At 40.7% G+C, this 1,153,433-nt stretch overlaps 35 protein-coding genes, 28 long non-coding RNA genes, 1 other non-coding gene and 2 pseudogenes across 112 annotated transcripts in view; 31 read left to right on the top strand and 35 right to left on the bottom strand.

Moving 5' to 3' along the window:
* Nucleotides 1–5,631, top strand: part of LOC145452597 (putative oxidoreductase TM_0325) — a 5,770-nt gene extending 139 nt beyond the window's left edge. Inside the window, exons 1-7 of the mRNA XM_080330790.1 lie at nucleotides 1–911; nucleotides 1,114–1,244; nucleotides 1,325–1,459; nucleotides 3,311–3,407; nucleotides 3,995–4,105; nucleotides 4,177–4,213; nucleotides 5,327–5,631. The exon at nucleotides 1–911 is cut by the window's left edge and continues 139 nt beyond it. Of these exons, the coding sequence (XP_080186916.1) occupies nucleotides 875–911; nucleotides 1,114–1,244; nucleotides 1,325–1,459; nucleotides 3,311–3,407; nucleotides 3,995–4,105; nucleotides 4,177–4,213; nucleotides 5,327–5,555 (777 nt within the window). The 5' untranslated portion in view covers nucleotides 1–874 and the 3' untranslated portion in view covers nucleotides 5,556–5,631. The remainder of the gene's footprint in view (nucleotides 912–1,113; nucleotides 1,245–1,324; nucleotides 1,460–3,310; nucleotides 3,408–3,994; nucleotides 4,106–4,176; nucleotides 4,214–5,326) is intronic.
* An 11,154-nt stretch (nucleotides 5,632–16,785) lies between these two features.
* LOC145452708 (low-density lipoprotein receptor-related protein 6-like) lies at nucleotides 16,786–26,126 on the top strand. The gene is made up of 18 exons (XM_080330871.1): nucleotides 16,786–16,800; nucleotides 17,026–17,180; nucleotides 17,364–17,449; nucleotides 17,519–17,589; nucleotides 17,725–17,870; nucleotides 19,391–19,624; nucleotides 19,681–19,821; nucleotides 20,101–20,224; nucleotides 20,275–20,449; nucleotides 20,508–20,639; nucleotides 21,870–21,971; nucleotides 22,029–22,163; nucleotides 22,269–22,443; nucleotides 24,776–24,909; nucleotides 24,970–25,123; nucleotides 25,367–25,536; nucleotides 25,773–25,913; nucleotides 26,006–26,126. The coding sequence occupies exons 1-18, from the start codon at nucleotides 16,786–16,788 to the stop codon at nucleotides 26,110–26,112; spliced, it is 2,397 nt and encodes a 798-aa protein (XP_080186997.1). The 3' UTR covers nucleotides 26,113–26,126.
* A 4,305-nt stretch (nucleotides 26,127–30,431) lies between these two features.
* LOC145452709 (putative oxidoreductase TM_0325) lies at nucleotides 30,432–33,277 on the top strand (annotated as a pseudogene). The gene is made up of 5 exons (XR_013919482.1): nucleotides 30,432–30,468; nucleotides 30,899–31,029; nucleotides 31,102–31,209; nucleotides 31,683–31,775; nucleotides 31,981–33,277. The product of XR_013919482.1 is annotated as a putative oxidoreductase TM_0325 (transcript).
* Nucleotides 33,278–41,303: 8,026 nt separating this feature from the next.
* On the top strand, nucleotides 41,304–47,067 carry LOC145452601 (meso-2,3-butanediol dehydrogenase-like). Its single transcript, XM_080330793.1, has 7 exons — nucleotides 41,304–41,429; nucleotides 41,576–41,706; nucleotides 43,219–43,353; nucleotides 43,725–43,821; nucleotides 44,287–44,397; nucleotides 44,457–44,493; nucleotides 46,723–47,067. The coding sequence occupies exons 1-7, from the start codon at nucleotides 41,393–41,395 to the stop codon at nucleotides 46,925–46,927; spliced, it is 753 nt and encodes a 250-aa protein (XP_080186919.1). The 5' UTR covers nucleotides 41,304–41,392; the 3' UTR covers nucleotides 46,928–47,067.
* Nucleotides 47,068–50,314: 3,247 nt separating this feature from the next.
* Nucleotides 50,315–55,974, top strand: LOC145452605 (heat shock protein beta-1-like). The gene is made up of 4 exons (XM_080330797.1): nucleotides 50,315–50,513; nucleotides 52,513–52,695; nucleotides 53,255–53,432; nucleotides 55,100–55,974. Exons 1-4 carry the CDS (start codon nucleotides 50,397–50,399, stop codon nucleotides 55,216–55,218), a joined length of 597 nt encoding a protein of 198 aa, XP_080186923.1. The 5' UTR covers nucleotides 50,315–50,396; the 3' UTR covers nucleotides 55,219–55,974.
* Nucleotides 55,975–58,713: 2,739 nt separating this feature from the next.
* LOC145452613 (uncharacterized) lies at nucleotides 58,714–63,287 on the top strand. The gene is made up of 3 exons (XM_080330812.1): nucleotides 58,714–58,806; nucleotides 60,974–61,102; nucleotides 63,016–63,287. The coding sequence occupies exons 1-3, from the start codon at nucleotides 58,716–58,718 to the stop codon at nucleotides 63,165–63,167; spliced, it is 372 nt and encodes a 123-aa protein (XP_080186938.1). The 5' UTR covers nucleotides 58,714–58,715; the 3' UTR covers nucleotides 63,168–63,287.
* Nucleotides 63,288–68,783: 5,496 nt separating this feature from the next.
* On the top strand, nucleotides 68,784–90,456 carry LOC145452850 (trinucleotide repeat-containing gene 6C protein-like). Of its 3 annotated transcripts, none has more exons than XM_080330984.1 (16): nucleotides 68,784–70,477; nucleotides 71,882–71,991; nucleotides 72,280–72,313; nucleotides 72,508–72,609; nucleotides 73,977–74,149; nucleotides 74,209–74,358; nucleotides 75,612–75,695; nucleotides 77,782–77,978; nucleotides 81,208–81,359; nucleotides 82,252–82,302; nucleotides 84,545–84,774; nucleotides 85,978–86,052; nucleotides 87,141–87,225; nucleotides 87,306–87,364; nucleotides 87,608–87,793; nucleotides 87,983–90,456. In XM_080330984.1, exons 1-16 carry the CDS (start codon nucleotides 68,824–68,826, stop codon nucleotides 88,334–88,336), a joined length of 3,696 nt encoding a protein of 1,231 aa, XP_080187110.1. In that variant the 5' UTR covers nucleotides 68,784–68,823; the 3' UTR covers nucleotides 88,337–90,456. The 3 variants fall into 3 exon arrangements, with proteins under 3 accessions (XP_080187110.1, XP_080187111.1, XP_080187112.1); XM_080330985.1 differs by having other exon boundaries at nucleotides 73,977–74,140; XM_080330986.1 differs by lacking the exon at nucleotides 72,508–72,609.
* A 2,468-nt stretch (nucleotides 90,457–92,924) lies between these two features.
* On the top strand, nucleotides 92,925–118,070 carry LOC145452851 (uncharacterized). The gene is made up of 16 exons (XM_080330987.1): nucleotides 92,925–93,516; nucleotides 95,484–95,731; nucleotides 97,326–97,469; nucleotides 97,645–97,807; nucleotides 98,078–98,240; nucleotides 98,612–98,747; nucleotides 99,436–99,591; nucleotides 99,659–99,699; nucleotides 102,933–103,061; nucleotides 111,646–111,830; nucleotides 112,745–113,002; nucleotides 113,210–113,379; nucleotides 114,722–114,848; nucleotides 115,991–116,070; nucleotides 116,247–116,398; nucleotides 117,391–118,070. The coding sequence occupies exons 1-16, from the start codon at nucleotides 93,394–93,396 to the stop codon at nucleotides 117,465–117,467; spliced, it is 2,352 nt and encodes a 783-aa protein (XP_080187113.1). The 5' UTR covers nucleotides 92,925–93,393; the 3' UTR covers nucleotides 117,468–118,070.
* A 3,613-nt stretch (nucleotides 118,071–121,683) lies between these two features.
* Nucleotides 121,684–262,360, bottom strand: LOC145452595 (uncharacterized). Of its 3 annotated transcripts, none has more exons than XM_080330787.1 (7): nucleotides 262,179–262,360; nucleotides 260,292–260,468; nucleotides 259,471–259,527; nucleotides 258,041–258,160; nucleotides 257,414–257,536; nucleotides 121,905–122,035; nucleotides 121,684–121,841 (listed from the first exon to the last, which is right to left on the bottom strand). In XM_080330787.1, the coding sequence occupies exons 1-7, from the start codon at nucleotides 262,233–262,235 to the stop codon at nucleotides 121,820–121,822; spliced, it is 687 nt and encodes a 228-aa protein (XP_080186913.1). In that variant the 5' UTR covers nucleotides 262,236–262,360; the 3' UTR covers nucleotides 121,684–121,819. The 3 variants fall into 3 exon arrangements, with proteins under 3 accessions (XP_080186913.1, XP_080186914.1, XP_080186912.1); XM_080330788.1 differs by lacking the exons at nucleotides 121,684–121,841; nucleotides 121,905–122,035 and adding exons at nucleotides 254,355–254,613; nucleotides 254,685–254,817 and having other exon boundaries at nucleotides 262,179–262,358; XM_080330786.1 differs by lacking the exons at nucleotides 121,684–121,841; nucleotides 121,905–122,035 and adding exons at nucleotides 254,355–254,621; nucleotides 254,685–254,817 and having other exon boundaries at nucleotides 262,179–262,357.
* LOC145452619 (uncharacterized) lies at nucleotides 135,892–136,381 on the top strand. The gene is made up of 2 exons (XR_013919444.1): nucleotides 135,892–136,201; nucleotides 136,238–136,381. It is a non-coding gene; the product is annotated as an uncharacterized LOC145452619 (long non-coding RNA).
* Nucleotides 137,542–181,068, bottom strand: LOC145452575 (uncharacterized). The gene is made up of 16 exons (XM_080330758.1): nucleotides 180,898–181,068; nucleotides 165,592–165,854; nucleotides 165,368–165,514; nucleotides 165,148–165,304; nucleotides 158,927–159,089; nucleotides 158,731–158,872; nucleotides 158,114–158,272; nucleotides 157,545–157,585; nucleotides 157,352–157,480; nucleotides 144,804–144,988; nucleotides 141,689–141,943; nucleotides 141,080–141,258; nucleotides 138,786–138,915; nucleotides 138,165–138,247; nucleotides 137,946–138,097; nucleotides 137,542–137,887 (listed from the first exon to the last, which is right to left on the bottom strand). Exons 1-16 carry the CDS (start codon nucleotides 181,024–181,026, stop codon nucleotides 137,790–137,792), a joined length of 2,412 nt encoding a protein of 803 aa, XP_080186884.1. The 5' UTR covers nucleotides 181,027–181,068; the 3' UTR covers nucleotides 137,542–137,789.
* LOC145452622 (uncharacterized) lies at nucleotides 142,111–143,170 on the top strand. The gene is made up of 2 exons (XR_013919448.1): nucleotides 142,111–142,424; nucleotides 142,982–143,170. It is a non-coding gene; the product is annotated as an uncharacterized LOC145452622 (long non-coding RNA).
* LOC145452620 (uncharacterized) lies at nucleotides 143,110–144,793 on the bottom strand. The gene is made up of 2 exons (XR_013919445.1): nucleotides 144,144–144,793; nucleotides 143,110–143,362 (listed from the first exon to the last, which is right to left on the bottom strand). It is a non-coding gene; the product is annotated as an uncharacterized LOC145452620 (long non-coding RNA).
* On the bottom strand, nucleotides 148,580–153,198 carry LOC145452621 (uncharacterized). The gene is made up of 2 exons (XR_013919446.1): nucleotides 149,831–153,198; nucleotides 148,580–149,144 (listed from the first exon to the last, which is right to left on the bottom strand). It is a non-coding gene; the product is annotated as an uncharacterized LOC145452621 (long non-coding RNA).
* Nucleotides 200,402–242,627, bottom strand: LOC145452576 (uncharacterized). The gene is made up of 16 exons (XM_080330759.1): nucleotides 242,455–242,627; nucleotides 217,970–218,232; nucleotides 217,750–217,893; nucleotides 217,530–217,686; nucleotides 214,120–214,282; nucleotides 213,924–214,065; nucleotides 213,308–213,466; nucleotides 212,739–212,779; nucleotides 212,546–212,674; nucleotides 205,013–205,197; nucleotides 204,571–204,825; nucleotides 203,962–204,140; nucleotides 201,632–201,761; nucleotides 201,025–201,107; nucleotides 200,806–200,957; nucleotides 200,402–200,747 (listed from the first exon to the last, which is right to left on the bottom strand). Exons 1-16 carry the CDS (start codon nucleotides 242,581–242,583, stop codon nucleotides 200,650–200,652), a joined length of 2,409 nt encoding a protein of 802 aa, XP_080186885.1. The 5' UTR covers nucleotides 242,584–242,627; the 3' UTR covers nucleotides 200,402–200,649.
* LOC145452618 (uncharacterized) lies at nucleotides 205,815–207,521 on the bottom strand. Its single transcript, XR_013919443.1, has 2 exons — nucleotides 206,504–207,521; nucleotides 205,815–206,027 (listed from the first exon to the last, which is right to left on the bottom strand). It is a non-coding gene; the product is annotated as an uncharacterized LOC145452618 (long non-coding RNA).
* Nucleotides 262,361–265,338: 2,978 nt separating the features above from the next.
* On the top strand, nucleotides 265,339–525,643 carry LOC145452579 (uncharacterized). 2 transcript variants are annotated; one of them, XM_080330769.1, is made up of 16 exons: nucleotides 265,339–265,595; nucleotides 266,458–266,601; nucleotides 267,402–267,564; nucleotides 268,175–268,337; nucleotides 269,065–269,200; nucleotides 271,464–271,619; nucleotides 271,681–271,721; nucleotides 271,857–271,985; nucleotides 272,366–272,553; nucleotides 273,961–274,215; nucleotides 274,269–274,444; nucleotides 274,633–274,762; nucleotides 275,139–275,218; nucleotides 275,341–275,474; nucleotides 275,631–275,796; nucleotides 525,616–525,643. In XM_080330769.1, coding segments are annotated over exons 1-16 (2,202 nt in total). In that variant the 5' UTR covers nucleotides 265,339–265,455; the 3' UTR covers nucleotides 525,617–525,643. The 2 variants fall into 2 exon arrangements, with proteins under 2 accessions (XP_080186895.1, XP_080186894.1); XM_080330768.1 differs by lacking the exon at nucleotides 525,616–525,643 and having other exon boundaries at nucleotides 275,631–275,907.
* Nucleotides 277,351–291,119, bottom strand: LOC145452574 (uncharacterized). 2 transcript variants are annotated; one of them, XM_080330757.1, is made up of 16 exons: nucleotides 290,967–291,119; nucleotides 289,301–289,563; nucleotides 289,079–289,225; nucleotides 288,859–289,015; nucleotides 286,118–286,280; nucleotides 285,920–286,061; nucleotides 284,389–284,547; nucleotides 284,052–284,092; nucleotides 283,860–283,988; nucleotides 283,544–283,728; nucleotides 282,540–282,797; nucleotides 281,585–281,757; nucleotides 280,772–280,901; nucleotides 279,480–279,562; nucleotides 279,248–279,405; nucleotides 277,351–277,529 (listed from the first exon to the last, which is right to left on the bottom strand). In XM_080330757.1, the coding sequence occupies exons 1-16, from the start codon at nucleotides 291,093–291,095 to the stop codon at nucleotides 277,513–277,515; spliced, it is 2,334 nt and encodes a 777-aa protein (XP_080186883.1). In that variant the 5' UTR covers nucleotides 291,096–291,119; the 3' UTR covers nucleotides 277,351–277,512. The 2 variants fall into 2 exon arrangements, with proteins under 2 accessions (XP_080186883.1, XP_080186882.1); XM_080330756.1 differs by lacking the exon at nucleotides 277,351–277,529 and adding an exon at nucleotides 278,190–279,182.
* On the bottom strand, nucleotides 310,894–368,360 carry LOC145452577 (uncharacterized). Of its 8 annotated transcripts, none has more exons than XM_080330767.1 (16): nucleotides 368,174–368,360; nucleotides 367,452–367,714; nucleotides 367,231–367,374; nucleotides 367,004–367,160; nucleotides 363,982–364,144; nucleotides 363,790–363,928; nucleotides 363,173–363,331; nucleotides 359,252–359,292; nucleotides 359,059–359,187; nucleotides 356,514–356,698; nucleotides 356,078–356,332; nucleotides 355,472–355,650; nucleotides 353,061–353,190; nucleotides 351,116–351,198; nucleotides 350,895–351,046; nucleotides 310,894–311,179 (listed from the first exon to the last, which is right to left on the bottom strand). In XM_080330767.1, the coding sequence occupies exons 1-16, from the start codon at nucleotides 368,300–368,302 to the stop codon at nucleotides 311,082–311,084; spliced, it is 2,406 nt and encodes an 801-aa protein (XP_080186893.1). In that variant the 5' UTR covers nucleotides 368,303–368,360; the 3' UTR covers nucleotides 310,894–311,081. The 8 variants fall into 8 exon arrangements, with proteins under 8 accessions (XP_080186893.1, XP_080186890.1, XP_080186888.1 ...); XM_080330764.1 differs by lacking the exons at nucleotides 350,895–351,046; nucleotides 351,116–351,198; nucleotides 353,061–353,190; ... (5 more) ...; nucleotides 363,173–363,331; nucleotides 363,790–363,928 and adding exons at nucleotides 311,242–311,393; nucleotides 311,461–311,543; nucleotides 313,314–313,443; ... (5 more) ...; nucleotides 323,487–323,645; nucleotides 324,043–324,181 and having other exon boundaries at nucleotides 368,174–368,359; XM_080330762.1 differs by lacking the exons at nucleotides 350,895–351,046; nucleotides 351,116–351,198; nucleotides 353,061–353,190; nucleotides 355,472–355,650; nucleotides 356,078–356,332 and adding exons at nucleotides 311,242–311,393; nucleotides 311,461–311,543; nucleotides 313,314–313,443; nucleotides 314,372–314,550; nucleotides 314,964–315,221 and having other exon boundaries at nucleotides 368,174–368,359.
* On the bottom strand, nucleotides 376,903–479,920 carry LOC145452572 (uncharacterized). 4 transcript variants are annotated; one of them, XM_080330753.1, is made up of 16 exons: nucleotides 479,768–479,920; nucleotides 412,962–413,224; nucleotides 412,741–412,881; nucleotides 412,524–412,680; nucleotides 412,212–412,374; nucleotides 411,353–411,491; nucleotides 410,955–411,113; nucleotides 410,692–410,732; nucleotides 410,494–410,622; nucleotides 410,206–410,390; nucleotides 409,220–409,477; nucleotides 408,965–409,143; nucleotides 408,274–408,403; nucleotides 378,002–378,084; nucleotides 377,771–377,943; nucleotides 376,903–377,705 (listed from the first exon to the last, which is right to left on the bottom strand). In XM_080330753.1, exons 1-16 carry the CDS (start codon nucleotides 479,894–479,896, stop codon nucleotides 377,611–377,613), a joined length of 2,424 nt encoding a protein of 807 aa, XP_080186879.1. In that variant the 5' UTR covers nucleotides 479,897–479,920; the 3' UTR covers nucleotides 376,903–377,610. The 4 variants fall into 4 exon arrangements, with proteins under 4 accessions (XP_080186879.1, XP_080186881.1, XP_080186878.1 ...); XM_080330755.1 differs by lacking the exons at nucleotides 408,274–408,403; nucleotides 408,965–409,143; nucleotides 409,220–409,477; ... (8 more) ...; nucleotides 412,962–413,224; nucleotides 479,768–479,920 and adding exons at nucleotides 379,449–379,578; nucleotides 380,208–380,386; nucleotides 380,463–380,720; ... (8 more) ...; nucleotides 385,810–386,075; nucleotides 386,398–387,085 and having other exon boundaries at nucleotides 377,771–377,919; XM_080330752.1 differs by lacking the exons at nucleotides 408,274–408,403; nucleotides 408,965–409,143; nucleotides 409,220–409,477; ... (8 more) ...; nucleotides 412,962–413,224; nucleotides 479,768–479,920 and adding exons at nucleotides 379,449–379,578; nucleotides 380,208–380,386; nucleotides 380,463–380,720; ... (8 more) ...; nucleotides 385,810–386,075; nucleotides 386,398–387,085 and having other exon boundaries at nucleotides 376,903–377,702.
* Nucleotides 462,867–469,125, bottom strand: LOC145452614 (uncharacterized). Its single transcript, XR_013919441.1, has 5 exons — nucleotides 469,055–469,125; nucleotides 467,132–467,290; nucleotides 466,544–466,591; nucleotides 466,351–466,479; nucleotides 462,867–463,007 (listed from the first exon to the last, which is right to left on the bottom strand). It is a non-coding gene; the product is annotated as an uncharacterized LOC145452614 (long non-coding RNA).
* LOC145452306 (uncharacterized) lies at nucleotides 487,321–492,781 on the top strand. Its single transcript, XR_013919290.1, has 2 exons — nucleotides 487,321–487,654; nucleotides 490,253–492,781. It is a non-coding gene; the product is annotated as an uncharacterized LOC145452306 (long non-coding RNA).
* LOC145452305 (uncharacterized) lies at nucleotides 493,056–494,021 on the bottom strand. The gene is made up of 3 exons (XM_080330515.1): nucleotides 493,902–494,021; nucleotides 493,363–493,515; nucleotides 493,056–493,299 (listed from the first exon to the last, which is right to left on the bottom strand). Exons 1-3 carry the CDS (start codon nucleotides 493,987–493,989, stop codon nucleotides 493,205–493,207), a joined length of 336 nt encoding a protein of 111 aa, XP_080186641.1. The 5' UTR covers nucleotides 493,990–494,021; the 3' UTR covers nucleotides 493,056–493,204.
* LOC145452666 (fibrinogen-like protein A) lies at nucleotides 495,705–500,008 on the bottom strand. Its single transcript, XM_080330839.1, has 6 exons — nucleotides 499,856–500,008; nucleotides 499,168–499,513; nucleotides 499,007–499,103; nucleotides 496,528–496,627; nucleotides 495,928–496,225; nucleotides 495,705–495,863 (listed from the first exon to the last, which is right to left on the bottom strand). The coding sequence occupies exons 1-6, from the start codon at nucleotides 499,915–499,917 to the stop codon at nucleotides 495,705–495,707; spliced, it is 1,062 nt and encodes a 353-aa protein (XP_080186965.1). The 5' UTR covers nucleotides 499,918–500,008.
* Nucleotides 501,661–505,735, bottom strand: LOC145452723 (uncharacterized). Its single transcript, XM_080330882.1, has 4 exons — nucleotides 504,336–505,735; nucleotides 503,782–503,882; nucleotides 503,481–503,589; nucleotides 501,661–502,474 (listed from the first exon to the last, which is right to left on the bottom strand). Exons 1-4 carry the CDS (start codon nucleotides 504,385–504,387, stop codon nucleotides 502,410–502,412), a joined length of 327 nt encoding a protein of 108 aa, XP_080187008.1. The 5' UTR covers nucleotides 504,388–505,735; the 3' UTR covers nucleotides 501,661–502,409.
* Nucleotides 525,644–526,071: 428 nt separating the features above from the next.
* LOC145452587 (oncoprotein-induced transcript 3 protein-like) lies at nucleotides 526,072–550,381 on the bottom strand. 2 transcript variants are annotated; one of them, XM_080330778.1, is made up of 10 exons: nucleotides 550,245–550,381; nucleotides 549,649–549,689; nucleotides 549,456–549,584; nucleotides 546,495–546,679; nucleotides 546,063–546,317; nucleotides 545,091–545,269; nucleotides 541,096–541,225; nucleotides 526,483–526,565; nucleotides 526,262–526,413; nucleotides 526,072–526,196 (listed from the first exon to the last, which is right to left on the bottom strand). In XM_080330778.1, exons 1-10 carry the CDS (start codon nucleotides 550,343–550,345, stop codon nucleotides 526,099–526,101), a joined length of 1,353 nt encoding a protein of 450 aa, XP_080186904.1. In that variant the 5' UTR covers nucleotides 550,346–550,381; the 3' UTR covers nucleotides 526,072–526,098. The 2 variants fall into 2 exon arrangements, with proteins under 2 accessions (XP_080186904.1, XP_080186905.1); XM_080330779.1 differs by lacking the exon at nucleotides 526,072–526,196 and having other exon boundaries at nucleotides 526,284–526,396; nucleotides 526,475–526,565.
* A 682-nt stretch (nucleotides 550,382–551,063) lies between these two features.
* LOC145452604 (uncharacterized) lies at nucleotides 551,064–563,038 on the bottom strand. Its single transcript, XM_080330796.1, has 6 exons — nucleotides 562,903–563,038; nucleotides 562,225–562,490; nucleotides 562,004–562,147; nucleotides 561,784–561,940; nucleotides 557,135–557,298; nucleotides 551,064–551,222 (listed from the first exon to the last, which is right to left on the bottom strand). Exons 1-5 carry the CDS (start codon nucleotides 563,029–563,031, stop codon nucleotides 557,290–557,292), a joined length of 705 nt encoding a protein of 234 aa, XP_080186922.1. The 5' UTR covers nucleotides 563,032–563,038; the 3' UTR covers nucleotides 551,064–551,222; nucleotides 557,135–557,289.
* Nucleotides 563,039–566,435: 3,397 nt separating this feature from the next.
* Nucleotides 566,436–586,541, bottom strand: LOC145452571 (uncharacterized). 5 transcript variants are annotated; one of them, XM_080330749.1, is made up of 16 exons: nucleotides 586,369–586,541; nucleotides 585,792–586,057; nucleotides 584,877–585,017; nucleotides 584,652–584,808; nucleotides 582,601–582,763; nucleotides 580,994–581,132; nucleotides 580,600–580,758; nucleotides 580,328–580,368; nucleotides 580,130–580,258; nucleotides 579,855–580,039; nucleotides 578,850–579,107; nucleotides 578,595–578,773; nucleotides 577,904–578,033; nucleotides 577,024–577,106; nucleotides 576,800–576,972; nucleotides 566,436–566,531 (listed from the first exon to the last, which is right to left on the bottom strand). In XM_080330749.1, the coding sequence occupies exons 1-16, from the start codon at nucleotides 586,495–586,497 to the stop codon at nucleotides 566,440–566,442; spliced, it is 2,424 nt and encodes an 807-aa protein (XP_080186875.1). In that variant the 5' UTR covers nucleotides 586,498–586,541; the 3' UTR covers nucleotides 566,436–566,439. The 5 variants fall into 5 exon arrangements, with proteins under 5 accessions (XP_080186875.1, XP_080186874.1, XP_080186873.1 ...); XM_080330748.1 differs by having other exon boundaries at nucleotides 566,436–566,534; XM_080330747.1 differs by lacking the exon at nucleotides 566,436–566,531 and adding an exon at nucleotides 576,417–576,731.
* Nucleotides 586,542–595,167: 8,626 nt separating this feature from the next.
* On the top strand, nucleotides 595,168–607,027 carry LOC145452805 (protein phosphatase 1D-like). Its single transcript, XM_080330945.1, has 12 exons — nucleotides 595,168–595,629; nucleotides 597,412–597,533; nucleotides 598,363–598,511; nucleotides 598,569–598,749; nucleotides 599,846–599,915; nucleotides 599,981–600,110; nucleotides 601,701–601,831; nucleotides 602,315–602,365; nucleotides 602,427–602,516; nucleotides 602,943–603,008; nucleotides 603,896–603,971; nucleotides 605,503–607,027. The coding sequence occupies exons 1-12, from the start codon at nucleotides 595,281–595,283 to the stop codon at nucleotides 605,798–605,800; spliced, it is 1,713 nt and encodes a 570-aa protein (XP_080187071.1). The 5' UTR covers nucleotides 595,168–595,280; the 3' UTR covers nucleotides 605,801–607,027.
* A 2,601-nt stretch (nucleotides 607,028–609,628) lies between these two features.
* On the top strand, nucleotides 609,629–624,547 carry LOC145452803 (E3 ubiquitin-protein ligase TRIP12-like). Of its 2 annotated transcripts, none has more exons than XM_080330943.1 (4): nucleotides 609,629–612,674; nucleotides 615,607–615,810; nucleotides 618,395–618,651; nucleotides 619,871–624,547. In XM_080330943.1, exons 1-4 carry the CDS (start codon nucleotides 611,828–611,830, stop codon nucleotides 624,401–624,403), a joined length of 5,841 nt encoding a protein of 1,946 aa, XP_080187069.1. In that variant the 5' UTR covers nucleotides 609,629–611,827; the 3' UTR covers nucleotides 624,404–624,547. The 2 variants fall into 2 exon arrangements, with proteins under 2 accessions (XP_080187069.1, XP_080187070.1); XM_080330944.1 differs by lacking the exon at nucleotides 609,629–612,674 and adding an exon at nucleotides 614,937–615,112.
* A 10,683-nt stretch (nucleotides 624,548–635,230) lies between these two features.
* LOC145452566 (receptor-type tyrosine-protein phosphatase epsilon-like) lies at nucleotides 635,231–672,397 on the top strand. 4 transcript variants are annotated; one of them, XM_080330741.1, is made up of 21 exons: nucleotides 635,231–638,301; nucleotides 638,837–639,004; nucleotides 641,672–641,708; nucleotides 642,179–642,222; nucleotides 645,371–645,621; nucleotides 645,670–645,794; nucleotides 650,075–650,159; nucleotides 650,325–650,420; nucleotides 651,656–651,820; nucleotides 652,687–652,794; nucleotides 655,081–655,242; nucleotides 659,310–659,439; nucleotides 659,861–660,018; nucleotides 661,277–661,377; nucleotides 661,448–661,584; nucleotides 663,980–664,056; nucleotides 665,414–665,543; nucleotides 666,639–666,781; nucleotides 667,458–667,623; nucleotides 668,578–668,747; nucleotides 670,215–672,397. In XM_080330741.1, exons 1-21 carry the CDS (start codon nucleotides 638,229–638,231, stop codon nucleotides 670,620–670,622), a joined length of 2,934 nt encoding a protein of 977 aa, XP_080186867.1. In that variant the 5' UTR covers nucleotides 635,231–638,228; the 3' UTR covers nucleotides 670,623–672,397. The 4 variants fall into 4 exon arrangements, with proteins under 4 accessions (XP_080186867.1, XP_080186866.1, XP_080186864.1 ...); XM_080330740.1 differs by having other exon boundaries at nucleotides 645,371–645,594; nucleotides 645,631–645,794; XM_080330739.1 differs by having other exon boundaries at nucleotides 637,838–637,848; nucleotides 638,149–638,301; nucleotides 645,371–645,794.
* An 8,726-nt stretch (nucleotides 672,398–681,123) lies between these two features.
* LOC145451817 (dual specificity protein phosphatase 23-like) lies at nucleotides 681,124–682,588 on the top strand. Its single transcript, XM_080330059.1, has 2 exons — nucleotides 681,124–681,932; nucleotides 681,982–682,588. Exon 1 carries the CDS (start codon nucleotides 681,428–681,430, stop codon nucleotides 681,899–681,901), a length of 474 nt encoding a protein of 157 aa, XP_080186185.1. The 5' UTR covers nucleotides 681,124–681,427; the 3' UTR covers nucleotides 681,902–681,932; nucleotides 681,982–682,588.
* Nucleotides 682,589–682,666: 78 nt separating this feature from the next.
* On the top strand, nucleotides 682,667–687,929 carry LOC145451794 (death-inducer obliterator 1-like). The gene is made up of 2 exons (XM_080330027.1): nucleotides 682,667–685,882; nucleotides 686,616–687,929. The coding sequence occupies exons 1-2, from the start codon at nucleotides 682,667–682,669 to the stop codon at nucleotides 686,889–686,891; spliced, it is 3,492 nt and encodes a 1,163-aa protein (XP_080186153.1). The 3' UTR covers nucleotides 686,892–687,929.
* On the bottom strand, nucleotides 687,906–689,551 carry LOC145451804 (septin-6-like). Its single transcript, XM_080330044.1, has one exon. The coding sequence runs from the start codon at nucleotides 689,454–689,456 to the stop codon at nucleotides 688,173–688,175; it is 1,284 nt and encodes a 427-aa protein (XP_080186170.1). The 5' UTR covers nucleotides 689,457–689,551; the 3' UTR covers nucleotides 687,906–688,172.
* Nucleotides 689,552–699,371: 9,820 nt separating this feature from the next.
* On the top strand, nucleotides 699,372–709,722 carry LOC145451801 (serine/threonine-protein kinase 17B-like). The gene is made up of 8 exons (XM_080330040.1): nucleotides 699,372–701,186; nucleotides 702,072–702,284; nucleotides 703,698–703,839; nucleotides 705,154–705,286; nucleotides 706,052–706,100; nucleotides 706,168–706,347; nucleotides 707,479–707,609; nucleotides 708,310–709,722. The coding sequence occupies exons 1-8, from the start codon at nucleotides 701,053–701,055 to the stop codon at nucleotides 708,981–708,983; spliced, it is 1,656 nt and encodes a 551-aa protein (XP_080186166.1). The 5' UTR covers nucleotides 699,372–701,052; the 3' UTR covers nucleotides 708,984–709,722.
* Nucleotides 703,112–703,704, bottom strand: LOC145451832 (uncharacterized). Its single transcript, XR_013919076.1, has 2 exons — nucleotides 703,368–703,704; nucleotides 703,112–703,233 (listed from the first exon to the last, which is right to left on the bottom strand). It is a non-coding gene; the product is annotated as an uncharacterized LOC145451832 (long non-coding RNA).
* LOC145451809 (E3 ubiquitin-protein ligase MARCHF11-like) lies at nucleotides 709,690–713,000 on the bottom strand. The gene is made up of 5 exons (XM_080330048.1): nucleotides 712,848–713,000; nucleotides 712,204–712,316; nucleotides 712,018–712,150; nucleotides 711,218–711,398; nucleotides 709,690–709,952 (listed from the first exon to the last, which is right to left on the bottom strand). The coding sequence occupies exons 1-5, from the start codon at nucleotides 712,908–712,910 to the stop codon at nucleotides 709,756–709,758; spliced, it is 687 nt and encodes a 228-aa protein (XP_080186174.1). The 5' UTR covers nucleotides 712,911–713,000; the 3' UTR covers nucleotides 709,690–709,755.
* A 55-nt stretch (nucleotides 713,001–713,055) lies between these two features.
* Nucleotides 713,056–757,814, top strand: LOC145451792 (adenylate cyclase type 10-like). 2 transcript variants are annotated; one of them, XM_080330024.1, is made up of 36 exons: nucleotides 713,056–713,651; nucleotides 714,202–714,700; nucleotides 716,049–716,174; nucleotides 717,101–717,217; nucleotides 717,295–717,454; nucleotides 718,167–718,282; nucleotides 718,346–718,426; nucleotides 721,001–721,234; nucleotides 721,880–722,113; nucleotides 723,463–723,610; nucleotides 725,477–725,620; nucleotides 728,728–728,816; nucleotides 729,450–729,557; nucleotides 737,932–737,998; nucleotides 738,060–738,237; nucleotides 739,945–740,149; nucleotides 740,221–740,306; nucleotides 742,396–742,519; nucleotides 742,581–742,703; nucleotides 743,618–743,749; nucleotides 744,178–744,303; nucleotides 745,790–745,895; nucleotides 745,960–746,026; nucleotides 747,493–747,661; nucleotides 747,719–747,833; nucleotides 748,875–749,026; nucleotides 749,097–749,201; nucleotides 749,916–750,022; nucleotides 750,079–750,220; nucleotides 751,007–751,201; nucleotides 752,939–753,050; nucleotides 753,112–753,219; nucleotides 754,396–754,509; nucleotides 754,566–754,660; nucleotides 756,278–756,415; nucleotides 757,380–757,814. In XM_080330024.1, the coding sequence occupies exons 1-36, from the start codon at nucleotides 713,143–713,145 to the stop codon at nucleotides 757,737–757,739; spliced, it is 5,691 nt and encodes a 1,896-aa protein (XP_080186150.1). In that variant the 5' UTR covers nucleotides 713,056–713,142; the 3' UTR covers nucleotides 757,740–757,814. The 2 variants fall into 2 exon arrangements, with proteins under 2 accessions (XP_080186150.1, XP_080186151.1); XM_080330025.1 differs by lacking the exon at nucleotides 744,178–744,303.
* On the top strand, nucleotides 726,586–902,962 carry LOC145451821 (uncharacterized). Its single transcript, XR_013919058.1, has 4 exons — nucleotides 726,586–726,599; nucleotides 899,431–899,580; nucleotides 901,453–901,498; nucleotides 902,588–902,962. It is a non-coding gene; the product is annotated as an uncharacterized LOC145451821 (long non-coding RNA).
* Nucleotides 731,867–733,560, bottom strand: LOC145451811 (uncharacterized). Its single transcript, XM_080330050.1, has 3 exons — nucleotides 733,290–733,560; nucleotides 733,064–733,201; nucleotides 731,867–732,991 (listed from the first exon to the last, which is right to left on the bottom strand). Exons 1-3 carry the CDS (start codon nucleotides 733,468–733,470, stop codon nucleotides 732,648–732,650), a joined length of 663 nt encoding a protein of 220 aa, XP_080186176.1. The 5' UTR covers nucleotides 733,471–733,560; the 3' UTR covers nucleotides 731,867–732,647.
* Nucleotides 733,530–735,155, bottom strand: LOC145452667 (uncharacterized). Its single transcript, XM_080330840.1, has 2 exons — nucleotides 733,661–735,155; nucleotides 733,530–733,596 (listed from the first exon to the last, which is right to left on the bottom strand). The coding sequence occupies exons 1-2, from the start codon at nucleotides 735,040–735,042 to the stop codon at nucleotides 733,530–733,532; spliced, it is 1,449 nt and encodes a 482-aa protein (XP_080186966.1). The 5' UTR covers nucleotides 735,043–735,155.
* Nucleotides 735,170–751,924, bottom strand: LOC145451808 (uncharacterized). Its single transcript, XM_080330047.1, has 2 exons — nucleotides 751,907–751,924; nucleotides 735,170–737,523 (listed from the first exon to the last, which is right to left on the bottom strand). Exon 2 carries the CDS (start codon nucleotides 737,248–737,250, stop codon nucleotides 736,558–736,560), a length of 693 nt encoding a protein of 230 aa, XP_080186173.1. The 5' UTR covers nucleotides 737,251–737,523; nucleotides 751,907–751,924; the 3' UTR covers nucleotides 735,170–736,557.
* Nucleotides 760,959–761,030, top strand: Trnap-ugg (transfer RNA proline (anticodon UGG)). The gene has a single exon. It is a non-coding gene; the product is annotated as a tRNA-Pro (tRNA).
* On the bottom strand, nucleotides 767,565–777,062 carry LOC145451793 (uncharacterized). The gene is made up of 8 exons (XM_080330026.1): nucleotides 773,448–777,062; nucleotides 772,082–772,186; nucleotides 771,924–772,012; nucleotides 770,497–770,530; nucleotides 770,258–770,409; nucleotides 769,376–769,514; nucleotides 769,061–769,124; nucleotides 767,565–768,655 (listed from the first exon to the last, which is right to left on the bottom strand). Exons 1-8 carry the CDS (start codon nucleotides 777,060–777,062, stop codon nucleotides 768,456–768,458), a joined length of 4,398 nt encoding a protein of 1,465 aa, XP_080186152.1. The 3' UTR covers nucleotides 767,565–768,455.
* On the bottom strand, nucleotides 777,129–779,156 carry LOC145451803 (selenide, water dikinase 1 pseudogene; annotated as a pseudogene). The gene has a single exon (XR_013919047.1). The product of XR_013919047.1 is annotated as a selenide, water dikinase 1 pseudogene (transcript).
* LOC145451824 (uncharacterized) lies at nucleotides 858,080–874,577 on the top strand. The gene is made up of 3 exons (XR_013919060.1): nucleotides 858,080–858,453; nucleotides 873,078–873,129; nucleotides 873,743–874,577. It is a non-coding gene; the product is annotated as an uncharacterized LOC145451824 (long non-coding RNA).
* On the top strand, nucleotides 883,872–887,549 carry LOC145452711 (uncharacterized). Its single transcript, XR_013919483.1, has 3 exons — nucleotides 883,872–884,101; nucleotides 886,718–886,775; nucleotides 887,387–887,549. It is a non-coding gene; the product is annotated as an uncharacterized LOC145452711 (long non-coding RNA).
* Nucleotides 894,684–896,437, top strand: LOC145451829 (uncharacterized). The gene is made up of 3 exons (XR_013919069.1): nucleotides 894,684–894,875; nucleotides 895,925–895,976; nucleotides 896,172–896,437. It is a non-coding gene; the product is annotated as an uncharacterized LOC145451829 (long non-coding RNA).
* A 6,068-nt stretch (nucleotides 902,963–909,030) lies between the features above and the next one.
* Nucleotides 909,031–912,852, top strand: LOC145451827 (uncharacterized). Its single transcript, XR_013919068.1, has 3 exons — nucleotides 909,031–909,243; nucleotides 911,589–911,640; nucleotides 912,631–912,852. It is a non-coding gene; the product is annotated as an uncharacterized LOC145451827 (long non-coding RNA).
* Nucleotides 912,853–933,683: 20,831 nt separating this feature from the next.
* On the bottom strand, nucleotides 933,684–1,009,361 carry LOC145451819 (uncharacterized). Of its 4 annotated transcripts, none has more exons than XR_013919052.1 (3): nucleotides 1,009,165–1,009,361; nucleotides 934,251–934,302; nucleotides 933,684–934,047 (listed from the first exon to the last, which is right to left on the bottom strand). It is a non-coding gene; the product is annotated as an uncharacterized LOC145451819 (long non-coding RNA). The 4 variants fall into 4 exon arrangements; XR_013919054.1 differs by having other exon boundaries at nucleotides 934,251–934,363; nucleotides 1,009,165–1,009,358; XR_013919051.1 differs by lacking the exon at nucleotides 934,251–934,302 and adding an exon at nucleotides 1,008,538–1,008,589 and having other exon boundaries at nucleotides 1,009,165–1,009,356.
* LOC145451831 (uncharacterized) lies at nucleotides 935,838–938,119 on the top strand. Of its 2 annotated transcripts, none has more exons than XR_013919073.1 (2): nucleotides 935,838–936,812; nucleotides 937,951–938,119. It is a non-coding gene; the product is annotated as an uncharacterized LOC145451831 (long non-coding RNA). The 2 variants fall into 2 exon arrangements; XR_013919075.1 differs by having other exon boundaries at nucleotides 935,838–936,802.
* On the bottom strand, nucleotides 952,593–953,512 carry LOC145452253 (uncharacterized). Its single transcript, XR_013919267.1, has 3 exons — nucleotides 953,269–953,512; nucleotides 953,078–953,123; nucleotides 952,593–952,886 (listed from the first exon to the last, which is right to left on the bottom strand). It is a non-coding gene; the product is annotated as an uncharacterized LOC145452253 (long non-coding RNA).
* Nucleotides 956,291–957,313, bottom strand: LOC145452255 (uncharacterized). Its single transcript, XR_013919269.1, has 3 exons — nucleotides 957,018–957,313; nucleotides 956,902–956,947; nucleotides 956,291–956,561 (listed from the first exon to the last, which is right to left on the bottom strand). It is a non-coding gene; the product is annotated as an uncharacterized LOC145452255 (long non-coding RNA).
* Nucleotides 962,139–963,259, bottom strand: LOC145452254 (uncharacterized). The gene is made up of 3 exons (XR_013919268.1): nucleotides 963,103–963,259; nucleotides 962,991–963,036; nucleotides 962,139–962,226 (listed from the first exon to the last, which is right to left on the bottom strand). It is a non-coding gene; the product is annotated as an uncharacterized LOC145452254 (long non-coding RNA).
* LOC145452252 (uncharacterized) lies at nucleotides 968,761–970,355 on the bottom strand. The gene is made up of 3 exons (XR_013919265.1): nucleotides 970,198–970,355; nucleotides 969,537–969,582; nucleotides 968,761–969,094 (listed from the first exon to the last, which is right to left on the bottom strand). It is a non-coding gene; the product is annotated as an uncharacterized LOC145452252 (long non-coding RNA).
* LOC145451820 (uncharacterized) lies at nucleotides 983,834–986,044 on the bottom strand. 2 transcript variants are annotated; one of them, XR_013919056.1, is made up of 4 exons: nucleotides 985,360–986,044; nucleotides 984,913–985,018; nucleotides 984,009–984,072; nucleotides 983,834–983,930 (listed from the first exon to the last, which is right to left on the bottom strand). It is a non-coding gene; the product is annotated as an uncharacterized LOC145451820 (long non-coding RNA). The 2 variants fall into 2 exon arrangements; XR_013919057.1 differs by having other exon boundaries at nucleotides 984,934–985,018; nucleotides 985,360–985,620.
* On the bottom strand, nucleotides 996,349–1,004,404 carry LOC145451822 (uncharacterized). Its single transcript, XR_013919059.1, has 3 exons — nucleotides 1,002,878–1,004,404; nucleotides 1,000,784–1,000,829; nucleotides 996,349–997,673 (listed from the first exon to the last, which is right to left on the bottom strand). It is a non-coding gene; the product is annotated as an uncharacterized LOC145451822 (long non-coding RNA).
* A 13,023-nt stretch (nucleotides 1,009,362–1,022,384) lies between the features above and the next one.
* Nucleotides 1,022,385–1,049,726, top strand: LOC145452226 (uncharacterized). Of its 3 annotated transcripts, XR_013919249.1 has the most exons (4): nucleotides 1,022,385–1,022,891; nucleotides 1,024,307–1,024,352; nucleotides 1,027,304–1,027,652; nucleotides 1,028,598–1,030,795. It is a non-coding gene; the product is annotated as an uncharacterized LOC145452226 (long non-coding RNA). The 3 variants fall into 3 exon arrangements; XR_013919248.1 differs by lacking the exons at nucleotides 1,027,304–1,027,652; nucleotides 1,028,598–1,030,795 and adding an exon at nucleotides 1,049,626–1,049,726 and having other exon boundaries at nucleotides 1,022,390–1,022,891; XR_013919250.1 differs by lacking the exons at nucleotides 1,022,385–1,022,891; nucleotides 1,024,307–1,024,352; nucleotides 1,027,304–1,027,652; nucleotides 1,028,598–1,030,795 and adding exons at nucleotides 1,043,870–1,044,725; nucleotides 1,047,145–1,047,196; nucleotides 1,049,626–1,049,726.
* A 3,109-nt stretch (nucleotides 1,049,727–1,052,835) lies between these two features.
* On the bottom strand, nucleotides 1,052,836–1,068,175 carry LOC145452227 (uncharacterized). Of its 3 annotated transcripts, none has more exons than XR_013919253.1 (3): nucleotides 1,067,805–1,068,175; nucleotides 1,053,165–1,053,216; nucleotides 1,052,836–1,052,985 (listed from the first exon to the last, which is right to left on the bottom strand). It is a non-coding gene; the product is annotated as an uncharacterized LOC145452227 (long non-coding RNA). The 3 variants fall into 3 exon arrangements; XR_013919252.1 differs by lacking the exon at nucleotides 1,067,805–1,068,175 and adding an exon at nucleotides 1,053,482–1,053,636; XR_013919251.1 differs by lacking the exons at nucleotides 1,052,836–1,052,985; nucleotides 1,053,165–1,053,216 and adding exons at nucleotides 1,067,160–1,067,315; nucleotides 1,067,495–1,067,546 and having other exon boundaries at nucleotides 1,067,805–1,067,968.
* LOC145451579 (uncharacterized) lies at nucleotides 1,056,145–1,058,768 on the top strand. 3 transcript variants are annotated; one of them, XR_013918954.1, is made up of 4 exons: nucleotides 1,056,145–1,056,275; nucleotides 1,056,705–1,056,810; nucleotides 1,058,504–1,058,596; nucleotides 1,058,658–1,058,768. It is a non-coding gene; the product is annotated as an uncharacterized LOC145451579 (long non-coding RNA). The 3 variants fall into 3 exon arrangements; XR_013918952.1 differs by having other exon boundaries at nucleotides 1,058,530–1,058,596; XR_013918953.1 differs by having other exon boundaries at nucleotides 1,058,533–1,058,596.
* A 2,490-nt stretch (nucleotides 1,068,176–1,070,665) lies between the features above and the next one.
* LOC145451830 (uncharacterized) lies at nucleotides 1,070,666–1,072,817 on the top strand. Of its 3 annotated transcripts, none has more exons than XR_013919070.1 (4): nucleotides 1,070,666–1,070,785; nucleotides 1,072,115–1,072,199; nucleotides 1,072,573–1,072,645; nucleotides 1,072,707–1,072,817. It is a non-coding gene; the product is annotated as an uncharacterized LOC145451830 (long non-coding RNA). The 3 variants fall into 3 exon arrangements; XR_013919071.1 differs by lacking the exon at nucleotides 1,070,666–1,070,785 and adding an exon at nucleotides 1,071,394–1,071,755; XR_013919072.1 differs by lacking the exon at nucleotides 1,070,666–1,070,785 and adding an exon at nucleotides 1,071,765–1,072,059.
* On the bottom strand, nucleotides 1,072,734–1,079,688 carry LOC145451825 (uncharacterized). Of its 5 annotated transcripts, none has more exons than XR_013919066.1 (5): nucleotides 1,079,118–1,079,688; nucleotides 1,078,428–1,078,473; nucleotides 1,074,473–1,078,272; nucleotides 1,073,385–1,073,427; nucleotides 1,072,734–1,073,207 (listed from the first exon to the last, which is right to left on the bottom strand). It is a non-coding gene; the product is annotated as an uncharacterized LOC145451825 (long non-coding RNA). The 5 variants fall into 5 exon arrangements; XR_013919061.1 differs by having other exon boundaries at nucleotides 1,072,734–1,073,248; nucleotides 1,079,118–1,079,681; XR_013919065.1 differs by having other exon boundaries at nucleotides 1,078,182–1,078,272; nucleotides 1,079,118–1,079,660.
* A 10,353-nt stretch (nucleotides 1,079,689–1,090,041) lies between these two features.
* LOC145451826 (uncharacterized) lies at nucleotides 1,090,042–1,095,065 on the top strand. Its single transcript, XR_013919067.1, has 3 exons — nucleotides 1,090,042–1,090,201; nucleotides 1,091,512–1,091,605; nucleotides 1,094,933–1,095,065. It is a non-coding gene; the product is annotated as an uncharacterized LOC145451826 (long non-coding RNA).
* A 5,150-nt stretch (nucleotides 1,095,066–1,100,215) lies between these two features.
* LOC145452887 (uncharacterized) lies at nucleotides 1,100,216–1,103,752 on the top strand. The gene is made up of 4 exons (XR_013919578.1): nucleotides 1,100,216–1,100,518; nucleotides 1,101,247–1,101,368; nucleotides 1,102,056–1,102,140; nucleotides 1,103,595–1,103,752. It is a non-coding gene; the product is annotated as an uncharacterized LOC145452887 (long non-coding RNA).
* Nucleotides 1,103,753–1,115,608: 11,856 nt separating this feature from the next.
* LOC145452054 (ZP domain-containing protein-like) lies at nucleotides 1,115,609–1,137,082 on the bottom strand. The gene is made up of 8 exons (XM_080330266.1): nucleotides 1,136,798–1,137,082; nucleotides 1,134,172–1,134,377; nucleotides 1,133,191–1,133,351; nucleotides 1,122,545–1,122,689; nucleotides 1,120,007–1,120,119; nucleotides 1,119,595–1,119,757; nucleotides 1,117,720–1,117,825; nucleotides 1,115,609–1,115,850 (listed from the first exon to the last, which is right to left on the bottom strand). The coding sequence occupies exons 1-8, from the start codon at nucleotides 1,136,970–1,136,972 to the stop codon at nucleotides 1,115,657–1,115,659; spliced, it is 1,263 nt and encodes a 420-aa protein (XP_080186392.1). The 5' UTR covers nucleotides 1,136,973–1,137,082; the 3' UTR covers nucleotides 1,115,609–1,115,656.
* Nucleotides 1,137,083–1,151,170: 14,088 nt separating this feature from the next.
* The window catches only part of LOC145451795 (baculoviral IAP repeat-containing protein 7-like), a 46,414-nt gene continuing 44,151 nt past the window's right edge, over nucleotides 1,151,171–1,153,433 (bottom strand). For all 4 annotated transcript variants that reach the window (XM_080330029.1, XM_080330028.1, XM_080330030.1 and 1 more), the window contains 2 exons: nucleotides 1,153,096–1,153,316; nucleotides 1,151,171–1,152,116 (listed from right to left, as the gene is read on the bottom strand). In XM_080330029.1, the coding sequence (XP_080186155.1) occupies nucleotides 1,151,923–1,152,116; nucleotides 1,153,096–1,153,316 (415 nt within the window). In that variant the 3' untranslated portion in view covers nucleotides 1,151,171–1,151,922. The remainder of the gene's footprint in view (nucleotides 1,152,117–1,153,095; nucleotides 1,153,317–1,153,433) is intronic.

Consider the following 1,153,433-nt stretch of genomic DNA (forward strand, 5'->3'; position numbering starts at 1 on the left):
GTTTTACCACCGTGTAATACATACTTGCAAAACAATTGTCTCCTTCTACTCATAAAGTTTCTCAATTCACATTTATTACTTAAAAATATTTTAAACCGCGGGCCGTAATATATCGTGGAATACACATCCGCTAAAGTCGTCAGTTGTTCTCAATTTCTGTTGAATGAATGGGAATATTTATTATATTATCACACCTACACCATATAGCAGTATTTAGATATATCATTCTTGTTTCATATTGACGATATTCAACTTCATCTCATTGTTGACTGCTGTAGCACATCATTGCCATTCCAGCGTGCAATTTTACTTCAACCTGTGTCAGTGTTCCCTCCAATTTTTCAGAGTTGCGCGCACTCATCAACTTACTGGGAGGTCCCTTGGACTTCGGCTTTTCTTGTGCGCAGCTTAGATTTTCGGCGCGCAGATACCGTGTCAGCACTGCGCAATTGCGCACGCGCACAGCTTAGAGGGAACATTGGCCTGTTTGGTCCTCAAATTGCTCAAAACACGCCAGGCAGGTCTGCATATCACGTTGCCTTCACATGGCATAGGCGTATACCAGACGTGCCGACTCGATAGTCTTGGAATACAAAGCCGAACTAATATGAAAGATATTCCAACCAGAAAATGCAAGTCATCCTAGCTATATTGATCTAGTCATGGGGTCAATAAAGCATATTACTCAGCAAACATCGTGCCATTAACGCTTCAGAAACGTTTGCCTGTTTTTTAACCATTCGCTTAGTAGATAAAGCAAAACGAAGAAAAGTATCGGCCCCGATTATTATATAAATGACAGTCAAGGAACCTGGTAACATCATAACAGTATAACATATACCCCTGCAGCCATACGCACGCTACGCCACACAAGATGGGAAAGTTTGAAAAGAAAGTTGTTATTGTTACAGGTGGGTTATATTATTTGTGGCACCGAAAAAAGATTATATTTTGGATTCAAGTCTGCTATTAACATCTCGGTAACTTGCCAATTGCAACTTGCTTTGAGTAGGCCTATCCTATAGGGTGCACACTGACGAGCCTTCGCAAATCTGTATAATAGTGCCCAACGAATATAAACACATCCTAGGCCTACTAATTCATTTTCGATAGGTGCTTCAAGCGGAATAGGAGAGGCAACCGCTATCGATTTTGCGAAACAAGGTGCAAAGCTCGTTATCACCGGTAGAAATAAAGAGCGGCTGACCGCCGCTGCCAAGAAATGTAAAGCAGCGGGGGCAGAGGTATGGATTCGACTATATTTGAGTTATGCCTATAATTAACAAGCGCAGAATATTTACCGGTACTCTTTGCATTTTCCAAGGTTTATGAATTCATTGGAGATCTCGCCGATTTTAAGAACTTGGAAAAGATGATCAAAGAATCAGTCAAAAAATACGGTGGCATCGATATCCTTATCAACAATGCGGGGTTCGGTGACATGAAACCAATTGAACATGTATGTTACGCCGATTTAGTAACTAAATTTGGCGCATAGGCTATTTGTGGACTTCATTTCAATTGATATACAATCAACTCAACTCTGCTCAACTGATATGCGGTGGTTACCAGCGTAGCCTATATACGACGGGCATAAGTCTTAATTCCGGACATTGCTACCTGCTTTGTTAGTTTCGTCACAACGTTTCTGCTGTGCCGTCAAATATATCCGATGGAATATTCTCCCTTATATTACGTTTTCACTCTTTCTACCCTAGCAAGAGAATCCACATTTGCGGACTCGGTGGTCTAGTGCAGTGGTTCTCAACCTTTTTCGCCTCGCGGACCGGTAGAATTTCAAAAAATCTCTGGCGGACCGGTGAACTTTCAAAATTTAAATGAGGCCCAAATATAAAGTATGCAACCGTTTTTTGCAATTATATGATGCTAGAGAGTGACATTTAGAGGGTTTTGATCGTAATTAATTGTATTCATGATGGCATCCATGTGCTTTTATGGTAGTGAGTCTGCCGAGTCGAGGTTAAATTGCCTTGTCACATAAACGTGCTACCGCCGAGAGTCGTTTACAGTCTCTCGTGCCGAAGGCCGTGGGATTAAGTGACCACGCCAACTCCAATAATATTTTTCTCTTTGCTAATATCGAGAGTAGAAGCGTTTCGGAGTCGAACCAAGCATCTTGTCGTGCTACCTTGCTCATGCCCACTGCCACCAGACGAAGGCTACTCTGTCAACTACGAATAAAATGCGTGCCGCAAGAAAACACATTACAGCAGCTATACCGGCCATCCAAAAATCCGGAACGAAAAAGCACTTCTTCAGCCCACCCACAAAAACATTGGTCTTGGGACCCCCACAGGGCGATAAGCCAAACTGCCGGGGGATTCGTCCCCAGACCCTACAGTTGGGTGGATATTTCACCTGTACTTGTGATCACATCTATTCTACTCAGCGTAAGCAGAGAGTTTACGTAAATGAATGCGCCAATGGCGAACATTTTCGATCATTCACAACCGAAGCGGTTTTCTTGCGGCCGAAATTTTGGTCTATCTTTCGGAGTCCCATGTTAACCTAAACTTCATTATGTGTTGATGCGTCGTGTCGCGGTATTGGCTGACGCCGAAATCCCTATAAATCATGCGTATTTCTCTGAGAAGGGCACCTAATAAGCAAGGCACACTAATTCGTGCAAAGCGCGAAAAGAAATTGAAAAATGCTGGAAAAAGTTTTAAATAAATACGCTAATTTATGTTCATTGGCGAAATGATTTCGGGCCCTTTTCAAGCTCGGCCCTTCTCCAATTAAGCGGTTTGGGGTGTCTCAGTTACGGTCCTGCACAAAATGACTGGATCGAAAACCAATGATCAAGTTGCGCTATTTAGCGATGAGGAAGCTCGTATCTGTTCTGTATTTGTCGCTCGCATGTCGTAAAATGAAACGTCTTGAACTGTTTGAATGAAATGAAATGCATGTCGTAAAATGAAACGTCTTGAACTGTCAAATCGAACATGTTTCCAGCCCTATTGTTACCTCACAAAGTTATGAATCAGTTTAGAATTTGATGTTTTATTTATTTTATCAATGGACCAGCCTTCAACATTGCATCTTGAAATTAAAGTATAAAATTGTAATTTACCTGGCGGAGCGGCAGGAATGTCGTCGCGGACCGGCACCGGTCCGCGGACCGGTGGTTGAGAACCACTGGAGTATGTATATAGCGATTGCATCGCTCGTGAGAACCGAGTTGCATTTCGCACTCATCTGTCTGCGTAACTACAGACTCACTTACATATACATATAGGCTATGTAAGGAACAGGTAACAAAATTGTAACATATTTAATTTCCGTACAGATGGACGTCGAAACCTACGATAAATTATTCCAGTCGAACGTTCGGGCGCCGGTGTTTCTGTGCAAATACGCTCTTCCTTATCTAAAGAAATCGAAAGGTTTGTGAGCTGCGTTAGTGTAAAAGTGACTTGAGGTGGAAGAATATCCCCTTTCACTTGGACTGGATATTGACTAACGCCAATATTTTATAACATGAAATCGATTTTGTAGTTGCATCGATGCGACGAATAATTGACAATGATACCTTAACATTGTGAATATCTTACAGTTCTTTACAAAATCAATTAGCTTGTGTCGTTGACGAAATTAATTCGTTTATGGTGCAAAAGATCTTCATTATTATAAGCACCATGGCATGATTTTTTCTATTCCAGTACATTATTTACGCTGTGGCGTAGGTCTACGTACGAAACCAACAGGTAAAATGTACTCTTGAATTCCAAATGGTGATTTTTTTCAACTGACATTCACTTGTTTCGGTTTCTATACAGTGATTTACGTATTACATAATCTATATAACAATATACAACATCGCCGCATCGTAGGGTAAACAAATCAATCTCGGAACTCCGTGAATCCAGATCACGCCTCATCTACGAAGAGGTCTTTCTGAATTTATTTGTATTCATAAGAACTTGAATATCGTTATCTCAGAAATCGAGCATGCATGTATGTATATTATCAGGTTGCATCGTAAATGTTTCAAGTTGTGCTGCTCTGGGAGCTATGCCAAACAGTGTACCGTACAGCATGACAAAGGCCGCGCTGGACCACTTCACTCGGGGTTTTTCGTCTGGTAAGTTAATGTAACTACCACCAGCGTAAACCTTCTATTCATCGTCTAAAATGAATGTTTCTCCTTTGCAGAATGTGCCCCGTTCGGAGTCCGAGTCAACAGTATCAAGTAAGATTTTCATATATTTAGTTATTGCATAGCTGTTTGCCACTTTGCTTGGCGGACAAACGTGTTTTTCTGAGCCATTTCTGACGTCTGATAAATTCCAGAGGCGGTCAAAGTAATCGGCGTTTGTACTCAATTAGAAGTAGAAGTAACGCAATAAAGCTGCACTCGATTACAAGTAGAAGTGGTGATTAAAAAGACACGTTAAAACCACTTCAAGCGAAAATAAAAAACGAAGGTCCTAAGACTACTCAAGTGAGGAGTATCAGGACGACGGTCGTTACTTTCAAAATTGCATGATGCATCTAATCCGCTAACGTAAAGTGACTAATGACAATCGTGTAATGACTCAAGTCGCAATTTTCTGATGACTCTACTTAACTCGGGTCATTTTCTCAAAATATGGAGATGACTCGTCTCGATTCGAGTCAATCTATGCATTGACTCGACCTGGACTCGAGTCATTGCGCATGACTCGGACTAAGTCATATAACTCGAGTCTCAGACACCCCAACCGACATTTCATTGTAATTTAGAAGAATAGTAAAGTAACCACATTGTTGGTTTTCGCCTAGTGGTATACTGGTACTTGAAAATGCAATCAGAAACTGTTAAAAGTGGGAAATTAGTATATTTTAAATGCGAACCATTCGATATCACCAAAGAGGGTTATAAAAAGTGGTTTCAACAAGACTTTAACTCGAAACTGAGCAGTCAACGCAATGACTCGGACTCGGACTCGCGTCATAATACCCTGACTTGGACTTGGCCCTCTGTTCGTTGACTCGAACTCGTACGTGACTCGGTGGTGAATAAAAAATGACTGGGCTTGTCTCAAGTCAGAACTATAAAAGTGAGATTGATTTGTGACTCACATAAAAGAGAAATAAACCTATCCCCAAACTGTTTTCTACTTTACAAAATAAAAAGAGTGAGGAGTAAGTTGTGTTGCCTACTGTTCAGAAAAGGTTGAAGCGGTCTAAATTTTAGACTCTAAAACATACTTAAGTTATGGAAGTAGGAAAAAGTGTCTACTGACCACGTATGGTTGATTCTCACTTACATTCTCAAGCAATATTTAAGGCACAACGCAAAGAATACGCTTCCATATTACAGCCCGGCAGTCGTGATGACCCGTTTCGCTGACAACTTGGGAGTTTCTGACGAGATGAAGCAGAAAGCCCTGCAAGCTTTCAAAGTAAAGCAGCCACTGGGATTCATAACATCTGAACAGATCTCAGAGGGTATTCTCTTTCTCTGCGCAAGCGAAATGACGACCGGAGTGAGCCTCCCCATCGATGGCGGTCTGCTTCACAGCACGGGTATGCCAGCAGATCCGAAATAAAAGCAATCCCAGAAAAATGAACGGAAAATGAAAATAAATGTATGAATTTATACCCAAATAAATATTAATATCTCTATTGATGTATGAGTTTTGATCCAGCTATGCAATTTATAGCCAGGGAGCAACACGCCGAGTTGGTCTACTTCAGATTTAAAAAATGCTCGACTGTGACCATACAAGTCCACGCAGTAATATCGATCTATCATCTATTTTATCAAGACATTTTATACCGCGTTTACTTGCGCCGGCCGTTGGCCTACTGTGCGTAATTATGCAAGCAAGTTTATAACATAATTTCTAAGTTCGTTCCGCAGCAAAAATCGCGTGCACGTAGCATGCTGTATCAATCACTCTTGCTGCTAGCATTGCAAAGTTGGATCGTTTTGATAATTGAGCTCTATTTTTAACGTAGGCTGCTACGAGATCAATAATATACAATGCTATCGTTGTAAGTTATCGATTGACAGCAATTTTACCAAATTGCGTTCGGCCAGTCTGTCTATCTAAATCGGGGGTCGCCAACTCAAAACGGTTCTCGGGCCACTTTTCCAATTTCGTAGCTGACGCGGGCCGCAAGAATGCAATATCGAGTCAAAATAGGCCATACCGTTTAGCAACCACGTTTTTAAGACTAAGCGTGAGTACAAAGCAATGTGCTCTCTGGCATGAGCCACGGGCATAGTTACCTATAGCGTTACCTATATCATACGTCCTAGATGACGTATTATGCGGGTGTCAAATCGGAAAAATGACCTTTTAGTCAACCCAACAGACCTACAGCCAAAAAGTGATGGGTAACGGGGGAGTCGAGCCGGAGTGATGATCTTTTTTTAAGTCAACACAACAAGATTTCAAGTAATTATTGCAAAATTTTCGATTTCTGTAAACTAAATTTTATGATTTCATAAAAGTGTCCTCCTTTCCCAATTCCAAAATATGGTAAACCTAGTCGCCACTAAAGAAATGATATATTATTAAAGAAATACAAATTAAACAGAAAGTATCATGATCATCACTTTTATTTTGAATTATGACTGACAACGCTTTTCTGCGACAAAGTATTCGATATTGGGGATAGCGAGGCACGGTACTAGCTGAAAGAATATCAGCTCGCAATTCTTGATCTCGTGGGGAAGCCCCTATAGCTGTTCGGTATTGGCTGTATCTGAGTCATTGCACGTCAAGGCAATATGCCCATTCATATCATGGAATGGTGGAATTAAATGCTGTTGCTATCTCCGAAGCCATTTCAGCTAGTGAGTGATAGTGATGTTGGGCACAGGAGAATAGCTTATTTTGAGAAAGTGTAGTTTTATAATCCACAGCGGCAACACTAATGGGCTATGGCTGTGGGTTCGAGTCAGAGCGAGGTCGATTCCAGAATTCCCACCCAAGTATTGGAGGTTTATCTAGGCTCCTCCTCGCCATGTGATGACGTCAGCATCGCTAACTCCATTTTATCCTGTATTATGAGTTAAGTGCTGCCAATGTTCAAGATATTAAAGTCTGAAGTCATAAAAGAAACATCAATTTTCTCCGTCGGAAGTTGAATAAAGAGCAGCGATTTTCTAACTGGAACAATTCGTTACGGCAACTTGCGTAGGGGTGTATCCGATAATATATCCGTCATGAAATCGATATCTTGAATTTTCTCTCTGTTACTTGACGAAGAGTCAGCGGTGAAATCGGTAGAATCTACATTAAAATCTCAAATCTGAACAGCCATTATTTCCAGACATCTTATCCGAAACATTAACGCGTTATATGTGTATCATATGCATATATATATAGGATATCATGTGTGGAGCGGTATATCTTTCGTTATAAACAAGTCATCATAATTAGCTTGTACTGAAAACAGGTAATTATAGCGAGGCTCTACAAGTTGTTAATGACAGCAAAAATCACGCCAACATGCGAGAATATGGCTCATTGTGATCGGAGATCTTCCGAATACAAGAGTGAAAGAGTGAAACTCCGGCTCGACTCCCCCGTTACCCATCACTTTTTGGCTGTAGGTCTGTTGGGTTGACTAAAAGGTCATTTTTCCGATTTGACACCCGCATAATACGTCATCTAGGACGTATGATATAGGTAACGCTATAGGTAACTATGCCCGTGGCTCATGCCAGAGAGCACATTGCTTTGTACTCACGCTTAGTCTTAAAAACGTGGTTGCTAAACGGTATGGCCTATTTTGACTCGATATTGCATTCTTGCGGCCCGCGTCAGCTACGAAATTGGAAAAGTGGCCCGAGAACCGTTTTGAGTTGGCGACCCCCGATTTAGATAGACAGACTGGCCGAACGCAATTTGGTAAAATTGCTGTCAATCGATAACTTACAACGATAGCATTGTATATTATTGATCTCGTAGCAGCCTACGTTAAAAATAGAGCTCAATTATCAAAACGATCCAACTTTGCAATGCTAGCAGCAAGAGTGATTGATACAGCATGCTACGTGCACGCGATTTTTGCTGCGGAACGAACTTAGAAATTATGTTATAAACTTGCTTGCATAATTACGCAGGAATTGGCGGCACGTCCGATATCAGACGAGTGCAACGACAGCAGTGGTGACAAATAGCGATGTGGGCAGAATTCGTCAGATGCGTGGATCTAACCATTACGATTCGAAAATTTCTTCATCTTCAAGTCATATAAAATAAGCCGAGTCAATGACTTGAGTCGAGTCATGCGTAATGACTCGAGTACAAGTCGAGTCAATCCAAATATTGACTCGAGTCCAGTCGAGTCATTTTCCCATTTCAAGAAAATGACTCGAGTCAAGTCGAGTTACAAAAAAATCGTGACTCGAGTCTGACTCGAGTCATTACAACCCTGAGTATTAGTAGATTGTAATGTACAGTAGTTCTGATAGGGATATATAGTTGTAGAGTAGATCTGTAGTTATGAGTTGTCGTTACAAATCTACCCTTGACAAAATTTATCAAAGTTCAAAATTTTCGTCGCGCTTTGCTTGATGTATCCTGGCGATGTATGCAATGCGTTTCCACAAATACTGAGATTATTATAATTAGTATAAATGCACTTTTAGATCACAAAGTGTCTCTTGGGACACTTCCATCACACTCAACAAAAATTTTCAAACTAGGTATTGCATCTAATTGCAGCACACGGCGAGCGGAATCGAATCGAGGCACTCCCCACTCTTGAGAGTGAGGTACCTTTATACAGTTCTGTTTGAGATTCTGGACAGCAGCAGTTGTTGGATGCCAACACTGAAGTTGTGTGTAAACTGCTGGTGACACACCATGTTGCTTCATTCCGACAATGTTGTATACATTACAATTTTTAAACATGCGCTTCTTGATATAAGGACCAATGCCGACGCAGTCTTGCTTCAGTTAGGATATTGCGGTACGTTGAGCATATCACCATGTCAACCTATTTGTTTCATTTGATCGTTTATGATTCACAATGAGCAGACAATGGGTCGTCTGTAAAGTATAGGCTACAAGCTGTAAAATGTAAAATTACAAGTTCACCGAAAGTGCAAACATCTACGATACAAACGGAATGCAGGTTGCAAAAAAGAATTGACTTTGTAAACAATTTTGACAATTTTTTGACCTGTCGCTACAATTTTGACCTAATTTTGACTTTTTTGAGTATTTTTGCAATCTCAAACAAATCTCCCTAATTATAAGGGGTGCGGTAAAATAGCAATGTCCTCCACTTATTGCGTGGCACTTCACGGGGTGTTTTTAAGGGAGTGTTGGTGTCGATCTTGCATCTGAACACTCTCCTCTTGATTTTTATATATTTAGTAAAATCTGCCTTCGGATATCAATGGACCATTGTGCCCCAGCACAATTGTCCCCCAGTGAAATTGTCCCAATGTGCCCCACCCACTTCTTCAGGGTAAAGACCGAAAAAAAACCTTTAAAATCGCAATCTTGCACCTAAAATACCATACTGGACAATTAATAACTGATCTGACGAAGCTGTTTACTTATTCAAGCATAACATAACGAGGTATACTCACCAAAGACACGATCGAAAGATAGCGATGTAAATTTACGCTGGTTCGAAATCAAACCACATCAGGATTTCGGCTGATATTACACTATATTACACTGATATTACATCATCGAAGCGATGTATATTCTTCCTGTCAGGTTTTGAAAATATTCTCGATTTGCCCCTGCGACCATTGTGCCCCTCCATCCCCTACCATAAGACAAATTCTAGAGAACTAAATTTGGCGATTAAACCTTTACTTTGTTATGTAGTAGAAAATGGTCGAGCTATAGAACTGCAGTATTGGGAGTTCTTCAGAGAAAGCGAGTAATTATATTATCATAATCTGAAGTTTGTCACAAAATGGTCACTGATATAATTTAAAGATATCAATGATGAAGACAAGAACTAGGTTTATACGAAATATGTGTGGTTGATTTGGCACGGTAATACCCTATAGCAGGAGTTACCAACCTCTCTGCTATTCCAGGCAGCATTTCGATTGCAGCTTACGGCCGCATTTCGGGGCATAGTCGTAATGAACTAACTGGGCACAAAACACACATGTTTATATGTCCATGTCCATGTCCATTTCCGGTGAACTCGGGAATAATCTACTTTTTCAAAACGGCTTCCTATACGCACCGAAATCGCGAGTAGTCGTGGTCATGTTATAAATAGTCACCGGGATTGGTTATATGGTCACGCGAAGCACGAAATTTTTTCAGATTCACGAATGAATTTAGTCATTAATATTAGTGGTTTCACAAAATACTATCAAATATTTATCCTTTCTCAGTCCATATGACCAGATTCATCGGTAGAGTTGATGGAGGGAGACTTTTCGAAAATTTAGGGTAAATTATAAATGATGACGGGTGGCCAAGTCGCTTTGTTGCATGCTGTTATTTCTTGACCTCCCATCAGGATTGTCGGTATAGTGCAGTGTGGTTCTCAAACTGGGGGCGCGCCCCCTATGGCGTGAAAGCATCTGAAGGGAGGCGCGAAACCGCTTGAGAGAAATGATGTTTCTTAAACTCGGAATGAGTTTAATTTGTGATGAAACTTCCAAGTATCCACAATGGCAATAATCCCAATTACGTTTAGATTTTAAATGACACAATTGTGTCGTACCACCCACACACTGATGCTAGATTTTGACTGATACCGAACCTTGCACTAATCAGAAGATGCCCCGGAATGAACTGTAACTGTAAATGCGCGTTTGGAACACCCCAAACTAGGGATGGTGTGAACCTCTAAAACAGTGGTTCTCAACCGGGGGTCCGCGGACCCCTGGGGGTCCGTGAAGCATTTTCAGGGGGTCCGCGAAGCCTCAAAATAGCTGACAACCTAATTTGTACTTCTTTAAATTCGGAAAATCTCGAGGCAGTTTCGCTTCATTATTAGTAAAACTCCAAAGCTCACATCAACAGAATGTCCGTCTGAGATGAAATATCCTACTGTGCAGACTCATTCCAATTGCTAAATTGCCAATAGCCTACTGATACAAACCTTTTGCTGTTTAGAGATGTTTTTGTTATGTCTCGACCTTGTTTGAACAATAACTCAATGCGACGAGGTTGCAATACAGAATCAGTATATTATCAGCAGAATAACTTTACGGCAGCGACACGATCCAGAGTGCAGTTAAATGAAAAGAGCAGTAGACAACAGAACACAGGGTATAAATACGAAGCACGACACACGACACACGAGGAAATAATGATTGGCGGTAATTACTAATCCTAGACAAATAAGAAACAAACGATATCAACGTAAAATGCACGAACATAACAGTTTTGCTGGGGGTTGTGGAAAAAGTTGTATGTATAAGGTCAATCTCGGTGATTTCGAAATGTTTGTACAAAAATCTATTTTCTCCTGTGATATACATAACCATTTTTCCATAATAACTTCAAGCTAAACTGCTAGATAGAAATGACCAGGCTTGAAGATATATGTACATTAAAAAATTGTCATTTTTGGTGCCATATTTGTTGTGATCATACCCAAATGTGTCTTCGGAAGCGTTACGCGTTATTATTATATTCGCCACCACCTATATTTGTGGAAATGGATTTTCTGCACTTGTTCATATCAAATCCAAGGCGTGGATTTTCAAGACACGACTACGTATTTCAAGAAATGCAGTTGCAGAATTCGCTTTGAAATAATAGAAGACAACCCAATTTCTACATAAATAGTTTATGATCCTATTTTCAAGAAAAGTCATTTTGTTGCTGTTTATCACTCAGTCTTCAGTTATCATTTGCACAAGACAGATGACGACTGCACGATAATTGATCTAAATTTGAACTAAAACTTCGTGGGGGTCCGCGGGGGTCCGTGACGGTCCGAAAGGGGTCCGCAAAGACAAAAAGGTTGAGAACCACTGCTCTAAAAGGTTCAGGTTCATGTGAACGCGAACCTTTTTGAAAGGTTCTATGTCAACGCGAACGTGAACCTCATGACGTCACGTGACGTCATATTGTTAATTTCGACCCTGTATTTCAGTGAAATAGCCTATATTAATGTACACGATACGTAGCGACGACTCGGGCCACATAATGCCGCAATGCTGAAGTACATATTGAAGTTTTAAACGTCGCCAAATGTATCAACCGCGGCAATCAAATGATGTAAAAACCCATGAACTCAATATCTTCCGTCGCTTTGCCAGCAATTTCGACGAGGATTTGCAAGAGAATAAAAGCTTACGCCTTAACAGTCTAGGCCAGATCGGACATTGTATTCTGCGTCTGAGTATTGCTACGTTGATATTGAGCAGAGTGTAAAACGGGTTTATGTATTTGATACCGATATTATCCCTTAAACAAGTTGCACAGTAGTAGCCAACACCCCAATCGCACGTTTTGGTTTTATGATACAATATACATATGAAATCAAGATTGACCCCGTACGCCGGCTAGATTTTTTTACATCAGACTACGATACAAATTTCATTGATTGGCTGGATAAGCATCATTCGCTGACTATCTGCATGACTACCTACATGCAGTGTATTTCACTCTTGATGTTGTGTGATTGCGGGTCAAGCTCACAGCAGAGAGTCACTAATGCCCGTATCACAAACAGAAAGCTGGATATTTGGAGCAAACTACTGTAACAAAGCAAGTAAAATTTTTGAGATTGTCAAGGTGCATGCTCGTCTAGTGTTGATTTTTATGCTGCCAGCGCCATAGAGTGACGCGGAGTTGAAATGCAATAAATTTCAACCACAAATGTTATAATGAAGCAATAATTGTACTATATGAAAAGGTTCACAGTGCAGAACGCACCAAGGTTCGTTTGTGAACGTGAACCTCTAAATTCTTGAGGTTCACACACAGAACGCGAACGTGAACCTCACGTTCACACCATCCTTACCCCAAACGTACCACAAACAAATTTCTTTCGTGAGGAGCACACGATTCCAAGTTGGTATTTCTATATGGGATGAATCATTTTCCTCAGCTGTTCGTATCGGTACTGTGGGGCTCAGATTGCAAAGGACGCTACCATATTTGAAATTGAAAAATGACGTCGAATTGAATCGCGTACAGCGCGAAGAAAATTTCAAGATCAATTGAAATCTCTCAAAAAATCCGGAGTCAATTCCTAAATTCAATTTGCATGTCAACGGCCGCGAACGCATACTAATTGTATTACGTGTCTACGGTCGCACGCATAGGCGCCGAGTTACGGGGTGGCGTGGTGGCGCACCCACCCCATGACGCAATTATGGAGTGGCGGCCACCCCATGCAAAATGCTTAAACGCCTACGTCTAATATGTCAATTAGCGAGTCCATGATATCGCGTAAATGCCAACCATTTACCATTAACCGATGCGCCCGTGAATAATTGAATACTCAGCTTCTTCGACGACGACGAACTAGTGCTTAAAACACCCAATAAAGTGTAATCCGTGATTTGTAATCACTAATAATCATACAATCGAAGCGACCTCGTTGACGGCGTCGATTTCGACACGCTTGCGCCGAGAAACACCATCTCCTCTCTTGACCAGACGAACGAATTCACGTTCTACTTCTCTCAATTAAGTTGTATTTGCGCGCATATTCGTTTACAAAATAATTCATGAGTTAGTTTCGTGATAGTCTTTTTAATTGGAGCGCGATTGCGAAATAGGAAAGTGGGTTTGTGTATGCCTTCGAAGAGAAAGTCATTCCTGCGCAAAGTGCGCATATTCATTACTCTAGCAAGGCTTTGCTAACTTTTATCTGGAAATGCAGTAATGCAGCTCAAACATCGTTACAATGAACAAACAATTGTCGCGATGTCAGACTCGGAACCTCATTGTGCTGTACGCAAGCTGAGGAATTACTGATTAGATGCGCGCATTCTCGTTTGCTATCATCTGTAGGCTACTAATTCTTGTCTGCTTTATACGTTCGTATTCCCTCGATGTCACATTGTCGGTGTTTGATTTGTTATTAATACTGCGCATTGTGCAGTACATGACGTTGAATTACGTTGTCAAATATTGATGCAACAAGAGATTCTATGTGGGGCAAATTATGAATTTATTCGATTTGTTTGTGCGGGAACCTTCTATGTTCCAATAAACTTCATTGCTGGACGGACTCTATCGGGCGCAACCATATCGCGGATCGAATCTCAAACCATCGGGATTTGTATTCCCATTAATAAGGTTGCGGCATGCACCCATATTGCTCTTGCTGCAATAACACCTTGATAATTAAGTCACACTATTTCATGATCAAATTCGACTGGCTGATCGAGACCTACGTAGGCCGTAGGCCCCGGGCTGATATTAACCAGCGAGTTGTCGGCATTAAAACACTACGTGCGTAGCCAGTGAGTTCATCATTTCACACTAAAAATCCCGTCCTTTTGAAATGTCAATTCACAATACGTATTATCGATGCTGCGTACTGCAAATTAGCGAGAATCGTTTGTATGCGAAATGGATCGTCGATATCTCATGTGCACTATCGTCGGTGATTTGATTTAGTGCGTCCGTATGCAGGCCTGCTACCGTCCGCAGAAACACTTTCGCCAAACAGTAACAATCTCTGAGTGTAATACTGTTTGTGTTTATGTATCTTTTTGATTAAAACTTATGCCCGCGTCTAAACAAATTGTGCTCTATGCCATTGCCGAATCTGGGTATTTAGGTATGACTCGCGCACCCTGTAATTGTAATTATTGCTGATTTGCGGTATGTCTGCAATTTCGGTATCAGCGCAACCTTCGCGGCCGATTGTACAGTCCGATAAAATTCTTCACTACTATGTATTTCGCATTGCGTACTGGTACTGATTTCAGCAAACTAACGATCGTTGTGAAATGTCAAAATTCGACCTCATTGCTAGAAACGTAGATTTCATCACGCGCTCTGAGAAACACCATCTCCTATCCCGATTTGACGACCAAATATACGTTCACCTTCTACAAATTAAAATGCAATAATTGCATCGATGATGGCCGTCAGCCGCGTTCAAAATACTTTGTGAATCATTTTTGTCATAAATATTCCCAGAGCGCAAAGTTGAACACTTGAACACTGAACAGTGTTTTATTGTGTGTGCCTGGTAGTTGGAAATTATTCCAGTGCCCATAATATTAATCCAATTATGATTTGCGAACGTAAATCGGGAAATGCAGCAATGCAGTCTAAATCGATGTTTTAATCAGCAACCAATTGTCGCGATGCAAGCTACTCAATACTAAGTAAAAACCCATTGTGTTGGCGGTAAGGGATAATTACTGATTGGCCGCGCTCGTTTGTAATCATAATTCCTGTCTGTCTTTCGTGTTCCAGAATTGTTGCGCCATGTTACTGCTCAGTCCAGCAAAGAATGCCGAGCGTTCGGCAATCAATAACCTAATTTTGCAATGATCTCAGCGGGAGATCGCGTCGCGTGCACAGACGAATCTCGCTAATTGGTCACGGCCACGCGTAACACTGATAACACGACATGTTGAATTGCAACTGAATATTAGCATCAGACTGGTAATTTCGAAATGACGGGGTTTTGCGTTTCAAAAGGAGAAGGTTTCGATACCCCCTGGCTACGCGCCTGCCGCTACCCATGCAAAAATAAAAGTCGGCGCCTTTTGCCGCACGAATATCCTTTTATGGCCGCAGGTTGGCCACTCCTGCCCTATAACCAGGGCATGGTATGGTATGGAACGAACATTTGGTATGGAATATGAAAATGTGGAAGTATGGTATGGTATGGAGATTTCTCAAGTGGGGTATGGAACGTTTTTTCCACACTTCCATACTTTTTCCATACTTTGACAGTTTTGCCGGAATCATGACAATAAATCCTACTTTCGATTTGTCAAATTGATTGCATACAACAGAAAATCGCTTCCTGTCTATGTTCTTATCTCAAATTGTGATTCATGACTCACCCATCCAGGTCGACATCTATTTGAAGACAACATGAAGTTGCGCAACGCGCATATGAATGAAAATAATATTAATGATAGTTATTCCAATCTAAATATCATCAAAAATGAATGATATTCAACCACTGTCGCGTTACAAATTGCATTTCGCAGAGTTTTAAAATCGAAGACTCTGAGAATGCAGAAGTTACATGAATATTTTTAGCCGACCCATGCGTTATATTTGGAATTTGCTCATGTAAATTGACGCTACCTTGTTACATTTGGAAAAATTTCAAACCCTTCCTATTTTTCTGTCGGCTTACCTTACATATGCATTTTACGGAGGCGCAACATTGCGTTTACGGTTACCAGTCCACTGCTCATTAATTTTATTGCGTGCTGTTCCATTCTGGCGGTCTTAACTTTCACCAATAGCAAGTCTTTACAAAACATAGTCTTACCATATTTTCTTGGATGAGCAATTATAAAGGGTAGAAATATCGATTTCGGTTGGGAACCTATCTTATAATTGGACAAACCTTTGTTTTATGTAATTTTGTAGATGATGTTACTGCTAGCAGTGCGTTACCACATTAGATTTAAATGTCTGATAGTCTGGTGTGATGTCCAAAATAATCCCGTGTGTATATATTATACGTTCCTACATCGCTGACGACATATGATATAAAGAAACTGGGGATATCATTGGTGCATCAGGGCTGTTTAAATAGATGATTTCAAGAGCTTCTTGGAGGTACAGAACTTCAATATACAATTGAATAGTATATTCATATTCATATTCATATTCATATTCATATATATTCATTTCAATATGAATATACTATTCAATTGTATAGATGATTTCATCCAAAGTAATTAGAACGCCGGAACTATTCCACACTTCAAAAATAGAATATCACTCGAGAGGTTGGGCAAGTTGCGAAAGTATGGAAAAAGTATCAAATATGGTATGGAAGAATGTTGCCATGGTATGGAAAATTGTCAAGTATGATATGGAACGATTCCATTCCATTCCATACCATAGCGTGCCCTGCATAGCATATGGCCTATACCCTAGGTCCCACTATTTGACTTAGCACTACACTTCAGAATGCGTGGATGGTCCAAGTCGTTACTACGTCGGAAAAATCAACAGAACGGCGTCAGGTCGCACTTGTCAGCGTTGGGATGTGGAAATTCCCCATAAACCGAAGCGCCTCCCCCACGACGGACCTCATCACAATTACTGCAGGTATTGATTTTTAATGTCACGTCAGAGTGTCGCAACCCAGAGTTGGATAACTGTACAGAAATTTTTCTGGTTTTCCAAATCATATTAGAATTAAAATTAAAGCAGAATTTGCTCGAATTATTCGAATTAGACAATTGGTATTATCGAGTTGTCCAAGTCTCTCACAAATCCCGTCCTGTTCAGAAATCCATCTTCTGATTTGCGTGGGACTTGGTGTTACACAACCGACAACGACACGCGAAGGGAGTATTGTAACATAACGAAATGTCGTGAGTATTCGCAAGCCATGCCATGCGCTTATTTGCATGAGAGACACTTTTTGGGTCTCTGTTAAACAGCCGACGATTCTCTTGTGATATGGACGAGCTACAACTCCACCTCTCAAAGCAGCTACTTGCTCAAACTACACGTAAGTTAAAGCTGAATGCAAACGCCGTTTCAAACTCGTCTCGAATTTCGCGACAGAGCAAGCACCCGACCACAAAATTTCGTGTATTTTCACCGAATCTGATCATTGCTGAATTATATTCTACTCTTGTTTCAGGCTGACCCAGAAGTAGTTCGAAAAGACATTGACGACAGCGGGTCATTCAGCGTGTCGGCTATCACGTCCTCAGACCTACCCGGAACAGAATATCGGGCATTGGCAGCGAATTATCGAAGAAAAATTTTGTATTTCACCGATTTCAGGTGATATAGATCAGTGCTGTTCTTAAAATTAAGATGGGGTGCACCAGTACGAAAAGGCCTATGCCAGAGTCCATCACTAACCTTTCACATATTTTTTTCAAAAACTTTTTGCGAGCCAAAATTTACTCTTATAAATACTTCAAAGCTGCAATGCGGCATTTAATATTTCAACCTTCCATGCATGACGGACGTACTAAAATATTGATTTGATTGATCTCCATCAAGATTTTGATATGGAAGCATTATTTCAAGTCACACCATACGATAATTTTGGAATAGACGTGTTGAACGTACCAGAACACAGAAGCATATCAGAAAGGGCAATTTCCTTACTTATTTAATTGCCAACATCGTACTATTTATGCGAAGCGTTTCTTGTGTGTGTGAAATAAACTCTCGAATGAGAAAGTAAATCACAAACATTGGTCCATTGACGAGGGCGGTATGACAAAACATTATGATACCTCGTTTCGCGTTAGGTAATAATGCGCCACCACAAGACATTAAACCAGGGGTGGGCAACATACGGCCCGCGGGCCGGATCCGGCCCGCGAAGGGATTTTGTCCGGCCCGCGAACAGATTTCCGTCTTACATGATAATGTGGCCCGCGGCCTCAGTCTGTCGAGATTCCCCACTACTTGCTTACTACGTCAAATTTTAGTGACTGTATGTTATTATTATATATGTGTATGCGCACTGCGCAGCGTCTCGAGAGTGGAGCTCACGCGTAAGTTCGTCGAAGCGAGAAGACTTGCATTATCGGCATTTACGATGCACTCAACCCTAATGTCGTCTGTGGTGTGGTAATCATGATTCTCCTCGACTACACTAGTCATTTACGCCAGGCTGATATTTCTTATTTTTGATTCCGTAACCGCGGACTTGTAGCATGGCACACTTCTATGCTTTTGTAAGGCACCGCTTATGCCAGGGGTCGCCAACTCAAAACGGGTCGCAGGCTACCTTTCAAATTTCGTAGATGACGCGGGCCGCATGAATTCAATATCGAGATTAATTAGGCCACACAGTTGAACAACGACGCTATCTCGTCACCTACTCAACCCTAATGAATTGATATCTTGGTAAATTAGGGTAACCGGGCTTATCGAACGCCTCGAAATCTTAATTAAGGATTGCACCGTGTGTTGATTGATCAGAGAGAAGCAGACATGGTGGCGCCTGTATGACAATGTTATTGTCAAATGCACATTGTCTTCGTCATTATCGGCGAGAAATGGCTTTGAAGTGACATTGCTGTCGTTAAAATACATTCATTAAATACGATTTATTCCTTTGTATATGTGGATAAATGGGCGAATAATATATCGATTCAGCAATCCGGCCCGCCAAGTACTTAATCTTCCTAAATCCGACCCGCCGACTGGAGAAGTTGCCCGCCCCTGCATTAAACATTGCTATTTTTTCAAGTTTGTTTAAATGCTGCCTTATGACATGCAATCTGCAAGCAAGACCCATTTTCTCGCGGTTATTGAGATGCCGCTACGTGTCCTGGTAACAGGTCCGAGTACATCGGTGTGTGGCACATGGAGAAAAGGATTTTGACGAAATACTTGGAAGGGATGGCGCGGGGAATCCAATTCATTGCGTTCGACCGGAAAACAAACAATGTGTACTGGAGCGATTCGGAAATGAAGTTGGTGATGGCCGCTGACAGTACACTGACTCATTACACCCCTGTATATCGAACTGCACCGGATCCAGCCTACGGTATCGCGATACATTCAACCAAAAGGTTTGAATCCTCCTAAAGACGCTTCATCGCTCAGAGCTTCAATGCATGTCGTTCAGGTATCTTTTCTTTTCAACTTACAAATCACTCGGATCGAAAATCATCAGAACAGACTTATCCGGACAAGACCCCGCCATCTTGCACCAATTTCCGGAGATTTACGACGTTACAGGAATCACCGTGGATTACACAGTTGACAGGCTGGTGACCATTGAGCACGCAGAGTTTCGCATTACGTTACCAGATTTACGCCACGCTCTATTGATTACGTTTTTTACCAGAAGTTATTTTCTGCTAGCGGGCGGCCTGAAGCCCCAAACCTAAAACCACAGCCGTCAGCAGAGTTGGACAACTAGAAAATTTTCAGATTTTCCAAATTAGATCAGAATTACCGTTTTTTTGCTCGACTTCGGCAACTAGAATTATCTATAGTTGTACATTTGTATAAGTAAGGCCTTAAGCAATGCTTTTGCATTCAGAATTTATTGGACCGACTTCAATTTCAACTTGGGCATGATTGTGAGTTCGTTTCTTGACGGTAGCAACAGATTTATACACGAGGTCAAAGTAGAGTCAATATACTGGGGAGTGGCGCCTTATCAGGTATGTGGTTGCCACGTGAAAACGTGTTGACAATAACAATCCACGTTCAGGAATATCTTTACGTGACTGACGTGCACGATGAACTTGATACGCAAGGCCATCTTCATTATTCGTTGTTTATTATCATGAAACGGACGGGTTCACCGGTTTACCGGTATACTTTGGGAGGTAAACCACGTGGCGTCGCAGTTTACAGTCACAACGAAGAACATTCGATTGACGATTGTGAGAGATTTTTATGAAAGCTGCAATAAGTTGCTGTAATATCGGACATTTCTTGCAGCTACGAATCTGGGAGAATGTGATGGCGGGAGCGATTGTCATCACATTTGTCTACCTCGAATCAACGCTACTAGAGTCTGCGGTTGTTCTATGGGCTACCTCCTAGACCCAAACACGAACAAATGTCTGCCTGGTGAGTCGCGAGGGTTGAGTGCCAACTTGGGCTGGGAACAATGATTAGAGTATTGGAATCTGAGTATATTCGAGTATATTCTAGTTCGAGCCGTATAGTGGGAGATGATAGTAGAGTGTCTTGGCCGTCCTAGTCTCGAGTCATAGGACTTAACGACGTTATAATGAGTGATACTCGACTTGAAGCTAGTGTTGGGATCAAGTCTCTACCTTCGACTCACGAGTCATTTCGAGTCATTACACATTTTGACTCGAGTCAAGTCAAGTCAATCGATTTTCAAAGGTGACTCGAGTCAAGTCAAGTCACTCGATTTTTGGAGGTGACTCGAGTCAAGTCGAGTCAAGTCAAGTCAAGTCACGAGTCAAGTCACAATTCAAGTCAAGTTACCTTTTCGAAGTATTAGGCATGATAACTGATAAGGTCATTGCATTTTGCTAGCTATCTGAAATACAGATTGAGTGGTCATTGCTTTTGAAACGATGAACGAATATAGAGATAAATTTACAGGCAAGAAGGCGCTATATCGCTCACATATACGTAGGCTATAACTGCTAAATCTCAGTTTAATAGATACGAATTGATAAGATGCAATACATTACGCATTTACAAATCGATATGATACAATTCGAACCTACGCCAATGGTTGAGGACTATATAAACTATATTCGAATTCAGTTTCAATAAAACAAGAGGTTTGGTTAAGGTAAAAACAGAGAACAAAAATCACTTTACTATACTAGTTTACGACAGCGTAAGCTGTAAGCTTCGATCACTTCGTTTGCGTTCAATTTATTCGTGAGAGAACAATGGAAGCTCAGTAAAACGCACGATCATTAAATGATTGGTCGCTCTCACCGGTTACACCAGCGTTACGCGAACAATCCGACCATATACAAGATGCAGGGATTTTGATCGACACCGATTACCTGATGTCTTGAAATTGACTCGTGAATTTTGCCCCGAGTCACGAGTCAATCCACATTTCTGATAGGCCGAGTCAAGTCAAGTCAAGTCATTTTAGCAAAGTGAATCGAGTCAAGTAAATTCATACGAAAAAGGTGACTCGAGTCTGACTCGAGTTAAGACATGACTCGAGTCATCCCAACACTGCTTGAAGCCTATAATATTCGATTCAGGATCGACTCACTCAAGTAGGCCTACTTGTTTTTACCCAGCACTAGTGAATTTAAAACCGTCATACGATTGCTCAACCACTTCATCCATTGACAGAGCTGGTGAAGGACAACTACATCTTGGTGACGGACGCCGGCCAAGGAAGAATGTTCCAGATTCCATTCGCCGAAACTGCTAAATATAGCATCGTTCCAATCGGTATGAGAGACTGACCTTAAATTAGTCATTGGATTGCCTACAAGAATTCTGATTCAGACTCAAAATGGAAGCCATCAACTGTGGCTGTGGATCAAAGTCAGCAATATTTGTATTGGTCCGATAAAACAGATTCCTCCATGAGTCGCTCGTCACTAGATGGCAGCAGACACACCAAAGTAGCTTCTTCATACGGTAGGGCGTATCACTTCTGATTACTAACCTTCGTAGGTCAGTAATCTATAGTATCACCGAAAAGTTTTTCGACGTGTAAATTCGAATCATATTCTTGCTTCTCAGCCAACAGTATCATCGTAGACCCGCACACGGGACAGCTGTTCTACTCTGACTCCGAAAGAAACTCAATCGTGATATCCACAGGCGATGGCTCAGCGGCAAAAACCATCGTAAAACCGGATCTGGGCATGACCAGCACGTCGAATATCCGGATGATTGCGCAAGACATCAAATACAAGTTAGTGGCAGTACCAGTTTATATATAAACGGGTCACCATTAACGCTGGTAAAATTGAGTAGCCTACATGAGTTATTCAATTTATTATGTCGTATGAATGATATGTAAGGTTCAAATATATGGGCCTTTTATGCGACCATGAAGAATATAGTGCAATCACAAAAAATATGATTTGGTGTTTTTTTCGATCATACCGATTTCATTGCTCATCGTGACATGACAATACTGTGGACAGATCACGATTTCACACATAGGTCATTTAGGTTAACGTGTGTAGGATACTGTATAGCTTTGTACTACATGTTTCATATATGCTGCGATACAACCAATCGACGTTTACAGCCAACCACAGTGGAAAATTTGGTCGATTCGGATTCGTGAACTCTAACGATTTTGACGATATCACGCAAATATTCAATGATTTAGCAATTGTCCTGAACCCTTTTGAAGGAGGGGCATATTTTGCAGAATTGACCATCACTTTTCAAATTCACACCGTAATCTCAACGTGACTTGAATATGGTATGTTGCAGTTTAAAAGTGTCCGGAGTATAGCCCTCTACCGTTTCCGCCATCGATCGTCAGCCAATGACATGTCTAAGTTTTTTATAAGACTGAATAAACAAAAATTTTCTCTGAAAAATCTCTCTCTCTTTCTCATTTTCCAAGGCTGACACCCAGGATGGCGTCAGAGAGTCAAAAATGATGCTTCAGTGCGTAGCCACCGTTGCCAGGTTTCGAACAAGCCGTCAACCATGGCCGTAAACCTCGCGGCTCTCCCGGTATCGAAAAATCAAAAATACGCGAAAAATTCACATATGGACATGGTCAGTGAGTGGTCATAATGGTCAAGTTCCAGATAAATACAGAATCGGACACCTACCGCCCAGTTTATCGCATGAAACAACGAAGAATACTTTGTCTTGGCATATCCAACCATTTTCAGGACTAGTAAACCAGTTTACGACTCATATTTCGGCATAAACTTGTACTTGAACTTGACCATGTTCTTGAAAATTAACAAACCCCCTCAGAAACCTCCCCAAAACAAGGTTTGATGTTCGAAACGATGAAAAGTTGCACGGAATACCGTACAAGTTGACTCCTGATGTTCTGGCAGAATTTTTGACAAAATTTCCCACTCAGAAAATCTCTGAAAATTTCAAGTGATAACCAATTTTTTCGGGTTTTCGTAATTTTATTTTCGTCGCGAACTAAAATTTTTCAGTAAGGTACCAAATGAATCGGAAAAATCTCAGCTTTCCAAAAAACCAAGTACCCGATGCCAACGGCGTGTCAACACGGAGAAATCGGTCACAGAGACATGCCATATCAGATATGATACACCCCCTTCAAAGGGGTTAACCTTTTTTCCTGCAGCGCCCCTTTTCGAAAATTGCATTGGTCTGCCCCCCCCCATATTTTAAGTGCGGTAGTAAAAACAAGGGTTAAGAGTTCGAAGTCCGGTCGGTCTTTTCGGGTTGGAACTTCACTATTGGAAATAGCTTGAATCGCGCCAGAGGACCATCCGACTAATTAAGGCTATAATAATTGTATGTGATATGTTATAACAACCATCGGGTACTGGCTCATGCCATCTGGTTCGAGCCCGGTGTACACATCCCGAACGGTTTTGTTTTATTGCTTTCTTTGACTAAATCCAACTACTGAGATAGTGGTGGAGATCTTTGCTCACATTGAATTTAGTACTTCAGCATGAATATATTCCAAAAAAAGTGACCCGTATCATGTAACGTTCATGTGAGTCTGCGGGTCACAACACTAAATAGTATCATAATTTATGATACGATGAAGAAATATTCTGAAGATTTAATTTTGTAGCTCTCAAATACAAATATATTCAGTTAATCCTTTTGACCAAAAAGCTTCAAAGCATCCCTAATGTACAAAGGGCTGCGAAAAAAAAGACCTAGTTAAAAACATTTTGTGGAAAATAATCCGAGCTATAGCGTGACGAGAGTATTTTAACAGGGAATTGACGATCGAAAAGTACGAACAATTAATTTTACTTGAATTATAATAAACTACTGCATTCATGGAAACATGTTGCAAACATTGTCGCCATATATTCCGAGATTTGACACATTTTGTCGAAAGTTAATTTGCAATGAGGACTCGGGGATATTATAGAACTGTTGTGACACTATATAATCATGTGTCCATACTGCACACTCTACTTCGACGCCCTTTTTCTTCAGCATCCCCTGAGCCCAGCGACACCCATATCGCCCCCTGAGTGTTTCCACCTATTTGAAAATCCAAATCGCCCCTTTGGGGGCGCTGGCGATACGGTTAAGAAAGACTGATTTAGACGCATCTACTGGACCGACACGTACTCTAAAGCGGGAGAGGGCAAAATGATGCGATGCAGATACGACGGATCGCAGAAGGAGACTGTCTTCGACAATTTAGACTGGCCTCACGCTATTTTCATCGACTACCGAAGTAGCGCAACTATATCTCTGTACGTCTAAATCTACCTCTCAATCCCAAACCTGAATTCAGCTGATCGCTTGTACGTGGTGGAAGCGAAAAAAGCTGTCGTTTATGAGGTCACACTGCCGTCGCATTCGGTCATCAGCAACACGTCTATCGCCGGAGATGCTCGAAATATCTTCAACTTGTCGAGTCATATCGCCAGGAAAGCTTCTATCACAGAGTGAGCAAATTATATAACTTGAGTCGATCTCGGTTATGGACTTAGATTTAAACATGAGACTAAATAAATTCTGGACTTGGATTGGAATTTCAAATCAGAAACAAGATTTGGATTTGTAAATATGAAATTTGTTAGCCTCTGAGAGTGAGTCGAAAAGCTTATAGCGAACGAATGAACAATTTAACGTTATTGTTTCGCGTAAATCTGTGTCCCAAATATATTGTTGAAATCTCTTCTTTCCAGTTTCAAGATCCACGGGGAGTTCGCTTACATTCTAATCGACAAACAGGACGGATTGAGAAGGTTCAGCTTGATTGAGGGCATTTCATCAATGGCCAGCTTCGGATCCTCCGATTTCTATCGCATCACGACGCTGTCTGTATTCAACGAAACTTTCTATTCGACTTACATCAGTGAGTATACATCCGACCATAAGTAATAGGGAGGAAAGTTTTTGGGCATACGAAGGAATATCAAGTTCTTCGTGTTGCTTGATTTTATGGAAACTATGAGCCAGGTCTACTCTACTTAGCAAAGGTCCGGTGACAAAAGTTTAAAATTTGATAGCACTCCGTTATCATCGCGTATGAATGAATGATGATTTCCTGTCCCCTGCTGTGGTTTCAAAGCAGACACTCTCCATTTCCAGTGCCAGTCAAGAACCCGTGCTATAAATCGTCATGTACCGAGATGTGCGTCGCGATCACCGATTCGGAAAGCGCCTGTCTCTGTCAGGACCGCAAAATGTCGCTAGGGCTCGAGTGCGTCCAAGATTCAGCAGAGGAAACAGGTTTGGGATTTCTATTTTCTTATTTTTCAAAATCTTTTTCATTTTATTTGTGATTTAAATGTGATCATACATATCTTCAAACTTATTTCCAGACACTTCCTCCTCCCAAACCTCTGAACTGTCCTTCGAGCTCGGAGATATCGCTGCCAACTTGCTCCGACTCCTTGCTTTACTCTTGGACGGAACCGGACTGGCGTGACGACAGAACTGCCGTCCGCGGTCCGGGTATTGGTGACCCCTGATATAATTATAATTAGTGACGTAAATGGCCTTTAATCGGAAAGAATGACGTAACCCAGCCGTGCGATTTGGTTGTAAATGATTCACTGCAAGACCACTATGTATAAATACGTTCTATTTATCTATCAAGTTCTAATAAACGCAGATTCAGTGTGGATGCGAACAGCAAAGATATTAATGTGTCTGTTTGACGCGCCGATTTTTGTAGAATGGTAAATCAGTTAGCTTGAATACTGAAAGGAGGAAGCGCATATGACGTATAGGTCTATGTATACCAGGGGCGGGCAACTTCTCCATTCGGCGGGCCGGATATTGAAAATTAAGTACTTGGTGGGCCAGATTGCTGAATTGATACATTATTCACCCATTTATCCACATATACAAAGGAATAAATCGTGTTTAATGAATGTATTTTAACGACAGGAATTTAACTTTAAAGCCAGTTCTCGCCAGAAATGACGAAGACAATGTGGATTTGAGAACAGCATTGTCATACAGGCACCACCATGTCTGCTTATCTCTGATCAATCAACACACTGTACAATGCTTAATGAAGATTTCAAGGCGTTCGATAAGCCCGGTACCCCAAATTGACCAAATATCAACTCATTAGGGTTTCGTAGGTGACGAGATAGCGTGGTTGTTCAACTGTGTGGCCTATTTTATCTCGATATTGAATTCATGCAGACCGCGGCCTCGGAATTTGAAAGTGGCCCGCGACCCGTTTTGATTTGGCGAACCCTGGCATACGTAGTGTCTTACAAAAGGCTAGAGGTGTGCCGTGCAGCAAGTCGACGGTTACGGAATCAAAAATAAGAAATATCGGCCTGGTGTAAATGACCAAGTCGACAAACACCATGATTACCACAAATGACATTAGGGTTGAGTACATCGTAAATGCCGATATTGCTAGTCTTCTCGCTTCGACGAGCTTACGCGTAAGCTCCACCCTCGCTCGCTGCGCATACATGTGTATGTAAGTAAGCAAGTAGTGGGGAATCTCGGAAGACTGGGGCCGCGGGCCACATTATCATGTAAGACGGAAAACTGTCCGCGGGCCGGACAAAATCCCTTCGCGGGCCGTATGTTGCCCGCCCCTGATGTATACAATCACGTTCGATTCCAGAATCTCTACCTAAGTTTTGATGTTTACTCTATAACTGTAGTTCTCAAGAGTGGTTACTGGTTATCCGAGCCGCATGTGGATAGGAACAACGTTTTTTTGTGGTTCGTACCAATTATATAGTTGCATTTAAAACAAAAATCAATTTAAAACAAACATCTTTAATACAAGCGCCTTGTTTAAGACATATTTTTTATTCAGTGTTTTTTTATCGCTCTGACGACACGGATATTCAATTATGATAGACTGAGATTGACTATTGAAAACCAGTGTTGTAATGACTCGAGTCTGACTCGAGTAACGATTTTTTGGTGACTCGACTTGACTCGAGTCATTTTCCTATAAATGAAAAATGACTCGACTCGACTCGAGTCAATTTGTGTATTGACTCGACTTGTACTCGAGTCATTGCGCATGACTCGGACCAAGTCATATGACTCGAGACTGGGTCTACCAAGACTAGGACAGGCGTTTCATTGTAATTTCGAAGAATGTAAAGTTATCACAATTATTATGTTTTCGTCTATCAGTACTGGTACCTGAAAATGCTACCAGAAGCTGAATGAATGCGAAGCATGCGATATCTTTGAGCAGAGTTGTAAAAAGTAGGTTTCACATGACATTAACTTGGAACTGAACAGTCAACACAATGACTTGGACTCGGACTCGAGTCAAGACACTATGACTCGGAGTCGACACTCTACTCCGTCACTTGGGCTCGGACTTGACTCGTTGGTGAATTGAAAATGACTCGACTTGACTCGAGGTAAAACTATAAAAGTTAGATTGACTTGTGACTCGGAGTTTTATGACTAGGGTACAACCCTGTCGAAAATAAAAGGTAATTATAGCTCCTTTGACGAAATATCAACGTACTGTAGCTGTTGAACCGACTATTTTGAGGGTTCCAACCATCCCATTTACACAATTATAGCATAATTATACCACTTGAAAATATTCTTTTTTTAAAAGGTCATTGTTTAAAATACTGTTTTTAACATGATTTAAACAAAGTGGTTTAAACAATCATTTGTTGTAGATGCAACCCTAGTATACCAATGCTCAAAAATCCGCTGTGATTTACGTCATGACATCTCTTCATAATATAAATCAGGGGTGGTCAACCTTTTTGATAAAAGGGGCACATGCGGTTTACCAAACCAGTGCGGGGCCACTTGAACAATGTTCCCTCTAAGCTGCGCACGTGTGCACTGCGCAATTGCGCAGTGCTGACACGTTCTCTGCGCAAGTGAACAGAAAATCTAAGATGCGCACAAAACATCCGAAGTGTTGACCTTTTTTTAGTCGTTACGCACTGTTGTCCAAGGGACCACGCAGGAAGTTCGTGAATGCGCGCAGACTCGTCAAAAAATAGAGGAAACATTGCACTTGAGTATTGATGAACTTTTGTTTTAGAGCTAGACTATCGGTATCGGTGAACGCAGGACCTATCTTACGACGCATCAAAATCGCTGACATTTATGTCCTGAAGAATCACTATGCATGCGTGTACTATAGCGATTAGTGTATTTAGTGAATTCAGTCAATAATATCGGTACTTGCATATACCGCATGTGTTGTTGATGCCATCTGTACCGCGGGGCTCTGATTTCAAAGACAGCAGGATTGCGGGTCATCATTGCGGGCCAAAACCTCATCGCTGACGATCCTACTATAGGAACTCACTGGCAGAGTTGCATTATTGCCGACAGGTTATATATGTCAGCCGTAAAGGCCGCAAGTAATACCGGGAATACTCTGCTATACCATAATAGCGAATTCAGTTCTGCTGAATTCTGTACTGGACAGGATACTAAGAGCAAAAAAATCTAAAAGCACACAATCCCGCCAAACGCGGCAAAATTAAAGTTATATCAATCTGCCGCGAGACAGTCTATTTTGTGTTATTTTTGTATCGAAGCTGTTGCGTTTTTAGTCATCAACATCCCAAATTTTGCGATCTGGCTAATCTAAGGTTTGGTTAACCGTGCAAGTTCGCAATAAATTATATCGGCCATTCATTTTTTTGATAATGATATAACAAATTTCGAAAATTATCGCACGGGCCACTCAAAACCTTTTCGCGGCGATGCGTATTGCAATTTTGACAGCAGTTGCCAAAATTGATTAATTGCCGTGAATACATGAACTAGAGCGGGAACGTGGGTAGTCCATGAGCTGGATATCCACCGGATATTTTTTTCATTTTTACTTATTCTAATGTGACCGGAATACTTGGGAGTATTATACAGGATCCGGGGTAAATATTGGTCGAATTTCTCTAGTTTTGGCCGGAGCCGGATTCATACTCTTTTGATACGGCCGGAGTTGGATTGGGTTCGGATTCCATTTTGAAGAAACAGGTTTGGGGTCAGACTTGGGAATTTGTCGATCCGCCCCGCGATCAAATTAAACAAGGAAGGCGACAATTGGGGTGACGAAAGTAGCCTGTAGGTAGCGCAGGGTGACCGGGATATGCAACTTATTGCAATAAGTTAATTACAATCAATGACGATCAGATTTAATGCATGAAGTTAAGAAATTCTCGACTCTTTCGATGACGCCGCATCCATCGCACATCGGAGAGTCCGGGCTACCGATAACAAATAAATGAGACGCCACTCCGCAGTGTGCTGGCCGTAATCTAAAGAATGTATTGAATGCGGCGACTGAAGCTTGTATCTGGTGCTGATTACGCTGTGGTAAAGCTTATAGCGCGAACCCCCTGCATTGGCAAAATATGCGCATTGCCATTTCGCGTGCATAACCTTCTTGGTTGTATACATCTTTGGAGTCACGTATGGTGATGATCGAATTCTGGCTCGGTTGATTTCCCAGCCGTTTCAAGCCACTAGTATCCGGGCGGTCGCTGCAGTTGTGTATCCGACCGGCTATGATCTTAGTCATTTCACTCACGGATTCGCCGCAGGTAAACTATAATGAAAAAATGACGAGATAATTACGACGATTTATTTTTTGTTCCACTTTCAGCGTGCAATGCTGAGCGGGAAAACTCAATAGCTCAACTTTAACGATCTGAATGACCAATCATTAACCAGGTAGAATTTTGCTGACCGGTATACAAAGGATAGGCATACTTCGGTATGACCAGAAACAGTGAACGACAAACGTACGTACGCAACACCGTAGAGGAGATGGGGAAATTCAAAAATAAAGTAGTGATCGTAACTGGTAAGATCTGTTTTACTACATCTTTAGGGTCTGTACTTCCGTAGCTTACTGAAAGCGTACTCGAAATATTGTCACGTTAGTCGAGTTTCAAGTGTCAGGGAACCTATATGCAAGGTTGCTATCTACATGATCAAAAATTCATGACTTGAGGGCAGCCCTGTAATCACGACATCGGTGACAGTTGACGCGTATTATCGGTGTCCGGAGCGTCATTGGAACTATTGTAACCCATCATGCCTACTGAGAATACGGCAAAATAAGTACACAAGTAACAATTATTATACATATGAATATTGTAGTTTTATACGACATCTCCATGAGACACATATATGAACAATTCTTATAAACAATGGCGGTATGGCCTATGTATGGTTTTCTCCATTTCAAACCTGCTGTCTTCGCCGTAAATAACAACAGTGTTTGCGGATAGGTGCATCAAGCGGGATAGGGGAGGCGACCGCAATCGAATTTTCAAAACAAGGAGCAAAACTGGTTGTAGCCGGTAGAAACAAGGAACGACTAAGCGATGCAACTAAGAAATGTCAAGCCGCAGGAGCTGAAGTATGTGGAATTGTGCCCGATGTATGCTAATAATCTGTAGGCTGATTCAGTTAACTCGACATTCTTGCAAAGGTTCATGAATTCATTGGAGACCTCGCCGAATTCAAGAACCTAGAGGCGCTGATCAAGGAATCGGCTGCAAAATATGGAGGCATTGACATATACTCATTAATAATGCAGGTTTAGGCGATATGAAGCCGATTGAGAACGTAAGCTATTATCGAGTAACAAACTAAATTGTAGAGAGAGAGAGAGAGAGAGAGAGAGAGAGATGGTAATCTTTTTCACCTGCACCATCGAGATGCTTCGACGACGGAGATGCGATACGGCCTTTATAGTAAGGTCATCTAGTCTGCACCCCCACTTCTTTCTCCTCCATGCTATCCGTGATTGCTGAGCACCTGCAGGATAGCCGCGGATACCAGTTTTCGAGTTTTTGGTCTGACCCGGCCGGGGATCGAACCTACGACCTACCGATCAAGAAGTCAGACACATCACCATTACATTATCTCGCTCGGCAATCCGAAATAGATTCAATCGTTTGGAAGACACCTGGTATTTCGTTTCCTACAACACTGTGCTTAAGTGTGCTGTGTATCAGAAAGTAGACCGTGAAACAGGAACGAACGATTAACTGTTTTTCTCGTATATAGATGTCGACACGTATGACAGAATATTCCATGCGAACGTGAGAGCTCCTATATTTTTAAGCAAATACGCTTTGCCTTATCTGAAGAAATCCAAAGGTTCGTAGACAAATTCGCAACGTATGCAAGATTTTCTCACTGATATGTATACGTCATATGTCTACAGACGTAGAGAATTAGACATAGAGTGCGAATACGTTAGAAAGCATATTATATATTGTTGACCCATTGGCTGAAAAGTTCTTTCGTTGGTCCCATTGTCACTGCCATTCTCACCTGATAGTCAAAATCAAAACTATTTCAGCTTGCATCGTCAATGTTTCGTCCGTTGCTGCTCTGTCCGCTTTGCTAAGCCGTGTACCGTATAGTATGACCAAGGCGGCATTGGACCATTTCACAAGAGGATTTTCTGCCGGTATGTAATGTGTTCTCGTCTTACCGCATCGCACAAAATATGCACCATACATTTTTGGTTCTGCAGAATGCGCCCCGTTTGGAGTTCGAGTGAACAGCATCAAGTTAGAATCTACATCAGGGGTGGCCAACCTTTATGTCATTTATGACCGCATTTCGACTACTCAGTTTGACTACGGCCGCATTCCAGGGCATGGTCGTAATGAAGTAACTGGACGCCAAATACCCATGTTAAAGTGTCTACTATGTCCATTTGCGGTGAACTCCGGACAAATCTATTTAATCATATATAGGCATATTATACGCACCGAAATCGCGAGTGGTCAGTGTTCTGCTCAAGTTATGGGTTTGGCCCATAGTCGCGCCAAGCGCGAAATTTTTTTCAGATTCACTAATGAATTTCGTCATTAATATTAGTGGTTTTACATATTACTATCAAACATTCATCCCTTCTCCGCCCATGTGATCTGATTCATCGGTAGAGTTGACGGAAGGGGTGCTTTCGAAGATTTAGGGAAAGTTATAAATGATGATGCATCTTCGGGTGGTCCAATTGTTATCAGTCATTTTGTTGTATGTTGTTATTTCTTGACTTCCCATCAGGATTGTCGGTATAGTGGAGGAGCGCACGATTCCGAGTTGATACTTCTTTATGGGGCGCGTCATTATCCTCTGCCGTTCGAATCGGTACTGTTGGCTCTGATTTCAAAGGGCGCTACTATATTAAAATTAAAAAATGAAGCGATAGTAAACCGCGCGCAGCGCGAAAAAAAATTCATCAATAATTAAAATCTCTCAAGAAATCGGTAGTCAATTCGTAAATTCAAATTGCATGTTGACGGCCACCAACGCATACTAATCGAATCACGAGTCCACGGCTGCACAAATTCCCTTCCACGGCCGCAGGTTGGCCACCCCTGATCTACATGATAAAAGACGAATTTTGGGAATATCGTATCTAACCTATACTATTGTAACTATACTTCTTGTTCACATAAGATTGATAAGGTCCATTTCACACTTGTCCTATTCATATCGCGTGATCCGCGTAATAATAGTGATTATTCGTATAACGGCTCGACCTCCTCTTCAGCCCGGCCGTGGTTCTGACTCGTTTTGCTGACAACATCGATGTTTCGGACGAATGCAAGAAGAAAGTCATTGATAATTACAGAATGGCACAACCTCTAGGGTTTATAAGCTCCCATCAGATTTCCGAGGGGATTCTCTTTCTGTGCAACAGCGAGATGACGACTGGCGCATCTCTTGCAATAGATGGCGGTATGATTCATTGTCGTAAAATGTCTTAGAGGGGAAATAGTGGAGGGTGCAATACAAGATCTCTCCGTATAAATATTGTATATTCTTATATATCGCTCGTTTTCAATAAACGCCGATTCAGTGGTAGTGCGAACAGCAAAAATGCCGCAAAAATCTCTATGTCTTTGAAGAACTGTCAATTGATATCAATTCTGAAACAATGGAGCTCTTATATTTCTATTCCCAGACTGCGGTTGAATGTCATCTCCGGGTTCAATTTCGCACAAGCGGTGTCTTACATATGCTCAATAGTTATAAAAAATACCCGGAGTATTGATGCCATAAGTCACTACAACGTCATCCACATAACCACAGTATTAGTGCCAAATGAAGTGTCCACAAAATTATTATTGATCCCTCACTGTCGTCGGTGAGGCTATTGTTACCTATTATAAGTACCGAGAATAAGACAACATACGGACACAAGTAAAATAGATGGTCGGACCATCTAAATACAGGACAGATGACATTGTAGTTTTATACGATACTGCCCTTCAATATTGCGAAAAATCGATTGTATTCTACAAAGTAGTCAACTGCTCGCGGGCGGTGCTTTACACCAGTGGTTCGCAACCTTTTTCACCTCGCGGACCGGTAAAATTTCAAAAAATATTTGATGGACCGGTGGATCTTCAAAAATTGAAAGCAACCCAAACTGTAAAGTTTGATACCGTTTTTTGCACGTATGGTACTAGAGAGTGACATTTGAGGTTTTTTTGCATCATAGTAATAATGTGATTTTACGGTAGTTAGTCTGCTGAGTCGAGGTAAAATTCGATTACAGTCGTGCGCAATGAAGGCCGTGGATTAACCGACTATGCCAATTCGAATATAATTCTTCTCTTGGACAATATCTAGAGAAGAAGCGCTTCGGAGTCGGACCGAGCCAGCGTTGGAATGATTCGAATCATGACTTGACTCGAGTCAATCAGGAGTCAACATGGAGTCAACTTTTTAGATGACTTGACTTGAGTCGAATCACCTTGGAAAAATGACTCGACTGGACTCGGTGTCTCAAAAATGTGGATTTACCCGTGACTTGAAGCAAAATTTTCGATTCATCGAATAATCGGTTTCGGCTAACTTTCTGTAACTGCACGTACATGCTCTGGACAGCAGGCGGATGTGATATGTGAGCTTTGAGCAACCAGTCATGCAACGATTGCGCAGCTTGGTTTTACTCAGCCTCCGTCGGGAAGTCATAAAAATATTGACCGCAAACGTGGTGATTAAAGCTTACGTTGTCGTAGACTATAGTACAGTATTCCATCTGTAGCAGTGTCTTTCTGCGCCGCCAGGCTTATTACCAGAAGATGAAATTGGAAATTTGTATTGGTATTTGATGTCGAAGTTATGCCTGCATAAGAAACTCTTCAGAAAGTGCGTCAATTCGACTGTCACTGTGCACGCGTACACAGCGCCACGTATCACGAATGTGTTCAATCCATCGGTCATCAAAAAAGATTGTGAACTGATGAAAGTGTTGGATCCCGATTTTCATGCTGATGAATACTTCCGATACGTTATACTGAAAGAGATCTGCATTAAATATGTAATGCACAAACGCAACCTCAGCTACATTGCAGCTAAACCGATGATGGACTCGTAATGTGATATTTTTGTATTTATACTACGAACGAATACTGATTTCGAATGAAACTGCTTTCATATTTTGAAGTGATCAACAATTTACTTGTATGTTGTATCCTATATGTTTGCGACCAACTCTATATATCCCTGGTTTGCATGTGAATGTGCCATCTAACGTGATTGTTTGACTTTAGTCGAACATCAACGAACATGACATGGTTCGACATTATTCGTGCTTTTTTTCGGAAAAGTTTATGATTGGGATATCCATTTCGACTTATAGTAAGGTGTAGTTCTGCCTTTGAGGCCGCAGATGGTTGGATATGATTTTTCGAATTTTCGTTATAATATCAATACGGGCATGTGTATTTCCTGAAAAATGCTCAATTTTCATAGGATTCTGCTGAGTCCCCTACTGTGTTCCGAAGGCTGAAATATTTGTGGGGTAATGTTTGGATTCTCGACTTGTAGCAAGGTGTAGTTCAGCCTATGAGGTCGCAGAGGGGTGAATATGATTTTTGAAATAACCGTTATAATATCATTACGGGCTTCAATTTTATTGAAAAAATATCCAATTTCAAAAGATACTGCGGGGTCCCCTATTCTGTTCCGAAGACTGAAATATTTTTGGGGTAATGTTGGTATAGTCATTTCCACTTGTAGTAAGGTGTAGTTCTGCCCTTGGGGCCGCAGAGGGATGAATATGATTTTTTAAATATCCGTTATAATATCATTACGGGCATCCCTATTTCTTCAATAAATATCCATTTTCAAAAGATACTGCTGGTTCCCGTATTGTGTTCCGAAGGCTGAAATATTTTTTGGGGTAATGATGAGATAGTCATTTCGACTTGTAGCAAGGTGTAGTTCTGCCCTTGGGGCCACAGAGGAGTGGATATGACTTTTTATAATATAAAATATATAATATCCGTTATAATATCATTACGGGCATCCCTATTTCTTGAAAAAATATCCATTTTCAAAAGATTCTGCTGGGTCCCCCATTGTGTTCCGAAGGCTAAAATATTTTTTGGGGTAATATTGGGATAGTCATTTCGAATTGTAGTAAGGTGTAGTTCTGCCTTTGAGGCCGCAAGGGGGTGAATCTGATTTTTCGGTTTTATCGTTAAAATGTAGGCATTTGCATGTCTATTTGCCGGAACAGGATCCTTTTTGTTGACCACTTCTAAATATTAAGAGCTGACAACCGGTTTTTCTGAGAATTTTGAAATCTGGCAACACATATTCCAGTTATTCCTAAATTTTATAGACCGAAAAAATATCATGTTGTCCATGTACATTCACAATGATTCACCCGATCATCATATTTCTGCTGATGTGCTATTAGCATCACAGTGGTTATATTTACCCTATATTTTCAATGGTCAATGTGACACCACCTTCGGGAGCATAATAAAAAGGGTGACAAGGGACGAAAGGCGGGGTTCGTTTCGACCGCATCCTGCAATATCGCAACTCATATGCAATCATAAACAATCGATATGGTAATTCTCTTTTCGAGAAGAATGCAGTAATTCTTGGTCATTTCACAGGGAATGAACCTTGAACAATTCGGATAAGATCACTTCGGCATATCTGCCCTTCATTCTGTGACCTGTGCCGGCAAACGATCCAATCAATTTGAATACCATGTAGTCTACGAAGCGCACAGCCGTTTTCATTCCATATGGACGTCTCAACGACAATAGGAACAGGAACATAATACATCGAAGAAACTGGTAATGCCTTTGTCTGTTGCGGACTGTGACATATGGCGAAGCACAATTTAAAAATGTAACAAACCAGCTTCCATGGTCGGCACATATCATGATAAAATTTATCGTTGTAAGCCACAGGTATAGGTGGGATTGAATCGTGGGATTGTTTCAGTTAACGACTCTGCACTATTGTGGTTGCTCATGCTTATAAATCACGCCACATTTACAGAAATATTTAAAGACGCTTGCTGCTTACATATTGAACAAGGGAGAATTTCAAAACTGCGCCATGACCTTCGTTGCTTAATCAAGAATGGATGTATATTGCCTTATTATTGTTTCCTGAACCTATTTTAGAATGACATATTTCAATAATTTCGTATGCTACTATCATGCGGCTCTCGTAGAGCTTGAGGTATCGTATGCGACTGCGGTAGTGATGTCTGAGAATCACTGATACCCTAAATAACTTGGGATTACAGATAGGATCTTAACTAAAATGCCGAATTTCAAAATGGGACAAAACTTGTTACTGAACCCCGTTTGACTTGTCTGCGCCTTTGCGTTATCGCATACCTCATATCTCGAGAATCGCATCAAAACAACGCTAGTTGTCCCATATTCGCGTAAAGTAGACTAGTACATCAAGCGCTAGCCTGGTGAACATCATGATTCTTGCAGGGTTGTAACCAAGTCACAAGGCTCCGAGTCACAAGTCAATCTCACTTTTACAGTTTTGACTCGAGTCAAGTCGAGTCATTTTCAATTCATCACCGAGTCAAGTCCGAGTCCAAGTCATCGAGCAGAGGTTCGAGTCCGAGTCATGGTATTATGACTCGAGTCCGAGTCCAAGTCATTGTGTTGACTGCTCAGTTTCCAGTTGAAGCCTTGTTAAACCCACTTTTATAACTCTTGTTTGGTGATATCGAATGGTTCACGTTTATAATATACCAATTTTCCTCACTTTTAACGGTTTCTGGTCGCCTTTTCAACTACCACTAGCAATAGACGAAGTCCCAATAGGGTGGTGTACTTTACTATTCTTCGAAATCATAATGAAATATCGGTCTTGGCCGTCTGAGTCACGAGTCATATGACTTGGTTCGAGTCATGCGCAATGACTCGAGTCCAAGTCGAGTCAATACACAGATTGACTCGAGTCGAGTCGAGTCGAGTCATTTCTGTACTTTGAGAAAATGACTCGAGTCAAGTCGACTCATCCGAAAATCGTGACTCGAGTCGAGTCATGACTCGAGTCATTACAACCCTGGATTCTTGTATTACTTGGGACATTGATTAACTGTGGTACAAGTACATAGATATTGTACAGTACACGCCGCGTGTTTTTTCTGAGTTAGACTCGGGGGTGTTTTGGAAGCTTGGTAACTGACCAATGACCATGACCATTGACCATACGTTGCCGCCGAAAGTGACGATGACTCACGTTGAAGTGTTCCGTTTCGTGGTATGCTTGAGTGGATGCTGTTTTTCGTTTTAATGCCCACTATTCGTTTTGGCTCTGCTCTAAGTGATCTGATGCTGGATCTACGAGACTTCGACGCTACATGGGCAGTGGGCGCTTGGGCAGGCTCGCAGTAAAACTCTGTTTTTCTAATTACACTGACATTTTCAAGTATAAAAACGGATCTTTAGCCGCAGACAGGACCGTACAGATTTAGAAATTTATCTTAGCCTACGTTAACACTATACTGGGAAAGCTCTTTACATACCGACTTGACCTTGATCTTGTGACATACGACTAGATCTTATGAGATCATTGGTGTGTTTTTACTCAGCGTGCACTGTGCATTGTGCAGCGGTGCATGTCTTTTAATATTTTGTTACTAGTTGCAGGCCATTCATAGATTTCGCCGTATTTGGAGTCCGTTCTTATGTCCTTATCTTTTCGATGTATTACTATTTTACGGTGTTTGAACTGATGGTATTATAATTTGTCAGAAACACCAACTAACGAATGATATAACACAGTTATGTGCACCATCATTATAACCATACGGCTTGATTTCCAATGACAATAACATTAACGGCGTAGTTTCTTGGTAGCTCTACAGTAGCAGGTAGCCTGAACCTGAAGCACGCCATAGCAAGTCAACACGTTTCAGTGCCGCATTGATTGCTCGTTTCGAGTTCGGTTGTCCAATGTCCACTGTTTTTGTAAATGGCGTGACGTGACGAAGCATATTTTCGAAATCTTGCCGAAACCTCGGCCGTTTGCTGTCTGCGGCTCTATCATAATGACTAAGCGAAACCGTGCTTAATCTCCTGCGATGTTCGATTCTAGAGTTCGGTCACTTCGATATGCATTGTCATTTCCCGCTCTTCTGCCTGTTGTTTATGCGAATGTGCGTTGCGTCTAGCATGTAAAATATATTTGTATTTTATAGATTGTGCCGCGTATTCAACTGGTTATCTGCACCTTTTTTATTTCATACATGCTCGTCAAAACGTATAGCATAGCAAACGAACATTAGCTGATATGCATTTCTTTCTCGGGTCGCCAGTTGTTTATAGAAATCAGTTTTGGGCCGTGCTATAAAAGTTATTAGAACCACTGCGTGACTTACACCTTACCACATTCATGGTGAATTTGGCATGCGTTGGCCCACGTTTAGTGGAAACTATATAAATAACTGTATATCTTTGCGGCGTAGCAGAGGTTGCAAACATACCCTTGAACGGCGTGTGACTATGACCAGCAGTGACTAGCATCGAAATATCTCAGTATAGGCTATAATTGTGATGTATTTCGAGAAAACATGAATATTTTCAGAAGGGAAATTGGGCCAAAACTGTAAAAAGGTAAATAACCACTGTATTGGAATGGCCGTAACAAAACGGAATACCTCTGTCTCGCGCACATTTAGTGGCTGTTTTTGTTGTTTATTTAACAAACAAAAAAATGGTGCTTGTCGCTTGACGGTCTGTTGCACCACGTTCAGTGAAAATACATAGTAGAAGGTAATATGAAACATGATATAATATCAAAATAATATATTTAGTGGTGCTACCAGACTCGGACAATCAAAAATTAACTTTCAGCTTTTCTGAATTCGATTAGTATTATAGCTACACATCTTTCTCAAATTTGACTAGAATTTGAATTATAACTATACAGTTTTTTCCAAATTAAATTAGAATTAAAATTACTGAATTCGCGAAAACTTGGACAGTGAATGAAGTTCAGTTCGTACCAAATCAGAGCTCATCCCCATCATCATGAGAACGGCAAATGTCTGTACACAGCATGCGTGACTCGTTTCGTACTGTACAGTTCTCCTGTAGTACTTTGAGGAAAACTAGAAATTAAATTATAATTAAAATTAGAACATAGAAATATTTCACAGATTATTTCAGAATTATATTACCAGCATTTCGCTTTAATTAATTAATTAACATAATTATCTAGTTGTTCAATTCTGAGTACTACGCCTACTGTGTGGGACAACATACATATATAACTTAATTTCTAGTAGCAACGTCCATTTGCATTAACTTCAACAAGAAGAACGCGATGCGTATGGCACGCCGCAAGGCATAAAACGTGCTTAGTCATTGTACTACCCACTGAAAACAGCGAAGCAGGAAACAGCCGATCTATCGGCGGAATTTGCTAAATGTGCTGCGTCACGCCGCACCAATGATAAAAGCAGAAGCAGGCACACAGCCCGCATCTAACAAGAGCAGCGAATGCGCCACTGGAATGTGTTTTATGGAGTGCTTGACTCCTGGTGCAGAGTAGGACAGGGCGGAACGATTCAAGTCAAGTATCACTTGCAACTATTCGAGTTGTGTATAGTGAGAGTCGATCTTTTCGAGCAATGGAAATGTACGCGCTGCACATGAGTTATTTTATCGACGAAAATATAGATACTTCTTTCCCATTGTCGGGGGCCTTGAAACCTTGATCCAGTGTCCGAAACAGGTTCGGCATTGTCGCAAAGCACTAAAAAATAGTCATAGTCGAGAAATACGAAACTACATACTGTGATGCGGCCCGAATGACAGTATGTTCTTTATGGTCGCAAAAACGCATATTTAAATATGGAAATCATACAATCTGCTGTTATATTATAGTATGTGATACTCGAATAATCGACTCGACGCATAACTAACACTCGATTGGAAATCGAATCATTCAGGTATACTCAATTTTACCCGGGCCCACGGCAGAGCGTACTGCAGTCAACTATCAACTAGCAACGCCCGTATTGTTCACGTTACAGCAAATAAAATGGTACTATTGTGATATTGCGATACATCGAAAAGATTGATTCATTGGGAATGACTCCACATCACAAAATGTATTAATGGCCTGTGATTGGAATGCGCTGTTACACACTAAGTAAGACGCGGTGGAATAGGCGTGCGTGTGGCCTTATATGAAAGTGAAATCAGTCTCCAAAGAACTTTTCCCGGTAACGCTGAAACGGGCTAGAACAGCATTGCTTGCAGCGCGTGAATAATATGGAACAACCTAAGCTGTTTTTAATCCGAATCCGTCATCGTGAGATATGAGGCGTGCGATTAAGCAATTCGTGTCTATAGATTGAAATTCTGCCTTTCAGTTGATACTGCCTGTAATCCCAGCGTTATCTTGTGAGCCGTATAATAACCGGCTTTTTTATAATCTTCTCCAAAGTTACATTCGTTACGATGGGAAAATTCGACAGCAAAGTTGTCATAGTCACCGGTAAGTAGGGGTTATGTATGTAACGATAAAATAATTTAAGTTGACAATTTGACAATACATGTTTGAGTAAGTGCTGTAGCAATGAGCTCCGTTGATATCTTAGGTTTAAGTATATCTTAGGAACCACGCCTTTCTATTTGATACAGGCTCATCAAGCGGTATTGGCGAAGCCACTGCAATTGCTTTTGCGAAGGAGGGGGCGAACGTCACAGTAACTGGTAGAAATGCGGAGAGACTGGCTGGCGTAGCTGAAAAATGTAGGAAAGCTGGGGCCAAGGTGTGTGTTGTTCGAAATCGGGAAATGCCGGGCGTCTGGGGCGTGGTGATATTCTATCAAAAGCGGAAATGGGCACCAGGCAGTCTCGCTTTTGCGAAGTTCTGGGAGTCGTGTCAGGCTTTTTTAGTACGGTCCGGCTGGATATTTCCACCTAGAAAGTCTGATACTATTACCTTTCTTCAGTGCCAGTACCGGTTTGCTTCTGTTAATCACGAAGTACCGGCAGTGCTTACGGTCAAACGGGTTCTTGCAATTAAGACGCTCAAGCTTTACGTCGTTCTAAATTCAATGAACGAGCAATTAACGACGCCAAATCATGCGAAACTACAGCGCCGACACGGAGAATGCGATCAATATTCGGCATGTTGCGCGTTTCTGTCAACTCCGGTATGCATGGCCTTATCGCAAACATGCGGCTTAGGTTGTCCGACCTGAACACTGATATTATTGATACACAAGCTAATTTTATCAGGTAGAAAGAATGAATTGCTTGTGCCGAAATTTACCCTTCGAGATATGACTACCGTAACACAAATATGGCATGTGATTCTTCTATTCGGTTGACAGTCGCACATTCGAAGGCGAACAGATTACAGTGTCTTTCATAACGTCATAAGTAACTTAAGATATACGGAGTCAGGTTCATGACATTTTCGTACGTCTCGTACCTCCAATCCGCTTCAAATCGATCTCGGTCATCACCAACGGATTAGGATCGAAGGCCGATTCAAACCCGCCGGACTCCGACCGGGTTCGGGCCCGGGGTACATTGTCATTGTGAAGATAGCCTGCTCATTAGGGCTCTTCAAAAATGACTTTTCTTCTCAAATCGTACTGGCTACTTGATAAAATTGTTAGGTTACCTAATTTAAGCCTACACACAAAATTTGGTTCAATTCCAGCCAATAACCGCTTTGCTACAGGAGAAGAAAGGTTGTATTTATTATATAAAAATAAATGTTAAAAAATTTGAAAATTTTCTGTCCACCCCATGAAAGTGTTAGGCTGTCTATAGAAACGATGCTCACCAAATTTGGTTCAATTCCAACCAGTGGAAGCGGAGTTATTGCCGCCGAAAAATTTGGATTTGAATAAAATAGTATTTACGGTGAGCACAACTATAATAAATAAACAAAGAATCAGTCACCGTAAATACTATTTTATTCAAATCCAAATTTTCCGACGGCAATAACTCCGCTTCCACTGGTTGGAATTGAACCAAATTTGGTGAGCATCGTTTCTATAGACAGCCTAACACTTTCATGGGGTGGACAGAAAATTTTCAAATTTTTTATCATTTATTTTTATATAATAAATAGAAACTTTCTTCTCCTGTAGCAAAGCGGTTACTCGCTGGAATTGAACCAAATTTTGTGTGTAGGCTTAAATTAGGTAACCTAACAATTTTATCAAGTAGCCAGTACGATTTGAGAAAAAAAGTCATTTTTGAAGAGCCCTACTGCTCATGCTCATTGTCCTAACAGGAGCCCTCTCACCCACGTGTATATGCAGGTCCTGGAAATCGTCTGCGAACTGACCAAGTTCGAGTCATTGGAATTGGTTATCAATAAAACCGTGGAGGCTTTCGGAGCACTCGACATTCTGGTAAATAATGCCGGAAGTGGGATTATGGGACCCGTCGAAAAGGTGAGTGACGTATTCGCATTGAGTTGATGGCACCACGCACTTTATATCTATCAACTCGTCCAAAAACTGCGATGTCAGAATTACAACTTGAATCATTGCTGGCCATCTTGCGAATGTGTATCCAAGACGCATTATCAAATTTAGATAGCTTTACTCACTGGGTGATACAAGATCAGTTTCGTTTTATACTTGTCAGTATATCCGACCCTAACTATTATAATATACTGCCTCGAGAATCCTACGTTTTATATTCGCATTACCTGATGAGCACACTAACCTTACCCGAAATGCGGCTCAGGTCAGCCTATAAAAATGACTAGTAACAATATACCAGGCTGCGCAACTCTAATTATAACAATCTTCTTATTTAGATGGAGCTCAATGAATATGAAGAGCTAATGCAACTTGACGTTCGCGCTCCGATATTCCTGTGCAAATACGCTCTACCGCACTTGCGCAAAACGAAGGGTGAGTGGGCTAGGCGTAATCCTGTCTTTATTATCACCAATGACCTTCGACCAATAGTTATCGAAGGTTTGAGATACGCCAGGCTACGTGCTTGTATAATTTTAATTCCTCTGTAAAACCGACGTCGTGAATTTTCACGCGAGGCATAATGAACGAAGGGAGAAGATTGCTGATGTACAATACAAATGGATACATGATCCGAGAAAGAATTAGTCAAACCATAACAGATGTTTGGGCGTGATCTAACTCTAAAAATAAAAGAAATCGCAGTATATATACCATGTATAGGCTGTAGTTCTATTATCGTGGACTGCAGGTTAGAGTTAAGGGTAATCGATACGCTTTTCATGGAGCTCATCGAGTCATGATATGTGCTCAATAATTCGTTGTAAATGTGGCATTCTGTCCTCCACTGAAATGACACTACTATGTAAATGTATACATCTGTGTTTTTTTTTTTGACAGGCTGTATTGTCAACGTTTCCAGCAGCTTCAGCACACGTGCATATCCGGGTATGGTTGTGTACTGCCTGACGAAAGCCGCCATGGATCACTTTACCCGCGGACTCGCTTCAGGTGCTCTTTAAATTCGAAAGAAAGTAATGATTGCGGGTAAAAATTTAGTTTCCCTTTAGAATGTGTGGCCGATGGGATCAGAGTGAACACCATCAAGTGAGTTCTGAACTTATCGAAAAGGTCGCCGATGTAATTTCATTGCTCAGCTGCTTCACACAATGCAATGAAGGATTTGGAGCGTCTTTTGTTTAGTGAAATGTCCTAAAATGCCCTTCTTGTTCGTCATCACGAGCGGCTCGGGGCGAGTCCTTACATACAGATTGAGATATCGCACCCTTTAGTCGCGTATAACATTGATCTATAATGTCAGTACCGAGATGTCAGTAAATATATAGCTATATATATATTTACATAGCATTTCTGAAATAGCGCGATGCCACATTGAGTCTGATCCCGTCCGGATTGAGCCCAGCCATTAACCGAAAGCTATGGTTCCATGTACGGAATTGTCGTGAATACGACTCCGTAAACATAAAGGGAGAGACATCTGAGATTAGAATCCAATGTAATATCTAGGGTGACATTTAAAACAAATGGTATTTTAAAACACAATGATTAAAACATGTTTTAAATTGCATTGAAAAACGTCATTTAAATAAATTGTGTTTTACGGCTTTACCGCTTCTACGTCCCAATATATTGGAATTTTAAAGCAGCGGATCCATAGATTTTGTTGGAATTTGGACTGCATCCGCAATCGATTTACGACTTTTAGGTAACTGGGTTTGAATTGGAGGATGCTTCTTCTATAACCTTTGAATGTACATACAACATGTGAATGACTGTATCGGAATATGGTAGGAATAGCCCAGAGAACTCCCCGACACTTCAAAACATGCCGCCTCTCCTGCCAATAGCCGCGACAATAACAACACTGGTCAATAAAATGAAAAAAAAATTTTAGGCAGAACATCTGCGAGCCGTTTCTGGGGTTTTTGGGGTTGCTGATTACGAATATCACATTAGTTTTGTCAGATTGGCTCTCTGTCAGAAGATATTTATACCCCTAAAAAGCCCAAAATTACTGTGTTTACCCTTAAATATTTCACTTGGTAGGAAGAAAATCGTAGTTTTTTTTCTAATTTTATACTGCGCATAAATGGCTTATTGACTATGAAGAACCCTCATGTCATTCTCAGCCATTCAATCAATATTAACATGGCATGATGTGTTAGTCAAAAAAGCAGTTTGTCAAGCCTAAAAATTGTACTTTCGCACAACGGAAATTCATATTCTCCTGTATCAATTGGTCATTCTACCAAGATTAAAGAAGAGTATAAAACTATAAAATTTGTCCTTGAAAGACTTAACTACAATGCTCATATGTGTCTCATTTCTTTTGACTGGTAAATGGGTAATTTTCCACTGATTTAACAATGTGGGTATACCTAGTAACCTTATCAAACGAGAAGCTGAAATCTGGTATCTGGTATATTCGAATACCGATGAAAGATTCCAATTTCACATTAGGAAGGAGCTCATAGCATGTAATTTCTCCTAAGATGTAGTAAATAAAACTTTTTAGATGATCACAAAGTCCCAACTACAAACAGTTGGTCCGAAAATTCGTAACTGCATATCGAAAACTTGGAACAAACATGAGCATAAAAGTTCACTTCCTGTTCAGTCATCTTGATATATTTCCCGATCATCTTGTTGATTAGCAAGGGGAGAGGTTCTACCAATACATCAGAACAACGAAGGAAAGATACCAGGGCAGATGAGATGAACCATTGAACATATTATGTCAGACCGTTGCCGGAACCTTTCGAGAAACTGCACTAAATAGCTTACAGGCGAAAATAGTACAAAAACAATTTCGATTCAAAAAATATATCAATAATATTGTAGTCCAACTGATTATTTCATATTTACAATAGGTGGTTGACGTAAACCTGGTTGAATTAATGCCACGTTATCTGAGCATCTACGTAAAAACTTATATACATGACTGGAGTTTATTTATGTACATGATATCCGTGAAAGTCTGTAAATATGATAAATTTATTACCCCTTATTATAGTGCTGTTGCTGTATTTTGATTTAAAATAGTATTCTCTGTGTAAAAATAACAAGTAGATTGAATTTCTAAACTTTATAGTACGACTAAGCCGATTTTTTTTCCAGTCAATACCGCGAAAATTGGAGATTTTGGTCAATAGCCCCATGGGTTATCTCCACAACAAGAGCCAATTTGAAAAAAACAAGGTCATATTCGGAATCAGTGCCCTTCAGAACCCCCAAAACCACTCTTACTTTGTCTGCCTAAAAACATGTGTTGACCAGTGTAATCAACTACAAATCTTGAATTAATATATCTTTTAGCCCGGGTATGGTTGTAACAAGATTCATGGACCCTTTGCTGTCTGAACAAGACATCTCCAATTTCCGGAAAGACTTCAGTGCCACCAAGCAACCTCTCGGAGCAGTACCGAAAGAGGAGATCGCGAGTGGCATCTTGTATTTGTGCGGGGCGACCTCGGCCACTGGGACCAGTCTTGTTGTCGACGGGGGACTTGGGATCGAGTAAACACGAGATCGGTGCTTGAAGTCGGAGTGAACCCGTACCTTTACGGATTGTAACATTTTGTCTGGACATTTGAACCGCGCTATGTATCTTGTACCCAAATCCGGTTTGCAACAAAGCTTCGACGCGAGCATGTCTTGTAACTATCGACTGATTTGTAAGATATTTCAGATATCATATTATGTTAGAGGATTAAAGGTCAGAATTTATTGGCAGACGATAGGCGGACAATCACCGTGACTCTGTCACAGAGTTGGTCAAGGTATAGTCAAGGTATAGAATTAGAAGAAAGGTAAATTTCTACTAGAAGTCGCGAATACCAAGACATATTGAGACTACTCCGCAGCTGTGACTTGACTCCCAAATTGTTGATAGATTTTAATTGTTCTTGAAATTTTCTTCTAGCTAGGCGCGATTCAATTCGACCGCATTTTCGATTTTAATATAGTAGCTCCCTTTGCGATCTGAGCCCCACAGATCAGATGCGAACAGCAAAGGAAATTGATGCGCTACACATAGAAATATCAACTTGGAATCGTGTGCTTCTCGCGAAATAAATTTGATTCTGGTACGTTTTGGCGATTCCAATTTCTTTCCACTATACCGACAATCCTGATGGGAGGTCAAGGTATAACAGCAGTAAAGTGACTAATAACTAAGGCGATTTTTTTGACATGTCAAAAAAAGTCAAAATTAGGTCAAAATTCTAGCGTTAGGTCAAAAAATGTCAAAATTGTTGACAAAGACGAAATTTTTTTGCAACCTACATTTCCTTTGTATCGTAGATTTTGCACTGTCGGTGAACTTATCGTTCGGCATTTTACAGATTGTAGCCTACTTTATAGGTATACCGTTGTAGACGGCCCGTTGTCTGGTCATTGTGAATCATAAACATTCAAATTAAACATGGTTGACATGGTGTTATGGTCAACGTACCGCAATATCCTAAGTGAAACAAGACTCCGTATAGGCATTGCATGGTTTTTATATCAAGAAGCGCATGACGAAAAATTGTGATGTAGACACCATTGTCAGATGAAGAACAACGGTGTGTCACTGTTGTCAGTCAACAACTCCTACTGTTGGCCTTCTTTCTTCGTTCTTGGCAAGCTACTTCGTGAGGACAGACACTTTCTACCCGAGAATTTAGGAAAGTATCTTTCGTTGTATTACAACAAATTTTAATTATTTCTACCATAATACGTGATGTAACTACTGGAACTCTTCATAGGACCAGATTTAGTTCAAATAAAGTTTTTTCATGTAAAAAATTTGTCACATTTTAGTCAAAAAAATTTTTCAGGGCAAACTACTTCGTAAAGACAGACAATTCGAACCATAAATAAAGATAAGTAGCGCAATTCTAACATTATGTGGAGAAACCACCTCATTAGCATACGTTAGGTCAAAATTTGGTCAAAATTTAGCTTTTTAAGGTCAAAAAATGTCAAAATTTAGATTTTTTAGGTCAAAATCTTCCGCTTTTTAGGTAAAAAAATCGCCCTACTAATAACAATTGGCCTACCGGAAGATGCATCATCATTCATCATTCATAACTTGCACTAAATTTTCTCTCCATCAACCCTACCGGTGAGTTTGATCAGATAGGCTGAAAAGGATAAACATTTGATAGTAATATGTGAAAGTACTAATATTAGAGGAAATATGTATGGACAGTTAACATGGGTATTTAGCGTCCAGTTGGTTTTCATTACGGATATGGCCTGAAATGCAGTCGTTTGCTATATAGGTTTGGAAATATGGCCGTGAATAGCAAATAGGTTGGCCATGGCCACCCCTGTACTGAATCTAATGGCGGCTAGGCTAAAATCTCGCAACCCATTGTTCCATTCCAAATCCAAATCCATGTTCGCCTCTTTCGTGAAATAAGCTCGCAGTCAACACGGAGAAAACCTATATCTATCCATTATTTATCCATATCGAATCACGCATCATATCGTCTACTCTACGAGTCGTCGTATAGGCCTATCTATATCACTCAACAGCCTATATCATTGGATTTGTAGTAATGTTTCAAGCGTTGCCAATGATCATCAGTGTCCCACGTTCAAATTAATGCCAGTAAATCATTAGTGCCATTCCAGCGTCCGTTCTGTGAACTAAACGATACGCTAAGATAACACGAAACTAATTAGCCTTATCAGTGACCTCTGTCACAAAGCCGGCGAACCTCAATCGCGTTTAATAAGCCTGCAGTTTGTCGCCTACCATTCCAAGATTAGATATTATGACATTGCGCGTCTTGCCAAACATGACTTACTTCGTGAATCAGTCATATTCTTGTGATTACATCATTGGTCAATTGAGGGGATGCTATCTAAACAGCTGCGTTTCCCTTGTTAGTTGTCTGTTATCATCACCGCGCGAAAGTGTATAATAAAATTGAGATCATCGTATATCATTGTATGTATTGTATATCATACGCAATAGGTATTTCGACAAAGGATCGTTAATTGCACCGATTTCGGTGTCACAACATTTTCATGCATAACGTGTCAGAATAAAGAGTATATAGTAATGCAAAGTGTACCGTGATACGATACTGGAAGCAAACGTATTTCTTTATAAGTATTTCATGATTTAAACTTATGTAAATTATTGGAGGTATTTGCTCAGTTGCTTAGCGACTGCGTAATTAAACATGCAACGCCAGGTAGCACATGGACAGAATGAAATCCAGCAATAATGTACTCAAAAATTACTTAATTATCATGAGCGTACAGTGAAATATAATTTAAAAGGGGACTAATGGCTTGTTAGAAAAATAAGGCGAAGCTTGGACATAACTGCATAATTAGAATGAGATCATAATGTCTACAGTTGGAAGTTGTGAGATTAACGTTTGCCCATATATTTCCTTTTATGCCTATATGCGCTTGGTGGTCATCGCAACTAGATATCGATCGATAGAGAAGCGATATTTGTCTTGTCGAAATTTATCGGCTTGTCTTATGACGTCATCGCTACTAGTGTATCACGTAAGACGGGCTATAGTACTGTTAAATTGATTTACCGTGACCATGCGAGTTTGCTTCTTATTGAAAAAGCTTAAAGGTTGTGTTTTCTGAGCTGCAATTTAAACCTGTCGAACTAGAAGTATTACTTATATACAGCTGGAGTTCATTTATAAATAAATGAAGTGGATGTGGGATTTACTTTTCGAATCACTGCCACTAAGTATATTATATCATATATCATATATTGGTATCGGCGGAAAATATCGGTTTATTGGCAAAAATATGTGACATCGGTATCGGCTCAAAATACTGAGATCGGGCTGGCTCTAATCAGAAATTTAGAATTTTTAGAAGTTCATATTTAGCGCTATATAATACCCTCACTAGGGGATGTTGATTTTCGCATCAAAGTTGCCTTACAGTGATTCGATAAGTTTAGCGAATATAAAACTATTAAATCTACAGCCGTAGCATCTTAGCGAAACCGTCGAGAAATGTCCGAACACCAGCGACAACGCGTCGAGCGACGCGTCAATATCACTCCGTACAGAATGGCGACTTGGGATCCGTTCCAAGACCTGACTATACCCGTGTCGAGAGTATGGGATCAGGTATGAATTTCGTCTGTAAGGCGATATATGTGTGTCATTCATCCAATGTCTCCAAATCTACAGCCCGCTTAGTCTACTATTATCAAGGGACATAAGGCACGCGAATGCCGCTCGGTCATCACCCGCACACGAGTGTTGACATCTAGGCCTATAATGCAGAAGGGCATTGCACAATAGCATGAAATTTCATAATCACCATACTCGCAGGCTTGTTACAAATTTAAAATGCACGTTAAAAGACGCACACCATTCATCCTGTAAAATACGACAAACTACTACGCAATCTCCTGTGGATAGTTTCCAGAGGTCATTTCCAAAATCACTGTGTTGGATAAAATACCTCCAATAAGCGAGACACGCAGCAAAGTGGTTGCGACAATATGGGTTGATCGTGTAATTGTGCCGATCTTTGTACTACACAAATTGGTTTGATGTTGTGATAAGATTTGTCTGACATCAGCTTATCTGGAAAGTTGTTTCTTGCGCGGGTAATACTCGGGCAGAGGGAGAGAAACAGCGGACGGTAAATGCCGCATACCATAATTTTTTTAACAAAAATTAGGAAAATGATATAACTGTATTCGCAATTGTGAAAGAACGGTATATTACTAGTATCGCTTAACGCTGTCGGATATCGTTATGATGCTTTAGTCTAGGGGTGTGCAATGTGCATAATGAGTGTACGGGACTATCAGACACATATATTTCGGGGCCGAGCCCTTTTCGCACCCGGACACATGAAGACATATAACGTTTTGGCTAACATGTTGCTGGGCAAAGTGCGGTGCCAAAAATCGAGGGCAATATATAAAGCCTTCGCCCTAGAATTACCGTCGCTGGTTGGCCAAATCCTTCGATAATGATATTCCCGGTTGTCGAAATGGTCGGCACCGAATAATCCCGATAACTCGCTAATTTGAAACCGCATGTAGCCTATCTCGCGTAGCGTACAACTGGTTGTCTGCGCCTTTTATATTTCATATATGACCGTAAAAACGTAGCATACTAGCACTGATAATACATGATTTCGATGAGCGAGGCTTGGGTCGCGAGATGTCAATAAAGCTTCAATTTGGGTCGCGGTATAAAAAGTTTAAGAACCACTGTAATACAGTATAAAGTCAACGAGGGGTGCAGAGTAAGTCAGGAACACATATGTTTCGAATATGTCAATTTTCATCAGTGATTTTGACCTTATTGCAAAAGTATACGAACTCTTCGCGGACCAGTAACAAACTCCTTGCGAAACGGCACTGGCCCACGTACCACCGGTTGCCGGCCTCTGCTCTAACGGAAAACCGTATTTTAGGTTTCGAATCCCATGGGTTGGATTCTGAAAAATTATCATGCTCATGCTCACTCCTGCCATATAGCGGTTGCTCGGATATTACAACTTATTTAGATTTGTAACTGCTCTATGTCCGGATTACTGAGTGAATGGGATTTTCCGACAGTTCCATGCACTCATAGCCAGTATGAATATAGACGGGGAGGAATATGAAAGTTTGATGGGTTGAAGACACGGCGTCACGCACACATTCTGACTCTGTCGTACATTATTAATTAGGTTGAACATTTGGAGGGACAGAGGCGAATTTCTCTCCTTGGATTCACCCTTGCATTTCCTTCGCTGTACGAGAGAGGATGCATGCCCTCATATAATTCGTTGCTGGGCCAATTCTGTGGTCATTTATTCAGTTGCCCGTATGTTTCTTTCGTACGGCGGCTCCGACAGTGCAAAGGTGTGTGAACCACACGGGATCCACTTAATGTGAGTAAATGAACCGGGCATTTGGATAGGTACACTCCTACTAAAACCACAGCCATCACGACAGTCGTGAGCTAGACTCTTCTCCATTGCATCACATGCCCTTTCTTCACTGTTCTCTACACATGTCATGCACAACCGTGCATGATAAATCACAGATACAGCATCAGCACCAAATACATATATCCAGTATCCACTTCACGTCCGGATAACGTGAAGCTTTCGTGCCAGGATTTCGGCGGAATGCCGTCAGGAAGATCAGAGAGACTGCGCTACGTGCGTGAGCCGTGGCCGACGATAAGCAATACTTCTGTGCCATCGCCTTCCCACGTGGCATACCTCGCACACTCGCCCAGTGCTGTAGAAGGTACCCAGCTTCACACACAGCCCGGTACTGGTGCTGGGGTATCTCAAGTAAGCAACGACGACATGAGTATCGATTGCTACTTTCCTTCGAACTGTTTATCATAATATATTTATTCCGTTATCTTTCTAATTGTATATTTCATTTCCTGATCAGCATCGCATTCATTCCCTTATACACATAAACAGATGTGGCCAGTAACAATGGGCGGTTGCCTGATTCCCGGTTGTTTATGAATATTTGAATATAAAGTTATATACAGTTGAAGTTAAGTTAACAGCAGTTAGGGTTTTATCAGTTTCAAATTATGGACTGGGTAAAAGGTACAAGATTGATCTTGAACATACCATTCTCTGTGTCTCAACTCCGTGTATTCAAAATGCGAATTCATCTCCTGCTGAGTTATGGAGAGCCTGATTTATCCATGAATACTACCCGAAGTTCGGAACGATATTACACGTACACGTGTGCGAGAATACAGATAATATTCCAAAGCATGCAAAAACTACCTAAACTCTTAGAGCATAGGTAGAGAACAGCAGGGATGGGAAGTATACTCATCTTCAACAACTTAAACTAATTTTTTTGACTCGTTCCGATGCTTTCCAGGTCACCAAAACCGACGGGAAGTACCAGATACTTCTCGACGTGAAGCATTTCACGCCCGAAGAAATAACGGTGAAAACTGTGGGTGACGTGGTGGAGATACGAGGATGCCACGACGAAAAGCAGGACGACCACGGCGTTATATCACGGAACTTCACGAGAAAGTACACTCTGCCTAAAGGTAACGAGTTTGGATGGTGATCTCGCGCGCGGCGAATGTTTTAATAGCTTCACTTCTACTCCGGAATATAAATAGCTTAATTCAAAGATCGAGTAGAAATGACGTTTTTCCTTATTGAAAACTTAAAGTATTCAAGCGTTAGTACCGAAGGTATAGCGCGAATCCAACAAGTATTTAAGTTCTCATTACCTGAAACTCGAAGTTCAACTCCAAGGAGAGCGCACCGACGCCAAATAGCCGATTCCTAACACATTGTAGCATGTAGGAATATTTGAAAGTACGTAACAGGGACTTGTGGTTGTGAGATGCAAACGCAGCGTGGCGGTTGGCCGCCGGCTGATTACCATTATTACACGCAAAATTTCGAAATTTTCTACTTATATTGTTCACAAATAGAGAGGAGAAATGAGGCAGAGACGAGCCAATCCTCGCCCGTGTTTTCGAGCCGAGCTCAAAATTCGTAATAACCGATATCAATGCAATGCCAATGTTTCACTGATTTTGAAAATCAAAATATTAATGAAGCCAGTGTATCTCAGAACCATCTGAAATCGCAAGGTTTCCGTTACGTACAATGACGACACAGTGAAACAATACAAAGCGAGGTACAAATTGATCTTCAACAGCGATTTCAGGCCCAACAACCGACAATCGCAGTCTGGTTCGACTTCGTGAACCGGTGGTGTAGAATGAATTCTGAAGTAGGGACGGCTGGAGCGAATCAAGGCGTCAATTGAATCAGCTAATCTTTTAGGTTTTATGTATTTGCAAATCTAATTCTAAAAGGGAATCTTCCTCCCAAATTAAGAACCTCGCCATATGTTAATGGTATAAGTAATAAGTGAAAGTCAATTTTCGAAAACGCATTGGCGTTCATGTGATGAGATCACGAGATCACTGAAATCGGGGCAAGATTAGGCCTATACCACCCGACGCCCCAGGATTTGTACAGAATTTTGTTTCATCTCAACATAATGTAATCATTTCAAAACACCACAATATTGTGATACAATGAAAAGATACGAAGGTGCCGAACGGACATGGTGGTCTTTCAATCAAACACCCATGCTGGCCAAGAGCATATGTAAATAAGACGCATGTACTTTTAAAGAAGCGGAATTATTTCAGTTTTTCTTTGATAATTCTAGGATTATCCTTGATCGGTGGATAATCCAAGAATTATCAAAGAAAAACTGAAATAACTCCGTTTCTACGGCTTGGAATTGAGTCAAATTTGTTTTGCATAGTTTTTGAAGACAGCCCAACAATTTCATGCGGTTGGCAGGAAAATTTGAAAATATTTTTTTGCATTTTTGGGCAAATTAAAAATTTTCAAACTGTACGAAACCCGCGAAAATTGGTTGGAATGAATTCAAATTTGGTGTGCGTCGTTTTTTAAGGCAACCTAACGAGTTAATCAAGTAGCCAGCAAGATTCAGGAAAAAAAGTTATTTTTGAACAGCCCTGTACAATTGCACACTTCACCGTACACAACGAATGAGAAGTAGCAGTATAGCGAAAAGGTCGAGCAATGGAAATGTAGCATGCTGGCGAAGTAAATATGTCAGATCAAGGTCCGGCAATCTCGATCATAGATCATCTGGAATAGATCGCATGACTACCGCTTTCAGAAATTCACTATCAACCCTTGCATTCTTTTTCTTCAGATGTCGATCCGCTCACTGTGACGTCATATCTGTCGTCAGAAGGTTTCCTGACGGTGGAAGCGCCTTTGATGCCTTCCCCTGAGCAAAAACCAAAAGCCGTGACCGTGCAGCATAGCTGATTGACTCACACTACCATATATGATTATGATGATATATGATTTATCATTTGATACTACGCCTGATTACAAGCATATAGGCTACTATAGTGTTAATATTGGCATTGCTGGAATGCCTTGCTTGCGTATTTCATTGCTACGTTGCTAAATATATTTTAAAGTCGTGTAAACGAATTCTACATCGACCATTGTTCATGAGTACGTGCCTAGCGCCCTAGATGGGCCTATTCAGGCTGCATGTTTTCATAATGCCACATTCGCACGTAGGCCTACGTAGTTTTTGTGTGGCTCACGTTAAGCTGACTGTACTTTGCAGTACACTACATTTACATACTAAAGTGCTTTAGGATGTGCATTGTGCAACGCAATATAATTATATCTATATCCATTACACTTGTGCCCAAGGGGCGAAAGGCGCCCATCACCAATGTTCCCTATAATTTTTGACGAGTCTGCGCGCACTCACCAACTCACTGCTGGTCCCTTGGACAATGGACAACCGTGCGTAGCAACTAAAAACAAGGTCATAATTTCGGAATGTTTGTGCGCAGCTTAGATTTTCTGTATGCAGAGACCGTATCAGCTCTGCGCAATTGCGCACGTGCGCATCTTAGAGGGAACATTGCCCATCACCCCCAAATTTCTGATTTGTACATTGTGTTGCCATTTGTTTTTACTGCGTCGTAGCGTATTCTTGGCGTCATGTCATTGTTAAATTATTTCTCCCCCATCCATAAATATTATTCTCTAGCTACACCAGTTTATTGATGGTGTTTTGCGAATGCGTAGATCTCGTCTCCGAAATTATGTCGAGTCTTCGAAATAGGCTACATCTGCGTTTTTGGCCAGGGGCACAGAGTGAATTGTAGTCGAATTTATCAGATTCTATATCACGGTTACAAGCTATTTGAACAGGAGAATGCAGGAGATGCACACAGCGAATAACAGCGTCCACCATCAACTTATACGCGAGTGGAATCCTCCTACAAAGATGGTTCGAAGGAGACTTTGGCGATGTCGATACAGAAAATTGAACTTCATGCAAACTGTCTATCCCATGGCACCAACCGTTTTATTCGGTGGCGCATGAGTCAGCAAAGTACACTATGCTATCGTGATTCTTGTTGTTGGCAGTTTTCTCTCCTCAATTAATGTGATACACAGAGGTGGTCAAAGTAGTCAAGTAAGCAACTCAAGTAGACGTAGGAGTAGCGACGCAAAAATCTACTCAAGTACGAGTATAGAAGTAGTGTTTTAAAGCCAACCTAAATCGACTTCCAGTATAAATAGCATTGGCTTGTTTTAAATCTACTGAAGTGCCAAAACAGTTATAACTTATTATAATACGTTCGCATGGACTGTCAAAAGCCTCAAATTAAGCTATGCGGAAGGTGCAGAGAGCTTCATATTCGTGCATCCAAAGAGGTACGACTTTTCGATATCATAAGCAGTCGACCTGATCATGCGATAGAAATGATAGCTTTGCTATGGAAAAGCGGTTCTTATCTTTTTTTTACCCTTATAGCACCCGGCTTCTAAAAATATCATGGCATGACGCTCTCACCCGTATTTTAAGGCCGGTACCTTAGACGAAGAGCACACAGATATAGCATATAGGATACGGTGTTTACACGTTGCACAATAACTTCATACGTTAAAATAAGACGTGTCGGATCGTGTATCGTATCACATATCATATACTTTAGTTTTATTTCCGGAAATCAGAAGCAATAACAGGCCTACACTTGGTTTTAAACTCAAAATGTATGTGCTCCAGACAAAGAATTGAAGTTAATTGAAAGACATCGAAGTATACTGCGAATTAAAAGAGAAATTCAAACACTATTTCTAAAACGCGGAATCAGCTTTCATGTCCTTTGTTCAGAAAGCTTCAACAACTGTCAGCTAAAAGAGGTCTAACTGGTCAAAAAATTCGTAGGCCACTTCACATTAGGACACGCTAAGTGCTGCTGGTTTACGATACGGTAGGAAGATGCTAGATTGCGAAACGGTAGTTCCAAAGGCTTTGCTGAGTCATATTTAATGTGACGAAACATGTCATATGGGCGACAATGCGATGTGAACGGATCCACGCAATCCGCTTCCTTTCGTCAAAACATATTTGTCACACCATACCATACTTTACGCGAAGCGCGACGAAATGTCTGGGCTTTGCTCAACAGTTGAGAAAACTCTGTGAAAACAGCCCCGAAATTCCACAGTATCTCTCTCTAATTGGAGGAATATAATAATTCTACTTGACAAACTGCTAACAGCGAAAAGTAAGTAAATAAATCACGAAATATTACGAAGTAGAAGTAGCGGGAAATTAGATCTACTTAGTAAGTACTGCAACGCAAGTACTGTAAAACTACTTGAGTACTTCGACAAAGTAGAAGTTGCAATGGTGACACCATGATAAATGCAAAATTATGATCTAAAATTCGATGGCAACAGAGTAGCGTAGCATTGTATTATTGATATAAAATAGCTTATCACCTTAATCTGTGTCGTGCGCAAGGGTAAGAATTGAATTAGCACGGCAATTCAGCACGGTTCATGACATGCGGGAAGCAATGCAATTGTAATATCATTCTAATCAACTTTCAAAATCCTCGGTAAGAAGTAAGTCTACGCATAAGGTGCGGTATACGTTACGTTACAAAATATCGTATTTCGTATACCCTCTCATACTATTCGTTTTCAACAAAACAAGATTCACGGCCAAAACGCCACTGCATTGCATGTTGTTTGTGGTGTTGATGGTGCGTTTTCGACTACAATGGTCATTTAAACCAAGTCAATATTCTTTATGATTATTCTGTATCTGTCGGCTTGGAGCACGGACCACTTCTAAGTCGAGGAGCCGAGATAAACCTCCAACATTAGGCAAGAAACTCGCCGTCAACCTCGCAGTCTGACCCGAAGTCGCAACCTATTGGTGTTTCATTGCATGTCATTATGATTGATCAGCGCCTACTCTATGCGACCCCCAAAATTCGTTACACGAACCAGATTTCGAAGCGCTGAAATATACCATAACCGCGTTCTCCATTTCAATTAACTGTCCTAGTGTCCTACTGACCTATTTGCTGGCTAACAGCGATTGGAATATCGGTCGATGGAGTTTGAACGACTTTCGCAATGTTTACTTGACACTCACGTGATAACAGAGCAAAGTGTAAGCCTAATGTGCCTTGATTATATAGAGAGGACTTATTGTCCGCGGAGATCACAATAACGAGTAGAACGAGCAGAAGACTCCATACCAATGTAGCTCTGTTAGTCAAGTTCAAGAGCAATATACGCCTCACAACGCAGCGTTCCTGCGTTACATGAGCGAGCACAGGAAAAGAGACATTGCAGAACGGCAAAATCTCAGATCTTATATAGTTTGTCACGATGTCACAACAATATCAGTTTATGAGGCACGCCGCTTCGGTGAACGGTACTATAGCCATAAAATATGCTAACACCAACTCTCAACATTTATTACAGAAATGTCGGTGAAAATATTATTTTTGTTTGTGTCCTTCGCCGTGATATGTGGTCACCTTAGCAGTGCTTCGTACTTTGCTCCCAAGCCATCACGTAAGTATATTTATATGAAACTACAGAAATATCGCACATTTGCCGTTTCGGAGAGGTGTCTCGGAAATTCACTTTGTAATATGATTGCATGGTATAGTCTCGGATTGCAGTTTGGGCTCGCAGATCGTAATCTAACGCTGGTTAAACGGTAACCCTACCCATGCCAAGTGCCATCCCGAACCATACAGCCCAAACTACCCACAACCCTAACCCAATCTGATCACTAAACTAACTCTAGATAACCAAGACAATAATGTACCAATCATCTAGCGCAGTGGTTCCCAACCTTTTCGACTCATCGCCCCCTTATCAAGCTCGATGCAAATTTTCGCCACCCATGTTTTCGGAACCGAAAAAGAGGACATATAAACGCGAAATTTTATACAACTAAACTCTGATTTCTGGTGAACTGACTAAAAAATATCATTTTTCGACATGATTTCCGAAAGACCCGTCTCCACGTATAATCGGTGGGAGTTTACTTTTTTTAGTGAACTTTCGAGGCAGATCCAGAACAACCCGTTTGTCATTTCGTGCCGATTAGTTAAATATAACCGTTGAAACATTTTCGCCCCTCAATCTCGCCTTCGTTATTTTCGCCCCCTGTTACTCAAAATCGCCCACTGGGGGAACATCGCCCACGTTGGGAACCACTGATCTAGCGCGTCTCGGGTTGCCATATTTTCGTGGCCTAAAACCCGGAGACTCTTTAGTTCCGACTAGCGGTCGGTAAAATCAGGTTTACACATCATCTGTCGATATGACATCACACTAGCAATGCTTTGCACAAATGCATTGCATACTAACACTTTCTCAGCCCTCCCTTGAAAACTCTGATCTTGTCCCCCATAGAGCGATCAACGCCACTTTTGGAGGCTTGGCCCCAAGCCCCCCTTTTCCGACGGCCCATTTTATCGCTAGACTTTATACATAACATCCGCTAAAAGGAACTATGTCCGTTGCGAAACAAATCTAGTAGTTTTCGGTTCATTAACGAGTCTGAATGCTGGCGAACGCAAAATTTATGCATTTATTTTATTCGCTTACCATGGGCATCTGGATCCTAGTCACGACAAGCGCGAAAATATTTCAAAGTTCACGAAAAACTCTGTCAATAATAACGGCACTTCCATATGACCATTAACTGTTTGTTCTCTCTTCTGTGTTCGCCCACATGATCAGAGTTAGCGATGGAGGTGATGACTTTGCAAATATACGGCATGTAATTGCGCATCATTAAGTCATGTCCAATTGTCCATGTCCCACGGAGAAGACTATTGATGAGCCGAAATGCTGATTCGCACCAGCAGTTAGCTTACCCTTAGAGCAGTGGTTCCAACATTTTTATGATTTCGACTCCATTTCCAAGTTGAAAATGTTCCCTGAACCACCTCAAAGGTTATTCAGGTGATTACTAAAAAAGGTCCGCACCTTCAAGTAGACTTACTCGCAGCCTATTTTGGAAGCTGATATGATTAGGTTCTGCACACGCACGCGATCCGCGGAAATAAGAGCAAACGACCCCACGGGATCGCGACGCCCAGGTTGTAAATCACAACTTTGATTATTGCTTCTAATCGCCCTAAGCGATACCAGGAATATATATATTTCTCTCATCATTGCAAATACGCATTTTAATAAATTATGACTATACTTTTTTAATCTTCTTGCGAGTGGGGAGCAACCTATATTAAAATCAAAATATCTAACAACACTAAATCGCTGGCATTTCATAACAAGCACACAGTTTTGACGAGCTGAGAATGTTCGCGACATAGAAAAAGTGTGGGGGGGACATCTGACATCTGGCAACCTGGAGAAACTCGGACTGCAATACAATTTGACAAATTTCCCAACATTTCAATCCTTCCGACATTAGGCATACCGGGCATTTCCTCCTGGACGCATAGATCACTCAATTTCCGGACATGCCCCGGAAAATTCGACCGTATGGCAACCCTAAGCTAGTCATAAATCTAGACGTTCGAATCAGACATTGGGTAATCGATTACGACGATGACAAAATTTTCGTGTAATCGTAGTCGCGATAGATTACATTGGATAAACATCCGAAGTGTCTCAGCAATTTCTTTGTCAAATAATGATTACTTTTTGCTTGCACAAGGACTGTGACCGTTAATATATAAACCTCTTGATTAACACACAGATGACGATATAAATGCCTGTTGGTCGACCGACTGTTCCAGCCAATGTTCACATTTTTCGGTCGCCGTCATCAAATCGAATAAAGCAGATCCGGGGGTTCAGTGCAAGATGTGTTCTGCAAGGAAATGCCGTAAGTATACATTGGGAGATGTCAAATTTACGGAAATGAAGCGTGTTTAGCGGAATACGTGACGTTCGTGAGTCTGCTCTCTTGATGTGTAGGCAACTAGGGATTTGAATGTTTTGCGAATTATGAGTGTTATAATCCAACTAATGGTACATGTAACTTTGAGTCTGATATTCTGATGGATTATTTTATAATCTAACCCCTAACCCGATCTGATTTCAAATATCGGAAAAACGCGAGGTAAAGCATTTTGAAATTCAGAAATTGATTTCGGTTCCAAAATATTGTTGTTGTTGTTCTCGTTGTTCTTGTTTGAAAATAAGCCATTCTCCTGTGCCCAGCATCACCATTCCTCACTAGCTGAAACTGCTCCGGCGATGGCAACTGTATTCCATCAAGAGATAATCACCTGATATGATTGGGCAGATTGGCTTGACGTGCAATAGCCAAGACACTTCCATAACGGAGACGTTTGGAAAATGGCCTATAGGCGCTCGGCCAGGACATCATAACAAGGAGATAGTATTTCAGCTAGTATAGCATGTGTCGCTAGGCCCAATATCGATTATTTGGACGCCGTAAAGCGTTGTCGGGTATCGTTCGCAGCTCATACATCAAAATTAAATTAAATCGATGATCACGATATTTTTGTCGCATTTCTTTCATAAAATATTACTTCTTTTGTGGTAACTATACACCCCTCGGCCCTCGCCCATGTTAGATAGCATAGCACAGCGCCTGTACTGACTATAGCTATGTATGATCTATTTTGTCTCGATATTGCGTTCGGAATTTGAAAAGTGGCCCGCGACCCGTTTCGAGTTGGTGACATCTGTTTTAAAGTGTGACTCATATTAGAGTTTTATTGACATCTCGCTACACAAGCATCATACATTGAAAGAAATGCGTCACTGAAATTAATATGCTACGTTTTTGCGGGCCTGTATGAGTTATAGAGAAGGTGCAGATGACTCGTTGTACGTAGTTCTATGAAATATGATTCCATAGTCATTAATTCAGTGAAGTTGATGTCACTGTCAAAGTATTGTTTAAACTCAGCATGCCTGACTCCAAATCTCTCTCTAGCCTGCGCCCCTATAGGGAAATTAAATGTATATTAACGAAGTATTTCCAGACTAACGTCTGCGAAAATAAAAGATTTTAAAGTTCAAACAATACTTGAATAGGCCGACTATACCAGCCATGAACTATGTAAGTCACGTGACAGTCTTCAGCTTTTACGGAGTATAGCCCGAAGCGGGTTACAGGCTGCCTTTCCCCAAACAGGTATGCCACCACAGAAACAAAACGAATCTCCAACCATGGCCTACTATAGCTACTGCCGTGGGTGTCATAGTTCATTGGCATAATTAAAAAGGTCCATTGTTAAACGAAAGTCCTGTCAGGTTTATTTTTGCGGCATGTGCCGTATGTTTTCACAAACGATATTAGCTCAACTTCACTTAAATTTGTTTCATAACTGACCTAAAAACGACACATATTCCCCCAAAATTTGATGCAGCACATAATAAACCGAAGTGATGATAATTTATGAGTGATGAAACAGTGCATTTTAGCCAACGCAATAGCATCTCAGGAGCAGGTGAGCACTGAGCAGAGGCGCAAACAACAAGCGCATTGCCCATTACGTGCGCCGCCGATTGACCTCTCTCATTTTTGCCGCGTCGCTGCAGTGAGCCGTCCGATTTGGTTGTGTCCGCACCATCATCGGACCACTATGATGATATTATACAAATAGTTGGGGCCGCTAAATTTGATAATATATTCTGTACCACCATCACTGCCGTTTGTTATGTATTTTGGTTGGATGAAAATAAAGACTCTCTCTCTCTCTCTCTCTCTCTGTTACCCTCCGTCAGTGTAAACCTTTCTGTATTTTTACGTTTTCTTTGCAGTGTCAATATCAGCTTTGACAGCGGCTGCTGCCTCGAAAAGTTTTGCAGACGAAGACTACATATGCTTCCTTGCCGCAACACAAAAATGTGCATCGGATTGCGGAGTAACAAATGGATGCTCATCTTGCTTGAGCGGATGTCTTTGGCCTTGAATGCTACAGCCTATCACTCTGAGAGCAATAAACTTACCGTGACCAAGCAACAATCAAAAGTGTTGGAAAATATTTTAATTTTTTTTCTGGTATTATTCTAATAAATCTGGCTATAAACTATGTTCGACTACATATAGGGCAATAGACTGAAATTGCGATTACAATAAACAATGTACAATTGCAGGGGAAGGTGGAGTACAATGGTACGTAGTGAATATTTTTAGAACCCGGCATGTGGAATATTCATGGCTTCGATGATTTAGTTGTGTTATGTCAGCCGTAATCCTGATGTGGTTTGATTTCGTCGGGCTCGCTGTCTTTGTGAGAAAATTGGTTCAATGATATCCAAAGGCAGAATTTACAAAATACATAAAGATCAATGGAAGAGTGCAGAGAAGCAAGATCGTCACCAACACTCCGTTAAAGAACATCCCTTGTAGACTGCCGCACAATAAATGAAGGACATTAGAGATGTTTAGTCACGGCACGTGGAAAGCTGGGGCATCGATCTTCATGCACGTATAATTACCATTCCGAACTTCGGGATGTAAACTATAACTGGTCTTGGACATCTGCTGGTCGGTCCCTTTCTTCAACGGTTTTCAGTTTCTTGCTAACTGATGAGGTGTTGTATTTTTAGTTTGGTCCCATCTCCCCCACCGCTTGTCCCATTGTACCCCGCCTATGAGGCACTATGGGACAAAAAAGAAACGATTTTCAATTGCGGGTGTCTTTTGGTTATTTATTCGTATTTTCAAATCATTTTTGTTTGCAAGTAGGCCTATGCGTTTTATGGCCATCCATCGTTTTGCTAAGGTTTGTTGGTATTTCCGGATTCGACATATATTTATGGCTAAGAATGTATTTTTTTGACCCATTGTTCCCCATACCTTTAGTGGGTTATAAATACAATCGCAACCAAGGTATAGTCCGATGTGATGTATCATCATCATCCCCACCTTGAAATGTTTATTAATTGATCAATTTTTCTTGCTGTAAATTGTGACCACTCATTGAAAGTTCGTAGAGTGTAATGCTGTCAGGGTTGTAATGACTCGAATCATGACTCGACTCGAGTCAGACTCGAGTCGGGATTTTTTGTTGACTCGACTTGACTCGAGTCATTTTCTTAAAATTTTTGTATTGTCTCGACTTGTACTCGAGTCATTGCGCATGACTCGGACCAAGTCATATGACTCAAGACTGGGTCTACCAAGACAGGCATTTCATTGTAAGTTCAAAGAAGAGTAAAGTTATCACACTATTATTATTTCGTATATCAGTAGGGCTTACTGATACTAGAAAATGCTACCAGAAACTGTTAAATTGAGGAAAATTAGTATATTATGAATGCGAAGCATTTGATACACCGAGCAGAGTTGTAAAAAGTGTGTTTCACATGACATTAACTCAGAATTGAACAGAACTGAACTGAACTTGGACTCGGTCTCGAGTCAAAACACCATGACTCGGACTCGACACTCTACTCCGTGACTTGGACTAGGACTTGACTCGGTGATGAATTGAAAATGACTCGACTTGACTCGAGTCAAAACTATAAAAGTAAGATTGACTTGTGACTCGGAACTCTGTGACTTGGTTACAACCCTGAATGCTGCCAATGCTCATGGTAACACATATATCAACTTTCAACATTTCCTTGATCTTATATAATAACTGACACTACAGTGCAAGACGGACTGCATGCATGCGCCATGTCCTGGCGCGTAGTCAGCCGAAAAATAGGGTGGAGGGGGGGGGGGAATAAAAAGGCGGGGTCGATATTTTTTCGAATTTACTAATATAACATCAATTCATTAGGGTTAAGTGCATGCGTAAATTACGATTATATAATATCCTCGTTTTAACGAACTTACGCGTATGATAAGCTTGCCAACGGCAACGAGTCGGGAAGTCTTGTAAGTTAGCGAATCCCTGATCCATCCCTGATCTATACCCGCGCTCCCCAACGCGTATTACGAGTCTCCGTGACGATTTGCGTAAGTTAAAATGTCCGAGTTGTTAAGGAATCTGTTCTATAATGGCACCGATTTTAGTGGTTCAAACCTTTCTCATCTTTTATAACTCAAGCCTTGACGCTCATCTTCTGCTGCTTATGTTAGAAGTATTAGCGGAAATCAATTAGCCTACGCATCGTACGCATACGCACAATCGCACATTTTGCGGACATTCGCTGTCATTCAGTTTCGCAATGTCACTCTTTAATCACAATCGCTAATCGGCATACACGTAACGGCATTGTCTCCAAGCCATCGGGAGCCAAAGCAGGGGTCGGCAACCCCCAGGACGACAACCATGCTTGTTGCAAAACGTGTAACATAAGTTTTCAAAATGGAAAAAGCTCGTAGACGACCTCAAAATATTTTCTAACTCAACATAAAACAGAGTATTTTGGGGCAGATTTTAGTTAACTTGAACTTTTTTCGCGCTTCGCGCGAATTACCTTGACCTAGTGTCTTCATCCAAATATCGTATGAAACCGTTTGTGCACTGTGCAGCCTGTGAAAGCGCGACTATCTTATATGAACCAGCGTTTCCAGGCTAGGAAACACACGTTTCAGGCATCATGCGACTCCGTGCGCTGTGTGCGCTTCCAAAATGATCGGAGGCGATAAACCATTGAACAAAAATAACAGCTGCATGTTGGCCAAAACGTTCGACATTGATAGGTCCACAGCAAAGGCGCCGAAATGACCGGCACGAATAGTCCAGCGCCCGCAGCTAGAGCACCCGTTTGAAATGAAACCCATAACGGAAAATAATGAGTCAGGTGTCAAAATGCGAAGTTGGAATTGTGTTCGTCTCACGAAAGGAAATATTGTTTTAGTTTCGTCTGATTCGTGTAAGCGATTCCAATATATATGGAGCAACGGCAACCTTCGCCTCTATACCGCGATCTCTGCGGTGCTTTGCAGACATATCTAGTGTCAGACCGACCTAATTCTGACATCAAACCGATTTGCGTGATACAGAGGTCGGCACATTTGCATCATCAGGCCATATCATCGAAACATCTTTGATGGGTCTGTCACTTATTGGCTATGACTGAACACAGTAGGCCTAAAAACGACCAAAAGGCAACCACAGAAGATCGATCATATGCGGCCAAAATGAAATGATGCAAATATCAGGTACTTTAGGTCTAGTGCTGTAGCGACCAAAATTAATACCCTTCACGGTTAATACTGTAAGAATCACTGACGTAACCGATGCCGTTGCCAGCTGCAGGTACAGGTGATTGGTGGGATTCATTGCTCGACAGGTTGTTCCGCCAGTTATAACTATAGTCATATTTTGACATTTTAGCACTTTAACACAGGAAAGGTTGCCAACAACAACAACAATCATTGGGTTATAATTTTCATCAACAAGTTACACACAATGTACAATGCGGTGTAACGAACAGATAGGAGGATGCCGAACGACACGCATCAGTAGCGATCCTTTACTCTGACATCCACCTCGGCCTAGAGTGCCCGCGATGTCACAGTTCTTTTCGACGTTGATCTTTTTTGAAGCCGCGGTCCTTTCTACTAGTTCTTTCCATTCCTTGTGAGTGCTTTCTTTCTTCGGGTCTTTTTTCTGGGCTTTTTTCTGGAAGAGGAGCCAAGATGAACCTCCGATGGGAATAGAACCCTATCCACCGGCTTAGCAGGCACTTTGTCGTTACCACTACGCTATCTCCCCTGCGATAGTTAGGCCAGCGATGATATCTTTATTTCGTACCATGCCTATTGCAGATGTGATTGTGTAAGCCAGCGATGATAACGTGCGTACCACGCCAATGCAGATGCGATTGTGAAGGCCAGCGATGGTACAGTGCGCACCGGGCCGATTGCAGATGCGATTCTTCAAGCCAGCGGATTAGGCTTCTTTGCGACAGGCCAGCGACGATTGCCGTCCGCGCCGCAATCAATGAGCTAATTTGACATCTTGGGATTCGGGCAGATTGCTCCTCATATAACTAAGCTGTGTTGGACGGTTTTGGATTCTCAGATATCGAGATCCCCTCGTCATCAACAGCGATGGTCAAATTCCCAAATTTCAGGATACGAATCTATCCGGATCCGACTGACAATTGGAAATCCGAAATAATCCGGCTTGTGAATTTCCAATTCGGAATCCGAAAAAATCCTGCCACACATTCTAATTATTCATATTTCAGATTCGACCATCAACGCAAATTCAAAATCCGGATCCAGTCCGGCTACGTTAAAAATTAAGGAAGTCCGGCTCCGACTCCTGAACCTAAGTGTGGCCATTCCACTGAGCTATATAAACACGAAAATAATAGAGCCACTGATTCTGATTTTTTGTTAATTTTTCAATGCTTACATTTAAACAATGATGTAGGCCTATATACAAAACGTGGATAATTATTTGCAATTTATTTTTACGAAGATCGATCCCAACATTGGCATATTGCTTCATGACCATAATCAATGATAAATATGTATATCATCGCCATAACTAACAAATTAATATAATATCCATAATACACCGTAGTTGAGATTGAAAATGAAAGAAATACATCACAACATGCTCGAGAAAATTAGCATGGCTCACTGTACCGTGTACATATACTATATTCATTACTTAACTGTATTCACAATACTCGATTTTTATTATTAATAACAATTTTAAAATTTACACGAATCATATCAATTGACTCGCGCAATTCACAGCGTAAGCCATTTGGCAGGGTCAACCGAAATGAGCTAAGCACATTTTTGAGAATCTTTTCCGGCAATCATATAATTGCCGCTAGCGGCGCCATGCGAGATTCCGTTGCGGCTGTACGGCGACTGTCATGTCATCCCAAGTTCAAGAGGGTTTTGCGTTGTTTTATTGCGTAGCGCGTCCGTTTATTCGATCAGTAAGTCTATGGTTATAACATCAATACACCCTATAAAACTATAATTGTGTTATTTTCGCCTAAATAAGATTGTGTTGTAATTTGAACACGGTTGCGTTTCTGCATTTCACAAGTCACCCCCATTTCCGCTGAAAACTGAAGCGCAAAATGAACTATTCCGGTAGAGCAACTCTTCGAAATGAAAGCGTATTTCGTGGATACCTTTGCAATAACTCTAGTAATTGGTGATTTATCGATTCATAGTCTACGTGGCTCATAGCTGAGTTGGTTTGTCTATCACAATGTTGGTCCTTAACTGTAATAATGTAGCTCGCTTTTGAATGTCACAATGTGAAGACAAGGGTTCATTAGCTATGTCTTAACGTGGACCATCCTTGAAAATTTCACATTGTGAAGTATAGTTGTCGGATTGGTCAACTTTAAGAATTCCCTAGTGCACTCAAGTAGACAAGTCCTATATATATATAGGATATATCCTAGTAACACACTGAGACACTTAAGAGGCATGAATGTGGCACTATAATATGAGTTAAAAATTTTATATTATACTTGAACAAAAACTTTTGACTTTGACAGTAGCATGTGATTTTTCTACCCATTTACGGATGCACTAATCTAGTGTTTGTTGGATAGGCTATACACTATACAGCTACAGCATACAATGTACAACGACCGACTATGTGGCATCTGCTACTAATGGTATGATTTCATTCCCACAGGCTAGAAAATGTATGGAAGATATTTTTGGCTTGTTCTAGAATGAGTTCAGGCACTGGTCGGCAAACACAAAGCACTGGAAAGTTACCATACGATGACACTAGCTGGGGTGGTCCCAACTCACGAAACAGCAATCTAAGTTCGCCATTATCGAATCCTGACAACTGGCCAAAGTTAGGCGCACAACAAGGTGAAACACAACAGCAAAAGTTCGCGGAGAACACAAACAACATGCAGCAACAAGCGGAACCCACGGGATGGGGACCGCCACCTAGTAACCCGCCTGCTTCGGGATGGGGCATGCCCCCTGCACAGCAACAGACACAGCAGCAGGCTAATCCCACTGGGTGGGGAGCGTCTGGAAATGGGAATAACAGCTGGTCTCGTCAACCTCAAATAGACAATGGTACATCTTTATGGGGTAAGCAGAATCAGTCCGGGAGTGGGTGGGGTGCCACCGCACCCGCACCAGCCTGGAACACTGCCACGCCAGACAATAACCCTGACCCTAACGCGGCACCTCAAGTTTCTAACGGGACACCGCAGGCCGAAGAGAGGAATACACAAGCCCAACAGAATTCACACAGTTCAAATAGTGCTACGGCCGTACAGCAACAGCCGGATTCATGGGCTGCAGCCGCCGCTGCCCCACCTGCCCACGCACAGACAGGTCAAGCACCGCCTACAGCCAGCACAGAGAAGCCACCGACTAGTGAGCCTTCAGAGCCCGCTACGGTACCCACCCCTCCACAATCGGAGCAAGATCGAGGCAAAGACACAGACAGTTCTTCGACCTCGTCGGGGCCCGTGAACCCCACCGATCAACTTCAAAAGCTGGTCAACTCGCACGAAGGCTGGGGCAAGACCCCGGTCCAGCAGAATACCTCGTGGAATATCACGGAATGCCCAAATTTTGTAGTACTGCCGCCTAATAAAACTGGTACTGAAGCTTGGGGTAAAGCCTCTGCCGCAAAACCAAATGCAGGCTGGCAAGGAGCAAGTGGCCAACCCAACCCAGACAACGCACAGCCACAATGGGGCGCCGCACCCACCAGCGCTCCGCCGGTCCGCGGATGGAACAATACCCCGACACAGTCACCCATGCAGCAGCGTCCCCCTTGGAACCCAATTCAACAAACGAACCCGAGACCCCCGCCGCAATCAGGATGGGGCGACTCGCGTTTACCTTCTCCCGCGCCCGCGATGAACCCTAACAGGTGGGGCACGCCGAATAACCAAGTCCCCAACAATGGCACGCAAAATTGGGGCAACCCCGCCCCTAATGTTCAACAAGCCGGGTGGAACAATGCCGGATCTGGAGATGGTAGTGCTGGCTGGGGAGCAAACGTTCAACGTAACCCTCCGCCCCAGGCAGGGAATCCTAATTGGAGCGTACCGCCCCAAAGACCAGAAGGTAACTGGAACCAACCTAATATGCAAAGACCGTCGGGCTCAGTTGATGACGGCACGTCAGCTTGGGGCGACCCGAAAACGTATAAAAGTGTGAATTTATGGGACAAAAAATCGATTCCGAGTTCCAACCCTGCCGGTAATGAAGTCGCTCAAAACAAGCCTGAGTCTACAGGGTGGGGGAACCCGCCCGTGCCTGGTTCGAATAACAAGCAGGCCTCTTCCGGGTGGGGTGAAGTTAACCCCTCGAAGACAGTCGACGATGGGACGTCCAACTGGAACAAAGGTTAGTACGACATGTCCCCTTTTATCTGACTACAAAGAATGTAATGCTAGTTTTACATCATAAAGATTATTTGGTATTTTTGCGATCAGACCTATTGTGTTGCACTTTATGATAATGCTTTAGGTAGATCACGACTTCACAGATATGTCAACGTGCGTGTTTTGGATGCTGCGTTACGACCAATCGAGGTTTACTGCCTTCCGCAGTTGAAAAACGTGCTGAAACTATAATTGTCGTTGATAAATAGATGTAAATTATCTCTTGGTGGCAAGGAGCCTATAATATCTGTACTCATAGATGTACTCCGACCATTAGAATTACTACTCTATTCAGATCCGAGTACTCGAATCATTGTGCTCAGCTCTAGTTTTGAGTAGAAAACTCAGCCCGGTTTGCTGATAATATGGAGTTTATATTGTACTTTAGTAGAATATCTCTGTCATACATTGGAGTTAAATTTATGTAATGTTACATGGTTTTAGGCTCAGTGGGTTAGAGAACTACAATATACGACTGGCGGACTAGTAACATTTGATACATTTATGGTTTATCGGAGTCTGGATGCAGGTTTTCAAGTATATTTCATCTCCAAACTTAGCAATGGCTGTAAAGCTGTTAAAATAGCTGCTGTAGTAAATGCTCTGTTCAAGTAAATGGCACTAGTTTATGTTGGGTTAAAGTAAGTGCTGACTTCTGTGACACATCAATTCTCCATTCAGGCTGTAGCTGACTTGATGATATCCCGATCCCATCGTTATAGCCTGGTTCTGCATTAGTATACACTTACTGGTACCGAATAGACAATTCTCTCTCTCTATGAAGATTTGGAAATGTATCTTAAGCTAGATGCTATAATAATTTTTGAATATTGGATGAATATATCGGGCCTATCGGTTAAGGTGCAAGTTATCCGTGTCGACGCTCTTGTTGGGAGTAGGTTTCTCCGATGCCTTCTGTGTAGGTGTAGTATCTCGGTACGTTATGGCTGACAATGTATTGGCTGATAATCTATTGTCTACTTACCCTCTGTGGAGATATGTAAATGCGTGAAAGATCATTTCTGGATGAACCATTGAGCATAACGACAAGGGTACACTTGTGTGCCACTATGTCGGTAATTAAATTGTAAATTTTCGGCATTGTACTTTGGTTTGTTATATATGGGTTTGATAAATTGGGAAATTGTGCTTGTTTGAGATTTGAATAGCTCCGAGTAGCCCAAATGCTAATTATAAGCTTGTTCATTGGCCTTGTTACATCGGTCTTGCTGTATGTGGTGCAGAGATTGCCGCATTTCCTAATTATTGCTATTTGAACGGAGGCCATGTTTTCAATTAGGTAGCCTACTACCTATAATGGCACTGGCTCATTTGTCTCTTTGTTCAGTACTTTCTTCTTTTGTAGGTGGGTCCAATTGGGATCAGAATGCCGGATGGGGCATCAGTAAACCAGACCCTAACAACGGCTGGGGTGGAAACGCAGACAATCAATCGTCACAATGGGGACAAGCAGATGTAATATAGTTTTTTTCATCTTCCTATATGTACCACTTGCTTTATTCAACAGGCTGTATCATTTATGCATCACTAACTAGGCCAATTGCGTTGATTGATTGCCAGGGATTAATGAAATATGAGTATTGCGGCTTTGTGTGACTCAATTTAGTCACCACCCACTGTGCTGTAATTTTTGAAGCCTTATGGAAGCACATTAGTATTTTGATTGATGCGACAAGTTGGCGATGATCTTGCATCTAGACCTTGTAATATGTGATGTTCTAACGAGCTTATGTTAATTTGTAGAATGACCCGTCGAGGACAAAAAGCAAAGATTTCGGTGAGTATCTTAATTGATCGATTCTTCAGGCAATTTGAATAGTCGCAAGTGCTTTTTGTGTATCGTTCGGTTTCGGTTATAATCTATTGCAAAAAATTCCCTGTGCTTTATTGGACCTGGGAAGTGACCCGTCTCTGCCAACAGCCCGTTAGGCGTCGACTCTAATCGCAGCGTCTCTAATTTTGTTGTCGAAGGGTTTGCCGGGGTTGATCGTAAGACCAGTACCGGAAGCGATAATGTTTTCGAGGAGGGCCAATTGGAGAGAAATGTTAACGGAATGATTAATGATATTGGAAGTAAGAGAATTTCTTGGACTGCGTTAACGGCTTCCTTAACACGGCCTGCACTGTGCCTGCTGCACTCGTTGATTGATTCCAAATCGTGCTTGCTGCGTTTTCGTAACTGTTGTGCGCACGAAGTTATTTGTACTGTAGCTGGTGGCCGAGAAAGTCAAAAGTAGACAATGTCGCAAGTAGAAGTGTCGAAGACTTGTTGCGCTGTTTCTAGACCTATCGGCAACTTGACCTGATAACGACGATGTTTTTAAAGGACTTTTGGTACCGAAATAAAGTTAAAGATGCCTTGTCTGTCTTCAGTCCTGCACTACATTCGAAGTTATGAAGTCTATATGTCTATAAGTTACACCGACAAGATAGTGTAAGGATGGAATGTCCGGCTTCTTGATCGGTAGGTCATGGGCTCGATCCACGCTCGGGTCAGACAAAAGACATGATAAGTAAAACTGGTATCTGTGACTTCCCCGACACACTCAGCATTAGACTTTCCGCTTGGCACTCAACATCACCGGGACAGCATGGAGGGGTGGTGCAAGACTTAGACTGCCTTACAAGAATAAGTTATGCACCTCCGCTGTCCAGCGGCATATGCACATTATGCACTCATGGTATGTATATGCACAGATCGGGTGTATATGTACCATGAGTCTGTGTATATGCTGCGACAACATCAAATAACAAAATATACAACGTCCTAGTTCGAATTCGGATGCTATTTTCCACAATAACGACGGGCCGACAACAAGTGAAATGCGAGATGATTAGGAAAATTTATGCCATTAACTATACTCACCTCACCAACTGTCATAATATATGGACAGATTGCGTGTGCTTGGGCTGCTTAGTATGACCAGAGTAGAAGTGGTGAAAACCCCTGGTGTACGCGAGGCAAACTGAAAACGAGTAATCACCAAACCAATCGCAGGCAGGCACTTTCATTAACAGACAAAACTAGTAATGTTTCCTGTATGCCACAAACACTAACTCGTTCTAGAATCTTAAAAATATCTCTCGTTTGAGTTCTTCATAGCTCGAGTAATACTTTTCTTCTCGATGTATTAGTTTCAAGTCTTTTCAAACGCATTTGCTTTTGTTTCTAGTAAGTAGACAGTCTTCTTTAGCATACTAACTTCACGCAAATACTTGATTTGATGTCTTCCTTCCGTGAATGTACCATTTTCAAGTACATTCAGCACTGCATGATGCGCAGTTAGGTTCTGCTTACCTGATTTGTTTTGAAGTGAAAAGTAATCGCACAGTCTTCACATATTCCATCTTATTTACCTGAGCAGTATTCTGATGATAATTTATAGCATGCAATCGTTATTTGCTCGTCATCTCTCCTCTCAAATGTGATTTTTATTTAGATGTGGCCGGATATAGACAGTACGGTGGTTTACCGCAAAGCAATTCCAAAATGCCTGGTTTGAACGGTCCGAGGCCGTTGAACAACTCATCGCAAAATCTCATGGGGATGCAGAACCAGTTCCGTCAGCCCCCGCCCCAGCTGCCGCCCCAACTTCAAGGCCAAGTACAACAAGTACACCTCCCCTCCCGACGGGCAGGAGACCGTCTTCAACGGCGCTTTTTCCGTTACAGATCAGACAGGCTGTCATGAACGGCATCATTCCTCCGGAGATAATGAGCCCGCAGCTGATGACGCCTCAGCATCTCAATCATGTGCAGAATCTCGTTATGAAGACGCAGGACTACCAAAATCTTTCTTCAAGAATGAACGCGCTCCATAAAGTATGTCTGGGTTCTTCTAAATTCTGTAGTTAGCTTTGAAAAATATGCAGTCTTCAAGTCATCTGAAGATTTCTTTAAAGTCGTGATCGACAGCACTTTTTAAAAAGTGCTCTGAAAATACCAAATTTATAATCTTTAATGTGATGTAGAGTAGAGATGCCATCATATTCTTTGTGACCGCATATAAGCTGCGCACTTCAACTTTCCTTCCTTACTTCTCGAAGCCTAATACTCATTCAGAATCGAGTCAGGTACTCGATTTTACTCAGCCCTCCTAGTAATAGATTGTCTGTAGAGAAATTCAGTTTCCTTTCGGTGATTTTGTTGATAGTTGTGCCTCTGCGAATGTTTCTAAGATGTGATTACATGTTTGACCTGCAAAGAACGCGATGCAAATGTGTGTCACCGTTTCACAGTTTGACTATTCTGACTTGCAATGTCAAACAGATTATGGATTGTGATTGGAATTCTAATTTTTGTTTACCTAAAAAACGAAAGATTTTGACCTAAAAAATCGGAATTTTGACATTTTTTGACCTTGAAAAACAATGTTGACAAAATATGCAATAAGAATGTTGACTTTGTAAACAATTTTTACAATTTTTGGACCTAACGCTATAATTTTGACAAGATTTTGACTTTTCCTGATATTTTGACAAAATAGCCCTAGTTATTGGTTTCTCTGCTTTGGAAATTATGTGGTTCCTCGATTTCAACATTTCATAGTTTAGGTCTCCGACAAAGTACCAGAATCGACCAATCGATAGCTTTTGTCATGTTTCCTCTAAATATGTCTGTTGATATTAGTACAGCCTAGTTTTAAAAGAGATTTGGAGGCATATCGTATCTGCTGTTGGCTATATCTTATCACCGTTTTGGACAAGACTCATGGGTGATTATGTGGAAAATTTCATTGAAAATTTGTTTATCTTAGAGGCTGAACGCATACAAATTATAGGTTGAGCTGCGTTAGCTCATATTGGTAACTATCTGGACAATTTTGAAACTGAATAGACTTATCAGGAAACAAAGGTGTGTGTCAAACCGATATTTTGTATGATCTCTTTTTTTTGTACAATTGTACAATCCTATGTTATTAATAACATTGCATTGTCATCAATTTAATACGCATAGCTAGTATGGTCAGTGTTGTGTTATATGCAAGGGCTACGATACTGTATGACGTCTGTAGCGTCGACTTGCAGATGTTTCCATCGTCATCTTGTGGTAACGGGCTGCTTATTTTCAAACAGCAAATGAACATACCGTCGCAAGTGAAGAATCAACAGTTTGAACAAATATCAAGAGGCCTGAAACAGTTGCAATTGCAGATACAGGTGGGTTGTTTTGATGGGTTTCCCTTTCGAGGTGTTGGTGTCTTCATGTTGTTTTTCCAGAATCCTTCAGAGTGACTAGCCTAGCTCTTAGCTACGACCTATGACTCTGGCTTACATAGGGTATAGCTAAGTTCAAGGCTAATTCCACCCTAAGTTGCATTCTCTAGCGACATTCGACACAAGACTTTAGACTTCGCGACCCTAACTATAACTCTCTGCTGTAACAACTTGGAAAGTCGAAGTAACTTTCTTAATTCCCGTTACCAATGGGGTTACCATGTCCTCTACCACTTTTGTGGTCTGGCAATCTCACTTTTGTCATTTGTAAAAGTGTCCTACTTTCCGGATATCAAAATATGGTAACCCTGATTACCAATAAACGAACAAACTTGAAGTCCTGGATTTTTGCCCTAAAAATGTATGACTGTTCAGTAAAATTTCAATATTCTGTCTAATGAAACTTCAAAAACCTGCATTAGATCATGATAAACTTCTGTCATGCACACAGAATACCTAGAAGGTATCTGGCAGTTTTGAAATTTACACGATTCCTTTCCACTTTTGTGTCTGTTAGTAGCATTTACGGCTGTGGTTAGACCCAATGAAGGGACCCCCCTGGTATCGCCATGTAATTTAAAGAGGTACGGAATAAAAATACAATCTTATTCTAAACGCGGTATCGATCTCTAACTAGAATGTCGCGTCTGTGTAATTTTGAAACTGCTATATTATAGCTATTGATTTTAGCATGATATAAATAGTGTACTTGTCTGGAGCTCAGCCAAGTACTGTCATTCTATATTAAGCGGGATGCAATAATTGCGCGATATTGATACTGATTAGCATCGATCACATCTGGTGTGTTTGCATGCTTTTGCGATTGCGCCTACTGTTTTCATGCGAGCAGATGCTCGGTCCCTGTTTTTTAGGTCTGATGCTGGTTTTTCTGATTTGATGTCTTTTCCCAGGCTTAGTCTCGGCCCAGACAAGCTATATCAGCAGGAATTGAGAACTTCCGTATATGTTGAATAATTAGGTTGGAATTAACTGAAAAAATCGATTCCATTTTCCACTGTGGAAGGTTGTTTACCTATGTCGGCTGTATCGCAGCATATGAAACATCTGGTACGAAGCTAAGCTACGCACTTTAGCAAAAATAAAATTTCTTCGAAGTCGTAATCAACCCGTAGCACAGTGAAAAAGTGCAATGAAATAGGATGGATCGGGATTTGGTAAAGTAGCAAGTAATCTGTAATGTGACGTAGAAATGGCGTTATAGCCTACTCTTTATGGCAGCAAAAAAGTTATATATGCCAGTATGCTATATATCTATCAGTGCTTTTCAACCCTTTTTTTCCCGCGGACCCCTTCAGACCGTCATGAACCCCAGCGGTCCCCTCCCCTAGTTTTAGTTTAAACTTAGCTCAATTATTGTGCAATTATCATCTGTCTCGTGCAAATATTACCTGTAGGCTGGTGATGAAGAGTAACAAAATGACTTTTCTTCATAATAATGTCATACTATATATGTAGTTATTCCGGAATAGCGGAGGCTATGTATATCACAGAAAAAAATGTTTTTTTGCAAACAAATTTTCTTGAAAACCTCATGAAAACATCTCTAAACAGCGATGTTTGTATCAGTAGGCTATTGGCAATTCAAACGAGTTTGCTCAGTAGAATATTTAATCTCAGACGGCCATTCTGTTCATGCGGGTCCTGAAGTTTCGAAGCGAAACCGCATCGTGATTTCTCTTAATTATAAAAATACAAATTGAGTTGTCAACCATTTTGCAAATTTGGAGGTTTTGCGCACCCCCTAAAAATGCTTCGCGGACCCCCGGTTGAGGACCACTGCCCTACGTATTGAAACTCCGCACGCCATTCATACCGTGCCTAGTACTCGATTCAGAATCGAGTCGCTCAGGTATTGGATTTTGCCCAGCTGGCGCTAATCGGGATATGGTAAAATGCGCCTTATGTGCAGTAATTATGATTGTCGCTGCTACTCTTTTATTGAGTATCTTACGTTTGACGGTTTTTGTTGGAATTCCGATTGACCGTGTGCTGCAACGCGTCTTTTCAGCAACATCAGCGTGCACTTACGCAAAACCTGATGCAGAAGCAAGCCGAAAACAACAACCTAGGCGGGATGGGGCCCAATTCCGGCTTGCCCCCGTCGGCGATGCAACAGAACAACGCCATGCCCCCGAAGAATTCCAACATGTTCAACATGAGCGGCATGTCCCAGAATCTACCTAACCCTGGGAACGTGGGCAACAGGTTCGCTCGGCGGTTTTATCGTTATTGTGTTTTGGGGTCTCTTCAGAGGTAGAGTTCACAAACTTACAAATTAGAAATTCAATTAAAATTGGAATTTAATAGTATATTTATATTGAAATGAACCAGGATGTTTTCGGCTGACACTCGTCAGGGGTAATCGTCAGCAACTAGTGTCGGCCGAAAATATTCGGGTTCATTTCAATATGAATATACTATTCAATTGTATATTGAAGTTCTGCACAAATTAGATTGCCGGCATTTCGGCCTATTTAATCGTCAAGTCGTCCATGTCTGCCTCGGAGGCGAGATTCTGCCAATTTCTACGCATTCCTCATACTAAAATTAAAGAAATATCAAGTGTCGTTGTTCTCGAAGCAAAATTTATTTTTGTCGCATCTCTCGAACGCTGTTATGGAAGCCTGGTTACAATTCCTTGCTTTGGCCTCGTTAAATGGTAGTTAAATTGATTTTAGTCACCCTGTGACGGGGAAAGCTTCTCATGCCATTTACCAACTACTCTAATGCAACTTCGGTCCTATTCTGTATTTCTGTCTTCTGTATACTAGATAGCAGTAAAGCCTGTAATGCCGGCTGTCTTCTAATGAGAGGTGTAGAGAAATGGCGTTTTCACATAGCAATCTGTGTCTAATTGGCTGGACTGCGGTTTCAATAACCCACAGAAACCCTTAATTACGGGTAAATATTAGTACAAGCCTCCGTGTACCTTACCACATAATCAGTATGTTGCACCCCTATGCTGGTATTCGGTTCAGGAAAACTCTAAAATAGAGATGTCATAAATCTGTGGTTTTCTGAACAAAAATACGCTTGTATTCACCTGAATTTCGGAGTGTGCCGTGTGTAGCAAGTGCAAGGCATATGTCTGTTGATGATATATTCAATATATGCCTCATCTTCTGTTGTTGGGTGTAAAGTATTCAATTACTCACTGATCTATTGCCATCCACAATATTTCTATGTTGCCTCTACATGAAAATGAATCCTCCTCTGATGCTCTGGTCCCAATCATTGTGTCAGGCCATGGTTGGGTAGTAGTAATGCCTCTCTAATATAGTTGACCAAAAGTATGATCAGGCATTCAAGACGCATACAGGACGGGACCCGTTTTATTGACCGTTCAAGGTGTTGAAAGTGAATTCGACCTTGCAAACATCTAGTAATCCTCAAATATTTGTAAAATGCGCATTGATATAATATGCTGCAGACCTTACCGACACACCGAATATTTCATCTCCATGTCCTTATCCAACCAAGGTAGCCAGAAATTGCTATTTATGGAAATAGGGCTCAGACAGCCTGCCCAAACAAAAGACAACCGAATGGATGTAGTAGAGTGAATTGAGTTTTTTCATAGTTTGTAGGTAGGATGGAAGAAATCCATGAAATATTTTTCATACTCCTCCAATATTTCATAATATGTACAGAGCTTTGCTATGCATGAAAAGTTCAAATTTTTGTTTTTAATTGCAAAGCCAAGCTCACATAACAGTGGTTTAATATAGAATGGCCATCGCAGACGAACAGCCCACACGTTATCTGATAACCAGTGTTTTTTTTTGCACCGCTGGGACCCATTAGAAACCACTGTCGGTGCTATATGCAGGGTTGCTATTGACATGGATGGAAAACTAAGAACAGCTGGAAATTACGCGTGTAATTTGTAAACTTACTGAATACAAGACAAACTAAGGACTTGAGTCTTCGTTCTTCAAACTAAGCACAAATCTTATAAATACGGCCGGTATTGCGACCCTGTAGATAAGTCATTTCTTTAGCAAGTTATTAGTTATGACACTTGAGAACAGGATATGCCATGAATGATGCGTACGTATTGAGTAGCTGAATGAATTGACTTGCTTTCCTATTCTTGCGGAAAGAAAGAAATAGAATTGACATTTGGTGAAGCCTTATTTCCATCTCGATGAAGCGGTCGAGTGATTTTATCGACGTACAAGTCTGCTGGAACAGGAATTTTACTGATTTAATAGATAGCGGTGAAACAGCATAATGTCGTGCACTTTGCAGCATTCGAGCTTATGTTAGCATTTCGATTCAAAGTAGACACCGACTGCTTGGATTGGATCTTAATGCTGAGATGGTGATGTTTGTGTGACTACTACGCCTGTGCAATGTTTCCGTTGTTTCCTGTTACAAAATTAGCAACGGTAAGAGGTCATCGGAGGCCTCAGACGATTGTTAAGTACCGATATCTAATTCATGAGTATAAGTACAATGAAAATGCCTCTGGACAAATAGTTTGCGTTTGGTTTGCAAGTCTGTCGGCACACAGGATTCAAAGCGGTAGTTCTCAATCGGCGGTGGTTGTACGCGGCTTGCTTTGAGTGCTTTCTGCCGAACTCTATTATTGTCAAGATGACCATAAATACCATATCTCCGGCGTATGTGTTTTCATTGACTGACGCCTTCCAGTGAGACGCTAGATGCTGCAAGCTTATATTTGCGTATTATATTTATTAATATCCAGTTTGTTGTGGAAATAGGTTGTGTCTGAAAAGCCTTGTAAATGGGTGCAACTCGAAATATATGCATGCATATTGCATGCAACTCAAAATATATGTCGCCATAATTCACCCTGCTGTAATCCCCACATTTCGGAAGGCAAAACTTCGATGGTTGTGAAATCCAGTAGAGTTTGTACGACTTAACTTCAAAAACACCGTTTATTGAATTCTCTCTCTATCTTGGAAGCATTGTTTTTCAACTACATCCACTTTTTCTCGAACGTTTTTTCGGAAAAACCAATTACTTTTTACTATTTATGGTTTTGAAAAGTCTTGCGATAAGTTCGTGTCACTTTTGACGGTGAAATTGTTATAAAAACCTTGTGAAATGGTAATAGACATAACAGGGTCTGCTGAATATATATTTTCAGAGATTTCACTCAGTTGTATCGTGAATAGTCGTTCGCGTTAGTCGTGAATCTACATCTTGCAATTTCAAAGAGCCACCACCGATTGACACCCGAAAGATGACTAACCCTTGACTAAATATTTTTCAAAACTTGATCACTTTTCATATCTTGCATTGTGGGGCGTGTCTTAGAAAGAGCTTAGTTTCACCGATGTTGAACCAGTGTTCCCTGTGACCCCCAATCGGTATTTTGCAATCGAAAACCGGCCAAGCACCACCACCAATCCTAAGCCTTATCAAAAGCTTGTTACAAATGGACCTTGTTTTCTTGGTTCAGGGAGCAGCAGTCTCGTTTGCATTCCTGGAGAAGGCCGTCGGCCGGTTTCGATGCGGACATCGCGAATCCGAATTCTGTACTCAATCCGATGATGCAGCAAAGCATCAGCGAAATGATCGGAAACGCCGGGCTTCTCTCGCAGCCCGACCAGGGTAAGTTTTCGAAGTTCTTGTATTGGTGTTCAGCCTCGGATTTAGCTGAAGGTAACACGGGACCAGAGTTGGTCGCATAGGTTACTTGGACAATTCGAAAATTTTCGGCTTTTCAAAATTAGATTAGAATTAGAATTATATCTACACAGTTTTACTTAATCTTTAACGTAATTACTTGATCTGCGAAAAATTAGACATGGAATGTAGTTCATTTCATAGCCTATCAAATTATAGTACACATTTTTTTCAAATTGGACAAGAATTAGAATTATAACTACACCGTATTCTCGAAATTAGATTTGATTTGGAATTATAGCTACAGTTTTTTTTTTCCAAATTAAACTAGAATTAGAATTACTGAAACGTAGACATGGAATGTAGTTCATTTCATTTCATATCGAATGATAGTTCATTCTTATAAGGAAGAGAATGGAGAATGTCTGTACAGCAAGCTTGGTGTGTTTTCCTGAAGCATTTTCAGGAAAACCAAATATTAGATTAGATGCAAAACTAGAGTGTAAAAACATTTCATAAATTAGATTAAATTAGGATTAGATGACCAGCATTTTGCTCTAATTAGTCTAGTTGGCAACTAGAATTATCTAGCTGTCCAAGTCTGGCTGGTCAGCAGGGCTTGTTACTTGCAACGCTGACCGGGGATAGAAAAATCGAGCCCGTATATTCCTGGCCGAATTCCCCACGCCAAGAATGCTACTTCGTTTTTTGCCTTTGGTGGTATGGAAAAGAGCCGGGCCTACTCACTTCATTTTTCAATCGGACTGTAACTTCGAATCTTGAGACGCGCGCTCGCGTGTTTCGAACGCGGATGTCGCTTTGTCGCAGGAAACGGTCGATGACGATTGTGTTTTAAATTTCCTTTTGTCCTTCGCAGGCAACCTGTTTGGCCTCCAGCAAGACAGACCGTCTGATATCATGTCGCACGGTGAGTGTTTCATTTCGTGTGCATGGCCTAGACCAGTGGTTCTTAACCTTGCCACCAGCGCCCCCCAGGGGGCGCTGGCGATCTTGAAAGGGGGCGGAAACGCTCAGGGGGCGATATGGGGGGCGCTGGGCTCAGGGGGGCGGTATGGGGGGCGCTGGAGAAAAATGACTTCGCAGTAGATGATGTGGTGATAGGACATATCCTTAATGAGTATTCAGAGCAAATGAACACCGAAAACGTCGTTACATATAGCCTTCGACATACATATAGGTTTAATTATCCATGGGCGCCTAAATGACTGACACCGAATGTTCCTGTCTTGGCAATCAGAACCCCAGAAGACGAATTCCATCTGGCAGGGAAAAATTATATGTCAGTAAAGAAATATCAACCTGAAATCGTGTTCGTCTTTTAGTTTAGTACGATTAGGCGACAGGGATATTCCTGCTGGGCGATATCCCCGTTGAGCGATTCTATATTTTTTGATATTGCAGACAGGGGGTCAGGAAATAACATTATGCAACGAAGTCATACCAACGGGTTCGCCCGCCCGAATATGTTTAATTATTAGTAACGGGCCCTACAGTTTCCAAGAAACCTCACAATGTTCGCTTTAAGTTTTGATTAGTCTGCGCACACTCAACGACTCACTGCGCTGACCCTTGGACAACAGTGCGTAACGACTTAAAAAAGGTAATAACTCCGGATTTGTTGTGCGCAACGTAGATTTTCTGTGTGCAGAGACCGTGTCAGTACTGCGCACGTGCGCAGCTTAGAGGGAACATTGCACCTCACTCAGCTCTACCGGTAAATGTGTTTACGTGAGCAGAGAGAGGATAAAAATTGATCTCAATTTACATGCAATTCCCGGTGATATTGACCAATTCAATAATTAATTAGTGAATTTTTTCGCACTTCGCGCGAATAGGCGAGAATAGCTGCCTCAGTAAATGGACACCCAATGTAGATACCTAATAGGCTATCAGCAAATAGCGGACAGCCTAATGGGGGTCTGGGAGTGAAGTCCCCCGGAAGTTTGGTTTATCACCCGATGGGGCCCAGGACCAACGTTTTTAGTTTGTGGGGGGGGCTGACGAAGTGCTGTTACGGCCCTGGTAACGAATAATTGTACTTACGGGCACGCCCGAATATGTTTAATTGATAATTATGTGCCCTTTATTTTCCTATACAACAGCTCACTCAGTGCTACTGGTAAATCTGATTACGTGGGCCGAGAGGATAAAAAGTTTATATAGCGACTTATATATGTAATTACCACCTATTCATTAATGCATTATGGAAAATTTTGGTACTTAGGGCGACCAGGCCACACAAACTTTGCTGACCATCAAAATCACGATATGGGGTTCGTGGGGGCGAAGCCCTCAGAAGTTCGGTTTATCACGCTATGGGTGCGCAAGGCAATCGTTTTTAGGGGGTTAACGAAGTGCTGTTACGGCCCTCCCTCTTACTCATTGTCTTTATTACATTCCTTACAATATGAAGTTGGGGGGGGGGCGCTGGAGCACGATAATTTTTGAAAGGGGGCGCTGGAAGAAAAAAGGCTAAGAACCACTGGCCTAGACATTTAGTTAGACTATGGTCAATCCGATTTTTTAGTAGGCTACTGTGTGCAAGGTTTGCTGCCAATTTCAGGGGCGATCGCAATGCTGCTGACTTTGTCGTCGTTGGTTTGTAAATTAGCTTTATATAGCTTTGTGGTCTAGTATCTACATATATTTTATCATAGTTGCTGGTTGCGCATGCGTGATTTGTGATGTGTAAAGTCATCGTTAACTTCTTTATAGCAGAATGGTACGGTTCTTATTCTTCATCTGACAACAAAACATATTTATAAGACTTTCATATCTACTTAATTAATCTAGTTCTGCTACTGAATCGTTGCCATACCATCATATTTTGTCTAAAATAGAAATAAGAATTGGGAATTGCTAATTTGATACTGTAAATCAAGGTCAAGAAATACTATTTGATACAGATGATCAGATCTGAGTACCAATGTATTTATTTATCTGGATGTGGCGTTTTGAATGGAATCTGGAACCATAGTTTTATAGTATAGTTTCAGGTGCATGTGTTTTCGTTTTCATATATTGTTGAGCGTGTTATTGGCGCCTGGTTCGTAATACAATTTATTACAATAGCAGTTTGGAACTATTTGAACATTTTGTGACTGAAGAAATTACCAAGCGAATTATCAAATTTTCAATCTTTTCCAAAGAAATGAAAATGATGGACCCGATGATGGGGGCGTCGCAGTCTCTCGAGCAGGAGCAGGACCCCTCCAATCTGAAGAACATCCTGGCCGACATCGGCCCGCCCGAGTTCATACCCGGCAAAAAGTGGGCCGGCTTCCGGCCCATCGATCCCGAGATCGACCCGGACATCACGCCGGGCAGTGTAGCGAGCGCGAAAGCCATGTCTGTCAACACTGTGAAGGACATCGACCAGGTGAGAGCTCGAATTATTGAGAATGGGATTGGGGTGCGCAAAATTTGGTCAATGCAATGCCAGTATGGGGGCTCATCTTGTTTTTAAAGGAAATATATCTGCCTTACCTCATACCCTTTGAGATGCATTTGATGATTGTTAAGGTTAATGAGCTAGGCCCGATCCTAAAATTGATTGCTTTGCATTGCTCATAAAATGGTTTACTAGATATTCTATACGGCAATTTCAACTGCACTAATAGGGCAGGATATGTCTGGATAGCTTAATTGTAATTGTATGCATCAGACTGCAGACACACATTATTTCCAACTGATGGTATCATGATCTGTAATTTGAATTTTAAATGTATCATGAATTTTTAGTTGTGGTTGGTACTCGTTAGCCTTGTGTGTGCATTGACAAGTGCAATCTAAATATTTGTTTACGGCTTCAGTTTTCGTATAGTAGGCCTGTGAGTGTTGTGGTGCTGTATTTAACTCCAATATTTGATATGTTATGATGGAATGTAAGTTATGACCCATATGTCGCTACACCTTGTGATCATTATTTCGGTAGTTCGTTGAGGACAGTATAATATGATGGCATCTTAGCACTTACCTACATCCTGCTCAGTATCCGTTACCACAAATAACGACAGCTGTGTTCTTGGTCTATTTTCATTTTACTGCAACTTGCTATGCATTTTAACATCCAACTTCATCCTGGGATGTTAAAATAATTTATTCAGTATTCATGTACGCATTGCATTTGAAATTGCAAATCAATATAACCCCATTTATGTGTCACAGTGCGTTAACCTCAATGGCCGTCAAGTTCATTTTGGATAGCATTGCCCTTTTACAGCAACCGTCTGTTTAGGATTATAACATTTTATGTTCTTTTAGCAACGTTAAGAATGGTACTGAAGCCCGTGTGTAGCTCTTATTATAACCCAGTGGCGTATTCTGAAATTGGCATTGTGGGAGTGATCGGCTCAATGTGGCTTCCTGAATTTTTATGACGTTTCAGCCAAGGTATGACTGTGCTTCAATCAACGTTGTCCTTTGTGTGTATTTTATTGATCAAGGCAATCCTCTATTTTTGGTCGAGCCCGTCTATTTGATGGCTTCGACATTGGTTTACAGTTTGGGTATTTTCAATCAAAGAAATGTATTTTGAAAACGTCGCATTTCACTAACCAGCTGTTTACGTTATGTATTTTAGGTGCTTAACAGAGAGAGATATACTGTGCCACAGAACACCAGCACTGCCCTAACCGAAGCAGCTATTTCGTCAAAGGTAATTGAGTGCGCTGTTGTGTTTCGATGTGTTTCTGATTGGATTGAAGCCTTGATATTTCTGTCCTGACTTTGATATTTCCGAATTGTGCCGGTCACCTGTCAAGTTTTGCCGATCAGACAGCAATTTCGGAATGAAACCGCAAACATTTGTGCGAGCGAAATTACTGTGATATGGGACTCTTTCACTTCGTTCCCAAAACACTTTCTGTTATAAAATTTTTGCGTAAAAGCTCTTTAGTAGAAGTGGAATTAATCTAAAAATATAGTCACTCGAGTATTGACCAGTGGTAGGGGAGAGGAGGCCAAGATGAGACGCTTTTTTGATAATTCAACGCCACTCGAAGAGTAATGCCTTCTGAGGATTGATTTTGGTACCAATCGAAAGCCTGTGATCTGTACTACTAATGACTATGGCTTGAGTTATATTGAACAACATACTTATGGAATACTTGGCCCTCAAGAATCCTTGCTCAAATGTCTTAACTTATCCTCAGGTGAGGGTAAGATGAGACACACTGTGTTCAAGATGCGACACCAAGCAATTCTTGCTCATTACACCACCAATTCATCCCAAATGATGAATCAACTAACAACATCGTCAATAAAATATAATAATCATGAAATAATTCACTTTTAAAAAGTATTTGTACATCATATACAAATTTAAATGACATCTAAAACCAATTATCCATGAGATCCAGCAACAATAAGAGTTTCGTTATTATTTTGTCTTGTAATGTCACACATCTGGTAAACTACTGGATAAATAATACATTTTGTGTGCCTTCAACAGTAAATTTTGGATCTTGCGAGGCCTTCAATAGAAAAGCCCCCTGATACCCATGTCTCAACTCATGTCAAATCTGTTTGCCTTGTTAATATGGTAGGACTATAGAATGACATTATGGGAACAGCATAGGTGAAGGAATCTGTCCATCAGAAAATTGTTCTATGAAAAAATTGCATGTCTCATCTTGGCCTCCTCTCCCCTATTATCGGGGACTGCTTGGAAAGCCTCTCATGGAGCGCTCTCGCAGAACAGCAATGCGGAATAGCCGAGTTTACAGAGAGTCGTGACTATTTCAGAACCAGCCTGCACTTGCCTCTTCATTTGCCAATATCTCCAACGAAAACCCGGCGATGCAATCGGGGCCGTCGTCTTGGTCGTCAGGTATGATTTTAAGAATGCGAGAGCGTTTTATTTCTTTGTCTCGTTTACTTCCGATTTGATCGACCCTTGTCTTCTTTCAGGTCCGCGCTGGATGGAAAACAACAAGACTTGGATGGTCGTGAGTCAAATCAGCCCTCAGGTATGTGACGCGTCTCCGCGTCTGTGGACTTTGTACAGGGTCGTGGCTAATGTTATCTATAGATTCGATTGTGAAGGTTCCGTTTTTGGTTGTGACATTCATGTTTTGATTTCCTCAGCATTTCTGTTGTATATTGATCGAGCCGTGGCCATGTACTACTCTGTTTTGCCAAGACCTAGCTAGATACCCCTAGGCTCGCGACATTGTTTTTCCTAAAAAAATCACTGAATGTACCGTCGCCAGGTGGAATTGAGCACCCTCAAGAATCTATGCAGCATGAATCAGAAGATGGTCGGGTTTCAGCCGAGTTCGGTGCGCGGCATCGTGCTCGTCAAATACCAGTCGTACGGCGACGCGCTGCAGATGAAGAACAACTTGAACCAGGCGTTCGCGGGCATGTTCTCCATTGCACTCGGAAGCGACCAAGAGGTAAGGAGCCGTTTCGCGCTTTGCTTGACATCCTGGAAGTAGTAGCTTATTGATTTCAAAGTTTTCTGATATTTTCCCAAGTGTGAGCGTGGTTTGAGTGTACTGGTGCAGTGATTCTCAACTAACGGTACGCGAAGGATTACGTGTTACGGATTACGTGTTTCTAATATAAATCGAATGATATTTCAGGTGGCCGGATTCCTGAACAACGGCAGCAACTGGAATTCCGGCTCGTCGGGCCGGCGTCTCTTCAACCCGGTCGGCCCCATGCTCGGCAACCAACAGCCCGGATTTGGCGGCGCCCCGGTCATGCCTACCGACGGGACCGGCTACCCGGGCGGCGAACCGCAAAACCTCTGGTCCACCGGCGACAACGGCAGCGCCGCCATGCACAACCCGCAGCAGCAGTCCTGGTCGGCGGGCGGCAACCACGCCGCGGGCCGGCCCGGGACGGGCGGCATGTGGGGCGGGTACGAGCAGCCGCGCGGCGTCAGCCCGCACGGGCTGCTGCCTGAGAATTTGCTGGGCGAGCAGCTGATGTGATAACAGCGGGGGTGTTTGCGATAAGATGCTACTCAAGTGTGAGGGGATGTTTTTTTTGCTATTTTTCCCTCTGTCTCTATCTCTTTTTCTGAGTGTATTTCACACGTCAAAAGTCTGCCGTTACGTATCGAGCGGTTCTACACGCTGTATTTTTGTGCGATTTCCAGTGGTAAGGCAATTTTCGCGCCCTTTTAATAAGGGTATTTTGTGCCGACTGACGACTTGAAAAGTGTTGTAACGATCCTTTTACCATTTCGTTTCTAACTTTTAGTGAAAAGCGAATGATCGCTGTGTTTTAAACGGTCTTGTCGGCATTTACGTTTCTTCCTTTTTTCTCTTGCTGTTCGGCGAATTTTACGACATAGTAGCTATTTCTTTTTTTCCGCTTCCGTTTTTTTTCCATTCGTGTGTTTGTAGTGAACTCATCCGACCGCGGTCTGTCGGATTCATTTTTGTCGTGCGTCCGCGTGCTTTCTTCACCCCCCCCCCTCCAACACCCTAACCCGCCTGGGGTCTATCGCGGGCCGCTCGTTACCGCGTCGCAAAGTCTCCGTTACTATTTACGTGCAATTCATCGCCGTTGCCTACACACACACAATAATACTGCTTTTGTGCACATCTCCTTACGACCCCATCCGGTGTGTTTTTGTGGCCCCGTTTATTGGTTTGGTGATGTCGACTGATATTTTCGAGCGTTGCAATGTTGGAGTGTTTGTTTTCCCTGGTTTTCGGGGTGATAACGCGGTCTTGTCGCAGAACGTGCGACTTTTCCGACCGATTTCTTTATGGTGCTGTCGATTCGAGACGTAGGCGTAGTCCAGTTTGTGTCCTGTTAGCGTTTGCTTTTTTCTATCTTCCGATTTGTCGCTTTATTGCTCAGTTAACGCAAGTTCTCTCCTTTTGAAAATCTAGTGTAAGTTGTTTTATGCTACGGAGTAGCAGCTCTGTATGTCCAATGCCTAAAACGCATACGCGGATTCAAAATCCTCGAAGACGCGCATCCCGGGAATTTGTGTTTGACTGCCTGCTTTAAATTGGTTATGTGCGTATCGTGTTTGTTTGTAGTTGATGGAATTTTGTGCCGGATTCGCATTGCCAATCGGTTTCCCGACGTTTGAGCATGCGACACTTGAGCACGTGAAATTTTTAACCTAAAACATATAAACCTAAGCCACCATCGAAAACTACAACTATAAAACTTCATTTTACTCTGTTTGGTAATCATGCTGTGCAAAAGTGATGACCCTATTTTTAGTGATCACATAAAACTTTGGGCATTTAATAGATCGGATTGAGGCCGGCGATAAGGATTGGGTTGAAGTGATTACCATTTTGTTTAGTCTCAGCTGTAGGTGGTCCACGCAGCCATTCAAATATAATTAGGGGCTCATGCTAGAAAAAGATAAACGCTGGGCACCTTTAACCCACATGCTCGAGTGTCGCATGCTCGTGTGTCCACGGACATTACGATCAGATCGAATTACTTTTGGTCCAACACGGCATACGAGTCAGTGGTCACTATCCGCGGTTCCAATAAATCATTCATGAATTGAGCGATACGCAGAATTCTTCATCCACGAGATGAACCGTTTCCTTTCTATGTACGATCGTGACAATCTTGTGGTATCCGCGATATACGTTGCTTTGTGGATTATTATCGTTACCATTGTGCCCCCGCACCCCACCCCCTCTGGTCGGTGCCTGACGAGACCCGTACCGTGACGGTCGCCACACACGTGCATCGCTAGCGTGCGTTTTTCACTGTGTAAACTTGCTACCCACCCGTGGACTTTTCCCCCGCCAGCGCGTTTTCCGTATCTTTGCGAGTTGTGTTGTTTTGTCTTGTTGGCACTGAAGCGTCAAATGCCGTACCTAGCTTTCGTTTTGGACTATTTGACCGTTTGCAGTTGAGCGCTTTTTGTAATGATACTCTCCGATTTGATAACTTTCGAGTTGTATTTTTCCTCCAATCGCCATTAATATGTATTCATCCGATGCTTGCTCAGACACTCTTTAGCTCAGTCACTTACTGTGGGGTGTGACCGACTTGTTCCCGTGGCACTCCCTATTCTTCTTTGTATTATGATTATTGCCTTTACAATTAAACTCTCACAGTCTTGTGTCGCAAGCGATACTTGTTTTGGAGGGGGAAGGTGCCGCGTTTGACGCTAGGGCTTTTCGCATGGAAGGACAGAGCTTTAAGCAGAGATGAGCATAGAGCAGTGGTTCTAAAAGTGGGCGATTTGACGGTCTATAGGGCGACACTTACCGGGGGCCCCCTATAAGTATCCATCCGTAACTTCTGGGGGCCTCCGCCCCCCAGACCCCCCTTCCGCATCCGTTATCATTATCTATCTTTCACCACCGCAAAAGGTTTGCCCAAGTCCTGGATTCGGCCATGTCTGTTTTGCATGTGTGCAAGGATAAACTACATCAAAACTAAGTAATTATACCGCATGCAGAGACGTGATGATTATCGGGATACCGTATTTTTCTAACAAATGCAGTGATTTGATGATGATTGACACATCTGTACGGAATCATATTCTTGCTTGGTACACGGATTTCCATGTTTATTCGTCATTCTCCTTGAAAAAAGCGCAAAATCCAAATAGGGGGCCCCGGGCGACCGCCCATCTCGCCCACCCCAAAAGCCACCACTGACTGTGGCGAATGGCGGCGAAGTTTTTCGTCCTACCAAAGTTACTTCATGTACTTTCGCACTCCTTTTACAGCATTATAGGCATCAGATGTAGGATTTCCAAGTGGAAAGCTCTAAGTTTGAATCGGATTAGGATTGGAATACCGTATACAAAATTTCTGGACTAGGATTAGGATTTGCAGAGAGAGAGAGAGTCTTTATTTTCATCGAACCAAAATACATAACAAACGGCAGTGATGGTGGTAAAGAAAATATGCGTGCACAGTATTCGGTATTAGATAGGAATGATCGATAAGACCGTGAAGGTCATCTAGTCTGATCACACCAGCATCAAACAGGTACACTTGACTCTGAACAGTCTGGCTGTAAAGAAATGTTTAGTTAAAGGAAAATAGAAAAAAAATTAAAGAATGGTGGCAAATGATCAATGAAGCAATGTCTGGGCGAGGTAGGGCAACAGTGTTAGTGTAACGACAAGAGGTGATCAAGTAGGGCTTTTTTGAATCTATTATAAGGCAATTCACGGATATGTGGTGGTAATGCATTCCAGATGATAGGTCCCGAGTAGTCGGAGCAGCTTCGGATTTCGACTGGATTAGGACATAGAAATTTCAAATCCGCTCATCTCTGATAAGAGGACTGAGCAATATCTGGTGTCAGTTTTTAATAATATTTTCATCATTTCAAAACATCACAAGACTGCGATACAATGAAGAGATAGGAAGCTGTCGAAACAAATTGGAGTAGACACCCACCCTAGCCTAGGCGAAGTAGAGAAGAGGCATGCACAATTGCACATTGCACACACACTGAATGAAAAGTGATGCAGAGAATATAAGACGCAAGCAACAAAATGAGGTGGCGGAGGGCGAGGTCGTGGTAATCCTGAAGGGTACCAACTTTATCAAATTTCGTGATCGGCAAGCCGGTCTAAACAGTGCCCTAAATTGCCTTTTGGTCATATGGAAATAGTGACGTAACTTACTCGCAGTTAACCGTGAGATTTGCTTGTGTCCACACCATTGTATGACCATAGTGTCCTACATGGTGTGGCCTGTGGCCACGAGCAAATCTCACGGCTCAGTGAGATCGAAGTACATCACACTTTCTATCTGGTCATAGGCAATTTGACGGTAATTTTTGACCGGCTTGCGGAGTATAAAATTTGATTAAACGGGTATCAATCGAAAGCTACCGCGGTACTGATTACGAAAATATAAATTTTATTTTTCTCATGGTCCTGGAACCCCCAAAAATCAGCCTCGAATGTTGCTTTGTAACGGAGTTTGGTATTGTGACGGAATAATGGGAGCAGGTGAAGAGCAGCGGAAACAGCAAGCGTATTGGCCATTGTTGCGCGACCAATTAAGTATTCACACTCTCACTCTCGTGCGCACTTGCTTCTGTGCTTCTCAGACGGCATAGTTTCGTCGCAATGCCAAACTCGGCATTCGGCTTCTCAAAATATGCCATTTCGAGTGCCACGCGAGGGAGCTAACGGTAATATGTAATTATGTAAACGGGGTTTTGCATTCTCAAACATGGAAACCCTAAAATAACCTAAACATTCACCCATATATAATATACATTCAAGTATTAACTTAATCTACACCACGACGCGAGAAAGTTTTGTTTGATGTGGGAAGCATAAACACAAATCAAGGAGATGAGACCTTAGAATACCCAACCTTAATGATCACATGAGTAATGTCCGGTCTACATACCATAGGTAGGCCCTATAGTCCCCGCGTACTTAAGGATTAGCGATTAACGAGCTACTAGAAGTGTATTGTTCTGATGTATTCTACACACGCACCGCGATGCTCGTAAAATAATCCAGATAAGAATTTGTTAAATTGATGCCAATCCAATTTGGGGCTTAGGGAGCTTTTTCGGTATCCTGTAATGTCTAAAATCTCTCATCCATGAAATAATTATCATGTACCAAGTAGTTAGTAGCTTGTAACTGTAACAGATAGGTCTACAAATTAGTAGGTCGTCTATACGGGCCTATAATTATATTGTGTGCCGAAGTCCTTGGCATTTCCAAAGCGCCGAAAAGTGAGATGCAAGAGCAAATGTTAGTGGGAGATATCGTATAATGCGTTGATGGTGCTATGCAGAGAACAAAATGGTGGGGCGCTATAGCGTTTATTTTTCTCGGAACTATCCGCTAGGCGTATGCGGTGATTTCGTCGAAAGTCGCACCTACAAAGTCGTGTATACAAAGTATAATTTTTCCTTTCTCGTCCGAATCGCGAGAGATTTCAAACTTTTTCCACTTAACAGTCACGAAACCTGTGACCGGACTTGTGTTCGGTATAGCGATGAGGTAATGTGATCAAGTGGTCAAGCAGGAGTACCGGATAATAACCACGTCGCCCAAAACCAGAATATGCCCGGATTATTTCGTAACTCTGTATTGATTTTAATATTCTGTGTGGGAGCTTATGGAACCCATTTTCGGGGTGGCACGTTTTCTTGGAAAAGTTTATATCAAGTGGACGGTATGCACCAGGTAGGTGAAACTGATTTATTTGAAGTAAACAGTGGCCTTATATTATATATAATCGGTGATACTAATATTTGGAACGGCTCAAGAAGCGATATGTAGGTTACGGTATGAACGAAATGACAATATTTCATAACTTGGAATCAACTTATAAATGTATAAGGTTATAATGAAAAGCCTTTCGAAACACGGAGATCCCAAATATTGTGTTGAAGGACATTCATAGTCGCTTTCCAAATACTCATGCAAAGGTGTCGCACGCCGAGACATTAGCGTTACGAAGATGGCATTCATTTCAAGGTTATTGGGAAGGAATCATACGTTGATGATATACCCGAGTGTCTGTTCATTCGGTATTGTGGATTTAAGGCTTGCGTATAGGACAAATCGTTCGCAACTTTACTGAGCTATTGGGTCGAGTATTGTTTGAGGGTAATCGAGTAGCAACAATTACTTTTAAAAATGCTTTTAGAACTGAGAGAGTTCTTCCTCGTGGCTACACACAGCTAAATGTTACTAACAAATATGACAATCTCCATCGCTGTCGCTTGCGATATATCGACCAATACAGCCAATAGTTTATAATATATTGCACCACGTAATCTGTATTGAAAATTGATAACGCCTCTCATGGTCAGGTGTAAGCGACTATTATCCGTGCACGGATGGTGTGAGCCTCTGTAAGGTTCAGGTTCGTATGAACGCGAACCTTTTTGAAATGTTCTGTGTGAACGCGAACGTGAACCTATGACCACACGTGACGTTATATTGCTAATTCCAACCTACATTTCAGTGAAGTGATAAATTAAGGTACACGACGCCAAGAGACGACTCGGGCCACGTTATGCCACAATGCTGACTTCCTAAACGTCGCCAAATGTAGCAGTTGGAGCAACCAAATGATGTAATAATCCCATGAAATTAATTCCGTCAATTTGCCAACAATTTCGTCGAGAACTTGCAAGGGAATATAAACTAGGGTTACCATATTTTGGAAATGTGAAAAGAGAACACTTTTTCAAAATTTTCCGACTTACAATTCTGGAATAAAATCCGGAAAAAACGGTAAATTTTCCCCGACTTTTCCCCCATATTCAAGCAAAATTCTCAAAAAAGAGGACACAATTTCAAAAAAGAGGACATTTGGGCGTCCTCCGAGGACACTTTCAAAAACGTCAAAAAAGAGGACGTGCGGTAACCATAATATAACCTCACGCCTTAACGATCTAGGCTAGACCGGACAATGTATTCGGAGTCTGACTATTGCCACATTGATATTGAGCATAGTGTAAAACGGGTTTCTATACTTGCTACCGATATGATCCCATTAACAAGTTATACAGTAGCCATCACCCCAGTCGCACGGATTTACTTTTTATGATACAATAAACACATCAAATTGAGATGGACCCCGTGCGCCTGCTATATATGTTGCATTAGGCAGCGATGTATTCTTTAAATCAATTAAATTGATTGATCGAATAAGCATCATTCGCTGAATAGCTATACATGGAGGGTATTTCGCTTTTGATGTTGTGTGATTGCGTTTCAAGCTCGCAGCAGAGAGTCATAAATATTCACAAACGGAAAGCTCGATATTTCGAACAAACTTTTGTAACGAAGCAAGTAAAATTATTGTGATTGTCAAGGTGCATGCTCGCTTGCTGTTAACTATATTATGCTGCCAGCGCCATGTATAGAGTGAGGCCCGCAGTTGAAATGCAAAGAATTTCAACCAAAGATGTTATAATGACGTGAAAAATTGTACTGTATGAAAAAGGTTCACAGTGCAGAACCTACCAAGGTTCGTTTGTGAACGTGAACCTCTATATTTCTAAGGATCACACACTGTAGAACGCGATCGTGGACCTCACGTTCACACCATCCCTGTATATCCGTGCCTATGATTTATTTCAAATCTCTTCGATTGTGATGCATAGCATCCAGATTTGCTAGTTGTTTGCATTCTTCAGATTCAGATAAGCTATCGATTAAGCTGGCGCCGAGACTACAATACGCCGCCTTGCAACGAGACAATGATTCAGAGCATGACTTCGGGATACTCCAGTGGCGCATGGGCCTATCACAATGTGCTGGGTGTTGATATCACTAATGAAGCGAACGATATGATATGCACAGCGTACGACAGTTCCTTAAATTGGGCGTCCGGCCACAACAGTTTTGTTGTCGGCATCAATGCCACCGGTATCTTTCAAATCAGGTAGGATGGCGTGTCCCCAACCATGCAAAGGATTATAAACCTTTCAGTTCTGATTATATACGGTGATATTTCACTACCAAATACTATAAATACCTGATATTTTTATAAAGTATAATAAGTGATATCAGTAGGGAATGGTATAACGGTACCCGAGTGCGGATACCGCGTATATCTCGGTTATGGTTATCATCCCGGTATTATATTAGGCAACAATACTTTTAGGAATGACATATCGTTATCAGTCATTATAATTATTTTGTGTTTGTCAAAATTATCTATAAATGATTTTTTTGTTCATTTAACATTGTTGTTGATGCGCAGTTCATTTTGTGTACCTATATTCTGTCGTAATTGTAGTAATGTGGTAGATTTATGTTTCATAACTAGGTGAAAATTTAGGGTCGGGCAGGTTAGTAAAGCTTACCCCCGATATCGGTAGGGTTGCGCTTAAAGCAAGCGATGTTTTAAAAAACTTTGTGTAAAACATGTTATAATTTAAACCGTGTTTTAAAAAAAGCCTTTTAAAAAAAAAATTGTGCGTTTTTTCAAACGTTGTCTAACTATGCCATAATTGTGTAAATACGTTCAAATACCGTGTAGCATGAGCCTACGGGCGATTTGCATCCATAATAGTCGACGTATACGATGTGGGGTGGCTGGAACTCTCGAATTAGTCGTCGGTTCAACAGGTTTAGCATGTAGTGTAGATATATATTATTGGTACGGAATGGGTGTTCTGATGATTGTTACCGCAGGCAGTAAAAATGCTGGTGTAGTCCGGGTTAAATATATTTTTGATCCGTTTATGACAGTGGTCGGAAGCTCTTTTCGTCGAAAGAGACATAGTCGTCCCATATTTTCAATGGTCAAAGTAAATCCATTGTGACGTCACAATTTAATATTCGTAATGGCAAAAAACAACAACAATAAAAATACATGTTTTAAACAAGGGCCTTGTTTTAAACATGATTGTTTTACATTGATTTTAGTTTTAAATGCAACCCTAGATATGGGACTACTGTTCAAGGTACGATTATCAGCGTTCCTTTCTCATCGAATCCTGTCCTAATCGTAACAGTACATTTACAACTGATAATCTCTTAGTGATGCCTGAGCTATTAACCCCTGCTGCCGAGTTTGTGATATCGTGTGATAGAGTCCTCTATACGCGCACTTCGCCGACTACTAACATGTAATTTCGTTCTTGATGTTGTGTGATTGCGGGCCAAGCTCACAGCAGAGAGTCACTAAATATTCAAAATCGGAAAGCTGAATATTGCGAGCAAACTTTTGTTTCAAAGCAAGTAAAAATTTTGTTGGTAAGGCCCGTTTAGTGTTTAATTTATTTTTATGCTATCAGCGTCATGCAAAGAGTAGTCTGGAGTTGAAATGCAAAGAATTTCAACAAAAGATGTCATAATGACGTGATATATTGTAATAAATAAAAAAGTTTCACACTGCAGAAACTATACCAAGGTTCGTATGTGAAGGCGAACCTCTAAATTTCAGAGGTTCACACACAGAACGCAAACGCAAACCTCACGCTCATACCATCCCTATTGGAAATGCTGTTGTAATCTATCACATGATTCAGCTTCACCGGGAACTCGTGGATCAGCGGAACTGTATCTAATGCAGTGAATTGGGCACTCACTGCCGGTAGTATTGATGTGGCTCCTAGATCTGATACCGGCATTGCAAACCGACCGCCAACCTCCACAGCTGCTACTATGATTAGGTAATATGCTTATGAATATTCCAGTAAAATGAGCTCAGAAGTCTCGAATGTTTTACGATACCATTATATGTGCCGTATACCTCTTCACGTCTATACTTACCCTGGAAAAGTAGAATACTACTAGAAACCGTCCATGCCCATCGCCGACCGATCGGCCCTTTCTTACCATACCCAGGTTGATACAAGGCTGTCCTGAGGATACAGTCATCACGTACCAGGACGAAGATAATGACAGAGTCACATGCCGTTACGCCAGGAATGATACCGACCCAGATGAGTGTGGAAGTGTATGTAACGGCGTACTTGACGATGGATACCCGCATTTCACATTGAATCAGGTCTGCAAGCATATGAGTTTGTCTTTCTTATATTTTTGTGTGATAATAATCTCGTTGTTCGAGTCAAAGAATCTTTTTAACATAGTGGTTATAATCGTTTTCAATATTCCTGAATACCATATAGTTTGCTGCCGATATAATTAGATGCCATTTTTTAAAAACTTTATAGTAACGTATATATGTATAGGTATATTAGTAGCATATACGCGTATGACAAAGCGATGTGGCCACATTTATTAATGCCAAATCATAATTCGATTCTGCATTCAGACAACATGTACCGTTCACTATGACGGCGGCGGCGGAGCAGTATTGGTAATCGTGCCAATTATTTTGGAAGATCACGCAACGTCTAACATCGTACTCGCCGGTTCCAGGAACGTGTCGACGTCTCAATACCTTAGTCAGATACCTCTACAGTTTATATTAGAAGGTCAGTTTGTGTGAACGCCTGGTGTAACGATAAATGATATTTATGCTGTATACTCGACTTCAGTATACCTGTACCAAAATTTAAACTCTCGGTATGGCAACCTGAATTTTGTGATTTTAAATCATATTTTTGGCCATTCTCCTGACTCGCTTGAGCTTTGTTAAAATAAAAACCCATTTTGCGGGTTGCAAATCAAGGAAAATCGGCATAAATATTATCTGAACACCGCATTTGAACCGCGCTGCACACCCCTGATATAACTTGATCCGAGTATGATCTGTTAATAAATAATAACCCTTTCCGCAGAGCATAAGAAGCATGATTATAGAAAATATTGTTGTACCGGTTTTATGCATCATATCATATTACAGTCGTCGAGAGCAGAAGCTGCAACGTCCTGCCGACGTATCCGTCCTTCTCGATTGTGGAAAATGAGGATATCTCAATTTTCATCAACGGCACGTTCAATCGAACTCTATACGCTTACCCCAGCTCCAATATAACAACGTAAGAATATAGAATGTAGTGCGTTGTATATCAGCAGAATCTCCTATTGCAAGCGTACACTAATGACCAAAGAATGCCTACTAAATTTTTCCTCAGCCTTAATGTCGATATGTACTAGGGAACAGTGGCTGTAGATAGGTAATATGGTGTATACATTTGTCAATAAAATGGCGGACAACCCTCACCCAAAAGCTTGAAATAAATTACGCGACCGTCAGTGTGATGCTGTATCGGAAATTAGTTTCCTCGAAATTATCATACTGTCATCAGTCATCCAACACTTACCACCGTAGGGGAAGCGAGTGGCGCAGTTGGTTAAACACTGCAGTTACGACACCAATGGACGCTGGTTCGAATCCCGGTTCTGATCAACTTCTATGTGTCGGAGGTTTCTCTTGGCTCCTCTACGGTAGTGCATTGAAAAGCCCAGAATGAAAGTGAGCCGTGCTACGAGTCGGCAGCAATGACCACGATGGGGACGCATGGGGGCGAGAGAGAATGAAGAATGACAGCGAGAGAGATTGAAGGACGTTCCCAAGATTACAATAACAAAGCAAAGACCTCTGAACGTTATGAAATTCGTGTCGTGGAGCACAAGGCCTAAAAAGGCGATAAGCTCCACTGTGTTGTGCCCATTATTACAATACAATACTTACCACCGTAACTGCAACAATATTTAATTGGTTAGGATAACGCAATTCATCATACTGGGGCCGCTTGGAATGTGGACAGAACCAATTACGAATGCCGGCGAAGACTTGTACTCAACTCACCTCATCTGGCACCCCACCTCTGATCAAATCGGAACATACGACGTTTGTTATTACGCAGCAGATTCTGAAGGGTGGGATCCGCGCATGTCACGCTAGCATACACCGTGTATCGCGCCAAATACGGAACTTTTTTTTCAGCTCGAACGGAAGACAGGTCTGTTTCACGGTCACGGTGTCAGGTAATGTGGAGATATCGTCGGGTCATTCTTTAGTCGTCCAAAAAATGGGTTGTGCCGGTTTGAAAATACCTATTCTTTTGCGGGCCGGTATTCAAATACACAAATGTTGAACATTGACAATTAATTGCAGTACTACATCGTCGTTATTTAATGTGAGCCTTCAGCTTGTTTTTCCACTATCATCTAGGACAGTGGTTCTCAAACTTTTTTCGACATAATGATAGTGCGCGCCCCTTACCGTCGTATCAAAAAATATTGCACAGAGCAACCAGAAAGTTTGCAATCCAAACACATTGTTTGGTGGTATGGTAGGTAATATAACTGTTGAAATACTTCTCAAATATGGAATTCGGACTATATACAGAGCAATATTTGAATACTTGAATATTTTGTTAAAATTCATCATGTGCAGTGGCAGAACTTAGCACGTAGATATTATAGCGATTTTGGTGCCTATAATCCCTTCTATCACCCCCTTGACCTGAGCTCAAACGTACCTGACCACGCACTAAATTAAAAAACGAAATGCCACGGTCACATGCATTCACCAGTTCACTCCATTCAGGGACAGATTCTGATTACTGCACGGTTCGGTATCAGTCAAAACCTATAGCATCAGTGTGTATAGATAGCACAACGCAATTATGACATTTGAAATAAAAATATAATTAGTATTATTTCCATTGTAGAAACGTGGAAGTTTCAGCACAAATTAAACTCAGTCCGAGTTCAAGAAACATAATTTCTCTCCGGCGGCATCGCGCCTCCCCAAGGATGCTTTCACGCCCCCCCCCCCCCCCAGTTTGAGAACCACTTATTCATAAATTATAGAGCTTAATCACTCAATTAGGGTTGCATTTAAAACAAGTGGCGTTTAAAAAGACTTTGTTTAAAATATGTGTTTTGAACAAATGCTATTTCAAAAAAAATGGTTATTTTTTCCAAAGTTTATGATAATGTCATAATTGTGTAAATCAGTCCGGAAAATATTGTAGTATGACTTTTCGAACGACTTGCACTAGATATAGTCGACGTATACGATACGAATGGCCGGAACCCTCGAAATCGTCGTCGGTTTAAGTAATTAGCTATATATCACTGAAACATATTGGATGATCTGATGATGACGGCCAGCCGTCAAAATGTTGCAATAATCCTGGCAAATATATCGTTTTGGTCCGTTTAAGTGTGGTCGGGAACCCATCTCGTCAAAGGAGCCAAATCGACCCTATATATTCAATTGTAATTCTTATGTGGCCAGGCCATGCATAGCAATGTCAATCCACAGTGACATAATGGTCTAGTAACAAACAAAAAAACATTTTAAAACAAGTTTTTGGCAAGAACCATGTTTTGAATTGTTTTTGTTTTTGATTTTTGTTTTAAATGATGATCCAAATGGCAACAAGACCCTCTCCAACTGCCGGCAATACACATGTTTCGATTAAAGAGATTATAGCAGTGGTCGGGAACCTTTTTCGTCCGAAGAGCCATATTGACCCTATATTTTCCATTTGAACTCCCAAAGAGTCATACATGTCAATCAAATGCTACGTCACAATTGAAAGATTGTGACGTCATGGTAGCGCAAATTCGAAATCACTACATGAGATTAGTCGTTTGCATCGTATTTTCTTGTAAAAACTCGTACTAATTATACTGGTTGCCTTGGAGTAATGAGTAGGCCGCTATGCGAAACTGGAGTTAGATAGATCTTTTGAAAGGTATATATTTTAATTGTATTGCAATGAGAGGCATGATACTTTTCGAAGCTTAAGACAATTAACATTTAGATTTCCAACAGACGTGGACAAAAGTAAAAGTATGAATGTACTTGTTACACGCTCTTTTACAGTTATTGCGTTTTGGTGGTGCATGATATTCCTGATGGCTGGTCTGGTTGATAATTGTTGAGGTTAAGCTTCATACAATATTTGAGACATTCGTCAGTTATACGAGATCGAAGGTTCGTCTTGATGCTATTCTTAAATGCGGGGACCCGTGATGACATACGTAGGTGGAGCCAAACATGTATCACGCAACTTGTCTATTTATCGTTCCAAAATAAACCGTGAAAGGAGAGGTAAGGCATAGGTGAGGCATGGCCGCAATTCACCCTAAATCTCTTAGAATTTATTTTAATTGATAATAATCGAATGTAATTGTCGCACTGATTCCGATTCGACTTCTCAATTCTCGAAGTATTCGGCGGCATCATAACGTTGCGCCACACGCCTGCATTTGAACTGCAACTACAAAGCTACGGTATCAATCAAGAGCGTGAATAGCTATGGCATTGTTTGTAATTTGTATTTGTGAATGTCACTTCCACGGCAGTTCATTTCTCGCAGTAGATCAGGAAGACAAGGTGTATCTGAAAACTGCATTGTGATAAAGGCGCCGCTACCGCCATGTCGCCTAATTTGTCTGATCAATCAACGTATATCGTGCAATCCAAGATTTCGTGACGGGTTAATCGAATTTCGAAGTGATATTGGTCGCCGGCGCGACAACAACTTAAGCTTGAGGAATTTGAAAAGGGGATCCGAGCCCCTAACCCTGAATACGCCACTGTATTAACCTCTCAAAGCATGTTTATACTGCCACAAGAATAATTATACTGGTAGCGCTGAAGATTTATTAAAAAGTTGCTGCAATATTGATAGATTTAGCACAAAAATAAAAATTTCGCAAAGAGCCATATCTTATGCCCAAAAGAGCCATATATGGCTCGCGAGCCATAGGTTCCCGACCACTGGATTATAGTATATCAATTAAGATTCAGGCAAAATTTAGGAAGAGATCCGCAGAATTATCAATTTGTCTAAAGGGGTCCGTTACTATACAAAAGAGTATGATATATATATTTCACTAACGTGCGTAGCATTGCACTAATTGGTTGAATTCAGTACATAACTTTTCGCGGACCACGGTTTTGCCGACCACTGGTGTAGAAAATATGGTTTTGTACGCCCATTCACAAAACGTACTGCACAAACGCCCCTTCTACGGTGAAGCTAAGGCGGAGCGGGCCGGCAGAATTATAGATGCGATTATATGCTTCTTGCTTCAATAACGGATTACGCGAAGCTTAATCTGACCAATTTAGCATAGTTCGTGCCCCATAATTTTCAATATACATTTAGTAAACAGTGTTACAATCAGAACAAAAAAGACCGCCGGCCGTGGCATCTCATGATTGACCTTAATATGAATGTGATTCATGTTGGCAGCTGCGGCAGGTCCTTGCGAGATTGGTAACGGCGGGTGTAGCGATATTTGCGGCTTCGATGGGTACGACCGCACCTGCACTTGCGCTTTGCCTTGCTGGAGGTTGGATTTGGACGGAGAAACGTGTCTGCGTAAGTACTAAGTAGCATGCGGGATAATACTACGGCTGGGTACGACGGTTCGAGAATACTCACATCTGAATATAATGAATGATTCATTGCGAGTGTAGTTAGAGACCATTTCTCCTGTACTGAAATTATACGGACCTTTCCCAACAATTTACTAGAACTATAATTTCGACACTTTGCCACCAGCGTGGAAGTCATGAAACCCCAATTGGACGTGTCACAACATCTGAAACATGCAGTAGTTACAAAACCATCCAGGTTAGCGGAAATGACATTTCTGTGAATCGGTGATCAGCCCACATCATTGTGAGTTCTATCAAAAATCCCGATCGAGAAGGTATTCGAAAAGATATCAAATTATTTGCAAGTTGCGTAGAATTAGCACCAATTTCTTTGTGCTCACATAAACGGTACATATTTGAAGTTGCCATATTATTATTGAAATAAAATAGCAGTACTCTTAGGCTACTTCTAAATACCGGTGTCCTGAATGAGTGCGTTCAGTGCATGCATTATTTTGTTATATATTCCTGTATGCGCCATCGCTTCATGTGCTGCCGTTAAACCCAAAATATGATATAGTGGTCCACTGAATTAGTGCAGATATAGGTGATTAGAAAATGCTGAAGACATTTCCAGGGTCGATATCAACATGAGCTGAGCAATGAGCAATCTACATTGAAAATCTGATGTAACAAAGCGATGTAGTGAGCTAACAACTAGTGGAGATTCGTCGGTCATTGACCTCCGGCAGGTTTACCTCGCGTTTCACGCGGCTGTGCGCTGCTGCAAATTCAATACACATGAGGCTATCGTTAACAGAATATACGTTGACGCCACTAAAGTACTATCACGCGGCGTTTCAAACGAAGTCACACATGCCGATGCCATCCGTTGTCTAGAAGTGTGCGATGGTTTGAAACTTAATGGAGTGATTAGAATGATGAACGTGTTGCGTGATGTCAATTTAGGCCAGTGGTTCTTAACCTTTTTTCCTCCAGCGCCCCCTTTCAAAAATTATCGTGTTACAGCGCCCCCCAACCGCATATTGTAAGGAATGTAATAAAGACAATGAGTAAGAGGGAGGGCCGTAACAGCACTTCGTCATCCCCCTTAAAAATGATTGCCTTGCGCACCCATAGCGTGATAAACCAAACTTCCGAGGGCTTCGCCCCCAAGAACCCCGTAGCGTGATTTCGATGGTCAGCAAAGTTTGTGTGGCATGGTCGCCCTAGGTAACAAAATTTTCTATAATGCATGAATGAATAGGTGGTAATTACATATACAAGTCGCTATAAACTTTTTATCCTCTCAGCCCACGTAATCAGATTTACCAGTAGCGCTGATTGAGCTGTTGTATGGGAAGATGGAGGGCACGTAAATAATAATTAAACATATTCGGGAGTGCCCGTAGGTACAATTAATTCGTTACCAGGGCCGTAACAGCACTTCGTCAGCCCCCCAAAAAACGTTGGTCTTAGCCCCCCCATCGGGTGATAAAAAAAACTTCCAGGGGGCTTCGCCCCCAGACCCCCTTTCGGCTATCCACTATTTGCTGATACTAGTCATCTACATTGGGTGTCCATTTACTGAGCCAGATATTCCCGCCTAGACGCGCCAAGCGCGAAAAATTTCAATAATTAATGATTGAATTGGTAAATATGATCGGGAATTGCATGTATATTGATATCAAATTTTATCCTCTCTTTGCTCACGTAAACAAATTTACCGGTCGAGCTGAGTGATGTGTGATTGAAAAGGTAGGACCCCTCAATAATAATTATACATCTTCGGGCTTATACCCGTTGGCAGGAACGAAACGTCACTTCATCAGGCCCCCCGAAAAAAACTTGGGTCTTGGGCTCCCATAGGGCAGTGGTTCTCAACCTTTTTCACCTCGCGGACCGGTAAAATTTCAAAAAATGTCTGACGGACCGGTGAACTTTCAAAATTGAAATGGAGCCAAAATGTAAAGTATGCAACCATTTTTTGCAATTATATGGTGCTAGAGAGTTACATTTAGAGGTTTTTGATCGTAATTAATTATGATCATGATGACGTCCATGTGATTTTCTGGTAGTCAGTCTGCTGAGTCGAGGTAAAATTGCCTTGTCCAGTTAAACGTGCTACCGCCGAGAGTCGTTCACTGTCGCGACGAAGGCCGTGGGTTTAACTGACCACGCCAACTCGAATAGTATTCTTCTCTTTGACAATATCGAGAGAAGAAGCGTTTCGGAGTCGAGCCAAGCACCTTGTCGTGCTACCTTGCTCATTATATCCACTGCGACCGAACGCATAGGCTACTCTGTCAACTACGAATAGGCCACAATGCGCGCCGGAAGAAAATACCTCACAGCAACTATACAGGCAATCCGTGCCGAAAAAGTACTTTTTCGGGCCACCCCAAAAACGTTTGTCTTGGGCCCAAAAGGCGCCAATAGCGAAAACTTTCGATCATTCATGACTGAATCAGTTTTATCGCTGCCGAATTTTCGGCACACCTTTCGGAGTCCCATGTTAACCTAACTTGGTTATGTGTTGGTACGTAGTGGCGTGGTAATGGCTGACGCCCAAATGCCTATTTCTATAAATCATGCGTATTTTTCAGAGAAGGGCATCTAATAAGCAAGACATTTAGTGACAATGAATCGGGTCAAGTGCGAAAAGAAAATGGAAAATGTTGGGAAAAGATACAAAAAATACGCTATGATTTATGTTCATTTGCAAAATAATTTTGGGCTCTTCTCAAGCTCGGCCCCTCTCCAATTGGGCGGTTTGGGCTGCCTCAGTTACCGTCCTGCACAAAATGAATGAATCGAAAACGAATGATCACGTGAACTGCTCTGTACTTGTCGCTCGCATGTCGTCAAATGACACCACGTCTTGAACTTTAAGTCAACTCGAACATGTTTTCAGCCCTAATGTTACCTCACGAAGTTCTGAATCAGTTTAAAATTTGACGTTTTTTATTATTTTGTCAATGGACAAGCCTTCACCATTGCATCTTCAACTTAAGGTATAAAATTGTAATATACCTGGCGGACCAGCAGGAATGTTGTCGCGGACCGGCACCGGTCCGCGGACCGGCGGTTGAGAACCACTGCCATAGGGCGATAAACCGACCGCCCCCATCATGTTGTTCGATTTGCCACGAGATCAGCTGTACTGTTTAGCGAGCCAGTGCGAAGTGCGAAAACTTTCGATAATTCATGATAAAATCGGTCAATAAGATCATGAATTGTATATATATTGCTATTAATTTCTTGTCCTCTCTGCTCACGTTACCAGATTTACCGGTAGAGCTGAGTGAGGTGCAATGTTCCTTCTAAGCTGCTCACGTGCGCAGTGCTGACATGGTATCTGTGCACAGAAAATCTACGTTGCGTACAACTAATCCGAAGTTTTGACCCTTTTTTAGTCATTACGCACTGTTGTCCAAGGATCTGCGCAGTGAGTTTATTGAGTGTACGCAGACTCATCAAAATGTAGAGCGAACATTGTTAGGTGTCTTGGAAAGTGTAGGGCCCGTAACTAACAACTGAACATATTCGGGCGGGCGAACCCGTTGGTATGACTTCGTTGCATGATGTTATTTCGTGACCTCCTGTCTGCTATATCAAATAATATAGAATCGCCCAACAGGGATATCGCCCAACAGGGATATCGCCCAACAAGAATATCTAGTTTTAGATATCTCTGTCGCCCAATCGTACTAAACTAAAAGACGAACACGATTTCAAATTGGTATTTCTTCACTGGCATATAATTTTTCCCTGCCGGATGGAATTCGTCTTCTGGGGTTCAGATTGCCAACACAGGAATATTCGGTGCCAGTCATTTAGGCGCCCATGTACAATTAAACCTATATGTCTTTTGTAGGCTATATATAACGAAGTTTTCGGTGTTCATTTTCTCTGAATACTCATTAAGGATATGTCCTACCACCACATCATCTACTGTGAAGCCATTTTTCTCCAGCGCCCCCCCATACCGCCCCCCTGAGCCCAGCGCCCCCCATATCGCCCCCTGAGCGTTTCCGCCCCCTTTCAAAATCGCCAGCGACCCCTGGGGGGCGCTGGAGGCAAGGTTAAGAACCACTGATTTAGGCAGTGCGAGACACTCTTTCACGCAAACCCGCTCTTTCGTCATTTGATCGATGCCCGTGAATCATAGGCTAGTGGAAGTTAACACATACGAAGTTTAATATTCATTATTCATGCATTCGTTGGTTTGCTACATAACTTCTCGCATCGCTTCGTAACATCGGCAAATTGCGACACATCAGAATGACAGGTAGATGTCCGCTTGACGTCTATATCCAAACACGCATATTTACTTCTAATATCATTAAGATGTACACTGGAGTTAAACATTCGTCAATTGATCTAATTGCTTTTCGTAAAATAACCGGTAACCCGAATGAACTAATGAAATATGTACGAATCTGCGCTCTTATACTTGCACATTTGAGCTACGAGCTCTGCGCGATCCTATATATTCTACTTCGATACTCATGACACGATTATAATTTACATCACGTTGCTGCGCGTAATGACTAGGGCAAGTTTTTGCAGCTTTTGCAACTTTTTTTTACAGCTTCACACAGCTTCCTAAATGCTCAGAAGTTATGTAGTATGGTGTTTAAAGCTGTTTCGAGGAGTCTTATATTGCAACGTTTTGCAAATTTCCTCCATTTTTTTCATGAAACTTTTTGCAACCTTTTGCAAGTTTTTTCGATTTTTCATGCAGCCAACTTTTTATGGAAATATTTGGCATTATATGTAAATAGATCGCTCAATTATTTCACCGGATCGTTTAACTTTGTGGTCCTTTCTGATTTGACTTACATTCATGCTAGATCGCCAAAAATTCTATTTTCACTGGTTTCACTTTTCCAGGCTATTTATTTTGTTGAAGTCGCCAAAACTGAGTTTAGCTACAGTGTCTTGGAACCGGATCGATTCAAGTATCTCATACCCTAATAATTTCAAGGAACTTGTCCAGAAATGCAACTTTTGTGAAAATAAGTGCAACTTCCCACGGATTTGACTGCAACAAAATCTTTCCCTAGTTATGACTAATGAGGAATGGTCTCCGTTTTCATTCTCCGCCCGGGACAGGTGATACGAATCAGTCATTTCGAAACCAATCTTGTCTTCCTAATATAGAATCAGATAGAATTGAATCAGATCAACAGGAATAAACACATCGCGCGTCTTTGATCTTTTTGCACAGCGTATAGGAGGGGTTTCGATTGCGAGAGTTCGATTTCCGATGCGCCAGTCGAGCGCCCGCACAAAGATACAAAAACAAACGGTAGGCTCAGGCAATCACACACAAGCTATTACATCACTGTACTCAGCAGTGAAAAACACCAGTATTTTGACGTAGGCCCAGAGGTGGTCAAAGTAGTCAAGAAAGCTACTCAAGTAGAAGTAGAAGTAGTGACGAAAAAATCTACTCAAGTACAAGTAGAAGTACTTCTTCCATGAGCAACCTACAACTACTTGAAGTAGAAGTAGAATTGACTGACTTTAAAAGTACTCAAGTAAGTAAGTAGTTGTGAAAACGATCCTAATTCGTTCACATGGATTGTAAAAAGGTGCAAATTGAGCTATGCGAAAGGTGACGAGCCTGATTCATATTGATGCATACCAGCAGGTATCCAATTTTCGATATCATAAGGATAAGCATTCGTCCACACTCCACATCATGGGATGAAAATGATAGTATTGATATGGAAATGCGATACTAATCATCTGTTTACTCAAACAGCACGTTTTAGAAAATATCATGGTATTGCGCACTCCCCCATAATATAAGGCCTGTAGTTTAGTCGAAGTGCAATACGGAGATGGTGTGTTGGATACGGTGTAAACACATTGTGCGATTACTAAACGTTAATAAAAAATATGGTGGACCGTAAAAATGCTTTATTGTGTCGCCAGAAAGAACATCTATACACGCTGGGAATGTTCCATTAGTGTTGTTTTGTCATTCGGCTATTTTACTAGAGATAACTAACCTCCGTAGGTTAGTTATCTATAGTTTTACAGCTGATTTTTGTGTGTGCTGTACCGTAACCGTGCGCTGATTACTAGGGATGGTGTGAACCACAGAAACGTTCAAATTCGTGTGAACGCGAACCTTTTTGAAAGGTTCTGTGTGAACGCGAACGTGAACCTCATGACGTTACGTGACGTCTTATTGCTAATTCCAATCCTATCTTTCAGTGAAGTGATAGCCTATATCAATGTACACTTGTACGTACAGTGTACACGATACCTAGCGACGACTCGGGCCACATAATGCCACAATGCTGAGGTACATATTGGCGTTTTAAACGTCGCTAAATGTATCAACTGAGGCAATCAAAGAATATAATAATCCCATAAAATCAATATTTTCCGTCGCTTAGCCAGCAATTTCGACGACGACTTACCAGGGAATAAAAGCTTACGCCTTAACTGTCTAGCCCAGACCGGACAATGTATTCGGCGTCTCAGTATTGCTACATTGATATTAGGCCAGTGGTTCCCAACGTGGGCGATATCGCCCCCCAGGGGGCGATTTGGCGGTCTAGGGGGGCGAAAATGACGAAGGGGGCGACAGGGGGGCGAAAATGGACAAAGGGGGCGACGGGGGGCGAAAATAGCGAAGGGGGCGATGACGCGTCTAAACGGCTGACTTTTTTTTTTTTTTAGTCAACCCACGCAAAATTTAGTTACAAAAGTGTGAAAAAGTGTGTCAAATCAGACTTCGAGCCGAAAATTTGACCATTTTTTTTTTAGTCAACCCGCCGGTGATTGCAATTTGTATGCCGAATTTTCGGTACACAAAATTTGGGGGGCGATGATCGGTGTTGACCTTGAAAAGGGGGCGATGGGTCGAAAAAGGTTGGGAACCACTGTTTAGGCAGAGTGTAAAACGGGTTTCTATACTTGCTACCGATTTTACTCCATTAACAAGTTATACAGCAGAAGCCAACACCTCAATCGTACGGATTTGGTTTTAATGATACAGTGAACCTATAAAGTCAAGATTTACCCTGAACATCTGCTAGATTTTTTACATCAAAAAACGATATCAATCTCATTGATTGTTCGAGTAAGCATCATTGCTGACTACGCATTTCGCTCGTGATGTTGTGTGATTGCGGGTCAAGCTCACATCAGAAAGTCACAAACGGTAATTAAGCTGGATATTTCGAGCAAACTTTTGTAACAAAGCAAGTAAAACTTTTGAGATTGTCAAAGTGCATGCTCGTTTACTGTAGTTTTTATACTGCCAGCGCCATGAATAGAGTAGCCCGCAGTTGAAATGCAATAAATTTGAACGGAAGATGTCATAATGAAGTGAAAATTGTAATATATGAAAAAGCTTCACAGTACCGAACCTACCAAGGTTCTGTTGTGAACGTGAACCTCTAAATTTCCCTACTGATTACTGCCGTTCGCGACTCTGTGTAGCCTACTTGTCATTATTATGTCACAACGACAAAATTCTTTCTATATTTTGAACTTGGTTAACCTCATTTAATGGCGTTCACTGCTGAAGAGAGCAAGTCGAAAAGCTTCCAGTGGAATAAATTTGGCAATATGAACGTATTGTTTGCTGCAAGCTTTATTTCTGGAAATTGAAGGCATTACTGCACTTGCTTTTATACTTCAACATGTATGTTTTATCCAGAAAAAAGAACTGATCTTAATTAGAAATCAAAATATATTGTACTGGGAATTGCAAGTGAAATCTAAATTTAAAAACGGAACATGTATTCAATGTCTTTAGTCCAGAAAGTTTCGAAGGTTGGTATGCTGAAACAGCTCTAAAACTAAAGAAAAGTCAGAGTCCACTGTTCCAGCTTAGGACACGCCATGGACAGCTAGATTACGCTATGATAAGTAAATGCTAGATTGCGAAACATCAGTTTCAAACATTATGATAAGCCATATATACAGCGATGAAATATTTGATATGGCGAAGGGTGACAATGCGGTGTGAACGGAACCACGCCAACCCGCCACCTAAATTATACTCAACGAGACTTTCGTGAAATCATACTGGATACTCCGCATTCACTGTGCGCGAAGCGCGACCAAAATTCTAGGCTTAACTCAACTTTTATGAAAATGAAATGTCGATACTCCGTGAAAACAGCCCCGAAATTACTCAAGCTATCTTCCTGATTGAAGGATTAAACTACTTCTACTTGACAAACTGAAAATAGCGAAAAGTAAGTAAGTAGATCACAAAAAATTATGAAGTAGAAGTAGAAGTAGTGAAATTCAGATCTACATGAGTAAGTACCAGAAGTAGACGAAAACTACTTGAGTACTTCGAAAAAGTAGAAGTACTTCGTTACTGACCACCTCTGCGTAGGCCTGACCCTCTTGATTCGGGCTTGGTGGTGAAAGCCCGATTCTTTTTTTATTTTGCCCGTCCTTATTCCTTACGACTCCACCAGAAACGTAAAAAAGCTTAACGCCTCTCGTAATACACCGGAACGTTCATTCAAATCTTTTAATTACGATCAACGAAATAGGTTTGCATTTCAATATAATCGCGTGAATATCATTTTGATTTTCAGCTGAAATGAATATCAGCTGTGATGGGCAAGGGATGCGGATATCTATGGACGAATGCGCGTCAAATCACACTGTGTTCGCAGGGGACACTCCAGATCACATTGCGCAAGAGCAATGCCAGTCTACACGGGAAGGCAATCATTACTTGTTAAATTGGGAAGCGAATACGTGCGGAATGACTTACCAAGTACGTCATCTGTAATGCGAAATGTTGTCTCTATGATACAGCCACAGCGGTTCTAATTAACTCGGGGTACACGTAACGCTGATTATTTGGAGAGGCTACAAAATGAAGTTATCAAGCTCTGACTTAATTTACGTGGCTTTGAACTACTCTATCATTCTTATAAATTTTTATGTGTTATAGTAATTCGCTCCTGTGATAGCTACATTTACTGATGCGACTCTTTCTTGAAAATACTTTACGATTCGGCTTCGCGGTTAGATAGGGTGAGGTAAATATTGACTTGTTTTAATGAGCATCATGAAATAACATGATATCATGTGTTCGTGTGCACGAATAACCTTTCATAAAACTTTGTTTTCGGACAATCTCTAATGATGACTAGAATATGCTAACTTTGTTTTCACGTATGCGCTATCGAGAAACGCCCCATTGCAACCAATGCAGAGCAAACGCAGTTTCAAACCATCAACGCTAGATGATTAGGCCATATCATGAACTGAACATGAACATGAACATGAACAATGAACATGCACAATGAATGAACAATGAACATTCATAGCGGTAGGGCTCCTCCATTGAAAACCGATCAAGACTAACCAGACATGACCGAATTTATTTTCTTAACCCTGTTCCAGATTTGAAATTCAAATACAATTCCGTGGCGACAGAAAGTTATATGAAAGTGGGACTAAAATTGGAAATATTTAAAGTCCATGTTCAAGTCCAAATTCAAATAAATTAAATTCAAATCTAACCAGAAGCTATAGGATACTTGAGGCGGGATTGGCTAATTGTAACCAGCGGTGAGCATTTACAGGTCATGCCAACGCAGATCAAATGATACTTATCCTCGATTTAGCTGGAGATCCAGGTTAGGAATTTCCCTAAATCACGACAATTGCTGTTTATCATAGGTGAACCCTGTTCAAGTGCAATACACCGGGAATTTGTGGGTGTGGTATTCTACCAGTACCAATTCCTCATCAGTTATTATGCGAGGAGAGTATCGTCGCATACCGGTGCAATGCAGCCTGTCTATCGCGGAGGAACTGTCTGTTTCGTTCATCCCGCAAGTTCCGTTCGATAACGAGTCTTTCCCGGTCGAAATCTACCTGGAGGGATTCGGACAATTCGTATTCTACTTTGAATTCTACAGAACATCTGCCTTCTCGGTAAGTTCACGTTTGCAGTCTACTTACTGCTCAATAGGGCTGCATGCAATAGCGTGAGTGAAAATTAGCTGAGCCTATAGTTGCTGTCCGCGCGGTTAAACTCGTCAAAAATCCGCGGACAACGGCGTTCATCGTAGGTTTCAAAAATATCTAAACCAGCTCAAAATCGTACAAGTCTTGATTTTATTTATTCATATTTTCATTCAGTCAGTCATTGCGCCATCTGAATACCCTATGACTGTGAGCACGGCAGATATGATATACTTTGCGATTGGTGCAATCGGACAGGCTGGATTTGTCTTCTTCACCGAACAATGTGTAGCAGTCACATCACCCACAGAGCATACCCAGCTCACGTACACTTTTTTGAAGGAGGGGTAAGTAACAACACTGCTACAAAAAATTACATGCCTCTTTTGATAGATTTTCAGGACTGGGTATAGCTGGAATCGGGGTTGTAATGACTCGAGTCATGACTCGACTCGAGTCCGACTCGGGTCACGATTTTCTGATGGCTCGACTTGACTCGGGTCATTGCGCATGACTCGAACCAAGTCACATGACTCGAGACCCAGACGGCCAAGACCGACATTTCATTGTAATTTCGAAGAATAGTAAAGTAACCACACTATTGGGATTTCGTCTATCTATAATGGTACTTGAAATTGCGACCAGAAACTGATAGGAATGAGGGATTAGTATAGTATAAATGCGAGCCATTCGATATCACCGAACAGAGTTATAAAAAGTAGGTTTAACAAGAGTTTAACTGGAACATGTGCAGTCAACACAATGACTTGTGGCTCGGTCTAGACCAGTGGTTCCCAACCTTTTTCGACCCATCGCCCCCTTTTCAAGGTCAACACCGAACATCGCTCCCCAAATTTTGTGTACCGCATACAAACTGTAATCACCATCGGGTTGACTAAAAAAAAAAAAAAAGGTCAAATTTTCGGCTCGATGTCCAATTTGACACACTTTTGCAACTAAATTTCCGTGGGTTGCCTAAAAAAAAAAATAAAGGTCAGCCGTTTAGACGCGTCATCGCCCCCTTCACTATTTTCGCCCCCCGTCGCCCCCTTTGTCCATTTTCGCCCCCCTGTCGCCCCCTTCGTCATTTTCGCCCCCCTAGACCGCCAAATCGCCCCCTGGGGGGCGATATCGCCCACGTTGGGAACCACTAGAGTCAAAATACCATGACTCGGACTTGACCCTCTGCTTGCTGACTTGGACTCGGACTTGACTCGGTGGTGAATTGAAAATGACTCGACTTGACTCGAGTTAAAACTATAAAAGTGATATTGACTTGTGACTTGATTACAACCCTGACTGGAATGTAGCTTAGATGTAACATTCAACATAATCTTGCGTTGAGCATTAGCATATCAGAATATTTCACTACGTCAATATCACGACAAAAACAGGCAGGTTACTTATAATAATACGATATTTTCTCCAGTTGTATTTGCAATTAAACTAATACTTGAAATATAGCCTATATATAGTTACGGGCCGTATTAAAGACGATTTTCAGCATCGTGATATGACATAGAAATGAGTTTCCTATAGTTGTTCTTCATTAGAATGTGGTTGATATTTTGACATTCTAGGCGAGTGACAACAGTTGCTACTGTGATATACATCGCTACGGCGTTCACATGTAATTGCTACAACAGTAGACTGACATGTAATGTGTAAAACGGAATTGAATTTCATTAGATGCCTGTTGGATTCTACTCTATCAAGAATACCAACTGACAATCCGATGGAGGAAAGATTGAGTATGCAAGCTTTTGACTTTACCAATGCACTAACATCCTCTACAGTTACGGACATATTGCTCCAGGTTAGTTGCCTCAAAGAAAACATTGTTCAGATTATGGAATTTGGATAGGGCGACGTCTTCTCGTTTACAAACTCATACTAGGGATGGTGTGAACCTCTGAAAGGTTCGGGTTCGTGTGAACGCGAACCTTTTTGAAAGGTTCTGTGTGAACACGAACGTGAACCTCGTGACGTCATATTGCTAATTCCAACCTTATCTTTCAATGAAGTGATGGCCTATATTAATATACATACTTAGCGAAGACTCGGGTCACATAATGTCACATTGATGAAGTGCATATTGGCGTTTTAAACGTCGCTAAATGTATCAACCGCGGTTTGAAGGCATATAATAATCTCATAAAATCAATACATTCCGTCGCTTTGCCAACAATTTCGACGAGGACTTACCAGGGAATATAAGCTTACGCCTTAACGGTCTTTGACAGACCGGACAATGTGTTCGGAGTCTGAGTATTGCTACATTGATATTGAGCAGAGTGTAACACGGGTTTCTATACTCGCTACCGATACCATAAACAACAAGTTATATAGCAGTAGCCAGCACGGATTTGGTTTTAATGATAGAGTAAGGATATGAAGTCAAGATTGACCCCGTACGCCCGCTCGATTGTTAACATCAGAAAACGATATCAATGTCATTGATTAGTTGAATAAGCATCATTCGCTGACTACGTATATCGCTCGTGATGTTGTGTGATTGCGGGTCAAGCTCACAGCAAAGAGTCGCTAAATATTCACAAACGGAGAGCTGGATATTTCGAGAAATTTTTTGCAACAAAAAAGCAAGTAAAACTTTTAATGTTGTCAAGGTGCATGCTCGTTTAGTGTTGATTTTTTATGCTGCCATGAGCGCCATGCATAGAGTGACCCGCAGATGAAATGCAATATATTTTAACCAAAGATCTTATAGTGAAGTCCGAATTACAATTTACCAAAAAGGTTCACAGTGCAGAACCTACCAAGGTTCTGTTGTGAACGCGAACCTCTAAATTTCCGAGGTTCACACACAGAACGCGAACGTGAACCTCGCGTTCACACCATCCCTAACTCATACCATACTTCCATAACAGAATTTTTATGCCGGCTACGTACCAATGGCTTTCTCTAAAAACTGATGTAATAAATGATTTCACATTTTAGTGTAAAGTGATGATATGCGACGCTACCAACACGACTTCCAGATGTTTTCAAGGATGCGCTTCCTCCAATCGTAAAAAGAGGTGAATATGCATAGATATTGACCATCATACCTTTTGGATTGATCCCAATGAAGGCAGATGTGACATCGTTCCTGCTGTTGATTCCTAGTATCATACAGTCAAGGCCTATCGCCTTTATGTCTAGTGTGCAAGCCTACATGAATATCGCGAAGCAGTAAGTATCGATGTGCTTTCAGGTCCTTTACTGATCGTTCAGAAAGCAACAATATTGATGATGACGATGTCTACGATGATAACTCCGTCGCATTTCTAACGCGAACCGCAGCAGAGTCTCCATTGCTAAACGTGAAAGGAAGAATTATTTTGGTCAAGGAAAAATCTTCCTCGGGTAAATTTACTTTCATTAACAATTACCATTATTTGCTACGTCAAACATGATGTGGTTTTGACACACTCTGTTGATATGGATGTCTTAATATTCATCGCCTATGGCATTATTGCGACGTGTCGCGATCACATCACTGCGCTTGCCATTCATCAGGACGGGCAACATTACTTCGCCAGGTCCCCTCAAAACGGTGATCTTGGGACCCGGACATTTTTCCCACTGCCAGAAAAGTACGTTCTCCTGTTATAGGGAATTGTGTCAGTAGTCGCGCGAGGAGCGAAAAAATGTCATATTCAGAACTGAATTTTGACTATATTATTGGTAATTGCATGTATTGCTATTCATTTTTCCTCCTCTCTCACCTGATCAGATGTACTGGTAAAGCTGAGGGAGGTGTGATTTCAGATAGCAAGCGCAAAACTATTCCGCGTCAATATACAATTGGCAATATATATATATATATATTGATGGTTTCGGCCAACATACGGCGGTCATTTTTGACCAATGTTTTATTTGGTAACACTTCGCGAATTCGCACGTTGGCCGAAACTTCAAAAGTCTTGGTGTGTCGTGAAGTGGAAATGGCCGACGCTGAAATGCCTATTTTTGTTATATAAAATATGCGATTTTTTCGATGGGGCGTAGAGGGTACCCATCCATATTTAAAAGCAGAAAATCAATGACGTTTAATCGCGCGAGGCACGAAGAAAATATCGAAGTTATAGGAAATTTCCCACAAAATACTCGGTAATTCAAGGTGATTTGCGAAATAATTTTGCCCCCCTTCGAGCTCGCTCCCAATTGGGAGGACTGTGGTGCGGTAGTTACGGCCCTGCTATTTATGACCTGTACTTGTGTAAATAGCCTAATTATGTGCATTGTAAAACGTTTATACGAGATAAATGTCCAAAATATTGAACTATAACCTGTTTACGATTTACCAAGCACATATTCAGGGCAATATTCATCGGGTCTGATTTCATTTTATACAGATGTCGTTGCAGCAGATGCTTCAACTCTCGTGATTGCGATCGGCATGATATTTTTCATCTCGACTATTTTTATATGAAGAGAAAACTTTCCTGTATACATACAACACCATGGAATTGTTACCATTTTCACATAATCTTTTTCTTTTTCTTTGCAAACCATATGAAGAACTTGGATTCCTGCAGCTGCAGCGCGATTTGCAAATACGCATTTTCAAATAGCTTTGAGTTCAAAATGACTAAATGCATATTTGCCTATTGTTTTTTTTACGTTTAAGTTTGTACTAATCTTTTCACACTCAGTTCTAGACATCCCTGATTGCAGTAATTGCGACTTTCTTTTTATACATGAAAGTATAAATATAGGAGTAAATATATCAATCTCTAGCACTTGTTACTGCAATCTTAGGACTCACTACTGTAATTTTATGCCTGACTTGAAATTTAAGACGACCTGAAACATTCAAAATCTTATTTCAAAAGACTCGATTTCAACCGACCTTACCATGTATACGTATTACGTACAAAACACCATTATTGTTGTTGTTGTTTGTGGTTTTCATGGAGTTTTTCGACTACAATGGTCATTCACACCAGACCGATATTCTTATCATGATTACGATACACCATCTTTAAATGCTGATGACCGAAATATACGAACGGAAGTAATAATGTTTGTGGTACTGGTTCTTCTCTGAAGAAAGATGACACTGAAAGCAGCTGTATATATTAGGGATATACATATGCTGGAGATTAGACCTCCTCAAAAAACCTTTCTCCTATTATGTTCATTTGATCATATGCAGATCAATCAGAATGAATATTTCATCTTTTGGTTTCCCGGGGGTGTCGTCGGTTGCGCTTTCGTGTACCACCCAAACAATCCCTATAAGGTGTTAAGTAAACAGATCCCATCACACCGCCGGAATGTATCTCAGTAAGGATAGGTGTAATTGACATATTTTCACCCATTGGGATAGGTATGAAAGCACAATTTGGTACCTGAAACTGCCACTTAACTGGTTTATACCCAACGCCATGGTGGAAATATTATAGATACACTTATTTTCAACGGATTTACAGGGTATACTGTATAGTGGCAATAACAGATCCATGTTATCTAGTAAATAGGGATACCATATTTTGAGATCCGAGAAAGTAGACACTTTGTGCTAGTGATATTAACAAATAACGGGGGATTTTTATGGAAAATGGTGATCGATCGTGGGTTGACAAAGAAACGAAGGTCATTTATCGGGCGTGTGACTAAATACCGGTTTCCACGTCTAATTTACGTTGGCGTGTCATTCGTATAGAAAGCCAGTTCACGTGTCTTTTCTGCCAATATTACCATTTTTAGTTGTCTCTATGTCATCGCCATTGCGAGAATATAGGACATTTGGGCGTCCTCGGAGGACATCCGGTTTTCTTGAAAAAAAAGGGGACAAATATTCATAAGAGAGGACATATGGTATATCCCTTTTTAATATGTCGATTATGTCATATGTCATATCATTCACATTTCTATAAGTCTCTTGCAATGTTACATCAAGTTACAAGCATGCACAATCAAAAGCCTCGATCCAATGTTCAAAAAATAAAATGATGGAAAGGCAGTTAGTAACATCCCGTTACTTAACGCTTGGAAATCCGAAGACCATTCTGGGCGGCAGGAAAACTGATTCTCACACTAGGCTCTCCCTGTGTTAACTATTCTGTCATATCACTATCTTAAATGACAAGGAATTTTACTGGACAAAATTCAAGTCCGTCAGATTAGCTTAGCGATATCTAGTGTGTCTTAATCTAATCTTAAATAATACATATTTTAGTAAACATATAGCAATCGAAGTGACAAGACATAGGATATTAGATTCAAAAGTGTGGATCAATGACTTCCATTCGAAATACTAGTCTGGAACAGACATGGGGTGATTACTTCATGACTGTAATCGATTGCGATTACGATTACTTCTGAATGATGCGATTACGATTACAATTACGATTACAGCAAAATCAGGAAGTAGTCGATTACGATTACGATTACATTGGAAAAGTAATCACGATTACTCACGATTACATTTATTTTGCATCTTAGAAGTTATATTGGAAGACAATATATGGATTGCGCTGAAAAGGCTTAATGAGATAACAAACTTCCTTTAAAAAAGATGCGTCATTTGCTTGTCGCGTCATAATGTAGCCTACCTATTGCTCATTTTTATAGAGGACGATTTATCGCACGATTTGCATTCTTGCCAGGTCCGCGACTGCCGCACCCCAAATTTCCCAATAGGGTGAGGAGCGAGCTCGAAGAGGACTCAAAATATTTCGCAGACCAACATAAATTATTGAGTATTTTCAACAGATTAAATTGACTTGAGAATTCTCTCTAGATAAGCTTGATTTTGAAACGTATACGCCTTCCCCTTAACAAAAAAAGCATAGCCTACATTATTTATAGTAGGGCTGCATTTAAAGCAAATGGTTGTCTAAAACACTTTGTTTAAAACATGTTTTGAACAAAGAATTTAAAAAAAATTGTGTTATTTAGGTTGTAAAATTATGCCATAATTGTGTAAATACTTTTCAAAAAACATGTTGTGTGAGCCTAATACGGACAATAACCACCCGATTTAGCCGACGTACATCGATATAGGATGGTTGGAACCCTCAAAATAGTCGGGTCAACAGTTATAGGACAGATATTTCGTCAAAGGAGCTATGTTTACCCTATATTTTTAATTGTCAATGTCAATCCACATTCTTGACGTCATGGCTTAAAAAAAGACATGATTCAATCATGTTTGCTTTAAATTGATTTTTGTTTTAAATGCAACCCTATTTTCTAGTAATAGGCATTTAGGTTCCAGTCAATACCGTGCCACGATACACCAAAAGACGTATGCAGTTTCGACCAACACGCGACTTCACGAAGTGTGCTACTAAAGAGAGACCTTGGCCGAAACTTAGGGTATGTGTCCATTGTCAATAGCCGAGCTGGGTGGGCGTGATTAATAGTCCACGGTCCTTCCAATCTGAGCCCATAATGACAATGCCACCCGGGCACCCACAGAGCATTAAAGACATGACAATTTGTGTCTGCGTCTCCACGAAAGTTTTTCTTTCAGTCTGCTACTTTTGGGATACAACAATATCTTTTGATTATATAACAGACTGGAGGTCACGAATTAACAACATACACTAAAGTAAAACAGGATACCAGACGTTATAATTATGAATTACGTGCCCCCAGCTCTACAGGTAAATCTGAACATCTGGGCAGAGAAAGGATTAAAAATTATTAATAATAATAAAATGAGATTACCAATAATAATGACGAAATTCAGTCTTTAACTTGAAAATATCACCCTATGAGGGCCAAGGAGCAATGTTTGGACTGGGAGACGAATTGCTGTTTTGGTCCTGATTCTAGCTTCAACCCACGCTAACATGATATATAAGCCCATGACTATGACGGCAGGTCCCAATGTTGAGTAAAGAATTGTGAAATGAGGATTGGCGCCCGTTTCAAGTAGAGTCATATGAGAATAAGATGCAGAGAACATAAAATTCTGTCTTCAACTTATACAGATAATGTACTGCAAGCTGCCGTTACGAGAAACGGCCAAAACGGTTCGGTTATGATGCAACTGTTTATTTTCAATGCTTCGCTGTGGAAACTGTAATGTTGTATTTGACGAGTACAAAATTTCAAATCTTTGTCCGGTGAACGCACGTACTACATAGGCCTACTGCTCGCCAAGCAGCATCGGTCAAACTGCGTTTAACTATAAGCATAACCATTAACCAAACATCAATACACAAGTTACTATTTTAAACTAGACAGAGTGGTGATTAATTATCCTGCTGCGAGGTACTGGCGTGTGGAACGTTTTGATAATCTGATATACAGCACGGCGGGTGTTCTTACAATCAGACTAATGTAGGTACATCGAATATATCTATTTGCTGTGGATACATCTTCCGCAATGACTAGCAAAGCTAATAGGCTACTTCTGACGTAATAATGAGCAATGGCATTTGAAAATCAGACGTTTATGCTATCACGAGCCTGGTATAATATCTCTTCCTTGTTCACGAATGTTAAGTTTATGTCATAGTCCTTGTACAAATAAAAAGTAATCTTTCTTTCACAAAGAAATCGATTAGATATGGGAAGTAGTCGATTACGATTACGATTACTTCGCATTTTTTTCGAATGTAATCGATTGCGATTACGATTACTTGAAAATGCTGTGACGATTACTAATCGCGATTACCCCATGTCTGGTCTGGAATACGCTTCTCGTCTGGATATTGGTGGCCAGGTGCGTAGGGGGGTGGCGGTGGCAATTCATCGTTCGGTTGCGCCATATACGCTCCATGCCAATGCGCAGGACCGTCTGCATGCTGTTCTGATGATGATGTGTCAAAGTGTTGATGCTGTGGGTCTTGTGGAAATGAAATAGAGTTATACATGTTCGCATCAAATCTTAAACGGCATTAATTCTCACCTGTTCTCCTCATCGGCCCACTGTAGCCTTGGAAATGTGTATTTGGTTCTTTCGTGTCGGCTTTCTTCAGGTTGAGTCGACGTGTAGTACACGATAACATTCGGATTTTGACCGACTGACTGTGCTGCAGACTAGAGAGATTTCAATCAAAATATTAAATCGCTAACAACAATTGAGAGCCACAATGATGCAACTAATAGGCATATGACTGTCAAGAAAGGACCGCAGAAAATCCTATACTTCGGGATTGTATGGCAAGAAGAAAGCAGACACACGATATAGGCTAAATATATTGCCGTCCATGTAGCTGTTACAATGTAGCATGTAGTGCATAATGAGACTAATTTGCTCTGGCTTGGTATACGTTGTATCTTTTGAATATAATGATATTGTGTTATCCACATAGTCCACATAGTCCCATAAAAAATTTGGCAAAATATCAGCTATTGATTTCGAAGTTTGTTCCGCGTTTTACTCAGTCTTACAAGTGACTGAAGAGGCCCGTCAATAGTACATTATATATATCACTATGGTAACAACTATAGCGTTGCATTTAAAACAAAAATCAATTTAAAACAAACATATTTAAAACAAGGCCCTTCTATAAAACACGCCACGACGTCACGAATATTTAATTCTGGCGTCATAGTGGATTGAAATTGATAATTGAAAATATAGGGTAAATATAGCTCCTTTGACGAAGCCGAGTATATTTTGAGGGTTTCAACCAGTGGCGGCTCGTCCTATAGGGCAACTGGGGCATTGCCCCACTTAAAATTCTGTTCAATAACAATTTAACCATTTATAGACGCACAGCGCTCAATATATACCGAGATCACAGCGATACCCGCGTTCTTCTTGTGCTTTCGCTTGCAAATGCCCATACATAGAGAAGTCTCTGCGAAAATCGAATTCTCTTCTGTGTTTTCGCTTTGTGAATGCCTAGCCGCCAGCCGGGGCTTGCCCCGGTAGCGCTCATAACAAGCTTTCACTATCTATTCTCTCAAAGCCGCGCACAATTAAGAAACGGTGATATACTCTCTCCTATTCGTAAAATGGCCGAGCAACCGGGGCATATATGCCTGTCGCCCCTAAGGTGTGATGTAACAATCGTATCTATATCTGAACTCGGATACCGTGATATGCGTTGAGTCGACCTTTGCTGGTATAGGTCGATTTTGATGGTGTTTCACACCATGATAATTCTTGAAACTTGGTATGTCATGTCGTGATGGTGGTATTTAACACTGTCCTAAGTTTCAGGGTTTCTACTCAAAGTTTAGGGTAGTAATTCCGTTTCCAAAGTCGAGTGTGTGCTGATCCGTCATGTATCGCAAACATATTTCACGCAAAGCCGGTATTGGTCTCCATTAATTTTAACGATGCTCCTTAGCTAGATCCGTCATGAGCTTTTACATGGCATGTCTTGATTTTAGTATCGAACGCTGTGCCAAGTCTCAAGGTTGGCACTCAATGATTAGGGCAGCAATTTCGTTATCAAGTTCGAGTATGGTAGAGATGTGCGCTGATCTGACACTTGGCCTACCTAACGCATTGCGGATTTCACGCAAAAGCCGGTGTATCTGTGTTCCATACTGAGATAGGTGATGAGATGATGATATCATGAAACAGTTTACTAACATCCTCGGTTTGCATTCAAATATTTAGTTTCATTTTATATTCTCCAATGTCAATTTCACCGTGGAATGGTGGCCTTCGGGCCATTTGCTCACAATTACAACCCCTGTCAAGCGCGATAGCTGTTTCGTTTTCGATGGCGGCTAACAGCTTATCGCTTGATCAGCCTATTCCTCAGTAAATTTTACGCAAAATTCGGCGTTGATCAATTCGTATTAATTTTGACAGTGTACCATACCGAAAACGGTCATGAGGCTACTTCTCGATGATTTCATGTAACAGTGTACCAAGTTTTCGGCTTTCATCCACGTATTTATTCGGTAATATATTTTCCGAAGGCGATTTTGCAGCAGACATATAGACAGTAGACACTATAGACCGTAAGCCGTATGTGTCGTGTGACAATCTCCAGCCTCAAGGTCAAAATCTCCCAAGCTGTACCGGGACCGAATTTCCGAGGATGCTATCCGTAGTTCTTCAGAATGATGTTTTGGATTCACTATGACATTTCCTTGTCCAATCTATGAGATAACAATTGCGTATGTGTCCGAACTCGTTGACCTTTCCAGTAAGGCATACGCAATCTCTCGATTTATAGTCATTTCCATTTCTGCAGATAAGTAGTCAGGTCAAGTGCGAACATGAATCGTGTTGAATCTTTGCTCCGTACGCCGTTTAGCCAGCTGCCTTTAGAGCAAAAATTAGAGGTAAAGCGACTAGGTCCGTATCAGCCTAGAAATTGCCCATTGGTCCAATCGTACGCCGGAGGAAAACGCACTCGTGCCTTTTCTTCAGCGCATTTCGATAAAAATGAATGGCTTACTTATAGCGAGGATAAAAACGCCTTGTTTTGCTTTTACTGTCTTTTATTCGACAGTGCCGGTACCGGAAGCAGTGGCTCTTGTTGGAACAAAATTGGTTATCGCGATCTGAAGCATTTGTCAGAGCGTGTGAAAGCGCACCAAAAATCCCAAGTGCACATGGCTAGTGCAGTTAAATATAAATTGTTTGGCAGAGTAAATGTAATGTCGCAGCTCAATGAAAGTTGCGTATCAGTCTGCAAGAACGATGAGCTTGTAGATAAGAATAGGCATGTTCTCTCTCGGGTGATTGATGCCATTAAATTTATTGGAGTTCATGAATTGCCCCTTCGAGGCCACGATGAGAAGGAATGCTCTCTCAATAGGGGGTATTTTTAGATCTAATTAAATACACGGCTTCCATGGATAGCATTTTGCGCGAACATCTCGACACCGCGACAGTAGCTAAGGGTACCTCAAAGACTATTCAAAATGATGTGCTTGATTCGATATATCACATCTATCTACAGCATTTGTTTACCGAGATTGTTGACGCTGAATTTCTATCTATTCAGTCTGACGAAACAACTGACATTACGTGTTTGTCACAACTAGTGATTTTTCGGTTCACGAAATTTGGTATGCCAGTCGAACGATTTCACAGCTTTGTGGCTGTTGACGATCGCACTGCTGTCGGAATTTCTTACGTATTAAAAAAAACATTACAGCCCTATTCAGTTGAGTCGAAACTTATTGCGCAAACCTACGACGGCGCAGCAGTCATGAGCGGATCGCGACATAGCGTACAAGTTTTAATGAAGGAAGTTTACCCGCATGCGCATTTTTTGCATTGCTACGCGCATCAGCTCAATCTTGTAGTGAAAAAAATGTGCTTAGGAATATCTTCTGTCAAGATATTCTTTGCAAATCTTTCTGGGTTCTCCTCCTTTTTCTCTGTTTCGCCAAAGCGATCTGATTTATTGCGCGACATATGCAAGCACCGGTTACCTAGATGCGTATCAACACGGTGGAACTTCCAATCCAGAGTTGTGCAACGAGTGTCAGATAGTAGGGTGGAGCTTCTGGAATGCTTCTCAGTGATTGAGAGCTCTCCTGTCTGGGATGATACTTCCATACGTGAAGCGGCGGGGCTTAAACGACTCCTGGAAGACGAAGAATTTTTGTTCTTTTTGAAGCTTTTTTGTGACATCTTCATGCACGTCGATACACTGTACAGCACTTTTCAGTCGCGTATGGCCGATGGTACTAGTGCGCAAATGTGTATTGCACATTTTTGTGAGGCAATTTCGCATATTCGGGAGAATGTACACTTCGCTGGTGACACAGCACTTTTACGTCGTGGGATAAGTGTGCAAAACCTGCTTATTGCGGCTTACGAATGTTGCGATATACTGATGTCCCAAATCCAACATCGTCTGAATAGTGACCAGTTGGTTACTTTCGCCCTGTTAAATCCGAGAAATTTCCCTGCCTACAAAATTCATTTTCCTTCTGGACTACTGCGCAGCGTGCCTCGTTATTACCCGATGATCGACATTGCTCGGTTGGAGAGCGAGTTGACTTGTTTGTATTCTAATACATCCTTTTCGGAAGTTAAAACCACTAGTGAACTTTCAAAATTCCTAGTTGAAAATTCGCTTTCGATCAACTTTGCTACAGTAACTAGCTTTCTGAATATCATTTTGACCACCCCGATTTCATCCGCGGAATCCGAGCGCAGTTTCAGCACATTGAAACGTATCAAGACCTTTCTCAGAAACAGGATGGGCCAAGATAGGCTTAATGCGTTTCCTGTTCTCTCGATTCACAACGACGTGGTTCTGGGAATTCCAGATTTCAATAAACTCGTTATTGAACATTTTGCTAATAAGAAATCACGACGCGCACAATACTTATACAAGACATAAATTAATGCTGGTGGGCGGACGACTGTACACATCATGTTCTTTCCGAATAATTTCAATCAAAAGTGAGCCCAGGTAACTCAACCATGTCTATGGCTAAGGAAAAGTGAGTGGTTTTCATCCTTATTACTCGAGGCACACTGACAGTTAATTTACCGATATATTTTGTTATGGCTATGGAAAAAAAGTAAAAAATTCATCAAGATTAAATAATTTATTCATGAAATTGTTTAATGCGATATGTGCTCGCATTTCAATTTAACACAATGCTTGGATTCCTGCTTGAATGATGGCAGGCAGACTCGTAATTAATCTTCCATGGATAACAGCTGGCTTTTTATAATGTTTTACGTTTATGGGTGCCACCGCTTTGATTGCCTATCCCCTGGTCGTAACGCATCAGGATCGTGTACCAAACACTTTCGGACGGGCTTAGAAAAACGAGGGCAAATCGATTTGACTCGCTTTCGGGACGAGAATCCTACCATATACAAATCAGGTCGGAGGCGCTGCAACACTTTACAGAATTGCTGAGCATGGAACGATTAAAACACCACAAGGTGTCATGCGAATGCTCTTTGTAGGTAGTTGGTCTGTGTATTTTTTGGTATAGTCTTACTCGGCGCTTGCGTAATCTCTACCACGAAATCATAACGCATGCTACTAAGGATACCCTGATCATTGATTCGTGGCATGGGAACGATTCTTAGTTCGCGTACATTTTGTAAAATAATCATTTGAATAAAAAACAATGAATAAAACATTTGTTACCGCACTTCAAGTCACGCCACCGGCAAACCTCGCGGCACCTACGTTAAAAATCATTGTTTACGGGAAATTCATGTGACCATCATGAACGTTGAAAAACGCTACTGTGACGTCATATTGATAACAAGTCGCTTGCGGCCCTTGCCCCACCACCCGATATTGTCACGAGCCGCCACTGGTTTCAACCATCCCATATCGTATACGTTGGCATTGGGACGCAACGATGCTGTCTGGCGAAACGAGAGAGTATAGCTCAAGAGCAAAAGAGCCAGACAGCATTGTTGCGTCTCAATGCCAATCTCCATAACAATTAAAATTCGAGGCTGATTGTGGGGGTTCCAGGGCCACGAGCGGAATAAAATTTATATTTTCGTAATCAGTGCATAGTCAGCTTTCGATTGATACCCGTTTTACCAAATTTAATGCTTGGCAAGCCGGTCAAAAATGACCGTCAAATTGCATGTAGCCAAATGGAAATTGTGACGTGAATCAATTTCACTGAGTCGTGAGATTTGCTTGTGTCGACACCATATAGGACACTATTACTTCGTTTCCATGCTCGGCCGACGGTCGGCCGAAAGGCCATGACGCATGCGTTGTACATGTCGGCCGTGTTTCCATGACCAGACGTAATCCGACCGTGACTTGGCCGAACTAGGTGGGCGAAGCGATCGCAACGACGTTTTTGGTTTACTTTATGTAATAATTTCATAATAATCACAAGATTGCGATAAATGACTCGGTAGGAATGAGCCGAGATGATTTGTAGCGGTCATTCAGTCGAACAACACGCTTTGACCTTGAACACGTAGGCCTAAATCCATCCAACATGTAAAATGGTCATGATGAACCAATTGCTTAAAACTAACAGAAGATAAAATAAAATGGAAAAAAGATGAAAATTGGTGGGGGGTATGGATATGGGATATCGTGGTCCAATAATTTCGAGCGCAGAATAGTAACTTGTCCAGTAGTCTACCGGTACTACTGTTACGTCGTCATGATTCAGACATAAACTTCCAGTGTCCTGTTGATGATTTGCTTCCAAGGGGAATGTGAATAAGTTCACCTAGTTTGTGGTCAAACGGTATAGTTTGTATGGTACCCATGCACCAGAAAACAAACCCTCGAATTGTGGCTGCAGCGTATGTGATAAGATCGCGAAGATTTCGGTAGCCTACGGGTAATTCGTAGCAGTACCGGTACTACTAAATTCCATTGCAATCGTAATTAAATTCCGGGTTTTTCAAGGCGTCCAAGATCCGTCCGGAGTGCAGCCATAGTTAATTTGAAACGAAAAGTGTATTGTAAGTAGCGAATACCAATTCGCTAATCCAAGACACAGCGCAAGCATGGCCGATGGGCTAGGCCGAAGAATTCACTCGATGGCCGACGAGTCGGCCGACGTGGGTGTGCAATCTGTAAATGCGCAACAAAATTCTCTCGTTCGTCGGCCGAATCTCTCGAAAATGGGCCCATCGGCCGAGCATGGAAACGCAGTATATGGTGTAACTATAGAATGTAAACGTGGAATGGCAACAACCGATTTTGCAGCTTCGTTCCGCTTCGCTGAAGCTTTACTCAGACTTAGTTTACAGCAGCTACTGTAGGATTTATGGCTATACTAAAGTCGTCTTCCAGAGCGCAGAATTAACTGAATCTGGTATTGATCGAAAGCTACTGTCACACTGACTCCTAAAATGTAAATGAAAATATGATCTGGCACTGAACCGCTTAGAATTCGCCCTCCAAGTCTGCATTATCGGCATTGTCCGAACTATAGAAATTAAACATGGAACGGCAACGACCGATTTTGCAGCTTCGTTCCGCTTCGCCGGGGCTGGAGAGGAGAATTGTTTTGCGTAAGCGACTGTAGGATTTCTGGCAATCCAAAAGCTATCTTCCCGAGCGCAGAAATGATTGAATCTGGTCTTGATCGAAAGCTACTGTTGCACCGATTCCGAAAATATACATTAAAATATTGATCAGGCACTGATCCACCTAGAATATGTCCTCCAAGTCTGAAATATCGGCATTGTTTAGAACAATCGGGTAATCGCGACACAATGACCATAACAATGACCCGTTGCGACTCTCCGATTGTTCGAACAATGCCGATATTACAGACTTGGAGGACAGATTCTAGGTGGATCAGTGCCTGATAATTATTTTACTTTATATTTTCGGAATCAGTGCAACAGTAGCTTTCGATCAAGACCAGATTCAATCATTTCTGCGCTCGGGAAGATAGATTCTGGATTGCCAGAAATCCTACTGTCGCTTACGCAAAACAATTCTCCACTCCAGCCCCGGCGAAGCGGAACGAAGCTGCAAAATCGGTCGTTGCCGTTCCATGTTTAATTTCTATAGTCCGAACAATCGATGAGCCGCAATGGGTCATTGTTTTGCAATCATCCGATTGTTCTGAACAATGCAGATTTTAGAAATTGAGGGTGAATTTTCATCTAAGTACGGAGCGTGACCGTATTTTGATTGCTATTTTCGGAATCAGTGCGACAGTAGCTATCGATCTAGACTAGATTCAGTAAATTCTGAGATCTGGAGACAACTTTTGGATTGCCAGAAATCCTACAGTAGCTGCCGCAAAATAAGTCTTGAGTAAAGCTTCAGCGAAGCGGAACGAAGCTGTGAAATCGGTCGTTGCCATTCCATGTTTACATTCTATAGTGTAACTATCCTGGTGTGAGCTTTGATGGCAAGGCGAGTAATGTTCGATGTGAGAGCGTGATATGCGTCTGTTCGTAGGGATGTATAAATTCATAATTTTAATTCCTCCGATCTGTACAGCTTGAGATTCAATCGGCGACACATCGTCCACGGCAGAGGTCTCAAACTCAAATGGGTTCGCGGGCCAATTTCCTAATTTCGATGTCGCCGCGGGTCGCAGCCCTATTATAATAGGGGTACTCAATGTATAATATCCAAGTAGGCCTTATTTGACGGCACCTTGCAGCCAGGCACCTTGTACCTTTGGCACGAAAAAATTTTCAAATATTTGAATTTAATAGATTTCCCGTGCCCCTTGTATAATTTCAACAGAATTTCTGATGGTACCTATATAAAAATCAGAAAGCCCATTCACATGAAATCGCAAATAGCGCGAAGAATATTTTCCAGTTGAATAAATTGGCTTAGAAAATATTCCACAGCCTATAGGCCTATTTCCACAATGCATCTCGAACCCCCTGATGTGGTGCTTGGTACCACGAAGGGGCTGCGGACCACTAGTTAAGAACCCCTGGAATAGAAATGACGAATCGCCGAAGAATCCATTGGCGGTACAGCTGTGGAACGTACCACTACCTTACTCGCCCCCGATAATAACATGGATAAAGAGAACAAACAACACCAAGGATGTAACCAAATATACGTCACGGGGGTCACAGAATGCCAATGTTTTACATGCAGACCTGATTAGATATCTATATAACTTGGGCAACGCAAGCTACGGGCTTTTGAAATATTACTGTTCCCCATGGCAGTGTCATAGATTGTTGCGTCCGTAGGATTACCAAGTCACTATTCAGGGACGCAAGTAGCCTACTTCTCTGATTTTAACTTTGACCCGACTCAACTCGAGTAATTTTCAGTTAATCACCCAGTTAATCCAAAATCGAAAGGTCGCACCAAACGAAATCACGATTTTCAGTCACGAATCATCGACGGGTCACGTTTTATCATCATGAACCTGAAATGTGACGAAATAGCGATCTTCCACCGCATGGTAGGTTTTAGAAGTGATGTGATAGTGAAGTAATTGTTTAGATTTCCGGTTTTTGTAGTAGTTTTAGAGTGAACTTTAAGTTCTTAAATCTAAAAATGATATATGATACTTGAATATATTGTCGAATACTTGAAATCCCAAAATGCCTTCGCGGGCCGCACAAAATGATCTCGCGGGCCGCGTGTTTGAGACCTCTGGTCCACGGGTATCTCAATGTATGGTAATTGACGTTTTATAAATAAACAAACACCGCCGCCATGAATGTCTCGGTCTTTTCTAATCAGCTCATATCCTTGAATATCATTGGGTTGTATCTAGGAACGAGGTGAGTTTCCTAAATGGCTATCACGTCTGGTTTCATTACTTGATCCCGTAAAAAAAACTTTCAACTCGTCCAACTCTCTGTAAATACCTCTACAATTCCACTAATGGATAATGGCATGTTGATTAGCCTACTTGTCACCCGTCTCCATATGTTGGCTATTTTCACCTGAGGGATCCTTTGGAGCCCCCTTTTTCCCTTCTCGCGATTTCGTAGTTTCTTATCAGTGGTTGACAAACTTGTATCTGGTACCTGATTTTCTTCAACAGTTGTATCAACAGATAAATTTATTACAGTAGGTTGTTCGGTTTCTCTTGGTATAGCTTGAATAATTATACCGAGATTGTTTCCCGCGGATTCCTCAACAATGGATTCAATGCATAAATCCTTTCCAGCCACGAGGGCGAATATTGTATTTTTTATGACTTCGGCAATGAAAGTGAAAAATGCTTTGTTGCGGATTGTAATAGAACTTTCATCAGTTGCAGCGTGTGTATTTGGCGCACATTGTTCTGTCGGCATTTCCGTTTGGGGTAGTTCTGTGGTTCGCTTCCATGTCGTATCAAGGTAGGAGGCCGTGTTTGATCTTCTGGTGTTGTGACTTGTTGTTGCATACCACTGTGTCCCTGACTCTCTCTCTCTCTCTCTCTCTGACGCATTTGTCGAGCTGTCCAATAATCGACTTTGGCAATTGCCATAATGGACTGGATCCTACTCTCGTCTTTATATCTAGGACATCCTGCGTAACCCGCAGAGTGCGCTAGTTTGCAGTTGACACAAATTGAGGTCTGACTATCACAGTTGTCGTAAGCGTGGTCTTTGCCACATTTCGTGCACCTCTTCCTTCCGTGGCAATATTTCGCTTTATGTGCAATATTACATTGCAAGCAGCGTGTCGGCGATGGGTTATAGATCCTTCTTCTAAACTGCAGAAATCAGATTATAACTACTGTCAGTAGGATAGTAGAAGCAAAGCAAAGCAGTACTGATGTACTCATCTTGATTCCTGCATTCGAGCGATAATAGGCGAGTCTACGAACGAAGCTAACATGTTGATTGGCAAGGGATTGCTTATTTCCTCGTCAGTGAGATCATGAGGCACATCCGAAATTACGCCGCGTACCTCGCTAGGCTTAGTCTTGAATAGCTCTACGCCAGTGTTTCCCAAACTTTTTCGAGCTACCGCCCCCTGGACAACGAAGAAAGTGCCAGCGCCCCCGACACTCTCCTCACCACACCTAAATCATAAAACGAAAGTTGTTCTGCAGTTATTACAGCTAACAATGGCGCGGATGAAGCTGGTGTATTATTATTATCACCACCATCCTCGTCATACTGGGTTTGAGTTTTAATAAGGATAATCTCATTCTTAAATTTCCACTTCCCGTATTGTCAGGTCGGTTTCTGCTGTGAGTCAGAAACTTTGTCACGGCACTAAAAACCCGTTCTACTAAATATGAGCGGATAAGGACAACGACGACAAAGTCCCGACTTTAGTGAGAGTATTTCTATTTTATTCAATTGTGTATCCATAACAAATGATTGGAGATGCAAAACCTTGGGTTGAACTCAAAATTGTTCTACACTACAATGTATTCATCTCCTCAATCATTTCATGCTCGGGAACTTCACGGTATGGATTGATTATCCAAGAATTATTAATTGGAGTATATCCTGTAATCAAATCACCATATCCTCGTGGAATATTCTGAGATGGTTGATTTATGTTTCTCCATCAAAGTCTGGTATTCTAGCCAGTGGCGTAGCAGCCACTTGGCGGTTCTGGCTCTGCGCCAGGGGCGGCAGGCTCCAAGGGGGCGGCAAAATGAGGCTGCACGCAGTGCACAGTGTACACAGCCAGCTAAAAGCAGCGTAATCGGTAGTCCTATAGCTGGCGTCCCGTGAGCTAAAACTTGATCAAACTGGTCTCAATCGGAAGCTAGTGTCGCGCTGATTCCGAATATGTTAACATGCCAATGGAACCACTTCAAAATAGCCGTCAATGCCAATTGTTCCTAACAATCGGAGTGCCGCAACACGATGACCAATTGACCATGATAACGGAAATTATATCGAGCGATTATTCGGAACAATGCCGATTTTCTGACCAGCATTTAAATTGTATTTTCGGAATCAGGGCAACAATAGCTTTCGATTAAGATCAGTATTGTTAAATTTGAGGGCTCGGAGGGCCTGGTCAACTACAGGATGGCCATGGCCATGACCAATTATGCTTCTTTTAGCTGTCTCAGCAGGAGGCTTGTCTGGTAATTCAAGTGTGACAACACTGTCAACTAAGTTGCCCATCTATCCATAGGTTAGTGATCTATACTCTGTCGAGCTCGAAGGGGGTCCAAAATTATTTCGTGAATTAGCATAAATAACAGAGTATTTCTTGAAAATTTATGCAGCTTTCAAATTGTCGAATATCTTAATTATTGGGTACTCTTCGCCCAAGAAAAAATACGCAAGATTTATAGAAATGGGCATATCGGCGTTGGCCATTACCGCGCCACGACGCACCAAGATATAAAGTTTTAGGCCATGTAACATGCTACTCCAAGAAATGTGCCAGATTGATCGGCAGCGAGAAAACCTTGGCCGAAAAGAACTGCGCTTATGCTGTACGCATAGGTTTAATTTTCCGAAGGCGCCTAAATGACTGACGCCGAATGTTCCTGTCTTAGCAATCTGAACCTCACAAGACAAATACCATCCCGCTGGGAAATATTATATGCCAGTGAAGAAATATCAATTTGAAATCGTGTGAGTCTTTTAGATATATTTTTTGATATAGCGGAGGTCACGAAATAACATCATGTAACGAAGTCATACCAACGGGTCCGTCCGCCTGAAGATGTTTAATTAGCCTATTATTTACGGGCCTTACAGTTTCCAAGACACCTCACTCAGCTTTACCGGTAAATCTGATAACGCGAGCAGAGAGGACAAGAAATTGATAGCAATATATATGCAATTCCCGATCTTATTGACCGATTTTATTATGAATTATTGAAAATTTTCGCGCTTGGCGCGTGCTCACTATATAGTACAACTAATTTCGTGGTAAAAGCGAACAACATGATGGGGGGATAGTCGGTTTATCACCCTATGGGAGCCCAAGCCCCTAGTTTTTTTGCGGGGCCTGACGAAGTGCTGTTTCGCTCCTGTCAACAGGTGTACGCCCGAAGATATTTAAATATTATTGAGTGTTACTAACTTTTCAAACACACCTCACTCCGCTCTACCGGTAAATCTGATTACATGATCAGAGAAAGGATAAAAAGTCATAGCAATATATATGAAATCCTCGATCATATTGACCGATTCAATCAAGAATTATAAAAAAAATTCGCGCTTCGCGCGTTTCGTTAAGAAAAGCTTACTCATTAACTGGGCACCCAATATATATGATAAGTAAAGGTAAAAAACCTATAAGCTGAGGGGAGGGGGGGGTTGGGGGCGAAGCCCCCAGAAGTCCGGTTTGTCACCCTACGGGGCCCAAGACCAACGTTTTGTGGGGGGGGGGAGTGACGAAGTGCTGTTGCGGCCCTGACTCTGGGTCACGATTTGGTACAGCGCTCAGTCAGACCTAGATAGCTGTGAAGGTAAACTGGTCTTAGGAACTGTTTAAGTTGGTGAAAATTGTCCGATTGAGAGATTGACATGAATACATTCGTTCGTTATTTCTTGTCTTCGTTCGTTATTTCTTGTCTTTATTAATTTTGGCCTTATTATCGTTGGGACGGTGAGGCTGAGACGCGTTATATTATTTGTATTAATATTCATTGAAAAGATTGCTTGAACATGAATCTATGTAGAAAGTTGCTGCGGTCTACTTAGGGGTGGGGGGGGGGGGGGGGGCGACATTCTAAGCGAGAGCCAGGGGCGGCAGCACATGCTGCTACGCCAGTGATTCTAGCTAGACCAGTAGCTCATGCAAGCTTGAGAACTGAAACACTTCACGTGTCGTAAATTTTCGCTGAAATATCAGGGGCTTCTAACTGAATCCGGACAGTGCCATTTCCACCTTTATCAGGTTCCATCATTACTAAGAACGGATATATTCTACTCATACATTTTGGAAAATATGACTGTCAAGTGGAAATGGTATCGTTTCTGGCAACGAGAACGCCGTGTGGAAGGCCACTGTGGCAGCACTGTCGAAAATCCAGGATCATTTGAAACAGAGAATAACATCACGCCAGACAGTTTCTCTTAAAAAACCATCATACCTTGCATTGCTCAAATAGTTCGTAGTTCTCACAGCACACAATGAACCACGCTTTTCGGGGACAATGACGACTGTTAAATTAGTCCATTTATGAGCAGGATCACCATTGTCAAGTAACAATGGACTTTTTCGGTGCAGCTGAATAAATAAACGGACGACCCTAAATTGCCTTGACTGAATCGATTCTGCTGCTTTATTTAGCTGCTTTATTTATCAATCGTTTCAACACTACGCAGCAGTTGCCTTCTAAACCTACACCGCCCCCATTTTCTCTCAGCGCCCCCCTAGCACACAATTTTAGAGCCAACGCCACCAATCGCCCATTTCATGGCCAGCGCCCCCTTTGGGTTCGCGATCGCCCCCAACGGACCGCTAGCGCCCACTTTAGGAACCACTTCTCTACGCGAACCTCGATCGGGTTTCCTTTAGTGCCGAGATCAGTACAACTAAGTAACTTTCCCACTTGGGCGTATGGTTCGCGCATTGAATACACAAGTCATCTGATGGTAACACTCTGAGGTCAGTATATGCCCCCCCTAACACTTTGTAGAACGTTTTATTGATCACCAATGGGTTGTGCAGCCGAATCTTCCGATGAACACCTTTAACTACAACGGAATGCACCAATTCTGAATTGGACGCGAATGGACGCGAAATATATTGGTATAATGCCATCTTAATAATAGTCAATAAGGAGTTGGCAAACCCGATAAGGCCTTCGTGAGTCGTATATTTTGTCGTGTGAACGTAGATAACAAAGTATAAATCGTACGATGTTTGGTGCATGTAATCTGTTGTGGTTATGATATATGTACGGATGTAATACAGCGTACATATACATTCATGATTATTAGCTAGTTCGGAGGTCGATATACATTAATGATTATTAGCTAGTTCGGAGGTCGATATACATTCATGATTATTTGCTAGTTCGGAAGTCGATAGACATTTATAAGTGCTTCGCTAATTGCAAGAAAAAGATATCGCATTTTGAACCATACGTGATTGGCAATAAAAGTTACAAGTCGTGGAGACGGAAACAAAATATATTCGTCAGTGTGATCCATCGAATACGTGTGCAATAGACAGGCTTCGTGGTACGTCAGCCAACAAGGCCATACGGCGTGGTAAGCCGGTCCGTCGAACGGAAGAAGAAACACGCAGCGAATTGTAAACGCAACCTTCTTGGAGTCAGATATACAATTATACAACTACAAACGTTCGCTCTGCGTTAAAGAAGGCCACTGTGGCAGCACTGTCGAAAATCCAGGATCATTTGAAACAGAGAATAACATCACGCCAGACAGTTTCTCTTAAAAAACCATCATACCTTGCATTGCTCAAATAGTTCGTAGTTCTCACAGCACACAATGAACCACGCTTTTCGGGGACAATGACGACTGTTAAATTAGTCCATTTATGAGCAGGATCACCATTGTCAAGTAACAATGGACTTTTTCGGTGCAGCTGAATAAATAAACGGACGACCCTAAATTGCCTTGACTGAATCGATTCTGCTGCTTTATTTAGCTGCTTTATTTATCAATCGTTTCAACACTACGCAGCAGTTGCCTTCTAAACCTACACCGCCCCCATTTTCTCTCAGCGCCCCCCTAGCACACAATTTTAGAGCCAACGCCACCAATCGCCCATTTCATGGCCAGCGCCCCCTTTGGGTTCGCGATCGCCCCCAACGGAGCGCTAGCGCCCACTTTAGGAACCACTTCTCTACGCGAACCTCGATCGGGTTTCCTTTAGTGCCGAGATCAGTACAACTAAGTAACTTTCCCACTTGGGCGTATGGTTCGCGCATTGAATACACAAGTCATCTGATGGTAACACTCTGAGGTCAGTATATGCCCCCCCTAACACTTTGTAGAACGTTTTATTGATCACCAATGGGTTGTACAGCCGAATCTTCCGATGAACACCTTTAACTACAACGGAATGCACCAATTCTGAATTGGACGCGAATGAGGCCTCTTTTGACGCTTTTGCGCCCCGCCTAATCCCCGCATAGTTAATACACGGACTTATAAACCAGTAAGCAGTTAAAATATGATGTACGCAAGGTAAAAAGTCACGGTAACACATTGTGTCCGACGAGAAGCTCGACCGCTAACAGCTGGTATCTGTCATAATTGGTACGTCCTACCTCGACGACGTCCTGCACGCGAATGGCGTTATAGGGTAGAAAGATTGCACTTAGCGGGTCAGCTTACTGTTTTTGTTTTGTAAAACAAGATACTGAAACACGAAGGGCGATAGAATGGAATATACTACGTAGCAGATTGCAACTATAGTTGACTAGATTAGAACTAAAGTTGTACCAGTATGGTTATGTCGTCACCCCAGATAGGCCTACGTATAAGCAAGATAAATTTTTAGGTAAATGATGCACACTAATATGCGTAATATCAGGTGCAGTGGAAAATAAGTCGATGCGGGCTACTTTAGGGCTCTGCAAGCAAAAGCCGACGCATGACTACAACAATTTGTGCGATTCCGAAGAGCAACCAAACGCAGCAACTATCGCGCGACGATCCTGAACCTGTTTTACAACATTTTGAATGAGAGGCGTCAACGGTGAACAAATTTAGTTAGCTTACCAACAGTCGTCAAGGATCTACCAAGAATGAACTTCGCATTGGCCGTTAGCCGCGGGGACTCTGAATTCGTGACTTGAAGGCTTTCCTCTTCGTTCTCCTCGTCATCAACGTCTCGGACATGCCCATGCAACTTTGTTCTCTCCTGCGTTGATCTAGCGATGATGGATTAGGAACAATGGGTCTCCGCACTTCGAATATTTCAATATCCTTATCCCTTACCTTCTTTTGCGACCGACGGGTTGTTGGCATCCTTGGGAACACCTGGTGCTGCTATTCGAGGCGTTGCAAATCATGACTTGGCACTAAAACGGAGTCGAATTTCTCTTATATGACGGTTGCCATATCATTGGCATATCAAGCACTCTAAGAGCATGTCTGTGCAAGGTGTGTTTACGAGATTTCTACCATAAATCTATAACGTAGAATCCAAATCAGGCCATCGGAACTTTCCGTTAACAATTGTTTATCGCACATCCATGGTGTATATATATTATATATGTATTGTACATATAATTGTATATACATCATTGGATGAAAATAACACCCTTATCACGGTACCAGATTATATTTTCGAAAATGGCACTTATTGAGGCATCAATAGTGATTTTGCGTTAGTCGCGAGGAGACACCGTGCAATTCCAAAGTACTGGTGCTTCTATTGAGTACCAACGCTAACTTCTTCCACCACCTCCACGATAATCAGAGGTCACGAAGTTGGGGAGAACGTGAGGGGATGTCAAAATCAAATACAGTCTCTGTCACGCGTCAGATAGGCCTATATTGAGTGCAATACCGTTTCCGGTCGCTAACACAGACTGATTTCAATTCTGCGTGCCGTACCTCAATAGAAATCTCTGCATTTTCTCGGTCATTGAGTAAGTTGGCTTCGAACTCGAATGCTTGCATACTGAGCATGTCCTCCATATCTGACGGTGCGCTGTGTCGGATGAGAGTGGGGTCGAGAAAACAGCTGAAAGAAACATTTAGTTACTGGTTTGAAATGATATTACGGCGATCAGTGTACGTATATATTGTACAGCGTAGGCTACATACAGGATATCTATAATAATAGAAACAGAACCTGGAAAAGAGAAGAGCCTAGAAAGATCAGCAAAGAACATCCCGACTGAAGATATATTAAGCACGTTCTCTTTACTGCGAGATTAACCTAATGCGGATAGCAATGAAAAATAAGCTTACGAGGTATTTTCAATAATAGAAACCCGCAAGCTATGTTGCGTTTCGCTCAAAACTTTTGCGCCCTCATGTGTCTCGACAATAAGTTCGACTCCCTCGAATAGGATTGTATTACGGCTTTTAATACAGAATAAATTTCAAGAGCACTTCAAGAGCTATCTGTTTGTTAACGGCAACGAAGCTCTGAAATTGTTGAATGAGCATTCCCAACTTTGAGACACGAAAAATCATAACAAGCGGTGACACACGTTATATCGGTAGTTCCGTCCGACATTTATCTTGGAAAACAGTGGCTGAAAGTATATGTGATATGCATGGAATCAATCAAATCAATTTGAATGCTCTTTGAAGCAGGGCTGTGGAGACAGCAGATTTTACCACCGACTCAGACTCAAAAAATTTTCATTATACCGACTACTACTCTGACTCCTGAGTCATTAAAGGTACCGACTGCGGCTCCGACTCCAACTATTTTCTTAAGAGAACTCCGACTCCAACAGTATTACCAATTTACTGCGAAAATTATGTGCCAGAGTGACGGTTAAATGACTATCATGTAACCATTAAACAAATGCAAACGTAGGATTAATGACCACATGTAAAATCGTTTCATTGTGTTGTGGCACAGAATTATTCGCTATGCAATTAACATGGAAGAATGCCTTTCTAAATATCTTTCCTTTTTCATATTTTATAAGTTTTTCTAACATGAACTCTCTAAAACCCCAATATGTATGAATCATTCAACAATGACATATATCCAATCCTGCATAATTAAAATGTAGATAAAACCATCGAAGTGTAGCTCTTTTGTAAGAGTCGGCAACTAATAGAGATATCTACCTCACTGGTTTTCTCATTACACACTATAGTGATTACAAGCACACACACTTTCACTACTAGTAATCATTGGTCAGAAACGAAATTTAGGAAGTAGTCAATAGCATACGTCTATCTACATGCACTTAGTGAACTACTCAAGGACTAGGACTTTGCAGTCTTTCTTAATAATTTGTTTGACTCAAGCAGCTGAGATACACTACTCATTATTTGTCGAGTGGGAAGCAGCGTTTGATTATATTTACATCAATTTAACAATTTCACAAAAGCAGACGATGTGTTTAATCTGTCACAGTGTCATGGTATAATTCCAAATATTGCATCAATTTGTGACTGCATCGTGAAGATGCATAGGCCTATTACGATTTTTTTCTTCCTCTATGCAACTGAATTGCAATTTGCAAATAATCTCCAATTCTATCAATATCGTCACTAATAACAGTGATTGATGGTGCATAAAAATTCTATTCTAGTTATTAGCAGTAATTTAAAGATACATTTGAAAGCAATTGATTTCATAATAAAGAAGTTGGAGTCGGAGTCGGAGTCGGAGTGAGGGTCAGTTTCACAAACTTCGATCCCGACTCCAGTCAGCATTTTTTCCACGACTCCGACTCCAGCCACTTTCACGACCGGGACTCAGACTCCAAGGCGTGCTAAAAAGAGACTCCGACTCCGTTAAGCAAAAAATTGCCAAATTCTGGCTACGACTCCACAGACTCCGAATGCACAGCACAAAGTACCCTTTGCTACTGTTGCGGTTTAGGGATGCTCACCCAAAATGGTGTCCACCGCAATCGAAACCGTGTAATCAATTACATCTGAAAACACCTCTTCTATAGATAATCTTCTTTTCCCGCCTTTCGAACGAACACATATTTAACATTTTATCAGGAGTCCTATAGTTGTCTTAACGTTATCACGACACATGTAGGACGAGACGTACCACGGTATTCATGGACTTGTATTGTACCGAATAGGACTGTAACGATTGCTGAACCGAAGATATGAGAAAATTAAGTAGGCTGATGCAGTATAATCTTGTTGTGAGCTTCTTATTGTTGCGGTTAACAATTTTATATGTACAGGTCACATACCCTTCTTCGATGAACGTGTACGTCAATGTCGAACCGCCAGGGGAGGTAATAGAATTGGCCGTGCATTGTTCAGTAAAGAAAACAAGTCCAGTTTGTCCCTGGCCAACGGCACCAAGAGAAAAGTACATTCGTTCATTCGCGGTAACTTGTAGTGGATAATCCGCTGGAGCGACTACAGTCTGTTGGAATTAACAGTAAATTGTCATAATTTGGAACAATGTGTGATTATGAATTTGATATTGTCATATTACAGCATAATAGGTGCCTGCCATTGTGGAAGATCTCGTATTGTTACAGTTTATTACTGAATATAAGGTAGCTTTTTTCTTAGGGCATTTGATTGCCCATGCTTTATCTAGTATCCACCAAGTATCCATTTGTCGTACGCAACACCAGACCTTTGGCATCAATAATAATGTAACATGTGCCCCTAGTAACTGTGCTGTCACAAATAAAGGTGTTGATTTATTGTTGAAACATGTTACACCTGAAGGGAAACATAGGCCTATACTTGGCAAAAATGGAAACTTTGTTTTGGTGACTAGTTTTGAGCAAGCCCAGACGCTGTTTTATTTGAAACGTTGATGCAAATCATAATCGCTGTCTTACCGAGAAGTTTTCCGAGTAGTAAAATTCAAAATAGAAAGAATATTCGCCCATCCCGTCAATCGTAATGTCAATTGGAAAGAACTTCGAATCCAGCGGTAGTTCGGGGATGAACGATGCGTTCACTGTGCTAGATGTCAGCATCGAACACGTGACTGGGAATTGTTTCCATTCTCCACGAGTTATGATCGAGGAGACTCGTTCTTCTTCGTGCCAAATCCACATATGGACGTGGTAGCGCAGCACGTAGGAATTCGACTAAAATTCGAGATGCGGAGTAAAGCCTACTTAAATAAGCGTACAACACCATAGATAGACATATTTTACGGTTCATTGTCTATTGACTTATAATTTTTCATTTTATCGCAAGCTTGTGGTGTTTTGAATTTTTGAAGTTTTTAATAAAGTAACTTGAGCTTAAAGGTCAACTGCATCTTATAAACAACTTCGCCTAATCATGTTCAGAATTTTTTTTCATACCGAAATTGCCGACTTTCCGTATTTCAAACTAATCGGAAATTGCCGTAATTTGGACTGAAAGTCCCAATATTGGTATGTTTACAGAAAAAGCGAAATGTTCATTGTGACGTCATGTAGTTGACATCTCTTCTGGCCGCTGCGGATGTGTGCTATAGGGCTGTTGCTTTTTCAGTAGCAGGGCGGTTATATTAGTTAGTTATCGCGGAGGTTTCGCTTGTAATGGATTCACCAAGTGAGTGCGATTACTCAGATGACGAATGTAAGTATGCATTTTGCCCTTGCTTACGAAAGTAATGTTTAAACTGAACAGTGAACACGTATCAAGTGTTGATGAGCTCAATTCCGTATCAGTGGAACTCCTTACTGCTCCGAAAACGAGTGGTCGTCTGAGTATGATTATTGATGAATAACCTAAGGAGGTTAGTAATATATAGTATGATCACTGATCAGCCTAGCTTGTTCAGCTGAAGCCGCTTGTCTATACCAAATGAAATACACCGGTATATGTAATTTGGTGGAGTACCCTACCTCTTTTCAGTTATTAATCTTGGTATTATCAATTACAGGATAGAGGATGGAGGTTATTGCCAACTTATGCAAACTATTAGTGGGAGAGCAACTAACGAATTATTAGTGCATCACAGCATTACCAGGATTTCAATCAGAGAGATATCTCACTATAGATATCATCAGGAATATTGTCATATAATTATACCATCTAGTTCGATGCATGAGCGAATGAGTCTCATTCACATGAAACGTTGAGTCGGGTGCCAAGTAATTACCCGTCAGTAACACAACAATTATGCTTTTCAGGAAGCTGAGAAAAACTGTGTACGGAAGTTTTGTTTGCTGGCCATTGGGATTCTGCAACACAAACGAACGAGAAATCCTGTCTGTACATCCGATCAAAATTCACATCTAGTATTTTCAAAGGATTTCAATTTTGCAATGCTTCGCGAAGGAATAATTGTATTGAAAATAATAAATGCAACAACCAATCCATCAACAGTACTACTGTGTCAGGGAGAGAAATATAGTTTTGTGTCCAACAATAGCTTCTTTTGTCCAGCAATGGCTTCAACTAATTTTCACGATGCCGCTAGTTGAATGAGGAAGCCATCGCAATTGACTTGGTCGACTCCGCCGTATCTGGTCTTGCTTGAATACATGCGTCGACTTCTTCATTGCAGGAATCTAAAGCAGGTGTAAAAACATTGCAGAATTTGTCGAATCAAAGGCAGTATACCAAATGCTGTTCCGAAGTATCATAAAAATGAAGGATTTCCAACTGCATCCTACCCAACTTTTGGACTGTTATGGTGATAGTGATACGTTTTAATCTTTTACTGAGCTGTCGATATCTTGAGAGATTTAGTAACTGATATCTGACAGTCTTCATTCAGTAACTTAAGTAACTAATTTGATTATATGACTACACATGTACACAAACAGAAGTTTCTTTTCAAAAGTAAGAGCAACTCTTCCAATAAAATGAGCTCTGCGACATAACCATTATAGATCATGAAGTCAGCAGGTTACAGACTCCTATTAACTAATGCCTTTATACATCTTTTTTCTTGATTGATTTTTAAGTGGCTTCATTTCAGACTACGTACACTTCTATTCAAAGTTTTTCAAGGCATACTTATTTCAGTTATTTGCCTATATACAGTCCATCCTCAAGATTACCGGACCACGACTGATCTATCGATCTCGCTTCCCATGACATGCCACCCTAGTTCTTCCATAGACTACTCCTTGTTGCTTAGACATCTTCCTGACTTTTCATTGTATCGCATTTTTTGTGGTGTATTGAACTGATAAAATTGCTTATAAACCAATGATGATGATGATTGCACATGCACATGAGTGTAAACAATAACTACTTTGATGACTACCGTACCACAGTCAATACTACTATAAACGGTTAGTTACACTCTTACAATACCAGCTAACACAGTACATTTTCACTAACCGATTTTGGACACTTTGCATAGCTTTAGAAGTGCGATCCTCTGCCATTACCACAATTTCACTGGTGCGTGAAAATAAAGTATGAACGGCACTACTGCAGTACGTCGGCACTAAGTGTGAGAGTTTCCGTGGTCAGCAGTCAACTTTATTGCGCCTTTCGTATCTCGGATACGTCATTGAAAATGTCTCTACCTTTGGTTGTCTATTAAGTCCGCACTTTTGGTCGCGGCGTCCGGTCACCTGACGGTATACGGATGAATTTTGGCAGCGATGTAAAGACATTGTAGGCACGGCAGATTGCGTATTGGAGCAACCATACGCGACATAACATCTGACTCTATGAATCACCTCCTTCACAGCCTTCATGATCTCACTCAATGACTCAAATCCACAGCAAATCTATGCAACGAATCCCACCTAACAGCCTACAGGAATAACAAGAATTTTTGTTGTGTCAACTACTTGACGTCATTTCACGGCTGGATGATTTCGGGTCCGTTTTTCGGAATTTCGATTTGTAATTTAAATTACTTGAAAACTATCACGTATTTTTCCTTTTCATTATTTTTTTCTTATTCCTAACCACATAATCTACGAAATAAGCAAAAGTCTTTTCCGACATGCAGTTGACCTTTAACAACTGCTAATGCAATCATCATACCCATTCGGTCACGCCACATTGCTCTCTCGTGAAGCGCAAAACATGATTCGGTCCGTTGAGAGTAGACTGACAGCTTGCTTGTGAAAAATATTCCTCGTTCGTTCCGACCACAACAGTCCTATTTGAAGCGCACGAAGGCAGAGATATTTGCATTTCGGTACCATCACACGTGATGTCAGTCGGCGCTACAAACGATCGTAGATTAGCAATACAGATACTCGTAAACACAGGGGTTCTTTACCCTTCTTACCGCACACCCGTAAACTTTTTTGGGTGCATGGTTGCGTGAGCCACGCGAACCACGAACTTAGGGGTGCATGCTTATGACTAAAATGGGTTATCTATATTACTTTCATCTTGTCCTAATCACGGCCATATTGCTTTGCACTCTTAGTTGATATCTAGAACGCTTGGTGATGACCTGATGACTACAGAAAGTCTCCCCTTTCGCCTATGGTTGTATTTAAAACAAACGGTGTTTCAAAACACTTTGTTTAAAACATGTTTTAAACGGTGTTTTGAACAAATGCCTTTTAAAATAAAATTGTGTTCTTTTTAGCTTTTAAAATTATGCCATTATTGTGTAAATACTTTCCAAAAATATGTTGTATGAGCCTACGAAAAATTACCACCCGATAAAGCCGATGTATATCGATATGGGATGGTTGGAACCGTCAAAATAGTCGGTTCAACAGCAATAGTACAGATATTTCGTCGAAGGAGCTATATTTACCTTATATTTTCAATTGTCATTGTCAATTCACTATGACGTTACAATGGAATATTCATGACGACATGGTTTAAAAAAATCAATAAAAAAGGCATTGTTCTACACATGTTTGCTTTGAATTGCTTTTTGTTTTAAACGCAACCCTACTTTCGCCTAATTTCCTAAAGTAGATAGAAAACTGCTTCTAGCAATGTAAATGTAAAGTAGAAAGAAACCTACTTTTACTAAACTGTTGCATACTTTTAAATTATATATGTAGAAGTAGAAAGAAAACTACTTTTACTAAACAATTTAACACACAACACTGGATACTGTAAAGTAGAGCGAAAACAATTCTTTTATTAACCTAGTAAATATACTACAAGGCCACATCTGGAAACATGCTAGCAGAGGTGGTTAGTAACGGAGTACTTCTACTTTTTTTAGTACTCAAGTAGATTTGGTAAATAACTTTGTAAAATAGATATCAATTTTATTAATCTGTCGAACACTTTACTCCAAATGTTCTAAAGTAGAAAAAACTACTTTTTCCAAAGTATTAAAGACTTTACACTATGGATTTTGTAAAATGAATACTAATCTTATCTAACTATCGAGCACTTTTACGCTGAATTTTGTAAATTAGATAGAAAAATACTCTTTGCCAGTGTACCAAAGACTTTTACACTCTGGATTTTGTACAGTATGCACTTTTGTACTTTTACAGTATGGATTTTGTATAGTATATACTAATTTTACAAATGAGCCGAACACTTTTCCGCTGAATTTTGAAAAGTGGATATAAAACTACTATTGTCGAATGTACTAAAGGCTTTTCCAACACAGATTTTGTGCGGTATATACTAATTTTTCAAAACAGGCGATCACTTTTACATCCATTTTTTTAGAGTAGATAGAAAACTACTTTTCCAATGTAACGAAGACATTTACACTCTCGATTGTGTATAGTGTATACTAATTTTACTAAAATGCATCGGATTTTATAGAGTAGAAAGAAACTGCTTTTTCAAATGTATTACAGACTTTTGACAGTACGGATTTCGTAAAATGAATGCTAAACTTATTTGACTATCGAGCACTTTTGCTCTGTAATGATTTTGACGTTGTTCCATACCGATTTGTGAGATAGTAGGCTACACTCAATTTCGTAAAGTAGATAGAAAACTGCTTCTACTAAACTCTTACACTTCTATTAAACTTCTACACTGAATCTTGTAAAGTAGATAGAAAAATAAAACTATTAACATAAGGTAAGCACGAAGTACGCTAATTTCGAATTCCTACAAATACCACAAACTGTGCTAACCTTCAGAGTTGATAAGTAAAGAAGTACTCGTACTTCTTCAGATAAAGACTTTTGCACATAAAATTCGGTATTGCTCTGTGATGATTTTGATGCTGTTCCATACCAATTTGGAATGTAGTGGACTTAATTCGTTAAATAGGTAGAAAACTACTCATATTAAACACTTACACTTCTACTTAACTTCTACACCCATGAGTCGAAATATTGTCAAGTAAATCATGTTTTCGACATAAGAAAAGCGTGAAGTGTGCAAATTTCGATGTTGTGCAAATACCACAAACTTTGCTTGCTTTCAGAGTTGATAACTAAATGCATAACAGAATTTACGCAGAAGTCGGTACTACGAAAATTTTGTCAAGTAGATCTTTTCTGGTGCACTAAAGAATTTTTCACTTTGGATTTTGTACAGTATATACTCATTTCACGAAACCGCATTGGATATTATAAAGTAGAAAGGAGCTACTTTTTTTCAAATGCATTGAAGACTTTTCACACTTTGGATTTTATAAAATTAATGCTAAACTTATTAAACTGTCGAACACTTCTACGCTGAATGTTGTACAGTAGATAGAAAATTACTATTCTCGAATGTATACTAAAGACTTTTACACTATGGATTTTGTAAAATGAATACTAATCTTATAAAGCCCTCGAAGTCTTTACGGCGTAATTTGTAAAGTATATAGAAAACTACACCATTGCGATGTAGCCTACTAAAGACTCTTATACTCTGGATTTTGTACAGTATATACTAATTTTACGAAACCGAATCGGATTCTATAGAGTAGAAAGAAACTACTTTTTCATATGTATTACCGACTTTTTACACTATGGATTTTGTAAAATGAATGCTAAACTTAACAAACTGTCGAACACTTCTACGCTAAATTTTGTAAAGTAGATAGAAAACTACTCTTTTCGAATGTACTACAGACTTTTAGAAATCTTAGCACATTTCGCCTATATTATGACGTGAGTGACTAATCAACATTTTTTTTCTGTTATAAGTTTGAAATGTTTTATTTTCTGATCAATGCTGATCGTAAATTGACAGTTTCCTATATTTGTTTAGCTCCAATATCTTGACCTCAGCTACCATCAGCTGGATGAAAAATGTACGACCTCGCTGACTGCCTTACTTTGTAAAGACAAAGCGGTTACTTTTATCATGAAAGAGTGTGACCTTACACCCGAGGTAATTCGCGCCTTTGAAAGTTTTGCTTCTATCGAGGTACTCACTCGTTTCCATAGTTTTGTGTGTCATTTTGAAATATATTACTGGATTTGTAGGTCGAAAACCTTGATCTGAATTACAATACGGATATGGAACCGGCATGTTTGAAAGAAGTCGGATGCTCTGTAAGAATGCATAACACGAAAAAAGTTCGACTTTCAACTTGCGAATTGGATGAAGACTCATTAATCTCGTTGAATAATGGTGTCGGAATTCATGAGGTGATCATTTGAACTAGATCTGTTCTGTTTTCAAACTGAAATAATCAATCACAGTGTAATGCTTATCGAGTTTTTGTCATATTCAAGCATGACATTTCATTGATCGATAGAATTTTTATCATCATTTCCATCATCTGCCACATGAAATTGGCGCTGCCACATTGTGCTAAAGAATTTGAATCTAGAACGCCCTTAAACCCACGCGGTATAGAGGAGTATATTGAAATTGTCAGCAATACCTTCAACAACTACAAAATTCCTCCACTCACAACCGACAACTACAACTGCCATTTTGAAAAATTTATTGAGGAACTGCGGGCAGCCCTCGACACATCTTTCCCAATTAGGAAAGTCAACCGCAATGCAAGGCGCTTGAAATCGAAACCCTGGATTGGTCATGACATACTAGTTGCGATCAAAACAAGGGATTGGATGCATAAGTACTACTATCTGCAAGGCACCATCGAAGGCAAAAAAGTGTACAAAAAATATGCAAACCAAGTGACGCATATGAAAGAAAATGCCAAAAAAGCATACTTCCAAAAAAGATTCGAAGAGTGCTCCAAAGATCCCAAGAACACATGGAAAACCATTGGAGAAATTATCAACCTAACTAAAGGTAATGCTCCCAAGAGTACTGATGACATCCAGCTACTCGAGAATGGCAGCGTCATCAAAGACCAGCTTGCAGTAGCAGAAAAGTTCAATCAGTATTTTTGCAACATTGGTCCGGATCTTGCAGCTTCAATACCAAACTCATCCGATGACTTTCTCTCGTACTTGAGTCCTGGCCCTCAGAAATCCATTTTTCTTGAGCCGACAAGTAAAGAAGAAATTGCGATCGTATCATCTGAAATGAAAAGTAACAAAGCAGTAGGACCCGATCTCATCCCAACTCACTTTCTGAAGCTAGTCTTTAATATTATTGGTGATGTTATATGCATTTTCTTTAATGAGTCGATACGTCTAGGCATTTTCCCAGATGCACTGAAAACTGCCAGAGTAATGCCAGTGTTTAAGAAAGGCTGTAAAAAGCTAATTTCTAACTACCGACCAATATCTGTTTTGCCAAATCTTGCCACGGTTTTTGAGAAACTGATTGACTGCCGACTTAAGAACTTTTTTGAATTGAATGCAGTACTGTCTCCGACTCAGCATGGATTCAGATCCAACCACAACACCAACCATGCAATACTATCAATTGTAACGGACTATTACAAAACCATCAAGCAAAAAGAAAGTGGCTGCAGCATTTTTATCGATCTCCGCAAAGCTTTCGACACAGTTAACCACAGAATCTTAAGATACAAGCTAGAACACTATGGGATCAGGGGTATTGCAGCAACTCTACTTGAAAGCTACCTGGCAAACCGCAAACAATTTGTTAAACTGGGGACATTAAGAACGACTACCAGAGACATAACTTGTGGAGTGCCACAAGGCTCAGTCCTTGGACCGACTTTTTTCCTCATTTATATTAACGACATTGTTAATGCATCTTTATTCCGCACAACGCTATTTGCTGATGATACTCACCTCTTCATAACCTCCAACACTTTCGATGACTTACATGCATCTGTGAATAGGGAACTCCCAAAAGTGTCGAGATGGCTACAAGCAAACAAACTAAGTTTGAATGCAGATAAGACCGAGATGCTCGTTTTAAATAATGCCAGTCATAATTTCACTGTGAACATCAATCATAAACAAATCTCAATATGTGACTCAGCAAAATATCTCGGCGTCACCATTGATTCGAAATTGTCTTGGAAGCAGCATATTGAATGTACAATATCAAAACTAGCTCGGTGTGTGGGAATAATGACCCGTCTCCAATCTCTGGTTTCCAGATCAGTACTACGAACCATCTACTTCTCTCTTTTCCACTCGCATCTGCAGTATGGAATCGTAGTATGGGGAAATGCATGTACAACATTTTTGTGCAGAATTCGAACCCTGCAAAACCGTGCGATACGGCTGATCTCATCTGTACCTTTACGTACCAATTTATCGCCTTACTACCGTAAGCATCGAATTTTGCGAGTTGATGAACTGTATCGCTTCGAAGTATCAAAAGTTGTTCACAAATATTTTTCCAATAGTCTGCCTCCTGTGTTTGATGACTTTTTCATACCTGCTAAACATGTCCATTCCCATTACACGAGATCTTCGTCTAAAGCAGTGGTTCTCAACCGGGGGTCCGCGGACCCCTAGGGGTCCGCGAAGCAATTTCAGGGGGTCCGCGAGACCTCTAAATTTTTACAATGGTTGATAACCTAATTTTTATTTTATTTATTTAATTTGAGAATGCATGAGGCAGTTTCGCACCACAACTGCTAAAACCGCATGACTCATATCATCATAATAATCGTCTGACATGGACTATAGTAGTGTGGAAACTCATTTTTATTGCCAGTTTTCCAATAACCTGCTGATACAAACATATTGCTGTTTGGCGACGTTTTGTTGGGGTTTGTGGAAAATTATTATATGGAGATAGTAACGTCAATCAGGGTGACTTTATAATGTCTGCGAAACCTTCTCGTTTTGAAGTTGTCAGTCTCATCAAAGTAGTGAACAGTCGTTTGAAATAAAAATTTCCGGAGTATTTCCATAATTTGTCCCAATGCAGGGAATAGCTTCTTGGAGGTAGAGAACTTTAATATACAACTGAATGGTATATTCATATTGAAATGAACCCGAATATTTTCGGCTGACACTCATCGTCATAAATCGGACAATGATATATACCTGCTCTTAAAGCTCGGCTATCAGATTTGGCGCATTCTTATTGCGGATGCCCTATCGACAAGGCTGATTTTTTGATGAACAAGAAGTGTTTCGTTGCTATCAAAGCATTACGCTCCAACCCTGAAATTCATATCACCAGTTATATTGGTATGTAGCCTTCCTTGTCTTGTTGATGTTCAATTGTTCATGGTCGAAAATTTTGTTCGTAAATATATATATGATAACCCGAACAGAACAAGTCGTTTCATGACAGTCTTTCTCTGGTTGGAAAACTTGGATCCATTCCTTGGAGCATAAAATTTGTCAATACTTGTAGATTAGGATTTCGCTTTGACGGTAGAAACTCTCTGCGGGCCGATCAAAATGACGTCGCCGGCCGAATCCGGCCCGCGGTCCGTATGTTGCCCGTCCCTGCGCTAGATGCTGGACGTGATATGTTCATAAAATATGTGTTTCTTCATTTTGGGGCCATAAATGTTGCGATCACACCAAAAGTATCGTCGGAAGCGTTATGCGTTAATATTGCATTAGCCTCCATCTATCTTTGCGGAAATGGTTTTCCGAACTCCTCGTTCTTATCAAAACGAAGACGCGGATTTCCAAGACACGACCACGTACTTCAAGAAATACAGCAGCAAAAGTAGCTTTGAAATAATAAAAGTCCACCAATTTCTAAATAAATAGTATGATGTTACCTTCAAGAAAAATCATTATTTTGCTGTTTATCACAAGCCTACAGTTCATATTTGCACAAAACAGATGAAGGTTGCACCATAATAGAGCTAAAATTGAACTAAAACTTGAGGGGGTCCGCGAAGGTCCGTGACGGTCAAAAGGGGTCCGCGAAGCCAAAAAGGTTGAGAACCACTGGTCTAAAGGAAACGTCTACTTACCCCAACCCAATAGCAACCTAACTAAGAGATCTATCGACTACTCGGGACCTATCATCTGGAATGCATTACCATCACATATCCGTGAATTGCCTTATAATAGATTCAAAAAAGCCCTACTTGATCACCTCTTGTGGTTACACTAACACTGTTGCCCTACCTCGCCCAGACATTGCTTCATTGATCATTTGCTACCATTGTTTAATTTTTTTTCTATTTTCCTTTCCTAACTAAACATTTCTTACAGCCAGACTGTTCTGAGTCAAGTGTACCTGTTTGATGCTGGTGTGATCAGACTAGATGACCTTCATGGTCTTATCGATCATTCCTATCTAATACCGAATACTGTGCACGCATATTTTCTGTACCACCATCACTGCCGTTTGTTATGTATTTTGGTTCGATGAAAAAATAAAGACTCTCTCTCTCTCTCTCTCTCATCAATAAAGTGTTTCTGATCACGTCTGACTATAAAAACTATCACTGCTTCTAAGCAAGAGGTTTTCTCAATCGCTCATTCGTTTAATGCTAGTTTAGATGGTTTCTTCAATAACCTTTCCAGCTTCGTTATTTTCTTCAGTGTTGCACCAGTTTTGCTATTAGGAGTAGAAATCGCAAAAATTGCTCAACTGTTGATAAATAATATTATGACTAATCTATCACAGCCGTCGGGTCGTTTGCAGTCTCGTAAAATATTTGAACATCACACCATGTTTTAGATGCATTCGCTGGATTTAAGTAGAAATCCTGGCATTTCATCCTGCTACAAAATAGTAACTTAAGTCCTGTGCAATTCCCGTGTGGAAGAATTTAATCTGAGCAATTGTAAGATGTTTTCCATGCAAAACAGGAATCTGAGCCAAGAGATGGGAGAGCGTGCGCTACAGTAAGATCTTTCTGCTCAATCATAGATCCCGATGTAGCTATGTAGTTCGTTACTGTAATTTTAAATTGATCTTAATCGCCTGTTATTCAATGAACAGCTAAAGGCAATCGACCTCAGTGATAGCGATAGAACAAGAATTGACCAGGAATACGTGACTTCCATTCAGAGTTTCGTGATATATAAACCTGAATGCCGCAATTAATAAAATTAGCATTTATGTTACAAAAAACCTTCGTGTGAAGGTAGTTTTCTATCTATTCTACAAAATCCATAGTGTAAAACTTTAGTACATTGGAAAAGTAGTTCTTCTATCTACTTTGCAATATTCAGAGTAAAGCTACGAGCAGTATAAGAGTAACAGTTTAAAAGGAGTTTTCTACCTACCTTACGAAATTCGGTGTGGAAGTGTAAGTCAGCTTACAGTCGTCTAGATATAGCCTTTCTGGTATATTATATGTCAAGAATTGTATAACATTTTATGTGGGTGCTCCGCCTTCGGTTCTCCGCGGGTGCTCTTCACTGAGTGTTCGTGGTGGGCGACAAGTTTACTTTGAAAAAATTGAAGTGTTTAAATCAGGTCGGTCGCCTACATATTGTTGCATGGAATAACGGAATAGGACCTTGGTTGTATTTTGTTGGTTTTAGGAAGTGAGGTAGCCTAATGATTAATATCAAAAACATGATTTACTTAACTACATCTCGACTCATGGGGATGAATAATTTTTAAAAACTCAAATATAGTGTATCGGAACTTCATGAATTTTTCGATTAGTTTCACTTTTCATTATACTTCTCAAGATGTAGTGTAGAAGTTTAGTAGAAATGTAAGAGTTTAATAGAAGTCGTTATCTAGCTACTTTACGAAATTAAGTGTGCTATCTTCCAAATCTGTATGGAACAACATCAAAATCATTACAGAGCAGAACCGTTTTACTCTATAAAATCCGAAGCGGTGTAGTAAAATTAGTATATACTGTACAAAATCCAGAGAGTAAAAGTCTTTAGTGCATCGGAAAAGAGTAGTTTTCTATCTACTTTACAAAATTCACCGTAACGACTTCGACGGTTCAAAAAGTTCAGCATTCATTTTACAAAATCCATAGTATTGAATAGTATATTTATGTTGAAATGAATCCGAATATTTTCGGCTGACACTCGTCCGGAGTAATCGTCAGCAACTAGTAGAGAATAAGAAAGAACATTGTATACCAACAATCGTATCACAAAATATGACGTCACCAACATGAAACTACGAATAAGAGACCAGAAGAGAGAGAGTAGAAGTTTAAGAGTTTAGTAGAAGCCGTTTCTATCTACTTAACGAAATTGAGTGTAGCCCACTATCTCACAAATCGGTATGGAACAACGTCAAAATCATTACAGAGCAAAAGTGTTCGATAGTCTAATAAGTTTAGCATTCATTTTACAGAATCCATAGTGTCAAAAGTCTGTAATACATTTGAAAAAGTAGTTTCTTTCTACTCCATAGAATCCGATGCAGTTTCGTAAAATTAGTATATACTGTAGAAAATTTAGATTTTAAAAAGTCTTTAGTACATCGGAAAAGAGTAGTTTTCTATCTACTTTACAAAATTAGCTGTAAAGACTTCGACGGTTTAATAAGATTAGTATTCATTTTACAAAATCCATAGTGTAAAGTCTTTAATACTTTGGAAAAAGTAGTTATTTCTACTTTAGAAAATTTGGAGTAAAGTGTTCGACGGATTAATAAAATTGATAACTATTTTACAAATTTATTTACCAAATCTACTTGAGTACTATGAAAAGTAGAAGTACTCCGTTACTAACCACCTCTGCTTGCAGGTGTCCAGATGTAGCCTTGTAGTATGTTTGCTAGATTAGTAAAAGAATAGTTTTCGCTCTACTTTACAGTATCCAGTGTTGTGTGGTAAGTTGTTTAGTGAAAGTAGTTTCTTTCTACTTCTAAATATATAATCTAAAAGTATACAGCAGTTTACTAAAAGTAGTTTTTTTCTACTTTACATCTCTACCCTGTAATATGTTTAGAGTTTACTAGAAGTAGTTTTCTATCTACTTTAGGAAATTAAGTCTAAAAGGGTTCAGCGATTCAATAAAATTGAACATGCTACTTTTGAAAATGGGAAATGCCAGAGCTCGACTAACTTTTTACGTAGTCTGAAATCGCTACTTCTATACATTAATTCAAAGTACTTGTCAGACATTGCTGAGTGCCTGCTATCTATTTATTTCGCGGGTAACGAATTGCATGAAGCGAAAGTGTTTGTAGTATAATTATAGCCCTGAGGATCGCGCGCCTGTGGCTAGCTCGTTCAATTGTTTTCGTCTCTGGATTCGCGTATATGGAACTAATCTGTTTACGACTTTGAAATCGCGTCCATGCGACTAATTTGTTCCCATAGCTCCGAACTTCAGAATCGCTTGCCTGCGTCTAATGAGAATAAGTCGTAAAATGTGGAGACTTTTGAAACCGTATCTACGATCTCTCTACGCTCAGAGTGTAAAAGTCTTCTGTACATCGGAAAAGAGTAGTTTGCTATCTACTTTACAAAATTATCCGTAAAGTGTTCGACAGTTTAATAAAATTTGCATTCATTTTACAAAATCCATATTGTAAAAATCTTTACGAATGGCGTATTTGCGACTAGTCTATTTTCATTGTTGTAACCTTAGGAATCGCGTATATGAGACTAATTTGTGTGTGTCGTTATATCTATTGGTTTCGCGTACATGCGACTAATTTGTCTCTATCGTTACAACGTTAGGATCAAGAAATTTAATAGAGGTGTAAAAGTTTAGTAGAATTAGTTCCTATCTACTTTACGAAAGTAAGTGTACTATCTCCCAAATCGGCATAGAACAACATCAAAATCATCACAGAGCAATACCGACTTTTGCGTAAATTCTGTTATGCGTTTGACTACGTTACTAGGGATTAATATTATCAAGTCGCATTTAAGTAATTAATTAGTGATGATGCATTTATTCATGCGATGCCGCAGTCTTCGTGATCATGCATAGTCAGAAATACACAAAAAAATCATACAAATTTGCTTACGCGAAATTTACGCAGAATCTCAATGTTACCAACGTCCTCATTTTTCGAAAGTGTACTCATTAATATTATCAAGTCGCATTAGTCCGAAATACACATAATAGAATATTGAGGAAATCATGATGATGTGGCAATGGGCGTCATAGAGGTTTGGTAATTGGGACAACGTGTGATGATGTGTCATTGGGCGTCATATAGGTGTGGCAGATGACGTGACAATGATGCGGCAATGGGCGTCGTACAGGTGTGACAGATGATGTAGCAATGGGCGTCATCTTGGTGTGGCATTGACGTGGCAATAAACGAAAGAGATTGTGACGTCACCAAGGTTCGCAATTCAAAAGGATAACCCCAATACTTGTGTATCTATTATAGACGCTTTCCCATGCTATTTTCATTTAGTTTTCACTCGTCTTTCCCTTCCCTTTCTCGTCCTATCAGACATCGCACACTATCACTTCATTAGAGTACAGATGAGGTGGGAAGTTCAAATATGTACTGTTGTACACCGCACAGTTATACTTTGTCCAGTTCTGCGCCGCATAAACTTAAGTTGTTTATTTGCCGACCATTCCTATTTCACTGCACTTGGTGATTTTGCTGTGGGCGCATCACCACTTCACTGCAATGTCGTCTCGATGAGCGTGCGTCTCTTGGTGCTGTAGGCCAGTGTTGAGGTGAATCGAGTCAGACTTGAGTTAACTTTTACATATGACTTGACTTGACTCGAGTCACTTTGCAAAATATACTTGACTGGATTCGAGTCACTTTGCTAAATTTACTTGACTTGACTCGGGACACCATCAGTCACTTTGCTAAATTTACTTGACTTGACTCGGGACACCATCAGTCACTTTGCAAAATTTTCTTCACTTGCCTTGATGTGGCGTCTCGAAAATATGGATGTGTACGTGGATTGTATATTGAGTCATATCATTTTTTTTCGATTTTCTGAGGTTTCATATTCTATCCATCTACTTGTTGGACAGTTATCGCCATGGCCTAGTGAGCCATAGAATGCCTTGTTGAAGGTGCGATTAACACAATATTCGTCACTCGATTTATAATTATTAGTGAATCAGTCTGTACTTAAATCATCTTGAAAAATGCAATGGCTCGAATCATACCTTGAACTTCAAAAACTCGACATGACTTTGAGACTTGACTCGTGACTTGACTTGACTCGAATCATCTTCAAAGATCGCGTGACGTTAATTTACTCGAGTCAAAATGTGTGACTTGATCCCTCTTATTTTGTCGGCCTATACTTCGGATGTTCTGACACCATCAGTCATGGTTTCAAGGCTTTTACGGTGGAAAGAAAGTAACGAAGATACGATTCTCTTTGATAAATCTAACTTTTGGTGAAATGGGGCGAATAATTTTGTTTCTAGAAGAAATTGTTTGTGACTATTCGTCTCGAATTTTTATTCTGACTGGAATACTCGAATTACTGTGTCCAGCCCTATACTTACGAGCACATGTTCTCATGTTTTCCATAAGATCATAACATCCAAATGAGCAGTCGCATGTCCGCGCTCCACCTTGTGGTAAGCAAACGTCATTGCACCCGCCGTTGTCAATTTCACACGGACTCGATATACCTTGAACAATCCGATCATGATAGTGTTAGGTTGGGAAACGGAAGGTACACATTACTAAACTCACTCGCTACCTTCACCGTGAAGCAAACTTGGTTGCCCGATTTTCTAAAATTCGAACAAGATAATAGCAATCAAACTCAGTATTGTTCGATCAAACAACAGTATTAAACTATATGCTGTTTGGTATAGATAAGGTCAGTGACGAAGTTGCCTACGTCTACTTTGTGGGAATACTCAAGTAGGATTTGCTCACCTTCACTACTTACTCAAGTCCTCGCTGTACGCGACTTGTACGTCTACTTTACAGTTTTATAGGCAAAATTTGGCAAAACGTACTTCCATTCTTGCGTACTTGGAAATCACAACTTGTACTTGACTAGAAAGTTACGACGTTACGTCTGTCACTAGTCGAGTACCAACGACGTCTAATTTGACGACATCTGGTTTGATTAAGGGTCATCGCACAGGAAAACGTCCTGCCGTATACCTCCAAATCAGTTGAAACATATTGGTATTGTTTTGCTATTAGTGTCTAGCTGATAATAATTATTGTAGAATCGTTGTAAATCATCATCATCGATATCAGTGTATTGACGACAGGCTTGAAACTAACCAACCAACCGACCAATTTACCCGAGAGAGTCCAGAGCATAATAACAGAGGATGTGCTGCCCTGCCTGACTGGGGTCGGGATTCCACGTGATGTTTGATGCGTATGACCGGGTGGTGTTCATGTAGATCGGTACCGATACTTCCACGCCAACGGGACCCAAAACTACGAATTGGATAATTCTGAACAAGATAAGAAATTCCAGCTACTGCATGATCCAGCTTTATGTTGCATCAGTCTGAAATAACTAATACCGAAAGTTAGGTTGATTGTGGCAGTGCAAAATATAGTGTAGCACAATTTGCTAGACCATTATTTTTGCAAAACGGTGATCCTTCAATTAACGCTAATCTTTCCACTGATGTTAAATATCACAACACCGCAAATTTACAACGTAAAGTGTATTTTCACAAAAAGGTAGTTTATTACATTCACTTTTCATATCGGACGATCCCACCCTCGATAGACCTTGATTTTTTTATATCACAAGCAGTGTAGATAATTATTCATGCCTATTTATTCGCTTAACGGGTGCTACTTATAGTAAGATATATGGATCTTTTCTGCATTTAGACGGAATCAAACATACCGTGTATTCCAAATAACAGATAATTGAACATTGATATTATTTTGCACATACGTTGCGTCAGCGTCGCTTGGAAATGCGTGGATAATGTCATTAAAGGTGCCCTTGTCATCGGACACGGTCATGGTTTCTCCATCTTGTATTGTTTCATCCGGATAAGTCGGCGAATCATTACACGCTGTTGTTGTTGAGTTGACTGAAGAATTGAGTATGGTGAATCACTGATATCTGTAGACGGAGTGTTACTTACTGTCGACGAGGAATTGCAACGGTACTTGACTCAAGTAGTCTGTCGGCTCAACAGTTCTGGCCCCATTCACTGTGATTGTATTCGATGGATGGTCTTCCAACATCAGAGCCACAGGGATGAGATACGTTCCACCGGCTCCGTCGTAATGGATTTGGCACGTACTCTGAAGTGAAAAAATGATTGCTTGCTCAATGCTCACGTTACCGGTGTGGCAGGGCCAGGACCATTCGGCGCCGGACATTTCGGAATAGGACGTCATATTTATTTTTGTCCACGATGTTTTTGCGACAAAAAGACACCAACTCATGATATACATACACACGAGCTGTGTACCATAGTTGCATACCATAGGTGCATGATACGCATATGCCGCTGGACAAGGAGGGTACAGATATAGCCTTGTAAGGCTTTCTAAGTCATGTACCACACTTCCATACTACCCCGGAGCGCCAGACGGGTAAGCAGTGGCGGCTCGTGACAATATCGGGTGGTGGGGCAAGGGCTGCAAGCGACTTTTTTAGCAACATGACGTCACAATTGCGTTTTCCAGCGTAAAAAAGTAACTTTATGATGGTCACATGAATATCCCGACAACAGTGATTTTTAACGTAGGTGCCGCGAGAGGTTGTCCGGTGAGCCGTGACTTGAAGTGTGGTAACAAATGTTTTTTTCATTTTTTTTTATTCAAATGAATATTTTACAAAGTGTACGCGAACTAAGAATCATCCCTGTGCCACGAATCAATCATCAGGGGATCCTCAGTAGCATGCGTTGTGATTTCGTGGTATAGATTAGGCAAGCGCCGAATAAGACTACCTACACATACACATACTAACTATACCTACAAAGAGCATTCGCATGACAATTTGTGGCCTTTTAATTGTACCATGCTCGACAATTCTGTAAAGTGTCGCAGCGCCTCCGACCCAATTTGTATGGTAGGATTCGCGCCCCGAAAGTGAGGCAAATCGATTGGCCCTAGTTTTCCTAAGCCCGTCAGAAACTGTTTGGCACACGATCCTGGTGTGTTACGACCAGGTAATAGGCAACCAAAGCGGTGGCACCCATAAACGTAAAACATTAAAAAACCAGCTGTTATCCATTGAAGATGAATTACGAGTCTGCCTACCATCATTTCAAGCATGAATCCAGGCATTGTATTAATTGAAATGCGAGCACATATCACATTAAACAATTTCATGAATAAAGTATTTTATGTTGATGAATTATTTTTCTCTTCTCTTTTCCATGGCCAGATAACAAAATATACCTGTAAATTAGCTGTTAGTGTGCCTCGAGTAAAAAAGGATGGAAACCACTCATTTTTCTATAGCTATAGACATGGTTGAGTTACCTGATGGGCTCACTTTATAAAAATTATTCGGAAAGAACATAATGTACAGTCGTCCGCCCACCCGCATACTTTATTGTCTGTATAAGTATTGTGAGCAACGTGATTTATTAGTACCAGAATGTTCAATACCTAGTTTATTGAAATCTCGAATACCCAGAATTACATCGTTGTGAATCGAGAGCACAGCCAACGTATTTAGCCTATCTTGACCCATCCTGTTTCTGAGAAAGGTCTTGATGCGTTTCAATTGCACCATGCTCGGCAATTCTGTAAACGTTGCAGCGCCTCCGACCCGATTTGTATGGTAGGATTCGCGTCCCGAAAGCGAGGCAAATCGATTGGCCCTAGTTTGTCTAAGCCAGTCCAAAAGTGTTTCGTGCACGATCTTGGTGTGTTACGACCAGGTGATAGCAATCCAAAACGGTGGCAGCTATAAGCGTGAAACAATAAAAAGTCAGCTGTTATCCATTGAAGACACGATTCATGTTCGCACTTGACCTGACTAATAATCTGCAGAAACAATTGACTAGAACCCGAGAGATTGCGTAAGCGTAACTGGGAAGGTCAACGAGTTCGGACACATACGCAATTGTTATCTCGTAGATTGAGCCTGTCATATTGAATCCAAAACATCATTTTGAATGGCCTTTGAAGAACTAAGAATAGCATCCTCGGAAATTCAGTCTCGCAAGTAGGAGATTTTGACATTTTGACATCTCGGTATGCAGGGCCGTAACAGCACTTCGTCAGGCCCCCCAAAAAACTTTGGTCTTGGGCCCCCCCGCATAGGGTTATAGGCCGAACTTCTGGGGGATTCGCCCCCCAGACCCCCTCCGGCGATACACTGTTTACCGCTATTTATCATCTTCATCGGAAGTTTGTTTACTGGACCAGCTTTTGTCGCCGAAGCGCGCTAAGCGCGGAAAATTTCTAGAACTCATGATTGAATTGGTCAGTATGATTGGGAATTGCATATATATTGTTATCAATTTTTATCTTCTCTCTTCTCACGTAATCAGATTTGCCGGTAGAGCTGAGTGAGGTGTGTTGGAAAAGGTAGGACCTCTCAATAATAATAAAACATCTTCGGGCGTATACCCGTTGGCAGGAATGAAACAGTAACTCGTCAGGCCCCCAAAAACGTGGGTCTTGGGCTGCCATGGGGTGTAAAATGACCCGCCATCACGTTGTTCGCGTTTGTCACGAAATCATCTCTACTGTTATGTGAGGCAGCGCGAAGCGCTAAAATTTTCGATGATTTATGATAAAATCGGCCAATCAGATCGGCGATTGCATATATAATATGCTATCAATTTATTGTCCTCTCTACTCACGTAATTAGATTTACCGGTAGAGCTCAGTGAAGTGTTTTGAAAACGGAAGGGCCCGTAAATAATAATTAAACATCTTCGGGTGTGCGGACCGGTTGATATGACTTCGTTACATGATGTTATTTCGTGACTTCCAATCTGCTATGTCAAAAAAATAGAATCGCCGAAACGTAGGCTTCTAAACTAAGAGACGTACACGATTTCAAATTGGTATGTCTTCACCGGCATAAAATTTTTCCCAGCGGAATGGTATTTGTCTTGTGAGGTTCAGATTGCAAAGACAGGAACATTCGGCGCCAGTCATTTAGGCGCCTATGGACAATTAAACCTATATGTATTTTGTATATATAACGAAGTCTTCGGTCAGCATACAGGCATAGACCTTTTCGGCCAAAGTTATCTCGCTGCCGATCGTTCTGGCACACTTCTTGGAGTCGCATGTTGTATGGCCTAAAACTTGATTGTATGTCTTGGTGGGTCGTGACGCGGTAATGGCGCAATACCCAATAATAAAGATAAATGGATACTGGAATTCGCGCGCAGCGCGAAAAAATTTTGAAAAAACACTCTATGATTTATGCTAATTCACAAAATAATTTTGGGCCCCCTTCGAGCTCGCCCCCCCCAATTGGGGGGTTTGGGGTGCGGCAGTTACGGTGCTGTCGGTATGGAACATCGTCAAAATCAATGGAGACCAATACTGGCTTTTGAGTAAAATCTGTTTGTTATACATGACGGATCAGCGCACACTGAACTTCGGAAACGAAATTACTACCTTAATCTTTAAGTAGCAACCCTGAAACTTAGAGCATTGTTAAACGCCATCATCATGACATAACATACCAAGTTTCAAGAATTATCATGGTGCGAAACACCGTCAAAATCGACCTATACCAGCAGAGGTCGACTCAACGCATATGACGGTAGCCGAGCTCGGATAAAGTTACGATTGTTACATCACACCTTAGGGGCAACTAGGCAAAGTTGCCCCACTTGCTCGGTAATTTTATGAATAGGAGAGAGTAAATCACCGTTTCTTTAGTGTGTGCGGCTTTGAGAGAACAGACAGTTTAAGCTTGTTATGAGGGCTACCGGGGCATGCCCTGGCTAGGCATTCACAAAGCGAAAATTCGATTTCCGAAGAGACGTCGCTATATATGGGCATTTACAAGCGAAAGCAAAAGAAGAATGCGATTTTCTCTGTGATTTCGGTATATATTGATTTCTGTGCGTCTCTAAATGGTAAATAATTGTTATTGAACAGAATTTTAGGTGGGGCAATGCCCCAGTTGCCCTATAGGACGAGCCGCCACTGCGGGTAAGCCAGAGATATCAGTTTTACTGATCCGGTCTTTGGTCTAACCCGGATGGGGATTGAACCCACCACATGCCAATGAAGAAGCCGAGCGTTGAACTAATACGCTATCTTGTCGGTTTGTCGGCACAGCAATGGCAGTCAATATGCGGTGTTTATGATGGGCAAATGTTTTATACGGCCGGTCTGGTACGTCAAAGACCTTCTGGCGGTGTCACATGTTGGCCGAAACTTGATATATCCCGGTATATACTCGCGCCGAAACGGCCAGCGACGAATATTCAATAAACCGTGTACGGCGTCACATTTTTATGCGAATAGCCTATCGTTCCTTTGTAGATTCATACAACAGCTTTGCTAGGTTTTTCAATAAGAAATATTTTGTTTAATAAGGCGAAATGTTGCCTAATTAACTTGTCTTGAAGACCGCAATTTCTTGCAGTTCAACTTCGTATTGCTCGCTGTATCACCTCAACTGCACGAAAGAAAATTTAAGACTGTACCTCTTGCCTACCTGTTAAACTACGGTATTGATATTAGGCCGTATATGCGCATATAGATTTTTCGGAAGTGTTTCCAGTTCTTGAGGCTGAAAGTAGCGTTGGAACCCTGGGAAATCCCTATCGCTGAATCCCCTGATTTTAAATAATTTTTATGGTCCTGATTTCGGGATAATTATTATTTTTATGGTACGAAAACGACAGCGGTGCTTATCGCGCGTTCAGGCATTGTGCGCCACGACAATGCAACTCATGAAGTTCAGTGTCTTTGCTTGTTGGTCTTGACGACGATGCTTGCGCAGTCGTCCGCATCATTCATTTTCCCTGTCGTGCATCTAATTTCGAGTCTCTGCTGCCGACTTTGTAGCTCGGTTACTCTTCCTATAGATAAACTATAGACTATAGATAAACCTCCGATATATAGAAACTTGGCAGTGCCAAGACTAGAACCATCAACCGTTGGTTTCGCGATATTGTCGCTTAGACCCCAGGATTTACCCTTAAAAGATCTACAGAAGTAGATGTACCCCCTTTTTGAAGGTATTAAAGCAACTTAAAAAATCAGCTGATGATCTCGAACACTCCACATCAGTGTGATTATAATACCAACTAAATGATACACTAATTAAATAGTCAATTCTTCACTGGCACGGATATCTGTGATAACTCAACAACCTGCTGCCATTCATACCCCAAAGGAGTAGTTTGGTTGGTGGACTCCGATTTCTGGACTGATTCAAAACTGCACTAACCCGCGAGAAGACATCATATCTCTCAAGGCAAGCAAGGGATAAACAATCCAATTATTCTAATTTTGGAAAATTAGAGGCTAATCCTAGCCCGAATTTCGCACTTTAGGTGGCTGACCGGTTAGGTGCCACAAGGATTTTATTAAATTGACAAGCTGTCAAATAATGTAACACACTGGGTATCATCTCCCCTCACATAACCTATTTCCATACTAAGGTTCCCACCCGGCCTTCTGGATTGGATATAGAGTAATTATCAGGTGTGGTCAAACGTAGTCAGGGTTAGCACTCGAGTGGAAGTAGAAGAAACGCCGTCAATTGCTACTACAATAATCATAAGTAGCGTCAGTGACATGTCCGTGTGTTGTGATATTTCACAACTGCTTCGAGTGGAAATAGAAAAAGAAGGCCTAAAAACGGCTCAAGAAAACAGTTTTAAAAATAGATTTGATTGATCGCAAACTTTTAGCAGTTAATTTTTTCAAAACCTTAGCGACAAACGCCAAATCACCAATCATACTACAAATATAGGAGCGATTTTCGAAAATGTATTCAGTCAATGTGATGCCGGGGCTGGGTCATCCGGCCTTTCTCAAAATATCATTCATATAGGGTTAACATATTTTGAAAATCTTAAAAGAGGACACTTTTTCAAAATTTTCAGACTTACAATGCCTGAGGAAAATCTTGAAAAATTTGTAAATTTACTCCGAGTTCGTAGTTGGTTTACTTCTCTTTACCAAAATACAAAGTGTAGAAACTAAGCAGTTTTTCCTGTAAATCTGTTAAGGAGAAGTGGTAGTAGTGATTTGAGTAAGTAGTGCAAGCATAGGCAAAACCTACTTGAGTACTCCGACAGAGTATAGCAGTATTTGGTTACTGACCACTCTGGTAATTATGAACTACGATGTTCTCCAGACCCTCGTTATATACTCGATCATGTCCAATAAATATGATGAGCATAACACAAACCTCGTTGAGAGTGAAGTGCGGGTATTTGATATTGCACACGTCAGCGCATTCGTCATTTATAAACGTATTGCTAGATCCAGCGTATCTGCAAGTCACGCGGTCCCCATCGCTGTCAACGGACTGGATCTGTATGGTTGACGGACATCCTTGCAGGAGTCTGAAACGAGTCTTGTTACCAAGGCTTCACTGTTGATGTTGTGTCAGATTAGAATGTTTATACCTGACGACTGGTGGACTGAATGTACGCGGTGGATTATTTGGGTATCCCGTATCAGATCTTGCAGCCAAATCGACGAGAGACGGTACCGCCCAGCTACTGCTGCTACCACCACTGTACAAGCCTGATATCCAATAGCTTCCTGTATAGCTAAAATGAAAGAAAGGCATACCTGGCTTAGGATTCAATGAGAAAATAATATTTTACAAATATGAGTAGCCCTGTACCTAACGTAAAATGGGCTCGATGTTTGTACTTCGACTGCAAAGCTGTTGTATCCGTAAGCCCAGTTTTCGAAGGAATCATACGTAGTGCATTTGATTACTGTAGGCGGAGTATTTCCTCCACTCGTGTCGTTTATGACAGAGTAAGTCGTGGAGATATCCCAGGATCCATCAGCGTATGATTCGACTTGGGATGATATCATGGCATCGTCGCATTTCGGACTTGCCGAATCGCGACGCCAGCCGAATCGATAATTAATCTCAATCTGCAAAGGAGGACACAGTCGTCAAATACATATATGACGATTCTAAGTAGTAGGATAGGTCGCTTTATACGCCAGCCCCGAGGCTATTTATGTTCATCGCTCACCACTAGACTATCGCGATGCGTATTTAGCACTATGTATTGATAATAACTTGCTTCCGAGAAATAAACAACATTCATTATACTTTCCTCAGATAATCTATTATGTGTATTTAGGACTATTGCGACTTGATAATATTAATGCAAATACTTTCGAGAAATAAGGACGTTGGTACCATTCAGATTCTGCGTGAATTTCGCGTTGTTCAACATGATTCTGTTGTGAATTCTAGACTATGTATGTTCACGAAGACTGCGATATCACATGTATAAATGCACCAGGGTGTGTTCGTAATGTGTTGCCATTCGGACATCGTGTCTAGGGCGTGTTCGGACATCATGTCTGAGGTGTTAAGACTGTGCTGCCACTCGGACATCGTGCCTAGGGGGTGGTTGGACATCATGCCTGGGGTGCGTTGGGACTGTATCGTCACAGGGACATCGTGTCTGGGGGGTGTTCGGACATCATGCCTAGGGTGTGTTCGGAATGCGTTGCCATTCAGACATCGTGTTCGAGGTGAGTTCGGACTGCTTTGCCTCTCGGTCATCGTGTCTGGGATGTGTTCGGACATCATGTCTTGGGTGCTTTCGGACAGTTTTGCAACTCGGACATCGCTCCGAGAATGTGTTCGGAATTTGTTGGCATTCGGACATCGTGTCTAGGACGTGTTCGGACATCATGTCCGGGATGCTAGGACAGTGTTGCATTGGAACATCGCGTATGACGGGGAGGGGGGGTGTTTGCACTGTGTTGTCACTCGGCCATCGTGTCTGGGATATGTTTGTTCTGCGCCAGACATGCCTCAGACCTGATATCTCCTAACCATTTTTATCCGCACATGCTCCGGTGCTGAAACCTGCGCACTAAATACCCCAAGGCATGGTCCGGACAGGATATCTGCGCGCTTAATGGACACAGACATGCGTCAGACATGATACCTGCGTCCAAACGACGAGTGACCTATATATGACCTATGTATTTGCGGTTTTGGGTGATATCTGCGATAGCTGAGTATATCCACAATTCCACATCCACAGTAGTGATATCTGTGATAGCTGAGTATATCCACCATCATCATCATTGATTTGTCAGCAATTTTATCAGTTCAATACACCACGAAAATGCGATACAATGAAGGATAGGAAGGTGTCGAAGCGACTTGGAGTAGTCTATGGAATCAGACACCAACCTTGGCCTAGGCGATGTAAAGAGGAGACATGCACGCTGAATGAAAAGTAGAAGAAGATAGTATGGAAAAAGCAAGCGACAAAAATGGGGTGGCATGTCATGGACGGCGAGATCGGTAGGTCAGGTCGTGGTCCGGTAATCTTGAGAATGGACTAGCATACATTTAGTAGTAATTGTTTGTATTTCGACCTGAATGTGGACATGCTCGACGATTGACAAATGGCCTTCGGGATACTGTTCCACACGTCAGGTCCGGCATATTTGATAGAGCGATGATATTTTCGGTCTATCATATGATATTTGGACGACGTGGACGAACGTGTGTCATACTTGTGCGCGTTGGATTCCGAGGTAAAGAAGTCATTGAAATATTCGGGGCAATGACCGCAGTGGAACTGATACGTAAACTTAGCAATTTCTAGTTTCTGCATATCTTCGGTTTAGGAGACCGAATCTCTTCAGCAGCGACTTGTTGGATTGACAACTAGAACATTTTGGGACCCTAGCTATGATACGGAGTACGTTGTGTTGTAGTTTTTGCAGTGGCTCGAGTGTTTTTTTTACTGGCAGCACCCAAACAGAGGATGCCATATTATAACTTCGATTGGATTAGGGATTTAAGGAGTATCAGAAGAACCCAGGCTGGCATGTAAGTGTCTAAAGCTGTAGAACGGGCCGCACTTCGGTGATAATTTAGTGTCTAGGTACTGAATATAACTCTTCCAGGACATGTCCAGCTATCACTACCGTGGACGTGGATATATACTCATTTATCACCACTGTGGGTATACCTAGCTATCGCAGATATCAGCAAAAACCGCAGACATATAGGTCATATATAGGTTACGCTTCGTTTGGACGCAGGTATCACGTCTGACGCATGTCTGAGTCCATTAAGCACGCAGATATCTGGTCCGGACCATGCCTGGGGGTATTTAGTGCGCAGGTATCAGCACAGGATAACAATAGTGTGCAGATATCAGGTCTGAGGCATGTCTGGCGCAGCACAAACATATCCCAGACACGATATCCGAATGACAACACAGTCCGAACACACCTCGGCATGATGTCCGAACACCCCACAGACACGATGTCCGAGTGGCAGCACAGTCCTAACACCGCAGATACGATGTCCGAACACGCCCTAGACACGATGTCCGAGTTACAAAACTGTCCACACGCACCCATGACATGATGTCACGAACACACACCAGACACGATGTCCGAGGGGCAAAACATTCCGAACTCATCCCAGACACGATGTCCAAATGGCAAGACTTTCCGATCACACCCCAGACATGATGTCCGCACACACCCCAGACTCGATGCCCGAACGCGCCCTACTAGTACCGAATTTCCGTGTATAAATGAAGTGTGCTCTTCAAACTGCAACTTCATCACTTTACAGTCCAAAAACCAAAATCAAACAGCTATCAACGAATTCTCCTTGAAGCAAACTTTCATTTAGGATAGTTTTTTCCAAAGTATTTTAATATGTTTTTGAGCAATCCGCAGTCTAAATCGGGTAACGCCTGACTGATTTTTGATTACCCCCTCAATATAACCTTGGCCCTAATCTACAGGGCATCAAATTTCACTGGGAAATGTAGACTATCAGACAAGCTTCAGATAAATCAAAGTGCCGTATCTCAACTGTCGTTCAGCATCTAGCTACACCTTCTTGAATATTTTATTGATAAAACCTGAGATGTGCAGACATGGAATGAGCAGAAAATTGTCAATTTTCAAAGTGGCGTAACTTTTGACCCAAAAGTCCAATTTTCATAAAGTAAAGTTCTTCCTGTTTGAAATTAGCTTCTCTGTGTGTGTGCCAAATTTCAGGAGACTTAAAGAGGTAGTGATGTGAACATCGGTTGTATGTGTGTGGAATGACCCCTTCGTTATAGTGATGTTGAAGTCAATGAAAAATATAAAGACTATTCACCCGATGAGCGAACGTTCCTGATGATAGCTGATGAGATTTTCAAAGATACACAAGAAAATTGGGGTAGGATTGTCTCTCTTTATGTGATCGGTAACACTCTTGTTCGCAATAACGAGGATGAACATCACGGTGAGCATATAGAAGGTATCATACAGACAGTCGGGAATGACATTGGTAGCAGAAGACGAAAGTGGATAGCGCAAAATGGAGGATGGGTAAGCGATTTTACATGTCTTGCTAAGGATTTACGAATTATCATTTAGATTGAGGTAGGCTACTGTGCATTTGCTCTCAAGAGCCCTTATCATCTCTCGATAATGAAACTTAGCTTTCACCTCAAAATTTGGTTCTCAACTTACATTTTGCCATAAGGCACTGTAATTAACTTTCCAAGCGCACCGAACTTCAAATTAAATCAAGTAGGCGACGGTAACTTTTTTCTGCAAGATTAGGAAGGCTTACGTTTTTTTGTTTCAGGACTGTTTTGTAGGATTTTTTGATAACACAGCTTTCGGTGAAAATAAAGTTTGGAAGAGGCTCATGTTTGCTGGAATTAGACTGACGTCTATTGTAATGACATTAAGAAGAAAATGGATACTCTGTTGCGATACCTCTCATTCAATAATTTTAATTTTACAATTCTTCGTCGTTTAATTACATCAATTTTAGTGTCGGTTCTCCACGATCAAATATCGTTTTCTACAAATATTGTGTATCTGGAACAAATATAAATGTGGTTATATTGTTGCTATTCACGATAATACTTCGCTCAGTTAATAATTTCTCGGGGATTCTAAACCCCAATACATACAAGTGAGCAAAGTTACATCAACGTGCGTTAAATTTTGGTGTTATCCACCTACCAACAATTTTATCAGGTCGTAGCGATCACGATTGGTAATATGAAGTGAAGGAATAAGGACGCCGAATTCTCAAGTATAGATACATATTTATATGGAAAATGTCGTCTTACAGGACGAGCATAATTGTTTCCTTAAAGTTTTCTTGTCTCCGCCATTCAAGTGCGGTAAGATCAGTTTGAGTTGACAACATTCAGGATGATATTTCATGAAGCTCTGAACGGTATTCACATATTCCTCGTCGATTCTTGTTCTATCGCTGTCACTGAGCTAATGGGTATGTCTGTAGGCTATTTCCACTTTTACTTAACGGATTTTCAGTCAAAACTACTTACTTTTACAACATTATAACTTATGAAGTAAAGAGTAGTCTGAGGTGATACATCACTTAGACCAGGGGTGGTCAATTATTTTTCTCCGCGGGCCAAATGAGAAAAATAAATACGTTGGCGGGCCAAGTGAAAATTTATAGCTGTATTCTCCAGCGTATTTTAATTTTATTTCTGAATTACATCCCTTACAAATGCTGCTCAATGCATGTGCTGATATTAGGTAATGAGAACGTGACGGGTAATTAAAAAATATCTATTTGCTGTCATGATTCGAAACAATGTTAACCATGATACATTTTACCTCTTTTGAAACCCTTATCCACATTCTTCTATTAAGACTCTAAAACAGTGGTTCTTAAACTTTTTTAGGCACGCCTCCCTTTATGATAGTGAACAATTTCGCGCGTCCTAATCTTGATATCAAAAAATATTAAAAAGTGCAACCAGAATGCTAGCTATCCCCACGGATAGTTTGACAGCATGGAAGATTATGGCTGTTGTATTGATGGGAGAATTGTGAAATATATAAAGTCGGACAATACACAAAGCAACAACTATATAAGCTGGGGATATATCGCGCTGAGTGCGAAATTTATTTTCAATAAACTTCAATTTCGCGCCACCCTTCTGATGCTTTCACGTCTCCCAGTTTGAGAACCACTACACTGAAATGTATATGCAATAGTACAAAGCTTATGTTCTTGGTCGCTGCCTTCCGAGCAGTGTGCAGCTTAAATAGTCTTGATGTTGAGCGAAGCTTGCAGTTTTCTGAACTTCGCCCTCCCGTGACCGAGTGTTTCGTCTTTTTGTCATAAGACCGACTTTAATTAAAATCCTTAATCTCGGCGACATTCTCGGCAAAAACTGAAATGACGGGTTTACCCCTGACTCCAGTATAGTGTATTTAGTGTTCTAAATTCTAAACCTAAACCTTCTTTGAATTTCAGTTTTCAGCTTTTTTCGGGGGCATGCCCGTTAATCCTTTATGGGTGATAATGATGAGTCATATGGTGCTCGCAAGCACTGATTGACTTGTTTTACGAATTGTGATTTGGAAATACTTCACGTAACAAAGTGAAACACATACCGTATAATGCGTAATTTGACAATGGCAACAAGGAAGGTTTGAACTAAACTATATGGAAAGAGTGATTTCTTATGACTTCAATTGCTTCTAATAATTTGCCTTTATTTTGAATTTAGATAACGCATGTCAGGTAAGTAGGCAGCGTAATCGTGGCATATTAATGAACAGGCTTCAAAGTAAACGAATTTCCTGTTCATTTGATACAGCGTATGGTTTTAGTCATTCAAAAAGCAAGATTTATGTTTTTAATTCCAAGCAACCTTTCGCGGGCCGCACAGAATAGCTTCGCGGGTCGCATGGGGCCCGCGAGCCGCACTTTGCCCAGGCCTGACCTAGACGAATGCTATTTTCACACCAAAATTTAACGCAGGTTGATGTAACTTTGCTCATTTGTATGTATTGGGGTTTAGAATCGTGAATCACAACAATATAACCACATTTATAGTTGTTCCAGATACACAATATTTGTAGAACACGATATTTGATCGTGGAGAACCGACACTAAAAATCGATGTAATTAAACGACGAAGAATTGTAAAATTTAAATTATTGCATGAGAGGTATCACAACGGAGTATCCATTATCTTGTTAATGCCATTGCGATAGACGTCAGTCTAGTTCCAACAAACATGAGTCTCTTCCAAACTTTATTTTCACCGAAAGCTGTGTTATCAAAAAATCGTACAAAACAGTCCTGAAACAAAAAATGTAAGCCTTCCTAATCTTGCAGAAAAAAGTTGCCTTCACCTACTTAAAAGGTAATTCGAAGTTCGGTGCGCTTGGAAAGTTAATTACAGTGGCTTTTGGCAAAATGTAAGTTGAGAACCAAATTTTGAGGTGAAAGCCAAGTTTCATTATCGAGAGATGATAAGGGCTCTTGAGAGCAAATACACAGTAGCCTACCTCATGATAAATAATACTTCGTAAATCCTTAGCAAGGCATGTAAAATCGCTTACCCACACTCCATTTTGCGCTATCCACTTTCGTCTTCTGCTACCAATGTAATTTCCGACTGTCTGTATATTACCTTCTATATGCTCACCGTGATGTTCATCCTCGTTATTGCGAGCAAGAATGCTACCGATCACAAAAAGAGACACAATCCTACCCCGATTTTCTTGGGTATCTTTGAAAATTTCATCAGCTATCATCAGGAATATTCGCTCATCAGGTGAATATTCTTTATATTTTTCATTGACTTCAACACCACTATAACGAAGACGTTTAGAGAGCGCGTTTACGATAGTTCGATTTCGCTTGGACATTTCATCCCCAACTCGCCGTAACGTTCTCTCTGCTTTCGTATTTGCCTTAACGCATGAGCCGCCGAGTTCGTACATGATAACATTCCAGCTCAAGGAATATGCTCCGGACATTATTTCATCCTTTTCTTGAGTGATCGAAGGTGATACTCGTGATAATTCCATGGTAAGAGGAGAATGGCTACTTTGAAATTAGAATCCTAGGATTTGCTCATTCATTTTTTCTGAGAGACTGATGATGCTGTTGAAATTATGAATTAGAACATAATCGATGGTCACCCCAAAGAAAATATTGCCAGTTTAATGTACATTTTGGAGAACTCAGATAAAACTACGATATCTGAGAAATCCATTGATGAGCGAAGGTAATACTTCTGATAATTCCTTGGTTTGATTCGAGAAAACAGCGAGTTCATTTAAATACCTTAGCTACTTCGGAATTTGCAGTGAGAGCTTTAACTTGGACTGTCTATTGACTGATCCGCGTATGGTTATTCCGGTCGTAGAATTTGTTGTATTGTGTAGACATATCTAATTGAACTATAGCTCCCTCAGGCCTGGTGCACAATACCTTGGTAGTCGAGCACCATAAAACCCCTTATACATACCTTCATACTTCAGAATTAGTACTCCAGTATTGATCGCAATTATACAGTCAGATACTATTACCCAGGGGCTTGGATAGCGAAGCCCTTGTATAATGTACATTTTAGAAAACTCAAGTAAAGCGACAATGTCTGAGAAATCCTTTAACTTAAGGTAGAAGTAGCTATTTCCGAGTAAGTAAAAGTTAGCATTCTAGGTCGATTTTTTGCTTAGCACTGAAACTGTCATGAAGTTGAAGCAGTCGGATATCATCTTCAGTGCATAGGAATAGTGTAGTTTTTTATCTACTTTACAAAATTCATACGATTTTTTTTGCTGCGTTCCGGGATGAAATGTAATTTTTCGCGTTCTCGCCAGAATTTTTGGCTTGCCGGAATGTGCGTGAAAAAGCAAAGTAATAGATTTGACAGCTCTGCAGGAACGAGCTGGCATAACGGAACCGTCCGAATATCTCATACCCTACTAATTCAATGAAAATTATAAATGCAACTTCGTACTGCAACTTTTATCGAAATTGAGTGCAACTTTCTCGCGATTTTACTGCAACAAAAATTCACCGTACAAATTACTCGATGATTATAAGCTTTTGAATTCTGCCAATGCAACAGCTGTCGTTTCCGTGGTTCCATTCTTGTATCGAGACTCTCGTATGGCATTAACATCATAGATGCCCATTCGATAATATCAAACTACCATTGATGCTTTTGATACAGCGCAGTATGTATAGCGTGATGGTGATCAATTCAAATTCAACAATGAGACCCGCGTACAATTATGTAGCCCGATTTTCGCTGCATATTGACGACACCAACAAATCGAAAGACCTCTTATCTCTCCACATCTAAGATACGGTTGTTTTTCCAATGACTACGAACAGGGTTGTAACCAGGGCTTCGGAGCAGCCGTAAATTTGCATTGCTCCAGCTCCGGCTCCGGAGCTTTCTTCTATCATACATTAGCTCCGGCTCCAGCTCCGGAGCCTCATTATTACCACTGCTCCGGCTCCAGCTCCGTCTCCGGCTCCAGCTCCGTCTCCGGCTCTGAAAACTATCGAAGGTGTCTGTCTATATCAGGGATGAGCAATCCGCGGCCTGCATGCGGGTCATGTGGCCCGCGAGAATGTTTGAGTAGCCCGCGAGCTAATTTCCCAATATATATATTAATTGAAATTCTGTTATATTATCGAAATTGAATTGCTCAGATTGTGAACTCGCTAGGCCGACCAAAAATATGATTAGTCTGGTCGCGACACTTGGGATGTTGATGACTGGACTAAAATATCAGTTCCGACGCATTGGCAGATCCCGGGTCCAGTCACATTTTTAGTAAATCGTCGTACATTACAATAAACTAAAAAAGTAGTAAAATTTTTCTTCACGCTTCGCGTGTTTAATTGTCACACGATTTTTTTCTCTGTAGCCTACCCCCACCTGAAAATGAAAGAACGCCTGATTTAGCCGATTGAGTCTAACTATATTCACAATTACGCGAGAAAGTATTTTCGCGTTTGCGCTCGCAGAAAGATCGTCGACGATGAAATATAAGCACAAAATGATTGTCGTGTATTAGCGGAAATCTTCGATATCGATATGACCATATGCCGAATAGTCCTGTCCGTGCAAACTGAGCCCAGCGGGCGGTATACAGTCGACACACAATATACCCAAGTAATAATAATATTAACTTTGAAAATTTTACGCGCCTGGCGCGGCTAGTATGCAGCGCACTCGTTCGTCAATTTCATGTGGCCCTCTGTAACCGAAGAGGTTGGCCACCCCTGTCTATATAGATTACTAATTTAACCGTATGTTAGTTATCTATAGTAATTTAGAGTCTGTCAGCCGTCAGTAACATCGGATGCAGCAACGAAGACGCCGCCGTGCCGCGGCTTGTGACGTTATATGAATACTTGTCAATTGTCGATAACATCATAGTTGCACTAGAACGCACTTTACTCCATGCCATTGCTGTGAACAGCATTAAAATTCGGATGCGGCGTTTTAACACTGGCACTGTACTCGTTAACATTAAGCCATACAGCTCAATTCAATCTTTAAATGTGCGATTATTATTCAACTGTAACTGTAGTAAGAGCAATATTGGCGGATATCACGACGTGATCAAGAGAAATTCGATTTGTACCAAATGGCCAATGGTTTGACGTTCGATATTGGTGCACTCGTTACCAGTCCATCCGGTATCGATCAAGTTTATCGGAATATAATATATTCCCGTTGAAACGAATCTAATAGTGGAATTAAACACTGTGCCATGCACATTGCGCCATGCCCATAACGAAGTAAACTATACAGTATATGCACATGCACATTGCACATTAACAAGTCACAGTGCGCGATATTCCGGGAATACTAGAGTATCAAGCAGACATCAAGAATGAATTTACGAAACAGATTATTACAAATTGGAAATCCCGTATCAAATCAGTAATTTGCCTCCAACATAAAATACCATGTGGTCGTGACTCCTGACATCGCGTTGAGTAGCTCGCACCGCGACAATTGTTTGCTGAGTGTAACGGCGTTTTGGGCTACTCTTCCGCCATCCCTTATTTACGCTTGAAAATCCGTACTTGAGTGAATGAAGATTATCCGCAGTAATGAATTCCAATTAGCATGCATGATTGCATACTCAATAACACTATCCAATTTCGCGGCCCGATTAAGGGGACTAGCAAGTCAAAATTTAGAAAAAATATCAAAGTTTTTAATTTTTTTTTCTTAGCGTGAAATATCGACATAGTACCTATACTCTTACCTCATGGCCTTACCTTACCCAAAACATAACTAATAACTTCATAATTACGATTTTCATCGGCACCGGCTTAGTATCTTTTATTCCTGGTAAAATGTTTATTAACGTTTTTCTCCATTGTAAAATTTTGTAAAATTTTGTTGAACAGCTTCATGGTAAATAAAAAATTTGTCTGACATATATGTCGTATAGTATTCACTGATGATTTTTTGAAAAGCTAACATAGAGACCTGTGTTATGCTAAGAGACGTTTGGCCTAGGTCTACCTTGTTTTGAATCACAGAGCTTCACAGCAAACTTTTTGAAAAAATGTCCTGAAATTTTAAATTTCAGGTTGCACATATTCCTTCAAATTTTAGCATAACACAGCACTGTCCTAGTACTTTCTAAAGAAGACGCAAGATTGATAAAAGGGCTTCACAATATTGAGATTTTGCATTCCCCGTGTCGGTGCATTTTTTCTTCTTCAAATCTTCATACTGCAGGGTAGCACTAAACTTTTTGTTTTTTTGTATATAGCACAGCGACATCTAGCGACTGTGAAAATTTCATGGTGATTGGGGTAGTCAGATGAGAGTTAGGTTTTTGACTTGCTAGTCCCCTTAAAGAACTAACACGGAAGAACGAGTATTTGCTCATCCGATTTATAGCAACGATGAGATGGAATTTCTCGGCTCGTGCTCGTCATATCGATATGTGCAACGAAATCATGTTTTTATCGTCTCTCCCATTTCGCGTAATACATAGTTATCATTATTTTCTAACCGTACAATTGGCCAACAAGGTTATGCTGATGATGAAATTGCGGGTATGCCGAATACCCACAATAGTCACAGGCATATTTCACATACCGCGAGGTTCGGCACTCATGTATGAAAATTGAACATCGAACATATATGACTGGTCTGCAGTTAAATCCCCAGGAACATGGTTAGTCGGAAAAGGTAGCGCCAAAGAGGAAAAGATTCTTAATTTCGCGAAGGTCTGCTGTTGAATTATGTGAAATCAGCAGATATGGTTGTTGCATAGATAATAGCATCTTATGAAATACGTCGGATCCGGAGCTACCCCTCAAATACCTGGCTCCAGCTCCGGCTCCGGCTCCCGCTGAATTTTATGTAGAGCTCCGGCTCCGGCTCCAGCTCCGGTAAAAATGCACGGATCCGGGGCTCCGACTCCGGGCTCCGGCTCCGGCTACAAAGCCCTGGTTGTAACCAAGTCACAAGGCTCCGAGTCACAAGTCAACCTCATTTTTTAAGTTTTGACTGGAGTCAAGTCAGTCATTTTTAATTGATCACCGAGTCAGTCCGAGTCCAAGTCAGCTATCAGAGGGTCGAGTCCGATTCATGGTATTATGACTCGAGTCCGAATCCAAGTCATTGTGCTGACTGCTCAGTTTCCAGTTAAAGTATTGTTAACCCACTTTTTATACCTCTGTTGATATCGAATGGTTCGCATTTATATTATACTAATTTTCCTCACTTTTAGCAGGTTACGGTCACATTTTCAAGTTCCAGTACTCGAGTCATCACAACCCTGACTATGGATGACTTGAGATTCCGTGGGATTAAAACCCAAATCAAATATTACGAGGGTATCTTTTCCTGCTTTCAGTATTTGTACTAATGCGTCCGGCCTATGTCGCAACACTACAATATGCGTCAACTCGAAGCGATATACAGTTTTTTTTCGTAGTGCCATCCCGCCCACCGATGCAATAAACTCAAACTGTCCAAAATCCAGAGTGTACAGGTCTTTAGTACGCCATACAAAAGTGGTTTTTCTATCTACTTTACAAAATTCATCGTAAAGTGCTTGGCGCTTTAATAAGATTAGTATTCATTTTACAAATCCCGAATTTGGCGTGAATTCAGTTATGCGTTTGACTATATTGCAGAGCTCACACGCCGTATGTAAACTCAACTGCCATAACATAATTAATTTCTTAATCACCGAATGATAACCTGAAACTTGGCACAGTGTGTGATGTTATCGTCATGATATAGAATGCGAAATCAGGCAGATGCCTACTTGAGTACTCTGAAGAAGTCCACGTACTTCTTTACTTACCAAAACTGAAGGCTGGCACAATTTGCGGTATTTGTATGACATCGAAATTTGCGCACTTGGCGCTTAGCTTATGTCGATTGTTGCCCTTTTCTATCTACTAATAAGATATTCTATGTAGAAGTGTAAGAGTTTAGTAGAGGCAGTTTTCTATCTACCTTACGAAATTAAGTGTACTATGTCCAAAATCGGTATGGAACAATGTCAAAATCATTACAGAGCAAGAGTGTCTAACAATTTAATAAGTTTAGCATTCATTTTACAAAATCAATAGTGTAAAAGTCTTTAATACACTGTGCATTGGAAAGGGTAGTTTCTTTCTGCTCTATAAATCCGATGCGGTATAGTAAAATTAGTATATACTGTACAAATCCAGAGTGTACAAGTCTGTAGTACATCGGAAAAGTGTAGTTTTCTATATACTTTACAAAATACGCCGTAAAGTGTTCGACAGTATAATAAGATTAGTATTCATTTTACAAAATCAATAGTGTAAAAGTCTTACGAATGGCTTTCATGCGACTTGTCTATTTTTATTGTTAAAATCTTAGGAATCGCGTGTATGAGACTAATTTGTGCTTGTCGTTAGATCTATTTGTTTCGCGTACATGCGACTAATTTGCCACTATCGTTATAACGTCGGGATCAAGAACTTTAACAGAAGTGTAACAGTTTACTAGAATTAGTTCCTATCTACTTTATGAAATTAAGTGTACCATCTCCCAAATCGGTATGGAACAACATCAAAATCGTTACAGAGCAATACCGACTTTCGCGTAAATTCTGACATGCGTTTGACTACGTTACTAGGGATTAATATTATGAAATCGCATTCAAGGGTAATTAGTTAGTGATGATGCATTTATACATGTGATATCACAGTTTTCGTGAACATACATAGTCTGAAATACACAAATAAATCATGTTGATCACGCAAAATTCACGCAGAATCTGAATGTTAACAACGTCCTTATTTGTCGAAAATGTACGCATTAATAATATCAAGTCACATTAGTCCTAAATACACATAATAGAATATCTAAGGAAAGTATCATCTAACGCAGAGGTTTCAAACACACGGCCCGCCAGAGCATTTTGTGCGGCCCGCGACGACATTTCAGATTTTCAATAATTTTACAATATATAAGAGCCACTTATATCATTTCCAGTTTTAAAGTGAAAATTCCCTCTTAAATTGCTCCGAAAGCCTGAAACTATTCATCAAACTTCACTCTCCGCGACCATGCAAGATTCCCTATTTCGCCACATTTCCAATTTATGATGGTAAACCCTGACCCTTAAACGATAGTCGTTTACAGCACTATGCTTAGACGATTCGTGACTGAAATTTGTGAGTTAGACTTGGATGCGACCTTTATCAGAATTACTCGACCTTCATTAGAATTATTCAGACTCTGACTGACTCGATGGCCAAATGAAAATGACCGGAGTGGACTCGGAGTGACTCGGAAAGCCGTGAATTGGTTAGAACCATGGACGCAACAAACTATTCGCGTGTCCTGGGAATAGTAATAGATCTGAAGGTCGCAGCTTTGCATTTCGCCAACTAAGCAAGTAGTTATGGCAACCATCGACAATCTGTTAGTTACATCTTGGGTCGCTAAACCATGTTATTAATGCCACTTAAAGGTACCGAGTACCGTAGTGGTAAGCTCCAACGATGTAACAACAATGGGTTGCTCGGCGTTCCAATATTTCTATAACTATAACACATTCAATAATATATTTATATTGCTCTTTTTCTGCTCCAATATTCGAAGGTGATCGACCATGAGCTCAATAACACACTTATCAGGAGTATACCCGAAACCTGGATTGGGCTAAACCCCAAATGCTGTGATATCAGATAAATCTCTATTATCAATCTGTTAAATTCAATATATTCATAGTAGCTGCAAAATTATACGCGATAGCTTTTATGATAACATGTATTTGTCCGCTCACATGGCGTCTATTATCTTGAAATTAATGTATATCAAATACAAGAACACTTCTATTCAAATAGTTATAAATGTGATAATTTTTTTCATGCCAGGCCTAAATTGATACAAGAGTAAATCACATTTTTATGATGAGTGTTGAATGTGAGTCTGCTGGATTGGCTCAATTTTAATAGGACAATTGCAACCCGTCAAATAAGGCCTACTTGGAAAGACATGGAATACCTTTTTTGATGCTGCGGCCCGCGGCGTCGTCAAAAACTGTGAAATTGGCCCGCGAGCACATTTGAGTTTGAGACCTCTGATCTAACGTATAATGAATGTTGTTTATTTCTCGGAAGCAAGTTATTATCAATACACAGTACTAAATACGCATCGCGATAGTCTAGTGGTGAGCGATGAACATATAAACAGCCTCGGGGATGGCGTATAAAGCGACTAATCTTATTACTGATTTGCCTACCACTACGATTTACGGTGCAATTATGGAACAAGAAGCGGCAGTAGTTACAATTCTTATTGAGGACAGAAGTATCCGCCGTACTAAATATTTTTACAGCTCAACTTGTGATTCACAGACCTGGGTGGGGTCCGCGAGTACACACTGGAAAGATAGGCTAAGTTACAATATGCAATATAGATGACAGAGCGATTTAAAGCATTTAAACTTGCAAGGGTTCGTCAACCGCTCTGTGAGTCCATTCACTGCCCATAGTAGCATATATACGTGCAGACTATACGGACTGATAGACTCATCTTCAAGACATTAAAACAGGGTGGGCATTCAACCTTTGCGTTCGGTTGACAATCATAGTGTTATCTCGGGCAACACGATATTATTCAATTTCGCCAAGCGCACATACCTGGTGAGTATTTCCCTGACTACTCAAATGTTTCCAGGATACAGTACCGCCTCGAAAATGTGAAGCGGTAGAGACGCTGACATGCAAGGTACAAACAGCCAGAATTACAGCTACACTTGTAGGCTTCATGATTTGTCTCGACTGGTTGCAGCAGAATTTTATGAAGGGACTCTCGACTTCCGCTCGTATTTATACGCAAGTGGTAACATTGCTGTTAGGCGATATTCGTTCGTCATCTAGTGACGGAAGCGAACTTAAAAGTGGATTGCTGCATTCTTTTCAGATCGTTTTCGTGACTTTGCGAGGTTCGAACTTGTGTGTAATCCAATCCGTGTTGACTCAAGTCAAGAGTTTTTATTATTATAATTTACATTACAACATTACTATTACTAAAGTTATGGAAAATAGCGCTTCCAACCTATTTTTAGCGCCACGTTCAAGATAGTTGACCCTACATAACGAGAAGAAAGACTCAATATATATCTAAAGAAACATTTTGCAGGAAAGTATTATTTCGATAACTGGTATGGTTTAACGGCGAATTCTACCATCATTTATATCACCTTGCAATAGTATCCCTCGATATATTATCCCCATGCCCAACATGATATTTTGAAACTGGTTTGTAAAGATATTCCTTGTCGTTACAGTTTCAATATTTAGCCGGAGTGGTGAACAGTGACTTAAAGGACTACTATATTCTATTTTTAGCATTGAACTAAGCGGTAATGTCAGCGTAACATGGCCTCGCTGTTCTGATGATAACTTCCATCGCGCCAGTAATAGAGGGGAATTGGATATGTCCCTCGATCTCTTCCCTTATTGCCATGCGAAATGTACTGGAAGAACGATGCAAAGGAAAAGTTCCAAGCAAATTTATGGATTAAGTTTTTTTCAACAGTGTTACAAAATCAGGCCAATATTTTATATCTATATTTGTTCATATCCAAATCCTTACGCAATGCCCATCTTTGCTTTATGACTAGGATTGCATTTTAAACAAAAAAATCATTTTAATGCAAACATGTTTGAAACAAGGCCCTTGTTTAGAACATGTTTTTTATAGTTTTTTGTTTTTTATAAAAGCCATGACGTCACGAATATTCAATTACCTTTGTGGATCGACATTGACAATTGAAAATATATCGTAAATATCGCTCGTTTGACGAAATATCTAAGTACTATAGCTGTTGAACCGACTATTTGAGGGTTCCAACAATCCCATATCGTAGACGTCGGAAAATTGGGTGGTAATTGTACATAGGCTCATACAACATGTTTTTTGGAAAGTATTTACACAATTATCGCATGATTTTACCACTAAAAAACACAATTTTTTGTAAGGCGTTTGTTTAGAACACTGTTTAAAACGTGTTTTAAATAAAGTCTTTCAAACAATGCAACCCTATTATCAGGGTTGCCATACCGTCCTTATTTCTAAGATTTGTCCTTATTTTGAGGAGCCACGTCTTAAAAAACTCTACTCTCCTTATTTCTAAGAAATGTCCTTATTTTTGACTTGCGTCCTTATTTTGTCTTATTTTCGACCACTACAAAACCTCGATCGTTTTCCTCTGGTATCTGTACTGCATAATATTATAAAATTATGCTGTTGTGTCGAGATTTTATGGCATCATAAATGAAAGGAACTCCCGTGGCGTACACACCACAGGATTTGACTTCTAAGTGGTGAGATATCCAGGGCAGTGAGTGGTGGTATAGCAGTTTCGACTGTACCAAGCTGACGCAGCAGACGTCACTTTAGCAGTAAACAGCAGTACCAGGAACCTACTGTTTAGTCTACAGCGAAGTAAGCTGTGGGGAAGACTGAATTTATTGTGTAGTGAAAAAAAGGCGCAGTGCAGTCAACACATTCGTTAAAAAGTAGTAAAGCTATAAATCATTGATATATTTATCTAAATTATATTGCGCTTGCGCATATAGTTTTAGCTACTAATAAGGCTAAACCTGATTAGTTACATATTTAACAGTCGTAAAAATGTGTTTCGTGACAATTATGAGAGGGAATTCAAAGGTGTCAAACGAACCTTGAAAGCCGAGTGTTTCGCACATTGCAATATCCGCAATTGTGACATTAACCTGGTGGCCATAGGAAAGACCGCTATATCAACTCATATTGATACCCCAAAATACAAGAAGTGTGTCATAATGATTAATTTGAACCAGTCGATGAATAATTTTCCCACAAATCGATCAGCACCAACGACCACATACTACAAGGCAGCTGCTGCATAGGAAGTCCGGGCATTCCATAATGTCAAATACCAGTGTAGCGTCCCTTTCCTGGTCTGGTTCAATAGTCCGATTCTTTCATATACTGCTGATTTGCACTTCATGCAGCCACAGACTCCAATCGTATTACCTTAGTAACATTTATTTAAAAAGCAGCAACTTACTACCGTACTCAGTGCTCACTGCAACCCAGAACCATCCCGTCGACCGACTAACCAAGGAAAGTGCGCGGAAAGTTTCAGCAAAAAATTTACAACCGGAAAATATCAAGACATCAAATACTTGGGTTTTCACACCAGCAACCATTCTTCACCAACAATTGCACAGCACATCGCAATTGTTCAAAGCCATATTCCCTGATTCCTACATCGCACATAACTTTTCTTCGGCCAGGACCAAGAATACAAGCATTGTTACCGGAGTTCTTGCTCCATGCGCTCAAATTTTGTCGAAACTTTGTGTACACTGTACGGCTTTTTCCATCTTGGTTGACCCCTCTAATCACAACGATATGATTAATTTTGGTTTAGCACCCTATGGGGGGGGGGGAGGGTCATGACCAACGTTTTTTGGGGGGGTGACGAAGTGCTGTTTCGGCCCAGAGTAAAGGTAAACCTAGACCTGAGCTTTCGTGAGAACCATAAGCACTATCTAATAACAAGCAGTTACTGGAGCAGATTGTTTCTGGCGAAAAGTATGGTGTGATATGCCACGGCTCGTATAAATACAAAGTATGTACAAAAAAGCTTTTTCATGCTAATCTAATTTTTCGACTGTCCTTAGTTTTGGGTTCATGTCGGTGGCAACCCTGCCTATTATTTATGAAACCCATGTATGTCAACTATATAGCGGCCTGACCTTTGACCTCCGCGCGACATGACCACTCAGGCACGCAGCAACGGAAAAAGGCAATTTTCGGTTTGGGTTTGAGTTCTTTGCGTATGGGCTGTGCGTTTAGGAGATATATTATATCCACTCCAATCAGTGAACTGTCTATATCCAGAGAAGAACATGAAAGAAAGTAGCCATCCTCTTCTGCCACAAGTCTTAGAGTAACGGTATAACGCCTACTGTTGTTTACACTCTCGGCTCGTAGAGTTCATTACCCTAACCATAAGTGCGTTCGCCTCAATATTCAATGTAGTGTGAACAAATATCCTACAAATAAGCGTTCAGGAAATGGAAAGAATCTGCCAGATTCATGTCGTGACAACTGCATGAAAAAACGCAGAGACATTGTTCACGGATTCACGGATACCAAAATCTGTTGCTTACTATCTCAAATCCTGCGTTTGGGCGCGGGGATCATTTATGTTGCCTAATCCTTGGATTTACCAGTCCCCCAACGGATTGGCCGTAAACCCAGGATTTAGATACTCGGCCTTTTGTCTTCCACTCTTAGTTACTGGATTGCATCTCGGTTAACTTTTTCGTTCTCGGTACGGTTAGTTTCATCAGCAGCAGCATTAAGCAGACTGTAGCTTCGGCATGCCTATAATCTGCAGTCACACTGTGATTGACTGGCAGTGTAATATCATTTTAACCATGCGTATATAAATGTTCATTATTCAGTCAAGTGTACAAGAACAAAAGCTTGACATTTCGGCCATTTTGACGAATTAGGGTAAAAAATTTCTCAATTTCTCCTGCACTCTCACACATTTTTTCTACTCAACTCCGAGTCCGGTGTTGTTTTTATGGTTATAAATAGCAAATGGCGCTGAGCCTGGGTATGCCAAGTATTCCGCGCTTATACACTGCAATTGTTGTCGGTATGTGGCACATTACCCAAATTCTCGACATCAGCAAAATCTTGCAGGCAAATTATTAGGGATGGTGTGTTTGCGTTTTGTGTGTGAACCTCAGAAATCGAGAGGTTCACGTTCACAAACGAACCTTGGTAGGTTCTGCACCGTGAACCGTTTTCATGTATTACAATTTATCACTTCATTATTACATCTATGCAGGGTTGCATTTGCAACCAAGTCACAAAGCTCCGAGTCACAAGTCAATCTCACTTTTATAGTTTAGACTCGAGTCAAGTCGAGTCATTTTCAATTCACCACCGAGTCAAGTCCGAGTCCAAGTCATCGAGCAGAGGTTCGAGTCCGAGTCATGGTATGATGACTCGAGTCCGAGTCCAAGTCATTGCGTTGACTGCTCAGTTTCCAGTTGAAATCTTGTTAAACCCACCTTTAGAACTCTGTTTGGTGATATCGAATGGTTCGCATTTATAATAATCTAATTTTCCTCACTTTTAACAGTTTCTGGTCGCATTTTCAAGTACCAGTACCAATAGACGAAATCCCATTAGGGTAGTTACATTACTGTTCTTCGAAATTACTATGAAATGTCGGTCTTGGCCGTCTGAGTCTCGAGTCATATGATTTGGTTGGAGTCATGCGCAATGACTCGAGTCCAAGTCGAGTCAATACACAGATTGACTCGAGTCGAGTCGAGTCATTTCCGTATTTTGAGAAAATGACTCGAGTCAAGTCGAGTCATCAGAAAATCGTGCCTCGAGACATTACTACCCTGCATCTATGGTTCAAATCATTTGCATTTCAACTTCAGACCACTCTACACAAAGCGCTGGCTGGCAGCATAAAAATATCAATACTAAATGAGCATACACCTTGCCCATCCCAAAACTTTTACTTGCTGTGTTACAAAGGTTTGCGCAAAAACTTAGCTTTCCGGTTGTGAATATTTAGCGACTGTCTGCTGTGAGCTTGACCCGCAATCACATAACATCAAGAACGAAATACAGTATGTAAGTAGTCAGCGAATGATGCTTATTCAACCAAATATTAAAATTGATATAAAATATACATCGTTGTCAAATGTAGAAAATCAAACAGGCGTTCGGGATCCATCTGCTCAATATCACTGTCGCAATAGTCAGACGTCGACTACATTGACCGGTCCGGCATCGACCGCTAAGGCGTAAGCTTACATTCCCTTGCAAGTCCTCGTCGAAAATGTTGGAAAAGCGACGGAAGATTTTGATTTTATGGGGAACTTCTTGGAGGTACAGAACTTCAATATACACTTGAATAATATATTCATATTGAAATGAACCCGAATGTTTTCGGCTGACACTTGTCAGGGGTAATCGTCAGCAACTAGAAGAGATTTGGAAAGAACATTGTATATCAACATTCGGATTGCTCCAGTTGATACTTTTTCTGACGTTTAAGAAGTCAGCACGCAGGCTTAGTTCAATATTGTAACATAATGTGACCCGAGTCATCACTAGGTATATACAGGACTGTAACTGCCGCACCCAACCCCCCCCCCCAATTGGGGGGGGGAGGCGAGCTCAAAGGAAGTCGAAAATTATTTCGTTATTAACATAAATCATGGAGTATTTTTTGAATATTGATGCAACTTTTTCAAAACATTTTAGCGCAGCGCGCGATTTAATGTTGCCTGGTATAATGATTATTGGGTACCCTTTCCCAAGACAAAATACGCATAATTTATAGAAATGGGCATTTCGGTGTCGGCCATTACTGCACCACGACGCACCAATACATATGAAGTTTTAGGCCATGTAACATGCGAGAAGTGTGCCAGAACGATCGGCAGCGAGAAAACCTTAGCCGAAAAGGACTGCCCTTATGCTGACCGAAAACTTCGATATAGATAGCCTACATATATGTTTAATTGCCCACATAGGCTGGCGCCGAATGTTCCTGTCCAAGCAATCTCAACCCCACAAGACAAATGCCATCCCGCAGGGAACAATTACTTGCCAGTGAAGAAATAGGCTACCAATTAGAAATAGTGTGCGTTTCGGCGATTTCAATATCGCTTGACATTGCAGACAGGAGTTCACAAAATAACATCATGCAACGAAGTCACTATACCAGCGGGTCCGGCCGAAGCTGTTTCATTATTCTTTACAGCCCCTACATTTTCCAAGAAACCTCACTCAGCTCTACCGGTAAATCGGAATACGTCAGCAGAGAGAAGAAAAAATTATAGCAATATGCAATTCCCGATCATTATGACCGCTTCAATCATGAATTATAGAAATTTTTCGCGCTTGGAGCGTCTGGACAAAAATTGCCGACTCACAAACAGTACAACAGAACTCGCAAAGCCCTCCCACAGATCCCTCAAAGCTCCCCCCAGAAGTTGTGTTAATCACCTTATGGGGGGGGGGAAGACTAACGTTTTTTTTTTTGGGGGGGGGTGACGAAGTGCTGTTACGGACATTGGTATATATGAGTACTAGGGATGGTGTGAACTCCTGAAAGGTTCAGATTCGTATGAACGTGGACCTTTTTGAAAGGTTCTGTGTGAACGCGAAGTGAACCCTGTGATGTCACGTGACGTCATATTGCTAATATCTAACCCCACGTTTCAGTGAAGTGAATTGCAGGTCAGCTCAGCCTGATAAACCTCCAACACCTCGGTAGGAATTCTGGAGCCGATGTTGGTGCGAAGTGCTGATTCCAACGATTCGAGAGTTCAAATTCGAGTCGGGTAATGTGAGTAAATTATATCTAATATAACCCTCTTCACACAAAGAGTAACATTTTATCACGATAAATATTTAGTATCAATGCAAAATTTCCACCGATTGGAGTCTCGAAACGTCGGTTAGCCGTAGGTCATAATCGAAAAACATGTCGCAAAACGCTACAACTGTTTATGTAACGACATTTCTGTAATAGTGATCGAGCCTCGCAATGACCACAAAAGGTTACGATATAGCCATGGTACAGCAATGGGTTATTATTTTGGAAGAGTTGTAACCGGCAGCATTGTCGTTCTGATCACGAAAAGGTGTATTTTGATCGCAGCTTTGACATTATAATAAGGAGTACTCGAATCGACTCTGAACTTGTGGTATCGAACCACGCAGGCACTCTACTCACAAACCATTGATATTGCAACTGTTGATCATATCACTACCCTATCTCACCACCTCACACATCACGTAGTATTATTTTTATTTACATGTGTTTAATTAAACATAATTTTTTTTATCTCAATCTATTTCTAAAAGACGAAGAATTGTAGGCCAACTTCGGAAAAAAAATTGTAATGAAAGGAAGATGAACCGACAACCTATAATGTCCCTGATTCACGGTACAATTACACGACCAACAACTTTCGCAGTACTACACAAATGTGTGCCATACCGAAATGCAGCCAAACGCTGTAGCCATCACGAGACGATCCTGAATCTGTTGCGTGATGATGATACGTTAGTAACATTCAGGTTACAAACACGGAAACTGAGATAACAAACGCGATTGCTGTGCTTACCAACGGTTTCCGCGGCTTGCAGCAGTATTCTCGCGGTGGTCATTTGTAATTCAGATTACGATCTCGTTAGCTGTGGGTTCACCCTTTCTTCATCGCCGCTGACATCACGAGCACGTGGGTACAGCGTATTTCCGTCCGGTGATGATATAACGATTTTACCTGAAGCAAGACTGAGTGGGCATTGCATGGTTCTTATATCAAGAATAGCATGATGAAAAATTGTGATGTAGACACCATTGTCAGAATGAAGAAACATGGTGTGGCACCAGTAGTGTACGCACAACTTCATTGTTGTCAGCCAACAACTGCTGCTTCTGAACGTCTCTTTCTCCATTCTTGGCAAGCTACTTAGTAAGGATAGACACTTCCTACCCGTGAATGTAGGAAAGTATCTTTCGTTGTACTACAACAAACCTTAATTATTTCTACCATAATACGTGATGTAACTACTGGAATTCTTCATAGGGCCAGATTTCGTTAAAATAAAGTTTTTTCATGTAAAAATTAGTCAGTTTTGAGTCAAAAAATATTTTTTAGGCCAAACTACTTCGCAAGGACAGACAGTTCCACCAGAAATGAAGAGAAGTATTACAATTTTATAATTGTTTGGGAAAACACCTAATTTGCATACGTTGGGTCAAGATTTGGTCAAAATTACGTTTTTTTAATGTCAAAAAATGTCAAAATTTTGATTTTTCAAGTTAAAATCTTCCGTCTTTTTTTGTAAAAAGAAGATGGCTCTAGTGATTACTGATTACGATACACCATCTTTAAATGCTGATGACTGATATATACGAACGGAATCAATAGTGTTTGTGATACTGGTTCTTCGCTGAAGAAATGGGACACTGAAAGCAGCAGTATACATTAACGATACAAGTTGGCGATGAGACCTCGTAAACAAACCTTTCTCCTATGTTTATATGATCATATGCTGATTAATCTACACCAGAATGAATATTTAATTTTCTGATATCCCAGGGGTTTAGTCGGTTGCGTTTTCGTATACCATCCATGCAATCCCTATAAGGTGTTAAATAAACAGATCACATTACACCGCCGGGATATATCGCCGATCGCCATTAGGATAGGTCTATTTGACTTTTTTTCACCCAGTGGTGTGCAAGCACAATTTGGTACCTGAAACTTTCACTTACCTGGTTTACGCCCATCGTTACGGTGGAAATATTATAAATACTAGGGATGGTGTGAACGTGAGGTTCACGTTCGCGTTCTGTGTGTGAACCTCGGAAATTTTGAGGTTCGCGTTCACAACAGAACCCTGGTAGGTTCTGCACTGTGAACCTTTTTCATATATATTACAATTTTCTCTTCATTATAACTTATTTGGTTCAAATTTATTGCATTTCAACTGTGGACCACTCTATGCATGGCGCTGACAGCATGGCCAATCCACACTAAGCGAGCATGCACCTTAACAATCTAAAATATTTTACTTGCTTTGTTACAAAAGTTTGCTCGAAATAACCAGCTTTCCGTTTGTGAATATTTAGTGACTCTCTGCAGTGAGCTTGACCATGCAATCACACAACATCAAGAGCGAAATACACTACATGTAGTCAGCGAATCATGCTTATTCAATTGATATCGTTTTCTGATGTAAAAATATAGCCGGCGTACGGGTGTGTACGTGTGTACTGTACATATGTTTACTGTATCGTAAAAACCAAATCCATGCGATTGGGGTGTTGGCTACTGTTGTATAACTTGTTAATGGGGTAATATCGGGAGCATGTATAGAAACCCGTTTTACACTCTGCTAATATCCATGTAGCAATACTCAGACGCCGAATATATTTTCCGGTCTGGCCTAGACCGTTAAGACGTAAGCTTATATTCCCTGGCAAGTCCTCGTCGAAATTGCTGGCAAAGCGACGGAAGATATTGATTCATGGAATTATTATATCATTTGATTGCCTCAGTTGATACATTTAGCGACGTTTAAAACGTCAATATGTACTTCAGCATTTGTGGCATTTGTGGCCCGAGTCGTCGCTAGGTATCGTGTACATTAATATAGGCTATCACTTCATTGAAATATTGGGTTGAAATTATCAATATGACGTCACGTGACGTCATGAGGTTCACGTTCGCGTTCACACAGAACTTTTCAAAAAGGTTCGCGTTCACGCGAACCTGAACCTTTCAGAGGTTCACACCATCCCTAATAAATACACTAACCTTCCACACATGGATTTACAGTGTATACTGTATAGTAGCAATATCGGATCCATGTTATCGCGTAAAAAGGGTTACCATATTTTGAGATCCGAGGAAGAGGACACTTTTTTATTAGTGATATTAACAGACATTGCAAAGGGATATTTTTATGGAAAATAGTGATCGGTCTTAAAAAACTAGAAAAAAGTCATTTTTGACATGTTGATTATGTTATATGTTATGTCATTCGCGTTACAAGTCTCTTGAAAATTTTACATCAAGTTACAAGTATGCACAATCAAAAGCCTCGATCTAATGTTAAAAAAAATCAAATGTCTGGAACGCGGTTAGTAACATCCCGTTACTTAACGGTTAGAGATCCGACGATCATTCTGGGCGGCAGGAAAACTGGTTCTCGTACTCGCTCCTCCCTATGCTAGCTGTTTTATCATATCAATATCTTAAATGTCGTGGAATTTTAATAGGCAAAATTCAAGTCCGACAGATTCGCTTAGAGCTGGGGTGGACAAACTATTAAGCTTGTGGGCCACATTCAACATCTGAATTGATTCGCGGTCCGCACTATAGTAAAATCGTAAATATAAACCTAAACTCAAGCTTTTATTCGATGATATAAAGCAGTGATTCTTAAACCATTTTGACTGCGACATAAATCAGAGTTTTGGTGGCATCCCGCGACCCAAGCCTCACACATCAAATCGTGTGCATTTTAAGTATAACGATGATACATTTTACCGGCATGTAGCCTATACGATATAGAGAACGCGCAGACAGCAGTCGTACGCAATGCAGCTCTATGGACATGTCTGACTCACGCGATTTTAAATTGGAGTGTTTTATTTGACCACGGGTCGCACTTGTACTGACATTCTACTACTTGTACCAACCATTTCCACGACCGGTCACATCAATATTGAAGGTATTAGCCAACCAGCGACGGTCATTTTGGTTTTATTGCCACCAATTCTTTGGCACCGTACTTCACCTATCGATATGCTGGTCAAAACATGATGTCTTCATGTATCCTGGCACAGTATAGGGGTTGGTCTCGCAAATCCCTCCGTCAACAACCGATCGTTGCACACTGCACACCCCTACACTAAAGCATCATAACGCTCCCCTACAGTGTTTTTAAGAGAAACCATTGCCGAAGAAATCTTGTGGTGGGTTCAAACCAATACAACGGTCGGAACATATTTATGATCAAGCCGAGTTTTGATGCCTTTTCTACGCGTCTCGCTGATTGGCCTACAGTAGATAAAAGAAATTCAACAAATAATATCGTTGGGTTATGTTTTTGATCTGAACAAGTCACACACAATGTACAATGCGATGTCATGAACAGACATGGGGTAATCGCGATTAGTAATCGTAATCGATTACGACGATTACAGCATTTTCAAGTAATCGTAATCGCAATCGATTACATTCGAAAAAATCCCGAAGTAATCGTAATCGTAATCGACTACTTCCCATTTTTAATCGATTTCTTTGTGAAAAAACGATTACTTTTTATTTGTACAAGGACTGTGACATAAACTGAACACTCGTGAAAAAGGAAGAGATATTAGTATTCCAGTTATTGAGAGCACAAACATCTGATTTTCAAATGCCACTGCACCCACACATAGTAAATAGACATTCCATGTACATTTGTGTGATTGTAAGAAAAACCACCGTGCTATTTATCGGTTTATCGATACATTTCAGACGCCACTAACTCGCACCATGATAACTAATTTAATAATTAATTTTAATTAATAATTAATTTCATAATCACCTCTCTGCCTAAGTTAAAATAGCAACTTTTGTATTTATGTTTGGTTATGCTTAGTTAAACTATACCAGGGGTCGCCAACTTAAATCGGGTCGCGGGCCACTTTTCAAATTTCGCAGCGGCCGCGGGCCGCATGAAGTCAATATCGGTATAAACTAGGCAACCATCGTTTTGAAACTCTACGTCGGTACAACGCCGTGCTACTTAATTTAGGCAATGGGCGTAGTGACCACAAAAGAAGTAATATTTTATCAAAGGAATACAAATGCAACACAAAATCATTATCATTCACTTCATTTTATTTTGAAGTCTGAGCTGTGCACGATACTGGAAACGCTTTTCAGCCAATAAGGACTCGATATTGGGGCTAGCGAGATACGTTACTTGCTGAAATACCATCTCCACGTAAAGTTTGATCTTGTTGGGAAGCCCTAACCCAGTCGTTCTCAAACATTTTTAGATGCGCCCCCCTTAATGATACTGAAAACTTTCGCTCCCCCTTATCGTCATATCACAAAATGCAACCGGAATGTTAGCAATCCCAACGGATAGTTTGATGGCATTGACGGTTATGACTGTTGATATACACAAAATATAAAGGTGATGTAAATCGCGCCCAGCGCGAAAAATTTTTCAGTTGACCGCAGCTCCGCGCCCTTATCAGATGCTTTCACGCCCCCACAAGAGGGGCGCGCAGCCCAGTGAACCACTGCCGTATGCCGTTTTATAGGCGTCTCGATCTTGGAAGTGTTTTGACCATTGCACGTCAAGGCCATATATGCCCAGCCCATTCATTTCAGCAGATTATTCTTCCTCGATGGAATGCTGTTGCCATCTGCAAAGCCGTTTTAGCTAGTGACGAATAGTGATGTTGGGCACATGAGAATAGCTATTTCGAAACAACAAGAACAACAACAATACTTGAAACTGCATTTCAAAATCGTTTTCTTTAGAAATCTCAAATCACGTCGCGGGCCGCAAAATATGACCTCGCGGGCCGCGTGTTGGTGACCCCTGAACTATACAATGTAATAGTCCTAATTCTAAAGTTAAATGCAGTTTCACCGATGCTGCCTGGCGAGCAGTAGGCTTATATGGTACGAACGTACAGCAGACAAAGGTCTAAAATTCTGCACTCGTCAAATAAAACATTACGATTTCCGCAACGAAGCATTAAAATCAACAGCTGCTGATATATATCATCATAACTGAGCAGTTGTTTTGCTGTTTCTCGTAATGGCAGCTTGCATGACATTATCTGCATAAAGTTGAAGGCCGAATCTTATGTTCATATTCTGTTATTTTCATAATATTCTACCCAAAACGGGTCGCTATTTCACAATTCTTTACGGAACATTTGGACCTGCCGCCATAGCCACCGGCTTATATATCATGTTAGCGTGGGTTGTAGCTAGAATCAGGATCAAAACAACAAAAGCGTCCCCCAACCAAACTTTGGTCTTGGGCCCCCATAAGGTAGTCAATTTTGAAGTTGAAGATTCAATTACGTCAATAATATTGGTAATTGCATTATATTGCATTTCTAATCCGATCTCACCGCCCGATGGTCAGATTTACCTGAAAAACGGGGGGGGGAGGCGTAATTCATAATTATTACATCTGGTGTCTTGCAATAATTACTTTATTGTATGTTGTTAATTCGTGACCTCCTGTCTGTTATATAGCCACAAGATATTGATGGCAGAGGCCCAAACAGCAGAATAAAAGAAAAACTTGCGAGAGACGCACACACAAATTGTCATGTCTAATTCTCTGTGGGTGCCCGGGTGGCATTTGCATCGTGGGCTCGGATTGGAAGGAATGGACTATTAGGGGACTTGGGGATGCGGCAGTTATGGACCTGGCAAGAATGCAAATCATTGGGTGCGATAAACCGTCCTCTATAAAATGGGTAATGGGTACATTATGACGTAACACGGAAACGTCCCATCTTTTTGAAAGACAGTTGTTATATCATTGGGTCTTTTCAGCGCAAAACATGTATTGTCTTCCATTATAACTACTACGATGCAAAATAAATGTAATCGTGAGTAATCGTGATTACTTTTCCAATGTCATCGTAATCGTAATCGACTACTTCCTGATTTTGCTGTAATCGTAATCGTAATCGCAATCGCGTGATTCAGAAGTAATCGTAATCGCAATCGATTACATTCATGAAGTAATCACCCCATGTCTGGTCATGAACAGATAGGAGGATGTCGAACGACACGCACCAGTAGCGATCCTGTACTCTAACATCCACCATATTAAAAGATCGCCCGGATGCCATCGCGACCCACACTTTCAGGACCCTTGATATAAAGTAACCGAAGACGTGGAAATAATACATATGTATACATATGCATGTATATTAAAACAATTTCAATGTTGATTTAATGATAACGCACACGCGTCAGAACCATTACCGAGATTTTATAAACTGGCCATCCTGAATTAATTCGTCAAAAGAAAGAATGAAATAAGGTTGTGATGATTCTTAGGATAGGATGGAAATTTGAATAGGCCTATGTGAGCAACGATTAGCTTATAGATATGTTGATTCAGGGTCTGGTCAAACTTCAGAACACACAATTCTGACACCAACATGTTACCTTTAAATGATTTTGAGCGGCTTACCGTATTCAAATTGCCCTTATCACGTTCTTCAGTGAGGACGACATCAACATTATTAACTATTGTCTCAAACATAATTCCGTTGATTTATTTTGCACCTCATAATTTGATAACTAGTGCCTATAATTCGGATGGTTGGATTGAAATGGTGTTTTGAATTGCAGGAATGAATTCATTATAATAATGTCATATTATGACGAGTAATACGTATTGCGTTACCATCGACGCCGGAACGGAAGTAGGCCGACATATAAGTTGATTCGTTATTGATTCCAGCAGCATTCATTTTCAACTTTCCGCTTTTTGTATTGCTTTGGACTACTTATTATGGATGAGTTGACAGCAAAGTTATGAATGATTTGCAACTAACTGCGCATATAGAGGACGAATCTACCAAACAGACGCACGAATCTTTTTACTTTGATAAGTGCAGCACTGAAAGTTCCACTCTAAAATCACAATTGTGATTCAAACTCACTAATTTCCGTTTTGATTGTCTTGGATATCCAGCAACCGAAGCGTTTCAAAATGCGCAGGCCCCTAGGCTGGGCTATTGAACTAACAATAAAATAAGAAAATGCAACATTAAGATTATTATTTAATCAATTTCATGATAAAATATATTTATAAAGTTCAATCAAGTCTCTCAAGAAATTTGATTTTTTACTGCATATTTTAATCGATATTTCTCTAACACGTTTCTCGATGCCTTCGCGGGCCGCACAAAATGTTGTCGTTGGCCGTAGTTTGCCCGCTCCTGGCTTACAGATATCTAGTGTATCCTAATATATGCTTAAATAATATATATTTCAGTAAACATATAGCAATCGAAGTGACGAGTCACAGGATATAGATTCAAAAGTTTGGATCAATGACTTTCATTCGAAATACTAGTCTGGAATACGCTTCTCATCTGGATATTGGTGGGTAGATGCGTAAGGTGGTGGCGGTGGCAATTCAGCATTTGATTGCGGCATATATGCTCCGTGCCAGTGCCCAGGACCTTGTGCGTACTGGTCTGGTGATGACGCGTCAAAGTGTTGATGCTGGGGGTCTTGTGGATAAGAAATAGAGTTATACATGTACGCATCAAATCTTAAACAGCATTAATTCTCACCGGTTCCCGTCATCGGCCCACCGTAGCCTTGAAAATGTGTATTTGGTTCTTTCGTGTGTTGGCTTTCTTCAGGTTGGGTCGACGTGTAGTACACAATAACATTCGGATTTTAACCGACTGACTGTGCTGCAGACTAGAGAGATATCAATCGAAATATTATATCGCTAACAATAATTAAGAGCCACAATGATGTAACTAATAGGCATAGGACTGTCAGGAAATAATCGCAGAAAATCCTATACTTCGGGATTGTATGGCAAGAAGAAAGCAGACACACGATATAGGCTAAATATATTGTCGTCCATGTAGCTGTTACAATGTAGAATGTAGTACATAATAAGACTATTCTCCCGGCATTGGTACGTTGTATTTTTTTGAATATAATGATATTGCGTTATCCACGAGTCCCATCAGAAATTTGGCAAAATATCAGCTATTGATTTCAAAGTTTGTTCCGCGTTTTACACAGTTTTACAAGTGACTGAAGAGGCCCGTCAATAGTACATTATATATATCACTATGGGACCAACTATAGGGTTGCATTTAAAACAATAATCAATTTAAAACAAACATATTTAAAACAAGGCCCTTCTATAAAACACGCCACGACGTCACGAATATTTAATTGTGGCGTCATAGTGGATTGAAATTGATAATTGAAAATATAGGATAAATATAGCTCCTTTGACGAAAGATCTACGTACTATAGCTGTTGAGCCGAGTATATTTTGACGGTTCCAACCATCCCATATCGTATACGTTGGCATTGGGACGCAACGATGCTGTCTGGCGAAACGAGAGAGTAGCTCAAGAGCAAAAGAACCAGACAGCATTGTTGCGTCCCAATGCCAATCTCCATAACAATTAAAAATTCGAGGCTGATTGTGGGGATTCCAGGGCCACGAGCGGAATAAAATTTATATTTTCGTAATCAGTGCGTAGTCAGTTTTCGATTGATACCCGTCTTACCAAATTTAATGCCGGTCAAAAATGACCGTCAAATTGCCTGTAACCAAATGGAAATTGTGACGTGTATCAATTTCACTCAGGCGTGAGATTTGCTTGTGTCGACACCATATGCAATAGTGCATAGAGATGCATAAATTCATAATTTTAATTTCTCCGATCTGTACAACTTGAGATTCAATCGGCAACACATCGTCCACGGGTATCTCAATGTATGTTAATTGACGTTTTATAAATAAACAAAAACCACCGCCATGAATGTCTCGGTCTTTTCTAATCAGCACTTATCCTTGAATCGTTGGGTTGTATCTAGGAACGAGATGAGTTTCCTGAATGGCTATATCACGTCTGGTTTCGTTACTTGATCCCGCAAAAAAAACTTTCAACTCGTCCAACTCTCTGTAAATACCTCTACAATTCCACTAATGGATAATGGCATCTTGATTAGCCTACTTGTCACCCGTCTCCATATGTTGGCTATTTTCACCTGAGGGATCCTTTGGAGCCCCCTTTTTCCCTTCTCGCGATTTCGTAGTTTCTTATCAGTGGTTGACAAACTTGTATCTGGTACCTGATTTTCTTCAACAGTTGTATCAACAGATAAATTTATTACAGTAGGTTGTTCGGTTTCTCTTGGTATAGCTTGAATAATTATACCGAGATTGTTTCCCGTGGATTCCTCAACAATGGATTCAATGCATAAATCCGTTCCAGCCACGAGGGCGAATATTGTATTTTTTATGACTTCGGCAATGAAAGTGAAAAATGCTTTGATCCGGATTGTAATAGGACTTTCATCAGTTGCAGCGTGTGTATTTGGCGCACATTGTTCTGTCGGCATTTCCGTTTGGGGTAGTTCTGTGGTTCGCATCCATGCCGTATCAAGGTAGGAGGCCGTGTTTGATCTTCTGGTGTTGTGACTTGTTGTTGCATACCACTGTGTCCCTGACTCTCTCTCTCTCTCTCTGACGCATTTGTCGAGCTGTCCAATAATCGACTTTGGCATTTGCCATAGTGGACTGGATCCTACTCTCGTCTTTATATCTAGGACATCCTGCGTAACCCGCAGAGTGCGCTAGTTTGCAGTTGACACAAATTGAGGTCTGACTATCACAGTTGTCGTAAGCGTGGTCTTTGCCACATTTCGTGCACCTCTTCCTTCCGTGGCAATATTTCGCTTTATGTGCAATATTACATTGCAAGCAGCGTGTCGGCGGTGGGTTATAGATCCTTCTTCTAAGCTGCAGAAATCCGATTTTAACTACTGTCGTTAGGATAGTAGAAGCAAAGCGAAGCAGTACTGATGTACTCATCTTGATTCCTGCATTCGAGCGATAATAGGCGAATCTACGAACGAAGCTAACATGTTGATTGGCAAGGGATTGCTTATTTCAGTGAGATCAGTGAGATCATGAGGCACATCCGAAATTACGCCGCGTACCTCGCTAGGCTTAGTCTTGTACAGCTCTACGCCAGTGTTTCCCAAACTTTTTCGAGCTACCGCCCCCCTGGACAACGAAGAAAGTGCCAGCGCCCCCGACACTCTCCTCACCACACCTAAATCATAAAACGAAAGTTGTTCTGCAGTTATTACAGCTAACAATGTCGCGGATGAAGCTGGTGTATTATTATTATCACCACCATCCTCGTCATACTGGGTTTGAGTTTTAATAAGGATAATCTCATTCTTAAATTTCCACTTCCCGTATTATCAGGTCGGTTTCTGCTGTGAGTCAGAAACTTTGTCACGGCACTGAAAACCCGTTCTACTAAATATGAGCGGATAAGGACAACGACGACAAAGTCCCGACTTTAGTGAGAGTATTTCTATTTTATTCAATTGTGTATCCATAACAAATGATTGGAGATGCAAAACCTTGGGTTGAACTCAAAATTGTTCTACACTACAATGTATTCATCTCCTCAATCATTTCATGCTCGGGAACTTCACGGTATGGATTGATTATCCAGGAATTATTAATTGGAGTATATCCTGTAATCAAATCACCATATCCTCGTGGAATATTCTGAGATGGTTGATTTATGTTTCTCCATCAAAGTCTGGTATTCTAGCTAGACCAGTAGCTCATGCAAGCTTGAGAACTGAAACAGTTCACGTGTCGTAAATTTTCGCTGAAATATTAGGGGCTTCTAACTGAATCCGGACAGTGCCATTTCCACCTTTATCAGGTTCCATCATTACTAAGAACGGATATATTCTACTCATACATTTTGGAAAATATGACTGTCAAGTAGAAATGATATCGTTTCTGGCAACGAGAACGCCGTGTGGAAGGCCACTGTGGCAGCACTGTCGAAAATCCAGGATCGTTTGAAACAGAGAATAACATCACGCCAGACAGTTTCTCTTAAAAATCCATCATACCTTGCATTGCTCAAATAGTTCGTAGTTCTCACAGCACACAATGAACCACGCTTTTCAGGGACAATGACGACTGTTAAATTAGTCCATTTATGAGCAGGATCAACATTGTCAAGTAACAATGGACTTTTTCGGTGCAGCTGAATAAATAAACGGACGACCCTAAATTGCCTTGACTGAATCGATTCTGCATTTTACTGTGAATTTAGCTGCTTTATTTATCAATCGTTTCAACACTACGCAGCAGTTGCCTTCTAAACCTACACCGCCCCCATTTTCTCCCAGCGACCCCCTAGCACACAATTTTAGAGCCAACGCCACCAATCGCCCATTTCATGGCCAGCGCCCCCTCTAGGTTCGCGATCGCCCCCAACGGAGCGCTAGCGCCCACTTTAGGAACCACTTCTCTACGCGAACCTCGATCGGGTTTCCTTTAGTGCCGAGATCAGTACAATAACTAAGTAACTTTCCCACTTGGGCGTATGGTTCGCGCATTGAATACACAAGTCATCTGATGGTAACACTCTGAGGTCAGTCTATGCCCCCCTAACACTTTGTAGAACGTTTTATTGATCACCAATGGGTTGTACAGCCGAATCTTCCGGTGAACACCTTTAACTACAACGGAATGCGCCAATTCTGAATTGGACGGGAATGAGGCCTCTTTTGACGCTTTTGAGCCCCGCCTAATCCCCGCATAGTTAATACACGGACTTATAAACCAGTAAGCAGTTAATATATGATGTACGTAAGGTAAGAAGTCACGGTAACACATTGTGTCCGACGAGAAGCTCGACCGCTAACAGCTGGTATCTGTCATAATTGGTACGTCCTACCTCGACGACATCCTGCACGCGAATGGCGTTATAGGGCAGAAAGATTGCACTTAGCGGGTCAGCTTACTGTTATTGTTTTGTAAAACAAGATACAGAAACACGAAGGGCGATAGAATGGAATATACTACGTAGCAGCTTGCAACTATAGTTGACTAGATTAGAACTAAAGTTGTACCAGTATGGTTATGTCGTCACCCCGGATAGGCCTACGTATAAGCAAGATAAATTTTTAGGTAATTGATGCACACTAATATGCGTAATATCAGGTGCAGTGAAAAATAAGTCGATGCGGGCTACTTTAGGGCTCTGCAAGCAAAAGCCGACGCATGACTACAACAATTTGTGCGATTCCGAAGAGCAACCAAACGCAGCAGCTATCGCGCGACGATCCTGAACCTGTTTTACAACATTTTGAATGAGACGCGTCAACGGTGAACAAATTTAGTTAGCTTACCAACAGTCGTCAAGGATCTACCAAGAATGAACTTCGCATTGGCCGTTAGCCGCGGGGACTCTGAATTCGTGACTTGAAGGCTTTCCTCTTCGTTCTCCTCGTCATCAACGTCTCGGACATGCCCATGCAACTTTGTTCTCTCCTGCGTTGATCTAGCGATGATGGATTAGGAACAATGGGTCTCCGCACTGCGAATATTTCAATATCCTTCTCCCTTACCTTCTTTTGCGACCGACGGGTTGTTGGCATCCTTGGGAACACCTGGTGCTGCTATTCGAGGCGTTGCAAATCATGACTTGGCACTAAAACGGAGTCTCTTATATGACGGTTGCCATATCATTGGCATATCAAGCACTCTAAGAGCATGTCTGTGCAAGGTGTGTTTACGAGATTTCTACCATAAATCTATAACGTAGAATTCAAATCAGGCCATCGGAACTTTCCGTTAACAATTGTTTATCGCACACCCATGGTGTATATATATGTATTGTACATATATTTGTATGTATATCATTGGATGAAAATAACATCCTTATCACGGTACCAGATTATATTTTCGAAAATGGCACTTATTGAGGCATCAATAGTGATTTTGCGTTAGTCGCGAGGAGACACCGTGCAATTCCAAAGTACTGGTGCTTCTATTGAGTACCAACGCTAACTTCTTCCACCACCTCCACGATAATCAGAGGTCACGAAGTTGGCGAGAACGTGAGGGGATGTCAAAATCAAATACAGTCTCTGTCACCCGTCAGATAGGCCTATATTGAGTGCAATACCGTTTCTGGTCGCTAACACAGACTGATTTCAATTCTGCGTGCCGTACCTCAATAGAAATCTCTGCATTTTCTCGGTCATTGAGTAAGTTGGCTTCGAACTCGAATGCTTGCATACTGAGCATGTCCTCCATATCTGACGGTGCGCTGTGTCGGATGAGAGTGGGGTCGAGAAAACAGCTGAAAGAAACATTTAGTTACTGGTTTGAAATGATATTACGGCGATCAGTGTACGTATATATTGTACAGCGTAGGCTACACACAGGATATCTATAATAATAGAAACAGAACCTGGAAAAGAGAAGAGCCTAGAAAGATCAGCAAAGAACATCCCGACTGAAGATATATTAAGCACGTTCTCTTTACTGCGAGATTAACCTAATGCGGATAGCAATGAAAAATAAGCTTACGAGGTATTTTTAATAATAGAAACCCGCAAGCTATGTTGCGTTTCGCTCAAAACTTTTGCGCCCTCATGTGTCTCGACAATAAGTTCGACTCCCTCGAATAGGATTGTATTACGGCTTTTAATACAGAATAAATTTCAAGAGCACTTCAAGAGCTATCTGTTTGTTAACGGCAACGAAGCTCTGAAATTGTTGAATGAGCATTCCCAACTTTGATACACGAAAAATCATAACAAGCGGTGACACACGTTATATCGGTAGTTCCGTCCGACATTTATCTTGGAAAACAGTGGCTGAAAGTATATGTGATATGCATCGAATCAATCAAATCAATTTGAATGCTCTTTGAAGCAGGGCTGTGGAGTCAGCAGATTTTACCACCGACTCAGACTCCAAAAATTTTCATTATACCGACTCCAACTTCGACTCCGACTCCAAACATTTTCATTATACCCACTTCAACTCCGACTCTGACTCCTGAGTCATTAAAGGTACCGACTGCGGCTCCGACTCCAACTTTTTTCTTAAGAGAACTCCGACTCCAACAGTATTACCAATTTACTGCGAAAATTATGTGCCACAGTGACGGTTAAATGACTATCATGTAGCCTAACCATAAAACAAATGCAAACATAGGATTAATGACGACATGTAAAATTGTTTCATTGTGGCACAAAATTATTCGCTATGCAATTAACATGGAAGAATGCCTTTCTTAATATCCTTCCTTTTTCATATTTTATAAGTTTTTCTAACATGAACTCTCTAAAACCCCAATATGTATGAATCATTCAACGATGACATATATCCAATCCTGCATAATTAAAATGTAGATAAAACCATCGAAGTATAGCTCTTTTGTATGAGTCGGCAACTAATAGAGATATCTACCTCATTGGTTTTCTCATTACACACTATAGTGATTACAAGCACACACACTTTCACTACTAGTAATCAGTGGTCAGAAACGAAATTTAGGAAGTAGTCAATAGCATACGTCTATCTACATGCACTTAGTGAACTACTCAAGGACTAGGACTTGCAGTCTTTCTTAATAATTTGTTCGACTCAAGCAGCTGAGATACACTACTAATTAATTTTGTCGAGTGGGAAGCAGCGTTTGGTTATATTTACATCAATTTAACAATTTCACAAAACCAGACGATGTGTTTAATCTGTCACAGTATCATGGTATAATTCCAAATATTGCATCAATTTGTGACTGCATCGTGAAGATGCACATTACGACATTTTTCTTCCTCTATGCAACTGAATTGCAATTTGCAAATTATGTCCAATTTTATCAATATCGTCACTAATAACAGTGATTGATGGTGCATAAAAATCCTATTTTAGTTATTAGTAGTAATTTAAAGATACCTTTGAAAGCAATTGTTTTCATATAATAAAGAAGTTGGAGTCGGAGTCGGAGTCAGGGTCAGTTTCACAAACTTCGATCCCGACTCCAGTCAGTATTTTTTCCACGACTCTGACTACAGCCACTTTCACGACCTCGACTCAGACTCCAAGGCGTGCTAAAAAGAGTATCCGACTCCGACTCAGTTAGGCGAAGAATTGCCAAACTCTGACTCCGACTCCACAGACCCCGAATGCACAGCCCAAAGTACCCGTTGCTACTGTTGCGGTTTAGGGATGCTCACGCAAAATGGTGTCCACCGCAATCGAAACCGTGTAATCAATTACATCTGAAAACACCTCTTCTATAGATAATCTTCTTTTCCCGCCTTTCGAACGAACACATATTTAACATTTTATCGGGAATCCTATAGTTGTCTTAACGTTATCACGACACATGTAGGACGAGACGTATCACGGTATTCATGGACTTGTATTGTACCGAATAGGACTATAACGATTGCTGAACTGAAGATATGAGAAAATTAAGTAGGCTAATGCAGTATAATCTTGTTGTGAGCTTCTTATTGTTGCGGTTAACAATTTAGGTCACATACCCTTCTTCGATGAACGTGTACGTCAATGTCGAACCGCCAGGGGAGGTAATAGAATTGGCCGTGCATTGTTCAGTAAAGAAAACAAGTCCAGTTTGTCCCTGGCCAACGGCACCAAGAGAAAAGTACATTCGTTCATTCGCGCTAACTTGTAGTGGATAATCCGCTGGAGCGACTACAGTCTGTTGGAATTAACAGTAAATTGTCATAATTTGGAACAATGTGTGATTATGAATTTGATATTGTCATATTACAGCATAATAGGTGCCTGCCATTGTGGAAGATCTCGTATTGTTACAGTTTATTACTGAATATAAGGTAGCTTTTTTCTTAGGGCATTTGATTGCCCATGCTTTATCTAGTATCCACCAAGTATCCATTTGTCGTACGCAACACCAGACCTTTGGCATCAATAATAATGTAACATGTGCCCCTAGCGACTGGGCTGTCACAAATAAAGTTGTTGATTTATTGTTGAAACATGTTACACCAGAAGGAAAACATAGGCCTATACTTGGCAAAAATGGAAACTTTGTTTTGGTGACTAGTTTTGAGCAAGCCCAGACGCTGTTTTATTTGAAACGTGGACACAAATCATAATCGCTGTCTTACCGAGAAGTTTTCCGAGTAGTAAAACTCAAAATAGAAAGAATATTCGCCCATCCCGTCAATCGTAATGTCAATTGGAAAGAACTTCGAATCCAGCGGTAGTTCGGGGATGAACGATGCGTTCACTGTGCTAGATGTCAGCATCGAACACGTGACTGGGAATTGTTTCCATTCTCCACGAGTTATGATCGAGGAGACTCGTCCTTCTTCGTGCCAAATCCACATATGGGCTTGGTAGCGCAGCAGGTAGGAATTCGACTAAAATTCGAGATGCCGAGTAAAGCCTATTTAAATAAGCGTAAAACACCATAGATAGACATATTTCACGGTTCTTTGTCTATTGACTTATAATTTTACATTTTATCGCAAGCATGTGGTGTTTTGAATTTTTGAAGTTTTTAATAAAGTAACTTGTGCTTAGCAACTGCTAATGTAATCGTCATACCCATTCGGTCACGCCACATTGCTCTCTCGTGAAGCGCAAAACATGATTCGGTCCGTTGAGAGTAGACTGACAGCTTGCTTGCGAAAAATATTCCTCGTTCGTTCCGACCACAACAGTCCTATTTGAAGCGCACGAAGGCAGAGATATTTGCATTTCGGAACCATCACACGTGATGTCAGTCGGCGCTACAAACGATCGTAGATTAGCAATGCAGATACTCGTAAACACAGGGGTTCTTTACCCTTCTTACCGCACACCCGTAAACTTTGTTGGGTGCATGGTTGCGTGAGCCACGCGAACCACGAACTTAGGGGTGCATGCTTATGACTAAAATTGATTATCTATATTACTTTCATCTTGTCCTAATCACGGCCTTATTGCTTTGCACTCTTAGTTGATGTCTAGAAAGCTTGGTGATGACTACAGAAAGTCTTCACTTTCGCCTATGCACTGTAAAAAATAAAAACCTCGATTTACCGCGAAATGTTTGGAAGCACGGTAGCCAGACATTTCGTGGTAATCTAACATTACCGTTAGTCAATGTAAATTTAACTTACACTCGTCCGGTAATCTCACTTTACACGCCAGACTGTAATGTTACAGTCACCTCCGGTATATCTAATCTACATGTTCTCCTGTACATTTGCGATCGAGACTGTCATTTTACCGCCTACCTACCTACATGCTGTTCCTGTAAATCAGGATTACATACCAGCTTGTAAATTCACGTACATCCATACCTATCGCAAAGCAACCCGATGCAAAAATATCGCAACATTTTCTTCACATCCACAAAACAACATTGGAATAAACTGTATATTCATTCATGATATCACGATGAAGTGGTTATCGATGGAAAAATATTGCTGCTGGAGGTCTAATTCTTCTTTGGGAGACATGCAGTAACACGAGTGGTCTCAAGAAAACGTGAATTAATTCCACCACCGGCCAAACTTCAAACTGTTTCTTTTTCTCGTTCTCATTCCTTCTGTGTAAGTAGTATCTTGCAGTTCCACTAAAAAGAATTCGTGCGTAAGTAGCTATATAAAGCAAAGTTCCTAACCTGGACAGTGTACATGACATTATAAAGACTAAGACAAATAGGCTAACAAAAATATAACATGTTTTGAAGTACCGGTACTGGCACATTGTGTGATGACGGCTCCGCCTTTTACATGACATAGCAGAGATTCATGACTTTATCTCTGTATTGAAGCAAAAGGTTCCTAATTTAAGGTGGCATGTGTGGCAAACAAATCCAGCAGTGGATGAAAACATATCTATGCTATGGCCCGAAAATGACATCACCAAGCCAACAGTTTCAACTCCTCCGCAGCGGAGTATGTGGTCACTATATAAGTCGACAAATATCCCAAAATAGAACAGAGAATGCGGCGAATGAAATATATCAATCATGAAATCTAAGTCATCGAGGGCTGGTGTGCAGAGTCAGATATTCACGGTAACAAATACTATGTAGTACTGTATTACCTTTTAAGATGCGTATGCCATTCAGCATTCCTAGGAATCTTCAACGATCGTGTTCACTTTCTTCAAGCACAAGCTTCGCTCCACCCTTTGCTCAAATCTCACTAATGGCCACTGGCAAGACGACACTCGAACGATTTCGAAATAAATGGTATTCATCCGCTGACACATAACACCAATAATATTCACTGGCCACGTTATAATGTTTGATCTGGGTCGTTTTTTCCATACAGAAACATTTATCATTGCATATAGTCCCTTTTTCATCTAATTTCGTATAAATTGATGTATATTCCATGTGTTGTTCACTACTTACTGTACTTACCTAACCAGACGCTGCTTGTGATGTCACAGTTGTGCGTTAGTTGTTTACTACGAATCTCAGAAAAAGCAGTCACCTAATGTAACCTATTACAGGTCGCCTTGTCCGCCATTAACAAATGGTTAGCTGAGCATGCGGTGCTGATATTTCTAGTTTCCCCGAGCAATATTATACATCCTGAACTAATTTTCTAACTTATCAGCCTTATCCGTGACAACGAATGTAACCAGCGAGACTGGCCGTACAGCCGTTGCCTTATAATATAATATGGCTACGGTCTACCACATTAGCTACGATCGTCAGTTATTTCTTGTACCCTACTAAGCTTAAATTGATACTAGGGCCAACAATTTCGGTATGACAGACCCCAGTCTCGCAAACGAGGTTCAATCAGGTCAAATCACCTCTATAGAATGATATATCAGTAACATTCAGTTCTACGTATACATTGGCTGCAGCGATTTTGAAGCTAATCAATTTTGCCAATAGCCCGGTAAACTGCAGTAACGAGTAACTGTCAGTAATTTTGCGAAGAAATTCTGGTAACTTACTTTACAGCTATATTAAAGTAATATTACATATCAAAATGTAAAATGACAAGCTACGCACAGTAATTGGCTGCGACCGGTAATTTGTGGTAAAATTTACAGAGATTTCCCAGTAAATCTACCAGATTTTTTACAGTGTGGTTGTATTTAAAACAACCGGTGTTTTAAAACACTTTGTTTAAAACATGTTTTAAACGGTGTTTTGAACAAATGCCTTTTTAAAAAAAATTGTGTTCTTTTTAGCTTTTAAAATTATGCCATAATTGTGTAAATACTTTCCAAAAAACATGTTGTATGAGCCTACGAAAAATTACCACCCGATAAAGCCGATGTATATCGATATGGGATGGTTGGAACCGTCAAAATAGTCGGTTCAACAGCAATAGCTCAGATATTTCGTCGAAGGAGCTATATTTACCCTACATTTTCAATTGTCATTGTCAATTCACTATAACGTTTCAATTGAATATTCATGACGACATGGCTTAAAAAAACAATAAGAAAGGCACTGTTTTAAACATGTTTGCTTTGAATTGCTTTTTGTTTTAAATGCAACCCTACTTTCGCCTAATTTCCTACAGTAGATAGAAAACTACTTCTAGTAATGTAAAGTAGAAAGAAACCTACTTTTACTAAACTGCTGCATACTTTTAAATTATACATTTAGAAGTAGAAAGAAAACTACTTTTACTAAACAACTTAACACACAACACTGGACACTGTAAAGTAGAGCGAAAACTGCTCTTTTATTAACCTAGTAAATATACTACAAGGCCACATCTGGACACCTGCAAGCAGAGGTGGTTAGTAACGGAGTACTTCTACTTTTCATAGTACTCAAGTGGATTTGGTAAATAACTTTGTAAAATAGATATCAATTTTATTAATCCGTCGAACACTTTACTCCAAATTTTCTAAGGTAGAAAAAACTACTTTTTCCAAAGTAATAAAGACTTTACACTATGGATTTTGTAAAATGAATACTAATCTTATCTAACTATCGAGCACTTTTACACTGAATTTTGTAAATTAAATAGAAAAATACTTTTTGCCAGTGTACCAAAGACTTTTACACTCTGGATTTAGTACTGTATGTACTTTTGTACCTTTACAGTATGGATTTTGTATAGCATATACTAATTTTACAAATGAGCCGAACACTTTTACACTGAATTTTGAAAAGTGGATATAAAACAACTATTGTCGAATGTAGTAAAGGCTTTTCCAATACAGATTTTGTGCGGTACATACTAATTTTACAAAACATTTTTTATTTTGTAGAGTAGATAGAAAACTACTTTTCCAATGTAATGAAGACATTCACACTCTCGATTTTGTATAGTGTATACTAATTTTACTAAAACGCATCGGATTTTATAGAGTAGAAAGAAACTGCTTTTTCAAATGTATTACAGACTTTTGACACTACGGATTTCGTAAAATTAATGCTAAACTTATTTGACTATCGAGCACTTTTGCTCTGTAATGATTTTGACGTTGTTCTATACCGATTTGTGAGATATTGGGCTACACTCAATTTCGTAAAGTAGATAGAAAACTGCTTCTACTAAACTCTTACACTTCTACTAAACTTCTACACTGAATATTGTAAAGTAGATAGAAAAATAAAACTATTAACATAAGGTAAGCTCGAAGTACGCAAATTTCGATTTCATACAAATACCACAAACTGTGCGAACCTTCAGAGTTGATAAGTAAAGAAGTACTCGTACTTCTTCAGATAAATACTTTTTCACATAAAATTCGGTATTGCTCTGTGATGATTTTGATGTTGTTCCATACCTATTTGGAAGGTAGTGGACTTAATTCGTTAAATAGGTAGAAAACTACTTATATTAAACACTTACACTTCTACTCAACTTCTACACTGAATCATTTCAAGTAGATTGCAGCGAAAAACTAGTCGAAAATATTACCAAGTTTGGATGCGATATACTTAAGTTTCTAAAACTTATTCACACCCATGAGTCGAAATATTGTTAAGTAACTCATGTTTTCGACATAAGATAAGCGCGAAGTGTGCAAATGTCGATGTTGTGCAAATACCACAAACTTTGCTTGCTCTCTGAGTTGATAACTAAATGCATCATAACAGAATTTACGCAGAAGTCGGTACTACGAACATTTTGTCAACTAGATCTTTTCTGGTGTACTAAAGGATTTTTCACTCTGCATTTTGTACAGTATATACTCATTTCACGAAACCGCGTCGGATTTTAGTAGAAAGGAGCTACTTTTTTCAAATTATTAAAGACTTTTCACACTGTGGATTTTATAAAGTTAATGCTAAACTTATTAAACTGTCGAACACGTCTACGCTGAATTTTGTACAGTAGAGAGAAAACTACTATTCTCGAATGTACTAACGACTTTTACACTATGGATTTTGTAAAATGAATACTAATCTTATTAAGCCCTCGAAGTCTTTACGGCGTATTTTGTAAAGTATATAGAAAACTACACTATTGCGAGCGATGTACTAAAGACTCTTACACTCTGGATTTTGTACAGTATATACTAATTTTACGAAACCGCATCGGATTCTATAGAGTAGAAAGAAACTACTTTTTCATATGTATTACCGACTTTTTACACTATGGATTTTGTAAAATTAATGCTAAACTTATTAAATTGTCGAACACTTCTACGCTAAATTTTGTAAAGTAGATAGAAAACTACTCTTTTCGAGTGTACTACAGACTTTTAGAAATCTCAGTACATTTCGCCTATATTATGACGTGAGTGACCAATCAACATTTTTTTCTGTTATAAGTTTGAAATGTTTCATTGTCTGATCAATGCTGATCGTAAATTGACAGTTTCCTATATTTGTTTAGCTCCAATATCTCGACCTCAGCTACAATCAGCTGGATGAAGAATGTATGACCGCGCTGCCTGCCTTACTTTGTAAAGACACAGCGGTTACTTTTATCATGAAAGGATGTGACCTTACACCCGAGGTAATTCGTGCCTTTGAAAGTTTTGCTTCTATCGAGGTACTCACTCGTTTCTATAGTTTTGTGTGTCGTGCGCCTGCGGCTAACTCGTTCAATTGTTTTCGCCTCGGAATTCGCGTACATGGAACTAATCTGTTTACGACTTTGGAATCGCGTCCATGCGACTAATTTGTTTCCATAGCTCCGAACTTGAGAATCGCTTGCCTGCGTCTAATGAAAATAAGTCGTAAAATGTGGATACTTTTGAAACCGTATCTACGATCTCTAGTCAAAAAGTCTTCTGTACATCGGAAAAGAGTAGTTTGCTCTCTACTTTACAAAATTCGCCGTAAAGTGTTCGACAGTTTAATAAAATTTGCATTCATTTTACAAAATCCATATTGTAAAAATCTTTACGAATGGCGTATTTGCGACTAGTCTATTTTCATTGTTATAACCTTAGGAATCGCGTATATGAGACTAATTTGTGTGTGTCGTTATATCTATTGGTTTCGCGTACATGCTACTAATTTGTCCCTATCGTTACAACGTTAGGATCAAGAAATTTGATAGAGGTGTAAGAGTTTAGTAGAATTAGTTCCTATCTAATTTGCGAAAGTAAGTGTACTATCTCCCAAATCGGCACAGAACAACACCAAAATCATCACAGAGCAATACCGACTAAATTCTGTTATGCGTTTGACTACGTTACTAGGGATTAATATTATCAAGTCGCATTTAAGTAATTAATTGGTGATGATGCATTTATTCATGCGATACCGCAGTCTTCGTGATCATGCATAGTCAGAAAAGCACAAAAAATCATACAAATTTGCTCACGCGAAATTTACGCAGAATCTCAATGTTACCAACGTCCTCATTTTTCGAAAGTGTACTCATTAATATTATCAAGTCGCATTAGTCCGAAATACACATAATAGAATATTGAGGAAATCATGATGATGTGGCAATGGGCGTCATAGAGGTTTGGTAATTGGGACAACGTGTGATGATGTGTCATTGGGCGTCAAATAGGTGTGACGGATGATGTAGCAATGGGCGTCATCTTGGTGTGGCATTGACGTGGCAATAAATGAAAAAGATTGTGACGTCACGAAGGTTTGCAATTAAAAAGGATAACCCCACTACTTGTGTATCTATTATAGACGCTTTCCCATGCTATTTTCATTTTGTTTTCACTCGTCTTTCCCTTCCCTTTCTCGTCCTATTAGACATCGCACACTATCACTTCATTAGAGTACGGATGAGGTGGGAAGTTCAAATATGTACTGTTGTACACCGCACAGTTATACTTTGTCCAGTTCTGCGCCGCATAAACTTAAGTTGTTCATTTGTCGACCATTCCTATTTCACTGCACTTGGTAATTTTGCTGTGGGCGCATCACCACTTCACTGCAATGTCGTCTCGATGAGCGTGCGTCTCTTGGTGCTGTAGGCCAGTGTTGAGGTGAATCGAGTCAGACTTGAGTTAACTTTTACATATGACTTGACTTGACTCGAGTCACTTTGCAAAATATACTTGACTGGATTCGACTCACTTTGCTAAATTTACTTGACTTGACTCGAGACACCATCAGTCACTTTGCAAAATTTTCTTCGCTTGCCTTGATTTGGCGTCTCGAAAATATGGATGTGTACGTGGATTGTATATTGAATCATATCATTTTTTTCGACTTTCTGAGGTTTCATATTCTATCATCTGCTTGTTGGACAGTTATCGCCATGGCCTAGTGAGCCATAGAATGCCTTGTTGAAGGTGCGATTAACACAATATTCGTCACTCGATTTATAATTATCAGTGAATCAGTCTGGACTTAAATCATCTTGAAAATGCAATGGCTCGAATCATACCTTGAACTTCAAAAACTCGACATGACTTTGAGACTTGACTCGTGACTTGACTTGACTCGAATCATCTTCAAAGATCGGGTGACGTGAATTTACTCGAGTCAAAATGTTTGACTTGATCCCAGCACTTTTGTCGGCCTTTATTTCGGATGTTCTGACACCATCAGTCATGGTTTCAAGGCTTTTACGGTGGAAAGAAAGTAACGAAGAAACGATTCTCTTTGATAAATCTAACTTTTGGTGAAATGGGGCGAATAATTTTGTTTCTAGAAGAAATTGTTTGTGACTATTCGTCTCTTATTTATTCTGACTGGAATACTCGAATTACTGTGTCCAGCCCTATACTTACGAGCACATGTTCTCATGTTTTCCATAAGATCATAACATCCAAGTGAGCAGTCGCATGTCCGCGCTCCACCTTGTGGTAAGCAAACGTCATTGCACCCGCCGTTGTCAATTTCACACGGACTCGATATACCTTGAACAATCCGATCATGATAGTGTTAGGTTGGGAAACGAAAGGTACACATTACTAAACTCACTCGCTACCTTCACCGTGAAGCAAACTTGGTTGCCCGATTTTCTAAAATTCGAACAAGATAATAGCAATCAAACTCAGTGTTGTTCGATCATACAACAGTATTAAACTATATGATGTTTGGTATAGATAAGGGCAGTAACGAAGTAGCCTACGTCTACTTTGTGGGAATACTCAAGTAGGATTTGCTCACCTTCACTACTTACTCAAGTCCTCGTTGTACGCTACTTGTACGTCTACTTTACAGTTTTATAAGCAAAACTTGGCAAAGCGTACTTCCATTTTTGCGTACTTGGAAATCACAACTTGTACTTGACTAGAAAGTTACGACGTTACGTCTGTCACTAGTTGAGTACCAGCGACGTCTAATTTGACGACATCTGGTTTGATTGAGGGTCATCGCATAAGAAAACGTCCTGCCATATACCTCCAAATCAGTTGAAACATATTGGTATTGTTTTGCTATTAGTGTCTATCTCATAATAATTATTGTAGAATCGTTGGAAATCATCATCATCGATATCAGTGTATTGACGACAGGCTTGAAACTAACCAACCAACCGACCAATTTACCCGAGAGAGTCCAGAGCATAATAACAGAGGATGTGCTGCCCTGCCTGACTGGGGTCGGGATTCCACGTGATGTTTGATGCGTATGACCGGGTGGTGTTCATGTAGATCGGTACCGATACTTCCACACCAACGGGACCCAAAACTACGAATTGGATGATTCTGAACAAGATAAAAAATGCCAGCTACTGCATGATTCAGCTTTATGTTGCATCAGTCTGAAATAACTAATACCGAAAGTTAGGTTGATTGTGGCAGTGAAAAATGTAGTGTAGCACAATTTGCTAGACCCATTATTTTTGCAAAACGATGATCCTTCAATTAACGCTAATCTTGCCACTGATGTGAAATATCACAACACCGCAAATTTACAACGTAAAGTGTACTTTCACAATAGGTAGTTTATTACATTCACTTTTCATATCGGACTATCCCACCCTCGATAGACCTTGATTTTTGTACATGACAAGCAGTGTTGATAATTAATCATTCCTATTTTTTCGCTTAACGGGTGCTACTTATAAATAAATACATGAATTTTTTCTCCATTTAGACGGAATCAAGCATACCGTATATTCCAAATAACAGATATTGAACATGGATGTTATTTTGCACATACGTTGCGTCAGCGTCGCTTGGAAATGCGTGGATAATGTCATTAAAGGTGCCGTTGTCATCGGACACGGTCATGGTCTCTCCATCTTGTATTGTTTCATTCGGATAAGTCGGCGAATCATTACACGTTGTTGTTGTTGAGCTGACTGACGAATAAGGTATGGCGAATCACTGATATCTGTAACCGGAGTGTTGCTTACTGTCGACGAGGAATTGCAACGGTACTTGACTCAAGTAGTCTGTCGGCTCAACAGTTCTGGCCCCATTCACTGTAATTGTATTCGATGGATGGTCTTCCAACATCAGAGCCACAGGAATGAGATACGTTCCACCGGCTCCGTCGTAATGGATTTGGCACGTACTCTGAAGTGAAAAAATGATTGCTTGCCCAATGCTCACGTTACCGGTGTGGCAGGGACAGGACCATTTGGCGCCGGACATTTCGGAATAGGACGTCATATATATTTTTGTCCACGATGTTTTTGCGACAAATATACACCGACTCATGATATACATACACACGAGCTGCGTACCATAGGTGCATACCATAGGTGCATGATACGCATATGCCGATGGACAAGGAGGGTACAGATATAGCCTTGTAAGGCTTTTTAATTCATGCACCACACTTCCATACTACCCGGGAGCGCCAGACGGGTAAGCAGTGGCGGCTCGTGAAAATATCGGGTGGTGGGGCAAGGGCTGCAAGCGACTTTTTTAGCAACATGACGTCACAATTGCGTTTTCCAGCGTAAAAAAGTAACTTTATGATGGTCACATGAATTTCCCGACAACAGTGATTTTTAACGTAGGTTCCGCGAGAGGTTTGCCGGTGAGCCGTGACTTGAAGTGTGGTTACAAATGTTTTTTTCATTTTTTTTATTCAAATGAATATTTTACAAAATGTACGCGAACTAAGAATCATCCCTATGCCACGAATCAATCATCAGGGCATCCATAGTAGCATGCGTTAGGATTTCGTGGTATAGATTAAGCAAGCGCCGAATAAGACTACATACACATACACATACTAACTACCTACAAAGAGCATTCGCATGACACTTTGTGGCCTTTTAATTGTACCATGCTCGGCAATTCTGTAACGTGTCGCAGCGCCTCCAACCCAATTTGTATGGTAGGATTCGCGCCATGAAAGTGAGGCAAATTGATTGGCCCTAGTTTTCCTAATCCCGTCCGAAACTGTTTGGTACACGATCCTGGTGTGTTATGACCAGATAAAAGGCAACCAAAGCGGTGGCACCCATAAACGTAAAACATTAAAAAGCCAGCTGTTATCCATTGAAGATGAATTACGAGTCTGCCTACCATCATTTCAAGCATGAATCCAAGCGTTGTATTAATTGAAATGCGAGCACATATCACAATAAACAATTTCATGAATAAATTATTTTATGTTAATGAATTTTTCCCTTCTCTTTTCCATAGCAAGATAACAAAATATACCTGTAAATTAGCTGTTAGTGTGTCTCGAGTAAAAAAGGATGGAAACCACTCATTTTGCTATAGCTATAGACATGGTTGAGTTACCTGATGGGCTCACTTTATTAAAATTATAATCGGAAAGAACATAATGTACAGTCGTCCGCCCACCCGCATACTTTATTGTTTGTATAAGTATTGTGCGCGGCGTGATTTAATAGTACCAGAATGTTCAATACCTAGTTTATTGAAATCTCGAATACCCAGAATTGCATCGTTGTGAATCGAGAGCACAGCCAACGTATTGAGCCTATCTTGACCCATCCTGTTTCTGAGAAAGGTCTTGATGCGTTTCAATTGCACCATGCTCGGCAATTCTGTAAATGTTGCAGTGCCTCCGACCCGATTTGTATGGTAGGATTCGCGTCGCGAAAGCGAGGCAAATCGATTGGCCCTAGTTTGTCTAAGCCAGTCCAAAAGTGCTTCGTGCACGATCTTGGTGTGTTACGACCAGGTGATAGCAATCCAAAGCGGAGGCAGCTATAAGCGTGAAACAATAAAAAGTCAGCTGTTATCCATTGAAGACACGATTCATGTTCGCACTTGACCTGACTAATAATCTGCAGAAACAATTGACTAGAACCCGAGAGATTGCGTAAGCGTAACTGGGAAGGTCAACGAGCTCGGACACATACGCAATTGTTATCTCGTAGATTGAGCCTGTCATATTGAATCCAAAACATCATTTTGAATGGCCTTTGAAGAACTAAGGATAGTAGCCTCGGAAATTCAGTCTCGCAACAATGTAGGAGATTTTGACATTTTGACATCTCGGTATGGAACATCGTCAAAATCAATGGAGACCAATACCGGCTTTTGAGTAAAATCTGTTTGCTATACATGACGGATCCAGCACACACTGAACTTCGGAAACGAAATTACTACCTTAATTTTTAAGTAGCAACCCTGAAACTTGAAGCATTGTGAAATACCACCATCATGACATAACATACCAAGTTTCAAGAATTATCATGGTGCGAAACACCGTCAAAATCGACCTATACCAGCAGAGGTCGAATCAACGCATATGACGGTACCCGAGTTCGGATAAAGTTACGATTGTTACATCACACCTTAGGGGCAACTAGGCAAAGTTGCCCCACTTGCTGGGTAATTTTATGAATAGGAGAGAGTAAATCACCGTTTCTTTATTCTGCGCGGCTTTGAGAGAACAGACAGTTAAAGCTTGTTATGAGGGCTACCGGGGCATGCCCTGGCTAGGCATTCACAAAGCGAAAATTCGATTTTCGCAGAGACGTCGCTATATATGGGCATTTACAAGCGAAAGCAAAAGAAGAATGCGATTTTCGCTGGGATTTCGGTATATATTGATTTCTGTGCGTCTATAAATGGTAAATAATTGTTATTGAACAGAATTTTAGGTGGGGCAATGCCCCAGTTGCCCTATAGGACGAGCCGCCACTGCGGGTAAGCCACATATATCAGTTTTACTGATCAGGTCTTTGGTCTGACCCGGATGGGGAATGAGCCAACCACATGCCAATAAAGAAGCCGGGCGTTGAACTATTACGCTATCTTGTCGGTCTGTCGGCACAGCACTGGCAGTCAATATGCGGTGTTTATGATGGGCAAATGTTTCATACGGCCGGTCGGCAGTGTTGTAACCAAGTCACAAGGCTCCGAATCACAAGTCAATCTCACTTTTATATTTTTGACTCGAGTCAAGTCGAGTCATTTTCAATTCCCACCGGCCTTTCTCAAAATATCATTCATATAGGGTTAACATATTTTGGAAATCTGAAAAGAGGACACTTTTTCAAAATTTTCAAACTTACAATACCTGAGGAAAATCCTGAAAAATTTGTAAATTTACTCCGAGTTCGTAGTTGGTTTACTTCTGTTTACCAAAATACAAAGTGTAGAAACTAAGCAGTTTTGCCTGTAAATCTGCTAAGGAGAAGTGGTAGTAGTCTAAAATAATAGTGATTTGAGTAAGTCGTTAAGTATAGGCAAAACCTACTTGAGTACTCCGACAGAGTATAGAAGTATTTGGTTACTGACCACTCTGGTAATTATGAACTACGATGTTCTCCAGACCCTCGTTATATACTCGATCCTGTCCAATAAATATGATGAGCATAACACAAACCTCGTCGAGGGTGAAGTGCGGATATCTGACATTGCACACACCAGCGCATTCGTCATTTATGAACGTATTGTTAGATCCAGCGTATCTGCAAGTCACGCGGTCCCCATCATCGTCAACGGACTGTATCTGTATGGTTGACGAACATCCTTGCAGGAGTCTGAAACGAGTCTTGTTACCAAGGCTTGAGTGTCGATGATGAGTTAGATTACAATATTTATACCTGATTACTGGTGGACTGAATGTGCGAGGTGGATTATTTGGGTTTCCTGTATCAGATCTTGCAGCCAAATCGACGAGAGACGGTACCGCCCAACTACCGCTAGCACCACCGTACAAACCTGCTATCCATGCGCTTCCTCCATAGCTGAAATGAACGACAGGCATACCTGGCTTAGGATTCAATTATAAATTATATTCTACAAATAGAAGTATCCCTGTACCTGACGTAAAATGGGCTCGATGTTTGTACTTCAACTGTAAAGCTGTTGTATCCGTAAGCCCAGTTTTCGAAGGAATCATACGTAGTGCATTTGATAACTGTAGGCGGATTATTTCCTCCACTCGTGTCGTTTATGACAGAGTAAGTCGTGGAGATATCCCAGGATCCATCAGCGTATGATTCGACTTGGGATGATATCGTGGCATCGTCGCATTCCGGAGTTGCCGAATCGCGACGCCAGCCGAGTCGATAATTAATCTCAATCTTCAAAAGAGGACACAGTCGTCAAATACATATATGACGATTCTAAGTCGTAGGATTGGTCGCTTTATACGCCAGCCCCGAGGCTGTTTATGTTCATCGCTCATCACTAGACTATCGCGACGCGTATTTAGCACTATGTATTGATAATAACTTGCTTCCGAGAAATAAACAACATTCATTATACTTTCCTCAGATAATCTATAATGTGTATTTAGGACTAATGCGACTTGATAATATTAATGCAAATACTTTCGAGAAATAAGGACGTTGGTAACATTCAGATTCTGCGTGAATTTCGCGTGATCAACATGATTTTGTTGTGTATTTTAGGCTATGCATGTTCACGAAGACTGCGATATCGCATGTATAAATGCATCATCACGAATTAATTACTTGAATGCGACTTGATAATGTTAATCTCTAGAAACGTAGTCAAACGTATGAGAATTTCCGCGAAAGTCGGTATTGCTCTGTGATGATTTTGATGTTGTTCCATACCGATTTGGGAGATGGTACACTTAATGTAATAAAGTAGACAGGAACTAATTCTACTAAATTGTTACACTTCTATTAAAGTTCTTGATCGCGACGTTATAATGATAGTGGCAAATTAGTCGCATGTACGCGAAACCAATAGAATAGATATAACGACACACACAAATTAGTTTCATACACGCGATTCCTAAGGTTATAACAATAAAAATAGACAAGTCGCATGTACGCCATTCGTAAGACTTTTACACTATTGATTTTGTAAAATGATTAAATGAAAACTAATCTTATTATAGTGTCGAACACTTTACGGCGAACTTTGTAAAGTAGATAGCAAACTACTCTTTTCCGATGTACTAAAGACTTGTACGCTCTGGATTTGGACAGTATATACTAATTTTATTAAACCACATCGGATTTTATAGAGTAGAAAGAAACTACCTTTTCCAATGTACAATGTACAATGTACAACTTTCACACTATCGATTTTGTTAAGTTATTGCTAAACTAATGAAACTGTCGAACACTTTTACGCTGCATTTTTTAAAGTAGATGGAAAACCACTCTTAATCCGATGTACTAAAGACTTTTACACCATGGATTTTGTACAGTATATACCAATTTTACTAGACAACCGAACGAATACTAATCTTATTGAAGCATCGAAGTCTTTACGATGAATTTTGTAAAATAGATAGAAAACGACTCTTGTCCGATGCACTAAAACTTTTACACTCTGTATATGGTATAGTATATACTAATTTTACTAAACCGCTTCGTATTTTATAGAGTAGAAAGAAACTTCTTTTTTCCAATGTAATGAAGACTTTTAAATTCACGCCAAATTCGGGATTTGTAAAATGAATACTAATCTTATTAATCTTATTAATCTTATTATCTTATTAATCCACTTTACGATGGATTTTGTAAAGTAGATAGAAAAACCACTTTTGTATGGCGTGCTAAAGACTTGTACGCTCTGGATTTCGGACTGTTTGAGTTTATCGCATCGGTGAGCGGGATGGCACTACGAAAAAGAACTGTATATCGCTTTGAGTCTACGCATGTTGTAGTGTTGCGACATAGGCCGGACACATTAGTACAAATACTGAAAGCAGGAAAAGATACTCTCGCACTATTTGATTTGGGTTTTGAACCCACGGAATCTCAAGTTATTCGTAGTTAGGGTTGTAATGACTGGAGTCATGACTCGACTCGAGACCGACTCGAGTTACGATTTTCTGATGACTCGACTTGACTTGAGTCATCTTCGCAAAATTCAGATGTGACTCGACCTGCGCATGACTCGAACCAAGTCATACGACTCGAAACTCAGACAGTCAAGACCGACATTTCATAGTCATTTTGAAGAATAGTAAAATTACCACACTATCGGGACTTCATCTATTGGTACTGGAACTTGAAAATGCGACCATAACCTGCTAAAAGTGAGGAAAATTAGTATAATATAAATGCGAACCATTCGATATCAACAGAGGCATAAAAAGTGGGTTAACAAGACTTTAACTGGAAACTGAGCAGTCAACACAATCACTTGGACTCGGACTCGAGTCATAATACCATAAATCGGACTCGACCCCGATTGCTGCCTTGGACTCGGATTGACTCGGTGGTCAATTGAAATTGACTCGACTTGACTCGATTCAAAACCAAAAAAATGAGATTGACTTGTGACTTGGTTACAACCCTGTTCGTAGTCATTGGAAAAACAACCGTATCTTAGATGTGGAGGGAAAAGAGGTCTTTCGATTTGTTGGTGTCGTCAATATTCAACGAAACGGGCTACATAATTGTGCGCGGGTCTCATTGTTGAATTTGAATTGATCACCATCACGCTATACATACTGCACTGTTCAATAAACTATGTCGTAAGGCATTAAACAGCTGTTGCATTGGCAGAATTCAAAAGCTGATTATCATCATCGTGTAATTTGTACGGTGAATTTTTGTTGCAGTAAAATCGCGAGAAAGTTGCACTCAATTTCGATAAAAGTTGCAGTACGAAGTTGCATTGATAATTTTTATTGAATTAGCAGGGTATGAGATACTCGGAAGGTTCCGTTATGCCAGCTCGTTCCTGCAGAGCTGTTAAATTTATTACTTTGCTTTTTCACGCATAATTCCGGCAAGCCAAAAATTCTGGCGAGAGCGCGAAAAATTACATTTTATCCCGGAACGCAGCAAAAAAAAATCGTATGAATTTTGTAAAGTAGATAGAAAACTTCACTATTCCGATGCACTGAAGATCATATCCGACTGCTTCAACTTCATGACAATTTCAGTATTAAGCAAAAAATCGACCTAGAATGCTTACTTTTACTTACTCGGAAATAGCTACTTCTACCTTAATTTAAATCAGTCGTTCCCAACCTTTTTCGACTCATCGCCCCCTTTTGACGCTCCACACAGATCATCGCCCCCCCAAATATTGTGAAAAAAATGGGTATACAACAGGGGTCACCAACACGCGGCCCGCGAAGTCATATTTTGTGGCCCGCGACTTGATTTGAGATATTGGAAAAGAGCTAATAAAACATTTTGAAATGCTGAAATTGACGTGCAATGGTACAAAGACTGCCAATACCGAGACGCTTAAAAACGGCTTCGGGCAATAGTTCTGAAGCTGGAGGGGGGCGTGAAAGCATCTGATGGCGGCCCGAAGCTGCTATCAACTGAAAAATTTTTCGCGCTCAACGCGATTCAACTCGGATTCATAGTTATAGCTGTTGCTCTGTGTATAATCCAGAATTCATATCATAGAATTCTCTCACCGACATTCGTAACCTTCCATGCCATCAAACTATATCCGTCGGGATTGCTAGCATTATGGAAGCATATTGTGATATGACGATAAGAGGGACGCAAAATTTTTCACTCTCATAAAGGTGGACATGTCTAAAAAGCATTGAGTACCACTGGCTTATATAGGGTTTCCCAACACGATCAAGCTTTGCGTGGAGATGGTGTTTCAGCTAGTAACGTATCTCTCTATATATAACTATCCAAGCGTTTCCATGTATCGTCCACCTTTCCGACTTCGAAATAAAACGAAATTAATTATAGGGGTCCTTTTTTTGCATTTTAATTCCTTAAAATATTCTTTCTTATCACTGTAGTCACTGTACCCATCGCATATGTCAGGAAGCACAGCATGGTACTGATGTAGAGTTTTAGAACGTAGGTACCTACTTTATATCGAAACTGAATGCATGCGTCCCACGACCGCTACAAAATTTGAAAAGTGGCCCGCGACCCATTTTGAGTTGGCGACCCCTGGTATACAAGCTGGGATCGCCGGCAAGTTGACTAATAAAAAAAGGTCAACTTTTCGGCTCGACCTAGAAATTACACTTTTGCAGCTAAATTTTCGTGAGTGGACTAAAAAAAGCCATTTCTTCAACTTGACTCCAATCAGGACCGTAACAGCACTTCGCCAGCCCACTCCAAAACGTTGGTCTTGGGCCCCCATAGGGCGATAAACCAGACCCCAGACCCCCCTCAGCCAGTGGGCTTTTTGTCGCTACATTTCAGCTATGCCCTATTTCATGTACTATTTCGGCTAATCGCGCGAAGAACGACAAATTTATTTAATTCATGTTTTAATCGGTCAATATGGTCGGGAATTGCATATATATTGCTATCAATTTTTTATCTTCTCTCTGCTCACGTAATCAGATTTACCGGTAGAGCTGCGTGTGGTGTGTTGGAAAAGGTAGGACTCTTAAATAATAATCAAACATTTTCGGGTGGACCCGTTGTTGTATTGACTTCGTTGCATGATGCTTTTTCGTGACCTCCTACATCTGCTATGTCAAAATTTAAGGAAATCGAAAGAATGTACCAAACTAAAAGACGCACATGATTTCTAATTGGTATTTCTTAACTGGCAAATAATTTTTCTTTTAGGGATGGCATTTGTCCTGTAGGGTTCAGATGGCCAGGAGAGGAACATTCGACGCCAACCGTTGAGGTGTCTATGGACAATTAAACATATATGTACATTTTATATATATCGAAGTTTTCAGTCAGTACAGAGGGCATTCTTTCTCGGTCAAGGTCTTCTCGCTGCTGATCGTTCTGGCATACTTCTCGGAGTCGTATGTTACATGGCCTATAACTTCATATGTCTTGGTGTGTCGTGGCGCAGTAATGGCCGACATCGTAGTCTCCATTTCCCCAAATCATGCGTATTTTTGTTGGGGGAAGGGTACCCCCAAATCAAGATTTATGACAACATTAAATAGCGCGTAGCGCGAAAAAATTTTTCAAAAATTTGCATGAATTTTCAAAAAAACCAACTATATAATTTATGTTAATTCACGAAATAATTTTGGGCCCCCAACTGGGGGGTTTAGGGTGCGGCAGTTACGATCCTGACTCCATGTAACTGTTTTAACGTGCCATCGCCCCCTTATCGTCCCCTTCGTCCGTTTTCGCCACCTATCGCCCCCTTCGTTATTTTCGCTGCCTTAGACCGCCAAATCGCCCCCTGGGGAGCGATATCGCCCACGTTGGGAACCACTGATTTAAAGGATTTCTGAGACATCGTCGCTTTACTTGAGTTTTCTAAAATGTACATTATACAAGTACTTCGCTATCGAATCCCCTGGGTAATAGTATTTGACTGTATAATTGCAATCAATACTGGAGTACTAATTCCGAAGTATGTATGTAGGCTATGTATAAGGGGTTTTATGGTGCTCGACTACTAAGGTCTTGTGCACCAGGCCTGACCGGAATAACCATACCCGGATCAGTCAACAGACAGTCCAAGTTAATGCTCACACTTCTAATTCCGAAGTAGCTAAGGTATTTAAATAAGCTCGCTGTTTTCTCGAATCAGACCATAAAATTATCAAAAGTATTACCTTCGCTCATCAATGGATTTCTCAGACATCGTAGTTTGACTTGAGTTCTCCAAAATGTACTTTAAACTGGCAATATTTTCTTTGGGGTGACCATCGATTATGTTCTGATTCATAATTCCAACAGCATCATCTGTCTCTCAGAAAAAATAAATGAGCAAATCCTAGGATCCTAATTTTTAAAGTAGCTATTCTCCTCAAACAATGGAATTATCACGAGTATCACCTTCGATCACTCAAGAAAAGGATGAAATAATGTACGGAGCATATTGCTTGAGATGGAATTTTATCATGTACGAACTCGGCGGCTCATGCGTTAAGGCAAATACGAAAGCAGAGAGAACGTTACGGCGAGTTGGGGATGAAATGTTCAAGCGACATCGAACTATCGTAAACGCGGTCTCCAAACGTCTTCGTTATAGTGATGTTGAAGTCATTGAAAAATATAAAGAATATTCACCCGATGAGCGAATATTCCTGATGATAGCTGATGGAATTTTCAAAGATACCCAAGAAAATTGGGGTAGGATGGTCTCTCTTTTTGTGATCGGTAGAACTCTTGCTTTCAAAAACGAAGATGAACATCACGGTGAGCATATAGAAGGTATCATACAGACGGTCGGGAATTACATTGGTAGCAGAAGACGAAAGTGGATAGCGCAAAACGGAGGATGGGTATGCGATTTTACCTGCCTTGCTAAGGATTTACGAATTATTGTTTAGCTTGAGGTAGGCTACTGTGTATCTGCTCTCAAGAGCCCTTATCATCTCTTGATAATGAAATTTAGCTTTCACCTCAAAATTTGGTTCTCAACTTACATTTTGCCATAAGGCACTGTAATTAACTTCCCAAGCGCACCGAACTTCGAATTACCTATCAAGTAGGCGGCGGTAACTTTTTTCTACAAGATTAGGAAGGCTTACGTTTTTTGTTTCAGGACTGTTTTGTAGGATTTTTTGATAACAAAGCTTCCGGTGAAAATAATGTTTGGAAGAAGCTCATGTTTGCTGGAATTAGACTGACGTCTATTGCAATGGCATTAACAAGATAATGGATACTCCGTTGTGATACCTCTAATGCAATAATTTTAATTTTACAATTCTTCGTCGTTTAATTACATCAATTTTTAGTGTCGGTTCTCCACGATCAAATATCGTGTTCTACAAATATTGTGTATCTGGAACAAATACAAATGTGGTTATATTGTTGCTATTCACGATAATACTTCGCTCAGTTAATAATTTTTCTGGGATTCTAAACCCCAATACATACAAGTGAGCAAAGTTACATCAACCTGCGTTAAATTTTGGTGTTATCCATCTACCTACAATTTTATCAGGTCGTAGCGATCACGATAGGTAATATGAAGTGAAGGAATAAGGACGCCGAATTCTCTTGTATAGATACATATGTATGTGAAAAATGTCGTCTCACAGGACGAGCACAATTGTTTCCTTAAAGTTTTCTTGTCTCCGCCATTCAAGTGCGGTAAGATCAGTTTGAGTTGACATTATTCAGGATGATATTTCACGAAGCTCTGAACGGAATTCACATATTCCTCGTCGATTCTTGTTCTATCGCTGTCACTGAGGTAATAGGTATGTCTGTAGGCTATTTCCACTTCTACTTAACGGATTTTCAGTCAAAACTACTTACTTTTAAAACAATATAATTTATGAAGTAAAGAGTAGTCTGAGGTGATGCATCCCCTTGACGAATGCTATTTTCACACTTGAAAATGAGATTAGCATCTTTAGAAACATGATTATCTCAATGAAGGAGACTAAATTTACGTTTACTGAATGCGATAATTATTCTTGACGATCTCGCAAATACGCACGAGCGCAACAAATAGCATCGAGCTATCATAGGAGCAATGTTCCCTCTAAGCTGCGCACGTGCGCAAATGCGCAGTGCTGAAACGGTCTCTGCGCACAGAAATTCCAGGCTGCGCACAAAAAATCCGAAGTGATGACTTTTTTAAAAATCGTTGCGCACTGTTGTCCAAGGCACCGCGCCTGCGCTCAGACTCGAGAAAAAGGAGAGGGAACATTGCCTGGGGTAGATAGTGCTGTCGCTGCTGCTGTCTGAAACCGAGGTAGGCCTACAAGTGCAATCCGCAAAGGTAAATATTGCTCTCCGTGAAGCAATGAGAATTTGCAATCGTGTGCGCTTCACGAAAGAGATTTTTCTTTTAGAATGGTATCGTACTCGTGAGCGATACTGATATCATTTCAATAGCGCAATCGTTTGTGGGAATGGCGAAATAACATGGTTTAACATGGTTTAACAAAGTTATAAATAACAATGGGAAAGCTCGAAGTTAAACTGCGAGGAACTAACGAATAGTCTTCTCCGCGTGGCAGGAACAATGAACATTCTGTAAGATTTACTGTACAATTACATGTCGCGAATTTTCGAAGTCATCACTTCCATCAGGCAAATCTGATCATGTATGGTAACATAGGATAATATGCAGAATATGCAATTACAAGCACCAATATTGTTGAAAAAATCCATCCCTTTGCAAACGTTGATCGGGAAATGCTGCGACTATATGCACTGTAGGGCATTGCATTAGATCAGCTTCTGAGCAGCACAAATTTGTGATTTTATTCGATTCGTTTACACGGCTATCTTCTGTCGATAAGGTCATTCGCTGATCTTGTTCTTGCTTCAATCCGACTTGAATATTCGTATCATTATATCTGACTGTATGTCTTGATAGCAATGAGTGCATTGCCGGTATTAAGACGTCACATCAATGTTTTAATGCGATAGGCCTACATCGATCGCATGTATTGATTTTTAGTACGTTTTCGTGCGTGTATGTCTGTCTACTAGTAATCCATAGTATGTCACCATATGTACATTGTACACTGATTAATTGTGACGTCACAGATGGTCGCACAACATCACGATTCGCCGTCTATATCAGTGGTTCTCAACCGCCGGTCCGCGGACCGGTGCCGGTCCGCGAGGAATATTACAATTTTATACTTTAATTTCAAGATGCAATGTTGAAGGCTTGTCCTTTGATAAAATAAATGAAACATCTAATTTTAAACTGAATCAAAACTTCGTGAGGTAATATTAGGGCTAGAAACATGTTCGATTTGACTTAAAGGGGCACTGCACTCACAAAATGATGTGGTCTCAATTAGAAGAGCAGAACGAAAAAAAAATTTTGGCCGCAACCGTTTTCTTCAGAACGCCACCGTAATGGAGCTGCAATTTATTGAAATTTCCAGAGTTGCAGCAGTCGCGGCTCCGGATAATCTCTTAACCCGTTACATGGCACGATGACTTCATCTTCGCACTTGCTCGACGCGATTACGCAGAGGACGAACTTTAGATAGTTGTCAGTCGATGTTATGAATGACTCATGTCTTGCACACCAAGGCGGCGCTCAACGTACGGTGTTAGGTCATGAGGATTTGTGTCTGGAGCTTGTCACGACTCTATAGTATTTGCCAGTTGAATGATACTGAGATGCCGTTACAGTTGTATATTGATGCAGATACAGCTGTCATTTTCAAGATGTATTATTGACTGCACAGTGCACAACCTTTGGAGTAGTGGTCTTGCGGAAGATACAGACACATGATATTTGTTAGACATATTTGCTTCAGAACATCGGCTGACAACTATCTGAAGCTCGTCCTCTGCGTGACTGCGTAATCGCGTCGAGCAAGTGCGACGATGAAGTCATCGTGCCATGTAACGGGTTAAGAGATTATCCGGAGCCGCGACTGCTGCAACTCTGGAAATTTCAATAAATTGCAGCTCCATTACGGTGGCGTTCTGAAGAAAACGGCTGCGGCCAAAATTTTTTTTTCGTTCTGCTCTTCAATTTGAGACCACATCATTTTTTGAGTGCAGTGCCCCTTTAAAGTACAAGACGTTTCATTTGACGACATGCGAGCGACAAATACAGAACAGATACGAGTTCACTCATCGCTAAGCAGCGCAGCTTGATCATTGGATTTTGATTCATTTATTTTGTGCAGGACCGTAACTGGGGCACCGCAAACCGCCCAATTGGAGAGGGGCCGAGCTTGAAAACGGCCCAAAATTATTTTGCAAATGAATATAAATCATAGCGTTTTATTTGAAACTTTTCCCAACATTTTTCAATTTCTTTTCGGGCTTTGCACGATTTAGTGTCCCTAAATGTCTTGCTTATTAGGTGCCCTTCTCCGAGAAATACGCATGATTTATAGGCATTTCGGCGTCAGTCATTGCCGCACCACGACGTATCCACACATAATGAAGTTTAGGTTAACATATGGGAATCCGAAATTTGGGCCTAAAATTCGACCGCGAGAAAAGCGCTTCAGTCGTGAAAGATCGAAAATTGTCGCCATTGTCGCGATAAGCTATACGTAAACTATCTGCTTACGCTGAGTAGAATGGATGTGATCACAAGTACAGGTGAAAACATCCACCCAAGTGTAGGGTCTTGTGGCGAAGCCGCCGGAAGTTTGGCTTATCGCCCTGTGTGGGCCCAAGACCAGCGTTTTTGGGGTGAGCTGACGAAATAATTTTTCGGCCCGGGTTTGCGCATGGCCGGTACAGCTGCTGTAAGGTGTTGTCTTTCGGCACGCATTGTATTCGTAGTTGCCCGAGTAGCCTGCGTCTGGTGGCAGTGTGCAATGAGCAAGGTAGCACGACAAGGTGCTTGGTTCTATTCCGAAACGCTTCTTCTCTCGATATTGTCAACGAGAAGAATATTATTCGTGTTGGCGTGGTCGATTAAACCCACGGCCTTCGGCGCGAAAGACTGTAAACGACTCTCGGCGGTAGCACGTTTATCTGGACAAGGCAATTTTACCTCGACACAGCAGACTCACTACCATAAAATCACATGGATGCCATCATGAAGATGATTAATCAAAACCCTCTAAATGTCACACTCAAGCACCATATAATTGCAAAAAACGGTTGCATACTTTACATTTTGGCTTCATTTCAATTTTGAAAGTTCCCCGGTCCGCCAGACATTTTTGGAAATTTTACCGGTCCGCGAGGTGAAAAAGGTTGAGAACCACTGGTCTATATGGTACTTGCGGTTGCAGGCGTCCATTTGTGTCGCTACAAGTGTTTTGGCTAGCTGCTTGCCGGTGTGGCCAACGTTGAGTGAATACTCACTAATTCTGCTTAGCACTGTTTCTACTGACCGCTTTTAATAATGGCAAAACAATGGGTAGTTTCTCATCTCCTCACCAAGCCAAATTAGCAAAAAAGTGCGATTCGTTTAACATAGCTGTTGTCGGGGCATGTGAAAACGGAAGAAAAATCTGTAAAATTAGGTGAGAATATATCTTTTTCGAGCGATAACGGTGTGCTCTGCAAAATATGTAGAGAAGCAAAATATGGAAAAGAATAGCATTCATTTTCTTCAGAAAGCCACCGCACTCGAACTGTAGCCAAAACACCCTCAAAATATGCACCACAGAACACGTGCGATATCCATGATGTCGAAGTTTATCGCAATTGCGGGTGAATGCTTCTTAGCCCTTTTCGACACCACTGAGTCGCACATGTGCTGGTGCATATCCCGAAAATATTTCAGCAGAAGCCCAAACACGACGGAGTTCTGAGAAGAAGAAAAAATTCCCTCAATGGGTTAACTTCAAGTCGAGACCACATCATGTTTAGAGCGTAGTTCCCCATCTTCACTCATAATGTGATTATCTGGTGTAATGCAATAAAACTAAATGTAAATGCTGTATTTTGATTCGATCAATGAATCATGCGACTCGAATGGATACACGCACGTCTGGTGTTACGCACAGGACCGTCATTACCGAACCCCGAACCACCCAATTGGGCGGCCCGAGCTCGAAGGGGAACCCAAATTATTTCGTGAATAAACATAAATCATGGAGTAATTTTTTGGAAATTTATGCAACTTTTTCAAAGAAAAATAACAATTTGAAATCGTGTACGTCTTGGTTTAGTACGTTTGGGCGATTTCAATATCTTTTGACACAGCAGATAGAAGGACACGAAAGAGCATCATGTACCGAACGGGTACGCCCGAAGATATTTGATATTATTCAGGGGTCGTACCTTTTCCAACACACCTTACTCGATCAGCTCTACCGGTAAATCTGGTTACGTGAGCAGAGAGAGGATAAAAATAGATAGCAATATATATGCAATTTCCGATCATAGTGACCGATTAAATCATGAATTATATAAATTTTTCGCTTTCGCGCGTTCAGGCTACACCCCCACTAAGTGGACACCCAATACAGATGAAAAGTAGCCGCAAAAAGCGTAACGGCCGAGGGGGAATTAGGCTTATCACCATATGGATGGCCGGGTTGCGCACTGTTGTCTATGGGCCTGCGCAGTGAGTTGGCGTGTTTGCGCAGACTCGTCAAAAATTAGAGGGAACATTGCATAGGAGACATAATATTTATTAGCAGTGTTTCGCTTGTCGTAATTCTGTATATATACTGGTTGTACTTGACTCAGATTCGGTGCGCGGCATTCTAGGGACCTAAACATTTAGTTTCCCCGCTAGATTTGGAAGTAACGCTAAGCTCAGCAGTTTTCCCTATGCCAAGTCTATACTATTTGATAATGACCAATATAATCATTCTTTAACTAAAAAGTTTCCATTTAGTTACGTCCGACATCACAGAACTTCTACGTGTTACGCGCTAACAGGCTGAGGACCACTGCTCTAGCGACACGCGCATGCTTTACGCTCGATTGCATATAATTACTACTCGAATCATTGAGTATCAACTTTGAAACTTTTTCTGTTGCTAGATGTCATCTACAATTTAAGGATATCCGTCAGTGCGATAGAGACTATCAAACTTTAGAAAGAAATAAGTCTTCTATTGTTTTCTGAAATAATCAACTAGTTGGTTCAACAGGACTCCAGTTCATAGAAAGTTCAATGAAATGACTAACTGAAAAAGTAAAATCAAATGAAGATTCAACACATATATCTCACAATAAACTTCATTTTCGTATTCTAGGTCAACGATAACCATACGAATCAGCGGTTCTTGACCATCGGGTACACGTTAGGGTTGTGAAAACATGCGTTTGTCGTAGTTGCATTTTGGGTTAATTTCAATTTTTATTCGATCACCACACTGATAACTTCTCTTTGAAATTTACCGCTCTCTGAGGATGAAAAGAAAGAGATCCACTGCTCTAGTAGTTTTTTTTCTGATTGCACTATTTACCCGAGAGGCAACCTACTATACTATTTTCACTTTACTAAATAGTTTTTGTACAAACTACTCTCATTAAACAACATGACACATTGGCCCCTTATTAGTTTTGAATATTGCAACCTAGTAAGAAAACTACTTTTACCTAACTATAAAATGAGCCATGTAGTTTACTAAGAGTAGTTTTGTACAAAAACTATTTGGTAAAGTGAAAATAGTATAGAAGGTTGCCTCTCGGGTAAATAGTGCAATCAGGAAAAACCTACGATAGCAGTGGATCTCTTCCTTTTCATCCTCAGAGAGCGGTAAATTTCGAAGCGAAGTTGTCAGTGTGGTGAACGCATAAAAATTGAAATTAACCCAAAATGCAACTACGACACACGTGTGTTTTCACAACCCTAACGTTTTCCCGATGACCAAGAACCGCTGATTCGTATGGTCATCGTTGTCCTATAATACGAAAAAGAAGTTTATTATGAGAAATATGTGTTGAAACTTAATTTGATTTCACTTTTTCAGTAAGTCATTTTATTGAACTTTCTATGAACTGGAGTCCTGTTAAACCAACAAGTTGATTATTTCAGAAAATAATAGAACACTCACTTCTTTCTAAAGTTTGATATTCTCTATCGCACTGACGGATATCCTTAAATTATAGATGACATCTAGCAACAGAGTTTCAAAGTTGATACTTAATGATTCGAGTAGTAATTATATGCAATCGAGCGTAAAGTATGCGCGTGTCGCTAGAGCAGTGGTCCTCAGCCTTTTAGCGCGTAACACGTAGAGGTTCTGTGATGTCGGACGTATCTAAATGCAAGCTTTTTAGTTGAAGAATGATTATATTGGTCATTATCAAATAGTATGGACTTGGCATAGCGAAAACTGCTGAGCTTAGCGTTACTTCCAAATCTAGCGGGGAAACTAATGTTTAGGTCCCTAGAAAACGCCGCGCACCTAATCTGAGTCAATTACAACCAGTATATATACAGAATTATGACAAGCGAAACACTGCTAATAAATATTATGTCTCCTACGATAGGTCGATGCTATTTGTTGCGCTCGTGCGTATTTGCGATCGTCAAGAATAATTATCGCATTCAGTAAACGTAAATTTAGTCTCCTTCATTCAGATAACCATGTTTTTAAAGATGCTAATCTCATTTTCAAATGTGAAAATAACATTCGTCAAGGTGATGCATCCCCTCAGACTACTCTTTACTTCATAATTTATGATGTTCTAAAAGTATGTAGTTTTGACTGAAAATCCGTTAAGTAGAAGTGGATATAGCCTACAGACATACCTATTAGCTCAGTGACAGCGATAGAACAAGAATCGACGAGGAATATGGGAATTCCGTTCAGAGCTTCGTGAAATATCATCCTGAATGTTATCAACTCAAACTGATCTTATCGCACTTGAATGGCGGAGACAAGAAAACTTTAAGGAAACAATTGTGCTCGTCCTGTAAGACGACATTTTCCACATAAATATGTATCTATACATGAGAATTCGGCGTCCTTATTCTTTCACTTCATATTACCTATCGTGATCGCTACGACCTGATAAAATTGTAGGTAGGTGGATAACACCAAAATTTAACGCAGGTTGATGTAACTTTGCTCACTTGTATGTATTGGGGTTTAGAATCCCCGAAAAATTATTAACTGAGCGAAGTATTATCGTGAATAGCGACAATATAACCACATTTATAGTTGTTCCAGATACACAATATTTGTAGAACACGATATTTGATCGTGGAGAACCGACACTAAAATTGATGTAATTAAACGACGAAGAATTGTAAAATTAAAATTATTGCATGAGAGGTATCACAACGGAGTATCATTATCTTGTTAATGGCATTGCAATAGACGTCAGTCTAATTCCAGCAAACATGAGCCTCTTCCAAACTTTATTTTCACCGAAAGCTGTGTTAGCAAAAAATCCTACAGAATAGTCCTGAAACAAAAAACGTTAGCCTTCCTAATCTTGCAGAAAAAAGTTACCGTCGCCTACTTGATAGGTACTTCGAGGTTCAGTGCGCTTGGAAAGTTAATTACAGTGGCTTATGGCAAAATGTAAGTTGAGAACCAAATTTTGAGGTGAAAGCTAAGTTTCATTATCGAGAGATGACAAGGGCTCTTGAGAGCAAATACACAGTAGCCTACCTCAAGCTAAATCATAATTCGTAAATCCTTAGCAAGGCATGTAAAATCGCTTACCCATCCTCCATTTTGCGCCATCCACTTCCGTCTTCTGCTACCAATGTAATTCCCGACCGTCTGTATGATATCTTCTATATGCTCACCGTGATGTTCATCCTCGTTTTTGCGAGCAAGAGTGCTACCGATCACAAAAAGAGAGACCATCCTACCTAAATTTTCTTGGGTATCTTTGAAAATTTCATCAGCTATCATCAGGAATATTCGCTCATCGGGTGAATATTCTTTATATTTTTCAATGACTTCAACATCACTATAACGAAGACGTTTGGAGACCGCGTTTACGATAGTTCGATGTCGCTTGAACATTTCATCCCCAACTCGCCGTAACGTTCTCTCTGCCTTCGTATTTGCCTCAACGCATGAGCCGCCGAGTTCGTACATGATAACATTCCAGCTCAAGGAACATGCTCCGGACATTATTTCATCCTCTTGTTGAGTGATCGAAGGTGATACTCGTGATAATTCCATGGTTTGAGGAGAATAGCTACTTTAAAAATTAAGATCCTAGGATTTGCTCATTTGTTTTTTTCTGAGAGACTGATGATGCTGTTGAAATTATGAATTAGAACATAATCGATGGTCACCCCAAAGAAAATATTGCCAGTTTAATGTACATTTTGTAGAACTCAAGTAAAACTACGATGTCTGAGAAATCCATTGATGAGGGAAGGTAATACTTCTGATAATTCCATGGTCTGATTCGAGAAAACAGCGAGCTCATTTAAATACCATAGCTACTTCGGAATTAGCAGTGTGAACTTTAACTTGGACTCTCTGTTGACTGATCCGCGTATAGTTATTCCGGTCGTAGAATTTGTTGTATTGTGTAGACATATCTGATTGAACTATAGCTCCCTCAGGCCTGGTGCACAAGACCTTAGTAGTCGAGCACCATAAAACCCCTTATACATACATACATACTTCGGAATTAGTGCTACAGTATTGATCGCAATTATACAGTCAGATATTACTACCCAGGGGCTTCGATAGGGAGTACTTATAGATAAGTATAATTGATTGCACTGCTGTCTTGAAACTGTAATATTTATAGCTCGTGTATCCTCGGTGAAATTTTTTTCCCTGCTTTTCTTGTAGTTTTGTATATTTATTGTCATTTGTTTTGTGCCATTGAATGTAATGTGTATACTCATACAGGTGGCGACTGTGTACTAAGGCCTTGCGGCCCCTCGTCGTCATCCTGGTCCGTACCGGATTTTCACTGGTGTGACAAATAAAAATGATTGATTGATTGATTTATAGAATGTACATTTTAGAAAACTTAAGTAAAGCGACGATGTCTGAGAAATCCTTTAACTTAAGGTAGAAGTAGCTATTTCCGAGTAAGTAAAAGTTAGCATTCTAGGTTGATTTTTTTTTGCTTAATACTGAAACTGTCATGAAGTTGAAGCAGTCGGATATCATCTTAAAGTACATCGGAATAGTGTAGTTTTCTATATACTTTACAAAATTAATACGATTATTTTTTGCTGCGTTCCGGGATAGAATGTAATTTTTCGCGCTCTCGCCAGAATTTTTGGCTCGCCGGAATGTGCGTGAAAAAGCAAAGTAATAAATTTGACAGCTCTGCAGGAACGAGCTGGCATAACGGAACCTTCCGAGTATCACATACCCTACTAATTCAATAAAAATTATAAATGCAACTTCGTACTGCAACTTTTATCGAAATTGAGTGCATCTTTCTCGCGATTTTACTGCAACAAAAATTCACCGTACAAATTACTCGATGATTATAAGCTTTTGAATCAGTGGTTCCCAAACTTTTTCGGTGTGAGGGCCAAATTTAGAATTTCGGAGTACGGTCGGGGCCGCACGAATACTACAGCTATGAAACGGACCCAAACAGTCATCATGGCTATTTCGGAGTAGTTTTATTGCCCTGGCGAGATTTCAAAACTGTACACTGTTTACCGCTACTGATCTGCTGCATTGGGTGTCCGTTGAGCGAAACCAGCTTTTCTCGCCTAAACGCGCGAAGCGCGAGAAATTTCTTTAGTTTCATCACTGAATCGGTCAATATGATCGGGAATTGCATGTATTTTTATCAATTTTCATCCTGTCTCTGTTCACGTAATCTGATTTACCGGTAGAGCTGAGTGAGGTGTGTTTGAAAAAGTAGAGGCCCCCTCAATAGTAATTAAACATCTCAGGGGGTATACTCGTTGGCAGGAACGTAACAGCACTTCGTCAGGACCTCGGGCTCCCATAGGGTAATAAACTGTCCCCACATCACGTTGTTCGCTTTTGCCACGAAATTAAAGTTGTACTTTTGAGACAGCGCGACGCGCGAATATTTCGATAATTCATGATAAAATCGGTGAATAAGATCGGGAATTGCATAGTTGTCCTCTTTGCCCACGTAATCAGATTTACCGGAAGACCTGAGTGAGAGGTGTCTTTGAAACTGCAGACCTCGTAAAATTAAACATATTCGGGCGGGCGGACCCCTAGGTATGACTTCTATACATGATGTTATTTCGTGACCTCCTGTCTGCTATATCAAAAAATGTAGAATTGCTTAAACCTACTAAACTGAACGATCACACGATTTCAGATTGGTATTTCTTCACTGGCATATAATTTTCTTTCCTGCGGGGTGGTATTTGTCTTGTGAGGTTCATATTACCAAGACAAGAGCATTCGGCGCCAGTCATTTAGGCGCCTATATGGACAATTACACCTATATATATTTTGTATTATTAACGAAGTTTTGGTATTTCGAAGTTTTTGGTAAGCATAAAAGTAGTCCTTTCCGGCCAAGGCTTTTCTCGCTGCCGATCGTTCTGACACACTTCTTGGAGTCACATGTTACATGGCCTAAAACTTTATATGTCTTGGTGCGTTGTGGTGCGGTCATGGCCAATGCTGATATGCCCATTTCTATCAATCTTTCGTATTTTTTCTTGGGGAAGAGTACTCAATAATCAAGATATGTGGCGAATTGAAATCGTTGCATAAATTTTCAAAAAATACTCGCTATTTTATGCTAATTCACGAAATAATTTTGGGCCCCCTTCGAGCTCGGCCCCCTCAATTGGGGGGGTTTGGGTGCGGCAGTTACGGCTCTGACTATAGGACTACCAATTATGCTGCTTTTAGCCGGCTAAGCAGTATGTATCTCGGCGTATTCAATCGTGAGTCACGTGTTGCAGATCTAGTTATCATAGGGTTACCATACGTCCTCTTTTAAGATGATTTGTCCTCTTTTTTGATTTTTTTAAAAGTGTCCTCGGAGAACGCCCAAATGTCTTCTTTTTGAGGATTTTGGTTACATATAGGGCCGAATTCGACTGATATACATTACGTCAGCACTGTAGGATCGCTACGGCGGCTATTTCGGAAGCTGGACCGGAAAGTTGACCTTTTTTTCAGTCAACCACCTGTTAATGTGAAAGAAAAACTGTATTTTCCGGGAGTTGAGCCTCCTTTTTTTTTAGTCAAGCGACCACGAAGTGGGAAAAATTTACCATTTTTCAGGATTTTCCTCCGGTTTTGAAAGTTATCAAAACCTATTTATATCTATAGCTACTGCTCGTTCAACTGGAAAGTTAGGGAACATTGCATTGAAACAGCAGTGACGTAACGTTAGCAGTCTATACTCGGAAGTTTCCTACAATTCTACAATTAAAAACTACAGAGGCTAAGCCAAGCAAGAGTATTTTATAAATATAAATTTTATTTTTTGTCATAAATCGCTTTCTTAATTTATTTTTGGGGCCGCAAGAAGGCTATCTGGGGGCCGCGCTTGGGAATCACTGCTTTGAATTCTGCCAATGCAACAGCTGTTCAATGCCTTACGACATAGTTTATTGAGTTTTAGTCACTCGCGCATTCAATGAAAGCATAGCATAGCATTCAGACTCACATTCGATGGACATTTCGAAAGTCGTTTCCGTGGTTCCATTTTTGTATCGAGACTCTCGTATAACATTAACGTTATAGATGCCCATTCGATAATATCCAACTACCATTGATGATTTTGATACAGTGCAGTATGTATAGCGTGATGGTGATCAATTCAAATTCAACAATGAGACCCGCGCACAATTATGTAGCCCGATTTTCGTTGAATATTGAAGACACCAACAAATCGAAAGACCTCTTTTCCCTCCACATGTAAGATGCGGTTGTTTTACTAATGACTACGAACAGGGTTGTAACCAAGTCACAAGGCTCCGAGTCACAAGTCAATCTCATTTTTTTGATTCTGACTCGAGTCAAGTCGAGTCAATTTCCATTGACCACCGAGTCAGTCCGAGTCCAAGTCAGTTATCAGAGGGTGGAGTCCGATTCATGGTATTATGACTCGAGTCCGAGCCCAAGTCATTCTGTTGACTGCTCAGTTTCCAGTTAAAGTCTTGTTAACCCACTTTTTATACCTCTGTTGATATCGAATGGTTCGCATTTATATTATACTAATTTTCCTCACTTTTAGCAGGTTATGGTCGCATTTTCAAGTTAGTCCCAATAGTGTGGTAATGTTACTATTCCCTAAAATTACTATGAAATGTTGGTCTCGGCTGTCTGAGTTTCGAGTCATATGACTTGGTTCGAGTCATGCGCAGGTCGAGTCATTTGTGAATTTTGCGAAAATGACTCGAGTCAAGTCGAGTCATCAGAAAATCGTGACTTGAGTCATTACAACCCTGACTATGAATAACTTGAGATTCCGTGGGATTAAAACCCGAATCAAATATTACGAGAGTTTTTTTTCCTGCTTTCAGAATTTGTAATAATACGTCCGGCCTATGTCGCAACACTTTAATATGCGTCGACTCGAAGCGACATGCAGTTCTTTTTCGTGGTGCCATCCCGCTCGCCGATGCGATAAACTCAAACAAACAGTCTGAAATCCAGAGTGTACAAGTCTTTAGTACGCCATACAAAAGTGTTTTTTCTATCTACTTTACAAAATCCATCATAAAGTGCTTGGCGCTTTAATGAGATTAGTATTCATTTTACAAATCCCGAATTTGGCGTGAATTCTGTTATGCGTTTGACTAGATTGCAGAGCTCACACGCCGTATGTAAACTCAACTTCCATAACAGAATTAATTTCTTAATCACCGAATGATAACTTGAAACTTGGCACAGTGTGTGATGTTATCGTCATGATATAGAATGCAAAATCAGGCAGATGCCTACTTGAGTACTCTGAAGAAGTTCAAGTACTTCTTTACTTACCAAAACTGAAGGCTAGCACAGTTTGTGGTATTTGTATGACATCGAAATTTGCGCACTTGGCGCTTACCTTATGTCAATTGTTGCCCTTTTCTATCTACTAACAAGATTCTATGTAGAAGTTTAGTATAAGTGTAAGAGTTTAGTAGAAGCAGTTTTCTATCTACCTTAAGAAATTAAGTGTACTATGATGTCCTAAATCGGTATGGAACAATGTCAAAATCATTACAGAGCAAGAGTGTCTAACAATTTAATAAGTTTATCATTCATTTTACAAAATCAATAGTGTAAAAGTCTTTAATACGCTGTGCATTGGAAAGGGTAGTTTCTTTCTGCTCTATAAATCCGATGCGGTTTAGTAAAGTTAGTATATACTGTACAAATCCAGAGTGTAGCCTACAAGTCTTTAGTACATCGGAATAGTGAAGTTTTCTATCTACTTTACAAAATTCGCCGTAAAGTGTTCGACAGTATAATACGATTAGTATTCATTTTACAGAATCAATAGTGTGAAAGTCTTACGAATGGCGTGCATGCGACTTGTCTATTTTTATTGCTAAGACCTTAGGAATCGCGTGTATGAGACTAATTTGTGTGTGTCGTTATATCTATTGGTTTCGCGTACATGCGACTAATTTGCCACTATCGTTATAACGTCGGGATCAAGAACTTTAACAGAAGTGTAACAGTTTACTAAAATTAGTTCCTATCTACTTTATGAAATTAAGTGTACCATCTCCCAAATCGGTATGGAACAACATCAAAATCGTCACAGAGCAATACCGACTTTCGCGTAAATTCTGACATGCGTTTGACTACGTTCCTAGGGATTAATATTATCAAATCGCATTCAAGTAATTAGTTAGTGCTGATGCATTTATACATGTGAAATCACAGTCTTCGTGAACATACATAGTCTGAAATATACAAAAAAATCATGTTGATCACGCAGAATCTGAATGTTAACAACGTCCTCATTTGTCGAAAATGTACGCATTAATATTATCAAGTCGCATTAGTCCTAAATACACATAACAGAATATCTTTGGAAAGTATCATCTAGCGCAGAAGTCTCAAACACGCGGCCCGCGACGACATTTCTGATTTTCATTAATTTTACAATATATAAGAGCCACTTGTATCGTTTCAAGTTTTAAAGTGGAAATTCCCTCTTAGATTGCTCCGAAAGCCTGAAACTATTCATCAAACTTCACTCTCCGCGACCATGCAAGATTTCCTATTTCGCCACATTTCCAATTTATGATGGTAAACCCTGACCCCTAAACGATAGTCGTTTACAGCACTATGCTTAGACGATTCGTGACTGAAATTTGTGAATTAGACACTTCGATGCAACATTTATTAGAATTACGCGACCTTCATTAGAATTACTCAGACTGGGGCTGACTCGATGGCCAAATGAAAATGACCGGAGTGGACTCGGAGTGACTCAGAAAGCCGTGAATTGGTTAGAACCATGGATGCAATAAACTATTCGCGTGTCCTGGGAATAGTAATAGATCTGAAGGTCGCAGCTTGGCATTTCGCCAACTAAGCAAGTAGTTATGGCAACCGTTGGCAATCTGTTAGTTACATCTTGGGTCGCTTAACCATGTTATTAATGCCACTTAAAGTTACCGAGTACCGTAGTGGTAAGCTCCAACGATGTAACAACAATGGGTTGCTCGGCGTTCCGATATTTCCATAACTATAACACATTCAATGATATATTTATATTGTAATTTTTCTGCTCCAATATTGGAAGGTGATCGACCATGAGCTCAATAACCCACTTATCAGGAGTATACCCGAAACCTGGATTGGGCTACTCTGCTAAACCCCAAATGCTGTGATATCAGATAAATCTCCATTATCAATCTGTTAAATTCAAAATATTCATAGTAGCTGCAAAATTATACGCGATAGCTTTTATGATAACATATACTTGTCCGCTTACATGGCGTCTACGAATACATCAGTAGCCTAAGGGAAAATTAAATCGTAATAAACTAAGTGTAGGTGTATATCATAGGCCCTACTTAAAAGTAGTTCTCAATAAAGGCGTTTCTGACTGCCCTTCCGCACAGAGTATCGTTTTGTAAAGGAGGAGTGGCGATGTTCACGTCGTAAACACTCGGCTCCAAGTCCTCGTCTTCGGGCAGGGGTTGCTTCAAAGCAACTGCTACGTTATGTAAGCACGCAATTGCTATTATTATTGGGACGCTGCTTTGCAATTTTGTTCTCAGTGGGATTCGGAGAACACGGAATCTTTGTTTCATCACTCCGAAACATTGCTCAATTCTTGAGCGAGTCGCAATGTGCGCGCGAATATATTTTTTCTCCCGTTCCGTTGTCGGGTTGATTATTGGAGTTAGTAAATGTTTTAGTAGCGGGTAGCCATTGTCTCCCAACAGAATTCCATCAATTTTTCCATCATCAAAATCGTCGGCCAGCCTTGAATTCCGGAAAATCCTGGAGTCGTGGCACGAGCCCGGCCAGCGCACGACAATATTCATTATTTTCCGGTCCGCATTGCACACCACTTGCACGTTAAGCGACATGAAACCCTTTCGGTTGCGGAACGTTTCGGCGTTATCGCCACCGGGAGAGACTATGGGGATATGCGTGCAGTCGATTGCCCCAACCACTCCCGGGAAGTTTTTTACTTTATAAAATTGAGATTTTAATGTTGCAGTGTCATGCATCGAGTGCATAAAACTAATTTTATGCTTAGATATAGCGTACGCCACACGGTGAACACTTCTGCGCGCAGTGTGGCGAGAGACGCCAGCAAGGTCTCCATCTGTGACTTGGAAATGACCGGTGGCCAAAAAACGCAATGCTATTGTCAGTTGCAGCAGAGGATGCAGGCCATGACTCCTGGCTTGAAAAATCTCGTCACCTTGTATTGTATTAAATATTTCAATAGCTGCGTTTTTGTAAAACCTATATCTTTTAATAAATTCTTTGTCGTCGTATTTTTCAAACGGATTCTTCACATCCCTCAGCCGTCTGCGAGGAATGGCTACAGATTGGAAAATTTCAAGTTCTTCTATCAAATCAGTCATTTCTTCGATTGTTATTCGCAAAATGGCCGATATTTCGGTTTTGGGACGACAACCTGCGACAACAATCGAAACCTACGCCGTTACCTTAGCGACGACTTTGGATGATGACGTCATTTAGATGAAAATAAATCTGGCAACCCATTTCGGCATTTTTAGATATGGGGTTGAGTGTCAAGCTCCACTCAGTTAAGTTAAGTGTGAGGAAACTTTAAGATCTCGAAGTTAAGTTTGAGGAACAGGCGTGTCTCAGTTAAGTCACAGCAGACACTTAAGTTGAGGAAACTTTAAGATCTCCACCCTATGTCTTGTAATTAACGTATATCAAATACAAGAACACTTCTATTTAAATAGTTATAAATGTGATAATTTTTCTCATGCCAGGCCTAAATTGATACAAGAGTATATCACATTTTTATGATGAGTGTGGAATGTGAGTCTGCTGGATTGGCTCAATTTTAATAGGACAATTTCAACCCGTCAAATAAGGCCTACTTGGAAAGACATGGAATACCCCTTTTGATGCTGCGGCCCGCGGCGTCGTCAAAAACTGTAAAATTGACCCGCGAGCACATTTGAGTTTGAGACCTCTGATCTAACGTATAATGAATGTTGTTTATTTCTCGGAAGCAAGTTATTATCAATACACAGTACTAAATACGCATCGCGATAGTCTAGTGGTGAGCGATGAACATGAACAGCCTCGGGGATGGCGTATAAAGCGACTAATCTTATTACTGATTTGCCTACCACTACGATTTACGGTGCAATTATGGAACAAGAATCGTCAGTAGTTATAATTCTTATTGAGGACAGAAGTATCCGCCATCCTAAATATTTTTACAGATCCACTTGTGATTCACAGACCTGGGTGGGGTCCGCGAGTACACACTGGAAAGATAGGCTAAGTTACAATATGCAATAGATGACAGAGGGATTTAAAGCATATAAACTTGCAAGGGTTCGTCAACCGCTCTGTGAGTCCATTCACTGCCCATAGTAGCATATATACGTGCAGACTATTCGGACTGATAGACTCATCTTCGAGACATTAAAACAGGGTGGGCATTCAACCTTTGCGTTCGGTTGACAATCATAGTGTTATCTCGGGCAACACGATGCTATTCAATTTCGCCAAGCCCACATACCTGGTGAGTATTTCCCTGACTACTCAAATGTTTCCAGGATACAGTACCGCCTCGAAAATGTGAAGCCGTAGAGACGCTGACATGCAAGGTACAAACGGACAGAATTACAGCTACACTTGTAGGCTTCATGATTTGTCTCGACTGGTTGCAGCAGAATTTGATGGAGGGACACTCGACTTCCGCTCGTATTTATACGCAAGCGGTAACATTGCTGTTAGGCGATATCCGGTCGCCACCTAGTGACGGAAGCGAACTTAAAAATGGATTGCTACATTCTTTCCAGATCGTCTTCGTGACTTTGCGAGGTTCAAACTTGCGTGTAATCCAATCCGTGTTGACTCAAGTCACGAGTTCTTATTATTATAATTTACATTACAACATTACTATTATTAAAGTTATGGAAAACAGCGCTTCTAACCTATTTTTAGCGCCACGTTCAAGATAGTTGACCTTACATAACGAGAAGAAAGACTCAGTATATATCTAAAGAAACTTTTTGCAGGAAAGTATTAATTCGATAACTGGTAGGGTTTAACGGCGAATTCTACCATCATTTATATCACCTTGAAATAGTATCCTTCGATATATTATCCCCATGCCCAACATGATATTTTGAAACTGGTTTGTGAAGATGTTCCTTGTCGTTACAGTTTCAATATTTAGCCGGAGTGGTGAACAGTGACTTAAAGGACTATTATATTCTATTTTTAGCATTGAACCAAGCGGTAATGTCAGCGTAACATGGCTTCGCTGTTCTGATGATAACTTCCATCGCGCCAGTAATAAAGGGGAATTGGATATGTCCCTCGATCTCTTCCCTTATTGCTATGCGAAATGTACTGGAAGAACGATGCAACGGAAAACTTCCTAGCAAATTTATGGATTAAGTTTTTTTTAACAGTGTTACAAAATCAGGCCAATATTTTATATCCATATTTGTTCATATCCAAATCCTTACGCAACGCCCATCTCTGCTTTATCACTAGGGTTGCAGTTTAAACAAAAAAATCATTTTGATACAAACATGTTTGAAACAAGGCCCTTGTTTAAAACATTATTTTTAGAGTTTTTTGCTTTTTATAAAAGCCATAACGTCACGAATATTCAATTGTGGCGTCTTTGTGGATTGACATTGACCATTGAAAATATATCGTAAATATCGCTCTTTTGACGAAATATCTAAGTACTGCTGAACCGACTATTTGAGAGTTCCAACAATCCCATATCGTAGACGTCGGAAAATCGGGTGGTAATTGTCCGTAGGCTCATACAACATGTTTTTTTTGGAAAGTATTTACACAATCATGGCATGATTTTACAAGTAAAAAAACACAATTTTTTGTAAGTCGTTTGTTTAAAACACTGTTTAAAACATGTTATAAACAAAGTATTTCAAACAACCATTTGTTTTAAATGCAACCCTATTACTTATGAAACCCATGTATGTCAACTATATAGCGGCCTGACCTTTGACCTCTGCGCGGCATGACCACTCAGGCACGCAGCTACGGAAAAGGGCGATTTTTGGTTTGCGTTTGAGTTCTTTGCGTATGGGCTGAGAGTTTAAGAGATATATTATATCCACTCCAATCAGTGAACTGTCTTTATCCAGAGAAGAACATGTAAGAAAGTAGTCATCCTCTTCTGCTACAAGTCTTAGAGTAACGGTATAACGGCTACAGTTGTTTACACTCTCGGCTCGTAGAGTTCATTACCCTAACCATAAGTGCGTTCGCCTCAATATTCAATGTAGTATGAAAAAATATTCTACAAATAATCGTTCAGGAAATGGAAAGAATCTGCCAGATTCAAGTCGTGACAACTGCATGGAAAAACGCAGAGACATTGCTCACGGATCCACGTAGCCTATACCAAAATCTGTTGCTTACTATCGCAAATCCTGCGTTTGGGCGCGGGGATCATTTATATTGCCTAATCCTTGGATTTACCAGTCCACCAACGGATTGGATGTGAACCCAGGATTTAGATACTCGGCCTTTTGTCTTCCACTATTAGTTACTGGAATGCATCTCCGTTAACTTTTTCGTTTTCGGTACGGTTAGTTCCATCAGCAACAGCATTGATCAGAATATAGCTTCGGCATGCCTATAATCTGCAGCCCCACTGTGATTGACTGGCAGCGTAATATCATTTCAACCATGCGTATATAAATATTCATTATTCAGTCTGGTGTACAAGAACCAAAGCTTGACATCTCGGCCATTTTGACGAATTTGGGTAAGAAATTTCTCCTGCACGCTCAAACATTTTTTCTACTCAACTCCGAGTCCGGTGTTGTTTTTATTGTTATAAATAGCACATGGCGCTGAGCCTGGGTATGCCAAGTATTCCGCGCTTATACACTGCAATTGTTGTGGGTATGTGGCACATTACCCAAATTTTCGACATCAGCCAATTCTTGCAGGCAAATTATTGGGGATGGTATGAACGTGACGTTCACGTTCGCGTTCTGTGTGTGAACCTCAGAAATTGAGAGGTTCTCGTTCACAAACGAACTTTGGTAGGTTCTGCACCGTGAACCGTTTTCATGTATTACAATTTATCACTTCATTATTCCATCTATGCAGGGTTGCAACCAAGTCACAAAGCTCCGAGTCATAAGTCAATCTCACTTTTATAGTTTTGACTCGAGTCAAGTCGAGTCATTTTCAATTCACCACCGAGTCAAGTCCGAGTCCAAGGTTCGAGTCCGAGTCATGGTATTGTGACTCGAGTCCGAGTCCAAGTCATTGCGTTGACTGCTCAGTTTCCAGTTAAAATCTTGTTAAACCCACCTTTATAACTCTATATTTGGTGATATAGAATGGTTCGCATTTATATTTAATCTAATTTTCCTCACTTTTAACAGTTTCTGGTCGCATTTTCAAGTACCAGTACCAATATACGAAATCCCATTAGGGTAGTTACATTACTGTTCTTCGAAATTACTATGAAAAGACGGTCTTAGCCGTCTGAGTCTCGAGTCATATGATTTGGTTCGAGTCATGCGCAATGACTCGAGTCCAAGTCAAGTCAATACACAGATTGACTTGAGTCGAGTCGAGTCATTTCCGTATTTTGAGAAAATGACTCGAGTCAACTCGAGTCATCAGAAAATCGTGACTCGAGTCATTATTACCCTGCATCTATGATTCAAATCATTTGCATTTCAACTTCAGACCACTCTACACAAGGCGCTGGCTGGCAGCATAAAAATATCAATACTAAACGAGTATACACCTTGCCCATCCAAAAACTTTTACTTGCTGTGTTACAAAGGTTTGCGCAAAAACTTGACTTTCCGGTTGTGATTATTTAGTGACTCTCTGCTGTGAGCTTGACCCGCAATCACATAACATCAAGAACGAAATACAGTATGTAAGTAGTCAGCGAATGATGCTTATTCAACCGATCATTGAAATTGATATAAAAATTACGTCGTTGTCAAATGTAAAAAACCAAGTAGGCGTTCGGGATCCATCTGCTCAATATCACTGTCGCAATAGTCAGACGCCGACTAAATTGACCGGTCTGGCATCGACCGCTAAGGCGTAAGCTTACATTCCCATGCAGGTCCTCGTCGAAAATGTTTGCAAAGCGACGGAAGATTTCGACTTTACGGGGAGCTTCATGGAGGTACAGAACTTCAATATACAATTGAATAGGATATTCAAATTGAAATGAACCCGAATATTTTCGGCTGACACTTGTCAGGGGTAATCGTCAGCAACTAGTAGAGAATTCGAAATAACATTGTACATCAACAATCGCATTATTGTAGCATTTGATTGCTCCAGTTGATACTTTTTCTGACGCTTAAAAAGTCAGTAAGTCGGCTTACTTCAATATTGTGGCATAATGTGACCCGAGTCATCACCAGGTATATACAGGAGCGTAACTGCCGCACCCCAAACCCCCCAAATTGGGGGGAGGTGAGCTCAAAGGAGGTCCAAAATTATTTCGTTATTAACATAAATCATGGAGTATTTTTTTGAATATTGATGCAACTTTTTGCCTGGTATATTGATTATTGGGTACCCTTCCCCAAGAAAAGACACGCATGATTTATAGAAATGGGCATTTCGGGGTCGGCCATTACCGCGCCACGACGTACCAACACATATGAAGTTTTAGGCCATGTAACATGCGAGAAGTGTGCCAGAACGATCGGCAGCGAGAAAACCTTAGTCGAAAATGATAGCAATATGCAATTCCCGATGACTATGACCGCTTCAATCATGAATTATAGAAATTTTTCGCGCTTGGCGCGTCTGGACAAAAATTGCCGACTCACAAACAGTACAACGGAGCTCGCGAAGCCCTCCCACAGATCCCTCGAAGCCCCCCAGAAGTTGGATTTATCACCTTATGGGGGGGGGCAAGACTAACGTTTTTTTGGGGGGTGACGAAGTGCTGTTACGGACCTTGGTGTGAACCCCTGAAAGGTTCAGATTCGTGTGAACGTGAACCTTTTTGAAAGATTCTGTGTGAATGCGAACGTGAACCCTGTGATGTCACGTGACGTCATATTGCTAATATCTAACCCCACATTTCAGTGAAGTGAAGTGCAGGTCAGCTCAGCTGGATAAACCTCCAACACCTCAGTAGGAATTCTGGAGCCGATGTTGGTGCGAAGTGTTCTTTACAACGATTCGAGAGTTCAAATTCGAGTCGGGTAGTGTGAGTAAATTATATCTAATATAACCCTTTTCACACAAAGAGTAACATTTCATCACGATAAATATTTAGTATCAATGCAAAATTTCCACCGATTGGAGTCTCGAAACGTCGGTTAGCCGTATGTCATAATCGAAAAACATGTCGCAAAACGCTACAACTATTTATGTAACGACATTTTTGTAATAGTGATCGAGCCTCGCAATGACCACAAAAGGCTATGAAATAGCCATGGGTTATTATTTTGGAAGACTTGTAACCGGCAGCATTGTCGTTCTGATCACGAAAAGGTGTATTTGATGGTGTATTGATCGCAGCTTTGACGTTATAATAAGGAGTACTCGAATCGACTCTGAACTTTTGGTATCGAACCACGCAAGCACTCTACTCATAAACCATTGATATTGCAACTGTTGATCATATCACTACCCTATCTCGCGCCTCACACATCACGTAGTATTATTTTTATTTACATGTGTTTAATTAAACATAATTTTTTTTTATCTCTATCCATATTCTACAAGAGAGAGAGAGAGATATGACATTCTTTTTCGCCTGCACCATCGAGATGCTTTGACGACGGAGTTGCGATACGGCCCTGAGGTCATCTAGTCTGCGCCCCCTCCATGCTATCCGTGATTGCTGAGCGCCTAGCAGGATAGCTGCGGATACCAGTTTTCGAGTCTTTGGTATGACCCGGTCGGGGATCGAACCCACGACCTACCGATCGAGAAGCCGGACGCATAACCATTACACTACCTTGCTCGGATTGTAGGCCAGCTTCGGAAAAAAAATTGTAATGAAAGGAAGATGAACCGACAACCTATAATGTCCCTGATTCACGGTACAATTACACGACCAACAACTTTCGCAGTACTACACAAATGGGTGCTATACCGAAATGCATCCTAACGCTATAGCCATCACGAGACGATCTTGAACCTGTTGCGTGATGATGATACATTAGTTACATCCAGGTTACAACCACGGAAACTGAGATAACAAACGCGATTGCTATGCTTACCAACGGTTTCCGCGGCTTGCAGCAGTATCCTCGCGTTGGTCATTTGTAATTCAGATTATGATCTCGTTAGCTGTGGGTTCTCCCGTTCTTCATCGCCGCCGACATTCCGAGCATGTTGGTACAGTGTATTTGCGTCCGGTGATGATATAACGATTTTACCTGAAGCAAGACTGACTGGGCATTGCATGGCTCTTATATCAAGAATAGCATGATGAAAAAATGTGATGTAGACACCATTGTCTGAATGAAGAAACATGGTGTGTCACCAGTAGCGTAGCCTACGCACAACTTCATTTTTGTCAGCCAACAACTGCTGCTGCTGAACGTCTCTTTCTCCATTATTGGCAAGCTACTTATAGTAAAGACAGACACTTTCTACCCGAGAATGTAGGAAAGTATCTTTCGTTGTACTACAACAAACTTTAATTATTTCTACCATAATACTTGATGTAACTACTGGAATTCTTCATAGGGCCAGATTTCATTAAAATAAAGTTTCTTCATGTAAAAATTTGTCAGTTTTGAGTCAAAAAAGATTTTTCAAGCCTAACTACTTCGCAAGGACAGACAGTTCCACCAGAAATGAAGAGAAGTATTACAATTGTTTGGGAAAACACCTAATTTGCATACGTTGAGTCAAGATTTGGTCAAAATTAAGTTTTTTTAATGTCAAAAAATGTCAAAATTTTGATTTTTCAAGTTAAAATCTTTCGTTTTTTTTTGTAAAAAAAAGATCGCCCTAGTGATTACTGATTACGATACACCATCTTTAAATGCTGATGACTGACATATACGAACGAAATCAATAGTGTTTGTGATACTGGTTCTTCGCTGAAGAAATGGGACACTGAAAGCAGCTGTATACATTAACGATACAAGTTGGCGATGAGACCTCCTGAACAAACCTTTCTCCTACGTTTATATGATCATATGCTGATTAATCTACACCAGAATGAATATTTAATCTTTTGGTATCCCAGGGGTGTAGTCGGTTGCGTTTTCGTGTACCATCCAAGCAATCCCTATAAAGTGTTAAAGAAACAGATCCCATTACACCGCCGGGATATATCGCCGATCGCCATTAGGATAGGTGTATTTGACTTATTTTCACCCAGTGGTGTGTAAGCACAATTTGGTTCCTGAAACTTTCACTTACCTGGTTTACACCCAACGTTACGGTGGAAATATTATAAATACACTAACCTTCCACACATGGATTTACAGTGTATACTGTATAGTGGCAATCAGGGCTTTTGAGGCGGAGCCGGAGCCCCGGAGCCGTGCATTTTCACCGGAGCTGGAGCCGGAGCCGGAGCTCTACATAAAATTCAGCCGGAGCCGGAGCCGGAGTTGGAGCCTGTTATTTGAGGAGTAGCTCCGGCTCCGACGTATCTCATAAGATGCTATTATATATGCAACAACTATATCTGCTGATTTATCATAATTGAACAGCAGACCTGAATTTTAATTCTGTGCACAGCAATGGCACGCAGTAAAGTGCGTTTTAGTACAACTATGATGTTATCGACAATTACCAAGTATTCATTATGACGTCACAAGCTGGCACGGCGGCACCTATGTCTTCGTTGCTACATCGGATGTTACTGACGCCTGACAGACTCTAGATTACTATAGATAACTAACCTATGGGTAGATTAGTATTTTATATAGACCAGGAATGGCCAACCTTTTCGGCTAAAGGGGCACATGCAATTGACGAACGAGTGCGCGGTCAACTAGCCGCGCCAAGCGAGTAAAATTTTCAAAGTTTATAAATAAACTAGGTCAATAATAATATTACTTGAGTATATTGCGGGTCTACTGTATACGGCCCGCTAGGCTCAGTTTGCAAGGACACGACTATTCGGCGTCTGACCACATCGATATCGAAGGTCTCCGATAATATGCGACAATCATTTTGTGCCTACATTTCACCGTCGACGATCTTTATGCGAGGGCAAACGCGAAAAGACTTTCTACCGTAATTGCGAATACAGTTGGACTCAATCGGGTAATTTTTTCATTTTCAGTAGGGGTAGGCTACCAAGCAAGAAATCGTGTGACGATTAAACACGCGAAGCGTGAAGAAAAATTTCACTACTATTTTAGTTTATTGTAATGTACGACGATTTACTGAAAATGTGACTAGACCCTGGATCTGCCAATGCGTCGGAACTGATTTTTTAGTCATCAACATCCCAAGTGTCGCAGCCAGACTTGTACTTTTGGGTTGGCGTTGCAAGTTCACAATCTGAGCAATTCATTTTCGAAAATATAATAGGAAATCACCTCGCGGGCCACGCAAAACCCTCTCGCGGGCCACATTTGGCCCGCGGGTTGGCCACCCCTGATATAGACAGGCCCATTCGATAATTTCAGAGCCGGAGCCGGAGCTGGAGACGGAGCAGTGGTAATAATGCGGCTCCGGAGCCGGAGCCGGAGCTAATGTAAGATAGAAGAAAGCTCCGGAGCCGGAGCTGGAGCAGTTTAAATTTACGGCTGCTCCAAAGCCCTGGTGGCAATATCGGATCCATGTTATCGCGTAAAAAGGGTTGTCATATTTTGAGATCCGAGAAAGAGGACACTTTTTTATTAGAGATATTAACAGACATTGAAACGAGAGATTTTTTTGGAAAATGGTGATCGGTCTTAAAAAACTAAAAAAAAAGTCATTTTTGACATGTTGATTATGTTATATGTTATGTCATTCGCGTTTCTACAAGTCTCTTAAAAATTTTACATCAAGTTACAAGTATGCACAATCAAAAGCCTCGATCTAATGTTAAAAAAAATCAAATGACTGGAAGGCAGTTAGTAACATCCCGTTACTTAACGGTTAGAAATCCGACGATCATCCTGGGCGGCAGGAAAACTGGTTCTCGTACTCGCCCCCCCCCCCCCCCCCCCTATGCTAGCTGTTTTATCATATCAATATCTTAAATGTCGTGGAATTTTAATGGGCAAAATTCGAGTCCGACAGATTCGCTTAGAGCTGGGATGGGCAAACTATTAAGCTCGTGGGCCACATTCAACATCTGAATTGATTCGCGGCCCGCACTATAGTAAAATCGTAAATATAAACCTAAACTCAAGCTTTTATTTGATGATATAAAGCAGTGATTCTTAAACCATTTTGACTGCGACATAAATCAGAGTTTTGGTGGCATCCCGCGACCCAAGCCTCACACATCAAATCGTGTGCATTTTAAGTATAACGATGATACATTTTGCCGGCATGTATACGATATAGAGAACGCGCAGACAGCAGTCGTACGCAATGCAGCTCTATGGACATGTCTGACTCACGCGATTGTAAATTAGAGTGTTTTATTTGACCACGGGTCGCACTTGTACTGACATTCTACTCCGACTATTTGGTACCAACCATTTCCACGTTCGGTCATATCAATATTGAAGGTATTAGCCAACCAGCGACGGTCATTTTGGTTTTATCGCCACCAATTCTTTGGCACCGTACTTCACCTATCGATATGCTGGTCAAAAATGATGTTTTCATGTGTCCTGGCGCAGTAGGGGTTGGTCTCGCAAATCCCTCCTTCAGCACCCGATCGTTGCACACTGCACAGTGCACACCCCTACACTAAAGCAGCATCCTAATGCTCCCCTACAGTGTTTTTAAGAGAAACCATAGCCGGACAAATATTTTGGTGGGTTCAAACCAATATAACGGTTGGAACATTTCTATGATCAAGCCGAGTTGTGATGCCTTTTCTACGCGTGTCGCTGACTGGCTTAGAGTAGATAAAAGAAATTCAATAAATAATATCGTTGGGTTATGTTTTTGATCTGAACAAGTCACACACAATGTACAATGCGATGCCATGAACAGATAGGAGGATGTCGAACGACACGCATCAGTAGCGATCCTTTACTCTAACATCCACCATATTAAAAAATCGCCCGCTTGCCATCGCGACCCAAAATTATAACCATCGCGACCCACACTTTCAGGACCCTTGATATAAAGTAACCGAAGACGTGGAAATAATGCATATGTATACATACATATGGATGTATATAAAAACAATTTCAATGTTGATTTGATGATAACTCACACGCGTCAGAACCATTACCGAGATTTTATAAACTGGCCATCCTGAATTAATTCGTCAAAATAAAGGATGAAATAAGGTTGAGGTGATTCTTAGGATAGGATGGAAATTTGAATATATGAGCAACGATCAGCTTATAGATATGTTGATTCAGGGTCTAGTCAAACTTCAGAACACACAATTCTGACACCAACATGTTACCTTTAAATGATTTCTAGCATAGCGCTTACCGTATTCAACTTGCCCTTATCTCGTTCTTTAGTGATGACGACATCAACATCATTTACTATTGTCTCAAACATAATTCCGTTGATTTATGTTGCACCGCATAATTTGATAACTAGTGCCTATAATTCGGATGTTTGGATTCAAATGGTGTTTTGAATTGCAGGAATGAATTCATTATAATAATGTCATATTATGACGAGTAATACGTATTGCGTTCTCATCGACGCCGGAACGAAAGTAGGCTAGGGTTGCCATACGTCCGGAATTTCCCGGACATGTCCGGAATTTCACTGAAAAATCTGCGTCCGGGAGGAATTTCTAAAATATGCCTAAATGTCCGGAATTTTGAAGGCTAGAAGCAGGCTCAAAAGTTTTTCGTAAATCAACATAAACAATATTATTTTCAAGCAGATTTATGCCATTCAAAATTGTTCTTCACGCCGCGCGCGAGTTAATGCGACGTATAATGATATTAGTATGGGCACCAGGCACCACCCTCGCCAAAAAATGCAATTAAAATAAATATCAATAACCATCATTTACCGAAATCAGTCTGTTTGTAATCGCAATTATAAGCTAACGGTATATTCCTAGAGTTGGTTAAGGCCGATTGGATGCTTCAATCACAGACAGTGGTTCCAAATCTTGGGATCGCGATGGTGTTGGACATAATCAGCTTCCTAGGCCGTGAGTAAGTTTGGGCAAGCTGAATTTTTTTAGTAAACAGCTTATCAAGTTTTGAGCTTTGCCACGGAACATTTTCAAGTGGGAAATTAGGTCGCGACCATAAAAGGTTGGAAATCACCGGATGTGCAACCTGCTGGTGCATTTTATAGTAGCCTAATATATCGAAGAATCAATATTATTGACAGAATTCATACATAAAATTAAACAGCCAAATGCATATAGTAAGTGCCCAACAAGTTACAGCGACTACCCTATGGTGAGCCCAAGATCAGTGCTTTTTTGGGCGGAAGGGGAGAGAAAAAATGTGGTCTCGGACCTGATTAAAACACATAAACAGATAGCCGCACCGACCTAACTGTATAGCAGGGCTGTCAAACACAATCCTGACAGGCCAGACACGGCCCGCCAGATGATTTCATCCGTCCAGTGGAGGAATCTATTGCAAACCCTAGCAAGTAGCAATCACCATAGCTCAAATTACGGATGGCTCAATTCATGACCTATGTTCCACTTCATTCCTGTATAGTGTATACAGTCGACAGGCAATGCTTTGCTCGTGTGACGTCATATTGACGGTCAATGTGTTACACCTCATTTTAAAATCCGCTAGTGGGCGCTAAAGAGTGTCCGGAATTTGCTTCACAAAAATATGGTAACCCTAAAGTTGGCCCGCATATAAGTTGATTCTTTATTGATTCCAGCAGCGTTCATCTTCAACTTCCCGCTTTTTGTATTGCTTTGGACTACTTATTATTGATGAGTTGACAGCGAAGTTATGAATGATTTGCAACTAACTGCGCATATAGAGTACGAATCTACCAAACACACGCTCCAATCTTTTTTTTTTGCCAAGAGCAGCACTGAAAGTTCCACTCTAAAATCACAATTGTGATCCAAACTCACTCATATCCGTTTTGATTGTCGTGGATATTTAGCAACCGAAGCGTTTCGAAATGCGTAGACCCCTAGGTTGGGCTATTATACCAACAATAAAATAGGAGAATGCAACATTAAGACTAAACCTTAATCAATTTCATGATAAATATATATTTAAAAAGTTCAATCAAGTCTCTCTAGAAATTTGATTTTTTACTGTACATTTTATTCGATATTTCTAACACGTTTCTCGAGGCCTTCGCGGGACGCACAAAATGTTGTCGCGGGCCGTAGTTTGCCCACTCCTGTTTAGAGATATCCAGTGTATCTTAATATAAGCTTAAATAATATATATTTCAATAGACATATGGCAATCGAAGTGACAAGTCATAGGATATTAGATTCAAAAGTTTGGATCAATGACTTTCATTCGAAATACTAGTCTGGAATACGCTTCTCGTCTGGATATTGGTGGGTAGGTGCGTAAGGCGGTGGCGGCGGCAATTCAGCATTCGGTTGCGGCATATACGCTCCGTGCCAGTGCCCAGGACGTTGTGCGTGCTGGTCTGATGATGATGCGTCAAAGTGTTGATGCTGTGGGTCTTGTGGGAAGGAAATAGAGTTATACATGTTCGCATCAAATCTTAAACGGCATTATTTCTCACCTGTTCCCGTAATCGGCCCACTGTAGCCTTGAAAATGTGTATTTGGTTCTTTCGTGTGTTGGCTTTCTTCAGGTTGAGTCGACGTGTAATACACGACAACATTCGGAGTTTGACCGACTGACTGTGCTGCAGACTAGAGAGATATTAATCAAATTATTATATCGCTAACAATAATGGAGAGCCACAATGATGTAACTAATAGGCAGGGTTGCCATACCGTCCTTAGTTCTAAGATTTGTCCTTATTTTGAAGGGCCAGGTCTTAGAAAACTCGACTGTCCTTATTTCTAAGAAATGTCCTTATTTTCGGCTTGCGTCCTTATTTTGTCTTATTTTCAACAACTATACAGAACTTCGATCGTTTTCCTCTGGTATCTGTGTTGGATAATATTAGGCTGTGGGAAAGGCGGCATTTATTGCATAGGGAAAAAGTGCGCAGTGCAGACGACACTTTGGTTAAAAAGTATCAAAGCTATAAACCATTGATAAATTTATCTAAATTATATTGCACATAATAGTCTTAGCTAATAATATCGGTTAATCTGATTATTTAAGATGAGTGCTCAAAGATGATATGCTCAAAAATGATTTTGTCTGAACTTGGTGTACAGCCTTTTTCCATCTCTATTGATGCCTCTAATCACAACGAGGTGAATAAGTTTGGTTTGTCACTCTATGGGGGGGGGGGGGGGGTCCAGGACCAAAGTGTTTTTTTGGGGGAGGGGGGCTGACGAGGTGCCCTGAGTTAAGGTAAACATAGACCTGAGCTCTCGTATGAGTATATATAAAAACACTTTTTATTGCTAATTTAATTTTTCGACTGTCCTTATTTTTGGGTCTATGTCGATGGCAACCCTGCTAATAGGCATAGCACTGCCTCGAAAGGACCGCAGAAAATCCGATACTTCGGGATTGTATGGTAAAAAGAAAGCAGACACACGGCTAAATACATTGTCGTCCATGTAGCTGTTACAATGCAGCATGTAGTGCATAATAAGACTATTTTCCTCTGGCTTGGTAGACGTTGTATTTTTTGGATATAATGACATTGCGTTATCCACGAGTCCCCCCAAAAAATTGGCAAAATATCAGCTATTGATTTCGAAGTTTGCTCCGCGTTTTACTCAGTTTTACAATAGACTAAAGTGGCCCGTCAATAGTACTTTATGTGTATCACTATATGGTAACAACGATCAATAGCGGGAGAGTCGAAATTAGGCTTCGCCTACCCCATTTTAAGCACATAAAAAGAGCACCGTTTTGACGGCAAGTAAAACGAAAGTAGAATTCTTACATTTGAATTTGGTGATGTTTTACGTTTCTTTGGTAGTTGCCGGCGAAAGTTATAAAAATAAAACAAAGTAAAAGTGACAAAAATTGACTCAAAAATAACAAATCATGTGTATTTTTCAGATTCAGCGCATGGATACTTTGCGGTTCCCTTAACTTTTGCCAATAAGAAATGCTGCTTTTCAAACGAATTTATAACATTGATTACACGAAATATCATTGAAATTAGCGGTCAAGATGCTCGAAATCGATCCGACTTGATAGGTCTGTTAAGTTCGAACTTGCGCCAGAGAAATTGCGACAAATCCGCGTATGATTGCAATAACAATCTAGATTCTAGGAGGTATAGGGCTGGTATAGTAATTTGTTGGAAAACCTATTTTAAACCAGCAATTCTGCATGCTTCATGGCAACAGTAATTTGTTGGAAATAAATATAACGTCTACCTAAAAGTTTTGGTTGATGAGAGTATAAGAAACGAACTCGAAATGCTACAAAAGAGGACATTTGGGCATTTTTGAGCGTCCTCGGAGGATCATACACTTCTCCCGAGAAGAGAGGACAAATCCTAATATAAGATAAGATATGGTAAGCTTATTCAAATGCACTTATATAAGTCGTATAGTCGAAAGTTTGGGAGCCGTGATAATGCGATGACACTATATATATTATGTACCATTGTGCAATGTGCATTACGGCTGTTCAAAAACATTTTTTTCTTTCAACTTTCACTGGCTACGTGACAAAATTTTTATGTTGGCTAAAACAACGCTGCACACCAAATTTGGCTCAATTCCAACCAGTAACAGCGAGGTTCTGGCAGTAGAAAGTTTTGAATTTATTACATGAAAAATATATAAAAAATAAATTGAAATTTTCTGCCGACCCCATAAAATTGTTAGGCTGTCACTAGAGACGATGCACACCAAATTCGGCTCAATTCCAACCACTAGAAGCGAAGTTATTGCAGTAGAAAATTTGGATTTGAATAATATAGTACTTACGGTGACTAAGTCCCCAATTATTTACTATCAAATCATGGAATTATAAATTTTTCTACTGCAATACCTTCGCTTCCAGTGGTTGGAATTGAGACATATTTGGTGTGCATCGTCTCTACTGACAGCCTAACAATTTTATAGGGCCGGAAGAAAATTTGAATTTTTTTTAATTGAATTTTTATATAATATTTTCAAAACTTTCTACTGCAAGAACCTCGCTTTTACCGGATGAAATTGAGCCAAATTTGGTGTGCGGCGTTGTTTCAGCCTACCTAATAATTTTATCACATAGCCGGTGAAATCCGAAGAATTTTTTTTTCGAACAGCCCAGCCCTTATTGTGCATACAGTGAGCAATCGTATATGCATTCACAACCGATACACGACTAGGAATGATGTTATCTGCTCCAATGCTTCTCGGCTTTAGCCAATGTCAATACCTGTGATCCGCAGCAGCAGTCACAGTAGCCTCCGGATGTAAACAACACGATATTTGAGATCGTTAGAATCATCAATGCGACGTAAAATGACAGTAGGACGTCGTGCATGGCGTTGATTGTGTCCTGTAAAATTTGATCAACCGTAGTATTTTGGATAAATCCTGATTCGGTGATTGAAACCGTTGTAGGGCCAATGGAGTCACATATTTCAATTCTTGTAAATACTACAACCATCGTAAACTGTACGGAGGATGAGTTCAAATACATTCAGTTTCAATGGTCATTGAAACAACTCGCATATTAGGGGCTCAGTCCAATAGACATGCAGTCAAGCAGTATGAAGGTAAAGTTTTTTAGTTAAATAACATGCGACTGTTACGATTTGTTTTAAGACATTTGAAATTTTCGGGTGTAACTAATGTCAATATCGCAATATTAATTTTCATTTTTCTGAACCCGTTATCGATTCCCCGCGTGTCTAATCGCCGTACTCAGATCTTCACGCATAACCTTCTGGCATGTCGGGTAAAATCCTGAAACATGGAAACCCATGCCACATCGCAATCACGTTGTATGTAAATTCGCATGATTCGCACCATATCTTAGACAGAAGCTACCAGTACTTACCAGGAGATCTGATTCATATTTGAAATCATCGTATCCTCCGACAACGAGGAAGCATTCGTAGCCGAGGCTGCAGCAGACAAGAACGACCGAAGAGGTCGCTAATGCACTGAAAACGCATCCCTGTAATTCATTTACGCGTAAATTCAGGATTCCCGATCAACCGGATTTGAGTTCCGATTTGATCACGTTGATCATGAGTGGGTAGCATGGTGTAATTCACTACAACTGCGCCATTGTCAATTGCACACACACATTGCATCAGAGGTAGTTAGGAAGTATGAAAGCGAAGTTAAAAACTCATGAATTACCCGGATTTAAATGCGAGATTTATGTTCTACTTTGTCGAACTTGTTTGTTATCGCACGAAATGCTGTTATAGTTTTGTCAGTGGCCTGCCAGCTCAACCGTGACTCTCCGCTTAATTTGGACACAGTCCGTTCACACTTGGCCGAGTTAAGCGGAGAAACGGCTTGTCTGAATGAAGCGAAAATGCAATTGTTCGTTTCATTATCAGGCAGCGAAAGCAATCGAAATTCTATACTTTAAAGTGATAAATGAATTGCATCTGTACTATGCCGTAGTAATTCGCAGCGGGACCGTAACAGCACTTCGTCAGCCCCCCAAAACGTCGGTCTTGGTCCCCCATAGGGTGTTAAACCGAAATTGTTGAGGCTTCGCTCCTAGACCCCCCTCAGGCTATACGCTACTTGCCACTACCTTGCGTGTGTTCGCATATTACTTCTATCAATTTTTATCCTCTCTCTGCTCACGTAATCAGATTTAGGCTACCGGTAGAGCTGAGTAAGGTGTGTTGGAAAAGGTAGGACCCCTAAATAATTATTTAACACCTTCGGAAGTATCCGTTGGTATAATGACTTCGTTAGATGATGCTATTTCGTGACCTCCTATCTCCTATCTATTTGTAAAAGTTGCATAAATTTCAAAAAAATACTATATGATTTATGTTCATTCACGAAACAATTTTGGGCCCCCTTCGAGCTTGCTTCCCCCCTCCCTAAAAAATAGGGGGTTTGGGGTGCGGCAGTTACGGTTCTGGTTTGCAGTGGCGCACAATAGTTATACCTTCGGGTGAGTTGTATTGTACAGTTTTGCGATACCAATCGATTAAATAAATACAGTACTGGGTAGGGATAGCGAGAATCTATAGTTACCATGCCTATTAACAGGACAAGCTTTGCACAGCAGTATATTTTCAATCACAAATACAGGGCCCAGTTGTTGCCGATATTTAGGTTCGATACAACAGTACTAATTGGAAGGCCACTTTTTCAGTTTTCGTAAGGACGGCATATATGCGGTATATTCATAACACTTGGTCCTAGATCGGTCTATCAGTAAAATTTAATGTCAGATAAACTGGATCCTGTACTGATGTCGCGAAATGCAAAGATAACTGTTGATATTATTACCATTCTCCTCCTCGGATGACGCGCAAACGCACTGCTCAAACCCCCAGAAACGCTAACCTGCAATAGATAAAAGTACATCGTTCACTATATAACATATCACATGGGTGTCTCGATTCAAGTCAAGCACGAGTAAAGTCATAAAGTCATGCCGAAATTTCGAAGTAGGAGGCATGATTCATTCAAGTCATTGTATGTTGCAAAATGAATGAAGTGCAGATTGAATGGTATTGATTCTGAATCGAGTAACGAAGGTCGAGTGAATGATACCTTCAACGGGCGTCGTATGGCTCACATATATGAATAGACATATTGAACCAGCTTTAATTGCTTAACTACCTCATAACTATCAGCCAAATAGATGATAGAATATGAAATCTTATAAATTTGAAACAAATTGTTATGACGCAATACACAGCCCACCTACACATCCATACGACACAATTTAAGCATGCACCGATTGTTGACGAGTAATATAAATGTATGAGCTATATCAGTCGGATTTAAATCACACAAAAGGTTCATTAGGGTAAGCACTGCGCACTGAGCAGTCTATAGAGCAGAAACATCGTCGTTAGATCGTTTTGTACGAATAGGTACAGCAACTTACTGGACTATTGATTACTTGATGACTTGATATTGACTCGGAAATATTGTTTCGAGTCACGAGTCAACTCACATTTTTGAACCGCCGAGTCAAGTAAAGTCATTTTTGCAAAGTGACTCGAGTCAAGTCATATGAAAAAGCTGACTCGAGTCTGACTCAAGTCGTCCGAACACTGCCTCATACATATCGGCTAGTCGTAAAATCATTTGGTACTCACCGAGATTCCAGTGATGATTCCGATAGCAGTGAAAAGCATTCGCCATGCCCATATCAAGGGTCTGCATTGGTAATCGGAATCCCCATCATTATAACACTCATCGACGTATTCGTTCATACACGCGATCACCGCAGTGGTTAAGGCAATAGCACTGACTCCCAGAGCCACTTGAAGAATCTAATTGGATACAGTCATTTCAAAGACATCATGTAATTACGGAATATTTATATAACCATTGAGAGGAAACTACAGGTGTAGCCCTAGCCGTGATGAAGGTAGGGTAGGGTGGTATTTTGCTATGGTGCGGTTACGTTGTTATGATACAATAATGTTGATATGTAGGGTTGCATTTAAAACAAACATTTTTAAAACAAGGCCCTTGTTTAAAACATGTTTCTATTTTAAGTCATGACGTCACGAATATTTAATTGTGACGTCATAGTGGATTGACATTGACAATTGAAAATATAGGGTAAATATAGCTTCTTCGACGAAATATCTGTACTATTGCTGTTCAATTGTCCGTAGGCTCATACAACCAGGACATGGTATGGTATGATATGGAATGGACATTTTCCATACTCCATACCCCCCCCCCGCCCCCCCCAAATCGTTCCATATCATACTTGACAATTTTTCATACCATAGCAACCTTCTTCCATACCATATTTGATACTTTTTCCCTACTTTAGAAACTTGCCCAACCTCTCAAGTGATATTCTATTTCCATGTGTCGAAATGTTCCGGAGTTTATATTCTAATTATTTTAGATGAAATTATCTATGTAAACAGCCCTGATGCCCCAATGATATTCTCATATGTCGTCAGCGATGTAGGCTGCCTAATCATCGAAGACGGGTCGTATAATATGTTCAGTACACAGGGATTAATTGGAAATCACAACAGAATATCACGACATGTAAATCTAGTGTGGCAACAGACTGCTAGGAGTAACATCATAGACAAAATTACATAAAACAAAGGTAGGCTATTGTCAAATGATAAGAATTACTATTGGTGAAAGTCAAGACCCCCAGAATTCAACATCACGCAATAATCACGCACATGCCGATTTTCTGACTTTGCGGTGTATTTCAAGGGGGTTCCATTGCTCCGAGTAGATTTTAATGCATATTTTCGGAATCAGTGCGACAGTAGCTTTCAAATAAGATCAACTTTATGGTATTTAATCTCGCGGGTCGTCAGCTATGGGATTCACAATTATGTTGCGCTCAGATTGCTGAGAAGAAATTTCCTCCGGGCAAGCGTGACGATGGGTGTTGCGTATCTATCCGTAGATTAGTTATCTATAAATATACCTTGAGGATATAGAGACGGATATTCGAGTATTACTGATTATGACGTCATACCAGCGTGAATGATGTGGAAAGGTTAAAGGTGTACCCTTCATGCGACCAAAAACATTAAAATGCCGTTCACATCCCACTAATGACGATTTGGTACAATTCAACCACATGTATATTTCATTGCACTTTGTGGCAATACTGTGGGTCGATCATTCCTCTGATATATCATTGCCACCAGAGATATATAGTTCTGGATATCTCCGATTTCCATTAACGCGCGCAGTTTAGTACTGCATGTTTCGTCCGGTGCGACACGACCGAGCGAGGTTTCAAGGCTTCCCCAGTGAAGATTGTATCGAAACTATAATTCTCGTTGGTAAATTACCCATCAATGGCAGGAAGCGCATAATTTCAGTACTCAAAAATATCATCTCTCACTGCTAGACTTGAATTATTAGAATTTTGCGCGCTATCTTTACGTACCTACTAATGCCAGCGAAATCCCTGACCGGCGTCGCACTGATTCTGGCCTGTAAGAATCTATTAACCGCGACTATGAGATGAACGAAATGAGACTCACCCCAATTAAGAATATTGCGTTCTTTCGGCCTTCCGTAATATTAACCTGGACGGGCATTGTAGAGTCAATATTATAGTAGCAATATCGTAGACGGCGCAGCGGCAGCACCACGCAACCGTACGAACTAGGCTTCACTTGCGATATATCGATATAAACTTGTTCTGACTAACGATGTTGTGTTGTTGCGCGCAATATTAATTGTTTCTACGTATATGTTTTACCCTTTCTCAATACTGATATTTGCTCCCGTCACTGTGTAATCAGGAGAGGGGAGAGACATCTTGATGTTCAAACATCTATAGGCTACACGCAACTCGTGATGAAACAAGCGAGTGAGTTTGTTTGCGCTGTTTAGGCTTGTGTTACACGGAGGTGTTCGGTAATTACGTACGTCTACTTTTCTGGAGTAGCCTACTCAAGTATGCTTTGCGTACTTGCAATATTTACTCAATTGGCTACTTCCTCTCTAACTTAACTGTTTTGGAGGTCAAACTCCTTACTTTTGAAACTTTGGATCCTTTAAAGTAGAAAGTAGATTTGGGATATGTTTATATCACGTTCGTGCAGACTATAATTAAGACTAATTAGAACGAAATGAGAGAAATGTAATTCTAAACTAATTCAGAAACTGTTTCTCTGCTCTAATTCTAATTCTAGTCTGATTTCTTTTTTTTCCTGAAAACTATACAGGAGAGCTGTGTAGTGCGCAAAGAGCCAACCACGGTATACACTGTGCAGACGTTTGCCGTCCTCAGGCTTATGAGATTAAACTCTGGTTTGATATGAACTGAGTTTGATTCAATTGCCGCATGTTTTCATAAATTCAAGAATTATATTGGTAATCTAGTTTGGAAAATTGTGTATAGCTATAATTCTAGTTCTAACCCAGTGGCTCTCCCTTGGAAGGGGGGGGGGGTGAAAGCAGCGGAAGGGGTGCGCGAAGCTGCGATAAACTGAAAAAGCTTCACGATTTGCCTCTGTTTCATAGTTATTGTTGTGCGTATTGTCCGAATTTTCATATTTGAGAACTCTCCCATCAACAGTCATAACATCCCATGCCAACAAACTAACCGTTGGTATTGCCAGCATTCTCGTTGCCTTTTGTGATATGACGATAAGTAGCGCGCGAAATTTTTCACCATCATTATACAGTGTGTCCAAAAAAGTTTAAGAACTACTGTTCTAACCTAATTTGGAAAAGCTGAAAAAATGTTTCTGCTTGTCCGACTCTGCGTTCACGAGTGAAAATGTCATAGAAACCGGGTTAAAGAGAACATGTATGTATAGGATAACTGAATACAATTTAGACAGCTGTACCCGTTTTTTGTGGTATGTGTCGTTTTACGGCAGTCTTGCATCGTCGGGACCATTAGTCACGCGTTTAATATGTTATCTGTTGCAGTGGTGTATTACGTTCGCTCAGTCATTTAAATAATAGACATTTCGTAGCCGTTACCTTGCGTATTACGTAGTCTCGCACGACCAGTGTATGAATCGATAATAATTATAATTCAAAATAGTATGATTTTCAAGGCTTTGCGGTCGAATATTGACGAATTTAGATGATTACATATAATCACACTTGCAGCACGCCAATACGTCATTTTCTCTTTACGTCAGCGCAATGCACGCATCGCGGGGATTCGACGTTGTAACTTGTGTCTCGGACTGCATAAAGCCTGGGCCCGCTTCGCATTTTCCCCAGTTCGGATTACTAGAGAGATGGAGCAACTTCGAGCCGGTTTTGCATTATCGTGGCTTTTGAGCACCACAGTGGTTTGTTCCCATTTTCGAGGAGGGACCGTGTCCTGGAAGCATCTCGGAAAATACGGAGATTCACACAAGGCACGGAGATATTTTCATTATCTCTTATGGTTTATTATAAAGTGTAGTACATATTTATGCCACGCAATATCCATGAGAAAACAAATATACGGTAATTGATCAATACTTGTATAAGATATATGTTGCATACTCTTTTTTAAATTGACAATCAGGTAAATATTTGAATTAGGGTAGTAAGCACCATTTATGGAAGGACGATTTTGATACAATTGGCTGCGATAACACATTAGTGGAAGCGGAGCGTGGGTGTTCAGAGTGAACACAGGGAAAAGTTTAAAGTGTTCGTCAAAGAATGGTCCATTGGAGTGGTTTTAAAATGCCGGTCCGTGTCATCCTTCCAGCCGGTCCACCAAATATCTTACATTTTTTAAATCTCAATTTCAAAGTTCAAGAAATTTAACGGATGTGAATTTATCAGAGACATTATTTGAAAATTTTGAGCACATTTTTCTGCATGGTGCTGTCCATGGTCTACTCTGGACGTGGCGTACGGAAAAACTCCGCAAGTGGTGGCCCCGGGTGTACCAAACTTTAACCTACAACTCGGCCACTTGTATGTGCAAGATAATAATATATATTTTTAAATACGTTAAATTTTGACAGCACAATTTATCGACATTTGGCAGTATAATAGAGGCTAGCAAAGAGCAAAGTCACAGTTCTCTCCCAACAAGTTAAAAAATCAAAATAAACTTAGTGGCTTTTAACAGGACTTGGCTTTGCAGAAACCTCAATAGAACCATCTGTAACGTGTGCAGTGCAGTATCAAAAAGGCAGCTGCAATATTTCGTTTTATTGAAAATTCCAATGTTGACTTTTGGGTTGTGTGCATTTATCGTAGTTAGAGTGTGGGTTAATTTTGATTTTCAAGGTTAACCGATCCGCAAAATTAGTTTTGACATTTTGCCAGTGTCCAAGATGAAAAGGTTTCAAGAACCACTGGTCTCTGGTGATGAATGGTTTTATTATCATTTTTGTCGCTTCAATTCTGACCTCCTAACCCGGTGCCTATCAGGCGAAGATATATCTATTTCTGTGGTCAGGGTCCTGTCACCCAACACTAGATGACTAGCGGCTAGCCCGGCTTAGGCAATAGAAATCTGTTGCGATATGCCGTTTTGATAAATCAACTTAAAAAGCTTTGGACTATAGTAGATTTTCATCTTGAATCTGTAATTGTTACAAGTCATAAAAGTAGCTGGCTATAAAGATCCAATTTACAAGATATTTATATCTTAATTGCGATATAATTTACATTTTATACTCGGCATACAATACGCCAATCAACTACGTAGCCTACTTCTTCTAAATGTATCAATTGCAGGTCGAAATACGATACAGTTTCGTATGGAGGCGTGACTTTGGTACGACTATTTGCGATGATGATGCAATCGGGAGTCTGAGTAGAGGCTACAGTAACGGGGCGTGGGATATGCCCGGAGTTCAGTCCTACTCGCCTGACAACGAAACTACAGTCATCATATGCACAGCGTACGATGCCCAAGAAAATTGGGCTTACGGCCACAATAGCTTTATTACAACCGTGAAGGTTTCGGAGCCCTTTCACGTAAGGTATGTGGAAATATCTATTTCATTTGATGGCAAAAGTAGGCCTCTGCTCTAGCTTCGCGCAGAAGTCTTGACGGACAAATAAAATGTTGCTGTTTTTAAACAGCGTTGACATGCCAAACTCGTGGACCAAAACGACCACTGAGATAGTTCTATTGGTGGAAATATAACTGAAACAGAACTAATCTGGCGCCTTAAGTCGCGTCTTCATTGGTTTTTAACATTTACCTACCCGCGAAACATTTGCTGTAATGTGCAAGCCTTCGTGACACTCCAAATTTTCGCTGTGTCATAACTACTTGTCCAAATATCTACCACAAGACAATCCAGCTACGCATTCAATACTTTCAATAGATTACTGGTGCTCAAAATGAATTGTACAGCAACAAATTGTTAAAAGAATTCAGACACCAGTTCAGAAATGCGAGAATGTCAAGCGCATCGCATGCGTATCGGCTGATAGTAGCGCAACGACGTGATACCAATTGTTCAATTGCAAATGAGCTTATAAATATTAAAGATAAAATTAGCATTTCAGAAGGCCGGGTTTCCATTTCGAGTCCCAATATCCCGTGCGTACGCTACTGCACACGACGTACCACCACAGCATTGACAATTCGACTACAGATCGAGCGTACGTACTCGCAACCAATGATGGCCAAGGCGGGCATATCATCTCAAATAATATGAGTTGTGTGTGTGTCTGTCTAGACTAGACCTCCAGTAAACTGATGAGTGTCATGGTTCACAGAACTCCTATTCCATGGAACACTGGTTAAGAAACACTGTTATAATTCCCTCTAGTAATGACATGGTGTAAATAATTTTACCATTTGGCGCCCAATGGATGTTCTTAACGATCCAGATACGGTAGTGGAACTTGGATGAGTAACGTGACGTACGCTGATGGCAATTGCATATTGAAGGCTGGCAATATCGACTTCGAGCAGAGATCCGACACGGAAGCCGTTAACAATCCTCCACGAGCACTAGCGATGCCGATAGTGAAGTATGTCGAAAACAGAACAGTATTATATAAAGTATGAGGACGTTTTATGAACAGTTATTTCCACAGTATATCGTTCTCAGAATCTCAATATATCTTATATATTTATACAGTGAGGTTAACGTTTCTATGTTATACGCGTAACCAATACACAAACACATGTGACATTTCTCTCCTTTCCATCCTGGAATCCCATAGTTGTACCTAGCTAAATCTTCGTTCCATTCTGAATTCCGAGTCGAATTAGGGAGATATAATTGCATTTTTTTCACGCGCATGTATATTTCTGAATTTATATCAATCAAATAGGTATATACTGAATGAATATGAAACGATACGAGATTAGGCCTACAGCATGCGTGTTTCCAGCGTTATTATAGTCATTGAGGTTACTGCCAAGGATAAAATGCAATCCAGTGCTAAAACGCTCATCATCATCACCCGAGCACTATTATCTTCCTTAGAGCAGTTCAATGAAATTATAAAATCGAAACCAGGCCAATTGAGTGCCTTTGAAAATTTCGCTGAATATGATCCAGATTTAAGAATATGAAAACAAGCGAATCAATTTCCACAAAAGGCGTTAGCACTATAATCTAGTGCTACTTTGCTTGACCTTTACGTCGGCCGGTCGTTCCAATCCACTCATGGGCCTCATGATTGAAAAATACCTACATTTTCTTCCCCATCACGGGGTAACTATATAACAGTTTGCATGATGCGATTCAGTACAGCCCAAAGCATGCGTTATCCTACCATAACCCGTAGATTAATGCATCTCATTTAAACTGTGCGAAATGAAGTCTAATCCAAGGATGTCAAGAAGATACCATCGTACGTTACAACGACGACGACAACGATAACGTGAGATGTAGATATGCCGTGGAGGGCGCCACTCCGGACGAGTGCGCGGGAGCCTGCAATGGACCACAAAGCAAAGGATACACTCATTTCCATCTCAATGAGGTAATATATTTAGTTGATTGGAAACTCTATCACGATTCGCGGTGACTTAAAGTGTCTTTTTAGCTGTTGTAAAAACGGTATATCAGGGCGTTCCATAGGCACCTCACAAGTTTAAAATATAACCATGTTTACAATCCACCATGAAGTGTGATGAGAGAGCATACATATATGTATACACTGTACAGTTGGTCATGATCCTGAAATTAATGTCAGAAAATGGCATGTTTACGAACGTTGGTCTTGTCCTGTGCGATTCTTGATAGTCTGCAATGGCTAAATTGTTTTTCTCAGTTTCATCGGACTGATGTCATTGCCGTGACCCGCAAAACACACCCTACGAATGCAATTCGTGTAAAATATTTATCGATCCAAATATGGTCAAAGTAGACAGTATTGGTCAGTATAGAAGACGAAATAACGGCGAAGATATCCACTCAATTACAATTGGAAGAAGCGATTTCCAAGACATGTCAACGCTATACTTCAAGTTGAAGTAGAAACAGAAGAGTAATCAATTAAGTGGTTTTTATAAAGCAGACCTGGGCACGCGGTCGCACACGCATCCGTGAAATGTGTGTGTTGATGCCTTGATGAAGCTATCATCTTGCAGACGACATGTGTGTTGCACTACGATGGCGGCGGTGCAACGGGTCTGTTTGCAGTGGCCCTTGTTTTGGAAGATCATCCAAGCTCCACCATCCGTCTTGGTGATACCAGAACTGTCTCGCCATCAACTTATCTGAGTCAGACCCCGCTGCAATTTGTGGTGCGAAGTAAGTTTATCGACAGTACTGTGGCGTGTATATTCGTCGAAAGGTATATAGGCTACGACCGCACCTTAAAATGGTCTTAAAGGTCTCAATTCAAAGTTGAAGGTGTGATAACATTTTAGCAGCAGCGATCCCAGACCCAGAAAGCACCCGTATTCAAACTACATAAAAATATTACGAACATGCAAACGCGATGTAATGCATGCCCGAAGTTTTGCAGAGGGCTACGCAATGCGATTACGTGTGGTTTGACCTCGATAACACACAGACATATCGGGTGGAATAGTACATTTCGTGAAAATCGTTTAGTTGCAGTTCGAATATGGTGGCTTTCTGAGGATAATGGTTGCTGCCAAAATTTGGTTCATAGTTTCAACTTCAACTTCAGACCGATTCATACTTCGAGTGTAGCAACACTTGAAATTTATGTATATGTGCTGCTAGATTGTTAGACAAACGGTCGAGAATTTTATCATCTGCGTCGCAATACAGATATAGAATCTAACCTTACGCTGACGTGATTCAGTAATAAATGATTACGTAGGCCTAATGCAAATGAACATAATCACCGACGCGATGCGGTGATTTGACGACACACGTCATATGGTTTCTTCAATGATTTCGTTTCATCTGTTCATTCGCTGTAGGTTTTGAACGTTTTGATATAGTGACGCCTGGCGAACTGCCACGAGCTAATTGTAATAGAATGCATTGATATTTGTGCATCCAGTTAAACATGGTAACAGCTGCAATGAAAGACCAACCTATCCATCTCAAACAATTCAAAACGAGGAGATTATCACTTTGTCGAACTGTAGCGGGCTGAATAGGACTCTGCTCGCGTACCCTGGTTCTCAGAGAACAAGGTAAGAAAGATTCTCCTAATTCAACAATGTTTCTCGTATATGCCTCGTAGTCCTGTCAACCTATTAATTAGGTTTACCATATTTTGGAATCGGAAAAGGATGACACTTTCTCCTCATCATAGAAGTTAGTTTGGCGAAATTGAAGACAGCTGATTATGAGAAAAAAGGTCATCACTTTGTCTCGACTCCCGTATCACCTACATTTTACCAACACCTCTCTGGCATTGACTAAAAAAAATAAAAACAGCTCATCACTTCGACTCAACTCCCGAAGGATCCGCTCGAATGTCCGTATTACATATTTCGCGTCATTTATGGCGATTTTAGTTGACCCTGTCCATAAGTTTATAGCTGTCAAAGCTGTGAAGTTGGACGAATTTTCCAAAAGAAGGACATTTTCGATTTCTTGAAAAAGTAGGAAAAATCTTCCAAAAGGAGGACACATGGAAACCCTTCGCGCCGTAAATAGACAACTCTGTGCGTACACCAGTAAGTGGCGGCACTATACTAATGTCAGCCTAGTTCTCACTGAGTTTAACTGGTGTGATAAAAACAATGAATGAATGTGTCTAAGTGTTACAAATATGAAATACACGAGAAAGCAATCATTTGCGGGATTTTAGCAACCGATCAGTATCAGAGGTGGTCAGTAACGAATTTCGTCTCCTTTTTAAGGGTGCTCAAGTGTAGGTCTTGCGTTCTTGCACTGCTCACCAAAGCGGTTAGGATTTATACACTGCTACCACTTCTCGGCTACAGTTATTTTTAGATAATTCTACTTACTATTTACACCAGTGGTTCTTAACCTTGTCCCCAGCGTACTCCATGGGGCGATATGGATTTTGTATGGGGCGGAAACTCTCAAGGGGCTATATGGGGAGAAAATGACCTCGCAGTAGATGGTATAGTAAGGATGTATGAATATACAGTAGACCAATAGTTCTATATATCACTGAGCTCCCATTGCAAATTAACATTCGACAAAATCTGCGAAATCACGACGCATATTTCATAGCTCGCCGGGCGCAATATGTATCGACGATGTTTCAATGAATGCAGTGGTTTACTTTAATTCATTTAAAATGAATTGCGCGTACTTTTGGATTGCCAAAGCCTCGTTATAACACTCCCGTCAAACTAGCTCGGTTTATTTTCGACAAAATGTTTCGTATTAGGTATTGCATCCTGCAGCGCTCAGAGTGTCGAAATCGAAAGGCTACTGTACCATTTTGAGCGTGATGCTTTTTGTACGTTAGGGTTGTTCGAATATGAATATTTTTTGGATTCCGGGGATTTGCTGATTAGATTGTTAGGTGCCTAGAAAAACGCTATACAACAAATTTGGCTCAAGTCCAACCAGTATAGAGGCCGCAGATCCAACTGAAATTTTTTAATATTTTTTTTTAATTTCACTTTCAACCCCATGAAATTGTTAGGTTATCGACAAAACGATACATAATAAATTTGACGCAGTTCCAACCAGTACAAGCGACACCATTTGAGTTTTCCATCAATGATTCGGGGATTACCCACCGTCCAGGCTATTTTTGCATATGCACAAGTTTCAACTGCAATAACTTCGCTTCTACTGGTTGAAAGCTGGCAGAAATTGTCAAACAAGAAAACCAAATACAATTAACTTCCCCGTATTTCCAATCGCAGAAGTGAAGTAGGAATGTGTACATCCAGCTCGAACCAAATGTTGTGAGCCCGTAGGCCTTACCAGATGGTTAATATAACAACCTCGATTTCATCCCTAATATAGCTCATAGAACTATTATATCGTTAAGTGGTCGAACGGTTCTCGGGCGCAATTCAAGCGTGAAATATTTCTAATATTGAAGTCCCAATCGTAAACCGGGCTTCCAACACTTACCCATTTTTTACAGCAGTCCTTAAAATAGGGGGCGCCAGACCCAGGAGATTTTTGAAAGGGGCGCTGGACAGGAAAAGGTTAAGAACCACTGATTTACACTGTGTACTTTGACAAGTATACTGCGGTTTTCAGATATGTTTGTATCACTTTTATGATACGGTATTGTCATATATGATAACTTGGCGAAATAGCATCCATCACACGGAAACTGAACAAGTGAATAATTTTCTAAACGCACACAATGTATTTGTGGTCTCATTAGTGATTTTACATCCGTCACGAAAACGCGCTAATCGAGTAGAAATTTAGGACTTTACCTTCACTCACTTTGATTATCTCTGATCATTACACTGTATGATGGTTAGGATGATGTCTTTGCAATTCCAGGATCACGCAGTTTGTAGTTATTGGACCTCGAGGATTGATCGCGCATCCCGTCACAAGTGGCGGACAGCTTTTGTACTCATCATATCTAGTTTGGACTCCGGAATCCTGTCCGGACGGACAGCATGCTGTCTGCTACTTCGCCATGGATTCGAAAGGGTCGATTGAGTGATATTGTAAATTAATATTGTAAATTAATATTGGTCTATATCGGTTACAGGATGTTTGGAAATCAGATATGCTTCACAGTAATCGTCACAGGTGAGGTTGCATTACAATTTCCCTGAACAAATACGGGGGTTCGTGATGTTGCTTGGGTTACTGAGCTAACCCGCGAGCCAGGCTAATACTGTTGATTTTTACTGATATTTTGACTATTCGACCGCTTACATTCAGCTTCGTCGAACCCGTGCTCTGTTAACAACGGAGGCTGTAGCGATATTTGCATGCCTACGGAGCTGTACCGGAAATGTTCCTGTTATAATCCGTGTTGGAGCCTGGACATGGACATGTCCACTTGTATTCGTGAGTAATATATTTATTCTGATATTTGTTGGCCCAAAACAGAGGGAAACCAAGTGCTTGCTTGTACGCTAAAAGCATATGTACATATGGATGCCTCGTTGGTCTGTGACGCTGCGGTCAGTGTAATCGTTATTAGATCATATTGAATTATATGCCGAAGTCTGCATGCAATCGAGCATGATTATGTAAACACAGGTTTTGTGTGTTTGTTTGATAGTCATGGTGTTTCGGCTACACTGGTCACTTTACACCCGCCTTGATAAACCTCCATCACTTAGGCAGGATTTCTTGAGTCTACCCATTGGCGTTGCTGCCGTAGATTATAGGCCTACCACTACAATATCTCGCCACATAACCACCGGTTCTGACGTTTCCTGTAGCTGACATGGATGTTGCTTGTGATGGACAATCGGTAACGGTATCGGTCACCGACTGCGCAAGAAATGGCACTATGACTCATGATAAATCGACAGGAATTTCCATGAACGAATGTCAAACTTCTTCTTCACAAATTGGTAACAGAGTAGTTCTGAAATGGAACGTGTCGTCGTGCGACATGGCATACTGGGTAGGTGCATATTGCTTATAATTGGAAATGCTCTTATGGAATCGATTTTGTGACTGTGTAATGTGAAATATACAAAATCGGTATAAAATATTGGAATAATATTGTTTGTTTTTTTCAAGTTGTATAATTACGCCATACTTGCGTAAATACTTTCCAAAAACATGTTGTATGATCCTACGGACGAATACCACCCGATATAGCCGACGTGTACGATATGGGATGGTTGGAACCTTTGATTTAGTCGGTTAAATAGATCATTAGTAAGGAATGAAAAAATATTGGATGTTCTGATGATGATGACCGCCGAACGTAAAAAGGCTGCATGACGATGTAGTCCTGTCCTGACTAAAGATATTTTCAGACCGTCACAATCAACTATGGGGTCACAATTGAATATTTGTGACGAAATCGCTTAAAAATGTTTTGAAAAAAGCCCCTGTTTTTTTTTAAATAGATTTTTGTTTTAAATGCAAACCTCCCCTCGATGCGCAGATCTCGGGTGTATGAAACGATAATATTTGGTCTCCGCTTCCGCCATTGCCGCCTAAAAGGGCATTTATTACAAATAGGCTGCATCGATACGTATTTGTGCGACATGTGGCTCCTACGCGAGACTTTGAATCACTCCCTCCTCGCATATGCCCAAAATACGATTGGCAGCGAGCGTATTTGATTGATTTTTGCTCGAACGTGAACATATAATTAACCATATCTGACCTTCTCGTACGGCCAGCGCTACTAGAAATCCCTCATTTAATTCGCCATGGCCAACAATGCCATAGTTTAAGCCATTCACAGGTAAATGACATGTGACTTGTCACAAAATTTTTGTCGTGGCGCACCAGACCGATAAGCTAATAAGCTCTACATTGCCTCATTTTAACGATTAATATTTTTAATAATAAAAATTGCTATTTATGAGCAAATTGATAAGATAAAGATAAAATCTCTGGTTTTATGCTGTTCCTATTTATCAGGGATTAGGATCAACAATGGTTTGATTACGCCATTTCCAATAGCTCAGTGTACCGGGTCTAACAGGTTTCCAGCCACCGAAAGTGGGATTCTGAAATCGTGCCGGATATAACGGCGCTTAATCTGGATTTATGGGCTATATCTCATTGGCTTTAAATGTGATTGCCTAATGTCATTGGTAGCTAATAAGTTCCGAGTAGATATCCAATTGTAAAACGACCTTAACAATGGAAACTTCTGGCTTAGCAGCTTCAATTCTTCGTAATACGAATAGCCCCCGAGAAGTTACCACGGCTATGCTTTAAGGCAGTCGAAAACAGAAACTGCACATCTAAATCGATTATAGAGTTATATATATTCTAGTAAAAACCTTCATAAACGATAGATATATTTACTATCCAATAATATATAATTTTTTCGTAATTTGCTTAGGTCAATCCAGTTCGTGTTTTGCATGCCGGGCATCTGTGGATGTGGTACAGTTTCGACACCAACTCATCAGTCATAACGCGTGGAGAATATCGCAAAGTCCCTGTTACTTGCCCTTTACCATGGACGACCGAAGTTTCGGCTACATTTGTGCCGGAGCTGCCATTCAGCAACGAATCGTTTCCGATAGAAGTGAATCTGGATGGATTTGGAGATTTGTCGTTCTTTTTCGAATTTTACAATACTGCCGACTATACGGTAATAGTGGTTAACACGACGGCGTCAGATTTATCAATCGCACTGTTTTTTAGCACGTAATGTCTCTAGCTGATTTTCCGATATCGATAACTGTCAGTGATCGATTTTACTTCGCAATTGGAGCCATCGGACGGACAGGATTGACTTTTTTCACTCAGGACTGTACAGCAGAAACTTCGTCTCTGGACCAAGACCGACCACCTTTAACGTACACCTTTTTGAGAGATGGGTGAGTGATTACTTTTAGCAACCATGGCATTAGACAATTTGTGTTCAACACACTCAAATTATTTCGTTCAAACGACAAACTCGCATTCTGTGCTCAGGACGTATGAGTTTCCGTAACGAATTGAGATTGCCTTTTCCGATAGTCGTTAAATGTATATCTATTCATTCCGACAATATATATGTCATTAGATGCTTCATGGATTCCACATTGCGGCGACACGAGACGCCTAATCCGATGGAAGATCGATTGAGCATGGAAGCGTTTGATTTCGCGGAAAAACTCGTAGTGGCGAGGAAATACGCTACGATCGCCCTCACGGTATGTTATTGGCGAGGCCTATATTCATGTCCCGTCCACTGCCCAGCAAGACAACCGCTGATAAGCGACATAGTAGCATGATTACAATGCATGATACATCCATAAGTTACAACGGTCACTTGCTATTAATTATGAGACTTACAAGTGTCCAATGTATAGGCTAATCCATGCAGTAGAATGTTTATTGTTTTTTTTTGACCACTTTAGCCGGATGCTTCAGTCCTTCGGGCTGTAATTTGTCGGTTATTGACAATTTAGCAGTGAACAATAATTTGAAACTATACAATATACCACCTGTTTACATGTAGTGCTACACTGCTTTTACGTATAATAGCGAATTCCTAATGATGCTAATTTGAAGAGTACTCTATTGCAGTGCAGAGTGATGATTTGCGATGCCGCAAATGCAACGACCCGGTGTCAACGAGGGTGTGTTCCACAGAATCGACAGAAAAGGTGAGGAATTCCCTGTTACATTGCCATTGGATTGGTAGACATTGTATATAACTGCAATGATAAACTCCTTGAAATTATCACTGTAGAGTTCTGTACTAGTCATCAATTGTTTGGTGTGATAGATCTGATGATGGTCGATATGAGCCCGGTGAAGACGGTGATGATTTATTTGCACGACCACAGCCGAAGTACCCCGAATCGTCACTACAACGCCTCACTGGGACATTTATCATGATCATGGAACGCGATTGTAAGGGTAAGGGAATATATGACTACTATAAATTGGTTGTTTTCGACTGTAATGTCAATTGCACTACTTTACCAATCGGCAGAAACTTGTACTTCTCTGATATAAATTGAAAACAGGCTTTAACCTTGAATGCAATCATTGAAATGGCCATTTCTTGTTTAGATATTACATCTGCAGCTATCGATTACAGCATATTTTATTGGGCACTCATTGTGATTGGAATAATAATATTTGCACTGATTCTGTACGTGACATACCGTGTTTGGTCTACTGGAAAAAGTCATCCGTCGGCAAGACAAGAAGAAGAAAAGGAGTCTTATTACATTTAGGACATGCATTTTTGTTTACGAATAAGTTTATATTTGACTTGAGTAAGGTTGTTTGTATGTACAATGTTGTTATATTAAAAGCGCAGGATAATTCTCTGCAATATGCACCAAGCAAACGGCCTACAACTTTCAGAATTGCATTATACCGTTGCGTTTTACAGCCTACGCCCCTATTGTGGTGCAGTGCACAGCCACGTATGTATAATCTAATCGGGGAATCGCGTATGTCGTATGTGGATGGAGTCGCCAAGTAGAACTTGAGATAGATCTCGGCTAGTACAAAACTAGAACAATGCGGATGAATAGCGTCGGCCCTTTATATATTGTCAACAGAGACCCCACGTCTGTTTTAACCCATATTTTGGTTGTTCGAGTATCACCCAGTTTTTGGATTGTTCTTCTGGAAATCTCTTTTTTATTGTTAGAATAATATACATCAGGTCATCTGCAGTTCCCAAATTAATGATAAGCTGCTAGATCAGGGGTCATCAACACCGGTTCGCATGCGGCCCGCGACATTACTTAAGATTTCGAAAGAATGCTATGAAAAGCAATTTGAAATGCTGCAATTGATTACGGTTTCAACATATTGCTGTTGTTGTTTCAAAATGTCCAAATTGTTGTTATTTCAAAACTATTCTCCTGTGCCCAACATCAGTATTCCTCACTAACTAAAACGGCTTTGGCGATGGCAACAGCAGTTCACCGAGAGAGAATCAGCTGATATGAACAGACATTAAGCATGGGCATATTGACGTGCAATGGCCCAAACACTGCCAAGACCAATAGACGCTTAGAAAACGGCTTACGGGCTTTTCCATAAATCAAGCTTTACGTGGAGATGGTTTTTCAGCTAGTTACGTCTCTCGCTAGAGTTCAGGATAATATGATATTATTGATCGCTATTTTTGTTGTGTTTGTATTCCTTTGATTATAAATAACTTCTTTTGTGGTATCTATGCCCATCGCTAATGTTGAATAGCAAAGCGTTGTACTGACATGAAGTTTTACAACTTAGCTGCCAAGCTGTGTGGCCTATTATGTAACAATATTGAAGTCATTCGGCCCGCGGCCGCTTCGGAATTAGAAAAGTGGCCCGCGACCCGTTTTGAGTTGGCGACCCGTGTTAGATCATAATGTTACCAAATATACGCACTTCAGTTCGCCATTTTCCATGGATTCCGTCGTTGTAGTAACGGCAGAGGCTTAGGTATAAGGATTCTGGAGTCGCCCTCGGTCTGACTCGAACCCAAAACCGATTGGTGTTGTAGCTGGTAATTATACCACTACGCTATCTCGCCATCTTATAACCCCATGGTGTTGGATAACGGATATATTAGGAGTGCAGCAATCAGTGATTGGATGCCCGAATTCCAGTTTGCAATCATCAGTTTTGTGTATTCATTCTTGACTGCTTGTATACTCGTATTCTTGAATTGTAGCGCAATGTCACTTGAAAGCACGTACTTTAATTTCGTTACGACACGGTGCATTGTGCGCTGCGTTGAATCAAGTTGATGCAACACCAGATTCTCAGTGGTACCAATTCTGAGTTTATCCGATTTGTTTGAAAACGAACCTTCTACATTCCATTAAACTTGATCGACGACGGACGGATGGTATACGACGGTGTAACGAGCGCACCAATATCGTAATTCAAACCAATGGGTATTTGGTAGAAAGCGAATTTCTGAAGCTAAGGTCGCGACATGCGCTCATTTCTGCAGCGACACTGGAACAAATCGCACCATGCAAGATTAAATTAGACTGTATGGCTTGATGTTAATGAGCGCAGTGCCGGTATTGAAGCGTCACAGCACTGCTTTAATGCTGTGCAACGTTTTAATCAGTAATCTAGCAATGGCATGGTGTAAAGTGCGTTCGCGTGCGTCTATGGCAGGGGCGTCAAATATACGGCCCGTCAGACGATTTCATCCGGCCCGTGAAGCAATTCTGAGTAGATTAAAATATATATTATCCATCACACTTGTAACAACTGTTGAGATTTGCAAGAAATGCTTCCTTCAAATATCCCTCAAGACAACAAATGTCGAGCATGTTCAATTGGTTCATTATAACCACCCCACTACGGCGTTGTGGTTTTACTCTAGTAGCCACTGGGAACAAGTCGGTGACATTGACACCCAATTTCGAGAAGGCAAAAAGTGAGCACTCAGTTCAGAGTTTTATGGATAAATGGACCTGAAGCTGCGAAAACGTCAATGCTGCACTGTTATGTAGAGTTTACATGGATAATATATATCAGCTACACAAATAGATATTTCAAATATCTATATGGTCGCACTGCCGTCTCACTTTCAATGCAATAAGTAGCCGGACGAGAAATCAGACTCTCGATTTAACAATAATAAATCAAATTACAACTCCCGCGTTGCAGTTAAATATATTGCATCCATCACAACGCATACGCAGGGCTAACGCCAGATTATGACTAAAGCAAAAGGAACACATAAATTTGTCGACTTGCATAGCCGGTGATGCCACTGTTTTAGCGGCTCTTAACTGTATTCAAATGGGCAATCATCGTAATTTCGCCAATTTCATTGTTCGCAAATAATGGTGTTATCACTCGCTAGAATAAAACTCCCACGATCCGAGTATTATCCATATTTGCTTGATAATAAAGTATTCCCGTGAGAAGCAATGGTACGAGGCAACATTTGGATTCAGTTGACTGGTCCCACCCGCGAGCGATTGCAAGACTTGAATCCGGCCCGCGACGCAATTTGAGTTTGACACCCTGGTCTATGGCGTCATTGACACGAAGTAATTTTTACGTCACAATACTTCGCATACCCAACCCATGCAAAATGACAGTTCCGTGCGACGGCTACATACCGAACCATTCGATGGTGCTCGGAGCCGGAGCAGTTTGAAATTTACGTCTGCAACAAAGTCGTGCTTGTTACTGAGACATAAAGTTCAGTCAATTGGGATTAACTAACCAACTGTGTGCAAATATAGTAGACTGGTGTGACCTTTCATGGCAAGATGAGTAATGTGTACTGTGTACCATGCTGAGGGAAATGAGAAGTGAATTGTCTCAGTTTTGGTTTGGACTGCTATGTTTCTGAGTCCAGTAGCTCGTGCAGGATAGTAGCCATCCTCGTCCGACAATTAAAAAGAACAGCGACCGAGCGGCAACAGTAGATTGCAGCTACAGGTGTACCAGTTCGATTATGTAATAAATTCTCATGTAAATGATGCAGACTAATAGCCTAAGCGAAATATCAAGTGCAGTTGAGTGCCATCCGGTGCGCACTACTTCAGGGCGCTGCAAGCAAAAACCGACGCAGGTATACGACAATTTGTGCGGTTCCGAACAGCAACCAAACGCAGCAGCTATCGCGCGACGATCCCGAACCTGTTTTGCAACGTTTCGTTAGAGGGAGGCAGAGAGAGTAAAACAAAGGCAATGTCTTAGCTTACCAACAGTCGGATCGGATGTAAGAATAAACTTCGTATTGGTACGCAGCAAAGGAGACTCTTGTTTCGTGACTCGATAACTTTCCTCTTCGTCATCATCATCTTCATCAACATCAACATCTCGTACATACCGATACAACTTCGTTACATCTTGCGTTGATCTAACGATAGCGGATGAAGACAAACTTCACAATATCGATGGGCTTCCGCGACACCAATATTTTTTATCTCTCACCTTCTTTTTCGAGTGCCGGATGATTGGCATCCTTGAAAGCACCTGGTGCTGCTGTTTGAGGCGTCGCAAATCCTGACTAGACACTAAATGCGGAACCGAATGTTAGTGTGAGTGAGGACAGTCCGATTTTGTCTGGTCATTGCAATGGCTACCTCTACTTGTCATTGAGTACTAGGCTAGGGTTGCCATATGTCCGGAATTTCCCGGACATGTCCGGAATTTCATGGTTCAAACTAGCGTCCGGGAGGAATTTCTAAAATATGCCAAATGTCCGGAATTTTGAAGACTTGACGTAGGCTCATAACTTTTTCGTAAATCAGCATAAAAACAAAATTTTTTGGGGAATATTTATGCTGATGCATGATATTTTTCTTCGCGCTGCGCACGATTTACTATCACATTTATTGATTTTAATATGGAGACTATCACCCTCGCAAAAACTGCAATAAAATATAAACAAAAACAACATTCATTTACTGGAATAAGCCCAATTGTAATCGCAATTATAGGAGAACGGTATATTCCTAGAGATCGTTAAGGCCGCTTAAATGTTTAATTCAAAGATAGTGGTTCCAAACGATGGTGGGTTCATTTGCCTTTATTGTGGAGTTTACGAATATGTTGAACGTAATCAGCTTCCGAAATAGCCCGTGAGTAAGTCTGGGCAAAGGTGCTGACTTCTTTTAGCAATCAGCTCGTCAAATTTTGATCTGGGTCACGGAACATTTTCAAATTGGAGATTGAGTCGCGACCATAAAGGGTTAGAAACCACTGGATGTGGGTTTCTTATAAAGCTCCGTGGTGCGCACCGGCAAGTGACATAGATTACCCTATAGTGTTGGCTCAAAATCATTGTTTATTTGGGCGGGAGGGGGCTGAAAACATGTGCTTTCGGTCCCGGTTACATAACAGACAGCCACATACTCCTGAACCGGATCGTGACCACCTCTGGTCTATGAGAAAAGCTTTGCTAGTGAGACGTCATAACTCATTTTGAAATCCACCAGTGGGCGCTAAAAAGTGTCCGGAATTTAGGTTGCTGAAATATGGTAACCCTATACTAGGCCTACTTCAGGGCATTACTTGGACTCCTAATTGAGTCCGAACGTTGGATAATGCAACCACCTCTGAGATTACGAGAGGTCACTAAGTTGGCGAGGACGTTAGGCATTAGGTCCCACCATAATCACATACACGCTATTCCGCTCGTTGCTACGTCACCCGTTAGCAGCAATATTGGCTACTGAGTGGATTTAAGTGCTCGCTGGCACAGCGCAATTCCAATCCGATACCTCAATAGATATCTCTGCGTTTCGTCGGTCATCTAGTAAGTTTGTTTCGAACTCAAATGCTTCAATGCTTATCATGTCCTCAATGTTTGACGGTGCGCTGTGTCGGATGAGAGTGGGGTCGAGAAAACAGCTGAAAGAAAAGTGTAATTGCTGGTTTGAAGTAGGCTACCATTCTGGCGATCCGTGTACATTTGTACAACGTAACGTGCCAATATTAGTAGGTCAAGTACTGGTAATTCTGCTTGGTAGAACGCAAGCTTAATATGCCCCAGTTTAATCTAAAATAGTCCATATCACGAAGAAACACATATTCAACATTGAGTCTGGAATGCGATAGTTGTCCGAACATTACCACGACTTGTCACTGTAGGACGTGAGTTCAGCAATATTTAGAGATTTGTATTTGTACCATCGTCGGTATTGGGGGACATAGCCTATCTGTACTACAGCAGGGTTACCATATTTTGGAATCCGGAATGGACACTTTTTAAAAATCTTAGAAATTAGATTCAGCAAATTGAAAATAGCTGATTTTGTAATATTTACTGGAAATGTTGTTACGTTGGCGTCATTTATGCCGATTGCCGATGTTAAGTTGACCCTATCCATTAACCCAGCTGTAAAATCTGTAAAGGAGGACGAATTGCAAAAAAGGAGGTCATTTAGGCGTCCTCAGAGGATATTTTCAATTTCCTGAGAAGGAGGACAAATCCTTCTGAAGGAAGACGTATGGTAACCCTACACTACGCACTCAAATTAATAATGAATATTGCGACAGTTTTCCTGCTGTCTATATCATTATAGTTTGCATACCCATCTTTGATGAAGGTGTAGGTCAATGTAGAAGTCTCAGAGGCCGAACTCGCCGTACATTCCTCGGTAAAGAAGACCAATCCTGATTGTCCACGGCCGACGGCCCCAAGAGAAAAGTACATCCGATCCTTCACGTTTACTTGTAGCGGATAATCCGCTGGAGCGACTGCGGTCTGTGGGAATTGATAGTAATTTGTCTGCATTTGTCTGCAATTTGGCTACATCGTTGTGAAGTCGATATTGTGACTTCACAGCATCAAAGTGCTCGTGATCGTGGAAGACTTCACAACATTTCAGATTTTCGTATATACGGTGCTGGCTTGTGGATAAAACCTACCACAGATCGTTTACGAGCGCGAATGTTTGGATCATCGAGGTTCACATAGGGAACATGAACGGGAAATGAACTCCCCTAGTCAGTAGGGGTGTGCGGTCATCGGAGTCAAGTGAGGCGGTGAAAATCTGTAAAACCCTTTAATGGTTATCGGTATTTTTCTACTGATGTTCATTTATGGCTAATTATAAACCCCTTCACGCCTAACATTACGCAATTTGCATATTTAGGCGAAGGAGAGATGAGCCAACCCTCACCTGCGATATTTCATTATAAACAGCGCACAACCAAATGTGGTTAAACAATCAGACAATCGCAGCTCAGTGTAGTAATATGGGACGGTCATCATGTATGACAGCTATTATGTATTTTCCATACCCTTTCCATTGTGGATATGTGGTATTATATTACACAGGCTGCGTGTGAAGACTGCTAATGTGATAAGAAACAAATCGACGATGGTATCAGCTACCGCTCTGGGCATATATGACTATATATTAGTAAATTTGACCCTGAAGGGAGCAGTAGACTTACGTCACCAACCATTAACCTCACCGCACGTCACTGGTCCCCAACGTGTTATATAATCAACGTTCATACGCATACCTATTGGTGCCTTACCGAGAAGCTTGCCGAGTAGTAAAATTCGAAATAGAAAGAATATTCTCCCATCCCGTCAATGGTAATGTTGCTTGGAAAGAAATCCGAGTCCAGTGGTAGTTCAGCGACGAACGACGCATTTACTGATCCGCTAGACGTCAGCACGGTACACGTGAGAGGGATGCGTTTCCATTCGCTGCGAGTTATGATCGAAGGAAGTCGTTCTTCTTCGTGCCAAATCCACATATCGGCGTGGTAGCGCAGCAGGTAGGAATTCGACTAAAATTCACGATGCTGAGTACCGACTATTTACGCTGGCGTATAACATCAAACAGCCATATTTAAATATTGACATGAATCTAGGTCTATACCACATTTTCAGCATCTAAAACAGAGGATTTTCATTTTACGGGCAAGTAAAACAAAAACAGAATTTTCATACTTGAGTTTGTTGATGTGTTATATTTCCTTGATATTTACAGGCAAAAGTTACAAAAACAACTGATCAAATTTATTTTTCAGTTCAGCCCATGAAAACATCACGGTGCCCTTAACTTATGTCAATGAGAAATGATCATTTTTAATGACTTCGTGGAATTGTTTACACGAAATGCCATTGAAATTATATAATGCCGTCAATATGCTCGAAACTGATGATCCAACTATAAGTCCGTTAAGTTCAAAGTGGCGCCAGATCCTCGCATTGAAAGTTCCTGATGTTACAGAGAACGTCGGACAATGTTTGAAATAACAACCATGAAGGCGGGACACTTTGTAAAAACACTTTCCTAAACCAAAAATTAGCATTTTTCGTTGTGACGGTATTTTTAAAAATAAACTCAACGCCTCGCGTAGGTTTGTTGAAGTTAAAAGCAACAGACTGTAAGTGCAAAAATATGAAATTGGACATTTTTTAGCGTCCTTTGAGAACTATTCACTTTTCTTGAGAAAAGAGGGCAAATCCTGCTAAAAGAGGACATATGGTAGGCCTACATAAATGTGTACATGATTTCCAATCACCCTACCCATTCGGTCACGCCACATTGCTGCCTCGTAAATTGCAGGATGTGATTCTGTCCGTTGAACGTAGACCGACAGCTCGCTTGCGAAAAATATTGTTCGTTCGTTCCGACCACAACAGTCGTATTAGACGCGCACGAAGGCAAAGATATTTCCATTCCGGTGCCATCACATGTGACGTACGTCGTCGCTATATAAACGAGAATGGATTACCAATGCAGATATCAATAACATTTCTGTCAGCTAATGTCATCCGATCGACTATATTAAGACCAGGTCTGCGGAACCTTGCAATTAAATCTGATGGTATATTCTACTTACGAGCACACGTCTTCTTATTATCTAGAAGATTCCAACATTTCCGAGAGCAATCGCATGTTCGCGCTCCACCTTGTGGTATACATACGTCATTGCACCCACCGTTATCAATGTCACACGGATTGGGTATACCTTGGGCAAACCAATTATGATATTGTTACATTGGAACATGGAATTAGAGATTTTTGAACTCACTCGCTACCTCCACCGTGAAGCAAACTTGTTTACCCGGTTTACTGAAATTAGAACAGAAAGATTACAATGAAACTAAGTTATTGTTAGATGGAACAGAGCATTAGTTATTGGCATATAGATTTAGCAGGTATGCAAGTATTTTCGGAGGTTATTAAATTTTTGGTTTGAGAGTGAAGACTTAGGAAAACGGCCTGTTATTCCTCCAAATTAGTTGGAGCATGATGGTATTCCCGATTAGAGATAATAAATAGTTAATCTTTGAAAATAATCATCATCATCATCATCGATATCAGTGTGCTGGAGACAAACATGCAACAATATGCTAAGAAAAATTTACCCGAGCGAGTCCAAAGCGTAATAGCAGATGATATGCCCCCCTGCCTGGTTAGGGTCGGGATTCCACGTGATGTTTGATGCGTATGCATGGCTGGCGTTGATGTAAATCGGGACCGACACTTCTACGCCAATTGGCCCCAAAACTACGAATTGGATAATTCTGAACAAGATAAATAAATCCCAGTAGCTGCTGATTGGTTTAGATTTTCGCTGCACTAAACCTGGGGCGGGGCAAACTTTTTAGCTCGCGGGCGCGTTAAACACCCTGATCCATTTGCGGGCCGCACTATATAAAATTGGGGTTACAAACCAAAACACACTATTGGTATTTGATTAAATAGTGAGGATATGGAAATATTATATATGTTTATTTAAAACCAACCAACCATTGATTTCATGATATCGTATACAGACGTCAGAAACATTATCGATATTTCATACGCTGGTCAGCCTCAATAACCAATTCTCAAAACTAGGGATGAAAGTCGGTTGTCCCGATTCTTAGAACAGGATAAAAATTTTGATCTATGAGCAGTGATCTGTTTATAGATTCGCTGATTCTACTTTTGGTTCAACTCCAGGACACACAATGTTGACAGCGTCATAACCACGTTAGTTTTGAATATGCTCCCACTCAAAAATATAGATTTTATAAATATAAATACTTCTGCACGTACAGAGAACGAATCTACCTAACATATGCGCGAATCGTTTTTCCAAGTAGGCTACAGCACTATAAGTAATCTACTTGCTGTAGTAGTGGCCAATGTAAAATTACACTCGTGATCCAAAAGTCATTCCCGTTTTGACTTTCTGTGATATTTAGAAGTTAAAACCTTGTGAAATGCGTCGGTTTTGAGGTCGCGCCATCGCGCCATGCAATGAAATAAGTAGCCTATATACTATGGTAAGAGTACACCGTATAACTATCGCGATGAGGCATAATAAGAACAAGTTTAATCGAGTTCCTGCAGTAGATAGATTTTTAGTACGCATTTTATCAATATTTTAAATACGTTTCTTGGGCCGTTCGCGGGCCGCACAAAATGATATTGCGGGCCGCAGTTTGCCCACCCTTGCACTAGAGATAGACAAACAAAATTAGTGCAGAAAGCTGGGGGGAGTTGGGTGTTACAAAAATTAGGCTGGTACTGTATTGGCTCGGTGCTGTACAATTGTTAATATGCCACGAATTTTGCAAAACAACGAACCTTCAGTTGAATTTTATCTTGACACTCATGTTAAATATCACAGCACCGTATATTTAAATTGCAACGCATCGTTTCATAAAAGCTAGTTTAGTGCATTCACCTCTCGTAATGAACGATATACAGACATGCCCGTTCCACCATTAATAGATTGCATTTTGCACGCAGTGCAAGTAATCCTTCCTATATTTATTCGTTAAACGGCGAACATAACTATGTGCTACTTATAGATCCATGAATATTTTCTACATTCATTGCCAATTGAGTGCCCGTATATTTCAAATGACGGATACGTATGATGCAAGAATGTTGTTTTCTACGTACATAGCGTTAGGCTCGCTTGGAAATGCGTAAATAATTTCATCAAGGGTGCCTGCGTGATCGGACACTGATATTGTTTCCCCATCTTGTATTGTTTCATCCGGATAAGTCGGCAAATCATTGCAAGTTGTTGTTGTTGAACTGACTGAAAAATTAAAGTCGGTGAAACAGTGTTATATATATAGACGGGATTTTGCTTACTGTCGACGAGAAATTGCAGTGGTACTTGACTCAAGTAGTCTGTCGGAATTGCGGTTCTAGTGCCGTTTAATGTAATTGTACTTGATGGATGGTCTTCTAGCATTAGAGCCACCGGGACGAGATATGGTACACCTCCTCCATCGTAATAGATCTGGCATGTACTCTGAAGTGCAAAATAATGATTGTCAGTACACTTTAAGCGGGTCAGGTCTCGACAGGTCCAGATCAGCATGATGTGGTATAATTTTGGGCAAATGCATTATCTGCCTGGTCCATGCCCAGATTCTTTTGGCGGCGTCGCGTGTTGGCAGAAACGTGATATGTCTCGGTATTCCGTGACAATTAAGCTATCAGCACCAGGACGTTTATGTGAACCTGTTTCAATTGTAGATTAGTAAAGTAGGGTTACCATATTTTGGAAATGTGAAAAGAGGCCACTTTTTCCAAAATTTTCGGACTTGCGAAAATGCTACATTTTTCCCACTTCGTGGTCGGTTAATTGAATAAAAGGTCAACTTTCTGGCCCGCTCCCGAAATAATCGCAGGAGCGTTACTTCAGTGCTGATTTACCGTATCTGGCTCCAATTTTACCGTATATTCAAACAAAATCCTCAGAAAAGAGGACATTTGGGCGTCCTCCGAGGACGCTTTCAAAAAAGTCTAGAAAAGAGGAGAAATCCTCTTAAAAGAGGACGTGTGGGATCCCTAAGTAAAGGAACCACATCAACATTTTCAACGTCAAACTTTTTTGTTGATTCAAGCCAAATAGTGCGTACTTTCAGTTGTATACCATAATTACTCTCATTTCAACTTCGTCTTTTTTTCTATTTCGACTCGGCAGCACGACAAAAATCAGAATTGTACGAAAACAAAACGACTCCTCCTACCTAATACACCTGCTTCTATAGATATCATGATATCATTGCCGGGTTGTGTGAAGTAATGCACACGGTCGCGGCTATCTAAACTTGGACAAAAGAAGGGGAAATATCATCCCACGCTGATTATTGGATTTCACGATCGTAGCCCCGTCACTACTAAAAGTCACCAAGTCTGTGTCACGCTTCGTTCATAGGCCATGTACACGCGATTTGGATATTTAGGAACTAACGACATATATAAAGTAAGTATAGGCCTATCTATACAGTCTACGAGTGAAGTCGCAGGCTACAGATCAATGTTTCAACCATTCCAACGCTTCTAGAGGTGCTCCGGACTCTCTCGAATTCCTCAAAGATATACCGAGAAATTCAGAAAGGTGCTCGGTGAAATCATGCAGTTTATTGTTTTCCAGACTCTCTCCCTACCAGGGCTTTGGAGCCGGAGCCGGAGCCCGGAGCCGGAGCCCCGGAGCCGTGTATTTTCGCCGGAGCTGGAGCCGGAGCCGGAGCTCTACATATAATTCAGCCGGAGCCGGAGCTTGAGCCCGTTATATGAGGAGTAGCTCCGGCTCCGACATATTTCATACGATGTAATTATATATGCAACAACCACATCTGCTGATTTATCATAATTGAACAGCAGGCCTGAATTTTAATGCTGTACGATGCAATGGCATAGAGTAAAGTACGTTCCAGTGCAACTATGATGTCATCGACAATTGACAAGTATTCATTATGACGTCACAAACCCGCACGGCGGCCCCTATGTCTTTGTTGCTATATCGGATGTTACTGACGGCTGACAGACTCTAGATTACTATAGATAACTAACCTATGGGTAGATTAGTAATCTATATAGACTAGGAATGTCCAACCTTTTCGGCTAAAGGGGCACATGCAATTGACGAACGAGTGCGCGGTCCACTAGCCGCGCCAAGCGGGTAAAATTTTCAAAGTTTGTAAATAAACTATAGGTCAGTAATATTATTACTTGAGTATATTGCGGGTCTACTGTATACCGCCCGCTAGGCTCAGTTTGCAAGGACACGACTATTCGGCGTCTGGCCACATCGATATCGAAGGTCTCCGATAATATGCGACAATCATTCTGTACCTACATTTCACCGTCGACGATCTTTATGCTAGCGCAAACGCGAAAAGACTTTCTCCCGTAATTGCGAATACAGTTAGACTCGATCGGGTAAATTAGGCGTTTTTTTCATTTTCAGTAGGGGGTAGGCTACCAAGCACGAAATCGTGTACAATTAAACACGCAAAGCGTGAAGAATAATTTCACTACTATTTATTGTAATATATTTATTGTAATGTACGACGATTTACTGAAAATGTGACTGGACCCGGGATCTGCCAATGCGTAGGAACTGATATTTTAGTCATCGATATCCCAAGTGTCGCAGCCAGACTTGTAATTTTTGGTTGGCATTGCAAGTTCACAATCTGAGCAATTCATTTTCGATAATACAATAGGAAATTACCTCGCGGGCCACGCAAAACCCTCTCGCGGGTCACATTTGACCCGCAGGTTGGCCACCCCTAAAATAGACAGGTCCATTCGATAATTTCAGAGCCGGAGCCGGAGCTGGAGCCGGAGCAGTGGTAATAATGCGGCTCCGGAGCTGGAGCGGGAGCTAATGTATGATAGAAGAAAGCTCCGGAGCCGAAGCTGGAGCAGTTTAAATTTACGGCTGCTCCAAAGCCCTGCTCCCTACACTCCAGAGATATCTAAACTCTAGTGTAGACTATATAGTTTTGGTATCTCTGGTCTACTTACTACTTACTACTTACTACTATACTGGTATACCATCTTGGCTTGAAAAATATTATGCTCAGAACACAAACCTCATTGAGAGTGAAGTGCGGGTATCGGACATCGCACAAACCGGCGCATTCGTCAGGTATATGTGTATTGTTTGATCCAGCGTACCTGCAAGTTACGCGGTCCCCATCATCGTCAACAGACGTGATCTGTATCGTAGACGGACATCCTTGTAAGAGTCTGAAACGAGTCTTGTTACCAAGGCTTGAGTGTCCATTATGTGTTAGATTACGATATTTATACCTGACTACTGGTGGACTGAAAGTGCGCGGTGGATTATTTGGGTATCCCGTGTCAGATCGTGCAGCCAAATCGACTAGAGTCGGTATCGCCCATCTGGTAGAGCCAGCACCACCGTACAATCCTGCTACCCATGCGTTTCCTACATAGCTAAATTAACAACATGCATACATGGCTCAGGATTAAGCTGTTAAATACATTCTGCAAATACATGTAGACCTGTACCTAATGGAAAACGGACTGGCCGCCTGTACTTCAATCGCAAAGCTGTTGTATCCATATGCCCAGTTGTCGAAGGCATCGTACGCAGTGCATTTGATTGCTGTAGGCGGAGTATTGCTTCCACTTGTGTCGTTAATGATAGAGTAGGTTGTGGAGGCAGTCCAAGATCCACTTGAGTATGATTCGACTTGGGATGATATCGCGGCATCGTCGCACTCCAAATTAGCCGAATCGCGACGCCAGCCGAGACGATAATTAACTTCAATCTTCAAAGGAAAACATTTATTTTGAAACACTACATGACACTTCTGACACTAATGGGGGTTTCAGGAACAGTAGACATTTCAGTGACGGTTTCGCCTATGTGTTATGATTTTAGGGTCCAGATGTTAATCACCCCCGCCGGTGCACCAAAATGTCACAGGTCTGGGCGTGCTATAGGGCGGAAATTACGGTCAGCGATGAAATGTCGGAGTGTGATAGTTCTGCCCCAGCAGGTTTCATAGACCTGGACTGATGCACCCTAATGGCATCAAGGCACCATTCTTTCATAATTGCCAAACAAGTTTAGACTCATTTTTGTAACTAATGCTGTGTCTTTTATTTAGTCTACCATTATTTTGTCGAAGGCAATGGCATTCGCAAAATGCAAGCAAGAATGGTATTGAAAATGAGCCGCGAGAAGGGCTAAAAAAAATTTATAGTTGAAGAAAGCCGACAAATATATTCCACTTTATGTTAATTTGCAAATTGATATCAAATTGATTATACCGTGTAATTGCACACTGCGTCTTGTAGCCTACCCATACTTTGGTGCATCGTACCGCCAAGAGGGTCAGTGGAATCATGTTTAGGAATCACTGATATAGTCAATAAGTGACACGCGAAGAAAAGTTGCTCTGTCAATGAGGCTTGATCATGAAAATGTGACCAACCGTATAATACACAAGTCGGCTTGGTGTTATGGGAATATTTTTATGACATTAGGCTTGTCTTGTGCGGGGAATAGAGGGCGAAGGGAGGGGTTGGTGTCCGACTTGCTGTGGTTAAACCACCGATATCACGGCAATGCGTTTCATAGCTAGCTTAATTGTCATCAGTTATTGTTGTAGCGGGTAAAATGAGGTCGCAGAACAACAACACTAACAACAGCAACAACAACAACAACAAAAAAGAAATTGTGATCTAAAATCTTAACCATGCCAGCATTTAGCATATTACGAGCGCACTTTTTCAGTACTTGGCGCTATAAAATCGATCGCCAATTTCAATGATTCAGGCGTCCATGTCCGTCAAGAAGTTAATGGATTGAAAGTTATGGAAATCGTTAGTTTGCCCATGCAGAACACACAATAAAAAATAATTGTGCCATGATGGAGAAATATCACGGACACCAACGTCACACAATCAATGACGTTTTTGTACCATACCGCGTATAGGCTGCCGTGCATCTGGTTGTCTGCACCTACTCTATTTAATACATGTCCTTAGAGATAGCATACTAACATTATAAATGCGATTTTCGATGTGTGAGGCTTGGGTCGTGAGATGCTAATGGAACGCAGAATTGTGTCGCGCTCTAAAACGTTTGAGAACCACTGTATCATCGACTCTCTCAATTTTGTATGTTGCTATACGATCTCAATTCAAATTCGTCAAACGCATATACCTGGTGAGTATTTTCTAGACTACTCAAATGCTTCCACGACACAGTTCCGCCTCGAAAATGCGAAGCGGTAGAGATGCTGACATGCAAAGCGGAAATGGCCAGAATAACAGCTGCACTTTTACACTTCATAATTAGTGCCGATCGGCATACAGCTAGAGACCTAGAGTTGACACAGGGAGACACGACTCGCATTCATATTTATACGAAGACATCGCAGCTCTTCATTTTATTGTGACTTTTTCTTTTATTGTCTCGGTTCAGCAAACACTATTTTCAGTTTCAGTAATGCCTGTATTTCACCTGGCCGCCATCCACCCACATGTTATGTAGAATATAAAGGGTTCGTCCGTGCTTTTCTCCCCGTTATATTTATCACTTTTTTCGTTTGATATTCATGGTGTATTGACCACCTAATCATTGTACACCTGGTCGATATTCTTTATATTTGATTCAGTATTTACTGAGTTGTAGCACGGCCCACTTCTGGGCTCTTCATAAGACACGAATTACCCGGATAACGTGGCGAGGAGCCTAGATCACGTGATAAGACGTATTTTGCAATTATTGCAATTGACTATATAGCTTGTATTTTGGTTCATCCATCCCTCACGTGGATATTATACTCTATGTCGCCCTACCAATAGGCATTGAGCCAAACGCAGCTGAGTTGTCGATTTTTGACCTCTGAGCACATCGCATCCCTGCGTCCCGGATTGTATCGTATCACAGCATCCAAATCATGAGGCAGAGGAAAAAGAGAGATCTTATCGCTTCGTCAAACGGAACATTAACAACAAAGAAATTGAGTATGAAAAAATACCCCCAAAAATCACATGCACAATAATATTAGTGTGTACTGTGTATGACAGTATGTACATTGTATATAGTGTGCTATAGCTATATGTGTAGCTGTAAAGACGGGTACGGGCGATATAACTATATGTGTAAGCTAACTGTATAGACAGGTGCCGGCGATATAACTATAGCTGTAGGCTTACTGTATATACGGGTGCCGGCGATGTGATCATTAAGATATCCGTGTCAAGGAGATTATAAGCAAATATATAGTCAAAGTCATATACACAATCGTGTTAAATTGTTTTGATGATTATCCATATTCCATAGTCTTATGAAGTAATAAACCCATGATAAGTGTTACTCGATTACTCGACTTAACTCGAAGTGGATATTTCATCAGTACGATTACACTGGTCAACAAAATAAAAATTTTTGCAGAACATCTGAGAGCCGTTTCTGGGGTTTTTGAGGTTGCTGATTACGAATATCACATTAGTTTTGCCATATTGGCTCTTGTTCAGAAGATACCTATACCCATAAAAGAGCCCAATATTACTGTATTTACCCTTGAATATTTCACTTGGTAGGAAGAAAATCGTAGTTTTGTCTAGTGTCATACTACACATAAATGAAAAATTGACTGTGAAGAGCCCTCATATTGTTCTCAGTCATTCTATCAATATTAAAATGCCCCGATGCGAAATATTTGTTTGTCATAAAAGCAGTTTATCAAGCCTAACAATTATACCTTTGAACAACGGAGATACATATTCTCCTGTATCTATTTTACCAAGATTATAGAGGAGTATAAAGCTATGAAATTTGTCCTTGAAAAGATCAACTACAATACTCATATGCGTCTCATCTCTTCTGACTTGTAAATGGGTAATTTCCCGCCGAGTCAACAAAGTGGGTATACCTAGTATTCCTATCAAACGAGAAGATTAAATCTGGCATCTTTGATGGATTTCAGATGCGAATACCGATGAAAGATTTCAATTTCATATTAGGAAGGAGTTCAATGCATGAAATTTCTCCTAAGATGTAGTTAATAAAACTTTTCAGATGATCACAAATCACCCAACTACAAACAGTTGGTCCGAGAATTCGTATCGGCATATGGAAAACTTGGAACAAACATGAGCATGAAGGTTCACTTCCTGTTCTGTCATCTTGATATATTTCCTGATCATCTTGTTGATTAGCAAGGGGAGAGGTTCCACCAAGGCATCAAAACAGCAAAAGAAAGGTATCAGGGCAGATGAGAAGAACATGTTATGGCAGACTATTTCCGGAACTTTTCGAGAAACTGCACTAAATTGCTTACAGGCGAAAATTGTGCTTAAAAATAAATGAATAATAATATATTCTAACTGATTGTTTCAAATTTACAATAGGTGTTGGTTGACGTAAAACTGATTGAATTAATGCAGCATTATTTGAGTTTGTAGGTAAATACTTATATACATGACTGGAGTTTATTTATGAGCATGATATCCGTGATCGAATACCCCTGAACATATAGTGCTGTTGCTGAATTTTCATTTAAAAGAATCTTCGGTGAGTAAAAATAACAAGTAGAATGATTTCTAAACTTTATAGTGCGACTGAGCCGATTTTCTATTAAGCCATTACAGCGAAAATGGGAGAATTTTTTCAAAATAACCCCATATGGGTTATCTCCAAAACAAGAGCCAATTAAAAAAAACTAAGGTCATATTCGGAATCACTGCCGTTCAGAATGCCCAGAGCCACTTTTTCTTTGTCTGCCTAAAAATATGTGTTAACCAGTGATATTATTACTTACTTATACACCCGATTCCGACCAGGTCCACAAGCAAGTATGAATGAGTTGTCAGATTTCACATTCCAAGCTTGCAGCAGACCAGTCAATTGGCCGTAACCTCCGCTCTAAATGAGATTCGCTGACAGACATTGGTGGATATCTGTATTTCTAACCCACAATTGTTTTTAGCGCTGTCTGACCACACTTGTGATGGTAGCGGAATGCAAATATCTCTGATCTCGTGTTCTTCAAATTCAACTATTGTGCTGTGAACGAACGAACAATGGTTTTCGCAATAAATCTGTCAGTCTACGGCCAACGAACTGAACCATATTCTGTGATTTACGGACTGCAATGAGGTATGACCGAATGGTTATGTTGATTGTATTAGCAGTGGTGTTCACTATTCACATATAAATTAATAGTCAATCAAAGGACAGAAATACGCCTATTTGTCATTGCACGCTGGTTCAACTGTTACTCAGCTTAGCGACTTTACATCGAAAACCTAACTTTTGCGCTACCGCGACCATAAATGCGACTTTGGCGCGAAGAAGATCGACTCCCCTCAATCATTAGTTGTGGAGAATGGAACGTATCCTGTTCTGTGATGTTTTCCAGCGAATCAGTGAATGCCTCGTTATTCCGTGAACTGCAAACGGACTTGGATTTTGACTACGATTACGATTGACGGGATGGACAAATGTTCTTTTTATTTCGAATTTTACTGCTCGGTAAGTTTCTCGTGAACACGACCATAGTGATTTGTATGGAGGTTGGATATAAATTTAGTCACCAAAGACGAGTGTACCATTATGGCCAGGTGGCCAGTTTCCTGCAAATACACTAATGTCTCCACGATTATTGATCTTTAAAATGTATACTAGCCGCTAACTAAAATATGATTTCAAAAGAAATGATATGAATCGTATGTATAACCACGCTGTTCTTTTGCCTTATTTGTAACGGTGACTCGCAAGTCGCAACACTCATAATATGTGAATCAGAGGTATACGCGTCTTACATTACGAGAATCATTATTCGTAAAGGAAACATTCTGTGTCAAGTTTGCCCTCTCCGATGGTACAGCTGAAAGAAGGCCCCAATCGTTATTCTCCATTCATTATTCAAAATTAAGATCTGACCTCAGCAACCCGCTGATATCATGTCAGCACTGGTCGTAGCTAAACGAGAATAGGCTGGGGTAAGATATGTCTTCAGCGATAAAGTTTTCTCTCATGATGCAGCGCCATCTCAATTGTGATATGGTATTCGAATAAGTGCTAAAGGCTCAAAGGATAAACGAGCAAAATAGGAGAAACGTGGTTTATATTGCAATTATGGTAATCTAGCAGAAGTGGGATTGGACGTGGCGGAAATGTTCCCGCAGTTGCGCCGTAATCGTAGGCGAGAGCGATTGAACCGTAACCACAACGTCTAGTGCTGGCATATGTAATACGGAGGGTGTGAACGTGGGGCTCATGTTGGCGCTCGCTGTGTGAAACTCGAAAATTTTGACGTTTGCGTTCGTAAAGAAACCTTGGTAGGTTCTTCACCGTGAACTTTTTCATTTATTATTATTTTTCACGTCATTATATCTTCTTTGGTTGATATATTTCTCATTTAACTTCGGACCATTCTCTGCATGGCGCGGGTGGCAATACATGCATTGCGATGATTCGCAATTATGACTCGCGCCTTATGACTGCATATAATGCTGCATAATACATGATATGACTTGGCTTATTGCTCAGTTCGAATGATAACGGAGACGGAACAACTTGGACCAAGGATGTCACATATCTTTTTTCAGTTTTCAAAATTGAAATCCACTTCAAAATTGATCCAAAACTATGAAACCACTCGCAGAACATCACTTTCAAACTTTACCTTGAGATGGAAGATCTGCTGCTATATTTTACATTAGAAAACGATGTAGTTTTCATATCAATTTCATTGATGTCTAAAATCGATTGGTTGAATAAGCACAATTCGCTGACTATACCTACATGTAATGTATTTCGTCCTCGATGTTTTGTGATTGCATGCCAAGATAACAGCAAAGAGTCACTAAATATTCGCAAACGGAAATCTGAATAATGATATCTGGAATAACGATGCTGCAGCTTAGGATAGGGTTGCCATACGTCCGGAATTTCCCGGACATGTCCGGAATTTCACCGTTTTTACTGCGTCCGGGAGGAATTCCCAAAATATGCCCAAATGTCCGGAATTTTGAAGGCTTGAAAAAAGCTCATAATTTTTTTCGTAAATGAACATAGACAAGATTGTTTTTGGGCAGATTTATGAAATTTTTCTTGGCGCCGCGCGCGATCTAGTATCACATATCTTCGTTTGGATATCGGGACTACCACCCACTCAAAAACTATGATACAAAATATAAAATAGCAATTATTTACATAAATGAGTTTAATTGTAATCGCAATTACAAGGTAACGGTATATTCATAGAGTCGGTTGAGGCCGTTTGGATGCATTATTCAAAGATAGTTTGCCTTTATTATGGGGTTTACGAAGGGTTGAACGTAATCAGCTTCCAAAATAGGCTGTGAGTATAAATCTGGGCAAATTTGCCCACCATTAATTAGTAATCAGCTGGGCAACGCCAAGTTCGAAATGGAGTCGCGAATCCACCGAATGTGCGGTGTTTATTTAGCTCAGTGGTGCAGGCTGATAAATGATCTTATCGGTGTGAGATGATCATGACGTACAATTACGCTACTTGCATTTTCGAAGTCGTCATCCTCCGCTAACTCTGATCATGTGGGCGGAGAGAGGATCAAAATTATATAATATTATATGGAAGAACCAATATTATTGAGATAATTCCACAATACGCGAGGGAGATAGCGTAGAGGTGACGATAAGGGCTCACTAACCGGGCGGCTCCGGTACGATTCCCGCCGGAGGCTTATCTGGTCTGCTCTTTCCCCGCCGTAAAAAGCCAGAAAGAGATCCGATGACAGAAAGCACTCACACGGAATAGAAAGAACTATAAAGGGCCGCGGCTTCATAAAATGTCAACATCGAAAAGAACTGTGACGTCGGGCACTATAGGCCTATCTGTTCATTACAACGCATTGTGTCTTATCGCATTGTAGGCTACCTTGTGTGTCTTGTTCAGATAAAAAAAAGTATCCCAACGATGAATTATTATCATTATCGATTTTGATCATCGATTATCGAAAAGGATTAGTTCTCCGCACTCTTCTGTAATTCATTCAAATCATTTACGACCAGATGCATATAGTAAGCCCCCAGAAGTTGCATCGATTACCGTACGGTGGGCCGATCAGTGTTTATTTGTGCGGGAGTGAGGTGAAAAAATGTGGCTTCGGCCGTGGTTACAACTTACAACACACAGCCACATACTCCTGAACCGGATCGTAACCACCTCTAGTCGATAGACAAAGCTTTGCTGGTGTGACGTCAGATTGATCGAAATGTGCTCATAACTCATTTATAATCCGCTAGTGGGCGCTAAAGAGCGTCCGGAATTTGGGTCACAAAAATATGGTAACCCTAGCTTAGGAGCAACCAGGGGTGACCAGGATTCGCTTCACGAGCCTGCGTAGAGTAGGAATTCATCTATTTCAATGCCGCCGGAATGGACTCGGATATTGAATTTGCTTTGTAAGTCGGATGCTGGCAGGATTTTCTACTGAAATAGGAAAAATTTTACTTGATTTTGGGTTTATTTCAGACTTCGAATTGGAAATCATCGGTCGAACTTTTTAGGACTCCGAATTTCGAGTTTTCAACCGGAGTCCGATGGAATGGATTACGAGAATTGGAAATCTAAATATCTCTGAGAGAAAGTGAGCTACAGCGACGAAAATGAGACTGCCCATTCCGCGTGACAATGGGCAACTATCACATGTCCTTCGTGCTTTGACGATACGCCATGTCGGATAAGGGTGGGGCGGGAAACCAACTGAATGAAAACTTTAATTGATAGTCGGAAATACTATTCCGACGACCAGCGTACTGGACAACGTACATAAAAGACATCTATGATAAAAACCGCAACTATACAAGAGGAGACCCTTGAGGTCAAACACGAAAGATTAGCAAAGAATATCCCCACTGAAGATATATCAAGGCGCATTCTCTCTACTGCAAGATTAAGCTGATGCGCATAGTAATACAAAGATCTGCGTGGGCTACGGGTTATCTTCTTGATTTTAAGACCGCACGCTATGTCGCGTTCCGCTCATGACTTCTACGCCGTCTTAGGTTTCGACAATCATTCGGACCGAATTGGGTTCTAAGAAATTCTCCGGGCCGTCTCTTCGTCAACGGCTACAATGCCCTCAAATCGCGTAACTGGCATTACTAACTTTGAGAAACGAAAAGTCACAACGAGCTGCGACATTACGTAAATCGCTAGTTTTGTCCGATTCAAAGACAATCAGTGCCATGTATCTTGGAAAACAACAGCTCGCACAAAATGGTATCCACCATCATCAACACCGTGTAATTAGGGCTGCATTTGAAACAAGAGCTTCGAACACGTTTCAAAACTGTGTTTTAAGCAAATGCCATTTAAAGATAAAATTGTTTTGTTTTTCAAGAATGATCATTATGTCATACCTGTGTAAATACTTTAAAAAATATGTAGTAGGGCCTACGACCCTTCGAACCCAATCCATCTGAAATGCCAATTATACGTCCATTATTTACTAGCTCATCTGCAATCAAGTAATTGGTATCACGCCATCCCTCCGAAAAGATAGCATAATGTTGAGACCAAGACCTGAAGAGTAACACTGGTATCGATGCCTTCCCCTCTTGGTGCTCAGCATTACAGGGATAGCATGCAGGGGAGGTATAAGACCTAGAAAGCTCCGTCGTATTCCAATTCTTGTTGCGTTGAGACCGAATAATACGATGACACTTTCCAAGGCTTGGATTTTTAAAATTGCATTTTAAAAAGGAGCATCTGAAGTCATACTACATTTTGGTGAAAATTCTATTGTAATGGCTTTGTTTTTCTAACACTTTGTCGATGCACAGCTCATTTTGGCACTAGCAATCTATATAGTAATGCATTAGATTAGTATTGTTAGATGCTGTTGTTTGTGGTGTGCGTGATGTTTTTCAAATGAAATAGTCATTTACACCAGGCCCAGATTCTTTGTTCTGGTTCCAGACCTGCCAACCCGCAGCACGGCCCATATGCTTTCCAAAGACACCGCTTACGCGGGTCAGATGTTGAGAAGGAGCCGACTGAATGGATAAACCTCCAACATTTGTAAATGGATACAGGAGTCGAACTCGGTCGGTCTCGAACCCACAACACTTTGGTGTTGCGGCTGTGGATTATACCACGACGCTATCTCGCCTCTTGTACTAAGATAAGTATCGTGTATACGTAGAGCGAATAACGGGTACCGCAATGTCAGAGCTCGATCCCATATGCGTCGCAAAGTTACCAGTATACGCACAGATCATGGTAATATTTGTGTTACTTACTTAAAAGGGTTGTTTACACTTCACTATACCTAACCATATGGTATGCCTACTGTTGACTTTAGTTTTCAATGTCTCGCAAGAAAATATCCAACAGACGAATACTATTTGCGCGAAATTCACAGATCAGTGAATTGTCATTGTGTTAAATTCATAGGTTAGAACTCTAATTCGGGTTACCGAAATCTTTTGATCGCTATCACAAGTCCTCTGTTTGTGCACGGGGATCATCTACTGCCTAATCACTATAGATATACCATGGACCACTGAAGGATTGACCGTAAACCCTGGATTTAAATATTCGGCTTTTTGGCGACGGTTTCCATTTCCGTTTACGTTTTCGATATGGTTTGTTTTATCAGTAGCCACATCATGGACAGAACTGGAGTTAAAATGAAATTGACTGGCTGTGCAATCATATCATTTCAACCATGCGTAAACACGTATTCAGTCAGGTGTATGCGAACAAAAGCTGGATATCTAGACAATTTTGACAAAATTAGGTAGTAAATTTCTCCTAACTCTAGACGTGGCTTATTTTCACTACTCACGGAGAGTTTGTCGCTCTTTTTATAGTTTTAAATAGCATAATCGCTGAGTCTGGGTATGCCAGGTCTGCCGCGCATACTCTGCAATTATTGTGGGTCCGTGGAATCGACATCAACAAAACCTTGCCGGCCAATTGTGTGGCTCAAACATGATCGCTGTCTATTTGACATAACGTGTAATCATGCTTATCTGAATAAATGATTGACCTATTAGGAGATGTCCAACCCTTTTGTCAAATGGCCACATGCGGGTTACGAATGATTGCGCAGAACGCTTGAGCGTTCACTGTTAATTTGTAATCGTACAAACTGCTCACGCGAAAATCACGCCAACCACGCCTCTCAGCAACATTCTTATCTTAGAAATGTGTATTTTCTTCTTTTAAAGTATAAGAACTAAAACAAAGCAGAAGAAAGAATAGAATCAACGAAGTTTTTACTGAACGTTTACATATCAATGTGAAGTTTGGTACTTTTTTCTCTAATGAGTTTGACAACATTCTTTGCGGTCTGATTAGGGTTGCATTTAAAACAGATGGTTGTTTGAAACATTTTATTTAAAACATGTTTTAAACAATGTTTTGAACAAAGGCCTTTTAAAAACAATTGTGTTTTTACAAGTTGTATAATTATGCCATCATTGTGTAAATACTTTCCAAATAATATGTTGTTTGAGACTACGGGCGACTAACACCCTATATAGCCGACGCATACGATATGGGATTGATGGAAACCTCAAAATACTCGTTTCAACAGTTTTAGTACGTAGATATTTCGTCGCAGGAGCTATAATGGCCTTCTATATTCAATTGTCAATGTCTATCAATTATGACGTCACAATTGGATATAAGTGACGTCATGTATTTGAAAAAAAGAAAATATGTTTTAAACAAGGGCCGTGTTTTAAACATGTTTGTTACAAATTGATTTTTGTTTTAAATGCAACCCTAATTCTGATGCATGCTGAAAGTTGATTTCATATCAGGCAAATTGACATGTGTATTCACAGCAAAGAGCCGAAAAGGGTGGTGCACGAACGCAGAACCCAACTCTCAATTATATGGCTGTCATAAATCTTATACGTACCTACGTGCATATACCTTCCTATACGTCCCTACCTGCACGCATAATTTGGATTAAAATGTTATGTTCGATTTATACCGTGGTAAATGTCTTGATTAGGTTCTGGTTTCGTGTGCCACGGGTGTATACTGTATATTCACACCCGTGTATAAGGTGTGGTACATGGGTGGAAATACTAAATCGTTTCGGACGCATCTCAAATTACGAATCCGGAACGACCCGAGTCTGGCCTAGTCAGCAAAAGTGTGAATCCGGATCTTATCCGGGCCAGACAAAAAAATGCGATGGATATCCAGTCCATGCACAGTATCCTAGTCCATGCCCCGCATTACTAGATGAATCTCCAATACTTTAGTAGGGATTCTGGAGTCGACCTCGACTCGGACTCGAACCAGCACATCAATGCTGGTCACCGCGATTCCATGCAGTGTTCGAATTCGTGTCCAGTATCGATTATAAAGATTCGAGTCCAGTGGTGAAAGATTATTGTCTTCGAGTAGCGAAAATATACGCCTTCACGCCAACAGTTACATTGTATCAACGAAAAATATAGCATCAATACAATATTTTCATTGTAGGATATATAAAATGTTTAGGTAATAAAATAAAATCCATTTTCGGACTCTCTACGTGATTAATGACAGGAATGGATCATGTATTAGTACAATTTCGTCAAAGTAAACGTTATGCGTCATCAGAAGTTGCTTATGTACTGGTAAAGCTGTATTTACGAGACTATATCCTGAATAATAAACTACCAAACAATTCAGAGATCGACTCCGCCAGTGGTGGCCAACCGGCGGCCGTAGAAGGGAATTCGTGAGGCCGTGGACACGTTGTTCAATTAATAAGTGTTGGAGTCCGTCGACATGCAATTTGAATTTACGAATTGATCACCGATTTCTTGAGAGATTTCAATTGATCTTGAATTTTTTTCACGCTGCTCGCGATTCAATCTGACATCGTTTTTCAATTATAATATATTAGAACCCTTTGCAATCAGAGCCTCAGAGTACAGATTCGAACAGTAGAGGTAATTATTGCGCTCCACATAGAAATACCCACTCGGAAGCGTGTGCTCCTCACTATCTACAATCCCATGACGTGACCATGCAGTGACCGCTAGCAATTTGGGTGCATATATTAAGCCTATATGCTTGAATAGATTAGTCCGGACTTCATCAGGAATTGCCACATACACTTTAACATGGATATGTGGCGTCCAGCTAGTTCATTACGACCATATGCCATATGCGGCCGTAGGCTACATGAGTAGCCTAGTTGAAATGCGGTCGTGAATAGCAAAAAGGTTGGCCACCCCTGGTCTACGCTATAAATCCGCTAGCTTCCAGCTGACTATCATGCGCGTAGGGATGGTGCGAACACCTGAAAGGTTCAGGTTCGCGTGAACGCGAACCTTTTTCAAAGGTTCTGTGCGAGCGCGAACCTTGTGATGTCACGTGACGTCATATTGCCAATTCCAACCTTACATGTCAGAGAAGTGATATATAAATGTACAGGATACCTAGCGCCGACTCAGGTCACAATACTGAAGTGCATGCCGACTTTTGAAACGTCACAAAATGTATCAAATGAAGTAATCAAATGCTATAATAATCCAATAAAATCAATATTTTCCGTTGCGTTATCAATAATTTCGACGATGACTTCCAAAGGAATATAACCTTGCGCCTTAACTGTCGAGACCAGACCGGACAATGTTTTCGGAGTCTTACTATTGCAACATTGATATTGAGCAGCGTGTAAAACGGGTTTCTGCTTTCTATATTTGCTACCAAAATTATACCCCATAAACATGTTATGCAATAGCCCACACCCTAATCGCACAGATTTGGTTTTTATGATACAATAAACACATCAAATCAAGATGGATCCCGAACGCCTGCTGGATTTTTTAAATTGGTATATTAAGTATTTTTTATATCAATTTCAATGATTGGTTGAATAAGCATCATTCGCTGACTACCTACATGTAGGTCTACTGTATTTCGTTCTTGATGTTGCGTGATTGCGGGTCAAGCTCACACCAGAGAGTCGCTAAATATTCACAAACGGGAAACTGAATATTTCGAGCAAACCTTTGTATAAATGCAAGTCAATTTTTTGAGATCGGCATGGTGTATGCTAGTTTAATATTGTTGTTTTTATGCCGCCAACGTCTTGCATAGAATGGTCTGAAGTTGAAATGCAAGGAATTAAAACCAAAGATGTAATAAAGACGTGATAAATTGTACTGCATGAAAAAGGTTCACAGTGCAGAACCTACATAGGCTCGTTTGTGAATATGAACCTCTAAATATCTGAGGTTCATACACAAAACTCGAACGTGAACCTCACGTTCACACCATCGCTAAATGCGCGGTTATCGAGATTTAGTGAGAGAAACACCTTGCGCCAGCCGTACGCGGTGCATAGCGTCCATTCCCTTGCTGACTATATGACAAGACCGTGCATGTGCACTGTGCAGTCTGCAGTAGTTAAGAGTAAATGTGCATGGGCGTGTGAATAGCCACAACGACCCTTCACAAAGCCGCTAGCTGTCGAAAGTGAGCAGGTAACGGGGATGCGTTTCAATTCTCAGCGAGATACAATTGAGGGACTTGTTCTTCGTGCCAAATCCACAAATCAGCGTGGCACCGCAGCTGGTAGGAGTTATACTGCAATTTAGAATAAACAGAATAATAACACCATCACATGCTTGTAATTACAATGTCTCAACTATATCTGCTCTCCAACTACCGCTAAATTGTGGTTTCAATGGCCTCACTTTATTCATTTAATTTCTACTTTTTCCACGATTCCGTATTTACCGACTTGTAGTACGGCCCACTCCAAGGCTTTTATAACACACCGCTTACACGGATGCGATGTAGGCTAGTTAAACCTCCAACACACTTAGGTAGGAATTCTGGAGTCGGCCTCGGTCGGACTCAAACCCACAACCCGCTGGTGTTGCAGCTGTAGATTATATAATATCACTACGCTACTCTCCACTGGTGGCTTCCGTATGTGTTTAGTAATAAATTAATTGTGTCAAACGCGCGTGCTGTAACATATAGTTGATCGCTTGATCCGACCACAATTGTTATGTTCGAAGGGCAGCGATACTTGCATCCTGCGTGTCTGTTCCGTCGCAAGTGATATCCACAAGAGCTGCAATTTGAATTTGTGATAAACAGCACTGCCCATGTTGCAGTACACACCCGCCCAACTTGTGAATTGCAGAGGGGGTCTATCCCACAACGATGTAGGTCTACTTATTAGGAGCACTTACCAGCACATTTTCTCATGTTATCTAAGAGAATCCAGCAATCAATCAATAAAGTTAGCAAATGAACATTGAACATTGAACATAGTGTTTGTTGCTGTACATTTGCACAGGCCCTATAGTTGTATTGTGCCATTCATGGGTCGGTTTACTAGTGATAGCTACACAGCAGCGACGATATCATACTAATATTTCTACAGGAAAAGATGGCGTATTGTGGTATACGATCCACAGCTGCAACACCAATGGATTGAGGGTTCAAGTCCGACCGACGTCGACTCCAGAATTCCTACCCAAGTGTTGGAGGTTCATCTATAGCAGTGGTCGGGAACCTATGGCTCGCGAGCCATATATGGCTCTTTTGGGCATAAGATTTGGCTCTTTGCGAAATTGTTATTTTGTGCTCAATTTATCAATATTGCAACAACTTGGTATTAAATCTTCAGCGCGACCAGTATAATTATTCTCGTGGCAGTATAGACATGTATTTGAGAGGTTATTTCACGGACGTATTCAGGGTTTTAGGGGCTCGGACCCCCTTTTCAAAATCCACAAAATTAGGTTGCTGTCGCACCAGCGACCAATATCACTCCCGAATTCGATGTACCCGCCACGAAATCTTGAATTGCACGACACCTTGATTGATCAAAGAGAATAGCTGGCATGGCGGCGCCCGTATCCCAATGCATTTTTCAACTACGCATTGTCTTCCTGATCTACGGCGAGAAATGAGCTGTCGTGGAAGGGACATTAACAACTACAAATTCAAATTACAAACAACTATAACATAGCTTTGTAGTCGCTGTTAAAATTGAGGCAAGTGGCGCAACCTTATGTTACCGGAGACTACCTTGAGAATTGAGAAGTCGAATCGTAATCAGTGCAACAATTTCATTCGAATAATATCAGTTATTATAAATTCCATGATATTTACGATGAATTGCGCTATCACAGATAAGCCATCGCCCGGCCGTGCCGCACCTATGCCTTATCTCCTTTCACGCTTTATTTTCTAACAATATATAGGCAATTTGCGTGATTTTGGTAGTAAAAATGTTCAAACTCTGGTAGTCAGATGACGACTGCCTCACTTGCCTCCCTTGACCCCACGTTACTGACGCATCACACATTACAGTGGCTATGTATACTGCTGTATAGTGACCATATGTTTGGCTTCACCTATACGTATGTCATCATGGGCTTTCGCATTTCAAAATAGCATCAAGACGAACATACGATCTCGTATAACTAATGAAAGTCTCAATATTTGTGTGAAGCTTAACCTTAACCACACTACAGAGTCATCAGGAACACCATGCAACCAGAGTTGGATCAATTGTAATTTGTAATTGTAATTGAATGTAATTAATTACATTTTTCAATGTAATTGTAATGTAATTGTAATTGAAGTATTTTGATTTTGTGTAATTGTTATTGTAATTGTAATTTGACAAAAATTTTGCTCAATTACAATTTCAATTACATTGAATTGCTATTGAGACCTGACAAGCACAACATAAAATAATTGACTTATAATGCATTCTCTTTAAATGTCGACAAAGAATTTGGTGGATCCATTCGCCGAAGCCCTTGACTGCGCCCTTGCGGGCGAAGTTTTTTTAAAAATTTTACCGCTATGATGGCCTCGGCTGCCATTGTATACAATGTTTAGATTACTAACCAACGGATGGATTCGCAACACGTGATTCGCGATTGAATACGCCAAGAAGCGAACTGCTGAGCCGGCTAAAAGCAGCAGAATTGATAGTCCCATAGCTGGCGATCCAAGCGTCGAAATTTGATATGTATGGTCCTAATCGAAAGCTAGTGTCGCACTGATTCCGCAATAAAAGTATATTTCCAGGCAATGGTACCATCCCAAAATAGTCGTGAAAGTCTGGGAATCAGCATTGTTCTGAACAATCGCTGCGCGTAATTGTTAATTGTTGTGGTCATGCTTCTGCAGCGCTCTCACTTTTCAGAACAGTCGGCCTTAAACGGCTATTTTGGAGCAGTTGCATTGCCCTGACGAGATTTTATTTTGTATTTTCGGAATTCGTACATCAATAGCTTACGATAAAGACCAGATGCATCAAATTTGCATGCATGCATCGCCAGCTCTAGGACTACAAAGATTGCCGGCTCTGCAGTACGTTTGTCGGTGCATTCATCCGTGACTCACATCTTGCGCATCTATCCGTGGGTTGGCAATCTACAATACGATTTCAGATCACGATGCTGCATCGTTACTTCGTCTGGCTAACTAACCAGACCACTGGATATTATATAACGTCTTATCTGACACGGTTTTGTTTTTACTCCTCATCCTAATTCCTACGTCCCTCGATAAAAATAATATTATTTCTTTAATTATATACTATATACACAAATCCAACACGTGCATATATTATAATACTTTTTCAACGACATACTGCACCCTATCCTTAATCCTAACCCATAGGAAATTAGGTAAATAACATTTTACATTTGCAATTACGTGAGCCATAATTACCGAGCATACAAAACACGCTTATATTACGTCACAATGACATCTTACATAGCATACTATGTACGCACATAAACGCATTTATTACTACACAATCTGAACTAGACTTGAATTGTTAAATACGACGCTACGGTTGTCAAGGAGCACGGTTGAATTTATGATTATTCCATTACATGTTCAACAGCAGCAATTGTAATTGTAATTGTAATGTAATTGAAGCATGCAAGGAGTAATTGTAATTGTAATTTGATATTTTAAGCATGAAGTAATTGTAATTGTAATGTAATTGAAACATACATGAAAGTAATTGTAATTGTAATTGTAATTGAACTGAAATAATGTAATTGATCCAACTCTGCATGCAACACCAAAAGACGGATTAACTGTAAAAAGCCTGTAAAAAGTAGATTCATGGTTTTGCTGTTGTCTACATCAGTTGGAAATGTAAATGTTATTTGTCTTAAGATCTAAGTAACTCAAGTTTCGCATATTCATTACTCAAACAAGGCAACCAAGCATGTTAAGTACGAGTTTTTACAGAGAAAATACGGTGCTAACGACGAATCCCATGTAGTGATTTCGAATTTGCGCTACCATGGCGTCTCAATTGTGACGTAGTTGTTGATTGACATGTAGGGCTCTTTATGAGTAAAATTGAAAGTATAGGGTCAATATAGCTCTTCAGACGAAAAAAGTTCCCGACCCTTCATGTCAATCCCTTCAGTACAAACAAACAGCAACAACAACAACAACAACAACAACAACAACAACAATAACAGCAATACTAGTATTTCGAATTCATCTCAGTACAATTACTGACGTTATCTATTGATTGGAGCCAGCTGAAAATTGCAGAAGAATGAATTTAAAAACAATACTTTACACGAACTTCATATTATTTCAAAATAGCTCCGTGGTCCCCCTTAGAATGCTACTATGGTGCACCGGTAAAACAAATTTCATGTGCACGCAGTTATGGATTACCGCGAATCATCACTACACTGACTCACTGGCAGATTTATCCTGATTACAGAGTGTCCGTTTGTTTGTTTGATATTCATGGTGTTTCGACTCCATTATAAACTATACATTGGCCGATATTCTATATTTTTTAATCCGTATTTACCAAATTGTATAGCACGTTCCACTTCTAGGTTTTTTAAGACACCGCTTATGCGGATCAACTGGCGAAGAGGTGCCTATAGATAAACCTCCGACACTTAAGTAGGAATTCTGTAGTCCACCACGGTCGGACTCGAACACGCAACCCATTGGTGTTGCAGCCGTTGATGATACCACTTCGCTGTTTGTTCAGGAAATTGATATCCGACTAGAGCAGTGTTTCTTAAACTTTCTAGCGCTCGTGCCCCTTAATCTGCCCTGAAATATTTCTCGTTCCCCAATTCAGGATATAAACAGCACTTTGTCAATCCCAGGGTTGTAACCAAGTCCCAAGGTTCCGAGTCACAAGTCAATGTCACTTTTATAGTTTCACTCGAGTCAAGTCGAGTCATTTTCAATTCACCATCGAGTCAAGTCAAGTCCGAGTCCAAGTCAGTGAGTAGAGGGTCGAGTCCGAGTAATAGTGTTGTTACTCGAGTCCGAGTCAAAGTCATCGTGTTCACTGTTCAGTTTTGAGTTCAATCGGGTTCATCGCACTCTTTTCAACTTTTCTCGAGGGATACAGAATGGCTCACATTCATAATATCGTAATTTCCTCGATCTCACCAGTTTCTGGCCCTATTTGCCAAGTCAGGACTGATAGATGAAATACTAAAAATGTGGTGACTTAACTATTCTACCAAGTTACAATGAAATGTCTGTCTTTGCCGTCCTATAGTCTCGAGTCATACGACTTGGTTCGAGTCCTGGCCTATGATTCGAGTACAAGTCGAGTCAATAAACAAATTGGCTCGAGTCGAGTCATATTTAACTTATTTAAAGAAATGACTCGAGACATTACAACCCTGGTAAAGTCACCCTCAAAGGCTAGTCTTGGGACCCCATAGAGATTTCCACACAACTTATTTGGATTACAGGAACATGAGACATTTCAGCGACTGGAGATGTCAATATCTACGTTTTCGCCGATGTGCTGTGATTTTAGGGTCCAAATGTCAATGGCCGCCGCTTGTGCACCGAAATCTCACAGGTCTTGGCGTGCTCTGGGACGGAAATTACGGTCAGCACAAAAAATGTTGGATTGTGATAGTCCCGCCCCAGCAGGTTTCACAGCCCTGAACTAAAGCCCCTAATGGCCTCAAGGCGCCATTCTCTCATTATTGCGGAAATGTCTAGACCAGCGGTCGGGAACCTATGGCTCGCGAGCCATATATGGCTCTTTTGGGCATGAGATATGGCTCTTGGCCAAATATATCATTTTTTACTGAATTGCTTAATATTGCAGCAACTGGCTAGCAAGTTTTCATCACGACCAGAATAATTATATTCATGACAGTATAAACATGTCTTTGAGAGGTTAAGACAGTGCCGTCTTCAGGGTTAGGGGCTCAGGCAGCCCTTTTCAAAATCCCCAAATTCAAGTTACTGTCGCGCCGGAGCCCAATATCACTCGCGAATTCGATGTACCCGACTCGAAATCTTGGATTGCACGATACGTTCATTGATCAAACAGAATAGCAGACATAGCGATGCCCATTATAGGGTTGTCCAAAATTTGGAAAATCTTAAAAATGCCCCGTGATTGTGTCTCATTCCATAGATTATTGATAAAAAATAACAATGAGCCCAAAAGAAGCTCACGCGAAAGCCGTTAAGATTTCGGCCAAAGCGTTTTAAAGTAGCTGCCCAAGAATGGGCGTGCTACCGACCATAGAACGGCGAGAAGACTAGTAATCAAATAACCACGGCTCCTGATTGGCTAATTGGCTATGCTTCAATGATCACCACAGCAACAACTTGCTGATTATGTGCTCAAGGAGTCTGCTACCGGTGGGGATTCTGAAATCGCGTTGTTGGTAGGTTGGCAGATGATGATTTAAGATTAATTCAGGACATGTTAAGGTACGAAATACATGATGAACAATCAACAGCAGGTTGCCCATTTTGGACAACCCTAATGCCCATGAATGACGACGCAGTTATCAAATATATACGCACCGTCTTCCTGATTTACGGCGCGAAATGAACTGCCGTGGAAGTGACATTCATAATTACAACCGACGCCATGGCTATCCACGTTCGTGATTGGTAAGTCGCTTTGTAGTACCAGCGATAAAATGTAGGCGTGTAGCGCAACGTTATATGTTCTCGCCGAAACTTTGAAAATTGAGAAGTCGATCAGTATTTAGATTTTCGGAATCAGTGCAACACTTATATTCAGTTCACATCAGTCATTATAAATTCGAAGCTATTTACGATGAATTGCGGTATCAATGGTGAAGTTTGGCCCGTCTGTGCCTTACCTATCGCATCGAGCTGCATTTTCGAATTATAAATATGCAAGTCGCCTAATTTTGGGAGTAAAATGTTCAAAATTCAGTCATTGATTAACAGCGATAGAAAATACCAATAGTAATTGAAATTTTCACAATTTTCGTTCACTCATCCTGGCGACAGGTGACGAACTGCCTCGCTTACCTCCCCTAACCCCATGTCACTGATGTATCACACCTAACATTGGGTATGTACTGCTGTAGTGATCATGTTTGGGTTCACTTACGCATGTGATCATGGGTTATCGCATTTAAAAGGAGCATTACGACGAAGCTACGTTCTCGTAACTGAAATTTCGCCTGTTCGAATACGTTTACCACCATGATTAGAACGAGTTTTTGTAGGGCGCACACGACGAATCCCATGTGCTACCATGACGTCACGAATTTTCAATTGTGACGTAGCAGTTGATTGGCATGTATGGCTCTTTAGGTGTTAAAATGGAAAAAAATTGGGCCAATATGGCTCTTGGGACGAAAAAGGTTCCCGACCACTGGTCTAGACTCATTTCTCTAACTAATGTTGTATCTTTTAAGCCTACTATTATTTTGTCGAGGGGAATGCTTTTATTGAGAGGGAATCGCGCGAAGCGCAAGGAAAATGTTCGAGTTTTAAAAAATCCGACCAATACTATTCCACTTTGTATTACTTGGCAATATAATAACGAGGTAATTAAATAGCGTAATTCCAACCTGCATCTCGTATCCCCTAATTTGGTTCTCCGTACCCTCAAGAGGTTGGTGGACCCATGTTCAAGAACCGCTGGTCTAGTCAGAGCGAGGTTGTCTTGGAATAACATTGTCGTATGGAAAGAGTAGACTGTAGGACAACTCGCTACAATATGCACCAGAATAAACGCTCGATTACAATATGTTTGACCTGTCCATTGCTTTATAGGCTAGTGAGATTGCACTTACCGGATCAGCTTACTACGACTGTTTTGTACAACAAGGTACTAAGATACGAAGAGCGATAAAATAGAATATATTACGCAGCGGAATGCAAATATAATAGACTATAGATTAGAGCTAAAGGTGCACACTGTACTAGTATGGGCATGTCATCACCACGGATACGAACAAGATAATTTTTTAAGTAAATGATGCACACTATGCGTAATATCAAGTGCAGTGGAAAATAATTCGATGCGGGCTACTTTAGGGCGCTGCAAGCCAGAGCCGACGAAGGACTACACCAATTTGTGTGATTCCGAACAGAAACCAAAAGCAGTAGCTATCACGCGACGATCCTGAACCTGTTTTGCGAAATTTTGAATGAGAGGCTTCAAAGGTAAACAAATTCAGTGGGTTAGCTTACCAACAGTCGTCGAAGATCTAGAAAGAATGAACTTCGCATTGGCCTTTTGCCGCGGGGACTCTGATTTCGTGACTTGAGGGCTTTCCTCTTCGCTATCCTCGTCATCAACATCTCGGACGTGCCTTTGCAATTTTGGTCCGTCCAGCGTTGATCTAGCGATGCCGGATTAAGTATAATGGGTTTCCGCACCGCCAATATTTCAATATCCTTCTACCTTACCTTCTTTGGCGACCGACGGATTGTTGGCATCCTTGGAAACACCTGGTGCTGCTATTCGAGGCGTCGCAAATCATGACTTGACACTAAAACGGAGTCGAATTTCCCTTACATGATGGTTGCCATATCGTTGGCATATCGTGAACTCTAAGTGCATGTATGCAAGGTGTGATCACGAGATTTCTACCATCAATCCATAACGTATAGAATCCAACTCTGGCTATCAGAACTTTCAGTTAACAATTGGTTATTTCACGCCCATTTAAATCAGTGAAAACGAGTTGAAGCAAGCTGTCCTCATAGATATAAAGATATATCTCCAACACAACTGGTATATTTAACTCGTTTTTACCCATTAGAATGGATATGGAAGCAAAGGTACCAAAAGAGATCGTCGAAATTGGTGCTCAAGTCGTAGCACATCGCTTTCGTGAGTGAAATTGTGATAACAATTGGATGGAAATAACACCCTTATCACGGTACCGGATTATATTTTCGAAAATAACACTTATTGCAGCATCAATAGTGATTTTGCGTTAGTCGCGAGGAGACACCGTGCAATTCCAAAATAATGGTGCTTCTATTGAATACCAACGCTGGCTTCTTCCTCCACGTCCACGATAATGTGAGGTAATGCGAGATAATATGAGATAATATGAGATAATGCGAGAACGCGAGGCAATGTCCAAATTAAATACAGTCTCTGTCTCCCATCAGATAGGCCTCTGTTGAGTGCAATACCGTATCTGCTCGCTAACCAGGGCTGTGGAGTCGGAGTCGGAGTTTGACTAATTTTCGGCTAATGGAGTCGGAGTGGGAGTCGTGGAAAACATACTGACTGGAGACATAGTCAGAGACCCTGACTCCGACTCCGACTCCAACTTCTGTATTATGAAAACTATTCCTTTCAAAAGTATGTTTAAATTACTAATAATAACTAAAATAGGATTTTTATGTAACATCATTAACTGTTATTAGTAACGATATAGATATAATTGAACCTTATTCCCAAATTACAATTCAGTTGCTCAGTGGAAGAAAATCGCAATATGCATCACAGCGATGCAGTCACAAATTGATGCCATGTTTTGAATTCCACCATGATACTGTGACAGAGTGAATACATCATCTGGTTTTGTAAAATTGTAAAATGAATGTAAGTATACCCAAACGCTGCTTCCAACTTGAGTAGGGTTACCATACGTCCTCCTTTTTCAGGTGTCTGTCCTCCGAGGACGCCTAAATATCCTCCTTTTTAGCAATACGTCCTCCTTTACAGCTTTTTGAGCCAAGATAGCGGATAGACTCGAGTCAAAATGGGCGTAAATGACGCTAAATAGGAAAATCGTGATTCGAACGGAAGTGGCCACTTTTTTTTAGTCAACCAACCATAATGTCGGGGGAAATTTGCCGTTTTTTCTGGATTTTAGTCCAGGATTCTAAGTCTAAAAATTTTGAAAAACTGCCCACCTTTCATGATTCCAATATATGGCAACCCTACACTTGACAAAATCAAAAATATTTGTAGTTTTGCGTAGCTGGTTGGGCCAAAAAAAAAGTTTACGAAATACTGCTAGTCCTTGAATACGTGCATGTTGACTAGACGTAGACATATGCTATTTCACTACTTGCTAAATTTGGCTACTGATCAGTCGGAGTCGAAGTCAGAGTTGTCTTAAGAAAATAGTCGGAGTCGGAGTCAGAGTCGGTATATTGAAAATGGGTGGAGTCGGAGTCGGAGTCGGAGTCGGTATAATGAAATGTTCTAGAGTCGGAGTTAGAGTCGGTGGTAAATTTTACCGACTCCATATCCCTGTTGCTAACACAGAGTAATTTCAATCTTGTGTGCGGTATACCTCAATGAAAATCTCTGCGTTTTGTCGGTCACTGAGTAAGTTGGCTTCAAACTCGAATCCTCGCATGCTGATCATGTCCTGCATATCTGACGGTGCGTTGTGTCGGATGAGAGTGGGGTCGAGAAAACAGCTAAAAGGAACATATAATTAGTGGTTTGAAATGCTATTGTGGCGATCAGTGTCAGTATACATTGTACAACGTAGACTTTATACAAGATATCTATAACAATAGAAACAGAAACTGGAAAATAGAAGAGCCTTGAAAGATTAGCAAAAAGTATCCCGACTGAAGATCTAAGCACATTCTCTTCACTCTGAGATTTACCTAATGCGTATAGCAATGAAAAATAAGCTCACTAGTTATTTTCTATAATAGATATCGACAAGCTATGTCGCGTTCCGCTCATAACTGCTATGCCCTCATAGATCTCGACAATAAGTTCAACTCCGTCGAATAGAATTGTACTACGGTTTTTAAAACAGAATAAACTTTAAGAGCCGTCTGTTCGTCAACGTCTACGAAGCTCTGAAATCGTTCAATAGGCATTCCTTTAAACTTGAGACATGAAAACTCGTGACGAGGTGCGACACACGCGTTATATCCGTACTTTCGTCCGACATCTATCTCGGAAAATAGTTGCTGAAAGTATATCTGATGTATCGAATCTATCAAATCTTTTTGGACCGTCTTTGAAGTATCCTGAGCTACTGTTGCGGTGAAGGGATGCTCGCGCAAAATAGTATCCATCGCAATCGAAGCCGTGCAATCAATTAGCCCACATCGAAAACATCCCCTCTATGATATAGTATATAAGATAACCTTCTTTTCAGCCTTTCTGACGAACACATCATCTTATCACGAATGATATAGTTGTCTTAACGTTATCGCGACACATTCAAGACGCGAGGTACCACGGTATTTATGGACTTGTATTATACCGAATGGGACTATAACGAGTGCTGAACCAAAGATATGAGAAAATTAGGTAATGTCATCGAATCTTGTTGTGAACTTCTTATTGTTGCAGTTTACAATTTCATATGTAAAGCTCACATACCCGTCTTCAATAAACGTGTACGTCAATGTTGAACCGCCAGAGGAGGTAATAGAACTGGCCGTACATTGTTCAGTAAAGAAAAGGAGTCCAGATTGTCCTCGGCCGACGGCACCAAGAGAAAAGTACATTCGATCATTCGCGCTAACTAATAGTGGATAATCCGCTGGAGCGACGGCAGTCTGTAGGAATTTACAGTAAATTGTCATTATGTGGAACAAGGTCTGATTATGAATTTGATATTGTCACATTACAGCATAATATGTGCCTGCCATTGTGTAAGACATTGTTGCATTTTAGGCAGTTGTTTCCTCATGGCATGTTATTGCCCAGCCCATGCATTATCTAGTGTCCACCTAGTGTCCAATAGTCGTCCGCAGTACCAGAGCTTTGGCATCAATGACAATAACATGTACCCCTAGCGACTGGACTGTCACAAATAAAATTTGTGATTTATTGTTTAAACATGTTGCACCAAAATGGAAACATAGACCTATACTTGACAACAATGAAAAACTTTTTGGTGACTAGTTTTGAGCAAGATCAGACGACGTTTTATATGTAACCTTCATACAAATCATTATCGCTGTCTTACCGAGAAGCTGCTTGAGTAGTAAAATTCAAAATAGAAAGAATATACGCCCATCCCGTCAATCGTAATGTCACTTGGAAAGAAACCCGAATCCAGCGGTAGTTCGGGGACGAACGACGCGTTTACTGATGTGCTGGATGTCAGCACCGAACACGTGACTGGGAAATGTTTCCATTCTCCACGTGTTATGATCGAGGAGACTCGTTCTTCTTCGTGCCAAATCCACATATGGGCGTGGTAGCGCAGCAGGTAGGAATTCGACTAAAATTCGAGATGCTGAGTAAACACCAGATAGGCATATTTACGGTTCATTGTCTATTGACTTACAAATTTTAATTTTATCACAAACTTGAGGTGTTTTGAATTTTTGAAGTTTTTTTATAAACGAACATGAGCTTAAGATGTGCTAGTGCAATCGCCATACCCATTCGGTCACGCCGCATTGCTGTCTCGTGAAGCGCAAAACATGATTCGGTCCGTTGAGCGTAGACTGACAGCTTGCTTGCGAGAAATATTCCTGGTTCGTTCCGACCACAACAGTCCTATTTGAAGCGCATGAAGGCAGAAATATTTGCATTTCGGAACCATCACACGTGATGTCAGTCGGCGCTACAAAGGATCGTATATTAGCAATAGCAATCCAGGTACTCGTAAACACAAGGGTTATTTACCCTTGTTACCGCACATCCGTAAACTTTTTTAGGTGCATGGTTCCGTGAACTTCGCGAACCGCGAATTTAGGGGTCCTCATTACTAAAATAGGTTATCACTTCCATTTTGTCCCAATCACGGCCTTATTGCTTTGATGCCTAGAAAGCTAGGTGATGACTACAAAAAGTCATCACTTTCGTCTATACCGCTTCTCGACCTGATTACCCGTTGGGTATGCAATTATAGTGGCTGTATTCTAGGACAAGTGTATCTAGATTGAGACCTGTGGTGAACACTGAAATAAGACATATTAAGCACATACCTATGCACTTAAAGGTTTAATTTCAACATTGGCCTTGCATGGTCCTGTTAGATGCCGCATACCCTCAAAGGTTTCACGGACCCCAGGTATTCAAACACTGCGTTAATATGTCTCGCAATGAATATCATCCATTATGTTACGGCCACTTGACTAGTATGAGTAAGCTTGGGATTTAAAATCCGACAATCTGGGCCAAGCCGAGTACCCAAGTAATCGCATAATTAGGGGTTATATTACATTAATCCGTGCAAGACACACAACGTGCTGTACAGCACGATACACAAGATGTAATAAACTGAAAGGAGGATGTCGGACCGACCCAGTGTTGGGATCAAGTCACTGCCTTCGAGTCACGAGCCATTTCGCGTCATTGCATATTTTGACTCGAGTCAAGTCAAATCAATCGATTTTCAAAGGTGACTCGAGTCAAGTCAAGTCACTCGATTTTTGGAGGTGACTCGAGTCAAGTCAAGTCAAGTCAAGTCAAGTTGCCTTTTCGAAGTATGGGGCATGATAACGTCATTGCATTTTGCTAGCTGTCTGAAATACAGATTGACTGGTCATTCATTTTGAACTGATGAACGAATATAGAGTAAAATATATACGCAAGAAGGAGCTGTATCGTTCACATATACCTATACGTAGAGAACTGCTAAACCACAGTTTATAGTTATCAACCAAAGTAGAGAATAAATACGAATTGATAGGATGCAATTCACATTACCCATTTGCAAATCGATATGATACAATTCGAGCCTGCGCCAATGGTTGAGAACTGTATAAACTATATTCGATTTCAATTAGAGCCCGACCGATATTGGATTTTTGGGCTGATACCGATAAAACCGATATCTAACACTTTCACCGATAACACCGATATATTCAGCCGATATTCAAATAAGGTGGAATCTACCTCATAAGATACATTTTCAAAACTTCAGAGCATTTATTTCAACGGCTTTACAGCCATTGTCATACTAGAACAGGAAACAAAATAAAAAGACTGCATCTGGACACCTGAAAGTGTAAGCTATATGAAATACAGCAATATTCCCAGTCTAGTGGTCAAGAATAATAAATTTTTGACTTCCTACCACCATGTTGTGACGTCACAGAAATTGCCGATATTTTTTCACCTCAAATGGCCGATACCGATGATTCTTTCAAAGTGTGATATCGACTCGATATTATCGGCGAACCGATAATCGGTCGGGCTCTAATTTCAATTTCAATAAAACAAGAGGTTTGGTTAAGGTGAAAAACAGAGATTAATTACTTTGCTATACTAGTTTACGACAACGTAAGCTGTAAGCTTCGATCACTTTATTTGCGGTCAATTAATTTGTGAGGGAACAATGAAGACTCAGTAAAACGCACGATCATTAAATGATTAGTCGCTTTCACGGTTACACCAGCGTTTCGGAACTATCCGAACATATGCAAGATTCAGTGATTTTTATCGACACCGATTACTTGATGACTTAAAATTGACTCGTGAATTTTGCTCCAAGTCACGAGTCAATCCATATTTCTGATACGTCGAGTCAAGTCAAGTCAAGTCATTTTAGCAAAGCGACTCGAGTCAAGTCAAGTCATTCGAAAAAGGTGACTCGAGTCATCCCAACACTGGACCGACCAAGTATACGGTCCTCAATACTTCATTGTACTTCCCGATGTATCAGTGTTTGATTTTATATTCTGTTGTGTATCTATTATAGACCCGTTACTGTGCTATTTTCATTTGGTCTTCACACGTCCTTCCCTTTCTCGTCCTATTAGGCATCGCGTCGAGTATATTCGAGCATCGCGCACTATGACTTCATCCGAGCACGGATGAGATTGGAAGTTCAGATATGTACTTTTGTACAGTTGTACACCGCGCAGTTATGCTTTGTACAGCTTTACACCGCAAAAAGTTGAGCTGTTTATTCGTCGACGATTCCACTTTCACCGCACTTGGTGATTTTGCTGTAGGCGCATCACGACTTCATGTCGTCCCGATGAACGTGCATCTCTTGGTACTGTAGGCCAGTGTTGGGGACTCGAGTCATGACTTGATTTGACTCCAGTCACTTTGCAAAAATATTGATGTGTAGATGGATTGTGAATTGCATCATATCATTTTTTCGACTTTCTGAAGTTTCATATTCTGTCATCTACTGGTGGGACAGTTATCGCCGTGGTCTTTAGTGAGCCATACAATGCCCCATTGAAGATGCGATTTACACAATATTCGTCACGCGATATATAATTAATAGTGAATCAATCTGTATTTCAATCATTTTGCAAAATGCAATACTTGAGTCATGCCTCGAACTTCTAAGACTCGACATGAATTTGTGCCTTTACTCGTGACTTGACTTTAGTCAAAATGTTTAGCTTGATCCCAACACTGCTGTAGGCCTCTACTTCGCATGCTCTGATACCATCAGTCAGAGTTTCAAGGCTTTTACAGTGGAAAGAAAGTAGCGAAGATACGATTCTCATTGATAATGTAACTCTTGGTGAAATGGAGCATTTAATTCTGTTTCTGGAAGAAATTATTTCACACTATTCGTCTCGAATATATTCTGACTGGAATACTCGAATCATTGTGTTCAGTCCTATACTTACGAGCACATGTTCGCATATTTTCCAGAAGATCATAACATCCATGCGAGCAGTCGCATGTCCGCGCTCCTCCTTGTGGTAAGCAAAGGTCACTGCACCCTCCGTTGGCAATTTCACACGGACTCAATATACCTTGAACAATCCGATCACCATAGTGTTAGGTTGGGAAACGGAAGGTACGCATTACTACACTCACTCGCTACCTCCACCGTGAAACAAACTTGTTGGCCCGATTTTCTAAAATTCGAACAAAATGTTGACAATAACACTCAGCGTTGTTCGATCAAACAACAGCATTAGGTTACATGTTGTTTGATATAGATTAGGGCAGTAACGAAGTACGTCCACATTTTCCGAGTACTCAAGTAGGCTCTCCCAATAACTTCACTATTTGCTCAAGCGGTCGTGGTTGTATAGACTATACTTGTACTTCCACTCCATAGTTTATAGGCAAGAGCTTGCCCAACGCCTACTTACCATTTTGCGTACTTTGAAGTCACAACTTATACGTGGGTAGAAAGTTACGACGTTACGTCTGCGTCTAGTCGAGTACTAACGATGTCTACTTAGACGACCTCTGATTTGATTGGGGGGCATAACCAGAGGTGGTCAAAGTAGACAAGAAAGCTACTCAAATAGAAATATAAGTAGAAGCAGTGACGCAAAAATCTACTCAAGTACGAGTAGAAATAGTCCTTTCAAAAGCAGCCTAGAACTACTTGAAGTAGAAGTAGAATTGACTGACTTTAAATCTATATAAGTAAGTAAGTAGTTGTGAAATCGATCGAAACTGGTTGGCATAGACCAGGGGTGGGCAAACTTTTGAGCTCGCGGGCCGCATTCAACATCAGGATCCATTCGCGGGCCGCACTATATAAAATTAGGATGATAAACCAAAACACAATATTTGATTATATAGCGAGGACATGGAGATAATCTATATGCTTATTTAAAATCAACCATACATTGCTTTGACGAAATCGTACACGCGTCAGAAAAAGTGGCAAGACTTTATAGCAGTGGTTCTCAAAGTGTTTTTAGACACACCCCCTTTGTGATAGTGAAAAAATTCGCGCCCCTCCTTATCGTCATATCACAAAATCCACCCGGGATGATAGCAACTCCAACATATTGTTTGATGGCATGGAAAGTTATGGCTGTTGATGAGAGGATTCAAAAATATGAAATTCGGTCTATATATAGAGAAACACGCCTGAATTAGAGATAAATCGCGCAGAGCGAGAATTTTCTTTCAGTTGACCTCTTCTTCGCGCCCCCAGGTTGCGAACCACTGCTTTATAGGTTGGTTGACCTCAAAAACCAATTTGTCAAAACTATTGGGATGAAAGTCGGTTGTCCCGCTTCTTAGAAAAGTGATTGAAATTGAAATCGGTGAGGAGCTATCTGTTCATAGATTTGCTAATCCACTTTTGGGTCAGTTCCAGGACACAAAAAGCTGACAGCATCAAAACCATGTTAGCTTCAAACACGCTTCTACTATATGTATGGAATATAAATAGCCGACTTTTACACCAGGGGTGGCCAACCTCTTGACCATTCACGGCCGCATTTCGACTACTCATGTAACCTACGGCCGCATTCCTGAGCGTGGGCATGGGCATATTCGTAACGAACGAGCTGAGCACCAAATATCCATGTTCCAGTGTCTATGTCTATTTCCGGTAAACTCTGGACTCGTCTATTTAATGATATAGGTTTACTATACGAACAGAATCATGAGTGGGCTCCAGAAACAGTAAGGAACTGGTCATATTCGCGCGAAGCGCGAAAATTTTTCAAGATTCCCGATAGAATTAAGTCTCTGTAGATTTTTAGTACGCATTTCAGCAATATTTTCAATAACTTTCATGGGACTCTCGCGGGCCGCACAAACTGGTGTTGCGGGCCGCATGTGGCCCGCGGGCCGTAGTTTGCCCACCCCTGGCATAGACTGTCAAAAGCTGCAAATTGAGCTATGCGAGAGGTGCAAAGCTTGATTCCCATTGATGCATCCCAGGAGGTATGAATTTTCGACAGCGCAGTGGTCCGCGAAGCATTTTCAGGGGGTCTGCGAAGCCTCCAATTTTACAAAATAGTCGATAACCTAATTTGTATTTTTGAAATTAGGACGATCAGGAGGCAGTTTCGCTTCATTACTAGTAGAACTCACATCAACAGAATGGCCGTCTGAGATGAAATATCCTGCTGTGCAGACTCATTTTAGTTGTTAAACTGCCAATAGCCTACTGATACAAATATTTTGCTGTATAGAGATGTTTTGTTGTGGATTGTGTATAAAATAAATAATTGGAATAGTAAAGTCAATCCCGGTGACTTCGAAATGCTCACAAAAATCCATTTTCTCCTGTGATATCGGCCTACATAACCATTTTTGATAAACACTTCAAGATGAGCTGCTCGATAGAAATGAACAGCAGGCTTGACGTTATACGTTCAATAAAAAATTGTATGGCAATTTTGGTGCCATAATTTTTGCAATCATACCCAGATGTGTCGTCGGAAGCATTAGGCGTTATTAATACATTTGCCACCACCTTTCTTTGTCTAAATGGATTTCAGCACTCGTTGATATGAAATCGAAGGCACGGATTTTTAAGACACGACCATACGTATTTCAAAAAATGCAGTTGCAGAATTCAAGAAATTTCCACACAAATAGTATGATGTTATCTTCAAGAAAAGTCATTTCGTTGCTGTTTATCACTAGCCTACAGTTATCATTTGCGCAAGTTAGATGACGATTGTACGATAATTGAGCTAAATTTGAACCAAAACTTCGGGGGGTTCTCGGAGGTCCGTGTCGGTCAAAACGGGGTCCGCGAAGACAAAAAGGTTGAAAACCACTGGGCCATAAGCATTGTCCACATCATGGGATGAAAATTGTAGCATTGATATGGGAATGCCATACTAATCCTCTGTTTACTCTAACACCCCGATTTAGATAATATGATGTTATGGCGCCCTACCCCATTTTATAAGGCTCGTAGTTTTGTCGAACGGAGATACGGAGAAGTGGTGTCGGATACGGTGTTAACACTTTGCCCGATTAGTAAACGTTAATAAAAATATATGGTTGATCGTAAAATTGCCATAAAGTGTTGCTTTATTTCCGGAAAATAGAGGCATTACCACGCTTGCTTTAATACTTCAACATGTATGTTCTCAAGACAAAAGAACTGAAACTAATTAAAACTAAAAGTATGATACTGGGAATCAGTGTTGGGATGACTCGAGTCATGACTTGACTCGAGTCAGACTCGAGTCACTTTTTTCGAATGACTTGACTTGACTCGAGTCACTTTGCTAAAATGACTTGACTTGACTTGACTCGGCGTATCAGAAACATGGATTGACTCGTGACTCGGAGCAAAATTCACGAGTCAATTTCAAGTCATCAAGTAATCAATGTCGATAAAAATCACTGAATCTTGCATATGTTCGGATTGTTCGCGAAACGCTGGTGTAACCGTGAGAGCGACCAATCATTTAATGATCGTGAGTTTTACTGAGCCTCCATTGTTCCCTCACAAATAAATTGACCGCAAACCAAGTGATCGAAGCTACAGCTTATGTTGTCGTAAACTAGTACAGTAAAGCAATTAATCACTGTTTTTTACCTTAACGAAACTTCTTGTTTTATTGAAATTGAATTCGAATATAGTTAATATTGTCCTCAACCATTGGCGCAGGCTCGAATTGTATCATATCGATTTGGAAATGGGTAATGTATTGCTTCCTATCAATTCGTATCTATTCTCTATTCTGGCTGGTAACTATAAACTGGTACAGCGCCTTCTTACGTGTATATTTAACTCTATATTCGTTCATCGGTTCAAAATCAAAGACCACTCAATCTGTATTTCAGATAGCTAGCAAAATGCAATGACGTTATCATGCCCCATACTTTGAAAACGCAACTTGACTTGAATTGTGACTTGACTCGTGACTTGACTTGACTTGACTCGACTTGACTCGAGTCACCTCCAAAAATCGAGTGACTTGACTTGACTCGAGTCACCTTTGAAAATCGATTGACTTGACTTGACTCGAGTCAAAATGTGCAATGACTCGAAATGACTCGTGACTCGAAGGTAGTGACTTGATCCAAACACTGCTGGGAATTGAAAGAGAAATATAAATATAAATACTACTTCTAAAAAGCGGAGGATACATTTCATGTCTTTTGTCCAGAAAGTTTCAGCAGTGGTCAGCTAAAACAGGTGTAAAGCTAAGAAAAATTCAGGGTCCACTTATGCAGATCAGGTTACGCCATAGGCTGCTGGATTACGATATGATGGGTAAAAGCTAGATTGCGAAATGGTAGTTTCAAACGCTATGATGGGCCGTATATACTGTGATGAAATATTTCATATGGTTGACAATGCGGCGTGAACGGAACCACGCAACCACCTACCTAAATTATATTCAGAGATACGTTCGTGAAATTGTATTAGTGTGCGCGAAGCGCGACAAAAATTCTTGGCTTTACTCATCTTTTATAAATATTAATGTAGATACTTCGTGGAAACAGCCACGAAATTCCTCAGGTTATCTTTCTGATTGGAGGATTAAACTACTTCTACTTGACAAACTGAAAGTAGCGCAAAGTAAGTAAGTAGATCACAAAATTTTACGAAGTAGAAGTAGAAGTAGCTGGAAATTAGATCTACTTGAGTAATTACCTAAGTAGCGGAAAATACTTGAGTACTTCAAGAAGTAGAAGTACTTCGTTACTGACCACCTCTGGTCATAGCTTAGGATGACGTGCTATCATATACCTTCAAATCGGTTGAAATATATTGGTATTCCTATTAGGATATATCTGATAATTATTGTTCAATCGTTGAAAATCCTCATCATGGATATCAGTGTATCGACGAAAGGTTTGAAACTGACCCACCAACCAACTAAGATCAATTTACCCGAGAGAGTCCAGAGCATAATAACAGATGATGTGCTGCCCTGCCTGACTGGGGTCAGGATTCCAGGTGATGTTTGATGCGTATGACCAGGTGGCGTTCATGTAGATCGGGACCGATACTTCCACACCAACTGGACCAAGAACTACGAATTGGATAATTCTGAACAAGATAAAAAAAATACCGCCGGCTATTACATGATTCAGTTCTATGATGTATTATACGGTGTAATACCTTTGCTGGACCATTATTTTCGCAAAACAATGATCCTTCAATTAACGTTAATCTTGCCACTGACGTTAAATATCACAACACTGCAAATTTACATTACCGAGTACTTCAACAATGGCATTATTATTAATTCCCTCTTCACATTGGACGATGCTGCCCTCGACAGATCTTGATTTTTGCATGCGACGAAAGCAACGCCTATTTATTCGTTTAACGGGTGCTACTTACAGATGCCCACATGGATATTTTGTGCATTTATCCGGAATATCGCAGATCGTATATTCCAAATATACCGGATGATTAAACATGTCTGTTATTTTGCCCATACATTTCGTTAGGGTCGCTTGGAAATGCGTGGATAATTTCATCAAATGTGCCGTTGTCATCGGACACAGTCAGCGTTTCTCCATCTTGTATTGTTTCTTCTGGATAAGTCGGCGAATCATTACACGTTGTTGTTGAACTGACTGAAGAATTGAGTTTGGTGAAACAATGATATCTATAGACGTAGTTTTGCTTACTATCGACGAGGAATTGCAACGGTACTTGACTCAAGTACTCTGTCGGCTCCACAGTTCTGGTCTCGTTCACTGTAATTGTACTCAATGGGTGGTCTTCCAACATCAGAGCCACAGGTATGAGATATGTTCCACCTGCTCCGTCATAATGGATTTGGCACGTACTCTGAAGTGCAAAAAAATAATTAGTCGGTGTGGTAGCGACAGGACCATTGGGCCCCTGACATTTCGGAAGAGGACTTTATATATTTTTGTCCTTGATGATTTTGCGGCATACACACCGAATCATGATAAACATACACACGAGCTGTGCATATGCATTTGCATACCATGAGTGCATTATATGCATATGCGGCTGGACAAGGCCAAGGAAAGGCTGATGATGTGTGCTCGAACTTAACCAAAGCGACTATAGAAAGTATCGACACCCTACGCCAACAGCGCAACGTGTCTCTAGAGCCCGACACAACAGGCGGGCTATACCAATCGATATCATAATATTCTGACATATCCAATGTATGCAGCTACCAGCTGCAGCTACCTAAACGGAAAAATCACTATAAGTTGAATGACAATGCATGAAAATTCGTAGGGACCTAATGCATTCTCTGGACCCAGATCTACCCTTACAGGTCAAAGAAGAGCTGTTAATTTGTGTGCTCACTTCGTTTCTCTGCGACGCGTTTGCACTACGAAACACAAGCTCATTGCCCATTGCCGCGACGCCAGCTGAGCACTCACTCTCGCCCCACAGCCACCCATTTGCTTATAAGCTAAGCTCTCGTTTCTCCAGACAGCATTGTTGCGTCCCTATGTCACTCTCCATAACTATGAAAAATTCGAGGTTGATTGTGGGGGTTCCTGGGCCATGAGCGAGATAAAATTTAACTTTCCGCAATCAGTACAGCGGCAGCTTTCGATTGATGCCCGTTTTATCAAATTTGATGCTCGGCAAGCCGGTCAAAAACTACCATCAAATCGCCTTTAGCCAATTGGAAAGTATGACGTCAACCAATTCCAATGAGCCGTGAGATATGCTTGTGTGTACTCAACATATAGGACACTATGTTTCAACCATTCCAACGTAATATAGATACGTTTTCTCTGTGTAATCCTTCCCCAATTCCAGAGTTTGCCAAATTTCCTGAGAATATTCAGAGATTTGAAATAGAGTACGTAGCTATATATGTTGTTATCAGATGCGGACAAACGTAGTCAGCGTTAGCACTCGAGTGGAGTTAGAAGAAACGCCGTCAATTGCTACTACTATACGTAGTAGCATAAGTGACAGGTAACAACCACTTCGAGTGGAAATAGAAATCGAAGCCCTCAAAACGGCTGAAGCAAGTTTTAAAAATAGATTTGGTCGAGAGATCGCATACATTTAGTAGTAAATCGGGGTGGCTACTTTCGAAATCTTGGCGACAAACGTCAAATGCCCAATCATACCACAAAAAGGAGCGTTTTTCGAAAATATATTCAGGTAGTGTGATGCAGGGGCTGTGTCATCCGGCTTTTCTCACAATTTCACTCTTAGTAGTAGAAAAATATCTGAAAACTGCTAATCTTTTACAAAACACAGAGTATAGAAAGTATGTAGTTTTGCCTATAAACCCGTTAAGGGGAAGTGGGAGTAGTCTAAAATAATAGTAACTCGAGTATTTAGTTTAAATGTAGGCAAAACCTACCCCCACAAAGCAGAAGTATTACCTTACATGACCACCTCTGGTAATTATGAACTACGGTGTTCTCTAGACCCTAGTTATATACCCGATCATATCCAATAAATATGAGGAGCATAAAACAAACCTCGTTGAGAGTGAAGTGCGGGTATCTGACATTGCACACACCAGCGCATTCGTCATATGAAAGCGTATTGCTAGATTCAGCGTATCTGCAAGTCACACGGTCCCCATCGCTGTCAACGGACTGGATCAGTATGGTTGACGGACATCCTTGCAGGAGTCTGAAACGAGTCTTGTTACCAAGGCTACACTCTCAATGACGTCTTGGATTAAAATATTTATACCTGACTACTGGTGGACTGAAAGTGCGCGGTGGATTATTTGGGTATCCCGTATCAGATCTTGCGGCCAAATCGACAAGAGACGGTACCGCCCAACCACTGCTGCCACCACTGTACAAACCTGATATCCAAGCGCCTCCTTTATAGCTAAAATGAACGACATGCACACTTGGCTTAGGATTCAATTATAGAATTATATTCAACAAATATAAGTAGCCCTGTACCTAACGTAAAATGGGCCCGATGTTTGTACTTCCACTGTAAAGCTGTTGTATCCGTAAGCCCAGTTTTCGAAGGGATCATACGTAGTGCATTTGATTGCGGTAGGCAGAGTATTTCGTCCACTCGTATCGTTTATGGCTGAGTAGTTTGTAGAGATCGTCCAATATCCACCAGGGTATGATTCGACTTGGGATGATATCGCAGCATCGTCACAATCCCAATTACCCCAATCGCGACGCCAACCGAGTCGATAATTAACTTCGATCTGCAAAAGAGTAGAGATGGTGTGAATCTCTGAATGGTTCAGGTTCGTGTGAACGCGAACCTTTTTGAAAGGTTCTGTGTGAACGCGAACGTGAAACTCATGACGTCACGTGACGTCATATTGCTAATTCCATCGCTATCTTTCGATGAAGTATTAGCCTATTATTACTGTTCAATTGTACACGATACGTACTACCTAGCGACGACTCGGCCACATAATGCCACAGTGCTGAAGTACATATTGGCGTTTTAAATGTCGCTAAATGTATAAACTGAGGCAATCAAATAATTCCATAAAATCAATATCTTTCGTCGCTTTGCCGACAATTTCGACGAGGACTTGCCAGAGAATATAAGCTTACGCCTTAACGGTCTAGGCCAGACCGTGCAATGTAGTCGGCGTCTGAGTATTGTTACATTGATATTGAGCAGAGTGTAAAACAGGTTTCTATACTTGCCCCCGATATTACCCCATTAACAAGTTATACGGCAGTAGCCAACACCTCAATCGCACGGATTTGGTCTTAATGATACATTAACATATGAAGTCAAGATTGACCCCGTACGCCTGCTTGATTTTTTACATCAGAAAACGATATCATTCTCATTGATTGGTTGAATAAGCATCATTCGCTGACTACATGTAGTGTATTTCGCTCGTGATGTTGTGGGATTGCGGGTCAAGCTCACAGAAGAGAGCAAACTTTTGTAACAAAGCAAGTAAAATTTTTGAGATTGCCAAGGTGCATGCTCGTTTGTTGTTGATTTTTTTATGCTGCCAGCGCCGTGCATAGTGTGGCCCGCAGTTGAAGTGCAATAAATTTGAAACTAAGATGTTATAATGAAGTGAAAATTGTAATATATGAAAAAGGTTCACACTGCAGTGTTGGGATCAAGTCACTACCTTCGAGTCACGAGTCATCTCGAGTCATTGCAGATTTTGACTCGAGTCAAGTCAAGTCAATCGATTTTCAAAGGTGACTCGAGTCAAGTCAAGTCACTCGTTTTTTGGAAGTGACTCGAGTCAAGTCGAGTCAAGTCACAATTCAAGTCAAATTGAATTTTCGAAGTATGAGTGATGATTCAAAGCCATTACATTTTGCTAGCTGTGTGAAAGATAGATTAATTGATCATTTATCTTGAATCAAAGTAACAAATATCTAGGTAAATATACATGTAAAAAGACGTTGTATCCCTCGCGTACTATTAAAACTGCTAATAGAATACGCGAGTAACTGTACAGCTACATGCTACAGTCAGTTATTATCAGCCAAAATATAGGACCTAATGCGAAGCTTCGATAAGTTGAAACAAATTGATGTGATACAATAGCCTGCACTACCCATCTACACGTCCGTGGGAATATAAACGCACAAACCGTATTAGTTTGATTTAAATCATACAAGAGAGTTGGTAAATGTGAGCACTGCGCAACGTAAGCATTGAGCCGTCTAAGAAACAGAGGCACATTGCTATTTAGATTAATCTTCTACTACTACTTCGACAACGTAAGCTGTGATCGTTTCGTTTGCGTTCAGTTTATTTGTGATGTAATAATGGAAGATTAGTGTAACCTAGAATCATTGAATGACTGGTTGCTCTCACAAGTGACACCGGGGCATCTGGAACAATCCGAACATACACAAGATACAGCGATTTATTTGACACAAGTTTACTTTATGACTTGAAGTTGACTCGTAAATTTTACTCCAAGTCACGAGTCAATGCACATTTTCGAAGCTCCGAGTCAAGTCAAGTCAAGTCATTTTTCCAAAGTGACTCGAGTCAAGTCAAGTCATACGAAAAATTTGACTCGAGTCAGACTCGAGTCAAGTCATGACTCGAGTCATCCCAACACTGGTTCACAGTGCAGAACCTACCAAGGTTCTGTTGTGAACGCGAACCTCTAAATTTTCGAGGTTCACACACAGAACGCGAACGTGAACCTCACGTTCACACCATCCCTACAAAAGAGAACACAGTCTTAAAATCTATATATGACGATTCTGAGATGGAATAGCACTACTGTTTACGGTGCAATGATGGAACAAGAAGCGTCAGAAATTGTCATTCTTATTGAGGAGAGAAGTATCGACCGACCTAAATATTATTATAAAAAATAATCGACATAGTAATCACTTATCACTTAAACAGGCATAGAGAGGCGATGCGGGAGGATGAAAATGCGACCTTGTCGGAAACGTTGATTTCGACATGGACGCTCGCTGGATAGGACCAGCAAACACACACTGTTCTTCTGTGAATAAAGTTTTATTGAAGTGTACTTAAGCTCATATCTCAGCCTAGCGAGCCGCATTCCTGTGTTTACTATAATTCGTACGCGATTCTTGTGATGGTCGCTTTAATCAGAGCGGTAGCGTGAACAGTGTGTCATTTGGTATGCCTCGGAATTGGAATTCATTCCTGTGCTGGCCGTCAAAATGTAATTCCAATTTACGGATTGGCCAAATACAACTTGTACTAAAACGTTTATAACTTTATATTACACTACTCAGCAGTCTACACATTACTACCCACACATATCGTGTCTCCAAAACACAACCACAGGAACCGATGACTGTGCTCATTAAATGTCATAATACCACATACACCGCTGAAGCGGATCAGTCCAGCTAGATTGTCCTTCTGTCGGACTCGAGCTTGCAAAGGGCTGTTTACAACGATTTGAGTGCTCAAATTCGTGTCAAGTAATGAGAGTAGATTTTATCGAGTAACGAAAATAACCCCTTTGGCACAAAGAGTAACATTTTATCAACGATTAATCTCATGGTAGAGCAATAGCGGGCCATTTTGGATGATGTGTAACAGGCAGGATTTTCATTCTGACCACGAAAAGTTGCATTTTAACTTACTTTCAAAGTCATGATCGCAGTTATCACGTCAAAGTAGGGAGTACTCGAATCGGCTCTAAATAAACTTTTGGTATCGAACCCCACAGGCACTATACGCACTAACTCAGTGGTTATCAACCTTTTGGGCCTCATGGCACACTCTGACAGGAGGTTTTTCTAGAAAAGTTCTAGAAATCCTTGTCTGAAAGGGAAAAATAGGTCGCGACACCCTAGCATTTCGAGTACAATATGCCTGGGGATAGTGGAGTAATGTCATGTTGCAACACTACAACACCAACGGGCTGCTTGTACGAGTGCGACCGAGGCTGACTCAAGAATTCCTTCAAAGTGTAGGGGTTTATCTAGGCTGCTCCGCGCCATCCGATTTGCGTAAGTGGTGTTCTACAAAAAGTTTGGAACGAACGTTCGGTCATCGGTCTAATGTAGAATGACCATAGATGTCGAAACACCACGAACGTTCAAACAATGAGTAGGCTACCCTGATAAGTGCAAGATTTCGGAAGATAATGTTTAAAAAATCGATAATCAAAAATTACGGCAAGTAATTGTTCTACCCGGTTCTGATGGTGGTGACAAAAACAAGGTCAATACCGTCTTACAGACCTCAACATCACGACCAAATAGCCGGGTCATGATCTTTTCTTTAGTTTCCACATTCCCAAATGCTACTCTATGTGGGTGAGTTGGCGTTCCAACGGAATTGACGGTAGAGGCCCGGTTTGATTCTCGGCAGTAGCAAGTTCCGAAGCATCAAAGGTTTATCTGAGATTCTCCTCCTCTACATGTCGCTATACTTGCCTCATGCTTGCAAAAAAGGCCCGGAGAAAGCCCCGAACAAGGACGGATTCAAAGAAGATAAGGAAAAGAGCGAGTAGGCCTATAATAAGATCAATATCGAACACCGTTATAGCGGACATTATGCTGAGGGATGCCAGACTGAAAGAACGTACTTTGTCGTTTCGACATTCTCCTATCTGTTCATTATAACGCGTTGTAAATTGTGTGTCTTGAGCGGATAAAAATAATAAAACCGCTTACTTTATCATACTCAGAACTTGGATTTCCTAATTTTTGTTATACGTCGACCTTGTTCACCACATTCTCTCGCAAGTTAAGTCAAGTCACAATTCAAGTGAAGTTGATTTTTTGCAGTACGAGGCATGATTACGTTATTGCATTTTCATAACTGCTCGAAATTTTGAGTGGAGGGACGAATACAGAGGTAAATAAACATGCATGAAGGCATCGTATCGCTCACGGATACGTAGAACTGCAAAACTACCTAAGTAACTGTATAGCCTCAGTTTCAGCCAACATAGAGAATAGAATACGAAACCTCAGAATGTTGAAACTAATTGATCTGATGCAATGCAGTAGCCACCTACACATTCGTGAGATACAATGTAAGCCTGCGCCAATGGCCGACGAGTGGTATAAACTTATAAACCATATTAAAATTCGATTTAAATTATACTGGAGGTTTTGTTAAGGTGGGTACCGACCAAAATGAGCCATAGCATAGATAGATACTTTGCCATTAGATTACTTTACTACTAGTTTACGACAGCGTAGGCTGTAAAATCCGATCAATTCGTTTGCAGTCAATTTATTTCTGATAGAACAATGGAGGCTCAGTAAAACGTACAACCATTGAGTGATTGGTCACTCTCACAAATCACACTAGCGCAGGGGTGGCCAACCTGCGACCGTAGAAGGGAATTTGTGCGGTCGTGTACACGTAATTCAATGAGTATGTGTTGGCGGCCGTCGACTTGCAATTTGAATTTACGAATTGACTCCCGATTTTTAGAGAGACTTGGTCTTGAAATTTTTCGTGTCTTTGGGAGGGGCCGTTCACACTTTCATTTGTGTGCCTTGAAGTCAACTTTCATCAGAATGCACCAGCCAAGGCTGTGTCAACTGAAAGAGTTCGTGCACCATCTAAAAATAGCATATTGCAAGCTCTCGTACTCGAAATTTCATGCTGGTGACGTCATATTTTGTGATATGATTGTTGATTGTTAATATACGATGTTCTTTTGAAAATATTCGGGGTCATTTTAATAGAAATATTATTCGATCGCATATTGAAGTTCGGTACCTCCAAAAATCTTTTCAAATAATTCTAAAAAGCAAAAAATATATTTCCTGTCTCTAGTCCAGAAACCTTCAACGGTGAACTGGAACATCAGATCTAACGCTCAAAAAATTCATAGACCACTTTTCCCGATTGAATGAGATGCTAGACTACAATACGATAAGTAGATGCTAGATTGGGTAGTTCCAACCGGTTTGATGAGCCATATTTATTGCGATGAAACATGTCATATGGGAGACAGTGCTGGGTGAACGGAACCACGCAGCCCACCACCTGTTCACCGATTCTTTGGTGAAACATTCTTGTCACCCCATGTCTACTTTCCGTACAGCGCGACGAAAATTCTGGGTTTCAATTATTTTGTGAAAATTAAATTCTTTTTCCTACTCCTTGAAAACTGCCTATGAATTCCTCAGTCTCTAATTGGAGAAATATAATACATTTTCATGACAAACTGAAAATAGCGAAAAGTAAGTAAGTAGATCACAAAATATTACGAAGTGAGAAATGCAAGTAGTGGAAATCTACTTGAGTACTTCGAAAAAGTAGAAGTACTTTGTTACTAACCACATGTAACCTTTTGCAGTGAAAAGCGGTGAAGTTCATGACTGGTGAGGCACTGACCCCTTTTAGAGTTCGATTTACAAGTATAGAAACCGAAACGACTGATTAAATTGGTGACTTGTTTTGTATCACAATGGCGCTATTCAAACGAAGGCTACATAAGAAGCTAATATATATCAACTCTTCAAAGTAGGAATGGACGGAGAATACATAACAGCTACATCAGTAAGTGAGTGTATTTCCTCTGCATTACATATTGGCCATCGGAACTCACGATTCCTACTGCACCAGTGGTTTTCAGTCTTTTTGGCCTTGTGGCACCCTCTCAAATGAAAAAAAATAGTTCGCGGCAGCTTAGCACTTCGAGTACCACGACCAGCGAGTAGCGTAGTGGTATGTTACACCAGGGTTGTAATGACTCGAGTCCGACTCGAGTCGCGATTTTTGGTGACTCTTTTTGACTCGAGTCATTTTTTCAAATGCGTAAAATGACTCGAGTTGTTCTCCAGTCATTACGCACAACTCAAACAAAGTCATATGACTAGGGCGGCCAAGACAGACATTTCATAGTAACTGCGAAGAATAGTGAAGTTGCCACATTATTGGTATTTCGTCTATACCAGTCCTGATACTTGGAGAATGAGGTCAGAAACTGTTAAAACTGAGTAAATTGACTGTATTATCAACGCGAGCCATTCTATATCACTCGAACAGAGTTGAAAAAGTGGATTGAACCTGATCTAACTGAAAATTTAAAAGTGAACATGTTGACTTAGACTTGGAGTCAAGTCAAAACACCGTGACTCGGACTCGACCCTCTACTGGCTGACTTGGGCTAGGACTTGACTCGGTGGTGAATTGAAAATGACTCGACTCGAGTCAAAACTATAAAAGTTGGATCCACTTTGACTCGGAACCTTGTGACTTGGTTACAACCCTGCGTTAAACTGATGCAACACTAATAGGCCAATGGTCTTTGACCGCCTTGGACTTTGGAATCCCTTCCAGAGTGCTGTGGGGTTTTCTAGACTCCTACTCGCCCCCCGCCTACCTAGTCGGTCACTTAAAAAAAGTCTGGAACGTAAGTGGGCCGTGCTTCAAGTGGGCATCTCAGGAGTCATCGGTGAAGTGTAAAATTACCATGGATATTAAAATACCATGAACACTAAATATTCAACGAGTATACCCTGAGTGCAAGATATTCGCAAGATGATGACTAAAACAATATCGATAAAAGGACACCAACCTACGTCGTGTCATTGTTCAGCCCCAGGTTCTGACAGATGTGACTAGAAAAAAGGTCAACACGTTCGTCCAAATTTCACCATCACAGCACGTTTGCCCGAGTGGTGATCTTTTGCTTAGTTATCACCTTCCCAAATGCTGAAGTATTTGGGTGAGTTGTTCTACCATCAATGACGGCGGAGGCCTCGGTTTGATTCTAGGCCGTATAGCAAGTTCTGAAGCGTCGGAGGTTTATCGGAGGTTCTCCTATCCTATGTCCCAGAAATAAAAACGTTCAAAGACGAATTCAAGTAAGAGAAAGATAAAAGCAAAGAAGTCGAAGAACAGAAGAAAACGATGGAACACTGTTACAGTGTTACATTACTGAGGGGGATGCCAGATTGCGAGACCGCACTTCGTCGTTTCGACATCTTCCTATCTGTTCACTACATCGTATTGTACATTGTGTGCATTGCACGGATAAAAATAGTAGGCACAGCGATTATGCCACACTCAGAATTTGTATTCCGAAATTTTTACTATACATCGACCTTGTTGGCCACATTTGATTGTGGCATCCCGGATGAGAACCACTGTGCTACGTGGTGTATTTGCGAAGTAAATGGTGCATTGTTTCGCCGCGTCGCGATGGTCTGATTGTTAACTAACCAATCAGTGAAGCAGATAAATCCGCGTCTCATATGTTATTGTTTTCTCTTACATTATCGGTGATTTTGAGGGGAAAGAGGTGTTCTGACATGATTACTATTTAGTTCTTCGAAATCAGTGTGACAATAGGGTTCGATATGTAGGCCTACCAGTTATTAGGGCTGGGCAAAATCGAGTATCTGAGTGATTCGATTCTGAATCACGTAATATGCTTCGAGTCGAGTCGAGTAATCGAGTATCACTCATTATGACTTCATAACAGAATGTAGTATGTAAAAGTTCAAATATGCAACCACAAAGAATATAATGCTTGTTATCCGTCACATTAAAGATACTTCGGTAGTTTTTCGACCATACCGATTTCATTGCACTCGGTGACAATGTTTCGGGATGATCATGACTTCGGAAATGTAATATTTGCAGTAACGTTCATAGCTTTGTACTATATGTTTCGTATGCTTCGATACGGCCAATCAAGGTTTCAAGGCTTCAAAAGTGAAAATTAGTATAGAAACAATTATTCTCATTGATAAATTAATTTTCCGAGGCGAGGAGCGTATAATTTCAGTACTCGAAAAAATCGCACTTTACTACTCGACTCGAATCATTAAAATTAATACTCGATTCAGATTCGAGTACTCGAATCATTGTGCCCAGCCCTACCAGTTATTACAAATTCTGAGCTGTGTTTGATGAATTGCGCTATCACCGGTGAGGCTATAGGCTTGCCTATGCCATACCTCTCCTTTCACGCTATATGTACGAACAACAAATATGCGCAATTTCCGTTATTTTCGGTGAAAAAATCTTCAAAATGATGTCATTCATGATCCAGGAACAATGAACATCGATAAGAATACCAACAATCTTTCAAGATTTTAAAAAAATTTTCTACATTTTCTGACAAGAGGTGATCGGGCACGGCAACACTTACCTGGTGCGTATTTCCTTGACTGTTCAAATGTTTCCACGACACTGTGCCACCACGAAAATGTGAAGCACTTGAGAAGGATACTTGCAGAGTGATAGCTAAGAGGATTCCTGATATTCTCATGAACTCCATAATAGTTATATGTCAGAGCGACGGAAAGTGAAAATGTATGGTACTACTTTCATATATTTATACGCGAATTGATGTTATTGTTTCATTCGAACATCCTGTTTCGCTTGCTAGCGATGCGAAATGAAGTTTATCAAAACATTCCCGACTGTCGGAATACGCGTGTCAAGCATCTATCTCCAATATGAAGAATTTTAAAGATTCAATGTTCGACAAGACAAACCCGGTTGATGCAGTTGTTTTGAAGATAATTATTAATATTGTCCAGCTTCGCCCATCGGTTATCTAAAAACCTTGTGGACTTAAACGCGTTATATTTCTTCAAGGAAGTTCTTCAACCGCAACTACAGTTCTGGACATATATTCACAATATGAAAGCGCTAATTAGTTCGAATTGAAGAATTTTTAATCACGAGTAATCAACGGATCATGTCTCATCATCGAGAATAGGAAATGTCGTCCTATAGCAGATCTTCCACCGCATGGTGGTTTTTTGAAAGTGTTACGATATATCACCCAATAGAATGTATTTTCTTTACGTGAATCATTTCAAGCTATTCGATCCAAGTCTTAATAGCGTAATATTGCAGCGGTGGTGAATGGTGATAGAAGTCGCCTGCTCTGTAAATCAAAACGTCGTCACCGTGACGTGCGGTGTATCGTATCGTATGTCCGAGCAACACACCAATTACGCATTCTGCAGGTTTTTAGGATAGGTTTATTTGCACTCGGCACGCTGATGAAATGATGAAAACCATCCCATCAATCTCCGATTCTACGTAGCCGTCGCGCGAATTTGAAGCATCTATAGGTCAGGGGTGGGCAAACTTTCAGCTCGCGGTCCACATTATAGTTTAACTAGAATTATAAACCAAGACGGGAACTTACAGTTGATTATATAGTAACTATATGGAGACATAGAGATAAGGCATATATTTGTATTAAAAGAATTCAAACATTCATTTGATGATAACGCACAGGCATCAGATCGGCGATCGGCTCGTAGATATGCTAATTCTGCGTTTGGTTTAGCTTCGGGACACTCAATGCTGATATCATCGTAACCAGCAACCAGTAACTGTGTTAAACTTCCCTTATGCGCGTTCTTTTGTGAGGACGACATCCACATAATTTAATGTTATCTCAAACATTTGATTAGTTCGATTGATTGATTTTCCCCTCGTAATTTGATATATTGGGTCTATAATTAGGATATTCGGATTCGAGTGATGTTTCAATTTGCAGCAACGAATTCATTACAACAATGTCATATTATAACAAATAATACACTTTGCGTTACTTAGAAGTACATATCAGTCGCTTTGCTATCGATTTGCAAAGCATTCATCTTCGACTTTTCGCTTTTTGTATTGATTTAGACAACTCATTATGAATGAATTAAGGGGGCACTCCTAGTTAGAAATAAAAATTTTGTGAAATTTCTTTTATTATCGATCTAGAACGGAAATTTCACGCTGATTCCGAATATGTAACTACTTTTTTGATAGTCCAACTCCTTCTTGATCAAATCTACCTTATTTTGGTGGGCATTTTGAATAAAAATAAAAAATTACAGTCAAATTTCGAATATAGCCGTGTATATTCACTTTTATTGGAGGAAATAGCGCCATCTGGTGATTTCTATACCATACAGAGCTTGAAATAAGTATTATAGCCACTACTAGCCAGAGATGGGCGGATTCCCAAATTTCGGGATCCGAATCTATCCGGATCCGGCTGGCAATGTGAGATTCGGAGTCCGGCTGTTGAAGGTCCAGCTTGGAATCCGAAAAAATCCTGCCATAACAATGCTAATTAATCATATTGCAGCAAAAAATCCGGCTAAAATCCGACCATCACTGCAAATTCAAAATCCGGATCCAGTCCGGCCAGGTAAAAATTCAATGAAATCCTGCTCCGGATCCGGTTCCTGAACCGGACTGTGGCCATCTCTGCTACTAGCCAGTCTGCTGCTTCCATAAACCTGGCTGCTTGACTAATTCAGTACCGAAAACAGGTGGTATGAAGGCTGTGTTTTTAATTTATTTTTCTATTGGTTGACCGATCACTGACAATATTAGGTAGTATTTACTGTTTGTGGATAACTATGTTGGATTGCTTTTCATTTCTATAGCTTTCAATATGCCTAGAAAGAGTCGAATGAGGAAATTTAGCCGTAGCCAAAAACATTTTGTGCACACTTCGCAGTAGGCAAATACATCCAAATGATCCAGCACTGGGCCGAAAGAAAAAGCAAGCAAAGCAGCTACCAGAGTATTTTTTGCCACACATTCTGCCAATCTGGCTCTGTAAGAGGTTGTCAGATGAATCTTTATCGAGGAGATACATTAGTGGACTCGCCCATAATGAAAATGAGCCATTGAACATGACCCTATGGCAAAGGTATCTGAAAGAAGGATACTTTGGAACTGCAGCAGTCAAACGGGCCGTGGCGCTGTGTGTTCTCAACTGGAATGTTGGCTGTAGTGGTTTTTTGATGTTTTTGATAGCCTAAAGCTTACCAGTTGATACTCCCACAAGAAGTACTGGTTTTAGTGGACAAAAAATGAAAAAAAACTGCATCTCAACAGTCGTTCACTGTCAAAAGCGAAAAACTGAAAGAGTTCGAGAGTCCTTGGGCACATCCGACTAGGTACCTGGCGGGTATTACCGCTCAATTTCTGTTAGAAATGGTTCACTGTGTGATGCAAATCAACTAACGTGACCATTGATATCATGATCAGCGTTCATATCCTTGTTTATCGGAGTTATTGTGGTTGTAAATTTTTAAACGCGTTTTTCTCAAAACTTACTTTTTCTGCCTACAAATTCTATCTTCTCTGCACCTGCTTATCCGATTCATCTGAAATTTTGCACGAATGATGGTTTGGGCATATAGAATAATCCGATGGAGCGCTTTCTCAAATTTTTTTCCGTGGAGATTTTTATAGAGGAATAAATGTTGCAAAAAAGCCTAAATTTAGGGTTCGCTGCCAAAAATTTCATAAATTTTGTTACGAAACGTTTTTTTGAAAATCCCTCCATGGGATTGTAGATATATGTCTGTACTATCCCTCCACCAATTTTGAATAAAATATATCCAGAGCATTTCGACTTTTTAGGATTTTGGTGAACGGGGGGTGAAAATTTACATATCTTTTTGAGTTCTTGTCCCCTTGGGGGGTATGCCTATGGTTGAATGTAAAGGCCATATTCGGAAAGGAAATTTCCTGCCCTTTCAAACAATATATGGATCATGGAGCTTGCATCTACTTTGTGGGAGATATGACCATATACGTGAACACCTGTAAAATTCATTTCTAACTAGGAGTGCCCCCTTAAGGCCAAAGTTATGAAAAAGTGACACCTAACTGCGCATATGTAGGACGAATCTACTCAACACACGAACGTAATGGTTTTTCCAAGCACCATACTGAATGTTAGAGTTCTGTTCTAATTTCATATTCGTAATCAGCGTTCGAAAATTTACTTAATGGTCACCATTTCAGCCAGAAAGCAGAAATCATGCCGACCAGTGTAATTTGCCCCCAATCAAATGAAAGGTATTGTTATATCCGAATCTGGTGCGGGTATGGATTTACAACACTATACTCGAAAATATCCGAAAAAACACAATGTTATCGAAGTTAGGGAGAAATTCTTGTTGGGTCAAACTCCTGTGTCGATACTGTTTCTCTTTTATCGTGTGGGCACGTCGTTTCGACTTATTATCGAAGAGATACTAATATTATTTGAAGATGCGAGAATGCATTTTCAAATTATTCAATCGCTCTATCAGTCATGCAGGCATTTACATACCATACGCCACCGAATTCCGGCATTCACTCTAGGATTGCTACACAAGCCCGGACAGCGTGAAATAAGTTTGTCGAAGCGTCATCAAGTCGCCGTATGAGGAAGTTTGATGTCTATTTTTGTAGTGAGTGATTAAGTAAGATAAACACTACATCACGACCAAAGATGGTCGGATTCCAAAATTTCGTAATCCCAATCCATCCGGTTTCGGCTGGAAATTTGAATCTCGGAGTCTGAAAAAATCCGGCTGGTGAATTTTCAATTCCGAATCGAAAAAAATTCAGCGAATATCATGCTAATTTTTCATATTTAGGTTAAAAAATCCTGCCAAAATCCGAATTTCTAGGCAAATTAAAAATCCGGATCTAGTCCGACGAAATTCTGTTCCTACTCCGGCTCCTGAATCGGATCTGGGTCACCTTCGATCACGACGTGTATAGGAAGGCTCGACTTGAAATTTTCTATGCTCCGACATTGCCCACCAGGCCATTGAGATCACCGCGCGCGAGATTGGCATGTCTTCTTGAAAAGCTGAGGCGGCGATCTGCCAGACCCTATGCACCGATACCAAGTAGGCAGCATGGATGAGTGGATTGGCGAGTGCGGTTTTACAAGAGAGCATGATAAAGACGTACAGGTTCCAGCAAAAGCCATGAAAACTTTTGCTGTTGCACACCTAAAAATCACAACAGGCTAAAATAAATTCGATTAACAAGGGATAAGGTGAATTATTATTTGAATAAATCTATCGAGGATAAGAGTCTACGAACCGCTCGCCTCCATTTCATGGTTTCGCTATCAATAACTTCTTGCAACTGACACAATCGGGCAGATAGACGGACCAAATTGCAACTAGCTGGGTCAGAACTGAGTTGGGGTAGTTTTAAATCCACCGCTGTCGGCGCTATAGTGAAGCCGTTTGATTCTCGGTGGCATCGCGTTTCGTCAGCCAACACGGAACGGATCAGAGATAGAAAAGCCGTTATTGTTTGGCTGATATTAGAGCCCGGCAGTATGGTAGAAAGTTTGGTCTCGTGTGCCCTACGTAAATCTGCCATGTCAATAAAACGTAGATAAATCGTATTAGCTACAATGCTTGCAACTAAGAACCGATGGTTAAAAAACATTCCGGCATCCTATCTTCCCTACCTCCACCTATTTAGGCAACCCCGAGCATGGCTGCGAACACATACGCGATATTACCCACGACTTATTATCTTGTATTATCAAAATATTATAATGATTTCATAAAGTTCGGCCAATTCAGAATCAGCTTTAAAAACGAAATTGAGTGGATATAATGTCACTGCGATGAGCACCTGAAATTACAATTATGTGTAGGACCTATCAGTACAAAAAATTTATAGGATAAGATAGGACGTAGTTTATTTTTGTCCCTGATGTTTTTGAGGCAGATACAGATACACCGACTCATGATGATATACATACACACTATCTGCGAATACACATATCGTGACTGCATGAGGAAGGTACAGATATAGCCTTTTACGGCTTTCTAAGTCTTGCACCACCCCTCCATGCTATCCCAGTAATGCATGAGCGCCAAGCATGGAAGTCATGGACACCAGTGTTACTAATCAGGTCTTTGGTCTGACCCGGCCGGTGATCGAACCCACGACCTACCGATCAAGGAGCCGGACGCTTCAACATTACGCTATCTTGTCGATGACAATGACTATAACGAAAATGCACCTGTCAACGATAAAAATTGATATATATTTTGTACAGCACATCAAAATATACCTATTCAATCTATTGAACTTCATCAAAATCGCATTCAAGTGTAAGACTACATAAAATATGTCAGTGACGGTGGCAAAAATATAGCTTCCAATGTAAAGCTTGATACAAATTTGGTACAGCGTATCAAAATATATCTATTCAATCGATTGAACTATATCAAAATTGCATTCAAGTGTAAGAGTACATAAAATATATCAGTGAGTGACAATAGAAAAAGTATAGCGTCCTATGAAAAAATAGATACGTATTCGGAGTGATGGTGGTTTTTCCAGCGTGAATAATTCGGTCAAGTTCGAGTCAACTCATCGTGCGAGAGAAGGAGCAACACCATCTTTTCGGTCTTTTCGGAGCCAGAAACCGTGCGGTAAACAGGGTTCTCGTGTCGCCTTTCATCGTAGTACTCTTCATTTGGAGTATATAGTGCCTTTCAATACTTTTTAGCACCATCCGCACTTATTTTTGCAAAAACACTCATCCGTACACACCTATCGAAAACTGTTGTACAAAAAGAATATGAAGATACGGAACAATGTTTTGCTTATAGATACGCAACAAATAGACTACCTGTTTGGGTAAGTGGTTCTCAACCGATGTACAGATTGGACTGCTCGCCGCGAGAAAATGTGGTGAACAAGGTCGACGTGCAAGAAAAATTTAGGAATCAAAATTTCTCAGTGTGGCATTATAGAGAATGTGGCGACATATTGTCTCTATAGTGGCATAATCGTTGGTTTTATTATTTTTACCCGCTCAAGACGCACAGTGTACAATTCAATGCAATAAACGGACGGGAGGATGTCGAAACGGCCAAGAATGGTCTCTTAATCTGGCATCCCTCCGGCCAAATGTCAGTGTTCGATACATATCTTCCTTTTTAGGCTTTCTAGCTCTTTTCGTACTGCTCCTGTTTCTTGCTGTACATTTATTTTGACTTCCATGTGCCATCAACCAGATATGAGATAAGAGAGTAAGCGGTCATGCATAGTTGGGTAAGACATGACGTCATACCTTGCTACTTTACAGGGAAACATCGTCATAGTACTATTATATTATAGATAACTAACCTACGGATAGATGCGCATCACGTGATTCACGGTCGGGTGATGCTACAGTCGCAGATTTGTTGTCGCTTCATAGCATGAAACGGCAACGTAATTGCTAATCCCATAGATGACGACCCGAGCGCTCAAATTTAATAAAGCTGATCTTATTTGAAAGCTACAGTCGCGCTGATTCTGATGATATACATCAAAATCTGATCAGGGCAATAGAACCCCCTCGAAATACCCCTCAAAGTCTGAAAATCGGCAATGTTCTGAACAATCGCAACCATGCAAGGACCATTGTTATGGTCATTGTGCTGCGTCGTTGCGATTGTTTAGAACAATGCCGATTTTCAGACTTTGAAGGCTATTTCGGGGTGGTTCCATTGCCTTAATGAAACTTTATTGTATATTATCAGAATCAGCGCGACTGTAGCTTTCGAATTATATCAACGTTAATAAATTTGAGCGCTCGGGTCGTCATCTATGGGATTAGCAATTACGTTGCCGTTTCATGCTATGAAGCGACAACAATTCTGCGACTGTAGCATCACTCGACCGTGAATCACGTGATGCGCATCTATCCGTAGGTTAGTTATCTATAATTATATAGAGATTGTAGGATGCAGTGACGACCCATTGTTCTAAGTTTAGATCCGTCACGCTTGACTTTGCGTAGTAGAATTCCGTTCGCGAAAGTCCGATTATAGATTACTAACCTACGGATAGATACACAAGTCCCGTCGTTACGCTCCGGCAAGCATTTACACTTGTTGCTGAGCAATCTAAAAGCAGCACAATGGGGCTGTTCCACTTCATTTTGAACACGCGGTGGCGACAAAGGTAACTCGACCCAAATTTGTTTTGTTGCTGTATGCTTTACTATGGGAATGGACTAAACATGGACCCAATTTCGTCTATTTGCGTACAACAAGGATGGTGAAAGTATTTATATCAATATAACTCATCCATATGGATGTCAAGTAGCTGTTAGGCGACGAAAATGAGGCTATTTCTTGGCGTCTTGTCCTCGTGATGGACATTGGCACCATGGCAGGTGGAAGCTTACCGGTACATTGCTGTCAATTTTCCGGGAGTCGTATGATATGGCGAGTGTTATATGCCTCATTGTGTAAGGGTGACGGTCATTTGATCTCGGAAGATGCATCAATTAGAAACAGAAAGTTATCGGGAGGATGAGTTACCGTTAACGAAGAAGAGGTATGCCTGTATGGATGCCTGGTCCTCTCCTGGAAAAGCTGTCTGCAGAATATCATTTCACCAACATGATTTATCCTGCCTCCCCTCACCGTAAATCAGTTCCCCCGTGAGTGTTGTGTGTTATGGAAAATTATGTTGTGTACATTGTACAATGTACATTTGCTGCTGTGAGGTCCTACAACATATGAAAATCATGCGTTCGAATTACAATGAAGCTGATCAAACTTCAGTAAAGGCAGCCTCATCTGTTCTGTTTTCAATGAAAAAGGTTGCAGAAGAGACGTCAGTGTGAAAAGCTGTTGCGAAAGAATAAACCGTACGAGTCATCAGTCACGGCATCTTGTTCTGACAATTGAACAATTTGGAAAAGGGGATAGCTGAATCTATAGTGATTCACCCCTTATTGAAAGAAGCATACTATATAGTTGATAGTGAAAAGCAACCATCATTCCAATTATAAAACCTGAACACTCAACACTGTCGGATATTGTAAGCATGGCGTCATTTTTGTACTTCCAATCCAACTGAAAGACTTGGAAATTAGGCTTAGCTGTAAGACAACTATCTCATATGACTTCAACAAAACAGGACTATTGTCAGTTGCTCACTACGTGGACTCTTATTATATGTATCTGATTATCTGATACATAATATGTTGTTAGCACAACGAACTTTGCTACAACGTTCAAGATTTCCAAGTACAAACTCGATGATAAAAATGACCAAGGCTCACCAGCTCATTTTTGTGTTTTACAATTCTTGGATATGGTGATGCTATTAGTATCAATTGGGTTTACACCATAGTATTTTGCTTTTTGTCTTAAAAGCAGTCCGATACATGGTTTCTCGAATAGCCGGTTGACATTCCTTCTTCCTAAGAATTATGTAATTGTGTAATAATGAGCATGTATAAATACGTTGCTTAGAATGTTATAATCCAATGTTTCTGTGCTTACCATTCTAGAACCTCTGCTTTATAGACTATAGACGCTTTGCGACTTCAGTTTATAACCGTTCCATTTTATTCAACAAAATAACTGCAACAATACAACTGGTACATCGTTTAATTGTCAATCATCAGTGAGGATGAGATCCAGTTGTTATTATTAGGATTTTATCACTTACAAACACCAACAGATAGTGATGAGTTCGAAGAATAGGAAGGTATCGTAATGACATGAAGTCTTTCAACTATAGACAGCTATTTGGTTAAGGTCATAATATATCTAGAAAGGGTTTGTGTTGAATCCAGTCCAATCTGGTGTAGTTTGGCCGCTAAATGGCGAGAATAATAATGATAGAACCATTGCAGTTGGTGATAAGGATAGAATCATAATTTCAGCACTTCCATCACGAGGACAAGACGCCAAGAAATAGCATCATTTTCGTTGGCTAACAGCTATTTCATATCCATATGGATGATTTAAGTTGATGTGGATACTTTGACCATCCTCATTGTACTTCAAGAGACGAAATTAGGTCCATGCTTAGTCCATTCCATTCCCATAGTAAAGTATATAGCAACAAAACAGATTTGGGTCGAGTTACCTTTGTCGCCACCGCGTGTTCAAAATGAAGTGGAACAGCCCCATTGGTGGAGTTATAGCGTGGGACCCGAGGGCTGAAATGTAATGAAACTGGTCTTAATCGAGAGCTACTGCCTCACTGATTCCGAAAATACAAATTAAAATCGTGTCGGGGATATGGAACCACCTCAAAACAGCCCTCAAAATCTGAAAATCGGCATTGTTCCAACAATGGCACCACCGCAACACGATGAACATAATAATGGCCAATTTCATCAAGCGATTGTTCAGAACAATGCCGATTTTCAGACTTTAAAGGATGTTTTGACGCGGTTCCATTTCCCTGACAAGATTTTAATTTGTATTCTCAGAATCAGTGCGACAGTAGCTCTCGAATAAGACCAGTTTCATTAAATTTCACCCCTCAGGTCGCAAGTTATAACACCACCAATTATGCTGCTTTTAGATTGCTGAGCAACAAGTGTAACTGCTTGCCGGAGCGTAACGACGGGACTTGCGTATCTATCCGTAGCTTAGTAATCTATAGTCCGATTGTCCTATTTTACATGTAAAAGTATAGGCGATTTCGGAAATACATGAAGGAACTTGACTGCCGAAAAAGGGTGGAAATATTCTAGGTATCCGTTTGAAATTTGGCATGTTACGAGGAAGCGTCAATACTTTCTCACTAAAAAAATTTCACAACTGTCCTCCACCCAGAACATGTTTGAAATCAATTCTCCGCCATGCTGCAATATGTTCGAATCCCGTACACTCGTAGACAATGCTATGATTGATAAGGCTTTATGCGGTCACTGAGTGGCCGTGGAAAGCCGCTGATACCGATACAAAACTGCCCAAACTATTTTCTGTGCATAAGCAACCGATGACAAAACGAATAGCCTACACGGGAAGCGAATGAAAAAGAGCAAAGAAAAGATTATCACTACATCCGAAAGATCAATATCGTACACTGTTACATCGGGCATTAGGCCGAGGTGGATGTTACATTGGAAGATTGTTGTACTTGTTTGTTCTGACATCTTCCTTTCTGTTCACTAGGCTACATCGCAGTGTCTTATATCCTGTTGTACAGATTTCGCGTCGTAAGCAGATAAAAATAATAGAACCGCCGCTACAATTATGGTCAACAACTGCGCTATCCCTGGACGTAGTTATGTGAATAATCCACGTAGCGATCAATCATGTAAGAGGTCCTTGTTCACGGTACGAAGACCAGAGCTGTTAAGGAATGAAGCGGCCCTGAAGCAGCACGCAGCAATGGCTAATTGGCCAGCCTCCTTCTTTTTATCAGGGAACCCTCAAAAGGCGATCGTAACAAGACGTTGCTCCATAAGCAGAGTAATTTATATTAGAGCCGCGATCTCCGAGAATCGTTTTGACGAGAGTGATATAATTGAGCTCAAAACTAGAAAGCAACTCAAAGTGGGAGCTCTGCCTGCCTAAGTTAAATTTGCCTGAAATGATGTAGCTCAGAAAAGAGTTCGTGCACCATCTAAAAATAGTACATTGAACGCTCTCGTATTCGAAATTTCGTGCTGGTGACGTCATATTTCGTTATACGATTGTTGATTGTTATTATGCGATGCTCTTTTCCATTCTCTGCTAGTTGCTGAAGAGTACCCCTGACGAGTGTCAGCCGAAAATATTTGGGTTCATTTCAATATGAATATACTATCCAATTTCAACTATAGTTTGCTAAAACCCTTTTAGCCTAATTTGTGTTGGGTTTTGTACAAGAACTCCTGGTGCTCGGATGGTCAGGTATTTCAGAACCATTCTGCACTCCTATCGAAAATGTTTCGGCAAGTGAAAATGCCTGCTGGCAGCAATCGTTTTTAATAGTATGACACAAAGTTCTCGACAGTTCCAGTTCCACATGTTTGTGTTGAAGCTTCTGTCAGATGGCCTGGAAAATAAGCCCCAAAACTATCAAAGAGGGTAGCTACATTAGAGGTCGCTATCTTATGCTTAGGGCTGGACACAATGATTCTAGTATGTACTCGAATCTGAATCGTGTATTAACTCTAATGATTCGTGCCGAGTTAGATTTCGATTCAAGTAGAGTCGAGTTCGAAATTTTCGAGTACTGAAATTATACGTTCCATGCGACTAAGAGTTGATTTATCAACTAAAATTACAGTTTCGAAAGTAATTACCTCTGTGGTGGCCATGACAACTGGATTTATCATACCATATCGTAGAAACATGTATTACAAAGCTAAAAAATACATTTGTGGTGAACAACGGTCATTATATTTTTAAGCTGGCAATAAAGGTGCATATTTGAACTCTCCATGATCTTTCATAGTGTTATGACGTCATAATGAAAAATACTCGACTCGACCCGGAGCGTAATTCTCGATTCAGAATCGAAGCACTCAGGTATTCGATTTTGCTCAGCCCTACTTATCTTACGTGGCTCCAATTTGTGTTCTGCTTTTTTCTTATTTCAATCCCCAATTTCTCATTTTCTGTAAATTAGAAAATAAAGTAAGTCGCGATACCGCGCGTTCAGCTCTTCAGCTCAATCTAACGTGAAATTTCATAGCAGTTCAATAACCTTAGAGCAGAACGCGACCAAACTCTGAGTTTTAGGGGCACCTCCCGACCCAAGCCTCACTCATCAAAAGGAATGCATTTTTAATATTATAATGGTACACTGGCATGTATGACGTAGAGAACGCACAGACAACAAGTGTACGCAACACAGCTCTACGAAACCTGTCAGACACACGTGACATCAATTTGGGGAGAATTATTTTCCTCTGCGCGTCGCATTTGTACTACTGTCTACTCAGACGGGACTATTCGGTGCCGAATGCCGACGATCTTGACAACCGAGCATATCAATATCAAAAGTTTTGGCAGACCAGCGACTGTGATTTTTGGTTAAGGTCTTGTCACCGCCGACCATTTTAGCACTGCACTTTCCCAGCGGCTTGTTGGCCAAAACTTCACTTCACGAACGGTCGATGCTACATTATCAACTATAGTAACATGATTCCAAGCTTTCCGAATACTTGCAATCCGGCAAGTAGAATTTATATCTTTCTTGATATCTGCCACAAGCTCAATGTAGTGAGGAACTGCATTGCTGAATGGCGTACACTCTGCATCGGCAACTGCCGATTACAGTATTTTCAACCGGGCACTCATTTTGATTTGTTTGGCGATGTCCACAGTGATTTTGTTTGTGGCGTATCATCTTCTGTCTTCTGGAACAAGTCAACTGTCGGCAACCCAAGAAAAGTGACATTACAATTAGCCGACTGTCGATAAATTAAAACTGCATCTTGTTTAGTAAATTGACATCCGACTAGAGCAGAGGTCTCAGACACGCGGCCCGCGAGACCATTTTGTGCGGCCCGCGACGGCATTTTGGATTTTGAAGTATTCGACAATATTTTACTACCAAATTAAAATTCGCTCTAAAACTACTCCAAAAGCCTGAAACTACCCATCAAACTTCACTAATGCATCACTTTCAAAAGTTACCACGCAGTTGACGATCAACTATTACGTGACATTACTTGTTTATGATGGTAAAACATGACCGTTGATGATTCGTGACTGAAAATTGTGATTTGGACTTGGGCGCGACCCTCTGTAGAATTACTCGTACTCGTCACGTCAAACGTTACAATCAGAGAATGACTTTTGTGACTAGGAATGCCGTGACTTGGTACAACCACGCACGCAACAAACTATGGTGTCATATATGGTGTGGACACAAGCAAATCTAACGGCTCAGTGAAATTGGTGTACGTCACACTTTCCATTTGGTCAAAGACAATTTGACGGTAATGTTGACCGGCTTGCCGAGCATGAAATTTGATGAAACGGGTTTTAATCGAAAGCTACCGCGGTACTGATTGCGAAAATATAAATTTATTTTGTTCGTGGTCCTGGAACTCCCCAAAATAAGCGTCGAATGTTGCATTGTAAGTGAGTCTGGTATTGTGATGCAGCAATGACGTCTGGGAGCAGGCGAGGAGCACCGCAAGCTGCAAGCGTATTGCTAATTTTTACGCACGCGATTGAGCAATGAGCATTCACACTCTCACTCTCGTGCGAATTTGCTCCTGAGCTGCTCAGACGGCATGGTTGCGTCACAATACCCCACGCACTGACAATGCAACATTTGAGGCTTATTTTGGCGAGTTCCAGGGCCACGAACAGAATAAAATTTATATTTTCGCAATCAGTACCGTGGTAGCTTTCCATTGATACCCGTGTTATCAAATTTAATACTGGAGAAGCCGGTCAAAAATTATCGTCAAATTGCCTTTGACCAAATGGAAAGTGTGAAAAAGACCAATGTCACTGAGCCGTGAGATTTGCTTGTGTCCACACCATATAGGACACTATGAACAAACTATCAAACTGGTAGAAGAAATAGTAAAATTTAAAAAGGTCGTAGCTTGCCTTGCGTAGCTTATTTAGATATCTAAGCAGGTAGGTATGGCAACCGACATTGGCATTAGGTTGCCCCTTTGATGTATAGTTGGTTACATCCTGTGTCATCCTCGGTATTTTTATATGTGATATTGTCGCCAATGTAATGTGGCGAGTATTAACTAGTCGTAGCCTACGCTTCACAGGTGTAACAGCAATGGATTCTTCGGCGATTGCACATATCTATTGTTATTACACAGATCCATTATGTTCAAGTTGTTATTGATCTGTTCCAACATTCGAAGGTAAAATCAAACGCTGATTCTATGTGACTTCGTTAATGACATGTCAATATAGCCTAGTTACCAGGAGTAGACCTATGCTCGAGACCCGGAAATAAGGCCTACTTTGAAATACATTGAATTCCCCTAAAATTGGTGCTGCGGCCCGCGGCGCCATTCAAAATAGGAAATTGGCCCGCGAGCACATTTGAGTTTGAGACCTCTGGACTAGAGTGAGGTTGTCTTATAAAAAGAGTGGACTGTAGGACAAGGGTGTCAAACCAATGGTCCGCCAGACGATTTCGTCCGGCCCGCCCACAATTCTGAGTAGATTGGAGAAATGCCTGTATTATTCAGATCTCTAACAATTGTTGAGATTTAAGTAAGAAATACATCTATAAAATAATCCGTCAAGACAGCAAATGTCGAGTATTTTCCTAGGGCTCATTATAACTATCCGACAGGTGCAATTCTGTTCACCATATGGAAGACACCAAATTCCGGGAAGGCAAAAAGTGCACCTGACTTTAGAGTCTTAGGGAAAAATGAACCGAAAACTCTATAATTGAAAACGCCAATGCGACATCGCTATATGCAGGTTACATGGAAAATATAATATGTACACAAATATATATTTCAAACATATGTGGTCGCACTGCTGTATCACTTCTGACTCAAAAGATTCCCGGCCTCCAGAGAAACCCGAATAGCGATTAAATAATAATGAAGCATTTTCTACGTGCGTGTTTACAGTTTATTAACTTGCATTCTTCTCAACGCATACGCAGGGCCAATGTCGGAGTAGGACTAAATATGCCAGATTATATCGTCGTTAAAGCAACTTTATAGCAGTTTATTACTGTATTCAACCGGGAAATCATTTTGCTTTTGTCAATTCTATTGTTTGCGAATAAAGACGTTGCTAGATTACAAGCCCTGTGATCCGTAATATATTGCAAGACTTGATAATAGAGTATACAAGTAAAAAACACGGGCATGAATTTTGAGTCAACATTTTGAAATCATTTGACTGGTCCGACCCGCGAGCGATCGAAGGTTTGAATCCGGCCCGCGTCGCCAGTCGAGTTTTACACCCCTGCTGTAGGACAATTCGCTACAATATGCACCTGAATAAACGCTTGATTACTTTCTATCTGACCTCTCTATTGCTTTATAGGGTAGTGAGATTGCACTTGGCGGGTAAGCTTACTGTTACTGTTTTTTGAAACAAGGTACTAAGACATGAAGGGCGATAGAATGGAATATATTACATAGCGGATTACAAATATATATAGATTAGATTAGGGCTAAAGTTGTACCAGTATGGTCATATCGTCTCCACGGATACGCACAAGACAATTTTTTGGGTAAATGATGCAGAATAATACGAGTAAAACTAAGTGCAGTGGAGAATAATTCGATGCCGGCTACTTTAGGACGCTGCAAGCAAAAGCCGACGCTGGACTACACCAAATTGTGCGATTCCGAACAGCAACCAAACGCAGTTTCCATCGCGCAATGATCCTGAACCTGTTTTGCAACATTCTGAATGAGAGGAGTCATAGGCAAACAAATTTAGTTAGTTAGCTCACCAACAGTCGTCGAGGATCTAACAAGATTGAATTTCGCATTGGTCTTTTGCCGCGGGGACTCCGATTTCGTCACTTGAGAGCTTTCTTCTTCGCTCTCCTCGTCATCAACGTCTCGGACGTGCCTATGCAATTTCGGTCGGTCCTGCATTGATCTATAGCGTTGCCGGATTAAATATAATGGGTTTCCGCACCGCCAATATTTCAATATCCTTCTCCCTTACCTTCTTTTGCGCCTGACGGGTTGTTGGCATCCTTGGAAACACCTTGTGCTGTTATTCGAGGCGTCGCAAATCATGACTTGGCACTGAAACGGAGTCGAATTTCACTTATATGCAGAGGTGGTCAAAGTAGTCAATAAAGCTACTCAAGTAGAAGTAGAAGTAGCGACGAAAAAAATCTACTCAAGTACGAGTAGAAGTACTTCTTTCATAAGCAACCTAAAACTACTTGAAGTAGAAGTAGAATTGACTGACTTTAAATCTACTCAAGTAAGTAAGTAGTTGTGAAAACGATCGAAATTCGTTCGCAGGGATTGTCAAAAGCTGCAAATTGAGCTATATGCGAAAGGTGCCGAGCTTGATTCATATTGATGCATACTAGGAGGTATTCAATTTTCGACAGCATAAGCATTCGTCCGCATCATGGGATGAAAATGATAGTATTTATATGGGAATGCGATACTAATCCTCTTTTTAATCGAACACCACATTTCAAAAAATATTATGGCATGGCGCACTCCCCATATCATAAGGCCCGTAATTTAGTCGAAGAGCAATACGGAGAAGTTGTATCGGATACGGTGCAAACACTTTGCGCGATTAGTAAACGTGAATAAAAAATATTGTGGATCTTAAAAATGCCATATTGTGTAGTTTATTTCCGGAAATTAAAGGCAATACTAGACTTGCTTTTATTCTTCAACATGTATCCACTGAGCGCGAAGCGCGACGAAAATTCTGGGCTTAACTCAACTCTTATGAAAATTAAACATTGATACTCCGTGAAAACAGCCCCGAAATTATTCAGGTTATCTTCCTGATAGGAGAAATAAACTACTTCTACTTGACAAACTGAAAATAGCGAAAAGTAAGTAAGTAGATCACAAAATATTACGAAGTAGAAGTAGAAGTAGCGAAAATCAGGTCTTTTTGAGTAAGTACCCGAAGTAGAAGAAAAATACTTGAGTACTTAGAAAAAGTAGAAGTACTTCGTTACTGACCACCTCTGCTTATATGACAGTTGCCATATCGTTGGCATATCGTGCACTCTAAGTGCATGTGTGCAAGGTGTGTTCACGAGATTTCCATGATATATCCAAATCAGGCTATCAGAACTCTCCGTTGACACTTGTTCATTCCACACCCATTTCAATCAGTGAAAACGAGTTGAAGCAACCTTTCCTTATAGATACAGCGATATAACTTCAACGCAACTGGTATATTTCACTCGTTTTCACTCATTAGAATGTATATGAAAGCAAAAGTACCAAAAGAGATGGTCGAAGTTGGTGCTCAAGTTGGTGCTCAAGTCGCTGCAGAAGTAATGCCGTGAATTTTGACACAAGAACAAGTTGAAACAACGATTTCAAAGTAAGTGAAAAAAGACGTATTCGTGGCCTAGTTCTGCCTTAAAATTGAAAACTGCCAAGCAGAAGCAAAAGTAATGTACAATCGTTCAAGAAGGTTTTGCCTACATGCGCTATACCTGCCGAAGCGAATATGTTTTTAAAATACTAAATTCGATTAAACGGCAAATCTATACCAACTCTACACACTTTGGATTTTGTAAAGTGACATTATAGTTTGGGCTAAATTTACATATCTTTCGTCAGCGAAATTGTGATAACAACTGGATGAAAATAACACCCTTATCACGGTACCGGATTATATTTTCGAAAGTGACACTTAATGCAGCATCAATAGTGATTTTACGTTACTCGCGAGGAGACACAGCGCAATTCCAAAGAACTGTTGCTTCTATTGAGTACCAACGCTGGCTTCTTCCACCACGTTCACGATAATGTGAGGTCACGAAGTTGGCGAGAACGTGAGGCAATGTCAAAATCAAATAAAGCACTGTCACCCATCAGATAGGCCTATATTAAGAGCAATGCCGTATCTGCTCGCTAACACGGAGTACTTTCAACCCTGTGTGCGTAGGCTATACCTCAATGAAAATCTCTGCATTTTCTCGGTCATTGAGTAAGTTGGCTTCGAACTCGAATGCTTGCATACTGATCATGTCCTCCATGTCTGACGGTGCGCTGTGTCGGATGAGAGTGGGATCGAGAAAACAGCTGAAAGAAACATTTAATTACTTGTTTGAAATGTTATTACGGCGATCAGTGTACGTATATTGTACAACGTACATACAAGATATCTATAATAAAGGAAACAGAAAGTGGAAAAAGAGAAGAGCCTTGAAAGATTAACAAAGAATATCCCGACTGAAGATATATCTAAGAAGCACATTCTCTTTACGATGAGATTAACCTAATGCGTATAGCAATGAAAAATATGCTTATGAGTTATTTTATTTATTAGAAGCCCGTAAGTTCGGTCACGTTTCGCTCATAACTGCTTCGCCCTCATAGGTCTGAACAAGAAGTTCGACTCCGTCGAATAGGATTGTATTTTATTAATGTTTTTATTACAGAATAAATTTTAAGAGCCATCTGTTTGTCAACGGCAACGAAGCTCTGAAATAGTTCAACTTTGAGACACGAAAGATCATGACAAGCTGCGACACACACGTATTATCTGTAGCTTCTACCGACATCCATCTTGGAAAGCAATTGCTGAAAGTGTAGTTGACATATCGAATCAATCAAATCATTTTTAAAGGTATTTAAAGTACCCTTTGCTACTGTCGCGGCGTAGGGATGTCGAGCAAAATGGTATCCACCGACCACCGCAACAGAAGCCGTGTAATATTCTTTATTCACATTAAAACTGGTAAATACACTGATCCGGGGAGCAACCTGCCCCCAAAGGAAAATGGCGAGATTGGGGGTAAATTTTTAAAATTTCGGTAACGCCGTCAAATTGTTATTCCTATATGCAATACTTGAAGAGGTCAGATTACAGAATTGCAGTGGATGAAAAATTGGCAAAGGGTCCAGAGCAGAGTTAGGGATGATTGAAAATAAAAAATCGAAATTACAGAAATTATGCTGTGATTCAATAGTGTGATTTTAGTCGAGTCATGCATTCAAGGCCTTCCGAAGAATATTCACAGAGCCCAATAACGTGATTTTTTGGATCATGTCGAATCGAACGTTACCCGGAATCTGTTGGATATGTCTCATGAGTTTTTTGCTTACGACTCCTGTAGCGCCAATGACTATCGGTACAATGCTTATTTTGCATCGCCACATTTTCTCACATTCCATTTTGAGGTCTGCGTATTTCGATTATTTTTCTGATTCTGTTCGTATTATGTTGTGATCAGCTGGGACAGCCAGTTCAATAAATAAGCATTCTCTTTTCTCTTTTAGTTTGATTATCATATCCGGCGGTTGCTCCTGATTTCGCGGTCAGTTATAACTAGTGCAAGTTTTTGCAACTTTTGCAACTTTTTTCTACAGCTTCCGGAAGCTTCCTAAATACTCGTAAGACGTGTAGAATGCTGTTTTAAGCTGTTTGAAGGAATTTTATAGTGCAACTTTTTGCATGCAACTTTTGTCCATTTTTTTTTCATGCAACTTTTTGCAGCATTTTGCAACTTTTTCGATTTTTCGTGAAAGCATTTTTCATTTTGCTGAAATACACGGCCAAATTCGATTGAAATACCGTAAATCAGAACTGAAGTAACGCTCTTACGGGTATTTCGGGAGCTGAGCCGGAATGTTGACCTTTTTTTTAGTGGAACTGGGAAGTTTTCCTTTTTTTTTTATTAGTCAATCGAGCAAAATGTCGTCTTTTAGTGCTACTTTTTTGAAAAAATAAATGCAACTTTTTACTGCAACTTTTGTCAAAAATAAATGCAACTTTCCACTTATTTAACTGCAACAATAACTTGCCCTAGTTATAACTGGTATATGTTGTTATGTTATTGATGATTAATCGACTCTGCTAGACAGCAACCTTTCGTGTTGCCCCTTTTCCTTATTGTACACGTGCTTATTCTGTAGTCTGGATTATTTCTTGTTTTCTGCTGCTTTTCCTGCCTTGACAATAAACCACTTCACACTTGGTAGTTGTAGCGTGTCTGCTGTTAGAATTCAACAGTACATCCCACAGAATTTTTACTTGGTCGTTTTCTGTCACTGGTGCTGGACTGTAGTCATGCCAATTTTTTGTCGAAGTGGTGATGTTAAAGTGTTTGCATAATTCAAGATGAATGTAGTGACCTATCCTGCTGTGACTCCATGTCTATTCGTTAGTATATATTTTGCTAACGTTACCGCGAGACATGTAGGACGCGCCGCTCCACGGTGATTATGGACTTGTATTATACCGAACGGGAGCGTAACCAGTGCTGAACCAAAGATATGAGAAAATTAAGTAATGCAATAAAATCTTGACGTGATCTTTTTACGGTTGCAGTTTACAATTCCATATGTACAGCTCACATACCCGTCTTCGATGAACGTGTACGTCAATGTCGAAGCGCCAGAAGAGGTAATAGAACTGGCCGTGCATTGTTCAGTAAAGAAAACGAGTCCAGATTGTCCTCGACCGACGGCACCAAGAGAAAAGTACATTCGATCATTCGCGCTAACTTGTAGCGGATAATCCGCTGGAGCGACGGCAGTCTGTAGGAATTATCAGTTAATTGTCAGTATGTGTAACAATGTGGTGTTATGAATTTGATATTGTCACATTACAGCATAATATGTGCCTGTCGTTGTGGAAGACATCTTATTGTTGCAGTTTATTACCGAATAGTTGTTTTCTTATGACATTTTATTGCCCATGCTTTATCTAGTGTCCACCAAGTGTCCATTAGTCGTACGCAGCACCACACATTTGGCATCAATAACAATTTAATATGTATACCCCTAGCGACTGGGTTGTCACAAATAAAATTGTTGATTCATTGTTGAAACATGTTACTCCAGAAGGGAAACATAGGCCTATATTTGGCAACATTGGAAAACTTGTTTCGGTGACTATAGTTTTGAGCAAGCCCAAGCGGTGTTTTATCTGTAACCTTGATACAAATCACTATCGCTGTCTTACCGAGAAGCTTGCCGAGTAGTAAAACTCAAAATAGAAAGAATATTCGCCCATCCCGTCAATCGTAATGTCACTTGGAAAGAAATCCGAATCCAGCGGTAGTTCGGGGACGAACGACGCGATCACTGTGCTAGATGTCAGCATCGAACACGTGACTGGGAAATGCTTCCATTCCCCACGAGTTATGATCGAGGAGACTCGTTCTTCTTCGTGCCAAATCCACATATGTGCGTGGTAGCGCAGCAGATAGGAATTCGACTAAAATTCGAGATGCTGAGTGAAGGCAACGTAAATAGGCGTATACAACACGAGTTAAATATATATTTACGGTTCAATGTCTATTGACATATAAATTTTAATTTTATCGCAAACTTGTGGTTTTTGAATTTTTGAAGTTAAAGTAACCGGAGCTTAATAACTGCAAATTCAATCGCCATACCCATTCCGTCACGCCGCATTGCTGTCTTGTGAAGCGCAAAAAATGATTCGGACCGTTGAGCGTAGACTGACAGCTTGCTTGCGAAAAATATTCCTCGTTCGTTCCGACCACAACAGTCCTATTTGAAGCGCATGAAGGCACAGATATTTGCATTTCGAAACCATCACACGTGATGTCAGTCGGCGCTACAAACGATCGTAGATTAGCAATGCAGATACTCGTAAACATAAGGGTTATTTACACTTCTTACCGCACACCCGTGAACTTTTTTGGGTGCTTGGTTGCGTGAGCCCCGCGAATCATGAACTTAGGGATGCTTATGACTAAAATAGGTTATCAATATTACTTTCATCTTGTCCTGATTACGGCCTTATTGCTTTGCACTCTTAGTTGATGCCTAGAAAGCTTGGTGATGACTATAAAAAGTCATCCATTTCGCCCATGGTTGTATTTAAAACAAAAGGTGTTTTAAAACATTTTGTTTAAAGCATGTTTCAAACGTTGTTCTAAGCAAAGGCCTTTTAAAAAGAAAAATTGTGTTCCTTTTAAGTTTTAAAATTATGCCATAACTGTGTAATCACTTTCCCAAAAACATGTTGTATGAGCCTACGGACAATTACCACCCGATATACAGCCGACGTATATCGATATGGGATGGTTGGAACCCTCAAAATAGTCGGTTCAACAGCAAAAGTACAGATGTTTCGTCGAAGGAGCTATATTTACCCTATATTTTCAATTGTCATTGTCAATCCACTATGACGTTACAGTGGAATATTCGTGACGTCATGGCGTGAATAAAAAACTAACAAAAAAAACTAAAAACATGTTTTAAACACAGGCCTTGTTTTAAACATGTTTGTGTTGAATAGATTTTTGTTTTAAATGGAACCCTACTTTCGCCTATACCACTTCTAGACCTGATTACCAGCTGGGTCTGCAATTATATTAGTGGCTGTATCGTAGGCTACGTGTAACTGTATTGTGGCCTGCGGTGAACTGTGAAAATAAGACAAATTAAGAAAATAAGGGCAGGTTTATAAATAAGTACGAGCCACTTTTCAAGTTTTAGTTTCAACATTGGTTTTGCACGGTCCTATCAAAACAATACCGGATACCCCAAAGGTTTCACGGACCCCAGATATTGAACGCTGCGGTAATTTGTCTGTCAGTGAATATCGTCTAGATGTTACGGCCAATTGACTGACTATGAGCAAGCTTGGAATCTAAAATCCGACAATTTGCTCTACTTAACAGGCCTAGTGGGGATGGGCAAAGTCGAGTAGTCAAGTAATCGCATATTTGCGGGTTCTATTATATGTATCCGTTCAAGACACACAATGTACTGTACAATGCGATACGCAAGACACGGTGGGATGTAATGAACTGAAAGGAGGATGTCGGACCGACCAAGTATAGGCTACGGTCCTCTATCTAACATTCACTTCATTGCAATGTCCTGTATACCAGTGTTCGATTTCCACTTTCTGTTGTGTGTCTATTATAGACGCTTTCCCATGCTACTTTCATTTTGTTTCCACCCGTCTTTCCCTTCCCTTTCTAGTCCACATCGCACGCTATGACTTCATTAGAGTACAGACGAGGTGGGAATTTCAAATATCTACAGTTGTGCACCGCACAGTTATACTTTGTCCAGTTCTACGCCGCATAAACTTCACTTGTTTATTTGTCGACCATTCCTATTTCACTGCACTTGATGATTTTGCTGTGGGCGCATCGCCACTTCACTGCGATGACGTCTCGATGAACGTGCGTCTGTTGGTACTGTAGGCCAGTGTTGAGATGAATCGAGTCAGACTTGAGTTTACTTTTACAGATGACTTGACTTGTCTCGAGTCACTTTGCAAAATATACTTGACGGGATTCGAGTCACTTTGCGAAATTTACGTTACTTGACTCCATGAGTCACTTTGCAAAATTTTCTTCACTTGACTCGATTCGGCGTCTCGAAAATATGGATGTGTAGGTGTATTGTGTATTGCATCGTATCATTTTTCGACTTTCGGAGCTTTCATATTTTTTCATCTACTTGTCGGACAGTTATCGCCGTGGCCTAGTTAGCCATAGAATGCCCCATTGAAGGTGCGATGAACACAATATTTGTCACTCGATTTATAATTAATGGTGAATCAATCTATACTTAAATCATCTTGAAAAATGCAATGGCTTGAATCCTGCCTTGAACTTCTACAACTCGACATGACTTTGTGACTTGACTCGTGATTTGACTTAACTCGAGTCAATTTCGAAAATCGAGTGACGTGAATTTACTCGAGTCAAAATGTGTGACTTGATCCCAACACTTCTGTCGGCCTATACTTCGGATGTTCTGACACCATCCGTCATGGTTTCAAGGCTTTTACGGTGGAAAGAAAGTAATGAAGATGCGATTCTCTTTGATAAATATAACTCTTGGTGAAATGGGACGAATAATTTAGTTTCTAGAAGAAATTGTCTCACACTATTCGTCTCGAATTTATTCTGACTGGAGTACTCGAATTATTGTGTCCAGCCCCATACTCACGAGCACATGTTTTCATGTTTTCCATAAGATCATAACATCCATGTGAGCAGTCGCATTTCCGCGTTCCACCTTGTGGTAAGCAAACGTCATTGCACCCTCCGTTGTCAATTTCACACGGACTCGATATACCTTGAACAATCCGATCATGATAGTGTTAGGTTGGGAAACGAAAGGTACACTTTATTGAACTCACTGGCCACCTCCACCGTGAAACAAACTTGGTTGCCCGATTTTCTAAAATTCGAACAAGATAATAACAATCAAACTCAGTATAGTGTTCGATGAAACAACAGTATTAAACTTTTTGCTGTTTGGTATAGATAAGGGGATAACGAAGTACGTCTACGTTGTCGCAATACCCAAGTGTAGGATTTGCCCACCCTCCCTACTTACTTAAGTCTTCGTGGTTGTAGGCTACTTGTACGTCTACTTCAAAGTTTTATAGGCAAATCTTGGCCAAACGTACTTCCATTTTTTCGTACTTGAAAATCACAACTTATACTTGACTAGAAAGTTAAGACGTTACGTCTGTCACTAGTCGAGTACCAACCAGGGCTTTGGAGCAGCCGTAAAATTAAACTGCTCCAGCTCCGGCTCCGGAGCGTTCTTCTATCATACATTAGCTCCGGCTCCAGCTCCGGATCCGCATTATTACCACTGCTCCGGCTCCAGCTCCGGCTCCGGCTCTGAAATTATCGAATGGGTCTGTCTATATCAGGGGTGGCCAACCCGCGGGGCAAATGTGGCCCGCGAGAGGGTTTTGCGTGACCCGCGAGGTAATTTCCTATTATATTATCGAAAATGAATTGCTGAGATTGTGGACTTGCAATGCAATGCCAATCAAAAATTACAATTCTGGCTGCGACACTTGGGATGTTGATGACTAAAATATCAGTTCCGACGCATTGGCAGATCCAGGGTCCAGTCACATTTCAGTAAATCGTCGTACATTACAATAAACTAAAATAGTAGCGAAATTTTTCTTCACGCTTCGCGTGTTTAATTGTCACACTATTCCTTGCTTGGTAGCCTACCCCCTGGCCCCTACTGAAAATGAAATAAACGCCTAATTTACCCGATTGAGTCTAACTCTATTCGCAATTACGGGAGAAAGTCTTTTCGCGTTTGCGCTCGCATAAAGATCGTCGACGGTGAAATGTAGGCACAAAATGATTGTCGCATATTATCGGAGACCTTCGATATCGATGCGGCCAGACGCCGAATAGTCGTGTCCTTGCAAACTGAGCCTAGCGGGCGGTATACAATAGACCCGCAATATACTCAAGTAATAATATTATTGACCTAGTTTATTTATAAAGTTTGAAAATTTTACCCGCTTGGCGCGACTAGTGGACCGCAGCACTCGTTCGTCAATTGCATGTGCCCCTTTATCCGAAAAGTTTGACCATTCCTGGTCTATATAGATTACTAATCTACCCATAGGTTAGTTATAATAGTAATCTAGAGCAGTGATCCCCAAGTGCGGCCCCGAGGGCCGCATGCGGCCCCCAGATAGCCATTTTGCGGCCCCAAAAATATATTAGGAAATCGATTTATGACAAAAAAATAAAATTTATATTTATAAAATACTCTTGCTTGGCTTGGCCTCTGTAGTTTTTAATTATAGAATTGCAGGAAAATTGTGAGTATAGACTGCTAACGTTACGTCACTGCTGTTTCAATGCAATGTGTCCCAACTTCCCAGTTGAACGAGCTGTAGCTATAGATATAAATAGGTATTGATAACTTTCAGAACCGGAGGAAAATCCTGAAAAAATAGTAAATTTTTCCCACTTCGTGGTCGCTTGACTAAAAAAGAAAGAGGCCCAACTCCCGGAAAATACAGTTTTTCTTTCACATTAACAGGTGGCTGACTTTAAAAAAGGTGAACTTTCCAGTCCAGCTCCAGAAATAGTCGTAGCGTTCCTATAGTGCTGACTTAATGTATATCAGTCGAATTTGACCCTATATGTAACCAAAATCCTCAAAATAGAAGACAAAATCTCAAAAAAGAAGACATTCGTGCGTCCTCCGAGGACAAAAATAAAAAAAGAGGACGTATGCGGGTAACCCTTTGATAACTAGATGTGCAACACGTGACTCACGGTTGAATACGCCGAGATGTATACTGCTTAGCCGGCTAAGAGCAGCATAATTGGTAGTCCTATACTCAGGGTCGTAACTGCCGCACCCCAAACCCCTCAATTGAGGAGGTCGAGCTCGAAGGGGGCCAAAATTATTTCGTAAATTAGCATAAAGTATAGAGTATTTTTTGAAAATTTATGCAACTTTTTCAAAAACATTTCTTATCTTTCTTATCTTTCATATCTTGATTATTGGGTACTCTTCCCCAAGAAAAAATACGCAAGATTTATAGAAATGGGCATATCAGCGTTGGTCATGACCGCACCACAACGCAGTGAACGCACCAAGACATATTAAGTTTTAGGCCATGTAACATGTGACTCCAAGAAGTGTGTCAGAACGATCGGCAGCGAGAAAACCTTGGCCGTAAAGGACTGCTTTTATGATGACCAAAAACTTCGAAATACCAAAAACTTCGTTATATATACAAAATACATATAGGCGCCTAAATGACTGGCGCCGAATGTTCTTATCTTGGCGATCTAAATCTCACAAGACAAATACCATCCCGCAGGAAGGAAAATTAGGCTATATGCCAGTGCAGAAATACCAATCTGAAATCGTGTGATCTTTCAGTTTAGTAGGCTTGGGCAATCTACATTTTTAATGTAGCACACAGGCGGTCATGAAATTACATGATGTAACGAAGTCATACCTAGGGGTCCGCCCGCCCGAAGATGTTTCATTTTACGGGGTCTGCAGTTTCAAAGACACCTCTCACTCAGCTCTACCAGTAAATCTGATTACGTGGGCAGATGGGATAACCATGCAATTCCCGATCTTATTCACCGATTATATCATGAATTATCGAAATATTCGTGCGTTACGCTGTCTCACTAAACAGTACAACTTTAATTTCGTGGCAAAAGCGAACGACGTGATGCGGGGTCAGTTTATCACCCTATGGGAGCCCGCGGTCCTGACGAAGTGCTGTTACATTCCTGCCAACGGGTATACCCCCGGAGATGTTTAATTAGTGGGCCTATACCTTTTCAAACACACCTCACTCAGCTCTACCAGTAAATCAGATTACGTGAACAGAGACAGGATGAAAATTGATAGCAATACATGCAATTCCCGATCATATTGACCGATTCAGTCACGAAACTAAAGCTTAGCGCGTTTAGGCGAGAAAAGCTGATTCACTCAACGGACACCCAATGCAGCAGATAAGTAGCGGTAAACAGTGTACACTGTACAGTTTTGAAATCTCGCCCGGGCAATAAAACTACTCCAAAATAGCCACGACGACTGTTTGGGTCCGTTTCATAGCCGTAGTATTCGTGCGGCCCCGACGGTACTCTGAAATTCTAAATTTGGCCCTCACGCCGAAAAAGTTTGGGAACCACTGATCTAGAGTCTGTCAGCCGTCAGTAACATCCGATGTGGCAACGAAGACATATAGGTGCCGCCGTGCCGGCTTGTGACGTCATAATGTATACTTGTCAATTGTCGACAACATCATAGTTGCATTAGAACGCACTTTACTCTATGCCATTGCTGTGCACAGCATTAAAATTCAGACCTGCTATTCAATTATGATAAATCAGCAGATGTGTTTGTTGCATATATAATAGCATCTTATGAAATAGGTCGGAGCCGGAGCTACTCCTCAAATAACGGGCTCCAGCTCCGGCTCCGGCTCCGGCTGAATTTTATGTAGAGCTCCGGCTCCGGCTCCGGCTCCGGTAAAAATGCACGGCTCCGGGGCTCCGGCTCCGGGCTCCGGCTCCGGCTCCAAAGCCCTGGTACCAACGATGTCTACTTTGATGACATCTGGTTTGATTGAGGTTCATAGCATAGGAAAACGTCCTATCATATACCTCTGAATCAGTTGAAACATATTGGTATTGCTTTGGTATTAGTGTCTATCTGATAATAATTATTGCAGAATCGTTGAAAATCATCATCATCGATATCAGTGTATCGACGACAGACTTGAAACTAACCAACCAACCGACCGATTTACCCGAGAGAGTCCAGAGCATAATAACAGATGATGTGCTGCCCTTCCTGACTGGGGTCGGGATTCCACGTGATGTTTGATGCGTATGACCAGGTGGCGCTCATGAAGATCGGGACCGATACTTCCACGCCAACCGGACCCAAAACTACAAATTGGATAATTCTGAACAAGATTTTTAAATAATGACAGCTTGCATGATCCAGCTTTATGTTGCATCAGGCTAAAGTAATTACTACCAAAAGTTGGGTTGATTGTGGCAGTGCAAACTATAGTGTAGCACAATTTGCTAAACCATTATTTTTGCAAAACGATGATCCTTCAATTAACGGTAATCATGCCACTGATGTTAAATATAAAAACACCGCAAATTTACATCGTAAAGTGGACTTCCACAATAGCTAGTTTACATTCAGTTTTCATATAGGACGATCCAACTCTCGATAGACCTTGATTTTTATATATGACAAGCAGTGTAGATATAACTATTCATGCTTATTTATTCGCTTAACGGGTGCTACTTATAGATAGATGCATGGATCTTTTCTGCATTCAGACGGAATCAATCAGACCATGTATTCCAAATAACAGATAATTAAACATGTATGTTATTTTGCACATACGTTGCGTCAGCATCGCTTGGAAATGCGTGGATAATTTCATCAAAAGTGCCGTTGTCATCGGACACGGTCATGGTCTCTCCATCTTGTATTGTTTCATCCGGATAAGTCGGCGAATCATTACACGTTGTCGTTGAACTGACTGAAGATTGAGTATGATGAATCTCTGATATCTATAGACAGAGTATTGCTTACTGTCGACGAGGAATTGCAACGGTACTTGACTCAAGTAGTCTGTCGGCTCAACAGTTCTGGTCCCATTCACTGTAATTGTACTCGATGGATGGTCTTCCAACATCAGAGCCACAGGGATGAGATACGTTCCACCGGCTCCGTCGTAATGGATTTGGCACGTATTCTGAAGTGAAAAAATGATTGCTTGCTCAATGCTCACGTTACCGGTGTGGCAGGGACAGGACCATTCGGCGCCGGACATTTCAGAATAGGACTTCATATGTGTTTTTGTCCACGATGTTTTTGCGGGATACACACCGACTCATGATATACATACATACGAGCTGTGAATATACATACCATAGGTGCATGATAGGCCTACGCATATGCCGCTGGACAAGGAGGGTGCAGATATAGCCTTGTAAGGCTTTCTAAGTCATGCACCACACCTCCATACTACCCGGGAGATGCTGAGCGCCAGACGGGTAAGCCACAGATACCAGCAGAGGTGGTCAAAGTAGTCACCGTCGCTACTCAAGTAAAAGTAGAAGTAACGCCGGAATTTCTACTCAAGTAGAAGTAGGAGTGGTGGTTCACAAGTAAGTAAGTAGGTATTCTACGCTTCTTTTTGCCTACAAAACTGAGAACTGTCAAGTAGAAGTGGAAGTAGTCTAAAATCATAACTACCTAAAAAGTAATGCAAGTGGGCAAAATCTACTTCAAGTACTTCAAAAAGTAGAAGTAGTTCGTTACTGACCACCTCTGGACACCAGTTATCCTGATCAGGTCTTTGGTCTGACCCAGATGGGGATTGAACCCACTACATGCCAATGAAGAAGCCGGGCGCTCAACTATTACGCTATCTCGTCGGTCTGTCGGTCCGTCGGCACAGCGCTGGCGGTCAATATGCGGTGTTAATGATGGGCAAATGTTTCATACGACAGGTCTGGTACGTCAAAGACCTTCTGGCGGCGTTACATGTTGGCCGAAACTTGATATATCCCGGTATATCCTCGTGCCGAAACGGCCAGCGACGAATATTCAATCAATTGGGCACGGCGTCACATTTTTATGGAAGTAGCCTATTGTTCCTTTGTATATTCCCACAACAGCCTTGCTAGGTTTTTCAATAAGAAACATTTTGTTTAAGACAGGCGAAACGTTGCTTAATTAACACGTCTTGTAGATCCCAATTCCTTGCAGTTCAACTTCGTATTGCTGGCTGTATCACCTCGGCTGCGTGGAAGAAAATTTAAGACTGTACCTCTTGCCTACCTGCTAAACTAAGGTATTGATATTATGTATGCGCTATGTGCATACTGCATATAGATTATTCGAAAGTGTTTCCAGTTCTTGAGGCTCAACGTAGCATTGGAACCTCGGGAAATCCCTATCCCTTAATCCTCGGATTTTAATTAATTTTTATGGTCCCGATTCCGGGATAAATATTATTGTTATGGTACGATACCGACAGTGGTGCGTATCGCCTGCTCAGGCATTGTGCGCCACGACAATGCAACTCGTGAAATTCCGTGTCTTTGCTTGTTGGTCTTGACGACAATGCTCGCGCAGTCGCACTCGTCATTCATTTTTCCTTTCGTGTTTCGGGTCTCTGCTTCCGACTTTGGAGCTCGATTACTCTTCCTTTGGTATTTTTGAAGACGCCGTGTTTATATCGGGATGAGGAGACTATAGATAAACCTCTGACATATAGAAACTTGGCCATGCCGAGACTAGAACCAGAAACCGTTGGTTTCGTGATATTTTCGCTTAGACCCCAGGATTTACCCTTAAGATATTTACAGAAGTAGATGTAACCTACCCCCTTTTTGAAGGTATTAAAGCAACTCTAAACTATCAGCTGATGATCTCGAACACTCCACATTAGTGTGGTTATCATACACACTAATTAATTAGTCAATTCTGCACTGGCACGGATATCTGTGATAACTCAAAAACCTGCTGTCATTCCATAACCCAAAGGAGTAGTTTCGTTGGAGGACATCCCGTTTTGGACTGATTCAAAACTGCACTAACCCGCGAGAAGACATCACATCTCTCAAGGCTAGCAAGGGATAAACAGTCCAATTATTCCAATTATGGAGAATTAGAGGCTAATCCTAGCCTGAATTTCGCACTTTATGCGGCTGACTGGTTCGTTGCCATAGGGATTTTATGAAATTAAGCTGTCAAATAGTGTAACATACTGGGAATCATCTCCCCTCACATAACTTATTTCCATACCAAGGTTGGCACCCGGGCTTCTGGATTGGATGTAGAGAACGTTGCTATATGTAGTTATCAGGTGTGGTCAAACGTAGTCAGCGTTAGCACTCGAGTGGAAGTAGAAGAAACGACGTCAATTGCTACTACAATAATTACAAGTAGCATCAGTGACATGTCCGTATATGTTGTGACATTCCACAACTAGCCTACTTCAAGTGGAAATATAAAAAGAAGGCCTAAAAACGGCTCAACTAAGCAGTTTTAAAAATAGATTTGGTCGAGAGATCGCAAACTTTTAGCAGTTAATTTTTTCGAAACCTTAGCGACAAACGCCAAATGACCAATCGTACTACAAATACAGGAGCGATTTTCGAAAATATATTCAGTCAATGTGATGCAGGGGCTGTGTCATCCGGTCTTTCTTAATATATCACTCATATAGTGATAACGTTTTTTGGAAATCTGAAAAGAGGACACTTTTTCAAAATTTTCAGACTTACAATACCTATGAGGAAAATCCTGAAAAAATTGTAAATTTACTCCGAGTTCGTAGTTGGTTTACTTCTGTTTAACAAAATACAAAGTGTAGAAACTAAGCAGTTTTACCTGTAAATCTGTTAAGAAGAAGTGGTAGTAGTCTGAAATAATAGTAATTTGAGTAAGTCGTGCAAGTATAGGCAAAACCTACTTGAGTACTCAGACAGAGTATAGAATTATTTGGTTACTGACCACTCTGGTAATTATGAACTGCGATGTTCTCCAGATATTCGTTGTATACTCGATGCTGTCCAATAAATATTATGAGCATAATACAAACCTCGTCGAGAGTGAAGTGCGGGTATTTGATGTTGCACACACCAGCGCATTCGTCATTTATAAACGTATTGCTAGATCCAGCGTATCTGCAAGTCACGCGGTCCCCATCGCTGTCAACGGACTGGATCTGTATGGTTGACGGACATCCTTGCAGGAGTCTGAAACGAGTCTTGTTACCAAGGCTTCACTGACGATGATGTGTCAGATTACGATGTTTAATGTTTATACCTGACCACTGGTGGACTGAATGTGCGCGGTGGATTATTTGGATATCCCGTATCAGATCTTGCAGCCAAATCGACGAGAGACGGTACCGCCCAATTACCGCTAGCACCACCGTACAAACCTGCTATCCATGCGTTTCCTTCATAGCTAAAATGAACGACAGGCATACCTGGCTTAGGATTCAATGAGAAGATTAAATTCTACAAATATGAGTAGCCCTGTACCTAACGTAAAATGGGCTCGATGTTTGTACTTCAACTGTAAAGCTGTTGTATCCGTAAGCCCAGTTTTCGAAGGAATCATACGTAGTGCATTTGATTGCTGTAGGCGGAGTATTTCCTCCACTCGTGTCGTTTATGACAGAGTAGGTTGTGGAGATATCCCAGGATCCACCAGAGTATGATTCGACTTGGGATGATATCGCGGCATCGTCGCACTCCAAACTTGCCGAATCGCGGCGCCAGCCGAGTCGATAGTTAACTTCGATCTGCAAAATAGAACTAAGTCTTCAAATCCATATGACGATTCTAAGATGATATAGCCTACCATTACGATTTACGGTGCAGTTATGGAACAACAAGCGTCAGAAATTATCGTTCTTATTTAGGACAGAAATATCGGCCGACCTAAATATTATTACAGATCAACTTGTGGTTCACAGATCCCGGTGGGGTCCGCGAGTACACACTGGAAAGACAGGCTAAGTTACTATATGCAATTGATGACAGGTGGATGTAAGTAAAGCATATAAACTTGCAGGGGTTCGTCAACCGCTCTCCGAGCCCATTCACCGCTTAGTAGCATATATACGCGCAGACTATACGAACTGATAGACTCATCTTCAAGACATCAAAACACGGTGGGCATTTGGTCTTTGCGTTCGGTTAACAATTATGGTGTTATCTCTTTCAACACGATGCTATTCAATTTCATCAAACGCATATACCTGGTGAGTATTTCCCTGACTACTCAAATGTTTCCACGATACAGTACCGCCTCTAAAATGTGAAGCGGTAGAGACGCCGACATACAAAGTACAAATGGCCAGAATTACAGCTACACTTGTATTCTTCATGATGAGTCTCGACTGGTCGCAGCAGGATTTGATAGAGGGACGCTCGACTTCCGTTCGTATTTATACGCAAGTGGTATTATTGCTGCTAAGCGATATCCGGTCGTCACCTAGTGACGGAAGCGAACTTGAATGGATTGCCACATTCTTTCCTAATCGTCTACGTGACTTTGCGAGGTTCGAATTTGCGTGTAATCCAATTCGTGTTGCCTCGAGTCACGAGTTCGTATTATTTTATATATAAACTAACATTATTATTTTTATTATTCTGGATAAATGGCGCTGTCAACCTATTTTTAACGCCACGCTCAGGATAGTTCCCCAGATAAAACGAGGAGAAAAACGCATTATATATCCAGACAAACTGTTTACAGGAAAGTATGAATTCGATAACTGTTAGGATTAGACGGTGAATAGTACCATCATTTATATCACCTAAAAATATTATCCTTAAATATATTATTCTCATGCCCGAGATCATATTTTAAAACCGGACTGTGAAGATGTTTCTTGTCGTTACAGTTTCAATATTTAGTCGGAGTGGTAAACAGTGACTTATAAGACTATTATATATATTTTCTAGCATTGAACTAAGCGGTAATGTGAGCATAAAATGGCTTTGCTGTTCTGATGATAACTTCCATCGCACCAGTCACAGAGGGGAATTGGATGTCCCTCGATCTCTGTCCTAATTGCCATGCGAAATGTACTGAAAGAACCATGCAACGGAAAACTTCCAAGCAAATTTATGGATTAAGGTTTTTCAATAGTGCACAAAATCAGGTCAATATCACTGGGCAACAATTTTGAACGAAATATTTTTTGACTTCGATTTTGGACTTGAATTGGGCTAATTTTGGCGTGCTGATTCCAAAAATGCCGCTGGTTTTCTTCTATCACGTCAAGTTTTTGCTCTATGACATATGCCCAATTTATGCAAATTTTCACGAATTTATCCATATTAATTTTTCATACCATATAGAAAGCCACACTTTTATCAAAGAATAAGTTATATATCCAAAGGGCCGATTGAATTACTAGGAAGAAAGGTACTGGTATCAATCTAGGCCGATGCTTTCATCCATTTTGGTTCGAAGATGCAGTCATCCAAGGATATTTCAGATACATATTTATTAAATATATTTATATTTAAATATTATTTAATGCAAACTGCAGGATATGGAAAGAAAAATAAACATACGTTTACTATCAGCTATAGGTCCAATGCCCCATTCAGCTTACCCAGTGTAACTTGAAACTCCTCTACGCCCGATAATTGGGATCAAGATGAAGATCTTAGGGATAGCAGGCCTAATGATGTAAATTTTGAAATCGAAGATTATTCTGACCGTAGAGTAGTCTATCAACACAGGTTAAATGATCTAACATAGGCTTTGGGATTTGGAAGAGAAATATTCGGAGCTTTTAGCATCCCTGCGGATTGAGAAAAGATTGCTTGGCAAGAGAGAGACGATATCTCACTTTCGGTCATGAGAAACGGCGTTTTCATCGTAGGGCTATTTTCGGTATAGCTCTGTGTATTGCCGTGACACTGGCATTGGTATAATACTGTTACCATCGGTTGCTGGAGGAGTTGGGAATCCAGATTTCAAACTCAAAAGAATGGCAAATGTCTATTGGTAACTAAAAAAGGATCCTATAGTGTGGCATTCTCCAAAATGGCAATATATTTGGTGTATTACCAATAGCACACTCAGTTAGTCATCGTGAATGCTACAGAAACATTGAGAATAATACAGAAACATTGAGTTGTTGCAATATCACAAGCACGATTGGCCCATATGTATTAGCATTGAAATATTGTGTTACTTAGTGGTTCGACAATAAGGATGCACATGTAACCCTGATAGATATGTGCCCCTGCCATATGTTTATGTCGGACAGCAGACATTCAAAAAAGCTAAAATATCTAAATAATTTACCGGAAAACCATAGTCTGCGAGGGGCAAAGAGAAATTAGCCTACCCCTCCCCAAATACCTGAAAATGATGAGAGTAAGATGCCAGAATAGATTGTAGCTTCGATATGTTGGCTGACTATTGCTCGGGACATCCCATAGAATTATGAGTTATTAGCGTAAATTTGAACCCTGAAACTCGAACTTTATTTGTCCTGCAGACGCAATATCAGTTCAAATCAACCAAATAAAGCAGTGCAAATGTTTATTTGGAGTCTATTGATCTACTTTCGAGTACTCGTGGTTTTTGAAACGTTTTATAAAAGAAATACATAATACTAAAAGTAGTACTTTTATGTGGGTTATGAGCCTATGTGGTGGGTGCATAACCCAAAAACTTGACGTGATATAGAGAAAAACCGAAGTCATTTTTTAATTCAGCGTCCAAAAGTTAGTCAAAAACAACTGTCAGATCGAAATCAACAAAAATTGTGTTGACCAGTGTATTTTATATCCATCTTTGTTCATATCCAAATCCTTACCAAATCCCCATCTCTGCTTTATGACTAGGGTTACATTTAAAATAAAAACAAAATCAATTTAAATTAAACGTGTTTAAAACAAGGTCTTTGTATAAAACATGGTTTATATTGTCACGAATATTCGATTGTGGCGTCATTGTGGATTGACATTGACAATAGAAAATATCGCATAAATATAGCTCTTTTGACGAATATCTACGCACTATAGCTGTTGAACCGACTATTTTGAGGGTTCCAACCCTTCCATATCGTATATGTCGGAAAAATCGGGAGGTAATTGTCCGTAGGTTCATACAACATGTATTTTAGAAGGTATTTACACAATTATGGCATGATTTTACGACCTAAAAAAACACAATTTTTTTCAAAAGCTCTTGTTTAAAACACTGTTTAAAACATGTTTTAAACAAAGTGTTTTAAACAACCATTTGTTTTAAATGCAACCCTATTTATGACACATATGTATGTCAACTATATAGCCGCCTGACCTTTGACCTCCGCGCGGCAAGACAACTCAGGCACGCAGCAATGGAAAAGGGCGATTTTCGGTTTGGGTTTGAGTTCGTTGCGTATGGGCTGTGCGTTTTAGGAGATATAATATATCCGCTCCAATCAAATCCCGCGTTTGGGCGCGGAGATCCTTTATACTGCCTAATCCTTGGATTTACCAGTCCACCAACGGATTGGCCGTAAACCCAGGATTTAGATACTCAGCCTTTTGTCTTCCACTCTTAGTTACTGGATTGCATCTCCGTTTACTTTTTCGTTGTTGATACGGTTATAGTTCCATCAGCAGCAGCATTAAGGAGACTATAGCTTCGGCATGCCTATAATCTGGAGTCATACTGTGATTGATTGGCAGTGTAATATCATCTCAACCATGCGTAAATAAACATTCACTATTCTGCCAGGGGTATAAGAACAAATGCTTGACATCTCGGCCATTTTGACGAATTTTGGTAAAAAAATCCTCCTGCACGCTCAAGCCTTTTTCTACTCAATCCCGACTTCGGCGTTGTCTTAATAGCTATAAATAGCAAATGGTGCTGAACGTGGCTATGTCAAGAATTCCGCGCTTATACACTGTAATTATTATGGCTATGTGGCACATTACCCAAATTTTCGACCTCAGCAAAATCTTGCAGGCAAATTATTAGGGATGGTGTGAACGTGAGGTTCTCGTTCGCTTTATGTGTGTGAACCTCAGAAATTGAGAGGTTCACGTTCACAAACGAACCTTGGTCGGTTTATTTATTTATTAACGGGTATAACACAGTGGAGCTTATCGCCGTTTAGGCCCTGTGCTCCACGACACGAATTTCATAATGTTCAGAGGTCTTTGCCTTTAGTATTCTTGGGAACGTCTTTCAATGTCTCTCGCAGTCATTCTTCATTCTATCTCGCTCCCAAGCGTTCCCATCGAGGTCGTTGCTGCCGACTTGTAGCACGACTCACTTTCAGTCTGCGCTTTTCAATGCACTGCAGTTGCAGTGAGGTTGGCGATGAGGAGCCCAGAGAAACCTCCGACACGTAGAAGTGGGTCAGAACCGTGATTCGAACCCACGTCCATTGGTGTCGTGACTGCAGTGTTTAACCAACTGCGCCACTCGCTTCCCCACCTTGGTCGGTTCTGCACTGTGAACCTTTTTAATGTATTACAATTTATCACTTCATTATTACATCTATGGTTCAAATTATTTGCATTTCAACTTCAGACCACTCTACGCAAGGCGCTGGCAGCTTGCAAATATCAACACTAAAGGAGCATACACCTTGCCAATCCAAAAACTTTTACTTGCTGTCTTACAAAGGTTTGCGCAAAAATTCAGCTTTCCGGTTGTGAATATGTGGTGACTCTCTGCTGTGAGCTTGACCCGCAATCACATAACATCAGGAACGAAATACAGTATGCAAGTAGTCAGAGAATGATGATTATTCAACCAATCATTGAAATTGATATAAAAATGCGTCGTTGTCCAATGTAAAAAATCAAGCGGGCGTTCGGTATCCATCTGCTCAATATCACTGTCGCAATAGTCAGACGCCGACTACGTTGACCGGTCCGGCCTCGACCGCTAGGGCGTAAGCTTACATTTCCTTGCAAGTCCTCGTCGAAAATGTTGGCAAAGCGACGGAAGATATTGATTTTATGGGGAGCTTCTGGGAGGTAGAGAACTACAATATACAATTGAATAGTATATTCATATTGAAATGAACCCGAATATTTTCGGCTGACACTCGTCAGGGGTAATCGTCAGCAACTGGTAGAGAATTGGAAAGAACATTGTATATCAACAATCGGATTATTATAGAATTTGATTGCTCCAGTTGATACTTTTGTTACGTTTATAAAGTCAGCATGTATGTCTACTTCAATTTTGTGGCATATTGTGACCCGAGTAGTCACTGTTACGGTCCTGGGTATATATGTGTACTGTACATTAACATATCACTTCACTGACATGTAGGGTCGGAATTAGCAATGTGACGTCACGTGACGTCATAAGGTTTACGTTCCGCGTTCACGCAGATCCTTTCAAAAACGTTCGCGTTCACACGAACCTGAACCTTTCAGGGGTTCGCAGTTCGCATCATCCCAACAAATTATGCTACTTAGAAATGATCGCTACGCATGTGACATAAACGTACTGATTAGGGTTCCTCAGAATTCTTCAGATTCATGTGTTTACAATATTCGTGTGTACAATATTCGTGCGCGATTTTTGTGATGGTCTTTTTAATCAGGGCGGGAACGTGTGCAGTGTGTTATTTTGTATGCCTCGGAACTGGAATGAATTCCTGTGCAGGTCGTCAAGATGTAATTCGAGTTTACGAATCGGCCTAATACAAGCTGATGTACCCAAACGTATATAACTGTGCATTGCACTTTTCAGCAGTCTCATGTCGCGTATCCCCAGAAGACTACCCCAGGAACCGATGGCTGTGCTCCTTCAAGCATGTCATAATACCACAGACACCGCTTATGCAGGTCAGCGCATCTAGATAAACCTCCAACACCACAGTAGGAATTCTGGAGTCGATGTTGGTGCGAAGTGCTGATGTTTACAACGATTCGAGATTCGAATTCGAGTCCGGTAGTGTGAGTAGATTTTATCGAATAACGAAAATAACCCTCTTCACACAAAGAGTAACATTTTATCAAAGATAAATATTTAGTGTCAATGCAAAATTTCCGCCGATTGGAGTCTCGAAACGTCAGTCAGCCATATGTCGTAATCGAAAAACATGAGGCAAAACGCAACAACTGTTTATGTAACGACATTTCTGTAATAGTCATAGAGCCTCGCAATGACCAGAAAATGCTATGATTAAATAGCAGCATAATCGTTTTGAACTTTTGAAGTCATGATCACCTGCATGACGTCATAATAGGGAGCACTCGAATCGACTCTTAGTTAGGGTTACCATATTTTTGTTTTACAAATTCCGGACGCTCTTCAGCGCCCACTAGCGGATTTCAAAATGAGGTGTGAGCGCAGTGTCGATCAATATGACGTCACACCAGCAACGCTTCGTCTATCGACTAGAGGTGGTCGCGATCCGGTTCAGGAGTATGTGGTTGTGTATTGTATGTTGTAACCTGGGCCGTAGCCACATATTGCAGCCCCATCCCACCCAAATAAACACTGGTATTGGGCCCATCGTAGGGTATTCTATGCAACTTCTGAGGGTTTACCATATGCATCTGGTCGTTAAATGATTTGAATGAATTGTGTCAATAATATTGGCTCTTCCATATATTACTTTGTAATTTTAATGCTCTCTCCGTCCACATAATCAGAGTCAACGGTAGAATAGAGCTGATGTAGGATGATGACTTCGAAAATGCAAGTGGCGTAATTGTACATCGTTAATTCATGTTCATGGCACACCGATAAGATTATTTATCAGCCTAATGCGGGTGTGTACTTCACCACTGAGCTATATAAACACCGCACATCCGATGTTTTCCAACCTTTTATGGTCGCGTATCCATTTCCACTTTGAAAATGTGCCGTGGCCCATCTCAAAATTTGATGAGCTGATTACTAATTAAAGGTCGGCACATTTGCCCAGACTTACTCACAGCCAATTTTGGAAGCTAGTTACGTTCAACATCTTCGCGAACCCCAGAATAAAGGCAAACTACCCCCAGGTTTAGAACCAAGATATTTGAATAAATCATCCAAACGACCTAAAACGACGACTCTACGAATACCGCTATCTTGTAATTGCGATGACAATTAGACTTCTTTTTGTAAATGAATGGTATTTTTTATTTATTTTCTGATCGCAGTTTTTGCGAGGGCGGTAGTCCCCATATTAAAACCAATATATATGATACTAAATCGCGCGCAGCGCAAAGAAAAACTTAATGTAGCAAAAATCTGCCCAAAAATAGTCTTGTTTAGGTTGATTTACGAAAAAAAAATATATGCTTACTTCAAGCCTTCAAAATTCCGGACATTTAGGCATATTTTAGAAATTCCTCCCGGACGCAGTTTTAACAGTGAAATTCCGGACATGTCCGGGAAATTCCGGACGTATGGCAACCCTACTCTTAGTTGAACCATAGCCTTTACAAACTAGCCGGGAAACAGTAGACCGATTCAAAGCTATCGTATTTGCGTATAGCGACACCGGGTGTTGGGATGCAACTCTCATATTTCTACCGCATTTGCTATTAGAACGATAATCCTATTGCAGGCGGCCCGACCAGTAAATTTAATAAAAACTTGTCTTATTCGAAACCTACTGTCGTACTGATTCAGATAATATAAATTATAATCCGGTCAGACCGCTGAAACTTACCTAAAATCGCCTTAAAAGTGTGGAATTGACATTGTTTCACACGAACCTGAACCTTTCAGATGTTCACACCATCCCCACTAAATGCCCTCTTCATCAGCAGGTTGCAAATTCGGTGGTTTTCAACCTTTTCTCGTCGCGACTTCATTTCTAATTAGAAAATGTTCTGTGACCCAGCTCAAAATTTGATAGGATGATTACTGAAAAACGGTCACCTTTGTCCAGACTTCGGCTACTCACGGCCTATTTGGGAAGCTGATTACGTTCAATATCTTCGCGAACCCCAGAATGAAGACAAACGACTCTCCGGTTTTGTGAGGGCGTTGATTCTCATATTAAAATCGTTGAATGTGTCCTTAAATCGCGCGAAGAAAAATTTCAAGGGGCTTAAATCTGCCCAAAAATATTATCGTTTATGTGGATTTACGAAAAAAATTTAATCCTATTTCAAACCTTCAAAATTCCGGATATTTATGCATATTTTAGAATTTCCACCTGGACGCAGTTTAAACAGTGAAATTCCGGACATGTCCGGTAAATTCCGGACTTATGGCTACCCTAGATTATTGGCGCTATCACAGGCGAGGCTTGGCCCGTCTGCGCATCACATGTACCTCACCTCCTCTTCCGCGCGAAATTTTTTAACCATAAATATGCAAATTCCGTGATTTGTGGTATAAAACTCATTAAAATTTGGTCACATCGATAGAAAATACTTATAATGATCGGTGTTATAATCATAGACTGTTTCACAACTTTCTTCTGACGACAGGGGACGAACTGCCTCACTAGCCTTCCCTGGCCCCTCGTCACTGCCCCTACTCTTTGCACAGTATAATTTTAATCGATACCGCCATAGCAGTCCAACTTGATTAACATTTTGCTCATTGTTTAAAACGATGTCATATGTTGACTTCTAACATTCGAGTTTCAATAACGGAACGAATTATTACATTTAAAATTAACTCAACTTTAATGAGAAGGTCATTGCAGTACTTCGCCCATGATACTTTGTATTCTGTACGCAGCGGATGAGAGTGAGTTGCCCAGCTGCAACATCAATGCAACGCTCAAAATAGAAAACATTTTGATAACAACGACACCTATATATTAGCGGCACGGTTTGACTGTAGGCTATGGTCAACTGGATGAAAATTCTGACTGATTGGTAAGCAAAGACATAGAAGAGAGTAGGCTAGTTTGCTAACCTGTAGAGTGTCGATCGTTGTTATGCGCAACCGATCATGTGACCGAAGTCCTGTGAATAGATTGCTGAATACGTAAACGATGGGCTTGTGTTAGCTTGCTGTTCATTGTAGTAGTAGTAGGCCACGCTCCATGCAGTATCGTTTATTTATGACTACAAGACGCCACAGTACACATCTGCACAGGCTAGGGTTACCATACTTTGTAAATTGGAAAAGAGGAAACTTTTTCAACATTTTCCGACTTACAATTCTGGAGTAAAATCCGGAAAAATGGTACATTTTACCCGACTTTGTGGTTGGTTGACTTTTAAAAAGGCATTTTACCGACTCAGCTCCGGAAATTGACATTTTTCTTCAATTCTCCGCTGCGGTTGACTAAAAAAATGGTCATTTTTCCGACTCCGCTAAAAAAAAGTAAAATTTCCGGCTCAACTACAGAAATACAGATTTTCTGTCACACTTTACGTTGGTTGACTAAAAAAATGGTCAACTTTCCGGCTCAGTTCTTGACATTGTTTCCAGGGCGTTAATTCAGTGCTGATTTATTGTATCTCACTCGAATTTTACCCTATATTTAAACAAAATTCTCAAAAAAAAGGATATTTGGGCGTCCTCTGGGGACTCTTTCCAAAAAGTAACAAAAGAGGACATATTCTCTTAAAAAAGGACGTATGGTAACCCTAGTATAGGCTATATATATATTTATCTCTATTACGAAACATTTTCCATTAAGCAGGTCTACATGATATAGAAAGTATCTGTTCGGAATAAATTTGCAATGAAAGAAAGATGCAGCGACTATCTACAGTGTGCGAGATTCGCGGCACTTCACAATTACACGAGCAACAACTTTCGCAGTACTACACAAAGGTGTGCGATTCCGAAAAGCAGCCAGACGTTGTAACCTTCACGGGACGATCCTGAATCTGCTGCGTGGAGATGATTAAGTCAAATAGATAGAGGGTGAAATGCAAATCGCAGTTCATTGACTTACTGACGGTTTCCGCGGCATTAAGCATTATTCTCGTACTTTTACGTTGCAATTCAGACTCTGATTTCGTTAGTTGCATGTTTTCATTTTCCTCCTCATCGCAGTCGACATCGCGAACGTATCGGTATAGCGTATTCCCATCCCGCGTTGATCTAATGATACCGGATGAGTATAAACTGCGCATTGCGCAATCTCAGTGATTCACAGCCGGAAAATTCAATAGAGTCTACTCACCTTCTTTTTCGAGCGGCAGAAGGTTGGCATCCTTGGAAGCACCTGGTACTATTATTTGAAGCGTCGCAGATCATGACTTGGCACTGGAAAAGCACCAAAGATACATTACATATGTGTTATAGCATATGTGTTATAGCGTTATTCGTCGTTGGATCCAACTAGGATTGTGTTTAAAACAAAAATCAATTTAAAACAAAGCTGTTTAAAACAAGGTCCTTGTTTAAATTATGTTTTTATTGTTTTTTTTAAGCTATGACGTCACGCATATTCAATTGTGCCGTCATAGTGGAGTTATATTCACAATTGAAAATATAAAGGGTAAATATATAGCTTCTTTGACGAAATAGGCTTCCAACCCATGACATGTACGGACCAAAAATATTTTTAACTAAGACTACATCGTCATGCAGCATTTTTACGGTCGGCGGTCTTCATCTTCAGAACATTCATTCCGTACCAATAAACTATATCTACGTACTATAGTTCTCGAACCGACTATTTCGAGGGTTCCAACCATCCCATATCGTATACGTCGGCTATATCGGGTGGTAATCGTCGTCCGTGGCTCATGCAACATGTTTTTGGAAGCTATTTACACAATTATGGCATGATTGTACAACTTGAAAAAAACATTTTTTTTAAAAGCCTTTGTTTAAAACTATGTTTAAAACATGTTTTAAACAAAGTGTTTCAAACAACCATTTGTTTTAAATGCAACACAAGACCCAACAGACCTGTCGGCTGTTTACAAGAGAGCATTCGACCAGTAGTCATTTAATTAGCCACAGATCATCCGCGCAACATAATGACTGGGAGTCACATGCTCCAGTGCACATAATACTTGTTTACAAAATTGACTGGAAATGAATGTGCGCTTTGAGCTGAAAAACGATGCAATAACAGGCGTTGGCAACGGCTTTAGATCGCACGTTGTGGCCGTCTTCTGTTGTGGTCCATAACGGATAGAATGTATCGAACAAACTACGATCGATAAAGACGCGCATGGGGCATGTATAGTACGGAAAGGATGCATATCATATCGTTTGCAAGATTAAGAGGAGGAGTTAGACAGAGAGAGTGGAAATGGTGCGAGAAATCCGTCGGAAATACACGTTACAGTAGCCGAACGTGGCTACACTAACCTAGGCGCTATATAAACTTCTTGTGATGACCAGCGGTAAGTAACACGTTTTTCCATCTCGTCAATAATTTTGTCAGCATTATAAGGACAGAGTAAGGCCTGAAGTTTTTACTGCGTCCTACGTATTGGATATTGGCAAATAGGTCGTGAAGTAGGCCTATATAGGCTGGATTTTGGTTTATTTGTAAGCATGTTTCGTATTTTGACTTTTCAGATAGAATGAAGTCGAATTTACATATGCCGACATTTCTCGACCTTCTGATTTGGAGGAGGCATGCAATCAAACGTCGGAAATTAAATACATACTTCAATGAAGATCTCAGCGTTTTGTCGGTCCTGGAGTAGATTAGCTTCGAATTCGAATGCTTGCATGCTGATCCGATCTTCCATGTTCGAAGTCGTGCCGTGCCGTATAAGTGTAGGATCAAGAAAACAGCTGTAATTATAGTTGCATGGTAACAGATATTCGCCTTATCAAATGCATTGTTTTCATATATTTTGAAATGTGGTAGTAACCATGGATTTTCGCCTACAATGCTCATTTTTCACCTCGCCGATGTCTTCGCTATTATACCTTTTGGCACTTTGTACATAATCCATTCATATTCTACGCTTTTGTAAGACACCGTGCAAGCGTATCGGATCCGAGGAGAAGACAAGAACCCCTTACGTAGGATTCTGTAGTCGAACGCGAACTCGCAACCCAGCGGTGTTACAGTTGTGAAGGGTACAATTAACACATCGATATTTTTAATTATCGTTGTACATAAATTCCAGATTTGATTTTTTGTAGATTTGCTTGCTATGGGATTTTACCAATATCAAAGTTTACACTGTCTATATACTATGGGATCTTTAACACAATCGGGCCGTATATGGACAGGTGGGTGAAATCACGGGCCGTACACGTAACGCCGACTCTTTCGTAGTTGCTGAGAGACCCATAGGCTAACTGGTTTCAAAAATTCATTCGGCATCGGTGGCGAGTACAAAAATCAGTTTGAGCGTGCTAGAATAATTCCCAAATCATGACAGTTACTGTAGTGGTAGCTCTGTGGCGCATACCCATCTTTGATGAAAGTGTAGGTCAATGCTGAAGTGCCAGAAGTATCTGTCGAGCTTGCCGTGCATTCTTCAGTGAAGAAAACCAATCCAGCTTGTCCTTGACCGACGGCACCAAGAGAAAAGTACATTCGGTCTTTCACGCTGACTTGCAGCGGATAATCCACTGGAGCAACTGCAGACTGCAGGTTTCAACAGTTTATAAGCAACTAATGCTAAAACACACATAAATTCCAAATCATATATAACTTTACGTACAGAAAAACTTCCTGAATAGTAGAATTCGAAAAAGAAAGAGAATTCCCCCATCCCGTCAATCGTAACATCAGTTGGAAAGAAGTCCGAGTCGAACGGCAATTGAGGGACGAAAGAAGCGTTGACAGATCCGCTAGATGTAGGCACGGAGCACGTGACTCGGATATGTTTCCATTCTCCACGGGTTATGATCGACGGAACTTCGGATTCTTCGTGCCAAATCCACAAGTCGGCGTGGTATCGCAACAGGTAAGAGTTTGACTGTAATTGAAAATTGATCATACTTTTGATTAAAGGATATCAGAAGAATACGTTGCTCTAATTACAAACATATAAAATCAAGAGGTGTTGTATTTTATATAATATGGTATACAACATCCATGCCTATGCATAAGGAATCATTCAGAGTGACTCGGTGTGTGCTCAAATCGTGTAGCAATCTCACCCATTCGGTAACCCCGCACTCGTGTCGCGAGAATCTAAGATTGTGATTCGCTCCATCGAACGTTGACTGGCAGCTCGCGCTTGAAAAGAATTGATCACTCGATCCGGCCACAATTGTTCTGTTCGAAGAACACGAAGGCAATGATATTTGCACGCCCAATCCATCGCAAGTGATATCCACAGGGGCTGCAAATTAAAACGGTGACTAATAACATTTCCTGAGTACACACTCGATTAATTATTATGTCTGGCGACAATAATGCTTAGCCAACTTACGAGCACAAGTCCTCATGTTATCCAAGAGATTCCAGCAACCAAGCGAACAGTCGCAACTCCTTACTCCTCCTTGCGGTAGACACACGTCATTGCATCCACCGTTGTCAACATCGCACGGGTTTGATAGACCTGCATGAATCAAGTATTAAAGATCAATCACGAATGGACGGCGACTGTACTGCACTATGCGGTACCTGTTACTTCCACCGAGAAGCAGACCTGTTGACCTGATTTTCTGAAATCCAAACGAGGCATCAGGAAAAAATCACCCATTGTTGCGACACACCAACGCCGGTGGCTCATGTGCACCGAACGGGATTTTTAAACTTTCCTAGGTTCTGAGTTTATTACGAATGAGTTGATTTCAATTTCGAATTTGATAAATCTATAATCATCATTTTGAAGCGCCATGAAATGTAAATTGTGAGTGCGCAAAAGCTACCCCCAGGAAGAGGTCCTTACCCTAGTGAGTCCAAGGCGTAATAGCAAATAATATGCCGCCCTGCCTGACTAGGGTCAGGATGCCATGTGATGTTCGATGCGTAAGCTCCGGTGGCGATGATATAGATCGGCGTCGATGATTGTGCTCCAACAGGACCCAATACCACGAACTGAATGATTCTGAAGTGAATAATGTTAGTAGATACTCCACTCGAAATCGCGACACAAGCAAGATGAGAAGGCATTACGACAGTGTTTCCCAACCTTTTTCCACCCACGTACCACTTCGAGGTTTTATGCAGTGCTCGCGTACCACCTACATAAGTTACGCGCGCCGTAGGCGGTCAAAAATGTTTCCACCATTTATGACGTCATAATCACGTATTTGACCTATGTGGTGTAATAGCTATGGCGATTTTTTACTCAAAAAATGGAGGATTTTGACCTAAAAAACTTAAATTTGAGCAAATTTTGACCTCACGTATGCAAAGTAGGTGTTTTTGCGCATGATGTTAAAACTGTACTACTTCATTTCTGAATGGGAGAGTATGTCCTTACGAAGTAGTTTGGCCTGAAAAGGCGTTTTTTGACTTGGAAACTGACAAATATTTACATGATAAAACTTTGTTTTAAGGATATCTGGCGCTATAAAGAATTCCAGTAGTCACACTACGTATTATGGTAGAAGTAATTAAAACTTGTTGTAGTACAACGAAAGATACTTTTCTACATTCTGGGGTAGAAAGTGTCTGTCCTTACTAAGTAGCTTGCCAAGAATGGAGAAAGAACGTTCAACAGCAGCAGTTGTTGGTTGACAACACTGAAGTTGTACGTACACTGCTGATGACAAACCGTGCTGCTTCATTGTGACAATGCAGTCTACATCACAATTTTTCGCTTCTTGATATAAGAACCATGCAATGCCCAAGCAGTCTTACTTCAGTTAGGATATTGCGCTACGTTGACCATAACACCATGTCAATTGTCAACCTATTTGTTACGTTTGACCGTTTATGATTCACGATGAGCAGACATTGGGCGTCTATAATGGTAGGCCTATAAAGTAGACTAGAAGCTGTAAAATATCGAATGATAAGTTCACCGACAGTGCAAAAAATCTACGATAAAAACGAATTGGAATTGGAGGAGTCAGAAATATTTTGGCTATGTAAACAGAATCTACTCGCGTACCACCTGGAAGACCTTCGCGTACCACTAGTGGTACGCGTACCACAGGTTGGGAACCACTGCATTACGACATATGCTGCTGGAAGTTATAATTTATAGGCTATGTTTCATGTTTGCATCACGAATATTTCTCCCAAGCAAAATAAATCCAAATTTGTTTGTAATTTTACCCATCATCGCCTCAACTAAAATACATATACATTAAATACACTACTATTCCTTCAACTTACATTGCATTGGGGTCGCTTGGATATGCATATAGAATTTCATCGAGGATGCCCCCGTCATCAGAAACGCTTATAGTTTCATTTTCTGCTATAGTTTCTTCTGGGTAGCTTGGTGCGTCGTTACATGTGACCGTAGAATTAACTGATAAATATAATAATATGAAGTCGGTAAATTCATTAGTTATTCAATAAATGGCCAAAGTCCTCGTTGAGGTAATGACATACATTATTAATCAAGTATATAAGTATAGATGTTCCATCTTATGTCAGAGACAGAAGCATAAAAAGACATCTGAAAAATGTTCTCAGTCAATCGCAGGTTACTATACCTATATATTTGGCTGATAAATCTAGCTAGACTAACGAACGAGGAACAATGATGTCACCAAAACTGGTAGGCCTATTACAAAACTTTATTATGTTATAGGTCAAGTTTTTGCAACTTTTGCAACTTTATTTTACAGCTTCTGGAAGCTTCCTAAATACTCAGATGTTACGTAGTATGATGATAGCTCTTTGAAGGAATTTTATACTGTAACTTTTTTATTTTTACGTGCTACTGTTTACTGCAGCTTTTAACAAGTATTGCGCAAAATGTAAAGGAGTGATATAAAACTCATGCTATAAAACTATTTGTAGTATGCTGGTTCTCTCTTTGATTTGCTTAACAAAGAGCTACATGATTGACCAACTGCATCTAAGATGCAATGGCATGCAAGATAGAAGTTCAACAATCTCAGCCAAGCACGAGAGTGTCTGAACTACATGTAAATAGATCGCTAGATTGATTCGTTATCGTTCAGATTTGAGGTCTTTCCCCATTCGACGTACGTCCAGGCGAGACCGTCGAAAATTCCATTATCGCTGGATCACCTTTTCAGGCTATTGATTTTGCTAAACTCGCAAATACAGAGTTTCCCTGTAATGCCCCGGGACAAGTCTGCCGACCTAGGGGGTTTGGGGTGTGGTATTTGACTTATGTGTTATGGATTATCGGTTTTCTGTTTGGCTTTTGCGGAAAATTACCGGCAAAATATAACTTTTTGCGGTCTCGCCAAGCCATCGGTGAAAAGGGGAAGTAGCCTACCATATTTAAGAGCTCTGCAGGGGCTGACAGCGAAATGCGGTCACCGGTCATGTATGTTTCAATCCTAAAGAACATAAAAATGTATGCATTATCGATTGAATACCGAAGAAAGAAACGGAACAAGTAAACACCTTGCAAGCCTTAAATTGATGGGTGATAGAACGGACCTTTCGAGAAACCCATACCCCAATAATTCTAAAAAATCATGAATGCAACTTTTTTCTGCAACTTTTGTTACAATTAATTGCAACTTTCTCACGATTTTAGTACAGCAAAAACTTTCCCTTGTTTTCATCATACATATGAGATATATCTGAGAAGAATACGTTTGCCAGAATCATTTTTTATGTGAAAAAAAAGGTTGAGTAGGCTATATATTCAGCCTGCAAACTGTTAAAGTTGAAGTATGCTAAGACCAGCACCACTTGAGTTAGTATTTCAAATAGATTAAATTTACTCAAACGGGCAAGATAAAACAGATCGCTACTGCCCATCTCAGGGAATATATACAAAAAGTGTCAGCTTTGCTTACTGTCAACCAGAAACTGCAATGGAATTTGACTCAAATAGTCGGAAGGCGACAGCGGTACATTTCCATTTATTGTGATTGTACTCGATGGATGGTCTTCAAGCATCAGCGCGACAGGTATCAGAAACGTTCCTCCTCCTCCATCGTAGTGAAGTTGACAGGTATCCTACGGTGAAGGAAAAAAGTGGATGTTGGCGACATCATAATATCGATTTATAATTCCCAAATCTACACTTGTCTCAAAATTTCAGAATTGATTGATGATACGTGATTCCACAAAGAAATAGGGTTATTTATGGTTGTCTGCTTCCAAATCATATCCCATGATCGCTGCAGAAGCAATCAACATTATATTCCTATTTGCAGCTTTGTAGGTATATGACATATCACATTTGTGGACATTTCTTTTTTGTTTTTGACTGTAATCAAAAGCTGTGAACAAGAGAAACTGCTTGGAATTGACGACCAAATGTGGGTATGTTTGGCAACAATGCAACCTCAATTCAGTCGTTCGTATAAATAAGCGCATATATCGCATCAATGCGTGAAAATATTTTGAAATCAACTTTTCTCTTTGAAGTGTTCGTGGAACAGGGAAAAGATTTACTATTTATTTAGCGATGTGGTAACTTACCTTGTCCAGTTTGAAATGCGGGTATCTAACATTGCACACACCACCACATTCGTCGGATATTAACGTATTATTGATTCCAGCGTGTCTACAAGTCACGCGATCTCCATCGTCGTCAACGGAAGTGATTTGTATAGTAGACGGGCATCCTTGTAGGAGTCTAAAACGTTGCTCGATGGTAGGATTTAACTTGGTTTAATTTAATTTACTGTAATATAAAACTGACACCTGACTATTGGTGGACTGAAGGTACGCGGTGGGTTGTTAGGCCGACCGGTGTCAGATCTGACAGCCAAATCAATGAGCGACGGTACCGACCAACTACTGCCGCCACCGCCGTACAAGCCTCCTATCCACGCACTTCCTCCGAAGCTGCAATGAAAAGTACTATTGTGTAATCAAATCTTGTGTATTCAAATGTGTCATGAAGTTCTGTACTCCAAAGCGTATCTTCTTGTGTAATTGTAATTCAGTTTGACTATGCAGCGAGAATCTCCGCATGTGTGCCAATGACAAAGGTAACATACCTAACATAAAACGTATTCAACGTCTGTACTTCAATCGTGAAGCTGTTGTACCCATACGCCCAATTTTCGAAGGTGTCATACGCGGTGCAAATGATTGATATCGGCGGGCTGCTACGACTCGAGTTGGTGACGAGCGAATAGGAAGTAGAGACGGTCCAGCCTCCGCCGGCCGTGAGGTATGTTTCTGCTTGAGATGATATCGAGGTGTCATCACATTGGGGCGTCTCCCAGTCGCGACGCCAACCGAAACGATAATTTACTTCGATCTGTGGATAACATCACGCTTTTCAGAAAATTTACAATTTACAATTACTAAGATAACAACAATTGGAGTCACAATCGTTGCAAAGCTGGGTGCGGCAATAATCCTACAATCATGATAGCAATATAACCGTATTATGCGCTCAAAACGCGCACCCCATACAATCTCATCACGTATAACATATGTTACTGCCACTGTGTGACGTACTCCTATTCCGTTAACCTCTACTCACTGAACAAGTGAACATTTATGGTACGTATGATCTTTTTGTAGCAAAAGTATTGTAGTCAGTCATCTGTAGGCTGTATAAGGTAGCCTATACTTGCCTGGTGCGTATTTCCTTGGCTGTTCAAATGCTTCCACGACACGGTACCACCGCGAAAATGCGAGCCACATGACAATGATACTTGCAGAGTGATAACTACGAGGATTCCAGCTTTATTACTGAACTCCATGGTAGTTATTGGTCTGCGCAACGGAGAGTGATATTGTGTGGTACGACTTCCCTATATTTATACCTGAATTAATGTTATTGGTTCTTTGAGTGACCCTCTTTCGTTCGCTAGCGACGCGAACAGAAGTCCATCAGGACATTCCCGAATGTCGGAATGAGCCCTCTTAGATTCCTTCTCAAGAATGAATAATTTTGAAACTTTGCTGTTCCACAAGACAACTTTTTTTTTCTTGCAGTTATTTTGAAGATAATTGTAATTGTTATCTAGGTTCCCCAATCGGTTTTCATAAGGCCCCGTGCGCGTTTGAGCGCGTTTAGTTCTTCAGGGAAGTTTTTTAGCAACACCAGTGCGGGTCTACGAGATATTTATTTACGAAATGAACGTACCAATTAGTTCCAACTGATTCATGAAATTTCATCCAATAGAATGCATTTTCATTGCATAAATCATTTCACGCTATTTGAAACAAGTTTTAGTAGCCTGATATTGCAGTGGTGGTCGGTAACGGTTATTCAAGAGTCGCCTGTAATTAGTCTGAAAATCAAAGCGTCGTCACTTCGACTTTCACTTCGACTTCGACTTTTTTAGCATAGGTGTATTTGTACTAAGCTAGGCTTACCATATTTTGGAAATCTAAAAAGAGGACACTTTTTCAGAAATTTGCAACTTGCAAAATCGGAGTAGACTTCTCTCAAAAACCGGTGAGTTTTTCCCACTTTGCGATCGGTTGACTAAAAAAAGGTCATCTTTCCCGCTCAGAGCTCAAAGGAACGTTTTTCTCTCCACATTGCCAGGTGGATGACTAAAAAAAAAGGCCATCTTTTCGCTCCGTGCTAAAATCACCGTTTTTCACTCCGAAATACCCGCCGGAGCGTCACTTACAAAATCTCAAAAAAGAGGACAAAAGGGCGCCCTCCGAGGACACTTTCAAAAAAGTCAAAAAAGAGGACAAATCCTCTTAAAAGAGGACGTATGGTAAGCCTATACTAAGCACGCTGATGAACGAAAACCGGCCCATAAACCTTCGACTCAACGACCAACGCATATTCGTCGCGCGGGTTTGTGACAACCTTGTAACTAAAATGACACATCGGGAACATTGTATTTGAATTTGGTCAACCGAGCCTGAGGAACAGGAGTTTCTGAAAACGTGGTCGAACTCGGATCAGAGCTTTATAGCTGGATAAATAGATATTCGCTGAGTATTGCCGTGATAAAGCAATATCCTACTGAATGTGACATCAAAGTATATATGCATCATGTACGTTAAACCATTTTTATTATCGACCCTGCACTTCTTTGTGAACTTCACTAACAATCAGATTTCTTTGATCCACTGTATTTTCGTGAAGTTTACTAGACACTAGGGATGGTGTGAACCTCGGCAATGTAGAGGTTCACGTTCACAACCGAACCTTGGTAGGTTCTGCACTGTGAATTTTTTTCATATATTACAATTTTTCACGTCATCACAAAATATTTGGTTCAATTTTTATTTATTTCAACTTTGGACCACTTTATGCGTGGCGCCGGCAGCATAAAAAGATCAACACTAAGCGAGCATGCACCTTAACAATCTCAAAAACATTAGTTGCTTTGTTGCAAAAGTTTGCTCGAAATATTTAGCTTTCCGTCAGTGAATATTTAGTGACTCCATACTGTGAGTTCGACGCGCTATCACATAATATCAGGAAAGAAATACATAGCTAATCCGCGAATGGCGCTTATTCAACCGACCAATGAAATTGATATAAAGAACACGTCGTTTTATAGGCCTAGCCTAGACCTATAAAACGACGTATTCTTTATATCAATTTCGTTGGTTGGTTGAATTAACCTATGAACTGAAAAAGTTAGCCAACACCCCAATCGCATGAATTTGTTTTTTATGATACAGAAAACGTATCGAATCAAGATGGATCCCGTACGCCTGCTAGATGTAAAAACTTTAGCAGGCGTCTTGATTTACTGTATCATTACTGTTTACTGTATCATTAAAACCAAATCCGTGCGATTAGGATGTTGGCTAACTTGTTTATGGGGTAATAAAGCGATAGCAAGTATAAAAACCCGGTATATATTCTCTCAATATATATGCAGCAATCAAATGCCGAATAGGTTGTCCGGACTGGCCCTGGCGGTTAAGGCGTAAGCTTATATTCCCTTACAATCCTCGTCAAAATTGTTGGCAAAGCGACGGAGGATATCGATTTTATGGGATCATTATAGTATTTGCTTGCTGACGTTGATACATTTGGTGATGTTTAAAAAGTCGGCATGTACTTCAGCATTGTAACATAATGTGGCCTGAGTCGTCGCAAGGTATCGTGCACACTGAAATGCATTGTTAGAATTAGCGATATGACGTCACGTGAAGGCATAGGTTCACGTTCGGGCTCACACAGAACCTTTCAAAAAGGTTCCCGTTCACACGAACCTGAACCGTTCAGGGGTTTGCATCATCCCTAGTAGACACCCATAAATACCGACGTTGTAATTTAAACGGAATACTAATGATCCCAACAATAATCCGTTCATCTGCTTCCAATCTATAATACACGCGTCCGAAATTATCTCACAATCGTGATCGCGGCCCGAGTTACGCACTACGGCAGTGGTTCCCAAACGGTGGGGAATTCCCCACTGGTAGGAATTCAATGGTTTGTGGTGGGGAATAGACGCATTTCTTCAAAATTATATACAGGACAGTCTACATATGCACAGAGACGCATGCGCAGATACCGTTACCAGTTAACTGCTCTGAAATGTATGCATCGAAAATTATGCGTGTTGTTCACAAAACCTTATTTTTAACTCTGGATGGCCAATCATAGCGTCACAAATGCATCCAGCACGACTAGTTTGCCGTCAAATAACGCTTTCGCGAAATTTTGAGCGTTATTGGTATCTGTTCACAATACGTTTCATGTTGCAGTTATAGGCGATTGTCTTGCGTACTGGTGTGGTTGTGTGTCTTGTGTAGACAAACCAGCAGATAGCTGCTCTGTGATGACAAAGGTGCTGGGTATAGTGGGAAACAGGACCGTGACTGCCGCACCCCAAACCCGCCAATTGGGGGGGCGAGCTCGAAGAGGTCCAAAATTATTTTGTGAATTCAAACACGAATTATATAAATTTGTCGCGCTTCGCGCGTTTAGTCGAAGTAAGGCAACGCACTGAATAGTAGATCCAATGTAGCTGATAGGTAGCAGGCAAAAGCATAGAGGTTCGGCTGGGCTGTGGGGGCTCTGGGGCGCTTTTCCCCGTCCCCCCAGAAATTTGGTTTATCACCCTGTGGGGGCCCAAGATCAACGTATTTTGGCGGGGCTGACGAAGTGCTGTTACGGTCCTGGTGGGGAATGAAGACCCGGAATAAATCCGAAGTGGCGAATGAAGACGAAAAGGTTGGGAACCACTGCACTACGGAAATACATTTATCACTATCGTTGCAGCGAGCTCATAAATGACTGATGGCATATGGCACCATATACCCCATAGTGCTCTTCAACCTTTTTCGTCTTGGTACACCCTCTTAACGTTTACTCCAAACTCATACACCCGTGACTGTATAATACAACGATTCCGTAGTAAGTGGCATTTCGATTACGTATATAGGTTATTGCATACGGCCGCGTTCTAGTGGAGAGTCGTCATGTCCCATCTGGGTGACAAATACTCATGTGAAATTAGCTATGGGGACTTGGCAATTAGCACCACGGAGAACACTTGTGGTGTTCTGTGCCACCAGCACTGATTTCTTGAGATATACCTTGCATATCAAAGTTTCTAATTGTAGAAGCAGAACAGCCCGCATGCTTATACTACGTGCACAAAATCACGAGTATAAATATCAGGAAAAGTTATTGGGATTATAGGTCTCTCGTTGAGCTGAGCGCGAAAATATTTCCTACCTCTTGAATGAATTTTGTTCATAATGTTGGAAGTTTCACATAATACTATAAAAATTTTATTCATTCTCAACCCATGCAATCAGATTAACCGGTAGAGCTGATGATGGGGGTGTCTTCGAAAAATGTCGGTGCAAAATTAAGGATGATGCATCTTCCGGTTTTTATTAATCCCTTTGTTGCATGTTGTTATTTCTCTGCCTCCCACAAAGGTTGCCGGTAGAGTCAAAATATATGGGAATCGCCAAACGTACCAGGAATCTTCATTCGTGAGACGCATGCGATTACAACTTGGTATTTTAATGGGGTGCATCATTTTCCTCTGCGATTTGCATTTGTACGGTGGGGGCTCAGATTGTAAGAACACTACTATATTAAAATCGAAAAATCCAAGCGATCTTGAATCGCGCTAAGCTTGAATAAATTTTTGGGTTGAATTAAAATCTCACAAAAATTTGGGGACCTATTCGTGAGCCAAATTCCATGTTTACGGCCGCAAACTCACGCTTATTTAATTATGGGTATAGACGGCCGCATAGTTATGGTTTTACGTCTGCATGCGGATTGCGGAGTCATGTCCGCAGGTTGGCCACCCCTGGCCTGATCGAATTAGGGATGAGCAAAGCTGTGACGTATAGGAAATGCTAAATACTTATCAGGGCTTGATGTTATCGAATCACCATCCAACACAGTGGTTCTCAAACTCGATCGCCGAGGGCCCCTGGCTACGACCTTGCAATTATGTAGACTGTGCTGTGTATAAGCCTGCCACAGGAAGCACCAATTCAAAATAAATTCTGAATTAGTGACTCTGACAATCTGGTGTTGCATCAATATGTGACAACTGCCGCCGTGCATTACACAATGCATTATGCCAGCAATGAATTAAACTACACGCTAACAGGTGACATTGCGTGACAAGTCAGGAATACGACTGCTTTAAGCAGATAAGGACAAACGCCCCAAGCAGATGATTTCATATTGGAAAGTGCGCATCCAATCAGCACTAATTCCTCTCCTAAATCCAACGCCATGGGGGTGGCGAGATAGCGCAGTGGTATAATCCACGGCTGCAACACCAATGGGTGCGGGCTCGAGTCCGACCGAGGTCGACTTCCGAATTCCGATATCTAAGTGTTGGAGATTTACCATGGGGCTCGGGAATCGATTTGACTAGTTCCTGGGGATGGTGTGAACCTCTGAAACGTTCAGGTTAGTGTGAATGCGAACCATTTTGAAACATTCTGTGTGAACGCGAACGTGAACCTCATCACGTCACATGACGTTGTCTTGCTAATTCCAGCCCTATATTCCAGGTAAGTCATAGCCTATAATAATGTACACGATACTAGCGACGACTCGGGCCACATAATGTCACAATGCTGAAGTACATATTGCCGTTTCAAACGTCACTAACTGTATCAACTAAGCATGGGTGAGCAAACTACGGCCCGCGAGAGTGTAAAGAAACTTTTTTTAAAATATTGATCAAATGAGTACTAAAAATCGAATTAATGCAGGGACTTGATTAAATTTTTCTTACTATATTTCACCATGATAATTCTAAGACAGTGGTTCTCAAACTGATTGGCGCACCCCCCTTGGGGGCGTGAAAGCATCTGAAGTGGGGCGCGAAGTTATTTTTCGCGCTCTGCGCGATTTACACCCAATTCATAGTTATTGCTCAATATTTAGTCGGAATTATATATTTATAAATCTCTCATCTACAGTCGTTACCTTCCATGCCATCAAACTACCCGTTAGGTTTGCTAGCATCCTAGTTGCGTTTTGTGATATGACGATAAGGGGCGCGAAATCTTTCACCATCATGAGGGGTTGCGGTGTCTTAAAAAGTTTAAGAACCACTGATCTGAGGTAAATACTTAATATCACAGCGGAATAGCTTCAACGAGATTGACATACTTTGGATCACGAGTGGGATTTCAGATTGGCCACTCCATCTTTAATTATTTCAGTGATGTGCCTTTAAAAACGATTCGAGCGTATCTTAGATGGATTCGTTGTCTGTATGCGTAGAATTGGGGTATTTATATTTTATCTACACATGGTAGAAGCGTGTTTGGAGCCAACATGGTATATAGGCTATAATCAAATATGGCATATATATAATCAAATATCAATATTTCGTTTTAGTTTATAATCCGAATTTTATATAGTGCGGCGCGCAAATGGATTCAGATGTTGAATGCGGTTCACGTTCGCGTTCTGTGTGTAAACCTCATAAATTCTGAGGTTCACGTTCACAACCAAACCTTGATAGGTTCTGCACTTTGAACCTTTTTCATATATTACTATTTTTCTCGTCATGACAACATCTTTGGTTGGAAATTTTTTCATTTCAACTTTGGACCATGCATGGCGCTAGCATAAAGAAAAGAAACACTAAATGAGCATGCACCTTGACAATCTCAAAAACTTTACTTGCTTTGTTACAAAAGTTAGCTCGAAATATTTAGCTTTCCGTTTGTGAATATTTAGTGACTCCATACTGTGAACTTGACCCGCTATCACACAACATTAAGAACAAAATACATAGCTAGTTCGCGAATGACGATTATTCAACCAACCAATATAATTGATATAAAACGATGCATTCTTTATAGCAATTTTATTGGTTGGTTTAATTACCTCATAAACAAGTTAGCCAACACCCACGGATTTCTTTTTTATGATACATTTTAAACATATCAAATCAAGAGGGATCCCTTACGCCAATGCTAGACTTCTTTACAGTAGGACCTAATGTAAAAAATCTAGTCGGCGTATTCGATTCATCTTGATTTGATATCTTTACTGTATGCCTATCATAAAAACCAAATCCGCCCGATTGGGATGTTGGCTAACTTGTTTATGGGGCAATAGCAGTAGCAAGTATAGAAACCCGCTTTATATTCTCTCAATATATATGTAGCGATCAGATGCCGATTACGCTGCCCAGACTGGCCTATAGGCCGTTAAGGCGTAAGCTTATATTTCCTTACAATCCACGTCCAAATTGTTGGCAAAGCGACGGAAGATATAATTTTCATTGGATTATTATAGCATTGGTTTGCTCCAGGTAATACATTTGGTGATGTTTAAAAAGTCAGCATGTAGGCTACTTCAGCACTGTGGCATAATGTGGCTTGAGTCGTCGCAAGGTATCGCCTGTACAGCAGGGTTATGACTAGAAAAAAATCAAAACTTTGTGTGTCCTGTAGTCACAAACGATGGAATTTTGTGTCCCGATTTCAAAATTAACAAAAGTTAAGACTGGTTAAACAAAAACGTCCCGCACAAAAATTTTCCAGTTTTCGCTGTATGAAGGATAGGCTTTTTTTGTAGATACAGACTATATAATGTATATACCGAATTATTTGAATTTAACTGACACAATTCAAATTTCGGAGATTTAAAATAGTATTTTGGTAAATTGTGATGGTCCAGATTGAATTAGTCCGGTCGTTTTCTAGCTTACATACAAAATTAAATAATTAATAAATAATTATTAATTTAAATTTTAGATGTAGACTGTATCTATCGTATAATTTCAATTTGTCTGACACAAATCCAACTGGCTGTTCAAAAAGGCGAAAGTAGAACAACTCAACATATTTCAGCGGTCTAGAAAACCGATTCGAGGAATATGGTGAAAATTTGAAAATGCCATATCATATGTGACATATCATATGTATTTGGTGATACTGGGCGGCAAAATGTCGTTTTGATAATGCAAATTGCAATGATGAGCAAGAGTTTTCATAAATCACAATACATTGGTTGCCAACATAATATGATCGATTCTTACAGCATATGTCAGAGTTCTTCAATCCAACATCCTAAACAAATCCAACTCTCAGCTACAAATTTGCAGATGATATGGTAAGACACTACGAAAACTTAGTACAATCCACCAAGCCATAATTTCAAATTAAAATATTAGAAAACAGAGAATGGAGTGATGATTTAAAGTTCATCTATGTGCTGTGCAGAACGTGCCGCTCTTTCAGAGAAAATAGTAGATTACCACTAATCAAATAGCGTAAACTTCCATCTATACGCAATGTGAGATGGAGCTCAAGGGTATAATTCCGTACTTCCTAGTCCAAGATGGAGAGTAACTCTTGAGAGATCATGCTTATTCATAGCAAATTCGTGTCAGGAAGCCTGGTATTCTAACCAGGTGTCTATAGATGGAATATACCGGAGCCCGACCTATTATCGGTTTACCGATAATATCGGGTCGATATCACACTTTGAAGGAATTATCGGTATCGGCCATTGAAGCTGAAAAATTATCGGCAATTTTCGTGACGTCACAACATTGCGGTAGGAAGTCACAAAACTATCAACTTTGACCGCTAGACTGAGAATAGTTATATATGTCACATAGCTTACACTTAACAGGTGTCCAGATGTAGCCTTTTTAGTATATTTCATATTAAACTATAGCAATGGCTGTAAAGATGTTCAAATAAATGCTCTGACGCTTTGAAAATGTGCTTATGTATATCCAACTTCTTTTGAATATCGGCTGAAGGTATTGGGGTTCTCGGTCAAGGTGTGAGATATCGGTATCGACCAAGAAATTCACTATCGTTCGGGCTCCAGAGCAGTGACTCCCAACCAAAAATATTCATAAAATACTCTTGCTTGGCTTGAAGTCTGGAGTTTCCAATTAGGATTGCAGGAAAGCTGTGAGTAGACTGCTAAGATTACGTCACTGCTGTTTCAATGCAATGTGCCCTAACTTTCCAGTTGAACGAGCAGTACCTATAGAAATAGGTATAGATATAGGTATTGACAGGACCGTAACTGCCGCACCCCAAGTCCCCCAATTGAGGGGAGCAAGCTCGAAGAGGGCCCAAAATTATTTAGTAAATTAGCATGAATTATAGAGTAATTTATGAAATTTTATGCAACTTTTTCAAAAGTTTTTCGCGCGGTGCGTGATTTCAAGTTTCCAAGTACCTTCATTATTGGATACTCTTCCACCAAGATAAAATACGCAAGATTTATAGAAGTGGCATATCGGCGTTGACCCTTACCGCGTCACGACGCACAAAGACATAAAGCCATATAACATGCGACTCCAAGAAGTGTGCCAGAACGATCGACAGCGAGAAAACCTTGGCCGAAAAGGACTGCTCTTATGCTGACCGGAAACTTCGTTATGTATATACAAAATACATATAGGTATAGGCTAGTTGAGCATAGGCGCCTAAATGACTGGAGCCGAATATTCCTGTCTTGGCAATCTGAACCTCACGAGACAAATAGGCTACCATCCCGCAGGGAAGAATTATATGCCAGTGAAGAACTACCAATTTCTAATCGTGTGCATCTTTTAGTTTAGTACGTTTGGGCGATTCTATATTTTTTGATATAGCAGACTGGAGGTCACGAAATAACACCATGTAACGAAGTCGTACCAACGAGTCCGCCCGTCCGAATATGTTTAATTAGTATTTACGGGCCCTACAGTTTCCAAGACACCTCACCCAGCTCTACCGGTAACTCTAATTACGTGAGCAGAGAGGACAAGTAATTGATAGCAATATATATGCAATTCCCGATCTTATTGACCTATTTTATTTTGAATTATCGGAAATTTTCGCGCTCCACGATGGCTCACTAAACGGTGATCCTGATTTCGTGGCAGAAGCGAACAACGGGACGGGGGGTCGGTTCATCACCCTATGGGAGCTCAAGACCTAAGTGTTTTAAAGGGCCTGACGAAGTGCTGTTTCGTTCCTGCCAACGGGTATAAGCCCGAAGATGTTTAGTTATTATTGAGTGGTCCTACCTTTTCAAACACAACCCACTCGGCTCAACCGGTCAATCTGATTACGTGAGGAGAGAGAGGATAAAAATTGATACCAATATATTTTCAATTCCCGATTAGGGCTGGGCAAAATCGAGTACCAGAGTGATTCGATTCTGAATCACGTATTGCGCTTCGAGTCGAGTCGAGTATTCGAGTATCACTCATTATGACGTCACACCAGAATGTACTATGTTATAGTTCAAATATGCGTCTTTTATGCCACCACGAAGAATATATGCTTGTTATCCGTCACATCAAAGATACTTTGGCATTTTTTCTACCATACCGATTTCATTGCACTTCTTGACAATATTGTGGGATGTTCATGACTTCGGAAATGTGTTATGTCCAGTAACGTTCGTAGCTTTGTACTATGTCACTTATGCTGCGACACGGCTAATCAAGGTTTCAAGGCTTCCTCAGTGGAAAATAGCATCAAAGCTATAATTTTCGTTAGCAAATTAACTTTCAGTGGCCAAGAGCGTATAATTTCAGTACTCGAAAAAATCGTTTTTTACTACTCGACTCGAATTATTGAAATTAATACTCGATTCAGATTCGAGTGTTCGAATCATTGTGCCCAGCCCTATTCCCGATTATATTGACCGATTCAATCATGAATTATAGAAATTTTTCGCGCTTCGCGCGATTAGTCGAGAGAAGCTGCCTAAAACGGGCACCCGATTTAGATGATAAATAGCGGTAAACAGCCATCTAGCCTGAGAGAGCCAAGAGCAACGTTGGGGGGGGGCTGACGAAGTGCTGTTACGGCCATGGGTATTGATAACTAATTTACAGATAGATGTGCAACAAGTGACTCACGATTAAATACGCCGAGATGCGTACTGCTTAGCCGGCAAAAAGCAGCATAATTGGTAGTCCTATAGCTCGCGACCCAAGCGTCCGAATAATTTGATATGACGGTGTTTATCGAAAGGAGGTGTCGCACTAATTCCAAAAATGCGAATGGAAATCTCGCCAGGGCAATAAAACTACTCCGAAATAGCCAGCAAAGGTTGATTGTTCTGAACAACGGGAGCGCGGCAACACAATGGCCAATGGCGTCAAGCGAATGATCGGAACAATGCGAATTTTCATATTTTGGTGACTATATTGGGTTCCTTTCATTGCCCTGGTATTCGTGCGACCCCGACCGTATTCTGAAATTATAAATTTGGCCCTGCCACCGAAAAAGGTTGGGAAACACTGCTCTAGAGCAGTGGTTCTCAACCTTTTTCATCTCGCGGACCGGTAAAATTTCAAAAAAGTGACTGGCGGACCGGTGAACCTTCAAAATTGAATTAAGCCAAAATGTAAAGCATGCAGCCGTTTTTTGCCGTTATATGATGCTAGAGAATGACATTTGGAGGGTTTTGATCGTGATTAATTATCTTCACGATGGCATCCATGTGATTTTATGGTAGTCAGTCTGCTGAGTCGATGTAAAATTGCCTTATCCAGATAAACGTGCTACCGCCGAGAGTCGTTTATAGTCTTTCGTGCCGAAGGCCGTGGGTTTAACCGATCACGCCAACTCGAATAATATTCTTCTCTTTGACAATATCGATACAAAAAGTGTTTCGGAGTCGAACCAAGCACCGTCTCGTGCTACCTTGCTCATTGCTCACTGCCACCGGACGCATAGGCTACTCTGGCAACTACGAATACAATGCGTGACGCAGGAAAACACCTTACAGTAATTATACCGACAATCCGTGCCGAAAAGGCACTTCGTCAGCCCACCTCCAAAAGCATTGATCTTGTGCCCCACAGGTCGGTAAAGCCACAGTTGGGAGGATGTTTTCACCTGTACTTGTGAGCACATTCATTCTACTCATTGTAAGCAAAGAGTTTAAGTATAGCTAAATCGCGTCAATAGCGAAAATTTTCCACCATTCAGGACTGAATCGGTTTTCTTGCTGCCGTATTTTTGGCACGCCTTTCGGAGTCCCATGTTAGCCTAATCTTCATAATTATGTGTTGGTACGTCATGGCGCGGTAATGGCTGACGACCAAATGCCTATTTCTATAAATCATGCGTATTTCTCGGAGACGGGCACCTAATATGCAAGACTAAATCGCGCAAAGAGCGAAAAGAAATTGAAAAATGTTTGAAAAGTTTCAAATAAATAAGCTATGATTTATGTTCATCATGGTTGTAATGACTCATCGAGTCAATTTGTGTATTGACTCGACTTGTACTCGAGTCATTCCACATGACTCGGAGCAAGTAATATGACTCGAGACTGGGTCTACGAAGACAGGCATTTCAATGCAATTTCGAAGAATAGTACAGTTATCACGCTGATATTATTTCGTCTATCAATACTAGTAGGGCATACTTGAAAATGCTACCTGAAACTGTTAAAAGTGACGAAAATGAGAATATTATGAATGAGAAGCATTCGATATCACCGAGTAGAGTTGCTAAAAGTGGGTCTCACATGACATTAACTCGAAACTGAAAAGTCCACACAATGACTTGGACTCGGACTCGAGTCAAAACACTATGACTCGCACTCGACACTCTACTCAGTGACTTGAACTCGGACTTGACTCGGTGGTGAATTGAAAATGAATCGACTTGACTCGAGTCAAAACACTATGACTCGCACTCGACACTCTATTCAGTGACTTGAACTCGGACTTGACTCGGTGGTGAATTGAAAATGACTCGACTTGACTCGAGTCAAAACTAAAAATGTGAGATTGACTTGTGACCCGGAACCTTATTACTTGGATACAACCCTGATGTTCATTTGCAAAATAATTTCGGGTTCTTTTCAAGCTCAGCCCTTCTTAAATTAGGTGGTTTGGGGTGCCCCGGTGAATGAATCGAAGACGAATGCTCGCGCAAACTGCGCTGTTTAGCGATGAGTCAGCTCGTACCTGTTCTGTACTTGTCGCTCGCATGTCGTCAAATGACACGTCTTGAACTTTAAGTCAAATCGAACATGTTTCCAGCCCTAGTATTACCCCAAGAAGTTCTGAATCAGTTTAAAATTTGATGTCTTATTTATTTCATCATAGGACAAGCCTTTTACATTGAATCTTGAATTTAAGGCATAAAATTGTAATTTACCTGGCGGACCGGCAGGAATGTCGTCGCGGACCGGCGGTTGAGAACCACTGCTCTAGAGTATACCAAAGTTTATTTGCTGCTATCTTTGCGCTCGAATGTCCTGCAGCGATAAAGTGCCTGAAAATCCCATTGCAAGTCGGATATGTTCGTTGTAGATGTACCTGGTACTAACATAATAACAGAAAGGGAAGTCAAATTGATGGATGAACTTTATCAGAAGTGCAAAAGGACATATATATGAAGATTAAATTTGTAGCAAAGAATACCTTTGAATTGTAAGTTTTTTCTTTATTTAGACAAGTCTCGAAAATTGAAATCAATTTGTGCGGGACGTTTTTTTTTCGATTTGAACAAAAATGATTATAATTTTATTAATTGATACCAAAAGATTCATTAATTCCTGCTACAGGCCATTTTTTTCTCGTCATAACGCTAGTGTACAGTACACTAAAATGTAGGATTGGAATTAGCAATATGACGTCATAGGTACACGTTCGAGTTCACACATAACTTTTCAAAAATATTCCCGTTCACACGAACCTAAACCTTTCAGGGGTTCGCACCATCCCTAACAAATACCCAGACCCACGTCCCACAGCACATTAATTACCAAGTATATACACGGCATATCTCGATAGCCATGTTTAGCACGTTATATGATCAATTTGAACATGAACAATGAACATGCTTAGTTAACAAGGGTGGCGCCAACGAGGTAGCAATTCTTAATGTTTTGAACGATTACCAAGAAATGTTGTGAATTCAGCCAATAGTAGTAGATTATTTAGCATCTTATGAAATACATAGGAACCGGAGCTACTTTTCAAGCAGCCGGCTCCAGCTCTGGCTTCGGCCCCGTTAGAATTTTATTTAAAGCTTGCTCCGGGTCCGTTGAAAATACTATAGATAGCTGACCTACGGATAGATAGACACGTTATTTATACGGTCGATTGATGCGACAGTCGGCAGATTTGTTGTCGCTTCATAGCATGAAACGTCAAGATAATTGCTAATCCCATAGATAACGACCGCAGCGCTAAAATTAAATAAAGTTGATCTTATTAGAAAGTTACAGTCGCGCTGATTCTGATAATATACATTAAATTTTCATCAAGGCAATGGAACCACCCCGAAATAGCCCTCAAAGTCTGAAAATCGGCATTGTTCTAAACCAGTGGTTCTCATCAGGTGTGCCGCGGCACACTAGTGTGCCAGTTGGACTGCTCAGGTGTGCCGAGACCAAATGTGGTAAACTATGTCGAAGCATAACAAAAATCTAAATTTTGACGGTGTCATTGTTGGTTTTTGTATTGAATTAACCCGGTCAAGACACGCGATGCACAATCCCAAGCAGTGAACGGACAATCCGATGCAATAAACAGATATAAGGATGTCGGGGCGATCGTAGTTACGGTATCCCAATCTAGTGTCTCAATCTGACATCCCCATTAGGTCATGGATTGGGTCTTTCTCTGGGCTTTTTATTGTAAAGACGCTCTGAGCGCAGCAACGTATGGAGGCGGAGAATCTGTTAAATCTGCGACGCTTCGTAACTTTGCTAATCCACTGCCATGAATCAAACTGAGGCCTCCGCCGTCAATGGGTGTGATACGCTAGTTTGCCCACACATAGTAGCATTCAGGACGGTGATAGCTAAACTCTGGCAATTGGACCGTGATATTGAGGTGTGACCGAAGTGTTCACCTTTTACTTGTCACCCATCAGAACCGGAGGCAGAACAGGGACATGACGCAGGTTGATGACCTTTTTCTGTGTCTATTTGTAGTCGTATTCTTGCCATGGCTTCGTCATCGATGATCATTTTACACCATACCGATATTACTTATTTTGATTCCTGAGAGGCCAACTTATAACACGGCCCACTTTTTGCAAGACAATGCTTTTGCAGATCGGAGGACGGGTAGGAGCCTACATAAACCTCCAACACCTAGGAAGGTATTCTCACCATCGAGAAATGAACTCATTTGGAAGTGATGTTCACGTTTACAAATTAGAATTGCCAACATAGCCATTCACATTTTGATTGTTAGGTAGCGTGCCAGCACTGCAGGTAAAATGTAGGCTCAGGGCGCAACGTTATGTTGCAGGCGACAAATTCGAGAATTGAGGAGTAAAGTTGATAAAATTATATCAGTTACAAATTTCCCCTCCGATGAGGTTTATTATCCCGGTTTGCTGGAACTACAATTGAACTGCGGGTGGCTGCCAGTAACAGTATTGAGGTATACTATCCTCACAGGTGCTATTACATGATCTGCGTGGAAATTCGTTTGGCACCCATGTATAATTACACCTCTACGCCTCTGTATTTGTTAATGGCGATTGTAAATGGACTCTTCGGTGCGACGGTTTATTACATCGACAATGCGGTAGTGGGCAGACTTTATTGTCAAGCCAATCTTATGAAATTAGGCTCAGCCTGAAGTTTAAACCAGATCTCAGCAGGCCAGTTATATGGTAACAGAGGTAATAGCTGATAATTCAAAGCCTCACGCGAAAGCGGAGAAAGTTCCTTTTTCGGCCTGCAATAAAATCGTAAAGAAATGTTTGGGAAGAATTGAAAACGATTTCCATGTCAAATTCGTAGACGTATTTGTTAGATGTCCATAGAGATAAAAGAAAACTCCAGCAGAGAAAAGTCTACTTGAGTGCTCCGAAAAGGTAGAAGTACTTCGCCAGTGACCACCATCTGTAAGACTATGGTTGCTGCTATCCGCATTCTGGTAGTTTGCCGGTGCCGTAAGCCAAAAGAGTTCAGAACCACGGTGCTAGTGTGCCGCGAACTATTTTTTTATTTTCAAAGTGTGCCGCTAGGTAAAAAAGGTTGAGAACCACTGTTCTAAACAATCGCAACGACGCAGCACAATGACCATAACAATTGCTGAATTACTTAATTCGCATATTGAATGAAATGGTGAATGAGAAATAAACACAGTAATAATCAGTTTATATCAAATCAAAGTGCATTCCCACAATCATGAGAATGGTTTACGTCTGTACAGGTACTATACCAAGGATCACCAATCGCGGCCGGCGATATGATTTGAGATTTTGGAAGAACGCGAAATAAAGCATTTTGAAATGCTGAAAATGATCCATTATTGTGATTGTTTCAAAATAAGCTATTCGCCTGTGCCCAACAACAATATTCTTGACTAGCTGAAAGCAACAGCATTCCATCAATGGATAGTCAGATGATATGAAAAAGTATATCGCCTTGAATTGCAATCGCCCAGACACTACCAAGGCCGAGACGCTTATAAAACGGCATAAGGGCGTTCTCAGTCCCACAAGATCAATCTTTAGGATGAGATAGTCTTTCAGCAAGTGATATGTCCGGTTAGCCGTTATATCGATTCATTAGTCGCTAAAGCGTTGCCAGGTACCGTGCGTGCAGCAGCTCATATTTCAAAATAAAATGAAGTTGATGATATTTCTTCTTGTATTTGTACTATACTTTGATAAAATATTACTTCTCTGGTGGTAACCATGACCTGACCATGGCCCATGTTAGTGAGCACGGCGTAAGTAGTATATATGATCGCACGTGGTGTGGCAGGGGCTCTTATGGGTGCGGCGGCATGCTAACGCGAAACTCGTGGTGGCATGGTGACCCTTTCAGGTATAGGCTCCGATGGCATGATAGCGTTACGGAGATAGGGGTCGGTCGCATGCTAACGTTTTCGGGTATAGACTGCGGCGGCATGCTAATGTGAAAACTCGTGGTGGCATGCTAATGTTTTTCGTTATAGGCGCGGCGACATGCTAACGTTTCAGTAACAGGATGTGGTGATGAGGAGGTGTTTCGGCGGCATGCTGACATTTCAGCTATGGTCATCGTGGACATGGTGTTTTAGAATTCGTATCAAGGAAAGTAAACAGTCACGTGATTGGTCCTTAGTTAATTTGCATATCCCAAATTGTTATATATGACGGATTCGAGTTATTCCTAACTTTTACGGTGATTGTGACACAATACATCGTCATTCTTATGGCTGCGGCGACATGTTAACATATCTGATATAGACGCGGCGGCATGATAACGTGACAGGTATAGAGATCGCTCACACGATTCTACATGAAGACGTCATAGTTCAGTCGTGACAAATGACCGATCGCATTCTCTATTCAACATTTACGAACTGTACAAAACCCGCCAATATTGGTTGGAATGAATTGAAATTTGGCATGCGTCGTTTTTTAAGGCAACCTCACGATCTAATCACGTAGCCAGCAAGATTCAGAAAAAAAGGTTATTTTTGCACAGCCCTTTTAGACGTTTTTGTGAAGTAGGGAGATGTGGTACCGATGGATCACTGGGACCGAAAATACTTTGAAAATTCTCTATGATAATTCCATGATTGCAATCCGTGAACTTGTCTACAATTGCATGCTGGCAAAATCTTTCCTCACATACAAAAAAATTCGACGTGCGCGAGCTATGGGGTCTCTCACAGATGATTTTTGTTTTGGGGGGTCTAAACTAAATTTAGATCGACATATACATTTTTCTTTGTAACCTTCAACACGAACAAACCAGCAATCATTTTTATTGTGAAGTGTAGGGCTTGTATCATGCTATATAATGGCACCTATTATTTTTTTCAGTACTTTCCTTGAGTGGACTTTTTTTCGATTCATGTATAAAATTCGTAGGGTGGGGACCGATGATACAATAGCTAAATCAAGCCAAATAATCAAGCAAACTAATCATGAAACAAATGAAACATGCCTACGTACAGAAAATCTTGATGTAATAATTGCATATGATGTTTTATCGCTATAACGAGGTATTTGGAAGTCACACTGTCGATTTTCGGGCAATATGTATGTACCCACAAATTTATAAGATCGAGCCTAAATCGAAACGTGATTTTATGACAACATTTGAGTCAATATTTATTCTATTTTTTGACAGTTGCGACCAAACATTCTTCTTTGGCTTGCTGCAGCTTAGATTATAATACTGAGCAAGAAAAGTAGTCACATTTGAGTTTTTTAGGGTATATGTGTCATAGGTCCCCGGGTCGTGTGTCATTGGACCCACCGGGTGGGGACCGATGACACGTTCGAGCAACAAATTTTGAACGTCCATAAATATTTTTTGAACAGACGGATATTCATGTATATATGCGCGATAGGTAGAGCTTGTATCAAAGTGCTGAGCCAGCAAAAGATCTGCTGTTTTCGACTGAACATTTCGGGGCCAGCGATCATTTTCCAATTTTTGATCCATCGGTACCACATCTCCGGGGAGATGTGGTACCGATGGATCACTGGGACCGAAAATACTTTGAAAATTCTCGATGATAACTCCATGATTACACTCCGTGAACTTGTCTACAATTGCTTGGTGGCAAAATCTTTCCTCCCATACAAAAAAATTCGACGTGCGCGAACTATGGGGTCTCCAAAAGATGTTTTTTGTTTTTGGGGGTGTAAAGTAAATTTATATCGACATATACATTTTTCTTTATAACCTTCAACACGAACAAACCAGCAATCATTTTTATTGTGAAGTGCAGGGCTTGTATCAGGCTGTATAATGACACCTATTATTTTTTTCGGTACTTTCTTTGAGTGGAATTTTTTCGATTCATGTATAAAATTCGTAGGGTGGGGACCGATGATACAAAAGCCAAATCAAGCAAAATAATCAAGCATACTAATCATAAAACAAATGAAACATGCCTACGTACAGAAAATCTTTATGTAATAATTGAATATGATGTTTTATCGCTATAACGAGGTATTTGGAAGTCACACTGTCGATTTTCGGGCAATATGTATGTATCCTCAAATTTATAAGTCCGAGCCTAAATCGAAACGTGATTTTATGACAACATTTGAGTTAATAATTATTCTATTTTTTGACGGTTGCGATCAAACATTCTTCTTACTGTAGCTTAGATTATAATACTGAGCAAGAAAAGTTGCCACATCTGAGGTATTTAGGGTATATGTGTCATAGGTCCCTGGGTCGTGTGCCATTGGACCCACCGGGTGGGGACCGATGACACGTTCGAGCAACAAATTTTTAACATCCATAAATATTTTTTGAAAAGACGGATATTCATGTATATGTGCGAAATAGGTAGAGCTTGTATCAAAGTGCTGAGCCAGCAAAAGACCTGCTGTTTTCGGCTGAACATTTTGGGGCCAGCGATCATTTTCCAATTTTTGATCCATCGGTACCACATCTCCCCTAGCTGTTGTTTGTTCGTAGCTCAACATACCCTGAATCAATCGTAATTCATTATCTCTCAACATACATGCAGTGCGCTTTCAGAATCGCCGCCGGTGGCAGACTCTTTGATCACCTAATCAGCAAGCTGCTGCTGCAGTGGTCATTGAAGCATAGCCGATTCGCCAATCACGTGCCGAGGTTTCGTGATTACTAGTCCTCTCGCCGTTCTATGGTCGGTGGCACGCCCATTCTTCGGCAGCTACTTTCAAACGCTTTGCACGAAATCTTAACGGCCTTCCTGTGAGCTTTTTTTAGGACCAGTGTCGTTTTTTATCAATAATCTATGGAATAAGACATTACAACGGAGGATTTGTAAGATTTTCCAAATTTTGTACACCCTAGTGCAGAGTGATAACTATGAGTAATCCAGCTATACCCCTGAACTCCATGATAGGTATGCTAACGGAAATGGTACTGGGCAGTACGAATCCCACATATTTAAAAGCGACTTTCTGTTATTGTTGTTTTCCGAGATCCTCTTTCGTTCGCTGAATTCATCATAACATTCCCGAATGCCTGATTGTGGGTGTCAAGGAACGACCTTATACCTTCTAAAAGCCTCTTTATTCGAAAAGATAAACTAGTTTGTTGCATTTCAATTACTGAACAGATTAATCCATCGGTACACAAACCTCGTGGACTTGAACGTGTTTTGTTCGTGGCCAAGTAAATTAGTAAAAAATGGCTATGACTAGGGTTGCATTTAAACAAAAATCAATCTTAAACAAGCATGTTCAAAACAATTAGGCCCTTGTTTAAAACATGTTTCGTATTGTTGCTGTTCTTTGTTTTGTTTTTTAACACATGACCGCACGAATACTCAATTGTGAGTTGTGACGTCAGAGTGGAATGACACTGACAATTAAAAATATAGGGTAAATATAGCTCCTGTGACGAAATATATGTACTTATAGCTGTAGAACCGACTATTTTGAGGGTTCCAATCATCCCATATCGATATACGTCGGCTATATATCGGGTAGTAATTGTCCGTATGGGCCGGCCAACCCGTGGCCCGCGAGAAGGTTTTGAGTGGCCCGCGAGGTAATTTCCAAAATTGGTAATGTTATAAAAGATGAATTGCACAGATTATGAACTTGCAAGGCCAACCAAGAATTTGATTAGCCTGGAAGCAACACTTGAGATGTTATGACTAAAATATCAGTCACGACGCATTGGCATTTCCATGAGCCAGTCACACTTTGGTAGATCTTCGTACACTACAATAAAGCAGAATATTTTGCGATGAATTTATCAAAAGTAAATATTTCCTAGACGCTTCGCGCAACATGTTGTCACTCGATTTCTTGCTATTAATATTGTTTCACCTTTGTGAAAATGAAAGAACGCCTAATGCATCAGATTGAGTCTAACTATATTCTCGATTACGAGACAGTGTCGTTCAGCAAATGCGACCTAGCGTTTGCGCTCGCAGAAAGACCGTCGACTATTAAAACCTAGGCACAAAACGATTGACGTATGTTTGTCGAAGCTTTCGAAATTGATATGTCCAGGCGCTGAATAGTCCAGTCCTGGCTAACTGAGCCCAGCGATATACTGCAGGCCCGCAATATAGTCAAGTGACAATATTATTGAGCTATGAACTTCGAAGAATTTTCGCGCTTAGCGCGGCTAGTGGCCCTCGCAATACTTCGTCGATCGAATGTGGCCCTTTGGCTGAAAAGGTTGGCCAGCCCTGATCTATCTGAAAGTCAAAGTGCCAAACATGCTTACAAATAAACCAAAATGTAGCCTATATACCTCACGACCCATTTCCCAACATCCAATACGCACAACGCAGTAAAAAATTCATGTCTTGTAATGTCCTTATAATTCTGAAAAAGTTGTTGACGAGATGGTAAGACGTGTTACTTTCCTCTGATCATCACAGGACGTTTATATAGCGACTTGATTAGTGTGGCCACGTTCGGCTACAGCGCAGTGTATTTCCGACGGATTTCGCGCACCATTTGTACACTCTCTGTCTCTAAGTCCTCCTATTGATGTTGCAAACGATGTGATATGCCTCCTTTCCTTACTACTTTCCCCATGCGCGTGGTTATGGAGTGTAGTTTGTTCGATACATTCTGTTCGTTGCCCACGCTTTTATAATATCGTTTCTCAGTTTCAAAAGCACATTCATTTCCAGTCAATTTTGTAAACAAGCACTATGTGCTCTGGAGCATATGGCTGTCAGTCATTATCTTGCGCGGATGATCTGTGGCTAATTAAATGACTACTATGGTCGGATTATAGAATGTTTACATTCTATAGTCGGATGCTCTCTCATTACCGACCGACAGGTCTATTGGGTCCAACGACGAATAATGCTATAACTCATATGCGAGCGGATCAAAATGTACACGCTATAATGCATCTTGGTGCTTTTCCAGTGCCGAGTCATGATCTGCGACGCTTCAAATAACAGTACCAGGTGCTTTCAAGGATGTCAATCTTCTGCCGCTCGCAAAAGAAGGTGATTAAACTCTATTGAATTTGCCAGCTCTGAATCACTCAAATTGTGCAGTCAATACTTAACCGGTATCATTAGATGATAGATAGAATAAAACGTCGAATTTACATCTGCTGACTTGCACCGATTTTTATTGACTTTGTGATTTTGAGGATACATGCAATCAAACGTCGTAAAATAAATCCATACTTCAATGAAGATCTCAGCGTTTTGTCGGTCCTGGAGTAGATTAGCTTCGAATTCGAACGCTTGCATGCTGATCCGATCTTCCATGTTCGAAGTCGTGTCGTGCCGTATAAGTGTAGGATCAAGGAAACAGCTGTAATTATAGTTGGTAACAGAAATTCGCCTTACCAGATGCAATTGTTTTCATATATTTTATAATGTTGCTTCAACCATGGCTTTTCGCCTACAATGCTCATTCTTCACCTTGTCGATGGCTTCGCTATTATTCCTTATGTCACTTTGTACATAACCCATTTATGTTCTATGCTTTTGTAGCCACCGCGCAAGCGTATCGGATCCCGGGTGGGGACTAGAAAACCTTAGATAGGAATTCTGTAGTCGGACTGGAGCTCGCAACCCATTGACAGTTGTAGAGGGTACAAATTACTTATCAAGGTTTTTAATTATCATCGTGAAGCAATTTCAGAATTGATTTTTTGTAGATTTGCTTGCTATAGCATTTTTAGCAATATCAGAGGCCACACTAACTATATACTATGGGATCTTTAGTACGTAATGTGGACACTTTCGTAGTTGCAGAGAGGCACATAGGCTCACTGGTTTCAAAAATTCATTCGGTATCGGTAGCGAATACAAAACTCAGTTTGGGCGTGCTAGAACAATTCACAAATCAAGACGGTTACATGGCGCATACCCATCTTTGATGGAAGTGTAGGTCAATGCTGCAGTGCCAGAAGTATCTGTCGAGCTCGCCGTGCATTCTTCCGTGAAGAAAACCAACCCAGCTTGTCCTTGACCGACGGCACCAAGAGAAAAGTACATTCGGTCTTGCACGCTGACTTGTAGCGGATAATCCACTGGAGCAACTGCAGTCTGTAAGTTTCAACAGTTAATAGGCCACTAATATGGTAAAACCACACATGAATTCCAAATCATTAAATTTACGTACAGAAAAACTTCCTGAATAGTAGAATTCGAAAAAGAACGAATATTCCCCTATCCCGTCAATCGTAACATCAGTTGGAAAAAAGTCCGAGTCGAACGGCAGTTGTGGAACGAAAGAACCGTTGACGGATCCGCTAGATGTAGACACGGAGCATGTGACCGGGACACGTTTCCATTGTCCACGGGTTATGATCGACGGAACTTGCTGTTCTTCGTACCATATCCACAAGTCGGCGTTGTATCGCAACAGGTAAGAGTTTGACTGTAATTGACAATTGGTCAATTCGTGGGGAATACACAACATGACGAGATAGAGAACTGAATTGCGGACATGAAACGATTTAAAAACTTGCTGGGTATTCCCCTGTCAACACGAAACAAGTATACATTTGATTTAAGGTTATCAGAAGAATATATGTGGCTCTAATTACAAAAATATAAAATTAAGGTGTTGTATTTTATTTAATATGGTAGGTAGGGTTGCATTTAAAACAAACATGTTTTAAACAAGGACATTGTTTGAAACGTGTTTTTTATTGTCTTTTTCGTTGTTGTTTTAAAGTCATGACGTCATGAATATTCAATTGTGACGTCATAGTGGACTGACATTGACAATTGAAAATATGGGGTAAGTATAGCTCCTTTGACGAAATATCTACGTACTATAGCTGTTGAACCGACTATTTTGAGGGTTCCAAGAATCCCATATCGTATACGTCGGCTGCAGCGGGTCGTAATTGTCCGTAGGCTCATACAACATGTTTTTAGGAAAGTATATACACAATCACGGCATGATTTTACAACTTAAAAAAAAAACTATTTTAAGAAAGGACCTTTGTTTAAAACACTGTCTTAACTAAAGCATGTTTTAATCAAAGTATCTTAAACAACCATTTGTATTGAATGCAACCCTAATGGTAGGCCTATACAACATCCAGTGCTTATGTATCTGGAATCTTTGCGAGTGGCTTCAGTGTGTAACAATCTCACCCATTCGGTAACACCGCACTCGTGTCGGGAGAATCCAAGATTGTGATTCACTCCGTCAAACGTTGATTGGCAGCTCGCGCTTGAAAGGAATTGATCGCTCGATCCCACCACAATTGTTCTGTTCGAAGAACACAAAGGCAATGCTATTTGCATGCCTGTTCCATCGCAAGTGACATCCACAGGAGCTGCAAAATAAAATGGTGATAAATACCATAGCCTGAGTACACATCCGAGTAATTATTGAGTCTGACTACCATGATGCATGGCCATTGGCCATGACCAACTTACGAGCACACGTTCTCATGTTATCCAAGAGATTCCAGCAGCCAAGCGAGCAATCGCAACTCCGCACTCCTCCTTGCGGTAGACATACGTCATTGCATCCGCCGTTGTCAACACCGCACGGGTTTGATAAAGCTGAATGAATCAAGTACTAAAGGTCAATATGGCTGAATGTACGGTCGGCTGTGCTGTACTGTGCAGTACCTGTTACGTCCACCGTGAAGCAGACCTGTTGACCTGATTTTCTGAAAACCAAACGAGACATCAGGAAAAAACACCCACTGTTGCGACGACAAGCCCATGTTGTTGGCACATGAACGAAATTTGTAAGCGTTTCTAGGTTCTGAGTTTATCACCAAAGAGATGATTTCATCTTCGAATTTGATAAATCATTATTCATCATTTCAAAAGTCAATGAAATATAAATTGTGAGTGCGCAAATTATTCTCGCAGGATGAAGTACTTACCCTAGTGAGTCCAACGCATAATAGCAAATAATATGCCGCCCTGCCTGACTAGGATCAGGGTGCCACGTGATGTTCGATGCGTAAGCTCCGGTGGCATTGATATAGATCGAGGCCGATGATTGTGCGCCAACAGGACCCAATACCACGAACTGAATTATTCTGAATTGAATAATGTTAGCAGCTAATGCACTCGACATCGCCACACAACCAAGTTATCAAGGCAATATGACATCGGATGTTGGAACGTATAACCGGAATAGGCTATGTTTAATATTTGCATCACGAATAGCTTTCTCAAGCAAAGTAGATCAAAATGTGTTTTGGAGTTGCAACCATCTTTACGTCAACTAAAATATGTGTACAATAATACTCTACAATCTACAGTGTATTCAACTTACATTGCATTGGGGTCTCTTGGATATGCATATAAAATTTCATCGAGTGTGCCCCCGTCGTCTGAAACGATTATAGTTTCATTTTCTGCAACAGTTTCGACTGGATAGCTCGGTGTGTCGTTACATGTCGCCGTAGGACTTACTGGTAAAGAGAGGAAGGCCGTTTATTTTCGTCTTGACAATCGACGAGCTATAGCGATAGAGATACGAAGGAATCGCGGGGATTTCGAGTCAGCACCGCAAATTTCTCTCTCCATGCATTCTCCGTGTGTTGAGTGACTAGCGGTAAAGCCACGGAAAACGTTTTAACGATCGAGTCTTCAGCCATGCTGGCATTGAACCTATACCTACCATGCCATGAGGTTGGACGCTCGACCCCTAATGTCTTAACTTACTAGTCAAATAAAAGTAAGAATGACCAGTTGACCACGTCATTGGAATGCAAATTGGAATTTTTCTAAAATCTAAATCCAATGGCGCTTAGGTTGCTGTTGTTGTTGTTGTTGTTGTTGTTGTTTTAGGTATTCATGGTTATAGGCTACATAGGGCTGATATTCATCATTATGCTTCCTAATCTGTCAAGTTGTAGCACGACCCGCTTTCATTCTAGGCTTTTGTAAGACATCAGTTCTGCGGATCACATGGAGAGGAGGCGTGTATACCTGTTAAACTTAAGTAGGAATTCTGGGGTCGGCATCAGCCGGACTAAAGCCATCAAACCAATGGTGTTGTGGATGTGGAACGTAGGCTACCAACGCTATTTGGCCACTTGCTATTTGAGAGAGTATTGAAAGTATAGTTAAAAGCAGTTGAGAAACCTACAAAGTAAAATAAATCGCGACCGATCGCCAGCTTAACTTACCGTCAACCAGAAACTGCAATGGAATTTGACTCAAATAGTCGGACGGCGTCAGAGTTTGATTTCCGTTTATTGTGATTGTACTCGATGGATGGTCTTCAAGCATCAGTGCCACCGGTATCAGAAATGTTCCTCCTCCTCCATCGTAGTGTATTTGACACGTATTCTATGGTGCAACGAGAAAAGGGGATCTTGGCGACACCTGGATATCGCTTTATAAGTCGCAAATCTACAATGGTCTTCAGAATTTCTAAATTCGAAGCTATGATATAGGTTTGGCATTTTACCTACTTATTTAGGGTTATGGTATCGTACCTCGTCAAGAGAGAAATGCGGGTACCTAACATTGCACACACCGCCGCATTCATCGGATATTAACGTATTATTGATCTTGGCGTATCTACAAGTCACGTGATCGCGATCGTCGTCAACGGAGGTGATTTGTATGGTAGCCGGGCATCCCTGAAGCAGCCTAAAATATTTGGATGTTAGGGCAATCAGCTGCTAGTAAGTTGAGATATAAAATTTCTACCTGACTATTGGTGGACTGAAGGTACGCGGAGGGTTGTTAGGCAGACCAGTATCAGATCGCACACCCAGATCAATGAGTGCCGGAATCACCCAACCATAACCGCCACTGTACAAACCACTTATCCATGCAACTCCTCCATAACTGCAATGACAAGTACTCTAGAAGGGCAATTCATTTACAAAGAAAAAAATCTCCGTGTGTGTAGGTCAACCGTAGCATACTTGATAACAAACGGATACCACGTTTGTACTTCAATTGTAAAACTGTTGTACCCATAAGCCCAATTTTCGTAGGTATCATACGCAGTGCAAATGATTGATGTCGGTGGACTGCTAGGACTACTCGAGTTGGTAACGTGGAAATACGTTGTAGATATGGTCCATCCGCCGATGCTGTATGCTTCTGCTTGAGACGATATCGAGGTGTCGTCGCATTGCGGTGTCGATGAGTCGCGGCACCAGCCCAAGCGATAATTCACTTCAATCTGTGCAGGATATCAGGCAATTCAAAAAAATCCACAAGTTCTGAGATAGCTTAGGGTTACCATACGTCCTCTTTTAGAAGGATTTGTCCTCTTTTTTTACTTTTTTGAAAGTGTCCTCGGAGGACTCCCAAATGTCCTCTTTTTCGGGATTTTGTCCTCTTTTTAAGAATTTTGGGCAAAATCCGACTGAGATATAGTACATCGGCTATTTCGGTAGCTTAGCGAGCCGGAAAGCTGACCTTTATTTAGTCAACCATCGGAGAATGTGAAAGAAAAACTGTAATTCGGTGTTTTTATTAGTCAACCAACGGATAATGTGAAAGAAAATCTGTAATTCAAGGTTTGAGCCGGAAAGTTGACATTTTTTTAGTCAACCGACCACGAAATGGGAAAAATTAGAATTTTTTCAGGATTTTTCACCGGTATTACAAGTCTGAAAATTTTTAAAAAGTGTCCTCTTTTCTTATTTCCAAAATATGCTACCCTTAGATAGCATGAACCGCCGAAATCGTTGCGATATGGGTGCACTAATAGAGCATGAGAGCTATATTACGGTTAAGCATGCGGTTAAAATGAGCACCCCATGCAACCTCATCACGTATGATATTGTATGAAGCAGAGTTTGATCAATTGTAATTTGTAATTGAGCTGAATGTAATTAAGTACATTTTTTCATGTAATTGTAATTCTAATTGTAATTTGATCAAAATTTTGCTCAATTACAATCTCAATTACATTTTCATGGAAACCTGACAATCACAACATAAAATAATCATTTAATCACTCATTTATTCGTCGCACCAGTGAAAATCCGGTACGAACCAGGATGACGACGAGGGGCCTTAAGGCCTTAGTAAACAATCGCCACGTGTAATAATTAGCCTATTTACATCGGTGTTATATGCGTCCTACGTTATAACTAGATAATTCAATCACGCTAAACTGTTTTCCATACTTCAGTAGCAACAGCAAACTTTGTGAATTACAATATAGGCTAAACCAGTGGTTCTCAAGCTGGGGCGTGCCCTCTTGGGCGGTGTGAAAGCATCTGAACGGGGCGCGACGCTCCAGTGAACTGAAATCTTTTCCGCGCTTGGCCCGATTCACCTTCGTTTTATGGTTATTGCTCGGCGTATAGTCTGAATTTCGTATTGGAGAATTCTCTCATCAACAGTCATAACCTTCCATACCATCAAACTATATGTAAGAATTGCTAACTTTCTGGTTTCATTGTGTGATATGACGATAAGCGGGGCACGAAATATTCACTGTCATAAAGGGGGGCGTGTCTAAAAAAGTTAGAGAACCAGTGGTCTAAATCTTGTTATTTCATAAATGGATGATCAGCAAATAAACTCTTCTGAAACCTGTGCTGAACCATTTCCTACACCACGGTCAAAGTTTTTTTTAAATCTGTGACCAGTACCGAGGCTTGTTGCAATAATAGCAAAATAAAATTCAAGTTTTCAACCAAGGCTTCATCAAACTTGATCACGCATTTGTCGAGATGTTATCCCAATCTTACCTCCAATCTTGGCCAAATTTACTGGCAGACATGGGGTAATCGTGATTAGTAATCGTAATCGATTACGACGAATACAGCATTTTCAAGTAATCGCAATCGTAATCGTAATCGACTACTTACCATATCTAATCGATTTCTCCGTGAAAGAACGATTACTTTTATTTGTACAAGGAATATGACATAAACTGAACATTCGTGAACAAGGAGAAGATGTTATATTAGGTTCGTGACAGCACAAACGTCTGATTTTCAAACGCCACTGCTCATTATTACATCAGAAGCAGCCTATTAGCTTTGCGCGTCATTGTGTAAGAAGTATCCACAGTAAACACATATTCGATTTACCGACGTCGTCCATTAGTCTGATTGTAAGAACAACCGCCGTCTGTATACCAGGTTATCAACGCGTTCCACACGCCACTATATACCTCGCAGCTGTATAATTTATCTCCGTCTGCCTATAGTTTGAAGTAGTAACTTATGTGCTGATGTTTGGTTATGCTTATGCTTAGTTAAACGCAGTTTGACCATTGCTGCTTGGCGAACAGTAGACCTATACAGTACGTACGTACACCGGACGAAGATTTGAAATTTTCTACTCGTCAAATAAAACATTGCGGTTGCCACAACGAAGCAGTAAAAATCAACTGCTGGTGATATATATGTCATGAGCGATCCGTTTTGCCATTTCTCGTAACGGCAGCTTACAGGACAATAACTGTATTAAGTCGAAGGCAGAATTTTATGTTCGTTTCGTCTTATCCTCATATGACTCTACTTGGAACGGGTGCCTATCGGTATTTCATAATTCTTTATTCAACATTGGGACCTGCCGCCGTGGCCATGGGCTTATATATCATGTTAGCGTGGGTTGTAGCTGAAACCATAGGACCATAACAGCAATTCGTCTCCCAGTCCAAAAGTTGATCTTCAGCCCCTGTAGGGTGGTAATCTCAACTTGAAGACTGAATTTCGTCAAGAAATTTAGTAATTGCAATATTTTACTATCAATTTTTTATCATCCCTCAGCCCACGATGGTCAGATATACCTGTAGAGTTTGTTTGTTTGAGGTAATCATGGTGATTGTCGACTACCACAGACATTTACACCAGGCCGATTTTATGCATTTTCGATTCCGTATCTGCCGACTTGAAGAACGACCCAATTCTAAGCTTTTTGTAAAACACCGCTTACGTGGATGAGGCGGCGAAAACGAGCCTAGATAAACCTCCAACACTTAGGTAGGAATTTCGAAGTCGACATCGTTTAGACTCGAACCCGCAACCCATTGGTGTCACAGCCGTAGATTATACCACTGCTCTATCTCGCCTAGAGCTGGGGCAACTTAATTCATAATTATGACCTCTGGTTTCTTGTTATAATTACTTTAGTGTATGTTCTTAATTCGTGACCTCCGGTTTGTTATATAATCAAAATATATTGGCTCAACCGTAGCAGACTAAAAGAAAAACTTTCGTGAGACGCATAAACAAATTGTCATGTCTTTATATCTGACTGCATGTCTAGCAACTCAAGTTGTATATTACTATAGTTTCAGTGGCCACATTAACTACATAGAACTTGAAAACATTTTCATCATGGTTAAAAAGCATTCATTCAATGCGGCCGTTGAACTTAACAATCAAGTCAAATAATCCATTGGTTTGCTGGTCAGATAGCGTTGTAAAACGTGTTGTAACACCTCCTGCACTTAATTAAGTCTGGTGATGAGCAGACTTAAATTTGAGTGCCGATCCAGACTCATTTTAGTGTGAGCATGCTTTTTGACGTGAGTTGAGTAACGAAATCGTTGCTGAGTAGAGAATCGCTACTCGACACCAAAGGAATTGGTCTTCACCCTAAATTATAAACTCCGGATTCCAAGCAAAGCAAGTGAAATTTTTGAATATCAATTTTTCTGTTGTTATAGATTGATTTTTCATTATTTTTGTTGGATTTTCCAACGTCAAGGGTAGCCGCAAGTTGGCTAGCTGAGAGCCACATGCGGCTCTCGGACCCGCGGTTTGCAATCATTGATCTAGAGAGGATTTTCAAGTTAATTAGATGACTCGAAAATACTCTATAACTTTGTTGGTTTACGAAATACTTTTTGAGTCCCCTTCGAGCTCGCTCGGCACTCTATTGGGAAATTTGGGGTGTGGCAGTCATGGACCTGGCAACAATGCAAATCGCTTAGCGCGATAAATTGACCTCTATGAAAATGGGCAATGGATACATTATGACGTAACAAACAAATGATGCATCCTTCTTAAAGGGAGTTTTTTTCATCTCATTAGGCCTTTCAAGCACAATCCATATATGGTCTTCCAACATAGCTTCTAAGATGCAAAATAAATGTAATCGTGAGTAATCGTGATTACTTTTCCAATGTAATCGTAATCGTAATCGACTACTTCCTGATTTCGCTGTAATCGTAATCGTAATCGTAATCGCGTCATTCAGAAGTAATCGTAATCGCAATCGATTACATTCATGAAGTAATCACCCCATGTCTGTTTACTGGGGCCAGAAACTTTTCGCACCCTAATGTTCACCAAATGCAATCTAACATTTTCCGAGCAAGTGAAAATGTAAATACGAAACATTTATTTTAATTTTATTCACCTTATCGGTATCATCATAGTGTCCTATATGGTGTCGACACAGGCAAATCTCACGCCTCAGTGAAATTGTATAACGTCACAATTTCCATTTGGCTACAGGCAATTTGACGGTCATTTTTGATCGGCTTGCCAAGAATTAAATTTGGTAAAACGGGTATCAATCGAAAGCTGACTCTGCAGTGATAACGAAAATATAAATTTTATTCCGCTCGTGGCCCTGGAACTCCCACAATCAGCCTCGAACTTTTCATTGTTATGGAGATTGGCATTGGGACGCAACAAAGCTGTCAGTAGTATAGTAGATCGGTCGCACATCGCCATTGGTTCTTATGGGTGCGGCGGTGAGGTGCCTGAAAACTCGTGGTGGTGATGGCACCCTTTTAGACCCCCTCTCGGCGGCGAGGTGCCATGTGTTCTTATGGATGCGGTGAAGATGGTACCCTTTCGGGTATAGGCTGCGGTGGTGAGGTGCCTGAAAACTCGTGGTGGTGATGGTACCCTTTTTGACCCCCCTCTCGGTGGTGAGGTGCCATGTGTTCTTATGGATGCGGTGATGAGGTGCCTATGTGGTGATGATGGTACCCTTTCAGATATATGCTGTGGGGATGATGTGCCCACGGATTCTTGTGTCGTAGTGAACTAACGTTGTGGATATAGACCGCGGTGATGATGTGCCTGTCATGTATTCTTACGCGATCTCTGGTGATTCGCCATGTGTTCTTATGGGTGCGCTCGCACGTCGTACTTTCAAGTATAGGTATCTCTCGCATATCGTATTGAAAACTCGTGTTGACACATCGTACTTTTAGGTATTGACATCTCTCGCATATCGTACTTTCGGGTATGGGCATCGCTTAACAGGAAATTCACTAATCCGCAGTGCATTGTGCGATTTTGAAAACCAGATGTTGGTGGCTGTATTTTGACCTGTGTGACCCACTAAATACGTCTGTTTTGGAAATTCGGAGCGCGCACTATCGTATCGATTATTACACTAATCCAGTCGGTGCTATTACATTCAGCAGTATTCAGTATTCAGCAGCGACACGAAAAGCGACCAACAAATAACCGCGCTCGTAAATTAACACTTCAAAAAGTGTAAATTAGATTGCAAATCCCGCGATCGCTGACAAGATAATGTCTCGGGCATAACCATTTTTAGTGACTGGTGTTACAAACATACCGATCACTCACGCGGCGAAATTTTAGTAATCAGTTTGTCGCAGAACTTGATTTCGCTGGTAAGATTTAATAAATACCGACTAACAGAACCATCAGTGTGGGTAACTTGAATAGCAACAAATTGTCACTTATTTCCGCCCTAACCCTTATCCTTTGTGAGATTACCACATACTCAAATAGATGCGAAATAATTGTAAAATCATACAATCTTTTTAGGAATGTTACTTGACTTGACCAACTTTCGGCTCTGTTTTCGATTTCCACACAGTCGCTATAAGTTTTCACGCTTCTAGAATAGGATTGACTTCAGACACGGCATAAGAATCATGGTAATATTCAATCAATGTGTCAATTTACCAACTCGAAATCTCACTCGCGCTACAAGTGAAACTGAATTGTATCCGAATATGTTAATTTACCGCCGCTCAGCGCCAAACTGACTCTGTATAACAATATTACGCATGCGCGGTATTTCAGATTGGTATAATGTCATTATCAGCAAATATTTCACAAACCTTTTCGTTTACACGAATCAAAGCTAAAGTTTAAACGACAATATCAAGTTTTGAAACCTTACAACTCGATCAGTGATTTTTTATTCAAGTGTAAAATAAGTTAATATTCTGTAAGACACAACAATTATTGCTCGAGTAATGTAACATTGAGATTACCAAATCGTATATTGAGTATACGAGATTTGAAAATGTTTGACTAGTGATAGACTGGAAAATATCTCGCAAGAGAATCCGTGTGTTATAATGCAGGCTATCGTGATACAAACAAATTCAATACGGAATACCTATTAACCAATTAGTCCATCACCCGAGGTTCGAGTGTTCGATCAGTGCTCCATAAAAAATTATTTTCATGCATACCAACTCTTGCGCTGTGGTGAAGGGTGTTATGATATGAGCAAAGTTTTAATAAACATCATTATCAGCACCCCGATTGAGAAAAAACTCAAATCGTATGTATGAAAAGTGTTTGATTGGGAATTTATCTATTTCTCACAATCCCGCCACTGTTTTGAGGACTGGTGTTATATGATTATTAAATAATATTTCACAAACTCAAGCCACTGTTTTTGAGGAATGGTATTATATGATTATTAAATAATATTTCACAAACTCAACCCTAATCGTAAGACTTGAGAGAAATCCCGTATTCGCTTGATGATAACACGCATGCGACAAAAAAACATCACCGCGATTTTGTAAACTGATCATACTAATCAGGGTATTTACCATCACGCTTCTAGGAAAGGATTGTCTACTAAAGGTAAATTCAGATAATCCAAAATGAAATATCTCAACTTTGACTTTGAGTCTGAATTGAAATAGACTGACAAGCATAACTACCAACTTTCACCCACTCACATTTCGAAATTATACGCACATTGACTTGAAACAAATAATGTAACATTACAACTCTACTCCCGAACCAGCTTTCCGTTTGTAAAAGAGACATTTTAACATCTTACAATACTCAAAAGAATTATTCACAACATTAACAAGTGTTTAAAATCTAGTTTTCACTTACTTGGCTATATCACTACAACTCGCAAACTTGAATTAATTCATCCTGGTGGTATTCGTATGACCGATAATTTTTATCCAACTGTAAAAGTCGTTACTAATCTATAACACAAAGTAATCACTTCTCGGTGCATACGACGAGATTTGAATACTCGGTCTATGATAGCAATTCGCACAAGCGAATCCAACACATCGGGCTGTGAGAAAATCTTCACCATGTTGTTATTACCACATTGACCTACTGCCTAATCCAACGTACTCAAAGTAAAGTAGACACGATTTCAGTAATATACACAATCATTAGAACTGTAAACTATACTAATCAATCTCGGTCGTATTCACATATCACAGACCTGTGTTTTTTTATTCCTTCAGTAAAATGTAGTCGTATTAACCTGATGATAACGTGCACACACAAGAAACATCACCGCGATTTTATAATTGATCACCCGACTTAGAGTACCAAAAAACATTACCGGGATTTTTATAAACTAGCCATATTACTCAATACATCTATCAATATCAGAACGCAAGGTCCAATACCGAAAGAAAAGTACTTTTTTAGTTTAATAAAAATCAAATCATTCGTCTTCATCTTGTGAATTGTCACACGCCCAACTAATATCATACCAAATAGTTATTTACAACAACCATGACACAGAAAATTTGTTTTGGACGTTTCGATTTTATTACTGGAGGTACTGATCCCTTCGCTTCATACAATCTAGATTTAAACACCATCGAACCTTTGATGTCTATCGTTTTGCTGGATACGAATTATGTTAGTCTAACAGTAAACAATTTTCACTATCTTGGGTTATGAACTCAGTGTGTTAGCGGTCATTCAATATTTTGTAGTATCAACTAGTTACTTTGTAGGATACGAATGATCATCCTCACAACTCTTACAAAAGTACGAAGGATATTTACATCACACAAAGTAGTCGACTTTACTCGATATCCTCACACTACGACACTAAATGTTTGGTTAGACTCTACAAACTGTTTTTGATGTCACAAGATCTTTTTTTCACGAATGGTCACGCATCTAAATATTCAAATAATCCAACACACAACTATAGTACTTACAGAAATATCATAGTTCTTGTAACAAAGTTGTATGAGTATAATGTTTATCGTAAGTCCTACACAGTCATATCCATCCGAGTTTGACTTTTAGAAAACATTGTACCGACATCGCGACATCTTTCAAAATTAAAACCACGGTGACTGCTTGAGATACCTACCAATGACATCACAGTAATACAGTTACTTCCACAAAAGAGTATGTATTCGACTTACTTTCCACAAATCTAACGCACAAAACAATTTACTTTGCTAACGAAAAGTGCTGAGTCATCATATTATTGTCCTCGCAACAATACAACTAAAACATACTATCATACAAAATGGTCGTTATAGTTTGCATACCAACGGTACATCGTACAAGTAACAAGTCTCGAGAATCCAGTTATTCAAAAAACGTGAAAGTGTTTCTACGCCAAGTCGTTATGTTGACGAAAGCGTATATTGTAATATCATGATCGATTTGCATTCGTTGGTCACAAAATGTCACTACTCCAAATAATTATTTTTCACTCAAGCACAAAAGCATACTTGTCACCAATCGTTTTCATCAAGCACGAGTTCAAGAAGCTTACTACGACATGAATTGTTATTTTTATATTGTGTAAATAGGTAATAATCAATTTTAGTGACACTATATCAACATCATCGAGTTGTGCGAATAGATTTACATGTGGTCTTATGGTTTTAATCGAAGTACACAGCACGGTCTAATGTAGAGTCATCTCTATTGTACAGCAACTCGGTAATCGAAATGCATGCATTAACATTTAAACAGCGATCTTGTTTCGTCACGCGAAAAATATGTTCACTGTCGCGATACTCTGCACAAGACGTGCAAATCCTTTTCACCCTCGTAATAGTATACCAACGGCTACCGACGACAACGTTTAACAATACCAACGACACTGGAAACACTGAAACCACGACACTTAACCGAGTAAAAATACATTTTCCTTTGGCTACATGACACTTACCCGAGTAAACAATATCATTATTACCTGGAGATCCACAGTTACTCGAGTAACAAAACCATTTTCCTTTGTAGATCTATCGTTTACTCAGAGTAACAATACATTTTCACTTGTGGGTCTATCGTTTCCTAAAGTAACAAACCCCCTTTCTTTTGGAGATCTATTTTTTCCCTGAGCAACAAACCTTTTTCACTTGGAGATATATTTTTTCTCTGGATAACAAACCTTTTTCACTTGGAAATATATTTTTTCTCTGGGTAACAAACCTTTTTCACTTGGAAATATATTTTCATCCTACAGCAACAAACCATTTTCACTTGGAAAAATACTTTTACCTAGAGCAGTGGTTTCCAACCTTTTTGTCTTCATTCCCCACTTCAGATTTATTCCGAGCCTTCATTCCCCACCAGGACCGTAAACGCGCGAAGCGCGAAAAATTTATTTAATTCATGTTTGAATCGGTCAATATGATCAGGAATTTCATATATTTTGCTATCAATTTTATTGTCCCCTCTCTGCTCACGTAATCATATCCACCGGTAGAGCTGAGTAAGGTGTGTTGGAAAATGTAGGTCCCCTAAATATGAATTAAACATCTTCGGGCAGACCCGTTGATATGTTGACTTCGTTACATGATGATATTTCGTGACCTCCTATGTCTGTTATGTCAAAAGATATGGAAATCGCTTAAACTAAAAGGCACACACGATTTCAAATTGCTATTGCTTTACTTATAGTCAATATTTTTCCCTGCGGGATGGCATTTATACTGTGGGGTTCAGATCGCAAGGACAGAAACATTCGGCGCCAGCTATTTAGCCATCTATGGACAAATAAACATATCTGTATATTGCATATATATCGAAGTTTTCGGTCACCACAAGGGCATTCCTTCTCGACCAAGGTCTTCTCGCTGCTGATCGTTCTGGCACACTTCTCGGAGTCGCATGTTACATGGCCTATATCTTGATATGTCTTGGTGCGTCTTGGTGCAGTAATGGGCGACGTCGAAGTTTCCATTTCTATAAATTCTACGTATTTTCGTGGGGGACGGGTACCAAAATTTCAAATATTAGGCAATGTTAACGCACGCCTAGCGCAAAAAAATGAATGAGTGACATAAATTTCCAAAAAAATACTCTGTAATTTATGTTAATTCATGAAATCATTTTCGGCCCCTTCGAGCTCCCCCCCCCCAATTGGGGCGTTTGGGGTGCGGCAGTTACTGTGCTGTTCCCCACTACCCAACACTTTTGTCATCACAGAGCTTTGCTGGTTTGACTACACAAGACACGCAACCACACCAGTACGCAAGACAATCGCATGTAACTGCAACGTAAAACCTATTGTGAACCGATACCAGTAACGCTCAAAATTTCGGGAAAGCGTTATTTCACGTCAAAGAAGTCGTGCTGGATGCGTTTATGACGCCATGATTGGCCATCCTGAGTTAAAAGTGAGGTTTTGTGAACACCGCGCAATATAATTTTCGATACGTACATTCCAGAGCAGTTAAGTGGTAACTGTTATTGCGCATGTGTCTCCGTGAATATGAAGACTGTCCTGTAGATAATTTTGATCAAACGCGTCTATCCCCCACCAGAAACCATTGAATTCCCCACCAGTGGGGAATTCCCCACCGTTTGGGAACCACTGACCTAGAGTAACTAATCATTTTCTTTTGGAAATATATTTTCTCCCTGGGTAACAAACCCTTTTCGTTTGGAAAACTATCATTTGCCTGAGTATCAATACCGTTTGCACTTGGAAATCTATCTTTTCTCTCGGTAACACTACCATTTTCGTTTTGAAAACTGACAACCACACCCGACAATTTGATATTTTTGTATATTGTTACAACGGGCAGTGACATAATATGCACCAACAACGACTCCGATACATTTGTGCAATCGCATATTTACTTGTGTTGGTGCATCCCATCAAAATCATCGGTTACCCACATGCAATGTGCTCTTGTATATCGAAATGTATGTTTGGGAAATTGGACAATAGGTTTCGATAGGTCTGTGATGTCCGGGTTCGTGCTTTGGCTTTTCCAGAGTCAAAATGTCTGAATAAAACACCTCCTCGACGATGGTTGGTATGTGGATAACGGTGTTCGGAAAACGGTTGGATTTATGTCACCCATCGCTATAACAATTCCAGGTCGAGTTTTCCCCGCATGTTTACTATATTGTGTCTTTATTGGTCAATGTATGTCTCGACATTCAGTTTGAAATCGGAAACCCCAATAAAGTATGTAACCGGATCCGGATATCAACTCTGAATCGATAAACCAATGAACAATATTCAAAGTAAACATGTTACACCCTGTGTTTCCACGAAAAAATACCATCCAGACAAACGTCGCGCTTGTTTGCCAACACCAGTATACGCGTAAATGGAGGTGTGTGACATTGCATGCAATGTGAGTAGTGTTGTAGATCGCTCGCATGCGGCTAATTTTTTGCATGGGCTCTTATGGGTGCGGTCGCACATCGTATGGAAAACTCGTGGTGGCACATCGTACTTTTTGACCCCCCCCCTCTCGGTCGCACATCGTAATTAGGGCTGGGCAAAATGATTCGAGTACTCGAATCTGAATCGAGTAGTAATTTTAATGATTCGAGTCGAGTAGTAAAGACGATGTTTTCGAGTACTGAAATTATACGGTCCTCGCAACTGAAAGTTAATTTACTGACGAGAATTATAGTTTTGATACTATTTTCCATTGAGGAAGCCGTGAAACCTTGATTGGCCGTGTTTGAGCATACCAGGCACAGTTTAAAGCTACGAACGTTACTGGAAATAACACATTTCCGAAGTCATTATCATCCAACAAAATTGTTAAGAAGTGCAATGAAATCGGTATGGTCGAAAAAATACCAAAGTATCTTTAATGTGATGGATAACAGGCATTACGTTCTTTGTGGTGGCATAAAAGGTTCATATTTGGACTTCGACATAGTGCATCCCGTTGTGACGTCATAATGAGTGATACTCGATTACTCGACTCGACTCGAAGCATATTACGTGATTCAGAATCGAATCACTCAGGTACTCGATTTTGCCCAGCCCTAATCGTAATCATTACGGCAACGACGTAATGCGTTCTTATGGGTGCGCTCCCACATCGTACTTTCAGGTATACGCATCTGTCGCATATCGTATTGAAAACTCGTGTTGGCACATCGTACTTTCAGGTATACGCATCTGTCGCATATCGTATTGAAAACTCGTGTTGGCGCATCGTACTTTTAGGTATAGGCATCTGTCGCACGCCGTACTTTCGCATGTCGTATTTCGCGTATAGGCAGTGGTGGTGATTCACAATGTGTTCCTATGGGTGCGTCGGCATATCGTACTTTCCGGTATAGGCATCTCTCGACTGGTGTTGAATATGTATCAAGTAAATAGTCACGTGATTGACTCTTAGTTAATGTGTATATCCCAAATTATTATATATGACCAATTTGAAGTAATCCCAACGTTTACGGTGAGTGCGACAATGATATATCGTTATTCTTATGGATGCGGTGACACGGTGACGTAGCTGATATAGACGCAACATGATAACGTTAGGGATCGTGGTGCTACTTAAAGACACCATAGTTTAGTCGTGACAAATGACCGATCGTGTTCTAACTCAAGTCTTTTCGCGCTGTGCCTATTGATTCCTACGTAACCTGAATAATACTTTCAGTTCGGATTATTCGCACCTTCCATACCACTGTTTCGCACCTATAATAGTCTGCTGTTCACAGTTACAACAAGAATCACAAGTATACACATTTATAAATTCATTGTATTTATTACTCTGAAATCAAACTCTTCACAAAAGCACGCACAATCGTATCATTAACTTCGCTCACAAGGTAATATTTTGGTAATTAGTCTGTCACAGAACCATCGTAGACGGCGATTCCTTTTCACACCTTAGAATAGAGATCGACTTTAGTTGTGCGATAAGAATCACGAGACTACTGTGCTAATTTACCAACTAGAAATGAAACTCACTACACAATTCAAGTTTAATCGTACCCGAATGCGTAAAGTTATCACCTTGACATCAAGATATTATTATTCTAAGTCCGTGAACATGACACTGTCTTATATCAATAATATTAGGAATGTTGATCGCTTGGTTGTCGGATTATTCACTCGTTGATTTGAAACAAACATTGAAACATACAACTCTACCATTGGTCTGTAATTCTTTTTGTTACAACTGAGTTTCTGAAAATGCTATCATTACCACACCCCGCAATTTTACCGTGTTGGAACACGCAAGAGAGTCAAGCACAAAAACATTCACATGTATTAAGTCTCATTTTCACTTACTTGATTATATTACTACAACTTGTAAGTAGTTATATAGATCGGTCTGAGGGTGCCTGGGGCTCTTATGGGTGCACCCGACCGGTGCCGCGAAACTCGTCCTGAACCGGTGACCCTTTCAGACCCCCTTCCACCCGACCGGTTCCCGGGTTGGTATAGGCATCTCTCGACCGGTAACCCTTTTCGGTATAGGGATCACTCAACCGGTGCCTCGAAACTCGTCTTGAACCGGTAACCCTTTTCGGTATAGGGATCACTCAACCGGTGCCTCGAAACTCGTCTTGAACCGGTGACCATTTTCGGTATAGGGTATAGATAACTAACCTACGGATAGATGGGCAAGACGAGAGTCACGGTCGAGTGATGCGACAACGGCAGATCTGTTGTCGCTTCATAGCATGAAACGGGAGCGTAATTGCTAATCCCATAGATGACGACCCGAGCGCTCAAATTAAATAAAGTTGATCTTATTTGAAAGCTACAGTCGCGCTGATTCTGTTAACATACATTAAATTTTCACCAAGGCAATGGAACCACCCCGAAATAGCCTTCAAAATATGAAAATCGGCATTGTTCTGAAACAATTGCAACGGCGCAGCACAATGACCATAACAACGGTCCGTGCGTGGTTGCGATTGTTTAGAACAATGCCTATTTTCATATTTCATACAATCACTAAAACCTAAAATCCATAACAAGCTCGGATGTATTCATATCCCTACGCATCTTTTTTTAATCAACTTGAAAAGTCGTTACTATTATGTAAGATAGAGGGATTACTACGCGGTATATTCTGCAAGACAAACTAATTACTACTCGGTATATTTTGTAAGACAAAAGTAATTACTCTTTGGTACAGGGGACTTGAGCTTAACATAATATGTTTGAGTATACGAGATTTGAAAGGTCGAGCAACGTAGTTAAGAATTCATTCCTTATACGATCAAACACCGGTGTTACATTGAAAGTTATCATGCTGTAAACATAAGGATTGACACATTGATTTGACATATGTAATAGTTGATCACGACTTGATTATTAAATTATTCGCGTTAATTAGACCCGGTGTTGTGGTAAAGGTTATTATGACAGCAACAAACTTTTCTCTACCGTGGTTATTAACATATTGATTTGTAAAACTATACTTGTCTGAAATGTTCTTGATTTGAAAAATATTCCGTGTTGGTACAAATCACTCTGCGTATTACAGATATCAGAAAATATTTTTACAAATGTAGTTGTTTCCAGTAACCAAGACTAAAGATGACACAACAATTTCGTTATTCAAACATCGAACACCCGACGCAAAATGCTATATTGGTCAAATTCGCAACGAGTAATTGAAACGACTAAGTGTAGAGTCAGTATATCACAACGGCACGTCGTTACTATTCAATCCGACAATTGATACGATTTATTGTCGGGATTTGTGACAGCGCATTGAAACATACACAACTTACAGAGTGTGAAAATATCATATTGGGTACCGTTTGAAGCGTGCGATCAATACATAATTCCGTTCGCACTCTCTAAGACGTTGTGAAGTCTACAGATTTACACTTCAAGACTTTGATCAACACATAAGCAATTTGGAATATCTTTACTGGACGCATCCTATTCTACTAGACTTGAGTAATACACAATACTCATAGCATTAACAAAACCGCAATAGGCGCTACACTGAAATCTACAAAATGTGTTTGTATTGTTGCTCAAAGTAGTGATCATAGATTATCATTTGAATAAGTAATTGAAGAGCTTCTTGGAGGTACAGAACTTCAATATACAATTAAATAGTATATTCATATTGAAATGAACCCGAATATTTTCGGCTGACACTCGTCAGGGGTAATCGTCAGCAACTAGTAGAGAATTGGAAAGAACATTGTATATCAACAATCGTATCACAAAATATGACGTCACCAGCATGAAATTTCGAACGAGAGAGAGTTCAATGTATCGGTCGGTCGACCGATTTCGAATCGTAGGTCGAGGCCGTTCACAATTCCATTTGTGTGCCTTGGAATCAACTTTTATCAAAATACACCAACCAAAACTCTGTCAACAAAAGGAGTTCGTGTATCACCTAAAAATAGTACATTGAACTCTCTCTCGTTCGAAATTTCATGCTGGTGACGTCATATTTTGTGATACGATTGTTGATATACAATGTTCTTTCCAATTCTCTACTAGTTGCTGACGATTACCCCTGACGAGTGTCAGCCGAAAATATTCGGGTTCATTTCAATATGAATATACTATTTAATTGAATAAGTAATTGTAATCATAAAACCAAACTTGCGAAAGTCATTACCATAACAAAAGAATATTGTGGGTTGCTTGCTAAATGTATGCCGGAAATATTTGTAGAACGCTCACGACCAAAGAAATCGGAAATCTTCCTATTATCATTCGTCAAAGTATATGTTGTCACAATACCCATCCCGTGAAAGATCTTACTTGTATGTGATTGAATCGCCGGTAATTAACTCGCTAAATCAAACCCCTCAGAAATTTCACCCATCGGATTATGATATTAAACAGCGTCACTTAATCGGTGTAGATCGTTTTTCTAAATGCAAATCATACCTGACCAACAGAAAACAATTTTCACTCACCTTGTAATGAAACCGAAGTCTTCGTTCAATATTTTGTTTGTGTCAAATACTTTGCAATAAACACACTGGAGTGGTTGAGCTTTACATCATCAAGCTGTCATCTGTAAATCGAGATCACATCCGACTTGTAACTGTATCGTTTACCTAACCGAGTTGTATGCGCAGTTTGATATTTTTGTCATTTAGTGATTGCTGAACATACCACTTCGAAATACTGCGTTGAACGCAATTCCTTTGTCGTGATAATCGAAGTACATTTGTTTCGATTTCATAAAAACCGACTTTTCTATGACATGATAAATTTTTGAAAAGTTATGCTTAGAAGATTGGTGCACCTCACGAAAAATAATATACCACTCATATTGATACTGTTACTCCATTGACCGGTATTTTCAAACGAGTCGATCGATTTTGTCCCATGATGTTTGTACACCGACACATTGTATGTACACCTCGTTTACGCAAATACTTGTGAACAATCGTGACGTACTTGGTGTGATGGTGTATGCATTGGTATTTTTCATGGAGACAAAACACGGTCTGTAACATGTTTACTTGAATATCGGTCGTTGGGTCATGAGTGAATATCCGGATCCGGCCCCCACACTTTCTCATATTAGTGATCCGGTTTCAGCTGACTGGAGCGACATGTATTGACCAGTAAAGACACAATATAGTAAACAGACCCGAGGAAACTCACAAGTAACCCGATGTTGTCAGCGCGATGGGGAACATAAATTCATCCGTTTTCCGAACACCATTATCCGTGTATCAACCAGTTACCAAAGTCGAGGAGGTGTTTTATTCAGATATTTTGACTCTGGAAAATCCAAAGCACGAACCCGGACATCCCGGACATATCGGAAACCCCTTTATTCACCAATTCCGAAAACATACATGTCGATGTACAACAGCACATTGTTATTGTATGTGAGTAACCAATGATTTTGATGGGATGCATCAGAGCAACTGAATATTTGATTACACAAATGTATGGAGTCTGTGTTGGTGTATATTTTGTCACCGTCTGTTGTAACAATATATAGAAAAAATATCAAATTGTCCGGTGTGTGTGTCAGTTTTCAAAACGAAAATGGTATTATTACCTAGGGAAAAGATATATTTCCAAGTGAAAACGGTATTGGTACTCGGGTAAATGACAGTTTTCCAAGCGAAAAGGATTTGTTACCCAGGGAGAAAATATATTTCCAAAAGAAAATGATTAGTTACTCTAGGTAAAAGTATTTTTCCAAGTGAAAATGGTTTGTTAGTATGGGTAAACGCCAGATCTCCAAAGGAAAATGATATTTTTACTCAGGTAAACGGTGGACTACCAAGTGAAAATGGTTTGTTGCTGTAGGATAAAAATATATTTCCAAGTGAAAAAGGTTTGTTGCCCAGAGAAAAAATATATTTCAAAGTGAAAAAGGTTTGTTACCCAGAGAAAAAATATATTTCCAAGTGAAAAAGGTTTGTTATCCGGGGAAAAAATATATTTCCAAGTGAAAAAAGGTTTGTTACCCAGGGAAAAAAATAGATTTACCAATGAAAATGGTTTCTTACTCTGGGTAGACGTCGGATCTCCGAAGGAAAATGATATGTTTAGTCAGGTAAACGATGGACTGCTAAGTGAAAGTGGTAATTTTACGTAGGTAAACGTCGTGGGTTCAGTGTCGTTGGTCTTGTTAAACGTAGCTGTCGAGTTGTACAATATACTTGTCGTGAGTCTACAATTACGAAGGGGGAGAATGAAATTGCTATTATGAGTGCCAGAAGGTTGTCGTATGTAGATTTGACAGTAACCCTATCATTCGCATATGACAAACACAATCATGGCCGTTAACTAACTTGCTCGGTCTCGATCAATGCAAAAGAGATGATTAGTTTTTTGAAACCGTAGCGAAGACCACATGTAAATCTATGCGATAGACTTCTATCTCCTTACATTCAGTCGTGTCGCGTCCATTTTAATACGGACCCCACATGTATGACATGCACACACTAACGCCGTAAACAGAAGTCGATGATTTTGATTAATAAAAATATTTCTTGACTACATCGGAATATCTATGTTGTAGAAAGTAAATACTTTTATGATGTTGCGTGTTTAATGAAAGCGATTGGTTACAAGTATGTTTTTGGCGGAATAAAATCTATTTTTCTGTATGTGACAGTTTGTGAGGAAATGAAAATAGATTCATGGTTTTAATTGGATTGTGCTGTTTAATGTACGCTTCAACACGGAGACTTGACGCGGAACAACAACTCGATTCACAAAACAATTTGTCACTGGTGCGCAGAGGGTTAGGAACATTTTAATACAGCTCCATCTACTGGTTGTTGTGAGGATAATCATGTGATGACTCAGCACTTTTCGTTAGCAAAGTAGATTGATCTGTGTGTAAGATTCGAGAGTCGTTACTAGAAAACGTATGTACTCTGTTGTTGGAGTAGCTGGTTTATTGCTATGACATTGACAGAATCTCGAGAAGTGAGTCTGCCTTACATTCACGAAAGTTTACGTGGCTCCGTTGTAATAAATTGGTGTTAACTAATCTCGGTTGGATACTGCAATTGTGCTGGACTTACACGTGGTATTCGCATACTGCGCACATACAAACTTTTGTGTAAACAACTCTGATGTTACTGTTGGTACTAGTGCTGTGTTGAACTATTTGGTTCTTAAGACACATGAATAACCATTCAGACAATAAAGGTCTTGAGGTAACGAAACAGTTTGTAGAGTCAAACCAACCATTCTTTAGTTTCGTAATGTGAGAATATCGAGTAAAGTTGATTACTTTGTGTGATGTAAATATCTTTCGTACTTTTGTAAGAGTTGTGGGGGTCTCATGAAAAAGTAACTAGTTGACAAAAACAAAATATGGAATGAAGGTTCGTCTGTTGTTTTCATAAGTCAAGAGAGTGAAAATTGTTGTTGTTGTTTTTGTTACACTAAATCGAAATAGTGTGAAAGCGTCACCAATCATTGCGTGTGTTCGTAGCATGGAATATCGAATATTTTCGTGTGCCATGAATATCTTTCATATACACTTAGTATGAAATGAGATGCGTGGAATAATAATTAGTGTCCTACAAAAGTAAAACTTGTTGTGTTTGTTTGTGTACTTTCTATCATTGTTTGTTGTTGAAAGACGGATGAGTTTACATTTAAATATAGTAAACGGGCCAGCTTCGGTTGCAGATCGACTCGTTTGAAAATACCGGTCAATGGAGTAACAGTATCAATATGAGTGGTATATTATTTTTCGTGAGGTGCACCAATCTTCTAAGCATAACTTTTCAAAAATTTATCATGTCATAGAAAAGTCGGTTTTTATGAAATCGAAACAAATGTACTTCGATTATCACGACAAAGGAATTGCGTTCAACGCAGTATTTCGAAGTGGTATGTTCAGCAATCACTAAATGACAAAAATATCAAACTGCGCATACAACTCGGTTAGGTAAACGATACAGTTACAAGTCGGATGTGATCTCGATTTACAGATGACAGCTTGATGATGTAAAGCTCAACCACTCCAGTGTGTTTATTGCAAAGTATTTGACACAAACAAAATATTGAACGAAGACTTCGGTTTCATTACAAGGCGAGTGAAAATTGTTTTCTGTTGGTCAGGTATGATTTGCATTTAGAAAAACGATCTACACCGATTAAGTGACGCTGTTTAATATCATAATCCGATGGGTGAAATTTCTGAGGGGTTTGATTTAGCGAGTTAATTACCGGCGATTCAATCACATACAAGTAAGATCTTTCACGGGATGGGTATTGTGACAACATATACTTTGACGAATGATAATAGGAAGATTTCCGATTTCTTTGGTCGTGAGCGTTCTACAAATATTTCCGGCATACATTTAGCAAGCAACCCACAATATTCTTTTGTTATGGTAATGACTTTCGCAAGTTTGGTTTTATGATTACAATTACTTATTCAAATGATAATCTATGATCACTACTTTGAGCAACAATACAAACACATTTTGTAGATTTCAGTGTAGCGCCTATTGCGGTTTTGTTAATGCTATGAGTATTGTGTATTACTCAAGTCTAGTAGAATAGGATGCGTCCAGTAAAGATATTCCAAATTGCTTATGTGTTGATCAAAGTCTTGAAGTGTAAATCTGTAGACTTCACAACGTCTTAGAGAGTGCGAACGGAATTATGTATTGATCGCACGCTTCAAACGGTACCCAATATGATATTTTCACACTCTGTAAGTTGTGTATGTTTCAATGCGCTGTCACAAATCCCGACAATAAATCGTATCAATTGTCGGATTGAATAGTAACGACGTGCCGTTGTGATATACTGACTCTACACTTAGTCGTTTCAATTACTCGTTGCGAATTTGACCAATATAGCATTTTGCGTCGGGTGTTCGATGTTTGAATAACGAAATTGTTGTGTCATCTTTAGTCTTGGTTACTGGAAACAACTACATTTGTAAAAATATTTTCTGATATCTGTAATACGCAGAGTGATTTGTACCAACACGGAATATTTTTCAAATCAAGAACATTTCAGACAAGTATAGTTTTACAAATCAATATGTTAATAACCACGGTAGAGAAAAGTTTGTTGCTGTCATAATAACCTTTACCACAACACCGGGTCTAATTAACGCGAATAATTTAATAATCAAGTCGTGATCAACTATTACATATGTCAAATCAATGTGTCAATCCTTATGTTTACAGCATGATAACTTTCAATGTAACACCGGTGTTTGATCGTATAAGGAATGAATTCTTAACTACGTTGCTCGACCTTTCAAATCTCGTATACTCAAACATATTATGTTAAGCTCAAGTCCCCTGTACCAAAGAGTAATTACTTTTGTCTTACAAAATATACCGAGTAGTAATTAGTTTGTCTTGCAGAATATACCGCGTAGTAATCCCTCTATCTTACATAATAGTAACGACTTTTCAAGTTGATTAAAAAAAGATGCGTAGGGATATGAATACATCCGAGCTTGTTATGGATTTTAGGTTTTAGTGATTGTATGGACTCGTGTATGTTTGGTTGTTTTTCATACTGATACTGTTTGAGTTGGTCGGGTAACGGATTTACTTGACAATGTTTTTGTGGTTGACTCTTTGAATATCGTAAAATGATAGGATGTCAAAACGTAATACTATTTCCGTACACTCAATTACAACAAGACATAACCAGCATTCAAATAATCCGTAAGCTACAAGTGGATTTAAAACTTGATGCTGTTTTGTGGTTAACTCAAGTCAGTGGTCATGTTTGTGTTGATTTCAGGAATGATCATGACGAGTTGGCCGGGTAAATTAGTGGTAGTAACTATGACCGTACAGAGTTGCTGACATTCAAACATCTTTTACGCTGTAATATACGGATTTTATTGTGATAAATTATTTCTCAGTTATTGTTCAGACATTCAAATCTCGTATCCTCAAAATATAATATGTTTATGTCAAGTCGTTTATGTGTCGATTAGTAAATACTTTGTCTTACAGTGTAGTAACGGCCTTTACAATTGAATCAAATAGACCGATCATACGAATACAACCAGGATTAATTAATTCAAATTTGTGAGTTGCAGTGATATAATCAAGTAGGTGAAAACTAGATTTTGAACACGTGTTAATGTTGTAAATAATTCTTTTGAGTATGGTAAGATGTTAAAATGTCGCTTTGACAAACGAAAAGTCGGATCGCGAATAGAGTTGCAATGTTTCATTACTTGTTTCAAATCAATGTGCGTACAATATCGAAATGGGCCTGTGGGAAAGTTGATAGTCATGTTTGTCAATCCTATTTCAATTCACACTACGCCAAAGTCAAAATATTTCGATTCGGATTATCTCAATTTACCTATAGAACATCTCGCGAAAGGTTTCCGACACCGTACTATAACTAGATCGTTATGCATGACGCATTATCGTGTCAGCAACGTAGGATGGATTTACAATTATTTCACACCTTTTTGAATAAACGCCAACATCGCAAAGGATTAGGGTTGGATCAGAAATAAGTGAGAATTTGTCAGTATTCGAATCACCGTCTGCGACGGTTCTGTTATTCGTTACGTATTAAATCTTACCAGCGAAATCCAGTTCTGTGACATACTGATTACCAAAATATTACATTGTCAACGATCGGCATGTATGTAACAGCGAGTCGCGAGCAATGGTTATGTCTTAGGTATTATCTTGTGAGCGAGCGCGGGATTTGTTATATATTTCACACCTATTTGAAGTGTTAGTTTGTGAACGCGGCTATTGTTGGTATTCGAATCGCCGTCTACGCCGGCTCTGGGGTAATCTAATTACTCAAACATTACCATGCGAGTAATTCCTAGATTTTGCAAACTATTTTCACGCCTTTTTGTTGTTGAAAGTACGACATGTCAACGCAGTCTATATCTGAGATTACGAATCATCACCGCATCCATAAGAATAACGATATATCATTGTCGCACTCACCGTAAACGTTGAGATTACTTCAAATTGGTCATATATAATAATTTGGGATATACACATTAACTAAGAGTCAATCACGTGACTATTTACTTGATACATATTCAACACCAGTCGAGAGATGCCTATACCGGAAAGTACGATATGCCGACGCACCCATAGGAACACATTGTGAATCACCACCACTGCCTATACGCGAAATACGACATGCGAAAGTACGGCGTGCGACAGATGCCTATACCTAAAAGTACGATGCGCCAACACGAGTTTTCAATACGATATGCGACAGATGCGTATACCTGAAAGTACGATGTGCCAACACGAGTTTTCAATACGATATGCGACAGATGCGTATACCTGAAAGTACGATGTGGGAGCGCACCCATAAGAACGCATTACGATGTGCGACCGAGAGGGGGGGTCAAAAAGTACGATGTGCCACCACGAGTTTTCCATACGATGTGCGACCGCACCCATAAGAGCCCATGCAAAAAATTAGCCGCATGCGAGCGATATACTACACTACTCACATTGCATGCAATGTCACACACCTCCATTTACGCGTATACTGGTGTGGGCAAACAAGCGCGACGTTTGTCTGGATGGTATTTTTTCGTGGAAACACAGGGTGTAACATGTTTACTTTGAATATTGTTCATTGGTTTATCGATTCAGAGTTGATATCCGGATCCGGTTACATACTTTATTGGGGTTTCCGATTTCAAACTGAATGTCGAGACATACATTGACCAATAATGACACAATATAGTGAACATGCGGGGAAAACTCGACCTGGAATTGTTATAGCGGTGGGTGACATAAATCCAACCGTTTTCCGAACACCGTTATCCACATACCAACCATCGTCGAGGAGGTGTTTTATTCAGACATTTTGACTCTGGAAAAGCCAAAGCACGAACCCGGACATCACAGACCTATCGAAACCTATTGTCCAATTTCCCAAACATACATTTCGATATACAAGAGCACATTGCATGTGGGTAACCGATGATTTTGATGGGATGCACCAACACAAGTAAATATGCGATTGCACAAATGTATCGGAGTCGTTGTTGGTGCATATTATGTCACTGCCCGTTGTAACAATATACAAAAATATCAAATTGTCGGGTGTGGTTGTCAGTTTTCAAAACGAAAATGGTAGTGTTACCGAGAGAAAAGATAGATTTCCAAGTGCAAACGGTATTGATACTCAGGCAAATGATAGTTTTCCAAACGAAAAGGGTTTGTTACCCAGGGAGAAAATATATTTCCAAAAGAAAATGATTAGTTACTCTAGGTAAAAGTATTTTTCCAAGTGAAGATGGTTTGTTGCTGTAGGATGAAAATATATTTCCAAGTGAAAAAGGTTTGTTACCCAGAGAAAAAATATATTTCCAAGTGAAAAAGGTTTGTTATCCAGAGAAAAAATTTATCTCCAAGTGAAAAAGGTTTGTTGCTCAGGAAAAAAATATATTTTCAAGTGATAAAGGTTTGTTATCCAGAGAAAAAATATATTTCCAAGTGAAAAAGGTTTGTTACCCAGGGAAAAAATAGATCTCCAAAAGAAAGGGGGTTTGTTACTTTAGGAAACGATAGACCCACAAGTGAAAATGTATTGTTACTCTGAGTAAACGATAGATCTACAAAGGAAAATGGTTTTGTTACTCGAGTAACGGTGGATCTCCAGGTAATAATGATATTGTTTACTCGGGTAAGTGTCATGTAGCCAAAGGAAAATGTATTTTTACTCGGTTAAGTGTCGTGGTTTCAGTGTTTCCAGTGTCGTTGGTATTGTTAAACGTTGTCGTCGGTAGCCGTTGGTATACTATTACGAGGGTGAAAAGGATTTGCACGTCTTGTGCAGAGTATCGCGACAGTGAACATATTTTTCGCGTGACGAAACAAGATCGCTGTTTAAATGTTAATGCATGCATTTCGATTACCGAGTTGCTGTACAATAGAGATGACTCTACATTAGACCGTGCTGTGTACTTCGATTAAAACCATAAGACCACATGTAAATCTATTCGCACAACTCGATGATGTTGATATAGTGTCACTAAAATTGATTATTACCTATTTACACAATATAAAAATAACAATTCATGTCGTAGTAAGCTTCTTGAACTCGTGCTTGATGAAAACGATTGGTGACAAGTATGCTTTTGTGCTTGAGTGAAAAATAATTATTTGGAGTAGTGACATTTTGTGACCAACGAATGCAAATCGATCATGATATTACAATATACGCTTTCGTCAACATAACGACTTGGCGTAGAAACACTTTCACGTTTTTTGAATAACTGGATTCTCGAGACTTGTTACTTGTACGATGTACCGTTGGTATGCAAACTATAACGACCATTTTGTATGATAGTATGTTTTAGTTGTATTGTTGCGAGGACAATAATATGATGACTCAGCACTTTTCGTTAGCAAAGTAAATTGTTTTGTGCGTTAGATTTGTGGAAAGTAAGTCGAATACATACTCTTTTGTGGAAGTAACTGTATTACTGTGATGTCATTGGTAGGTATCTCAAGCAGTCACCGTGGTTTTAATTTTGAAAGATGTCGCGATGTCGGTACAATGTTTTCTAAAAGTCAAACTCGGATGGATATGACTGTGTAGGACTTACGATAAACATTATACTCATACAACTTTGTTACAAGAACTATGATATTTCTGTAAGTACTATAGTTGTGTGTTGTATTATTTGAATATTTAGATGCGTGACCATTCGTGTAAAAAAAGTTCTTGTGACATCAAAAACAGTTTGTAGAGTCTAACCAAACATTTAGTGTCGTAGTGTGAGGATATCGAGTAAAGTCGACTACTTTGTGTGATGTAAATATCCTTCGTACTTTTGTAGGAGTTGTGAGGATGATCATTCGTATCCTACAAAGTAACTAGTTGATACTACAAAATATTGAATGACCGCTAACACACTGAGTTCATAACCCAAGATAGTGAAAATTGTTTACTGTTAGACTAACATAATTCGTATCCAGCAAAACGATAGACACCAAAGGTTCGATGGTGTTTAAATCTAGATTGTATGAAGCGAAGGGATCAGTACCTCTAGTAATAAAATCGAAACGTCCAAAACAAATTTTCTGTGTCTTGGTTGTTGTAAATAACTATTTGGTATGATATTAGTTGGGCGTGTGACAATTCACAAGATGAAGACGAATGATTTGATTTTTATTAAACTAAAAAAGTACTTTTCTTTCGGTATTGGACCTTGCGTTCTGATATTGATAGATGTATTGAGTAATATGGCTAGTTTATAAAAATCCCGGTAATGTTTTTTGCAGGGCATGGTAAGGTATGGTATGGTATGGAAGTATGGTATGGTATGGATCGATATTTTGGTATGGAATATGGAACAATGCCAGTATGGTATGGAATGGAAGATTTTAATCTATGGAATGGAACGACATTTCCATACTTCCATACATTGGTGCTTTATACATTTTATCGTGATCTGTGCAAGCTTCATGAAGCGTACGTTGTTCGTTGTTCACGGAATACGATCGTCGATCGCTTTTGTTATGAACTATTGATCGATATTGAACGTGAACTATTGAACGCTGTGTAGGAACAAATACACGCTTGTGCAACGGTTTTAGGAGCACTTGGAATGACTTGATTTTGTGATGTAATAATGACAGCAGTAAAGTTGATCCGATATATTCTCTCGAGTCAAGAGACACGACGTCTCCGCGTAGAGTCTGTCATGTGACGCAATAATTGGTAATGTAGGCTACTCCAACTACCTCATTCCTTGAGTGACGACAGCTTACAAGCAATCATGATGCAACGAACCAAATGCTCAATGTGATTGATAATTACATTTCTTCCGAAACATTGTCCGCACATCTATACTATTTACATACCGAGATATCTTATTGGTCATATTTCAAACGATCTCGCATTAGGATTATAGATCAGGGAGTGGGGTAGATGTAAGTTTGGAATTCTCGCCACGCTAACCCCGACCAAATGCTGTACTAACAATCATGCAGAACGCTGCAGATTGCCTGCAGCTGGGATATTTTATGGGTGCGCCTATGCTACAAATTATTTTGCGAGCATTTACTTCAAACTTGCATGTGTGCCTCATGCCAATGTACCGGAAATGAGATGATATGCATGGAGCAGGGGCGGGCAACTTCTAAAGTCGGCGGGCCGGAAATAGGGAAATTAGGTACTTGGCGGGCCGGAATACTGAATGGATAAATTATTCGCCCATGTATACAAGGAATAAATCGTATTTAATGAATGTATTTTATCGACTGCAATGTGACTTCAAAGCCATTTCTCGCCGATAATGACTACAAGGTTGATTTGAGAATAGCATTGTCATACAGGCACCGCCGTGTCTGGTTCTTTCTGATCAAATAACTCACGGTGCAATCCTTAATTAAGATTTCAAAGCGTTTGGTTTGATAAGCCCGGTACCCAAAATTAACCAAGAATAAATTCATTAGGGTTCAGCACATCGTAAATGCCGATAATGCAAGTCTTCCCGCTTCGACGAACTTACGCGTAACCTCCACTATCGCACGCTGCGCAGTGCGCACACCTATATAATAACATACAGTCACTAAAATTTGACGTTTAGGCGAGTGATTATGTAAGACGGGAAACTGTCCGCGGGTCGGAAGAAATCTTGTTTCGGCCCGCATCCGGCCCGCCGGCCGTAGGTTGCCGGCCCCTTTTATGGACAGTACTAGATAACAATCTACTCACTATCTCATTTTGCTCGCGGAAGCTGTGGAGTAGACGTAGGCCTACACGGCACCTCACCACCGTGAACTAAACCTCACCAAAACAGACTCTGTAAAACTATTACCAGTACTTAGATTCGCATTAGATTCGCTAGTTTAAGCAATAATGACATCCGAAATATCAATAATATAGGTGCTATAAAAGGTACTATACTTATGATATTGAAGTATTTGAAAGTATGGAATGTATGGAAAGTATGGTATGGAACAATGTTGGTATGGTATGGAAAATTGCAAGTATGGTATGGAGAGAGTAAGGCAAGTATGGAGTATGGAAAATTCTCGTTCCATACCATACCCTACCATGCCCTGGTTTTTTGGTACTCTAAGTCGGGTGATCAATTATAAAATCGCGGTGATGTTTCTTGTGTGTGCACGTTATCATCAGGTTAATACGACTACATTTTACTGAAGGAATAAAAAAACACAGGTCTGTGATATGTGAATACGACCGAGATTGATTAGTATAGTTTACAGTTCTAATGATTGTGTATATTACTGAAATCGTGTCTACTTTACTTTGAGTACGTTGGATTAGGCAGTAGGTCAATGTGGTAATAACAACATGGTGAAGATTTTCTCACAGCCCGATGTGTTGGATTCGCTTGTGCGAATTGCTATCATAGACCGAGTATTCAAATCTCGTCGTATGCACCGAGAAGTGATTACTTTGTGTTATAGATTAGTAACGACTTTTACAGTTGGATAAAAATTATCGGTCATACGAATACCACCAGGATGAATTAATTCAAGTTTGCGAGTTGTAGTGATATAGCCAAGTAAGTGAAAACTAGATATTAAACACTTGTTAATGTTGTGAATAATTCTTTTGAGTATGGTAAGATGTTAAAATGTCTCTTTTACAAACGGAAAGCTGGTTCGGGAGTAGAGTTGTAATGTTACATTATTTGTTTCAAATCAATGTGCGTATAATTTCGAAATGTGAGTGGGTGAAAGTTGGTAGTTATGCTTGTCAGTCTATTTCAATTCAGACTCAAAGTCAAAGTTGAGATATTTCATTTTGGATTATCTGAATTTACCTTTAGTAGACAATCCTATTCTAGAAGCGTGATGGTAAATACCCTGATTAGTATGATCAGTTTACAAAATCGCGGTGATGTTTTTTTGTCGCATGCGTGTTATCATCAAGCGAATACGGGATTTCTCTGAAGTCTTACGATTAGGGTTGAGTTTGTGAAATATTATTTAATAATCACATAATACCATTCCTCAAAAACAGTGGCTTGAGTTTGTGAAATATTATTTAATAATCATATAACACCAGTCCTCAAAACAGTGGCGGGATTGTGAGAAATAGATAAATTCCCAATCAAACACTTTTCATACATACGATTTGAGTTTTTCTCAATCGGGGTGCTGATAATGGTGTTTATTAAAACTTTGCTCATATCATAACACCCTTCACCACAGCGCAAGAGTTGGTATGCATGAAAATAATTTTTTATGGAGCACTGATCGAACACTCGAACCTCGGGTGATGGACTAATTAGTTAATAGGTATCCCGTATTGAATTTGTTTGTATCACGATAGCCTGCATTGTAAAACACGGATTCTCTTGCGAGATATTTTCCAGTCTATCACTAGTCAAACATTCAAATCTCGTATACTCAATATACGATTTGGTAATCTCAATGTTACATTACCCGAGCAATAATTGTTGTGTCTTACAGAATATTAACTTATTTTACACTTGAATAAAAAATCACTGATCGAGTTGTAAGGTTTCAAAGCTTGATATTGTCGTTTAAACTTTAGCTTTGATTCGTGTAAACGAAAAGGTTTGTGAAATATTTGCTGATAATGACATTATACCAATCTGAAATACCGCGCATGCGTAATATTGTTATACAGAGTCAGTTTGGCGCTGAGAGGCGGTAAATTAACATATTCGGATACAATTCAGCTTCACTTGTAGCGCGAGTGAGATTTCGAGTTGGTAAATTGACACATTGATTGAATATTACCATGATTCTTATGCCGTGTCAAAAGTCAATCCTATTCTAGAAGCGTGAAAACTTATAGCGACTGTGTGGAAATCGAAAACAGAGCCGAAAGTTGGTCAAGTCAAGTAACATTCCTAAAGAGATTGTATGATTTTACAATTATTTCGCATCTATTTGAGTATGTGGTAATGTCACAAAGGATAAGGGTTAGGGCGGAAATAAGTGACAATTTGTTGCTATTCAAGTTACCCACACTGATGGTTCTGTTAGTCGGTATTTCTTAAATCTTACCAGCGAAATCAAGTTCTGCGACAAACTGATTACTAAAATTTCGCCGCGTGAGTGATCGGTATGTTTGTAACACCAAGTCACTAAAAATGGTTATGCCCGAGACATTATCTTGTCAGCGATCGCGGGATTTGCAATCTAATTTACACTTTTTGAAGTGTTAATTTACGAGCGCGGTTATTTGTTGGTCGCTTTTCGTGTCGCTGCTGAATACTGCTGAATGTAATAGCACCGACTGGATTAGTGTAATAATCGATACGATAGTGCGCGCTCCGAATTTCCAAAACGGACGTATTTAGTGGGTCACACAGGTCAAAATACAGCCACCAACATCTGGTTTTCAAAATCGCACAATGCACTGCGGATTAGTGAATTTCCTGTTAAGCGATGCCCATACCCGAAAGTACGATATGCGAGAGATGTCAATACCTAAAAGTACGATGTGTCAACAGGAGTTTTCAATACGATATGCGAGAGATACCTATACTTGAAAGTACGACGTGCGAGCGCACCCATAAGAACACATGGCGAATCACCAGAGATCGCGTAAGAATACATGACAGGCACATCATCACCGTGGTCTATATCCACAACGTTAGTTCACTACGACACAAGAATCCGTGGGCACATCATCCCCACAGCATATATCTGAAAGGGTACCATCATCACCACATAGGCACCTCATCACCGCATCCATAAGAACACATGGCACCTCACCACCGAGAGGGGGGTCAAAAAGGGTACCATCACCACCACGAGTTTTCAGGCACCTCACCACCGCAGCCTATACCCGAAAGGGTACCATCATCACCGCATCCATAAGAACACATGGCACCTCACCGCCGAGAGGGGGTCTAAAAGGGTGCCATCACCACCACGAGTTTTCAGGCACCTCACCGCCGCACCCATAAGAACCAATGGCGATGTGCGACCGATCTACTATACTACTGACAGCTTTGTTGCGTCCCAATGCCAATCTCCATAACAATGAAAAGTTCGAGGCCGATTGTGGGAGTTCCAGGGCCACGAGCGGAATAAAATTTATATTTTCGTTATCACTGCAGAGTCAGCTTTCGATTGATACCCGTTTTACCAAATTTAATGCTTGGCAAGCCGATCAAAAATGACCGTCAAATTGCCTCTAGCCAAATGGAAATTGTGACGTTATACAATTTCACTGAGGTGTATGATTTGCCTGTGTCGACACCATATAGGACACTATGATGATACCGATAAGGTGAATAAAATTAAAATAAATGTTTCGTATTTACATTTTCACTTGCTCGGAAAATGTTAGATTGCATTTGGTGAACATTAGGGTGCGAAAAGTTTCTGGCCCCAGTAAACAGACATGGGGTGATTACTTCATGAATGTGATCGATTGCGATTACGATTACTTCTGAATGACGCGATTACGATTACGATTACGATTACAGCGAAATCAGGAAGTAGTCGATTACGATTACGATTACATTGGAAAAGTAATCACGATTACTCACGATTACATTTATTTTGCATCTTAGAAGCTATGTTGGAAGACCATATATGGATTGTGCTTAAAAGGCCTAATGAGATAAAAAAAACTCCCTTTAGGAAGGATGCATCATTTGTTTGTTACGTCATAATGTATCCATCCACCTAGAATCTGTCCTCCAAGTCTGACATATCGGCATTGTTCTGAACAATCGAGTAACCGCAACACAATGGTCATAACGATGACCCATTGCGCTTCTCCGATTGTTCGAACAATGCCGATATTTCAGACTTGGAGGACGGATTCTAGGTGGATCAGTGCCTGATCATTATTTTAATTTATATTTTCGGAATCGGTGCAACAGTAGCTTTCGATCAAGACCAGATTCAATAATTTCTGCGCTCGGGAAGATTGCTTTTGGATTGCCAGAAATCCTATAGTCGCTTACGCAAAACAATTCTCTACTCCAGCCTCGGCGAAGCGGAACGAAGCTGCAAATGCGGTCGTTGCCGTTCCATGTTTAATTTCTATAATGTAACTAACAGATTGCCAATGGTTGCCATAACTACTTGCTTAGTTAGCGAAATACCAAGCTGCGACCTTCTGATCTATTACTATTCCCCTGACACGCGATTAGTTTGTTTCGTCCATGGTTCTAACAAATTTACGGCATTCCGAGTCACTCCAAGTCCACTCGAGTCATTTTAATTTTGCCATCGAGTTAGTCCGAGTCTAAGTAATTCTAAGAAAGGTCGCGTCCAAGTCCAACTGACAAATTTCAGTCCCGCATCGTCTAAAGGTCAGGTTTTGACATCATGAATTGGAAATGTGGCGAAATAGTGAATCTTCCGCTGCATGATAGCGTTTGCAATTGATGTGATAGTGAAGTTTGATGAATAGTTTAAGGCTTTCGGAGCAATTTAAGAGGGAATTTTCATTTTGTAACCTGAAAAGATATATGTGACACTCATATATTGTCAAATTAATAAAAATCTAAAATGTCGTCGCGGGCCGCACAAAATGCTCTGGCGGGCCGCGTGTTTGAGACCTCTGCTGTATAACATGTTTTTAGATGATATCCGGCGCAAGTATAGAAACCGTTGTTTCATTGTTTTAGAATAGATCTGTCCGGTCTAGCGGAGTTCTCGTGGAAATTGTTGGCAAAGCGATGGAAGATATTGATTTTGTAGAATTAGTATTGCATTCGATTGTTCCAATTAATGCAGTAAGCGACGTTTGAAGAGTAAGCATGTACTTCACCATTGGGGCATAATGTGGCCCGAGTCGTCGCTAGTTTTCATGCACATTGATATATTACTTTACGGAAATGGATGGCTGAAATTAACAATATGACATCACGTGACGTCACGGGCTCATGTTCAAAAAGGTTCGCGTTCGCACCAACCAGAACATTACATGAGTTCGCACCATCCCTATAAATTACGTAAAACATACTGCCTACGCGACTGCCAGGAACACAGCGGGTTCGAGTCGGACCGAGGTAGACTCCGGGATTCCTACATAAGTGTTGGAGGTTTATCTAGGCTCCTCCGCCTCGCCTTCCCCTGGGCCGTGCTACAAGTCGGCAGTTGCGGAATACAAATCAAGAATACCGGCCTGATGTAAATGACCAATGACCATAGTAGTCAACAAACACCATGAATACCACCAGCAAACGAACATGCTTCGAATGAGGATATTTGCTTGCAATCGCTACCTTGATCACATTAATGATGAACCTTCACATAACTTGCAAAAATATTCTATCTTTCTTCGGACCACTAACGAAGTCATGCACAGGTCCGTTGGTCCAGAAGTTGCCGAAACACATGGTTTGGAGCAGAGGTCTCAAACACGCGACCCGCGAAATCATTTTGTACGGCCCGCGTCGGCATTTTGGATTTTGAAGTATTCGGTAATATTTAACTGCCAAATATATTTTTATATATTATTTATATTTGAGAACTTAAAATTCGCTCTAGAACTACTCAAAAATCCCGAAACTACTCATCAAACTTCACCATCGCATCACATTCAAAAGTTACTATGCGGTGGAAGATCAGCTATTACGTCACATTACCTGTTTATGATGGTAAAACATGACCCGTTGATGAATCCTGACTGAAAATTGTGATTTGGACTTAGGCGCGACCTTATGTAGAATTACTCGAACTTGGACGGAATGGGTGATACAATATAAATGACTCGAGTTTAGTCCAGTGTTGGGATGACTCGAGTCATGACTTGACTCGAGTCAGACTCGAGTCAACTTTTTCGTATGACTTGACTTGACTCAAGTCACTTTGGAAAAATGACTTGACTTGACTTGACTCGGAGCTTCAAAAATGTGCATTGACTCGTGACTCGAAGAAAAATTTACGAGTCAATTTCAAGTCATCAAGTAAACGCTGTCGATTAAATCACTGTATCTTGTGTATGTTCAGATTGTTCGAAATACGCCGGTGTCACTTGTGAGAGCAACCAGTCATTCACTGATTCTCGTTACATGGATCCTCCATTGTTACGTCACAAATAAATTGACTGCAAACTCAACGATCACAGCTTACGTCGTCGAAGTAGTAATAGAAGATTAATCTAAATAGTAATGTGTCTCTGTTTCTTAGACGGCCCAATGCTTATGTTGCGCAATGCTCATACATTCACCAACCCTCTTGTATGATTTAAATCGGACGAATATAGTTTGTGCATTTATATTCTCAGGGATGTGTAGACGGGTAGGTAGATGTATAGGCTTTTGTATCATATCAATTTGTTTCAACTTCTCGAAGCTTCGCATTAGGTCCTATATTCTGGCTGATGATAACTGACAGTTCTATGTGTGCGTTGCGTGAGGGATACGTCTTTTCGCATGCATATTTAACTTGATATTCGTTATTTCATTCAAGATAAATGATCAAGTAATCTGTCTTTCACACAGCTAGCAAAATATACTGACTTTGAACCATCACTCGTACCTCAAAAATTCAATTTGACTTGAATTGTGACTTGACTCGTGACTTGACTTGACTTGACTCGACTTGACTCGAGTCACATCCAAAAAAACAGTGACTTGACTTGACTCGAGTCACCTTTGAAAATCGATTGACTTGACTTGACTCGAGTCAAAATCTGCAATGGCTCGAGATGACTCGTGACTCGAAGGTAGTGACTTGATCCCAACACTGGTTTAGTCTATGTTATGTTCATGCATTTTACGTTGGTATCGTTTGCCTCTTATTTGTCTAGGATTACTAATTACAGCCAATCATTATTTCCTCGTGTGTCGTGCATCGTATTTATACCCTGTGTTCTGTTGTCTCGTGGTCTTTCATTTAAAAGCACTCTGGATCGTGTCGCTGACGTAAAGTTATTCTGCTGATAATATACTGATTCTGTATTGCAACCTCGTCGCATTGAGTTATTGTTCAAACAAGATCAAGAACATAACAATTGGTGTCAGAAGTCGGATTCAAAGTTATTTCTGCGACGAATATATATCATGGAATCGGGTATTTTGAAGCTTCTGGAGAAGCAGCAGGAAATGATGGAGCAACAACGCGCACAGCATGACGAAGCAATGGCGAAAGTCATGGCTGGGTTGGAACAGCAAAAAAACCAACACAAAGAAGAAATGGCACAGTTAACGCAGAGGTTGAGTCCCGGTGCGTCAACATCTGAAGCTACCGCTCCCAAGTTTGATTCTTTCGTAAAATCAAAGGAAAAATGGGACCAGTATCTGCAACGATTCAACCAGCACCTAGCAATTTACTGCATTTCCAACATGGAGAACAAAAGAGCGTGTCTACTCTCATGGGTTGGACCTGAAACGTACTTGCTCCTACGTAATTTGTTTGGTGCTGCTGATGTCAGTGCGCAAACCTTCGACGCGTTGACTGAGAAGTTATCTACACACTACAGGGACTCAATTCATGTGCAAGCAGCCAGGTACGAATTTTACAATTGCAAAATGCAGCCGGGACAATCGTACGCCGATTGGATCGCAACTCTACGCGGGATCTCCAAGGATTGCAACTTCACATGCTCAAGAGAAGGCTGTGATCAGAGCTACGTTGATGAGCTAATGCGCGATCTCATCATTAAAGAAACGCCGCACGCGGATGTGAGACGGCATTGTCTAACGCAAACCAATCCATCCCTTGACGACGTTCTCAAAGTAGCCGCAACACACGTGAGAACGCTGGAAACTGATAGGGTTATCCAGGGCAAGAGTAGCGGTAAAGACACTTCCATCGTCAACAAAATGACGGGAAGTTATCAGAAGGGGAGAAAACCTTCCAAATCCATCCAAGGCAACTACCCGGAAAGACTGAAATCCTGCAGCCGCTGTTTCATCGATCACCAGAGAAAAGACTGTCAATATCGACATGCAGTATGTCGGAAATGTGGCCGTAAAGGTCATATCAAACCTGTGTGCATGTCTACCAAACCTAGTATCACGCAACAGGTCACATCCGTCAATTTCTGCTCAGTGCCGCTCCTCTCCTTCGACATCGATCAACTATATCGACGAGTAGGAAACCAGCTCTGGATCAACTCCAGCATCAATGGCATTCCGTTGCCGACACAGTGGTGCACCCTCCGCCATGGTGGGATTGACTGGGTACAAAACTTTGGTCTCTCCGAAACTCTCAGCATACCATTGCTCTTTCGTAGCGTACGGCGACAAGCCACTGAAAGTGAAAGGTATTTGCAGTGTGACTGTGCAGGTGGGTTCTGAAGTTCGAGTTGGCTTAAAATTGGTAGTTCTCGACGAACACCGTGGACAAAACATTTTTGATCTCGATTGGAGCGATGCTTTCTCCATGACCGCTAAGGGAACTTCTGCTTTGGATGCAATTTCCTCGCAGATGAGCAAATCGCAATCATGTAATACTATTGACATTTCTGATTCGAACGACAAATTGGTATCTTTTCAGTCAAAATTTCCCTCCGTTTTCTCTAATGTGTTAGGACGATGCACCAAGACAAAGGTGACTATTCACTTGAAACCTAATGCCAAGCCCGTATTTAACAAGCCACGTCCTTTGCCTTTCGCAAGGCAAATCGCTGTTCAAACCGAATTGGATAGATTAGTCAATCAAGGTATTCTCGAACCAATCAATTACAGTGATTGGGCAGCACCAATTGTTGCCGTCACTAAATCTAATGGATCAGTACGCATTTGTGGTGACTTCAAAGCATTGAATCAACAAATTCAGATAGATCAACATCCCCTGCCCTCCTTGGATGAAATTCTTCACAAGTTACAGGGTGGTTGTATCTTCACGAAAATTGATCTTGCCGATGCTGCGGAGTCGCATCTATTCCCGCAAATTTTCAACGCTGTATTGATGCCATGATCGCCGGCTTACCCGGTGTTGCTAGTTTTATCGATGACATAATCGTTACTGGCACTGAACGCGATCATTTTCGCAGCTTATCGCTACTCTTTGAGCGCCTCACCAAATATGGTTTCACCGTCAACTTCGCTAAATGTGAATTTTTCAAAAGTAGTATCGAGTATCTTGGTCATGTAATCGACAAGGACGGCAAACGCCCGTCTAACAAATCCGTTGAAGCAATCAAACAGTTGCCTAAACCTCAGGATGTTCGCCAGCTACAGGCATTCCTGGGCAAAGTCAATTATTATCGCGCGTTTATTCCTAATTTCACGAATAAAGCCGCTGCCTTGTACGGTCTTCTTCAAAAAGACGCGAAATTCATTTGGAATACGGACTGTGACGCAGCTTTTCGCATTCTCAAAAACGACGTAATCGACGCTACGCAGTTAGCTCATTATGATGTAACAAGCAGCTCATTTTGTCAACGGATGCTTCTCAATTCGGAATCGGCGCTGTCCTCTCAATTGAGCACAATGGCGAAGAGAGACCGATCGCGCACGCATCGAAAACGCTTTCCGATTCGCAAAAATCCTGCTCTCAAATCGAGAAGGAAGCTCTGTCAATCATTTACGGAGTCACTAAATTTCGTCAATTCTTGTATGGTAGAAAATTTACGCTCGTAACGGATCACAAACCGCTTTTAGCTATTTTCTCGCCAGACAAGAAAATTCCCGTGATAACAGCGCAACGCTTACAGCGATGGGCACTAACGCTCATGGCTTATCAATATGACATTCGCTATAAACCGACCAATCAGCACGGAAACGCCGACGGTTTATCTCGCTTACCAAAGGGTCCGGACCAGTGATTCCCAAGCGCGGCCCCCAGATATCCTTCTTGCGGCCCCAAAAATATATCAAGAAATCGATTTATGACAAAAAATAAAATTTATATTCATAAAATACTCTTGCTTGGCTTAGCCTCTGTATAGTATTTAGTTATAGAATTGCAGGAAAGTTGTGAGTATAGACCGCTAACGTTACGTCACTGCTGTTTCAACGCAATGTGCCCTAACTTTCCAGTTGAACGAGCAGTAGCTCATAAGTATTGATAACTTTCAAAACCGGAGGAAAATCCTGAAAAAATGGTAAATTTTTCCCACTTCGCGTTCGCTTGACTAAAAAGAAAGAGGCTCAACTCCCGGAAAATACAGTTTTTCTTTCACATTAACAGGTGGTTGACTGAAAAAAGAAGTCAACTTTCCGTTCCAACTCCCGATATAGCCGCCGTAGCGTTTCTACAGTGCTGACTTAATGAATATCAGTCGAATTTGGGCCTATATGTAACCAAAGTCCTCAAATAATAAAACAAAATCTCAAAAAAGAAGACATTTGGACGTCCTCCGCGAAGACACTCTAAAATAAATCAAAAGAGGACAAATCATCCTGAAAGAGGACTGCTTAGACGGATTAAAGCAGCATAATAGGTAGTTCTAGTCAGGGCCGTAACTGCAGCACCCCAAACCCCTCAATTTAGGGGGCCGAGCATGAGAAGGGCCCAAAATTGTTTCGTGAATTAGCATTAATTATAATATTTTTTGAAAATTTATGCAACTTTTTCAAAAAATTTTCGCGCCGCGCGCGATTTCGATTCGCCACATGTATGTGTAACAATATGTAACAATGACCCTATACGTTGTGTGATCTTATTGGGCTGAAGCTGTAGTATATAGGTGACGTTTTGAATGCTCTGGGGATCGGCGGAATAACATTGTCGTATGGAAAGAGTAGACTCTAGGACAACTCGCTACAATATGCACCAGAATAAACGCTCGATTACATTATGTTTGACCTGTCCATTGCTTTATAGGGTAGTGAGATTGCACTTACCGGATCAGCTTACTACGACTGTTCCGTACAACAAGGTACTAACACTAAGACACGAAGAGTGATAAATGGAATATATTACGCAGCGGATTGCAAATATAATAGACTATAGATTAGAGCTAAAGGTGCACACTTTACTAGTATGGGCATGTCATCACCTCGGAAACGTACAATATAATTTTTTAAGTAAATGATGCACACTATGCGTAATATCAAGTGCAGTGGAAAATAATTCGATGCGGGCTACTTTAGGGCGCTGCAAGCAATAGCCGACGAAGGACTACACCAGATTGTGCGATTCCGAACAGAAACCAAAAGCAGTAGCTATCAAGCGACGATCCTGAACCTGTTTTGCGAAATTTTGAATGAGAGGCTTCAAAGGTAAACAAATTCAGTGGGTTAGCTTACCAACAGTCGTCGAAGATCTAGCAAGAATGAACTTCGCATTGGCCTTTTGCCGCGGGGACTCTGATTTCGTGACTTGAGGGCTTTCCTCTTCGTTATCCCCGTCATCAACGTCTCGGGCGTGCATATGCAATTTTGGTCCGTCCTGCGTTGATCTAGCGATGCCGGATTAAGTATAATGGGTTTCCGAATCGCGAATATTTCAATATCCTTCTCTCTTATCTTCTTTTGCGACCGACGGGTTGTTGGCATCCTTGGAAACACCTGGTGCTGCTATTCGAGGCGTCACAAATCATGACTTGGCACTAAAAGGAGTCGAATTTCACTTACATGACGGTTGCCATATCGTTGGCATATCGTGAACTCTAAGTGCATGTATGCAAGGTGTCATCACGAGATTTCTACTATCAATCCATAACGTATAGAATCCAACTCAGGCTATCAGAACTTTCAGTTAACAATTGGTTATTTCACACCCATTTAAATCAGTGAAAACGAGTTGAAGCAACCTATCCTTATAGATATAGAGATATATCTCCAACACAACTGGTATAACTCGTTTTTACCCATTAGAATGGATATGAAAGCAAAAGTATCACAAGAGATTAGTGCGGGGCATGGACCTGAGCCGGATCGGATATCCGGCCGGATTTTTTCAATTTTGGTTGGGCCGGATCGGAGCCGGATCAGTATTTTTTCTGATGCGGCCGGAGCCGGATCGGAGCCGGATCAGACTTGACTTGATGTGAAGGGAAATAAAAGTGAGGTGTGGAAGAGTTTTGCCTTGCTAACTGGCCCTGGCACCAGTGAGGAGGGCGGTGACTATTCAGGATTTGTTCTCTGTCGGCATTGTGGTTTGACATTCAAGCATGACAGAAAGAACAGTGGCACGACACATTTAGCCACTCATACCAAAACCAGATGTAGTGTATCGAAAGTCATACCATCAGCGGGCCAACGTTCAATGTCATCCTTTCTGACAAAAAAGAAATCTGCTCCGCTTCCGACTAAGGCCAAGGTACAATTGCTCAAAGCAGCCACATCATTCATTGTAAAGGATTTGAGACCATTCCGATCTTTGGAGGGTGACGGTTTTGTCGAGCTTGCTCAAACATTTATGGATATAGGGTCGGTGTATGGTCGAATGAATGCAGAAGAAATAATCCCATCCAGATATACCGTTAAAAGGGAAGTTCTAAGCCGTGCTGCACTGGAGAAGGAAAAAATTTCTGTCATTGTGAAAGCGGCTATTGGCGAATATGGGATGATTGGGCTCACCACGGATATGTGGACTGATATCAAAAGCAGACATTACATGTCACTGACAGCCCATTACATCCGCGAGGAAAAGTTGCACTCGGTAGCAATATCTGCAACAAAGTTTGAGGAGCAAAAATCAGGTGTTAATCTGCTAAATAAAATCCAGGAATGTTGCACTGAGATTGGACTATCTAGCTCTACGCTAGACTGCTGTTATTTTGTAACGGATGACGCAAGCAATATAAGATCTGCACTGACTGAACATCAGAGACTGACATGTGCTTGCCACATGTTGTCGACTGTCCTGCACCACACGTTACAGCCCTCGATGTCCGTGCATAGTCACTGCCCTATAGTTTCGTCTGATACTGAGATGATAGAAAAAGTTTCTGATACAATATCTCGTTGCAAGTCTTTGACTGCATATTTCAAACGTACCGGTCTCAATAATAAATTGCCAACTGCCTTGAAACAAAGTTGCGAGACACGGTGGAACTCCATCTTGTATATGCTTCAGTCAGTTCACGATAATATGGAACAGGTGATGCAAGTTTTAAAAAATGCCAACGAGATGGGAAGATTGAATGGAATTGACTGGACATTGGTGGTGATTCTCATTAAATTTCTTGGACCATTTGAAGAAGCTTCTAAAATTCTTGAAGGAGGCTCTTATCCGACTCTTCATTTGGTGTACCTCTGCTTCAAAAAAATTGAGCGATCTTTGTTTGAAGATTCTTCTGATCCTCCTATTTTGGAATACATGAAGAGACGTGGGCTGTTTTGTCTGAGAAAGAAGTTTGTAGTCACAGAATTGCACCTGTTGGGATTCTTCCTGAATCCCAAGTATAAAGCTCTTGTTCCACTAACTGATCGCGAAAGATCCAAGATACACAGGCTTGCCGAACAGTTCCTGATCAACATCAATAAGGAAGCAAATTCCTCAGATCAGGAAAATCTAGTACCAATACCTGAGCCACCAAAAAAACAAAAATATGGCGATCTGGACGTTGGCTTTGAAGACTGGATGGTAGCCAAGCCTGCTTGCGAACCCGAAGAAAATGAGATCTCAAGATACATCAAATACTGCTTTGATGAAGCAACATTGGGATCATTTCATGACGAAGATGCAGGCCTTTTTGATGTAGTGAAGTTTTGGCTATCGCCGCCAATCAGAAAACTATATAATTCCCCTTCCTGCACCGATCGGCATTAGGTATTCTTTCCATACCAGCATCTAGTGCTGCAAGTGAAAGACTGTTCAGTGTGTGTGGCCATACTATTACAAAGAAACGGGCAGCCTTGTCATCATCCACCCTTGAGGCAATAGTAATATTAAACAGTTCATGTAAATAATAAATCGCAGTCAAACTTCCAGTTTTACTTAAGGGTTGGGTTTAATCTTTGAGCTTCCTTAATTTCAATCAATGTTAGTTACCAACCTGTGAGTTTTTCTTGCCATGTAGTCTACCTTGTCATTTTTAATTGGATACCAGCCTGTGAGTGTACTTTCATAATCATATCCCATACAAACCTGTGAGTTTTTCTTACCCTGTAGACTACCTTGTCATTTTTAATTCGATACCAGCCTGTGAGTGTACTTTCATATCCCATACAAACCTGTGAGTTTTTCTTACCCTGTAGACTACCTTGTCATTTTTAATTTGGTACCAGCCTGTGAGTGTAGTTTTCACATCCCATACAGACCTGTGAGTTTTTGTTATGTAGCCTACCTTGCCTTTCTATATTCGATACCAGCCTGGGAGTGTTTATGTAGTGTTTGTGTAGTTTTCATATTCCATACAAAGCTGTTAGTTTCAATGCCATGTCTCTTTCAATATAACCTGAACCCATTGCCTATGATCTACTGCATTTGTGGTCAAGTAGAAATAGCTAGTCGTACATGAATATTATCGGAGTTTTTTGGATGGGATATCGCTCATTTCAAGTATCCGGCCTCGGAGTCGGAGTGGAGTCGGACCAGAGAATTGTGGAACAGGATCGGAGTCGGACCAAAGAATTTGTCGATCCGCCCCGCACTACAAGAGATGGTCGAAATTGGTGCTCAAGTCGTAGCACATCGCTTTCGTGAGTGAAATTGTGATAACAATTGAATGGAAATAACACCCTTATCACGGTACCGGATTATATTTTCGAAAATAGCACTTATTGCAGCATCAATAGTGATTTTGCGTTCGTCGCGAGGAGACCCCGTGCAATTCCAAAGTAATGGTGCTTCTTTTGAGTACCAACGCTGACTTCTTCCTCCACGCCCACGATAATGTGAGGTAATGCGAGATAATATGAGATAATATGAGATAATGCGAGAATGCGAGGCAATGTCAAAATCAAATACAGTCTCTGTCTCCCATCAGATAGGCCTCTGTTGAGTGCTATACCGTATCTGCTCGCTAACCAGGGTTGTGGAGTCGGAGTCAGAGTTTGACTAATTTTCGGCTAATGGAGTCGGAGTTGGAGTCGTGGAAAACATACTGACTGGAGACAGAGTCGGAGTTTGTGAAATGACCGTGACTCCGACTCCGACTCCAACTTCTGTATTATGAAGACTATTCCTTTCAAAAGTATTTTTAAATTACTAATAATAACTAAAATAGGATTTTTATGTAACATCAATAACTGTTATTAGTAACGATATAGATAAAATTGGACCTTATTTCCAAATTACAATTCAGTTGCTCAGTGGAAGAAAATCGCAATATGCATCTCAGCGATGCAGTCACAAATTGATGCCATATTTTGAATTCCACCATGATACTGTGACAGAGTGAATACATCGTCTGGTTTTGTAAAATTGTAAAATTGATGTAAATATGCCCAAACGCTGCTTCCAACTTGACTAGGGTTACCATACGTCCTCCTTTTTCAGGTGTCTGTCCTCCAAGGACGCCTAAATATCCTCCTTTTTAGCAATACGTCCTCCTTTACAGCTTTTTGAGCCAAGATAGCGGATAGACTAGAGTCAAAATGGGCGTAAATGACGCTAAATAGGAAAATCGTGATTCGAACGGCGGTGGCCACCTTTTTCTCGTCAACCAACCATAATGTCGGGGGAAATTTGCCGTTTTTTCTGGATTTTAGTCCCGGATTCTAAGTCTGAAAATTTTGAAAAACTACCCACTTTTCATGATTCCAATATATGGCAACCCTACACTTGACAAAATCAAAAATATTTGTAGTGTTGCGTAGCTGGTTGGGTCAAACAAATGTTTACGAAAGACTGCTAGTCCTTGAATACGTGCATGTTGACTAGACGTAGACATATGCTATTTCACTACTTGCTAAATTTGGCTACTGATCAGTCGGAGTCGAAGTCGGAGTTGTCTTAAGAAAATAGTCGGAGTGGGAGTCAGAGTCGGTATATTGACAATGGGTGGAGTGGGAGTCGGAGTTGGAGTCGGTCTAATGAAATGTTCTGGAGTCGGAGTCGGAGTTGGAGTCGGTGCTGGTAAATTTTACCGACTCCATATCCCTGTTGCTAACACAGAGTAATTTCAATCTTGTGTGCGGTATACCTCAATCTTGTGATCGTTTTGTCGGTCACTGAGTAAGTTGGCTTCAAACTCGAATCCTCGTATACTGATCATGTCCTGCATATCTGACGGTGCGTTGTGTCGGATGAGAGTGGGGTCGAGAAAACAGCTAAAATAATCATTTAATTAGTGGTTTGAAATGCTATTATGTCGATCAGTGTCAGTATATACATTGTACAGCGTAGGCTTTATACAAGATATCTATAACAATAGAAACAGAAACTGGAAAAATAGAAGAGCCTTGAAAAATTAGCAAAAAGTATCCCGACTGAAGATCTAAGCACATTCTCTTCACTCTGAGATTTACCTAATGCGTATAGCAAAGAAAAATAATCTTACGAGTAATTTTCTTTAATAGAAACCGACAAGCTATGTCGCTTGCCGCTCAGAACTGCTACGCCCTCATAGATCTCGACAATAAGTTCGACTCTGTCGAATAGAAATGTACTATGGTTTTTAAAACAGAATAAATTTTAAGAGCCATCTGCTCGTCAACGTCAACGAAGCTCTGAAATCTTTCAATAGGTATTTCTAACCTTGAGACATGAAAAATCATGACGAGGTGCGTCACACACGTTATATCGGTGCTTTCGTCCGACATCTATCTAGGAAAACAATTACTGAAAGTATATGTGATATATCCAGTGGCGGCTCGTCCTATAGGGCAACTGGGGCATTGCCCCACCTAAAATTCTGTTCAATAACAATTTAACCATTTATAGACGCACAGCGCTCAATATATATCGAGATCACAGCGAAACCCGCGTTCTTCTTGTGCTTTCGCTTGCAAATGCCCATACATAGCGAAGTCTCCGCGAAAATCGAGTTCTCTTCTGTGTTTTCGCTTTGTGAATGCCTAGCCGGGGCTTGCCCCGGTAGCGCTCATAACAAGCTTTCACTATCTATTCTCTCAAAGCTGCGCACAATTAAGAAACGTTGCTTTACTCTCTCCTATTCGTAAAATGGCCGAGCAACCGGGGCAAATATGCTTGCTCGCCCCTAAGGTGTGATGTAACAATCGTATCTATATCTGAACTCGGATACCGTGATATGCGTTGAGTCGACCGTTGCTGGTACAGGTCGATTTTGATGGTGTTTCACACCATGATAATTCTTGAAACTTGGTATGTCATGTCGTGATGGTGGTATGTAACACTGTCCTAAGTTTCAGGGTTTCTACTCAAAGTTTAGGGTAGTAATTCCGTTTCCAAAGTCGAGTGTGTGCTGATCGGTCATGTATCGCAAACATATTTCACGCAAAGCCGGTATTGGTCTCCATTGATTTTAATGATGCTCCTTAGCTAGATCCGTCATGAACTTTTACATGGTATGTCTTGATTTTAGTATCGAACGCTGTGCCAAGTCTCAAGGTTGACACTCAATGATTAGGGCAGCAATTTCGTTATTAAGTTCGAGTATGGTAGAGATGTGCGGCGTGCGCTGATCTGACACTTAGCCTACCTAACGCATTGCGGATTTCACGCAAAAGCCGGTGTATCTGTGTTCCATACTGAGATAGGTGATGAGATGATGATATCATGAAACAGTTTACTAACATCCTCGGTTTGCATTCAAATATTTAGTTTTATTTTATATTCTCCAATGTCAATTTCACCGTGGAATGGTGGCCTTCGGGCCATTTGCTCACAATTACAACCCCTGTCAAGCGCGATAGCTGTTTCGTTTTCGATGGCGGCTAACAGCTGATCGCTTGATCAGCCGATTCCTCAGTAAATATTACGCAAAATTCGGCGTTGATCTGTTCGTATTAATTTTGACAGTGTACCATACCGAAAACGGTCATGAGGCTATACTTCTCGATGATTTCATGTAACAGTGTACCAAGTTTTCGGCTTTCATCCACGTATTTATTCGGTAATATATTTTCCAAAGGCGATTTTGCAGCAGACATATAGACACTATAGACCGTAAGCCGTATGTGTCGTGTGACAGTCTCCAGCCTCAAGGCCAGAATCTCCCAAGCTGTACCGGGACCGAATTTCCGAGGCTGCTATCCGTAGTTCTTCAGAATGATGTTTTGGATTCAATATGACATTTCCTTGTCCAATCTATGAGATAACAATTGCGTATGTGTCCGAACTCGTTGACCTTTCCAGTTAGGCATACGCAATCTCTCGATTTATAGTCATTTCCATTTCTGCAGATAAGTAGTCAGGTCAAGTGCGAACATGAATCGTGTTGAATCTTTGCTCCGTATACGCCGTTTAGCCAGCTGCCTTTAGAGCAAAAATTAGAGGTAAAGCGACTAGGTCCGTATCAGCCTAGAAATTGCCCATTGATCCAATCGTACGCCGGAGGAAAGCGCACTCGTGCCTTTTCTTCAGCGCATTTCGATAAAAATGAATGGCTTACTTATGGCGAGGATAAAAACGCCTTGTTTTGCTTTTACTGTCTTTTATTCGATAGTGCCGGTACCGGAAGCAGTGGCTCTTGTTGGAACAAAATTGGTTATCGCGATCTGAAGCATTTGTCAGAGCGTCTGAAAACGCACCAAAAATCCCAAGTGCACATGGCTATGCAGTTAAATATAAATTGTTTGGCAGAGTAAATGTAATGTCGCAGCTCAATGAAAGTTATCGCGTATCAGTCTGCAAGCACAATGAGCTTGTAGATAAGAATAGGCATGTTCTCTCTCGGGTGATTGATGCCATTAAATTTATTGGAGTTCATGAATTGCCCCTTCGAGGCCACGATGAGAAGGAATGCTCTCTCAATAGGGGGGTATTTTTGGATCTAATTAAATACACGGCTTCCATTGATAGCATTTTGCGCGAACATCTCGACACCGCGACAGTAGCTAAGGGTACCTCAAAGACTATTCAAAATGATGTGCTTGATTCGATATATCACATCTATCTACAGCATTTGTTTACCGAGATTGTTGACGCTGAATTTCTATCTATTCAGTCTGACGAAACAACTGACATTACGTGTTTGTCACAACTAGTCGTTATTTTTCGGTTCACGAAATTTGGTATGCCAGTCGAACGATTCCACAGCTTTGTGGCTGTTGACGATCGCACTGCTGTCGGAATTTCTTACGTATTAAAAAAAACATTACAGCCCTATTCAGTTGAGTCGAAACTTATTGCGCAAACCTACGACGGCGCAGCAGTCATGAGCGGATCGCGACATAGCGTACAAGTTTTAATGAAAGAAGTTTACCCGCATGCGCATTTTTTGCATTGCTACGCGCATCAGCTCAATCTTGTAGTGAAAAAAATGTGCTTAGGAATATCTTCTGTCAAGATATTCTTTGCAAATCTTTCAGGGTTCTCCTCCTTTTTCTCTGTTTCGCCAAAGCGATCTGATCTATTGCGCGACATATGCAAGCACCGGTTACCTAGATGCGTATCAACACGGTGGAACTTCCAATCCAGAGTTGTGCAACGAGTGTCAGAGAGTAGGGTGGAGCTTCTGGAATGCTTCTCAGTGATTGAGAGCTCTCCTGTCTGGGATGATACTTCCATACGTGAAGCGGCGGGGCTTAAACGACTCCTGGAAGACGAAGAATTTTTGTTCTTTTTGAAGCTTTTTTGTGACATCTTCATGCACGTCGATACACTGTACAGCACTTTTCAGTCGCGTATGGCCGATGGTACTACTGCGCAATTGTGTATTGCACATTTTTGTGAGGCAATTTCGCATATCCGGGCGAATGTACACTTCGCTGGTGACACAGCGCTTTTACGTCGTGGGATAAGTGTGCAAAACCTGATTGTTGCGGCTTACGAATGTTGCGATATACTGATGTCCCAAATCCAACATCGTATGAATAGTGACCAGTTGGTTACTTTCGCCCTGTTAAATCCGAGAAATTTCCCTGCCTACAAAATTCATTTTCCTTCTGGACTACTGCGCAGCGTGCCTCGTTATTACCCGATGATCGACATTGCTCGGTTGGAGAGCGAGTTGACTTGTTTGTATTCTAGCACATCCTTTTCGGAAATTAAAACCACTAGTGAACTTTCAAAATTCCTAGTTGAAAATTCGCTTTCGATCAACTTTGCTACAGTAACTAGCTTTCTGAATATCATTTTGACCACCCCGATTTCATCCGCGGAATCCGAGCGCAGTTTCAGCACATTGAAACGTATCAAGACCTTTCTCAGAAACAGGATGGGTCAAGATAGGCTCAATGCGTTGGCTGTTCTCTCGATTCACAACGACGTGGTTCTGGGAATTCCAGGTTTCAATAAACTCGTTATTGAACATTTTGCTAATAAGAAATCACGTCGCGCACAATACTTATACAAGACATAAATTAATGCTGGTGGGCGGACGACTGTACACATCATGTTCTTTCCGAATAATTTCAATCAAGTGAGCCCAGGTAACTCAACCATGTCTATGGCTAAGGAAAAGTGAGTGGTTTTCATCCTTATTACTCGAGGCACACTGACAGTTAATTTACCGATATATTTTGTTATGGCTATGGAAAAAAAGTGAAAAATTCATCAAGATGAAATATTTTATTCATGAAATTGTTTAATGCGATATGTGCTCGCATTTCAATTTAACACAATGCTTTGATTCCTGCTTGAATGATGGCAGGCAGACTCGTAATTAATCTTCCATGGATAACAGCTGGCTTTTTATAATGTTTTACGTTTATGGGTGCCACCGCTTTGATTGCCTATCCCCTGGTCGTAACGCATCAGGATCGTGTACCAAACACTTTCGGACGAGGGCAAATCGATTTGACTCGCTTTCGGGACGAGAATCCATATACAAATCGGGTCGGAGGCGCTGCAGCACTTTACAGAATTGCTGAGCATGGAACGATTAAAACACCACAAGGTGTCATGCGAATGCTCTTTGTAGGTAGTTGGTCTGTGTATTTTTGGTACAGTCTTACTCGGCGCTTGCGTAATCTCTACCACGAAATCATAACGCATGCTACTAAGGATAACCTGATGATTGATTCGTGGCATGGGAACGATTTTTAGTTCGCGTACATTTTGTAAAGTAATCATTTGAATAAAAAACAATGAATAAAACATTTGTTACCGCACTTCAAGTCACGCCACCGGCAAACCTCTCGCGGCACCTCCGTTAAAAATCATTGTTTAGGGGAAATTCATGTGGCCATCATGAACGTTGAAAAACGCTACTGTGACGTCATATTGATAACAAGTCGCTTGCGGCCCTTGCCCCACCACCCGATATTGTCACGAGCCGCCACTGGATATATCAAATCAATCAAGTATTTTTGGATCGTCTTTGACGTACCCTGTGTTACTGTTGCGGTGTAGGGATGCTCGCGCAAAATAGTATCCATCGAAATCAAAGCCGTACAATCAATTAGCCCAAATCCAAAGCATCCCCTCTATGATATAGTATAGATGACCTTCCTTCTCCGCCTTTTTAACGAACACATCATCTTATCACGAATGCTATAGTTGTCTTAACGTTATCGCGACACATGTAGGACGCGACGTACCACGGTATTTATGGACTTGCATTATACCGAATGGGACTATACCGAGTGCTGAACCGAAGATATGAGAAAATTTGGTAATGCCATCAAATCTTATTGTAAACTTCTTATTGTTGCAGTTTACAATTTCATATGTAAAACTCCCATACCCGTCTTCAATAAACGTGTACGTCAAGGTTGAACCGCCAGAGGAGGTAATAGAACTGGCCGTACATTGTTCAGTAAAGAAAACGAGTCCAGATTGTCCTCGGCCGACGGCACCAAGAGAAAAGTACATTTGATCATTCGCGCTAACTAATAGTGGATAATCCGCTGGAGCGACGGCAGTCTGTATAGGAATTTACAGTATACTGTCATAATGTGCAACAAGGTGTGATTATGAATTTGATATTGTCACATGCAGCATAATATGTGCCTGCCATTGTGTAAGAAATTGTTGCAGTTTATTACCTAATGAAAGACAGGTGTTTCTTCATGGCATATTATTGCCAATGCATTATCTAGTGTCCACCTAGTGTCCAATGGTCGTCTGCAGTACCAGAGCTTTGCCATCAACGACAATAACATGTACCGGTACCCCTAGCGACTGGACTGTCACAAATAAAATTGGTGATTTATTGTTGAAACATGTTGCACCAGAAGGGAAACATAGACCTATACTTGGCAACAATGAAAAACTTTTGGTGACTAGTTTTGACCAAGATCAGACGACGTTTTATATGTAACCTTCATACAAATCACTATCGCTTTCTTACCGAGAAGTTTTTTTTCATACATGAACTTGAGCTTAAGATGTGCTAATGCAATCGCCATACCCATTCGGTCACGCCGCATTGCTGTCTCGTGAAGTGCAAAACATGATTCGGTCCGTTGAGCGTAGACTGACAGCTTGCTTGCGAGAAATATTCTTGGTTGGTTCCGACCACAACAGTCCTATTTGAAGCGCATGAAGGCAGAGATATTTGCATTTCTGAACCATCACACGTGATGTCAGTCGGCGCTACAAACGATCGTATATTTGCAATGCAGGTACTCGTAAACACACGGGTTATTTATCCTTGTTACCGCACACGCGTAAACTTTTTTGGGTGCATGGTTGCGTAAACTCCGCGAACCGCGAACTTAGGGATCTCTAATAATAAAATAGGTTACCACTTTCATTTTGTCCCAATCACGGCCTTATTGCTTTGCACTCTTATTTGATGCCTAGAAAGCTAGGTGATGAATACAGACTACAAAAAGTCATCATTTTCGTCCATACTACTTCTCGACCTGATTACCAGTTGGGTATGCAATTATAGTGGCTATATCGTAGGACACGTGTATCTAAATTGAGACCCGTGGTGAACACTGAAAATAAGACATATTAAGCACATAACGACAGGTCTTATAACTAAGGCCGACGCACTTAAAGTTTCAATTTCAACATTGGCCTTGCATGGTCCTGTTACGACAACACCGCATACCCTCAAAGGTTTCACGGACCCCAGGTATTGAACCACTGCGTTAATATTTCTGTCAGTGAATATTATCCATCATGTTAGGGCCACTGGACTAGTATGAGTAAGCTTGGAATTCAAAATCCGATAATTTACTCTACTTAATAGTGAATCTGGGCTAGGTTGGGTACCCAAGTAACCGCAGAATTGGGTGTCCTGTTATATTAATCCGTGCAAGACACACAACGTGCTGTACAACGCGATACACAAGATGTAATAAACTAGAAGGAGGATGTCGGACCGACCAAGTATACGGTCCTCAATATAACACCCACTTCATTGTACTGCCCGATGTATCAGTGTTTGATTTTATATTCTGTTGTGTATCTATTATAGACGCTTTACCATGCTATTTTCATTTGGTTTTCACCCGTCCATCCCTTTCCCGCTCTATTAGGCATCGCAACGGGTATTCGAGCATCGCGCACTATGACTTCATCCGAGCACGGATGAGGTGGGAAGTTCAAATATGTGCAGTTGTACACCGCGTAGTTATACTTTGTACAGCTCTACACCGCAAAAAGTTGAGTTGTTTATTCGTCGACTAGGCGTCACCAACGCGGTGCCCACGGGCCCAGATAGCCCGCAAGAATCAGATGGGTAGCCGTGGGCCTGTTCCAAAAATAGATTGAGTGGCAGCACTTACCAGTGATCTTTCAAGATAGATAGTGATTTATTTTTTAGCTATTCTTATGAAAATCACACAAAAATGTAACAAATGCTGTCAACGCATATACAGAGCCTTAACTTCACTTCCTCAGCGCCCGATAAAACATTGGTCTTGGGCCCCATATGATGATAAACCCAACTTCTTGGGTCGCCAGACCCACATTGGGATGCACTTTTTGTCACTGCTTGTAGGAGAGACTTATTATAGGCTACTCAGTAGTCAGCCAGTTTGTTTGCTCTATACTCACTCAGAGTTGAAGTGTCAAGTTACACACCAGAGTAAAACAAACTAGTTGATACCATGCAATGCCAAGCTTCCCATGATTGTCATGGAGACAGATTCCGTGTCCCGTTCAAAGTGGAACTTGGTTTATTTAAAAGCTGTATTTTACCGTTGTATTTTACACAATGAGTTAATATTTCTAGAAACATGTTGGGAAGTAGCCTATATACTACATGATTTCTTGGGAAATGTTGATGGCTACCTAATTAAATGTGATGATGGCGTTTTACAAAACTGTCTTAAAAGTCCTGCCTCAATATGATTTCTGTCCAGTGCTCAAAATATCAGAGTGGACATTGAGTTGGGCACGGGTAAACGGCAAAAGTGAATGGTACAACGTCGCGTCAATCAGTACCCAAGAAGTAGCTCTTAGCACAGGGGCGGGCAACTTCTCCAGTCGGCGGGCCGGACAAAGGAAAATTAAGTACTTGGCGGGCCGGATTGCTGAATCGATACATTATTCGCCAATTTATCCGCATATACAAGGACAAAATCGTATTTAATGAATGTATTTCAACGACAGTAACGTCACTTCAAAGCCATTTCTCGCCGATAATGGCGAAGACAATGTGGATTTGACAATAACATTGTCATACAGGCGCCGCAATGTCTGCTGCTCTCTCATGAATCAACACACGGTACGATCCTTAATTAAGTTTTCAAGGCGTTCAATAAGCCCGGTAACCCTAATTTATCAACATATCAATTCATTTATCTCGATATTGAATTCATGCGGCCCGCTCCCTCTACGCAATTTGAAAAGTGGCCTACGACCCGTTTTGAGTTGGCAACCCCTGACATAAGCGGTGCCTCACAAAAGCCTAGAAGTGTGCCGTGCTACAAGTCTGCGGTTACGGAATCAAAAACAAGAAATATCAGCCTGGTGTCAATGACCATTGTATATAGTCGACAAAAATCATGATTGTCACAGACGACATTAGGGTTGAGTGCATCGTAAATGCCGATAATGCAAGTCTTCTCGCTTCGACGAACTTAAGCGTAAGCTCCACTCTCGCAACGCTGCGCATACACGCATATGTATATAATAACATATATTCACTAAAATTTGACCTAGTGGGCAAGTAGTGGGGAATCTCGGCTGACTGGCGCCGCGGGCCACATTATCATGTAAGCCGGAAAACTGTCCGCGGGACGCATGTTGCCCGCCCCTGTCTTAGCAGCAAAAACGTTGATGATCCCTGCTGTAGGCGCATGACGACTTCGCTGCAATGTCGTCTCGATGAGCGTGCGTCTCTTGGTATTGTATGTCAGTGTTGGGGACTGAAGTCATGACTTGACTTGTCTCCAGTCACTCTGCAAAATTTATTTCACTTGACTTGACTCAACGTCTCAAAAATATGGATGTGTAAATGGATTGTGTATTGTATCATATCATTTTTTCGACTTTACGAAGTTTCATATTCTGTCATCTACTTGTCGGAAAGTTATCGCCGTGGCCTTTAGTGAGCCATACAATGCCCCATTGAAAATGCGATTAAAACAATATTCTTCACTCGATTTATAGTTCATAGTGAATCAATCTGTATTTCAATTATTTTGCAAAATGCAATGGCTTGAGTCATGCCTCGAACTTCTAAAACTCGACATGAATTTGTGCCTTTATTTGTGACTTGACTTGACTCTAGTGAAAATGTGTGGCTTGATTCCAACACTGCTGTACGCCTTTACTTCAGATGCTCTGATACCATCAGGCATGGTTTCAAGGCTTTTACAGTGGGAAAAAGTAACGAAGATACGATTCTCTTTGATAATGTTGCTCTTGGTGACATGGAGCATAATATTTTGTTTCTGGAAGAAATTGTTTCACACTATTCGTCTCGAAATTATTCTGTTTGGAATACTCGAATCATTGTGTTCAGCCCTATACTTACGAGCACATGTTCTCATGTTTTCCAGAAGATCATAACATCCATGCGAGCAGCCGCATGTCCGCGCTCGTCCTTGTGGTAAGCAAACGTCACTGCATCCTCCGTTGGCAATTTCACACGGACTCAATATACCTTGAATAATCCGATCACGATAGCGTTAGGTTGAGAAATGGAAGGTAAGCATTACTAAACTCACTCGCTACCTCCACCGTGATTCGTGAAACAAACTTGTTGGCCCGATTTTCTAAAATTCCAACAAGATGATGACAATAACAGTGAGTGTTGTTCGATCAAACAACAGTATTAGGTTACATGTTGTTTGATATAGATTAGGGCAGTTGCGAAGTAGGTCTACTTTTTCCGAGTACTCAAGTAGGCTTTCCTTATAACTTCACTACTTGTTCAAGTGTTTGTGGTTGTGGACTACTTGTACGTCTACTTCACAGTTTCATAAGCAAAACTTGGCCAAACGTACTTCCATTTTAGCGTACTTGGAAATCACAACTTATAGCCTACTCGAGTATAGACAATTACGACGTTACGTCTGCGTCTAGTCGAGTACCAACAATGTCTACCTTGACGATCTCTGTTTTAATTTAGGGTCGTAGCTTAAGATAACGTGCTATCATATACCTTTATATCGGTTGAAACATATTGGTATTCCTATTAGGATGTATCTGATTATTATTGTTCAATCCTTGAAAATCATCATCATCGACATCAGTGCATCAACGACATGTTTGAAGCTAAACAACCAACAACCAACCAACTAAGACCAATTTACCTGAGAGAGTCCAGAGCATAATAACAGATGAAGTGCTTCCCTGCTTGTCTGGGGTCGGGATTCCACGTGATGTTTGATGCGTATGACCAGGTGGCGTTCATGTAGATCGGGACCGATACCTCGACGCCAATGGGACCCAAAACTACGAATTGGATAATTCTGAACAAGATAAAAAAAACAGAATAACGCCAGCTATTGCATGATACAGGTCTATGATGTAGCCAGCTATTGCATGATACAGCTCTATGATGTATTAGGCTAAAATAACTAATATTGAAATAAGGATTGATTGTTGTTGGTGAGACCATTATTTTCGCAAAAAAATGATCCTTCAGTTAATATTAATCTTGCCACTGATGATGAATATCCCAACACTGCAAATTTACATGAACGTGTACTTCCACCAAGGATATCCCTGACTTCCACAATAGTTAGTTATTACATCCACGAATCACATTGGACGATGCCACCTTCGACAGACCATGATTTTTGTATGCGACAAAAGTAATGCCTATTTTTTCGTTTAACGCAGTGTCTCCCAAACCTTTTTTTAGCTACCGCCCCCTGGACAACGAATAAAGTGTCAGCGCCCCCTGACACCCCTCTCACACCACGCCTAAATGATAAACGAAATTTGTTCTGCATTTATTACAGCTTATAATGAGATGGATGAAGCTGTTGTATTATTATCATTATCATCATCCTCGACATATTGGGTTTGAGTCGTGATACGAACAATCTTATTCTAAAATCTCCAGAGTTCACGTCCCGTACTGTCAAGTCGATTTCAGCGGTGAGCCTTATCACCTTATAACTGCACTTAAAACAGGTTCTATCAAATATGAGCGGGGAAGGACGATGACGAAAATCTCAAACCGACTCCAGTGAGAGTATTGCTATTTGATTCAATTGTATATCCAGAACGATTGATTGGAGATACTGAACTTTGGATTGAACTCGCAAACTTGTTCTGCACTGCAATGTAATCAGCTCCCCAATCATATCATGATCGTAAACGTCACAGAATGGATCGAATATCCGGCGAGAAATTTTTTATTGGAATATACCCTGAAATCAAATCACCATCTCCTCGTCCAATTTTCTGAGTTCATTGCTTTTTGTTTCTTCGTCAAATTATTGTGAAATATCACGTGCTTATCATTGAATCCGGACAGTGCCATTTTAACATTTATCAGGTTCGTCATTACTAAGAACTGATATATTTAACTCATAAATTTTGGAAAATATGCCCGTCAAGTGAAAGCGATATCGTTTCTCGCAAGTAGAAGCGCTGTGTCGAATGCCACGGTCGCGGCACTGTGGTAAATTCACGATCGTTTGAGACAAAGTAAAATCACGCAAGGCAATATCTGTTGAAATGCCATCACACCTTGCAGTGAGCTATACCTGCTCAAATATAGGCTACTTCATAGTTCTCACAACACACAGTGAACCACGCTTTTCAGGGATACTGCCGTCTGCTAAATTAGTCCATTGATATGCAGGTTCAACATTGTCAAGTAACAATGGACTTTTCCAGTACAGCAGACGGACGACCATAAATTGTCCTGGCTGAATCGATTCCACATTTTTATTGCGAATTCAGCTGCTTTATTTATCAATAGTTTCAACACTACGTAGCAGTTGTCATTTAAACCTACACCACCCCATTTTCTCTCAGCGCCCCCCCCCTACAGCCCCACTTTTATAGCCAGCGCCCCCCAATCGCCCATTTCGTGACCAGCGCCCCCTTCACGCTCGCGAGCGCCCCCAGGGGGACGCTGGCGCCCATTTTGGGAACCACTGGTTTAACGGGTGTTACTTACAGATGCCTACATTAATATTTTTTCATTAGGTCGGAGTCCAGCAGTCCGTATATTCCAAAATCCGGATGATTAGACATGTCTGTTATTTTGCCCATACATTGCGTTGGGGTCGCTTGGAAATGCGTGGATAATCTCGTCAAAGGTGCCGTTGTCATCGGATACGGTCATGGTTTCCAGAGATGAGCATGGATTAGGATTAGGTTTTGAAAAAACAGGATTTGTGAAATTTCGTCGGATTTGGATTGGATTTGAATTAGACATTTTTTTCAGAACGGATTGGGATTTGGATTGGATTTACCTATTTTCTGGGAGATTGAAATGTCGTGTGGCGAATGGCGACAAACTTTATTCAGATCAGTTATTAATGTACTTATGGTTACTAAGTTATCTTGAATCAAGTAAATCGTTGGTTGTGAAAGAAAATTTTCGAATCCCTCCATTGCATAAATTAGTATTTTTTCTGAATTTCCAGTTGGAATCGGATTAGGATTGGACATGGACTTGAATATGAAAAAGTTATGGATTAGGATTTGGATTTGGATTAGAGGGTTCGGATTTGGATTGGATTAGGACATAGAAATTTCAAATCCGCTCATCTCTGATGGTTTCTCCTTCCTTTATTGTTTCTTCCGGATAAGTCGGCAAATCATTACACGTTGTTGATGTTGAACTGACTGACGAATTGAGTTTGGTGAAACACTGATATCTATAGACGGGGTGTTGCTTACCGTCGACAAGGAATTGCAACGGTACTTGACTTAGGTAGTCTGTCGGCTCCACAGTTCTAGCCCCGTTCACTGTAATTGTAGTAATGAATGGTCTTCCAACATCAGAGCCACAGGTATGAGATATGTTTCACCTGTTCCGTCGTAATGGATTTGGCACGTACTCCGAAGCGCAAAAAATGATTGGCTGGTCAAGTTACCGGTGTGGCAGGGACAGGACCATTCGGCGCCGGCCATTTCGGAATCAGACGTTATACATTTTTGTCCTTGATTATTTTGCGGCATATAAACTGATTCATGATGTACATACACACGAGCTGTTCATATGCAGGACCGTAACTGCCGCACCCATCTAGATTTAAACGACGGTGGCTTGGGTTTCGAGCTTGCTAGCCAACTGTTGCGTCGTAGATAACATTGAGATGCGGTATTCCATCACGTAGCTGTTTGTTATGCAAATTAAAGAGAATAGAGCCATACCAGAAAAACTTTTACAGCAAGTTTTCTAAATGACTCCTTTACAGCATGTTTTCTAAATCACTCCTTTACATACAATACTCCATAAAAGTTGCAGTAAAAATTTGCATGTAAAATAGAAAAAGTTGCAAAAGTTGAAATAAAAAAGTCTCTAGCAGGCGTAGCCTTGTAGGATTGATTTGATATGTTAACTTTATCATCAAAACTAAATCCGTGCGATTGGGATGTTGGCTGACTTTTTAATGGGGCAATAGCGGTTGCAACTACAGAAACCCGCTTTATATTCTCTCAATATATAGGTCGCAATCAGATACCCAATACGTTGTCCGGACTGGCCTATGCCATTAAGGCGTAACCTTATATTCAGTTACAATCCTCGTCAAAATTGTTGGCAAAGCGACGAAAGATATCGATTTTATGGAATTATTATGGCATTTACTTGCTCCAGTTGATACACTTTGTGATGTTTAAAAAGTCACCACGTACTTCAGCATTGTTGCATAATGTGGTCTGAGTCGTCGCAAGGTATCGTGTACAGTACACTCAAATGTAGGGTTAGAATTACGATGTTCTACAGACCCTCGTTATACTCGATCCTGTCCAATAAATATGAAGAGTAGCCTATAACACAAACCTCGTCGAGAGTGAAGTGCGGGTATCTGATATTGCACACACCAGCGCATTCGTCGTTTATAAACGTATTGTTAGATCCAGCGTATCTGCAAGTCACACGGTCCCCATCGCTGTCAACGGACTGGATCTGTATGGTTAACGGACATCCTTGCAGGAGGCTGAAGCGGGTCTTGTTAACAAGGCTAGAATGATGTGTTGGATCACCATATTTATACCTGACTACTGGTGGACTGAAAGTGCGCGGTGGATTATTTGGGTATCCCGTATCAGATCTTGAAGCCAAATCGACGAGAGACGATATCGCCCACTTTCCATTACTACCACTGTGCAAATCTGATATCCAATCGCCTCCTATATAGCTAAAATGAACGACAGGCATACCTGACTTTGGATGCAATGAGAAAAATATATTCTACAATTATAAGCAGCCGTGTACCTAACGAAAAATGGGCCCGATGTTTGTACTTCAACTGTAAAGCTGTTGTATCCATAATCCCAGTTTTCGAATGTATCGTACGTAGTGCATTTGATTGCTGTAGGCAGACTATTGCTTCCACTCGTGTCGTTTATCACAGAGTAGGCTGTAGAGATAGTCCAAGATCCCTCACCATGGTATGATTCGACTGGGATGATATCGCAGCATCGTCGCACCTCAAACTAGTCAAATAGCGACGCCATCCGAGTCGATAGTTAACTTCGATCTGCAAAGGGGAACGCAGTCTTTAAATTTGCGAAGGTCTCGAACTCGCGGCCCGTGAGAGCATATTGTGCGGTCCACGACGGCATTTTTGGAATTCCAAGTATTCAACAAAATGTTCAAGTGCCATATATCTTTTTTAGATATAAGAACTTGAAGTTCACGCTAAGACTGCTATAAAAATCACTGAAATCTCTACAAACTCGACTATCACATCACTTTTAAAGACGGTGGAAGATCAGCTATTACGTCACATTTCTAGTAGATGGTGATAAAACACGACCCGTTGATGATTCGTGACTGAAAATTGCGAGTTGGTTTGGTGCGACCTTCTCGTAAAATTAATCGATTTCGGACTGACTGGGTGATTAAATATAAATGACTCGAGTTGAGTCGGGTCAAACTTTAAAAATCGTATCGCGAATAATCCGAATATATGCATGATCAGCCATTTTCAAGAACACCGTAACTTGATACCTTCAAATGGAGTCGTAAATTTTGCTCCGAGTCACGAGTCAATCCACATTTTTGAAACGCCGAGACAAACCAAGTCATTTTTGCAAAGTGACTCGAGTCAGATCAAGTCACACGAAAAAACTGACTCGAGTCTGACTCGAGTCAAATCATGATTCGAGTCATCTCAACACTGTTCTCGACTCATCCGCTCGAGCTTGGTGCTCAGCAATCAAAGGCCGTCAATTCTGCCATTGGCACACATCTGTTGGATAATCTCGCTTGTGCGAAAAATGATCGAGACGACAGATATCGTGTCGTTGGGAGGGGACGATCACACTTTAATTTGTGCGCCTTTGAGTCGAATTTTGTCAAAATTCACCGACCAAGGCTATCAACAACAAGAGTTCCTGCACCATCTAAAAATAGTACATTGAGCGCTCTCGTATTCGAAATTCCATGCTGATGACGTCATATTTTGTGATACGATTGTTGATTGGTAATATACGATGGTTCATTTCAATATAAATATACTATTCAATTGTATATAGTGAAGTTCTGTACCTCCAAGAAACTTTTCAAATAATTCTAAAAAGCGAAAAATATATTTTGTGTGTCTTGTCCAGAAAGCTACAACGGTGAGCTGAAACATCAGGTCCAACGCTAAAAAAGTCGGAGGTTAATTTTCTTGATTAGATGAGGTGCTAGATGAAGATACGATAGGTAGATGATAGATTGCGAAACGGCAGTTCCAACCGGTTTGATGAGCCATACGTATTGTGATCAGACATGTCATATGGGCGACAGTGCTGGGTGAATGGAACCACGCAACCCACCACCTAAATTATAGTGACCGATGCTTTCGAGAAAGATACTTGTCACCCCGTGTCTAATTTGCTTGCAGCGCGACGAAAATTCTGGGTTTTAATTAACTTTGTGGAAACTTTGTAAATTCCCTTTGATACTCCCTGAAAACAGCCTAGAAATTCTTCAGTCTCTGATTGGAGGAATATAATACATTTTACTGAAAATTGAGAAAAGGAAGTAAGTATCCAAAAATATTACGAAGGGGAAGTACAAATGGCGAAAAATTTGAGTTACTCGAATGAGAAATGAAAGTAATGGAAGTCTACTTGAGTACTACGAAAAAGTAGAAGTACTTTGTTCCTGACCACCACCTGTAATCTATTGCAGTGAAGGGCGGTGAAGCTCATGACTATGATGAGGCACTGATCCCTTTTAAAGTCCGATTTACTAATATATAAACCTAAATGGTGGCTGAGTAAATTGGTGACTTGTTCGTATCACATTAGCACTATTCAAACGCAGGCTACATACGGAGCTACTAAATATCCATTCTTCAAAGTAGGAATGGTGGAAAATACAGATTTTGTGTGACATTAGCACATGTAGCACATGTAGGCTACATAGGAAACTACTAAATATCCACTGTTCGAAGCAAGAATGGATGGGAACTACGAAACAGCTACATCGGTAAGCGAGTGCATTTGTTCTGCATTACATGTTGACCATCGGAACTCACGATTCATACTTCAGCAGTGATTCTCAATCTTTTTGGCATCGTGACGCCCTCTCAAATGAAAGAAAAATAGTACACTAGTGGCTAGTAACGTATTGGTACGTTACACCAGGGTTGTAATGACTCGAGTCGCGAGTTTTTTGTGACTCTTTTTGACTCGAGCCATTTTTTCAAATACGTAAAATTACTCGACTTGTACTCCAGTCATTGTGCACAACTCGAACCAAGTCATATGACTCGAGGCTAGGGCGACCAAGATAGACATTTCACAGTAACTGCAGAGAATAGTAAAGTTGCCACATTATTGGTATTTCGTCGACCAGTCCTGATAATTGGAAAATAAGGACAGAAACTGTTAGAACCAGGGCTTTGGAGCCGGAGCCGGAGCCCGGAGCTTCGGAGCCGTGGATTTCTACCGGAGCGGGAGCCGGAGTTGAAGCTCTATATAAAATTCAGCCGGAGCCGGAGCTGGAGCTAGTTATTTGAGGGGTAGCTCCGGCTCCGACGTATTTCATATGATGCTATATTATATATGGAACAACCATATATGCTGAGTTCACATAATTCAACAGCAGGGCTTCGCGAAATTCAGAATCTTTTCCTCTTTGGCGCCACCTCATCCGATTGACCATGTTCCTGGGGATTTAACAGCAGAGCAGTCATATGTTCAATGTTCAATTTTTATACATGAATGTCGAACCTCGGTATGCTAGATATGCCTGTGAATATTAGGGGTATTCGGCATATCCGCAATTTCATCATCAGCACAGCCTTGTTGGCCAATTGTACGGTTCGAAAATAATGATCACTATGTAGGCTATTACGCGAAATGGGAGAGAGCATAAAAACGTGATTTTGTGGCACATGTCGATATGACGAGCACGAGCCGAGAAATTCCATCTCATTGTTGCTATGAATCGAATGAGCAAATACTCGTTCTTTCGCGATAGTTCGTTAATCGGGCCGCGAAATTGGACAGTGTTAGTGAGTGAGCATGCAATAATGCATGCGAATTGGAATTCCTTACTGCGCAGTGCGCATGATCTTCACTCACTCCAGTAAAGATTTTCAAGCGTGAATCGGATGGCAGAAGAGTAACCCAAAACGCCGTTACACTCGGCGAGCAATTGTCGCGGTGCGAACGACTCGATGCGATGTCAGGACCCAGGGTATTTATGTTGGAGACAAATTACTGATTTGATGTGCGATTTCCAATTTGTAATCATCTGTTTCGTAAATTCATTCTTGATGTCTGCTTGATACTCTCGTATTCCCGGATTATCGCTCACTGTGACTTGTAAATGTGCGTTCTGCATAGTTTAATTTGTTATGGACATGGCGCAATGTGCATGGCACAGTGTTTAATTCGATTCATTTCAATGGGAAAATATTATATTCCGATAAACTGGATCGATACCCGATGAACTGGTAACGAGTGCACCAATATCAAACGTCAAACCACTGTCTATTTGGTACAAATCGAATTTTTAATTGATCAGGTCGTGATCTCCGCCCATATTGCTCTTACTACAGTAACAGTTGAATAATAATCGCCTATTTAAAGATTGAATTGAGCTGTACGGGTTAATATTAACGATTACAGTGCCAGTGTTAAAACTCCGCATCAGAATTTTCAGACTCCAGATTACTCTAGATAACTAGCCGACGGGTAAATCAGTAATCCATATAGACCAGGGGTGGCCAACCTTTTTGGCTAAGGGTCCGCATGAAATTGACGAAAGAATGCGCTATCCACTAGCCGCGCCAGGCGCGTAAAATTTTTAAAGTTAATATTAATATTACTTGGGTATATTTCAGGTCGACTGTATACCGCCAGCTGGGCTCCGTTTGCAAGGTTAGGACTATTCAGCATCTGGACATATCGATATCAAAGATTTCCGCTAATATACGGCAATCATTTTGTGCCTACATTTCATCGTCGACGATCTTTCTGGGAGCGCAAACGCGAAAAGACTTACTCTCGTAATTGCGAATATGGTTAGACTCAATCGGCTAAATCAGGCGATTTTTCATTTTCAGGAGGGGGTAGGCTACAAAGCAAAAAATCGTATGACAATTAAACACGCGAATAGTGAAGAACAATTTTACTACTCTTTTATTTATTGTAATGTAGGCTACGACGATTTACTAAAAATGTGACTGGACCCCGGATCTGTCAATGCGTCGGAACTGATATTTTAGTCATCAACATCCCAAGTGTCGCGGCCAGACTAATCATATTTTTGGTTGGCCTTGCGAGTTCACAATCTGAGCAATTCAAATTCGATAATATAACAGGTTTTCGATAATATAATGAGAAATTAGCTCGCGGGCTACTCAAAATCTTCTTGCGGGCCTCATATGGCCCGGAGGCCCTGTGTTGCCCACCCCTTATATATAAAGACACATTCGATAGTTTTCAGAGCCGGAACTGGAGCTGGAGCAATGCAAATTTACTGCTCCTCCTAAGCCTTGGTTCTGAAGCGCAGGGTTGTAATGACTCGAGTCAGACTCGAGTCACGATTTTTTTGTGATTCTACTTGACTCGAATCATTACGCATGACTCGACCCAAGTCGTTGACTCGGCTTATTTTATATGACTTGAAGATGAAGAAATTTGCGAATCATAATGGCTAGATCAACGCAACTGACGAATTCTGCCGACATCGCTATTTGTCATCACTGCTGTCGTTGCACTTGTCTGATATCAGATATACCGCCGTAAAAACAACAGACAATGGTACATAGTAGCAATGCATTGTACAAAATCATCCAGTGATGAAGAGGTAATGGATCCTCAATCCAAGTACTCAAGACTTTTCGATTATACAAGAAAACAATAGAAGCAAAGTTCAAGTAGAGCCGATGAAATGATTCAGCAGGTCAAGTACTTGGAAGAGACTGATAAGCTCATGTGTGGATTTGAAGGCAATGATTCTTTGCATTTTTGGACGACTAGGAAAAATGAGTATCCAATGCTCTTCAGTGTGGTTCAAAAATGCTTGTCAATTCCTGCATATAGTGCACCAGGGGGACGTGTATTCAGTAGATGTGGATTTATTCCAATACCATGCCACTTTAACATATCTGAGGATCTTCTTTCCAATTCTGTATTTTTGAAGTGTAACTCATTGATTTGATCTGTTGTCTGTGAAAACACACAATAGGCTACCCTCCGTCCATTCGACGTTTTGTTAGGTATGTGCTTTGTGCACGTGAGTATAATAATGAGAGACTAATGTTGTGTGATGTTTGTACAATATGGTTGTTCAAATTTAAGTTCTTTTTTATTTTACTGGGTGGCTACTTGATAAAATTGTTATGTTGCATAAAAAGAACAATGAATCTGGCTTAATTTTAAAAAGTAGAATCAATGATATTAGAGGAGAAAATTTTGGATTTGAAAACAAATGGAGTATTTTTAGTGATAAATTCTTTCATATGATATAATTATATATCGGTAAGCCGACTATTTTTTCATATCCAAAATATTCCACTCTAATAACGTCGCTTCTCCTAGTTGGAATTGAGCCAAATTTGCTATATTAATCATATTTTTACACAATCTAACAATATCATGAGGTGGCCGGAAAAATTCGAAAATCTCTATTTGTAAGAGATTTTTTTATTGTAGGGAAAATTCGACTAAGATACAGTAAATCATCACTGAAGTAACGCCCCGGCGGCTATTTCGGGAGATGAACAGGAAGTTGACCTTTTTTTAGTCAACCACTTGATAATGTGAAAGAAAAACTGTACCCCTACATAAATATGCATCTGTCAATTCTCAATCAGCTGGTATCTAAACGTGAATTCGTTGGTTCTTTATCAGATAGTATGTAGAGTTGTAGACGTGAATTCGCTGGTTCTCTATACGCTATTGGTGAGCTGTCGTCGTGATGTGCTCGTAATAAAAAATAAATGCTTGTATTTGTGATGTAAAAGACTGACAAGACAGATATTTGATTTAAAGTTCTGAGATTAGTAAAGTTATCATATTGGCGGCTTGTCTCGTCCCTCTGTAGCATCGGTAAATGAGGCCAGGAACTGTCCGTTATCTGCCTAAATAAACATGTGCATTGTGCAAAGACTCTGATAGGGACAAAATATACGTGTTTGGCAGGCAAGGAATTCGATATCACCCACCAAGATTGAAAACATAAGTTGAACATGACTTCGATACTGTGACTTGGACTCGGACTCGAGTCATAACACCATGACTCGGACTTGATGCTCTAAACCAGTGGTTCCCAACGTGGGCGATAGCGCCCCCCAGGGGGCGATTTTGCGGTCTAGGGGGGCGAAAATAACGAAGGGGGCGATAGGGGGCGAAAACAACGAGGGGGGCGATAGGGATCGATGGCGCGTTAAAACGGCTATATTGGTGTCGGGACCGTAACTACCACACCCCGAACCCCCCAGTTGGGGGTGGAGGGCCCGAAATCGAAGGAAGCCCAAAATTATTTCGTGAATTAACATGAATGATAGAGTGATTATTTAGAAATTCATGCGACTTTTTCCAAAAATTTTCGCGATTTAATCTTTTCATGAATCTTATTGTTGGCGTCCCTATCACCCAACAAAAATACGCTTGATTTATGGAAATGGGAGACTTCGTAGTCGGCCATTACTGCGCCACGACGCACCAAGACATATGAAGTTAGAGGCCATGTAACATGCGACTCCGAGAAGCGTGCCAGAACGATCAGCAGCGAGAAGAAATTGGCCGAAAAGAATGCCCTTGCGCTGACCGAAAACTTCGATATATATACATATATGTTTAATTGTCCATAGGCGCCTCACTGGCTGGCGTCGAATGTTCCTGTCCTGGCGACCTTAACCCTACAGGACAAATGCCATCCCGCAAGGAAAAAATTATTTCCCAGTAAAGAAATATCAATATGAAATCATGTGCGTCTTTTAGTTTGGTACGTTTTGACGATTTACAGATCTTCTGAGATAGCAGATATAGGAGGTCACGAAATAGCATCATGTAAAGAAGTCAATATAACAACGATTCCGCCCGAAGATGTTTAATTATTATTTAGGGGTCCTACATTTTCCAACATACCACATCGACCATATTGACCGATTCAAACATGAATTATATAAATTTGTCGCGCTTCGCGCGTTTAGGCAGAATACGGTGACTCACCAAACAGTACATGAAATGGGACGATATAGCTGATATGTAGCGACAAAAAGCCCACTGGCTGAGGGGGACTGGGGTTCGGCTTATCACCCTATGGGGCCATAGACCAATGCTTTTTCGGGGGGGCGTCACGAAGTGCTGTTTTTCGGTTCCCAATATTTGGAGGGCGATGATCGGTGTGGAGCTTCAAAAGGGGGGCGATGAGTCGAAAAGGTTATGAACAACTGCTCTAAACGATGACTTGGGCTCGGACTCGACTCGGTGATGAATTGAAAATGACTCAACTTGACTCGAGTCAAAACCACAAAAATAAGATTGACTCGTGACTCGGAACCATGTGACTTGGTTACAACCCTGCTGAAGCGTCGGAGGTTTATCGGAGGTTCTCCTCCCCTATGTTCCCGAACAAATAAACGATCAAATACAAATTCAAGTAAGAGAGAGAGAAAAAAAATCAAGGAAATCGAAAAATTAAAGTAAACGACCGAACACTGTCACATTACTGGATGGGATGCCAGATTGCGAGACCGTACCTCGTCGTTTCGACATCCTCCTATCCGTAGTTTTTGTTCTGCGTCGACCTTCTTTACCACATTTGATTGCGGCACCGGCACCGCGGTTGAGAACCACTGCAATATATTGTCGATTCGCGAAATCAATGGTGCATTGTTTCACCGCGTTGCGATTGTCGGATTGTTAACTAACAAGCGCTGAAGCAGTTAAATTCGTGTCTCATATGTTATTGTTTTCTCTCATATTCATCGGTGATTTTGAGCGGACTGAGGTGCTCTGAAATGATTGTTATTTAGTTTTTCGAAATCAGTGTGACGATAGGATTCGATATGAAGGCCTACCAGTTATTAGAAATTATGAAATTATGAACTGTGTTTGATGAATTGTGCTATCACGGGTGAGGCTGTAGGCTCGCCTAAACCATACCTCTCCTTTCACGCTATATGTACGAACAGTAAGTATGCAATTTCCGTTATTTTCGGTGAAAAAAATCTTCAAAAATATGTCATTCATTACCCAGGATCTATGAACATCGATAAGATTACCAGTAAGCTTTCAAGATTTTTAACAACTTTTTTCCAGATTTTCTGAAGAGAGGTGACGGGCACGGCCACACTTACCTGGTGAGTATTTCCTTGACTGTTCAAATGTTTCCACGACACTGTGCCACCGCGAAAATGCGCAGCAATTGAGAAGGATACTTGCAGAGTGATAACTATAAGGATTCCAGCTATTCTCATGAACTCCATGATCGTTATATGTCAGAGTAACGGAAAGTGGAAATGTATGGTACTACTTCCATATATTTATACGCGATTTGATGTTGTTGTTTCATGAATTCGAACATCCTGTTTCGCTCGCTAGCGATGCGAACTGAAGTTTATCAAAACATTCCCGACTGCCGGAATGCGCGTGTCAAGCATCTATCTCCAATATGAAGAATTTAAAAGCTCCAATTTTCGACAAGACAAACCCGGTTGATGCAGTTGTTTTGAAGATAGTTAATAATATTGTCCAGCTTCGCCCATCGGTTATCTAAAAACCCTGCGGACTTAAACGCGTTATATTTCTTCAAGGACGTTCTTCTACCACAACTACAGTTCAGGACATTTATTCACAAAATAAAAGTGCCAATTAGTTCCAATTGATTCATGGAATTTCACACAATAGAATGCATTTTCATTGCATGATTCATTTCAAGCTATTCGATCCAACTTTTAGTAGCGTAATATTGCAGAATGGTGGTGAATGGTGATAGAAGTCGCCTGTTCTGCAAATCAAAACGTAGTCACCAGGACGTTCGGTGTATCGTATGTGCGAACATCACACCAATCACGCATTCTGCAGGTTTTTAGCATAGTTTTATTTGCAGTCGACACTCTGATGAAATAAAAACCGGCCCATAAATCTTCGATTCTACGTAGCCGTCTCACGAATTCGAAACAGCTATAGGTCAGGGACGGGCAAACTTTTCACCTCGCGGGCCGCATTCAACGTCTGAATACATTCGTGGACCGCATTATAGTATAACTGGAATTATAAGCCAAGACGGGAACTTTCATTTGATTATATCGTAACTATATAGAGCAGTGGCGGCTCGTGACAATTTCGGGTGGTGGGGCAAGGGCTGCAAGCGACTTTTTATCAAGATGACGTCACAATGGCGTTTCCAACGTAAACAAGTAACTTGGTGGTACGGTAACACGAACTTTCCGACAACAGTGATTTTAACGTATGTGCCGCGAGAGGTCTGCCGGTCAGCTGTGACTTGAAGTGTGGTAACTGCGTAAACGACGTACGCAATTAAGATTCGACACGTTCATGTTCGCACTATAGCTGACTAATTATCTGCAGAAATGGAAATGACTATAGCTCGAGAGATTGCGTAAGCCTAACTGGAAAGGTCAACGAGTTCGGATACATACGCAATTGTTATCTCATAGATTGGACATGTCATATTGAATCCAAAACATCATTTTGAAGAACTACGGATAGCAGCCTCGGAAATTCGGTCCCGGTACCGCATAGGAGATTTTGGCCTTGAGGCTGGAGACTGTCACACGACACATACGGCTTACGAGTGTCTATATGTCTGCTGCAAAATCGCCTTTGGAAAATATATTACCGAATAAATACGTGGATGAATGCCGAAAACTTGGTACACTGTTACATGAAATCATCGAGAAGTAGCCTCATGGCCGTTTTCGGTATGGTACACTGTCAAAATTAATACGAACAGACCAACACCGAATTTTGCGTAGAATTTACTGAGGAAAAGGCTGATCAAGCGATCTGCTGTGAGCCGCCATCGAAAACGAAACAGATATCGCGCTTGACAGGGGTTGTAATTGTAAGCAAATGGCCTGAAGGCCACCAATTCACGTTCACGGTGAAATTGACATTGGAAAATATAAAATAAAAGTAAATATTTGAATGCAAACCGAGGATGTTAGTAAACTGTTTCATTATATCATCATCACATCACCTATCTCAGTATAGAACACAGTTAGCGTTAACACAGATACACCGGCTTTTGCGTGAAATCCGCAATGCGTTAGGTAGGCTAAGTGTCAGATCAGCGCACATCTATACCATACTCGACCTTGATAACGAAATTGCTGCCCTAATCATTGAGTGCCAACCTTGAGACTTAGCATAGCGTTCTATACTAAAATCAAGACATACCATGCAAAAGCTCATGACTAATACTAATACCGGCTTTTGAGTAAAATCTGTTTGCGATATAGAACGGATCAGCACACACTCAACTTCGAAAACGGAATTACTACCATAAACTTTTAGTAGAAACCCTGAAACTTGGGACAGTGTTAAATACCACCATCACGACATGACATACCAAGTTTCAAGAATTATCTTGTGGTGAAACACCATCAAAATCGACCTATACCAGCAAAGGTCGACTAAACGCATATGACGGTAACCGAGTTCAGATATAGATACGATTGTTACATCACACCTTAAGGGCGACCAGGCTACGTTGCCCCACCTGCTCGGCAATTTTATGAATAGGAGAGGGTAAATCAGTGTTTCTTTATTGTGCGCGGCTTTGAGAGAATAGATAGTGAAAGCTTGTTATGAGCGCTACCGGGGCATGCCCCGGCTAGGCATTCGCAAAGCGAAAACACGAAGAGAATTCGATTTTCGCAGAGACTTCGCTATATATGGGCAATGGGCATTTACAAGCGAAAGGACTACACTAGAAGAATACGATTTTCGCTGTGATTTCGGTATATATAGATTGCTGTGCGTCTATAAATGGTAAAGAATTGTTATTGAACAGAATTTCAGGTGGGGCAATGCCCCAGTTGCCCTATAGGACGAGCCGCCACTGATATAGAGACATGGAGTTAAGACATATATATATGGAATAAAAGAATTCAAACATTCATTGGATGATAACGCACATGCGTCAGATCAGCGATCGGCTCGTAGATATGCTAATTCTGCGTTTGATTTAGCTTCAGAACACTAAATGATATCATCGTACCCAGCAGGTTACCTATAAATACGATTTTGCAAAAGGCTTACTATGTTAGACTTGCCTTATTCACGTTCTTTTGTGAGGACGACATCAACATAATTTAACGTCATCTCAAACATTTGACTAGTTTGATTGATTGATTTTCACCTCGTAATTTGATATATTGGGTCAATAATTAAGATATTCGGATTCAAGAGATGTTTCAATTTGCAGCAACGAATTCATCACAACAATGTCATATAATATGACAAGTAATACACTTTGCGTTACTTTCGACGCCGAAACAGAAGTACATATCAGTCGATTTGCTATTGATTGCATCAAAGCATTCATCTTCGACTTGTCGCTTTTTGTATTGATTTGGACAACTCATTATGAATGAATTGAGGCCAAAGTTATGGAAAAGTGACACCTAACTGCGCATATGTAGGACGAATCTACCCAACACACGCACGTAATGGTTTTTCAAGCACAGCACTGAATGATAGAGTTCTGTTCTAATTTCATACTCCTAAAAGCGTACGAATATTTACCATTTCGCTATTTCAGCCAGAACGCAGAAATCATGCCGACCAGTGTAATTTGTCTAGTAGCCAATTGGTACAAGATTAACAATCAAATGAAAGGTATTGTTATATCCGAATATATTCAGAGATTGACACAGGTGCGGGTATGGATTTACAACACTACTCGAATAATATCCCAAAAACACAATGATATCGAAGTTAGGGAGAAATTCTTGTTGGGTCAAACTCCTGTGTCGATACTGTTTCTCTCTTGTCGTGTGGGAACGTCGTTTCGACTTATATTATCAGTGAGACGCTAATATTATCTGAAGATGCGAGAATGCATTTTCAAATTATTCAATCCCTCTATCAGTCATGTCGGCATTTACATACCATACGCCACCGAATTCCAGAGGTGGTCAGTAACGAAGTACTTCTACTTTTTCGAAGTACTCAAGTAGTTTTCCTCTACTTCTGGTAATTACTCAAGTAGATCTGAATTTCACTACTTCTACTTCTACTTAATAATTTTTTGTGATCTACTTACTTACTTTTCGCTATTTTTAGTTTGTCAAGTAGAAGTAGTTTAATCCTCAAATCAGGAAGATAGCTTGAGTAATTTCGGGACTGTTTTCACGGAGTATCGACATTTAATTTTCATAAAAGTTGAGTTAAGCCTAGAATTTTGGTCGCGCCTTGCGCGCAGTGCATGCGGAGTGTCCAGTATGATTTCACGAAAGTATCGTTGAATATAATTTAGGTAGCGGGTGGGCGTGGTTCCGTTCACACCGCATTGTCACCCTTCGCCATATCAAATATTTCATTACAGTATATATGGCTTATCATAATGTTTGAAACTGATGTTTCGCGATCTAGCATTTACTTATCATATCGTGATCTAGCTGTCCATGGCGTGTCCTAATCTGCAAAAGCGGACTCTGACTTTTCTTTAGTTTTAGAGCTGTTTCAGCATACCAGCCTTCGAAACTTTCTGGACTAAAGACATAAAATACATGTTCCGTTTTTAGATTTAGATTTCACTTGCAATTCCCAGTACCATATATTTTGATTTCTAATATCAGTTATTTTGTCTGGATAACATACATGTTGAAGTATAAAAGCAAGTGTAGTAATGCCTTCAATTTCCAGAAATAAAGCTTGCAGCAAACAATACGTTCATATTGCCAAATTTATTCCGCTGGAAGCTTTTCGACTTGCTCTCTTCAGCAGTGAACGCCAGTAAATGAGGTTAACCAAGTTCGAAATATAGAAAGAATTTTGTCATTGTGACATAATAATAACAAGAACACAGAGTCGCGAACGGCAGTAATCAGTAGGGATGGAGTGAACGTGAGGTTCACGTTCGCTTTCTATGTATGAACCTCGGGAATTTAGACGTTCACGTTCATAACAGAACCTTGGTAGGTTCTGCACTGTGAGCCTTTTTCATATATTACAATTTTCACTTCATTATGACATCTTCCGTTAAAATTTATTGCATTTCAACTGCGGGCTACTCTATTCATGGCGCTGGCAGTATAAAAATCTACAGTAAACGAGCATGCACCTTGACGATCTCAAAAGTTTTACTTGCTTCGTTACAAAAATTTGCTTGAAATATCCAGATTAATTACCGTTTGTGACTCTCTGCTGTGAGCTTGACCCGCAATCACACAACATCACGAGCGAAATGCGTAGTCAGCAATGATGCTTAGTCGAACAATCAATGAGATCGATATCGTTTTCTGATGTAAAAAGTCTAGCAGGTGTTCGGGGTCAATCTTCACTTCATAGGTTCACTGTATCAATGAAACCAAATCCGTACGATGGAGGTGTTGGCTACTGCTGTATAACTTGTTAATGGAGTAAAATCGGTAGCAAGTATAGAAACCCGTTTTACACTCTGCCTAATATCAATGTAGCAATACTCGGACGCCGAATACATTGTCCGGTCTGGGCTAGACCGTTAAAGCGTAAACTTTTATTCCCTGGTAAGTCCTCGTCGAAATATTTGGCAAAGCGACGAAAGACATTGATTTTATGGGAGTATTATATCCTTTGATTGCCTCAGTTGATACATTTAGCGACGTTTAAAACGCCAATATGTACTTCGGCATTGTGGCATTATGTGGCCCGAGTTGTCGCTAGGTATCGCGTAGGCTACAGTGTACACTGCACACGTGTACATTGATATAGGCTATCACTTCACTGAAAGATAGGATTGGAATTAGCAATAAGACGTCACGTGACGTCATGAGGTTCACGCAGAACCTTTCAAAAAGGTTCACGTTCACACGAACCTGAACGTTTCTGTGATTCACACCATCCCTACTAATCAGCACACGGTTACGGTACAGCACACCCAAAATCAGCTGTAAAACTATAGATAACTAGCCTACGGAGGTTATTTATCTCTAGTAAAACAGCCGAATGACAAAACAACACTAATGGAAGATTCCCAGCGTGTAGAGATGTTTCTTCCGGCGACACAATATAGCATTTTTACGGTGCACCATATTTTGTATTAACGTTTACTAATCGCACAATGTGTTTGCACCGTATCTAACACACCATCTCCGTATTGCTCTTCGACTAATCTACAGACCTTATAGTATGGGGGAGTGCGCAATACCATGACATTTTCTAAAACGTGCTGTTTGAGTAAACAGGGAATTAGTATCACATTTCCATATCAATACTCAGGGTTGTAATGACTCGAGTCATGACTCGACTCGAGTCAGACTCGAGTCACGATTTTCGGATGACTCGACTCGACGTATTTTGAGAAAATGACTCGACTCGACTCGAGTCGATTTGTGTATTGACTCGACTTGGACTCGAGTCATTGCGCATGACTCGAAGCAAGTCATTGACTCGAGATTCAGACGGCGAAGACCGACATTTCATTGTAATTTCGAAGCCAACAGACTATTGGGATTTCGTTTGTTGGTACTGATGCTTGAAAATGCGACCAGAAACTGCTAAAAGTGAGGAAAATTGATATATTATGAATGCGAACCATTCAATATCACCAAACAGAGTTAAAAAAGTGGGTCTAAGAACACTTTAACTGGAAACTGAGCAGTCAACACAATGACTTGGACTCGGACTCGAGTCATAATACCATGACTCGGACTCGATCCTCTGTTCGCTGACTTGGACTCGGACTTGACTCGGTGGGAATTGAAAATGACTCGACTCGACTCGAGTCAAAAATATAAAAGTGAGATTGACTTGTGACTCGGAGCCTTGTGACTTGGTTACAACCCTGTCAATACTATCGTTTTCATCCCATGATGTGGACGAATGCTTATCCTTATGATATCGAAAATTGAATACCTGCTGGTATGCATCAATACGAATCAAGTTCGTCACCTTTCGCATAGCTCAATTTGCACCTTTTTACAATCCATGTGAACGAGTTAGGATCGTTTTCACAACTACTTACTTACTTGAGTACTTTTAAAGTCAGTCAATTCTACTTCTACTTCAAGTAGTTTTAGGTTGCTCATGGAAGAAGTACTTTTACTTGTACTTAAGTAGATTTTTTCGTCGATACTTCTACTTCTACTTGAGTAGCTTTCTTGACTACTTTGACCACCTCTGCGTAAATTACGGGTAGCCTCTGAATAACGCTGGGCTCATTTGGCAATGATAGGATCAATGCGTTTGGAAGTATTAAAGTCGAAGATTTCGCAGAACATGCGTCTGGCGTTTTGTGCAAAGGCTTTATCCCGGACGACCTGTCTCATCTTCATCTCTGAGCAGCACAGCTTGTGAAGGATGTCGTCATCATCCCCCCCCCAATAAATTCCCCTCCAAACTGTTCCGTTGAAGTTTCTCATGTACGCTCATGTACGCTGTTTCTCATGTACGCTGTACTTACTGCTTAAACTATCCGAATTACTATCCACCTGTACAATATATCTGGAAAAGCCGATATTGTCGTCTTTTTGAACTGCCAGTCAAGAACTACACAGAACACAGGACGTTCGTGTTAGCTACTGCAGAAGTGCCAGTTAAGTATAAACTGTAAGCTGATTTCCGTAGACCACGGACTTGCCGTATACTATCGCAGACTAACGGACGGCTACTACCTGATGTCGCAGCGTAGGCTATATATACGCGCAATAAAATCAAGATATGCACACAGCGACACTAAAGGGTGATGGACACTAGTTTACATTGAAGGCGAAGGCTCTGTTTGCTTATTATAATTTGGAGCGCCTCATTACGCCTCAATACGCTTCATTACGCTTCGCCTCACTGCGCTCGAAAATCGATCTCCGAGCGTTTTTTTCGTGGCGTAGGGAAGCGCACAGCGGCGGCAACTCGGACTCGCGGTCGTAGTCGAATCAGTATATCGCGATGCCGGTATTGATGAGTAGAGACGGAAAGAAAAAACGACTCCTTGGCGTTGACTTTGCTACTTTTGACTGAAACTGAAGAAAAGAAAAGATTGAGGGTTGACCCAATATTGAAGAAAAGAGAAACTTTAGGTAGGTAGACCACTAATGCTTTATATTACTCTTATGAAATGAAGTATTTCCCAGTACCAATTTTAACCTACTCAGAATCGGTTCGTGTGCTGGAAAAAGTTGTCTGACAGGCCAGATGCGACTCGCGGGTCGTATGTTTGACGACCCTGCTCTAGAACCATCCGTGCAAAAAGCGATATCATTTTTGGCTGATTTCAATTTTTGAAGTTTCACCGGCCCGCCAAATACCTTATAAAATTTTATCGGTCCACTAGGTGAAAATTTGAGAACCACTGCTCAGCACTTATGTGAAGTACCATAAATGCTTTTTTCAACTCATAAATACTATTCAATGGCATAGCCAATTCTCAATTATCTCACTATCCTTTCCACTTGGCTATTTCAATGAGGTGGACCAATTTCCTGCTAATCCGTGCCGTATCTTTTTTTTGTGTTTATTGGCGATGTGTCCATCCAAACACCACCATAGGCCCTTGTCAAGATCAAAACAAATAGGAAAGACATCCCTACCTCTACCGCAGTGGTTCCCAACCTTTTTCGGTGTCAGGGCCAAATTTAGAATTTCAGAGTCGGTCGGGGTCGCACCAATACCAGGGCAATGAAACATACCCAAAATAGTCATCAATATATGAAAATCGGCAGTATTCTGATCAATCGTTATTGTTATGGTCATTGTGCTGCTGCGCTCCCAGTGCTCAGAACAATCGACCCTTGGTGGCTATTTAGGAGTAGTTTTATTGCGCTGGCGAGATTTCAATTCGTATTTTTGGATTCATTGCAACACTAGCTTTCGATAATGACCAGACCCATTAAATTATTCAGACGCTTCGGTCGTGAGCTATAGGACTACCAATTATGCTGCTTTCGGGGCAGTTTTGTGAGTCAGCTTTTATCGCCTATAAGCGCGAAAATTTTCTATAATTCAGATTGAATCGGTCAATACGATCGGGAATCGAATATATATTGCCATCAATTTTTATCCTCTCTCTGCTCGCGTAATCAGTTTTACATGTAGAGCCGAGGGAGGTGTGTTTGAAAAGGTGGGACTACTCAAAAATAATTAAACATCTACTAGCGTATACCCGTTGGCAGGTACGAAACAGCACTTCGTCAGCCCCCTCCCCAAAAATAATAATAAATAAAAATAAAATAAACTTGGGTCTTGGGCTCCCATAGGATGATAAACATACCCCTGTTACCTTTTCGCTGTTGCCACAAAACTAATGGAACTGTTAAGTGGGCCAGAGCGAAGCGCGAAAATTTTCGATAATTGATGATAAAATCGGTCAATATGATCGGGAATTGCATATATATTGCTATCAATTTCTTGTCCTCGCTTCTCACGTAATCAGATTAACCGGTAGAGCCGAGTAAGGTGTCTTGGAAACTGTAGGGCCCGTTGGTATGATTCCGTAACAAGTTATTTCGTGACCTCCTGTCTGCTATATCAAAAATATAGAATCGCCCAAACGTAGGCTTCTTAACTGAAAGACGCACACGATTTCAAATTGTTATTTCTTCACTGGAATATAATTTTTCCCTGTCCCGTGAGGTTCAGATTACCTAGGCAGTATTTTGTATATATAACGAAGTCTTCAGTCATCATAAGGGCAGTCCTGTTGGGCCAAGGTTTTCTCGCTGCCGATCGTTCTGACCCACTTCTTGGAGTCGCATGTTACATGGCCTAAAACTTAATATGTCTTGGTGCGTCGTGGCGCGGTAATGGCCAACGCCGATTTGCCCAATGCCTATTTTTATAAATTTTACGCATTTTTTCTTGGGGATGACTACCCAAAAATCTCGATATTTGGCAGCATGAAATCACGCCTAGAGTGAAAAATTTTTGAAAAAGATGCATAATTTTGAAAAAACACTCTATAATTTATGCTAATTCACGAAATAATTTTTTGCCCCGTTGGGGGTTTCACATGCGGCAGTTATGGTCCTGTCTTTACCTAGTGACGATAGCAATCTACTCACTTTCCTGCAATCCTAATTAAAAACTCCAGACTCCAAGCCAAGCAAGTGTATTTTATAAATATAAATTTTATTTGTTGTCATAACTCGATTTCCTAATATTTTCTGGGGGCCGCAAGAAGGCTAACTGGGGGCCGCGGTTGGGAATCATTGCTCTACAGGCATACCTGGAAATCCAATGTTGCCTCTCAGCTGCGCACGTGCGCAAATGCGCAGTGCTGACATGGTCTCTGCGAACACAAAATCCAAGTTGCACACGAAAAATCCGAAGTGATGACCATTTTTTTAGTCGTTACGCACTGTCGTCCAAGTGTCTGCGCAGTAAGTTGGTGAGTGTGCGCAGACTCGTCAAAAATTAGAGGTAACATTGCCTGGAACATGATTTTTAGTCATGACCGAGTGATGCAATTGGTCACCGTAAATACTATTATTTGTAAAATGAACGAAATTCCAATTTGACTGACCTCGGGTTCTACTGGTTGGAATTGAGTCAAATTTGGTAACATGACGATTTGACGACTAAGCCGATGAAATTTGAAAAAAAAAATTGTACGCTCCTATTGCTTACATTGAAAAACAGATCATTGATTAAAACCATTTGATGTATTATTATATTTTTAGGCGAATATCATCGACTTGTTCAAGAGCTTCGGCACAATCATGAAGAAGAAGAATTGAAGAATTTAATAGAATATGGCATTTTCCAAATTGCCTCGGATCAATAGACGAGAAGCATGTCATGTCGCAAGCACCAGCCAACTCTGGCTCATTATTCTTCAACTATAAGAAATATTTTAGTATTGTGCTACTAGCAGTTGCTGATGCTTCATACAAGTTCAGACTCTGAACTTCAGAGTGGTTGACATTGGTGCGTACGGTGCTCAATGCGACAGTTCGATATTTGCGAATTCGGCCTTTGGCAAACATGTTTTGGGAAAGACATTGAGTGTACCCCCAGATAAACCGCTTCCTGGGGAAGTTGCTCCTCTCCCTCATGTTTTCATTGCGGATGAAGCATTCCCTTTGAAACCAATTTGCTAAGGCCTTTTCCTGGTTGTGATCTAGACCAGTGGTTCTCAACCTTTTTCGTCTCGCGGACCGGTAAAATTTCAAAAAATGTCTGGCGGACCGGTGAACTGTCAATATTGAAATGAAGCCAAAATGTAAAGCATGCAACCGTTTTTTGCAATTATGTGATGCTAGCGAGTGACATTTAGAGGGTTTTCATCGTATTTAATTTTATTCAAGATGGAATCCATGCGATTTTATGGTATAGTGCATGAGTATGCTGAGTCGAGGTAAAATTGCCTTGTTCAGATAAACGTGCTACCGCCGAGAGTCGTTTAGTCTTTCGCGCCGAAGGCCGTGGGTTTAAACGGCCACGCCAACTCAAATAATATTCTTCTCTTTGACTATATCAAGAGAAGAAGCGTATCGGAGTCGAACCAAGCACCTTGTCGTGCTACCTTGTTGATTGCCCACAGCCACCAGACCCAGGCTATACTCTGGCAACTACGAATACCATGCGTGCTGCAAGAAAACACATTACAGCAGCTATACTGGCTTTCCGCAAATCCGGGCCGAAAAAGCACTTCGTCAGCCCACCCCCAAAAACGTTGGTCTTGGGGCCCCCATATGGCGATAAGCCGAACTTCCGGGGGCTTCGTCCCCAGACCCTATACTTGGATGGATGTTTTCACCTGTACTTGTGATCACATCCATTCTACTCAGCGTAAGTAGAGAGTTTACGTAGCTTATCGCGACAATAGCAAAAATTTTCGATCATTCACGATTGAAGCGGTTTTCTCGCGGCCAAATTTTTGACCCAAATTTCGGAGTCCCATATGTTAACCTAAACTTCATTATGTGTGGATACGTCGTGGTGTGGTAATGGCTGACGCCGAAAGGCATATAAATCATGCGTATTTCTCGGACAAGGGCACCTAATAAGCAAGACATTTAGGGACACCAAATCGTGCAAAGCCCCAAAAGAAATTGAAAAATGTTGGAAAAAGTTTCAAATAAAACACTATGATTTATATATTTGTGTTCATTTTCGAAATAATTTTGGGTCCTTTTCAAGCTCGGCCTCGCTCCAATAGGGCGGTTTGGGGTGCCCCAGTTACGGTCCTGCACAAAATAAACGAATCGAAAACCAATGATCAAACTGCGCTGTTTATCGATGAGTGAGCTCGTATCTGTTCTGTATTTGTCGCTCCCATGTCGTCAAATGAAATGTCTTGAACTTTAAGTCAAATCGAACATGTTTCAAGCCCTAATGTTACCTCACGAAATTTTGAATCAGTTTAAAATTAGATGTTATATTTATTTTATCAAAGGACAAGCCTTCAACATTGCATCTTGAAATTGAAGTATAAAATTGTAATATACCTCGCGGACCGGCAGGAATGTCGTCGCGGACCGGCACCGGTCCGCGGACCGGCGGTTGAGAACCACTGATCTAGACAACTCAAAAAGAGTATACAATTATCGAATGAAATTATAGAATGAAATGCTGGTAATCTAATTCTAATCTAATTTGTAGAAGCTGAAAATTTTCAAGTTGTCGAAGTCTGTTCTTAATGAGAGAACATTGAAACTATTGCCACGTTGGAAGTTTTTAGGCGTCTTGCTGTCAAACACTGTTGTATGCTCCTGTGCAATATCAACTTGCTATTGGTAATTGTATCTACTGTCTCTCACTCTCGCATTAATGTTCAACAGTGGTATCAAAATGACTTGAGTCAATTTAACACATTTTGAGAAAATTGACTTGAAGTAAAGTTTTCATCTTCTTGCAGACATATATTCACCATGATCAACTTTGAATTAGTGAGACAGACATTACCATGGTTAAGATATTGCCGAAAATTATTGTAAATTTTCAAAAACTGTATTTCTTCAAGTTTTAAAAAATAGATACTATGATTGCACTGTTACGATATACGAAATTGTTGCTGTATGTGTGGCATTGAGAAAGTTGCCTACATTTATGCAACTCTAGTAGAATGCATGCTGGTCTCCATTTTCATGTTGTATTTCCTATGAAGTAGGCTACTGCACGACCGTACTAATATGAGTTTATCTGATTGTTATACTGTGAGCTGAACGAAAACATTCCGTGTTGTAGAATAAATGTATCCCTATTAACCTTTGTCGAGTGATGGACCCTGGTTTACACTGAAGCTGAAAGCTCTTCATATTTTACAAAACTTTCGCCGGACACCAATACTTGATCAGTCGTAAGGGCCTTTTTGCACAGTAAAGACCTTCTGCAGGTTGACACAAATAACAACAGGTTAGAAATGGTTCATGTTATTTACAGGAAAGAAGGCTACTGCATGCCAATATACACAAAGTATATGGGTGCATCACAATTGAAACATAAGTAAACAGTCAAAGAAGGGAACTGCATGTTAGTAAACAGTCAAAGAAGGGAACTGCATGTTATTTACAGACATTATATTTGCGCATCCCAGTAAAACCATGAAAACTGGCAAGGGATGAGGCTACTACATATTCCATGTCTCCTACTAATCTTCACTTCTATTTTCTGCAACTGCTTTCATAATTTCAATTTCCACTTTCAGCCTTTTCTCTGGATTCATACTTCTCCAAGAGCGGTGCAAGCATGCGTGCGAATAAGTCAACTTCGTCTTCTTTCTCATCTACAAAAATTAAACTAGATGCATTCAGGATATTTTTTTCATAAATAAGATTGTAATAATTACCTGCAGTAAGGCGTTCAATCGCAGAAAGAATGATTCGCTCACGATCTGACGACCGTGAGTCTCGTTTGTTTTGCTTTCCTGGAACCAGTTTGCTTAATGGCGTGCTGCAATCACTTGGCAACGGTGGTGCTGGATCTCCAGAATGCAATGGTCCTGTAGAGTGATAGGCACATAATATACATCTATTCTAGGCACATAATATACATCTATTCTATATACATAACGAAATACAATTTGGCAGGGTGTTCACAATTAATATTTGTAACTGAACTGAGCTGCTGGTAACTAAAGTCCTGACCAATGTTCCCTCCAAGCTGCGCAAACGCGCATCGCTGATCCTGATACGGTCTCTGCGCACAGAAAATCTAAGTTGTGCACAAAAAATCCGAAGTGATGACCTTTTTTTGGTATTTACGTACTGTTGTCCAAGGGTATGCGCAGTGAGTTGGTGAGTGTGCGCAGACTCGTCAAAAATTAGAGGGAACATTGGTCTTGACCAACGTCTTTCATGTTACATGAAATTTGAATGTTGTACTAACCTTGATTCTGCAAACCGCCATTCAGAACTTCAGTCAGGGTCAAAGTAACTAGTGGGTCATGTGTATCTAGAGGATCTTGTGTATCCATGATGTCATGTGTAATGTATCGACGGCATTATGTGTATCCTCCAGGGAATCCTGTTCTTCACTACAATATTCGTCAACGTTTGAATATGTGCTGGAATAAACATATGAATTTATTTCATGATAGGAAATCGTATCTAATCAGTACCGTAACTAATAGTCATTTACCTTCGGATTTCAACAACTGCATCCACGGAGATACTTCCATTTCTTTTACATTCATCAACTATGAGAAAAAATAAGCAAAGCAATTGGTGAGTAGTTCGAAGTACTGTACTCGTTTTTTTTATAATTACCTGGAAATTGTACATCCCGGCTCACGCGTTCCCAGCAGTTTGCATAGCCACTTTGTCGCCATACGATTTGTGTGACTTTAAATACAGCGCTGAGAATTGCCTTACCAATTCGATCAGTACCTCCGGATCCATTAACGCAGATTGCAAAATCACAGCCGTAATAGACATCGTGCCGGGAATGTTTGTTGTTAGCGCGCGAACAATCAGCTGATCTCAGTGACGCCTGACTGAGCACAATTTACGCTGCCAGTGTGAACCTCAGGTTCGCTTCACATAGTTTAGCTTAGTTTAGCCTAGCTTAGCTTATTCTCAGTGTACACCGCCCTTAAAGCGGAAGCGCGCGAAACGCGACTAAACAAAATTAAAAACGTGAACAATCCTGCCGCAAAACACTCTATTTTATCAACGGCCGAGTTTGGTTCAGAAATAAGTAGGTTGAATTTGTTTGGAGATATCAACGAAGACCGTATTCGCGGGATGGCGCTGCTGCGATGTCGCTTAAGGGTCCTACACACAGGATTCGGCTACCGACAAGCGACGCGATCTGCATTCAGCGCCAAGCGTTGGTAATTCACACATGGCTGCGCGTATGACGCAAAGCGGCGATTCTTTTGCCCGAAGCGGCAGACGGCAGAGTTGGTATTATTTTAACTTTTCCGTCCGTCGCTTTCGTAGTGGTCCACATTTTGGGTGAGCTTTCGCACGGTGTCGGGTCATTTAAACATGGATTCTAGTTTTATTTGGTTGGTTTGTACTTGTCTTGATATTTAAAAGTTGAAATAGTTGAATTTGGCGGCATCAGAGGTCTGCGATTCATTGCGATACAGCATGGAGCATGTGCACTGTGCAGCTCTGTGCACAGAGAAGGATGTTTTCTGAGGTATGGAGCTTGTGCATTGTGCAGCATTGTGCACAGACAGGGATGTCTTCTGAGGCATGGAGCTTGTGCACTGTGCAGCATTGTGCACAGACAGGGATGTTTTTTTACGGTATTTAACTTTTCAGAAACATACAATTTGTCACAGACTCTGTGAACAGTGACTAAAATTATGCAATCACAAACTGAAGAATTATGTTTCAATTAGCTGCTTATTCAGCAAGTGCAAGATAACCCTTGTCTATACAATATGAGTCTCTCTTCATATAAAGACATGAAACTGAAAGAAAATGTGTGAAAGAGTATCAGTCAAGATTTGGGTGTTGCAGGTCCACCAAAGAAAATATATTAATATAAAATAGTTTTCGCTCGCAAAGTAGAGGAATTATTGGCTGTTATATACATATATATAATGATATGGCATTTTGCAACTACTCATTAGGTGATTAGAAGCCTATAAACAAACCAATAATGATATTAAGTATGGTGTGTGTTGAAAAACTGGCAATATACATTTCTACGCACTCCGCAGCCGCCAGAAGCTGGTCATGATCCTGTGTGAAAGCCCCTGCGCCTAGCTTGAAACGTCAAAGTCGTACGACGGACGCGCAGTTGGACGCTGGACGGGCGACGCTGCTCGCCCACCGCAAACCGCGTCCTGTGTGTAGGACCCTTAGATGTCTGCTGAGATTTCCGCTGATGCACCTGTTGCGTAAAGCTCGTCACCGCTAGTCGTCGCTGTCGTTCGTTTTCAGGTTCTTCTGTAAACCTTCATCTCCGAGCAGCACAAGTTGTGAACGATGACGTCACTGTACCCCCACCAAATTCCCTCCCAGTCTGTTCCGTTGAAGTTCCCGTTCAGATTGGTGAGGCCGCAGCCGTAGCCATACCACCAGGCTCCTTCGTAGTTAGAAGCGCAATTCCCAGCCGACCAACGATCGTGCTCCGCGTCTTTCGTTGTGAATTGGTGATTGTTGTTGTATGCGAGAGCGTCGTCGGTCGCATTCCCGGAGAATCCGGATACGTGCAGAGTGTAGTTCTCGGAGCCGGGACCGATGCGGAAGTTCCTGGAAATGTCGCGGTTCAGAGTCTTCGCGAAAGCTGTTCTCTTTTTAATGGAAAGCTACGTAGGCTACTTCTTACCGTTACCGTTTGGATTGTCCGAATCCGGTCTGGGGCGATTGTTTGATGACGTCAACAATTTTGACCTGGATATCGACTGACTTTTTTGGACAATTCAAAAAATAATTGCCATTCCATAAAACGAAAAACTTTCGGATTCAATCCGAAATTTTTCCGCTTCATTTTTTAATTTGTGTAATAATTATAATTATAACAATTACAATTGATACATCCGAATACAGCTCACCTGTATTTAGCCCACAAATGGTCTTTTTTACCTTTCGACATCATGTTGATTTCCAACGACATGTCATTTCCTTTGGTTAATTGATGCAATGACTCGAGTCCTGGAGACAAAACGTTGTGAAGTGATAAAGTGCGTTGCTTTGGAATCCATTGCTTTTCAACGCAGAAATGCCATAAACCGCGACATGGTATATTTTATAATATTGGAATCGAGTCGTGCGTTTTTGTGGGCTCAACTTGACTCAAGTCATTTTCTCAATTACGGAAAAAAACCAGACTCGAGAGTGTCTTTATTTTCATCCAACCGAAATACATAACAAAGAATAACAGTGGTACAGAAAATACGCATGCACTGCACAGTGTTTGGTGTTAGATAAGAATGATCGGTACGACCATAGAGATCAACTAGTCTGATCACACCCGAATCAAACTGGTACACCTGTCTCTACACAGTCTGGCTGTAACAAATGTAAGTTAAAAAAGGTAATATTAAAAGATGTGTGAAGCAATGTCTGGGCGAGGTAGGACAACATTGTTAGTATGACGACAAGAGGGCATTTAGTAGGGATGGTGTGAACGTGAGGTTCACGTTCGTGTTCTGTGTGTGAACCTCGAAAATTTAGAGGTTCGCGTTCACAACAGAACCTTGGTAGGTTCTGCACTGTGAACCTTTTCCATATATTAGAATTTTCACTTCATTATAACATCTTTGGTTCAGATTTATTGCATTTTAACTGCGGGCCACTCTATGCATGGCGCTGGCAGCATTGAAAATCAACACTAAACGAGCATGCACCTTGACAATCTCAAAAGTTTTACTTGCTTTCTTACAAAAGTCTGCACGAAATATCCAGCCTTCCGTTTGTGAATATTTAATGACATCTGTTCTGCGAGTTTGACACGCAATCACACAACGCCATGAGCGAAATACATAGTCAGCGAATGATGCAAATTCAACCAATCAAGGAAATTGATATCGTTTTCTGATGCAAAAAATCTAGCAGGCTACATATCTTTACTGCATCATTAAAACCAAATCCGTGCGATTGAGGTGTTGGCTACTGCTGTATAACTTGTTAATGGGGTATTATCGGTAGCAAGTATAAACCCGTTTTACACTCTGCTCAATATCAATGTACATTGTCCGGTCTGGCCTAGACCGTTAAGGCGTAAGCTTATATTCCCTGGTAAGTCCTCGTCGAAATATTTGGCAAAGCGACGAAAGACATTGATTTTATGGGAGTATTATATCCTTGGATTGCCTCAGTTGATACATTTAGCGACGTTTAAAACGCCAATATGTACTTCGGCATTGTGGCATTATGTGGCCCGAGTCGTCGCTAGGTATCGTCTACATTAGTTTAGGCTATCACTTTGTTGGAAGATAGGGTTGGAATTAGCAATATGACGTCACGTGACGTCATAAGGTTCACGTTCGTGTTCACACAGAACCTTTCAAAAAGGTTCGCGTTCACACGAACCTGAACCTTTCAGAGGTTCACACCATCCCTAGCATTTAGTAGTTCTTTTTTGAATCTATTATAAGGCAATTCATGGATATGTTGTGGTAATGCATTCCAGATGATAGGTCCCGAGTAGTTGACAGGTCTCTTAGATAGCTTGCTATTGGGTGGGGATAAGTAGTTCCATTTGACGAGGATCCTGTGTAATTTTTAGCAGGTACGAAAAATTCATCAAACGTGTGAGGAAAACTATTGGAAAAATCTTGAGCATAAGTTTTGATACTTCAGTGATATATGTCGTCAACTCGCAAAATTCGATGTTGATAGTCTTGGTAAGGTGATAATTTGGTACGTAACGGGTACAGATGAAACCAACCGTATCGCACGATTTTGCTGAGTTCGAATTCTTCACAAAAATGTTTTGCATGCATTTCTCCATAGGAGAGAAGTATAGATGGTTCGTATAGTAATTATCTAGAAATCAAAGATTGCGGACGGGTCATTATTTCCACACATCGAGCTAGTTTTGATACTGTGGGTTCAATATTCTGTTTCCAAGACAATTCGGCATCAATGGTGACGCCGAGATATTTTGTCGAGTCATATTTGGATCTTCTTTCGACTTTGGTCAATTTGTGTATTGACTCACCGACTTTTGCTCGAATCAATGTGCATGACTCGACCAAGTCATGTATGACTCGAGACTTGGGCGGCCAAGACCGGCATTTTATTGTAGCTTCGACGAATAGAAAGTTACCAAAGCATTGGTATTTCGTCTGTGTGGTACTTGAAAAAATATGTCTCCGACTCTATACCCGCGTTGCCATTCGACTTGGACTCGGACTTGACACGAGAGTCAAAACTCTAAAAGTACGATTGACATTGTGACTCTTCATGACCTTGTGACATTGGTCCCAACCCTACACAGAGGCATATTATTTATCACTCAGATAATGACCGAATTAATATATCGACAATATCCTGCAACCTGAAGGAATCAAAGTACAACATCCCCACCGAGCCAGAAATCTCCATCACAATCCCCGAATCCATTCTTGTAATCATCCCAACCTCGGTAGAAATCCACGTTTCCGTATTTTCGTCGCTGGAAAACCTGAAACGGGATTCAGCAGTTGCAGAAATCTCACGGATTGTCGAGTCTGAATGGTTACACTCACAGTCCATTTCTTGTGTGCACATCTTTTGTGTATGTAAAACTTCATCTCCGAGTAGCTCAGGAGGCGAGGAGAGGGGAGACCTTGATCGGGTATGTCCCCCCACCACCAAATTCCCTGCCAGTCTGTTTTCTTGAAGTTTCCATTCAGATTGCTGGCGCTGCAGTTGCCATACCACCAGCCTCCTTCGGTGAGAGAAGCGCAATTCCTGTACGACTCGTCGTGATCCGCGTCTTTCGTTGAGAATTGTCGATCGTTGTGATGTGAGAGAGCATCGTAGGTCGCATTCCCGAAGTATCCGGATACGTGCAGAGTGTAGTTCTCGGATCCGGGTCCGATGCGGAATTTCCTGAAAAAGTCAACATTTGCGAATATCACTCTCTCGCAGTTCCTGAGCTGCAGCCTACTATTCCAGACGGCCTTATTGAGTCACAATGGAATCTTTCGTTACAATGCTAAACATCTATGATGTCAGTCTCAATGTGAGGCCTGTCATGTCTATTTGAAATTTTGGTGATTTAAACAGTGAGAAATTTTGACGGGAAAAATAGTTTTGTCAAAATTTGTAAACAATTTGTGACTATACTCTGTAAATTTTACTTATTTTTGAAGTTTTTTAGACAATTCAAAAAAATAACCACCCTAGTCATGGGACGAGAGCAATGAATTGATGCATTTGAAAACAACTTACTTGTATTTAGCCACCAAATGGTCTTTTTTATCTTTCGACATCATGTTGATTTCCAACGACATGTCATTTCCTTTGGTCAATTGATGCAATGACTCGAGCCCTGCAAACAAAACGTTGTGAAATGATAAAGTACGTTGCTTAGGAATCCATTGCTTTTCAACGCAAAAATGCTATAAACCGCAACACGATATGGAATATTCTAGAATATTTGAATCGAGTCGCGCTTTTTTTGTGGACTCAACTTGCCTCAAGTCATTTCCTAAATTACGGAAAATACACCCGATTCGAGAAAGGTGGCGAGATAGCGCAATGGTATAATCCGCGGCTGCAACACCAATGGGTGCTGGTACGAGTCCGACCGGGGTCGACTTCCGAATTCCGATACCTAAGTGTTGAAGGTTTACCTAGACTCCTCCTCGCCACCTCATCCGCGTCAGCGGTGTCTTACAATAACCTACACTCTAAATTCGAATGCGTGCAGAGGAACGCAAATTTACACGCAAAATCCGGTTTTTTTTTTAACTACCACACAACGTGCTGCAGCCGATGTGTGCCTGGCTATCCTGTGTTTAGCGGTGGTGTGTTCATGGTGACTTGCGCAGAGCTCGAAATTAATACCAGCCATCCATGAATTTTTACTCAGCTTAGGCTGAAAAAAGATTTTATTGCAACGAAAGATGAATACAGAACATTCATTTGCAGACGAAAATGTGTGAATTTCTAGCTTGCACAATTGAAAAATTTAAGCTTTTCCAAATAGAAATAAGAACTACAGCTACAAAGTTATCATAACTTAGATTCTAATTAGAGCAAAGAAACGTTTCACTAATTGGTGTAGTATTAGAATTATTGCAACACAGTTGTTTTCTCAAATAAATTCTAATTAGAGAAAAGAAGCATTTCACAAATTGGTGTAGCAATAGAATTATAGCTACACAGTTGCAACCACAAATCACATTTGAATCAGAGCAAAGAAACAATTACAATCCTAGCGACACGGTTGTTTTCACAAATTAGTTTCTAATTAGAGCAAAGAAACATTTCACAAATTGGTATGGAATTAGAATTATAGCGACACAGTTGCAACCACAAATTACATTTGAATCAAAGCAAAGAAACATTTCAAAAATTGGGATAGAATTAGAATCATAGCGACATAGTTTTCATCACAAATTAGATTCTAATTGGAGCAAAATACATTTCAAAAATTGGAGCAGAATTAAATCATAGCAACACAGTTGTTTTCACAAATTAGATTCAAATTAGTGCAAAAAACATTTCCCAAATTGGAGCATAATTAAAGTCATAGCGACACAGTTGTTATCACAAATTAGATTCTAATTAGTGCAAAAAACATTTCATAAATTGGAGTAGAGTTAGAATCATAGCGACACAATTGTTATCACAAATTAGATTCTAATTAAAGCAAAAAACATTTCAAAAATAGGAGTAGAATTACAATCATAGCAACACAGTTGTTTTCACAAATTAGACTCTAATTAACGCAAAAATATTTCCCAAATGGGAGTAGAATTAGAATCATAGCGACACAGTTCTTATCACAAATTAGATTCTAATTAGAGCAAAAAAACTTTTCAAAAATTGGAGTAGAATTGGAATTATGGTAACACAGTTGTTTTCACAAATTAGATTCTAATTAGATCAAAGAAACATTTCCTAAATTGGAGTAGAATTATAATTACGGTATAGCGACACAGTTGTTATCCACAAATTAGATTAAAATCAGAGCAAAGTGACATTTGAAAAATTGAAGTAGAATCAGAATAATTACTGCAGTTTTTTTTTTCTGAATTAGACTAGAATCCAATTAGAGGTAGTTTTTATTTCAAATTAGAAATATAGCTATACGGTAGTTGTTTTCTAAATTAGATTCGATTGAGAGCAAAGAAACATTTCACAAATTAGCGTAGCATCAGAATTTATAGCTACACAGCTCTTTCCAAATTAGAGTAGAAATAGATTTGTAGCTTTTTTTTCGAAATTAGAGTGGGATCAGAATTATAGTAGGAGTTTTCTTCAAATTATAGAGTAGAATTAGAACTATAGCTACACTGTTTTTTCCAAATTAGACTACAATTAGAATTATAGGTTCAGTTGTTTTCACAAATTAGATTCGAATGAGAGAGACGAAGCACTTCACGAATTAAAGTAGAATTATAATTATAGCTAGTTTTTTTTTCAAAATTAGAGAATCATCAGAATTTTAGGTACACATTTTTTTCACTCTAATTAGACAACTAGACTAGTACTAGAATTGTATAGTTGTCCAAGTCAGCAAACGAAATCAAAATCATTACTGAGATTTCTGAAATCTGTTCATAAAACAGAGAAGCTTGTTTGATTGAAACCCAAATTTTTGTCTTCAATCAGGACATACTGTAAAATTGAGAGTATCTGGAAAACTTTTGGATATGTGGGGTCACAAACAAAACAGAGAAGATCCAGCACCATCTCAAATGGTGTCGCTTTATTGTGAGACGATCCCTTTATGCGGAAGCCATTCGCCACGATCCATGACTGCAGGTCACCATTTTCATGGTGCGCTAGTACGAGATGTCGAGGACTCAGCTTTGTGGCCGTTAATTGGACTGAATGGGCCTGGAATTGAAAGAAATATGTTAAGTAAAATTATATTGCCAATAATCCATGTGTGAATTGAAAGCACAAGATTTAGATTATGTAGAAATGCCTTTATGGGACTTCTGCATAATGAATATTGAATAAAAATAGAGCTGAATGGGTCAATATAGGTTTTTGTCAATATGGTCAAGCTTAACTCATGGAAACAAGTGATAGCAAATTCTGTCGTCACGATATGCTGTCTAGTCGTTGACATGTATGGGTTTTTTCCACATAATCATAAGTTTACTAACCTTTAATGATCCATTCAGATTTGATCAGTATACCATCATACAGGTTCCTTTTGGAACGACACAAGCATTATGCTCACATTCACAGATTCTAGGCACTATATCCATGGTAGCCATCCTCATGGTCTCGAAGTCAGGAAAACCAAAAATTACATTAGCAGCAGAAATGATTTTCCATGGTTTGGAAAAAAACGAATTTGCACCAGCTCATTCTAACTTAGATTTAGCCTTATCAAAAAGAATGATGTCATTGAAAAGCATTTAATAAACATTTATTTTTGGAGGCCATTTTCAGTTCGGGTGTTTATTGCACCGTCATAACGTAAACAGCGTCAATCAAAACATAGGCCTACCATATTTTCAGCACCCAAAAACAATTGTGCCACATTTTGGCGGCACACATCTGAGCTCAACAGACCCTGAATTAGAACACATGTTTGTGGCGCAACTTGGAAATTAACAGACCCCCGAATTAGAACCAACTCAACATGCGCGTATGTTAAGCCATAAACTTTTCAAACTAGCTATACTTTTGTGACGGTCTGTTAAGTTCGAACTTGTGCCAGATAGTGGCATGCAAAACGTCCAAGGTGTTACGGAAGACGCCGAACAATGTTTGCCGAAAAATCAGGACAAGAGTCGAAATCAGTACAAATCTGACAAATCAGGACGTTATGGTACTTCTATGTTCATTGTTCACACAGTTCCAGGTTAAGCAAGCAGCAAATCCTCACCTGATAAAGCGTTATCGCCCTCAAATCCGAGGAGGGTTGGTGTGATTCTCTTTTCAGTTACTGCATTTCGTAACTCCATCAGGAGTATAACCGCAGCGGATTCTTTTCCCTACAAATAAATATAATAATAAATATAAATAATGTAGAAGATTTGGTTGAAGGACATTCCACTTATTGCATTCCGGTTGATATGAAGGCAAGAGTTCTGACACAACAATATTTAATATATAAAATTGCAACAAATATAAACAGGATTATCCCAATTAATAAATTCATTCTAGAATAGTTAAATAATACTAACCTCTTCATCTGTCTCTAGCTCTACTCCAAGTATTTCGTCATGAGTAGTAAGTATTTCGCTTCGACACTCCTCGGAACGAACATTTGAAACCCCGCTCTGATCTATTACAAAGGCAAAGTGTTACTATAAAAGCAGCTATGTAGTGAGCTAAGCATGCACATTGCACACACACTTCTATGTGTCATATAGAGGGAACTTGATATGAATATAATAAGATTTATTTCACTGTATAATATTAACAATAATTATTATAATAGGTTCATGAATGAAATGTCATGTTTTCAGCCAATGAAAATGTCATGTAATTGGAAAAACAAGTGAGTCAACTGCAAAGCAAGATCTATATAACTTGGTCAAGAATTCTAGTTGTAAACCCATATTGCATCAAGTTAGAGGATTAACTGACATTCTGAAACTCAGTTTCGATGCTACTGCAAGTTGATCTAAAGGGCAATCTACCAATATTTCTCATACTGCTGCTTGCTGTAAGAACCCTCTTGACAACATACCAGTAATCATAACATATCGCATGTTGATATTCTTGAACGAATTACCTTCAATTATTAAAGCAATGTGTTCTCTCGTAATGCCGTACGCAATCAACATCTTCTTTATTCCTTCCGCTATGATGAGATTAGCGACACGTTCATCCACATCCACAAAGTCACTGTACTGCGAGTCTGCGACCTGTCGCTCAATTTAAATTTGACCCTGACTGAGTTCCCGCCGTTACCGAGAGATGTGAAGCGTGAAAGAGAGAGGGAGAGAGAAAGAGAGAGGGATAGCAATAGAGAAATATAGAGATGTTTATTCAGTCAACAGTCAAAAGCAGAATGCACTGATAATGGCCAGGTAACACTAACGATTACTAAACAACGTACTTCAAAATTACATGGTAATGACAATGATTGATTGATTGATTGATTGATTTCTTCATTGCTATACTGCTGATATATCAATGATCAATAATGGGGAAACGCAATATAATGGAAGTCATAGTCAAGTCAGACAATCATGTGGTTGCAACAATTATATATATAATTGGGTTGAAATGATCAATTTCTTCTGCCAGTTTGGTAGGTAAATAAAATGAGAAGAGAACGTTCACAAAACCTAGTAAATGCAAGAAAGCGACACACTAAAATAATGGAGCGACATTGATGAAACAGCAGTCCACTTCATGGCTCCTGAGCAATGTGCCCTTTTAGGTACGCATGTGGGCAATTGATTTGAGCTGACACGGTCTCTGCTCACATAAATTATAAGTTGCGCACAAAAAATCCGAAGAGATGACCTTTTTTTTAGTGGTTACGCACTGTTGTCCAAGGGACCGCGCAGTGAATAGGTGAGCGCTGCTGCAGACTCGTCAAAATTAGAGGTACCATTGCTTCTGAGCTATATGTAAACGGGGCTAAAAGCACGCATTACTTACACGAGAGTCGTTATTACCGTTAAACATCTATTATAGAAATGCTGCATCATTTGAGAATCTATATCTTGCAGCTTAATTCCTCCCCTGCAAATAACCCAGCGGGAGCAAACGGACCCCAGGGTCATTGGGTTTACCGATGACGTCATGATCGGTACACGAGTGTACCGTACCTTACCTTGGATGATCTGGTCATTTACCAGTGACATTACGATTACATTTCAGCAGCGTTTCCAGCGTCGGCCTCACAATCCCTCTCAATCTTACTGATCTCACAACTCGTGCGGCGACTTACCGGACTATTAAAATGTATACGTAAACTCTTTCATAGTGATCAAAGCCGGCGACAGATGATAAGATGAGAGCAGAAGCACATATTTCGTAACTTTATCTGATGAAGTGTGGACTTGGACATATTATGACACCACTTCGGCGAAAGATTTGGGTCGACTTTATGTGTTTGTCCCATATTGCATCTTTGGATGCACAATTTTGTGTCTAAATCGATGCTTTCGATTTAGAGTGTAGAGGTGGGCCGTGCTATAAGTCGGCATTTACGGAAAATAAGAAGAATATCGGCCTGGTGTAAATCACCATAGTAGTCGACGTACATCATGAATACCCCAAAACAATCAAACAAACAAACCCGATTCGAGAGAGTAATTATTTCCATCCAACCGAAATACATATCAAACAGATGGTGGAAAGAAAATACGCATGCAAAGTATTCGGTATTAGATAGGAATTATCGATACGACCCTCATCAAACTGGCACACTTGCACTTGTCTCTATACAGTCTGGCTGTGACAAATGTTAGTTTAAAAAGGAATTGAAAAAAAATAAAATCAAAAGATGGTAGCAAATCAGTTTGTTGCTTGTTTTATCAGCATAGTTGGCTGCCAAGGTAGCTGCCAAGCGAGATAGTGTAATGGTGATGCGTCCGGCTTTTCGATCGGTAGGTCGTGGGTTCGATCCCCGGCCGGGTCAGACCAAAGACTCGAAAACTAGTATACGCGGCTATCCTGCTAGGCGCTCAGCAATCACGGGTAGCATGGAAGAGAAAAAACGGGGGTGCAGACTAGATGTCCTTACTGTAAAGGCCGTATCGCATCTCGATGGTGCAGGCGAAAAAGAATACCATATCTCTATCTCTCTCTCTCTTATAAACACTTCGGTCATTTGCTCCCGCACAGTAATTTTCGTGCGTGATGCGTCCTTTTCCGGTCTTTTGCTGCCATCTTTCTAGATTTCGGGTCTCTCTTCCTCTGGGCTTATCAAGGCGCTGTATTTACAGCGGGATCGGCGATGAGGAACCCAGATAAACCTCCGACACATAGAAACATGGCAGAACCGTGACTAGAACCAGAAACCATTGGTGTCGTGACTGCACAAAAGTAAGTTATTTATTACTGGGATAATGACCAATTTACTATCGACAAAATTATATACAACTTGAAGGAATCAAATTCCAACATTCCCACCGAGCCAGTAATCTCCATCACAATCCCCGAATCCGTTGACGTAATCATCCCAACCTCGGAAGAAATCCACGTTGCCGTATTTTCTTCGCTGGAGAACCTAAAACGGAATTCAGCAATAAGCCAAGTTGCAGAAATCTCACGAATTGTATTTTGTCTACGAGCCCGCGTTCGAGGTTATGCTTCAAAATTCTGTGTCGCCGCGACCCGAGTTCAACAAATTTGTACGTCTTAAACCGAGCTTTATATCTGAAAGATTCCAAATCCTACTCACAGTCCATTTCTCGTGCGCAGTACATGTATTCTTCTCTTCTGCTGCTCCGATTTGAAGCGGGTAATTCACGATTCCAAATATCAAAATAATCAACATCTTGAGCGAGATACTATCGGGTGCCAATTTCTGAAATATATTGCTTCAATTTTTACCATTGAAAAATTGTGCCTTCCAGGGATGCGAACCCGTTCGATTTAAAAGTTCAGCGCGTAACCAATGTCGCCAATCAACAACGGGGTACTAATGTCTGGCCATACGTCCACAGTGGATACTGAATATATTGTGATTTATATTTAGCGATAATAATAGATTTCTCAAGTTAAAATTTATACTTTTTAATTTGAACTTGCCGGAACAATCCGGTTAACGATGCGTATCCTACTAACCTTAATAACATAGATGAGAGCAGGCATATTAATATATAGATACGGTTAAGATAATGCGACCAACTTTAACTGAGCCCTACAAACAAATGAGTTTACTAAAAACATATATTGCATACGTTCTACGCAACCAACTCTCCCATCAATTAAAATACATTTGCAATGGCAATTCGCTGCGTTGATTGCCATTTTGAGGAAGACAGCTTCCTGATATCGTTTATGAAATCCTTTGAACATCGTTTTACAAACCTCACGCGATCTGCCGACATGTTATTACTCGTTACACCGATCAACCGTTTTTGAAATGCCGTTCATGAATATTTGCTACCTATAATAACTATGCAGGTATTCATCAGAATTGAACGGGTATTTCCTCTTCGAAAAAAATGATATAAAACCTCCAACAGCGAGAAACGTCAAAATTTCTTTCTCTCAATACGTCAGCTTCCTCAGCCTAATCTGATATTTCTCACCATTGCCAAACAGTAAACTGATTCACGGTTGGCTGTAGCCCACTGTATAATACAGGGCTTTAATGGTAGCCTATACATTTCGACTGTTTTTGCTAGTGGAGATTCGATAAATATCGCTCAAAAATGAATGAAAAATATCATTAGCTATCAACGATCATTAATGTGCTGTATATAGACCCAGCATGGGCAGGGCATGAAGGGGTTGGGTTAGGTCTAAAATGCACTTTAATGAATAGCACACAAACATTAAATTAGCATCGTTGAACCGCTGGTTCCTGTTTGCTATACACAGAATCCGGGGAGCAAAGGGATTCCAAATCTCAGTTCACTCATTAATTCTGCAGTGTTGCAATCTCCTTTTTTCTTTCCAGACTATATTAATCGCACATAGCACAAAACATGAAGTTAGCGTTGTTGAGCCGTTGGTTCCTGTTTCCTATACACAGAGTCCGGGGAGCGAAGCAAGTCTGAATCCAAGCTAACTCATTACGCTAATGCTGCAGTGTTGTAATCTCCATTTTGTTTCCAAGACTGTATTCATTGCAGTATCATATATTACACTCGAATACTTTTCATGTGCCCCTTATCAGAAGTGACATCGTATCTGGCCTAATTGATTTTCGTTTGAATACGTGTTTACACGCTTTGATATTGTGCCGTAATATTATTATTGAATTACTAATATACTGCCATGCATATATCATTACACATACCTAATAATCCGAGTCCGATGGACGACGTTTTAGGAGGATTTGTGCTCCGGAGGTTGTCAGAAGTACGTGCACTTGCACTTGCACTTAGTGATTACTCGACTTTTGATTCTTTGTAATGCACAAATTCAAGGCGTATACTTTGAGGGCGGATATCACAAAGTTAACTGATTCGAGAGAATGTTAATTGCCACAGAGGTGGTCAATAGGGTTGTCCAAAATTTGGAAAATCTCAAAAATGATGGGTATCAAAGTCTCATTCTATAGATTATTGATAAAAAACAATAATGAGTCTGGAATAAGCTCACAGGAAAGTCGTTAACATTTGTTGCAAAGCGTTTGAAGGTAGCTACCGACGAGTGGGCGTGTCAGCGACCATAGAACGGCAACAAGACTAGTAATCACGAAATCGCGGTTCTCGATTGGCTAATCGGCTCTGCTTCAATGATCACGACGGCAGTGGCTGCTGATTAGTTGTTAAAGGAGTCTGCTAACGGCGGTGATTCTGTAAGCGCATTGTAGGTTGGTTGGCAGATAATGGTTTAAGAATAGTTTAGGACATGCTGAGTTACTAAATACTTGATGATGAACAACCAACAGCTGCTTCACATAAACTTTTAAGGCATGACTGGCTTATTGTGAAGGAAACCGCCGTAGCCTACCCTACACGTCTGTTTTGACCGCGGAAAGCACGGAACACGCGGAAGAATATTGCAAAGTCGCTTATGTAAGTGGCAAACGAATTGCTCGTTTCAGAAGGAATGCATCATCATTGAACACAAATATGAAGAATAACAACGGCACTACTTTGTTTGACCATATTAGACTCCTGTCGTGGTGCATAATTGAAGTCTGGAATGCTCTTAGGATTGGCTGAATCAGCCCTTATGTCGGGGACTTGTTAGGCTCGTACAGTAACATCAATTCACTCGTAAGTGCTGTCAAAGTCGTCAATGATGCCGCAGAAAGAGGTGTAAAGGTAAGCACACACTACGCAGGTATGACAGGCAAAAAGACAGTTTGCTGGCATATCTTAGCATGTCCTGAATGAATCTTGAATCATTACCAGCTGGAACACTACAAATGCTGGAATCAAACCAGAAATTGACATAAAACGAGCTAAAAATACATTGAAGCGATAGGTACACTTCTTCGGGGTTCCAATACATAAGATATCTGTTCAGCCCATATAACAGCTTCTGAGCAGATAAGATTTTGTGCGGCATCCATCTCACATATGGTGTGCTGCACCAGTTTGCAATAACTAATATACTTTACCTACGCCCTGAAAAGTAGGAGCACTAACGTAATTGCAACCATATCTGACTAGGTATTTCTCGGATGTATATTTAGTTCTAAAAGTACATAACCATTCGGTGTTTCACCTCTGTCATGCCTGCAAAAGTTATATAAGGAAACTGTCTTTTTAATGGTCATACCGGCAGAGTCTGTGCTTACCTTTACACATCTTTCTGCGGCATCATTGCCAACTTTGACAGTACTTACGGGTGAATTCGTTTTGCTGTAAGAATCTAATAAGTCCCCAGCATAAACGGCTGATTCAGCCAAGAGCATTCAAGACTTCAAATATATACCACGACAGGCGTCTAATAAGATCAAACAAAGTAGTGTCATTGTTAAGCTTCATATTTGTGTTCAATGATGATGCATCCCTTCTGAAACGAGCAATTCGTTCGCCACTTGCATTAGCGCCTTTGCAATATTCCTCCTCGTGTTCTGTGCTTTCCTCGGTCAAAACAGACGTCTAGGCTACGGTGGTTTCTTTCACAATAAGCCAGTCATGCCATAAAAGTTTATGTGAAGCAGCTGTTGGTTGTTCATCATCATGTATTTAGTAACTCAACATGTCCCTAATTAATATTAGGTCATTATCTGCCAACCAACCTACAATGCGCTTACAGAATCAACTAATCAGCAAGCCACCACCGTCGGGATCATTGAAGCATAGCCGATTAGCCAATCCAGAGCCGCGATTTCGTGATTACTAGTCTTGTTGCCGTTCTATGGTCGCTGGCACGCCCACTCGTCGGTAGCTACCTTCAAACGCTTTGCGACAAATCTTAACGACTTTACTGTGAGCTTATTCCAGGCTCATTATCGTTTTTCATCAATAATCTATAGAATGAGACATTGATACCCATCATTTTTGAGATTTTCCAAATTTTGGACAACCCTAGTGGTCAATAACGAAGTACTTCTACTTTTTCGAAGTACTTAAGTAGTTTTCCTCTACTTCTAGTACTTACTCAAGTAGATCTGATTTTCGCTACTTCTACTTCTACTTCGTACTATCTTGTGATCTACTTACTTACTTTTCGCTATTTTCAGTTTGTCAAGTAGAGGTAGTTTAATCCTCCAATTAGAAAGATAGCCTGACGAATTTCGGGGCTGTTTTCACGGAGTACCAACATTTAATTTTCATAAAAGTCAAGTGAAGCCAAGAACTTTTGTTGCGCTTCCCGCACAGTAGTTTTGGAGTGTCAAATACATGTTTTCACGAAAGTATCGGTGAATATAATTTGGGCACCGGATTGCGTGGTTCCGCTCACACCGCATTGTCGCCAATTTCAAATATTTCATCATAGTAAATATGGCCCACCGTAACGCTTGAAACTACCGTTTCGCAATCTATAGCAATTGCCTATCACATCGTAATCTAGCAGCCCATGACGTGTCCTAACCTGGAAAAGGGTACTCCGGCTTTTTTGAACGTTACGCCTGTCTTAGCAGACCACCTTTCTGGACAAAAGACGTGAAGTATAATTTCCGATTTTATGTATTTCTCTTTTAATTCCGAGTATCATACGTTGAGTTTTAATTAATTTCAGTTCTTTTGTTTGCAGAACATACATGTTGAAGTATAAAAGCAAGTATAGTAATGTCTCTATTTTCCGAAAATAAAGCTCAACTATAATTTATTTACGTATACTAATCTCGCAAAGTGTTGAAACCGTATCCAATACAACTTCTCCATATTGCTCTTCACCTGAACTATAGGGGTCTTTAGAATATGGGGTCGGGCGCCAAGTCGTGATATTTTCTAAAACGGGGTGTTCGACTAAACAGAGGGTTGGGATCGAATTTTCATATAAATACTATAATTTGCATCCCATGATGCGGACGAATGCCTATTCTGTCGAAAATTGACACCTCATGGGATGCATCAATACTAATCAAGCTCTCTGCACCTCTCGCATAGCGCAATTTGCAGCTTTTGACAGTCCATGCGAACGAATTACGACGACCGTTTTCAAAACTACTTACTTACTTGAGTAGATTTAAAGTCAGTCAATTCTACTTCTACTTCAAGTAGTTTTAGGTTGCTTATGAAAGAAGTACTTCTACTCGTACTTATGTAGATTTTTTCGTCGCTACTTCTACTTCTACTTGAGTAGCGTTCTTGACTACTTTGACCACCTCTGCCGAATTCCGGGCTTCACTCTAAAGCAGTGGTTCCCAACCTTTTTCGACTCATCGCCCCCTTTTCAAACTCCACACCGTTCATCGCCCCCCAAATATTGGAAACCGAAAAATTGGCATACATACTGAAATCACCGGCGAGTTGACTAAGAAAAAGGTCAACTTTTCGGCTCGACCTCGAAATTACACTTTTCCAGTTGAATGTTGGTGAGTTCACTAACTAAAAAGGTTATTTCCCTGACTTGATTCCAGAAGAACCGTAACAGAACTTCGTCTTCCCCTCCTCCAATACGTTGGTCTTGACCCCCCCCCCCCTCCATAGGGCGATAAAGCAAACTTCTGCACCCCTCAGACCCAACTCCCCCGATACCTCTTTACCGGTACTTCTTGGCACAAATTGTTGGACTCTTTAGTTAGTCAGCGTATTTCGCGAAAAATTTCAATCATTCATGATTGGATCGGTCAATATGATCGGGAATTGCATAGATATTGCTTTCAATTTTTTATCTCTCTCTGCTCATGTATTCAGATATTCCGGTAAAGCTGGGTGAGGTGTCTTGGAAAATGTAGGGCCCGTAAATAATAATTGAACATATTTGGGTGGACCCTTGGGTATATTGACTTCGTTACGTAATGATATTTCGTGGCCTGTCTGCTATGTCAAAAGATATTCAAAACGCCCATACGTGCTAAACTAAAAGATGCGAACGATTTCAAATTGGTATTTCTGCACTGGCTAATAATTTTTCTCTGCGAGATGGCATTTTTTGTGGGATTCTGATTGCCAGGACAGGAACATTTGGCGCCAGCCATTTAGGCGCCTATGGGCAATTAAATATATATGTATATCGTATATATATCTAAGTCGGTCAGCCTAAAGGCAGTCCTTTTCCGCCAAGGTTTTCTCGTTCTGCCACTCTTCTCGGAGTCGCATGTTACATGGCCTGAAACTTTATTTGTCTTGGTGCGTTATGGTGTGATAATGGCTGACGCCGAGATGCCCATTTCTATAACTCATGCGTATTATTTCTTGAAGGAAGGGTATCCAATAAGCAAGAAATAAGCGACTAGGAAATGGCGCGCAGCGCGAAAATTTTTTGAAAAATTTGCTTAAATTTTTAAAATATTACTCTATAATTAATGTTAATTCACGAAAAAATTATGAGCCCCCTTCGAGCTCGGGCCCCCCATCCCAATTGGGGGTTTGGGTGTGGCAGTTACGGTCATGAACGCCAATATAGCCATTTCAACGCGCCATCGCCCCCCTATCACCCCCTTCGTCCGTTTTCGCCCCCTATCGCCCCCTTGGCTATTTTCGCCCCCCTGGACCGACAAATCGCCCCCTGGGGAGCGATATCGCCCACGTTGGGAACCACTGCTCTAAAGTCTCCATTAGGATTGCTACACAAGCCCGTACAGCGTAAAACAAGTTTGTCGAAGCGTCATCAAGTCGCCGTGTGGGGAAGTTTTAAGCCTATTTTTGTAGTGAGTGATGAAGTAAGATAAACACCTCATCACGACCAAAGATCGTCTGATTCCCAAATTTCTTAATCCTAATCCATCCGGTTTCGGCAGGAAATTTGAATCTCGGAGTCTGAAAAGATCCGGCTGGTGAATTTTCAATTTCTAATCGAAAATAATCCAGCGAATATCATACTAATTTTTTATATTTAGGTGAAAAAATCCTGCCCAAATCCGAATTTCTAGGCAAATTAAAAATCCGGATCCGGTCCGTCGAAAGTCTGTTCCTACTCCGGCCCCTGAACCGGATTGGGGTTGCCTTCGATAGGAAGGCTCGACTTGAAATTGTCTATGCTCCGACATTGCCCATCAGGCCAGTGAGATCACCGCGCGCGAAATTGGTATGTCTTCTTGAAAAGCTGAGGCGGCGATCTGCCTAACCCGATTCCAAGATACCAAATAGGCAGCATGGATGAGTGGATTGGCGAGTGCTGTTTTAAAAGAGAGCATGATAAAGACGTCCAGGTCCCAGCAAAAGCCATGAAAACTTTTGCTGTTGCATACCTAAAAATCACAACAGGCTAAAATAAATTCGATGAGTAAGGCATAAGGTGAATTATTATTTGAATAAATCTCTAGAGGATAAGAATGTATACGAACAGCTCGCCTCCCTTTCATGGTTTCGCTATCTAGAAATTCTTGCAGCTGACACAATTTCGCCGATAGATGGACCATATTGCAACTAGCTTAGGGTTGCCATACGTCCGGAATTTCCCGGACATGTCCGGAATTTCACTGAAAAAACTGCGTCCGGGAGGAATTTCTAAAATAAGCCTAAATGTCCGGAATTTTGAAGGCTTGAAGCAGGCTTAAAAGTTTTTCGTTAATCCACATAAACAATATTATTTTCAAGCGTATTTATGCTATTCAAAATTCTTCTTCGCATCGCGCGTGAGTTAATGCAACGTATAATGATATTAGTATGGGCACCAGGCACCACCCTCGTCAAAAATGCGATCAAAATAAATATAAATAACCATCATTTACTGAAATAAGTCTGATTGTAATCGCAATTATAAGCTACCGGTATATTCCCAGAATTGTTTAAGGCCGATTGGATTCTTCAGTCACAGACAGTGGTTCCAAATCTTGGGGTCGTTTGCCTACATCTGGGGATTGCGATGACTTCGGACGTAATCAGCTTCCTGGGCCGTGAGTAAGTTTAGGCAAGCTGAAGTTTTTTTAGTAATCAGCTTATCAAGTTTTGAACTTTGCCACGGAACATTTTCAAGTTTGAAATGAGGTCGCAACCATAAAAGATTGGAAATCACCGGATGTGCAATCCCTGGTGCATTTTATAGTAGCCTAATATAGGGAAGAATCGATATTATTGACGGAATTCATACATAAAATTTAACAGATAAATGCATAAAGTAAGTGTCCAACAAGTTACATCGACCACCCTATATGGTGGGCCCAAGATCAGTGCTTTGTTTGGCGGAAGGGGACAGAAGAAATGTTATTTCGGACCTGATTAATACAAATAACCAGATAGCCCACCGACCTAACAAACACAATCCTGACAGGCCAGACACGGCCCGCCAAACGGTTTCATCCGGCCCGTGGAGGAATTTATTGCAGACCCTATAGCAAGTAGCAATCACCAGAGCTCATATTACAGATGGCCTAGTTCATGACCTATGTTCCACTCCAGTCCTGTATAGTGTATACCAGCTGCATCCAGCCGGCCAGACGGTTTCATCCGGCCCGCGACGCGATTCGGGAAAATGGCACATTTTCGGCACATTTCTAACAAATGGCAATTCAGTGCTGTAAACGACTATACGATTCAAGTTAAAAACAAGGGCATGGATTTTGAGGTAACATTTTGGAACCATTTGACTGGTCCGGCCCGCGCGCGAGTGCTCTGAAGGTTTTAATCTGGCCCGCGACGCAAGTTGAGTTCGAAACCCCTGGTGTATACTAGGGTTAGTTCGGATATCAATAATTTTCACTATCCGGATAACGGATATATCCGTATATTTGGAATTTAGCTAACCGGTTGACCGGATACTGAATCCTAAGTGAGATAATCGATTTCACGAGGTCTGCATGAAAAATGGATCGCAAAATCATTACACAGTGTAATTGCAGCTCCCTCCTTATAAAGCACACCGCATTAATAGTGGCATCCTGTAGCCGGGACCGAAGTTTTGTAACAAAGAGTCCACTCGTATTAAATGCTCTTTCTGCTTCCACAAAATGGGCTGAATTATAGTAAGCAAGGCTGAATATAGTAAGCATCGCTTCATTTTTGCCCATTCTTCTGTTTAGGTGTCCAGTACTGGAAGGACGAGTAGCTGATGCCGGAATTGAGGCCGACATGATAGCTCGCTCTAATTCCTCCATGAGAAATTCTAATGATCAGGCCTGTAGTCAGCCGAAAAATAAGGAGGGTGTTTCAAATAAAACGAGGTGGTTTCGGTTTTTTTTCGAATTTAGTATCAGCGGAAATCAATTACGCTTGCACGCACGAACATGTTTCCGAAATGCGAACATTCGATGTCATTCAGTTTCGCAATGTCACTCATTAATCACAATCTCTGATCATAATAATCTCAGCGGCATATTGTCTCCAAGCCACCAAGAGATAGGAGCCAACGCATGCCAGGCCCGAGACTATGGTTAGGCCAGCGATGATATCGTTCGTACCATGCGTATCGCAGATGCAATTGCCCAGGCCAGCGATAATATCGTGAGCACCAAGCCAATGCAGATGCGATTATGTAGGCCAGTGATGGTATAATGTCCACAGAGCCTATTGCAGATGTGATTCTGCCAGCGGAACTATAGGGTTGTTGAAGACTAGAAAAACCAGGCCAGCAACGATAGCCGAGTTCGCGGCAATCAATGACCTAATTTGGCGATCTGCTCAGCGGGAAATTGCGTCGCGTTACACAGTGCATTGACGTATACCGCTAATTGGCGACACGCTTCTCACTAATTGACCGCGCGAAACGCTGATAATGCGACTTATTGTGAAGTTCCTAAAAGTTCAAAACACATTATTAACAATACTATTTTATCCGGTCAATCGGCAGTTTTATATCCGGATATCGGATAGTAAAAAAACCCGCGGTTAACCGGTTATCCGGATAATCCAACCCTAGTGTATACACTCGATGAGCAATGCTTTGCTAGTGTGACGTCATATTGACGGACAATGTGTTAAACCTCATTTTGAAATCCGCTAGTGGGCGCTAAATAGTGTCCGGAATTTGCTTCACAAAAATATGGTAACTTTTACTAGCTGGGTCAGAACTGGGTTGGGGTAGTTTTTAAATCCGCCGCTATCGACGCTAGAGAAGCCGTTTGATTCACGGTAGCAGCGCGTTTCATCAGCCAACACGGAACGGATCAGAGAGATTAAAAAAGTCGTTATTATTTGGCTGATATTAGAGCCCGGCAGTATGGTAGAAAGTTTGGTCTCGTGTGCTCTACGTAAATCTGGCATGTCAATAAAACGTAGATAAATCGTATTAGCTACAATGCTTGGAACTATAAGAACCGATGGTTGACAAAACAACGGCAACCTATATTCCCTACCTCCACCTATTTAGGTAAACCCGACCATGGCTGCGAAAACATACACGATAGTACCCACGACATATCATCTTGTTTTATCAAAAGCTGAGCTGATCTGAGCCGGAAAGTTGACATTTTTTTAATGGAACTGGGAAGTTGACCTTTTTTTCTTAGTCAACCGAGCAAAATGTGATCTTTTAGTGCAAATTTTGTGAAAAAGTAAATGCAACTTTTTACTGCAACTTTTGTCAAAAATAAATGCAACTTTCCACGGGTTTAACTGCAACAAAAACTTGCCCTAGTAATTATACAATCGAAGCGACCTCGTTCACGATGTCGATTTCGACACGCTTGCGCTGAGAACCACCATCTTCTCTCTCGACCAGACGAGCGAGTTCACGTTCTCCTTCTCTTAATTGAATTGTATTTGCGCCCATATTCGTTTACAAAATAATTCCGTGATAGTCTCTTTCATTGGAAGCGTGTAGCGCGAAGAAGGACAGTGTGTTTGTGCAGCCTATGCCTACGCATTAAACGTCATTCCTGCGCAAAGTGCGCATATTCATGACTCTTACATGGCTTTGCCAAATTTCATCGGTAAAGGCAACAATGCAGCTCAAACGTCGTTATAATAAGCAAACAATTGTCGCGATGTCAGACTTGGACCCCATCGTACTGCACGCAAGTTGAGGAATTACTGATTAGACGCGCGCTTTCTCGTTTGCTATGATCTGTGGGCTACTAATTCGTGTCTGCTTTATACACTCGTACTCCCTCTTTGTCATTTGTCAGTGTTTGATTTGTTATTAATACTTCGCATTGTGCAGTGCACGGCGTTCAATTACGTTGTCAAATTTGACGCAACCCGAGATTATCGGTGGCGCAAATTCTGAATTTATTCGATTAGTTTGCTGGCCGGACCCTATCAAGCGCAACCATATCGCAGATCCAATTTCAAACCTTATGGATGTATATTATTTCTATTGATGAGGTCGCGGCATGGGCCCATATGGCTCTTACTGCAATAACACGTGGTTAATTAAAAGCGCACCATTTTACGATCAAGTTCGATTGGCTGATCTGGGCCTACGTCGGCCGTAGGCCCCGGGGTGATATCAACCAGCGCCTTGTCGGCATAAAAGCCCCAGGTGCGTAGCCAGAGAGTTTCTCATTTATAACTAGAAATCCCGTCCTTTTGAAATGCCAATACACTAATTCGTATTATCGATGCTGCGTACTGCAAATTAGCGAGAATCAATTCTATGTGAAATGGGTCATCGATATCGATATCTCATGTGCACTATCGTCGGTGGTTTGATATATCGTGTCCTCATGCAGGCCTGCTACCGTCCACAGTAACAATCTCTGGGTGCAATATTGTTTATGTTTATTTATCTTTTTAATTAAAACTTATGCCCGCGTCTGAAGAAATTGACCTCGTTGCCATTGCCGAATCTGGGTATTTAGGTATGACTAGAGCACCCTGTAATTGTAATTATTGCAGGTTTGTGGCATGTCTGCAATTTTGTTATCAGCGCAACTTTGCCGGCCGATTGTACAGTCCGATAAAATTGATCACTACTATGTATTTTGCACAGCGTACTGATGCTGATTTCAGCAAACTAATGATCCTTATTAGATGTACTAATTCGACCTCGTCGCTAGAAACGTATATTTAATCGCGAGCTTTGAGAAAAACCATCTCCTATCGGGATTTGACGACCAAATATACGTTCACCTTCGTCAAATTAAAGTGCATTATTTGCATCGATGAGGGCCGCAAGCCGCGTTTAAAATATTTTGTGAACTATTTCTGTGATAAATATTCGCGGAGCGCAAAGTTGAACAGTGTATTATTGTGTGTGCCTGCTATAGTTGGAATTTATTCCGGTGCCCATAATATTAATCTAATTATACTTATTTGCGAACGTAAATCGGGATATGCAGCAATGCAGTCAAGATCGATGTTTTGATCAGCAACCAATCGTCGAGATGCGAGCTACTCAATACCTAGTAAAAACCCATTGTGTTGGCGGAATGGGAAATTACTAATTGATCGCGTGCGTTTGTAATCATAATTTTTCTCTGTCTTTTGTGTTCCAGAATGGACTGGACTGCGTTACTACTCGGTCCAGCGACGGATGCCGAGTGCGCGGCAATCAATGACCTAATTTCGCAATCATCTCAGCGGGAGATCGCGTCTCGTTGCATTGTGCGATGCGATATGCGTGCACAGACGAATCTCGCCAACTAGTCGCGGCCCCGCGTAACACTGATAATACGACTTGTTAAATTGCAACTTAATATTAGCATCAGAATGGTCACATCAAAAGGACGGGGTTTTTCGTTTAAAAGGGAAGGGGTTTCCACACCTCCCCAGGCTATGCGCCTGCCGCCACCCCATGCAAAAATAAATGTCGGCGCGTATTGTTGCAGATATAGCCTTTTACGACTTTTTAAGTCTTGCACCGCCCCTCCATGCTATCCCAGTAATGCATGAGCGCCAAGCAGGGAAGTCATGGACACCCGTGTTACTAATCAGGTCTTTGGTCTGACCCGGCCGGTGATCGAACCCACGACCTACCGATCAAGGAGCGGGACGCATCAGCATTGCGATCTCTTGTCGATGACAATGACTGTAACAAAAATGCACCTGTCAATGATAAAAATTGACACTTATTTTGTACAGCACATCAAAAAATGCCTGTTCAATGGCTTAATTACACATAAAAAGTATGAAAGTTACAGCTGATGAAAGCCGAATATATGGACTTGTTGAAAGAAATGTTCATATGTAAATATAAATATACTGCTTCGAGCACGATTTTTTTAGGTTGGAGAGACGAAACATTGGAGTGAATCGTCCAACAGTAGTAAAAACAAATTATTAGAATTGAAAGTCTTACAAGGGAGATGACCAACAAAACAATATGAGGTCTAAAAACATAATCTAGTGGAAATATCACTGCAATAGGTAACCTAAATTACAGTCAAGTGTCAGAGTACATAAAATATATCAGTGACGATCACAAAAATATAGCCATAGCAATAAAAAAAATGTACATATTTGGTACAGCACAGTAAAATATACCTATTCAATATATTTATCTGTATCAAAATTGCATTCAGAAATACGAGTACATTAAATATATGATGATGATGATGATGATGATGATGATAGCACAAATATAGCATCCAATGAATATCCAATATTTGGTACGACACGTCAATATATACCTATTCAATCGATTGAACTTAATCAAAATCGCATCCAGGTGTAAGAGTATGTAAAATATATCTTTGATCATGACAAAAATATAGCTTTCAATGTAAAGCTTGATACAAATGTTGTACAGCGTATCAAAATATATCTATTCAATAGATTGTACTATATCAAAATTGCATTCAAGTGTGAGGGTATACATAAAATATATTGGCGAGTGACAATAGAAAAAAATAGCCTGCGGTGAAAATATTGATAGCCTACATATATTCGGAGTGACGGTGCTTTTTCCAGTGTGAATAATTCGGTGATGTTCGACTCCCCTCATTGGGCGAGTGAAGGCCCAACACCATGTTTTCGGTCTTTTCGGAGTCAGAAACCGTGTAGTAAACAGGCTTCTCGTTGTCGCCTTTCATCGTAGTAGTTTTCATTCAGAGTAGTGTCTTTCAACATTTTTTAGCTCCATCCGCACTTTTTTTTTTGCAAAAAAACTCATCCGTGCAATCCTATCGAAAATTGTTATACAAAAAGAATATGAAGATACGGAAAAATGTTTTGCTAAGATATGCAACAAGTTGACTATCTGCTTAGTTCAGTGGTTCTCAACCGGTGTAGGGATTGGACTGCTCGCCGCAAGAAAATGTGGTAAACAAGGTTGACGTGCCAGAAAAATTAAAGAATCAAAATTTCTCAACATGGCATTCTAGCGACTGTAGTGACATAGTATTGTCTCTATAGTGACGTAATCAATCGTTGATCACATTATTTTTATCCGCTCAAGACGCACAATGTACAATTCGATGCAATAAACAGACGGGAGGATGTCGAAACGGCCAAGAATGGTATCTTAATCTGGCATCCCCCGGCCCAATGTAAGTGTTCGATACATATCTTCGTTTATAGGCTTCCTAGCTCTTTTCGTACTGCTCCTTGGAGTGGTACTTAATTGAGTCTTTCACTGGGCTTTTTATCGTAAATAGCTATGAGCATTACGGCGTAGGGGATGAGCGAGATGCTCAATGACACGAAATCTGTCGTTTCGATTATTTTTCGCACAAGCGGGATTATCCAGCAGATGTTTGCCAATGGCAGAATTTATGGCCTTTGATTGCTGAGCATCAAGCTTGAGCGGATGAGTCAAGAGTGAGCTTTGCAGCGAGCGTGATGAGCGTGTCCTACTAAATCTAGAGACGTGCTGATTTATGCATTCGTGCATTTATGCATTCTTTTTGATGGGTGACGCTTGAGTCGGGAGTTGATGGGTGAGGCTTGAGTCGGCAGGTGCCTCTAAAACTCGGATTTTGCCCCCACCTGATTTAAGTTTATTGAACTGCTATGAAATTTCAAGTTAGTTTGAGCTGATCGAAGAGCTGAACCCGAACACACTGCTGAGCAAAATGGAGTAGGGGAGATGTGGTGCCGATGGATCACTGGAACCGAAAATACTTGAAAAATTCTCCATGATAATTCCATGATTACACTCCGTGAATTTGTCTACAATTGCATGCTGACAGAATCTTTCCTCACATGCAAAAAAATTCGACCTGCGTAAGTTATGGGGTCTGTGACGAATGATTTACGTTTTAGGGGGTGTAAAAGTAAATTTGGATAGACATTTGCATTTTTCTATATAACCTTTCAGACTAACAAACCCGCCATAATTTTTGATGTGAAGTATAGAGCTTGTATCAGGCTATATAATGGCACATATTTTTTTGAATCAATACCATCCTCGAGTGGACTACATTCAAGTCAATTACAATATTTATGGGGTCGGGGACCTATGATACCATAGCCAAATCAAGCGAAATAGATGGACCAACTAATCATTTAACAACAGAAACTCGCCTACATATATACAGGCTGTAAATCATAGTCACCTGTGGTGTTTTATCGTTATTACGAGGTATTTGAAAGTCAAAATGTCGATTTGCGGGTAATATGTATGTGGCATTAATTTTGTAAGTTTAGGCGTAAATCAAAACATGATTTTAGGCCAACAGTTGAGTTGATATAATCTATTTTATTCTTGAAGGTTGCGACGAAACATTCTTCATTGGCTTGCTGTAGCTTAGCTTACAGTACACAACAAAACAAGTTAACAAATTTGAGTTTTTGAGCGTATGTCTCATAGGTCCCATGGTCGTGTGCCATTGGACCGACCGGGTGGGGACCGATGACAAGTTCGAGCAACAAATTTTAAACGTTCATAAATATTTTTTGAAAAGGCGGATATTCATGTAAATGTCCGCGATAGGTAGAGCTTGTATCGAAGTGTTGTGACAGCAAAAGATCCACTATTCTCGGCTGAAGATTTGAGAGCCAGAGATCATTTTGCAATTTTTGATCCATCGGTACCACATCTCCCCTACCTAAGTGCTTCGATTCTGAATATGTCAAGAATGCATAAAAATGCGCATCAAAATACACCAGCGAAGGCTGTGCCAACAAAAAGAGTTCGTGTACCATCTAAAAATAGAACATTTAACGCTCTCGTATTCGAAATTTCGTGCTGGTGACGTCATATGTCGTAATACGATTGTAGATTGTTAATATACGATGTTCTTTTCCATTCTCTGCTCGTTGCTGAAGATTACCCCTGACGAGTGTCAACTAGAAATATTCGGCTTCATTTCAATAAGCATATATACTATCCAATTTCAACTATAGTTTGCTAATACCCTTTTAGGCCTAATTGGTGTTGGATTTTGTGCAAGAACTCCTGGCGCTCGGATGGTCAGGTATTTCAGAACCATCCTACACTCCTATCCAAAATATTTCGGCAAGTGAAAATGCTTGCTGGCAGCATCGTTTTCAATAGTATGACGTAAAGTTCTCGACAGTTCCAGTTCGTCAGAGGTGTGCAAAATCCACATGTTTGTGTTGAGGCTTCTGTCTGATGGCCGGGAAAATAAGCTCCAAGACTATCAAAGAGAGTATACCCTATAGGGACATTAGAGGTCGCTATCTTCCGCGTAGGGCTGGATACAATGATTCGAGTATATACTCGGATCTGAATCGTGTATTACCTCTAATGATTCCAGACGAGTTAGATATCGATTCAAATAGAGTCGAGTTCGATATTTTCGAGAGCTGAAATTATACGTTCTATACTACTAAGAGTTGGTTTATCAACTAAAATTACAGTTTCGAAAGTATTTACCTCTGTGGTGGCCATGCAACCTGATTTATCGTACCATAGCGTAGAAACATGTATTACAATGCTAAAAAATACATTTGTGGTGAACAACGGTCATTATATTTTTAAGGTAGCATGAGAGGTATTTATTTGACGTCATAATGAAAGATACTCGACTCGACTCGAAGCGTCATTCTCGATTCAGAATCGAAGCACTCAGGTACTCGATTCGCTCAGCCCTACTTACGTTACGCTGTTCCAATTTGTGTTCTGCTTTTTTTATTTCAATCTCCAATTTCTCATTTTCTGTCTCGCAACTAAATTACAAAATAAAGAAAGTTGGGATATTGTGTGTTCAGCTCTTCAGCTCCATCTAACGTGAAATTTCATAGCAGTTCAATAACCTTAAAGCAGAGCGCGACCAAAACCTGAGTGTTAGGGGAACCTCCCGACCCAATCCTCAATCATCAAAAAGAATGCATTTCAAATATTATATTGGTATGCTGGCATGTATGACATATAGAGTACGCACAGACAACAAGTGTACGCAACACAGCTCCACGAAACATGTCTGACGCATGTGACATCAATTTGGGGAGAATTATTTCCTCTGCGCGTCGCATTTGTACTACTGTCTACTCAGAATGCGAAGACGGGACTCTTCGGTGCCGAATGCCGACCCATTTTGACAACCAAGCTTCTCAATATCAAAAGTTTTGGCAGACCATCGACTGTGGTTTTTGGTTAAGGTCTTGTCGCCGCCGACCATTTTAGCCCTGTGCTTCCCCAGCGGCTTGTTGGCCGAAACTTCACTTCTCGACCGCTTGAGGCTTCATTATCATAGGGCTGCCATACGTCCGGAAATTCCCGGACATGTCCTGTATTTCACTGTTCAAACTAGCGTCCAGGAGGAATTTCTAAAATATGCCAAATGTCCGGAATTTTGAAGACTTGACGTAAGCTCATAATTTTTTCGTGAATCATCATGAAAGCAATATTTTTTGGGAATATTTATGCTGATGCATGATATTTTTCTTCGCGCTGCGCGCGATTTATCATCACATTTAATTATTTTAATGTGGAGACTACCACCCTTGCCAAAACTGCAATAAAATATAAATAAAAACAACCTTCATAAGCCTAATTGTAATCGCAATTATAGGAGAATGGTATATTCCTAGAGATCGTTAAGGCCGTTTAAAATACTTTATTCAAAGATAGTGGTTTCAAACGAGGGGGGGGTCATTTGCCCTTAATCTGGGGTTTGCGAATATGTTGAACCTAATCAACTTCCAAAATAGCCCGCGAGTGAGTCTGGCAAAGGTGCTGACTTCTTTTAGTAATCAGTTCGCCAAATTTTGATCTAGGCCACGGAACAATTTCAAATTGGAGATGTAGTCGCGACCATAAAAGGTTGGAAACCACTGGATGTGGGGAGTTTACAAAGCTCCGTGGTGCTCACCGGCATAGGGCTGATAAACAATTTTATCGTTAGGACATGAACATAACTTAACGATGTGCAATTAAGCTCCCTGTATTTTCGAACTCATCATCCTCCGCCAGCTCTACCGCTAGCTCTGATCATGTGAGCAGAGAGTAGTATCTATATAGTAATGTGGAACGACCAATATTATTGACAGAATTCATTCAAATAATTTAACGACCAGATGCATGTAGAAACTAGATTCATATAGCAAGCACCCCCAGAAATTGCATCGATTACCCGATAGTGCGGGCTCAAAATCATTGTTTATTTGGGCGGGCGGGGGCTGAAAACATGTGCTTTCGGTCCCAGTTACACACCACACAGCCACATACCCCTGAACCGGATCGTGACCACCTCTGGTCTATGAGCAAGGCTTTGCTAGTGTGACGTCATAACTCCTTTTGAAAACCACTAGTGGGCGCCAAAGAGTGTCCGGAATTTGGGTTGCTGAAATATGGTAACCCTACATTATCAACTATAGTAACATGGTTCCAAGCTTTTCGAATACTTGCAATCCGGCATGTGGAATTATATCCTTCTTGATATCTGCCACAAGCTCAAATTAGTGAGGAACTGCATTGCTGAATGGCGACCACTCTGCATCGGCAACTGTCGATTACAGTATTTTCTACTGGGTACTCATTGTGATTGGGTTGGCGATGCCACAGGGATTTTTTGTGGCGTATCATCTTCTGTCTTCTGGAACAAGTCGACTGTTGGCAAGCCAAGAAGAATCATATTACAATTGGACGACTGTCGATCGATTAAAACTGTATTTTGGAGAAATGCCTGTATTATTCACATCTCCAACAATCGTTGAGATTTTAGTAAGAAATACATCTATTAAATAATCCGTCAAGACAGCAAATGTCGAGTATTTTTATAGGGCTAATTATAACTATCCGACAGTGGTGTTCTAGTGTCATTCTGTTCACCATATGGAAGAAGTCGATGACATTGACACCAAACTCCGGGAGGCAAAAAGTGCACTTACCGAATCAGCTGACTACTATAGTTTTGTACAAGGTACTATGACACGAAGGGCAATAGAATGGAATATATTACTTAGCGGATTGCAAATATAATATACTATAGATTAGAGCTAAAGGTGTAAGGTGTACTAGCATTGGTATGTCATTACCAGATATATACGTACAAGCTAATTTTTTTAGGTAAATGATGCTCACTATGCGTAATATCAAGTGCAGTGGAAAATAATTCGGGGCAGGCTACTTTAGGCCGCTGCAAGCAATAGCCGACGAATGACTACACCAATTTGTGCGATTCCGAATAGAAACCAAACGCAGTAGCTATCGCGCGACGATCCTGAACCTGTTTTGCGAAATTTTGAATGAGAGGCGTCAAAGGCAAACAAATTTAGTGAATTTTTAGCTTACCAACAGTTGCCGAGGATTTGACAAGATTGAACTTCGCACTGGTCTTTTGCCGCGGGGACTCTGATTTTGTGACTTGCGTGCTTTCATCCTCGCTCTCCTCGTCATCAACGTCTCGGACGTGCCTATGCAATTTCGGTCCGTCTTGCGTTGATCTAGAACGTTGCCGGGGTAAGCATAATGGTTATCTGCACCGCGAATATTTCAATATCCTAGTCCCTTACCTTCTTTTGCGCCTGACAGGTTGTTGGCATCCTTGGAAACACCTAGTGCTGTTATTGGAGGCGTCGCAAATCATGACTTGGCACTAAAACGGAGTCGAATTCCACTTATATGGCGGTTGCCATATCGTGCACTCTAAGTGCATGTGTGCAAGGTGTGTTCACGAGATCTCTACCATATATCTAAATCAGGCTATCAGAACTTTCCGTTGACACTTGTTTATTCCACACCCATTTTAATCAGTGAAAACGAGTTGAAGCAACCTATCCTTATAGGTATGAAGATATAACTCCAACGCAGCTGGTATATTTCACTCGTTTTCACCCATTAGAATGCATATGAAAGCAAAAGTACCAAAAGAGATGGCTGAAATGGGGGGGCTTGGTGCTCAAGTCGTAGAAGAAGTAATGCCGTAAATTTCTACACAAGAACAAGTTGCAATAACGATTTCCAAGTAAGGGAAAAAGGATGTATTCGTGGCTTAGTTTTGCTTGAAAATTGAGAACTGTCAAGCAGATGTGAAAGTAGTATACAATCCTTCAAGTAGGTTTTGCCTACGTGTGCTATCTGCGGAAGTGAATATGTTTTTTAATATACTTAATTCGACTCGACTGCAAATCTATACCAACTCTACACACTTTGGATTTTGTAATGTGGCATTATAGTTTTGGGACAAATTTACATCGCTTTCGTGAGAGGAATTGTGATCACAATTGGATAAAAATAACACCCTTATCACGGTACCGGATTATATTTTCGAAAATGGCACTTATTGCAGCATCACTAGTGATTTTACGTTAGTCGTCCGGAGACACCGTGTAATTCCAAATAATGGTGCTTCTATTGCGTATGAAAGTAGTATAGTAGATCGGTCGTGAGCGGCTATTGGCTCTTATGTGGGTGCGGCGGTGATTCGCCTGGAAACTCGTGGTGGTGACTCGCCTTTTCAGACCCCCCTCTCGGCGGTGATTCGCCATGTGTTCTTATGGGTGCGGTGGTGATTCGCCTTTTCGGGTATAGGCCGCGGTCGTGATTCGCCGTGAAAACTCGTGGTCGTGACTCGCCTTTTTTGCTATAGGCTGTGGTGGTGATTCGCCTGTCATGTATTCTTACGCGGTCTCTGGTGATTCATCATGTGTTCTTATGGGTGCGGTCGTGATTCGCCCTTTCGGGTATAGGCATCTCTCGCATATCGTATTGAAAACTCGGGGTCGTGACTCGCCTTTTTTGCTATAGGCGGTGGCGGTGATTCGCCTGTCGTGTATTCTTACGGGATCTGTGGTGATTCGCCATGTGTTCTTATGGATGCGGTCGTGATTCGCACTTTCAGGTATCTCTCGCGTGAGTAGTTATATAGATCGGTCGCGAACGGCTATTGTGGCTTATGGGCGGGGTGGTGACTCGTATTGAAAACCCGGGGTGGTGACTCGTACTTTCAGACCCCCCTTGTGGTGGTGAGTCGTAATGGGTTCTTATGGACGCGGTGGTGAGTCGTACTTTTGGGTATAGGCTGCGGCGGTGACTCGTATTGAAAACTCGTGGTCGTGATTCGTACTTTCGGGTATAGGCTGCGGCGGTGACTCGTATTGAAATACTCGTGTTGGTAAGTCGTAATTTCAGGTATAGACTGTGGCAGTGATTCACCTGTCGTGTATTCTTACGGGATCTGTGGTGACTCACCATGTGTTCTTATGGGCGTGGCGGTGATTCGTACTTTCAGGCATCTCTCGACCGGTGACCCTTTTCGGTATATGCATCACTCAACCGGTGTTGAATATGTATCAAGTAAATAGTCATGTGAATGAATCTTTGTTAATGTGTATATCGTGAAAACTCGTGGTCGTGACTCGCCTTTTTTACTATAGGTGGTGACGGTGATTCGCCTGTCGTGTATTCTTACGGGATCTGTGGTGACTCGCCATGTGTTCTTATGGGTGCGGTCGCATGCGGCTATTGTGTCTTATGGGTGCGGCCGTGAATCGCCCTTTCGGTATAGGCATCTCTCGCACGTCGTACTTTCGCATGTCGTGCTTTCGCGTATAGGTTGTGTTGGTGATTCGCCATGTGTTCTTATGGGCGTGGCGGTGATTCGTACTTTCGAGTATAGGCATCTCTCACGCGGTGTTGAATATGTACGAGTCACCAACAATAACCGCACAAACGGAAACGTGGCTTGCAAGAGGATTAAGCAGCGCGTGCGACCTATATGTCGAATGACCTGCGCGCTGAATTGTTTCCGTGCAGTCGTGTGCTACTATCGATTAGACCAGTCAGTGTGAAATAGTTTGCTAAATCTAGGAAGCAGTCGCATGATGTTACTTTAGTAATTAGTTTACCACAGAGCCGGCGTAGCCGGTGATTCGAATACCGACAAATTTTCACTTATTTCTGACCCAACCCTAATCCTCTGTGAAGTTGACGCTTTTTCAAAAAGGTGTGAAATAATTGTAAAATCCTAATCCGAAACCGATTATTTCGACTTTGGCGTAGTGCGCATTGAAATAGGATTGACAAACATGACTAGCAACTTTCAACCCAGTCATATTTAGAGATTATACGCACATTGATTCGAAACAAGTAATGAAACATTACAACTCTATTCGCGACCTGTCTTTACGTTTGTCAAAGAGAGTTTCAGAAATATTATCACTATAACATCTCAACATTTTAACATCTTAACACCAACAAAAGAGTAAAATACAAAAACCTTGTCAAGTCAATCCGTTTGTAACTCACCGAACCAAAGCAAAAAGTGTCCATACGAAAAGTAGACAAGACTACGCAAGTAATCACTACAACCCACAAACATATCAAGTTCGGTTTTAGGCATATACCACCAACTCGTCTTTTTTGTTCAACTGTAAAAGTCATTACTATGCCGCAAGACCAAGAAATTACTATGCGGTATATTTTGTAAGACAAAAGTAATTACTTCTCGGTGTCGGCGACTTGAGATTAACATAATATATTTGAGTATACGACATTTGAAAGTATGACCATCGTAGTTTTTTACAATCGAACGCAGGTGTTATATCGAAAATTATCGTGATGTAAACATAAGGATTGTCACATCGATTTAACATATGAGATTTTGTAATGGTCTATCATGACTTGATTATTAAATTATTCGCGTTAATTAGACCCTGCGTTGTGGTAAATGTTATGACAGCAACAAACTTTTCAGTACCATTGTTATTAACATATTGAGTTGTAAACTATGTGTGTCTAAAATGTTCTCGATTGGAAAATTATTCAGCCTTGGTACAAACCACGCAGCGTATTGTGGATATCAGGAAATATTTTACAAATGTAATTGTCTCCACTAACCAAGACTAAAGATGAAACAACAATTTCCTTTGTTGAACAATAACCGGTACAATACTTTATCATCGTAATCAGCAGTGAGAATTGAAACACTTTCACACATTATCCGGTGTCAAGATATCACGCTAGGTGAATTGACATACCGCCGTTTGATTAATACCTAATCCATTCGCACCATTTCACATACTTTGATCATTACAAAAGTAAATTGGAATATGTTTGCTAGATGCATTCAATTCAGTTAGAAATATATGGTACACAACAATCGTAATATCAAGGAAGTACTTGCTTCGCTGTAATTCACTTAACGTGTTTTGCATTGTTGTTCATTTGTAGTATTGATTGTTTTTGAACCCCCAAATAATAATTCCCGACACGAAACCAAACCGCTGAAAGTCGTTACCATAACAAAGAAACAATTTGTACGATGTTTGTCAAATGCATCCTATAGTTAGGTGTACTAGAATTATTTGTGTAACACATACACCGACAATGCAGCCGAAAATTTTTCCGTTATCATTCGCTAAAGTAGATGTAATCATAGTCACTAAAAGACGGTACTTGCATGTGATTGAATCCCTAGCAACTCACTAAACCGAACTCCAAATAAATTTTACTCACTCGACGGATATGAAACAGCGTCGCTTAATCGATCTATATCGTTTTTCTAAATGCAAATCATATCCACCCAGCAGAAAACAATTTTCACTCGCTTGATAATGAAACCGAAGTCTCCATTTGATATTATATTTTTGGTCAAATACTTTGCAATGAACACATTTGAGTGGTTGAGCTTTACATCATCAAGCTGTCATCTGTAAATCAAGATTACATCCAACTTGTAACTGTATCGTTTAACTACCGGGTTGCATCAGTTTGCTATTTTTGTCATTTAGCGACTGCTGAACATACCAAACGATACACATTCACTTACGAAATACTGTGTTGATCGTAACTTCCATCATCGTGATAATCGAAGTACATTTGTTTCGAGTTCAAAACAACCGACTACTTTTCTATGACATGATAAATTTTTGAAAAGTTATGCTTAGAAGATTGGCGCATCTCGCGAAAAAATAATATACCACTCATATTGATACTGTTACTCCATTGACCGGTATTTTCAAACGAGTCGATTTTCAACCGAGCAAAATATATTACTTGAGTTGTCCCGCTTACTATATTTAAATGTAAACTCACCCGTCTTTCAGCAACAAAGACATGGATAAAAAGTACACAAGCAAACACAACAAGTTTTACTTTTGTTGGACACCAATTATTATTCCACGCATCTCATTTCATACTAAGTGTATATGAAAGATATTAATGGCACACGAAAATATTCGATATTCCATGCTACGAACATACGCAATGATTGGTGACGCTTTCACACTATTTCGATTTAGTGTAACAAAAACAACAACAACAATTTTCACTCTCTTGACTTATGAAAACAACAGACGAACCTTCATTCAATATTTTGTTTTTGTCAACTAGTTACTTTTTCATGAGACCCCCACAACTCTTACAGAAGTACGAAAGATATTTACATCACACAAAGTAATCAACTTTACTCGATATTCTCACATTACGAAACTAAAGAATGGTTGGTTTGACTCTACAAACTGTTTCGTTACCTCAAGAACTTTATTGTCTGAAGGGTTGTTCATGTGTCTTAAGAACCAAATAGTTCAACACAGCACTACTACCAACAGAAACATCAGAGTTGTTTACACAAAAGTTTGTATGTGTACAGTATGCGAATATCATGTGTAAGTCCAGCACAATTGTAGTATCCATCCGGGTTTAGTTAACACAATTTACGACACCGAGGTCGCCTCATCTTTCGCAAGACAACAAACCAACCAAGGTTTCAGGATATGTCCATGTCATAGCAATAAATCAGCTACTCCAACAACAGAGTACATATGTTTTCTAGTTACGGTGCTTACATCTTACACACAAATCAATCTACTTTGCTAACAAAAAGTGCTGAGTCATCAAGTGATTGCCCTAGCAACGAAACAGCTAAACGTACTATCATACAAAATGGCCGTTATAGTCACCAACGGTACATGGTACAAGTAACAAATCTCGAGAATCCAGTTATTGAAAAAACGTGAAAGTGTTTCTCCTGCGCCAAGTCGTTATGTTGACGAAAGCGTATATTGTAATATCATGATCGATTTGCATTCGTTGGTCACAAAATGTCACTACTCTAAATAATTATTTTTCACTCAAACACAAACGCATACTTGTCACCATTCGTTTTCATCAAGCACGAGTTCACGAAACCTACTTACTACGACATGAATTGTTATTTTTATGTTGTGTAAATAGGTAATAATTCATTTTAGTAACACTATATCAACATCATCGAGTTGTGTGAATAGATTTACATGTGGTCTTGTGGTTTTAATCGAAGTACACAGCACGGTCTAATGTAGAGTCATCTCTATTGTACAGCAACTCGGTAATCGAAATGCATGCATTAAAATTTAAACAGCGATCTTGTTTCATCACACGAAAAATATGTTCACTATCGCGATACTCTGCACAAGACGTGTAAATCCTTTTCACGCTCGTAATAGTATCCCAACCGCTACCGGCGACAACGTTTAACAACACCAACGCCACTAAACATACGATACCTACCCAAGTAAAATTTCCATTTTCACCTGGAGGTCAGCCGTTACCTGAGTAAAAATACCATTATTCTTTGGAGATTTATCGTTTAATCAGAGTAACAAAACATTTTCACTTGGGGGTCTATCGTTTCCAAGAGTAACAAACCCCCTTTCCTTTGGAAATCTATTTTTCCCTGGATAACAAACCTTTTTCACTTGCAAATATATTTTTCCCCCGGGTAACAAACCTTTTTCGCTTGGAAATATATTTTTTCCTTGAGCAACAGACCATTTTTACTTGGAAATATATTTTTTCCCTGAGCAACAAACCATTTTCACTTGGAAATATATTTTTTCCCTGAGCAACAAACCATTTTCACTCGGCGGGTCGTCGTTTACCTGAGTAAAAATATCATTTTCCTTTGGAGATCTGGCGTTTACCCATTGTAACAATACATTTTCACTTGGAAATCTGTCGTTTACCTGAGTACCAATACCGTTTTCACTTGGAAATCTATCTTTTCCTGGGTAACAATACCATTTTCGTTTTGAAAACTGACCACCACACCGGCCAATTTGATATTTTTTGTATATTGTTACAACAGACAGTGACAAAATATACACCAACAACAACTCCGATACATTTGTGTAAATGCATACTCACTTGTTCTGGTGCATCCCATCAAAATTGACGGTTAGCCACACACACACACACAATAACAATGCGCTATTTCGATATGACTGCGATGTCCGGGTTCGTGCTTTAGATTTTCCAGAATCAATCCGTCTAAAGTTGTAATCCCCCGACTTTGTTAAATGGTTGATACACGGATAACAATCTTCGGAAAATGTGGGAATGCATGCTACCCATCGTGCTAACGATTCCAGGTTACTTGTAAATAATTTTCTTGCTCACCCTATACAGATTATAGGTACAGGGATATGTAGCGGTAATCGGTTTGGTCAATACATATCGCCCCATTTAGTATGGAATTACAAACCCAATACAGGTCAGTCCATAACCGGATCCGGATATTCAATGCAAAGCGATAAAGCAGAACCAATGACCAAATGTAATTGAACATGTAGATTCACAACCCTTGATTTTTTTTTCGTGAAAAATGACAATACATATCGAATATATTTTACGATTGTTCAACCCTACCAAGTATTCACGTAAATGTGGTTTATGACATTACATACAATGTGTCGGTGTACAAATGTTGGGTGTTTATGCACACATCGGTATGACCTATAGACAACATCATCATACCCTCCAGGACTTCGTTATTGCATCGCGAGTTCAATAAAATCAATTTTGTATATTCAATCGGCGGCATAGACGACGGAAGGCTTGAAGATCCAATGTAAAATTCAGACAAACAAACGGGTATATTTGTCCATCTTGGTTATTCACTCAACTACCATTGGTGCTCTCGATACAGCGAACGGTACAGTATGCAACACATATCATTAGAGTGATATATCCACAGGCAAATATGGGGCCTGGCCACAATAATTGTATCGAGATTTAACCCAGATTACTATCCGTTCACTGATTCACTCGATGGTTTTAGCAACTAGTAACAACACAAGATAGACACGACTGGAATTACTAATATTCATAATGTTTATGATAAGTGTCGTTACCGATCGTTCACTAAGTCGATATGAATATTCGAAAAATCGGATATCACTACTCTCAACACCAGTGATTCGGTTTAAGTTTGAAATCGATTTGATAATGTAATCCAAGGTGTGTTTCTGTGGGATCTGCTAACCTTTACGAGGGAGTGCTGTCTCTTTGACACATGAAACAATTATTATCAACCACACCTTGCGTGCATCGATTTGTCGGCATCGTACAATTATTGTGGCCAGGCCCCATATTTACCTGTGGATATATCACTCTAATGATATGTGTTGCATACTGTACCGTTCGCTGTATCGAGAGCACCAATGGTATAGTTGAGTGAATAACCAAGATGGACAAATATACCCGTTTGTTTGTCTGAATTTTACATTGGATCTTCAAGCCTTCCGTCGTCTATGCCGCCGATTGAATATACAAAATTGATTTTATTGAACTCGCGATGCAATAACGAAGTCCTGGAGGGTATGATGATGTTGTCTATAGGTCATACCGATGTGTGCATAAACACCCAACATTTGTACACCGACACATTGTATGTAATGTCATAAACCACATTTACGTGAATACTTGGTAGGGTTGAACAATCGTAAAATATATTCGATATGTATTGTCATTTTTCACGAAAAAAAAAATCAAGGGTTGTGAATCTACATGTTCAATTACATTTGGTCATTGGTTCTGCATTATCGCTTTGCATTGAATATCCGGATCCGGTTATGGACTGACCTGTATTGGGTTTGTAATTCCATAATAAATGGGGCGATATGTATTGACCAAACCGATTACCGCTACATATCCCTGTACCTATAATCTGTATAGGGTGAGCAAGAAAATTATTTACAAGTAACCTGGAATCGTTAGCACGATGGGTAGCATGCATTCCCACATTTTCCGAAGATTGTTATCCGTGTATCAACCAGTTAACAAAGTCGGGGATTACAACTTTAGACGGATTGATTCTGGAAAATCTAAAGCACGAACCCGGACATCGCAGTCATATCGAAATAGCGCATTGTTATTGTGTGTGTGTGTGTGTGGCTAACCGTCAATTTTGATGGGATGCACCAGAACAAGTGAGTATGCATTTACACAAATGTATCGGAGTTGTTGTTGGTGTATATTTTGTCACTGTCTGTTGTAACAATATACAAAAAATATCAAATTGGCCGGTGTGGTGGTCAGTTTTCAAAACGAAAATGGTATTGTTACCCAGGAAAAGATAGATTTCCAAGTGAAAACGGTATTGGTACTCAGGTAAACGACAGATTTCCAAGTGAAAATGTATTGTTACAATGGGTAAACGCCAGATCTCCAAAGGAAAATGATATTTTTACTCAGGTAAACGACGACCCGCCGAGTGAAAATGGTTTGTTGCTCAGGGAAAAAATATATTTCCAAGTGAAAATGGTTTGTTGCTCAGGGAAAAAATATATTTCCAAGTAAAAATGGTCTGTTGCTCAAGGAAAAAATATATTTCCAAGCGAAAAAGGTTTGTTACCCGGGGGAAAAATATATTTGCAAGTGAAAAAGGTTTGTTATCCAGGGAAAAATAGATTTCCAAAGGAAAGGGGGTTTGTTACTCTTGGAAACGATAGACCCCCAAGTGAAAATGTTTTGTTACTCTGATTAAACGATAAATCTCCAAAGAATAATGGTATTTTTACTCAGGTAACGGCTGACCTCCAGGTGAAAATGGAAATTTTACTTGGGTAGGTATCGTATGTTTAGTGTCGTTGGTGTTGTTAAACGTTGTCGCCGGTAGCCGTTGGGATACTATTACGAGCGTGAAAAGGATTTACACGTCTTGTGCAGAGTATCGCGATAGTGAACATATTTTTCGTGTGATGAAACAAGATCGCTGTTTAAATTTTAATGCATGCATTTCGATTACCGAGTTGCTGTACAATAGAGATGACTCTTCATTAGACCGTGCTGTGTACTTCGATTAAAACCACAAGACCACATGTAAATCTATTCACACAACTCGATGATGTTGATATAGTGTTACTAAAATGAATTATTACCTATTTACACAACATAAAAATAACAATTCATGTCGTAGTAGGTTTCGTGAACTCGTGCTTGATGAAAACGAATGGTGACAAGTATGCGTTTGTGTTTGAGTGAAAAATAATTATTTAGAGTAGTGACATTTTGTGACCAACGAATGCAAACGATCATGATATTACAATATACGCTTTCGTCAACATAACGACTTGGCGCAGGAGAAACACTTTCACGTTTTTTCAATAACTGGATTCTCGAGATTTGTTACTTGTACCATGTACCGTTGGTGACTATAACGGCCATTTTGTATGATAGTACGTTTAGCTGTTTTGTTGCTAGGGCAATCACTTGATGACTCAGCACTTTTTGTTAGCAAAGTAGATTGATTTGTGTGTAAGATGTAAGCACCGTAACTAGAAAACATATGTACTCTGTTGTTGGAGTAGCTGATTTATTGCTATGACATGGACATATCCTGAAACCTTGGTTGGTTTGTTGTGTTACGAAAGATGAGGCGACCTCGGTGTCGTAAATTGTGTTAACTAAACCCGGATGGATACCACAATTGTGCTGGACTTACACATGATATTCGCATACTGTACACATACAAACTTTTGTGTAAACAACTCTGATGTTTCTGTTGGTAGTAGTGCTGTGTTGAACTATTTGGTTCTTAAGACACATGAACAACCATTCAGACAATAAAGTTCTTGAGGTAACGAAACAGTTTGTAGAGTCAAACCAACCATTCTTTAGTTTCGTAATGTGAGAATATCGAGTAAAGTTGATTACTTTGTGTGATGTAAATATCTTTCGTACTTCTGTAAGAGTTGTGGGGGTCTCATGAAAAAGTAACTAGTTGACAAAAACAAAATATTGAATGAAGGTTCGTCTGTTGTTTTCATAAGTCAAGAGAGTGAAAATTGTTGTTGTTGTTTTTGTTACACTAAATCGAAATAGTGTGAAAGCGTCACCAATCATTGCGTATGTTCGTAGCATGGAATATCGAATATTTTCGTGTGCCATGAATATCTTTCATATACACTTAGTATGAAATGAGATGCGTGGAATAATAATTGGTGTCCAACAAAAGTAAAACTTGTTGTGTTTGCTTGTGTACTTTTTATCCATGTCTTTGTTGCTGAAAGACGGGTGAGTTTACATTTAAATATAGTAAGCGGGACAACTCAAGTAATATATTTTGCTCGGTTGAAAATCGACTCGTTTGAAAATACCGGTCAATGGAGTAACAGTATCAATATGAGTGGTATATTATTTTTTCGCGAGATGCGCCAATCTTCTAAGCATAACTTTTCAAAAATTTATCATGTCATAGAAAAGTAGTCGGTTGTTTTGAAATCGAAACAAATGTACTTCGATTATCACGATGATGGAAGTTACGATCAACACAGTATTTCGTAAGTGAATGTGTATCGTTTGGTATGTTCAGCAGTCGCTAAATGACAAAAATAGCAAACTGATGCAACCCGGTAGTTAAACGATACAGTTACAAGTTGGATGTAATCTTGATTTACAGATGACAGCTTGATGATGTAAAGCTCAACCACTCAAATGTGTTCATTGCAAAGTATTTGACCAAAAATAAAATATCAAATGGAGACTTCGGTTTCATTATCAAGCGAGTGAAAATTGTTTTCTGCTGGGTGGATATGATTTGCATTTAGAAAAACGATATAGATCGATTAAGCGACGCTGTTTCATATCCGTCGAGTGAGTAAAATTTATTTGGAGTTCGGTTTAGTGAGTTGCTAGGGATTCAATCACATGCAAGTACCGTCTTTTAGTGACTATGATTACATCTACTTTAGCGAATGATAACGGAAAAATTTTCGGCTGCATTGTCGGTGTATGTGTTACACAAATAACTCTAGTACACCTAACTATAGGATGCATTTGACAAACATCGTACAAATTGTTTCTTTGTTATGGTAACGACTTTCAGCGGTTTGGTTTCATGTCGGGAATTATTATTTGGGGGTTCAAAAACAATCAATACTACAAATGAACAACAATGCAAAACACGTTAAGTGAATTACAGCGTAGCAAGTACTTCCTTGATATTACGATTGTTGGGTACCATATATTTCTAACTGAATTGAATGCATCTAGCAAACATATTCCAATTTACTTTTGTAATGATCAAAGTATGTGAAATGGTGCGAATGGATTAGGTATTAATCAAACGGCGGTATGTCAATTCACCTAGCGTGATATCTTGATACCGGATAATGTGTGAAAGTGTTTCAATTCTCACTGCCGATTACGATGATAAAGTATTGTACCGGTTATTGTTCAACAAGGGAAATTGTTGTTTCATCTTTAGTCTTGGTTAGTGGAGACAATTACATTTGTAAAATATTTCCTGATATCCACAATACGCTGCGTGGTTTGTACCAAGGCTGAGTAATTTTCCAATCGAGAACATTTTAGACACACATAGTTTACAACTCAATATGTTAATAACAATGGTACTGGAAAGTTGGTTGCTGTCATAACATTTACCACAACGCAGGGTCTAATTAACGCGAATAATTTAATAATCAAGTCATGATAGACCATTACAAAATCTCATATGTTAAATCGATGTGACAATCCTTATGTTTACATCACGATAATTTTCGATATAACACCTGCGTTCGATTGTAAAAAACTACGATGGTCATACTTTCAAATGTCGTATACTCAAATATATTATGTTAATCTCAAGTCGCCGACACCGAGAAGTAATTACTTTTGTCTTACAAAATATACCGCATAGTAATTTCTTGGTCTTGCGGCATAGTAATGACTTTTACAGTTGAACAAAAAAGACGAGTTGGTGGTATATGCCTAAAACCGAACTTGATATGTTTGTGGGTTGTAGTGATTACTTGCGTAGTCTTGTCTACTTTTCGTATGGACACTTTTTGCTTTGGTTCGGTGAGTTACAAACGGATTGACTTGACAAGGTTTTTGTATTTTACTCTTTTGTTGGTGTTAAGATGTTAAAATGTTGAGATGTTATAGTGATAATATTTCTGAAACTCTCTTTGACAAACGTAAAGACAGGTCGCGAATAGAGTTGTAATGTTTCATTACTTGTTTCGAATCAATGTGCGTATAATCTCTAAATATGACTGGGTTGAAAGTTGCTAGTCATGTTTGTCAATCCTATTTCAATGCGCACTACGCCAAAGTCGAAATAATCGGTTTCGGATTAGGATTTTACAATTATTTCACACCTTTTTGAAAAAGCGTCAACTTCACAGAGGATTAGGGTTGGGTCAGAAATAAGTGAAAATTTGTCGGTATTCGAATCACCGGCTACGCCGGCTCTGTGGTAAACTAATTACTAAAGTAACACCATGCGACTGCTTCCTAGATTTAGCAAACTATTTCACACTGACTGGTCTAATCGATAGTAGCACACGACTGCACGGAAACAATTCAGCGCGCAGGTCATTCGACATATAGGTCGCACGCGCTGCTTAATCCTCTTGCAAGCCACGTTTCCGTTTGTGCGGTTATTGTTGGTGACTCGTACATATTCAAGACCGCGTGAGAGATGCCTATACTCGAAAGTACGAATCACCGCCACGCCCATAAGAACACATGGCGAATCACCAACACAACCTATACGCGAAAGCACGACATGCGAAAGTACGACGTGCGAGAGATGCCTATACCGAAAGGGCGATTCACGGCCGCACCCATAAGACACAATAGCCGCATGCGACCGCACCCATAAGAACACATGGCGAGTCACCACAGATCCCGTAAGAATACACGACAGGCGAATCACCGTCACCACCTATAGTAAAAAAGGCGAGTCACGACCACGAGTTTTCACGATATACACATTAACAAAGATTCATTCACATGACTATTTACTTGATACATATTCAACACCGGTTGAGTGATGCATATACCGAAAAGGGTCACCGGTCGAGAGATGCCTGAAAGTACGAATCACCGCCACGCCCATAAGAACACATGGTGAGTCACCACAGATCCCGTAAGAATACACGACAGGTGAATCACTGCCACAGTCTATACCTGAAATTACGACTTACCAACACGAGTATTTCAATACGAGTCACCGCCGCAGCCTATACCCGAAAGTACGAATCACGACCACGAGTTTTCAATACGAGTCACCGCCGCAGCCTATACCCAAAAGTACGACTCACCACCGCGTCCATAAGAACCCATTACGACTCACCACCACAAGGGGGGTCTGAAAGTACGAGTCACCACCCCGGGTTTTCAATACGAGTCACCACCCCGCCCATAAGCCACAATAGCCGTTCGCGACCGATCTATATAACTACTCACGCGAGAGATACCTGAAAGTGCGAATCACGACCGCATCCATAAGAACACATGGCGAATCACCACAGATCCCGTAAGAATACACGACAGGCGAATCACCGCCACCGCCTATAGCAAAAAAGGCGAGTCACGACCCCGAGTTTTCAATACGATATGCGAGAGATGCCTATACCCGAAAGGGCGAATCACGACCGCACCCATAAGAACACATGGTGAATCACCAGAGACCGCGTAAGAATACATGACAGGCGAATCACCACCACAGCCTATAGCAAAAAAGGCGAGTCACGACCACGAGTTTTCACGGCGAATCACGACCGCGGCCTATACCCGAAAAGGCGAATCACCACCGCACCCATAAGAACACATGGCGAATCACCGCCGAGAGGGGGGTCTGAAAAGGCGAGTCACCACCACGAGTTTCCAGGCGAATCACCGCCGCACCCATAAGAGCCAATAGCCGCTCACGACCGATCTACTATACTACTTACGAACGCTGACTATTTCCATCACGTCCACGATAATGTGAGTTCACGAACTTGGCGAGAACGTAAGGCAATGTCGAAATCAAATACGCAGGCTCTGTCACCCATCAGATAGGCTTCTATTTTGAAAGCAATACCGAATCTGCTCGCTAACACAGAGTAATTTCAATTCTTTGTGCCGTATACCTCAATGAAAATCTCTGCATTTTCTCGGTCATTGAGTAAGTTGGCTTCGAACTCGAATGCTTGCATACTGATCATCTCCTCCATGTCTGACGGTGCGCTGTGTCGGATGAGAGTGGGGTCGAGAAAACAGCTGAAAGGAACATTTAATTACTAGTTTGAAATGCTATGACGGCGTCTTGTATAACGTACATACAATATATCTACAAAATAGAAACAGAAAATGGAAAAGAGACGAGCCTTGAAAGATTTGCAGAGAATATCGCGACTGAAGATATATCTAACCATTTTCTCTTTACTGAGCGATTAACCTAATGCGTATAGCAATGAAGAATAAGCCTATGAGTTATTTTCTTCAATAGAAGCATGCAAGCTAGGTCGCGTTTCGCTGTAACTGCTACGCCCTCATAGGTCTCGACAAGCAGTTCGACTACGTCGAATAGGATTGTATTGTATTACGGTTTTTAATACAGAATAAATTTCAAGAGCCATCTGTTCGTCAACGGCAATGAAGTTTGAGACCCGAAAAATCATGACGAGCTACGACACACACGTAATATCTGTAGTTTCTGCCGACATCTATCTTGGAAAACAATTGCTGAAAGTATGTGTGACATATCGAATCAATCAATTTATTTTGAATGGTCTTTGAAGTACCCGTTGCTACTGTCGCTGCGTAGGGATGCGCGAACAAAATGGTATTCACCGCAATCGAAGCCGTGTAATCAATTAAAACCAAATACGCCCTCTCTGTGACAGACTTGGACAACTAGAACATTTTCAGCTTTTCCGAATTAGATTAGAATTAGAGCTACTCAGTTATTTACAAATTAGATTAGAATTAGAATTAATGGATTCGCAAGAACTTGGCAATTGAATGAAATCGTGAATTAGAATTAGCGCTACATAGTTTTTTTTTCCAAATTAGATTAGAATTAGAATTAATGAATTCGCAAGTACTTGGAAATTGAATGACATTGTGAATGGGAAATGAATACAGCAAAAATCACATTGTATCGAATCATATGGCATTCCCATAACCATGAGAATGGCGTCTACACACTAAGCTTGGCTTGTTTTTTACCATACCATGAGTCACCGCAATCGCCGCCGGCGATCTGATTCGAGAATTTGGAAATACGCGAATTAAAGCATTTTGAATTAATAAAATTGATTTCAGTTTCAAATTATTATTATTGTTGTTCTTAAAAATAAGCAATTCGCTTGTGCACAACAACCCTATTCCACACTAGCTGAAACGGCTACGGCGATGGCGACAGCATCCCATCGGTTGAGAGTCTGCTGGAATCTATGAGCATTAAGCATATATTGCCTCGACGTGCAATGGCCCAGACACTGCCAAGACAGAGACGCTTGGAAAACGGCCTAGAGGGCGTATCCACAAGATCAATCTTTAGGACGAGATAGTCTTTCAGCTAGTAACATGTCTGGCCAGCAGTGGCGGCTCGTCCTATAGGGCAACTGGGGCATTGCCCCACCTAAAATTCAGTTCAATAACAATTCTTCACCATTTATAGACGCACACCAATCTATATATACCGAAATCACAGCAAAAATCGTATTCTTCTTGTCCTTTCGCTTGTAAATGCCCATATATAGCGAAGTCTCTGCGAAAATCGAATTCTCTTCTGTGTTTTCGCTTTGCGAATGCCTAGCCGGGGCATGCCCCGGTAGCGCTCAAAACAAGCTTTCACTGTCTATTCTCTCAAAGCCGCGCACAATAAAGAAACGGTGATTTACTCTCTCCTATTCATAAAATTACCGAGCAACCGGGGCACAATAGCTCCGTGCCCCTAAGGTGTGATGTAACAATCGTATCTAGAGCTGAACTGGGTTACCGTCATATGCGTTTAGTCGACCTTTGCTGGTATAGGTCGATTTTGATGGTGTTTCACACCATGAAAACTCTTGAAACTTGGTATGTCATGTCGTGATAGTGGTATTTAACACTGCCCCAAGTTTCAGGGTTTCTACTTAAAGTTTAGGGTAGTAATTCCGTTTCCGAAGTTGAGTGTGTGCTGATCCGTCATGTATCGCAAACATATTTTACTCAAAAGCCGGTATTGGTATCCATTGATTTTGACGATGTTCAATACTGAGATCGGTTATGACATTTGGCACGGTTAGTCTTAATGTTAGTATCGGACGCTGTGCCAAGTTTTAAGTTTGTCACTGAACTGTGTTAGTGGTAATTTCGTTTCCTAATTCGAGTGAGATCTGACTCGTCATTTATCGCTAACAGATTATACGCAAAGCCGGTATTGGTCTCTATTGATTTAACGATGCTCCTTACCTAGATCCGTCATAAGCTTTTGCACGGTATGTCTTGATTTTAGTATCGAACGCTGTGTCAAATCTCAAGGTTGACACTCAGTGATAAGGGCAGTAATTTCGTTATCAAGGTCGAGTATAGCAGAGATGTGGTCCGATCTGACACTTTAGCCTACAACGCATTGCGGATTTCACGCAAAAGCCGGTGTATGTGCGGTAACGTTAACTAAGATGATGATATCATTCTCAGTTTGCATTCAAATATTTACTTTGATATTATATTCTCCAGTGTCAATTTCACCGTGATATTGTGGCCTTCAAGCCATTTGCTTACAACCCCCTGTCAAGCGCGATAGCTATTTCGTTTTCGATGGCGATTAACAGCTGATCACTTGATCAGCCTATTCCTCAGTAAATTTTACGCAAAATTCGGTGTTGGTCTGTTCGCATTAATTTTAACAGTGCACCATACCGAAAAGGGCCATGAGGCCACTTCTCGATGATGTCATGTAACAGTGTACTAAGTTTATGGCTTTCATCCACGTATTTATTCGGTAGTATATTTTTCCAAGGCGATTTCGCAGCAGACCTATAGACAGTAATAAAGCCGTATGTGTCGTGTTACAGTCTCCAGTTTCAAGGCCAAAATCTTCTATGCTGTACCGAGACCGAATTTCCGAGGCTGCTATTCTTAGTTCTTCAGAATGGTGTTTTGGATTCAATATGACAGGCCCAATCTATGAGGTAACAATTGCGTATCGATCTCTCGAGTTATGGTCATTTCTATTTCTGCAGATAATTAGTCAGGTCTAGTGCGAACATGAACCGTGTTGAATCTTTGTTCCGTACGCCGTTTACGCAGTTACCACACTTCAAGTTACAGCTCACCGGCGGACCTCTCGTGGCACATACGTTAAAATCACTGTTGCCGGGAAATTCATGTTACCGTACCATCATTAAGTTACTTGTTTACGTTGGTAAACGCCATTGTGACGTCATCTTGATAAAAAAATCGCTTGCATCCCTTGCCCCACCACCCGATATTGTCACGAGCCGCCACTGCTGGCCAGCCCAAATATCGATTCATTAGTCGTTGGAAAGCGTTGTAGGGTATCGTGCTCAGCTCATAGTTGTAAATAAAATGAAGTATATGATCATGGTCTTTCTTGTTGTATTTGTACTACTTTAGTAAAACATTACTTCTTTTGCGGTAACCATGAGCCTAGCCCTTCTTAGTCAGCACGGCGTTGTACTAACGTGAAGTTTCAAAAACTAGAATGTTTTTCGCCGATTAAAAGCTACTATGCTAGCAGGTTATTTTTAATAGTCACTATGACTACTATGACTGCACGTTGTAAGTAAGACGATGGTGGCTTGACCGTGGACTTCCCTGCATGAGAGAGGGAGATTCTTGCTGCAAAATGTCTCGGACAAGTTTATTGCATAGTGAATAATTCTAGCTGTGCCACAATATGTTTGCATATGTTTAATGGTTATATGTTAGTCATTTATACGTCACTGTGGCATCTAATTTTCGAAGTAAATTGGTAATATAGTTGGAGTGGGCGTTGGAGTCGGAGACGGAATTCTCTTAAGAAAATAGTCGGAGTCAGAGCCGGAGTCGGAACGTTTAAAGACTCAGAAGTCGGAGTTGGAGTCGGTGGTAGGATTTACCGACTCCATAGCCTTGTGTACAGGTCACATACCCGTCTTCGATAAACGTGTACGTCAATGTCGCAGCTCCAGATGAGGTAATAGAACTGGCCGTGCATTGTTCAGTGAAGAAAACGAGTCCAGATTGTCCTCGGCCGACGGCTCCAAGAGAAAAGTACATTCGATCATTCGCGCTAACTTGCAGCGGATAATCCGCTGGAGCGACTGCAGTCTGTATTAGGAATTAACAGTTAATTGTCAGTATATGTAACGAAGTCCATAAGTGTCTATTGGTCGTACGCAGCACCAGACTTTTGAAATCAATAACAATGTAATATGTACCCCTAGCGACTGGCTTTTCACAAATAAAATTGTTGATTTATTGTTAAAACATGTTACTCCAGAATTGAACAGTCTATTCATAATGAAATGAGCCCGAATATTTTCGGCTGACACTCGTCAGGGGTAATCGTCAGCAACTAGTAGAGAATTGGAAAGAACACTGTATATCAACAATCGTATCACAAAATATGACGTCACCAGCATGAAATTTCGTGAATGAGAGAGCGTTCAATATACTATTTTTAGGTGGTACACGAACTCCTTTTGTTGACTCCTTTTGTTTGTCGATTTTTATCAAAATACACCAACCAAAACTCTGTCAACAAAAGGAGTTCGTGTACCACCTAACAATAGTACATTGAACGCTCTCTCGTTAACGAAATTTCATGATGGTGACGTCATAGTTTGTGATACCATTGTTGATATACAGTGTTCTTTCCAATTCTCTACTAGTTGCTGACGATTACCCCTGACGAGTGTCAGCCGAAAATATTGGGGTTCATTTCATAATGAATGTACTGTTCAATTGTATATTGAAGTTCTGTACCAGTCAAGAAGTTATTCCAGAAGGAAATATAGGCCTATGCTTGGCAACATTGGAAAACTTGTTTTGGTGACTAGTTTTGAGCAAGCCCGTACGCTGTCTTATGTAACCTTCATAGAAATCTTTGTCGCTGTCTTACCGAGAAGCTTCCCGAGTAGTAAAATTCAAAATAGAATAAATATTCGCCCATCCCGTCAATCGTAATGTCACTTGGAAAGAACTCGGAATCCAGCGGTAGTTCAGGGACGAACGACGCGTTCACTGTGCTAGATGTCAGCATCGAACACGTGACAGGGAAATGCTTCCATTCTCCACGAGTTATGATCGAGGAGGCTCGTTCTTCTTCGTGCCAAATCCACATATGGGCGTGGTAGCGCAGCAGGTAGGAATTCGACTAAACGTAGATGCTGAGTAAAGCCTACTTAGTACAGCACCAGATAGACATATTTTACGGCTCATTGTCTATTGACTTTGTCATTTTTTATTTTATCGCAAGCTCGTGTTGTTTTGAATTTTTGAAGTTTTTAATAAAGTAACTTGAGCTTAACAACCGCTAATGCAATCGTCATACCCACTCGGTCACGCCACATTGCTGTCTCGTGAAGCGCAAAACATGATTCGGTCCGTTGAGCGTAGACTGACAGCTTGCTTGCGAAAAATATTCCTCGTTCGTTCCGACCACAACAGTTCTGTTTGAAGCGCATGAAGGCAGAGATATTTGCATTTCGGAACCATCACACGTGATGTCAGTCGGTGCTACAAACGATCGTAGATTATCAATGCAGATACTCGTAAACACAGGGGTTATTTACCCTTCTTACCGCAAACCCTTAAACTTTTTTGGGTGCATGGTTGCGTGAACCCCGCGAACCACGAGCTTAGGGGTGCTTATGACTAAATTAGGTTATCAATATTACTTTCATCTTGTCCTAATCACGGCCTTATTGCTTTGCACTCTTAGCTGATGCCTAGAAAGCTTGGTGATGACTACAAAAAGTCATCACATTCGCATATGGTTTTATTTAAAACAAACGGTGTTTTAAACAAAGGCATTTATAAAAAAAATTGTTTTCTTTTCAAGTTTTTAAATTATGTCATAATTGTGTATATACTTTCCGAAAACATGAGCGTACGGGCAATTACCACCCGATATTGCCGATGTAGATCAAAATGGGATGGTTGGAACCCTCGAAATAGTCGGTTCAACAGCAATAGTACAGATATTTTGTCGTAGAAGCTATATTTACACTATATCTTCAATTGTCATCGTCAATCCACTATGACGTTACAATTGAATATTCGTGACGTCATGGTCTGAAAAATGAAAATAAAAAATATAAAACATGTTTTAAACGAAGGCCTTGTTTCAAACATGTTTCTTTTGAATTGCTTTTTGTTTTAAATGCAACACTACTTTCGCCTATATGCAATTATATTAGTGGCTGTATCGTAGGCTACGTGTAACTATATTGTGACCTGTGGTGAACACTGAAAATGAGACAAACTAAGAACATACCGGCAGGTCTTATAAATAAGTACGTCGCCCTTTTCAAATTTTACTTCCAACGTTGGCTTTGCATGGTCCTATTAAAACAATACCGCGTACCCCAAAGGTTTCACGGACCCCAGGTATTGAACTCTGCGTTAATATGTCTGTCAATGAATATCATCCAGTATGTTACGGCCAATTGACTGACTATGAGCAAGCTTGGAATCTAAAATCCGACAATTTGCTCTACTTAATAGGCCTATAAGTGGGGATGGGCAATGTCGAGCAGTCAAGTAATCGCATAATTATGGGTTTTATTATATTTATCCGTTCAAGACACACAATGTACTGTTCAATGTGATACGCAAGACACGGTGGGATGTAATAAACCAGGCCTGGCCAACCCGTGGCCCGCGAGAAGGTTTTGAGTGGCCCGCGAGATAATTTCCGAAATTTCTAATATCATAAAAAATGGATTGCACAGATTTTGAGCTTGCAAGGCCAACCAAAAATTTGATTAGTCTGGTCGCAATACTTGAGATGTGATGACTAAAATATCAGTTCCGACGCATTGACAGATCGATCAGCCATTCACATATTGGTACATCCTCGTACACCACAATAAAGCAGAATAATTTGCAATGGATTTATCAAAGGTCAAAATTTTCTACAAGCTTAGCGCAATATGTTGTCACTCGATTTCTTGTTTTTAATATTGTTGCCCTTTTGTGAAAATGTAAGAACACCCAATGTATCAGATTGAGTCTAACTATATTCGCGATTACGAGACAAAGTGTCGTTCAACATAAGCGACCTTAAATTGCGTTTGCGCTCGCAGTAAGACCGTCCACCGTGAAACCTAGGCACGAAATGATTGACGCATGTTGGTCACAGCTTTCGATATCGATATGTCAATGCGCCGAATAGCCCAGTCCTCGCAAACTTAGCCCAGCGATATACACCAGGCCCTCAATATAGTCAAGTGACAATATTATTGACCTATTAACTTCAAAAAATTTTCGCGCTTCGCGCGAATAGTGGCCCGCGCAAAAGTTCATCAATCGAATGTGGCCCTTTGGTCGAAAAGGTTGGCCAGCCCTGTAATAAACTGAAGGAGGATGTCGGATCGTTCAAGTAGCCTTTAGGCTACGGTCCTCTATCCAACATCCACTTCATTGCAATGTCCGGTATACCAGTGTTCGATTTTCACTTTTTGTTGTGCTTTCCCATGCTATTTTCATTTTGTTGCAATGTCGTCTCGATGAAAGTGCGTCTCTTGGTAGCGTAGGCCGGTGTTGAGGTGAATCGAGTCAGACTTGAGTTGAGTTCTCGAGTCACTTTGCAAAATATACTTGACGGGATTCGAGACACTTTGCAAAATTTACTTGATTTGACTCGAGACACTGTGCAAAATTTACTGACTTGACTTGACTCGAGTCACTTTGCAAATTTTTCTTCACTTGACTCGATTCGGCGTCTTGAAAATATGGATGTGTAGGTGGATTGTGCATTGCATCATATCATTTTTTCGACTTTTTGAGGTTTCATATTCTATCATCTACTTGTCGGCCTAGTGAGCAATAGAATGTTCCATTGAAGGTGCGATTAACACAATATTCGTCACTCGCTTTATAATTAATATAGTGAATCAGTCTGTACTTAAATCATATTGAAAAATGCAATGGCTCGAATAATTCCCTGAACTTCAAAAACTCGACATGGCTTTGTGGCTTGACTCGTGACTTGACTTGACTCGAGTCATCTTCAAAGATAGAGTGACTTGAATTTTCTCGAGCCAAAATGTGTGACTTGATTCCAACACTGCTGTAGGCCTATACGTCGGATACTCTGATACCATCAGTCATTGTTTCAAGGCTTTTACGGTGGCAAGAAAGTAACGAAGATACGATTCTCCTTGATTAATATAACTCTTGGTGAAATGGGGCGAATTATTTTGTTTCTAGAAGAAATTGTTTCACACGATTCGTCTCGAATTTATTCTGACTGGAATATTCGAATTATTGTGTCCAGCCCTATACTTACGAACACATGTTCTCATGTTTTCCATAAGATCATAACATCCAAGTGAGCAGTCGCATGTCCGCGCTCCACCTTGTGGTAAGCAAATGTCATTGCACCCTCCGTTGTCAATTTCACACAGACTCGAAATACCTTAAACAACCCGAGCATGATAGTGTTAGGTCGGGAAGCGGAAGATACACAATACTAAACTCACTCGCCACCTTCACCGTGAAACAAACTTGGTTGCCCGATTTTCTAAAATTCGAACAAGATAATAACAATTAAACTCAGTGTTGTTCGATGAAAGAACAGTATTAAACTATATGCTGTTTGGTATAGATAAGGGCAGTAACGAAGTACGTCTACTTTGTCGGAATACTCAAGTAGGATTTACCTACCTTCACTACTTACTCAAGTCCTCATGGTTGTAGGCTACTTGTACGTCTACTTCATAGTTTTATAGGCAAAACTTATATGCTTTATAGGCCAAGCGTACTTCCATTTTTGCGTACTTGGAAATCACAACAACTGGACTAGAAAGTTACAACGTTACGTCTGTCCCTAGTCGAGTACCAACGATGTCAATTGTCTACTTTGACGATATCTGGTTTGATTGGGGGTCATAGCATAGGACAACGTGCTATCATATACCTCCAAATCAGTTGAAACATATTGGTATTGCTTTGCTATTAGTGTCTATATCTGATAATAATTACTGTAGAATAGTTGAAAATCATCATCATCATCGATATCAGTGATTCAGTGTATCGACGACAGACTTGAAACTAACCAACCAACCGACCAATTTACCCGAGAGAGTCCAGAGCATAATAACAGATGATGTGCTGCCCTGCCTGACTGGGGTCGGGATTCCACGTCATGTTAGATGCGTATGACCAGGTGGCGCTCATGTAGATCGGGACCGATATTTCCACGCCAACGGGACCTAAAACTACGAATTGGATGATTCTGAAAAAGATTTAAAAAATGCCAGCTTCTGCATGATTCAACTTTATGTTGCATCCGGCTAAAATAACTAATACCGAAAGTTGGATTGATTGTGGCAGTGCAAAATATAGTGTAGCACAATTTGCTAGACCATCATTTTTGCAAAACTATGACTCTTCAATTAACGCTAAGCTTGCAAATGATGTTAAATATCACAACACCGCAAATTTACATCGTATAGTGTACTTCCACAATAGCTAATTTATTACATTCACTTTTCATATCGGACGATCCCTCCCTCGATAGAGCTTGATTTTTGTATATGACGAGCAGTGTAGATAATTAATCATACCTATATTTATTTTCGCTTAACGGGTGCTACTTTATAGATATATGCATGGATCTTTTCTGCATTTAGGCGGAATCAAGCAGACCGTGTATAACAGATAATTTACATGGATGTTATTTTGCACATACGTTGCGTCAGCGTCGCTTGGAAATGCGTGGATAATTTCATAAAAGGTGCCGTTGTCATCGGACACGGACACACGGTCATGGTCTCTCCATCTTGTATTGTTTCATCCGGATAAGTCGGCGAATCATTACACGTTGTTGTTGAACTGACTGAAGATTGAGTATGATGAATCTCTGATATCTATAGACAGAGTATTGCTTACTGTCGACGAGGAATTGCAACGGTACTTGACTCAAGTAGTCTGTCGGCTCAACAGTTCTGGCCCCATTCACTGTAATTGTACTCGATGGATGGTCTTCCAACACCAAAGCCACAGGGATGAGATACGTTCCACCGGCTCCGTCGTAATGGATTTGGCACGTACTCTGAAGTGGAAAAATGATTGCTTGCTCAATGCTCACGTTATCGGTGTGGCAGGGGCAGGACCATTCAGCGCCGGACATTTTGGAATAGGACGTCATATATATTTTTTGTCGACGATGCTTTTGTGGCATATACACCGACTCATGATATATACACACACGAGCTGTGTATATACATAGATACCTTAGATGTATGATACGCATATGCCGCTGGACAAGGAGGGTGCAGATATAGCCTTGTAAGGCTTTCTAAGTCATGCACCACACCTCCATACTACCCGTGAGATGTTGAGCGCCAGACGGGTAAGCCACAGATACCAGTTTTACTGATCAGGTCTTTGGTCTGACCCAGATGGGTATTGAACCCACCACATGCTAATGAAGAGGCCGGGCGTTCAACTATTACGCTATCTTGTCGGTCTGTCGGTCCGTTGACACAGCGCTGGCAATCAATATGCGGTTTTACTGAAGGGGAAATGTTTCATACGGCCCATCTGGTACGTCAAAGACCTTCTGCCGGCGTCACATGTTGGCCGAAACTTGATATATCCCGGTATATCCTCGCGCCGAAACGGCCAGCGACGAATATTCAATCAATCGTGCACGGCGTCACATTTTTATGCGAATACCCTATTGTTCCTTTGTGGATTCACACAACAGCCTTGCTAGGTTTTTCAATAACAAATATTTTGTTTAATACAGGCAAAATGTTGCCTAATTAACTTGTCTTATAGACCCCAATTTCTTGCAGTTCAACCTCGTATTGCAGGCTGTATCACATCGGCTGCTTGAAAGAATATTTAAGACTGTACCTCTTGCCTACCTGCTAAACTACGGTATTGATATTAGTAGGGATGGTGTGCAATGTTCCCTCTAAGCTGCGCACGTGCGCAAATGCGCAGTGCTGAGACGGTCTCTGCGCACAGAAAATCTAAGCTGCGCACAAAAAATCTGAAGTGATGACTTTTTTTAGTCGCTGCGCACTGTTCTCTAAGGGACCGCGCAAGCGCGCAGACTCGTGTAAAATTAGAGGGAACATTATCAGGGGCAAATAGTGTTATCGCTGAAGTCTGAAACCGAGGTACAAGTGCGGCCCGTAAAGGTAAATATTGCGCTCTGTGAAGAAATGATAATTTGCAATGACGTGCGCCTCACGAAAGAGATTTTTCTTTTAGTATATGGTCTCGTACGCGTGAGCGATACTGATATCATTTCTATAGCGCAATCTTTTCTGGGAATGGCGAAATAACATGGTTTAACAAAGTTACAAATAACAATGGGCTAGCTCGAAGTTAATCATCGAGAAACTAGCGAATAGTATTCTCCGCGTGGCATAAACATTGCGCAATATTCACTGTACAATTACATGCCTTGAATTTTCGAAGTCATCACTTACATAAGGCAAATCTGATCACGCATGGTGACATAGGATAATATGCAGAATATGCAAGTAGAAGCACCAATATTGTTGAAAAAAACCATCCGCTTGCAAACGTTGATCGGGAAATGCTTCAACTGCGCACTGTAGGCCGTTGAATTACATCAGCTTCTCAGCAGCACAAATTTTGATTTTATTCGATTCGTTTGAACGGGAATCTTCTGTCGATAAGGTCATACGAAATATTGTTCTTGTTTCAGTCAGACATGAATATTCGTATCACAATGTTGGGATGACTCGAGTCAACTTTTTCGTATGACTTGACTTGACTCGAGTCACTTTGCGAAAATGACTTGACTTGACATGATTCGGCGTTTCAGAACTGCGGATTGACTCGTGACTCGGAGCAAAATTTATGAGTCAATTTCAAAGTCATCAATAAGTAAACTGTGTCGACCAAATCCCTGTATGATGTGTGTATTCGGATTATTAGCAATACGCCGGTGACACTTGTGAGAGCAACCATAGTCATTCACATATTGTACGTTTCACCGTTCCTCCATTGTTACATCTCAAATATATTGGCCGCAAACGAAATGATCATAGCTTACGTTCCCGTAGTAGTAAGTAGATTAATTTAATAGCAACGTATTTCTGTTGTTTCTTAGACGGCTCAGTGCTTACATTGCGCAGTGCTCACCTTTACCAACCAGCTTGTATGATTTAAATAGAATGAATATAGTTCATGCATTTATATTCTCACGGATGTATATAGCTGGGTAGTGTATTGTACCATATCAATTTGTTTGAACTTATCGAGGCTTCGTATTCGAATCTCTATTCTGGCTGATAATAACATTAATAACAGACTGTATTAGCATGTAACTATACAGTTACTCACGTATTTTATTGGTAGTTCTACGTGTGTGTGTGCCTGTGCGATACAATGCAATTTGCATGTATATTTAACTTTATATTCTTTATTTGATTCAAGATAAATGGCTAATTAATCTGTTTATCACACAGCTGGCAAAATGTTGTGACTTTGAATCGTCACTCTTACTTCGAAAATTCAATTTGACTTGAATTGTGACTTGACTCGTGACTTGACTTGACTTGACTCGACTTGACTCGAGTCATCTCCGAAAATCGATTGACTTGACTTGACTCGAGTCAAAATCTGCAATGACCCAACATGACTCGCGACGCGAAGGTCGTAACTTGATCACAACACATGACTGTTTGTCTTGATAGTAATGAGTGCATTGCCGGTATTAAGACGTCACATCAGTGTTTTATTCCGGTAGGCCTACATCGATCGCGTGTAAAGTATTGATTTGAAGTGCGTTCTCGTGTGTGTATGTCTACTAGTAATCTATACCTCACCATTGCACGGATTTATTGTGACGTCACAGATGGTCGCCCAAAATTACGAATCGCCGTCTACAGTACTTGCGATTACAAGCGTCCATTTGTGTCACTACAAGTGTTTGGCTAGCTGCTTGCCTGTGTGGCCAACGTTGAGTGAATACGTGCTAATTCTGCTTGTCGCGTTTAATAATGGCAAAACGAATGGGTAGTTTCTCATGCTCATCCCCTCACCAAGTAAAATTAACAAAGAATTGCGATCCGTTTAACATGGAATGGTTGTCGGAGAATATGAAAACGGAAGACAAAACTAGGTACGCCCGAAGACGTTAAACCAGGGGTTCTCAACCTGGGGGGCGCGCCCCCCTTGGGGGGCGCGAAAAATTGACGAAGTCAGTATAGGGGGGGGCGCGAGAAATGGACAAAGTCAGTATAAATTGTACGTGTCTGAACATGTGTGTCACATCCATTATGAGAAGACGAATAATGAAGATGAAATTTATTCCATATTCAAGAAAGCTTGCAAAATACAAACTCTAGCAACCGCGCTCAACGGAGTATAGTCTTATTTCAACTTCATTTGAGCAAATTTTTGAAATTCTTTGGAGATATAGAGAGCAATTTCCACGTGTAAGTCATTCATTGCTTCATAGCTTTGACAGAAGCCTAAAGCTTGTCGCGCTGGGCAGCTGTTGTTAGTAGCTTGCGAACTGCACTGCCTAAGACAGACTTGAATGCAACACAGGTTACCCAGTTTTGCTCTCAATTAGGCTATAAATCAACACAATTTAATTACTTTCCAAAGCTGATCAAATTTAGCCTGGCAGGACAGAACGACGCCTTGCTCTCTGTACTCACTACCAGCATCAGGATTAGTCTCAGGGTGACCTACCTTGAAATTAATTAACGGATATCTTGTTCAATGTTTTTTTGTTGTTCTTAAACAAGTTTGGAGAAATTTGTCATGTAAAAGACTCAACAACTGGAATGCAGATTCAAAATTGGCGTAAGATATACCTTATGTATACTATTAGATCAGGGGTGGGTAGCCTGCGGCCGTAGAAGGGAATTTGAGCGGCCGTCAACGCCTAATTCTATTAGTATGTGTTGGCGGCCGTAGACATGCAAATTGCAATTACGAATTTACTCCCGCATTTTCGAGAGATTTTAATTAATCTTGAAATTTTCTTCGCCCTCCGCGCAATTCAACAAGACTTCATTTTTCGATTTTAATGCAGTAGCGCCCTTCTTAATCTGAGTCGGAATGGGAATTGGCAAGAAATAACAATTCGTTCGCGGCCCTGAAAAATTTTCGCGCTCCGCGCGACAATGTGCACCTCACGGCAACAATTCATAACGTTGCCACTCGCGATTCAGGTGCGTACAATAATAGGCCATTGTGAAAAGTAGAATAGTCCGGAGTTCACCGGATTGGATATGGACAGTTTACCATAAGAATTTTGCGTTCAGATCGTTCATTGCGGCTATGCCCTGGAATGCGGCCTTACGCTACATAAGCAATCGAAATGCGGCCATGATTATCAAAAACGTTGCCCACCTCTGTATTAGATGATGTGCTCTTTTTGACATGACGATAAATGCAAGTGGGGTCAGGGGGGCGTGATTTTTCTGACCATCTCCAAGGGGGGCGCGTGTCAAAAAAGGTTGAGAACCACTGCGTTAAACTATTATTTTAGGGTCCTACCTTTTTCAACACACCTGACTCGATCAGCTCTACCGGTAAATCTGATCACGTGAGCAGAGAGGGCATAAAAATTGATAGCAATATACCGACTCAATCATAAATGATAGAATGTTTTCGCGGTTCGCGCGATCAGACGTCACATCCACTGAACGGATACCTTGTATAGATGATAAGCAGCCTAAAACACCGCACGGACCAAGGGGGGTCTGGGGGGCGAAGCCCCCCACAAGTTTTATTTATCACCACATGGCGGCCTATTTGCGCACTGTTGTCCAAGGGCCTGCGCAGTGAGTTGGCGTGATGGCGCAGACTCGTGAAAAATTAGAGGGAACATTGATGGTGTGAACGTGAGGTTCACGTTCGTGTTCTGTGTGCGAACCTCGGAAAATTGGAGGTTCGCGTTCACAACAGAACCTTGGTAGGTTCTGCACTGTGAACCTTTTTGATATATTGCAATTTTCACTTCATTATAACATCTTTCGTTCAAATTTATTGACTTTCAACTGCGGGCCACTCTATCCATGGGGCTTGCAGCATAAATATTCAACACTAAGCGAGCATGCCCTTGACAATCTCAAAAATTTACTTGTATTGTTACAAAATTTTGCTCGAAATATCCAGCCTTCCGTTTGTGCATATTTAGTATCTCTGTGCTGTGAGCTTGACCCGCAATCACATGACATCAATAGCGAAATACACTGTATTTTGTCAGCAAATGATTCTTATTCAACCAATCAATGATTTTGATATCATCTGATGTAAAAATCTAGCTGGCGTACGGGGTCAATCTTGACTACATATGTATACTGTATCATAAAAACCAAATCCGTGCGACTGGGGTGTTGGCTATACTGCTGTATAACTTGTTAATCGGTAGCAAGTATGGAAACCCATTTTACACTCTGCTCAATATCCATGTGGCAATACTCAGACGCCGAATACATTGTCCGATCAGGTCGAAATTGTTGGCAAAGCGACGCAAGATACTGATTTTATGGGATTATTATATCATTTGATTGCCCCAGTTGATACATTTGGCGACATTTCAAACGTCAATATGTACTTAAGTACTGCGCTATTATGTTGCCCCGAGTCGTCGCTTGGTATCGTGTACAGTAGAATAATATAGGCAATAACCTAATTGAAATATGGGGTTTAAATTAGCAATATGACGTCACGTGACGTCATGAGGTTCACGTTCGTGTTCACACAGAACCTTTCAAAAAGGTTCACGTTCACACGAACCTGAACCTTTCAGAGGTTCACACCATCCCTAGATATTAGGCCTATGTATGTGCATATAGATTTTTCGGAAGTGTTTCCAGCTCTTGAGGCTGAAAGTATAGCGTTGGAACCCCGGGAAATCCCTATCCCTGAATACCCTGATTTTAATTAATTTTTATGGTCGCGATTCCGGGATAATTACTATTTTTATGGTGCGAAAACGACAGTGGTGCTTATCGCCTGTTCTGGCATTGTGCGCCACGACAATGCAACTCATGAAATTCAGTATCTTTGCTTGTTGGTCTTGACGACGATGCTCGCGCAGTCGCACTCATCATTCACTTTCCCTTTCGTGCATCCAAGTTCGGGTCTCTGCTGCCGACTTTGGAGCTCGGTTACTCTTCCTTTGGGATTTTTGAAGACGCCGTGTTTATATCGGGACGGGAAGACTATAGATAAACCTCCGACATATAGAAAGTTGCCATAGTGCTGAGACTAGAACCATCAACCGTTGGCTCCGTGATATACGGCCGTAAACCAAACTTTACGCTGATTGGTCGAGAGACAATGGCCATAGATACGACGCAGCAACGGAGGACGCTGCATTTACTTCAACATGTAGTCGGCACTACGATGTATTCCTATAGCCGTGTAGACTGTATAAAAACGACAAGATTACAGTTAAATGTTTATTTCTTCATCAATAATGAAATTAGGAAAGGAAATAAAATATTTATTAACATATACTGAAATATAATGCCGAAATACTACTGTGTTTATGAATGCAGTGCCACCAATGGCAATGAACTGGGGAAGAACAGATTTTTCCATTCATTTCCTTCCTACGCAAAGGTCAGGAAGGCTTGGGAATGCAGAGTAAGAAGGCAGGATTTCAAGCCTACTTCCACAAGCTTCATTTACTCCTCATCGCCGACCTCATCGCCGACCTCACTGCAGTTGCACTGACTTAAAAAGCCCAGTAATCACAGTGAGGCGAGCTACAAGTCGGCAGCTAAAGAGCCGATGAATCGCGAGCCGATGCATGAGAGAGTGGAAAGAATGTCAAAGACAAGAATAAATGCATTGATCAGTTCGAATACTGTCATGTCGTGGAGCACAAAGCCTTAAACAGGCTAAAAGCACCACAGTTGTGTACAATAATAATAATAATAATAATTTGCTCCTACCAATTTTGCAAGGAAGATTTTGCTGCTAGTGCATTATAGATATACCAATACAGTCACGTCTAAAGAGAGGTGCGATTCCCAGTCGCAATCTCCGTGGTGAAGCAGAAGATTATGCGCATTGCAAAGAGGCGGACCCTGAACTCCATGCCGTGTCAACTGTCTTCCTGCAATGTTGTGGATGCTGCACATGCAAATCTTACATTGTCATCTGGTGATCCTGATCTAGAATCGCCATCGTGTAGCCTTGAAATGGAATCTTCAAATCCATCACCTTAATCTTAGGGTGAGAAGCCAACGAAGTCAGTCATATGCAGATTAGCTACCTAAGCCCACAGAACATCAGAACAGAGAGGATGTGCAGAATGGGGTAAATACATAGGGCTCTTCGACTCACAAGTCACAAGTAGCAATTTTGGTAGGATTTTGGACTGCTTTGAGGGGAACAAGACAGCATGTACTCCATATATGCAACATATCTTTTCAAATCACTTCAATGACAGTACAGTATGAACAGGTATTCAATATTGTGGGGGTTATTGCACGAAGAAAGCGCTATTCAAGACTACTAAGCATCACGCATGTGAATGTAGCAAAGATTGGTCATGTTCTTTTTCCATATGGATATCTGGGTGCTTCACATGATAGAGTGATTCTAGCTGAGCAGACCTCATCTGCACTGCTGTGCTTGAGGTATCGTAACAGCACATGCAATGAGTTCGTGAAATTTGAACTTGGGCAGAAATCACAGGAAAGGAGTTTTTATTTGACTGCTGCTAGATAATTACAAGTAAATCACTCTTATTGGCATCAAATTCAGGCCCAAATGTATGCCACAAATAGTCCTGCCTTCTTATACTCTGCCTTCCCAAGCCTTTCTGTCCTTTGCGTTGGAAGAAAATGAATGGAAAGATCTGTTCTTCCCCAGTTCATTGCCATTGGTGGCACTGCATTCATAAACACAGTAGTATTGCGGCATTATATTTCAGTATATGTTATTAACCTTTCCTAATTTCAATATTGATGAAGAAATAAACATTTATCTGTAATCTTGTCGTTTTTATACAGTCTACACGGCTATAGGAATACATCGTAGTGCCGACTATATGTTGAAGTAAATGCAGCGTCCTCCGTTGCTGCGTCGTATCCATGGCCATTGTCTCTCGACCAATCAGCGTAAAGTTTGGGTTACGGCCGTATTGTCGCTTAGACCCCATGATTTATCCTTAAACGATCTACAGAAGTAGATATACCCCCTTTTTGAAAATATTAAAGGGGCACTGTGCACTCCAAAAATGACGTATGGTCTCAAATTAAAGGAAAAAACGAAAGAATAAAATTGGCCGCAGCCGTTTTCTTCAGAACGCCACCGTAATGGAGCTGCAATTTATTGAAATTTCCACAAAACCTTCACGCTACAGTAGTCACGCAGAGGTCAAACTTTATATATAGTTGTTACTAGGGCTAGGCACAATGATTCGAGTACTCGAATCTGAATCGAGTAATAATTTTAATGATTCGAGTCGAGTAGTAAAAGACGATTTTTTTCGAGTACTGAAATTGTACGCTCCTCGCAACTGAAAGTTAATGAACTAACGAGAATTATAGTTTTGATAATATTTTTCACTGAGGAAGCCTTGAAACCTTGATTGGCTGTGTCGTAGCATGATAGACATAGAACAAAGCTACGAACGTTACTGGAAATAACACATTTCCGAAGTCATGATCGTTCCACAAAATTGTCAAGAAGTGCAATGAAGTCGGTATGGTCGAAAACATACCGAAGTATCATTAATGTGACGGATAACAGGCATTATGTTCTTCGTGGTGGCATAAAAGGTACATATTTAAACTTTTACATAGTACATTCTGTTGTGACGTCATAATGAGTGATACTCGAATACTTGACTCGACTCGAAGCATTTTACGTGATTCAGAATCGAATCACTCAGGTACTCGAATTTGCCCCGCCCTAGTTGTTAGCCGATGTTATGAAGGAAATATGTCGTACACGCCAAGGCGGTTTAGATACCGCGCACAACAGAAGATTTTCAGATTTATGTCAAAATCGGGCCTATAGGGTATTCTATTTCTTTAGGAAAGAAACAGATCATGTCCTATTCTTATGTATAAAACATTGTTCATGTATAAAACATTGTTAGACATTATCTATTTCTGTCCTAGAGAAATAGAATACACTAGGCCCGATTTTGACATAAATCTTCTGATTCAACATCTTCCGTTGAACGCGGTATTTAAACCACCTGGCGTGTACGACACAGGGACACACCGGTATATCCTTCATAACATCGGTCAACAACTATATGAAGTTTGATCTCTGCGTGACTGCTGGAGCGTGAAGTGTTTGTGGAAATTTCAATAAAGTGCAGCTTCATTACGGTAGTGTTCTGAAGAAAACGGCTGCAGCCAAAATTATTTTTCGATTTTCCCTTCAATTCGAGACCACATAGTCTTCAGAGGGCAGTGCTCCTTTAAAGCAACCTTAAAATATCAGCTGAGGATCTTGAAGACTCCACATTAGTGTGATTCTGATTATAATACCAACTGTATGGCACACTAATTGATTAGTCAATTCTTCATGGGCACGGATATCTGTGATAACTCAACAACCTGCTCTCATTCATACCCCAAAGGGATAGTTTCGTTGGAAGACTCCGGTTTTGGACTGATTCAAAACTGTACTAACCTGTGAGAACACATCACATCTCTCAAGTTTAGCAAGGGATAAACGATCCAATTATTCCAATTTTGGAGAATTAGAGGCTAATGCTAGCCTGAATTTCGCACTTTATGCGGCTGACTGGCTAGTTGCCACAGAGATTTTATGAAATTAAACTGTCAAATAGTGTAAAACACTTGGAATCATATCCCCTCACATAACTTATTTCCATACCAAGGTTGGCACCCGACCTTCTGGATTGGATATAGAGTACGTTGCTAAATGTAATTATCAGGTGTGGTCAAACGTAGTCAGCGTTAGCACTCAAGTGGAAGTAGAAGAAACGCCGTCGATTGCTACTACAATAATTACAAGTAGCATCAGTGACATGTCCGTACGTTGTGACATTTCACAACTACTTCAAGTGGAAATAGAAAAATACGGCCTAAAAACGCCTCAACTAAGCAGTTTTAAAAATAGATTCGATCGAGGGATCGCAAACTTTTAGCAGTTAATTTTTTCGAAACCTTAGCGACAAACTCCAAATGACCAATCATACAACAAATATAGGAGCGATTTTCGAAAATATATTCAGTCAATGTGATGCAGGGGCTGTGTCATCCGGCCTTTCTTAATATGTCACTCATATAGAGTTAACATATTTTGGAAATGTGAAAAGAGGACACTTTTTCAAAATTTTTAGACTTACATTACCTATGAGGAAAATCCTGAAAAAATTGTAAATTTACTCCGAGTTCGTAGGTTAACTTCTGTTTGACAAAATACAAAGTGTAGAAACTAATCAGTTTTGCCTGTAAATCTGTTAAGGGGAAGTGGTAGCCTAGTAGTCTAAAATAATAGTGATTCGAGTAAGTCGTACAAGTATAGGCAAAACCTACTTGAGTAATCAGACAGAGTATAGAAGTATTTGGTTACTGACCACTCTGATAATTATGAACTACGATGCTCTCCAGATCCTCCTATACTCGATCCTGTCGAACAAATATGATGTGCATAATACAAACCTCGTCGAGAGTGAAGTGCGGGTATCTGACATTGCACACACCAGCGCATTCGTCATTTATAAACGTATTGTTAGATCCAGCGTATCTGCAAGTCACACGGTCCCCGTCGCCGTCAACGGACTGGATCTTTATGGTTGACGAACAACCTTGTAGCAGTCTGAAACGAGTTTTGTTACCAAGGTCTGACTGTCGATGATGTGCTAGATTACAATGTTTACACCTGACTACTGGTGGACTGAAAGTGCGCGGTGGATTATTTGGGTTTCCCGTATCAGATCTTGCGGCCAAATCGACCAGAGACGGTACCGCCCAATGAAGACCAGCACCACCGTACAAACCTGATATCCATGTGGCTCCTTTGTAGCTAAAATGAACGACAGGCATAACTGGCTTAGGATTCGATGAGAGAATTAAATTCTACAAATATGAGTAGTCCTGTACCTAACGTAAAATGGGCCCGATGCCTGTACTTCAACTGCAAAGCTGTTGTATCCGTAAGCCCAATTTTCGAATGTATCATACGTAGTGCATTTGATTGCTGTAGGCAGACTCTTGCTTCCACTGGTGTCGTTTATGGTTGAGTAGTTTGCGGAGATAGTCCAAGATCCCTGAGCGTATAATTCTACTTGGGATGATATCGCGGCATCGTCACACACCACACTTGTCCAACCGCGACGACGCCAGCCGAGTCGATAATTAACTTCGATCTGCAAAAGTGAACGCAGTCTTCAAATCCATATGACATTTCTAAGATCATATAGCCTACCATTACGATTTACGGTGCAATAATGGAATAAGAAGCGTCAAAAATTATGATACTTATTGATGACAGAAGTATCGGCTGACCAAAATATTATTACGGATGCACTTGTGGTTCACAGACCCTGGTGGGGTCCGCGAATATACACTGGAAAGATAGGCCAAGTTCCAATATCCAATCGATGACAGGTGGATGTAAAGCATATAAACTTGCAAGGGTTCGTCAACTGTTCTCTAACTCATTCACCGCTTAGTATATACACACACGCAAACTATACGAACTGATAGAATTATCAAAACAACAATTACAGTTTTATCCGTTACAGCACGATGCTATTCAATTTCGTCAAGCGCATATACCTGGTGAGTATTTCCCTGGCTACTCAAATGTTTCCACGATACAGTACCGCCTCGAAAATGTGTAGCGGTAGAGACGCTGACATGCAATGTAGAAATGACCAGAATTACGGCTACACTCATGGTCTTCATGATGAGTCTCGACCGGTCGCAGCAGGATTTGATAGAGGGACGCCCGACTTCCGTTCGTATTTATACGCAAGTGGTATTACTGCAGCTAAGCGACATCCGGTCGTCACCTAGTGACGGAAGCGAACTTAAAGGGGCACTGCGCTCTAAAAATGATGTGGTCTCAAATTGAAGGTAAAAACGAACAAAAATTTTTGGCCGCAGCCATTTCCTTCAGAACGCCACCGTAATGGAGCTGCAATTTATTGAAATTTATTGCCTTATCACGCCGAGCAAGTGCGACGATGAAGACATCGTGCCATGTAACGGGTTAAGCAGCCGCGGCAGCTGGTCTTGTAGAAATTTCAATAAATTGCAGCTCCATTACGGTGGCGTTCTGAAGGAAATGGCTGCGGCCAAAAATTTTTGTTCGTTTTTACCTTCAATTTGAGACCACATCATTTTTAGAGCGCAGTGCCCCTTTAAATGGATTACTACATTCTTTCCAGGTCGTCTCGTGACTTTGCGAGGTTCGAATTTGCTTGTAATCCAATTCACGAGTTCTTATTATTTTATCTACATTACTAATATTATTTTCATTATTATTGGTAAGTGTAGGCTTACCATACGCCCCGTTTTAGGCGGGATTGTCCCGCTTTTTACCGTCTTGTCCCGGCGTCCCGACCAGTCAGCCATACGTCCCGCTTTTTAAGGCCATAACGTACTGCTGAACTAACAAAATTTTCCAAATTTTTTTTATTGCAGAATCCTCGAGTATGAAACTAGTTCTTTTCAAAAATGTATTGCTTTTGTCTGATTTCGAATTAGAAGTATGTTAAAATACGATTTGAAATCAACCATTTTCGTAAAAATTCACCCCCATACAAGTTTATTTATTTAAACTCACTCAAAATTGTTATAATCCCTCTGCCGTGCTGATATTATACAATAAATAGAAGAGCCATATCTGTAATCGATAAGTAAGTATGTTAAGTAGTTAAGTATGAATTGGATGTATATCACGCGAAGCGCGAAAAAAATTTTCAGTTGAGTTCAGCTTCGCACCCCCTTTCAGATGCTTTCACGCCCCAAGGGGGGCGACCACCAGTTTGAGAACCATTGTGGAATATACTAAGAAAAAGTTGATCAAGTCCCTTCATTATTTCGATTTTTAGATCACATTCTATCAATATTTTTGCAAATTTTCTCCAGACTCTTGCGGGCCGCATGCGGCCCGTAGTTTGCCCATCCCTGTGATAGACAAAGCTTTGCTAGTGTGACGTCATAGCAAATGTGCTCATATCTAATTTTGAAATCCGCTAGTGGGCGCTAAAGAGCGTCCCGATTTTATGAAACAAAAATATGGTAACCCTAGGTAAGTGGTGCTGTCAACCTATTTTAGCGACACGCTCAGGATAATCTACCGGATAAAACGAGAAGAAAAACGCATTATATGTCTCTGGACAAACTGTTTGCAGGAAGGTATCAATTCAATAACTGGTAGGATTAAAGGTGAATACTACCGTCAGTTATATCCCTTTAAAAATATTATCATTCTATATATTATCCTCATGCCTGGCAGCATATTTTAAGACCGGTTGGGTAAGATGTTTCTTGTCGTTACAGTTTCGATATATAGTCGGGGTGGTGAACAGCGACTTGTAAGACTATTATATTCTATTTATTCTGGCATTGAACTAAGCGGTAGTGTAAGCGTAACATTGCTTTGCTGTCATGATGATAACTTCCATCGCGCCAGTAATAGAGGGGAATTGGATATGTCCCTCAATCTCTGCCCTGATTGCCATGCGAAATGTACTGGAAATATAGGTGCAACGGAAAACTTCCAACAAAATTTGGATTAAGTGTTTTCAACAGTGTACAATACCAGGCCAATATTTTATATCCATATATGCTAATATCCAAATCCTTCGCCAATACCCACATCTGCTTTATGACACGTATGTATGTCAACTGCATAGCCTCTGCATTGCAAGACCACTCAGGCACGCAGCAATGGGAAAGGGCGTTTTTAGGCTAGGGTTTGAATTCGTTGCGTATGGGCTGTGCGTTTTAGGAGATATAATATATCCGCTTCAATCAGCGAACTGTCTACATCCAGCGAAGAACTTGCAAGGAACTAGCCATCCTCTTCTGCTGCAAGTTCTAGATCAGGGGTTCTCACAGACTGGGCCATGGCCCACTGGTGGGCCACAGGAACATTTGAGGTGTGCCACAGAGCTATTTGGAATATTGTAGAACTAGTGAAAATTTGGGTATATTTGTTATGTTATTCACTCAAAAATATATTCATATTATCACATTAAACGTCGGCTACCTTAAGGTTTCCATCCGACTCTGATGGGAAGTAATGGCACGTCTGGAGTCATAATCTACAAGTCGAAAATGGGAGGGAAAACGGAGGTTTTAATCCCCTGGCTACGACAACCAACGGCGAACGGAAAAGAAAATAATTTCGATTATATATTAGCTTGAAGTTAGTGCTTAAGTGACCAAGTATTCCAGCAGGGTCGTATGCCGTTGAAAGGGGTGTCCATTAAACTCGGACAGAAGGGTATTTGATGTAGATTTAAGGTACCTTGACAGGTCGTATTATTGTAACATAAAAATAGCCATAATCGCAATTTATTATCAATTCAACTTCCTATCGAAGTATACGGCACCACCGCAACGAATCTCAAAGTATTGAGGAAATCTCCAACACCTCAGTAGGAATTCTGGAGTCGATTTCGGTACAAAGGCTGTTTACAACGATTCGAGAGCTCGAATGCGAATCGGGTAGTGTGAGTAGATTTGATCGAATAACGAAAATAACCCTCTTCACACAAAGAGTAACATTTTATCAAAGATAAATATTTAGTATCAATAAAAAGTTTCCTCCAATTGGAGTCTCGAAACGTCAGTCAGCCATATGTCCTAATCGAAAAACATGCCGCAAAACGCAACAAATGTTTATGTAACGACATTTCTGTAATAGTCATCGAGCCTCGCAATGACCACAAAAGGCTACGAAATAGCCATGGTACAGCAATGGGTTATTATTTTGGGTGACTTGTAACCAGCAGCATCGTCGTTCTGATCACGAAAAGGTGTATTTGACCGCATCTTTGATGACGTTGTAATAAGCAGTACTCGAATCGACTCTGAACATTTGGTATAGAACCACGCCGGCACTCTACTCACTAACCATTGGTATTGCAACTGTGGATCAGATAACTACCCTATATCGCCCTCTCACACATCACGTAGTATTATTTTTATATACATGTGTATAATTATACATAAAAATTCTTTATCTCTATCTATATTCTACGAGACGAAGAATTGTAGGCTAACTTCAGAAGAAAAAAACGTCATGAAAGGAAGATGAACCAACAACTTATAATGTCCATGATTCACGGTACTTTACAATTACACGACCAACAACTTTCGCAGTACTACACAAATGTGTGCTATACCGAAAAGCATCCAAACGCTGTAGCAATCACGGGACGATCCTGAATCTGTTGCGTGATGATGATACATTAGTTACATTAAGGTTACAAACACGGAAACTGAGACAACAAACGCGATAGCTGTGCTTACCAACGGTTTCCGCGGCTTGCAGCAGTATCTTCGCGGTGATCTTTTGTAATTCAGACTCTGATCTTGTAAGCTCTATGTTCCATCTTGTAAGCTCTATGTTTTTCCCTTCCTCCTCATCGCCGCCAACAACACGTGCATGTTGGTAGTTGGTACAGTGTATTTCGGTCCGGTGGTGATCTAACGATACCGGAAGACGTTAATCTGAACGATTTCAGTGATTTACAATCTAGGACAGTGGTTCTCAACCGGCGGGGAATTTAATGGACGCATTTGTTAAACATTATACGCATGATAGTCTACATATTTACGGAGACACACGCGCGATTAACGTCACCAGTTAAGTGCTCTGGAATGCATGCATCGAAAATTATATTGCCTTTTGTTCACAAAAACTCATTTTTGACTCTGGATAACCGATTATGGTGTCACAAACGCATCCAGCACGACCAGTATGACGTCAAATAACGCTTTCGCTAAATTTCGAGGGTTACCGGAATTGGTTCACATTACGTTTTTTGTTGCAGTTAATGGCGATTGTCTTGTGTACTGGTGTGCTTGTGTGTCTTGTGTACAGGGAAACAGTTTTGGGTAGTGGGGAATGAAACTCGGAATAAATCTGAAGTGGGGAATGAAGGCAAAAAGGTTGAGAACCACTGATCTAGAAAATTCACAATACACTCAACTCACCCGCCACCCGGGCATGGTATGGTATGGTATGGAAGTATGGTATGGTATGGATCGCTATTTTGGTTTGGAATATGGAAGAATTCAAGTATGGTATGGAATGGAAGATTTTAATCTATGGTATGGAACGACATTTCCATACTTCCATACTTTGGTGTTTTATACATTTTATCGTGATCTGTACAAGCTTCATGAAGCGTACGTTGATCACTGCTCAGTAGGGCTCTTCAAAAATGACTTTTTTTCTCAAATCCTACTGGCTACTTGATAAAATTGTTAGGTTACCTAATTTAAGCCTACACACCTAATTTGGTTCAATTCCAACCACTAGCCGCATTGCTACATGAGAAGAAAGTTTCGATTTATTATATAAAAATAAATAATGAAAAATTTGAAAATTTTCTGTTCCCCCCATGAAAGTGTTAGGTTGTCTATAGAAACGATGTTCACCAAATTTGGTTCAATTCCAACCACTGGAAGCGGAGTTAAATGCCATCGAAAAATTTTGTATTTGAATAAATTAGTATTTACGGTGACCGATTCTTTGTTTATTTATTATGGTTGTGCTCACCGTAAATACTATTTTATTGAAATCGAAATTTTTCGAAGGCAATAACTCCGCTTCCACTGGTTGGAATTGAACCAAATTTGGTGAACATCGTTTTTATAGACAACCTAACACTTTCATGGGGTGAACAGAAAATTTTCAAATTTTTTGGTATTTAATTTTATATAATAAATAGAAACGTTCTTGTCCTGTAGCAATGCGGCTACTGATTGGAAATGAACCAAATTCGGTGTGTAGGCTTAAATTAGGTAACCTGACAATTTTATCAAGTAGCCAGTAGGATTTGAGAAAAAAAGTCATTTTTGAAGAGCCCTACTGCTCACGGAATACGATCGCTTTTGTTATGTGTGAACGTGAACTATTGAACGCTGTTTAGGTAGGCTACAAATACGCGCTTGTGCAACGGTTTTAGGAGCACTTGGAATGACATGATTTTGCGATATAATAATGACAACAGTAATGTTGATCTGATATTCTATTGAGTCTAGACACGACGTCTCCGAGCATAGTCTATCATGCGACGCAATAATTGGTAATGTAGGCAACTCCAACTATACCTCATTCCTTGAGTGACGACAGCTCACAAGCAATCATGATGCAACGTACTAATTGCTCAATGCGATTGATAATTACATTTCTTCTGAAACATTGTCCGCTCCACACATTTATACTATATGCATACCGAGATATCTTATTGGTCATATTTCAAACGATCTCGCATTAGGATTATAAATTAGGGAGTGTGGTAGACATAGTTTGAGATGCGAGTATTTACTTCAAACTTGCATGTGCATCATGCCAGTGTACCGGAAATGCGATGATATTCTTATGGAGTAGGGGCGGGCAACTTCGCCAGTCAGTGGGTCCGAAATAGGAAAATTAAGTACTTGGCAAGCCGGATTGCTGAATAAATACATTATTCGCGCATATATACAAGGAATAAATCGTATTTAATGAATGTATTTTATCGACAGCAATGTCACTTCAAAGCCATTTCTCGCCGGTAATGACAATACAATGTGGATTTGAGAACAGCATTGTCATACAGGTGCTTCCATGTCTGCTTCTCTCTGATCAACTAACTCACGGTGCAATCCTTAATTAAGATTTCAAAGCGTTTCATAAGTCCGGTACCCAAAATTTACCACGATATCAATTCTTTAAGGTTGGGTACATCATAAATGCCGATGATGCAAGTCTTCTCGCTTCGACGAACTTACGCGTAAGCGCGACTCTCGCACGCTGCGCAGTGCGCACACCTATATAATTACATACGCAGTCAACAAAAATTTTTACGTTTAAGCAAGTGGTGGGGAATCTCGGCTGACTGGGGCCGCGGGCCACATATTATCATGTAAGACGGGAAACTGTCCGCGAGCCGGACAACATCTCGTCGCGGGCCGCATCCGTCCCGCGGGCAGTATGTTTCCCTCTCGTTCCATACCATACCATACCATGCCCTGCCCGCGACTGCGTTCCCCTGAAGGTTGACATCCCTGAAAGCACCTAGTGCTGCTATTCGAGTCGTCGCAAATCATGACTTGGCACTGAAAACGCACTAAAGAGGTTACAGCGAGTTATGCCGATTATCAATAGGCCTTTTGCAGGACTTCGATCACGTGACTAGGTCGCATAGCAACCACAAATTGGTTAGCAAGCTACTTTCTCGCGCACCTGCTTCAGTGCTAAATATCGCATATTGTACTGTTGATTTCTGGTTGTAAACGTTTCGGAAATTTGTTGTAGAAGTCATCAGAGATTCACCTATGCTAGATGCCAATCCTCTACAAAGCATATAGAATGATATCGTCAGAATTACGCAGAAATCCGTCGTTAACGTAGCCGTATTTCGGATTCAGTATATTATCGTTTTCGGGCTGTAAACGTTTTATATAAAGCGCAAGTGTCATGGAAATGCGCAAGGATTCAAATATGTTTGATGTCTTCGATTCATGAACTATGTAAACTCCTTGCGTCAAAATGATCGACATTGTAGCCGTTATTTGGTAGTCAACTATGATTTTATGACACAAAATTCGACATTGCAGGACATTGACTGCGTGATATTTATTGCAGCATTAAGTTAGGTGTGGATAGTAAGTATACTATACTATACTATAGTTGTATTGTAGTGGTAGTTGATAATCATTGCAGCATTTTGATGATTGATATCGATTTCAATATATATAGGATACTGCTATTTTTAAGCCTGGAGACAATGACTGCCAGTGCCAGTACGTTGATGTGTTAGGAATTCATGCCATGTGCTACATACTATATATATATTAAACATCCTATGCTATTGTATGGCTTCTCAGTTAAACAATTCAAAATATTTAGACCTCTACACCTATATTACAAGTTATTGATCATTCTGTCATGCTGCCAAGTGCCACTACCCGAAGAAAAATGACCATCAGCTCCAATTCAGGGTGCAACAAGCTGTCCCGAGGCCTGGATTACTTGATTGGTTGCCTGGATTGGATTACTTCACTCTTTGGCACAGTGCAAATATCTTGAGGTTCAAGACATGGCTATACCACATGTATACGAATTAATGATCTGATGGATTATCCCAAGAGAGCCGAACATAGGCAACTAAGAAATTGATGATGCCCTCGTCAAGAATTCAGCCTGGAGCCAATTATTATCACCACATAAAATTCGGTCATGCAGTAGAAGGCAGCGTGGTTTCATGCCAACAGAAAATGTCAGCAGATGATCTGGCCACTGACTAACTGTCCTGAACTTCTTTCCCGATGTTGATGTCTGCTTCGAAAATGATATTTCATCTGTGTACAGCAAGACAAGCACTCTTCCGTAGATGCTATGAATCTGTCTAGACAAGTGGTTATGGAGGTAGATGAAAATACATAAGCATAAGAGTCTCGGCAGTTATTGAACTTGATAAGGTTAACATGCATTTTTCTTCAACTATTTCTTATGCTCTGGGTATCGAATGCACAAAAATTAATAAATTGCACTTTTTTCCAAGTTTATTTGTAAATTCAATGAATCAAAGAATATCATAAGTTCAGAATATTATGGAGTCAATGCAAAAGAAACAATGTTCGTCGTCTTTAGAGGATGTTTCTGAGTTGGTTGAACCAATACACAGAGGGGGTCAGCAACGAAGTACTATTTTACCTGAGTACTAGCGTCATTATGAGTTTAGGCTACTTCCACTCTACTTGACACGTTTTAGGTAGTACTTTTTTGTCAGTTTGGGGATTTTGTCAACTAGAAAGTAGCTTTGGCGCATGATTGCATCCCCTTCAAGCGTGAAGTTGTCATAACAACTGGGCAAAATAGCCCCAGTACCACGGTAACTAAATTAATTTTTGAAAATTGCACATATGTGTGGTGTCATCACCCTTTTGCGTTGATCAAGAAGATGCAACATAAAATGTTTACAGTTGTGACGTGGCATTAATTTCTAAAACTAAGGGACCCAACCAAATCTACTTCATGTAACGAATTTCTTGACTACTTTTCAGAAATTCATTTCTACTTCCACTTGAAGTACTTTGGACATGTCCTGGAAGTAATTAGTGCTACTTGTACTGGAGTATAAATTGAGGCATTACTTGTACTCGGTTCCCAACAATGACCACGTTGACCACCTCTGGGTATAGGATGACCGATCTTGTCACTGCGTTTGAGCTGCTCTAAGAGTTATTTGATAGTTACTTCCCTTAGTTCGCTAAATAGCGCACATATGTGACATCAACTATTTATCAAAATCGCGTGTGATTTGCCAAATCCACTTTAATCGCAGTTGTGAAGTAGTGCTAATAAGATCGGCATTGTATAAGGCAACAATAAATTGCACTGCTTTGCTTAGTCTTGATGGCAGGCTCTCCCAAAAGATACTTCCGATGTGTTCAGCGGTTTTATAGCAGCACGCCAGCACCCAAACCAGCAGACAGTATATCCTGATCCTTGCGCGTCCCGGCTGCTTCAGTCATATCTTCCATCCAAAATCAGTCTCCACAACAGACAAATAGTTCTGCTTAAACTAACAAATACTCTTACCAGAATATAAACCAATCGCTTTACTTCAAATGCATAAATTTAAGTACATATGATCAGAGTTGAGTACCGTAATACGACTACGTTACCGATGGATTTCTGCGTAATTCTGACGATATCATTCTGAATGCTTTGTACATGATTGATCTCTAGCATAGGTGAATCTCTGATGACTTCTACAACAAATTTCCGAAACGTTTACAACCAGAAATCAACAGTACAATATGCGATATTTAGCACTGAAGCAGGTGCGCGAGAAAGTAGCTTGCTAACCAATTTGTGGTTGCTATGCGACCTAGTCACGTGATCGAAGTCCTGCAAAAGGCCTATTGTAGACTAGCGGAATTGACGCGCTTATCATTCATTACAATCCATATGCATATAGTCCATGACTTGGAGATTAATAGATTAATGCGTTATTACAACATAAGAACGATACCATGAATGCGTGGGTCACGGTCCTCTGTCAGATGCCCAAATGTATAAATTTCGGGTGTTCATGCTCATTGTTTCCAGGCAGAGTGAAAACCGTCACGGCAACATCAAGGCAGCGAGCGATTCCTGAATACTAAGTACCCACGCTTCTTTGAATAGAGCAGCGGCGGGTGTATAGCAGATATCGCCATCATAACAAGAAGTTGGTTACAACTTACTAGCCGATATTATCATCAGAATATTAGATATTTCCACTGGATATATATCGCAAATTGACCGTGCACTGTGTACTCGTGCACTTGTGCATGCATTTATTTCGATGATACTAGACATGCGTCCGGTTGGCTAGTCCGTACCCGGTATGAGCATGTACTTCACGCACGCTTATGCTGGCATATAAGTAGGGTTGCATTTAAAACAAAAAATCAATTTACAACAAACATATCTAAAACATGACGCTTTTTTAAAGCATTTTTTAACCTTGAAGTCACGTACCGGTATCTTTAATTGTAACGTCCAAGTGGATTGACATTGACGATTGAAAATGCAGGGTAAATATGGCTCCTTTGACGAAAAAAGCTTCCGACCTCTGTAATAAACGGACGAAAAATCCATTACTAGGACTACATCGTTATGCAGCATTTTTACAGTCGGTGGCCATTATCATCAAACATCCATTCCGTACCAATAATATGCTATAACTGTAGAGCCGACGACGATTTCGAGGGTTACAACCTTTTCATGCCATAAACGTCAGTAGTTAGTATGATCGCTCGTGACCTGCAATTGTTTCTTATGGGTGCGGCGGTGACTCGTATTGAAAACTCGTGGTGGTGACTCGTACTTTCAGACCCCCCCTCTCGGCCGTGATTCGTAACGGGTTCTTATTAGGGCTGGGCACAATGATTCGAGTACTCGAATCTGAATCGAGTATTAATTTTAATGATTCGGGTCGAGTAGTAAAAGTCGATTTTTTCGAGTACTGATATTATACGTTTCTCGCCACTGAAAGTTAATATATCAACGAGAATTATAGTTTCGATACTAATTTTCACTGTTGGAGCCTTGAAATATAGATTGCCCGTATGGTATCATACGTAACATGTAGTACAAAACTATCAACGTTACTGGGAATAGCATGTTTCTGAAGTCATGATCATCCCACAACATTGTCACCAAGTGCAATGAAATCGGTATGGTTGAATAATACCAAAGTATCTTTAATGCGATGGATAACTGGCATTATATTCTTTGAGATCGCATAAAAGGTACATATTAGAGCTTCGACATATTACATTCGATTATGACGTCATAACGAGTGATACTCGATTACTCGACTCGACTCGAAGCATATTACGTGATTCAGAATCGAATCACTCAGGTACTCGATTTTGCCCAGCCCTAGTTCTTATGGACGTGGTCGTAATTCGTACTTTCGGGCTGCGGCGGTGACTCATATTGAAAACTCGTGGTCGTGATTCGTGCTTTCATACCTCTCATGCGGTGGTGAATCGTATTGAAATACTCGTGTTGGTGAGTCGTATTTTCAGGTATAGGCTGCGTTGGTGTGTCGTACCTTCGGGTATAGGCTGCGGTGGCATGGTATTGAATATGTATCAGGTATATTGATCACGTGTTTGGTACTTTGTTAATATGTATATCCCAAATTATTATATATGACTGATTCGCGTTAATCCTAACGTTTACGGTGAGCGCGACCTCAATATATCGTTATTCTTATGGGCGCGGCGGTGATTCGTACTTTCGGGTATGGTGGTGATTCGTACTTTCGGGTATAGGCCGCGGGCGACATGTCGTACTTTCACGAAAAAAGGTGTGAAATAGTTTTCTAAATCTAGGGATCACTCGCGTGGTAATATTTTAGTGATTATAGTATGTCACAGAACCGGCGCAGACGGCGATTCGAATACCAGCAATAGCCGCGTTCGCAAACTAACACTTCAAAAACGTGTGAAATATTTGTAAAATCTTACGAGCGCTCACAAGATAACACATAAGACATAGCTATCTCTCGTGTTTTGGTGTTACAGAGGTAGGAATCACAAACAAGTAATATTTTGGTAATTAGTTTGTCACAAAACCGGCGTACACGGTGATTCCAATACCAACAATAACCGCAACACTTCAAAAGGGTGTGAAATAGGTTGCAAATCCCGCGATCGCTGACAAGATAAAACCTAAGACATAGCGATCACTTGTGACTTGCTGTTACATACATTCCAATCGCCACAAAGCAGTGTTGGGATGACACGAGTCAACTTTTTCCAATGACTTGACTTGACTCGAGTCACTTTGCAAAAATGACTTGACTTGACTTGACTCGGCGCTTCATAAATGTGGATTGACTCGTGACTCGGAGCAAAATTCACGAGTCAATTTCAAGTCATCAAGTAAACGGTGTCGACTAAATCAATGTATTTTGTGCATGTTCGGATTATTCACGATACGCCGTTGTGACTTGTGAGAGTAACCAGTCATTCACTGGTTTTACGTTTCACTGATCCTAGATTGTTACATCACAAATACACTGGCCACAAACGAAATGATCACAGCTTGCGTTGTCGTAGTAGCAGATTAATTTGATAGCAACGTATCGCTGTTTATTGGACGGCTGTCCTTACATTGCACGGTGCTCACCTTTACCGACGCTCTTGCATGTTTATTTTTTAATCAAACAAATATATTTTATGCATTCATATCCTCACGGATGTGTATAGATGGCTGGTGTATTGTACGATATCAATTTCTTCCATCTTCTCGAGGCTTCGTATTCGATCCTCTATTTTGGCTGATAATAAGAGAATGTAGCATTTAGCTCAGAGTTGTCGAAGACGTCGCGGGTCGAATTCAAATATTCAGATCACTCGCGGGCCGCACCAGTCAAATGATTCCAAAATATTACTAACTCGTAACTCAATATATTAGGCTTACCATATTTCGGAAATGAGAAAAGAGGACACTTTTTCAGAAATTTCAGACAAGCAAAACTGGAGAAGAATTCTCAAAAACAGATAAATTTCACCCGCTTCGTTATCGGTTGACTAAAAAAAAAAAAAAAAGGTCATCACTTCCGCTCAGAGCTCAAAAACACGTTTTTCACTCCACATTGCCGGGTGGATGACTAAAAAAAAAAAAAGGTCATCACTTCCGCTCAGAGCTCAAAAACACGTTTTTCACTCCACATTGCCGGGTGGATGACTAAAAAAAAAAAAAAAAAGGTCATCACTTCCGCTCAGAGCTCAAAAACACGTTTTTCACTCCACATTGCCAGGTAGATGACTAAAAAATAAAAAAAAGGTCTTCTTTTCGCTCAGAGCTGAAATCACCACTTTTCCCTCCGAAATACCCGCCGTAGCTTCACTTCTGCGCTAATTTGCGGCATATCACTCGCAATTTCCTCTAAATCTGACCTAAATTTTCAAAAAAGAGGACAAAATCTCAAAAAAGAGGACAAAAGGGCGTCCTCCGAGGACGCTTTCAAAAAAGTCAAAAAAGAGGACAAATCCTCTTAAAAGAGGACGTATGGTAAGCCTAAATATATGTAGAGCGGTTGTGCGGTTCATGTGCGAAATAGGCCGCATAGTCGGTCATACAGTCGCATAGTCGCCAATATCTGTATTTTAGGAACTAGTGCTAGCATTCGATTATTACCAGCTATTATAAACTCCGAGCTGTTTATGATTAATGGCGCTATCGCAGGCGAGGCTTGGACAGTATGTGCATTATACCAATGCCTCACTTCTTCTTTCGCGCTATACTTGTTAATAATAAATATGCAGATTCCGTGATTTGGTGCTTAGAATTTGGTCACATGTTCAACTGGACGAAAATGCTGAGTCTGTAGTAAGCAAAGACACAGAAGAATGTCGCCTAGCTTGCTAACCTTTCTATCGCTGTTATGTGCATTGTGCAACCGATCACGTGACTGAACTCCTGTGAATAGATTGTTGAATTTGCAAACCATGGGCTTGTATTAGCTTGCTAACTAACTATTCATTGAATTAGCAGCGGCAGTGATCGAAATATTCATCTATCTGTGTATGAGACATAGTATAGGCCACGCTTTATGCAATATCGTTCCTTTATGACTACAAGACTCCGCAGTCCGCATCTGTATATATAGGCTATAGAATATATATCTTTAGGCCTATCTCTATTACGAAACATTTTTACTAAGCAAGTCTACTTGATATAGAAAGTATCCTTTCGGAATAAAATTGCAATGAAGGAAAGATGCACCGACTATATCTACAGTGTCCTCGATTCGCGGTAGTCCTACTTCACAATTCCACGAGCAACAATTTTCGCAGTACTACACAAAGGTGTGCGATTCCGAAAAGCAGCCAGACGTTGTAACCTTCACTGGACGATCCTGAATCTGCTGCGTGGTGATGATTAGGTCAAATACATAGAGGGTGAAATGCAAATCGCAGTTGATTGACTTACCGACGGTTTCCGCGGCTTTGAGCATTATTCTGGTAGTTGCACTTTGCAATTCCGATTCCGATTTCGTTAGTTGTGTGTTTTGATTTTCCTCCTCATCGCCGTCGACATCGCGAACGTATCGGTACAGCGTATCTCCATCTCGCGTTGATCTAATGATACCGGTTAAGTATTGACTGCACAATTTGAGTGATTCAGAGCTGGCAAATTCAATAGAGTTTAATCACCTTCTTTTGCGAGCGGCAGAAGATTGACATCCTTGAAAGCACCTGGTACTGTTATTTGAAGCGTCGCAGATCATGACTTGGCACTGGAAAAGCACCAAGATGCATTATAGCGTGTGCATTTTGATCCGCTCGCATATGAGTTACAGCGTTATTCGTCGTTGGACCCAATAGACCTGTCGGTCGGTAATGAGAGAGCATCCGACTATAGAATGTAAACATTCTATAATCCGACCATAGTAGTCATTTAATTAGCCACTGATCATCCGCGCAAGATAATGACTGGCAGCCACATGCTCCAGAGCACATAGTGCTTGTTTACAAAATTGACTCCAAATGAATGTGCTCTTGCAACTGAGAAACGATATTATAAAAGCGTGGGCAACGAACAAAATGTATCGATCAAACTACACTCCATAACCACGCGCATGGGGAAAGTAGTAAGAAAAGGATGCATATCACATCGTTTGCAGCATCAATAGGAGGACTTAGAGACAGAGAGTGTACAAATGGTGCGCGAAATCCGTCGGAAATACACTGCGCTGTAGCCTAACGTGGCCACACTAATCAAGTCGCTATATAAACGTCCTGTGATGATCAGAGGAAAGTAACACGTCTTACAATCTCGTCAATAACTTTTTCAGAATTATAAGGACATTGCAAGACATGAATTTTTTACTGCGTTGTGCGTATTGGATATTGGGAAATAGGTCGTGAGGTATATAGGCTACATTTTGGTTTATTTGTAAGCATGTTTGGCACTTTGACTTTTCAAATAGATAGAATAAAAAGTCGAATTTACATCTTCTGACTTGCACCGATTTTTATTGACTTTGTGATTTTGAGGATACATGCAATCAAACGTCTTAAAATAAATCCATACTTCAATGAAGATCTCAGCGTTTTGTCGGTCCTGGAGTAAATTAGCTTCGAATTCGAACGCTTGCATGCTGATCCGATCTTCCATGTTGGAAGTCGTGTCGTGCCGTATAAGTGTAGGATCAAGGAAACAGCTGTAATTATAGTTGGTAACAGAAATTCCCCTTACCAGGTGCAATTGTTTTCATATATTTTATAATGTTGCTTTAACCATGGCTTTTCGCCTACAATGCTCAGTCTTCAGCTTGTCGATGGCTTCGCTATTATTCCTTATGTCACTTTGTACATAACCCATTTATGTTCTATGCTTTTGTAGCCACCGCGCAAGCGTATCGGATCCCGGGAGGGGATTAGAAAACCTTAGATAGGAATTCTGTAGTCGGACTGGAGCTCGCAACCCATTGACAGTTGTAGAGGGTACAAATTACTTATCAAGGTTTTTAATTATCATCGTGAATAAATTTCAGAATTGATTTTTTGTAGATTTGCTTGCTATAGCATTTTTAGCAATATCAGAGGCCACACTAACTATATACTATGGGATCTTTAGTACGTAATGTGGACACTTTCGTAGTTGCAGAGAGGCACATAGGCTCACTGGTTTCAAAAATTCATTCGGTATCGGTAGCGAGTACAAAACTCAGTTTGGGCGTGCTAGAACAATTCACAAATCAAGACGGTTACATGGCGCATACCCATCTTTGATGAAAGTGTAGGTCAATGCTGCAGTGCCAGAAGTATCTGTCGAGCTCGCCGTGCATTCTTCCGTGAAGAAAACCAACCCAGCTTGTCCTTGACCGACGGCACCAAGAGAAAAGTACATTCGGTCTTGCACGCTGACTTGTAGCGGATAATCCACTGGAGCAACTGCAGTCTGTAAGTTTCAACAGTTAATAGGCCACTAATATGGTAAAACCACACATGAATTCCAAATCATTAAATTTACGTACAGAAAAACTTCCTGAATAGTAGAATTCGAAAAAGAACGAATATTCCCCTATCCCGTCAATCGTAACATCAGTTGGAAAGAAGTCCGAGTCGAACGGCAGTTGTGGAACGAAAGAACCGTTGACGGATCCGCTGGATGTAGACAGGGAACACGTGACCGGGATACGTTTCCATTCTCCACGGGTTATGATCGACGGAACTCGCTGTTCTTCGTGCCAAATCCACAAGTCGGCGTTGTATCGCAACAGGTAAGAGTTTGACTGTAATTGAAAATTGGTCAATTCGTGGGGAATACACACCATAACGAGATGGCGAACTGAATTGCGGACGGGAAACGATTTAAAAACTTGCTGGGTATTCCCCTGCCAACACGAAACAAGTATACACTTGATTTAAGGTTATCAGAAGAATATATGTGGCTCTGATTACAAGAATATTAAATTAAAGAGGTGTTGTATTTTATTTAATATGGTAGGTGGGGTTGCATTTAAAACAAAAATCAATTTAAAACAAACATGTTTTAAACAAGGACATTGTTTAAAACGTGTTTTTTATTGTCTTTTTCGTAGTTGTTTTAAAGTTACGACGTCACGAATATTCAATTGTGACGTCATAGTGGACTGACATTGACAATTGAAAATATGGGGTAAGTATAGCTCCTTTGACGAAATATCTACGTACTTTAGCTGTTGAACCGACTATTTTGAGGGTTCCAACCATCCCATATCGCATACGTCGGCTGCAGCGGGTCGTAATTGTCCGTAGGCTCATACAACATGTTTTTTGGAAGGTATATACACAATCACGGCATGATTTTACAACTTAAAAAAAAACTTTTTTAAGAAAGGACCTTTGTTTACAACACTGTCTTAACTAAAGCATGTTTTAAACAAAGTGTCTTAAACAACCATTTGTACTAAATGCAACCCTTATGGTAGGCCTATACAACATCCAGTGCTTATGTATCTGAAATCTTTGCGAGTGGCTTCAGTGTGTAACAATCTCACCCATTCGGTAACACCGCACTCGTGTCGTGAGAATCGAAGATTGTGATTCACTCCGTCAAACGTTGATTGGCAGCTCGCGCTTGAAAAGAATTGATCGCTCGATCCGACCACAATTGTTCTGTTCGAAGAACACGAAGGCAATGATATTTGCATGCCCAATCCATCGCAAGTGACATCCACAGGAGCTGCAAATTAAAATGGTGATAAATACCTTTGCCTGAGTACACATCCGATTAATTATTGAGTCTGGCTACAATAACGCATGGTCAACTTACGAGCACACGTTCTCATGTTATCCAAGAGATTCCAGCAACCAAGCGAGCAATCGCAACTCCGCACTGCTCCTTGCGGTAGACATACGTCATTGCATCCGCCGTTGTCAACATCGCACGGGTTTGATAAGCCTGCATGAATCAAGGATTAAAGGTCAATATGGCTGAATGTACGGTCGGCTGCGCTGTACTGTGCAGTACCTGTTACGTCCACCGTGAAGCAGACCTGCTGACCTGATTTTCTGAAAACCAAACGAGACATCAGGAAAAAAAACACCCACTGTTGCGACGACACGCCTACGTTGTTAACACATATGCACCGAACGAAATTTGCAATCGTTCATCGGTTCTGCGATTATCACCAAAGAGATGATTTCATCTTCGAATTTGATAAATCATTATTCATCACTTTAAAAGTCAATGAAAAGTAAATTGTGAGTGCACAAATTATTCTCGCAGGATGAAGTACTTACCCTAGTGAGTCCAACGCATAATAGCAAATAATATGCCGCCCTGCCTGACTAGGATCAGGGTGCCACGTGATGTTCGATGCGTAAGCTCCGGTGGCATTGATATAGATAGGGGGCGATGATTGTGCGCCAACAGGACCCAATACCACGAACTGAATGATTCTGAATTGAATATTGTTAGGAGATACTGCACTAGAAATCGCGACACAAGCAAGTTGTCAATGCAATATGACATATGCTGTTTGAAGTTCTAATTTATTGACTGTATTTCATGTTTGCATCACGGATATTTTTCCCTAGCAAAATAAATCCAAATTTGTTTGGAATTGTAACCATCACCGCCTCGCCTACAATATATATAGGCTACAATAGATACAATTTAGTTTCTTCAACTTACATTGCGTTCGGGTCGCTTGGATATGCATATAGAATTTCATCGAGGATGCCCCCGTCTTCCGAAACGCTTATAGTTTCATTTTCTGCAATGGTTTCTTCTGGGTAGCTTGGTGCGTCGTTGCATGTCACCGTAGAACTAACTGATAAAATATAATAATACGAAGTACGTAACTTCATTAGTTATTCAATAAATAGTCAACGTCCTCGTTGAGGTAATTCCTTACATTATTTCTCAAGAATACAGGCATAGATATTCCATCCTATGTTAGGAGGACAGAAGCATGAAAATAAAATTTGAAAAATGTTTTTGCATGGTCAATCGCAGGTAACTTTGGCAGGAACATCTCCTCGAGTAACGAAGGACGAACAATGAAGCCATGAATAACTGGTAGGCCTATTACAAAATTATATTATCATTAGGGCAAGTTTTTTCAACTTTATTTTACAATTTTCGGGAGCTTCCGAAATGCCCAGAAGATATGTAGTATGATGTTTTAAGCTGTTTGAAGAAATTTCATTGTGCAACTTTTTGCAACTTTTTCTATTTTTTCGTGCTACATTTAACTGCAACTTTTATCAAGTAGCCTATTGCGCAAAATATAAAGGAAAGATGTAACAGTCATGCTATAAAACTATTTCTAGTATGGTTCTCTCTTTGATTTGCTTAACAAAGAGCTATATGATTGACTAGCTGCAAGTCAATGATATCTATGATCTCTGTGATGCAATGGCATGCCAGCTAGAAGTTCAATAGTCTCAGTCAAGCACGATGGTGCATGAACTACATGTCAATAGATCGCTCGATTGATTCATTATCGTTCAAATTTGTGGTCCTTACCCATTTGACGTACGTCCAGGCGACCGTGGAAAATTACATTATCACTGGGTCACCTTTTCATGCTATTGATTTTGTTGAAGTCGCCAATGCCGAGTTTGGCTGTAATGCCTTGGGCCAACTTTGCAGACCTCGGGGGTTCGGGGTGTGGTAGTTGACTTGTATTATGGATTATCGCTGCACTGTTTGGCTTTTTCGGAAAATTACAGGCTGGCAAAAAATGCAACTTGTAGCGATCTCACCGGCCATCCGTGAAAACGGAAAGTACCAAATTTAAGAGCTCTATGGGAGCTGGCAGCGAATTGCGGTCATTTATGTTTCAATCTTAAAGAATATAGAAATGTATTCATGATGGATTGGATAGCGAAGAAAGAAACGGAACAAGCAAAAACCGTGCACATCTTAAACTGATGGGTAATAGAACAGACCTTTCAAGAATCCCATACACTAACCATTTTTAAAAATTATAAATGCAACTATTTACTGCAAATTTTGTTAAAATTAAGTGCAACTTTCTCGCGATTTTTTGCCTTTGTTTTTATCATACTAATGGGATCATATTCAAGAAGAATACGCGGATGTTTCCCAAAATAGGTTGAATAATCTATTTATTTCGCCTAAAAACTGTTAAAGTTGAACTATTCTAAAACCAGCACCATTTGAGTTAGTATTTCAATTAAATTAAAGATTAAACTTACTCAAACGGGCAAAGTAAAACAGATCGCTACTGACTATCTCAGGGAATATGTATAAAAAGTGTCAGCTTTGCTTACTGTCAACCAGAAACTGCAATGGAATTTGACTCAAATTGTCGGAAGGCGTCAGCGTTACATTTCCATTTGTTGTGATTGTACTCGATGGATGGTCTTCAAGCATCAGCGCGACAGGTATCAGAAACGTTCCCCCTCCTCCATCGTAGTGAAGTTGACAGGTGTCCTACGGTGCAAGAGAAAAGTGGATGTTTCCGACATCAGAATATCGAATAATAATTCGCAAATCTACACTTGCTCTCAAAATTTCGGAATTGATTTACGATACGTGATTCCCAGGGTTGTAATGACTCGAGTCATGACTCGACTCGAGTCCGACTCGAGTCACGATTTTCTAATGACTCGACTTGACTCGAGTCATTTTTCCAAAATACGGAAATGACTCGACTCGACTCGAGTCAATCTGTGTATTGACTCGACTTGGACTCGAGTCATTGCGCATGACTCGAACCAAGTCATTGACTCGAGACTCAGACGGCCAAGACCGACATTTCATTGTAATTACGAAGCCAACACACTATTGGGATTTCGTCTGTTGGTACTGGTACTTGAAAATGCGACCAGAAACTGCTAAGAGTGAGGAAAATTGGTATATTTTAAAAGCGAATCGTTCGATATCACCAAACAGAGTTATAATAAGTGGGTTTACCAATACTTTATCTGGAAGCTGAGCAATGAACACGAAGACTTGGACTCGGACTCGAGTCATAATTCCATGACTCGGACTCGACCCTCTGCTCACTGACTTGGACTCGGACTTGACTCGGTGGTGAGTTGAAATGACTCGACTTGACTCGAGTCAAAACTATAAAAGTGAGATTGACTTGTGACTCGGAGCCTTGTGACTTGGTTACAACCCTGGTGATTCCACAAAGATATTGGGTTATAATTATGGTTGTCTGCTTCCAAATCATATCCCATGATCGCTGCAAAAGCAATTAACATAATATTCCCACTTGCATCTTCGTAGCTATATTAGGGTTACCATATTTTGGAATCGGGATCAAAATCAAAATCAGAAAAGTCAGTTGATCAACACTGAAATCAGCCAATTTTGCTAGTTTTTGCTGAAAAATTTGTGGAGTTGACTAAAAAAAGGTCTGCACTTTCGTTCAACTTCCGAATTACCCACTTTTTACCTAAATTTAGTGGTGTTGACTTAAAAAAGGTTATCACTTTCCTTCAACTCTCGAATTACCCAATTTTTATTTAAATTAAGTGAAGTTTACTAATAATAATAAACACAAAGCTCGTCACTTTCAATCGATTATCTAATAACCCGCTCGAACGTCCGTATTTATAGCTATTTAGCGATATTTATCCCGATTTTCGGTCGAGCCTGTCCATGATCCTAGCTGTAAAAGCTGTAAAGGAGGACGAATTGCCAAAAAGGAAGACATTTAGGCGTCATCGGTGGACATTTTCAAAAATCTGAAAAAGGAGGACGTATGGTAACCCTAAGCTATATGATAGATGTGGACTTTTCTTTTTTGTTTTGAGCTAAATTAAAAGCTGTGAACGAGAGAAACTGCTTGGAATAGACGACAAAATGTGGGCTGTTGTTGTTCGTGGTATTCATGGTGTTTGTCGACAACTATGGTCATTTACACCAGGTCAATTTTCTTCGTTTTTTATTCCGTAGCTACTGACTCGTATAGCATGGCCAACTTCTAGGCTTTTATAAGACACCGCTCACACAGATGAGGTGGCGTGGAGGAACCAAACTAAACCTCCAACACGCAGGTAGGAATTCTGGAGTCGGACTCGAAACCGCAATCACACGCTATCTCTGTGCCACGTGGGTATGTTTGTCAACAATGCAATCTCAATTCAGTCGTTCGTATAAATACACACATATGTCGCAGCAATGCGTGAAAATATTTTTAAAGCAATTTTTCTCTTTGAAGTATCCGGGGAGCAGGGGCTAATGATATTCGTATTAAGCCCCGATCGAGCGTTTCGTATTTTTTCTAATGTGATACAAGCGAAAAAGGTTTAGGGACCACTGCTCTATGAGGTATTTGACGTATTTAGTTAGCTATGTGGTAACTTACCTCGTCCAAAGTGAAATGCGGGTATCTAACATTGCACACACCACCACATTCGTCGGATATTAACGTATTATTGATTCCAGCGTATCTACAAGTCACGCGATCTTGATCGTCATCAACGGAAGTGATTTGTATAGTAGACGGGCATCCTTGCAGAAGTCTACAACGTTGCTCGATGTTAGGAGATAACTTGGTTTAATTTAATTTACTGTAATATAAAACTGCCACCTGACTATTGGCGGACTGAAGGTACGCGGCGGGTTGTTAGGAAGACCGGTGTCAGATCTGACAGCCAAATCAATAAGCGACGGTACCGACCAACTACTACCACCGCCGTACAAGCCTCCTATCCACGCATTACCTCCGTAGCTGCAATGAGAAGTACTTTTGTGTAATCAAATCTTGTGTGTTTAAATGCGTCATGAAGTTTTGTACTCCAAAGCGTCTCTCCTTGTGTAATTGTAATTCAGTTAGACTATACAGTAGGTGTCTTCAAATAGATTTTTTTCCTCAAATCGTACTGGCTACTTGATAAAATTGTAAGGTTACCTAATTTAAGCCCACACACCAAATTTGGTTCAATTCCAACCAGTAGCCGCATTGCTACAGGAGAATAAAGTTTCTATTTATTATATAAAAATAAATAACAAAAGATTAGAAACGATACTCACCAAATTTGGTTCAATTCCAACCTGTAGAAGCGGAGTTACAGCCGTCGAAAAATTTGGATTATGAATAAAATAGTATTTACGGTGACCATTTCTTTACTTATTTATTATAGGGGTGCCCACCGTAAATACTATTTTATTCAAATCCAAATTTTTCGACGTCAATAACTCCGCTTCCAGTTGTTGGCATTTAACCAAATTTGGCGAATTCTATAGACAACCTAACACTTTCGTGCGGTGAACAGAATATTTTTAAAAAATTTGGTATTTAGTTTTATAATAAATAGAAACTTTATTCTCATATAAAAATGCGGCTACTGGTTGGAATTGAACCAAATTTGGTGTGTAGGCTTAAATTAGGTAACCTAACAATTTCATCAATTAGCCAGTACGATTTGAGAAAAAAGTCAATTTTGAAGTCCCCTACTATGCAGCGAGAATCTTTGCATGTGTGCCTATGGCAACGGTAACACACCTGACATAGAACGGATTCAACGTTTGTACTTCAATCGTGAAGCTGTTGTACCCATAAGCCCAATTTTCGAACGTGTCATACGCAGTGCAAATGATTGATATCGGTGGGCTGCTACGACTCGAGTTGGTGACGTGCGAATAGGATGTAGAGACGGTCCAGCTTCCGCCGGTCGTGAGGTATGTTTCTGCTTGAGATGATATTGAGGTGTCGTCGCATTGCGGGGTCTCCCAGTTGCGACGCCAACCGAAACGATAATTTACTTCGATCTGTGGAAGACATCACGCTTTTTAGAAAATTTAAAATTTACAATTACTATGATAACAACAAATGGAGTCACAATCGTTGCGAAGCTGGGTGCGGCAATGATCCTACAATCATGATAGGAATATAACCGTATCATGCGCTCAATACGCTCACCCCATACAATCTCATCACGTATATGTTACTGCCACTGTGTGAAGTAGGCCTATTCCTTAACCTTCCCTCACTGAATATTTATTGCTCATATGATAGTTTTGTGCCCAAAGTATTGTAATCATCTGTAGGCTACGCTGTATATGGAATAGCCTATACTTACCTGGTGCGCATTTCCTTGGCTGTTCAAATGCTTCCACGACACTGTACCACCGCGAAAATGCGAGCCACATGAGAATGATTCTTGTAGAGTGATAACTACGACGATTCCAGCTATATTGCTGAACTCCATGATAGTTATGGGTCGGCGCAACGGAGAGTGATATTGTGTGGTCGACTTTCCTATATTTATATCTGAATTTATGTTATTGTTTTTTTGGAAGTTCCTCTTTCGTTCGCTAGCGACGCGACGAACATTCCCAATGTCGGAATGCGCGTGGCAAAGCCCGTCCTCATTTATTCCTTCCCAAATATGAATACTTTTAAAGCTTCGCTATTCGACAGGACAACCCCTTTTCTTGTAGGTATTTTTATAGATAATTGTAATTATTGTCTATGTTCAGATTGTTCACCCATCGGTTTTCCTAAGACTCTGTGAACTTGAGCACGTTTTAGTTGCAGCCTTGGAGCGGAATAAATTTGGCAATATAATATAATATTTGGTATATATTAGGGATGGTGTGAACGTGAGGTCCAGGTTCGAATTCCATATATGTGAGCCTCAGAAATTTAGAGGTTAACGTTCGCAAATAGTATAGGTTCTGTACTGTGAACCTTTTTCAAATATTACTATATTTACCACGTCACTGTAGCATGTTTGATTGAAATTCTTTCCTTTTAAACTCCGGACCACTCGCTGCATGATGATGCCATCGCTTATATTTCCTTGCACAAATTCTTGGATCAGTGAGAGCAATTATTTCGGCCGACAAGATAGCGTAATGGTGAAGCGTCTCGCTTCTTTATTATCGTGTCGTGGGTTCGATCCCCGGCCGGGCCGGACTAAAGACCTGATTACTGATTAGTAACTTTGGTTGGTATACATGACTTCCCCGCTTGGCCCTCATGCGATAATGAAACAGCATGGAGGGGTGGTACAGGACTTATAAAGCCATACAAGGCTATATCTGCGCCTTCCATGTCCAACGGCATATGTACATTGTACAATTGCACATCACGCACTCATGGTATGCATATGCACAAATCCTGTCCATGTATATCATGAGTCAATGTGTATGCCGTAAAAAGACATCAGGGACAAAAATAAACTAACGCCCTTTGCAATTCCTTGTCGGAATTGTTGTCAAAGCTACGGAAAATAGTGATTTTATATAATTATTACAGTATTTGATTGTTCCAGTTGATGCATGTGGTGATGCTAAAAAAGTAAGCTTTTACTTCAGCATTGTGGCATACTGTGGCCTGAGTCGTCGCTATAGTACACCTACATTAACAAATTAGTATTACCACAGGTTCGCGTTCTTGTTAGCATTCACATCGAACCTTTCAGGGGTTCGCACCATACCTATATTAAAGAGCTTCTAGGAGGTACAGAACTTCAATATGCAATTGAATAGTAGCCTATATTCATATAGAAATAAACCCGAATATTTTCGGCTGACACTCGTCAGGGGTAATCGTCAGCAACTTAAAGATAATTGGAAAGAACATTGTATATCAACAATCGTATCACAAAATATGACGTCACCAGCATGAAATTTCGAATGAGAGAGCATTCAATGTACTATTTTTAGGTGGTACACGAACTCCTTTTGTTCACAGAGTTTTGGTTGGTGTATTTTTATAAAAATCGACTCCAAGGCACACAAATGGAATTGTGAACGGCCCCGCCCTACGATTCGAAATCGGTCGTCTCGATAATTATTCGCACAAATCGGATTATCCAACAGATGTTTTCCGATGGCAGAATTAATGGCCTCTGATCGATCAGCATCAATCTTAAGCGGATGAGTTAAGGGTGAGCTTTTCACTGAGCGTGATGCACGTGTTCTGATAAACCTGGGGACATGTTGGTTTATACGTTCCTGCATACCTGTTAAATATATTGGTTGCAGCGGTATTGACAACTATGCCTTCGGACGAGAAAAGCACGGAGCCACGGCGGCCAACGCCGGATTAAAAGACGTTTTCGGTAATAGCCGAAGTTTCTGAAATCATGGTCGAAGTCAGATCAGCGCGGTATAGCTGGATATATATTAGAGGAGTATGGCCGCGATCAAGCAATATCCTACTGAAAATTGATGTGATATCAAAGATTATGCATCATCTCCGTTAGTCCCTTTTCATTATCGACCCTTCACTCCGTTGTGTACTACACTAACAACTGTAATCCACTGCATTTTCGTGAAGTTTACAGGCACCCATAAATACCGACGTTGTATTTTAAACAGAACACTGATGATTTCAATAATAATCCATTCTTCTGCCTCGAATCTATAATAAACGCGTCCGAAACTACCTCACAATCGTGATAGTATGAGGTAAATCTGGGAATATTTCCAATGCGGCCCGAGTTACGCACCACAGAAATACATTATGATTATCTTTGCCCGGCTCATAAATGACTGAGGGGATATGGCACCATATACCAATCGTGAATTAGACTGTGTGTTGTTTTTCTTTCTTCTTCTTCAACTGGTGGGAATGTAGAATTTCAACTGACATTGCATAATTTTGCACCAACTACGAGTCGTAAGGCTACATAAGAGAGAGAGAGGTAGAAGGAGATTGAGGGATTTTATTGCTTCGTCAATCGGAACATTAATAGCAAAACATATTAAGTTCGCATAAAATATCCATAAATGAAACACACACAATAATAATTGTGTGAGAATGAATGTATAACGGTATAACGGTTCAGACAAGAGCGGATATGATCCTTCTCTCCACGTCTAGCCGGAAGCCTCATGCAATTGACGACAATGACCTGTATGTCTCTATATTTATATATGTCTATGGTGCTTGGCATGTATCATTATTAACATATTGGATGAATTAGAACCTTGCTATATAATGGAAACATTCAGAACAAAAGCAAAATATGAAAGACAGAGTCGTTGAGGTCGTCTTTTATTTGACACCCTTGACCTTACCGTCCTTGTAGCATTTTCAAAATCGCCAAAATATGTTTGTTTTTGTATCAACTAGATAACGAATAAAAGTGAACATCTATACACCAGCAATCTCAATGTTACAATAATAGGCCTACTAGCCTATTTGCTCAACTTGGTAGATTAATAATCAAAACAAAGGGATTGTTATACGCGAAACTATTTAGAGATTGATACAGGTGCGAGTATGAATTTACAACATCACTCGAAAAATATCCAAACAAATATAATGTTATCATAAGGTTGAGAAGGAAACTCTTATAGGATCAAACACCTTTGTCGATACTGTTTTTCTCTTGTCGTGCGACAAACGTCTGAGCCTGTCGTTTCGATTTATTGTCGAATACTAATATTATCTTTTAAATTTTATCGCAAGTTTTTGTGGTAATTCCTGAACTGACACTAACATTCTGAAAACGAAAGAATGATTTAAAAGAGTATTAATTCGAGTCGATCCTCTTGCATTAACGCTAAAAATTTAGTATGCCGTTTGCCGCCGCTGTATCTTGTCCAAGTACAAAACCCCTAGTCTAGAGATCTGAAGATGCGAAAATGTATTTCCAAATTAATCACTCCCCATTATTCAGGCATTTACATGCCACACGCCAACAAACTTACATAATTCACTTTTGTGTCCTATTGGGATTGGGACACATGGTCGAGGTGATACAGCATAAAATATGTTTGTCAAGGAGTGACCTAGTCATTGTGCGGTGAGTTTCCAGGCCTGTTTTGGTAGCGAGTGAGGTAGTGCGAACCGTGCATCACGACGCCCTTATGGAGTCTTGATTGGAAGGAGTGTGTACGCTGGCTACGAATTGCCAATCAGAACTTGGCAGGTTCAACGTGACAAGAAAGAAACCCTTTGTCCAACTTGGCGTTTGACCTTAGATTCAAAGCTCCGTTAATTTAAGTAAAAGTCCATTTCTCCATGTCATGTTATATGCAGGTTCGATGTTAAAAAGGCTGCAATCACGGGATATCGACTTTTTACTGTTGTATACACGGTATCATATAGTTGCACAATATTATCCAGGGTAGGCTACTGCGCCCAAGACGGAATCTAGACTGAGCGTCGATCATTGATGAGGGAGTTCGATCGACTCCAAGTACCATCTCAAGCGCCTCGTTACCATAACCTCCAATGCTTTACACGCGTGTCTAGTCGCATCTTGTTAGTTTGATAGGATTACCCACAGAAGGGTCTTTCTCGCCCTTCAATATAGGGCTGATGACCGCGAGTGTTGCCAAGAGCCAGGAAGAGAGTCATTTCTCCGTGATGCCTTGATCAGGTAGGATGTCAGAGACTTGTCGGTCATGTTACCCATCATGCGAACTTGGGTTAAGCGATATCGTCCAAACCCGGATTCTGGCGTTATCTCGAGAAGAAATGGCCGATTTCATCATTATTTATTAATTAAGATTTTTATCAAATCAGTTTACCACAAGATTGTGATATAATGAAAAGATAGGCGGGTGCCGAAACAACTTTGAAGTAGTCTTTTAATCAGACACCCACCTTGGCCTACAGCACGTAGGCTAAATAAGAGGCATGCACACTGGATAAAAGAGAGCATAACAAAAAGTAATAACGACAAAATGAATGCTGCATGTGTGGGTAGGCGAAGTTGATATGTCAGATTGTGGTCGCCAGTAAACTTGAGGGCAGATTTCAGTGCATGTGGACATGCTCGGCGACTGTCGGATAGCCGGCGAGATGTTGTTCCACACTACAGGTCCGCCATACTTAGATAGATATACCTAAAAAGATAGAGCGCGGCATATTCTTGTATTCCGTCCTGATCACACGGTAGTTGTTCTTCGAGGACGCACGTGTATAGTAGTTGTTCGCTTTGATGCCGAGGTGAAGTAGGTTAGTCGTTGAAATTTGTGGGACTATGACCACATTGGAACTGATATATGAACTTGGTAATTTTTCGCTTCCACGTCTCCTATATTTAGAACACCAAGAAAACTAGTTCGGCCATGGAGAAGTATATGCAATGTCAAGTCATTTTTAGTTATTCTGAACTTTGGAATCCCACTCATACAGAAATAACAGTCATCTATAAGGTTTCGAATTTCCCTTCAGACTCTTCAATAGCACATGACATTAAATGCCGATCTCCCCTTAGCCATACATCCATATTTCATCGCCATGTTTCGCAGATTACACGAAATGCCCAGTTTTTATCTTTGTCTCCAATTTCCATGCCAAAGTCAAGTTAATATAAGTATAAAAACCCTACTTTTATTTATATATTGTACTTAACTTTTTTCAAGCTGATATGCAGACCACAGACATACCAAAATAGCCAAAGCAGATTACATTTGTGATGCTGACATTAATGATGACATTATACTCACTGACTCAGTGCATTAACAGAACAGAACGAAAAGGAATTTGAGATTGCTTGCTAACTGAGACAGAGAATAAGATGATTGTTACTAATAATCAACTATTATGAATTGAATGATGAATCAATGTGACGTACGTCACAATTAATAGGGGGAGGATCTTGAAAAACGTGGTGCGGGAAGTTTAAAAAGCTTACAATGACATTTCTAACGGACACATGAGGCAAAAAATGCCGGAAACATGTTTATCAAGGAATATGGTATAGGAAATACGAAAAAATCTGCTCAACTAATTTTTTGTTTCATCATCATCATTGGTTTATTAGCAATTTTATCAGTTCAACACCACAAAAAATGCGATACAATGAAAAGAAAGGAAGATCTCGAAGCGACTATAGGAGTTGTCTATGGAATCGGACACCCACCTTATTGGCCTAGGCGATGTAAAGAGGAGGCATGCACACTGAATGAAAGTAAAGAAGATAGTATAGAAAAAGGAAGCGACAAGAAATAGGGCGGCATGTCAGGGGAAGCGAGATCGATCGGTCAGTCGTGGTCCGGTAATCTTGAGGATGGACTGTATTTATTTAGAAGTAATTGCTTGTATTTCGACTTGAATGTGGACATGCTCGTCGACTGCCTGATGGCCGGCGGGATACTGTTCCACACATCAGTTCCGGCGTATTCGATAGAGCGATGATCTTTTCGGTCGATCATATGATATTTTATGATATTTTTTCATGGTGTAATCGAACATTGTTACGCTGGGCACCAAGCTGAGGTGGATGTTGGATTAAGATCCCGTATTTAGTCGTTTCGATATCCTGCTATCTGTTCTTCAAATAGCATTGTCTCTTTCCACATGTCTCTTTTGTAGTACATTTTACATGTGTTTTGATCGGATGAAAGAATGATATATATCATTGGATGAAAATGTGAAAGCCTTCGATTACGAAGTCTTGGTAAATCGCGACTGCCTCTAGTGGAGAATCCAAACTATGTGAGATTTCCATTTACGATTCAAATTTTATCATTTATCTGTTATGTGGAGATTTTTTGACGAATATGGAGCTTCATCGGTACATGAAGTCTGATATCTGGTATCTGAGCAACCTTTTCTTACACTCCATTGCCGAAATTCAAAAAATACCCTTTGCCTATGACGTCACCGCTACTTTGCATTTGCTTTCAGTAGGGAGGACGCCAAAACAGACCGAGTTCATCCATACTTTTTTCGTGTAGAGTAGGCAGTTGGCTATCCTTGTTGCACAAGAAGCTATGCGGAATGTTTATACGGCAGTGCAAATGTACAATATTTTTAAATTCCATTTACCGGCCCCTCACCGTGATGCTGATGTACACGCGTACGGCATCCAGTTATGGAGTTACCATCCTTCGTCCGAGTCTGATGATAGATCTTACCGGGATTATACCGGCACTTGTCTCTTCTATGCGTTGAAAAACCATATTCCTTGAAATAAAGTTGTGAGTTTTATGATTGGATATCTTTGAATTAGGCTCAATATTCTACGTTCTATGGTGAGCAATATTTCTACATCAATGTTTCTGACGCTTACATACCGGATACCGCTATACGGCTATACCAGAGTCACTCTGACAGAGTGGAATTGGTGGCATGTGGCAACGTCACGCAGAATTTTCTCTTTAATCACCTTATTATTATAAGTAGAAAAGCTCTCGTCATCCAGGATTTATTTCAAAGAATGAACCGAGAGTCCATAGGGGTGCCTATATAGTTTTTCATGAGCTGTGACATTGTAATGCTTGAGCTGATTGGTGCATGCAGCACCCTTCTTGAAATCGTTCTGATGTAAACATAGGTACTGAAGAAGGAGGAGGATGTGTGGCGCAAACTGTTTTGATATCTTGACGGAATTATAAACCAATTTCAATCGATATTTATTTCAATGAGAACTTTTTTCAGATGGTTTTGCAGTATAGGTTTGCTTTTAGTGCTGTAGTTGAGATCCAGAGTGGAATCGGTGGCAACGCCACGCAGAATTTTCTGTTTATTACATAATTATTCTATGCAGAAAAGCTCTCATCATTCAGGATTTAGTTCAAAAAATGAACCGAGATTCCATAGGGCCAGACTGGAATCGGTGGTTGTTTTCGACAACATTTTGTGCGTGACAGACGGATTTCTCGCGTGATTGGAAAATTTCATCCGCATGACGGAAATATTTTTCGCTCTGATTAGATACTGAATTACTTATTAAACCACACAATGTGCTAAAATAGAGCTGGTATACGACGGAATAGGGTTACGCTGTATATTCGCTGTTGCGCAAATGCCACGCTTGCTTGCGTTCATTGTTGAGTGCAAGCGTCTTGTTTTGGATCTGGACTCTGATATCGCTTTGTGACGTCAGCATAATTCATTAATCGGCGTGATCAAATATATAAATGCTCGCGTGATTCCACTCTGGCCATAGGGGGTTGAGATGAATTTAAGAAACAAGCTTGCTTGATTAACATTGAAATGTTGATTAAGTGTCATTATCGTTTGGAATCATAAGGAGGTCTATACTATAGGCCCTATATCGTATAAATTATTGTAATGGTAATATGTCATTTTTGAAAAAGTGTCTAGAACAGGGGTTCTCAACCTGGGGGGCGTGAAACATTTGAAGGGGGGCGTGAAGAAGCAGTCACCTGAAAAAAATTTTCGCGCTTTGCGCGATTTACCTCCAATGCACACGTGTTTCTTTCTATATGGACCCAATTTCATATTTTTTATTCTCTCATCAACATTCATAACCGTCCATACCACAAAACAATCTGTTATGGTTGCTAGCATCCCAGTTGGATTTTGTGATATGACGATAAGGGCGGTGCGAAATTTTTAACTATCAAAAAGGGGGGCGTGTCTAAAAAAAGGTTGAGAACCACTGGTCTAGAATATGCTTTATTGTGCTTTGTCTTACTCTTACAAAACAAACCGTGAATGGATGACTTCTGTCTTTTTTTTCCGACTTCTTTTTGTAATCGATTAGCCTACCATTCGTTGAACACATCATAGATTTTTATTTTAATGACACTCGTTATGTTTTTTGAAGTGCGCTCTTCGATCAAATATCAATTACATGCTTGGGCTAAATTGCCAACCTACCATAAAACTGGTGGTAAACCTATAATGTGCGTCGAGGACGCCTAAAAAATCTGACAAAGACATGGTTTTCAGCAGTCAAAAATGATCAACATGTCAATGGTTCGCCACTGTCTGTGATGCAACACAGTCGGAATTACATTGGCCTTGTAGTCCTACGTCCAGATTTGAACCAGATATTTCAGCATCAGCATATAGGTTAAAGGAAAGTAACGAACTCTTGATTTATCGCGCATAGGTTATATGCCTACAGAAAAGCCTTTGTTGCTTGCTTCTAAATCCCAATATTATAGAACGTCTAATTGACTGAATTTTCATTTCCTCTACTGCTTCGAAAATGATATACCAACTTGCATTCTTCTCAGTGTATCTAACTTCGTCTGAGCTTCATGAGCTGTTGGCTGAGCGTCTAGACTCCCACTGCTAACGTCCGCGTGGCTAATCCCCTGTTCCGCCATGTCCACGACAAACTGCTGGAACTTACGAGTCACCGCCGAGGTAGACCAAGGCGGAAGACGGTACATGGAAGATGTTACGTCGGTGCAATTCGAGCGTGCCAAAGGTGACAAAAAAGTGATCGAATACGCAGCGTTCGCCGTCTTCGATGGTCACGGCGGCAAGGAGGCAGCGCATTTCGCGAGGGACCACATCATGAACAATATCAAAAGCCAGAAAGGCTTCTTTTCCAAAGATGTCGATGTAGTTAAGAAAGCCATCAGTGACGGTTTCACTATTACTCATCATCAAATGTGGAATGCGTTGCCGAATTGGCCCAAGACCTATAACGGACATCCTAGCACTGCAGGTGAGGGAATGTACTACTTGAGCACTTATTGTTCAATATTATCTTACAATTGAATGGTACATTGAGATATTCATATTGAAATGAACCCAAACATTTTCGGCTGGCACTCGTTAGGGATAATTGTTATTTGACATCATATTTGGTGAAACCATTGTTGATATACAATATTTCCAATTCTCGACTACTGACGAATACCCCTGGCGAGTGTTAGCCGAAAATATTCAGGTTCATTTCAATTTGAATAAACTATTACATTGTATTGAAGTTCAGTAGCCTACCTGGAAGAAGCTCTTCAAATATTATGTGACACAATTCTACCATATCTTATTATCAGTTGTGTCTGTCTATATTTACTAATTACTAGGGCTGAACTCACCGATTGGAGTAAGGTAGTGACAAAGATATTTTTTCGTGATGGATATTGTACGCCCCTTGTGACTATGACTGATACTATCAATAACAGACAATTTTTGTCACAGTTTAATCTGTCTCAACGATTTAGTGGAAATTGGTGTGAAATAGTGATCGTCCCACAGCAGTGACACTAAACGCAATCAAATAGGTAATGTCAAAGAGTAATACGGTGTATAACAGGCACCATTTTCTTTTTGGTCGCATAAAATATTCATTCTGAACTTTTCTAATTATACATGCTGCTATGACATCATAACTAGGGCTGGGCAAAATCGAGTACCTGAGTGATTCGATTCTGAATCGCGTAATATGCTTCGAGTCGAGTAATCGAGTATCACTCATTATGACGTCACAAAATAATGTACTATGCCTAAGTTCAAATATGTACCTTTTATGCCATCACAAAGAACATAATGCCTGTTATCCGTCACATTAAAGTTACTTTGGTATTTTTCGACAAAGCCGACTTCCTTAGCACTTCTTAACAATCTTGTGCGATAATCATGACTTCGGAAATGTGTATTCTCCAGTAACGTTCATAGCTTTGTACTATGTCTGGTATGCTGCGACACGGCCAATCCAGGTTTCAAGGCTTTCTCGGTGGAAACTAGTATCAAAACTATAATTCTCGTTGATAAATCAACTGTCAGTTGCGAGGAGCGTATAATTTCAGTACTCGAAAAAATCGTATTTTACTACTCGACTCGAATCATTAAAATTGATACTCGATTCAGATTCGAGTACTCGAATCATTGTGCCCAGCCCTAATCATAACAAGTGACACACAGCGTGAATCCTAATAGTAAATTCTGAATCGAATTACTTGCTATTATCTAGTATGCACCCTATAAGTGCTACAGAGTTCACCATACTAGATTTGCTTCATTCGATTAAAAATTCCGATCATGAACGCTGGAAACTTGCACGTGAATTAGATCCAGCGTCAATTATATATATGTGTCAATATTCGAGAAGTGTGTGCCTGCTATTCTGGATGACTGATATTATCCGATCTTCCACTGGCTTGACTGGACGTAATGTAATTTGTTTTGCGCGATCAAGTATTTTAAGCAATTGGCTTTATGTACTCTTGACTCTGGTACCAGTCTTTTCTAGTAGATTTTGTTCGAAGCGGAGTGTCCTAACAGCGAGGTATTCAAAATAATAACGGACCAACATAACCTTACCCTTCCAGTAGTGACACGATCTAACGTAACCTTTACATAAACTCGTTATTTTGAATGATTTTGTATATTTTGACATACCTTGTTCAGGCACTTGCTATCATGAATGCTGCTTCTCTATTATGCTACTGCTGTTTAGGTTAATATATGAAGTACACATGTTTAAATCTAACTTTTCTTTCAGGTACAACAGCGAGTTTGGTGTTGATACGCGGTAACAAAATGTATGTGGCTAATGTCGGGGATTCCATGGTGGTTATGGGCACAAGATCAAACCGGTTGAAGGAAACTCATCGGGGTTTTCAGGTACTTGTCCAGCTCTTCTCAATGCTTAATCGACAGACACCGTCAATTTATGCTCAAAAATTTTCTCGGATCGGAATGATGTGGATTGACATTTTCATTAATTTGTATCTTAAGTCAACATTAACTATCATTTTATGCTGGTATGCAGTGAGTAAAAGACTACTTTCATAATCATATTCAAAATCAAAGATCAATTGACGATATACCAACAAAGATGATAGCGATTTGAGGTCATATGGTAGGCTACATTGAGTTTGCCTGCATTTTGCAGAAATTCAACTGATTCAAACATCTTATAATTCAAGGTAAATCCATCTGTGTTATTGTTATTTATGATGCATAGTAATGTTCACTTCGCAGCAATGACCTTTATGTAGCTTGAATCCTGTGATCAGGTTTATGTGTGTTAATCCTCAACAGCAATAACCATGTCTAGAATATAAATCTTTGTTATGAAGATTTCAGGCTATTGGCTCTGATTCCTATATCGACAATGGGCCTTGAACTTGTTGAATTATGTTGTCCTGCATGCCTTTTGCATAATGGATGGCGATTGGATATCTGCCTAATAATCTAGTGGTACAAGGTTCACGGTATGGATTATAATCCGCTCTTGAATTGAATCGGAGATAGATCGGGGTATGCTGTTTTCAGAAATTACAATACGGATTTGATTCCTTTGGCATTTTGTTAACTATGATTTGTGTCTAGGGCCACTGGGCCAGTGGCTATCACAATATATCTTTCGTTCTGTTGAGTAATCCTAAGCCGTCCGCATTCATCTTGATTCGATGCACCTTCAATTATTGATTTTCGTCCGCACATTCAGGTATGGGAACTGACAGTGGATCATAAGCCAGAACTTCCCGAGGAGAGGAAAAGAATCGAATACTGCGGCGGCTGCGTCATGAACAAGGCCGGCGTCAACCGGGTGGTTTGGAACAGACCGAAAATCAGCCACACCGGTCCCATCAGACGGTACCCCGCTCGCCGGTTTTTTGATATTTTCGGCGTGTAAGCGTGACGATGTTGCAGGAGTACCAAGCTCGACAAAATCCCGTTTCTGGCGATCGCGCGCTCGCTGGGTGACTTGTGGAGCTTCAATTCTGAGAAGAATGAATTCGTCGTGTCGCCGATACCCGATGTCCACGTTTACGATCTGGTCGACGGCCGTGAGCAGTTTGTCATTCTGGCGAGCGACGGGCTATGGAATATGGTACGGTGTGGTTACTGGCTGCACAGTTAGGGGTGTTCAAAAATGACTATTTTTCTCAAATTGTACTAACTACTTGATAAAATCGTTAGGTTACCTATACGTAATTTAAGCCTATACACCAGATTTGGTTCAATTCCAGCCAGTAGCCGCATTGCTACAGGAGAAGAAAGTACTATTTATTATACAAAAATAAATGAATAAAAATTTGAAAATTTTCTGTTCACCCCATGAAAGTGTTAGGTCGTCTACAGAAACGATGTTCACCAAATTTGGCTCAATTCCAACCAGTGGAAGCGGAGTTATTGCCGTCGAAAACTTTGGATTCTCAATAAAATAGTATTTACGGTTACCAATTCCTTAATTATTTATTATAGGTGTGCCCATCGTAAATACTATTTTATACAAATCCAAATTTTTCGACGGCAATAACTCCGCTCCCACTTGTTGGAATTGAGTCAACTTTGGTGAACATCGTTTCTGTAGACGACCTAACACTTTCATGGGGTGAGCAGAAAATTTTTAGTTTATTTTTATTTGATAAATAGAAACTTTCTTCTCCTGTAGCAATGCGGTTACTGGCTGGAATTGAGCAAAATTTGGTGTGTGGGCTTGAATTAGGTAACCTAACAATATTATCAAGTAGCCAGAACGATTTGAGAAAAAAAGTCATTTTTGAACAGCCCCTACTTGCACGGCAGTGGTTCTAAACCTGTGGTAGCCTATCCAGTAAATGCATTTCTTTTTAAGTGGAATTACGGTTTTCATGAATCGTTGACATTATTTTTTCTAAACGTAAGAAATGTCTGGATGAAATCATTGTTCATTCTTGTGAGCACAAGAACAGGCTAGCAAATGTCGATGCAGCAAGCTTGGCCCGTTTCCCCACACACAGTCTCCTACAGCATTTATAGGAAAACTATAAATTAGATTAGGATTAGGTTACCGGCATTTCACACTAATTTGGTCCGATTAGACAACTAGAATTATCTAATTGTCCGAATCTAAGCCTACTCATTTAAGCCCGGTTATACTGGTGTACAACGTGTTGACGCTTGTCACAACGTATCTTATTTTTAACATATCGTGTCTTGCGCAGGTACGCCCCTGCGAATCTGTGTCCAGCGTGGGTACGTTCGACGATAGAAAAAGTAGACATGAAGTGTCGGGTGAGAGACGTCGAAAGTATTAGCATTTTTAGCAGATTTAGCGTAAATCGCGTATTCCTGTTAAGGCACGCCGGCTCACGAGCTTGTGCAGCTCGCGCTCGACCGATGGAAAATGAGGTCGATGCGCGCCGACAACACCAGCGTTATCGTCGTGTACATTGAACGGAAGAAGATGGAGATTGCCGCTAAAAAGCGGTGAGTGGTAACGACCGTTGTTTCACAATGGAATCAGTCGCGGAAATGTCGTTGAAAGGATAATTCTCTGTTTGCTTCTTAAAATTAGTGTTGTTAGCAGAACCAGCCCAGTGAAACAGTGAATTTTGATATAAACGGTCGATATGGCGATGTCGAAATGAAGACATGTTGTGATTACTGTTGATACGACTGCTGGACATTTGCCCCGCCCACATAGCGGTATATTTTTTGGTAATTTCGATAGCACGCATGGTCTTTTCCAAACTGTTTGGTAGCATTCTCTCTGTATTTATGTAGAAGCAGGGTTATAACCGAGTCACAAGTCAATCTCACTGTTATAGTTTTGACTCGGGTCAAGTTGAGTCATTTTCACTTCACCACCGGGTCAAGTCCAAGTCAGCGAGCAGAGGGTCGACTCCGAGTCATGGTGATATGACTCGAGTCCAAGTCATTGTGCTAACTGCTCAGTTTCCAGTTAAAGTCTTGTTGCAATCTCTTTTTATAACTCTGTTCGGTGATATCTAATGGTTAGCATTTATAATATACTCATTTTCCTCACTTTTAGCTATTTCTGGTCACATTTTCAAGTACCAGTACCAATAGACGAAATCGCAATGTTGTGGTTACTTTCCTGTTCTTCGAAATTACAACGAAATGTCGGTCTCGGCCGTCTGAGTCTCGAGTCATGCGCAATGACTCGAGTCCAAGTCGAGTCGCTACCCAGATTGACTCTGAGTCATTTCGGTATTTTGAGAAAATGACTCGAGTCATAAGAAACTTGTGACTCGAGTCATTACAACCCTGTGTAGAAGATACAAAATCCGACTATGTGCTGGTCATTTTCTTGTCACGCGTACTTACTGTACTCTATTCAACTCCTCTGCTAATTGACACCACCGGTATGTTAAGTTATTTGTCTGTGACGGGATAATTAAGTCGCAACTTAGCGCTACCTTGATGCTGCGGGCAGTTTTCAAACTATTTACCGTGCTGATATTTGGCGCAAATGTGATAGGTTCAACTCAAACTACAGCGGTGTCGAGGGGTGGACTTCATTTATGCGTCGACTTTATAACCCACAAGTCCAATATTCGAATAATTATGGCTAGTAATCACTCGATGGATCACATCTAAAATCTTGAAATCTGTTGTTGTTGTTCAGTCATACAGCTGGCTAGAGGTATTCTCATATTGAAATTGTCTGCTTAATTCTAGCAGTCGGCCGCAGTGCAAAAGCTGGTATCACATCCGGTGACCTATCTGTCTGAATGACTATTATTTTGTTGGAATGTCAGAGCAAGATGCTTTGTACTGAGTAATTGAGGACAGGAAATAGGAATGACTGCTCTCGTAAGTTTGTTATGTCGCAGAGACTGATTTCTATACGGTACATTGTACTGTCCTACACCCTAGCATGATAGCACTCTTAGTCTCCGGTTGAATTGAAATGATTTTATAATCAGTGCGAGGTAACTTGAACTCAATTTTTATTATCCCTACTGCTTGGTCCTCGTTGAATAATTTTCAGTCTGATCCATCCAATTCTCAGTTGTTTGACACTTCATTCAAATATGTCCATTCTTTTTCTAGGGACACGTATACCGAAAGCTGGACCAGCGCCAGGTTGTCTGGGTCAAAATTCAAATCTGACACTATACCGTTCGAGTCCGACGACGGCAGGAAAGCGACAGACCTCTCGAATGATAGCGGCGAATCGAAAGGTGAATTCGTGTACTCGAATCAAAGTCATTTATGAAGTGGAACGATTTGAGTACCGTTAGCGAAAATAAACGCCCTTCAGACAGTTGTTTTCTCTTCGAAGAACATAATTTCTATATACACTTGAATAATATACTGATATTGAAATAATCCGTAGTATTTTCAGCTAACGCTCGTCAGGTGTAATCGTCAGCAAGTAGTAGAGAATTGACGATTGTATACCAACAATCACATCGCAAAATATGGGAAGTGTCAGTACGAAATATTCGGGTTTATTTCAATGTCAATGTCCTGTTCCTCCAAGCAGCTCTTCGAATAGTTTCGATACTTTCTTCCTTCTGTGGAGTTCTGGCTACTAACGCAGCGTTTTTCACGCTGAATTCCGAACATATTGGATTCGAATCCAACGACTCGTTCCGCGAAACTTGCTATTCGAGTCGTTACAACCCTGTTCTGAACACGTTTTGTTGTTTTCCTTTGAACAGTCGCTGGATCCAGTGTCGCCAATGAAGACGTAGCGGGTCCTACCAGATCAGGTACGGTTTTTTATTCATTTGCCCGGCCCGGCCCAATACTCGTGGTTTCGTCTCGTTTCAGACACGGAACCAGTGCAAGATAGCAGTATTTCTTCATCAAGTGGCGAAGCCGTATCGAACGACGATGTAATGACCAAGACTAATCGACCAGGTTACTATAAGCTTTTGTGCCTTACGGCGTGGTATTGATTTGCGATAGCTTGGTCTACCGTAGCACATAGCCAGAGGTGTTCAGTCGAGCTGGACTCAATGATACGAGTATCAATTCTGATGACTTGTGTCGAGTAGCAAGATATCTTTGTTTTGAGTAGGCCTACGGAAAGTTAATCTATCAATGAGAGTTGGCCTGTAGGTTCGATACCATTTTTTCAGTATTGTAAAAATGTAGGTAATGCGGGAGTTAATCAGAGTGATGACCTTTTTTTTTAGTCAACATAACAAGATTTCCAGTAATTATTTCAAAATCGGCCGGTTTCAATTTCGACGACCGAACATTTTTGGGGTTTTGAAAAAGTGTCCTCCTTCCCGATTTCCAAAATGTGGTAACCCTACGTGACGCATGCCTTCATTATTTAAGGTCACACCGGCGAACCATCAAGCAGTTCCAGTAAGAAGATTACAGACGATGACACTGTGGATAATGGTAAGACTGACGCGGTTTCGTGCTCTGATTTTGGCGTCATTGACTGTGACACCATAGTGTCCTACAATGGTGTGGGTGGACACTGGACACACGCATATCTCACAAGTCACTGCAATTGGTTTACGTCACACTTTCCATTTGCCTAAAGGCAATTTGACCGTGAAATTTGTATCAATCGAAAGCTGCCAGGGTACTGATTACGATAGTATAAATTTCAATGTGCTGTTGATCCTAGAACCCCCAAAAATCAGCCTTCTGAGTTGCTCGTGTCCACGCCATTGTAGGACACTATGGTGATACTGTTATCATTACTACTTTGTTTACTGCCTACGCATACTAGGGTTGTTAAAAAATAACGGTTGTCTTCAAATTTCACTGGCTACTTGATGAGATTATTAGGTTGCCTAAAGAAACACTGCGCTTCAAATTTAGCTCAACTGCAACCTGTAGAACCACCGAGACGTGAAAATTCAGGATTTATTTAAAAGAGTCACTGGTTTTCCCATGGAATTGTTGTGTCGTCTAAAAAAAAACGATGCATATCAAATTTGGCTGAATTCCTAAGCGTAAAAGAAAAGTTACTCCAATAACTTCACTTCTACGGGTTGATATTGAGCCAAATTTGCTATGCGTCATTTAGCCAACCTGAAATTCCATAGGCCAGAAAAATTCTCAATAATTTTGTACTTATTTAATAGATCCAAAACGTACTCCCCTAAAGCAATGTTTCTACAGGTTGGAGTTGAGCCAGATTTTGTGTCCAGCATTTATTTAGGCAAGCTAACAATTTTGTGAAGTAGAATTGGACAAAGTTCATTTTGAACAGCCCTAATGCACACAGTATATCGAGTATGGTGAATATTATGGAGATGTTTTTGCACATTCAGAATTATCGACTCCAACTCGTAGAATTACAAGAAGATTATCTAATGATATGAAGATGACAAACAGACGAAGCACGAGGTATGTTTTAAGATTCTTGCCAGCTACATTACAATGGCAAGTTTGCGACTTTGATATTTCTTATATCTGAAGTCTGTTATCAGTACGCAGTAACTAGCCAAGGACACTAATCGAGGCTAAGCCATTTCCCAGTTATACTTATAGTAGAACTATGGCTCGTCAACTCTAGCCGATTGTGGTCTAGATCTTAACGATTGCGTGAAGTTATGTGGGGATGATTTTGCTTACTCGTGTGATATGATTGATTGATTCATGTCGATCTTCATTTATTGTTTGGCCAGTGCTCATGTTGTAAACGAGCAATTACACTACTCGGGTAACCTTGAGAACAATTGATTGATTCTTTGACAATTGTGTCAGTATGTTCCGACGAGTTTCATCCCGTCAATGTCAGAAACTGAAATTGTTGCGTTCACACGGCAACTTTCTAATCAACATCGACAAGCGTTCCCCAAATCCATTATCAATCAGTGTGCCTATTAATATTAGGCCTTTTATTCGTATGCCTCGGAATTGACTTGTCAAAATCCGCTAGCCCAGGTTGTGCCAACCGGACTCTGTGTATAAGCTTATGCCTGTGACGTCTGGCTTCTCGATCGGTGGGTCGTGGGTTCAATCCCCTGCCGGGTCTGACGAAAGACCTGATCACTGATTAGCAACGTAGCACTGGTACCCATGACTTCCCCGCTTGGCGTTCAGCATTCCCGGGATAGCGTGGAAAGGTGGTGCAAGACTTAGGAAGTCTTGCAAGGCTAATTCTGCACGTTCCTTGTGCAGCGTCTTATGCACAGATTGTGTGTTATGTGATATTATGAGTCGGTCTATATGTATCAAAAACATCAAGGTAAAAAATAAACTACTTCCTATTGCTATATTTGGTGATACAACTGTTCATAAACATAGAAATCCCTACTACTTACTGATGATTGCTACTCTAGTTTGACCACCTCTGATAATAAATGACGATAGAATTGAAATATATGTAATGAAACTGGAATAATGATAAATAGCTCATCGCAGGGTTATAACCAGGTCGCAAGGCTCCGAGTCATAAGGCCATCTCACTTTTATAGTTTTGACTCGTACCAAGTCGAGTCATTTTTTATTCACCGCCGAGTCAGCGATCAGAGAGTCGAGTCCGAGTCATGGTATTATGACTCAAGTCCACGTCATTGTGTTGACTGCTCAGTTTCCACTTTTTATAACTCTGTTTGGTGTTGTCGAATGGTTCCCATTTATAATATAATAATTTTCCTCACTTTTAGCAGTTTCTGGTCGCATTTTCAAGTACCAGTACCAATAGACGAAATCCCAACAGTGTGGTTGCTTTATTATTCTTCGAAATTACAATGAAATGTCGGTCTTGGCCGTCTGAGTCACAAGTCAGATGACTTTAGTCCAAGTCGAGTCAATACGCAGATTGACTTTGAGTCAAGTCATTTCCGTATTTTGAGAAAATGAGTCCAGTCGAGTCGTGACTCGAGTCATTACAACCCTGGATCAACGTCCGTTTAATTTTCGCATTCTTCAGATCATCGGCAAAGAAAGAATCGGTCCGTGCCCCGCCAAAGACTCAGTTGAAACGACGATATTCGGCCGGGCCCGCGTCGACGCGGCGCTCCCACGGACATAAGCGATGCAGGACCGAGGACGCCGGCGGGCCGTCCGCAAAGCACAGAACGAGGTCCGCGGAGCGCGCGGCCAGCAAGACTGTCCTCAAAACGCCTGCGAAAACCACAGCGGCCAGAAGAAGTCGAAGCGAACCGGTGATGACGTCGCCTTCAAAGAACTTGCGCGTTAGAAAGACACCCGGCAAGCAAACCAAATAGAAAAGACTTCCTCGGAATTAAGTCATATCTTTGTTACGATCACACCGTTACGTTCAAATGATAATGCGCGAACAAGTTCTAGAAATAGCAATTTAACACCAGTAAACAGGGCTGCCGTCAGCATCGACGATTAAATTAGGACAGACAAACAAACTGCGATATTAGTAGACTGAAAACAACGGTCAACACAGTTTTGTGCAGTCCTTATGTGTCCTGATTCACGGCATTTTTATAGACTGATGATTTAGAAATGGTCATCACGGCCTCGTTGCTGAAAATAAGGACAAACTTGCCGCGAATAGGTACAAAATAAGGGCAAATCTCTGTAGTAAGGACAACGTAGTTTTGTAAGACATTGCCCTTCATGATAAGGACGGTATGGCAACCCTGCTGGTAACGCTTCGTTTGCTGATTGGCATATATATACTTTTGCTTGCGGAGGCAACGCGTGATTTTACACATTTTGTCTACTGTGCTGTGTGTTTACTAAAATTCGACTCGCTTTTACCTTGCGCTCATGTTTCGAAAGAGCTTTTGGTACCGGATCGGCCACACATTGTATGTTTTTGTTACGCCAGGTTTTATTCCATTCGAATAGCAATCGTGCGGTCGAATCATTGCCGTCATTTTACGCTTTCATCACAAACTCTCACTGTCTCGATATATCGCCGTTTTCGTTTGCAGACTTCCCAATCTCATTTTCGATTTGAGAGCTTGAAATGTCCTGTTTTTCCGCTTTCTGTCACGCGAATCTAATTAGAACCAATGTGATGCAGATGCCTTTTTTGCAATCACAGCCCTCTTTTATCGACTTCAAAGTTGAGAGACTACTATCTCGTCAATTGCTTGAGTATATTTTTCCCTTACCGTTGCGATGCAAGGTGTTCTCCCTGAATCCTGTCATGCGTGTGCTCTCTGCTGTTCTATATTCGAAATGTCGCCGTCGTGTTCAATTCATCTAGCCCAATGATTACAGTATAAGTTGGTTTTTGTTGCCATGTATTTACTTTCCGAAATTTCCCAGATGAAATGTTTTTAATTTCGTGTATTTTGTAATGGATTCCATGACCGCGTAAAACCGTAATGCTATCAAGTTACTGAAATATGACCATCGCCATTTGTCACGGGTGTGAAAAATTGTACTTTCATCGTAATTAGTAATTTGTGACGGTGTTCATTTGCAGCCAAACATATTTTGACTACGTAACAATACAAGTAAGCACGCTATCGAGTATTTTCATCGTCAAATGTCGAGGCGACAGGTGGGTAATTCAGGAATGGGAGCGAGCTGATTTTTAGTGTTACAGTAGTTGATGGTATCATGGATGCTGATTGCTGATACTAGTTCGCAACAGGTGTGGAGGCATCTGCTATGATGACCCTTGTGACCGAAGAAACTGTACATTCCGTGTGGCTTGAGGTATTAAAAATATGTGCGGTAAACGGACTTACGAAGCAATAAATACAATCATGTCGGCAAATTTAAAACAGATGAAGCATTGAAAGGCACTGGTGTATATTGCAAGTGAACGAGCAAAGACTGGCGTTACAGTCTTGCGATGGTTTGAAAATATGACAGAATGTACGAAAAAGTGGCGGCAGTAGAGTATAGTGTCTTTGTCATGTATCACCAAATTCATAAATGGCCTTTGTTTTGACGTTCCCAAAATTAGACATTGGCAGCAGAGACTGACTATTACTAAGATTGGGATCCTGTCTTTGTCAGTGGTAATTCATTAGTAGCTATGTTGGATATCATAAAGTACACTAAGATAGAGAGTCGTTCGGCTTATCCCTATTATGGGCCGGTCACTTCCTAGTTGACCGCACAATGAATTGGCCGGACGCCCTTTCAGCCGAAACGCTACCCAGTTACCCGGGCTCGGCTCGTTTCCGGCAACGGCTTTGCTCACCAGCAAATCCGAGACATCTGGTTCGCTAGACCAATGATATGTAGAGTTATATTCACTGATATAATGTGGCTGAAATCAAAGTGTTCTAGATCGGAAATTCAGACTCTAAATTTAACCCAGCTATCTCGTGGCGTTTCAGGGGAACTGGGAAATACGGTTGTGACGTAAGAAGATCGTGGTTTCTTTGTTTACAGTTTTGGAGAATCTGATTGGACAAGGTTAAAGTTCAGCGAAATAATGATATCAGAAGCAAAACGTAATCCACAATAGTTGCTCTCTGTAACTGCAAACACGATCCGTTCTAGTTCAAATGAGGCTTGACTACGACAAATCCGCCTACTCTCTGCATCAACTTGTGTGTTCTTTTACGAACTTTACTGTTATTACCACTGGTTGTCGTGGCCGTCAGTCCAACTACAAAATTGCGCAATACGCCTTGACTAATATCAGCATTTGCCCGGAGGAACTCGATGTGGTGGCATGAATATGTTTGGCAATGAAAGCAAGTACCTGTCGTGAACAGTGAGTCCAATAGACATAGACCTTCTGCGTTTATTCACGTGTGTGCGCCATTTTGACAAAGATGGACTGTCATAAACTCATAATAATGATGATCTGTTACTGGTACTTTATTTGTAGTCAATAAGAGAGAGAGAGAGAGAAATTAGTATATCATCGCAATCGAAACTGAATCAAACATGGTATGGAATACACATTTTAAAAGGTAAAACAGATTTGTATGATGAAGTTTGATGAATGAAGTGCATTGAATGTGTAAGTTCTAAAATAATTATTGCTTTGTATGGAACTCTGTTCATGGTAATTTAGTAGTCCCATATGCTTAGGCTATATGTATAGTTACAATGATTATGATATAAAGCTATATCAGGGGCAGCAGGGGGAACGTCAGTGATCTGCTCCGCCTTCAATCTACCACACCTCCGTGCAAACCACTAACCAGTATAGTATTTTCAAATTCTGTAAACACAACCCAAAGCACACAAGTGATGTTATGTCGGTCTGTGTGACCCACGGGCCCCAGTTTCCTACACCCCTGGTGTACATTGAAGATATGACAGTGACAAGAGTAAGCCTATGTCCTACGGGGTTGCCATAAACTCGCCCCAAAGTAAATTCGGCCCACTGAGAATATTGTATTAAGATGTATTACCAACCGTTAACATGAATTAATTACATAATTATACTATTATTAAGTGATTTGGATGTCAGGGTATGCGCAGATCGCGTAATCACGGGTGATAGCGCGGATATTCACGGGGACCGAATTTACCGACGGCCGAATTCACCGGTCAATTCACTGGTTACTCGGTCAATTCTGCCCTCGGAGAATTTTTTATAAAAATGTAGTACCAACTATTAATGTGAATTAATTTCATAATTATATTATTATCAAGTGATTTGGGGAACAGGGTATGCGTATAAATATATATATGTATATATATATGCCGATGTTTACGGGGCCGAATTTGTCGACAGCCGAATTCAATCGGTACATTCGGCCCCCGGAGAACATTGTGTGAAATTGTATTACGAACTAATAATGTGTATTATATTACATAATTATAATATTATCAAGTGATTTGGAGGTTAGGGGTTATGTTTAGGATTAGCGTTAGGGTTAGGATTATGTTAGGGTTAGGATTAGGGTTAAGTTAGGTTAGGATTAGGGTTAGGTTAGGATTAGGGTTAGGTTAGGATTAGAGTTAGGTTAGGATTAGGGTTCAGGTCAGGTAATGGTATTGTAACTGTTATTGTTACTCTGGCCCTGGCCGAATTTACCGAGGGCCGAATTAACCGAGGGCCGAATTTACCGACGGCCGAATTCACCGACGGCCAAAGTGACCGAGGGCCGAATTCGACGGGCCGAATTTACTTTGGGGCGAGTTGACTGGCAACCTCCTACGGTACTGCACCTGTGTGGAATCGGTGTCCTGTGCTCACACTATATTTTATTTTTTGTTAAATTACTTCATCTTGAATAATCATCGCTGCTCACCTGATATATCAGGCAAAAAGGCCAGCGATTCCAATCAGGACTGCAAAGGACTATAGGCCTAGGGCTAAATGATATCAAAAGAGTACTAATTAAATTTAGTTCTGCTCTAAACACAAATTTATGATGGTTGATGAGATATAATGAATAACGGATATTTAGTAGATCTATAAGTAGGCTAATGTTATATATGATGTGTAATATCTAAAAAATATGTTTTTTTTTTGTTTCATCTGTAATCTCTAATCTCAAATCATCATGCTAGGATGCTGCTGGGTTATTGTAATTTTATTCACATTGGGATTTGGGAGGATGACTGTAATGGCTGAGTGATAATATGTATGTTGAAGTATTGGTGTCGCTAGGCTCTCAGCCGTCTCAGTTCAGCGCTAAAATATCATGTTTTTTAACAAGTTGCATATTAAATAGTAATTTTAGACATGTTCTGTTCTGCATGGTCGTTAACTTCCCAGTCCGAAGACATATCAATTCACATCTAATGATAATGATGAAGGTGAAGGACAGGGCTAGTGTTTAATCCTCTGGACGCATTTGTATTTCTAAGACCAATTCATATGATGACCAATATATACAAAACTTATTATGATCTTTTGGTGTCATATCTGTTGTCTAGGTTTGATTTTACTGATTACTTGATCTGCACTCTTTTGTTAATGTCGAAGTAATGATGCAAGCCTAACTATCATCTGATACATTCAAATTGTCCGCTTAATTATTAATGAACGTACATTGCGCAATCCGAATTCTTAACGCATGTTGACATCATTAATACCAGAACGTCACGATGTGCTTGTGTGTCTGAATGATCCATGCATACAATTTTAGGCACCCTACTCGGGATTTGTGAACTTCTCCTGAGATCAAACAACACATCCAAATGACCCAGTTTCATCATATTTTCACAAATTTTATTACGCTATCCAGATCCACCATATTCCTATCTACTGCACACAGTCATATAAACAAGTGCTTGCTAGCTTATTGGAAAATAGTTCTTCCATGTATGCAGTGTACAATGCCTAACCATTGAGTTCAATGACGTTGGAGTGACCTGTTTAGTGTAAGGTTAGTAGGTTACCCATTATAACAATTATGGATTGGTGCCATATTATAAACTTCAATCATTATCACATGGAAATTCAACTGGGTATGAGATGAATAATCTCCAAGATGCCTGCAATTGTGCCTGTCTATTATAAATTATTATTGTTGGGTGCTTGAGTTTTCAATGGCTTCGATAGATATTGGATTTTCCAGCATGTGATGGAGTCATGTCATCTACAGATCTTGCGCAATGCTTGACTCTACTTTCCGCTTTCAGTTTGAGAAGATATAGTTAAGCCATGTTGATGGGTAGGCTGGATGAAATTTATCGTTCTGCACCATCATTCTAAATATGTGAATATTGAATGCAGTTTGATGAAATTTTTTAATGAAGCTCATCAACTCAACTCAGAAAGCCTTGCGTATCTGCATATGCTCTCGGGTAGTTCCAAGATAACGTTATTTTTCAAATTTTACTGGCTGTTTAATAAAGTTTTTAAGTTGGCTAAAATAATGCTGAACACAAAATTTGACTCAATTCCAACCTTTAGAAGCGACGCTATGGTGTTGATTGAAAAATATCGTTCAAATTTTAGTGATGAAATTGTAAAGTTGTCTTCAAAACTGATGACTAACGGAATTTAGCTCTATTGCAAGTCGTAGTTTTAGTAATATTATTGATGTTCAAAATTTACCACCTTAAATACTATTTTATTAAAAGCTGAGATTTTTGCACTTCAATAACTTCTCTTCTACCGGTTGGAATTAAGCCAAATTTGGCATGCACCTTTTGTGTAGCTAACTCAACAGTTTTATGGAATCACCTGTAAAATTTAAAGTCGAAAGTGTGTATGTATATCATGAGTCAGTGTATGTTTAACCCAGTTCGTGAAAATTTCATGGAAAATGTTGTCTCTGATCATATTTTCCCAGAGTTGAAACTTGGTAGTAGCGTCGCATGATACTGTAGGATTTGGCTAATTTTATGCAGTTGTCGGAAGTTTCGGAGACGACTTCACCCATGCATTAAGTCACATGTCAAATAGCCGTGAGAAAAGATCGGGTGGGCGTTCCGAGCATTCGTCGCAAAATTCATCTCGAACAAGTGCAGCAAAAGGAAATACCGAGAAAAAGAACACCAAAGAATACGCAGGCAGACTAAGGCCGCGACCAACACGCCAAACCGAGCGGTACACTACTCCTGTGAAACGGAAAAAGAACGCCCTAAACTGTATCAGTCCTTCAAAGGAGCTAGACAGCGATAACCAACCATCCACGAGTGCGTCGTCTTCCAAAAGACGGTATCCAGAAGAAAAAACGTCTGTACCAAAAGCAAAAGTTGTCAGAACAGACAACAGCGCTGTCGAAATAGAAAACGTTGCTGTATCTGGAGAAGTCAGTGACATTACTCGTAAAATCAAATCCGAAAGTTCCAAAACAAAGAAATCTTCAAAAGCGAGCAGCCCCAGAAAGCTTTTTCCTCCATCTAAAAAGCGTACCAACAATAAAAGCGCAGCTTCGTCCAGCCCGCAACCGACACATTTCGGAAAAGCACCCGCAAACAGAGGGGGCAAATCAGGACCCGTCACCGATAATTCTTCTCGGCAAAAGCCGGGTAGAGTCTCAGTTATCAAACGGAGCAAAGGCCGCAAGTCCACCAAAACGGGGTCGTGCAGCAGCGCCCAGCGAGGTTCCGTGAGAGGTCACACTTCCGGCGCGAGCAGGTCCGGCGACAGCGCGAGGTCACAGCCGGAAGGGAGTCGGTCCGCCAGCGCCACATTGATGCGTAAGGCAAACCAATCGTCGGAGGAAAGCGCGAGTAGGAAGAGGGCAGCCAACGACAGCGATGGAGCGGCTGCAGGCAGGAATTCGTCGACCGCAGGTGGGTGCCGTTGTTTATTTGCGGGCTTGCGAGCATAGTTGAGTTCAGTAATTCTGATTCCAATCTAATAGGCTACCTATAATTCTATCTCTGATATCATATTCATATAGTAATAAAGCCCGAATATTTTCAGCCGATACTCATCAGGGGAGATCATAAACAACTTTTAGAGAATTGGAATGATCATTCTGTATCAAGTATTGTTTATAATAATCTCTTCAACTCGATTATTCAAAATTTCATGCCGGTGACGTCAAATTTGGTGATAAGATTATTGATTTACAATGTTCTTTCCAATTCTCTAGCTGTTAAAATATTCGGGTATATTTCAATATGCATATGTTATTTAATTGTATGTTGAAGTTCTGTAGCTCCAAGAAGATCTTAGAGATAGAATTATAGCTACTAGATAGGAAATAGGATTACCATATTTGCAATGGCTTGGAAATGGGATTAAATTCCGGATTAGAAAGAAACACAACAAAATTCATTCTCACAAGCACAATAATGGCAAATTTCCGTACATCAAGCTTGGTTCGTTTCGCACGGTACAGTTTTCCTCAGCGTTTTCAGGAATACTATAATTTAGAATGGAGTTATAGTTAGAGCATAGAAACATTTTGTGAATTACCTCAGAATTAAGTTACTGGGATATGCTCGCGTGGTTATGAGTGAAATTATAGTTCCATCTGGGCGATTGTGCCGTGGTAGCCAAGTGCATTTTCGAAAAATTACAGCTACCATATTCGCTGTGTCATTGGTTGCTTTACTTGCTTTGGGTGTGGATGTGGCCACCTCAGATTAACTGTTCAAAGTATTTGACCCGTCGCCTGAATCTACTTTTGAAACTACTTAACTTGGCGAGTAGTTAGAATTTCTACTTCTACTTGAGATACTTCTGACATGTCTTTGAAATTGCTACTTCTACTTGTAATTCAGTGGGTATTGAGGGTGTTACTTCTACTTAGATGCAATGCTCACTGCCTTGACTGCCTCTTATGAATATTAGGCTACGGTGCATGGAAGGGAATGAAAAACTGAACGATAGAGTTGAGTCCATATGGATCGCAGATTTAGCGTGAATTGCCCACCCATTCAATGTGTCAGTGTGTCACGTCACCAGTAAGATGTTAATTATTGTAAACCTTTTGATTTTAAGACGGAACAATTGCTGTGGGTTACACGAATAAGTTTTGTCCAGCACTTGTGGTGTTAGTGGGAGTCCGCATCTGTTACTCTCAGATTTCTCTGTTTGATTAGAATCCCAAAATCTTGATCCTGTATATCTGTAGTAGACAGACTGAAGGAAGCTTATTTCCACAATTAAGAGAAACTTTTCAATAAAGTGGTGGCCAAACTACGGTTAGATCATCAAGTCAGCTTGTAGAGATCAATGAGGTAGATTTCTAGCTATCAATTCCATTTTAAGATTGATATAATGCTTTTAGATACAGACGTGGCATGAATTGATAGGCTATTGTTTCACAAACATGTGACGTGTGATTCTTATGACTTCCGGCACACTTGAGTTTTGAGATTTTTTCTGAATTGGACAATGACTTTGTGGTAGAAAAAGTTGAACATTCGAGAAATTTTGTGCATGCACGCCTTACTAGCCTACTGCACCACTGTGACTTAGTTAACCAGCTCTCAAATATCACCATGTTCATGTTCAACATAATACTGTTGCAAATATGTATTGACTTAGTAACTGGTTGGTTGTTTGTTACGTATTCTTCTTCTTGCTTCATATAAAGTGATTGCTAAAATATTATGTTTAACTAGGCAGATATCAATGCTGAGCGCTTGAATGCATAAAAATACAGAAAATAATTTCAATGTCATTATCCCTGTGTGAACAATCTGTACATTTTACCAGTACCATGACTCCTGAAGTTTGAAAAGTAAAGTAACTCTGTCCTTATTTTGAAGCGCCATGAAAGAAGTCTAATCCAACTATATTTTGAGTACGAACGAATCATTGAATCAATTGAATACAGCATTTATACACATCTGACAAAATGTTATTGATTGACAATTGGCCTGACGCTGATGCGAAATCTATCTATAATATTAGCACACAGTAGCGGAAATACATACCATTTCGCAAGCCATAATATGTTTGGCATTCACGTGGTCAACTTATTTACGCACAGTTGAACTGATCATAGCCGTTATTTTAGTTGCAACAAACGAGTATTAGATGTAACACACAGCCTTTGTGTGTCATATTTTAGTTGCTTTACATACTGTGCTGTAGGGACAAAGTTTTTGGTAAATATTGTGACTATGAAGGCATAGTGACTTGTTATGTCATGATTGTGTGACGTAAGACTCCTATATATTAGTACAGTTCATACGGAAAGTTCTTTTACTTGTGAATTAACATTGTTCTATGCCGCGGTGATTCAGCTCAGTTTTGTGGAAAATCAATTCAAGTACGTGTAGTGGGCTATGTATTGTAGCAGATGGAGAGTAAAGAGTGCTTTCTTTAATTATCAGCCATAGCTTTCTCAGACCACAGGGTATTATAAAACCTTCAATTTATCTTCATCCTAATAGCTACCTTTTCTTTCGGTGTCTGTCTGAGATTAATTCACAGATATGCCTTGAATAGTATTGTTTCTTTGTCTGTTAAACTGGTGGCAGTAGAATGCCATTTATGACTGTAGTCTTGGGATGAGAGTTATCAGTTCAAATAATTTTATATTGTCTTGATGCCGAGGTTTTTGATTCAATTTTCCATTGATTTGCTTTGGAATGGCAAGGAATATAGGCCAGCAAGACTTCTTTCTTAATTTGTGGCCAACTGTTGCCTCGTTTGACACATCTGAGAGATTTTGAGCAGATGTTAAGCCAGGATAGTGCATCAGCATTGCCCGTTTGTTAGCTTCTATTGTGTGTCACTTATTGATTTCGCTTCATTTAACAGAATCCAGCAAGGCGAGCGGGGCCACGGCTGCTGCCAGCTCAAATATCGACAGTGAATCTGACGACCCTGATGTCAGTAGGTTGCAGGCACTATTAGAGTCCCGCGGCCTACCACCAAGACTATTTAGCAATCTTGGGCCACGAATGCAACAGGTGTTACATCGCTCGATGGGGACCAACTCAAAAGTTCAGCAGCATTTGCAAGGTATGTGTATAATATTTTCGAAATTAGTTGACTGTGGATATGTTAAAAGAATTGTACATTTTCTATGTTATCATAATGGGCATGATTTTGAAATGTTGGTGCAGAGATACTATGCGATAGGTTATCTTGATCACCGATCTTTAGAATTAGGTCTTCCAATAGCAGAATAGTGAAAATATGCTTATCTGAACCTGATTAGTGCCCATTATCACCACGCTATCACAGTATCATATGACATGAGGCTGCTGTCCTGTTTTGATTCTCGTATCTCGCACTGTTAAGTGTTTTTTTCTTAACATTTAATGAGGTAGGTCAATATGAAACGTGCATCATTGTGTAAATAGGTTTTGTGGTTTGTTAGTGGAACATATGTCTGATCCAGTAGGTTTACATGTCTGAAAATTTTCCTATAAAAGCTTTGCTAATACACAGGGTTGAAATGTAGTGGTATATTGCGATCAATTGCGCTATAAAGCAATACTTTACCTTATTGGTTTTGCTGTTGAATCTGTTTAAATCCCGTTAGTGTGCAGATACTCTTGGAAACAGGCACCCGAAAAGTCTTCCAGTTCTAATAAATGTTATACTGCAATCGATGTAGTATTGAAAGTATCACATTTGAGTCATATCGTGTGTGGTAAGACATTACTGAGATAACACATGGCATGCCTGGCAGCTGAATTTCTATGACTGGGTGTTCACAACTGTGATATTAAATTGTATGTGAGAAAGTCTTGAGTTGAGCAGCTTGGTAGTTGCTGACTTGTAAAGTATTGATGTTCAAGGAGGTTCTTTCTCAGCTCATTCTTCTGCTCCATTGTGAGTCACATGTCACATGGATGTGAGATGTGACAATAGTGATTTCGCAAAATTTTGAAGAGGTATTAGACTTAGTCTTTCTGCTACAATAAATGATGTTGATGAGTAGAAGTTTCTTATGGTATTTTTATTTTGTATGCCTATGACTATTATTATGAGAAGTGGATTGTGAATCACAATAATGTTGGGTATGGGTATTTCATGTCATATTTTTCATGTGTGAACCAGATAAGCTGATATTGCACTTTTATGAGTTGAAGTGTCTGATAATAGGCTATCATTAATTGACGTCTTCAGTGAGCTGCCTTTTTGTAAGTACTAATGTACTGTTTTACTTTTGCCTTGAAATACAAACAGTGATATCTTTTCCTATATATCCTCGCTCACGTTCAATAATCACAAGTTTTCTGGAAACAAAATATAATATAGGACCTGAGCTTATAGAAAAATATCAACACTGACTAATCAGCGCTGTTCTGCATTGAATTTGGGTGTATTGTCACTAATTTGAGCTAGTCAGTTTGACACTTGACAGTGTGATTTCATTAATGTGCAGTAGAATGATAAGTCATTTCTTTACACTGTATTGCTCTGGTAATTCTATCGTTCTGTGGCAGTTTATAGGATTCAGATATATCTGCATAATGGTATCCACATTTTAAGTAATCATAACTTTATCTACGTTGACTATGTATTCTTTAACAATACAAGCTCCTTCAGGGCTTCTAGCAATGATATCAATGCTGATAAAATTACGTGTTACATGTTGGAACATTATTCTCTGTTTGCTGGGGAAAAAACCAATACTGTGAAAAGCATCTGACGAAAAATATCCTGATAAATCGCAGATCAACCAAGACCATTGCCACCTGCAAAAGTTCCGTGTGACTTTCCAAGCAAATACCAAAATTCTTCACCCTACTTTATGGGATTTTGTGATCACGCAGTCAGTTTTGTAGTGGCTGAACTCTGTTTTCATGATGATAGCAGAATTGGTGTGGCGTCAAATGATGGTTTTCCGTCAAAGTCTCACCTACACGAACAGCTTAAAATGTCACAAATTTACTGATGGAATGTGACGTTAATTTACGACCTTGAACTCCAGCATTAGATATGGACGTTGTGGGGAATTCGGCGCTTCTTCGATATACCCACGAGATCAAAATTTATAAACGGAAAATTGAATACTTTTTTCATGTTGGGTACGAAATATTAGGGTTATAATTGGGGTTGTGGGTGAGGAATATTAGGGTTGTGGGTGAAAGATATTAGGGTTAGGGGATGTCAGATATTAGGGTTGGGCGTGAGAGATATTAGGGTTAGATGTGATAAAATCCCCTAACTAACGTCTGAAACGCCCAACCCTAATATATTTTATCCCCCCAACCCCAACATCCGTCATCTTCCAACCCTAATGTCTCCAACTCACAACCCTAATATATATCTCCCACTCACAACCCTAATATCCTGCACCCTCAACCCTAACATCGGGATGCCCTAACCAAAACCCTAACCCACTTCCAACCCTAATATCCAGCACCCACAACTCAAATCCAAATCCCAAACACGAAAAAAAATTTAGTTTTCCGTTTATAAATTTTGATCTCGGGGGGTATATCGAAGAAGCGCTGGAAATTATTGATCTTGTCATAATGATTCCACACATTTTACGACCTTCAACTCCAGCATCAGATCGTATGGACTTTGTAGGAAGTGCTTGATTTTTGTCATAGTATCTCCGACACACATGTTACATATTTCTTAGGCATACAAAGCGAAGGAGATGAGTCTCAGCAGCTGCAGTCCGCGATCGAACTGTGCCAAATGCTGGTCATGGGCAACGAAGACACGCTGGCCGGATTCCCGGTTAAATCGGCGGTGCCCGCGTTGACAAATTTACTCAAGATGGAGCACAATTTTGACATTATGAACAACGCGTGCCGGGCGCTGACGTACATGATGGAAGCCTTGCCGCAGTCTTCCAGTGTAGTGGTGGACGCGATACCTATTCTGTTGGAAAAGGTCAGTGAGTGTCATCAGTCCGTCTCTAGTCGATATTCTCCCTTCCTGGATTGATTGGAGAAAGCCTGTGAGATTTGAAAACAGATGGCGCGCTCCTGATATCGTCATCAATTATTCCGGAGTCTTGTCAGGAGCGTGTCACCGAAAATTATGCCTTCATCCGTCAGTTGTGACCAGATGTGGTCAAGGAACTCGTCGTTGATACTCGTATAGGAGTAGAGGTGTAAATTTGTGCCCCATTGCAAGTAGAAGTAGAATCTTTAAAGACCTTTCAAAACTATTTCAACTAGTAGAAAATGAAGGTGTTAATAGTGATCAAGTAGTAACTTCAAAAGTTGTTTTGGTCCATGTGTCGCATAGTTTTAGCAGTTAATTTGTGGTGGTCACTTTTTGAAATGCAGAATGCATCTTTGCCAACATTGTTCGCACTACAAATTGATGCGATTTTCAGAAATATTCTCAGCTATCGTGATGCAGGGTTTCTTCCGCCCTGTTGTCGTTGGCAAAAGCAATCTAAATTGTAAACGAAAGTAGTCTAAAGGCATCAGACATTAGGCAAAACCTAATTGTGTCTTCAAATAAATTGAAGTACTTCATTACCGGGGCGTAGCCATCCAAGAGATAAGGCGCAAGGTAAAACAAAAGGCAGGATAGGTGGGACGATTCGAAAACAGCCAATGTTCTAAATTCTAATGGATTAATTGGGGTTAAATCTACAATCTACACGCTGACACGAATGCAGCAAGGATCAAATAATCTTGCACTACGCATATGCCAGCCTAGGTATAGATTTAGATTATTTTATTCAAATATGTGAATAATGTCTTTACATAGAGCAGGAAGAGGTAATTGCAAACAAACTCCGGGTGAACTAGTTAGACTGAATATGGGGGCACAATCTATAACGTGCACCCGGGGTCGCGCACTAGGTATGTAAATTTGTGTAAATGTTTTGCGAGGAGTGCGATTCAGATAATATTTACTTGCTAAAATCGTGTAATCATTTGTTTGTTTGTATTCTCGCCGTTGTTTTCTCAAGCGAGTGCAACACACTGCACTTTGGTACTCCTTGTCGCCATGACCTGCAGGTGAAGTCATGTTCTGAACGGTAGCTCCGGTAGGAGTCATATGACTTGGTACTTAAATATTTCAAAAGTAGAAGTACTCCGTTACTGACGTTCTATGCTGGTTAGATAATATTCGCTTTCTTTGCTTTCAGCTCCAAACCATCCAGTGTATCGACGTCGCTGAGCAATCGCTGACCGCGCTGGACATCCTCTCGAGGCGCCACGCGTCTGCAGTACTAGCGGCAGGCGGCGTGTCCTCCTCGCTGCAGTACATTGACTTCTTCTCCATCCCGGCCCAGCGGGCCGCCCTCTCTATCGCGGCAAACTGCTGCCACGCGGTTGGTACTATTGCGACCGACATTTCCGGGCCGGCCGATGAATTCGACAAGTTCATGAAGGCGTCCTTGCCGCTGCTGTCCAGCCGTCTGTCCCACCATGACAAGAAATGCGTTGAGACTGCGTGTCTGTGCTTTGTCCGTCTGGTCGATAGCTTCCGGCAGGACCGGGTCGTTCTAGCTGATGTGGCAGGTGCCGGGCTGCTACGTAACTTCCAGAAACTGATAGTGGACCAGTCCGCGCCGCTCAGCAGCGGCATGCTTGTCCTGGTGGTGCATTGCATGACGGTGGTTTGCTCGAGACTACGTGAGCACGCGGCGCAACTACTTGAAGACGATATAACCGAGACTCTGCATTACTTACTGTGCGGCAAGCCGTCGGACGGCGGCGCCAGTGGCCCGGTCCAGTTATTGCCACGGAGCTCGCAAGAGACGCAGGAGATCGCCTCGTTTGTGGTTCAGCTTTTGCCGCGGCTTCCAAGGGACGACCCTCTGTTTGCGGTGGATTGTGGTACAAAGGGGGCGGTCTCGAAGACGGTGGTGTGGCAATGGCGAGACGACAGCGGTCAGTGGCAATCCTGCAAGCGCCACGAAAGCCGGGTCATAGAAATGGCGTACGCCCGTGGCGAGACTGAAATTGACCTACATACGGGAGAGCGGTCGGTCGTGGTCAGTTTTGAATCGATGAGACTGCTTGATGATAACAACGGGTCGCACCACCCGGTTCAAAGAATTCGGACCGCCGACGAAGATGATGCGCAGGACAGCCCCGCCGGAGAGTTGAGCAGCGACACAAAACAGCTGCTCGATTTCGTGAGGGTCATGTTCCCGGTTGTGGCTGAACTTTACGATTCTTCAGCCGGTTTTCCGCCGGTCCGTCACGTCTGCCTGCAAGCGTTACAGAGGATGGTCCACCATAGCAGCCCATCCGCCCTGACCGCGGTATTGGAGAGGATATCCATGTCTAGTCAGTTGTCGTCGATGTTATCCAACCCCGACCCGGCTGTGGTGGTGAGCGCGGTCCAGCTGGCCGAACTTTTGATGCGTAAGCTGCCGGAAATTTTTAAAGACGAGTTTGTGCGAGAAGGCGTCGTACACCGAATACGGAATTTGTCGCGGCCGTCGGCTGATGACGGCGGGGCAGAATCACGTCCCGGGACTAGCGGGTCTGTGAAATCTTCGAGGAAGGCCAGCGCTCGCGGGTCGGCCTCGGGAAAGCCTTTGCCGTACTCGCTTCGAGATAACCGCTCGACCGCAAAGTTGAGGCCCAGGGACGCTCGGGGCGGCGCGTCCGGGGGTAAGTCTTCGAAGGTGACCAAGTTTGCGTCGTCTTTCCTGTCCACCATCAACCCGACCACCTGGGGCAAGTCTCTGTCTTCCGCCCTGTCCACGAAAGACGAGGCTTCTACGTCGGCGGACAGGCGGGCGTCGCACTCCAAGTCCTGCGAGAAGTCCCGGCAGAGAAGCAAAAGCGCCCCGGTCCCCGTGACCGAAACGGCGGAAAACGAGAAGTGGCTCAAGAAACAAGCCACCGAGTTTCTGGACCGGCATTACCGTGACGTTGCCGGGCAGAACGGAGGAGATTCGGACATCTTGCAGAAGTTAACTGCCGCCGCGGACACGCTGTCTAAATCGTACCGGGACGCCGAGGACAGTCTACGTGGTATTAGTGACATTTTAACCGCCACGGAGGTATCACCTTTTGAATTGATACAAAGTGGAGCGATCCGTGCATTGCTACGTTACTTGACCACTGTAAACGAAGCGTCAGACAAAGTTGAAGTACTTGAAGACAGGGCCAGGGTGTTTTTGCTTGTCCACGCCGGATTAAACCCGGTCCCCGACGCGCCCATCACCGGGCAGACTGTCAACTCTGTGACGCTGTTGCCCGCGCTGGTGCGAAAACTCAACCAGTGCTTCGGCAGGCTCGAGCAGTTCCCGGTGAAAAGCCGCGAGCTCGCTTCCGAGAGCGCGAGCGTCTACCACGCGCTCGTCTCGCGCCAGCTCAAGTGCCAGCTGCAGAGGCATCCGGACTGCCGCGTGGCTCGGCGGTGGCTGGGCGGGCCCATCAAGATCGATCCTTTGATACAGATGCGGGCCGTCGAAAGGTACTTGGTGATGAAGGGGTATGGTAACGCGGGTGGCTCTACGAAGCAGAGGCTGTCGGCTTCGTTGCTGTTTTTAGGACGTAGCCAACAAAACGAAGATGAAGATGATGATGACGACGACGAGGAGGACGAAATCGAAGAAATGGGGCTGGAAGACACTGATGAATTTCCAGAGGATGATGAAGATCCTTTAGGCGACGCCAGAGATTCTCAGAGCGCTAGGAGGAAGCAAAGTGTTGACAACGCGACATACTCTATCGAATTCTACATCGCGAATCATAAAGTGCCCCGCCAAATGACTATTTACCAAGCCCTGCAGGAATACGGCGGTGGAGCGGCGGCGGCCTCAAAAGCGCAGAGCGCCGGGTCACTGTTGAATAATTCAGGATTTTGGGCGAAAGCGCACATGCTCCAATACAAACTTGTGAAGCAGGAAGCCGACAAGGACGCTGCCGAAGGCGGTCCGGCATCATCGAAGTCCGACAGGAAGCCGCAGACTGCCAAGAAAGTCACAGCCAAAGACCCGGTGTGGTCCGAAGGTGCCCCGCCGGATCCACGTAACCCTCTGTTAGACTATCTCACCGCAGACCTCCCTAATGATGCTGGCCCTATTGACGATCCAAGTGCGGAAGTCCTAGCGCTACTGCGTGTCCTACACGCCATCAGCCGACACTGGCCGCATCTCTACACGCAGAATTTGGTCCACACTGGTCGGCCCCTGGTTGAGGCGAGAGTTTTTGTCAACAGTGAGGTTAATGCAAAGTGTGTCCGCCAGCTAGAAGACCCGCTGGTGGTCCTGACCGGGCAACTCAGCCCGTGGGTGAGACAAGTTGGCAAGGCCTGTCCTTTTTTGCTGTCCTTTGAGACGCGCCAGTTGCTGTTCAAGGTGACCGCGTTTGAGCGTAACCGCGCCCTACTGCACTTGCAAGACAGCGGGGTGACGCGGGCCTTTTCCTCCCACTTGGGGCTGTCGGGGTCTGGAAACAGCCGGGGCCATTCGTCCAATCCGTTCGCGCCACGTATCGATAAAAAGAAGTGCACGGTTTCGAGGAGGAACTTGATGCAGCAGGCGGAGAAGATCATGTCCGAACACGCCGGGTCTCAGGCCATGATAGAGGTGGACTACGAGAACGAGGTCGGGACCGGATTGGGACCCACCCTAGAGTTTTTCACCCTGGCGAGCAAAGAGTTTCAGAACGCAAAGCTGAAGTTGTGGAGAGATGAGATGTGCGGACATGATTCGTCCGTGTCAGACGGGAAGGCCACTGGCCCGCCTCACGAAATTGAGACGGTCAAAACGGTGGCGGGGCTGTTTCCGAGGCCGCTGCCGCATTCTGCCAAACACAATCAGGTGTCCCGGGTTGCGAATAAGTTCAAGTTTCTCGGTCGATTTTTGGGAAGGGCACTCTTGGACGGGCGGTTAGTGGATATTCCGCTCAGCGTCGCCTGTTACCGATGGCTTTTAGGCGAGGAGGACTCTTTGTCCGGGACAGATATGGATTGGGTCGACCCCGGGCTCGCCTCGACTTTGAAGAAACTATGCCTGGTCGCCCACGAGCGCGAAAAAGTCCTCGCGGAAACTCCGAACGACATTGACCGATTGGAGATGGACGGTTGCGTCATAGAGGACTTGGGTTTGGACATGCGTCTGCCCGGGTACGCAAGCGTAGAACTGATGAAAGGGGGCAAGAGCACGGAGGTGACCGCCCGCAATCTGGACCAGTACCTTGGCCTGCTCGTGCATTGGACGCTGCGCGAAGGGGTCAAGCATCAAATGGCCGCCTTAAAAGAAGGGTTCGACTCTGTGGTGTCGCTGACGAATTTAAAATATTTCTACCCGGAAGAGCTCGATTTACTCTTCTGCGGATCCCGATACCGTCCCTGGGACGTTCAAGAATTGTGCGAGTCTTGCAGGCCCGACCACGGATATACCCAGGACAGCGAAACGGTTAAAACGCTCTACAGGGTCCTGTCTTCGTTCGACGCGTCCCAGCAGCGTAGCTTCCTGCAGTTTGTCACCGGCTGCCCGCACTTGCCCTTTGGCGGGCTGCGGTCTCTCAATCCCCCCCTCACTGTGGTCAGGAAGACTTTGGAAGGCGACGAGAAACCGGACGACTATTTGCCGTCGGTGATGACGTGTCTGAACTACCTGAAACTGCCCGAGTACTCGAATGAGGCGGTGATGCGCGCCAAGCTTAATGTTGCTGTTATGGAGGGGCAGAAGTCGTTTTTGCTCTCGTAGATTGTTTGTTTCCTCTCGCCCGGTGTGTCTCTGTCGGTTGTTTAGCGTCGAAGCTTATCGTTTTTTTTCTTTCGCCGTACCGTTTGCATTTCTTTTTGTGTCGTGTTACACAGTTTTGAGACAATAAAATGCTGCACATTTCGACTTGTGATTGTGATCGGCCTTTTTCTTTCAGTGGAGACTTTACTTCGAGCTTACGACTGGTATGTGTACACTGTACGCTGTGTGATCTCTTATTCCGAAGTCACATAAAGATCAATTTCAGTTCGTTTATTAACAATTTTATCATATCAATACCAGGTTTGTTACCAAGTCACGAGGTACGAGTCACAAGTCAATCATAATTTTGTAATATTGACTCGAGTCAAGTCCGCGTACAAGTCACGGAGTCGTGTGCGAGTCATAGTGTTTTGACTCAAGTCAAAAGGCAGGGAAGTGTCGAAGCGACTTCGAGCAGTCGTCGAAATCAGACACCCGCCTGTAGGTAGGTAGCCTACAAACTTCCGAGGTGGATATATGAGCGAAGTTTTTTTATAGCGTGTTGCTGACCGCCAAATTGAGGGAGGGGGCTTTGATTTATAGATCAAGGCATTAGTTTGATTCATGGACTTCACCAAGTCAGCTCGGTTTCACTACAGTATTGCGAAACAATGAAATGACAGTAGGGAGTCGAAACGACTTGGAGTATAGTCCTTGAAATGAGACGGACATCTCGGGCCCAGGCAATATAAAGGAGATGCGTTGAACGCTGAATGAAAAGTAATAAAAGTTAACATGAAGGGACAAGCGACAGAATATGAGGTGGCATGTGACGTGAGGCGAGGTCGATCAGATCGTGCCCCAGTAATCTCGAGCGCCGACTACCATTTCAAATCCTTTCTTTTCGGTGCCCCGCACTTCTTGTGGTATCTCCTACTTTCGAATTTTATTATATTACAGTATGGTGTCGAAACGACTTGATATGAGACACACATCTCGGGTCCAGGGGATATAAAGAAGATGCGTTGCCCATTGAACAAAAAGTAATAGAAGGTAATGTAACAGCTGTTCCAGCAGGGTGCCTATAATCTTCTCACGCACCCCTGCACCCAACCTCGTTTCTCCTGACCTTAATCTTATTGACAAAGTAGTCTGCGAAGCACATGCTTTGAGAGATCGCCGAGTGTAGCGGGCGTGCTCGCACTTCAGTCGCAGTATCGTATATAGACAAAAGACAAATAGATTGATTTCACTTTGTTCTTTATATATTTGTTGATATATTGCAGTATGATTTGATCCTGATAAATCTACAAGTTTCTGACCATTAATTACTACTATTTGGCTGCTCTGTGCTATTAAAGAAAGCTCCTTGGATCTGCGTGTGTGATCAGGATTGCAAGAGTAGGCCCACTCAGAGCGGTCATAGTCAGTCGACTATAGCGCGTACAACAGGAACTGTAGCCGTAGCGTCGACTCCAATCAAGCAATATACCAGCGTGTCTTGCAACAAGTCGTTGCATCGACCGCTAAAGGTAACATAAAGGGACAAGCAACAGAATATGAGGTGGCATATGACGGGAGGCGAGGTCGAACAAATCGTGGTCCCGTAATCTCGAGAACTGACTACCATATTTCGACTCCTTTCTTTCCGTTGCCCCGCACTTCTTGTGGTATCTCCTATTCCAAAAATATTCGTATATAATGAAAGAGTCCTGATTTTCACCAAACCAAAATACACAACAACTCGCGCCGACAAGAAGGATACAGTTGTTCGGTTCGGTTTATTAGCAATTTTGAAATGATGAAATTTTATGAATAAACTTGAGCGATCTTTTGGTGGCTCAAATTCTGGACACTCTTTGGTGCCGGAGTGACAAATACGGCCCGTCACCGATTTAATCCGGCCCGCGAAGTAATTCTAAGTAAATCGAAAAATGCAGGTAAAAGCCTATAATTCAGCACATTTCTAACAAAAGTTTGAGATTTCAAGTGAGAAATACTATGACGAAAGTTATCCCCCAAGACAGCATCACATGTCGAACATATGTCATAGATCACATAATAAGCACCCGGAGGTTGTGTTTAGTTTCTCTCCAGTCACCATTAGGTCACATATAATGACATCACAATTCAAAAAGGCAAAAAAGTTTACACCGAGTTCCGATTTTTTCGTCTCTGCGAAACCGGTGCAACGAATGCTTTTAGTAGGCTATAGTTGCATGAATAATCCAATTTAAATATCATTTATTGGTGGCACTAAATGCATTGTTATTCTGACCCAAAAGGCCCCAGGCCTGGCCCCAGTCCCGGTCTTCAGAAAAACCCGAATGATGATTTAAAAATATTAAACAATTGCATCGTTCACGTTTACAGCTAAATCTTTGTATTCCTCAAAACGAATAGGCAGGTCCAGCACCCCATTTCGACTAAATCAAAGGGCAGGGCATAGAAACGTGCCAAATTATATCGTTGTTACAGGCACAGCTACTTTTTAGTGGTTTTATAACCGCATTTAATCGGCCAATCTTCGCATTTTTGCTAATCCCACTGTTTGCGAATAACTTCTAGCATCGAGCCCCAAAATCTGTAATGCTATTGGACTATTATGCATACATAGCTCTGATAGTAAAGCATCCCAGCGAAAAACAAAGGCATGGATTAGAATTTTGGAATCATTTGACTGGTCCGGCCCGCAAGCGATAAAAATGTTTGAGTCCGGCCCGCGACCCAAGTTGAGTTTGACGCCCCTGCTTTAGTGTCTATACCAGTGGTTCTTAACCTTTTTTCCTCCAGCGCCCCTTTTAAAGATTTTCGTGCTCCAGCGCCCCCCAACCTCATATTGTAAGGAATATAATAGAGACGAAGAGGAGGGCCGTAGCAGCACTTCGTCAACCCCCCTAAAAACGATTGCCTTGCGCACCCATAGCGTGATAAACCAAAGTTCTGAGGGCTTCGCCCCCAAGAACTCTGTAGCGTGATTTCGATGGTCAGCAAAGTTTGTGTGGCCTGGTCGCCCTATGTGCCAAAATTTTCTAAAATGCATGAATGAATAGGTGGTAATTACATATATACGTCGCTATAAACGTTTTATCCTCTCAGCCCACGTAATCAGATTTACCAGTAGCGCTGAGTGAGCTGTTGTATTGGAAAATAAAGCGCACGTAATTGATAATTAAACATATTCGGGCGTGCCCGTAGGTACAATTAATTCGTTACCAGGGCAGCACTTCGTCAGCCCCCCCCCCAAAAAAAACGTTGGTCTTGGGCCCCCATAGGGTGATAAACCAAACTTCCGGGTGACTTCGCCCCAAGACCCCCCTTTGGCTATCCGCTATCTGCTGATATGGTCATCTACGTTGGGTGTCCATTTACTGAGCCAGCTATTCTCACCTAGACGCACGAAGCGCGAAAAATTTCACTAATTATTGCTTGAATTGATCAATATGATCGGGAATTGCATATATATTGATATCAATTTTTATCCTCTCTCTGCTCACGTAAACAGATTTACCGGTAGAGCTGAGCGATGTGTGATTGAAAAGGTTGGACCCCTCAATAATGATTATGCATCTTCGGACGTATACCCGTTGGCAGGAACGAAACGACACTTCGTCAGGCCCCCCGAAAAAACTTGGGTCTTGGAATTGCATTTATATTGCTATCAATTTTTTGTCCTCTCTGCTCACGTTACCAGTAGGGCTGGGCATAATGATTCGAGTACTCGAATCTGAATCGAGTATTAATTTTGATGATTCGAGTCGAGTAGTAAAACACGATTTTTTCGAGTACTGAAATTGTAAACTCCTCGCAACTGAAAGGTAATTTACTAACGAGAATTATAGTTTTGATACTAATTTTCACTGAGGAAGCATTGAAACCTTGATTGACCGTGTCGCAGCATACGAGTCGTAGTACAAAGCTACGAACGTCACTGGAAATAACACATGACCGAAGTCATGATCAATCCACAACATTGTCACGTAGTGCAATGAAATCATTATGGTTGGAAAAATACCAAATTATCTTTAATGTGATGGATAACATGCGTTATGTTGTTTGTGGTGGCATAAAAGGTACATATTTGAATTTCAACATAGTATATGCTGTTGTGACGTCATAATGAGTGATACTCGAATACTCGACTCGACTCGAAGCATAATACGTGATTCAGAATCGAATCACTCAGGTACTCGATTTTGCCCAGCCCTAGTTACCATGCAGATTTACCGGTAGAGCTGAGTGAGGTGCAATGTTCCCTCTAAGCTGTGTACGTGCGCAGTGCTGACACGGTCTCTGCGCACAGAAAATCTACCTTGTGCACAACAAATCCGAAGTTATGACCTTTTTTCAGTCGTTACGCACTGTTGTCCAAGGGTCTGCGCCGTAAGTTGGCTAGTGTGCACAGACTCGTCAAAACGTAGAGGGAACATTGTAAGGTGTCTTGGAAACTGTAGGGTCCGTAACTAATAATCAAACATATTCGGGCGGGCGGACCCGTTGGTATGACTTCGTTGCATGATGGTATTTCGTGACCTCCTGTCTGCTATATCAAAAAGATAAAATCGCCAAACAGGGATATTGCCCAACACGGATATCTAGTACCATATATTCCTGTCGCCCAATCGTACTAAACTAAAAGACGCACACTATTTCAAATTGGTATTTCGTCACTTGCATATAATTTTCCCATTTCAGATGGAATTCGTCTTCTGAGGTTCAGTTGAAAAGACAGGAACATTCGGTGCCAGTCATTTAGGCGCCTATGAAGAATTAAACCTATATGTCTTTTGTAGGCTATAACGAAGTTTTCGGTGTTCATTCGCTCTGCATACTCAATAAGGATTATGTCCTACTACCACATCATCTACATTCTACAGCGAAGCCATTTTCTCCAGCGCCCCCCATACCGCCCCCCATATCGCCCCCTGAGCGTTTTCGCCCCCTTCAAAATCGCCAGCGCCCCTTGGGGGCGCTGGAGGCAAGGTTAAGAACCACTGGTCTATACTAGCAGATTTTAAAACGAGGTATGAACACATTGTCTGTCATTGTGACGTCACACCATCAAAGCTTGGCCTATCGACTGTATGTGTGCAGACTTGGACAACTAGGAAATTTTCAGCTTTTCCAAATTAAATTAGAATTAGAGCCACACAGTTATTTCCAAATTAAACTAGAAATCGAGCTATACAATTTTCCAAATTAGAATAAAATTAGAATTAGATCGAGCTACACAGCTTTTCCAAATTAGATTAGGATTAGAATTACCGTAATTTTACATGTATAATGCGTAAAATTTTACCGATTTTTGTTTTAAAATCAAGGGTGCGCATTATGCATGGGTACAACAAGTCTTGAAAAAAATTCTCCCTCGAAATAAAACTTAAAATCACACCTTCATTCATGTTTATTTTCAATCGCGCGTTAAGTGTATAATGATCAATGTTCAATGGTGACATAGCAAAACAGAATGACATCGAATACTAAACATATAACCAGCGCTGGTAACTTACACGCGCAAGTTTTTTTTCAACGCGAGAAGCTTGTATAATCAGCATTTACTCATGTGTACTATTCATGTAGCCTATCTACTGCGAATGCAGGGTACATACTATACATGGGTACAGGCTTTTCCCCAGAATCTACATGTCATTTTAAGGGTGCGTATTTTGCATGAGGCGTACTACACATGGAAAATGACGGTACTGAATTGACAAAAAAAACTTGGAAACTGAATGAAATTGAGCATGAGAAATAAAAACGGCAAAAATCAAGTTCAGGTCATATCAAAACACAGTCCCCATAACCATGAGAATGGTTAACGTCTGTACACCAAGCTTGGCTCGTTTTGTACTCACCAGAGGTCACCAAGGCGCGCGCCACATGCTGCCGGCGATCTGATTTGTGATTTTGGAAGAACGCGAAGTAAAGCATTTTGAAATGCTGACATTGATTTCAGTTTCAAATTATAATTGCTGTTTCAAAATATGACATTTTCCTGTGCCCAACAACAATATTTCGCAGATCCGCACTAGCTGAAATGGCTTCGTCGTTGTAGGCTACTTAACGCATGGCTGTTCCTCGTCACAATTACTACTATGATTGTAAGTACGGCGTAAGTAAAGCGATGGTGGCTTGGCAATGGTTTTCCCTGCACGAGAGGGGTATTCTTGCAAACTCGCTCCAAAATGCCTCGGTCAACGACGTATTTTCAGGAAAAAAGTAAATTAGATTAGAATTAGAACATAGAACATTTCAAAAATTAGATTAGAATTAGAATTAGAGCATCGAAACGTTTCACAAATTAGATTAGAATTGGATTACTTTGCATTCCGCACTAATTTAGTGAAATTAGACAATTATAGTATATCTATAGTTGGCCAAGTCTGCATGTATGCATGATTGGAACAATAGGCCTAGGTCCTGAATTGGCCATCTCTAATGTGAGCTCGGGTGAATTCTATTGTAGGCCTATTCTCATTAGGTCTGCAACAGATTTCATCACGGGATGAATGATGTCGTCAGGAGGCGGTATCCGGTTCACCGGTCGTGTGTTTGACAGTCCTGCTATAATGTTAAGTCGATTGCATTTATGTGGTTGTGTGTTGTAACATCATCATAGTCATTTATAAATATTTTTTATCAAATCAATACACCGCACGATTGCGATATAATGAAAAGATAGAGGGTGCCGAAACGACTTGGAGTCAATGTTCCCACAATAATTTTCCACGAGTCTGCGCGCACTCACCAACTAACTGCGCGGTCAGTTGGACAGCAGTTCACTAACGACTAAAAAATCATAACTTCGGCTTTCTTGTGCGAGGCACACACGTTTCTTGTGCGCGGCGACTTTGTCAGGCGTGCGAGTCCACACACGCGCGCAGCTTAGAGGGAACAGTGCTTGCAGTATAGCCTTTTAATCAGACACCCACCTTGGCCTACACGTAAATATATGATGCATGCACTGCACACTGAGTAATAGAGGGAATAACATAAAAGTAAGCAACAAAAATGAATGCTGCCGGTGTCGGTAGGCGGGGACCAGGACCGAAACAATATTTTCCAGCCACCTTCCGTCCAAATAAGCAATGACCTTGGGCTCAAATTCTGTGGCCTTATAGCAGGGCCCACTTCTAGGCTTTTTTGTAAGACGCCGCTTACGCGGATGAGGGGGTGAAGAGGAGCCTAGATAAACCTCCATCACTTAGAGGTATTGTAATTCTGAAGTCGACCTCGTTCGGACTCGAACCGGCAACCCATTTGTGTTGCAGCCAGCGCGAGCCAGGGCTTTGGAGCCGGAGCCGGAGCCCGGAGCCGGAACCCGGAGCCAGAGCCCCGGAGCCGTGCATTTTTACCGAAGCTGGAGCCGGAGCCGGAGCCGGAACTGGAGCCAGTTTTTTGAGGGGTAGCTCCGGCTCCGACGTATTTCATAAGATGCTATGCAACAGCCATATCTGCTGAGCTCACATAATTCAACAGCAGGCCTTCGCGAAATTAAGAATCTTTTCCTCTTTGGCGCTACCTTTTCCGACCAACCATATTCCTGGAGATTTAACAGCAGACCAGTCATATGTTCAATGTTCAATTTTCATACATGAGTGCCGAACCTCGGTGTGCGAAATATGCCTGTGAATATTGTGGGTATTCGGCATACCCGCAATTTCATCATCAGGATAACCTTGTTGGCCAATTGTACGGTTCGAAAAGAATGATCACTATGTATTATGCGAAATGGAAGAGAGGATAAGACGTGATTTCGTTGCACATGTCGATATGACGAGCACGAGCCGGGAAATTCCGTCTCATCGTTGCTGTGAATCGAAAGAGCAAATACTCGTTCTTTCGTGATAGTTCTTCAATCGGGCCGCGAAATTGGACAGTGTTATTGAGTATGCAATCAGACATGCTAATGAAATTCATTACTGCGCATGATCGTTATAATTCACTCCAGTTAGGATTTTCGAGCGTAAATAGGGGGTGGGCAGAAGAGTAGCCAAAAACGCCGTTTCACTCAGCAAACAATTGTCGCGGTACGAGCTACTCAATGCGATGTCAGGACCCCATGGTATTTTATGTTGGAGTCAAATTACTGATTTGATACGCGATTTCCAATTTCTGGTCATCTGTTTCGTGAATTCATTCTTGATGTCTGCTTGATACTCTATTATTCCCGGATTATCGCGCACTGTGACTTGTAAATGTGCAATGTGCATACTGCATAGTTTAATTCGTTGTGGGCATGGCGCAATGTCCATGGCACAGTGTTTAATTCGATTATTCGATTCGTTTCAACGGGAAAATATCAAACTCCGATAAACTTGATCGACACCGGATGGACTCGTAACGAGTGTACCAATATCGAACGTCAAACCATTGGCCATTGGTACAACTCGAATTTCTATTGATAACGTCGTGATATCCGCCCATATTGCTCTTACTACAGTTACAGTTGAATAATAATCGCACATTTAAAGATTGAATTGAACTGTATGGCTTATGTTAACGAGTACGGTGTCAGTGTTAAAACGCCGCCTCAGAATTCTAATGCTGTACACAGCAATGGCACGGAGTAAAGTGCGTTCTGTATTGGCTAAGGGTCGCAATTTATTTCATTTGTCTGTTCTTGAGTCCACCATCATCACTATGAGTAAACCTAGTTAGCTAGAGGGTTACGTGAAATTGACGAACGCATGCGGTGCCCACGAAGCCGCACGAGGCGCATAAAATTTTCAAAGTTAATATTGTTATTACTTGGGTATATTGCGGGTCGACTGTATACCGCCCGATGGCTTCAGTTTGCAAGGACAGAACTATTCGGCATCTGGACATATCCACGTCGAAGATTTCCGCTAATATACGACAATCATTTTGTGCCTACATTTCATCGTCGACGATTTTTCTGCGAGCGCAAGCGCGAAAATACTTTATCTAGTGATTGCGAATATAGTTAGACTCAATCGGCTAAACAGGCGTTTTTTGTTTTCAGGTAGGGGTAGGCTACAAAGCAAGAAAACGTGTGCCAACTAAACACGCGAAGCGTGAAGAAAAATTTTACTATTTTTTTTAGTTTATTGTAATGTATATGACGATTTACTAAAAATGTGACTGGACCTTCGATCTGCCAATGCGTCGGAACTGATATTTTAGTCATCAACATCCCAAGTGTCGCGGGCAGACTAATCATATTTTTGGTTGGCATTGCAAGTTCACAATCTGAGCAATTCAATTTCGATAATATAACAGAATTTCGATAATAAATGGGAAATTTGCTCGCGGGCTACTCAAAACCTTCTCGCGGGCCACATATGGCCCGCAGGCCACAGGTTGCCCACGCCTGATATAGACAGACACCTTCGATAGTTTTCATAGACGGAGCCGGAGCTGGAGCCGGAGCAGTGGTAATAATGCGGCTCCGGAGCTGGAGCCGGAGCTAATGTATGATATAAGAAAGCTCCGGAGCCGGAGCTGGTGCAGTGCGAATTTACGGCTGCTCCAAAGCCCTTGCAGCCGCGAATTATACCACTTCGCTATCTCGCCACAGATAAGACTGTTAATGAGCTGAAATGACGGTTCGCACCACACAGGTTGTACATGTACATTGTACATTGTACATCCGTTGATTTCCAATCCTTTATAGTCGCGACTTCATTTCAAATTTGAAAATGTTGCGTGCCCCCGCTCAAAATTTGATAAGCTGATTACTAGAAAAGGTCGATCGTCACATTTGCCAATACTATATTATGGAAGCTGATTATGTTCAACATCTTCCTGATCCACAGAATAAAGGCAAACAGCCCCCAGGTTTAGAACCACTGACTTTGACTGTAAGCTTCCAAACGGTCTTAAACCCGACTCTATAGGAACACATCTTTATCTGATAATTGCGATTACAATTACACTTTTATTTCAGTAGGCCTGAAAGATATAGGTATTTTTCTTTGTTTTTGATGGCATTTTTTGCGACGGCGGTGGATCCCACATTATATTCAACATACGTGTCACTAAATCGCGCGCAGTGCGGAAAAACTCATCATCATCATCATTGGTTTATTAGCAATTTTATCGGTTCAATACACCACAAAAATTCGATACAATGAAAAAATAGGAAGGTGTCGAAGCGACTTGTAGTAGTCTATTGAATTAGACACCCACCTTGGCCTAGGCGATGTAAAGAGGAGACATGCACAGTGCACACTGAATGGAAAGTAAAGAAGATAGCATAGAAAAAGGCAAGTAGCAAAAAATATTCACTTAGTAGTAATAGCTTGTATTTCGACTTGAATGTGGACATGCTCGTCGACTGCCGGATGGCCGGCGGGATACTGTTCCACACATCAGGTCCGGCATATTTGATAGAGCGATGATCTTTTCGGTCGATCATATGATATTTGGACGACGTGGACGTGTGTGTGTTGTACTTGTGCGCTTTTGATTCAGAGGTAAAGAAGTCATTGAAATATTCGGGGCAACGACCGCAGTGAAACTGATACATAAACTTGGCGATTTCTAGTTTCCGCATATCTTCTATGTTAAGGAATCACAGACGAATGACCCCCATTGGCGTGCCCAATGCCCACGTGAAAATGGAAAGACGACTTCGCTCCTAAATTTCCAATTTGATCATTATTCAATTCGTGACAATGCATCAAAGAATTCGCAATATTGCTAAAACTGTCAGCCTTTCGCCACCCTTCCAACAGTCAAGTTTCGTATCCGCGCCGTGGCGCTATACATACACACCTGTGATTTCGCATTTGAGCATTACATATACCACCTCTGCTCTCTGCATTATATACGTACTTCCGGTTATGATAACGTCATAGTTTCTCGCTCTGCTGGTGAACATCGGTCGCCTACTTGTGACGCCAGTCTACGCCCGAAATTTACGCGGAATCTACTAACGCTTGTGCGCATACCGGGCATGCTAAACATAACCAGAAAAAACGATTGACCAGGCTCAAACGTGTGTTAGGTTGAAATAATCGTCGCCGCTGGACTTCGTTAAGCGGGAAATGTATTCCAGTATCAGATAGGCAGCTTATTATGATTTAATGATGTTTTCCAAAATTTCCGATTGGTGTAAGATTGCATTGTCAGAATTGTCAATAGATTGAATATTGTATCTCGTGTCATATCCGTGAGATATCGTATGTTGCAGCGCAGTGTTTTGCTTCCACAGTGGTGATTTATCATTACTAGAACGATGGTTGCAGCGGCTATTATTTCTCGTCAATTCAAAATACCAAACTCGCGTGCTAATATAACGGAATAAGTTACCGACGTCTCCCTAGTTGTGCGGCAGGATGCATATATAAGAGTTTGGGCAAGGACATGGAGGGCCACATACGTTGAATGCTGTAGTGTCGTGGAACGGCTCTAAATGCGACATGTAGAACCTCATTGTAAGACATATAGCGGTCGTTATTTCCATGTGGTCAGTGGTGAATCGGGTGTAGCGGAGCCTCGATTGACCTATAGTCAGTTCTTATGAAATAGGAGAGTAGGCCTATATCAAATGCTTTTAGCTTACCGCTTTGCTTACAACCCCATGCTAGCAAATTTAGTACGCGTAGTAGAATTGCATTTCAATTCCTATAAGCATATTTATAGTGGCGAACCTTCAAGCATCGATAATTGCAATCCTTATTGAGTATTGATTTCGAAAGTAGTATACTGTGTTATTTGTTGTTCCGTTATTCACACAAAAGCCTTACCAGCGGCGGCGTACTAGGTAAATTTGATCGATAGCCAGCTCGTCTTTGATTAAAATATAGGCTGCTCACAGTCGGGCGGCTTTCGCGTCATTAAAATTCCTCTTCCGTTATTTCCACAAATGATGCGCGTAAAGGGAAATTTCAGACGACAACCCGCTTCTCGAATTTTACAGCGAACTATAAGCATGAATGACTTGCAAACAGGCCATGCACAAAATCAGTCTTCGAGAAAGACGTTCCACCCAAGTCTCATGCTGAATTAACTTATACCCTCTTACGAGATCTCACAGTGTCTCTGCATCCCGTTTGTAAATAGCCAGAAGAAATGTAGGTTTTGGTAGATAGGGACACTGGGACAGTCGCCGGATATACGCCTACGTTTTATTTGACCGGCAATGCTGACGACATGCAGTTTGTAACTTATTTCTTTTCAATATGAGTTTATTGTGGGGATCGACCTTTATCATTATAGCACTATACATATATATTGACGGAAAATATTTCGCATGTCCTGGAACTAGACTGTTTGGTGCACAAGACACGTTTCCGCCCATGCCGTCTTTCCTTTACTCAGTGGTAGGTTAGGGATGGTTTCAAGTACCTTCTCAGAACATGAGTCCTATCCGCCATTCAAATTAATGGATCAATCGGCCAATAGTTGGAAGATTACTACATCATCACAAGGCGAAACGCGGCGTACTTGGATTATAGAAACATGTAAATTGAACGCTGTACATATTGGTCAATGCATTGTATGCATGTGTAAGCATTGATTGTGCGACCAAGTCCAGTAGCCTTGCGCTTTGAATAACTGTTACGAACTGCTTGTAGTTGCCATATCTAATTTGCTTCATATAATCGATTACTATATGAAGCAACGGAAACCATTACATCACCAATCACTGAGCACTGTTGACTGCATTGTTGCTGATAATGATTGTGAAGTATACAGCAGCAGTTATTAAAGGAATTGATTCTACTTATATATCGATACGTGCTCTGAATATAGTCAATGGTCTACAACAGATAGGCTACGCTGTTTACGGCATGAGTTCACTTGATCCGAGGACTTATCGAAATCGGCGGTGATCCGTAGGATTAACCCGCCCTATTCTGATCAATCTATAGCTAGTAAGCCTACAAACACATTGGCTATGTATTTGATCTCTTATCGATTATAAATCTATATAATATTACTCCGGCGGTCGGCTGTACATGTACTGTACAGGTACACAACAATTCCGAATATTTCAATTTTTCTACGTAACGGTTTATTGAAACGGACAATTCGGAATATTCATTTTAAAGTGCGTAAAATAAAACACCACCGAGGTACTCGCATCGCGAATCACCTATACGGCACATGAACGGTACGCTTAGTCAGCGGTATCCACTTCTTTGGCTCACTATACCATCATTCGAGCGTTGCGTGTGTGAGTGGTGGACCAGTCATTTCCCAGTCTTGGTAATTATGGGTGGCGGTGGAAACGTGGTGTACTTGGAAAACGCATGCATGATTCGTCGCTGAAAGTCAAACGCAGTTTCCGCCAATTCGTGTATCGCGCATGCATGCCGAACTAAATAAATGTCCACTGCGTGATTCTAGGTACCATCATGTGAAATTCATGGTGTTTCGACATCGATGGTCAATTGGCGATTTTACACCTGTCGATATGCCTGATTCAGCAAATTCGATTCAATAAACACGATGCATGCGATCTACGTACCAGTACAGCATACAGTTGTATTACAGTGTATGTCGACTCAATGCGAAATGTTCATTTATTCATTTATGACTGATATCAATACCGGACCTTCTATCATTAATTTCCACCTAGCACTCTATTCATGTGAATATGGGCGGGGCATATGGGTCTGTTTGGTTATTGAGTTAGTGAGGTATTATATCACGGAGTGTGATTTAAAAGTTAACATTTGTGAACGGATTTGCCTAGGTATGCCATAGCCAGTATGGTGTTCGCTGATCGCGATCGCGCGTAATCGTTTTTGTGGTGACTTCTGTCATATCAATTAACAAGATGGAATCTATAGATGCATAGCAATCCGTGCTAAATAATATTAATAAATGTAAAAGCAACGTCTATAGACATCGGAATAGTAGCTTCCACGTTATGGAAATGAAGTCATGTCTTCGCACGTTTGCCGTCCTGGTGTTAGCAGTAAACTCCATCTGCAACGGTCAAAGTAAGTGATTTTGATTTTTCATCCATCATCGCTTGAATTATGCCGGTATGCCATATTTTCTATCCATGTTTGGCTTGGTAATCGAAACAATGGTTCGATTAGGGAATATTTGTACCTTCAATGATATATTCAGATGTCACCAACGTACTGTGATGATACTAGGCCTGCATCTGGAGGGCAATAGCCAATATACAATCCCAGATCATTGAGCATTGTAGAATCACATTCACGGACACTAATTCATTATAAATGTTAGGCATTACATAAATGGAATCTAACATGATATTCGCTTTTTTCATTCAGAATAACTACCATTACCATGTTGAGATGCCATGAAATCAAATGTTTCTTATCTGGCAGATGATTCTTCCTGATCCATGTCTAGTAGACATTGTCTTCTCTAAGGAAATCTTTCATTATGGTGTAATTGTTTCTAATTGTGATGTGACGTAGTTTGTAGACTAGGAGATACACGTCAGAGCACTAAAAGCAGATTGTAATTCACATCGTTTATACATTTTTTACTATTTATCAGATACCACCAACGTACCAAGTACCATCACAAGCACCATGACCACTATGAACGGTCCTTCGCCAGCTTCGGATACAGCCACAACTGTGACACCTTCTACACTTACTGTCTCCTCAAGTACAGTTAGCGAGCCATCAACAGCAACAGCAACGGTGACAACAAATACCCCCGGTAAGTATTAAGATTAGACACAAAATGGGGGCGCTGTAGTTGCAGCACTTTTTTAAGGATCACGTGAGTGTTGAGCAGACATAAGGAAATTGTGACTTGTAATCGTAGTCAGTTATGACGATCCCAGCATTTTCAATTTATCGTAGGAATTCTTTTATACATATCTGAACAACATTCTTCGTAAAAGTTTTTTAACAACTGTTTTACTTTTATTAGTAGCCTATACTGTGTACTGTGACATAAACTGAACCATGAAAATTTATGTTCGGTTTTATATTTTACAAGAACAATCTGAAATCCCGACTTCCGACTATGTGAAGTATAGTCTTCTGCTGTGAGTCAGAAGATTGTCACGGAACTGCTGAAAGCACGTTTTGATAAATATAAGCCGGAAGGCAATTTTCCTTACAGCCATCGCTTATCCTTACTGCATATTTTGCTGTTTTATTCTTCAATCGTCTCAACACTACACAGCAGTTGCCGTCTAAACCTCCACTGCCCCCATTTGCTCTCAGCCCCCCCCCTACCACCCAATTTGTAGCCAGCGCTCCCCCTTCCCCAATCGACGATTTCATGGGCAGCGCCCACTTTGGGAACCACTGATTTACACTGTGCATTAAGATTGTTCAAGAATAACTTTTTTCCGGATCCCGGGGTTCACTGATTAAATTGTTAGGTTTCCGAAAAAACGCTGCTTACCAAATTTGGCTTGATTCCAACCAGTATATTCCGATGCAGAGCCAATTGAAAATTTTGAATTTATTATAAAAATATTAAAAAAATACATTTTAAAAATTTTATTTTCAACCCCATAAAATTGTTTAGCTGTCTACAAAAACGATGCAAAACAAATTTGACGCAATCCCAACCCGTAGAAGCGAAGATAGTTGAGTTTTTCATTCAAAATTCTGGGATTTTCCACCGTCTGTGCTATATTTGCAAATCAAAAACTTTCAGCTGCATTAACTTCGCTTCTACGGGTTCGAATTGCGTCAAATGTGGTGTGCACCGTTGTTTTAAGCAACCTAACAATTTAATCAGTGGATCCCCGGGATCCGGAAAAAAAGTTATTTTTGAACAACCCTACTGTACGTGTACAGTGTACACTGTACATTGTACATTGTACAATAAACAGTTTGTTGTGTAGTGTTTTCAACGTGGGATTTCTAAACTCCACTGTTCATTATTACATCACCATTCTTAGCTTAGCTTGTCATTGTGTCGTACGTACCGAATTGTTAACATGTAGGCTACTTGTTAGATATTCGATGAAGTAGTATCACCGAAGTGCGGCCTGTTCTACAGCCTAGGCGCTTCTTGCCAGCATGGGTTCTTCTGATACTCTTTAAATCCTTAATCCAATCGAAGTTACATTATGGCATCCTCTGTTGGAGGGCTGCCAGTAAAACTGCACTCAAGCCACTGCAAAAACTACTGCATAAAGTACTCCAAGTCATAGCTAGGGCTCCAAAGTGGCCTGGCTGCCTATCCAACAAGTCGCTGCTGAAGAGATTCGGCGTCCTAAACATAGAAGATATGCGGAAAGTATAAATCGCCAAGTTTACGTATCAGTTCCACTGCGGTCGTTGCCCCGAATATTTCAATGACTTCTTTACCTCTGAATCAAAAGCGCACAAGTACAACACACGCGCGTCCACGTCGTCCAAATATCATATGATCGACTGAAAAGATCATCGCTCTATCAAATATACCGGACCTGATGTGTGGAACAGTATCCCGCCGGCCATCCGACAGTCGACGAGCATGTCCACATTCAAGTCGAAATACAAGCAATTACTACTAAATAAATACAGTCCATCCTCAAGATTACCGGACCACGACTGACCTATCGATCTCGCTTCCCATGACATGCCGCCCTATTCCTTGTCGCTTTCTTTTTCTACACTATCTTCTTTACTTTCATTCAGTGTGCAGCCTCCTCTTTACATCGCCTATAGGCCAAGGTGGGTGTCAGATTCCATAGACTCCTCCTTGTCGCTTCGACATCTTCCTGTCTTTTCAATGTATCACATTTTTGTGGTGTATTGAACTGATAAAATTGCTAATAAACCAATGATGATGATGATGATAGTACGATTGAGTATGCCATCTTCTATTCATCAACAGAGACGTGGGAGGATGATGATCCTCACTCCGGTTGGAATAAAATATTATCGCAACACTGATGTTCAATGCTTGAGCGGCTTGGGGCTTCCGCTCAAGATCAAGCATTGTGTGGTGATAGTCTTTCGTACCGTGTCTCGCTGGCCCCAATATGCATTCATTATTCGCCGAAAGGCGTTGTCGAGTATCGTGCGCAGCTCATAATGCTAAATAACAGTGATGACCATGACACTTTTCGTTGTATTTGCATTTCTTTGATAAAACATTATTAAAATGTGACTGCTAAACGGCGTTGTCTATTTTGTCTCTTACATTGTATTCTTGCGGCCCTCGTCCTATACGAAATTTGAAAAGTGGCCCGCGAGTCGTTCTGAGATGGTGACCCCTGATTTGTGAAAATCGCGGCCGTCTACCAGTTAGGAAAGTTAGCCTTTTGCTACTTTTTAGTTTTGGATCATATCTCGTGTATTATGATGATAAATATACCAAAACCTAATAAATTAGAGATTTACTAATGTAGGCTTGTGATCTTTCTTTTTATAGTTGCGGGAAGCACCGATAGTTCAACCACGAATCCAAGGTAAGTTATGCTGACATGTCATTTTGTCACCATTTTTGCAACTGATGCGCATCGCGTCGCTGAATATTGCTCATGTTTATGCCGTAGTCTCGTTCCACAGAATTCGGTATGGCAACAGCTTTTAACGGAAGTTTTTGAATCCACGCGTTATAGCTGACTGTATGGGGCCTTTGATTTTATCTGCTGCAATAGCATAGCATATAATATATGATTCAAACACACATTGTGTTTCTGTACTGCCATAGCCATGTCTCTTTTACATCTTATAATTACGCGCTCTTCCTGTAGGCTTTTGTTGCACAACATAAGGATAAATCCTGCTTCCTCAACTTATATAGGATATAGCCACTCGCATTCATGAAACTCGTAGCTGTGGTGCAGTAATTTGCGATTGCAATGCTATAGACAGGTCCAGTTTTTGGGGCGAATAAGCATAGGTTAGGGTTTTAAATCTCGAATTCCTTTCGCAGCAGTGACAGCAGCACGACCGCAGACACTGTTACAACAACATCGGGTGAGTGGATCTATAATATTCTGGTGCTGGTGCGATCGCACCTGATATTATCTGGTTGATTTTGATGGTCGCGTGGAAAAGTTGAAATGTCGCCGCTCTCCTGACTATTTGTGTTCAGTTCACATCTACTTAAAATCTTTCTATGCAATAGAAAACAGCTATTTTGTTGATATTCTATGTTCTCTCCAATTCTCTATAGTCTAGTTGCTGACGATTAATCCTGACGAGTATCAGATGGCAATATTCGGGTTAATTTCAATATGAATGCATTATTCAATTGTATATTGAAATTCTGTATCTGCAAGAAGCTCTACAGCTCATTTTCTTGCACTTACATATAGTCGTGAATTTCTCAAAACTCGGACCTTCACACTGATAGGTTTATTTGAGAAGATTCGATTCGGTTGATCCAAATTTTGATTTCGAGTAGATTTTTACCAAGCGGAACAGATTTCACACTGCTTCCTTTTAACAATTGCTTGTGTTTGCGGCAAAACCAAAAACACGCCAAATTGCAATTGCCAAGTTCTCTCATCGCTCATTCATCTCCATTACACTGGCCAACACATATTTTAGGCAGACAAGGTAAGAGTGGTTTTGGGGGTTCCGAAGGTCACTGATTGCGAATATGACCTTAGTTTTTTCAAATTAGCTCTGGTTTTGGAGATAACCCATGGGGCTATTTTGAATATAACTACATATTTTTGCTGTATGGGCCAAATGAAGAACGGCTCATTCGTATTATAACGTTCAGAAACTCACTCTACTTGCTATTTTTACACACTGAAGACTGTTTTAGACCAAAATACAGCAACATCATTATAGGGGTATTAGATTAGTCGTAGTTGAGACTTCCACGGATATCATGTACATTGTACATAAATACCGGTAAACCCCAATCATATATATATATATATATAAGTACTCTACCGAAATACTCAAAGAACGTTGCATTAATGCACTCAGTTTACGTCAACCACCTCTTGTAAGTTCAGAATAATCAGTTGCAATGTAATATTATTAATTTATCTTAAAACAAAATTGTTTATTGTACGATTTTCGCTTGCAACCTAGCAACCTTGAAACCCTCAGATACGATTCCTAAATGTTCTGCCAATTTTTATTATATTTTTTCACCATTGTTATTATTTGATCATTATGAAAGTATTCATTGTCTGTCATAAAATTCCTTCTTCCTACAGTATGGTTCAATTGTATTGACAAATATCGGAGGCTATCATCATCGGAATTTCCAACTTCCAAACGCTTAATCCTTTAACAACCCAACCATGAGATTTTACAACTATTTTTCATGATATCCACGTCATTACGATTTATTGAAATTATGAATCTAAACAGCATTGATGTTCACTGCTCATTAGGGCTGTTCAAAAATAACTTTTTTTCCTGAATCTTGCTGGTTACTTGATTAAATCGTTAGGTTGCCTTAAAAAACGACGCACACCAAATTTGAATTCATTCCGACAAATATTCGCGGTTTACGTAGAGTTTGAAAATTTTGGATTTGCCCATAAACGCAAAAAAAAAAATTTCTCAAATTTTTTTGCCAACCCCATGAAATTGTTGGGCTGTCTTCAAAAACTATGCAAAACAAATTTGACTCAATTCCAAGCCGTAGAAGCGGAGTTATTCCAGTTTTTCGGTGATAATTCTTGGATTATCCACCAATCAAGGATAATCCCAGAATTATCGAATAAAAACTGAAATAACTCCGCTTCTACGGCTTGGAATTGAGTCAAATTTGTTTTGCATAGTTTTTGAAGACAGCCCAACAATTTCATGGGGTTGGCAGAAAAATTTGAAAAAAAAATTTTTTTGCGTTTTTGGGCAAATCCAAAATTTTCAAACTCTACGTAACCCGCGAATATTTGTCGGAATGAATTCAAATTTGGTATGCGTCGTTTTTTAAGGCAACCTAACGATTTAATCAAGTAACCAGCAAGATTCAGGAAAAAAAGTTATTTTTGAACAGCCCTACTGCTCATCCGGAAAATGTGGTAATGTTATTCGAAACACGAGTGCATAATTAATTAGTTATTACTAGGGCAATTTTTTGTTGCAGTCAAATCCGTGGAAACTTGCATTTATTTTTCACAAAAGTTGCATTTATCTTTCACAAAAGTTGCACTAAAAAGTTGCATTTATGGACAGGTTCCTTGAAATTATCAGGCTATGAGATGCTTGAATCGATCCGTATCCAGGACACTAGCAAAAAGTTTCATGAAAAATGAAAACAGTTGCAAAAACTTGCATGAAAAATTGGAGAAAAATCGCAAAATGTTGCAATATAAGATTCCTTAAAACAGCTTGAAACACCGTATCACATAACTTCTGGGTATTTAGAAAGCTGTCGGAAGCTCTAAAAAAAGTTGAAAAAGTTGCATAAACTTGCCCTAGCCCATAGATATTACATTTACATTGTTAGATATTAGGATAGGATTCCATTTGCAATGTTGTTGTTTCGTAGCTGTTTCGTCATAAACACAAAAGATATACGGAAACTAGAAATTGCCAAGTTTATGTATCAGTTCCATTGCGGCTACTGCCCCGAAAATTTCAAAGACTTATTTCTCTCGTTATCAAAAGCGCATATAAGTGCAACACTCATGCTTTCCTCGTCGTTCGACTATCATATGGCCGACTATCAAATATGCCGGACCTCAAGTGTGTAACAGTATTTCGCCGGCTATACGACAGTCGTCGAGCATGCCCTCATTCAAGTCAAAATACAAGCAATTTCTACTGAAAGAAAAATAGTCAGCCCTCAAGAATATCGGAACACGACTTGCCATATTAATCTCTCCTTTCGTCACATGTCGTCTCATTTTGTCGCTTGTCCTTTTATATTACATTCTTCTACTTTTTGTTCAATATGCATGTCTCCTCTTTACATCGCTTACGTCCAGACGGATGTCGGATTTCAAAGACGACTCCAAGTCGTTTCGACACCTTCCTATCTCTTCATTGTGTCTAAATCCTATGGTATAGTGTTCGGATAAAATTGTTTACAAACTGAACTAAGCTAGACACTGTTACGATCTAATATTCAGTCAGATGGACACATCTTGTTCGATACCAGTTTGTGGAATAAATATTTAGCTTCACGCGGGTTATCTTTTCTCTGCAGGAGACACAACCACCGGAACGTTGACAAATAGTACCACGTCCGTCAGCCCAAAGGTCACAACTCCCAATTCTGCACAGACGTCCTTCGCGCCAAAGACTGACACATCGACAACAATTTCCGAGACCACAACGACTGCGGACATAGAAACGAGTACCGGTAGTGGATCTGAAACTACTGAGGGATTCACGACTAATACGGAATATCCAACTACTACGGTATCTACTACCGCTCCGGAATCTACAACTTCTACGGTATCTACAACCGCTCCGGAATCTACAGCGACCACGACTGCTGCTGAGATGTCATCAGTTTCCGAAACAACCACGGAGATAAAGCAAGCTGCCAATGATTGGATATTGCCGTTTGCCCTCGTGCTGTTCGTTATTGTGCTCATCATCTTCGTGGGTGTTGCGTACATGTACTAGTGAGTATATAAGATATCTTGAGCTTGGATGGGCGTACTAGCTACTAGCTAGGCATAGCACAATACAGAGTAGTGGACCGCCCTTGTCTTATAAATTAATGTCATACGGGAGTGCATTAGCGGTGAGACTATACCTTGAAATTAGCGTTAAGGAAAACAATGATGACAATAGCTGAACTTTCGGATTTGTTCTTAAATTCAGAATTTGGAGACTTTGAGATTTTAGTCCATTATTACTTCTCATTTATTCTCTACTTTTAACAAAATATATCGGCCAATTATATCACCGCCTTATATGAGACGTGGCCATCTTGTGTCAGCGATGCTGCATTTTAAGACTCTGCCACCAGGAAGTGAAATCTGTCGCTTCATCAATGACAGAAGTCGAACTTGGCTTTAGATTCGACACGCGTATTCAACTCTTTAGGGCGATTTTTCTTCAAGTTACACCATATTGGATCATATCTTGGGTGGAAATGAAACATCATCACTTTCCCTCGACTCATACGCACGCTTCCGTTGCGTGCTCACTCTGTAGCTATTAAGGGTGATATTTACTGCTCAGCAGTAAATATCTGAGCAGTACTTAATTAGGACCAGGCACAATGGTTGAAATACTGGTATCGGAATCGATTTTATTAATTGCAACGATCCGATTCGAATAGCGATATACCAATTATTTCGAGTACCAGTACTAAAATTTACGCGCGATGTTGCCAACACGTGATTATAATTTCAATGTTCTTTCTTGTCGTGCAGAGAGAGAGAGAGAGAGAGAGAAAATCGTTATTTGTCAACTGTGCCCACTGCGCATTCATATCATACTTGACAAAAAGCAATTCGGTGAAATATGATGTGATAAGTAAGGTACAGACGGGAGGCTCGATATAACGGTGTCCGGTCAATACCGAGAAAACCATTACCGAGAATGAAAACTACCGAGAACGGACACCACCGATAATGGACATTGTCGAGAATGGACATTACCGAGAATGGACATCATCGAGAATGGATTTTACCGAGAACGCAATGTATGAAGTGCAGGCACGTTCTGCATTGGTATATACAGGTCGTGTGTATGTACATCACGGCGTCGCCACATTCGGTGTCGATTCTCAGATATAAATATCTCGACAACCTCCGTCTCAGGAAGTTAGATTCTCGACTTTGGCCATTCTCGGTAATGTGCATTCTCGGTGGTGTCCATTTTCACTAAGTCAGTCCGAATTCGAGTAATTTTACGAACGGTCGCGTCCAAGTCCAAATCACAATTTTCAGTCATCAACGGGTCATGTTTTATTATCATAAACAAGAAGTGGGCTTATCGTTGTGAATCAGCCTTTTCTGACAAACGCTTTAATAAAAGCAAACACAGAACCCGCCTCACTGATGCTCATCTGGAAGACTCACTCATAGTTGCAGTGCCAGTTTGCATATCAGTAGGGCGAAGATTTTGACCTAAAAATCAAGATTTTGACATTTTTGGACCTGAAAAATCTTACATCTGACCAAATTTTGACCTCATGTGTACAAATTAGATGTTTTCGCACATAATGTTAAAATTATACTACTTGTCTTCATTTCTGGTTGGAACTGTCCGTCGTTACGAAGATATTTTGGCCTGAAAAATGTTTTTGACTTGAAACTGACAAATTTTCACATGAAAATATTGTATTATAACGAAATCTGGCCCTATGAAGAATTCCAGTGGTTACATCACGTATTATGGTAAAAATAATTAAAATTTGTTGTAGTACAACGAAAGAACTTTCCTACGTTCTCGGGTGAAAAGTGTCTGTCCTTACTAAGCAGCCTGCCAAGAATGTAGAAACAACATTCAACAGCAGCAGTTGTTGGCTGACAACACTGAAGCTGTGCGCACACTGCTGGTGACACACCGTGTTGCTACATTCTAACAATGTTGTCTTCGCCACAATTTTTCATCATGCGCTTCTTGATATAAGAACCATGCAATGCCCATGGTGTCTTGCTCCAGTTACGATAATGCAGTACGTTGACCGTAACCCCATGTCAATCTATCTGTTTCATTTGACCGTTTATGATTCGCAATGAGCAGACATTGGGTCGTCTACAATGGTAGGCCTATAAAGTAGGCTACAAGCTGTAAAATATCAAATGATTGATAAGCTCCCCGACAGTGCAAAATCTTCGATACAAACGAAATGCAGGGGTCAAAATTTTTTTGACTTTGTAAACAATTTTGACAGTTTTTTGACCTAACGCTACAATTTTGACTTATTTTAACATGTCAAAAATAGCCCTACAAATCAGAGAACAGCGCGCTAGTTGATAGCATGCAATGCCAGGCTTCCAGTGGACTGATTATTTAAAAATGTGAGTTGACTGTTGTAGCATAATTTATACAAACATGGCGGGAAGTAATTCATGGTTTCTTAAAAATGTTTGTGGCTAGTTAATTATATCAAGATGTTTTGATTTTACAACGCTGTCTTAGAAGTCTTCCCACAATGTGATTCCTGTCCAGTGCCCAGTGCTATGTATACAAGTGTGGAAATATTCAGTCTGGTACGGGTAAACGGCGGGGGTGAATGGTAGCCCGCCGTTTCGATCAGTAGCCAAAAAGCAGCTCTTGGTTGCAAAAAGGTTGGTGACCCTTGCTATGGTGTATTCTCGGTAATGTCCAGTCTCGGTAATAGTTTTCTCGGTGTTGGTATAGAACCCGATATAGCAGGGTCATTAAAGCCAAGCCACCCAGGTCCAGAGCGTCTTAATACTACAGACCTCTTTACCCTCAAAATTTAAAATTTACTACCAAAAACACAAACGGAAAAACAACTAAACAAAGTAGGATTTGAAACCACGCCAGCATCTACAAGGCTGCTTGCTGCTTATAGCATAAAGGCAGTTTAACGCTCATGTGGACGGAACAGACATTGCTGTGGAACAGCGATTGCCTCGGAGCGCTGTCATAAAAGCGCTATGAAATATAGATATAGACGGAAAATGCCGAATTATCTTCAATTATTGAAGTGTGTGTGTGACTGGAATTATTTTATTTGCGGTCGTATGATAGCATATTATTACCCGATTCGAAATCTATAATCTCTGGGTAGTTATTTGCTCGAGATAGTTATTTGTAAGCATGTTACTGCGGGCGAAAGGGATTAATTCTATTCATTCCAATGATTGAATTTACAGTTATGGATCGCGTTTTGGTAACAACCCTCTACCAAGCAAACAGTTACGAATCTAAAGAATCTAAATAGACGGCGCTGGCTTCGACAGTACTGTATACGGTGCGCTGATCTAGTCCTGCACCGTACTTGAAGACATTCTCCAATTAATGTCACATCATCCGATTCGATTGGGAATTCTGCTGTGACGTGTTGTATGGTGTTAATGGTGTATACGTTACCTCACGCCTTGCGTTCTGGCTGCAAGTACTTTCCGGTTTCACGGCGTCACGAAAAGGCGAATCGCTCACTAATTGCCCTTCCGTAAATAAGAGGTTGTCAGTGCTGTTGGACATCTGCACCTATTCAAGTGAACTACGAATTAATGAGTAACCGACCCTGCTGGTATATAACGAATACGTATTCCTAGAATAGAAACTATTTTGTGTGAAAATGTGCGTGGTGCACGTTATGGGTGGGCATAAAGTCCCATTTTTCTAACGGAATGTAACAGCTTCGCATTCGTTTTTCTATACTGAACGCAAACTGGGACATGGTGTTCGACACTTTGTACAACCAAATACTAAAATCGCGCAACACTTAGCAGTAAGGTAGCAATCTTAGCGTCGCAGAGTCGTGTTGATAGCACTCTTAAAGTGTCCTATAACGTATAGCAATAGCCCCTTGTAAACATCATACCGAACCATTGGACCCTGGAAATTGTCGGGAAAATCGGCATCGAATGTGCACGTATTCAGTTCGACACTGACGTGTGATAGAGGTAATGAAAGTAAGAGATACTTTCCATGATACGATCAAACCACTATGTCCTCGTCAAATTGTCTTCGCGAGAAGCCGTAAATCATATCATAGGGTTTCAGTCATGCAGCAATAGGTCGACAGCAGGCCTTATTATATTGTATTTGGGTGAATTTTGCCAATCCAAGTGAAATTCGCCTTGTCAATTTCGTGATTTGCGACGATATTTGGTGAGCCTTCTAATATTTTATCAGATCTCCCCAATGCGCTTTCTAGATATCCATTCGTTGTTTTCAGGATTCTTCTTTTTAAAATTTATGAGTATCTGATAATTTACGATTATCCTAAATGTCATTCTTCTTCCAGCACCGGAAAAGAATTCCCATGCCTTTCAAAAGACGAAGGGGACAGAAGGCCGATCAATCCCATTCACATGACAGAAGTCCAATCGGTTAGTGATTGTTGCCCCTTTAAAAATATATAGTCCTAACACCATTACGTATAATCGTACTGTGACTTCATAGATTAGCTGTAAAGGTCACTGTGTTGCTGAAATATTTTATGCCCTACCGGCCTTAAGAGACAATGTTACCAAATACTGTGCCATTGTTTCAAGGACGGGTCGAGTCATATGATTTATCGAGAAGATTTCGAGACCAATTACAGACGAAAGGCGGCCGACGACGGGTTCGGATTCAGGCAAGAATTCAAGGTAAAGTGGAATCGCAAATATTTGGATGCCTGTCCGTTTCCGTTTTGTGGGGCGTTCCGTCTGGACGGATGTCTTACTGTGCATGCTATGGGTCGTATGTGGGATCAAGTAGCACATAAATCGGTAGCACGGGAATAGTCTTTGTTAAGTTTCGCATTGCTGAAGTGCAAGTGAAGAAGTCTTATATCTGCTGATAAGCAATGTTTCGTAACCGCGGTTCAAACGAACTCCTTGGGCGAGCTGAGTCAGTCTCAGGGGCTCGCTGTTGGTCGGCTCACACCCATCTCATACAGCAGAAGTAACACTGATACAGTGTAAATATTCGTTATATTTAGTGTAGTATTCATACTTCTTTACATACTTAGAAATCGGTATATCTACTTTTACATGAGCAGAAATTTATTAAGTTACTTCTAATTCTACTTAAGCACCAACGAGGACTACTTTGACCACATATGTGCATCATATGTGTAATAATTTGGTGGATTTTTGCTTTTGTGTCTATGCGAAAATAGGGAGTTCGCCGAAGGCTCTCAGATTACCGTGAGCTAGATTAGTAAATGTTAAGAACAACTGGGCTAAAGTCATTACCACGTTCTTGCCATTGAAATGAGAGACAATCTCAAAATTTGATTTCTGCGACGGTCTTGACATTGTATCTCTCACTCGCCTGCGACCTATACCGCGATGCCACATTATTGGTCAACTTCTTTTTTCTGGGCGGAGACTATGATGCCAGTTAAGCATATTGCTACGCTGTTAAAGAGTGGTAAGATATATTTTGAGTATAAGTATCACAAATTTGCAGAAACTTGCATTACAATAATGTAGATTGGCAATCATTCCGGCTATAATTGCCAGATGGAATAATAGCAAACAACGAGAAAATGTAATAAAATATGAGAGAAACTCGCCAACTTACATGGACTTCAAGTCAAAAAATGCTTATAAGATACCAATACAACACTTTCGAGACAGAGTTTATTACCAGTGGTAAATATATGTATATACTATACATACACTTATACAGTCTCAAAGCCAACGCTGTAAGCATGACCGAAGAAGTATAACGTTTATAGATAACTAACCTAAGGAGGCTAGTTATCTATAATTTGTTACAGTTTTAGTCTTTAACCTTGAGCACAGACTCTGAATTAACTATTTATTACCGGACGGATTTCCATCATCGCGTGACATCGCAAAGTATTCAAGTCGCTTTGTTGTCATTCGCGCAGGCAATACAGACAGAAAGATCAAGCGTGGACAATGCGCGAAGTCCTGATAACGCGGCGAAGAATCGTTACGACAACGTGGTTCCCTACGACTCCACTCGCGTGCGCCTTTCCGTGCCTCCTAACGGAAAACAATGCGAGGACTTTATCAATGCTAATTTTGTACCGGTAAGTGGGCCTACATGACATAATTTGTCTGTATTGTAGTATGATAGGGAATGCAGCCTGTATCGTCCGTACATCTAATGTCCAGCCCAGTATGATTGTAAACATATTTATGTGTTATGCAGGGCTTCGTAAATACCAATAGCATCATTACCGAGGTGATAGTAACACCCAGAGTTTTTTTAGGTTTGGTTTGGGTGACCGCTAAGTAGCTTTAAGACACCGCAAGGGGTTCATTTCAATACCAAAAATAGTCATATTTGGTTAAACAAATTATATATTAGGCTACTGGTAATGCACAATCACAGAACAAAATATTCAGGTTCCATCCCATGCGACAAAACAGATTCGCAATCCCGTTCCCATCCGAGTTCGAAATTTGGGAAACCCCTGGAGAAATTTGGAGAAACGGTCCCCCAAAACACCTTTAAAAACTGGTAACACCCATCAAAAGAGCATCAATAATGGTCACACCGATAGTTACATTTCACGTTTTCACGTTCACATTTACACAATTGTTATTGATTTCACGATTCTATGTCTGGGATTTGGAATTGTATGTGCAAGAAATTTAGGTTGTTGCAGATCAAGGAATGATGAACTATACTACGAATGAACTATATCCTAATATTGTATACCTTGAAATCACCCCATTACCATACTTATGCGATACTGCTGTGTTGGAAAACTTTTGTCAAATAACTTTCAATCCATACGCGATCAAAAACAGTCTGGACGCATCTCTGAATATGCTGTCCATCCGCCCTATTTCCATTCTCCGAGCTTATCAAACAGTATTATTGCTGGACTGAGTCCCCGCATCTCGTTGTTTGCGGCGAATGGTTACTTAATCGAAGTTATGTATCTAGGGATATTTGCAAGAGAAGAAATTCATCGCATGCCAAGGACCCAAAGAAAACACTTGCGGAGACTTTTGGAAAATGATGTGGGAGCAGAATTGCGCCACCATCGTTATGGTGAGTTTCAAATAGGCTGCGACATGATGGGATATGTCAATAGATTATATACTGCACGTGTGCACAGACAATTTTCTGCTGTTTTATTACCAGTTATAATTAACGACCATAAAGGCGTTTGTTAGACTTTGGTATATAATGACCAGGAAATTGATCTATAAACCTATATATTGATTGTATAGGAATTTTGCTGCTACGTGCTTACAGACACTTTAAGCCCGAGAGACTCGCCTTTTCACAACCTAATTTTTGGATTCAATAAACGTTTAATTTACTGAGAAAACAGCGAAGAAGAGCTTCACGTTTTCATGACATATCATCAAACCATTCCCCGTCCTTCATCGTTTCTGTCGAGTGTACCGGAACTTGCGCATCGCTTTTATTGCTGACTCGCACTTTCGCTTGGCCCAGAAATTTTCCACGTATATATTTATATGTATGTTCAGGCCGTTTTTGTGTAATGTTTTACGCACTCTAGCACGAATGATTAAATTCCTGGTGAATCAACATAAAATTTGGACATACTCATTGCAGCGGTGTCGTGTCACGAGCAATGAAGCGGTTTTAATCATTATTCCGTTTCAACGTAGTGGTAACATATTGTGCGTCTCTTCCTATCCCACACACCAGGAATCGGGATGCCTAATAAGCGAAAAGCAACTGAGCAAACCTAAGCTTCCGTCAGAACTAGTAATGCTATATCTCAGAAAGTCGAATTATAGATGTCGATTATACAGTGAATATATCGAGAAGTGTGAACAAACTCTAATGCTCCGTAACATGAATAGGCCCTATACTTGTTATAAATTCGACGTTGTATTGATAAATTGTGTTCATGCATTCGGCAATCTATATAATATATTGACTCTCCATGATTAACGTGGGTCAGTTAGGGTTGCATTTTGAACAAATGGTGTTTTGAAACACATTGTTCAAACACGTTTTGCAGTGTTTTGAAAAAAGGCCTCAAAACAGTATTTTTTCAAACGTATAATTATGCCATAATTGTGTAAATACTTTGGAAAAACATGAGTCTACGGACTGGTATGCACCCAATATAGTCGACATATGGGGTATAGAATGGTTGGACAGATGGACATCTCAAAATCGTTGCCGGTTCGACAGTTATAGCAATTAGAAATAGATCATTGGTACGTAACGGGCGTTCCTATGATGATGACCGCCGACCGTAAAAACGCTGCATAACGATGTAGTCCTCCCCTAAGGTATCTTTGATCAGTTAATGACGGGGTCGGAAGCTGTTTTCGTCAAGGGAGTCATATTTAATTTACCCTACATTTTCAATTGTCCAGCCAATTCTATGACTATGATTGGATGCGCGCTTTCCAATTTGTAATCATCAATTTTGTGTATTCATTCTTGTCTGCATAATACACTCTTATTCTGGAATTGTCGCGCAATGTCACTTGCGAGATTGCAGTATATTTGGTTACTGACTTGTACAGTGCATGGTGTTGAATTAAGTTCTCAAATATTGATGCACTACCAGATTGTCAGTGGCACTAATTTCGTGTTTATTCGATTCGTTTGAAGGGGAACCTTCTATACTCCACTAAACTTGATCGACGACGGACGGACTGGTAACGAGCCCACAAATATCGAATTTGAAGCCATTGGGTATATTTGGTAAAAAGTGGATTTCTGCTGATAAGGTTGCGACATGCGCTTATTTCTGCAGTTACATCTGAAGAAATCGCACCATTTCAAGATTAAATTGGACTGTATGGCTTGATATTAACGAGCGCAGTACCGTTATTAAAACATCACGTCACTGTTTTAATGCTGTATCATGTGTATACACTGAACATGTAATGTCATGGAGTAAATTGCGTTCTCGTGCGGACAGTCGATACAAAGTAAATATTACGTCGCAGGACTTTGTATACCCCCATAAAATGATGGTTCATTGCGACGGCTATAACCATAATTGCCGGAGCCGGAGCACTGGTATCAATGATCTCCGGAGTTTGGAGCCGGAGCTAATTCATCATAGAAGAGAGCTCCGGAGCAGGAGCTGGAGCAATTTAAAATTTACGACTGCTCCATAGCCCTGAGTGCTACTGTAGGCTGTGGTGGCCGCGTTTGTTTATTTATTCTCGTGCGGCTTCGGTACCTTACCCGCATTGTGTTCATATTTGCGGCGAGTTAAATTTCCACGAATGAATGCTTCGGATTTTCACAATGTCTGTATATGACAGTCCTGCTTTGATGCACTTTAAGGTATTTTGCTGAGGCTGCTCCATAACCCGTATCGCGCTATCTCAGGTTACGAATTTGGTCGAGAACAACAAACTAAAGTGCCACCAATATTGGCCTGGAAGCGACACCAACGTCGGGGAATCCTCAAAATACGGGTCGTATCAAGTCACACTGGTCGACGTGAAAACCAGGACGTTCTACGTCACGAGAACATTCAAATTGCAATTTGTAAGTTGACAATTGAAAGTATTCTCGAATTTTTCTTATCCAAATCATGCAAAGAGCGACTGTGCTATAGTTTGTTCGCGACGAAACGGATTTTAATCGTTGACTTGACACGTTATATTTTCAAGGCAAACTAAACTCATTGATGCATTTATGGAGAACATTTTTTCACGTTTATTTCAATATGTATTCTTCCAGTTCATATCGATATATCAAGATATGCAAATGGGGTTGTGTTTGCAAAAAACAATGCATTGATCACACAGATGTTTAAAACATGCTTTTATTGTGTTATTCTTGTTGGTTGTGTATCCACGCCAATCTATATGACAAATAACATCTAGAATTACAATATTCGGTCAATTTGTATGCATGAATACGTACAACATAGAATTCTCGAATGGTACACTATACTTTTATTCAACAAATATTGTCATCTGATCAAATCACTATGGGGCGCCCATGCAAGACAGACTGAGTTGCATTGTACCCCAAATACTTGACTTTCGTCCATTATCTTCAATCTTACCAATAAACAGTTCATCTTGCGTCAGTACTGGACTTGTTAAATCAAGCACAATGCAAATGTCTCATAACGAAGATTGTTCTGAAACGGCAGGTGCATCACCAATGCGCAGGGGCTATACTGCCGTGATCGCAATTCAATGCGCTTTATTGGTTTCAGGCAGATGCGATATAGAATGTATGACGAATGTGCCTATAGGCTCATATGATGACTAACTCAATGTGTAAGGGAAAGGATTGGGTAATAGACCGCTATTCCTAATCAGCTCCTCAAATGTAATGAATTTCATTCCCAATTTGAGGATTACGACTGAAGTCGCCAGGGTTCCAAAGGGTTTGACTAATAACAATTGTCAGGTTTCAAGTCCAAATAGTATAATGCTCAGGTCAGTAACTGCCGCACCTCAAACCCCCCCAATTGGGGGGGGGGGCGAGCTCGAAGGGGATCCAAAAATATTTCGTAAATTAGCATAAATTAATGAGTTTTGTGGAAATCTATGCCACTTTTAAAAACATTTTTCGCGCTAGGCGCGATTTAATGTTGCCAAATATCTGGATTATTGGGTACCCCCCCCCAAAGAAAAAAATACGTTTGATTTATACGAATGAGCATTTGCGTCGGCCATTACCGCGCCACAATGCACCAAGACATATGTCTTGCATTGAAAATGTTATTGCCAGTAAAGAAATACCAATTTGAAATCGTGTGCGTCTTTTAGTTCAATCCGTTTTGGTGATTACAATATCTTTTGACTATAGCAGACAAGAGGTCACGAAACAACATCATGTAATGAATTTATTATACCGCCCGAATATGTTTAATTAATAATTTCGGGCCCTGCAGTTTCCAAGACCATTCAAGACCATTCATTTCCATTCAGCTCTACGGGAAAATATGATTACGTGAACAGGGAGGATATAAAATTCATAGCACATATACGCAATTCTCGGTGATATTGGCCGATTCAATTCTGAATTGTTCAAAATTTTCGTGCTTCGCGCGTATTATGCGAAGTAATGCATCTCGCTAGACAGTACAATAAGCGTCGGTGAAAAGTCGCGGCAAACACGACTACCTTGACTGGGGGCCTGGGGGGCGAATTCCCCCAGAAGTTTGGTTTATCACCCTATGGGGGCTCAATACCAGCGTTTTTTTTAGGGGGCTGACGAAGTGCTGTTACGGTCGTGATAATGCTGCAACTTTAAGAGTTCGATTCAACTCGCTACACGCATTGCAGATTGAATCGCGAGAAGTCCATGCATAGCTTGTGTGCCTAACGTTACTCTGATGAGTCGGTACAAGGCTTCTAGAAGGGGAGGGGGGTATAATTTGGAGCTAGTATGAAGTCACCAGCGCACTACATATCAAATCAGTTGAAGAGATCAACCATCCCCGTCACTATTCCAGATCGGGCAGTGTTTTTCAACTTACTGTTAAAAATTGTTAGCCAACGCTTAGAGCCATTTCTCAACCGCGAGTCAGTACTAGCTATTTGTACTACGAAGCATGAGTAACCCTAAATAGGGTATATAGTAAACCATGTATAGTGAGTCAACCGCATTGTCTTTTGCCGATCCGGAAATTACCGTGGTTCCTAAAGGCACGCGTTTGAGCACCTGCTTATATTCAGTGATGCATCAATGTCGATCGGATTGTAAACTCTTCAAATTGTGATCTGTGTTATTGATTCTTTTTTCTTTCTTGATATAATGGATAATAATCATTTCTTCAACCATCGTTATTCATTTGCTATTCGAAGCGGCGTGGTAACTGATAATAATTAATGTATAGGGGCAGACTTGAAACAAAATCACGCGCGGAAGTATGGAGGCGTGACTAACTTGAACGAAGCATAAACTAAATTGACGAATGCTTAGTACTCGCCCGCTGACGCTGTCATGAAAATCATACGACTGAATAGTTTATTCCCGACTTAATTCACTGTTAAAACGTATACATCAGCGATTCTCAACCTATGGTGTACGAAGCCATTTCAGGTGGTACGAAGTCAATGCATTTCTTTTAGCTTTACACAAATCACGTGCAAGAATCGTTTGAAGAGCTTCTTGGAGGTGCAAAACTTTATTATACAATCGAATAGTATAGTCATATTGAAATGAAACCGACGCGAAAAATTATCGACACGACAGATTTCGCGTTGTCGAGAGAGGCCGTTCACGCATTCATTTGGGTGCCTTGGAATCGACTTTCATCAAATATACGCTAACCAAGTCTTTGCCTACAGAACTAGTTCGGGTACCATCTAAAAATTGTACATCATACGCTTCAGCTGTCTCTTCGCCCCAATTATTCGAAATTTCATGTCGGTGACGTCCTATTTTGTGATACGATTGTTGATATACGATGTTCTTCCAATTCTCTACTAGTTGCTGACGGTTACCCCTGACGAGTGTCAGCCGAAAATATTCGGGTTCATTCCAATATGACTGTACTATTCAATTTCGTAAGAAATATCTTCATCGCATTCATAGTTAAATACTTAATGCGTCATTCGGCTTAGTTGCACCCCAACTAGTTCAGCTTGTGGAGGAAGAACCAATTGCAACAATCACATTAAATGTTGCATTGTTAGGGTATGTTATTAATAACCAGGGTGGATTACCTCGTGCGTCGCATGTTAATAGTCGTATATGCATTTGGAGAACAGATGGATTTGTCGTTAATTTGTTGGTACGCTACAAAATCCTAGAACCGCGAGGTCGTACGCGGTACGAAAACTGCTCAAGATGGTTAATTTTAAGAATATTTGTTATGACCTATTTTAAGCACCATGAAAATTACGGCATGGTAGTTCTATCCAGCTTTCCTAAGTATTAACGTAGCGTTACCATATCGATCGATATAGATGTATTTGCTTGCAAATCGAAACGAAATTAACCATAACAGCACCCAATAGTCACGTTTTCGCCCAATATTCGTCACCTAATTGAGTATTATGATACGCATATTCGTGATAAAGCTGATAAAGCATTTGAATAATTTGGAGAAAATTTGTAAGGTGCGATGTTCGAGGTACATCCATGGACGATTGTGAGTAATCAGACCATATAGTTCTTTTGAAAACTTCATCTGTTTAACAACATCAAGTATATACTTCTACCAAGGGGCGACGAAAGCTTTCACACCTATCCGCCCGCTCCTACTTTGATCACACTGAATAGTCGCAGTAGAGTAATCGGCAAAACGAATGTGGAACTCACATTGTAAATCCACGCATGGAAAAAATATGTGTGTTATCAAAATTCCACCGGCATATGGGGTGTAGTGTAATCAGGTGAACGCCACTTCCATGGTATGATATTATGCTTTCATACTCATTCCATGATGGGTGTGATTGAGTTAAACACACCAATCATTAATAAGATATATCCCAGGGGTCCAGTAGGGTAGAGACATGCATTTAGGGCACCTCTTTGATTGTAAAATATGTATAGTCTTTTAAAGTTATCGTCGGATGGCAATATCAATTGAAACTCGCATCTTTATTTTTTTCGTTTATCACATTAGTCCGTTTGTGTTGCAGCTGGAGTATCCGCCGAGAATAATTCGACAGATGCATTACATCGCCTGGCCTGATTTCGGTGTGCCCAAGAATGCTCACGAAATGCTCCAGTTTCGAAGAAGAGTAGTCGCCGCCAATCCGCCACATTCAGGTAACTGGCACAATAAATATATCGCACGCGCCTGTCTACCTGCGCTCGGTCAGCCTCGTAGCCATCGAAGTGATTACGCAGCAGTCTGCGTGAAGTATAGCTCACAATAGTATCCTGTATGCATTACCTACTTCAGAATTCCTATACCCAAGTGTTGGAGGTTTATCTTATAGGCTCCTCCTCGCCACCTCATCCGCGTAAGATGTGGCTTACAAAAAGCCTAGAAGTGGACCGTGCTATATATGGGCAGTTACGAATAAAATGCAGAATATCGGCCTGGTGGAAAGCAAATGACCATTGTAGTCGACAAACACCATGAATACCACAAAAAACCTACAATGTGATTGCACGCATAACCGCTAGCATCAACCGGGAAAAGAGTTGTGCGCATGAAACTCATGATGTACCATTTTATGTGCAGGCCCAATTGTAGTTCACTGCAGCGCAGGAGTCGGAAGAACTGGAACCTTTATCCTCGTCGACGCTGCCATGGAGCAATTGCACGCCGAGGGGAAAGTCGATCTATTTTCGTTTTTGACAAAGATGAGAAAATACAGGATGATGCTTGTTCAAACAGACGTGAGAAGTTTGATTGCGTGACATTATTCCGAGCGCGTCTGCGGATATTACAATATTACACTCGCAATGGTAGACATAAGCGAATTTGACTTGCATTTCAAGGAAATGACTGACGCGGTGCTTCTCAATCTTTTGAGCCCGTGCGTCGGTCCAGTTGCTAAGCATAGTTTTGAGACCGGTAACGACGCTAATAAAATTATGCAACTCAATACCAAATAGGAAATTCCCATTGAATGAGAGATTTGCTGCTGTGTTCTCTCGTATTGTCCTTGGTTAGGGTTGCATTCAGAACAAATATCAATTTAAAACAAACATATTCAAAACAAGGCCCTAATTTAAAACATGTTTTTTATTGTGTTTTATTTAAGGTCATGACGTCACGAATATTCAGTTGTGACGTCATATTGGATTGACATTGACAATTTAAAATATAGGGTAAAAATAGCTCCTTTGACGAAATATATGTACTACTGTTGTTGAACAGACTATTTTGAGGGTTCCAACCATCCAATATCGATATACGTCGGCTATATCGGCCAGTAATTGTCCGTAGGCTCATACAACATATATGTTTGTAAAGCATTTACACAATTATGGCATAATATTACAACTTGAAAAAACACAATTTTTTTTTGAAAAAGCCTTTTTTAAAACACTGTTTTAAACAAAATGTTTTAAAACACCGTTTATTTTAAATGCAACCCTATCCCTGATTCTATTCGCGTTTCTGCAACGTCCTGGTAAAATCATTAACTTTGAGCTTGGCTGTTGGGTTTGTTCTCAATGGAATCCGACTGACCTCTATTATACCGTCAATGTCGCCAGCTTTTACTTTCAAATTGTGTTCAATTTTGTTTATTAAAAGGCTTCATAGGTTCATCATAAAATTTAACCGCCTAGCGTCGCCTAATCAGTTTGACACAACACTTTCAATATTTTGAAGTGCGGCTACTCCCACACTAGTCCATGCCACAATTTTGGAAACTATGACAAATTTCTATCATCAATTATGCTTACAGTTTAATGGAAAAGCTTTCTTGCTCTTGCATTATGCAATTAAGTTGGTGGTTGAGAACCACTGTCGTTAACACACTTCAAGTATAGCTGTGCATAATAACAAAACATGGGATATGTAGCTCTCAATCATATGTGCTATTATGTAGGAAATGACTATCTCGTAGATGGGAAGTTATAATACTAGCGTGCGTGTGACACGAAACTGTTACCGACTCGCATTGAACTTTGGACGCTTGCACAGGCGCAATATACGTTCGCACACGCCGTTATACTCGAACACATCAAATACGGAGAGACTGAGATTCCAGTAAAAAAATTCCGAGCGCAAGTGCAAAGTTTGAGGTATGTCCTTTTCGACGCAAGCCCCTCTATCTACATGATGGCCTATCTGATCCTTGATATCATTTCGCAGGGAACAAGTTGAAGACGCGTCCGGCACGTTACTGGAAGAGGAATTCGATAGTTTGCTAAAAGTTCAGTTTGACAAGGAGAACATGAAGCACGGTAGACAAAGCATAAAGAAAAATAGGGTGCTACAAATCATACCATGTAAGAGCATTGATCAGCAATCATATTGTACAGTACAGTACCAAGGAAAACCTTACTGCGGCAGAGCTTACTTACTGCAGATATTCACAATATGAGTTCTCAGTACCAAAATCCATACACGCGGACTTCCAATTCCATCTCCAAATTTACTATAAAATCAGTTATTGGTTATCGGCTTCGGAAATCTCATCGATGCTCAACGCCAATAAATAATTTCCAGACGTGGAATTCTGATGCAGTAATCCGAGGTCACAGTATTAGCTACTGTATAATTTATGACCACGACTATCGTGATTTTGCTGTAGCTGATTCGGATCAGCGTTTTGGGAATGCACATGCAGTCACGCGCATAGCGTCAAATTTTACCAACGGCCATTGATCAATGATCATTCACGGAAATCTACTAAAACAGCATGATCTTCGTGGTGGGACTGAATTTACAGGAGTTGAAATTTTGACTTTGACGATCTGGTCAGCATCTCTGAAGCATATCGCCTTCCCATTCTGTATACTGCAGATGATACAGTTTCACTTCTTTTATAACCTATAACCATTTGCTTCAAATGATTTTCAAATTAATCAGCATCACTTTCCACAGCACGCGTGATAGTTTGCCAATTAGTAATCAATCTGGTGCAGTAGCATCTATCGTCACCTGATCCTCGATGACTTTGAATTTGAGCTAGCGCATTCATTTTTCGTTTGCATTAGAATAACTCTCAATTCCTGAGTATTTCAAGGCAGGCTGCCATTGATTATTTGATTCATAAAATGACCGCTTTCGTCACGGTCTGATTCGTAATGTCCACATTCATGATTCACAAAACATCTATGGTCTTCTCAATTTCTAGAAAGTATACCTCGAAACAGTAGTGCGACTGCAATTTGATTTTGTTGCAATTTGATTTCAGTCAAAAATGTCATATTTTTCAGTCGGATCTGTAACAATAAGTCATTGACTGTAATCAGTAGGATGCTAACCGATTTTCTGGTCTCCTAAAAATTCGTGAGGCGGTTCGATATAACCGGTCATGTCCGGCTACTTCCTCGAATCTAGTATCTAGATAACTAACCTACGTAGATAACTAACCTACGTAGGTTAGTTATCAATAAAATCTACGCACTTACAGTTATATATGTATTTTGTATCATCAAATTCAACAAACTGTCGTGCTGAGTAACACAGTAAATTTACCAAGCTTAGTAAAAACAATTAGGGTGGATCATTCCTCCATTGTTTCGTTCGATGCGCTCATTCGAGCGTAATCAAGGCCTCGCAACTCGCAAGCTAAGCGGTTTGAAACGGCTTTTGTCCACATTGAATGTCAGAAGCGCTGCGGCCTCAGTTTCGCCATAAGCAGAAACTAGGCCTATCAATAAGTATTACGTCACTGCCAATATGTCTCTGCGCTATACAGTGAGTGCCGGACAATCCGTTTAATTGCCATGATTTTATTTGCCATTCCCGTGTGGGAAGATACACTGTGGCAATTCAACGAATCCGTTAGAAACTATGTAAATATAATATCACTTTTACGCGGATCGATATACCCTACCATTGCAACCAAATACGTAAATTACTATAGCGTAGATATGTATTGTCGAAATGGGCATCGCGTTGTGAGTTGTGAGTGAAGTCAATCAATCAATCAATCAGTTTATTAATATTTTCATCATTTCAAAACATCGCAAGACTGCGATACAATGAAAGGATGGGAAGGTGTCGAAACGACTTGGAGTAGCCTTTAAGATCAGACACCCACCTTAGCCTAGGCGTAGTAAAGAAGAGGCATGCATACAGAATGAAAAGTAATGCAGAGAATATAAGACGCTAGCGAAAAAAATGAGGTTCAGTCCAGTCCATTAATTTCTCGGCCTAAAGTTGCAATAGAACGCATCGCACGAAAGTTTAGTATCGGTAACAGGACCGAGAGCGAAAATACGGACATAATCGCATACAATGGTAGATATCATATAATGATGTAAACATCAGTAAAAGGCTTGTGTTGACATAGGCTGGACGAAATCAATACATGGATTACGCGGTATTATTTTGTGACTTAAAATTGGAGAATATATATTGGCGCAGTATATAATTTTAAGCCTCTCCAAGTCCCAGTATGGTATTTTGTAGATAAAAATACCCCTAATTGTCTATCATACTGCAGTAACCCTCTGCTGACCCGATGACTACACTCACGACTGTTTTTATTTTCAGTAAATGCAACATTTTTGTGTTCATGAGCTTGTAAAACTTGTATGTCTTTGAATGAATCCATCTAATCTTCGTCGTGTAACGATATCAAACAATATTTAACGAATCGATGAGCAATGAGCATTTTAAAAGGAGACTCACGATGGCTGGGTCCATATCTCATTGAGAATCTCGTTTCAGATGACAACAACAGAGTCGTGCTGCCACTGAAGCCAGGCCAGGAGCGAACTGATTATATTAACGCGTCGCTTGTTGAGGTGAGTTTGCATAATTTCGCATGTGTCTGCGAAATATTGTTAGCTCGTGACTCGTGACATAAATATGATCGCCCAAGTAGCGTTTCTTCAGTTGTGTGTATTTTATTTAGGGTATATATAGTATAGAATGCTTACGTAAAAACCTTATATCAACGGTTGCTTGCTAGGTTTAGCGTGGATATATTCTTCAAGTCATCAGATTGCAAACATATGAAAGAGGTTTCACGGAGTGAAAATTGCATTCCCAAGAGATCCATTGTGCTAAAATATTTGCATGCAAACGTGGCATCTACCCCGTGTCTAGAGTGCGAGGCCGATGGTAATTTGTGAACCCGCAAACGATGCCAATTCTTCATTACTTGTATAACACAATGGGCAGCAACTCATATCTGCAGACTATTATACTATAATTACGTGGGATATGCAAAGGGGCACCATTGTTCACAGTGGTGGATATGTAGCTATATCTTTATCGCTCTGGATATCGCAGCATAAATGTGTCTATGATCGAACGGGACTCTCGATGCTTATAATGATGCATAAGATTTCCTTTTGATTCGGGATACTTCAATACGTGTATACTGTATAGTGTACATTCGCTTAACCCACAATTTTCGCCGCGCTTAAAAATGCATTGTCAGTACTCTGCGCTACACCACCGTGATTTTTGTACGGTTGCACAGTATACTTCAAGGTTAGGATGAATGGTCCCGGCTGCCACAACACCGATTGCTTAGAGTGGGAAACATGATATCATAGACGATTTCCGGGGCAATATCAGTCATCTAACAGCGAAGCCGTTGACTAAGCTATTCACTTGCGAGGACCAAATATATGAACCTGATATGAAAATAAGGTTGACAGCACAATATATATTCGTTGGCAAAATCAATGGGTATGATAGTTACTCATTTTAAGTCGATTTGCAGACCACAATTCTCTAGTTTAGAGTACCAACACTATTATGCAATATAGCTCTATTATCCCTAATTTGTGACTGTATCATGCAATGTCATAATGTGTGTTCGTGTGTAGCACTGATTCTCAATGACGATATTCTATTAATGGACATTCATACATTTTACGTAGCCTATGTAATATCTATATCATGCGCAACTGTCAATGTCGCATTGGATGTAACCGTGAGGCTAACAATCTGTTTTTCTCGGAAGTAGAGAAGCAGGAGATCAGTATTATATATATTCTGAAAACTACAAACAAACGAATGGTCTAAAATGAAGTAAAGCGTTACGGTTATGACGAACACAAGGAGTATATTTTCATATCTACCGAGTACCCCTGTGCATTGTTGAGTCGTTGTTTTCATTCCTCGTTATAATCGAACATCTTTCGTTAGGGCTTCAAAGTGAAAGAAGCATTCATCGCCACCCAAGGGCCATTACAAGAAACAATAGACGACTTCTGGATGATGGCTTGGGTCAAGAAGACTCAGAATATCGTCATGCTTACCAGTCTCGTGGAGAAAGGTATGTCTTGGTATTTGCGATGTTAACTGTGTGTGCGATTTTTATCTGGTGTCAGATGTTCATTGATAGCATAGACATTTCGCGTTCATAGCCATTGATAGGGCTGGGTGAAATCGAGTACCTGGGTGATTCGAATCTGAATCACGTAATATGCTTCGAGTCGAGTCGAGTAATCGAGTATCACTCATTATGGCATCATAACGTAATGTGATATGTCAAATTTCAAATATGTACCTTTTATACCACCACAAATAATATAATGCATGTTATCCATCACATTAAAGATACATTGGTATTTTTTCGAACATACCGATTTCTTTGCACTTGTTTACAATGTTGTGGGATGAACATGACTTTGGAAATGTGCTATTTCCAGCAACGTTCGTAGCTTTGTACTATATATTTCGTACGCTACGATGCGGACAATCAAGGTTTCAAGGCTTCGACAGTGAGCATTAGTATCGAAACTATAATTCTCGTTGATAAATTAACTTTCAGTGGCGAGGAGCGTATAATTTCAATGCTAGAAAAAATCGCCTTTTACTACTCGACTCGAATCATTGAACTTGACAGTTGACACTCGATTCAGATTCGAGTTCTCGAATCATTGTGCCCAGCCTAGCTATAAACGATGCGTAGTTCAGCATGGAGGATGGTGGGTAAGAGTAATTAATACGAGAACGCATTATATTCTCACCGTAAACGAACATTGTGTACAGCCCTAGGATATATCTCCATTCGGATTTGTGTATTTGATCCATTACCAATCACGGGAATGGGTGTGAAAGCGCAATTTAGTGCCTAAAGTCCCGTTAACCTGATTTAAGCCCTATACGCCATTGTGGAAAGCTGATAAAGACACCTATTTTCCACCCATGAATTTACACTGCACCGGTTATAGATTTATTGTATTTAATGCACCAGTGCTCAGTCTGACGGTGGAGCTATAACCAATTTATCTTCATCGATATCATATGATGATACTATTGTGAAGCATGCCGTATCTTTTTCCAATCCGGCCGCATTATTATGTTGTCGCAGAATCTTCATGATTTGCTATTCGATTTACAAGCGTATTGCTTGCCCATCTCCCAGGTCAGGATGCGTGCGCTCGATATTGGCCGGAAGAGCTGAACGATGAAGAGACCCATGGTGACATCACCGTGAAATTTGTTCACAAAGACGACGACGACGTGGTCGACTACATCGTGAGAGAGTTCACGCTGACGCGAGATTCCGTAAGTGTAAAAACAAATGCGATTATGACGACAGTATCCATGTGATATCACAGAGAACCGAATGAAGAATTGCTCTCGCCTGATGTATTTTAGATGGCAGCAGCTATAAGGTAGACACCACCATTACTCGAGTCCCATAGTAAACATAGGCATAGCCGGTATGAAAATTTGAGAGGGTGGTATATAGTTACGTGGAATGCGTGTGGGAAAAACGCCTATCGCTGACGGACCAAGCCTATGCAAGTAGAGCTGTTTTATTCTACTTGATTATGACAAGGGTAATCATAAGAAGAGATAGTCGAAGTAGTCAGTGTTGCAACTCAAGTTGAACTAGATGTAACGCCCTAAATTATTACTATGTTACAAGTGGAAACAGTGCTTTTCAAAACATGTCCAAATTCCTTCCTGTGGCAGCAGAGAATGAAACTTGTACCATTGCGACTAACGCAAAACGACTATATCGACACTCTAAATATATGCGATCGTCTATCGAAAAAGCCTAATTGATTCCTCCGGAAAAATAGTAGTTCTTAGTTATTGTCCATATATATACTCAAAAGTAATTAGTTGTGCTTAGCAGTTTGTTCACATCGTCCGAGATGTCTGACAGAATAACGTAGTTAAATCCGAATTCATCTTGTTGCGAAGTATATATCTGTTCCTTATTCGTCATCAGGAGGAGAGGAAGATCCGCCAATTCCATTACACCGGCTGGCCTGAGGTTGGGCTGCCGTCTGACGCACATGGCATGATCGAAATAGCCAACAGGCTTAACCCGAAAGACAAGAGCGGGAACGCGATACCGAGCATTGTTCATTGCAGCAGCGGAGGCGGACGGACAGGTATACCTCATTAGGACTGCGACATCTGTTATAGCATTGTGTGGAGTGTGTTCAATGGAATATTGTATATCAACTGACTGGCAGCTCATTTTGGAGTATATGTAGTCACTAGACCGTAACTATAAGCACTTTGGTCGGAGTATTTAATGTATTTTGTCTATACTCACGTTACTTATTCAAGTGCTTATACTTTTAGACTAATTCCTCTTCTAATCGAAGAGTTTTTAGGAAAAACTACATGGTTTTTAGAATTTGGATTTTGGCAAGGAAGAAAATACTTTTAGGATAAGTCACTTATATTAGTGAAATTACCGTAAGAGTCGGGTGAAATACACTGCAAATTAAAAGCGTGCAGTTTGACACCATATTTCAACATAATTTATGTGTTCCCAATATTTTGTGTGACAAGTTGGTGTCTAACTCCGTATTACAGCCGGTGAGGTAGATGCCACATTATGCATTGATGCACGCAATATCGACCAACACATAATATATGTTGAAATGTGGTGTGTAAATACAGGCTTTGAATGTAAGCGTAGTGTGTACCCCCTGTAGCACAGTATCAAAGTATATATTTGAAAATTGCATCTGCTGACTGTGCACCCGTTGACCCTATCCCATAACCCTAACATTAGTCCCAAAACATCATCGAGCTATGTAACTCAAATGCCATCATTGGAGTTGTCAATCAAATGACATCGACCTGAATTATTTGTGACTCAAAAGTGTTGTCACTAAAAATGAGGTGTAACTGAGTTAATCGTGTACCAGGATTATCGCGAAGTAATCGCATGGTATAATACGAAAAACCTGTTTGCATATAGTCTGGCATGTTGTCAAGGCTATGACTATCAAACAATACTATCTTCATTGTAACGGTTCAAAGCCATAGATATTCCTGCGGATTGGTTTGCCATAAACTGCATTAACGTTAACATTTTACTTTCTGTTCAGGTGTCTTCATCGCCTTGAATATTCTGATGGAGCAAGCCGATTCCGAAGGACTCGTGGACGTGTTCCAGACTGTCAAAAGTCTCCGCGCTCAGAGACCCCACATCATTCAAACTCAGGATCAACTATACTTCTGCTACGCAGCGCTGTTGCAATATCTGGAAACCAACCAGGTCCGTATCTCTCGCGATACATCACATTGTGGCGTAGCGGATGGCTGCATAGTAGTCCATCGGAACTGCATTGTAAATGGTTTTGGTTATCAGTGGGGCGATTTTTTTTAACCTGGAAAGGGAAGATTTTCACCTAAAAAATCAATATTTTGACGTTTTTTTACTTGCAACACTCAATTTTGACCAAATTTTGACCTCACGTATGTAAATTAGGTGTTTTCCCACATAATGTTAGAATTGTGCTACTTATCGTAATTTCTGGTTGGAACTGTCTGTCTTTACGAAGTAGTTGGCCTGAAATAACTTTTTTGACTTAAAGACTGACTGAAAAACAACAACTTTCTTTTAACGAAATCTGAACTTCTAAAGAATTTCAGTAGTTACATCACGCATTACGTTACAAATAATTAAAATTTGTTGTAGTACAACGAAAGATACTTTCCTACATTCTCGGGTAGAAAGTGTTCGTCCTTATCTAGTAGCTTGCCAAGAATGGAGAAAGGACGTTCAATAGCAGCAGTTGTTAGCTGGCCACACTGAAGTTGTGTGTACACTGCTGGTGACACACCGTGTTGCTTCATTCTGACAATGTTGTCTACATCACAAATTTTCATCGTGCGCTTCTGGATATAAGAACCAATGCCCACGCAGTCTTGCTTTAGTTAGGATATTGCGGTACGTTCAGCATAACACATTGTCAAATTATTTGTTCCATTTGGCCGTTTATGATTCACAATAAGCAGACAAGGGGTCGTCTACAACGGAAGGCATATAAAGTAGGCTGCAACCTGTAAAATGTCAAATGATAAGCTCAACGACATTTCAAACATTTACGATACAAACGAAATGCAGGAGGCAAAAATTTGTTGACTTTGTAAACAATTGTGACGATTCATTGTCCAAACGCCACAATTTTGACAAAATTTTCACTGATGTTGTCATGTCAACAAAAAAAAAATTGCCCTAGTTATTGGTGTTTGCTAAATGGACACAATTTTCAGAACCAAAACTATAAGGATAGTAGGACTACCGTTTTTAAACCTGCCGGGGATGGTCCAAGTAGTTAGTGATGTTACTCTAGCTGAAGCTAACAAATGCTACTGGAGTACTAGTTGAGAGTTACAGAACAGGTTTTATGTCAGTGGTGGTCGGTAACGAAGTACTTCTACTTTTTGGAGTACTCAAGTAGGCTTGGCTTACTTGCCCCACTTACTCCAGTGGTTATATTTTTAGACTACTTCCATTTCTAGTTGCACAGTTGTTACGCAAAACTTTTGAAAAACAGACATTTACACCAAGTCATTTTTCTTCAATTTTATTCCGTAGCTTATAGCACGGCCCACTTTTTGGCTTTTTTTTATGAAACACCGCTTAAACAGATGATATGGCGAGGAGCCTGGATAAACCTCCAACACTTGAGTAGGAATCTCATAGTGTAACACTCACATTAATCACAAAATTCCACAGCTCGCCGGAGACAACGCGACACTGTCCAGCAACGTAAACTCGTCGATAGGAAACCTATCCTCTTCAGTCGCGGCGTCCAACGGCGTCATGCCGCCGTCCACCTTTCTCCGCGTGGACAACACCACTCCGCAAGGGTCCATGAACAATAAGCTGGACGCCACGGAAACCGGGAGCTGGACTGAAAACGAAACGAAACAGACCGGCAAGGAAGTCATCACCACAGACTTGGACGCGCCGGATGTCATTATTGAAAGCGCTGGTTCTCCCGCGACTCAAAGCGGCGATTCCGCAAGCCAATCCTTACTGAAAGACACCGAACAAGACGAAGACTCAAACGAGGAAAATACACAATCTAGTAGCTCCAACAGTGACTTTGAGATCGTTAATGAAAACGCTGTGAAAGTTTGAAAGTTCAAAATTGCTTGTGACTGATACACAAATCATGTCGCGTAACAGTTCATCGACTTCGAGTCGAGTTTCGAATAGTGTTTAGTTAGGCTTCCGAAATTCCGCAACACAAAGTATCAATGGGACTTGAGCGCGGATAAAACCACACTATACGCAAGCCGTATGGTGATGATTCGCGTTTATGGATAACTGTACAATACGGAGATCAGTAACAAACACGCGATTCTATTGTTGATTGTACAACACTTCCTGATTACAAGACAACACTATCGTATCGACTATCCATGCTAGAAGTATATTGAAAAGCTACGCCAACTATGTTATGTATCGCAACCGTTGTAGTCAAATGCAAGTACTTTTATGTCAGCCGATTGTGGCTCTGCGTGTCCAGTGTCCACTGTACCGAAATCTTGCCCGAATAGCATAATGATGTTGAGGCTCTTGCGAATTTAGAAAATATCTTATTGTTGAAGCTGCGCAGCATCAAGTTTCAACTATGCAATATCGTTTTTTCCTTTAGTATCAGTATACGTCACAATATTTTGCAGTAAAAACTTTGTATTCAAGCTATTCATCTGTTCCCTATATACGTAATGTGAAACATTGCCGTTACAATTTCACGTTCCCAGCGTGCTGTGATAGAAGCCTGCCGAATGCCACTTGCTATACACATTTCCAGCCCTATCTTCCAGCATTTTATTTTAATTCCATTACTCCACGTTAAAATTTCATTCGGTGACAAGGACGTATTAACTACCAAATTGCTGTTCTGCTACGATATTATTTACATAAAGGACATGCCTATTTAAGCAATATTTACGAAGTACGGGCCATTCGCACGCATTTGTATGAGCTTGGAATGCAGTTTCACATTCACCCTCTCGAATATACCGCGGTCTTGCACACGATTTTTAGCGCATTGTTACTTCAAATGATATGATTGCGGATAGGGATTGTAGTGAAGATCGTGGCAGAGTCACTCTTTGAAGTGCTGTTATGTTAATCATTTTGATTTGCTTCAATTACGTTCACGTCGAAAAAAAAATCAGAAACGCCAAAATTGAATGGGATTGCTAGAAATTTCTACATCTATTATGACATCAGGCAAAATTGCCTTATGAAAAAAGTGATTCAGTAACAGAAATACATTATGGGCATGCGCTACGATTGTAGTGTGTGATGTCATAAAGTTATAGGAATTTTGTGCGCCAACCACAACCAAACGCTTGTTAGCAATAGCGTACACTTGATCTACAACAATTTTTATAATATGTGATTACTTTTGGGTTCGTCTGTTTATAATTCCCCTTGCTCCTATTGTCATAAAATTACTCACATGTCACAATGAAATTGCGGGCTTTTTAACCTGATTTTTTATTGAATTAGTTTTTACCATATGTATCTCCCGTGCTACAATTCAGACTGTCTATTGGTTTCAGTTCAGTTGGTTTGTCATGATCTCTGATGATATCTGTGTGAAAACACAGGATGAATGATATTCTATCCCTCCATTTCCGGTATATTCCCAATGCATTACGCAAACTTATATTCTATGCACTTTATGTTTGTTTTTCTTGATATGGGCGAATTCATTATGGCAATCAGCCTTATTTGCTCATAAACTGTTGTTATGTAACCAAGTTTTCAATGATCCATCCGGAATTGAGTAGTTTATATCATCTATTAAGCACTTCGCATACATTAAATCATTTTTTTTCATCGTCGTTAGACTATGTGATGCAAATATACAGTTCGTTCAATAATATTCCAATGTATATCAGGTTCTGCTTTCAGACAATCATGATGACAATAAGATAGGATATTGAAGCCTTATCTCGTATATCGTAAGATTTTTGAAAATATGAGGACAACAGTATCTTATCACTCAGTGAGCGGAAGCCGAGAGAATTATCAAAGGTTGGGCAGGCGATGACAAGGCAGGCGCGATCGGTGTATCACAATCGACCCGTTGATTTCAAATCATTCGCAATCATTCTTATAGAACCTGCTTGTAGACTCGAAGGTGTTCAATTGATCGTACCCGTTCTGATATCCGGCGGAATACGGTTACGCAAGGCGGGTTCCTCGAATTTGAATGTCTATTTTGTGTTAATAGAATTACCACGTCGCACGTGTATTGTTGTATTGTGCTAGGCCTACTTACTCGCATAATTGTTGGACGGAGGGGGAGTTATCGTGGTGGTGACCATGAGCGCCTGCGACCCGGGTTCGATTCCGCGTCGGAGGTTATTCTAGGCTCCCCTCCACGTCGCTGTTCGTACGGCGACAAAAGAACAGATGAAAAAAACGCACTCGGAAGGAATGATTAGAGCAAGAAAGAGCGGCGGAATAGAAATTAACATCGAAAAAGAACTGCAACATCAGGCAACTGATGATCGTTCGGCTTCCTCCCATCTTTTCATTACATCGCATAGTGTGTTATGACATTGTACATTTTGTGTTTGCTGTTCAGATGAAAATAGAATCTGGCGATAACTGATTTGATATAGGAGGTGAAGTCACAAAATCCAGTAATAGGATTTTAGTCGCGCTATGATCGATCTTCTACTTTGATCGATATCATAGCACCTAAGTGACAGGGCCCATCAACGCTGTAAGGTTGTAACGATGATATGGCCTGATGATGAAAGATGTGCCCACCATACAAGTCGGTGTGATGTAAAATAAGGTTGGTCGGACAGTAACTAGATCTGTCCACAAGGCTCCAAAGATCGTTATCGAAATGTTATGTCTAGGACTGTAGGTCGTATATCTCCTAGCGTTAATATGCTCAGCGCCGAAATGCCGGCTCATATAATAGTCGCGCTCCCGCAGGGTGCACACAGTGCACAATGCACACTCCTAAACTAAAGCATCCAAACGGTTTCATACCACATTAGGGTTGCCGTTTTTTTCATAATTGCTAATACTATTGGACTAGTTTATGTACATTGCGCACATCTTTTCAGAATATTCTCTCTCTGTATCATATCTGCATTATTCTTTTGGTTTCCCAGATAATAATTAAGAAATCAAGATCCAGTAAATCGCGCGAAGCACGGAAACATATTACAAGAGAACTAAAATCTGCCCCAAAAGACTCTAGTCGATGCATATTTACGAAATCATTTTGGGTTGCGTACGAGCTTTGTACATTTTAAAAACTTCTGTTTCACTTTTTGCAAAAACATGGTATCGTGTGCGTCAATTCATTTCGCGTGTCACGAAAAATCATCTCGCATGCCAGAAATGGTACGCGTGCCGGGGGTTGCCGACCCCCGCTATAGGTCATAGGCACAATAATTGACTAATGCATGAGCTTTGCAATTTATTATTCAATGAAAATTGTAACTGTGGAATCCCGAAGCCCATTCCGGGCCACGTAGCCAGCATTGTCCGATAGGCCTACTCCTCTAGTAATAGGACTTTGGATGTCCCTTAAAAACGCTGGCCCTCAAAATCATTCACGGTTGGCTCTAAAACTGGGGGACGTGAAAGCATCTGAGGAAGGCGCTAAGCCGCCTGAAAGAAATAATATTTCTTGAACTCGGAATGACTCTAATTTGACTCACACTTTGCAAAAATAACTTGACTTGACTCGACGCTTTAGAAATGCAGATTGACGCGTGACTCGAAGCAAAATTTACCAGTCAATTTCAAGTCATCAAGTAATCGATGTCGACTAAATCGCCGTATCTTTAAATTGTTAACCGATGACTCAATGATTGTGCGTTTACCGAGCCTCCATTGTTACATCACTTATGAATTGATCGTTAACGCAGTGATCGAAGCTTATAGCTTACGTTATCGTAAACTTGCTCACCTCAAACAACCCTCTTGTGTGCTTTATATCGAACGAATATCGTTTATACGTATATAAGTGTATATCATGAAAATATATGGGTAGGGTATTGATCCATATCAATTTTTGAACTTTCGTATGTTAGCCTATATTATGACTGATTATTATAGATCAGGGGTGGGCAGAGCCGCTTCACGCGTGAGTCGCACTGGCGTAGCCAGGGGGGCGAAAGGAGCGGTCGCCCCCCCCCCAAATATTTTGCGAATTTTCGTAAAATCAATACATATTAGAGTATTTCGGGGCAAATGTATGCAACCTAAAATTTTTCTTCGCGCGATTTAGTGTCCGTTCATGTCTTGATTTTATTATCGGTATCACGAAAAAAAATTATTCCGCAAATACCCATTATTGAATTTAGCTGCATTCTCAATTACGAGAATACAACAGTACCAGTAGATACACCAGAGCAGGGGTTCTCAGCCCTTTCTTGGTTGTGGCCCATTTTCCAGTTTAAAAATGTGCTGTGGCCCACCTGATATCTTAGAGTCATAATCCTGTTTAATGCGTGGTCATTGACAGCGCCGATATGCCTATTTCTCTAAAATATGCGCGTTTTTCTCTAACTGATGATATTTGAATTTCGATGTCCCGGTATATGAAATCGCGCGAAGCGCGAAAAAAAAATTCAATTCGAAAAAATATCCTCCTACAAACAACCGACGAAATAATCTTAGGCCCCTTCGAGTTCTCCTAATTGGGGGTATGGGTGCGGCAGTTATGGCCCTGGTAGATCATAAGCTAAAACTCGTAAGTAGATTATTTTCGTCCGCTGCTCCATTCGCGTCGTGAAACACAATGATCAGATCCCCGCTCTGTGTGATTAGGACTTTAGTGATACTATTGTCGGGAATATTATAATCATTCTGGGCCAGCATCGAACAATTCATTGGTGAATGGGGTACTACAGAGAAGTGAAAAAAGATTTTTCAATATGCATGATGTACTTTGTATGTCTCGTGCCAAAACAACTGAAGTTGCGATGTAGAATATTCAATCCAATGATACGATCAATTACTGTGACTCTTTCATTATGTACAATGATTTCCAGGCCGGACATTTTAAACCCACTTCAAGATTAATGCGCTCCGATAAATCCTCAATCCATTAAGATTCGTTGCGGTGGTGCAGTATACCTCCGCCAGAAGTTGCTAATAATTTGCAATTATGACTATTTTTAGCTTACAATAATACGGCCTGCCGAAATACAGTAAATCTGTACATCAATTGCACTTCATTGCGAGTTCATTGCATACCCCTTTCAACGGCATATACGACATATGACCCTATGCCGGAATACTTGATTACTTCAGCATTATCTTCCAGTTATTATACGCTTGAAATTATTTTAGCTCCTGTTAATCGTAGATTGTCATAGCCAGTAGAAAAAGCCACCGTTTCTCCCTAACGTTTTCAATTTGTACATGCTGACTTCATACGTTCCACTACGTCTAATCAGAGTCGGATGAAAAGCCTTATGCAGCCTACGTATAATTAGATAATACCAATATATTATTAGCGAAAAACATAAAAAATATAACTAAACTTACATTAGTTCTGAAATTTTCTAATTAGCTCTGTGGCCCACCTCAAAATGCTCTGTGGCCCACCCTTTGAGAACCCCTGCACTAGAGTAACCCGAGGTCGTTGGGTTGATTGAGTCTGTAGGAGTGTCAGTTCAGTATGGGGGTTGGGGACTGTTAGCTCCGGCAACTTCCGTTCCGGGACACACGAAGTCACATGCGACTCCGCAAATTGCGCTCCCCAAATGATTGACGACCATAAAACCAGTGTTGGGATCAAGTCACTGCCTTCGAGTCACGAGTCATTTCGAGTCATTGCACATTTTGACTCGAGTCAAGTCAAGTCAATCGATTTTCGAAGGTGACTCGAGTCAAGTCAAGTCACTCGATTTTCGGAGGTGACTCGAGTCAAGTCGAGTCAAGTCAAGTCAAGTCACGAGTCAAGTCACAATTCAAGTCAAGTTACGTTTTCGAAGTATGAAGCATGATTACGTCATTGCATTTTTCTAGCTGTCTGAATTACAGATTGAGTGGTCATTGATTCTGAAGCGATGAACGAATACAGACTTAAATATACACGCAATAAGGCGCCATATCGCCCACATATACGTAGAACTGTCAGCTAAAATAGAGAATAGAGAAACGAATTGATAAGATGCGATACATTACCCATTTACACATATTGATATCATACAATTCGATTCTGCGCCAATGGTTGAGGAGTATATAAACTATATCTATTAAAATTTGTGAAATTTCAATAAAACAAGAGGTTTGGTTACGGTAAGAACAGAGAACAGAAATGGATATTTTGTTATTAAATGACTTTACTACTATAGTTTACGACAACGTAAGCTGTAATCTTCGATCACTTCGTTTGTGGTCAATTTATTTGTGAGAGAACAATGAAGGCTCAGTAAAACGTACTATCATTAAATGATTGGTTGCCGTCACGGGTTCCAGCAGCGCTTCGCGAACAATCCGAAGATATGCAAGATACAGTGATTTTTATCGACACCGATAACTTGATTACTTGAAATTGACTCGTGAATTTTGCTCCGAGTCACGAGTCAATCCACATTTTTGATACGTCGAGTCAAGTCAAGTCAAGTCATTTTGGCAAAGTGACTCGAGTCAAGTCAAGTCATACGAAAAAGGTGACTCGAGTCTGACTCGAGTCATCCCAACACTGCATAAAACCGACCCATGTATTCCGAAGCCTTCGATATAGATTTTCGGGTGCTTAAATGGCTGGCACCTAATGATCCTGTCCCTGCAATCAGACCCCTCCAACATAAACGCAACTGGCACAGGAAAATATCACCACCTGCCGTTAAAAATTGCCAATTTGAAATTGAACGAGTCTGATCAAAGGAGTTTTTTTAATTTGGTCGGGTATGTATCAGCGATTTCAATCTTTAAAGTAGCGTCAATCTCTACCAGAGGTCACGCCCAAACCGTGCTTCAACGAAGTAATAAGAATGGACACCACTTGCTCATATAGACGTACCAATATTATTGATCAAATTCTTTCATTTATTCAAAAAACATTTTCGCTCCGCGCGACTAGGGCCGAAATTCACACTGATTGTTCATCACTTTATGTCAGCGATTTGGGCTCGTCCGTGCAACGACCGCCTAATACAAGCTATAGTTGGCAACTGGAAGCTTCCATAGAGTATGTGTGTGTGTGCGTCTAAGAATCGTATGGGTAGTGATGAAATTGCCTATAGCAGGATGTACGGTTCTTCGAGATGTTCCCATGGGAGAGCTCCCCTAAAGTCATACCCCCCCCCCCGAAACAAAATAAAAATTTTTTTTTTTTCTGGCTACGACCTTGCGTGTGCTCGATCTCTAGAGTGGTGGCAGTATTCTACGCAAGTCATGAAGTAACAGCAATAAATGACAACTGTCCCGTCCGGCGTCCACCCTCTAGAACAGGGGCGGCCAACAAGTGGCCCGCGAGAAGGTTTTGAGAGGCCCGCGGGTTAATTCTCAAAATTACTAATATTATCAAAAAATAAATCACCAAAACCGAATAACCAAAATTTGATTAGACTGACCGCGAAATTTGGGATTTTGCCGACTAAAATATCAGTTCGAGTTCCGACGCATTGGCGTAGCCAGGGGCCAGCCACATTTTCGCAGATCGTCGTATATGACTGTATGATGTACAATATTTCGCGCGGCTAGGTCGGGGATCCACACCAAGTCTTCATGTCATACCTGTTATTGATTTTGATGCGTATTAATATTAGTATTGTTCTCGACGTTACCTATTATCCGGTACGCTCCTATCGGAAAACTAAAAAAGGTCATCAACATTCAAGTGGCCCGCGCAATGGTTCGTAAGTCTCATGCGGCCCTTTGGCCACCCTGCTCTAGAAACTCTAAATAGTCTTGCCGTGTGGTATCGACATATAACTCAAGATGTATAATTAATTGTCCCCTGAATGTTTGATGACACCACTTCTATCAGTCCTGTCGGTAAATCTGATAATGAAAACGTATTTGCAATATGCAAATACCAATATAATGAACCAATTTCATTCATTAACAATGAAAAATTTTCGCGCTTCGCGCGAAAGTGTTGTCGTCCTGGTTTTCCACACCGCAATCATCATTTGATCATATCCGTCGGTGAGTGGAATATAGGTGTATAACGATCGCCCCAGATGTTGTGTTAATCATCCAATAAGCGCCCAAGTCCATCGATTTTACCTATTTTTTCCTTATCTTTTAGGGGGGGGGTCATTTACTTCATCGAATTTTTCGCCCCCCATAAATATTTTTTCTGGCAACGCCCTTGGTGAGTCGCATATCACAAACCGTTGCCTTAAAGGAGTCACAACACAAAAATTGATATAGGCCTATACTAATTCATTCTGTCACAAGGAAATGTAGGGTATCGAATGGACGAGCTAATTATTGTGTGGTATAATACGATGCTCCTCCACCTAGGCTCCAAGGTGTTTGAAATCGGACTGATATGACGTCAAATAGTGCGGAGCTCGATAATCATAATACTTCGTGAATATGTATTTGTTGGTTTTGGTGTTTGGTTTCGTAATGACGATTCAATTCTAGCTTTGTGATTATTGGGCGAATCTTGACCGAAAAGGCACTGTGGCTTACGTTCATTATCACCGAATGCACATTGCACACTCATTGAATAGCCGCAATCAAAGGCTCAAAGAGCAGCATGCGTCTCGCGAGTCGCAGTTTTCCCACCCCTGTTATAGACTGAGGCTGTACCGCTAACCGCTACTCCGCTATACTTGCGTAGTTTGACAGTGATAGCCTACGTATGCATGAGCGATAGAGCGCCTACTTGCGTGTATAATCAATTCTTTATTTGTTCCTCGATTCAGAATAAATGGGGACTCCATCTGTATTTAAAACAGTTGACAAAATGCACAATGACTTTGAATCATGTATCGTACTTTGAAAATTCAACTTGACTCGTGACTTGACTTATTGACGTGACTTGACTCGACTTGACTCGAGTCGATCACCTCCAAAAATTGGGTGACTTGACTTGACTTGAGTAACCTTTGAAAATCAAGCGACTTGACTTGACTCGAGTCAAAATCTGCAATGACTCGAGATGACTCGTGACTCGAAGATAGTGACTTGATCCCAACACTGTCATACGGCACTGATGCTAGATTTTGACTGATAGCGGACCCTGCGCTAATCACAAGATGTCCCTGCATGAACTGTAACAGGCGAAAGCGTGTAGCTGTGCATTGGATTTAGCTTATGACCAGATGAGGAGCACAAGTATCTTTCGATTGATACCCGTTTTATCAAATTTAATGCTCGGTAAGCCGGTCAAAAATTACCGTCCAATTGCCTTTAGCCAAATCATAGCCTTGTAAAGGCTATGGCCAAATGGAAAGTGTGACGTTGATCAATTTTACTGAGCCGTGGAATTTGCATGTTTCCACACTATACAGGACGGTATGGTATTATAAAGTGTACGAACCGTGCGAGGGCGCAGGGCGACCTACATAATTCACGAAACAACTTTGGGCCCATTTCGAGCTTGCCCCCCCCCTAACTGGGGGGTTTGCGGTGCGTTGCGGAAATTGTTTGCTGATTATGTCAACAAATCGGGCTTGATTGCTTCATTTCCCGATCAACGTTCGCAAAAGCCTTTTGGAGGAAGGAAGGAATTTCAATCTCTCACGCATACACAATAACGCACCGTCTGATTTCAGCTTCAAATCAATATGACTGTGTCGAAAATCTGGCTCACGAATTATTGTGAGCACGGCAACGTGGCTTGTGGCGCTTATGGGAGCAAAACAATATAATTTGAGGAGGAGAATGTGTATTTACTCTTCTAATCTTGTGAATATAAGGTGTTTGGAATATTTGGAAAATTGAATACGAAAGTGTAATATTTATAACGTCTTCGCGACCCACCTGAAATAGCTTCGTGACCCCCGGCTGAGAAGCAATGGTGTAGATTATATGTCTACATTGCAAGGTGTGTGGTCGCTGGTAGATGCTGATGGCTGAATTCTCACACAAAGACCGGTTATAATCGTATTACAATGTATATGGACTTGACTAATTTCATAGTAGAGAAGTGTATCCGCTTCACACGCAATGAAATTTATCAACAAGAAAGCAAAAGCTATATAATTATGGAAGCGACGAATATAGAGTTGGTGCGACCCGGTAAATTTCCAGTCAATTTAAAGCGAAATAGCCAATACTTCTGTATTTTGTCGCATATTAGGGCACAATTTCACATGTCAGACGTCAACGCTGTTTCGATACATTTTCGACATGATACCTGAATGCAGACGGAAACACAGCCAACCACGCTCCAAATTTGGTACTTGAGTGCCAAACTGCTCCTAGTACTCCTCAGTGCTTGAGCGATTCCTCTCCGGGTGACATCTGTGCAGTGCGCAACTGTGCATATCAAATATATTTAACCGCTTCTCCATTTTTATATAAATTCGCGAAGAAATACGTTAGAATCACCTTGTCATGACTAGTGCATTTAAAATGACAGCAAAGACAAGTGCGTATTGAAAGCCCCGATATTTCGTAAGCGTGTCGTTCCTATTTCGAAGACCCTCATATCCGGCAGATATTTGGTTGCAAATGCGACATGGCTTACTACAATGGCGGCAACGAATATGTTATGTTTTCGTTGATTTGATTACTTTCAGAACGTATATTGATGTGGCAAAAAGAGATGGGTTGCCTGCGACTATTGGTTAGTTGGTTATGTAAATTAGGAATTGGCAGGATAGCTGTTTGCTCTCCTTCTGTGGGTATAGTTATGAATTGCGATTGTTAAAGTAGGGTAGCCTTATTATATTATCACAGTTAGAGACAGGTGTCTCGTCAATTATATTATCATAGGTACGTAGCCATACGGTAAATTCAGTTATATTGCAATGGCGGGAGCACCACCACCTAACTATTCATGGATTGATGAAGGAAAAGTCGCGGCTTGCGCATGTCCCACGGACCCTTCACATTTCGACTATCTGAAAGACTCCGGAATTAACCGACTTGTATCTCTGATTAAAAAATACCCAGACGGAGTGGAGCAGAATTTTGATCGAGTCAATATGCAAATGTCCAGCGTCTCTATGCAAGATTTTACACCGCCAACCCAGGAGCAGATTGAAGAGTTTTTAAATATCATTGATGATTCAAAAAAGAGCAATGAACCAGTTGCCGTTCATTGCAAGATGGGCAAGGGAAGAACAGGAACCATGTTGGCCTGCTATTTGGTGAAAAATGAAAATCTTACGCACGAGCAAGCAATCAAGAAAATCAGGGAAATGAGGCCGGGGTCCGTGGAGACTAAAGAACAGGAAAAGGCAGTTGAAGAATACTATAAAAAGATATCAGCTTCCGAGTAAAATTGCTTCGCCGATTTTCTGATTTTTATTTCTAGTGCATGGTGGATGGTGCTAGTGCTGCAAAAATGAATATATTGAACAATATAAACTTTCATCGTAATTTCCTGATATAAAAACGTTTTATCTCATGATATCTATGATGCCTGATGTGCGACATGACTCCATCCCTTGCCGGCAATCCTTTTAGGGCCACATAATAAATACCATGACTTGTAACTATGCAGTAGGCAATGTCAGTCAAATCGCTAGTTCTATTAAATTTTCAACTGCGTATGTCGATAACATTCCAGTCCAGTACAGCTAATAGTAGGAATGATGACGTTTTCATAGTAGCGATGTAGATACGTGATAAATGAATAAATTTACTGCAGTGCTAATGTTAATTCTAATACGATTTCTGGTTTTCCTGAAAAGGCCGTAGTGTAGAATTGATTGCGAGTTCCAAGTTTTCGCAATTTCCGTAAACCTAATTAAAATCTAATGTTGAAAAACATGCAGCTATAATTGTAATTCTAATCTAAGGTATGAAAGCCGAAAATTTTCTAGTTGTCCAAGTCTGCTTCATACGCAATGTGTGTGATTTGATGTGATTTACAGCTTCTATATTCTATATTCTGTTGTGTTGACTAATAGTGTGTGCAGATTAATCTATGATTTAACAAACCTGTTTGATTTCTTTCGATTCAGGCAAGCCTTAAATATCAACATTACCAACGCGAGCTAGATACCGTAATCTTCAAACTGTTCTGCCATGCATCTCGGCCAATGAGCTGTCAGAGCAGGAATATATTTCTCGCATTTTCTGGAGAAAACGGAGAAATAAATATGACCAGAAAAAGCGCACACGGTGATGCTTCGGCTAGCGACAGTGGCGATAGCTCTCGGCCGTCCGAGGATGGAAAGGTAACCGGACTACGGCGCAGCAATCGTTCCAACAAGGGCATAGCGAGAGAGATGTTTGACCCGTCTCACATTCCCTCGCACAGCCGTAAGTCGCTGCCTCCTCCGGAAAAATTCTTGAAGGAAGCATCGCCCGAACCGCCGAAAGCGCAAAAGCAAAAATTGCCTGTTGCGACGAAAAGTAAACCGACAGTATCGTCAAAAAAACTCAAAGACACTACCGACGATTCAGAGTCGGAAAGCGAAAACGAAGCACACACCGACCCGAAAAAGAAATGGTGCATTTGCAGAAAGCCGCACGATGGCAGGTTCATGATTTCCTGCGATCTGTGCGAGGAATGGTTTCACGGCGACTGCGTCGGCATCACCGTTCACAGGGGCAAGCAAATGGAGAAAAAGGGAGAGGAGTATGTGTGCCCGGCTTGCATCGATAAGTCTCACAAGAAGAAGTCTGCGAAAAGTGCATCCAAGAAAGATTCCAAAGAGAAATCGGGCGTGAAGCTAAAAGGATACGCGCACGGTAACGATACTGAAAATGTTTCCGTGCCTGAACGAAATCGTAAAGACAGCACCACGAAATCGCGCGTATGCATCTTGTCAACGTGTAACAACCCGGCTCAGCCGGAATCTATCTACTGCAGCAACGTGTGCATATTAAGGCACGCGAAGGAATCTCTGGGAGGGCTCGACAAAATCTCGAAATCGCTCAAAGTCGAAAAGCCGGCCGCCAAACAGGAAACAAAAGACGAAAGAATAGTCCGAAAAATCAAGGAGGCGACCGCGAGAGGTAAGATCGCAGTTATGTGCATGAAGACGGGGAAGATATTTGCAAACGCGTCCGCGCCTTTAAAAACAGACCTGGAAAGCTTCCTGCAAAAAAATCCGACTTTCCAAAGACTGAAGATTCCAAAGGCGTACAAAGAAAAAATGCTCGCGAGGGAAAAAAAGAAGAAAGACCTACAGAAAGCGAAGCAAGCAAAAGACAACGGTACAAGCGACGTGTCAAAAGACGCAGGCGTCGGTAAATACGCGGAAGATCCCGACTATAACCCGGAACAAACAAACAAGCAATTTGCGAACCCCTACAAGCAATACACTCCGATCAGCCCGCGAAACGAGATCAAACCCAAGAAACACAAGCTGTCCCATCAAGACTCGGCCGAATCAAAGAAGTCCAAACACAAATCAGGCGATCATGACAGAAGGTCTTCGCTCGAAAAAGGCGGTTCGTCTAAAATTCCGGCCAAACGCGACGGCAGGCCGCCTTCAGACGAGAAATCTAAAGACCGTGGCGAAAGCGAGGTCCGGAAAAACGTGCAGAAAACGCTGCAGGGCATCTTAGAGAGCCGCTCCAATGGTTCGGATGACTTAAAAATGCATCCGGACTCCATCAGTAAACTTGTCTCCAAAGTCGAAGATTCTCTGCACAAGCTATTCGGCGGGGTGAATTCAAAATACAAAAACCGTTACCGCAGCATTATGTTCAACCTGAAAGACGACAAAAACGAAGGCCTCTGGCGGAAGGTGATTCTCGGCGAGGTGACCTCGTCTTCCCTGGTCAAGATGACGGCGGAAGAGATGGCGTCGAAGGAGCTGGCGCAGTGGCGTAACCGCGAGCTCAAACAGGAGCTGGAGATGATCAAAGAACTGGAAGTCGCGAAGCAGGCAGCTCGGCCTGTCGCGAAGATAACGCACAAAGGAGAAATCGCGATTGACGAAGATTACTCTGACTTAACCGAGAGCCATTTAAATTACAGTACCGATAAATCGGCACCAACTGTAGCTCCGCAGCGTGTTCGTAGGATATCTGCGACGCAGCCGGACAACGCAAACGACACAGGGTCGTCACCGGTCGACACAACATCGCGACATAACAGTCACTTGTTTGACTTAAACTGCTTGATTTGCACAGGTCAGGTTAAGGAGGAAGATGTGAATTTAGACGAAGCGGGAAACAGAACCGCGAAGCGTTCGACTTCGATTATTCTGAGCAATGAAGCGCAAGCTACGGACGAGAAAGAGACGGATGAAGAAATCATAAAGAAGATCGCGTCTCTAGGAAAAAAGAGAGAGAGCATCTCCGAACAGCTTGAGAACGAGGAGATGGAAGTTGGTGAAGGTGATGAATCAGGTGATACGCCTGAAGATGATGAAACTGAAGAGTCTTCGCCTGCCGCGATAGCCATGCCTGAGCCTGCGAAACGCGGTTTCCGCAAGCCTAGTTTAGAAAACTTTTTGTGGACGGGCGTGATCACGATGCCGGAACTGTCGAATTTCCGTAGCAACGCGTACGCCGCGTCCGGGAACTCGAAAGAGTTGGTTAACTGCATCCCGCATAAGTTAGCTATGGACGGACGCATCCATCCGAAAGTTGTTTGGGAGTATTTAGCGCGAGTGCGGAGTTTTTCTAATAAAGAAGTGTGCGTGATACAGTTTCATGCCGCGTCTGAAGAAGACCGTGTCGGCTACGTGGGGATGCTGTCGTATTTTAGCGACAGAAAGCGTTTCGGCGTGGTCAGCAATCAGAACACCCAGTTTGTGAAAGACATCTACGTAGCACCGCTGCTGGAGGATGAAGAAGTGCCTAGACAGTTACGGCCGCTAAGGGGGCCGGGCATTCCGGCCAAACATCCGTCCATGTTGATAGGCATCGTGGTCAGGTGCGTGTCTGAGGCCAAGAGGACTGTCGTCGATATTGACCGTAGTTTCGCACGCATTTCTGGTTTGGAAAACAGCGGTAAACGGAAAATTATTTCGACCGACTTTGATTTTATTGCCGAAAGTCGGGCGAAGGCGTCGAAAGTTTCCAGTGATGATGACGACGATGATGCTCCGTACTCGCCTGAGGATGTGCTCGAAGACAATGACGACGAGGAGTACAATCCTGAGACTGCGGATTTCGGAGATATACTCGACGGGGAAGAGGCGAATGCGCCTACTGGGTCGGATAGTGAGGAGGCTTACGACCCAGAGAAGTTGGTTTTCGAGAAGACGACGGTCCCACGTGGCGAGGAGGACACCCCGTACGACCCGGAGGAGGATGCTGAACGGCTAGAGAGCAGCGAAGTGAAAGCGTTGCAGGTACGGCCAGATGTGGTTTGTCGGTTATGAAGTAGGCTAACGTACTGGTACTTTTCAAAGTGCTCCGAGTAGGTTGCCCGACGTTTGGGTGTGTGACACTTGAGCCTGTGACTTTATAACCCCAAAACCATCCCTTATCAGAATTGTAACCGTAAAATTAAACCTCTAACCCAACCATAAAGACAAACTTTAATCTACATGCTCAAGCGTCTCATGGTGTATTGTGACATGCTGTTGCTCATGTCCAGGTAGCCTACTTGAGTGGTTCTGATTGTCGGCTACTTCTACTTGACATATATCAGATTTTAGGCAAAAGTATAACATGAACCTAAAAAAGTCAAATATGTAGCGTACTATTTATGGGCCATAAAAAAGATAATGGCATGACATGGAAAATAATTTGGGATTTTCCAACCGTTTGATAGTACTTTGTGATAATGGTCTAGGTCGTTACTACACTTATATGTCATTTCAATGAACCTACCGTATATGCAGTTTTATACCTCCTCTTTTGTATTCTGTGATGTGACCAATCATTGTGTGAAGGCTTCAGCGACGGGAAGAAAGCGTAAAATCTGTAGTTGCCCTTGGTAGACTGGTAGAGACGCAAGGAGCGTATGATTTTGGCACTCAAAAAGTGGTCTCTCATTATTAATCAATATATACTCGATATGGATTCATGTACAGACTCGAAATTGTAGTTGTCGGTTTTATCGTGATTCCTTTCTTGCAGGAGAAGCAAGCGTTCTTGGAGAAGATGCGCCGGGAGCTGGAGATGAAAAAGGCGGAATTGGCCAAGGAAGAGATGACGCTGCAAATCCAGCACACCGCTCCTCCGAGCGTTGTGCCGAAGCCCAAGAAGACGGTGTCTCAGACTCAAGTCGACCCGAGGGTCGCGGCACGCATGCGCAATCAGACGAAAACTCCGGACGCTCCCGCGAGCGCCCCGGACGACCCGCTTCACACGATATACTCTGTTTTAAATTTAGACCGCACGAATAAGACCTGATGCGAGACGTTTCCGAATTTTTTCGATTTCTTTTTGAATCTTGGTATTATCTCCCCGACCCCAACTGTACAGTTTTCTCCCGCTTTTCTAAAATTCTCATTGCCGGGTTGTGTCGAGCCGACGTAGCGCGTGTCTGGCATCTGCTTTTCTGCAAGATAACCATTGTCTGGTTACATGTAAGACTTCACTTCGTGAGACATTCGACAGGGGTTTACTCGAATCAAGTCTCGAACGCGTAGCTAGCATCTACTTCTCTGTTAGATGACCGTTGTCTGGATGTGTGTGAGACTCAAATCTCATGAGACATCCGATGGTGGTTTACCTGAATCAAGTCCCAAAACATGTAACTGCAGATATTGTGAGGTTGTTACATCCCATGGGCAGAGGTTCAAACCTACATGATTGTACTTGTAGTTTACTACCTTAGTTCAGCTTGGTTACCGATGCTGACGACTGATCACTTAGACTGGCGTAATGAGTCAAGGATCAATTTGAGTCCAGTAATGAGAGGCTGCATTTTCAGATACTGTAATCATAAGCCCTTGGTGACCAAGAGCTAGTTGTCAACGACAGATATTGTTTTGATATATTTTGCCAATGCAGGAGGCCTTGAGACATCAATTGATGAATAACTAGCTGCATTGTTGCAGACTGCTGTGAGAAATTATGGGGTGTTACTGATATGATTGAAAAAGGAAGCTACAGTGCCTGACCTCAAAACTAGTGGTGCTCTATGCTACTGCTAGGGTTGAAATCGCATCACTCAGGTTTTTGGACATCCCCACTCACTACCAGTGATCAATATACTATGTTTTGTGGAACAATAACTCTATCTATAGACCGCTGTGCCCATGGTGATCCTACTATACGTTTTGTCATTCATTTTCGCATACCACACTCGAAACGAAATCTGCTGATGCATGCTGTTATTCGGGTATGTGTATAGATTTGTGTTAATCATCCTCCTTATCGCACAAACATTACTGGCGTATCGTCGTTGGCAAAAGCGCTCCATTCGAATACAAGCAATCTTTGTTACGCGATGGTACTCATAAAGTCAGTAGCAGAATATGACATAGAAAAGCAAGCCATCAAGGCAAGATAAGCAATCTCTCGGCTCGTAATACGCCGCAAGATCAATGATACAGGCAGTAAATACACGGTTCATATTTACATCGTTCAATTATCCTTCATGTCGGAATGCCTCGAACCATGGCTATGTGGAGGAAGTATTGTGGTCAAGCCAGGATGTAAGATCGATAATTTGTGTACGCAGAATTCTCATCTCTTTTTGTTTTTGGAGGCGACGTGGTCCTTGGCTTGTTGCTGTTGCTGTTCCACTTGCTGCTTACGTTTGCGGAAAGCGTTGATTTCATCATCCAGAGTCTTCTTCCTGTCTTCCAATTTCTTCTTTTCCTCCATGTGCATCTTTTTGAGCTTGTCGAATTTATCGTGCAGCTCTTTCTCAGACTCTTTCAGTTCAGCTTCCTTTTCTTTGACTCTCTGCACGAACATTTGCCTCATCTCATCTTCCTTACGTTGCAGCTCGTTCAGGTGTTCGTTACGTTTGGACTCGTAGACTTCTTGCAAGCTGAAACCTTTGCCGCCATCGACACCGTCTTTGAAGCCCATCTCTCCGAGTTTGGAGCGTCTGTACAGTTCGTAGTGGTTCGTGTGCGTTTTCTCCCTTAAATCTTCCATGTTCACGCGAATCAACATCTCACGGACTTTTACGAAATCGCAATGGTTTTCATTCTCGACTTGCACGGTACCCCAAGGGTACTGGCGGGCTTTCACCATTTTATTGCCAAGCTTGATCTCGTCAGTGCTACCGATAACAGCGAATGGAAGATGGCTGTTCATCGAACCGTTCAACTCGGCGACGGTTTCATCGTCAGTAGGAAACTGGTAGATATGAACACCGTTGTTCATCAATTCGGACATGATCTTGATTTTGAATTTGTGAAGCTCGCTCTTTGACACTGTGTCGGCTTTTGCGATCACGGGAATGATATTCACTTTGCTGTCGAGATTCTTCATGGTTAGCAAGTCTAACGATTTCAACCCGTGCCCGGTCGGCGAGATGAAATATAAACAAGCGTGAACTCTGGTATCATGGTAGCCGTGTAGGGAACGGATTATCTTTAATTCTTCTTGCAAATAATTTTCGAATTGCTGGTCAATGTATTCCACGATAGGCTTGAAGCTGTTTTCTTTGTTGACTTGATCACCGAATCCCACTGTGTCGACGATGGTCAGCTTCAAACGGACATTACTTTCTTGCAATTCGTACGTGTTTGCCTTCAGTTTCACGCTTGGCATGTTGTGGTGTTGTGGCTCGTATTCGAAGTTCGTGTTGAACAGAGTGTTCATGAGAGTTGACTTACCGATGCCAGTCTCTCCGACGCAGAGTATATTGAAGCAGAAACCCTGATTCGTTGCCTTGTTGACGAGTTGGTCTGGTAAGCTGTCGAACCCGACATGACCAGCAAGGTGGAGGTTTCTGAGCTCATCAGACAAGTACTCGTGATCCCCAGCTCCCCCGTTTTCTACATCGGTTGGCATGTTTGCTTATTATTATGCCTTCCGGTATTTAAATCAAATGCAGAAATCCCTGTAAGCATCACATACAAAACAGATGACTGTTTCGTTATGGGCGTGGCAGGGTGGGCGCAAATGAGCTACCCGCTATGGCTCTGTTCGTTCGTCCAAAAATATTTCGCTGTTAATGTCATGTACCGTATACTGAATACCGACAAATTTAGCTACGTGTCATTCACATAAATTTTAGGAATATTCAATTTAAATATCACTAATGATTTATGAATGAATACGGATAACTTTCACTAAATACTACATATTTCCCGATACTAGTGCTGACAGGGAATTTGGGGGCTTGCTTGATAATTATTGCGCTTGTGAATGTATAAAATCATTTAGGTATATTTGTTGCGAATATATTGGCATTCGCATTGATGTAGTTGAAATAAACGTACCATTTCTGCTGTGAAACTTGTGAAGACTCGTTAGTCCACTTCTGGCGGCAATTTCAACGAAAAGGTGTCGCCAGAGATGTGAAGAAATTTCCTTCAATATTATTGCGACGAAAATCTGTTTCACATTATTTGAACGGGCAGCGTAGTGCCTCGATAAAGTAAACATAAAATGTTCACGTAGGTCAGCGATTTCTCTGCAGTTCTACTGCAGCGCATTTTCGACTAGCCAGGGAATTAGTAGCTGCGTTGTTGTGTAGCTCGTTACGGTTTTCTCTATAACGGAATACCGGTGCCGTACCGTTTGTATATTGTAGCTCTCAATAGCAGGTCTCATATTTTGATGCCGCTAGCACCAGCTCAAGTTTATCATTGCTTGGTGCATTGGTTGATTAGTGCGGTGGTATAATATGAAAAAGATGTATACAACAGTAACAGGGTCGCACTGAATGTAGGGTCGTACTGAAAGTGTCAAATACGTCTAGAATACTAATCAATTAATCATCAGGCAATTGATTAACAATTGCCATTGCAATTGGTGTGTAGATGGTGTTTACTGTTTTAGTACCAGACTAGAACGTAGTGAGGTGAAACCGTGATTATCTAGTTACTCTATTGTTTGATTGGATGTATGATACAATACTTTATAATTCACTCCATATTTCTAACAGGCTACAGTTCAAAAACAACAGAATCAGTGAATATTTGAAATAATTCATAAACACCTAATTATTGCAACAACTTGATTAAAATTTCTATGACAATGTATGATATGATTCTGTTTCTGTTTCTTTGAGGCATCATGACTTCCTCACTATGTCAGTCCTAATATTTACCCTCAAAAGATGTTATAACTGCCCAGGTCATTAGCGTGAATGCACTGAGTTTGCAGACTGCAACGTAATCAGAATTTATTACTTCGGTATTATGTATTTGCATACACTCTGCAGTAACTGGTAACAGTTGCAAGTACCTACCATATTGTGCTAGGTATGTATTTTGTCGTACTTCAGTTACTTCCTGTGTGTTATGTGCTTTAGTCTGAAATTTGTGGCTGATTCTCTGTAATAGTGCACAACTCACAACTCATTGCAGGTAAAATGTGAATGCAGATTGATTTTTGTAAATTCAAAATGTGAGTAACATCCTAGCAATAGTAACATTTTAAATTGTAGTAGGCCTACACTGATTTCAGGATTGTTAATTTTGTCATCGCTTCTTCTCGTATTATTTTGCCATATCATTGTAATACATTCTATATTGTATGAATCTTACAAGAGCATTGTTGTCATAGTCTAAGAAAAGCCTAAGCATCATTAAGTCTAGAACGTCTGGTACATATTTTGTAATGAATTTCTTTCCATTGTTTTCACAGAAGGTACTGGTATATGTATACTTGTGTTTTCATGTCCTTTATTTAGTCGATATTGTGTTACATTTATGTGTTTATCAGCTCGTGTAGTAAAGAAATTCCAGAAAAAGTATTGTGATAGTTTTGTGGAATGAAGAGTGGGCTATCATTTTACATTCGTCAAGTCATACTGTGTCAAGTAGATGGTTGATATGAGTTGATAACTAATGTCATGTTTCTACTTTGTATTGCTGGGGCATATTTCATGTATTGTTAACAAAAAAATTTGCCATGTTAGTTTGTTTTTGTACTGTGATTATTTTTATGTGATTACTTAGGTAGCCATGTTCTTTTGAAGATTTGGCTGGCAGATATTCAATTAATTTGATTCAATAAATATTCGTCTAATTTTCTCATTTAGCCTATTTTCTGTAAAGTTTCCACAGTGGGATGCTAGTCACTGTTTGCTAGGGTGATCAACAGCTTGTGAAATAATCATTATTTGCGCTATAATTAGTGGCTGTTCAGTGTTCAACTTGGCCCATAATCATTTGCAGTAATACAGCGGCTAAATCTTGAATGGAATATGCATTTCCATATTTTGAAGAAGTAATGAGCCCCTGGAGAGCATGACGAAATCAAATAGTTTGAGATATTAATCTGTAAGTTGTGTGACTGATGAAATTATATACTTGGGAATACTTCTGTCGAAAGTTGTTGCCAGTATCTGAGCTTGGTCATTTCCTCAAAGTACGACTTTCGATGGTAGTGTAGTTAGTAAGTATGGTTGCGATGACAGGTGAAATTGATAGGTCTTCATAAATGGTTGTTGGTGATACATTTCTCAATGTACTGGATCTAATATATTGCTATGGTATCATGATCATGAATTGTGATTCTGTCAACATTGATATATTGAGCCTGTTTCATATGATACATAACCAAGAGGGGCTTTTCATTTCATCAACATAGCATATATGTTTAATTTTAAAACGTTGTCACTTGTCAAAAACAAATTTTATGTCATTGTTAATAATTTTCCTGAATATGCTGCATTGTTTGCCTGATCTTTGACCTGACCGTGTCAGTGTTTGCTTGCTAAAAGATACAGTAATAAAACAAGACAGGCCTGTGTAGATTAGCAATGTCGTCAATTGGTTTCATTTCTACAAATTGCTTGCTTACAATATTTTGTTTACGCTGATGTCATCACTGTTGGACAGCCTGTTATGTCCATATTGCCATTACACACTGTCGTTGCCAGTATTGGTGACAAGTGCATTCGCGAATGGTTATTCAGTGCAGATATGTTTGTTTCTAACAGTCACATGAGTGCCATATGTCAATAGTAAACAGGTCAACAGCCTCAATGTAATGTAAATTAAACTGTGCCTTAAGCGTGTCTGTATATGTTTTAGACTAGTTTGAAACACACAGCAGTTATGTTGGATTACTTGGCTTCCTATTCGTAAACCGGATATTTGTAATGGTTAGGTTATTAGGAAAGGAAACTTGTAATTTATCAACGGTTTTTAAGTAATTTCATCTCTGCACTGTATATCAGAGACTGCTGACCATACATTTATAATAATATTACTTGTTTGATCACAATTCGTATTTATATGTTCACCATGTGTGCGTACGCCTACACTTACACATTGTGTTGGTCACTGATTTAAGTTACATCCGAAATATATGAAACATACTTGCTAGGTTAGTACCAAAATTAAGCAATTTTGCTCATAAATACAAAAATTGTGGCTGGTCTAGCAATACCAATAGCTTGGTATGTAAATAGACAATTCCTGAGCAAGAAAGGTAATGTGGCTGAATGAATACCTGGCACCATGTGGTTGCCATTGTGTGAGGGGACTACATCTGTATTGTATTTTTTAAATCCGTTTATGAAGCCGGATTCGCTGTAACCATGACTGCCAAAATGAAACCACTTTGTAGTGTCCTAACAATACTTGGATAAGCGAAGCTAGTTCTGAGGCAAGTTATCTTTTCAGTGACTTCAAAGTATACTATGTGTAGACGTTATTATGTATCATTTGGTTTAGGTAAGAAGGATGAATAAATATCATGGGTCTGATATTAATAAGTTAAAGATTTTTAAACTGTAACCTCATTACAAGGCACCTAATTTCGTCTCTTCACTCTGTAAATGTGTGTCTGCTAGGGCTGTTATTACAGAAAAAAGCGATTGCAACTAATTAAAATCCATGTCTAATTACACATGGGGTAGGCTCTTGTAACTTTTATTTGTTTTGATCTGAACATTCTAACGTAAGTGGTCTCTTCAGCGAGACTTAATGGTGCACAGTAATAGTTATGTTTTCGCGAGTTGTTATTAAGCACTGTTACGTGGTCGCCCATATACAAAACACTTAACTAACCCGGCCGCTGTGTCCTAAGGCAAAGTTGAATATTTGAAATTCCGATTCGAAATTGTACTGCCGACGCTTTTCGGCTGTCATAGATTTTCTTCGAAGCATCTAAATTGCTGTGGGCTAACGTATTGAAATATCCGTGACACGATAGTCGCGTTGCGGTGTCCCGATAACGAGTTTTGACGCGTTCTACGCAGGAACTCATTTATACATTCGTTCGTGACTGTCCATCGCCAGTGATGTCACAGACCTTTTGAAGCCTCGGAAACGTGGGTTTTGTGTATTTAACGGCGCTTGTGCGCGAATATTGTTCGCGAAAGTGCGACGTTTTTATACACCGAATCACGTCATCGTAACCTTTCGAGTGGGGCTGTAGAGAAAGCATGAGTCGAGTATCTAGTGCTTCAGAACGTTTTTTTTGCGTGCCGAGGGGAAACGCGTCGCAGTCCACATTGATTCATCACGTGCCGCTGTGAGTGAGCCAGTTTAGGGATCGGTGGGTTTGAGTCACGGGCTTGCGGTATAAAGCGTTCTATAACCGGTTCTGTATCATGGATTTTCGTAGGTTTGGTGAAGATTGAAGAGGCGGCATTTCTTACGCGAAAATTTGAAATCGTCGATTTCTGTAACCAGCAACGCGAACGCGCGGTATAGTTTCCAATAATGCTGATATTCGATATGAGGTGTTGTATTTCTGGGATATTTCGGTAGCCGTTATAGGGTCACACCAATCTCTCGATTACTAACGAAAGCGACGCTGGCGTAGGTACGGCTGCACTGTAGAGGGGTGTCTTTATTTTGTGCTAGGAAACTTATGAAACTTATGAAAACTTATGAAACTTATGAAAACTTATGACACTTATGAAACTTATGAAAACTTATGAAACTTATGAAAACTTATGAAACTTATGAAACTTATGAAAACTTATGGAAACTTATGAGACTTATGAAAACTTATGAAACTTATGAAAACTTATGAGACTTATGAAAACTTATGAAAACTTATGAAACTTATGAAAACTTATGAGACTTATGAAAACTTATGAAAACTTATGAAACTTATGAAACTTATGAAAACTTATGAAACTTATGAAAACTTATGAAAACTTATGAAACTTATGAAACTTATGAAAACTTATGAAACTTATGAAAACTTATGGAAACTTATGAGACTTATGAAAACTTATGAAACTTATGAAACTTATGAAAACTTATGAGACTTATGAAAACTTATGTAACTTATGAAAACTTATGAAAACTTATGAAACTAATGGAAACTTATGAAGATAAAGAGCTCTTGGATGAAGAGCCGTTCAACATACATTTAAGAATATCTTCCTATTGAAATGAACCCGATTATTTTCGGCTAAAACACGTCAGGGGTAATCGTCAGTAGCTAGTAGAGAATTGAAAAGAACACTGTAAAGCAGGGGTGTCAAACTCAACTGGCGTCGCGGGCCGGATTCAACACTTCAGATCGCTCGCGGGCCGCACCTAAATTCCCCATTCCCGAAATACCTCAAAATCCATGCCTTATTTTTCATTTGAATACTCCATTAACCAGCGTTTATACACAATAGTGTGTTACATTATATTACGGATGATGGGGGTTCTATTCTAGCTGCACCTTTTATTCTTAAACAGTGGAATTGGCAATAATACGATGATTGGACGGATGAGTAAAGTTATAAACCTATAAAGCAGTGGCTCTAACGATGGTTTAAGTTAGCATATTTCTATGCTCCCTTCGTTTTAGTGATATATTGACTTCAACCGTGCGAATGCGTTGTGAGGAATGGAAACACGGTCGTTGGAATTTGCTTCATAGTATTATATCGCGAATCGAGTTTCTCTAGAGGCTGGAGACCTCTAATATATTTTCCATGTAACCTGCATATCAGGGTTCTTGGCGTTTTTCCTTCTGTGAATAACTAATCTTTCGTCAATGAAATGAGCTCGCACTTTCTTGCTTGCTCGGAATTGGGTCTCAAAGTCAGCGACCTGGTACTAATGGTGACTAGAAACCACAATGCCCTAGTCTGGTGGTTATAATGTTGCCCATAAACATGCTCGACGTGCTATCTTGAAGGACTTAATATTGGTTATATTTCTTACTGAAAATCTCAACATCTTTTAGAAATGTTCTGGATATGACAAGCATTTATCAATCTACTCAAAATGGCTTCGTCCGACCCGCGACATAGTAACTAGTTATCACAAGAATGCGGCCCGCCGTTTCATAAGGAGTTTCAATCTGCAGTGCAGCACTGCATGAAAAAAATGCGGCATTGCCACGATATAATAGTAGCCTACATCGTATTATTCGATTGTTACGCCATAAAACGAAGGTGGTTGAAGTAGGAGATGGAGATAGACTAGACTGGATCAGTGCTTATCAATCGGGTGTATCTCGCAACCGAAGGTGTTCCATACTTTTTTAAAGGGTTTACCACTCTAATGGGGTGTGACAATAAAGGTGTTCTTCCTTTGCTTCAAAAACGCTTGAAACATCTCAGACGCAAAGACGGAATCTCAAACTGTTCAATTATAGATAACTAGCCTCCGTATATTAGTTAGCCTATCTATAGTTTAATTTTCCAGAAGGCATTGTGTGCCAAGACAAAAAAAACCTGAATAGTGTTCTGGCCATAATGGTGAAAACTGTTAATATGATTTTTGTCTCATTAACTGAATCAGTTACGCCAGATATTACTAGAAGCAGAGAATCAATATGGCGATGTCATGTAGGCCTATATCTGTCATGTTCGCGCATTAAGTCGAGCAGCTATGCTTACACGAGTGTACGAACTGAGAAATGAAATAGCAACTTTCCTCGAAAACACAAATATCACCGACTCATAATCTTGTAATCGAAAATGGGTATCTCTTCTTGCTTTCCTGGTACATTTAACGTCATATCTGAACAAATTATGCTCACTTTCCTATACTGGAGGAGAGAAAACCTAGTACCGACACTACATTTGTAACTGTGATACGAAATTTAACTACTGAATATTCACCCGATTTTCCGACATTCCTTCTCTACAAAATGAATTCCGACTATTCAGTACTCTGTTTAATGTGGACACCAATACCATTGCCTGAAAATTTCAACCGGGCCTTTCTGAAATGCGATGCAGTTGAATTGAATGACAAATTTCATACAAAGAGCATATCGCTGCATGACTTTGACAAAGAGTACGTTCTTAAAATTGGTCTTTATCCCAGCTTGACCAACAATGCAAAAGAAATTGCATCGATTTTTGGAAGCACGAACGCATTTGAACAATAGTTTTGAACAATGTAATTCACGAAGAGCAAGCTAAGATCACGTATTTCGGACGTCCATTTTGAATAGGGTCTGATTTTTGTGTCATCTGACTTGTTACCAGAAGTTGAAAACCTTCCACAAAGCAAGCTGCGTCAATTGTCACATTTATTTTGTGTTGTTGAAGTGTAAATACATGTGTCTTCTGATAGGTATGATTGAGATTGCAGCAATGTAGGATAATATACCGAAGTGAGCGTAAAATATAGTACTAAGAAAAATTCCGGTCCGCCAGAAAGTTGTGCACCCGAAATTTGGCCCGCGACTAGCAAAAGGTTGCCGACCCCTGCTGTAAAGCAACAATCTCAATGACATAATGAATACAAGCCAATAAATAATCAATCAATTTTAGTTGAAACCGTCCAGATATGTCGTACCTCATTGTCATCGCATATGTGCTGTGTCGATGTTTGATATGAACGCATGGCATCCCGCACACCAATGCTACTTCGCCTATTTCATAGCGCAATGGTGAGAATTCAGTATGCATAACACCCGCTTAATCTTATACCATAAACCTGACTGGAAAGAAAATTTATTACCGTGAATTATACTGGACTCATTCACCTTCAGTTTGCTTAAATTTATTCCGAATGCCAAGTGAAAACCGTGGGCGTTGTCAATGTGAAGTAGGATAACTCGGAAAATTTTCACGACCAGTTGTGGAAATTGAGATAAGTTCAGTTCATAACGTAACAAGTCAGAGCTATTTGTCATAAGCACGAGAATGGCAAATGTCCGTACAGCAACCTCGGTTCGTTTCGGACTATAGGCTACAGTTCAGTAGTATTTTCCGGAAAACCAGAAATAGATTAGATTCAAAATTGTAAAGCATTGAAAAATATCAGAAATAAATTAGAGATTACCAGCATTTCGCTCTAAGTAGACAATTATGTCGGAATCAGGGTATCTGGTATTCTCCTAAATTAACATTGCCATTTACATAAACATTGTTCGTAATTGTGGAAGAATTAAAGCTTCGTCCGGAGGGTTAGCATTTTTATTTAATCTGCTGTGAAGAACAGAGAGTATATCAAAACAATGAGACGTCTACCAGCGCATCTGAGATATTGCGCACATTGCACAATCTTGAATTTTCCCCGCGCGGCAATCAAATTGGGTCACGCGTTAGCATATGAAGATTGCGACACAGTCGCGTTTGTTGATTGACGCTGAATTGGTATCTTGGAAATAATAGTCGACGTCAATGCCACTCAAGTATTTGGATAAACTATGCTTTAAGAAAACCTTTTCTGTTCGCGACATTATTGAAAATACTCGTGAAATCGTGATACACTCATATGTGACGTATGAATATGTTGTTACCAATTTCGTTCCCAATGATTATGATTTTAAAAATTATATGTAGATAGAATCACCGCACATCGACCAATCATCGCTGATGCGCGATTGCCCATTGCCATCCATCTCGTTGTCTCATGGCAATCCAGTCACAGTCACAGTTTTGTACGATGCGTTGATTGATCGCAGACATACTGGCGCCTGTGAGACAATGCAGTTTTCAAAACCTCATTGCCTTCCTAATTAGCCTACCATCAAGAAATGAAGTGTCGTCGATGTTCAAGTTTATAAATTCATATTGCAATCAGAACAGTCCCCATTCTCTGGTTAGGCGTGCTGGCACTTAGTTACCGCATGATTATACGTATAGTACAAGAAGGCAAAGCCAACTCATGGTCACCCAATAGGTAAAATAGCTTCGTCAGAGATCACCTGCGTGTGTCTATCGGTGCTGTCAAATCTTCCGCTAGTTTGCAGTGTGCTGTTAGCCAAAACAAGGTAGGTAACCACTGTGCTAGGGTGCCGCTGACTATTTTATATTTACAGAGGGTGCCGCGAGTTTGAAAATGTTGACAATCACTGGTCTATGTAAATCTGGATTGCCATTATTGCAATCACGATTTAAAAATCCCTATTTGGAATCGAATATCGAGACAATGGTCTCACAATAAAATTCGAATCTGAATTAATTTACCTCATGTTTTATAAGTTTCATAAGTTTCCATAATATTCAGAACTTTTCATAACTTTTCATAAGTTTTCATAAGTTTCATAAGTTTCATAAGTTTTCATAAGTTTCATAAGTTTTCATAAGTTTCATAAGTTTCATAAGTTTCATAAGTTTCATAAGTTTTCATAAGTCTCATTAGTTTTCATAAGTTTCATAAGTTTTCATAAGTTTCATAAGTTTTCATAAGTTTCATAAGTTTCATAAGTTTTCATAAGTCTCATAAGTTGCCATAAGTCTCATAAGTTTCATAAGTTTCATAAGTTTTCATAAGTTTCATAAGTTTCATAAGTTTTCATAAGTTTTCATAAGTTTCATAAGTTTTCATAAGTTTCATAAGTTTTCATAAGTTTCATAAGTTTCCTAGCACAAAATAAAGACACCCCTGTAGAGCTTTTGTTGTGCGCGGGTGTAAGATTACACCTTCGAATCTTAGATGGATTACATCGGTATCACGGCTTTAGACGTGCGCTTTCGTCAAGTGTTGAGTTTCGAATACGGCAGATTTACATCGTTAATCAGATTATGATAGCTGTTTTTCATCACGGAATTTACGTTGGGAGAAATGAAATTACTCTCCGTGGTCACGGCTCGTTTTGGATTTTTGGTTCGCGGAATCAAAATTGTCAATCTATTACAACATGTCGGGTATTTACCAGCGATGCTCAATCTTATAGCTCTTGGAGAAAGTTGCGCATCCGGAATTATACGCACTTGAGCCTTCTTGAAGCAGTTAGCGAGCTAACATAGTCGCAGATTTCTAACCGTCCTTGCGCAGAGTTTGTTTGATACTTGCGGAAACGCAGCTTATTTAATTCTCCGTTGACCCAAACCGAGATTACGTAATCTCGGCGTTGTGTTTATTTTTGTTTGAAGCGTGCGGCGTGCCGTTTTTACTGATTCTTTTTCATTGGTTTTCGATCACAGTTGTTTGTATTGAGGGATAGGACGTACGTGATTGACATGTCGAGATTCCTGTTTCCGGATTAACAGCCTACGGGGACACCGGAACACGTACGCCCCGTAAGGCTGTCTCTGTGATATTTTGTTATGTTGTGGAAAACAAAGGAATTGTATTATATGTCATCGAAGAATATGGGAATTTAGCATATGATATCAGTGTCCTGCCGTAGTGTTAGGCTCGGAGACTGACCGTGCGTCTTACCAAGGGAAGTTGATCTAAAAATCTGCTTACGCTCGGCTCGTATTCGGCGTTAATTGAGCACGGCAGCGTCGGTGATGCTATATTTAAAAAGATACGTCAGGGGAAGCGTTCTAGTGTGTCCTGGTAGTAAATGTGTTCGCGCTTATTGTTTTGTATTGTGTTTCCCGGAATAGCGGGTTTCAATCGCCCACGCCTCCTCCGAGGCTTTACTGATTCTCATAGTAGGATTTGACAGCTGTATGTAACCGCAACTCAGTTGGAAATAATCGGGTAAAGCCGGCGGCGGGATCGATGTGGCTCCCTTTCCCAGCTGGTAACTGCAACCGGGTATTGTTCGCGGATACGTAATTTGTTGGATATCGTTTTTCAATAATTAGGATTATACGCGATCGTATTAATGTCAAACTGCAGAGCGGTTAAGAACGACGCTCGCTCAGTCAGAGAATAAGCAGATTTTCGCGGAAGCTTTGGGAACAGTAGTCTTTTGGCGTTGAATGAACTATAGCTGGTGTGTATGCGCGAGTGTGCTGAATGATTTGGCTGGTTGCCGATTTATGTGAGCTCATTGGCCTGACCTGTCCGATAAATTAGATTGCCCGGTTATACCGGAGTAGTTTCGCTGTAGACACCTCGAATAATTGTAACACGAATTTAATTTCGCAGACTTACCAATAACTGAATAGTCGCGTTTTAAAGCTCCATCGTTGGTGGTGATGACGTATATCTAGGATTGCAAACGTTGCGTTTCTATAGACGGACTGAAAGTGAGCCGGACAGCTTTACATTGCTGGGAAACTCGGGCGTCATTTCCGCTTCAGCCTTAAGTGATTCGACTCAGCTCACGGGCCTGATCGCCGGCCGTTTTCGTCTTTGCCGACGCAGGGTTTTGAGTTCCGATCGCCATGGAAAGGCGACGATCGGCGAATAATATTATTACGTCACCATGCCGGCTGGGATCGACGTCGTCCGCTATCAAAACGGAAACAATGAATAGCCCGTGGACGAACGATTTCAAGGTGCACGGCACAATCGGAAGGTACGTCCGTTCGCTGTTCCGAACGCGCGGCGCGGCCTTGATTTCAGGGCGTATCTTGGCTTACTGACAGCGTCTGTGCATTTTCCATGTAATATATGCGCATTTCTAGGGCATGCTATCGATCACACGCCGCCAATGTTGCTGTTCTGTTTAGTTTACCAGGAATGTGTAGCGACTGAAACGACGTAGAGAAAGCAGTGTTTAAGTGATGGATTGCTACAAATTGTGCTTTTTTCAAATTCATACATTCCACACTCCTACCTTGACCTGTGTTGAACTTGATATGTTGAACTTAATTGAAACACAGGTAGAACAATTCCTATTTTTTAATATCTACATTCTGGCGATATGCTCGAGATATTACATGATGAGTAATTGTGAAACCATCTGATGCAGTTGCCAAGTTTTGAATGGGCTTGAATGAGTTATTTGCTCAGCGAACCGTAGATATAAATGGTATGACTCAAGCCCTTGTACTTACTTCACAATTCCATTAGTAACAGTACACTTCTCCATTCATTGACGTTCTTTACGAATGCTGGGAAATTCATGCGAAAAAGGCAATCAACTGGATATCAGTGTACCAACATTACATTGCTGGTGTTGTGTAACATATCAAAGGAACAAATGAACAATATTATGTATAAGTGTGTACCGGTATGCGTTTCTTGGCTGACATATTTAATGACCAACATATGTAGGTAGATTGTTAACTCTATCTTTAAGCTGAATACTACAAGTTACAGTAGTAGTATAAACCCTGAGTAATTAAATTGTGCATATCAAGGATAGAATTGATGTGCAGCGTATGTACTTTTAACTAACCTGCTTCTGTAGAGTGTGGTAAGTCTGTCAAGCATTAAAGTGACGATGGGTTTATTTCAGAGGAAAGTTTGCCGTGGTTAAAAAGTGCGAATCCAAATCGTCCGGACAGCAATACGCAGCGAAATGCATCAGAAAGAGGCGTCATAACCGCGACTGCACGCCCGACATTTTGCACGAAATAGCAGTTTTGGAAATGGGGATCGATCACCCGCACCTGATCAAGCTTCATAAAGTTTACGAAACGCCGACCGAATTCGTTTTGATATTAGAATAGTAAGAAAATGTCTTTCATTTTTATTATAGATCTGTATTCTGTAGCTTTTTTGTAGTCAGTCCATTTGTCACTCGATAATCTACCTTATTCCTGAATGCTGCATTATAGTGATTGAGGGGTACATAGCACAGGAACTTGGAAACATGTTTTACTAGTTGACCGATCGTACCCAATGATCATCACATCAGATAACATAAGTTACATAACATTGGAGAAAATTGTGATACCTGCCCGTGTTTGTGACATGCCACCCCATTTTTTTGTCACTTGCTTTTTATTAAACTGTCTCCTTTTACTTTTCATTCAGTGTGCATGCCTCCTCGTTACATCGCCTAGGCCAAGGCAGGGTTATAACCAAGTGACAATGCTCCGAGTCACAAGTCAATCTCACTTTTATAGTTTTGACTCGAGTCAAGTCGAGTCATTTTCAATTCACCACTGAGTCAAGTCCAAGTCACGGTGTAGAGTGTCAAGTCCGAGTCATAGTGTTTTGACTCGAGTCCGAGTCCAAGTCATTGTGTTGACCTTTCGGTTCCCAGTTAATGTCATTGAAACCCACTTTTTACAACTCTGCTCGGTGATATCGAATGCTTCGCGTTCGTAATCCACTAATTTTTCTTCTAACAGTTTTTTGGTAGCATTTTCAAGTACCAGTGCTGATAGACGAAAACATAATAGTGTAGTAACTTCGCTATTCTTCGAAATTACAATGAAATGCCCGTCTTGGTAGACCTAATGTCGAGTCATATGACTTGGTCTCGACTTGTACTCAAGTCATTGCGCATGACTCGAGTACAAGTCGAGTCAACGCACATATTGACTCGAGTCGAGTCGAGTGATTTTTCCTTTTCCAGAAAATGACTCGAGTCGAGTCATGACTCAAGTGATTACAACCCTGGGCCAAGGTGGGTGTCTGATTCCAAAGAATACTCCAAGTCGTTTCGACACCTATTGATCTTTTCATTGTATCGCATTAGTCGAGTCGAGTGATTTTTCCTTTTCAAAATAATGACTCGAGTCGAGTCATGACTCAAGTCATTACAACCCTGGGCCAAGGTGAGTGTCTGATTCCGTTTCGACACCTATTGATCTTTTCATTGTATCGCATTTTTGTGGTATATTTAACTGATAAAAATGTTTAATAAACCGACTACTAGAAAAAAATGGGAATGTTTGGTGGGTGTTCCTTTTGCCACGTTCTCTGCCGCCTTTGTGGTGTGTCGTGCGTTCTGTAATTGCATTATTTGGTGAAGCAGACTTGGTACTACGGAAATGGATGAGACCGTTAAAGAAATTCCAATGCAATCTGTTGTTTTGTAATGTAGCGTATTGTGTGTTGTTTGAAAATTGAAGTTTTGTTCGTAAGTTTCTCTGAAAAAGCCTACTTAACACGCGTCTGTTTTCTGTCGCAGTGCCGCTGGCGGCGAGATATTCGATCATTGCGTCGGCGTTAAAGACACTTTCTCGGAACACTCGTCAAGGAGGCTAATGAAGCAGATATTAGACGCCGTCCACTTCCTGCACTCCAACGACATTGTACATCTCGACTTGAAGGTACGGCTGTTTGCTTTTCGCGAATAAATGTGTTTTGTGAATAATTCAGAAGCGTGTGCCGTCATTCTGCGTCTCATAATTTTACTGCACGTTTGTTTTCATAATATTACCATTGTTGGTGGCTGCATGAATGAATTGAGTATGGACTATGTCCCACGTTACTTCCGATCTAGTCACTGTTTTATATTTTGCTTAATACTCTGTCATAATTTGGATTCTATTTACTTGGTAATGGTACTCATGTTAGCGAATGCCTCGAAATTGATATCAGCCTGTGAGATCATAGACCAGCTGCAATTCGCTGTCTGTAAGCTGCGTGATGCATAATAGCAAGCTGTGATGCCTAAATCCACTTCCTAGTTGTGACTACTTCAGTGTCAGCTTTGACGCATCAAGTGAGAACACGTTCTAAGTCGTAGAATATCTGGCAATATTGCATTGATCATTAGCCTGATCTCATACACACTAAGTACTTCCTTAGCGATTTGAGCAAGCGAACAAGCTGTTTACTGTTTCCATAGGTGTCGCATGTTATGTTGAATATCGATGTAGGTCTACAGCTCTCTGTCGGTTACATAGGTTTGAAGTCCTACTAGTTTATCAGACAGGAACAGACTCATTTCTGTTCTGCCATTACCAATGTCCCGTAATTAACTATTCATAGATTTTTGACCTCTGGCGACTTTCTTTCGAAAGCTCTCCTGCTTTGCATTTGCATTTAAAAGGATTTCCTTCAATATCACAGAGTGTATGTGTTCTTTGCCAGCGTTGGATGCTATGTAGCGATTTCTAGTAGTGATCTGGTATGTTGAATTATCTCCATCCTGGCCATGCCCTATTTCATTTTAACATCCATCATGTTTGTCAAAGAGCCTGATTTCAATAACCTTGAGCGTCATCTGTTTGTTCATTCGAACTTACATGTCTCGGGCTGTTAGATCAATTCTCAATGTCTTGAGAGCCATGACACACTGTTGTAGTGATTCACCCCCTGTACAATCTCTGACTTTTACAGACTTCGTTGTAATGGTAATTTGAAATTCTTTCCAAAAATATTCAGAAAATCTGTGATCTATACCTTATTAGTGCACTGTCTGGACATGATGCCATATGATGTCGCAGCTATTTTCAGTGCCGATGCTACCAATAATAAAGGATGATTGATGAAACTTGTTAAAAATAGCCAATCGAACAGATTGTCACATTTCCTATTACCTTCGCTCGAATCAAAGACCTGTTGTTCGAATAGGGCTCTGTATTGCTTTCGGATAGGATTTTTCTCAGCTCGTTGTGACTTGTTCGTTTGTCTACCAGCCTCAAAATATCCTGCTGAGTAAGGATGGTGCTGATCCAGAATCCACTATCAAGCTAGTCGACTTTGGCTTATCGAAATACATTGCCGACGGCCTTGAAATCAGGGAGATACTGGGAACGCCGGATTACGTTGGTGAGTGACCGGTATCTTCTGTAAATGGAAAGGATTCTGTGTGGTGATAGTCCCGTTGAAATTGAAATATGTCCTTTCTGTCTCACTGCATGATCGTCTGGTGCATGGAGAGGTTAACGAATTTGACTCACTGTACTGCCTTTGTTGAAGCAATGGGTGACTGGGAGTGCAGCTATTACCGAGATTGGCTTGCTGGATTGAGTTACACCCTTTGGATTGTTTTAGCACCTCAAATAGTACACTTTCTTACCTTGGATGTACCGTTTGTTCGGACATGACAAAATTACAGCAATGCAATATAAGACTACGCAAATATGGCATTACGTATCACTAGCGGTGAGAAAAATCAAGTAGCCTACCTGAGGCGCTTTGATTCTCACAATAAGTATTAAGGTTCGAATATTTGAGTTGAAGATATTTTGGTATTTCTTTGACCTTACCTGTTCATTGCACTGTGTCAAATCTGTGGGTAGATCACTACATGACAGAAATGCCGATTCTAATAATGTGTGTAACCTTGTGCTTGTGCTGCATTTCTTGGATGTTCTGATCTGGTCAATGATTCATAGCTTCCATGATGGACAAAATAACCAGACTATAATTGACGTTGTTAAATAACAGGGGCATATAATTTGGGTACTCAAATATGCAGATTCATGCTGCTCAAATCGATGTATTAATAACTACATTCGGATTAGATTAGGCTACTTGAATTGTTGTGCCAAGCCCGACGTAGTACTTATCAGTTTGTTCCTTAAATTACAGCACCAGAAGTTTTAAATTACGAACCGCTGAGCACTGCCACTGACGTCTGGTGAGTTATAAGGGCGGTCTTGGATTTTTCTGTTCGACACAAATTTATTCGTTTTTTCAATTCACAGGTCATTGGGAGTTGTCGCTTACGTACTGCTGACGGGAGTGTCGCCGTTTCTGGGAGAGACGAAGCAAGACACGTTGATGAACGTTACGACAGCTGTCATTGATTTTCCGGAAGATTTGTTCGGTGATATGTCGTCCGCGTCGCGAGACTTCATCGCAATGATGCTGCAGAGGGAGCCCATGTGAGTGGTCTGTTTGTATCGACTTTGAAGAGAGGCTGGATTGTATACTTCAGGGGTCTCAAACTCGCGGGCAAATTTCCTAGTTTCTGATGACGTCGCAGCATTGATAGGGGTATTCAATGTATTTCCAAGTAGGCCTTGGCCTATTTTAAGGGGTGAAATTGTCTGATTGTCCACACACATCGCGAAAATGTGATTTACTATTGCAGCAATTCATGCTGGGCACGGAAAAAAGCACATTTATAAATATTTGAATAAAATTGATATTTTACTTGGTAGAGAGTAAGCATAAGTGATGATTGATGAGTAGTTCGACTTTGAAGCAATCTTAGAGTTAATTTCAAGTTTTGAACTCTGAAAAAAGATATGTGGCACTTCAATATTGTTAAATACTTGTAAATCCAAAATTTTGACTCTGGTAGCGTGTCTGAGACCCCTGGTGTGCTCGCTGCCGCCTGATTGCAGCCTGACCATATCTTTTGACTGATGTCGGGGACGAGTCATTATCTAATTCAAGTTGGACCAGTTGGATTAGTAATTACTAGAGCAAGTTTTTGCAACTATTTTTTACAGCTTTTGGCAGCTTCTTAAATGCTCAGAAGTTATGTAGTATGGTGTTTTAAGCTGTTGGAAGGAATCTCATGTTGCAACTTTTCTTTATTTGTTTTTCATGCAACTTTTTACAGCTTTTTCGATTTTTCATTGAACTTCGTAAGTTTTTTCGATTTTTCATGCATCTTACTTTTTACTGAAAATATTTGGCACTATATGTAAATATGTAAATCGCTTGATTATTTCACTGTCGTTCAAATTTTGGGTCCTTTCTGATTTGACGTACATTCAGGCTAGACCGCCGAAAATTATATTTTCACTGGGTCCATTTTTTTCAGGCTACTGAGTTGAGTTTTGCTACAGTGCCATGGATACAGATAGATTCGAGTATCTCATACCCTAATGATTTCAAAGAACTGGTCGAAAAATGCAAATGTTTAGCGCAATTTTTGTGAAAAATAAATGGCTCTAGTCCAGTTTGATGGTAATCCGTTTCTGCTCGTGCTGCATTCGCAGTATATTTAGCTCGATCTTTCTTTCTGCATATATTTGCATTGACGCCTTTTTTTTAATTTCCAGTGACCGCTGCACTGCTTTGCAAGCTATGCACCACCCGTGGATCACGGGTCTCTCGTCGCCCGAAACGCCAATATCGTGTTCAGAAGAAAACGGCCATGAGGATGTGTTTCTGAACGGAAACTCCGAAGAAGGTATGTTAGGCGTCTATAATTTAAATTAGATGAAGGCCTTAGCATAGTTTCCGCTGTTAGGTTTTTACTTCAACACTGAACATCGTGCTCGGTCGGTCTGATGGTGTTGATAACGTGGTGCGTTGGTTGGGAAGTAGAGTAGCTGTTGGTTATAGTATTGGTGATAGAAAGTCAGTTCTCTTGACTCGACACGACTCAAACTATTTCAAACTACGGTCGACTCCGTCAAATTCGGTCGGCGGATGACCCAGAGAACCGTTTTATTTGGCCGAAATGCTCAGAAACAATAAAAAGAGGTAAAAATTGGGTACAATCGCGTGCATCTTGTAGAACAGATTGGTAGAGAAATGTTTAGAAAATATGAAATTGCTCACTGAAGTAAACGAAGAAAAAAATTCTTCGAACCCTTCGTTGTTAGTTGCATTGGTTGGGACATGAGAAAGTGCTGTTTGTTGAATGGTTTGTTATCGAAGATACTGTACAATATGTAGGCCTATAACTAACCTGAATGTATAACTAATAGCCTATGCGTTTTATGCAATGTGTGTCAATTACTGCTGCAGTATAGCGCAGCGGCAATTAATATATTACTCAACAGCAGGCTACCGCATTTCGAATGCTTTGTGTGCCGTTACGCACCACGGCTATGATGCGAACAATTGATTTTGTGAATAATGATGTGCAAATCCCTTTGCTCCAGACATGCCTGAAACAAACGGAACATCCGCTACCACCGCGGAAGAGGAAGCTGCGAAGCCTGCGGTGTCAAAGGAATGTGATTCCACAGACAAGCCCGACGTTAAAGCCAGCGAGTCTTCCGATCGCGGGTCGGATGTTGATATCAACGGGAATATATTGGACGCAAACGAGGAATCCTCCTTGTCGACGCCAACAAGCTGTCAAACGCTCAGCGACTTGAGTCTTGTGTCGGACGAGGGGTCTAGCGTAGACTTTGAAAGCGCCGCTGTCCTTATGTCGAATACCGGCAGGTCGTTTTCGACGCAATCGAAATCAAATCCCAAGCCGGGCGCTTCCAACGTCGCCAAGGCGGACTGTTCGCCTTCGACGAGAATTACTAATCTGACCTTGTCGTCTTCAAGCCAACCTACCTCGCCCGCTATGCCTCGTTCTTCGCCAAAAGAAACAGAGTCGCAGTCACAATCGACGGCAGTAGACTCGGATACAAACGCTAAGAAAGTGAAAAACGGGACGGTGAAAAGCAGCCCCGGCACCAGCGTAGACCCTGTAGTCAAAAACGCGATCGAGGCTGAGCCAATTCGCAGAGCGCGCGCCGATCCGTGTTTGAAGCGTAGGAAGTTTGACTATTGTCATTCCGGCGAGCAGTCCACTTCTGAAATCTCGGTGGCGGAGTAGCCTCGGTTTTAGACGCCCGCGCTTGCAAGGCGGGTGTCTCAACCTGAGTTCACAGGCGAGTAACGATGCGTCGTCCTGATGTCAACCGTTTACGTAGCCGCTTCGCCTTACTAGGTCAGTGCCACGTCCTCGTAGAAGTGGAGCGTTTTCTTTTTTTTCAATTCCCGATTGCACTTGTTTACTGAGTTTCCCTGTTGCTTTTATTACTTACGCGCAAGTTCTGCCCCGTATTTTCTTATTTAACTAGAAATACCGAGCTGTTGTCTTTTTTTATTCGATTTTGTTGACTCGATTTCAACTGGTTATCTATCCCCGCTCCGAAAATAGCCGGATGTCGCCTGTTCTCGCATTCCTTGTGTTCTTCGGTTTTGATCATTCCAGTGGTTATATCACGAAATTTTCATGTGCAAGCGATCGAAGTATGTACAAGTACATGACCAGCGCAAGGAACACAATGTTTTAGAAAGAAAAACCCACGGCCGTACACAACACAGTGACGCGCTGATGCTGTATTTGATAAGTAAAAAGGCCCTGAATTTTATCCGACCGACATCATCCTAAGCCATATCGGTTTTGAGAGCGTGAATATGATTAGAGGCACGGCCCATGTGGCCTTCACATTTTCGGTTATTTTGAATGGTTCTGACGGATTAGAGCGATGTTGACTATCACTGTATCGCCTTCTCGAACATTGCATCGATCCGTGCGTTGCAAATTTTATTACATCCACGTCAAGAAATACATGCAGTTATGGTCGACGAGGGCGGATGGTCTATCTGAGGGCGATGGTGACGCGATTGAGTTCGATTGTTTCTGGTTGTTTGGCGGTTCTCTGCCGTATTTCCTTTTCTGGTGCGGGTGCGTCTGATCGTTGGCCGGCGGGCCACGGTAACACTTGGAGGTCGTATCTGAGCATCTTCCATCTCTTCCATACCAAGCGCAAGTGTGGGAGCTCGTTTATGAAAACCCCTGGATGTAGAGCGGGCAGTTAAGCGGACTGCTATTATGATTTACGCATGCGGGAGTATTTGTACAATATGGTTAGTTGACTGTCAATTAACAACTACTTTTTAGTACTTCTACTTCTAGTTCTAGTAGATTTCAAAAAGTGAGTAGTTAGTTCGTTGTGTTTTGGTGGTTGGTTCTGCCCTGCTACTGGTTGTGCATTTTGAAAATTCAGGAGCTGCCCCAGAAAAGCATGAGCTGAGCATCGAGGAGCGCTGCATTTCAACATGTTCCGGCGCCGGTGTGCCCGGGTCTAAATGACCCTGTATCTTGTTTCACGGGTTTTATGCGTGGAGGTGTAGTCAGCGTGGAGTGTAGTCAGTTAGGCGGAGGTCAGAGATTTAAAAGTTGGCATTGCGACGAATTTTTGGAGTCATACTCGGATGCGACTGCTATTAAAATTCAACTAGTATCGCAAGGACTAGCGGGATTGTGTTTCCCTTCTGGTACAACGAATATTGGCGATGTGGAAATTAAGTGTATTCAGTGATATGAGATATATTGCCGAATCCTTGCGATGCTTTCGCTCGAAAATTGGCAGAAATCTGAACTAAATATAACTTCCTAATCGGCTTCGTGAAAGTACGCACCTAGCGGAAAGAATGTGTTGTGTGTATTTCTACTCTTTACCCCTCTATTTCTTTAATGTGATCTTAAAGAAGAACAAGGAGATACGGCTTACCATATTTTGGAAATCTAAAAAGAGGACACTTTTTCAGAAATTTGCAAGTTGCAAAACCGGAGTAGAATTCTCAAAAACCGGCGAATTTCTCCCACTTTGTGAACGGTTGACTAAAAAAAGAGGTCATATTTCCCGCTCAGAGCTCAAAATACCGTTTTTCTCTCCACATTGCCAGGTGGATGACTAAAAAAAAGGTCATCTTTTCGCTCAGAGCTAAAGTCACCGTTTTTCACTCCGAAATACCAGTCGGAGCTTCACTTCTGTGCTAATTTGCGGCGTATCACTCGCAATTTGCTCTTAATCGGACCTAAATTTTCAAAAAAGAGGACAAAATCTCAAAAAATAGGACAAAAGGGCGTCCTCCGAGGACACTTTCAAAAAAGTCAAAAAAGAGGACAAATCCTCTTAAAAGAGGACGTATGGTAAGCCTAGGATACAGCCCAGAAGAGAAGGAAAAACATATCTGGATACTATAGCCTGCTAGGCCTACACAAGATTGGCGATATAGGGTGATTTGTCACGAGCGAAGACACTTTTGAGCACTTACCCAAACAGAAGAGGTCCATGATACCGTAAAGGATGTAGCAGGTCATGAAAAGCTCGCTATTTCGCTGTACCACGTTGTGGGGACTGAAGAACGACCACAGTAGCCAGACTGTTGTGGTCAAGAAAAATATTGTGCATGCGATGACCACGAGCACGATCGCTCTGTCGTGCTTCGATATTCTCTGAAAAGGTGATGTTATCACATGAAGAGCGCAACATTTGCCTATCAGCCAAAAGGTAAAGTCCATATGTCGGGATTTCATAAGTTTTACCTGTCCACCCGACTATTTTTACCATACTACCATGATCGCTAGATAAATACTTTTATGCAATTCAAAGAATGATGAATCTATGGATCCCGACAGATCTTCCCAACACTCAAGTAAAATTGTATTGAGTCTTTACCAGCAGTAGAGAATTTTTAATTTGATATTGTTACGCGTCCAAGCAATTCTGTGATAAATCAGTATCAGTTTATTAATAATTTCATCATTTAAAAACACATCAGACTGCGATACAATGAAATGGCAGAGAGATATTGAAACGACTTGGAGTAGTCTTTGAAATCAGACACCCGCCCGTGCCTTGGCGATGTAAATAAGAGACATGCACAATTGCACAGCTGCAAACTGGATGGAAATAAATAAGGGATAACATAAAACGACTATAGCGATGAAAATGAGTGACGCATGTGTCGATAGGCGAGGTTGATATGTCAGATTGACGTCCTGTAATTTTGAGGGTTGAGTATAATAGTGGCATCGTTCGTTAAAGCTTGTATTGCAACATATCTCGACCTGCCTTGATCCAACTAGCTGCCTTCTTAACTCTCAGGATATAGGCAGTTTCGCAGAGTTCGCATTTGACGTTACCTGAGCGTATTAGCCATGACACCAAGCACGACTCGTGCACATAGCCAACAGATCCCTTGCATCTGAAATTGTATTGGTTAGTGCGAAATTGAGCGTCGCGAAGGTCGAACGGTACCTGCACGGTGTTACCAGGATGTTTTCCGAGTCGTGGCATATTCTGCAAAACACTCCATCAGACGCCGTCGATGAACATGTCATGTTAGAATCTGAAGCAACGACGCTAGCAGCCTAGACAAGACAGTGGGTATTGTCATTATAGTAGTGAAGCTGTGAAACTATATTTCATGACTATCATAGGAGATATTCTATGCCTAGGAGATGATTATAAATTGACGTATAACGATACAACTGGTACAAATATAGTCATGGCGATTGCTTCACAGAAGAGACAGATTCTACTTTGAAATCGAATATACTACTATAGAAAACGTGTACCAACTAGCCTACACGAATGGAGCACCAGGGTAAAGAGTAGCCTACGGCATGTGAGCTGAACACTGAAAAGGTAACGATAGATTTCCAATCCGTGGTCCTCATTTGCACATATTTACAATACTCCGAATTCTGATTAATTAGGTTGCTTTCTCTTTCCGGAATATGGAATAGGCCTGAGATTTGCACGTCATGACCCAAAAGTAGTGGAATATGCCAACGGCAAGCTAAATAGTTTCATTGCAAAGCAATCATAGAGAATAATGGCTTTTCTGAAATTCTAGAAATTTACAAGAAAACACCAGGAATAATAATCGAATCAATTACCTCTCCTTCGTCTGCCTGCTCCCCATCTGAATGGGTTTGGCCAGTGGTGATAACATCTTCCATTTTAGCCTAAAATCCTCATTGCCATCCCTACAATATATTGTATGCAATTTCGACACGGATATCTCTTCTAATGCAACATCCACATTAAACTGCAATAGAAAGGCTCTATGACATCATAGAGAGGTTTCTCGAAGTTTTCAGAAAGTCAAATATTTTTAAGTTCGAAGTGATGAGCTATGGCTGAGTGTGCGAAGCCATTAGAAGAAACAACTCCGTCGTCTTCCAAGTTGCGATGAGAGAAGTCAGCCAGCGCCGAGTGTCCAATGCCATCATCTCGGAAGCAAGAAACGTAGAAAAGCAACTAGTGACCCACGTTCCCGATCTGGTGGTGTTCGACAAAAACCCAGGGAAGATACCTCATGTGCACAAGTTCGATGGAGTTTTACTGTTTGCCGATGTTTCCGGATTCACAGCGTTGACCGAAAAATACACGCAGTCCAGCGAAAAGGGCACAGACGCTTTGACAGTCACCTTAAACGCATACATCGGAAAGATAGTCCAAAACATCCTGCAATTGGGCGGGGATATACTCAAGTTTGCTGGCGATGCGATTTTGGCGGTGTGGAAAGTCACGCAACGACAATATCTACCGTACGCGATTTCTCAGGCGGTAAAATGCAGCCTCGCCATTCAAGACAAGTGCGGCAACCAAGTCACGGATGTCGGAGTGAAATTGAGGGTGAAAATTGCGATTTCTGCCGGAAAAATCTTCGTTACCTTCGTCGGTAACGACAAGAGAAGGTAATTTCTATTTCATCAATGGTATTCTGCCCGTAGGTATATTTTAGAATCGTGATTTCAATCACCCAGGGCAGAGTCGGACTACTGGAAAATTTCCATCTCTTCCAAATTAGATTAGAATTAGAGTTATAGCTGCACGGGTTTTTTCAAATTAGACTAAAATTAGTATTATAGGTACACCGTTTTTTTTTTAAATTAGATCAGATTTAGAATTACTGAATTCGCGAAAACTTGAAAATTGAATCAAAGTCTATAGCTCGTATAAAATCAGAGTTCAGCATTCTCGTAAGCATATGAGAATGGCAATAAATGTCTGTAGAGCAAGTTTGACCCGTTTCGCACTATACAATTCTCCTGTCCCATTTTCACGAAAACCAGAAATTATGTTAGAATTAGAGCATAGAAACACATAACAAATTGCATTGCAATTAAATTACCAGGACATCGCTCTAATTAGTTTTATTAGACAATTAGAATTCGCCTGGTGTAGGTAAGACTGATTAAAGATTTTCATTCTTACTAGGATCTGACAGACTGTATTTCAATACAGGCATTTCGTAATGGCCGGCCGACCAGTTGGGGAAGTTAACGCCGCCGAGAAGTATTGCGCTGCTGGTCTGATAGTACTGTCGCCAAACGCGCTAGAGTTATCGGAGCGTGATAATATCATCTTCGATCCTCTCTCCGAAAGATTCGGACTTCTGCGATACCTACGTCACGACCCCCGCAAGAAATGGCACGAGTACATTGACCTTCCCGACGGCAATTCGAAGGTTGTCGTGGACAAGAACATCGTTCGAATCGCGCTGAGATTAGTCCCGAACAAGCAGAGGGAGGAATTCATCAGGAAATACGTTCCGGACGTGGTGAAGTCTAAAGTCGACGATAACCAACCGCTGAAGTTCTTGTCCGAAATGCGTCAGTGCTCGATCGTCTTCATCAACATGGCCTTTGATATCAACGAAAGAGACAGGCAGTTTCACGAGAAATTGTGTCAGAATATGCAACGCGTTTTTGACTCAGTTTACAACTCATCCAAAGACATGCAGGTAGGCCTACTTACCGTATAATAAAATCATTGTATACCTACTATATACTCGTACCGGTATATCATATGCTATGTTATGCTAGGGTTGCCATTCGTCTGGAATTTTCCGGACATGTCCGGAATTTCACCGTCAAAACTGCGTCCGGGAGGAAATTCTAAAATATGCCTAAATGTCCGGAATTTTGAACGTTTGAAGTAGGCTCAAATTTTTTTCGTAAATCAACATAAATGATATCAGTTTTAAGTAGAATTATGATATGTCAAAATTTTCTTCGCGCCGCGCGCGATTTAATGCAACGTATATTTATATTAATATGGGGACCACGCACCAGCCTTGCGAAAAAATGCAATCAAAAATAATAAAAATAATCATAATTTACTGAAATAAGTGTAATTGTAATCGCAATTATAAGATAATCGTATATTCCTTGAGTTGGGTTTGGATCGTTTAGTTTTGACAAAGACAGTTTTCTGTACGTGAGGGCGTTTCTCTATATTATGGTGATCGCGAAGATGTTGGACGTCATCAACTTCCAAAATAGGCCGTGAGTAAGTCTGAGCAAGCTGACTTTTTTATTAATCAGCCTATCATTATATTTGCTGGATCACGGGACATTTTTAAATTGGAAATGAGCTCGCGGCCATGAAAGGTTGGAAACCACCGGATGTAAAATCTATACTGGTGTATTTTATAGCAATATAAGGAAGAATCAATATTATTGACAGAAATTCATTCGCAAATTTTAACAAGCAGATGCATATAGTAAGCCTGCAAGAAGTTGCATCGATTACCGTATGGTTCTGGGCCCAAGATTAGAGCTGTTCGGGCGAAGGGCGCGTTGTTTCATACCTGGTTACAACACACAACCAGATAGCCGCGCCGACCTAACACCATAGCAGGACTGTCAACCACACAACCGGCGGACCGGATGACCCGAAATTTGTTGCAGACCAAAGCAATCACCAGAGCTCAGTTTAGAGATGGCCCAATTCAAAACCTGTTCCACTCGACTCCACTCCTGTGTACGTACGTCGTACAGTCGTTGAGCGAGGTTTTGCTAGTGTGACGTCATATTCACTCACAATGTGTTCATATCTCGTTATATAACACGCTAGTGGGTGCTAAAGAGTGTCCGGAATTTGATCCACAAAATATGGTAACCCTATGTTATGCTATGCTATACTACACTTGTATCCTATAGGCCTATCGAGAGATATATAGAATACTAGTCGGTGGGAGCCGACCTTACTGGCAGTTTTGCTGGTCTACCTAACTCCACGCCGTTGCAACTATAACTTACATTTACCGCTAAGAATGCTAGAGAGCAATTCGCTGTAACTGTTTTCAGGGATCACTGAACAAAATCTTCATGTTTGACAAAGGCTGTACGTTTCTCGTTATCTACGGTTTGCCTGGAAGCAAGCACGAGGAAGAGCCTGCTCATGCGCTACAAGCATCATGGCGTATAACTCGGGTAGATATTATTGCGTTGCCAAGCTTTCACTGAATCTAGTCTGAATGCTTGGCTAAATTGTCTTGATAGTAGCGCTGGGAGCAATGATTGGAATACTCTGAATCGAGTATTAATTCTAATAAAAAATCAATTTTTCTAGTATTAAAATTATACGCTCCTTGCAACTAACAGTTAATTTGTCGACGAGAATTATGATTCCAATGTTAATTAACACTATATGTAAAACTTCAACTTCTAACAATAAACTTCGATTGGTGGTATCACGACATGCAGTGCAAAGTTACGCATATAAGTGGAAATGAGATATCTGTAAAGTTCGATGTAGCCAACCCACAGCATTGTCACCAATGTTCCCTCTAATTTTTCACGAGTCTGCGCGCACTCACCAACTCACTGCACGGTCCCTTGGACAACCGTGCGTAATGACTAAAAAGAGGTCATGACTTTGGTTGGACTGCCAAATTATCCAGTTTTTTCGTTAATTTTGTGGTGTTGACTAAAAACAATTCCATCACTTCGGCTTTTTTGTGAGCAGCTCACGTTTTCTGTGCGCAGAGACCGTGTCAGCACTGCTCAATTGCGCACGCTTAGAGGGGACAGTGATTGCCACTATGTGTCAATGAAATAGGCATGATTGCAAAAGTATAGTGAATGTGATATAGACCTGGCATTGTAGTCTTTGTGGTCGCATCAAAGGTATATATTTGAACCTGACCAATTGCCCATTTTGCATGCTCTTGGCGTCATAACAACTGACACTTGAATCGACTCGGAGCCCATAGCCTCGGTTTTGCTCAGCCCTACTTGATCGCCCTGTGCCAAAACTTACGGTCATAATGACCATTCATAGCTTGATATTCATATCTTTGTCGATTCTAAACCGTTTTTGTAATAATAATGACACGCGATACTTTTTATTCACCCAGACATTGAAGAAGAACGAGAACGTGTCGTATGTGTCGATAGGTGTTACCACGGGGCCTGTTTTTTGCGGTGTCATAGGCCACCAAGAAAGGCACGAATACACAGTGATTGGCCAAAAGGTAATTGAAACATCGGAAGCATGCATCCGCGTGAAACCGTGGCCGTACGTATCATTACAGTAATCAACATAATCCAGGTAAATCTTGCTGCAAGACTGATGATGCATTATCCCGGCGTTGTGTCGTGCGATCGCGTTACTTTCGAAGATTCCAAACTTTCAATGGATTTGTTCACGGAATTGCCGTACAAGGAAATGAAGGGATGTACAAAGACTCAAGTCTTCCAATACCAAGAAGGTAAAGGCCCTATCACATGCAGCTTGTCTCAATTTCGGCCCGGTACATATGTAACATTGATGAAGCATTGAAAGCATTTATGAAGATAAAAATTGATTGGTTGATGGCAGAGGTGGTCTGTAACGAAATACTGCTACTTTTACAGACTATACCCAAATTGATACCCAAGTGGTTGTGCTTTTATACCACTTTGTCTTTGACTAAACAGTTTTTAGGCAAAACTACTTACTTTCCACACTCTGAGTGTCATAAGTATGAAGTAGTTAGTAACTTTGCATCACTGTTATGAGACAAATTGTCATATCAACCGCATAAAATATCCCATATACCACGGTAACTGGAGTAGACACATACTTGTAGCTTAGTCATCTATATTAGCGGATGAATGTCGCGATTTCGAAAACAAAGTCACCACCGATGAACTGCTAAAAGTAATGGGACCCTAGCTCGACCAAAGCTAGGCCTACCTTTTTGAAATTACCAACTTGAATGCTTTTTCTTTCTCTCATTTCAAATCCCTGTTTGAGTAGTTTTTACATGTGTCGGAAAGTTGGGCAGAGAAGAGATCTACGGCGTCACTTGCTTCGGTACCGACAATCATTTATTTGACCACCTATGAAATAAACAAGTCAAAGTTTCATCCATGCTTAGATATTTGCACGGGAGCGCCTACGAATCAATGCATTGCACAGTGTAGATATATCTGTTTTAGGTTTGCAAAAACTGGTCGGAGTTACAACAATAGTCGAGCCGGAGTACCCCATACTCGGTAGAGAGATCGAGATAAAGACATTTATGGACGAGCTCATGAATTCGATGAAACATCAGGTAACTCGATTTCGTTGCGCGTTATAGACTTTGCCCTTGATTAATTCTGATCCATCCTGTAAGAGTGTGGGAACTGAAAGACGAGTGGTGATCTTCGAAGCGGACGCTGGTTACGGAAAATCGCGAGTCATGCAAGAAATACAGGTTAGCTCAGAACTGTAAATATTGTCGTAGCAAGAAACATAGATAGGCATTTCTAGAACCGTTGTGCTTGTTCTGTTTTCGCGTTCTCTCAAGTCACATCGTTTCAAGAGTATATGGCAAATTTTGATTGACGCTCAATGGGAATAGTGAGCAATATGACGGGCGGTCAAAATTGCCGATGATCATTGATGATGCTTTTATACTCAAGCACAGGTAGAAGTGATAGCCTACCACTTATTTCTACTTTGAAATGTAGTGATTTGAAGACATGTGCAAGTGAGACAGGTCAAAAAAGTTTCTAGGTTTGAGGCGTCAAAATTACAATTGTCCTAATTATTATCCTCAATCCATCGTATTACGGGGATCTGAACGCAGAGTCATTGTTACCACAATGTGACTTGTGGAAGCGCAGCGAATTTATGCCAACACTAATTTCAACTTGATAGAATTTATAGCAGTGTTGGGATGACTCGAGTCATGACTTGACTTGAGTCAGACTCGAGTCACCTTTTTCGTATGACTTGACTTGACTCGAGTCACTTTGTTAAAATGACTTGACTTGACTTGACTCGGCGTATCAGAAATGTGGATTGACTCGTGACTCGAAGCAAAATTCACGAGTCAATTTCAAGTCATCAAGCAATCGATGTCGATAAAAATCACATTATCATGCAATCGGATTGTTCGCGAAACGCTGGTGTAACCCGTGATCGTGCGTTTTACTGAGCCTCTATTGTTCTCTCACAAATAAATTGACCGCTTACGAAGTGATCGAAGGTTACAGCTTACGCTGTCGTAAACTAGTATAGTAAAGTATTTTAAGAGAAAAATGTCTATTGCGGTTCTCTATGTACATGAATCAAACCTCTTTATTGAAATTAAATTCGAAGATAGTTTATATAGTCCTCGAACATTGGCCCAGGCTCGAATTGTATGATATCCATTTGTAAATGAATAATGTATTGTATCTTATCAATTCGTTTCTCTATTCTCTACATTGGCTGGTAACTATAAACTGAGGCTATACCATTGTAATTGCGTAGTTTACCATTTCGATACAGCACCGTCTTACGTGTATATGTAACTTCATATTCGTTCATCGGTTCAAAATCAATGACCAGTTAATCTGTATTTCAGACAGCTAGCGAAATGCAACGGCGTAGGCATTCGAAAAGGCAACTTGACTTGAAATGTGACTTGACTCGTGACTTGACTTGACTTGACTCGACTTGACTCGAGTCACCTCCAAAAATCGAGTGACTTGACTTGACTCGAGTCACCTTCGAAAATCGATTGACTTGACTTGACTCGAGTCAAAATGTGCAATGACTCGAAATGACTCGTGACTCGAAGGTAGTGACTTGATCCCAACACTGATTTATAGTGGAGTGGTGTAACTGTTGAAACAGAAGTGGAAGCATATCTGTAACCATAACCGCCAGTATAGCCGAAATTATATTCAGTAATATGAAAAAGCAGCAGTAGGATATAATTGATCACCTCTTGAATTACTCACCACATGTAGTTATGAATTCGTACGGTCCACAGTGTTGAGATCAAGTCAATAACTTCAAGTCCCAAGCCACTTCGAGTCATTGCACATTTTGACTCGAGTCAAGTCCAGTCATTCGATTTTCGAAGGTGACTCGAGTCGAGTCACTCAATTTTTGGTGGTGACTGGAGTCAAGTCGAGTCAAGTCAAATCACGAGTCAAGTCAAAATTCCAGTCATGTTGCCTTTTCGTAGTATGAGGCATTATTACGTCATTGTATTATGCTAACTGCTTGGAATACAGATTGGGCAGTCATTGCTGTATCGCTCCCATACACGCAGAACTCTTAAACTATACGTAGGTAATTGCACAGCCTCAATTTATAGTTACCAGCGAAAATAGAGAATTGAGAATTGAGAAACGAATTGATAAGATGCAATACATTACCCATCTAAATATTCCTACAATAGAATTCGAGCCATCGCCAATGTTTGACGAGCATAAAACTATATTCGAGTTCAATTTAAATAAACCAAGGGGGTTTCGTTAAGGTAAGAACAGAGAACAGAGGTAGATACTTTGCTATTAAATAACTTTATTATAGTAGTTCACAACAATGTAACCTGTAAGCTCCTATCATTTCGTTTATGGTCGATTAATTTGTTGGAGAACAATGGAGGTTCAGTGTAACGCACAATCATTGAATAATTGGTCGCTCATGGGCTACACCAGCGTTGCGCGAACAATCCAAACGTGAGCAAGATAGTTATTTTTATCGACACTGATTTCTTGATGACTTGAAATTGACTCGTGAATTTTGCTCCGAGTCACGAGTCAATCGATATTACTGAAACGCCGAGTCAAGTCAAGACATTTTTGCAAAGTGACTCGAGTCAAGTCAAGTAATACGAAAAAGGTGATTCGAGTCATCCCAACACTGACGGTCCACGAGGTGTCATTACTTCTTTACTGCTTAACTATGATACAATATTGAAAAAAAGTAATCGCGATGCGATAGAAACCAACAATTCCCCCGACATAATGACGAAAACGGTTGATATATATCGCTGTTATATTGTCAGTGGAGAGCGTCAGAGAAGAACGCCCGCGTTGTGAGTTTTCAACTAGCCCTCAACCACGCCAAGTCTCCATACTTCACCGTGAGAACGCTTCTCGAACTGCTGCTAGGAATTCACGGGAAAACAGACGAGTCGATCCGTTCCAAAGCCCTTCTGAGCGCTACGAACAAAGAAGATAGAATCCTGCTGAGCGTGTTGAACGACATTGTTGGCGTCGATTTTCCGGAATCAGATAAGGTAAGTTGCCAACGTCTATGTATATGGTGTATGTATTAGCCATCACTGGGTTTAAAATCGAAACCCGTTGCTTTTGAAATCCCAATTCGATCTCCAATATTTATAAACTCATTTGCAATCAAGCAGTATGTATCACGATTGCATTTTGGCCGTACAATACGATGACCCTTTCCAAGTGAAGTCTCATATTTCCGAACTGGTGTCTAAAGGGAACGGCAGATTTGCAATGAATAGGCTATTCAACACTCACTGAAGTGATCCAAACATCCCAAAACCCATCTGATCTGCGTAAGCGGTATCGTAAGGTGGGCCATGATAAAAGACGACAGTTACGGAATCATAATAAAGAATATCGGTATGGTGTAAATTACCATTCTTGTCGAAAAGTACGTTGAGTACCACAAACAACGACAACAACATATCCCAAAACTATTTTGTAATTTACAAAATGCAAAGTGCAAAAAGAAAGTAGTTTTTTCCTAACACAACGTTAAGTAGAAATGCAAGAATTCTAAAATTCAACGATCAGAGTACGTAACGCAAGGCAGACCACACGTGCTTGGTTGTAAGACCTAAACCTGTACGACTTAATTTGCTCCAGCTCGTTTGTGTTCTACATGATACACTGCCATCTATGTTGTCTAGGTATCTTCGATGACGAACGACGAAAGAACGAAGAAAATCCAAGGCATGGTCGTCAAGATCGTTCATAACGTGGCCGGTTCCAGGTTCACGTTATTCGCGCTGGACGATGCTCAAAATATTGATGATCAGTCTTGGAAGTTTATCACGGCCCTGGCCAAGGACTATCGCGCCCTTTGCGTGCTAGCCATGCGCCCGTTCAGCCCGGACAGACCTCTACATGCTGACGCAAAGCAGGTGTGTTGATATCGATTTATGATGTCGAGAATCTCGAGATAAAGAATGATATATATATAGATACAATCAACTACTGTATAAGCCTTATGACATGGACAGTTGTCTGATTTACTCCAGGGCGGTGCTACTTAACCGTTGCAAACACTCGGAACCATTACACTAGTCTGCGAGCCATCGCGGAACCCCTAATTCTCGCAGAGTCATTAAAACAAAAATATGCCACAATACAGATCTAACTACACATCTAATATACTACAGTACTATGGATTACTGGTACAAAAAATTAACTGCGCCTCAACAGCAGAGTGTTAAAAGAACGAAGCCATTAATATAATTTTGTTACAAAACGAAAACATTTTGATGAGTATTTATGGCAATTCAGCGTGACTTCTGCTGTTTACTATCGGATATCAGTTCAGATATGCAAGGCTTCACCTTGGAAAGTGTCATCGTATTGTTCGGTCGAAACGTAACAGCGAGATACCAATTACCTAATTGAAAATGAGCTTATAAGTATTGGAGATACAATTGGCATTTCCGAAGAGGTTTCGATTTGGAACCCCAGCCTCCCCAGCGTACGCCACTGCACACGACGTATACCACTGCAACCGTCACAAGTCGAGCCTAATTGCCTGTAACAAATGATGGCTAAGACGAGTGCATCGTCACAAAGCATATGTATGGGTCGAGCGTGTGTCTTGACCTCATGTGATCCCGGATGCAGGCTCAGCGACCCCTATAGTGATCCATGGAACACAGATTAGGAACCACTGATGTAGGGGTAATGGCCGCTTGTATGCTCCTATGCCTGTGCGCGGCGTCATGTTCGCGATATGATATTGTCATTTTATGGCTTTTTTTGACCCGAATGCAAATTCCGCATATTGTATGAAACGCTTTCAAGGTGTTGGATCTTGAATGATTTTAGGGATGGTTTTATACTATTCAAAGTTCCTATTCTCGCACTTGAAGAGATTACCATGATGTGTGGTCATCGCTGGTTGCCAAATAGAAGTAAAATGACGCCATAAATTTCTATATAATTACAAGTGGAAGTAACGGTTTCAAAGACATGTCAAAGTAGCCTACTCAAGTATAAGTAGTTCGAAAAATAGCCGTGACCAATGGATCAGATACCTTCGGTAATTGATATGAGTTACTACTTCCGAAATTGTCTGGTTCATCTTCACGACTGGCACGTGGCACAGAATGAATCATAATAAAGATCATTGCCCTTGTGAGAGTGAGCAATTGAGCATTGCAGTCGAAAACACTATGAATACCGCAAACGACAAACCACCTCTGGTCACAGTGCTATCGGAATGAGTTTCAATATCTCGACATCGTAGGTCATCGGACATTTGAAGACGATCTACATCAAACTGCCCGGCTTGCCGAGCGCTCTGATCGGCGCGCTGATTTGTCAAATCCTCCACGTCGGACACATTCCAGCCGCCCTGGAGAAATTCGTAGTTCTTCGCAGCCACGGAGTACCAAGTAAGAGTCTATACAAGTTTTTCACAGACGTGTTCAAGAAAATGCAACTTTTACCACGGCGGCATCGTTGAAGCTCCGCAGAGCATCGGCGTAGGGGTGCGGGTGAGGATGTGTACACAGGGTGCGTGTTTGGTAAATGTTTCCAAATATATCACACATGTTCCAGTTTGTATGTACAATGTACATGTGCAACTAGGGTTGCTCAAAATTTACTTTTTTTCGGATTTCGGAGATTCACTGACTAAATTGTTGGGTTGCCTGAAAAAATTCTGCTCACCGATTTAACTCAATTCCAACCAGTAGAAGCCGACGCAGAGCCAATCGAAATTTTCGAATTTATCGTAACAAATAAAAAATAAAATTTCAAATTTTACTGTAATCCCCACGTAATTAGGTTGTCTAAAAGAACGATTTATAACTATTTTTGATCACTTCCAACCGGTAGAAGCGAAGTTATTGCAGTTGAAAGTTTTGCATTTGTAAACATAGCATTGACGGTGGAAAATACAAGGATTATGAATGGGGAAACTCAAATAACTTCGCTTTTACGGGTTGGAATTGCGTCAAATTTGTTTCCATCGTTTTGTAGTATACAGTTCAGTACGATGTACACGTGCTCAATAGGGCTGTGCATTGTTCAACCGTAACTTATTTTCAAAATTTTACAGGCTACTTGATTAAATTGTTAGGTTGCCTAAAAAACGCTGCACATCAAATTTGGCTCAATTCCGACCAGTAGAAGCATTGCTATAAGAGGAGTAATTTTGGATTTATGCAATAAACGTTAAAATAATTTATTTTTTCAAATTTTACCGGCTACCTCACGAAATTGAAAGGCTGTCTAAGAAAACGACATAGGGCAAATTTGGCTCAATTCCAATTTGCAGTAGCGACGTTTTTGGAGTAGAAAATTTTAGATTTGAAAAAATTGTATTTACGGTGGGTAAAACCCTCAATATGGAATTAGTTGATTTATTGTACGCACTATTTGTCGTCGTTGTTGTTTACTAAACAGAAATTAGCTATTATTATATGCCAGCAAAAGATTATACGCACAAATAAATGTACCATGGTACAAAACTTACTATTTGTGTTATAGCTTCGTAGTAGTTTCATTGGGAGCAAAGGATTGAGTCTAGGGAAATTTTGGATGATGAATTCCCCAACACTGTGATGGATGATGAATTCCTCTCTAGCAGCTGTGCTGCTGAGTGACCGGAGTCTAATTGGAGTATAAAACATGCCTTTGCAGACTCTCCACGTTATTTGCGAGGGTTGTAATGACTCGAGTCACAATTTTCTGATGACTCGACTTGATTCGAGTCATTTTCTCAAAATGCGGAAATGACTCGACTCGACTCGAGTCAATCTGTGTATTGACTCGACTTGGACTCGAGTCATTGCGCATGACTCGAGACTCAGACGGCCAAGACCGACATTTCATTGTAATTTCGAAGAATGGTTAAGTAACCACACTATTGGGATATCGTCTATCGATACTGGTACTTGAAAATGCGACCAGAAACTTCTCAAAGTGAGGAAAATTAGTATATTATACATGCAAACCATTCGATATTATCAAACAGAGTTATAAAAACTGGGTTTAACAAGGCTTTACCTGGAAACTGAGCAGTCAACACAATGACGTGAACTCGGACTCGAGTCACAATACCATGAATCGGACTCGACCCTCTGCTCGCGGACTTGGAGTCGGACTTGACTCGGTGGTGGATTGAAAATGACTTGACTTGACTCGAGTCAGAACTATAAAAGTGAGATTGACTTGCGACTCGGAGCCTTGTGACTTGGTTACGACCCTGTTTCCCTCGATAGAAATACACAGCCATTCACATACGGTTTGTTCAGGGTGGTGCGAACAGTTGCTGCGAGAAATACTGAAGGCGGGCGTGATCTCCATTGCCGCTACGACGAGAAGACGACTAGCGGAACGGAAAGCCAAATATTATTCGTGCATCGAGGAGCGACTCATTGCCAGGAAAACAAGCGGACGTGAGTGTAGACTGTAGAGCTTGCGCCGGATCCTATGGCTAGTTCTCGTGAGGATCAGACTTGGAAAACTAGAAAATTTTAGTTCACTTAATAGACGAATAATTGCGAAATATAGATAATCTAACTCTAGTTTAATTTGCGAAATGTTTCTCGGCTCTAATCCCAATTCTAATCTAACTTGTGAAATGTTTCTATGCTTAATGCTAATCCTAATTTGATTTCATGTTTTGCTGAAAATGCTTGAGGAGAACTGCTTTGTGCGAAACGAACCAAGCTTGCTGTACAGACATTTGCCATGCTTATGAGAATGTAGTTGATTAAAATTTACAAGTTTTTGCGAATGCAGTACTTCTAATTTTGAATCTAATTTGCGAAGAGCTGTGTGGATATAATTCTAATTTCAAATTAATTTAGAAGAGCTGCAAATTTTCTAGTTTTCCCGGTCTCCAAACGTTGTCACTTTCAAAACGGTGGGAGAGGGAGGGTGTTTGGGTGGCTGCAACAGAAATGTGAGGCAATAGTTGTGGGGGTGGGTATTTGTGATGAGTGGTGCTGTGTGCACCAGAACCGTGTTTACTGCTCATTCCTTAAATCCCTTGTCATATGTCTCTTCCGGTCAATATAACTGTAGATAGTAATTGTATTAACAGAAATAGTACAGGCAAACTTAATCCGCATGCAAACCACCATAACGTAGTCGATTAACGGTTGCATCGTTCTCTGATTAACTATGAGAGAAAGTTCTGTGTAAGGTGTTCGATACTTTTGTGCGGGTCTGCTCAGATGGGCCCGTTCTATGGAATATTTATTACAGGCAATAGATGTCGGCGATGTCATGACGCTATGATCAGAGGTAGACAAGACATAGGAGTCATTGATGGTACTCGAGTAGGATTAAGGGTGGTAAATTTGTACTCGATTACAAGTAGAAGAAGCGAATTGCAATACTGGAGAAATAGAAGTGTATTTGGTTGTATTAAGCTTAATTCGCTTGATTGGATACTAATTAGTAATAATTACTGGTTAAAAGGTGTATGAGTTATGCCTGAAAGGTAACCATACGACGGAATTAAAGCTGTGTGTGAGCTACGCCTGAAAGGTAGCTACATACGACGGAAGAATTGGACAATATTTTATCACTAATTGTCGTACACTAGCATCTCTGCCTGACAATTTACAAGTGACAGCGCATACGACGGAGGAACTGGGCACTGTATTATCACAAATTGTTGCGCACTGGCACCTCTGCCTGTCAATTTACAAGTGATACCAACGACATAGGTGACCCGTATATAGAGGGCATTGTGTCTTCACAATCTATACGCTGCTGTCATAGCTATTCAGGTGTAAACCCTGTGTAATTAAATAGAAGGTATGTGTTGGTTTCAAAAATGCGATTTGTTCGAGACGTTGCATACTTTTAATAGCCTACTCGTTCGAAAGTGGATACTTTAGAAATTGACAAGGACTAACACCAAATGAGTTATTTGGGAGATAGCGTAGTGTAGGGTTGCCATATTTCAGTGAAGCAAATTCCCGACACTCTTTAGCGCCCCCTAGCGGATTTCAAAATGAGGTGCAACACATTGGCCGTCAATATGACGTCACACTAGCAAAGCATTGCCCATCGCGGAATGAAGTGGAACTTAGCTCATGAATTGGGTCATCTCATCTGTAATGTGAGCTCTGGTGATTGCTACTTGCTACTTGCTAGGGTTAGCAATAGATTCCTCCACGGGCCGGATGAAATCATCTGACGGGCCGTGCCTGGCCTGTCAGGATTGTGTTTGACAGCCCTTCTATACAGTTAGGTCGGTTCGGCTATCTGTATGTGTGTTTAAATCAGGTCCGAAACAACATTTTTTTCTCACCCCCCCTGCCCCTCCCGCCCAAAAAGCACTGATCTTGGGCCCACCATAGGGTAGTCGATGTAACTTGTTGGGCACTTACTATATGCATTTGGCTGTTATATTTTATGTATGAACTCTGTCAATGATATTGATTCTTCGATTGATTAGGCTACTATAAAATGCACCAGCAGGTTGCACATCCGGTGATTTCCAACCTTTTATGCTCGCGACCTCATCTCCCACTTGAAAATGTTCCGTGGCAAAGTTCAAAACTTAATAAGTTGATTACTAAAAAAATTCAGCTTGCCCAAACTTACACACGGCATAGGAAGCTGATTACGTTCGACATCATCGCGATCTCCCGATAAAGGCGGAGGACCCCAAGATTTGGAGCTACTGTATGTGATTGAAGCATCCAATCAGTCTTAACCAACTCTAGGAAAATACCATTAGCTTATAATTGCGATTACAATCAGACTTATTTCAGTAAATGATGGTTATTATATTAATTTTGATTGCATTTTTGGCGAGGGGGTGCCTGAAGCCCATACTAATATCCTTATACGTTGCAAACTCGCGCGCGGCGCGAAGAACAATTTTGAATAGCATAAATCTGCTTGAAAATAATATTGTTTATGTTGATTTACGAAAAACTTTTGAGCCTGCTTCAAGCCTTCAAAATTCCGGACATTTAGGCATATTTTTGAAATTCCTCCCGGACGCAGATTTTTCAGTGAAATTCCGGACATGTCCGGGAAATTCCGGACGTATGGCAACCCTAGCGTAGTGGTATAATCCGCTGCTGCTGCACCAATGGGTTGCTGGTACGAGTCCGACCGAGGTCCACTACAGAATTCGTACCCGAGTGTTGGAGGTTTATCTAGGCATAGTAGTCGACAAGCGTCGTGAATAATACAAACAACGAAAACCAAATGACTTATATGACATTGCATTCAGTTATGATGATGTACGGACAGTTACGAACAGTTTTCAACACAATTTCACTTGTTAAACTGATACAAACCTACCAGTATTCCAAAACCACTTTCTACTTCGCAATATCTAAAAGATTTGCTCGAAAAACTTTAAGTAGATGTGGAAGTAGTTTTAATCCATATTTACTTGAGTAAGTAGTCCTTCGAAAAGGTTGTACTCCGACCATTACGTAACACCTCTGGTTATATCAGTTATGAATTCTAATAATCGAATTGCGACTTCCATTACTAATTAATGTTCTATAGCAAACGTGTCTTTCAGGGGTTATGTATCTGCCGGATACGCCGTTCAACGAGCAGCTAGAATTGAAAGGAAATTCGACGGCAAGCACCACCACATTTGCTGAGGAGGTATTGCCTACAATATTCCTTTATGTCAGCGTTTGTGTAGTCCTAACACAGTCCATCCTCAAGATTACCGGACCACGACTGACCTATCGATCTCGCTTCCCATGACATGCCGCCCTATTTCTTGTCGCATTCTTTTTCTATTCTATCTTCTTTACTTTCATTCAGTGTGCATGCCTCCTCTTTACATCGCCTAGGCCAAGGTGGGTGTCAGATTCCATAGACTACTCCTTGTCGCTTCGACATCTTCCTGTCTTTTCATTGTATCGCATTTTTTGTGGTGTATTGAACTGATAAAATTGCTAATAAACCAATGATGATGAATGATGATGGTCAACAGTCCCTAAACGCGACCAAATTTCAGTTACGCCCATAATTGGCTTGATCTCAGATATTGGAACAGCCACCCAATTTCCAATTTAACATTCTTTTTGTTTACGGAATATGATTTATATAGATTGATAATGCGTTAATCACTATAATACTAGAAAAAACAACGTTTTTTTTGTACCGCCATTACCTGTATTTATTTGTATCACTATTTGCTAGTGTCGCATCGATCAAGACTTGAAGCACCCTATGAAATGTTTTTTATAGAGCTGGTCCAGCAAAACCACATATTTTACCCGTTCATAGGTAAAAGAGTGTAACGACGTGGGAACAACGGATCAAGACGCATCGACAATGGCGGAATCTGAAATTCCAGTTGAACAAACCGAACCTAAGCCGCGCAGCACAACCCAGGTAGTTCACACTATCTTTCTCTATTCAACTTACGAATGTTGATGACTGTTGTACAATGGATTTATACACATATTATGCTAAATGCACGTAATTGAAATCTTCGCGACTATATTAGTTGCCGTGAAAATTTGAAATTAGATGGCATGAAAATGCATGTTACTAAATCGACGATGTACGTTAAAATGCTGAGTTACGCCGTTACCAAGAAAATCTACTCCCATCTCTCTCTCTCTCGCAGACAGAAAGATAAACAAACAAACAGACATATACATTATACAAGCATATATTTCCACCAAGCCAGCAACACAACGCTTCCAAATGGATATGAAGGGACTTATCTACACAGCCAATTATCCAATGTGTGGCGACAATGAGTAATAATCTATTGAGCTACCATGATCCAGGACTATTTCGGACTGTTTTTATTACAATTTTACTCAGAAAAGTGATGGAACCTATCTCAAAACTAATACTCTCCATCACAAGCCGTCTCGTCAGATCTCATGTCGGTTAAAACAGTGGTTATCAACCTTTTTGACCCCGCGAACCGGTAAAACATCAAAACAAATCTCGCGGACCGATGAACCTTCAAAAAATAAAATTCACCCTGAATGTAATCACGACAACATGAATGTAATATAGGAAACCCCATTTCATGATGCCTTTTTGATATACTAGACACGTAGTTCTATTGAAGTTTCTGCAAGGCGAAGTTCGCGAAGTCCTGTTAAAGACTTCTAACTTAATTAGGATTGTTCGGTGTCCTTCAAAAGAAATGTGAATTTGCTATTTGCTATATAGGCTCTATCATACTGCCAAGAGTTGTGTCGAGTGTAGGGTTACATTTGATAAAAATGGTTGTTTAAAACACCTAGTTTACAAAATGTTTTATGAGTGTTTTAAACAAAGGCCTTTATAATTTTTTTTAAGTTGCAAAATTATGCCATAATTGTGTAAATATTTTCCAAAGATCATATATGAGCCTATAGACGATTACCACCCGACATATACGATATGGGACGGTTAGAACCCTCAAAATAGTCGGTTCAACAGCTGTAGTACGTGGATATCTCGTCAAAGGAGCTTTATTTATCCTATGTCACTCCACTATGATGTCACGATTGAATATTTGTGACGCCATTTGTAGCGGTCGCTGCAACGACTTGTTGGCAAGACACGCTGGTATAGTGCTTGATTGGAGTCGACGCTACAGCTACAGTTCCCGTTGTACGCACTATTCAACTGATTAATGACCGCTCTGAGTATACTCTTGCAATCCTGATCACATACGCAGATCCAAGGAGCTTTCTTTAATAGCACAGAACTGCCAAATAGTAGTAATTAGTGGTCAGAAACTTCTAGATTTACCAGGTTCAATGATACTGCGGTTCAATAAGAAATATAAAGAATAAATGAAGCGAAATGGATCCAATTGTCTATCTTACGACTGAAGCACGAGCGCGCCGACCTCCACATGCGGGCTCTGAGAACACGTGCGTCGCAGACTAACTATGCCGTCACGCTTGTGGCTTCGGGAGTGACCTATTTACACTTTCGCGCACAACGGAATTGGAACAGCCATTTACATTCCCCCTTTCAAGGACATTTTTGTGCAAGATAAAATGTCTTTACAACTATTTTCGCAAACGTGTAAACAATGTGGCTCCACTTCGGGAAATCGGACTTCTACTAACATTACTTCAAACACAAATGGACAATTAGACGTCGACACTCCAACAGGCAACAAAGACAAGCAAATCCTAATAGCATACATCATACAGCGATAATACAAACAGACGAGGATAATCTGAGACCGAATCACAAATTATACTATCATCAATCACCCACAGTTTTATACTCGGACACTTCAATACAATTCGAAACAGCGGCTGCAGAGCACGGATGCAAGCTAGTTAAGTGAAACTTTCCGCATTTCACACAAACTACGCGTTTTGGACAATCTTTACCATGGTGCATTCTAGTACATCTTTCCCCACATCCATAACATAAAAACTTGTCACGCATAAACGATATTCGTTCAGAAAACGGTAAATTCTCAAAATCCACACAATCTGGGATATGGTGGTCATTTTTTCCACAAAACATGCAATTATATTCGCCTGACATAACATTAGTTCCAAATGAAACACATGGCCTATCACGGCCAAACTTTTGACCAGATTGCGTGACATTACTACAGGGATATCTTGAAACTCCGGGATTGGACACCTCTTTTCAAGGTGCCCTGAAGTAGGCCTATGTTGATGCAACCAAGCAGCTGCAAAAGACTTCGCAAAACATCTAGGACGTGTCTTTTGTACATATTTATTAGGAAATAACACAATAAATAACAATAGGGATGTCAGTTGTCACGGTGACGTCACAGTCAGTTGTCGTGGCGACGTCAATATGACACCATTTAGCATTTTGCAGAAGCCTTCGAAGTCAGTTTGCGGATCTTGCGAAAGTTTTTCTTCGGTGCCTCTTCAAGCATCGGTCTGGCATTCAAACGCTTGAGGTGATTTTTTGCAAAACAATTGAAAGCACTTTGCACAATAAGGTTGAAGTTCAAATGGCTAGATTTACATTTGACATGCATGAGGTGACGAAAACGAGATGTAGAAGACACAACATAACGCATTGCATTCAAAAAAACGTTGCGCTGATTCATACAGCACATCAACTTTTTTAACGTGTCTTCATCTGCTGAAACAGCTGAGAAATACTGCATAGCCAATAATGTAATGGCAAAGCAAATTTCAGTTGGTTCAGCAAGTCCTCCACGATCTGCCATGTCAAAAATCGTTTTATATCTCTCAGGAATGCAGCCATTAATATCTGGAACATTATTAATACCGGATATGAGCACGCCTCTGCAGTCGTCACAACGCCTACGACGGAAAATTGAGCGACCAATATATCCACTAACAAAGACTACAACAGATGCATCAGTATCGTCCACATCATTTGTGACGACAGTTTTCATGAAGTCAGCAAGCCACTGGAAATCTTCGTGGTTTGCTGATGCATCTTCCTCGCCCGGTTCACAACTGATAATTGCTCTGGACAGTCCATCCCGCTGCAGCAGGCTTAGACACCGATTTTTTTTTCCGCCAGCAGCAATTGCTTCACAGACATGAAGAAATTACCGCCATTGCTCTGCCGATACATCCCAAATCGGGCTTCAATTGGGTCGGACATTATTTTCCCGGATAATAAATATTCCACATTCTGAGTTACTTGCAGATGCTCCGTCAACGATAGCACAGCCCCCATTGTCTGAATACAGGCCATGAATGTTTCATTGCTGAGACCAGCACAGCCCGACTTTTGCCAATTCTTGAAAATGTTGATGGCTCTTCTCAAATAGGTAACACCGGGATGATCCTCACCAATTTGCAGTGGCGTGAAAAATGAATTTCTTTTCCGCACGGCTGAAATGAATATTTTGTCGCATCAGATAAAAGTCAAATTGCAGCAAGAAACCTATGTAATGGAAGTTTTACCTTTACTTGGGCTTTTAACAGACATGATATTCCAAATGGTTTGGATGAATTCAACATATTTTGCAGTTTGCAGAAATTCTGGATGTCCTTCCTTTGCGAAGTGCTTTAGTCCCACTACTGTTGAATCACTAAACACACCTGAAGAAAAGGGCAGCAATCAGGTCATGATCTTTACCAAGGATTGTTCAAAGTCGAGACGGCGAGCTAACATTGATATGATACTTACTCAAAGCGTGCTGAGGTGAAGTTCGGGCGATGCTGCTGGGATTAAGAGAAACTTTTTTGAGTTGATGTGCAACTTTCAATGTCTTGCCTTCTTCCAGAGCATAGAGGGTTTTGATATGAAGGAACTTTGCATGGCATGACACTCCCAGTATATCTTCATTGTCTTTAGTAGGGGGGTGCATCTGCTTCTTATTCACAAAATGGTTGAAGATGTTTTTGAAGTTGTGAGTGAAATCGAAAATCAAAAATAATTTTTCTCGGTGTCGATATGGCGAAGTTCTCCATTACAGAGATCCATGAATAATTTCCTAAAAATAAGTATTAAATACCTGTTTAACAACTTCAAAAACCAACAAGGATATAAAAACTCACCGGTTACAGACATGGTTGTCTGTTGATATTGCTACCACCCGTAGTATATCGTTGATCTTTTCCATCACTTCATCAAACCATGTTCGCAGCGTCTCAGTGTCAAGTTTGTCAACCGGAATGAGACAAACCACATCCTTGTACTTCCCAAAAAGTGATTGCACCATGAATGTTAACACCGTCTTAGCGGGATTGCCACTTTCCGTTAACCCGATGAAAGAACCATTTGTATATTCCACGCGCTGTGCGGTATAAACCTTGTCTATCATTAAGGTTACAATTTTTTCTCGGTCGGATAAAGATTTAGTCCTTTCCTTCAAATACGTCATATCAAGTTTGCCTGGCGACACTGTCATATCTTCACATAATCTGCGAAGGTGGCGTACTGATGGCAAAGCAAAAATGTTCAGAAGCTGTGTATAGAGAGCTGGACTTGTAAATTTCCACATGAATGCAGTGGTTAGAAGATCTGTCGAGTATCTCCGGGAATTGCGGGTCACTTGACAGAGTGACAATTGCTCAATAATAAATCTGATCAACATTGGGTTGAAATCTGCACAGTTAGTAGATGACATCTGCACAGTCAGGTACTCCTCCAATAGAGATACAGTAAATTCTATGTGGTTGAAATTACTATCGCCGCTGGACAACGACTTGCATCTGGCAAGAATGTTGTTCAATTCAGATGTCTTCTGAACGTAACTTGCACTCAATAAATCGTCATAATTGGAAGGCGGAACAGGGGCGCCTTTAATGAATGCACGAATCTTCATGTCCTTCGATACTATCACAGAAGCTGTGAGTATGGGCGTCTGATGAATATCATTTGACGAAGTTATAAGGTGGAACTGCAATGTTTCATCATCAGTAGAATAGACATACCCAGCAGGTAGAAGCTCTTTCTGAAACTTTTCTTTCAAAGAGAGTAGGTCAACCACACATTCTTGCTGAATAAACTCCTCATTGCATTTTTCTCTGCGGGAATTCTCGGTGGAAAGGCGAGCAGAGGAGGAGCAGTTCTTACTTCGAGGTCTCGGATTGGGGCTTGTTAGATAATTTGGCAAAGTTGAAAAAATATGAGGCACAGCAGTAGATTTGAGCCGTTGTCTCGATAATGCTACACAACCACGATGTTTCAAGCGCCGAGACTTCTTGTCACTTGAAGTATATTCGAAATCGTCATCCGAAAAGTGTAAACGGCAAACTTTTTGTCCAGATGAAGCAACTAGAGCTTTTCTTGGGATTGCTTTAATCCATTTTTTGCGCATGATGGGATCAGATGGAAAGCTATAGCATGAAACAACAGTGCTGTTGCTGCTTTCCGATTCATCTTTTGTCTTTTTATATCCAGATCTGCATCCCGGAACACAACATTTATAGCCCATTTCTATACTGTATCATTTAGCTGGTATGGTATAGTGCTGCAATAAAATGTGCCAATGATAAATAATCTAGCGCGAGTTCAGACGGCAGAAGACTTCCCTGATGCAAACTGCTCTAAAATTGCACGTTGTTTAGACATCTAAACACCACAAACCTACACCTACGTACCGGAAATTGTACAACATACCGGTACATCTAAACTCCACCAAGCTACAAGATCGCGGAAATTGTACACCGCATAAGCACTTCCTTCGCTTCTGACAGCTGATCGCATGTGAATCGGCCGACTTTTGTCCCTATCTACAGCAAACAAAGCTACACTTAGGTCGCGGAAGCGGTACGAAATATGAGCAGCTCCTTCGCTTCTCACGGCTGATCGCAGACTGTCGGCCTACTCCGGGCCGCGTTGTCTGACGTCACGCGCATATTGTCCAATCCCGAGCTTCTAGATATCCCTGCATTACTATTTCGGTTTTCATCCAACATTCTGAATTCTGGCATATTTCGACGTTCAGACTGATCTCTCACAAATGACACAAAATACTTAAATGGAGGGTAGCAATTTACATCATTCATCTGTGCCTTGTACTTCGACACTTTACAACACCACTTATCAATAAGTGATGGAGGTAACTTTTTCACAACGTAAACATGATTTGACGAGTAATCAAGGGTGCCTAACTCTGGCACAAACCGTTTGTTCACAAAAACTTGCTCCAAGAAATCAGAGAATTCTTGCAGCCCAAGTCTATCATTTTCCTTTATATGACGCCAATCTTTCAATTTATTTAGAAAGGCCTGCCCAACAACGACAGGGCTTCCATACCTACTTCGCAGGTCACTTATTGCTTTCCGATAAGATTCTTAGGTACCACGCAAAAAATAACATTTCACAACTTTCAACGGGCCCGGACCAAGATGTTATTTCAACAAATTCATCTTTTCATGAACACAATACACTCTATCTTCAACTAACGCTTTGAACGAATTTTCCCATTCCATATAATTAGTTTCATCGCCATCAAAAACCCAAACTTTTATGTCAGGTATTCGCGTCAACGGTTTCATGTTGTATTGGCGGTCAATTGGTATATCAACAGAATGATTAACGGGCGTCTTTACAAACGTGTTTCGGCCGGTTTCTTCCGGTTCAACCTGTGGGACATTGTTCATTTGCACAGGAGTTTTATCAATAACTGAGCCGTAGGATACGGGTTCACTAGATTTGACATTACATTGCCTTACTTCATGGCGCACATATGGGTTACTAATAACGAAGTTATGTACCTTCTCTTCCGAATTCAATACGGGAACCTTACACCGTATATCTGTATAACTTGGTTCTTCACGTACGACATCTTCATCGTCATCAAAACCAAAGGAGTTTTCCTATCTTTCAATTTGCTCGCAAACTGCGATCACGGCTAGTTTTTCAGCAATTTGACACTTCAGAGACAATTGCGATAACTTTGCTTCATCTTCGACTAACTTTCTTTTCATCTTTGCTTCATCTTCAACTAACCGTTTTTTATTTCAGCTTCTTGCTCCGAAAATTCCAGTCTTGCTTTTAAAGCGGCTGTTTCTTTTTGGTGATCATAAATTTGCTGTTTGTGACTGGTGCGACTGTTTTGTGTGTGATGGCTTGATCTCGAGCCGGCTCCAGATCTCGCTCGGCTACAGACGGATCCATTTTCAGATGGAAGCATCACGAAATCCGTAACGGCTTGCCGAACTTTCTCGAATTCTATTTCAACCAACCTCATGCTGTTGGCGAATTCCTTTGTTTCCGTATTCTCGGCGTAGTTCGAAATAATATCTCCAGTAATTTTCTTCAATTCGTTTCGATGGCACACAACTCTTTTCATTTCTTCACGCACTTCATCCTCATTTGTGGATAGCGCTATGGCAGTCTCAGTTGCATCAAAACATCTTTCAACTTCTCCTTTTGTTTCACGGAACTGACGTTCAAGTTCAACCAATCTCCGATCGAATCCATGGAAAGTGCCGTCACTAGTGGTTGGAACATCAGAACCTACTGACTTGCTCTTCGCGGGGCTCTGGTCCACAATTTCTTTCTTGACACTTCCACGTCCGTCTTCAACATTCTCTGAACTTGAAGGAACTGGGCAGTCAGCACTCTCTGACGTTGCCACAGTTTGACTTTGTACGGCTGAGCAGTCAGCTATCTCTGACGTTGCTGCAGCTTCCATGACTTTCAACTTTATGACTGGTAAAGTTTCTGACTGTAGCGGTCGCTGCAACGACTTGTTGCAAGACACGCTGGTAAAGTGCTTGATTGGACTCGACGCTACAGCTACAGTTCCCGTTGTACGCACTAGTCAACTGACTAATGACCGCTCTGAGTATACTCTTGCAATCCTGATCACACACGCAGATCCAAGGAGCTTTATTTAATAGCACAGAACAGCCAAATAGTAGTAATTAGTGGTCAGAAACTTGTAGATTTACCAGGTTCAATGATACTGCGGTTCAATAAGAAATAGAAAGAATAAATGGAGCCAATTGTCTATCTTACGACTGAAGCGCGAGCGCGCCGACCTCGCTGAGAACACGTGCGTCGCAGACTAACTGTGCGGTCACGCTTGTGGCTTCGAGAGTGACCTATTTACGCTTTCGCGCACAACGGAATTGGGACAGCCATTTACACCATTACTTATAAAAACAATAAAAACAGGTTTTAAACAAGGACCTTGTTTTAAAAATGTTTGTTTTAAATTGATTTTTGTTTCAAATGCAACTCTAGTCGGGACCGCTAAAGTCCTAACCTCTTGCAGGAAACTAGTCACGGACCGGTGGTTGAGAAACACCGGGTTGAAACATTTATCTATCAGATCCATAGCATCAACATAGAACAACATATCCGTCTTCAGTTTCAGGCTACCCGTCGCGTCTTCTCGTCCTGGGCCGAGAAGCTGCCGTGGCGTAAAAGCAGTACAAGTACTTCCACGTTACCTGGCTTGTATATGCTATCACCTCGTTTCAAACTTCCGCTTTTCAGCTCTGATGGAGATGCTCTCGAACCAAGAAAAGGAGAAGGCAAAAGAGAAGTCGAAGGAAAAGCTAGTCGATGCGGTGGAGGACGTAGACGAGATCGTCAGGGAATGTAGAATCAAACCGGGATACGATATTTACGACTTTCCTGTGCCAGTGTCAATCAGGGCTATGGCGTTAGCGAGGTGAATTTGATATTTGATCTAGTGCCAACGTTTTACTAGCGTGGCTGCCAATGCAACTTCGAACTGTAGGGCTGAGTACACGAATCTGATTCGAGTCACACAGTAAGAGTCAGTTTTCGAATACTGAATTCACACGCTTCTTGCGTCTAAGAATAATTTCTTTAAGAATTATCGTGTCGATGATTACTTCAGCGATGGAGTCATACCATGGGACAAAGGGTCCGTGGACAATGTGGACATGGGTATGCGTCACAATAGCATGTGGCTTTAAGTTAGGGTTGAGTGTGGGTCAGATATAGAGTTAGGTTGTGGTTGTTCTTAGTAGGGATGGTGTGAACTTGAGGTTCACGTTCGCGTTCTGTGTGTGAACCTCGGAAATTTAGAGGTTCGCGTTCACAACAGAACTATGGTAGGTTCTGCACTGTGAACCTTTTTCATATATTACAATTTTCACTTCAATATGATATTTTTGGTTCGAATATATTGCATTTCAACTGCGGGCCACTCTATGCATGACGCTGGCAGCATAAAAAATCAACACAAAACGAGCATGCACCTTGACAATCTAAAAGATTTTACTGGCTTTGTTACAAAAGTTTGCACGAAATATCCAGCTTCCCGTTTATGAATATTTAGTGACTCTCTGCTGTGAGCTTGACCCGCAATCACACAACATCACGAGCGACATGCAGTACCTGCAGTCACCGTATGATGCTTATTCAACCAATCAATGAGATTGATATCGCTTTCTGATGTGATAAATCTAGCAGTCAATCTTGACTTCATATGTTTACTGTATCATTAAAACAAAATCCGTGCGATTGAGGTGTTGGCTACAGTTGTATCACTTGTGGGGTCGCCTAATATCGGTGCCAAATATGGAAACATGTTTTACGCTCTGCCCAATGTAGCAATAGTCAGCCGCCGAATACATTGTCCGGTCTGGTGAAGACCGTTAAGGCGTAAGCTTATATTCACTGGCAACTTCTCGTCGAAATTGTCGGCAAAGTCACGGATGATATTGATTTTATGGGAGTATTATATCATTTGACTGCCTCAGTTGATACATATAGCGAGGTTTCAAACGCCAATATGTGTTTAAGCATTGTGTCATTATGTGGCCCGAGTCGTCGCTAGGTATCGTGCACACTAATATAGGCTATCACTTAATTGAAATGTAGGGTTGGAATTAGCAATATGACGTCACGTGACGTCATGAGGTTCACGTTCGCGTTCACGCAGAACCTTTTAAAAAGGTTCGCGTTCACACGAACCTGAACCTTTCAGAGGTTCACACCATCCCTAGTAGTTAGCTTATTAGTAAATTTATAAGTTAGGCTAACGCTAGTTTTGGGGTTATAAAGTCAAATGCTCAACGGTAGTTTTGTATTGTGTTGCATATGCCCAAATGTCTGGCGAAGGCGCCTATTTTTGACTTCGGCTCTGTGACGTCATTCGTTTTAACAACGTTTTGAAGAATCTTGGTTACGTCAAATGCCGCCACCCAAATATTCATCTCGGCTATATCATATGTGAGCATATGTGTGTGAGCGTGACAGTAATAGGCCTACCTATAAACCGCACACAGTTTACCAGTTGTTGATATCCAATTTGCTTTACCTGACAGAACCAATATATACTTATCAAACCTTACTGATACAGATAAGACAGGATTGCGTGTCTCATTATCCCAATCCTTCATTCCAGATTAGATCGGATGAAGCAAGGCGACCAGATGATCGCAAAGTGCGCTGCCGTGATCGGCGTGAACTTCTCCCGCAAGATGCTGAGCTCCGTGGTTCCGCAGTACAGCCGGCACAAGTTTCGGAAGAGCATCTACCAGCTCATGAGATACCGCGTGTTCCGGTGCGCCTCCTCCACCGAGAACGAGGAGAGCTTAAACTGGAAGACTGTACGTATTGAAGCTCCTTACATGGTGTGGTGTCTAGTCTATCGGCTTAAATCTGTCCCGCGTTGCCATAGGAGGCTCGGATAACGCACGATGTGTCGTGCACATGCCATCCGCCGGAAGATCAAGAAAATCTGAGTGACGAGGAGATATCTTCGAGGTATTTACATTAGATATACTGAAGTAACAGAGTATTTTCTGTGGTAATCTATATCAGAAGCATAGCTAACCAAATATTGGAGGCTGTCTGATTACTTGCCCCCAAAGAGTTCTTCTGCAGATATTACCCAATTCAAATCAAGTTTATTCAGACGTTCATGCATGTGGCGCTATCAAATGAATATCCTCGATTCACGGGTGTAAGACACTTAGCCGGGGTAAATTACAACAGGATCTAATAATCGTATATAATCGCGCTATGGTATGGAGCTATGTTCACACTTGGTATTGACTTCATGGGATACACCTGCATTACATAGATTAATAATACAGCTTCCTTGGCTTCAGTTCAGTTTATTATCAATTTCATTATTTAAAACACCACAATACCTCAAAATCGAAAATACAGGAAGGAGTCTAAAAGACTTGGAGTAGTGTTTCGATCGAACACCCACCTTGCCCTAGTACGGGCAAATAACAAACATGAGCATTGCACTCCGAATGAAAAGTAATAGAATGTAGCATAAAAAGAGAAGCGATGGAATTGAAAACTATATAGTCGTGTCTATATACAATCAGAGGTGGTCAGTAACGAAGTACTTCTACTTTTTGAAAGTACTCAAGTAGTTTTCCTCTACTTCTGGTATTTACTCAAGTAGATCTGTTTTTCTGTACTTCTACTTCTACTTCATAATATTTAGTGATCTACTTACTTACTTTTCGCTATTTTCAGTTTGTCAAGTAGAAGTAGTTTAATCCCCAAATACGAAAGATAGGCTGAGGAATTTCGGAGCCTTTTCACGGAGTACCAACGTCTAATATTAATAAAAGTCAAGTAAAGCCCAGAAATTTTGTTGCGCTTTGCGCACAGTAGTTATGGAGGGACAAATATGTTTTCACGAAAGTATCAGTGAATATAATTTGGGTACCGGATTGTTCAGTTCCACTCACACCGCATTGCCACCCATATCAAATATTTCATCTCAGTAAATATGGCCCATCATAACGTTTGAATCTACCGTTTTGCAATCTAGCAATTACCTATCCTATCGTAATCTACCAGCCCATGGCGTGTCCTGCTAATCTGGAAAATCCGGCTTGTTTGAACGCTACTCCTGTTTTAGCAGATCACCTTTGAAGCTTTATGGACAAAAGACATGAAATATATTATCCGCTTTTCAGAAGTGGTATTTGTATTTCACTTTCAATTCCGAGTATCATACTTTGAGTTCTAATTACTTTCAGTTCTTTTGTCTGCAGTATATACATGTTGAAGCATGTGTAGTAATGCCTCTATTTTCCTAAAATAAAGCTACACTAAATATAAATTTTACGATCCACAATATTTGGTATTAACATATACTAATTGCTCAAAGTGTTGAAACCGTATCCGATACAACTTCTCCGTATTGCTCTTCGCCTAAACTTGGAGCCTTATAATATGGGGCAGGGCGCCATGCCATGATATTCTCTAAAACGGGGTCTTCTAGTAAACAAAGGATTATAGTATCGTATTTTCACCTCAATACTATAATTTGCATCCCATGATGATGCGAAAGAATGCTTATTCTGTTGAAAATTGATACCTCCAGGGATGCATCAATACGAATCAAACCTCTCTGCACCTTCCGCATAGTTCAATTTGCAGCTTTTGACAGTCCATTTGAACGAATTAGACTGTTTTCACAACTACTTTCTTACTTGAGTAGATTTAAAGCCAGTCAATTCTACTTCTACTTCAAGTATCTTTAGGAGGCTTATGGAAGAAGTACTTCTACTCGTACTTGAGTAGATTTTTTCGTCGCTACTTCTACTTCTACTTGAGTAGCTTTCTTGACTACTTTGACCACCTCTGTATACAATACAACTATACATAAAGTATTTGGTTGAATCTTATAAACATCACCATCGGCCAGCAAGTAGCGTATGGGTCATGCGTCCGACTTCTCGAATTCCAAAGAACTTCACTTAATCTGGTATCCGCGACTTCTCCGCTAGGCGCCCGACACTCCGGGATACCACATAGAAAATCGATGGTGCTAACTCCTACATGGTGCAGACGAAAATAGACATACTTCATTCCTTGCCAGGTGCGAGCAGCTGGCATTCACAAACTCCCTTGTGCAGGAGACCGCTTACGACCTCTGGCTCAAGAGCCAAAGGCAGTCGTTGCACGAGATGTGCGCGCTGTATCTGGAGTCGAAAGTGAACGAGGTTGGGCGGCTGGGTTCGCGTACGGATGTCGCGATCGTAAATGATCGACAGGTCTGTTTAGATATTCACCACCGGCGTCACTGATGACGTGTTGGTAACGCAATTTCGATTGGCCAAGAGAATGGCTACTGGAAGGAATAGTAATGGGGAGGAAGATCCCGCGGATCCAGGCAATAATTTGAGGGTAAGTGGAAATGACTGCGGAAAATCGAACAAGAGCTGGTGATCAGATGAGTCACCAATTCCTATGTTACTATAGTCAGATATAGCTGGGTTGATGACTTGAGCAAGTTTGGGAAAATTACCAGTTGAAAACACGCTCTGCATAGCGTGTATACTGATTCTTATATTTCGCATACAATTTTATGGCACCTTTTGACCCACTCGGAACCGAGATGGTGCTTATCTTTTTCCGCGGTCACATTTGTGATTCCCTACGGGACCTATACTCGTTCATGTTTTGATTTCATTTCGTTGTCCTATTGTAGCAGTGCTAATAAAATTAGGCCTATCTCTTATAAGTGGGTTTTAAGCTGAAGACGATGATACGTTTTTAAAAAGTCGAGTACATTTCGTCGAAAGCGATACATCCGAATAAAAAATAAGTAACATTCCGGCTCGCAAAATGTTGAGATTCGACTGAGAATCGCCATATAGGCTACTCCAATATCAGTTTACGTGAAAATTCAAATAAGGTTGAAGTACAAATGAAATTTGAATGATATATTGATATTGAAATAAAGCAGAATATTTTCATCTTACACTCGTCAGGGGTAATCGTCAGCAACTAGTAAAGAATTGGAATGGACATTGTATATCAACAATCGTATCACCAAATATCAAGTTATAGTGATGTTCAATGATATCGACTCGAGACCCTGACGCTTCTGTGAAACGCGATTGATATAATTTTCTCATAATATATGAAATTTGCCGAATAGTTTAATATCGTGCTCAAATTAAAGATCCCTCTACGTTCTACTTTACATTACACATGTTCTCGCGTTTTCCGGATTCAAATTCTATCCATCAAACCGAACAGTATCACAAACACCTCGGTCTGATGGTGGAAGTTTGATCTCGTACTTTGCGTCGCAGGAAGGCCAGTCTCGAGCCACGGTTTCGTTGAGGTCCGCCGATTCGACATTGACATCGGAATGCAAGGTAGCGGCGAGGAGATCCGAGCAGAATCTCACGCTCAATGTAGCGGAGGAAGATGCTACGACAGATGTGAGTTCGATTCCGACCAAGATCGCACGATGCAGTGCGACGCCGGTTGGCTGGACGGCCGGTCGTTTTGCGCAATCAATCAATCGCGTCCGAATATTACTGATGAACTAAAGCACATATGAGCTTAAGTGATGGACGATGGTGCAAGTGAATTGTTCATAGACAGAAAGTTATAGCCAGGAAAGCCACGACCAGAAAAATATACCTTGGAGCTAGTTCAGTTTTCACGACAGGCTTAAAATTAGGGTGGTGATATTAGACGAGGTCAGAAATAGCCTATACTGATACAGGTTGACACCTGACTCCAGTTGCATCTCGGGTTGACAAAATTGCGGTTACAATTGTTCGAAATTACGAACTTTTAAAGGAATGGGCCCGGCTGTCTTCTGTCAAATTCAGGCGTGGTTTTTGCAAGGTGTGATATTTAGAGTGATGCCGTGGAAGGCAGTTCGCGAGGCGCAAGGGACCGAAGATTCAGCAGTTTCGTGATCGGTCGCATCAACATGGAGAGAGTCGGTGCTCACAAAATGACGCCGAAGCCGCTCGATTTAAAGGTAATTTCACTGAGCAACGTTTCTCTGTGCTCTGGTAGCCGGCTTTCGGAGTAGGCTACTGACGAGTGACGACGGTTTATTTTATGATATTTGAGCTAGGGTTACTTGGTTTACTGCAGGGTTTCCCATACTTTTTTGAACTACCGCCCCGTTGGACAACAAAGAAAGTACCAATGCCCCTGACTCCCCCTCAACCACGCCATAACCAAGAAAGTTTTCCTATATTTAGTACTGCTAATAATCAGACTAATGGAGGTGGTGTATTGTCAACATCATCACTATCTATTGGGTTGGAGTTTTGATGAGAACAATCTCATTCTAAAATCTCCCCATCCCGTTATCTCAAGTCGGTTTTAAATGTGACTCAGAATCGGATCGGATATACGAGCTGGGCTCGTATAAAGCTCAGGCAAGCTTGAGCATTGGAAGATTCACGTCTCGCTAATTTTCGAGATATTACGGCCGTATCACTGAATCCAGACAGCGCCATTTTCACCTAAGGTTTCATCTCCACCAGTAACGGATATATTCGACTCGCAAATTTAGGATGAGTCCCTCAAGTATAAAGGATATCTTTTCTTGTAACAAGAACGGTAGGTGCGACACTAGGGTGGCAGCACTGTGAAAATGTCACGATCGTTTAAAACAGAGAGTAAAATCACGCAAGGCAGTTTCTCCGAAAATGCCATCGCACCTCTCAATGCAGCAATAAGTTCTCACAGCGCATGATGAACCACGCTTTCTAGGGATTCCTAGTGCTGAATCAGTCTATTGATGAGCAGAATCAACACTGTGAAGGAACAATGGACTTATCTGTTACAGCTGATTGAAGAGGCCGACGAGCCTGAATTCCCTTGACTGAATCGATTATTACTGCGTATTTCGCTGTTTTATTCATCAACCGTTGCAACACTACGCAGTAGTTGTCTTCTTAACCTATACACCTCCCCGATTTGCTCTCACAACTCATTTTTTTAGCCACCGCCTCCCAATCGCCAATTTCATGGCCAGCGCCCCCTTCAAGTTGGGAAATACTAGTCTACTGTTATCGTCGGCCATTTTACTATATACTCAAGATGTGAGCCTGCCAAATTACTTGAAAATACTATGTAAATTTTGTACTGTGGAAAATTCCAGTATTTAGCTTAAGCCACGATGGTTTTGCAATATTTAAAATTCCCAGGCTATTGACAAATAGGTGTAGGCCAACAGGGAATTTTCAAAACGAATTTTTAACCTTCCATTTTGACTTGTACATGAAGTAGGTTCAAACCCATTTCCACGACTGCCGTTTAAATAATTACATTTGACAGGATGCTGTTCCAAAACGGGAAATTATAATCCTTATATCAATACTTAGCATAAATAGATATACAATTACAGTGATGGCAGATTGTCAGATATATTTGAACTCTGTTTCATGATTTAACTCGTCTTGTCGATTCACTTCGTGATTATTATATTGCAAACTTCAACACGTTTCTAGGAGGAAGATCTGCCTGATGATTTCGTATCAGCCGACGACGAGAAGGAGGTTGCGATTTTCCTTGCTCAAGCCAAAGCCATGAATATCAGGATAACTAGGACCTTAGGTGTGAGCCGCAACGGCATTCAGAACTTGGCGACGTGCAAATGCATGAATATTTTTGTTCAAAGTTCCGTTTCAGGCATCGTCGTCGCTTGCTATTGAGAGCAGTAACCACAGCCACTTGAGCACTCACAGGTGAGCGGGGCTCAGGGTTTTTTAGACTGCTGCGAGTGACAACGCATTTCCATTTATATTTTTAAAAGGTCTGCTTATCCCTAATAATTGGTCTTAGAAAGTTTTACTTCTATGATTGGCCGAAAAGCTTAAAACACTAGGATAAGTCTATTTGCAGCGAAGTGTTTAAACTCGAACTTGAGCTTAGAGAGCATCTTGAGCTTGTTTAAATGTGAGTTCAGCGAGCTGTTCAACCTGTGTTTGAACTCGAGCTCGTCGTCCAAATACATAAAAGCATTACTTCCTTGCTTGTCTCTCTTCACCACTGTACGAGGCTCAAGTAGAGAATGATCGGGACACAAAGTACTCTGAATCATAGCTAGGGCCCCAAAGGGGCCTGGTTGCCCTTCCAACAAGTCGCTGCTGAAGAGATTCGGCGTCCTAAACATAGAAGATATGCGGAAACTAGAAATCGTCAAGTTTAAGTATCAGTTCCGCTGCGGTCGTTGCCCCGAATATTTCAATGGCTTCCTTACCTCGGAATCAAAAGCGCACAAGTACATCACACGCGCGTCCACGTCGTCCAAATATCATATGATCGACCGAAAAGATCATCGGTCCATAAAATATGCCGGACCTGATGTGTGGAACAGTATCCCGCCGGCCATCCGACAGTCGACGAGCATGTCCACATTCAAGTCGAAATACAAGCAATTACTATTAAATAAATACAGTCCATCCTCAAGATTACCGGACCACGACTGACCTATCGATCTCGCTTCCCATGACATGCCGTCCTATTCTTGTCGCTTTCTTTTTCTATACTGTCTTCTTTACTTTCATTCAGTGTGCATGCCTCCTCTTTACATCGCCTAGGCCAAGGCGGGTGTCTGATTCCATAGTCAAATCCAAGTCGCTTCGACATCTTCCTGTCTATTCATTGTATCGCATTTTTTGTGGTGTATTGAACTGATAAAATTACTAATAAACCAATGATGATGATGATGATGATGAAATTATGAGACCATTGCGCGTATAATAATCTCGCTGCGAAAGTCGTAGTAAAATACATCACAATGGTAAAAGGGCTTATCAGAAGTCAAACCGGATCTATCAATTCTCAGTAAATACGCCTATCACAGACAGATAATAGAGCAGTATTTTGTGGGGTTAAATCTTTCATTCTCAATTCTAAACATTTCTTAATTAACACACAAATTTCTTACGGCCGTCACAGATTTCGTGGATTCGTGTCAGCATTGCTCCGAACAATTTAACATTTCGATATGTAGGCCTATTACTGCTACTTTGATAATGGAGATGAACCGGTTTCTTACTAGAAACCTTGCACTTGGTACACCAGACTATTAGCGGTGATAAGCACCACTTCTGTTCTACTATCTATAATAATAATAATAATTAATATTATCATCATCTTAGCTACTGGGATGGTGTACTAATGACGTCTAATATGGTTTAATTTCGAGTGGTCGGAACGGGCATGAGGGAAAGTCCTCGTCGAATTCTATCACGGAGAGACGGATGAGCTACAGCCCTATGTGGTCGCAGTCCGTGGGACTGTCGAAGTCTTACGAAAGGCTTCTGATAAGTACTGAAAACGAAGCGCGGCGACTTAACGGATTCCAGTTAAATAAGGTAACCTTGATGGTTTAGAGGAGATGAGAAGTCCGTTGAAATTGATAACGTTCTCAGATATTGAATTCTCCATACGAACTTCAAGACGTGTTCGCGCTGCTGTACCCGCGGATCGTCCACCACTGGAAGAAATCATCGAACACACAGAAAACGATAGAGTATTTATTAAAAGGTATGGCTTCCTTGATCGCAGTACGGATTTAAACCTATATTCAGCTCACCCATGACATATAGCATCCCAGTGTAAAGGAGTATGAATTCGACTGGAACTTTTAGTAAATAGTTTTTACATTCCTAAACGTAGTCTCATTCTAGTCTGGGATTTATCAACATGGTTGACAGTAAACAGATTATGACAAAATAGTCATTGATGATACTCAATTAACAGAGGAAGTAGAGGTAAAATCATTGGTTTCTACTCAATTAGAAGTAGACTTAGGTATTTTCAACACATGTTAAAACTGATTGAAATAGAAAAAAATAAAAGGTACGAAAATCACTCAGGTACATAGTTTTCAGATGTAGATTGAGAGTACACAGAATTGAGTACAACATTCACGGCAAAACCAGAATGACTAATGGTGCCAGTCGCCCACTGTTTTATTCATAAAATGAATACAGGTCTATCCGAGCTATGGTGCTAATTTATACCCCGCAGATTCTGAAATCAAAACAGTAGTGGTTTTGATTCGAAAACTCTGATGTATTGAAGTAAAATTAGAAACAAAAAGTAACTATTCGCAGTAGTAGTACAAACTGGCCACCTCTGATATGCTGTTTGATATTGAACACATGAACACACAATATCCTAATAAAAATAATACATAAATTAAAATAATTTAATAGTAATGACAGTGTTGCAGAAAAAAAGCAATCCATTAGAAATCGTGATTTATACAAAATGGCAAGTTAGTTAGGATGGGGTTTAGGGTTGGGTTAAGGTTAGAGTTCAGGTTAGCTTGCGCTAGGGTTAATGGTAGCCTGGATTATTTTGAATTGACTTGCTATCATGTCACTCGCTATTTTGAATGACTTGCTATGTTGAGTGGCTTACCATTTTGACACTCACTATATTGAATGCGTCGGTGTTATCTATAAATCTATCTATTCGATTAGTAAATTTTGTAGAATCATGTAGGCTCCTACGTTATATACCCGTGAGACCGCACTATTATGGCCATGAATAATATCCCTTTTCGTATTTTCCCCGCAGCCGGAGAATCGTGCATAGCCACACTGTTGTTCACGGAAGCCCAGGAGTATCTAGAGGAGGCGTCCGACATCATTTACAACCTCGGAAAAAGAAAAGACATCGTGGCGAAAGTGGTCGAGAAAGACGACGACGTAGACATGGAAAACGTGAAAGTAAGTAACGCAACAACGGCAAGTTCACCGCGAATTCCAGCGTTATTTCAGTTTTCCTTGCGCGGTCCAGGTGATGAAAGTCGATAGACGCGTGCGGGCGCAGGTGCAGAGTCTGCTTGGGAGAGTGTTTTTTCAAAAGGGATGTCGCGAGCAAGCGCTGAAGCATTTTATCAAGGTTTGTGGAAAATAGTGAAGCAATTATGCTTTGATTTCTCGGCAAAAGAGGTGGAAGTTAGTAGAACCCGACCCGCGCCGATTTTTTTAAATCCGCATCTTTTACCAGTAAAAAGAAATGGTTTGAGCTGAGAGTTCTGTATCAAAATGGAGTCCCGACTCGAGTCGGCCGTATATCTACAAACCCGAGCATATGACTTCAGTATTTATTTCGAACTAGATTCCGTATCCCGTATTCAAGGAATAGTATTGCAAGGTGCGCCTTTGCCGTGGTCCTCCATTTGTATTGACCGGCTTCTTGATCAGTAAGTCCTGGGCTCAATCCCCGGCCGAGTCAGACCAAAGACCTGATTATTAAAATTCATATCTGTGGCTTCCCTGCTCGGTGCTCAGCATTTCCGCGATAGTCTGGAGGGGTAGTGATATACTAAATGGAATGATCGAAGGAACTACCAACGACTAACTTCAACAAACGACATGCTCAATAACATGGGCGTAACGAGGATGAACTATGAACTATTTTGTCACAGTGCCCAAGTTAAAAGTTGGGGCAAGGGCGTCTTCAGCGTCCCTTGACTCCCTGTTGCTCAACGCCTAGCCCTATGATGAATAATTAACTATACAATATCATTCGTCCAATGCGAGACAGGCATCCCGTATCTCCCACGTTGGCTCACACCAGGCTTGAATAAAACTGAAACCCCTATATTTCAAGGCTTTGAGAATTCTGAGCTGCCGTCTACCGCGAAGTCGAGTGCTGATCGCGCTTCGATTGTGGCACGAAAATCGCAAGCAGTCGTTTCACATCAGTTATCCGAACAGGTTAGAACACGTTTGCGATGCCCGGCGGCCTCAAATGAGCCAGCCTCCAATTTCAGATACATTGGCGCAGCCGACAGCGGACTGGCGAACAGATATATCGACCAAGTGCGGTGTCTTTCGTACATATGGCAAATTCTTCTCAATCTTCCGCAAATACCGAATCGCATCAAGCTTGCTAAACTAGTTGCGATGATGCAGGTACGTTTTTAAATTTACATATTGATTAGAGGTCTTTGAAATGGTAAAAGCCGGATGGATCCTGTGACCCGATTCAGTGGTTGTTGCCCCTGTTCCGTATTTACTTTTCTGCCAAAAATATTACAAGTTTCTATCTGCATTGCAAAATCCAAGCAGTTGAACGCTTGTCCGTTTAGTAGAGAAATGAAACGTCGAATTTCAAATTAATTTGGAAATATGGAACGTAGTTTTCTATGTTGGCTCGTAATGTTCAAGTTTGTGGTCTACTTTCACAGTGTGTACGTCACGATGCTGCAAGTGCTGTACCAAAATGATCAAAAGTAGGCTATAGCCTACAGCTCGTTCGAGAACTTTTATATGTGAAAGCTAATGAGAATTTCTGATCAAACTTCGTTAATTTTCGACCGTACAATTTATCGATATTTGGTAGCATAATAGAGTTTGACACACAGCAAAAGTCGCATTACGTTCAAAAGAAACCGATGAACCAAAACCATGTTAGTTGTTTTTAAGATGGCTCTGGCTTATAAACTTCAATAGAACCGCGTGTAATAGTGCAATTTGAAGAAAAGAAACCATCAGAAAACTTCAATATTTGCTCTGGAGTTGCATACATCTGTTGTAGTTGAATTCCGGGTTAACTTTGAGTTTGATGGTTACCGGTCCGCAAAATGGATTTTAAATATTTAGCGTTCCACCCAGCTAAAATAGTTTAAGAAGATCTACCTGATCAATTTTATAGATGCTTGTGTTGGCGCATATCTAATTTACATAGAATGCTTGCAGGTCAATCGGTCTGAAGCTGCAGACGACGACCTGCAGGAATTAATCACGTCGTACACTTACATGATGCAAATGAACCAGTTGACCGGGGACTTGCACAAGGCCGCTCTGTACGAAAATAAGGCGACTATGAGATGCCTGGATCTGCCCATGAGGCTCACCGCTGCGGATCTCTACATCACTGGACATCTGCATTTGGTAATTGGTCAATGGCCAATGGCCATATGTCGTACTTATGTAGATTGCAATTAATCAGAACTAAGGAGGCATGGTGTACAAGAATCTGATCCTTCAGCTGCTTTAGTCGGGAAATCGGGGAAAATGTTTTACCGAATGATATCATAGTTCTACATGACGTTAGAAGCAAAATGATGTGCTATTTTTGTGCATGAAATGCAATTTGTTGTCGCCGCCATTAGGACTATTCCAGTGTTTTCCAACCTGAGGACCGTGGTCCAGTACTAGACCAAGACATTTTCAATGGGCTACAGAGCCATTTGAACATATTCTACTGTTTTGTTATTCTTTAATATAGATATCATGTGCTTGGTTTTGAAAAATATGTTATTGGGAAGGAAATAATTAGCGAGAAAGGTCCTTTTCTCCAAACAATTGGCTTTTAGCACGGTTGATCCGCTGCAGGGCTGTTCAGTGTTCACCCGGATATCAACATGTCGCCTAGTTTTAGTAAAACTTGCATATAAATTGGTTGTGATGAAGTTTATAACACGTTGGGAACCACGAATCGCTATATTTAGTAGACCTTTAGAACACAGACAAATAATGTTGAGGAACCCATGGTGTATTCCAGTGGCTCTTAACCTTGGCTGCAGATTTTGAAGGGGTGGAAACACAGACTGGCAAATATAGGGGCGCTGGGCTATGGACTATTCCATAGCTTACCTTAATACAACCAAATACAGCATTTGCGGTATCATTTTCAACTCAACGCCAATCTATGAAGACCTATATAGCAGTGTTGGGATGACTCGAGTCATGACTTGACTCGAGTCAGACTCGAGTCAACTTTTTCGTATGACTTGACTTGACTCGAGTCAGTTTGCAAAAATGACTTGACTTGACTTGACTCGGCGCTTCAAAAATGCCAATTGACTCGTGACTCGGAGCAAAATTTACGAGTCAATTTCAAGTCAACGGTGTAAATTAAATCACCTCATTATATGTATGTTCGGATTTTTCACGATACGCCAATGTCACTTGTGTGGGCATTCAGTCATTCACTGATTTAATTTACTGACCGCAAACGACACGAAAACAGCTTACGTTGTCGTAGTAGTAGTAGTAGAATAATCTAATAGCGATATATCTTTGTTTCTTAGACGGCTCAGTGCATATATTACGCGGTGCTCACTTTTACCAACCCTCTTGTGTAATTTAAATCGAACTAACAAATATTGTGCGTTTATACTCTCGCGGGTGTGCAGATCGGTAGTGTAACCTGCTGTACCATATCAATTTGTTTCAACTTGTCGAGGCTTTGTATTCGATCCTCTATTTTGGTTGATATCAGACTGTAACATGTAGCTATACGCAGTTACTCACGTAATTTATGAGCAGCGTGAGTGATACAGCGCCTTTTGCATGTATATTTACCTTTATATTCGTTATTAGATTCTAATTAAATGGCCAATTATTCTGTCTTTCACCCAGTTAGTAAGATGTAGTGACTTTGCATCATCACTCATACTTCGAAAATTAAATTTGACTTGAATCGTGACTTGACTTGACTCGACTTGACTCGAGTCACCTCCAAAAAACGAGTGACTTGACTTGACTCGAGTCACCTGTGAAAATCGATTGACTTGACTTGACTCGAGTCAAAATCTGCAATGACTCGAAATGACTCGTGACTCGAAGGTAGTGACTTGATCCCAACACTGCTATATAGTTCACGCTGATAATTCACCCTTCCAGGTAAGCTGCGCGATACGCTTTTGCTTTGGAAAGCTAACACACGCTACCACGTCAGGGTACAGGGCATACAACGTCGCCGACATGACGCAAGACTTATCGATGAAACTATACGGTGATGCCAACCCTATCACATTTCATTAGACTCCAGAGAATCATCTTTGATTTATTTCAAGTGTTGCCCATCCTTGCTCAAATTCACTTGCTCGCCGGACGGGCCAGCGCCACAGCTGAAGTACTTCGCCGTTTGAAATCGATTGCCGAAACAGAGAATGAGTCCGATGGTATGGTTATCAGCAGGCTGGTATTGCTTTTGGATTAGTAGAATCCATATAACTATTTTGTTGTATGTAGGCTATGTGATTATGTGATTATAATGATTATAGGTTATAACTGGTGTTATAGTGATCATATATTAGTAACATAGACCGCGTTTTTTGATACATAGTCATGTTTTAAGCCACTTTATTAGCCCTATAAAACAATTTCGATATCATAGTGACCACAAAATATTTGCTATCTAAAATTAGACACTACAGCAGTTTGTTAAGCCCTTCAGTAGTAAAAGTATCGCCGTAAATATCTGCTCAATTACAAGCAGAAGTACAGTGACCAAGCTACTTCAAGTGGAAGTAGAAAATAAAAGGTCCGAGAAGTACTCAAGTAAGCAAGTAATTAATTAAAAAAGTAGATGTGGTCGAGGGTTCGCATATACTTTCAGTATTTAATCGGGGGTGGCTTTTTCGAAATTTCAAGATGGATCTTTGGATCTTCACGACCGACGCAAAATGTGTGTAAAGGCCGTATCAGACGCAGCGTTGTTGGCGTAGCCGTTTTCTTTGTTTTGTCAAAGCTTAGCAGATTTTCAATCTCCGTATATACCTGTTGCGTATTTCATCTTTTGAAACAGATGGAAGGTATTACACGCAACGCTGTCTCTGACTCACAGCTACCCGTTACAATTAAATATATGAGCAAGTCAGGCGAGTTCTCTTGACTCTCGGTGATGTCAATTAAATCCTTACAAGTCTCTCTGGCCCATGCGCATACCAAGGTCCTTCTGACGCAACAATGCCCCAATCCCACGAAGCTGGCTTTCGTAACGCTGGCAAAGTTACGTGTGATACGGCATTTGACACTACGAATAGTTTGCAAATTTCAAAAATACATTCAGTTCCCGTGATGCAGTAAGTCACGCATTCCATATGACAATTTCACTGATAAAAGTGATGCAATTTTTGTCCAAAATCTCATTTTGCTTTAAAGACCTCGAAGTGTAAAATGCAAGTATAGTTTTACGTACAATAGTGTTGAAGTAGAACTAGTAGTCAAAACCTACCTGAGTATTTCGTTGCTGACCAAGGAATACCTCTGCATCTGAACTCATCTAATCATAAACTGCTTGAGCTTGACGCGTCTCTCCATGTGATTGCATATCCAACTTTGAATTGAAAACACAGGGCTCTCCTATTACTACTCAGCTTGTATGGATGTGCTGCTGGAAGCCGGGTATCAACAGGAACCGGCAAATCTGTGTATCGCATACCTCGAACAGATTGAGAGTTGCGATATGGGTAAGGCGTGGTCAGTGCTATTTGGATGGAACGGTACAATGTTTATGTTACCGAAGGCTCGCAAGACGTCACAAGACTGCTTCTACGATCTATAATGACGCTATGGTGCAGTCGAAAGCAAGACTTTATCCAAGCTAAAGCGTGGTTGCGGGTGTGTACGACATTGTTATCTTGGGATGTCACTTTTGTTCGGTAGACGAGGCTGAACTGTAATAAAATTCATATATCACACTAGTTTGTTTTAAAATCGGGATCAAAATACTAAATTGAAATGTAAAGGTTGCGTATTGTATAGCGTAGGCTTACCATCCGTCCTCTTTTAAGAGGATTTGTCCTCTTTTTTGAAAATTTAGGTCAGATTTAGAGCAAACTGCGAGTGATATGCCGCAAAATAGCACAGAAGTGACGCTCCGGCGGGTTTTTTGGAGTGAAAAACGCTGACTTTAGCTCTGAGCGAAAATATGACCTTTTTTTTAGTCATCCACCTGACAATGTGGAGAAAAAAACGGTATTTTGAGCTCTGAGCGGAAAGATGACCTTTTTTTTAGTCAACCGACCGCAAAGTGGGTAAAGTAAACTGGTTTTTGTGAATTCTTTTCCGGTTTTGCAAGTCTGAAATTTCTGAAAAAGTGTCCTCTTTTTAGATTTCCAAAATATGGTAAGCCTAGTATAGCGCATTGGACCCGGGATAGCGATCGAGGCTAGACACGGGAGACATTGAACGCTTAATTGTGTAATTCGACGACAGCTTCGTTTTGATTTTCCCTAGGAGGGGCCAATGATATCACCAATGAAATGAATGGCTCGATCGCTTGTTTCAATGGGTTAGTGTGACGACCCAATGTTCCACCCCTTCGCCAGTTCTGAATACGCCTTCCTTATAGCTTCGGAAATTCAGCAGAATTCGCCAGGAGCATAATAATCGATCACTTTGTACCCTGTTATACTATTTGGAGAATTTTCTCTAATGGTACAGGGGCTACGAGAACTAGAGGCCCAAGTTTTCCTTTAAACGGTAAACGATTAGCATCCATTTCGAACGGCAAGAATTTTCTTTAATATTCTATGAAATTATTCCAGTATAAATTTTGCGCTTTCTCAAGGTTCTCATCACCGATATGTTACCAGACATGTCTGCATGACATAAAAAGAGCCACCGACGGTGTGTAGGCGGTGTGTATTGTGTAGGAATTTACCTGTCATTCATGTTGTAATTTGCCGTTTATTTCTAGATGTTATCCCGCGTTGCACGTCAAAAATGATATACTTCATTGACGAGTTTTCAGTAGGCAATTCAAAGGCAATTAATTCTGCCATCGGCAAACATCTGTTGGATAATCCGATTTGTGCGAATAATTATCGAGACGACCGATTTCGAATCGTAGGTCGAGGCCGTTCACAATTCCATTTGTGTGCCTTGGAATCAACTTTTATCAAAATACACCAACCAAAACTCTGTCAACAAAAGGAGTTCGTGTATCACCTAAAAATAGTACATTGAACGCTCTCTCATTCGAAATTTCATGCTGGTGACGTCATATTTTGTGATACGATTGTTGATATACAATGTTCTTTCCAATTCTCTACTAGTTGCTGACGATTACCCCTGACGAGTGTCAGCCGAAAATATTCGGGTTCATTTCAATATGAATATACTATTTAATAGTTTTCAGTATGTTCGTTTAAATATTGATGTTTTTGCGTATTACTAGTTATCACTTTACACCCAAAATCCATATACTCAGTACCCGCATATCCTTGCCTATAGATGGCGGAGACTAGCCTACCAGAGTTCTACGACAATTATCACGCGGTGCACGCTTTTATTCGCGTAATGGAATCGTTGCTGATCATGCTCCGGTATCATATCGAGAAATTCGGGATGAAGCACAAGGATACAACGCAGGTAAGGCTGGTGTGGCATAAATTGCGACTCAATTGCATTTGGAAGTAGCAATCTTAACGACACGTCAAAAATACGTCAAGGGGAAGTAATAATAACAAGAATATAATGATTTATACTTACTACTTTTCAAAATCTAAATTGGAAAAAAGGTAACGGGGTTTGCCTTAAGAACTGTTTAACAAGGTTGTAATGACTCGAGTCCGACTCTAGTCGCGATTATTTTGTGACTTGACTTGACTCCAGTCATTTTTTTCGAATGCGTAAAATGACTTGACTCGAATCAATTTTTGTATTGACTCGAGTGTGACTCGAGGCTAGGAATGCCAAAGACAGTCATGTCATTGTAACTTCGAAGAATACAGTGAAGTTACAATTGGTATTTCGTCTATCAGTCATGATACTTGGGAAATAAGGCCAGAAACTGTTAAGACTATAAAGACAATTACTTTATTTTGAATGCGAGCCATTATATATCACTTGGGTAAAAACTATAAAAGTGAGATTGACTTGTGACTTGGTGACGACCATGTTGTTCAAGTCGAAGCGGAAGTAGTCGAAAAGCAAAGAGAGAGAGGAGAGATAAAGAGACTTTAATTTTCATCCAACCAAGATACATAACAAACAGACGGCAATGATGGAGGTACAGAAGATATGCATGCACATTATTCGGTATCAGATAGGAATGATCGATACGACATTGAAGGTCAACCAGCCTGATCACACCCGCATTAAACAAGAACACTTGTCTCTATACAGTCTGGCTGTAAAAAATGTTAGGTAGAAAAGTAAGATTAAAGGAAAAAATGAAACGATGGTGTCGATAGATTAAAAGTTCACTGGAGCAATGTCTGGGCGAGGTAGGGCAACACTGTTAATATGACGCAAGAGGTAATTAAGTAGGTATTTTTTAATCTATCATAAGGCAATTCACGTAGTTACGCAAGTCCACCGCATTCTTTCTCAGCTCTCCTCAAAGTGCCGCAGAAACCTCAAAAAACTCTCAAAACTCTGCAAGAAATTCCCGGTCTTCCACCCACGCTACATGCTGCTCAAAGCCTACCACTATATTCTCGCCGACCGCCGCACCAAAGCCCGCGAGAAGGTCACGCAGGCCGCCACCATCTCCAGATACTGCGGTAACCGCGTCGACCGGCAGTACGCGCTGCACAGTCTGCAGTTGTGGTTCTCGCCTGCCACGATCGCTAGCGAGGATATAGATTACTGGGAGACGCACTGCGAGGATATGCCAGACTGGGAGACGGCGTCTAGTAACGAACACGAGAACAGGCTGTACAGCTTGAAGCTTCCCGTCAATCGGCGTTGAGGAGGCGGACGGAATTGTGTTGCTGCGTGTAGCGGATACGCACCTTTTTATTGTTGAGTATATTCGTTGAAAAGGTGTCGGTGTTTTGTGGAAGAGAGTGGGTTAGGGGTGTGATCTTCAACCGTTGTGCACGATGCACTACTAAAATATGTGAAAGGGTGCATCACAAATCATAGCCATGCTAAACTGCGGCTCATTTGGAGTTCACCGAATAGTAATAAGGGTTCAGTGGAAGCTCAAAGAGTCTCAGGATAATCCGAGTATCATGAATTAGCCTATAGATGCGACACCATATGTCATCTTGGAAGAAGATTTGTCCGTCTTTTTTTCAAAAGAAATGTAAAATGTCTTCCGAGGACGCCCAAATGTCCTCTTTTTTCACTATTCATTCTCTCTTTATGTACAAAGACCACTAAAAAATCTAATAGCAGATGTGAAAACTAGATTTCGCCAAACTGAAGGAAATTTAGCACTTGGTCTTTCGGAAAATGAACTTTTTGTGAATCCAATAACATTTTCCGTAAAATTTTTCAAACTACCCGTTTTCTCGTCCGCTATTTTAACGCAAAAAGTGTCCTATTTTTGGATGTTAAAATATAACCATACATAACAATGTATGTTAGGCCTATACATAACCATTTACGGTCTGTTTCATAGATCCGTATCAAAAATGATCCGCCGATAGGCATGATCGTCGATCTTCGGATCCGTCATCGCGTAATCGCTTCTCGGAGATGCGGATCCATTGGCGAGTTTAATTATATTATCCCCGATCGTAGATGCAAATGAAATAATGAACCAGGTGAATTAAGCTCATTTGATTGAATGATAAGTGCTGTTCTCATAGTTTAAATAACAAGTTCGGCAATCCAGTGACACAAATATATTGCTTTTATTGTCACAACAGATTTGGTCAGTAACGAAGCACTTCTACTTCAGATAGATCTGACCAACTTCCACAAATTTCGAAAGTAGTTCTGTTTTAGAATACTTTAACTGGTAGGCCTGGAATAGCTTTTGACAACTAGGCTACCCGAAAATGGCCCCTTATCATGGTTATGTTTTATGCCACTTCCATACAGTTTTCAGGCAAAACTATTTACTTTTTAGACTTTGGAATTGTAAAGTAGGAAGTATAGTCGAGTGATACTTGCATAACTTTCACGAGCGAAATGGCCCCTGTATCACGGTATCAGAAAATATTTTCGAAAATTGCACTTATATTGTACAATGTCATTTAATTGGCATTGTGCGTTAGTCGCGAAGATGCTAACTGTACTTTCAAAAGTAGGCTACTCCGACCATAACTGCTGAAAGTATGCTTCCCCTCGACCAAATCTATACTTTCTAAAACTACTTAGTTGCTTACTTGTCAGACATTCATTTTTACTTAGACAGGTTTGGTCAGGTCTTGTACATGTAGCTAGGGGAAGGTGAGGCAAAAAGGACCAAAAAGACATTGTGACAATGCGACCCTGGCGAAATCAATCCACCTCAGGATTACGGCTGATATAAGACACTACTAAACCATCAAAGCGATGTTATTCTTCATGTCAAGTTTTAAAAATAATCACGATGTGCCATTGTGTCCCGACTTCCCCTACTTGTATTTGTAATTGTGAATTGTAACTTATGCTTGTACTCCTAATAAATTTAAGACACTACTCCTACTTGAGTATCAACGCTGACTGCGAGTCGGTGACAAATCATTAGCGTGGCAGAATTACCCAGTACCGCGAGCGACTCAATGAAAGGCACGATTCGAATAAATTCAGTCTAACCGCGAACCAACGCGACTCGCCTCAGCTGCCGCTCAAATGAACATAAACCGATCTGATGTCGAAGTGTTTCTAACTAAAATGACCGGCATTTTCATTTGTCACTGAAAAGAGTTGTCAGTGAGTTTAGTGTCTACCATACAGTATAAGCAAACGTATACTTCTTAAATTATAGAAGACCTCACAATCATAACAGTCCATATACGCGGCCTTTCCGAAAACGATTCGCCGTGTCAGGTGTCAGTCTTCGCAACTGCACGCCAGCCGTTCAAAAGTGTAACTGTAAGAACTCGCATCGCGAGTAACACATCGCGTATGTCGTGTTGAATGACTTATGAGAACATTTATGCAGCAATATTGAAATCGTCGAAGCGAAATTGCTAGGGGTTGCTCACCACCGAATAACATTCATCATTAAAACTTCATACGTTTCGGTTGTGCGATGTTATATTCGGTTTACGTCAGTGATGAGCATCGGATGGACTGATACAGTTCGGACCGAATGTTGCTCAACTTTTAGAAAGTCGGATCGGATTCGGATTCTATTGCTGATTTTGCTTCGGATATTTTTGGATAGTTCTGACCAGACGTGACTTTTGATTTCAAGTCAAAAGAAAAAATCACCCGTTCGATAACCAAACACAGACAATAAACATGTTCTATGATAGGATTGGTGGCACTTTAAAGTCGATCTGTCAAAGGTCCACGCAGACATAAATCAGCTAACCCTACGAGTACTCTGACTACTCTGCTCCTGATCATTCGGAAAAGTTTTTTTAATTCGGATTTTTCGGATTCTGAACGGCAGTATTCGGATTCGCATGGATTTTTGATTGAGATTGTTCGGACTGAGACGGATATGGTTCCTCAGAGGCTCGAGCGGTCGGGCGGATTCGGATTCTCAAAAAGCACTGCTCATCATCATTCATCATTGGTTTATTATCAATTTTATCAGTTCAATACACCACAAAAATGCGATACAATGAAAAGACAGGAAGATGTCGAAGCGACAAGGAGTAGTCTATGGAATCTGACACCCACCATGGCCTAGGCGATGTAAAGAGGAGGCATGCACACTGAATGAAAGTAAAGAAGATAGTATAGAAAAAGAATGCGACAAGAAATAGGGCGGCATGTCATGGGAAGCGAGATCGATAGGTCAGTCGTGGTCCGGTAATCTTGAGGATGGACTGTATTTATTTAGTAGTAATTGCTTGTATTTCGACTTGAATGCTACGTTCTATTCTCCTAGCACATGTGTTCCCTGATCTATTTTGTAAACTTTGAGGATCGAAAGTGAAATGAGTCATTTCAGAGATCACAAGTATGCTTGAGTGTTGTCACAGCGGCTGCATCGTTCGTTGACGAGCATACATCTGGAGGACTTCGTGCGGTTATGAGTTTTTGTTTAGTATATGTGAGCCTTGCTCGTGCAAATGTCGGCTCGTTGGTCTAGGGGTATGATTCTCGCTTTGGGTGCGAGAGGTCCCGGGTTCAAATCCCGGACGAGCCCGCGTTTTGCTCGAGGACTAACGATGGTGAACAAAACTCCATTTTCTAGATCATGCCGTCAGACAGCAGCATGAAGCAGTTAACCCAGTTCTTCCCGAAGTGAGCGCCAGCGCCCCTGGGGGCGTTCTTGACCTCGAAGGGGGCGCTAGTTACAAAATAGGCGGTTGAGGAGCTGCTGGGAGAATAAGGGCTGTTTAGGGTAAATGTGGGCGGTACGGACTATGGGAAACTGTTTGGAAAATCCGTAAATTATTGGCTCTGTCTGTGTGCCAAAGTCTTATTTATGAATATGTGGTCACGTCGTTCGCGGTCGCACGACTGGCACAAAGTGTATGCAATCGAAAATCGCCAACAACGCTCTCTACAGGTGTTCAGGGTTATGCAACATTGAGTTTTCTAACTATAACCAGGCAATCAATCAAAAAAATATAACACTAATTAATCACTGACAGTAAACGAGTGCACAGTAAGAGCACACATTCAAATGCATGCATTGTTGCCTACATTGTACAACGAGGACTATGAAGTTTTAAGCGCATATCATACCTTGTACGCCTGATTTCACTGTCGTCTGTCGTAGGATTCATAAAAAAATTTGAATCTTATATAGCGTACAAACGTACACCGGGAAGCCAATAAACTAGATCAGCACTAAAAGTCTACTCGATAGTATAGCGACTGTGCGTTGGGCAATGAACAAAAAAAATGTCGGGAGTATGGGAGGGGTTTTAGGGGCGTCAATACCTGATTTGCTACCAAGGGGCGGTGTGTAAAAAAGTTTGCGAAACACTGAGTTAACCGAAACAGCAATAACTCAACCTTGAGGGTGGACCCATCAAGTCAAATTAATGTTAATTAATTTATGTCGCACATGAATACTACCGTAGGGTTACCATATTTTTGTGAGTAAAATTTTGGACACTCTTCAGCGCGCACTAGCGGATGTTGAAATGAGGTATGACACATTGTCTGTCAATGTGACGTCACACTAGCAAAGCTTTGCCTAGCGCCCATAAGTGGCCACGATCCGCATCTGGAGCCGCTATAATCAGTGCTGCCACTCCTAGTGTTTTAACACTAGATGTAGTGTTTTTTCGGTCGTCTTAGTGTTCTAGTGTTTTTTTTCGCACAATTTTGCTAATCTAGTGTGTTTCTGCAATTGTGCGAACAAGGAATATTCTAACATTAGACTACTAAATTTTACGCCAAATGTATCGCTCATAAGCCGATTTGGTGTCTCTGGCTGTGTTTGTTTTCAACAATTCTATGTGGTGGTGCAGTAGCAAGCAATCATTACGTAACAGGGTGCGCTCTGAATCCGTACTTATGAGCGAAAGTCTCGGAAAAAATGAGCGATTTCGCTCTAATGCTCTGTCGTTTCTTGTTGAACTCACTCTGCAGATTCGAGCAAGATTTTCATTTGCCGAGGACAGCATACTTTCGTACTTGGGTGTATTGAATCCGTTAACAGCCTTGTCAACACAAAGAAAAATAAAATCAATTGTTCCTCTAGCTGCGCAATTTCCCTCTGTGATATAATTTGATGATTTGTCGGAAGAATGGGCTGCTTTGGCAAGTTCGCAAAATGAGCTGCAGTCAGTGCCCTCCAACAGAATTTTGGCAAAAATTGAAATATGTGCGCAATGGATTCGGTGAATCAAAATTCCCTTTAGGCTACTGGGGAAGCTCATGACGAATCTCTTGGCATTGCCACATTCCGCTGCATGCATGGAAATGAAGTATGCTGCACGAGGACACCTCCCCGTTGTTTGGTTGAAGATATATGGTAGTGAGCAAGATGCCACACATAAGATACTTATGTTTGATCAAAGGTGTACAATCGAAAGATAATTTTTATGATGCCGTACAATTCGAAAGCGACAATATTTGATTTTTTCTTACTCTGTTGAATTCGTTCCATTAATTTTCGTTGCAGTATAGCAATTCGTTTCATCAATTTTCGTTGAATAATCATGCAGTAGGCCTATATCATGCATATGTATCGAATCCACGTGTGGGACACTTCTTATCTATGGATTTGTACCTTGGTCATCATGATTACTTGACAACGGCAAAGTTTTCCTGCAATTTACTAATCTAGTGTTTTTTTTGCCAATCTAGTGTTTTTTCGCGACACAATCTTGTGTTTTTCCAGTAACCTAGAGTGGCAACATTGGCTATAATGTTAGGTCGGTGCACTTGCGTGGCTATGTGTTGTAACCAGGATCGAAACAACATTTTTCAGGCCCAACCTGTCCAAATAAACACTGATCTTGATCTCACCATGGGGTAATCGATGCAACTTCTGGTACCTTACTATATACATCTGGTTTCTGTATGCACCTGGTCGGTAAATTTTGTGAATGAAATCGATTTATAATATTTAATAATTTATTTAAATAATTTTGATCCTAATTTCTCCGCCCACATGATCATAGATAGCGGTAGAGCTGGTGGATGATGATGACTTCGAAAATACAGGGAACGGAATTATACATCGTTAAGTCACGTCATGTCACACGGATAAGACTATTCATGAGCCTAAATGCAGATCCGCACCAGCAGGTTGCACATCCGGTGGTTTTCAACTTTTTATGGTCGCGAGCTCGCGACTCCATTTCTATTTTGAAAATGCGTTTTGTAACCCAGCTCAGAATTTGATAAGCTTATTACTGAAAAACGACAAGCAACTTTTCCTAGACTTACTCACGGCCTATTTTGGAAGCTGATTACGTATTATAAATTCTCATATAATTGTGATTACAACAAGAGTTATTTCAGTAAATGATGGTTATTTTTAATAATTTTTGATTGTATGTTTTGCGAGGGTGATGGACCAGTGAATGTGACACTAAATCGCACAGAGCACGAAGAAACATTTCAAGTGACATAAATCTGCCCCAAAGTAATGTCGTTTCTGTTGAATTCAGATTATTGATAACTTTATCATTTCAAGATTTCGATTTTAAAAAACTACCTCAGGTGGTCATATGGACAGTACAACCAACCACCCACCATATAGTTGTAGGAGTCAAGTTGTCTACTTTCTCAGGTGATGCGAGAGATCAACAAAGGTTGATGACGTCTCGCCGCAAACTTCAAAACCACTAGTTTGGCTTGTGTTTTGCACGTTACATCGCCACAGCGAAGAGCGGCGGGTGCGTTTTTCGGGAGCCTCACTCCATTGAAGTCAGATTTACAAACATGAATAAAGTTAGCCTATTCTTTTGGGATCTGGTTTCGTATCACTATCGATAGTATCACATTAATAGCGGATTTTAGCACTCTTTGCACGCAGGCGACGAAAGAATAAGGTGCTGCATATCCATTATTGGTGGTAGGCAATATAGGTATTGACAAGAAACAACATTACAACGACATCAGCTAAAAATGTATGTACTATGTGCAATATGTGCATGTGTTGTACAATTGTGCATTGCACTACCTAAACATATTGAGCGTTGCAACAAACAATTCATGCAAATCTGGGGTTTTCAAATAGGAGTCCATTTGTTTAGTAATAAGATTCCCGAACAGGTCGCGAGTAACGTCTGGGCCAGTGGTTCTTAACCTTGCCCCCAGCGCCCCCCAGGGGGCGCTGGCGATGTTGAAGGGGGGCGGAAACGCTCAGGGGGCGATATGGGGGGCGCTGGGCTCAGGGGGGCGGTATGGGGGGCGCTGGAGAAAAATGGCTTCGCAGTAGATGATGTGGTGAAAGGACATATCCTTAATGAGTATTCAGAGCAAATTAACACCGAAAACTTCGTTACATATAGCCTTCAAAATACATATAGGTTTAATTGTCCATGGGCGCCTAAATGACTGACACCGAATGTTCCTGTGTTGGAAATCTGAACCCCAGAAGACGAATTCCATCTGGCAGGGAAAAATTATATGTCAGTGAAGAAATACCAATCTGAAATCGTGTGCGTCTTTTAGTTTAGTACGATTGGGCGACAGGGATATTCCTGTTGGGCGATATCACCGTTGAGCGATTCTATATTTTTTGATATTGCAGACAGGGGGTCACGAAATAACATCATGCAACGAGGTCATACCAATGGGTTCGCCTGCCCGAATATGTTTAATTATTGGTAACGGGCCCTACAGTTTCCAAGAAACCTTACAATGTTCGCTTTAAGTTTTGATGAGTCTGCGCACACTCAACAACTCACTGCGCTGACCCTTGGACAACAGTGCGTAACGACTAAGAAAAGGTAATAACTCCGGATTTGTTGTGCGCAACGTAGATTTTCTGTGCGCAGAGACCGTGTCAGCACTGCGCACGTGCGCAGCTTAAAGGGAACATTGCACCTAACTCAGCTCTACCGGTAAATGTGTTTACGTGAGCAGAGAGAGGATAAAAATTGATCTCAATTTACATGCAATTCCCGATGATATTGACCAATTCAATCATTAATTAGTGAAATTTTTCGCACTTCGCGCGACTAGGCGAGAATAGCTGCCTCAGTAAATGTACACCCAATGTAGATACCTAATAGGCTATCAGCAAATAGCGGACAGCCTAATGGGGGTCTGGGAGCGAAGTCCCCCGGAAGTTTGGTTTATCACCCGATGGGGGCCCAGGACCAACGTTTTATGTTTAGGGAGGGGGGCTGACGAAGTGCTGTTACGGCCCTGGTAACGAATAATTGTACCTGCGGGAACGCCCGAATATGTTTAATTATTAATTACGTGCCCCTTATTTTCCTATACAACAGCTCACTCAGTGCTACTGGTAAATCTGATTACGTGGGCTGAGAGGATAAAAAGTTTATAGCGACTTATAAATGTAATTACCATGCATTATAGCAAATTTTGGTACCTAGGGCGACCAGGCCACACAAACTTTGCTGACCATCAAAATCACGATATGGGGTTCGTGGGGGCGAAGCCCTCAGAAGTTCGGTTTATCACGCTATGGGTGCGCAAGGCAATCGTTTTTAGGGGGGTTGACGAAGTGCTGTTACGGCCCTCCCACTTACTCATTGTCTTTATTACATTCCTTACAATATGAAGTTGAGGGGGGCGCTGGAGCACGATAATTTTTGAAAGGGGGCGCTGGACGAAAAAAGGTTAAGAACCACTGGTCTGGGCGAAGGCGCTGAGTTTTTTAAGAAACCAGCTTCCCTACCCTAATATAGGTCGTAAGTGAGTAGCTCAGAACGAAGGCACTTAACTTTTCTGCAGTAATCAGCTTGCCAAATTTAGAGGTGGGCCACGGAATATCTTCAAACCGGAAATTGAGCCACGACTATAATAATATAAGTTGAAACCACGTACCACACCGTCAGTGTATGAATTCGATAACGCACCGTTTCCTTGCAACGAGAATATGCATGACTCAAAGTCCTTCACTGAGCAGACATTGTACAGTACATAGCAACGCGGATTTCATATTAATTGGAGTTTTTGAGGGGATTCCGGTGCTTCGCCTATATAGCCTAATATACCGATTGCATTTAATTGTTACCAGCTATATATTGACACTGCGAACAAACAGGTGCTATCTTCGTACACCTCATCAATGTAATTGTACCTACAATGTAGCCTACATACCACAAGTTGGCCCGTTTCCTATACCCAGTGGTGGCTTTTGGGGTGGGCGAGGTGGGCAGTCGCCCGGGGCTCCCTATTTGGATTTTGCGATTTTTTCAAGGAGAATGACGAATAAACATGGAAATCCGTGCACCAAGCAAGAATATGATTCCGTACAGATGTGTCAATCATCATCAAATCACTGCATTTGTTAGAAAAGTCCCGTATTCCGATAATCATCACGTCTCTGCATGCGGTAGAATTAATTAGTTTTGATGTAGTCTATCCTTGCACACATGCAAAATGTTACGGATAGATACTTATAGGGGACCCCCCGTTCGCAGGGCCACCACTGCCTATACCTCCTTCTTTCGCCCTATTTGTGAACAATAATATGTAAATTGCGTAATTTTAAATAGGAATATGTTCTCTAAGATCATTCATTAGGCTAGTCATAAATAATCACAATCACAAGGTTTTCGCTATTTTCTTTTATGCCTCCGCTGACCACAAGTCCCTGAATCGTTGTTTGCGGTACTCCTGGTGTTCGTCGACTACTGTTGGTCATTTACACCGCGCCAATTTCCTTCGTTTTTCTTCTGTAGTTGCCGACCTGTAACACGGCCACTTCTAGGCTTTATAAGACACCGCTTACACGGATGAGGTGGCGAGGAGCCGAGATGAACCTCCAACACGCAGGCAGGAATTATGGAGTCGACCTCGGTCGGAGTCGAACGCGCGCAATCCATTGGTGTCGCACCTGTGGATTATACCACCACACCATATCGCCCCCTGCTCCCTGGATCGTAAGGATTCAACTTTGTACCATGTCAGTTGTAAAAAACATAACACAGCTCCGACTACTGGAGGCATCTCTCCGGCACCAATGGCATAAGTACATATAGAATATTGAAGAAAACTCTGCTAGTATTTCTCTCTACTTGGCACTATTTCACGAAAGAATTGACACCGAAAGCCACCAGTATCGACGCCGCAATAAATTTGATGTTTTTAATTGAAAGGTATCAAAATTTTGATGTAAAAAAATTGCTCACTGCTCAGGCAAACGCATGCATCCACAATTTTCAACTGTGAAGCATCGGTCTGGTTAATTATTATTGCTATTGGCACGCAAGATTATGCTGAATAGAAATCTATATAAAATTGTAGGCAAGAATATATAAAATAAGATTACGAATTTAAAATCTATAAGAACTGAGGATCAAATTGCAGTCTAAGAAATTTACAAACATACTGTGTAAGAAACAGGAACTTTTCCGCATCTTAGGACGATAGTTGACGTACTACGCATTACACAATACTGAAGAAGCGAAAAATCAGATCAGGCAAATTCAAAATCTAGGCACTAGGTAACTGCGACTAAAAATGATGACGAGAGGCATTCAGATTTGGTTCGATTCACAATCAGTCACTTGTGGGTCAGAGTTCTGTCAAACAGCCAGGCCTAGAATGCCATAATGAGCGCCAAGATTAAAGACAAGAAATATAGTTGGTCCGCTATGAATTGTGAAATATAACTAAAAGGAAGCGGAGAACAGGTTAGAATCTAGGTTAAAATCATATTAGCTAATAGGAAACAACGAACTTTCAAGATTAATATCAGAAATGACATCGAGCCACATCATACGTACACCTCGTAGATAACCAGCAGCCAACTCCAATTATATAAGTGTGAAAGAAGGCAGCACATCCGAGAAGCATTACTATGACAGGTTGCTATACTACCCATATCAGTAAAAATAAGAAAGTTCAAGAAAATCAAGAACTGTGCTGCGATTTATCAACAAAACTGGTTAGTAATAGGATGGATGGCATGTTGCACATGCACACGCATCACTCCAGCGACAAGCTTGCATACCTCATGTAGTTACGGCGCGTGCCGTTCAATATGGACATTATATTGGTTAGTAGAATACGATTCAAAACCGCAATAAGGACACGTCAAGTTTGTAACATATCCTCTGAAACCGTGGCGAGAAGTGGTCGGAGTGTCGGCGGATTCCAGGTCTTCATCGGAGTCGGATAAAACCACTGCATCGCTCGACTCGGTGGGTGAACTTTTCAGCTCTGGTCGTATTGAAACAAATCTGAGCGCATTGTTGTTAATACGAGCTATATTGGGATGAACTTAGAAATCATCCAAATCTAGCATACTGTAACTTAGCATATACATTACAATATAGTAACAATCGCGTTCAAATAGACAATTACAAAAGTTGTTTGGCGCCACACGGTATTATACTGGCCTTAAAGCTCATTTATTTTCATGGCTAATTATATTAGCCATTATATTACCGTCGAAAAATACGGCGAGACTTTCAACAATTTGGGCAGCACACCAGTATCTCCCACAAAATGAGAAAACACCTATTGACAGAAAGGACTTGTCATTGAAAGATAAGTGCTAGTTGAGAATTGTAAAGTTTAGTCATATCCGATATACGAAGACTTCGACCTTGCCAAAGACCTTACCTGTTTTTCGACATTTTAAATCCGCTTCTAGCTCGGGAACTGCCAACTTCAGGTTTTTCACAATCTGTTGGTACATACAGTACAGTTACAGCTTAAGTTCAAGAAATCGAAAGGCTGTTTCAAGACTACAAGATTGACAATTAGAAATAATGTGGTGCGTTTTCAAAACTACTGTTTGATTGAAACCGAAAGTATTAGTTTCTTACTCAGTTGCAGTTTGATCGTACATAAATGAAGGTTGTACGGGATACATTTTCAAATCACTGCCACTAATTAGAAGTTCGGGATGAACAATTGAGAAAGATCTGATGAGACCTTATGAAAATTCGCGAGATGACCGTCCAAAGACTCCAAATCGTCGCAGGTGTAATCGCAAAACTTGCACGATAATTGCGGCGTCGACAACTCCTTTTTGATGTGGAGCAAGATGTCGTCCGTGCTATCGTCCAACGACCTACAACACAAAGCAAGGTAACACGCCTCAAATCGAACATCAGGCTTCAGAGAGATAACTCAAGCAGAACAGACTTCAAATTAAAGTGAAGCCTACTGCATGCACCAGTAAAGAAATACCTGTAACATGTCAAATAATTATCATATTACTAATTGTGTCTATAGATAAAACCATGTTAGAGAATTAGAGATACCCGTTTATAGTTTTAGTCCTGACAATGTATATTGCACTGGTACTTAACCTTTACTAACCTGGGGAACGCTTATATGCTAATTGGCAAATTTTCACCCAGCCATAAAAACAAAAATCCACCCTAATACACACAGTCTAATGCATTAGGCTACTATAGTTTACAGATGCACAAAATGATCTGTGCATCAACATAGTGTTAAAAGCCTTTTAAAATTTACTTTTTGTGCAGAACGAAAACATTAGAATGAACAATTTAACATTTATGGCAAATCAGTGTTGTTGGGAGAACAAAATAACCCACTTCGCCATGTACACGCACGACTGCGCGTTCACTACGTAAGTCGATTGTATAAATATAAATATTATCATGAACGTTACACATGTCAACTCGATAACCGCGTATCGACAATATTGAAACATGGGTTCACTTTTCAGGGGGCTTCTTCCTATTTGTGTCAATGTCACAAATGCCGAATAGTTAATATCTCTGTTACTAACTGTAATGAAGGACTCATCCCACGAAAATAGGGATAGAAGTAGATCAAACTTACGGTGGAGAATATTTGGTTTCCGAGCAGCTGGAGCCGTGAAGAGATGGACGAGGACTTGCTTGATTAGGTATCAAGCGGTTTCCACTGCGAATAGTTTTTCGAGCGCTCAGAGCGGGTCCTTTCACACGGACCCACTCAAAATCCCCGGTATCCTAAATAGAAGCGTCAAAAACGTTCGCGCTACGAACAGACATCAATTCAATGCAAACTGTTCATAACGAGAAGAAATGGTCACTTACCGCAACATCAGATTCAAATTCGTGCGAGCCAGCGCTGCAAGATACACCGTATGGTTAGATCAGGCAAGAAAAACAACCCTTTAAATGAGGATTTTCGTATAATAAAGTATGGTTTTGAAGTTGAGTATTATACACAACCGACGCAGCATAAGAATCGGGGTTGCAGATTGCAATGAATTGAGTCATGACCAGACTCGAGCCATATTATTGAAGACGGAAAACGACTCATTTTGAGTCACGTTGTGAATTGACTCGACTTGTCATTTCGCATGACTCATAACAAATCGGGCAGGATACTGTCTTTAATCTGTTTGAATAATCCCGTTAGGAGTGAAGGTCAAGGTTGTCATCGTTTGCACCCAAGTAGCGGTAACGGCTCCCATTAAGTAGAAAGAATTATTCTAGGCTTAGTGTGGCAAAATAAAACTGAAACTCTGAAGGAAAAGTAGTCCAAAGTTTTTAAATGATTGAGGAAGTAGTGCAACTGGGCAAAATCTACCGAGTAGGCTACTTTGACAAAGTAGAAGTACTTATTTACTGATGATCTCCGGATAAGGATAAGACAAATGACTATGTCATGCATGTGGGGGATTTGTTTCACGTCAGCAGAGTTACAAAACATGAGTTGAACAGGACTTACACTCGAGACTCAACAGTAATAAACACTAAACAGCATGAATTGGTCTCGGTCTCCATTCTCAACACTTGATGGCGAATTGAAAATGACTAGACTTGACTCGATTTGAAACTATCAAAGTAAGATTGACTTGTGACTTGGTTACAACCATGATAAGAATTAGTCTTGACAGTTGAATCCAGGGTTGTATTGACTCGACTCCAGTCATGACTTTTTGGTGACTTTACTCGAGTCAATTTTTGTATTGGCTCATTGTGCAATGTGCATGACTCATACTAAGTCATATGACTCGAGAGTGGCACGGACAAGACAGACTTCGAAGAATAGTAAAGTATCCACATCATTGGTATTTCGTCTATCAGTCCTGATACTTGGAAAATAGGGCCAGAAACTGTTAGGACCAAGGAAAAGTACTATATTATGAATGCGAGCCATTCTATATCACTAGAGCAGAGTTGAGAAAGTGGATTGAGCCGGAATGAACAGAAAACTGAACAGTGAACATAATGACTTGGACTAAGACTCCAGTAAAAACACTATGACTCGGACCCGACTCTCTACTAGCTGACTTGGACTTGACTCGAGTCAAAACTATAAAAGTGATTCGATTGACTTGTGACTCGAAACCTTATGACTTGGTTACAACCCTGGTTGAATCAGACACCTTAGTTAGTTTGACCAGATCAGAAAGCCGTGGTCGTATCCACATTCCATGAAAACGCACAACAGAGAACTGATAAATGCCAGCAATATTCCGGCTAGAAGCAAAAATCGGTAGATAAATTCACACCTGTCCGCAAAGCTAGAGTGCACGTCCACGTGATCGACAATTTCTTCCTCTACCATCGTGAAGAAGTCACAATGCTTGCATAGCAGCATCTGAACGGGCAATATTGTTTGTATAATTCACAAAGTCGCAGGACCCAATACGTTCGGTTTGTGTCATACTCTACTTCCAGGATGTTTTTCAAGAGAATGTTGGTGCAAATCTTCAAGAGAATTGAAGGCGTCGACGCATTGACAGCAGCACCAGTGGTGTTTGTGGAATATGCTCTGAAGAAACGTAAAGAGTACATCCACACGCTACTTTGTTCAAAGTTTCAAATTCTCCGATACATAACCACAAATATTACAATATCCCGTCATATATTGCAAGATACGAACAACAAAATTGAGCACCCTTGCTGTTTGAGGCTATGTATACATTCTACAAGCAAGGGATTAAATTACCTCTAGCATTGTTTACATTTGGCCACACCATACAAATGGCAATTAAGCACAGTCGGTGACATTGTTAGCAAACACAAGATTTGAACTCTTTCTATTAATACCACCTGAAAAGGTGACAAGTCAGCATCGTAGAGTATTGCCACTGGGGAAACGTGGGAAATAATTTACAACTGGAACGGAGATAAGCTATCAAGCACCAGCAGTTTTATATGAATGTGCTCACACAGCTATCGGAGTATGACGAGGTAGATAAGCAAATGTGGATCAAACTAAATCAATAAAAGTATTGGCTTGCTGCAATGGAAGCCGTTAAATAAGAAACCCAAAAGTTCGCACAAGCAGAGAAAACCTACTAGTACTTCTCATGCTGCGTGAAAGCTGAAAATTAGTGCCTGCCCCAACATATTGGCGATCCAGGCCAGTGCAAATGATATCGACTATCAAAGGATAACATTTATCGGCCAGTCCAAGGATGTCATCACTCCTCTAACTGTTTCAAATGAGAGAGTCATCAGCAATGTCTGAGTGGTGGGCCTATTGGAGTACGGTAGTTCAGTTTTCGGCAGAGAAGCTGTTTCCGGAACTACAACATACGCCTGCTTGAATGGAAGCACTAGTTCCTTGCCCTGTCAAGTTTGACACTCATATACACATCAAACCGACATATTAAAAGTAGCTACTAGCCCAGCGGTTCTACATCTGGGGTCCATGGACCCCTAGGGGGTTCGCGGACTACTTACAAGGGCCATGAAAGGCTTATGTTGAAACTACATCTATGCAACTAAATTGTCCATACTTATAAGATCCGTCTAACCTACATCCTTATTTTGTCTTATTTTCGGCGCTAACCACACGTCATACAATAGTCGCACTACCGATACCAACACTAATAATTGCACTCCAATTGGTAACCAGGCAGTGACAGTGGGCTGGACAAAATTGACGGCATTTTTACAGTCATCACAAAAGACTTAGGGGTCCGCGGTAAGTACTCCTGTACTAATAGAAAAATGACACATTTATACCAGCATAATATATTGGCTCAAAATTCTGACTTCGATCAGTGTCCAGCTATCAAACATACCTTGGGATTATTCCTATCCTTCAAGCCAGAAAAGCTTTCTCTAGCCGTACTCATGCCAGATGTCCCGCACAACTGCAGAACGCGATTCGACACACGCCGCACTGCGCCCAAATCCTCGTGCCGTGCCTGACAGTGACTCAGGAAAGCGGCGGGGCATGAAAACCCAGCCTTGCACAGCGAACACAGGTACGGGCGTTGCGCGCCACAATCCCGAATCACGCATGGCTCAGTTCCGCAACCGCACTCTCGCGACTGGACGAAAGAAATTTCGGGAGATGCTTCAGATTTTTCTAAATCTCTATAACACGATTTCGCAGTGAATTCGAGATCGTTGTCAGAAGAATCCGAGCTGTACGCGTTCGGAACTGCTTGTGTGCGACTCCTCAACGATGGGCTAGATATCAAATTCTGTCTATCTGACTCCATACCACGAGTACGCATGGTCACTCCAGACTCCGTATGAGCATGCACCTTCGCTCTAGACTCGATATATGCACGCTTCATCGCTCTAGACTGGACATGAGCACGCTTTGACGCTCCAAACTTGATATGAGAACCATTCTCAAACTGGCTGTTTTCAGTCGCGGACATAACATGCTTTACATTGAGATGATTCAATACCATTAACTTTGTCGAACTCATAAACCCACACCACAAGCAGACATAATTCCCGTCTTCGCCACGACCGATATCCTCCAGCAAAAAATTGAGAACTGTCCCCACGTCCAACTCGACACCGTGGATGTGCTTGTGATGCCACACGCAGCGGGACCGGTCCGCAAAAGTAGCGTCACATCCAAAGCATCTGACGCCTAGCGAGACGCCGTGATCGCGGGCGATATGTCTTTCAAATTCTTCACGTTGGACCGAGCCTTCCAAGCAGAACTTGCAAATGACGAAGCACTTTCCGGGTTCCTCCTGTACTTCCGCCGGTTCGGTCTTTACACTTTCAACGCCATTGCTCGAGGACAGCACTTTTAAATCCATATTTACCCGAAGAGAATCAGTTGCGCAGTCATCAGGAGATAACGTCAACACAGTAGAGTCATTTTCCAACTTCAGTTTGCGAACTTTGAGAAAACAACCTTCACCAGGCTTGCTTGGTGTCACCGGCTCGCCCTTGCAAACGTTCACAGATTCGATATCCTCTCCGGTATTAAAATGATTGAAACCGGTAACACGAGGTGCATTCCCCGCCTCGGAATCTACACCTGCACGTGAGCACCTGTTTTGGCTTGAAATATTCACTCCGTTACTCACATGCTTGTAGATCTTCTTATTCAAAGCGTTATCGTTCTTCAGATCGTAAAGAGCGACGACAGGACTTCGCTTTTTCGCGTCCTCGTTCGAAGACGAGTCTGCGGAAGCACCTCTTACATTTTTTATCGTTATTTTTTCCTCCGCGCTATCACAACGATAAGATTCTTCGGACGAGGCATAGTTTTGATTTTCAGAACTCTGTGAATCAGGAGAATAATTGAGCTCATCAGTGGAAGCGGGCAAATTTGGAATTACAAAATTTGTATCACCGACATCCCAAAATCCGTACCGCAACGTGTGCGGTTCCAAATCATACACATTGAAGGGAATAGTGTTACCACAATGATGCTGTACCACATGCCGCCAGATAGTGCTGTCGGGTGTACGCCTTTTGAAAACTTGCGAGCAATCCACGCAGGTGGAATATCGTACTCTCTTTTCGTTTGATTCCGGCTTCGCGCTCAAGCAACGATCACAATGACTTGTAATTTCACGCAGAGATACCATTTCCGAGCAGCAAAGCAAACACGAGTAGAGGTTATCGGCGGATGAGTAGGTAAAAGTAGTTGATTCAGCCGCATGCCGCTTTTGATAATGTGCGATCAAGTCCATGTCGTCAGAAGGGGTGTATTTGCAGATACAGCATCTCATATCCTCGTACTTTATTTGGGCAGCTTCGATTAAACTGGACCAATCTATTTTACCAATGTTATGCTTGTCGAGGTAGTGCCACTGCAACGCGTCTAGATTCCCGACAAAATCGCAATGATCACAAGTTTTCATCTCCTCCATACTGATAAGGACCATTTCGGATTGATAACTGTGCTGACTGTGTACTTCTCTGTAGTGCATGGCCATTGCTACTCCAGTGAAAACAACTCGGTAACATATAGAGCATTGAAGAAAGGAAGAATAGGTAGAGTCCGACGGAGATGCACGACTCCTTTGGACGTTATGTAAAGAGAATTGCGTATGACTGTGTTCGACTTTATGATGTGCCAACATCTGCGCGAGCCAATCACATTTAAATCCACAAATTCTACATCTGTATTGGTGGCACTGTAAAATCCCATGGTTGTCAATCAACCACCCCCCGTCTTCGGCCTCAATGTATTTGGCGGTGGACGGCGATACAAGAATAGTTTTGACGTGGATCTGAAACTTCCCCAACAAAAACAACGCAAACTTTTTAGGATAGCAGCCGTCGTGATATTGTTTATAATGATTCAATAACGATAACAGATTCACCGAGGAGAAATCACACGCAACACATGGAATGTGATATGTACTAATGTGACATTCGGACGCGTTGCCGAAATAATTCAACACGGATAGAAGCGATGCATCAACTTTGTCCAGGTAATCGTGCAACGAGTCGCGGTCGTCGGTTTTGGTACGTTTGCGTCTTTTGATACGGAGCACGGAAGGTGAATCGGGCGTGTGCGAGGAATCATCTAAATCTGTGAGATGAGATTCAGTGTAATGCTCATGTAATCCTAGTTGAGTGGGGCACGTCCAATCGCACATCTGACACTTGAAGTTCTCGGCGACATCATCTATTCCCGTCCCATCTCGCGGATGCTGCGATTCGTAATGTTCCACCAAAGAACGGCTGTCCAAAAACAGCTTTTTACACACCACACACGACATTTTTTGCATCTGTAAAACAGCCGAGCTAGGATGATATACTGACAGCAGCCTGCGGGCCTTGACTTTACTTTTCGTCGGTTCTTCTTTAGCAAGACAGAGAGCTTCTAAATACTTCCTGTTAGCGCCGGTCGTGACAGACGAACCTTGTTTGCTCGGGTTTGCTTTACGTTTCGCGTGGAACTTTCTGCTGTGCAATATATAACGAGTCCTATTCAAAGTGATGTAGTTGCAGTATTGGCAGAAATACAGAAACGGCACTTTTCTGACTCGTCTACGCTTACACACCATCCTGTAGTGTTGAGGCAGCTCTCCATATACCGTGATGCCAGGATGCACGTACTCGAAATGACACGTTATGTTGGAATAACTCATCGTCGCATAGTCACAATGTTTGCATAGGTATTTGATTTCAGACGGTTGAACCTGTGTTTGTTGACTGTTTGTTTGTCGACTGTAATCAATCAGTTTATGAGATTGCGGTTTAGAGTGAAAATATTCGCCGGCTTCCGAGTCCGAGTCGGAAGATAATGTGCGATCATGTTCCGAAATGGATGCCACTTCCACTCCATCAGAAATCACATCGAATTCCTGTGAATCTGACCTATCCACTTGATCTGACGACATGAGATCAGGTAGTTCACAAACAGGATAGCGATATTTTTCACTCAATGACTGCTGTGCCCCACCATCATTTCCGCCATCCATGATTCGCACTCCGCTCAACGCATGTTGCCTATTCTCCCAAACCACCAAATCAAATTTGTCAGAAAGCTGGAAAAACAGTTTTCAATTTGAAAATTATCATCCAGATACTCGAACATGTGCGGCCACGCATAACACAATTCACTACAATATGCAAGCAAAAAATGACCAAAAGAGAACGTGTTGTACTCTCAAATCACAAAAAGCATCTCGCCCCTGCACTACAGCACATTTACCGTTTCAGATACAGGTATTCATAAACTTTGTGATCAAAAGCAACGACAAATGCTTTCAAATCAGCTACGGCAGGCTGCTCACACCCGCATAGTGATTCGTAAAGCAAGGAGTGCAAAGCAAACTTGAAGGTAAAATACTAGCAAGTATTTGTCAGCTCTACTTGAAATACCAAAAAACCAATAACCGTGCTTCCATATCACCGAAATAATAATCAATACGAAGGAACCCATTTACGCATTAAAATCTCACAAAAAGTAACCTAAAATATGACATTTTCAACCAGGATTGTGAACCATTCGGAAAACACTGCGTCCGGACACCCTTTCTCTTCATTTTTTACTGATTATTATAATGCAATTGTTGATACCCTTGATTTTGACCGTCATGCGGTTGCATAATACAATTATTCGGAACCAATCCGGCTGTTGTGTTCACCGGCATCATACCCTGTTGAGTAGTCGTCATAATGGGAATCGTGTTATTCTGATTCGGTAACGCCGACGCTTGAGGCTGCGTGCCGATGTTATCCATCATTTCGTGAGTACGTTTTCTAGATGATTGCGGCAAGCTGTTCGGGTCAACGGGCTGTGGTATGTGCGGGTCTGGAGCCTGCGTTTTTGGTTGCAACGCGTTTTCCGGTTTCGTGTGAGAGACTTCTATAATTCTCGGCCTGCCGATAATTCGGGCAGACCTGTCTCCTTTTTCAACGACCCCGATAATCCACGCCTGGTGTCCTTCGGTGGCGATCATTTGCTGGCAGTACTTGGTAGCTTGCTCTCGGGAGAGTACGATTAGCAGACCGCCAGATGTCTCGGCGGAAGTTCCTTTCAGCAATCCGAAATTGACGATGCTAGCTCGGCTCACGGCCGCCATTTTCGATATCACCGGCAAATTGTGAATGGCGAAAGTCACTTCGTTACGTTGCTGTTTCGCTAAATTCTCAGCGTGTCCCAATATGCCGAAACCTGTTACATCGGTAGCCGCGTGGGCTTGAAATACGTGCATCAGTCTCGCCGCGTGACGGTTTAGTCTCGACATATGTAAGATAGCGTCGCTGTACGCTTTGATCGTATCTTCCGCCGAAATAACGTGCTTAATTCTATTCCAATGTTGATTCTTTTGATTCATCCATTGAAACGCGTTGACAGCCGGTTGTGTTCCTAAAGGTTTAGTCAGCACAAGTACATCGCCGACGACGGCTTGATCTGGCATGATGAACTCGTTTTGTTGACAAACAGATGTCGCCACACCTCCAATTAGACACCAAGGGTTAATAACCGTTTGACCCCCGGTTACATTCGTACCAGCTTCTACAGCGAGGTCTCGGAATCCTTGGATCATCATAGGCACTACAACGTCGCGTTCTTCTTCCGTAAACTTTGAACTCAATCCAAGTAGCATCAACATGTTATCGCATTCCGTAACGCCCATAGCGTAAAGATCGCTAAGCACGTTGGCGCAAGCGATTTTACCCATAGCGTACGGGTCGTTGACAAGTGGGTAAAAAAAGTCAGTAGTTTGAAGTAAAGAAAGACCCCCAAATCGTAGAGGTATTACACATGAATCTAGACCTATGCCAATGGTAGGTAGCGTCTGCGGAAAGCCTTCACGTTGTGAAGGCTGTCCGTCGTTGGTAAGACCCTCAAGAAGTTTGAGCAGAACTTTTTGAGGGACTTTACAACCTCATCCTTTCAGTCCGGTATAGTCGGTCAGGCGGAACTTCTTTTCTAGCCCGTGTTCTTCGGGATCCCAGAGTTTTTCAGAAGCCATCGCGACCAATTTCGACGGAGTGTAGCTTACAGACGATATATAAAAATTAAACAACCAAATATCTGTTGACAAGTAAGATAATATACAAGCGCGATATTCAATTGTTAGTGTGGGATTGGATGGCTTTAGGAAGTGTGCTTAACCCTCGCTACGCGGTAGACTCATGCATGAGCCCGGATTGTATTTTCACGAACACGCTTCACTTAATCCCCAATATCTTGCGTTGTACTGGTCGTAGAAAGTTACATCTATTTCAGATGGATAGCTAGTATCAATACGCATACGTCGAGCCATAAATAACCTATCAGACTATGAAATAACCTCATCAAAATGCCGATTGAATACACAAAAACGTTTTGCGCAAAATACAACTTGCGGCGGCGCTCGCGTGAATGTGCGCGCGCGAGATAAACCAGCGCCCGTGACCAGCACATCTCCGTTACAGACGTCAAATTCATATGCAGCTCTTTTCTCCAAACAGCGGTGGACTGTGTCATCGCCCATCTATTGGAATGCTTATATCTAACATTGGGCGCAGGACAGATTATTTCTAATTGAAAGTAAACATATTTTACGAAATATTATGCGTGGGTTTTAGTAATACATTCCACGTTGTGATTAGCGCGGATTTGCTGTTGCAGATTACGCATATGGATTATTCGTGCTTTTCATACCAATACACCAACACTACCATCTTCAGTGAGATACATGATCTCCGCTATTGATATGACAGCAAATTTACGACATTTTCTGGTGAAAATGTTGCGCATCTTTGCCGTGGTAGCGTACGAAACGCACCGCTCCATAATATGTGACAAACTGATTTGAAACGCCCATAAAATATCAGTGAAGCACTGTAATCATATTGCACGTATGACTCTGTCAATTCAACCAATTCAGTCCTAGTTGTTTTACATCGGCAAAGTTCGTTTCAACACATAGTACTATCTCGTACAAAGGATGGATTAGCGATTACATATACCGGCGCGTTGTGAAATGATTCATTTCGGGGATACTATGTTATTACCAAAACAATAACATGCCGCAATATCTTTGCTGTTGTAATTAGCGCAGATTTCAAGTTTCAGATTACGCAAAACAAGATATATCTTTGCAATAAGTTGAGTCGCCAATATATACTATATAATACATCATCTACATTGTTTCATACGAAGCCATCATTGTACCCATGACATGGTTTTCCATTTGTTGGTGCTAGATTTGGTTTGTTACCATTTCAATTTGCTGTTGTATTCCACGCGTGATGCATTATTTCATATGTTGTATCATGCAATATACTATATTCTTTTGCCATAATATGGCTGAATGTCGACTGTCAAGTTAGCGTATAGATGTATTGTATAGATATGTAGAGTCTGCTGTCGCGAAAGCACTTCGAAACTGATTGCTGCGATGCGCGTATGGTACAGAAACCACTATATCTTCTGCGATAGCTGACGTGGTTGTGGATGCCAATTATCTGTTCAATAGATAGGCCTTGTCTCAAAGCGTTTGTCTACACCACCACCGTCGATGGCTTGCATATTATTTGATAAACTGATTTGAAATGCCAACTAAAATATCAGTGAGACAGTGTATTCATATTGCATGTATGACTACTTGTCAATTCATCCAATTCAGTTATAGTTGTTTTACAACGGCAAAGTTCGTTTCAACACATAACACTATCTCGTACAGAGAATAAGCGATTACCATAGAACGGCGTTGTGAAATGAATAATTTCAACGTCCGCCATACTACGTCATATTCGATCAATAACACGCGACGCGTGTATGTGCGCGGAATGCGAGACGCCTGGCGTCGAACACACTGTAGCCAACTGTAGCCATCGGTATATCAGCACTCGTTACAATCGACTATATTATCGTAAGAACCTCACTCAGGTCGTTTTGGAATCCTGATATTGCTGTGAAATCAGTCAGGCGATGATTCTATCCCGAGCAGCTCCGTGTATGACGTAGTCACAAATTCAAAAATCAAATTCTCTTTTATTTTCAAAAAGTTGAGAACACTTCAATATATAGGGGCATCACCTCTGATTCTCTCGCTCTCAGAGTAGCTCAGTTGGTTGGGCGCCTGTTTCCTGATTACAGCGATATATTGGGTGTCGGTTCAAGTCCCGTGGTTCGGATTTTATGAATCTTTTTCTAAATGCATTAAAATTCGGTCCTGAGGCCGACCGCGGAAGGAGGGTTAAAACTGAACACTGAGGGAATTCAGCTCTCAACCCTATTCAAGAACATATTATACAGCCTATATATCAGCCCAAGAGTTTGATGTAAAAGCGGAGGAACAGCCTCATGTTACCTGACGGAACATGAATTGTCAGCATCAGCAAACATGATACCATAGCCCAGTATATTTGGAAATTTCAAGAACGCAGCGGCCATTTGCGTGCATGGAATCTTGTCTTATGCTCCCCTAACATCTTGCGAAATGCCTTGCTGACTGCTCCTGGTCACCCAAAATCTGATTCTCTGTGAGGCTAAAAACAGCCTAATTAAGCGTGTTGATTAATGAAAGTAATCGGAGCAAGAAGTGTATAATAGAACGAGTGTAGAATAAGGCTGACTATTTAGCTGATAAAGTCCAAGTTTGGGAAATGCTATCTATATACTGTGAAAATAGTGGTAGCCTAATTTAGTGGTTCCTAAAGACTAGAGAAATTATAAAACGGTTGCGGCACACTTGCAAACGAAAAGTTGATTGAAAAAAAATAATTTCGACATGCTAACGCAACGGATGTGCTTGTTTACATGTACATATATATACCGTACTTCTGAAACGAGGTTGCATGGTTGACAAATATACTTGCATTTCGTCGTCAATTCCAAGCTATTAAAGCGTTTAGAGCAGGGGTGTCAAACATCCGGCTCGCCAGGGGATTTCATCTGGCCCGCTAAGCAATTCAGAGTAGGTTGAAAAATACTTGAGATTTTTGTTGGGAAATACTTCTATTAATTGATCGCTCAAGAAAGCAAATGTCGAGCATGTTCAATTGTTCATATGCCAAATTATAACCATCTGACTGCGGTGTGGCGGTTTCACTCTAGTTACCTTGAGGAAGTCGTTGACATTGACATCTTAATTTTGAGAAAACCGAAAAATGCCCACTGGGTTCGAGGCTTTATGGAAAATCAACCATTTGGAACCAACATTTTGGAATCAGTTAACTGGTCTGACCCGCGAGCGATTTGAAGGTTTGAATCCGGCGCGTGACGCAATTTGAGTTCGACACTCCAGGTTTGGAGCTATTAATTTCAGTCAATACCGAAAAGTCTTGTTCCTATATCAACAGAGATGGAAATCGTAATATAATTTTGATTGCTTTTGAACTGATCATAGAATAGATTTCAGAGCGGACAGTGAAAAACACATCCATCCGTATTCTGTGGAAAGAACATTTTTTAAAACAGGTCGTTTCGCGAATCAATGAGCTATGATTTTTCTTCTGCAGAAAGATTGCCGAGTTCGTTGTTTCCAAATTTTAAATTAAACTATAAAACCAAATAAAGTTCTCAACAGCAGTGAAAGTTATAATCAAAGCAAACACAATCTTTGAGACCTTGATTTTCCACAGCATCAACTTTTCGTCTAATTATTAGGATAGTATTGAATTGATGGTGTCATGCATAGATATCAGCTACATTGTAACAGTTAGAGTAGTCTAGTGCTACATCACAGGTTGCACGGGTCTATGCTTGGCTTCATGCCATAATTTAAAGGAGCACTATATGTTTTGTACATGTGCTCTCAAGTTCAAGTTGAGGGTGTAGCAGGAGCAGCAGCAGTCATTTAACTCAGCAAGTCATCATATTCTAACTGCAGACTGCATCTCACGATTTTCACAAAACGTACCCCTAATACAGTGACAATCCACTCATCCCTGTGGAGTCTGTGGTAAGAGTCAAACGTCATCGTTTCTTGGCGATTTGCAACATTTCTGGCACACATTTTTTCTCAATTTTTAAAGTAGCCACCTTCAATTAACTCTTAAAATAAATGTATGGACATGCTTCAGCCTCGACAAAGTATTTTGAACACTTCTGGTTATTCTTCAATATAACAAAGAGACAATTACTAAGCAGCACTGATCAGGTTGCATGCTAATTCAATGCAAATCAACTCTCCATGAAAAGCATATGCCCTTGGCTTGGCCATTATTTCGGTACGATATAGGCTGCACCGGCTGCGGATTCTCAGATTTCACAATCCTATCCCTATCGAACCTACCGCAAATGACATTTGGACTACGTAAAGCATGTTGTAAATATCAGGTCACGAACTTGAAGTGGAAGCATATTATCCTGCTTCTTGCATAAAACATCCTGCAAAGTTTCAACGTCTCAACCCCTATTCCGGTTCGGCGTCTGCTAGTGCTGAAGACAAGAAATACTGACTCAATGACTCATGTTACGCCGCTTCAGCCCGGTCCGGATTCGGGACCCGGCAGCCGGCACTCAATCGGATCTGGATCGTTATTATTCGAGCTCGCCGGAGCAAACATAGAAGAGATGAGGAAGCTAGAAATTGCCAAGTTTATGTATCAGTTCCATTGCGGTCACTGTCCCTCAAATTTCAACGACTAATGTACCTCAGAGTCAATAGCGTCCGGCACAGAACGGCACACCCGCGTCAACGAAGAATAACTATCATCATCATCATCATTGGTTTATTAGCAATTTTATCAGTTCAATACACCACAAAAAATGCGATACAATGAATAGACAGGAAGATGTCGAAGCGACTTGGATTTGTCAATGGAATCGGACACCCACCTTGGCCTAGGCGTAGTAAAGAGGAGGCATGCACACTGAATGAAAGTAAAGAATACAGTATAGAAAAAGAAAGCGACAAGAAATAGGGCGGCATGTCATGGGAAGCGAGATCGATAGGTCAGTCGTGGTCCGGTAATCTTGAGGATGGACTGTATTTATTTAGTAGTAATTGCTTGTATCTCGACTTGAATGTGGACATGCTCGTCGACTGTCGGATGGCCGGCGGGATACTGTTCCACACATCAGGTCCGGCATATTTGATGGAGCGATGATCTTTTCGGTCGATCATATGATATTTGGACGACGTGGACGCGCGTGTGTTGTACTTGTGCGCTTTTGATTCAGAGTTAAAGAAGTCATTGAAATATTCGGGGCAACGACCGCAGTGAAACTGATACATAAACTTGGCGATTTCTAGTTTCCGCATATCTTCTATGTTTAGGACGCCGAATCTCTTCAGCAGCGACTTATTGGATGGGCAGCCAGGCCCCTTTGGGGCCCTAGCTATGATTCGGAGCACTTTATGCTGTAGTTTCTGCAGTGGCTTGAGTGCAGTTTTACTGGCAGCCCCCCAACAGAGGATGCCATAATGTAACTTCGATTGGATTAAGGATTTAAAGAGTATCAGGAGAACCCATGCTGGCATGAAGCGCCCAAGGCTGTAGAACAGGCCGCACTTCGGTGATAATTTAGTTTCTACTACCATTTTATATGTTCAGGACGGAATACAAGAAAACACATTGCTTTATCACAGGGGTGAGCAAACTACGGGCCGCGGGCCGCATGCGGCCCTCGAAAGGCTCGAGAATAGCATTCAAAATATTGAAAAATGCGCAGTAAAAATCTAATTTCTACTGGGTCTCGATCAAAAAGGTGGTCAGTAACGAAGTACGTCTACTTTTTGGAAGTAATCAAGTAGTTTTCCTCTGCTTCTGGTACTTACTCAAGTAGATCTGATTTTTTCTACTTCTACCTCATAATACTTTGCGATCTACTTACTTACTTTTCGCTATTTTCAGTTTGTCAAGTAGAAGTAGTTTAATCCCCCAATACGAAAGATAGCCTGAGGAATTTTGGGGCTGTTTTCACGGAGCACCAGCATTTAATATTCATAAAAGTCAAGTAAAGCCCAGAAAGTTTGCTGCGCTTCACGCCCAGTATAGTTACGGAGCGACAAATATGTCTTCACGAAAGTATCAGTGAATATAATTTAGGTACCGGTTCCGCTCACACCGCATTTTCACCCATATCAAATATTTCATCACAGTAATTGTGGTTCACCATAACGTTTGAAACTATACCGTTTCGCAATCTAGCAATTACCTATCATATCGTAATCTAGCAACCCATTACGTGTCTTGCTAATCTGGAAAATCCAGCTCTTTTCAACGTTACACCTGTTTTAGCAGATCACATTTGAAGCTTTATGGACAAAAGACATGAAATGTATTTTCCGCTTTTTAGAAGTGGTATTTGTATTTCTGCTTCAATTGCGAGTATCATACTTTGAGTTCTAATTAATTTCAGTTCTTTTGTCTGCAGAACAGGCATGTTGGAGCATAAAAGCAAGCTAGTGTAGTAATGCCTCTATTTTCCGAAAATAAAGCTACACTAATTATAACTTTTACGATCCACAATATTTGTTATTAACGTATACTAATCGCGCAAACAGATTAAACCGTATCCGATACAATTTCTACGCATTGCTCTTCGTCTAAACCTGGGACCTTATCATATGGCGTAGGCCGCCATGTCATGATATTCTCTTAAACGGGGTCTTCTAGTAAACAAAGGGTTATAGTATCGCATTTTCATATTAATACTATCATTTGCATCCCATGATGAGAAAGAATGCTTCTTCCGTCGAAAATAGATACCTCCTGGGATGCATCAATACGACAGTGTTGGGATCAAGTCACTACCTTCGAGTCACGAGTCATCTCGAGTCATTGCAGATTTTGACTCGAGTCAAGTCAAGTCAATCGATTTTCAAAGGTGACTCGAGTCAAGTCAAGTCACTCGTTTTTTGGAGGTGACTCGAGTCAAGTCGAGTCAAGTCAAGTCAAGTCACGAGTCAAGTCACAATTCAAGTCAAATTGAATTTTCGAAGTATGAGTGATGATTCAAAGTCATTACATTTTGCTATAGCTGTGTGAAAGACAGATTAATTAATCATTTATCTTAATCAAATAACGAATATATCTAGTTAAATATACATGCAAAAAGACGGTGTATCCCTCACACACACACGTAGAACTGCTAATAAAGTACGTGAGTAACTGTACAGCTACATCCTACAGTCAGTTTTTATCAGTCAAAATATAGGAACTAATACGAAGCTTCGAGAAGTTGAAACAAATTGATATGGTACAATAGCCTACACTACCCATCTATACATCAGTGAGAATACAAACGCACACAATATATTTGTTCGATTTAAATCATACAAGAGGATTGGTGAATGTGAACACTGGCAACGTAAGCATTGAGCCGTCTAAGAAAGAGAGACACATTGCTATTTAGATTAATTTTCTACTTTGCGGTCAATGTATTTGTGATCTAACAATTGAGGAACCTTGTACCGTACAATAAGTGAATGACTGGTTGTTCTCACAAGTGACACCGGCGTATCTCGAACAATCCGAACATTTACAAGATACAGTGGCACCGCTTACTTAATGACTTGAAATTGACTCGTAAATTTTGCGAGTCAATGCACATTTTTAAAGCTCCGAGTCAAGTCAAGTCAAGTCATTTATCCAAAGTGACTCGAGTCAAGTCAAGTCATACGAAAAATTTGACTCGAGTCTGACTCGAATCAAGTCATGACTCGAGTCATCCCAACACTGCAATACGAATCAAGCTCCCTGCACCTTCCGCATAGCTCAATTCGCAGCTTTTGACAGTCCATGCGAACGAATTAAGACTGTTTTCAAAACTACTTACTTACTTGAGTAGATTTAAAGTCAGTCAATTCTACTTCTACTTCAAGTAGTTTTAGGTGGCTTATTGAAGAAGTATGTGTTACAATAGACTATTGAGTTTTGTATGGATAGCAACAGTATAAAAATTAAAAAATTCGTTCGAAATTCACAGTTATATCTCTACCAACAGCTCACCGAAGTCCAGGCCCAAAGTCAGCTATGGAGCAGCGAAAATTTGGAAATCAGTGATAAAGCAGAATATAATGAAACAAGTTGAGCATGGTCTCAAACTTAATAATTATAGAAGATGCTGAACAACACTGACGTGACGCTAGCCGAGTCTAGAGTCAAAACATGTCTTTTGTACATTTGATTCAATTTTGATCCGCCGTTGACGTCCAGTTTTCCAGCTCCAGTTTTCCAAGCCCCTTGCAAATACTTCGTTATCGTGTGTCATAAATTTATAAACTTGAACTTACATAAAGGCATAATGCACATTTTACCTCATTTTTACGTGTCACAAGCAATAAAGCACGAGTATGTTTTGGAATGTAATCAAATGTATTGCAAACAAGAATATTCATGAACGCTAGCTAGAAAAAAATCTCTAGATCATGCGTTGTCGTGCAGATTTCTCTGTAGGAGTCGATACCGTGCGAGTGCGTTCAACGATTCCAGTTGCAGTATGTCATCAAATTCAGCTCCATCCGCCTTGTCTGCATTGCTATGATTGAAGGCAGAGGCAGGCTATTGTCATAACGAAATTCTGAGGTTCTTCCAGGAATATAGCCAATGCGCGAGATATTTTCTTCAACACAGAAAGCATTGCGCACTGCCAGAGGGTATAACATTATGTATGAACACAATAGTGACTTTTTTCGGTCAAAGTTCTTGGGCATAACAGTGGTGTGAGTAAGTGGGCATAACAGTGGCGTGAGTAAGTAAGTCCTCAGTGGATATTCAGCATCTCCAAGGGCATAATCTTCATCATTTCATATATGCCAAAATGCTGGGCAGTTGTGTCTTCAAAAATCTGAATCACAGCCACACTATTTCTTCGAATACTTTGCGATAACGTGCTGAACATCTGCCGAATTTACGAGGGCAGAATTCAATCGGTAAATTCGGCCCTCTGAGAATTTTGTGTAAAAATGTATTACCAACTATTAATGTGAATTAATTACATAATTATATTATTATCAAGTGATTTGGAGGTTAGGGGTTAGGGTTAGGATTAGGGTTATGTAATGTAGGGGTTAGTGTTACGGTTAGGGTTAGGATTAGTATTAGGGTTTGGATTGGGGTTAGGACTAGGATTAGGGTTAAAGTTAGGTAATGTTATTGTAACTGTTATTGTTACCCACGACCCTGGCCGAATTTACCGCGGGCCGAATTTACCGAGGGCCGAAGTGACCTGTGGCCGAATTTACGGGCCGGATTTACCGGTGGCCGAATTTACTGGAAACCTGCTCAACGACATCAGCGAACAAGGAGCAACTCAAAACAATAACAATCTGGCCTCGGTTCCGTGTTGAACTCGCTACAGCGACGAAGTAGACAGTAATTACTCGCAACTAACGGACTTGGCCGAGCCCAGCACCAAATTTACATTTGAATCCGATGTAAGACCGCCTACGCCTGGCGACTTGGGCAAGTCATTCACTGGCTATAAGCCAGATCTAAATTAAGACTACTTTTTGAAACCCACCCTCTCGTATCATTTGATTCGGATATTAACCCCCTGGAATCTCAAGTTATTCGTAGTCATAGGAATGATAACTGTCTAATTGAATTTTTATGTTTTGACGTCTTGCAATTGCTCTGATTATAGTACAGCCACGGCCGAGCAATTGCAAGACGTCAAAACGTAAAAATTCAATTATAATATAGTTTATTGCGTTTTACTCAGTCGCGCAATCAATGAAAGGATAGTAGTATTCGAAAATACATTCGACGAACGTTTCGAAAGTCGATCGTTTCCACGAGTGCAATTCTTATATCTAGATATCAATAACCAGCTCTGCAAATCTGGAGCTTGGATAACTGAGACTCTTGTATGCCATTAACATTATAGACCAGTGGTTCTTAACCTTTTTTCCTCCAGTGCCCCCTTTCAAAAATTAATGTGCCCCAGCGCCCCCCAACCTCATATTGTAAGGAATGTAATAAAGACAATGAGTAAGAGGGAGGGCCGTAACAGCACTTAGTCAACCCCCTAAAACGATTGCCTTGCGCACCCATAGCGTGATAAACCAAACTTCTGAAGGATTTGCCCCCAAGAACCCCGTAGCGTGATTTCGATGGTCAGCAAAGTTTGTGTGTCCTGGTCGCCCTAGGTACCAAAATTTTCTATGATGCATGAATGAATAGGTGGTAATTAGCCTACATATATAAGTCACTATAAACGTTTTATCCTCTCAGCCCACGTAATCAGATTTACCAGTATCGCTGAATGAGCTGTTGTATGGGAAAATGAAGGGCACGTAATTAATAATTAAACATATTTGGGCGTGTCCTTAGGTACAATTAATTCGTTACCAGGGCCGTAACAGCACTTCGTCAGCCTCCCCCAAAACAACCGTTGGTCTTGGGCCACCCATCGAGTGATAACCCAAACTTCCGGGGGTTTCGCCCCCAGACCCCCCTTTGGCTCTCCGCCATTTGCTGAAACTAGTCATCTACATTGGGTGTCCATTTACTGAGGCAGCTATTCTCGCCTAGACGCGCGAAGCGCGATAAATGTCACTAATTAATGATTGAATTGGTCAATATGATCGGGAATTGCATGTATATTGAGATCAATTTTTATCCTCTCTCTGCTCGCGTAAACAGATTTATCGGTAAAGCTGAGTGATGTGTGATTGAAAAATTAGGACCTCTCAATAATAATTATACATCTTCGAGCGTATACCCGTTGTCACGAACGAAACGGCACTTCGCCAGGCCCCCGAAAAAACTTGGGTCTTGGGATCCCATAGAGTGATAAACCGACCGCCCCCCATCCCGTCGTTCGCTTTTGCCAGGAATCAGCTGTAGCCTACTGTTTAGCGAGTCAGTGCGAAGCGCGAAAACGTTCGATAATTCATAATAAAATCGGTCAGTAAGATCGGGAATTGCATATATATTGCTATCAATTTCTTGTCCTCTCTGCTCACGTTACCAGATTTACCGGTGGAGCTGAGTGAGGTGCAATGTTCCCTCTAAGCTGCGCACGTGGGCAGTGCTCAGACGGTCTCTGCGCACAAAAAATCTACGTTGCGCACAATAAATCCGAGGTTATGACCTTTTTTAGTCGTTATGCACTGTTGTCCAAGGGTCAGCGCAGACTGTGTGCAGACTCATCAAAACTTAGAGCGAACATTGTGAGGTGTCTTGGAAACTGTAGGGCCCGTAACTGATAATTCAACATATTCGGGCGGGCGAGCCCGTTGGTATCACTTCGTTGCATGATGTTATTTCGTGAGCTCCCCTCTGGTATATCAAAAATATAGAATCGCCCAACAGGGATATCGCCCAACAGGAATATCTAGTTTTAGATATCCCTGTCGCCCAATCGTACTAAACTAAACGACGCACACGATTTCAGAGTGGTATTTCTTCACTTGCATATACTTTTTCCCTGCCAGATGGAATTCGTCTTCTGGGGTTCAGATTGCCGAGACAGGAACATTCGGTGCCAGTCATTTAGGCGCCCATGGACAATTAAACCTATATGTCTTTTGTATAGGCTATATATAACGAAGTTTTCGGTGTTAATTTACTCTGAATTTTCATTAGGGATATGTCCTACCACCACATCATCTACTGCAAAGCCATTTTTCTCCAGCGCCCCCCATATCGCCCCCTAAGCGTTTCCGCCCCCTTCAAAATCGCAGGCAAGGTTAAGAACCACTGTTATAGACAATCATTCCACAATATTCAACTATGCCATTGATGCTTTCGATGCAGTGCAATATGAATAGCGGCACGCTGATCAATTCACATTCAACAATAGGACCCGCGCACAATTATGTAACCGGATTTTCGTTGAATATTGACAACACACACAAACCGAAAGATCTCTTCTCCCTCCACATCTATGATACCGTTATCATTCCTATGACTACGAATAATTTGAGATTTCACGGGGTTAATATCCGAATCAAATGATACGAGAGTATATGTCTTTTCCAGCTTTCAGAATTTGCACTGACGCGTCTGGCCTATGTCGCAACACTACAATATGTGGCCATACAAAACGATGTATAGTTGTTTTTCGTAGTACGATCCCTGCGACTCATTTTCAGCTCTCAGTGCAACGAAATAGGGATTAATACCCTTAGAGCAGTGCTTTTCAACCTGTGTGACGGTTCGCACTTGTGCGAATGAAAAAAATTGCAGCGCGCATGACGAAGGTGGTGCGAATGAGGCGAATGAAAATCCGGATCAAGTGCGAACGAAATTCGTGAATAATTGTTAAATTTTCTGACGTGGATTAATTCAGTTAAACCTAATTAGGAAATTTAAGGTCAGTGTAACTTTTATAGTTGCGACACAATTGCAAAAACTGAATACGACACACCACTAACCGAAGCTCTCACAAGCCGTAGTTCATTATTATTTTCGCACTATGATTATTACGTATATAAAGCCTGGTTTGGAAGCTGGTGCAGTGGCAGACAGTCACTAGGCTCCAAGTAACAAGTCAATCTCACTTTTATAGTTTTGACTCGAGTCAGGTCGAGTCATTTTCAATTCACCACCGAGTCAAGTCCGAGTCCAAATCAACGATCGGAGGTTCAAGTCCGAGTCATGGTATTATGTTTCGAGTCAGAGTCCAAGTCATTGTGTTGGCTTCTCAGTTTTCAGTTAAAGTCTTGTTAAGCCCACATTTTATAACTCTGTTCCGTGATATCGAATGGTTCGCATTCATAATATACTAATTTCCCTCGCTTTTAGCAGTTTCTGGTCGCATTTTCAAGTACCAGTACCAATAGACGAAATCCCAATAGTGTGGTCACTATACTATTCTTCGAAATTACAATGAAATGTCGGTATTCGCCGTCTGAGTCTCGAGTCATATGACTTGGTTCGAGTCATGCGCAGTGACTCGAGTCCAAGTCTAGTCAATGCACAGAATGACTCGAGTCGAGTCATTTTTGTATTTTGAAAAAATGACTTGAGTCAAGTCGAGTCATCAGAAAATCGTAACTCGATTCAGACTCGAGTCATTACAACCCCGGTGGCAGACTATGACATATCAGCCCGTTTGAGCCTGCGACAGTCTGGAAAAAATACGTCAAATTGACTTTCTGCTGTCTTTCGCTAAACAATCATTGTATTTTCATCATAACTGTTCGATCAGCGCGAGGCACGAGGGTAGTAGTAAATACCATCATTACAGACTCACACTTGCAAGTTTCTGTAACGCAAATTTTTACCCCTTAGGGTTAATAAAGTATGGACCGCAAAGGGTATAATTTTAATTCGACGCAGTGCCAGAGCTATCTGTTAATATGCATGTAATATTTAATTTATTGCAAAAAATCCTGCGACGGTTTATATATCTGAGATCACTGTGTTGGGTACTGTAACCAATACGCGAGACACGCAGAAAATATATGGCTATATCATGAGAATTCATGGTAAGATTTGTCCGACTGTTTTTTATTTCTGGAAAACATGGTCGAAGACCGTTGGGATGAACTAGTGTAGGGATGTGCAACGAGCGAGTTCGGGTCTGAGACTCATTCATTTCGAGGCCAATTCCTGCGTCGGGGCACATGAAAACGTAAAGTTTTGGCGAACAAACCGCTGATAAAATGCGGTGAAAAAACCATAAGCGGCGACAAAACCTATGATCTAAAAATCACCGATGCTGGGTGGCCAAACCTTTCGAGATGGATTGGATATGTTCCGTTGTAGGCACGGAACAGACGCGTTCTCGCAATCTGAGAAGACAATAGTACAACTGCGACAAGAAGAGGAATTTAATTCGCCCTAATTTGAAATCGCGTGCGTCAGACATGTTTTGAAGAGCAGTGTTGGGTAGAGTTGTGGTGTGCGCGTTCCGTATGTCATACATGCCCGTAAAATCGTAGCATACAGCTGTAAAATAAATTCCTTTTCATGGGTTAGACTCGGGTCGCGGGATGCCACGAAATCTCAGATTTTGGTGATAGTCTAAAAGCTGCTTTCCGTTATGAAACTGTTACGAATACTCAAGTTGGATTGAGCTAAAGAGTAGAACACACAGTATCGTGAGTTTAATTGCTCTTTTCATACACTCGCGAGGCAGAAGTTATATAAATCGACTTTTCAATTAGATAAAATAAAAAGGGCAAAAGAAAACAGGAAACAAAAGAACATCGAGATAATCAGTTTTGGGCTCGTGTTAAGCGTCTCCAACGTAGGCGGTCGTGGGCGTGGGCAGAAGTTGGAACAATGTATCATAAGGTAGCGAGCTCTAATGTGCCAATACTCTCCTTGATCGTGTTGCACCTTATGTTCCAAGACATAAGGCAAAAAGCCTCAAAACAAACATTGGGCTTTTTATCCTTTCGACAAATTGGAGCCTCCGGGACCTTTGTGTCAGCAAGCATTTTCTCTCGCGAAAAATACGCTGTTTTTTGGATAGGAGTGCAGAAGAGATTTTACAAACCTGGCCATCCAAGCACTAGTAGACGTTCATGTACAAATGCCAACAACATTGTTCAGCCGAGAACGGTTTTAGTGAAATAGTTGAAAGCAAAACGAGCGAGAAAAGTTGCCTTTTTAATGAGACACTTGATAGATTAAACTACATGGTAGCCAATTTGAACAAGATGTCGTTAAGCATCTTCATCTTCTGTTTGTATAACAAGTTTCGATTAGTTTGTGCGAAACAAATTTATTTTACGAAAGAAGTGCGAACGGAGCTCAAAAAGGTTGAAAAGCACTGCCTTAGAGCATGAAAATGGGCGTGACAATTCGGATGACGTGACTTTCGCTGATTGGTGCGTACCAAAATGGCTTCATATGTCTACTTCCATGCCACCAGACAAACCGTTTGAACTGCCTGCATTCTGGTTGCAGTTTGTGATATAACGATAAGGGGGCACGACATTTTTCATTATGATCAAGGGGGGTGTGTCTAAAAAAGTAAACGCAGTAAACGCGCCATATCCGATGCTGACATGACTCCACCGAACGTCATTGTAGGACAATTCGTCACCCTGTAAAATGTTTACAACACAAAATTTCTCTCAACTCCACACACTATGAAATGACATTGCTCTGAATTCCTGTCAACGTGCAATGATTTGAAATGAATCACACTGTCCTTCCTCCTACTGTGTATACAGCCTACTCCTGGATGCAATTCACAAAGTCATAGACTACATCACGTACTTCGCAATAACGGTTTACTGGTTACGTGATCGAGGGATGGCCAATCTGTCTGCAATAAAGCGCAATCTCACGGAAGAAGTTCTCTCAAGACGTGATGTCACTGAACAACCAAAATTTCTTTCGCTTGGACACTCCAGTGCGCTCTATGTTTTCCAAGCTCTGAATATATTCATGATGATGACAGTATTATGGATTATTACCAATATGATTGTGTTTGGAAAACGAACGGGGGTGTGGAGCTCAGTGTCGGATAAAAGAAAAGTAGATCGAGGACCCATCTTCATCTTGTGCATAATCGCAGTGGGATCGACCATACCAAGACTGGTTCTGAGTCACCTTCTTTTCTACAAAAGTTCAATTCGATATTGTGAACAGATATTGGATGCTGGTATGGTTGCCTATGGATTGTCGACGTGGTGCATTTATTATTTCCTGTGGTTCCGTCACCGTGTGATCTACGCTCATCCGATGATGAAAAGTGCAATTTCAAAGCGTTGGAGCGGTTGTAGCTGGTTTGTTGTCGTGTTTGGTTCAATCTCCGGTTTTGTCTGTATGTTGTTCTGGGTCTACCCAAAAGACTTTACCGACGACGGAGACCAGTGTGTTCGGATTCCTACTTCCGTTTCTGCAAGCTGGTCAACTTACCTTGACTATTATGGAGTTGCCTTTTTACTGATCTTCAATCAAATTATGGTCTTGCTACTTTTTGTCCATCCAACGATCGTAACCGTGAGGCGTAAATGGAAGTATGAAGCCGAGTATACAAATCATTCCTTGGAAACACGTACTATGTGTCAAACTGAAATGGAATCCAACCCAAACCGACAAGATCTCAAAATAGAATTGAGATCCCTACTGCCAATCATGCGCCGATCCGTCATCAGCTGTGTGCTATCTGTGTTGACCGATCTAGCAGTCGGTATCCTGGTTTCTACGGCATTTTCAGGCTCTGTATCCAGAGCAATTACGTTTGGAATATACGACATTGGCATGATCATTAACACTTTCTGCATGTTAACGACTTTCAACGAGCATAGTAAGATTATCTTTGCGGTATTGCGAATCTATAATTTGTTTTGCATCAATTTAATCCGACGCCGCCGTGGTCAATGTTAAATGGTCATATCGTGGGGAATAAAGGCTAATAACTGATTCCTGCAACCAGGTCGAGGTCTCACAGACACCCTCGTGCAGAGAGCGTTGATGATCTGTTCGGCTAACAAACTGAATTCAGTTAGAACCTGAGACCACCCGCAGAGTGACTGTGGCTACGTGGGAACTGGGAAGAACGAGACAACGTTTACAGGACCGCATAGAAGAGAATGTATCTACATTTATTAGAACTTCACGCGCATCTTGCTCGGAGAAAAGCTCGCCCTTGACAGGCAACTCTAAACGGCGGAACGAGCGGACTGCGGAACTAGCGGAACTTGCGATACTAAACGGCGGACCAAGCGGAACTGCGGACCGTAACAAAATAGCTCAATACTAAACGGCGGACCGCGGAACAGCGGAACATGTAATACTAAACAGCGGACCGAGCGGAACTGCGGACCGGGTGGACCATAAGAAAATAGCTCAATACTAAACGGCGGACCGCGGAACAGCGGAACATGTAATACTAAACAGCGGACGGAGCGGTACTGCGGACCGGCGGACTATCACAAAATTTGCAATGTAAACGGCGGACTACGGATCAGGCGCATCCCGTAATTTTCTCAAGTTATCTTTTCCTGGACTTTGTTGAAGCTTATATTTTGCTGAAAATTTTGTCAAGTAGTTTTATTTTGTCAAGTAATGTAATTCTTCAACGTCTAGTTATGAGTTACGACACAATTTTACTTTATTCCATGTCGTTTTGTACTTTATATGTTTTGTATTTCTAAAATGTAGTAAACTTTTAATGGTCATGACATTGTATGACACCGGACCACAGTGTCAGTTCTATAATAGAACTTCTATTAGCAATTTCATCATTTCAAAAGACTGCAACACTGCGATACAATGAAAAGATAGGAAGTTGTCGAATGGACGGTGGAGATAGCGCAGTGGAGCGCTCACCAATCTGGCGGACCTGGTTCGATTCCGGTGGTCGGAGGTTCATCTGGGCTCCTCTCCCCCCGCCGTTGCCGTTCTTACGACAACAATAAAAAGCCCAGTAAAAGACCCAACGAAAGAAAGCACTCACAAGGAATGGAAAGAACCAGAAGTATAAAGGGCCTCAACAAGTTCAAGATCGAAAAGAACTGCGTGACATCGGACACTAGGCCCAGGTGGATGTCAGATTAAAAGGATCGCAACTGTATGCGTTTCGTTTGACATCGTCCTATCTGTTCATCACTTGGCATTGTGTCTTATCGCATTGTACATTGTGTGTAACTATAGATGATAAATATAACCCAACTATATTATCCTCTTATTGTCCTGGACTGTGGTAATCAGTTTACACCAGAATACACAGATCAAAGGTACTTCATCTGATGTCCCCGTGGGAAAATTAAGTCATTTTCAACTAAGACTGTGAGAACCATAAAAGAAGTTGACCAGCGTAGTAGCTGTGACATCCATAATCTGACATACCTTCAAGCACTGATTTAATGAGCCGTTCGCAGTTTCACATTACGTTCACTTCGTACTTACACCTGCATGGCTTAATCTTTGAGACAAGCATATTCATCTTTGTCTGTTATTACATTTGTTCAGTCAGTCCACGATTTGCGTTTGGGTAATCTGTCGTCTGACCCGTCGTTTTCATTGAAAAATCCTTCTGGGGTTTGTATACGAAGTTGTTATAAGTTTCCCTTGCCAAATTATCGTGTTCGAGCAACAAAACTACTTTTTACATGTATAGTAAGTAAACAGTAAACAGTTCGTATTTCAACTTTAAATTAAACGGTTATTTTTGATATAGTCCAGAAACGTAACCACTGGAAGAGTGAGCAGATGAAAACCTACTGGCATGTCCCAAAATACAAAGTGCTTTCCTTATTTAGCTATATAGACTAAGAGCACCATCACCGACGTGATGGAAACATCCATCGAAAAGAGAGCATCAGAGTTAGCTAGTTACATTTCATTATAATTACTACTCAAGTAGAAACAATTGAATAGTATATTCATATTGAAACAGGGTTGTAACCAAGTCACAAGGCTCCGAGTCACAAGTCAATCTCACTTTTATAGTCTTGTCTCGAGTCAAGTCGAGTCATTTTCAATTCACCACCGAGTCAAGTCCGAGTCCAAGTCAGCGAGCAGAGGGTCGAGTCCGAGTCATGATATTATGACTCGAGTCCGAGTCCAAGTCATTGTGTTGACTGCTAAGTTTCCAGTTGAAGTCTTGTTAAACCTACTTTTTACAACTCTACTTGGTGATATCGAATGGTTCGCATTAATAATATAAAAATTTTGCTCACTTTTAGCAATTTCTGGTCGCATTTTCAAGTACTCGTACCAATAGACGAAATCCCAATAGGGTGATTATACTTTACTATTCTTCAAAATTACAATGAATTGTCGGTCTTGGCCGTCTGAGTCTCGAGACATATGACTTGGTTCGAGTCATGCGTAATGACTCGAGTCCAAGTCGAGTCAATACACAAATTGACTCGAGTCGAGTCGAGTCATTTCCGTATTTTCATAAAATGACTCGAGTCAAGTCGAGTCATCAGATTATCGGGACTCGAGTCATTACAACTCTGTATTGAAATGAACCCGAATATTTTCGGCTGACACTCGTCAGGGGTAATCGTCAGCAACTAGTAGAGAATTCAAAAGAACAGCGTATATCAACAATCATAACACAAAATATGACGTTACCAGCACCCTAAGCACGTCCCTAAATCAGCATGTTCCTAGATTCATTAGAACACGCTCGGCGAAAAGCTCACCCTTAACTCATCCGCTCAAGATCAAAGGCCATAAATTCTGCAATTGGCAAACACTTGTTGGATAATCCCGCCTGTGCAAAAAATTAGCGAGACGACAGATTTCGCATACTCGGAAAGGGTCGCTCACACTTTTATTTGTGTGCCTTTGGAGTCGACTTTTATCAAAATGCACCAGCCAAGGCTGTGTCAACAAAAAGAGTTCGTGTATCATCTAAAAATAGTACATTGAACGCTCTCGTATTCGACATTTCTTGCAGGTGACGTCATATTCTGTGTCACGATTGTTGATATACGCTGTTCTTTTGAATTCGCTACTAGTTGCTGACGATTACCCCTGACGAGTGTCAGCCGAAAATATTCAATTGTATATTGAAGTTCTGTACCTCCAAGAAGCTATTCAAGTAGAAACATACATAGAAATTTCCCCTCGATCAGAGATAGTCGATAGGGCCTATATACCATGTCTGTGGTGTGTTAGTAGAGTACTGCAATGCAATCAGGACATCATGTTTGGGGTATGTTTGGAGTGTGTTGGTACTGTGTTGCAACACGGACATCATGTCTGGGGTATGTTTGGGGTGTGTTCGTACTGTGTTACAACTCGGACATCATGTCTGAGGTATGTTTGAGGTGTGTTCGTACTGCAGTGCAACCTGGACATCAAGTCTGGGGTATGTTTGGGGTGTGTTGGTACTACATTGCCACACTTGAAGACACCCCATAGTTACCCTAGACAAGATGTCCTTATGTTCGGTATGCTCCTTATTGCCAAAATGAAAGGCACCCTTTCAGAAATTAGGAGTATGGCGACATTTGCGAGTTGCGTCTGATCCGTGGTCCGGGTCTTTGTAGTAGTCCGCTCGGTCCGCAGTTCCGCTCGGTCCGCCGTTTAGTATTGCAAGTTCCGCTAGTTCCGCCGTTTAGTATTGAGCTATTTTGTTATGGTCCGCTCGATCCGCAGTTCCGCTTGGTCCGCCGTTTAGTATTGCAAGTTCCGCTAGTTCCGCGGTCCGCTCGTTCCGCCGTTTAGTATTGAGCTATTTTCTTATGGTCCGCTCGGTCCGCAGTTCCGCTTGGTCCCCGTTTAGTATTACATGTTCCGCTGTTCCGCGGTCCGCCGTTTAGAGTTGCCCGCCCTTGACTCATCCGCTGCGGCTTGATTCAGAACAGGCAGAGGCGATGAATTCTGCCATTGGCCATTGCAAAAAGTTATTGAGACGACTGATTCCGAATCGTGTCGTCGGCGGACAGCGTTCACACTTTCATTTGTCAGCCTGGGAGTCCACTTATATCAAAAGACGGCAACCAAGCCAGTACCAACATAAGTAGTACACTGAGCTTAAGCGATCTCTTCGCCCCGATTATCCTAAATTTCATGTCGGCAACGTGGTATATGGTGATACGGTTGTTGAATGATGATACACCATGATCCTTCCAATTCTCCACTAGTTACTGACAATTATCCCCCACGAGTTTAAGCCGACAATGTTTGGGTTCATTTCGAATGTAATATATTATTCAATTGTATCATCAGGTCATACGTTACTTTGGGAGCCATAACGAATGTGGTACTATACCGGTGTTTCAGAGAAGTGACTGATAACGAACTATGCATATTGTATATAGGCTGGGTAATGTGGGTATGCTTTCATTAGTAGGGGGTCTCTGTCTACAGCAGGGGTTCTTTAAGTATCGGCCGCTTGTCAAACATGATACTTTACTGTAGGGTTATGCAGCGAGCGGATGAAAAAAAAGAAGCTATTTCGACTTTCGAGGCCGACCCTTTCAACGACGGGACACATGAACTCCAGAAGATTTGACCAACACGTGTATAATGGACTACGTGCGCTGCCAAATAGATTGGCGCAGACAAAACCTTGGCCCAAAATAATCGTCTCTGGTTAGTCAAAACCTTCGATATTGATGTATCCGGTCATGGCTACAACACACAACCACATATCTGCAACGACCTAGCAGTATAGCAGGGATGACAAACACACAGCCGGCGGGCCAGACAATTTCATCCGGCCCGTATAGAAGTCTTTTGCAGATCAGATGTGAATACCGACTCTAAATAACCACAAGAGCTCAAATTCGAGATGGCCAAATAGTCTAGAAAATTATAGTTCATTCACGGCCTATGTTAATCACTAAAGCTCGCAACTTTTTTATACAATCGATAGGCAAAGCATTGCCAGTGCGACGTCATATGTGTTCATACCTCATTTTAAAACCCGCTAGAAGGAGCTGAAGAGGGTCCGGAATTTGACCACGAAAATATGGTAACTAGGAGGGATGGTGAACGTGAGGTTCACGTCCGCGTTCTGTGTGTGAACCTCAGAAATTTAGAGGTTCACGTTCACAAACGAACCTTGGTAGGTTCTGGACTGTGAACCTTGATCATCTATTAAATATTTCACTTCATAGCATCTTTGGTTGAAATTTATTGCATTTCAAATGCGGACCACTCTATGCATGGCGATGGCAGCATAAAAAATCAACACTAAACGAGCATGTACCTTGACAATCTCAAATATTTTACTTGCTTCGTTACAAAACTTTGCTCGAAATACCCAGATTTCCGTTTGTGAATATTTTTAGTGACTCTCTGCCGTGAGCTTGACCCGCAATCACACAACATCAAGAGCGAAATACACTACATTGTAGACAGCGAATGATACTTATTCAACTAACCAATGGAATTGATATCGTTGTCTGATTAAAAAAATCTAGCAGGCATACGGGGCCAAGGTCAATATTGATGACGTCATATGTTTATTGTATTATAAAAACCAAATTCGTGCAATTGGGGTGTTGGCTACTGCTGTATAACTTGTCCATGGGGTAGCCTATTATAGGTAGCAAGTATAGAAACCAGTTTTACACTCTGCTCAATTTCAACGTAGCAACGACGCCGAATGCATTGTCCGGTCTGGCCTAGACCGTTAAGGCGTAAGCTTATATCCCCTTGCAAGTCCTCGTCGAAATTTTTGGCGGAGCGACCGAAGATATGGAATTTATGGGATTATTATATCATTTGATTGCCCCAGTTGATACATTTGGCGACGTTTAAAACATAAGAATTGTAGCATTATGTGGCCCGACTCGTCTCTAGGCATCGTGCACATCATTATAAGCTATCACTTCACTGCAATGTAGGGTTGGAATTAGCAATATGAGGTCACGTGACGTCATGAGGTTCACGTTCGCGTTCACACAGAATCTTTCAAAAAGGTTCACGTTCACACGAACCTGAACCTTTCAGGGGTTCACACCATCCCTAGTAACTGGGCAATAGAGCAGGGCTCTTCAACCAGGTGTATCGTACCCCCTAGTGTGTAGAAAAATTTTAAAAGGGTGTATCATTCAGATGGGGAGTACAGGGGTCTACCAGATCCGAATTAAAATGGACCGATGACTAGCTATCACAATAAACATGCGAGTTTATGCTTCAGAACATGTTGTCTGGGTCTGCAATATCGTACAATATGTGCATTGAGCTATACGTAGCTCGCAAATTACATTTATTTTGTGATACCGTAGGCATATTCGAGATAGTGCAATGGTTATGCGTCCGTCTTCTCGAGCAGTAGGTCGTGGGTTCGATCCCCGGCCGGGTCATACCAACGACTCGAAAATTGGTATCCGCAGCAATCCTGCTAGGCACTCAGCAATCACGGATACGGCATGGAGGAGGAAAAAAACGGGGGCGCAGACTAGATGACCTCATGGGGCCGTATCGCAACTCCGTAGTCAAAGCATCTCGATGGTTCAGGCGAAAAAGAATACCATATCTCTCTCTCTTCTCGTCATTTAAACATTGGTAATGAAGTTATTAGCTCATTTTGGAGTAGAAGATGATGGAGTTGACATCTGTTCCTCCTGCGATATCTGTCTATAATGAAATGATTCTTGAGGAAACCATTGCGAGAGCTCAGAATTATTGGATTGGCTCTTTATGCGATATGCTTATAAATAGCGCAGTATTCGCAGTGCACATCATTGCGTGGGTGTAGACGGGGTGTCACCGGGAGAGGGGGTCGCGTTTGAGAACCACTGTGCTAGTTGGTGGTCAGGTAACCTCGAGCTCTGATTAGTAGCCTATTTAACATTTCAAATTCGCTGCATCCTTGTTCATCCATATTTCAACAGGCCAGAGGTCACCGAATTGCTTATGTACGGTCGCATGCAGCCGTTAAACAATAATTATGCAGCCCTCATCACATAGTTAAATTAGCGTGTCTTGGCGACCGTCAATATGCAACTTGAATTAACGGATTTGGTCCAAAATCTTTTAGAGATTATAAACTTGAAAATTTTATGCATGCTTGGCGCGATTCGGGGTGACTTCAATTGTTTTCAAGTGTAATCTGAGTCGCAAAATCGCAGAGGAAAATGATGCACCCCATAAAGAAATACCAAGTCAGAATTACATGCCTCTCACAAATGAAGGTTTTTCTCATACGTTTAGCCAATTCCAATATATATTTCGACTATGCCTAAAATCCTGATGGGATGTCAAAAAATAACAACATGCAGCAAAGGGATTTATAAAAACCGCAAGATGAATCATCCTCAATTTGGTGCCCAAATGTTTCGAAGACCCCCCCCCCCCCGTCTGCTCTATCGTTTAATCTGATCACATGGGCTAAGAATGGATAAATATTTGACAGTAATATTTGAAATAACCAATATTATCGACGTATTAAATTTTCAAGATGTAAACATTTTTCGCGCTCCGCGGGACGAGAACGGGAACCAGATAAATGTTTTCTAACATACTCATGATTTTGGTGCATAGATAGTAAGCTTGCGGGGGTGCTCGACTGATACAATTAAATACTTTTATACGCAAGGTATATCTGAAAAAATCAGTGTTTGCACAGAACACCACAAGTGCTCTCCACGGTGCAAAGTTCCCAGTAACCAATTTAACATGAGTCTATGACATTCAGAGTGACGAGTCTCCGCCGGAATACGGCTGTATGCTATATATGGAATCGAAGCACGGCGCGAATAACAAGGAGGTTGAGTACCCCTGGATTAGGCTTACTATACGGAATCAGTGAGTTATATGGTCAGAGTTGTACGAGTTTCGAGTAGCTAAGTGTTAAAAGGGTGGCCACAACGAAAAAGGTTGATGAGCACTGCAATAGAGTATGGTCTCTACAATTTTGGTAAACCACTAAAAAATGGTTCGCATCTTTGCTCAGACATACTCATGGTCAATGTTGGAAGCTGATTAAGTTCAGAATCTTCGCGATCCCCTGAAACGGGCGAACGACACCAAGTTGGAGAACCACTATACATTTTACTAAGCAGTGGTCGGGAACCTTTTTCGTCTGAAGAGCCCTGCTAGTCCTATATTTTCCATTTTAACTGCCGAAGAGCCATACTTGTCAATCAATTGTTACGTCACAATCTGAGGCCAGTAAGTGGCCACGGGAAAGCTGAGACTCCTACTGGAATTCAGTGGTACTTAATATGGCGCTATATTCAATTCTGACTTCACAAGGGCCACTTATTGTGAGATGTCGGTGCGCATGCGCCATTTGAATCGATATCTCGACTCATTTCTCAGACATTCCGCAGCTCGATTCCGCCGAACACTGAGGTTTTATCTTTCTCGAACGTCGGGAGCATAAAAGTTTACGAGCTTGTGAAATTACTTATAATTACACAATTACTCTAATTTTTTAAGAGAATCGTATACCATAACATTTAAGTATCGAGGAAATATGACTTTCCATAAGAAAAGCAACATATCGTTTGCTTTTTTCACCGCGTACGACGGCTCCATGATGGGCTGTGATTTCGAGCTCTGAATTGAATTGATTGACACGATGTTTGCGTTACGCGTACCTGTAGTAATGACTGCTTTCGACCCCCCCCCCAAATCTGTTCCATGAAAAGTAACAATCGAGTTCCTTCGAGGCTTTCTTAAACGTGTTCTGATATTGATGTCTGTCTACCGATATTTTCGAGCACTCTTTGAACGCAATCATTCATTTTTATTAGTGATCAAATATAGAATTGTTGATAACGTACACGCGTCAGAAATAGTAACGGATTTTATAAGCTGGTCATCTTAAATCCACAAATTCCAAAATTAAGAATGAAAGTCGGTTGTGCCGATGTTGCAAACATGATAGAATTTGGAATCTGTAAGCAGAGGTGGTCAGTAGCGAAGTGCTTCTACTTTTTCGAATTACTCAAGTAGTTTTCATCTACTTGCAGTAATCATTCAAGCAGGGTTGTAATGACTCGAGTCATGACTCGACTCGAGTCAGACTCGAGTCACGATTTTTTTATGACTCGACTTGACTCGAGTCATTTTCTTGAAATGGGAAAATGACTCGACTCGACTCGAGTCAATATTTGGATTGACTCGACTTGTACTCGAGTCATTACGCATGACTCGACCCAAGTCATTGACTCGGCTTATTTTATATGACTTGAAGATGAAGAAATTTGCGAATCATAATGGCTAGATCAACGCATCCGACGAATTCTGCCGACATCGCTATTTGTCACCACTGCTTTCGTTGCACTTGTCTGATATCAGATATGCCGCCGTAAAAACAACAGAAAATGATACATAGTAGCAATGCATTGTACAAAATCGTCCAGTGATGAAGAGGTAATAGATCCTCCGCAATTAAAGTACTCAAGACTTTTCAATTATACAAGAAAACAATTGAATCAAAGTTCAATTAGAGCCAATGAAATGACTCAGATGGCGAAGAGACTGATAAGCTCATGTGTAGATTTGAAGGCGATGATTCTTTGCATTTTTGGGCGACTAGAAAGAATGAGTATTCAATGCTCTTCAGTGTGGTTCCAAAATGCTTGTCAATTCCTGCATCTAGTGCACTTGTGGAACGTGTATTCAGTAGATGTGGATTCATTCTACGGCCATGCCGCTTTAACATATTTGAGGATCTCCTTTCCACATTAGTATTTTTGAGGTGTAACTCATTGATTTGATCTGCTGTCTGTGAAAACACACAATGCCCCTCTTCCATTTGACGTTTTGTTAGGTATGTGCATTGTGCACGTGAGTAATAATGAATGGCTAATGCTGTGTGATGTTTGTACAATATGGCTGTTCTAAAATAACTTCTTTTTTATTTTACTGGGTGGTTATACATGATAAAATTGTTATGTTGCATAAAAGGAACACTGAATCTGGCTTAATTTGAAAAAAGTGGAATCAATGATCTGAGAGGAGAATATTTTTGATTTGAAAATAAATGGAGTATTTTAATTAGTGAGAAATTCTTTCATATAATATAATTACATAGTAGTAAGCCGACTATTTTTTCATATCCAAAACATTCTACTTTAATAACTTCACCTTTTCTAGTTGGAATTGAGTCAAATTTGCTATGAATCATATTTTTACACAATGTAACAATATCATGAGATAGCCGGTAAAATTCGAAAATCTCTATTTGTAATTAGTCTAAAATTTTCTTTAATACCATTGCTTTCTACTGGTTGGAATTGAGCCAAATTTGATTTTTAGGCAATCTAGCAATTTTAAGAAGTAGCCGGAAAATTTGAAAAAATGTTTTTGAACAGCCCCATTGTACAATTATTTCTCCAATGCTGTAACTGCGATGTAGTCGGTAATGCAATTGGGAAAACCTTTAGTATAATCAAAAGGTATCTGTTCTGTTGTCACTGCACAATGCACATAGTTGCATGCACGCTTTTACAGCATGCTGGCCTGTTGTAAATACCTCTACATAAACATGCATCTATTGATTCTCTATCAACTAGTATCTTGACGTGAATTTGTTGGTTCTCTATCAGATAGTATGTAGACGTGAATTCGTTGGTTCTCTATCAGCTATTCGTGAGCTATCGTCGATGTGTTCATAATAAAAACTGAATGCTTGTATTGGTGATGTATCAGACTGACAAGAGAGATATTTGATTTTAAGTTCTAAGATTAGTAAAGTTATCTTTAGCATCGGTAAATGAGGCCAGGACCTGTCCGTTATCTGCCTAAATAAACACGTGCCAAGACTCTGATAGGGACAAAATGAGCATGCTTTGCAAACAGGGAATTCGATATCACCCAAGCAGGATTGAAAACATGAGTTGAACATGACTTCAATACTGCGACTTGGACTCGACTCGAGTCATAACACCATGACTCGGACTTGACCCTTTAAACGGTGACTTGGACTCGGACTCGAGTCTGTGATGAATTGAAAATGACTCGACTCGACTCTAGTCAAACCACAAAAGTATGATTGACTCGTGACTTGTAACCATGTGACTTGGTTACAACCCTGCATTCAAGTCAATCTGATTTTACGCTACTTCTACTTCGTAATATTTAGTGATTTACTTACTTACTTTTCGTTATTTAGAGTTTTTCAAGTAGAAGTATTATATTTTTTCAATGAGGGCGAGAGAGAGGGACCGAGAAATTTGATGGAGGTTTCCTCGGAATAACAACAACAATAATAATAATTGAATTTTCACAAAACTTGAGTATAGTCGATAATTTTGGTCGTGATTCGCGCAAAATCGAGATGTAGTGAAAATATGTTTTCACGAAAGTCGCCTCTATTTTCTGGAAGTAAAATTCGTGCGAAGTCTCTCTGAGGGGAGAATTAGGGGCCCCAGGTATGATGAGATGATTCCTCGGGCTCTGGGTGCGCGAGGTTCCACCCTCGATCGTTGGGCACCGCGTAGATCTGAACGAGGTCGTTGTGAGAATTAGTCGAACAAAAATCGCTAGCAAACCTCTCCCAAACAGCGAGTCGTTCGCGTCCCCTCGGGTTGAGCCCGCGTTACTCCCAAGCAGCTTGGAAATCCTATCCACTCGAAACTTCTCAACGTCGTGTTGAGATGATCTGAATGACATAGATTATTTCAAGTATTTCAACCTAAAACGGAAATAGCACGAACCTGGCTGACGTGGCAAGGTCGTCTCTCTGTTTGTTCGGAATATCGAGCAATTTCCCGATCATAAAATTGGGTGGCAGGCCTTCGACTCCATTACCCTGGAGATTATGGTGAGCACGACATTCGGGACAGCAGACACTGAATGGAGTTTTTTTCTCAAAATCGGCAGTCGGGTTGATAATAAAAATTAGCCATGGTTACGATATAGTATAGGCCTACCATATACTATCTGTGGAGAGTAATCCATCAAAATTCCGGAACATTCCAAGGCTAATACAGCAAACAACAAAGATACACCGTGTACAGAACGTTTATACAATTTTATACAACAGTTTAACGACATACAATTGAATACTGTATTTGAAGTAGCGGGATATTAAAATAATATTTAAATAAACCCGAATATTTCCGGCTAACTTTTTTCAATGGCAAATAATTTTTCTCTGTTGGGTGGCATTTTTCATGTGGGGTTCAGATTTCCAGGACAGAAACATTCGGCACCAGCCATTTAGGTGCCTTTGGACAATTAAACTTATATGTGTGCGTGTGTGTGTGTGACGGTCGACGTTTTCGGTCAGCATGAGGACATTCCTCTTCTGCCAAGGTACTCCATAAGTTATGTTCATTCACGGAATAATTTCTGGCCCCTCCGAGTTCCCCCTGCCAATTAATGTGTGTGCAATGTCTCAAAATCATCATTCCAACAATAATCATGCGAGAGTGCGGTGTGGTTGTTGACCGTGTCGGTGCTGCACGAAGTTACTATACGGAGTATTTCCCCTTAGTCATATCCTTTATCATCCCGAGATTTTATTTTTCTGTTCAGTTTGTTATTCTTGCTTTTCAGCACCCCTTTACATTCAAGTAAGGGAAGTTAATTTATCATTGTACTAATAGTGCTTTCCTATCCATGGTGTTTTGACATCAGTTGTCATTTTACACCAGGACGATATTCTTTATGTGATTCGTGACTCATCGTAGAATGACCCCATTGTTCCAGAATTTGATAACACAAAGCTTACCCGGATCGGATGGCGACGAGAAGCCTATAGAATATAGCTAAAGCTTCAACACATATAGATAGAGAATGTGAGGTCGACATCGGTCGGTCTCGAAGCCTCAATTTGAAGCAGTGGATCATTTACAACTATACACTGCTCGCCACCAACATATTGCAATAAGAGTGAGGCCGGTCAATACTGTGCCGTGGCCATATGGCTAAAACCTTATATGGCATGGTGTAATATGCAGATTAATCAGTTCTAATTCGCACCTTTGATATGACATGAAAGAAGATCGTCTTCCTTACCGTGTTATAATCTATTCTTTTAACCTTAGTGCGGTAAATCAGCTACATTCAATGAGAAATAAGCCTTCAAACATGGACAGGCAACGTTACGGCGAAGTCGTGATGCCAAAATCGATGCGACAATCTAAATATTCGTGCTAATATTCATCCAGCAGCACAAAAAGGACATTTGGCTGTCCGGAGATCTAAGATGCGCATCCGACCAGGCATGGAGCGGTTATACTGTGTCCAATGTCCATGCAATCGATTACGATTATATGGAAAATGTTGTCTCGATTATTGGCGATTGCATTTAGTTTGCTGGCACTGGCAGAAATTAAAAATTCAATATAACCATAATAATGATTGAGATGAGAGAATATGTTTTTGACCATTGTTCGTTCTAGCTATACGACGTATGCGCTACTGAGATGACCGGGTGACTGTTGGCAGATTCAAATTCAATTCAATTCAGACACCGGATAACCCCAACAACCGTTTTATTCGGTCCAAATGCTCAAGAACACAAGAAAAGTAAAATGGAACGTAAAAACCTCTTTTAATTAGAGAATTCGCCGCTTAATGCAATTCCTATCGTTACGTTATGCATGTTTTAGAACAGAAAAGTTAATTTGCTCCCTAAAGTAAACGAAAGAAACCATACACGCCTCAATGACAGTTCGGCAGCTGGTTGCGTTGATGGGGATATCAAAAAGCACTATTTGAATCATATATATGCGTGTTATATAGTAGTACAGTATACCATATTTTTTGAATGGTTTGCTGTTGAAAATACTGTACAATATAATGATAATCCAAAGGTATATATGACTAATGTGCGTTTTATGCGATCTGTGGTAGGGTTGTGTTTAGAACAAAAATCAATTTAAAACAAACATATTTAAAACAAGGCCCTTGTTTAAAACATGTTTTTATTGCTTTTTTCTAAGCCATGACGTTACGAACATTCAATTGTGACGTCATAGTGCAGGGGCGGGCAACTTCTCCAGTCGGCTGGCCGGATTAGGAAAATGAAATACTTGGCGGGCCGGGTTGCTGAATCGATGCATTATTCGCTCATTCATCCACATATACAAGGGATAAATCATATTTGATGAATGTATTTGAACCACAGCAATATAACTTCAAAGCCATTTCTCGCCAATAATGACAAAGTCAATGTGGATTTGAGAACAGCATTGTCATACAGGCACCACCATGTCTGCTTCTCTCTGATAAATCAACACACGGTGCAATCCCTAATTAAGATTTCAAGGCGTTCGATAAACCCGGTACCCCAAATTTGCCAAGATATCAATTCATTAGGGTTTAGTAGGTGACGAGATATAGCGTGGTTGTTCAACTGTGTGGCCTATTTTATCTCGATATTGAATTTATGCGGCCCGCGGCCTCTACGAAATTTTTAGTGACCCGCGACCCGTTTCGAGTTGGCGACCCCTGGCATAAGCCGTGTCTTACAAAAGCCGAGAAGTATGCCGTGCTACAAGTCGACAGTTACGGAATCAAAAATGAGAAATATCGGCTTAGTGTAAATTTCCATTGTAGTCGACAAACACCATGATTACCACAAATGACATAAGGGTTGAGTGCATCGCAAATGCCGATAATGCAAGTCTTCTCGCTTCGACTAACTTACGCGTATGCACCACCCTCGCTCGTTGCGCTTGCATGTGTATAATAACATACAGTCACTAAAATTTGACGTATGTAAGCCATTAGTAGGGAATTTCGGAACAGGGGCCGCGGGCTACATTATCATGTAAGACGGAAAACTGTCCGCGGGCCGGACAAAATCCCTTCGCGGGCCGGATCCGGCCCGCCCCTGTCATAGTGGATCGATATTCACATTGCTGCTTTGACGAAATAGGCTTACAACCCCTGTCATATACGGACCTAAAATATCTTTAACCAGTTGGCTACTACATGGTCTTGCAGCATTTTTACGGTCATTCATTCCGTACCAATGATCTATATCTACTTACTATAGCAGTTGAACCGACTATTTCAAGGGTTCCAACCATCCCATATCGGCTATACCGGGTGGTGATCGTCGTCTGTAGGCTCATACAACATGTTTTCGGTAAGTATTCACACAATCATGGCATAATTATAAAACTTGAAAAAACACAATTATGTTTTTTTTGTTGAAGGGCCTTCTGTTTTAACCATTTGTATTAAATGCAACCCTAATCTGTGGCAATTACAGCAGTATAGCGCAGCTGAAATTTATTACTCAACACTACCGTATTTCGAATGCGTTGTATGCTTTTACGCACGACCATGATGCAAACAATTGATTTGCTGCTAAACTTGGGTAAAGACGTTTCTACGCTTAATTCAGCCAAAAGTGAGCGCAGCCAAACCGTCTAAATTAGGCGGAGTACACTGTATTGAGTAAAGAATGATTTTCAGATAGATTCTTTTTCTATACTATCTTCTTTACTTTCATTCAGTGTGCATGCCTCCTCTTTACATCGCCTAGGCCAAGGTGGGTGTCAGATTCCATAGACTACTCCTTGTCGCTTCGACATCTTCCTGTTTTTTCATTGTATCGCATTTTTGTGGTGTATTGAACTGATAAAATTGCTAATAAACCAATGATGATGATGATGATGATTCTACTATGCATAGGCCTACTTGAATCATTGCAATCAATAGGCTACTCAACTCGAATTTGAGAACTTTAATCGTTGCACCTCGGTTATGTAGTGTGTATACTGATGCTGCTACCAATAAAAAGAAGAGCCACCTGTTATCTTTGACGATATTCTGCAGGCATGGTCTCAAACAGAATGTGTGTTGACAAGGTAACATTTTTGGTTCCTTGAAACGATCCAAACACACCGGACAATCGAGAAGTTCTTCAACTCGATCCATCACTGATCATCGAGTCAAAATCGCGATCCTACTCTGCCCTCGCGAACAATGCTATACGATGAAGCTATCGTGACTGATATCCATGTCACGTACTTTTGACAATCATCCACACAAGGGGTGTTCAACCTTTTTGCTACTCACGACAGCAATGCGAAAACTTCATCAGCGTGTGATCGCAAGCTAGCGGACCGCCGTAAAAGTATCACTTGAGAGCCACCAAAGTATCAATCAGAAAGTCCCATATCAATACTATATGCCAGTGCTTTTCAACCTTTTTGAGCTTCATTCGCACTTTTTTTGGAAAATAAATTTCATTCGCACAAGCCTACCGAATATTGTTATACAAAAAGAAGATGAAGTTCCATAAGAATATTCTGTTCAGATGTGCAGCAAATTGGCTACCATAGCTGTTAGGCCATGAAGTGTCTCATTAAAAAGGCAACTCTTTTCCCTCGTTTTGATTTCAACTATTTCACTAAAACGCTTGTCGGCAGATTTTTTACAATAACGCCCACCATAGTGCTTGGATGGCCAGGTCTTAAGAACTGTTCTGCACTCCTATCCAAAATACAGCGTATTTTCCGCGGGTGAAAATCGCTTGCTGGCAGAAATCGTTTTTGAGAGATGACACAAAGGTCACGGAGGCTCCAGTTTGTCGAAAGGGTGAAAAATACACATGCTTGTGTTGAGGCTTGTGCCTGATCTCTTGGAAAATAAGCTCCAATACCGTTAAGGAGGGTATAGGCATATTAGAACTCGTTACCTTATGATACGTTACTTCAACTTGAGTTTTTTTTTTCGATATCCCATTTTCTGTCTCGTGAGTATATGAGAAGATCAAACAAAGTCACAATACTGTTTGATCGACTCTTTAGTTCAATCTAACTTGAATATTTATAACAGTTTAATAACCTTTAAGCAGATTTTTTGACTACCACCAAAATCTGAATTTTTGTGGCATCTCGCAACCCGAGTCTCACCCATGAAAAGGAATTATTTTTTAGTATTAGAGTAGTACGCTACGATTTTACGAGCATGTATGACATACAGAACGCGCACACCACAATTCTACCCAACACAGTTCTATAAAATATGTCTGACGCACGCAATTTCAAATTAGGGTGAAGTAAATTCCTCTGTGTGTCGCATTTGTACTACTGTCTGCTCATATTGCAAGAACGGGACTATTCCGTGCCGACAACGGATCATATCCATATCGAAAGGCTTGGCCATTCAGCGATGGTGATTGTAGGCCAAGTTTTTGTCGCCGCTGATGTTTTTGGCACCGTATTGTAACAGCAGCTCCGGATTTTATCAGCGGTATGTTGGCCAAAACTTCAGGCATTCATGTGATCCGACGCAGAAGGTGTTGGGGTTGGCCTCGAAATGAATGAATATCATAGGCCTGAACTCGCTTGTTGCACAATGCATACCCCTACACTAGTTCATCCCAACGGTCTTGGTCCATGTTTTCCATAAAAAAAAACATTCGGACAAATCTTATCATGAATTCAAACCAAAGGTCGGCTGATTCTCATGATCAAGCCATTTTTGTGCGTGTCTCGCTTATTGCCTACAGTACCCAACACAGTGCCCTTGGATATGTAAAAACTATGGCAGGATCTTTGCAATAAATTCAACAAATATTACTGTATGTCTGCAACTACACCAGCTTCTAAACCAGACTTTTGATTACGTAATAATTATAATGCGAAAGCGATAATTCACTACGGCTTGGGAGGGCTACGATTAGTGGTGCGTCAAGTTAATCAATTTTTTACGATCGCGTCTCAACTACAACAGTTACACGGCCCTTGCATTTTGTATTAGGTTTATTTGAATTATTCCACGTCAGAAAATAAACAATTATTCACGATTTTCATTCGCACTCATCCGGATTTTTCATTCGCACCGTTCGCACCACCTTCGTCATTCGCACTGCAATTTTTTTCATTCGCACCAGTGCGAACCGTCACACAGGTTGAAAAGCACTGCTATATGCTATAACTAGTTGTGTCGCATTTTGTGGACATCCTTATCTCTACTTTAATCGAGGTTTTACCGACGGAACTTGGCGGATTTCCGTATAGGCCTATTGCCGACTACGCGGAAAGAACATTGTTTGGAATTCATCGTCACCACAACCTATACCTGAAGCCAACACGCAATCTGCACAAGGGTCATCTCATCAGATATAGGGGGTCTGAAAGGGTGCCATCACCAACACGTGTTTTCGATCGTCAACGTCGCCGCGAGATGTCACCTCATAAGAGATCCCTGCTTACAAGGCACCTCACCAGAGATAGGGGGTGTAAAAGGGTGCCAACACGAGTTTCGAGGCACCTCACGAGCGGGCCCATAAGAGCCCCACGCACCGTGCCAGCGATCTACTATGCTACTGACGTATGACAACCCTAGCACAGTGTCGCTCAATCGCACTGTCAACTTGTCCGAAACGAGTTATAGGCTACTTTAAACTGCTTCCTGCAACATTTGCACCATTGTGACATACGCACAAAGTAGACTACGAACTCCCTAATATACGACATCACGCAAACAATTCGTTCCAAACTTCTCAATCCATTTAAAATTTGATGTTACAATTTCGTAATTAATGGACAAGCGTCTAACTTCTTGCCTTTTGGATTTGAGGAATAAAGTTCTAATATATTTGGAGGACCGGCAGGAATCTTGCCATGGACCGGCGGTTGAGAACTACTCGGATACATAATAACTAGCGACGACTCCAGTCACATTATGCCCCGATACTGAGGTACATGCTTTCAGAGGTGGTCCGTAGCGAAGTACTTCTACTTTTTTGAAGTACTCAAGTAGTTTTCCTATACTTCCGTTACTTACTCAAGTAGATATTTTTTTTTCGCTACTTCTACTTCTACTTCGTAATATTCTGTGAACTACTTACTGACTTTTCGCTATTTCCAGTTTGTCAAGTAGAAGTAGTTTAATCCCCCAATAAGAAAGATAGCATAAGAAATTTCGGGGCTGTTTTTCAAAAAAGTCATGTAATACCCATAATTGTCGTTGCGCTTCACACACAGTAGATATGGAGTGACACAAATGTTTTAACGAAAGTATCGCTGAATATAATTTAGATGCCCGGTTGCGTGGCTCCGTTCACACCGCATTGTCACCTATACCAAATATTTCATCACAGTAACTATGCCACCCCCCATAACGTTTGAAACTATCGTTTTGCAATTTAGCAATATCCTATTATACCTAGCAGCTCATGACGTGTCCTAATCTGGAAAAGTGGACGTTGACTTTTTTTAACGTTAGACCTGTTTTAGCAGACCACCGTTGAAACTTTCTGGACAGAAGACATGAAATATACTTCCGCTTTACAGAAGTAGTATTTGTATTTTTCTTTCAATTACGAGTATTATACGTCGAGTTCTAATAATAGTTTCAGTTCTTTTGTCTGGAAAACATACATGTTGAAGTATAAAAGCAAGTGCCGCAAGGCCTTGTATTTTCCGAAAATAAAGCTACACGCTATATGGCATTTTTAGGATCTGCCATATTTTTAATTAACGTAGCCTATAACAATCGCGCAAAGTGTTAAAGCCGTCTGCGACACAACTTGTCCGTATTGCTCTTCGACTGAACTAGGGGCCTTCTAATATATAAATATGGGGAAGAGCGCCATGCCATGATATTCTCTAAAACGGGTCTTTCGAGTGAACAAAGAATTAGTATGCCTATCGCATTTTCATATCAATACTATCATTTACATCCCATGATGTGAACGACTGCTTATTGAGCTTATTGAGCTTATTGAGTAGATTTAAAGTCAGTCAATTCTACTTCTACTTCAAGTAGTTTTAGGTTGCTTATGGAAGAGGTACTTCTACACGTACTTGAGTTTTTCGTCGCTACTTCCATTTCGGCTTGAGTAGATTTCCTGACTACTTTGGCCACCTTTGCATGCTTTTAAACTTTTTAAACGTCTCCAAATGTACCAACTGGAACAACAAATGCTCTACTAATTCCACAAAATCAATATCATCCGTCGCTTTGCCTACGATATCGAGGAGGACTTGGCTAGACCGAACAGATGTGTGAAACACCGGTTTCTATACTGGATCCAGATATGATCTCAAAACAAGTTATACAACCTACATCCCAATTGGACGAATTTGGTTGTTATGATACAATAAGGATATCAAATCAATATATAGATCCCCTACTCCTGATAGATTTTTACATTAGATTTCGATGCATTCTTTATATCAATTTCATCGATGCAAATAATTGAATGGTTGACTAAGCATAATTCGCTGACTTCTGCAGGTAGTGTGTGTCATTCTTGCCAGGGTGTGATTGCGGACAAAGCGGAGAATAAAAAACAGGGGCGCAGACTAGATGACCTCACGGCCGTATCGCAACTCCGTCGTCAAAGCATCTTGATGGTGCAGGCGAAAAAGAATGTCATATCTCTCTCTCTCTCTCTCATAGCAGAGAGACACTAAAGATTCACAAACGGAAATATGAATATTCCGAGCAAACTTTCGAGCAAATAATATTTGAAATTGGCACGGTGCATGCTCGTTTAGTGCTGAATTCCTTTCCACGCTGCAGCCGCCATGCGGATAGTGGTCCGAAGTTCAAATGCAAAATTTCAACCAAAGGTGTTACAATAACGCGGAAAATTGTAATACATGAAAAAGGTTCAGTATCAAAGGTTCGTTTGTGAACGCGAACCTCCAAATTTCAGAGGTTCACACACAGAACGCAAACTTGAACCTCACGTTCACACCAGACATGGGGTGATTACTTCATGAATGTAATCGATTGCGATTACGATTACTTATGAATCACGCGATTACGATTACGATTACGATTACAGCAAAATCCGCGAGTAGTCGATTACGATTACGATTACTTTGGAAAAGTAATCACGATTACTCACGATTACATTCATTTTGCTTCTGAGAAGTTATCTTTGGAAGACAACAATGCGATGAAAAGGCCTCATGAGAGAAGGTCTTTATTTTTAAATGAGATATAATGACGTCATTTCCTGTGTATGACATAATATACCATGGCATGATTCACACAGAAATAGGCATTTCGGTGCCAGCCAATACCGCGCCGCAACACAACAAGACATGCTACATTGGCCGAAACATTGTGTATTTGTCCATTGTCCATAGCCGCGCTGGATGGTCGCGAAGAATAGTCTTTTCAATCTCAGCCCCACAATACAAATGCCACCGGGGGCACTCACTGAGGAAAATGATGAACCACGTGCATAAATGACGATTTTTGGTGCGTCTCACAAAAGTTTTTCGTTTAGTTTTCTTTTCGTCCGCTACGTTTGGGCGACCCCAATATCTGATGACTATATAGCAGACAGGAAGTCACGAGTTAACACCATACAATAAAGTTATAGTCGTAAATTATGTGCCTAAATATTCGCGCCTGGCGCGACTTGACAGCAAATTCACAGCGGATCCATCGCATCAAATCGTGTTTTCCAGTTCTTGTGAAAAGCCCAGCCTTTAAGGGGGTTCTGGGGGACTTCGCCCGCCACAAGCTTTATTGATCGCCGTATGGGGAGCACAAGATCCCGATTTGTGAGAATGGCGGTGGCTAAGTGCTGTTTCGGTACTGATTCTAGCTGAAATCCACGCTAACATGGTGTGTGAGGGGATGGCTAGTGGCATATCCGAATGATGAGTATAAAATTGCGAAGGAACAATTGTTGCCCATTTTAAGTAGGGCCGTATGAGAATATGATAAGGTAAACATCAACTTCTGACTGCAATCCACTTAATACATATATTTCGATCTGCCGTTATACGAGTAACGGAAAATAACGGCTCGGTTATGATTTTTTTATCAGCAGCCTGGTTTTTAATGCTTCGATGTAGAAATTGTCATGTTTAATTTGACGGGTACAAAATTTCAAATCGTTGTCCATTGTATACGTAAATAGGCCTACCGCTCGCCAATCAGCTACGGTCAGATTGCGTTTACCTAAGCATAAGAAAGCATCTATACATTGTACAATGAAGCCTACAATTTGTACATATACGTTACTATTTGAAACTAAACTAGGCCCTGTGGTGATTATTATCCTGCTGCGAGGTAGTGGCGTGTGCAGTGTAATGATCAGTGCAGTGACATACCCCAGAGCGGGTGTTCTTACAATCACAGTACTACATTATTTACATCGAATATCTATTTACTGCGTGCGGATAATTCGTTACGCAATCAAGAACCAAGCTAATACTTGTGACGTAATAATGATTATAGATCGAGGCGTTTGAAAACCAGACATTTCTGCTATCCAAATCCTGTTTTCACATTCTTCGTTGCTCAATGCTCATGAATGTTCATAGTTCAGTTCATGTCATGGGCATTGCACAAATGAAAAGTAATCGTTCTTTCACAAAGAAATCGATTAGATATGTGAAGTAGTCGATAACGATTACGATTACTTCGGATTTTTTTCGAATGTAATCGATTGCGATTACGATTACTTGGAAATGCTGTAATCGTCGTAATCGATTACGATTACTAATCACGATTACCCCATGTCTGGTTCACACCATCCCTAGACTTAGTGCTATTTGGTGATACGATCCCAAAGAAGCTTTGAGATCACTCATTTTCATAATTACCTGCTTATTCAAATTTATACTGTAGCTGAAGTAAGTGGATCGAAGACCTAATCGCCTCTAACGATGTGTAGACAAATATGACTTACACCAGAATGGATGCGCTGACTCAGATATGCTATACGCGCGAACTTGTTATTGTTCAAAACGGCGGAGTTCAAAAAGCAAAATACGTGACCCGCCTTATCAAAATCATGCTATCAATTCAAGGAAGAAAAAATCCACAAGTTTGACTGATCGCACGCTCCTATCCGCAGTATTTAGTCAATGCGGTTAGTTGCATAAGGGCACATATGGTCGTGAAAGGGACGAGCATGTAGTCTCAGTTTATTAAAGTGTAAACAATTGCAGTCTTTCAAAGTTATCCGCAGGATGTAAGTTGTATCCACCCTGATGTACTCGACAGTATAAGGCAGGGGTGCATGGGCAGACCGCGAACCGCGTAACAAAAAATCGTCGTTTTATAAGAGCCACAAGACAATAATTAAAAAAAAAATACGACTTTATTCCGCCACAATGAAATTTAGACTATCAAATGAAGTTTATTATTGCAGCAAACAATACGTTCATATTGTTAAATTTATTCCACTGGAAGCACCCAGAGTGTGCAAAACATTACAACATCAATCAGTTTTCCATAGTTGCTCGTGGTCGTTTTCTTTTTTTCATTTAAAGGTCCTTGAATCAACCATTATAAAGCTGCAAAAGCCGATCCTCTGCCGCCAGAAGGAACATCTCTACGCGCTGGGAATCTTCCATTAGTGTTGTTTTATCATTCGGCTGTTTTACAGCTGATTTTGTGTGTGCTGTACCGTACCGTGCGCTGTTTACTGCCGTTCACGACTTGTGTACTTGTCATTATTACGTCACAACGATAAAATTCTTTCTATATTTCGAACTTGGTTAACCTCATTTCCTGGCGTTCACTGCTGAAGAGAGCCAGTCGAAAATCTTCCAGTGGAATAAATTAAACAATATGAACGTATTGTTTGCTGCAATATTGAAGTTCTGTACTTCTAAAAGCCTATTCAAGTTTATTATTGTGTGGAGATACAGTGCCGCCCCAGCTACGCTGCAAGGTGTTTGAAATCAGGCTGATTTGGCCAAACTCTGCAGTTATTGCTAGCCTTTGCAATACAAAACCGTATTCCCCATTGTTAGTCCGGGAATTATTGTGACTCGCTACCGCGAATAATTATATCAAGTCGGTTGCTGAACACAGTGATTTATCATTGATTGATGCACCGTTGTTGCGGTGTAACGTTTAGTGAACTCGATTCAAGAGTTCAATTGTCAAGTTCTAACCCTGTAGTGCAGTCTTGCAGTTTTTCTTAACCTCGTCGCGAACTCTTCCAAAGTATGATTTGGATGTTGACGACGGCGGAAACGCTCCGGGGGCGATATGGTGAGGGGGCTGGTCTCAGGGGAGCGGTATGGAGGGCGCTGAAGGAAAATGACGTCGTAGTAGAGGGTGCAGTAGGGACATATCATTATATAGTATAAAAGATAGCTCTATATATCCATGAGTTATGATTGCAAATGAACATTCGATAAAATTTATCCCGCAGCGCACAGTGTGTCGAAATCGAAGAAAGAGGCACTGTACCACTTTTGAGAGTGAGAGCCCTTTGTACAAGATGTTTTGAAGCTTTTTGGTCAAATGATTACCTGAATATATTGGTATTTGAGAGCTACAAAATTAAATCTTCAGAATATTTCTTCATCGTATCGTAGACAATGATATCTGTTCAGTGCTGTGTCCTGCACCGCAGCCTCACATGAACGTTATATATAATATGGCCTGCCTTTTTGGAATACATTCATGTTAAAGTTGATAACAGGGTGCAGTACTAAATTCAATGTGAGCAAGGATCTCTATCTCTACCTCAGTTGATTTAATAGTCGGACAAAGCAATGAAACAAAATCCAATACAATTACCGTCCCCGTATATTGCCAGTCGCAGTGGTTTATTCGGGTCGTGTACAACGGGCTCGAACCAGATGATATGAGCCCGTGTCCGATGGTTGCTATAACAACCTTGATTTGATCCCGAATATAGCACATACAATAATTACAGCGTTAATTAGTCGACTGGTCCGCTGTTTCCAGTAGAGAAGTGCCAACCTAAAAAGACCGACCGGACTTCGAACTCTTACCCTTGTTTTACTGCCGTCCTTAAAATATATAGGGGGTGCCAGACCCAGGCAATTTTCGAAAAGGTGCGCTGCAGGAAAAAAGGTCAAGAACCACTTGAAAAAAGGATGAATAAATTGCTGGTATGCCATGCCTGGCACATTCGTAGTTGAAATATACTGATATATAGGGACCATCAGCTTTCGACAAACCTAGAGTATAGCATGGTGCAACAAAACCATGATGTTGCTCCACCAGTATGCCCTGGAATGCCAATCGGGATGCTCAACTGTGGGGTGAGATATTGAGATATTGCAATACTACAGCCCGATGTTTTATCCAATCCATTAGCCGTAGCGAATGATTTGAATTAAAAAATCTCAAAGGAAAATCAAAAAGGCTCGGCACATCGGGTGTGACTTATGATGAGGACAATTATTTTGTGGTTGGGGCGAACAAACGAGCAGCTTACGGTTGATTCGATACCGATAGGAATTTCAGCAGTCGAGTATAGTTGCGGACTTCATCACTTCATCTTTCTAATTCCGTCAATAAGTTATCAAGCATTTGAAAGATACCATGGTATCCATGCAGTTAGGTTATGTTTCTTCAGCTTACACCAGTTACCGTTTTTTGATATTCGCAGATGAAAGACACGATCAGACTGAAATCGATTCGGAAGCCTGCATGGCTGTCGCGTTGCGGTTTTTTCTCCGTCATCTGCGTCATAGCAATTAACAAGCCAGTGACAGCCGCAAGCGCTGAGTAAATCTATGAAGTCATGTCTCATCGAAAAACCAGCAATCTCGCTGTGCAGGCCTATTCGTTCGTAAATATTCGCCTGCATTTTCCAGAATATTTGATACCAACTGCTTATACGAAATGTTCCGTTCCGTAATCGTATTGCTTTGTGTTGGCCTGCTGTTGCCGAGCATTGAATCCAGACGGAAAAGAGGTCGCAGCTGGAGATTGTCGCGAGCTCGAAGATGTCCGGGATGGCCGTGGTAGGTCCGCTGTCCGAGATGTTAACGAATAATTTTATTTTGTATTTATAATATATATAAATATTGCAAACAAAATGGCGTATTTTTCTAATTTTCACTTTAGCGTGGTGTTTAAATCAGGTTTCTGATGCTTTCTGTTACGGAAAACCGTCTTTACACCATACCTCAATTGTACCCATTCTTGCGGGGCCATTTGTGTATGGTGAGGGTGATTCTGCTCACGTGTAGGGTACCACACCACGAAAGCCCAACGATATGTTTGTGTCAACAGAATCTCATACACACGGTTTCAGTTGTATGTGTGTATCTGGCTCCTTCACATCAACCAATATCGGAGCAACGGTCAGCTAGGTTACGCACTTTTTGGGCCACTGAATTCATTAGCACTCCATGTCATATGTTTGGTGAAAATCAGGATAATCTGCCGATTACACTGGTCACCACAAGATTTCCGGTTTGACTGTTAGTATTGAATTAGAGTAGTTTGGGGTCCCTGATTTCAAATCTGTAATTATTTTCTGCCTGACACGTCAGGATTTTGAGATATGTGACATGCCTGGCCAAAAAATTCTAGATTCTACGACACAATTATCTCAATATTTATTCCATATCTTGAAGTTTGTAAGAAGCTCAGAGGTGGTCAGGGACGATGTACTTCTACTTTTTTGAAGTACTCAAGTAGTTTTCCTCTACTTCTGGTACTTACTCAAGTAGATCTTTTTTTCGCTCTTTCTACTTCTACTTCGTATTATTTTGTGAACTACATACCTACTTCTCGCTATTTTCAGTTTGTCAAGTAGAAGTAGTTTAATCCCCAATAAGAGAGATAGCCTAAGGAATTTCGGGGCTGTATACACCTGGTACCAACATTTAATTTTCATAAAAGTGATGTAATACCCAGAATTTTCGTTGCGCTTCGCGCACAGTAGACATGGCGTGACAAATATGTTTTAACGAAAGTTTCGCTGAATATAGTTTAGATACCAGGTTCCGTGGTTCCGTTCACACCGCATTGTCGCTCATATAAAATATTTCATCACAGTAAGTATGCCCCCCCTTGACGTTTCAAACTACCGTTTCGCAATCTAGCAATTACCTATTATACCTAGCAGTCCATGATGTGTCCTAATCTGAAAAAGTGGAATTTGACTCTTTTCAACGTTAGGCCTGTTTATCAGAACGCCGTTGAAACTTTCTGGAAAAAATACATGAAATATATTTTCCGCTTTTTAGAAGTAGTATTTGTATTTTTCTTTCAATTACGAGTAGGCCTATTACACGTTGAGTTCAAATTATAGTTTCAGTTCTTTTATCTGGAGAACATAGATGTTGAAGTATAAAAGCAAGTGTAGTAATGCCGAAAATAAAGCTATGCAGTATATGGTATTCTACGATCTGCCATATTTTTAATTAACGTATACTAATCGCGCAAAGTGTTAAAGCCGTATCCGACACAACTTTTCCGTATTGCTCTTCGACTGAACTAGGGGCCTTATAATATGCATGGGGGACTGCGCCATGCCGTGATATTCTCTAAAACGAGGTGTTCGAGTAAACAAAGGATTAGTATCGCAATTCCATATCAATACTATCATTTACATCCCACGATGTGGACGAGTGCTTATTCTGTCAAAAATTAACACCTGGGATGCATCAATAGGAATCAAGCTCTCTACACCTTCCGCATGACTCGATTTGCAGCTTTTATCAGTCCATGCGAACGAAGTACGATCGTTTTCACAACTACTTACTTACTTGAGTAGATTTAAAGTCAGTCAATTCTACTTTTAATTCAAGTAGTTAAGGTTTGCTTATGTAAGAAGTACTTCTACTCGTACTTGAGTCGATTTTTTCGTCGGTACCTCTACTTCTAATTGAGTAGCTTTCTTGACTACTTTGATCACCTCAGGAGAAGCTACATGCATTCACAAACAAAATTTATGCATAGTTTGTCAGATCCATAAACTCAAACTGGAATAATAAGACGCAAAATCAGTTATAAAATATTGGCAACGAATTTTCTCTTTAATGATTTTCTATAGTATAAGGCTTTTGGAATACTTTGTTCTAGACTCAAGCAATAAATCTGCAATAATTTTACAGTCCCATCGCTGTTGGTAGCGCACTTCCATAGTTTTATTGCCCTAATTAAAACGTTCCACCCGCTATACTCACTGACACTTCCAAGGTTTTGGGAATGTATTGACATGGCTATACAAAAAGTGAACAGACGTTCGTTGCAAAAGCTTTTTAAGCAGTAGCTTCCTTTGAAGATATAGATAGATGATATAAAATTTGTGTTTAGTAATATAGTTGAATCGGACGTCCCTTGGATATTCCGGCTTTTTGTTTTTGTTTTTCTTCAACTCCCCCAGATAACTTCAAGGTTCAAGCACATGTATTTGGATAATTCTCCATGAAAGTTAATCGATGGCAGACTTAGCTATGTTCAATTAAACAGCGTGATTGGCATAAAACAAAAATGATTCACATCTTTACCCAGACAAATAGTTACGGAATTGTACTTTTTGCGGGACTGTATTGGTCAACCGGTGCCCTAGTATATATCCTAGTATCGGCCAATGACAAAAACCAATTCTAGTAAACTTGATTCTGATCATTCACATGAGCGAAGCCCGCTGATATAGCGAGTTTAAAATTTCTCGAACGGAGACCTGCTTGGGGCATCAGAAAAAATGTTGTAATTGTAATGGTACTTTGAAAAACACAAGCTTGTATAGGACGCGTTCATTAAAATATTGAATAGGTGTATATTTGTGCATTTGTTTAACAGCGACCACACGCCAGAGGAGGAATCGATTGTAATGGACACGCTTCTGCAACAGGTATGACAGAATAGCGACATCATACAGATATATAATATTATTAAGTAGAGGGCTATGTGCTTTCACTGAAAGGAATAAAGCAACGAGATAATACAATAGTACTTCACTCGAATAGATACGGATATGTATGTCCCTCATAGTAAGCACACAGCGATTCAAAAATATATTGATAACGGGCGAGTCTTGGGTTGATGGTTAATCCAATCGAGCTATAGATAAGGCATCTTTTGCAAGATGTGTAAACGGCAGGTCAAGTAGAAAACAAGTTACACGAATACATGGCAATATAAGCTTTGACGAAATATCCAATAACCTTCATCGAAGATTAGCCTACTATTGTGCGATGTTAATGGGAATATGTAGGTACAAGACTTCCGCGTTTGGCCCGAAATATTCATTCCATTGGCATTCCATTATTCATGCCCTGCGAATCGAGTTGGAATGAGCATTGGAGAAGTAATGCGTCATGTTGATACCAGGGCTTTGGGGCAGTCGTAAATTTTAAACTGCTCCAGCTCCGGCTCCGGAACTCTCTTCTATGATGAGTTGGCTCCGGCTCCGAGCTCCGCAGCTCATTGATACCACTGCTCCGGCTCCAGCTCCGGCTCCGGCAACTATGGCTCGGTTGTAGCCGTCGCAAGGAACCATCATTTTGTGGGGGTATGCAAAGTACTGTGACGTAATAATTACTTCGTGCCGTCTGTCGATGACGTCATATCTGCATGAGATAGCAATTTACTCCATGCCATTGCATGTACATTGTACACATGGTACAGCATTAAAACAGTGACGTGATGTTTAAATACCGGTACTGCGCTCGTTAATATCAAGTCATACAGTCCAATTTAATCTTGAAATGGTGCGATTTGTTCAGACGTAACTGCAGAAATGAGCGCATGTCGCGACCTTATCAGCACAAAACCACTTTTTACCAAATATACCCAATGGCTTCAAATTCGATATTGGTGCGCTCGTTACCAGTCCGCCCGTGGTCGATCAAGTTTAGTGGTATATAGAAGGTTCCCCTTCAAACGAATCGAATAAACTCGAAATTAGTGCCACTGACAATCTGGCGGTGTATCAACATTTGAGAACTAATTCAACGTCGTGCACTGCACAAGTCAGTAACCAATTATACTGCAAGCTCGCAAGTGACATTGCGCGACAATTCCAGAATAGGAGTGTATCAAGCAGACAAGAATGAATACATAAAATTGATGATTAGAAATTGGAAAGCGCGCATCCAATCATTGACTGCCCTCTTATATTCAACACCAGGGCAGGGTTCGGACACCGCATTGAATAGGTCGCATCGCGGCAATTGTAGGGTATGCGGACTATAATTGCGATATGGGCTGCTTCGATGCATTTCCTTATTTCCGTTAACAAATCGTTACTGGAGTAAACGATCGTGCGCTTGAATGAATTTCAATTCATATAGGCAAAAACGATAACACACTATTCAATTTTGCGTGACGATTAAAAAACTATCAACGAAGAACGTGCATTTGCTCGTCCAATTCAGAAGGGAGACAATGTTTCTCGGCGTGTGGCATGCGCGCCTCCAAATCAACATGTGCAGCAATGTCATGGTTATAACCTATTTCGTCGCTTATATATTTGTCTTAATACTAATCAGGTATATTGGTCATCTCACATAAGCATGAATCCCGTTTTGAGACATGAATGGTTTTCATTATTTTTCCAACCACACAATTGGCCATCAGGGTTGTGCTGATTACGAATTTGAGGGCATACCAATAATACAGTAGTTGCGGAGTAAGCGCGGCAAATCCAGCCTATCCAGGTGTCGCGCGTGTGTATAAGCAACTAAACATGGTTACTGGTTAGTTAGAAAAGGTGGTGCCAACGAGGCAACAATTCTCAATTTCTTGAACGATTATAGTAAAATTATGTGAACTCAGCCATCAGTAAAAGCATAGCATCTTATGAAATACATCGGAGCCGGAACTATACTGTTCATAGAGCCAGCTCCAGCTCCGGCTTCCGATCCTCTTGCATTTTATGTTGAGCTCCGGCTCCAGCTCCGGCTCCGCTGAAAATGCACGGTTCTGGGGCTCCGGCTCCTGGTTCCGGCTCCGGCTCTAAAGCCCTAGTTGATACAGCCACGGGTAATTGGCGATTTGATGTGGGACTACAGTTTCAGTAGGCAAACAACCGAATTCATCGTACCGCGTAGTCAGACGCACATACGGGGTATTCTGCACATGCTATGATCGCTAATAAGAATGTTTGTATTCCAGGGTTTCATCGCAGATGATGAAGGTCTTCTGCATCCAGACTATTAAATCCATTACCGACGCACCTGGATACAGATACCAACGACCAAAACAAATTTTCGTATTATGGCTTTTCTGTTATCAATTTCAAGGATATCCCTGATCAGCAGACATAGTTATTCTTAACATGTGACAGAAATATAAAAAACACTTATTTTTTTGTACTTTTATATTCGATTTTAGTATTTCTGGCATCGACATGTATTAATGCGTGTAGACTCGAATTAATCATATAAAACGTTTTAGTTTGGTCGTGTTATCAAGCGGAAACGATAAAACATGGAGCATCCCCGCAGTGCCAATAAAATATCAAGAAGAAATAAAATTGTTAGTGATTTTGCACAGCGAATTTGCTCGATTGTCGATTCTCTGTGTCGAAATGACACACAGATCACAATGCTGCTTATAATAATAATAATAATAACTGGACTAACACTGGACTAAAATTATACTAGTGAATCACAGCATCATTTCTGTAATTTCGATTCTACATTTTCAATCATCTCTACCTCTGCTCTGTAATCCTTGCCAATTCTTCATCTACTGCAATTCTGTAATCTGACTTAGACTCCATGTATTGCATAGGAATAACAAATTGACTGCATTACTGAAATTTAAAAAAATTTACTCCAATCTCGCCATTTTCCTTTGGGTGCAGGTTGCTCCCCGGATTATGTGTGTATTGACCAGTTTCTTACTGTGAATAAAGAATATAATAATAATAATTAAAAATGGTTGCTGACACTTTGTGATCACAACCTCCTCTACCTAACCAATGATTAGTAACGACGAGTGCCTTAAATTTTCAATATATAATTAAAACGTTTCCCCCCGACAAAGAAATGTCTGGGAAAGAAAGGAGTGACTATATGTATGTTTATTGGGAAGAGGTCGTGTTTACGATTGTCATATACAATTCAATCGTTGTAGTAATTTAATGATGAGTCATCATTAATCTTTTTTCTTTATTTCACGATACTTGCGTATATAAAGCGCCTGTCGGACATTTCAGTCGGGTATTTGCGACGACGCTTAATAAATTCCGAATCCTGCTATGCACTCGCGACATTTGGATAATACATTTGTTAAGTATTTAGCATAGGAGTGCAGTGTTGGGATAACTCGAGTCACCTTTCGGGTATGACTTGACTTGACTCGAGTCACTTTGCAAAATTGACTTGACTTGACTTGACTCTCAGAAACGCGGATTGACTCGTGACTCGAAGCAAAATTCACGAGTCAATTTCAAGCCATCAAGTAATCGATGTCGAATGAATCGATGTATTTTGTATAAGCTCGGATTGTTAACGATACGCTGGTGTGACCTGTCAGAGCAACCAATCACTCAATGATTGTGGGTTTTTCAGAGCCTCCATTGTTATGTCACACATAAATTGATTTCAAACGCAGTGATCGGAGCTTACAGCTTACGTTGTCATAAACCAGTAGTACAGTGATGTACTAGCAATGTATCTCTGTTCTATAAACTGCTCACAGTGCCCATTGCTCACCTCAACCATCCCTCTTGTATGATTTAAATCGAACGAATATAGTTTATACGTTTATAATTGCATATCATGGATGTGTAGGTGAGTATAGCGTATTGCATCATATCCTCTTTTCAACTTGTGGGGTTTGGTATTTTATCCTGTATTTTGGCGGATAATCCTAGACTGGGGCTACCGCTACTTGCGTAGTCTAGCAGTTCTACGTATGCGTGAGCGCCTTTGTGCGTGGATATAGTCAACTATTTATTCGTTCCTCGATTTCAGAATAAAGGGGCCCCATCTGTATTTGAAACAGTAAGCATAATGCAATGACTTTGAATCATGTCTCGTACTTTGAAAACTCAACTTACCTCGACTAGTGACTTGACTAGTGACTTGACTAGTGACTTGACTCGTGACTTGACTCGTGACTTGACTCGTGACTTGACTCGTGACTTGACTCGTGACTTGACTCGTGACTTGACTCGTGACTTGACTCGTGACTTGACTCGTGACTTGACTCGTGACTTGACTCGTGACTTGACTCGCGACTTGACTCGTGACTTGACTTGACTTGACTTGACTTGACTTGACTTGACTTGTTGACTTGACTTGACTTGACTTGACTTGACTTGACTTGACTTGACTTGACTTGACTTGACTTGACTTGACTTGACTTGACTTGACTTGACTTGACTTGACTTGACTTGACTTGACTTGACTCGACTCGACTCGACTTGACTTGACTCGAGTCACCTCCAAAAATCGAGTGACTTGACTTGACTCCAGTCACCTTTGTAAATCGAGTGACATGAGTTGACTCGAGTCAAAATGTGCAATGACTCGAAATGACTCGTGACTCGAAGGTAGTGACTTGATCCCAACACTGGAGTGTCAGACAGTTGATTTGCAACAATTTTGCGTCTGGGTATCTCAAGATTAGAAAGGCTTCTGCGCCTGGAAATCGGCAATCAGAGCCGCGCAGAAACAGGTGGTTCTCAAAGACTGCCTGTTCAAGTGCTCGGTGTTCATTCATATAAAGATATATGCGGACAACGTATCAAGGTCTATCAATGATTGACCCGTATAGGAACTTTTAAATAGATATTAGGAGGAGAACGAAATCTGGTATCTACATGCAGAAAGAGCTAAATGCAACCTGCGGGTTGGGCATAGCAGCTACACGATGTCACGAAATGTACGAGCGTCTGTGGAAGTATAATGTCGGTGTAACAGCAACATGCCTATAGGCATTCTGTTAGAGTCACAAGTTTAGGCTATGATCCAGGGAGTGCAAAATTTGCTAATTACTACTGTATGTGTATGTATGTATAAAGGGAAGGGGGTGCTTCTCAGCAAACCAAGGCTTTTTTGCGCCGTGCCTGTTTATCCATAGAACTATATGTCTATATGGTCAGCATCTTTACTCAGACTTACTCACGGTCTATGATGAAAGCCGATTAAGTTCAAAATCTTCGCGATCCCCAGAAAAGGGCAAACGACCCCTAGCTTCGACTAAAGCATCCAAACGACCTTATCAACACAAAGAAAATAAGATTCTCTTAAAAGTGAGATTATAATTAGTCCTATTTCAGTAAATGATATTCGTTTTAATTTATTTTTTATTGTGTTTTTTTTGCAAGGACTAGGGTAATCAATTATATGGTAATCGAAAATAACAGAATTTAGCTCATTAGCAGTTTCAAATCATTGGGGTTACATACGGCAAGGCCCTGTCATACAAGGCTCACGTTTCAACTATTGTACAAAAGTGCTGTCAAAGATTGAACATACTCTGTGCATTGACGAGCACTGATTGTGTTGCTAATAGGATGTCTCTCCTCCACCTGTACAGGTCCGTTATACGATATGTTACTGTGGAATGGCAGCCTATTTTGAGACGGACTTTCAGCATTCCCGTGGCCACTTACTGGCCACGGATAATTTCGTGGCCGGCCACAGATATTCCGTGGCCGGCCATGAAAAGTGCTATTCTGTGGCCGGCCATGGTGATTTTCATGGCCGGCCATGAAATTTCAGTATGGCCGGCCATGAAATTTCCGTGGCCGGCCATGTCAAACTCATTCTCATGGCCGGCCATGACTAAATTTCATGGCCGGCCATAGCCAAATTTCATGGCCGGCTGCAATATATCAAGTTAGTATTGATGATAAGTACAGTACGTGGGCCAATCGTGGTCAAATGCATGATCAATTATTTTCTATTATGGGCGTACAGTAAATAGAACTAGGTGAGAGCGAGAGTTTAGCTCAGTTTATATGCATTTTCACCCGAAATACCGGACGAATAGCGATACAATGAAACGATAGGAAGAAGATGAAACGATCTGGAATAGTCTCTATATATCAATTAAAAACACACAAAATGATGTAAAGAATGCATTAAAAAGGGGGATATCCGCTAAATGAAACAGGAAATAATGGTATAGAAAGCTAGAAGCGATGAAGACATTATCAAAACTGGTAACTGGTAAGTGTTGATTTGTATCTTTTTTTTTATAGAAATAGATCTAAATATTCGGCTGACACTCGTCACAGCTAATCGTATGCAACTGCTTAGACTTGAAAAAAAACTATGTATACCAGATATCTGTCAGAAAATCCCTATAAGTTCCCCAAAAGCTGTGAAATTCACATGTCATTCTGTGGCCGGCCACAGAACAGCTCGGAACTCGCTGTGGCCGGTGCTTCCCCCATTCTGATATTGATTTTCCACCGTAAGATGTGCAATGTGCATTGTGCAGTTGCAATCGATTGTAGAGTTAGTTTTATTTTGTAAATATGCAAACCTACGAATAAACAATGTGATGATGATAAAATGTCCTTCATATTTCAACTATGTTTATCGTTTATGATGAGTCTGCGATGCGAATAAGTGATACATATATAAATATATAAATATACATAAATCTTTCGTGGATTGCCCTGATGAGTTTATGAATAATACAATACTGTACTGGAAATTTGTCTTAATTCACTGCAAATTTTTTCGATTTACGCTTAAGTAGACTCGACTATATACCTCTTTGAATCAGTGTTGGGATGACTCGAGTCATGACTTGACTCGAGTCAGACTCGAGTCACCTTTTTCGTATGACTTGACTTGACTCGAGTCACTTTGCTAAAATGACTTGACTTGACTTGACTCGGCGTATCAGAAATGTGGATTGACTCGTGACTCGGAGCAAAATTCACGAGTCAATTTCAAGTCATCAAGTGATCGGTGTCGATAAACATCACTGTATCTTGCATATGGTCGGATTGTTCGCGAAACGCTGGTGTAACCCGTGAGAGCGACCAATCATTTAATGATCGTGCGTTTTACTGAGCCTCCATTGTTCTCTCACAAATAAATTGACCGCAAACGAAGTGATCGAAGCTCACAGCTTACGTTGTCGTAAACTAGTACAGTGAAGTAATTTCTGTTCTCCGATTTTTCCTTAACCAAACCTTTTGTTTTATTGAAACTGAATTCGAATGTAGTTTATTTGTCCTCAACCATTGGCGCAGGCTCGAATTGTATCATATCGATTTGTAAATGCATAATGTATTGCATCTTATCAATTCGTATCTATTCTCTATATTGGCTGGTTACTATAAAGTAAGGTTTAGCAGTTCTACGTATGTGTGAGCGATACAGCGCCTTCTTGCGTGTATATTTAAATCTATATTCGTTCATCGGTTCAAAATCAATGACCATTCAATCTGTATTTCAGACGGCTAGCAAAATGCAATGACGTTATCATGCCCCATACTTCGAAAAGGCAACTTGACTTGAATTGTGACTTGACTCGTGACTTGACTTGACTTGACTCGACTTGACTCGAGTCACCTCCAAAAATCGAGTGACTTGACTTGACTCGAGTCACTTTTGAAAATCGATTGACTTGACTTGACTCGAGTCAAAATGTGCAATGACTCGAAAGGACTCGTGACTCGAAGGTAGTGACTTGATCCCAACACTGCCTTGAATATAATCTATGTTTCATCGAGATACTGGATCGGTCAATATGCGGTCATTTTACCTGTTTTATTGTTTTAAATACTAAATACCGTAATCAAAGTACCCGAAAGAAACAATTAGGGAATCAAAGAACCAAGAATATGTGGAAAATACTCTTTCAAGTTCCAGAAAAGCTGTGAAATCCACATAACATTTTGTGGCCGGCCACAGAGCAGCTCGCAGCTCGCTGTGGCCGGTGCTTCCCCCGATCTGATATGCCTTTCCATCGGTATAGAGGACATGACAAACTTTTTTTAGCAAAATATGCCGGTTTCTTTATGTAGAAAAAGAAAGGGGGGCAGGGAGTCAGGTTATCTACGTTTGCGTCACTAATGGGCTTGGGTGATAGAGATGCGAAGAAACTGCAAGGCTATCGAGTCTGTCCCACGGTTTTATCTTTCCACGCAATCCCGTTGCGTTGATCGCCTGGCGTGGAAGCTGTGTGGACACCAGTTTTAATGTAAAGACGTTTGTCTGACCGAGCAATAAGATGTACGCTCATACATACTCTATCAAATATTTATCTAGATTCTAGGAAGTTCAAGGAACGTATGTTTCGGTGTTAGTTTACAACGCACCGCCTCAAAGTACTTTTTCAATAGTCAGTGGGAATTGAATTCATTTCTACAGAAGGTAAACACGTGTAAAGCTATGCAAATTTTGAACCCATCCCTAAACTACTCAATAAAGTGGTAATGTAACTTAGGTACGTGCGATAATAGTGGAAGTCGTCTATACAAACCTTGCCGCCAGCAAGTTCGTTGCAATTGCAGAAGATCTACTTGACTATTGTCAAATTGGATGCAGAGGGCCGATTTTGATCCAACTAGATATGCGAAAATCACGAACTGGCCATGAACTCGTGGCCGGCCACGATGAATTCTTATGGCCGGCCATGAAATTCACTGTGGCCGGCCACGAGACAACGCAGTTTCATGGCCGGCCACGAGATATTCGTGGCCGGCCACAAAAAAATCTGTGGCCAGTAAGTGGCCACGGGAAAGCTGAGACCCCTACTGCCTATTTTTTGCCTCAAAGTGTCACATCAACAAGATTGAAGTCGTCCTGAACTTGGCTTTGCGTCTCCGTTGAGCTTTCATGCGTAGTACGCCAATTTGTGTGCTTCAGGCCTCTTGTAATGAACTTCCCCTCCATTTGAGGCGTAAGTATCCTTGCACCGTATATCGTTGTCAATCTCCTTAGACACCGACTCGGATCCCACCCAGCGTTAGGAATACTAGAGGATTCATGAGAAGAAAAGAAATGCAGTCTTACTAAGCTGCGATTGCCATAAGTCTGGAATTTCCCGGGAATGTCCGGAATTTCACTGTTTAAACTGCGTCCGGGAGGAAATGCTGAAATGTGCCTAAATGTCCGAATAAAGGGAGCTGAAAATTCTTTCGTAAATCAACATAAACAATTTCTTATTTTGGGGAAGATTTATACGACTTGTGATTTTTCTTCGCGCTGCGCGCGATTTAGTGTCACTTATATTGATTTTAATAAGGGTACCCCATCCTTGCAAAAACTACTATAAAAATTAATTAAAACGAATATCATTTATTCTAATAGGACTAATCGTAATCTCACTTTTAAGAGAATCTTTTCTTCCTTGTGTCAATAACGTCGTTTGGATGCCTCAGTCTAAGCTAGGGGTCGTTTGCCCTTTTCTGGGGATCGCGAAGATATTGAACTTAATCAACTTCCAACATACGCCGCGAGTAAATCCGGGCAAAGGTGCTGACCATTTCTTTCAGGAATCAGCTTTCCAAATTTTGAGGTGGCCCACTCAAGTAGTAGTTATGATCGGTCGCGAACGGCTATGGGGTTCTTATGGGCGGGGTGGTGACCTGCCTGAAAACCCGGGGTGATGACCCCACCCTTTTAGACCCCCCGTGCGGCGGTGACCTGCCATTGTTTCTTATGGGTACGGTGATGACACCACCCTTTCAGGTATAGGCTGCGGTGATGATATACCTTGAAAACTCGTGTTGGTGACCCCACCCTTTCGGTATAGGCTGCGGTGATGACCTGCCATGGAATGTTTGGTAGTGAACTAACGTTGTGGGTATAGGCTGCGGCGATGACCTGCCATGGCTTGTTTGGTAGTGAACTAACGTTGTGGATATAGACCGCGGCGTCTTTTCGCACTGTGCCTATTGATTCGTACGTAACCTGAATAGCACGCCGACTTTCAGATCGGATTATTCGCACCTTGTATACCGCTGTTTCGCACCTATAGAATAGTCTGCTGTTCACAGTCGTGACTTCACCGCGATAGCGCAATTTTCGAATCAGTCGCATGGTAATGTTTTGCTATTTAGTTTACCACAGAGCCGGTGTAGACGACGATTCGAATACCAACAATAGCCGCGTTCACATACTAACACTCCAAAAAGGTGTGAAATATTTCCTACGACCACTCACAAGATAGCACATCAGAATAGTCATCTCTCGTGGTTTGATGTTACAAAGATAGGAATCACGCACAAGTAATATTTTGGTAATAAGTTTGTCACATAACCGGCGTAGACGGTGATACCAACAATAGCCGCGTTCACAAACTAACACTTCAAAAAGGTGTGAAATAGGTTGCAAACCCCGCGATCGCTGACAAGATATTGTCTCGGACATAACCATCTTTCGCGACTTGCTGTTACATACATTCCAATCACTCACAAGATACTATTTTGGTACTTAGTTTGTCACAGAACCGGATTTCACTGGTAAAATTTAATAAGTAACGAATAACAGAACCGGCGTAGAAGGTGATTCGAATACCGACAAATTTTCACTTATTTCTGCCCCAACCCTAATCCTCTGTGAAGTTGACGCTTATTCAAAAAAGGTGTGAAATAATTGTAAAATCCTACGTCGGTGACGCGATAATGCATCAGACATAGCGATCTAATTATAGTACGGTGTCGGAATCCATTCGCGAGATGTTCTATAGGTAAATTGAGATAATCCGAAACGAAATATTTTGACTTTGGTGTAGTGTGAATTGAAATAGGATTGACAAACATGACTATCAACTTTCCCACAGTCCCATATTGATATCATACGCACATTGATTTGAAACAAGTAATGGAACATTGCAACTCTATTCGCGATCCGACTTTTCGTTTGTCAAAGCGACATTTTAACATCTTAACATACTCAAAAGAATTATTTACAACATTAACAAGTGTTCAAAATCTAGTTTTCACTTACTTGATTATATCGCTGCAACCCACAAATTTGAATTAATTCATCCTGGTTGTATTCGTATGATCGGTCTTTTTTATTCAATTGTAAAGGTCGTTACTATTCTGAAGGCAAAGTAAGCTATTTACTAATCGACACATAAATGACTTGACATAAACATATTATATTTTGAGTGTACGAGATTCGAATGTCTGAGCAATAACTGAGAAATAATTTATCACAATAAAATCCGTATATTACAGCGTAAAAGATGTTTGAATGTCAGCAACTCTGTACGGTCATAGTTACTACCACTAATTTACCCGACCAACTCGTCATGATCATTCCTGAAATCAACACAAATATGACCACTGACTTGAGTTAACCACAAAACAGCATCAAGTTTTAAATCCACTCGTAGCTTACGGATTATTTGAATGCTGGTTATGTTTTGTTGTAATTGAGTTAACGAAATAGTATTACGTCTCGATATCTTACCATCTTACCATATTCAAAGAATCAACCACGAAAACATTGTCAAGTAAATCCGTTAACCGACCAACTCAAACAGTATCAATACGAAAAACAACCAAACATACACGAATCCATACAATCACTAAAACCTAAAATCCATAACAAGCTTGGTTGTATTCATATCCCTACGCATCTTTTTTATTCAAATTGAAAAGTCGTTACTATTCTGTAAGATAGAGGAATTACTACGCGGTATATTCTGCAAGACAAACTAATTACTACTCGGTATATTTTGTAAGACAAAGTAATTACTTCTCAGTGACGGCGACTTGAGATTAACATAATATGTTTGAGTATACGAGATTTGACAGTCTGACCATCGTAGTTGAGAATTCATTTCTTACAATCGAACACAGGTGTTGTATCAAAAATTATCATGATGTAAACATAAGGATTGACACATTGATTTGACATATGAGATTTTGTAATAGTTGATCATTACTTTATTATTAAATTATTTGTGTTAATTAGATCCGCATTGTGGTAAATGTTATGACAACAACAAACTTTTCAGTACCAATGTTATTGACATATTAAGTTGTAAAACTATGTGTGTCTGAAATGTTCTTGATAGGAAAATTACTCCACCTTGGTAAAAATCACTCTGCGTATCGCGGATATCAGAAAATATTTCCAGTAACCAAGACTAAAGATGAAACGACAATATCGGTATTATTACATTCAGCAATCAGTACAATTATTAAAATCTATCGTTTGCGATAAACAGCACTAAAGATGTAATAATTCCAGTATTCATACATTGAACATCCGATACAAAATGCTTTATTATCCCGATTCCCAACGGGTAATTGAAACGACTATGTGTAGAATCAGTATATCACAATATCGTTACTATTGAATCCAACGATTTATTGTCGGAATTTGTGACATAGAATTGAAACATATGCAATTTACAGAGTATGAAAATATCACTTTGAGTATCGAGTACCGTTCGAAGCTAGCGATCAATTCTTAATCATTTCAGTAACTCCCCATTGTGCGTGCTAAATGTAAAATATCGCGAGGTTATACACTCTAAGACTTTGATTATTGTAAAAGTAAATTGTGATATGTTTGTTAGATGCATCCAATTCAACTAGAAGTGTCTAGTGCCCAACACTCGTAATATCAAAAAAGTACTTGCTACACTGTTATTTGCTAAACGTGTTTTGTATTGTTGTTCATTTCTAGTATTGATTGAAATCATTCTTGAACCCTCAAATTATAATTCCCGACATGAAACCAAGCCGCTGAAAGTCGTTACCATCACGAAGATACAATGTGTAAGATGTTTGTCAAATGTGTCCTACCTGGCCAACAGAAAACAATTTTCACTAGCTTGGTAATGAAACCGAAGTCTCCATTCGATATTTTATTTGTGTCAAATACTTTACAATGAACACATTTGCGTCTTTGAGCTTTACATCATCAAGCTGTTATTTGTAAATCAAGATTTCGGTAAACTTGTAAATGTATCGTTTAACTAACTGACATTTAGTGATTGGGGAACATACCAAACGATACACATCCATCTCCGAAATACTGCATTGATCTTAATTTCCATCATCGTGATAAGCGAAGTACATTTGTTTTGAATTCATAACAATAGGCTTTTCTATGGCGTGATAAATTATTGACAAGTTCTGCTCAGAAGATTGGTTGCATATCACTAAAAATAATATACCACACATATTATTACTGTTACTCCATTCATCGGTATTTTTTCTGTTGTCGATTTTCAAACGAGTAAAATTTATTACTTGAGTTGCTCTGCTTAATGTAAATGTAAACTCACCCGTCTTTCAACAACAAACAATGTTAAAAAAGTATGCAATCAAACACAACAAGTTTTACGATACTAATTACTATCCCACATAACCCATTTCTTACCGAAGCCATACGAAATATATTCATGTTACACGAAAATATTCGCTCATGCTACAAACCTGTACAATGATTGGTGGTGCTTTCAAACTGTTTCGATACCTCAAGAACTTTATTGTCTGAATGGTTGTTCATGTATCTTAATAATCAAGTAGTTCAACACATAACTAGTATTAACAGAAACATCAGAGAGTTGTTTACACAAAAGTTTGTATGTGTACAGTATGCGAATACCATGTGTAAGTCCAGCACAATTGCAGTATCCACCCGAGTTTAGTTAACACAATTTACGACACCGAGGTCGCGTCATCTTTCGTAAGACAACAAACCAAGGCATCAGGATATGTCCATGTCATAGCAATAAATCAGCTACTCCAACAACAGAGTGCATATGTTTTCTTGTTACGGTGCTTACATCTTACACACAAATCAATCTACTTTGCTAACGAAAAGTGGTGAGTCATCATATGGTTGTCCTCACTAGTAAAACTTACTATCATACAAAATGGTCGTTATAGTTTGCACACCAACGATACATCGTACAAGTAACAAGTCTCGAGAATCCAGTTATTCAAAAAACGTGAAAGTATTTCTACACCAAGTCGGTATGTTGACGAAAGCATATATTGTAATATCATGATCGATTTACATTCGTTGGTCACAAAATGTCACTACTCTAAATAATTATTTTTCACTCAAACACAAAAGCATACTTGTCGCCAATCGTTTTCATCAAGCACGAGTTCAAGAAACCTGCTACGACATGAATTGTTATTTTGATGTTGTGTAAATAGGTAATAATTTATTTTAGTAACCATACATCAACATCATCGAGTTGTGCGAATAGATTTACATGTGGTTTTAATCGAAGTACACAGCACGGTCTAATGTAGATTCATCTCTATTGTACAGCAACTCGGTAATCGAAATGCATTAACATTTAAACAACGATCTTGGTTCGTCACGCGAAAAATATCTTTACTGTCACAACACTCTGATACTCTGCACAAGATGTGTAAATCCTTTTCACACTCATAATAATACACTAACGGGATACCGATGTCAAGCAACAACGTTTAACAACATCACTGACACTGAACATACGATACCTACCCAAGTAAAAATATCATTTTCACCAGGGGGTCAGTCGTTACTTGTGCACAATTACCATTTTCCCTTGGGAGTTTAGCGTTACCCGAGTAAAAAAACCATTTTCACTTGGAAATATATGTTTTCCCTCAACAACAAACGTTTTTCACTTGGAAATCTATTTTTTCCCTGGGTAACAAACCTTTTTCACTTGGAAATATATTTTTTCTCTGGTTAACAAACCTTTTTCACTTGGAAATATAATTTTTTCTCTGGTTAACAAACCTTTTTCACTTGGAAATCGATTTTTTCTCTGGGCAACAAACCTTTTTCCCCGGGTAACAAACCTTTTTCCTGAGCAACAAGCCATTTTCACTTGGTGGTGCGTCGTTTACCTGAGTAAAAATATCATTTTCCTTTGGGGATCTGGCGTTTACCCAGTGTAACAATACATTTTCTCTTGGTCATCTAGCTTTTCCTAGAGTAACAAAACCATTTTCATTTTGAAATCTGACAAACACACCTGACAATTTGGTATTTGTTGTATTGACGATAGTTTGAAATAGATTACAACGAACAGTGACGGAAATATACACAGACTACCGGTTTCAGAGTATACCCCCATCAGTCGTATCACATCAATATTATCGGTTAACCACATACAATATGCTCTTGTACACCGAAATACATGTTTTGGAAAATTGGACATTAGGCTTCGATAGTTCTGTGATGTCCGGGTTCGTGCTTTGGATTTTCCAGAGTCAAAATGTCTGAATAAAACACCTCCTTGACGATGGTTGGTATGTGGATAACGGTGTTCGGAAAACGGTTGGATTTATGTCACCCATCGCGATAACAACTCCAGATCGAGTTTTCCTCCCGCATGTTTACTATATTGTGTCTTTATTGGTCAATGTATGTCTCGACATTCAGTTTGAAATCGGAAACCCTGATAAAGTACGTAACCGGATCCGGATATCGACTGTGAATCGATAAACCAATGAACAATATTCAAAGTAAACATGTTACACCCTGTGTTTCCACGAAAAAATACCATCCAGACATACGTCGCGCTTGTTTGCCCACACCAGTATACGCGTAAATGGAGGTGTGTGACATTGCATGCAATATGTTGGTATACAAACATCGATCCACAGACATTATCATAGCCGGTAATTTTGATGTAGATCGAATGTCACCCGATAACAATACCAATAAGCCACATTGCAATGACTCTGAGTCCGCGCTATTACATCGATATTTCGACACCGTTCACTGATTTACTCGATGGTGTTATCGTGTTGTAACATTACAAGATAGTCATGGTCCTATCTCCGGACAGATCACCCAGACCAATTGGATACATCGGTCAATATCCGTCGTGTTGTCGACACCGAAGTTTTCTGCTGCAGCGTTTGACCAATGTGAACTATCGAATCACGGTGCTCGAAATGATTGCGATCAGTCTTTCAGTCACGATCAATGGATGTCGCTACTCCCACATAACGACTCCAGATAAATATCGTGCAAATCTCAGACTGATACTGTGATCCAATAAGGTATGTTTCTGTGAAGATTGCAATCGTACACCACAATAGAACACTACCTCGCGATTTCACACACAATCATAAAACACATCATCGTAAGGGTCCATTTCGTCCGGTGACATTTCGAAACGGTCATCGCTACAAGAGATCGGGTTGGTCTCGTCATATCGGTAGCATTTTGACACTGTCATCACCGCGAGGCTATTGACGTCGATTCAGTTGGTCATGTCAATCCGTTTTACAAAGTACCGTTTTTCAAGTCCCAGCACCATACTGTTACGACACAGACAAGAAGCGTCGGTGGAAATGATAAAACACGGAAGGCACACTTTGGTGTTATTTGACATGGATTTTACACCAGACGAATCTCACATTCGAGCGATGAATTGGAATGACCTTTGTATTATTGACGTTGAAGGAAAAGAAATGTATCGATTTATCGGTTTCGTACATATCCAACAAAAATCCGGGTATATGATTGCGCATGGTTCGCATATTCGACTGTGAACGCCCAATTGGTATATGTTGTACAGTTCACTTTCACCGTCGTGCGAATAACCCATGTTACGGTTCCATGTTTGTGTGTCTGTATGTCATGCTTCAGATTGACTCAGAGTCATTGCAATGTGGCTTATTGGTATACTATTGTTATCGAGTGACATTCGATCTACATCAAAATTACCGGCTATGATAATGTCTGTGGATCGATGTTTGTATACCAACATATTGCATGCAATGTCACACACCTCCATTTACGCGTATACTGGTGTGAGCAAACAAGCGCGACGTATGTCTGGATGGTATTTTGTCGTGGAAACACAGGGTGTAACATGTTTACTTTGAATATTGTTCATTGGTTTATCGATTCACAGTCGATATCCGGATCCGGTTACGTACTTTATCAGGGTTTCCGATTTCAAACTGAATGTCGAGACATACATTGACCAATAAAGACACAATATAGTAAACATGCGGGAGGAAAACTCGATCTGGAGTTGTTATCGCGATGGGTGACATAAATCCAACCGTTTTCCGAACACCGTTATCCACATACCAACCATCGTCAAGGAGGTGTTTTATTCAGACATTTTGACTCTGGAAAATCCAAAGCACGAACCCGGACATCACAGAACTATCGAAGCCTAATGTCCAATTTTCCAAAACATGTATTTCGGTGTACAAGAGCATATTGTATGTGGTTAACCGATGATATTGATGTGATACGACTGATGGGGGTATACTCTGAAACCGGTAGTCTGTGTATATTTCCGTCACTGTTCGTTGTAATCTATTTCAAACTATCGTCAATACAACAAATACCAAATTGTCAGGTGTGTTTGTCAGATTTCAAAATGAAAATGGTTTTGTTACTCTAGGAAAAGCTAGATGACCAAGAGAAAATGTATTGTTACACTGGGTAAACGCCAGATCCCCAAAGGAAAATGATATTTTTACTCAGGTAAACGACGCACCACCAAGTGAAAATGGCTTGTTGCTCAGGAAAAAGGTTTGTTACCCGGGGAAAAAGGTTTGTTGCCCAGAGAAAAAATCGATTTCCAAGTGAAAAAGGTTTGTTAACCAGAGAAAAAATTATATTTCCAAGTGAAAAAGGTTTGTTAACCAGAGAAAAAATATATTTCCAAGTGAAAAAGGTTTGTTACCCAGGGAAAAAATAGATTTCCAAGTGAAAAACGTTTGTTGTTGAGGGAAAACATATATTTCCAAGTGAAAATGGTTTTTTTACTCGGGTAACGCTAAACTCCCAAGGGAAAATGGTAATTGTGCACAAGTAACGACTGACCCCCTGGTGAAAATGATATTTTTACTTGGGTAGGTATCGTATGTTCAGTGTCAGTGATGTTGTTAAACGTTGTTGCTTGACATCGGTATCCCGTTAGTGTATTATTATGAGTGTGAAAAGGATTTACACATCTTGTGCAGAGTATCAGAGTGTTGTGACAGTAAAGATATTTTTCGCGTGACGAACCAAGATCGTTGTTTAAATGTTAATGCATTTCGATTACCGAGTTGCTGTACAATAGAGATGAATCTACATTAGAGCGTGCTGTGTACTTCGATTAAAACCACATGTAAATCTATTCGCACAACTCGATGATGTTGATGTATGGTTACTAAAATAAATTATTACCTATTTACACAACATCAAAATAACAATTCATGTCGTAGCAGGTTTCTTGAACTCGTGCTTGATGAAAACGATTGGCGACAAGTATGCTTTTGTGTTTGAGTGAAAAATAATTTTTTGGAGTAGTGACAGTTTGTGACCAACGAATGCAAATCGATCATGGTATTACAATATACGCTTTCGTCAACATAACGACTTGGTGCAGGAGAAACACTTTAACGTTTTTCAATAACCAGAATCTTGAAACATGTTGCTTGTGTGATTTGCAGCTGGTTCACTAAGGTTAGCGACGTTTTTTTAATATCGTTCCACTTTCTAGTTGTTTTGATGTGAGGCTCGGTGCTTCTCGTTAGTAAAGTAAATTGTTTTGTGCGTTAGATTTGTGGTAAGTAAGTCGAATACATACTCTTTTGTGGAAGTAACTGTAAGACTGCAATTTCATTGGTAGGTCTCTGAAGCAGTCACCGTGGTTTTAATTTTGAAAGATGTCGCGATGTCGGTATAATGTTTTCTAAAAGTCAAACTCGGACGGATATCATGGCTATGTAGGACTTACGATAAACATTATACTTATACAACTTTGTTACAAGAACTATGATATTTCTGTAAGTGCTATAGTCGTGTGTTGGATTATTTGAATATTTAGATACGTAACCATTCGTATGAAAAAGTTCTTGTGACATCAGAACAGTTTGTAGAGTCAAACCATAACCATTCAGTTTCGTAGTGTGAGGATATCGAGTAAAGTCGATTATTTTGTGTGATGTAAATATCCTTCGTACTTTTGTAAGAGTTGTGAGGATGATCATTCGTATCCTACGAAGTAGCTAGTTGATACTACAAAATATTGAATGATCGCTAACACACTGGGTTCATAACCCAATATAGTGAAAATTGTGTACTCTTAGACTAACATAATTCGTATCCAGCAAAACGATAGACACCAAAGGTTCGATGGAGTTTAAATCTAGATTGTATTAAGCGAAGTGATGAGTATCTCCAGTAATAAAGTCGAAACGACCAAAACAAATTTCTGTGTCTTGTAAATAACTATTTGGTATGATATTACTTGAGTTTGTGACAATTCGTATCCGTCGAGGTTGAATGTTTAGCCATATCGAAATGAATCCAGATCACATGAAGTATACATTAATCACAATAGAATCGACGAGAATGTTAACCACGTAGAGTGTGTTTGTTTAAAAGTTATCTCCAATACGGTTACTTCGATCGGTATTGATTCCATGTCATACAAAAGCATGTAACCTTTGTACAGTTTCGTAGTACGGGAATATCGAGTGAAGTTGATTATTTTTGTGTGACGAAATTATCTTGTATTGATATTGGACACTGGTTTCGTTACCCAAGTGAGTGAAAATTGTTCTTGGCTGGACAGATATGATTAGTATTTAGAAAAAACGACTCACACCGATTAAGCGACGCGGTTTCCTATCCAATGACTGAGTGAAATTTCTCAGGGGTTTGATTTACCGAGTTAATTGTCGGCGATTCAATCACATACAAGTATATGGTCTTTTAGTGACTGATAATTGTGACGACATTTACTTTGACGAATGGCAATGGAAAAATGTCCAATTTCTCTGATCGTGTGCGCTGCACAAATAGTTCTAGTATGTAATCAATGAACGTAATGTCAATTGACAACGACGCTCAGTAGTTTGGTTAGATGATGGAGGTTCAAATCGATATCGCTACTACGAACAGCAATACAAACACATTTTTGTAGATTTCAGTGTAGCGCACATTTCGATTTTATTAATGCTAAGAGGTTTCTGTATTACTCAAGTATAGTTGAATAGGTGGTGCCTAGCAAACATATTCCAATTTACTTTTGTAATGATCAAAGTGAGTGTGAAATGATGCGAACGGATTAAGCATTAATCAAATGGTGGTATGTCAATTCACCTAGTGTGATATCTTGACACCGGGATATGTGCGAAAGTGTTTCAATTCTCACCGACAATAAAGTATTGCCCCGGTTATTGTTCAACAAAGGAAATTGTTGTTTCATCTTTAGTCTTGTTTAATGCAGACATTTGTAAAATATTTCCTGATATCCACAATACTCTGCGTGGTTTGTACCAAGGCTGAATAATTTTCCAATCGAGAACATTTTAGACACACATAGTTTACAACTCAATATGTTAATAACAATGGTACTGAAAAGTTTGTTGCTGTCACAATAATCTTTACCACAACGCCGGGTCTAATTAACGCAAATAATTTAATAGTCAAGTCATGATCAACTATTACATATGTCAAATCAATGTGTCAATCCTTATGTTTACATCATGATAATTTTCAATATAACACCTGCGTTCGATTGTAAGAAATGAATTCTCAACATGTTGGGCAGACTTTCAAATCTCGCATACTCAAACATATTATGTTAATCTCAAGTCGCGGGCACCGAGAAGTAATTACTTTTATCTTACAAAATTTACCGCATAGTAATTTCTTTGTCTTACAGAATAGTAACGACTTTTCAAGTTGAATAAAAAAGACATGTAGGGATATGAATACAACCAGGCTTGTTATGGATTTTAGGTTTTAGTGCTTGTATGGATTCGTGTATGTTTGGCTGTTTTTCATATTGATGCTGCTGAGTTGGTCGGTTAACGGATTTACTTGACAATGTTTTCGTGGTTGATTCTTTGAATATGGTAAGATGGTCAGATGTCGAGACGTAATACTATTTCCGTGAACTCAATTACAACAAAACATAACCAGCATTCAAATAATCCGTAAGCTACAAGTGGATTTAAAACTTGATGCTGTTTTGTGGTTAACTCAAGTCAGTGGTCATATTTGTGTTGATTTCAGGAATGATCATGACGAGTTGGTCGGGTAAATTAGTGGTAGTAACTATGACCGTACAGAGTTGCTGACATTCCAACATCTTTTACGCTGTAATATACGGATTCACTTGTGATCATTTAATTCTCAGTTATTGTTCGGACATTCAAATCTCGTATACTCAAAATGTAATAGGTTATGTCAAGTCGTATATGTACCGATTAGTAAATACTTTGTCTTGCAGTGTAGTAACGACCTTTACAGTTGAATAAAAATTATCGGTCATATGAATACAACCAGGATGAATTAATTCAAGTTTGCGAGTTGTAGTGGTATAATCAAGTAAGTGAAAACTATATTTTTAACACCGGTTGATATTACGAATAATTCTTTTGAGTATGGTAAGATGTTAAAATGTCTCTTTGACAAACGGAAAGCTGGATCGTGAATAGAGTTGTAATGTTTCATTACTTGTTTCAAATCAATGTGCGTATAATGTCGAAATGGTACTTGGAAAGATGGTAGTCATGTTTGTCAATCCTATTTCAATTCACACTACGCCAAAGTCAAAATATTCGGTTTCGGATTATCTCAATTTACCTATAGAACCCGAATGGATTCCGACACCGTACTAAAACTAGATCGCTATGTCTGATGCGTTATCGTGTCAGCGACGTAGGATTTTACAATTATTTCACACCCTTTTTGAATAAGCCTCAACTTCACAGAGGATTAGGGTTGGATCAGAAATAAGTGAGAATTTGTCGGTATTCGAATCACCGTCTGCGACGGTTCTGTTATTCGTTACTTATTAAATGTTACCAGTGAAATCCAGTTCCGTGACATACTGATTATCAAAATATTACATTGTGGCGATTGGAATGTATGTAACAACAACTTGCGAAGGATGGCTATGTCTTAGGTGTTATCTCGCGATCGATCGTGGGATTTGCAACCTATTTCACACCTTTTTGAAGTGTTAGTTTGTGAACGCGGCTATTGTTGGTATCACCGTCTACGCCAGTTATGTGACAAACTTATTACCAAAATATTACATTGTCAACGATCGGCATGTATGTAACAGCGAGTCGCGAGCGATGGTTATGTCTTAGGTATTATCTTGTGAGCGATCGCGGGATTTTACCAATATTTCGCACCTTTTTGGAGTGTTAGTTTGTGAACGCGGTTATTGTTGGTATTCGAATCGTTGTCAGTTTGTGAACGCGGATATTGTTGGTATTCGAATCGCCGTCTACGCCGGCTCCGTGGTAAACTAATTACCAAGCGACTGATTCCTAGATTTAGCAAACTATTTCACACCCTTTTTGGTGAAAGTACGACATACCGCTAGCATTCTATCAACGAAAGTACGAATCATCGCCGCGCCCATAAGAATAACGATATATCATTGTCGTACTCACCGTAAACGTTGGGATTAACTCGAATCGGTCATATTTAATAATTTGTAATATACACATTAACTAAGAATCAATCACGTGACTATTTACTATTCCTGATACTTCTTCAACACAGCGCGAGAGTTGACTATACCCAAAAGGGCGATTCACGGCCGCACCCATAAGAACACATAGCGAATCACCAGAGAACAAGTAAGAATACATGACAGGCGAATTACCGCCACCACCCCTATATCCACAACGTTAGTTCACTACCAAACAATCCATGGCAGGTCTTCACCGCGACGTATACCTGAAAGGGTGGTATCACCGACGAGACGGCAGGTCATCGCCGCAGCCTATACCGAAAGGGTGGAGTCACCAACACGAGTTTTCACGGTATGTCATCGCCGCAGCCTATACCTGAAAGGGTGGTATCATCACCGCACACATAAGAACACATGGCAGGTCACCACCACAAGGGGGGTCTAAAAGGGTGGGGTCATCACCCCGGGTTTTTAGGCAGGTCACCACCCCGCCCATAAGAGCCCCATAGCCGTTCGCGACCGATCATAACTACTACTCACTCAACATTTCAAACTGGTAATGGACTCGCGACGATACAAAAGGTTGGAAATCACCGGATGTGCAGCCTGCTGGTGCGGACCTGCATTTCGGCTCATAAATAGTTTTATCAGTGTGAAATGAACATGACTTGGCGATGTACGATTACGTATCCTGCATTTTCAAAGTCATCATCTCCACCAGCTCTACCGTTAACTTTGATAACGTGGGCTTAGAGAAGATAACATTTTAATAGTGATATACGGAAGAACCAATATTATTGACAAAACTCATTCACAAAATTTAACATTCAGGTGCCCATATAAACCTGATGAATAAGCCCACCAGTAGTGGCATCGATGACCATATGGTGGGCCTCGGGCAAGTGTTTTTTAGGGGCGGGAGTTACCTTAATAGTGTTATTTCGGTCCTGGTTACAACGCACAACCACATATCTGCACCGACTCAACAATATAGCAGGGCTGTCAAACACACGGCAGGCGGGCCAGACAATTTCATCCGACTCGTGAAGAAGTTGGTTACAGACCAAATGAGAATACCGACCCTAACAATCACGAGAGTTAAAATTCGAGATGGCCAAATAGTCTATAGTTAATACACAACCTATGTTAAAAAAATCCATCAATGTAACAACGATCTTCAAAGTTTATTTTCGAAGGTAACGACCAATATACTGATGGATACATAGACGGTTCAAAAACGTCCCCTGCCACTGGTTACGGTGTTGACATCCCCAAGCATCTATTGAGAGCTCACCTTTAAACTCTGTGATTACTGTTGAATTAGACGCGAATATATATGCGCTTTCATGGATAAAATAGAAGATGGCGTATGCACAGAACAAGTCTGCCATACTTGAAGATTGATTGCCTTAGCGCATTACAGACTATTGACGCGCCGCTAAACATGCCTAGTCATATGTTATGCAATGTATTCCTATCTTGAATAGATCAAACTGGCAGGCATAGACGTAACCGGCAGTTGGATACCCAGTAACAGCAGAATTCCGGGGAATGAAATTGCGGATGAATTAGCTTCTCAATCTCCACCCCATTGGTGACCCATCATCCAGTTTTTGGGAGCGAAGAGCGTGATTCGAAAGATCGTCCGACCTCTGGGACACGAAATGTAGAAACAATGAGAAAGGATGCCACAATCGAAATTTCCAAACATCCGTATTCGACCAAATATCGTCAATGCGAATATCGCGGCATGATGAAAATATGTTGATTCGCCTTGGTTCCGGTCATTGCCGGCTAAAGCGAATTTATTTAATTGGTTGCAATAATTCTCCTCTATGCGATTTCTGTCTTTTACCGGACACTGTCGACCATTTTCTTTTATCATGTTAATATTATTCGCATCATGGACAGATAGTAAAACAGTATTGAGAGGGGCTAAACCTCTCGTTCACAACTTGTAACCTCTTAGTTCACCCGATACTTGTTTCGGCCGTCGCCGAATTCGTTGACTCGTGTCACATATTGCCGTGACTAATCTAACCTCTTAATATGTATTTCTATTGATTTGACATTTGCTCACGACAAACCGTGCACGTGGTAGGCCTACACCAGACCGTTTGCGTTGACAAGCGCCACCTCTTTATTTACTATCTATAATAATAACATTAGACGTCAATGCCTTCTTTATATCAATTTCGTCGATGTAAATATTTGAATGGTTGACTCAGCATAAGTCATTGACATCCAGAGCAGAGAGTCACTAATGATTCACGAACGGAAAGCTGAATATTCCGAGATAGCTTTCAAGCAAATCTTTGAAATTGACAAGGTGCATGCTTTGTTTAGTGCTGAATTCATTTTCATGCTACCGGCGCCATGCGGATAGTGGTCCGAAGTTGGAATGCAAATTTCAACCAAAAGCGATATAATAACATGACAAATTGTAATACATGAAAAAGGTTCAAGTTCGGATGGTATGAACGCGAGGTTCACGTTCGCGTTCTGTGTGTAAACCTCAGTAATTTAGAGGTTCACGTTCACTAACGAACCTGGATAGGTTCTGCAGCTGCACTGTGAACTTTTTTCATATATTACAATTTGCCGCGTCATCATAGCATCTTTGATTGAAATTTCTTGCACGTCAACTTCTGACCTTCTGACTTCTGGCGTTGACAGCATGAAAAGGAATTCAGCACCAAACAAGCATGCACCTTGACAATCTCAAAAATTTTACTTGCTTCGTAACACAAGTTTGCCGCAAATATTCAACTTTCGGTTTGTGAATATTCATCATTCTCTGCTGTGAGCTTGACTCGCAATCACATCATATTAAGAACGAAATACACTACAGGTAGTCAGCGAATGATGCTTATTCAACCAATCGAGGACATTGATATAAAGAATACATCGATGTCTAATGTAAAAATATCCATCAGGCTTACGGGGTCTATCTTGATTTGATATGTTTATTGTATCGTATAAACCAATTCCTCGCGATTGGGGTGTTGTCTAATTTTTAACTTGTTTATGGAGCAACATCGGTAACAAGTATATAGAAAACCGTTTGACACTCCGCTCAATATCAATGTAGCAATAGTCAGACACTGAATGCATTGTCCGGTCTGGCCTAAACCGTTAAGGCGTGAGCTTATATTACCTTGCAAGTCCTAGTCGAAATCGTTGGCGAAACGACGAAAGATATTGATTTTAGCGGATTAATATAGCATTTAATTGCCCCAGTTCAAAATATCAGGATCTACTTCAGCATTGTGGCGTAGTGTGGCCTGAGTCGTCTCTAGGTGTCGTATACATTAATATATCACTTCACTGACATGATAGGGTTGGAATTACCGATATGACATCACGTGACGTCACGTTCACACCAGACATGGGGTGATTACTTCACGAATGTAATCGATTGCGATTACGATTACTTGTGAATCCCGCGATTACGATTACGATTACGATTACAACCAAGTCAGGGAGTAGTCGATTACGATTACGATTACTTTGAAAAGTAATCACGATTACTCACGATTACATTTGTTCTGCTTCTTAGAACTAATTTCAGAAGAGATATTGGAAGACAATATAAATATGGCTTGCGATGAAAACGTCTAATGAGATAACAACTTTCTTTATAAATCAAACGTCATTTGCTTGTTACTTCATAAGGCACCCATTGCCCACCTTTATGCAGGACTATTCGTCGCACCCAACGATTTGCATTCTTGCCAGGTCCGTAACTGCCACACCCCAAACTCCCCAATAGGACCGGGAGCAAGCTCTAAGGGGACTCAAAAGTATTTCGTAAATCAACAAATTTTCAAGAGAGTTAATTAACTTGAAAATTTTCTTCGAGCTTCGGGATTTATTGTCTCTAAATAGCTTGATTTTGAAATGCATACCTCTCCCCCTCAAGAAAAAAAGCATGCATAATTCATAGGAATAGGCATTTCGGTGGCGGTCATTACCCCGCCATGACACACCAAAAGACGTATGCAATTTTGGCCAACATGCAACTCCACAAAGTGGGATACCAAAGAATGACCTTGGCCAAAACGTTGGGTATGTGTCCATTGTCAGTATAGCCGCGCTCTGTGGGCGTGGCGAATAGTCGGGTCCTTCCAATCTGAGCCCCAACAATGCAAATGCCACCCGGGGCACTCACAGAGGAATGAAGACATGAAAATTTGTGAGTGAGTCTCACGAAAGTTTTTCCTTTAGTATGCTACGTTTGGGCGACTACAGTATCTTTTGATTATATAAAAGACGGGAGGTCACGAATTAACAACATACAATAATGAAATTATAACAACATACCAGATGCTATAATTATGAATTACTTTCCCCCAGCTCTACCGGTAAATCTGAATGAATAGCAATATAATGCAATTACCAATATTATTGACGAAATTCAGTCATCAACTTGAAAACGGACCCCCCCCATGGGGCCCCAATACCCAGGGTTGTAATGACTCGAGTCATGACTCGACTCGAGTCGCGATTTTTTGGTGACTAGACTTGACTCGAGTCATTTTTTGTATTGACTCGACTTGTACTCGAGTCATTTTGCATGACTCGAACCAAGTCATATGACTCGAGATTAGAACGGCCAAAACAGACATTCCATGTAACTTCGAAGAATAGTAAAGTTACAACATTATTTGTACTTCGTCTATCAGTCCTGGTACTTGGAAATAGGGCCGTAAACTGTGAAAACTGATAAAAATTACTATGTTATGAATACGAGCCATTCTATATCGCTCGAGCAGAGTTGAAAAAAGTGGGTTGAATCGGATTGATCAGAAAACTGATCTGTGAACATAACGACTTGGATTCGTACTTGAGTGAAAAAATATAACTCGGACTCGACCCTATACCAATTGACTTGGACTCGGTCTTGACTCGGGTGTGAATTGAAAATGACTCGACTTGACTCGAGTCAAAACTATAAAAGTGAGATTGACTTGTGACTCGGAAGATTGTAACCTGGTTACAACCTTACCAATACCAAACTTCCGGGGGGGGGGGGCTATAAGTATGTAATCGCTGCTTCTGGGGAGCCCCCCAGACCCCCCTTTCGCTTCCATTGTTAACAACTTGATGTTAGTACGACATATGAGACGGGGTTAGTGATGTGTATGTGACACTATAACACGGCTTTGAAGCAGGGCGGAATGCAGAAATACTCTCGCTCCCGAGCCTTTTTTTGATACATTGGCCGGCGACCGCCCACCTCGCCCATCCCAAAAGCCACCACTGATTATATTGCTGCGAGGTGGTGGCGTCTGAAGTGTATTGATAACCTGATATACAACATGGCTTATACTGTTCTAACAATCACACAGCAATGTACATCGAATATATATTTACTACGTGCGGATACTTCTTACGAGCAAAGCTAATACTTCTGACGTAATAATGAGCAGTGGCGTTTGAAAATCAACCGCTTGCGCTATCAATAACCTGGTATAATATCTCTTCCTTGTTCACGAATGTTCGGCTATGTCATATTCATTGTATAAATAAAAAGTAATCGTTCTTTCACAAAGAAATCGATTAGATATGTGAAGTAGTCGATTACGATTACGATTACTTTGGATTTTTTTCGAATGTAATCGATTGCGATTACGATTACTTGAAAATGCTGTAATCGTCGAAATCGATTACGATTACTAATCGCGATTACCCCATGTCTGGTTCACACAGAACCTTTTAAAAAGGTTCGCGTTCACACGAACCAGAACCTTTGAGGGTTTCACACCATCCCTACTATCATGGTTCGCTTGTGAGCGCGAACCTTCAACTTTAAGAGACTCACACACGGAACGCGAACGTGAACCTCACGTTCAAACCATCCCTTGTTTTAGTGCCGTTCGGTGTTACGATCCTAAAGAAGCTTTGCGATCACTCAATTTCATAATTACCTACGTATTCAAATTTATACCGTGGCTGAACTAAGAGGACCAAAAACCTAATCGCTTCGAACGACGTGTACAAAAATATAGCTTACACCAGAATAGATGTACTGAGTCAGATATGCTGTAGCGCGCAAACTTGCTATAGTTCAAAAAGGTCGAGGTCAAAAAGCAAAATACGTGACCCGCCATACCAAAATCATGTTATCTATTTAGGGAATGAGAAATCGACATTGTATGATAGCACGCTCCTATTCGCAGTAATTAGTCAATGCGGGTTAGTTACATAAGGTATAAGGACACATATGTTCGTGAAAAGTACCAATATATAGTCTCAGTTTATGAAAGTGTAAACATTCGCAGTCTTTCAAAGTTATCCGAAGGTTGTATCCACCTTGATGTACTCGACAGTATAAAGCAGGGGTTGGTAGACATTCGTCTTACGCGAACCGCATAGAAGAGCCACAACACAATGAGGGGCCATTTGGATTTTGAAATGGACGGAAACGCTCATGGGGCGATATATGGGGGGGGGGGGCTCAAGGCTCGTATTTGGCGGCGCTGAAGGGATCGTCGCGGTAGAGGATACAGTACGGACATATGATTATAACACTATTTCTATATATCCCTGAGTTCTTATTGCAAATTAACATTCGGCAAAATCTCGAAAATCTTCGTCGCGCTGCGCGAGAAGTATATGCCGACAATTCTTGCAACATGTATCTTGTAGCGGTCGATGCAACGACTTGCTGCAAGACACGCTGGTATGGTGCTTGATTGGAGTCGATGCTACACTTCCTGTTGTACGCACTAGCCGACTGACTAATGGCCGCTCTGAGTTGTCTTGCAATCCTGATCACACACGCAGATCCAAGGAGCTTTCTTTAATAGCACAGAGCAGCCAAACAGTACTAAATAGTGGTCAGAAACTTGTAGATTTATCAGGTTCAAATGATACTGCGGTACAATAATAAATATAAAGAATAAATGAAGCGAAATGAAGCCAATTGTCTATCTTACGACCGAAGCGCGAGCCCGCTAAACACCAGTGTTGCCAACTCCGGATGGAAGAAAATCGCTAAAACTGGTGTCAAAAATCGCTAGATGTCGCTAAATATTGAGAAAAAGGCACAAAAAAAAAATAGCGCTAAATCTGCATTAATTGCTAAAGGTGTTACATTGAACCATTATATCAATACATTCTTCTCAGCTATATTTCACTTGTCTGGGGCCAAAGTCACTTATCATATTTCTAGTTCATAATACGTAATAGTCATCTCTAAGAGGGACAAAACGTGCAGTGCATTTCGATAAAGCAGATCGCTTTGCGCAATGATCGCTATACGTGACCAGTGACCACTGATCAGGTTTGCAGCAGGCATAACCGCTGACTATATAAGTGTGCCTTGCTCGATGCGTCCGTGAATACGTGATGCGATGTACCGTGGAACTGCGCTTGACTTCTTCTCTAAACTGTGTTGGAGTACTTGAACACGACTTGCGACTTGACACACGTGTACACGACATGCGACTTGACACACGTGTACACGACATGCGACTTGACCCGACACAACGCGACTTGAACTGGGTATGTCAGCCACTATAAGTAGAGACCATAAGAAAATAATCCTAGAACCAAACTGGGGTATGAAATTTAATTAATCTGGTCCTAAGCGAAAGCTAGTGTCACACTGATTCCGACAATACGTATTAAATTCTTGTCCAGTCAATGGAACGACCTCAAGACAGCCCCCAAAGTCTGAAAATCGGCATTGATCAGTACAATCGCCGGACGAAATTGGTCATTGTTATGTTCATTGTGTTGCGGCGGTGCCATTGTTGGAGCAATATAGGTTTTCAGACTTCGAGGGCTGTTTCGGGGTGCATGGTTCCATTGTCCGGATGAGATTTTATTTCGTATTTTCGAAATCACTGCGACACTAGCTTTCGATCATGGCCAATTATATTAAATTTCAGCGCTCAGGTCGCGAGATGTAGCACTGCCAATTATGTTACGTTTAGATTACTCAGCAAGAAGAGACACTGTTTGCCCATGCGTAACCGCCAGGAGTTGCGTATCTACTATCTATCCGTAGTTTAGTAATCTATAATTATATATCATAGGAGTCCGCACTCTGGCGATCGGTATAGCGAATGCAGTCGTTGACCAGAGCTGATCTTTATTGGTTATTTTCGGTAAAAAAGCGCTTAATAATCGCTAAATACTTTTTCAAAAATCGCTAGATTTATCGCTAGGCGCTAGATCCATATTTTTGGCGCTAAACCGGATGAAAAATCGCTAGATCTAGCGCGAAAATCGCTAAATTGGCAACACTGCCAACCACAATATGCGAGTGCGAGCTCTCAAGCACGTGCCTCGCAAACTGCCTGTGCCGTCACGGCTGTGGTTTCGCGCGCTGCCTATTTATGCCCTCGTATACAATTGAATAGTATATTCATATTGAAATGAACCCGAATATTTTCGGCTGACACTCGTCAGGGGTAATCGTCAGCAACTAGTAGAGAAATGGAAAGGACATTGTATATCAACAATCGTATCACAAAATTATGCTTCGTGCATGACGGAATTGCCACCCACCGATACATATCTATAAAGGCAATGGTTTACTAAAATTCATGCAAAAATAATTGTGCGTACTTTTAGATCGCCAATTCCCCGTTAAAATACTCCCGTCACGCCAGCTCGGGTTATTTTCCACAAAATGTTTTGAACTATAGGTATCTTATCCCGCAGCGAACATCGTGTCGAAATCGAAGAAAGAGGCACTGTACCACTTTTCAGAGTGAGAGCGGTTTGTACAAGATGCTGTGAAACTCTTTGTCCAAAATGAATAACTAAATAAATTGGTATCTGAGAGCTACAAAATTAAATCTTCAAATTATTTCTTCATCGTATCATAGACGATGATACTGTTCGGTGCTGTGACCCGCATCGCAACCTCACATGACTGTAATATAGTATGGCTTTCTTTTTAGAAATACATTCATGTCAAAGTTAATAACCGGGTGCAGTACTAAATTCAACGTGAGCAAATATCTCTACCACTGTCTCAGTTGATTTACTAGTCGCACAAAGCAATGAAACAAAGCCCAATACAGTTACTGTCGCCGTATTGCCAGTCGCAGTGGTGAATTCGGGACGTGTAAACCGGGCCCGAACCAGATGATATGAGCCCGTATCATACCCGATGGTTGCTATAACAACCTCGATTTGATCCCGAATATAGCACATAAAATTATTGCAGCGTTAATTAGTCGAGTGGTCCGCGGGTGCGATTCAAGCTATTTCCAATAGTGAAGTGCCAACCCAAAAAGACCGACCGGACTTCGGACTGTTACCCCTTGTTTTACTTCCGTCCTTAAAATTTAGGGGGCGCTAGACCCAAGCAATTTTCGAAATAGGCGCTGCAGGAAAAAAGGTTGAGAACCATGGCTGTTAGTGCTACCTTCCCCTAAATCTTACAAGTGTTACGTAAAGCATAAGAAATCTAACAACACGGAAACAATACACATATCGTTGATGCGTGATAGAATGCATCAATTTATGATCCGGTTAAACCTATGCAAAACGCATGTGGAATCCTTAAATAGCTCCAATTAAAGGGTTAAAGAGGCGCATGCGACTCGCGAGTCGCAGTTTGCGAGACAAGCCCGATAAAAGAATGGATAAATTGCTGGTATGCCTTCCCCGACTCATTCGTAGTCTAAATTTACTGATATATCGGGACCATCAGCTTCAGGCAAACCTATAGAGCATGGTGCAACACCATACTATAATGTTTCTCTGCCAGTGTGCTCTGTGATGCCAATCGGTGCTCAACGGTGGGGTGAGATATTGATATATTGCAATCAGACGTGGGGTGATTACTTTATGAATGTAATCGATTGCGATTACGATTACTTCTGAAGCATACGATTACGATTACAGCAAAATCAAGAAGTAGTATATTACGAATATGATTACGATTACATTGAGAAAGTAATCACGATTACTCACGATTACATTCACTTTGCCTCTTACAACTAATGTTAGAAGATTTATTGAAGACAATAAAATGATTGCGATGAAAAGGCCTAATGAGATAATAACTTACTTAATAAATGATACGTCATTTGCTTTTCTCGTCATAATGTACACATTGCCCAACTTTATAACGGACGATTTATCGCACACAACGATTTGTATTCTTAACAGGTTCATAACTGCCACATGCCAAACTCCCTGATGGGGCGGGCAGCGAGCTCGAAGGGGACTCAAAATTACTACGTAAATCGACAGAAACTATAGAGTATTTTTAAGATTTTCAATTAACTTTAGAATTTTCTTCAATCTTCGTGATTTATTGTCTCTAGATAGCTTGATTTTGAAATGCATGCCTAACCCCCTCAAGAAAAAAAAGCAAGAATGATTTATAGGAATAGGCATTTAGATGCCGCTCATAACCGCGCCACGACACACCAAAATACATACACAGTTTCGGCCAACATGCGACTCCACGAAGTGTCCTACCAAGGACAGACCTTGGCCGAAACATTGGGTATCTGTCCATTGCCAATAGCAGCGATGGGTGGGCGTGACGAATAGTGCTGTCCTTCCAATATGGGGCGTAAGACCATCGTTTGAAGGTGGGGGACGAATTGCTGTTTTGGTCCTGATTCTAGCTACAATCCACGCTAACATGGTGTATAAGAGTTGCGAAATACCGATTCGCGCGCGTTTCAAGTGGAGTCATATGAGAATAAGATTACTTGAACATAATTGTGCCTCCCACTTGATAAAGATATTGCTTGCTGCTGTTACGAGAAACGCCAAAGAACGGCTCGGTTGTGATAAATATCAGCGGCTATTGATTTTTGATGCTTCGTTGTGGAAATCCTAATGTTTCCTTTGACAAGTACTAAATTTCAAATCGTTGTCCGGTGTACGTACAGTCGCCTACATATGCCTACTGATCGCCAAGAAGCAACGGTCAAACTGCTTTTAACCAAGCCTAACCAAACATCAATGCATAAGTCACTATTTGAGACTAGGCAGAGTGGTGATTTTCATCCTGCTGCGAGGTAGCAACGTTTCGAAGTAACTGATAACCAGATATACAGCATGTCGGGTGTTCTTACAATCACACTACAATGTACATTGTACAATGTACTCTACAATGTTGTACATCGATGTCGAATATCAATTTACTAAGTGTGGATACTGGATACGCAATGACGAGTAAAGCTAATACTTCTGACGTAATAATGAGCAGTGGCGTTTGAAAATCAGACGTTAGTGCTATCACTAACCAGGTGTAATGTGTCTTCCTTGTTCAATGTTCACGAATGTTAAATTTAAGTCATAGTCCTTGTACCAATTAACAGTAATCGCTCTTTCACAAAGGAATTGATTAGATATGTGAAGTAGTCGATTACGATTACGATTACTTCGGAAATTTTTGGAATGTAATCGATTGCGATTACGATTCCTTGAAAATGCTGTAATCGTCGTATTTGATAACGATTACTAATCGCGATTACCATATGTCCGATTGCAATACTACAGCCCAATGTTTAATTCAACCCGTTAAGCGTAGCGAATGATTTGAAATAAGAAAATCTCAAAGGAAAGTCAAAAAGGTTCGGAACATCGCGTGTAACTTATTATGATTAGGACAATTAACTTACAGTGGAGACCGAACAAACGAGCGGCTGACGGTTGATTCGATACCGATAGGAATTTAAGCCGTCGGGAATGGTTGCGGACTTGCGTTTCATCACGTCATCTTTCTAATTCCGTAAAAATAGTTATAAAGCATTTGAAAGGGTACCATGGTCTCCATGCAGTTAGATTATGTGTCTTCAGTTTTCATCAGTTTCCGTTTTTTGACATTCGCAGATGGAAGACATGACCAGACTGAAATGGATTCGGGAACCTGCAAGGCTGTCGAGTTGCGTTTTTTCTCCGTCACCTGCGTCATGGCAATTAACACGCCAGTGACAGCCGGAGGCGTTGAGTAGATCTATGAAGTCATGTCTCCTTGCAAAACCAGCAATCTCGCTGTGCAGGCCTATTCATTCCTAAATATTCGCCTACATTTTCCAGAATATTTGATACCAACTGCTTATACGAAATGTACCGTTCCCTAATCGTATTGCTTTGTGTCGGTCTGCTGTTGCCGAACATTGAATCCCGAAGAAACAGACGTCGCAGATCTAGGTGGATCCGATGGAAGAGAGCAGCAACGCGAACGCGAACGCGAACTCGAAGACATCCGATATGGGTGGGGTAGGTCCGAGATGTGTTACCGAATAGTTTTATTATGAATTCATAATATATATATTAGGATTGTCCATAATTTGGAAAATCTCAAAAATGATGCGTATCCATGTCTCAGTCTATAGATTATTGATAAGAAACGACAATGAGCCTGGAGTAAGCTCTCAGGAAAGACGTTAAGATTTGTCTAAAATAGCTGCTGTAGAGTGGGCGTGCCAGCGACCATAGAACGGCGAGAATACTAGTAATCACGAAATCTCGGCGCTTTATTGGCTTATCGGCTATGCTTAAATGATTACGACTGTGGCGGCTTGGTGATAAGCTGTTTAAGGAGTCTGCTAACGGCCGTGAATCGGTAAGCGCATCGTAAGTTGGTCCGCAGATGATGATTTAAGAAGGCCTTGCTTATATCGAGGGAATGCAGAAAACGCGCAAAGAAATATTGCAATGGCGCTGATGCAAGTTGGTCCGCAGATGATGATTTAAGAAGGCCTTGCTTATATCGAGGGAATGCAGAAAACGCGCAAAGAAATATTGCAACGGCGCTGATGCAAGTGGCGTACGACTTTCTAGTTTCTGAAGGGATGTACCATCATTGAACACAAAGATAAATTTTAACAACGACACTACTTTGTCTGATCTTATTAGGCTCTTCAGCAAGGGAAACTTATGAAAATCTGTGAGCTATATTGTTACCAATAAATTCCTTCACCAAAATCTTTGTTAGGGTGTGTAATAACTTGTGATAAAATGTTGAAGTTTAACTCTTGTGGGAAACACTCCAAAAAAGCTGTTAAATTTGACGAATTAAAAAAAAAATTCAAAAATTAAAAAAAATATATTTATCGCTCATAAGTAACTTAGGACGGGTTTAATATTGGTTTTCCATAATTCTCAATTGATTGTAAACACTTATATTTCACCACAGGCTCTGCTGTGTGAATAACGCCACACCCACATCTATATTTACAGCCCTTATTTCACATAGCCTTGTTTACTGCACAATGTCAGACATTTCAACAGGCATTGCCTGTATGCCCTCTTCAGACTCAACATGATCGTGAATGCAGTTTTTGCATGTAAGGCCTTAACATAGTCCGCAGGCCGAAATGCACGTGACCCCATTCTTCTTGCAGTTGTATCCTGTGGCAATCTATTGGACAATTACAGCTTGTGAACTGGAATAGCTCATCGGGAGGTATGGGTTCCAGTACTGCATCTGGCTCATATCCATATACGCCTATTATCCATCCGTAATCCCTGGGGTCCAGTGACATGTTCTGTAAAATAATCCAATCCCGGGTCCGCAGGTGCGCGAGGAGTATACGTCGTGCATCTGCTTCCTCTGTTGGAGGTAGTGTCTCTGGTTTGATCACTCCTGCCGCTGTCTTCCTTGAGAACCTGTATCTTTTGGTGAACTGCTGTGACCATCAAAGACCACATTGACATTCTGAAATCAACAGCCCAGATACATCACATAGCTCAGGTAATTGCTGACAATTGCCTGTCATGTCTGACGTTGTTCCCACTTCACCACGTACAGAAGCCATCCACCATCAATTACGAGGGTACAGCATGGTTGGTTAGTCAAGTCAAGTTGATCAGTTCAGGCCTTCATGGTTGTATTTGAAAATCCTGCCTTGTTCATCTTCTGATCTTTGTTGCTGAGCAGGGACAACGGAAAAGGAGTGAACTCAAAAGCTTGTCTCAATTTCCATATCCCGCTGGGTGAAAATGATCAGTCGGTTGAACAACTTCAATTAGTCAACGTGAATGTTTTACTCATTGACCTTAGGACATTTTCTTAGCGATGACAGGGCGTTCACCTAGGATATGACAACCATGGTCGACGTCACTGACTTTCCATCCAGGTTGATCTGCATGGCCAATGGCCATCCTAACTTCAGCTGCCCCTCAACATTTCGACTACGTCATCACCCGAACTCGTGAATCCAGGTCAGGAATCCGCGACCAAACCCTTTTCTCTATCGTTGACGAATGGCTTCATTTCCTCAAATCATTTTAGGTTCAATGGCCCCTGCATCTCGCTTCATCTGTGTCTTGGTAAGGTCTCTGTGAACGGGTACATGTCTACTGTTGTCCTCCTCCATTCTCCGGTTGACATATGACAGATGAGTGAGAGTGAGGACCCAACATCTATGGCCATGAAATCCGTTGCTCATTCTTCCTCTGCTCAGTTTACCAATGTGGTTCCAGTGGGCGGGCGGACAGACAGACAGACGTTCTAATGCAGTGGTTCTCAAACTGCTGAAGGGGTATGAAAGCATCTGAGGGGGGGGGGGGGGCGGGTAGCCGCTTGAGAGAAAGGATTTTTCTTGAACTCGGAATGAGTTTAATTTGCGATGAAACTTCCAAGTTTCATCAATGGCGATATTCCTAATTAGGCCTATATTTCGATTTGAAATGTCATAATTCCGCCGTACCACCCAAACACTGATTCTAGATTTTGAGTGATACCGAACCTTGCACTAATGAGAAGATGTTCCTGAATGGAGAGTAAATGCGTGTAGCTGCCATTGGTATTTGATTTAGTTTATGGTCGAGTACGTTTGAGCTAAGCTCAGGTGGGGTAATAGCAGGGATATATAGAACTCCGGGATGGCTGACTTCATTTTGGCCTTTACCTAAGTAGGTCCAGAAAGTTACCTGCAATATGCCTCGAAATATCCACTTTTCTGCAAGCTAGCGATACAGCTGTTTCTAGAATAACGATCCTAAACCTTTTGCGGAATAGTTGGTGAGTAAGTTAGACATTCTTCCCTTATCACAACCTTACTGCTGTATAGCCAACCTAGTAAAGTATGACACTGCTGTATAGTCAACCAAGTAAACTATGACAACTCTGAATTTCAGTAAATCATGAATGTGTTTAATTTCTACACATCATATAATTTGCATCAGGCCATAAATAACAGGGTGAATAACGAATAATATCAGCGTCTTCTACCTATTTACAAGCCATTGTCGGAAACCTTGACAAAGGTTTCAATTCGCGTTAATCGACAATTACCATGGAGTTAGGGTTGCATTTAAAACAAACATGTTTAAAACCAGACCCTTGTATAAAACATACTTTTTTTAAGCATGACGTCAAGAATATTCAATAGTGACGTCATATTGGATTGACATTGACAATTGAATATATAGCTCCTTTGACGAAATATCTGTGCTATTGCTGTTGAACCGACTATTTTGAGGGTTCCAGCCATCCCATATCGATATTAGTCGGCTATATTGGGTGGTAATCGTCCGTAGGCTCATACAAAGTATTTACACAATTATGGCATAATTTTACAACTCAAAAATAATTTTTTTCAATAGGCCTTTGTTTAAAACACTGTTTAAAGCATGTTTTAAACATAGTGTTTCAAACACCGTTTGTTTTAAATGCACCCCTACCATGGAGCATTTCCAATAACGAAAAGATAGCACGGCCTGTAAGGACTCGAAATTGTGATAGTGCAGCATTGTCAGCTTCTATGTCACTCAATGAAAGTTGATCAAGAAATCAACACACCATTGATACTTCTCTTCAGGTTCAAATGTAGCCAGGGTAGCAGTTTGGTACATATCATTATCAATTCAAGAAGTATTCAGTAGACCCAGTTGTTGAATTCAGCTGATATTTTGTTCACCGAGAAATAGTTTCATGACCGCAGTGAGGAAATTACCACCATGGCTTAACGGAACATCACGAATGGGCCTCCTGAAGCATTTCATGCCATTTATCAGTTAGGAAATATTCAGTATCATTGTCTTGCAGATTTTCCGATAGAGCGATAGATGATTCCATGTCAAAAAATCATCTCGGTGAGGAGGCACGAGATCCAAATATTCAGATCGTGGCCATCTTTGCCAAGATTTCAATGGAATGTGCCCAGTATAATATATCAGGATATCCACTGTTGACGTGATGCAAATGCTGGAACATCGCGTTTGTTTTTCCGGAATCTGCAACAAAAATGAACAAATGATGTATTTAGAGACACAAATTAACATTAAGAATATATATAAATGTATGCAGAGTTGGTCAGTAATGAAGAACTTCTACTTCATTGTAGTACTCAAGTAGGTGTTGCCTATTTTCGAAGATGCATCTTGTAATTTTGAAGCAGCCATCTCCAAACTTAAGTACCTTGCAGGCATTTCACTTTCTACAGCTACTTGATGAAGTTTAAATACCAGTACGCCCGGGAATAGGACTGTTACTTGAGTAGCAATGCAGACTACTTTAACCACATCAGGATTAATGCAAATCGCTCATTTAATAGCGTATCACTAGAATCAGCCAAACTTACCTTGGGCCGACTGATGAGAGGTCCATGCGTTATTGCGACGATTTGACTAAACCTTGCAAATGGAAAGCAATCTTCAGAGTTTTCTCTTCCTCCATCGTACAGGCCTATAGCCTATAGGCTATAACTGTTTATATGGTAAAGACACGCTGTATCTCAGGATCGTATCGTGTCCTGACGATTGTGTTGGCTTATCCATTCAACGGAGTGGGCATCTTCATGGCTTCAGTAAGAGAAAACGGTCAACAAATGCTGTGGCCATATACTGGGAGTCAGCCATTGGCAGTTCACAACAGTGCACTTCTGTTGAAGTATAATTCCAGTACTGTAGTATTGAGGTGCCGTTCATTAACAAACATATGCCTGCCTTGTTTTATCAGACATGTAACTGATGAATAGTATCAGTAACAAGAGATTGGATTCAACAGTTGTTAAGGACACTTACAACTGCAACGACCTTGACGTGTTGTGTTTGTATTAGATTCAAATGTTTGGTTATCCTTAATTGAAATGCCTCTTGAATCTTGCACACCGGTTGTGTACTCGGTGGCTCCAATTCTTACTAGGAATAATCCAGCAATGATCTGGAATACCGGTTAGCCTGCAATACCAGCACTACCTGTATATTCACATATTAATCTATAGTCCAAGATCTTAACTGAGGAAGTCCCTCCTAACGGTCGCCTTCATAGTTGACACGGCACAGTGTAAATGTACACTTGTACTTGTACAATGTACATTGTACACTTGTACAGCCTTGGATGGTGACATACATTCGCATAACATACCGGTCAATGAAAACATACCGCAAGGCGTAATCAAAATCATACTGCGGATATCAATGTTAACGTTGGAAATTATTCTACATTTTGTTATCTTCTCACGATTATCAGCGCAGCAAAACATGTTACACAAGATACTACAGAAGCAGAGATATTCCGAAGGCGAGTAAATGACCGTACCGGTATACCGGTAAATTGCTGCTGAAGGAATAGCGCTAATACCGCGAAGTTTCAGACTACCTGAACATCTCATAACCTAGTTAACCTCTGGCTTTATATAATAACATAAACATGGATATTATATGTCTCTACCGCTCTCAAAAACTTAAAATTACACACAGATGAAGCGGCTGACCGGAACGTGCATTAAAACTGAATGCGCGAATCTGGACCCACTTAGGTAATACGGCCGGTAAGGTGAGGAGCCATTGATGCATGACGCCCTTGGAAACTGAGGAGACTGCTTGCCTAGTAACCGCAGCGTACATCGTTTTGCACTTGCCCTTTGCAGTACAGCGTATCCCTCATTCGTCAAAGGTACCAAGAGAAAGCTCATTCCTGTCCAAAAAGCCCCAAAGGAAAATATTCCAGTTTCTAATTCTACCGAGCCATCGCCCACATCCCAGAAACTGGCTCTGTTATTCAAGATCTCGTTGATTCAATTCTCATTTAGCTCTCTTGCTGCTGGTTTAAACTCCAGTAATAAATACCATATTTCCATACTTTCAAGTTGTTCGCGTTGCTAAACTTTATTACAGACATACATAATAAGAAGTACTCCAACAACAAATCGACTATTTGAAAAAAGTATATGATGCTATGCGAAGACAACACGCACTACGTGAGGACAGAAGGACAGCTGCGGTTCGGTCATGCGGTTACGATGACCGTGATCGCACTGCTATGTCGATCTGCCGAGTCGTATCAATATCAATCAGATTATATTATATCTCTACAAAAGACACAATGTACAATGCGATATGTAATGAACAGATAGGAGGATGCCGAACGACCAGTTGCATTTGCGGTCTCTTGAGGTGACATCCACTTTAACCATGTCGCCCGATGTCACAGTTCTTTCTTCGATCTTCGTACACAAATAATTATTATAATAAGACATTGATGTAAAAATCCTTCAACTTTAGGAATGTTTGATCTTGCCCAGCTGGCGTCTTTCTCCACTGGAATCATTCGAAACTCTTGCATGTCTAGAACACAAAATAAGCAACGCGTGCCCGCAGTGCCTGCATCTGATGCCAGTACTCTGTGATCTGTTTTACTGATATTCTGATGTCAGATCCCTTTTTGCTGTGCTTTCCTGAAAGTTATTTTCTGCCCATTTACTCAATTGTGAAACTCCACCGACGCTTTACTTCCACGACAACGTCAACACGGCCATTTTCGGCCAAACCCACTACGTCAGGAGGACTACCGGTACTTCATCCGATTTTCCAACGGCCATGTTTCAACAGTACTCGAACTTTTTAATTACATGTCAGATATATCCTGGCGATAAAAAAATGTTCCTGTTCGGTTATATGGATATCGTTGAATTCATCGCAAAGAGAAAATAAGCTAGCATACTTGAACGTGGACAGTGGACAAGCACAAAATGAAGGCAATAGCGGTCACTAGGCAAGCCGTTTCCTCAATCTCCAAGGGCGTCATGCATCAATGGCTCGTCACCTTACCGGCCGTATACCGCGATGACGCAATTGACGCAGTCAGCCATCCCGGAGTTCTATATATCCCTGGGTAATAGAAAGGGTTTGGTGCCAAAATCGCTAAAATATGTATGTGCTATTACTGCAGGTGGTTATGTTTAATAAACTATTGAACTGAAATTCCATATTTGTGAAGTGTTTCAACAACCATAATATACCTCCCATGCCACCAAACAATTCATATTGGGGTTGAAACATTCTGCTTGCTTTTTAAAAAAATATTTTTCGATATGACGATAAGGGGGGGGGCGAAATTTTTCACTATCATCATGGGGCGTACCGGAAAAGCGCGGATTGCATTGTCAAAACATCCCCCATTCATAATGCGGCTGGCTGTTGGGCTTCCAGCATAGATCAATGTAGATCACATGTAGATCACATGTAGTAGCCCAATGTCTTCCATGATGTTGCCAATGTATCCCAGATAAGATATCAATAGGTGAAAACTACCCAGCGTTGGAATGACTGGTAAATTTGTCTGCTTATTATATATCCTATACAGCCCTCAGCCAAATCGGAAGATCGACGGTCACTATGGCGACCCCAGCGCGCTGTGTGCACTCTTTAAGAGTGGTGAAGGGGGTGTTGAGGTCATTACTAGGGATGGTGTGAGCGTGAGGTTCAGGTTCCCGTTCTGAGTGTGAACATCGGAAATTCAGAGGTTCACGTTCACAAACGAACCTTGATAGGCTCTGCACTGTGAACCTTTTTCATATATTACAATTTTCACTTCATTATAACATCTTTGATTGAAATTTATTGCATTTCAACTGCGGGTGACTCTATGCATGGCGCTGGCAACATAAAAAAAATCAAACACTAGACGAGCATGCCCCTTGACAATGACAATAATTTTTCCTGCTTTGTTACAAAAGTTTGCTCGAATATGTAGTGACTCTCTGCAGTGAGCTTGGCCCGCAATCAATCACACAACATCAAGAGCGAAATAGCCTACACTACATGTAGGTAGTTCGCGAATGATGCTTATTCATCCAATTAATGAAATTGATATCGTTGTTTGATGTAAAAAAAATCTGCAGGCGTACGGGAGTCAATTTTGATTTCATATGTTTATTTTATCATGAAAACCAAATCCGTGCGATTGGGGTGTTGGCTACTACTCTCTAACTTGTTAATGGGTTAATATCGGTAGCAAGTCTAGAAACACCTTTCACAATCTGCACAATGTCAACGTAGCAATACTCAGACGCCGAATACATTGTCCGGTCTGGCCTAGACCGTAAGCTTATATTCCCTTAAAAGTCCTCGTACAAATTGTTGGCAAAGCGACGGAAGATATTGATTTTATGGGAATATGATATCATATGATTGCCCCAGTTGACACATTCGGTGACGTTTAAAATGTTAGTATGTACTTCAGTCTGTGGCATTATGTGACCCTAGTTGTCGCTAGGTATCGTGTATATTAATATAGGCTATCACTTCACTGAAATGTCGGGTTGGAATCAGCAATATGACGTCACGTGACGTCATGAGGTTCACGTTCGCGTTCACACAGAACCTTTCAAAAAGGTTTGCGTTTACACGAACCTGAAACTTTCAGAAGTTCACACCATCCCTAGTCATTACGGTCTCCTTCAATAACTGGATGGAACTAGATCTGTGCGCGCTTTTTTGCATCATTAGCATTGATTCTGTTCATCCAGCCATTCCAGTTGGAATGTTGAAACTCATGTTCGTTGGCTTTAAAATCCACCCCGCTGCTCATAGTGTGTTACCTGGACTGATGAGAGGCTGATCCAAGCTGACCCAGGAGTCACGGATCAGAAATGATTGTGAAACAACGACGATCCATGCAGTAACAATCGACAATGAACTCACACAAGGCCGCGCTGGGTTCGTAGTCGCTTTTATGTCGGTACAATTGTGTCTATCTTACAGAACGAAACAATACAGAAAATACCGTTTTAGCCCTTGCTGGATGGCTTAGTACTGTATTTGTGTGTTTTAACCAGTAATACAGTATGCAGTATACAGTATACATAAGTTGTTAAATCGGTCGGTATCGAATTACTGAACGGTGTACTTCTGACGGTATAACTATGCCACTAATGCCATTACTGTTACTTATATTTTCAACAAAACAGTCTGTAGTGAAATTTAAATTTTAACAATCAATAGAAAATCATGAATAACCATTATTATACACATCCTTACTTACTTCTAGGCGATTAAGATTTTTTTTTCAATTTTTTTATTCCTTTTATTTTTTCAAATTTGTCAAATTTACCAGCTTTTTTTCTGGGTTTCCCACAGGAGTTGAACTTCAACATTTTAACACATGTTATAAGAGACCTTGACAGACATATTGGTGAAGAAGATGTTTGGTAACAATATAGTTCACACATTTGTGATCATCATTATCATCATTGGTTTATTAGCAATTTTATCAGTTCAATACACCATAAAAATGCGATACAATGAAAAGTTTGGAAAGATGTCGAAGCGACTTGGAGTAGTCTATGAAATCAGACACCCACCTTGGCCTAGGCGATATAAAGAGGAGGCATGCACACTGAATTAAAGTAAAGAAGATAGTATAGAAATATAAAGCGACAAGAAATAGGGCGGCATGTCACGAGAAGCGAGATCGATAGGTCAGTCGTGGTCCGGTAATCTTGAGGATGGACTGTATTTATCTAGTACTAATTGCTTGTACTTCGACTTGAATGTGAACATAGGGTTGTTCAGAATTCAACGACTTTCAAAATGTCGTGGTTTTCAGTCCGATTCCCATGCCTTATACCATAAAAACATATTCTAGGTACTTTTTTTTCGTAATTCATCCCTTGCATCCGTGCGCACATTGAGCTGGAAGAATATCGGCTAAAAATAGGGGATTCCCCTAAAATTTGAGTGTCGCTATTCGGACTAGGTTAGTAAAACGTCATATATAAGCTGGTTTTATGTAGCTATTGCGGTTGGAGTGCTACATATCCTCACTATAGAAAGTATTGTCAGTTCAGGACACCATTTTCATGTCCCACACTACCTTAGAACTCCTCAAAACTGCCTAAGACTGATAGTCATTTTGTTGGATCACCTATCCTACACTCCTCAACCCTACCCGAGATTGTTCATCAATTGCCAGGATCACCACGTGCAAGAATACAACTGTAAATGTATCATTCACTCACAGCCACATAATAAACATCACATTGTTCAAAGGAAACGAAACAAAAAGGCAAAGAAACAGATCAACTTGGCAAATAGGCTACTACTTAAATCAGGTCCGAATGAAATGGTTGCTTTAGAGAAATCGGCATATCTGTTCCCGTTATCTTCTACGGCTTGTAAGAGGCTCGCTCGCTGTTCTTTGTCATCTGTTTTGAAAGCATCAAAGTCGGTATTCAATTTCACCAAACGCTCTGCTGCGCCGTTAACTATTTCAACGCTACTCACAAATTCTTGAGCAGTCACGAAATGCGAATCAGTATGCCATTCCGAAACTGGAAGACTAAACCAATCATGTTCAACATGTATAGCATTGGATAGAAACCATGATTCCGGTTCAATTAAAGCAACCATACTCATTGACTCAGAGACAGCGTCAGAGATTAGACTCAGAGGTATAGCCTACCTCTGCGAAATTGTTCAAGGATTGGCATTTGCAGCAATTTACTAGCCATCGCTTCCTTCACTTTGTCAGGAATCTTTGGTTTAGCCGAGAACATTGTTGATACCACCGTTTCCTCGGTGAGATGCCAATAATGTTCTTGCATCTTTTTATATGCCACATCAGCAACTGTGAAATCGCACAATGAAAAGTCTGTCATGCCCTGAAGGAATTTGAGATCAATATACTGTGCGTCACATGCATTACCAGTTTTCAACCAAGCTGGGACATAAAACAGGGCAACTTTCTAATGAACTCTTCAGAATAGCCCATTTGCTCTCTCCACATGAACATTTTTGACAGTACAGAACTTGACTCATCCATCCAGTGCTATTAGTAGCACCAGGCTTGCGAAAACGATTATCAATATATTGGGCAGCTACAATCGCCAAGGTGCCTGTTGCACATTCTCTGTAGTCATTTATTATCAAGACTTCTTTCTGCTTTCCATTATTTGGCTTCATCAGTGGAATTATTTCTTGCTTAGCTTCATCAGCTTTGATCGCCAACCAGCTGCATTCATCAAACTGAAGTGTTTTGGAGCTTCTTAATTGATCAATATCTTTCCACTTCTTGGAAGGTATTAAAATCTGTGTTTTCAGGGCCTGAACACACTTCACTTCCAGACCTCTCCGGATGACTAGTTCATAAATATGATGGCGACAAGCAGAAGTAGAAAGTAGAAAACTTTCCTGTTTATCAATTCTTCAAGTAACAGAACCACACCTTTATTTTATCCATTGTTTGAGAGTGTTGTGTCAAACACAAGAGCTCTGACATTATTTGTTAAATCATAAAGTTCCAGCAGTTCAAATGACAGATCAGCCTGTGCTTTTCCTGTAGCACTCTCCAGAGTTCGATTGCCAAGAAGTTTGCCTTTCTCAAATGCGTTGGAATACGCAGACTATGCCAGCACTGCCAAGGCCTCAAATTTCCCTCCGAAACGACTTCTAGTGAGCTTTGCATCACAGTGCAATGCAATGTGCCAAGTTGATCTGTTTCTTTGCCTTTTTGTTTCGTTTCCTTTGAACAATGTGATGTTTATAATGTGGCTGTGAGTGAATGATACATTTACAGTTGTGTTCTTGCACGTGGTGATCCCGGCAATTGATGAACAATCTCGGGTAGGGTTGAGGAGTGTAGGATATAGGTGATCCAACAAAATGACTATCAGTCTTAGGCAGTTTTGAGGAGTTCTAAGGGAGTGTGGGACATGAAAATGGTGTCCTGAACTGACAATACTTCCTATAGTGAGGTTATGTAGCACTCCAACCGCAATTTAGCTACATAAAACCAGCTTATATATGACGTTTTACTAGCCTAGTCCTAATAGCGAGACTCAAATTTTAGGGGAATCCCCTATTTTTAGCCGATATTCTTCCAGCTCAATGAGCACACGGATGCAAGGAATGAATTACGAAAAAAAGTACCTAGAATATGTTTTTATGGTATAAGGCATGGGAATCGGACTGAAAACCACGACATTTTGAAAGTCGATCAATTCTGAACAACCCTAGTGAACATGCTCGTCGACTGTACGATGACCGGCGGTCCGGCATATTTGACAGAGCGATGATCTTTTCGGTCGATCATATGATATTTGGACGACGTGAACGCGCGTGTGTTGTACTTATGCGCTTTTGATTCCGAGGTAATATATTCCATAAAATGCCCTTACCACTTGTCGTGGTATATAATTGAAGTCTTAAATGCTCGAAGAATGGGCTGAATCGGCCGTGTATGCGTGGCAGTTGTCAGATTCTTACATCATAATGAATCTACCCGTAAGTGCTGCCAAAGTCCCCAATCGTACCACAGAAAGATATCTTAAGGTAAGCACAGACTATGCTGGTAGGAACAGCAAAATTACAGGTTGCTTAAATAGCTTAGCATGTCCCAAATGAATCTTAGATCATTATCGGCTGCATCACGAGTCACGACTAAGGCTTGAATAAAACCAGACATGTATCTAAAAATGCATTGAAGCGATCTGGTAGTTGCACTTCTTCAGAGTTCCAATGTAAGCTACCTGGTCGGTTCACATATCATCTTCTGAGCATATACAGGATTGTTTCCAGCATCCATCTCTCATGGTGTGCTGCGCCAGTTTGGCGATGACTAATACTTTACCTGCACCCAGAAAAGCAGGACGACTCGACGTAATCGCAAGCATATCAGACTAGATATTTCTCGCATATATACTTGATTATACGAGTTCACATTCATTCGCTGTTTCACCTCTGCCATTTCTGCAACAGGTTATTGTTGCTCTGAACCTATCGTAACCTACTTTCAAAACCGAAACCTTCCATGACCAGGTGTCCCATTTTATTGTTAAATCCCCAACCCACAATGCGCTCACAGAATCATTGCCGTTAGCAAACTTCTTGAATGAGTAGAACCACATAATCAGCAAGCCGCTGCGGTCGTGATCATTCAAGCACAGCTGATTAACCAATCAAGAGCCGTGGTTTCGTGATTACTAGTCTTCTCGCCGTTCTGTGGTCGCTGGCACGCCCACTGTACAGCAGCTGCTTTCAATTACGCATTTAGACAAATCTTAACGACTTACCTTTGAGCTCATTGCAGGCTCATCGATGTTTTTTTAATCAATAACAATGGGCAACAATTTTGAACGACAAATTTGTTGACTTTGATTTTGCCCCTGATTTAGGCTAATTTTGGCGTGCTGATTACAAAAATGCCGCTGTTTTTTTATGATATCAAATTTTTGCTCTACGACATATGCCCAAAGTATGCAAATTTAGCCATAATACTTCTCTATATCATCATCCACATTTTTATAAATAATAAGTTTTATAGCCAAGGTGTCAATTGAATTGATAAGAAAAAAGGTACTGTTATCGATCTAGGCCGATGCTTTCGCCCATTTTTGGTTAAAGGATGCAATCATCTGAGGATATTTCAGACATTAATTTGATTCAAACTGCAGGCTATAACAAAACAAAAAAAAACAGTACATTTACTATCAGCTATAGGTCAAATGACCCATTCAGCTTATCCAGTGTAACTTGAAACTTCTACACACTCGATAACTTGGATCAAAATGAAGATCTTAGGGATAGCAGGCCTAATGATGAAGATTTCGAAATCGAATATGATTCAGAACGTAGAGTAGTCCATCAACACAAGTTAAATGATCTGACATAGGATTTGGAACTTGGAATAGAAATACTCGGAACTTTTAGCATCCTTAAAAATTCAGAAAAGATTACTTAGCAAGAGGGAAAAGATATCTGACTTTCGATCCTGAGAAACGGCGTGTTTCATCGTAGGGCTACTTTCGGCAGCTTTGTGTATTGCCGTGCACTGGCATAGGCAAGATACTGTTACCATGGTTTGCTGGAGGAGTCAGGAATCCCGATTTACAACTCAAGGGAATGGCAAATGTCTATTGGTAGCTCAAAAAGGATCATAAAGTGTATAAGGCTTTTGGAATACCTCTTTCTAGGCTCAAGCAATAAGTCTGTCATCTTTTTACAGTCCCATCGCTCTTGGTTGCGCACTTCCATAGTTTATTGTCCTGGTTAAAACGTTCCACCCGCTACTCACTGACACTTCCTAGGTTTTGGGAATCTATCGACATGGCTTAACAGAAAGTGAACCGACTTTCGCAGCAAAAGCTTTTCAAGCTGTAGCTTCCTTTGAAGATATGGTTAGATGATATAATATTTCTGTTTAGCAATACAGTTGAAGTAGAGGTCCCTAGGATATTCCAGATTTTTTTTCTTCAACTCCCCCAAATAACTTCAAGATTCAAGCACATGTATTTGGATAATTCTCCATGAAAGTTAATCGCTAGCAGACTTAGCTATGTTCAATCAAACAGCGTGAGCGGCATAAAATAAAGATGATTAACATCTTTACCCAGATAAATAGTTACGGAATTGTACTTTTTGCGGGACTGTGTTGGTCAACCGGTGCCCTAGTATATATCCTAGTATCGGCCTATAATAAAAACCCATCTAGTAAACTTGATTATGATCATTCACATGAGCGAAGCTCGCTGATAGCGAGTTTAAAATTTCTCGAACGGAGACCTGCTTGGGGCATCAGAAAAAAGGTTGTATTGGTACTTTGAAAAACACAAGCTTGTGTAGGACGCGTTCATTAAAAAATTGAATAGGTGTATATTTGTGCATTTGTTTAACAGCGACCACACGCCAGACGAGGAATCGATTGTAATGGACACGCTGCTGCAACAGGTATGACAGAAGCGACATCATACATATATATGAGATTATTAAGTAGAGGGCTATGTGCTTTAACCTAAAGTGATTAAAGCAACGAGATAATACAATAGTACTTCACTCGAATAGATACGGTCATACGGATATGTATGTCCTTCATAGTATAGCGATTCAAAAATATATTGATAACGGGCGAGCCTTGGGTTGATGGTTAATCCAATCGAGTTAGATATGACATGTTTTGTAAAATGTGTAAACGGCGGGTCAAGTAAAATACAAGTTACATGAATAGCCTACATGGCAATATAAGCTTTGACGAAATATCCAATGACCGACATTGAAGATTAGCCCACTATTGTGCGATGGTAATGGGAATATAAGACTTGAGCGTCTGGCCCGAAATGTTCATTTCATGGGTTCGCAATCCACTTAGTGATGCCCTGCCAAATCGAGTTGAGTATTGGAGAAGTAATGTGTCATATTGGTGCAGTAACGGGTAATTGGCCATTTGATGCAGGTTTACAGTGTCAGTAGGCAAACAAACGAATTCATCGTACGGCGTAGTCAGCCGCACATATGCGGTATTTTGCACATGCTATAATTGCTACTAAGAATGTTTGCATTCCAGGGTAACATCGCAGATGAGGAGGGTCTTCTGTGGCCAAACTTTTAAAGCCATTATCGAAGCACCAGGATACAGATACCAGCGACCAAAACAAATTTCCGCATTACTGCTTTTCTATTATCAGTGCCAAGGATATCCCTGATCAGCAGGCCTAGTTACTTTTAATATGTGAAAAAAATAGAAAACATAACTTTTTTTACATTTTCGTATTCGAATTTAGCATTTTTAGCATCGGCATATCTTAATGCTCGTAGATTTCAATTATTCATATAAAACGTTTTAGTTTGGCCGTCTTATCAAGCGGAAACGACAAAACATGGAGTATCCACTCAGTGCCAATAAAACATCAAGAAGATAAATCAAAGTGTTAGTGATTTTGCATGGCGAATTCGCTCGATAGTCGATTCTCTGTGTCGAAATTACACACAGATCACAATGCTGCATATAATAATATCAATTCAAAATGGTTGCTGACACTTTGTGATCACAACTTCCTATACCTAACCAATGGTTAGTAACGATGAGTGCCTTGAATTTTCAATATATTATTAGGAAATTTCCTTCCGGCAAAGAAATGTCTGGGAAACAGAGGACTGACTGTATGTATGTCTATTGGAAAGGGTGGTATTTACGATTGTCAATTCATTATTTTCCTCACGCATTTCAATCGTTGTGGTAATTCAATTATCAGTAATCATTTTTCTTTATTTCACCACACTTGCTTATATATAAAGAGCCTGTGGGACATTTCAGTCGGGTATTTGCTACGACGCCTAATTAATTGTGAATCATGCTCTGTACCCTCGACTTTCGGATAATACATTTGTTCAGTATTCAACATTGGAGTGTCAGACAGTTGAATTGCAACAAATTTGCGCCAGGATATCTTAAGATTAGATCGGCTTCTGCGCCTGGAAATCGGCAATTAAAGCTGCGCGGAAACAGGTCGTTCTCGTACACTGTCTGTCCAGTATTCATTCATATAACTATATGTAGGACCGTAACTGCCGCATCCCAACCCCCCTATCGGGAGGGGGGTGGGTGATCTCGACGGAGGCCTAAAATTATTTCGTGAATAAAATAAAATATAAAGTACTTTTTGGAAATTTATGCAACTTTTTAAAAAAATTTTCGCGCAGCGAGCGATTTCATACCGCCAAATATCTTGATTATTGGTTACCCTTCCCAGGAAAAAATACGTACGATTTATAGAAATGGTCATTTCGGCGTCGGTCATTACCGCGCTACGATGCACCAAGACATTGAAGCTTTAGGTCATGTAGCATGAGACTCCGAGCAGTGTGCCAGAACGATCGGCAGCAAGAAAGTCCTGGCCGAAACGGACTGCCCTTATGCTGACCGAAAACTTTGATATATAGACATATATGTTTAATTGTCCGTAGGCGCTAAATAGCTGGCGCCGAATGTTCGTGTCCTAGCAATCTGAACGCCACGAGACATATGCCATCCGCAGGGAAAAATTATTTGCCAGTGAAAAAATACCAATTTGAAATCGTGAATTTGAAATTAGTTTACTACGATCGGGCGATTTCACTATCTTTTGACATAGTAGACAGGCATCAAGAAATAGCATCATGTAACGTAGTCATTATACCAACGGGTCCGCTCGAAGCTGTTTAATTATTATTTACGGGCAATACAGAGAGGATAAAAATTGATAGCAATATGTATGCAATACCCGATAATATTGACTGATTCAATCATGAACTGAGGAAATTTTTTGCGCTACGTAGGCGCAATAAGCTGCCCCACACAATAGTGGCTGACGAAATGCTATTACGGCCCTGACTATACGTCCCTATTGCACAACGCAGCAAGGTCTATCAATGATTGAAGCGGTACCGACCACCAAAGCAGGAGGTAAGTTATGTGGTATTCAAGACCCTGAATTATTTCGAAAATAAAAATAAGTAGAGTAATTTGGAATTTTTCGAATCGAAAATTTTCTTTGTGCTTCGCGCAACTTCGTGTCAAGAGAGTTGTTGCTTTCAATTTGGGTACCATTCCTTACGACAAAGTGATAGTAGGTGAACAATAAAAAAATAAACAAAAGTTTCAGAAATGAATCTAGTATCCAAATAGTCCCGTCCTTGCTATCTGAGCCCCGAGGTATTCATAAAACCTTCAGTGTAAAATATTACGCACGGTGAAAAAATGCCAAATGCTAATGCTAAATGCTCATGAAACTAGTTTTTCTGGATAGGGGACATGAGAAAAGTTCATGAATGCTCAAGGTGTATGATCGATAAAAAGTTCTTACAAGTGACATTGCGCGACAATTCAGGAGTATCAAGCAGGAAAGAATGAATACAGGCAACAGATGATTACAAACTGGAAAGCGCGCATCAAATCAGTATTTGTATTTTACACCCAACGCCATAGGGTTCTGGTATTGAGTAGCTCGCATCGCCAAAATTGTTTGCCGACTGTAACGGCGTTATGGACTGCTCTTCTGCGTGGCGCTATTCACGTTCGCAAATCATTACCGGAATAAATGATCATGTTCAGGAATGAATTCCAATTCGCAGGCATACACAATGACGTACTGACCAATTTCGCACCCCGATTAAAAAACTCACGAAATAACGAGTATTTGTTAGTATAATTCAGAGCACCGAGGATATGGTGTTTCTCGGCGCGCGCCCGTCCAAATCGAGGGTGCGTTTTTATCCTCCATCCCATTTCGTGAAATACATATCTATCATTAGTTTTCGAACCGAACAATTGGGCATCAAATACCAAAGTTCAACGCCTTTGTTGAACATGAACATGTGACTGCTTTGCTGTCAAATCCCCAGGAACATGGACAGTTAAAAAAGTTGGCGCCAGAGATGCAACAATTATTCACTTCGCGACGGGTTGCTGGAAAATTATATGAACAATATAAAATAATGTTATGTGCATGCCTTCGTCATATTTTGCCCTACGATTGTTGAATGTTGATACACAATGTTCTTTCCAATTATCTATAGTTGCTGACGATGACCCCCGACGAGTATAAGCCGAAAATATTCGGGCTCATTTCAGTATGAATATGAATATACTAATATTCGCCTGATTATGTTTTCATCCGGCCGGCCGGCCGGCTCCGAAGCCCTGATTGTGAGCTTGCCATTGCGAGCCCACCACAAATGTAGGGTTATAATTAGGGTTGCATTTAAAAGAAAAACCAATTTTATACAAACATGTTTAAAACAAAGGCCCTTGTTTAAAAGATGTTTTATTTTTTATTTTTTTCAAGCCACGACGTCACCAATATTGAATTGTAACGTCATATTTAACTGACATTGACATTTGCAAATGTAGGGTAAATATAGCTCCTTTGACGAAATGGACTTCCAACCCCTGTCATATACATACCAAAAATATCTTTAACCAAGACTACATCGTCATGCAGCATTTGTACGGTCGGCGGTCATTATCATCAGAACATTCATTCCGTACCAATGATCTATATATACGTACCATATTAGCACTAAGGCTGGGCACAATGATTCGAGTACTCGAATCTGAATCGTGTATTAATTTTGATGATTCGAGTCGAGTAGTAAAATACGATTTTTTCGAGTACTGAAATTATACGCTCCTCACCACTGAAAGTTGATTTATGAACAAGGAGTTTATCAACGATCAACGAGTTTATGCGAATTTCACTGTTGAAGCCTTGAAACCTTGATTGGCCGTATCGTAGCATACGAAACATGTAGTACAAAGCTACGAACGTTACTGGAAATAGCACATTTCCGAAGTCATGATCATCCCACAATATATTGTCACCAAGTGCAATGAAATCGGTATGGTCGAAAAAAATAACAACGTATCCTTAATATTAATATGATGGATAACAGGCATTATATTCTTTGTGGTCGCTTAAAAGGTACATATTTGAACTTTGACAAATAATATTATGCTATGACGTCATAATTAGCGATACTCGATTACTCGACTCGACTCGAAGCATTTTACGTGATTCAGAATCGAATCACTCAGGTACTCGATTTTGCCCAGCCCTAATTAGCAGTAGACTATATTCCCTCTAATTATTGACGAGTCTGCGCGCACTCACCAATTCACTGCGCGCGCCCTTGGACAACAGTATGTATTAACTAAAAAAAAGGTCATCACTTCGGATTTTTTGTGCCAGCTTAGATTTTCTATGCGCAGAGACCGTGTCAGCAATGCGCATTTGCGCACGTACGCAGCTTAGAGGAAACATTGGCTGTAGAACCAGCTATTTCGCGGGTTCCAATCATCCTATATCTTATATGTCGGCTATATCGGAGGGTAATCATCCGTTGTCTCATACAAAATGTTTTTACACAATAATGGCATAATTATACAACTTGAAAAAAGACATTTCTTTTGAAAAAGGCCTTTGTTTAAAACACGGTTTAAACATGTTTTAAACTACCATTTGTTTTAAATGCAACCCTAGTTATAATGATGGTAGCCAACATTGCTGGGACATTTTGATCCAAATTCCACATCGTATGTTCTCCTGACCGTTGTAGCTGAAACTTGATGCTCGATGCAAAAACTCCACATCTACCAATATTTCACAGTGGAATGCACACGACGAGTAAGAAATTTGGAATCAGATCTCCATATAGGGAATGTGAACGATCTGATACGTGACTGACAGCAACAAAACATCCAACATAACAATTAGAACAGTGAAATTTGTTGGGCGGCGATTGAAAAATAACTGCTAGCAGTAATTGCCACTTATCGGACTTATCTCGTTACTCTGATCAGTTGATGACCTTCGCTATTGCACGGATGTGGATTGTTAACGCTATTTCGTGATACGATCTTTGAAATCATTCGTTGTTGTCATTCCTTTGGTATTTATTTTGTATAGTTGAATTAAGAAAACAAGAAGATCTTATCGCTTTCAACGATGCATCACGAATAAAACTTTACACCACAATTGATGAACTGACTCAGATATAGCCTAGACTGCAAACCAACCTGTTATGGCTCGAAAAGCAAAGACGTGATCCGCCATATAGAGAGTATACTCTGACATCCCCATGACCCGCCAGAAACATCGAGTCATACAGTCGAGTCCATGCCTTTGCATATCATTCCACGCATCATCTCACTTACAGTTTATCTCTGTAGGAAATACAAAAACATCGCACGCTTTGCTGATTGTACAATACAAATCGCAGTATTAGTCAATTCAGATAGCTTCGTGACGGTTTATGAAATCGACCAGTGTTTATAGTTTAATAGTTTAAATTCTATAAATATATAGTCTAATCAGATATTATAATTTAGAAATTGGTAATCCTGGAAACTTTAATAGTGGCACCCAAGTACATCGAGTACAATGCATGGGGAGATAGCGCAGTGGTACGTTGTACCGCTGCAATATCAATAGATTTTGGATCCCAGTCCGATCGAGCTCGACTCCCTAATCCAGTCCGCGCCATCCGATCCGCGTAAGTGGTGTTTTATAAAAAGTCCGGAAAGATAGGTGGCCATGCTTTAAATTGGCGTCACTGGAATCATAATAAGTTATATCGGTCTGGTGTAGGCTACAATGACCACAAATGATGAAACACCACGAACGTTAAAAACAATGTGTAGGTTACCCTCAGTGCAAGATTTGGCAATGTGATTATTAAAAAAAGAAAAGAAGGGCAATCTATTTTCGTTACTTTATTGCTCGGCCCGAGGTTCTGATAGTGATGACTATAGCAAAAGGGTCAACACCTTTTGCGAGACCTCAACATCCCGACCCAATTACCCGTGTGATGACATTTTAATTACTTGCTCTTATATGTGGATGAGTTGGCGTTCCATCGCCATTTATAGTGGGGCCCCGGTTTGATTCTTGGCTACAGCGCGTTCCGAAGCATCGGAGGTTTATCTTTGATTCTTCTTCCATACGTCACTGAGCTACAAAATCAGACTTACAACAAGATACAGAGATACACTCGATCAAGGACGATTTCAAGCAAGAGAATGAAAAGAGCGAAGAAGCCTAAAAGGAGAGAGATCAAGATCGAACACCGTTACATCGGGCGTTAGGCTGAAGGGATGCCAGATTGAGAGACCGTACGCGCTTGTTTCGACATTCACCTGCATGTTCATCACATTGCATAATAGAACCGCCGACTATGCCATACAACGAATTTGGGATCCTTAATTTTGATTTACGTCGTCCTTGTTTGTCACATTCTCTATAGCAGTGGTCGGGAACCTATGGCTCGCGAGCCATATATGGCTCTTTTGGGTGTAAGATATGGCTCTTTGGGGAATTTTCAATTTTGCACCTAATTTATCAATATTGCAGCAACTTGTTAGTAAATTTTCATGGCGGCGAGAATAATTATTCCCGTGGCAGCATGAACATGTCTTTGAGAGGTCATGCCAGTGGGGTATCCAGGGTTACGTGCAGGTACGCCCTCTTTCAAAATCCCCAAATTTAAGTTGCTGTCGCACCGGCGACTAACACCACTTGCAAATTCGATCTACCCACCATCGCGCCCTGCTATGAAATCGTGGATTGCACGATAACTTGATAGAAGAAAGAGAATAGCAGACGCGGCGACACTTGTAAGACAATGCAGTTTTCAATTACACATTGTCTTCCTGATTTATGCCGAGAAATAAAATGCCTTGGAAGTGACATTGACAATTACACATTCAAATTAAGAACAACGCTATCCATTTTCTTGGTTGGTCAGTAGCTTTCTAGCGCCGCCTTCAAAATGTAGGTGTGTAAAGCAAGGTTACGTTACGGGTTATACGCCATATATTCTAGAAAACGATTAATACTTGGATTTTCAGAATCCGCGCGACAATTAGCCTACATATGACTAATATCATTGATTATAAATTCTAAGCTATTTACGATGAGTTGCGCTGTGGCAGGCGAGGCTTGGCCCGTCTGGGCCTCATTTGAGCCTTACGTCTCCTTTCGCGCTTTATTGTAATAAATTAGAAAATTCCGTGATTTTGGGAATAAAAATGTTTAAGAGGTAGTCATTCATAAACATCGATAGAAGATAACAATACCCATTGAAGACTTCACAATTTCCCTTCACTCATCGCTGACGATATCTGAGGCTCTGCCTCATTTGCCTCCCCTAACCCACGTCGCTGACGTATCACACTGTGGGTATGTACTGCTGTAGTGGCCATGTTTGGCTCCACCTACCCATGTGTGCAGAAAAGTATGGCGCACACTACGAATCCCATATATTAGGGCTACCAATACGCCACGGATGTTCAATTGTGACGTAGCAGTTGATTGACATGTATGGCTCTTTCGTAGTTACAATTGGAAATATTGGGCCAATATGGCTCTTTGTTCGAAAAAGGTTCCCGACCACTGCTCTATAGTGACACCCCTGAACAGTCCAATTGTCACACGAGTGTGCGCCGGCACACAGGCTGAGTTGAGAACCACTGTTTAATCACTTAATCCCTTATGGATTAAGAAGCCTAACACAGTATCGCCATCAATGGTGTATACGCAAATGGCCTCTACTCTACACGACATTGATGCACTGACTCAGATACACTGCACAAGAACTCATTTTGGCTCAATAAGGTCGACGTCAAAAAGCAGAATACATGACCAGCCATTTCAAAAAATATGTTTCGTCACACTCGTGACCGCTAACCAGCAAGAAACTTCGAGTTCCATACGTCGAACCCATACTTTTACGTGCACCAGTTTATTTATTTGAATGAGAGATCCACACGTTTGGCTGTTATCACAATCCTATTCGCAATATTAGTCAATGCAGATAGTTGCACATATGTTCATGAAATTGAAAGGGACCAGTATATAGTCTCAGCTCATCACATTGTTCACATTCGCAGTCTTTCAATCTTATCCGCAGGTTGTTTCCCCGTGATCTATTCGACAGTATAGTCGCCCCGCGAATCAGAGCCAAAAGGATGGATATATTACTGGTTCGCCATGTCAGGCACATTCCTCGTCAAAATATATGATATAGGGATCATCAGCTACAGGAGTGTAGATTGAAGCATGGTGCAAAAAAGCTAATAGTGTTACCCTACCGCATTGCCCTGATACCCCTGCGATCCAGCGACTCGCCCTACCCGTTAAGTGCATTGCAATATTTGAAATACTGAAATCTTGTATTAAATTCAAATATGTTCTGAACATCTCGTGTGGCGCATAAAGATGGAAATTAACTTGGGCAATATTGAGCGGCTGACGGTTGATTCGAGACCGATGGGAATTTTAACCGTAAAATATAGTTACGGGAATTGAATCCTATCACTTGTCATTCGACCTCCGTACCTATGTTTTATTCAAGGTTTCCATATTTCCATACAGTTAGATTGCTAATCTCCAAAGTACTCCTATGTAAGGTGATATCAGCTTTCGACGTATCGACTTTGGACTGACCTTCATCCGCTTTAGAAAATACCGCGAACAAACTCTCTTCGTGATAAATCAGACTATACCCGATTCAGAAACTTGGCTGATGCGTTGCGTTATATTCTTTCCAATCTTTGTCATAGCTACTGAAACACCGGCCACATCCGGAAGCTTTGAGTAAATCTACGAAGTCATGTCACCTTGCAAAACCAGCAATTTCACTGTGTAGGCCAGGGGCGGGCAACTTCTCCAGTCGGCGAGCCGGATATAGGAAAATCAAGTAGTTGGCGGGCCAGATTGCCTAATCGATACATTATTCGCCCATTTATCCACATATACAAGGAATAAATCGTATTTAATGAATGGATTTTAACGACAGCAATGTCACTTCAAAGCCATTTCTCGCCGATAATGACGAAGATATAATGTGGATTTGAGAACAGCATTGTCATACAGGCGCCGCCATGTCTGCTTCTCTCTGATCATAGTGTCCTATATGGTGTGGACACATACAAGTCTCACGGTTCAATGAAATTGGTCTACGTCACACTTTCCCTTTGGTCAAAGGCAATTTGACGGTCGTTTTTGACCGACTCGCCAAGCATTAAATTGGATAAAACGGGTATCAATCGAAAGCTACCGCGGTGCTGGCTGCGAAAATATAAATTCTATTCTGCTCGTGGTCCTGGAACCCTCCCCCACCAAATCAGCCTCGAATGTTGCATTGTAACGGAGTTTGGTATTTTGGCGCAGCCATGCCGTCTGAGGAGCTCAGGAGCAAGCGCGCACGAGAGTAAGAGTGTTAATGCTCAATCGGGCTCGCAACAATGGCCAATACGCTTGTGGTTTACTCTGCTCCTCACCTGCTCCCAGACGGCATGGTTGCGTCACAATACCAAACTCCGTTACAATGCAACATTCGAAGCTGAATTTGGGGGGGGGGTCCAGGACCACGAGCAGAATAGAATATATATTTTCGCAATCAGCACCGCGGTAGCTTTCGATTGATATCCGTTTTAATGCTCGGCAAGCCGGCCAAAAATTACCGTCAAATTGATTTTGACCAAAGGGAAAGTGTGACGTAGACCAATTTCACTGAGCCGTGAGATTTGCTTGTGTGCACACCATATAGGACACTATGATGTGATCAATCAACACACGGTGTGATCCCAAATTAATATTTCAAGGCGTTCGATAAGCCCAGTACGCCAAATTTACCAAGATATCAATTCATTATGGCTGAGTAGGTGATGAGATAGCGTCGTTGTTCATCTGGGTGACCTATATTTTATCTCGATATTGAATTCATGCGGACCGCGTCATCTACGAAATTTGAAAAGTGGCCCGCGACCCGTTTTGGGTTGGCGACCCCTGGCATAAGCGGTGTCTTACAAAAGCCTATACAAGTGTGCCGTGATACAAGTCGGCGGTTACGGAATCAAAAATTAAAAATATCGGTCTGGTGTAAATGACCATTGTAGTCTACAAACACCATGATTACCACAAACGATATTAGGGTTGAGTACATCGTAAATGCCGATAATGCAAGTCTTCTCGCTTCGACGAACTTCCGCGCAAGCTTCACTAGCACTCTGCGCATACATGTACAAAATAACCTACAGTCACTAAAATGTGACGTAATAATCAAGAATAGCGGGGTATCTCGGCAGACTGTAGCCGCGGGTCACATTATCATATAAGAAGGAAAACTGTCCTCGGGCCGGACAAAATCCCTTCGCGGGCCGTATGTTGCCCGCCCCTGGTGTAGGCGAACTGGTTCCTCAATATTTGCTTTCATTTACCAGAATACTTGATACCAACTTCTTGTAAGAAATGTACCGCTGCATCATCGTATTGCTTTGCGTCAGCCTGTTATTGGCGAATGTTGAATCGAGATGGCGATGTCGCATGATACGCAGAAAAAGTCCTTATAAATCTCGATTTCGGAGTCCCCTGCCGAGATGGTCGCGGTAGGTTCGCTGTCCGAGATGTTAACTATAGTTTTCTTACGTATTCATGCAATTTATTAGGGTTACCATATTTTGAGATCCGGAACAGAGGACACTTTATACCATCTATAATAATAATAATCAAATCGGACGATATAATATGTAAATTTTTACTAGAAATACTGTTGTACTGACTAAAAAAAAATAAGAAAAGGTCATTTTTCAAAATCGACTCCCCGGTAAACCCGCTCTATCGTCAGTTTTTTGTCATCCTTACTCCTTACTGTCGCTGTCGCTGTCGTCGGAATCCGGTTTTAGTGTTTTAGTTTTTAGTTGTGCCCGTGCAATCGCCTGCCTGTCAAAGCTAAAGAGGTGGACGGATTGCCAAAAAGAAGGAAATTTGGGTGTCATCGGAGGACATTTTCGACTTCTTGAAAATGGAGGACAATTCCTCCCGAAGGAGGACATATGGTAACCCAATTATACATAATGTAAACAAAAATCGCGTAGCATCCAGATTTACAACTTGGCGTGGGCTTGGAATCAGGCTTGTGGGACAAACAAATACCTCTTTACACCATAAACCCATTGTACCATGTATCCATGCCATTTGAATATCGTGATTACGCCAGACATTTCCAATCTTTTTATGGTGGTGACGCAAATTTCGATTTGACAATGTTCCGAGACCCACCACTAAATTTGGTATGCTGTTGCCTAAAAAAGTCAGCACTTTTGCCCACATCTATCCACAGCTTATGTGGAAAGCTGGCGACTATGTGCGCAGCAGTAGCAATTATGATACCACGCTGTAGAAGGAAATTCTCATTTATTCAAATCATGCACAAGGCAGCATCAGTGAGATGGCTGTTGTTGCATCTTGGCCACCAATCTGTTTCTGTCTATGTGTGGCGCTGCTGCTTACAGAGCACACCTTAGATTGGGCTCCTTTTATTAGTTTATTCATGGCCCTAATTGTTCTTCATTTCATTTATTTAAAGCATTGTTTAAATCCAGCCGCGTAAGCTGTCCAGCTACAAGTTGGCGTATCAGGAATCATATTAGGATAATAAATATTAAAGGAAAGCGACCCCCATGGGCCGCGAACCCTGTTTTATGTGTACCACACCTAAAAAGGCCAACAACGTGGTTGCGTAAACATAATTCTCACCACCCTATAGGCTACACATGGTTCCATTTGTATGGTTGTATATTGCTCATAACCAACGTTGTAAGGGTTGGATTACGTACCAAAAAGATCAGCTAAATTGATTGGTAGGCCTACCCCTTGCCATATGTATGGTGAAAATCCACCAATATGCACCCCCTTGATATAAAACAGTGGTTTTCAAACTTTTTTCGACACGCATCCCTTGAAGACAGGGAAAAATTTCGCGCTTACTTATCGTCATATAAAAAATAAGTAAAAAGAGCAACCAAAATGGTTGCAATCCCAACGCAGTGTTTGGTAGCATGGAAGGTGTTATGGCTGTTGAGATACTTCTCAAATATGGAATTCGGATTATACGCAGAGCGCTAAATTATGAGCTGGAGGTAAATCGCGCCTAGTGCGAAATAAAGTTCAGGTGAGTATTTTGTAAGACATATTAATGTGCCATGGTAGCATGTAGCACATAGATATTTTAGCGATTGTAGTGCCTATTCCCTTTTATTACCCCACTTGATCTTAGCTGAAAAGTACCTGACCATAAGCTAATTCAAATATACCAATGGCACAGCTTAACACATTCATCAAAATCGGTCACGATCTAGCATCAGTGTATGGACAGTACGACGCAATTTCGGCATGTAAAACCGAAATATAATTATGATTATTGCCATTGTTAAAACTTGGAACTCATTCCGAGTTCACGAAACATTCTCTCAGGCGGCTTCGCGCCTCCCCTGAGATGCTTTCACGCCCCCAAGCGCCCCTAGTTTGAGAACCACTGATTTAAAGTGTACTGATATGAGTAACGCATAAATGGTCGATATGCGAAATAAACTACCTGATCGAGTGCCTGCAGTGATATCTATTCAATTCGGAGTGTCTGAATGAAACGTATCCGGAACTCAAATATCGGTCCGCACCAGAGAATTCGATTTGAACAAAGCCCACTTAGAATGGTGTTTCAGAATAATAGTGACTCAACTAGATTGCAATAAAACTTTCTAAATTGGTATGGTTCCATTCGATGCCTGACTTAACTATGACGGATATTGTCAAATTAAAAGTTTCAAAGTTTTTTTTTGATTGAATCAAAACGGCGCGAGCGGTATGAAACAAAAACTATTATGTATTTAGCCCTGATAAATAGGTCTATAGCTAAGGGATTGCTCTTTTTGTGGGACTGTATTGATGAACCTGTGTTTGCGAAGTCTATCATGGTAGCACGCCATAGCAAACAGCAATTCTAGGGACTAAATATACCAAACTCGAGCATGATCATACACATTAACGAAGCTCGCTGAGTTTATCGAACGCCTGCCCGATCGTAGGATCAGATAAGATGTTGTTATGGTACTTTCAAAATATATTATACCTAATGACGGAAGCAGGTACTGAATGGAATTATAACTCAATCTTGGTTTCATCAAAATATTGAGGAGTTATATATTTGCGCTTTTGTTTAACAGTAACCTGATGTCTGGTAATGATGAGGAATGGATTGCAACCCGGGAGCTGTCGGAACAGGTATGGCAGGAGCGAATTCCAGAACTAAGTAGATGGCTGTGATTTCACCTAATATGAATAAAGCAATGAGATTATATACAAGGTCAAAAGAGAAAATTATAGTACTTCGGTCAAATATATTCCGGCATGGTCTTATCGCTTCGGCCCTGATCCTAGTCTCCAATTATTGCGCAACCCGCAGTGCACTCAATAAGCAAGTATATAAACCGAATAAAAATATATTGATACCGGCCGAGCCTTGGTTTGATGTTTATTCCTATTAAGTTAGATATCACATGTTAGGAAATGGGTCAGGTAGAAAACAAGTTGTATGAATCCATGGCAATATAAGCTTTTGACTTTATATCCGATAACCGTCGTTGAAGATTGCTTGATAATTTCGCCCAAAATATTCATTATTTACACTTGCAGGCGCAATCGAGTTGGAATGAGCATCGGCGAAGTAGCGCGTCTTGTTATGATACAGTAACGGCTTTATGGAAAACTTGATGTAGCCTTCAGTGATAGTAGGCAAACATCCGGATTAGCCGTATCATGTAGTGAGACCCCAATCATGGGGTATACTACACTGTGCACATGTCATAATTGCTACTTTAAATTTTGTGTTCCAGGGTATCGAGACGGATGATGATACTTTTCTGCTAAACTAATGAAGCCAGTATACCTACATCGACACACCTGAATACAGATTCCAGCAACCAACTAAAATTTTTGCATTATTTTTTTGTGTACCAATTCAACGAATAATAATAAACCTCCTTTACTTTCGTTTAATAGGAGTGATTTCAACTTTAAGACGTACTGGAATACACAAGTTATTAACAGTACTAACAGGCCTATGTAAGGCAGGGTTTTAACCAGGGCTTTGGAGCAGTCGTAAATTTGCATTGCTCCAGCTCCGGCGCTTTTTTCTGTCATACATTAGCTCCGGCTACTGCTCCGGAGCCGCATTATTACCACTGCTCCGGCTCCAGCTTAGGATCCGGCTCTGAAAACTATCGACGGTGTCTGTCTACATAAGCGGTGGGCAACCCGCGTCCTGCGGGCCATATGTGGTACGCGACAATAGGTTTTGAGATGCCCGCGAGCTAATTTCCCAATATATTATCGATATTCTGTTATATTATCGTAATTGAAATGCTCAGACTGTGAACTTGCAAGGCCAACCAAAAATATGATTAGTCTGGCTGCGACACTTGGGATGTTGATGACTAAAATATCAGTTCCGACGCATTGGCAGATCCAGGGTCCAGTCACATTTTTAGTAAATCGTCGTACATTACAACAAACTAAAAAAGTATTAAGATTTTTCGTCACGCTTCGCGTGTTTAATTGTCACACGATTTCTTGCTTTGTAGCCTACCCCCATCTAAAAATGGAAAAACGCCTGAATTAGCCGATTGAGTCTAACTATATTAGCAATTACGAGAGAAAGGCTTTTCGCGTTTGCGTTCGCAGAAATATCGTCGACGATGAAATGTAGGCATATAATGATTGTCGTATATTAGCGGAAATCTTCGATATCGATATGTCCAGATGCCGAATAGTCCTGTCCTTGCAAACTGAGCCTAGCGGGCGGTATACCCCAGTCGACCCGCAATATACCCAAGTAATAATGATATTAATTTTGGAAATTTTACGCGCCTGGCGCGGCTAGTAGGCAGCGCACTCGTTCGTCAATTTCATGTGGCCCTTTAGCTGAAAAGGTTGGCCACCCCTGGTCTATATAGATTACAGATCTACCCATAGGTTAGTTATCTATAGTAATCTAGAGTCTGTCAGCCTTCGGTAACATCGGATGCAGCAACGAAGACATAGTTGCCACCGTGCCGGATTGTGACGTCATAATGAATACTTGTCAATTGTCGATAACATCATAGTTGCGCTAGATCGCACTTTACTCCATGCCATTGCTGTGTACAGCATTAAAATTCTGATGCGGCGTTTTGAAACTGGCACTGTACTCGTTAACATTAAGCCATGCAGCTGAATTCAATCTTTAAATGTGCGATTATTATCCAACCGTAACGGAAGCAGACATGGGGTGATTACTTCACGAATGTAATCGATTGCGATTACGATTATTTGTGAATCTCGCGATTACGATTACGATTACAGCAAAATCAGGAAGTAGTCGATTACGATTACGATGACATTTCCAAAAGAATCACGATTACTCACGATTACATTTGTTTTGTTTCTTAGAACTAATTTCAGAAGAGATATTGGAAGACAATATAAGGCTTGCGATGAAAAGGTCTAATGAGATAACAACTTTCTTTATATATCCTACGTCATTTGCTTGTTACGTCATAATGTACCCATTGCCCAACTCTATGCAGGACTATTCGTCGCACCCAACGATTCGCATTCTTGCCAGGTCCGTAACTGCCACACCCCAAACTCCCCAATAGGACCGGGAGCGAGCGCTAAGGGGACTCAAAAGTATTTCGTAAATCAACATAAATTATCACTGAGTATTTTCAAGAGAGTTTATTAACTTGAAAATTTTCTTCGAGCTTCGGGATTTAATGTCTCTAAACAGCTTGATTTTGAAATGCATACCTATCCCCCTCAAGATAAAAGCATGCATAATTTATAGGAATAGGCATTTCGGTGGTGGTTATTACCCCGCCACGACACACCAGAAGACGTATGCAATTCCGGCCAACATGCAACTCCACAAAGTGTGCTACTAAAGAATGACCTTGGCCAAAACTTTGGGTATGTGTCAATTGTCAGTTGCCGCGCTCTGTGGGCGTGACGAATAGTCCGGTCCTTCCAATCTGAGCCCCATTAGTGCGAATGCCAACCGAGGCACTCCAGAGGAATGAAGGCATGACAATTTGTGTGTGCGTGTCACGAAAGTTTTTCTTTTAGTCTGCTACGTTTGGGCGACTACAGTATCTTTTGATAAAAAACGTAAGGTCACGAATTAACAACATACAATAAAGTAATTATAACAACATACCAGATGCTATAATTAGGAATTACGTGCCCCCAGCTCTACCAGTAAATCTGAATGAATAGCAATATAATTCAATTACCAATATTATTGAGGAAATTCAGTCATCAACATGAAAACTGACCATCCTACGGAGCCCCAATACCCAGGGTTGTAATGACTCGAGTCGTGATTTTTTGGTGACTAGACTTGACTCGAGTAATTTTTTCAAATGCGTAAATTGACTCGACTCGAGCCAATTTTTGTATTGACTCGACTTGTACTCGAGTCATTTTGCATGACTCGAACCAAGTCACATAACTCGAGACTAGAACGGCCAAGACAGACATTCCATGTAACTTCGAAGAATAGTAAAGTGACCACATTATTTGTATTTCGTCTATCAGTCCTGATACTTGGAAATAGGGCCATAAACTGTGAAAAATGATGAAAAATACTATATTATGAATACGAGCCATTATATATCACGCGAGCAGAGATAAAAAAAGTGGGTTGATTTGCATTGATCTGAAAACTGATCTGGAACATAACGACTTGGACTCGTACTCGAGTCAAACACTATGACTCAGACTCGACCCTATACTAACTGACTTGGACTCGGACGTGACTCGGGGGTCAATTGAAAATGACTCGACTTGACTCGAATCAAAACTATCAAAGTGAGATTGACTTGTGGCTCGAAACATCTTGATTTGGTTACAACCCTACCATTACCAACGTTTGGAGTGGAGGACGAATTACTGTTTTGGTCCTGATTGTACCTACAACCCACGCTAACATGGTGTATAAGCGGATGGCTATATGGCGACATGTATAAATGTAGAGTGAAGAATTGTGAAATAAAGGTTGGTGCCAGTTTCAAGTAGAATCATATGAGAATAAGATAAAGTGAACTTAAAATTCTACCTTCCACTTAATACAGATACTGCAAGCTGTCGTTACGAGAAACGGCAAAGAACGGCTCGGTTATGATATATATCAGCAGCTGTTGATTTAAACCAGGGGTCGCCAACTCAAAATAGGTCGCGGGCCACTTTTCCAAATTCCTGGAGGCCGCGGGCCGCATGACATCAATATCGATATAAAAGTAGGCAACGCAGTTCAACAACCACGTCTGATAACTCTACGTTATTACAACGCTGTGCTTTCTAACATAGGCGACGGTTATAGTCACCACAAAAGAACTAATATTTTATTGAACAAACACAAATACAACAAAAGGTATCATGATCATCAATGTCATTATATTTTGGACTATGAGCTGTACACGATACCTGACAATGACAACACTCTTTAGCCGCTAAAACAGGGGTGGCCAACATTTTTGTAATTCACGGCCGCATTTCGCGTACTCATGTAGCCTGCGCCCGCATACCGGTGGTTAGTCGTGATAAACTAGCTGGGGCCAAATACCCACGTTATCATGTCCATGTCCATTGCCGGTACACTCCGAACTAATCTATATGCACATATCGGCTTACTATGCGCACCAAATCGTTAGTAGTTATGTTGTAAAGAGCCACAGAGAACCAATCTGTAGTCGCGCGAAGCGCGAAAAATTTTCCATGTTCATGAGTGAATTTCGTCAATAAATATTAGTATAGTTTCACATATTACTATAAAATATTTATCCTTTCTCGGCCAATGTGATCAGATTCCCAGATACAGCTGATGCAGGGGGTATCTGCGAAAACTTAGGGTTGTTATTACAAGTGTCGACAGCCGCATAATTTTCCTTCTACTGCTGCAGATTGGCCACCCATGGATTGAAGAATCAATATTGGGGTTAGCTATACACGGTAGGCCTACTTGCTAGACAACTATCTCCTCGTAAAGCATGGTCATTTGGAGCGCCCGAAGTCGTTTTGCAGGCGTCTCGGTCTTGGCAGTGGTGGGCCATTGCACGTCAAGGCAATATGCCCATTCGTACCAGCAAATTCTTCATCCATGGAATGATATAACCATGCCGAAGCCGTATCAACTAGTGAGTAATAGTGATAGTGGACACATAGAATGGCTCACTTTGAAAAACAACAACATTATGTTTCAACTGAAATCAATTCTAGCGTTTCAACATGATTTACTAAGCGTTTTTCTGAGTTTTTTTCAAATCAGGTCGCGGGCCGCAAAATAGGACCTCGCGGGCCGCGTGTTGGAGACCCCTGATTTAAACCATCGTAATGTGTTTTATTAGACGAGTACAAAATTTCAAATCTTTGTCCGGTGTACGTACAAATACATACGTATTCTACATACATAGGCCTACTGCTCGCCAAGCAGCAACGGTCAAACTGCGTCTAAGCATAACCAAACATCAATACCTAAGTTACTATTTGAAACTAGGCAGACTGGTGATTATTATCTTGCTGCGAGGTAGTGGCGTCTGAAGTGTATTGATTACCTGATATACAACATGGCTTACACTGTTCTAACAATCACATAGCAATGTCCATCGAATATATATTTACTACGTGCGGATACTTCTTACGTAAGGACGAGCAAAGCTAATACTTCTGACGTAATAATGAGCGGTGGCGTTTGAAAATCAACCGTTTGTGCTATCAATAACCTGGTATAATATCTCTTCCTTGTTCACGAATGTTCGGTTATGTCATATTCATTGCACAAATAAAAAGTAATCGTTCATTCACAAAGAAATCGATTAGATATGTGAAGTAGTCGATTACGATTACGATGGATTTTTTTCGAATGTAATCGATTTCGATTACGATTACTTGAAAATACTGTAATCGTCGTAATCGATTACGATTACTAATCGCGATTACCCCATGTCTGAACGGAAGTAAGAGCAATATGGGCGCATATCACGACCTACAATTAAATAGTATATTCATATTGAAATGAACCCGAATATTTTCGGCTGACACTCGTCAGGGGTAATCGTCAGCAACTAGTAGAGAATTGGAAAGAACATTGTATATCAACAATCGTATCACAAAATACGACGTCACCAGCATGAAAGAGAGAGCGTTCAATGTACTACGCTCTCTCTTTCATGCTGGTGACGTCATATTTTGTGATACGATTGTTGATATACAATGTTCTTTCCAATTCTCTACTAGTTGCTGACGATTACCCCTGACGAGTGTCAACCGAAAATAGTCGGGTTCATTTCAATATGAATATACTATTTAATTGTATATTGAAGTTCTGTACCTCCAAGAAGCTCTTCAAATATCACGACCTGATCAATAGAAATTCGATTTGTACCAAATAGCCAATGGTTTGAAATTCGATATTGGTGGTTACCAGTCCATCCGGTGTCGATCAAGTTTATCGAAATACTATTTAATTGTATATTGAAGTTTTGTACCTCCAAGAAGCTCTTCAAATATCACGACCTGATCAATAGAAATTCGATTTGTGCCAAATAGCCAATGGTTTGAAATTCGATATTGGTGGTTACCAGTCCATCCGGTGTCGATCAAGTTTATCGAAATATAATATTTTCCCATTGAAACGAATCAAATAATCGAATTAAACACTGTGCCATGTACATTGCGCCATGTCCGTAGCGAATTAAACTACGCACCTTTACAAGTCTCAAATTGATGCATGCATGATTTTGATATCTCAAATTTTCCCGCGTTTATATGCAATGCATATTCCATATTGCATAGTTATTCCATATACATGTACCAATATGAATATTTATTTTTACGTAAAAATGCATCGCCTTTTTCTTTTTCCATATGCAAATAAAACTGCCATTCCGTGTGTTTTTACAACCCCCCATACCCCTCCCCGGAAATATCACATCCCATACCCCAACAGCCTACATTCCCACCAACACCACACCCTACCAAAACCACCCAACAGGAGATATCGCCATCCTGGAAATGAGAAAAGTAACCGAGTCACCATACACTAAAATGTACGGTAGGTAATTGGGAACATAAATATTCCAAATATCATAAATTACGATGAATGACAAATTTCTAAAAATGGACTAACCCAGAACATGGAAAATTACCGAGATATAAATATGACTGAAAATATAAGTTCAATATCGTCACGCTCCAATAATACCGCTCACAATCACCCTAAAGACTATAAGCCCAGGGATCATTTATATATAAAAAGACTGGTGCATTTTTGTCAAAAATATTCATGTTCAACCTCAGCATATGTATATTGCAGTGATCTTACTGTTTTAGTCCGACACTTAGCCCCCTAGGGCCTAGGTCAGAGGTACCAGACAGAGCTGAGGTATAGGTGAACCTGGAGTGGAGCATGGTGTAATCATGCTAATGGTTCGTTCCCGATGTACCGTGGCACTATGAATTGGTAATTGAAATGATCAACGGTGCCGCGAGATATCGAAGTGTTGCAATACTGCAACTTATCATTTCGTTGAACCCGTTATGTGTAGTGCATTATTCGAGATACTGAAATCTTATCGCATCAATGCTGCGCCAGGGTTTCGCAGAGTCAAAAAGGTTGGGAATAATGGCGTAACTTACGAAGATTACAATGACCTTGCGACAAGGGCGAAAAATTGAGCGGCTGACGATTACGTCCGATACTTATACACATTTTCGTCGTCAAGTATAAATGAGAACTTTCGTTCTGCTACTTCCCTTATCGAATTCCACATAAAATAATTCAGTATTTAAAAGGGTACAATGTTGCGATACTGTTCGATTAGGTTTCCATGAATTATGGACTTTCGACAATGTTTCCACTGTTCAGACTCTCGCCCGCAGACGACGCGAACATGAGTATATGACATTATTAGTAAATCGCATGTCACGCAAACCTTCATTGTTTGCGATAAATCACGCTAAAACAGATGCGGAAACTGGCAGTCGCGATGCATTGTATTCTTCGTCATTTGCGTAATAGCAACTGAAACACCGATGGCATCCGGAATCGGCGAGAAAAACTATAATATAATGTCGCCTCACAGAACGAATATGTTAGTTGTGTAAGCCCACTCCTTCCGATACATTTTCTTTCGTTTGCCAGAATATTTTATACTACATCTAATACGGAATGTACCGTTCCTTAATCGTGTTGCTCTGCGTTGGCCTGTTGCTGTCGAGCGTTGAATCCGGAAAATCGAGCAGGCGGAGGAGATACACTCGTCACAGGAGTTCGCCGAAATGGCTGCGGTAGGTCCGATGCGTGATAATGTTTAACGAAATGTTTTACTCTGGCTTAACATTATATACACTGTAAACAAAATTCGTGTATTTTTTTGGTTTCCACAATATCCACTATGTCAGATTCACGGGTCGTTCTGATGAGTCCATTTGCATGAGTGGCGTTAACGTGCACCCCGCCACGAAATCGCAAAAAAATTGGTAGCCTACGCATAGACAGAATAAATCGCAGCCCATGCACATGTCACACCCCTGCCTCATTTATACGGGTGTATCTGGGTCATACACACCAACCGGTTCGTGAAAAACGGTCGCGTTACTTGCCAAAAGGAGACACTGAATTGATTAGCACAGCATGTAATATGGTCAAAATCTGGGAAATCTATCTATCATCATGAATTACAGAATGCAAACTTGCTTATGATGTAATATGGCCGATATGCGAAATGCTCAAATTATGACTTAAGAGAGCATCTCCAACGACTTCCATTTAATTCGGAGTGTCTGAATAATACACACTAAAGTACAACACCTGCCCGTACCAAAGTTTGAATGGAGCAAATCAGGCTACTCAAGCACGTCTCAACTATAGCTCTAAATAATATTTCGAAAACTCATTGTCCTATCATTACGGGGAAAATTAACAAGTTGCAGGATTCAAAGAGAATTTTATAGAATAAAACCGAGTGAGCAGTGTAAAGTAAAAACTATTCGAAAGTTTAACCCTGATAAATAGTCTACACTTTCAAAACTCATAAATTTTTCTTTTTGTTAGACTGTATTGAGCTGAAAACTGCCAGTAACGCGCCATAGCAGAAAATAGGGAAGCAATCTACCAAACTAAATCTGAAGTTCACATGTTTACGCGATCGGAACTGGCTGCTTACGAGTTTATACATCATCGAACGACGGTCTGATCGATTTTGTAACATAGTACTTTGATAGAAAATTTTGCCTAATGTCGGAAACGGGTACATGGTTAAAATCGAGACGCAAGCTTGGGTGTGGCGCGTTCATCAAAACAAGTAAGAGGTTATAATGGTGCGTGTGTTTTACAGTGAAGAACCGTCTGTTGAGAAATCGGTGGAAAAGAGGGATCTGCTGGAACAGGTAATAGGCTGAAGCGAATGTAGATTCATGAAATATATGGATCTGTGAATTCACCGAAAATGACCGAAGCAATGAGTAATACGCCAGATCAATAGAGACCATTATAGTACTTGCTCCGATGAAATTGTGACGTGACCATATTACTCTGCAATCCGTCACATTGTACTACTATTACTAAGATTGTTTCTATTCCAGGGGAATGTCATGAATGAAGATATTCTTCTGCATCAAAGCGAGTAAATCCGCTATCTAACTACACATAGGAAGACCGAGGATACCATGTAGCGACACAACAAATTTCCGCATTGGTTCTTGACTGTCATCAACGTAGACCACTTACGCCATACAACAAGCTCTGTTAACTTCGTTCAGCATTGGTTTTTATTTTACACCCGCGAGACATAATCGTCTTTAGCGTTAGCTTGGAACTGGTGGAATATTATATTTTTGAAACTATAATACACGTTCCGGATATTATCTTGTGGCACATCACCACCGTGCAATGTTTCACGAGTTAAAATACGAAACAGCATTTTATAATACAAGACGAATATATGACTTCGGCTAATCTTAACAATCACGCACATATAATCAACACCAATCAAATGAGCTGCATAGAATAGCATGTGCGCTCAAGATATTTTTATTGTAATGCTATATCTTTGCATTCGTCTCAAAAATGTGAACTGTGGATATTCAATAAAAACAACAAAAAGTTACGCATTCTTTCTTGTGTTTTTATCAACCGGACCCATTCACCCTATCAATTAACATAATGTCATCGACTATTGAGCAGGTGGGATTAATTTTCAGGTTAGTGTTTCTGCGTCTGACTTTTGCCGGTAAAGATCGTGCTTCGATTCAGCGTTGGATAATATAGGCAGCCTGGTTATCATCGTATAAGGTTCATCGTAGCCGTGAAATATGATATACGTTTAATATACCCTAGTTAATCACTGTATACTTTGCAGGATATATTTACAAAGTTTGTGCATAAAGGCAACACATTGAGTCAATCAAACTGGTGCATACAACATTACAATCAGGAAGCAACTAAAAATCGGTAGATGTATCATGTCGGTAATATATTTCTATATTACCTTGATCCTGGTATTCGGTTCAGCGACGTCGATGTGCTGAGATAAAGTGCGTATAGTGCCTAATGTCAGCATTTAGTGGTAATTATTCTGGAAATTTGACAACAGCAATCACGTGATGACTTGCATTGAGTAAGACGACTTAGAGCTGTATAGGGTTAGCGATATCAGATCGCGGTGCTAATGCCAAGCAGATAGTTTATAGCCGACTGAAACATTAATTATAAACCCTATAAAGCAATCTTCCCTCTAAGCTGCGCACGTGCGCAAATGCTCAGTGCTGACACGTTATCTGCGCACAGAAAATATAAGTTGCGTTAAAAAAATCCGAAGTGATGACCTTGTTTTAGTCGTTACGCACTGTTGTCCAAGGGTCTGCGCAGTGAGTTGGTGAGTGTGCGCAGAATCATTGAAAATTAGAGGGAACACTGCTAACAAGTATTTTTAAAGTTGTTTTAGGAATATGTATGACGGATTTAATCTCATATTAACTGTAAGCTTGCTATCGGCTGTGTCAGACCAAAGACCTGATTACTGATTAGTAACCCTGATATCCGTGGCTTCCCCGCTTGGCGCTCAGCATCACCGGGGTATCAAGAAGTGGTGGTGCAAGACTCCGAAAACCTTGCAAGGCTATATCATCTGCACCTTCCTTGTCCAGCGCAGACTCGGACAAATAGAAAATTCTAGTTGTCTAATTTCACTAAATTAGAGCGAAATGCCAGTAAAATAATTTTAATATAATTTGAGAAATGTTTTTATGCTCCAAATCTAAATCTAATCTAATTTGTGAAATGTTCCTATGCTCTAATTCTGATTCTGGTCTAATTTATTGTTTTCCCGAAAATGCCTCTTTGACCGCGGCGGTTTGCAGCGAGTTAACAAGAATATGCCTCTCGCGAAGGGAATACCAATGCCAAGCCGCCATCGCCTCACATAAACGATACAGTCATAGTAGAAATTGTGACGAATAATAGGATAGCCTGCTAGAATAGTAGCTTGTAGACTGCGAAGTACATCCCAGTTTTTGAAACTTTACGTGAGTACAACGCCGTAATCTCTAACATGGGCGATGGGCATGGTTATCACAAAAGAAGTAATATTTTATAGAAGAAGTGCGAATAGGCCTACAACAAGAAATGTTCATAAACGTAATGATCATAAACGTCATTTTATTGATTGATTTTATATGTTGATCATAAACGTCATTTTATTTTGGACTATGAGCTGCGCACGATACCTGACGACGATTTCCAGCGACTATAATGAATCGATATTGGGGCTATAGCCAGACATTCTCCTAGCTGAAAGACCATTTCATACTAATGGTTGATCTTGTGGGGACATCTTATGCCGTTTCCTAAGCATCTCGGTCTTGGCATTGTCTGGGCCATCGCACGCCAATATGCTTATTGCTTAGTGATATCAGCTGACTCTCCATCGATGCAATGCTGTCGCCATCGCCGAAGCCTTTTCAGCTATAGTGGGGAATAGTGTGGATGGGCCCAGCGAATAGCTTACTTTGAAGCAACAACGATAATTTGAAACTGAAATCAATTTTAGCATTTCAAAATGCATCACTTTGCGTTCTTCCAAAATCACAATTCAGATCTCCGGCCACGATTGCGGTGACCTCTGGTATAGAACAAAACGAGCCAAGTTCGGTGTACTGTACAGACATTAACCATTCTCATGGTTAATTCTAATTCTAATCTAATTTGGTAAAAACAACGTAGCTCTAATTCTGATTGTAATCTAATACTTTGGGAAAGATGAAAATTTTCTAGTTGTCCAAGTCTGGTCCAGCGGCATATGCATATCCTGCACTCATGGTATGCATATGCACAGATCGTGTGTATGTATATCATGAGTCGGTGTATACGCCGCAAAAGCATCAAGGACAAAAATAGACTATTCGTCCTATTATAAATTAGGGTTACCATACGTCCTTTTTCAAGAGGATTTGACCTCTTTTTTGACTTTTTTGAAAGTATCCTCGGAGGACGCCCTTTTGTCCTCTTTTTTGAGATTTTGTCCTCTTTTTTGAAAATTTAGGTCAGATCTGGAGCAAATTGCGAGTGATATGCCGTAAATTAGCACAGAAGTGGCGCTCCGGCGGGTATTTCGGAGTGAAGAACGGTGGTTTTAGCTCTGATCGAAAAGTTGACATTTTTTTTTATTATTTTTTAGTCAACTGAACACAAAGTGTGAAAAATTCACCGGTTTTTGAGAATCGTTCTCCGGTTTTGCAAGTCTCAAATTTCTGAAAAAGTGTCCACTTTTTAGATTTCCAAAATATGGTAAGCCTATTATAAATGCGATACATGTAACGAAAGTATTTATAATTTTGCCCATACAGCAATAGTGATATTGAGTATGAAACACACAGCAGTTGTGGCGACATTGATTGTCGCACTGCTTTTGACCACGTCTGTGTTTTCATGGAGAAGAAGAAGGCGGCGTTCAGGAACCAGGTTTAGGAGACATATTCCCTGGACACCTCCAAGGTATTTCTCCAGCAGTGGCGAAATAGCGTATATTACTATGATCCACAGCTGCAGTACAAATGAGTTGCTTGTTCGCGTCCATCCGAGGTCCACGCCAGAATTCCTAGCCAAGTGTTGATGGTTTTGCTAGGCTCATCCCCGCCATTTGATCCACGTAAGCGGTGTTTTAAACGTCTGGAAATGGGCGGCGGTACATGTCGGCATACACGGAATCAAAATGAAAAGTATGGGCGTGGTGTAAATCTTCATTGTACTCGAGAAACACGATGTATACCAAAAGTAACAGCCATGGCATACCTAATTATTAAAGTGGCTGTATGGCAACAGGAAGCGGATGTTGGTGTTCTTCATACACGCACACGCAGCATAGTGGGCGTTCTCGTTAACAAAAGAATACGCAACTTTTACAGTGGTAACTAGGGATGCTGTGAGCGTGAGGTTCACGTTTGCGTACTGTGCGTGAACCTCGGAAATTTAGAGGTTCCCGTTCACAAACGAACCTTGGTAGATTCTGCACAGTGAACCTTTTTCATCTATTACAATTTTTACGTAATTATAGCATTGTTGGTTGACATTTAGTGCATTTCAACTGTGGGCCACTCTATGCAGGCGCTGGCAGCATAAAAAGTCTGCACTAAACGAGCATGCACCTTGACAAGTTTAAAATTTTTACCTGCTCTGTTACGAAAGGTGGCTCGAAATATCCAGCTTTCCGTTTGTGAATATTTAGTGACTCTCTGCTCTGAGCTTGACCCGCAATCACACAACATCAAGATCAAAATACGCTGCATGTAGGGAATCAGCGATTGAGGCTTAATCAATCAATCAATGAAATTGATATCGTTGTCTGATGTAAATAATCTAGCAAGCATACTGGGTCCATCTCGATTTCATAAGTTCATTGTATTATAAAAAAACAAATCCGTGCAATTGGGGTGGTGGCTACAGCGGTATAACTTATTATTGGGGTAAAATCCATTTTACACTCTGCTCAATATTAACGTAGTAACACTCAGACGCCGAATACATTGTCCGGTCTGGCCTAGACCGTTAAGGCGTAAGCTTATATTCCCTTGCAAGTCCACGCCAAAATTGTTGGTAAAGCGACAGAAGATATTGATTCTATGGGAATATGATATCATATGATTGCCCCAGTTGATACATTTGGCGACGTTTAAAAAGTCAGTATGTACTTCAGCATTGTGCCAATATGTGGCCCGAGTCGTCGCAAGGTATCGTGTACATTAATATATATCACTTCACTGAAACGTAGGGCTGGAATTAGCAATATGACGTCATGTGACGCATGAGGTTCACGTTCGCGTTCACACAGAACCTTTCAAAAAATTTCACGCTCACTCGAACCTGAATCTTTCAGAGGTTCACACCATCCCTAGTGGTAACATATGGGACCGTGAGGCTGTAGAAAATGTTGCTGATGTAGGCCTATTTATCATCTTAGAAGAGACACAAAAAGTAAGGCTCGTTTTTAAGCCTGGCCGTCAAAATTCACAATGTTCGCATACTACTAAACTAGAACGTTCGATTCGAATTTTTCCTTATAAGATGAATCATAATCAATAATTATAGATTGTAATCATTGATATTTGCCATAGCGATTTCATGATTTAACTTGTAAACACAATTTACGCGTATGGCCTCTTGAGTGTAGGTCTGGGATATCTAGATATCTCTGATATGTCTATTATGCGTGCTACCTCTCGACCAATGCGGATTTACGCCTGCAAATGTTTGCGTTTGCCGCAAACGATTCAAGTCCGTTTATGTTAGGCTCTTCTCTGGGTTCCAGCCACTGAGGGATTTAATTCATTTCCCGCCATAAACCGGGAAATAATTTTTCCACTTTTTCAGGCGATGCTTTGGGGACATGGAAATGAAATCTTCAGATGAGATACAGGTAAAGTAAAGCATCCTAGCATAATGCGTATGTCATAATCGTCGGCAACTGCATACGTACTCGGTCGCAGTCATTCCAATCGCCATCATATAGAACAGTGGTTCTAAACTGCTGATCTGCAAGCCTTGGGGGAACCCCTAACTTTCGCCTCGTTAGAAAAACTGAAATATGCCTCATTGCACTTCAAACTGCACATCTAATACATTAATGTAGATAACTGGTGCACATAATGGACTATGCAAAATGACAAAATGTCAAAAGAAGAAAACGACGAAAATATGATCTTCACACACAGTGAAAACGTTTTAGTGAATGTTTAACGTAAGTCAGAGCGACTTCTGTTCCATTTCAGAGACCAGTTCAGTAAGTTTAGAAAGTTACTTTGTACTGTACGATCGGTACGCAACAGCGTGATACGTGATACCGATTGCTGAATTACAAATGAGCGGGATTAAGATTTTGAACCCAACTTCCCCTGCGTATGGCACTGCACTGTAGCCAATGATGACCAAGACCGGCGTGTCACCAAGAATCATATGCATATGTAAATGTATATGAGTTGAATGTGTGTCTTCTCCTGAGACTGGCTCAGTGAACCTCCATGGTTCCCGGGAGCTCCGGTCATAAGAATCACTGATATAGACAGTTCTACGACAGAGAAGACCATGCTTGTTGAGAGTTGAAATACTGTTTCAGAATTGCTGAATACACAATTACACATATGCCATAACTTCAGTTGTGAAAATAACCCATATATGCATAGAAGTATATCTTCCAAATAGTGATATCGAACATGGTATAGGGGAAGTTATTCGGATTGAAAAATGCTTAACTGAATGTGACTGCATGTATGTTCAACACCAAAACCTCTACCGCAAGTACGCATGATGAATCATTTTACATATGATTCAAGCAGTATAGCCCTAGTGGGCCTGTACTTCTTTACCATCCAGCGACTTTCTGTGTTTCAGATGAATACGCGCATAATATAATGCAATTCTGCGTAGTAACTAATATTGATCGGATGATAAATATTTGTCTAATTGATCATGCTGCATAACATATATATTTATTTCACTTCGTTTTCAGAACGATGTCATTGAACCTGGAACAGAAATACTTTTGGATGTTGAAATGGGCGTGGAATATACGAATGAAGAGTAGCCCAATTCCTTTGATGCATTATACTAATGATTTACACGTGTTTTTTGACATGTCAAAATAAGTCAGAATTTTGTCAAAATTGTGGCGTTCGGTCAAAAACTGGTCAAAATTGTTTACAAAGTCCAAATGTTTTTGCCACCAGCCTTTCGTTTTATCGCAAATGTTTGCACTGTCGGTGAACTTATCATTTAACATTTTATAGCTTGCAGCCTACTTTATAAGCATACCGTTGTAGACGGTCCATTATCTGCTCATTATGAATTATAAACGGCCAAATGAAACAAACAGGTTGACATGGTGCTATGCCGAACGTATCGTAACATCTAACTGAAGCAAGACTGGGTCGGCATTGGTTCTTATATCAAGAAGAGCATAATGAAAAATTGTGATGTAGACCAGTGGTTCTCAACCTTTTTCGCCCCGAGGACCGGTAAAATTTCAAAAAATATTTGGCAGACCGGTGGACTTTCAAAAATTGAAATTAACCAAAAATGTAAAGTATGAAACCGTTTGTTGCAAGTATATGGTGCCAGATAGTGACATTTATAGGCTTTTAATCGTAATTAATTATGATCATGATGGCATCCATGTGATTTTACGGTAGTGAGTTTGTTGAGTCGAGGTAAAATTGCCAGTGGCGGCTCGTGACAATATCGGGTGGTGGGGCAAGGGCCGCAAGCGACTTGTTATCAATATGACGTCACAGTAGCGTTTTTCAACGTTCATGATGGCCACATGAATTTCCGTAAACAATGATTTTTAACGTAGGTGCCGCGAGAGGTTTGCCGGTGGCGTGACTTGAAGTGCGGTAACAAATGTTTTATTCATTGTAATGTCAGTTGTTTCGTCAGACTGAATAGATAGAAATTCAGCGTCAACAATCTCGGTAAACAAATGCTGTAGATAGATGTGATATATCGAATCAAGCACATCATTTTGAATAGTCTTTGAGGTACCCTTAGCTACTGTCGCGGTGTCGAGATGTTCGCGCAAAATGCTATCAATGGAAGCCGTGTATTTAATTAGATCCAAAAATACCCCCCTATTGAGAGAGCATTCCTTCTCATCGTGGCCTCGAAGGGGCAATTCATGAACTCCAATAAATTTAATGGCATCAATCACCCGAGAGAGAACATGCCTATTCTTATCTACAAGCTCATTGTGCTTGCAGACTGATACGCGATAACTTTCATTGAGCTGCGACATTACATTTACTCTGCCAAACAATTTATATTTAACTGCACTAGCCATGTGCACTTGGGATTTTTGGTGCGTTTTCAGACGCTCTGACAAATGCTTCAGATCGCGATAACCAATTTTGTTCCAACAAGAGCCACTGCTTCCGGTACCGGCACTGTCGAATAAAAGACAGTAAAAGCAAAACAAGGCGTTTTTATCCTCGCCATAAGTAAGCCATTCATTTTTATCGAAATGCGCTGAAGAAAAGGCACGAGTGCGTTTTCCTCCGGCGTACGATTGGATCAATGGGCAATTTCTAGGCTGATACGGACCTAGTCGCTTTACCTCTAATTTTTGCTCTAAAGGCAGCTGGCTAAACGGCGTACGGAGCAAAGATTCAACACGATTCATGTTCGCACTTGACCTGACTACTTATCTGCAGAAATGGAAATGACTATAAATCGAGAGATTGCGTATGCCTAACTGGAAAGGTCAACGAGTTCGGACACATACGCAATTGTTATCTCATAGATTGGACAAGGAAATGTCATATTGAATCCAAAAGATCATTCTGAAGGACTACGGATAGCAGCCTCGGAAATTCGGTCCCGGTACAGCTTGGGAGATTCTGGCCTTGAGGCTGGAGACTGTCACACGACACATACGGCTTACGGTCTATAGTGTCTATATGTCTGCTGCAAAATCGCCTTCGGAAAATATATTACCGAATAAATACGTGGATGAAAGCCGAAAACTTGGTACACTGTTACATGAAATCATCGAGAAGTATAGCCTCATGACCGTTTTCGGTATGGTACACTGTCAAAATTAATACGAACAGATCAACGCCGAATTTTGCGTAATATTTACTGAGGAATCGGCTGATCAAGCGATCAGCTGTTAGCCGCCATCGAAAACGAAACAGCTATCGCGCTTGACAGGGGTTGTAATTGTGAGCAAATGGCCCGAAGGCCACCATTCCACGGTGAAATTGACATTGGAGAATATAAAATAAAACTAAATATTTGAATGCAAACCGAGGATGTTAGTAAACTGTTTCATGATATCATCATCTCATCACCTATCTCAGTATGGAACACAGATACACCGGCTTTTGCGTGAAATCCGCAATGCGTTAGGTAGGCTAAGTGTCAGATCAGCGCACATCTCTACCATACTCGAACTTAATAACGAAATTGCTGCCCTAATCATTGAGTGTCAACCTTGAGACTTGGCACAGCGTTCGATACTAAAATCAAGACATACCATGTAAAAGTTCATGACGGATCTAGCTAAGGAGCATCGTTAAAATCAATGGAGACCAATACCGGCTTTGCGTGAAATATGTTTGCGATACATGACCGATCAGCACACACTCGACTTTGGAAACGGAATTACTACCCTAAACTTTGAGTAGAAACCCTGAAACTTAGGACAGTGTTAAATACCACCATCACGACATGACATACCAAGTTTCAAGAATTATCATGGTGTGAAACACCATCAAAATCGACCTGTACCAGCAACGGTCGACTCAACGCATATCACGGTATCCGAGTTCAGATATAGATACGATTGTTACATCACACCTTAGGGGCGAGCAAGCATATTTGCCCCGGTTGCTCGGCCATTTTACGAATAGGAGAGAGTAAAGCAACGTTTCTTAATTGTGCGCAGCTTTGAGAGAATAGATAGTGAAAGCTTGTTATGAGCGCTACCGGGGCAAGCCCCGGCTAGGCATTCACAAAGCGAAAACACAGAAGAGAATTCGATTTTCGCGGAGACTTCGCTATGTATGGGCATTTGCAAGCGAAAGCACAAGAAGAACGCGGGTTTCGCTGTGATCTCGATATATATTGAGCGCTGTGCGTCTATAAATGGTTAAATTGTTATTGAACAGAATTTTAGGTGGGGCAATGCCCCAGTTGCCCTATAGGACGAGCCGCCACTGAAAATTGCCTTGTCGAGATAAACGGGATACCGCCGAGAGTCGTTTGTAAACAGTCTGTCTCGCCGAAGGCCGTGAGTTTAAGTTAACCGACCACGCCAACACGAATAATATTTTTCTCTTCGACAATATCGAGAAAAGAAGCGTTTCGCAGTCGAACCGAGCACCTTGTCGTGCTACGTTGCTCATTGGCCACTACCACCAGACGCAGGCTTCTCTGGCTACTACGAATACAATGCGCCGCACGAAAACACCTGACAACAGCTATAACGGCCATACAAAAAATCCTGGCCGAATAAGCACTTCGTCAGCCCACCTCCAAACATGTTGTTATTGGGCCCCACACGGCGATAAGCCTAACTTCTGGGGGCTTCGCCCCCAGACCCCACGGCCAGATGGATGTTTTCACGAGTAGTCGTAGGTACATTCATTCTACTCAGTGTAAACAGAGAGTTTATGTAGTTTGATCAGGTCAATTGCAAAAATATTTGAGCAAGTATTTGGGGTACAGAACTTCAGAATAACGCGAAACAATAACTTCATATTGTTAATTTATTTGCTAAAAGCTTTTCGACTGACTCTCATCAATAGCGAAGGTCAGTAATAGGGTGAATCAAATTCGAAATGTATATACAGAGAAAATATTTCCTACATTTTGAATTTTTGAATTTTTAGCACATCTTTCGGAGTTCCATGATAGCCTGAACTGCACCATGTGTTGGTGTGTCGTGGCGCAGTGACGAGTGACGCCGAAATGCATATTTCTAGTAAAAGAGTGCTCTCAATAAGCATGAAATTTATCGGCACTAAATCGCGCCAGGCGCGAAAAGAAATTGGTAAATTTTGGAATACGTTTCAAGAAATACTCTATAATTTATGTTCATTTGCGATTTCGGACCCCCTTCAATCTCGGCACCTCTCCAATTAGGGGGTTTCGAGTGCCCAAGTTAGGCTATGGTCATTAAGGCTGTTCAAAAATAACTTTTTTTTTCTGGATTCCAGCCATTCAGTCATTAAATTGTCAGGTTACCCTAAAAAACGCTGCACACCAAATTTAGTTCAATTCTAACAAGTGTAGGGCTCCGCCGATCCAATTAAAATTTTTAATTTATGGAGGAAAATTGAAAAAAAAAATTTTTTCCAAATTTTTCTGTCAACCCCATGAAATTGTTGAGCTGTCTTCAGAGACGATGTCAAAAAACTTTGACTCAATTCGGACTAGTAGAAGCGGAGTTATTTGAATTTTTCCTTGATAATTCTCGGATGATCCTTGTTGGTATGAAAGTTATTTTTGAACAGCCCTAACGGTCATGCACAAAATGAGTGAACTGAAAACGAATGATCGCGCAAACTGCCCGATTTAGCGAGTAAGCTCGTACTTGTCGCTTGCATGCCATCAAATGGCATGTCTTGAACTTCAAGTCAAATCGATCATTCAAGTCAAATCGAATATGTTTCCCGCCCCAATGTTACGTCATGAGGTTCTGAATCAGTTTAGAATTTGATGTTATATTTATTTTATCAAAGGACAAGTCATCAACAAATTGCGTTTGACGTTAAGGTATAAAATCGTAATATACCTCGCGGACCGGCGGTTGAGAACCACTGATGTAGACAACATTGTCAGAATGAAGCAACACGGTGTACGCACAACGGTGTACGCAGTGTACGCACAACTTGGTGTTGCCAGCCAACAACTGCTGCTGTTGAACATTCTTTCTCCATTTTTTAGCAAGCTACTTAGGACAGACACTTTCTACCCGAGGATGTAGGAAAGTATCCTTCGTTGTACTACAACAAATTTTAATTATTTCCACCATATTGCGTGATGTAACTGCTGGAATTCTTCATAGGTCCAGATTTCGTTAAAATTAAGTCTTTTCATGTAAAAATTTGTTCGTTTTTACGTGAAAAAAGGTTTTTCAGATCTAACTTCTTCGTAGGGACAGACAGTTCTAACCAGAAATGATGATAAGTAGTACACTTCCAACATTATGCGGAAAAACACCTAATTTACTTACATGAGGACAAAATTTGGTCTAAATCAAGTTTTACTAAAGTAAAAAATGGCAAAGTTTTGATTCTTAAGATCAAAATCTTCCTTTTCTAGAAAAAAATCGCCCTACTGATGAGTGAACCAATTCAACGAATAAATATCAAACCAACGTTAGTTTCTTTCAGCAGGAGTGATTTCTACTTTCAGACGTACTGGAATACTGTAGTTGGTATTAGTACATACTGGCCTATGTAAGGCAGGGTTTTAACCAAGTCACAAGGTATTGACTCGAGCCAGGTCGAGTCATATTCACTTCACCACCGAGTCAAGTCATTGTTCAAAAGCACGAGACCGAGGTAATTACAATTAACAAGGAAAACATAATGGCCGAGGAACTTTCAGTACCAACTCTTACAGTGAAGAATCTTTGATTCTTCAATTTTGCTACACAATACGCAGGTACGGACCTTTGGTATCACACAACAGTGATGGCGAGACTTATCATTAAAATTCGGATATCTGTCGTAAATGTATGTGTTGGAAAAGCACGTGGTGCATGACATGTTTTCACGTAACTGAATGAATGTTGTCAAAGATAGGCCTACTCGGGTGCAACGTCAGCATATGTGTATTTCAGTGGTCCTAATTTTCTAGTCCTACTCTTAGCCCCTTAATGCCTGCTAACAGGTATCAGACAGAGCTAAAGCATAAGAGAAATTGGAGTGGAGGATGATGCAACCATGCATGCTAGCGGTTCGTTGGTTGGGAATAATGGCGTAACTTACGAAGATTACAAAGACCTTGCGATAGGGGTGACAAATTGAGCGGCTGATGGTTGCTGCCGATACATACACGAATTTTAGTCATCAAGTATAAATGAGGACTTTCGTCCTATTACTTCCCTTTTCGAGTTCCATATAAAATAATACATTATTTAAAACGGTACAATGTTTCGATACTGTTCGATTCGGTTTCCATGTATTAGGTAATATGACCTTTCGACGTTCTAATGTTCGGACTCTCGCCCACAGATGACGCGAACATGAATATCTGACATTAATGCTAAATCGCATGTCACGCAAACCTTCATTGGTTTCGATAAATAACACTTAAACCGATTCGGAAACTGGTAGTCGCGATACATTGTATTATCCGCCATTTCCGTAATAGCAACTGAAACACCGATGATATCCGGAATCGGCGAAAAAACTATAAAATAATGTCACCTCACCTCCCAGAACGAATGTTAGTTGTGTTTTGTGTAAGCTTACTCCTTCCTATACATTTGCTTTCGTTTGCTAGAATATTTTATACTTAGGCCTTCATCTCATACGAAATGTACCGTTCCTTAATCGTGTTGCTCTGCGTGGGTCTGTTGCTGTCGAACGTTGAATCCGGGGGATGGAGCAGACGTAGGAGGTCAGGGTCACGTCATAGGAGAACGCCGAAATGGCTGCGGTAGGTCCGATGTGTGATAATGTCTGGGGTGCAGAGTTTTATCAATTACAATAATTCAGTTCAATTACAATTACAATTACAATTACTGCCTTGCATGTTTCAATAACATTACAATTACAATTACTCAATGTTAAAAATATCAAATGAAAATTACAATTACAATTATTGTTAAACATGTAATTAATTACAATTACAATTACTGGTAAACATGTAATTGATTCGGTAGGGAGGTCTTCTTTGACAACCGTAGCGACGTAATTAGCAACAATCGCAAGCTATTCATTGCTTCTTTCCTGATACGTAGAATACCCTTTAATTAAAAAAAACTCGAAGGTATACGAACTATTCCTAATCATGAGCACTGAAAACTACAAACACAGAAAAATGTTTCAAGCCACTGTTAACAACCAAAAGTTTGAGCGACTAACAGGACATTCAATGAAATGTAATTAAACGATTGGGCTACTCAGAGCTGAGTGAGGATAATAAAATGTAATTGTTAAGGCGTCAGCGATGAGGATGATACCGATAACAAGTGTAAAATTAAAATAAATGCAAAAGGAAAGAACCTCCTGTTAACTACGAACTACAACATTTTAGTTCGCATTTACATTTTCACTTGCTCGGAAACTGTTAGATTGCATTTGATGAACATTAGGGTGCGAAAAGTTTCTGGCCCCAGTAAATTTGGCCAAGATTAGAGGTAAGATTGGGATAACATCTCTACAAATGCGTGATCAAGTTTGATGAAGCCTTGGTTGGAAACTTGAATTTTTTTTTCTATTGCTGCATCAAACCTCGGTACTGGTCAAAGATTTAAAAAAACTTTGACGGTTGTGTAGGAAATAGTTCGGCACAGGTTTCAAAAGAGTTTATTTGCTGTTCACCCATTTTTCAAATAATAATATTCAGTTTAGCCCACTGGTTCTCTAACTTTTTAGACACGCCCCCCCCTTTATGCCAGTGAATATTTCGTTTCCTCACTTATCGTCATAGCACACAATGAAACCAGAAAGTTAGCAATCCTTACATATAGTTTGAAGGTATATGGAAGGTTATGACCGAGCAACATCCATAAAACGGAGGTGAATCGGGCCAAGCGCGGAAAAGATTTCAGTTCATTGGAGCGTCGCGCCCCGTTCAGATGCTTTTACGCCGCCCAAGGGGGCACGCCCCAGTTTGATAACCACTGGTTTAGCCTATATTGTAATTCACAAAGTTTTCTGTTGCTACTGAAGTATTGCAAACACTTTAGCGTGACTGAATTATCTAGTTATAACGCAGCACGCATAGAGCACCGATGTAAATAGGCTAATTATTACATGTGGTGACTGTTTACTAAGTCCTTAAGGCCCATCATCGTCATCCTGGTCCGTATCGGATATTCACTGGTGCGACGAATAAATGATTGATTAAATGATCATTTTATGTTGTGATTGTCAGGTTTCCATGAAAATGTAATTGAGATTTTAATTGAGCAAAATTTTGATCAAATTACAATTACAATTACAATTACACAAAATAGAAATGCTTCAATTACAATTACAATTACAATTACATGAAAAAATGTAATAAACTACATTCAGCTCAATTACAAATACAATTGATCCAACTCTGGTCGCATCACTTACAAAACTTGATTAGCACACCGTGCCATAGGGTGGAAATCTGGGTGATCCATCTATTATTATCCATCACCTTGATGTACACTACAGAATGGAAATATGACTATGATATAATATGGCCGGTATGCGAAATACACAAATTATGACCTAAGGGAGTTTCTGCAACGACTTCCATTCTATTCGGAGTGTCTGAATGATACGTACGCTACACAAATGTCCAGCATCAGCCCGTACCAGGTTTTGAAGGGAGCAAACCAGGCTACTCAAGCACGTCTCAACTATAGCTCCAAATAATATTTCTAGAACTCATTTTTTTATATTGGCAATATTGACGAGTGACAGGATTCAAAGATGATTTTGTGGAATAAAACCGAGTGAGCAGTGAAAAGTAAAATGTATTCTAAATTCTAACCCTGATAAATAGTTTACAATTTCAAAACTCATCAATTTCACTTTTTGTTGGACTGTATTGAACTGAAAACTGCCAGTAACGCGTGATAACAAAACCTAGGGACGACGTCTACATCTACAACTAAATATTCAGACTACATATTTACATTACCGGAGCTATGGCTGATTACTGGTTTATGCATCCTCGAACGGATGTCTGATCGATTTTGTAATATAGCAATTTTAAATAAAATTTTTCCTAATGACAGAAGCTGGTAATGCTTGAAATCTTTACGCAACCTTTGACAAATGTGTGCATTTCGTTAACAGGGAAGAGCCGTCTGATGAGAAATCGATTGGAAAGAGGGATTTGCTTGAACAGGTATGGCAGAAGCGGATATAGATCATTAAACAGAAGACTCTGTGATTTCAGCGAAACTGACTGAAGCAATGATATAATACAGTGGTTCTCAACCTTTTTTGTCTTCGCAAACCCATTGTGGGACGTCACGGACCACCGCGAACCCTCTGAAGTTTTACTGCAAATTCATGTCAAATATAGTGCGGCAGTCATCTGGCTTGTGCCATTATTAACTCTAGGCTAGTGATAAATACCAACAAAATGTCTTGTCCTGAAACCAGCATTTTACTAGATATGTAGAAATTGGGTAGACTTTTAACTTTTCACAGCAAAGTCTGCAGCGGCAGTTCTTGAAATACAGGGTTATGGCTTGGAAACTCGCGCCTTAGCTTTGATAAAAAGTTAGGAGTTAGCGGAGGTAATATAATATAATTACGCGTAACGCTTCCGACGACACCTTTCGGTATGATCGCAGCATATATGGCACCAAAGGAGAAAATTTATTTCGTAACGAGGTTTTAATTTTAAACAACTCTTCACCTATACTAATTTGCTGAGACTGACAACCTCAAATCCAAAATATTTTGCAACCAACCTGATTGACTTCACTATAAAATTTTATTCTTTCCAAAAGTCCCAACGAAACATTTTTCAACAGCAACATGCCTGTTTCAGTGGACTATACTGGCAAACTGAAAGTTAAAACGCGTTTGCACAGTGGGATTTTTCATGTCAGGCAATAATTCATCTGAAAATTTTAGAATTGTGAAAGACAGGTTCGTCGTCATTTCCTCGATTTGAAAAAAATTCAAATTAGGTTATCAATCATTTTGTAAACTTAGAGGTCTCGCGGACCCCCGGTTGAGAACCACTGATATAATACATAAGTTCAACAGAGACCATTATAGTAGGCCACTTGCTCCGATTAAATTACGACGTAGCCAGATGGCTGTGATACTGGGCAATTCGGCACATTATATATTCTTGCTACTAAGATTGCTTCTATTTCAGGATATTGTGATGAATGAAGATATTCTTCTAGGTCAAAGCTAGTAAAGGCTCTATATTTTACGACACATATGAAAACCGAGGATGCCAGCGAAACAACAGATTTCCGCATTGATTGTTTGTTTGTTATCAACGAAACCAATTCACATCATACAATATTAACTGTGAACTTACGCTCATTATTGATTTTTCATTTTACGTGCGGGAAAATAATCTTTGACGTTAGCTTGTAACCTGTGGAGGAAGATCCTACGTGAAAGTAATTATGGACGTGCCGGATATCGTCTTGTAGAAAATCACCACCGCGCAATGTTTCACGAGTTAAAATACGAAACAGCATTTTATAATACCAGACGATTATACGACTTCGACTACCTAAAATAATTACGTACATATATATTAACACCATGATATTACTTTCACCAAGCACGTGAGCAGCTCAGGATAGCAATGTGCGTTCTAGATATTTTTATTGTAGGCTATTGCTATATCTTTGAATTCGTCCGTCTCGAAACTGTGAACTGTGGATATTCAATAGAAACAACAAAAAGTTACACGTCATTTCTTGTGTTTTATCAGTGAGACCCATCCACCTTATCAATTAATAAAATGCCATTGAGTATTGAGCAGGTGGGATTCATTTTCCGGTTAGTGTTTCTGCAGCGTCTGACTTTTGTCGGTAACATCCATGCCTTGATTCAGCGTTCGATAATATAGGCAGCCTGGTTATGTTCGTGAGGTTAATCGTAACCGCGAAATATGATATTCGTTGAATATACCCTAGTTGATCACTGCACAGAATATATATAAGTAGTTTGTACATAAAGGCAACGCATTGAGTCATCCAAACTATAGTACATACACCATTATAATCAGGGAGCTACTAAAACTCGGTACATGTATATCATGTCGGTAATATATATTTTTATATTACTTTGGTCCTGGTATTCGGTTCAGCGATGTAGATGTGATAAGATAAAGCGCGTATATTGCCCAACGACTGCATTTGGTGGTCATTATTCTGGTGATCTGACAACAGCAATCACGTGATGACTTGCAATTAGTGGGACGATTTAGAGCTGCACATTTTGGGTTGGCAATATCATATCGCGGCACTGATGTCAAGCAGCGTCTGAAACGGATAGAAATATTAATTATAAACCCTATCATTTATTTTAAAGGATACTGTGGGAATATGTAGTATGGATTTAATCTCGCAATAACTAAAAGTTTGCTATCGGCCGTGTGAGACCAAAAACCTGATTAGTAACACTGGTATCCGTGACTTCCGCGCTTTACGCTCAGCGTTACCGGGATAACATGGAGGGGTGGTGTAAGACTTAGAAAGCCTTGCAAGGCTATATCTGTACCTTCCTTGTACAATGTACAGCGGCATATGCATATCATTCACTCACTGTATGCATATGCACAGATAGTGTGTATATTGTATATCAAGAGTCGGTGCATATACCGCAAAAGCATCAAGGACAAAAATATACTGTCCGTTTTATTATAAATGCGATACAAATAACGAAAGTATTTACAATTTTGCCTAGAAAGCAATAGCGATATTGAGTATGAGACACACAGCAGTTGCGCTGGCATTGATTGTAGCACTGGTTTTCACCACCTCTGAGTGTTCACGGAGAAGAAGACGAACAGGAACCAGGTTTGGTAGGACCAGGGTTTGGACATACAGTTCCTGGTCACTAGCAAGGTATTTTGTTTAGCAATGACTAGATTATTGGTATTATTGGTATGATCCACAGCTGCAGCACAAATGGGCTGTGAGTTCGAGTGCGTCCGAGGTCGACACCAGAATTCCTACCTGAGTGTTGGTTATCTAGGTTCATCCTCGCCATTTGATCCACGTAAGTGGTGTCTTTACCGCGTAGAAGTGGGTGGTGATACAAGTCGGCATATACGGAATCAAAATAAAGAATATCGTCGTGGTGTAAATGATCATTGCATACTTGAGAAACACCATGAATACAACAAACAACAACCATGGTATCTTTGGCGCTAAAATATAATGCGGGCCTAATTACTACTAGTGTTGTATATCAAAGCGAAGCTAATGTTGGTGTTCTTCATACACACACGCAGAGTAGTGAGCGTTCTCGTCTACAAAAGAATACACAACTTTTCAGAGGTGACACATGGGACCGTGAAGCTGTAGAAAGTGTTGCGGATGTAATTAACATCTTAAAGCTGACACCAAAAGTAAAAAGGTTCTTTTGTGAGCCCGACCGTAAAAATTCACAAGGTTCACACACTAAACCCGGACATCCGATTCGAATCTTTCCCTATAAGATGCTCTATAGACTGTAATCATTGACATTTTGGGTGTTACACGAAAGAGGCAACGCGTGAACTGTGATTACAAGGTAAATCATGAAATCTCTATGCCAAATATCACTGTGGGTCTATGCGTGCTATAGCGTCTCGACCAATGCGAATTTACGCATGCCGCAAACGATTGAAGTCCGTTTATGCTGGGCTCTACTCCGGATTCTGGCAATATTGAACGGTTACTGAGGAATTTAATGCCCTGTTCCTTTCCCGCCAAAACTATCGTAATATTTTTTTACTTTTTCAGGTCAGTCTTTCGGGACGCGGAAATGGCATCTTCACATGAGATACAGGTAGAGTAAAACATATTTCGTGATAGTCACTACAATCGCCATCATAATGGAAGTTATTCGGATCGAAAACTGCTTAAATGATTGCATTGTTGGGATCAAGTCGCTACCTTCGTGTCACAAGTCATTTCGATTCATTGCACATTTTGACTCGAGTCAAGTCAAGTCAATCGATTTTCGAAGCTGATTCGAGTCAAGTCAAGTCACTCGATTTTTGAAGGTGACTCGAGTAGAGTCAAGTCAAGTCACGAGTCAAGTCACAATTCAAGTCAAGTTGCCTTTTCGAAGTATGAGTCATGATTGAGAGGTCATTGATTTTGAATCGATAAACGAATATAGAGTTAAATAAACGCGCAAGATGGCCCTGTATCGCCATATATACGTAGAACTGTTAAACTACGTAAGTAATTGCATAGCCTCAGTTTATAGTAACCAGCCAAACCAGAGAATTGATAAAAGAGAAACGAATTGATAAGATGCAATAGGCTACATTAGCCACTTACATATTGATATGATACAATTCGAGCCTGCGTCAATAGTTGAGAAGTATATAAACTATATTCGAATTCCATTTCAATAAAACAAGAGGTTCGGTTAAGGTAAGAACAGAGATAAAAATATATATTTTACTACTAAATTACTTTACTACTAGTTTACGACAACGTAAGCTGTAAGCTTCGATCACTTCGATTGTGGTCAATTTATTTGTAACAGAACAATAGAGGCTCAGTAAAACGCACGATCATTGAATGATTGGTCGCTCTCTCAGGTTACACCAGCGTTTCGTGAATAATCCGAACATACGCAAGATACAGTGATTTTTATCGATACCGATTACTTGATGACTTGAAACTGACTCGTGAATTTTGCTCCGAGTCACGAGTCAATTCACATTTCTGAAGCACCGAGTCAAGTCAAGTCAAGTCATGCGAAAAAGATGACTCGAGTCTGACTCGAGTCAAGTCATGACTCGAGTCATTCCAACATTGACTGAATGTGTCTATATTGATATTCAACTCGTAAATCTTTACCGCAAGTACGCATGATGAATCATTCTAAACATGGTTCAAACAGTATAGTACTTCGTTACCATCCAGCGACTTTCTGTATTTTAGATTATTACGCGTATAACGCAATTCTTCGCACTAGCCATTGTTGATCGGATGATAGCCTACATATTTGTCTAACTAATCATGATCATCCATAACATAAATATTTCATTTCGTTTTCCGCGGAATAAACGAAGGACGAGTGGACCAATTAGTATTTGGAAAATGCAGCATAAAGAAAACACACATAATTGGCCGAAATATTAGCTTAATTCATTTTCACTCAGTGTGCACTGTGCATGCTGCCTTTTAGTCTGATTTCGAAGATCTCTCCAAGTCATTTCGACACTTTTCATTGTATCTCAATCTTGTGGTGCAGTGAAATGATGAAATTGTTAACAATAAAGTTAATTGAATTGAAGATGTTTCTTTGATGGCGTTGGCGGCATTGATGACACTGGTATATCGAGTCTCTAACCCAAGGGTCGCCAACTCAAAACGGGTCGCGGGCCACTTTTCAAATTTCGTAGCGGCCGCAGGCCGCATAAATTCAATATCGATATAAATTGGGCAACCACGTTTTAAAACTCTACGTCAGTACAACGCTGTTCTACCTAACATAGGCAATGGGTATAGTGACCACAAAAAAGTAATATCTTATTAAAGGAATAAAAATACAACAAAGGATCACTGTCATCAATTTCATTTTATTTAAAACTCCGAGCTGTGCACGATACCTAGAAACGCTTTTTGGGACTAGCGAGATACTTAACTAGCTGAAAGACCATCCCACTTGAAGCTTAATCTTGTGGGTAAGCCCCAAGCCAGTGCATGCCCTTTTTAGACATGCCCCCCTATATGATAATGAAAAATTTCGCGCCCCTTATCGCCATATCACAAAATGCATCCATAATGCTGGCTATCCGAACGGATAGTTTGATGGTATGGAAGGTTATGAGTGTTGATGGGAGAATTCTATAATATGAATTCCGGATTATAGACAGAGCACTAACTATAGCTATGAATTCGAGGAAAATCGCACCAAGCGCGAAATAAATTTCAGTTGAACGCAGCTCCACGGCCCCTTCAGATGCTTTTACGCCCCCATATGGCGGACGTACCGTCAGTTTTAGAACCACTGCCCTAAGCAGTTTTCTAAGCGTCTCCGTATTGGAAGTGTTTGGGCACGTCAATTTCAGAATTTCAAAATGTTTTCTTAGCTTTCTTCCGAAATCTCAAATCATGACGCGGGAAGCAAAATATGACCTAGCGGGCCGCATGAGGCCCGTGGTCCGCGTGTTGGTGACCCCTGCCAGGGTTCGCCAACTCAAAATGGGTCGCGGGCCACTTTTCAAATTTCGTAGCGGCCGCGGGCCGCATGTATTCACTATCGATATAAACTACGCAACGACGTTTAAAAACCCAACGTCAGTACAACGCCGTGCTACCTACCATAGACAATGGGCATAGTGACCACAAAAGAAGTAATATTTTATTAAAGGAATACAAATACAACAAAAATCATTATCATCAAGTTCATTTTATTTTGAGCTCTGAGCTGTGCACGATACCTGGAAACGCTTTTCAGCGACTAAGAAATCGATATTGGGGCTAGCGAGATACAGTACTAGCTGTAAGACCATCTCAACGTTAAGCTTGACCTTGTGGGGAAGACCTAAGCCAGTGGTTCTCAAACTTTTTTATACACGTCCCCTTTATGATACTGAGAAATTTCGCTCCCCCCTTACCGTCATATCACAAAATGCAACCAGAATGCTAGCAATCCTAACGGATAGTTTAATGGCATCGAAGGTTATGATTGTTAATTGCTGAGAGAATTCTATTATATGAATTCCAGACTATACAGAAAATGTGAAATTGAAGTAAATCGCGCGGAGCGCGAATTTTTTTTTCAGTTGACCGCAGCTCCGCACCCCCTTCAGATGATTTCACACCCCCACAAGAGGAGCGCACCCCGCAGTTTAAGAACCACTGCCCTATGCCGTTTTCCAAACGTTTCGGTCTTGGCAGTGTTTGGGCCATTGCACGTCAAGGCAATAGGCCAAGCCCATTCATATCAGTTGGTTATTCTCCCTCGATGGAATGCTGTTGACATCGCCAAAGCCAAAGCTAGTGAGGAATAGTGATAACGGGCACAGGAGAATAGCCGTATTTTGAAACAACAACAGTAATACGTTGAAAGTGTAGTCAATTTCAGCATTTCAAAATGGTTTTCTCAGTTTTCTTCCGAAATTTCAAATCAAGTCGCGGGCCGTAAAATATGGACTTGCGGGCCGCGTGTTGGTGACCCCTGATTTAGACCTACATATTTAGCAATACCTATAGTGGGGTTGTCTAAGCGTCGTTTGCATGCATTTCAGACTACCGGATCTATTATGCATATACTTACAATATCAATTATTATGGTTATATAACCTACATAGAGTTCGATACCAAGGGGCATAACTTGACCATCTTCTTGCTCTCGAGTTACAGCCACCACAAAACACGTTCGCAGGCTCACTTAATACAATCAAAACGACGAAGAGTCGACAGATATCTTGAGCAGCATTCATAATTCCAATGGATGTACTGGGATTGAATGAGTAATTAAACTTGGTCCTATAAAACCTTTACCTTCAATTAAAGGCAAAGAATAAGTTAAAGTGTCGCGTGTGTCATCAATTAAGGTTTGCATATTCAGATTGAGAGAATACAGTAGCTTCTCGCTCTTCTCAACATGCATGTCTTGTCTTCAATCCTGTTCTTACAAAAGTGGATAACCAATCTCTTCCCCAAACAGAAAGAAGTTATACTGATATATGAAATTACGAAGGACATCGCAGTCGATACTGCAAGCAGATACGAGCAAACTTTATCTGTACTTGTTGCATATACATCGTGCTGATTCAATCCCTATACGAAATTTATTGCAGAAAACGATATCAGAACTGAGCATATATATTATCTAAAAATTCACATTGCTCATCAAGCCACGACCGTTACACTCACCTCTCCATGTCGAAACGAAAAATCTTACAGGAGCTATCACGACTCCTTTCCAGTTCATTGTAAGAAATGATTAGTATATCGTGCAAACAGTCCGCGTGGTATGCATGGTTTCACGCAAGCTTTGTTTCCAAGCTTCTTACCGTTAAACGTGAAGTCGATCAGACCCGCACAAGAAGTCCTAAACACAAGGTTATGTAAACGCCCTTTATTTATATACAATAGTCTACGTCTAGGCATAACATTTGTTCGTCGTTCGAATATTAAATCACCATGGGTAAATAGTCATGTTTTGATAAATCCACAAAACCAGAAACGTGGGTATTTTAATACCAATATTTTTCACAATTTCGTTTTATGATTAGCGGCTGGACTGTCCCTGGATTGGCGCAGCGGCAATGTGCTCGCTGTAAGATTTCAAACCAATATTACAAACAATATCTTACCACTGGAAACTCAAATATCCCTCATTCCGTTTCACTTTAGGAATAGCCTTTCGAAGTTTCGTGGTGATATTTATACTAATAGGCAAAATGCTTTGATATGCTAGATCAGGGTTGCTGGAAATAGTAAGGCATTAGCTATAAAAGAAGCTTACGGACGATAAATACTAAGATTGCTAATAAAACGCAAGCTGTCGCCGTTGAATCTACATACGGAACTAGAATATCTGACAGTTTAAGCGAACATCAAATGCAACATAATTTTGGACTTGAACAATTATCACAACATCCAATGTAAGCCATTTAGTGCTCTCAAATTAGCAACATAAACCCCTTCCACAATTTCCCCGTGCGTCCAGGACCGCTATGCGCATGTATCAATCGTTGCTTTGTGCATTTGCAAATCGTTGACTTGCAGCCACACTTTATGTCGAATTCGGAGATCTAAAGGGAAAGGCGAATGGTGTTTGGCGCTATTGTATTAGTATTTCAACCACATTGATTTTATTTGATTGTTCTTGTGGTATTCACGGTTCTTTTCGACTCTAGTGGTCATTTACACCAGGTTGATATTCTATATTTTTCATTCCTTATAGCTGCCGACTTGTTTCAAATCGCCAATGGTGGTGGGTGTACAGTAGTACACCACTGTACACGACGTACCCCACGACAGTTACAATTCGACTATACGAATGCAACATTCCTAACTTCTGCGACATGGCAATGAAATGTTTACCAAAAGTATACATCTGTTTCTGCTCAAAATGCATCTCATTGCAACGGGGTCAATCTTTACTTCATATGTTTATTGTATCATAAAAACAAAATCCGTGCGATTGGGGTTTTGGCTTCTGCTTTATAACTTGTTAATGGGGTAATATCAGTAGCAAGCATACAATCCCGTTTTACTCTCTGCTCAATATCAATATCGCAATAATCAGACGCCGAATAAATTGTCCGGCCTGGCGTAGACCATTAAGGCGTAAGCTTATATTCCCTTTCAAGTCCTCGTTGAAATTGTAGGCAAAGCGACGGAAGATATTTATTTTATTGTATAATCATCAGGGCTGTGGAGTCGGTAAATTTTACCACCGACTCCGACTCCAGACATTTTCAATATACCGACTCCGACTCCTGAGTCTTTAAACGTACCGACTCCGACTCCGACTCCGACTCCTGGGTCCTTAAACGTACCGACTCCGACTCCGACTCCCGACTCCGACTCCAGCATTATTACCAATTTACTTCAAAAATTATATGCCACATTTCGATTGAATGACTATCATTAAACCATTAAACATATGCAAACATATGATTAACGGTGGCATGCTAAATTGTTTCATTGTGGCACAGCTCGAATTATCCACTATGCAATTAACATGAAAGAAAGATTAGCTAAATATCCGTCCTTTTTCAAGTTTTTATAACATGGACTTTCTAATATTCTGAAATGTATGAATCATTCAAATATGGCAGATATCCAATCCTGTATAATAAAAACGTAGATAAAAAATCTAAGTGTAGCTCTTGTGTAATGTGTATGAGTCAGCAACTAATAAAGAGATTGAACCTACTAATTTTGTCATTGCACACTATACTGATTACAAGCACACATACTCTTACTACTAATAGACATTGGTCATAAATGGAATTTAGTTAAGTAGTCAAAGACCATAGCCTATGTCTAGTCTACATGTACTTAATCAAGTATTCAAGGATTGGGACTTGCAGTCTTTCTTAATAATTTGTTCGACCCAAACAGCTAAGCCACACCACAAATATTTTTAATTTTGTCAAGTGGGAAGCATCGTTTGGTCAAATTTACATCATTTTTACAATTTTACAAAACCAGCCGTTGCATTTGCTCTGACACAGTATCATGGTATAATTACAAAAATTGCATCAATTTTGACTGCATCGCGAAAACGCATAGTGCTATTTTCTTCCCCTGTGCAACTGAGTTGTAATTTGCAAGTAATGGCTAATTTTATCTATATCAGGGGTGGGTAACTTTTCCGGCCAAAGGGACACGTGACATTTACGAACCATTGCGCGGACAACTGGAATGTTGATAACCTTTTTTAGTCGTCCGATAGGAGCGAACCGAATTAGGTAACATTGCAAACAAGACTTATATTAATACGCTCTAGAATTGATAACAATATGTCATGCAACTGTGCAGTGCGCAATCAGTCCCTGGTCGCGCCAAGCGCGATTTTTTTTGCAAGATAATGACTACATTACATCAATAAATATGTCGCTAACATACATTGGGGGTCGCATCTGTATACCACTGGGCTCATTTGGCAAGGACAGGATTATTCGACGTTTAGACATAGCAAAATCGACGGTATCAGTGAACATGCCTCTATCATTTTGTGCAAATGCTTTGTCGACGATCTCGCTGCGAGTGCTCAAGCGAAGCCGCATGTTGGACGAAACGTTATCTCCTAATTGCGAATAAAGTTAGACTCTATTCTGTGAATAATGTGTATTTATAATTTTCAGAAGGGGGCTCAAATACTGAATGCAAGAAATCTAGTGATAATGAATCATGCGAAGTACCGAGAAAAATTTCAAGTCAAATAAATATAAAATAAAATATTCTACTTTCTGGTCATATACCAAGATCTGGGATAAATGTGGCTGGCCCCTGGATACGTTAATGTGTCAGAACTGTTGTTTTAGTCATCATCAAATTTTGCGGTCATGCTAATCATTATTTTGGTTGGCCTTGCAATTGTAGGCCTACCTGATGTCATAAATAATTTCGAGAATTACCTCGCAGGCCACACCTAACCTTCTCGTGTGCCAAATTTGGCCTGTGTGCCACGGGCTGGCCGCACCTGATCTGTATGGTTATTAATAACAGTGATTGGTTGTACATAAAAATTCTATTGAAAATTCTTTGAAAGCAAATGTTTTCATGATGGAGAAGTTGGAGTCGGAGTCGGAGTCGAAGTCGGGGTCATTCTCACAAACTCCGACTCCGACTCCAGTCAGTATTTTCCCCCGACTCCGACTCCGACTCCAGCTATTATAGTTTTCACGACTCCTACTCCGACTCCGACTCCATCAAGCGAAAATTACCCAGACTCCGACTCCGACTCCACCGACTCCGACTCCGACTCCACAGCCCTGGTAAGCAAGTACTGGGGGATTGTAGCAGACTGTGGCCGTGAGCCACATTATCCTGCACGAACGGATACTGTCTGCGGGCGGCAACGGGGCGCTCAAAATCACGTCGAGTGCCGGATCCGGTAAGTCCAGTACAAGTACAAGTTGAGTCAATACATAAATTGACTCGAATCGAGTCGAGTCATTTTACTCATTTGAAAAAATGATTCGGGTCAAGTCGAGTCAACAAAAAATCGCGACTCGAGTCATCGCAACCCTGGGTATTTCGTCTTACAGTCCTGATACTTGGAAAATAACAAGAAACTGTTAGGAATGAGGAAAATTACGATATTATGAATGCAAGCCATTCGATATCACTCGAGTAGAGTTGAAACAGTGGATTGAGCCGGATTGAACTGAAAACGGAACAGTCAACACAATGACTTTGACTCGGAATCGAGTCACAACACTGTGATTCGGACTCGACCGTCTACTCAATGACTTGGACGCGGACTTGACTCGGTGGATTGAAAATGAGTCAGTAGACTCGACTCGAGTCAAAACTATTGGTGAGATTGACTTGTGACTTGGAGCCTTGAGACTTGGTTCTTACAACCCTGCTCAGAGGTACCAGACAGAGCTAAAGTATAGGTGAACCTGGAGTGGAGCATGGTGTAACCGTGCAAGTGGTTCGTTAACGATTTATACCGTGGCACTACGGGATGGCAATTGGAATGATCAGCGTTGAAGCGAGATATCGAGGTGTTGCAATATTGCAATCCATTATTTCGTCTACCCCGTTAAGTGAAGCGCATTACTCGAGATACTGGACTGGGAATAATGGTGTAACTTAATAAAATTACAATAATATTGCGATTGGGGTGAAAATTGAGCGGCTGACGATTGCTCCCGATACCTATATGAATTTTAGTCGTCAAGTGTGAATGAGGACTTTCAATATGGCATTTTCCTTTTCGAATTCCATAATCCATTATTTTAAAGGGTACAATGTTTCGATACTATTCGATTTGGTTTCCATCTATTAGGTAATAGGGACTTTCGATATTCCAATTTTTGGACTTTCCGCGACAGATGACGCGAGCATGACTATCTGACATTAATCCTCAATCGCATGTCACGCAAACCTTCATTGTTTGTGATAAATCCCACTAAAAAGATTCGGAAACTGGCAGTCGCAATGCATTCTTCGCCATTTGCGTAATAGCAACTGAACATCGATGGCATCCGGAATCGGCGAGAAAAACTATAAAATAATGTCACCTCACGGAACGAATATGTTAACTGTGTAAGCCTACTCGTTCTAATACATTTGTTTTCGTGTAACCATATACTTTATACTAATTTGTTATACAAAATGTACCGTGCCTTCATCGTATTGCTCTGCGTCGGCCTGTTGTTGTCGAACGTTGTATTCGGAGGAAGTAGCAGACGGAGGAGATCAGTGTCACGTAGGACGAGACATACGAGATCGCCGAAATGGCTGCGGTAGGTTCGATTTGTGATAATGTCCGGGGTGTCAATGAAATGTATTTATTCTGGGTTGACATTATATATAAAATACACAGTACAATTAGTGTATTTCTAGATTTTCAGTAAATCCACCAAGTCAGGTTTTGGAGCCGCTCTGATGAGTTCATTTGCATACGGTGGGTATAGGGTTATGGTAATGTGAAACCCGCCAAGAAATCCCAAAAATGAGGTGCACGTAAACAGAATAAACCACAACCCATGTACGCGTCATTCTCCTGCTCATTCATGCAGACCGGTTCATGTGTAACGGTCGCATAACTTGCAACACCTGATTAGCACACCACGCCATATGGCCAGACCGTGTTATTTTTGGCATTTCGGTAACCAAATGCCCAAACTGTCAAAATAAAAATTGTAAAATGCTAAAAATAAGATATTTTGGCATATATCAAAATGTAGATTTTCATGAACGTTTTAATGAATCTACATTCGCTTCAGCCATACCTGTTCCAACTGATCCCTCTTTTCAACCGATTTCTCATCGGACGGTTCGTCACTGTTAAACAAACGGACACATTTATTGCCTCTTAATTGTTATGATAAACGCGTCACACCCAAGCTTGCGTCTCGATTTCAACCATGTTACTGTTTTAACCCGTTCATGACAATACGCAAAATTTATTTTTCACAGCATTATATCACAAAATCGATCAGACAGTCGTTCGAGGATGTATAAACTCGTAACCAGCCAGTTCTGATCGTGTAGACATGTAAGCTTAAAATCAAGTTTGGTAGATTGCGTCCCTAGTTTTTGTTATGGCGCGTTTCTGGCAGTTTTCAATCCAATACAGTCCAACAAAAAGTGGAATTTATGAGTTTTAAAAGTAAAAACTTTTATTCAGGGTTAAAATTTAGAATACCTTTTACTTCACACTGCTCATCCGGATTTGTTACACGAAATCTCCTTTGACCCTGCCACTCGTCAATATTCCCCATACAAGAAAATGAATTCTCGAAATATTGTTTTGAGCAATCGTTGAGACGTGCTTGAGTAGCCTGGTTTAATCCATTCAAACCCTGGTACGGGCTGATACTGGACTTTTGTGTACGTATCATTCAGACACTCCGAATCGAATGCAGACAATCCCTTAGGTCACAATTTGAGTATTTCCCATATCGGCCATATTATATCATATTCGTATTTGCATTCTGTAGTGTAAATCAAGGTGATGGATAATAGATCTATTTTCCAGATTTTCACTATATGGGATGCGGTGCCAATCAAGTTTTGCAAGTGATGAGATCGCTACGTACGAACCGGTCGGTGTGAATGAGTCAGATACACTCATATAGAAATGAGGCAACAGTTTGACGTGTGCAAGGGTCGCGGTTTATTCTGTTTGCACGAGTACCATCGTTTTGCGATTTCGTGGCGGGGTAGACGTTAGCGTGATCCATCCCACCTTATGCGAATGGACTCATAAAAGTGGCCCCAAACCTGACTTGGAGGAGGTTCTGGATATCTAGGACATACACGAATTTTGTTTATATTGTATGTAATGTAAACCAAAATGAAAAACATTTCGTTAGCACACAGCGAACCCACCGCAGCCAGTTCACTTTTCTCCGGTGGCGCGATCCTGATCGTCTCCTGCTTGCTCTCCTGCGTCTTCTCCATCCTCCGGATACAACGTTCCACAGCAATAGGCCCACGCAAAGCAGCACGATTAATGAACGGTACATTTCGCATGAAAAGTAAGTAAAATGTATTCTGGCAAACGAAAGCAAATGTATCGGAAGAGCTTCTTGGAGGTGTAGAACATCAATATACAATTGAATAGCTAGTATATTCATATTGAAGTGAGCCCGAGTATTTTCGGCTAACAATCGTCAGGGGTAATCGTCAACAACTAGTAGAGAATTGGAAAGAACATTGTATATCAACAATCGTATCACAAAATATGACGTCACCAGCATGAAATGAGATCTCAAATGTGCTTATTTATCAGCTATGAAGCAATTAGAACGCTTTCACGTCGCATATGCTACCCTCAATGACTTTCCTCAAGAATTCATTTTCTTTTTCTTCAAAATTACAAAAAATCTTTGGCGGCACTCAGTTTGGGAATCACAGCATTACATGTTACGGCGAATCCGAGTGTTGCCAAGTATCACTGGAGGCTACATCAAGTTGTCAATATAGCCATTACTGAATCATAACAAGACGCGCAACTGTGAAGTGGGGAAACGCAAGTCCAAACAAAACAACCAGCTTTGGTAATGCAATATCTCAACATCTAACCCCGCCATTGAGCATTCCTATTGAAATCCCATAGCCCACTTATAGAGCATCACTAGTTTTGTTGCGCCATGCTCCACTAGGTAACCTAAATCTGAACCTATATGCCAGTATAATTCGACTACGAATGTGCCGGGTATGGCAGACCAGCAATTATCCATCCTTTTTATGACCTGTCTCGCAGGACCCTTAATACCAGGGGCGGACAGCCCATGGCCCGCGCGCCAAATGTTGCCCACGAGAAGGTTTTGAGTGGCCCACGAACTTCGAGATGATGATGACTAAAATATCGGTTCCGACGTAGCAACATCGGGAAGCGAGTGGCGCAGTTGGTTAAGCGCCAGCGTCACGACACCGTTGGCAGTGGTTCTAATGCCGGTTCGGACCAACTTCTACATGTCGGAGGTTATATGGTCACTCATCGCCGACCGCACTGCAGTCGCAGAAACTAAAAAAACCCAATCACAATGAGCCGAGCTATGAGTCGGCAGCAAGAGTGACGATGATGAAGCGCGCGCGACAGAGACTGCCTGAAAGAGTGCAAGCAAATTTAAGACACGGCGAAATGCATTCGTTGTACAGTACAAACAGGCTAAAAGCACCACTGTTGTGTATAATATTAATAATAATAATAACCTGTACACTGCCGAAACCAGTGTTGCCAAATTCACAACGATAGCAAAAGCAGCACGAGTTCAATACAAAAACGCAACACTCAAAATGAAAGAAACGATATGGGAGTCGATGCCTCTCCATGGCTGGACAGTAGGGTGGAGTGAAAATGACTTTTTTTTTTCAAATCGAAAAAAGGGCTTCCTCAATCCTGACAAATGACCTAAAACTTCAATAAAAAGTGACTTCAGGGAAATACCCCTATTTTCCAGCCGGCAACCCCCAATTTCTGCGCGTGGGGCCCATCTCGGCAACCGCTGGTCGTAGAGTCATGATATATAGCTCAAAATCTGCGGAAACATCATGTTTCGATCGGTCTTAAGAAGAAAGTTTTCTCTAATGTGAACAGAAAATGAGTTATAGCCAAATAACTGTATATACGCACATTTTTGTTGAAATTCAGCATTTATTCTGACGAATTGTGATCTGGCATCAGTTTTTTTGAAAAGAAAAGTAACACACTGACAATACCAAATACTGGGCCCGTAATACAAATATAATCACAACACAGTCCTTTTAAAATCGGTTCAAAACATCATAATGAAACACTCACATTTAACGACTTATCGAAAATGCATTTTTGTGTCAAATTTTCTCATCAGTTTACGAGACTTAATTTTTTGGCGAATGAGGCCATCTCTCTCGTCTTTCAAATCCAAAAACTTGTGCTGATGCTTATGTTACGAGCTTTACATGTCGTTCGACTGTTTGATTGTGGCATGGATGAAACAAAATCAGAGGCTTCACGCGCAGAAATTGGGGGGTTGCCGGCTGGAAAATAGTGGTAATTCCCTGAAGTCACTTTTCATGGAAGTTTTAGGTCATTTGTCAGGATTGAGGAAGCCCCTTTTTCGATTTGAAATAAAAGTCATTTTCACTCCACCCTACTGGACAGCACAAGAAGGTAAATTAACAGCCCCATGTAGACGAGCTCTCATGGACCTGGCTATCCAGTTCTGGCCTGAAACCAGCCAGCGAAGGATTCATTTTCGCTGCACAAGACCAATCGCTTCCTACAAAATACTACCGCAAAAGAATTCAGAAGCAAAACACGGACGGCAAATGCAGAATGTGCCACAACCAAAATGAAACTGTAGCTCATCTCATGTCCGGCTGTGGTGCACTTGCAGCTACCGAATAGGCCTACACATGGAGACACAATAGGATTGGTCACTACATTCATCTTGAATTATGCAAACATTTTAACATCAACACTTCGACAAAAAATTGGTGTGATTACAGCCCAGCACCAGTGACGGAAAACAACCAAGTAAAAATTCTGTGGGATGTACCAGTTATAACTGACCGCGAAATCAGGAGCAACCGCCCGGATATGATAATCAAACTAAAAAAGAAAAGAGAATGCTTATTCATTGAACTGGCTGTCCCAGCTGATCACAATATACTGCAAAAAGAATCAGAAAAACAATCGAAATACGCAGATCTCAAAATGATGTGAGAAAATGTGGCGATGCAAAATAAACATTGTACCGATAGTCACTGGCGCTACAGGTGTCGTAAGCAAAAAACTCATGAGACATATCCAACAGATTACGGGTAACGTTCGATTCGACATGATCCAAAAGATCATATTATCGGGCACTGTGCATATTCTTCGGAAGACCTTGAATGAACCACTGGACTAAAATTACACTTGTGAGTCACTGCATAATTTCTGTAATTTCGATTCTTCATTTTCAATCATCTCTACCTCTGCTCTGTAACCCTTGCCAATTCTTCATCTACTGCAATTCTGCAATCAGACTTCTCCATGTATTGCATAGGAATAACAATTTGACTCTATTACAGAAATTTTAAAACTTTACTCTAATCTCGCCATTTTCCTTTGGGGGCGGGTTTCTCCCCGGGTTATGTGTCTATTTACCAGTTTTACTGTGAATAAAGAATATAATATCAATCCACATTTCTCGTATATCTTCGGATATGAACATTAAGTAGAATATTTCGTGGCAAATTTATTCGACTTGATATTTTTTAACACTTCGCGCGATTTATTGTCACTCAATTTCTAACTTTTATAGTATTGGTACCCTCTCATGAAAATTAAAATTACGTGCAATCTGCGGAATTGAGCGTAATTATATTCGCAATTATGAGAGAACGTGTCGACCAACATGCGACTTCGCGTCTGCACTCCCAGAAAGATAGTTGCCGATGAAACCTTTGCGCAAAATGATAGACGCACGTCCACTGAAATCTTCGATATCGATATATGTACAAGCGCCGATTAATCGTGTCCAAGCCAAATGAGCCCAGCTGTATACAGAGTTGAGGTCGACCGATTATCGAGGCCCATATTTGGAACCTTCCCTATTATCGATATCGGCCCATGAAGCGGATATCGCGGCCGATATTTCATATATACAAAAATACAAAAATATTTGAAATTCAATGCTCGGCCGTGTTCTCAGTCTCAAGAAATCGACGACGCGAAGGGCGATACGTGACAGATTTAGCCTTGCAGGACGAGTGTAACGAAGTGAGCATGCAGAGAAACTACGCTTCCTGCATTACAATTAAGCTCCACTGGACTGATCTGCAATTCTGTATCACGTTTTGCTTTTTGGGTTATCCCAAAAAATGTGCACAACAATGTGCAATATAATTCTTTTTAATTTCTGTTTTCTCGTTTGTTGTTCAGCTTTCTGTGGCATGTGCAAGTGCTATCTTGTCTAATATATAATATTTTGGCGAAATGATTCTCTGCTCGTTCCGTATTAATATCGGCCTATGATATCGGTTATCGGCCTTGTGAGCGTGTCCATAATCGGTATCGGCCTGCAAAAATCAATATCAGTTGACATCTAATACCGAGGCGACCCACAATATATCCCACTAACATTATATTATTTACCGAATTGATTAACTAACTTTGTAATATATTTCGCGCTTGCTAGGACATGTATACAGAGTTTTTATGACATGTTTGTCATTGAATTTAATGCGTATAGTAATATAAGTCCTATCTTTACCATTACTTAATACGGTTCGCTCCTATCGGACGACTAAAAAATAACATCAACATTCAAGAGGCCAGCGCAATGCTTCGTAAATCTCATGCGTGGCCCTGTGGCCGAAAAGATATAGGCAACCCCTGCTTTATACTGTCTAGCAGATCCAGAGAGATATAACCTGCGCATCAGTTTGAAAGACTGCGAGTATTCACATTTTTATATACTGAGACGACGTACGGGTCCATGTCACGAACATATCTGACCTTAAGCAACTAACTCCATTGACTAAATGCAAATAGGATCGTGCGATCAGCCAAACGCGCGGATTTCGTATTCCTTAAATAGATAAACTGTATCTTTGACATGTCGGGTCACGTCTTTGGCTTTGTGACCTCGACCGTTTTGAGCTATAACAATCAAGCTATAACATCTGAGTCAGAGCATCAATTCTGGTGTAAGCTATAATTGCCAACACATCGTTAGAGGAGATTGGGTCTTCTTCTTAATCCAGCTACAGCATAAATATTGATTCCTAGGTAATGATAAAAATCTGTGATTCTAATTTTATTTAAGAATAGCATTCAAACCAGCCACGGGATTTAGCACTCGACGTGTGTGCCAGGAACCAGGACCGTAACAGCGTTTCGCCAGCCATCACCCTCCCAACCCAAAAACAAAACAAAGTAAAACGAAACAAAAACGCTAGTCTTGGGCCCCACATAGGTTGATACACATTGCGAATATAGTCAAAATGTTGTCAAAATTGTAGCGTTAGGTGAAAAAATTGTCAGAATTGTTTACAAAGTCAGAATTCTTTTGCAACCTGCATTATGTTGGTTTCGAAATTGTCAAATACATACGACAAAAAAAGTTTTTTATATGCTGATGCTCATCTATATTCTTGATTCCATTTAGCTGCCGAATTGTAACACGGCCACTTTTATTCAAGGCTTATATAAGAAACCTTCAACACTTGTGTGAGAACTCTGGTGTCGGACTCGAACTCAACAACCCATCGGTGTTGCAGCTGCTGAACGAACTACTACGCTATCTTGCCGCCGAGTCGACTATATTGAACTTCGTGTCTAGTGTTATAGGGTACCACCCAGTACCCACGATGGCGTTTTACGTGGTAAGAACAAATTACAAAGTACAAATATGCACTTTTCATGCGATCTCAGTGAATATAATGCCAGTTGGATTCAGAAAAAAATATAGTTATAACGACATGCCAAATATTCTCCAATTATCCGGTGTCTTGAAATGTTTCTCCTTGTCGGGGAATCGCAACCAGGTTTTTTGCGTGACAGGCGGGGATACTCACCCCTATACTAACGAGGACTGCCTTTGTATTAGATCTGACCACTCACCTAGTAGAGTATAGTTATGATTAAATTCCAAATTTGCTCTAATTGTCCAGTGTCTTAAAATTACTCTCCCCCTCGGGGAATCGAACCCCGGTCTCCCGCGTGACAGACGGGGATATGCTACTCACCACTACACTAAAAAGCACAGAGTCTGTATTAGAACAGACCACTCTCCTAGTTAACACAGTTAATATAAATTGGCTTCCAGATAAGCTCTAATTGTTTGTTGACTTAAGATGCCTCTCCCCGTCGAAGAATCTAACCCCAACCTCCCGCGTGACAGGCAGGGACACTCACCAACACACGAACGAGGTCTTCGTTTGTATTATATCTGACCACTTACCTGGTAAAACATAATTATAATGAAATTATGCTTATACCATGTCCTCTTTTTTCGCATTTCGAGTTCATTTCAGCAATAATTTTATATGTGAGACTTTGTATTTAATTACAAAATATTACTGTAACCTTGGAACATGCTGAATATTTGGTTAAATAAGGTTTTCCAACAAATATCCCTACCAGCCCTTCCTTTTTTATTGTTATTGCAAACACTGATCGACGTTCTCTGTAACATCTGTGCCTAAGAATCTGTCGCAATCTCTATGGCACAAGTTCAAACTTAATAGACCCTGACAAAAATACCACTCTACTGGTCTCAACAAGTTCGTGGTTTTACATGCGCATGTGGAGATAAGTTTGAATTTGGGGTCTGTTAAGTCAATTACTCTAAATCACGGGTGTCAAACTCCAATTGTGTCGTGGGTCGGATTCAGCCCTTCAAATCGCTCGCGGGCCGGAGCAGTCGACGGATTCCAAAATGCTACCTCATGTCATTGTTTTATATATTTGGATACTTTATTATCAAGCCTATCATATGCATAATATATATTACATTATATCATGGATTATATAGGGTTTCTATTCTAGCAACACCTTTATTCGCGAACAGTGAAATTGGAAAATGCGATGATTGGCCGGTTGAGTACAGTTTTGAACTCTAAAACAGTGGCGATAACGTCGATATGAGTTGGCATATTTCCATGCGTCGTATTAGTCGGAATCTAGCGTTGGCCCCGCATATGTGTTGTGGGAAATACGAGAGACTTAGCTGTAAACGCGAACGTTGGAATTAGGTTAGTTATTATTATTTAATAGCGATTGGGGTTTCTCTGGAGCCCGGGTACCTTTTCAGTCCGGAGGTATATTGCAGTGTGACCACAGATAATTGATTTCTATTTCTGTGTTCCTAGCACCATGTATCCTGCGTAAAACGCCGCATTGGCGTTTTCGCTTCTGCGAATAACTACTTTTTGGTCCATATTCAATAAAACTCTTAACTGATTGTGCGCAGTTTTCTTTCTCGAAATTGGGTTTCAATGTCACTGATTTGTTTCTAATGGTAACTAGAGGGAAACTGCAAACACCCAGTCGGGTATTTAAAATGTGGCCTATCATCATGCTCGATATCTGCAGCCCTGAGAGATTATTTAATGCAGGGGTCACCAACCTTTTTGCAACCGTAGAGCTATTTCTTGGGTACTGATTGAACAGACGGACTACCATTTACTCCGCCGTTGACCCGTACCAGACTGAATTTCTGCTTTGATATTCATAGCACTGGGCAGGAATCACATTGCGGTAAGACTTCTAAGAGAGTCAAAACAACTTATTTCTACTAACTATAGCCACTAAGATTTTTGAAGAAATCATGAATTACTTCGCACCATGTTTTCATAAATTATACAACAACAGTCAACCCGAATTTTAAAATATATCATGTCACATTTTAGACTGGACACCATGTTATCTGTTTCTATATCAGTCAGTGGGAAACCTGGCATTGCATGCTATCAACTAGTGCGCTGTACTCTGGTCTCTAGTATATAACTTGACACTGCAACTCTGAGTGAGTGTTCCAGATGTGCAGGCGTGTTCTGTGTTTGTTTTTGATGAAGTTCATGTCCGAAAAGGCTGATTCACAACGATGAGTTGAACCAAACACGCTTGCAACCTTCATAGCTGCTGCGCATACACCATTGTATTTTCCGGGTCAACAAGGCACCAAACGTTTTCTGCAGCCTGATGGGCTTTGAGGTGGAGGTCATTTCGCAGTGTTACAATTACAATCTCCAACTGTTCAGCATCCAGATATGACAGATTTCATTATACCGGACAGCAGCAACGATTACAGAAAGTTTGAAACATTATACTAAACTGCGTTGAGTGTAAGAGAAATAAAGCTGTGTCAAAAGATGCAATACGTAATGGGCATGCATATATTGAAAACGTGTCGTAAAATATAGTGGCTTCAATAGTTTTGACGTAAAAGAACATCTTCATTCATCACAATCTCCTGGAATAGAAACAGTCTTAGTAGCAAGAATGTAAAATGTGTCCGATTGCACAGCATCACAGCCATCTGGCTTCGTCGTAATTTAATCGGAGCAAGAGCTATAATGGTCTCTGTTGAACTTGTGTAATAAATCATCGATTCAGTCATTTCCGGTGAAACCACAGCGCCATCTATTCAATGATCTATAACCGCTTCAGCCATACCTGTTCCAGCAGATCCCTCTTTCCAATCGATTTCTCATCAGACGGCTCTTCACTGTTAACGAAACGCACACATTTATCAAAGCTTGCATGAAGTTTTCAAACAGTATCCGCTTCTGTCGTTAGACAAAATTTATTTTTGAGGTGTTATATTACAAAATCGATCGTACAGTCGTTCGAGGATGCATAAACCAGTAATCAGCCAGCTCCGGTCATGTAAATATGTAATGCGAAAATTTAGTTAGGTAGATTGTGTCCCTATTGGCGCTTTACTGGCAGTTTTTAGTTCAATACAGTCCAACAAAATGTGGAACTTATGCGTTTTAAAAGTGAAATCTATTTACCAGAGCTAAAATTTAGATTACTTTTTACTTTACATTGCTCACTTAGTTTTATTACACGAAATCTTCTTGGAACCTGCCACTCGTTAATATTCCCCATATAAGAAAATGAATTCTCGAAATATTGTTTTGAGCTATATTCAGGCCGTGAGCTATATTTTTGGCCTTTTTGGCCCCAGATTATATTTTTTGCAGCTTTGTCATTGTAACATATTTGGTTGAAGTTTATTGCATTTCAACTGTCGGGCCACTCTGTGAATGACTCTGGCAGCATTAACAATCAACACTAAACTAGCATGCACCTTGACAATCTCAAAAATTTTACCTGCTTTGTTACAATTGTTTGCTCGAAATATCCACCTTTCTGTTTGTGAATATATAGTGACGCTCTGCTGTGAGCTTGACCCGCAATCACACAACATCAAGAGCGAAATACGCTACATGTAGGTAGCAAGCGAATGATGTTTATTCAACCAATCAATGAACTTGATATCGTTGTCTGACGTGAAAAATCTAGCAAGCGTGCGGGGTCCATCTCGATTTCATATGTTTATTGTATCATAAAAACCAAATCCGTGCGATTGGGGTGTTGGCTACTGCTGTATAAATGATTAATGGGGTAAAACGCGTTTACACTATGATCAATATCAACGTAACAACACTCAGACGCCGAATGCATTGTTCGGTCTGGCCCAGACCGTTAAGGCGTAAGCTTATATTCCCTTGCAAGTCCTCGTCGAAATTGTTGGCAAAGCGACGAAGGATATTGATTTTACGCAATTATTATATCATTGATTGCTGCATTGGCGACGTTTAAAAAGACATTCAGCATTGTGGCATTATGTGGTCCGAGTCGTCGTTAGGTATCGTGTACATAAATATATATCACTTCACTGAAATGTAGGGTTGAAATTAGCAATATGACGTCACGTGACGTCACCAGGTTCACGTTCGCGTTCACACAGAACCTTTTAAAAATGTTCGCGTTGACACGAACCTGAACCTTTCAGAGGTTCACACCATCCCTACTGTATAGGGTAATCTATCATATCAAACGAAAGTCGCAAAACGTGCAGTATCCACTTTGTGTCATCAAATAGCGGCAGTAAAAACCGAATTGACAACGGTGTTAGAAAGTCAATTCACCCAATACAAAACCGACCGACTGCTTCTGCAATATCTAATGCGAATAGCGATTCGATATGCGTGCATAATTGCCTGCATCCACACAGATCACAATATCACTTATGATAACAATAGACACTTACGTGACCTTTGACACGAACCAATCAGGTTGCAGCAGGATGTAAACAAAGAACAAGGCCGGGCAAGCTTACTATGAGCTCTTATGGAAAAAGGTTGAAAAATGAAGGTTTTAAGCAAAATTACGTTGAATTGGGGATGACTGGCCTTAATGAATACTAATAGCGTAGAGCTAGTATGTAGTTGCAGCTTTCAGTCTAGGATGAACATGAAAGGTGGCAAGTACGCATCAGCGTGCTGTGTCCAAATGCATGGATTTTTGACAACTTTTCGGATTAAGCGACGATTGTTGTATACTATACTATAGGATTGTGGTAATGCATATGTTGACGATTTCATAGGCTCCAGGTCTGGAGCGAAATTTTCAAGCATATCTCATGTTCAGAAATATAAGCTATAAAATACAGCTTCTGCCACACATCACAATTTTAGTGTATTGATTATGAAACTTGAAAGCTATGGAGATTCTATCGAATTTCTGGATTTGAGTGGAACAGCATCTTCTAACACCGCGGAGAAAGCTACGAAGTATTTCATGGAGCGCTATGCACACGACTTAGGGACAAAGATTGAGGAGACAATTCACTCTTTGTTGAAGGGTTATTCTAGTGAACAGCCAATGTTATCGCAACTTGCGGAAAAGAGAGATATCACACTCAATGGAAATACACATTCTCATAAAATCCATTATTGATTCGTCTTGCACTTGTAAGACAGGGTAAGTAAGGAAAAAGACATTTTGTCAGAGACTCCTGCAATAGATATTGTAACCATGATTTATTTTCACATTAGGTTCTGATATATGCTCTCATGCATATGCATTGATTAAGACAATCCAGCACCTAAAGCTACAAGGACTGCATTGTGATTTGCATCGGCATCAGTGAGCTCGATCGTGATTGACAAACCATCTCTCGACCGTACTCGCAACCGATCAACTCCTGCCTCAAGGTAGATTTTGGTGCGTATCTGGTGTCTTAGTTTTATAACATTCCACCAAACACAAATAATCCTGGAACATTTTCACCTGGAGAATTGTTCATTCAACAAATTGGGCATCTAAATGAGCTTCAATGCGCACCACCGGATTATAGTATGAATAGACATGCACTGTTGGTACTCATAGACCATGGCACCGCACAATTACGATCCATAGCATGCTATTAGGCATTACGATATTCACAATGGAACTGAATTTTCACAATTGCTGAATATGTTGTATCATTCATTTTTAATTTTCAATCTTGAATTAGAGTAAGCAATTAGTCCATATTTGGTTAGTTGATACACAATGCTGCATAGTACGACACCAGACAAAATTTTATACTTGTTGATTCTTCCGATCAGCTGTTCAATATGAATAGGCTGTCTCACCATCTTTCTTGTTGTGGAACAGTCTGGCTCAGGCATACAAATCATGTGCAGGAATATTTAAATCTAGATTCAATTTCTTGATTTCAGACTCAATGGTGAATCCTTTTTCTGCCATGATAGCATTTCCTGGTTCACCATAGCGGAACTCCATCATTTTCTCACATTTCTTGTCGAACCCACATATTTCACTAATATTTCGATCTGAAATGGTCCCTGTGAACAGTTCCTACACAAAAGTAAGTGCACAACAATCCATCAATCTTTTCAAAGTTGTATGTAATCTATTGACAGTCAGTAATCATTCTAGTTTTGAGAAATCATGAATGAATGCAAATAGTGCATTTTTAAGAACCACATATCTACATGGCCAAATCGAAATTTAATGAAGCAGTTACATACGGTTTAATACTATGCTTACAGCAATACTATAAATTTGATGTCAGTAGGATAAGTCGGACAATTCAGAAATAATTTATTGTAGTCTAGCATGAAATTTCATCTTCTCCGCATCTTTTGATATTATGATGCTCCTCTGAGAACTGAACTTCACTAGCAATAATTGTCCGTCAATTTGTAATTTTTCTGGACTAGTTTCCTGTTTTGTGCTTCTACTTCTTCCAGAAATTTGATTTTTTTGCGTTTTATCCATCAACTTCCTCTTTCTGCAGCTTCATTAAAGATATCCATCAAGCCTGCACAAAATATATAATATGTTTATTTTACAGAGCAACACTGCTGTGCAGGCACCTATCAAGGCGTACTCGTCAGACTCATGCAACGTATCACCGCTACCAATTTCAACTATTCATCTCATTATTGAATATATTGCTCTCAACAATTTCAACCCACACCATCATGCAGCAAAACTGTGGAATAAAACGAGACACACACCAAGTCGATTGTGGCGTCAAGTGTGACTGCATTTCAGATTAGACTCATTCTGAAATACAGAATTATTTCATCTTAATTATGTCACGATTCAATATTTTTGGTACAATAATAGATATGTCATTTTATTAATAAAATGAGAATTCAGATGACTACAAGGAAGTCCACATGCCTTTATCCAGATTTTACATTCTTCCATGCATGTTATTGGCTCTGGGAAAGGTACAAGCGCACATCAGGAACGGTCTGAGTAGTCATCTCCAAGTTACACAGGCTATTAGCACAGTGTTTATCCGGCATTTGTCCTGATTGATTCAATACACGAGCTAGAACAAAAAAATGACAATTTCAGCTGGGAACGGATCATATTGCCTATCATATTAATATGATCATTGAATATGCAGACAAGTGTCCAGTGTAACAGTAATTTTCTATATAATGATGCAGACTGTAGACTGTACTATATAAGATTCCATAAATAGAACGCAGATAACGCAAAGCCCACATAATGAATACCCCACATATCCTCACTCAAGATTTATCTAATACATGCTATTCGGTACGACAGTCCTATAGTATACGACTAAGGATAATACAGCAATAGTTGCTTCATCCGAAAAGTTGTCAGAAATCTACTAAATAAATACAGTCCATCCTCAAGATTACCGGACCACGACTGACCTATCGATCTCGCTTCCCATGACATGCCGCCCTATTTATTGTCGCTTTCTTTTTTCTATACTATCTTCTTTACTTTCATTCAGTGTGCATGTCTCCTCTTTAGATCGCCTAGGCCAAGGTGGGTGTCAGATTCCATAGACTGCTCCTTGTCGCTTCGACATCTTCCTGTCTTTTCATTGTATCGCATTTTTTGTGGTGTATTGAACTGATAAAATTGCTAATAAACCAATGATGATGATGATGATCCATTTATTTGGACATACCATGCTGACGAGTGCTTGCCACCATTCATGTTTATTGTAGGTTAGAACACTGCAAATACATACTAGCTCTACGTTATTACCATTCACCAAAGTCAGCTATTCCCAATTCAATGTAATTTTGCTAAAAACCTTCATTTTTCAACCCTTTTCCATAAGCGCTCATAGTAAGCATGCCCGGCCTCGTTCTTTGTTTACATCCTGCTGCAACCTAATTGGTTCGTGTCAAAGGTCACGTAAGTGTCTATTCAAAATCGTTGCTGATACGTTTGAATAACAGCCATTCACTCGCTTACCAATGGTTAGAAATCACGAGTGGCTTTACGTGTTCAATGTAATATGAAAAAATATCGAACGGGCAAACAAAAAAATAACAAAGTACTGAAAGTTTGCAGGCTTGTGTATGGTAGGCATTGATGGGGGCTACGTCTTGGCATTTTGCACTGTGTAAATGTGTATGTTCAATTGTTCATTGATGAAACTATATCCCTATTGTCTAGGGTTACCATATTTTGGAATCGGGAAAGTTAGTTTACCGAAATTGGAAACAACTGATTTTGAAATAATTAATACTGGAAATCTTGATATGTTGACTAAAACAACTTCATCATTTTGCCTCGACTCCCGAATTGCCCACTTTTTAACGATACAGTATTTGCCAGAAAAACATTTGGGCGAAGGGGGACATTTCTTCAAAAAGGAGGACAAATCCTCCCAAAGGACGACGTATGGTAACCTTGCTACTGTCCAACGAGATTGCACGGGATTGCACGATATGCTGACATTTTCATTAACAAGTTAGAAGTAAATGGAATTAAATGCAACGCGCGTGTCGGCTTCATGATGTAAGTAAAATGCACGATAGGTGACAATAGGAAAATTCATTGGCATTGAGCTACATCCCTCTAATTGCTGGATATCATTCACTACACGGGTTGATCAATCAACAGGATATCGTGAATCCTGATTTCATTACTCGACTATTTGGCCTTGATACTAATATTTTCATTCTCATTACATAGATCCCTTGGACGATACACCACGGTCTTTCGAAGAGTTCACGGGCCTCAATTTAGGAATTTATCGTTACACACTTGTTTTGTCGCTTCACGCAGACTCATTTCAATACTTGTTGACATTTCTATTTAAAACAAACCAAACATCGCGTCAGAAACAGTAGCGAGATTTCATAGGCTGGTCGACAATGTTCCATTTAAGCTGCGCACGTGAGCAATGCGCAGTCCTGACACGGTCTCTGCGCACAGAAAATCTAACTTACGCACAAAAAATCCGAAGGTATGACCTTTTTTTTAGTCGTTACGCACTACTGTCCAAGCGTCTGCGTAGTGAGCAGGTGAATGTACGCAGACTCGTCAAAAATTAGAGGGAACATTGTGGACGACCTCAACCAATTTGTCAAAACTGTAGAGATGAAAGTCAGTTGTCCCGATTCTTGTAACAGGATTGAAATTTAATCTGTGAGCAGCGGTCTGCTCATAGATTTACTATTTTCACTTTTGGTTCAGTTCCAGGACCAACAATGCTGACAGCATCATAACCATCATGTTAGCTTCTAACACGCTTCTACTATGTGTAGATAAAACATAAATACCCCAATCCTACGCATACAGAGAACGAATCTACCTAAGACAGGCGCGAATCGTTTTTTATAAGCACATCACCGAAATAATGAAAACTGGAGTGGTCAGTGGTCAATCTGAAATCACACTCGTGATCCGAATTACGTCAATCTCGTTAGGATTTTTGTGATGTTCAAACTGCGTGGGCCTTGAGATCGGGCTGTCGCGCAAGAAATTAAAAAATAAACTAGGTAGTAATTACCTTGAAACAGTCGTTATCACACATTTTAAGACACGACGTCTCCCTTATGATGGTGATAGATTTCGCGCCCCCCCCCCCCCTTATCGGCATATCACAAAACGCAACCAGGATGCTAGCAAGCCTAACGGATAGTTTGGTGACATGGAAGGTTATGAATGTGGATAAGAGATTTTTAAATATGAAATTCAGACTAAATACAGAGCAATAAGTATGAATTGAAAGTGAATCACGCGTAGCGCGAAAAAAATTTTCAGTCGAGCCTCAGCTTCGCGCCCCCCTACAGATACTTTCCCGCTCCTAAGTGGGGTGCACCCCCCAGTCTGAGAATCACTGCGTTAGATTCATCATGGTGATATATACCAAGAAAAAGTTTAATCAAGTCCCTGCATTGATTCGATTTTTAGTACGCATTTTATCACTATTTTCAATAAGTTTCTTTAGACTATTGCAGGCCACACAAAACGGTGTTGCGGGCCGCATGCGGCCCGCGGGCCGTAGTTTGCCCACCCCTGATCTAGACAAATGACCACACACTTGAGCAACCGCGTTTTTAAAACTTTACGTTAGCACAGCGCCGTGCTCACTAACATGGACGATGGAAACAGTTACCACAAAAGAAGTAATGTTCTAATAAAAAAGTACAAATTCAACAAGAAATTTCATGATCATGAACTTCATTTTGTTTTAAACTATGAGCTGAACACGATACGTGACAACTATGGGTTGCACTTAAAACAAATGGAACTGCACTGTGATTTGATATGAACTGAACTGGAGTTTTGCTGTATTTATTTCTTATTCACTGTTTCATTCAATTTCAAAGTTTTTGGGAATTCAGTAATTCGAATCCTAATCTAATTTGGAAAAATCTGTGTAGCTCTAATTTTACCTCTAATCAAATTTGGAGAAAGCTGTGGGGCTCTAATTCTAATTCTAATCTTATTTGTAAAAACTTGTGTAGCTTCAATTCTAATTTTAATCTAATTCAGAGGAAACTGTGTAGCTCTAATTCTAATTCTAATTTAATTTGGGAAAGCTGAATATTATTTAGTTGTTCAAGTCTGCTATTTAGCCTCGACCGCTAAGGTGTAAAAGATTATATTCCCTGTCGAAATTGTTGGCAAAACGACGAAAGATATTGATTTCATGGGATTATTATATGATTTGATTGATCAGGTTGAGGTATCGTGTACATTTTTATCGTTCATACGAACCGGAGCCTTTCAGGATTTCGCACCATCCCTATCAGCCATTATAATTGTAGCATATGTATGCGCGTTTTTGCCTCGATAAGGTGTTATGTGACGGTGCCGGGGCAAGATGGATCATTAATGTCGTTGTTACTTCTATAGGAGAGGTCTGCAACTTTTTCATGAATCAGATGTGACTAACGCGTCGCGTAGAACCGTTGGGCCTATGCATGTGAAGATAGTTCCTCTCGCTTGGCGCACTCCGGTACTGTCTCTGCGCACCAATGCGTTAGTATATTCTTATATGCATATGCAAAAATGTATATTTATTTATTTCACTTCGAATATTCTCAAAATCAATTTTCATCTCTCTCGCCCAACATCAACGCTTCGAAATTGAATAGAGCGTTTTTCTGAAATGCACCTGTGTTTCGGATTTCATTTCACTTTGTTCATTTGTGTGCGTGAAATATGTTGCTACAAGCATCGCTAATTATTTTCTGGATAGCTCCCAAATAATTTTCCCCGTCGATGTTCTATCAAATTCACGCACCTCCAATTCTGTAAGAAGCAGGACTTTCGTACCTATCTGATTTCGCGCCATCTAGTGCTGCCTTTTAGATATCACTCACGTAACGAGACCTACTTTTTAGAGGAATTGACTATATTCTGGTAACAGGAAATGTATTCATTATTCTTGTATGTATCTATATTGGCACCATCGGTATGTAATCAACGATTCACAGTTAGATATGTCGCCCTCATTAGCACCGAACAAAACTGGGAATCCTGCACCACATGACATAACAGCATTTAAAACTAAAGAGGGTATCTTGCTCTCTAATGAATTGATGTAAACATATTTCTGTTTACAGATGTTTTGTGGAGGTTTGTGAGAAAGATAAAAAATCAGGTAAAAAATGGCAATCAGGATAACTTAGCAATCTTTGCAATACTTCCTTGATTTGAAGCTGTCAATCTCACGAAATTGGTGCGAACAATAACAATCGCTTGAACATTTATTCTCGAACAGATTTCCTTATCTGCCCCAAAAGGTTGAAACGTCTCAGCGGAATCCATTTTCTCCTGTGATAGTCATAATCAAGATTGCAGAAAAACTTGAAGATGACCGGGTGGAATGGCTGGTCGTGATTTGTGTACTGAAATATATGTCTCTCTATTTTGGTGTCTCGTGTTGCGTTCAAATGCAAAGGTGTCATACTAGATGATTTAATAGTTAGTATTCCATTCCTCTTCACCCATACTTGTTAAAGTGGATTTTTGGCTCTCGTTCATATAAAATAGATGTCGTGAATTTCCAAGGCACTTCAAGTCGTTTTAAGGCCCGCTTGAAACATGCAGCTGCAGAAATCCCATTAAGTGACTTCGCTTTAAAACAATCGGATTCTTCACTAATTCCATATGGTATGATATAATTTTTAGGTAAAGTGCAGTCTTAGCCTAAACCAGGGGTGGGCAAACTACGGCCCGCGGGCCGCATGCGGCCCGCAACACCGTTCTGTGCGGCCCGCGAGAGTTTAAAGAAACTTATTGAAAATATTGATAAAATGCGTACTAAAAATCGAATTAATGCAGGAACTTGATTAAACTTGTTCTTCGTATATTTCACCATTATGATTCTAAGGCAGTGGTCCTCAAACGGGGGGCTTGGGGGCGTGAAAGCATCCGAAGGGGGGCGCGAAGCTGAGCTCAACTGAAATTTTTTTTGCGCTTCGCGCGATTGACCTCAAATTCATAACTATTGCTCTGTATTTAGTCTGAATTTCATATTTAAAAATCTCTCATCCTCAGTCGTAACCTTCTATGCCATCAAACTATCCGTTAGGTTTGCTAGCATCCTGGTTGCGTTTTGTGGTATGACGATAAGAGCGCGAAATCTTTCCCCATCATAGGAGTGGGGGTGCGTGTCTTAAAAAGTTTGAGAACCCCTGTTCTAAGGTAAAAACAAGTTTAATTTCTGGCGCGATATTCCGATCTCGAGGCCCGCGAAGTTTGAAAGGTTTAAACTGCTAAACATCACAGAAATCCTAAACGAGATTGACCTAATTCGGATCACGAGTGTGATTTCAAATTGGCCACTCCAGTTTTAATTATTTTAGTGATGTGCTTATAACAAACGATTCGCGCGTGTCTTGGGTAGAATCGTTCTCTGTAGAATATGCGTATAATCTGGGCAGTGGTTCTCAAACTGGGGCGCGCGCTCCTTGGATGCGTTATAGCATCTGAAGGGGCGGGAGGCGAAGCTGAGGTCAACTTGAATTTTTTTCGCGCTAGGGGCGAATAAGCTCAAATTTATGGTTATTGCTCTGTGTATAGTCCGAATTTCATATTTCTGAATCATCTCATCAACAGTCATAACCCTCCATGTCATCAAACTGTCCGTTGGGATTGCTAGCACTCTGGTTGCATTTTGCGACATGACGAAAAGGGGGCGCGAAATGTTTCACGATCATCGGGCGTGTCTAAAAAAGTTTGAGAACCACTGAATTAGGGTATTTATATTTTATCTACACATAGTAAAATCGTGTTTTAAGCTAACATGGTTAAGATGCTGTCATTATTGCGTGTCCCGGAACTGAACCAAACGTGGAATTAGTAAATCTATGAACAGATCGCTGCTCACAGATTTAAATTTCAATCCTGTTTTAAGAATCGGGACAACCGACTTTCATCTCTATAGTTTTGACAAATTGGTTATTGAGGTCGACCAGCCTATAAAATCTCGCCACTATTTCTGACGCGCTTACGATATCATCAAAGCAATATTCGGTTTGTTTTAAATAAGCATATATATTATCTCCATGTCCTCACTATATAATCAAATACCAATATTGCGTTTTGGTTTATAATCCCAAATTTATATAATGCGGCCCGCGAACGGATTCAGATGTTGAATGCGGCCCGCGAGCTCAAAAATTGCCCACCCCTGGCCTAAACAAACACATATTCCGTTATAAATTGGGGAGGCTGTTTTAAAATATTTACCGCGATAGGCTCGCCGTGAAATGGCGATTCCTAATAAATATCGCTGCGGTCGCAATGTGACGATCGCGTACCTGGAACATTCTCTTTATGATGGTTTGCAATAGGGTTGGATTTAAAACAAACGGCGTTTTAAAACACTCTGTTTAAAATATGTTTTAAACAGTGTTTTAAAAAAAGGCCTTCTAAAAAATTAAAATTGTTTTTTTTTCAAGTTGTAAAATTATGCCATGATTGTGTAAATACTTGACAAAAAACATGTTGTATGAGCCTACGGACAATTACCACCCGATATAGCCGACGTATATCGATATGGGACGGTTGGAACCCTTAAAATAGTCTGTTCAACAGTAATAGTACATATATTTCGTCAAAGGTGCTATTTTTACCCTATATTTTCAATTGTCAAGGTCAATCCACTATGACGTCACAATTGAATATTCGTGACGTCATGGCTTTAAAAAAACACAAAAACAATAAAACCATGTCTTAAATTAGGGCTTTGTTTTAAACATGCTTGTTTTGAGGTGATTTTTGCTTTAAATGCAACCCTAGTTTGCACCCCGTAACACCTCTTCGTGTACCCGTATGGGCGGAAAGTACGGAAATTGAAGAATGCAGGATGAAGAAACATTAACCTTGTCTCCATTTATACATTGTGTTTATGTCTCTAATCGGTTAGTGACGCAGACGTGTCCGATGCGAGGATTTAACAACATTGGCATTCGTCATTATTATAACACTGTAAAACGTGATCCGATTGAAATTGATTGTTATCTCGGCCCCACCAAGCAGTTAATATAATCTCCAATATGCATGTACTTTTTTAGTTTTATTCGAAATTTTGCCAAGTCAATTGATATCCCTCTCATCCACCATCATTGCTTCGAAATTAGATAAATCGTCTCTCTGAAGAAAAAAAATCATCCAGTCAAACATTGAACCATTGGTACGGCAGGATGACTGTTAGTCTTGTTTTCAAATCCTACCAATTGAATAGTATATTCATATTGAAATGAACCCGAATATTTTCGGCTGACACTCGTCAGGGGTAATCATCAGCAACTGGTAGAGAATTGGAAAGAACAGTGTATATCAACAATCGTATCACAAAATATGACGTCACCAGCATGAAATTTCGAATGAGAGAGCATTCAATGTACTATTTTTAGGTGGTACACGAACTCCTTTTGTTGACGAGTGTCAGTCGAAAATATTCGGGTTCATTTCAATATGAATATACTATTCAATTGTATATTGAAGTTCTGTACCTCCAAGAAGCTCTTCAAATCCTACCAACTGTACCTTATAAATCGCGCAGCTCATTTTCCCAGTCCTCGAGTGTTTCGTCATAAGTATCGCCCAGCCATCCCCTGTAAAAATAGCAGGGTTGTAATGACGCGAGTCATGACTCGACTCGAGTCAGACTCGAGTCACGATTTTTTTATGACTCGACCTGACTCGAGTCATTTTCTTGAAATGGGAAAATGACTCGACTCGACTCGAGTCAATATTTGGATTGACTCGACTTGTACTCGAGTCATTACGCATGACTCGACCCAAGTCATTGACTCGGCTTATTTTATATGATTTGAAGATGAAGAAATTTGCGAATAATAATGGCTAGATCAACGCATCCGACGAATTCTGCCGACATCGCTATTTGTCACCACTGCTTTCGTTGCACTTGTCTGATATCAGATATGCCGCCGTAAAAACAACAGAAAAGCATACATAGTAGCAATGCATTGTACAAAATCGTCCAGTGATGAAGAGGTAATAGATCCTCCGCAATTAAAGTACTCAAGACTTTTCAATTATGCAAGCAAACAATTAAATCAAAGTTCAATTAGAGCCAATGAAATGACTCAGATGGTGAAGATACTGATAAGCTCATGTGTAGATTTGAAGGCGATGATTCTTTGCATTTTTGTGCGCCTAGAAAAAATGAGTATTCAATGCTCTTCAGTGTGGTTCAAAAATGCTTGTCAATTCCTGCATCTAGTGCACTAGTGGAACGTGTATTCAGTAGATGTGGATTCATTCTACGGCCATGCCGATTTAACATATTTGAGGATCTCCTTTCCACATTAGTATTTTTGAGGTGTAACTCATTGATTTGCTCTGCTGTCTGTGAAAACACACAATGCCCCTCGTCCATTTGACGTTTTGTTAGGTATGTGCATTGTGCACGTGAGTAATAATGAATGGCTAATGTTGTGTGATGTTTGTACAATATGGCTGTTCTAAAATAACTTCTTTTTTATTTTACTGGGTGGTTACTTGATAAAATTGTTATGTTGCATAAAAGGAACACTGAATCTGGCTTAATTTGAAAAAAGTGGAATCAATGATGTGAGAGGAGAATATTTTGGATTTGAAAATAGATGGAGTATTTTAGTGAGAAATTCTTTCATATAATATAATTACATAGTAGTAAGCCAACTATTTTTTCATATCCAAAACATTCTACTCTAATAACTTCACTTTTTCTAGTTGGAAATGAGTCAAATTTGCTATGAATCATATTTTTACACAATGTAACAATATCATGAGATAGCCGGTAAAATTCGAACATCTCTATTTGTATTTAGTCTAAAATTTTCTTTCATAGCATTGCTTTCTACTGGTTGGAATTGAGCCAAATTTGATTTTTTAGGCAATCTAGCAATTTTAGGAAGTAGCCGGAAAATTTGAAAATATGTTTTTAAACAGCCCCATCGTACAATTATTTCTCCAATGCTGTAACTGCGATGTAGTCTGTAATGCAATTGGGAAAACCTTTAGTATAATCAAAAGGTATCTATTCCGTAGTCACTGCACAATGCACATAGTTGCATGCACGCTTTTACAGCATGCTGGCCTGTTGTAAATACCTCTACATAAACATGCATCTATTGATTCTCTATCAACTAGTATCTTGACATGAATTTGTTGGTTCTCTATCAGATAGTATGTAGACGTGAATTCGTTGGTTCTCTATCAGCTATTCGTGAGCTATCGTCGATGTGTTCATAATAAAAACTGAATGCTTGTATTGGTGATGTATCAGACTGACAAGAGAGATATTTGATTTTAAGTTCTAAGATTAGTAAAGTTATCTTTAGCATCGGTAAATGAGGCCAGGACCTGTCCGTTATCTGCCTAAATAAACACGTGCCAAGACTATGATAGGGACAAAATGAGCATGTTTCGCAAACAAGGAATTCGATATGACCCAAGCAGGATTGAAAACATGAGTTGAACATGACTTCAATACTGTGACTTGGACTCGACTCGAGTCATAACACCATGACTCAGACTTGACCCTTTAAACGGTGACTTGGACTCGGACTCGAGTCTGTGATGAGTTGAAAATGACTCGACTCGACTCGAGTCAAAACCACAAAAGTATGATTGACTCGTGACTCGGAACCATGTGACTTGGTTACAACCCTGAAAAATAGTATGTAGGCATTTCCGTACCAAGATCATTCTATTATGCCTAACGATGGGGTCGTGTTCGCACATCCAAGTTCGCGTATTGTTGAGAATATTGCCTCGTGAGACATGACTTTTTTACGCTTTCATCAAAATTTCGTATTTGTACTTCCTACTGTAAGACTTACCAACTACGTCGTGATGAAAATATGTGTAATCTTGAAGACTTTGAACGTCGTATTCCCTTCACTCCTGATGTCAAACACATGAGACATAAAATCACAAGTATTAAGGTTATTACAGCGTTTTTCATTTTCGATCTGTAACGCGATGAAGTCTTCTCTATATTTCAGTTTAAATCGTGAGTTACTGTATCTAGAATCCGCCTGTTGTAGAGGCTACTCGGAGCAGCACTCCTGGATGAAGTGCAGATGCAGAGGTGGGGCGTTGGTTTAGACGCAATAACTTTGCAGTTACTTTGCATCCGCATCGTTCAAGCACATCGATGTTGCAAACGAAATTAAACTGCCTTTCTGAAATTCTCCGTGTCGCATTATGGACTACATTCTAGGAATGGTGTGAACCTCTAAAAGGTTCGGGTTCGTGTGAACGCGAACCTTTTTGAAAGGTTCTGTGTGAACACGAACGTGAACCTCATGACGTCACGGGACGTCATATTGCTAATTCCAATCTATCCTTCAATGAAATGATAGCCTATATTAATGTACACGATACCTAGCGACGACTCGGGCAACATTACGTCACAATGCTGAAATACATATTGACGTTTTAAACGTCGCCAAATGTACCAACTGGGGCAATCAAATGATATAATGATCCCATAAAATCAATATCTTCCGTCGCTTTGCCAACAATTTTGACGAGGACTTACCAGGGAATATAAGGAAAGGAAGGGACGTAGTTTATTTTTGTCCTTGATGTTCTTGCGGCATATACACCGACTCATGATATACATACACACGATCTGCGTATATGCATACCATGAGTAGGCCTACATGATGTGCATATGCCGTCGGGCAAGGAAGATGCAGATATAGCCTTGCAACAGTGTTGGGATGACTCGAGTTATGACTTGACTCAAGTCAGACTCGAGTCACCTTTTTAGTATGACAGATCGGAATATGTATTAGGCGTCTGAGTACATTGATATTGAGCAGAGTGTGAAACGGGTTTCTATACTTGCTACCTATAGTAGGCCTACCCCATTAACAAGTTATACAGCAGTAGCCAACACCTCAATCGCACCGATTTGGTTTTAATGATCCAGTAAACATATGAAGTCAAGATTGACCCCATACGCCTGCTAGATTGATTAGTTGAATAAACATCATTCGCTGACTACGTAGCTTATTTCGCTCGTGATATTTTGTGATTGTGGGTCAATAGATAATTTACAAACGGAAAGTTGGATATTTCGAGGAAACTTTTGCAACAACCCAAGTAAAACTTTTGAGATTGTCAAGGTACATGCTCGTTTAGTGTTGATTTTTTATGCCTATAGCGCCATGCATAGAGTGGCCTGCAGGTGAAATGCAATAAATTTGAACCAACGATGAAGTGAAAATTGTAATATATGAAAACGGTTCACAGTGCAGAACCTACCAAGGTTCTGTTGTGAACGCGAACCTCTAAATTTCCGAGGTTCACACACAGAACGCGAACGTGAACCTCATGTTCACACCATCCCTACTACATTCACGTGTTTATATATCAACAGGCAGAGAACTTCATATCTTTCGCGCATTCATAACGTAAAGCTCGTTAGGTATAATTCAATGACAGGCCACTGTAATACATATTTCATCCAGAACAGGCGGCAATCTTCCGTCTATTTATGTCTCTTTCAACATCACATTTGCATTGAAACAACAACACGATATGGCCTTCTAGCTCGTTAGTCACGTTCAGGTGAACGTTTTTTGTCGAAAGAGCAATTAAGTGAAGGTGGAAATCAGTATCACTTAGATCAGGGCTGGCCAACCTTTTCAGCCAAAGGGCCACATTCGATTGACGAACTTTTGCGCGGGCCACTATCCGCGCGAAGCGCGAAAATTTTTTGAAGTTCATAGGTCAATAATATTGTCACTTGACTATATTGCGGGCCTGCTGTATATCGCTGGGCTAAGTTTGCGAGGACTGGGCTATTCGGCGCATGGACATATCGATATCGAAAGCTGCGACCAACATGCGTCAATCATTTCGTGCCTAGGTTTCATAGTCGACGGTCTTACTGCGAGCGCAAACGCAAGGTCGCATATGTTGAACGACACTTTGTCTCATAATCGCTAATATAGTTAGACTCAATTTGATACATTAAGTGTTCTTCAATTTTCACAAAAGGGCAACAATATTAAGAACAGGGAATCGAGTGACAACATATTGCGCTAAGCTTGTAGAAAATTTTTACCTTTGATAAATCTATCGAAAATTATTCTGCTTTATTGTAGTGTACGAAGATATACCAATATATGAGTGGTTGATGGATCTGTCAATGAGTCGAAACTGATATTCTAGTCATCACATCTCAAGTGTTGCGGCCAGACTAATCAAATTTTTGGTTGGCCTTGCAAGTTCACAATCTGTGCAATCCATTTTTGATGATATTAGAAATTTCGGAAATTACCTCGCGGGCCACTCAAAACCTTCTCGCGGGCCACGGGTTGGCCGGCCCTGACTTAGATGAATGTCAATAAACTAGTTATAAACCCCTCCAAATCTCAGCTGTTGATTTGCAACAATAAGGCACCCCCCCCACACACACACACACATAATTTGCATTAACTATACATGATGTCACAGTTACACCAACCTCCACTGTGAAATATCAAATGCAGACTTTTGTATCGTGCGGCCCGCGAAAAGTTACCTGACCTTTAGACTATAAAATATGTGGACAAAAAACCAATGTATAAATTGATCCGAAAATGCGTTTACTTTGAAGTCTAGTTTATTTCAGTGTCGTGATTACGTAACCTACATATGTCGTGTCAGTAATTTGGGTTCATAAAAAAGCCAATATATCAAATTATGCCGTAACATACGTTTGTCATACGTTTCCTAATCCTAATTCGTAAAACAATACATCCACACCCTCAGCCTCACTCTCAACGATGTTTTGTCAAGCAATGAAAGATGCGGCTGCAGGCAGACATTTCAACAATATTTGGAACACTAAATATCTGTTTGCTGAAGTCAGCTGTGAAACGGTATTTTTAGTTTATGGTTATTACCGAGCAGGTCTCCGTGTGTAAGGAATATAATTTGAGTCGGCATTATGAGAAAAATCATGCAGTGAATACACACACTCGGTTGACGGGAACCTGCTAGCGAAGCTAGCAAAACAATAAGGCTATTTATCCAAGCCACAGAGAGCTATGGACGCAGCCCAATATTACCGCATCCACTTCGCAACATGTGTTAACAATGAAATTCACTGCTTTCAATTTACAAATAAAACTGCTCGCCGCAAAACACTTTTCACATAATCTTTTGTATCAAATAAAACTGTACAAATAAAACTGCTCGCCGCAAAACACTTTTCACATAATCTTTTGTATCAACCCGCCATCGTATTTTCTGCTTCACATTTGACCCGCCGGGAAAAATAATTGCCTGCCACTGATCTAGGGATAAACATTGACAAGGATATGTCTTGGAGATCCCATATCAAAATACTACCGGTGTGATGGCATGGGTATCTGGCTTCCTTCCTAGATGAGTTTTAAGAACGTTTCCACAATTTAGCCTGACATGTTATAGGGAATTATTTTGGGCACAACTTTCAATTTGTTCTTACGGAGCCTATCAGTGCAACAAAATAGAGATGTCCGCTCCATTTGCCGCCTAGGGCCACGGTGTAGTGTTCAGCAAGCATACAGATCCCTCAACATAATAAAAGTTTCTAAAATGTGCTCTTTAGATACTGAAGAGTTGATGTATATATACCACAATATGCAAGGCCGTAACTACCGCACCCGGGGGAGGGGGGACGAGCGCGAAGGGGCCCAAAATTATTTCGTGAATAAACATAAATTACAATGTATTTTTTGAAAATTTGTGCAATTATATGTATTTACTTATCTTCGAAAATTTATCAAGTCAATTTGTCAGTATGTTATGTCCATACCCTACCAAGTCATTAATATATTCCAGTATAAACATATATTTGTAAATTTCTCTTCGAAAATTTGTCAAGTCAATTTGTCAGTATCTTATGTCCATACCCTACCAAGTCATTAATATATTCCAGTATAAACAATAAACATGTATTTATATATTTCTCTTCGAAAATTTGTCAAGTCAATTCCGATCCGTCTCGTCCAGGATCATTTCCTCGAAGTTCAATACCGCGTCTCTCTGAAATGCAATGTAATTATAATCCGGGAAATATTGAAATGTATGGTATGGTAGATAGTGTCTGTACTCTGTAGTATCTCCGAATCATACCAACGTGGCCTGATATATTGCGTATCGCATTTCAGCGGATCAGTATTGCTATCACAATTCTTCCTATTTATGACATGTTTTATGTTGTAGGTGTGACCTACCTCCAACTGTTGATATTGTTCTTCGCTAGTATCTCTAGTCCGTTCCCTGTAAAGATCGTATGTGAAATATATATTGCAATCTCCTCATATTACCTATTGGAGGTTTGGGCCAGAGTCTAAACGTCAAGTCATGTAACGCGGGTCTTACTTTCATTTATACAGATATGTGGGATATTTATTTATCTGTTTACCTGTCCCACCCAATATTATGAGCCCTCGTTTCGATCTTTCTTAGAAGTCCCATGGATTCTGACATCAAATGCGCAAGACACAAAGCCACAAGTAACAAGGTTGCAGCGTTCTTCATTTATTTGATCTGTAACACTAAGTCGGTGAAAGCTATATGTTGATACGAGTTTCTGTATATTTTTCCATTCGTGTGCTACATACGTAGCGACACGCCTCGGTAACTTTTTTAAATAGCGCCCAAATAATTTTACCCATCGATATTCAATTGAATTCTATCAAACAGGACTTTTGTATCTATCTCATTTTTCACTGTCACCGTCTGCTTATTAGACATCGCTCGCGTAATGACACTTACCTTCGTGACATTAACTATATATTCTAGGCACAGGAAGGGCGCTCAATATCCTCGTATGTTTCGATATTGAAAAAATCATTAGGTAAGCAATGTGTATAGTTACTATATCACCCTCATTAGCAGCGGGGTAAACTACTAATCCAAGAGTGTCAAACATACGGCCCGCGGGCTGCATTCGTCCCGCGGCGTCATTCTGAGTAAACTGAAAAACTATTGTATTATAGAGTACATTTCTAATAATAGTAAATGTCGAACATGCTCAACGGTCACATTATAACCATCTGTCAACAGTGTTGAATTTTCACTCAAGTAACCATCAGTAACAAGGTGGTGACATTGACACTACATTATGGGAAGGCAAAAATAGCACATTCTGTTCAGAGTTTTCTGGGGAAATAGACCAAATAAAACGTATTCGCAGAGGCGGAAACTACAATCCGAAACCGTTGCAAGTAAAACACATGGAGAATACAATAACTACACGAAGAATAGAATTAAAATACCTCTGATCGCAATGATTTCTTATATTACTCTGACCGAAAAGGCCCCAGCCCTGGTCTCCATAGAAATCAAATGGTGAATTGGTGATATAAAAATGATCAAAAAAATTCCAGCACCCTCGTTTACAATCTCTTATATTCCTCACCACGAATACGGGGCGCCAAACGATGCATCACGATTAAATAAGGAGATCATTGAATTATCCCAACTTCCACCCCCGTTAGAGCCACTGTTTCAGTAGGTTATAAGTGTATTCAATCGGGTAATAATCGCATTCAGTCAATTCCATTGTTTGCGAATAACGGTGTTGTCAGAATAGAGCCCATATGACCCGTGATATAAAATATAATAGCATTTTGCATGGCGGTTGATAATAAAGCATTCCAGTGGAAAACAAAGGTGTGGATTTGGAGGTGACATTTTGGATCATTTGATATGCCTGGCCCGCGAGCGATCAAAAGTTTTAAATCCGGCCTACGACCCGAGTTGAGTTTGACACTCCTGTACTAATCTGATACCAGATATATAGGTACGATGTCGATGAATTACTTACATCAGTTGTGCAACAATTTCTCATTGATATTATATCTTCATACCAGATTCACGCCATAGAAAGCCATATAGGGCTAACTGACTGATCCACCAGCACAATAATCACTAGGACAGTGGTTCTCAACCTTTTTGTCTTCGCGGACCCCTTTTGGACCGTCACGGACCCCCGCGGACCCCCTCAAGTTTTCGTTCAGAATTAGCTCAATTATCGTGCAACCGTTATCTGTCTCGTGCAAATGTTAATAGCAGGCTAGTGATAAGCAACCACAAAATGACTTTTCTTGAAAATTACAGCACACTAAATGTAGAAATTGGATAGACTTTTATTATTTCGAAGGAAATTTTCCAGCTGCATTTCTTGTCTTGAAAATCCGCGACTTCGATTTGATATGAACGAGTGCCAAAAATCCATTTCCACCAAGATATATTGGTGGCTAATGTAATATTAACGCGCAACGCTTCCGACGACAGTTTTTGATGTGAATTTTAAATGAACATATCACGTCCAGCCTAGTCATTTCTACCTAGCATCTCATATTGAAGTGATTTAGTGGTTATATCACAGAAGAAAATTGATTTTGTGGCGAGGTTTAAATTCCTTCATCGGGACAGATTAGGAAAAAATTGAGGAATTTCTATTTCAAACAGGTGTTTACTAATTTGCTGAGACTGACAACTCGAATTCCAAAATGGTTTGCAAGCATTTCGAAGTCACCCTGTTTGATTTTGCTAACTCAATCATTTTATTTTTCCACAAACCCCAATAAAACATCTCTAAACAGCAATATGTTTGCACCAGCAGGCTATTGGCAATTTGACAATTAAAATTAGTTAGCACATTCGGATATTTCATCTCAGACAACCATTTGCATGATGTGAGTCATAAAGTTTTAGCAATTACGAAGCGAAACTGGCTCATGCTTTTCCTAATTAGAAAATATATATAAATTAGGTTGCAATCATTTTACAAATTTAGAGAATTCGCGGACCCCCTAAAAATGCTTCACGGATCCCCGGTTGAGAACCACTGCACTAGGATGTATTTATCCTTGTCAAAACTGTAGTATGATCCATAATATGGCATAGTTATGGATTCAGCGCAATCGAATACGAAAGGGATTGTTTCCGACATCGTCGAGTTTTTATTGAAAACCATTTCTAATGCCGCCATAAAGCCTTGCTTGTTAAACGGCACGTTTATTCGAACCTCGTAAAAAGAAGAATCAAGGTCCCTGTCTCAATATAGCGGTGTAACCAAATGTTTTCTGCCTCGGAGGCCATTAAACCCAAGTGTCGGAATTGTTTGTAGTCTGGAAATGATCTGCGATTTAACCAACCATTATAAAGCTACAACAGTCTATAACCTGCCTTCAGACGCGATATCTCTGGGAATATTTCATTAATGTTGTAGCTTTGTTACTAGGTAATTTTTAGCGGTGATGATCCACTGGAACATCCGGCTTTAGTCTGATCAAGGCCGATTCGGCTCTCAATCCCTGCACCATGGTTCGAAGATAATATAAATCAAAGCTCCTCTTCGTCACCCATATCTGGTCAATGGTTACTTATAAATCGCTACAATTCACCGAAAACTTGACCAAGGAGTAAAATGGATGCAGCATCAAACCTCTATGCGTATAGTCGTGGTTTCAATAATCATTGACCCAGTAAACATAGATGTCGAACACCGTGAATTTAAAACATCATCATCTCCGAGATATCAATGCGAATGGCAATCGACCAATTACAAAAATATCACTTCCAATATCCGTATAACATCTCTTCCGATCAGTAGCGTCATGATTGCAAGAATTCATTGCCCCGTGTCAATAAACTTCATTCGAATTCAAAAATCTCTCGAATTGCGTCATCGAGGATGTCGTCGTCCTGTATACATCACACAGAAAAGGATGTATGGTTACATTATATTCGGAAATACGTAATACCTTTAGACAGAACTGGGTGACATACTTCCAGGTCAAATCCAGTAAATTTATAGTTAGAAGATTTAGATGATATCTTTAAATTGGGTATTCAATAGCATGTTTGCTGTTTAGCAACCAGTTAAGTAGCTATAGACTAACATCGGAAAACTGCCGGTAGGAATACCCGAATCATGGACGGTGGGTATGCACTACCGCATCACACTCTCACAACAGCACGATGCAAATACTAGTATATCTACCTAAAATGCCTCACGAATATACAAAAGCGAAAAACAATATACCTGGATGATCACAGGCGATTCTGATGCCTGACTGCAGCGACCGAACCTGCAAATTCAAATTAGGATAGAGTAGAAAGTAAGGAAGTGAAAGCTGAGTAGCCTATATAAAATCTTACCTAGATGCACACGAAATCCTTGGCGGCCAAGCTGCAGATTCGGATACAAGCATTATGAGGATTAAACAGGAGAGCACGAATGCTGTTTTCATTTCGTTAGATATGTAACTATAGATGCTTCGAAGAAACACCTGAATATGACAATTAATATCAGTCTCTGACTTCTATACCTTCAATCTTCATGCTCGGGGCCAGCAACACATTATGTCTCAGGGCATATTCAAGTCAAATTTGACAAACAGTTATCAGTCGCCCAGTTTTCTGCTGCATGGCAGCGGAATATTAAGAACTCGAACCGCATCGTACTGCAACGCCAAAGCATAGAGGGATAACGACATAACGAGTGCCATAACGAGCATGCGGTAATAGCTTTATAATTTCGCAGCTTCCTATCGTGACATTATGGCATATCATTATTGCAAGATTCTGTGAATAGAGATTCGCGAGATCTACAAATCTGGGCCACACAATATTTTAAACCTAATGTACACTAGGAATGATCTTCGAATATGACAATACGGAATTGTGACAAATACTTGCAGAGTCATTATGCATGCTGAAGATATTTCGTCTCGCTTGGTTCACTCCCTTTGTTGCCACGGCCCCACCATTTCGTTAATATATTCCCATATATGCATATATTTCTCTTTGAAAATTTGTGAAGTCAATTTTCATCTCTCTCTTCCAGCATCATTTATTCGAAATTAGATAAAACGTCTCTCCGAAATGCAATGCAATAATAATCCAGGGAAACATTGAAACTTGTGGCACTTTAGGACGTGTCTGTCGAGAGAGAGAGAGAGAGAGAGAGAGAGAGAGATGGTATTCTTTTTCGCCTGCGCCATCGAGATGCTTTGACGACGGAGATGCGATACGGCCCTTATAGTAAGGTCATCTAGTCTGCACCCCCGGTTTTTTTCTCCTTCATGCTATCCGTGATTGCTGAGCGCCTAGCAGGATAGCCGCGGATACCAGTTTTCGAGTCTTTGGTCTGACGCGGCCGGGGATCGAACCCACGTCGAATCTCAAAATCATACCAACTTTAACTTATAAATTGCGAAGCGTATTTTTCAGTTGATCAGTATTGCTTTTATGATTGAAATTGTACTATTTAGGACTCTTGTTTTAGGTTATGGACGTGGCCTACCTCCAAATCTTGATATTGTTCTTCATTAGTATCGCTAGCCCGTTCCCTGTAAAGACATAGTATGTGCATTGTGCATCTTCTTTACAATATTAATATATTATGCATATATATCGCATGTTTGCGCCAGACTGTAAACATTAAATCGTTTGGCTCGTGCCCACTGTCATTTATATATATATCCGATATTTTTATTATTTAGGCATTGTAAATTTTGGAATACGTAGTAATAAATTTACCTGTCCCAGGGGATTGTTGCGTGAACCCTCATGCGGATCTTTTTTGTAGCAAGTACCATCGATTCAGAGATCAAATGCGCAAGACACAAAGACACAAGTAACAAGATCGATGCGTTCTTCATTTATTTGCTCTGTAATGGTAAGTAGACGCCTACTGATGTTACTAGGATTTTATGTAAGTTTTTTTCCATTCCTGTGTGAAATACGTTACTATGCCTGTCTAACTTTTCTAATTAGTGCTTAGATACTGTTATCCATGGATATTCTATCAAGTTCATGCATAACCAATTCCACCAAATAGGACTTTTGTATCTATCTCATTTTTCAATTTCTCCTTCTGTATATTAGACATCACACACTTAATGAGACTTACCTTCGTGACAAAATGACTATATTCTAGGAACAGGAAGGCTGCTCAATATCCTCGTATGTATCCATATTGGAAACATAGTTCGGTAAGCAATGTGCACAGTTAACTATGTCGTCCGTATAAGCATCGAGGTAAACCGAGAATAATAATCTTTAAATTAGAAGAACAAAACTTTCATATCACAACGATATGTTCGTATTACCTAATTTGTTCCATTCGAAGCATTTCGACTGACACTCATCAGGGCGAACGTCAGTGAATCCTGTTAACCAATTTCGAAATATAAAGGAATTTTGTCGTTGTGACGGAATAGGGGAGAGTACACTTACTTGCTAACGGCATAGAGCGCGAAAGAATGTTCGAACAGCCATTGATCGGCGCAAAATAGTCTACCATTATGTGTGCAGAAATGACATCGGGTATCGGACCACACATCTTATCGCAAAAATGAATTGAAGAACTTGCTACGTAGTCAAATTAGAAAATCGCAAGATGATGACGCATCTGTCGTTCTACACCAGACCTGGGCAAAGTGCGGCCCTGCGAAGCCATTCTGCGCGACCCGCGAAAGGATATCATGATAAGTGGAGCGAAATTTTTCCTATCATAAAGGGAGGTGTGCCTAAAATTTTTATTCAGAACCACTGTTTTAGAGTCTTAATAAAAGAACGTGGATAGGGGTTTAAAGAGAGTTAAAAATGTATCATGTTTAACATTGTTTCGAGTCATGACGGCAAATAGACATTTTTTTAATTAACCGTCACTTACTCATTACCTAACATCAACACATTCACTGAGCAGCATATATTAGCAATGTAATTTAGAAATAAAATTAAAACACGCTGGAGAATATAGCTAGAATTTTTCACTCGGCCCGTCAACGTATGTTTTACTTCTCATTCGGTTTGCGGTGAAAAATAAATGCCCACCCATGTTCTACACTATCATATCATTCTCTGGATACCATGCTGGACTATATGATCAGTAAACGGTTTGTAACTCTGTCCTTAACCATCCAAAATATCCGAAGCATATAGCAGCAATCAGTTTTCCATGGTTGCTCGTAGTTGCTCTCTCCTTTATTGAACCAACCAATATGAAGCTGCAACAGCCGAATACCTGCTTTCCAGTATTGGGATCAAGTCACTACCTTCGAGTCACGAGTCATTTCGAGTCATTGCATATTTTGACTCAAGTCAAGTCAAGTCAATGGATTTTCAAAGGTGACTCGAGTCAAGTCAAGTCACTCGTTTTTGGAGGTGACTCGAGTCAAGTCACAATTCAAGTCAAATTGAATTTTCGAAATATGAGTGATGATTCAAAGTCATTGCATTTTGCTAGATGAGTGAAAGACAGATATATTGGTCATTTATCTTGAATCAAATAACGAGTATAAGGTCAAATATACATGCAAAAGGGCGCTGTATCGCTCACGCAGACGTAGAGCAGCTAATGAAATACGTGAGCCAAAATAGAGGATCGAATACGAAGCGTCAAGAAGTTAAAACAAATTGATGTGATATAGTGCACTACCCATCTACACATCCGTGAGAATATAAACGCATAAACTATATTCGTTCGATTCAAATCATACAAGAGGGTTTGTTAAGGTGGGCACTGCGCGATGTAAGCACTGAGCCGTGTAAGAATCAAAGATGCGTTGCTATTAAATTATGCTACTGCTAGTACATAAACGTAAGCTGTCATCACTTCGTTTTCGGTCAATTTATTTGTGATATGACAAGGGGGGGTCAGTGAAAGGTACAATCAGTGAGTGACCGGTTGCTCTCACAAGTCACACCGGCGTATCGCGAATAATCCGAACATAAACATGATACAGATAATTAATCGACACCGTTTACTTGATGACTTGAAATTGAATCGTAACTTTTGCTACGAGTCACGAGTCAATCCACATTTCTGAAGCGCCGAGTCAAGTCAAGTCAAGTCATTTTTGAAAAGTGACTCCAGTCAAGTCGAGTCATACGAAAAAGTTGACTCGAGTCTGACTCGAGTCAAGTCATGACACGAGTCATCCCAACACTGCTGCCTTCATCTCTCGAAATATTTCTTCGGCTCTGTAGTTTTGTCATGAGGTTATATTTATAGTCGATATTTCATCTTCATTATACCGAAACTGTATGCTTTTGTATGGCTTATACGCCGTCACCGAATCTGTGTACTTGTCATGAGTAAGTCACAACGACAACATTCTTTCTATTTTCGAGTTTAGTCAACATCATTTAGTGACGTTTGCTCCTGATGACAATATTCTGTCGGAAAATTCTAGTACTGTAAATATAGCGATATGAACCTTTTTAGTGTTGAATCCGGACCTGATTTGTCTCAGTATACACTTGGTTTTTTACCAACACCACATCTATTATCGTTGATTTGCAAAAACAAAGACCAATGTTTTTAATATTTATATTTAACTCATCCAGAGTAGAAATATGAAAGCGCCTTCGCCTTGGTAACAGCCATAATGTATCCGTTTCCAAATTTTTAGATTTTTACGTAAATGACAATATTCAAGTTTTGCATATCCTATTTTACTTCTGAAAATTTAAAATTCACTCTAAACTTGCTCCAACAACATGAAACTACACTCATGAAACTTCACTACCACATGACCTAACACATCTGTCCTCTCATATAGTGTCTCTCATAATTTTGATTAAGTACAAACACAATTTTATTCAAATATTTATAAACATGCATGATGCTTTCGTGCCAGGCGTGAATTTCTGCAATAGCAAATCACATTTTCACGATGTGTGTGGAATGTCAGTCTGCAAGGTTTTGTCAAGTATATGCCTGCTTGAAAGGACTTTGCGTGCCACTATTATTATTGTTGCTGCGGCACGCGGCGTCATCAGAAAATAGGAAATTAGCCCGCGAGCCGTTTGCTGTGACCCCAGACTTAGACCGAGATGTCTTGGTACGGGAAAATTTCAAGAAAAATGTCAGCATTATTTGGATGCCAATTCCCATGATGAAGGATGCTGTCCATTAGACTGTTATTTCGCTAATCTCTAAAGATTGTGATAATGAGTATCGTACCGGTGATGTTCCGCTACAAAACCCGGTTAGCGTCTGATCAAGGTCGATTCAATACTCAATCCCCGTTTCAGCGTTCAGGGCTTGCAAATCAAAGCCCCACCTTGTCACCTATACATCTGTTCAATTGTGTGTTACAAATCACTAAAATGGAGCGAAAAGTCAGTCATGGAGTAAAATGGGATCACCGTGAATTTAAAACATCGGCATCTCCTAGATAACAACGCGAATACCGATCGACCAATTACAAATATATAATACTGACGATACCTGTATAAAACACTCTTCACATGTAAAGTATCACGATTGCAACCAGATGAATTTATTGCCTTATGACTATCAAGTTCATTCGAATTCAAAAATCTCCCAAATTGAGTCATCGAGAATGTCTTCGTCCTGTGTAAACCACGCAAAAAGATATATGGCTACATTATATTCGAAATACCTTGTGCCAGAACTGGGCGACGTATATGGAAACCCTGATCTCGAATCCAGGAGATATAATTGAAAGAATAAATGTTATACATGATTATACATATCATTGCGCATTCAATAGCGTGTTAGCTGTTTTTGGTGCGGCTTCACATATCTGAACATATGCCATCGACACTTTCTAGTACCATGTTTTTCTTTCACGCCCATCCCTATGGGTGGAAATGGGTTGATTACACCAGCCCTTACGGGAATATGTCCCAGGGGTGTACTGGATTCTGTGCACATATACCGCCTTTTGGATCGTTTTGGTGTAGCACACGTATACAAATCCACTCCATACCTAATATATATTTCCATAAGGCTTGGTGTATTTTACTCGTTTTCATCCATCGGAATGGAAAACAAATGAGATACCATAAAGTGTCGCGTAGGCATACACTATATGGTGTAAATTTGTGATTTTCGTTTACACTGATATCCATCGCCCATCTTTCGTCGACGTGGTGGACAATAAGGTGAATATGACTTGGGTGCAATATTCCACGATGGTTTTGATGGTACATGCAGGGAGTTAGCCAGACCGCTGGTGGAACAACCGTCAGCGGAAATTTTCAAACAATAGACAGTACACCATCACACAACTCCACAACAATATCGTGAAAATACTATAATATATAGAACTAGAAAGCATCACGAATTCGTAATACACAATAGCGACAATATACCTGGATGGTCACAGGCGAGTCGGGTTGCTGACCGCAGCCATTGAACCTGCAAGTTCAAAGTTGGATCGAAGACAAAAGTGTGGAAGTGAAATCGGAGCGAATAAAATGATACCTCGTTGCACACCAGTTCCTCCGTTGAGCTGCAGATTCGGGTACAAGCATTCCGAGGATTAAACAGGAAATCAAGAATGCTGCTTTCATTTCCATGGATGTTTAGCTAGATGTCTCTGAAAACGGTAATTATCAGTCTCTGGTTTTCATACCTTCATGCTCGGTACCAGGAACACATTATATCTCTAAGCATATTCAACTCAAAAGTGACAAACACTATCAACTGTCCAGTGTTCTTTCACATGACAACGGAATATTAAGTATATATCTGTTTTAGCTCATCGTACTGCAGCGCCATAGTTATATAGAGGGAGATAACGAATGATACACGAAATGTGCCATGACGTGAATGCGGTCATATAGCTTTATAATTTCACAAACTTCCTATCGGGATATTATGTAATGCCATTATTGCAAATAGAGAGTCGTGACTAGAGCCCGACCGATATTGGATTTCTGAGCCGATACCGATAAGACCGATATCCAGTACCTCCACCGATAACCCCAATATATTCAGTCGATATTCAAAAGATATGGAATCTAGCTCAAGGACCAATTTTAACAACTCAGGAGCATTTATTTCAACAACTTTACAGTCATTGATATGCTTGAACATGAAATAAATGATCTAGGGGCTATAAAAATATATCAAAAGCACCAATCCAGCAGTTGCAGATTACAGTTCACGAAGCACAATTTCTCGGCTCTTTCTCCAAGGAATGAACTTCTGTGGTCTTCCATAAATGATGTATAAAGTACTAAACATAGTGAGCAGTCTTTCTCTTGGTACCATAGTTAGTGGCACAGCAAGAATTGGAAATCTTTCTTCATTTCGGTTCCACCGCTCCCTTGCAGGGGATCTTTCCTTCAATGGTTTCACCAAATATTGATATTATTATTGATATTCTTCTGGCAGTGCACCTGGAGCCTTCAGCACATCGTTAACAAATAGATGAAGAGAATGTGCAAAACAACTGAAATTGTCCACGTCTGCAACTGCTCCACCCATCCCCCTGGCCCCTTGGGCCTTGACCATGAGCCATGACCAGCATTCAAACAATCAATTGATCAATATTTTACGCTCTTTTGTCAGAATTGGCATATGTCATCATGGAATTAAAAATTTTCGTATCAATTGTTGGCTTTACTCCACGTTTGCTTGATTTTCTTGCCCCCTATGCTCGCATATTTCCTATCATGGTGGCCCCGAAGGCCTCAGTCAGACGACTTCATACATTACTGGTAGCTCTGTTGGTTGGTACCGAACCAATAGCACTTTCTTCCGAGAAATGTTTCGACGAGACGCTTTTCTCTATCATCACGAGGGTCAATCCAGCATGATTGATGTTCTCATTTCTCTTACTGATTGAAATATTCTGCAGACAACTATCCAATCCACCCAGCTGCTCTCTGTCTTTGGTGATCGATTAATGCATGGGGGGTTCCCACAAAGTCAGTGGGGCATAACGGTGGTTGGTAATCCATAATATTTTTTAGATAGGCACGCCTACTGCCTGTATGGAGTATGCACTATGTGCAGCATGACCATTTATTTTTTATGATTTACCGTCCTCACGTCTTCTATCGACTTCTCTGACTCCCTGCCACCATGTTGTGACGTCACGAAAATGGCCGATATTTTTTCACCTTCAACGGCCGATACCGATATTTCTCTCCAAGCGTGATATCGACTCGATATTATCGGCGAGCCGATAATCGGTCGGGCTCTAGTCGTGACACCTACAAATCTCATCCGCATAATATTTTTGAAATACCGTACATACCAGCATCGCATCTGTGCGATAAATAGATTTCAGCTGTTCATTTGAAAAGCGGAAACTTGACGAATCTTTTGTGGAGTTCGAAGCGCACAGCTAATAATAATCGCAGTCAGCTTTACAAATATCTGAATAAGCCGCGCTACCTCATGATTCGTATTTCTATATAATATGGTGACTCTGGTCCATAGATCCGAGATTCGAGATGAAGCCTACTCCTTTTTGCAGGAAATGCGGGATTCAAATTATGGAGTTACTGGGACCATTAAATTAGCATGATGGTAGCAATCAGGCAACGTTTTCTTTACCTATCTCTGAGCATGACAGTGTATTTTGACTGTATCCCGAGAAGCTGTATTATTCGTAACATTCACTATCTATTAACGATTACTGTAGGCTTAGAGGAGTTTCATGAGCCAGTGTCAGGGGTTCCCTGGAGGTCACGACACACACTCAACTACAACGCTGTTGCGTTTCGACCAAATAATACGATGACACTTTGAAATATGAAGTATTGCATTTCTGAAATGGTATCTGAAAGGGAACAGTAGAAGTCGCACTTATATGCAACAATTATTCATTTCTAATGTTTTCGTTTTGTGTGTAATATAGAGTAGTCTACAGCAATATATTAGATGTGTAAGGTATATAGTGAGCTGTGCATTGTTGTATATTTTTCGTTTTTATGAATCAGCGAATATTTTGGGTTCCGCGAAGGCTTGCAGCTTTGCGTAAGTGTTTCTCGGGTTAGTAACGGTTGAACCACTGCTCTGGAGCTAGACACCGTGAAACACGATACCCGATTGTCGCGCATACAGGAAGGAAGCAGCTATTCGCAGTTTTAGTAGAAAACCATATGGTTATCCATGGAGCATCTATAGTGCTGTGATGTCAAACTGGTGGACCACTTAATTACCTTTTGTGGCCCTCGAAGTCACGACGATTTGACATCAACGCGTTCAATATTCTATGTGATTAAGACTACATTTTACACCATTACCGTACAGAAGTCATCATCAAAATATCTGGTTTCTGAATTGGAAATTCCCAACCGAAGCACATAACGTCATACATCACATCAACAGACGATTTCGTCGGATCGATCATTTCGAATCCGCATGGTTGCAGAAACAGCCATTTGTTACTTTCGTTTACATTACGCGTACCGCGACACCGCGTGGTATATATGTTTGAGCATCATTCCTATTGATATCGCTGACACTGCATGGTCTGTCCGTGTATTGATATTGGTAGATACTCCAGAATGAGTCCCACCCGATATAACCCGCACTGAATCATTTGCGTCGCGAAATATTTTAGTTTAATCGTGAATATAAGCGTCGCACCAGTGCAAGAATGAAGTTTTCTAACCTGTAACCAATGTGTAAGAGCGCACTCGTTATATAAATATCCCACTGCATGGATTTCAAAATCCTTCTCATTTATGTGATCACCATAGACAAGGAATATGGACCCAAACATTGAATACTTAGAACATTGGTTCTCAACCGGTGTGCCGCGGCACACCAATGTGCCAATTGAACCGCTCAGGCGTGCCGCTAGAGAATGTGATAAACAAGGTCGACGTATAGAAAATATTGAGGACTCCAGATTCTGAGTATGACATAGTCGGCGGTTCTATTATTTTTATCCGCTCAAGGCACATAATGTAGCCTATACAATACGATACAATTAGTAAATAGGATAATGCCGAAACGACCAAGTATACGGTCTCTCAATCTGGCATCGCCTCAGCCTAATGCCCGATGTAATGGTGCTCGATCTTGATCTTTCTTATTGCAGGCCTCCTCGCTCTTTTCATTCTCTTCTTTGAATTTTTCCTTGATTGGGGCTTTCTCTGGGTCTTTCACAGGCACGATGTAATCACGGTGACGTATTGGAGGAGCATCTCTGGCGCTTGGGAACTTGCTACTGCCAACAATCAAGCCGGGGCCTCTACTGTCAATTCTGTTGCAACGCCAACTCACCCACATAGAGTAGTATTTGAGAAGGCGATAACTAAAAAGGTCATCACCCGGACCATTTGATCGTGATGCTGACGCCTGGCTTAAGATGTTGACCTCTACTCCGCTATCTCCGGCCATATGGTAATCGATGTGCTATGGAGGGGTCGGGAACCTTTTTCGACCGAAGAGCCATATCGAGGCAATATTTTATAATGTAACTCCCAAAGAGCCATAAATGTCAATCAACTGTTTCGTCACAATTGAAAATCCGTGGCGTATTGGTAGCTCACGTATGGTCACTATACAGCAATGCATACATTGAAAACTTCAATAATTATAGGCATTTTCTATAGATGTTTATGAATGACTAGATTTTGAACAATATTGTTCGAAAATAAAGTGCGAAAGGAGAGGAGATGATATGCATAGGTGGGGCACAGACGGGCTAAGCCTCGCCTGTGATAGTGTAACTTACATAGCTAAGAATTTATAATCACTGATATTAATCGACTCTTATTTTCGCCATGATTCCGAATATCTAAATATTGATCGTCTTCTCCAGTATTCAGCTAACAAAACGTTGCGCTACACACCTACATTTTAACGGCGATACTAGCAAGTTACCAATCGAGAAAATGGATTGCTATGGCGTTGTTTTTAATTTGAATTTCTAGTTGTGTTAATGTCACTTCCAAGGCAGTTCATTTCTCGGCGTAGATTGGGAGGAAAATGTATATTTGAAAACTGCATTATCAAACCAGCGTCGCCATGCCTGCTATTCTCTTTGATCAATCAAGGTATCGTGCGATCCACAATTTCGAGGCGCGTGATGTCGCAGATCGAATTCGCGAGTGATGTTAGTCGCCGGCGCAACAGCAACTTAAAAATGTGAGGATTTTGAAAAGGGGTACACGAGAACCTAACCCTGAATACCCCACTCTCTTGACCTGGAAAATACATGTTTAAGCTGCCACGAGAATAATTATTTTGGATGTAATGAAAATTTACTAACAAGTTGCTGCATTATTGATAAATTTAGCACAAAATTAAAACATTGTTAAATAGTCATATCATATGCCCAAAAGAGCCATTGGTTCCCGGCTGCTGTGATATAGGGCGCAGAGAACTATACTTCCCTTTCACAGGGTGCCGCGAGGTCCAAAAGGTTGAGCACCACTGACTTAGAATCTAGAAAGCATGACTGTATCGTGACCTAGAATAAGTCCCAGCCACGTATTTGTTGCGTCCCATTCCATCAATGCAGTAGAAGGCCTCGAGTGGGCGAATGAGATATGATATTTTTATTTTAAAAATATGAAGCTAGTCTAAGGGAGACCGGGGACAATTGTAAAACTTCTTGTATTTTCTAACATCACGTGTTTTTATTTTCATGGAAATTTCATTTCCAAAGTTTTATATAAAGAAGCCAACAACTCGATAGTTAATATAAAAACTACAATGGAGCTCAATCAACAATCAATAATGGAATTTTGGGGCGCGAACATCGCCTCTCAAATGCTACAATCGCCCCGTTCAAACAAACAAACTGACTTACAGATATCATCATCATCATTGGTTTTGTTACCAATTTTAACAGTTTAATATCAATATCAATATTGCTAGAATGGTAATTTTATCTTTCTATTGAAATGAAAGTCGAATCCATCGGGGTGGGGTTGTCAAGCCCGAGATTAGAGGGCTGCACGCAGCGGTGTAGACCTAAAAATACTTTGTGGTGTTACGTTCAAACTCAGGCTCGTGTTGAATATCCGTTTGAGTGAGTGTAGTATATACTATATACTATATGGTATATGCACAAAGTATATATACTTCATGGGTAATTGGCGTTCGGGCAGTTGGTTCGGTTCATATTCTGCTGATGAATCGCTGTAGCATTGGTTCGATGTTGTTGCATGGATTCGCTATATATTTAGAAGATGAAGAGCACGAACATTTCAGAACGACAGGATCTAGGAATACAGTAACATTGATTGTAACAGTGTCACCTGACACTTATGAGTCACATATATATTTTATCTTTTTCCTGAGTATAGTATTTTCATCCACTAACCTATCACATTATATGTCGTAACTAGATCACTTCTATGAATTACAAAAATGCTGGATAATATAGCATTTGTATGATGCATTCAATGATCAGTATATCATTTGGACACTCTTCCTTCATTTATTTGGAGGCCATGTCGATATCTGATAATTCTTCTGTTACGGGTTCAATGACATCGTCCTGAAAACGAAACGAAATATAGATTATGAATGATCAATTAAAGGTATTACACAGATATGTACCAGTCGGTACAATAATCGGTATTGCATTTTAGGAATAGTATTTTACTTGTACCAATCTCAAAATCATAGCTTAACGGTTTTGTTCTTTTAACATTTTGTTGATGCACAGTTAATTTTGTTCACTAGTATTCGATTATGATGCATAATAGATGTGAAATATCATGTGTAATGTGGTAAATCGGGGCCTACGTTATTGAATATCGTAGATCTTTGTTTTCGGAGCTCAGCAATAATGTGGGGTGCCGCAAAGGCTTGCATATTAACGGAAGGGTTCCCAGGTTATTAAAGGTTAAGAGCCACTATGGTCTATAAAATGACGATGGGCATGACCAAGACGAGCATCGCATACACATTATGCATGCAAGGATGTTTTATTTTACCTGGATTTCATGTGAAGATGATATTTCTGTATCCCCGAAGAATGGACTGTAAAAAATGTAAAAAGTATTTGCAAGCTTTTTGGCGGGTGGGGATAATAACACGAACTCGCTCAGTAACTGTTCGGGATGGTCCGAACCGAGGGAAGACACAGGCGTGAACGGACTTCAATCGTTATAAAGGGTTTGCGGTCAACTGAAACATGATACACCAGCCACAATTTCGAATTGGTCGAGACAACAAACTGTCCGGCCAACACGCAAGAGCACAGGGAACGCACCGATTGGGATTAAAATTCAAATGATAAAGGCAAATATCGATCTATGGACCTACGCGGATCTATGGTGTGTGATGATAAAGAATGATTCGGAACGAGGGTTCAAGTGTCGTATGCTAACCTTGTGAATATTGAGGCTCGCGTTTACAAGAGACAATTCTTGTGTTTCAAGTTATTTAGTGGTTGAGTTTTCTGAATACTTCCACTGCTATACTTAACACTTTGGATTTGGCAAGTTAGGTTGGGATACTCCTGAAGTATATGCGATGATATGCTTATGAGCAACCGCCAACACCACGGTGTTTCTGACGAACACTGGCGTGAACTTCCAGTTGATACCATCCATGGTAATTATAGTCTTACATAGTATTTTAGCTCGAAAATACCTTGGCAATGACCACCAAATATGTCTCCTAAACCGGGTTCCTGAACGCCGTCTTCTTCTCATTCCCCGTGAACACTCAGTCGTGGTGAAAACCAGTGCGACAATCAACGTCACCGCAACTGCTGTGTGATTCATACTTAATGTAACCAGCTGTGTATGCAACATTGCAAATACTTTCGTTACATGTATAGCATATCACTATAATGCATATTGTATATCCGCAATTACGATGGCAAATTTATAGTAATTGGGAGATAAAATCCCTCCTACATATCCTTGCAGTACCATTAAAAATACATGATATAGTTTATGGCAGGGACGGGCAACATACAGCCCGCGGGCCGGATCCGGCCCGCGGAGAGTTTTCCGTCTTACATGATAATGTGGCCCGCGGCCCCAGTCTCCCGAGCTTTCCCACTACTTGCTTACTACCTCCAATTTTAGTGACTGTATGTTATGATATACTTATTGTATGCTCAGCGTGCGAGAGTGGAGGTTACGCGTAAGTTTGTCGAAGCCAGAAGACTTGCATTATCGGCATTTACGATGTACGTAAATGTATGTAATGTCGTTTGTGGTAATCATGGTGTTTGTCGACTACAATAGTAATTTACACCAGGCTGATATTTCTTATTTTTCATTCTGTAACCGCCGACTTGTAGTACGAAACACTTCTAGCCTTTTGTAAGACGTAGGGTTACCATATTTTGGAAATCTGAAAAGAGGACACTTTTTTAAAATTTTCAGACTTACAAAACCGGAGGAAAATCCTGAACAATGGTAAATTTTTCGCACTTCGTGGTCGGTTGACTAAAAAAGGTAAATTTCTCGCTCAGCGCTCAAAATACAGTTTTTCCTTTCACATTATCAGTTGGTGGACTAATAAAAGGTCAAATTTCCGGCTCATCTCCCGAAATAACCGCTGGAGCGTTACTTTAGAGGTCAAAATCTTCAAAATGAGGACAATAGGGCGTCCTACGAGGACAATTTCAGAAAAGTCAAAAAAGAGGACAAATCCTCTTAAAAGAGGACGTCACACCGCTTATACCAGGGGTCGTCAACTCAAAACGGGTCGCAGGCCACTTTTCAAATTTCGTAGAGGACGCGGACCGCATGAATTCAATATCGAGATTAATCAGGCCTCACAGTTGAACAACGTCGCTATCTTGTCACCTACTTCACCCTAATGAATGAATATCTTGGTAAATTAGGGGCACCGGGGTTATCGAATGTCTTGAAATCTAAATTAAGGATTGCGCCGTGTGTTGATTGATCAGATAGAAGCAGACATGGCGGGTGGCGGCGCCTGTATGACAATGCTATTCTCCAATCCACATTGTCTTCGTCATTTTCGGCGAGTAATGGCTTTGAAGAGACATTGCTGTCGTTAAAATACAATCATTAAATACGATTTATTCCTTGTATATGTGGATAAATGGGCGAATAATGTGCAATCCGGCCCGCCAAGTACTTCATTTTCCTATATCCGGCCCGCCGACTGCAGAAGTTGCCCGCCCCTGGTTTATGGTTTATAATTAATATTTCAATAGGCAATAAATGATCCCTGACAATAGTACTTCGATCTGATATGTCCTACTCAAAATGCGCAGCTCTTAACCTTAGCTGTCCCAGTTGTTGCACGTGTTGTCAGATCTACAGAATAATTACCACCAAATTCTGTCGATGAGCAATATACGCGCCTAAATGTTACCACATCAATACATCGCTGAACCGAACACCAGGACCAAAGTAATACAGCAATACAATAGCGAGATGATGTATGTACTTGGTTTTAGTAGCGTCCTGATCTAATGTTGTACGTACTAGTTTCGATGACTCAATCAAGTGTCTTTATGTACAAACTACTTATATCTATCCTATAAAGTGATCAACCAGCGTATATTCAACTAACATCATACTTCGTGGTTGCGGTTAACCTCACGATAATCACCGGGATGCATCTAATGTTGAATCGGAGCATGATCTTTACCGGCAACAGTCAGACGCAGAAACAGTAACCTGAAAATTTATCTCACCTGCTCAATAATACTCGATATCGTTGTTATGCTGTTGGAAAATATGATGGTGTCGCAATGACTTCATAAACCCATTGGGGCGACTCCAGTTTGGCTCGAATCAACTTTCTCAATTCAATTCAACAATTGGTGTAGGCTTAAATTGTATGGTAGAGATTGGGGATGCTGTGAACGTGATGTTCACGTTCGCGTTCTGGGTGTGGATCTCAGAAAATTGGAGGTTCACGTTCGTAAACGAACCTTGGTAGGTTCTGCACCGTGAACGTTTCTCTTGTTTTACCGTCATTATAACATATTTGGTTTAAATTTTTTGTATTTCAACTTCGAACCACTCTATGCAAGGCGCCAGCAACATAAAAATATCAAAACGAAACGAGCGTGCCTGAAAAACGTTACTTGTTTTGATACAAAAGTGGGCTCGAAATATTCCAGGTACCCGTTTGTGAATAGTTAATGACTCACTGCTGTAAGCTTGACTCGCAATCACATAACATCAAGAACGAAATACACCACAATCAGCGAATGATGCTTATTCAACTGATCATTTAAATGGATACAAATAATACAACGTTATCTATAATGTAAAAAATCTAGCAGGCGTACGGGATCTATCTTTATTTGATACGATTTTTGTATCATAAAAACCAAATATGTGCGATTGGGGTGTTGGCTACTGTAAAACTTGTTTTAATATCGGTAAAAAGTATAGAAACCCGTTTTACACTCTGCTCAATACCAATGTAACAATAGTCAGACTCAGAATACATTGTGCGGTCTGGCCTCGACCGTTAGGGCATAAGCTTATATTCCTTTGCAAGTCCTCGTCGAAATTGCTGGCAAAGCGATGGACCATATTGATTTTATGGGATTATTATAGCATTTGATTGCTTCAGTTGATACATTTACGTTTAAAAAGTCAGCATGTAGCCTATTTCAACAATTTGGCTTGAGTCGTCGCTAGGTATCGTGTGCATTAATTTATCACTTCACTGAAACGTGGGGTCAGAATTAGCAATATGACGTCACGTCACGTCATAAGGTTCACGTTCGCGTTCACACAGAACTTTCCGAAAATGTTCGCGTTCACGCGAACCTGAACCTTTGAGGGGTTCGCACGGGTTCGCACCATCCTTAGTAGATATGTGTATGTCTATCGGGTATTGCATCATATTAATTTATCAACTTTCTGAGGTTTCGTATTCCACGATCTATTTGACTGCCAGTGACCTTCGTAATTTAGCAGTTTTCCGCATGTTAGGATTACCATGCTTAAAGATGAAAAAGAGGACACTTGTTTCTAGATACAATAGGAGACATAAAAACGGGTTATTTGGACCTATCGTGCTGACCATCGCCGAGAGGTTGACTAAAAAATAAGATCAACCTTCCGCGTCTGCACCGTAAATCCGGTTTTCCGCTGTCTCACGGACAGTTACCGTCGGGTTGACCTTTTTTTAGACAACGTCCACGGCTGCTCCAGAAAGAGTCAGTTTTCACGCGTACTTTGCGGCGAATTGACCTTTTTGGGTCGTCTCTGTATAGTCATTGGTCATCTTACACTCTTAACAAGGTGGGTGTCTGATTCCAAAAACTATACTCCAAGCAATGTTCCCTCTAAGCTGCGCACGTGCGCAAATGCGCAGTACTGAAACGGTCTCTGCGCACAAAAAATCTGAAGTGATGTTTTTTTAGTCCTTGTGCGCTGTTGTCCAATGGACCACGCAGCCGCGCAGACTCGTGAAAGATTAGATGGAATATTGGCAGGGCCAAATAGTGTTATCACTGAAGTCTGAAACCGCAAAGCTAAATATTTCCCTCGGTGAAGAAATTAGAATGTACATTCACGAGCGCCTCACGAAAGGGATTTTTTTAGTATGGTCACGTACGCGTGGGCGATATAGATATCATTTCAATAGCGAATTATTTTCTGGAAATGGCGAAATACCATATGGTTTAACAAAGTTATAAATAACAATGGGCTAGCCCGAAGTTAATCTGCGATAAACTAACGAATAGTCTTCTCCGCGTGGCATGAACATTACGTAAGATTTACTCAGGACCATAACTGCCGCACCCAAAACCCGCCAATTGGAGGGCCGAGCTCGAAGGGGCCGAAAATTATTTCGGTAAATAACATGAATCATGTTGTATTTTTTTGGAATTTTTCCGGAATTTTTTTCGCGCTAGTCGCGATTTCATTTTGTAAGATATCTTGATTATTGGGTACCAAACGCATGATTTATAGAAATGGGCACTAGGGCGTCGGCTATTACCGCACGATGACGCTCCAAGACATATGAAGTTAAAGGCTATGTACCACGTGACTTCGAGAAGTGCGCCAGAACGATCATCAGCGAGAAAACCTTGGCTGAAAAAGACTGCCCTTGAGCTGACCGAAAACGTCGCTATATATATACATATATGTTTAATTGCCCATGTCCATTGTCCACAGGCGCCTAAATGGCTGGCGCCGAATGTTCCTGTCCTAGCGATCCGAGTCCCGCAATAGGACAAACGCCATATCGAGGGAACATTATTTTCCAGCAAAGAAATACCAATTTGAAATCGTGTACGTCTTTTAGTTTAGCACGTTTGGGCGATTTCAATATCTTTTAACATAGCAGATACGAGGTCACGAAATAGCATCATAACGAAGTCATTATTCCAACGGGTACGCCGGAAGATGTTTTGTTATTATTTGGAGGGCCTATCTATTCCAACACACCTCACTCGATCAGCGCTACCGGTAAATCTGATTATGTGAGCAGGGAGAGGATAAAAATTATGCAATTCCCGATCATATTGACCTATGCAATCATGAACTGTATAATCTTTTCGCGCTTCGCGCGTTCAGGCGACAAGAAACGCTAAACGGGTATATACCTAATGTAGATGACAAGCACCGAAAAAAATCCCACAGCCCGAGGGGGGTCTGGGGGCGAAGCCCCCCAGAAGTTAGTTTTATCACCCTATGGGAGGGTGGTTGGGCACAGCTGGCCAAGTGCATGCGCAGTGAGTTGGCGTGTTTGCGCAGACTCGTGAAATAATAATTGACTCCAAGTCGTTTTCACACCTTCCTATCTTCTCATTGTATCGCAATTTTTGTGGTGTATTGAACTGATAAAAATTGCTAATAAACCAAACCGAACAAGAGCAGAGGACGGATTGCGATACGAGCGAGATAGTGTAATGGTTATGCGTCCGGCTTCTCGAGCGGTAGGTCGTGGGTTCGATCCCCGGCCGGGTCATACCAAAGACTCGACAAATGGTATCCGCAGCTATCCTGCTAGGCGCTCAGCAATCACGGATAGCATGGAGGAGAAAAAAAACGGGGGCGCAGACTAGATGACCTCATGGGGCCGTATCGCAACTCCGTCGCCAAAGCATCTCGATGGTGCAGGCGAGAAAGAATATCATATCTCTCTCTCTTGGGCGTCCTCGGAGGACATTTTATTTTATTGAAAAAAAGGGACAAATGGTATCGCTACTCAATGTGAGACATGCAAAGCCCTGTTGAAGGTATTATTTAACTCGATATTCGTTAATCAATTCAGAATTTATGTAACGACTTCTATTATCTTGCAAAATGCGATAACTTGAATCATGCCTCGTACTTCGAAAATTCGACAGGACTTTGTGACTTGACTTGAGACACCTCCAAATACTGAGTGACTTGACTTGACTCGAGCAAAAATCGGATGACTTGACTTCCGTCAAATGTAGATGATGACTTGATCCCAACACTACTGTATACCAGTGTTGGGATGACTCGAGTCAACTTTTTCGTGTGACTTGACTCGAGTCACTTTGCAAAAATGACTTGACTTGACTAGACTCGGAACAAAATTCACGCGCCAATGTCAAGTCATTAAGTAAACAGTGTCAATTGAATCACCCTATTTTATGTATGTTCGGGTTGTTTGCGTAACGTCAGTGTCACTTGTGGAAGCAACCAGTCAGTCATTGATTGCACGTTTCTCTGATCCTCCATTGTTACATCACAAATAAATTGACCGCAAACGAAACGATCACGGTTTGCTTTGTCGTAGTAGCAATATTAATTTAATAGCAATGCATTGTTGGTGTTGCAGCTGTGGATTATACCACTACGCTACGTCGCCACTCACTCGCCGCTTTTCGTTTCACAGTACTGTCTCTAAAATAAAATATTTTCTCGGTGGAATTCAACAATCAAGATGCGTTTGGTGCCCTTGACAACATTAGTCATACCGATACTATGAAGAGAAATGTGTTTTCATAGGATGTTATGGAGAATCTCATTTGCAACAGTTCCAAAGCTCTGCGGTCACTTTTATTAGACCTGCAAGAGCTCTTGATTAACGCTGGTATTGTGGGGCTGTCCCAAATCTAATGTGAGAGTCTTCGGAGTCCGGAAATAATATTGCACAATGGAACATACAAATAAAATGCGGTTGTACCAGACATAGAACTCTGTCACTGCGTGGTGATATACGCTCATGATCGCACTCCATCCCGTATCTTGGTCTGAGACGTAGCGCTCACTGACACGAGCCATTTTATCATCCACAAACAGAAGAGTTTATTATTTTATATACACGTCTCTACAAGACCGTAACTGCTGCACCCCAAAACCCCCAATTGGGGGGGCCTGAGCTCAAAGGGGGCCCAAAATTATTTCGTCAATTAGCATAAATTATGGAGTGGCCTATTTTTTGAAAATTCATGCAACTTTTCAACAGTTTTTCGCGCTACGCGCGATTTCAAGTTGCCAAGTGTCTTGAATTTTGAATACTCTTCCCCCAAGAAAAAATACGCAAGATTTATAGAAATGAGCATGTCGGCATTGGCCATTACCGCGCCACAATTTACCAAGACAGATAAAGTTTTAGGCCATGTAGCATGTGACTCCAAGAAAGGGGCCAGGACGATCGGCAGCGAGAAAACCTTGGCCGAAAACGACCGCCCTTATGTTGACCGAAAACTTCGTTATGTATACAAAATACAAATAGGTTTAATTGGAAAAATTATATGCTAGTGAAGAAATACCAATTTGAAATCGTGTGCGTCTTTTAGTTTAGTAGCCTACGTTTGGGCGATTCTATATATTTTAATATAGCAGACAGGAGGTCACTAAATAACATCATGTTACGGAGTCATATCAAAGGGCCCTACAGTTTCCAAGACACCTCACCCAAGTCTACCGGTAAATCTGATTACGTGAGCAGAGAGGACATGAAATTGATAGCAATAGATATGCAATTCCCTATCTTTTTGTCCGATTTTATCATGATTTATCGAAAAGTTTCGCGCTTCGCGCTGCTTCACTGCACAGTACGGCTAATTTCGTGGCAAAAGCGAACAACGTGATTGGGTGTAGGTTTATCACCCTATGGTAGTCCAAGACCCAAGTTTTTTGGGGGGACCTGATGAAGTGCTGTTTTCTTCCTGCCAACGGGTATGCGCCCGAAGGTGTTTAATTATTATTGCGGGGTCCTACCTTTTCAAACGCACCTCCCCTGTAAATCTGATTACGTGAGCAGTGAGAAGATAAAAATTGATAGCAATATATATGCAATTCCCGATCATATTGGCCGATTCAATCATGAATTATAGAAATTCTTCGCGCTCCGCGCGTCTAGGCGAGAAAAGCTGACATAGTGAAAGGCACCTAATGTAGATGACAAGTATCACGGTAAACAGCGGATAGCGTGAGCGGGGTCTGGCTGACGAAGTGCTGTTACGGGCCTGCGTCTCTAAAATCGGTACAATCTTTGACGACGCCTGGTTCAACTAAGTTTTGTGCTGAATTTCCTTTTCTTTCATTTCACTAAACGGTTGACAGGGCAGAGCCTACCAGGGTTCATTTGCCAACGCAAACTTCTGATTTATCGAGGCTCTCATTCGAACGCAAATGTAAACCGAGATTTTGCACCATCCCAAATTATATATCAGTTATCAGATGAATTCTGACTATCATCTCTCACAAATAATAAATCCGTTTCTCACAAGTTTCAGAACTATATGTTTCATTTCGAATACCTGCCTTCTGAATGGACTTACTTCGCAGCAATGATTATTGAATGCCTTTACCACGCTACTGGACATTGTGGACAAGAATACTGCTTGACTTTACAGGTGGATACATCAGATTTCTGCGATAAATTCAATATCGACTATGAATTTGCAGGACAAAAAATATATATTTAATAATGGAATCTCGTATCACTATAATGTATTTCTGTTCATGAAGAAAATAGATTGACCATGCTATTATAGTGCTATATTGATAAGTGTTGGGCAGTAGTAGTATAGATCGCTCGTGACCTGGCAGGGGCTCTTATGGGCGGGGTGGCATGGTGCCGAGAAACCGGGGGTGGCATGGTGACCCTTATGTCTTATGGCGGGGGTGGCATGGTGCCATTGTGTCTTATGGCTGCGGTGGCATAGTTACCTTTTCGGGTATAGGCTGCGGCGACACGGTGCCGTGAAAACTCGCGGTGACATGGTGACCCTTCTGGTATAGACTGTTGATGATTTGACTAACGTTGTGGGTATAAGCTGCGGCGGTATGGTGTTCAATATGTATCAGGTATGGTAAATAGTCTCGTGATTGGTTCTTAGTTAATGTATGAATCCCGAATTATTATAAATGACCGATTCGAGTTAATCCCAACGTTTACGGTGAGTGCGACTTCAATATATCGTTATTCTTATGGACGCGGCGGTGATTCGTACTTTCGGGTATAGGCTGCGGGCGACATGTCGTACTTTCAGCAAAAAAGGTGTGAATTAGTTTGCTAAATCTAGGAATCACTCGCAAGGTAATATTTTGGCAATTAGTTTAACACAGAACTGGCGTAGACAGCGATTCGAATACCAACAATAGCCGCGTTCACATACTAACACTTCAAAAAGGTGTGAAATATTTGTAATATTCTACGAGCGTTCACAAGATAACACATCAGACAGCCATCTCTCGTGGTTTGGTGTTACAGAGGCAGGAATCACGCACAAGTAATATTTTGGTAATTAGTTTGTCACAGAGCCGGCGTAGACGGTGATTCCAATACCAACAATAACCGCGGTCAGCACATACTAACACTCCAAATGGGTGTGAAATATATTACAAACCCCACGATCGCTCACAAGATAACACCTAAGACGTAGCCATTTCTCGCGTCTTGCCATTACATACATCCCAATCGCTACAGTGTAATATGTCGATGGTTTTTACTATCAAGTAATAAGTAATGAATAACAGAACCAGCACAGACCGTGATTCGAAAACCAACAATTTGATACTTGCACGCGATCGCTATATGTTTTGACACTTCGGAACAATGGTTGACTTTAGTTGCATGATAAGAATCATGAGAATATTCAATCAATGTGTCAATTTGTCAACTAGAAATGAAACTCACTACACAAATCAAGTTGATTCGTATCTGAATGTGTTAATTCGGCCCAACTCAAATCCTTTGAGAAATCCTTTTAACGCGATCTGTTGAATCGAACGTAACCTGAATATTACTGACGCTAACATTCGGTCGCACCGGATTATTCACACATTCCGCGTCGCTGTTTTCACACCTATAGAATCAATACCAACTAGCTCAATGAGAATCAAGAATCACAAGTATGCACACACAATCATTGTATTTATTACTGGGAAATCAAACGCTTAACAAAAACACGCAACTAATCATTTGCCAACTCTAGCATTACCAAAAAATTCAGGTATTGTTGATTGAAAATCCTTGAGTCCCTAATATTAAGAATGTTATAGTGCGGTGTCGGAATCCATTCGCGTGATGTACTAAAGGTAAATTCAGATCATCCAGAATGAAATATTTGGACTTTGACATAGTCTGAATTGAAATTGATTGACAAACATGACTACCAACTTTCAACCCAGTCATATTTAGAGATTATACTTTGAAACAATCCTTGAAACTTACAACTCTATTCACGACTGAGTTTTCCGTTTGTCAAATAGAGTTTCAGTAAATAATATCACCATGCTATCGCGATATTTTAATGTGTTATTACACACAATTGAGTCAATCAATGAAATAGCACCTGTTGTAAACATTTCTAACTTGACAACCACTTGTGCATACCGTGATCAAGATGCGACGCGATGAGTTAAATTGGAATATTTCAATCTATTTGTCGAAACCTTGAACAAGCTATCTGGTTATTTTTTGTTGCAATTGAGTTAACGGAAATAGTATTACGTCTCGACATTTTAACATCTTACCATACTCCAAAGAGTCAAATACGAAAACCTTGTCAAGTAAATCCGTTTGTAACGTACCAGACCAATTCAACAGTATCCGTATGAAAAGTAAACAAGATTACGCGGGTACATACAGTCGCTACAATCTAAAATCCATAGCAAGTTCGGTTGTAGGCATATACCGCCAACTCGTCTTTTTTGTTCAACTGTAAAAGTCGTTACTATTCTACAAGACAAAGTAATTACTACTCGATATATTTTGTAAGACAAAAGTAATTACTACTCGGTGCAGATGACTTGAGATTAACATAATATGTTTGAGTATACGAGATTTGAAAGTCTGATCAACGTAGTTGGGAATTCATTTCTTATACGATCAAACGCCGGTGTTACATTGAAAGTTATCATGCTGTAAACATAAGGATTGACACATTGATTTGACATATGTAATAGTTGATCATGGCTTGATTACTAAATTATTCGTGTTAACTAGATCCGGCATTGTGGTAAAGGTTATTATGACAGCAACAAACTTTTCAGTACCGTTGTTATTAACATTTTGAGTTGTAAAACTATGCGTGTCTGAAATGCTCCTGATTGGAAAATTATTCCACCTTGGTAAAAATCACTCTGCGTATCGCGGATATCAGGAAATATTTTACAAATGTAATTGTTTCCAGTAGCCAAGACTAAAGATGAAACAACAATTTCGTTTGCTGATTAACAACCGGTGCAATACTTTATTATCGGAATTTGCGACATCGAATTGAAACATACGCACATTACGCAGTACGAAAATATCACTTTGGGTTCCGAGGCGGCGACATTTAATCCGTGTTAAACTCTGTTCACATTCTCTGTCGAATATGCGTGAAATGTAAAAACATTACGATGTCACACTCTAAGGCTTTGATCAGTGCAGAAGTAATTGGAATATCTTTACTGGATGCAACCTATTCCACCGGTCTTGGTTAAAACAAAACTCATACCAATAATAAAATCGAAGTATATGCTACACTGAAATCTACAAAAATGTATTTGTATTGTAGTTCATAGTAGTGATATCGATTTGAACCTCCGGAATAATTGTCATCATCTAACCAAACTACTGAAAGTCATTGTCAATTTGTCTGATGTTCACTGAATGCACACTAGAACTATTTGTACAACGCACACGATCAGAGAAATAAGAAATTTTCCCATTGTCATTCGTCAAAGTAAATGTCATCTCAATACTCACTCACTAAACACCTTACTTGTATGTGATTGAATCATCCACAATTAACTCGCTAAATCAAACCCCTCAGAAATTTCACTAATCAGATTATGATATTAAACAGCCTCGCTTAATCGGTGTATATCGTTTTTCTAAATGTAAATCATATTATATGATATATATATGATATTTTTGTCATTTAGTGATTGCTGAACATACCCCTTCGAAATACTACGTTGATCGTAATGTCCATCATCGTAACAATCGAAGTACATTTGTTTCGAATTCGTAAAAACCGACTTTTCTATGACATGATAAATTTTTGCCAAGTTATGCTTAGAAGATTGGTGCATATCGCGAAAAATAATATACCACTTATATTGATACTGTTACTCCAATGATCGGTATTTTCAAGCGAGCAAAATTTAGTACTTGAGTTTCTCCGCTTACTATATGTAAATGTAAACTCATCCGTCTTTTAACATCACAAAGACATCGATAAAAAGTAGGCAATCAAATGCGACAAGTTTAACTTTTGTAGGTTGTGTATGATTACCCCACACAACTCATTTCTTACCAAAGGCATATGAAATATATTCATGTCACACGAAAATATTCGCTCGATATTCCCATGCTACGATCCTGTACAATGATTGGTGGTGCTTTCAAACTGTTTCGATACCTCAAGAATTGTCTGAATGGATGTCCATTAGGGTTGTTCAGAATTGACCGACTTTCAAAAAGTCCAGGTTTTCGGTCCGATTCCCATGCCTTATACCTTAAAAACAAATTCTGGCTACATTTTTTGTAACTCGTCCCCTGCATCCGTGTGAACATTGAGCTGGAAGAATAGCAGCTGAAAATAGGGGATTCCCCTAAAATCTGAGTGTCACGATTTTACCTAGCCTATAGTTAAAGTGACATATAACATGGATTTATGCAGCTGTTGCGGTTTGGAGTGCTACAAAACCCCACTATATAAGGCATTAGTAGTTCAAGATATCATTTCTATGTCCCACACTGCCTTGGAACTGCTCAAAACGACCTAAAACTGATAGTCATTTTGTTGGATCACATATCCTACACCCCTCAAACCTACCCGGCACTGTTCATCAATTTCCTGGATCCCCATGTGGTATTCGAATCGCTGTCTACGCCAGTTCTGTGTTAAACTAATTACCAAAATATTACCTTGCGAGTGATTCCTAGATTTAGCAAACTAACTCACACCTTTTTTGCTGAAAGTACGACATGTCGCCCGCAGTCTATACCCGAAAGTACGAATCACCGCCGCGTCCATAAGAATAACGATATATTGAAGTCGCATTCACCGTAAACGTTGGGATTAACTCGAATCGGTGATATATAATAATTCGGGATATATACATTAACTAAGAACCAATCACGTGACTATTTACCATACCTGATACATATTCAACACCATACCGCCGCAGCCTGTACCCACAACGTTAGTCAAATCATCAACAGTCTATACCAGAAGGGTCACCATGTCACCGCGCCTATACCGAAAAGGTAACCATGCCACCACGAGTTTTCACGTCCCCATGCCGCCGCGCCTATATCTGAAAAGGTAACCATGCCACCACGAGTTTTCACGGCACCGTGTCACCGCAGCCTATACCCGAAAAGGTAACCATGCCATCACGAGTTTTCACGTCCCCATGCCGCCGCGCCTATACCTGAAAAGGTAACCATGCCACCACGAGTTTTCACGGCACCGTGTCACCGCAGCCTATACCCGAAAAGGTAACCATGCCACCGCAGCCATAAGACACAATGGCACCATGCCACCCCCGCCATAAGACATAAGGGTCACCATGCCACCCCCGGTTTCTCGGCACCATGCCACCCCGCCCATAAGAGCCCCTGCCAGGTCACGAGCGATCCATACTACTACTCACAGTTACGAATAATTTTAGATCGCAATCGCATCATTTATCGTTAATTTATGACAGGCATATTTTGCAAATCTTCGCTAAATTAGCACACGAATAAAAACATTTTTAATTTCGGACATATACCATGATTTACGTGATCAAAGAGATGTGAATGTGCATTGTGCAACTTATCCTGTCAACATTTTTCTGGTGAAATATACCTAGTACCTATCAAAGTTAAAATATTCAAAGAATATGAAGCCGGATTTCCTCTAATTTGATAATTTATGATCCAAACATTAGAAACACCGCAATAAACACAAGTTCCGGTATATTTTGCATCTTGGTGTCATCTGGATGAACCTGTGAGGTACAGAAAATATTATTACGGGAGTAGTACGAAATGTATGCAATTGTCTATCTTTACAGGTTGTAGCTTACCCTTTGGAAGCATTGTTCATTCGAAACGGCGAGTCGACTTTGATTTTTCTCTCAATAAATCATCCTGTTGGACAAGAAATAAGACGTTACCGCAGTTGTTACAGATTCTATGAGTCAGTGGTTCTCAACTGCCGGTCCATGGCAAGCTTCTTGCTGTTCCGCTGTTTTTATAATACTCTGTTCCAAATTGCGTTGGACGTTTGTCCATGTCCACTAATTAGAGAAATAAAACACCAAATTTTGTATTTATTTAAAAGTCTGTAACACGTATTTTTCTGCATGGCGTCGATAGAACTCATGGTCTTCTTCTGGAATACGACACAATTGTGCTGTGCTATGTTGTATGTATGAAACTGTTGAAAAGTATCGTACAACTCGGTTCGGACAATTATACGTGGACGATACGGTGACTTGAAAAAAACGTTTTTAAATTCCGTCAACACAATTAAGCAATACTAGGTAGCATAATCGAGGCTATAGCAAACAGAAAAGTCGCATTTATTTCAAAATACACCGAACAATCACAACCATCTTAGTGGCATTTTAACCGGACTTCGCGAGCTTCGCATTGCAAAAACCACCCATACCTTTCTGATATAGAAAAGGCACATTTAATGAAGTTTCCAATATTGCATTTGATTTGCATCATGGCCTACTAGTGGGCCATGGTGGCATACATTTGTCGCAATGAAGTGCGAGGTCAATTCCGATTTTTGAAGGTTCACAGGTCCACAACATTTGTTTTCGAGATTTACTGGTCTGCGAGGTCAAAAAGGTTGAGAACTACTAATATGAATAATAAAATCCAACTTTTTGCACCCAGCAGAAGATAAATATTCCAAGAATTTTTTCTTTCATATTATAAGCCGCTATTCGCCCCAATTGGTCAAGGTAAAAGATTCACTTCACACATCATATTTCCGACCTCGGCAAGATCCCTTTCTTGATGACATCCAGCTTCGGATTGTGTATCTCCCCACCAAGAGAATTTGGTCAATCTCGCGAAATTCCTGGGCATTGAATAAATAAATAAATGTACTTGGAGGTGATATTGCTGTGATGTTCATAATTTACAAACCACTTTTCCAGCGAGCCAGGCCTCAAATGAAAAGAACGAATCCTCTAACGGCCAAAGTAACGGGTGAATATCAAAGAAACAGTAGGCTACGAAACTTTGCTCTTATGAATATGCCTAATTTAGGCTTACATATTTAGCAATAACTATAGTGGCATTGTCTAAGCGTCGTTTCCTATGCATTTCAGACTACCGGATCTAATATTCATATACTTACAATGTTGATTATTATGGTGAATATATATATATGTTATGTACATAGAGTTCGATACCTACATTGGCCATCTTCTTACTCTTGAGTTACAGCCACCACAAAAAACGTTCGCAGGCTCAGTTAATACAACCAAGACAACGAAGAGTCGACAGATAACTTGACCAGCATTCATGATTGTAACGGATGTGCTGGGAATGTATGAGCAAATAAACTTAGTCCTATAACACCTTTTCCTTCAATTTAAAGTAAACAATAAGTTAAAGTGTCGCATGTGCCATCAATCAAGGTTTGCATATTCAGATTGAGAGAATACAGTATGGTTGCGATTAAAACCTTGAAACACAAATCAACGTACATCAAAGTAACACGATTTTTTTATTGAATTTTATAATTATTAAAAATAAAATTAATTTTACAGCGCATTCACTACAATGTCACCTTCACGATAATGGATTTTATAGCTCCCCGCTCATCTTGACATGCATGTCTTATATGTAATCTTGCTCTCATAAAGGTAGATACCAAATCTCTTCCCCAAACAGAAATGAGTTGTACTGAGATATGAAATTACCAAGGACATCTCCATCGATACTGCAAGCAGACAAGAACAAAATTTATTTGTAATTTCTGCATATAAATCGAGTTGATTCAATTCCTATACGACTTACTGCAGAAAAAGATATCAGAACTGAGCATATATATTATCTAAAAATTCCCATTGCTCACAAAGCCATGACCGTTACATTTACCTCTCCATGTCGAAACGAAAAACCCTAAAGGACCAATCACGACTCCTTTTCAGTTCATTATGAGAAATGATTAGTATATCGTGCAACCGTCCGCGTGGTATGCAATGCATGGTTTCACGCAAGCTTTGTTCCCAAGCTTCTTACCGTTAAACGTGAAGTCGATCAGACCCGCACAGGAAGTGCTAAACACAAGGTTGTGTATACGCCTATTATTTATGTAGGCCTACAATATTGTACGTCTAGGCATAGCATTTGTTCGTCGTTCGAAAATTAGATCACCATGATTAAATAGTCATGTTTTGCTACATTCACAAAACCAGAAGCGTGAGTATTTTAATACTAATATTTTGCACAGTTTGGTTTTATGGTTATCGGCAGTACTGTCCCAAGAATGTCTAACCAGAAATGTGCTCGTTGTAAGATTTTCGGAAGTTCGATGCTGAAATTTATACTGATAGGCGAAATGCTTTGATCAGGGTTGCTGTTAATAGTAAGGCATTAGCTATAACAGGCTTACGGACAATTAGTAACAAGATTGCTAATAAAACGCAAGCTATAACCGTCGAACTTGAATATCTGGCAGTTTAAGTAACTATCAATGCAAGATGATTTTAAACTGAAACAACCATCATAATATCTAATCCAACACATTCAGTGTTCTCAAATTAGCATATGTAACCTCTTCCATCGTTTACCCGTGTGCCCGTGTGCATGTACCAATCTTAGCTTTGTACAGTTGCAAATTGTTGACTTCCAGCCCCAGTTTATGTCGATTTCGCAGATCTAAAGGGGAAGGCGGGTGATGTGTGACCCTATTGTACTAGCATTTCAATCGCGTTAAGTTTTTCTGGGGTATTCATGTTATTTTTCGACTCAAATGGTCTTCTACACCCGGCTGATATTCTATATATTTTTAATTCCGTATAGCTGCCGACTTGTTTCAAATCGTCAATGGTGGGACTTCAGTGTACACCACAGCACACGACGTAACCCCCACAACAGTTACAAGTCGACTATGAAATCAACATTCCTGACTTCTGCAACACAGCAATGAAATATTTACCAAGAGTATACGTCTGGTATTATATGCTCTGCTGAATTTGATACTCCCAACCAACTGCAACCAAATTTATAAAGAATATCTGTAAATGTTGGATGCATAGGCGCCGGCTTTTATTTTTGCATTGGGTGGCGGCAGGCGCGTAGCCAGGGGGGTGTCGAGACCCCCTCCTTTTGAAACACAAAACCCCGTCCCTTTGAAATGACCATTATGACGCTAATATTCAGTTTCAATTCCACAAGTCGTATTATTAGTGTTACGCGGGCCGCGACCAATTAGCGAGATTCGCATCACGACGATTGCGAAATTGTGTCATTAATTGCCGCGCACTCGGCATTCGTCGCTGGACTGAGCAGTAACGCGACGCGACAATTCTAGAACACGAGAGACAGACAAGAATTATGATTACAAACACGCGTGGTCATGGCCAATCAGTAATTATCCCTTACCGCTAACACAGTGGGTTTCTACTTCGTATTGAGTAGCTCGCATCGCGGCCATTGGTTGCCATTCAAAACATCGATTTCGACTGAATTGTTGCATGTCCCGATTTACGTTCGCAAAGCATAATTGGATTAATATCAAGGGCACTGGAATAAATTCCAACTAGCAGGCACACAAAATTAAACACTGTTCAACTTTTCGCTCCGATAATATTTATCACAAAAATGGTTCACAAAATACTTCAAACGCAGCTTGCGGCCTGCCTCAATGTAAATAATGCACCTTAATTTGTAGAAGGTGAACGTATATTGGTCGTCAAATCGCGATAATGTTTCGAATCTACGTTTCTAAAGATGAGGTCGAATTTGTATATCAAATAAGGATCGTTAGATTGCTGAAATCAGCCTCAGTAGGCCTACGCTGTGCGAAATACATAGTAGTGATCAATTTTATTGGACTGTAAAATCGGCCGGCAAGATTGCGCTGATAACGAAATTGCAGACATGCCGTAAACCTGCAATAATTACAATTACAGAGTGTGCTAGTCATACCTGAATACCCAGATTCGGCAATGGCAACGAGCACAATTTGTTCAGACGCGGGCATAAGTTTTAATCAAAAAGATACGTAAACACAAACAATATTACAGTCAGAAATTGGTACTGTTTGGAGAAAGTGTATCTGCGGACGGTAGCGAGCCTACATGCGGACGCGCTAAATCAAACCACCGCCGATAGTGCACGCACGTCGCACGCACAATAGCACATGAGATATCGATGACCAATTTCGCATACAAATGATTCTCGCTGATTTGCAGTACGCAGCATCGATAATACGAATTTGTGAATTGGCATTTCAAAAGGATGGGATTTCTAGTTATAAATGAGAAACTACCTGGCTACGCACCTGGGGTCTTAATGCCGACAACGCGCTGGTTAATATCAGCCCGGGACCTACGGCCTACGTAGGCTCCGGTCAGCCAGTCGAATTTGATCGTAAAATGGTGCGCTTTTAATTATCCACGTGTTATACAGTAAGAGCAATATGGGCGCATGCCGCGACCTTATCAATAGAAATACATACAGTATCCCAAAGCTTTGGAATTCGTTCCGCGATATGATTGCGCTAGCTCAAGAGGGTCCGTCCAGCATTGAAGTTTATTGGAACATAGAAGGTTCCCATTAAAACTAATCGAATAAATTCAGAATTTGCGCCGCCGAGAAGCTCGTGTTGCATCAATATTTGACAACGTAATTCAACGCCGTGCACTGCACAATGCGCGGTATTAATAACAAATCATACACTGACAAGTGACACCTAAGGAATACGAGTGTATGAAGCAGACAAGAATTAGTAGCCTACAGATGATAGCAAACGAGAAAGCGCGCATCTAATCAGCAATTATTCAACTTGCGTACAGCACAATGGGGTTCCAACTTGGATCTTCCTAGTCTGACATCGCGACAATTGTTTGCTCATTATAACGAGGTTTGAGCTGCATTGTTGCATTTTCCGATAAAACTTGGCTTGGCAAAGCTTTGTTAAAGTGATGATTATGCGCACTTTGCGCCGGAATGACTTTCAATTCGCAGGCATACACAAACACAATGTCCTATTTCGCGCTCCAAGCCTCCAATTAAAGAGACTATCACGGAACTACGAGAATTATTTTGTAAACGAATATGGGCGCAAATACAATTTAATTAAGAGATGAGAACGTGAATTCGCTCCTCTGGTCGAGATAGAAGATGGTGTTTCTCAGCGCCAGCGTGTCGAAATCGACGTCGTAAACGAGGTTGCTTCGATTGTCTGCATGATTACTAATCACGGATTACAACTTATTGGGGCGTTTTAAGCACTAGTTCGTCGTCGCCGACGAAGTTGCGTATTCAAATATTCGCGCGCGTATCTGTTAATGCTAAATAATTGGCATTTACGCGCTATCACGGACTCGCTAATTGACAGCGCTGATGATTTGAAATCGCAGACGGCGGGCGTTTATTCTAATTGTATGGGGTGGCTGCGCCACCCCGCCACCCCGTAACTCGGCGCCTATGGTTGGATGCAGGGTGTGATCAGACCAGTTGACTCGACCCTTGTTCTACACCTTGTTCTTATTTCATTTCATGTTCCATGTTATTCTCTTCACGGTTGGACGAATCAATAATGATTTTCTCTCTCTCTCTCTCTCTCTCTCAAAATACATCTTATTGCAACGCGATATTGTATATGCTAAGCAGTGATTCGTAACCTTTATATACTAACCTGGGTAATATACTTATCCCTTGTCTTAAAATGACTCTTCACGTCAGGGAACGAACCCCGGTCTCCCGGGTGACGGGGAGGGCTGCATTTACAATACATCTGATCACTCAGGTAGCAAAATATATGATTAAAATGACGCTTGCAAGAACATCAACCAATGTCTTAAAATGTGTATACCCGTCGAGTAATCGAACCCCGCTCTCCCGCGCCACAGGCGGGAATACTCACCACTATACCAACGAGGACTGCGGTTGGCGAAGATCTGGCCATCTCACCTAGTGAAACATAATTATAATAAAATTAGGCCTATGCCATGTTCTGTTTTTACGCATTTCGAGTTAGCAGCTTATACTTTCAACGAGACCTTTATCGGTGAGTCTTTGTATTTATTACCAAAATATTACTGCAACCTTGGAATATGCTGAACAATTGGTTTAAATAGGTTTTTCCAACAAATTTCTCCCAATCATCCCATACTTTTTATTGTTATTGCAAACACTGTTCGACGATCTCTGTAACACCTGTGCCTACTAACATGCCAAGATCTGGCGCAATCTCTCTGGCGCAAGTTTGAACTTAATAGGCCCTAAAAAAGTACTGCTTTAGCCGTCTCAACAATTAAGTTCGTGGATTTGTTTAGTTATGTCAGTGATTCTCTATCGGGGTGCCGTGGCACCCTTTAGTTAGGATTACCACACGTCCTCCTTTAGGAGGATTTGTACTCTCATTTCAGGTTTTTGAATATGTCCTCCGAGGACGAGTAAATATCCTCCTTTGTGGCAATTCGTCCGCTTTTACAGCTTTTACAGCTAGGATAATGGACAGATTCGACTGAAAATGGGCATAAATGACGCTAGATAGCAAATACAGACGTTTGCGGGGGTGATTCGGGAGTCGATCGGAAGTGATGTCCTTTTTTTTAAGTCAACACTACAAATTTTTCAGCAAAAATAGCAAAACCCGCTGATTTCAGTCTTGATCAGCTAACTTTCCTGATTTGGTAAAAGTGCCTCCTTTCCCGATTCCTAAATATGGTAACCCTACTTTAGTGCCATGAGAAAATGCGGTAACGATGATTTCCGTCGACATACAATAAAAATTAAGGATATTAAAATTTTATGAAGTAGCATTTCGGAAGTTCATGACTTAAAACGGGTCATCAACCAATGTCACGTTACTGTTCACTGTTCAGCCCCATATTCTGATGGTGATGAAAAAAGATCATAGCCAGCAATGAGACCGTGATGTTGAGGCTTTGCTTGAAAATGTAACCTTTTTTGTCATCTCTATCACAGTATCAGAATAAGGACTGAACAATGATATGAAACTCTTTGTATACAACCAGGCATCAAGTCTACAGTGTGTTTAAGTCTGTTTAAAACTCAGTTATCCTCATATACTTACATATCAATATCCTTGAACAACCCTCCCCGTAACACTTCAGATACATTATCTCAGTGTTAAACAGACTTGAACCCACACAAGACATGGTACCTGAGTGTTATACGTAGTTGAAAACACACCGGACACATTTCACACATGATACCTGGGTTTTAGACAGATTCGAAGACTGTCCAGACATGATACCTGCGATTCCTGAGTGACACATAAGTAGACCTATACACCGGGCCTTTTTTGTAACCAGCTTCCCAAATCTCGCATTCATTTTACTAGAAGTGCTAGGGCTCTGCTAACAACGTTTCCTTTTCGAAGGTTGCGGCGAGGTCAAAAACGTTGAGAACACTTCTTTAAATGCAGACGTATTAAACCGCAAACTGTTACTATAATTTTTATTAAAGTTTTTGGTCTGAGATTGAGTATATTAGTAATATGATAACTTAAGACAGGGGTTAATGGGGCCTGGGGTTAATGGGGCCATTAAATTGTTTGCAATGGAGTTATTTAACAGGTACATGAGAAGAAATAGATTCATTTCAGAAACCGACCCGTTTTCATTCGTCTTGGCCATTTACCTAATCAGTCCTTAAAAATGCATCCAAAATGGTTCCATTGCGAAATCGCCGCTTTGGCCAAATAATATACGCAGACTTTACCACCGTTACAAATCTTTCTTGATCGTGTAGTTTATTTGGCTCTCTGCTCCAAAGCAGCATTTCCTGGATCACGAATCATATTGAGTTGCCAATTACTATGCCTTGATATGTTATTGTCCCAATGGACAGTATGGGGTTGCCATGCGCTTAAGTATCATAAGTACGCAAGGCTCAACCGCAGATCGTAAATTAGACGATGTTAGACTATGTTTATAATTACAAGGGCGCTTTTATCACATTAGGCCCACTTCGTTGTAGCGTTCCAATATATGAAGGCCAGGGCTATGAGTTTATGCGACATAGGAACGATACCTTTTTTAATGATTTTTGCGAAATAAGACTTTCAACGATGAAAGGGTGACGGCAGATATTTTTACTTCGAGGAGGTAGATATGCCGACATAATCAATTTATCAATTGAGGTTTTTTTCTGGCGGGCTAAAACGTTGCTAAAAAGTTTGGTTTTGAATCCAACTATGCCCGTGACGTGGCTTATAACAAGTAGTCTATGCTATACAAGGATCATCAATGCAGCATTCAAGGAGGATCCACAATTCTTTGCTCCAGGAGCATAACTTCCGCCTTAGCCACAAGAAGAATACTTCCGGCCAGTGGCTCTTAAAGTTTCTTGACCGCGACCCAAATCTGCATTTTATTGGCATCGCGTGACCCAAGCCTCTCACGTTGAAATAATGTATTTTTAATGTTAGTATGCAACGTTTTACGGGCATGTATGAAATATATGAGGTCAGGCAATCAGTTGTACACAACGCAGTTCCATGAAACATGTCTGGCGCACGCGATTTCAACGAGGGCATTGTTTTCCATGCGGGACGTATTTGTACGGCGGGACTATTCGCTGCTGATCATTTCGGCGGTCGGGCATATCAATGTCAAAGATTAAGGGCAGTTACGGTACTGCTCTCCCACTCGCTTTACTCTGACCGAGTATTTGCCTCGCGAGTTAGACCTTTTCAAAGAAGTCAATATCAGACAAAGATCGCCACATCTTCATGATCAAGCCATATTGTCGTAACAGCTTTTCTGCGCATCTCGCGTATCGGCTATGGTACCCAAGACAGTGACGCTGGAAATGTACAAACCATTCATGGAATAAATTTTACGTTAGAAGATATACGACAAATATCCCATTCATATTAATAGGACGCCCTGCTGAGATCGCAACCCGAATTTATACCCTTAGTGACCCATGTTCGGGTCGCGACCCATACTTAAAGAAACCCTGCTTCAGGCGATATATCTATCCCTAAAATGTTGGTCCTGTGTGTACTTGGAAGATACTGCAGTCTGTTGGGCAGTATGTGGCCCACGCAGAGTTCTTGCGACAACATCATCCACTCGGACAAGCGATCAGATCACCTATACCATCACGTGCCACGAGTTATGTTAGAGCAGTGGTCGAGAACCTTTTTTTCCGAAGAGCCATATTGACCCTATTTTACCCATCTCAATTCCCAAAGAGCCATACAACCCAATCAACTGTTACGTCACAATTGAAAATTAGTGACGTCATGGTAGCACTAATTCGAACTCACTACATGGGATTCTTCGTGTGCGCCATATTTTCATCAAGGCAATGGAACCACCCCGAAATAGCCTTCAAAGTCTGAAAATCGGCATTGTTCTAAACCAGAGGTCTCAAACTCAAATGTGCTCGAGGGCCAGTTTTCCCGTTTTGACGACGCCGCGGGCCGCAGCACTCATAAGGGTATTCTATGTCTTTCCAAGTAGGCCTTATTTGGCGGGAATGAATTGTCCTATTGAAAGTGAGCCGATCCAGCAAACTGATAGTAAAAACACATCGTGAAAACGTGATTTACTCTTGTATCAATTTAGGCCTGGCACGAAGAAAATCATCATATTTATAACTATTTGCATAGAATTGTTGTTGTACTTGATATATATTAATTATAAGATATAGACACCATACGGGCGGACAAATGTATGATGTCATCATAAAAGCTATCGGGTTATAATTTTGCAGCTACTATAAATATTTTGAATTTAACAGATTGATAATAGAGACTGATCTGATATCAAAACATTTTTAAGTTGAGCATTGTAATTCCAATCCAGGATTCGGGTGTACTTCTGACATGTAGGCTATTAATCTCATGGCCAAATATCTTCAAATACAGGAACGGAAAAAATATAAATATAATATAAATATATCAACGAATGTGTCTTGGTGATTGAAATGTCGGAACGCCAAACGGCCCATTGTTATTACATCGTTGGAGCGTACCACTACGGTACTCGGTACCTTGAAGTGGCCCTAATAACATGGTTTAGCGACCAAAGATGTAGCTAACAGATTGCCCATGGTTGCCATACCTACTTGCTTAGTTAGCGAAATACCTAGCTGCGACCTGCTGATCTATTACTATTCCCCTGATACGCGATTAGTTTGTTGTGTCCATGGTTCTAACAAATTCACGGCACTCCGATTCAACTCGAGTCATTTTGATGTTCCCATCGAGTTAGGCCGAGTCTGAGTAGTTCTAAAAAAGGTCGCGTTCAATTCCAACTCACAAATTTCAGTCACGAATCGTCTAAGGGTAATGTTTTGTCATCATGAATTGGAAATGTGGTGAAATAGTGAATCTTCCCCTGCATGGTAGCGTTTGCAATAGATGTGATAGTGAAGTTTGATGAATAGTTTCAGGCTTTCGGAGCAATTTAAGAGGGAATTTTGACTTTATAACCTGAAAGATATATGTGACACTTATATATTGTCAAATTATTAAAAATCTAAAATGTCGTCGCGGGCCGCACAAAATGCTCTGGCGGGCCGCGTGTTTGAGACCTCTGTTCTAAACAATCTCAACGACGCAGCACAATGACCATAACAATGAATTGATTGATTGATTGATATTTTCTCACACGGGCCAAGCCTCACCATTGATAACGCAATTAATCGTAAGTAGCTTAGAATCTATTTGAAAGCTACCTGGCAAACCGCAAGCAATTTGTTAAACTTGGGACATTAAGAACGACTAGCAGAGATATAACTTGTGGAGTGCCACAAGGCTCAGTCCTTGGACCGACTTTTTTCCTCATTTATATTAACGACATTGTTAATGCATCTTTATTCCGCACAACGCTATTTGCTGATGATACTCACCTCTTCATAACCTCCAACACTGTCGATGATTTGCATGCATCTGTGAATAGGGAACTCCCAAAAGTGTCGAGATGGCTGCAAGCAAACAAACTAAGTTTGAATGCAGATAAAACCGAGATGCTCGTTTTAAATAATGCCAGTCATAATTTCACTGTGAACATCAATCATAAACAAATCTCAATGTGTGACTCAGCAAAATATCTCGGCGTCACCATTGATTCCAAATTGTCTTGGAAGCAGCATATTGAATGCACAATATCAAAACTAGCTCGGTGTGTGGGAATAATGACCCGTCTCCAATCTTTGGTTTCCAGATCAGTACTACGAACCATCTACTTCTCTCTTTTCCACTCGCACCTGCAATATGGAATCGTAGTGTGGGGAAATGCATGTACAACATTTTTGTGCAGAATTCGAACCCTGCAAAACCGTGCGATACGGCTGATCTCATCTGTACCTTTACGTACCAATTTATCGCCTTACTACCGTAAGCATCGAATTTTGCGAGTTGATGAACTGTATCGCTTCGAAGTATCAAAAGTTGTTCACAAATATTTTTCCAATAGTCTCCCTCCTGTGTTTGATGACTTTTTCATACCTGCTAAACATGTCCATTCCCATTACACGAGATCTTCGTCTAAAGGAAACGTCTACTTACCCCAACCCAATAGCAACCTAACTAAGAGATCTATCGACTACTCGGGACCTATCATCTGGAATGCATTACCATCACATATCCGTGAATTGCCTTATAATAGATTCAAAAAAGCCCTATTTGATCGCCTCTTGTCGTTACACTAACACTGTTGCCCTACCTCGCCCAGACATTGCTTCATTGATCATTTGCTACCATTGTTTAATTTTTTTTTATATTTTCCTTTCCTAACTAAACATTTTTTCACAGCCAGACTGTTCTGAGTCAAGTGTACCTGTTTGATGCTGGTGTGATCAGACTAGATGACCTTCACGGTCTTATCGATCATTCCTATCTAATACCGAATACTGTGCACGCATATTTTCTGTACCACCATCACTGCCGTTTGTTATGTATTTTGGTTCGATGAAAATAAAGACTCTCTCTCTCTCTCTCTCTATTATTTGATATTAATCGAATGTGACTGTCACACTGATTCCGAAAATCGAAACACTTGTCGACTTCCCATTTCTCAAAGTATTCCGCGGTAACATAACGTTACGCTATACATGTATACATTTTATCGCCGGTATACCACACAGAGCTATACTTACCAATCAAAACGTGGATAGCTAAAGCGTTGTTTGTATTTCGAGCTTGTAACTGTGAATGTCACATCCAAAGCAGTACATTTCGCGCCGTAGACCAGGAAGACAATGTGTATTTGAAAAATCGTTTTGATATGGGCGTCGCCATGTCTGCTATGCTCTTTGATTAATCAACGTATCGCACAATTCAAGATTTCGTGTCGGGTACACAGACTTCGCGAGTGATATTGGCCGCTGGCGTGACAGTAACTTAAATTTGATGATTTTAAAAAGAGGGGGTCGGAGCCCCTAAACCTGAAGACGGCATTGTCTTTACCTCTCGAAGACATGTTTATACTGCCACGAGAATAATTATTCTGGCCGTGATGAAAATTTACCAACAAGTCGCTGCAATATTGATCATTTCAGTATAAAAATAAATATTTGGCAAAGAGCCATATCTTATACCCAAAAGAGCCATATATGGCTCGCGAGTAGGACTGGGCAAAATGATTCGAGTACTCGAATCAGAATCGAGTAGTAATTTTAATGATTTGAGTCGAGTAGTAAAAGACGATTTTTTCGAGTACTGAAATTATACGGTCCTCGCTACTGAAAGTTAATTTACTGACGAGAATTATAGTTTTGATACTATTTTCCACTGCGGAAGCCGGGAAACCTTGATTGGCCGTGTTTCAGCATACCAGGCACAGTACAAAGCTACGAACGTTACTGGAAATAACACATTTCCGAAGTCATTATCATCCAACAAAATTGTTAAGAAGTGCAATGAAATCGGTGTGGTCGAAAAAATACCAAAGCATCTTTAATGTGATGGATAACAGGTATTACGTTCTTTGTGGTGGCATAAAAGGTTCATATTTGTACTTCGACATAGTACATCCTGTTGTGACGTCATAATGAGTGATACTCGATTACTCGACTCTACTCGAAGCATATTACGTGATTCAGAATCGAATCACTCAGGTACTCGATTTTGCCCAGCCCTACTCGCGAGCCATAGGTTCCCGACCACTGTGTTAGAGTGACTGTATAAATTTTATTAGGAGCATGGCGTTCAGGCTGCTGGCTCGGTTCATATTCTCAACCAGTTAATGAATTGCCGGTGCTGTTTAATTTGATACATTGATAATATGAAGAGCACAAACATTGCTAAGTGAATGAATTTAGGAACATACTGACAGTGATAACGACAATGTCACCAGACATTGACACTTCATAGTCTTCCGTAATATTTTTTCAACGTACTACATCCCCTAAGGCTCTGGTGTAACTGTGGCACTTCTATGAATTACACTAAATGCTGTATAATATCATTAGTATCATGCAATAAATGAATTGAGCTACTCTTCATTCGCATATTCCGCGGCCATGTCAACACCCAACAGTATTTCTGTTCCGGGTTCAATGACATCGTCCTGAAAACGGAATGAAATATATATGTTATGCAGCATGAGCATGAGCATGATCCATCACACAAATATATATCATCCGATCAATAATGGTTAAAGCGTAGAATTGCATTATGCGCGTACTAATCTGAATCTGAAACACAAAAAGTCGCTGGATGGTAACGAAGTAGGTCTGCTAGTCCTATACTGGTTGAACCTTATGCAGATTGATTCATCATGCGTACTTGCGGTAGAGGTTTTGGAGTTGATTATCGATATAGTCAGTCGTCACATTTAGTTAGGCAGTTTTCGGTCAGAATAACTTCCCTTGCCATGTTAGATATGAATATTTAAAAGCTATACTTCCAGGCATATATGCGCTGTTTTCACTACTGAAGCTATAGCATACCTATTCAGCAATTCTAAAACAGCAATTCAACTTTCAACAATCATGGACTTCTCTACCGTAGAACTGTCTATATATGTGGTTCTAATAACCGGAGCTCCCGGGAACCCTGGAGGTTCACTGAGCCAGTCTCAGGAGGAGAAACACACTCAACATATGATTCTTATACACATATATAGATTTATTGGTGAAACAGCCATCATTGGCTACAGACAGTAGTCGAATTGTGATTGTTGTGATGATGACACGTCATTTGCAGTGGCGTATGCAGCTGAAGTTGGGTTTGAAATCGTAAGCCCGTCCGTCTGGAGTGCCAATTCTATCTTCAATATTTATAAGCTCATTTGCAATTAAGCAACTGGTATCACGCTGTTGAGTTTCGACCGTTTATTACAGTGGTCGGGAACCTTTTTTGACCGAAGAGCCATATTGGCCCTATTTTTCCATTTTAACTCCCAAAGAGCCATACTTGTAGATCGACTGTTACGTCACAATTGAAAATTCGTGACGTCATGGTAGCACTAATTTCAACTAACTACATGGGAAATGTCGTGTGCGCCACATTTTCTCTGTTAAAACCCGTTCTAATCATACTAGTTACGTTATTTAAGCATGCAAAACATGAGTTACTAGAACGTAGGTTCGTCGTGATTGTCCTTTTAAATGCGAGAACTCATGGTCACATGCGTAAGTGGAGTCACATGGCCACTACAGCAGTAATATGCCTACCAATCTAAAATTTGTGATACATCAGTGACGTCGGGTTAGGGGAAGCAAGTGAGGCAGTACCTCACCTGTCGTCAGGATGAGTGAACGAAAATTGTGAAACTTTCAATTACTTTTGGTATCTTCTATCGATGTTCATGAATGACACGATTTTTGACATTTTTCTACCAAAATCACACAATTAGCATATTTATTGTTCGGAAATAAAGCGCGAAACGAGAGGTAAGGCACAGACGCAGACACAGACCATTGATTACAAAATTCATCGTAAATAGCTTATGATTTATTATAACTGATATTAATCTAGTCTAATTGTCACCGAGATTCCGAAGATCTAAATCCTCAAAGTAATCGGCAGTTACACATAACGCTGCGCCGCACGCCTACGTCTTATAGCCGGTAGTACAGAGCGTATTGGGCCTACCAATCAAAAACATGGATAGCTACTACATTTTTTGTAATTTGAGTATTATAATTGTGAAGGTAACGTCCACGGCAGTTCATTTCGCACCGTAGATCAGTAAGATAATATGTATTTGAAAACTGCGTTGTCATATGGGCGTCGCCATGTCTGCTATTCTCTTTGATCAATCAACGTATTGTCCAATCCAAGATTTCGAGTCGGGCACATCGAATTCGGGAGTTATATTGGTCGCCGGCGAGACAGTAACTTAAATTTGATTATTTTGAAAAGAGGGGATTCCTGCCCCCAAACCTGAAGACGGCGTTGTATTTACCTCTCAAAGCCATGTCTATATTGTCACGAGAATACTTATTCTGGCCGTGATGAAAATTTTCTAGAAAGTTGCTGCAATATTGATCAATTCAGTACAACAATATATATTTGGAAAAGAGACATATTTTATACCCAAAAGAGCTATATATGGCTCGCAGTGCCTCACCTGTCTACTAGATTTTGAACATTTTTACTACCAAAATCACGTAACTTATTGCCTATTTATTGTCAGAAAATAAAGTTCGAAACAGAGGACAAGACATTGTGACATTCATCGCAAATATCATTGAATGTATAATGTCTGATATTATTCGAATATAATCGCGTCACTGATTCCAATTCGGCTTCTTAATTTTCACGTGTTCGGCGGAAACATTTGCGCAACACGCCTACATTTTAACAGCGTCTACAAAGCTACGTTATCAATCAAGAACGTGGATAGCTATCGCGTTGTTGGTAATTTCAATTTGTAATTGCGAATGTCACTTCCACCGCAGTTTATTTCTCGCCGCAGATCAGAAAGACGATGCATATTTGAAAACCACATTGTGATACAGGCGCCGCCATCTCACCTCGTCTCTTTGATCAATGAATGCTTCCTGCAATTCATGATTTCGTACCGGGTACATCGAATTTATTGCGAGTGATATTGGTCGCCGGCGCGACAGCAACTTAAATTTGAGGATTTTGAAAATGGGGCTAACCTTGAATACGTCACTGTAATAACCTCTCAAACACATTTTATACTGCCACAAGAATAATTTATACTGCTCGTGCAGAAGATTTAATAACTCGTTGCTGCAATATTGATAAATTAGGCACAAAAATGAAAATTTCGCAAAGAGCCATATATGGCTCGCGAGCCATAGGTTCCCGACCACTGGTTTATTACAATGTCGCTTTCTAAACTCACTGAACTGGTCTCTGAAATGGAACAGTAGTCACTCTGATTTGCAATAAATAGTCGTAACGTTTTCACTGTGTGCGAAAATCATATTTTCGTGGTTTTCTTCTTTTAGCATTCTGTTATTGCATAGTCCATTTTGTGCACCAACAATTTACAGTAATGTATTATATGTGCAGTTGTAAGTGTAATGAGGTGGATTTTAGTTTAAGTGACGAGGGGAAAGTTAGGGGTTCCTGAAGGCTTGCAGATCAGCAGATCAGAACCACTGGTCTAATGACGATAGGAATGACTACGACCGCCGAGTACATATGCAGTAGCCGACGGTTATGGCATACGCATTATGCAAGAATGCTTTACTTTACCTTTATCTCGTCTGAAGATATCATTTCCATGTCTCCATAGCATGGCCTGAAAAAGTGGAAAAATTATTTCCCCAGTTGTTCGCGGTAAAGACATAGGGCATTAAATCACTCAGTGGCTGGAACCCAAAGAAGAGTCCAGCATAAACGGACTTGAATCGTTTGCGGCAAATGCGAGCATTCACCAGGCGTAAATCCGCATTGGTCGAGAGGTAGCACCCATACTAGACAGATCAGAGATATCTAGATGTCCATGTCCTGCACGCAAATGGCTATACACGTAAATTGTGTTTACAAGGTAAATCATGAAATCGATCTGGCAAATATCAATGATTGCAATCTTTAAATTAATCTTATAAGGTAATTTGGAATCGAATATCCGAGTTTAGTATGCGAACCTTGTGAATTTTGACGATCGGGCTTACAAAAAAAACATTCTTTTTGTGTCATCTCTAAGATGTGAAATACATTAGCAACATTTTCTGCAGCTTCACGGTCCCATGTGTACCACTGTAAATGTTGCGTATTCTTTTGTAAACGAGAACACCCACTATGCTGCGTGTGTGTATGAATAACACCAACATTCGCTTCCTGTTGCTTTATAACCACCAGTAATTAGGTCTGCCATGGTTATTGTTGTGGTGTTCACGGTGATTTTCGACGACAACGATCATTTACACCACGCCGATATTCTTCATTTTGATTCCGTATATGCCGACTTCTAGTCATTTGAAACATCGCTTACGTGGATCAAAGGGCGAGGAGGAGCCTACATAAACCGTCGGCACTTAGATAGGAATTCTGGCGTCGAACTCAGACGGACTCGAACCCGCAACCAGACTTGGACAACTAGAAAATTTTCAGTTTTTCTGAATTAGATTATAATCAGAACTGGAGTTACACAGTTTTTTCCAAATTAGATTAGAATTCGAATTAGAGCTTCACAGCTTTTTCCAAATTAGATTAGAATTCGAATTAGAGCTACACAGCTTTTCCAAAGTAGATAGGAATTAGAATTAGACTTAAACATTTTATTTTCAAATAAGATTAGAATTAGAATTACTAAATTTGCAAAAACTTGGAAATTGAATTAAATTGTGAATGGGAAATGAATACAGCAAAAACCAGTTCATATCAAACCACCGTACATTCCCATAACCATAAAAATGGTTAACGTCTGTACAGTGTACATGTACACTGTACAGTGTACACCAAGCTTGGCTCGTTTTTTACTATACCAGGGGTCACCGCGATCGCGGCCGGCGATCTGATTTGATACTTTGGAAAAACGCGAAATAAAGCATTTTGAAATGCTAAAATTGATTTCAGTTTTAAATTATTGTCGTTGTTTCAAAATAAGCTATTCGACTGGGCCCAACAACACTGTTCCACACTAGCTGAAACGGCTTCTGCGATGGCAACAGCATTCCATCGGTGGGAGGGAGTCAGTTGTATTACTAAGCATATTGCCCTGACGTGCAATGGCTGGCCCAGACACTGCCAAGGCAGAGGCGATTAGAAAACGGTATAGGACGTCCCCACAAGATCAATCTTTATGAATGAGATAGTCTTTCAGTCAGTAACATGTCTGGCCAGGCTAGCCCCAATATCGTAAGTTTTAAAAATTAGAATGTTGTTCTCAGACTCAAAGCTACTATGTTAGCAGGCTGTTATTCATCACAATAACTTCTATGACTGCACGAGCACGGTCTAAGTAAGGCGATGGCAGCTTGTCGCTGGATGTCCCTACGCGAGGGGGTATTTTTGTTAACTCGCTGCAGAATGCCTCGGACACAGAGGCATTTTCAGGAAAACAATAAATTAGATTAGAACTAAAATTAGAGCATAGGGTCATTTCACAAATTAGATTAGAATTAGAATTAGAGCATAAAAACATTTCGCAAATTAGATTAGAATTAGAATTAGAGCATGGAAACATTTCACAAATTATATTAGAATTAGATTACTGGCATTTCGCACTAATTTAGTGAAATTGGACAACTAGAATTATCTAGTTGTCCAAGTCTGCCCGCAACCCATTTGGGCTGCAGCTGTGAATCATAGAAATACGCTATCTCGTAACTGCTAGAGAAATACCTTGGTAGCGACCAGGGAATCTGTCTCCTAAACCTGGTTCCTGAACGCCGTCTTCTTCTGCTCCATGAAGACACAGACGTGATATAAAGCAATGCGACAATCAATGCCACCACAACTGCTGAGTGTTTCATACTCAATATCACTATTGCAGTCCAGGTATAATTGCAAATTCTGTCGCATTTATAATGGGACGAATAGTGAATTTTTGTCCTTGATGCTTTTGCGGCATGTACACTTACTCATGATATACATACACACGATCTGTGCATATGCATACCATGAGTGCATGATGTATATATGCTGCTGGGCAAGGAAGGTACAGATAAAGCCTTGCAAGTCGGTTGCATCTAAAACAAAAATCAATTTACAACAAGCATGTCTAAAACTAGGCCCTTATTTAAAACATGTTTTTTATCGTTTTTCTTGTTTTTGTAAGTCACGAATATTCAGTTGTTGCGTCATATTGGATTAACATTGACTATTGAAAATATATGGTAAATATATAGCTCCCTTGGCGGAATATATCTACGTACTATAGCTGTTGAACCGACTATTTTGAGGGTTCCAACCATCCCATATCGTATACGTCGGGTTTATCGGTGGTAATCGTCCGTTCCTCACACATGATTTTGGAAAGTATTTACACAATTATGACATAATTTTACAACTTAAAAAAAATACAATTTTGTTTTAAAGGCCTTTGTTTAAACCACTGTTTAAAACATGTTTTAATGAAAGTGTTTTAAAACGCCGTTTGTTTTAAATGCAACCCTACTTGCAAGGCTTTCCAAGTCTTGCACCGCCGCTCCATGCCATCCCGATAATGCTGAGCGCGAAGCGGAGAAGCCATTAGTACCAGTGTTACTAATCAGGTCTTTTGTCTGACACGGCCGATAGCAAACTTGCAGTAATTGTGAGATTAAATCAGGGTTGTAGTGACTCGAGTCATGACTCCACTCTAGTGCGACTCGAGTCACGATTTTCTGATGACAAGGGTTGACTCGAGTCAATCTGTGTATTGGTTCGACTTGGACTCGAGTCATTGCGCATGACTCAATACTCAGACGGCCAAGAGTGACATTTCATTGTAATTTCGAAGAATAGTAGCGTAAACGCACTAATGGGATTTCGTCTATTGGTACTGGTACTTGAAAATGCAATCAGAAACTGCTAAAAGTGCGAGAATTAGAATATTATAAATGCGAACCATCCGATATTACCAATCAGAGTTATAAAAGTGGGTTTAACAAGACTTTAACAGGAAACTGAGCAGTCAACACAATGACCTGGACTCGGACTCGGGTCATAAAACCATGACTCGGACTCGACCCTCTGATCAAGGAACGAGTAACATATGGGATTTGAGCGGCCCGCAGACATATTCAACCTTGAACGAGAAATTGCCAATCTGAGAGCATTGGCAAATTTTATTCGTCACTGAGGATTCAAAGTTTGCTAACCTTAGAAAGATGGCCTGGAAAATACTTGTTCTGTTCGGATTTTCATATGCCTTGGCGAGCAAACATTTTTAGCCACAGAAGTTGCCCGCCCCTGCTCTGATCGCTGACTTGGACTCGGTCTTGACTCGGTGATGAATTTAAAATGACTCGACTTGACTCGAGTCAAAACTATAAAAGTGAGATTGACTTGTGACTCGGAACCTTGTGACTTGGTTACAACCCTGGATTAGATCCATCCTACATATTCCATTATTTCTGCAGTATCCTTTAAATCCTAAAATACATGATAGGATTTATAATTAATATTGTAATTGGCTATATAAACGCTGCTTGACTTTAGTACCGAGATCTGACCTTCCCAACCCAAAATGTGCAGTGCAGTTTCAGGTTGTCCCACTAATCACAAGTCATCACGCGATTGCAGTTGTCAGATCTACAGAATGATAACCACTAAATGCTGGCGTTGAGCAATATATTCGCTTGATCTTATCCCATCGACATCGCTGAACCGACTGCCAGGACCAAAGTAATACACAAATACATTACCGACATGATCTATGTACCAGGTTTTAGTAGCTTCCTGATTATAATGTTGTATGTACTAGTTTGGATGACTCAATGCGTTGCTTTTATGCACAAACTGTACTTATATATATATCCTGTACAGTATACGGTGATCAACTAGGACTAGGGTATATTCAACGAATATCAAATTTCGCAGTTACGATTAACCTCAAGATAATAACCAGGCTGCTGCTGCCAGATAAATACACCTACAAACTATATTCAAGTGATTGCGACTCGCAAATCTATTACGTTTATTCCTTGCACGTTACCTTTCGTAGTATTAGCATTCGTATATATTCGTACCGCTCTGACTTGCACGCTTAGAAGGTACCAGTCAGGGTGCATTCAGTTTATTGTTGCTATGATTGAAGAGTGAGTGTTGTTGTAGGCTACTGTCGGGCGTTCTCAGTAATGAAATGAGAGTTACGTAGTTAGTTACTGCTCAATAGGATACGAGTTCCCGAGGCTTCCTATATTATCGACCGTTGAATCGAAGCATGATCTTTACCGGCAAAAGTCAGACGCAGAAACACTAACCTGAAAATGAATCACACCTACTCAACAGTCGATGACATTGTATTAATTGATAGGGTGAATTGGTCCCACTGACAAAACACAATAAAGCAGGGGTTCTCAACTTTCCTTGCGTAACGGGCCGCATTTTAACAGCAAAAAGCGCTGCGGGCCGCAGAACATTATTACCGTATATTTGTGGACTATACTATTATATTTAGGCTAATATAGCCCAGCATTTAGTTTGTATGCATTCTACAGCATAATGGACAGCGTTCGTAAGCTTTCAGTTGCTGTTTCTAGTGATTGTGTCATCTTCCGACGGAACAAGTAAATCCCTTCATGAAGCGTGCATTGCATTCGTTCCCAAGTCGGTATGTGCACCTTCAAACCCTTGCACCAGAGAACTGAACTCTCTGTTTCAATGCGTGAGCGAGCAAGTATAAAACTACGGTAACTTTTTCTTTACAGAGGCCATTGTCACTTTGGGCTCTCAGTGATATGAGAAGAAATCTCATGTCCGGGGTAATTTCTGAGCAAACCAATCAACCATTCTCCTTTCCTTCCATGGCTGATGCCCTGCACCAATAGTTACAGAAGTCAGCTTTGTTAGGTTGATGTTGTTTGCTAGTCCGCTCTCCCCACGTTTGCCCAGCCAGCATTACGTGTACAAATATATCCACTCTGATAGAATACCCCAATACAATTAGCGTTGCAATGTCCGTAGACTTTGTCCAATGCTAGGTTAAAGTAGTCTACGGGGCAACGTGTTTCAAAGCATGCGACAAAAGATTAACTGACATTGCTGTTACTCTTCTTGTCACGGTTGAATCAGACAACTGCAGCTTCGAAATTTGTTAGGTGAAGTTGTCCTTGCTGCTAAATTCCGGAAACAGCGGCGATTCGCACAGTATAGTAACGTTTTGTTGCAGAAACACCTTTTCTAACCTATTTCATGGGTTTAGCGATATACCAAGCAATTTTGAACCATGCGTTTTTAACGTCGTCGGCAATCTCAACAATGCCTCAAAATATGGATTGCTTAGCCTGAGACCTAGCTAGCAACGCTTTTTTCTAAGATCAGGTGATATGTGTAACTCGAGATGGAGCTGTCCGAAGACCTATTCAGAAAAATAAGAATCTAAACTCGACCATATCATGAAACCAGAAAACATGAATGAGAATAAATCAAACGAAACACAGACGGAGCGATAAGAGAGCTTTAGTAGCTAAATTGATACCGTATGCAACAATACTCTGCCGGTAGTAATTGCGATCATATTGAAAGATCTCGTGGGCCACAGAAAAAGCCTCTACGGGCCGCATGCGGCCCGCGGGCCGCGGGTTGAGAACCCCTGCAATAAAGGATGAGTAACTTTTTGTTGTTTTTACTGCATATTCATAGTTCACGGTTTTGAGACGAATGCAAAGATATAGCATTACAATACAAATATCAAGAGCACACATTGCTATCCTGAGCTGCTCACGTGCTTGGTGAAAGTAATATCCTGGTGTTGATATAGATCAGTGGTCGGGAACCTATGACTTGCGAGTCATGTATGGCTCTTTTCGGTATAAGATGTGTCTCTTTGACAAATTTGTAATTTTGTACTTGATTTATCAATATTGCAGCAACTTGTTAGTAAATTTTCTTGACGGCCAGAATAATTATTCTCGTGTCAGCATAAGCATGTTTTTGAGAGGTCAAGAACTCAAGACAGTAGGATATACAGGATTACGAACCGACATCTTCCCATTTCAAAATCCCTAAATTTAAGTTGCTGTCGCGCTGACGACTAACACCACTCGCGAATTCGATTTACCCACCATCGCGCGCCACGAAATCTTGGATTGCACGACACCTTGATTGATCGAAGAGAATAGTCGCGAAATAAACTGCCCCGGAAGTGACGTTCACAATTACACATTAAAATTAAAAACTACGTCCTGGCTATCTATGTTCTTGATTGCTAAGTAGCTTCCTAGCACAGCACAACCGTAAAAATGCAGGCGAGTGGCGCAACGCTATGTTGCGATGAATACTTTAGAAGTCAAACAGTATTTAGATTTTCGGTATCAGCCCGACAACTACATTTGTAATTTACAGTGACTGTAAATTCTAAGCTATTTACGATGAGTTGCGCTATCACATATGACGGTTTGCCCGCCTGTGACTAGCCTGTACTTAACCTGTCCTTTCGCGCTTTATTTTCGAACAATAAATATGAAAATTCTGTGATTAAGGGAATAAAAATGTTCAAAATCTAGTCATTCATAAACACTGAAATAAAATGCCAATAAAGATTGAAGGTTTCACAATTTCCCTTCACTCAGCCCTACACGACATGTGAGTCACTGCCTCACTTACTTCCCCCAACCCAGCGTCCATGTCGTATTACACCCTGCAGTGCGTTTGTACTACTGTAGTGACCATGTTTGGCTCCACCTACACTATTGGGCAGAAAAATATGACTCACAACACGAATCCCATATTTCAGTGCTACTTACAATTCATTGACATGTATGGCTGTTTGAGAGTTACAATTAAAACTGTTGGGCCGGTATGGCTCTTCGGTTGAAAAAGGTTCCAGACCCCAGGTATATATGTACTTAATTATTGCGCGGTGGTACTTTTCCACAAGATGATATCCGGAACGTCCATTATTACTTTCACGCATAATCTTCCTTCAGGCTACAAGCTAACGTCAGAGATTTATTATGTTTCCCGCGCGTAAAATGAAAACTCAATAATGAACGTAAGTTCACAGCTAATATTGTATGATGTGAATTGGTTTCGTTGATAACAGACAAAGAATCAATGCGAAAATCTGTTGTGTCGCTGGCGTCATCGGTTTTCACATGTGCCGTAGAATACAGTGGCTTCGCTAGTTTAGAGGTAGAAGAATATCTTCACTCATCACAATGTCCTGGAATAGAAACAATCTTAGTAGCAAGGAAATACCATGTGCCCAGCCAGCACAGCTTCGTCGTAATTTAATCGGAGCGAGTACTATAATGGTCTCTGTTTAACTTGTGCATTAGGTCTATATAATTGCTTCAGTCATTTTCGGTGAAATCACAGAGCCATCTATTCGATGCTCACTTCAGCCATAGGCCTACCTGTTCCGGCAGATCCCTCTTTTCAACCGACTTCTCGTCAGACGGTTCTTCACTGTTAAATAAACGCAGACAATTATTAGGCCTACCTCTTACGTGTTTTGATGAACGCGTCACACCCAAGCTTGCAAACGATTTCAACCATGTACCCGTTTCCGACATTAGGCAAAATTTTCATAGCACTGTACTACATAATCTATCAGACAGCCGTTCGAGGATGTAAAATAGTTATTTCCTAACTGCTTCATAGCTGATAAATAAGCACATGTGACCATAACAATGTACGCAATCATGGCTTTTTCGATGAGTAGGTTAATTGTCACGTTATAATACCTTGCTATATGTGTCGAAGATTCGATTCGTTTCACGCTCGTGGTGAAGCATCTCGCCAACAAAAAATGGCTTCATAGCTTTTTTATTTTGACTGACATTAAAAGCTGTGCTCGGAAGATACTGCTTGAAATCGACGACGAAATACCGGTATGTGTCTTAACAATGCAATGTAAACTAGTTTCAGTCGCATATAACAATGTTCGTATGAATAAGCATAAAACCATCGTATCGCATAATTTTTTTTCTCATAAAGCATTTTTTTGTAAGTGTCTCACAAACCAAAAAAGCCGGACCTACCGCAGCCATTTCGGCGATCTCCTGTGACGTGAGCTTGATCTTCGTCTGGCCCAAAATGTAGATTCAACATTCGGCAGTAACAGACCCACGCAGAGCAACACGATTAAGGTACGGTACATTTCGTATGAGACGTAAGTATAAAATATTCTGGCAAACGAAAGCAAATGTATAGGAAGTTGTAGGCTTACACAAAACACATCCAACATATTCGTTCTTTATAGGATGACATTATATTATAGTTTTCTCTCGCCGGTTCCGGATGCCATCCGTGTTTCGGTTGCTATTACGCTAATGGTGGATAAAACAATGCATCGTGACCGCCATTTCCGAATCGGTTTAAGAGTGATTTATCGCAAACAATTAAGGTTTGCGTGACCAGCGATTCGGGATTAATGTCAGATAGTCATGCTCGCGTCATCTGTCGGCGGAAGTCTGAAAATTGGAGCGCCGAAAGTCCCTATTACCTAATACAGTTGTTCTCAAACTTTTTTAGACACCCCCACTTCATGATAGTGAAAAATTTCGCCCCCCCCCTTATCGTTATATCACTAAAGGCAACTGCATGGGATACTGGCAATCCCACCGGGCAGTTTGATGGCATGGAAGGTTATGACTGTTGATGAGAGAATTCTCAAAAACGAAATTAATTTGGGATGGTGTGAACATATGAAAGGTTCAGGTTCGTGTGAACGCGAACCTTCTTGCAAAGTTCTGCGTGAACGCGAACGTGAACCTCATTACGTCACGTGACGTAATATTGCTAATTCTCGTCCCACATTTTAGTGACTTGATGTAATAATTCACACGATATCTATAGCGGCAACTCGGGCCACATTAGGTCGTAATGCTGAAATACTGACTGATATGAACCGTCGCCAAATGTAGGCTATCAATTCGAGCAATCAAATGATGTAATAATTCGTATCAATATCTTCCGTCGCTTCGCCGACAATTTCGACGTGGGCTTGCAAGGAAATATAAGCTTCTGACTTAACAGTCTAGGCCAGACCGGACAATGCATTCGGCGTCTGAATATCGCTACAATGATATTGGGCAGAGTGTAAAGTGGGTTTCTATACTTGCTACCGATATTATCCCATTAAAAAGTTATGCATCAGTAGCCAACAACCCAATCACACGGATTTGGTTTCTATGATACAATAAACATATCAAATAAAGATGAATCCCATACGCCTGCTAGATTTTTCACATTAGACAACGATATATTCTTTATATGAATTTCATTGATTGGCTGAATAAGCATCATTAGCTGACTACATGTAGCGTATTTCACTCTTGAAGTTGTGCGTGATTGCGGGTCAAGCTAACAGCAGAGTCCCTGAACATTCACAATCGGAAAACTGGATATTTCGAGCCAATTTAATTTTTGTAACAAAGCTAGTAAAACTTTTGAGATTGCCAAGGTGCATGCTCGTTTAGTATTGATTTTTTTATAGCTGCCAGCGCCATGCATAGAGTGGCCCACATTTGAAATGCAGAGAATGTCTACCAAAGATGTTATGATGATTTGGAAAATTGTGATATATTAAAAAGATGCACAGTGCAGAATCAGGGATATCTAGATCATCTAGATATCCCTGTGCAGAACCTACCAAGGTTCATTTGTGAACGTGAACCTCTAATTTTCTGAGGTTCACTCACATAACGCGAACGTGAACCTAAGTTCACGCCATCCCTATTATGTATTAGGGATGGTGTGAACCTCTGAAAGATTCAGGTTCGTGTGAACGCGAATCTTTTTGCTAAGTTCCGTGTGACCGCGAACGTAAACCTCATGACGTCACGTGACGTCATATTGCTAATTCCCTCCCTACATTTCAGTGAAGTGATAGCCATTAGTAATATACACTATACCTAGCGACGACTCGGGCCACATAATGCCACAATGCTGAAATACATATTGACGTTTTAAACGACACCAAATGTATCAACTGGGGCAATCAAATGATATAATAAACATTTCCATAAAATCATTATCTTCCGTCGCTTTGCCAACAATTTCGATGTGGACTTGCAAGGGAATATGAGCTTACGCGTTACGGTCAAAGCCAGACCGGACAATGTATTCATCGTCGGGGTATTGCTACGTTGATGTTGAGCAGAGTGTAAAATGGGTTTCTATACTTGCTACCGATATTATCCCATTAACAAGTTATAGAGCAGTAACCAACATGGATTGACCTCGTACGCCTGCTAGATTTTTTACATCTGACAACGATATCAATTTCATTGATTGGTAGAATAACCATCATTAGCTGACTACCTACATGAAGGGTACTTCGCTCTTGATGTTGTGTGATTGCGGATCAAGCTCACAGCAGAGAGTCACTAAATATTCACAAACAGAAAGCTGGATATTTCGAGCAAACTATAGTAACAAAACAAGTAAAATTTTTGAAATTGTCAAGGTGCATTCTCGTTTAGTGTTGATTTGTTATGCTGCCAGCGCCATGCATAGAGTGGCCCACAGTCGAAATGCAAAAAATTCACCCAAAGATGTTATAGTATAATGAAGTGAAAATTGTGATATATGAAAAAGGTTCACAGTGTAGAGGTTAGTTTGTGAACCTCTAAATTTATGAGGTTCACACAAAGAACGCGAAGGTGAACCTCGCGTTCACACCATCCTCAGAAATTATGACTGTACACACAAATCAATAACTATGAATTGAAGGGCAATTGCTCGGAGCGCGAAATTTTTTCAGTAGACCGCAGCTTCGCGCTACCAAGGGTTGCGTGCCCCCACTTTGAGAACCACTGAGCTAATAGATCGAAACCGGATCGAACATTATTGAAACATTGTACCTTTGTAAATACTGGATCATTTGTGTTATGGAATTCGAAATGTGAAGTAATAGAACGAGAGTCCTCATTAATACTTGACGACTAAAATTCGTGTTGGTACAGTAAGCAACCGGAAGCCGGTCATTTTGCCACCCCTATACCGCAAGTTTCTTATAATCTTCGTAAGTTACGCCATTATTCCCGATCTTTTTGACTCTGCGAAACCCTGGCGCAGCATTGATGTTGTGAGATTTCAGTATCTCGAAAAATGCGCTACACTTAACGGGTTAAACCAGGGATTTCAAATGCAAATTAGCCTGCGCGCAAGATTGAAACCTTTTGGTCGTTCGTGGTCCGCACCTTAAATCATGAAAATATCTTACGTCCTAACCAAATCCAGATGGCATAAACACGATTTGTAGCCGATTGCATACATTACAGGTATAAACCGCTAAGAAAGTGGCTCTAACCCGCTTGTCACAACGATACGAATTGACATATTTGTATGCCCACCAATCCACCCAATCTACCCCACGTTTTAGTCGTGACGTGGCGTTGGCCCTGAGTATGTGGGTTACGAGGAAGACAAGAGTTCAACTGTGAATCCAAACGCTGGAATGTGGTTTGTTCGTCATTATTCCATCGTCGCTAGGGATTCTACGGAAGCCGGGTTATTTTAAATTATAAGTTATACAAATGACGAGCGCAAATGTTTTCATTTTACTGTTTGCGTAACCATATTCTTCTCTATGTAACTTACATAGAACGGTTTTGCATTGGCTTTCTGCGCCTGTGTATCGTCCATTTTTTCAGGAAACTCAGAACTGATCGTGAACTTACTTTTATCTTCCCGGAATTTTATGACGATTTCGCCGAATTGGTACTAATAGTGACTAGAGTGTAGGTAGACACAACGTTTCAATGGAATAGTTATACTGTGGTTAAGCTGATATTATTCAAATATGTCTCTTATAAATGTCATTCGATTGAATAGTATATTCATATTAAAATGAATCCCAATATTTTCGGCTGCCACTCGTCAGGGGTAATCGTCAGCAACTAGTAGAGAATTCAAAAGAACATCGCATATCAACAATCGTATCACAAAATATGACGTCACCAGCATGAAATGTCGAATACGAGAGCGTTCAATATACTATTTCAGATGGCTCACAAACTCTTTCTGTTGACACAACCTCGGCTGCATCATCACTTATATAGTTCGAAAATTCAATTTGACTTGAATCGTGGCTTGACTCGTGACTTGACTTGACTTGACTTGACTCGACTTGACTCGAGTCAACTCCAAAAAAACGAGGGACTTGTCTTGACTCGAGTCACCTTCGAAAATCGATTGACTTGACTTGACTCGAGTCAAAATGTGTAACCTGTGTGTGAACCTGGTCCGTGGACATATGAGCATGAGCATGCGACATTACAGCATGCGACACTTCGGCATGCGACAATTTGGCATGCGACACACGAGCATGTGGGTTAAATTAAGGGTTAGGCAGTGGCGGCTCGTCCTATAGGGCAACTGGGGCATTGCCCCACCTAAAATTCTGTTCAATAACAATTTAACCATTTATAGACGCACAGCAATCAATATATACCGAGATCACAGCGAAACCCGCGTTCTTCTTGTGCTTTCGCTTGCAAACGCCCATACATAGCGAAGTCTCTGCGAAAATCGAATTCTCTTCTGTGTTTTCGCTTTGTGAATGCCTATAGCCGGGGCTTGCCCCGGTAGCCCTCATAACAATCTTTCACTATCTATTCTCTCAAAGCCGCGCACAATAAAGAAACGGTGATTTACTCTCTCCTATTCGTAAAATGGCCGAGCAACCGGGGCAAATATGCTTGCTCGCCCCTAAGGTGTGATGTAACAATCGTATCTATATCTGAACTCGGTTACCGTAATATGCGTTGAGTCGACCTTTGCTGGAATAGGTCGATTTTGACGGTGTTTCGCACCATGATATTTTTTGAAACTTGGTATGATATGTCGTGAAGGTAGTATTTAACACTGCTCCAAGTTTCAGGCTTGCTACTTAAAGATAATGGTAGTAATTCCGTTTCCGAAGTTCAGTGTGTGCTGATCTATCATGTACATAGTAAAGCAAACAGATTTTACTCAAAAGCCGGTATTGGTCTCCATTGATTTTGACGATGTTCAATACCGAGATCGGTCATGACATTTGGCACGATAAGTGTTAGTATCGACCGCTGTAACAAGTTTTAAGTTTGTCACTGAACTATGTGGGTGGTAATTTCGTTTCCAAAGTCGAGTAAGAGCTGACTCTTCATTTATCGCCAACAAATTTACGCAAAAGCCGTTATTGGTCTCTATTGATTTCAACGATGTTCCATACCTAGATCTGTCGTGAGCTTTCGCACGGTATGTCTGGATTTTAGTATCGAACACGGTGCCAAGTCTTAAAGTTGACACTCAATGATTGAGGCAGTTATTTCGTTTTCGAGGTCGAGTATGGTAGAGATGCGCGCTGATCTGATACTTAGCCTACCTACGTCATTGCGGATCTCACGCAATAGCCGGTGTCGGTCTGTGCTAATCTATAGTCTGCGTTCCATAACGAGATCGGTGATGATATTTCCAATGGTATATCTCGATGATCGCATGAAACAGCTGACCAAGATTCTCGGTTTGCATTCAAATATTCACATAATTTTATGTTCGCCAATGTCCATTTCACTGTGAAATTGTGGCCTTCAAACCATTTGCTTACAATCCCCTGTCAAATGCGATAGCTATTTCATTTTCGATGTCGGCTAACAGCTGATCATTCGATCAGCCTATTCCTCGATCTATTTTACTCAAAGTTCGGTGTTCGTCTGTTTGTATTGATTTTGACAGTGTACCATACCGGAATGGGTTATGAGATTGCGTATGCTACTTCTCGATGATTTCTTGTAACAGTATACTAAGTTACGGCTTTTATTCATGTATTTATTGATTAGTATATTTTCCAACGGCGATTTCGCAGCAGACTTATAGACTGTAAGCCGTATGTGTTGTGTCACAGTCTCCAGTTTCAAGGCCAAAATGTCCTATGATGTTCCGAGACCGAAGTTCCGAGGCTGCTGTCCTTAGTTCTTCAAAGACCATTCAAATTGATGTTCTGGATTCAATATGACAGGCCCAATCTATGAGATAACAATTGCGTATGTGTCCGAACTCGTTGACCTTTCCAGTTAGGCTTACACAATCTCTCGAGTTCTAGTCATTGGAATGAGTCAGGTCAAGTCAAGTGCGAAGATGAATCGCATTGAATCTTTGCTCCGTACGTAGTTTACGCAGTTGTCTTTAGAGCGAAAATGAGAGGTCTAGAAGTTGTCCAGTCTATTGATCCAATCGTACGCCGGGTGCCTACGTTTTGGTTGCCTATTATCACCTGGTCGTAACCAGAGATGGCCACAGTCCGGTTCAGGAGCCGGAGCAGGATTTCAATGATTTTTTACCTGGCCGGACTGGATCCGGATTTTGAATTTGGGGTGACGGTCGGATTTTAGCCGGATTTTTTTGCTGTGATATGATTAATTAGCATTGTTCTGGCAGGATTTTTTCGGATTCCGAACTGGACATTCACCAGCCGGATTTCTTTGGACTATGAATTTCCAATTGCCAGCCGGATCCGGATAGATTCGGATCCCGAAATTTTGGAATCCGCCCATCTCTGGTCGTAACCACCAGCTCAGTGGTCGTAACACACCAGGATCGTGTACGAAACACTTTCGGACGGGCTTAGAAAAATTAGGGTCTATCGATTTGCGTAATCTATAACTATACCATGAAATCATAACGCATGCTACTAAGGATGACCTGATACTTGATTCGTGGCATAGGGACGATTCTTAGTTCACGTACATTTTGTAAAATAATCCTTTGTTAAAAAATAAATGAATAAAACATTTGTTACCACACTTCAAGTCACGGCTCACCGGCAAACCTCTCGCGGCACCTACGTTAAAATCACTGTTGTCGGGAAATTCATGTGAGCATCATAAAGTTACTTTTTTACGTTGGAAAACGCCATTGTGACGTCATGTTGATAAAAGTCGCTCGCAGCCCTTGCCCCACCACCCGATATTGTCACGAGCCGCCACTGGGGTTAGGGGTAGGTTAGGGTTAGATTTATGGTTGGGTTAGGGATAGGCTTTAGGTTAGGTTAGGCTAGGTTAGGTTAGGTTAGGCTATGTTTCGGGTTAGGGTAAGTGTTTGGGTTATACAGTCGCATGCTGAAGTGACGCATGCTGATGTGTTCAATGCTGAACTGTCGTTTTCCATTGTGTCGCATGCTGATATGTCGGCAACCCACGAACCTATATCGAGTTGCCAAATATTATGCCTTGATACGTTATTGTCCAAATGGACACGGTCGCCGTGTGCTCAAGGTATCATTACTGCGAAAAACTCAACCGCAGAACGTAAATTAAAAGATATTAGATCACAATTCTAATTATAAGTGGAGAAGGCAGTGACGCTCTCATCACGTAAGGCCAGGTTCGTTATAACGTGCGAATAGGAGACCATGATCATGAGTTTATGCGACAGAGGAACGATGCCTTGTTATGATCAATCAATCATCAGATTATATTTTCATCGGCCAAATATACACACACAATGCGATCAACAAGACACTCAATGCGATGCATTGTAATGAACAGGTGCCGAACGACCAACCAGTTGGGATCTCATGAACTGGAATCCACCTCGACCTAGTGCTGCCTGATGTCACAATCTTCTTCGATATTATTGTTTCTTCGTCGTTGTAGAAGCAATTTCTTGCTCTTTTTTTTCTTTATCGGGCCTTCTTTTCTGGGCTTGTTCGGCGCCTTAAGAACAACGACACGGGGGACGAGGACCCCATATTAACCTCCGACGGCGGGAATCGAACCCGGCCGCCTGCTTGGATGGCGCCGACGCTCACCACTGCCCTATCCCCCCTGAATTTTGCTGAGTGAGACTATCAACCACAAATATATGACGGAAGATCTTTTTACTTAGTGGAGATAGATATGCCGGCATAATAAATTTATCAGTTGAGCATTGTGTTTTTTTTGGGGGGGGGCTGGAACGTTGCTAAAAAGTTTGGTTTTGATTCCAACTACGCCCTTGACTTGGGTTACAATATGTATACCAAGATCGTCAATGCCGCATTCAAGGAGGATTGGAAATTCTTCGTTCCCAGAGCATAACTTCCGCCTTAGCCACCTGACAAATACTTTTGGGCGATATCTGTCCCTAGTTTGCTGATCCTTAGTGCTAATTGGAAGATACTGCCGAGATTTTTATAAATTTTTAGTGTGTTGAGCAGTGTATATGGCGAACGCAGAGTTGTTACGACAATGTGGTCCACTCGGACAAACGAGAGAAGAGCCGAGTATAAACGGACTTCGATCGTTTGCTGCACAGCAAACGAACATTCGAATTGGTCGAGACACAATAGCACGCAAGAGGCTACGCGTGGACTGTGATTACAAGTTGAATCATGAAATCGCTATGGCAAATATCAATGATTACAATCTATAATGCATCTTATTACAATCTATAATGCATCTTATAAGGAAAGGTTCGGATCGAATGTTTGAGAGTAGTATGCGAACCTTGTGATTTTTACGCTCGGGCTGACAAAAGAACCTTACTTTTTGTGTCATCTCGCTACGTTTTCTATAGCTTCACGGTCCAATGTGCATGTAACCACTGTAGTGTATAAGTAGTATAAGTTACGTATTCTGTCGTAAACGAGAACGCACACTACTGCGTGTGTATATGAAAAACACCAACATCAGCTTCCTACTGATATACAACCACTGGTAATTAGGCCTGCAATATTTTTTTTCAATCAATCAGTTTTTACTGATATTTTCATCATTTCAAAACTGCGATACAATAAAAAGATAGGAAGGTGTCGAAACGACTTGGAGTAGTCTTTGAGATCAGACAGTCACCTTGGCCTAGGGCCTAGGCGAAGTAAGGAAGAGGCATGCATGCTGAATGAAAAGTAAAGCAGAGAATATAAAAAACAAGCGACAAAATAAGGTGGCATGTGGCGGAAGGCGAGATCGATGTTAGGTCGTGGTCCCGGTAATCCTGAAGGCTGACTAGTATTCATTTAGAAGAAATTGCTTGTATTTCGACTTGAATGTGGACAACTGGACATGCTCGACGACTGTCGGATAGCCGGCGAGATGCTGTTCCACAATTGGGGTCCGGCATACTTGATAGATCAATGCGTTTTCTTGTATTCCGTCCTGAACACATGGTAGATGTTCTTCGTCGACGCGCGTGTGCCGTAGGCTACTTGTGCGCTTTTGACTCCGAGGTGAAGTAATCGTTGAAATTTGAGGGACATTTGCCGCAAAGGAACTCATACATAAACTTGGCAATTTCTAGCTTCCTCATATCTTCTTTGTTTAGCGCCAAATATAACATGGTTGTTGTTTGTGGTCTTTACGGCGTTTCTCGACTATACAATGATCATTTACTCCACGCCGATATTCTACATCATGATTCCGTATATGCCGACTTGTAGCACCGCCGACTTTTAGGCTCACTACTAAGACACCGCTTACGTGGATCAAATTGCGAGGAGGAGCCCAGCTATGCCTTCAACACGTAGATGGGAATTCTGGCGTCGAGCTCAGACGGACTCGAAACCGTAACCCATATGTGCTGCAGCTGTCGATGATACTTATACCGTATTTTGCCACTGCAAGAAAATTACATCGATGGTGACCTGGGAATACGTCTCCTAAACCTGGTCCCTGAACGCCGTCTACTTCTTCTTCTCTATCTCCATGAACACACAGACGTGGTAAAAAGCAACGCGACAACACCACAACTGCTATGTGTTTCATACTTAATATCACTATAGCTATCTAGGCGGAGTTGTAAATAGGGCCTACTATCGCATTTATAATAGGACCAATAGGATATTTTTGTCCTTGATGCTTTCGCGGCATACACACCTCCTCATGATATACATACACGCGATATGTGCATATGCATACCATGAGTGCATGCTGTAGCTTATAAGTACGTAATCGAGACTTCTGGACCTCCGGACCCCCCTTTCGCATCTATTGTTACCAACTTAATGTTAGTGCTCCATGTAAAGGAATTGCATAATGTGTGTATGACACAATGACACGTCTTTGAAGCAGGCCGGAATGTGGAATTGCTCTAGCTCCTGAGCCTTCTTTTACCATACATTGTCAAATTATGAAAGAACTAAGACCAGTTAGCTATGCTCATGCCTTCATGTTGAACATGTATGGCATGTAGCGCGAAATAATAGAATAGCAATACAGCTGCTGCAGGCTAAATAGACCCACACTAATCTGGAAAGCGATCGGCTGACATTAGTAATGAGCCAGCAAACCACGTCAAGGTTTGAGCCGGCACTGGACTAGGTCATATCTATTATTGCATGGTTGCGAGGATAGACTTTATGAAAACTAGTACCTCTACCGCATGCAGAGACTTGACGATTATCGGGATATGAGACTTTTCTAACAAATGCAGAGATTTGATGATTGGCCAAAGAGGGGGGCCTCCGGGCGACCGCCCACCTCGCCCATCCCAAAAGCCATCACTGCATAGAGATATATTACCGACATGATGCATGTAACTAGTTTTAGTGGCTTCCTGGTTATAATGTTCTATGTACTAGTTGGGACGACTCAACGCGTTGCCTTTGTCCACAAACTACTTATATATATATCGTGTTTAGAGATCAACTACGTTATATTCAACGAATATCATATTTCGCGGTTACGAGTAACCTCATGATAATAACCATGCTACTTATATTAACGAATGCTGTATCGAAGCATGATCTTTACCGGCAAAAAGTCAGACGCAGAAACACTAACCTGAAAATGAATCCCACCTGCTTAATAGTCGATAACATTCTATTGATTGATAGGGTGAATTGGTCCCACTGATAAAACACAGTAGTTTTTTATTGCATATCCATAGTTCAAGGTTTTGAGACGAATGCAAAGATATAGCAATACCATAAATATATCTAGAGCGCACATTGCTTTTCTGCGCTGCTCATTTGCTTGGTGACGGTAATATCCTGATGTTGATAATATGTGCTTAATTATTTGGAGTAGTCGAAGTCATACATTCGTCTGGTATTATAAAATACTGTTTTGTATTCTAACTCGTGAAACATTCCGTGGTGGTGATGTGTCACAAGATATATCCGGCACGTGTATTATACTTTCAAGTAGCCTAAACATGATCTGCCACCAGTTGCCAGCTAGCAACTGAAGACGATTATATCCCCCGCATGTAAAATAAAAACGAATGCTGAACGAAGTTAACAGAGCTTGTTGTACGACGTAAATGGGTTACGTTGATAACAGTCAAGAATCAATTTGTTGTGTCGTTGCATGCCATCCTAGATTTGAAGCAGAAGAATATCTTCATTTATGACATTCTCCTGGAATAGAAATAATCTTAGTTACTTTCGTACAGTGTGTCGGAATGCAGCGTAGTATGGCCACGTCTTAATTTCATTGGAGCAAGTACTATATTGGTCTCTATTGAACTTGTGTATTACTCATTGCTTCAGTTATTTTCGGTGGATTCGCAGATCCACCTATTTAAATAAGCATATATATCATCTTCATGTCCTCACTATATAATATAATACCAATATTGCGTTTTGGTTTATAATCCCAATTTCATATAGTGCGGACCGCGAATGGATACCGATGTTGAATGCGGCCCGCTGGCTCAAAAGTTTGCCAACCCCTGGTCTAGATATTGCCTTATCGAGGCCCGCGGCCGCTACGAAAAGTGGCCCACGATCCATTTTTTGTTGGCCACTCCTACAATATACAGTTCTCTTACATGGCAATGCCTACTATGACATGACTGTACGATATAAGTAATGCGATGGCGGCTTAATACTGGATTTACTTGCGCGAGAGGGATATTCATATTAACTCACTGCAAAATACCGCGGACAAAGAGTCATTTTCAGGTAAACAATGAATTAGTTTAGAACTAAAATTAGAGTATAAAAACATTTACCAAATTAGATTAGAATTAAATCACCGGTATTTCGCTCTAATTTAGTGAAATTGGATAACTAGAACACGAACCTTTTTGATAGGTTCTGTGAGAACGTGAACGTGAACCTCATGACGTCACGTGACGTCATATTGCTAATTCCAACCCTACATTTCAGCGAAGTGATAGCCTATATTAATTTACAGTTTACACGATACCTAGCGACGACTCGGGTAACATAATGCCACAGTGATGAAGTACATATTGACGTTTTGAACGTCGACAAAGGTATCACCTCGGGCAATCAAATGATACTGAACAATTTCGACGACGACTTGCAAGGGAATATAAGCTTACGCCTTAACGGTCTAGGCCAGACCGGACAATGTACAGTCTACACGGAGTCCGAGCAGAGTGTAAAACGGGTTTCTATACTTGCTACGGATATTGCTACATTAACAAGTTATACAGCAGTAGCCAACACCCCAATCGCATGGATTTGGTTTTTATGATACAAAATAAACATATGAAGTCAAGATTGACCCCACGCCTGTTAGATTTTTAACATCAGACATCGATATCAATTTGATTGGTTGGTTAAATAAACATCATTCGCTGAATACCTACATGTATTGTATTTCGCTCTTGATGTTGTGTGATTGCGGGTCAAGCTCACAGTAGAGAGTCACTAAATATTCACAAACGAGAAGCTGGATATTTCGAACAAACTTTTTTGTAACAAAGCAAGTAAAATTTTTGAGATTGTCAAGGTGCATGCTCGATTAGTGTTGATTTTGATGCTGCTAGCTCCATGCATATAGTGACCCGCAATTGAAATTCAATAAATTTCAATCAAGGATGTTATGATGAGGTGGAAATTATAATATATGAAAATGGTTCACAATGCAGAACCGACCAAGGTTCGTTTGTGAACGTGAACCTCTAAATTTCTGAGGTTCCCACACAGAACGCGTACGTGAACCTCACGTTCACACCATCGCTATCATTGACTGCACATAATCAACAGCATAAGAGCTTAGTGACACGCAAACTAATAAGTCCCACCGTGCCGCATATGCCGTGTCCAATAAGCATGGGACGGCATATTTTCGGACAATTTTGCATGTTTAGATCTGTGCTTAGCACTGACTTAATAAAAGTACGAAATCGCGCTCGGGTGGTATCATGGAAGTACGAATGGCGACAGTGAGTGATTAAATTCCCGTCGCAAATTATTGAAGTGGCTTTTTTTTAAATTACAACATTACCCAGCATATACTTTCCCGAAACAACCGCTCAATTAAAATTAACCAACCGTACCTATAGCAGTAATGTGTTGTATTTATGCGATAGTAAACTTAACCATATGTGTCAACCATATGAATTCAAGGCGCTCCCATTTAATGATACCTGATGCCGATTACATTAGGCGTTGGCGAAGGATATGAAGCTCTCTTCCTGTTGATATTTAAGCACGTGAATGACAGAGAGTTGACTTCGTCTGCAACGTTGAGGTCATTGGACGATGCAAATGCGACGGAACGACGGGTCATTGAGTCTGCGCCTCCTTTCCTCTACCCCATGAGGTCCCGGTGTGTTAGGTATACGGAAGCGGTCAAAGATGTTTCCATACAATTACCCTCCCGGGAAAGTGATGGTTATTTGAACGTGGCGGATCCAGTCAGTCACGAATAAATAAATAAATATCTATTAGACTTCCTCGACTTCCTCGCGTTACAGATCATAAAATGAAAACGGCTGTTTGTTTGGTAGTTGTAACTCTCTGTCTTATGATCTTGACATCAGCAGGGACGAAAACAGAAGGACAACGGAAAAAGTATTCGCGAGCTCAAATATTTTCACCAGTTGGGAGGTAATTCTTTCTGTATTCCTTATAATATTTTAAATGCTTACAAATTACAAATATATGAAATGCTGGTAATAGTGAAAATAGAAGTCGAATCTCATGATCTGATATTATCAATAATACACTCTGATGCAGACCTGAACACTGTGCGGCCCGCGACGCGATTCTGAGCAGCGCGCCAACAGTTACTCGGAATTTAGACTATTTGTAATGTTAATGTGTGAACCAGAACTACTGTATAAAGTGATGCGAAAATGCGTTTACTTAGAAGTCTATATTTAGGTACAGTGATTACGTACCCTCCTCTCTCTCCGTCTCTCTCTGTGAGTAACCATGTCATGTGAGTAATCCAGGTTCAAAATAAAGCCAATATAGTAAATTATGACGTAAGAATTATAGTTACAAGTCACGGTTTCCATATCAAGTTCTATTCTTTTTTGTTGCCAGGCCTGTGCTATAAACTGTTACGTCATAGTTTCCAAATCCTAATCCGTAAAATAATGCTATCAGTGCATGCGATTAAAGGTCGTCCTCACTCACAAACGATGTAATGTCAAGCAATGAAAGCTGCGGCTGCAGGCCGGCAATTCAGCAAGAATCGGATCACTTAATATCTGTTTACAGAAGTCAGGCGTGAACCGGTATTTTTAGTTTATAGTAAGTATCAAGCAGGTATATGTGTTTAAGGAATATGATTTGAGTCGGCAATATAAGGAAAAATGATGCAGCGAATACATACACTCGGCTGATGCGGACCTGCTAGCTAAGCTATCAAAACAGCAAGGCTATTGTATCAAGACACACAGAGCTACGGAGGCAGCGTAATATTAACCCATCCACTTAGCAGCATGTGTTAACGATGTAATTCGCTGCTTTCAATTTAGAAATAAAACTGCCTGCCGCAGAACATATAGACTAAACGTTTTGTCTCGGCCCGCCGACGAATTTTTTGCGTCACATTTGGCCGACCGGCAGACAAATTTGACCACCTCTGCTCTAAGGGATGTGCGAGTACGAGGCCATCATTATGCATTATATATAATCAGTGGTGGCTTTTGGGGTGGGCGAGGTGGGCGGTCGCCCGGGGCCCCCTGGCCGAGGGGGCCCCTCTTTGGTTTTAGAGCTTATTTCAAGGTTTGTAGCGAATAGACGTGGAAATCCTTGTACAAATCAAGAAGATGATTCCGTTCTGATCAGTCAATCATCAAATATCCGCATTTGTTATTAAAGTCCCATATCACGACAATCATAAAAGTCTCTGCATGCCTGTTAAGTTGGTAGGCGAAACGGAGCCCCCCAGAACCTGCGATTACATACTTATAGCCCCCCCCCGGAAGTCTCGCCCAGCCCCCCCCCCCAATCGCAGGGCCACCACTGTAGATAATGACATATTCTAAAAAACGCATATACTTTGTTTACAGCGCATGGCCTGGTGATGTTAATCAAGAAAGGGATCAGGACTTGGAGGTAGGTCCAGAGGTGGTCAAAGTAGTCAAGAAAGCTACTCAAGTAGAAGTAGAAGTAGCGACGGAAAAAATCTACTCAAGTACAAGTAGAAGTACTTCTTCAATAAGTCACCTAAAACTACTTGAAGTAGAAGTAGAATTAACTGACTTTAAATCTACTCAAGTAAGTAAGTAGTTTTGAAAACAGTCTTAATTCGTTCGCATGGACTGTCAAAAGCTGCGAATTGAGCTATGCGGCACGTGCAGGGAGCTTGATTCGTATTGATGCATCCCAGGAGGTATCAATTTTCGACAGAATAAGTATTGTTTCGCATCATGGAATGCAAATTATAGTACTGATATGAAAATGCGATACTTATCCTTTGTTTACTAGAACACCCCGTTTTTAGAGAATAACATGGGATCGCGCCCTACCCCATATTATAAGGCCCCAAGTTTAGGCGAAGAGCAATACGTAGAAGTTGTATCGGATACGGTTACATCACTTTGCGTGATTATTATACGTTAATAACAAATATTGTGGATCGCAAAAGTTATATTTAGTGTAGGCTAGCTTTATTTTCGGAAAATGGAGGCATTACTACACTTGTGTTCATGCTTTAACATCTATGAAAGTAATTAGAACTCAAAGTATGATACTCGCAATTAAAATGAAATACAAATACGTAAGGGGCTGCTAGATTACAATACGATAGGTAATTGCCAGATTGCGAAACGGTAGTTTCAAACGTTGTGGTGGGTCATACTTACTGTGATGAAATATTTGATATGGGCGACAATGCAGTGTGAGAGGAACCAAGCAATCCGGTACCTAAATTACATTCACTGATACTTTCATGAAAACATATTTGTCACTCCATCACTACTATGCGCGAAGCGCAATAAAATTTCTGGGCTTTACTTGACTTTTATGAGTATTAAATGTTGGTACTCCATGAAAACAGCCCCGGAATTCCTCAAGTCATCGTTCGTATTGGGGAATTGGACTACTTCTACTTGACAAACTGAAAATAGCGAAAAGTAAGTAAGTAAATCACAAAATATTACGAAGTAGAAGTAGAGAAAATCAGATCTACTTGAGTAAGTACCAGAAGTAGAGGAAAACTACTTGAGTACTTCCAAAAAGTAGAAGTACTTCGTTACTGACCACCTCTGGGTAGGTCACACCCATATCTTAAAGAAAGAGTCCTTATTAGTATAGGGCACAGTGTTGAGATGACTCGAGTCACCGTTTTCGTACGACTTGACTTGATTCGAGTCACGTGGCAGAAATAACTCGACTTGATTTCACTCGGCGTCTCCGAAATGTGCATTGAGTTGTGACTCGATCAGACCAAAATTTACGAGTCAATTTCAAGTCATCAAGTAATCGGCGTAAATGAAAATCGCTGTATCATGCATATGTTCGGATTGTTCGCAATAGGCTGGTGTGACCTCTGAGAGCGACCAATCCTTCAAATATTGTGCGTTTCACCGAGCCTCTATTGTTATATCATAAATAAATTGACCCCAAACGAAGGGACGAGAGCGTAGAGCTTGCGTTGTAAACTAGCAGTGAGCATCGGATTTCGAAAATGCAATTTTACTTGAATTGTGACTTGATTCGTGACTTGACTTGACTTGACCCGATTCACCTCCGAAAACCAAGTGACTTGACTTGACTCGAATCAAAATGTCCCATGAATCGAGATGACATATGACTCGAAGGCAGTGACTTGTTCCCAAAACTTGGAGGACGTTGTTGCGGAAAGGAAAAGATCGATATTCCATACCTGCTCCACTGGTCCCATACCATACTAGCAATTTCCCATGCCATATCAGTATTTTTCCATATTGTAACATACTTTTTCCGTCTCCCAATATGGCTGAAACTATTTCTAATGTGTGGGAATATTCCGTGGGCTACATTCCAAATATTTTTGACGAAGTTAACCATTTAAATAGCCTTGTCAATACCATTCTCAGTGTATTCGTTTCGTATGTCAGCAACATAGGTTTGTCGAATCACTGGAATCAGATTGTCAAGTATATCTGTTAATGATACTTGATGTACTTTAGGAATCAAAACAGAAAAAACTAAGATATGGCCGTGACAAGAAAAACAAGTGTGCGAACTCACTGTCGGCAGTAATATTCTGATAAAATCGAAAATGACATGAGACAAATGTATCGGCGCAACAGAACATAACTCAGAATCGTATTTTACATCGCTACCATGTTGCGATAGCGGATCGAATGTACGATCTCCCCATATTATCATATAGTTGACACCAGCTGTATCCATTCTTCAGTCGCAAAGAACTGACATGACTCAGATAAGCTATTTTTGTGAATGATAATGATATATGTGCCCGTGCGAAGTACATCAAATGATAAATATTCACATAACTGCCACATTTTGAGAGTCTACGATTTTAAAACCCTTCTTGGTAGTTTGCTCAGCGTGAGTTTCGATACGCGAGATGTAACGGTGGTGCACGGTTTCAACGATCGAATTTCCTTTGTTTTCAAAGTGTAATGATTTGAATTTTATCATTAATAATATTTTCAAAAATATATCGATCGCATGGGTGATTCCTAGCTGCAATTTGAGATTTAAACAGGGACTTGTCAGTAATTTATGTTGGCATGCAATCGACACGACAAATCAAAAGTTTTTCATGGCACTGGCACAACTCTCAAAGTATAAAAGTATCGGAAATATTTCCGCATCAAGCCGTGCATGCACATTTCCATATTCCATATCGAAATTGCGTTCCATACCGTATCATACCACACCCTGGTAATTACAAAAAATTGAAACAATATGGAAACAATGAAGAGAAATGGATGAATGTGCTTCTCCATTTATAAGGTAAAGTTGGTACGATTATAGATACGACTGACTCTCATAATGCCGTATACCCAATGGATGATGACAGGCGGGATGATTAGTATTTTTTTCTATTTCAGGAAGATGCTTTAGTTAATTTCGAAGCAATGATGTTGGAAGAGACGGATGGAAATTGACAAATTTTCGAAATCAAATAAATAAGTACATGTATATTATAATATTGCCGCACTGGTGGGGCCGAGACAACAAGCAGAGTATGCTAAGCGAGAGAAACTATATTTATGTGCAGTATGGCTCTGCGTGACTGTCGCGATGGCAAATTTTCACATTCGAGAATGATTATCGGGGGATTTAGGGCCACGACCTGAATGAAATATATACTTTTGAAGTCGGTACGACAGTAACTCAGTCAGGCAGTCAGAACCATGATAGCTATCACTTCATCTGACTCTGGAAAGGTTTAAAGCAGTGGTTCTCAACCGGGGGTCTGTGGACCCCTGGGGGTCCGTGAAGCATTTTCAGGGGGTCCGCGACGCCTCTAAATTGGTAAAATGATTGACAACCCAATTTTTATTTTATTTGTAATTAGGAAAAGCATGAGCCAGTTTCATTTCATAATAACTAAAACGTTAGGACTCACATCATTGAAATGGTCGTCTGAGATGAAATATCCGACCGTGCAAACTCAGTTTATTTGTCAAATTGCCAATAGCCTGCTGATGTAAACATGCTGTTTAGAGATGTTTTGTTGGGGTTTGTGGAAAAATGAAATGTCGGAGATAGTAAGGTCGAACGAGAGACTTCGAGATGTTTGAAAAACATTTTGGATTTGGAGTTTTCATTCTCAGCAAATTAGTAAACGGTCGTTTGAAATAGAAATTCCTGAATTTTTTTTCCGAATCTGTCCTAATGAAGGAATTGAATCCTCGCCACGAAATGCATTTCTCATGTGATATATAACCACTAAATAACTTCAATATGAGATGCTAGAGAGAAATGACTATAGGCTTGAGGTGATATGTTAATTAAAAACTCACACCAAAAGCTGTCGTCAGAAGGGTTAGTCGCTACGCGATAATAATACATTCGCCACCAATAAATCTTTGTGAACATGGATTTTCCGCACTAGTTCATATCAAATCGTAGACGCTGATTTTCAAGACAAGTAAATACAGCTGGAAAAATCCCTCTGAAATAATAAAAGTCTACCCAATTACTACATATAAGTGTGTGCTGTTATTTTCAAAAGTCATTTTGTTGCTGTTTATCACTAGTCTACATTTACTCTTTGCACAAGACAGTTGACGGTTGCACGATAATTGAGCTAATTTTGAACGAAAACTTGAGGGGGTCCGCGACGGTCGAAAAGGGGTCCGCGAAGACAAAAAGGTTGAGAACCGCTGGTTTAGAGAGATACGTTGTGATCCGAGCGCAAGGAACCATGACTTCAAATTGTAGCTTTACATCATGCATTTATGTGTTCTCATCGCGTCGCTTGTTTACCCAAACGTACATGAAAATTTACCGCTATGATTGTAACTTGCAACTCTCCACTTACAGAGCGCACATATGCTTGCGTCTGATCATTTTTCGATAGAGTTCCCGAACATAAAAATGGCCTAAATTACAATCGTATCACGCTTTCCGTCGTTATGATGACGCTGAGAACTATCATTAATAAAGGTGCATCAGACACGTCTGCGTCACTAACAGACTGAGACAGAAACACGTAGATAGTTTCTACACCATGCCTAACGCTGCATAACGCTCCAACACGCATAGAAAAGCCAAGGTACATACGCAGCGCAGAGCTTACTTGGTCGCTATAGATATGCGAAAAAATATTTCTGGGTTTTGCAATTGACGTAGAAAAATACCCTCGAACTGAAAAAATAGCATGGAATGAATTGTTAGGCGTTTATTTCATTTTCAATATAGGTTGGATTTGGTTTGTTGTGCGCAGCTCAAATTTTCTGTTCGAGGAGACCGTATCGGCAGTGCGCAGGCCCGCAGCATATATGGAGGGAGCATTTGATATAAAATCACATGTTTTTGCGGCATGGTTTCTTGTCCAAAAGATACGCAGATTATGATAATGTACCATCACGACGATATACTTATCGAATGAGAATATATGCATCGAGAATGGACTAAATGCATCAAAATATGCACATACTGATCGTTTTGACAAAACATATTCGATAACACGAATTTTTGTTCGCGAGTAGAGACCGATATAATCGGTTCACCGATAATATTGAGTGGACATCATATATACTTTGAAAGAAATGTAGCACGGAGTCCGAGAACCATAATCTGCTGGGCTGCGAATGTTGTTGTTTTATTAACTTGATGGCAGAGTTGGTTAAAGAAGTAGTCACCGTTGGTTGGTACTATAGTAGAAGTATAAATAACGGCGTAAATTTCAACCCGAGTACAAGAATAGAAGTAGAGATTTCCAAGTATGCAAAAAAGTAAGTATTTTAGGCTATAACAGTGATTCCCCACCGCGGCTCCCAGAGCCGCATGCGACTCTCAGCTAGCCTTCTTGCGGCTCCCATTGACGTTTGAAAATCCCACAAATATTTTAAAAAATCAATTTATCACAGAGAAATCAAATTCCTATTAAAAAAATTATCATTGCTTGGCTTGGAGTCTGGAGTTTATAATTATGGGTGGAGACTGGAAAGTATGCTCAGTGCTCACACTCAAATGCGGCACTCAAATTTAATTCAGTTCACCACCAGACTCAAGTGCAGGTGGTGTTACAACACATTTTCCAACGGTATCTGACCATCAACCAATGGATCATTTGATGCATAGAACAGGCTTATCAGCAACTTTATTGATAAGTTCAACCGTCGCATTGACGGAATGTATGCTTTCTTGCCCACGATGAAAATGTTTTCAAATCCTATTGCATATAATGTGGCCACTGCCCCTAGTAATTTTCAACTTGAGTTGCTAGACATGCAGTCAGATATCGAGCTCAAGCAATTATTAAAAAGTGAAGATTTTACTTGAGTTTTGGAATCAAGGATCAGAGGCAAAGTATCTCAACTTCATAACCAATGCCCAGGAAAACGATTCTCTATTGTGATCAACTTATGTATGTGAAGCACTTTATAGCAAAACGGCCAGCATCAAAAATCAATATCGCGATCGATTGACCGATTACCACTCCAAGCAGCGTTCAGCATTCTCTGCAATGACGCCTCGCTTTGACAAACTTTTTGAAGCTCAAAGCCAATGCCAAGTTGGACATTAAATTGAATTTTTTCATGGTAGTGTTGCTATTCGTTGGTACGTGCCTTCATACTTTATAATCTTTATAATCTTTGTTATACCTAATGAATGTATTCGTGCGGCTCCAAACGTACTCTGAAATTTGAAATGTGGCTCTGACACTAAAAAAGGTTAGGAACCACTGGGCTATAGTATCGTCTGAAAAACTGAAAACTCCCAAGTTGAAGTAGTTCAAAATCATAAACACAAGACTGACTTTGTCGCAAGTATACAATGAACCCATACTTGAGTAATTTGCAAATAAAAGTACTTCGTTACTGACTATACATCTGCTTACGTGTGACCCAGGGTTACCATATTTCGGAATCGGGAGGACACTTTTTTCAAATCATAAAAGTTAGATTACCGGGATTGAAAACAGCTGATTTTAAAATGTTTACTGGAAATATTGTTGTGTTGACTAAAAAAGGTCATCACATCACTCCGAATCTACTCCGGAATGACCCACTCGAACGTCCACGACATCAATGCACAGTGCACACTGCACAGTTGCACACACAATTTTCATGACATAATTGTTATCAATTTTAAAGCGTCGTAATAAAAGTCTTGTTTTCAACGTTACCTAATTCGGTTCGCTCCTATCGGACGACTAAAACAGTCATCAACATTCAAGTGGCCCGCGCAATAGTCCGTAAATCTCATATGGCCCTTTGGCTGAAAAGGTTGGCCACCCCTACTTTAGGTACACTCTGCGCACCAGTACCAAAGTTTACTATTCACGCGATATGAAAGAGCCAATGAGGTACCGAATAATATGTGGAACGGAATTCCTCACCACAATAACTGTGCCGCGTAAGGTGGAAAAACGGTCCAAAAGCTACACTTTATCACGAAACGTCGGTTTTGTCGACATACATATGGCAACATAAGTCTTTTATTTTCAACGATGGATAAGTAGCAAAATTCTCATATATTTTCACTGCTCACATTGCTGATGTCCACCGTTCACTATATGGAGAATCGCGAATTAGAAACTCTTCATCCAAGATGGCATCCTGTAATATAAAGATGTATGCGGCCCGTATAATGTTCATTCAGATTTCAACAAGCGCTATTTAGCAACAAACGCGTGTATCATTTGATAGCTTCGCTAGATTAGATTCCGTGTACTTTGAGACATGCTGTGATTGCGATATCATTGTCGTTCCGGAAAAGTATCAAAAGACAACCATACCTGATCGGTAATGTCGTTTGGTCGGTGCACTCTGTCGTAAAAATCACGGCCCCTTTTAATTAGAGAGTATTATATTTACCAGTCTAAAACATACATATATGCTACACCTGATACAGCTGCTATTGACATGATTCTGTTTTGTAATAACATGGACAACAACAATTGACATTGACATTATCGTATAATTCCTGAACACGTCGGCTACGAGTCAACATTCTCCATGAAGACAACCTCCCCCCTCCAAAAAAACAAAAAAAAAAAACAGAAGGCATAACTCATGCAGGTCGAAGTGTTTCGCATGTGAGAAAAGATTCTGCCAGCGTGCAATGGTAGACAATTTCACGGAGTGTATTCATGGGATTATCACAAAGAATTTTTCAAGTATTTTCGGTCCCAGTGTCTCATCGGTACCACATCTCTTCTTACTCAATTACCACCGTCAAAAGATGCAAGCGAAGACTGCCTATTCTGCATACAACGCGAAAGTTGGCTAAAAAAGGTCAGCTCAACGGAAAGTAGACGCGGAAACCGCTTTTCCGAGCACCTGCACGGAAAAATGACCTTTTTTAGTCAATTCACCAGCGATCAGAGTTAATTGTATAAATTTCCCGCATATATATGTCGACTTTTTCGAATCCGTAAATATTGGGTGGCGAAAATTTGTGACGAGCTTGATAAGAGGGCGATGAGTCGAAAAAGATTGGGAACCGGTGACCTAGATCTAGATCAGAGGTCTCAAACTCAAATGTGCTCGCGGGCCATTTCCTCGTTTTTGACGACGCCGCGGGCCGCATTATCATTCTTAGAGATATTCATTGTATAATTTCCAGGTAGGCCTTATTTGACGGGACTTTGTAAACAGGCATTCCACAAACATCGTGGAAATGTAATTTAATATTGCATTATTCTCGCTTGACACGGAACAAAAATCACATTTTCAAATATTTGAATAAAATTGTTTTGTGCCGGGCACAATTTTTCTAATTAATGAGTTATAGACATCATACGACAGGATGCGTCATGCCATCGTAAAACTGTCGGGTTATAATATTGCAGCTAGTGGACCTTTGACGTGCAACAATTTTATGTGGAGTATTTCAAAATCTACTGGAGCATGATTTCATATCAAAGCATTTGAGCGGTATAGCCTAATCCTGGTTTTGATAAAGTCGTAATAAGTATAGGCCATTGTTAAATTCAAATTAAATCAGCGTTAGATTTTGCCCTCGATTATTATCAATAACAACTTTAATATAATCATTATTTAGCCATAGCAATATCATTGCTTCTTAACCTTTTTAGCGATTGTACCCCTTGTATTTCCAATGAGATTTCTCCTAGCCGCTGTCCATTCTCACCACAATTTCTGGTGGTATACCTATAATATAATCAGAAAGCCCGTTTACATAAAATCGCTCGTAGCGCGAAGACTATTTTCCAGTTTAATAAATCGACCAAGAAAATATTCCACACCATATAGGCCTAATTCCACAATGCATCTCCCACACCCTGATGTGCTGACCAGCTAGCCAGAGGCGCAGCGTGCCCAACGCCAGATCATGAGGTCGAACAAATCTCGCTCTCAATCAAGGAAGTACGATCGCAAATCGCCAAACACTGTGAGCAAAATGGAATGATGAATTCATGGAATCAGACGATTATTCGCAATATCGCGAAATATTTGCTTCGCAAACAATCATGCCAAGCTGCAACATATCCTCACGAAAAATATCATCAATTCTGATAAGATTGCAAACGGGCCACTGTAGACTCCACTGGCACCTTCGCAGAATCGGATGTCACGAGATGGGTTTGTGCGATACGTGCGGTATCGACGAGACGGTCGACCACTTTTTAATTGAATGCGAACGCTATTCGACCCACCGCGATCACTTGAAGACGACAGCGGCGAATCTAGGCATACCGTTTCAGCCCACGAAACTGTTATCAGACCCGCGGATTTTGCTGCCAGTGGCTGAATTCGTTGTACTCACCGGCAGACAGTTGTGACGCTGAAGGATTTGTCAGACTCTTAAGACCTGGTGTGAAAGACCATATAGTAGCCGAACACCATATGTACAATACTAACAACAACAACAACAACAACACCCAGATGTGGTGCTTTCGTACTCCGATGGGGTCTGCGGACCCTGGTTAAGAACCCCAGGAATAGAAATGTCGAATCGGCGAATAATTCATTGGTGTACTATAGTTACAGCTGTAGAGCTTACCACTACCCTAATCGCCACCGATAATAACATGGATAAAGAGAACGAACAACACCCAGCATGTAACCAACTATCAGTCACGGGGGTCATAGAATGCCAATGGTTGCTATACTGACCTGATTAGATAGCTATATGCATACCCTACGCAACACAATCTAAGACCTTTTGATATATTACTACTCCCCATGACAGTTGCGTAGATTGTTGCGTCCGTAGGATTAACAAGTCACCGTTCCGAGTCGCAAGTAGGGCTGGGCATAATGATTCGAGTACTCGAATCTGAATCGAGTATTAATTTTAATGATTCGAGTCGAGCAGTAAAAGACGATTTTTTCGAGTACTGAAATTATACGCTTCTCTCCACTGAAAGTTAATTTATCAACGAGAATTATAGTTGCGATACTAATTTTCACTGTTGAGGCCTTTAAACCTTGGTTGACGGTATTGCAGCATACGAAACATATAGTACAAAGCTACGAAGGTTACTGGACGTCGCACATTTCCAAAGTCATGATTATCCCGCAACATTGTCACTAAGTGGAATGAAATCGGTATGGTCCAAAAATACCATAGTATCATTTATGAGATTGATAACAGGCATTATATTCTTTGTGGTGGCATAAACAGTACATATTTGAAGTTTGACGTATTACATTGTGTTGTGACATCATAATGGGTGATACTCGATACTCGACTTGACTCGAAGCATATTACGTGATTCAGAATCGAATCACCCAGGTACTCGATTTTGCCCAGCCCTAGTCGCAAGTCCTTCTCTGATTTTAACGTTAGACCCGACTCAACTCGAGACATTTGTATTTAATCACCCAGTCAATCCGAAATCGAGTAATTTTACGGGAAGGTCGCACCAAACCAAATAACAATTTTCAGTCACGAATTATCAACGGGTCATGTTTAATCGCCATGAACTAGAAATGTGACGTATTAGCTGATCTTCCACCGCATGGTAGCTTTTAAAATTGATGTGATAGTGAAGTTTGTTGAGATTTCAGTGATGTTTATAGTAGTTTCAGGGTGAACATCAAGTTATTATATCTAAAAAAGATATATGGCAATTCAATGTATTGTTGAATACTTGAAATTCGAAAATGCCGTCGCGGGCCGCACAAAATGCTCTCGAGGGCCGCATGCGGCCCGCGGGCCGCGTGTTTGAGACCTCTGATCTAGATGATCTACTTACTATAGCTGCTGAACAGACTATTTCGAGGGTGCCAACCATCCCACATCGTATACGTCGGCTAGGGATGGTGTGGACCTCTGAAAGGTTCTTCGTGTGAACGCTATCATTTTTGAAGGCTTCTGTGTGAACGCTAACGTGAACCTCATGACGTCACGTGACGTCATATTGCTAATTCCAACCCTACATTTCAGAGAAGTGATAGCCTATGTTAATGTGCGCGATGCCTAGCGGTGACTCGGGCCACATAATGCCACAATGCTGACGTTTTAAACGTCGCCAAATGTATCAACTCGGGCAATTAAATGATATAATAATCCCATAAAATAAATATCTTCCGTCGCTTTGCCAACAATTTCGACGAGAACTTGCAAGGGGATATAAGCCTACGCCTTAACCGCCAGACCGGACAATGCATTCGCCGTCTGAATATTGCTACGTTGATATTGCGAAGAGTGTAAAACGAGCTTCTATACTTGCTACCGATATTACCCCATTAACAAGTTATACAGCAGTAGCCAACTCCCCAATTGCACGGATTTGTGATTGATCATACAATAAACATATGAAGTCAGTATTGACCCTGGCCTCGTATGCCTGCTAGATTTTCGAAATCAGACAACGATATCGATTTCATTGATTGGTTGAATAAGCATCATTCGCTGGCTACCTCCATGTGGTGTATGTCACTCTTGATGTTGTGTGATTGCGGGTCAAGCTCACTGAAGAGAGTCACTAGATATTCACAAACGGAAAGCTGGATATTTCGAGAAAACATTTGTAACAAAGCAAGTAAAATTTTTGTTATGCTGCCGGCGCCATGCATATATAGTGGCCTCAGAGTTGAAATGCAATAAATTTCAACCAAAGATGTTACAATGAGGCGAAAATTGTTATATATGAAAAAGGTTCACAGTGCAGACCCTAGCAAGGTTCGTTTGTGAACGTGAACCTCTAAATTTCCGATGTTCACAGACACACAGAAAGCGAACGTGAACCTCGCGTTAACACCATCCCAAAGGTCAGCTATGTCGAGTGGTAATCGTTGTCCGTAGGCTCATATAACAGGTTTTTGGAAAGTATTTACACAATTATGGCATGATTATACAACTTAAATATACACAGTATTATTTTTTGGAAAATACCTTTGTTTAAAACACTGTTGAAGACATGTTTTAAACAAAGTGCCCCAAACAACAATTTGTTTTAAATGCAACCCTAACGCGACCCGTCTCATCTGGTTTATGAAAACGTTGCAGACCCCTGCCATAGAATTAAAATCAAAAACAATTATCCATCTTGCTACGGCACCGTCACATAACATCTTATCGCGGCAAAAGAACGTGCATACATATGCTACAGCTACAACTAGAGTTGCTTATAGGGATGGTGCGAAACCCTAAAAGGTTCTGGTTCATGTGAACGCGAACGTTAAGGTGAACCTATGACGTCACGTGATGTCATTTTTTTAATTCCACCCAACATTTCAGTAAATAAGTAATATCTCAATGTGCACGATACCTAGCGACAGGTCACACATCAACCGGATCAATCAAATTATATATTTTTCCCATAAAATCAATATCTTTCGTCGTTTAGCCAATAATTTCGACGGGGACTTGCAAGGGAATTTAAGATTAAACGCTTTAGCGGTCGAGGCTAGATGGGACAATGTAGTCGGCGTCTGACTATTGCTATATTGATATTGATCAGATTGTAAAATGGGTATCTATACTGGCTACCGATATTACCCCATAAACAATTTATACAGTAGCCACCACCCCCCCAATCGAACGGATTTAGTTTTATGAAACAACAAACATATCAAATCAAGATGGATCCCGTATGCCTGCTACACTGTAAAAAAAAACCTCGATTTACCGCGAAATATTTGGAAGCACGGAAGCCAGACATTTCGTGGTAATTTAACATTACCGTTAGTCAATGTAAATTTAACTTACACTCGTCCGGTAATCTCACTTTAGACGCCAGACTGTAATGTTACAATCACCTCCGGTATATCCAATCTACATTTTATCCTGTATATTTGCCACTCACACTGTAATTTTACCGACTACCTACACCTACATACATGCTGTCTGTGTAAATCAGGATTACATACCAGCTTGTAAATTCACGTACATCCCATACCTATCGCAAAGCAACCCGATGCTAAAATATCGCAAAAGCTTCTTCACACCCCCAAAACGAGATTGGAACAAACTGTATATTCATTCATGATTCACGATGAGAAGATTGTCGATGGAAAAGTATTGCTGCTGGAGGTCTAATTCTTCTTTAGGAGACATGCAGTAACACGAGTGGTCTCCCACCATCGGCCAAACTTCCAATTGTTTCTTTTTCTCGTCCTCATTCCTTCTGTGGACCTAGTATCTTGCAGTTCCACTAAAAAGAATTCACGCGTAAGTCACTATATTAAGCAAAGTTCCTAACCTAGACATGACATTATAATACTACTACTAAGACAAATAGGGTAACAAAAATATAACAATTTTTGAAGTAGGGGAGATGTGGTACCGATGGATCAAAAATCGAAAAATGATCGCTGACCCTGAAATGTTCAGCCGTAAACAGCAGATCTTTTGCTGGCTCAGCACTTTGATACAAGCTCTACCTATCGCGCACATATACATGAATATCCGTCTTCTCAAAAAATATTAATGGACTTTCAAAATTTGTTGCTCGAACGTGTCATCGGTCCCCACCCGGTGGGTCCAATGACACACGACCCGGGGACCTACGACACATATACCCTAAAAAACTCAAATGTCACTACTTTTCTTTCTCAGTATTATAATCTAAGCTACAGCAAGCCAAAGAAGAATGTTTGGTCGTAACGGTCAAAAAATAGAATAAATATTAACTCGAATGTTGTCATAAAATCACGTTTCGATTTAGGCTCGGACTTATAAATTTGAGGGTACATACATATTGCATGAAAATCGACAGTGTGACTTCCAAATACCTCGTTATAGCGATAAAACATCATATGCAATTATTACATAAAGATTTTCTATACGTAAGCATGTTTCATTTGTTTCGTGATTAGTATGCTTGATTATTTTGCTTGATTTGGCTATTGTATCATCGGTCCCCACCCTACGAATTTTATACATAAATCGAAAAAAGTCCACTCAAGGAAAGTACTGAAAAAACTAATAGGTGCCATTATATAGCCTGATACAAGCCCTACACTTCACAATAAAAATGATTGCTGGTTTTTTCGTGTTGAAGGTTACAAAGAAAAATGTATATGTCGATCTAAATTTAGTTTACACCCCCTAAAACAAAAATCATCTGTGAGAGACCCCATTGCTCGCGCACGTCGATTTTTTTTGTATGTGAGGAAAGATTTTGCCAGCATGCAATTGTAGACAAGTTTACGGAGTGCAATCATGGAATTATCATAGAGAATTTTCAAAGTATTTTCGGTCCCAGTGATCCATCGGTACCACATCTCCCCTACCGGTACTGGTACACTGTGTGGTGACGGCTCCGCCTTTTACATGATATAGCGGAGATTCATGACTTACTTTATCAAATGCAGCGGGCAAGTTATAAATGATATTGCATCTTTGTGTGGGCCAATTATTATTAGTCATGCACTTTATTGCATGCTGTTATTTCTTGACCCCCGATTAGGATTGTCCATCGTATCTGTAGGGGAAATATATTGAAATCGCCCAAATGTACCATAAAAAAAATTATTTCGTGAGGAGCACATGGTTCTGATTCCTGGTCAGATTTAGAAGGGCGCTACTATATTAGAATCAAAATATTAATTTATGTTGAATGGCGTGGAGCGCGAAGAAAATTTCAAGAATAATTAAAATCTCTAAAAAAATTGGGAATGAATTAGTAATTTCAATTTGAATGTCGACGGATGCTAACACATACTAATTGAATTAGGTGTTGGGGGCCGCACAAATTCCCATCTACGGCAGCAGGTTGCCCATCCCTGATCTAATAATATACATATGGTATGTCTTACGCCAAGTTTAAATCCGTATTCCAGTCTTCAACATTTTTGACAAATTTCCCCAAACTTGTTTGAATATAGCAAAAAAACATTGGACAGGACATCAATTTGTTTCAAGGTAGATTGCACTGAGACTAACCCTAATGCTGGTAGTGACTACAGAGAACAAGGCGTCGTTCTGTACTGCCATGCCCAATTTGATCAGTTTTGGAATTGAATTGAATTAAATTGTGTTGATATAGGGTAGCTTAATTGAGGGCGAAACCGAGAAACCTGTATTGCATCTAAGTCTGTCTTACGCAGTGCAGTTCGGTTCGCCAGCTATTAACAACAGCTACCCAGTGCAACGAGCTTTAGGCTACTGCCAAAGCTATGAAGTAATGAATGACTTACACGTGGGAATTCCTCTAAATCTTCAAAGAATATCACAAATTTGCTTAAATGAAGTTGAGCGCAACTGCTGGAGTTTGAATTTGGCGAGCTTTCTTGAATACGAAATAAGTTTCATCTTCAACGATCGTCTTCTGAAAATGGTTGTGAAACACGTTTAGTCAGAATTCATACAGACTTAGTCAATTTCTCGCGTTCCCCAGGTTGAGAACCACTGATCTTATGTATTGAAGCAAAAGGTTCCTCATTTGAGGTGGCATGTGTGCCAAACAAATCCAGCAGTGGATGGAAACAACTCTATGTTATGGCCCAAAAATGACATAAACATGCCAACAGTTTCAACTGCTCCGCGGCAGAGTATGTGGTGTCACAGGTCAGTATATCGGTCGACTAACATCCCAAAATAGAACAGAGAATGCGGCGAATGAAATATTTCAATCATGAAATCAAAGCCATCCCGGTGGTGTGCGCAGTCGTAGATATTCACGGTAACGAATACTATGCAGTACTGTACCTTTTACGATGCGTATCCCAATCAGCATTCCTAGGAATCTTCAACGATCGTGTCCACTTTCTTCAAGCACAACAAGCTTCGCTCCACCCTTTGCTCAAATCTCAATAATGGCCAGAAGACGACGATACGACACTCGACGATTTCAAATTAAGTGGTATTCATCCGCTGACATGCCACCGATAATATTTACTGGCCACTGCGTTATAATGTTTGATTTAGGTCGTTTTTTTGCAGAAACAGTTATCATTACATCTAGTCCCTTTCTTTCCCATCTAATTGCGTATAAATTGATCTTTATTCCATGTGTTGTCAGTACCATTCTTTGGTCAGTACTTACCGTACTTACTTAAGCAGACGCAGCTTGTGATGTCACAGTCGTGCGTTGGTTGTTTAGTACGCATCTCAGAAAAATCAGTAACGCGTAACGGTAACCTAATGTAAGCTATTACAGGTCGCCTTGTTCGCCATTAACAACTGGTCAACTTAGCATGCGGTGCTGATATTTCTAGTTTCCCGAACAATATTATACATCCTAAACTGATATTCTAACTCATCAGTCCTATCCGTGCAGACAACGAATGTAACCAGCGAGACCGGCCGTATAGCCACAGCCTTATAATATAATATAGTGGCTATCTACGATGTCAGTTGTTTCTTTTACCCTACTATGTACTATACTGAAATAGTTACAAGGGCCAACAATTTCCGTATGACAGACCCCAGTCTCGCGAACGAGGTTGAATAAGGTCAAATCACCACGAGAATGATATCAGTAACATTCATTTCCACGTATACATTGGCTGCAGGATTTTCAAGCTAATCAATTTTGCCAATAGCCTGGTGAACTTCAGTAACGAGTAACTGTCAGTAATTTTGCGAAGAAATTCTGGTAACTTGACTTTAGAGCTACATTGAGGTAATATTACATATCAAAATGTAGAATTACAAGCTACGCACAGTTATTGGCAGCTACCGGCAATTCGTTGCAAAATTACAGAGATTTCCCAGTAAATCTACCAGATTTTTTAGAGTGTAGAATTCTTACATTAGACAACGATGGATTCTTTATATCAATTTCATCGATTGGTTGAATAAGCACAATTCGCTGGCTATGTCCGATATGTAGGCTACACAGTGTATTTCGTTATTGATGTTATATTAGGCTTACCATACGTCCTCTTTTAAGAGGATTTGTCCTTTTTTTTGACTTTTTTGAAAGTGTCCTCGGAGGACGCCCTTTTGTCCTCTTTTTTGAGATTTTGTCCTCTTTTTTGAAAATTTAGGTCAGATTTAGAGGAAATTGCGAGTGATATGCCACAAATTAGCGCAGAAGTGAAGCTCCGGCGGGTATTTCGGAGGGAAAAGCGGTGATTTTAGCTCTGTGCGAAAAGAAGACCTTTTTTTTAGTCATCCACCTGGCAATGTGGAGTGAAAAACGTTATTTTGAGCTCTGAGCAGAAGTGATGACCTTTTTTTTTTAGTCTACCGATCACCAAGTGGGAAAAATTTACCGGTTTTTGAGAATTCTTCTCCAGTTTTGCATGTCTGAAATTTCTCAAAAAGTGTCCTCTTTTTACATTTCCAAAATATGGTAAGCCTATGTTATATGATTGGGTGATCCGCTCATAGCAGAAAGTCACTAATTATTCACCAACGGAAAGCTGAATATTTCGAGCAAACTTTTGTATCAAAGCGAATGAAATTTTGGAAATTGTCACGGTACATGCTCGCTTATTGAGGAATTTATTTTATGCTGCCAGCGACATGCAGATAGTGTCCGAAGATGAAATGCAAAGAATTTCAGCCAATGATGTTATAATGACGGGAAAATGTAATAAATGAAAAAAGGTTCGCAGTATGGAACCTACCAAGGTTTCTTTGCGAACGCGAACCTCTAGATTTCTGAGGTTCAAACACAGGACGGGAACGTGAACCTCACGTTCACTCCTTCTCTAGTTGCTGATTTCCTGAACTATCCAGCCACCGTGTTATCGCAATTTCAATGATGACGTGATTTCAGTGCTCGAGTAATTCGAAATGCGTGAGTTGCTTACGAGTAAATGAAGTAAGAAGCGGGGTATGGTTCGACAATCGACGGATTATTAATTATATTCTACAGTCAACTTGAAGGGTTACTGAAAAAACTATAGGCTGTACATGCACAGTTGTGCCATGTTTCCAGAGGTGGTGGAATTTCTCCTCACGACAAAACCATATTGTTGGAATTTGTAGATATATCTATATATATCATTGAGGCAATTGGATATTTGGATGTGGCAAAAACGCCGCTCGCGTTATAATAAGGGCATGGTATGATATGGTATGAAAGTATGGTATGGTATGGAACGAACTGTCTGTATGGAATATGGAAATGTGCATGTATGGCAGGGGCGGGCAACTTCTCCAGTCGGCGGGCCGCATATAGGAACATTGAGTACTTGGCGGGCCGGATTGCTGAATCGACACATTATTCGCCCATTTATCCACATATACAAGGCATAAATCATATTTAATGAATGTATTTTAACGACAGCAATGACGAAGACAATGTGGATTTGAGAATGGTATTGTCATACAGGCGCCGCCATGTCTGCTGCTATCTGATCAATCAACACACGGTGCAATCCTTTAATAAAGATCTCAAGGCGCTCGATAAGCCTGGTACCACAAATTTAGATATCAATTCATTAGGGTTAAGTAGGTGTCGAGATAGCGTCGTTGTTCAACTGTGTGGCCTAATTAATCTCGATATTGAATTCATGCGGGCCGCGTCCTCTACGAAATTTGAAAAGTGTCCCGTGACCCGTTTTGAGTCGGCGATTACGGAATGAATCAAAAATAAGAAATATCAGCCTCGTGTATATCACCAATGTTGTCGACAAACAGCATGATTACCACAAACGACAATAGGGTTGAGCACATCTTGTAAATGCCGATAATGCAAGTAATCTCGCTTCTATAAACTTGAGTCCCACTCTCGCACGCTGTACACGCGCAATGCGCATTCACGTATATAATAAAATACCGTCACTAAAATTTGACGTAGTAAGCAAGTACTGTAGTGGGGGATCTCATCAGACTGGGTCCGCGGGCCAAATTATCATGTAAGGCGAAAAACTGTCCGCGGGTCGGATCCGGCCCGCGGGCCGTATGTTGCCCCCCTGATGTATCGTATGTATTGCTGCTACCAGTGCGTTGCCACAACAGTTTTACATGTCATGAGCTTTTGTTGTGGTTCCTTCCTAAACAGCGTATATATTTTACGATCGGTATTATTCGCTGGCATATGACACAGAGAAATCAGTGGGAAAGAATTAGTGCATCAGGGCTGTCTAAATTAGGGTTACCATACGTCCTCCGTTTTCAGGTTTTTGAAAATGTCCTTCTTCTTGGCAATTCGTCCTCTTTTACAGCTTTTAGAGCTAAGATGATGGATAGATTTGAGTAAAACTGGGCGTAAATAACGCTAAATAGGAAATTCGTGGTTCTAACGTAAGCGATCTATTTTTAGTCAACCATCCACAATGTCGTGATAAATTTACCGTTTTTTTCCGGATTTTACTCTGGAAATTTAGAAAAATTGTACTCCTTTCCCGATTCCAAAATATGGTAACCCTAGTCCAAGTTGCCCGTTTCATCTAAAATGATTAGAATATAAATGCCGGAAAATTTCCACGCATCAAAAATATAATATTATCTGAGGGGCTGAGAAACTGCGAAAGGATGGAAAAGTATCAAATAGGGTATGGAAAAATGTTGCTATGGTACGGAAAATTGTGCGTATGGTATGGAACGATGGAGTCGGGTATGGAGTATGGAATGTTCCGTTCCACACCATACCCTGGTTATTACACAAGATCATCATATAAAAGTTTAGTGATATGTTTTCCAAGAACACGCAAATTAATAATAAGTCCCACCGTGTAGCATATGCTGTGTCCAATATACGCAAGGGACACCATGTTTTCGGATAATTTTGCATGTTTTACTCTAGCACTGACTTATTAGAAGTGCGGAATCGCGCGCGTGTGGTGATATCATAGAAGCACGAATAGCGATAGTGAGTGATTAAATCTCTGTCGCAAATTATTTCTGTATTGCAACATCACCCAGCATACTTTCCCGAAACAATCGCTCAAGTAAATTAACAAACCGCTGCTATAGCCGTGATGTGTTGCGTTCATGCGAAAGTGATATTAACCATATGTATCAACCATATGAATTCGAGGCCCTCTCATTTAATGATACCTGACGCCGTTTACGTTAGGCGTTGGCGAAGGATATGGAGTGCTCTTCCTGTTGATATTTAAGCACGTGAATGACAGACAATTCACTTTTGTCTGCAGCGTTGACTTATTTGGACGATGCCGATGCGACGGAACGGCAGGTCATTGAGTCAACGCCCCCTTTTCTATATTCCATGAGGACCCGGTGTGTTTGGTATACGGAAGCGGTCAGAGATGTTTCCATACAAGTACCCGCCCGGAAAAGTGATGGTTATATGAACCTGGCGGATTCAATCATTCACGATTTAAGTAAAAATATTGATTAGACTTCATGGCGCGTTACAGATCATAAAATGAAAACCGCTCTATTAAGTTTATTACTTGTGACTCTCTGTTTTATGCGCTTGACATCAGCACGGAGGAGGAGGGGAGTTCGTGTAGGAGCGCAGACGCGAGTTCCGGTGATGATCCAACAGAGATTTTCACTATCACCGATACCGACGTAAGTCTTACTGTATTACTTATGTTATTTTAAATCCTTACAAATTACAAATGTATGAAATGCTGGGAGAAGTGAAAAATATAAGTTGTAACTCATGATCTGATATTGCGTTTACTTAAAAATGTAGTTTATGTACACTCTGTACAGTGATTACGTAACCTTCTCTCTCTCTCTCTCTCTCTCTCTCTCTCTATACATATACGCCGCGCGGCCTGTGCTCTAAACAGTTACCTGTTACTGTTACGTCATACGTTTCCAAATCCTAATTCGTAAAATAATGCTATTAGTGCATGTGATTAGCGGTCATCCTTACTCACAAAAATGTTAAGTCAACCAATGAAAGATGCGACTATGCAGGCCGGCATTTCGACAAGATTTGAAGCACTAAATATTTGTTTACTGAAGTCAGCCGTGAACCGGTATTTTTGTTTATAGTGAATACCATACAGGTCTCTGTGTTTGATTAATATAATATGAGTCGGCATTATGAGAAAAATCATGCAGTGAATCAGACATGGGGTAGTCGTGATTAGTATTCGTAATCGATTACGACGATTACAGCAATTTCAAGTAATCGTAATCGCAATCAATTACATTCTAAAGAAATCCAAAGTAATCGTTATCGTAATGGACAATTTTCAGGTTTTTAATGACTCGAGACTGACTCGAGTCGCGATTTTTTGGTGACTCGACTTGACTCGAGTCATTTTCTTAAAACTGAGAAATGACTCGACTCGACTCGAGTCAATTTCTGTATTGACTCGACTTGTACTCGAGTCATTGCGCACGACTCGGACCAAATCATGTGACTCGAGACTGGGTCTACCAAGACAGGCATTTTATTGTAATTTCAAAGAACAGTAAAGTTGTTACACTATTATTTTTTCGTCTGTCAGTACTGGTACTAGAAAATGCTACCAGAAACTGTTAAAAGTGAGGAAAATTAGTATATTATGAACGCGAAGCATTCGATATCACCGAACAGAGTTGTAAAAAGTGAATTTATCATGACATTGACTCGGAACTGAACGGTCAACACACTGAATTGGACTCGGACCCGAATCAAATTACTATGACTCGGACTCGACACTCTACTCCGTGACTTGGACCCGGACTTGACACGGTGGTGAATTGAAAATGACTCGACTTCACTCGAGTCAAAACTATAAAAGTGAGATTGACTTGTTACTCAGAGCCTTGTGACTTGGTTACAACGCTGACAACCATGACGTCAACTGATGAAGATTCGTGAGCAATGCGGTATTATACCAGGTTATGGATAGCAGAAACGTCGGATTTTCAAACCCCACTGCTCATTATTACGCCACATTGTGTAACGAATTATTTACATACTGTAAATAGCTATTTGATGAACATGTAGTACATAAGTAGTGTGCTTGTAAGAACTCCTGCCATCCCATACATCAGGTCATCAATGCACTCCAGTCCAGATACCAGCGATCTCTCGCAGCGGGACAATAATCACCACCCTGCCTACTTAAAACTTCCACCAATCGTTGTCTCGGTATTCGTTACTACATATTTGGATCTGCCGCCATAGCCATCCGCTGATACACTATGTTAGCGGGACTTGTAACTAGAATCAGGACCGTAACAGCAGTGACGTCATATTTTGTGATACGATTATTGATATACAATGTTCTTTCCAATTTTCTACTAGTTGCTGAAAATTACCCCTGACGAGTGTCAGCCGAAAATATTCGGGTTTATTTCAATATGAATGTAGCCTACTATTCAATTGCATATTGAAATTATCTATTAATGCGCAGTATAAAATTGGAAAAAACTACCATTTTCTTCCTACCAAGTGAAATATTCAAGGGTAAATACAGTAATTTTGGGCTTTTTTATGTGCATAAATATCTTATGACAAAGAGCCAATCTGACACAACTAATGTGATATTCGTAATCAGCAACCTCAAAAACTCCAGAAACGACTCCCAGATGTTCTGCCTAAAAAATATTTTCATTTTGTTGTCCGGTGTAATCATAATCGTAATCGCAATCGACTATACATTCTAGAAGTAATCACCCCATGCATGTCTGCAGTGAATACGTACACTCGGCCGATGCGGACCTGCTAGCTAAGATAGCAAAACCGCAAGGCTATTTTACCAAGTCACACAGCTAGCGACGCGGCCTAGTAATAATCCATCTATTTAGCAACAAGTGTTAACAATGTACTTTGCCGCTTTTCATTTAGAAATAGAACTGCATGCCGCAGAACATATAGACTTGACTTTTTGTTTCGGCCAGCCGACGAATTTTTCGCTTCACATTTGGCCGGCCGGGAGAAATAATTGCCCACCTCTGCTCCAGGGGATGTACGAGTACGAGGCCATCTTTATGCATTATATGTAATGTCATACTGTAAGAAATGCATATACTTTGTTTACAGCGTGAGCGCATGGCCAGGTGATGTTAATCAAGATTATGATCAGGACCTAGAGGTATGTCACACCTATATCACAAAGATTGAGTCCTTATTACAGATATTAGTATAGGCTGCAATGTTTGGATGAATCGATTCGCTGTTTTCGTACGACTGACTTGATTCGAGTCACGTGGCAAAAATGACTTGACTTGACTCGGCGTCTCAGAAATGTGCATTGACTCGTGACTCAAACCAAAATTTCAAGTCATCAAGAAATCGGCGCAGATAAAATCGCTGTATCATGCACACGTTCGGGTTGTTCGCAATACGCTGGTGTCACCTCTGAGAGCGCCCAATCATTCAGTTATTGTGCATTTCACTAACCCTCCCTACTTATATCATCAATAAATTGACCGCAAACGAAGTAACCAGAGCTTAGAGCTTGCGTTGGAAAGTAGCAGTGAGTTATAGTATTCTAACAACAAATAATCTGCTATATAGAATGATCACAATGGTCAATGTTCACATTAACCAAACCCTTTTTTGAAATAAATCCAAAGAGAATATAGTTTATAAGTTGATGTTATTCGTCAATAATTGGCGCAGGCCTAAATTGCATTGCATGAGTATGCAGCTGGGTTTTCTGAGGTTCAGGCTATACAGTTACTTACGTAGTTCAGAAGTTGTATGTATGCGTGAGCGATACAACGTGTTTCTGCCTGTATATTTAACTCTTACAATCGTTCCGCGATTCAAAATAAATGGCGACTCATTCTGTAGGTCATACATCTCGGAAATAAAACGTATCGTACTTTGGAAATGCAACCTGACTTGAATTGTGACTTGACTCGTGAGTTGATTCGAGTCACCTCCAAAGAAATGGTGACTTTGACTTGACTCAACTTAAAATGTGCAATGAATCAAGTTGACTTATGACCCGAAGGTAGTGATTTGTTCCCAACACTGGGAGGGCATTTGCGTGGAAAGGGAAAATCCGATATTCCATACCCGCCTCACTGGTTCCATACTTTACTAGCGATGTTCCATGCCATAGAAGCGCTATTTCATTTTGCCCAATACTTTTTCAGTCTCCCAATATGCCTGGCAGTATATTTTTAATGTGTGGGAATATTCCGTGGCTACATGATAAATATTTTTGATGGACTTTACCATATAAACAGCCCTATCAATTCCATTCACCATGTATTCGTGTCGTATGTCAGCGAAATAGGTTGTCCAATCACTGGAAACAAATCGTCAAGTAGGACTGTTTATGATAAATTATATACTTTAGGAATCAAAACAAAAACAATATAGACCCGTGATAAGAAATACCAGTGTGCGAACCCTCTGGTGGCAGTAATATTGTAATAAAATCGAACATAACACGGAACAAATGTATTGACGCATCAGAATATAACTCAAAATCGTGTTTTACATCGCTACCACGATATAATAGCGGATGGAATGCACGACCCCCCCCCCCCCCATAAAGGGGCTATACTCATTATATAGCTTCATTAGTTAACATCAGCTATATCCATTCTTCAGTCGCAAAGAACTGACAGGACTCTATTTTTGTGAATGATACGGATAGGATGTCTATATCCGTGCGAAGTAGATCAAATCATAAATATTTACGTCACTGCCACGTTCTCAGATTCTACGATTTTGAAACTCTTCTTGGTAGTTTGCTCAGTGCGAGTTTCGATACTCGAGATGTAACGGTGGTGGACGGTTTCAGCGGTCGAATATCCTTCGCTTTAAAAGTACACCGATTTGAATATTTATCACTATTAGTATTTTCAAAATTATATCGATCGCATGGTTGATTCCTAGCCGCAATTCGAGATTTAAACAGGGAATTGTCAGTAATTTATGTTTGTTTGCAATATATATGACAAATCAAAAGTTTGTCATGGCACTGGCACAACTGTCAAAGTATGTAAGTATGGGAAATATTTCCTTATCGTGCATAAATGCACGTTTCCATATTCCATTTCGATATTGCTTTCCATTCCGTACCATACTACCCCCAACTAATTAGAATGAATTGAAACAATATGAAAGCAATAAAGAGCAATGAAGGAATGTGCTTCTCCATTTAGAAGCTAAAGTTGGTATGATTTATATAGATACGACTGACTCCCTTAATACCGTATACCCAATGGATGATAGCTGACTGTATTTGTAAGCATTTGTAGTTGTATTCATGGTGTTTATCGACTACTATGGTCGGTCATGAACACCAGGCCGATATTATTTATTTTTATTCCGTAGGTAATTACTTGTAGCACGGCTCACTTCTAGGCTTTTATAAGACACCGTTTACGCGGATGAGATGGGCAGGAGACGCCTAGATAAACCTCCAACACTTCTGGAGAAATTCTGGAGTCGACCTCGGACGAACTGGAACCCACAACCCATTGGTGTTGCACTTCTAGATTATACCACTATACCATCTCACCGTCTGACTTACTGAATGATTATTATTTTATATTTCAGGGAGACGCTTTAGTTAATTTCGAAGCGATGATGCTGGACGAGACGGATGAAAATTGACAAATTTTCGTAGTCAAGTAATAAAGTACATGTATAATACTATATTACTGACTTTGTGGGGCCGAGGCAACAGGCGGAGTATGCTAAGCGAGAGGAACTATCTATATGTGCGTTATAGCTCTGCGCGACGCGATTGGCCGTCACAATGCCAAATTTTAACATTCGAGAATGATTATCGGGGGCTCTAGGGCCTCGACCTGGATAAAATGTATACTTTCGGAGTCGGTACGAAAGTAACTCAGTCAGAACTACGATTGCTATCACTTCCTCTGACTCCGGACTGGTTTAGAGAGATACGTTCTGATCCGAGCGCATTAAACCGTGCCTGCCTAGCTACATCGCCTCTTGTATTGCCATGCCTTTACGTGCTCACATCGCGCCGTTCGTCAGAGATCGATGCCATGTCGCTACTCCCAAGGTTTTTTGGAGGTCGCTGGTTGACCCAAGCGTACATGCAAGGCTACCGCTATGACTGTGACTTGCAACTCTCCACGCGTACACGTACATATATATGCGTGCGTCAGATCATTTAACGATGGAGCGCCCTAACAGAAATAAAGGCCTAAATTACAATCGTATCACGCTTTACGGTGTTATGACGACGACCAGCACTATCAATATTAAAGACGCATCAGACACGTCTGCGTCACTAACCGATAGAGACGAAAACCAGAAGATGGTTTCTACATCATGCAGCAGTCGCCAACACGCCCAGAAAAGCCAGGCTATATAGCCTACGCATGACGTACTTGGTCGTTCAAGTGATGCGTACAAGAATTTCTGGTTGTTGCAATTGACGTAGCACAATACCATAAAACCGCAAAATAACATTGAATGGATTGTTATGCGTTTATTTCATTTTCATTATAGGTTGGATATGGGTTGTTGTGCGAGGAGACCGTATCAGCAGTGCGCACGCGCCGTTAGCATATAGATAGGGTTATCATACGTCCTCTTTTAAGGGTATTTGTCCTCTATTTTCAGAAAAAAGTATTAAAATGCCATGAAAAAGTAGACTTATAGGCAGAATTGTAGAAAAATGGGTAATGCGAGAGTCGATCAAATTGATGACCTTTTTTCAGTCAACACCACAAATGTATCGTAAATAAAGTGTTTTTTCGGGAGTCGAAACGAAGTGATGACCTTTTTTTTAGTCAACTCAGAAGTTTTGGTAATTTTTTTTCAGATTCACCAGTTTTTTAGTCGGTACAAGAGCTCTCGGTATTTTGAAAGTGTCCCCTTTTTCGGATCTCCAAATATGGTAACCCTAATATAGAGGAAACATTGGATATAAAGTCACATGATATTGGGGCATGGCTTCACGTCTAAACGAGACACATATTATGATATTGCACCGAGAATGGACTAAAAGCACCAAAATATGCACATACTGACTTCACACTTGATCGTTTTGACAAAATATGTTCGATAACATGAATTTTTGTTCGCGAAAAGAGACCGATCGAATCGGTTCGCCGATAATATTGAGTTGACATCATATATACTTCGTAGGAAATGTAAAAATATATCGACTATTTTCGTGACGTAACGTCATGGTAGCACGGAGTCCGAGAACCATAATCCGCTGGGCTGCGAATGTTGATTTTGGATTCTAACGGGACAGGAAACTGGCAAATTTTTCTCAAATTGGATCGGATCCTCATACACATTTTTGCCACTAGGCTCGATCCGGTTTAGGACAGGATTCTAAATTTCTAGAGCATGAAAATGATTACCTGTTGTTCACTTGGATATTTTTATGAACTTGGACTCAGCTGGCTTCAGAATTGCGCCACTATTTCGAAAAAACCCTAATGGCAAACTGCAATGCAATGCCGAAGTGTAATTAGAAAGATTTCGACGACAGGGGAAAATAGATGCTCAACCTTGAGCATGATATTTCTGGAACCGGATTTCAACATTTGAGATGGAAACATAATCTGGATTCCATTTTATCAACCAGGATTGGGTCCGGATCCCGAAAACCATTATTAGTGCATCTCTTCTAGCAATGTGAATTCGAGCGGTGCACTAATCGACAGTATTTGGAGAAGATGTTGTTGAAGAAGCTGTTGTGGTTGTTGTTGCTTGTGGTAGGCTATTCATGGTGTTTTTCGATTACATTGGTCATTCGCACGCGACCGACAGTCTTTGATTCTCTTGCTGCCTACCTAACTATATACTATATAGTACTGCCCACTTCCACTATTTTAAGACATCCACTAGCCGGATCAGATGTCGAGAAAGAGTCTAGCTAGATCAGGGATCACCAACATGCGTCCCACGGGGTCAGCTAATAATTGATTTAAATTAAAAAATATAGCGCTTGTTGTTCCAAATAAGATATTCTACGTGCCCAACAACACTATTCCTCGATGGCTGATACGGTTTCGTCAGAGGAATTAGCATTGCACTGCATGGAGGAAGAGTTAGCTGATATGAATCGGCATATTGCGTTGACGTGCAGTCGGCCAGAAACTGCTAAGAGCAAAACGATTAGAAAACAACCTAAGGCATCACCGCAAGAACAAGCTTTCCGAGGACCGATAGTTTTCCAGTAAATATCGTGTCTAGGTAGTAGGTAACCCCAATATCGATTCTTTAGTCTCTGTAAAGTATTGTCAGGTATCGTGGGCAGCTCATAGCTCAAATTAGAATGAAAGTGATATTCAAGATATTTTTTAAACAAAATATTATTATTTTTATGTTGCAACTATGCCAGTCGCCCATGTTAGAGAGGGCCTGTTGTACTGACGTAAAGTTAGAAAAACGTGTTTTTTAAACTGTGTTGCCTATTTTAACTCGATATTGAATTCGTGCGGCCCGCGACATCTACGACATTTGAAAAGTGGCCCGCGACCCGTTTTGAGTTGGCGAAGGAGATTCCCGAAGCAGTGTAATGTCGTTGAAGATTGTGGGGTTTGACACGTGTGAGTGAAATGGTAGTGGACATCAGGTCAGTCCCTTGGGCACAAAAAGAATGACATACTTTAGGTACACTTAGAGCACCAGTAGCAAAGTTTACTATTTGCGCGATATGAAAGAGCCAATGAGGCACCGAATAATATGTGGGAAGGAATTCGTCACCACAATAACTGTACAGCGTAAGGTGGGAAAACGGTCCAAAAGCTACACTTTATCACGAAACCTCGGTTTTGTCGACATGCATAGCAGCATAGGTGTTTTATTTTCAACGATGGATTACCAGCAAAATTAGCATATATTTTCACGGTTCCCATTGCTGATATCCACCCCTCACTACGGAGTATCGCGAATCTGAAACTCTTCATCCAAGATGGTATCCTGTAATGAAAAGATGTATGCAGCATGTATCCCGTTTATTCATATTTCAACGCGAGCTATTTAGCCATAAACGCGTGTATAATTTGATAGCTTCGATATGTTAGAATTCGTGTACTTCGAGACATTCTGTGATCGCCAAATCATTGTCGTTCCGGAAATGTATCAAATCACAACCATACCTGCTCAGTAATGTCGTTTTGTCGGTGCACTCTGTCGTAAAAAGCACGGTCCCTGTTGAAGAGCGTCTTATATTTACGAGTCTAAGACATACACATATGCTACAGCGGGTACATGCAGCTGGTATTGACACCATTCTGTTTTGTAATATATAGGTCAAAAAATATTTCTAGCGCAATTGGGCAATGGCCCCTTGGCAGTATCGTAATTCCTGTTCACATCGGCTACGAGTCAACATTCTACATGAAGACAAAACACCAATTGTAACAGTCAATTCCGTTGCAATACCAGTATAAAATCAGGAATACGCACTACGTACCAGAAACATGACCATCCGCCTTCCCCTTTGGATCTCCGAAATCGACAAAAACTGTCGCTGGGAGACAACCATTGGCTAATGCACAAGGCCACAATCGTCACTACTACGCAGTGATTCATAATTTTCTTGCTGCTAAGACAAAACCTAAGAGCTAAAATGCTAATGCATAGAGGCCGCGGATTTTAAGTAAGATTTTCATTTTGCGTCATCGCAGATGGAATGGTATGAATGTGCCCCAGCATCTACGTCGTGTCAGTGACACAATCAATACATCCGCATAACGATCCTTGACGCAAAAGTACACTGCGTATACGAGGCTATGTAAACCTAATCCTGCAATTAATTTGACAGCACTGAATGACTTACATTGAATGTTACGATGATTGCTGAAGTTCTAAATCAGTGGTTCTCAACCGGGGGTCCGCGAAACAGCCAGACTTGCAAAATGGTTGGTAATCTAATTTGTATTTTTTAAATTAAATAAATCACAAGGCAGTTTCGCTTCGTAATCGTAACTGTTAAATCTTCGGGACTCACATAAACAGAAGGCCGTCTAATACTTTATCCCTACTCCGTGGACTCATTTTAATTGCCTAATTGCCAATAGCATAATGATTCAAACATATTTCTGTTAGGGATATTTTGGAAAAGATTTGTTCGCAAAAATCTACTATCTCCTGTGATATACATACAAGCTATTCCAGAATAATTCCATAATGAGTTGCTAGATAGAAGTGACTGGACATGTTCGTTATATGTTCATTTAAAAGCTGTTTCTCAATTCTGATGCCATATCTGTTGCGATCATACCACGGGTGTCGTCGGAAGCGTTACACGTTATCATTACATTCGCCACCACCTATATCTTTATGGAAATGGATTTTCAGAATTCGTGCATATTTAATCCACGTCGAAGATTTTTAAGACACGGCCGTGTAATTCAGCTACGAAATTCGCTGTAATTGTGAATGTCACTTCCAAGGAAGCTCATTTCACGCCGTAGATCAGCAAGACAATGTGTATTTGAAAACTGCATTGTCATAGAGGCGTCGCAATGTCTGCTATCCTCTTTGATCATTTGATCAATCAACGTATCGTGCAATCCGAAATTTCGAGGCGCGTGATGTCGGGTGCATCGAACTCGCAAGTGGTATTGCTCGCCGTCACGAAAACAGCTTGAATTTGAGGATTTTTAAAAGGGGACATGAACCCCTATCCCTGAATACTCCACTATCTTGACCTCCCAGAGTCATGTTTATACAGCCACGAAAAAAATTATTCTATCCCTGGTGAAAATTTACTGACAAGTTGCTGCAATATTGATAACTTAGGTACAAAAATAACCATTTGGCAAAGAGCCATACATTTTGCCCAAAAGAGCCATATATGGCTCGCGAGTCATAGGTTTCCGACCACTGCTCTATATTCTGATCACAGACTTATCAAAATATTACTCCAATTCGTATAAATTTCGCAGGAGCAAATACTGAATTCCAAATAGGCCATGTTGTCAAGATCGGGTCTTTATGTGCTTCGATATTCAACAATGTTTGTAGTCTTACATTGAAGTCTTTCATACAGCACATATCAGCTATAAAGGAATCTGTGGAGTGTGGAGTGTCCAACAACACTTTATCATCGAACAATCGAATTGTGCAAAATATTAATATTAAACCTGGGCCCTTTTCGGTTTGGTCGTTTACCAAAATGTAAATATTTATTGTTCGTTTCAACGATGAACAACCACCTGAACCAGGGTTACTAAACTATTCTTATATCTATTTTCATGGGTCCTTTACATCTCTCCATGAAATATACAACATCAGGTGAAGAAATATTATCAAAAGCAACAAGCGAAATGTATTTATTGTTCTTTTAGTCAAATCAACAATAATCTGTCTAATTTTGTAAAAAAAAATGACAGTAAGTACTGAGACAGATAAGGCTCGGTCCGTATTCAACGATGAAAAGATCCGAATTCGGAACGTGATCCTTCCTGACATGCATGCTATTGTGAATATATAATAGCCAGTACCTGCATGACACATGAAATTTTGTATAGCACTTCCTGTGCGAGTCTGAACGGTTTCATGTTTAACGGTATGCTGAACTTAAAAGGTCTTGTGATAGCCTTCCTGTTTCATGTTAATCGTCTTGTCACGGAGAGGTGAAACTCACGATATTAGGCCATGTATATTCTCAGACCATACAGATTGCTCTGTTCGAATATTGTTTTCTGAGTAATACTTCCGATAGACATTGAATCACCGCGGTTAATACGACCATTACAATTGAATTCAGCTGCAATTTTCTTGCAGTATCGACAGCGATATCGTGTTTTTGTTGATATTGCTCCTCTCGTTAGAACGTCTGGTTTTTGGCGGAGGAACTGCGGTTTCTATACTTATAAGAGCAGGATTGGATACAAGCCATGCATACAGCTGAGTGCAGTGCTGAACAATCCACTGTTGTACGGATAGCGTTATGGACTTTACAAATAATTTTAATCCAGTATCTTTAGTATTTACAATCATTTGTGGGTATCAGTGCAACCTTTTAATCTTTTGTATTCTTTCAATCTGAATGTGCATACATTGATTAAGGACACATATGACAATAGTGACACTCGAACATATTCTTCACTTCTATTTGAAGAAACATTTTATATGAATATTTACTCTTAGATTCTAATTGCAATTATGAATACTGCTAATGTTATTTGTCTGCTGGTTGTTTTGTTAGTATTAGCGGAGCCTGCAAATTGCTGGGGTTCAAGAGTTAGAAGATGCTCTAGGTATGCCTCTATAGACAGCGATACCTTTACAAATTTGTGTAATCAGCTTCAAGATGACATGTATTGTGTGTATACGCAAATATATCCACCAGTCTTAAAATGCTTGAATATTAATTGAAAACTAAGCTGTAACGTAGAGTCACTAAGACACTATGGTTATCACTGAATATGTAGGTCTAAATCATACGTATTCATAAATTCATTTTATCGTAATTTCACGGTGTTATTCATACTCCCTTTATGCAGGGTCATCGTTCGTTCATTGGAAAGGTGGTTTGTCAATAATCAACATTACAGCAATATCCCCCTCCATCGCATATAATAGTTGAGGGTTGTTCGTCGAGTCTCCTGTACCAGTCAAAATACTGTGCGAATGGGTTACCTGTAGGCACGACATATTGATGATCTGAAATCTTGTATTTATTCAAGACGCAGACATTTCACAAGAATCACCAGACGCTGTCGAGGAGGATTCCCTGGCTGGAGAGACATCGGATCAAAAGCTGGATACGATAAAGAAAGAGATCTTGCACAGGTCTTATGTTTGCATATATTAAGAAAGAAAACTTTCGTAGAATGCAATCCTTGTCAAAAGAGTTTCTGTTCACACCGAAAATGCGGTGCACGACAGTATAGAACCTAACGCGTAATTACATCTCAGTAAATCCTACGTGTCTACGTGCATAACTTCTTATGTCCTTATGTGCATGTGCAACAGAGGTGGCCAAAGTATTCAAGAAAGCTACTCAAGTAAAAGTAGAAGTAGCCACGAAAAAAATCTACTCAAGTACCAGTAGAAGTACTTCTTCCATAGCAACCTAAAACTACTTGAAGTAGAAGTAGAATTGACTGACTTTAAATCTACTCGAGTAAGTAAGTAGTTGTGAAAACGATCGTAATTCGTTCACATGGATTGTCAAAAAGTGCAAATTGAGCTATGCGAAAGGTACCGAGCTTGATTCATATTGATGCATAACAGGCGGTATCTGATTTTCGACAGCATAAGCATTCGTCCGCATCGTTAGATGGAAATGATAGTATTAATATGGAAATGCGACACTAATCCTCTGTTTACTCGAACAGCACGTTTTAGAAACTATCATGGTATGGTGCCCTCTCTCATATTATACGGCCCGTAGTTTAGTCGAAGAGCAATACGGAGAAGTTGTATAGGATACTGTGCAAGCACTTTGCGCGATTTGTAAAGGTCAATAAAAAATATGGGGATCGTAATAATGCCATGTAGTGTGTAGCTTTATTTCCGGAAATTAAAGGTCATTACTACACATGCTTTTATACTTCAACATGTATGTTATCCAGACAAAAGAACTGATATTAATTAAAATTCAAAGTATATGAAACCGGGAATTGAAAGTGAAATATAAATACTATTTCTAAAAGCGGAATATGCATTTCATGTCTGTAGTCCAGAAAGTTTCGAAGGTTGGTATGCTAAAACTTCTCCAAAACTAAAAATAAGTCAGAGTCCACTTTTTCAGATTAGAACACGCCATGGACTGCTAGATCACAATATGATAGTAAAATCTAGATTGCAAAACATTAGTTTCAAACGTTATGATGAGCCATAATATGATATACTGTGATGAAATATTTGATATGGCGAAGGGCGACAATGCGGTGTTAAAGGAATCACGCCAACCCGCTACCTAAATTATATTCACCGATACTATCGTGAAATCACACTGGTTTCCCCGTATCCACTGCGAGCGAAGCGCGACGAATATTCTGGGCTTTACTAAAATTTTATGAAAATAAAACGTTGATGCTCCATGAAAACAGCCCCGAAAATTCCTCAGGCTATCTTCCCGAGTGGAGGATTAAACTACTTCTACTTGACAAACTGAAAATAGCGAAAAGTAAGTAAGTAGATCACAAAATATTTCGAAGTAGAAGTAGAAGTAGCGAAAATCAGATCTACTTGAGTAAGTACGAGAAGTAGGGGAAAACTACTTGAGTACTTCGAAAAAGTAGAAATACCTCGTTACTGACCACCTCTGATGTGCAAGCATAACTTGGATTACGATTTTGCATTTGATTTGTACTGTGGTGTAAGTTTGAGGTACGTTTTCATTTTATGTACGACGGGTGTATCATATTCACATCCGTATAGCATGAGTGGTATACGCGAGTGAACAGCGAATACATGCACTTTTCGCTAAGAGTTTGCTTATATTATGTTTGGCACGTACTCCTGGATACCATTCTAGACTATGACGTCATAATTCCTGTCCAGCAGAACGATTTAGTGAGAGAGCAGATACAGTCCCTTCGTCGTTTCGAATGAACAACGCTGCCAGGGGGTAAGAGTACTACATTCCTATTTCCTTCAACACGTGTACTAATCTTTTCTATACCATTTAGGTTCGTTCCGCTGACTGATGCCAAATATGATATAACGTATGTTTATTGCGGAGTTTATAATATTCAGATCACGAAAATATGAAATAAAAACAACTATGGATTCTTATGATTAGACTATTTGGCGATTTTAGGGCTATTTTAATGTATAGTCGTTTAGCGATTCTGCTGTGAGTACCACACTGACAGGAACAATTACAAACATATGTTGATAGGAAGAGCTGCTCATTAGAGTTGTTCAAGAATAACTTTTTTTCCGAATTTCACTCGCTTAGTAATAAAATTGCCAGGTTGCTTGAAAAACGCTGCACACCAAATTTGGGTCAATTCCGACCAGTAAAGGCCATGCAATCTTAAATTAAAATTTCGACCATTTTTGAATATATAGTATTTACGGTGAAAAATTTCAACACTTCGATATGACCAAATATTGTGTTCCAGGCATGCCTGAAGAGAAAATGATGCTTTTTCCACGCATTTACATCTTGATAAAGGCCTGTGATAGAGTTTGAATGATGAAATTGCTGATATATGAAAAATGAATGTGACACTGATAAGTTGGAACTACATTGAAAGAGCCCCAGAAAACGATAGTGATAAAAATCGGATATGGACTCTTGCAGCACTCAAATCCGGGATCAGAGAGATAAATATATTGCCAGGCAGGTAAAGTACAGTAATATATATTCGCCAGACTAGAGGCGATATCTTTTGTCGCAACAGTGTCAATTTCACGTAATCAGAGCAAATGAGCTTGTGGTTAACAGCACTCCGCAATAACGCGCATTGCCGTATTACTGGGCTAAGTGAAGACAATTGTATGGAAAGACAATAATCAATAATCTGGAGATTATATTTTCATCTGATCAAGACACACACAATGCGATGAGACACCATGCGATGTAATGAACATATAGGACATATACCGTGGCTCGTTCTAGCTCTTCCCATTCCTTGCGAGTGCTTTCTTTCATCGGGTCTATTTTCACCGCCAAATCCCGAGGATGATATGAAATGGTCAGAAAAATTATTGATATGAGGAAGATATGTCATCATTATTATCAACCAACTGGTAACATGAACCACCTCAATCATCCCATTGCTGGTTGGCACGAGTTCACAACGGTACATATAAATGGCCTATGATGATGCATATCCGCTAAAAGTCGAAAATAATGCCTCAGCATTCATAATTCGCCTTGGGGAGGTATATAGGAGTCGTGTAAATCAAATATCATAACGCACTGATGATTTTATAGCTTACAGGATACAGGCAGACTTGGGTGAAGAAGTAGTCAACGTTGGTTGGTATAAATAACGACGTAATTTTGAACCCGAATACCAGTATAAAAGTGGGGATTTCCAAGTAGATAAAAAAGTAGTTATATTAGGCTATAGTTTCGTTTGAAACACTGAAAACTCCCAAGTCGAAGTTGTTAAAAATCATACAAAGGAGACTGACTTTATTGTAAATATGGAGTGAATCTATGCTTGAGTACTCTGCAAATAAAAGTACTTCGTTACTGACTATATTTCTGCTTACATGTGACCCAGGGTTACCATATTTCGGCATCGAGACGACATTTTTTTTTAAATCATAAAAAATAAATCACCGGAATTGAAAAGAGCTGATTTTATTATTTCTACGGGAAATCTTGTTGTGTTGACTAAATAAAGAAACTCCCGAATGACCTGTTCGATTGTCCGCATTACGTATTTCGCGTCATTTATGGCAGTGGTTCTCAACCGCCGGTCCGCGGACCGGTGCCGGTCCGCGACGACTTTCCTGCCGGTCCGCCAGGTATAGTCCAATTTTATACCTCAATTTCATGATGCAATATGATGAAGACTTGTCCATTGATAAAATATTTAACACATCAAATTTTAAACTGGTTCAGAACTTCATGAGGTAACATATTTGATTTGACTTGAAGTTCAAGCAGTGTCATTTGAAGACATGCGAGCGACAAGTAAAAACTGCCTCGCTAAACCGCGATCATTCGTTTTCGTTTCAGTCCTCTTTACAGGTAGGATAATGGACAGATTCCAGTAAAAACGGGCATAAATGACGCTAAATAGCAATGACTGTAATACGAAAGTGATGACCTTTTTTTAGTCAACTCACCAAATTTTGCAGCAAAAATAGCGAAACCAGCTGTTTTCAGTCTCGATCAACTAACTTTTCTCATTTGGTGCAAGTATTCTCCTTTCCCGATCCCAAAATATGGTAACCCTACGTAACTGTCGTACCCCAAATCTCCAATTAGAGCAGAGCCGAGCTTGAAGGGGCCTAAAATTATTATGTGAATGAACATAAATTATAGAGTACTTTTTTAATACTTTTTTCAATTTGTTCGTGCTTTGCGCGATTTGGTGTCACCAAATGTCTTGATTATTGGTTGTCCTTCCCCAAGAAACGCGCATGATTTAGCATTTATACGTATTTCACCGTCAGCCATTACCGCGCTACAACGCGCCAACACATAATAAAGTTTGGGCTAATATGGGACTCCGTGAAAGTGTGCCAAAAATTCGGCAAAGGGAAAACCTTGACCGAAAAGGACTGACCTTTGTTGTTCGAAAACTTCAATATATATATTAGGGTTACCGTATTTTAGAAATCTGAAAACAGGACACTTTTTCAAAATTTTCAGACTTGCAAAACCGGAGGAAAATCCTGAAAATGGTAAATTTTCCCATATCGTAGTCGGTTGACTAAAAACAGGTCAACGTTCTCGCTCAGTGCCCAAAAGACAGGTTTTTCTTTCACATTATCAGGTGGTTCACTAAAAAAATGGTCAACTTGCCGGCCCAGCTCCCGGAATACCCGGCGGAGCGTTACTTCACTGCCTATTTTGCCATATATTTAGCCAAACTTCTTAAAAAAGAGGACATTTGGGCGTCCTCCGAGGACACTTTCAAAAAATTCAAAAAAGAGGACAAATCCTCTTAAAAGAGGACGTATGGTAACCCTAATATACATGTTTAATTGTCCATAGGCGCCTAAATGACTGGCGACTAATCTCGCTTTCCTGGCAATCTATACCCCGCATGACAAATGCCATACCATAGAGAAAAATTATTTGCCAATGAAGAAATACCAATTTGGAATCGTGAAAGGATATAAAATTTATAGCGATATGCATGTAATTATCAATATTATTGACCGATTCAGTCATTTTCGCACTAGGCGCGATTAGGTAGCTTCAATTTTGTTAACATTTTCACCTACACTCAGTAAAAGGAGTGTGCTCACACGTACTGGTGAAACATCCATACAACTGTGGGGTCTTGGATTTATTACCCTGTGAGAGGCCCAAGACCGACGTGGGTTGGGGGTGGGCTGACGAGGTGCTTTTTCGGCCTTAGTTTTGTGGATGGCCAGGTATAGCTGTTGTCCGTTGTCGTGTGGCGCATTGCATTCGTATTGGCCAGAGTAGCCTACGTCTGGTGGTAGTGGGCAATGAGCAAGGTAGCACGACAAGGTGCTTGGCTCGACTCAGAAACACTTGTTCTCTCGATTATGTCGAAGAGAAGAATATTATTTGAGTTAGCGTGGTCGGATCCGCGGCCTCCGGCACGACTGTGATCGACTCTCTGCTGTAGCACATTGCTCTGGGCAAGGCAATTTTACCCCGACTTATCAAACTCACTCTCGTAAAACCACATAATAAGCCATCTTGAAGATATACGATCAAAACCCTAAAATATAACTCTCTAGCACCATATACTTGCAAAAAAATGATGGTATACTTTACACCTGGGTTAATTTCAATTTTTGAAAGTCCACCGGTCCGCCGATTATTTTTTGAAATTTTACCCGTCCGCGAGCTTAAAAAGGTTGAGAACCACTGATTTATGGCGTTTTTAGTTGACCCTGGCCATTAGTCTAACTGTAAAAGCTGTAAAGGAGGACGAATTTCAAAGAAGAAGGACATTTAGGCGTTAGAGCAGGACATATTCCATTTCCTGAAAAAGAAGGACAAATATCCGTCAATGAGGACATATGGTAACTTAAATGTGTTCTGATGCAGCCTTTCCAGATTACTTCATGTCCAAGCATAACAATAGCTGCACAGCTGTTTAATAAATGCCCTGAGGGTTTTAAAAATGCGAGTTAAACTAGATGCCATATTTTTCTCATATCAGCAGAATATATCAGGGTTATTGGGTAAGATACTAGTCATCGCTTTGATCGGCATCGGAGCCAGAATCAGATATCGGCAGGGTTCTAGTTATGAGGAGTCATATAAAACTGAGTTTTGTCTTTCCATCTCCGATATACAGTCTTAACAGCATGGTGGTCCTTGCAACTACACGAAAGCATAGTCTACTGCAGTGCTCTTCAACCTTTTTCGTAGTGGTACACCCTTTTAATATTTTCTCAAAACTCGTACACCCCTGACCGTATAATACACCGATAACGCCAAAGGCCGCATTTTGATTACATATACAATACGTCCGGATTCCAACGGGGATTCGCCATGGCGCATGGACGACAAATGCTCCTATGAAATTTGATACTGGGAGCTTAACACCACGGAGAGCCCGTGTGGTGTTCTGTGCCTTCACTTATTTCTTGAGATATGCAATGCGCAAATTTTCTTACTGTAGAAGCAAAACATCCCAGCAGGTTTACAACATATAATTTATGTACCAAAATCGCGAGTAAAAATGTCAAGAAAAGACACTAGGATTATGTGTGTAGTCGCGCAGAGCGCGAAAATTTTGCCCCTTGAATGGATTTCATCGAAAATGTTGGTAGTTTCACATATTATTGTCAAAAATTTATTAATTCTCAGCTCACGTGATCAGATTAACCCATGGAGCTGATGGAGGGTGTTTTCGAAAATATTGGGTACAATATTAATGATGATGCATCTTGCGGTTCCTATTAATCACTTAGTTGCATGTTGTTATTTCTTGGCCTCCCACCAGAATTGTTTGTATTCTTACTAATAATATTTTATTACACATCAATGATAGTGGGGATAATCGCCTGTTTAGAATTTGTGCGCCACGACAGTGCATTTCCTAAAGTTTAGTATTTTTGCTTTGGGCAATGAGGACGACTTTTGCTTGCACGCGCACTCCCATTCTTCATTCTCTCTCGCTAACGTGCGTCCACTTTCAGGACTTTGCTGCTGACTTTGAAGCTCGGTTAACTCTTGTTCTGGGCTTTTCAAGACGCTACGTTAACAGGGGGTCGGCGACTAGGAGCCTAAACCTCCGACACATAGAAACATGGCAGAGCCGAGACTAGAACCAGCAACAATTGGTTACATAATGACGGCCGCCAACACACGCTAATTTAAATATGTGTAGAAGATCGCAAAATTATGGTTATGCTGAATGAGGCCGTACGTCCGCAGGTTGAGCACCCCTGACGTAACAGAAATAAGGATGGACATTTGAGCAAGGCTGCAACGTATAGTAAATGATAATACGAATAAGGGCTCGAGGTTACTGGACCACGATCTAACGTAGTGGTTCGCAAACTCGACCCCGTGGCTGCATGCGTAAGTAGGCTATGTATTCTGCACTATTCATAAGCTGGCCACAGGAAGCACAAATTCAAAATGTCCGAGATTTAGCGGCGGTTTCCTCGAGAATCATCAGACAGCTATCGCAAGCTGAACACATGCTAACTACACCCTGCTCTACTCGAAAGGAAGTAATAAGTCCATCACCAAAGGTTGAATAATTAGAAACATTTGCTTATGACATCACATTGTACGATATTACACATCCAGTCATTCTGTTTTGAAGCATAAACTGGCGTATTTTTGTGATAGCTATAGTCATCGTAAGTAGGGCTGGGCATAATGATTCGAGTACTCGAATCTGAATCGAGTATTAATTTGAATGATTCGAGTCGAGTAGTAAAACACGATTTTTTCGAGTACTGAAATTATACGGTCCTCGCAACTGAAAGTTAATTTACTAACGAGAAATATAGTTTTGACACTATTTTCCACTGAGGAAGCCTGAAACCTTGATTGGCCGTGTCGCAGCATACGAGACAGAGCACAAAGCTACGAATGTTACTGGAAATAACACATTTTCGAAGTCAGGATCAACCCGTAACATTGTCAAGAAGTGCAATGAAATCGTTATGGTTGAAAAAATACCAAATTATCTTTAATGTGATGGATAACATGCGTTATGTTCTTTGTAGTGGCATAAAAGGCACATATTTGAACTTTGACATAGTACATGTTGTTGTGACGTCATAATGAGTGATACTCGAATACTCGAATCGACTCGAAGCATAATACGTGATTCAGAATCGAATCACTCAGGTACTCGATTTTGCCCAGCCCTAATCGTAAGATCGGTTCATCATAATGTGGATCTGGTACACCGCTGTACACCCCATCCGAGTGGTACACCCTTTGAAAATTATGGTACACCCTAGGGTGTACGACAACCCCGGTTGAAGAGCACTGGTGTACTGTACATTCATAGTACACAGAGTTATATACAATGTACATTTGACTTGCCTATCAAAAAGGTTGCAAACTGTTGGGTTAGGATGTTGACGGTGTGATAACGGCAATGCAATATTTAATGCAACACCATCGCCTTGGTTGGTTAAGGTGTCGTCGAACCGATGGCACCATCTACCTAGCTAAGTCCTGACATTTGACATTCCGATTATGGTCCAATTGGCTTCGACTATAAGCTTACGCCACAACTTCCACGTCAAATTCATTTTAACCGGCGTGGTCAATCCCACTCCGCAGTTTGCAAACCCTAATTACAACGCAAAACATTTCTCTGGCATGGCTTGACGTGAGTCAGAGCGGCGATGCAATGCAATGATATGTACTGGCACAATAGATCAGCATTACCCCCATCGGCCGTGTCGTGCCCGCGGACCTGAAGCTATTTCTTGTAATTAGAGATTTACGGGGCCAGGATTTCGGATTCTGGCAGGAATCTGGCAGGGATCCGGATTCACATTTTTGCCACTCAGCTCGATCCGGTTCATGTCAGGATTCTAAATTTCAAGATTATGAAAGTGACTTCCTGTTGTTCACTGCGATATTTTGTATGAACTTGGACTTAGCTGGCTTTAGAATTGCACCACTATTTCGAAAGATCCCTGATGGAAAATTGCACCACTATTTCGAAAGATCCCTGATGGAAAATTGCAATGCATCGCCGAAGTGTAATTAGAAAGATTACGACGACAGGGTAAAATAGATGCTCAACCTTGAGCATGATATTTCTGGAACCGGATTTCAACATTTTAGACGGAAATATGATCTGGGTTCCATTTTATCGACCAGGATTGGATCCGGATCCCGAAAACCATGATTAGTACATCTCTACTAGCCATGTGAATTCGAGCGGTGCACTAATCGACAGTATCTGGAGAAGATACTGTCCGGGATGTAACGTCAGCTGTTGTGGTTGTTGTTGCTTGTGGTATTCATGGAGTTTTTAGACTACGTTGGTCATTCGCACGAGACCGACAGTCTTTTGTTTTCTTGCTGCCGACCTAATTATATATAGGACTGCCCACTTCCACTATTTTAAGACACCCATCAGGCGGATCAGATTTCGGGGAAGAGCATAGCTAGATCAGGGTTCACCAACACGCGGTCCGCAAGGTCATGTTCTGCGGCCCTCGACCTGATTTGAGATGTCGGAAGTACGCTTGGTAAAGCGTTTTATCGTACCGAAATTGATTTCAATTTAAAAATATAGCTCTTGCCGTTCAAACTAAGATATTTTACGTGACCAACAACACTATTCCTCATTAGCTGATATGAATCGGCATATTGCGTTGACGTGCAGTGGGCCAGAAACTGCTAAGTGCAAAACGCTTAGAAAACGACTTAAGGCTTCCCCGCAAGATCAAGCTTTCCTAGGACCGATATTTTTCCAGCAAATATCGTGTCTAGGTAGTAGGTAACCCCAATATCGATTCGTAAGTCTCTGTAAAGTATTGTTAGTTATCGTGCGCAACTCATAGCTCAAATTAGAATGAGATTGAGGATCATGATATTTTTTAAAAATATTATTTCTTTTGTTGCAACTATGCCAGTGGCCCATATGTTAGAGAGCACGGCGTTGTACTGACGTAAATTTCGAAAAACGTGGTTTTTAAACTGTGTGACCTGTTTTATCTCGATATGCGGCCCGCGACATCTACGAAGTTAGAAAAATGGCCCACGACCCGTTTTGAGTTGGCGAAGGAGATTCTCCAGCCAGTGTAGGCGAAGAAGATTCTCCAGCCAGTGTAATGTCGGTGAAGAGTGTGGGGCTTGACGCGTGGGAGCGAAATGGTAGTCAACAACAGGTCGTTCCCTTGGTCTCCAAAAATGACATACTTGAGGTACACTCTGAGCACCAGCAGCAAAGTTTACTATTCGCGCGATATGAAAGAGCCAATGAGGTACCGAATAATATGTGGGAAAGTATTCGTCGCCACTATAACTCTACAGCGTAAGGTGGGAAAACGGTCCAAAAGCTGCACTTTATCACGAAACCTCGGTTTTGCCGACATGCATGGGCTGTAGCTGCATATGTTTTTATTTTCAACGATGGATAACTAGCAAAATTTGCATATATTTCACTGTTCCCATTGCTGATGTTCACCCTTCACTATGGAGTATCGCGAATCTGAAACTCTTCATCCAATATGGTATCCTGTAATGAAAAGATGTATGCTGCATGTATCCCGTTTATTCACATTTTACCGGGCGCTATTTAGCCATAAACGCGTGTATACTTTGATAGCTTCTCTGCATTATATTCCGTGTACTTTGAGACATGCTGTGATCGCAAAATCATTGTCGTTCCGCAAATGTATCAAAACACAACTATACCTGATCGGTAATGTCGTTTTGCCGGTGCACTCTGTCGTAAAAAGCACGGTCCCTGTTGAATAGCGTCTTTAATTTACGAGTCTAAGACATACATATATGCTACAGCGGGTACAGTTGGTATTGACTCCATTCTGTTTTGTAATAACGCGGGCAAAAACAAATTTTCTAGAGCGATGGAGCATTTGGCATTATCGTAATTCCTGGCCACATCGGCTACGAGTCAACATTCACCATGAAGCCAAATATCAATTGTAATACGGTAGTCAATGCAGTTGCAATAGCGGTAAAATAAAGCATACGCACTACTTACCAGAAACATGTCCATCCGCCTTTCCCTCTGGATCTCCGAAATCGACAAAAACTGTCGCTGGGAGACAACCATTGGCTAATGCACAAAGCCACAATCGTCACAACTACGCAGTGATTCATAATTATTTGCTGCTAAGACAAAACCTAGGAGTTAAAATGCCAATGCATAGAGAACGCTGATTTTAAGTAAGATTTTTATTTTGCGTCATCGCAGATGGAATGGTATGAATGTGCCCCAGCATCTACGTCGTGTCAGTGACACAATCAATACATCTGCATAACGATCCTTGACGCACAAGTACACTGCAAAAGAGGCTATGAAAATCTAAACCTGCAATTAATTTGACAGCACTGAATGACTTGCATTGAATGTTACGATGATTGATGAAGTTCCAAATCATTTCACATTTGTTGCTCGGTTTCAGTGAGACATGCAGATTCAAAGATGTGAACTTCCTTTGCATTAGCGTAGTATATATTGCTACTTGTCGCCCGTGATTTTGTTGTGTAGCTAACAGGGTTGTAACTAGGGATGGTGTGAACGTGAGGTTCACGTTCGTGTTCTGTGTGTGAACCTCGGAAATTTAGAGGTTCGCGTTCACAACAGAACCTTGGTAGGTTCTGCACTGTGAACCTTTTTGGTAAATTGTAATTTGCACTTCGTTATAAGATCTCTTTGGTTCAAGTTTATTGCATTTCAACTGCGGGTCACTCTATGCATGGCGCTGGCAGCATAAAAAAATCAACACTAAACGAGCATGCACCATGACAACCTTAAAACTTTTACTTGCTTTTTTGTTACCAAAAATTTCTCGAAATATTCAGCGTTCCGTTTTGAATATTTAGTGACTCTCCGCTGTGAGCTTGACCCGCAATCACGCAACATCACGAGCGATATACGTAGTCAGCGAATGATGCTTATTCAACCAATCAATGACATTGATATCGTTTTCTGATGTAAAATATCGAGTGGGCGTACGGGGTCAATCTTGACTTCATATCTTTACTGTATCATTAAAACCAAATCCGTGCGATTAAGGTGCTGGCTACTGCTATATAACTTGTTGTTTATGGTATCGGTAGCGAGTATAGAAACCCGTTTTACACTCTGCTCAACATCAATGTAGCAATACTCAGACTACGAACACATTGTCCGGTCTGGCTAAGACCATTGAGGCGTAAGCTTATATTTCATGGTAAGTCCTCGTCGAAATTGTTGGCAAAGCGACGGAATGTATTGATTTTATGAGATTAATATATCCTTTGATAACCGCGGTTGATACATTTAGCGACGTTTAAAACGCCAATATGTAGCCTACTACAGCAATGCGACATTATGTGGCCGGAGTCTTCGCTAGGTATCGTGTACATTAATATAGGCTATCACTTCATTGAAAGGTAGGGTTGGAATTAGCAATATGACGTCACGAGGTTCACGTTCGTGTTCACACAGAACCTTTCAAAAAGGTTCGCGTTCACACGAACCCGAACCTTTCAGAGGTTCACACTTTCCCTAGTTGTAACCAAGTCACAAAGCTCCGAGTCACAAGTCATTCTCACTTTTACGGTTGTGACTCGAGTCAAGTCGAGTCATTTTCAATTCACCACCGAGTCAAGTCCGAGTCCAAGTCATCGAGCAGAGGTTCGAGTCCGAGTCATGGTATTATGACTCGAGTCCGAGTCCAAGTCATTGTGGTGACTGCTCAGTTTCCAGTTAAAGTCTTGTTAAAGCCACTCTTATAACTCTGTTTGGTGATATCGAATGGTTCGCATTTCTAATATACTAATTTCCTCACTTTTAACAGTTTCTGGTCGCATTTTCAAGTACCAGTACCAATAGACGTAATCCCAATAGAGTTGTTACTTTACTGTTCTTCGAAATTACAATGAAATGTCGGTCTTGGCCGGCTGAATCACGAGTCATATGACTTGGTTCGAGTCATGCGCAATGACTCGAGTCCAAGTCGAGTCAATACACAAATTGACTCGAGTCGAGTCGACTCATTTCCGTAATTTGAGAAAATGACTCGAATCAAGTCGAGTCATCGAAAAATCTTGACTCGAGTCTGACTCGAGTCGAGTCATGACTCGAGTCATTACAACCCTGATAGCTAATGCCTTACAATTTGCAGAAAGTCCCACACTCTGATCGCAGACATATCAAATCATTACTCCTAATCGTATAAATTCTGCCAGAGCAAATACTGAATTCCAAATAGGCCAGATCTCCTATTTATGTGCTTCCATATTTAATATTAAATGTAGCCTTAGATTCAAATCTTACAGACAGCATATCTCAGCTATACATCAATCTGTGGAGTGTGGACACTCCAGCAACACCTTATTATCAAACCATCGAATCGTCCAAAATATTATTATTAAACTTCATCAGCCCTTTTCGATTTGGGGGTTTACAAAAATGTAAATATTTAGTTTACGTTTCGACGACGAACAAACACCTAGACCCGTGTTACTAAACTATTTTATATCCATTTTCATAGTTCTTTCACATCTCTCATGAATCAATAACAGTCTTACATTGAATCACATGTATGAGGTATAACTATATACAAATTTAGGTAACGAAATATTACCAAAAGCAACAAGCGAAATTTATTTATTGTTATTCTAGTCAAATCAACAACAATATATTTGGTTTTTTTAAAAATAAAATCGCAGTAAATACTGAGACAGATAAGGTCCTGTCCCTTTTCAACACCGATAGGATCCGAATTGGGAACGTGATCTTCCTTGACATGTATGCTATTGTGTATTCATGATAGCAAGTACCTGCATGACACAGAAACTTTTGTATAGCACTTCCTGTGCGAGTCTGAGCGTTTTCACGTTTAACGGTATGCTTGGAAACATTGTATGCATGACGGTTTACTTTCATGATAGGGTCTACTAATCATTTGTACGAACTGAAAAGCTCTTGATGATAGCCTTCCTGTTTCAATTTAATCGTTTTGTCACGGATAGGTGAGACTCACGATGGTAGGCCATGTAAATTTGCAGTCCATATATATAGCTCTGTTCGAATATTGTTTTCTGGAATATAATTTCGATGGAAATTGAATCATCGCGGTGAACAACAACCATTTTAATTGAATTCAGCTGTAATCTCCTTGCAGTATCGAGAGCGATGTCGTGTTTCGATTGATATTGCTCAACTTGTTAGAACTTCTGGTTGTTGATGGAAGAGTTGCAGTTTCCATACTTATAAGAGCAGGATTGAATACAAGCCATGCATACAGCTCAGGAAGTGCTGTATAATACCCTATTGTGCTGATACTGTTGTGGAGGATTCGCCTTTATAAATAATTTAAACTTGACTTACAAATTCCTTCAAAAAGTCCATTATCTTTGGTCTTTACGTTCATTTGTGGGTACAGGTGCAGCCATTTCATCGTCGGTATTCTTTCCATTTGAATGTGCATACCTTCACCTTGATTACGGACACATGCGGCAATCTAACACTGTGGTTCCAAACGTTGGCGATATCGTCCCCCGGGGGCCGATTTGGCGGTTTAGGGGGGGGGGGGGCGAAAATGACGAAGGGGACGACAGGGGGGCGATGACGCGTTAAAACAGCTGACGTTTTTTCTAGTCATCCCACGGAATTTAGTCACAAAAGTGTGTCATTTTTTTTAGTCAACCCGCCGGTGATTACAGTTAGCATGCCCAATTTTCGGTTCACAAAATTTGGGGGGCGATGATCGGTGTTGACCTTGAAAAGGGGGCGATGGGTAGAAAAAAGTTGGGAACCACTGCTCTAAAATACTCTTCACTTTTATTTGAGCAAAAAAGATAGGGATATTACCTCTCAGATTCCAATTGCAATTATGAATACTGCTCAAGCTATTTGTCTACTCTTCGCTGTTTTGGTAGTATTACCTGAGCCTGCAAATTGTTGTGGCGGCTGGTTCTCGAGAGCGAGAAAATGCTCTAGGTATGCTCCTATAGGTATCGATATGTACAAATTTATATAATCAAGTCCACGATGATATTGTTGCATGAGCGAAGAAATCCATTAGTCTAAACTTGCTTAAATATTACCTAATTTCACTATGCTATTCATACTCCCTATGTAGGGGCGTCGTACGTTCATTGGAAAGGTGGTTTGTGAATAATCAACATTGTAGCAATACGCTCCTAAAGGAAGTCTGCATCGCATATAATAGTTGAGGTTTTTTCGTTCAGTTTCCTGGACCAGCCTATGACTGTGCGGGCGTTCTACCTGTAGGCACTACATGGTACTGTTAAGTCATACCGCTGATCCAAAATCTTATATACCGTTATTTATTTAAGACGCAGACGCCGTCATGGAGGATTCCTCGGATGGGGGGACATTGGATCAAAAGCAGGATACGATAAAGAAAGGGATCTTGCCCAGGTTGAAAAATATGCTACGTACCTTGAATCTTATGTTTGCATACATTAAAAAAGAACGACACGACAATAGAACCTAACGCATAATAATATTTCAGTTATAAATCCGACGTGCCTATGTGCATACCTTTTTATGTCCTTATGTGCAAACATCATTTGGATGAAGATGTTGTACTTCATTGATACTGTGGTGTGAGTCTGAGGTAGCCTACGTTTTGGTTTGGCGCACCTCGGGTGTATAATTGCATGTTCACATCAGTATATCATGGGTGGTACACGCGTGTGAACAGTGAACACACACTCTTTGCTTGTATTATGTTTGGAACGTAGTCCTAGACACCATTCTAGGCTATGACGTCATTATTCTTGTCCAACAGAACGATTTAGTGAGAGAGCAGACACATTCTCATTAGTCTCATCGTCGTTTCGAATGAACAACGCTGCCAGAGGGTAAGAGTATTGCATTGCTTTTTCCTTTAATCCGTGTACTAATCTTTTCTATACCCTTCAGGTTCGTTCCGTTGACAGATGCAAAATATAATATATAACGTAGGTTTATTGCGGAGTTTGTAATGTTCGGATCTCGAAAATATGAAATAAAAACAACTCTGGATTCACATTATCCGACTATTCAGATATTTCAAGGCTGAGAGGTTTATTCATCAAACGATTCTGCTATTGAGTACCACAATGACGGAACAAATAGCAACATATGTTGATAGGAAGAGCTGCTCAGTGCTCATTCATAACTTTTGATCGATAACGTCAATCACCGTATACTTTCGAGAGGAAATGTGTTTTTTAGCTATGTGGTTGTTTATCAAATACAATAAATTGCCTGTTGGCACAATAAACATGCCATAAAACTGATGTGAATGCGGTTAAATTATTTCATGAATTAATTACATACGCGTATGCGGAAAAAGTGCGAAAATTTCCATTCGCTACAACAACAGAATATACGCAGGACGCAGTGATTCCCGATCCCCATATTCAATCTACTTTCTTTGTCCTGCAAATACAGAATTTATCGTGAAAATCTGATCTATCCATCTGGAAAATAAAATGGTTTTCTGATCAAATCTGACTAGGGTAATGACATTAGAATAATTGTTGATGCGAAGTCACTCCATTTCAAGGGCAAGTTATTAATAACGATTAGACAGCTATTATTGTTTTACGGACTTACATTATTTGCTATTCTTGACCGCAGGGCAGGATCCTTGAATCGTCTGCAAACAATTAAAAACATAGACCAGAGCAGTGGTTCTCAAACTGTGGTACGCGTACCACTGGCTGTACGCGAGACCTTTTAAGGTGGTACGCTAGCAGATCGACTATTTTTAATTGTATTCACTCTATAATTTGCTGTACTTTGGAGTAAACCACTCTAAATACACACGATGCACACTTACTATAGTTGTACAGCAATGTCACGAAGGCACCATTGAGCCACACTGGATTTACAATAAAGAGAACCAAGCATCCGGTGATATTGGCTATAGCTTGGCTACTAGAGCTGACGTATACTATAATGCACCAGTGTTGAAAGTAAGGCACATTTTCTAGCTATCTGGTTAGCATACTAATGCCTCAGTACAGCAACATCAATAAATTTTAACGATGTCGAAACGACAGTATAATCCAGAATATACATAAATTATGGATACATGGCAATCGAATAAGATTGTGTAAATACTTTCCAAAAACATTTTGCATGAGCCTACGGACGATTACCACCTGCTACAGCCAACGGATATATATTTTGATGGCTGGAACTCTGAAAATAGTCGGCTCAACAGCTATACTACGTAGATATTTCGTCAAAGGAGCTATATTCACCCTATATATTCAATTATCAAGGTAAACACACTATGACGCCACAATCGAACATTAGTAACGTAGTGGCTTGAATAAAAATATATTTTAAACAAGGACCATGTTTTAAACATGTCTGTTTTAAATAGATTTTTGTTTTAAATGCAACTCTCGATTCAACACGACCACGAATCCCAGCCTGTTAAAATGGCAGCTTGACTCAAAGAATTCAGAAAAGAAGAATTTTGATCCCTTGCCTTGGCGTGTTAGTGCGAGGAAGGTCTTTCGGCCATTAAGTGACCAAAGACTAAATCTTTTACGATAACCATAGAGCACGCCGATTAATATCCGGAATTATCACTTTAAAGAACAATCAACATCGTCACATTTAAATATGTTTGTGTAACTTGTTGCGGCCATGCTGCCATTCTGATGAAATAATCATGTTGTTGCACTTACGATGTGCCCCATATGACTCTTCGAACTCGGCGACCATAATCATGCTTGGCCCTACGACGTTGAGCAATTATTCTTCCATTCGTCAGGAATAGATACAACAGCAGCAAAATAATAGATATTTTGCAATCCATCCTGCTTTGCGATCGTGTATGCTATTACGTTGTCTGAGACAGTAGCATATATGAAAAAGGCGAATGAATACATGCTGGAAAGGAATGTATCGTTGCAACAGTTGTGCATAGTTCTACATAGTTTTCCAGGACGGTACTCCGAGCGACTGCGATGGAACTCAGTATATAATGGCAAAAGGTGTTCACATGGCGAAACGGGAACCAGATTTCTGTTCAATTGGTTGCCAATCGCCACGGAATCTCCATTGAGTCCACAATGTGTATGAACATAATATAGCCACGCCATCATAAGGCAAGATTTCCAACCGATGCCTTCAAATTCAATAAACCACGCGATAGGAGCTGCATTGTTGGCATCCCCATTGGAAACTGATTCCACACTGGAACTGACCAAAATGCCTTTTAAAATAATGCCTGCGGTGACTAACATTGGAAAATAATTGGGATAGTTTGTCAATAGCAAACAACTTGGCTCCAAAAGGACTCGGACAAAGCGTGGAATTACTCTGACAGTCGGTCGTATATAGCCTAAGGGACAAAACAAAATAGCTGACGGATTTCTGATTGGTAAACATGAAGTTGCACCATTCCTTATGATAATCAAGAGATGATTTTATTATTTGTACATTGCATAATAATCGCTCTGTATACTTGATCGAGATCAGAGGTGGTCAGTAACGAAGTACTTCTACTTTTTCGAAGTACTCCAGTAGTTTTCCTCTACTTCTGGTACTTACTCAAGTAGATATGATTTTTGCTACTTCTACTTCGTAATATTTTGTGATCTACTTATTTACTTTACGCTATGTTCAGTTTGTCAAGTAGAAGTTGTTCATTCTTCTAACCAGGAAGATAGCCGGTGAAATTTCGGGGCTGTTTTCACGGAGCATCAACATTTAATTTTCATGAAAGTTGAGTAAAGCCAAGAATTTTCGTCGCGCTTCGGGCGTAGTGGATACGGAATGACCAGTATGATTTCACGAAAGTATCGGTGAATATAATTTAGGTAGCGGGTTGGCGTGGTTACGATCGCACCACATTGTCGCCCTTCACCCATATGAAATATTTCATCACAGTATATATGGCTCAACACAACGTTTGAAACTGATGGTTCGCAATCTAGCATTTACTTTTCATATCGTAATCTAGCATGTCCATGGCGTGTCCTAATTTGGAAACGTGGACTCTGACTATTTTTTAGTTTTAGAGCTATTTTAGCATACCACCTTTGAAAGTTTCTGGACTAAAGGCATAAAATACATGTTTCACTTTTAGAAGTAGTATTTATATTTCACTTTTAATTCCCAGTACCATATACTTTGAGTTATAATTAATATCAATACTTTTGTCTGGATAACATAAATGTTGAAGTATAAAAGCAAGTGGAACATAAAGCTACACAATATGGCATTTTTACGATCCACTATATTTTTGTCAACGTTTACTAATCGCGCAAAGTGTTTACACCGTATCCTAAATAACTTCTCCGTATTGCTCTTCGACTAAACTACGGGCCTTATAATATGGGGGATGGCGCCGTACCATGCTATTTTCTCAACCTTTCGCATAGCTCAATTTGCACCTCTGTACAATCCATGTGAACGAATTAGGATCGTTTTCACAGCTACTTACTTACTTGAGTACTTTTAAAGTCAGTCAATTCTACTTCTACTTCAAGTAGCTTTAGGTTGCTTATTGAAGAAGTACTTCTACTCATACTTGAGTACATTATTTCATCGCCACCTCTACTTCTACTTGAGTAGCTTTCCTGACTACTTTGACCACCTCTGATCGAGATACAGCCTATGTGCAAGCGGGTGTTTCGGGCGTTGCGCTGCAATACCAACAAAACTTGTGCAAAAAGGTAGTTTCTCCCTCTCCTCACTTCATGTGTACGCCACGGTACCTTAGTATAGTGCCGCGATGCTGCTAGATATTCCAGTGGTTTCCAGAGTGGGCACCTGCGCCTCCTTGTGGGCGTTCACGAGCGCGAACGGGACGTTGGCCATGTAATAGGCGATTCGGGGGCACTAGGCTATAAATGTGGGCGGTAAGGTGCACTGACAGCAAATAGGGGGGCGTTGTAGGTATAGAAGGCAACTGTTGCGTATAGTATTGAAACGATTGATTATTAAAGCAGGTAAATTCGCAGTAAAAATGAAGAATCGATTCAGAAAGGGGAATTATTGCTGACTGCCAACTGTGATGGCTTTTTAAAAGAAACCCTCTTGCGTGTGTTTATTCTCTGTTTCGAACGATCGTGAATTTTCCAGATTCCTGCGATCGCGGCCTACGACACGTAGTACTGTTTACGATAATCGATATCGCTCCTATTACTTGATGGGCATATTTACCAAAATATATCAGTAGAATATATCCGTTCTTATTAATGATGAAACATGATAAAGGTGAACATTGCACTGCCCCGATTCAGTAATAAGCCAGTGGTATTTCACCGAAATTTTGCGACACGTGAACTGTTTCAATTCTCCAGCTTGCATACCAGCTCTGATACCTGATTTTGATGGAGAAACATAATTCAATCATCTCATAAATAACACGAGGACATGGTGGTTTGTTACCAGGATATATTGCACTTCGAAATTCCTTACCGGATAGTCAATCCACTATGTGAAGTATCCGGGCCAGAAATCACTCTGGAGCTGATTACATTATGTAGTGCAGAGCAATTGTGAGTTAAACCAAAAGTTAAATATCCATCTCCAATCAATCTTTCTGGATACACAATTAAATCAAATAGAAATACTCCCACTGGAGTCGGGTTGACTTTTTCGACGCTGCCGTTCGCCGCTCATACTCGATAGAACGTGTTTTCAGTGCCGTGACAAAGTTTCTGACTCACAGCAGAGACCGTCTTGACAGCAGGCCTACATGACGTGGACACTGGAGATTTTAGATTGAAATTGATCCTATAAAAACTCAACCCAATAAGACTAGGATGATGATAATAATACACCAGCTTCATCCGACTCATCATTAGCTGTTATAAATGCAGAAACACTTTTGTTTTATGATTTAGGAGTGGTGCGGGGTTGGGGTGTCCGCGGGTGCTGCCATTTATTCGTTGTGCAGAGAAGCGGCAGCTCAATAAAGTTTAGGAAACACTGTAATGAACTGATTGCTATCTACAGTCTACGACAGCGGTTCTCAACCGACGATCAGCGGACCGGTGCCAGTCCGTGGCAAGTTTCCTGCTGGTCCGCTAACTAGAGTAGGCTTTTATATCTCAATTCAAAAATGCAAAAAGTTGGACGCTTGTCAATTAATTCAGAGAAATGAAACCTCGAATTTAAAATATATTTCGAAATTTTAAAGATATTTTTTGCGTAGCTGCGTAACAAGGTTAATGTTCTGCTTTGGACTGCTAGAAAAATAGTTTCTTGGTAGGCCTATATAACAAGCCGGGGCTGCCTTGACATAGCTTGGCTGTGCAAGACGACCTTGGATATCGTACAGGAGACAACATCATACCTATATTTCCTGCATATATTTCAGATATGTATTACAACTTTTCAAATGATATATGCGGTTACACGGAAATAAATGCATATCTTCACCTAAAAGTACGAGACCGCCAATCGGTACGTTAATTGGAAGTCATCCTCTCTTTTCGTTGGAGAAGTCACTGACGTACGATAAGTCGTGGGTCTGAAATTATAGAATATATCATTAACATGTACAAGCAAAATCTAACCGGGATAAGATCGGATTTTGAAAACAGTAAAACGAACATTACTTCATCACACTTATGTATTAAGGCGTCCAGTCCTGTAGGCTCTAGCTCCATATTAGCCTATACTTACCTTTCTAATATTCTCGTAGGATGGAGCATCCGCCGCTTCAAATTTACTGAAACATAGAATGGAACATCTTTGTTAGGGTGTACGAATGCCAGGCCAATAAGAGCCCAAGTCTAATAGCAGCTCAATTAGCGAACTTGATAAAGCTACTTGATTGGAGAACGTAACTAACAACTCCAGTAGGCCTACTTGCCGACTGATTCTCGCCATAGGGAGCCGGCTGAAGATGAAGGGAAAATCAAATCAATAAAACAAATGATATGCTACGATATATTTCAAGCGTTAAATTGAAAATAAGAAATATCCTAGCCCTTAGGTTTACCGGACCACGACCTGACATATCCATATCGTCTGCCGTCACATGCAACTTCATTTTGTCGCTTGTATTTTTGTATTATCTGTCATCCAGCGTGCAGGCCTCCTCTTTACATCGCCTAGGCCCAGGTAGGTGCCTGATCCCAAAGACTTCTCCAAGTTGTTTCGACACCTTCCTATATTTTTATTGTATCGCAGTCTTGTTGTGTTTCACAATGACAAAATTGTTAATCAACTGACACTTCAATATGTTTGTTCGGTTTAAGAACTGGGCCGTTTCGTCAGTTTATACTACGTTTTCTGCGACGGATTCCTAGCACGGCGATAAGCATATCGCAGCGGCGTGTTCCTGGTACTGATGGACTGGAAATCTCTTACCTTTTACCCCATCCGACAGTCGGTGATCTGACATGGGTGCGTGTATGCATCTTAGTGCGCTGACCAATCGAAATCCTCGTGACACATACCAAGGTCAGCATTACAAGGAAGATAACATCATAAGCGTGCCCCATTCCGATGGTAAGTTCCGCTGAATTATATAACATGCAGAGCAGACGAACAGCCTACGTTCCAAAGAGACGGCAAAAATGGCGGTTTACAGGAATTTATACAAATCGAGCGCATTGCTCATAGCGAACTTTCACCTCCGCGTATATGCATTTGTCTCTCTCGGAACCGACATGATACATGAATCAATATCTGAACAATGCGACTTTTATTAGTACATAATGCGCAATAGAAGCTGACAGGAGAAGACTTTTGGCGAAATACTCGAGTTGCTCATCTGGCGGTGTGACCACAAGTTTCAACATAATTTGAAATAAAATTTAATCGACAAATGGGGACATTTGTAGACTGCATTGCTAACGTAAAAAGTGTTTGTGTCCACCATATCAAAGGTTCACTTGAAAACATAACCTAGTTCACCTCGGGATATATTACTATAAAAATTTATGCGTGCGCCGCAGCTACATTTACTTCAATGGGTGTGTTGTGGAAGCTAAACTTTGTACCGGACGGTGACGATGAGTTTATTTGTGCCTTGCGGTACGGTTGAAAGCTGCGGAATACACGATTGTCGTTTAGTATGCCTTCCTGTGACCTGGAAAGTGCTAACGATACACGTTCGTTCGCTGATACACTTCGATGGCAACCAGTTACTCACGTGCGGCTGCATAACACACGAGCAGACTCATGATAGGTACAATGTCTTTCCTGTGCCTCTGGAATGCCTTATAACGATAAGAGATATGCAAGCATTAAAAATATACAGTAGGCTACAAACAATGATTCAGATTCGATTGCGACAATTATGCCGAATGCACTTCAATAAAATCATGGGCCAAAGCTCACACTACAAGGAGTCAATATATCGAGCGGCCTCATCAATCACTGGAAATATGTATGTAATAGCACCATTTCGCCACTACTAGTCAGTCATGGACCCCTTACACACTACTTCTGTTTTATTTGCAACATTTGGTGTCGACCATCGAAAGCTATGACGATGGAGCTACACTATATTGCCTGGGTGAAAATAAGTGTATTTACCAAATTTCTAACATAGCGTAGGGGGAGAATCAGGCCATCGATACTTTCTGACACCGAGTTTTATTTTATCATGCAATCCATGCAATGGGTAAAATCAAGTTAAATACAGCGATCGATTTGGGATATATCACAGGCGTGTAGTTAGGGTTACATTTAAAACAAATGGTTGTTTGAAACACTTTATTGAAAACATGTCTTTTTAAAAAACATTTCTTTTCAAGTTGTATAATTATGCCACAACTTTGTAAATACTTTCCAAAAACATGTTGTATGGGACTACGGACTACGATTACCCCCCGATATAGCCGCGTATATGATATTGGATGGTTGGAACTCTAGAAATAGTCGGTTCAACAGCTCTAATAAGTAGATATAGATGAGGGGCGGCTAACCCGTAGTCCGCGGGCCTAATTTGGCCCGCGAGAAGATTTTCAGCGGCCTACCAGATAATTATCGAAGCTAGTTATAATATCAAATAATAAATTACCCAGGTCATTCATTGTGAACTTGCAAGACCAACTGAAAATTTCGTTAGCCGGACCACGAAATTTGGGATGTTTATGACTAAACATCAGTTCCTACGCATTTGCATATAGCCAGGGGCCAGCCACATGTTTCGTGAATCTTCGTATATGACCATAAAGTAGAATATTTCGTGGTAGATTTATTTGACTTGATATTTTTTGAGCACTTCCGCGATTTATTGTCACTCAATTTCTTGCTTTTAGTATGCTCCTGAAAAAATAAAAATTAAAAATAAGCACAATTTACTGAATTGATTCTGACTATGTTCGCAATCATGAGAGAACTTGTCGCCCAGCATCTGACTTCGCGTCCGCACTGGCGGAAAGATGGTCGGCGATGAAAGCCTTTCACAAAAAGATACATGATACACGCATCTTCTCCGAAATTCTTGATGGTTATGTCCAAGTGCCGAATAGTCCTGCTGCACACAAAAAAAGACCCGTAATATATGCAAGTGACATTAGTATTGACCGATCTCATTCATTAACTTTGAAAAATTTGCCCACTTGGTGAGGTTAGGTAATGAACGAAAGCGCTATATGCACACTGACTTTTCCCGACACAATTGTTATCGAATTTGATGTGTAGTGCTATACGTCTTGTTTTCATTGTTACCTCATCCGGTTCGCTCCAATCGCACAACTACAAAAATGTCATCAACATTCAAGTGGCCCGCACAATGGTTCGCAAATCTGATGTGGCCCTTTAGCTAAAAAGGTTAGCCGCTCCTGATATGGATCATTGGTACGGAATTAATGTTCTGATGATGATGACCGCCGAACGTAAAAATGCTGCAAGACGATGTGGTCCTGGTAAAGATATTTTTGGTCAGTATTTGACAAAGGTTGGAAGCTTGTTTCGTCAAAAGAGCTATATTTACCCTGTATTTTCAATTGTGAATATCAATTCATTATGGCGTCACTATTTAATATGCGTGACGTCACGATTTAGAGAAAAAAAAAACAATAAAAAAAACATGTTTTAAACAATTGTCTTTCTTTAAACATGCTTGTTTTAGATTGATTTTTGCTTTAAACATAACCCTGCGTGAAGTGCTTTCTGCTATGCTAATACGTATGCAACCTTATTGTGCCTTGGAGTAGTACACGGAAACGAAACCAAGTCCACCCCTGTAATATATGTCCATAAGAATCTCTGTATTTGACTGATTTTCACTCATTTGAATGGGTGTGAAAGCAGACTTTCGTACTGGGAAGGTGCCGGTCATCGCTACGGTGAAAATTGGCAAAACATACGAATCTCGTTTACATTGCAGTGCGTGATCGATCTGAGATAGAGTTTCCTTGAATGAGAAACACTCTTCACGGTCTTTATTTCTGTCCGAAATCATGCGAGTAAATCTCTTCCATAACATAATGAAAAGTCATGAACACGGATGTACTCGGTATCCATCTTGCAAGCATCCATTATAGGCGAAAGGATTCCTTACTTCCTTGTTATTCTGCAATAATATTAGTTACCATCTCCCAGTCCTTTACTATGCTTATTGAACCAATTTGTGAGTGAGGTCGGCTTACGTCGAACAGCGATTTATTGAAGTTTTTCGCGTAATTAGGGTATCTCTTACTTTCAATATATGCTTTTCCTTCTGTGTAAACTATAGACTTCGGTGTGCAAAAATTTAATATGTGCGTCCTCACAATATGCTACTATATGGCCAAGCTAGTTTTAGTTGGCCATGGCTACTATTAACAAAGTAACCTCATATGTGAATATAAATATAGTTGTGGAAAGAATTAAAGATATTATTAATACAACGCCTGTCTGAGTATTGATTTTCTTGTGGCACGTTGTAGTAGTTATGGTATAGTAGCCTTTATGCGACACATTGCGACACACACGCAATTTTCTGCTTAGGTGAGCGAGTAAACTTCCAAAAATTTTAAACAATATTGCCGGAGAAAGTATATGAAAAAAGAGTTACCGTTGAAGGATCTATATGGCACCACCAGATATAACGCAAATGCCTCTCCAAAATTTTGATCATGGCTATGCATGAGACTGCTATCGCAACATAGAAATGTCGTAGTGATGTATATTACCGATTATATCGGGTCCTTTACATAAGTGTGGTATTCATGGTGTTTGTCGACTACAATGGTCATGCACACCAGGCCGATTTGCCTTATTTTTCATTCCTTAACCACCGACTTGTAGCACGGCCCACTTCTAGGCTTTTGTAAGACACCGCTTACGTGGAAGAAATTACCAGGAGGAGCCTAGATAACCTCCAACACTTAGGTACATAACTTACATAAGTGCATCCAAGGATGTATTTTTGGCATGCCTCTGTGTCGGGTTGATTGACGCAAAACGCCAAGGAAAGTGCTAGGCAAAATCGAAACAACGCGTGACTGGAATCAAGAGGTAAGTGTCGTTAAAATATTTAGACAACTACGTTACCATACATGTGCGGGGTAACTGATATATAGTCCTGCTGCACTATGCTACAGTTAATAAGGAATGCGGCAATGTTGATGATTGTCGATCTGGAGCGCGACCAGTTGCAGTTGCGGTGGTGATTATTGGAATATAAGAGCCATGCTAAGGGACCTATCTAATATTCCTCATTATCCATGCATAACTTGAAGTTATTTAGTGCGACTGTGAAATTAGATATTATTTGATATCCACAACAAATTCGCTTACGCGACGAGTCAGTCTGAGGTTAATTAGATTTTTTTATTATAAAACTGATACCCTTTAAATATTCCCCAACATTAACAGCCATTGGCATACGAAGAGCATAAAAGCTGTCACGGACAAGGATTTCGATTGATGCCGACGAGAATGGCTACGATTAGATGTTGGTATTAGGGATGGTGTGAACCCCCGAAAGGTTCAGGTTCGTGTGAACGTGAACCTTTCTGAAAGGTTCTGTGTGAACACGAACGTGAACCTCATGACGTCACGTGACGTCATATTGCTAATTCCAACCCTATCTTTCAATGAAATGATAGCCTATATTAATGTACACGATACCAAGTGACGACTCGGCAACATAACGTCACAATGCTGAAGTATATATTGACGTTTTAAACGTCGCCAAATATATCAACTGGGGCAATCAAATTATTATTATTATTATTATGTATAAAAACATTTAGTGGTGCTTTTCGCATCGAAGGCTTTTTGCACCACGGCGGTTTAGACATTTTGATCAAAATGATAACATGAAATGTCATGAAAATACAAGATGAGTACGTAGCTAAATGCGACGCTTCGACTCTCGTATGAAGTCCAGTAGATCGGCAATAATGTTGCTGTCCGTTAAAAGGTTATATAGCTGGAAAGGTACGTTCTTTGTCTGCGCGATACGTTGTAGATTTCTTCTTATCTCAGTCAGATGTGAGCAGGTCATAATATAATGTTCGACTGTTTCTAATTCGTCGCAATGCTCGCACAATGGTGATTCCGAGCAGCCAATGTGGTGGAGATGTGCATTGAGTCCGCAGTGACCGGTGCGTAGTCGAAACAACGTAGCTTCGCTGCGTCTTGGTGGGACTGATGGTAATTTCACCTCCAGATTTGGTCGGAAGATTTTGTAATGGCTTCCTGTTTCTGAATCGAGATATTCCCGGTTCCAAATAGCTTTGCATTTATGTAGAGCGATTTTCTTTGCATCGTCTATAGGGATGTCATGAATTGTGATGGCCCGGTGTGACGATGTCGCCTCCTTGGCCAGACGATCGGCTACTTCATTGCCAGGAATTCCAGCGTGGCCCGGAATCCATATGAGCGTGATTGATTTTCCTTCACTCGTCAGCCTGTTGAGAACATTAACGATTTGAGTAACGATAAAAGGCCCATCTGTTCGATAATTAGCTATACAGTCCAGCGCACTAAGGCAATCGCTGAGAACAACAGCTCGGCTAACGTTATTCGTTTCGATCCAATGAAGAGCGGATAATATGGCATATGATTCTACTGAGAATGACGACAGAGCTCCTTGGCATTTGTGGGATATTGATATAATAATCCCATAAAATCAATATCTTCCGCCGCTTTGCCAACAATTTCGACGAGGACTTACCAGGGAATATAAGGAAAGGAAGGTTTATTTTTGTCTTTGATGTTTTTGCAGCATATACACCGAATCATGATATACATACACACGATCTGCGCATATGCATACCATGATTACATGATGTGTATATGCCGCCGGGCAATGAAGATGCAGATATAACCTTGTAGTAGTGTTGGGATGGCTCGAGTCATGACTTGACTCAAATCAGACTCGAATCACCTTTGTCGACAGACCGGAAAATGTATTCGGCATCCGAGTATTACTACATTGATATTGATCAGAGGGTGAACCGGGTATCTATGCTTGCTACTGATATTACCCCATTAGCAAGATATACAGCAGTAGCCAACACCTCAATTGCACCGATTGGGATTTAATGATACAGTAAACATGAAATCAAGATTTACCTCGTGCGCCTGCTAGATTTTTTACATCAGAAAACGATATCAATCTCATTGATTGGTTGAATAAGCATCATTCGCTGACTACATAGCTTATTTCGCTCGTGATGTTTTGTGATTGCGGGTCAAGCTCGCAGCAGAGAGTCACTAAATATTTACAAACGGAAAGCTGGATCTTTCGAGCAAACTTTTGCAACAAAGCAAGTAAAACTTTTGAGATTGTCAAGGTGCATGCTCGTTTAGTGTTGATTTTGTTATGCTGCCAGCGCCATGCATGGAGTGGCCTGCAGTTGAAATGCAATGCGATGTTATATATTGAAGTGAAAACCAGGGCTGTGGAGTCGGAGTCGGAGTCGGTGGAGTCGGAGTCGGAGTCGGGGTGATTTTCGCTTGATGGAGTCGGAGTCGGAGTCGGAGTCGTGAAAACTGTAATAGCTGGAGTCGGAGTCGGAGTCGGAGTCGGTGGGAAAATACTGACTGGAGTCGGAGTCGGAGTTTGTGAGAATGACTATGATTTCGACTCCGACTCCGACTCCAACTTCTCTATCATGAAAACATTTGCTCTCAAAGAATTTTCAATATAATTTTTATGTACCACCAATCACTGTTATTATTAAGCATACAGATCAGCTGCGGCCAGCCCATGGCAGGCATGCCAAATTTGGCACACGAGAAGGTTAGGGCGTGGCCTGCGAGGTAATTCTCGAAATTATTTATGACATCAGGTACAATTGCAAGGCCAACCAAAATTTGATTAGCATGGCCGAGAAATTTGATGATGACTAAAACAACAGTTCTGAGGCATTGATGTATCCAGGGGTCAGCCACATTGATCCCAGATCTTCGTATACGACCATGAAGTAGAATATTTCATAGCAGATTTATTTGACTTGAAATTTTTCTCGGTACTTCGCATGATTCATTGTCACTAGATTTCTTGCATTCAGTATTTGAGCCCCCTTTTGAAAATTATAAATACATATTCTTCACAGAATTGAGTCTAACTATATTCGCAATTAGGAGATACGGCTTTGCTTGTGCACTCGCAGCGAGATCGTCGACAAAACATTTGCACAAAATGATATAGGCATGTTCACTGATACCGTCGATTTTGCTATGTCTAAACGTCGAATAATCCTGTCCTTGCCAAATGAGCCCAGTGGTATACAGATGCGACCCCCAATGTATGTTAGCGACATATTTATTGATATAGCTATAGCTAGCTAATTCAGTCGTTATCTTGCAAAAAAATTTCGCGCTTCGCGCGACCAGGGCCTGATTGTGCACTGCACAGTCGGATGACATAATGTTATCAATTTTAGAGCGTAGTAATATAAGTCTTGTTTGCAATGTTTCATAATTCGATTCGCTCCTATCGACGACTAAAAAAAGGTTATCAACATTCCCGTTGCCCGCGCAATGGTTCGTAAATCTCAGGTGTCCCTTTCGCCGAAAAAGTTGCCCACCCCTGATATAGATAAAAGACTTGCAAATTACAACTCAGTTGCGGAGGGGAAGAAAATCGCAAGATGCGTTTTCGCGATGCAGTCAAAATTGATGCAATTTTTGGAATTATACCATGATACTGTGACAGAGAAAATGCATCGGCTGGTTTTGTAAAATTGTAAAAATATGTGAATATGACCAAACGATGCTTCCCATTTGACAAAATTAAAAATATTTGTAGTGTAGCTTAGCTGTTTGGGTCGAACAACTGATTAAGAAAGACTGCAAGTCCCAATCCTTGAATACTTGATTAAGTACATGTAGACTAGACATAGGCTATGGTCTTTGACTAGGCCTACTTAACTAAATTCCATTTATGACCAATGTCTATTACTAGTAGTAAGAGTGTTTGTGCTTGTAATCAGGATAGTGTGTAATGACAAAATTAGTAAGTTCAATTTCTTTATTAGTTGCTGAGTCATACACCAGAGCTTCACTTGGATTTTTTATCTACATTTTTATTATACAGGATTGGATATCTGCCATATTTGAATGATTCATACATTTCAGGATATTAGAGAGTCCATGTTATAACAACTTGAATAAGGAAGGATATTTAGCAAATCTTTATTTCATGTTAATTAGATGGTGGATAATTCGAGCTGTGCAACAATGAAACAATTCAGCATGCCACAGTTAATCATATGTTTGCATATGTTTAATGGTTGTATGATAGTCATTCAACCGACAATGTGGCATATAATTTTCGAGGTAAATTGGTAATAATGCTGGAGTCGGAGTCGGAGTCGGGAGTCGGAGTCGGTACGTTTAAAGACCCAGGAGTCGGAGTCGGAGTCGGAGTCGGTACGTTTAAAGACTCAGGAGTCGGAGTCGGAGTCGGAGTCGGTATATTGAGAATGTGTGGAGTCGGAGTCGGAGCCGGAGTCGGTGGTAAAATTTACCGACTCCACAGCCCTGGTGAAAACTGTTATATATGAAAAAGGTTCACAGTGCAGAACCTACCAAGGTTCTGTTGTGAACGCGAACCTCTAAATTTCCGAGGTTCACACACAGAACGCGAACGTGAACCTCACGTTCACACCATCCCTAGTTGGTATGTAATATTACCAATGATAACCTACATTCGTGAAAACAATTCAGACCATTATACCATGATTACTATTTCGTACCAAATTCTATGATTCATCTGTACGCTCCGAGTGGCAATTACCATTACTAGGCTACTTACATTTCTTATATTACCGATACGGAGCAAACCAGATTCAGAAGTCAATGTTTCAACTAACTCAGCGTTGAGCCGATGTACAAACATTATACGCGGGCACTGGCTTAGCCAGGAGGGAGCCAAAGGGAGGGTGCCCTCCTTATTTTTCGAAATTTTCCGTAAATTAATGTAAGGCGGAGTATTCAACTTGTATACGACTTGACATTTTCTGTCGCGTTTGGCGCTACATTCAATTTCACTAGTTCTTCATCGTTGAGTACTCGTGGTGCATGGAAATTCACCGTCGCGCTGCGGCGTTGTCGTCGCAGTGCCAAAAAATAGTCCCAAGTGGAAATACATTTTACAATTTCCAACATGTTCGCATAGTCATTTGGTTCATCATCATCTTCGGATAAATTCGTGCGAAAGCTTGACATTTGCGGCAGAAGCAGTATCCGTGTGTATGTGCACTGTGCAGCCAATAAACACACTCTACAAATTTTTCGTGCGAAAGTTTTACAGGATTATTTGTATGGCGGTAGCTAAACTGCATTCGCGAACGGACTAATATAACATTATTGGTTACACTATATATGGCTTGAATGTATGCATAGCAGTCTGCATAATGTTCATTCTATTCACCTCCATATGAGGAAGCTCTCATTTATATTTATTGAATCAGCAAGTTTCAATATGGGATGTATTAACCATTTATACAGCAGACATCCATTGTATGGGACTGAATTCATAAGAGACATTCATCATGCTCTATTTTCTATTGGATTACAATCGGCTTCTTTTGAGCTATTCATCGTGATATAACGACTCAATAGCCCAGCAGAGCTGATCGTCAGGATGCTAACAAATTCGTATTCGATTACCCGTTGAAGTATGGAAACCGATTTGTATGCAGTGTGGGCATCCAACGGAAGAATTCTATTTGTAGAAGTCTTTCACAGAATGGGGTCATCGGTTTCGTCTAACAATTCCTTTTCTATTATTGTGTAGTCTATGTATCAGGATGTCCAATTACAAAATGTATAGTCTTGCAATTTCCTGCAACATATATAAATATAGTGGCAGCACAAAGAAATATTTACTCGACGCCCGAGACGATAGGCCTAATATTAATATTAAGTCATCATACCATAATACTGTATTCTATATCAAATAACTGTGTTTACAAAATCGGCAAATTGGCCTACACAGTTTTGAAACGTTCTTGGTGGAGCATATCCTACTATAAGAAAGTCAGTTGTAAAATTCCTAAACTTCGAATTCAATCTATCAAATCAGCGGTATAGAATATACCACTATTCTACTCTACCTCTTAATTTACGATTTGATTTACGTAGTTCTGTCGATGAGGTATGCGTGTTGCGTGTGTGCTTTTCATCATCAACGACCCGCAGCTGCTGATAACGAGAAACGCAGGGATGTGTACATAATACTGGGTTGTTACCAAGTGACAAGGTCCCGAGTCACAAGTCAATCTCACTTTTATAGTTTTGATTCGAGTCAAGTCGAGTCATTTTCAATCCACCGCCGAGTCATGTCCGAATCCAAGTCGCTGAGCAGAGGTTCAAGTCATAGTCCAAGTCATTTTATTAACTGTTCAGTTCAAGCCTTGTTCAAACCAATTTTTCCAACCACATGCTCGGGTAATATAGAGCATTCATAACATAGTCATTTTGATCATTTCTTACATTTTCTGGCCTTATATTTCAAGTACCAACACTGATAAAGTGGCAAATTTTATATTCTACGAAGTCCTATATAATCTCGAGCCATGAGATTTGATAGAGTCATGCGCAAATACTCGAGTCGTGTCGTATTTCGTATTCGAATAACTTACTCGAATCAAGTCCGAAATGTCGACTCCAGTCATGACTCGAGTGACGCCATTACAGCCCTATATGACCTTCCGTGGCGATTAGGGTGCAAGCAGTAACAAACTGTTTCGGAAATGTGCGTCAAAATTTTATTCATTACCTCTGAAAGAGGTTGAAAACGTCCCGCAAAATCCGTTGAAAACCAATATCCATATTTATTTCGATTCAATTAAAAGGGACTCTGTAGTATTAACATTGTTAATCCAAAGATTTTGCCAGTACAGTTACATATCTTTATTTTCGCTTTTGCAGGACAAGATGAATAAGATCTTTTTAATTGTGTTAGTGATGTGTCTCTGTGTTCAGTTATCAGTCGGAAGATACAACGCGAGGCGTGTGGCAAAGCTTCATCGATGGTACAGGAGATTCCGCTGGTGAGTGACGTTCAAATATTTTGACAACTGTCGTTTTAAAGCACTAAAATATTTCATAGTCAAATTCCAGTCGCATTACCACGAATACCACTGTTTCTTTCTTCCGTCAACTAAAAATGCTCGTTTCGATTTGATAGAGTCGTACTATATGTGATTTATAATAAGTAGGGCGATTTTTTTTTGACATGTTCAAAAAAATCAAAATTTTGTCAAAATTGTTTACAAAGTCAAAAATGTTTTGCAACCGCATTTCGCTTGTATCGTAGATTTCGCACTGTCGGTAAACTTATCATTTGACATTTTACTGCTTGTAGCCTACTTTATAGGCCTACCGTTGTAGACGGCCCTTTGTCTGCTCATTGTGAATCATAAACCTTCAAATGAAACAAGACATGGTGTTATGCTCAACGTACTGCAATATCCCAACTGAAGCATGACTGCGTGGGAATTTCATGGTTATTATATCAAGAAGCGCAAGATGAGAAATTGTGACGTATCAGACACCATTGTCAGAATGAAGCAACACAGTGTGTCACCAGCAGTGTACGCACAACTTCAGTGTTGTTAGCCCACAACTGCTGCTGTTGAACTTTCTTTCTCCATTCTTGGCAAGCTACTTAGTAAGGACAACAACTTTTTACCCGAGAATGTAGGAAAGTATCTTTCGTTGTACAACAACAAATTTTAGATATTTCTACCATAATACGTGATGTATTTACTGGAATTCTTCATAGGGCCAGAATTCGTGAAATAAAGTTTTTTAATGTAAAAATTTCTCAGTTTTTAAGTCAGAATTTTATTTTCAGGCCCAACTACTTCGTAAGGACAAACAGTTCCAATCAGAAATGAAGATGAGCAGTACGATTCTAACATTATGTGGGAGAACACCTAATTGGTATACGTTTGGTCAAAACTTGGTCAAAATTAAGTTTTTTGAGGTAAAAAATGTCAAAAGTTTAATTTTTAGGTCAAAATCGTCCGTTTCTAGGTTAAAAAAAATCGCCCTAATAATAAGTGGTACGGCAACCGCGCATTCGGTGTTGGATGTCACTATACTAATTGTGGACTGCCGGTGCAATGGAAGTCCTAATTATAGTTAGAATACCTTTCGAAGAGTTATCTTCGTAATGTCACACAATTCACAACTGTGCTCATTATAAAACAATCCATGTGAATGTGTCATCCTGAATATATTCCAATCATATTTCTTATTCAATAATATTTGATTTAGTTTTAGACTGAACGACAGACTGCTATTGAATTGCGATTTGAATTCTGAGACAAAGTAATGCAACTTGAAATATTCCCAGGAAACGCCGACACCGGTATGTAACTAGTGGTACTAAAGGAGACCAAGGACTTGATGAAGGCGACATTTACGAGAGCCTCTTCGAGTCTTCGCTGGTAAGTGTGACACTGGTAGCAATCGGCGATTGTATTGTTTTTATCCTCTCAAGCCACTCACTATGAAATGCGACACACACAAGACACAACGTCATGTCATGAAGATATAGTAGGCTACTGAAATGGAACGATCAAGTACATGAACTCTTAATGTAGCATCCGCATTGGCCTAATGCCCGAGATAACAGTGTTCGGGTCTTGAACATTTAGTGTTATGAAGTTCTAAAAACTTCGCTCTCTAGTAAGACCCATGCATTAATGTGTCTAATCCATGCTCCATTCACGCTCCGCCATGCCCTCTTGCGTTTCGCGTTATAAATGCCCTGGGTTATCGCTCGCAGCATTAAACCATTGCATGGACGTTCGACGACATAGTTCAATTTCTCACGCAGTTTTTTATGTTGAATTGCCTAAGTCGCTGATGACGCCCTCCTCAATACAAATCTGCCTTCCTGTGCAATTCGTCATCTTTAGTCCACGTTTCAGGACGATCCCTGTGAATGAAATGATGAGATTGAGATTTGTTGCGCCGCGTAGCCACATGTGCTATCGCAAATTGCTGAAAACATCTTACATGAGAGAGAGAGAGATATATGATATTCTTTCTCGCATGCACTATTGAGATGCTTTGACGACGGAGTTGCGATACGGCCGTGTGAGGTCAACTAGTCTGCGCCGCCGTTTTTTTCTCCTCCACGCTATCCGTGATTGCTGAGCACCTAGCACAGTGGTTCCCAAACGGTGGGGAATTCAATGATTTCTGGTGGCGAATAGACGCATTTGTTCGAAATTATATACAGAACAGCCTACATATTCACGGAGACACATGCGCAATTACTGTTACGAGTTAACTGCTCTGAAATGTATGTATCGAAAATTATATTGCGTGTTGTTCACAAAACCTCATTTTTAACTCTGGATGGCCAATCATGGCGTCACAAACCCATCCAGCACGACTAGTTTGACGTGAAATAACGATTTCGCGAAATTTTGGGCGATACTGGTATAGGTTTACAATACGTTTTATGTTGCAGTTATAGGCGATTGTCTTGCGTACTGGTGTGGCTGTGTGTCTTGTGTAGACAAACCAGCAAATAGTTGCTCTGTGATGACAAAAGTGCTTTGGTAGTGGGGAACAGGACCGTAACTGCCGCACCCCAAACCCCCCAATTTTTGGGGGCGAGCTCGAAGAGGCCCTAAATTATTTCGTGAATTACCATAAATTAGGTATTTTTTGGAAATTTATGCCACTTTTTCAAAGATTTTTCGCGCTGCGTGCGCGATTTATTATTGCCGAATATCTGATTATTGGGTACCCGTCCCCCACGAAATACCAATTTGAAATCGTATGTGTCTTTTAATTTTGGCGATTTCCATATCTTTTGACATAGCAGATACAGGAGGTCACGAAATAGCATAATGAAACAAAGTCAATATACCAACGTGTCCGCCCGAATATGTTTAATTCTTATTTAGAGGTCCTACCATTTCGAACACACCTCACTCAGCTCTATCGGTGAATCTGATTACCTGAGCAGAGAGGGGATATAAAATTCATAGCAAACTATATGCAATTCCCGATCATATTGACCGATTCAAACACGAATTATATAATTTTTTCGCGCTTCGCGCGTTTACTCGAGATGAAGTGATGCACTAAACAGTAGACCAAATGTAGCTGACAAGTAGCGGGGAAAAGCGTACAGGCTAAGAGCGGCTGAGAGGGTTCTGGGGGGAGAAGCCCAAGTTGGGTTTGTCACCCTGTTGGGCCCAAGACCAACGTTTTTTTGGCGGGGCTGACGAAGTGCTGATACGGTCCTGGTGGGGAATGAAGGCTCGAAATAAATCTGAAGTGGGAATGACGACAAAAAGGTTGGGAACCACTGGCCTTGCAGGACGGCTGCGGATACCAGTTTCCTAGTCTTTGGTATGACCAGGCCACGGATCGAACCCACGACCTTCCGATCGAGAAGCCGGACGCCTAACCTGCGCCTACTGCAATAAAATGAAGTATCTCGCCGTGTCGTACGGACTTGTGTGTATCAGCACATTGTAATTAAACTTATAAATCCTTATACGCCAGGCCTGGGCTACGTGTAGCCTGCGGGCCAGTCCGGCCGGCCAAGTAGTGCTAATTATGAATGGTTTATGACCCACGAAATGGGTTTGTTATGCAACTAGTTCGAGACGTTCGTGGTAGGATCAAGTAAACTGGAAGAGGGGAAGAAGGGTATCCATATGCATACTTTATACGAGACTGTTTTGACAAAATCTATTCCATAAATTTATTCTAACTGCATTCGTGTGTGCTGCCTGCGGTTGCGGGACTATATTGGGCACCAGATTTTCCCCGTCAAAAAGACTCACCAATGCAGACAAATTTTATTTCACACAAAGTGCGATCCCAGAGAGATCGCCGGCGATAGAACCTTGGCCGGAAATCATGCAGGATGGCCTTGTCCTTATAATATGAGCTCCGTGGTACAGATGCAATAAATATTGCGCCCCATGAATTAATGTAAATTAGGAATTCTTCACATCTCATCGAATACATTTCTCTTGTAATTGGTTGTGGTACGTGTGAGTGATTATTTGAATAGCGATAACTTTCACCGGAGATCACGAAATAACAGCATGCTCCAACTAAGTAAGCAATTACAAGTGGCTCGCCCGATGCCCACCATGCAGAAACTCATGAATAGTCTTACCGTGTGGCATGAAAATATAGCTCAAGATGAATAATTGCATGCCTTCTAAATCTCTGAAGACACCGCCTCTATCAGCTTTGCAGGTGAAACTTATAATGATAACATGTATGCGGGGCCGTAACAGAGTCCCAACCCAAGGCTAACAAATGAGGGTGGTTCGAATGGGGGCCAAATATTATTTCGTAATAAACTTAAATTTTTAGAGGGCTCTTCAGTAGAATCATTAAGCCTTGCATTTGAAGCGGTTTAATGTCACGCTACATGTATTGGTTGTAATATGAGTATACCCCATCCCTCAGAAAAAAGTTAATTCAGTTGAATATATAGAAATAGGCATTTCGGCGCCGTTGATATATGCATGTCTAATTGTCCGTTGTCCATATATGAGCCTAAATGGTCGGCACCGAATGATCATGCTATGGCACTCTGAGAAAATGCCGTGTTTTCTATATTTTTCATGACTTTAAAAGGGGGGCGTCTTTTACCTCTTCAAATTTTTCTGGCTACGCACTTACACGCGGATATCCAATTCGCTCTGTTGAGGAATAAGATTGAGTGATATTCCGCTTCATCACAATCCAAATATAGTTCATATGTGTGATTCTCTTTCGTGTTTCAGGACCATATCCAGGATTGAACCGATGGGAGTAAAATGTCACAAGCTGCGTAACCATTTTTGCGTAGCAGAGTGCGCCAACATACTCATCTACTTTTGTTGTTGCAATAAAACCAAATATAGTATTATAGATGCATTGGTCTGACTTGAGGTTGCTTTTGGGATAACTATTCTTTCTGTTCAGTCAGACAATATCTAACGGCCTTTGTTAGAGAGCCTAATACATCTCTGGGATCTCTGGTCGTACATCAGTCATACATATAGGTTAGGTATTATGGACCTAATCAAATTATTTACTTTTGTAACTGGACCTTTGCTAAAAACAATTCAGTAGCTGTGGTTGGGGCTTGATGATGACAGGAATCACCAATCTATCAAAATACCCGCAGCCCGAGTGGCGAAATAGCGTCATGCTATGATCCGCAACTGCAACACCAAGAGCTTGCGGGTTCGAGTCAAACCGAGGTCGACTCCAGAATTTCTGTTTAAGTGTTGGGGGTTTATCAAGGCTCCTCCTCGCCACGTGATCCACGTACGCGGTGTCTTATATTAGGGTTACCATATGTCCTATTTTAAGAGGATTTGTCTTCTTTTTTGACTATTTTGAAAGTGTCCTCGGAGGACGCCCTTTTGTCCTCTTTTTTGAGAATATGGGTCATATTTATAGCGAAATGCGACTGATATGCCGTAAATCAGCTCCAAAGTGACGCTCCAGCGGGTATTTCGGGAGCTGGGCGGAAAGTTGACCTTTTTTTAGTCAACCGACCACAAAGTGGGAAAATTTTCCGTTTTTTGGAATTCTTCTCCGGTTTAGCAAGTCTGAAAATTCTGAAAAAGTGTCCTCTTTTCAGATTTCCAAAATATGGTAACCCGTTATATAGAACCCAAAAGTTTGCCGTGCTACAAGTTGGTAAATACGGAATAAAAGAAGAGAGAGTATAGGTCTGGTGTAAAATGACAAACTTAGTAGAAACACCAGCAATGTCAACCAAACGAAAACAAACGCGTAGACCGGGAACTATGACGATAGTATAGCTCAGAAATGTAGAGTGCTGTATCCTTGCATTAATCACCGTGAGCAGATCATCTATCACCGATGTATTTGGATGGAAGCAGAATTATTTACTATGGATATTTCATCGATTTAAAATACAGCATAAATTACGATACAATGAAAAGGATGGAGTTGAAACGACTTGCTGCACCTTGGCCTAAATATATATATAGGGAGGGGAGAGGGAGAGAGAGGTTAAGGTCACAAATTCAAGTGTCACAATTCACAATTATGCACTAGGGCAATAGGTATTAACTCAATATAGACACACACAACAATAGCGTCTGCCATCAAGTTTCAGTCAAAAGTTTGAAGGCGAAATGGAAAGTCCAGGCTTGATGCCATTCCAAATCTGTCGTCATGATGAATTCCATGACTATATTATCACACAAATTTATATATGTTCCTATATATTAGGGTTGCCATACATCCGGAATTTCACTGTTAAAACTGCGTCCGGGAGGACCTACTAAAATCTGCCTAAATGTCCGGAATTTAGAAGGCTTGAATTAAATCATAATTTTCTGGTAAATCAACATAAACAGCATTATTTTGGCCAGATTTATGCTACGTGAAATTTTTCTTCGCGCTGCGTTAGCACTAGTATGAACACATTGTCAGTCAATATGACGCCACACTAGCAAATCTTCGCCTATCGACTGCACACACTGGGTTGGAACATAGGTTTTTAATTGGGCCATCTCTGATGTGATCTCTGGATATTGCTAGGGTCTGCCGGTTGTATGTTTGACACCCCTGCTATACTGTGAGGTAGGTGTGGTTATCTGGCTGCGTGTTAACCAGGTCCGAAACAACGTTCTTTCAGCCCCCTTCTCCCAAAAAGTACCAATCTTGGGCTCACTGTAGGGTAATCGATGCAACTTCTTGCGGGCTTACTATATGCATCTGCTTGTTAAAATTTGTGAATGAATTCTGTCAATAATATTGATTCCTCCATATATTAATATAAAATACACCAGTAGATTGCCCATATATTAATATAAAATACACCAGTAGATTGCACATCTGATGGCCTCAAACGTTTTTTGGCCGCCAGCTCATTTCCAATTTGAAAATGTTCCATGGTCCAGCTAAACAAATGACATGTTGATTGCATTTTTGCGCGGGCCCCCATATAAGAATCAATATACGTTGTATTAAATCGCGCGCAGCACGAAGAAAAATTTCAAGCAGCATAAATCTGCTTAAAAATAATATTATTTATGTTGATATCTTCAAACTCCGGACATTTAGGCATATTTTAGAATTTCCACCCGGACGCAGGTTTTACAGTGAAATTCCGAACATGTCCGGGAAATTCCGGACTAATGGCAACGCTAGACTACCACCCTCGCAAAAACTGTCATCAAAATAAATAAAAATAGCATTCATTTATAGAAATAAGTCTAAATATAATCGCAATTACAAGATAAAGGTATATTCATAGATACGATTTAGGCCATTTTGATGCGTTGTTCAAAGATTGTGGTTCTACACCTGGGGGTTGCTTGCCTTTATTCTGCGGTTCAAAAAGATGTTGAACGAAATCAGCTTCCAAAATAGGCTGTCAGTAAGTCTGGGCAGATTTACCGACCTTTAATTAGTAATCGGCTTATGAAATTTGGAGCTGGGTATCGGGAAATTGGATATGGCGTCGCGCCAATAAAAGGTTGGAAGCTAGCGGATCTGCGGTGTTTATATAACTCAGTGGTGCAGTGCGCACCGGCATTAGGCTGATAAATAATCTTGTTGGTGTGACACGAACATGACCTAACGATGTACAATTACGCTCCTTGCATTTTCGAAGTCACCATCATCCTCCTCCAGCAGCTCTACACCGCTAACTCTGATCATGTGGGCGGAGAGAGGATTAAAATTGTATAGTAATATGTGGAAAAACCAGTATTATTGACATAATTCATTCAAATCATTTACCGACCACATGCATATAGTAAGCCTCCTGAAGTTGCATCGATTACCCTGCGGTGGGCCCAAAATTAGTGTTTATTTGTGCGGGATGGGCTGAAAAAATTGGACTTCGGCCCTGGTTACAACTTACAACACACAACCACATACTCCTTGACTTGATCATGGCCACCTCTAGTCGATAGACAAAGCTTTGCTGGTGTGACGTCATACTGATCGACAATGTGGTCATACTTCATTTTAAAATCCACTAGTGAGCGCTACTGAGTGTCCGGAATTGGGTCACAAAAATATGGTAACCCTATATGCGATGGTAATTTTCAGCTTTTCCCGATTTTGGCGTTACCATAATGGATCATTGCTCTATTATGTGGGTAACTATTTGACTGAGGTTTCACTTCGGGGGCTTCTCCTGCTACAACCCTATATACATTTTTCCCGGGCATTGGAACAGGAAATATGTTGCTCACAAGTGACTGATTTCTTATGGGGAGCAGCCAGCGGCAATGGAACCAGAGAGCTGCAATATAACTGAATATAAGATAAATTTTATGTATTCGTGTATTTTCCTAGAAAGCCCGACATGTACTTACTAGTACGCTTTAAATCCGTTAAATGTGGTGGATCATGGTGATCATCATTTGAAATCCTTATAACAACTTCAGAACGGGTATGCGCGTGTATACCAGTATATGAAAATTCACCATCGTATAGTGCGGTGTTGTGGTCGCACTGCCAAAGAATAGTCTCGAATGGAAATTCGTTTGAGAATTTCCAACCTGCTCGTATATTCATTCGGTTCATCATCATCTTCGGATGAATTCGTTCGAAAGCCTAACATTTTCGGCAGGAGTGTCCATATGCAGCCATGGAGCAATCCACAAATTGTTTGTGCAAAAGTTTAACAGAATAATTTTAATGGCGGTCGCTAAACTGCAATCGCGAACAGACTAACATACCAATATCAAATGTGCCACTATTGCTAGGATGCGTGCATTATCGTCTGCATAATTTTCATTCCATTCACCGCCATATGAGGAAGCTCTCGGATATATTTATCGCATCAGCAAGTTTCAATTTGGGATTCATTATCCATTGATACAGAAGATATCCATTGCATGGCGATGAATTCATAAGAGATGTCACCATGCTCCATTTTCTATTGGCATACAGTCGGCTTCTTTTGAATTATTTATCATGATATAACGATTCAATAGCGCCGCAATGCTGATCCCCATCAGGATATTACCAGATTCGTATCTGAATATCCAATAAAAGAATGAAAACCGATTTGTATGCAGTGTGGGCATCCAACCAAAGAATTCTATTCGTAGATTTCTTTCGTATGATGAGGACATATGTTTCGTCTAACAATTCCGTTTTTTTTTATTGTGTAGTCTATGTGTCAGTATGACAAATTCTAAAATGTTGCAATTTCCTGCAACATATATAGTTATAGTGGCGGCCCGAGGAAATATTAATATCCATGTCATTATACAATTATACTGTAGTCTATATCATTGACAAGATCGCCAAATAGACCTAAACAGGTTTGAAACGTTTTTGGTGGAGATTAGTATGAGAAAGTCAGTTGTAAAATTCCCAGATTTCGAATTAAATCTATCAAATCAGCGGCGTAGAATATACTACACTATTCCACCCCTCGTCTTACTCCACGATTAGATTTACTTGGTTTTGCCGATGAGGTCAAGGATTTCTAGAGTCCCAGGATAAGGTATGCGTGGTCGAGTGTGTTCTTGTCTGCATCAACGACCTCCATAGCCACTTAGCAGCTGCTAAACGAGAAACGCAGGGATGTGTGCATAATACAGAGTTGTAATCAATTTACACGGTTCCGAGTCACGAGTCAATCTCACTTTTATAGTTTTGATTAGAGTCAAGTCGAGTCATTTTCAATCCACCGCCGAGTCATGTCCGAGTCCAAGTCGCTGAGCAGAGGTTCGAGTCGTAGTCCAAGTCATTCTATTCACTGTTCAGATTCAAGTTCTAGTCATGTTCAACCCCCTTTTTTAAACAATATGCTCGGGTAATATGGAGCATTCGTAATATGGTCTTCCTCATCACTCTTAACATTTTCTGGCCTTATATTTCAAGTACCAGCTCTGGTAATGTGGCAACTTTACAATTCTTCGAAGTTACAATAAAAGGCCTGTTTTTTCGGTCCTATATATAGTCTCGAGTCATATGGCTTGATAGAGTAACGTGCAAATACTCGGGTACAAGTCGAGTCAATACTAGGGATGGTGTGAACGTGAGGTTCACGTTCGCGTTCTGTGTGTGAACCTCAGAAATTCAGAGGTTCATGTTCACAAACGAGCATTGGTAGGTTCTGCACTGTGAACTTTTTTCATATATTACAATTTTCTCTACTTTATACCATCCTTGGTTGAAATTTATTGCATTTCAACTGCGGGCCACTCTATGCATGGCGCTGGCAGCATATAAAAATCAACACTAAACGAGCATGCACCTTGAATATCTCAAAAATTTTTCTTGCTTCGTTACAAAAGTTTGCTCGAATATTTAGTGACTCTCTGCTGGGAGTGTGACTCACAATCACACAACATCAAGAGCGAAATACACTACATGCGAGTAGTCAGTGAATGATGCTTATTCAACCAATCAATGAAATTACTACGGTTGTCTGATGTAAAAAATCCAGTAGTCGTACGGGGTCAATCTTGATATCAAATGTTGGCTGCAGCTGTATAACTTGTTAATGGGGTAACACCGGTAGCAAGTATAGAAAATCGTTTTGTCCTCCGCTCGATATCAACGTAGCAATACTCAGACGCCGAATACATTATCCTGTCTGGCCTAGACCGTTAAGGCGTAAGATCTGTATCGTGTACATTAATATAGGGGTTTTGCTATCACTTCACTGAAATGTAGGGTTGGAATTAGCAATATGACGTCATGTGATGTCATGAGGTTCACACCATCCCTAGTTGACTCGGGTCGAGTCGAGTCTTATTTCGTAATTGAATAAATGACTCGAGTCAAGTCGAATCACAAAAAAAATCTCGACTCCAGTCATGACCCGTGTAAAGTCATTACAACCGAGTCAAAATATGACCTTCCGCGGCAATCGTAGTGCAAACTGTAACACAGTGTTTTGGAAATGTGCGTCAAAATTTCATTCCTTAACTCTGGGAGAGCTTGAAAGCCACTCGCAAAAACCATTGCAAACCGATAACCCGACACTGCCTACAGCCTATTCATTTCGATTCAGTAAGAAGGGACTCTGTAGCATTTACATTTCATAACCAACATATATTTCCAGTTCAGTTACATTTCTTTATTTTCATTTCTGCAAGTCAAGATGAATAAGGTCTTTTACATCGCGTTAGTGGTGTGCCTCTGTGTTCAGTTATCATTCGGTAGACGCAATGCGAAATCATGGGCAAAATTGTATCAATGGATGTGGAAACACGGCTGGTGAGTGACGAACAAATATTTGGACACACGTCACTTTGAAGCGTTTCAATATTTCATGGTCAATTTCCCGCCGCATTACAAAGAATATCACTGTTTCTTGTATCGCTTTTCCGGCGACTAAAATTCTCGCTTCGACTCGGTAGATTCGCACGATATGCGATGTGTAAGTGACACGGCAACCGCGCATTTGGTGTTCGATGTCACTATACTAATTGTGGACTGCTGGTGGAATGAAAGTCGTAATTGGTATCCGTGACTTCCCTGCTTGGCGCTCATTCATTATTGGGATAGCATGGAGGGGTGGTGCATGACTTGGAAAGCCGTACAAGGCCATATCTGCACCTTCCCTGTCCAACGGCATATGCACATCATGCGCCCATGGTATGCATATGCACGGATCGTGTGTATGTATATGATGGGTCGGTGTATATGCCGCAAAAATATCAAGGACAAAAATAAACTACGTCCTAATAGTTGAAATACCTTTCGAAGATTTATCTTTGTATTAATGTCACACAATTCATAACAGTTCTCATTATAAATTAATCCATGTGAGTGTCCTTTGGAATGTCATCTAATAATTTTTTATATTCAAAATTGATTGATTTAGTTTTAGGCTGAGCGACAGAGTAGTATTGAAATGCGATTTGTACTCTGAAAAAAGTAAGGAATTTGAAATGTTCCCAGGCGATACCGACCATCTCGAACTATTGGCGGGGACCAAGGATTCAACGCACGCGACATTTACGAGAACCTCTTCAAATCGGTGCTGGTAAGTGCGGCAATAATAGTAATCGGCGATTGTATTACTTTTATCCTCTCAAGTCACGCAATATGAAATGCTACACACACACACAATGTCATTTCATGAAGATATAGGAGGATGCTGAAATGAAACGAAGTAGGGGAGATGTGGTACCGATGGATCAAAAATTGGAAAATGATCGCTGGCCCCGAAATGTTCAGCCTAAAACAGCAGATCTTTTGCTGGCTCAGCACTTTGATACAAGCTCTACCTATCGCGCACATCTACATGAATATCCGTCTTTTCAAAAAATATTTATGGACGTTCAAAATTTGTTGGTCGAACGTGTCATCGGTCCCCACCTGGTGGGTCCAATGGCACACGACTCGGGGACCTATGACACATATACCCTAAAAAACTCAGATGTGACTACTTTTCTTGCTCAGTATTATAATCTAAGCTACAGCAAGCCAAAGAAGAATGTTTGGTCGCAACTGTCAAAAAATAGAATAAATATTAACTCAAATGTTGTCATAAAATCACGTTTAGATTTAGGCTCGGACTTATAAAGTTGAGGGTACATACATATTGCCCGAAAATCGACAGTGTGACTTCCAAATACCTCGTTATAGCGATAAAACATCATATGTAATTATTACATAAAGATTTTCTGTACGTAGGCATGTTTCATTTGTTTCATGATTAGTATATGCTTGATTATTTTGCTTGATTTGGCTATTGTATCATCGGTCCCCACCCTACGAATTTTGTGCATGAATCGAAAAAAATTCCACTCAAGGAAAGTACTGAAAAAAATAATAGGTGTCATTATATAGCCTGATTCAAGCCCTAGACTTCACAATAAAAATGATTGCTGGTTTGTTCGTGTTGAAGGTTACAAAGAAAAATGTATATGTCGATCTAAATTTAGTTTACACCCCCCAAAACAAAAAACATCTGTGAGAGACCCCATAGCTCGCGCACGTCGAATTTTTTTGTATGTGAGGAAAGATTTTGCCAGCATGCAATTGTAGAAAAGTGCGCGGAATGTAATTATGGAATTATCATAGAGAATTTTCAAAGTATTTTCGGTCCCAGTGATCCATCGGTACAACATCTCCCCTACGCAATATCTTAACCTTATAGCATCCACCTCGGCCTAATACCCTGCGTAACCATGTCCAATCTTGATCATTTGGTGTTATGAAGGCGTTACTTCGCTCTCGTGTCGGACCCTTTTATTGATTTGTCTCACGGACTCTAATCCATGCTTCAATCATGCTCCGTCGTTCCCTCTTGCGTTACGGCTTGTAAAAGTCTTGGGTTAACGCTCTCAGCATTACACCATTACATGGACATCTTGCGACAGGGTTTAATTTTTCACGCAATTTTTATGTTAAATTGTCTAAGTCGCTTGTGACGCCCTGCTCAATTCCAATCTGCCTTCCTGTACTATTCGTCATCTGTAGTTCATGTTTCAGGACGATCCCTTGGACTGATATGACGGGATTGAGATTTGTTGCACCGTGTAACCAAATGCACTGTCGCAAATGGCTGGAAACATTTTACATGGATTGTATAAGGCTTAGTGAAACAACGTATGATGTTACTGTAATAAAATGAAGTATCTCACAATGTTGTACAGAATTATGTGTATCAGCACATTGTGAATATACTTCTATATCCTTATACGCCAGGGATAAGCTACGTGTAATAGCCTGCGGCCCGCCAAGTGGTGCTTATTTTTAACGATGTGTGATCCACAGAATGGGTTTGTAATACAACTAGTCCGATACGTTCGTGGTAAGATCAATTGATAAGGGAGGAAGGGAAAACACCATAATACGCATAATTGCATATGCATATGCCTGTTTTATAAAAGACTACTGTGGCAAAATCTATTCAATAACTATAAAAAATTCCGGAGTGTATGCAGTGTTACTCGTAGTTTTACTCAGTTTAATCGTACTTCATTACCTACTTCCTCTCTGTATATAGACGGCCATTCATGTGGAATTCAAGTGTTGGCTTATAGTGTAGCGTAGTGGTATGTTCCACATCTGTAACGCCAGTGAGTTGAGAGTTCGAGCCCTACCGAGGTCCACTTTAGAATTCCTACATAAGTGTTCGAGATTTATCTAGGGTCCTCCTCGTAGTGTCAACCCCGTAATCCAGTGGTTCCCAACCGTTTTCTACCGATGTACCCAGGACCGTAACAGCACTTCGTCAGGTTACCCCCAAAACGTTGGCCTTGGGCCCCCCATGGGGTGATAAACCTAACTTCTGGGGGGCCCCCTTTGACCATACGCTTTTTTACGCTATTTGACATCTCCATTGGGTGTCAGTTTCGTGAGACAGCTTTTGCCGCCCAGACGCGCGAAGCGCGAAAAATTTCAGTAATTCATGATTGAATCGGGCAATATGATCGGGAATTACATATATATTGCTATCAATTTTGATCCTCTCTCTTCTCACGTAATCACATTTACCGGTAGAGCTGAGCTAGGTCTGTTTTAAAACGTAGGACCGCCCAATAATAATAATTAGATATCTTCGGGCGTATACCCGTTGGCAGGAACGAAACAGCACTTCGTCAGCCCCGCCCCCCCCCCCTCACAAAAACTTGGGTTTGGGGTTCTCATAGGGTGATAAACCGACCCCTCAACACAGTGTGCGCTTTTGCCACGAAATTAGCTGCACTGTTTAGTGAGCCAGCTCGAAGCGCGAAAATTTTCGATAATTCATGATACAATAGGCCAATAAGATTGGGAATTGCATATATATTGCTATCAATATCTTGTCCTCTCTGCTCACGTTATCAGATTTACCGGAAACTGTAGGTCCCGTAAATAATAATTAAACATCTTCGGGCGGACGGACCCGTTGGTATGACTTCGTTACATGATTTTATTTCGTGACCACTTGTCTGCTATATCAAAAATATAGAATCGCTCAAACGTACTAAACTAAAAGACGCACACGATTTCAAATTGGTATTTCTTCACTGGCATATATTTTTTTCCTGCTGGGTGGTATTTGTCTTCTGAGGTTCAGATTGCTAAGACAGGAACATATGGCGCCAGTCATTTAGGCGCCTATGGACTATTAAACCTATTATTTTGTATATATAACGAAGTTTTCGGTCTGCGTAAGGGCAGTCCGTTTCGGCCAAGCTTTTCGCGCTGCCGATCGTTCTGGCACACTTCTTGGAGTCGCATGTAAAAAGTCCTAAATCGTTATATATCTTGGTGCGTAGTGGCGTGTTAATGGCCAGCGCCGATATGTCCATTTCTATAAATCTTGCGTGCTTTTTCTTGGGGGAAGAGTACCAAATAATCAAGATATTTGGCAACTTTAAATCGCGCCCAGGGTTTGGGGTGCGGCAGTTACGGTGCTGGATGTACCATTTTGAGGTTTTATGCAGTGCTCGCGTACCACCTACCTATAAGTTACGCACGCCAAAGGCGGTTAAAAAAGTTTTGCACCATTTATGACGTCATAGGCACGTATTTGATCTATGCGAGGTGTAACAACAAATTCTATTCAATTAGGCATTATCAGTCCGGGCTGATGGGATGCATGTAATTCTTTTTCCAGCACCAGTCACAAGAAGAACAACATAATGAATTAATAACAAACAACAAAGGCCAATTTATTTATTGCGATGGCTGCATTTGCTTATTTTTCACCAGCTCAGGGTCGGCCAACATTTTCGACCAAATGGCCAAATGAGATTTGCGAACCGTTGCGCGGGCCACTTGAATGTTGATGACCTTTTTTTAGCCACCCGATATAGGAGCTAACTGGATTAGGTAATGATGAAAAGAAGACATATTACTACGCATCAAAATCGAAAATAATTATGTCACGAAAAGTCAGTGTGCATAGTGCACTCATGAAGTAACCGCGCCAAGCGCGAAAATTTTTCAAAGTTAGTGAATGAGTTCGGCCAATACTAATGTCATTTGAATATATTGCGGGTCACCTCTGTATAACACTGGTATCACTTGGCCAACACAGGATTATTCGGACATATTAATATCGATGATTTCGGTGAACATGCGTCAATCATTTTGTGCAGAAATTTCTTCGCCGATCATCTTGATCTTCTTCATCATCTCTGCGAGTGCAGACGCGAAGTCGGATGTTGGACTTCACGTTCTCTCATAATTGCCAATATAGCCAATTTTTTTTTATTCAGGAAGGGCTAGAAAAAGGAAGAAATTGAGTGACAACAAATCGCGCCAAGTGCCAAGAAAAAGATCAATTCAAATAAATCTACCACGAAATATTCTACTTTATGGTCATATAGGAGATCTACGGAAATTGTTGCTGGTCCCTGGCTACGCCAATGCGTCCGAACTGGTATTTAGGTCATCAAGATCCCAAATTGCGGGGTCAGACTTATCAAGTTTTGGTTGTTCTTGGAAGTTCACGGTAAATGACTTGAGTAATTTATTATTTGATATTATAAGTAATTTCGAGAATTATCTCCCGGGCCACTCATAATCGTCTCGCGGGCCACATTTGACTCGCGAGCCACGAGTTGGCCGACCCAGCACTAGCTGGTCGATGTGTCGTGTACCTTTGCTCACAGCGCATCGAAAGTCATGCATGGGCGCCACAAGTCGGTTTCGTTTCTTCGACTTGATAGTCTTCAGGGATTGAAATACTTTCTCGCACTCTCATGTAAAAGGGAAAATTACCAGCTGGAGAATAGGGTGAGAATACGAGGAGGCGATGCTACAAAAAACTCAAAATCAACCCCACCTGAACTAAAAACTCCCTTTGGTCGAAAAAAAAAACAGAATGTACTCACGTACCACCTGGAAGACCTTCGCGTACCACTAGTGGTACGCGTACCACAGGTTGGGAACCACTGCCGTAATCGGTGTGCTACAAGAGCTTTGTACGAAAATAGGCAGGAATCATAACAAGAATTATATAGGCCTGGTGTAAACGACCGTAATTGTCGAAACATCACGAATGCAAAAATAACACAATAAACCGATTCACAATCACTGAAACAACGATCGGCGTTGCAAATTTGTACATGAATCGAACATATTCGTTTGTGGATAGCTACCATTTCGGCCATTCTATAGAATGCACTAAAACTTACACAATGACCTGCTCAATGAAGTTTTCTGTTTGTATTAACTGAGTTGGAAAACTATATCTGAAGTTGCTACCGAGGATAGAAATATCCCACTCCATAGAAATTGAAACTGATTGATAAGAATAAAAGAGATTCTTACAATGAAAAGAGTGGATTGGACATTGAATGTTTTCAATCATACTTATATTGAATGTAACAGAATATATTTCGACCATTACTCATTACTGCAATGTATTCTTCTGGCCACAGAGGGTCGTATAGTCGCTCTGAATCGACTATGCGTCGTCCTTCCGTGCATTATGCATTCACATGCGATTGTCAAGTATATAAGCTATACAGCGAACGAAGATGCTCAATGGAACAATACGCGCGACTGAAGGCATTCACATCAAATAATTTTATCGAAGTTTCTAGAAAATGTTACTATAGGAAGCTGGATGGATGCAAAGTACGGTATCACAGTTTTTAGTAACTGTTACTACATGAAGCTGCATTGATCCACGGTACATTCAATAGCGATTTCGCAATCACGTTTGAAATTCTCGAAGACAAATATAATAATATAATGTAAAATATAACGTAAAAGCTTCAATTCCTTTTGTCCAAATTGATATTAGCGTCGCATAAGCTGAGCAGGAATCATCACAACGTTTGGTTGATCCTGTAGATAGGAGCTGAATCTTAGTACATATATTACAGATGTGCCTTATCTATTCTAATAGAGTAATGGGTAGGCTATATTTCGGATATTGATATGTTGAATTTTCCACACAGCAGAATTACAGTGGAAATAAGTCTTCAACCATATTCTATAGCAGGGCGGGCAACTTCTCAAGTCGGCGGTCCGTATTCCTGAATCGATACAGTACCTAATCGTTAACCATCAATGGTCATTTTTGCCAAGGTTTTGTCGCCGCCGGTCTTTTTGGCACCGCACCTTCCAAGCGGTATGTTGGCCAAAACTTCACGCCTTCATGTGTGCCGATGCTGAAAAGGTTGGCCTCGAAACTAATGTTTCCCATATAGGCTCGCACCCACTCGTTGTACAACCCTACACTAAAGTCTCCCAACGGTCTTCAGTAGTGTTTTCCAGAGAGACCAGATGGACAAATCGTATCATTAGGGAAAGTTTTTGTTGCAGTTAAATCCGTGGAAAGTTGCATTTATTTTTGAAAAAAGTTGAAAAGTTGCAGAAGTTGCATTTTGACCACATTTTGCTCGGTTGACTAAAAAAAGTTCTTCTTTTCGGCTAAGCTCCCGAAATACCCGTAAAAGCGTTACTTCGGTGCTGATGTACGGTGTTTCAGTCGAATTTTGGCCGTGTATTTCACCAAAATCGAAAATACTTTCATGAAAAATCGAGAAAGTTGCAAAAAGTTGCACGGAAAAAAATGGACAAAAGTTGCAAAATGTTGCACTATAAGATTCCTTCAAACAGCTTAAAACAACATTCTACATATCTGACGAGTATTTAGGAAGCTGCCGGAAGCTGTAAAAAAGTTGCAAAAGTTGCAAAAACTTGCCCTACTTATCATGAATACAAGTCAATTTGTATAATACACAGGTCGGCACATTTTCATTATCAAGTCACATCTTCTATATGTCGCAGGCTCAGACGTGCTGATGCGCTACATCCCTGCTACCACATCAGCTTTCGACTCAAACTTTTGATAACGTAATAATTATATTATGTAAATATTTATTCCCTATGGCTGGTGAGAGACAAAGTTACTGTATGTAGAAGATACGTCTAGTGGTGCGTCGTCAGTCAAACAAGTTTCTACAGCAACTGCGATTTTTGATTTTCATCCACACTCACCCGCACAGTAATATTTCTCCCACACAAGTAAGGCTGTGGAGTCGGAGTCGGTGGAGTCGGAGTCGGAGTTTGACTGATTTTCGCTTGATGTAGTCGGAGCCGTGAAAACTGTAGTGGCTGGAGTCGGAGTCAGAGTCGGAGTCGAGGTAAAAATACTGACTGGAGACAGAGTCGGAGTTTGGAAAATGACGCTGACTTCGACTCCAGCTTCATTATCATGAAAACAATTGGTTACAAAGGTATCTTTAAATTAGTAATAATAACTATAACATGATTTTTATGTACCATCAATCACTGTTATTAGTAACGATACAGACCAGGGGCTACCAAACCGTGCCCCGCTGGCCATGTAGCCTGTGAGAAGGTTTTGTGTGGTCATTCTTAGGGATCGTGTGAACGCGAGGCTCACATTCGCGTTCTGTGCGTGAACGTCAGAAATGTAGAGGTTCACGTTCACAAACGAACCTTGGTAGGTTCTGTACTGTGAACCTTTTTCATATATTGCCATTTTCACTTTATTATAACATCATTGGTTGAAATTTATTGGATTTCAACTGCGGGCTATTCTATCAATGGCGCTGGCAGTACAAAAAAATTAACACTAAACGAGCATGCAACTTGACAATCTAAAAAATTTCACCTGGTTTGTTATAAAAGTAAGCTCGAAATATCCAGTTTTCCGTTTGTGAATATTTAGTGAGTCTCTACTGTGAGCTTGACCCGTAATCGCACATCATCAAGAGCGAAATACACTACATGTAGGTAGGTAGTCTGAGAATGCTGATACTTATTCAACCAATCAATGAAATTGATATAGTTGTCTGATGTGACAAAATCTAGCAGGCTTACGGAGTCAATCTTGATTTCCTATGTTTATTGGATCATAAAAACCGAATCAGTGTGATTGGGGAGTTAATGTGGTAATATCGATAGCAAGTATAGAAACCAGTTTTACACTCTGCTCAATATCACCGTAGCAATACACAGACGCCAAATAGGCTACATTGTCCGTATGGCCTAGACCAGAGGTCTCAAACACGCGGCCCGCGGGCCGCATGCGGCCCCCGAGAACATTTTGTGCGGCCCGCGAAGACATTTGTGAATTTCAAATATTCGACAATATATTCAAGTGTCATATATCTTTTTAGATTTAAGAACTTGAAGTTCACTATAAAACTACTTCAAAAACCTGACTATCACTATCACATCACCTTTAAAATCTACCACGCGGTGGAAGATAGGTATTATGTCACAGTTCACGTTCATGATGATAAAACATGACCCGTTGATGATTCGTGACTGAAAATTTTGATTTTGTTTGGTGCGACCTTTCGTCAAATTACTCGATTTTTGGTTGTCTGGGTAAACTGAAAATGACTCGAGTTGAGTCTGGTCAAACGTTACAATCAGAGTAGGACTTGCGTCTCGGATAGTGACTTGGTAATCCTACGGACGCAACAATCTATGAAACTGGCATGGGGAATAGTAATATATCAAAAGCCCGTAGCTTGCGTTGCATAGGGTATATATATATCTGGTCTGCATGGAAGCTATTGGCATTCTGTGGTCCCGGTGACGTATTTGGTTACGTCCTGGGTGTTGTATGTTCTCTTTATCCATGTTATTATCGGTGGGAGTAAAGTAGTGGTACGCTCCACAGCTGTAACACCAATGGATTCTTCGGCGATTGGTCATTTCTATTCCAGGGGTTCTTAACCAGGGGTCCGTTGTAGCCTTTTCGTGGTACGAAGCACCACATCAGGGGGTACGAGATGCATTGTGGAAATAGGCCCATATGCTGTGGAATATTTTCGGGGCGAATTTATTCAATTGGGAAATATTCGTTGCGCTACGCGCGATTTTAAGTGAATAGGATTTCCGATTTCTATAAAGGTACCATCAGCGGTGTCTTATAAAAAGCCTAGAAGTGGGCCGTGCTACAAGTGGATAAATACGGAATCAAAAATATAGTATATCGGCCTGGTGTAAGATGACCAATGTAGTCGAAACACCATCAATATCAAAAACAAACAAACCATCATAAATTGTGTTGAAAATGGACAGGGGGCACGGGGTATCTTATTGAAAGCATAAGCGGTACGATCGCTAAAAGGTTAAGAAACAATACTGTTACTATGGCACAATAATGATTAGCCTGTGTTTAAGTAGTTATTGATCTGTTCCAATGTTAATCGGAGATAACTTGGATATTATACATTGAGTATACCCATATTATTGATGCTGCGGCCCGCGACGTCATCAAAATTAGGAAATTGGCCCGCGAACACATTTGAGTTTGAGACCTCTGGCCTAGACCGTTAAGGCGTGAGCTTATATTTCCTTGCAAGCGACGGAAGATAATACTTTTGTGGGATTATTATATCATTTGATTGTCTCAGTTGATACATTTGGCAACGTTCAAAACGTCAATAAGTACTTCAGCATTGTCTCATTATGTGGTCGGAGTCGTAAATAGGTATTGTGTACATCAGTGGTCGGGAACCTATGGCTCGCGAGCCATATATGGCTCTTTTGGGCATAAAGTATGGCTCTTTGCGAAAATTCTAATTTTGTGCATAATTTATCAATATCGCAGCGACTTGTTATTGAATCTTCAGCACGACCAGTATGGTTATTCTTGTGGCAGTATGAACATGTCTTTGAGAGATGAATACAGTGGCGTATTCAGGGTTAGGGGCTCGGACCGAGACCTATTTATCCGTATGCGTCATTGAGACCGTTCTCTTCCGATTGATAAGGTTCTCGCAACCACCTCTCGCCTTCCGTGACTTGCCACCTCATTTTTGTCACTCGCCTTTCTGTATTATCTTCTTCAACGTTTCATTCAGTTAGCGTGGTCCCTCTTTATATCGCCTCTAGACCGTGGTGGGTATCTGATTTCAATGACTACACACCAAGACGTTTCGACACCTTCCTATCTTTTCATTGCGCTAATTGCATTTTGCTTAACGCTCTCGTTTTGTGAATTCTCTCGTTGTTGTTGTTGTTGTTGTTGTTATAGCATTCTTATGTCATACTACCTATTTCATCTTTATATTTCGAATTGCAATCTCCGTGTTTACTGACGTCCACTCCCGACGAGGGTCAGTTGAAAAGCTTAGAGTGAATAAATTGCGAATATGAATGTGTTGTTCGTTGCAATATCTTTTCATTGTATCGCAAAGTGGTTTATTGAACTGATAAAAATTGCTAATAAACCGAACCGAAAACGATTTTGAATTATCGTAATTTTCTATCCACAGACGGTGCTGTGATAAGCGAATTACTACAGAAACTTGTTTTCAGTAATTATACCATTTCAGCGGTATATTTTGGGTTTGTGAGTCAAGCATGGTGTTCGTAATGCTTGCGACCTGACTGATGATACTTTGGTTTTGACCATTACAACTCTGAATATAACAGCAACAACATGAAAACTCAATTTGCGGTGATATACAGGTGAGTTTGAACTGCCAGAACTTGTTGTCCTTCGAATGAATCTATAAACTTCAAACTAGTACTACATTCTTCGCCGGTAGATGATGCTATGAAGCACTTTTATCAGATATATCAGATTTCTGGTTTCAATGTAATTTCAATGTAATTTGTGACGCTGTTGATAAATTATCACTCCCGACTTGACGCAACGACCCATACCCACATAGTTGCTGTGCCGCCAAGAGAAATAATTTGAGATGATTAATGAGCCATAAATACGCATTTCCGATACGGAAATACTGCATGAGATGGTTCCTGTTGCAAGCCGAAGCTTTTTCACGTGTCATACCGCTCCTAATTTCATACCACCTTTGACATACTCACGCGTAATTTACAAGTGTTTATTTTATTACTACTGAAATAATTGCAAGAATAGAAGTGAAGTTGTACAAATCTGACAGGTTTAATTAGGTTTGAACCAAGTTTTTATGGTGCTGCGTTCTCGCGGCATTCTCCGTGAACTGGGCCAGGCGTTATTGTGTCACTTTCTTCAATACCACATTATTGGTATTTCGTATATCGATCGGTACTGGTGTTTGTAAAATAGGGCCTGTAGCTGTTTAAAATGACGAGAATTACTATATTAATAATATAAGACATTCAATATCAACGAAACAGAGTGGAACAAGATTGAACTCGAAAATTAACAGGCAACACTGTGACTCGGACTCGAACCTTTGAACCAGGAGTTCGACGCGGACTCGACTCAGTGATGATTGAAATGACTTTGCTTGATTCGAATCCATTCGAGAAAGGTATAATGGAATTGTGACTCGGGACCTTTTGACTTGCTTACAATTCTGCGCGTATCCTTTTATTGCTTGACACACTCGCATTCTGGAATTGTCGTGCAATTTCACTCGTGGGCGTGCAATTTTACAGGCAGCAACAGGTCGAGTCCTAGTCATTCTGTTAAGACTATAGTGCTAATCCAAGTCATAGTGTTTACTGTTCAGCAGAGTTGGATCAATTACAATATTGTAATTCAATTACAATTACAATTACAATTACTTCCTTGCGTGTTTCAATTACATTACCATTACAATCACTCAACGCTAAAAATATCAAATTACAATTACAATTACTTTTAAACGGGTAATTGATTCAGTTAAGAGGTGTTCTTTGACAACCGTAGCGACGTAATTAGCAACAATCTCAAGCTATTCATGTTTCATTTCTAATATGTAGAATACCCTTTACTTAAAAAACAAACTCGAACATATTCGAAATATTCCTAATCATGAGTACTGAAAACTACAAGCACAGAAAAATGTTTCAAGCGACTGCTAAGAACCAAAAATTTGAGCGACTAACAACGAATAGTCTGCAGGACAGTCAATGAAATGTAATCAAACGATTTCGCTACTCAGAGCTGAGTCGGGATAATGAAATGTAATTGGTAAGGCGTCAGCGATAAGGAATCACCGATAAGGTGCGTAAAATTAAAATAAATGGTTCGCATTTACATTTTCACATGCTCGGAAACTGTTAGATTGCATTTGATGAACATTAGAGAGCGAAAAGTTTCTGGCCCAGGTAAATTTGGCCAAGATTGGAGGTAAGATTAGGATAACATCTCTACAATTGCGTGATCAAGTTTGATGAAGCTTTGGTTGGAAAGTGCAATTTCATTTTGCTATTGTTGCACAAGCCTCGGTACTGGTCAGAGATTAAAAAAAAACTTTGACCGTGATGTAGGAAATGGTTCAGCACAGGTTTCAGAAGAGTTTATTTGCTGTTCATCCATTTATGTAATAGTAAGATTTAGTTTAAGCCCACGGGTTCTCTAATTTTTTAGACACGCCCACCTTTATGACAGTGCATATTTCGTGCCCCCTTATCGTCATAGCACACAATGAAACCAGAAAGTTAGCAATTATTACATATAGTTTGATGGTACGGAAGGTTATGACTGTTGATGAGAGAATTCTCCAATACGAATTTCGGACTATACACCGAGCAATAACCATAAAACGGATGTGAATCGGGCCAAGCGCGGGAAAGATTTCAGGTCACTGGAGCGCCGCGCCCCGTTCAGATGCTTTCACACCGCCCAAGGGGGCACGCCCCCAGTTTGAGAACCACTGGTTTAGCCTATATTGTAATTGACAAAGTTTTCTGTTGCAATTGAAGTATGGGAAACAGTTTAGCATGGCTGACTTATCTAGTTATAACGCAGCACACATAGAACACCGATGTAAATTATTACATGTGGTGACTGTTTAAGGCCCCTCGTTGTCATTCTTGTTCGTACCGGATTTTTACTGGTGCGACAAATAAATAATTGATCAAATGATTATTTTATGCTGTGATTGTCAGGTTTCCATGAAAATGTAATTGAGATTGTAATTGAGGAAAATGTTGATCAAATTACAATTACAATTATATGAAAAAATGTAATTCATTACATTCAGCTCAATTACAAATTACAATTGATCCAACTCTGCTGTTCAGTATCGAGTTCAAGTCACGCTCAATTCACTTCTGCGAAACTATTGGGGGATATCGAAGGCCACGGATTCATAACATGCTCATTTTTATCACCTTAAACATGTATATTCAAATAGATAATGCGAGACTTGAATTAGTCATAAAGAATGCCTCGAGTCATGCGCAATGACGTGGGCTCAAGTCGAGTCAATACACAAATTGACCTCAGTCGACTCGAGTCATTTTCCATTTGTTAGAAAATGATTGAATCAAGTTGAATCAACGGAAATTTGCGACCCGATTCATTACAACCCCGCGAAGCAGCTAGCTAGAGTACGATCTGAGCCTGTGGCTGAATCATCTTTCATTACTGAAATAGAGTTTCTGTTGGTGTTAATCGAGATAGGCCTACTTCTTGAATTACTAGACGAAAGGCTACGTGTTCCTTCAAAATGGGACCACCAAAGGTTGGAACAATCTCTGAATTACAGTTCTCTGTCAAGCCAGAAACCTTACTCACTATACTGCATTGTGAATTACGAGAATGCTAATCCCTGTCATGTATAACTTGTGCCCCAATGTGAGGCTTCGAAAGCAATTGAACTGATTCCACAAAATATGCGATAAGATCAGTACAGTATATACTTTATAATGGCATGATTAATCTATAATCTCTGTTAAATTGAGACGTGAGCTTTAGGCAATGGATCTCCCTTGAACGCCTTGAGTGACTTCTTCTTCCGAGTACGGCATATGTAGACAACCAAAGCACAAACAATCACCATCAATAGAGCTGCGACGACTACCAGGACCACGAGCATCAAGTCAATACCTTCAGATTCGCGCTGTTGGTCGTCAGGCGTGGTTGCAACTGTAAATGGACAAAACGTCAATGCATATTGACCATCGTAGCTATCTATAGCTTCTAGCTTTTTGGCGATGCGAATGATACTGAAATGAGCTAAGAGAACAAGCAGGTGACATATAACCTACTTCGTTGCTGCATACTTACACGACTATGATTGCTCCGAAATTTCCTAGTTTTGGATAGTGTACCATGTTGAAAACTAGTACTATTGGTAATGTTTCTTATTGATATTTTCGGAAGTATTACTATGAGTACTGAAACTATAGCCACTCATTATTATCAACAACAGTCGGTAAACGAGAACAAGTGTATGTAACAAATATAAAGGCCTTCGCGGTACACCCTTATGTCGCCAATGACGGGTACAAAAGTGGTACTTCAAGGGTACTTCAAGGTCTAAAGTAAGCAGATAGAGATGGTGCTGGTTCATCTTGATAATCCACCGCCGGCGGAGGTTTATCTGGGCTCCTCCCCCCTACGTATAGTTGTTTGTACGTCGTCCTATACAATGCCCAGAGAAAGACAAAATGAAGGAAGCCAGCATGTTTTTGTTTTGGGTTGAAACGGAGCCGAACGTCGGCTCCTGGTAATCCATAAGCAGTTGATTGCTATTTACTGGTGCTGTCAGACAACTACTCAATATAACGATTATTCACGGTGTTGGGGTCTCATTTCTGCATCAAATGTCTCTTTTGAGTCGACGTCGTCTCGGGGTGCAATAGAGAATACTGGCTCTATATCAGACCTGGACAACGTGAGGCTCGCGACGTGATTCTGACTGGCCCGCGAAAAGTAGCGTGGAATTTAGAACATAATACCTATATACTTCTGAATGCTAATATGTGAACTAACACACAGGCTGTATAAACTGAACAGGAGGTGCGTCTACTTTTAAGCTTGACTTGTTATTGTGTGTATAGTATACTGTACTGTTTCGTGATTCCTTAGCCTACGTATATAGGCCGTATAATCTGAATTCAAACTAATAAAAATATATCATTAATGCAACCGCATCAATTAAAGTCAAAAGTAACGGTTTCCGGATAGTTCAAAAGTTGTCTGCTGCCATCGTTACATTGCGAAATATTCGGTCTATGCTTTAAATTGTCATGTCATATGTTTCCAGTCCATGATTCGTAAAACAAGTCAATCAGTGCTTGTGAGTAACGGTCACCCAAAACGATGAACAGGCATGTTACAAGGCAGACATTTAAAGAATATTTGAAGCAAATAATATTTGTGTACTTGAGTCAAAGGCAAACCCATCATTTTAGTTTGTCGTGAGCAGATCGCCGGGCTTAGAGATTTATTTTGAATCGGCATAATAAGAAAAACGGAGTGAATACAAACACTCGTCGGCTGGCCGAGGCCGAGAGAGCGCGAATTTCTGGGCATCTGCCAGCGAAGCTGTCATAACAACAAAGCTACATACCATAAGCTACACACAATTCGGGACCAAAACCAGCTTTGTAATATCCGAATCCGGGTTAATTTGGTTTAAACGAGTTAGGAAGATTTCATGTTTCGCATTGTTTGGAATAATATTACTGATTGAATAAATAGTCTATTTTGGTAATTAACCATTACTTTCTCGATGCCTAATTTTACCACAACCATCTTAGTAGCTTTGTTAACAATTTAATTCACTTCCCTCTATTTAGAAATGAAATACGTTACGGAATATAGTTTAAACTTTTGACTTGACCCGCCAACCTATTTTTTGCTTCTCGTTTGGCCCGTCTATCAGAAAAATAATTGCCCACCACTGCTCTATGTCCAGGCGAAGAATACAAAGACTGTCGAAAGATCAAGATCGAACCCCGTTGTATCAAAATATATCATGCGAGACAGACCCAGCACAGTTTTATTTACCTGGACGAAAGATTGGGGGTTCGGGCTCTGTAGCTCTGAGAATAGCAGAGCTGTGAAGTCGTTTTAAGTTCGTCGAGCGTTTCCGTCGACCCGATGCCCCGCAAGTCTAAATGTAAATATATCCGTTTAACAGTGTACGATACATATAGCTCATTAATATCAGCCTCGCTCTGTTTTCTTGTTGCTTATCACACCAAGAATGTAGACAGGGCGATACATGGAAACTGAACCTATTACATGACTACAGCTGTAATAAATCACATTAATTTTTGATATATTTGACTCGTTTACAGTCCTTGGAATAGCTGTGAACGCAAGACATGGTATCAGAAAGTTACGAAGGCCTGTTTGCACCACCCATACGCTATAGTGTAACTCTCCAATCATTAATTAGCTGAGTTGGTTTTTAGAGGTATTTAGCAGAGGTGGTCAAAGTAGTCAAGAAAGCTACTCAAGTAGAAGTAGAAGAAACGACGAAAAAATCTACTCAAGTACGAGTAGAAGTACTTCTTCAATAAGCCACCTAAAACTACTTGAAGTAGAAGTAGAATTGACTGACTTTAAATCTACTCAAGTAAGTAAGTAGTTTTGAAAACAGTCTTAATTAGTTCGCATGGACTGTCAAAAGCTGCGAACTGAGCTATGATGCAGGTACAGGGAGCTTGATTCATATTGATGCATCCCTGGAAGTATCAATTTTCGACAGAATAGGCATTGTTTCGCATCATGGGATGTAAATTATAGTATCGATATAGAAAATACGATACTAACCCTCTCTTTACTAGAAGACCCCGTTTTTAGAGAATATCGTGGCATGGTGCCCTACCCCATATTATAAGGCCCCAATTTTATGCGAAGAGCAATATGTATCGTTGTATCGGTTTCATCACTTTTCGCGATTAGTATACGTTAATAACAAATATTTTGGATCGTAAAAGTTTTATTTAGTGTAGCTTTATTTTCAGAAAATAGAGGCCTTACTACACTTGCTTTTATGCTTTAACATGTATGTTCTGCAGACAAAAGAAATGAAAGTAATTAGAACTTAAAATATGATACTCGCAATTAAAAGTGAAATACAAATACCACTCATAAAAAGCGGAAAATATATTTCATGTCATTTGTCCATTAAGTTTAGAAGGTGATCCGCTAGAACAGGTTAAAAAAAGCTGGATTTTCGAGATTAGCAAGACACGTAATGGGCTGCTAGATTACGATATGATAGGTAATTGCTAGATTGCGAAACAGTAGTTTCAAGCGATATGGTGGGCCATATTTACTGTGATGAAATATTTGATATGGGTGACAATGCGGTGTGAGAGGAACCAAGCAATCCGGTACCTATATTATATTGAATGATACTTTCGTGAAAACATATTTGCCACTTCATCACTACTATGCGCGAAGCGCAACAGAATATATAGGATTTACTTGACTTTTATGAATATTAAATGTTGGTACTCCGTGAAAACAGCCCCGAAATTCCTCAGGCTATCTTTCGTATTGAGGGATTACACTACTTCTACTTGACAAAGTGAAAATAGCGAAAAGTAAGTAAGTATATCACAAAATATTAAGAAGTAGAAGTAGAAAAAATCATATCTACTTGAGTAAGTACCAGAAGTAGAGAAAAACTACTTGAGTACTTCCAAAAAGTAGAAGTACTTCGTTACTGACCACCTCTGGATTTAGCCCTCTTTTAGTCACCCATAAAGTAGTTCCATCATACTCTAGGCGGAGAGTAAGCAAAGATATTGATAGAATTTTCGGCAACATTAAGACAGAAATACGTGTAGACTGAGCTATAACTTTGCCTATACTAAAAATGAGTATAAGCTGCTCTCCAAAAGCATACGATATATAGGCTGTACTCACTGGCTGGCATGATCTCCCGTCGCTGGGGTTGCATAGCTCAATATCGCAGTGAATGAAAGCGATATTTTCAGGTAAAAAAGTGAAGACTTGAAACTCAAATCTTGTGTACCACATGACGCCGTTGCTTGTGAGTTTGGCATTTAAAGCTGCCGTATTGAGACACCTGTAAAAGATGGAATAGTCAGCATTCCACGCGAAGGCCGATTTTAATTTCTTTTGGAGCGAGCCATATGTACTTGGGCCAATGACGGCCAAACAGCGTTCCATTTCGGACAAACTCTTTGTATGGGTCATAAGCAGGGTTTCATCGTTCAAGTCGTTTCTATTTTTGCATAATCTCTATGCCTCATAGTTGGGAATCAATCAGCGATTCCTAAAACTGCATCAGCAACTGATTAACGTCATAACTTACCCTGGCTCTTCAATAATGTTAAATCTTTGAGATGACGTTCCCGTTACTTCAGGAGTCGCCCAACATTGACGCGCAATTAATGTCAATGCATCTATCCTGTGCTCCAGAGCAATCTGATCAAATAAATTCGCTCTTATAATATCGATTTCATATAGGCTATATATTTTTGTGGCTTATGAGGTACATAGGTCACAAGTAGGCTACGTTTGGCTGTCGTAATAGCCAAAGGTAAATATGGGGAGGAATATATTGAGCATGTATAATATCAGCATCAACTATGGCACATACTATACATACATTTTTGTCGGGTGGTGGCAAACATCGTTTTTTTATTTGAATGCGCATTGTGTTGCCATTTTGTCGCAAATTTGAATACTTCGCATGATACCTGACGCTTTTGAATACAAGAGGGCAATTACTGTTTTAATATTTCCTCCGGTCATTGAGTGGTACTCACTAAGCACCTATACTCCATATCACAATGACACATGATATGTGTTTTACATGATATTAGAATATGGCATGCTTCAGTTAAGGGGTACAGAAGTGATTACATGGCATTAGTCTTTATGCTAGAACGGGGAACATATGCTTTGCGATTCATAAAGTCCAATCCTCACCTGTCCTGGTCCCAAATATATTTGGAATAGTGTACCGGAAAGGAAAGGCTATAAAAATAGTTCAAAACGTCTGGTTGAATTTACGTCAGTTAGGACTTAACAGAGGTTTCTCAATTGATCATCGAGCAAACAATTTAACTTCAATGGTCCATCGGTTAATCAATTTCTTTATTCTACTGCGAGAAGACGTGTCAAATCGTCTATTCAGGATTGCATTTAACAGTCGCTGTTTTAAAACACGCCCGCTGAATGCATGATTCAAGCCATAATGTTTTAAACATAAACCATTAAAATATATTTGAGTTTTTATTTTGGAACACCATCCAAAATGTCATAATACACCCATACATTCCCTTTACGTAGGATCCATTACCGAAGATTGCCGAAATTAATAAAATATATCACGAAGTAGAGACCCTTCATTTTTGCCTAATGAAAATGATCATCGCCGTGCTAATATATAGCAATTAAAGCTGGTGGTCTGTACTTGTAATCAAATCAACTTGTCACGACTTGTCAGGTCTTGATATTTGAATTCAGCACAACACCATGCACTGTCCAGCACTCTCCCGCAATACGAAAAAAACGTCAGATTTCCGGCACAAGATACACTCTCGCGATTTCGCCAGCTTCGTAGACAATGAGCATATACGTATATGTGGCGTCTGAGAGACAAATGGCAGTGAACTACTGAACACATTGGGGTGTGTGCCGCGTCCATGCGTTTGACGTGTACGGGTTATCTGCCGTCCAAGTGAGCGTGAACAATATTGTCATGATAATACTCGCTCTATACGTCTCAGTGCCTTGAAAAATACGTAATTGAGCATGACGCTTTTGGTAGCGTACATTATTCAACGTTAGGAAATATAGGTAATAGGCATGGATTGCTTGAGACTGATTCCTGGCGCAGGTGCACTCGGTTCCGGAGTACATTATTCAGTTGTACACGCTTGCTCGCGAAAGACACGAACCCAGGTGCAATAGCGATATTTAACATGAGACAAGCGTCGCATGTCCTTCTCTGTGGAATCTCAATTAAGTCGGCCAAAATAATCGTGACCGTTGTAGTAGCTTGTAGAATGCATTCTGGAGTTTTGAAGTCGAATGGTGTTATGTGAACTAATGTATTGGTGATTTTGTATCCGTCGGGAATCTCAGGATGATCCGACAAACGCATTCACATTCGAGGTAATGTTGACTCTGAATTTTGATGGAGGACATTTACAGTGATATTTGGACGCTTCAGTATTACTAAAATGTTTTTAAGCGAAAGAATCCCTATGTCGAATTGTCTTGGTAACAACGCAAAGATACACATTATGCAAACATACCTATTCACAATTTTCCGGCGAAAGTATGAAGGGCGATGAACGTCGTGGGGTATGTAAATGAATGAAGGACTCCATAGCGGACCAAAATATAGTGGTAATTGCATTGCCAATTCAACTTCAAATAAACCAGCGAATTATCCTGACAGATTTGCTATTTCGTGACTTTAATACTTAGTGGAATAATAAACCCACACCCTTGGAGATGTTTTGATAGTATTTATAATCACCATGCAACCATATTTTGGATCAGTGAAAAAATTTGGGAAGTGTAATTCAATTGAAGTAAAAGTAACCATTGAAGGTTATAAATTACGAAATCAAGTAGGACTAACCCACCGATAGAGAATTTGTATTGTCGATTATTTCGGGAACCTTTTGAAATGAGATTCAAAACATGTCTTTATCGAATCCAGGTGTTTCGGCCAGTATATTGAGATGATCGTATACTTGTAACAATCGTGCAATTTGATATACAAATCACTTCGTCTTCGACAAAATCAAAGAGAATCATAGAAAAGGTGTACTTTTTAATACCTATGCACAAACCAGATGATGGTCGAAAGGAAATAAGCAGAAGTGCTTACCTCCGCGTACAGCATATCCTTAGACTTTAGAATCGGGATACCGCTGTGCTGATTAGCGTAGCCTGCATCCTCATATATATACATTTGCGCGGATACGCTTCCTTCCCCACCGGACACGGGAAATATGATTTGACTCGCGGCCGTCCTGTACACGTTCGAAAGCAGTATAAAATATATGCACAAGTCATGTCTTGGTAAATGCGTTCCGCGGGTTGGCGTTATATTTGTAGGCGGTGCCTGCGACACACGTCGCCGTGCATGGGTTTGGACGGTTTGAGTTCGAGAATTCAGAAGGGCACAGTGATTACGGCGTGAAGGCGGAATTTCGTTGCAGAATTCTTCGTCGGTGAATGCCGCTGTCATTGTTCCGCGGTTGAAGATGCAGAGATCTGCACTTCCCGGTGTGAGATAAACGATTTTTGTTAAGTTGGTCGACTTCTCCCAGAATAAGATGCGCCACTCGTTATCGCAGTTTGTTTGTATGTTTGTCGGTATAATGTATATATAGCCGCAAAATATATTCGTACAACTATAGTAATCCTGTTATCGAACAATCAGTAAATATGTTAAATGCATTACGGCTAATGAAGTTTATAGTTTGGCTGTTAATATACAGACATTGTCAACTGAACCGCATATGCGCTGTCATACAAATATTCTTGAACATGCTACAAGTCGAGAGATCAGGAATCATGCTAAGGAATATCGGTCTGCTGCAAAATGACCATAGATATAGAAAGCCAATAAATACGAGACACAAAAACAACATATAAATTGAGTTCGGGACATCGGAATACGTATGCGTATTCTATACATATGGTCGTGCGGATTAGACTACAGTTATTAATTAGGGTAACACAATAAACACGGTTTCGACACGAACTCAATGATAGATCACGGGACAATAACTGCCGCACCCCAAACCCGCTTCGCGCGTTTAGGCGGAATAAGCCGGCTCACTAAACAGTGCAACAAATCTCGGTGATAAGTGAAGTCAAAAAAAGAAGAACGGAATGGGTGGCTCTGGGGCGAAGCCCGCAGAAGTTCGGTTTATCCCCCTATAGAGGGCCCACGAACAACGTTCTGGGGGGCTGTCGAAGTGCTGTTACTGTTCTAATAGAACATAACAACCGGTTTCTTTAAATTTTAAAGAACACGACTTTTAAGTCTGCGTCAATTTTTAATGCAAGTATTCGCGATCCAGCCATGCCAGTGTAAACTTAAAGTACACAATATAAAGCGGTATATCTATAACTATAAGTACACGATATCAAGGGAAATGATATTACGGACCCACCATGTCCACATTCTCATTCTCAAACATTGTCTATTTTACTTCTTATCGTTGGACTATACAACCATAATTACGTTTGATGTGTGCATTCCCAACATTAGACCACCATATGAATTAAGATGAATTAGGCGTGGTTAACCATACAGGCACCAGCCATATACAGACTGCGTATGCAGCTATTTAGATAATCCAAAAGATATCTCGTCAGATCTTAATGTGACCGAAATGGGTCTGGATTAATAAAAAAGACGAAATCAATATGGTATTGATATTGAATATTCTTATTTCCTGTATAGATGGTTTGATATAGCTATGGGTTCCACGTATCAACGCACCGCAAACTGTTGATTATGCACATTTTGAATAGCAAAGCCAATGGAACACAGAATCGCGACTAAAGCTACGCTTCAAACTCGCATTTACCACTTAAACTATCTCCGATATTCTTGGTTCTGGTTATGTTCTGTTCTGAGTTATAATAAAACTTTGTATTTAAGATGATTAACTTGTTTACAAAAATTGTTCACTACCTAAGTCTGACATAAACAAAGCTCTGCGAAAACGCAACAGAGCAGTAACCCATTGGTAAACGTTTACTCTGAGCGCTGGCGAGAACAAACTAAATGTTGACAACGCCCTGACCGAAGTTCGGGATTTTACAGCTTCGTCGCGCGTCACAGAACGATAGCTGGTTATAATGAATGGTTTTCCGAGTTACGGAGTGCTGGTTCCGTATTTCCAAGCATTTGCAATGATGTATCAAGGAGTGGCGTCCATGGCATGACGAAGAGAAATAACCTCAACGAACGTACTATTTCGAAAAATCGTATTCAGAGGTATATATATATGACCCTATATATAAACAAGTCAGTGTACATTTCACCGTTTCTGCTAATCACGTGCTTGGTAGTAACAGGTTGAAAATTTACCGCTAAGGATTACTGCGTGGTATGGCTATAAATCAGTAGGTATTAATCGGGGTACACACAAACCTGAGACAGTTTTAAAGGTTGGCCGGGGTCGAGATATACATTCAAATCATGGAGCAAAGGCAGCACTGATTTGCACAAACACTCATTATAATGTTTTGGTTCTGTTTGAAAATCGCATTTGAATGGTTTTGTTTTTTTAACACTGTTATCGATGCATCGGTCATTTTGTTGTACAATGATTCTATTATTATTCATTAGATGTGTAATGTGATAAATTATTTCAAAATTGTAGCGTTAGGTCAAAATTTGTCAAAATTGCTTGGAAAGTCAAAAAAATTTTGACCTCTGCATTTCGTTAGTATCGTAGATTTTGCACAGTCGGTGGACTTATATTTTGATATTTTACAGCATGTAGCCTACTCTATAGGCCTACCGTTGTAGACGGCCTATTGTCTGCTCATTGTGAATCATAAACGGTCAAATGAAACAAATAGGTTGAGATGGTGTTATGCTCAACGAACCACAATATCCTAACTGAAGTTAGACTGCGTGGGAAATGATTCTTATATCAAGAAGCGAATGATAAAAAATTGTGATGTAGACAACATTGTCAGAATGAAGCAACACGGTGTGTCAACAGCAGTGTATACGCACAACTTCATTGTTGTCACTCAACAACTGCTGTTGGTAAACGTTTTTTCTCAGTCGGCAAGCTACTTAGTAAGGACAGACACTTTCTACCCGAGAATGTAGGAAAATATCTTTCGTTGTACCACAACAAATTTTAATTATTTCTACCATAATACGAGGTGTAGCAACAACTGAAATTCTTCATGAGGCAAGATTTCGTTAAAAGACTAGTTTTTTCAAGTAAAAATTTGTCAGTTTTCAAGTCAAAAACGTTTTTTCAGGCCAAACTACTTCGTAAGGACATACAGTTCCAACCAGAAATGAAGATATAAGTAGTACAATTTTAACACTATGTGCGCAAACACATAATTTGCATACGTAGGTCAAAATGTGGACAAAATTAGGTTTTTAGGTCGAAAAAGTCAAAATTATGGTTTTTAGGTCAGAATCTTTCGTTTTTAGGACAAAAAAATCACCCTAGTGATAAATTTGCGCTTTTGTGACTCAACACGAAAATTTGGGATTCGCCAGATTAGTTAAGAACCACTGATCTAAATATATATCGATTGCTCAGAGCCGGAGATGAAGGAATTTAGGATCTCCAAATCCAAATCTTTCCTGATGTTGGTCCGTGTCATGCTAGTGAAGTGAGGTGCGTTACATGGTTAGGGAGGTATTGAGCAATCTACTGTCCGATTTACAAATATATCAACCAAAAATGGCAGTATTGAATTAGATACTTGGTATTTTTCATCTCATCAGCATTCTTCACACGCAGGTTGCGTAAGGTACTATCCGGGATATATCTAGATATATGTGGGTACTATACGGTGCATATTCACAATTGAAGGTAGGTTTGGAAAATACATGAAGCCTTTCGGTCGTTATAGGTTGAAGTTACAAACATAAAAACTACATCAGTAAGAGAAGTTATCTGCTCTGAATTACATGTTTGCGTCGCAGCTCCACAAGTCCTGCAACACTGTCGGTTCGCGAAGTCAATAGCGGATATGGCATTTTATTACTGTGCTACGTTTGTCAGAATATCAGGCCAACAATTGCCGAAGCCAAATAATTCTTGCGCCACTTTCCATTGTGTCCCAGCGCTGTCATTGTGTAACAAATCAGCCTTTTACTCTCCTTGGTGGTTTAGAGGGAGTTCTGATAATATTACTATTTGGATTTTGGGAATCACTGTGACAGTAGCATTTGATTAAATCCAGTTAATATGAATTGTAAGCTGTTTCGACGAATTTCCCTATTACCTGTGAGGCTTGGCTCCTCTGTGGCTTACCGGTACGGCGGTACCTCACCTCTTCCGTCGTTGTATATAGTTTCGAACAATAAATATCCAAATTGCGTAAAATTGTTCAAAATTTGTCATTTGTCAATTCATGAACATCGGCCGAAAAATACCATGATCATTGAAGAATTTCATAATTTTTACTAATCCTGACGACAGGTAGCGACTGACTTGCCTCCTCTCGCGATATGTCACTTTACCATACGCTATTCCTATTTCAAATCAGAGAAATAGCGAAAGTTCATTGAAGAAGAACTTAAATTCAAGGACATTCATGATTCCGCATCCAAATCCAGTTGAACAAACGTCAATATTTCACATTCGATCTTTCCAAATACCAAGCCCCGTTCATTCAATATCTCTGAGTCAATCTCGAATTACTCATCAACTTGAAAACGGCTGTACATAACAAAAGCGGTTTTATGGTGAATTGGATAGGAATCGAATCGACTACAGGGTTATCGTACGTCTAGGGTTGCATTTAAAACAAAAATCACGTTAAAACAAACATGTTTAAAACGTGTTATTATTATTTTGTTTAAGCCATGACGTCACGAATATTCAGTTGTGACGTCATAACGGATTGGCATTGCCAAATGAAAACACAGGGTAAATATAGCTCCCTTGGCGAAATATCTACGTATAGCCGTTGAACCGACTATTTTGAGGGTCCCAATCATCCCATATCGTATACGTCGGCTTTATCTGGAGGTAGTCGTCCGTGGGCTCGTACAACATTTTATTTGGAAAGTATTTACAAACTGATGGCATGATTTTACAACTTGCAAAAAAATATTTTCAAAAGGATTTTGTTTGAAACACTGTCTAAAACATGTTTTAAACAAGGTGTTTTAAAACACCGTTTGTTTTGAGTGCAACCCTACGTAGGTGCTTAAGAGGATTAGTCCTTCCTTTCGAAGAAATGTCCGCGGTTCGCCCAAATTTCCTCCTTTATGACAATCCGACCTCCATTTTAGACAAAAATGCTCAAAAAGACTACGAAATACGTTACATTTTTTGCATAAAAGATAGACGACGGGTTGCGCGGGATTCAAATCTGATTATGACCTTTTTTTAGTAAACATAATAAGATTTCATGTAAATATTTCAAATTCAGCTGTTTTCAATTTCGGTAAACTAATTTCAATGATTTCAAAAAAGTGTCATCCTTTCCCGCTTCCAAAATATGGTAACCTTGGTTTATTACAATGCCGTCATCACTGTCTCACACATCGTATGACTTATTGATTTCCAATAGACCCAGAATCCATTCATTTTATTCTGGCGCGTTCATTAGCACTTTCTCGTTACCTACGTCATGTAAATCCAAATAACCTGATCCAACAATGGCACGAATCAGTCCCTATTAACAGTTAATCACGCTACAAACCAACAACATGATCGGTACGCACAGTGATGTATTTGGGTGTTATCAGATCACTTATATAAAAGGTCTGCTCGTGATTGGCATAGGCCCACCTCATTAAATAACTGGTGTTCATTCCTCCGGTCCAGTTGGATAGGGATAGAAATATCAATTCAATATTATAATTCCAGGAGATCAGTGCGTGCGAATAATCTAACTGACCTCAAAAACAAAATGAAAAAGCATGCAAGTGCAGTGCGTTCACTGAACAGGATTGTTCGCGTCAGTGCCAGTGTCAGGTATATTTGTTATATTATTCATACACAAAATATTCGCATTGTAGAATTATGCCTTGGCTATACATCAGTATTTTCAGATGACTCCGATAAATGAGAGGTACTGATACGTAGGACGTTATAATATACAAGTCGAAAGTTAAAGGGGGACGAAGGCTTCTTTCTTCTCTAGCTATGCTTACCACGACAATCCACGACTGACAGCAACTCCAATATTAATTTAGATTATTGGCGTAGCCAGGAGGAGGCGAAAAGGGCCATGCCCCCCAAAATATTTTGTTAAATTTTCATAAATCAATCTAAAATATAGTATTTTAGGGCAGGTGAATTCAACCTAAAAATTTTCTTCGCGCTAGGCGCGATTTAGCGTAACTTTATTTCTAAGTTTTAATACGGGAACCCCTGCCGAATCAATATTTGTTTTCAACAAATACGCACAATTTTCAATATTTCGTTTAACTGTATTGGCAATTATGAGAGGACGGCATCTTCCTAGCATCGCTCGAGACAGTTAGGTTGCTGTAGTCTTAGGATGTGCAGAATGCGAGTCATGGACTGTTAGATACCGACCCCTTCCCTCGAAATGCGACATCAAGAAGTGTTAATTACTTAATTCGGACCACGTGTGTGATTTTAGATTGGCAACACGAGGAAGTTTATTACTTTTAGTGCTGTCGGGGCCTATCGTAGACCCTGGTGCTGTACTTGCAAAAAACGATTCGCGTATGTTAGATAGATTCGTTCTTTGTATGTGTAGAAGTACTTATATTTATAATATATTTATATATTGTTGAAGCGTATTTAAAAGTAACATGGTTATGATGCTGTCAGCATTGTGTGTTCTGTAGTGAAACCAAAAGTACAAGGAGCAAATCTACGAACAACGATCTTTTCATAGATTTGCTGATTGTTGTTTTGGTTCGAAGTTCTAAGAATCGGGACAACCGATTTTCACCCCTAATTTATACAATGAGGATGACCAGCTTATAAATACTCGTCAATGCATCTGACGTATGTTTATTATCATCAAATCAAAGCGTGGTTTGTGTGAAATATACGAATACATATATAGGTCTATTATTTTCATGTCTTCGGTTACTATATTATCAAATAACAGTACTGGATTTTAGCTTAGTATCCCAATTTTTATATAGTGTGGCCCGCGAGCTAAAATGTTTGCCCACCCCTGTTTAAACTAAAGGCACAGGTGACTTCGTATCTAATGGAGCTAATTCCTATACAGCTTCATTCATGACATGACAGCATGGAGAACTACAGTTATTCCGCAATTAGCGATAGTTTGGTGCCACCTAGTGTGCATCAGCGAACTCAGTAAACGGTCTCTTGGTGTATACGAGACGTATGAAGCACTTGTGCGTTTTATAGAAGAACGCATATAGTTGACAAATTAGGTAACTCTCGATGAACATGCGTACCACCATGCTATAAGTTTTGTATGTTATACAATAAGGTCAATCACATATTTTCGGCTTTGATGATGGGACGAACATGGTGAATCAATAACACTGGCCAGAAAAAATCTAATGCCAAAGTTATTTTTATAGTTTCAGGGTATTTCGGGGCTGCTGAGTCCAAAAATGACATTTGATTCTTTGAATTTGCTCTATTTTATGAGATACTGATATTTTTTATTTACAAAAATAAAAATCGTGCTTTAGTAACTTCCAAATGTGAACAGAACAATGCAGTAACATGCATACTGGAAATGTCTCTTAAGCTAAGGCATTACTTATTCTAGACCAGATACTCCACTATGTATATTTGCTATTGTATCATCCCATTACTTCAGAAAAAAGAATCGAAAACACTCCATTTTGGACAACACAAATTATTTAGCTGCAGCCTATATACATTCTGTTGCTGTATACTGTATATATCTACAGTTATGAGTGATTTCCTCAGCTTTCTGCAATCTGTACAGAATTACACCGTAAACCAGGCGATAGCAGTGTAATAATAAAAGCATCATCCTGATAAACTGCAGTTTGTTTGTAGCCTATTGTAATCACAGTGTCGAGTACTCCCTTCAGTTATGACATGACATCAACATATCGTTTTATAGCTATGTATCTATAGCGTAGTTCTATAGTTTTGCAAGGTGCTTTGACACGTTCGTAATGTACTTAGAGCGTTACTGAAAGTAGTGCTTGTGTTTTGACGTCAGCTGTTTTTGTTTACTGCTTATATCGCCCGCCTAATTTTTGCTTGATCTTCACACGAAACATGATTCCCATTTACAAGGCTCTCGGTGTTAACGATTGCGTGTTTAGCGATATCGCTTCAGAACTAGAAGAATACTATTTGCACATGCTTTAAGACACATGTAGACTCGTCAAAGGTGCAGAAAAAGATAATTTTACCCACGTCAAAATTAGCATTTTTTGCAACTAAAACATGGAATATCTTAAAAATAAAGCCAATTCTAAAAAAAACTAATGTCGTTGTTGGATTCAGCGACATGCAAATACCCTAAAACCGTTGAAACTCTCACCAAAATGTGTATTGGCCAGTGTAATTCACATCTATAGAAGTATTTCCGTATTCGAACATAATGATTCTTATTATACTATACACGAATCGAATCTGTACATTCAATACTCGACTACCAATTGCGGATCAGCTGCATTTAGTGGTCTTTAGCATCAGGGCTGTGGAGTCGGAGTCGGAGTCGGTGGAGTCGGAGTCGGAGTCGGGGTGATTTTCGCTTGATGGAGTCGGAGTCGGAGTCGGAGTCGTGAAAACTGTAATAGCTGGAGTCGGAGTCGGAGTCGGAGTCGGTGGGAAAATACTGACTGGAGTCGGAGTCGGAGTTTGTGAGAATGACTATGATTTCGACTCCGACTCCGACTCCAACTTCTCTATCATGAAAACATTTGCTCTCAAAGAATTTTCAATATAATTTTTATGTACCACCAATCACTGTTATTATTAAGCATACAGATCAGCTGCGGCCAGCCCATGGCAGGCATGCCAAATTTGGCACACGAGAAGGTTAGGGCGTGGCCTGCGAGGTAATTCTCGAAATTATTTATGACATCAGGTACAATTGCAAGGCCAACCAAAATTTGATTAGCATGGCCGAGAAATTTGATGATGACTAAAACAACAGTTCTGAGGCATTGATGTATCCAGGGGTCAGCCACATTGATCCCAGATCTTCGTATACGACCATGAAGTAGAATATTTCATAGCAGATTTATTTGACTTGAAATTTTTCTCGGTACTTCGCATGATTCATTGTCACTAGATTTCTTGCATTCAGTATTTGAGCCCCCTTTTGAAAATTATAAATACATATTCTTCACAGAATTGAGTCTAACTATATTCGCAATTAGGAGATACGGCTTTGCTTGTGCACTCGCAGCGAGATCGTCGACAAAACATTTGCACAAAATGATATAGGCATGTTCACTGATACCGTCGATTTTGCTATGTCTAAACGTCGAATAATCCTGTCCTTGCCAAATGAGCCCAGTGGTATACAGATGCGACCCCCAATGTATGTTAGCGACATATTTATTGATATAGCTATAGCTAGCTAATTCAGTCGTTATCTTGCAAAAAAATTTCGCGCTTCGCGCGACCAGGGCCTGATTGTGCACTGCACAGTCGGATGACATAATGTTATCAATTTTAGAGCGTAGTAATATAAGTCTTGTTTGCAATGTTTCATAATTCGATTCGCTCCTATCGACGACTAAAAAAAGGTTATCAACATTCCCGTTGCCCGCGCAATGGTTCGTAAATCTCAGGTGTCCCTTTCGCCGAAAAAGTTGCCCACCCCTGATATAGATAAAAGACTTGCAAATTACAACTCAGTTGCGGAGGGGAAGAAAATCGCAAGATGCGTTTTCGCGATGCAGTCAAAATTGATGCAATTTTTGGAATTATACCATGATACTGTGACAGAGAAAATGCATCGGCTGGTTTTGTAAAATTGTAAAAATATGTGAATATGACCAAACGATGCTTCCCATTTGACAAAATTAAAAATATTTGTAGTGTAGCTTAGCTGTTTGGGTCGAACAACTGATTAAGAAAGACTGCAAGTCCCAATCCTTGAATACTTGATTAAGTACATGTAGACTAGACATAGGCTATGGTCTTTGACTAGGCCTACTTAACTAAATTCCATTTATGACCAATGTCTATTACTAGTAGTAAGAGTGTTTGTGCTTGTAATCAGGATAGTGTGTAATGACAAAATTAGTAAGTTCAATTTCTTTATTAGTTGCTGAGTCATACACCAGAGCTTCACTTGGATTTTTTATCTACATTTTTATTATACAGGATTGGATATCTGCCATATTTGAATGATTCATACATTTCAGGATATTAGAGAGTCCATGTTATAACAACTTGAATAAGGAAGGATATTTAGCAAATCTTTATTTCATGTTAATTAGATGGTGGATAATTCGAGCTGTGCAACAATGAAACAATTCAGCATGCCACAGTTAATCATATGTTTGCATATGTTTAATGGTTGTATGATAGTCATTCAACCGACAATGTGGCATATAATTTTCGAGGTAAATTGGTAATAATGCTGGAGTCGGAGTCGGAGTCGGGAGTCGGAGTCGGTACGTTTAAAGACCCAGGAGTCGGAGTCGGAGTCGGAGTCGGTACGTTTAAAGACTCAGGAGTCGGAGTCGGAGTCGGAGTCGGTATATTGAGAATGTGTGGAGTCGGAGTCGGAGCCGGAGTCGGTGGTAAAATTTACCGACTCCACAGCCCTGTTTAGCATACACTTTCCAGCAACATAGTTTTCTGAACTATTACATAAAGGCTAGTAAGATCTTACTGTTCGAGAATGAGTGGAGAAGTGTCATTTTCATCGCCGAGACTGATCGACAGAAATGCAACCACCATGCAAGAAAAGGGCAGATAGAGGATGTCGCCGGTGCTGACGGATCCGCCATTGCTCGTGACAGCATTGGAATAGACGATTTCATCCGATGTGTTCTGCGAATCACGAAACGTTACAAAACCATCCGAATGCGGGAATACTGGGGACGATAAACCCAATCGCATTATATCTCATTATCGGCGTTCCGGTGCCTGTCGTGAATGAAATTATTGCCACTCCCGTGATAAAAATAGAATTGGAATTAGTCTTGTCGGAATACTGCGCAACAATCTCAAGTATTATAATTCTAATCAACACGTCCAGAACGCTTTAGGATTTCCATACGATAATTACCATTTGATATCAGAAAGTATATACGGATACGTATGACTAATGATAAAAGCCACGAAGAGGACACCAATTTCGGCCCAACAGTGCGCATGACTGCACAGTCAGGGTAATAATAAAATCAGAAAATAGGAATTGGAATTTCTTAACAACTCATTTCCATGATAGTCCGAGGAAAATTTGATCTTTCGTAAGACAGCTATACTTATGGGCTATAATTTGGATTATTTAGTTCGGAAAACGGCTTAACGTTAATGCCACCAACTCTAGCACATGCCAGATAAAATACTGATGCCTTGGGTAAATCGATACGGTACAGAGTCTGTGAAGTGGAGAAGGTAATATATAATCTGGACATGAGCCAATTCGTATTCCGTCGGCAATGAAATATCTTGTGAGTGCCAAGTTGGAAAAATGACCCTTTACCCATTTTGAGTTAGTGGTTCCTGGTCAAGATTTTCTCATCTGCTCTAGGTTTAAATTCTGCATGACATCTAGGTATAACGCGAGACAATTTGCGATTTTTGTAAGCAGGTGCATTCATTCCGAGTATGGTCGTTCTTCCCGATGATATGATGCCATTTTTACCGTTCGTATGGTTCCGCAATCGTCATAAGTCGGTGATGTCAGTACGTAATATCCGTCCTCGAGAACCGCCCCAGAGCATGAGGCGTTCAGCAATGACAGCGACCCTTGACTGTAGTTATAGAAGTCGATGTAGGATTGATTCAAGGATACTTTGAACGCGAAACCGTCCTTGATATCACTTTTGCAGTCCAATTGCGCGAGCAGAGCTGGGAACGAGCAGCGTATATTGATTTTTTATCGCTTATCAAGTTACCTCGGAAATGGGTCTACACTAGAGAGTTGAATAGCAATATTGCTGCTACTTGTGACAAAATGTGGATGGTACAACAGATATGAGAATAAATGTGAATTTGGTTCATAACTGATAAGGACTCTGAGAGTCCCACCACGTTTGGATCGGATGTGGGACTTGCGATGCTCCTAACGCGGACTTGGACATGGTATATTTGACATGATGAGTAAGATAAATATTCCGGAGTTGGATTCAGCCCTGTATTTGAACAGCCTATTCCGAACTGGTCTCAGATATGCAAATGGCAAATTCACTCGTATCTTTATTTTCAAAACTAAAGCCTTATTCTGATTTCCTATAATTGCTACGTAGTGGTCGTATAAGGTGAACGCGGTTATTTATTGCACACAATGTGATCGCTTTTATTGCAATATATTGGATTCTAGAGGACATGTCAATATAATATGCTGTTCTAGTACTGCTATAGACTTATTTGATTTATAGAAAAATGCTACCTAACCCCCTTCCTATGGACACTCGCGCACTAAGTAATTGTCCAGAGTTTATATTCAAATTCTATATTTGGTGGTTTGCACGAAATACGAAATGCTAATTCTCTTTAACGTGCCAGTCAAAGCTTTGTTTATTGAAGACGGTTTAGGAGGTAATTGCAGATATGAAAGACGAGATACTTTTTGGCTGTATGGACGACGGAAATGAAATCGAACATGCCCAATTTGACCATTGACCAACCATATGAAACCAACATCTCGAAATTATTAAAGGCTCATATCGAATATCCAATTCCATGCAACGCTTCACCTATTCACAACGACGCAATCAACACAGATTATAAATTCACATACAAAAAGATATGAAGAAATCGATTGTAAACCATTTTGGAAATAACTTTTAGACAATCTTTTGCACGTCCTTAGACGAAATTTGGCATATTAGTTTCTAATCTATTTACATAATTTAGATTTAGAAGTACACCTCGCATTGAAATATCATGAGAAACAGAATGTTCACAATTTTTTGCGCTTATTTGCAACAAAATAGGCTGTTCTACAATGATCGCCGATACGCATCTTGCAATTTAAAGGATGTTCGCAACCTATTCACAATACATTTAGGAGTGCCGTTTCGAAACCATTTCCACGGTTATAGTTGCGTGAGTCCTATTCAGATCGTTCGTTCCATAATTCTAACATGCACATATTATTGGGATTATTTTGGAATCGGTGCCAGTACTGACACTGGAGTAACTTCTTTCGCCGTACTACTATTCGAAAACTGAATATTGCCGTCATGGTAGTGACATTTAAAGTCATTGATGCATGTGATATCGGTGACTCATGCTAACTGCGTATTTTCATGGAATGTTTATCTCTTATATGAAATATTGATCTTCGCACAAAACGACTGTAGTCAACGGACCATTACGTAGGCATATTCCGAGGAATCTTCATAAAAAACATCGCAGAAATATCCTATAGTATTATGCCAACAAGTTTCCCTTAGATAACTGCCTACGTAACTCCTTGTTCAATATACAATTATGTTCGGAAGCACTGTGCAAAGTTATCTGTCCAGCAGCGGAAACATCCTCGCTATCTCATCCGTGTAAGCGGTGTCTTATAATAGCCTAGAAGTGGGCCGTGCTACTAGTAGGCGGCTACGTATTAGAAGTGAAGAAAATCGGCCTGCTGTAAATGACCAGAGCAGTCGACATACACCATGAATACCACAAACAACAATAACAACATTTACGTTAAAGGAACCAATCTATTCATTAAAATGAAATGAACAGATATCCAAGGGTAAACAGAGAAAGAAAATTGCCCGAAAAGACTGTGATATCATCCGTGCCAATATAGGGTAATTAGTATAGGGATTGCGGCAACTCGATTTTATATCATTCTACGTAATTTGTTAAGATCAGACATATTATATAATATACACCTTCACGCCAGTTGAAACAGTAAAGCACGGGCTTCCATCTTACAAAGATAACCATACAAACAAAGATAGGGCATTACCACCCAAGAATATCTTCCTGGCGTTGGCCTAGGTCTATGACTTCTCGTAAGCGATTTGGAACAGAATTGAAATTTGCACCCAAACCATGACGTTTTCCCCCTCGTCTTGCATATATCCTCTTACAATCTATCTTCACCATTCGCAGGTGATGACCCCGGATGGTCGTAGGTCTGGTCTAAATTCGCAGCGCCGTGCAGTATTGTGGATTTGTGCAATATGAGAATATAAACACACAGGACTGAATAAACACTCATCCATCTCACACACATTGTGGGATGCAAATTGTCACCAGCATGCTTATGAGTCGCCAGCATATAGCTAACTGATTAAACAATATGCAGAGAGATTTACCGCAAATTGTCCCGTTGCCGGTGTAATCGGATTCACAATCGCATTCGTCGTGCGTGGAATTCAAAGTCGTCCTTGTAGCAAAATAGTCGCAATCTGTCGAACTATCGACGACGATGGCAGAAACTTGACAGAAACATGCAAACGCAGTAACAAGAATTACCGCGGCGTTGAACATCGTGACCTAATAGTTACTTATGACTGCAGCAGAAACGCTTTGAAGAATACTCGCTCCCGCTTACGATGCGACGTCCTGACTGGTAGTCGAATGTTCCGGTCAATCGTAGACTAATATAAATCACAATAACAATGCGCGGGAGGGCGATAAAATGCTATGCCTGACAACCTTTCTATGTGAGACTCGTCTGGTGAACTTGGGCGCGGCGATATTATCGCGCAAGGTCTTGCGAAACGTATTTTTGCTTCTGTAATTCTCCGATTCAATAATTTCGGGAGTGCTCCCGCATACTTTTGCACAAAGAAAAATCTGAAAATTATTTTGAAATACAGCGGTTTTTAGCACCCGGCCGAGAATACAGCATCGCATGAACTCGTCATTGATATTGGGGTCATGTAAGAAAACATCAATTGTACTTTATTGGTGGTTTTGTTGTTATTATTGCTAGTAGCAGTGAAATCATATCACGGATTTTGTTCGCCTCATCTCTAAGGGTTATTTCAGGAAATTCGTATCATATAATTATATAAATATCGTTTAGTCTTGGTGGTCCTGACCTGTACAGTTATTGTAAGAGTTAGTGCGACACGACTCGAGTCAACACTTTCAGATGACTTGACTTGACTTGATTCATTCTGCAAAAATGGCTTGACTTGACTTGACTCGGCGTTTCAAAAATGCGAACTGACTCGTGACTCGAAGAAAAATTTCCGATTCAATTTCAAAAAATCAAGTAATTGTTGTAGACCAGTGGTCGAGAACCTATGGCTCGCGAGCCATATATGGCGCTATTGGGCATAAGATATGGCTATTTGCGAAATTTTTATTTTTGTGTTCAATTTATCTATATTGCAGCAACTTATTATTAAATCTACAGCACGACCAGTATAATTATTGTTGTGGAAGTATAAGCATGTCTTTGAGAGGTTAATACAGTGGCGTGTTCGGCGTTAGGGGCTCGGATCCCCTTTTCAAAATACTCAAATTTAAGTTGCCGTCGCGTCTAGGAGACAGGTGAGGCTCTGCGTCGCCTGCCTCCCCTGACCCCAAGTCACTGACACATTACACATTACAGTGGGTACTGTATACAGCTGCATAGTGACCATGTTTGACTCCACCTACGAATCATGGGCCCTCGCATTTAAGATAAGCATTAAGACGAACTTGCGATCTCGTATAACTGAAGAAAGTCTCAAATTTTGTATGAAGCTTAACCTCAATAATTATTATCAACCACACTACATCAGGAATGCCATGTAACACCAAAAGACGCATTAGCTGTAAAACAGAGTAAAAGGTAGATTCATACTTTTACTGTTGTCTATACCTCTGTTGGAAATCTAAATAGTAATTGTCTTAAGCTTCGAAAAATATGATATGCCTCTCAGGGCAATACAATTAAAAATACATAACTTGCAAAAGATTTATGTAACTCAAGTTTTGCATACTCATTACTCAAATAAGGGCCACCAGCATGATTAGTAAGAGTTTATACGGAGAAATACCGTGCAAACGACGAATCCCATGCATTGATTTCGAATTTGCACTACCAAGACGTCACGATTTTTCAATTGTGACGTAATAGTTGATTGACATGTACGGCTTTTCGGGAGTTCAAATGGAAAATATAGGGTCAATATGGCTCTTCGGACGAAAAAGGTTCCCGACCACTGGTGTAGACTAAGGGTGTCAAACTCAACTTGGGTCGCGGGTCGGACTCAAACTTTTTGATCGCTTGCGAGCCTGACCAGTCATATGATTTTAAAAAGAAACTCTAGATCAGTGGCTCTCAACCGGTGTGCCGCGGCACACTATAGTGTGCCAATTTGACAGCTCAGGTGTGCCGCGAGCAAATGTGGTAAACTAAGTCAAAGTATAACAAAAATTCAAATTTTGAGTGTGTCATTGTTGGTTTTTCCATTTACTTTACACTGAACAGATATAAGGATGTTGATGCGACCGTAGTTACGGTATCTCAATCTAGTATCTCAATCTGACATACCCATTAGGTCATGGATTGGGTCTTTCTCTGGGCTTTTTATTGTAAAGAAGCTCTAAGCACATCAACGTATAGGGGCGAAGAATCTAATAAATCTCCGACGCTTCGTAACTAGCTACCACACTGCCATGAATCAAACTGGCGCCTCTACCGTCTCTGGGTGTGATACGCTAGTTTGCCCATGCCCACATATAGTAGCATTTAGGACGGTGATAACTAAACTCGGGCAATTGGACCGTAATATGAGGTGTGGCCGAAGTGTTCATCTTCTACTTGTCACCCATCAGAACCGGAGGCAGAACAGGGATATGACGCAGTTTGATGACCTTTTTCTGTTTCTATTTGTAGTCGTATTCTTGCCATCTCTTCGTCATCGTTGATCATTTCACACCATACCGATATTGCTCATTTTGAGTCCTGAGATGCCAACTTAAATCACGGCCCACTTTTTGTAAGACACTGCTTTTGCAGATCGGAGGGCGAGCATACAAAAATCTCCAATACCTAGGAAGGCATTCTCACTATCGAGAATGAACTCATTAGGCAGTGATGTTCACGTTCACAAATTAGAATTAGCAACATAGCCATTCGATGCGACGGTTAATTACAGCGACAATGCGGTAGTGGGCAGACTTTATTGTCAAGCCAATCTTATGAAATTAAGCTCAGCCTGAAGTTTAAACGAGATCTCAGCAGGCCAGTCATGTGGTAACAGAGGTAATAGCTGATAATTCAAAACCTCACATGGAAGCGGAGAAAGTTTTTCTACCGGCTTGCAATAAAATTGTAAAAAATGTTTGGGAAGAATTAAAAACGAATCCTATGTCAAATGATACCATTCGTAGACGCATTTGTGAGATGTCCGCAGAGATGAAAGAAAACTCAAGCAGAAAAAAGCCTACTTGATTGCTCCGAAAAGGTAGAAGTACTTCGTCAGTGACCACCCCTTTAAGACTATGGTCGCTGCTATATGCATTCTGGTAGTTTGCTTGTGCCGTTAGCTAGAAGAGTTCAGAACCACTGTGCTAGTGTGCCGCGAACTATTTTTCATTTTCAAAGTGTGCCGCGAGGTCAAAAAGGTTGAGAACCACTGCTCTAGATCCATAACTCTTGATTTTCACTGCAGTACTTCATTATCTATAGCAGCTCAGGGATTCAAACCTTCAATTCGCTCGCGGGCCGCACCAGTCAACTGATTAGAAAATGTTTCTTCATGCCCCTGATATTCACATGAATAGTTTATTGCCACGTATATAATTATAAACAATAATTACTCTGCATCACGGGCCATGGGGGTTTTATTCGCGAACAATCGAATTGGTAAGTATATGATGATTGATCGGTTCAATACATATATCAGGGATCGGGAATCTTTTTGATCCGAAGAGCCATATTGGCCCTATTTTTTCCATTTTAACTCCCAAAGAGCCTACCTGTAAATCATATGTAACGTCACAATTGAAATCCCTGACGTCATGGTAGCACTGATTCGAACTCACTACATGGAGTTCGTCGTTTTTGCCACATTTTATTAGTAAAAATTCATACTAATCATGCTGGTTGCCTTGTTTAAGCATTCAAAACTCCAGTTACGAGAGCGATGATTTGCCGTGATGCTACTTTTAAGTGCGAGAACCCGCATGCTCACGTACTTAGGTGGAGTATCACCAGTAAATATGCCTTCCTAATCTAAATTGTGACACATCAGTGACGTTGAGTCAGGGGAGGCAAGTGAACCAGTACTTCACCTGTCGCCAGGATGCGTGAACGAAAATTGTGGTACCTTCAATTAGTATTGGCATTTTCTATCGAAGTTCATGAATGACAAGCTTTTGCACATTTTTCTCCCAAAATCGTACAATTTGCATATTTATTGTTCGGAAATATAGCGCGGAACGAGGGTAAAGGCACAGACGGGCCAAGCCTCACCATTGATAACGCAATTCATCGTAAATAGCCTAGAATTTCTTATAAACGATATTAATCGAATCTAACTGTCACACTGTTTCCGAAAATCTAAATACTGACGGAATTCTCAATTCTAAAAGTATTCGACGGTAACATATAACGTTGCGCTACACGCCTACATTTTATTGCCGGTACCACAGAGCTACTTACCAATAGGGCTGGCCACAATGATTCGAGTACTCGAATCTGAATCGAGCATTAATTTTAATGATTCGTGTCGACTAGTAAAAGACGATTTTTCCGAGTACTGAAATTATACGCTCCTCGCAACTGAAAGTTAATTTACTAACGAATATTATAGTTTTTATACTATGTTCCACTGAGGAAGCCTTGAAACCTTGATGTGCCGTGTTGCAGCATAAGAGACACTCTACAAAGTTACGATTGTTACTGCAAATAACACATTTCCGAAGTCATGATCATCCCAAAACATGTCAAATAAGTGCAATGAAATCGATATGGTTGAAAAAATACCAAATTATCTTTAGCGTGACAGATAACAGGCATTATATTCTTTGTGGTGGCATAAAACGTACATATTTAAACTTTGGCATGATACATTATGTTGTGATGTCATAATGAGTGATACTCGATTACTCGACTCGACTCGAAGCGTAAAACGTGATTCAGAATCGAATCACCCAGGTACTCGATTTTGCCCAGTCCTACTTACCAATCAAGAACGTGGATAGCTATGACATTGTTTGTAATTCGAGTTAGTAATTGTGAATGTAACGTCCACGGTCATTCATTGTGCGCTTGTAGATCAGGAAGATAATGTGTATTTGAAAAATGCGTTGTCATATGGGCATAGTCATGTCTGCTATTCTCTTTGATCAATCAACGTATCGTGCAATCCAGGATTTCGAGTCTACGACAGTAGGATGATTACAATGTGGCTTATGAACATACTCTCCATTTGCTTTCTTGAGGTATCATTTAATGGAAGTGCTTCACCCAAAATATCTCAACATTCGTTCGAAATGTGCTGGGTTTGTTTGTTTGTTTGTTGTATTCATGTTGCGTGTCGACTACTATGGTCATGGTCATTTACAATAGGCCGATATTGCTTTGATTCCGTATCTGCCGACTTGTAGCACGGCCGACTGTACGCTTTTGTAAGACTCCGCTCACGCGGGTGGGATGGCGAAGAGGAGCCTAGATAAACCTTCAACGCTTAGCTAGGAATTCTGGAGTCGACCTAGGTCGGACTCGATCACTCACCCCAGTGTTATACCACTATGTTATCACGGCACAAATTTGCTGGGTATTAGGCTATAAGCATTTTTCAATCTACTCCGAATTGCTTCGCGGGCTGGATGAAGTCGTCTGGCGGGCCTCACGCGGCCGCGGGCGGTATGTTTGACACCCTTGGTGTACATTGATATATATAACTTCACTGAAATGTAGGGCTGGAATTGGCAATATGACGTCACAAGACGTCATGAGGTTCACGTTCGCGTTCACACAGAACCTGAACCTTTCGAAGGTCCACACCATCCCCAGTATTTACCAGTTTTACTGTGAATAAAAAATATTAATCTATGTGGCTGAAAGTAACAACATAGTTCAGCAGTTGTATGTATATCACATGTGTGTAGGCTATATGTGAGCCATGCGACGTCTGTTAAAGGTGTAGGAACTCGTATCAGACTTGGACAACTAGATAATTCTAGTTGTCTCATTTCACTAAATTAGAGCGAAATGCCGGTAATCTAATTCTAATCTAATTTGGAAAAGCTGAAAATTTTCTAGTTTTCCAAGTATATGGTTGGACAACTAGATAATTCTAGTTGTCTAATTTCACCAAATTAGAGCAAAATGCCAGTAATCTAATTCTAATCTAATTTAGAGAAGCTGAAAATTTTCTAGTTGTCCAAGTCTGACTCGTATCCTACTGAGTAGTGAACTAACTATGTACGTCTCATTTCGATACTGAGGACGCCAGACAAGTACAGCTACACTCGACCTTTAATCGTAACAACAATAATCATCACCATGCGCTCTGACTGGCATCTTTTGAGCGTGCAAGTAAGAGCCATACGAATGTATCGGAATGCTGAAATTCACACGGTAACGCGCCAGGAATATACCTAATACGTTTGCGAGTCGTGATCGCTTGAATATATTTTGCAGGTGTATTATATGCAGCTACAAATGTATAATTACCTCTATATTCAATATTTGATTCTATATTCATTAATACCGAAGCGACTCAATATCTTTACTTCAATAATCTTGCAAAATGCAACGTCTAGAATCATTGTCGAAAATTCGACACGACGACTTTGTGAATTCTATTCACTGGACATGACTTGACTCAAGTCACCTCCAAAGACCGAGTGGCTTCACTTGACGAGTCAGAATGTGCAATGACTCTATATGACTAATTGTGACTCGAGGGTACGGATTTAATCCCAACACTGTTGGAATGTCATCGATACAAGCCTACTGTACAAGCGCATGCATGCATCCGTATAATATACTGCTATAGCTATTGGGTACAGGCCTACAATATAAATCGCCATGATGATGTTACAAATTATACAACATTATCAAATATCTTTGGTTCTGTGAAAACATTTTATATAAATTTATCTAGTTATAGCTCGTGCAGCAGTGAAGTATTTGACTAATTTGGTGTATTAGTGTCTGAATATATACACGTGATAAGGAAATTTCATTCATACATTTCATCGGCCGGCGTCGTGTATTATCGATAATTATTGTCTCTCAAATCTCATGCTAATAAATAGTATATTCATATTGAAATGAACCCGAATATTTTCGGCTGACACTCGTCAGGGGTAATCGTCAGCAACTAGTAGAGAATTGGAAAGAACATTGTATATCAACAATCGTATCACAAAATGTGACGTCACCAGCATGAAATTTCGAATGAGAGAGCGTTCAATGTACTATTTTTAGGTGATACACGAACTCCTTTTGTTGACAGAGTTTTGGTTGGTGTATTTTGATAAAAGTTGATTCCAAGGCACACAAATGGAATTGTGAACGGCCTCGACCTACGATTCGAAATCGGTCGTCTCGATAATTATTCGCACAAATCGGATTATCCAACAGATGTTTGCCGATGGCAGAATTAATGGCCTTTGATCGATCAGCATCAATCTTAAGTGGATGAGTTAAGGGTGAGCTTTTCACATCGCGTGACGCACGTGTTCTGATAAATCTGGGGACATGTTGGTTTATGCGGTCCGGCAGACGTCTTGACGTTCTTCCCACGTAGCCACAATCACAGTGGCACCTATATTCGTACACTACATTACTTTGTTGAAGTGCAGGAAGCACGTCTTTGCGTGTTGAAGGGAGCAGTTGTGTTGTTGTAAAAATCACATTGGTTTTGACTGTATCGTAACATTTACCGACAGCAGAAATCAATTGTTTTTCAAAGCGAGTGGAAATGGGGCCAATTCAAGGTAGATGGATATAAACATCTTTTATTGTTCGTGCGGTGGGCTCTGTTCGTTTTTCTGCGTTGAATTGCGTTAATTTCCTCTCCATGCCGCGGCTGATGACGTGTTCAGGGTAACCGTTATCAAGTAAGATTTTTCGGATGTAGTCAAGTTCTAAACTCAGTTTGTTACCCGAACATATCATCAACGCTCTATGCACGAGTGTGCCTATGAGGTTAATTTTTCTGCGCCGAGGACTAAATGAATTCCAGCGAAGGTATTGGCCTGTGAATGTCGGTTTTCTGATAACAGACGTTTCAAATTTGTTGGTATTGCGCTTTTCAACTAACACGTCCAGAAATGATAATGAGTTATTGCGTTCTTTTTCTATTGTGAATTGCAAGGCCGGGTGAAGCGAGTTTAAGCGAATGAGAAATTGGTCACACTCCGATTCATTCCTGAAAATGACAAATGTATCATCTACGTATCGGCGGTACAATAGTGGTTTGGCGGACTCACGCTGGGACAGAAGCTCGCCCTCGTAATACCCTACGAAAATGTTGGCCAAAATAGGTCCCAGGGGACTACCCATGGCTAAGCCGTCTATTTGGCGAAACATGACCTCGTTAAAGCTAAATTCCACTGAGCAAGTTGCTGCTTGTAAAAGTTCAACAAAGACGTTACGCGGGATTGATGGTGGCGGTAACTTACCACCGTACAGCGCGTTGGCACAAATATCAATAGTCTCATGCAGCGGAACGTTCGTAAAAAGACTAGAGATATCAAATGAGCTCAAAAACACGTCTGGATTCGGCAAATCCAGGTTTCGTATTTCACCAGCGAACGTGAACGAATCGCGAACACATTCCGTGCCGTACAATTCCCGAACCGGTTTCAAAATGTCAATAAGCCATTTTGCCAGCTGATGGTGAGCAGACCCGATCATGGAAAGTATAGGTCTCACTGGGACATTGTCTTTGTGAGTTTTTGGCAGTCCGTACATGCGTGGTCTGCTCCCTTCAACACGCAAAGACGTGCTTCCTGCACTTCAACAAAGTAATGTAGTGTACGAATATAGGTGCCACTGTGATTGTGGCTACGTGGGAAGAACGTCAAGACGTCTGCAGGACCGCATAAACCAACATGTCCCCAGATTTATCAGAACACGTGCGTCACGCGATGTGAAAAGCTCACCCTTAACTCATCCACTTAAGATTGATGCTGATCGATCAAAGGCCATTAATTCTGCCATCGGCAAATATCTGTTGGATAATCCGATTTGTGCGAATAATTATCGAGACGACCGATTTCGAATCGTAGGTCGAGGCCGTTCACAATTCCATTTGTGTGCCTTGGAATCAACTTTTATCAAAATACACCAACCAAAACTCTGTCAACAAAAGGAGTTCGTGTATCACCTAAAAATAGTACATTGAACGCTCTCTCATTCGAAATTTCATTCTGGTGACGTCATATTTTGTGATACGATTGTTGATATACAATGTTCTTTCCAATTCTCTACTAGTTGCTGACGATTACCCCTGACGAGTGTCAGCCGAAAATATTCGGGTTCATTTCAATATGAATATACTATTTAATTGTATATTGAAGTTCTGTACCTCCAAGAAGCTCTTCAAATCTCATGCTCATATATCTGATCATCATACCTCAACTTTGCGATGCCACCGTCCAGTTGGTGCGACATCTGTAATGGTCCCTTCGATATTTATATTCAAATATATCCCTAGTGCTCGTGAACAGTAGGCTATATATATTGAGCACCATAATTAGTATAGTAGGCCCCATGCAGTAGATGAATTATAAAAAAATTATTAAACTTTCAAGAACCTCGCGATGATAAATAATTGCAATTCATTTTCATTTTGATTTATCACGTCTCATAGCTATGTTGAGACGATGCGGCCTCATTAACAAGAGAACTCAATCTCATCGATGAAGGTTCATTTCAAGCGAAACATGAATTGCATAAGGATATATGTTCATAGCCGTGCCTGATGATACCGATCTCTAGCAAAAGGCATTGGTGAGAGGGCAGTCCCGGCAATTTTTACAAAAGTGCCCTCATCATCATGCATGTTGTAGGACCACGTTTACGGCAATCATAGCAATAGAGTATATACTTGACGAAGTCACGAGAGCTCACCAGAGGTAGGCTATTTAGCTGAGTGTTACACTTCCCTATTGGAGATGAGTACCCACAGGCCACAGAAAAACCAAAAGCTGCATACGCGTAATAATATAGGCCCAAACTATAAGCACTGTGATATTACTGACGTTTAATTCGATACCCAAGTTGACATATGTATGAACGGTAGTAAATAACTTGGCAGCCGATATAGGCCTTACATCCGTGCAAACTGGGAGATATCGACTACTGAAGCGGTTCGATTCATTCCGCGTGCCAATATGGCTAGGCTTACCATACGTCCTCTTTTAAGAGGATTTGTCCTCATTTTTGACTTTTTTGAAAGTGTCCTCGGAGGACGCCCTTTTGTCCTCTTTTTTGAGATTTTGTCCTCTTTTTTGAAAATTTAGGTCAGAATTAGAGCAAATTGCGAGTGATATGCCGCAAATTAGCACAGAAGTGACGCTCCGGCGGGTATTTCGGAAAAACGGTGATTTTAGCTCTGAGCGATAAGATGACCTTTTTTTAGTCATCCACCGGGCAATGTGGAGAGAAAAACGGTATTTTGAGCTCTGAGCGGAAAAGATGACCTTTTTTTTTTAGTCAACCGATCGCAAAGTGGGAAAAATTCACCGGTTTTTGAGAATTCTACTCCGGATTTGCCAGTTGCAAATTTCTGAAAAAGTGTCCTCTTTTTAGATTTCCAAAATATGGTAAGCCTAATTATTGCGTATCAATTACTGTCAAATTTGGGCAATTTACATGGCGACAACGTCAATGATTACACAAAAAGCAACTTATAAATATGATATACTTACAGACCGTTTGTGATAAATGCTTTCGGCAGGTAAAACGCAGTCTGGAGTGTTTGCACCTGAACACTGAGAAGCCTGTCTAAGCACTGTTAATCGTTATCTTCGTGCGGTAAATAATACTTCAAGCCTTATTTGACTAACATATACCAATTGCAGCAGACGTAGGCTATAAGAAATCCGAGATAATGAATCGACTGATCATTTTAGCTAATACTCTGCTCGCATTCGAGTAGTTGATTGTTACATCGCCTAGCTCCATAGTAAATTCAATAACGGGAATTGTTTGATTGCACGGCAACATATGTACATTGTACAATTAAACACCTTGCCGTAGGGGTCCTGTCGCACAGCCAGATAAATATCGTTTTAAATCGTCTCTACCGCTCGTGATACAACGTAACTTGCCTCTATATGTAGCCTACTAGTGCGGAGCATGAACCAGAGCCGGATTGGATATCCGGCCGGATTTTATTGATTTTGACCGGAGCCGGATATAAATAACTACCAACCACACGCAAGTAATCGCCAAACCATGGAGAAAAAAACGAGCAAAATTTATAAATTCAAGGAACCACCGTACGTGTAAAGTGGGCATGGACCGGAGCCGGATTGGATATCCGACCGGACTTTTTCATTTTTAGCCGGAGCCGGATCAGTACTTTTCCTGATACGGCTGGAGCCGGACCAGAGAATTAAAAAACAGGATCGGAGTCCGACCAGATAATTTTAAGATCCATTCCGCCCTACTATATGTACGGGAGTTTTTAGTTTCTATAATTCTTTCCGAGCATCTCTGGTTTAGGAGTAGCCCAGATTTGCACACCTAGAGTAAACACGGAATAAGCATTGGCTAAAGCTTCAAAACAACTATTCTTTGACAGCGGACATCGCAGGTATTTAAGTGAAAGGCATGTAGGCTACTCTCTCTCTGTTTGCAATATAGTTTCAGATGTGCAGCGCTGACATTCATGGACACCGCACTTGGTAATAACTATTGTGGTCTTTTCCAACCATATTACGTACATTAGCCTAATGAGTTTAGGGTTACATTCATACCCTGGATCAGGGTTGTAATGACTCGAGTCATGAATCGACTCGAGTCAGACTCGAGTCACGATTTTCGGATGACTCGACTCGACTCGAGTCATTTTCTTAAAATACGGAAATGACTCGACTCGACTCGAGTCAATCTGTGTATTGACTCGACTTGGACTCGAGTCATTGCTCATGACTCGAAGCAAGTCATTGACTCGAGATTCAGACGGCGAAGACCGACATTTCATTGTAATTTCGAAGCCAACACACTATTGGGATTTCGTTTGTTGGTACTGATGCTTGAAAATGCGACCAGAAACTGCTAAAAGTGAGGAAAATTGATATACTATAAATGCAAACCATTCAATATCACCAAACAGAGTTAAAAAAGTGGGTTTAGGAAGACTTTAACTGGAAACTGAGCAGTCAACACAATGACTTGGACTCGATACTCTGTTCGCTGACTTGGACTCGGACTTGACTCGGTGGGAATTGAAAATGACTCGACTTGACTAGAGTCAAAAATATAAAAGTGAGATTGACTTGTGACTCGGAGCCTTGTGACCTGGTTACAACCCTGCCCTGGATACGGAAATGACTATGTCCGACATTAGTAGGATGCCCTTTCTTTGCGACTGTCAAGCGTAGGGCTGCTGACAAATTGACGAGCCGCAAGTTGAATTTGTCGAGGTTTAGAGCAGAAGTAATGGCGGAATAATCTGACTGGTCTCACTAGTCTTGCGCGACCTTTTTGTGGTACTGTGAACCCGCAGCATTCCTCCTCGTACCGCACGGACTATTGACAGTAATGCCTTCCATTAGAGTCTCGGATGCAACAAGTGGTCGCGCCGTAGAAAAGCGAAAGCCTCCTAACTAGATTACGACAGCTTGTAAATCAGATTCCAAATATCGCAATAGAAGAAACGAAGAATTCATCGAATCACTCGGATAATCTGTTCATTATGGAACTACTCATACCTACTTTTGCTGTGAATGTGGGCATCTACGACACTATTAAACAGCAAATAGACTAATATAACACGCAAAAGCACAAAAATTTCACAAATTATACAACTGTCCCGGTGGAAATTTTTATAACTACACCCATTACCAGTGACATGTGTCGAGGTTCAGGGCTGGTGAGGCATTAACCCCGCCCCCACCCACGCCCACGCACATACACACACACATGCAAAGTAACTGACAAATATACGCAAATATCTGAATAGCAACGGTAATACAAAGCGGGTAGGCGAGAGCGTATCTTTACACCCTGATAGCCGTTGCAATCCTACAATACATAATTCAATGTTTTACTTCTTTAGTGAAATATTCAGTTATTTAATACATATTGCTCAAAGAAAGACGAAAAGAAAATCGAAGAATTATTTCATTGTGAGTGAGTGAGATGCGATTGTGGTTCAACTGGCTATTGCGTCTATGCGCTGACATTGTATGTAATAAAATATAATTTCACCTTCCTTGGCGAAATTGAGGGGGTTCTAGTGCTTTGACATTGTTAATATGCGGATTTTCAGAATCAGTGCGCACAATAGCATTTGATTGATACTGTAGTTATTATAAATTCCAAATTGTTTCTGGAGAATTGCGCACTTGTGCCTCAACTCACCCTTCGCGCTGTATTTTTGAACAATAAATATGAAAATTGGTGATGTTTTGAGTGAAAAAAATATTTAAATTCAATTATTCATGAACATCGACGGAAAGTATCATAATATTTGAACGTTGAAGTGATGGAGCTTTTACGGATGGTGATCTCGCTTTATCACATTTCGAAATGCAATCACATGGAACGAGGGTCTTCATGTTGAAATCAACAGATGATAAATTTACAAGTGAATATTCTATACACTCTAAATGAAAAAAAATGTGAGTATTCACACCATAAACGTCCCACACAACAGAACCTAATTCAGAATTATATCGCAGTTAAAAATATTATGCGTGCCTAAATGTGTTGTATACCTTCCTACGTCCTTACATGCAGGCATCATTTGGATCAAAATATTGCATTTGATTTTATATCTTGGTGCAACTCTGAGGAATAGGATCTGGTCTGATATACCACGGGTGAATGGATTACTAAATCCAGTTGTCGAATCGCTGTTGTATAAGCAACACTTTGCTTATTCCAACTCGATTAAGCCTCACATTTGGGAGCTAGCGTATTGAAAACAATTTGGATCAAAACCCTGGTTTCATTTTTAGTAATACTCGCAAGCTGAAAATATCAATATCTGCGGATGAAAATTGATTACAATGGACGGACAGCATTTACATGATTTATAAATGTATTAGGTATCATTGATGGCATTTCCACCGTTTTCGTGTGGCGCTCGAGGCTCGAGGTGCATTTGCGTATCAAATAGGATGGTTACAAGGATACCGTACAATTTTTAACAAAGATCAGGTTACAAATGTTTAAAATTTGTTTTAGGTCCGGCATCGCATAACAATCATGAAATAATTTGCAGTCAACCGAACGCTATAGCTATATACAAATTCCGGATTTCCGGTGACGCGTTATTAGCAAAACCAATGAGGAATCGTGTTGATTGTTTTATTAGTCACGGCCAGTGAGAGAGTTGGCATTTTGTTATATATTGATGGTTCTTTAAATAGTGGTTCTGAAGGGGTGAAAGAGAGCTTAAGGGAGTGATGAAGGTTTTCACTGGTCTTGTGAGAAATCTACTCTTTAAAATCAAACAGAAAACGCGGTCAGAAGAGCTGAACAGAAAGAATAAAAACAAGGCACTTTGTTTTTGCTAATCGAAGATAACGGAGTTGGTTTTGTCAAAAAATATATATAGATATAGATATAGATCACTACTGAGTCGGATAAGATTCAGATTCAAAACTGATAAGGTCCGGCCGTTGAGTATCCCGGTACTAGTATACTATTGCCATCGACTTTAATAGGCGCGATAACAGCGAGTGTATACGGGCATATACGTCTGAATAATGCTTGGGTTATTGCGATCACGTTCCCGTCGCAAGAAAGCGTCATAGGGAGGAGATTGAGGAGGAATAAAGATGGTACCGAGTGGACTTGATCTCTTGGTCAAACCGTCGTGGACTCTTCGGCTTCGAATTTCATTTCATTCATAATTGGCCACAGTCAATAGTTGTCGAATCACAGCCGACCCGCTGTATAAGTTTACATCGTCGTCATCAACAGTGTCCAAAATAGAAAGGGTACGAGTGTCTGAACTGGTACTGCTACCAAGTGGTATTTCGCCAACAATATTCAAGTTTCGCAGAGAATTGTACGACAACGTTTTTCTTAAAAATTTCCCCGCGCGCGGAGGTGATTGGTCGAAGCAGAAAAGACCACGTGCAGGTTACCTCCCTCTTTTCCGTCTGGTCCGTTACCCCTGAGGCGGTCTGCGACGACAGGCGCCAGAGCTCCAAAGGCATTCATTTCAATTACAACAAGTGATATTTCACTGATTATAGTGGGTATAGTGATTTGATACATTCTACATGTTATTAAGGTATAATTGGGGGACAATACTTTGAAGCTCTGGAAACGCTTGTCGTGCGCGCACCGTCAAGCCCTGTAGACCTTGATCTTTTCTGTTATTCTACCCTTGCAGATGATACAACGCGTGGCATTAGCAGCGCAGCCCTCGCAAAGACAGAGGTGCCCGCATGGAATCAGGGTGATCTCGCTCTTGTTCTTTTTACATTGCTTACAAAGCACGGCTTCCTCCATTTCTCTCAAACTGTCGGCGATTTCAACACCTGTAACGACGAAGTGGGGCTTAATGTATTTATTTTACGACAGTTTCGAGATCGCATGTTTAAATATAAACATTCTAACTTGGAATCATAGCCAAGTCAAGCAACCGAGTCTTTAATATCAGCTCATGTCATAATTACGTGCATTGCAATTTCCTATTTCCAATTGCGTCCGCATGGAAAGTCCCCAAGGACAGACCACATGTTTGTAGATATTCGCAAACCCTGTCAGAGCCTGATAAATTGCGCTGAATTGGGTGTAGCACATGACATAAACCGGCGGACTGAGGTATTGTTACGCGTGGGTGGAATACAGCACCCGGTATATCTGCCAGTGGTAAGACTTAGCTATGAGGTTTTGCTTTTGCACATCCATATCATCCCTTCTCTCGATATTCGGTATGGAACGCCAAGTATATCGATTACGTACAGAGTTTTGCTCAATTTGCAATCAGCTGACATAACCATTAGATCGGCGAATACATTGCGTGTCTGAATCCCTGACATATCGACCATAATGTACGCACGCCAAACGGATACCAAAAGTCATTACTACTAAGTCCTAAGCTGATTCTTTATTTCAGAGTATGATAGTGTGTCTTGTGACCCAGCGCGAATTCGTGTTCTCCGCGCATGGGTCTATCTAGTAGCAATATGTGCATTCATTGGCACAATGCGCTATTATGAAAAGTGTTACAGTTGACACGAACTAGAACATTTGATGGGTTTACTTCCTTCTTCCTTGAGCCGATCACGCGATGCCAGGTTCGCTGCCTCATCAGGGGTGATTATGATTTGATAGAAGCCTGCTCAAGTGCACATATTGGAATTATCAATGCGACAGAGCTAGGAATTACGTAAAACAGAAGTATATGTTTGATCTCACTTGTACCTCAATGCTCAACTCCATAATCGACACAACGGTGAGCAATCGAATGTATTTGAAGAGCATATGTATTCAAATACTATTGTATAAACTTACCTGATGCCGATTCCGAAATGGATGACGTTCGCGTTTTCTTAACCGTCACGCTGTTCGCGGGTGTCCCTTCGCGTTTCTGTCCTGCATTAGCTGAAATCGCTTGCTGATACATACTTGTCGGTTGCCGCAACGTTGGCGTGGGTGATTCGATTGGCATTTCATCTTCAGGTTCCAGCAGGTCTTGCACAATATCCTCAGTATTGAATCGAGTATTTCCACGCCTGCGAATAAACAATGCAAGATAAATTTTGTCGCTGTCGCCTCATTTGGAGCCATCAAGATTCCATTGCTTACCAGTTTTCTTGATTTTTTACAACTGCATTTACAGTGCCAGATAT

Source organism: Botryllus schlosseri, chromosome 12 (genome assembly GCF_051294905.1).
Source record: "Botryllus schlosseri isolate E-star chromosome 12, Bs_hap1, whole genome shotgun sequence".
In the NCBI taxonomy this organism is placed as follows: domain Eukaryota; kingdom Metazoa; phylum Chordata; class Ascidiacea; order Stolidobranchia; family Styelidae; genus Botryllus; species Botryllus schlosseri.

Bases quoted from the DNA above. Each gene is read 5' to 3' on its own strand.
- LOC145451817 (XM_080330059.1), top strand. From the start codon at position 681,428: ATGGCGGGAGCACCACCACCTAACTATTCATGGATTGATGAAGGAAAA.
- LOC145452850 (XM_080330984.1), top strand. From the start codon at position 68,824: ATGAGTTCAGGCACTGGTCGGCAAACACAAAGCACTGGAAAGTTACCA. The intron at 71,992-72,279 runs GTAATATAGTTT...GTTAATTTGTAG, and splicing joins CACAATGGGGACAAGCAGAT to AATGACCCGTCGAGGACAAA. The intron at 86,053-87,140 runs GTAATTGAGTGC...TGACTATTTCAG, and splicing joins AAGCAGCTATTTCGTCAAAG to AACCAGCCTGCACTTGCCTC.
- LOC145452667 (XM_080330840.1), bottom strand. From the start codon at position 735,042: ATGGGCTATAAATGTTGTGTTCCGGGATGCAGATCTGGATATAAAAAG. The intron at 733,597-733,660 runs GTGAGTTTTTAT...ACTTATTTTTAG, and splicing joins GACAACCATGTCTGTAACCG to GAAATTATTCATGGATCTCT.
- LOC145451801 (XM_080330040.1), top strand. From the start codon at position 701,053: ATGGAAAGGCGACGATCGGCGAATAATATTATTACGTCACCATGCCGG. The intron at 705,287-706,051 runs GTGAGTGACCGG...CTTAAATTACAG, and splicing joins GGGAACGCCGGATTACGTTG to CACCAGAAGTTTTAAATTAC. The intron at 707,610-708,309 runs GTATGTTAGGCG...CCTTTGCTCCAG, and splicing joins GAACGGAAACTCCGAAGAAG to ACATGCCTGAAACAAACGGA.
- LOC145452613 (XM_080330812.1), top strand. From the start codon at position 58,716: ATGTCGGTGAAAATATTATTTTTGTTTGTGTCCTTCGCCGTGATATGT. The intron at 58,807-60,973 runs GTAAGTATATTT...ATTAACACACAG, and splicing joins CTTTGCTCCCAAGCCATCAC to ATGACGATATAAATGCCTGT. The intron at 61,103-63,015 runs GTAAGTATACAT...TTTTCTTTGCAG, and splicing joins GTGTTCTGCAAGGAAATGCC to TGTCAATATCAGCTTTGACA.
- LOC145451808 (XM_080330047.1), bottom strand. From the start codon at position 737,250: ATGGAAGCTGCAGCAACGTCAGAGATAGCTGACTGCTCAGCCGTACAA.
- LOC145451804 (XM_080330044.1), bottom strand. From the start codon at position 689,456: ATGCCAACCGATGTAGAAAACGGGGGAGCTGGGGATCACGAGTACTTG.
- LOC145451792 (XM_080330024.1), top strand. From the start codon at position 713,143: ATGAGAGAAGTCAGCCAGCGCCGAGTGTCCAATGCCATCATCTCGGAA. The intron at 714,701-716,048 runs GTAGGCCTACTT...AACTGTTTTCAG, and splicing joins ACTCATCCAAAGACATGCAG to GGATCACTGAACAAAATCTT. The intron at 742,704-743,617 runs GTAAGTGGAAAT...TTTGCGTCGCAG, and splicing joins ATCCAGGCAATAATTTGAGG to GAAGGCCAGTCTCGAGCCAC.
- LOC145451811 (XM_080330050.1), bottom strand. From the start codon at position 733,470: ATGCACCCCCCTACTAAAGACAATGAAGATATACTGGGAGTGTCATGC. The intron at 733,202-733,289 runs GTAAGTATCATA...CCTTTTCTTCAG, and splicing joins TTCACCTCAGCACGCTTTGA to GTGTGTTTAGTGATTCAACA. The intron at 732,992-733,063 runs GTAAAACTTCCA...TATTCATTTCAG, and splicing joins TGTTAAAAGCCCAAGTAAAG to CCGTGCGGAAAAGAAATTCA.
- LOC145452572 (XM_080330751.1), bottom strand. From the start codon at position 386,526: ATGGAGTTCAGTAATAAAGCTGGAATCCTCGTAGTTATCACTCTGCAA. The intron at 383,178-384,654 runs GTAAGCAAAGCT...TATATTTATCAG, and splicing joins ATTGCAGTTTCTGGTTGACA to TTAATTCTACGGTCACATGT. The intron at 377,706-377,770 runs GTAAGTCAATGA...ATCTCCACGCAG, and splicing joins TAATGCCGCGGAAACCGTCA to CAGATTCAGGATCGTCCCGT.
- LOC145452708 (XM_080330871.1), top strand. The intron at 20,450-20,507 runs GTGAGAGATTTT...CATTTCTTGCAG, and splicing joins AGAACATTCGATTGACGATT to CTACGAATCTGGGAGAATGT. The intron at 25,124-25,366 runs GTGAGCAAATTA...TCTTCTTTCCAG, and splicing joins AGGAAAGCTTCTATCACAGA to TTTCAAGATCCACGGGGAGT.
- LOC145452666 (XM_080330839.1), bottom strand. From the start codon at position 499,917: ATGTCGTTGGAAATCAACATGATGTCGAAAGATAAAAAAGACCATTTG. The intron at 496,628-499,006 runs GTGGGGATGTTG...TTTTGTCTCCAG, and splicing joins TGATGGAGATTTCTGGCTCG to GACTCGAGTCATTGCATCAA. The intron at 496,226-496,527 runs GTGAGCTGTATT...CGACATTTCCAG, and splicing joins CATTTGTGGGCTAAATACAG to GAACTTCCGCATCGGTCCCG.
- LOC145452574 (XM_080330756.1), bottom strand. From the start codon at position 291,095: ATGAAGTGTAAAAGTGCAGCTGTTATTCTGGCCATTTCCGCTTTGCAT. The intron at 283,729-283,859 runs GTAAGTAGAATA...TCGTTTATATAG, and splicing joins TAATAAGAAGACGTGTGCTC to CGACGACGTACGTCACATGT. The intron at 280,902-281,584 runs GTATGCAAACTA...CTTTTCTTTCAG, and splicing joins TACACCTTCATCAAAGATGG to CTGTTTTCTCGACCCCACTC.
- LOC145452576 (XM_080330759.1), bottom strand. From the start codon at position 242,583: ATGAAGCCTACAAGTGTAGCTGTAATTCTGTCCGTTTGTACCTTGCAT. The intron at 214,283-217,529 runs GTTTGTGTTATG...TTTTCACTTCAG, and splicing joins CGCACTTCACCCTCGACGAG to AGTACGTGCCAAATCCATTA. The intron at 212,780-213,307 runs GTAAATTGGTCG...TTCGAATTTTAG, and splicing joins TATGCTCTGGACTCTCTCGG to AAAATCGGGCAACCAAGTTT.
- LOC145452587 (XM_080330778.1), bottom strand. From the start codon at position 550,345: ATGAGCGCCACCTGGTCATACGCATCTAACATGACGTGGAATCCCGAC. The intron at 549,585-549,648 runs GTGAGTTTAGTA...GGGTTGTTTAAG, and splicing joins TTTCACGGTGAAGGTGGCGA to GTATTTCGAGTCTGTGTGAA. The intron at 546,680-549,455 runs GTAAGTATAGGG...GATCGTTTGTAG, and splicing joins AAACATGAGAACATGTGTTC to CACCGACTGACATCACGTGT.
- LOC145451794 (XM_080330027.1), top strand. From the start codon at position 682,667: ATGAGCTGTCAGAGCAGGAATATATTTCTCGCATTTTCTGGAGAAAAC. The intron at 685,883-686,615 runs GTACGGCCAGAT...CCTTTCTTGCAG, and splicing joins GCGAAGTGAAAGCGTTGCAG to GAGAAGCAAGCGTTCTTGGA.
- LOC145452566 (XM_080330738.1), top strand. From the start codon at position 638,229: ATGGAAATGAAGTCATGTCTTCGCACGTTTGCCGTCCTGGTGTTAGCA. The intron at 650,421-651,655 runs GTAAAGTGGAAT...TCATTCGCGCAG, and splicing joins GATTCAGGCAAGAATTCAAG to GCAATACAGACAGAAAGATC. The intron at 664,057-665,413 runs GTGAGTTTGCAT...ATCTTTCGTTAG, and splicing joins TTAACGCGTCGCTTGTTGAG to GGCTTCAAAGTGAAAGAAGC.
- LOC145452723 (XM_080330882.1), bottom strand. From the start codon at position 504,387: ATGTTGATTGCGTACGGCATTACGAGAGAACACATTGCTTTAATAATT. The intron at 503,883-504,335 runs GTAATTCGTTCA...CCTTTGTAATAG, and splicing joins CATTGCTTTAATAATTGAAG to ATCAGAGCGGGGTTTCAAAT. The intron at 503,590-503,781 runs GTTAGTATTATT...ATTTATTTGTAG, and splicing joins AGCTAGAGACAGATGAAGAG to GGAAAAGAATCCGCTGCGGT.
- LOC145452605 (XM_080330797.1), top strand. From the start codon at position 50,397: ATGTCCGAACACCAGCGACAACGCGTCGAGCGACGCGTCAATATCACT. The intron at 52,696-53,254 runs GTAAGCAACGAC...GATGCTTTCCAG, and splicing joins CTGGTGCTGGGGTATCTCAA to GTCACCAAAACCGACGGGAA. The intron at 53,433-55,099 runs GTAACGAGTTTG...CTTTTTCTTCAG, and splicing joins AAAGTACACTCTGCCTAAAG to ATGTCGATCCGCTCACTGTG.
- LOC145452803 (XM_080330943.1), top strand. From the start codon at position 611,828: ATGTCAAATAGCCGTGAGAAAAGATCGGGTGGGCGTTCCGAGCATTCG. The intron at 612,675-615,606 runs GTGGGTGCCGTT...TTCATTTAACAG, and splicing joins CAGGAATTCGTCGACCGCAG to AATCCAGCAAGGCGAGCGGG. The intron at 615,811-618,394 runs GTATGTGTATAA...CATATTTCTTAG, and splicing joins AGTTCAGCAGCATTTGCAAG to GCATACAAAGCGAAGGAGAT.
- LOC145451809 (XM_080330048.1), bottom strand. From the start codon at position 712,910: ATGGAAGATGTTATCACCACTGGCCAAACCCATTCAGATGGGGAGCAG. The intron at 712,317-712,847 runs GTAATTGATTCG...TGTCTTGTCTAG, and splicing joins AGCAGGCAGACGAAGGAGAG to GCTGCTAGCGTCGTTGCTTC. The intron at 711,399-712,017 runs GCAGGTCGAGAT...TCACCTTTTCAG, and splicing joins AGGCAGCTAGTTGGATCAAG to AGAATATCGAAGCACGACAG.
- LOC145452805 (XM_080330945.1), top strand. From the start codon at position 595,281: ATGTCCACGACAAACTGCTGGAACTTACGAGTCACCGCCGAGGTAGAC. The intron at 597,534-598,362 runs GTACTTGTCCAG...CCGCACATTCAG, and splicing joins AAACTCATCGGGGTTTTCAG to GTATGGGAACTGACAGTGGA. The intron at 599,916-599,980 runs GTGAGAGACGTC...ATTCCTGTTAAG, and splicing joins AAGTAGACATGAAGTGTCGG to GCACGCCGGCTCACGAGCTT.
- LOC145452579 (XM_080330769.1), top strand. From the start codon at position 265,456: ATGCCCGGAGTTCAGTCCTACTCGCCTGACAACGAAACTACAGTCATC. The intron at 269,201-271,463 runs GTAAGAAAGATT...TTGCAATTCCAG, and splicing joins CCTGGTTCTCAGAGAACAAG to GATCACGCAGTTTGTAGTTA. The intron at 274,445-274,632 runs GTGAGTGATTAC...ATATGTCATTAG, and splicing joins TACACCTTTTTGAGAGATGG to ATGCTTCATGGATTCCACAT.
- LOC145452851 (XM_080330987.1), top strand. From the start codon at position 93,394: ATGCCCGGATTATTTCGTAACTCTGTATTGATTTTAATATTCTGTGTG. The intron at 103,062-111,645 runs GTAAGTACTAAG...TTTGATTTTCAG, and splicing joins GGACGGAGAAACGTGTCTGC to CTGAAATGAATATCAGCTGT. The intron at 113,380-114,721 runs GTAAGTAACAAC...GAATTTCATTAG, and splicing joins TACACTTTTTTGAAGGAGGG to ATGCCTGTTGGATTCTACTC.
- LOC145452595 (XM_080330786.1), bottom strand. From the start codon at position 262,235: ATGCCCGTCCAGGTTAATATTACGGAAGGCCGAAAGAACGCAATATTC. The intron at 260,469-262,178 runs GTGAGTCTCATT...GTATCCAATTAG, and splicing joins ACGCAATATTCTTAATTGGG to ATTCTTCAAGTGGCTCTGGG. The intron at 254,818-257,413 runs GTATTGACATTG...ATATCTCTCTAG, and splicing joins ACTGCTGCTGCGGATCACAG to TCTGCAGCACAGTCAGTCGG.
- LOC145452305 (XM_080330515.1), bottom strand. From the start codon at position 493,989: ATGGATACACAAGATCCTCTAGATACACATGACCCACTAGTTACTTTG. The intron at 493,516-493,901 runs GTTAGTACAACA...ATCACTCTACAG, and splicing joins TGGCGGTTTGCAGAATCAAG to GACCATTGCATTCTGGAGAT. The intron at 493,300-493,362 runs GTAATTATTACA...TAATTTTTGTAG, and splicing joins GATTGAACGCCTTACTGCAG to ATGAGAAAGAAGACGAAGTT.
- LOC145452575 (XM_080330758.1), bottom strand. From the start codon at position 181,026: ATGAAGCCTACAAGTGTAGCTGTAATTCTGGCTGTTTGTACCTTGCAT. The intron at 157,586-158,113 runs GTAAATTGGTCG...TTCGAATTTTAG, and splicing joins TATGCTCTGGACTCTCTCGG to AAAATCGGGCAACCAAGTTT. The intron at 141,944-144,803 runs GTATGATGATTG...CTCGAATTTTAG, and splicing joins AATGTGGCGTGACCGAATGG to TCGAATTCCTACGTGCTGCG.
- LOC145451793 (XM_080330026.1), bottom strand. From the start codon at position 777,062: ATGGATGGCGGAAATGATGGTGGGGCACAGCAGTCATTGAGTGAAAAA. The intron at 772,187-773,447 runs GTATGTTTGATA...ACGTTTCTTCAG, and splicing joins AGGATAGGAATAATCCCAAG to AGCATATTCCACAAACACCA. The intron at 769,515-770,257 runs GTAAGTTTGATC...TTTGTGTTGTAG, and splicing joins GAAACCAAATATTCTCCACC to GTCGTTGGACGATAGCACGG.
- LOC145452604 (XM_080330796.1), bottom strand. From the start codon at position 563,031: ATGAAGACCATGAGTGTAGCCGTAATTCTGGTCATTTCTACATTGCAT. The intron at 562,148-562,224 runs GTACAGGACTAC...CGTTCATTTTAG, and splicing joins TCGGGCCCATTTTACGTTAG to CTACAAAGGAGCCACATGGA. The intron at 561,941-562,003 runs GTGTAAACATTG...AACTCGTTTCAG, and splicing joins TTCAGTCCACCAGTAGTCAG to ACTGCTACAAGGTTGTTCGT.
- LOC145452601 (XM_080330793.1), top strand. From the start codon at position 41,393: ATGGGAAAATTCGACAGCAAAGTTGTCATAGTCACCG. The intron at 41,430-41,575 runs GTAAGTAGGGGT...TATTTGATACAG, and splicing joins CAAAGTTGTCATAGTCACCG to GCTCATCAAGCGGTATTGGC. The intron at 43,354-43,724 runs GTGAGTGACGTA...CTTCTTATTTAG, and splicing joins TTATGGGACCCGTCGAAAAG to ATGGAGCTCAATGAATATGA.
- LOC145452577 (XM_080330764.1), bottom strand. From the start codon at position 368,302: ATGAAGAATACAAGTGTAGCTGTAATTCTGGCCATTTGTACTTTGTAT. The intron at 315,570-318,546 runs GTAAGTATAGGA...GATCCTTTGTAG, and splicing joins AAATATGCGAACATGTGCTC to CGCCGACTGACATCACGTGT. The intron at 311,544-313,313 runs GTATACCGCACA...ACTCCGTTTTAG, and splicing joins ACGCAGAGATTTTCATTGAG to TGTCAAGTCATGATTTGCGA.
- LOC145452054 (XM_080330266.1), bottom strand. From the start codon at position 1,136,972: ATGTTCAACGCCGCGGTAATTCTTGTTACTGCGTTTGCATGTTTCTGT. The intron at 1,119,758-1,120,006 runs GTAAGTTATGAC...CATCTTTTACAG, and splicing joins AACATTATTGAAGAGCCAGG to GTGTCTCAATACGGCAGCTT. The intron at 1,115,851-1,117,719 runs GTAAATAAAACT...GTCCATTTACAG, and splicing joins ACCCCCAATCTTTCGTCCAG to TTGCAACCACGCCTGACGAC.
- LOC145452571 (XM_080330746.1), bottom strand. From the start codon at position 586,497: ATGGAGTTCAGCAATATAGCTGGAATCGTCGTAGTTATCACTCTACAA. The intron at 582,764-584,651 runs GTAAGTTACCAC...CTTGCACCGTAG, and splicing joins CGCATTTCACTTTGGACGAG to GACACCTGTCAACTTCACTA. The intron at 576,735-576,799 runs GTAAGTCAATCA...ATCACCACGCAG, and splicing joins CAAAGCCGCGGAAACCGTCG to CAGATTCAGGATCGTCCAGT.